Source organism: Elephas maximus, chromosome 13 (assembly GCF_024166365.1).
Source record: "Elephas maximus indicus isolate mEleMax1 chromosome 13, mEleMax1 primary haplotype, whole genome shotgun sequence".
Classification (NCBI taxonomy): Eukaryota; Metazoa; Chordata; class Mammalia; order Proboscidea; family Elephantidae; genus Elephas; species Elephas maximus.
The window spans coordinates 52,160,804-53,314,236 of NC_064831.1; the positions used below are offsets into that span (position 1 = coordinate 52,160,804).

General features: G+C 43.4%; 5 protein-coding genes and 1 pseudogene across 36 annotated transcripts; 4 read left to right on the top strand and 2 right to left on the bottom strand.

The window, feature by feature from the left end:
• Nucleotides 1-10,895: 10,895 nt before the first annotated feature.
• Nucleotides 10,896-198,228, bottom strand: VPS13C (vacuolar protein sorting 13 homolog C). 3 transcript variants are annotated; one of them, XM_049905874.1, is made up of 85 exons: nucleotides 198,018-198,228; nucleotides 178,134-178,177; nucleotides 174,766-174,808; nucleotides 170,584-170,679; nucleotides 168,661-168,762; nucleotides 165,189-165,251; nucleotides 160,397-160,462; nucleotides 160,020-160,129; nucleotides 157,283-157,342; nucleotides 152,273-152,332; nucleotides 151,372-151,452; nucleotides 150,405-150,462; nucleotides 148,543-148,670; nucleotides 146,884-146,990; nucleotides 146,164-146,335; nucleotides 142,481-142,543; nucleotides 137,201-137,330; nucleotides 136,371-136,465; nucleotides 126,711-126,853; nucleotides 120,636-120,828; nucleotides 119,435-119,549; nucleotides 118,566-118,702; nucleotides 116,735-116,858; nucleotides 115,209-115,326; nucleotides 111,956-112,085; nucleotides 111,055-111,133; nucleotides 110,251-110,390; nucleotides 108,781-108,934; nucleotides 106,780-106,859; nucleotides 104,212-104,271; nucleotides 102,867-103,029; nucleotides 101,180-101,296; nucleotides 100,204-100,307; nucleotides 99,821-99,988; nucleotides 98,838-99,142; nucleotides 97,269-97,416; nucleotides 96,434-96,542; nucleotides 94,939-95,072; nucleotides 92,783-92,939; nucleotides 91,668-91,747; nucleotides 90,895-90,954; nucleotides 90,068-90,230; nucleotides 88,056-88,172; nucleotides 86,643-86,746; nucleotides 86,056-86,223; nucleotides 84,523-84,827; nucleotides 82,965-83,112; nucleotides 77,102-77,255; nucleotides 74,977-75,086; nucleotides 72,420-72,589; nucleotides 70,952-71,196; nucleotides 69,515-69,744; nucleotides 67,916-68,008; nucleotides 62,734-63,099; nucleotides 62,245-62,331; nucleotides 60,744-60,899; nucleotides 60,307-60,571; nucleotides 59,580-59,740; nucleotides 57,044-57,165; nucleotides 56,220-56,514; nucleotides 55,186-55,575; nucleotides 53,249-53,353; nucleotides 52,392-52,556; nucleotides 50,488-50,616; nucleotides 50,069-50,202; nucleotides 48,138-48,264; nucleotides 43,975-44,210; nucleotides 41,241-41,382; nucleotides 40,055-40,195; nucleotides 39,187-39,268; nucleotides 39,006-39,075; nucleotides 38,130-38,241; nucleotides 37,893-38,006; nucleotides 35,723-35,862; nucleotides 34,045-34,126; nucleotides 32,792-32,905; nucleotides 31,894-31,969; nucleotides 31,121-31,284; nucleotides 29,541-29,586; nucleotides 27,071-27,194; nucleotides 26,448-26,562; nucleotides 20,877-20,965; nucleotides 14,893-15,016; nucleotides 13,437-13,520; nucleotides 10,896-13,100 (listed from the first exon to the last, which is right to left on the bottom strand). In XM_049905874.1, exons 1-85 carry the CDS (start codon nucleotides 198,115-198,117, stop codon nucleotides 12,993-12,995), a joined length of 11,268 nt encoding a protein of 3,755 aa, XP_049761831.1. In that variant the 5' UTR covers nucleotides 198,118-198,228; the 3' UTR covers nucleotides 10,896-12,992. The 3 variants fall into 3 exon arrangements, with proteins under 3 accessions (XP_049761831.1, XP_049761830.1, XP_049761829.1); XM_049905872.1 differs by lacking the exons at nucleotides 160,397-160,462; nucleotides 165,189-165,251 and having other exon boundaries at nucleotides 10,897-13,100; XM_049905873.1 differs by lacking the exons at nucleotides 146,164-146,335; nucleotides 146,884-146,990; nucleotides 148,543-148,670; ... (10 more) ...; nucleotides 178,134-178,177; nucleotides 198,018-198,228 and adding an exon at nucleotides 143,683-146,088.
• On the top strand, nucleotides 193,156-193,716 carry LOC126087955 (60S ribosomal protein L17-like; annotated as a pseudogene).
• A 13,953-nt stretch (nucleotides 198,229-212,181) lies between the features above and the next one.
• C2CD4A (C2 calcium dependent domain containing 4A) lies at nucleotides 212,182-213,300 on the top strand. The gene has a single exon (XM_049905889.1). The coding sequence runs from the start codon at nucleotides 212,239-212,241 to the stop codon at nucleotides 213,298-213,300; it is 1,062 nt and encodes a 353-aa protein (XP_049761846.1). The 5' UTR covers nucleotides 212,182-212,238.
• An 80,731-nt stretch (nucleotides 213,301-294,031) lies between these two features.
• LOC126087953 (C2 calcium-dependent domain-containing protein 4A-like) lies at nucleotides 294,032-295,510 on the bottom strand. The gene is made up of 2 exons (XM_049905887.1): nucleotides 295,431-295,510; nucleotides 294,032-295,213 (listed from the first exon to the last, which is right to left on the bottom strand). The coding sequence occupies exon 2, from the start codon at nucleotides 295,171-295,173 to the stop codon at nucleotides 294,106-294,108; it is 1,068 nt and encodes a 355-aa protein (XP_049761844.1). The 5' UTR covers nucleotides 295,174-295,213; nucleotides 295,431-295,510; the 3' UTR covers nucleotides 294,032-294,105.
• A 137,703-nt stretch (nucleotides 295,511-433,213) lies between these two features.
• Nucleotides 433,214-923,336, top strand: TLN2 (talin 2). 11 transcript variants are annotated; one of them, XM_049905877.1, is made up of 60 exons: nucleotides 433,214-433,356; nucleotides 476,163-476,326; nucleotides 528,403-528,491; nucleotides 648,114-648,190; nucleotides 717,474-717,645; nucleotides 720,032-720,129; nucleotides 721,485-721,614; nucleotides 722,427-722,579; nucleotides 724,547-724,689; nucleotides 726,291-726,418; nucleotides 743,553-743,616; nucleotides 744,858-744,962; nucleotides 752,695-752,850; nucleotides 753,936-754,037; nucleotides 756,530-756,606; nucleotides 759,342-759,522; nucleotides 760,543-760,656; nucleotides 762,724-762,832; nucleotides 764,301-764,509; nucleotides 765,072-765,170; nucleotides 768,485-768,652; nucleotides 769,899-770,193; nucleotides 772,698-772,864; nucleotides 777,345-777,473; nucleotides 778,615-778,728; nucleotides 781,109-781,222; nucleotides 784,034-784,168; nucleotides 786,240-786,368; nucleotides 788,785-788,887; nucleotides 794,459-794,667; nucleotides 795,884-796,003; nucleotides 796,887-797,084; nucleotides 798,091-798,230; nucleotides 808,411-808,504; nucleotides 811,445-811,534; nucleotides 813,680-813,802; nucleotides 814,373-814,516; nucleotides 817,095-817,256; nucleotides 828,267-828,407; nucleotides 828,852-829,033; nucleotides 830,893-831,025; nucleotides 833,650-833,751; nucleotides 837,500-837,670; nucleotides 850,459-850,605; nucleotides 855,307-855,408; nucleotides 857,834-857,953; nucleotides 864,893-865,039; nucleotides 868,659-868,825; nucleotides 870,789-870,972; nucleotides 875,565-875,690; nucleotides 875,908-876,024; nucleotides 878,407-878,592; nucleotides 886,054-886,161; nucleotides 898,825-898,930; nucleotides 899,815-899,939; nucleotides 911,721-911,846; nucleotides 915,100-915,162; nucleotides 915,251-915,478; nucleotides 918,535-918,660; nucleotides 919,231-923,336. In XM_049905877.1, the coding sequence occupies exons 5-60, from the start codon at nucleotides 717,510-717,512 to the stop codon at nucleotides 919,357-919,359; spliced, it is 7,674 nt and encodes a 2,557-aa protein (XP_049761834.1). In that variant the 5' UTR covers nucleotides 433,214-433,356; nucleotides 476,163-476,326; nucleotides 528,403-528,491; nucleotides 648,114-648,190; nucleotides 717,474-717,509; the 3' UTR covers nucleotides 919,360-923,336. The 11 variants fall into 11 exon arrangements, with proteins under 11 accessions (XP_049761834.1, XP_049761833.1, XP_049761832.1 ...); XM_049905876.1 differs by lacking the exon at nucleotides 476,163-476,326 and adding an exon at nucleotides 700,367-700,459; XM_049905875.1 differs by lacking the exon at nucleotides 476,163-476,326.
• A 200,271-nt stretch (nucleotides 923,337-1,123,607) lies between these two features.
• TPM1 (tropomyosin 1) lies at nucleotides 1,123,608-1,151,612 on the top strand. Of its 20 annotated transcripts, none has more exons than XM_049905570.1 (10): nucleotides 1,123,609-1,123,870; nucleotides 1,124,594-1,124,719; nucleotides 1,124,906-1,125,031; nucleotides 1,137,340-1,137,473; nucleotides 1,139,482-1,139,599; nucleotides 1,141,018-1,141,088; nucleotides 1,141,344-1,141,419; nucleotides 1,142,393-1,142,455; nucleotides 1,142,956-1,143,025; nucleotides 1,144,432-1,150,742. In XM_049905570.1, the coding sequence occupies exons 1-10, from the start codon at nucleotides 1,123,757-1,123,759 to the stop codon at nucleotides 1,144,512-1,144,514; spliced, it is 981 nt and encodes a 326-aa protein (XP_049761527.1). In that variant the 5' UTR covers nucleotides 1,123,609-1,123,756; the 3' UTR covers nucleotides 1,144,515-1,150,742. The 20 variants fall into 20 exon arrangements, with proteins under 20 accessions (XP_049761530.1, XP_049761527.1, XP_049761525.1 ...); XM_049905571.1 differs by lacking the exon at nucleotides 1,141,344-1,141,419 and adding an exon at nucleotides 1,141,858-1,141,933 and having other exon boundaries at nucleotides 1,123,612-1,123,870; XM_049905569.1 differs by lacking the exons at nucleotides 1,141,344-1,141,419; nucleotides 1,144,432-1,150,742 and adding exons at nucleotides 1,141,858-1,141,933; nucleotides 1,150,749-1,151,612 and having other exon boundaries at nucleotides 1,123,616-1,123,870.
• Nucleotides 1,151,613-1,153,433: the final 1,821 nt, after the last annotated feature.

A 1,153,433-nucleotide genomic window follows, 5' to 3' on the forward strand; every position in this document is an offset into this window, starting at 1 on the left:
ATTTATTGTTAATAGTCCATCTTTGTCTGACTAAAACTTAATGTCATCTTTGAGAGAGTATATTAAATACTTAAAAGCTTAGCACAAAAAAAAAAAATACTTAGCACAGTACCTGGAAATTATATAGCAAAAATCATATAAGTTTTAGTTATTATTTACAGGGTTCTGTTGTTAGACTGCCCATTTTATTCCATTGATCTACCTGTCTATATCTCTGAAAATATCACATTATTTACTATTTTTTCATAAGCTTTAAAATCTGAAAGAACAAACTATGCCCTTCACATTGATCTTAGTCCTAAAATTGATTCAATAATTCTTGGTCTTTACTCTTCCATATGAATTTTAGGAAAAGCCTGTCAAGTTCCCTGAAAAACATTAATGGAATGTTGACTAGAATTGCATTAAATTTATAGACTAATTTGAATATAAAATTGAATATAAATTAATTGAATATAAAATTACTCTTCGCTTTGATGTGTCTTACCATCCATGAACATGTTTGTAACTTCTCATTTAAGGAAATTTAAACTTTGTTTCAATGAAGTTTCATAATTTTATCCATAAATGTCTTTTACTTTTTGTTAGACTTCTCCCCATGCACCTTTTGGCTTTTGTTGCTGTTTTAAGTGGTATTTTATTAATCATATTTTCTAATATTTTTGTTGCTGATGTAGAGGAATACAATTAGCTTCTGAATATTGATATTATGCCCAAAGCATTATCAAATGCTTAACAGATCAAACGGTGGACAAATATATAATCTGAAAATCACGAATTTCTCTCTTTTAATTTTTATACCTTTTATTTATTTTACTAATATTACATAGGACATAGTTTATTATCCAAAATTCATAGAAGTGAAAAATGACATCCTTTTGCTGACATTGAAGGAAATGTTTCTAACATTTCACAATGAAATGGGTTTGATACATACCCTTTATCAGGCTAAGAAAATTCTGATCAAGTATTACTTAGCTAAGAATCTTGGAAATTGTATCAAAAGCTTCCCTGAATTTATTGAATATTTCATTACTTTTTTAATTTTGTGAATTATCATATCTTCTGTAATGATTACTTTTGCCTGAATTCCTGTAATAAAAACTAGCTGGTTATGATTTTTTTTTAAATAAAAAAATATATCACTGGATTCAGTATATCAGAATTAACTTTTTTTTTTACTATGATTTTGATCTATAATTTCCCTTTCTCACACTGTCTTTATCCAGTTTCCAAGTATACTTGCCTCAAAAATTGAGTTAGGGAGTGTCTTGGTTTTTTCTATTTTGGGGGAACAGATTGTCTATTATTGGGTTTATCATCTATTCTTTGAATGTTTGATAAAATTTGCCTGTAACAACATCTGAGTCATGTGAAACAGGGAATAGATTTTTAAATTATTTCAATTTCTTTAATAGTTTTAGGTATATAGATTTTGTATTTATTTTTCAATTTGGATTAGTTATATTTTACTAGGAATTTTCCATTTCGTCTTAGTTTTCTTATTAAAATCTTTATAACATTCTTAAATGAGTTTATAAATCTTTCATATACCTGTAATCACATCCCTCTTTTCACTTCTAATATATTTGTGACCTCTTTTTCTTGAGTAATAATATCAGGTTTGTTTATTTTCAAAGTTCAGCTTTGGGTTATGTTGATCCTCTCTTACATCTTTGTTTTCTATTTCCCTCATCTCTTTTTTTTGCTTACTTTTTTTTTTCTAACTTCATAATTAAATTTAGGTCGCTAATGACTTGCCTTTCTTACCTTCAAACATAAACATTTATGAGCATAAATCATACATTTCTTCTAAGTACTGCTTTAGCTGCACCCCACAATTTTGATACGTAAGATTTTAATTACTAGTCACTTCCAACATTTTCTAATTTCCATGAACTCTATTTTAACCCATGAGTTATTTAGAACTGTTTTAAATTTGCTAAACATACTGCAGTTTTTGCTTTGTTTTTTCTGTACCATTTTAGATTTTTTACTTAATTACATTGTAGTCAAATTCAAGAATCTCTGAAATGGTATCTACCCTCTAGAAATCTAAACCCTGAGCACCCTGACACGTGGTTGCTGTATACTATTTTACTACCACCTTGTCTTTATTCCCCAAATTAATGATTTTTATATTGTTTCACAAAGCAAATGTTTAGATTTACTCTAAAGTTTACCAATTTTTTTTTTCCTATCGCTTCTTGTATTTTATTCCTTCTTTCTAGGTTCAAATTCCTTTTCCCAAAGAGACACTCTTTAGTTGTTTAAGAAAGGATCTGTGGGTAGCAATTTGTTTTTTCCCCCCGAAAACAAGGGTCATTTAATCCCCACTCTTGAATGACAAATAACTAGATGAACTGTTGGTTTTCTCTCTACCATCTGAAGATATCCCATTTTCTTCTGAGTACAATTGTTGAGAAATCTATTGTCAGTGTACTTGCTGATTCTTTGTCAGTAATCTGTTCTCTCTGGTTGTTTTTCAGTTTTGCTCTGTTTGCTATGCAATAGTTTTAATTCAATGTTTCTTGGATTTGGATTTTTATTTATCCTGCTCTGAACTCATTTTGTTTCCTTCATTTACCAAGTTATATCTTATAAAAACTCAGAAACATTTTCAGCCACTTTCTCTATTCTCTCCCTCCAGAACTTGGAATTAAAAGTATGTTGGATATTCTCATTCTATCCGCCATGTTGTTTAACTTCACTTTCATGTTTTCTGTTTATGCCACATTCCAGCAAATGCATTCAGTTTTATTTTCCAATTCCCTAATTCTTACTTCAGCTATGTATATTCTACACAATAGTCTATTTCAGTAGAATAGACATTGCTGTTGTTTTTAGGTGCCATTGAGTTGGTTCCGACTCATAACAACCCCACGTACAATAGAACAAAACACTACCCAGTCCTGCTCCATCCTCACAGTTGTTGTTCTGCTTGAGCCCATTGTTGTAGCCACTGTGTCAATCCATCTCATTGAGGGTCTTCCTCTTTTTCATTGATCCAGAATAGACACAGCTCTTCTATTAATTCAGCTACGTGTATTAATTCTATCAATTAATCTATACCATTCTTGGCAATACCATTCTCCTTGCTAGTGATAGGTTTAGAGACATGGGGCCCAGTCCTGGACAATTAAATCTGAAGGGAAGGATGCTGGAGGCTTCTGAGAAAAATGTTTCTTTGATCTTAAAAAAGAAAAAAATAGGGAAAGTGGGCTATTTCTTCTGCAAATTCATTGCTTCAAGATGTGTTGCCTGAAACTGCCATGGTCATTCTATGACCATGAGAGAAGACAGCCTCCAAGCTGAGGAGGCAGAGGTTCTGGATTATGTTGTCTTGATGAATTAACAAGAAAATTTGCCCCAACTGGTATAGAAGGATTTAACCAGATGGCTGGCTGAGTGGCACGAAAGGAACCTGCTATGAAAACAGATGCACTGGCATTAAGATGAGAAAAGGCCAGGTGATATAAAAACCCAGGAAATACAAAACTTCCTGTGGGAGAAGATAACTACAAGAGAAGTTGAAGCTACTAGGAACTATGGAATACCTTTTTATCTTCTCATGCAATAAGTGGGTCTGAATGAACATGCCTAATCAGTGTCAATAATGTTAGCTATAATTTGCTTTATCCATCTTGCGCCCTTCAGCTCAAAAATATTCCATCTCAGCAAGCTACTGTGTTACAAAGAGCTGGAGTAGTATAATAGAAAAGGAATGTGATTCTGATTCAGGTCCTTGAGTCTGCACTTCTCAGCTATGTAAACTTGGGTAAATCACTAATTTCTACAACTTTGCTTCTTCACCTGCAAAATGAGAATAATGTCACGTGATACAATGAGGTTGCTGTTAAGATTAAAAGAGAGAAAGTATGGATTTATAAACTGTAAAGACCTTTAGTAATGTTAGTTACTAAAGTGACCTATCCCTTTTCTGATTTGGTAAATAAACTCATGTAAATTAAATCACATGGTTAACATTTGCTTTCAAAACATTTGCAATCCTTAAGCCAAAGCAATAGCTCAGACAGAAGTTCAGAGGACAGGGCTGGCCAGCAGGGGGGAAGAATCTTCTGAGTAGGTGATGTTTTATAGACAGCCTAGGTTTGCCTGGTGTGAGCTATGATCAAACCATGCAGCCTGGATCCTCAGACAACTAAAGGGTGCTACTGAGGGTGTGCCTGAAAAAGAACAGCAGGATTCAGTTTTCACAGCAATGGCCAGGCTCCACACTTCTTCTAGGGGCTCTTTTGGGACTCAGTTACCAGCATCCTTCTTCTCATGTAGACTATTATCACATACGAGGGCCAGAGACAATCTCTTTCTCTTCTTTGTTCTTCTGTTAATGGTTTTGCAGTTTAAAAAAAAAAAAGAAACAAACCACATTGATTACTGAAAGCATAAATGTAATGTCTGGGGATATTGTGAAGAAGAGGGAATAAAGACCCCTCCCTGTGACACATCTCACACTTTCCAAACAACAATTCCCAAACTGGTCATTTCATCAGTATTTGTCAAATCCACAGAATCCAAAAAAGGCAGATCTGATCCAAAGCTTATTTTCAAAAGAAGAAATATGAGGCTAAGAGAGGTAAAGGGACTTTACTGGGTCTTCTGATTTTTAAATTTACAGTACCATACAAATTCACCTTTACTTTTAGTAAAGGGGATAACTCAACAATATTCTTGTGTAGAAGTTACAGGTTAATGTGTTACAATAATGGGGAAATATATTAAATAACTGATTAATGGGCTGGGATAGGTAATGTTTAAGGTGGTGTGCCTACCTGGCTGGGCCATGATCCTCATGGTTTGGCAGTTATGATGTAATTTGACAGGTTTTTAATGATGTAATCACCTCCAAAATGAGATCTGATATCATGTTTCACCTCCATGATGAGATCTGTTGTAAACAACCAGTCAGATGAAAGGGAGTTTCCCTGGGGGTGTGGCCTATAGCCAATATAGCTGGACTTTTTGGCAAGGTTCACTGGTTTTTGCTCACACTGGACCCTGCAGCTGGCTCCTGTTCATCTGACCTCAGGTTCTTGGGACTTGAGCTAGCAGCTTACCTGCCACCTTACCTTTGAATCTTGGGACACGTTGGCCTCCACAGCCTATGAGCCAGAGGCCTGCTATCTGACCTTATGATCTTGGATTCACCAGCACCTGTGGCTATGTGAGTCAGGGGAAGCCTCCAGCCTGACCCACGGACTTGGGACTTCCAAGCCTCTACAACCGCGTGAACCACTTCCTTTATACAAATCTTTTTCTCCACATATTTATACACTGGATACTTACTGCTATTAGAAATGTAATAGGAAACATGGACAATTCCATGTTCAAGGATGATGACTTGAAGTTATGTCTAATCAGGGTTTAAGTAAAGAGAAATGAAAACATGAAGACACACATGCCTGCTGAATCAATGATAGAACACGAAACCAGCCTTTAACTCTATTAGGCAGTGCTCCCATTTATAGGCTCCCATATATGGAAAGAGTAATTCTTACCCCGAAGGCCTCAAGGAGTTGGGGCTGAGCTCAATGGATGAAAGCCACAAGAAAACAGGTTTATACTGAATATAAGGCCCTTGTAACCATAAACTGTTGTAATTCCATGAACTGAAGAATTAAAATAATGGCCCCCAAATGAATTTTCTCCAAAAAAAAAAAAAAATGAATATACTAAAGTTAATGCATTTTAAATAAGTATTATTAGTGCTTCTAAAAGAGCTGCATTACAATTCAACATTAATTGGTCAAGTCATTAATTTAAAGCAGAATGGGCAATATATTCTTATTCACCAGTCTGAGTCTTGGGTAATCAGTCTTTATGGCCTTAAAAAACACCCTGTTTTCAATAGTATCCATTCACCATCTGGACTGTAGTAATAGTCATGCAAGATTTCCACTCTGTTCATTTGGGGGCAACGCTAAAGGAGCATTCTCTAGGTCTCTGAACTTTAACCATAGGAATTTTTACATGGGCAAGCAGTTGTTTCCTGCAATTTCTTTGCTGTAGTAATTCCAAATATAGTCAAGTGCCACACAGACCTTACAATTATTCCAGAATCTCTTGGGATTAAGATTCCCTTATCTTGGTTTAAAGGAAAAAAAAAAGAAGAAGAAGAAAGGAAAAAAAGGCTACTACTTCCATAACTCAGTTACGGATCAATTATTCAAGGCAGATAGAGACCGGGAAATTTTCACTGAAGAGTCAAGAATTCTAATGTTAATCCTCGAATTCAGGCCCTTTTTACTATTTTTCGAAAGCATAAATTACCCTGCATTGAATGAAGTGGGGAAGATTTGATCAGAAGTGTCAAAAGTAGGTTAAGAATCTCTGACAGTACCCCATGGGGAAGGGACATGTGCCCCGTTCAAGTGTGGCTTTTTAATTTAAACCACCAAGAGCGCTTGCTTAGCTGGTTTGCAGCAGCACTCCCAGTGAGGCTGAAGCTTTACAGCGCCCAGTCACACTGCAGTCTCTGACACCTGGTTGGTTGTTACATTTCTACTCTATAATACCAGGTGGTGCTCAAGAGTGTCCTTTCCTCCCTGCTCAACCCCTAGCCAGCTGTTAGGAAGTATATATTTGGGGCATGTTTTTTCTGCTTCTGACATCAGTAGAGCGCTCTAGTGGTTTGATTATGATAGAATTCCATGCATTTGATTCTTAGTTCTGGCTGCGCATTAGAAATATAGGCAAGTTTCATGGCCTGTGTTCAAAGATTTACTTCCTAAATTTTACACTTACTATGTTTGCTAATAAATGGCCACAGTAATAATAGACCATATGTAAGAATTTGTTAAAAAAAAAAAAATTTGAGGCCAAGAAACTGGCTTAGATTTCAAGCATTACCATAGGAAATATTTGTTAAGTACCACTGTTTTGGCCTAAGATGTAGACGGGGAGAAAACAGATGATTTTAGGATAAGGTTAAAAGGTTCTAAAAGAAATCCAAGAGACCGACACTGTCCATGTTCATTCAGCATTACCAAGAGAAGAAAGACACTGCTCCTGGACACAAGCATCTTTGTCTCAAGGAAGAAACGGGGGAAAGAAGTGGAGACAGAGGTGGAGACTGATGGATGCTGGATTTTAATTTCAGCTAACTCACCAGAGGATCTTGGCTAAATCATCTGGCATCCGGTTCTGTTCCATCCTGAGAGGAATTAAATGGTATTGTCTGAGCTACCTAGCACTGCTGTAACAGAAATACCACAAGTGGGTGGCTTTAACAGAAATTTATTTTCTCACAGTTAGGGGGCTAAAAGTCCAAATTCAGGGTGCCAATTCTAGGGGAAGGCTTTCTCCGTTGGCTCTAGAAGAAGGTCCTTGTCTCTCCTGAGCTTCTGCTCCTGGGTGATCTTCATGTGGCTTGGCATCTCTCTTCCCCCATCTCTGCTTGTTTAATCTCTTTTATATCTCAAAAGAGATTGACTCAAGACACACATACAATAATACTGCCTCATAAACATAACAAAGACAACCCATTCCCAAATGGGATTATAACCACAGGCATGGAGGTTAGAATTTACAACACGTATTTTTGGGGGATACAATTCAATCCATAACAGGTATAACACAGGGATTGGTAAACTTTCTTCTGTAAAGGGCCAAATAGTAAATATTTTAGGCTTTGCCATACTGTTTCTGTCACAACTACTCAATTCAACCACTGTAGCATGAAACCAGCCATAACCAACAAAAATGTATGCATGTGGCTGTGTTCCAATAAAACTTTATCTACAAAAACATGATCTAACCGGTGGGCTGTAGTTTTCAGACATAATACCTACTTAATAAAGAGAACTTAATAATATTTAGAGAGGTACTATAAAAAGGAAAGATAAAGAAAATTACATATTAAAGAAAAAAAACTTAAAGATGGCTTAAGAGAAAGTGGTTTATCTGAGAGAAAAACTGATACCACAAGGTAGGTGCTCTCTACAAAAACAAAACCCAAAGACCAAAATCTGAAATCTATTTTTGATGAAAGTTATTAATAATGGAATTTAAACCACACCTGGGAAGTTTTTAAAACATAATCTCTGGGGAAATCCCTGGTCTTTTCTCAAACTTGAAAGAAATAAAGTCGAAATACTGAATCCTGTTTGTAAAGTGCTTATTATCTTAGTGGATACTATCAACCTAGAGAATGATGTTGGCTTATTTGATTACTTTTTAATTATTTTTCCACTAGAGTCAATTTTAAAACCTTTTTAGCCAGCAGGTGACATTTATTTAATTAATAGTCAAGGGGGATAGAAACCATGATTAGGTCCTTTTGTTTTGTACTTTTCTACTAGTTATCCTAAGTCTTTATAACACCTAATCATGTAGCAACATTTCAGTCTCCTGTATGCCAACATCAACTACTTCAAACACTTTATCAAAACCACAATTTTCCAGCGTAACTGTGACATAAAACACTGGCATGGCCTGAAAAGGAAGGACAATCCTCTTTGTAGATTTAAACCATTAAGAAGTGCTTGCTTAACTATATTCCTCGTTTCTCTTATAGCTTGTAATTTTTCTAATATTCTGGAAGCAAATTTTATAAATTGAGAATTTTGAGGAAATACAGATTCTCAATCTCTTATCTGAAATCTTTGGGGTGGCCACATGCGTTTCAGATACAGAACTTTTCAAATGTGAGAAAGGTCATTCAACATGTAGTTTGGATACCTCCCGGAAATCTGGAGTAGCAACCCATAATCAAACGTGCTAATTTTACAGCAGCCAAACCCATCCACACTAAAGAGAATGAATAAAATAAACACAAAAATCAGCCTCCTGTCAGGCAGTGCAGAATTTGCTGCAAAGTGTCTTTGCTTAAAACTTATGAAAAACTTTTTGATTTTCAGAGCCTTTTGAACTATGGATAAGGGATTGTGTGTATAAAAACAAAACAAAAAAAAAAAAAACCCAGCCTTTCTGAAGCCTTTTTTTGATTCAAGGAGACCGATAATATAGAGAATTTGAATGATACAGCCTTGTAACTAAAGATAAGAGGCCTGGTGGTACAGTGGTTAAAGACTCGGCTGCTGTCCAAAAGATTGGCAGTTTGAACCCACCAGCTGCTCCAAGGGAGAAAGATGTGGAAGTCTGCTTCCATAAAGATTACAGCCTTGGAAACCCTGTGGGGCGGTTCTACCCTGTTATATAGGGTCGATTCGAGTCAGTGTACTCAATGGCACTGAGTGGTTAACTAAAGATACTTTCAAGCGTTAATTCAAGAACTATCAGCCTACATTCTTCCATTCTAGCCACAATCACCAAGAGAAAGGTGCTCTCTCTGCTCTAAACGGTCTTGAGTTCTTTTCAGACCCAGCACACACATGACATAGAACCCACCTTCAGCACTATTAGTGGTCATTCTGGTGGTGATTCTCAACCCAAGGGGTTTGTCTCTCAAGGATTTCTAGTAGGCGACTTTGATGTAAGTAATCTAGTAACCTTTAAGAATCTTTGATTTTCTCCCCAATAAAAATATGGTTCTTCTAATTCTCTCAGTAATACTGCAACTCTATATTTTAACTAGCACTGATATCTACAGAACTCTTTACTTGTTTGATTACTGTAAGTGTGGACCATGCATTTTCAATCCTGGCTGTACAATGGCAAGACACGCAGAACTCTGTACAAATATGGCTGTATGGGCAACACCAAACGAAAACACTCAGAGGTGCAAACCACCAAAAGACAAGTGTCCTCCCTCATACTTAATTCAAAACAAAAACACTAAATCATGAAACATGTGTAACAAAGTCCATCCTAGGGATGGTTTGTCTCACGAATCTCCAGGGTGCTCTCCTTCCAATGTTTCTTCCTTTCTGATGCCTCTGCTTTGCCGCAGTCCTCAGCATGAGCCCATTCTGCCTACCAGGTAACCAAGTACTGTGTTTACACCCAACATGGAAGCAGGCAGGTGATTCTGATAAACAGCCAGGCTAAGACCGACTGGGAGCCCTGGTGGCACAGTGGTTAAGCATTCGACGACAACCAAGAGGTAGGCAGTTCAAAGCCACCAACCACTCCTTGGAAACACTATGGGGCAGTTCTACTCTGTCCTATGGGGTCATTATGAGTCAGAATGGACTCAAATGAAATCAGTTTTTTTGGTTTTTAAGAACCACTGGGTGACAAGTGCCTCACCTTTCTTTCCCCGCCAGGGTAGAAGATGAATTCTATTTCTCGCCTGATGCACATGAGCCTTGGGTCTTGTGTTAGTCCAGCTTCTCCAAGAAGAAGATGACAAGATAAGCTATACAACGATGTTATCAGGGGAAAATGTCTCTGTGAGGGAAAATAGGGAGGGGGCTGGCCAAGCTGTGATGGAAGCCCCCAGGGAAGTGGATGGGGGGACACAGGGAGAGAGGAGGAGAGAAAGTGGGAGAGATAGAGAGGAGGGAGAGAAAAAAGGGGTGGGGGGAGGGAAAGAAAGAAGGTTGGATGCAAACACCTCAGACTGCACATCAGTCTAAGGAAGCTTCTACAGGGCCCTTGGAGGGTCCTCTGGCCGAAGTCAGCCTTCAGAGGAGTTCTGTGTCTCCAGGAATGGGCCAGCCTCAGTAGCCCTGCCAAACTCAGTCACTGGCAGAGAGAGGCCCGTGAAGTCTCAGTACAGAAGAAGCTGGCCCCTAGTCAGCCCCCTTCTCTGTATTCTCCCAGCGCTGGCGATCTGAGCCATCAATCTCCAGGGTGGTAAAGGGCCTCACTCAGTCTCCCCGGGAAAGAGCTGCACCTGCCCAGCATCTTTAAAGCCCCCCCAACCCCCCCAGTGACTATTCATCTAACGTCTCACTATTGTGAGGCTGGTGGAGGAAAAAGGAAAGACAGAAGAAGCAAAAGCAAATGTTACTAGAATATTTAACACAAACTCACCAAGCTTTCATTTCTGTAAACAATGTACCAAACATTTTATTTCTCTCACAAGTTCATACGCAAGTCATTGACTCACGAAGCATTTTCAGAAATACAACAGAACATGATTACGCTGTACCAATGAAAGAATTACTTCTGTCCCAGAGGATTAAGTCATATAAAAATGTTACAAATATTTGAGTTTATTTCTAAGCTAACTGAGATGATGAGTGTGTGCATTTCTATAAAACCACTTTTCTTAGTTTGACTTTTATACATGCATTTTTAGAATAAACCATTAATGCAGTATAATTTGAGCACTGCCAAGAGCCGTGATTCATACCAAAAATACAAAGAGATAACCCAAGTTCCTGATTATGGCCATTTTAAAGACACAAAATACTAGCATGCTTGCTATGAAATTTCTGTTTATAATGCTCCTTTTAGTAAACTGCAATTAACCACTGACACACAACTCGGTGTAAAGCTGGAGGCTGTATACATGACCTCTGTGACACTTTCCTTCACAGGAGAGAAAAGAATAATGTTGAAAAGGCAATGACCACCACACTGTATCAGAGATCAAACATTTAGGGCATTAGTTATTGCATTCTTCTTAAGTTACACATCAAATAGAACTACAAAAAAATTTTAAGTTTTACAGTCAAGTCTTCAAACACAAGAATAAAGACAGAACTACTACCGCACATCAACAAAAACAGAGCAAGCCAAGTGTGTCCACATACTTGTTTAATCATTAAATCAGTGATTTGATAGCAAATTCCATGTTAAAACCAACTCAAGGTTCATCCAAGGAAATTAAGTCCTTCGGAATATTTTTTAAAGCTTTAATAGGCAGTGTGTCTCTGATCAAAAGGCCCTGGTGGTTAAGCTCACAGCTGCTAACTGAAAGGTCAGTGGTTCAGACCCACGAGCCGCTCCACAGGAGAAAGATGTGGCAGTCTGCTTCTGTAAAGATTACAACCTTAGAAACCCTATGGGGCAGTTCTACTCTGTCCTATAGGGTCACTATGAGTTGGAATTAACTCGATAGCAATGGGTTTGGTTTTGAGATCTCTGATCAGCATGAATAAGATGCAGAAAGGACAGAAAAAATACTGTATTGAACTGATTTTCACAGGCCTTCCCCTTCAAAGAACACCTCTACCATTTATTCTCCACAGCGTATCGGGCCTTATTTTAATTACATATAAAGCAACCAGAGATTTTCATCCATCTTAGTATTTTAAGATACATCTCTAGGTATGCATTAAAATTAAATGTTAATTTATGATGACCTTTAAAGTATTTTGACCTAAAAAAAAAAATTTCTGGGAATATGAAAGTATTGAATTTTTCATATTACTGAGTCTTGAAAAACTTAAAGTGCAATATTTTAATGTATCAGCAAATTATAATGGTGCCACGTAAGTTTATCTTGAAAGAGCATGTAAATAATTTTTGAAATTTTGTGACTGCTACATTATAGAGAACAGATTATAGAATATTTTATGGTTTGACTGTCCACAAGTCTTTATATTATAGTGCAAAAAGGAAAACATGTTTTAATTAGAAGAAAAACAATGTTTTCATGAAAATAGGAAACATGTCATTTCTTCCTTTATGGCTCTTTTTCAATCACCTGGCTTACCAAAATATGATCGCAGTTCAATTACTAAACAAATTACCCTTCAACAAAATCTCAAAATGTCCAACCTCTGACCATAGCTAAAACCTCTCAAAGAACACTAGTCAGTCTAAGCTCCGTTCTCATTCGTCGGTAAGGACTTTTAATTAAAAATGAGCCTATTGCCTCTTGCTTCACAATTTTAACCTTAAGGAAAACTATACTCCGGGTCTGAAATGCTGTTTCTTTGAGGGTCTGACCCATTCAGTGGCAGTGTAGGAGTGGGCAGGTAACATATACAGGGTTTCAAAATCAGTGGGAAATAAAGGGGCCGGGGGGGAATGGAAAACCCAATACTAGCTATTCTAGAAAAACTTCTAGAGCTAAAGGGTTGATGGAAAAATGCCCTTGGGCACAATGAAGCAGAGTGATTTACAGACAAGGTCAGGGCGGTGTTTCCTCAGCGGCAGCCCCCAGCCTACCAGGATCAGTGCATAAGATGTGGCTGGGGCCTGAGAACTTTCAGAGATGGCTGCTTCACCAGTTTTTGCTGCTGTCTCCTTGACTGTGTATCCTCAATGGCGTTACACACTCTCTGTAAAATAAAGTATTTATAGTGAGTTTAAGACATGTATGAGCTCATTCAGTGAAGAGAAAGGTAGGAAATCAGGAACTTGCAGAATATTCTTGCTGGAACTCTCCACACAGCTCCAACAGCGAAGGGCAGGAATATACAGTCTGCACATGGAGTGCAAGGTAAGACCCTTCTGCCCCATGGGGTCCATGGTGTTATAACCGTAAGCTTATATACCCAAAGTTATCACTGGAAGAGCTCTGGAAAGAAAGAATGGGTATTGTTACCTGTAACGGACACTTTTATCTTTCAGGTTAAAAAAAAAAGAGGTGGGGTTTTTAAAGATAAATTATTCACCTCTGCTGTGGCGGTGTCCTGCAGAGAGATTTTTCGCTGATAGCCTTGACTGGCACTGTCTTTTCTGTGGAACAGACTCTGATCCTGTTTCAAAAGAAATAATGACAGAAAAGAAATGATTCTCATAAAGAAAAAAAAATCATAACCTTTAATTGGATGCTTAAATGTCAATTCTATTTTCCAACCAGTAGACTAACCAAATACACATATTCAGGTATGATAAGAAATAAATCATCTTGGTACAAGGATAGTGGTGCCATGTGTGAGCTGTTAGAATTTATGAAATTGGACGAGGGTACATCTATCTGTATAAAATAATGGCTTTCTGCAGGCTATGATAAATAGCCTACAGAAACACCACTTGATAGCTCATCACTTCTGGCACATCAAAGAATCCTTCCTTCATTTCCTTGGCTGAGAGAAAGTTCTTATATAACGTAAAACACATTGAGTCAGTTCTCACCACTGATGTGAGAAAACAGTGACAACGGAGTAAAGTGTAAAATCTATGCACAGGGACAGGGTCTCTCCTGGTTTGAAAACCATGTTTCATACACCAAGAGGCCAAGAGGCTCTTTAAATGTAGACACCCCACAGTAAGGCAAAACAATGGTAGTTTCTATTATTTGTTAATGTTGATGAAAAGAAAATGCAAATTAAAGATAGGAGTACTTGCTCCTCTAACAAATTTTGTGGTAAATGTCTTTCAGATAGTTAATAGAGGCAGTATCATTACAATTTAGGGAAAAATGTATTATTATAGAAATTACTATCTTTAGAATGACAATTTGTAGTCTGCTTTGAAAGGGATGCAAACAAGTTTATATCATATATAAGACAATAAAAAAATCATACTTCAAAGTAAAGGGAGTCTGAGAACTAAGCAAAAAGATGGGCAATCATTTTTGCTCATTAAAAAAACATTTTTTTTTACATGCTATATAATAAAATAAAAGCTCTTCCACAGAAAATGAAGAGAAAAGATGTGAAAGTAGTATTACTTAAATTAAATTATATTAGCATTCTATAAATGCCAAACATTATAAAACATAGAGATTTTAGAAATATTTATTTGCACCAAAGCACTTTTAATAATCTCCTAAAAGCCTACAAAAGGGGATCTTTCCAGAAATGTCTAATATTACAGCAAAACGAGTACTCATATTCAGTAAGAAAAACTCCCTTCTATTTACTAGTGCTTAATTCTCAAAGGACATATCAGCATCCTACTTCTCTCTGCAGGTATGACCCCTCCAGACTGACAGTTCACTCTGCAATTACAGACTGTCAGAAAACAAAGGACAGCTACACAAAGAAACTGATGACGTCTCTCCTTATGTATCAGCATACAGTAATAGTACTAAGAACCATCATTTTTCAAAAACGTGTGTCGTTAACTGTAAAACGGAGTCTGAACGCACTGGATTCCATTCATTTGTGTTTCATGTTTTCTTACCTTAACTGAAATTTTTAGCAGATTTTTATCAACACTGGGAGGAGAGACAAAATCTTCAAATGGACACTGCCAGTCTATGCACACATGGCCCAGAATTTCAACTTCCTTTATACACAACACTCGCCTGTTTCACAAAAGGAAATAAAAGCATCCAGTCAGCATGAAGGACTGCTAATTACTCTCCCAATATTCCCCTCTGCTGACGGCAGAGGCAGCATTTGCTCAGTAAACAATGTAAATTGGAATGAAAAACAGTAGGCTATGTTTTAAAAAAAAAATCCAGATAACTATCAAATAAAGAGCAAATACAGCACCTAACAACTAACAATGTCGACTTTCAAAAATTCCCCTTCTGCCAATCTTGCAGAATTCAGAAAAGTGTAACTTTTTTTTTTTTTTTTGGTAAGGTGACCAAAACACCTGATAAGGAATCATCCTTGAAACACATAAGGGACAGGCTGTACTCTCAGCTGGGAAGCAATCAAGGCAGAAGCCCCTGAAAATGTTTTACCTGGAAAATCATTAATTGCTCTTTACTGTCAGTCACTTATGCCTTCCAGTCAAGAAAGAATGCGCAGGAAATGTCAGAAACTTCAAATGTCAGCAAAGATTCACTCCAGGCCTACTAACAAATATCCAATCTGGACGCTGTAACACTAATGTACTATAGCACACCAGAGCAAGTACCCCATCTTACTCAATCGCCATAAAAAAGCAGAACACATAATCCTTAAAGAGCAACCACACTGATTTCCCAGTATCTTATGAATTACTAAGATAACCACAGTCAATTTGAAGTTTCAATTCAAGAAAGCAAAACCGAGAAAGTAGAAGGTGTTATAGATTGAACTGTGTCCCCCCCAAAACATGTATCAATTTGGCTAAGCCATGATTCCCAGTATTGTGTGATTGTCCACCATTTTGTCATCTGATGTGAGTACATCCTTTGGACCCATGGTCCCCGTGCTGAGAAGCTCCTAGATCAGGCAAAGGCTAGTGACAAGGACCTTCTCCCAGAGCCAAAAGCAGGAGAAAGCCTTCCTCTCGAGCTGGCACCCTGAACTTGAACTTCCACCCTCCTATATTGTGAGAGAATAAATTTCTCTTTCTTAAAGCCATCCACTTGTGGATTTCTGTTATAGCAGCACTAGATGACTCAGACAAAAAGGCTGTTAAATAATTCAACAAATATCAAGGTGCTGGGGAAACACAGAAGCCCTGGTAGCACAGTGGTTAACAGTTTGGCTGCTAACCAAAAGGTCAGCAGTTCAAATCCACCTTGGAAGCCCTATGAGAAAGTTCTACTCTGTCCTATAGGGCAGCTATGAGTCAGAATCGGTTTGACGGCAACACATTTGGTCTGGATTTGGGGAAACACAGGAGATGGGGTTTCTGCTGAGAGGTACTCACAGGCGGGAAGGGGAAAGAAACACGTAAATAAATGTTGCCGCACAATTAGATAGGTTCTATAAGAGTGTGTAGAAAATCCTTTGGGAGGAGAGAAGGACAGATTATATTACTAAAGTAGGTGACGTAAGGGCTGATTCCTGAAAAGAAGTTCTCTGGGGGCAAAGGGACGAAATAGTCCAGAAAAAGGGAAGAGTTCACCAAAACATGCAGGGTTACGAAAAAGGGAAGATTTAGTTGAGGAATGTGCAAGTCTGTAGATGGAGTACCAGATAAACACAGAGGTAAAAGAAAATTCACTTAGTGCCAGACTTTGAACAGTTTGTGTGTGTGTGTGTGTATGTTTTAGCCATTCTATGAAATTTTGACTTTAATATACAGGCACTGGAAAATGCATGAAAAGCTTTTAGAATCTTGATTCTAGTTGCAAATGGAGGAGACGTGGGTAGACGGGCAGCAAAGAACGCACGTAAGAAGTTACTGCAGTAGTCTCATCAGGAGACAACGCAGGGCCTCCACCATGGCAGCAGCTGTGAGAAGGCAGAAGGAAGGCTAAATCCCAGATGTTCGGGAGGTAAAGCTGAATGAACGTGGTGAACAATGGGATGTGGGGACTGAAACAGACGTTTGGCATTATACTTTTCAGCAGACATGGTTCTGAAATTTTGGGCTTGTTTGGAACTGCGTCTTGCACTATAGGAAGTTGAGCACCCCTAACCCCAGCCTATTAAATACCAGGAGTGCCCTCCAATCACTAGGACAATCTAAAACATCCCCATACATTTCCAAACAGCCTAGGAAGCAGACTCCACTCCTCACCACTTCCGACCCCGTTGAGAATCAGATGATAGGGCTAAGAGTTAAAGATGACTATTACAAGTCACTGTGTTAAATGCAGTTCACCAGTCCAAATGAAGTGGGCAGAATCTTACAGCTCTCTTCCCTTGGGCAGCCACAACACTATTGATCTGCTATGATCCTAGATCTCCTTCACTCTCCTCCTCCTCCCACGTTCCAACCGCACCTAACCTATTGCCGCTGACTCGGTTCTGACTCACAGTGACCCTACAGGACGCAGCAGACTGCCCCACAGGGTTTCCAAAGCTAAAATCTTTACAGAAGCAGACCACCACATCCTTCTCCACTGCAACAGCTGATGGACTCAAACTGCCGACCTTTTGGTTAGCAGCCAAGCACTTAACCATTGTGCCATGTACCAGAGCTCAAATCTTGGTTATCTTCTACTCTACACACTCCCTCGGGGTGGTCTCCAAGATCTCAACTCCAGATCTTTACCCAAACTCCAGTTATTTGTCTTTATATATATCTGTCTCCCGACTGCTGAGGCATCATCACTTTGACATTGCAATGCTACGTCAAACTCAGTGAGTTTAATTTAAAAAATATTACAAAATTCAACTTTTCTCACAAAAATTACTGTAAATGGTATTACCTCTTCTTGGTACTCAAGCCAAAAACCAGAGAGTCATCTTGCATTTCCTTCTTTTCCACATCCAATCAATCACCAAGCCCTGTCTCTTAAGCCTATCCCCTTATTTCTACCCTCATCTTTTAGTCCTCTCTGCTCCCTATCAGGATAACTGCCATAGCCTCTGTGGGAGGTAGGATTTTAAGTCCCCAAGGTTCCCTATACCCAGGTATACAGCCCTATATAATCCTCATGACTGTGAAGATGATGGATTCACTCCTGTGACTGGGTTTTGTTATGCGACGGAGGTGATTTTAAGAAAAAGAGATTACCCAGATGGCCCTGACCTAATCACACAAACCTTTCAAATCTGGGTCACCACTGCTAGCTTGAAGTTGGAGAGAGCCACATGGCAAGGAATGTGGGTAGCCTCTAGGAGCTGAGAGCAGTCCCTGAGCAAGGAAATGAAAGCCTCAGTCCTATAAGAAATAGAATTCTGCCAAAATTAAATGATCTTGGAAGTAGAAAGGATTGTAGCTCTGGCCAATGTTTTGATTCCAAGCTTGTGAGCAGAGGACCCAGCAAATGCCATACCGAACTCCAGACCCACAGAAGCTGTGAGAAAATAAATCTAGTGTGGGTTGTCTTAAGCCACTAAGTTTGTGATGATTTGTTATCCAGAAAGAGATGACTAATACAGTCGCTAACTGGTCTCCCTGCCTCCAGTCAGATCCTCCTCCAATCTAGCATCCAAGCTGCTAAAGTTCAAACCTAATCATACTAGTCCCTGTTCAAAAGGCTTCAGTGGCAAAAAGAGAGAGAGAGAGACTACTGATGAGTGACAAGCTGTAATAACAGACTATACATTAAAAAAAAAAATCGGTGATTTTCCATCACATTGATGCTAAAACCTAAACCCTTCAGTAGCATGAGGAGACACTCACCTATGACGCTTGCTTCATTTCCCAGCACCTTCCCACTAACATCCTACCATCCAGCCGTTCAAAAGGGATCTTACTATTCAGAATACTATATTGCTTTACGCCTCTGCTTGCCTCCTGTTCACCTGCATAACAGCTACCTACTCAACAAGACTCAGCTCCAGTGTCCCCTCTCTGACACCTCCCCACCACCTCCCCACCTCCTTACTGTATCAAGAGCTTTTCCCATGTGCTCAGTCTCTGTACATCGCTTCATCTAGGTTACAAAGATGTACATACTACTTTTTTTGACCCTACAGGACAGAGTAGAACTACCCCATACGGTTTCCAAGGAGCAGCTGGTGGATTCAACCTGCCAACCTCTTGATTAGCTGAGCTCTTAACCACTGAGCCACTAGGGCTCCTTTTTGTATATCCAAAAAAAAAAAAAACCAAACCCATTGCCGTCGAGTCAATTCCAACTCATAGCGACCCTATAGGACAGGGTAGAACTGCCCCACAGAGTTTCCAAGGAGCGCCTGGAGGATCTGAACTTTGGGTTAGCAGCCGTAGCACTTAACCACTACGCCACCAGGGTTTCCTTTTTGTACATAGTCTTTGTAAAACATACACTGCAAAAATCTGATATACAGCTAATGGTAGTTATCTCTGTATGGTACAAATGCTGGTAAAGTTTATTTTTAGGGGTTATATAATTTATCATTCAAATCAGAACTTTTTAAGAGTGAAATGGGACAGCTACTAGTAGGGGTAAACCAACATGTATGGTTACTCTAGATATTTTTTCTTTTTAATTATTATCTATATCAGGGGTGGGCAAACTATAGCTTGTGAGCCAAATCTGGCTGCGGCCTGTTTTAGTAAACACAGTTTTATTGGAACACAGTCACACTGATCATTTACATATTATCTGTGGCTGTTTTCACACTACAAGGGCAGAGTTGAGTAGTTACAAGAGACAGAATGGCCTGCAAAGCCTAAAATATTTATTATCTGGCCCTTTACAGAAAATCTGCTCACCCTTAATCTATATTACCTACAAGGCATAAGTTTAACATTAAGAATAAAAAATAAGTTATTTAAAAAATAATAAATTTGGAAAAAATGCTATTTTTATTTAATCACTAAAAAGGTTAAACAGTCCAGCATAATGATAACTACCTCAAACCAAGAAATTTCTGCCAGAGTCTACTAAAGGTAACAAAAAGAGGAAGTCAAGTCATTGTACTGGTCAGGAGTGGTTAAGAGCTCAGCTACTAATCAAAAGGTCGACAGTTTGATTACACCAGCCTACTCCTTGGAAATCCTACGGGGCAGTTCTACTCTGTCCTGTAAGTAGAGTCGGAATTGACTCGATGGCAATGTTTTTTTTAACTGCTTCCTGAAAAGCTCTATAGGTGATTAGATTTAAAACTGCTAAGATTTTCAATTTACTTAAATAAAAACTAGATATACAAAGCAGATACAACAGTACTCCCACAGAACACTTTCAAACAAGTACTAAAATAACAAGCATTTAAAAAACAACAACACTAAATACAAAAAACAAACTGATTCCCATTGCCTAGCATTGAATTACATAAAAGGTACACAACTTTAAAGTGGATTAACACATGATCACTGACAGCTAAGCACAATATACACTACAAACAAACACTGTTTTTGGTCTAATCTAGCGGAGACAATAGAAAACAACAGGCGTAAAAATCAAGTGACTATTTGCCAAATCCATAAAAGCTGCTTTCTAGTTTATGTTGTGAATGTTTTTTTTTTCACTTCTTAACTAATGGTCAGATCAGATGACTGCTTAAACCCGTCTTTAGGGAAGCTGATGTGTGTAACAGTCGCAATCCTGTCATTCAGCCTTCCTTTCTCTTCTTTCCACCCAGATATTTTTACATCATTAGTAAGGAAACCGAATGCAGATTTTGCCTAGTGTAAGTACTTTTTTTTTTTTTTTTTAAGTACTTTGCCTTAATCCTACAAAATACATCACTCAGAAAGTTCTGAAAATTATGATTCTTTGTGTTAAGTGATTTAGGGTAAATAATTTAATCCAAGTTCTTTTATTTGGAAAAACTATCTACCACTCCCAAAATGCTTAAGAAAAACTAAGATTCTCTGAATCCTCTGCCTCTCAACCTTCAAATTCCTTCTGATCTATAAAATTAAGATGAATTTTTAAAAATATCACTTGAAGTTAATACCTATTTGTAACCATAAGGGTTGTCTTCTTCATTCCAGGAATAGCGCAGTGGTCTTGGTAAATCTCTTCTTCTAACTTTTTGATATGATTCTGAAAAGGAAACAAGACTTAAGATTTTCAAAGCACATGCATCCAAATAGTATTTCCAATACTGTACATGAGCTAATTATAATAAAAGTGCTCATTAGGAGAAATGTTGTTATAACAAAAGCACAATTCTACATATGGACACGTGACACGAGAAAATATTCACAGCATGTTCACAGGTTAACTTCCATTGTTGCCTCAGAAGACAAACATATATTAAATGCTTCCCAAGTGATTTTCCAGGTAAAATATATTTTGTTCTGAAATAACTTAGAAATGCTTAAAAATATCTACCAGAAATCACCACACATTTGCATTAATGAGAACATGAGAATATACTAACATAAAACTGCTGTGTTATCATAACCTGGGGGCATGGAAGAACACTGAAGCAGGGGTCTAGGAACCGCTTGCAATAGAATATAAAACTTTGAATAAAAATTTGGTTCTGCAACTTTTTTCAGAGGAGGGTTCATCTTTTTTACCAGCTTTTTCAAAGGGATCTATGATCCCTCTCAAAGGTTAAGAACTACTGATTTACATAAAAAACAAGAACCAAATCCATTGCCATTGAGTCAATTCTGACTCATAGACTCATAGTGATCCTAGAGGACAGAGGAGAGCTGCCCCATAGGGTTTCCAAGGAGCGGCTAGGTGGATTCCAACTGCCGACCTTTTGGTTAGTGGCTGGAACTCTTAACCACTGCGCCACCAGGGCTTCCTGATTTACGTGCAGGTACACATTATACTTGTACTAAAAAACCAAGAGAACTGCTATTGAGTGGTTTTGAATACTTGGTTTACAGATTAAACATGAATGAGAAGTACATTTATGTATGAAATTATATTTCTGAAAGAAAAGAAAATGTAATGATAGTATTAATGCGAACACGAAGAATTTCTAGAATTTCAAAATAGCTGGCAGTATTCATGGCTAAAGACAAATATAAGCAATAAATAATTCAAATTTAAATAGCAGCACGTTAAAATACATTTATTTTCCTTTTCAATAATCTCAAAACTATCGTGACTTGAACTAGTCAACACATGTACACTAAAAACCAAAAAATGTTACTTTTATAATGAATACTAATATTATATTAACATTATCTATAATATATGATTATAGATCAGATGCAATAATATATATGAAAATACAGAATATAATCATACCTAATAAATAAAACCTTAATATTTTGCAACCAAGGATACAACATCAATATTATTAAAAGGTACTAGAACCAATATAATCACAAGCAGGGAAAGCACACTTAATGTATCGTTACCTCAATGCCTAAACAGACTTAGCCCCAGTCAGTCCTTTAGAATGACACTAAGTCGGAAACGAGGAAGCTGAGTCCCCAGGGAAGACCTGAGGTCTCATCTTCACAATGAGTGTCAGAGAGGAGTACAGTTTTCATGGCAAGAGTTGCTCATTCCACATGTGGGTGTGTCAATTAGATAAAATTTTTACTGTGTATGCCTTAATTTCTTCAAAGAGGAAATAGGAAATAATAATTTAGTGGACTTATTTTCATCTTTGAAATTTAAAAATCTTAAAATATTTAGATTTAAGATGCAACGTACAATAAATACTGCCCCCTCTCCACCTTGCATGCATCTCCATTAGTTATCCAGGTACTGCACGCTTTCAAGCCATTGAGAGCTTTAAAGATAAAATTTGTCTTCACAAAACAACATAGAAAACCTTGTTGTCAGCACTACTAACATCCACTGCCCTCTGAGATTCAGGTTAAGATAGTCACTGACAGCAGCAGAATAGTAGACCAGATTAGTTACTAAGTAATTAAAAAAAAAATTTTTTTTTTTTTTTTTAGTAACTAATTATTCACTGCTCCTTCCCAAGTTACAAAGTTTAGGAATTTGACAATATTTAGCAGAAGCCCTTAACCCAGTAATTCAATTTTTTCAAATAAATTCTAGGAAATAATACAAAATATAAAAATGCAATACGTCTAATGGTATTTATTACGTGTCGGTAAAACAACAGAAACAACCTTCATGTTGACAATGGGGAACAAATACACAAATAAGGTTTTACCTCCATAGATGTAATGAAAAAATTAAGAATGTTAATGAAACATTTCTAAGAACATGGAAAAAACAATGTTTTTATATTAAAAATTGGAAATACCACCTTAAATACTGTATAATCACAGGTAGGTAAACCAAAAATGAATGTTACATAAAAACTGGAAGTACACATATATCAAAATATAAAGAGTAATTACCCTAGGAGAACAAAGAATAAACAAAGTATATCCTATGAAAACACAGTGTATGATTTTATAACTCCTAAAGCTAAGTATTAAAGAACACAGAATACTAGGGAAAAGATAAAGGGGGGTAAATCAAAATATCCCCAAGTCAATTAGATGGTACCCATATTACAACAGGGGCTAGGAAGCCACAATTTTATGCTCCAGCGCTTTTTAATATTTACACATTTTGTTATACTTGGTCCCTTAAGCACAGAATTTTTTTTTTTTTTTTTTTTTTTTGGTATATTCAACTGTTACGGATTGAATTGTGTCCCCCGAAAATGTGTTATAAATCCTAACCTCTATGCCTGTGGTTATAATCCCATTTGGGGACAGGTTGATTTTGTTACGTTAATGAGACAGGATCACTGTAAGGTGTGTTTTGAGTCAATCTCTTTTGAGATATTAAAGAGATTAAATAATCAAGCAAGAGGAGCAGCAATGGCGAATGATGCCAAACCACATCATGACTGCTCAGGAGCAGAAGCTCAGAAGAGACAAGGACCTTTCCCCATAGTCAACTGAGCAGAAAGCTTTCCCCTAGAGTTGGTGCCCTGAATTTGAACTTCCAACCTCCTAAACTGTGAAAAAATGAATTTGTTTGTTAAAGCCGCCTACTTGTGGTATTTCTGTTATAACAGCACTAGATAAGACACCAACAGAGTCTAGATAATAAATATTTGTTACTCAACCAACTGATCATGGCAAGACTGGTAATGGATGAGAGAGCCTAAGTTCCTAATCAACCATGCCTAATCTTACTACCACGGAAAAAATATTCAAATTATCTCATTAATACGCAATCATTCTATTTCTTCCAGTGATTATAATAAAGTTTAAAACATTGTCAAATATCTTAACAAAAACTAATAAATCAGACAAGATGACTATACACTTTGCTAAAATAGTAAAAAGTTTCTTGTAGTTTTGTGCTCACTGACATGCAGTTTTTAAAAAGGAAAATCATACACAGAGAGTTAATAACATAAAGAGCTAAAGAAATAAGTAAGTAAACAACAAAGAAAAAAATGTAACAGGTCATAGGAGTTCTCAAAAGTCAAGTCTCATTAAAATCGCAATATATCCAGGAAAATTAAAAATCATTGCTTTTACCTAAGAAGGAAGGGTAATTATTAGTGATGACTTAAGACAGCATCTTGAATTAGTTATTGTGCTTGAGTCTCAGAGAAAACTGTGTACATGCGGTGACCTTTTTGCCAACCCTCAATTATCTAGGCACAAGAAAAGTTGGTCAGCTGCAGTTTTAGGCTGGTCTTGGGATGTCTTTCTTGCTTCTTTTAAATGTTTCTTTGTATATGTAATATTCAATTTACTCTTTTAATAACTAAGGTTTTGTATCTAATTCAATGGGACGGGTTGTGCACAAGCCGACAGTTCCATTCTCTCCAAATGCAGAACACACTAAATCTAAGTCTATACTCCGGTTTCAGCTTGGGGGGAAACATGAAGGTTGCTAAATAAAATACTGCTAAATCAAAAGAAACCTTTCTGTCATCCACACACACACACACAAAAAAGAAATCAAAACATATCATTTTGAAAACCAACCGTGGGACCATTAATTTCAAAATGATAACTTACGGTAATTTTTTTCCTCATTAAGATAATAAATCCTTTGTAAGGATTTAAAAGCAAAAATTGCTGGTTTTTAAAAATAATAACATCTATACATGCAAATGCAAATGTCACATAAGTAACTTGACTGATTACATGTTTGACTTCTATTTCTATTAATCAAAACTGACAACTATGAAATAAGCATAACCTACAAGGAGACTCGATTTTTGAGAAGCATAAATGCTAAAGGCTGGGAGTGTATATAACATAATTATAAAATGATCTCCATTTATTTAGCCAGAGTACTGAGTTGTTTTTAAAAAATGGATTCAGGGAACATAGGCTACTCAGGATTCATGTGCCAACTCCTATTTGATCTAAGGGCAGACCCAAAGCAACTGATATTTCAATTATTAAAACATATGCTCCAGTTAATAGTCGCATAACTTTAGTAAATTTTAGGTGACTCATGAAACATAAAGCTATGTAATTCCATCATCAGGACTCACAAACGTTAAGGAAAACAGTCACTAGATCGGGCATAATAATTGTCCTTTTTTTCAACTTTACCTGAAATGCACATGAACACCATAAGATAAAAATTTCAAAATGTTAACAAAAGTGTCTGCTTCTGGAGCTCAATGGTGCCTTTCGCCCACTAAATGGAGAAGAGGGTCGGTTTCCTGCAGCCTTTGATCTCTTATACTGATTTCTCATTCCTGCACAGTATTACCAGGAATGCCACCATTTTATTCATAGTCAAGCCACAACTACAGAAGATTCAGATGAAGGTGACAGTTGTAAAAAAAAAAATTTCATTAAAATCGACCCTCAATCTAAATAATTCAAAGACAGTCAATTAATACCACAGTTTGTTTTGATTTTTAAGGATGAAATCAAGTAGTAGTATAGGAAACATTTACTCCTGTATTTCCAGTTCTTGCTGTGTAGGCAGAAAAAGAAAGAAAATAAAGTTAGAAGCATGCAGAAGGATAAAATGTAATCACACATAATAAAAACAAAAGGCTAAGAACAATGAAGAATAATTTTATTTTAAAGTCAAAGTAGGAAAATATTAATAAATTTCTTTGGGAGGAAAGCCAGTCATGGGAGAGCAGCAATTTATATACATGCACATATTACTTAAGTGCAGTAGAGTTAAAACTAAAATAAAAGCCAAAAACAAATTTTAAAATGTTTTTAAAGGTTTAAAATTATAAATAATCTTTTTTCTCTCTTCCAGCTTCTCTTTACCTGAATAAATTTAGATTTACAAAGTAGTCCAAATTAATTTGGTTCAAAGAAAAGGGAGCAGTGAAATTCTAACAACTAGCCACAAAGCAGGAGACCCAAGTTAACGTTAACTAAACGAGCTACGACAGAAACAGTGATATAGCCTACAGCTTTTTTAAGATCATCCTTTCTGTACAAAAAAGCTTTACTCTTGTGCAGAATAAATTTGCCAGTTATTCTCATTTACCATATTATACTAAAATAAAAACAAATAATCAAATTCTATTCTACAAACCATGTTCCCAGTACAATCCTCAAAGGAATTCACGAATCAGGAACTTTAAAAGACAACCCATAAAATCCCAGTCATGACCATAAAGAATAAAACTTACCTCAAATAAGTCATAGCCCTCAGATTGCTGTCTGTCATATGGCCGAATGATGCCATCTTCGTGAATCAGGCGAGGGGGACGGAGGCTGGTCACTTCCTCAGTTGATTCTGCTGCCCTGTATAAGGCAAAAGAATGGAAGAAAACATGTGAGAACCTTTCAAAATGATGCAAATGTATGTTGATTAAACACTCTATTACACTCCATATTACAACAGCATTTGATAAAGCAATGAAATTAACTTTAAATAACTTGCCCAAAGGAACGCAACAAGTATTAAAACCAAGTTTATCTGACTCCCAGGCCCCTCTCTTTTTTTTTTTTTTTTTTAAGAAAACAAAATATCAAAAAAATAAAGGCAGAGACTAGTTTATCTACTCTGTATCCTTGATGTCTTGTGCAGTGCCTGACATACAGTAGGTACCAGTGAACATTTGCTGAATGAGTGAGAAATTGAGCCATATAAAACGTCTTTTTTATTCCCTTCTGGTGGTATGAATCTGTCATAGCTTTTAATTAGTCTTTAAGATTCTTAAGAGTAGGCAAAGTATTTAACCTATTCACATATCCGCAAAAACAGTTAACACACAGACACACACCTCGCACACAGTATGTACTCAATTACCTCTGAATTCCTTGGAAGGTGCTGCTGGCCATGTCTATAATTCCACCAGTTGGACGAGCCACGGCACCTACAAGTCCTTTCCCAATTCCTTTAAAGAATCCAGCAGCTCCTTCCTTTTTGGCACCTTCAGAAAACCAAAGACAATGAATGAATAAGGATATATTTTTAAATAAGCAAGTTTGAACTCAACAAAACCTGAGCTAAATATGGAACTCTTTTACTCAGGAAGCTTCTAGGATTTGTCTTTCTAAAGAAGTTAAATTTAATCTTAACATGAGAAAACACTAGTTCTCAAAGTATGGTTCCTATTAGAGATGCAAATTCTTGGACCCCACCCCGGAGCTCCGGAATGAGAAACTCGGTAGAGGGAACCAGCATCTGTGTTTTAACAAACACTCCAGGTAATTCTGAGGCATGCTCAAGTTGTGATCCAGGAGCTTGGGCAATACCTGTGACTGGAGGGTGTATAAATTATACGGTTTGTAGTATATTCACGGTGTTGTGCAACCATCACCTTCATCAATTTTAGAACATTTTCATCATTCAAAAAAGACAGCACATGTCCATTAGCAATCACTCCTCATTTCCCCCGATCCTTCCCCATAGAGGTCCTAGGCAACGAACTGCCCTTCCCCCTATCCCCAGGCCACTTTCTGTCTCTATGGACTTGCCTATGCTGGACATTTCACACAAATGGAATTATGCAATATATAGTCTTTTGTGATTGGCCTTTTTTATCGTACTTTAGATGAAGGTTTACAGAGTAAATTAGTTTCTCATTAAATAATTAATACACATATTGTTTTGTGACATTGGTTGCCAACCCCACATGTCAACACTCTCCCCTTCTCAACCTTGGGTTCCCCATGACCAGCTTTCCAGTTCCTGCCTGCCTTCGCGTCCTTGCCCCTAGGCTGATGTGCCCCTTTAATCTAATTTTGTTTTACGGGCCTGTCTCATCTTTGGCTGAAGGGTGAACTTCAGGAATGACTTCATTACTGAGCTAAAGGGATGTCATTCATTTTGTAAAATGTATCAGCACTTCATTTCCTATTTATAGTTGAATAATATTCTGCTGTATGAAAGGATCAACAGACATTTGGGTTGTTTCTGCTTTTTGGATATTATGAATAATGCCGCTACGAATATTCACGTACAAGTTTCTGTGTGAACATGTGTTTTCATTTCTCCAGGGAATATACCTAGGAGTGGAATGCTGGGACATGTGCTAACTTTATGTTTCATCTTTTGGAGAGTTGCCAGACTTTTTCCAAAGTGGCTGCACCATTTTATATTCCTATCCGCAGTGTGTAAGTTTCCACACATCTTCTTCAGCACCCACTTCAACATCCTAGTGGGTGTGAAATGGTATTTCACTGTGGTTTTGATTTGCATTTCCCCAATGACTGACGATGTTGGGCACCTTTGATGTGCTTTGATGATCCGTACACCTTCTGTGGAGAATTGTCTGTTCAGATCCTTTCCCCATATGTAATTAGGTTATTTGTCCTTTCATTATTTAATTTTAAGAGTTCTTTATGCATCTTCTAGATAGAAGTCTCTTATTAGATACATGATTTGCAAATATTTTCTCCCAATCCACAGACTGTCTTTTCACTTTCTTGATGGTGACCTTTGAAGCAGAAAAGTTTTAAATTTTGATGAAGTCCAATTTGCCACATGTACTTTTGGTGTCATATCTAGGAAGGCTTTGGCAACCCAAGGTCATGAGATTTATTCCCATATTTTCTTCTGAGTTTTATACTTTCAGCTCCTACATTTAGGTTTATGATTCATTTTGAGCTAATTTTTGAGAATAGTGTAAGGAAAGGATCTAACTTCATTCTTTTACACGTGGGTACCCAGGTGCCACAGCATCATTTCCTTACTGAATTGTCTTGGCATCAATTTGCCGTATATGTGAGGGTTTACTTCCGAACTCTGTACTCTAGTCCATTGATCTACATGTCTGTCTTCATACCAGTACCACACTATCTTAATTATTGTAGCTTTGTAGTATGCTTTGAAATTGGGAAGTGTGAGCTCTCCAATTCTATTCCTTTTTAAGATTGTTTTGGCTATTCTTGTTACCTTGAATTTCCATATGAATTTTAGAATCAGATTACAAATTTCTGTAAAGGAGACAGCTGGGATTTTGTTAGGGATCACAATGAATAAGCACTGTGCTTTTTTAACAGTATAAAAAATGAGCCGATTGCTAGTGAGGGCCTGAATCTAGTTTATATCTATAGCCCTGCTGAAGATAGCATTCGAAGTCTGAATCGTAATTTACTACTTAATCTCTCCGCTTTCTGAAGAAAGTGTATTCATCAAACAATAATTTGAGATCATGAATACAAAATTCAGTCAGTAATTCTCTCAATCAAAAATCTAGTTGCAGTAACATCTATTAGGTTCACAATGCATCAACCCTTCAGACTTGCCCAAGAAGGAAATATTCTCAGCCTACCTTCCACAGGCTTTGTTATTATTCCAGTCACGCCACCAACAACTCCCTGGAAGAGAAATCAACCATGAAGTCTCACTTGAATGGAAGGGGCTTAATTTTAAACCAACCACTAGAGGTCTCTACAGACATAGTGGAAATAATCTCAAGAAAAAAAAATTAAGGACTTATTTCATAACATGAATAGTATGTACTGCGGTTTTAAAAACACTACAGCATCGCACATTTTCATGAAATCACCTTGTAGGAGTAAAATTTTATACTGGAGAGAAAAAGTCGGCAAAAAGATGCTAAATCTAGCTCTGGCACCACTCAGCTACAGAACCATGGGCACTTGATTCAATCGCTTTAAGCTTTGGTTTCCACATCAATAAACTGAGTGAGTTAAGTCAAATAATCACTAAAATGTAATTACACATTTTAATGAGGTTGCTTTGTAACTGAGTGAAAGTGTGGAAAGTGAAAATGAAGGATCTTCCCAAGGACAGCAAATTACCTGACAAATAAAGCACTTCAGAGGATACAAGACACAATGTTACAGTTCACTGTCACAAACACAGCAGTTAATTGCCTGAAATTGCTTCCAAAATTAAAACATTAATATGTTTATACATTCTTAATAATTGCCAAGTAACGGCAGTTACTTTAGCTATTCCTCCATTAACGTATAGAAAGAAAACTGAAAGATACACACTGAATTGAAAAGATTAGATATCTGTGGGAAGAGACGGAGAGATGTCCAAACAGAAATCTACTCTTGCCTATGATGTTTTAGTTATTTATAAGGAGAACGAAAAAAAGAAACCAAATTCGTTGCCATCAAGTCAATTCTGACTCATATTGACCCTACAGGACAGGGGAGAACTGCCCCATAGGGTTTCCAAGGAGCAGCTGGTAGATTCAAACTGCTGACCCTTTTGGTTAGCAGCCAATCTCTTAGCCACTGAGCCAACAGGGCTCCTAACCACTATTAGCTGTGTAATTTTTAACATATTGAAAAGTAATGAAAGGCAGCACCTGGTCTGTCAACACGTAACTTCTACACATCCCTTCCATCAGAACGGTCTGTTGATGATGGCCTGAAGAACTCCCCTTCCCCCTAGGCACCATCATTTACTTCTCTGCTTCTTCCTGCTTCTTTCCACACTAGTGTTAACCTACTATCATTGTATTTTCACTCCAGTCCAAGGGCCAAAAGAATCTGGGGATTTTGGAGACAGATCTGGTGTTGATATTGGGAAGGGAGCAAAGAAGTTCACAGGGAAGTCCACAATATATCCCTACTGCTGCTCTAACAGAGCCCTGGTGGCATTGTGGTTAGGCATTAGGCTGTTAACCAAAAGGCTAGCAGTTCGAATCCACCAGCCACTCCTTGGAAACCCTATGGGGCAGTTCTACACGGTCCTGCAGGGTCACTATGAGTTGGAATCAACTTGATGGTGACAGGTTTGTTTGTTTTTTGGCTACTCTAATAGGTCTAGGCTGACAAGTTGTATTTCCAATTTCAAACCACCATCTGGAGTATACATTCTACAACATACATAAAAGTTGACAATTTCTTAAAGATTCACCAGAAGACTTACTCGCAGGAAGCCCTTCCCTCCTCTGGCCAGGCTGTCTCCAAAATCTTTTGGCTGTCGGCCCATCTCTTCTCTTCTTTTTTGCTGATATTCCTTGTCCATTGTGATTGCTGCCAAGCCTTTTCCAACAGACCCAGTGATACGAGAGACAACTCCTGCTGCACCACCTATGCAAGGGCCCAGGTAAGTCAAGCCACATTGTTTCTTTAAAGACGGTGACCACAACACACAGTATGCAACAGCTTTACACTAACATTCTTGGTGCTGCTGCTGGGTGCCATCAAGTCAATTCTGACTCACAGCGCCCTCATGTGGGAGAGAAGAACTTCCCCACAGAGTTTTCTTGGCTGTAATCTTTAAGGAAGCAGACAGGCAGGTAGCAGACAGCAGAGCTGCTAGGTGGGTCTGATCTGCCAATCCTTCCATTAACAGCTGGGCACTTAACCACTGCACCACCAGGGCTTCTTGTTTTAAACTAATATATGCTCAAAATTACGTCTTATACACAAAAGTTCAGAAGTTTATTTTTCCTATTTCCCATTTATTAAGAGGAATGAAACTATTTAAAGTACATTGATTCAGCACTATCAAGACATACAAAAAAACCAGTGATGGGTCAGTGTTAAATTATTTTCCATTTAAAAACAAGAGAACACATCTTTTACAAAATTTTTTATAAAACTGATCTCTCTTTTATCAAATATAAGCATTTGCTTTTCATAAACAATACATTTTATAATAACTATAATAAATACACACACACACGTGATACGGACCTACTGTGTGTCCAAACAGACTCCTTACTCCAATCACTAACCCCTCAGCAAATTCTTCAGGGCCCTGAACAGCACCCTGGTAATAGCAAAAAATAAACAAATAAAGTTTGTTATTTAAAACTTAAATAAGTATAAAACTTTTAATCTAATATTTCAGGGTTTCTATGAAGATGAAGAATCTGTAAAAATCCATTAAAACTGTGATAACACAATTTTTACCCTCTATCCTGATACTGGAGGAGTACCTATTCATTACAATTGAAGACACTTTGAACCCACATGACCTCAGCAAGTTTTATAAGAAAAAAACGGATAGGAGAAAATCACTGACTTCAATCACAGCTGACCTCCCTCCCAGTACAAAGTTCCACCAGACTTGTAAAGTGAACCTCAGAGGTAGCAAGGCTGAGCACGAGCTCAGCCCCATATTTTTGCCACTCTTGTTTTCCCATTTATTCTCTCTGCTTTGTCTTTCTAAAACCTTCAGCACTTTGGGTTTCTGTATCCTTTAAATAGAGGTGAACATTTAAGCTAAATTAAAGCCTGAATATTAAAAAAAGTCAATCATCTCTTAATGCCCCATTAATCCTTTCCATAATGGTGAAATGGTCATGAAACTGTCTTACTCTATCTAGCTTCCAAATATCCTCACAACTACATACATTAAATCCTGGAAAATGTGGGCATGTTTTATTGCCCAGATGGCTCAATAAACTCTAAAACAATCTCTCAGTGTCACCTCAAGGCCTTTTAAATAAAAATATAAAAGTCATATATTTTTGTTATTTGAACATTATTCAATTCCCAGATACAATTAAAATACAAATTATTATTAGTCCATAAAGAAATAAAAAGTCATTTTTCTATACCCATGCTTAAAAAATTTTAAAAACAATACCTGGAAGGGTTCATAGAATAAAGCTTCAACTCCTTCAGACAGGCCTCTAATTAATCCATATGGGTTTCCAAGCACATCTAAACCTAACACAAGGACATACATCTGTTTCAAGAACTAAAGGAAAGAAAAAAAAGAAAGTAAATCCTTTTTAACTATTCTGGGAAACATGATGCGATAAGGAAAAAAAAAAAAAAAGATGGGGGGGCATTGATTAAATTAGGTTACATTAAAGGAAAGTAGCGTGGACTAACCACCATCACGCCCATTAATTGACATTTACTATATACTGGGCACTACCCTAGTACTTTGGAGCCCTGGTGATGCAGTGGTTAAGAGCTAAGGCTGCTAACCAAAAGGTTGGCAGTTCAAATTCACCAGGCACCCCTTGGAAATCCTATGGGGCAGTTCTACACTGTCCTATGGGGTCACTATGAGTCGGAATTGGCTGGATGGCAATGGGCTTGGTGGGTTTTTATGCTAGTACTTTACATGGGTTTGAGGCACAGTGCTGCCATTTATTAGTTATGTGACCTTAGAAAAGTCACTCTCTATAGGCCTCTGTTTTCTCATCTATAAAACAAGAGCTTCTACTGATCTTGTATGACTGCTTATGCATATTAAATGAATATGTAATTCAGTAATTGTTAGTTATCATTACCTTATCATCACTATTACTATTAAATTAGATGGGGAATAATTAGCAACCATAACAAAAAACAAATGAAAATACATCTTTATTTGAACATGTAATAACCATAATGTCTACATACATCATAAGAGAAAGGTCTTTCATCAAGAGAAGAAAAGGGGAATGTCACCCTGGAGTTCCATGATACAGCAATGGCACCCAAGTAGCCTGTAACAACTTTGTCTTTCTGTGACACATGAACCACAGAGTAGTATCTGAGGCATGGGAAAGCTTAGATTTCCTCTCACAATTCCACTAGACCACACTTAGAAACCACAGTCACTGAAAAAATAAAGTGTAATGAACTCTAAATCACTATTCTTTCCAAAAATGTTAAAACTGTATAATCACAAAGGGAAAATGGGACTGGCAGATCCTTTTTAAAGGTATATAGGGAGTAAAAAGAACTAAAAAGTGAATCACTCAAGGAAACTGCTAAGCAATGAGACTGCTGATTGACGTAAATTAGGTAAACATTACTGCACTCTATACAATCTCATAGAAGTGTTTTGTTTTGATATTTTATGAAGCATGTTCTTTAGGAGCGACTATGAGAGGAAATTACCTGTTCACTATAATGTCTGGCAACACTCCAAATGAGCTGATCACTCTTGTAAAACTGATATCGAATTTCATAATAGGCAAGTCTGGGAAGAGAAAAAGGAAAGACTCAATGAGGCTAAAATTAGATTCTGAAAAAGGTGTACTTAAAATTTCAACAAAAAATTAATCCTAGCTAATTCTTTCAGAATAATCTTTGCACTTCCACCATATATAATTTAGGATTGACATTCTAATATTATGGTAATAAAATTACTATAAATATAGGGCAGTCTCAATAAGTCTTTCATAAATATGGTAGAAAGAGTTTAAAAGGTCATCATTATCCCATCAGCCAGTGGATTTTTAAGTTTTTTCTTCTAGTCTTTTTCCACTTTGAATGTCTTCTTTCCTTCTCTGTGCGATTTTAAAACATTTCGTATGCCACTTTTATACTCAACATTGTGGGTAAGTATTTCTCCACGTTATTAAAAATTCTACAGAACCATTTTTAATGGTTGTATAGCATTCCACCATGTAGGTGTTTTCATAATGAACAATTCCTCCACTGTCAGGCATTTCCAATTCTTGGTACAACAATGTTTCCATATGCATCTTATGGATTTTGCATTTCAAGATAGTTTCTGGACTAAATTCCCAAAGACAGACTTACTGAGTCAAAGACTACAAAAATATTTAAGGCTCTTGATATATATCACTTTGCACTAATCCTAACAGTTAAAAAAAAAAAAAAAGGGGGGGTCCTTTTCTCAAACATATTCCTCTCTACTACTAGAATTGCTTATATTGTGAAATATTTGATTATTTTAATTTCCCTATTATCATTTGGTAATAATAAAGTTGAGCATTTTTTCAAATATCTATTAGCCACTCTATCTTCTCTTTTGTAAATTAGCTCTTATTATCTTCTGGATGTTATTCTGTATTAATTTTTAATATACAGGCTATTAATACTTTTCTGTCAGGCTCATTATATTCTCCCAGTTCTTTGTTTTACAATTGTCTTTAATGATTTTGTTACAAAGTGATTAATTTTTACGTAGTCAAATTTATTTTGTATTTTCCACTGGAATTTTTCCCATTGCTTTTAAGCTTAGAAAGACTTCCTCTATTCAGAGATCTGATAGCAATTAACTATTAATACTTCTCCTTCTCTTTTTTTTTTAAGTCTTTAAATTCCTCTGAAATTTAGTAGTGCACATGTGGGATGGGAAACGATCTAAATGGATTTTTTTCTCCCGGTAACTACTTGTTCCAAAATTAAACATGCATTTATTGAATTCACAAGTGCCTGGAACACATAAATATTCTCATATTAAATGAAGCAGTAAGTTTTCTCTATACTTTGCCATACAATTATATTGAAATCCCACTCCATCGGTACATATTTCTAAATAAAACTTTTAAAATACAATCCACTCATAATATATTAAAATAATTCAGTTTTCACTCTATATTAATGTACTCTTTAGAAATAGATAAAGAAAATTTAAGAACTCTTTACCTTATCTTTATGGATAAAATAAGCGTACCTACAGGGTATAAGTAGACAGGGACTCAACTCCCCAAGTATCACTGAGTTATCATTTTCCTAAACTAACATTCTAGCGCAGAAAGACAGAACATGCAGAAACATAACCTTGGTACAAATGCCTCCCCATGTGTTTAGACACAATTCTTACTTAAATATGAGGTCATCCACATCAGTCAGAGTAGCACCTATGCTTTTCAACAGCAGGTTTACAGAATGAATTGCAATCATTTCTTGTTTTTCTTTGTCTGACTCTTCACCTCCAGAACCCAAAGACAGACTCAAATGCAACTAAAAGAATATATTTTCAATGAAAGAAAGCAAAGAAAAAAATTATACAGAGAGAAATCAGATCTTCCAGATACAAACGTTAGATCCTTCAATTAGAGTCTTCAAGAAAGCTACTATTTGTCACTCCATACATTACACAGAATAACCCACTCATACCTGATTCTCATGTTTACATTTACTTTTTCATAAAATACAACTTAGTCTGTTCCCAAAACAGAGCTGCATTTTAGTGACAGTGTATATACGGTGTTGTGTTCATAAGGAGGGGGCTTTACAAGAACGGCATCAGCCCTTTCTGCAGAAAGACTTATTAACTGACACACAAGTAGCCTGCCCGTCAAAATAACAGACGATCCTTTATTTTCATCCAATTAAGCTAAATCTTTTATGGCAATTACTAAATTGCCAAATAAATTTTAAAAACGAGTAATGAGGTTTTAGGATTCCACATATACTTCCATCTCAGTACTTAAAAGATGAAATTTCCACATTTCCACTTGGCTTCTTCTACTTTATGACGGATCATCACTTGTGAAACAGTAAAAGGCGGCAGAGGCAAAATGTAATTTGACACGTGGGAACAAAACAGGTGACTCTTCTGTCTCACTGTCATCCCCTAAACATTTTACCTCATAGAGCTCAAGTGGAGCAGACTTGGGGCAAGGCCAGGGAAGCCTGCATGTTGGCTTTTCCCTTAGATGTGGACTTGTGTTCACCTGCAGAGTCAGGAGTGCTGGTATCCAGCTCTCAGGTGGACAGAGATTCAGTCTTTCCCTAGAGCAAAGTCACCATGGAATAAGAAAATAACTGCTTCTTAATATTCATTATCCAGCTTCACGGAATAATTCCCAGGGTGTTAAGAGCATGATTAGGTATATGACCCATCTTTAAAAGACCCTAGATTATAAGCTCCATGACGTCATTTTATAGTTTCCACGGCGACTTTGGTAGTAGAAATTAAGTAAATATTTGTTGAAAGTATTGTTCAATCTCATAAATATCTGATTTTCCCTTAATAACCAGAAAGAAACTGTGTATAACTTATCACATAAAACAATATCAATTTTAAACCTAACACTATGAATGTCTGATATCATCAAATTGATAAATCAATTAAAAATAATTATATTTTATAAACCCATTTGTTTATCTGACTGGATTGGTGAACTCAATTGAAATAATGTACTGTAAATAGTTTTTGACAGTGTAAAGGATCATCGGAAACCCTGGTGGTGCAGTGGTTAAGTGCTACAGCTGCTAACCGAAGGGTAGGCAGTTCCAATCCGCCAGGCACTCCTTGGAAACTCTATGGGGCAGTTCTACTCTGTCCTATGGGGTCACTATGAGTCGCAATCGACTCGATGGCAGTGGGTTTGGGTTTTTTTTTTTGGTAATGGATCATCAATATTTTAAGAGTTCCTTAATTGAAAATCTGGCCCATTACACAAATTTAGAGCATTATAGTTGATAGCATTTGTGAGCTCACTGAGCAGTCACCTTCCCCTATAAAAGCTGAAAAGAATAACACAAAGAGAAAAGGAAATGGGTTCATAAGGTACAAAATCAGGCAAGTGAACGGTATCCAATTTTCCACTCTCTTAGTTACAATCAAATTTTAGAAGGGAGAAAAACTCCCCATCAACAGTATAACACCTACCTCAGCATTTTCACATTCTGGCTAAAGCACCCATTATAGTTTTCTGTTTAGACAGTGATAGTAGTTATAAAGCACAACCAAAACATTCATCGTTGGTGGGCACTTCTACGCTTAATTAAGAGGTGCTTTTGTCAGCTTCTTCCCTGAACAAAGGGGTGATTAGTTCAAGACCAGAGAATACACACTGGCGCTTTCTCTGTGGGAGTCACCGCTGTACATATGTTACAGAGTATTCGCTTAATTATTTCAATTAATCAAACAAAACTCCTGCCAAATGTCTGATGCAACAAATTAAAACCTACATGTCTACACAGACCCTTTGAAAGTTCTAAATCAATTTTGCTAAATTTTAAAAATAATCATTACAACAAACCTTAATAGGAGAAATATGGAAATGTTCAAAGAAACTAAGAATTGATATATCAGTCATTGAAGTCTCCATTAATTCCGTGTTCAGGGCGTCAATATCTTGTTGGATTAACTTTGTCTGAAAAAAAATTACAAGAATTTCTATTTTAACTTTTTTTTTCTCTAGGATAATTGGTTTAAAAAATAGCTGATTTAACTTTTTTTTAATTTTATGATTTTGCCAAGAAATAAAAATTGTTACCCGGCTTCTTTCAGCTTCAGGGTCAGCTGTCGGGGTGAAAAGGGCAACGATAGCTCCTAGAAACCCTTGATCAATTTTTAAGGCCATTTCCTGAATGAGGACCATAAAATACCTAGGGGGGTAAAAAAATTCAAATAAAGATGGGAAAAGGTTTCTACCAAAGCTTATAATTTTCAATGTAAAAACCCTGCTTTTGCCAAAAGGCACAGTAAGATCTTGTTCCTTTATCTCTTAAAAAATGTGATGTTAATAAGATCAAAGTCTAATTGCTTCACCAGAAGTAATACCGCCTACTAACCCTTAGCACCTAAAGTCCCATGTGCTCTTATTCATATGTCACAGAAGGACAAACACAATGAGATGAGATAGCATATACTACCCAAGTTTCCAAGTCCATGCCCACTGCTTTACAGAACGCAGCTCACCAATACATACGTCATTTGTATTTCACTATTTTATATTCTAACTGGGGCTACAAAGGGGAGAAGGTGGTTGAAGGAATTTCATACTTTAAAATACGTAGAGGCTATTATTAAAAGGAGCCCTGGTGGCGCAGTGGTTAAGAGCTCGGCTGCGAACCAAAAGGTCGACAGTTCGAACCTACCAGCCCCTTCTTGGCAACACTATGGGGCAGTTCTACTCTGTCCTGTAGGTCTGCTGTGAGTCGGAATCAACTTTACAGCAATGGGTTAGGTTTTTCGGTATTATTAAAATAAGTTTCAACATAAAAAAATCACTTGATCAACAGTGGATTCAAAGGTCCAAGGGGAAAATAATATTGCATATAAAAGTCACTTTCTCAAAGACTAAAATTCATTTTCAAAGTAGATTCTCACTTTAAATCCCTTTAGAAAAACAGAGGTTATTTTTACTTACTTGAACTGTAAGACTTTACTGTACTCGTTAAATCTTGTGATGACACTGACATCAATGAAAGGTTTGGGCTCTACGAAGAAGAAACAAGAAAAATCCAATCAAGCTGTACACTAGACCAAAACATGTTTCCTTAAATTTTATAATAGGGTGTATCTCACCGTAATTTTCTTTATTTTTTTACCTGAATCTAAAGCAATAGATTTTGGAGGGGCCACGGGATGAAATACAACAGGGAACATGGCACCTGGTAACTGATTATCAACCTGAAAAAAAGGAAAAACCAACTCAGCAGGATTTAAAATAATTTAAATTTAACCTTTTGGTTACAGAGACAATATTTTAGAAGAAGCCACTAACTTCATCACAATTAAGTATCTGCTTGTATATGTGCTACCATCAGAAGTTTCACTTTAAATCCATCAAACTTTGTACACATCTCTGCAAGGGCAAGCCTTTAAATGAAGGAGCACGCAAATGCCTCAGAGCTGCCTCAACACTGCACGGCACGTATGCCATTAATGGAAATATTCTCACCCAGGATCACATGAGATTTCAACTCTCTAATTAAAATGAAGTATAAGTAGAAACTGGATATGAAATTACAGGATAAGTAGAAGAATAAAAATATCCTAAATACTACTTAGAAGTTAAAACGAAAGAAGGAAGGAACAAAGGAAAGTAATATCCAAAAACAAGCTTCAATAAAGCCCTGCTCATTCTCATAAAGAATGACAAAGGAAAATCTTATTTTGGGATTCTAAGACAAATTCAAAGGAACACTCAGAAATAGCAGTCTCGATGCACAAGGAAACATTCTCGCAGGCTACCTCATCAAATTAAATAGTCCCAAAAGTCGCAAGGACTTCCAGAGTTGAATTGTAATTAAGATGTTGAATCCACAGAATACATCAGAGAAGCGGGAAAAAAAATCACTTTAACAAAAAGATAATAATTACAATGTATGCCACAACCTTGTAAAAAGAAATTTCATCCCCAAGATTCCCAAAGTAATTAGATATTATCTATTTAATTGAGGACAATAGTGTTACCTGAAGCCAGTACAACCTGGCCCTTAAACTTCTCTGGTGAGGAGACTGCTTAAATTCAATCTCAATTCCTGATAAAAAATCTCGTTTAATAGGGCATCGAACAGGGAAGCGCATTTCCATTGGAACTCTATCAAAATTCACCTGGAATAAAAAAGCACGTCTTTGTGATGAGCTGGTATTAGTAGTGTAGCTACTCCATTTTTTAAATATCCATTTACTCAAGAAATTGAAAAGAAAAAATATTTTGTCTATACCTCAACGAAAGCTGTACCCTGCTGTGATCTACAGTTGAGATCTTTGAAGCAGAATCCATCACTTGTCTACCAAAGTTATACAGAAAACAACTGAGAAATATTTCAGTTAAGAAAATAAAATATACTTCATATTCTTTTGCTTTATAATGGTTAATAGGGTTGCTATGAGTCAGAATCAACTCCATGGCACAAAATAATAGCTTGTATGTGTCTGACTCTAATTGTGTCGGTTTAATTTGTTTCCTCCCATGGGAGCATGGCCAATATTTATGGGTATGTGGCTTGCTTGGAGGAGATAGGGAGTGTATTTGGTGATCAACACAAATTCAAGCATCCAATATCAAAGACAGAGTAACTAAAACTACGAATGAATCAGAGCAAGCTAGAAATTGTAGTCAAGCTCCTGGGGCCTTCTTAAAGCAAAGGGGACTTTTAGTTTCAATTCATAAAGGTCCATATGAAGCATACCTTTATTTTGTGGACACCTACTCATTCACACTCAACAAATTTAACTGAGTAGGGTTTGCATAGGTTTTTCATCATTAAAATATATAATTTTACACAGCCTTTATTTAGCAATACACTACACTGGTATCATTCAAAATATAAAAGAAGAAGTTATCATAAGTAACCTTCATTCCTCCATAATCTTACTGAAAACAAGTTTCATGAAACTATCTGGCTTGTAAATAGAACCAACTGTAAGAATACAGAAGAGAAACAGGTTCAAACCCTATACATGACGTGATAGCAATGTAAGATATTTTAATTGCAAATGAACTAATCATGATAATCCTATTAATAAGAGTTTACTAATAAATTAGTTTCTGTGCACAATTTTACTTGTACATTAAAATTTTATTTCCTCACTACCACTACCACCACCACCAAAGCACACCTATAAAAGCCAAAACAAACACACTTTGGTATACCTCAAAATTATTGTGTAGTTTTATCCAGCCATGGTCTCCTGATACTTGGTGTTTCTGATAGGACTCTTCCAACAACATTATCTGCTTTTGACTAAAAGGCTTCCATTTTTGTTTTGGTTTCATCTCCCAAACAACACCAGAACTAAAATAATTCACAAAGAAAATTATATTAGGAATATATATTCAGGTTTGTTCAATTCAACCCCAAACTGCTGCAAAAGTATATTAGAAAAAGGAACAGGGGAAAATGTTTTTCTGTCATCACCTGACATCAATCAACTAGCACAAAGGTTGGCATATAGTAAATATTTTAGGCTTTGCAGAGGTTATTACGTAGGTATGTGTATGACAAGAGAGAAAACAAACCTTCATAAATTTTTTATTGGCAAAGTTCAAAATATAAAATTAATAATTGAGTATAATTTTTAAAAAACATAGGTCTACTCATAAGAATGAACTAGTTTTCCCTATTATCAAAATTGATCGCAAATGTTCATTTTTCAATGCTGGTCTATAATGAGCATCTTTAAAAAAAATTTTTCACAGATTAAAAAAAAAAACCAAACCCGCTGCGATACAGTTGATTCCGACTCATGGTGACCCTATGTGTTACAGAGTAGTGCTGCTCCATAGGGTTATCTTGTAGGTACTGCCAAGTGCTGATATCAATCCCTAAGCATATTATTTTAATTGAGAATATTCATTGTTTGCAAGGCATTTATGAAATTCTATTAGATTCTGCTCTTGGTATTTGCTTTTCATAGAATGTCAATACACTGCAGGTCAATCACTCCCAGCGGAAGGTTAGGGGGAAGTTCCTCAACTGCAGAGAGAAACGGATTTTGAAATGTGACTTTACACTTGTATCAAGGTCAGAGAAGAATGTTGCTGTAACAGTGGCTGCAAGTAAGAAAATATATCCACTGCACTTTTGTGTAGAAACAGAGATCCTGCTTCTTGTTTTAATTTTGGATAGAACAGGAAGTAGAGAAAACAGCTTGATATTACTTGTGATTAAAACAATGTTAGTTTCATTGAAAACGATTTTACTGAAGTACAGCTTCACATATATAAGCTCTGTTTTGCCTTGTAATTTTAGGTTGAATTAAGAAGTGTTTCAAGTCTGCAACAAAAGCTAATTTTCAAAGTCATTCAGCAGTCTATGATAGCGGTTGAGGGTGGTTCTTTTTGTTCAGAAAAATTTTAATTCTGGCTCAGAATTTAAAATGAGTGCAATAAAACTTCACCACTGCTAAGCTATCAAGTTGGAGCCGTGGTGGCACAGTGGTTAAGAGCTCGGGTCCTAACCAAAAGGTTGGCAGTTCGAATCTAGCAGCCACTCCTTGGAAGCCCTATGCAGCAGTTCTACTGTGTCCTATAGGATTGCTATGAGTTGGAATCCATTCAAAAGCAATGGGTTTTTTTTTTTAACTACCAAATTGCTATGTGGTAAGCCCAGTCAGTATATTCAGCTTCTAATTCTGAAAAGATTCACAAAACTGGTAATAGTTTAGTCCACATGAATGGATGAAGTTCAGTGTTTGACATTACTAATTTGATAACACACGACAATTCAAATATTTCCCACACAGTATCTGCTGATGAATAATACAATGATAACCATAGGCTTTAAATCCCTTACACTTTCACAAGCTTTGTGAATTTGTGCAACTAGACCTTCTTCTGCTCAGCACGTATTTTTCCCACCAACAGTTGTAACGTATCTTAGAACACTCTACTTCAGTTTGTACTGAATAAGTGTTTCCCCAACTTGTTTGAAAATATTCTCTCCTGTTGATAGATGCTCATGTAGAATATTCATAAAGGCTAATTCTTCAGTCACTTCAAATTCTGCACTGACTACTCAGATACCCAAATGGTAACACCTGTTGACTCCAAAGTCAAGGACAACCACTTGAAACCATTTGCCTTGTTTTTTAATTAACTACTGATGTTCCTCTGAATGACCTCAACTCTTCAAGCAACTGTTCTTGAAAGGCTAATGGTCTTAGACAAGTTTATTTTCTCTGGACTCACTTCTTCAGCTGCTGCAATCAAACATGATTCAATTAACTCACCACTGGTAAAAGGCTTTCCTTGCTTGGCTTACAAATGATCTCAGAAATCTACTTTGGTTGCAGCCTCCTCATTTTTCTTTTTGTGAAGAAATTCTGCTGTGATGAGATACTTTGCTTTAAATATTCTAATTTTTTCTGGCCAGAGAAAATATATGGTCTCATCACTGATACAAAGTGCTATATGGACACTCATTAAAGATTATATGACCATGTCAATAACTGCCTCCTCTAATGACTTGATGAACTTTTTTTTCAATTTTTCTCTGTTGGCTTCTCCCGACCCACTCTAGTTACCCACTCTTCACTGCACACACAAAAAACGCTGGCCGCTTCTACTTCTGTACATACTTCTGTACGTACTTCTTTGTAGCACTTCTCAATATTTTTATAATTCATTAAAACACACACACACAAACAACAAAGAAAGAAACCCTCTTCTTCCCCATCAACTGACAATGAGTATTGTGACGCAATGACAACATCTTACTCACATTTCTATTTTGGAGCTTTTCACCTAGCAGTGCAAACAACTGTTCTATACATTTTGTTGGATGAATGTACAGTATATCAAATTCTGTTTACTCTCATCAAATTGGATATTATCAAGTCAAATGCTTTCTAAAGATTTCTGATGTCTTATCTTTCTTCTTCCATACCTGGTTATTCCGATATATGAAACTTCCTGCTTGTTGTCATTGTTCACCAGTGAAAGCCCAAGACTGTGGAGAGACAAGGTTATTTCATGATCAGGCTGCTCCATTTCTTCTGCCTGCCGTGCTTTGGAAACCAAAGCAACGTCATCAGTGAAAAGCAAAACTCTCTGACGCCCGTCCAGGAATGACACCCAGTGTATCTGGATATTTGCATCATATGGAAACTGTCCACATTCATCCTGGGGGGAAAAAATAACTTTTCATTAAACCCACAAGCATCAAGTTTTTATTACATAAAGTTGAACTACAGAGAGAAAAATCAGAAAAGTTGAAAAGACATGACAATAAACTCTGTAACTCTTAACATCGAAGTGACGTAAATTAAGTAAAACCATAATCTATTTTATACATACTAATTTTTTTCAAACAGTAACAGATTAATAGCATTTATTTTCTTTATACCTTAGTTTGAGTCACCTAGTTAGTGCTCAAAGGGCATTCTGCAGGAACAAGAGTATCCTTCACTGGCACCAACGCCATACGATGCTTACTTGTCTCCAAGCTGGAGAACAGCATGATTCAGACGTTAACAAGAAAAGTAATTTCAGGCAAAACTGATCTAGTTTACTTTTATGTTTTAATAATTTATAAAATGGCAAATATTTATGTAAATCACACTGCCAAATAGTCAAACGATGGTGATCAGTTTGTACTAAGTTTCACTAATAATGCTCACAGCTAAAGGTTTCCTACAGCACTTAAAAATTTGGGGACTGATTTGGCGGTGTTTTCAGAGATTAAGATAATGGTTACTGTTCATTCTGGGCTCAACATAAATATAGCAACAGTTCATTTTAACCAGCAGTATAAGTCCCTACTGTGTGCTAGGCACCATGTTAAATGCTGGGAATAAATTACAGTATGACATGGTCTTGCCCTTAAGGCTCTTAAAGTTATCTACGGACACAAAGTAGAAGAGTCTGGAAAAATCAGTCACAGGATAAACAAACCAAGGAAACTAAGACATTTTATATTTAAGCAAAGATTTAAGGCAGGCATTCTCTCTAAAAACATTGAAGAACTGTCAAATGAAGGATATTATACAGCGAGGACCAAAATACGTATGTTTCTGTTTCTTCTGATTGTAAAAGTAATGTAACCTTATTGCAGAAAGTTTGAGACATAGAGAAAAGTACAAAGAAGGAATAAAACTCACCCATTACCCCATAATCCATAAATAGCCACCATTAACTTTTAGTATCTAATTCCTTCCAGTATTACTTTTCCAAATACATATGTAGTTTGACATAATTAGGCTCATCTTTTACGTGCAGTTTTATTTCCTATTATTAGGATTAGATATATGAAATGTCTAATATTTAACTATTTTTCTGAGAAAAATGGCTATTTCCTAAGCTTCAGCCTACTATTTTTGCTTTGCATTATTTGGATACTTCTGCCTGTCCTCAGCTTCTCTCTGAAGCCTGCTGACTGCACCTCTCGTTAGACAGATGTCAGGGTTCGTGTTTACTCTACATCCCCAGTGCAGGCTACCTAAGGAGGCAGGAGAACGGGGTGGGGAAACACAGTGCTCTGGAGTCAGACTGTCTGGGCTGGAAACTTAGCTCTTCTATTTCCTCATCACTTACTGTGCCTTTGTTTCCTCAACCGCAGATGGAGATAACAATAACCTACTCACAGGATTATTATAAGAATTAAATGAGAGGACGCGCATAAAGCACGGTGCCTGGAACGTAAGCAACCAGCTGCTGTTGAATCAATTCTGACTCACAGCAAGCCTGTGTGTTGTCAGAGTAGAACCATGCTCCACAGGATACATTCAATGGCTGACTTTTCGGGAGTAGACTGTCAGGCCTTTCTTCCAAGGCACCTCTAGATGGACTTGAACCGCCAACCTTTCGGTTAGCAGCCAAGCACTTAACCATTTGCACGGCCCAGGGACGTCAGCCTGGAACATAGTAAGCACTGAATAAATATTAGCCATTTTTGTAGGTACATAATCTTATGGCCACAAATAATGATTGTTATTTTTTTTCAAATAAGTAACCCCTTATTTATGCTTCATATGTTAGTGTACAGATAAAAATATTAAATGAGTAATAATTACCACTTTGCTCCTAATTTAAACCAGAAAGTCACTTGAAAAGTGACTTGAAAGTCATAATCTGTTATGAAGAAATGATCTGTCTTCACTTCCTCCAACTAAATAAACAAACTTTCTCTCAAGCTGCAATTCTAAAAATCTTTAAAAATCGGGAACTGGTATTGATTTTTCTGTACTCCTTTCTGAGAACTTTTAGGATTGTCTTGTTTACTTCTCACTGAGACTACTGTTTTCATGGTTTTTTTATTAATAGTAATTAAGTTTATGGGAAAATCCTTACTTGTTTATGGTGTATGATTTGGTTGAATTTCAAGTTCTAATATTTCATTTAGTCTTTTTACACAGTCCTCTTAGTCTTTATTTTTTCTTATTATTATTTTTTTGGATAATTAGATTTTAGATTCATAAAATGAACCAGGAAACTTTCCATCTTCTATGTTTTAGAGCAATTTATGCAGCAATTTGAAAAGTGAAAGTACTAACCAGGAACACAGCCTAGATGCAAAATCTTGAAGGCTTTTTTTTTTTTAATGGTTGTTATTAATTTCTTCAATGAAATGTGGCGGTTTATATTGCGTCAGAACATTACCTATTTCATAGACTGTTAGAATGTATTAGCACACAGCTGTGTAAGCATACTCCTGTAACGACTTCATCTCCTTGGTATCTGATTAGGAACACAGGCTTTGGAGTTCAGATCTAACTGGTTTTCAGCCCTGTTTTTGACTCTAAGCCTCAGTGTCTTCATCTATGAAATGGGGCTATTAAGAGTATCTACATCACAGTACTAATAAAGGACAGAATATGCCTGCCTAGCTAAAAGTGGATGATCCATAAACAGTACCTATTACTATAATTCCTTTCTGTTTCCCCTTTACCCGACTAGACTCCCAGACGTTTGTCTAGTTTATTATCTGTACGTATGTACATGGGTTTTAAGAACCAGGTTTTTATTTGTCCTACTTTTTTCTAATTAATTTATTCCTCCTTTTTATTTTAATCACCTCCATCTTCCTGATTTTATTAGGTTTTCTGTAGTTCTAGTTCTAACCTCTTAAATTGACTGCCCAATTCTTTAATTTTCATTCTTTTTATATAATGCAAACAATAAATTTACTTCTAAGAACACCGCTGGCCATATCTTTTAAGTATATAAGTTGTTATTGTCATTGTGTGCTGTTGAATCAATTCCAACTTGTAGTGACCCCACAGGACAGAGCAGAACTGTCCCGCAGGGTTTCCTAGGCTGAAATCTTTATGACAGGAGATAGTCAGGTCTTTTCTCCCACAAAGCAGCTGTGGGATTCAAACTGTGGACCTTTTCGTTAGCAGCAGAGTGCTTAGCCATTGTGCCACCAGGGCGCCTTAAATATATATGTAGTGATTTTATTTTCCCTATTTTCTAAAGATCCTAAAATCATTTTATATTATTTGTTTGGTAGAATGGTTATACAGAAGAGTACTTCTTCATTTTTAAGTTAGAAAACCCTCATGTCACAAATGTTTTCGGTACAGTTTTCAGAATACTGTTAAGTGGCCCGTGCTTAACAGTACAGCCCATCCAAAGTCTGAGTCTAAGAAATAACAACTTGATCAATTTAGCTACCTACAAATTGCTTCAATAAATACTACACTGAATTTCTGATGAGGTCATTTGCATACTGTCAGACTCCTTTAATTAATAAAACATATAGCACTACTTGAGAAAACACACCTGAAAATCTCACAGCCAGCAGTGAAATACATATGTTCAAAATAAAGTTGTTTTTCATTTAGCCTTAAAATTCTTTCCTTTACAAAAAAGATAAACAAAAAGGTGCTTTACTAGTCTTTATTTGGACAAGGTGGAGCTATTTTTTTTAATTATAAATAAATCATTTAGATTGATCTAAAATGAAGTATTGGTATGAATTATTTGCAAACTAAAGTCCAAAATTAACTTATGCTGAAGATGTTTCCAATGCACTTTTAGTTCAACCATCTTGTCTATCTCCCTCACCATCCGACTACTTATACAGCACCCATTCACATCACATGTTACCTTCAACAGATCCTGTTCCCCGATTTTTGCTGCATATCTCCACGTAAGTTTTCTGGTACCAGTAGGATCCGCCCAGGCAAAAAGTCTAACTTGTTTTGGCAGCAATTCCATTTCTTCCTGTGACCCACTGTAACACAATAGACAGAAAGAAGATTAAAATATCTTGACGTTGAAAAACCCAGACCTGTAGTTTATTGAAAACAGGAATGAAATGGTCTGAATTAATAAAACACACAACTCTGCCTAAAAGTAAATACCCTAAAATGTCTAGTAAACTAATTGAAGTGTGAGGAAAAAAAATATTACCCTTTCTAAAGTATACTTTGATCTAGGCAGGATAACACCAATAGAATTCATTAAGGTAAACATATTGGTACATCAAAGATCACCTGTAGAAAAGGCTGTGAATAATAAGTGTCTTTAGTAGCAGAAAAACTTCACTCAGTGCTAAAATTTAAGGTTTTTCATCAAATGAAATACATAAGAAATATTACGGGCCTCACCCCAAATAAAAACAACTGCATACTGTTGCTATACAAAGTGTGGTCTATGGGCCAACAGCATCAGCATCAGCTAGGAACATGCCGGAAATGCAAGGTCTTGAGCTCCACCCAAGACCCACTGAATCAGAATCTGCATCTTAACAAGATTCCCAGGATATCTTAAAATTGATCATTAAAGCTTAGGAAGTACTAATCCATGTAACACAAAAAACTTTTTTCCAGAGGGGGAAAAAAAAAGTTACCCAATCAGGCTTTAATCCTGATCTGTGCTTCTAAATCTCTTTCGCTGGATTCAAACCATGAGAGTTAAGAATAGGAAAACCTACAAGGAATTATTGTATCTGTGTGTGTCTATACATGTATATTATTGTCGTTGTGTGCCGTCGAGTCGATTACAACTCATAGTGACACTACAGGACAGAGTAGAACTGCCCCTTAGGGCTTCTTAGGCTCTAATCCCATGGGAGCAGATGGCCAGGTCTTCTTCTCTCCCATGAAGTCGCTGGAGGGTTCGAACCACTGACCTTTCGGTTAGCTGCCAAGTGCTTAACCATTGTGCCACCAGGGATATTTATCTCTCTCTCTTTATATATATGTATAGATGTAGACACATATCTATATATGGAATATACATGAAATATTATATATTTTTATAGTTTAAGGGCCTAAAATTTTCTGTTACACCATTAAATACATACAACCCCTGTGTTATGAACATCCGACTCACGCACAGCTTGCACTCTCGTTCATAACTCAGGGACTGCCTGTAATGACATTATCTGTTTCACCATTAAATGCAGGCAATCCCTGTGTTACGAACATCCGACTCACACACAACCTGTACTCTCGTTCATAACTCAGGGACTGCCTGTAATGACATTATCCAAGTCAAATGACAACACAGGCAAGAACAACTAAATCCCTATCAGCCTATATGACGGACAGATCCAACACCACTATCGACTTACTGCTCTCTCTTTTAATCATTTACTATCCCTAACCAAAAAAACAAGGTACAGATTTATAGGGAGAGGTTCACTGAGAATGACCAGATTACAAAGATAATGCTAAAACAGGGTCACAATCTCTTATTTGCATTCTAAAACTCTAAAAGTTCAAAGATTTTTCTGTAAGTTTGGTGCCCAAAGTAATTTGATCATGTCTGAACTGATATGAGACTATTATCGGTTTTTATTTATCCCATTTGATGGGAATATTCATAAATTTTGCTGCAGAAACATTAATGTGTTAGATTACAGGCTGTCTCGAAACCTGCTGGAAGGTATTAGCAATCAACAGCATGTGCTCCATATCACCTTTCTAAACTCTGAAAACATCTGTCTAACACATCTGGCCCCAACTATTTCCTAGGAGGGATTGCAGACCACTAAAGCAAATCACACTTTCCATTCACCCTTCCTCTCATACCTCTGTTTGTATGTGAGGATGTCCCACGGTGTGTGGTTTATTATCAGGGCAGGTGCAGACCCCTCGTGGTAATCAGAAAAGGTGATGACAGTTGAATGGTCAGCAGTGTTTACATCTACCAAGATACCACCACTCTATTGTAGGAAAAGAAAAAACAAAAAGTTGCTCAAGCTATTGGTTTAACTCGCACTTAAATTTGGATTTTGGATCAGTTATGCAGATACTAAAGCTTTGTTTTCTTAAGTTCTTACTGAAAAGCAAACTTGCTCTGATCTCTTACAAAAATATATGGCATTATATATTGATAAAGCAGCACCTTCAAATAATTACCATTACATCTTATAAGCATGGTTTAATAAGGTATTTTAAAGTAAATTTTAAAAATCACAAACATTTTGTTTTAAAATATTAAAGCTTACCAGATCTTCTAAGCTCAATAAAGTGCCATTATCCTGTCGGTTGTAATAGAACGGCCTGGAGGATCCTACACAGCCTACCACTCTCACGCAAAGTTTGCCTGACAAATTTTCAGGCCAAAATGGAAGGCACTGGAAATATAAAAAATTAAACTTAAAAAAATACCATGGCATAAATAAAAAAAAAAAAAAAAACTAGGGGACTGGCAAACTAAGTTTTCAATTCTAAATCTAATCTTGACTCAGTTATTACTAAATTTTTAAAAATAGTCTCCCCACATCCTATATTAAGATTACTGACAATATAATAACTGTTCATGAAATCAAAGAAACTTCATCAGAATACTGCTGTATTAGTCTATATGTACTTATGAAACAATTACAGTACGAGAAACTGAAGAGTATTTTGATTAGGGATACTTCAAATATCTTGAATATTTAAAAACTATAATCTTAGTAACATTTGCTTTTGCACACACCCCATTTTAATTCATGAATTTACTATGAATTCTCTCACAGAGTATCTTATCCTAGGTAAACCAGAAAGACAACATAAGATAGAGGAGAGAAGACCACAGACCTGGCTGCAAGTCCTGATCCTACCTTCCCAGTGCTTTGATCTAATCAAATCACATACCTCACTGAGCCTCAGTTTTCTGATCTGTAAAATGGGCATAACGGTAAGCTTAAAGAATTGTGAAGATCAAAATGATGTAACATGTGAAAGTGTTCTAATTACATACAGTATCAGACACACTTTAGTTACTAATGTAGGACAAAATATCCTTCTGTTGTAGAACACTAGGTAAAGTGTATTTCTGAATAAAAAATACTACTGTTACCAAACCCACATCGAATATATAAAGATAATTTGCATTTATTTGTTGCCAAGTCTACGGCGATCATTCTAAATGCCTTGGAAAGATTATGCCTCTTAGAGCTCTAAATCTGTTTACATTGTAATTGGAATCCTTCCTTTTGAGACTTTTGTTAAGTATTTAAAAAAACAAAAAAACTGTAGAACCTTTTTTTTTTCCCCCAGAGATACAGAAGAATGACTCCATCCTAAAATTCAGCTAGTTTAGATGAAAACTCAGAAAAATTGAACACTAATGCTTCTCCTCGCATCTGTCCTCCCCACTCTCTCCTTGATTCTCTCCACCTCCTCAAATCCTATAGAACCTGAAAGTTCAAATTTCACCTCTCCTGTGAAACTTTTCCTGTTGATCTAGACCACAATGATCTCAACTCCCAATGACTTTACTGATCTTGGAAAACCCTAAGACTCGGTTTCCTTCTCTATAAAGCCAGGGGATTGAATTTTATGTCATTTTCAAGGAAACTTTCAGCTCAACTATTCGGGAATTCTATAATCAGCTATAACTTAGCATATACTACCTTTTTCTCCATGTATTAGCTTTCCAACAAGATTATAAGCTCTTGAATAGAGACATTACCCTGGCTATAGAGCCAATGTTGTCATGTTGTTAGGTGCCGTCAAGTCAGTGCCAACTCATAGCGACCCTTTATGCAACTGAAGGAAACACTGCCCGGTCCTGTGCCATCCTCACGATCACTGCTATGCTTGAGCCCATTGCTATACTATAGAGTACGTACTTCTGACAGTATGTGTCCACATTATATACATACAGGAAGAACTTAGAAAATGAGTGTCGACCAGCTAGACTGGACTAGTGGTAAAGGTCATCAACAATGTTCTTTATTTTTTTTAAACATATGCTTATGATATGGAGAAAAAAAAAAAAAAAACTCTGTCAAAGCTGGCTGTCATATTTTAACAAATAAATCTGATAGCAGAGTATCCTGAAGACCTATATAATTCTTAATTATATGTCTATATTTATTTATAAATTTTAGGATCTACTTATGATAAAGGAAAATTTTACCTCTGAAGAGCCAATATAGTTCCATTTATTAGTTGGTATTGAGCCATCAGGTACAATCTCACTGACTTCTAGTTCTAACGATGACTTGTTGGCAATGGTACAAAAGGGAGTAAGAGTCACTATTCGAGAAAGATTAAAACTGCTCATTTTGATGCTAACACCAACCTGTGGAAAGGAAGCAAACAAGTTTACCATTTTCCAGTACTTTATTCAGCTAAGTTGAAATATATGCTACCCTCAGGCACACACAGACTTTTTAAGGTATTTTAAAATAAGAATTTTTAAATAAAGTAACTTCTATAAGCCATAATCCACTACTGATTATCTTCTTAGTAAGAGAAAAAAACTTGGCTCTTTAGTTGGATTCTATCAGAAATCAATTCAAGAAATATCATTCAACAACTTTAATAAACACTTGCAATGACAGAGTTATCTAGTATACTTTTAAGCATTCCAAGCATATATTGCTTTACAATTAGTATGAGGATAACTTTTGTGACTTTATTATCTGTTATCAATAAAATGAAAATTTCAAAGCAGTAATAAAACAGGGTAACTGGCATCAGACTACTCAAATATTCACAGTAGTCAAATTTAAGATTTAAGAAACATTGGGCGGGGAATTGTGGAATACAAGCAGGATTCCAGTATACTCTGAATATTTACTAAGTTACTCAGATGGATTTAAATTTTGACAAATTCAAGTTTTGCTTTGGTACTAGTGGCTATAGAAATTCGTAAAGAGTCCTCAACATAAGACGCTGAATTCAAATTTCCATACCCCTAGGAGCCGTCTGGTTTACTGAACCGTGGAAAAGGTGAATGGGGTCAGAGGCACATAAGCAGCAGAACCTTACCAGGTATTCCATATTGTTGGCAGGACACTTCACACATCCATAACTTCCTACAGTATCCAATGAGAAACCACTGGACCAGGCACTAGTTGAGATTTTTAACTGTACCTACACCAGAGAATACATAACATCATATTAATTTGATTTGATGGAAAGTTGCTAGACCACCAAGAAACTATAATATCAAAGGACACAGAAAAAAGACACTGCAAATGGATAACAGACCCACAAAAAACAGGGACTCTAGGGGACTTTTTTTTTTTTTTCCTAGGGGACAATACAATAGCAAGCTCTGACTTTCCCGTTCACCTATGCAATAACCCGTGGCTGTCGAGTTGATTCTGACTCACAGCGACCCTATAGGACAGAGTAGAACCCCCCCCCCCCCACCCCATAGGGCTTCCGAGGAGTGGCTGATAGATTCGAACCACTGACCTTTTGGTTAGCAGCTGAGCTATTAGCCACTGTGCTATGAGAACACCAACCTATGCAATGAGTACAGTTAATTTAAAGATGTATACCAATAGGACCTTCTGTTGTTTTAAAAAGAATCATAATGCAACATGCTATTTTCCAGTGTTTAGATTTGTGATACAGAGTTAACAAATTATTAAGGTTTTAGCAACCCAGAATTTCTGTATTTAATTAACATTATTCAGCAGATGCTACATGAAAGGCATCATAACAGAATACAAGATGATGGGACACAGTTCACAACTGGAAACAGTGAGTCTCCAACTAAACAGAAAGATAGGAAATGTATACAAATAATTATGATGCAAGGCTCAAGAGCCATACAAGAGATACAAAATGTTATGAAGGTTACAAGTTTACTTCCGGCTCCGGGATTTAGAGAAAGCGTACAGCAGAGACCTAACTGCACACCTATATTAACCTCTCTCCTATCCACGCAACTAGATTGTAGAAACCTGAGGACAACCAGGGCCTGACACACAGACAGATAATTACAACACCACATGTTACTCAATACTCTAAGAGGATGGTTCTCAGAGTGTGGTCCCAAGACCAGCAGCATCTGCATCATCTGGGAATTTGTTAGAAATGCAAATTCTCAGGCCCTCCTTATACCTACTGAATCAAACTCCTGAGGCAGGGCCCGGCAATAACACACACTGAAGGTTGAGAATTGCTGCACTAAAAAAGCATGGATGGAATGCCTAGTCCTACTTCAGACGGTTAGAAAATCTTTACACGTTAGGCCTGAGGGGAATGCCAAAAAATGGACAGCAGGTAACCAGGGAAGGTGAAGAAGACGAGGAAAGAGGAGGAGCAAAAGGGCAGCCAATACAAAGGCCTCAAGGAGAACACGTCCGATAGATGTGAATACCAAGACAGGAGTCTGGAGCGGTAAGAGGGACCAGAATATGAAGGGCCAGGTTTAGGCATCAGGCCTGTCTGCCAAATGCCTGGCTTACTGCTTCATACATAGGAAGAACTCAAGTAATATAAGCCAAATTTAACTGCTGCATCTTCTGAGATGCCATTTCATCACAGGTTGTTGTCATTGTTGGGTGCCACTGAGTTGATTCTGACCCATGCCAACCCAATGTGACAGAGTAGAACTGCCCCTTGGGGTTTTCTCGGCTGTAATATCTACGGAAGCAGATCGCCAGGTATTTCTCCCAAAAAGTCAACCTGTCAGTTAGCAGCCAAGGGCTTAACTAACGTGCCGCCAGGGCTTCTATCTGATACTACATCAAAACGAGAGTAACTCTAGGGGTACTGGAAAAAAGGGTCTCAGCCTCAGGAATCTGCTGTTAGGTCCTAACACCCCACGGAACTGCACATTACTCACAAGTCCCCTTGAACTGAACCCATACCAACAGCACACAGCAAGCAGGAGAGCGTGGAAAGACAAATAAGTCCCAAGTTCCCAGATTAGGAATTTATTTTAACTTGTTACATTAATAAAAACACACCTTATTTTTACTAAAAATGTTCTTTTTCTTGAAAGAGAATAAAATAATATCCCTGAAATCAGCTGGATGTTTCACATGGATATCTTCTGCGCGATACTGGAGAACCCGAGAGGTCTTGTTGATCAGCCAGTAGGGGCTGAAGACAGACAGCACCATCCGGCTGCCAACGCGCCTGACGTGTACTGACAAGTCAAGTGCCATCACTTCTGCGGTGTCAGAAGAAAAACACACGAGAAAAAACTCAGGCAATGAATCACTTATGCGGAAATGTCCATTCCAATTTTTGCCCTGGTATTTCACCAAGACTAGTTCCATTATCTCTCCACCGATTCTCGAATGGAGAACCTCAGCAACACTGCCTTCTGCTAGCTCATGGGTTTCTGCTGTTCCCTAAAAATGAACAAAAAAACAAACACTGAGTCAGCTCAGCAATTTTTATAAAACCTCTGAAATAGCAAGATCCATATTTTACAGAAACACTAAATAATCTACTAGATGTAAGTTACCTGCCAAATCTTCAACGAAGTACCATGTTTAAATGTTTACATATTATAAATGTCAATAATCACTAAGACTAAAAAGAAAACAGTACACACCATAGTCGCAGACAGAAATTGTCTTTTAGCCATTAGTAGGCCAAGTTTTGAGGAAAAAAAAAAAGATTTACACCAAGAATCAAAGGCTGGATTCAGAAACCTTAGCTGTTGCTTGTTAGTGCTAGACCATTAAATGAGCCACTTAAATGCCTGGGCTTCACTTCATCATCTACTCACATTACCGTGCTACGGGTTTCCATATGAGTGGGATAAGGAAAGCGATGTCAAACTATTCTGACAAGCCATCTAAATAAGGCCTAGTATTTTTAAACTGTATGATAGACAAAATAATGAATCAGGCTTCCTTACTGAAAGCTTCTCTTGTATGAATACCATTTAGTTCATTTAATTAATTTTAGTCACCACAATTCAGGGATGGCTCACTGTCAGATAAAGAAATAAAATAATTTCCAGTCAACCAAAATGTAAGAGACACACCTCCAGTAAATATCTTAGAGAATATGGAAGAAGGTTCCGCAGAGTAAGGGGCGGATACAGATGAATAACGTATGCTGGATCCCAGTCTTCCCCGTGGGTAGAGAGATAGCTTAACTCATCAGGAACAGCAACCGCATTCACGATGAGAGGTAAGAAGTTAACTTCCGTTGACGGACACTGCAGCAGGCACCTGACTTCCCTGCTCCTGTGAAGCTCCTCCTTCCAGGAAATGTAAGTGGTGGATGTTCTGTACTGATGTTCTAAGACTCCAGCTGGCTGAATAAACAATTGGCATCTACAGGAAAAGAGGATAGAGTGGAAATAAGTTTTTATCTTAAGAAAAAGGATCGAATGAAAGATTCCTGATAGCTCTGCAAGGTAGGTATTATTATTCCTGCCTCTACAGATGAAGAAACCAAGGCTAAGAAAGGCTAAAAGAGCTGTCCCGAGATCACACAGCTAATTCACGGAGTAACTTTCTAGAAAAAAAGAAAGAAAGCACCTGTAGACAATGACAACTTTAAAAACGTCATTTCAAATACAAAGGTAATCTAACAAAAACAGGCAGCTAAAAATTCTGAAACATCAAATATACAATAAGAAATTTTAATCTAGTAGATTCAATGACAGTAATGTGAATGCATTTCCCCATATAAAAATGAACTATATATATATACACACACACGTCTTAAAAGAGGTTTTTACAAATCTTCCAATAATAAAAACATAAGGGATTTTTCCCAAAAATATAGATCCCCAAGGCATAAAATTAAAAATATATTTTATGAACTTTTAAAGCATAGTATATTGAAGGAAGTATCTACCTATATGAATCTAAAGGAACATGGAACTCTTCTTCAGGTCTGGCTACTCCAATGCGCTCCAACAGCTTAACATTCTTAACAAACTTATAGATGATAAATGCAATACAGAAATGGTTTTTAATCTGTTGGACAAAAAGACACATAAACTGTTAAATTAAAAACTCTGTGAATTGTATACAATTACTTTTAGACATAAAAAATTTCAAACCCAATATTATAAGACATTTTCACTGGCAACTGAAAACTTTTAGGATATTTAAACGCTCCATATGTTAAAACTGATATTTAAGTGGCAGTCAAAAATTATTAGGATATTCACATGCTCTGTATATTAAATGCTGATGTTTATTAAATGCACAAGTGGTAACTTTGGTGAAGGGTAAGACAGAACACGATACTGGGGAAGCCAGCACAACTAGTATAAGGCAAGGTCATAGAAGTTCCACAGACACATTCAAACTCCCTGAGGGACCAAATTTAGCTGGGCTGAGGGCTGTGGTGACCATGGTCTCAGGGAACATCCAGCTCAACTGGCACAGCATAGTTTATAAAGGAAATGTCCTATATTCTGCTTTGTAAGTAGCATCTAGAGTCTTAAAAGCTTGTGAGCAACCATCTAAGATGCTCCACTGATCTCAGCCCGTCTGCAGCAAGGGAGAAGGAAGAAAACCAAAGACACAAGGGAAAGATTAGTCCAAAGGACTAACGGACCACAACTACCGCAGCTTCCTCCAGACTTGAGTGAGTCCAGCATAACTAGTCAGTGCCTGACTGCCACCACCAACTGCTCTGACAGGGATCACAATAGAGGGTCCTGGACAGAGCTGGAGAACATGTAGAATGAAATTCTAACTCACAAAAAATAAAATAAAATAAAAAAGACCAGACTTACTGATCTGACAGAGACTAGAGAAACCCCAAGAGTATGGCGCCAGACACCCTTATAGCTCACGAATGAAGCCACTCCTGAGGTTTACTCTTCAGCCAAAGTTTAGACAGGCCCATAAAACAAAACAAGACTAAATGGGCACACCAGCCCAAGGGCACGGACTGGAAGGCAGGAGAGGACAGGAAAGCTGGAAATGGGGAACTCAAGGTCGAGAAGGGGAGAGTGTTGATATGCTGTGGGATTCACAACCAATGTCACAAAACAATATGTGTACTAATTGTTTAATGAGAAACTAGTGTACTTTGTAAACTATCTAAAGTACAATAAAAAAATGCCAATGTTTAATGTTAGTCTATATTTCAAATACATATTAATCTCTGAAGATCTCAGCCAGAATATTTTCTCCATTACGACCTTCTCTCAACAACCATACAACTAAACAGTAAAGGATAGGAAAGGCAATATGAAGAAAAGTAGTGCAACCCTCGTTTCTTGACCACACACAGTGCCATCTTAGTTATCTACTGCTGCTATAACAGAAATACCGCAAGTGGATGGCTTAACACAAAAATTTATTCTCTCACAGTCTAGGAGGCTAGAAGTCCAAATTCAGAGCACCAGCTCCAGGGAAAGGCTTTCTCTCTCTGTCAGCTCTGGGGGGAAGGTTCTTGTCATCAATCTTTCCCTGCTCTAGGAGTTTCTCAGCATAGGGACCCCGGGTCCAAAGAAGGCATGAGCTCCTGCTCTTCTTGTTGGTGGCATGAGGTCCCCTGTCTCTCTGCTCACTTCTCTCTTTTATATCTCAAAAGATACTGACTCAAGATACAACCTAATCTTGTGGATTGAGTCCTGCCTGGTTAACATAACTGCCTCTAATCCTGCCTTATTAACACTGTAAAGGTAGGATTTACAAACCATAGGAAAATCACATCAGATGACAAAATGGTAGACAATCACACAATACTGGAAGTCAAGGCCTAGCCAAGTTGACACAAATTTTGAGGGGACACAATTCAATCCATAACAAGTGTGCTATCTCTTGGGACTAATGGCAAACTAAGAGACAAATCTGGCCAAAATCTGAAATCTTTTCTTTCTTATCTAATAATGTTATAGGTAGGAGGGAATGTTCTTTGCTAACTATACACTGAGAAGTGTAATAAACACACAGAAAAAGAGAGGTGGATAAAGTCTTAAAAACAGAAAAGAAAATATTTATACAGATTAAGATGCTGAAAAAAAAGTTTTTTAGGGGAGTAAATCCGTTCCATTATTCTTTCACACATACTTGGAAATTACAATTCCAAATGGAATACAAAAAGAATAGAAATGTTACCCTATTCAGCAACCAACTATAATATTCCTCAGTTGTGAATCTTTAAAGGAATACAAAATAACCCTGCATTACTTCTAAACCCAGGACACAACAAAAATGGGCTTTAAATTACCAAGGCTGGTTTATCAGACATTTAAAATAAAGAATATTAAAAAAGCAAGTTGGCTAGGGAATAATGGCCATTTCAATCTATTATTTCTGAATAATCGGTACTGGCTTAATACAGTTTTACTATATCTCATAAATATTCAGCTGAAAGATTGAATATTTCTTCACATAGTAAAGGGACACAGACAACTTTAAAGCATTACCTGTAGAGGAGAGCGAAGGGTAATCACTTTATTCCCTTCGGCTGCATCAATCTGCACTAATACTGAGTCAGAATAACTGGCACTGGGATTCCGTACATTATACAACCGCCGCCCAGGTCTCACAACAGGAACATTGGCAACTTCTGTATATCCATGAGGCACTAAGGCAAAGTGTATAAGTGAGAAGAATTCCAAAAATTAATTCACCTATATTTCTCTAGGGCAGGATAATCACTGGCACCTCAAACGAATAAAAGTATTCTTCCTCATAACTAGAAATAATCACTACATTAAATGCTTTTCTAAGACACAGAAAGTTAAAGGGAAAACCAATTGTTACTATGAAATTTTTGTCCCAGAACAATTTTTCTTGACGTTTTTAATGTATTAAAGCAAACATAATCATTTCTTATTCTCCTAACTATATAGCAATAATCTCCTTTCTGCTGTAATGGTAATAATTACTGTCAATATTTTAGGACGTCTGAATCCTTCCTGAAGCATAATACATTATTATTCAAGGGTACAGAAATAATCTAGTTTTCTAAGGTACTTCTTAAATTAATCAAGCGAAATCTTCCCAAGGGTTTATCAACTGTTCCAAGCCTTTAGAAATATTTTCACCCAAGGTATCTGTGGCAAAATATTTTTTACAGAGTTTATCTATCAAAAATAAGCCCATATCAACAATTTCAAAGATGCCCTTAAAATAAAAAATATAGCATACCAAAGGTTAGCGTGAAAAAGGAGCTTTCTTGACGGCTCAATATAGATAGTTTCCCTTGATGTAAGGGTTCCACACTGGCATATTCCAATTCCAAGCTCTGACCGGCATCAACATCATAAATATCACTTTTCTCAGGGGAGCCCATGATTCTAAGATTAGGATTGGGCTGCACCTTAATGGGAACACCTACAGCATTTTTGACTGTGAAAGGAGCCCTGTCTTTTAAAGAGTAGTCAAAGGTAGAAGCAGTGCCCTCTGAAAAACCCTGGAAGGGAACACAACACCACAATGAAATTCCTGCAAAATGCACGTTCTTCTCAAAAATTAAACCATGACTACATATTTTTTTAAACTGGTTTTAACGACAAGCAAAAAGCCCCTACATGTTTTCATTTTTAAATTCCACTTGAAATATTCCAAGCAAGAACCAAACATACTTTTGCCAAATTGTTGAAAACATTAAGGCAACTTTTGGATATTGTTATGTTCATTGTATCCCCTGAAGAAACGTGAACTGCCATTTGTGGTTCGGGAAGAAAAATAAAGTCATCTCCTGGCATCAAACTTTTATCCTGGATTGGGTTCTTCTTTACCTATAAGGATAAATAACATAACAAATCTATTAGGTAATTAGTAATAAAATTAAAATACTCTCAACAGAGTTAAATTCTCCTAATCTAAACTGGCCACTTCACACGACTCCCCAAAAGTCTAATTTCTGAAGAAATTCAGTGCTTCGTTTAGCACAGACCAGCACTTTCTTTTAGTGGATAGCTCATACGTGAGCCAACGTTTTGAGTCACGCCATACAAGCACCAAGCAATTTTCTCAAAGTCAGCTCCATATCTGTCTCTTGGGCACTCCTCAGAGGATACTTATTACTCCAGTGTTGCCTGACTAATGGGCGATTATGCACTGATGAGCAATCTAAGGTGACTCTGAAATCTAAAATCACTCTTACTGTAGGTGCCATCCAGAAATAACAGTTTCTTTCCCTCTACTATTTACTGGTAACATCTATAAATAACTGATATGATTAGCTTTCAAACTCCAGCCATCAGCCTCTATCAGAGATTTTGTTGCAACAGCATTTTTAAAACCTTCTAAAACACTCCTTGCTAGCCTCTCTATGCCAATGAAGCCAAGCCAGAAATATTACTTCTACTTTACTTTTATTTTAAAGACAGAAAGTTTAAGTGACTTCCTGTCTTTAAAAATCTGCTGAGTCAATTGCAGTGCCTGGCTCCTCAGTAAGGCTGTCCCAGAGAGATGGGTGCGACAATTTGTTAACAATGTAATCCACGTTCCTGTTAATCTAGAAAAGGGTGATTCGATACCCAGGATTCCAAAGTGTTCCCAAGAAGTACTGTAAAGAGATAACACAAAAGAGTTCAGGAACTAGAACAGAGGTTCTCAAAGGTGTTGGTCTTAAGACCTCTTTACACTCTTAAAAATCATAGAGGATCCCAAAGAGCTTCATTTATGTGGGTTATATCTATCAGTACTTACTATATTAGAAACTAAAACTAAGGAAATTTTAAATATTCATTTAAAAATAACAATTACATTTTAACAGAAATAACATTTTAATGAAAAATAAGTATTCTTTTATACACATATATACATGCACACACACTGTGAGAAGAGGCATTTATAAATAAAGCCCTTTGTATCTAGCTTAAGGAAAGACAGTGGATTCTCATATCTGCATCTGCATTCAATCTATTGCAACTGCACACTCGGGTGTCCTCTGGAAAACTCCACTGTACGCTCATAACAGAATAAGAGTGAATGTCTGAGTATTATTATGAAGAGTTTTGGCCTCATGGGCCCCCTAAAATTACCTCCTGAAGAACACTTTGACAATCACTGAACTGAAAATTACTCATAAACATATTTACTATAATTCTATACAAAGATATTTTATGGTTTCCTTACATCAAGCCTTAAATTCCACTGTCTTTTCCCGGCCACTCTCTCAATCAGGGGCTCCCAGGCAGCATGGGTCTCGTTGTAATAGTGTACCTGGAACAGCATGGAAATAGAGAATATTCCAATTTTAACTACAAGATATTTCTGTAACTAGTAGGAAAAAAAATCATAAGTAATTCAGTAACTAAGTAAATAAGGAACTATGCCAATGGCCATTTTCAAATCCCACCTGAAGACACAGAGAATATAGAGAGAGTTTATTTTCTTTTACTCTCTTACTTTATTGCCATAAACAAATTATGAAAAGGATCTTTAAAAAATAATTACCAAATAAATAATACTATTCATTAACACACTGAAGGTGACAGTGTATTGCCTACTCATACATGTATACCTGCTGTAGCCATGAGCAAACAAAAAAAAGTTCATTATCTTAATTCTGTAATTGTACTTCTGAGAAGCTGGCTCTGAAGGGACTAAATGATATGGTCATACCTCTAGAGTCATGTCAGCAGTAGCAGCCATTAGGGAACTCCAGTTTTTAATAATTCCTGAAAACTTAGACTCTGCCAACAATAAAGGGACAGTTCGATGTCCGAGGCCACATTCCAAGGTAACCTGAACTGACTCCACAACAACAGCACAGTTTTCCTCTATCAATGGATGTTCTATGTCTTTGAAATTTTCAGTTATTTCTGTTGCCGTGTCAACACCAAGAAACCAGGAGTTGTAATCATTAATAGATTTGACACCCCAAAGATTTTCCATTTCCTTAGATGTATCTTTGGATTCATCTTCTTTTGTCTTTGGAGACATAGCAGCCATGACTGTCATCACAGTATTAAGAATTATGGGTGAAATCTTAAAAAAAGAAAGCAGAAAAAGTTTTACAATTCTGCCAAGATGAGAAGAATTAATATATAATAGAAAAGTTAAAAAGTAACTAATTAAAAATTTAAATATATTAAATTCATGGCTAAGGAAAGCACACAAAATCATGTGTCAAGTCAACTAACCCCATAACAATGATTTCTGCCCAGGTTATTCCGGAATTAAGTAACTAAATGTTATATACCAATAGTCGATATTATTGAGTTAAAATTATCGATTTGGGGCAAAATCATGTTATATCAACAGAAAAATGTAGAGATGTGACCGAATTTTTCAATTCTCAATTAACTGAACCAAAGTATGTGATTCTCACCAAGATATACATAAATGGATTTCACCTTTCTTACAGAAACATATATTCATTTTATAAAGGTCTCGTGAAGACAAGCTAATAAAGTTTCTGTTGGGAACCCTGGGAATCACCATGGATCTCCCTCCACTCACCCCAAGATCTGCAAATTCTACCTCTTAGTACCTTGGAATCTGCTCACTTCCCTCATCCCTATCACTGTGCTTTAGTTCTACACAGATGTTGTTTTCCATGTCCAGTCACCACTCCCCAGCCTACTCTCCACACTGTCACCAGCATGATTTTTCTAAAACCCAAACCTGGGCAAGGCATGACTTTGCTTAAAATCTTCAACAGCTTCCTATAACTTTCAGGATAATATTCAAATTCTCTTAGCTTAGTGCACAGACCATCAACTATGAAACAGACCATCAACTGTATATATGCAAGTTTAAGTTGAAGCTGAAGAAAATTAGAGCAAGTCCATGACAGCCAAAATACAACCATGAGTATAGCCTACCTGAATTTAGAGACCATCTCAAGAATACATTTGACGCACCGAACACTAATGACTAAAGACTAGACAAGTTGTGGAATAACATCAAGGATATCATACATGAAGAAAGCAACCAAAACCAAACCAAACCCATTGCCGTGGAGGCAATTTCAACCCATAGCCACCCTAGAGGACAGAGTAGAACTGCCCCATAGGGTTTCCAAGGAGCGGCTGGTGGATGTGAACTGCCAACCTTTTGGTTAGCAGCCTTATCACTTAACCACTGGGCCACCAGGGCCCCATGAAGAAAGCAAGAGGTCATTAAAAAGAAAGAAAAGGCCAAAATTGATGTCAGAAGAGACTTTGAAACTTGCTCTTGAACACAGAGTAGCGAATGCAAATGGAAAAAATGATGACATAAAACTGAACAGAAGATTTCAGAGGGCGGCTCAAGAAGACAAAGTGTTATAATGGCATGTGCAAAGACCTGGAGTTAGAAAACCAAAAGGAAAGAACACACTCAGCATTCTTAAGCTGAAAAACTGAAGAAAAAATTCAAGCCTTGGGTTGCAATATTGAAGAATTCTATGAGGGAAATACTAAATGACGCAGGAAGCAGCAAAAGAAGATGGAAAGAATACACAGTCACTGCACCAAAAAGAAATGGTCAACATTCAACCATTTCAGAAGGTAGCATATAACCAAGAACCAATGGTTCCGAAGGAAGAAGTCCAAGCTGCACTGAAGGCAATGGTGAAAAACAAGGGTCCAGGGAATGACAAAATATCAGCTGAGATGTTTCAACAAACAGATGCAGCATAGGAGGTGCTCACTTCACATGAAGAAATTTTGAAGACAGCTTCCTGCTCTACCGACTGGAACAGATCCATATTTCTGTGCATTTTCAAAGAAAGGTGACCCAGCTGAATGCAGAAATTATCGAACAATATCATTAATATCACACAGAAGTAAAATTATGCTGAAGATATTCAAAAACAGTTGCAACAGTACATCAACAGGGAGCTGCCAGAATTTCAAGCCAGATTCAGAAGAGGATGTAGAACGAGGGATATCATTGCTGATATCAGCTAGATCTTGGCTGAAAGCAGAGAATACCAGAAAGATGTTTACCTGTGTTTTACTGACTATGCAAAGGCATTCAACTGTGTGGATCATAACAAATTATGGATAACATTGCGAAGAATGGGAATTCCAGAACACTTAATTGTGCTCATATGGAACTTGTACATAGACCAATAAGTAGTCAATCGTACAAAACAAGGGGATACTGCATGGTTTAACATCAGGAAAGGTGTGCATCAGGACTGTATCCTTTTACCATACCTATTTAATCAGTACGCTAAGCAAATAATCAAGAAGCTGGACTATAAGAGAAGAATGTGGCATCAAGATTGAAAGAAGACTCATTAACAACCTGCGTTACGCAGATGACACAACCTTGCTTGTTGAAAGTGAAGAGGATTTGAAGCAGATACTGATGAAGGGCAAAGATTACCATGTTCAGTAAGGATTACACCTCAACATAAAAAAAAAAAAAAAAGAAAAATCCTCACAACTGCACCAATAAGCAACATTATGAAAAATGAAGAAAATACTGAAGTTGTCAAGGATTTCATTTTACGTGGATCCACAATCAATGCCCACGGAAGCAGCAGTCAAGAAATCAAACGAAGTACTGCACTGGCCAAATCTGCTTCAAAAGACCTCTTTAAAGTGTTAAAAAGCAAAGACGTCACTTTGAGGATTAAGATGTACCTGACCCAAACCTGGTATATTCTATTGCCTCATATGCATGCAAAAGCTGGATAATGAATAAGGAAGACTGATACAGAATTGTACCTCTGAATTATGGTGCTGGCAAAGAATACTGACTATATCATGGAGTGCCAGAAGAACGAACAGATCTGTCTCGGAAGAGAAGAAGTATACCCAGATTGCTCCTTAGAACCAAGATGGTGTCATGGACTGAATTGTGCCCCCAAAAAATACATGTATCAACTTGGTTAGGCATTGATTTCCGGTATTGTGTGGTTGTCCTCCATTTTGTGATTGTTATAATTTTCCTGGGTTATAAATCCTAATCTCTGACTGTGATTAATGAGGCAAGATTAGATTATGTTAAAGAGGATCAGGGTGGGATATAATACTCTTATGCTGGTCCCATCCCTGATCCAGTGTAAAAGGAGTTTCCCTGGGGAGTGGCCTGCACCACCTTTTATCTCTCAAGAGATAAAAGGAAAGAGAAGTGAGCAGAGAGATGGGACCCTCATACTACCAAAAAAGCAGTGCCAGGAGCAGAGTGTGTCCTTTGGACCCAGGGTTCCTGCACAGAGAAGCTCCTGGTTCAGGGCAAGACTGACGGCAAGGATGTTCCTCCAGAGCAGACAAAGACAGAAAGCCCTCCTCTGGACTGATGCCCTCAATTTGGACTTCTAGCCTACTAGACTGTGGGAAAATAAATTTCTCTTTGTTACAGCCACTTGTGGTGTTTCTGTTAAAGCAGCAACAGACAACAAAGACAGACGGTAGGACTTCATTTCACATACTTTGGACATGTTATCAGGAGGGACTGGTCCCTGGAGAAGGACATCATGCTTGGTAGAGGGTCAGGGAAAAAGAAGAGGACCCTCAACAAGATGGGCTGACACAGTGGCTGCAACAGTGGCTCAACCATAACACAGATTGTGAGGATGTCTCACAACTAGGCAGTGTTTCATTCTGTTGTACTTGGGGTCGCTATGAGTGGGAACCGACTCAATGGCACCTAAAAACAACATCAACAGTGCCCAAAGCTTTTTGTGGCCTGATGTCTATTCAATCAGTTAGCCAGCGTTCCCCCAAAATTAAGAAATATTAGAACAAGTAAATTAGATTCCTTTATTGTTCACTTCTCACAATCCTTACTTAATATGTTAAAGAAATACTGAGAAGATCTAGCACGCATTGCTTCCCAAATTTACCTGTCAACTGAATCCTTTTTATTTCCTTGCTTTATAATGTTACCTATAATTAGTGTCCCTGGTCCTACACCTCTACCACACCATTCTCTCCAACCATATCCAAACTACCCTTCTAAGTCCTTAAGGGATTTTTTCACACCTCTGCCCTTGTGCATATTGTTGGTTCTGTCTGGATAACCTTTCCTCTCCCTCTTCAACTAACAATTGGACTCTGAAAACACTAGACCTTCATAATTCAGTTTAAGCAGCCTCTCCTCCAGACAGCTTTCTCTGCTGCCCTGGTCTGAGTTAGAGGCCCCTTGCCTGTGATCCCTACAGTACCTTGTGCATGCCTCTGGCATTGAAAGCTGCAATCACAGATTTCCTTTCTTCTCCCACATATTTCCTTATAAAGTTCTTTGAAAGCAAGAACTATGGTTTCCCAGTGCCTTGTACAGGATGTTATTTGTACATAGTAAGTGCTCAACAAATGTTTGCTTAATGAATAAAAAAATTTACGCACAAATAAATGGGAGGACAATCCCCCAGTACCTAAGCTGGTGCCTCAGAGGAAGTGCACACAAATTGAAGGAGCTCCCTCCCCCCATTTTAATACTTTATCTTTAAAAAAGTAAATCTTAATTTTTTTCTAGTGTACATCTGTCATTATTACAAACATTTTATAAGCCACATAAAACATTTCATCACATCATTATTAAATTCAATCAAACTATACATCAAATAAAGGCCTAAAACAACTTATTACAAATAAACCAGCAGCAATCTCATCTCCCCATCATTTCTCCCTCTCCTTCTAGCCCATCTCTGCCCTCCCCCAACCTTTTAATGAAAATAGAAACAAATACTTCACTAAAGAAAAAGGATATTAATGTTAGAGGTATGTGATTACTTAAAAGATGACTAGCATCATACTTGAGTTATGAAAAAGACATTGAAAGATATGTCAGAATACTGCAAATATACAATATTGCTAGAAAAACGAGAATTAATTTTCACCCGAAGAATATAATAGATACTAACCTTAATTATACATTCTTTAACTGTCACATTTATATTTTGCTTCCCTGAAGCCCAGGCACATTTTTCCATAAATAAAGAGCAGGGTTGTAAGATCTAGAAACAAATGAATGAAGGCCACATTTCCTTAGTAACAGATCCATTACATGCGTGACACACACCTAGAAGAACCATGTCTTACTTAACATGAGGTCTTCACCTGATACTAAAAGTGAAAAGGCAAATTAAATTAGCTCAGACTTTTTTTTTTTGAGTACTCTTCTGAACTATGGTAAATCTGTGAACACTGTTAAAGAATTTTAAGCAGTTCTGATTAACTCACCTATACTAAATCTTTAAATAATGATGCATACTTACTATCAGCAATTTAAAATGTTTCCTTTCGCTAAAATATTTTTTAAATGATGCCTTTCTATAAAATACACTTCAGGAAATCTCCCCAAATGATGAAAAGTAGATAAATGAACAGTTTCCAGTGAACAGCAGGTCGGTCTTGAATATCATATAAGGTCCTTCTTAGAATAAATTTCAATTCTTCAAACTCAATAATTTATTATAAACTATGAACACTATATTCTTATATATCATGAAAGAAGTAAATAAAATACCCTTGCACCTGAAGGGTGCAACTAAAAAAAAGTTAGGATGAGCTTTCAATTAATTAATTGATTAGCTTTTAATTGACATCTGTGACACAACATGAGATGATCCTACCACATAATATTTCACGATAAAGTATAGACTAAGCCAAGCACTGCATTTCTTTTTGCAAACTTTGCCCACAAATTTATGTAATTTAATATAACACTGCATCTGGAGGCGAGATTAGAAGGCAGAGGGGGACAGGAGCTGGCTGAATGGATATGGGGAACACAGGGTGGAAAGGAGGAGTGTGCTGTCTCATTAGGGGAAGAGCAGCTAGGCGTACATAGCACGGTGTGTACAAATTTTTGTATGAGAGACTGACTTGATTTGTAAGCTTTCACTTAAAAGCACAACGAATCAAAAATTTTTTTAAAAAATAAGATAAAATAACATTGCAAATGAGTTGTATAATATAATGATTCTTTTATAATAAAATCACCAAGTTAACATTTGAAAAAATTGGTATGGGAATTGTGTTAATTAACTAAAATCAGATTTTTCAATAATAGTGTAAAAGCATAATTGAAGTTAACTTTTAATAACAGCAAAACACAATCTCTTTTGGTCACATGAATCCAACTTAATTTTTTTATTCTAAGCGTAAAGGTTTTAATACTCACTCATTTGCTCATTCATTCATTAATTCACTGGGTATAGTATGGTGACCAAAAAGAACAGCTGAAAAAGAATGTTGGTTTGTACAAAAATTCAAATACTAATCGAGAGAAAACGTTAGAATGAAAGGAAAGCCAGTCTGGAGCTAATCCCCTACTCTATCACTTAACAGCCACAGCTAAGTCACTGAACCTCTCTGGAATTCAATATCCTTTTCTGTAAAACACCAAGTTTGTAGGAGATAATCTCTAAACCCTGCCGAGCGCTCACATTCTAGAATTATACAAATCAACCATTTCTGTCAGCCTTCAATCCAAGCTTCAGGTATAAGGCGATTCTTACTGTGGTAACGTTTTTCCCTCTCTTTTCTCTGAGGAAAGGGCAGGCGAGCACTTTGAGATCTCTCACAGAGGCTTCCATCATCTGCTCAAGTCTGGATGTTGATAGCGAGAGGTTACACTGGAACGAGGCCGTCAGAGCAGGCGCGTCGGCCTTTGTCAGGTTGGCAACAAACACCACTTCGGGATCTATGATCATGGCCTTTAAAGTCATATTTGGTTTTACAGAGTCATCTGAGGAAATAAAAATAGGAACCAAAAGGTTTGAAAGTAAATCTTGTCACCTGAATTCATGTTATCTTCAAGTTGCTAAGTTGCTGCTAATATTCTGCTATAATGGATATGGTTAAAATAACAATTATCAATAACTGATTAATTAATACTAAAGACTAAATGTGGGCAAGAGGACTCGGACCCCTATCCACAAGATCGTTCCCTACCTTGGCCTAGCAGGAATAAACTTGTTTGGAATTTTTGTCAGAATTAAGGCGTGTGCATGTATACACAATGACTGTACGTTATGTTTTATGTTATATGTTATGTTGTGTTTTGTGTTTGTTGTGTTGTGTGTTGCCTTGTGTGCTGTCTTGTGTTCTTGTTGAAGGGTCAAGGAAGGGAAAACTGGGGAGGAGAATATCAAGAAGAGAAAAAGAGGCCCTGATAAAGTAGACAGACCATTATTACTTGTTTACGTTGATTCTACCATAAAGCTCATAGTCACTGCCATACTATCTGTAGTATAAATACATTAAATGTACATTTGAATACAGGGACATGATTACAACTTAAGAAACATAAAAGATAAATGAAAACATATAACTCAGACCTTGCCAGTAAATGACAGTTTTCCAATCTTACTTGGTTAAACAGAGAGAAAAGTGCCTCAGACCTCAGACAATCACAATTTAACTTAAAAAGTCACTAATCTGCTTGGTAACACTGGAATAAAAGAAGTGCAGGGCTGGGAAGGGGCTTCAGATTTTTCCTAGACCAGATAGTCTCAAGCTACGTTTCGGAGAGCTTAAGGATCCTACAGTTGTATCCTAGGGGCTTCAAGCTAAAGCCTCCCAAGTCCCCACCTGTTGCTACTTCTGTTCAGTTGCTCTTCAATATGCTAGAATTCTTAAAAATATTTTCTCTGAATAAAAGATTCCCCTTCTAAAAAACAGGCTGCAAACCACGGACCCAGATTAATCCCCTCTATTTCCAGATGAGTAAAGAAATGTTAATGGCAGAGTTTAAACCAGAGGAAAGGTTTTCTGGCCCCTGATTCCAATATATTAATACTGTACTTTTCTCTTAGAAATATATGCTTAGTAAAGTTTTTCTTTAAATTTTAAAGACTAATTTTATCTTCTTAAATTCTCCATTTCCCTCTTCTGTATTTATAATTTTGTTAAAATATAGGAGAAGTTATCTAAGACAAATAAATTCTGCTAACCTTTCTCTGACTTGATTCTTGCTGTGCCAGTCTGTCTCAGTGCAATCTGTGTTTCTTTTGCCATATTTTCTGGACTCTGAGGCACAGCCTTGATGAAGAAATCTGCCACAGTCATCAGAAACTCCACACTGGCACATACATACAGCTTGTCAAGAACAGCATCAATTTGACTTCCATTTTTGTCTTGTTTGTAGCTTATATCAATCATAGAACTCTTATCTTGGTCATTCTTTTTGTCAATCATTCTGAAAAAAATACATGCCATTCATTATTTTAAATTCCTGCTAAAATAATTAAAAAGATGAAAACTTTCATACACATCTTAATAATCTTTCTTTCACTTTTCAGTTTCTAATTTCAGCAGAAAAGAGGTCAGTATTAACTAGAATCTAATTACCCAACTACAACCAAGACATGTTCTCCTAATTTCCACAATTCAAGATTTATGCTACTAAGCAATTACAGGATACTTTATAATTATCATGCAATACTAGAGAAATAAATCATGACAGCCTTGGGCAACTAATAAAACATATCGATGGTCCCACAAATTTTAGAAAACAACCTTTTTATACTATTTTAAGAAATGAAATCTGCCTAGAGGAATTTATATCCAAAACCATCCTACAAAACTTGAAGTCAAAAGTATTCAGTGCGACTCCGCTCAGCAGGTGTTTATCAAGGGTCTACAGTGACAGTTTCCACACATCCTCATGCGTGCTGCAAAAAGGAGGCTACCAAACAAATGGAAGTGTTTATCACTCTTGCCTGGAGAGGTATCCCAGACATAAAATTTGCAAATTCGAAAAGATAGTTGCATGATAGCACGTTTTGCTTACTTCTTATTCATCTCTCAGAAAAACAAAGGACTCAAAAATATCCAGTGTGTACTCAACAGAGTCCAAGTTTAGGCTGCAACATATTTTTTCTCCAAAAAACATCAAAGTAGAATTATTATATGTCTCATTACTTGAGAAAGGAATAAAAACATAATTAGGCTATTGAAGCTAACATATCTTCCCCTTTATAGTAGGCTGATGTAAGTTAATCTTTCAAAACGGATTCATAATGTAAATATGCTAGGGATCCTATTTCTTTTAAAACCCCGAAATTTTGCAGACCTTATTTCTTTTAAGAGGTATGAACAAAATAAGCAAGATAAAGTAAAGATTCATAACTTTAAAGCGTTTTTTATTGAAAAAAAATTCTGCCAACTAAGGACAATTTAGCAAAATACGTGTTAAATTACATGATTTACCATTAAACCTCTTATATTCTTTTACTTCCCATTTTTAAGGCAGTACTCCATTTTATTGTAAAACTTCCATCCTTGATGCAATTCAAATCAAGAAGTATGATCAAATGACCAAGACCTCTTTTAATAATTCTAACCCTAGAAATGTCTGCTAACAGTGCCAGGTACAATATTAACCTTAAATAATGAACAGCAAATTCAGAGATCACCGACCTTGAAGTTACTCTCTCAATGCCTTCTCTGAGGTCATCAAGGGTGCACGTCTTCAGTTTAATACTGACATTCATTGAACCATCTTTAAACATCTTCCCTGCTGAGGCCATAAGATGTAGTCTGAGTTCACCAAGCCGTAAACTGTCATTATGAAAGGAAAGTTTGGATTCCTGCGGGATATTTTTTCAAGAAAAAGAATCAATTACATTTAAACACTGTTATTATTTTTAAATATATTTCTTAGTTCAGAGATTAAAGGCAAGTCGATGTCACAAATTTTTAAAGTATGGGTGTTAATACATACAAACGGCACAGGGAAATAATATGCATGTCTGTGTATACATGTACATACAAATAAATACATATGTGTGTGATGTTATTCAACAGTAGCTAATACACAAAACTGATCTGATTTACAGTTTAATGCAAATAAAAATAATCAGAAAACACTTTTTTCAATTAGTCAATCTAATAAATATTTAATAAGCTCTTCTGTATAAAACGATGTGGTGGAACTATAAGGCATGAAACGTTATCTCAGTGAGCTTAGGCCCTAACTGAAAAGACAACACAAATAATATATTAAAAGGAACATCACAAGAGGTGTTATGAGGTGTATATGATCAAATACCATGTGACATAGTCACTTATTAATTCATATTTACATCCTCACACATTCCAGAAAGGATTTTAAGTGGTTAGCTTCAGAATATAAATAGTAAAAGCTCAGACAGGTCAAAGAGATCACTGAAGGCTGGGAAAAATCCATGAAGAAGGTGAGAACTTAACTGAGCATTGGAGGCTGAGTGGAATGGAGCTAAGCCAAGAGGGGATAGAAGGCATTCTAGATGGGAGAAAACATAAGCAAATCCTTCAAGATGCTCTGAGGGCACAAGGTACAGGCTGATTAGGCTTGAATATGTCGATTATAGAATAGTAAAAACATGGTTAGAAGAAATTCGAAGGTCTAATAGAGGTCTCAAATCCTAAATGAAAGATTTAAACTTTTATTTAAGAAAAAAAGGACCCCCACTCTTTATTCCACCATAATACATAGCTCCAAATTCTCAAAGCATCCCCAGATTTTGAAAGAAAACCAACCAACCAAGATCTGCAGGGAAGTAAAGAACAACAGTCACAGCTGCTCACTACAGAGCCAAGCATTGAGAAACAGGATGCTGGTGACGTACAATCCTTGGCACAATCCTTACAGCTCTGCACCTTCTCTTACTCAAGAGAGTGAGGAAGAATGCTTGCTAGGATCAGGGCATGCACTAGTAATGCCTCCATATTGGGCAACATCAAACATTTGAAAGTTTACAGGACTACTTGTGATCTGATGATTAACTGATCTAATCAACATTTATTGGAAGGCACTACATAATAATAGAAAAAACAAAAACAGTTTTCTAAAATACTGCTGAGATACTGTCTGTTTCAAATCATTACGGCACTACACCTTGATTCTTCAAATTTTTAATCCATGTCTACTATTTAAAAAAAAAAAATTCTGTTGCCATCAAGTCAATTCCAACTCATAATGACCCTACAGGACAGAGAACTGCCTAACAGGCAGCTTCCAAGAAGTAGCTGGTGGATTCAAGCTTAGCTGCTAACCAAAAGGTCGGCAGTTCAACTCTTGATCCAGCTAGAGAGCTGAATGCCTTCGCCAAGGCTTACTGGCAGAGCGGGGTGCCTCTGAGCACTTATCAGTGGAGCTAAAGAACTTTGTAACACTTGCCCAAGCAGGGCAGGGACTGGGGCTGGCGCAGCGAAAGGCCTGCCTGTGGACACGGCTGAGAAGAAGCTGTCCTGATCTAAGAATTGTATCCTTAGTCATTTCTGATCCTGAATTGTAACCCGTCCTTCCCTAATAAACCCCATAGTCATGAGTATTATCTACGAGTTCCGTGTGGCTACTGCAACAAATTATCAAACCCAGGAGAGAAGTAGAGAGTGCTGTGGAAGGGATGGATGGAGTTATAACTGGTAAAAAAAAAAAAAATGGCTGTTTGACCTCCACGTCATAATAACCAGCCTTGGGCTGTCGATCTTGATTATCCTTCCCCATTGTGAAGTCAGAGGTCAGAAGCACCTGCCAGGCCATTTTTAAAAACGCTTATGTATCACGGATAATCATGAATTTGAAAATAAAGCTCTAAGGCTCCAAGCTTCTTATTATTACATATGCATATATATGCAATAAAATTATACATATAATTAATAACTCATACATAACATTCCTCTATATAAGAGATGAATCTAAATGTGTTTTGGTGCTGTTGTTACTTGGAAGAAGTAAAACCCAGAGTGATTTCCCTTAGACTAGTAAGATCAGAGACACTAACAAACACAAGACTGAGAGCAGGACCAACGCATATGCTATAGGCCAAAGAGAATTTTATATACACATTGATTTTTTAAACAAATAGTCCTAATTTTATATACAAATTAATTTTTTAACAAATAGTCCCATCAAAAAATGACATTATAAAAATGAGTATTTTAAAACCCAGAGCTAAGGACTTATTTCTAACTACAGAAATTTACTACATACCTGGTTGATATCATTATTATAAAGGATAATGGAAAGAGATTCAAAGTGAAAATCAAATTGGAGAGTAGCACTGTGGTCCACAGGAATCTCTGAGTTTGTCAAATCTTGCTCTGATGGTTCAAACATGAATGTGAAAATTAAAAGGCTTTTAAGTAGGCATATGCTTTTATACATATCTAAAAAACTGAGATAACAATTTCTTACTCTAAATTTACATCATACTTGTTGGGATTCTTTAAACCCTATTACAAGACAACTAACAAAAAAAAGCAATGACCTATTCCACACGTATTCAGTACAGGGCAGGTGGTGGAGATAGACTATCTATGTAAAAAGAAAAAGAAGAGGTCTTGCAAAGACTACCAAAAAGACAACTTAAAAAAAAAAAAAGCCACTCCTAAGCAAGACTAGATAGAGTAGTTCATAATTATCAGAGCATTTTCACGTAACTGATGCCACACCATCCTCAAGAGATTATAAAACTGGAGGCAGAGGAAAGTTCGGCACGTTGCCCTAGATCAAACAGCTGCTCGGTAACAGATCCTCCACCAGCCTAGTGCACGCCTCACTGTCTTATGCTGCCTGTGTCACTCAACCTGTTACCTTTACAGGAAGAACAGGATATAATTCAATAGCAGAGTTAAATAGAGTTCAAATATACATTTGGGAGATGGCAGCTTTGGAATTCTGGGGTGAAAAAGACTTCAAGAAGTAATTTAGTCTTCTCCCTCATCTTCAGGCAGAAACTTCAGACAGGTAAGAATTGTTCTTGCTTTGAGTCACTTTTTAAAAAGGGATTCTATCACCTCTTGTGCAGATTGGTTGTTCCGTAGGAAAGTCTGTTCTCACAAGTTACTGGAAAAGCAACATTATACAAGTTTTACCAGATCAAGGCTGCTCCAAGTTGGGAGACCCTTTTCCTTTTTCACTTTTCCTGAAGGTAATTTACATTCCAAACTTCATCATCTTTGCAGCTCTCATATGAACTCACAAGTGTTCCCAAGTGTCGCATTAACCACAGAGCCAGAATCTGAAACAGGAATCTGACTACAGCTGAACGTAATGAGGTCATTAATCACATAAAGCCTGCCTGCTGTAGCTTATTCGTCCCTACATAGTCCCTGCCTAGCCACAATTAACAGCCAGCTTATTTGGCATTTGCCTCTATGGTGGCACGAACCCAGCCTCGGGAGAACATGCTGGCCTCACCAACCTCATGTGGTGCTCACAAAGATCCCCTTGACCCAAAACCTTATTCTGCACAATCGTTCACGTGATATAAAAACACACCAAGCCTAACTACAGGAGAAGCAGTGTTGGTAAGGTATTATTAGGCGGCAATTTTATCGATTACTGTCAGAAGTAACACCTGATGGTCTAAGAGCATTATAAAAGCACAAGAGCCTGCGTCCGTTTATTACAGGGGCAAGGAACACTTACTTCATCTCTTTTTAGCCATGAAAATATTAATCTATTTACAGTCTAATAAACCATGTAACATCAGTGATTTTAAAGAATGAATAAGGAGTTAAATTATATTTCATACAATCTGTTTAAAAGAGCAAGAAGGAAACTTATACTTTAGAAAAATCATCATTCAAAAATAGCCGAATTAAAAAAGATTCAGTGCTTTCAGAAGGCTCAATTTTAATAACGTGGAAAATTCCCTTACATACCTAACTACGTCATTGTCCAATACAGCCAGACGAGTAAAGCTGTGACTCTACAAGAATGCCTTTCTTTCTCAAGGGTCAGTTGTCTGAGTTTGATACCAAGGTCCTTTTCTCTCAATTATTTTGGGACCTTACTATGCTGCATGCTTAGTTGGCTTTTTCTCACAAAGTGCGCCCGGCAAGGCAAATTCAGTTTTTATAAGTAAAGGGCAAACGAACATCACGCAGGCAACAACAGGTGGCCCTTTGCCCTGCAGCAGATGACACACTTACCTCCTGCTCCCAAGAGCTTCAAGAGCAGCCCAGCCCTAGCTCCAGAGGTTTTCCATGGTAAATAGAACAGTATCCAATCATTTCATATCATATGCTGGACAACCACAAATGCTACATATAAATATAAACACTATTATTTCCCCATAACTGAAGGAAAAACATTCACCAGTTGATTATACCTTTGAGGAGGTCAGATCCACTGGAAACATCTTCTTTCCTCACTCTTAGAGCCTCCTGGGTAGACTGTGTGGGACTCAGCTGGGAAGAAGCTTCTCCGAGATTTTCCAGTAAAATTTTCATTAAAACTGTTAAGTCATCTTCACTGAGAGCAACCTAGAAATCATCAGTAATTTGTTAGTATAATGTTGAGAAAATGCAGAATATTGTGTCCCAATTTATAGTTCCTCAAATTAACTATTCATCTGGTAAAAAAAGAGAGTTGGAACCATAAATACCAGAGAAGTCTTTGCTCATGTACAGTGTGAGACACACCTTTGTGCACAAGCACATCTCTGCCTCCACCCACGTCAAAGCCCCTGCTTCTGTCACTCCTCACTCTTCCTGCACCTGGGCCTCTGTCTCCTCACCTTCAGTCTACCTCTCTCTCTCCTCACCCAGCACCAGCTCCTTCCTCCACATCATTTGCTCCTCTCCAACTCAATACGAAGCCCTGGTGGCATAGGGGTTAAGAGCTTGGCTGCAACCAAAGGGTCAGCAGTTTGAATTCACCAGCCACTCTTTGGAAACCCTATGGGGCAGTTCTACTCTGTCCTATAGTGTCGCTACAGGTCAGAACTGACTCGACAGCAATGGGTTTGGTTGTTTTTGTTTTTTTAAAACTCAATGCAGGAAGAGTGCTGTTCAGTTTCCACCAAGAAATAAAAAGATGCTCTCCGGCTACGCAGCTCTTCTTTCTCAGTACATACACACCTGATCCACACAAACATTTGTTTAACCCATCAAGAATAACATCTCTTAGAACAATAACATCTACACAGAATTTTTTAAAACCAAAACATGCTCCAGGAAGACTGTATCTTGTTCACCTCCCACCTTTATAAAAGGGGAAAATGTAGCAAAAAGAAGGGGGGGAGAAAAAGTCAGGCAGATCTGTTTCAGCTCCACCATCTTCAGACTGTGTTGTTGGTCAAGCTTCTTGGCCTCCCGAACTCAAGTTTCCTAATCCTTAAAATAGGAATAGTACCACCTTCCTCACAGATGGTTGTGAGTAACATGAAGCAGCTGGAGTAAATGAAGCCAACACTGGCTACTAAAAAGACCCATTAAATCTGTACTTCCTTTGAACCATTTTATCCCTCTACCCTCTATATGTTTTCCACACACATCAGTGGTTCAAAAGCCTGTTTCAAGCTCATACACACAAACTCAGACAAGTATGCATGCATGCACAGCATCTTCTCTTCCAGATGTCATACCACTATGTCCCCCAAATTGGGAATAACTGACTATTCCAATTAAATTATAGCCTGGGAAGTTGCCTGGCTCCCAGCCTAAATGAATATGAGCAGCTATCTTCACGGGAGATAACAACCAAGGATTTCTTGTCTGCCCGGAGCAACTCTGTCGTAACTCTGCAGAACTTGTCTGACCAGCCAAGACATCACAGCTGCCTGAAGAACAGCTAATGTCACTACCTCCTTTGATTTGCTGTGGGTGAAAAAAAGCAACTGTTTCATATACTTAGACTGACCTTCAGTAAGTCTGAAAGACAACTTTGAGAAGCAGCCCCACAGTTCTTTAAGAACTGTCAAACCGATCTACCCAAAACAACTTGTTACGTGTCACCAGCCTGATACCCTTTCTTAGCTGCATTCTGGACCCAGGGAAACTATACAGCCTGTAACCAAAGAGTGGGTGTCTGGAGACGCCTGAATCGTTGACAGATTAGGCAGCACGGGCTTACCCACTGTGCGTATTCTTGATTTACCAAGGGTCCTTCTGGTTAAAGTAATGAATCCCATCTTGCTTTGAAGCTAAATTGTTGGAGCTGTTCTTTTTTTTTACCCCCTTGTTTCTTCTGAAGGAAAAGTAGAGAGGATACTATAATCATCCCCCATGTACCTACCACCTAGCTTTGTCAAATCTCAACAGATTGATATATGTCCTTCAGATCATTTTCATCCCCCACGCACCTACCACCTAGCTTTGTCAAATCTCAACAAGTTGATGTATGTCCTTTAGGTCTTTTTCCCCATCACAAACATAGCTGAAGTCTTATGTGTACCTCTCTCAGACCCCATTTCCCTTTCTCCTTTCCTCCCCAGAGAAAGGCATTACCCTGAATTATTAGAGAATTATTATTCTCACAGGTGTTTTCTTACATTTACCACCAACGGCACTCCCCACAAACAATGTAACAGCGCTATTTTACATCTTTTAAAATCTGAAATAAATATAAAACTGTAAGATCATTTTGACACTCATTTTTTTTTTTTCATTTTTATATTTGATCCATTTTGTTTGAGAGTTCTAGTTCATTCACTTTATCTGCTTTGTAACGCCCCCTGTATGAACAGACCATGATTTTATCCCCACTGTCCTCCTAACAGACATTGAGGCTTTACTTCTGCTTTTGGTAAACCTATAATAGGGAAAAGCCAACCCACACAATCATTGAAAAGTAGGAAAAACGGTCAAATATTAGTGCTAGGATCTAATTTCTTAGCAGCAAAGAAGGCATTAAGAGAAGGACTCCATATTTTGGCATAGAGACTTCTCTATGAATACCCTAAATGGTCATAAATCAGCAATTCTTCCTCACATAAGACACCCATTCATATATACACACAGGTATCTTTCACTCCCACAGCAAACTTCCATTTTAACTCCTTCCTCATTAAAACTCTGTTCCTTGAACCCTTCTGTTTTATCTGAGAACCAACTCTGAAATAATCACAGATATCAAAACAACTAAAATACTAAATTTTCATTTGTATTTCACACACCCTACTTGTTTAGTGTCCCCCATCCCTCCACTCCTCCCTACTTGGCTTCAACAGTCTCACACACAGAGGCACACAAGAATCACAGGTGTCCTGCACCTGCACGATCATCTTCCATCTGTCTCACCTGTTCCTGTGAGCCTACGTGTAACCTGCTAACTATACCATTAAAAGTACTGCTATATTTATATGCTTACCTAATGATGCTTACTTAAAATGACATCATTAGTATAACTACAAGATGATCTGTACACATTAAAAATACTTCCAAGGCAGGGAAAGAAGTCCCGGCTAAGTAAAGCATTACTGAAAAAGAAGAACAAAGTGGGAAGCCTCACCCTACCTGATTTTAGAACATATACCACCACAGTAGTCCAAATAGCCTGGTACTGGTACGATAACAGATACATAGACCAATGGAACAGAATTGAGAATCCAGACATAAATCCATCCACATTTGTGCAGCTGATATTTAACAAAGGCCCAAAGTCAGTTAAGTAGGGAAAAGACAGTCTCTTTAACAAATGGTGCTGACTTAACTGGATATCCATCTGCAAAAAAATGAAACAAGACACATACCTCACACCATGCACAAAAACTAACTCAAAATGGACCAAAGACCTAAATATAAAATCTAAAGATCATAGAAGAAAAAATAGGGACTATGCTAGGAGCCCTAATACATGGCGTAAACAGTATACAAAACATTACTAACAATGCACAAACACCAGAAGAGAAACTAGATAACTGGGAGCTCCTAAAAATCAAACACCTATGCTTATCCAAAAGCTTCACCAAGGAGTAGAAAGATTACCTACGGACTGGGAAAAAGTTTTTACCTATGACATTTCCGATCAGCGTCTGAGCTCTAAAATCTACATGATACTACAAAAACTCAACAACAAAAAGACAAATAACCCAATAAAAAAATAGGCAAAGGATATGAACAGGCACTTCACTAAAGAAGACATTCGGGTAGCTAACAGATACATGAGGAAATGCTCACAATCATTAGCCATTAAAAAAAAAAAAAATTTTTTTTTTTTTCAATGCCATTTAGAGCAATGCAAATCAAAACTACAATGAGGTTCCATCTCACTCCAACAAGGCTGGAATGAATCCAAAAAACACAAAATAATAAATGCTGGCAAGGTCATGGAGAAACTGGAACCCTTACACACTACTGGTGGGAATACAAAACAGTACAACCACTTTGGAAATCTATTCGGCACTTCCTTAAAAAGCTAGAAATAAAACTACCATACGATCCAGCAATCCCACTCCTTGGAATATACCCTAAAGAAATAAGAGCCTTTACATGAACAGATGTATGCACACCCATGTTCACTGCAGCACCGTTTACGATAGCAACAAGATGGAAGCAACCAAGGTGCCCATCAATGGATGAATGGATAAATAAATTATGGTATATTCACACAATGGACTACGAGGTATCGATGAAGAACGATGATGAATCCATTTAACATTTCATAATATGGAGGAAGCTGGAAGGCATTATGCTGAATGAAATTAGTCAGCTGCAAAAGGACAAATATTCTATGAGACCACTATTATGAGAATTCAATAAATAGTTTAAACAGAGAAAATATCCTTTGATGGTTACGAGAGGGGGGAGGGAGGGAGGGAGGGAGAGGAGAATTCACTAATTAGATAGTACACAAGAACTCATTTAGGTGAAGGGAAAGACAACACATGATATAGGAGAGGTCAGCACAACTGGACTAAACCAAAGGCAAAGAAATTTCCTAAATAAACTGAACACTTCGAAGGCCATCGTAGCAGAGGTGGGGGTTTGGGGACCATGGTTTCAGGGAACATCTAGGTCAGCTGGCATAACAAAATCTATTAAGAAAACATGCCGCATCCCACTTTGGTGAGCGGTGTCCAGGGTCTTAAACACTTGCAAGCAGCCATTTAAAATGCATCAATTGGTCCCAACATACCTGAGGCAAAGGAGAATGAAGAACACCAAAGACACAAGGTAATTATGAGCCCAAGAGACAGGAAGGGCCACAAAAATCAGACAATACATCAGCCTGAGACCAGAAGAACTAGATGGTGCCCGGCTACACCTGATGACTGCCCTGACGGGGAACACAACTGAGAATCCCTGATGGAGCAGAACAGTGGAATTTAGACGTCAAATTTTTGTAAAAAGACCAGACTTAATGGTCTGACTGAGACTAGAAGGACCCCAGAGGACATGGTCCCCAGACCTTCTGTTAGCCCAAGACAGGAACCATTCCCAAAGCCGACTCTTCAGACAGGGATTGGACTGGACTATAAGACAGAAAATGATACTGGTGAGGAGTGAGCTTCTTGGATCAAGTAGACACATGAGACTATGTGGGCAGCTCATGTCTGGAGGGAAGACAAGACAGAATGGGACAGAAGCTAGCTGAATGGACACGGGGAATACATGGTGGAGAGAAGGAATGTGCTGTCTCATTAGGGGGAGAGCAATTAGGAGTATATAGCAAGGTGTATATAAATTTTTGTATGAGAGACTGACTTGATTTGTAAACTTTCACTTAAAGCACAATTTAAAAAAAAAGAAATACTTCCAAGGTGCTTTGAATCTGAGTATCACTTCATACTGTCTTACAACCCGTTGTTGTTGCCATCAAGTCGATTCCAACTCATGGAGAGTCCAAGTGTCAAGAGTAGAACTGGTCTATAAGGTTTTCAAGGCTGTGACCTTTCACAAGCAGATCTCCAGGCTGTCTTCCAAGGCATCTCTGGGTGGGTTTGAACTGCCAGCCTTTCAGCCAGTAGTCAAGCACTTAACCCTTTGCACCATCCAGGGACTTCTGCCTTAAAACTTTAATAGAATTTTCCAAAGCAAAGAGTAATATTTTCAGTAGACTCCAATAAGTTTTATCTCATACTTCTTGTTGGTTTTAGGAAATATTTGACTAAAATGAAATAAGGAAAAGTACAGAAACTAGGATGGCCTCATCTCCAGTGCATTATCATCACTTCTGATGTATATCAGAACTCCACTATTAGTGATAAAAGCCTATGGAGCAATTTTCATATATTTTATACATATACTTACCTGCATAGGTTTTAATTTTCCTTTTATCTCCATCCCTGGAATTTGCATGTACCAAGCTGCTGCTAAATTTCGCTCTATAGATAAAACCATGTTGACTGGTTTTAAAATCTCAATGTCATGCTGTGCAAAGCCAGCCTGCAAAATAGTTCTAAAAAAAAAAAAAATTTTTTTTCATATTTTTGAAATTTACATTTTAAAATGAGGGCTATTAAATTGTGTGTTAGTTTCCATACAGCATTTTCTTAAGTAACACTGATTTCAAAGACACCAATTTCATAAAGTATAACCATTGCAATTATTTACTATTTTTCAAAAAGGTTGTCTGATACTGCGACTACTGCAATGCTATACACATAAATGTTATACCCTCCTAGAATTGGAGGATAAGAAAGTAACAGCCTACTTAGCCTTTGGCATATTACTGGTCTTCTCCAAAGTTAAGTAGAAAAACTCACTTTTATGGATTGAATTGTATTCCCCCAAAATGTGTGTCAACTTGGCTAGGCCATGATTCCCAGTATTGTGTGGCTGTCCACCATTTTATGATGTAATGTGATTATCCTATGTGCTGCAAATCCTAATGTCTGCCTGTGGTTAAGGAGGCAAGATTAGGTTATGTTAAAGAGGATTAGGGTGGGATGCAACACCCTTACTCGGGTCACATCCCTGATCTGATATAAAGGCAGCTTCCCTGGGGTCTGGCCTGCAGATCACCTTTTATCTTACAAGAGACAAAAGGAGAGAGAAGCAAGCAGAAAGAGAGGGACCTCATGCCACCAAGAAAGAAGAGCCAGGAGTGGAGTGCATCTTTTGGACCCAGGGTCCCTACACTGAGAAGCTCCTAGACTGGGGGAAGACTGATGACAAGAATCTTGCCCCAAAGCAACAGAGAAAGAAAGCCTTCCCTGGAGCTGGCACACTGAATTTGAACTTCTAGCCTCCAAGACTGTGAGAGAATAAATTTCTGTTTGTTAAAGCCATCCTCTTGTGGTATTTCTGTTATAGCAGCACTAGATGACTAAGACACTCACCAAACCCCAAAGTTAAGTTATCATATGGTAACAGTCATTTCTAGCTTGCCTGCCAACGACCATTCGCACAAATACTCTAAGCACACACTCTTGCCATTCCACAGAGACAACAACTTCGCATTTGGAGTCTATTCATTTTGACACCTCATTGAGAATTCCCAAATGTGACGGTTTGGAAATGAGAAATAAGTCTTAGATTTTATTATATTTTAGGAAATTTTGGCCCATGTATGAAAAAGAACTATCTGTATGCAAAGCTATAAAACTAAATTAAGTATTATTAAGTAAATTATAATTTTAACAAATTTTATAAAATGGAAAAGTCACTTTATAAATTTTAGCAAGACAAAAATGCAAATTCTACAAGACACGCTACCATTAATCACCAGTTAAAAACCAGTGTTCAAGGTTTCATAATCAGAAGAAAGAAGGAATAAGAACCACAAATCACAAGTTTATCACTGACAAAAATTTTATGAAGGTTATATTTCTTAAACTTAATACACAGTTTGATTATATATTTATACCTGAACAGCTTCAACTGAGTGAGCTGTATGTCCATTTTGTCAATTACTGGGGGAAGAGAAGAATGTCCCATAGGGACCAAGTTAAATTTGTTTTTAATCTTGATTAAACCCAGATCCGCTATAACGGCATTAGGTGACACTGAAGACTGAGGAATGATAATAACTGGGGCTTTCAAGTTGATGTCCATCAAAAGGCGGAAACTCTTCTGAGCCAAGTCTTTCACACTAGAAGCAGCTTTTTCTGCAGCCTGTACCGTGGCTGCGCTCAAAGCTTCTTTGGCAGTTTGGAAATTGTTGAGGAAGTTCTGTTGGAAGAGACTGATATTTACGGAGTTTCGAAAAACAGACTTATTTTTAAAAGGAAAGAATTTTTAGAGCATTCACCTTAAATAAAAGAAGCAATATGAAAGAGACATTATTTATAATAATACACATGGAGAGAGAAAAATCTAGAAAGATACACTCTAAGCTATTAACAGTAGTTCTATGAAGGAAGATTCCTTTACCTTTTGTTTTATGTATATCATAATTGTTTGGTTTTTATGACAAATTTTTTAAAATCCCTTTTTGATTAATCAGTGTTGGTCATTTTAAATTCAAATTTAAATGAAAGAGATGGAGAAGTGCACTTTATTTCTCCCAAAGCAGGTTAAATTCTGTACCTCTAGTTGTTAAAAATAAAGTTTATTCTTTATTAAGTCCTGGTACCTTGCTTTTGAAGATTCATTTTTCTAAACGTGCTCAGGTATGGAAAAAAAAATTTTTTTTTTTTTTTTTTGTATGAGCAAGGCAGTTAGGTCTCTATGATCCTGTAATCCCTAATAAGAGTCAAAACTACTTTACTTAGAGTAGGGCACACTTCCTTTCAACTTCAACTAAAAACAAAAACATTTTCCCAAGGAAAGAAGATCATTCTTAGAAGCAGCAGTCTTGAGGATCATGCATTAATAATACAAGGCAACTTAATTCCCCTATTTTCCAATATGTTACTCTCCTGAAGAGTAAAACATGATGTTTTAAGTAGAGTTGCGTGACTTGTAAGCTTAGGCACAAGCAGACTGAAACCCTTCTGTCTGTGACACATACATGCAAATAAATAATGGAAAAAAAAATTTTTTTACATGGCCTTGCCGATCACAATGATAATCAAAGTCTGGAAGTTGCAACATTAGTCCTTTAAATGCCTACTGAGCTCCTCAAAAATTATCTTAACTAAGTATCCTTAAGGTTATTTCATCAAACAAATAACATCAAAAAGCCCTAACTGAAAGATCAGAAAGTACTTTTAAAATGTAAAACTATGAAAAATTTTTAAAAGCATAGCTCATATGTACAAAACAATAATTTAAAAAATTCACTACGCTATCCATCATTATAAAGGATTTCCTTAACTATGATATTCCGTTCAGCGTTTGGGTGCTTATCACATGGCCTGATAAGTAATGATTTTGACTATCTAGGTTCAGATATATAAGCAAAGATATTTAGGCCTCAAAGAGAACTAAAACATTAAAAAAAAAAAAAAAAACTTACCAAAAGAGACATGAAGAATTTATGAACATAAACAATTTGAATACAACCCACTTTGAGACTAAGTTTGCCATCTACTTTAGACGTATCAGCATAGGCCTTTCCTTCTGTGGCGCCTGGATAGAGAATCATTTGGAATCTAAAGACTTCATCTCCCAAAATGGAGACAGCCTGAAAGTATGGGATTAACTGGTTATTACAATGAAAGAGCTGTGTAGCCCTTATCGTTGTACTACAAATACGGTCCCTTGTTAGAGGATCATTGGTATATGAGGAAGCAACATTTAAACTCAACCTTAAACTGTTAGAAAATATTTCACTTGCCAGTAACTTTTTTCCTATTCCTATAAAAAAAAGTTCTATCAACAGGAAATGTCAATTTCTAATTGCCCAGAAATGGCTTTCACAGGTCACTGTGCATCAGGCAGCCTAGTCTACCTATAGCGTAAAAGCAGACTATCACCGTTCTCATCTCCAATCCCTAACAAAATGCTTAACACATGACAAAATGCACACTGAAGAAACAAATGAAGGTATCTCAAATCCATGGGAAAAAATATATTTCAATATAGAAACCAGTTTTTAATCACCTTTTTGTGGATGGACACCAAATCAATGTTCATAACTATGATATCCTGAAGTCTGGCAAACACATCAGTCTGTTTTGATGTCACAGAAACAGAGGCGTCCATTCCTATGGGAGGCATAACATTTACAAGCTTGTCACCCAACCTAAGTGTTAAGTTCAATAATATGCTACCAAGATACAGAGTGAATAAAAATCATTCACTACTAGACATATTAAAGGTACCAGCTTCTATAGGTGAGATACTAAGAAAGATTACAATACCTTCAACTGCTACAGGCATCTCATACATACAAATTGTGGCGATTTTATGACAACAAACACCAAACATCAAAGAAAACTAATCAGTTTTCCAAATACAAATATCCTGTGCACTGGCAAGATTTAAAGTGATTATTTAAGAAGACACATAATATTTGTTGTTAAACAGTCATCTCATAAACATTTATTATGAAAACTGTTGCTCTAGTAACTAGGCATAAATGAATATCATTTGATTATCATTCTACAATAAACTATCTGGAACAGTCTTCTAAGGTTTCGCTCCAAAAAATTTTGTCATTCTCCTAATTTCTAAAGGCATAATGATTTCTAAAATTACTCCTCAGTACACAGAGAAGGCCTGCATCAGAGAATAGTAAAGGGCCCAAACCATTACCATAAAAAAAAAATACCTCCCATAAAACAGATACAAGTGTTTGTTACTTGTTAAGTATCTGTTGAATGGAGCTGACTTTTGAACCCTTTTTAAATTGCTAAGTGTGGAGAAGGCACTTCTCTAAATAAATGTAAACTTATTTCATGCTCACGACAACCTCGTGGATAATAATCATCCCCTTTTTTACAGAAGAGAGAACTAAGGCACAGAAAGGTTCATTAATTTGCTCAAGGTCAGCCAGTTACCGTTAGAGCCAGGATCTGAGCCTTAGCAGGCTGGCTCCAAAGCTTGTGGTATACTCTGAGTTATTAAACCATGCTGCCCCATTCTTATATCAAGCTAATGGTGGAAAAAGCTTACAAAATTTCTTTTAGAAACTCCTTTTCCTGATGCTTCGAATGCAGAAAAGACAAGGGAAATAAGGATAACAACATTCTCTTTACCCAGTGAGGTAGGACCAGGATATGCATTTCTCAGTTTAAATTATATCACTCTGAAAATGCAACCAGAACAATAAGAGCTTAAGGCTTATACCTATTCTGAAGATTTTCAAATAAATAAGGAATGGCTTACATCAGCCACGAATCATAACAAATTTACTTCTAACATTTCAAAGCACATCTTTGAAAAGTTTGCAGGAGTCTTTAATGTAAGTAAACAAAAATATTACTCACGGGAGATTCACCACATACAAACTCATTTTTCCTGGATGTCTATATAAAGAAACAGAAATAGCAACACCAAGGTATAATTACTTACCCTGTATTCTAATATCTGCAATGTTACACTTCTGATCACAGACAAAGATATTAAAGGCATTTAATTCGGCTTTGACCTTCAAATCAAACACATCACTTTGAGAAACACTGCTCGATACTGAAAAGTAATGGAAACCTTATATCAGCAAAGTGCAAAGATGATGCAACACACAAAATAGTCTCGAATGAACTAAAACAAAGTACATTATATACTATAAAGAATTAAAAGGGCCTCCATTAAGATAACGTATAATTAATATGAATTTTGGATTAGTTTTCAAATGCCAATGAAACAAAAAGTAGCCTGTCCCCTCCAAATTAAGAATAAAAAATAAACTCATTGCTGTCGAGTCAATTCCGAATCATAGCGAATAAAGGCAACTATTAATAGAATCTTAGAAAGACGATTTGCGAGACGGAAACTTTACTATATATATTTTTTTTTCTGAGAAAAAAGAAAACCCTCTATATAAGAATTCCATTAGTCACAATTTTTCATTCCGAAATCCTATTCATAACATATATTGGATAAAAGAATAATTCATAAAGATTGAAATAGTAATAAATAGTTAATAAAATACATGTTATTAACTATGCTACTTATACTACATGTTGTTAACTACAGAACCAGTTTCTCTAGATTATATACTGTTTCTCTATGAAGAATTCTTAAAAAAAAAAAAAAAAAAACTCCGTAAGAAAGAAACATAAAGGTCTAAAGTTAAAAATTTTTTTTTAAATACACCAAAAAATAAATATTTTATAATATATGTGTGGATGTGTGTTTAAGTATGATGGCATAACTCACATATGCATGCTCTGTGTGTGTGTGTAAGAATCACAATGGAATTGATTCCCTTAATCTACTTTAGTCCAGGTTCTAACTGATAAACGTATGATACATTTTCCTGGAGATTTGTCTTGCCTGAGGGAAACCAACCCTTTCCTGTAACGCTGTAAAAGCATGCAGGATATCAGTTCTTAGTCACCAACAAGATGACACTTTTTTTCCCTTAAGCTTTAATGTAGCCTAATCAAACCATAAAAACCAATTGCATAGCACAACTGTTTCTTTAGATTACTATTATTTGTAGTTTACCGTGAGTTTAAACATTGTCTTTTCACTTATTCAACCATGTTGTTTAGGTATACTCCACATAAGTTTTATAAAGAAGCAGCATTTCTAAGGCTATTACTGTGACAAGTATATTAAAGGTAAAACTCTCGTAGTCTAGTTTATAACCAAATTGTTGCTCTGTTCCTGGGTTTAAAAAAAAAATCAGTTTTAATAGCAATGACAGCTTTAGATTTTGAGGATATAAGAAATATAGACAAAATTCAAACTCATCATGGTCTGAAAATTATCAGATGACAGACATTCACATTCACATGACATAAGGGAAAAATAATTAAAATGATATTAGGCTTAAGAAAAACAGGCACATGTTCTTTATACACTCAGGACACTTCATAGATAGTATTTCATGACAGAAGGCATACGTCTGAGGAACATATACCCCAAATCTGTGGGCAATCTAAAGACAGTTTTAGTTAGAAACCAAAGAGAGTCGTCTCCTCCAGGAGATGCCCCCTCTGAGTCCCCAGGGCACTTAACAAAAGCGTTGAGCACAGACAGTTTCACGTGATGGACTGACAAGGCCCTTTGTTACTATGCGGGACTGTGTTCCTATTTAAATTTCTTCCTCTTTCACTTTCATTGGATTGAAGGCTGCAAAGGGATGTCAATGCAAAGTACATACAATTTGCATTTTATGGAAAAGCGAGATGGTGAAATCAAATACTTACGCATGACTAACAGTAAACAACGCTTCTTTAAATTCCCCTGCTAAATTACCCGAACATTCTATTTGCTTTCTTTGACTCTAACCTAACCTGTCAGAGCAGCTACAACTTCGAGGTACTAAATATTTGTCTTAGCCTGAAAATAAAAGCTATCACATGATTATTAAGGTTAACCACGAAAGTATTAGACCGTGACCCCAAAATTAATACCAGCTGTGAGAGCAGCACTTCTGGACTCGCCCACAAGGGGTTTCAGCTCCGGTTCCTTCTCAGAAGAGGAAGGTTCAGAGGATGGAACAGCAGATGATAAAAAATCCATCAAGGACAGTAAAGCTTCCAAATGAAGCACTAAGTCTAAGGATGAAAACGAAACCTAGGGTAATGAACAATCAGAGAGGCAGATTTCAGAGAGAGTAACGTTTTTACATTAAGCTTCAAAATATATAAGTAGCACAAGAATACTTCAATTAAGCGTCTTTTTTTCCCCCAAGGAAGACAATATGCACAATTACAATGTTTATCCTTACCAGACAATAAACCAACATTCTGCCCACCCCCAAATGCATGTCCCTAAGTCTAACCCTAGCAGAACTTGGTGAGTTTTATCAGGCCTTAAGTCAAATTTCAGATGGCTCCAAGACAGGCCGTATGTACGCAAATGGGCTAGTCTGTACTGAGCCATGTTTCACCTTGTCCTTAATCTTATTCTAATCCTGAAGTTAATACATAATTCAAATTTTTAATGCTTTCATTAACATTAGGCCAAATAACTACAGTGAACTAAAATGAAAAAAAATCCCCTAAAAAGTATATTATCTGTATTCTCAACAAGTAATCATTAATTCACCTCTGGGAAACAAATAATACCTCAGGATTCAATCAAATTTTTGTAAGAACTTACTTCAACTCTATTTCATGTATCTACTAAATTAGATCTATTATTTTTCATAACTTATGATCTCACAACTGGAGATGGCTCTGAAGACAGATTTAATCACTAACACAACCCAGCCTTATAGTGAATTACAAAAGATTACCTTCACTCTCTGTTTGGTATTGTCATGAACTGTTTTAAATTCTGGTCCATCGCTGTCTGCCTACAAGCAGTAGAGGATTAAACAAATGGGTTGCAATGCTAACATTCACATATTGAAAATACACCTATTCTTTACTTTTCAAAGTAGGCTGTTATAAAACCATAAACCTATTTCTCAAAGGCAAAGAAGAGCATTTCAAAGACACTGACCTGACATAAGCATTTCTCACATTCCACAGAAGCAAAAACTAAAAGTCCTTCTCCTCCTGGGGATGAAATACTAAAAGTAGTGGGAAATGCTAGTATATATCTAGATTATAATAAATTTTGGTTTGGGTTACAAAAGAACTTTGAGATTATTCTCATTTATTCAACAACATATGGTAACTCAGAGGGTTAATGAAAGTATTCAAGATTGCCAGATGCTTGCACAATCCCCCATAGTCAGTTTCAGAATTAAAAAAACTAGTGGAAAAATTTAAATATTAAATACGACAGGGGATAATATGCACAAAATGAGCTCTGATGGCACAGTGGTTAAAGCACTCAGCTGCCAACTGAAAGACTGGCAGTTTGAACCCACCAGTGGCTCCACAGAAGCAAGATGTGACAGTCTGCTCCCACAAAGATTACATACAGCCTTGGAAACTCTACGGGGCAGTTCTACTCTGTCCTATACAGTTGCCATGAGTCAGAACCATCTCAACGGCAATGAGAATATACACAACTCCATATACGCAAATATTAAAAAATTCCAGTATTGAAACTAGGTACCTTTGTCAATAACATTTTCAGAAGGGGTTCATCAGTTACATTAGAAGAGTTAATAATATGTAGAGGTTCTCCTTTAGAGTCTAAAAGAGAAAAGGACAGGATTGATCCATAAAGTCTTTTAAACATTTCAAATGTGTTTTAAAACAGGGCAAGCCAGTTATACAAATTTATATATCTGACAAAACTCAGAGAACTATGCACTTAAAAGGATGGATTTTACTATATACTAACCATCCCTCAATGAAACTTTGGTGAAAAATAAATAATTGTAGAAAAACAAAAGCACCAGCCAATTAAAACTGCGGTACTTGGCTGAACTTTTGGTACTACTGGTATTACTCATTTGAACAAATCATAACATCTTAAAGAACAAAACTATAACACCCATAAACTAGGGATTATCCTCAATACAAGTTTGTTTTACCCAAAGACAGCCCTAGAGTTCCTGCACACTCTGAACATCCAGAGCAACAGTAAACCCTGGCTTGATGCAGTTTAGAAAGTGAATTTAAAAGGTCGAGGATAGCCACCAAGCAAATGACTCAGCATTTATTCTGCGGGACAGGAATGAGGCTTCAAGGGAATGTTACCTTTTTCTCTATGCATACTTTTGCACTGCTTATTTTTCATAAGCACAAATTTATTAATTTAAAACAAATAAAAACGTGTCATTTAGAAATGAATAAAAAGCAAACCAAAGTTGTACTTCTCAGTAAATTAACTCAACTTTTCAAAAGGGGTCCCTGGGCCCTGTGCCTCAGTGCTCTGCCTGGGTTCTGATGTCCTAATACGTCAGTTCTCATAGTGCAGTTAAGATAAAACGTTGCTTCTTTATAAGTACTGAAGTGTTATGTAGAGTCAATGAAGACATATGCTTTATTTTTAGATATGTTTTACTTCATGCTAAATATAGGTGTTTTAGATATATTCTTACTTTATGCTAAATAACTACATAATAATGTTTTAAAATATCAAATTCCTTTGTATCAGCGTACTAAATTTAATCTAACTAAATAGTTGTGGCGACACCAATAGACATGCTTCACGTTGATGAAAAGGTAGAGACTACCTGCCCATTACCTGAATAACTTACATAGCATATACCGCATACTCACCAGTGAAATCAAAGCATCGCATAGTAATTTTTTTAAGATAAGCTTCAGCAGTCAGGTCATAGGTTTTAACTCTAGCTTCCAGTCCAAGCTGCAGCACATTTAGTTCATGTAAAGGCTTTCCTTTATTTTCTGCTTTTTTCATCAAAGTAACCACGACCTAGAAAAAGTACCAGGATCACAACAAATTTCAGTAATCACCACTATTTTACTTCTACACATGAAGATAAACCAACATTTTAATAACTACCCAGAGTGCTATAACCGGAAATTCACACAATGGAAAGATGTTTACTTCCATTCGTGCCTACAAATGCTGTCGTGTTATTTACCTTGAAAGGTACATTTACTTTCTCAGACTTTTGAAGCACTACTAGGTTTTTTTACTATCATATTCTAGTGATTTTAAAAAGTTAAAAAAAAAAAACAGTTAGGCCTAACTCCCAAGACTTCTTGTTTGATGGACGGCCTTCCACTTGAAGGTCTGTGAGACCAACAGCCAATTTTAACACTACTCCTAAGGCCAGGTTTCTCAGCCTTGGCACTACTAACCTCTTGGGCTACATAACTCTCTGTAGTGGGGCTGCTCTGTGCATTGCAGAATGGTTAGCAGCATTCCTACCTTCTACCCGCTAGCTGCCAGTAGTACTCTCCCCCGACCCAGGCTGACAAAAAATGTCTCTAGATATGCCAAATATCCCTTAAATCAAAAACCAAACCCACTGCAGTCAAGACGATTCTGACTCCTAGCAACCCTGTAGGACAAAGTAGAGCTGTACCCTAGGGTTTTCCGAGGCTGTAATCTTTACGAGAGCAGACTGACACATCTTTTTCCTGTGGAGCGGCTGGTGGGTTTGAACTGCCAACCTTACAGTTAGCAGCCAGCATTTAACCACTGTGCAACCAGGCCTCCTTAAATATCCCTCAGTGAGCCAAAATTATTCCCCTCTCCCTCCCAATCACTGTCCTAAGAGAAGGGAACTGTCATAATGTATTACAGATGATATCAGAAAGGACTCACTGGTCTTCTATATACATATGTTAATGAAGTCTATTTACTAATAGATGTCCAATGTTTCAGTTATTAAAGCTCAGAAAACTGCAGTAGCTCTGATATTAATCTGTAAAATAGTGGAGGTTTAACATGAAAGAAATTAGTTTTAAAGAATGTATTTCAGATTAAAAAAAAAAGTAGAATCCATATGCTTAAAAGTTTTATTATTTTTAACTCACAGAAAGACCATAACCTCTATAAAAAAAGAAAAACCTGTTGCCGACGGGTCAATTCCAACCCATAGCAATCCCACAGGACAGAGTAGAACTGACCCATAGGGTTTCCAAGGAATAACTGGTGGATTCAAACTGTGGACCTCTTGGTTAGCAGCCCTATCGCTTAACGACCAGGGCTCCATAACTTCTATTTACTGAGGAAGGGGTTTGGGAGGAAGTTCTTTTAAGTCCTCGTAATCTTTTTTTTTATCTACTATGCTTTCTCACATGGTCACACCTGATACGCCTCTTCCTCTTTCTACCCTTTCCTGGTCCCTTTTTCACCGATTATATCTTACTGCTCATTAAAAACTCAACTCGAATGTCACTTCCTCCAGGAATCTTCCCTGATTCTCTCAGGCTGCTTAGACACCCCTTCCCTCCCCACACCAGCGCCGGCTCCAAAAATCGTGGGAACGTTTTAACAAGAGCACTTATAAAAACGGTAGTTGTTCATTTTCTTGTTTGAGTTCAGAGTCTGTGTCTTTTATTTGGATATCCGGATACTGTATATAACAAATACAATGAATATTTGTCGAATATGTGAATAAAGAGGAAAAATAAATTTAATCTTTCCTCAAGAATCTTCAGATGGAAAGCATATACTAATAATACAATTTTTTTTTTAAATACAGACACACTGTGTTTTTCTGTTCTATTAAGGGTTTCTACAATTTTTTGTATGAAATCCAAAGCATACCACATTTCAACAACCACTTGACAACAACTGCTTTGGGGTTTTTGGTTAAAGTCATTCAAAATCAGTAATCAGTCTACATAAAATTTTGTATCCGTATCAATAATCTACAATTTTTTTTTAGTAGACGAAAGTAATTCCAAGTTATTTATTTATTCATCTCACTTTACAAAAACAGATGAAAATTACACACCTCTCTGATTTCAAAATTCAGCAGCACACTAATGATGTCCATAGGTCTAATTTCTTCCACTCCAGCTGTTAAAGCATTTTGCGAAGCATGTCCGCTTTGTTGTGATGTAAAGATTTCAAGATATTTACTTTCCCCTAAAGATGTTTAAAATAAATTAATTCACTCCTATTTACACATTTCTTCTATGAACATTTATTTGAGGGCTCACACAAGTATTCGGTGCCTGGTGCAGACACTGAAAATCCACAAACCAGGAAGACATACCTCCGGTCCTTAGAAAACTCATGGTGAGGAAGAAGAAACAGGTATATTTAAAATACAAACAAACAAAATAAGCAAGTCACACCTAGTGACATTAAGTAAATAAATGTTAACAGACATAGAGTAAGAAGAGTTTTTTTTAATGAAAAAAATACAGTGAAATACCATTTTCCACTTAGCAATTTGGCAAAAAAAAGTCTGATAATATATACTGTGTTAGAACAGGTTTAGAAAAGCAAGTTGGTGAGTGGAAAGTTCTTTAGAAAGCAAATGGCAAGGTCTTTCAAATTTTTAATTGTAAATTCTATTCAACCCAGCAGTCCAGGAATTTATCCTACATATAAGGATATTCAGTACAACATGGTTTGTAACATTGAAAGATTGGAAGAAACCTGAAATGTCCATAAAGCCTTGATAAATAATGATTCTTCAACAGAATTTAATATCAGGCAGCCATTACAAAGAATGAGGCAGATCTATACATACAGATATGGGATGAACATGAAGATATACTGTTAATTCAAAAAGATAAAATACATAAATACACATCTGTGTATGTATATATGTTTGTGTACAAATGACAGCATTATATACACACACACGTGTGTGTATATAATGCTATTATTTGTATGAAAAAATACGTGTGCGTATGTGTGTGGATGGATGTATATACATACGGCTTAAAAAATACATCTGGTAAGTTAAAGTTATCTTTAAGTAAAAGAGTCATTGTCACTAATAATTTAAATTCTCTTAACACTTTTATTTCAGAATAATTTTTTCAATATCTTTGGGAGAGTGATAATTTATCAACCATTTTCATGTCTTACAGATATCTTACTACTAGTCTTACTAAAATCAGCCCACGGGTGCTACTACAGCCCAGTGCCCAATCAAAACATCCCTTTCCCATACATGTAAATTCAGTAACAATTCCAAAACTCAATCACTGATTTGAAATGTCTCTTTATGGATGGCCTCCTCCCAACTCATGCAACTTAGAACAATGCCTGAAACTACAACTGACTGCTTAACTAAAAAAGAGTCAATCATCTCCTTTAATAGCACCTTGTCTGTCTTCCCAGTAACACAAATCATAACTTGTATATATATATGTGTGTGTGTGTGTATATGTATATATATATTTGTTTATCTCCTTTTTTATTGTCTATCTCCGCTACTAGTAAGCCAAATAGGCACATATCTATCACATTACAAACTGTCAGCCTCTTACCTGCCTCTTGTATTCTTGGTTTCATTTTCTCCAACTCTTCAGTGGTTTCACCAAGGTTTTCTGCTAGTATTTTAAATAAAAGATTAAGATCTTCTTGATTTAAACTAACCTGTGAATATTACATTAAAAGAAAAATAAATATATTTGACTTTTAAGTGAAACAATTTTAATACAGAAAATAAATTCCCAGTTAAAAAAAACACGCAGAACAGAATAATCTTAACATTGACTAAAAAGTTACATTATCACTACCCACTCAAGTATTTTACTGCTAAATTCTTACTTTCAAAGCAAAGGTTTTTTTAAAAAATATGATTTATTAATTAATATTAGCTCCATCAACTTAATGTTATTATCCTTCCTGAAATTTGATTATCATTAAAGAAGCTTAATCATTTTAAAACGTAAGAAATTTAGAAAATGCATTGTATCGCTTTTTAAATAACAATAAAATTAAAAGACTATTTTCAATGTAAAAACTAGGCATTTTCCTCAGTGCTATAATTATCTTAAGGGCGGGCAGATATAAATAAAAATGTAAGTGTGTGTATATAATATATGAGACCTAATAAAAAAATTTTTTTTTTTAATATATTAATAAGCAATTTATATACGGATTTCTGCTATTATGTACTCACAGCAAACCTAAAAGCTAAGTTATACTTAACTGAAGATTATAAATTCTACTTAAAATAATAAAGATCTTGTAAATATCTCACTGAAGTTTTTCTTACACTATTTAGTTAAAAAGCTCTACATTTTATTTGAATTTATAATGAAAAAGTCTTGAGAGTCTAAAATTTCATAACATAGTTTTTTCCACACATGTACTTACATTCATTGAATCAAGGCGTCCTTTAATTTCCACAACAGGCACCTTGTGGTACCAAGATGCAGCTAGATTTCGATTTACGTAAAAGTCCAAGTTAATTGGGTACAATAGCTGAATATCAGGATGGGAGGTGCCTGGCTGGATCACCGTCCTAATAAAAGATATAAATGATATATACGCATATACAGGAAAAAATCCAGTATGCTATAAAGAAACACAAAGTCAAAAGTTGATGCTCTAAATACTGATTTGAAACTATGTTGTGTGAGTGCTTTCAGAACTAAATCTACAATTAAATGAATCTATAATCCACTAGCAGGCACAAATTAAAATATGAGGTATACAATAAGCCATTAGGAAAACTTGTTTAAATAGGAGATAGGTGACGAAGTAAATACATCTCAGAAAGAAATTCACATTGTTGAAGATACAGGGGAATATCATCAAATGTAGTTGTTCAAGGACCAAAACATGTATTGACACAGAGATTAAAGAAAAAAACAAGAAGGTAAACAGTTAACATTTTCAAAAGGTGTTTCATAAAGCTCTTCTTCAGAATTTTCTGGCTTTGGGTAATAATCATTACTTTCTGACTCTGGATGATGAAATCCCTTGGAATGGTCAGAAAATAATTTTAGAATGAACTGCGCATACACTGGCTCCATATGTCACCCAGGTGGGCTGAGGATACGACCCCACTTACATAGCACTCCTGCCACAACTGCCTAAGCCACATCAAGTCACGGGGAAACACTCAGACAAATCAAATCCAGAGACTCTCCATCAAACTAGACTGTGCTCTGTAAAACTGCCTTTATGACGAAAGATGACGGACTCATGAAGGCCCAGTTCAGGAAATGTATCTATTGGTACAGAAACCCCCTCAGTAGTATCAGGATACAGGTAAATATCACATGTGATCCTGGATCAAGGAGATAAATTACTAAAATATCCCCAAAATTCTTATTGTGACAACAGGTATATCTGAGTATAGACTGTACATTATATCAATGTGAAATTTCCAGAATTTGGCAATTATACTGTGATTATGCAAGAGAATGTCCTTGTTCTTAGGAGACAAAGGCTAAAGTATTTAGAGGCAAAGGTCAAGATGTCTACTCTCAAAAAATGTTTAGCAAAAAAGTGTTTAAATAATAATACATATACCAACCAAACCTGTTGCCTCAGAGTCAATTCCGACTCATGGCTACCCTAGAGGACATAGAGCTTCCAAGGGACACCTGGTAGATTCGAACTGCCAACCTTTTGGTTAGCAGCTCTAGCACTTAACCACTATGCCACCAGGGTTTCCATAATATGTACATACACAGAGTTAGAAAGCAAAAGTCAACAACTGGTAGACCTAGGTAAAGGACTTTTAAGTGTGCTCATGGTATCTCTTCTTGCAACTTTTCTGCAAGTTTGAAATTTTTCAAAATAGAAAGCTAATTAAAAAAAAAAAAAAGCTGTTCCATGTAATAGATGTATTTTAGGTATGACTTTCAAAGGTCATGAAATTTTATCGACAATACTAAGATAATACTTAAATCTGTAATTATTGAAAGAGTATACCTAGAAAGCTTAAGCTGTGTTAGCTGTACGTTCATTCTATCGATTACTGGTGGATGTAAGCAGTCTTCACCAGATATCAGACTGAACTGATTTTGAACTCTGATTAAACCAAGGTCTACCACTACTGCGTTGGTCGAAATGGAAGACTGTGGGATGATTATAACTGGAGCTTTCAAATCAACAGAGATGGAAATGCGAAAACTCCTCTGGGCAAGATCTTTCACGCTCGTGGCAGCCTTTTCCGCAGCTTGGGCCGTGGCAGCACTCAGAGCTTCTTTGGCTGTCTGGAAATTATTCAGGAAGTTCTGTGGGCATGAAACATAAACGGAAAGACTCAAACACAGGCCAGGTGTACTAATAATGCCATCTTCTTTGTAGACACATGCTGGTTTTTCTCCAATAAATAACTTTCAGCTGAGCCCTGTTTTTCTAGTATTAGCTAAGAATTACTGTTAATTCACCCATAACCATGAGCTAGCTGACCAGGGCTTAATGTTATAGAACTAAGGAATAGAGGTGAAAAAAATTTTTTTTTTTACTTAAGAATTTGGTTTGATTATACTCTAGTAAAAATAATTACCACTCCTAGATTTAAAGAAAAATCATTATGATTCAGATTTCAGCTCCCTATTAAACAGATGTGTTGACCTTTATATTAATATATAAATACCATATGTAATCCGGAGGCCCTGGTAGCACAGTGGTTAAGAGCCACAGCACGCTATGGCTGCGAACCAAAAAAGGTTGGCAGTTCAAATCTACCAGCTGCTCCCTATAAACACTATGGAGCAGTTCTACTCTGTCCTACAGGGTCGCTATTAGTCCGAATTAACTTAACGACAATGGGTTTGGTTTTTGGTTTTATACATAATCAGAACAGTGCCCACCCTAAAAATCCAAGTTTATACAATTTGCAAACATAATAATCAGACTTATTTAAACACTTCCAAGTTGAAATTTTAACATACTAAATAGTATTTTACCAGAAGTGACATGAGGAATTTATGAAGATACACAATCTGAATACAGCCAACATTCAGCGAGACCACACCATCCACCTTGGACATGTCAGTATAGGAATGCCCCTCAGTAGCATCTGGATACAAATCCAAGTTAAAACGAAAAACTTCATTGCCCATTATCGAGACAGCCTGAAAAACAGAAATCTGAATGTAGCTCATTCCAGAAGACAAAACAAAATCCCATTTATAAAAAGGGTTTATATTTTAAACTTTCCGTATACAATCTTTATAGAAACAAATATTTGTCTATTAAAATATATCTCATTAATACATTTTAAAGTAAAATATGTTTTTTTTTTAATCTCATGCTCAATCATCAAAAAACATTATTTACTGTCACCTACTTTTTTATGAATTGTCTTAGGATCTACATCTGTGACAATAATATTTTCTAGTCTGGCAAAGAGTGACTGTTTTCTTGACTGAAGAGAAAGAAATGAATCAAGGCCTGAAAAAAAAAAATTATAATTTCTGTAGATCAACCACCAATAAGATCTTTTTCATTGCATGATTTTATCTTGGAGGTAAAACCTTAAAATACATAGCCATGTCTGAACTCACAGTTGACAGATACGCTGCTATATTAGGTCATTTTTGTTTTATAAAGAATGAAACCTACAATTTCACTAAAAATAATTATCTGAATTTCTAATCTCCTGAAGAAATCAGATCTGGTACAAACAGATTATCAGGATTGTTTATACCTTATACCCCGTGATCTACATGGAAGTTATGAAAAAGTTTCATAAATCAAATTCAGACCAGTAGAGAAAGGACATAAGAAAAAAAAAAAAAAAAAACCTTAGTTTTCTGGTTTCTAAGTTCTCCAAGAATTTCACTGAACAAATTCTTTATCTTTACCAGATCACAGTGAGATGGTAAAGACAGAGCCAGGGAAAAAGTGAGGTGATGAGTTTTAGCAGCTTTTGCCTAAAAGGACATAATTGGTTGCACAGGCTTGTTTTTCATGATGAGGTTGCTCTGAATTCACATCAGGATAAAGCATATTCAAAGAACCTAACTGGGATTGGGCATTGACACTTATCCCAGCCCATCAACAGCATCCCAACGTTGACATTAGCACCCTTTCCCATCTCTGGGACAACTCTCTGGAAGGTCTACAATACCAGTGTGTGTAGTTCATTTTGATGGCCAGATACTGACCAACAGCTACACCCCCCCGACCCCCCCAAAAAAGAACACAGGCAGCCCAATTCTGTCCTTCCCGCTTTCACAGCTCACAGACCTCCATTTATACATTCTTTAGCAATACAAAAAAAAGCTTATCTTTTAACCAATTTTTAATGTGAAAAATTTTACCTTGAATCTTGATTTCAGCAATATTGTTCTTTTCATCACAAATGACAACACAGAAAGCATTCAACTTGGCAAAGAGCCTGAAGTTAATAATATCACTATCTTTAGAGGATACAATCACTAAAAATAAAACAAAGCATTTGATCACAGATGGATTCTAGTAATCAAAAATCTATTAAGGAATCACACTTACATTAAGTGACCCACAATCCTGTTAAAATAAAACTCTCAAGCTCTTAAAATTTCAAATACTTTTTGCACTTTATATATTCTGTACAGGTTTCATTTTTAATAGTGAAATGTGTTACTTTTATTATTTAAAAGCAAGGATAAAAGCTAAAATGAATAAAATAAGGACACTGAAATGCAGAGAAGCTAAATAACAGGTCTATGGTCACATTGTTTACGTAGCAGAGTCAGGACTTGAAGTGAGTTCGTTCTGATCCAAAGCCTGGGCTCTTGACCAGTTAGACTCTATCCTTGCACCCCTGCCTTTATACCTCTGGGTCTTAATCTTCTTATGTGTAAAATGGAAGTGAAAACTAATGCTCTCTCTGGAGTCCCTTCAGAAGCCACTGAGAGGGGAGGAAGAGCTCAGTGTAAATACAGGTCCCCTCCTCCTAGTAACTATCTAACAGCACCCCTACCACCTCCTAGAAACTACCTAATAGCACCCCCACCACCTCCTCCTGTTAACTACCTAACAGTACCCCCACCACCTCCTCCTGGTAACTATCTAGCAGCACCCCCACCACCTCCTAGAAACTACCTAACAGCACCCCCATCACCACCTCCAGAAACTACCTAGCAGCATCCCCACCACCTCCTCCTAGTAACTACCTAACGGCATCCCCACCACCTCCTCCTAGTAACTATCTAACGGCATCCCTACCAACCTCCTCCTAGTAACTACCTAACGGCACCCCACCACCTCCTCCTAGTAACTACCTAACGGCACTCCCACCACCTCCTCCTAGTAACTACCTAACAGCACCCCCGCCACCACCTCCTAGTAACTACCTAACAGCATCTACCACCACCTCCTAGTAACCACCCAACGGCACCCCATCACCTCCTCCTAATAACTACCTAACAGCATCCCACCACCACCTCCTAGTAACTACCTAATGGCATCCCCACCACCACCTCCTAGTAACTACCTAACTGCACCCCACCACCACCTCCTGGTAACTTCCTAACGGCACCCCATCACCTCCTCCTAATAACTACCCAACGGCACCCCCACCACCACCTCCTAGTAACTACCTAACGGCACCCCCACCACCACCTCCTAGTAACCACCTAATGGTACCCCCCACCACCTCCTCCTAGTAACTACCTCATGGTACCCCCCACCACCTCCTCCTAGTAACTACTTAATGGCACCCCCACCACCTCCTCCTAGTAACTACCTAACAGTACCCCCACCACCTCCTCCTAGTAACTACCTAATGGCACCCCCACGACCACCAAAACAGGAATAAGAACAAAACAAACATTTCTAAAAATAACTTCGCTAATTGCATTTGCCTTACATATCAAGCACCCAGGTCAGGTTTTATTTGAAGAAAAGGACTAAGTGGGGAAAGTGGCTTGTAAATGACTGAATCAGGTAATCTCTGAGATTGCTCACTTAGCGCTAGAACTCTAAAACCCTTACTAACAAGAAACAAAAAAGTATGTTTCATACCCTTTTGCAGAGCTGAATTTTTTTGTTGCTTTTCAGTTGAAATTTGTGCCTCCTTGACATCACCCATTTTTTGACCATCTGATGGAATAACGTTTGTCAGGTAGTTAATAGAAGAGAGGAGGGCTTGTGTTTGCAGCAACAGATTTAAAGATGAAAAGGCTACCTAAAGATGTTCAAAAAGAAAGTTTTCCTGAGTCCATTGTCTCCACGATGGATCCAAAGGGCTCCCAGTTCTGCCTGTATCACCGTCTTCCCCATTCAGAAGGAGGAGAGAGGAAAACGAAGATTCACAGCCCAGGCTCTTTGAGCGTGGCATACATGGAGAGTATATTACACTTGCTTACTTCAAGAGAACATAGAAGTATACAAAGTAACAGAATAACTCACATTTCCATGTATAACTGTCGTGGGACCCATAATCTACTTTTCACAGTCATTCTAACATTCAACACATAAATGGTTTCTTGAATTATCAGTGATATTTACTATGATTACATAAAACTCATAAGCTAGAACATCAAACTCCAGAATCACCATGTGCTACTATTGTCTAGAAATAATTTCAAATGTGGCATTCATGAGATTTATCTATAAAAGATATGATCGAGAGTGAGTTTTCTGTCATTAAATGCTCTTCTAAAACCTCAATAACGGTCCTATCATTTAAGAAGAAACATAGAACACATAATGTATAGAGGGGAAAAAGTATTACATTTTTTAAAACACTGGCTCTAGGAAGCTAAGTTTTCTAATAGCAAATGAACATGTAATAATCTTTGCTTATATGTAAGAAAATATTTTTTTCCATTTCCTGAAAACACTAAATGGACATAAAAACTATAAAAAAGGAAGGTTCACAATATTATAACAGATTCCCCATCTCTGAAAAGTTTCATGCAAAATCCACCTCCCTCATTTTCTGTTTGTCACTCACAGTTACACTGCACCTCTTCCTCCTCTGTGCCACCACCTAAGTCGTGCCGCTTCAGCTCCCACGTTTCTCCCTGTATTTCAGGCTTTCACTCCTGCATTAAACGATGCTATCTAGTCTGCTCTGTGGAGAACCTTGTCCGTTCTCTATAAATCAATGGTCCTCTGTGTCTAAAACATTCCCTTGTTTTTAGAAATAACATTAAAAGTTTTAAGGACATTAGGGTGTGATATAGTAGGTCAAAACAACAGCTTGACTAAAGCTGAATCACGCACAGAGCAGATTAAGTATTTATGAGGTTAGTTTATACCTTACGTCCTCAAATTATTCAGTCAATATTTCTCAAAGGATATTTGAAGCTTGGAAAGTAAGTTATTTTCAAATAAGATATATTCCTTCAATAGAATTTCTTACCTTAACTGTTTGCTCAGTTTTTTCAAAAGTAGTTTGAAAACTAGGTCCATTTTTATCAGCCTGAAAAAAGAAGTTAATTTATTTATAGTTAGTTTTATCTGTATTTTATATATATTATATATTTAATTTTATTATCTATGCTTTAACTGGGTTTTTATACTTTAAAGTCACATCCAAATAATTTATTATAACAGAGTGACTTTTTCCCCTCTTCAAACATGCGAGAGCATGGTACCATTCATTTCTAGGTAACTGCAGCTAGATGTACCGTGGCTAGACGTCAGAATCGTATGGGTAACCGCGGCTAGACGTCAGAATCATACAGACAACTGCAGCTGGACGTCAGAATTATACAGGTAGCTGCGGCTAGACATCAGAATTATACAGGTAGCTGCGGCTAAATGTCAGAATTATACAGGTAGCTGTGGCTAGACATCAGAATTATACAGGTAGCTGCAGCTAGACGTCAGATCATACAGGTAGCTGCGGCTAGACGTCAGAATTATACAGGTAGCTGCAGCTAAATGTCAGAATTATACAGGTAGCTGTGGCTAGACATCAGAATTATACAGGTAGCTGCAGCTAAATGTCAGAATTATACAGGTAGCTGTGGCTAGACGTCAGAATTATATAGGTAACTGCAGCTAGACATCAGAATTATACAGGTAACTGCAGCTATATGGCAGAATTATAAACTCTCAAGGTTGAATGTGACTTTAAAGGTACATCGGTGTAGGTTTCTGAGTGGCACAAATGGTTTGTCCTCAACTACTAACCTAAAGGTTGGTAATTCAAACCCATCCAGTGGTGCCACAAAAGAAAGGCCTGGCGATCTGCTATGCCAACAAAACCCTATGGAGCAGCTCTACTCTGTAACACATGAGGTCACCATGAGTCAGAATCAACTTGACGGCAATGGGTTTGGTTTTGCTGTTGCTGTTTAGTCTATCAGTCACCTAATACCCAAATTCCTTTATAAAGTCTCTGCCAAGTCTGTATTTGGATATCTCCAGGGAAAGAAACCCCGTTTCCTTACAAATCCAAGCTTTGAGTTTCATGAGGTCTTCATACTAAGTTGGAGCTCTGGTGGTGCAGTGGTCAAGAGCTCAGCTGTTAAGCAAAATGTTGACAGTTCGAATCTACCAGCAGCTCCTTGGAAAGCCTACGGGATACTTCTACTCTGTCCTATAAGTCGGAATCAACTCGACAGCAGCACGTTTGGTTTTTTGTTTTGTCACACTAAGTTGAAAATCTATCTTTCATCACACGATCCGTTGATCCTATTCTGCTCCTTACATAGAAAATTACATAGAAAATTCAGACTCAAATTCAGAGTTCTACCTCCTGTGATTAGTTTTCTGGCTGGGCTGGTTCCTCAGCCCCCCTACTCCCACAGTTCTTTGTGCATTTCTCTATTAGACAGTCAATCATGCTATATTTTAACTGTTATTTAACTGTCTCCCTCCAAATCCACTGCTGGCAAGACTATTCCAACTCACAGTAACCCTATAAAACCTGGAACCAAACCCATTACCATCAAGTAGATTTCAACTTACAACGACCCTGTAATACAACAGTAGAACTGCCCCATAAGGTTTCAAAGTTGCTGCTGGTGGATTTGAACTGCCAGCCTTTTCAGTTAGCAGCCGAGCTCTTAACCACTGCACCACCGGGGCTCTTCAGTAACCCTATAGGACAGAGTAAAACTGCCCCATAGGGTTTCCAAAGCTGTAGATCTTTATGGGAGCAGAATGCCACATCTTTCTCCTGCAGAGCAGCTAGTGGGTTCAAACCACTGACCTTTCAGTTAACAGCCAGGCCCTTTAACCAGTGTGCCACCAGGGCTCCTATCTGCCTACTAGTTTATAATTTCCTTGGGGACAGGGAATGGTTTTCATCTCTGTATCCTAAGTGCCTAACAAAGCACCAGGCACACATGGACACTAAATAAATAGTTGTTGAATGGCTACACAAACCAGCTAATCTTGAATGAAACTAAGTATCATCAGTGTTTCTCATGTGTTATATTTTTGAGTCCCTTCCCAAGATGGGCAGTTTTCTCCTAAGCCAATCCAATCAGCCTTTATCCTTTTTGATGCTGTATGATCAGCCAAATGTCACCTACATATACAACTAATAAACCAAAAAACCAAACCCAGTGCCGTCGAGTTGATTCCGATTCAGCGACCCTACAGGACAGAGCAGAACTGCCCCATAGAGTTTCCAAGGAGCGCCTGGAGGATTCAAACTGCCGACCCTTTGGTTAGCAGCCGTAGCACTTAACCACTATGCCACCAGGGTTTCCATACAACTAATGTAGGTAGGTAAATATGCCCCAGAAGACAGGAGCACTCGCTAGAACCTACTTCATTCCAGGCTTCCATCTTTGGGAACAGGAAGCTACTAGGTGGCTTTGTAATAGCCCTGTACTCAAGTGATTAAAAACTATAACTAAAAAGAAAAATTATGATATACATCCAGAGCCTTTGGTAATCCACCTCCTTGTTTTTCCTTCCAGGGGGTAGTTTGGAGCATACAACAAATACGTAAACATTCTACCGCCCTTACCTTAATATATTCCACTTTTAAAAGATCTAATCCAGGTTTGTCAGAAGAGCTAATCAAATGAAGCGGCTTCTTTTTGGATCCTAGATTAAAGAAAAAGAAAAGTATTTCAAGTAAATTGCTCATTTTTCGTTTTGGAATTTTCTAGTTATCTTTTTCTTTTTTTAAAAAATGTCAATTAAGCTTCAAAAGAATATATGCACACATTTTCATGGTTATTGCATGCAAAGACTATCAGTAGTGAAGAAGTAAACCAATTCAAATTCTTACCTTTGGCATCCAACTTAACTTTAAAACATGGTTATTTTTATTTGATTTCACATCTGTGTCCAAAAATAATTAAGATTCTCTAGCTTTTTTTAAGGCCATGTGTGCATTTGCAGGGCAACAAAAAGACTACAAGGGCTTGAGAACCAGGAAATATAAATTCTAGCTCAGCTCTATCCTTTCCTCATCCTAACTTCACTTTTCTCAGTTATACAGCAAGGACGTTAGATAGAAAAATCTGTAACAGTGTGACAAGCTGTAAAATTCTTGGGACAAAGACTTTATTTTATTCACAATTAAGAAATTCAAATAATTTTCCTTTGTTTAGACTGTAAGGGAGAAGGCTTACACGAAAGGGTTTTTTTTTTTTAAGGGCAGGAAATTGCTAAACTTCTTTTAACTGTATTACCATACCTACTGCCAGTTGAGTCAATTCTGGTTCACAGCAACCCTGCAAGACAGAGTAGAACTGTCTCATAGGGTTTCCAAGGCTCTAAATCTTTATGGAAGCAGACTGCCACTTCTTTCTCCTGAAGAGTAGCTAGTGGGTTTGAACCGCCAACCTTTCACTTAGCAAGGAGAGCTTAACCACTGTGCCATATTCTTACGTAAATTTATCAAGGAGCTACCTCTAGAAGCTCTGGAGGCAGAATAGATTTATTCACCATTTTATCCACCTTTTATGATCTGCCTGCTTCTGAGACATCTCAGAATATCCCCTTGACCTCCAAGGTCATCCCTAAAGAACAAAAAAGCCCAGCAAATTTGTTATTTGTATTTTTTACCTCAAGACGGTAATGTAAACTCCATCTTAACAGTGCTTACAGGAAATTACTAATACGTAAAACACTATTTTTCTTCTAAATTGAGGTTTACTTCTATAGCTAATAAAAAGAAAATAACAAAACATAGGTCTTTATATTTGAATTTAAGACATTAGACAAATACAATGAAATTTCAATTACTGTAGATGCATCCATTTCTTCATTCCCCAAATATCTAACGAGCACATAAGACATGCAAACAGTGAAATGGATAAGCCATCAGCACTTCTCAGTCAATTTTATATTCACTATTTTCATTTTCGCTTTTATAATCTGTTGCTTCCTGTGATTTACATACACTATTCAATAGAAGGAGCCCTGGTGGCGTGGTGGTTAAAGAGCTTGGCTGCTAACCAAAAAGGCTGGCAGCTCGAATCCACTAGCCACTCCCTAGAAATGCTATGGGGCAGTTCTACCCTGTCCTATATGGTCACTTTGCATTGGAATCAACTCGACTGCAAGAGGTTATTCAATAGAAAAAACAAGGATTTCAGTATCATAAGACCAGAGATAAATTCTAGATTTCTACTCATAAAATACATTATCTTGAGTAAGCCACTAAATCTCTATTTTTCTTTGTAAAATGGGAATGATGCTGCCTACACCAAGGGGATTTAAATAGGTTCTCTGTGGCGACAGATCACAGTGGTTATGAATACAGACCCCAGGGCCATGGTTCAGCCACTTACAAGGTGTGACAGTGGATTAAGGTATATAATCAATCGATGCCTAGGTTTCCTTATCTGTGAGAACTGGAGAAAATAACAGTACTTACTTCATACTGATGTTATACAGAGTAAATGAGTTATTATTTGTAATTGTCAGGTAGTTAGTATTTATCATAAATATTATTATATAATTAAAAGTGTTTCAGATACCCTAAAGTGTTATTTCTACTTTTAATGGCTATTACCTTGAATTTCATGGTAATCCAAGCTGATTTTCTTTAAATAAGACACTGCAGTTAAGTCAAACGTTCTCATCGTAGCCTCTGTTCCTAACTGAGTGACGTTAAACACCAGAATTGTATTTTCTTCTTTCTGTTGTTTGGTAAGTTCCAAAATCACCTAGAAGAATCAACACAGCCAATTAAAAGTTGACAAGTAGTCTGAATCATACTTAAAAACAACAAAATCTTCATACATATCACCATGAGAACAGCAAAAACCGTTCATTCTCCTCTCTTACCACAGAGCTAGTTAATATGACTAAAAAGTATCATCCTTCAATTCTATTACTGAGAATGCAAGCTCATCTATATAAAAATCATGAAAAAATTTAACACCCATTATTGATATAAATTTCTCTAATTTAGTAAGAAATAGGAATGTATGGCTTCTTCCTTATTTTAATTTTTTTAAACCTGTACCTCAAAACAAAAATCGTATCTGGTGATAAAAGAACCATTCCCATTAAAGTAAAAAGACAAGGATGGTCCCTATCATTATTACAACTTAAGTTTATTGTGGAAATAATAACTAATGTATTTTGAGAATGAAAAATACATGTGGCAATTTTAAATTTAAAAGTTCTGTAATACTCCCATCAAGAGGTGGGGGTCTCTGTCACCTCACTTTAAATCTGGGCCGACCTGTGACTGCTTCAATCACAAAGTACAGAGGAAGTGATGCTATAGTGACTTCTGATGTTGAAAAAGCCATGAAACTTCCACATGGGAAAAGCAAAGAAATAATAAGATAGCACAGAAATAATAAGATAGCACAGTACGGTATTCAGCACAGAATTAATACATAACAACAAATTTCAGATAAATCAATGACTTAAATAAATCAATGAAATTATAAAGTAATACATAGAGTAACAGGTAAATATTTTTTGTAATGGGGAGAACTTTTTAAACATACCACTAAAACTAGAATATAAAGTGTGATAAATTTCGCTACAGAAAAATTTAAAACTTTAAAATGGCAAAAAAAAAAAAAGTCAAATTGGAAAAAATTTTTATAAATATAAATGGATTAATATATTTAAAACACAAAGAATGCTGATAAATCAAGAAGAAAAAATACCAGAAATAATTTCCAGAAAAATGGACCAAGGATATGAACAATTAATTCTCCAAAGAAGAAATAAACACATGAAATGATTTTGAACCTCAAAGATATTCAAATTAATCAAAGATATTCAAATCAAAACACATGGTTACATTTCTCATCTAACCAGCAGGCATCTCATGTATCAGTGTTCACAAAACAACATTCCATTTTCCTGAAACTTTCTGGGGTGCATGTTCATGCTTTGGGCAGCAGGGAAAACAGGGTACCACATTTTTAATGTACTTAACGTTTGGGTCTAACATGAGATAGTTTACAAGAATAGTAGCAAGAACATATGTATTTATGGACAAAACAACTACACAAACCTCTTTTACTTCAAACTTGAGAAGAAGGTTAATGAGTTCCTCACTGGGGGCCTCTGCAGCTTTTTTCAGCTCTGATCCTTTCATACTTTTACCAGCCTGTGAGTCTCCATCTTCAGCATCAAAATACTCATCATCAGACTCTAAAGGAAGAAGACATTCCTTTGACCTGACAACTATGTCCACTGAAAACAGCATACAACATTCAAACCTCCCAACCATAAATTTAATTTATTAGATATAATCTTCATATCCAGAATCAGAATAGTTTTAATGGCTTTAAGTCCCACAAAGCCATGTGAAAATCATATTTAAAATCAAACAGCACAACTGTTTTTTCTTCGATTGTCCTGGCTGGTTTTCTCTTTAGTTCACTCATTCAACAGTCAATAAAATATTTAGGGGGGGCATCATTCACCACGTGTCAGGCAATGCCAGCCACTAAGGACACCAGAGTGACCAGGGAATCACTGGTCCATTTCCTCATGAAGCTTACATTATAGTTCAAATTAAAGGAGATAGGTCAGACCAGAGCTAGAGAAAGGATAAGGCAGAGATTGGGGCAATGAAAGTAGCTTATTTAGAATCTTAAATGCTGTCAACCACAAAAAAATTCCTTCATTTAAGTGATAAAGAAACACAGGTTACAAAAGTTGAGTAACTCAAGATCACACTGCTGGTCAATAAGCACAGCTAGAATGAGGACCATTCAATTACTATTATCACTTTCAGAATATCTGAATTTTCTAAAAATCTTACCTCCATAAGCCAATTTATAGTGAAGAGAGAAAATTTTGTTTTCTTTACCTGATTCCACTCCATCTAGTAATAGTGAAGTATCAAGTAGTCCTTTTGTCCCATCTGAAATAACAGGAACTGAGGATATCTAGGAAGGAATATAAACAGTTTTCTTAACATGCTGATTTAGCAGGATTAAATGTGCATAAATGAGAGAAGGACTGAAAGAGCAACAGAGGATAGTAATGGAAAGACACATCAATACACAATACACACGTCTTCCAACAAGCACATTATGCAACTCACTAATTAGTAATTGGCTGGCTGGGGCTTATAAACTGCTAAGACTACCACCTGCATCTACAGGACAAAACTATGGACAACTCTGGTAGGTAAGTCTATTTACGACTGTGTGTCATTTAGTTGCCATCCATTGCAACATCAAAGGAAATCTTGATTACAGATCCCTGGAAAATGGTATCACCATCAATTGGTTCTCTCAAATTTCATTTCGAAAGTAAGTAGTCAACACTTATTTTATGCTGTAAAGATCAATTCTAATTAAAATGGTCTAGAACTTTTCAGTCTAACATATAAGGAAATTTCATACCAATTATCTACAACATTTTAAAGATTTCTTTCTAGTTCTACTGAAAACATGTTTCACAAATCTGAAAGACATTTTCCTCTATTAATGTATTTTTGTTCCCTTCATTTATAAAGCTTGCCCTAAAATTGATTTTCTACCATCACTCTAAAACAGTTGTAAAAATAGGCTACAATCTTTATTTATTCAATGCCATTTGCAGCTTTTTATAGAATCAACAAAATAAACACTACACTTCAAAAGTGCATGAAATAAACTGGTCCTAAAAAGACTGAAAATCAAAATAGTACACACAAAGAGGAAAAAGAACTTACCATACATACAAATGTAAAGAGCTTTAGCATTTGTTTTATATCCATTTACCTGTCTCTCTGGTGACTGTGCCAGTGATTTCTGTGGCAAGGGGATACTGTCGATCAAACAGAGCACATCTTTCATCTTCTGGTCGGAAAGTCTCACATGCATCAAAGGAAGCCCTCCTGATACTTTAAATCTAAAAACATAATTCAATTGTAAGGTTTTAAGGTCTATTTAGCTTCACTACATTAAGGAGGGGGGCACTGGAGAAGAGGCTGCATTGCAGAGTCAAAGGTACCACTTTGAAAATATTTTAATCTAATTACATTAATGCCTCATTTAGGGAACACTGTCAGAAAAAGGGAAAAACCAAGTTTCCAGGTAATTTAAACATTCTTTTTAAGGAATCAAACCCCTTTAAGTTAACGAATTCCCATGAAAATATTTCCAAACACAATTCCATACTTTTTAAAACCAAAGACACTGTACATACTTTAGCCATTTCCTGGTATCCAAAATTTCTCATGATAAACATTAACGAGTACCTACTCTACCACTCTCTCTAATTTTTTATAGCACTGTCATCCCGACATGTAATATACATATTTGTTTATTTTCTGTCTCCTCTAATTAAAATATAACTTCCATGAGGACATGTCTGTTTTGCCCACTGATCAATGGCTGTCGTGCTTTTATTAGTCACTTAATTTGAGGCACAGAGTTCGAATCCACCAGGTGCTCCTTGGAAACTCTATAGGGCAGTTCTACTCTGTCCCATAGGGTCACTATGAGTCAGAATAGGCTTGATGGCAATGGGTTTTGAGGCAAGGAGCCCTGGTGATGCAGTGGCAAAAAGCACTCAACTGCTAACTGAAAGGCTGGTGGCTCGAAATTATCAGTGGCCCCACAGGAGAAAGACGTGGCAGTCTGCTTCCACAGAGATTTACAGCCTTGGAAACTCTATGGAGTCGCTATGAGTCACAATGGAATCGAAGGCAGTGGGTTTGGTTGGGTTTGAGTACTGTGCAGCAGCTGCTTCTATTTGGTTTCCTACTCAATACAACTGTACACTTTCTTTGCCTCAATAGCTTTGTCATTGCTCTTTGCTGCCCATACACCTTCTTGTGGTTGATGTTTATCGTTGGCTTCCTGACTAGGCTATGAATAGCTCAAATGACAGATGCCTAACCTCTAAATGAAGAGTGATTCTCTCTATAATGCACAAACCACTAACGTACAAAAGATTAAACTTTCTGCTAAAGTACTCTGTAAACTGAAAAGCACCATAAAAATGTAAGATGCTTCTTTATTATTTCTAAAACATTATATAGAATTTAAAGCATCATAAACACAGGAACTGGATTAACCCTCCCTCCTAAAATAACTAAAAAACTGGACAAAAGATATGATATAGTGGTTTCAATAACATTAGATATCAGGCTAAAAGGACGGATAAGAGATGGGAAACAAATGAAGGAAGTCCTACAATTATTCCAGCTTACTGACTTAAGAGTTTCAAAATGTGTGGGGTTCAGTAAAAGTACAGCACTAAATGCCTATACCAGAAAAGATCTCAAACCAATGGCCTCCACTTCCATATTAAGATACAAGATAAAGAAAAACAAATGAAACCCAAAGTAAGCAGAAAAAAAGCAATACAAACATTAGAGTAAAAATAAATAAAAATGTAAGACAGAAACATAACAGAAAAAATAACTGAAATGAAAAGCTGATTCTTTCAGAAGAACAATAAAACTGATAAACCTCTAGCCAGACTGGAAACCCTGCTGGTATCATTAAGAACTATGACTGCTAACCAAAAGGTTAGCAGTTTGAATCCACCAGATGCTCCTTGGAAACTCTATGGGGGAGTTCTACTCTGTCCCACAGGGTTGCGATAACTCAGAATTGTTTTGTTTTTCTAGCCAGACTGATCAGGAAAAGGAGAGAAAAGGCACAAATTATTAGTATCACGAGTAAGGGAGGTAACACCACCACTCAAACCAAAAACCAAACCCAGTGCCATCAAGTTGATTCTGACTCATAGCGACTCTATAGGACAGAGTAGAATTGCCTCATAGAGTTTCCAAGGAGCGCCTGGAGGATTCAAACTGCCGACCCTTTGGTTCACAGCCGTAGCACTTAACCACTACGCCACCAGGGTTTCCAAACACCACCACAGACTATACATATTGAAAAGGTCATAAGGAAATATTATGAACAACTTTATGCCAATAAACTCAACAACTAAGATGGGCTAATTCCTCAAAAAACACAAACTACCAAAGATTTCTTAGAACAAAAAGATAACCTGAATAACCCTATACCCATTAAAGAAACTAAATTTTTAGTTTTAAATCTTCTCACAAAGAAAACTGTAGGCCCAAAATACTTCACTGGCAAAATCTGCCAAACATTTAAGTAAAGAATAATGCCAGTTTTACACATGGTCTTCCAGAAAACTCATTTCATGAGGTCACCATTACCTTCATACTTGATACCCAATACCCTCACCCCAAACAAGGAAAAGTACAGACCAATACCCCTCGTAAACAGATATGTAAAACTGTGTAATGGAATTTTAGCAAATGGATTCCAGCAACATTTTAAAAGAATAATACATCATTACCAAGTGGGGTTAATCTAGTAATACAAGATTGGTTTGAAATCCACCTGGTAAAGATTGTCAGTGAGCTGCTGAGACACACAACACAGATGAATCTCAAATTAATCACGCTGAGTGGAAGAGGCCAAACAAAAAAAGAGTTAAAACTGTATGATTCCATTTATATAAAATCGTAGAAAATTCTAACTATAGTGTCAGAGAGCTGGCCAATGATTGTCTGGGGATGGTGGGGAAGGGAGTTGGTAGGTAGGGATGGGAGTGAAGGAGTACAAAGGGGCACAGGAAACTTTTAGGGGTGATGAATGCATTCATTATCTTGACTGTGATAACAGGTTTCTTAAAAAGCAGTATAATTATTTCATAATTATCTACCTAAATTTAAAATTCAGTTTTTTATGTAGCTTCATTATCAAATTTTGTTGATTTTATTTTATTGCTACTGAAGCTTATCACATTCAGTAACACTGATTATCAAATTTTAAAGAATGTAAAAGTCCAAATAATTCAGAAATAAGACCAGTAATATCTAAAGACAAATAATACATTTTCCTAAAAATGTACTTGTTATAAAACAGAATGATTGTTATTTCTCCTATAGAAATCCATCTTTGCTTTCTTAAAATCCTGTAACTGGTGCAGATATATTTCACTTTACTGACTTTCTAGTAGGTACAAGAGAAACTCATACATTACCTAGCCATTCTAATGTCTTTTTCCACCATTGCCTTGGCCAACTCAACATGAATATCCATTGGTTGTAATATATGCATAGTTGATGGATGCTGAAATCGATACTTTTTCCAGTTTTCCTCTTCAAAAAGATAATTTAAAATATTGACTGATTATTTTTTTAATTATCAGGTATTCTGTGGAAAACTACTGTAAGTTATATGAAAACAGTTAATAAGTAGATTCAATGAATACTCATTTTTACTTCTTTCAGCATACAACTTAAATGATCTATATTTCTTAAAAACAGATTGACAGGAGTCAAAGACTATGATATAAAAATAATTCTAAATATTTATTTGGAGAATATTCATACGACAATATCCTGCATTTCAAAGCAAGCACCAAAAAATCCCCAGGAATTAATTATCTTGAATCTAGAGTTAGCAATCAAGGTGGGTAGTTACAGTGAAAAGCCAAAAAAAAAATTATAGGGAAAAAAACAGATGCCAAAGGGAAAAAAAGAGGTTTATAGGGTTCCTCAGTGCAATTACACTAGCTTAGCACATGATTCTGAAGCAAAAATGAGTTTTATCAAGACTTTATGACCAATGTATGGTAACTACTTTTCTTTCAAATAGGAAGGTCCCAAAGACGGACTTCCCAATGGATAACAGAATCTTAAACAGATCTCTATTGATGTAATGACTGAACATCTTTTATCATTTTTAATTTTTAAGTACATAAAAATGAAAAGGCAGTTTTAACTATCTGTGTAAATCCTTCCCTGCAACGAACTAGTGGGCTCCTAACACATTAAAATCAAGTAGAACATGAAATGTTATGTTACGTAAGACTAGAAGGACATATTACATGTTAGTATATCTCATCACTCCTAGAAGAGTATAAACTCTAGTCAAAGATGGTATCTGTTCTTTCTTCCAATGACCTTCCACAAAGTGACAGACTCAATGTTTAATAAATAATTACTGCTTCTACAAACTAGCAAAGAATAGATAACCAGCAATCTTTACTTAGACAGTAGAAAATATCAAAGCTTTTGGAAAATAATAACAATTAAAGGATTAAGGCTATACCTATACTTTTATATCTACAAAAGCAGATGTAATACTGTGGAAATAAAGACTAGGCTAACATAGTAAAACATTTAAGAATAAAGACAGCAAGAGAGAACAACATGGAGACACCCTAAAAGCACTGGACTATGGACTCTGGGGAGTAACTTCAGCCAACTGCAAATTCTATTTTCCACTCTGGGCAGTCTTTATAACTACATTACAAAAGACAGGCCATGACTGAACTTAGATTCAACCGGAACTAAGTATTCTAAGATGAATAAAGAAATTTTTATCTTTATTTTTAGCTGAGGCAATGATTTCAATGATGGGTTTCTGTTTGGTTTTCTTAAAGACCAACAGGATGTGTGTACAAAATTATGGTTAGGATGGACATACATGCACATATACATGTATATTTACCAAAGCTACTCTACATAATTTCAAGATCCTAAACATTAAGCAATAGTTTACCTGCTCTTGCAAAGAGTAGTTGCATACTTTTTATTTCAACATCAAACCTGTCATATGCCTTATCCATTATTTCTTCCAAAGATGAGCTGGCAGTCTGCTGCAAACCTTGATCTTTACTGTTGAGCTACATAGAGAAAAAAATTTCAAATTTTCAAAACAGAAAAATGCATTCATCAACATATTTTGTGTTCCATTAAAGTCTAACTAAAATGAAACCACTGCCCTTAATGAATTCACATTTTGCTTAATTTCCTGATTATTATTTGCAAATATTTTATGAGTATAATATCTTAGCATACATCTCTATTATATTTGAGTTACAGGCATTCAGCACATTTTCATTTATTAGGAAATCACTTACTCTGTCATGAATAAACTGTCTAGACATGTACCTCTTCCTCTTCTGGGCTCGCAGAAGTCATTACCACTTATGGCTTAGCTTCCCTACTCATCCTAAACGGTTTACCATGGTATAGCAGAATTTTGTGACCTCTCCCCACTACATCACTAGAATAACTGTTGTTGTTGTTGTTTTGTGCTGTCGAGCCGGTTCTGACTCATAATGACTCTATGTACAACAGAATGAAACACCGCCTGGTCCTGGGCCATTCTCAGTCATTACCATGTTTGAGTCCACTGCTGAAGCCACTGTGTCAATTCATCTGATTGAGGGTCTTCCTCTTTTTCACTGACCCTCCAGTGTACCAAGCATGATATCCTTCTCCAGGGACTGGTCCCTCCTGATAGCACATCCAAAGTACATAAGATGATGTTTCACCATCCTTGTTTCTAAGGAACATGCTGGCTGCACTCCTTCCAAGACAGAGTTGTTCATTCTTCTGGGAGTCCACAACATTTTTCAATATTTTTCACCAATACTATAATTCAAAAACCATCAATTCTTCTTTGGTCTTCCTTATTCATAGTTCACCTTTCCCATGCATACGAGATAACTGAAAATATCACAACTTAGGTCAGGCATACCTTGCTCCTCAAACTGACATCTTTACTTTTGAATGCTTTACAGAGGTCTTTTGCAGCGGATTTGCCCAATGCAATGCGTCTTTTGATTTCTTGACTGCTGCTTCCACGGGCATTGATTGTGGACTCCAGTAAAATGAAATCCTTGACAACATCAATATTTTCTCTGTTTAACACGATATTGCTTATTGGTTCAGTTGTGAGGAATTTTGTTTTCTTTATGTTAAGGCGTAATCCATACTGAAGGCTGCAGTCTTTGATCTTCATCAGTATGTGCTTCAAGTCCTCTTCACTTTCAGCAAGCACTAGAATAATTCGGCCGTTAGAATTCAGCTCTGACCTCTACTTCCTTTCTTCCCCGTCCCAATGGAAGAAAGGATCAGTTCAGGACTGTATTTTTTTAAATATCCCCCTTTTTTCAGGGACTTGGATTGCTAAGAGATTTAACACCCAACATGTTGGGGTTCTATTACTCTGCTTAGTCACAGGCAGTGGTTTAATAAATACATATTCATATGTGTATATTCTCCTACTGTCAAAATAAACAATAACACTGTATAATGAGACTCTGGAAACCATGAAAATGAGAAGTGCTTTTTCCAATTAGGAAAAGACTGAAGCAATCCAGTTCTAGGTGTCAAATCACTTACCATCACAGAAACATTTTTAGTTTTTTTAATAGCTACAAAATAGATATAACATACTCATTCTAAGTCAGGCTTGGCAAAAAGCTAAAAAGAAATAAGCCCAGGTTTAGTTTAAGTAACCTCTGAAGGAAAAACAGCAAGCTATCATATACCTAGCTATCAAGCTGAACAAAGATGGGCAGATAGTAGACATGTATACCTACCCGAAATGTACCAAAATCTAAAATGAGAAGATCTGAGTTTTCATGGTAGAAACCTGTCTGTGGAACTATTAGATAAGAAGGCTTCAGATTTATCCGTAAATCAAGGACTTTCCGAGTTTCAATTACATGTGTAAGCCCTAAAAGAAGGCAAAGAAATAGTGAAAGATTACATGGTCAAGTTGAAATATGTAATTATATTATTAACAAGAAGAATAAAACTATAACTTGAAAAATATTATGGAGGAATTTCAGTTCTTCTCATATTAGATTCTCAATCCGCATGTAAGGTGAATTGCGTATGGTCAAAATTATCCTTAAAAATCTTCTTACGGGAAACAATCATATCGCACAGTACAGGAAACCCAACATAGTAAGTATTTTCCCCAGAGATGGAAGAATTCATTATTTCTTTGATTAAGTAACCAGATAAAGTAGTGGGCTTGAGTTTAGGGGCCATGTTATACTGAAGTATATATTTTTAAAACTAGATTCAGACCCTGTACGGTGAACAGTTTCTCAAAAATTAAAATGGAGCGATGTTTTCCATCTCAAATTCACTCTGAGGCACAGGTTCACTGAATGGAACGAAGGCAGAATCATCTCTGCCCCATTTTATTCTCTTCTTCTCTCAGCCTAGCGAGTATATTTGACTTTGAGGAAGCCATGTGCACACAATGCAACACCACTGTATAATAGAGCCTAAGTTTAAAATAAATACACAAAAGCAACCCACAAGATCTTAAATACAATGTCTACATTTTAAAATAAACCCAAAAACCAAGCCCACTGCTGTTGACTTAATTCTGACCCAGAACAGACAAAATTTTGGGAGTCTGGTTGAGGCTTATGCAGACATTCTAATTCTTTACCTGTAGCTGTTCTCTCTTTAATTTCTTCCAGCTTCATCAAGGTAGCCGATGTTATTTGCTCAAGGTCTAATCTCTTGCTTGATTGAAAGAATTCAACCACTGCATTAATGGTTTTCTGTAAAGGAATTTTTTAACATAACCGAGATATACACAGTACTTTCTATATTATACCTTTTAAAGTTTTACTTCAATGCTAAACAACTGTGGCTTTGACCTGAGGAGGGACCTCCAAAAATATTCTCCCCTAGTTCATCCTCCTTTACAGTGAAAGAAAACCTGGAAAAAGGAATGACCCAAGTAGGCTTACTGAAGAGGCACAAAGGTGTCCATATCACTGGGGTGACCTGAAGTATGTTCTACAGTGTCATGCTGTTGTAGCAATGGACATTACTTTGAGCTTTTGCTTCCAGTTAGTGAGAAGTCTACTTCTCTGCACTGTGACTGAATTTCCTGCACCTTGACCTTTAGAGAGGGAATAGGAGGAAGCTGCTTAGCACCACGCCTATCTCCAAGACTTGAACTTAAAAACATCAGAGAATGTAATTAGTTCTGGAGTCTTTATACATTGCCTCCCATACATACCCCAAACCCACCTCTAAACTGTAAAATAAGTCAGGGACCTCAGGAACAGAGTAGGGCCAATCTAGCAGTGACACAATGAGACGTGAACCATGTCCTCTGGCTGGCTGGCTTGAGATGAGAGTTACGACAGCCTGAAGTTGAAGCCAGAGATATACAACCTGAGCCCCCCTGTTCAATAACATCTAAATGACAAGGTTTTCTTTTCACAAGAAGAGAATTTAAAATTCTTTTCATTACTCCTAAAGTTCTTTTAATTGGTTCCAAACACTGACGAGAAAGCAAGAAGACACAAAAAGGACCTGGAATAGGAAGTCTTTATGACTACTTGGGAGTAGTGAGGACAATAAAAACTGGGTTTTTTAAAGAGTACATTAAGTTTTTGTTTGGTTTTCAACTTAAAACAAGCATAGATAAATAAACTCTATGGTAGAAAAAATCTATGGCATATGAAAAATCAAAATTAACTGCTAAACACGTACTGTTTTTGAAACAAGAAAAACCTGTTGTAAACTAGCTGTTAAGTAAATAAATGTTAAATATGAAAGAGGAAAAATAAAAAAAACATATGCCAGAAGTATAAGATGGCTTTAACAAATAGCTACTTTCTCCTCATACTTACAGCATCATAGATGACCTCCACAGGCTGAGACTGAACAGCCAGAGTCTGGTCAGCAGGACTGTTCTCTGGGTTGGTTTCAAACTCAATTTTAAGCAAGGATGATGCAGTATCACCAATAGAAGCCACAAGTGATGGTATAATATCTTGCTGTCTCAGGCCTGTTATATACCAGTGTTCTAATTTTGCTTCTACTCTACAGTACCATGAGGAAAAAACAGTAATATAAATAAGATCCTTTGAAATGTAATGAGTTAAAATATAATTTTTCCTTTAAAAACTTTGAGAGCCAGAACCATGCCCATTACCCAAGGCTGAAGTCCAAATTCCTTAACTTTGGATTCAATTATTCTCATAAGTGTTTCTGTTTTATTTTACTAACTCGTCTACATAAAACGCCCACTTTTGCCAACTTGAGAACACTGCAGACATTCTGATCACTGTTACGTGAACACAAGCTATACTTTACTCATGGGACTCATCTCCCTATTTCCATGCACCCTGACTGACACCTCGCTACCACATCCTGGCTTTTCCTAGTCCTTTCCACTCTTCGATAGCTAGCCTAAACCTCAATTCTCTTAGCCCAAATTACTGTCTCCCACAGCTGCGCTTGTGCAGCATTAAATATCAGGCATTTAATTTTACAGCACTTCTCATTTATGAGCTAATATATGTTGATGTTGTTCTTAGGAGCCATCAAGTAAATTTCCACTCATTGCAATCACATGTGACAGAGCAGAACTGCCCTATAGGGTTTTCTAAGCTGTAATCTTTACGGGAGCAAATCGCCAGATCTTTCTCCTGCAGAGCAACTAGGTGGGTTCAAACTGCCAACCTTTTGGTTAGCAGCCACTGCACCACGAGGGTTCCTTCTAAAATGTTACACAGTCAGCCCTCTGTATCCATGAGTTCCACATCCATGGATCCAATCAATCGCGGATCATTTTTGAGCACTGCTCGCCTCACATCTCATTGATTCACTACTCGTGTTGTGTGCACACTTTTTTTCTTGTTATTATTCCCTAAACAATACAGTATGACAACTATTTCCACAGCACTTACGCTGTATTAGGTATTATAAGTAATCTAGAGATGGTTTAAAGTATATGGGAGTTGGAGGCGGAGCCAAGATGGCGGACTAGGCAGACGCTACCTTGGATCCCTCTTACAATAAAGACACGGAAAAACAAGTGAATCAATCACATACATAACAATCTACGAACCCTGAACAACAAACACAGATTTAGAGACGGAGAACGAACTAATACAGGGAAGCAGCGATTGTTTCCAGAGCCTGGAGCCAGCGTACCAGTCAGGTACAGCACAAGCACAGAGAGCTGCTCCACCCCCCTGAACTAACCCCGGGAGGGAGACCAGCCGGTTCCGCAGGCGGCGTGGGACGCAGCCGGTAGGAGAAGTCCCCGGGAGGCAGTGACTGGTCTTGGAACGGGGAAAGCAGCGTCCCAGCCGGGGAACCGTCTCGCCGGGATTTGGACTGGACGCAGGTACGGCATAAACACGGAGAGCTGCTCCACCCCCCTGAACTAACCCCGGGAAGGGGCCCAGTCGGGTCGCGCGGGCGGCGTGGGACGCAGCCGATAGGAGAAGTCCCCGGGAGGCAACGACTGGTATTGGAGCGGGGAGAACAGCGTCCCAGCCGGGACACTCGGTCACGGCACAAGCACCGGGACCTGCTCCACCCATCTGAACTAACCCCGGGAGGGGGCACACCTGGTTCGTTGAGGCGGCACGGCCACGCGGCTGGAGGGACGAGAAGTCCCCGGGAGGCAGCGACTGATTTTGGAGTCGAGAGTGCACCGTCCCAGTAGGGGAGCCTTGACGCTGGGCGTGGGGCTGGAAGCGGAGGATCTGACCTTGACTCCAGCGGGCCAGACCCCCCAGGGGCAATCTCCACACACCAGCACACATAGGCGACGCGCCCGCGCGAATCTCAGAAATAACAGTCATTCCAAACAAGACAAGCAACTCTGGCTATATTCTGAGGTGCTACTCTCCTATCTCTCTGTTCCCTCCCCCACCCTCCCCAGGCAGCTTCATTAACATCCGAATAGCCTGAGCCAGAAGGAGAACTCTGATAGGGGTCTGACTGCATTTTTTTTTTTAGCGGATTTTCTGGAAAAACTAGTTTCCCAGTGATGGCTTGGAGACAACAATCCATATCAAACCACTTAAAGAAGCAGACCATGACAGCTTCTACAACCCCCCCAACAAAAGAATCAAAATCTTTCCCAAATGAAGACACAATCCTGGAATTATCAGACACAGAATATAAAAAACTAATTTACAGAATGCTTAAAGATATCACAAATGAAATTAGGATATCTGCAGAAAAAGCCAAGGAACACACCAATAAAACTGTTGAAGAACTCAAAAAGATTATTCAAGAACATAGTGGAAAAATTAATAAGTTGCAAGAATCCAGAGAGAGACAACATGTAGAAATCCAAAAGATTAACAATAAAATTACAGAATTAGACAACGCAATAGGAAGTCAGAGGAGCAGACTCAAGCAATTAGAATGCAGACTGGGACATCTGGAGGACCAGGGAATCAACACCAACACAGCTGAAAAAAAATCAGATAAAAGAATTAAAAAAAATGAAGAAACCCTAAGAATTATGTAGGACTCTATCAAGAAGGATAACCTGCGGGTGACTGGAGTCCCAGAACAGGGAGGGGGGACAGAAAACACAGAGAAAATAGTTGAAGAACTCCTGACAGAAAACTTCCCTGACATTATGAAAGACGAAAGGATATCTATCCAAGATGCTCATCGAACCCCAGTTAAGATTGATCCAAAAAGAAAAACTCCAAGACATATTGTCATCAAACTCACCAAAACCAAAGATAAACAGAAAATTTTAAAAGCAGCCAGGGAGAAAAGAAAGGTTTCCTTCAAGGGAGAATCAATAAGAATAAGTTCAGACTACTCAGCAGAAACCATGCAGGCAAGAAGGGAATGGGACGACATATACAGAACCCTGAAGGAGAAAAACTGCCAGCCAAAGATCATATATCCAGCAAAACTCTCTCTGAAATATGAAGGCGAAATTAAGATATTTACAGACAAACACAAGTTTAGAGAATTTGCAAAAACCAAACCAAAGCTACAAGAAATACTAAAGGATATTGTTTGGTCAGAGAACCAATAATATCAGGTATCAGCACAACACAAGGTCACAAAACAGAACGTCCTGATATCAACTCAAATAGGAAAATCACAAAAACAAACAAATTAAGATTAATTAAAAAAAAAATATACACATAACAGGGAATCATGGAAGTCAATAGGTAAAAGATCACAATAATCAAAAAGAGGGTCTAAATACAGGAGGCATTGAACTGCCATATGGAGAGTGATACAAGGTGATATAGAACAATACAAGTTAGGTTTTTACTTAGAAAAATAGGGGTAAATAATAAGGTAACCACAAAAAGGTATAACAACTCTATAACTGAAGATAAAAGCCAAGAAAAACGTAACGACTCAACTAACATAAAGTCAAACACTATGAAAATGAGGATCTCACAATTTACTAAGAAAAACGCCTCAGCACAAAAAAGTATGGGGAAAAATGAAATTGTCAACAACACACATAAAAAGGCATCAAAATGACAGCACTAAAAACTTATTTATCTATAATTACCCTGAATGTAAATGGACTAAATGCACCAATAAAGAGACAGAGAGTCACAGACTGGATAAAGAAACATGATCCATCTATACACTGCCTACAAGAGACACACCTTAGACTTAGAGACACAAACAAACTAAAACTCAAAGGATGGAAAAAAATATATCAAGCAAATAATAAGCAAAAAAGAAGAGGAGTAGCAATATTAATTTCTGACAAAATAGACTTTAGACTTAAATCCACCACAAAGGATAAAGAGGGACACTATATAATGATAAAAGGGACAATTGATCAGGAAGACATAACCATATTAAATATTTATGCACCCAATGGCAGGGCTGCAAGATACATAAATCAAATTTTAACAGAATTGAAAAGTGAGATAGATACCTCCACAATTATAGTAGGAGACTTCAACACACCACTTTCGGAGAAGGACAGGACATCCAGTAAGAAGCTCAATAGAGACACGGAAGATCTAATCACAACAATCAACCAACTTGAACTCATTGACTTATACAGAACTCTCCACCCAACTGCTGCAAAATATACTTTTTTTTCTAGCGCACATGGAACATTCTCTAGAATAGACCACATATTAGGTCATAAAACAAACCTTTGCAGAGTCCAAAACATCGAAATATTACAAAGCATCTTCTCAGACCACAAGGCAATAAAACTAGAGATCAATAACAGAAAAACTAGGGAAAAGAAATCAAATACTTGGAAAATGAACAATACCCTCCTGAAAAAAGACTGGGTTATAGAAGACATCAAGGAGGGAATAAGGAAATTCATAGAAAACAACGAGAATGAAAATACTTCCTATCAAAACCTCTGGGACACAGCAAAAGCAGTGCTCAGAGGCCAATTTATATCAATAAATGCACACATACAAAAAGAAGAAAGAGCCAAAATCAGGAACTGTCCCTACAACTTGAACAAATAGAAACTGAGCAACAAAAGAATCCATCAGGCTCCAAAAGAAAACAAATAATAAAAATTAGAGCTGAACTAAATGAATTAGAGAACAGAAAAACAATTGAAAGAATTAACAAAGCCAAAAGCTGGTTCTTTGAAAAAATTAACAAAATTGATAAACCATTGGCTAGACTGACTAAAGAAATACAGGAAAGGAAACAAATAACCCGAATAAGAAACGAGAAGGGCCACATCACAACAGAACCAAATGAAATTAAAAGAATCATTTCAGATTATTATGAAAAATTGTACTCCAACAAATTTGAAAACCTAGAAGAGATGGATGAATTCCTGGAAAAACACTACCTACCTAAACTAACACATTCAGAAGTAGAACAACTAAATAGACCCATAACAAAAAAAGAGATTGAAACGGTAATCAAAAAACTCCCAACAAAAAAAAAATAAAGTATACGGGAGTAGGTGTGTAGGTTATATGCAAATACGATGATGCCATTTTATACAAGGGACTTAAGCATCCCTGGATTTTGGTATCCACAGGGGTCCTGGAACCAATCCCCGTGAATACCAAGGGATGACTGTACGGTTCTTGAACTAACATTTTGTATATCTACTCTTATCAAGCACAGTATAGACGTCTTGAAAGCAGAACCTTAATGTATGCATGTAGAGATTTCATAGTATGATGCCCATAAATTACACAGCACCCAATAAATATCTGTGAAGGAATGAAGGGAGGATAGAATTAATAATGAGCTCCTCTTATAGTTTCATAACAAAAAAAAAAGGCAAATAAAAACAGACTATCTTGGCATACAAAGGGAAAAAGAAACTATAGAAAAACCAATACTAACCAGGTATTTTTCGTTTTTTAATTTCACTGTGGTAAAATACATATAACAAAGCATTTGCCATTCTAATCATTTTTTATGTTTACAATTCAGCAACATTAATTCCATTCACTGTGTTGTGCAACTATCACCACTATCCATTTCCAACATTTTTAATCGCCCCAAACAGGAGCTCAGGTCTCTGTCAGCTATACCTCTCCCCTCCCTCCAGCCCCTGGTAATCATTAATAAACTTTTAGGTCTACGCATTTGTCTGTTCTTGATATTTCATATAAGTGGGGTCATACAATATTTGTCCTTTTGTGTCTGACTTACTTCGTTCAGTGTAACGTTTTCAAGGTTCATCCATGTAGTACGATCAGGTTTTTTTTTAAAGTAGGTAACAGTCTATGTGAAGACCTGGTGGTGCACTGGTTAAGAGCTCGGCTGCTAACCAAAACGTCAGCAGTTCAAATTCACCAATGCTCCCTGGAAACCCTATGGGCCAGTTCTACTCTGTTCTATAGGGTCACTATGAGTCAGAGTCAATTCGACGGCAACACGTTTTTTGGTTAACACTCTATTTTTTTGGCCTAAAATCATGACTAGAGATAAAAATTAAAATGGTAAGTTTTTTAAATACTTACTTAAGTGCTTGTGCCCCTGGTCGCTGAGATACCCGCGTTCCAAGGCCAATGACCTGAATTTTTAGTATTTCTGGAATATCTTCTTTTTCTCTGATTGTTATAGAGGTGCTAACTAACTTTAGTGTCATTATACAGGCAACATACTAAACAGAAAGAAAGGAAAAAATTGTTAGAGTTTAAATAATTACTACTTTCTTAGATAATAATTTCTTCTTACAAACTAGTTGAATTATAAAGTGGTCTAACAAAGAACATGGTAGGTTCCGACTTTGATGTACTCAATGTAAATAAAGATCATTAGAAAATTTAATACAAAATTGCAGGCACAAATATGACATTTACAAAAGATTCAAAATTCATTTCTCTTTGCTATAAAGTCAATTACAATGACACAATGACAAAACGGTTTTGTAGCATAAAGATTAAATTCAGCTTTCACTAAAGTAAACTAAGTAATTCAGACCAATTCTCTGGCTGAAGAGAAGAAACTTGAGCAATATAAAAAATATCTGTTTGATAGCTTTGGGAAGTTAACAAGATACTGAAAAGAAAAATCACGACCCCAAAACTGCTGGGTCAAGATTGGAGGTAGGGCACAGGACCAGGGAGATGACCCTTGAATTTTAAAATGTGTTTCCCCTAGAGGCATTTGAAAATTTAAGAGGGGGCAGCCTAGAGGCTACGAAACTAGGCTAGTAGAACAGAAACTTGAGAACAGGACCCATCAAAGGGTAACGGCACTGAAAAAACTCCCTCACTTTTCAATGGGATCCCAAAGGACTACATCCTAAGAGTAAAGGTGCACTGGAAATCGGCAGACTACCACACAATGTACCATAACTTCAAATCATCTCAATCCTTAAAATATGATTGAGCTGATCCCAAGTACTAGTGCCACAAACAACCCAAAAAAGCAAATAAAATTTCTCTCTAAAGTAAAATAGCCACCTCATCAAAGGGAGATACTATTTCCCATATTTCTAAAATAAAAAATCCCATATTTATAAAAACCATGTCCAGCCTGTAAGTATACATGCACATGCAGATATACATGCCAATCAGGCTCACAAGGATTCAAGACAAGTTAGAACAAAAACCAGCAAAAAAAAACAGGAAACAGAAACAAATTAACACGGGCTCCGGGCATCAAGTTATTAGACACAGATTTTAAAAAATATTATGCTTACAAGGTTCAAGTAGATAAAAGACAAAATTGAGCATATTGGAAAAAATAAACAAGAGACAAATGGAAATTCTAGAACTGAAAAATACAAAAATCAAATTAAGATTTAGCAGCAAAACAAAGAGGAAAAATTAAGAACTGAAATACAGGTCAGAGGAAAATATCCAAAATGAAGGCTGAATAGACAAAGGACTTGGAAAATACAGTACAGAGAATGACAGACACAGGAAATATGGTGAAAAAGTTCAATTATACTCATTAGAAGTCCCCCCCCCCAAAAAAAAAGGGAAGAGGATGAGGCAGAAACAAAATTTAAAGTAATAATAACTATTGATAATTTTTCCCAAATTGATGAGCCCTCAAGATACTCAAGGAAGTCCAAACAGTAAAAACAAAAACAAATCCACACCTTAGCTCATCACAGTGTAATTACTGAAAACCTAAAATAAATAGAACATCTTAAAAACAGTCAAAGAATAGGGTATAAATTACCTTCAAAGTAATACAGTAAGACAACTGACACAAAGAAGAAATACTGTAGGCGAACAACAATGGATTATCTTCAAACATGTGAGCAAAAATAATCAACAACCTAGAATTCTGTATACCAAAAAAAAGTCTTTCAAGAAAGAAGACAACATTAACACATTGTTAGAAAAGCAAGAATTAAGAGAATTTACCATCAGCAAACAAGCATCAATGAAAATAATAAAGGGCATGCTTGCTTCAGGCAGAAGGAAATTCATGATGGCTGGTCAGAGAGACAGAAACAAGTTAAGTGAATGGAACACCCAATGTTGTTAATATCACCACTCCCCTAAAAATAATTTATAAATTCAATGTGATCAATACCAAAATTCCAACACATCATTTTTTAAACAATGATTCTAAATTTATAAAAAAGCAAAGCATCTAAAATAGCTAAGACACTCTTTAAAAAGGAAGTTCAGACCTTGACTTCAAAACTTTTATAAAGCTATCATCATCAAGCTGGGGGCATTACAGTAAGGACAGAAAAGCAATTCAATGGAACAGACAGAAAACCTAGACATACACCCACATATAGAATGAGTCTGCTTTTAACTGACAGGCCAAGTCAATTAAATAGGAAAAAAAAAAAAACAAAGTCTCTTAACACATGGTGCTCAAACAAGTGCATAAAAACACTGCCGTGGAGTCGATTATAAACATGATCCCTATGTCACTTCACACACACAAAATTAATTCAGTATAAATGTTGTTGTTGTTAGGTCCCTTTGAGTCACTTCCGACTCATAGCGACCCTATACACAACAGAACGAATCACTGCCCAGTCCTGAGCCATCCTTAACAATCATGTTTGAGCTCATTGTTGCAGCCACTGCGTCAATCTACCTCGCTGAGGGTCTTCCTCTTTTCCGCTGACCCTGTACTCTGCCAAGCATGATGTCCTTCTCCAGGGACTGATCCCTCCTGACAACATGCCCAAAGTACGTAAGATGCAGTCTCGCCATCCTTGCCTCTAAAGAGCATTCTGGCTGTACTTCTTCTAAGGTAGATTAGTTCCTTCTTTTGGCAGTCCGTGCTATATTCAATACTCTTTGAGGAAACCACAATTCAAAGACGTCAATTCTTCACACACAATTCAAAGATATCAATTCTTCTTCGGTCTTTCTTATTCATTGTCCAGCTTTCACATGCATATGATGCGATTGAGAATACCATGGCTTGGGTCATGTGTACCTTAGTCTTCAGGATGACATCTTTGCTCAACACTTTGAAGAGGTCCTTTGCAGCATATTTGCCCAATGCAATGAGTCTTTTGATTTCTTGACTGCTGCTTCCATGGCTGTTGATTGTGGATCCAAGTAAAATGAAATCCTTGAAAACTTCGATCTTTTCTCCGTTTATCATGATGTTGCTCATTGGTCCAGTTGTGAGGATTTTTGTTTTCTTTATGTTGAGGTGCAATCCATACTGAAGGCTGTGGTCTTGGATCTTCATTAGTAAGTGCTTCAAGTCCTCTTCACTTTCAGAAAGTAAGGCTGTGGCATCTGCATAACGCAGGTTGTTAATGAGTCTTCCTCCAATGCTGATGCCCCTTTCTTCTTCATATAGTCCAGCTTCTCAGATTATTTGCACAGCATACAGACTGAATAGGTATGGTGAAAAGATACAACCCTGACGCACACCCTTCCTGATTTTAAACCAATCACTATCCCCTTGTTCTGTCCAAACAACTGCCTCTTGATTCATGTAAAGGTTCCTCATGAGTACAATTAAGTGTTCTGGAATTCCCATTCTTCAAAACGTTATCCATAGTTTGTTATGATCCACACTGTCGAATGCCTTTGCATAGTCTATAAAACACAAGTAAACATCCTTCTGGTATTCTCTGCTTTCAGCCAGGATCCATCTGACTTCAGCAATGATATCCCTGGTTCCACATCCTCTTCTGAAACCAGCCTGAATTTCTGGCAGTTCCCTGTCGATATACTGCTGCAGCCGTTTTTGAATGATCTTCAGCAAAATTTTGCTTGCGTGTGATATTAACGATATTGTTCTATAATTTGGTTGGATCACCTTTTTTGGGAATAGGCATAAATATGGATCTCTTCCAGTCGATTGGCCAGGAAGCTGTCTTCCAAATTTCTTGGCATAGATGAGTGAGCACCTCCGGCAGTGCATTTGTGTTGAAACATCTCAATTGATATTCCATCAATTCCTGAAGCCTTGTTTTTCGCCAATGCCTTCAGAGCAGCATGGACTTCTTCCTTCAGTACCATCGGTTCCTGATCATATGCCACCTCTTGAAAAGCCTGAACATCGACTAACTCTTTTTGGTATAATGACTCTGTGTATTCCTTCCATCTTCTTTTGATGCTTCCTGCATCATTTAATATTTTCCCCATGGAATCCTTCACTATTGCAACTCGAGGCTTGAATTTTTTCTTCAGTTCTTTCAGCTTGAGAAACACTGAGCGTGTTCTTCCCTTTTGGTTTTCTGAGAAACACCAAGCATGTTCTTCCCTTTTGGTTTTCCATCTCCAGTTCTTTGCACATGTCATTATAATACTCTACTTTGTCTTCTAGAGATGCCCTTTGAAATATTCTGTTCAGTTCTTTCACTTCATGAATTCTTCCTTTTGCTTTAGCTGCTCGACGTTCGAGAGCAAGTTTCAGAGTCTCCTCTGACATCCATCTTGGTCTTTTCTTTCTTTCCTGTCTTTTCAATGACCTCTTGCTTTCTTCATGGATGATGTGCCTGATGTCACTCCACAACTCATCTGGTCTTCAGCCACTAGTGTTCAATGCATCAAATCTATTCTTCAGATGGTCTCTAAATTCAGGCGGGATATACCCAAGGTCCTATTTTGGCACTCGTGGACTTGCTCTCATTTTTTTCAGTTTCAGCTTGAACTTGCATATAAGCAATTGAGGGTGTGTTCCACAGTCGGCCCCTGGCCTTGTCCTGACTGATGATATTGAGCTTTTCAATCCTCTCTTTCCACAGAGGTGGTCAATTTGATTTCTGTGTGTTCCATCTGGTGAGGTCCAAGTGTACAGTTGCTGTCTATGTTGGTGAAAGAAGGTATTTGCAATGAAGAAGTCGTCGGTCTTGCAAAATTCTATCATTCAATCTCCGGCATTGTTTCTATCACCAAGGCCATATTTTCCAACTACTGATCCTTCTTCTTTGTTTCCAACTTTCGCATTCCAATCACCAGTAATTATCAATGCATCTTGATTGCATGTTCGATCAATTTCAGACTGCAGCAGCTGATAAAAATCTTCTTTTTCTTCATCTTCGGCCCTAGTGGTTGGTGCGTAAATTTGAATAACAGTCGTGTTAACTGGTCTTCCTTATAGGTGTATGGATATTATCCTATCACTGAGAGCGTTGTACTTCAGGATAGACCTTAAAGCGTTCTTTTTCACGATGAATCCAACACCATTCCTCTTCGAGTTGTCATTCCCAGCATAGTAGACTGTATGATTGTCCATTTCAAAATGGCCCGTTCCAATCCATTTCAGTTCACTAATGCCTAGGATGTTGATGTTTATGTGTTCCATTTCATTTTTCACGATTTCCAATTTTCCTAGGTTCATACTTCATACATTCCAGGTTCCAATTATTAATGGATGTTTACAGCTGTTTCTTCTCATTTTGAGTTGTGCCACATCAGCAAATGAAGGTCCCAAAAGCTTTACTCCATCCACGTCATTAAGGTCGACTCTACTTTAAGGAGGCAGCTCTTCCCCAGTCATCTTCTGAGTGTCTTCCAACCTGGAGGCCTCATCTTCCAGCACTATATCAGACAATGTTCCGCTGCTATTCATAAGGTTTTCACTGGCTAATGCTTTTCAGAAGTAGACTGCCGGGTCCATCTTCCTAGTCTGTCCCCCACGTGTCTGTCAGTTTGTTGTACTGTGGGGACTTGTATGTTGCTGTGATGCTGGAAGCTATGCCACTAGTATTAAGGTAACAGCAGGGTCACCCATGGAGAACAAGTTTCAGCTGAGCTTCTAGACTAAGACAGACTGGGAAGAGGGACCCAGCAGTCTACTTCTTCAGTATAAATACTAGGCCTAAATATAAAACCCAAAACCATAAAACTTCTAGAAATAAAAACAAGAAACAAGAGAATATCTCTGTGATTTTGACATAGAAATTTCTTGAACAGGTTACATAAGCACAATACAAAACACTGATAGAATTCATTAAAACTTAAAATTTTTTCTCATTTAAAAAAAACACTATTAAGAAAATAAATTTAAAAACCAGACTGAGAAAAATCATCTGAGATACATATATATGCATGCATACACATATACGTATGTACCCACCCAACCCAGTGCCATCAAGTCGATTCCGAATCATAGCGACTCTATATGTATATACATTTATTTGTTTATATTTGCATACGTTGTTGATGGGGGCTATCCAACTCATAATGACCTTAGGTATAACATAAAAATACATTGCCTGGTCCTATACCATCCTCACAATCATTACTATATTTGAGCCCGTTGTTGCAGCCACTGTTAACAGTCTATCTCATTGAGGGTCTTCCTCTTTTTCTCTGACCTGCCACTTAACCAAGCATGATGTCCTTCTCCAGGTATTGGTCTCTCCTGATAATATGTCCAAAGTAAGCAAGAGAAGTCTCATCATCCATGCTTCTAAGGAACATTTTGGCTGTACTTCCTCCAAGACAGATTTGTTCATTCTTCTGGCAGTCCATGGTATATTCAAAATTCTTTGCCGACACCACAATTCAAATACGTCAATTCTTCCTCAGTCTCCCTATTTCATTGTTCAGCTTTCACATCCATATGAGGCAACTGAAAATACCAAGGCTTGAAGTCAGGCTCTCCTTAGTGATCAAACTGATATCTTTGCTTTTTAGCACTTTAAAGAGATCTTTTGCAGCAGATTTACCCAATGCAATACATTGTTTGATTTCTGGACTACTGCTTCCATAAGCACTGATTGTCGAACCAAGAAGAATGAAATCCTTGGCGACTTCAATTTATGTCATTTATGTAACATGATGTTGCTTATTGGTCCACTTGTAAGGATCTTCATTTTCTTTATATTGAAGTATAATCCATACTGAAGTCTGTGGTCTTTGATCTTCATCAGTGCCTAAAACTGTCTTCACTTTTGGCAAGCAAAGTTGTATCATCTGCATATTGCAGGTAGTTAATAAGTCTTCCTCCAATCCTGATGCCGAGTTCTTCTTAAAGTCCAGCTTCTTGGATTATCTGCTCAGCATACAGATTGAATAAGTATGGTGAAAGGATACAACCTTAATGCACAACTTTTCCAATTTTAGGCCACGTAGTATCCCTTTGTTCTGTTCAAATAACTGCTTCTTGATCTATGTATATGATGCATGAGCACAATTAAGCATTCTGGAATTCCTATTCTTTGCAATGTTATGCATTATTTGTTATGATCTACATAGTCGAATGCCTTTGCATAGTCAATAAAACACAGGTAAACATCTCTCCGGCATTCTCTGCTTTCAGCCAAGATCCATCTGACATCAGCAATGATATCCCTCATTCCATGTCCTCTTCTGAATCTAGCTTGAATTTCTGGCCGTTTCCTGTTGATGTACACCTGCAGCCATTTTTTAATTATCTTCAGCAAAATTTTGCTTCCATGTGATATTAATAATATTGTTTGATAATTTCCACATTCCGCTGGATCACCTTTCTTTGGAATGGGCATAAATATGGATCTCTCCCAATTGGTTGGCCAGGTATATATGTAACAAAAAACTTACATCCAGGAAGTGTAAAGAGCTAAAAACAATAATATAAAGACAAACAGCCCAATTTAAAAATTAGCAAAAAACACTTCAACAGATGCTTCGCAAATGAACATATAAAAACCAGACCAAACCTGATGCCGTCGAGTCAATTCCGACTCATAGCGACCCTATAGGACCGAGTAGAACTTGCCCCATAGAGTTACCAAGGAATGCCTGGTAGATTTAAACCGCCAACCTTTTGGTTAAGCCGTAGCTCTTAACTACTACACCACCAGGGTTTCCAAGTGAACATATAGAGATGGACAATAAGGCATGAAACAATGCTCAACACCATTAGTTATCAGGAAAATGCAAATTAAAACCATAGTGGACTAACATATCATACCCGTTAGAATGGCTAAAATTAAAAAAAAGGCTAAAAAGCACAAAATGTGGTGAGAATGTGGAGCAAGTGGAATTACTGACGGAAGCAGAAACTATTACAACCTTTTTGGAAAATTATTTGCCAGTTTCTTAAAAAGATTATACATACATATAACCTATTACCCAGCAATTCTACTCCCAGGTATTTACCCAAAAGAAATAAAACGTATGTTCATAAAAGACTTGGACAAGAATGTTCACAGCAGCCCTATTCATAAAAACCAAACCTGAAACAACAAAGAAACATATCAACAGGAGAATGGACAGCAAATTGTTGTACATTCAGACAATGGGATGCTGTTATTGTTAGGAGTCAAGCTGGTCCCTATGTACAACAGAACGAAACACTGCGTGATCTGCACCATCCTGATAATCGTTGCTATGCTTGAGCCCACTGTTGCAGCCACTGTGTCAATCCATCTTGTTGAAGGTCTTCCTTTTTTTCACTGACCCTCTACTTTATCAAGCATGATGTCTTTCTGCTGGGACTGGTCCCTCCTGATAACATGTCCAAAGTATGTGGGAGGAAGTCTCGCCATCCTTGCTTCTAAGGAGCATTCTGGCTCTGGCATACTACTCATCAATGAAAAGGAACAAACTACTGATACACACAACAACATGAATGAATAGCAAAAGCATTATGTTGAGCAAAAGAAGCTAAAAGCAAAAATGCATGAACAGGAAAAAGTCATCTATGGTGACATATGTCATGAGGTGGTTGCTTTTGGAAGGCAAGAAAGAAAAACAGCTGGAAAAGGTCACAAGGGACCTTTCTGGGGGATGGAAATGTTCTCTGCCTCGTTTTGGGTGCTGGTTGTACAGGTGGATTCGACTGTCCATGTGCATCAAAACGAGCCTTAAAATCTGTATGTTTTACTGCATGTCAATTATACCTCAAAAAAAATTTTTCAAGATGCCATTTATAACAAACCCAGCAAAAGATGTGCAACTTCTACCCAGAAAACCATAAAATACTATTGAGAGAAATTAAAGATAAATAAATGGAGGCATATACTATATTTATGGATTAGAAGATTCAATATTATAAAGATGTTGATTCTCCTCAAATTGATTTATAGATTCAATAAAATAAACCTCAATCAAAATCACACAAACTGATTCTAAAATTTAAATGGAAATGCAAAGGGCCAGGAATAGATATGACAATCTTAAAGAATAGAGTTGGAAGACTTACTCAGCTAGGTACCAGGACAGCTTACAAAATTACAATAACTAAAACAGTGTACTACAGGGACAGACAAATAGCCCAGGTAAGGGAACAGAGATTCCACAAGCACATGGACACCTGGCTGATGATAAAGGGGTAACTAGAGAGCAATGAGGAAAGGATAGGCTTTTCAGCAGTTCGAGCTAGGTCAAGTAGACAAACGTATGGAAAAAATAAACCTAAAACCTGACCTCGTAACATATGTAAAATATCAATTCCTAATGAATTGTAGATCTAAGTGTGAAAAGTAGAATCATATAAAGCCTCTGGAAAGAGAATGTTTTCTTGACCTCATGGAGAGGAAAGATTTTTTTAAACAAGATACCAAAAAGCACCAGTAATAAAGGAAGAGATCAATAAATAAAACAACATTAAAAATAAAAAATTTAACTGGTAAGATGTGACAAAAAGCATTTAACAATGAAATATTAAGTGAAACAGAAATGGTAAATATTTTTTTTTAAGTATCTTTAGTTACGTAAAATCCAATAATGTGTTTAAACCAGTTCAAGATAATACAGTACGATGAAACAAAATACCTCTTTGATCACCTGAATAATTACCTGCTTGGGTAAGGTTAGGTTGTGGGTGCTCTCACTGTAACCAATAGCAGTAAAGAGCTTGGCCTTTTCCTCTGGAGTCATAAGGTCATCAATAGCTACAAAAAAAAGATTAAATATTTTAAAAAATCGATTGTTTCAGTTTTACAGATACAATCTAAGTCAAACCAATTAACAAGTGTCCCAAAATCAAAAGATACAAATGCTAAAGCAAAAGTAGTTATATACTACTTTTACTAGTTAAAACAAACATACTATATTTGCTTGCTTAGATCTAGAAATGGTGAGGAGACACCATTAAGGAAATTCAATATCATATAAGAATTTTAGAATTCCTAAGCATTTAAAGGAGCCCTGGTGGCACAGTGGTTAAGAGATTGGCTGCTAACCAAAAGGCTGGCAGATCCAATGCACCAGCTGCTCCTTGGAAACTTTACGGGGCAGTTCTACTCTGTCCTACAAGGTCAGTATGTGTTAGAACCGAATCAACTTGATGGCAACAAGTTTTTTGGTAAGCATTTACAAAGCTAAAGTACCCATGTAACATTTAACAAGGAATGCTAAATGCTGAGACTCAAGTAATTATTCTCAAAAAAAATCAGTTTTATTTTAGTTAGATAAACACAAATATTTCAGCCTAATGTGTTTGCTGAAGAAATAGTTAAAAAAAATTAATGGCTTTATATTTAATTTAGGTACCACACTGAGCTATATAATATATATAACTTCTATTTCAAAAGTATTTTAAAATAAAATCCAACTAACTGACCAAGATATAATTTATATGTTTTTTTCTTATCAGTGTACAGTAAATTATCTGACTTGGAACTTACTTTCAGGAATCAAAGATTCTTCATCTTTTTTCTTAGATTCCTTCTTACCCCAAAACCCACTAAACCAGCCTCCACGTTTTTCACCTGGGTCAGCAGATTTTTTTCTTAATTTTTGCCCAGACCGAATCACCTAAAAAAATAAAATTTTTTTTTAGCTTAGTTAAAGAATAAATGGCTTCTTCTTCATTTTTAGGTGTAATCCGCTAACAGAAACAGTTAATTTTTTATCACTGTAATATTATATTAAAAACAGTCAAGAGAAGCCAATCCCTTCTTAGCTAATAGGCAGCATGTTTTGGTTAACCCAGCCCCACTGTTAACTTCCTTCCCACAGCTTGCACCCTACTGACGGCATTCTGATGCAACTTCATTTTTAGCAGCAACACAGTTAAGGTTTCCAGTGACATTTTTCTAAGCAACGTGTCTTCCAAATTTTTAAGTGAAGAGGACACCAAGACTGCAGGTTTATAAAATGGTACGTTCCCTGAAAGGGAGATGCTTCCACACCCAAAAAGCATTAATTTAATACAATCCTATTTGAGAGCTGATGTACATCACTGGTTTGCTAACTATGGACATGGGTGGAAGGTGGAGGAGCACATACAAATAAAAACAGATAGTCCTTCATTCTCATTTCTTTCCCTTTTCTCAATGAACCTGACTTGATTTTCTACTAACCCTTCTCTTTGCCCACTTTTCAGTAACATTTAAACGAAAAATAAAGATAAAAAACAGAAAACAGAGGGATAAAGAGAATAAAGTGGATAAGTAATTCAGACTCTATGTTCTCACTCTCTGAATAAGTACATTTTAATAACTGTCCTACCTAAAATTTAAAATACTTTAAATTGGTAATGAACCTTTTTGTAACAAAAAAATAAAATAATTCAAAAGAGAAGTTAAAAGGAAAAAGTTTAATTCTACAGTAGAGAGATTAGTTGGATTAGTAAAATAATAACTGTTTAAGCTAAGTGAACTAAGATGTCTTTACCAATCAGACATGAAGTACATAATGAGGGAACAGGTATACATCTGCACAGAAAGCTATCGAAGGCCCCAGTTAGACCTCAAATGTAACTAACCATCGTTTCTCACACTTAACAAACAATCCTTTTTCAGTAGTCAGAATGTACTGAATAAAAAACACATGACATCTGATTACTTTTTACTCTACATGAAATAACATACTTAACTTCTTTATTTCCTTGGCATTAGAAAATTACTGTGCTTTTTTAGTTTTCATAATAAGCAAAATTTACACAACTTATTCAAACTTTCTATGCCTCAATTTCTCAATATAAAATGAAGATAACAACAGTACCTTCCTCAGAATTAACAGTTCCCAACAAATTATACCAAGAAAACGCTAGTTACAACTATTATTTTTATCAAGAAACTTTCCACTGGAAAATGCTCAAGGACACAAAGCTTCAGCAAAAGCAAATCGGCTCCAGTCACCAGTATTTTGAGTTCACTGCAGACTTAGGCACACTATTGCTAATCCACGTGCTTGCTGGGTTTGTCTTTCTTTAACTTTGAGATATTTTTTAAAAGAAACTAATCACATCATGTCCTATCATGTCAAAAGCCCTAAGCACTGCAATGCTAATGAGAAGAGGCAAATGAGCTAAGACACAAAATAAGAAATAATAAAATCTGAACGTGGCTTCAAAAATGTCATATATAGCATAAGGATACAGGCTACATAGTTTCAACAGTAGGTCTGAATCTTCAGGAAAAAGAAACTGTACAACCTATAAAAAGGGCTCTGCCTTTCAAAAAGTAGTGATCAAAGAGCCTCTTTACCTGCTGGTATTTCAGAAGACAAGGGTAGTGTTTGAGAACGCAGAGTGTGGGGAAAATGTTAAACTTCTGTCACAAGCCAAAGCTGAGTGCAGACACTCAAGGTCTGTTTGAATTTGCACACTGAAAGTGAACGAAAGGCTAAAAGTGAATGGATACCACACAGCTCAGTGGTATTCCATTCTGGCTGAACATAACTCATCAGGAAGCTTTTTTAAAAAATGCTGATACAACGGTGTGCAGGAGCAGAGGGGTATGTGGAAACTCTCTGTAACTTCAGCACAAATTTTCCTGTCAACCTAAAATTACTCTCAAAAATAGTCTATTAAATATATATATATATATAGACCTGATGGCGACATGGTTAAGAGCTTGGCTGCTAACCAAAAGGTCAGCAGTTCAAATCTACCAGCTGCATCTTGGAAACCCTATGGACTGGTTCTACTCTGTCCTATAGGGTCGCTATGAGTCAGAATTAACTTGTCAGCAATGAGTTTGGTTTTTGGTTTTATGTATGTGTGTGTGTACACACACACACACATCCCAATGCCCAAGTCTCACCACAGATCAATTACATCAAATCTTAAAGGAGTGGGTTCCAGGCACCAGTATTTTTGTAAACTATCCAGGTGATTCTGATGTGCAGACAGGGTTCAGAATGACTGGCATGACCAGAATTTTCTTCAACAACAGCAAAAATCATCAAGCAGGGAGTTTTATCGCCTCAACAGTTCCACAATGTAGATGAAACTGGGCTATTTTGGAAAAGACACTCAACTAAATGTATATTATCTGGTGGCACAGTGGGTTAGAGCTACAACTACTAACCAAAAAGGTCAGCAGTTGAAATCCTCCAGGCGCTCCTTGGAAACCCTATGGGGCAGTTCTACTCTGTCGTATAGGGTCGCTATGAGTCAGAATCGACTTGACAGTAGTGGGTTCGGTTCTGGTTTTTTATCTGGGTTTAAAAAAAAAAAAAATTCTTTGAGAGAAAATGCAAACAGAGACTTTCCTATATGTTGACAAATATCATTGTAAAAAATTACAAGAATTACCATTTAAAAATGACAGAGTTGACACAGAAGTATACGCACACACCCTATTCCTGGTTTTGATGGTATCCTACAGTTAAACCTGTGAAGGCCGAACCTGTGTAAGGTGGAAACCTGTCAGGGAAGGAAAACTCAAATACTTTCCACTAAAACAATAATACAAAAGCGGTAAGACTGCACCCTCTCAAAGGCAGAAAACTTGCAAGACCCAGAAAAACAAGGCAGTCCTGGTGAGTTCCAGCTCTCACAGGTTTCACTGTATAATTATGTAAGATGTAATTATCAGGGGAAACTGGGTGGAGGATACACAGGACCTCTGTGAACTATCTTTGCAACTTCCTGTGAATCTATATTTTTTTATATATAACATACATAGTATATATACATACATAACATACATATATATGTATGTTATATATACACATACACTATATATACACACACAATAAACAATATGAACACAAGACTTAATATGAAAAGGGATGCAGAGCCCTTTCATTTCTCCCTAAAACCCCCTCTGTTGCATTCACTTCCTTCCCTGTCCAGCTAAGAGTCCATGGTAAATAACTTCAACCAATCCCATGCCTGTATTTTAAAATCTATCACCCTGTGGGTTTTCTATTACAATGCAAAAACACCAATCTTGGATGAATCTAACTGCATTCTCTTCACCTACATCCATCCTTTTTTGTCCACTGCATTCAATAATTCACCCTCTTTCTTCAATTTTTAAACAGCTGGTATTAAGAATACCCAATTAAACTGAAGCTACTTGAGTTAGGATGTTTCCTCCAGCCCTTCGTTCTTCTCATTCACAGGAACAGTCCACAGAGCTGCAACTGCCTTTTAAAACATTCACACTGACTCAATTAACTGCACCTTGAGGAATGTGTCCTTAAGGAAATAAAAGATTTTTCTGAAAATTTATAGACAAGGCTGTTCATGTTAGTGTTATTTATAATTAAATATAACTAGTGGGAAACAGTGAAGCAAATTCTGGTATATGCACACAGTAGAATATTACTCAACTATTTAAAACGATGTTGTTAATGACTGCACTGGCACTGAAAATGGGAAAACTATATCAAATTAAAAAGGAGGAAAGGAAAGAAGGCAGAAGCGAGGGAGAGAGAGAAAGAAAAAGAAACAAAGAACAGCAAGTTACAAAACCTTCTCTTGACTCCATATGCTCACCAGTTACTACTCTATACCTGCTCCCCTTCCAGCAAACCAGCATACCAGCTACACTCACTGTCTCCAATTTCTAGTCTCCTACCACCTCTCATTCCAATCCGGCTTATGTCCGCACTATTCTCCTAAATTGCTCTTTAAATGACCTCTCTATTGCTATACCCAATGATGAAGTTTCAGTTCCAAAATGGTGGTATAAGTCCATCACAGCCCATCCTTCCTGCTGATTACAATTAAAAATTCTGGACAAAAAACAAAAACATCTACCTAAGGCTCTGAAAAGTAAACAAAAACAGGCAGCTTGGGGAGTCAAAACTTGGAAAAACAACCTGTGCAAGAGTTTCCCAGGTTTTTTGGTTTTTATTTTTCTCATATGGGGTGGCAGACAGACTCAAGGGTGTCCCCCGCCATGATCTCTTACTCCTGATGTTCTCAACTTTGCGTAGTTACCTGCCATTGAGTGTGGGCATAAGCTGTGGCTCACTTCTAACCGATAGAATATGACCAAGGCAACAGGAATGTATGTGATTGTAAATATGTGTATAACGCTGTAGGGCCCGCCTTGCTGGATTCTCTCCCTCCCTTGCTGGCTTGGAAGAAATAAGCTTCCTTGTTGTGGAATGTCTATGCTGGGAAGCCCACTTGGCAAGGAACTGAGGGTGATATTTATGAGCTGAGGGTAGCCTCTGGCAGAAATCCAGCAAGAAAATAAAGCCTTCCATCTCACAGCCAAAAGGAGTGAAATTCTGCCAACAACAGTAGATCCTTCCTCAGTCATGCCTCAAACCAACATACCAAAGGGACAGAGAACTAAACTGAGATGTGAATCACTGTTCACAAAAGCAAAACAAAATTTACTGTCAGAACCTAATCAGGATGTGTACTAAAACAAAAATAAAAAAAATAAACATTTTCTAGAGGATTATAACAGGATCCATAGATTGCATTCCAAATCGCTAGGATTACAAATAATTTTCATCTACTTCCTTTTGTGAGTTTTTCAAACTTTTTGTATAAATTTTTTTATGTTTTTGTTCCCCTCACGTTAGTGGCTTTTTGCCACTACTCCAGTCGTTTCTCCAGAGACTGAATTAGGCAATAAAAACACAACCTCTAGTCTCACTGGGGTAAATCTCAGCAACTCCCCAAACTATGAAATTCAGATTCTTAATCTGAGGTTTAAAGCAGTTGGCATTAACACTGAAAACACAAAATCAGCTGCTAAAAATATTACCTCAACTTGTGCCTGCTGCCTTGCTAAAATTATGTTAAAAACATCAAGGGTCTTCTCCAACTCCTACAAAACAAAGAGACACTTGTAAACAAGTAAAATGATCATTAAATGAAAAAAAATTTTTTTCTATGTTTTTATGTTTAGTCCATTAACAATACCTGAGATCTAATGAAAATATAAATTTGAACGTACACTTGCCTTTGAAATTTTTTAGTTTTTACAATAAGGAAAAATAAGTTTTCCAAGAAAGTAAACCCTCATTAAGCACAGTGTTTGAAAATAAGAATTCTTCCCTAAGACCATTATCAGGTACAGATAATATATGTACATGGAAACAAAAACATTCGCAAAGGAGACTTATCTCAGTTCTATCCTTACAGTTACTGCTCTTACTCTCCTATCCTAAATTATTTTACAACCATTGTGCCAAAAGCATCATTATAAAAGAACAGAGAATTTAAGAGTGAAAAATTCTGCAAATCAACAAGTAGCCTAAAGAAGAAACTGATTTGGTGACTTTACGTAACAGTGGCTGGTATTGTTGGTTGCCATGGAGTGGATTCAGAATCATGGGGGAATCTAACATTCACTGGGGGTACTGTGGGCCCTGTGATTTACGTGTTATCTCATGTAATTCTCCCAACTCTGTGAGAGAGATATTATTTCCATTTTATAAATGGGAACGCCAGACACCAGAGGTCAAGAAACTTGTGCCCATGATCAGGAAGTCTGTAAGTAGCCACCCTACCACCTGAACCCAAATCCATCTAACTCCAATACCAATAATTTTGCGAATATACCATACTGGTGTATTACTGTTTCCTTTGCAATACTGGTGGTCACCATGTATTTCAGAATACCAGAGATTCAATTCATTCTTGACATTATAAAGCAGTTACAGAAATAGTTCTATAACCAAGACTAAGTGATATTAAGCAAATAATGTATTCAATGTGTATTTTTCTTTTAAAATAGGGTAACTAACATTTATTTGAAGAAGGGATAAAGCCTTTTTTTGTAAATAATACTTGGAACGCTTTAAAAAAGCCACTACCATATATAAACATGGGGCTCTTACTAACAAAACAAACAAGGCCCATCTGTTGTTGTTCTTGTTGTTAGGTGCCATTGAGTCAGTTCCGACTCATAGCGACCCTATGCACAACAGAACGAAACACTGCCCGGTCCTGAGCCATCCTTACAATCGTTGTTATGCTTGAGCTCATTGTTGCAGCCACTGTGTCAATCCACCTCCTTGAGCGTCTTCCTCTTTTCTGCTGACCCCGTACTCTGCCAAGCATGATGTCCTTCTCCAGGGACTGATCCCTCCTGACAACATGTCCAAAGTATGTAAGATGCAGTCTCGCCATCCTTGCCTCTAAGGAGCATTCTGGCTGTACTTCTTCCAAGACAGATTTGTTCCTTCTTTTGGCAGTCCATGCTCTATTCAATATTCTTCGCCAACACCACAATTCAAAGGCGTCAACTCTTCTCCGGTCTTCCTTATTCATTGTCCAGCTTTCACATGCATATGATGTCATTGAAAATACCACGGCTTGGGTCAGGTGCACCTTAGTCTTCAGGGTGACATCTTTGCTCTTCAATACTTTGAAGAGGTCCTTTACAGCAGATTTGCCCAATCCAATGAGTCTTTTGATTTCTTGACTGCTGCTTCCATGGCTGTTGATTGTGGATCCAAGTAAAATGAAATCCTTGACAACTTCGATCTTTTCTCCGTTTATCATGATGTTGCTCATTGGTCCAGTTGTGAGGATTTTTGTTCTCTTTACGTTGAGGTTCAATCCATACTGAAGGCTGTGGTCTTGGATCTTCATTAGTAAGTGCTTCAAGTCCTCTTCACTTTCAGAAAGCAAGGTTGTGGCATCTGCATAACGCAGGTTGTGAATGAGTCCTCCTCCAGTCCTGATGCCCCTTTCTTCTTCATATAGTCCAGCTTCTCGTATTATTTGTTCGGCATACAGATTAAATACGTATGGTGAAAGAATACAATCCTGACGCACACCTTTCCTGACTTTAAACTAATCAGTATCCCCTTGTTCTGTCCGAACAACCACCTCTAGATTCACGTAAAGGCTCCTCATGAGCACAATTGTTCTGGAATTCCCATTCTTCAAAATGTTATCCATAGTTTATTATGATCCACACTGTCGAATGCCTTTGCATAGTCAATAAAACACAAGTAAACATCCCTCTGGTATTCTCTGCTTTCAGCCAGGATCCACCTGACATCAGCAATGATATCCCTGGTTCCACGTCCTCTTCTGAAACCAGCCTGAATTTCTGGCAGTTCCCTGTCGATATACTGCTGCAGCCGTTTTTGAATGATCTTCAGCAAAATTTTGCTTGCGTGTGATATTAACGATATTGTTCTATAATTTCCACATTCGGTTGGACCACCTTTCTTGGGAATAGGCATAAATATGGATCTCTTCCAGTCAGTTGGCCAGGAAGCTGTCTTCCATATTTCTTGGCATAGATGAGTGAGCACCTCCAGCGCTGCATCTGTTTGTTGAAACATCTCAATTGATATTCCATCAATTCCTGGAGACTTGTTTTTCGCCAATGCCTTCAGAGCAGCATGGACTTCTTCCTTCAGTACCATCGGTTCCTGATCATATGCCACCTCTTGAAATGGTTGAATATCGACTAGCTCTTTTTGGTATAATGACTCTGTGTATTCCTTCCATCTTCTTTTGATGCTTCCTGCATCATTTAATATTTTCCCCATGGAATCCTTCACTATTGCAACTCAAGGCTTGAATTTTTTCTTCAGTTCTTTCAGCTTGAGAAACACTGAGCGTGTTCTTCCCTTTTGGTTTTCCACCTCCAGCTCTTTGCACATGTCACTATAATACTTTGCTTTGTCTTCTCAAGAGGCCCTTTGAAATCTTCTGTTCAGTTATTTTACTTCATCAAGTCTTCCTTTTGCTTTAGCTGCTCGAAACTCCAGAGCAAGTTTCAGTGTCTCCTCTGACATCCATCTTAGTCTTTTCTTTCTTTCCTGTCTTTTCAGTGACCTCTTGCTTTCTTCATAAATGATGTCCTTGATGTCGTTCCACAACTCGTCTACTCTGTGGTCACTAGTGTTCAATGTGTCAAATCTATTCTTCAGATGGTCTCTAAATTCAGGTGGGATATACTCAAGGTCATATTTTGGCTCTCGTGGACTTGCTCTGATATTTTACATTGACTACATCTGTGGAAAGAGACGATGGAAAAGCTCAATATCATCAGTCTGAGCAAGGCCAGGGGCCGACTGTAGAACAGACCATCAATTGCTTATATGCAAGTTCAAGCTGAAACTGAAAAAAATCAGAAGGCACATCTAGCTAATAATAAACACATTTTCGACACTTCTAGAATGATTTTCTAAACAATATTATGAAAACTAGACACATTCCGCCAAATAGTTTATGATAGCCTCATTTATCTATTTATCTATTAGGATGAGGGAAAAAAGGTTTGTTTTTTATTTTTTTAAGCGGGGGAAAACAAGTCTACAGTCTCCCGTAAAATTCTCTCTCAAAAAGAGATCAGTTTTGTTTTGTCTAAAATTATATTTTGATTCAAATTAAATGTAGGGAAACTTCCATCAATATAAATATTTCATTAGAATTAATACTAAATAACAGTTAGACAAATTATAGCTTTCAAAGACATACCTGAATTTGTTTCTGTATTTCTTCTGAGACTTTAGTCTGAGTTAACTTGTTTTTGTAGGCACTTTTATAACTCTTGAGTAACTGCCTGTGTCTTTTTATGTTACTCCATGACCACATCTGGGTATACCTTCTTATATGAACTTCGAGAACAGAATCAATTGCGTATTTCCACCTGCAAATCAAATTTTATTAAAGAACATTTGAATATAAAGGTCTAAGCCAGACCAGGAAAACAGCTTTGACTTTTTAGATCTGCACCACCAAATTTTTTGTTCTTACTAACAGTCTTCCTGTAAGAGTTCAGTAATAGCACTTCAATTCCCCAGTACAGCTCTCTGACTTAAATAAACTGAAATATGAGTAAACCATTCCAGGCAGAGAGTATGCCAAGAGCAAAACCATAAAGACACAAATTTGCATGTTACAGGACATAAACAGTATTCCGGTACAGTTAAAACAGTGATTCCATGTTGGTGACTGATGGGGTATAAGATTTTTTTTTAATGTTCGAAAATCTTTAAAGTTAAGAATATGAAACTAAGGACAGGAGCATAAGAGGTAGCGTTTATGAAAAAAGTGATATGAGCATAGAAAAGATATCCCTAGCTTTTGTTTAAAAAAAAAAAAAGCAGCCGGATTAGATGATTCTAAAGGCCTTTTAACTCTGAGAGTTCCTAGCTACAAGAATATACATTTCTCAAAAAACAAATTGTAACTTACCATCGTCGACTATTGGTATGAAGCGGTAAATAAGGCTTATATTTCCTGTAAGGGGCATTTCTAACCATATAATCCACTGACTCCAAAAGGTCAATCATACTTAGGTACTATCAAAATAAAAACAAAATGTTTATTACATTGCATACATGATAAATATCAGATATTACTGATTTTCAACCTAGGAGACTCCAAATTCCCTTAACAATAATGATCATGTTAACTAGTAACACAAGAAGACACCATCCTTCACAAATTTAAACCATTATCCCAAACCTGCTGCTGTCAAGCCTACTCCAACTCACAGCAACCCTGCAGGACAGGGCGGAACGGCCATGTAGGGTTTCCAAGGGCTGGCTCACAGATTCGAACTGCTGACCTTTTGCTTAGCAGCCGAGCTCTTTAACAATCTGCCACCAGGACTCCACATCAAATTAAAAAAAGGCACCCTTAAATATAAGTTACCATGTTATTTTAAGGTTACAGTACAAAAGTAAAAGGTGCTCTCAATTAAGTTCTATCATAACACCAGTAATAAAATACACCCTATTTTCAGGTATGCAAAAATATGAAATAAATGTGCATCTTAGGAACAATAAAACATGGCCTCTAACTGCTGACAAGGAATACACCTGTTCCCAAAGGTACAAATTTTTCCTCTAGGCCATTATTACAGCAATAGCTATCTATGAGCTGATTTTCAAGCTGCTCCAGAAAAATGCTGCATAACTAAAGCAAGACAAAGCCATTTAGCACCCATCTTGCCACCACCACAGCAACTCTGTGGATCTGATACAATGGAGGGGAAAACGGCCACAAAGCTGACAACGCTATAGGCAGAAGAAAGAAAGAACCAAGTCCAGCTTTTCCTCCTCTCCAATTTTTCTTAACATAATTCTACCTAAGGGTTACCATGTGGCTATTAAGCACTTGAAATGTAGTTAGTCTGACCTTAAATATAATGTAAGTGTAAAATAAACTCCAGATATTAAAGACTTACGTTAAAAAAAAGGATATAAAATACCTCATTAACAATTTTTTATATTGATTACATGTTGAAATAATATTTTGGATATATTAGGTTAAATAAAATGTTATTAAAATAAATTTCATTTTTTCTTCAAATTTTTCTAGCGCAGCTATTTGAAAAATTTTAAATTACATATATAACTCTCATTATATTTTCTGTTGGACAGCACTGGGCTAGAAGCTGAATTAGCTAAATGTCCTGCCGTGCTTTCAGCTGCAATTGTCCAGATCCACTACCCAAACTCCCCAGGGATATAATCAATTCTGGGCAACAAATGATGGGAAAAAGCTATCAACACAGCTGTTCTAACAATTAAGGAAATAATATTTAATGTAAGAGTGACTGCTATGAAAAACTAAGGAAGGAAAAACACATTAAAATCTTCCATCAAATGGAACTAATGTAACTTGCTACAGTTTGATAAGATTCTCCACCATTTAGAAAAAGATCAGATAAAAGTTATCTCTTAAATCTGAAGCTTATTGTCTTTTTAAATAAATTTTTAATTCAACTCTATATGTAACAATCAAAAAGAACCACCAAAGCATTGAAGGAGAAGAAATAACCACAAAGGACAAAAGCAGCCAAGATTCAGGGCTAATCAAAGCTAGCAACGTCCAGCTAAATCTCACCTGAGGCTTGGTCAGTTCAATGGCAATGTCTTGTACTTCTATGTTCGAATCAAGTTTGGGTGTTTTGAGCTCTGTTTCTGCATAAGGATTCATATAGAGCTTTGCAGAGGCTGATATTGGCTGGAAAACTTAAATCACATGGGAAGACATAAGATATGTTTATGTGCCCTTATATACGATCTCTTGTAAATAATTACGAGAACACTGTTACTCTGGAAGTAAAGAAAAATGATCAAAAATACATTTAACAAATTCAGTACGAAATAACATTTAAGCATCCACTTACCTCCATAATACCAACTGTTAAACTCAACTGTTAAAGTGAGTTTCCAAGGAGGGAAGTGGTGCCCTACGTTTCTATACAAGAAATGTAGACAACATATACAATCTATTTTTGGCTATTCAGACTCTTCATAAAATTAGGCTTCTGTGCCTTGCTATGAGTCATTTAATGATTTTATGATTCATTAAAAATACCACTAAGAGGAAGGAAGCTAAATTTTATTAATTTCTCTTATTTAATCACTGGCAGAATTCAGGAACAGAATCATGAATAAAATTCAGATTGCCCAGAAAAAATATTACATATCACTTTGTGATTTCCAAAATAATTTATTAAATACTGGGTTTTGTGGGGTTTTTTAATAATCTTAGAATCAACTAAAGAAAATATTCTTGAAGTTGAGTAGTATGAAAATGTGTATTATGAAAGATGATGGGCAGGGCAAAGTAAGGTAATAAATTTTAACTGTGAATAGTATTAAAAGTAAATAAACTGTGATTTCTTATGGCATCTACAGCTTGCCTAAGGTTGTATAAAAATGGTTAGTGACTTACAAGTTATTCATAAGTGGAAAATGCTTGAGAATGAAATTGTTGATCTTTCTGAACTAGTTCTTTTATACAACGAAACTCAATGCTTTAACAAACTGACAACATTAGAAATCTTTGTCATCATTAAATACAGGGGTCTATGGAGTCCCTGGGTGGAGCCAACGGTTAAGCACTTGACTACCCACCCAAGGGCACCTGGTGATCTACCTCCGAAAAGTCATAGCCATTGAAAACCCTACGAAGCACAGTTCTACTCTGACACACATGGGGTTGCTGTGAGTTGGAATCAACTCAAAGGCAACTGGTTTGGTTTGGAGTTTTTTATGAACACAGGAGAAAGTGCCAACCATCATTCAATGGCAATTAACTATAAGAAAATACCAAGAAAACAACAATGAACCAGAGCAGTATGAAAGAATGTGGGTATGAAAGCTGAAAATGACCACAGAGCAGCATATACTAAACAAAAACAAGCCAACAGGTTCTTTAGAATGGAGAAAACAGATAGGATAAAAAAAAAATAAGCAGGCAGCTATATTAGCAATCTATTTGAAAAATAAAGGCGAGGCTGCCAAGAAGTAGAAAAGCTCAATTAAGGAATCTCTAGTGTTTTTTTTTTTTTTAGAGTGGTTAGTTTGTCTTACATTGCAATAGTGACTTGCCAGAGGTGACCAAGTATCAAGATCTCAAAAATTCAGTAATTCTTTTTTTTTTTTTAATCTAAATCCTAAGACAAATTAGACAATAACAAGGTGAGAAGAAGACACAGAGGTCAAGGGGGATTGGCTGTAGAGAGTGAACCACAGCCACACTCCCCCTCTCTCTGTCTCCCCGAGCAGTGCCCACGCTACAATCTAATCCTCAATAATGAGTTCTTATCTAAATATAAACCTAAGGTATATAATAACCTAACGTATATAATCAATACTTTCTCTTTGCCAAATAACTTTATTGTAAAAAGTATATTAAAATAAGGTATTTAATTCCACACTTCCTATAACATGAAATTAACTTTTATCATTACTTACTGTATTGATGATTTGGGGGTCTATTGCTACTTGTAAGAATTTCACTTTTCAGCTGATCCTAAACAAAAAATTTAATTATATGAGAATGAAAAAGGAAATACACACATATTCAACCACAAAAAAGAAGAAAACCTTAGTGCTTAAATCAATATCCTTATTCCTAGCTTTGCAACTAGCACCCAATAAGAAAAACACACTCAGGTATAAAAAAAAAAAAGGTATACACAGGTATATTTCTTTAGAGTGAAGGTATGAAAGTAATTTTTTTTAATTCTAAATATCTACAAACAACATTATAACATTGTGTTCCCCTCTGCCTCTGGGAGGAAAAAAACATATATACATAAACATACATGAACTGGTATCTAAAACACTGTATAGTCAATAACGAACTATTTGTTATGATATCTTTTTGAGAGATAAGAGCTAGAACTTTGGAATTAATCCAGTCCAGAAACTTCAACTGTTCTTCCTTTCTCCTCTAAGTAAATAAGCCTGGCTAAGATTGACTAATCACATTAGAGTTTTGAATTAATCTTCCCCTATTCAGGAAATCATCACAAATGCTTAAAAGCATTTGACAAAAGCATTTGTCAAGGATATATCCTTTAGATCTGAAGAGCATCATCTTTCTTCACAATAAAGTAATCACTGTCATATGAAACACACAATGTAACAAGAATGCCACCAAAATCACTGTAAAAAACTATGAATGCATTTTCAATTTAATAGTACAGTATTACATTATTCTCATCTCATCGTCTAGTGAGTGATTTCACAAAGATCTTCAAAAACAAAAGCACTTTTTCATAAACACATAAGATTCCTAGAAATGTGTTTCACACTTCTGATTTAGTTATACACAAGTTAAACAAATGACTGATATCCTGTCTTTATTAAGGATTTTTATGTTGAACAAAATTTAGGAAGTGTATAGATGGCTCTTCTATGTATAATTTGAAATTACCAAAATCTGTTCCCTTGATCCTTGGTAAGACATGCTGCAGTTTACATTCCAGTAGGCGCTAAGACTATCGAGTCGAATAAGCTATAAAAGAAAAATAAACAACGTCAAGCAACTAACACATTGAAAATATAAATCAACATTAAAAAAAGTATTCCAGCGTTCACTACCCTAAAGTTACACAACTGCCAGTTTGAATTTTGAAAGGAAAAAAAAGCAAAAATGAAGAAAAATTCTTATTATTCATATAATTTATGAAGTCTGGTATTTGCCAAATTGTGCTTTAAGGAACACTATCTCCAAGGGACTCATTCATTTAGTTACCAAATACTTATTGATAATTCAGTATTAACCGGTCCTGTAAATGTTTTGCTGAATCAGACAGACATGATCCCTCCAGCAGATATCAAGGACTGGTTCAGGCAAGGGAAGAGGGGTGTTCTGCGATCGACAAGGTAGGGAAAACTATACAGCCCTCTTGGAGATTTAAAATATTAATTAGTATATTTAAAGCATTGTGAAGTCCTGTAGTTTAAAACAAAATGTAACATACCTGTTTGACTATGTACAGCTCACTACATTAGCAAGTAACCTTACTTAACCACAGGTTATTTTTTCTATGCCACTTAATAATAGCTCAGCTACCTAACGCTCCATAAAACATCATTTGGGAATTGTTCATCCAGTTTCTTCATTTGATAGGTGAAAAACTTAAAGCTCAGAGAGGGTAAGTGATTACAGCAGGTCACACAGGTAGTAAACAGCAGAGCGGAAACTAGACCCTAGACTCTTACCTCACACCCCAGTGACGTGTTCGGCTCCTAAAAGGTTACTTAAAGAAAATGCATAACTCTTTGTACCTAGGAAACTAAGAGGAAATTTTTATTCTAACAGAGTATAATACCTTGTATATAATTTTTTCTGCTTCATTTAATATGCATGGAGTCCATTGTTCATTTGCAGTCTAAAAGAAAAAAAAAAGAGAATAACTGTAGAAATGTGGTCTAAGTGGCACACAGTAGTGCTCCAATATTTGTAAATTGTAGTAAGAAAACTCAGAGACACCTGGCTAATGTTGGCTAGTGTTAGCTTTTCGTTACATATGTTAATACGAAAAAATCAAAGGAACAGTGAAAATAGAATTGAGGAGGTTCTAATTTAACCCTGAGTTTATTTATTCATCCATAAAATAATCATTGAGGTACATATGTCTGAACTATATAAAGAACTGGATGTGAATAAAACAACCGACCAGCCTGTAGCTATTGAAGAAGGTCTATATTTTAAAAAATAATCATTACTGTGAAATAGGAAGAAAACCAGGAGAGTACGGAAACCACAGGACAACTATGTTTCCAGAAAAACACCATGGTAAGCAATACCAAATGCCGCCATGAGATAAACTAAGACAAACTCATTCAGCAGCAAGAGCATTATTGATGAACTTGTTGCAACAGCTTCCATGGAAAGAAGCAGTCAGAGTACAGTGGGTGGGGAGTCAGTGGGAGGTGGAAAAGAAAGGACAGTAGGGGTAGAAAATTCTCTCAAAAAAGTTGTTTGTAGTAATTAGATGGGGACCAGAGGGAGTGGGGGAAAGGTTACAAAGAGGCTTTTTTTTGTTGTTATAAAAGAGACACTTGAATGTGTTCAAATGTTTACATGAAGGAGTCCTTAGACAGAGGGACAGAGAGAGCAGGAGGTAAAGACAAAAGGAAGGATGGAGGGAGGGGACGGGAGAAAAGTAAAAGATTTAGGAAAGTGAGGGAGACTGATAGAAGAAAAGGGGAGAGCTGGGAAAATGGTTCCTGAAGACATGCGGACAGCTGGGATCCAGATCAGAAGTGGAAAGGTTACCTCAGATATAGGAGACTGGAAACAGAAAGATGGAAGAAAGGAACGGAATGAGCACAGGAAGAGGTAGGTTTGCTGCTACAGTCGGTACCGCAGCACTGCAGTGGAAGCAGCAGAAAATACTGAGCCAAGGTGCCAAGTGCATACACAAACTACTTTATTAAATCATCACAAAAATAATAAAAGTATTTTCATGATTCTTTTTATTTCTGTATGGTCAGTTGTAATGTCTCATTTTAGATATTAGCATCTTCTCTCTTCTTTACTTTGTTAGCCTAGCTGTTCCTGTTGCTGTTGTTGTTGTTAGGTGCCACTGATTGGTTCCGACTCATAGCAACCCTATGTACAAGAGAACGAAACACTGCCCACTCCCGTACCATCCTCAATTCCTCACAACTGAGGATGGTTAATTCTTTCAGAAATAGACTGCCAGGTCATTCTTCCTACTCAAGTATCACAGCAACATGCGAACCATCAAAGTACGACAAACTTACAGACACGAGACGGAAGAGTCTAGCTAAAGGTTGGTCAATTTTATTGATCTTTTCAAAAAAACAACTTCTGGTTTCATTGATTCTATTGTTTTTCTATTCTCTATTTCATTTATCTCTGCTCTGATCTTTATTATTTCCCTCCTTCTGTAGTTTTGAACTTGGTTTATTCTTTTTTCTAGTTCTTCCAATTGTAGAGTTAGGTAACTGATTTCAGATTTTTCTTCTTTTTTAGTGTAGGCATTTATTGCTAGGACTGTCCCTCCAAGCACTGCCCGCGCTGAGTCCCATAAGTTTTGGTATGATGTACTTGAATTTTCATTCAACTCTAAGTATTTTCTGATTTTTTTCTTGATTTCTTCCTTGACCCACTGGTTGTGTGTTTTTCAGTTTTCCTTCTGTTATTAAGTTCTAATCACACTCCATTGCGGTCAAAGAATATACTCTGTATGATTATCTTTTTAGATTTACTGAGACTTATTTTATGACCTAATATATGGTCTATCCTGGAGAATGATCTAGGTGCACTGGAGTGTATACTGTGCTATTGCTGGGTGGAGTATTCTACATATGTCTGTTGGGTCTAATTGCTCTACAGTGTCATTCACGTCCTGTATTTCTTTACTGATCTTCTTTCTAGATGTTTTGGTCAATTATTCAAAGTGGTATATTGAAGTTTCCAACTATTATTGTAGAGTTATTTCTCCTTCAATTCTGTCAGGGTTTGCTTTATACAGTTTGAGTCTTTAATGTTAAAAAAAAAAATTAAAGACTCAAACTATATGCATATATATTTGCAATTGTTTTATCTTCTTGATGAATTGACCCTTTTATCATTAGCGTCCTTCTTTGTCTTTTGTAACAGATTTTGACTTAAAGTCCATTTTGTCTGACATTAAAATCATCATGACCTCTTTCTTTTGCTTATTATTTGCATGGAGTACTTTTTCTCATTCTTTCACATTCAAACTACTTGTGCGTTTGCGTCTAAGATGCATCTCTTATAGACAGTATATATAGTTGGATCTTGTTTTTTTATCCATTCTGCCACTCTTTGCCTTCTGACTGAGTCAGTCCATTTACATTCACAGTAATTACTAATAAGGACTTACTTTGCCATTTTTATTAGTTGTTTTTTGCGTATTTTATGCCTTCTTTGAGTCTGTGGGTGGCACAAATAGTTAAGCTAAACACTCAGCAACTACTTGCCAAAAGGTTGAAGGCTTGAACCTACCCGGAGGCACCTTGGAAGACAGGCGGGCAATCTGCTTCTGAAAGGTCACAGCCTTCAAAGCCATATGGAGCGGTTCTGCTCCACTCGACAGCAACTAACAACAACATGCCTTCTTTGTCCCTATTTCCTCCAATACTGCCAGCCTTTGTGTTAATTTTTTGTAGTGCACTATTTTGATTCCCTTCTCCTTTCCTTTTGTGTGTACTTTTTTAGATATTTTCTAGCTCAAAGTTAATAGTGTGCTCACTTATGGTCACTATTCTTAGTCAAAGCTTTCTGGAACAATTATCTCTCTGCCCTTCAGAACACCGATCTTCGTTTCTTAAATAGGCTTTACTGTATATTTCTTTTTTACCCAAACAGTAAAGCTACTTCAAATTGTCAATTGGCATAATAAAATCTATTAAGAAAACATTCTGCATCCCACTTTGGAGAGTGGCGTCTGGGGTCTTAAACGCTAGCAAGCGGCCACCTAAGATGCATCAATGGGTCTCAACCCACCTGGAGCAATGGAAAATGAAGAACACCAAGGACACAAGGTAATTATGAGCCCAAGAGACAGAAAGGGCCACATAAACCAGAGACTACATCAGTCTGAGACCAGAAGAACTAGATGGTGACCGGCTACAACTGATGACTGCCCTGACAGAGAACCCCTGAGGGAACAGGAGAGCAGTGGGATGCAGACCCCAAATTCTCGTAAAAAGACCAGACTTAATGGTCTGACTGAGACTAGAAGGACCCCAGTGGTTATGGCCCCCAGACCTTCTCTTAGCCCAAGACAGGAACCATTCCCAAAGTCAACTCTTCAGACAGGGATTGGACTTGACAATGGGACAGAAAAAGATACTCGTAAAGAATGAGCTTCTTAGATCAAGTAGACCCTTGAGACTACATTGGCATCTCCTCTCTGGAGGGGAGATGAGAGGGCAGAGGGGGTTAGAAGCTGGCAGAATGGATACCAAAAGAGAGAGTGGAGGGAAGGAGCAGGCTGTCTCATTAGGGGGAGAGCAATTAGGAGTATATAGCAAAGTGTATATAAATTTTTGTATGACAGACTGACTGGATTTGTAAGCTTACACTTAAAGCACAATAAAAATTTAAAAAAAAAAAAAAGGTACTTCAAATTCATTTTGGATACTTGGAGAGGATAAACAGTATATTAAATAAACACTAGCCTCCTTGGCTCCCTTTCCTTTGTTTCTCCAGCTCTCTCTTTTTCTCTGTAACTAGTCTCTCCTTTGTTCTTAAACTCATTGTACCGTATTTTCATGCAAATAATGCGCACCTCCTGCATTTGTTCGCTGGCCATGCCCTTCCCCCCACCCCCATGAGATATTTTGTTAAATGTACTATGCATTTTTTTTCTTTTTTTTTTTTTTTTACAGCAACATATGAAGAGGAGGCAACACTTGTGAGGGTACCTTGCAGGGGAGAGGCCACGGCCAGCAAACAAACACAGAAGGTGTGCATTATTTGTGTAAAAACACAGTATATCTCTACTTCTCTGTATGCTGTATCATTCTTAAGGCTTTCATGTAACCACATCTTTTTTCTCTGTCTCTGCCAGTCCACCTCTCTTCCATCTTCTGTCCTCTTCTCTCACTCCTTAGGCCCTCTCCATATAACCATAAAGCAAACCTGTACTTAATACAATTTAATGTTCACTGTCCTTAATTTTAAAAATGCATAAATGAACCACATCTTTTTCTCCACAAAAAGGAAAAATCTAATTTAGCTATTTTTCTTAATTTCTATGCCCCAAAATGTGCTTCCTATCAAGGTACTCATAATAGGGAGAAAAAAAAATTTCCCATCTGGATATATACAACTCTCTACCCTTAAGACCTTTAAGAGAAAACCAAACTCTTGTAAAATACTTAATCAAAATGAATTACTTTTGATCTAGTATTCTGATTAAGTGTACATCCCAATATAATACAACACACACATCCACAAATAAACATACACACCACACATGTATAGGCTCTTTGGAAATTCCATCTAACTGTACCAAGCATGAGTACAAAACGCTACAGAAATTTACCTTTTTTTACTTTCCATACATATTTAAGATTCAGTTTTTAATTTTTTTTTAATGTTTGATATTGATAATTTGGTATTTGTTAAATTTGAATAGAGAAATTGAAATAATTAGAAAATGCGACAAAAGCATCACTGAAATTTCTGAACTTCTAGAAACGCTGTAGCAAGATAATAAAAGAAGATAAAAAAACAATAGCTAATTTAGCTATAGTTAATTTTAGGAAATTTACCCTGTGACTTTGAAATAATACATTGTAGGTTTCAAAGAAATTTGAAATAAGGTCAACATTACCAATAGACTAAGTTCTCCCAGTGTGACACCAAATGAAAGAGGCCGCTTTGGATCAGTGACCTATCGAAGAAAAAGACAACATTAAAACATATTGATGGTAAGAATTAATCCATGTCCCACTCTATGCTATACGCAGCTAGATTGTAGAGAGGAAAGGGAGGAGGGCTATGGCTGGGATTATCCAGACTGAGTAGGTACAACGGCACCTTACTATGATACTTTCCTAGCAGAACCCCTTTCTTTCTAGACATGAGAAGACTCAGTGATTATGACTAAATGGACTCTCTTCTAGACAGTTGAAAATGGACAGTCGATAGAGACATACATAAATCATTAGAGACGTTCTTCAAAGATAAATAAGACATGGTGTTACAGATAACAACACTGCCACAAAATCACTGAGAAAACACTGAAGGCTTTCACACTTGGAATGTGAACTGTCTCCTTAAGCCTTCAACCTCCTTGACACTTCAAAGTGCTTTTTTAGGAAATACCTGCATTCTTATATTTAATTTCCTCAGTCTCTTCACCTAAACATCCATCAATGTTAAAATTTTGTTCCATTTTTGATCTATATGCCTACATTAATTTATACACAGTGCTTAAATCGTACCACAATGTGTACAATGCAATTTTAAGATGTCTAAGAGTTAAACAGCGTTCTTTAGTCATGGCTGAAGCTAGGGAAACTAGGGAGAGGAAGAAAAGAATAATGTTCTCAAGTCATCCAACACGGACTAAAAAGCATTCAAATAGGAGAGATGCATGCTCTGGTATAGCTGCGAAGCACAAATGACTCTAAGAATCTTGTTTTTAATTAATATCAGATATATAGTGATTTGTGAAAAAACATGGTTAAGAGCGCAGCTGCTAACCAAAAGGTCGGGAGTTCGAATCCACCAGCTGCTCCTTGAAAACCCTATGGGGTAGTTCTACTTCGTCCTATAAGGTCACTGTGAGTCAGAATCAACTCCACAGGAATGGGTTTGGTTTTTGTTTTGGGTTCATTTCTTTATACCTACTTTAAATTTGTTTTGGAAACACGCAGAAGATAAACAGTACATTAAATGAACACTAGCCTCCTTGGTTCTCTTTCCTTTGTTTCTCCAGTTTCTCCAACTATTTCAGAAGTAACTTAACTAAAACACAGCTCCTCAGTTGCTAATGCACTATCCACAAACTCTGCCATCTACTAAGCACCTGTATGATACATTATTATACAATCCCTATACCCCTTCCTACACTCTATGGTAGTTCTCATTATCCTAGATCAAAAAAGGCAAGATACAAGATCCTTTCACACTTTTTAGTTCTTTTCCTTTTAGAATATTTTAATATATTTTGTCACTGACATCAATTTACACATGACAGATGTTATTTATCCCACTCCTGTGTATCTCGTATTTTTTTTTTTTATTAAAGGAACAGAAATAACGTACCTTTATATTTATTTGGTCAATAAAAAGCTTAGCTTAAGTTTAAACTGAGGTTCTCATCCATCAATATGCCATTCGTTTTGACAATAATTCCTTCACTGCTGTCATGTGTTAAATACATATTATTTTCCTAAGTTTGTTATAAACAAGGGTATTTATAAGATTTTTAGATATTTATGTTAATAAAATTCTGTTTGACTCCATAGAGCCCAAGAGGTAAAGTCAGTTCATGACAAAGATGATGGCATATTTTCAAAAACTAGAAGTGGGTCTCACTGAATAGTAAGCTACATAAACAACTGAACAGGAAAAGAAAGTAAACTATTTGTCAGGTTTTTTTTTTTTTTAATTCAATCCAAACTTATAGGAAATTAAAAAACAATAAAGAATGCAAACTTAAATTTGGCAGAGATGGAATAACATTTCCAATTTCTCAGGTAAATAAAAAAATTCAAGGTTTCTCATATATGTTTCAAACTTTAAAAGAAAGCAATGCATATTAAATTCAAAATCTTTGTTACATGTTAACTACAATTATTCAGTAAAATAGTTCTTAATCAAGCAATGTGAAACTTTTGGTCATAAATGAGATTTGCTTTCTAACTATCCTGCGCACGTGTGTGAGGGCAGCTGAGGGTGTCCAGTTCAACTGGTGGAATGTAAAGACGATGGACCAAGAGTCAAGTGCCCTGTCGACTCTCAGCCAAAACCAACCCACTGCCGTCGACTTGATTCCGACTCACAGAGACCCTGTAGGACAGAGTAGAACTGCCCCCACAGGGTCTCCAAGGCTGTAAATCTTTACCGAAGCAGACTGCCACATCTTTCTCCTGCAGAGCAGCTGGTGGTTTTGAATGGTCGACCTTTTCATTAGCAGCTGAGCACTTTAACCACTGCACCACCAGAGTCTATTACCATTCATTATTTCATCACCTCTTAGAACTAATTTTTTTTTTTTTCAGTAAAAAGAGAAAATTCGTTCCTTAAAGTTATAATAATATGAGTCTTAAGGCATTAAACAAAACATGAAATAAATAATAGAGGACAATCTAAAAATCTCTGATACCAGTTTAGAAAGGACAATATGATGGTTTTATGGTATATTTACACACATAAATCATCAGTGAAACTGGCCTAACACAGGAAAGGAGATATGGAGGCATACTTAGCAGGAAAGAAAAAAAGAAAAATCAACCTTAGATTCAAAATTGGCTACAGATAATCTACGTATACAGAAATCACAAACTAACATCATAAAATACATTTATTACTAAATCAGACAATATGCTAAAATTACTTACATCATCTTCATATTTAATGTGAATGTCTGTGATTTTGACTTGTACATTTTTTATTACTTGAGTGGCCAATTTTTCCAAAAATGTATCCTTTTTGGCTTCTTTTGGCTTATCTATAAAAACAGAAAAGCACAAGCTAAAGAACTGAAATTCTCACATACTTCATAACCAATGACCAAGGATAAGTGAGGCACTACTCAATGGAAATTACAGCCAATTCTAGCGTCCTTCTTTTAGATTTAGATTTAATAAGCATTTCCAACTTAAAACTTATTTTTGAAGTTACAATGTAATCTAACAATCATTTTTCCTTCCTAAGACGGAAAGCAACTGGCAATGTATATAAATAATACACGGCATAAAAAGCTACTTTTACCTACCTTTTGAGCGATCAAGACCTTTAAAAGGTTTCTTAAAATGTTTTTTGTGCTTTTTACGTTTACGTCCTTCTCAGTGGAAGCATTTTAGTGAGAAAAGGATAAAAGTCAAGTTAGCAGACTAGAGGACAGAAAAGAAAACAAGAGAATTCTTCCTGACAGCAAGCTTCTGCACCTATGTGAAACTGACCTGTTATCTCAATACTAACACAAACTCACAAACCTGGCTTATAAAGAATAGCCTTCTTTAATCTAGAAACTAACCTGGCAAGTGCAATTACATAAAAATTGGGTGAAATGTCCATACACAATGCCTTTTTTAATATTTATGGCTTTTTACAATTCAAAGTTTCACTTTAATTTCAATGTTACCAAAATATTAATGGAAATGTAATAATGACAGAAGATGGAATTTGAAGAGAAAAGCTTTGATAATGTATGGTGGGGACACAGGAATGCAAGTGAAATGAGGGGTGGGTTGCAGACACATGAATCCCTCTATCTGATATTACCTCACAGGTAAAATTCTTCAGTGGCTTTAGGGTATAAAGAATTTTTTTTAAATGTTCATTAAAATCAGCTTCAAAATCTCATAATCTTGTGTTTGGCATTGCTTCACCTCACAGCACTGACCAACATCTGTCTGATCCAGGTTTCACATCTTCATGTTCAGCTGCCTACATAGATCCCCTCTGGTCTGAATTCTGGAGACTGTCTCTGTATGGTCTCTGTGCCGCTAGTCTTCACCCTCCTGTCCTATACTGCCATCAGATTGATCTTGTCTGAATACCAATCTGAGCCTGTAAATGCCTTGCTCAAAATTCTTTAAAGGCTCTCTACATTTTCCCAGATAAAATTACAATGGGTAAGCATAACACAAAAGATCCTTTTATATATTTAAAAAAAAAAAATCTAACCCCTATCTCCCTGCCCCATTCTATCTCCTGCTGCTCACCCTTACACTGGGTATTAGAGAAATACTATGTAAGCGTTCCAGAACAAGCCATGCTTTCTAATGCTGAGTGCCTCCACACCTGCCATTCCCTGAGCTTGGGTAGCTTTTCCCCAAGTCCTTCACCAGGCAAACTCAGAGGAGGCTTCCAAATCTCAGGTCCACCACTACTGCTGGTGTGAAACCTTCCTTGACGCCCCCAAGCAGCTCCAGGGTCGCCAACCCCCACACCTTATAACACAGACTTCCATTAAGCAGTGATCACACTGTATTTGAAGAGTTTGCAATTGTCTTGCCACCAGGCAGGAAGCTTCATTAGGACAGAGATTATCCTAATACCTGGGCACAAAACACTGTATGTTCAAATGGATCAAAAATTCCACATTTTGGCATTATAATAAACTCAATTAATGTTATACGTATTTGAGAAAATATACATGAAATTTTGCTTGAAATTGTAAATTTTTTCTTCCTTGATATTTTAAAACAGATTGTCCTGCCGCTACAATAATTAGGAACCAAATCCTGGATTATAAAACAAAACCCTAAGTTTTAAGAAGATATTTAATAAACATATAACAGAATCTGGATGTTGCTATTACCAGTGTCTCCTTCCACAGTGACAGTCCCTGACTCTTTTTCATTCATAAATCAAACATTAAGGAAAAGACCGAGTTCTCAAAGAAATACCATTTGAAAAGAAACAAGAAAGCCCAGCCTAGTCCTGAAAACCATCCCATTTCGCTAGAACAGCGTTCAGAAACAGGGGTCCATCTGCCTGGGTTTAGATTCTACTATAACTTGCTCTTCTTACCTAACCTATTATCACCCTGGATTCACTTTTTTTTCTGACCCCCTTGTTCTATCTTTGATCTCAGTGTTAGATGCACCGAGTTTAAACCTCTCTAGTTTTTAAAATCTAATCTGAGTGCTACAAAGCTCTTTAGAGGAAGTTGGTAAATAATCTGATGGACAGCAGATTTATGATTCTCAACCTCTCTCTAAAGTCATTCTCAAACATTTCGGTCTCAGAGCCCCTTTAACACACTTAAAAATTGAAGACCCTAAAGGGCTTTTTATTTATGTGGGTTACATCTATTAATATTTACCACAATGGAAACAAAAATTGAGGAATGTTTTAAATATTTATGTATTCATTTTAAAATAACAATAAACCATTACATGATAACATAACCAACATATACTTAAAATAACTATTTTCTAACCACTAAGTTTTAGTGAGAAGAATGGCATGGTTTTACATCTTTCTAAATCCCCTGACTGTCTGACTTTAGTAGGAGACAGATGGGTCCGCACATCTGCTCCTGCCTTGCATCTCTTAAGATGTGTTGTTCTGGCTGAAGTAGATGAAGAAAATCAAATCTCACTACAGATATGTAGATGTAAAAGGGAAGAGCATTTTCACTGCCTTTTCATGTAATTATAGATATTCTCCTTTGATCCTACATTCAAATTCAACAGGTGGTAGTTTCTTAAAGGTTGGCTACACTGTGGAATATGAAACCCTATCGATGGATTTTTCATTCTGTAACATGAAAATCAACTGGTCTATCTGGCACTCTGGATGGACCTTTTTTAACACACATGTGATTTTTTTAGCATCCTGCATTGGTCACTTGGGAATAATGGTTCACTGAGTCATGCAGACCTTCCAAATATTCATTATTTAATATCAAAAATCATAAATTTATTAATATCACCATCAATCTTATCAGAAAAGTCTTTAAGTACTAGGAAGCTGTCAAGCTCATCAAGGTGGTAAATACAAGTTTCCCAAAATTCTAACTCTCATTTAAAAGCTAAATTTTATCACTGGCAACAAATATTGTCAGTTTTTTGTTTGTGAAGTTGTTTCTTGAAATGCCTCCTGAACACTCAAATCCAAATAATGGTCTGTCAATCATCCTTTCAAGTAAACATGGTGCTACATGAAAAAAACAGCTAGTCCAGCTGACAACTCAAGTGCCAAGTGTTTTCACCTGAGGCAATTATCCTGCTTGGGTTGCAGCAGAAGTGCTTTATACATCCTATTTTGTCACAAAGAATATAAAAAAGACATGTACTCAAGAGTCGACATTGATTTTAAAAAGTTTCACTGTCTCATCAAGGACATTCTTAAGTGAGACTGATTTTTTTCCTTTTGCTGTGCGTGCATGGTGGCTAAGAACACGACGACTGTTAGTACAGCTCGGGGCCACTACCCTGATCTGCGCTGAGGCAGCCAGCCATTTTGCCCACCATTGCTTCCGCACCACCAGCGCAAACGTCAGCACAGAGAAAAAGCAAATAATGCCTTAGTAGGATTATGAAAATAGTTTTGACCCTTTCAGAACTACTGCTCTGGAAAAACAAAGAAAACTGACATCAAATAAGGAACAAATACATACTTGGAAACTGAAAAGAGGAAACAATCATGATTTGCACACTAAGCCCTCACCAACTAAACGAAGATACTATCAACAAAACTAACTTTTCTCGTTTCAGAATCACCAATATTCTGGGTGTAGTTTTTTATCCAGTCTAATACATCTTTTAAAAAAAGAAAGAAAACTCCAAATCAATCCGGTTTTCCTTCCTAGTGACCCCTGTTGGTTTTCTGTTTTTTGTTTTTTTTTTAAACAATGCTGCCCAATGATTTTGTTAGATATTCGAACGGGCCACCAGATACTCTTTGTATCTTGGAAGCAGGTTACTCCTAATAGGATCAGAAAACACTGCCACTGCCACACTGCAGGTAATTATAATCTACAAAGCTGGTGAGTGAATCATGAGTATCTCCACACTATCCTTTATATTAAACAAAGTTAACTACAAGACAAATTAACAGTCAGCCATGCTTTAGTAAAGGTACAGAATTGTTAAAACGGAAGCTGCTTTCACGGTGATTTCACTCAACACCATGTAGGAAATTGGCCATGCAAATTATTCTTCCATTTGTCATAATGAAACTAAATACAAGTTTCTAGTGGCAGAAATCATTTCTAGCACAATCCTTACTGTTTCAGCTGCAAGACAGAGAGCCTGCTTGCCATTTAATCAAAACAAATTCTAAGTGTGACTAAGTTAACATAAAAAGCTGAAAAGTTACGTAAAATATAAAGATTAGTAAATTATTTTTTAGATAAAATTATTATTTAAACATACTTGGTAAATTTCCTAGTACGTAACCCCCTTTTTTTTAACCCCCCAGAAACCTACTATAAATCCTAAAGCATTCGGCCTTCAATTTGCCTTATGTCAAGTTTAAAATCTCAACATGCCTCCCAGGACAGGGCGCTGGAGGTGGCTCAGGAGCTATTTACGGAGGTCAGGCAAATCAGAGGGATGTGGGAAGAAGGCTCAGGTGCTTGGCACCACTGCCCTTTAAGGTTCTGAATAAAGTCTCACTTTAATTAAAAAAAAAAAAGGTTTTACTTCATCGCTTTTCCCAAGTTTGAGAACCACTGCTCTAGGAAAGGGGTTGCTTCATTGAGAAACCACTGTATTGTTCTACAGAAGGGAAGTCGGAAAGGCAGTCCAGATTAGTAGGTTATCTGAACGTCCAGTTACAGGCTTCGCAAGGGCAGCGGATCACATCTGCTTCTTGCCATGAACACCAGCATCCAGCACAGAACTTGCCACAAACAGGCATTCAAATATTTGGTGAATGAATAAATGGCTGGTGAAGGCAGGGAAAGGAAATGATGGAAAGGGGAAAACATGAATTACATTTCCATTATCTAAAAAGATGGCACCCCATCAAATGAGCATCATTGCAAGTACGAGCATGGATAAGAATATGTATTTTTATGTAGCTGGATACCATTAACCATGCATACCCACCAGGCTTGATGTCCTTGTAAACAAAGGTTTCCAAGCCGTATAAGAACTCCCCTGAAAGGGCGCCTGCATCCGCATGGCAGCAATAACCAAAACGCAAAGCATGTAATTTCACACGTAAAATATGCTCAAACTCAACTCGAAGAATTAAAGAGCATGTAACAGTACCATGAAATTAGTTCAAAGGAAGCACTCACAGGGACACCACTTCAATTCTGTCAACACACAATCTTTAGTTTCGTATTAAATAAAAAATTCTTAATAACTAAAAGTTATAATAATTTTAAATTAAGAAAGCAAGGTAGAAAAATACCAAATACGGCTCATGTTCCACTGGCAAATTTTCTAACGGAGCTAAAGTCCACTATTTTGGTTCTCTTTTTACTTCCCACTTTGCCTATTTTCAGAATAAAACATTGTTGTGATATTTGACACAAAGTTTAAGGTAAGCTAAAATGACCTCATCTTACGTCACTGTGATCTATTCCCTTTGGATACACCACCTGAATCCTTTATATCCATTCTTGTTAACGATGGCTAGATAGCACCGCCTTCACTTTCCTCCTCAAATCCAGACTAGACACCCTTTAAGTTTACCTCCCTAAATCTCAGCTCTGATCATGTCACTCCCTGGTTTTTTTTTTTTTTTTAAGACTTCTCTACTGGCTACATATTAAAGTCCACTGTGGCACAGGTTAAGAGTACAAGATCTAGAGCCAGAATGGGTTCAAATTCTAGCTCCATTGTTTTGTAACTGAGTGGCCAGGACAAGTTATTAACTTTCAGCTTTCTGGAATGTAAAATGGAACAATAAAACCAAAACCAAACCAAACCCATTGCTGTCGAGTCAATTTCGACTCAAAGCGACCCTATAGGACAGAGCAGAACTGCCCTATACGGTTTCCAAGGAGTGCCTGGTGGATTCAAACTGCCAACCTTTTGGTTCGCAGCCAAGCTCTTAACCACTAGACTACCAGGGTTTCCTGGAACAATAACAGCACCTGTATCATAGAATTGTGACTATTAAATGAGTTAGTTCATATAAAGCATCTCAAAGAGCGAATAGTAAGTGTTCAACAGATGCCAGGTACTATCACCATCATCATGATGACATTCAAATCTCTTCGACTGACCTAAACCTACTTTCCAACCTTGCCTCCAACTACACTATATCAAAGTCCCAAATTATTAGCTGTTCCCCATGCATGCTCTACACCTTCCCACCTCCACTGTCCCCTCCACCTTATAATGCCCTCTGTCCTTTCTGCATATCTATCCTTTAGACCCAGGTGAGACATATACCTTCACTCTGCCCTGATCTCCTTGGCTAAACATGACATGTCTATTCTCAACTCCCAGAGCACATTAGCTGTACCTCTCTGATAGGACTCAACATCATGTCTCATTTTCCCAACTAGTACATAGGGTCCAGGGATTTTCTAATTTTTGAGTTTCCAACAACAGGTACAGCAGGTTGCCATCAGACTTCTCAAAAGCACCTGGAAGCTAGAAGCTATTACCTTCAAAATTCTAATTTTTAACCTAGCATTCTATCCCCAGTCAAATCAGATAAGTGTGAAACTAGAACACAAAGACATTCAGACTTGAAAGGGTTTTAAAAATTATATCCAGTGTATCCTTTCTTACCACACTAGTAGATGTGCTGCAGCCAAACTAAGGCGTAAACTAAGAAAGAGAAAAAGACAAGGGACCCAGGAAACAGTGAATTAAACACAGAAGAGCTGTAAAGACCAGACCCAAGACAGCAATTGTGCAGCAGGCCTAAAAAACAGTCAGTTCAGTTGGAGACTCCCAAGGGAAAAAAAAAAAGTAGGGTCGGGGGGACTGATAGACTATCTGATGCATTTGGACAACTGGGAAATAACATTAATAGTCACATAACAAATTTCATGTAGCATGTGAAAAGAATTAAAAATAAGTTTACATAGAAGACGAAGCAAATAAAAAAAGAAGCATTTACAAATTCAAAAAAAAACAATAAGTTATATAAAGGAAATACAATCATAGTGTATATCATTTGATCTATGCAATGAACAATATTTATATTGTCATAATAATGAAAATAAGGCCCCTCGGTGGTGCATACAGTTTGCATTCAGCTACTAACCGAAAAAAGGTCAGTTCAAATCCACCTAGCAGGGCCATGGAAGAAAGGCCTGGCAATCTACTTTCATATCAGTTATTGAAAACCTATAGAAGGCAGTTCTACTCTGACACACGGGGTTGCCATGAGTTGGAATCAAATCAACAGCAACAGGTTTGGTTTAATAACGAAAAAACTGACTAGTAATTACTCAAAAATCATGATATAAGCACATTATGAGAAGATGAGGAAGGCAATGTAGGGTGAAAGGAGATGGTAAGACAGGTAAAGTCCTTGATTACTGTAATAGGAAGTCCTAGATAATGCCTTAAGTTGATAAATTAGATAATGACAGAATGTTAATATTTCTCAAAATATGGCTCCTTCTAAGGAATGGGTCAGACAGAAGGTGGGACAGAGGACTGTCACTTTTCATCATAAGCCTTCTTGGCAAAAGTATTTGATTTTTAAGTGTGTGTATACATTATTTCAATTAAAAAAAATAACATTTTAAATAAAGAATCTACAGCATGTAGACATTTTTGGCCTCACTAGAAATTTAACCTTTCCCTTTCTGATGTCCTTTCTAGGAAAATAAATTCACGCCAATGGAAATAAAAGGAGAAAAACACCGAAGAGTTTATTTGTACAGTTAAGCAAACTCTCCAGAAATGTACTCAATTGTATTTCAATTTTGTTATATTCTGCCTGACAATGGGCAGCATTCTATTTTATGAAATGAATCAGTGTAAGTAAAAATACTTTTCAAAGCAGAACAGCATGAGGGTTTCTTTAACCATCTGTTGCTTAGAGCTGTATTACCTCCCCTCATTACCACTCCTAAGTCCCTGTCCACGTGTGATGGTGCTGTTAAATTCGGCAGCAATGGCTTTGGTCTGGTCTAGTTTGATAAAATACAGAGATACAGCTTGCAATAGAATTACAGCACCATACCCGCCCAACACTGTTTCATATAGTGCTATGCTTACCTCGTTTTCTTGCAAGAACACAGGTAAAAAAGGACACAAAGAAACTTAAATATTGGCCAAAACAAACAGGCTTGCACAAACTCATACGAATTAGGAAAATCTCCATAAGCAGCATATAAAAAAAGATTGCTTAAGAAAAGTAGACAAATCAAACTGACAGATAAAACAATCACTGAAAAAAGAAAATTATTCCTAAATGGGAGTCATTAAAATATTTATAATTCATATTTTGAGATGTGATTTTAAAGGATTATTTCTTTGCAACTACAGCTTATAACGGCTCAAAAATAAGCATCCACTATACATATCATTAAATATTTAAAAAATATAGGCATATCTAAGTATAAAAAAAAAAAAGTATATATAGGTATGTAAATTGTACCTTTCTCCGCAGCTTTTTGAAGGGCTTCTTCAATTCGAGATAGCTCTTTCTGTTTAACATCCTGCAAAGATTTTTCTTCTTTTTCAGCATCATATTTAATACCTAAAAGCATACAGATCATTCACACAAAAAGAATATGTAATTAGTAAGTTAAAAAAAAAAAAAGGTAAAAGGTTAGCCTCACTGTGATTTTGTGTGTCTGAATATAATCTAAGTCATTTTTTTAAGTCAAAAAACATTTCTTCATTCTTTCAATTAATTTTACAACAAGTTTAAACATAATTACTCTTATTTATTCACAAAGCTTATATCAAAAAGGAAAGTGACAGGAAAAGAAATTAAAGAAGGGACAAAGACATCAGGGGAAGGAGTAAGTGAGAAGGGTGAGTAGAATAGCAAGAGGGACAGAGGGAAGGCGATATACATACATACATACTCTATCTCATGATCTCATTTTTGGTAACATAAGATCAAGAAATAACATGATAAAAAAGATACCTATAAGAATAAGGTGTTTATAGAGTTCACAGTAATAGTGAAAAACAATAGGCACCCCACAACGCAGTATCACTCAGCCTTCCAAAATGATCACTATCACTATAAAAGCCACGAAACATTATAAATAACATATAAAGTGAAAAGGCCAGATTGATTCATGTTGTATAGCCTACTGTGATGGCTGGTACATTAAACTGTACGTGTATGGATAAAGACTAGAAAGCAAAATGTAAACATAACAATAGTACCTGTACAATGACTGAGATATTACAAGTGATTTCTCCCTAAAATATTCAGAAAATAGTATAATTTTCTTAATATTATAGGGTCCTCGTAACTGAAAAAAAAAAAAACTAAGCACTTAAATAAATATCACTGTTTAAAACATCCATTAAAAATTATAATATTACACTTTCTGAAGACAAAAATTACCTATTTTACACACATATTTTTGAGCTAACGTTCAATCAAAATCAAAAGCAACAAAATGGAAAAAAAATAAATTTTAAAAATATTGAAATCTGCACATTAACACATCAAAAAAAGTACATTAAAAACAAACAAACAAAAACTCATTTCATTTCATTCCCCCAAAATAAAACTGCCTAATGCATGTAAACCTAACAGGAAGACTTAGTTGCAAAATAATTATTCTTAGAGAATAGAATAAATTTAACAAATGGCTGAAATTATTCTTTCCGGCAATAACATACAAAACATTTTATATACAAATGTGGTAACATAAATGTGCATATATCTGTGTACATGTGTATACGTATATGTACATATCGGTATATATGTATATACATATATGTACGTGTATGCATGTGTACATATATATACAGTTGTCCCTCTATATCCATGGGGGGTTGGTTTTAGATACCAAAACCCACAGATGCTCAAGTCCCTTATATAAAATGGCATGGTATTGGCGTATAACCTATGCACATCCTCCCATATGCTTTAAGTCATCTCTAGATTATTTATAACGCCTAGTACGACGGAAACGCTAGTGAACAGTGGTTCTACAGTACTGTACTGTTTAGGGAATAACGCTGAGGTGAGCAACGCTCCAACAGGGAGTGCTGGAGTGAGACAGGGTCTCTGAGATGGCGGGAGGCTACAGCAGGGGATGTCTGCACATCACTCTGCTCACGTGCATCCAAGCGTAGTGCAAGGCAAATTCAAGTTCTGCTTCCTGCAACTTTTTTTTCCCGAATTTTTCTGACTCACGGTTGGTTGAATCCACAGATGCAGAACCCGTGGATATAGACGGTCGACTGTATATAAGTTTATATATATGTGGTTATACACATATATGATTACTTTATTTAAATTATGTTCTATTTTACAGAATATATTACACCTAGGAACATTTCGTTTCAATGTGATGTGGCTGCAAGGTTAGGTCCTGATATAACATACTTGCTCCAGGGACAACAAGCAGATGTAATCCCTCTAGAGTTGCAACAACCGCTTCTCCATAAAGGTTCTTCCAAGGAATCTTCAAAGTTAATTTATCTAAAGAAACATAATTTCAACCTTAAATTCTTATTTGGTTGCTCAAGAAGATATACAATTCCCACTTCCCACTCAGAGAAAAGGTATAACAAAACCATCCATGTATTTAGTACATAGAGACTAGCCCACAAGGAAAACACTCCAACTCTGAAGTTCACAAATATCTTTTCCACATAATATCAATACTAAAGGTGACTATTTATACCGTGCTTTATACTTTTCAGGAGCCCTGGTGGTGCAGTGGTTAAGAGCTCGTCTGCTAACCAAAAGGTCAGCAGTTTGAATCCACCAGCTGCTCCCTGGAAACCCTAGGGAGCAGCTCTACTCTGTCCTGTAGGATCGTATGGGTCAGAATCAACTCGACAGCAACAGGTTTAGATTTTTTTGGCTTATACTTTTCAAGCTTTTTGATAGGGATTATTTAACTTAATATTCCAAAACTGTAAAATGAATGATGCAGCTATCATTTCAATTTTGAAAACAAGGAAACTCAGTTCCAAAGAGGTCAAATAATTGCCTAAAGGTCATCAGTGAGAATGCTGGAACCTGAACTCAGTGCTCTTCGTTATCCAACTTACTGCACTTCCCGTTCTAGCCACACAACAACTAAGGCTCAATTGGAAAACTAGTATCTTTTTTACAATCTTTAAACTGCAAAGATCAATTGTGAAAATATCTGTACAAAATTCCAGGAATTGAAGTAGCAACACAGAGAAGAGCACCAAAGGACCAGAATTTGGACAGCATGCTGGATTTCTACAACTGAAAGAGGCCAGCTATCAAGGCAAGGTATATTGTTTTACGATTAGAATTACAATCTACAGGCAGTCCAGACCAGTTACTTTCCACATACCTACTTATAAGTCACCTGGAATACAGAACACATTCTCTCTCTTAGAAACAAGGGTGTTAATGTCAGCTGCTTTTTCAGTCATAATATAATGAACTATGGTCTCAAAATTACTAACCCAATTTGCGGTTTTATAGGAAAAGCTTAAGCAGGGCAAAAAGAGCACACACTCACTAAATTTTGCAATGGGCAAAATGTGTCTTTGATGTCTTCCCATACTTTCCTCCTTACCCTTTCCCCATTCTCTAGTAACCCCTCTTTCCAGGTCTCCAGGTGGCCTATGTCTCAAGCTGCCCTCAAAAGTACTAGAGCAATTCCACCTAAACCTTCCCTACCCCCAAAGTCTTCCATGTACCAAAATACAGTACTTCTCCTCTTCACCATTAAAATAATGATAGTACCTTAAAAGCAGCTGATCAAGACTTTTCAGAGAAAAGAACCTAATTCAACTAATCACTGGCATTTTTAAAAGGCGTATGCTCAAAGTTGAAAGAATTATTAAATGGTATAACAAGCTGAAGAGAAAATAAAATAATGCAACATAAAGGATATTCTGCGGCACCTGAAAGGCTGGCTATGTAGGCAGGCCAGTTCTTACTTAGGAATCTATTCCCAGGGTTAAAGTCACAAATTATTTCTCCATCTAAATTTTTCTTTTTCTTCAACTTCTAAACCAGTTCAGTTTCTTAGTGACTAACATGTCGAGGACCCTAGACGTAGCATCAGTTGTTTATACTTCTGGGTCATTTCTGAGTCTGATATTAGAGAACCACTTATATTCATAATGGATAGTTTTATGCTTATAATTATCTCATAAGCTCTTAATAAAATTGATTTCATTACCTTCTTGGTAAGCATTAAGAGTAAAAAAGCTGGAAGAACCCCTTCAACTGGCATATCAAAAAAGGACTGTCTCTTCCCCAAACCTTTTTTCTTTGCATTTATCCTAACCCACCAGGCCCCTATCATTCAAAAAGGTCCTGGAATTCAGTTATATTACTGTATCCCCTTTTTTTTTTTTTAATAAAAAAAAAAATTTAGGTAAAAGTATAACCCAGGGACACCTACAAAACATGTCTAGCTCCTAAAGAACCAAATAATTCTTGAGCTTATTTAGCCGCACTGACTCTACAGGTCATGTACAATATTTTAACCTAAAGAGAAATTAAATATAAATGCTCCATGAAACCAAAAAATAGGAGACAAATTTAAAGAAAATATGCTTTGCATCCTTATATGTAAAAGGTCTCAACTCAATGAAGACCCCTGAAGGAACCCATTAAATCATTTTAACACTTCAAAAGCAAAAAAGAACAAATTCTGAACCATTAGAAAACCTCCTCCCAAAATATAAATCTGGCTTTAAGAATATAATGAATAATGCAAAGTTTCTGTAATGAACTACAACCCATCCAATACTCTGGAAATGTGATTTCAATATTACATCCTCATTTTAGATCTCTGTAACTTCCCTGGAGACAAAGATATCATATTCATCCTTGCCTGTCCCCTGCATAGTCTCTGTGCAGTAAGGAATTAATCTCACCCAAAGATTGTCCGGCTTCTTGGGAGGTGATCTCTAAGCCTTTGGAATATTTTGCCTAACACATGTCTTTGTTTATCTGAGGGCCTTAGACCATACCAGATAGTCCATACCAACAATGTGGTGGTGTCTGGACTACACAGTATCAGTTTGACCTCCAAAGAGGCTGGAAACTGAGGTCAGCCACATGGGTGGTAAACCATGCCAATGTGACTGAGCCCCAATAAAAACTCTGGCCACCAAGGCTCAGGTTGGCAATACTCTGTGTGTACTGTCATAAATCATTGCTGGGAGGAGCTAGCCCTATTCATGACTCCCCTGGGAGAGGACAACTGGAAGCTTCATGCTTGGGATTCTCCTGGATTCCATCCCAAGAGCCTCTTCTGTTGGCTAATTTTAATCTGTATCTTTTTACTGTAATAAGCTATGAGTATAAAAGCTTTCAGTGAGTTCTGTGAGTCTTTCTAGTGAATCACAGAACCTCAGTGGTCTTAGGAACTGCCAAACTTGCAACCAGTATCAGAAGTGAGGGTAGTGTTAGGGAACCCCAAACTTGCAGTTGGTGTCAGGAGTGAGGTTGTTCTTGGGAACTACCAAACTCTCTGTAGTGCATGTGCATAAGTATTTCAAAGGTAAAGGAACGAATGAATGGCTACAACTTCTACACTCCAGGATTTCAACTGAATATGTAGGGCCACAACAGTATTTCTACAGCCCTGCTAAATATCATTAACACAAACAGCACAAGGCTCTACATAAAAGACCAAATAAACTTAAGAGGTAGCACATGCCCTAGAGATGCTTTCAATCTAAGGTAGTGTCTCGTTTCAAGAGAAAAAAAAAATGCAAAAGTTACAAAAGGAATATATATACGTGAAATAAAATACACCAAAACAGAAGTATTTAACTAATTGCTAAGAGATGCTAGACTAGTGACAGGCATTTAGTGTTACACACGAAGGGCTTCTGGAATACAAAATGATGAGTGAAGAAGGGAAGTGATGTGGTGCAGTAGCAGAGCGGTCGGATGAGTGCCGGCATTAGTGAAAATTCTAACCTAAGAGTGAAGTGCCCAAGGTTGGTATTTATATTCCAAAAAGTAACATGGACTAGTTGGGAGGGCTTTATAGATTGAACTTCCTATTGAAAAAGTTCTTCAACAAAGATGTAAGGTAGCCATGGGGGGTGTTAGTGTAAGAACTTCGCTGTGAAGAAACAGACTTTCTACTTACCAAAGTGTACCCTCCATACCACATTGCTGCATAATATATCAAGTGAGAACGGCTGAGCAAAACAGAAGGGAAACAAGCTACACTTAAAGTTTATTTACCAGAGTTTCCAAATTATACTACTTTCACATTTAAAGAAAAAGCACACAAAACGTGGAAATCAATTTTGAAAACGAAGATCTGTTTTGCATGATAGAACCAAAGCCTAAAGAGTAAAATTATAGTTTGAATTCCTTTCTGTGCAAAAGGGCTATTTTCTACCCTTTTGCCAAAACATTTAAAGTACATATGTATTATATATAATACACACTGGGCTTAGAACTCTAAAAACTCTAAAAAACATAAGCCAAAAACCATTCACGCTTTTGTTCAAGCTAAAGAAGACTTCATAGATTAAATAACATGAGGGGAGGGTAGATACTAAAAAGGCTAACAGTAACTCAAATAAATAGCAAAGTACTTACCAATTTGGCCAGCCTTGACTTTAAAAGGAACATCCAATTCACTCTTCAGAAGGAAGAAAAATTTTAAAGGACATGTTGAATGATTAATTTCCACAAAACACCACATTTGTATTATCGTTTAAATATATAATCACCTCTAAGTAAACTATGAATCGGAGTCGACTCGACGGCAATGGGTTTTAATGGGAAGTAAAAGCCTAAGACAAATTTTCTGTATTTGAGTAATTCATAAAGGACATGCATTATGGCTCACAAAATGAGAAGTTTTTGCTAACTGAAACTTTAACTTGGCAGAAAGAATTCACAGAAGAATTATAAATAGAAATAATAGAAAAAGAGTTTACAGTCAAAGAAAGAAAGTGGGGAAACTGGTTACTTGCTTTAATAAACCAGAAGGGAAGCTCATGCAGTTTTAAAACAACAGATGGATACTGTCTACCTGAAATACCCAGACAGGGAAAGGAACAGTCCTTCTGCCTTACGATCTAAAAGCAGTAACTGAAAAATTCTCTTCCAAGTTGAATAAATATTTAGTAAAAGAATAAATGAAACAATCTTAAAGGCAAACTCCCCACATATTATTTATCAAATTAGCATTTACTTTAGAAAAATTGGAAACCCTGGTGGTGTAGTAGTTAAGTGCTACGGCTGCTAACCGAGAGGTCAGCAGTTCAAATCCACCAGGCGCCCCTTGGAAACTCTATGGGGCAGTTCTACTCTGTCCTATAGGGTCGCTATGAGTCAGAATCGACTTGATGGCAGTGGGTTTGGTTTTTTTGGTTTTAGATAAATTACTGACAAGTACCAACCAATGATAATAAACTTTCCCTTTTTATTCTAAACCACTTTTTACTCACAAAGTACTAAACAATAACCGACATTCATAATGATCACCCGGGTCTTCCAAATTATTCACAATTAAATGGTAAATGCAGCCTTTCTGTGTACCTTAACATGCACTAATTCTATGGAAATCTGGCTACCGAAATGTAGTACTTTGGAAAAATTAAAGTTACAATAATCAATTTACCCACTCATCTGATTCCTCAAGCATTTCAGGTGAACAAGAATTTAATAAAACACTACTAAGAGCTTTTTACAAAAAGCCTTTCTTAGTTTAAAAAAAAAATCTTAGATGGTGATAAGCGGGCAGCTCTATCCTCCTAAGGGGGAAAAAGGATACATTCAAGGATCTTCACAATAAATGTAGCCTTGGTAGCGTAGTGGTTAAGTGTTAGGCTGCTAACCAAAAGGTCAGTAGTTCGAACCCACCAGCAGCTGCTTGAAAACCCTTTGGGGCAGTTCACCTCTATCTTATAGGGTCGCTATGGGTCAGAATTGACTCGATGGCAATGGGTCACAAACTAGGATATAAACAATAAACTCTACACTTCTACAAACATGGTCCTCATGCTCATTTTGATCTTCCTCAAATAATTTTTCATGTAATCAATGTAAAGAACCCATATTAAACTAAAAAGTCACCATTCTAATTTAATTGTGGAAAGGAGGCTATTCTGAATTGACAGAGAACATAAGTTACAAAATTATTATATTTAACTACAACCAAAATTCAAAGCAGGCTAACACAGAGTTCAAGCAAACTTTATTCCAATCTCTAGACATAGAATCATGAATTCTAAATTCGTCAGATGAAATTTAAGAAGTTGTAACAGCCTATATAAAGGAAAAAAAAAAAACCAAACCCATTGCCATCAAGTTGACTCCAACTCACAGTGACCCTAAAGGACAGAGTAGAAGTGCCCCGTAGGGTTTCCAAGGAGTGCCTGGTGGGTCTGAACTGCCGACCTTTTGATTAGCAGACATATTTCTTAACCACTAACACCACCAGGGTTTCCTATATAAAGGAAGGGAAAGAAAATTAAAATGTTTTGAGTGCCAGCTGTGCCAGGCTCTACTCGTCATCCTACTCAAGCCATACAAGCACAGAATATTTTACGTTATCTCCACTTTAAAGATGATTAAACTGAGACTCAAAGTTAAAAAACTTGCCAAAAGGTACACAGCTGGTGAGAGGGCCAGCACTCAAGTCTAGGCCCACCACACTGCAGGGCCCACGCCCTCTCCACCATGCCAAGCTGTTTTCACTGTAACAAAGAAATAAACAAAGGAGCATTTTGTTCCTTCTTGTGACAAAGTTCTACTTCTCGAATCTTTAATATCCAAAATTGGATACTCCTAGGGGAGGTGCTGGGGTGACACAGTGGTTAAAGCAAGTAACTCTTAACCGAAAGGTCAGCGGTTTGAAACCACCCACAGCTCTGCAATAGAAAGATGTGGCAGTCTGCTTCCATAGAGATTTACAACCTTGAAAACCCTGTGGTCAGAATCAACCTTACAGCAGTGGGTTTGGTTTGATTTGGATATTGAAGATTCTAGGGGTCCAACTTTGTGACAAGGAGCGACAAAATGTTCTTTTAATTTTTATTGTAGTTGTTATAATGAAAACAGCTTTAGCACCATCGAAGAGGCATGGGCCTTGCAGTATGGTAAACCTGAATTTGAGCTAACCAGAAAGTTGGCAGTTCAAATCCACCAGCCACAACTTGGGAACCCTATGGGGCAGTTATACTCTGTCCTATAGGGTTATCATGAATCAGGATGACTCGGTTGCAATGGGTTTGGTTTGGTTTTTTTTTAAGACCAGTCATGGGAGCATTACAGAAACCATCTTGTACAAATAGAACCAACATGCACAGTTAGGGTTATAAAACACAGTACTGGTTGGTCTGAAATCAGATACGAATGAATTAAAGAATAAATTCATTCTTAAGTGACTTCATAAACTATAATTAAGCCCAACAAGCTAAAAATATACCCAATGGGGGCTGGGAGGTAGAAGTGTGTTTGTTTTTTGTTTTGTCTTTTAAGCTCAATAGTAAATGATACAAATTGTTTTCTGAAGCTAAAGAGTACCAAAAAAAATAAATAAAACTATGTATCTCTTAATGTTATAAAATTATAAAGCTTGGCTACCAATGTATTTCAAAAAATGCAATTATTCATTAAATTGTTGAACTCAAGCCCTCATACTACTGAAAACACGTAAAGATATTCCTGAAGAAAAATATTTCAATAAAATAAATGTCTACTTCCTAGCTACACAGTTAAATCAGGACAGGGAAAACCACTCCATCTTCCAAAAGATACTATTTTGATCATTAGGAAAAAAAAAAAAAACACTATTTTGAAATCTTTAATCTCTTCTTTCCTACAGCACATCACGAAACAAGTGTTCCCTCTCTGGAGTGACTCAATCACGTTATCTGGTACCAGTAACCAAGGGTTTCTACGAAGTTATCAAATTAGCTGAGCTAGCATAGTTTAAAAAAAAAAAACAAACTTACCAGAGCATTTTCTTTTATCTGTAGATTATCTAAAGCCACATTACCTTTAAAAAAGAGAAAAAATAAAGTTAATATATCAATTCGTATAAGCTATCATAATTCAATTCTCAGTTACACAAAATTACAAGTGGGAGCTCCACCTAAGCTGACAAACGTGATGCCCATCCGTTTGTGTATATCTGAGGCAATCCAAACTAGTTTAACAAGATCTCAGGCCTAAAGGGTCTCTATGGGTCAGAATCGACTCGATGGTTTGATTTTTTGGTAAGGCCTATAGGAACACTTTCAAACTTGCTAATGAATAAATCATTCTGGCTGTTTTCTGACTGGTTCTCAAGTGGTTAGGTAACTGTTACCAGAAATGCTCAGAAGTACTCTACATTAGATATGAAGTTTTTATGATAATTGTTAAGGCACTGGCCTAGTACCTGTAAAAATATAAATGTCCTTATAAAAAGTGGACTGTTTCTATAGCAGTTGGGCTTTGGTTCTGTGACGAACAGGTAGTATTTAAGATATGAAATACTGAAAACTACCTATACAGTCCAAAGTTACACAAGTATATTTAGAAAGACTGACAGAGAGAACAAAATATTAAGAGATCATCCCTGAGTGGTAGGATTAAGGACACTGTTTTGTTTTTAATTAGTGTTTTTTGGTATTTTCTAATTTTTTATAATTAGATATTAGTTTTACATTAATGAAAACCCTGGTGGTATAGTGGTTAAGAGTTCGGCTGCTAACCCAAAGGTCAGCAGTTTGAATCCACCAGCCATTCCTTGGAAACCCTCCGGGGCAGTTCTACTCTGTCCTCTAGGGTCGCTATAAGCTGGAATCAACTGGACGGCAAGGATTTGTTTTTTGTTTTTTTTTTTAACTATATTAAAATTATTCGACAAAATGTAATGAGAATAGGGAAACAAAGGTAAATTCTAATATCAACATGACCTATTTTTTTATAACAAATATATACTTCCTCTCTGAAAAAAGTGAATGTTATCTAACAAACAGTAAATATAACAAGGAAGCAAGAATGATACATTCTATAAATTATTTGCACTAAAGGAGGAGCCAGCAGCACTGTAGCAATGGGAGGAACGGTAGCAGACTTCAGATTGCCGCCTGGGTAAACATGCATTCATTCATTCAACCAGTAGATAAATGCCTAATACAGGTAAAGCACTGTGCTAATGAGTGCTCTTCCAAAAAACTACAGGCTTTTCTAACAGGAAAATAAAAATAAATTTAAATGAAAAATAATTTGTATTATTGTTGTTGTTAGTTGCCACAGCACAGTTTATAAATAAAACATTCTACATTCTACTTTAAGGAGTAGTATCTGGGGTCTTAGAAGCTTGTTACCAGCCACCTAAGATAGGCCCCCAGACACCGTTTTAACTCAGTAATGAAGTCACTCCTGGGGTTCACTCGTCCAAGGACTAGATGAGCTCATAAAACAACACGAGACTAAAGGAGCACACGAGCCCAGGGGCAAGGACTGGAAGGCAGGAGGGGTCAGGAAAGCTGGCAATCGGGAACTCAGGGTCAAGAAAGGAGAGTGCTGACACGTTGGGCTGGCAACTGGTATCCCAAACCAGTATGTGTACTAACTATTTAAGGAGAAGCTAGTTCATTCTGTAAGCCTTCATCTAAAGTACAATAGCAAAAAAAAAAAAAGAAAGAAATTATACACCTGCAAAAAGTTGAATTGGCAAAATTGTGTGATAAATGTATTTACAACAATGAAAAAAAAAAAAAGAGTAGCTGCTGAGGCTGCTTACGTACAACCACACATAGGATTTGGTTCCTTGGTTTAGATGTTTAGGGTCATGGTTTCATGGGACATCCCAGTTAAGTGGCCTAATATTATGTTTAGCGCTTCTGTCCCACCTCCTAGTTTGTTGCACAGTGCCAGGGGTCTTAAGAGCTTGTAAGTGGCCATCCAAGGACCAATAATTGGTATCTCTTTACTTGGAGGAACAGAGGAAGGAGGAGAATCAAGAATGGGAGGAAGACTTGGAATGTATGGCTAATTGCCTCCATGAACTGCCATCTTTGCCATGAAACTAGAAGAGCTGGATGGTGCCAGACTACCATTTCTCAACATTTTGATCAAGGATTCTACAGAGGAATCCTAATAAAAGGTAGAAAGTACAGAACAGAATTTTAAATTCTCATGGATTCCAGGCTTTCTAGAGCCATGAAGGCTGAATGAAGCCCTGTAACTACTGTGCTGAGATAATCTTTACATCTTACACCAAAAACATCCCCTGAAGTCTTCTTAAAACCAAAACAAACAGTTGAGCTTAACTAGTAAAAAATGTCTGCATTGAGCATTATGCTCTTTTAAGAACTATCTATATGGGATCAAATTGACAACAGCAACTCAAAAGATTAGACAGGAACCTTGGGGGGCAGTAGGGAGTTTATGTTAATGGGGGAGCAACTGAGAAAAAGAGGGTGAGAAGGGTTGCATCACTTGAAGAATGTAGTAAATGTCACTGAAATGTACATGCAGAAATGGTTGAATTGGTGTATGTTTTATGTATATTCTCAAGAACAACAAAATAAGTAAAACAAAGGAAAAAAAAAAGAATGATACATTCTATAAATTATGTGCACTACAGCACGAGCCACTAGTGCTAATACAAAGAAAAGCGGAAGAATAGTAGCAGATTTCAGATTCCCACCTGGGTAAAAGTACATTCGTTCATTCAATCAGTAGATAAATGCCTAATTTAGGTAAAGCACTGTGCTAATGAGTGCTCTTCCGGTAAACTACAGGCTTTTCTAACAGGAAAATAAAAATAAGTTTAAATGAAAAGTAATTTATAATCTTGTTGTTAGTTACCACTGAGTGGGCTCTGGCTCGTGGCAAACTTATACGCAAAATGAAACGATGGCCTTTTCTAGAGATTGATCTTTCCTGAAGACATGTCCAAAGTAAATAAGGTAAAGTCTCATCATCCTCACTTCTAAGGAACATTCTGGTTGTGTTCCTTTACAGCCTGATTTGTTTGTTCTTTTGGCAATCCACCAAACCAAAAACCAAACCCACTGCCTTCGAGTCGATTTCAACTCATAGCGACCCTACAGAACAGAGTAGAACTGCCCCATAGAGTTTCCAAGGAGCGCCTGGAGGATTCGAACTGCTGACCTCTTGGTTAGCAGCCGTAGCACTTAACCACATGCAATCCACAGTATATTCAATATTCTTTGCCAAGACCACAATTTGAACACATCAGTTCTTCTGCTGTCTTCCTTTGTATGCCTATGAGGCAATTGAAAAGACCATGGATTGAGTCAAGAGCATCTTACTCATCAGAGTGACACCTTTGCTTTTTAAAACTTTAAAGAGGTCTGTTGCAGCCGATATGCTCAATGAAATACATTGTTTGACTTCTTAACCGCCGTTTCCATGGATGTTGACTGCTGATCCAAATAGAATGAAATTCTTAACAACTTCAATTTCTCTGCCATGCATCCTGATTTTGTTTATTGGACCAGTTGTGAGGATTTTCCTTTTCTTTATGTTCAGGTGTAATCCATATTGAAGACTGTGTCTTTGACCATCAAGAGTAAATGCTTCAATTTGTCTTCATTTTTGGCAAACAAGGTTGTGTCATCTGCATACAGTAGGCTTTTAGTGAGCCTTCCTACAATCCTGATGCTGCTTTTTTCTTCATATAGTTTGGCTTCTCAGATTATTTATGCAGTATACAGACTGAATAAGTAAGGTCAAAGGACACAGCCCTGCTGCACACCTTTTTCAATTTTGACCCTGCCTCTTGACCCTTGTATAGGTTTGGCATGAGCACAATTAAGTGTTCTGGACTTCCCACTCTTTGTAATGTTTTCCATAATTTATTATGATCCACACAGTTGAATGTTTTTGCATAGTCAATAAAACACAGGTAAACATCTTTCAGAATTCTCTGCTTTCGGCCAAAATCCATCTAACAACAGCAACGCTAGCCCTTGTTCTACCTCCTCTTCTGAATCTGGCTTGAACTTGTGGCAGGTTCCTGTTGATGCACAGCTGCAGTTGTGTTCGAATTATCTTCAGCAGAATTTTGCTAGCATGTAATATTAATAATATCGTTTGATAATTTCTGCATTCCATTTAATCACCTTTCTTTAGACTGGGCACAAGTATAGATCTCTTCCAGTCAGTTGGCCAGGTAGCTATCTTACAAATTTCTTGACATACATGAGTAAGAGCTTCCAGCAAAATTAAAAATAATTTATATAACACTCTAAAATTAAAGCAGACTCACACAGTATTCAGTTAAAGCAATCATTTTATATTTAACTGAATACTGAAGAAAAAGATTAAGTTTTCCTTTTCTACTTCAAGATAACATAATAATAATTCCATACACAAGCAAATAACTTTACTGCTATGGCCAGGTCAACCTTGCTAAGAATAAACAGAGGCCATGGGAAGTCTCTGAAAGCCTGGAAGAGTGAGGGAAGTTGGAGAGGAGGGAGGAGGGAGGTAAATATTTGTGCCAAACTTTAAAAAAAAAAAAAAAACCAGGAAGAGAATGACTAATAATTGGAGACAAACAGAGTTACCTCTGCCAACAGAAAAGGCACTAGACCAGTCCCACGATAAAAAAAAAAAAAAAAAAAAAAAAACACAATAGGTGGCTTTAATCCCATCAAGTCTAAGGTGACCAAAGCGACAGACAAGCAAGGAGTCCTGAAGGATGAAGGGTAAACAATAAATGCATTCTGTGCTTCCAAAAAGAAGGTTTCTGGATTTTGATTCCATATGATATTCATTAAAAAGCTGCAGACATTTTTAATAAGCATATACAACCAGAGAGCTGCATATAAAGTTCCACAGCCAATCTAGAAGAACATTTTAAGAAGTATCCTAAAAGGGTAAGTCCTGAATCGAAACTCATCTAATATGTGTAATAATGAATCAGAAGACAGAAATGAACGTAAGTCATTAAATTAAAACCAAAAAAAACCAAACCCAGTGCCATCGAGTCGATTCTGTCTCATAGAGACCCTATAGGACAGAGTAGAACTGCCCCATAGAGTTTCCAAGGAGTGCCTGGCGGATTGGAACTGCTGACCCTTTGGTTAGCAGCTGTAGCACTTAACCACTACGCCACCAGGGTTTCCAGTCCTTAAATTAGCAAATGACAAAGGTGGGCAAAGTTGGAGACATCCAAAAAATACAACAGAAAAAAAAAAAAAAACGGTTGCTAAATTACAGAAAACAATCTTCAAAACAAGCAAAGGCAAAGAGCAAGTTAGTATATTTATAAATAAAAATAAAATGGTACTGTCATAATAGGGAAAAACCCTGCCTAAGTGTCAGAATGGCCTTTAAAAAACTTAAGACGTACAAAATGAACATCAGAAATAAAGTGCTGATGTTAAATACCTCCAAGCCACGAATAATCACTCCGAATCTTCACATGTTATCTATACCTTTCTTACAGCCCTTAACATTTAACTTTACGTAAGTTTCTTACCTTCCCAACTTGATTAAACTCCTTAATTATTCTCCATAAAGTAAATATTCAATAAATATTGACTTAATTTACTTAAAATGCAAATTATCCTGGGGTACCAAAAACCAAAAATAAACCGCTGCCATCAGGTGAATTACAACGCATAGCAACCCTACAGGACAGAGCAGAACTGTCCCATATGCTTTCCAAGGAGCAGCTGGAGGATTTAACTACCAACCTTTTGGTTAGCAGCTGTAGCTCTTAACCACTGCACCACCAGGGATCCATAAAGATAACAGCCTTGGAAACCCTGAGGCAGTTCTACTCTGTTCTATTGGGCTGCTATGAGTCAGAATTGACTCAATGACGGTAAGTTTTTTTTTTTTTCTCCTGACTCCCTGGAGAATGTCCTTAATATAAAACAGAGACTGCTGCAAAACTGTGATTAAAAACAAATGAAAATACCGTGCTGTAATCCATGAAATGGCTTTGTTTAATGTAAACTAAGAATACGTAATGCTACATACTTGTTTTTGTTTAAGATTTCCTTGATGTATCTATAACATACAATCATTATTTATTTGAAAGTATATCAACATGTTCAAAAACATTGATCTTCAAGAAAGTGAGTTAAAATAAATGACTGAACAGTTACAAGCATGAATCAAATTATTTTAATGACTAATGTTTTATTAAAGTATACTGAAGAAAATACTGTAGCAATTCATTTCATACGAATCTAGCTATTCGACTCAAATTAACCAACCTAGACACCAGTATAGACAGATCTTTGACCTTTTAACAGGAGTTCACAGTGGCTTTGACTTGGGAGGGGAAAGTGGGACAGGGAGAGGGGACAAGTGACTCTCACTCCTTCTGCTTTCCTATTAAAACAGGAAGTCTTGGCAAAAAAGAATGTTACCACTGAACTTTCTTTCAACCCATTTCAGGGATCTACAATAACGGTGTGCCAGAGTTCCCTAGCAGAATGGTTACCAAAGTACCAGCTTTCAGTTCTAGTTCTAGAAAAGGTGTAAATTTCTAATTTAGAAGGTTTTTTGAAATGTTATATGAAAAAGTATTTTCGATTTAATTTTGGAAGCATTGCTTTGATAGTAACTGAGCCTAAATACATTACACCAAAGTACTGAACTTTGCGGTGTTGTTTATTTTACATGATACAGGACAAGCTAATGAGAAATGTGGCCTTCGCTACATCAAGTACTGGCTGGGAGGAAAGGACTGAAGGAAAATATCCTTCTACAGGTTTAGAACTGCTTAGATACTGCCGTGTTTTATGTATCAAGATAAAGAGCAGAAAGGCCTATTTTTCTTTGCACTCTTAAGCCACCCACCACCACCCGCCCCCCAGCTACCTGTAGGACAAGGTAACACATTGCATTTGGATTTTCAACTCTCAGCATGAGGCTAGAACTTCATTTTTCTTGTCATATTTCATGACTGTAGCAGTTTGCTCACCAGTACTGACTGAAGAATAAAAAGGAAAAATAAAGGTATATTATCTGACTACCATTTCTCACTAAGAATGCTGGGAAACTGGTGGTATAACTTACCTGATGAAGGAGCCCATGCTGCTTTTACCTAGTTCAAATCACAGAAGCTTCAAGTTACATGAGGTTACCTGGTCTAACCATCACATTTAGAGATAAGAAACTACTGGTCACTGAGCGGTGACTTGCCAAAAGTCACACAGAGATGGAACTAGATTCCAGGTCTCCCCATTCCTGGTCCTGTGCTTACTCTCCTTCCTTAAGGTGCTCTGCTCCAACACTATCTGGCAGCTGATAGGGAAGTGGGGGGGGGCCCGGCTGCGGGGTGGAGGAAGGCACAGTTATCAGCAGGGGCACAGCTCTGAGATAACTCCACCTGGCTCTTGCTCCTGCTAACCACAGACGCCACCCCTTGCATCCAACACATTGCAGCCTCTACGTATTCTTCATCTGGCAAACACAAGTGAGAGCAGCAGAATTCGGAACTGAAAATTTTCTTGCCGACTTTCCACATCGAATCACTTTGAAAAATAGACAAAGGTTCCATATTGCAACAATACTACTTAAACCAAGTTACAAAATATCTGGCATTTCAACATAGCCTTTCAAATATATGTTACTCTTAAAACAATTATATCCTGGAAACACCTCAAGTAGCTAAGGGCTGTGCATTTTATCTCCTCGTACCAGTTTGTGGGGAAGAAACGCCTAGATAAACCTCCCTACCTGCATAGGCAGCAACATACCCACCAGGTACTTTTCTGAACCTTTAAAAACCTGACTTACAAACTAGCTGACAGGTAATATAAGTATTGTAAGTATAAATGCAAATAGGAAACTCCAGAAAATAAGCTAGATAACTGGGATCTTCTAAAAATTAAACACTTATACTCATCCAAAGACCTCACTAAAAGGGTAAAAAGATAACCTACAAACTGGAAAAAAAAATTTGGCTATGACAAATCCAACAAAGGTCTAACCCTCTAAAATTAACGGGAAAATCCAACACCTCTCCAACAAAAAGACAAATAATTCAATTAAAAAATGGGCAAAGGCACTTTGAAATGTGGCATCTGGGGTATTAAATGCTAACAAGCGGCCATCTAAGATCCATCAATTGGTCTCAACCCACCTGGAGCAAAGGAGAATGAAGAACACCAAGGTCACACGACAACTAAGAGCCCAAGAGACAGAAAGGGCCACATGAACCAGAGACCTACATTATCCTGAGACCAGAAGAACTAGTCAGTGCCCGGCCACAATCGATGACTGCCCTGACAGGGAGCACAATAGAGAACTCCTGAGGGAGCAGGAGATCTGTGGGATGCAGACCCCAAATTCTCATAAAAAGACCATACTTAATGGTCTGGCTGTGACTAGAGGAATCCCGGCGGTCACAGTCCCCAAACCTTCTGTTGGCACAGGACGGGAACCATTCCCGAAGACAACTCATCAGACATGGAAGGGACTGGACAGTAGGTGGGAGAGAGATGCTGATGAAAAGTGAGCTAATTATATCAGGTGGACACTTGAGACTGTGTTGGCATCTCCTGTCTGGAGGGGGATGGGAGGATAGAGAGAGTCGGAGGCCGGCAAAGTTTTCACGAAAGGAGAGACTGGAAGGGCTGACTCATTAGGAAGAGAGCAAGTGGGAGTAAGGAGTAAGATGTATATTAACTTATATGTGACAGACTGACCTGATTTGTAAACGTTCACTTGAAGCTCAATAAACGTTAATAATATAAAAAAAAGGGCAAAGGATATGAACAGACACTTCACCAAAGAAGACATTCAAGTAGCTAACGAACATGAGGAAATGCTTGGGATCACTAGCCATTAGAGAAATGCAAATCAAAACCACAATGAGATACCATCTCACCCCTCCCCCCCACCCATTACTGCCAGGAATCAAAAAAAAAAAAAAAGAGTAACAAATGTTGGAGAGGCTGCAGGAAGACTGGAACTCTTATGCACTGCTGGTGGGAATGCAAACTGGTAGAATCATTTTGGAAAACAATACAGTGCTTCTTCCTTAAAAAGCTAGAAATAGAAATATGATCCAGCAATCCCACTCCTAAAAATATATCCTAGAGAAATGAGAACTGTCACACCAACAGACTTATGCACACTCATGTTCCTTGCAGCATTGTTCACAACAGCAAAAAGATGGAAGCAACCTAGGTGCCCATCAACAGATGAATAGATAAACAAACTATGGTACATACACACCACAGAATACTACGCAACAATAAAGAACAATGGTGAATCTGCGAAGCATCTCACAATATCAATGAATCTGGAGGGCATTATGCTAAGTGAAATAAAAAAAAATAATAAGTCAATCACAAAAGGACAAATACTGTATGAGACCATGGCTTAGTCATCTAGTGCCGCTATAACAGAAATACCACAAGTGGATGGTTTTAACAAAGAGAAATTTATTTTCTCACAGTGCTACGGCTGCTAACCAAAGGGTCGGCCAGGTGCTCCTTGGAAACTCCATGGGGCAGTTCTATAGGCTCGCTATGAGTCGGAATCAACTCGATGGCACTGGGTTTGGGACTGGGTAGTTGGCTACAAGTCCAAATTCAAGGCATCGGCTCCAGGAGAAGGCTTTCTTTCTCTGTCAGCTCTGGAGGAAGGCCCTTGTCATCAATCTTCCCCTGGACTAGGAGCTTCTCTGGACAGGAACCCTGGATGCGCTCTGCTCCCGGCACTGCTTTCTTGGTGGTATGAGGTCACCAACTCTCTGCTTGCTTCCCTTTATCTCTTGTAAGATAAAAGGTGGCACAGGCTACACCCCAGGAAAACTTCCTTTGCATTGGACCAGGGATGTGACCCGAGCAAGGGTGTTACATCTTTAACTACAGGCAGGGTTTATGGTTTATAACACATAGGAAAATCACAAAACAAAACGTAGGACAACCACACGATACTGGGAATCATGGCCTAACCAAGTTGACACATATTTTGGGGGGACACAATTCAATCCATGAAAGACCACTTCCATAAAAACTCATGAAAAGGTTAACACACAAAAAAGCAACAATCTTTGATGGTAATGGGGTGGGGGGGAGGAAAAAACACTAAATAGGCAATAGATAAGTGGTTTAACTTTGGTGAAGGGAAGACAGTACACAATACTGGGAAAGCCAGCACAACTTGTACAAGGCAAGGTCATGGAAGCTCTACAGACACATCCAAACTCCCTGAGGGACCGAATTACTGGGTTGAGGGCTGTGGGGACCACGGTCTCAGGGAACATCAAGCTCAACTGGCACAACATATTTTATAAAGAAAATGTTCTACATTCTACTTTGGTGAGTAGCATCTGGGATCTTAAAAGCTAGAGAGCAGCCTTCTAAGATACTCCACTGGTTTTACCCCATCTGGAGCAAGGGAGAATGAAGAATACCAAAGACACAAGGGAAAGATTAGTCCAAAGGACTAATGGACCACAAGTACTACAGACTTCACCAGACTGAGTCCAGTACCACTGACTGCAATGACAAGGATCAAAACAGAGGGTCCCGGACAGAGCTGGAGAAAAATGTAGAACAAAATTCCAACTCACAAAAAAAAGACTGGACTTACTGGTCTGACCGAGACTGTAGAAACCCTGAGAATATAACCCCCAGACATTCTTTTAGCCCAGTAATGAAGTCACTCCTGAGGTTCACCTTTCAGCCAAAGATTAGACAGGCCCATAAAACAAAATGAGACTAAAGGGTCACACCAGCCCAGGGACAAGGCCTAGAAGGCAGGAAGAGACAGGAAAGCTGGTAATAGGGAACCCGAGGTCAAGAAGGAGAGAGTGTTGACATGTCATGGCGTTGGCAACCAATGTCACAAAACAATACGTGTAGTAACTGTTTAATGAGAAGCTAGTTTGTTCTCCAAACCTTCATCTAAAGTACAATAAAAAATAAATAAATGCAAATAGTTTTTTTTTCTTTTAAGAAATTTATTTGGAAAATAAGACATATTTAGATATGTTAATTCTACACAAAATTATCACACTATAGAATATGAAAACCCTAAAGTCTAAAGTTTAGAGGAAACAGCAAAACCAAAACCAATCTCACTGACACTGAGTTGATCCCAACTCACAGCAACCTTACAAAACAGAGAAGAACTGCCCCATAGGGTTTCCAACACTATAAATCTTTATGGAAGCAGACTGCCTCATCTTTCTCCTGCACAGTGGCTGGTGGGTTCAAACTGCTGACCTTCTGGTTAGCAGCTAAGCACTTAACCATTGTGCCACCAGGGCTCCTTAGAAGAAACATCACTTACGCTAAGACAAAACAGGCTTTTCCCCATCACTCAGCTCAATTTGTTTATCATCAGTATTACTACCAGTATCATTCAACAATACAAAGGACTTTTACTTCAATTATCTCACGAACACACTGGTTGTTATTTCTCCCATTTTACATATCTGGAGACTGCGGTTTAAGGAATTAGAATGTTTGCCAAAGGTCCCACATCTAGCAAATAATCAGAGTCTCATTTTCCCACAAGAGCAAGAATTGGAGAAAGGGCATTCTGCTTAAACCATTTTTAAAAACACATATGAATTTCCTGGCATTAAAAAATTATATCTTTTCTTTAAACGTATAAAAACATAAAGAAAATGATGAAGAGTTTGCTTCTACAAATTAAAGGCAATATCCACAGGACATTCCTGATTCCAGTCATTCCAATAATTCTATCTTCCTCACTCTACAATTTTTTGTTCATGTGGTTTGCACTGTGAAAGCCTACACTGGAGTATATGCACAGCAAAATCTTTCTCAAATCATCTTAACACACTATTTTGATTCTAAAAACTATTCCTGAGATCATCCAAGCAACGACTGTGCAGTTTTACTGCTGATACTATTCAGTCACCTCTTAAAACATGTTACTCTCTCTCTTAAATTATAAATTTCATAGGTAAAATACATTTACTTCAAGTTCTTTTTTATTCCCTACAGCCCTAGTCGCACAATGGCTAAGCACTCAGCTGCTAACCAAAAGCTTGGTGGTTCGAACTCACCCAGCAGCTTCACAGGAAAAAGAAATAGCTACCTGCTCCCATAAAGATTACAGCCTAGAAAATTCTATGAGGCAGTTCTACTCTGCCACATGTGGTTGCCATGAGTCAGAAATTGACTCAACGGCACGTAACAACAAACGCCTTGTTCAACATCCAGTAGGTCTCCTATCAATGTGCAAGAAAATCTCAGTATTCTCCTTAGACCAGGGTTTCTTACCTGACATTTTGGGCCTGATAATTCTTTGTGTGGGGGCTGATCTGTATGCTGCAGAACGTTCAGCAGTATCCTTGACCTCTACCCATTAGAGGCCAGTGGCAACCTCTCAAATATATCCTGACATTGCCAAATATCCTCTGGGGGAAAAAAATCACACCCATCAATACCTTAAACTTCTCAAATACTCCAATTAAGAAGTATCTACTGAGTTTACCACTTGTTTCCAAAGAATAATAAGATCAGCTACGTGAAATTTACATAAATTCTGCCATTAATCAAGACTTGAAAATTCAACTAGAAAAACTGAAAGTGTAAACCTTATTTGCTAACACAAATAGTGTCAACAACACTGATAGATACATCGACTAATGGGATAGAATTGAGGACTCAAAGTAAATCCATCCATCCATGGGCCACTGATCTTTAACAAAGGTCAAAGTCCACTCAATTGGAAGAAACAATCTCCTTAACAAATGGTGCTGGCAAAACTGGATACTCTATCTGCAGAAAATGAATCAGGATTGATACCTCACGCCATGTACGGAAACTAACTCAAAATGGCGTAAAGACTTAAATGTTAAAGCTAAAACTATAAAGCTCCTGGAAGACAGCACAGGGTCAAAACTAGGAGACCTGATCTTCGGCATAAATAACCTATCAAACAAAACCAAAAATGCACGAATGGCAGATGATAAATTAGATAACTGGGACTCCCTAAAACTTAAATACTTCTGCTCATCAAAAGACTTTACCAAGAGAGTAAAAAGAGAACCTACAGGCTGGGAAAAATCCTTGGCGACGACATATCTCATAAGGGTCTAATCTCTTAAACATACAGACAGCTTTAATAACTCAACGACAAAGAGACAAACAAACCAATCAAAAAATGGGCAAAGGATATGAACAGACACTTCACCAAAGAGGACATTCATGCAACCAACAGATACATGAAAAGATGCTCTCAATCATGAGTCATTCAAAAAAAAAAAAAAAAAACCAAACCCATTGCCAAGTCGATTCTGACTCAGTGACCCATTAGCCATTAGAGAGATGCAAACCAACACTACAATGAGATACCATTTCACACCTGCAAAAATGACAATGATGAAAAAAAACAGAAAATGCTGGTGAGGTTGTGAGGGGACTGGAACTCTTACACATTGCTGATGTAATTGCAAAATGGTACAACTGCTATGGAAAACAGTATGGCACTTCCTCAAAAAGCTAGAAATAGAAATACTTTATGATTCAGCAACCCCACTCCTAGGTATATATCCTAGAGATACAGGAGCAGTTACATGAATAGACATATGCACACCTATGTTCGCTGCAGCATTACTCACAATTGCAAAATGATAGAAACAACCTAAGTGCCCATCAACGGATGAATGAGTAAACAAACTGTGGTACGTACATACAATGGAATACTACACAACTATAGAAAATAACGAGGAGTCCATGAAACATCCTATAACATGGATGAATCTGGAGGATACTATGATGAATGAAATGAGTCAATCACAAAAAGACAAATACTGTATAGTCCCACTATTATAAAAAGTCAAGAATAGATATACACACAGAAAGCAAAGTTCTTTGATGGTTACCTGGGATGGGAGGGAGAGGAAGGGGGAATCACTTTTTAGAGAGTAGACACTTGTTACTTTCGGTGATGGGAAAGACAATCCAGATATGGGTGAAGTCAACACAACTTGATGAAGGTAAATAAAGACACTAAGAAGTACATAACAAAAAAAGGGTCAATTTTGGTAAACACTATAGCATACACAATTTTGCAACAACAGTAAAAGCAACCCAAAAAATGTGTGTGGTTATGTAGGTAGATATGGATGCATATATGTGTACAGAAAGGCATCTGCGAGTAAATGCATGTGCATGTGTAGGTGTATGTATACAGGTGTAGGTATATGTATACACACGCTTGTATGTGCTGCATATATATCCACACATATAACAAACCACCTGTGGGTACAGTTATGGAGTCTTCCTAAACATATTCGAACAACTCACTGGATTGGTTTACTGGGTTAAAAGACTTAGGACCATATCTCAGGGGACAACTTAGTCAACTGGCACAACACAGTTCACAAAGATCACATTCTACATCCTGGTCTGGTGAGTAGCATATGGGGTCTTAAAAGTTTGAGAGCAGCCATCTAAGATACAACTGTTGGTCTCTATTCATATGGATCAATGGACAGTGAAGAAAATCAAAGGCTCAAAGAAGAAACTAATCCACAGGACTTGTAGTCCACACGAAACACAACCTCTTCTAACCTGAGACCAGAACTAGATGGTGCCCAGCTATCACTACCCATTCTGATCAGGGACACAACAGAAGGTCCCAAGAAGAATGGAAGAAAAATGTAAAAAAAAAAGAAAAAGGCCAGTCCTACTGGACTGATAGAGACTAGAGGAACCCTCGAGACCATCTCCCTAAGATAACCTCTGAACATGAAATTGAAGCTCTTTCTGCAGGTCACCTTTCAGCCAAATAATAGATTGGCTTATAAAATAAACCGTATCACCCATGAGTAATGAGCTCCATTAAACAGTGAATTATATGAGACCAAATGGTCAACATTCACCCAAAAGCCAAAGCGAGGAAGCAAGTAGAGGAAGGGAAGTTAGATCAAAGGACACAGAACAAACAACATGGAAAATAATGAGAATGCTAACATACTGTAAAAATTGTAGCTCTTCCCGTAAGCGGCCTGAGTTGATCTTGCAAAATAGTTCACTACTCACTTAAGACCCAGAAAACCCCACAAAATCATGCAAATCAAGAGGTTCAAATCTTCGGGTCCATTTTAAGCACACCCGAGAAACTGCCCAGGCCATCAAGGGTATGCATATCAGAAAAGCCACCAAGTACCTGAAAGATGTCACTTTGCAGAAGCAGTGTGTGCCGTTCCGACGCTGTAATGGTGGAGTTGGTAGATGTGCCCAGGCCAAGCAGTGGGGCTGGACACAGGGTCGGTGGCCCAAAAAGAGTGCTGAATTTTTTGCTCCACATGCTTAAAAATGCAGAGAGTAATGCTGAACTTAAGGGTTTAGGTGTCGATTCTCTGGTCATTGAGCACATCCAGGTGAACAAAGCCCCCAAGATGCGCCACCGTACTTACAGAGCTCATGGTCGAATTAACCCATATATGAGCTCCCCTCGCCACACTGAGATGATCCTTACCGAAAAGGAACAGATTGTTCCTAAACCAGAAGAGGAGGTTGCACAGAAGAAAAAGATATCCCAGAAGAAGCTGAAGAAACAAAAACTTATGGCTCGGGAGTAAATTCAGCTGAAAATAAAATACAAAGTAAAGTAAAAAAAAAAATTGTGACCAATGGCATGGAACAATTTGTGTTAAAATTGTTAAAGGGAAACCTAATTTGCTGTATAAACCTTCACCTAACACACAACAAAATATTTTAAAAAATAAATAAAAAAGATTTTCAGCATCACGGATGTCATAAGTACCACTATTTTATTAAATTAACTTAATACTCCTATATGTTCACTATAAGACAAATTTTTTCAACAATATATTCAAAAACTAGAAACAGTCAACTAAGATTTTTTGCCTTCTATTTTATCGGGAAATTCACAGCTAAAAAACAATATATATTGAGCAATGACCATAAGAGCTCATGACTCTATTCTAGCTTCCTTTATGAAAACCAAAAAAATAAAAGGCAGTAAAACTTCACAAAAGCACAGGCATGAGCTGATAAAGTTGGGGGAATCCCCAATCCCACTTTCACTGGATACAATGTGTTAACTCACTCGGGCCTATAATAAAGTTGATGTTGGCCACTGGCAGAATACCCTACCCTTAAAAAAGAGGAAATGTTGGCCTTTATCTTGTAACATTGCTCTTACAAAATGAAAGAAAACAAAGTCTCCTTTCCTAGATCTCACATAAAATTAGGACATTTTAATTTCATTTGTGAAAAAGTTCAAAATCCTCAGGTAGTAGACTTTGCAATTTCATAGTAAAAAGATTTACAATTAGAATCACAGAGTTTTGGTACGCCTAGAAGCCCTCTAGATGTTAACTAAGCCAACCTCTAATTCAAAAGATGAAGAAAAGGAGAAATGAGATTTGGTGGGCAAGGAATCTCTGTCTCTATCCACCATTTCTTTAAGGGGAAAAAAAAAGTCTGAGGTAAATAGTACACAGTGTTTTAACATTAAAATTGGGGTGGTGGCTACATGGTAATATTATATTATCCTATATGATTTAACATTTCCAGAATTAGTAACTATTTCTATTAATTCTTATTTATTTCTATTAAATAAAGCTTAAATTAAAATGAAGAAACTAAGGCCCAATAGGTAAATGGCTTGCCCAGAATCCAGGTTTCCTATATAACGGGCCGCTGCTTTTTCAGATTTCAATAATGTGTTCAAACTAGAAGGAATAATTTATATTATTAGACGGTATTCTAAAGAAACAATCTTTGCAGAACAGTCAAGCAATTAAATATCTCTTTCTCCACTTGTTTTTCATTTGCATTATACTTAGTGTAGTGAGAATGGGATGTAAAGAAAATATGTGTTGTTGGCGGAACCAATCAAAAGAAGAGTAACCTATTAAAAGCTGGTTCCTCCACTACTCCGGACAAGACCCATGGTTTTATTACAGTGTTGCTCAATATAAATACATGATCCACATATGTAACTAACAGTATTAAATGTTTTCAAAAGGAAAATGAATTTCAATATATTTGATATAACCCAATACGTTCAAGTATAATTTCAACATTTAATCAATACCAAAAAAAAATTCATGAGATACCTTACATTCTTTTCCACGTACTGAGTATTCAGAACCTGGTGCGTATTTCACACAGCATGTCTCAATTTGGACTAACCACATTTCAAGTACTCAATAGCCACAGTGGCTAGTGGCTACCCCATTGACAGGGCAGGCCTGTAACTATTTGTTGACTGAATTCAAAGTGGTTCCATTTATCTGAGTAATTCTTTGGATTTCCCTCCAAAGCTGGCAACCCCTCCACACACACACACAAAAAGTCTTTTGTGGAGTGAGAATCCCTAACCTCCTGAAAGCTTAAAGTATAATTAAAAAAAAAAAAAATTAGTGCATATAATTAAGCTTTTTGAAGAGTGTGCAAGCGTACAACTTACTGTCAACTTTTATACACTTAATCTCTAGGATAAAACGCTTGAGTAAATTCCCGGGCATGCAACCAAGCAGGCACCTAATTAATAAAAATGCGGGTAGTGGCTTGAATTTCTCTCCACTCATCCAAAACAAAACTGAAAGTCCTCTTCATACTGAGGGGAAAGTAAATACGAGAGGAAGAAATCGTTTTATCAGAAGCTGAAAGCCTTAAGAGTGAGAATCCCTACTACTAACACACCTTCTTAAAGACCCCTGCTTATCCCTCCCTAAACTCTGCAAGCCTAAAGAGAAAGAAGTCAGTTCTTGCTCACTGTAAAATGCCAGATGAGATCATCGTAAAACTCAATTTCCTTTTTCTTCTCCCTTAATGCCACTTTATTGGTGCGTGTAAAGTCATCCTCATACCATGCGATCACGCGATGCACGAATATACATGTATATAAAGTTGCTATATTTTTATAGTGTCACTGAGTTGGAAACAGCTCGACAGCACCTAACAACAACTTACATGTGTATCCACGTACACACACACAAACATATACACATATTTTTAAATGCTGTGGAACCAAAGCGGTCATGGAGGCAGGAGAGAGAGCCCTGAGGTGGGCAGGGCAAGGCAGGGCAGGAGCTTCGGCCTCAGTGCAGTGGCGTCACTAGGGCTGGTGTCACCCAGTATGCTACTTTACGGTGTCACCTCCCCATGGACCTCCTCCTGTACCAGACCATACAGAATCCTTAGTAATTTTTTTTTTGTACCAATGTTACTGGTAAATCGTAATTCTCATATAGCTCTCTTTTCCATAAATTACTACTTCATTCTCAAAAAAGTTATTGATATAGGTTCACAAATGCTAATTATCATACTATTGCAGCTACACCACCAGAAAACTTGACAAAATCGGCGACTATAAAAACACTGCCAGCATCAAAATCAGCAGGACATGCTCATAGCAAGTGCAGACAAGGCCACGTGATGCAAAGGGTCACCGTAATTGGGTAATAATGACTCTGAATGGGTGCTGCACGCAGTCTGACCGGTAGTTATATTGACGCATATAAACCGGGCTTACGAAAAAATACTGTTATGATAAGGATATTTTTGTAAACAATAATAAACTTCTGCTGAAACACTGCACAGAATTTTATAGACAGTCATTCTGGCGTCACCCCCTGGGCAGTGTCACCTGGCGGGGTCCACACGCCTGCATCCCCTTAGTCAGCCACCAATTCAGGGACTCGAGCAGCCTGCAGAGTCCGCTGCATCTTCCACCCTGGTCAGGATCCTGCGCAGGGGGGCGAATTCACACCAGGAGGGGGCCGCACCTCCACACCACCAGGAGCCCCCCCCCCCCCGACACCGACCTCCATACCGGGAGGCCCGACCCACACCTCCACACCGGGAGCCCCCCTGACCTCCACACCGTGAGCTCCCCCTACACCCCCACACCACCAGGAGCCCCCACACCGACCTCCACACCGGGAGCCCCCCTACACCCCCACAACACCAGGAGCCCCCACACCGACCTCCACACCGGGAGCCCCCTCCACCGACCTCCACACCGGGAGCCCCCCTACAACCCCACACCACCAGGAGCCCCCACACTGACCTCCACCCCGGGAGCCCCCCTACACCCCCACAACACCAGGAGCCCCCCCCACCGACCTCCACACCGGGAGCCCCCCCTACATCCCCACACCACCAGGAGCCCCCCACATTGACCTCCACACCAGGAGCCCCCCCTGACGTCCACACCGGGTGCCCCCCCTACACACCCACACCACCAGGAGCCCCCCACACTGACCTCCACACCGGGAGCCCCCCTACATCCCCACACCACCAGGAGCCCCCCACATTGACCTCCACACCAGGAGCCCCCCCTGACGTCCACACCGGGTGCCCCCCCTACACACCCACACCACCAGGAGCCCCCCACACTGACCTCCACACCGGGAGCCCCCCTACATCCCCACACCACCAGGAGCCCCCCACATCGACCTCCACACCAGGAGCCCCCCCTTGACGTCCACACCGGGTGCCCCCCCTACACACCCACACCACCAGGAGCCCCCCACACTGACCTCCACACCGGGAGCCTCCGGAGCCTACACCCCCACACCACCAGGAGCCCCCCACACCGACCTCCACACCGGGAGCCCCCCTACATCCCCACACCACCAGGAGCCCCCCACACCGACCTCCACACCGGGAGCCCCCCTACATCCTCACACCACCAGGAGCCCCCCACACCGACCTCCACACCGGGAACCGCCCCCCGACCTCCACCCCGAAGGGTCCCGCATCTTTACGCAGGGAGTGCCCGGCTCGTCACACCAGGGGGCGCCCCCCGCGGCACCCCTCCAGGAGGCGGAGTCCCGGAGGCGCAGGCTGCAGGCCCGGGAGGAGCCCGGCGGCAGCAGCCGGTGGCGACGGCCCCTCAGTCCCGGCAGCACGCCGGCCGCGCCCCTCGCTTACCGCCCCAAATCCCCAGTTTCAGCTGGGACTTGTTCAGGTTCTCCACATAGTCGCCCAGGAAGCGGTTCAGCAGGTCCGCGACCACCGACTCCAGCACCATGGTGCGGCCGAGGCAGCGGGCGAGGGAGGAGCCGGAACCACCGGCGCGCCGAGGGCGGCGACCCCGCAATTGACAGCCCCTCGGGCTCCGGCCCGCCCCGGCCGCGCGCGTGACCCCGCTGTGCGCAGGCGCGGCGCCGCCGGGCGGGGGGCGGGTCTCGGCGCGGCGTCCTCGGGGCTGCCAGCGGCGGCAGCGGGCGGAGGGAGGGACCCCGGAAGAGGAGCGAGGGCCGTCGGCGCTGCCGGGTCTCCAGCTGGCGCTGACCCCTTCGCCTGTGCGTCGGGTGGGGAGGAGGAGGCGCTGCTCCCCTGTCCTGCCTCTGTCCGCAGTAGGCTTTCCGCTTTTTTTTGCTCCTTGAAAACACGCTTTAATCATTTAATAATGGGACGAGGGGGAAACAGGACCGCATCATAAGATGGAAGGTGGAATGACAATGGAGTTGTTGAAAGCTCATGAATGTTCTCACTTCTGCGCTTGATTCACTCATGGTTACAAGCCACCTGACTTATTGGTTACTTACTTCAGTAGGGAAATAACTAAAACATACCACTTCCTTTTTATTTTTAGGTATGAGTTACTGGTTATTTATCTATCGCCTTGCTCCCCGCTAAGATTCGTTTGACTCCGAGTGTGTCGAGACCCTTAAAAGCGGGAATTTTATGCCGCAAGGACTTTCCACCCGGGAAAAATTAAACCACCCATTAACAAGCCAATTCTCTTCAGAAAACTGAATTTTTTTTTCTTCTAAAATATAGCTCAAAAGGCTGTTGAAATGCAGGCAACAGAAATAAATCTAAGAAATGGTGCGATTATTTGTAGTCACAGCGTGTATTAAATGCCTTGCTAGGAGATAACGTCTGAAAGAGTGTACAAGTGTTTTGAAAATAAACACGAGACTAGTACAGGATCTAAAAGGAAAAAAAAATTTTTTTTAATTCAAAGTGCAATGTCCTGAAGAAGAGGGGGAAAAAAAAGTTTACAACTGGTTTTATGTAAAGTGGATATAGTACAAAGAAAGACAGAACCAGATCTAACCAGTACTATCCACATCCACCTTCCTCATCCACTCCTGCACAGGGAAAATAAATCCTTAATCAGTTGTCTTGCCGAGTTCAGTCACCAGATACCTTGGAGGAACTCTGAACTTCTCTCCTTTATCAACGATAGCCAATTAACAGCAAAGCCTGCCTGTTCCGTGTTCGCCTTATTTTCTAAATTTTCCATATATCCCACCTGGACCACTCAGTCACCTTCTAACTGCCCTCTTGGCCTCCAGTTTTTCTCTTCATCAATCCTTTCTTCACAGTGCCACCAGAGTTAGTTTCCCAAAGCGAAAGCAAGCTGAGGTTCCCTCAAAAACACCTAGTAACTTACCAGTGCTCAGAGCCTCCTCCTCAATCTGTCCCCAGGTTGTTTATGGTCTTGACCCCTAGCAATCCGTCTCCCTTCATACGCCCACTATGGACTGAGGGGAATGCAAACAAATAATCTATCGTCTGCTTGAGATAAGGCTTATGCCATAAAAAGTCAAGAGACAAACCAATAAAAGATGTATGAATCACAGTGCAAGATGGTATGAAAGATGCCACAGGCAGCATGGATTTGTCAAGCCAGTGGGATGGGAGGTGCAGTATCATGGGGGAAGCGGGCAATACTAATGCCTTGTGTAACTGAAGAGGGAAACACTTTTCTAGGCTGAAAATGGTTGCCCTCATGCTTTTCATTAGTTCGTTGCTCTTTCTGTTAGTCACTGCTGTTTTCCAAGTCCCTGTTATGTGATCTTGCTGAGGCAGTCTTATGTAACCCTCTGGCATCAAGCCACCTTTATCCTTGATCACTGTAAAACCTCTGCTGCACTCCCTCACCCTACCCCACCCCCACCCCACTGCTGGGTGCAGAGATGTGCCCTGGTCCTCCTGCTACCAAGAACCACTGCCTCAGTATGTAAAGCTCTCTGATAATAAAAACTCCTCCACTGCCACACTGGAGTTGCCACCTCTTTCTTTGGTCTCTCCTCCAATTTTGGAGGCAAATTTCTCATTACTGGTCCATGCCTGGATAATTGACAAGCCAACCAGAAGACCAAAGAAATGGGGAGTGGAAGTGAGGTATCCATGGGGGAAATTCTGGGCTGGCCAGCAGCCTCCATGTGGAGAGTTCTGGCCGTATGCTTGATGTGTGCAGCCCACTGCATGAGTATGGACAATGGCTGGTGAATTGTTCCCCTAGTCTTTGAGTCTCCCATCTTCACAAAGCTGCAGGTGAGGATCTCTATTTGCTCATCCTGCTCTCTAAAGTGACGATTTAGTATGTCAGTCCTTGCCACACAGGACTGAAAATGCCAAGTTGCACAGCACGGTTGTGTGCATGCCTTCATAAGGGTGGAAAGGAAGCTAGGAGAGTAAGCAGCAGCCGTAGGGTGGCTGCTGCTTGGGGCTGTTCAGCTGGCTACCAAGGCCCAACTAGCTGCTGAAGAGCTGCAGTTACAAAGAGCTGTTTGCCAGTCCTGTGTGGCAAGGACTGACTTACTAAATAGTCACTTTAGAGACCAGGATGAGCAATTAGAGATCCTTACCTGCAGGTTTAGTGAAGATGGGAGACTCAAAGGTTAGAGGAACAATTCACTAGCCATTGCTCAAAGCCCTCCAACAATGGGACCAGAGATAGTCGGAGGGGCTAAGCAGGTCCCTGGAGCTGAGAACACCCCATGACAGCCAGTGCAATACAACAGTTAAAACAGCAGGGAGGAAAAAAAAAGAAGAGAGAGTAAAAAGCCCTTCAAGACAACTTGAGTAAGATGTGAGAGGCCGTCTCTGGATTTTTCTGATAACTGCTCCCACCAAGATAACAGCATCAACCTAGTTGCAGCTGCAATAGTAAGGGGAAAACTGAAAGAGGTGGGGCCCCCTCCGTGTCACGAGGCAGCAGGGCTGGACCCGTGCCTGTACTTGGTATGGTGGAGGCGTGGCCCACAAATGACTGAGGACTCTGCCAACCTTGCCCAGATCATCAGAAATAACTAAGACTGAGGATAAATCCAAGGTCCTTCTGTCACCAGGAAGGGAAGTGCCAAAGGCAAGGATCAGGGCAGCATTGATGAGAGATGACCGGCCTGTGAAAATGTGGGATCTGTGGGAGAGTGGACCCAGTAGTGAACAGGCTGTGGCAGCGACAGTGAAGGAGAAGTCTGACAGTGCAGGAGGGGCCGCTGGGTGTGGCCACTCATCACTCCTAAAACTCCTAAAACGAAAGCTGCCAGGGAACCCGTGACAGAAAACAGTATCTCTTTAAATGGAACCAAGACTGAGAAGCTGTCCAAGGGCCCCTTGAAAGTGACAGGAAGGCAGATGTGGATAGACCCAGCCGCCACCAGAACAGCAGTGTGCACCAGATAAGCAACTGAAGGCAGTTTTGGTTTGTCTCTGGGAGGATCTGAAGCACAAGCCCCTCTGGAGTTGTGCCCGTTGCCCCTCAGCGGACCCTGCCCAACCCTAGGGACTGGGGGTGGGGCTGAGGTCCTCAGCAGGTCAGGGCCTTGCAGGGGGACCAGAGGCCCCATGTGGAGGTCGCAATACATTGGTCAAAAACAAACAGGCCCCTGGTCCTAGCTCTGGTTGATGGGGGGGTGGGGGGTGCAAATTCACCCTTATCTTTGGAAACCCTGAGCTCTTTCAAAAGACACTCCCCACCCCCCTCCTGGCAACTGATAGGTACAGCAGAAGTCCATCCACATAAGGCATGTATTTCTGACACCCTGCAAGTGGGAGGCACTCACCCTATACCTTATCGAGTTTATACTTCCCCAGTACCAGAACACATTCTAGGGGTGGATGTATGGGACAGACTTTGACCGCATCTGTGGGAGAATTCCAACTGCCAGAGGGGGTGGTAAAGGCAGTCCAGAGGGGAATGCGGCCATGGAAACCACGACCCTGCCCCACCACGAGGGCTGGTGGCATGGAACCACAACCCTGCCCCACCACGAGGGCTCGTAGACATCAAGAATTAAAAGTTGGCCGGAGGATGTAAGGCATTTAGCAAAACTATCTTAGAATTAAAAAGAGTAGATATCCTCCAGGATGCCCACTGTGCTTTTAATAGCACTCTGTGTCCTGTGATGAAACCAGATGGGTCCTGACGTACGACTGTGGACTACAGAGAACTGAACAAGGTGATCCCACCTATACATGCTGCAGTCCCGAGCATAGCTTACTTGTTAGAAATCCTTAGTAGAGACCTGGCCATGTATCGTGTGCTGTGTTAGATCTGGGCAGTGCGTTTTTTAGCATCCCTGTAGCCCCATCCACCCAGGACCAGTTTGCCTTCTCCTGGGAGTGGCAGCAATGGACATTGCAAGTGTTTGCCACGGTATGGTGGCTACAGATCTGACTCCTTCCCCCTTCCCCGCTGCTGTCCCTTGTTCCATTATGTAGATGACATCATGTTAACTGCTGAGGCTGTCTCTCTGTTACAGGAGTGTCTAGACGCTCTCATCATCCACCTACAGGGGAGAGGACGGGCTGTGAATCCCCACCAGGCACAGAGGCTGGGAGCATCGGTAAAATTCCTAGGGGTTGTCTGGTCGGGTAAGGCCCGTGTGTTGCCTGCAGCCATAGAAAGAAGGCTCTAGCCAAGGTATGCCAGCACTGTGGATGGTGGTGGCTGTGCAAACTTTCCCTGATATTACTTGGTTTGAAACTGGCTTCAGGGAAAACAGTCAATAGGCTGAATTAAGGGCTGCATGGATGTTCATCATCCACGAACCCTGGCCCTTAACCCTGTGCATGGCAGTAGGGTGGTGGCCTGTGGGCTGACCCTGTGGTTAGGCCAATGGCATAAAGAACAGTGGAGAATATGGGTGAAGTCCTGTGGGGTAAAGCCTTGTGGCAGAACCTGGGATAGCCTTCAAACCCCGGATGCTGACCTAACTTTTTCAAGTAGCAGCCCATTCACCCCTCTCTCCGCTGGGGACCCAAGAAGCAGACACTATAGCACAAGTTAGAAGGGCGCATCCGGAGAGGAAAGCCACCCATTAAATTCACCAGAAATGCAGACACCAGAGTGCCCATGTTGGCTGGAAAACACCCAAAGAGGCAGCTATAGCAGTAAAGTATAGTGATTTGTTTGGTGGGTGCTGTACAAAATTGCCTGTGTGCCCACGCCAATGCCTGAGGCGTCTGCCACACAAACTTGGGCAGATACACATGGGAACACAGCCAGTGAGGTACTGACAGGTAGATCGATCGTATAGGGCCTCTACCCTACAGGGAAGGAAAAAAGTACACTCTCGTTTGTATGGACACTGTCACTGCCTTGACACAAGCGTTCCCGTGTAAACAAACAAACCCAGCTACTACAATCGAGGGGTAACAAAAATTGAGTGTTATGTATGGGGTACCCCGAAAGGTCGACAGTGACCAGGAAACACACTTACAGGTCACGACATGCATCAACAGGCAGCTGAGAACAAGGTACAATGGCATTACCACCTGCCCTACAACCCCGGGCCGTGGGCCTGGTGGAAAGGAAGAACGATGTCCTAAAACAACAAATACGAACCTTGCGGGCAAGGCTTCCCTGGTGGGGTGGACCAAGGTGCTGCCTGAGCCTCCAAGGTGAATAAATTTGGCTCCCACTGGGGCTTTAGTCCCATATGCCGGACTAGGAGCCCTGAGCGACCCTCCAGCAAAAGATCCAAATGATGTCACAAACTCCAGAAGCATATCCACTAAGGTTGTTGCCAGAACAAAACAGCGTGATCCTCTGGACTGTCTAGGACCTGATGCCAGGAAGTGAAACCATCTATTGGCACCTATCATGGGTCACCCCACTGGGATGGATTGATTACTTTGTCTCTCTGGAGGTGGAGTAGCTGACCGGCCTAATGTGGGAGCCCACCATCACGCTGCACAGAGGGCCTCAGCAGTCACGCCTCACATGGAAGGGAATGACAGTACACCATGAGGGACAGAAGAGGGTTTCCTTTTCTGGCATACAGCAAGACAGGTGACTACTCACAATCCTTCAGGTGACCTCTCTGGGGCAACATGTATGGTACCGTCTGCCAGCAAAAATGCCTAAAGCAGCCACTGTTCTCCCTACCCAAGTGGAAGCCACTAGCGTGAACCCAATAGAAGGGGAAGATTTACCCTTCTTAAAAAAAAAAAAAAAACCAGACCAAGCCCATTGCCATCAAATGGATACCAACTCATAGCAACCCTACAGGACAGAGTAGAACTGCCCCATAGGATTTCCAAGGTGTGGCTGGTGGATTTGAACTGCTGACCTTTTGCTTAGTAGTCTTAGCTCTTAGCCGCTGTGCCACCAAACACCTGTCTTAATGACAGTAGTTATGGCTTATTCTGCATTCTTCCCTTTGGGGCTGCCAGCCTCTTCCTAGAGTGGGCTCATAGCTTTGCTGTGGTCCACAACAAAAGCTGCTGCTGGGTCTGTGGAAAATTTCGCTTCTCAAGCATAGAAGTCATGCCTTGGAGCGTGGAGCCCCTGACCAGAACCAACTGGGCAGCCATCTAGTTGAGATGGCGTTTTCATGGGTCTTGGGTTTTTCCTGGGTGTAGATAGAGATTGTCTTCAATGTTTGTCTATACTACTGATGTGGCCTGTGCCTCCACTTACAGCAATGCTGTCTGTCCCTACAGTGACACCTTCTCTCCTTGGCCCTCAGGGACTTTGTGGAAGAGGGGGAACGTGTCAGATTTAAGAGGTGCCTCAAGGGGTGCACTAAAGGGGAAAACAGGCTTTGCAAGGCTGAACATGTCTGCCCTCATGCTTTCCATTAGTTCACTGCTGTTTTCCAAGCCCCTGTTATGTGACCTTGCTGAGGCAGTCATATGTAACCCTCTGGCGCCAAGCCACCTTTGTCCTTGACCACTATAAAACCCCTGCCCCCTTACTGCTGGGTGCAGAGATCTGCCCCGGTCTTCCTGCAGCCAAAGACCACTGCCTCAGTATGTAAAACCAAAAAAACCAAACCTGTTGCCATCGAGTCAATTCCGACTCATAGCAACCATATAGGACAGAGTAGAACTGCCCCATACGGTTTCCAAGGAGTGCCTGGTGGGTTTGAACCGCTGACCTTTTGGTTAGCAGCTGTAGCTCTTAACCACTGTGCTACCAGGGTTTCCTCAGTATGTAAAGCTCCCTAATAATAATAACTCCCTCGCCACCACACTGGAGTTGCCCACCTCTTTCTTTGGTCTCTCAGCACCCTCTGATTTTGGAGGCAAATTTTAAGTTACTGGTCCTTGACTGGACAGTAATAATAATTCCTTGCATGTCTATGATACTTTATACTTTTGAAAGAACAACTCGAGTGCTTTTATAAGCATCATTCAACTTTATTATTAGTGCTTCAGATACACCTCATGAGCTATAATGTCATTATTATGCCAAGCCATAAATTTTCATGTAATCTCCACAAAAGATTTGTTAGATAAGTAATGAAGGTATTAGTATTGTCCTTATTTTATAGGAAAATTACACTCAGGGATGTTAAGTGTCTTACCCAGAAATCACAAAGAAGGCATTAATTTCATTTGCATCCCTGAGCATTGCCACATTGCCACTACGTAGTAGTAATTCTCAAGACTTTTTTTAAAAGGTTAATGGCAGGACAGAAAATCTCAGGGTGGAAAACTTGTCTCAAAATTGTTGGTATAAATAACGTTATTACTGTATGGTATGAAAAGCCTTTCCCTTTTTTTTTTTTTAAACTTTAATAGACTTTATATCTTAGAACAGTTTCAGATTTACAGAAAAATTGCACAGAAATCAGAGTTTCCATATACTCTCCTCTCTGCACACAATTTCTTCTATTATTAACATCTTGCATTAGTATGGTACATTTGTTACAATGGATGAAACAATATTGGTACTTTGTTATTAACTTAAATCCATAGTTTACACCAAGCTTCACTCTTTGTGTCTTACAGTCCTATAGGTTTTGACAAATGCATAATGTCATATATCCACCATTACAGTATATGCAGAAGAGTTTCACCATCCTAAAAATATTCTGTGCTCTACCTATTCATCTCTGACCTCCTCCCCCTAAACTCCTGGCAACCAGTGATTTTTTTACTCTTATAGTTTTACCTTTTCCAAACTGTCATATAGTTGGATCTGTACAGTGTGTAGCCTTTTCAGACTACCTTCTTTCACGTTACATTGTGCATTTAAGGTTCCTCCATGTCTTTTCATGGCTTGATAGCTCATTTCTTTTTATTGCTGAATAATATTCCACTGTATGGATGTACCACAGTTAATCCATTCACCTATTGAAAGACATCTTGGTTGCTTCTAATTTTTAGCAAGTAGTAATAAAGCTGCTATAAAAATTGTGCGTGTGTTTTTGTATGGCTATTAATTTCATCTCATTTGGGTAAATACCTGGGAGCATGATTGCTAGAGCATATGGGAAGGCTGAAAGGCTATGTTTAGCTTTGTAATAAACTATGGCTAGACCAATTTTGCATTCCCACCAGTAATGAATGAGATTTTCTGTTGTACCACAGTCTCACCAGCACTTGGCATTGTAAGTATTTTGGATTGTAACCGTTCTAATAAATGCATAGATGCATTGGTGTTCAACGGTATAATTCTCACCTTCCCTGCTGGAGACTTAGGTTCACTACCTGGCCAATGCACAGCCAGCACCCAATTGTCAGTGGAGGCTTGCATGTTGCTGTGACGTTGAACAGGTTTCAGTGGAGCTTCCAGGTTAAGACAGACAAGGAAGAAAGGCCTGGCAGTCTAGTTCCAAAAATTAGCCAGTGAAAACCTATGGGTCACAACAATCTGATCCTCAATCAATCTTGGGGGTGGCACAGGACTGGCCAGCATTCTGTTCCATTGTGCATGAGGTTGACATGAGTCAATAAGTAGTGGCATCACATTGTCTTAATTTGTAATTTCCTAATGACACATGATGTTGAGCATTTTTTCATATGTTTATTTTCCATCTCTATATCTTCTTTGGTTAGGTATCCGTTCAGATCTTTTGCCCATTTTTAAATTGGGTTGTTTGTTTTTCTACTGTTGCATTTTAAGAACTCTTTGTATATGTAGATACAAGGTCATCATCAGATACACATTTTGCAGCTTTTTTTTTCTCTCCCAATCTGTGGCTTCTCTTTTCATTCTCTTAGCATCTTTTCACAGAGGGGAAGTTTTAAGTTTTAATGAAGCCCAATTTATCAGTATTTCTTTCATGGATCGTGCTTTTGGTGTTGTATCTAAAAAGTCATTGCCAAACCCAAAGTCACCTAGATTTTCTCCTATGTTATATTCCAGAAGTCATATACTTTTGCATTTTTCATTTAGGTGTAGGATACATTTTGAATTAATTTTTGTTAAAGATGTAAGGTCTGTGTCTAGATTCATTTTTTTTTGCAACTAGATGCCCAGTTGTTCTAGCACCAATTGTTGAAAAGAATTTGTCTACTGATTGCCATTGCACCTTTGTAAACGATGAGCTGATTATATTTGTATAGGTCTATTTCTGGACTGCCTGTTCTATCCCACTGATATATTCGTCTATTCTTTTGCCAATACTTTGTATACTGCCTTGATTGCTGTAGCTTTATAGTGTCTTAAAGTCAAGTGGTGTCAGCCTTCCAACTTTACTCTTCTTCAATATTGTGTTGGCAATTCTGGGTCTTTTGCCTTTCTATATAAACTTTAGAATCAGTCTGTTGATATCCGCAAAATAACCTGCTGGCATTTTGTTTGGGATTGCATTGAATCTATAGATGAAGATGGGAAGAAATGGCATCTTAATATTGAGTCTTCCTAACCATGAACATGGAGTATCTCTCGGTTTACTTATACCCTCTTTGATTTTAGTCAGCATTTTTTCATTTTCTCTCATAAAGATCTTATACATATTTTGTTAGATTTATGCCTATTTCATTTTGGGAGGTACTACATGTAAATGAGGTGCCCTGGTGGCTAACTGAAAGTTCAAACCCACCTACCAAACCCACTTGGCCATCTACATCTGTGAAGATTACAGCCAAGAAAACCCTATTGGGTAGTTCTACTCTGTCATATAGGGTCACTGGGAGTTGGAATTGACTTGATGGCACCCAGCAACAACAGTGTAAATGATGCTGTGTTTTTAATTTCAAATTTCAGTTGTTCGTTGCTGGTATATAGAAAAAAAAAATTGACTTTTGTTTATTAACTTTGTATCCTGCAGCCTTGCTATAATTCCTTATTAATCGCAGGAGGGTTTTTGTTGGTTCTTTGAGATTTTCTGCGTAGACAATCATGTAGCTGTGAACAAAGGCAGTTTTATTTTTTCCCTCCCAATCTGTATGCCTTTTATTTCCTGCTCTTGTCATACTGCATTAGCTAGGACTTCTCAGTAAAATGTTGAATAGGAGTGGTGAGAAGGGACATCCTTGTCTTATTCCCAGTATTAGGAAGGAAGTATGTGGTTTCTCACTGAAAGCCTTTACATTTTAATATTTTCCATTTTCAGAATGTTGTAAGACACCGGTCATTATGTGCATACAATAATGCCGTGAATCTTTCATACTTTTTGAAGAAATTAGAAATGTACAGCCCTAACATAAAACAAACTATAGCTAATGTTATAAAACCCTAACGTACAACAGTATACAAGAAGGAATTTGGATACAAAGGTTAACTGAGAAAATGAATGTTCTGGCAATTCTAGTTCTTACATTTATTCTGGCTTGAGAACAATGAGAAGCACAACAAAAACAATTCCAAAACTAAACTGCACTGAAGGATTGGCCAATCAAAACAAACGAGTAAACATTATATCTGTTCCAAACAAAAGTCAAAAGTAGGGGCACTTTAAAAAAATTAACAACTCTTGCTTTAAAAAAAAAGATTCTAACTTCACACTGCCCCACATCCACACTCAATTCCCCAACACTTGAGTTTGCAGACTAAAGCAAAAAGGAGTCGGAAAACAAGAAAATGTGGGAGAAAGCGAGAGAATAAACCATGGCACCATGACAGTATAAAGTTAGGAAGGTTAACTGGAAAGAAAACATGAGAGTAGACTGCAGAATGTTAGGGACAGAGGGAAACTTAAAGATCATCTGGTTAGTCCAACCTCCTCATTTGATGGAGGGAGACATGAGACGCTGTGTCCCAGAAAGAATTAAGGGACTTGCCTAAAGTCTCCCAAAGAATGAGTGACTGCCACAGCTGAAACCCAAACGTCTTGATTCCCTGCCTAGTGTTCCCATCAATACTCCACACTCTAGAGGTGTTGAATGAGATGGACAAGTCAGAACACCACCATTTTAATGGTTATATACTCTCTTCTTACTTTCCTTGATATCCAATCCCATATGTATATATAGAGAAAGAGTTTTAAAATGTGGAGTCCCCTTCTACTTTGGAGAGCACCTCTGTCCTGGATGGTGTATAATCTTTTCATGCCTTCTTCACAGAATTGTTTTCTAGCTCTATTACTGAATGTTCCCAGCCGTGAGCTCTGAACCACCATGGTCTTCCTCTGAGTAGATGTCCTTGTTCCCGGCACATGGCCTGACCCTACTACACCATCCTCACAAGTACTGGGTGGCCCAGGCTTCTGAGCAAAGTGAAACCTAAGGCTTAATATGGTCACAGGGACCAGCTATGCCCCAGAAGACAGGATATCTCTACTGTTTAAAAAAAAATCTTATACAGGAAATGCTTTGAGGTGTTATTGAAGAAGGTGCATTGTTCAAAAAACAAAACAGATCTGTTTTGCTTGACCTAGCGGAGAAATGTTTTTAAAGGAGTCCATGTGTGAATCAGCTAATCCCAGGTAAAGTAAGCCTGTGGAACAACAACAACTATCAGTGAGTAAGCACTTCTTGTGTGCCAGGCATATTCACACATATCTTTTGAACACAACAACCCTATAGGGTAGGTATTACTACCCTCATTTTACAAGATAGGGTTCCCCCCCCCAAAAAAAAAAGAAAAAGAAAAAACCCAAACCCATTGCCATCGAGTTGATTCCAGCCCTATAGGACAGAGTAGAACTGCCTTATAGAGTTTCCAAGAAGTGCCTGGCAGATTCAAACTGCTGACCTTTTGGTTAGCAGCCATAGCACTTATCCACTGGACCACCAGGGCTTAGAAAGGTTAATTAGCTTGCCTATAGTCCCATAGCTACGAAGTTGCATAGCAGATCTGAATGCAGGATAGATTCACTCCAAAGTCTGTTTTGTCTCCACTGCTTGACCTCTGAAACTCAGTTTTTCATCTATAAAATAGAGTCAGACATTGCAGGGTTTCTCTGTCAATTCTAGATGAAACACGAAAACCACGCATTGCAGTACCCCCGTGTGTGTATCCTAGACACAAAATGTACATGCCCTATCTGAAAATTACCTGTGCCTGAATTCAGTTGAATTTATTGAACATTATCTGGAGAAGCAATTATTTTGCAAGGCAGTACCTTAAGCAGAAAGATCGTACACCCAAACACTGAACAAAACAGATCTGTTTCAACCAGAGCACCCCCTGGAAGCAGCTCTCTCAAAGAATGAGTACAGGTCAGTTTTCAAAAGGAAGGAAAAGGGTCTCTCAGGTGGGCACAACCTAGGAAGGCCAGGTTTGTTCAGGGTCCCTCCTAACCATTATTCCAATAGCCCAGATGTATTCAGGAGTATATTTTCCTAATTAAAAATCAGGACATACAGCTTTATAAGTGTGTTGTGATTTTTTTTTTCATTAAGGGATTACACACATACAATAAAGTGCCCTAGTCTTTTTCTTAATTGCTGTAAGAATGTATATAACACAACATTCGGTGACTCGACATTTTCCAGGTGCAGAGTTCAGTGGTAACAGTTACATTAACCGTGTGGAGCAGCATCCTGTCTCCATAAACACTCACTGCTTCCCACATAATGGCGCCCCCAAAGTGCCCTAATCTTAAATGTAAGCTAGACGATTTTTGTACATATGAATGCATTCCCGTAAATCCATCTAGATCAAGATACAAAGCATCTTCAGCACGCCGTACGGAGAAGCAATTTACAATCAACAAAGGAGCAACAGCTAAAATCAGAGCTGAAAACGAAAAGCTAGCAAGGAGCTTGGAAAGCCGGGCAATAGAGAGGCTGGATTTTTTGTTGTTGTTGTTAGGGAAGACAGATAAACCTGAATTTTGCTTCTCCCTTTTGATGGTGGGTGTAAAGCGCTTCTGTGCGTTCACATTCATTATATATCTATCCTTCGATCCTCACAACGACTCTGATGTAGTCAGGACTTAACCCTCCTTCGCACGTGAGGAAACAGAAAACTGTTCGGAGTTTTTGAGGAGAACATCCCCCAGCCAAAGCAAGAGAGAAAGAACTGGCTCCCCTGAACTCGCTCAGCAGATCCAGCCACGTGGCACTGGGACGAGGCGTCAGGTTACCTGTCAGCGCCGTGCCCACGAGCCCATTGGCTGGCGCTCTGGGCAGCGGGTATAAAGCCCAGGGCTGCTGTCCTACCCGCCGCGCGCACTTTGAACTTCCCAGAGGCTGCGCACCTTTTCTTGTCGGAGAGAAAGGTAAAAAGCGACGGAGACCAATCAGACGCCGAACTTCAAGTACACTCGGAGGGCCCGGACGGCTTGCTTAACTCCCCGGGCGTCTCGTCTGAGGCTTTTGCGCCTAAAGGAGGACAGTAAACCGCAGTTTGTTGGGACAGAAAATAATTATTTTAAATCTCGCCGAGGGCTAGAGTGCAACGGTGCAAGGATTCATTGAAGGATTGCACAACGCAAAGCGCCTCTTGGCACGGTAGCGCGACCAAAGTTAGCCGCCAACATTTTAACAATCCCTGCCTTAGGCAGATCGAGATTAAAAGAAGTCTCGAAGTGTACACGACAACGGAGTGGAGACAGGACAGGAGAAGAACGATTGCATTTAAATCACTGAAAAACAGTGAGCAGTAGGAGCGCACAGTGCAGCCTGCCTCGCCCCGGGAAAAGCAGGAGGAAACACTTCTAAAGGAGGAAAAGAGACAGGAATTGTTGCGCTCTGCGGGGCTCACTCTGACGATCAGTGTGCGCTTACGCCTTGCAGGCCGACCAGCTCCAGCTGAGGGTCGCCCCTGCCCGGCATCTGCCGCCCGATGTGGTGCCTGGAGCAGCTATGCCTGGGACCCGAGCGCCTCCTGCTGCGTGGGGACTGGCTTCACCGGCGTCGGGCCCGTGGATCCTCCGCCGCCCGGCCCGCAGCGTTTGCCAACGTGCTCACCCCGGACCGCATCCCCGAGTTCTGCATTCCGCCGCGACTGGCGCCCGGTCCGGGCCTGGCTGCGCTCCGAAACTCCTGGGCGGAAGAATGGGGGACAGACGAGGGCGCCGGCCGCACCGACTGGGACCCGCGCTCGCAGGCCGCGCTCTCCCTGCCGCACCTGCCCCGCGCGCGCACGGCCTACGGCTTCTGCGCGCTGCTCGAGAGCCCGCACACCCGCCGCAAGGAGTCGCTCTTCCTCGGGGGCCCCGGCGCCTCCGCGCTCCTGCCCCGGCTCCGGGCGCACACCTACGCCGGCGGCGGGGACGGCCCTCGCGCGCCCCCGGGCCGCCCGCGCGCCCCGAGCCGCGCCCCCGCCGCCCCCGGCCGTCCCCACCCGCTCTGGGACACGCTCGTTTCCCGGCCCCGCGGCCAGCGCCTCCTGCGCGCCCCCGACGGGCTGCTGAGGCGCGCGCTGCGGGCAGGGAGGAGGGGCGGCCTGGCCCGCGCCCGCTCCGTCTCCAGCGGCGACGAGGACCCAGCCGCATCCCCGCCGCCGCGGCCCGAGCGCCTGCAGGCCGAGGGCACCGTGACTCTGAGCCGCGCCGGCGGAGCCCTGCGCCTGGCCGCCGAGTACTGCCCGGGCAGCGGGCACCTCCGCGTCCGGCTGCTGCGCGCCGAGGGCCCGGCCGGGGGCGCCGCCGAGCCCTGCGCGGTCGGCTGCCGGCTTAGCTTCGTCCTGCAGCCGCCGGGCCAGAAGCGCAGGCAGCGCAGCGCCGTGGTCCGCCGCAGCCGCAACCCCGCCTTCGACCAGGACTTCTGCTTCGACGGGCTCACGGAGGACGAGGTGCGCCGCCTGGCCGTGCGCGTCAAGGCCGGGAGCAAGGGCCGCAGGCTGGAGCGGGGCCGCCTGCTGGGCCAGGGCGAGCTGCTGCTGGGCTCCCTCCTGCTCCTCTGAGGGCCCCCTCTGGCACCTACAACTGCTTTGTACAAAATAAACTTTTGTTTTCTACTCAGCCTTTCTTTTAATCCAGTGTTGGCAGAGCTGATACTGGATGACTTGTCAAACATGTAAATGTTTGCGTAGATACTCTGTAAATTCCTTGTCCGCAAATGGAGCGGTGTACAGCAGTAGTCTCTCCCGATGCCTGTAGCAGATTACACACTGTATGTTTCACACACGCTTATTGGGAGGTGTTAGACATGAAGTGTTAGAACTGACGGGCCACTTGGCATGTATTTTGCAGCAACCTCCTAACTTGAGGTTAGTTCATTCCATAACATCTCTTAGAAACTCTCTTAGAGATTGTCTTTTGAAGCCTTATCTGAGACCCTGGATAAGAAAGTCAGACCAGGAAAGGGAGGTGAAGTGATTTGTCCAAGGTCAACCGTAAACGGTTAGTAGAAACTTCCATCAGACACTCTTGAATATGTTTTGCTGAAAAAGCATTGGAGAAATTGAAACTATTTTAATGTTCTAAGTTTACAAATAATCATATAGCTTTACAAGTATTAATTTGTGTAATTTATGAAGTAGGCACTCCTATTCCCATTTTACATCTGAGGAAACTGAGGCACAAAAAGGGGGCAGAGTCTGTGATACGAATTGAATCATGTCCCCCAAAAATGTGTGTCAAATTTGCTAGGCCATGACTCCCAGTGTTGTGTGGTTGTCCACCATTTTGCGATCTGATGTGATTATCTTATGTGGTGTAAATCCTAACCTCTGTGATGTTAATGGGGCAAGATTAGAGGCATTTATGTTAATGAGGCAGGACTCAATCTACAGGATTAGGCTGTATTTTGAGTCAACCTGTTTTGATATATAAAAGAGAGAATCCAGCAGAGAGGAGAGGGACGGCATGCCATCAAGAACGAAGTTTTGGAAGCAGAGCACCTCCTTTGGCCCTGGGGTCCCTGTGCTGATAAGCTCCTAGACAAGGGGAAGATTGATGACAAGGACTTTTCCCCAGAACCAACACAGAGAGAAAGCCTTCCCTGGGAACTGGAGCCCTGAATTTGGATTTCTAGCCTCCTAGACTGTGACAGGAGCCCTGGTGGCACAGTGGTTAAGAGCTATGGCTGTTAACCAAAAGGCTGGCAGTTCGAATCCACAAGCTGTTCCTTGGAAACCCTATGGGGCAGTGCTACTCTGTTCTATAGAGTTGCTATGAGTTGGAATCGACTCAATGGTAATGGGTTTTTGTTTGTTTGTTTAGACTGTGATGGAATAAATTTCTGCTTGTTAAAGCCATCCACTTGCAGTATTTCTGTTACAGCAGCACTAGTTGTCTAAGACATTCAGGATTGAAGCTAGGCACCAGCTTTTTATCCACAATCTACCTAAATAATACCCCAGTCTAAAGAGCTCATCTCATTAGTGCTGTGAGACTTTGCACCTTCAGCTTCTGTCAAACTGGTGACTTGGAGGTTGCTGTCTCTTCACATTGCTATCCTCTAGTGGGAAAAGCCAACTGAATGAAAGAGTAGTTCATACTTCATGCAGGTGACTTCAGGCACTGAGATGAGCTGGTGGGTTTAAGACTCTGCCTGAGGAGGAAGCTAACTGGACTCAGTCATAGAAACAGATGTGTCAGTCTTCACCGGCACCGGGTAAGCTAACCTGCCAGGTCAGGGAATCTAGGGTAGACATGTTGTCCTACCTCTGGCCCACAAAGATAACAATAGATTTCCTATGTTTTAAAGGACGATTTCCCTTCGTCCTTCACATTCACTGCCAGCCAGGTGTCTTTTGTCCTTATGCATATTGGAGGAAAATATGTCTTAAATGACCACTGAAAATATTTAAATATATGTTATGGTGTTAAATATGACTACATTATCAGTCTGGATTCAGCAATGGTTTCTGCTTTCACAAAACTTATTGACAGCTTTATCCATTGGCAGAGCCCTGGTGGTGCAATGGTTAAGAGCTCAGCTGATAACCAAAAGGTCAGCAGTTTGAATCCACCAGCTGCTCCTTGGAAACCCTATGGGGCAGTTCTACTCTGTCCTATAAGGTTACTATGAGTCAGAATTGACTTGACAGCAATGGGTTTGGTTTGGTTTTTGGTTCATGAAAAGTTTCAGTTTCAGTTTCAGTCACAACTCAGACATAAACTTGAAAATGGGTTATTGTGACAGGTATTTACAAAGATGACCATTGAACGAACATGAGAAATAACTGTGAACTCTATCAAAGTCAACCACATCCAAAAGCTCACAGTGGTGGACCAAATGAATGGTAACGTAACAGTAGTTCACATCTATCATGTGTTCTTCTGCCTACTCTAAGTCATCATTTCCTTGGCCTTCAAGCGAAGCTTTTTTTTTTTTTTAATGTATGAAATTCTTCAAGATTTTAGGATATTGGTAGGGTGATGACTGAGTTCACAGAAGTAGTACTTTAAAAGGAAAATAAATGGAGAGTGAAAACAACTTGGTTAAGTACAATATCATTTTGGATTTTTGTTTCTCTGACCCTTAAAAATAAACAGATTGCATGTATGGTTTTGAAAGCAAGGCTTATTCCAGAAGAGATTGCAATCACTATTGTCATTCAATTGTGTACGAGTAATGGATTGGGAACTGAAATGTCAATTTAGTAAGCAGATTTTTCCAAGATCATAAATCATTGAATTTCAGGGACCTAAATTTTCCATGACATCTTGGTGGTTATTTCCAAAGAATTTCCACTGATGCCAGGTTATGGCTGGTTATAATAATGTAATAGCCTAGTCACCAAGACTTTAAAATGACTGAAATAAAATCATAAACTCATAGAATTTTAGGATTGGAAAAAAGCTTTCAGAATTATTTTGTGCTAATTCTATATATCATAGAAGAGGGTCAGAGAGAGAAATTGTTGATGGCCCCCAAATCACACAGTTAAAGAGCTGGTATAAGAATCAATGCTATGCTCATTTTGCCCTTCAACCTAATGAATCTTTGGACCACTATGTCCAAGAAAGGAGAAACATTTGTGCATAAATTATTTTATATCACTTAACTAATTTGAATTATTTGCATTTAAGATATCTTATTTACAATACAAAATTCTCATGACAACATCCACCTTTGGAGGGGGGCAAATTTAAATTGGGGTTACGCTTTGCTGCCCTCTAGTGGATACCACGTGTGTTTTGTCGGTAAGTCTATCTCCTTGACATCAGACCATGTCATCTAAATAACCGCCAATCTAATGCCAGAAATGAACAAACTGATGACCTTGAAGATGTGTGCTAATATCAGATGGTGGTGAAGATTCAGACTGCAAAATAACTAAACATATCCACGTGAATGGAAAAGGTGGCAAAAAATACTATAGATTTAAAAACTGAAAAAAGTTCCCCAATAGTAATGAAGCTGGGGGGGTGTGGCAATAGCATGTCAGTGGCACAAAGGGGCTTTAGGAGTTCTCACGCTTCTCGTTGACCTTTAGGAACCACGTCTTACCCACCAATGACGTGGCACAACCTTGCCTCTTCATGGCATAGATATTGGAGCGTATTCAAAGAAAAGCCCGCACAAGAGAATGTGGCGGATGATGGTGGTAGTTGCGTATCATTGTGGTAAAATTAATGCCACTGAATTTTTCACTTAGAAATGGTTAAAATGGCAATGTTTATGTTACTTATATTTTACCATCAAAAAAATTTTAAATAGTTGAGTACCCATTTTAAAAAATCTGATCAATTGCTTTGTCAATGGGTTTTACAAAGATAGTGCACTCTGTATCTAGCATATTAGCTTCAGTACAGCTGAAATATGCCTAGGACATTATTTATTTAGAACCAGGCTTTCTTCAGTGCACACTTGACTAAACGCTGTCCCCCATACCCATTCTCGGGACTTAGGTCAGAATACTATTTGTGGTTTAAGATGTTTGAAAGTCAGAGGTAAAGTGAGTGCAATATGATCTCTGAGCCATTAAAGCAAGAAACATGCACAAGGGGATAAAAAGGTGCTCAAAAGGCATCAGTTCATTTAGAGCATCTATTAAGGGCCAAGACTTAGAGCTGTAAATAAGACACATGCCCTCATGGAATTTAGGTTCCTAGCAGACGGGGTAAACAGACAATCAACAAATGATTTCAGCAGCATCAAGAAAATAAAACGTGATTAACGGGAAAGAGTATGATGACAGTGAGAGGCACCTTACATGTGTGGCTAAGAAAGAGCTCTGTGAAGACCTGGCCTTAACCTCTTCTCTATGGTGCACTCACATGTTGCTGTGTTTCAATCCTGTGGTCTCCCAGGGCCACCTGAGAAGTGCTTTCTGAGGAATTCTGCTAGTGGGAATTCTCCCTGGTGTAGGGTTCAGCTCTGGAGTATAAAAGCATTTCTGCCTCCAGGCCTATGGACTCGACAGATGGAACAGATCTGAGGCAGTCCCTGTGTTTAGAAGCCCAGTTTTGACTATTCTGCTTATGGACATTGCACAATTCCACTGGGTCAGCATTTTATTAGGCCTCTGTGATAGCTGTGGACTTATTTTGAGAGGATGCCTAGATTAGGCCTTCTGGACCACTAGGGAGCAAATAAGATTTTTTTTTTTCCATTTTATGGTTTTCAAGATAAATTTTTATCTTTAAGTCTCTTAAAAGTTCTCAACCACTATGTGAGCTAGTTAATCTCACTGTACCTGGAGTAGATACCGTAGGTTGGCTCCTTCCATACCCAGTCCAACTACTTGCTGCTTTCTAGCCTCTGCTGTAGAGGATAGAAAATAAAAACTTGCCTCCCCAGGCCCTTTTACAGCTAGGGTTAGCCACGTGACTCAGTCATGGCCAATGAAGCACAGGAAGAAGTCTGCTGGTGAAGCCTCTTCCCCTGCCTCCCTCTTCCTGCTGAAATTCACAGGTTGCTTGAAGGAGGGCAGCCATCACTAAAGAAGGCAGAAGGGTCTTGGTTCCTCAATGCCATCACTGATCCTCCATGCCAGCTCTGGATGGCCTACACCCAAACTTCATGTTCATGTCCATCCCTTACTTGTGACACCCATTGTCAAGTATAATAAAAACACAATCCTAAATGTACAATATCCATTTAAGGAGAACTCTTAGATTCACAGAAGTTACTTAAGTTGCCTATTGTTGTTAAGTGTCTTCAAGGAGGTTCTGATTCATCGCGACCCTGTGTACAACAGAAGGAAATGCTGTCATCCTCACAGTCCTACACTGTCTTACGCCATCCTCACAGTCATTGCTATGTTTGTGCACATTGACACAGCCACTGTGTCAATCCATCTCATTGAAGATCTTTCACTTTCTCACTGACCCTCTACTTTACCAAGCATGATGTCCTTCTCCAGGGACTGGTCCCTCCTGATAACATGTCCAAAGTACATGAAGTCTCACCACTCTCACTTCTAAGGAGCATTCTGGCTGCACTTCTTCCAAGACAGATTTGTTTGTTCTTCTGGCAGTCCATGGCATTTTCAATATTTTTTGCTAACACCATAATTCAAAGACCATCAATTCTTTTTTGGTCTTGCTTATTCATTTTCTACTTTTCACATGCACATGAGGTAATTGAAAATACCATGACTTGAGTGAGGCACATCTTAGTCCTCAAAGTGACATCTTTGCTTTTTAACACTTTAAAAAAGTGTTTTGCAACAGATTTGCCCAATGCAATGCATCGTTTGACTAAGTTGCCTAAGATCATGGAACTAGTACATCATGAATTTAAATCTGGGCCTCCCAGACCTCTGTGCCCACGGCTTTTCTCACATCACTGTCTCTTCTCATGTGAGCTCATTTTTTGTAACATCGAGGTATTTAAATATCAAGGGCAGTTGAAGTATAACCAACATACAATGAATTGAACTTATTTAAAGCATACAATTTGATGCATTTCGACGTCCATGTACACACATGAAACCATCACCTCGATCCAGATAATGAACATGACTATCACCCTCAACAGTTTCTTCACTCCCCTTTGTAATCCCTCCTCATGCCCTTCCTTGCCTCCCCTCTCTGGTCCCCAGGGAACCATTGATCTGCTGTCCGCCATCATAGATTAGTTTGCATTTTACATGGTTTTATTTAAATAAAAATATAAAGCGTGTTTCTTTTCTGTCTGGCTTTCTTCGCTCAGCATCATTGTTCCCAGATGTTGCTAAATGTATATTTCTTCTCTAGATATACCACCATTTATTCTCCTGTTTAGAACTGTTTTTAGTCCTTGAACTTGTTCTTTCTTTTCTTTTCCTACATTCTCTTTTAATTGAACATTTTACATTATTCCATTTTCCCTGCTCACTTAGCATGTTAATTATACTTCTTTTTAAAACTTTTTTAGTGATTGCCATAGAGTTTACAATATACATTTACAACAGATCCAAGACCACTTTCAAATAACACTATAAGCTCTACAGGTAGCGTAGGTACATTATAAAGGAGTATTCCCAATTTCTCCCTCCAGTCTTTGTAACATTGCTGTCATTTATTTCACGTATCTATGTACTAAAATCATTCAATATGTTGCTACTGTTATTACTTAGACCAAACAGCTATTAATTAGATAACTTAAGAATAAAAAAATACTTTATTCCTTTTCTGACACTCTTGTTACCACAAATTGCTGGTTCGAGCTGCCTGCCGCAAAGCCAATACTGAGACAGGAGGAGGTAAGCAATAAGAGGGCTTTATTAAATACCGGTATTCAAGAGACAGAGGGGGTTACATTTCTCCCAAATTCTATCTAATTCTAAAGGGCTAGTGGGAGAGCTTTATAGGGGAAAGGTCAGGGTTACCTAATGTTTTGATCACGCAGTCCACAGATGGTCTTATACATCACAAAACAACTACAAGAAACTATTAAACTAAAGATATGCATGTCAGACATTTGGACTTTAATCAGAATATTTACAACAGGTTAAAAAAAAAAAACTCACATAAGAATCTCTCTGCTAGTGGAACTGTTCTGCCGAGTCCACTCTGGCGGAGATAGGGAGCAAGAAAGAAATTTGTAACTTAAAAATGTCAGGCATCTTTTCTAGCTGCCATCTTATAGGCTGAAGGCCATTTCTCAAGAGAACAAAGAAGAGAAGAGAGACCAAGGCCAGAGGAGCTGAGCAAGCTCCGCACCCCTTTGGAACAGATGGGTGTAGCTGGTGAAATAAAAAATGTTTTCAGAGAGTACTTAAAGCATCATTATGGTGTTAGTTATCTCAAGTTCTCAATCACCCATTGTGAATAGGAGAAAACATGTTGTAAGGTATGAGGGTGTTCGTTACAGGTGGAACAGGCTGCTCAGCCGTATCTTGAACAGAACCTGTGCCGTTTTCTAATGACTAGATTTTTTTTTTTTTTTAGAGATTAACCAGAAAATATATTCTCTCTACTTTAATATTAAAACATTACTATTTTCGCTACTTCACTCTCTGTTTGTTTGCTTAGATTCGAGTTCCAACCTACATAATCTTCCTTTTTCTTGAAGAACTTCTTTTAGTATTTCTTGCAAGGCATGTCTACTGGCAATGAATTCCATCAGTTTTGGTTTGTTTGAGTAAGTCTTTACTTCTCCTTTACTTTTGAAGCATGTCACTGGATATAGAATTCTGCTTTGGTAGGTTTCCCCCTTCCCCTTCCTTTTAACCCTTTACATATCGAACTCCACCTTCTTCTTGCTGGTTTGGTTTCGGGGGGGGGTGGGGCAGGAAATGTTAGATCTAATTCTTCTCTGTGTTCTCTATGGCAAGGTGTTTTATTCCTCAGGCTTCTTTGGTCTTCTGAAGTTTGAATATGATATGTCTAGATGCAGAAGTTTTGGTATTTATCCTGCTTGGTGTTCTCTGAGCTTCTAAATTTGTGCTGCTATAAGCAAGACTTTGTGAGGACTTATGCTTTCATTTCTCCTGGGTAAATACCTAAAGTGGAAAACTGGATCATCATGTTAAAAAAAAAAAAAAAAGAAGTATATATATATATATATATATATGAAGACAGCATCAAAGTCTTTTTCCAGTGGTGGTATCTTTTACTTTCCTGCCAGCAATCTACCAGAGTTCTAGTTGCTCTACTTCCTCACAACACTTGGACATATGAGAACCTTTTGAAGGAAACATGCATTTAAAGTTTCCATTTTTTGTTACCTATGTATTGTATTGTTACAACCATGTACCTCAGTCCCTTCAAGAACTTGGACTACAGTTTTACTTTGGATAATCAAAAAGTAGTTGTAACATTTAGGCAGAGGAAAATTGCATTGATTAAAGGTAGGGTTGCACAGCTGATAACTGTAATTGTTGTCAACAAGTTGTACACATGTGAGAAGTGGCGAAAGTTGTGTGATAGATGTATATATGACGACAACAACAAAAAGAATAGCTGCTGAGGCTGCTTATATACAACAAAAAACTTCATGGGTTTTGGTTCCTTGATTGGAGGTTTGCAGTTGTGGCTTCAAGGGACATCCCAGTTAATTGGACTAATAGCCTGTTTTGTGCTTCTGTTCTACCTATTAGCTCATTGTGTAGTGCCCGGGGTCTTAAAAGCTTGCAAGCAGGTATCCAAGGTGCAACAATTGGCCTTTTTTTTGCCTGGAGCAAAAAAAGAAGAAGAGTCAGGAATAGGAGGAGGATATGAAATATGTGGCTGATTACCTCCACAAACAACTGCCTCCTTTGCTGTGAGACCAGAAAAACTGGGTGGTACCCAGCTACCGTTACTGAACATTCTGATCAAAGGTTCTACAGAAGAATCCTGGTCAAAAGGGGGAAAATATAGAACAGAATTTCAAATTCCCATGGGCTCCAGACTTTCTGGAGCTATGGGGGCTGGATGAACCCCTGAAACTATTGCCCTGAGATAATCTTTAAAACTTAAACCAAAAATATCCCCTGAAACCTTCTTAAAACCAAACAATAGTTTAGCTTAACTAGTAAAAAATATCTGCCATGAGCAGTATGCTCTTTTAAAAAACTAGCTATATGAGATCCAAGTGACAACAGCAACGTGAAAAATTAGGTAGAAACCTTAGGAAGCAGTGAGTTTATGTTAATGGAGGAGGAACAGCTCAGAAAAAGAGGGTGAGAATGGTTGTGCAACTTGTCAAAGAATGTAGTCAATGTCACTGAATTGTACATGTAGAAATGATTGAATTGGTGTATATTTTGCTATGTATATTCTGAACAAAAACAAAATAAATTAAAAAAGAAAAAAGAAAACCCTATGGATAAGTTCTACTCTGACACACATGGGTGCCCATGAGTCAGCGTCGACTCCGTGGCAACTGGTTTTTTTGTTTTGTTTTAATTAAGTGACCAAAAAAAAAAAAAAGGCAAAGGCCATATTTGGGAAAAGGTTTCAAAATAATTGTCTTGGCATAAGACATCCATAAAATATCTGGATCTGTTAAAAAAAAAAAATCCTAGAACATCAGAATTTTTAAATATTCAGTGCTGATCCAATAGCTTTAAAATTCAATAGAAGTTAGAGGGTTTCTTCCAAAAGCCATTAATTTGGTCATTTAAGGCCAATAAAGATAAAAGAGCTATTATAGAGAAGGATTAACTTTTGCGAGACCCAAGTAAAGGAGATGACAATTGTATCATTAGAGAAAAGTTTAATAGAAATGAAGCTTAGAGGCACTCCCGCTTTTCATCTCGGTAGGTTGACAGAGATCACCTTTGCCAAGGAGCTGACAATCCCTCCTTTCCTCTCCATATCACCCAGCAGCTGGTGGAGCAGAAATATGAGCCATTTAGTGACATCAGACCTAGGACTGCGCTGCAGAGCCACTTTCTAACAGTCATTAATCAAACAGCACCACTCTGTCTACACATGGTAGGCCATGTGTACTTTGCAGCAGCTCTCAAAGTGTTGGTTGGTGATTGCAAATTCAGTTTTAAGGAAGAGCTTACACTCAAAATCAGAGGGACGTGGGTCCCAGATCTCAGCTTTGTCACATCAATTAAAAAAAAAAAAAAGACAAGCCCATTACTGTCAAGTCAATTCTGATTTATGGCAACTCCATGTATTACAGAGTAGAGTGCTCCATAGGGTTTTCTTGGTTGTAATCTTTCCAGAAGAAGATCACCAGGCCTTTCTTCCATGGTGCTACTAGGTGGGTTGGAACTCATTAGTAGAGAGAAGGTGATCTTACCTACCCTGTATGATTTTTTAAGGATTAAAAGAGATAATGTATTAAAAATCCTTTGCACAATGCCTGGTACATAGAACCACTCAATAAATACTAGCTGTACTTTTGGCTTCTTATAGTAGATGATAGGAGTCTCTGGGTGGTGCAAATGGTTAACTAGCTCAGCTGCTAACCAAAGGTTGGAGGTTTGTGTTCACCCAGAGGCACCTTGGAAGAAAGGCCTGGTGATCTACTTCCAAAAAATCAGCCACTGAAAACCCTTTGGAGCACTGTTCTGCTCTGATACACACGGGGTTGCCACGAGTCAGAGCCTGGCAACTGGTTATAATGGATGATCTTAATAGGCTTTCCCCAAGCTTCTAGCATGTTGATTATGTGTTTGTCACATAGGTGGGAGCCCACATCCAAGAGATTTAATAGACAAGTTACGCTCATAAGAGCCATTTGAGAAACAGCCCAAGGTGCTAAAGAAAGTGCTACAGGTGATAGTACTACAGACAAGGATTCTTAAAAGAGGGATTCAGGAAGTCAGAAAGGCTCCGACGTTTATTTAAGACTTGCCATGTTCCAGATACCGTATTGGGCACATTGGGAATTAGATCTCTTTGTGCCACAGTCCTGTGAAGAAGGATATTATGAGGACAGCCCAGTGCTCAGGGAAGCTAGTAAGAGGTCGGCCAGGATCTGGACGCAGGTGCGTGTGACTACAAAGCCTCTGCTAGGCCTTGGGTAGCCAAGAGGTGGCTGAATTTGAGTCTGTAGAGAAAAGAGAGAAGGGCAGCCTTTGCCTGGGGATTAAGCTTTGGAGCCAAGATAAGCAAAATGTGTTCTGCCTCTTAGGCACCCAATAGCCCCTGGTAACACCTTTAGGGAAGGTTCTGTTGGTAGTATGTTGCCACCTGCTAAGAACTTTGACTTGCTGACTTAGCAAATAAAACTAAATTACAGGGAACACGGTATCTTGCAACATTGGGGACCCTGGTGGCACAGTGGTTAAGAGCTATGGCGTGCTACAGCTACACCTACACCTACAGCTACACCTACACCTACAGCTACACCTACAGCTACAGCTACAGCTACACCTATAGCTACACCTACACCTACAGCTACAGCTACAGCTACAGCTACACCTATAGCTACACCTACAGCTACACCTACACCTACAGCTACAGCTACAGCTACAGCTACAGCTACACCTATAGCTACAGCTACACCTACAGCTACACCTACACCTACAGCTACAGCTACACCTACAGCTACAGCCACAGCCACAGCTACACCTACACCTACACCTACAGCTACACCTACAGCTGCTAACCAAAAGGTCGGCAGTTCAAATTCACCAGCCACTCCTTGGAAACCCTGTGGAGCAGTTCTACCCTGTCCTATAGGGTCATTGTGAGTTGATGGCAATGGGTTTGGTTTTGGTTTTGCAATGTTGAGAACAGAGCAGTTCATCCTGTGTCAGTTTTCCAACTTCGTTTATTTCACTTACATCAGATTGCCCTTGGAAAGCATGACTTTTCCGTCTTTTAAAAAACATTTGATTGCATGATTATGCAATCAGCAGCAGATTGAAAGCATGGGCTTTTCTGAAATGAGCAAATCAAAGTTTTATGTTCAAGAAAAAATGACTGGTTTTGAGCCAAGAAATATTTTATTTTGTGTAACCCATTTCTTGAGGTGGGGCCTGAGAGTTCCTTAACTGGATGAAGGCCCTGAAATTGAAAAAAGTATTTACCATCCATAAACATTTTAAACACTTTCAAATACCAACTTAAATAAAGAAAGTACAACCAGTATTAGAGCTACAAGTTAACTTAGAAATAACTGGTTTAATGTCCTCATAGATAAGAAAAGCGAGATTCAGAGACGAAAATGATTTTCCAGGGCCACGTTGCTAGTTAGTAATATTTCTGACTCCTAGTTCAGTGCTCTTTCTGCTCCTATATGCCATGATACTAGTTACATCAGTGTACTATTAATTTTCTGCATTATTAAATAACGTTTTGAAAAACGATCATCACCAACACACAACCACTCACCTACCACTATAATCTAAACTATTTTTGTGTTTGTCCGCTAGCTTTCTGTCTTCATCCTTAAGTATACCTGTCTTTATACAGTTCCATCAGTGGCATACATGCACATAGACCATTCTGCTTTCCGTCTTGTATTTGTGGTTATAATTTGAAGAACTGTTCCGTTGCTCTAGTCTTGGTTACTATTCGTATCACATCTCTTAAAGTAGGTGTATAATGATTCATACAACTATATCTTGTCCCAGGTGTTGAGCTTTTTTTTTTTTTAAACTCTCTGCAATTTACTTTTTTCTTAGAATAAATTCTAAGTGATGAGATTCCAGCATCAAAGGTTACGAAATTGATATGGCCCCTAATACACATTGATAAGTCGCCTTTCTGGTTGGTTACATTTCCTTTTACAAAGTGAACTGGGCAAAGTGGGAGAGAAAAGTTCTAAATTTAATGGGTTTGTGGCTATAAGGAACTGAACCTGTTTGTACAAGGCACAGTGTCCACTGTGTTCTCCTATAAAACATATCAAAGAAAAGGAATGGGGATGGCTTGGTTGCTATGGCAGGCAACAATTTTTATAGTTCTATAGTGATGGATATTAAAGTCCTCTCCAAAAGGCCTTGGTGGTTTATACTTCCACTTGAGTAAAGATCTCTTTCTCTCCAGTCCCCTCTCCCACATCAAAGTCTGGTTACATCAACCTCCAAACAGCAAAAATGCTATTTGTGTTGGGAGGAAAAACCTACTGCCTTTAATTAGTGTTTTGATAAGTTCCCATTTTAAGTGCCTGGAGAGAGACCCCAAAGACCAATTAGCTCTGGAGCCTCAAACTCAGGTTTAAATAATTAGGGAGGGGGTGAATTCATTTCCTGCAAGTATGTTTTAGATTTATGCTTTTAAAATCTAATTTGCATTATAAATAAGATTAATATATTTTTTCTGTTGCCATATTTAACCAGGAAGGTTCTGTACAATTATTGACTCTTTCCATTTGTGTGACTGGCGTAGATTTTGACCAGTGGTGAGGTGGGATTACTTTAACAGATTTGGGATCTCCTTTGTGGGCCTTATCATAGGGGGAGAAGAGTTTGATAAGCGCAAATTTCAACTGAAACGTCAGATAATTCAAAACCACCCTGCCAGGTAAACCCAACAGTATTAAATTACACCATCAACAATGTTGTGGAAATGCTATGCTTTCCAAATATCTGAGTAAGCTCAGCTAGAAGAAAGATGGTCACTGGTGTTTGCTGATGGTCAGCAAGTAAACCACTGGAGTGTTTAGTGACGGCGAGGAATGGGAGACGGGTTCCAGTTCTGGCTGTGTGCTCCGTGAACGAGTCCCTCCCTGTTTGGGCCTTAATTTCTTCATTTGGAAAATGAAAGGGTTGGAATAGATCCAGGACAGGAAGCAGATTTTATCTCAAGTGTCAAGTCAACTGAATGTACGGTGGCTGCTTGGAGTGCTCTGGCGAGCTCAGAGAGGGGAGGGGAGGCCTACCCTCATTGATTAGCTGTATCTGTATAAGCTCTGAGTCCCTGAGTGGTGCAAATGGTTAACGCTTTCAGCTGACTGCAACCAAATGTTGGAGATTTGAGTCCACCTGGAGGTGCCTGGGAAGAAAAGCCTGGTGATAAACTCCCCCAAAATCAGCCATTGAAAACTCTGTGGAGTACAGTTCTACTCTGTCACAGAGCTGACACCCTGAATTCGGACTTCAGGAACTGACTGGACAGCACCTGGTTTAACTGCTTTATATAAGCTCACAATGAAATGGAGGTACATGTGCCACTATTTATTGGGCCTGAGCTATCTGATCCTGCCTTTGAAGTTAAGAATAGACCCAAGATTCTTGCGCTTGGTAACTTTGAATCTGGTTGGGGAGATAAGACCAGCTACCAGACATTAAAAATAATAAAATAAAATAAGTCAAGATGGATAAGGGCTAATTTTTGTGGTACAGATGATAAATATCAAAATCCAGAGACTAGGAAGATCGGTAAAGACTTGAGTCATCAATGACGTTGTCTTGGAGGAAAGAACATTTGAGCTGGCTCTTAAAGAACAGGCATGATAATAATAGCATAAATACTTGGAAAGATCATAAAACTTAACTATATAGCACTTTAGAGTTTGTACAACATTTTGGCATATAGTTTAAAATTTTGAAAGAATTTCAAGCAAGTGTTACATGTTTAGAATATCTTGTAGTTTACGGAGTTTTTATAATCACTATAACATTTACTTTTCACAATAATCCTAGAAGTAGGTATTATTACACCTATTTTACAAATGAGGAAACTAAAGCTCAGTAAACTTCCAGAAGTTCAGTAAATGTCAGTGACTTGTTATGAAGAAATGTCACAAAGCTAGTAAGAGGGGCAGTGTCAGAACTAGACCTAGAGTAGGGTAAGTATCTCAGTCAGGGCTGAGCAAAGAAAGAAATGAGTTCCCATAAGCTTAGGAAAAGACTGATTGTTTTGTAATTATGGTAACAAGAAGCCACCAAAACTGGTTTTAAACTAGTTCAATAGATCAATAACAACTCACCTCAGTGAACACACCTTCCAAAACCAACCATTCAGTGTCAGCCCTTGCTTCTGAAAATCTGCCTGTCAGGGATGGACTTGCTCCAGTAAACATGCCTCTGAGTGCCAACAAAGCAGGAACGGTCTCATATGAACAGCCATGCTTTCACAGGTGATGCTAACCCACTTCCTCTGAAAGTCCTCAGAGCCTGAGCTTATGTCTCCCCAAACCCCTCTATAATAATGGCAGCCTGTTCTGCTCAGGGAGACTTGCTTCATCAGCATCCTAGACCCATTGCCACTGAATTGATTCCAACTCGTGGCGACCTCATGTGTTACAGATTAGAACTGCTCCATAGGGCTTTCTTGGCTGTAATCTTTATGGAGGCAGATTGCCAGGCCTTCCTTCCATGGTGCAGCTAGGTGGGTTCGAACTATCAACTTTTAGGTTAGCAGTGCAAACCATTTGTGCCACCTAGGGACCATTTCCTTACTGTAGTGCTGTCTTTTTATTTTCAGATATTAAGTGGTGGTCTCATCATCCTTCAACAAGGGCCAGTCATGAAAACAGAAACCACTCTGGGTATTTCAAACGAAGATCATTTAATACAGGGAATTTGCATACTTGGTGTTGGAAAGACTGTGACAGCAAAAAAGGGGATGGTGAGATAACTGAGGTATTAGTCACTCTAGATGAGATACAAGCTCATAAACCGAAAACCAAACCCATTGCCGTTGAGTTGATTCTTATAGTGACTCTATAGGATAGAGTAGAACTGCCCCATAAGGTTTCCAAGGAGCAACTGGTAGATTCGAACTGCCAACTTTTTGGTTAGCAGCCGTAGTCCTTAACTGCAACACCAGCAGGGCTCCATACTATTGGCTACATGAAAGTATGTACTGAGCTCTTGACAGTGGGAACAAGACAGATGAGGTCCCTGCTTTTATGGGGGTCTACATTTTAGCTGAGGGCTGACATAGAGAGTAAATGAGTTGGTTTAAAAATAGAGAAGGTAAATTCAGATACAGTAAATAACATGAAGACATAAAACAGAGCGATCCAGTAGGTACTAGGGGGAGGGGAGTCAGGGAAGGCTTGCCTTAGCAGGTAGCCAGCCTTCTAGCTAAGGTAACTCAGGCCGGCCCTGCCGAGCCTGGGGACGCAACACCTCAGGCAGAGGGAACAGCCTCCGCAAATGCCCTGACCATTCCGTCCTGAAGGAGGACTTGCTCTTTTCCATGTCACGAGCATTATAATGCGGTTTCATGACGTCAAACGGTTCATTCCTAAAACACCAAAATCTCATTGAGATAAGCATTCATTACATCTTTACGAAATTTTTTTTCCTTTTTTTTCTTATTAATTTAAAGCTGGAAACAGGTCAAAGTCCATAAAGTGTGTCTGTGAGTCTGACTAGATGATCAGCCAACTATTTGCCACTTAAGATACCATAAAGGAGAAAAGAAACGGGAGGTGGGGGTGGTGGCGGTGGGGGGTGGGGAACCCTGCTGGGGAGGAAAATACAGAGCAGATGGTGATGTTTACCACTTCTTTCACCTTTGCATATGTGAGAAACGCTTGCAAAATTTCTAGGAACTGGGCATTGCCAGAAGAAAAAAATAATAATAAGAGCTAGTTACTAGTAATAACAGCATCAATCAGCCTAATCACACGTGGGGTGGCTGAACTGGAAATAGAAAACCCAGCTTATCACATACCTACAAACCCGTCACTTGTGGTAATCAGAGCTTCACAACGAGAGAAAGGCTTTGCAGAGAGGAGCTCCTATTACTATTTCTCAGCAGTGAAACACCTGATTAGACTCATCGTGAAAAGCTACTTCATTAAAGGCAGGTGTAAGAATTTAAGGCAGAGTAGAGGAAGGCATTTGGGTGACAAGGACAGGAGTGACACAGATTGAGGAGGACTAAGGGATGAACTGGGGGGATGGGTCCTTATCTGGTTACACTCTAACCGGATGTGTGGCTCCTCTAGACCCAGGCTCCCGTATCTGTGGTGGTTTCCAAGTGGACTTTTCAGGTGCTGACTCTTTTCTTCAAATGGAATCTTATGGAAACTGCACAAGGCCCATTAAAAACCAAAAAAGCAAACCCAGTGCCGTCAAGTCGATTCCGACTCATACAAGGCCCATTATCAGAGCTTAAAGGCAGAGTTGGTTGATGAAAGGTGGCGGACCCAGAAATCTATTCATTCATTCATTTATGTATTCACTCAGGCAACACACATTTTTGGAAAACTTACTGCGTACCAGACAATGTTCTAGCTGCCTGGGAAATATTGGTGAACCAAACAGACAAATATCCCTGCCCTTATGGAGCTTACATTCTAGCAAGAGGGAACCTGTTGCCATCGAGTTGATTCAAACTCATAGCAACCCTATAGGACACGGTAGAAATGCCCCATAGGGTTTCCAAGGAGCAGCTGGTGAATTCAAACCGCCGACATTTTGGTTAGCAGCCCAGCTCTTAACCACTGTGCCATTAGGGCTCCCTAGCAAGAGGAAGCAGACAATAAACAATAAACATAGTAAGTCAACAAATGATGTTAGAAGGTGAGGTGGTATGTAGAACACAAAAAAGGAAAATAAAGCAGGGGATGGGGGATCCACAGTGCCCAGATGGTGTGAGAGAAACTGTCGTAGAGAAAAAAGTCTGGGAAGACCTCGTGGAGAAAGAAGGTTTAAGCAAAGATTTGACATTTTATCCCTGATTTAAGCCCTTTGCTTACCCATTAAAAGACCAAGGTGCCTGTTAAAATACAAACATGAACAGAGTTACTAACGATGAAGCCAGCTGAATATCCACTCAAATACTGCATGTTTTAAAGAATAAACTCCATTTCATAAGATTGTATCTGAATTCTTCACTGGAAGTTGCTTAGCCCAAACAGTTCTTAGGAAATAATTGTTGAACACAGACCTGGTGTTAAAAAATAATCAAAACTCACTGAAACTTGTTCTGAGCAGCTACTCTGTATACACATAAAAAAAAAAAACACATAGGAAGGCCATTTTGATTTCAGAAAAAGCAAATGGCTGGAAGATTTAATTCCATGGGGCTCATAAAGAGGAGGGAGAAATATAGAAGATCAACCATTACTGATTAAACCATGCCTTCCCTCTACTGAGATTCACTGATTCCAGGTTACTTCTGGCCTGTTGTTGTTAGGTGCCTTCGATTCAGTTCTGACTCACAGCCGCCCTATGTACAACAGAAGGAGACACTGCCGTGTCCTGAGCCATCCTCGTGATGGTTGTTATGCTTGAGCTCATTGTTGCACCCACTGTGTCAATCCATCTCTTTGACAGTCTTCCTCTTTTTTGCTGACCCTCTACTTTACCAATTATAATGTCCTTCTCCAGAGACTGGTCCCTCATGATAATATGTCCAAAGTACATGAGACAAACTCTCACCATCCTCGCTTCTAAGGAACATTCTGACTGTACTTCGTCCAAGACAGATTTGTTTGTTCTTCTGGCATCCATGGCATTTTCAATATTTTTTTACTAACACCACATTTCAAAGAACATCAATTCTTCTTTGGTTTTCCTTATTCATTGTCCACCTTTTACTCCTGGCCTGGCTGCTAATAATTGGGCCCTCCACCCACCTACAGCCTTGAGGCTTTTTGAGATTGAAATTAGGAGGTAACGGTTTGACAACTATCCTTTTCTAGCAGGATATGACACATTTACAATGTTATATATAGACAGTTTCTGGCAGGCTCTGGCAGTTTGGGTCAGGCTTTATATGGTTAATATTTGGTTTCGTGGATGAGAAGAACCTTAGAATCAAAGTAAGATGTCTGTTATTAATTTTCCCATCAACACCAGTAACACCTTACCCAGCTGTTCTATTGCCTTCCCGCATCATGTCTTTTATGAAAGTTACTATTTGAGCACCCACAGGCATGGAGCCCTGGTGGAACAGTGGTTGAGAGCTAAGGCTGATAATCAAAAGGTCAGCAGTTCAAATCCACTAGCCACTCCTTGGAAACCCTATGGGGCAGTTTACTCAGTCCTATAGGGTTGCTATGCATCGGAATCAACTTGATGGCAATGGATTTGACTTTTTTTTACCCACAAGGAACAATTCGGTGCTTTGTGTATATTACCTCAGATTCTTACCACAAGCAGCAAAATGGGTATGATTTATCTCCATTTTTAAAGAGAAGGCTCTGGGAGGTCACACAGCTTAAGGTGGGAGATAACGGCTCTGAATCCAGTTCTTTCCCACTTTTTAAAATTTGGAATCAGTGCTATGAACTCAGACACAACCTCTTGCAGAGGGAAATTTACTAATGGTTAAAAAAAAATGGATGTAACTAGCCAGCAAATGATGAAGCTGTTATTCTCAAGGATGACTCTAGTGGCTTAAGCCTGGATGATTTTTGCGATTTCACTAAGCAAAGCATTGTGGACAATTAGCACTGATCCAATAAAGGCCACGGCCCCACCCAATCCTTTGTTTGCATCTGTTCACTAAAATAGAAATGTCAGCTGGAAGTGACCCGCCTCGTCCTGCTGGTGATATTTTGAAAGAGGTGACTGTTTTCTCAGCACTTACATTTCCTCTCTGCCCCCACCGGCTGTCGGCTGTCAGAGTGGTTGCTGGGAAGAACGTCAGGCTTGCCAATGCAGAGCCAGGAGAGGTAAATTCCCCCAGAAAATGTGCCTGATTTTCGGGTCTGAATTTCTGATCTCTAAAGGGCAGAAATAGTTCACTGCAGGCTTCCGCTGACACGGATATTATGAACTTAAGGCATAAAACGCAACGTTTCAAAGGAGCCCCTTTGCCCTATGTATCTTTAACGATGCTGGCGAGAGGGGAACTGAGCAGACAAATGGTAGGCTTCACCGATAAGCCTCTAGGAGAGGCAAGGGCAATGAGGAACCCAGGGCTCCCAGAACCTACACACAAACTCGGGAGGCAAAGTGGACATAAAAAATGTTTCGAGAACAGCAGGATGAAAACAGCTAACAGCAATTTTTCACATGATAGATCCTGCTGTAAGTGCTTTGCATATGTTAACACATTCCATGCTTGCAGCATTAGGGGCTAGATACCATGTTTATCCCTATTTCACAAATGAGGAAACCCAGGCTGAGGTCACACTGCTAGTAGGAGGCCAAACTAGAATTTGAACCCAGACTCTTAACCACTACCCTCTCCCATCTCTCGTGTTAACTGCTTAGTGAAATGGCCACAAGAGCAAATCAGGCTGAAACATGGGGAGGTCAAAGTGGCCTGTGAAATGAAAGAGGGCTTCATGGAGGAGGTGTGAAGTCCTGTGTCTGTATGTGTCTCATCTTGAAAGTTTGGAAATTTCTTCAACTTAAATCCCAGCCCCACCTCTCTTACTAGCTTTGTGAACTTGAACACATTTCTTAACCTCTGTGCCTCAGTTTACTCAACAATGAATAAACCAAAAAAACCCATTGCCATAGAGTCAATTCTAACTAATAGCGACCCTATAGGACAGAGTAGAACTGCCTCATACGGTTTCCAAGGAGCGCCTGGTGGATTCAAACTGCCGACTTTTTGGTTAGCAGCCGTAGCTCTTAACCACTATGACACCAGGGTTTCCCGACTATAAATAGGGGATAGTAATCAAGCCAAGGAGTCCTAGTGGCACTGGGTTTAAGCACTCAGCTGCTAACAGAAAGGTCAGTGGTTTAAACCCACCATCCGCTCTATGGGAGAAAGATATGGCAATTTGCTTTTATAAAGATTACAGCCTTGGAAACCCTATGGGGCAGTTCTACTCTGTCCTATAGGGCCACCATGAGTTGGAATCCACTCAACAGCAGTGTGAGTAATTGAGCCAAGAAAAGTTCTGGGGAGGCTGTGAAAACAAAATATGGTGCTGAGGTAAAGGACAGCATACCTTGATAAATGATAGCTCCTCAGTTTTCCGTGATCATGAGTAGAGCTGCTATAAATATTCATGCACAGATTTTTGTGTAAACATGTTCTGTTTGTGGAGCTGGTGTTGGGTACACAGGTGTTTGTGTTATGATTAATCATGGAGCTGTACCTTTTTGTTCTCTTGCTCATTTCTCTATGTATTTTGCAATAAAATAAAGGACTTTCGGGTATCACTGGATAAGTATCAGAGAAGGGAAATTTTTCCATTGGAGGACGTTGACTGAAAAAATTAAATTCCATTTGACCTTAGAACAACCCTATACACTTATTATAGGGTTCTTAACAAAGACCTCCACATTCTCTTGGCTAAAAAGAGGCCAGATATCAAGGGGCCATCCATCACCATGGCAGTTCTTTCTCTTTGCTGACCATGACGAAAACTTCCAAGATCTCTGCCTAAAAGGCTGAGGAAGACCAGAGCTCTCCCACAGAAGATCTGGACTTACTGGTGAAACCAATGGACCATCTCTCTGAGCATTACAGTGACCCTGGTGCTCCATACTCTATTCTAATAACCTGGGGGATACCTAACAAAAGAGGGACAGCTGTTGGCAAAAGTAGAGGAAATCTGAATTATACAGAGTAATACAGTGATCCAAGTCCATATTAACTTTTTAATTAGTGCTCTATAATTTGGTCTTACAGCTGCTCAGCCATTTAGGGTTAGGGAGGCTGGACTTATGTTACCATGTGACTGAATGAAAGATAAGTATTAACTCTAGGCTTTTGGAGTAGAGTAGTGATGTGCTTTGACATTTATGGTATTTTCCTCCTTCTATTGTCATGAGCCCTGGTGGCACAGTGGTTAAAACACTCGGCTACTAACAATAAGGTTGGCGGTTTGAACCTACCAGCCACTCCATGGGAGAAAGATTTATAGCCTTGGAAATCTTATAGAGTTGCTATTGAATTGGAGTGGACTAGATGGCAGTGGGGTTTTTACTGTCATGAAAGAACAAAGCCAAAACAAAATGTGTGTACCAGGGCCAGAATACTATAGCTAAACCTTAGAGAAAATCTAGCCAAAGCTGGTGTCTGGGCAAGTACAGTTTTATTTCAGGACTGTTTTAGTCATCTAGTGCTACTGTAACAGAAATACCACAAGTGGATGGCTTTAACAAAGAGAAATTTATTCTCTCATAGTCTGGTAGCCTAGAAGTCCAAATTCAGGCATCAGCTCCAGGGGAAGTCTTTCTCTCTCTGTTGGCTCTGGAGGGAGCTTCTTGTCCTCAATCTTCCCTTGGTCTGGGAGCATCTCAGCGCAGGAACCTCAGGTCCAAAGGACACGCTCTGCTCCCAGTGCTGATTTCTTGGTGGTATGAGGTCCCCAACTCTCTTCTTGCTTCCCTTTCGTTTTATCTCTTGAGAGACGAAAGGTGGTGCAAGCCACACCCCAGGGAAACTCCCTTTACATTGGATCAGAGAGATGACCTGAGTAAGGGTGGTGTTACAACCCCACCCTAATCCTCTTAACATAAATTACAATCGCAAAATTGGTGATAACCACACAAAACTGGGAATCATGGCCTAACCAAGTTGATACATACATTTTGGGGGGGGACACAATTCATCCATGACAAAGACTAATCTATTTAATACCATATTCATTTTTAAAGTGCACAGTTAATACAATTGAAACATTCAGATCACATGGACTTTCTTGGGCACAAAGGCTGAAGCCCACACACTGACCACACTAGCTTGGGGTTACTACTGTGGCCAGCCTGCCCTTGGTGATATGCAGGGGAAAGCTGCTGGAGAGTTTCACAGGAGTCAGCTTTTCCATGTCTGAAGACCAGCTTAGTTGGATAAGAGTCACTGATAGATTATTTGATGAGGTTCCATTAATTTGGGGCAGGGTAGCCTGCTGAGACTGGGTGTGCATTGCAGAGATAGAAGTGGCTGGAACTTCCTGTTGGTGGGAAATAGGGGTCACTTTAAGTTCTTTGTCAGGGGAATAAAATGATAAAAGATGTAGGATACCAGTAAGAAACCCTGTGCCTCACGTTCTCTGTCTTGGCTTCTTAAATCAGGAAATAAAGCATTTATTTTCAAACATGAGCCCTTAGGGAAACAGCAAAAATGTTACCTGGATTTTTTCCGTTTTTTTTTTTTTTTTTTTAGAAAAGAGGGGATACAGATTTAAACAGTGAAATATTATTTGAGTAAAACATCTGGTTTCCCGTTGTTCTCCTTAGGCATTCCACGAGAGAAATGGATGTTGCCCCACTTTTAGAGGCTCAGTGTCTGAGCTGTCTTCCTGTGAAGTTTCTGAATCCCCTCAGTTGGGGCTTGCTGGGTTGCACAGCCTAGCTCTCACCACAGAAACCAAAAAGGCCAGACTTACTACCCACCTTCCCTTGCAGCTAGGCCAAGAGCCCATGCCCTATGCTTGACTAATGGGATGCCCCCAGATATAGACGCTGAGAAACAGGGCCAGGGAGAAGTCATCCAAGGGGCAGCCTCGGCACTGAATGTCCATGGTAGCGGGCAGTAATTAGAACTCATGGTGGCTGGGTTGGCATTTCACAGGGCCGTTAGAGTGGTGTTCTCTTGGCTCTCATTCTGACTACACAGACGCCATTTGGTTCTCCCATTTTCCAGCCTTCCTAGAGATCCCACAAGCAACCAATATCATGTCAATAAATTACTTTTCTGCTAAATGACTATAGTTGGTTTCTAGTGTTTGCAACCAAGAACCTTGATTAGTACAATGGAGGATCCCTTGCCAAGCTTTCTAAGGGCTTTTCCATGGCTTGCTTGTCTTTTTACGATGGGGACAATTTTATTAACACACTTTAATCATGAGAGAAGTGTAAAAGAACTCCTAGAGGAAAATGTAATTATTGCATTTGTGTCAAAAGACTAATTAAAGTCATCATTTTTTCTCATTTCGGGTTGGTAGTCTTACCCTGGGAAGGGCACATCTGTGTGCATTAATAGCTGAAAAATAAAATAAGCTCATCAGGAAATTACTTGAAGAAAATGCTCAGTAGACACTCTAAAAAGTGGTTTACCTTCCAACTGGCCTCAAGACAAAATTGAGTCTCTTAGAGGAAAGAGGTCACGGCTTCCCAGCAAGGCTCAGATTTCAAAGCTGTTCTGTCATGTAGAAGGAAATAATGTAAACCTGCGTTTTTTTTTTTTTTAATGTCTGTGTTGCCTGCATCTTTCTTCAAATCCTCATATCTCAGGCAATCATTGCGTCATTAGTAGGAGACCAGTTGAATCTCTATTGTAAAAAACTTTGGCAATAAAATTAAGTAACTTATCTCATATCAAATTGCTAGTTTAGAAGCAGCAGCCTGGGAAAATACAGCACACTTTCTATCCACAAACTTAGATGATGTTTCTCAAGGAGCCGTTTTCTTGATCTTTTATCTCAGTGCTGAGCACAGAGCCTTACACATAGTAGGTGATCAATAGGGGCCTGTTAATTTAATTCAGAGTCAGAATGGTTAGAATCAGCAATGATCTACAGACAGCAGTGGCCTAAACCATGTCATGCAGACAGGTAAGGCTGGGCTCACCACGGTGGTGGGGCAGGTTGTGCACTGCACAGCCCCAGGAGGGTGGGAGGCATGGTAGACAGATTTGTGTATTTATTATGAAAAGTATCTGACAGATGAAAGTATCTTGTTCTAACAAAATCAGTGTCTTGTGACATTTTGTGGCAGAAGGAAGTGAAGTTCTAGGAAGGGGTGCCTTTTACGAATTCACACAAATCCTTGTCATCAGATGGGCTGGCAGCAACCCCGGGCAGCACCTGGAAAGAGGAATTGATGGATGTCACTCAACCTTCATGGGATTTTAGGCCCTTCAGCTATTGGGGAGGAAAGAGGGACAGCAAGAGGAATTCTGCTGAAAAAGCATTTTATTCTCACTGTTATACTTGTGGTAGAAAGTTTATGAGCCAACATGCTGCGTGTTTCTGTGGGGGACATGATGAAAAGCTCCGTTCCTCACTCTACCTAGCTTGCATCCCTGTCAGTGGGCTCCGTGTGTGCCACTTGCTATTAGAGGGAAGGGGGGAGATGAGAGAGTGGGCTGTTATGATGTGCAGAACCACAGCAGCTGGATTCTGTCCCAGGAAAGCCACAGCATCAATAGCTGCCAATGCAGTCCTTCGGGTTGAGCTGGGCACAGGAGTGATGAGGGCAAATGGGCTCAGTATTAAACAGCTAGGGAAGGGGCAGATTGAATCTTTCCATGACTAAAGCAATGGTTCTCAATGGAGTGATATCACATTTAGGGGGCATTTTTTTTTTTTTTGGTAATCTGACGGGGAGCTTTGGTCATCATGATGATTGTGGGGACGTTGCACATTTATTGAGTAGACTAGGGACCCAAGGAGTGGGACAGTCCCATATGACAAAGAATTTTCCCAAGTCTGACATGACTTTTGAATGATCTAGCAGGTATTCACATAGTGGAAAAGCCTTTTTCTAAATATCTGAGCCTAGAACCTAACCCTGTTTTGCCTGCTACAGTAAGTAATTTTTGCATTGCTTTCATATGTACATATTTTCCAAGAACACAGCCACTGTGCAAATCAGAGGAAGTCCATACTTTGTTTTGTTTGGAAATGCACTGAGTCGTTCATCCCTGTGGAGAATCACGCCAGGTGCCAGGTGCTGCACACACCTGTGCCACTCTGTTTTTGTAGCTGTCTCACGCAAGTATGTACCAAAGAGATCCGAGATTCCCTTTAACAGATTTGTTGTTGTTAGGTGCTGTTGAGTCAGTTCCGACTGATATTGTACAGTGTCCTGTACAATAGAACAGAACACTGCCCAATCCTGTGTCATCTTCACAATCGTTGTTGTGCTTGAGACCATTGTTGCAGCAAGTGGGTCAATCCATCTCGTTGGTCTTTCTCTTTCTCACTGATCCTCTACTTTACTAAGCATGATGTCCTTCTCCAGGGACTGCTTCCTCCTGATAATGTGACCAAAGCACATGAGATGGCGATTTAAAACCAAACATTATTAAAATATGAGTATATACTAAATGTAAGAATATCATTGAATTTCATTAATAAAAGCTTAGTTAATATTTAAAAATTTACCGTCACTTATTTCTAATTTTTTAGAATAACAAGAAATAATATTGAAATCCCACATTTACTTTAGGGCTGCCTCTTGCTTTTCCCTCTTACTCTAATTATCGCCCTCTGTGTCTACCCCACACCCTCCTGAATGACCGTTTCTTTTTCCAGTCCATCATGTACTGAAGGTTATGGTCACTGTGGATGGTTGAAGAGTGTCCCCCAAAATTCACATCCAGGGAAGACCTCAGAATGTGAACTTATTTGGAAATAGAGTCTTTGCAGATATAATTAGTTAAGAATGGAGATAAGATCATATGGGACAAAAGTGGGTCCTAAATCCAATGACAGTGTCGTTGTAAGAGTCAGAAAATGACACCGAGAAAAGAAGACCATGAGAAGATAGAGGAAGAGACTAGGCTGATGTGTCTACAAGCCAAGGAATGCTGAGGGTTATCAGCAACCACCGGGAGCTAGGAGAGAGGCATCAGATGGTTGCTCTCTTGGAGTCTCCAGAGCCCTGCTGACACCTTGATTTCGGGCTCAGAGGCCTATGGGGGAGGAGGGGGGCAGTGCAGGGAGGGTGCGTGCCCTGGGCGCTGCTAGAGATGGGAAGCCAATGAACAGTTCCTATTGGCCATCACAGTTTCCATTGCCAGCTGTGAGAGGTCACTCAGCAATTTAACTCTAATTGCCCTAGGTGCAATTTTCCGTAGATAAAACCCTGTTCGGACTTTTGGCATCTGGAGCTGTAAACGTTTAAACTACTGCTGTTTTCAGCCACCCAGTTTGTAGTTACTTATTATAGGAGCGCTAGGAAGCAAATATACTTGCGGAGGTCTTTTTAAGTTCTAGAGATGGAATAAATAACTCAACCCGTGGTAGGATTTCAAGCTAGGAGGTGTGTTTTTTGTGAGACTTTGTCACTCCTCAGACCGTGTCATAACAAAGGCAGAAACTGATACTGCACCTACAAATAAGTGCTAGCTCATTAGTGAGAATCTGTCATGCTTCCTCTTTTTCTCCATTAGGTTTCCTGCAGTTTATCTTGGCATGTTACCCCTACTTCAATTAAAGTTACTTCCCGGTTTCTCTTATCGCAGATGAATAACTCTGGCCTGCTATCACGTAGCCTGACACCAGTTTCAGCTTTACAGTCCTCCACTGCTACCGCTGCTTCACCTTCCTCTGCATCTTGTTTATTGAACAGCATCTTATCTGCTTCCTCATCTTAAAGCCCGACCTACTCATTATTCACAACCACTTACTGTGCAACCGCATGGCCAATTCATTATGTCTTCTGGTGAAATTGCACCTTTCCAGTTACAAGCTGAAATAATTTTTTTTTATCGTCATTACCTTTACTTTATTTCTCCGTTATAGCCAGTAAACCAGTTGCTATTGAGTCTGTTCTGACTCACGGCAACCCTATTTGTGTGCCCTATAGAGTTTCCAGCTGCTGATTTTTCAATAAATAGATCACTGGGTCTTTCTTCGCCAGTGCCTCTGGGTGGACTCAAACCTCTAACCTTTCAGTTAGCAGCTGAGCTCATTAACCATTTGCACCAACCAGGGACTCCCCATTATATCAGATTTGTGGCATTACACTGATTTTTAAAGTTACATGTACAGGTAGGTTTTATTATCTATGAATTTTATTTCAGGATATATTTCATCTGTTACAAAAACAAAACAAAATATCAAAAGGCATGGTGAAAAACACACTGTCTAGACACCACTGCTTATCCCGGGTCCTTCTGAGAGTCACAACAAGCCAAGGCTCTATTCGGCCGCAGTCACTGGGTACCACCCCCTCCCCACTTGTCTTTGAGCCCATTCCAATCACAGAAGTAGAACTTCCCCATAGGGTTTCCAAGGCTGTAATCTTGACTGGAAAACCCTGATGGCATAGGGGTTAAGAGCTATGGCTGTTACCCAGAAGGCCAGCAGTTCAAATTCACAGGGTGTTCCTTGGAAACTGTATGGGGCAGTTCTACTCTGTCCTACAGGGTTGCTATGAGTCAGAATTAACTCGATGGCGATAGGTTTGGGTTTTTGGTTTTTTTTTTTAATCTCGACCAAAGCAAACTGCCACATCTTTTTCCCATGCAGCTTTTGGTTGGCAGTTGAGAACTTAACCATTGCACCACCAGGGCTCCTCGTCCCTGGGCAGGAATGGTTAAACACTAGGGGCCAGGGGCGGGGGGGGGGGGGCGGGGGTGCCTCCTCCCCTCCCTATTTTCAGTCAGGTCCAACTGGCCCTCCAGGCAAAGGTGCAGTTCACTGCACAGAGTCAGACCTGGCGGGCAGTCATGATGCTGATGTAGAAATAGGTCAACTGTATCCACTGGCAACATTGTCCATCCAACTGCATGCCAGTGGTTTCTCAGACACTTGATTAGTTGTTTACCCACTCACCCTGCCTCAGGTATTTGTCTTCAGGTAAACATGTAGCAAGGTGTTCCAGCTGAGCCTAGCTAGGATTTAGAGTGCTTCACCTACCCCACTGTGTCAGTCAGGGTCCAACCAGGAAAACAGAAATGACTCAGAGTATTTCAAAGCAAGGAACTTTAATGCAGGAATGAATTACACAAGTGCAGGAAAAGTGAGACGCCAGTAGGGTGTAATGAGGCAACTCAGAGATTAGCACAGTAGGAAACCAGTATGACCCCCAAGACCAAGGCGACAAACAGGAGGAACTGAAACTATAGAGGACCTACCTGTCCAACAGAAGCTGGAGCCACAGAGGAAATAGAGCTGCTGCGGGAGATACCCCCTGAGGTAGAGAGGGAGGGGGAGAAATACCCTGGCTTTTCACTCCCACCTTCCATTCTTCTTCCACCACCACCTCCCATTGGCAGAAGCCAGGTGATGTGATACCGGAGCCTGTGAAACACAACCTGTAGGGATCAGTTTCCCTTCCCTGTCCCCTAATTTTTTCCCACCCCACCTCCTCACCCCCAAGATACAGAGCTGAGAAGAAGAGGACGAGGAAGGATTCTAGGAAAAACAAGCTCAGGATATGCAAACCCACCCTGGTGTCTCTGATGAGCTGATAAGTATTGGGGAAGGAGTTCTAGTGAGGGGAAGGAAGAGAGCAGATTAGGGATGGAGAAGGCAGTTTATCAACCCTCTAAATTAAAGAACATAGGGGGTTTCTGCAGAGCCCTGGTGGCGCAAGTGAACTTTGGCATTTTGAAGTATCTGTGGTAATAGATGAAGACAAACATATGGCAACTGCGTCGCCAGGCTGTTAACTGAAAGGTCAGCGGTTCGAACCCACCAGCTACTCCATGGGAGAAAGATGTGGCAATCAGCTTCCGCAAAGATTTACAGCCTTGGAAAACCCACGGGGCAGTTCTGCTTTGTCCTGTAGGATCGTTAAGAGTCACAAACAACCCGATGGCAACGAGTTTTAGGGGTTTCTGCTGGGATTTTCCATGACCTAGCCTGACGTTCTCAGGAAACAGAGCTGTGCATTGGCCCTTGGTGACTGTATGTGACAAATTCTTCCAAGCCTGAATCCTAGAGGACACCTTTCCCTGCTTTCAGGATCGAAGCAGATTGTCTCCTATTTTTATCTTCCTTAGATCATTTAAGCCAGTTTCTAGGAAGCCTGGGCAATCACACACCCATTGTTTTGCTGCTGGGTTTCCCAGCACCCTCCCCAAAGATCCAGATCTTTATACGTGCAGGGAAAATCCCCAAACAACTAAGCCCAGAGCTCCCAAATTTCTTCCAAACCCAAATCCACAGATTGAAAGAGCACCTGAATTATTCTTTCATGACAGTTTTGTGCATTAGGGAAAGAGAGTGGCACCTAGAGCGAGATATTTGATGTTGGACTCACCAATTAAGTTTTATACCTTAGATTTCTCAAGGCTAAAATAGGTATGTTGTAGATATCAGACAAATAACAGGTCTTATTACCAAAGTGAGCTTTGACATTTTAAAATATTTGTGGCAATAGATGAAGACAAACGTACAGCAAAACACCTTAAAAACAGAAGAGTCCTCAAGCCGAGTGGCTTTCAGTTGTTTTTCTTAGAATGACCCATGGTAAGTAATACACTTACATCACAATCCAGCTCACCTAGGAAACTAAAAAGTTGCATGAAGCATCACTTGCCCTTACTGCATGTAACACATGCTGATGTTCCTTATTCCATTTCATTCCATTCCATTTTATTTAAAAAAAAAAAAAAAATCTGGCCATGACCCACTATGCTCCACATGAATGGAAAATTCTAACTCATTAGATTCTTTTTCTAAATGTGTTTAGCAGGAAGTCTGTCTAATTCATTGACGTCAGGGGAAGTCAGGCAGCCATGGACAACTCAGAAGGAAGTGATTTCTCTCCAGGAGCTTAACATGAATGTAAACCCAGCCTTAGCCACACATTCATTGCGTTTTACCACCAGAACAGAAGTCCTAAATCCTGCTTTACAACTGCTTACCATGTGGTAGCATTTGGGCAACCTCTGAGATGTCCCACTGACATAGACTTGTCTCTGGCTGAGCCATAAAATGGCATATGTCCCAACATCTCTATTTGTATCCTTCAGGACAGCATTAGTGATTTTTCTATTTTAAGCCAGGAAGGATATGCATTCGCATAATGAGGCTATCTCAGAGCCCTCTAATTGCCAATGGGTTTGGTGTGATAGGCAGGCACTTAATAGGTCACATTGTCAAATGAGTTCCTCAAATATTTAATCAGCTGTGTGTAGAGCCTAGCCACAGGGTTCTGTCTGAATAGGGTTCTACCTATCATGGCTAAGAGTTGCTATGGGTTACAGCTCTCCTGTCAAACATGAAAAAGCTGGATTTGGGAGATGGCTTCCCTTTGCCTGGAGAAAGATTAGCACCCAAGACACTTGGATAAAAGGTCCGTAACTCTTCCGTGCTTGCCACACCTGGGCTTAACAGTTTGCTTCATTCATTGAGGGAAAAGCACGTACTCTGCACCAAGCATGTGCTTAGAGCCTTCATCACAGTTAAAGTCATTTGTCCAAGGATATCCAGTGAAAGAACTGGGATTCCAAATTGAACGCCATCTAGCTTGTCGTGAGTGTCCACCACGTGCCAGGCAGTTGGGGAAAATGCAGTTTAAACAAGATCCTTTGAAGGAGCTCATAGTCTAGTGGGGAAGACGTATTTGTAAACATTTATTTAGATAGACTTAGAAAAGGCTTAGCATGACTGGAATGTGCAAAGCAATTCAGTCTTGAGTTTTCATGATGTTGATATATAGGCAGGGATTCCCAATTGTCATGGGAATTTGAGAAGAAAGACTTATAAAAATTGCAAGTCAGATTCTCAGTGAATTGAAATTCATTTTTTGGTGATGAAATCCTAGTATTTCTAAGCTTTCCTCTCCCTTTTTTTTGTACTATGGTAAAAGATATATTTGTGTGTGTACATATATGCGCATAACATAAAATTTACTGTTTTAACCATTTCAAGTGTATAATTCAGTGGTGTTAAGTACATCCACAATGTTGTGTAATCACCATCTCTATCTATTTCCAGAACTTCTACATCATCCTAAACACAAACGCTACCTCCCCTTCTTTCTAGGAGAATCAAATTCATGCACCTCCTCGGTTCCTTTCGTGGTGTCCTCTTTTCCGTGGCACTAATCTTGACATCTGTGAACCTAATAATGGGACACTAATTTCTTTTCCTCAAACATTACAAAGGCAGAAAAGAAGGCTAAATTTAGCTCTGCTTTCTCCCTGTCTCCAAACTAGCTCACACAGTCCAGAGATTCCCTGGACATTTTTCATGTCTTCTCAGGCCCAACGCCGTCTCCAACCAGCTACTGTGGAGTGAGTTCCAGCTCCTAGTGACTCCACGGGTGTCAGAGGAGAACTGTGCGGCACAGAGCTAGCAATGGCTGGTTTTTTGGAAGTAGATCACCAAGGGCTTTCTGAGGCACCTCTGGGTGGATGCGAACCTCCAGCCTTTTGTCTAGCAGCCAAGGCATTAACCCTTTGCACCATCCAGGGAGCAAGTGGCTCTTCGCCCAAAGTTTCCACAAAATACTAATTGAGTATCATAGACTCTGACGGGGTCCTGTGCCCATCCCAGAGCCAATCGCTGTGGCCAGGAGGAAGGCAGTGTGCTGCTGGACCTGGGTGTGGGACATGTGCTCCATATTAATAATAAAGATATTACTATTAACTATTAGTAGTAGTAAATAATAATAGTAAAGAAAAGAAGGAAAGACTGAAAATACTATCAGTAGAAATCGGATGAACAGGTGCTGGGAATTAACTACCACGCGCATATAAGGCCCTACCCAGAGACTCACAGAAATCTTGAGGAGAGCATTTTATTTTTTTACAAGTTTTTTTTAGATCAGGAATTTAAGTCAAAAATTTATGTAGATCTTAAGAGGCAGAGAGGCCTCATTTAGCATCTGATTTACAAAGGGGAAAGAAATGAGGTTAAGACGTGGATTTACCATGAAACTCATGAAGCTTTAACTTCCCGTATTTGACAGCAATTCTAAAATGTCACATGACATGACCAATAATGAGCCATAGCCTGAAACAAACTTTTTTAAACTATCGGTAATAAAAAAAATTTCAATCATCCATGCTAAAGGAAAGACTTGTTTTGTCCTCTGTCTAAAAAATATTACAAAATCATTGTCTGTAAGGATGTGATCAAAATGGATACAGTGAACAACCTGAGAAAAGTACTATAGAGGTGTGTCAGGTATGAATGATAAGGACGTTATGTTATTTTCGGAAACCCTGGCGGCGTAGTGGTTAAGTGCTACCGCTGCTACCCAAGAGGTCAGCAGTTCGAATCCGCCAGGCACTCCTTGGAAACTCTATGGGACAGTTCTACTCTGTCCTGTAGGGTCGCTAGGAGTTGGAATCGACTCGATGGCAGTGGGTTTGGTTTTGGGTATGTTATTTTCCTGGATATCGAAATGTTTGTGTTGTCAGTTCTCTCCAATTTGTAATTTGTTATGACTTCTTTTCTTATCTAATTAAATATTCACGTTTGTACGCATACCAAGATCCCAGGTAGGGGAAAGTGTCTGTGGTCCTGCGTTCCCAGGATAAGTCCCAAGTTCACTTTCCTTGGACCAGCTTAAGTGTCCACCCCTTGAATCAACCATGCCATGGGAAAGAGACGTGTTGACTGGCTGAAGCCAGTCAAGGCCCACTCCTGGAGCTGGGGTGGGGTTGATCCCCCCCAAACCACACCAGAGAATAGAGATGGAAAAATTGTTTTTAAAGGAGACCTGATGTGCTGGTACCAGGAAGGACCAGAATAAATGCTGGACAGAAAGCAGTAGGTATCCCAGAACTGGGATTAGGGTGAGCCAAGTGAGACACTCGCCTGAGATGCTAAATCTAAGACAGCATCATAAAAACTCAGTAACAAGATAAATAATGCTTTAATGCAGTATGTCTTAAAAAATTAAATTGGCAAACTACTTCCTGCAGGCTAGCTTCCTGTTTTGTTCTGTTTTTTATTTGTTTGTTTTTTCAGTAATATTTTGTTGTGTTTTTGGTGATAGTTTACACAGCTGTTTAGGTTCCCATTCAATGATTTCTACACAAACTGTTCAATGACACTGATTTTTTTTCATATAGGTGATTTTTTTTTAAAGGAGCACAGTACTTATGGGTGATAATCATTATTTTATGAGCTGATTTGTTATTTAGCTAAAGGCAACATCAGAAGTTTATTTCAGTACTGCTACCTGTTTTTATAAGTAAACTTTTATTACAATGGCCCCACCTGTCTATGGCCAGGCTATCTCCCTTGGAGGATAAGTTCTGCCTCATAACTGCCTACAAAATTGTTGATGTTTCAGAAGAAACTGTCTGGGGCCCTGAGCATGCTTTTAACCCAGGAATTGTGCAATTTTCTTATCCTATAACTCTAAGTTGGCCTCCAGGTTCTGGAAGGTGTGGGGAGGGCAGAGGATACCCAATTTCACTAGTGATTAAGATTTCCCATCATATTAGTAGCACAAGCTGCTTACTAGCAAATGATTTGGAAGAAATAGGAATGATGGGGGTCTTTGCCTCTGTTCAATATTTCTAGCCCTACACCCATGCTCACCCACCCCAAGTTGATCAAGGCTCAGCCACCTTGCTGGGAGGGAATGTGAGATCTGCTGGAGGAAGATGGAAGAAGAGGCAGCTCCTACGTGGTTTGCTTCCAGCCCAAGAGGCCTTGCCATCCTGTGTGGGTGTGTTGGGCCATAGTTGCTGAGCCAGTCTTTACCCTCCATGAGAGCTCATAAAAATCTACCCACTCTTATGCTGGCAGAAGCTAGTGCCTAGCAGTAGCCCTAAGTATTAGTGAAAGAAGTGTCTTAATCATCTGGTGTTACCATACTGGAAATACCACAAGTGGATGGCTTCGACAAATAGTTTATTCTCTCACAGTCTAGGAGGCTAGAAGTCCAAATTCAGGGTGCCCACTCCGGGGGAAGGCTTTCTCTCTCTCTTGGCCCTGGGGGAAAATCTTTGTCATCAGTCTTCCCCAGTTGAGGAGCTTCTCAGCACAGGAGCCCCAGGTCCAAAGGATGCGCTATTCTCCTGGCTCTTATTTCTTGGTGGTATGATGTCCCTATGTCTCTCTGCTTGCATCTCTCTTTTATATCTCAAAAGAGATTGATTTAAGACACAACCTAGTCTTGTAGATTGAGTCCTGCCTCATTAACATAACTGCCACTAATCCCACCTCATTAACATCATAGAGGTAGGATTTATAACACATAGGAAAACCATATCAGATGACAAAATGGTGGGAAATCACACAATACTGGGAATCATAGACTAGCCAAGTTGATGTACATTTTGGGGGGACACAATTCAACCTGTAACAGGAAGAAACGCATCTTTCTAACTCATGTGCGTGACCAGTTAGCCAGTATTTCATTAACAGGAGTCAGAGGTAACTGAGAAAATGACTAGTAAGACAGATTATCCAAAAACCTCATTTTAAATAAAAGGCTATGTTTCCTTCTAAGAAAGGCATCCCTGGAATTGCTAATAAGAGCCATTTGTCAGCGGTGTGATCCTGGGCAAGTCACATGGACACTTAACCATGTGGGGGTTCAGTTTTTCTCTGTGTAAAGTAAGGGGCTGGACTTGAGAGGTCATCTCTGAGGTCCTTCCCAGGTCTGGCACACTGTAATTCTACCAGCTGGGGTGTCACTGCCCCTCTTCCCTTCCCAAGCAGAGGTTGGGAGCTCAACACAGCTGTGGGGCCCAGAGAGTTGGGCAGAAAATACGGCTTCACTTGTCTATACCGGCAAGAGAGAGGACCTAAGTCCAAAATAAATATGGGTTTATTTTAAAATAAATTTCTCACCTAGTGTTTAGATTTATTTTCCTTAAATAATCTTGGGAATATATTTCCAAACAAAATTTCTTTCCTCACACCTGTGCTAGTTTGGGTCCTCTGAGAAGCAGACACCAAGATGGGACTAGACATGCAAGAGACTGATCGGGGAAAACACTTGTGAGGCAAAGGGAAGCCAGAGGAGGGGGGGAGAGCCTCAGACTTCCATGCAGGTCTGACACCTATGAAAAGAGAGGGAAATAAGAAGGGCTGGGTAGAAAGAACCTTAGCCTGCAGCAAGTCTAAGAATGTCTCAGTTACTCCATAGGGTGTCCTCAAGTTAAAGTTGCCTGCCATAGGAGTCCCACATTTCACAGCAATGGATCTGCACTGGTATCCCCACCATGCAGTCACTGGCTGGGCAGTTTCTGTCCACCAGGAGCTCCAAACCAGTGATAGACGTGATGTCTTCAAAAGACTGGTGCACAGAATGGCAGCCCCATAACATTATCACACCCTGGATAAATCAGTAACTAGTCTCTATCAGCTGGGTGCAAAAAGGCATTGTTATGACTATTACCAATAGGCAATAAATATAAAGTTTCAGGGTGGTGGGTTCCGAGACATACACACATCCTACTTCCTCCCTCAGTCCTTACTTGCCGGGAGCTCAATCTGCTTTTTTTTCAGGCTAAAACCAAGAAATGTGACTCAGCTCAGACTGCAGCATGGTTTCCTGTAAAGGCCAAACCTAAATATGGAAGAGTTCAGTCCTACCGTCAAACCCTTCTGAGCTACAATTTCATCTGTTAGCCATTCATCTTGGCTATGCACACAAACCACAGGGGCCATGGCAAGCACAATCCCCCTGTAGATACGGCAACAGGAAGAAAAGTCAAAGGCTTTGTGGAATGTGTAGGAAAGACCAGGCTTTCCATCCCAATTTTGCCTTTTCCCAGCCAGATGACTTTGAACAAATTATTAAATCTCTCAAGGGCCTGATTTCCTCATCTGTGCTTTGGAAATAATAGCACCTGCCTTGCAAAGTGGTTGTGAAAATTAAAAGGGATCATACACGTGCGAATGTCATCTAGCACTGTGCCAAGTTCATAGTTGGTATTCTATAAAGACTGAGGCTCCCTACCTCCAAATATGAGAAAATTATCTTCCCCAGAGTTAGAACAAAACTAGTGTTGACAACTTTGTGCAAGTCAGAAAACTTCAGTTTCTACTGAGATTCCACATTTCTACCCTGTTTATGTTCCCAGAGCCTTCAACAGCGGCCAAAACCTGCTTCCTGGGAGGTTCTAGTATCAATTTTTCACAACTCGATGTGAATTTCCACTCTTCACTCATTTCTTCCTGAAGCATGGCATGATAACTACTCTGTCTCACCTTGGAAAAGGAAGGTTTTACCTCTTGGTGAAGAAAATCTCAACAGTAAGGATCCTTCTAACAACCAACCCATTGCCATCAAATCGATTCCAACTCATAGCGACCCTGTAGGGTTTCTAAGGAGTGGCAGGTGGATTCAAATTTCTGACCTTTTGGTTAGCAACTGAATTCTTAACTACTGTACCACCAGGGTTCTGAGGATCCTTCTAGTGCCCCCAAATAGGCTGATGTCTCCCTTGCACAAGGGTGGCCCCAGCTGGAGTAGTACTGGAAGTGGGAAGGATTATCCTCCCAGAGGATTGCAAACATCTCTCTTTTCGATTTACATCTTACCTTGGACCTGAATATCTCTAAAACAGGCACATGCCCCGTTTATTTGATATAAATTTATTTTAGTTCAAATTTATAACCATTACATATTATAACCTGAGAAACCCTGGTGGTGTAATGGTTAAGAGCTAAGGCTGCTAACCAAGAGGTCGGCAGTTTGAATCCACCAGGTGCTCCTAGGAAACCCTATGGGGCAGTTCTACTCTGTCCTACAGGGTCACTATGAGTCGGAATCGACTCAAGGCAACAGGTTTGGTTTTTTGTGTTTTTATTATAACCTGAAAGAGTATATGAACAAGAAGTTGTTTTGAAATTAAGGTATTAGATGACAGTTGCATTTCCTATCATCTTCAGGATCCTTTTATTATTACGATGTCATTGTTGTTGTGTATGGGTTATTCAGTATCAGGAAAACCCTGTCACACAGATAAGAACTGTTCATGGTTTCAGTCTTTTAACGACTCTTTTGTCAATCTCATGAGACTCTTTGATAAAACTGCCACTAAAGCTTGAAAGAAAGATGGAAGCAAATTTCTGCTTCAAAAAGAATTACTAGCATGAAATACTGCTCACATGAATATATATGTATACTTGTATATAACTCAACCCCGAACCCAGTGCCATCGAGTATATATACATATACAAAAGCAAAGATGTCAATTTGAGGACTAAGGTGCACCTGACCCAAGCCATATTTTCAGTTATCTCATATGCATGTGAAAGCTGGACAATGAATAAGGAAGACCAAAGAAGAATTGATACCTTTGAATTACAGTATTGGCGAAGAATACTGAATTTACATACCATGGACTGCCAGAACAATGAACAAGGCTGTCTTGGAAAAAATACAGCCAGAATGCTCCTTGGACATGAGGATGGCGAGGCTTTGTCTCACATACTTTGGACATGTTCTCGGAGAAACCAGTCCCTGGAGAAGGATATCATGCTTGGCGGCTTAGTTATCTAGGGCTGCTATACCAGAAACACCACAAGTGGATGGCTTTAACAGATGTTTACCCTCTCACAGCTTAGGAGACTAGAAGTCCAAATTCAGGGTGCCAGCTCCAGGGGAATGCTTTCTCTATCTGTCAGCTCTAAAGGAAGGTCCTTGTCGTTAATCTTCACCTGGTCTAGGAGCCTTTGAGCACAGGGATCCCTGGTCCAAAGGACAGATGCTCCTGGCTCTTATTGCTTGGTGGTAATGAGATCCCAAAAAATATGTGTCAACTTGGCTAGGCCATCATTCCAGTATTGTGTGATTGTCCACCATTTTGTCATCTGAAGTGATTTTCCTATGTGTTGTTAATCCTACCTCTATGATATTAATGAGGCAGAATTAAAGGTAGCTATTTTTTTTTATGTTAATGAGACAGGACTCAATCTTCAAGATTACGTTGTGTCTTATGTCAACCTCTTTTGAGATATAAAAGAGAGAAGCGAACAGAAAGACAGGGGAACCTCATTACCACCAAGCAATAAGAGCCAGGCATGCTCATCCTTTGGACCCAGGGTCCCTGCGCTCAGAAGCTCCTTGACTAGGGGAAGACTGATGACAAGAACTTTTCGCCAGAGCAGACAGAGAAAGAAAGCCGTCCTCTGGAGCTAGGACCCTGAATTCAGACTTCTAGCCTCCTACATTGTAGGAGAATAAACTTCTGTTTGTTAAAGCCATCCACTTGTAGTATTTATGCTATGGCACCACTAGATAACTAAGACACTTGGTAAAGTAGAGGGTCAGCATAAAAGAGGAAGACCCTCGACAAGATGGATTGACACGATGGCTGCAACAACGGGCTAAAACATAGCGGTTGTGAGGATGGCACAGGACTTGGCAGTGTTTCATTCTGTTGTACTTAGGGTTGCTATGAGCTGGAACCAACTTGACAGCACCTAACAACAACAACATACAGATACAAATTTATATGTGTATATATATGTATATGCATACATATATAAATATACATATTTTGTATATACATATATATTTTGTTGTTGTTGTTAGGTGCTGTCAAGTCAGCTCCAACCACAGTGATGCTATATATAACAGAATGAAGTGCTGCCTGGTCCTGTGCCATCCTCATCATAGTGGGTATGTTTGAACTTATCATTGCAGCCACTGTGTCAATCCACCTCACTGAGGGTCTTCCTCTTTTTTTTTTACTAAGCATGATGTCCTTCTCCAAGAACTGATCCTTCCTTATAACGTGTTCAAAGTATGTGAGACAAAAGTCTCACCATCCTTGTTTCGAAGGAGCATTCTGGCTGTACACCTTTCAATATACATATATATAAGTACATATATGTATATAACATATATATATATATATAACCCAAACCCATTGCCATCAAGTCGATTCTGACTCATAGCAACCCTGTAGGACAGAATAAAACTGCCTTATACAGTTTCCAAAAAGCAGGCGGTGGATTTGAACTGCTGATCTTTTGATTGGCAGCCATAGCTCTTCATCACTATGCCACCAAGGTTTTCTCAAGTGTGTATACACAAACACACATATACACACACACACACACCCAAAAATCACAGCAAGTGCTTAAACTATTTATTACATGAGGTTTTCACATCACAACATACTTGGCAGTCACTAGTTATTACACAAGTGACAATTAACCTGAAACAGGAGTGTGTGCCAAGCAGATGTATCTGAGCTTTGCGTGGCCTTTCATCCAATGTGGCACTCAGGTGCTGCACTAATGCACGCACACACCTGATTTTAAGACAGGCCCAGTGAGGACGGCAACCTTCCAGATCAATACACATGGACAAGGTGTTTAAATACACACATGGGGATGTCCCATCAAGGTTTAATCCAAGGCCACAGTAGACATACACACACAAATACAGATGAATGTGCTCATCGTTCCCATTGGTTAAAATTAGAGCATAATCTACATGTTTATTCTAGCTGTCTTTTATTACAGTCTAAACAAAAAAAAAAAAAGTTTTTTTTTTTAAACATTCCTTAAATGTTTAATGAGATTTGACTCCAGAGTTTGCAGACCCCCTGAAGCATCTCTGCAGACCAGTCTGAAAACCATCTAGTGCATCCCAGAACAGATGGTGAAACCAGGCTCAGAGAAGCTCAGGGACTTGCCCCAGCTTACATACCTCATCAGTGACAGAACCACGGTGAGAACCTTAACCTTCCACCTCCTCAGTGGTCTGACCACTACCCCACAGGGCCAGGAAGCTCCAGGCTGCAGCACGTGGCCAGCCATGAAATCCTTTTCTCACATGGGACAGAAAAGTGCGGAAGTGACTGGTGACCTTTATGACTCAGCCTGTGCTGTGACAGCTTGGAAAAATAACATTTCGTTCTTTAAAGAGAGAAATCCAAATACATCATACTAAGGTGCAGAGATGCTGGTCTATACTGGTGAAGCCCCTCAGTACACGTGGGAAAGGAGAAGTCCACTGTCAACTGGGGCAGAAGTGGCTGGGTTCGAGAGCCAGGTTTGCATCTGGGCCACCAGAAGAAGGCGGCCCAGGAGGCTTGCCACAGCAGCAGTCTCTCCATCTGTCAAGAGTTGCAGCAGCTGTTCTAAGCACTGGCCTCAGGCCAGCTTTTCTTGATTTAGGCAATAAAATTACATGTTCCAAAGTCATCTGTTTTGGACTATAAATGACAAAGAGAGCTATTACAGAATGTCAGTTTGTCCCTCTGTTTGGGACAAGGTCTCCTGTGTTAATACCTGCTTGGCCCCTATTAATGATTCTTTTGGGGAACAGAATTACTGCATCACGGTCAGAACCACTTACTCACATTCTCTTACCATTGTCGTATGTTCTTTTCCTGCTGGAGCCAAACACTGTTCATGTTCCCATTGCACACGTTAATGTCACCAAAGGGCCGTGTTTTCTCTCTGCTGAGCCGAGACATGGTAAACATCAGGATAAAATCAAAGCCATTTCCAGTGATGGTGCAGTCCTGCCCTTAAAGGCTAAACCCACATGTCATGGATTGAATTATGTCCCCCCAAAAACTGTGAGTATCAATTTGGCTGGGCCATGATTCCCAGTATTGTGTGCTTGTCCTCCATTTCATGATCATAATTTTCTGTTAAAGAGGATTAGGGTGGGGTTGTAACACCCTTACTAAGGTCACATTCCCGATACAATGTAAAGGGAGTTTCCCTGGGGTGTGGCCTGTACCACCTTTTAACTCTCAAGAGATAAAAGGAAAGGGAAGCAAGCAGAGAGTTGGGGACCTCATACCATCAAGAAAGCAGCACCGGGAGCAGAGCACATCTTTTGGACCTGGGGTCCCTGCGCCTGAGAAGTTTCTCAACCAGGGAAAGATTGATGACAAGGAATCTTCCTCCAGAGCCGACCCCTGGGGCTTACACCCTGAATTTGGACTTGTAACCTACTAGACAGTGAGAGAATAAATTTCTCTTTATTAAAGTTATCCACTTGTATTTCTGTTATAGCAGCACTAGATGACTTAAAAAAAAAAAAACAAAACATTGCAATCAGTCAATTTTGACTCATAGCGACCCTATAGGACAGGGTAAAACTGCCCCATAGGCTTTCCAAGGAGCACCTGGTAGATTCGAACTGCCGACCTTTTGGTTAGCAGCCGTAGCTCTTCACCACTACACCACCAGGGTTTCCACTAGATGACTAAGACACCATATTTTCTAATTATTTAACAAAGGAATGATTGCCAAATTAACAAATAAATTTTAGCCCCAACTACTTAAAACGCCCTTCTAGTGCTTCCCATTCCCGTCCAGAGGCACGTTCCTTCTACTCAGAACTTAGGACGCAGCTCTTTACCTTCTTCTTTGCCCATATTGTCTCCTTCTTCAGGCAAATGCTATCACTTTATTCCTTCATGATGTAGACATCTTAGCCAGAGAACAAAGAACAGAAACCCCCTGAAACTAGCTCGGTAAAAGATGAGGCTATGTTGGAAAGAAGGAGGGGTATCTCGTCAAAGCAAAGGCAGGAGGCCGGCTCAGGTCTAAGAAGACAGGGCCTACCTGGTAGATCAGAGGGAATAGACAGACATTTTGGGCTTATTCTCCACAGAGGTGCTTTCTCAGCAATTTAAGGAAGCGTGTTGATAGGAGGGCCATTCAGCCTACACTGGAAAGTCGGAGGAAGAAACGTGATACAGGAATCCAGGCGTCTGACAGTTGACGCGCCGATGGTCCCCCCTGAGAAGGTGGTAGAATGGTGGGACACAAGCACGCATATACCCTCCACCAATCATGGGGGTCCTGGCGCAGCGCAGCACAGCCCAGCCCCGAGCTCACCACCAGAGACTGAGGGTCGGGCTCACTCAGTGCTTGTGCTCCCCGGGGTTAGGCTGCAACAGTCTGCTGGGTTCCGGGAACCCCCGAACCGCCTAGAGTTCAGGCAGCATCTCACTTCGCTTTCTAAATTACTTCTTTAGAGTCTGCCCAGTCTGAATCCCTTTGGGGGTTATTTCATGACCGCCTGTACAAGTAGTCTCCACTCTATAAAATATGTTGCCCCCCAAATGGAAGATCTAAAGCTTGTGTTCTACCGTGAAGGAAGCTGTAATGGGTTGAATAGTGTCCCCTCGAAATTCATGTCCACCCAGGATCTCAAAATGTGACCTTATTTAGAAATAGGGTCTTTGCAGATATGATTAGTTAAGGATCTCAGGATGAAATTACCCTAGATTTTGGGTGGACCCTAAATCCAATGACTGGTGTTCTTCTGAGAAAAGAAAACACGCAGATACACACATAGACACATAGGCCATGATGGAGACGGAGGTTGGAGTGATGCTGCCAGAAGCCAAGGAAAGCCTGGGGCCACCAGCAGCTGGAAAAGGCCAGGAAGAATTCTCCCCCAGAGGCTTCACAGCTGGCACCTTGATTCACCTAGATTTCAGACTTCTGACCTCTAGAACTGTGCGAGAACACACTTTTGTTGTTTTAAGGCCCCCGAGTTTGTGGTAATTTGTTACGGCAGCTGTGGGAAATGAATGCAGAAGCTTTCCACCCTTAACACAGTGGTGGGTTCCCTTGTACTGGGAGAGGTGACCCGAAGCATACATTTGGGGTTAAGTTTCTGTTTCTTCATCATTTCAAACAAGTGTTCATTCATTATGAAAATGGCTGCATATTTTTCTAAGGCAGTCCTAAAAATATAAACTGTGAATATTTGTGAATGGAAGAGGGCAGGGAAGATGGCTGGCTACCTACTGGGTGAGGAAAATGAGGACAGTCTGCGAAGGAAGGGGACACGAGCGAGGCAAGAAATCTGGCTTACATGGTAGCTGCCTTTAGGATAATATTATTTTCTTAAGACTCTTTGGCAAAGGAATAGGAAAGACAGCCAAATCCCATTTGAACTAACTCCCCTGGAGCCTCTGGCGGTTTTCTTGAAAAGTGGGTAGTTGTTGGGTATAACTACCATGTTGCTGGAGATAGCAACACTGTTCCTTGGACAATCACATATTCTCCTGAAATAAAGACCTGGAAGGCCATCTCTGGTAGCCATGACCCGCGCAGAGCTGCTGACTCTGCCCCACTCACCTCATTAGGTTTTCTTACAGGAGTATTGGCCCCTGCCCCTGCCCACACCCCTATTTGGAAAGGAGGCACTGCATCTGACTTCTGCCAGCCTATAGCAGTTGAGAAAACAAATGAAAAAGGAGAGAGGAGAACATAGGAGCAAGAGAAGGGGAAGGACTCACACTAACCTCCTTTAAGGACTGACTCTGTGCCAGAAACATGCTTCCCATGAGACACTGAGAATCCACTTAACCCTCCAGACAACATGGTATTGTCCTCTTTAGACTAGGCAGGAAACAGACGCAGGGAGTTAAATGACTGGCCCAAGGTACATGGCTGGTGTTTCAAACTGGGAGTCACTTTGACTTCAAAACCATATACACTGCTTACTGCCCTCACTGCTGGATTATCTCCTGTCACTTGTCTGGCAAGCAGTCATTAACTTTCAACTTCCTCGTCCAGACTTGGTATTTTTACTATCTCCCTGGAGTGCAGATCCAGCTTCTTCTCCAGGCTTCAGCTTGGCCCATGCCTGTGCTTCTCGAATCCCTACTGCCATGGAACCCAATCCCATCGTGGTTGCCTGGTCAGCTCCCTGTTCTGGGAGGAGGGATACTGCTTAGCTAGGAATTCTCAGGCAAGTCCTCACTGCCCTGACACCCACTGCTGCCTTTTCAGGTCAGGGAGCAAAAGGTCCGAGCCCAGACAGACAAACAAAAACAAGGACCAGAGGAGTCAAGGAGGCTCAAAGGCCCTACAGATGGCCAAAGATGACAACTATAGGGACATAAAATACACAGCAAGCAAAACCATCAGCCCTCCAGAAATTTGTGGAAACTGAGGAGCAAGCCCATAAAACTGGAATTCAGCCCTGGCAGTGAGGAGAGGCTCTCCCAGCCTTGCTGTACTGTCCTCTTCCCTACTGGCTGGAACCAGCTCAGCCTGCTGTCAGACCAGGAAAGGATCAATGTCTCAGGAGAGGACCACACGTCTACAGAGCCTCTAGTCCTGACTTTGCCACTCAGATTTATGAAGATACCTTTCATTTTCCACAGGCTTTCTCATTTTGAGACTAAACATACCGAGGACCTTCAATAATTCCTCATATGATGATTTCAGGCCCCCAGGTCATCCTTGTGTCTGTCTCTGGAAAAATGTTGGATGTATTCAAGTCCCTTTTAAAGTGCAGTATCCAAAACTGAACCCAGTGCTCCAGATGTTGTCTGTCCTACAATATTTAGAGGAAATATTTTGGATACAGACCCCACACTCCTTTAAAATATATATATATATATATCATTATTTTCTGGTCCTTGGATACTAATACTTTCAATAAGGTTCTGAGGCTTTTTAGCAGCTGGAACACGGTCCTGGCTCCCACAAAGCTAGCCAGCAGTTAAACCTGGAGTCACTATCACGTGGGCAGCTCTCAGGCCCCCGTCTCCCATCCGCTGCCAGGGCAGGTAATGTTTAAAGCTTAAATGCAAGACCCTACATTTATATCCACCATACTCTATCTTGTTGAAATAGGGCCACTGTTCCACCCTGATGAAATTTTTGGGGGCCCTAATTGTGGATTACGACCCCCAAATAATTTTATTTTGTAGATTATCTTCTTGGGAGCAGTAGAATTTGAATTAAATTCACCATCATTCAGCTTTGCATAAATCTCAAATCTGGTAAGACCAACAGCCTGCATATCCCAGCTATTGATAATAAACACTGACCATGACCGTTTAAGATCAAAGGTTAACAGAATGCATCTGTTGTTGTTATTGTTGATTCTGACTCACAGAGACCCACAGGACAGAGTAGAAGAACTGCCCTATAGGGTTTCCAAGGCTGTAATCTGACCCAAGCCATGGTATTTTCAATCACATCATATGCGTGTGAAAGCTGGACAGTGAATAAGGAAGACCAAATAAGAATTGACACCTTTGAATTGTGGTGTTGGCAAAGAATATTGAATATACCATGGACTGCCAAAAGAATGAACAAATCCGACTTAGAAGAAGTACAACCAGAATGCTCCTTAGAAGAAGGATGGCAAGACTGTGTCTTATATACTTGGACATGTTGTCAGGAGGGATCAGTCCCTGGAGAAGGACATCATGCCTGGCAAAGTACAGGGTCAGCGGAAAAAAGGAAGACCTTCAATGAGGTGGATTGCCACAGTGGCTGCAACAATTGTAATCCTTACAATGATTGTAAGGATGGCACAGGACCAGGCAGTGTTTTGTTCTGTTCTGTGTACTCGATGGCACCTAACAACAATAACAACAATCTTTATGGAGCAGACTGCCACATCTTTCTCCTGTGGAGCAGCTGGCGAGTTTGAACCGCTGATCTTTCTGTTCGCAGCCGAGCGCTTAACCACTGCGCCACCAGGGCTCCTCTCATACATTCTTCTATCAATAATGTTTTAGTTCCATCTTTCATCATCTTACAGATTAGTCTAACATAATTCAATCAGTATTTCTCCTGTTTGTCCCCAGATCGTCATGAAAGGGTCTGTTGAACACCTTCCTGCAATCCAGATACACTACGCCTATTGCAGACCTCTGATCTGACCTGCCAACTATCCTCTTTCAAAGGGAAGTGAAGTTAGCTGGGCGTGGTTTACAGTGGACAGCTGGTAGTTGAGAAAACTCTCATTTAACAACCAGTTGTAACGTTTCTAGATTCCACCTCCTTTCCTGTTTCTACAACAAGGATGGCATTATCCTCTCTCCAATCTTCTAGTACTTTCTTACTCTCCACAGTTCCTCAGAGATCGCTGACAGGCACACAGGCTCGTTGACAGGCCGTTAGCCTGAAGCAGAATATGCACTTACTCAAACAGCTAGGTGCTTTTCTCTCATTCCATTCCCCTGTTTGGGGCTTCAATTTCCTGGTCCTCATGTTTTTCATTCTGCAAATCATTAACCTTGATAGAATGGCAGAGCTCAAAAAACAGTTGTATTTCTCTTCGTCACCTGTAAACTTTGTATGTACTGTAGACAATAGGCTCGTGCCTTCGTAATCCTTCCTGCTCTGAGCCAAAGAAACCAGTCCTTATCGTAGTTCCCATGATGGTCTTCAAGTCCATGTTGATCCTGGACATTAGTAACTATTCTTATAACTTCATTCATCATTCTTTCATTCAATGGACTTTCATTAGGGACTCTACAGTGAGCCAGACCCTGCACTTGAGAGACAGAGCTGGACACATTAGAGCCTTGTTCTCAAAGAACAAACACCTCAGGCTCAGGGAGGTGAATTCTTACAGATCTTTAAAGTAATTGCATCCTAGTTATGCATTCTTATTTGGCCAAATTTTGGGATTTGCAGACTTGCTTCTGTACACCTCAGCAACCAGAGAATCGTGAGTCATTTCTTTGGATATAATCAGAAAAAAATGATTGCTGGGAAAGGAAGCAAAGATGGTAGCCCATATGGCAAAGCAGAAGTAAAGGTATTTACAATGCTCCTGAGGCAAGATAAAGAATGACAAGGAAAAGTAAACCCGGCTTTATAGTTGCATTGCCTCATTCACGAGAAGGATGAGAGCTGAGGCGTGTATTTAAGTGGGCTTTGGGGACCAAGAGGGAGCAGAAGACAAGAGTCACTGGCTTCATGGCACAAGCAGACAAGAAAAACAAATACCTCATGGCATGTGTATAATCAGCAAGAAAGTAAAAGCACATACAAGCCTATCACCGCAGTCACAGTGGAGGCACATCCTGAAGCATGTCTTAGGAATTAGGACTTCTTTAATATGTACAAAGATACTACTGACGGTTTGGTAAAGCCACAGTGCTTATTTTATTTTAGTTAAGTGTAAAAACAAAATAAGGGTATTTTGTAGCACTGTGACCTCAGTGTCTCCAATTTGGTTTCTCATAAGGCCTTAGGTTATTATCTCCTATCCCAGGGGTTTTCAGGAACCTTGGTCTTGGAATAGACAGCAATGGGTTTGTTTGTTGGTTGGTTGGTTTCAGTCCTTGGGCATGAGGAGGAGTCACTGAAGTGCTGAAATGCAGAGTTTCGGGGGCATGGTGGATGGAGGGATTAACCAGCACCAAGTGAATAAAGAAGCTTCTCAGGTGCAGGAGAATTCGAGTTAGACCTTCAAGAATGAGAGGGAGATGATGGGAAAAGGGAGAGGGCAATCTGGGCAGAGGTTACAGCCTGTACAAAGGCACACAGGTAACAGTCATGACACATAAAGGGAAAGACAAAACATGACCAAGAAAAGGAGCTGAAGGAGGGAGGCCAGCAGGGGACCTGGGGCTAGTCTCTGAAAGGCCTTGTGTGCCAAAGCAGGAAGCGTGGAATTTCTCCTGGAAGGTTAGAGAATAAGATGTGTGAGCAGGACAGTGTGTCACCAGCAGGTTTGTGCTCTCAGAAGACAAGATAGGGCTTGACATGGAACACGGGCTTTCTGGGAAATGACTTGGGGAACCTCTTACTCTTCTTTGCTTTGATACGCTTCTTTTGTATAATATATTTAGAACCTTTCCAGTAAGTTGTACACCTGTAAAAAGTTAAACTGGCAAAAATTTAGTGATAGTTATATTTACAACCACAACAACAAAAAGAGTAGCTGCTTAAGATGCTTAAGGACAACCAAACACCTCGTGGGATTTGGTTTCTTGGTTTGGAGGTTTGGGGTCATGGTTTTATGGGACATCCCAGGTAATTGGCCTAATATCATGTTTAGTGCTTCTGTTCTACCTCCTAGTTCATTGCATAGTGCCTGAGGTCTTAAAACTTGAAAGCAGCCATCCAAGGCACAACGATTGGTCCCTACTTGCCTGTAGCAACAGAGGAAGAAGGAGAGTCAGGAACAGGAGGAGGAAATGGAATGCGTGCCTAGTTGCCTCGTGAACAACTGCCACTTTTGCCATGAGACCAGAAGAACTGGATGGTGCCCAGTTACCCCAATGACCTTTTTGATCAAAGTTTCTATAGAAGAATCCTGATCAAAAGGGAGAAAATATAGAACAGAATTTCAAATTCTCATGGAATCCAGACTTTCTGGTGCCAGAGGGGCTGGATGACCCCCTGAAACTATTACCCTGAGATAATCATTAAACCTGAAACCTTAAGCCAAAAATATTCCCTGAAGTCTTCTCAAAACCAGTCATTTAGCTTAACTAGTAAAGAATGTCAGCCTTGAGGATTGTGCTTTTTAAAGAACTGTCTATATGGGATCAAGGTGACAAAATCAACTCGAAAGATTAGATAGGAAACTTAGGGGGCAGTAAGTTTATGTTAATAGGGGACCAACAATTTGGAAAAGGAGGGCGAGAATGATTTCACAACTTGAAGAAAGTAATCAGTGTCACTGAACTGTACATGTAGAAATTGTTGAATTGGTGTGTACTCTGCTGGGTATATTCTCAACAACAAAAAATATAAATTATTTAAAAAAAATTAACCAGTTGCTGTCGAGTTGGCTCTGACTCATGGCAACCCCATATGTGTTGGAGTAGAACTGTGCTCCATAGGATTTTCAATGGCTAATTTTTTGGAAATAGATTACCAGGCCTTTCTTCCAAGGCACCTCTGGGTGAACTCAAACCTCCAAACTTTCAGTTGGCAGCTGAGTACCTTAACCATTTGTAGCACCACGGACTCTTGATGATCTATCAGACTAGGTCATGAAGACATGATTCTATTCCATTCTACACCTAAGAAGCTGTGAAATACTCTGTGACTGTAGCTTCTCCATGCATTAAATCAAGGTGTGCTATCTCCCCTAGCTACCTCATAGCCTTGGAGAGTTACCATATTTTAGGCTTCTTACTCTGTGCAGGCAGTGTGCACATGCAATATCTCATTTAATCTTCCCAACGAACTTGGAGAGATGTACTATTGATAACCCTACTGTTGTTGTGGTATTGTTAGGTGCTGTTGAGTCGGTTCCAACTCATAGCAACCCTACGTACAACAGAACAAAACACCACCCAGTCCTGCCCCAACCTCACAATCATTGTTATGCTTGAGCCCTTGTTGTAGCCACTGCGTCAATCCATCTCATTGAGGGTCTTCCTCTTTTTCACTGGCCCTCTACTTTACCAAGCATGATGTCCTTCTCCAGGAACTGATCCCTCCTGACAACATGTCTAAAGTATATGAGACATAGTCTCACCATCTTTGCTTCTAAGGAGCATTCTGATTGTTCTTCCAAGACAGATTTGTTCATTCTTCTGTCAGTCCATGGTATATTCAATACTCTTCGTTCGCCAACATCATAATTCAAATGCATCAATTCCGTCTTCCTTATTCATCGTTCAGCTTTCACATGCATATGAGGCGATTGAAAACACCATGGCTTGGGTCAGGCGCACCTTAGTCTCCAAGGTGACGGCTTCGCTTTTCAACATTTTAAAGAGGTTTTTTGCAGCAGATTTGCCTAATGCCATGTGTTTTTGGATTCCTGACTGCTGCTTCCATGGGAGTTGATTGTAGACCCAAGTAAAATGAAACCCTTGACAACTTCAATCTTTTCTCCATTTACCATGATGTTGCATATGGTCCATACTGTATAGATGAGGAAACTGAAGTTCAGACGGGGGATGTACCTTCCCTTTGGTCTTACAGTGTTTAAGTGGTATAGCCAGGAGATTCCTTTGCTGAAATTCCCAGTAATTCCAGAGTTGATCCTGGCTCCACATCCCCACTGGAGTCTAGGTATTACAGTGGTTGTAGAAGTAGCATGGGAACAATCATCCTTCCTGATAAGCATTTCACCTTCTGCACAAGGTGCTTCCCTTCCCTTCCCATCGAGCTGGTGCTGTCACGCTGTGTTTGGAGTATGAGGTTTGTCTTAGTCATCTAGTGCTGTTGTAACAGAAATACCACAACTGGATTGCTTTAACAAACAGAAATTTATTGTTTCACAGTCTAGGAGGCTAGAAGTCTGTATTCAGGGCACGAGCTCCAGGGAAAGGCTTTCTGTCCCTCTTGGCTCTGGGAAAAGGTCCTGGTCATCAATCTTCCCCTGGTCTAGGAGCTTCTCAGCACAGGGATGCTGGTCCAAAGCATGACTTCTGCTCCCAGCACTGCTTTCTTGGTGGTATGTACTTCTCTTGTCTCTCCGCTCCCTTCTCTCTTTTGTATCTCAAAGAGATTGATTCAAGATTCTGCCTAATCCTGTAGATTGAGTCCTGCCTCATTAACATAACTGCCTCTAATCCTACCTCATTAACATCATAGAGGTAGGATTTACAACACAAAGGAAAATCACATCAGAGCACAAAATGGTGGGTAATCACACAATACTGGAATCACGGCCTAGCCAAACCGACACACATTTTTTGGGGGACACAATTCAATCCATAACAGGTTACTGATTTGAATTGCAGCCTCTCTCCGCTCTCTCAGAATGCAAGAGTTTGAGGAACACAGTTCACTCTCACCTTCAGTAATACTGCAATACCCCACTTGGCTTCCTTCCACGTAGTCATTAGGCCAGTGATTCAGAAATGTGATGTTCTTACAGCAATTCATGCTTGTGCTATCGTGTGCAGGTGTTGGCTCTTACTTTCTGTTAGTGCTTTGCTCATATTTTTACCTGCTCTGGGATTAAATGACTGAGTCTATAGCAAAAGTGAAATTAGAAGCCTCCGGAAACTTGGTGGCAGAACTGGTCAAATGGTTTTAACTTTATGGTGTTTTTCTTTGATGGGAGATAAGGTAACATAATAATATAATTAAGAGGTGGCTGCGTGTGGTGGAAATAATTTAAAACCTGAAGTTGGACGACCAGATTTTTTCCTCCTTTCTGCAGGATTTGGAGTTGTTCTTTTTAATTAACAACCCAAACTGGTTGCTGTTAAGGCAACTTTGACTTGTGGCGACTCGCTGTGTGTCAGAATAGAACTGTGTGTCATAGGGTTCTCAACATGATTTTTCAGATGTAGATTGCCAGGCCTCGTCTGAGGCACCCCTGAGTGGACTTGAACCAGTAACGTTTTGGTTAGCAGCCAAGCACATGAACCATTTGTACCACCCAGGTACACCTAATGCATACTTACATCTCTCCTAGGACATAGTCCCCTTCACTGGTGCCCCTCTGGCACCTATATTGTGCCTAAAACAGAGCAAATGCTCTGTAAATAGTGTCCAGTGAATGAAGGACAGAGGATCAGGAAGGCAGGAAAGCGGCATGAAGTTAAAGCCCAAAATTTAATACAAAAAAGATTGTCACTAATATGAGAAGCTCTGAGTCTTGAGGGTTATATATATTTTTTTAATTATATTTTTATCCCATTTTTAAAATTTGTACTGTGTTAAACTGCATCACTGGCACTCAGGACAGCAGAACCATTGTTTGGTGAGCCCTGCCTGGCAGCCAGTTGGCTGCGCCAGCCTTCTGGCCTCTTCAGGAAGACCTTGCCCCTTGTCTCTTCTCAGGACTCAGCTAGAGCCCCGCCCACCCCGACTCAGCTGGGCCTAGGAGCCCACCCTGCCCTTCCCAGAGGCTGAGCCAGTGTGTGTGCTCAGAGCAGGGGACCTGGGCTTCGGTTCTCCCCTCAGTCCAGCAGGAGTGAGGTCCCCCATGTCCTCCGGGACAACACTTGTAAGGATCACTGAAGCACCACTAGAAATGTAATGATATGGAAACCCATAGTTACCTCAGCTCCTCTAATTACTGCGTGTAGTTACAGGCTGCTTGACATATGTGTAAAACCTCGAAGGCAGTGTTCTGGTAACAACAGCTAAAACCTCAGCTGCCTTCAGAGTTTTGCTTTGCTGAAATGTTTGGCTGTACACGTTTGGATCCAGAGCTGAATAGCTGAGGTGACCAGAAAGGAGAGGTTGTTAGCCACGAGAGGCTTCCTTATTTGCCCTTCCCCCAGGCCAGCCTCTCCTCTAAACAAATGTTCAACTACTCTGTGAAGGGTTCTAGACTATTATCCTGCCCAGGGCACCCAAGTGCTTCAATCCACTTCTCTCCTCCCCGTATTGTACCCCATAATGTGCCATTCCTACTAGTCCACTGTAACTTCCAACTTTACCCCCATCCCCCATGGTGATCTCAGCTACCACCACCAGGCACTAAGAGCTACCACTGGGTAAAAGCAACATTTGTTTTGGCCAAATTTCCTCAAAATCAAGAGTTCAATCTTTGACCAATACTGTCCAAGGGCATCCCAGCCTCAGCCCCAAATTTCATTTCAGTAGTTCCTTATGGGCAATTCACACCAAGTCTTTTACCTGATGGAACACTGGTCTCTTCACTCTGCAGTAACCTAGGCAATCCAGGTGCAAAAAGAGAAAGTAGAGGCCACTTGGAAACATGCAGCATCTCTTAATGGTGTTGATTTGATACGGAATCAAGGTCAATGGCATATTGTCATGGCCTGCATTGTGGTCAGGCCTTGTGTTAGACATGGTCCTCAAGGCAAGGTTGATTTTCTTGGCCTCAATCTAAATGCACACACACTTCCCCTCACCCTTGCCAAAGAGAGTGGAAAAACACTTTATAAGTCCCTCTACTGACGATATGAGCTTTAACAGCTCGGATGACCTACTTGGCACGGAATTTCATTGGCCACCAGTCGCCTAGGGGCATGTGGATGGTTTGTAGCCACTCTGGGTTAGTTTATAACCCAGGGTTTTCAGGATAGAGGCTCTTTATCTCCCTCCCTTACTAAACCGCAGAACAATAACCAGAGTGTATTTAACAATTGAATAAGGGTAAGCAAATTTGATTTTGGCTATGACGTCAAACAGGGTAAAGCATTGGTTGGGTCTTGCAGGTGGTTTCATGCAGGTTTGGGCCCTCCACGGTTCACGCAGTGTCAGACTGTGAACTCCTTGACATCAGCCCTACAGACACACAAGGGCTGTTTGTTAGACCAGGAAGTATATTTGCCCAGCAGGCAAATGTGATTGTGGTAAGCATTACTTTATACAACAGCAACCTTTGCTATAGCTCGCCCTTAACAAAGCCATATGGCCTGTTCAGACCAATTTTTAATGGAGTAAATTCAAGTCCACAAATAGTTCATCACTTAGAAATACAATTTCTGGTTTGCCAGTAATGGTTATTAACATTTTCCAGAATCTCTTGGTTATGAGGTTAATTTTTCTTTGAAGAGTCGAGCAGCCTTCTGTCTTAGTTATCTACTGCTGCTATAGACAGCAACGAATTTATAACAGAAATACCGCAAGTGGATGGCTTTAACAAAGAGAAATTTATTCTCTCACAGTCTAGGAGGCTAGAAATCCATATTCAGGGTGCCAACTCCAGGGGCAGGCTTTCTCTCTCTGTCAGTTCTGGGGGAAGGTCCTTGTCATCAATCTTCCCCCTGTCCAGGAGCTTCACACCACAGGGACCTCAGGTCCAACGTACATTACGTGCTCTGCTCCTGGCTCTACTTTCTTGGTGGTATGAGGCCCCCCATCTCTCTTTTATATCTCGAAAGAGACCGACCTTGTAGATTGAGTCCTGCCTCATTAATGTCATAGAGGTAGGATTTACAACACATAGGAAAATCACATCAGATGACAAAATGGTGGACAATCACACAGTACCGGAAGTCATGGCTGAGCCAAGTAGACACACATTTTGGGGGTACACAATTCAATCCATAATGACTTCTCTGATTCCCAACCCCCTAGGTGGAACTGACCACTTTGCTCCCTGTAGTTCCCTGTACATGTCTCTATTGAAGGGCCTGGCATACTTCCAATGCAACCAGTTTTGTCCATGTCTTTGACAGTTTCATGGGCTTATTGAAGGTCCAGGTCACTTTTGATCATCTTTATCTTCTCAGTGCTAGCATAGTGCCTAGTACAAAGCTGGTACCAATGATGTGTTTGTTGAATAAGTGAATGAATAAAGTCTTTTGAAATGGTGCAGAATGTATGATTTCTGCAGTCGGCTTAATATCTCATTAGCTAAACAATGGCCAATAATCAAGATTGAAAATAGTTGAATCATGAACAAGAGTAACTCCCCATTCCCCATTTTCTGAGCCCACAAATTTTTTTTTTTTCAAAGAGCATTTCTTTTTTTTGGTGAAAATATACACAAAAAAAACCTACAGCAATTCAACCATTTCTACATGTACAGTTCAATGATATTTGTTACGATTTTCATATTGTGTCCCCATTCTCGCCATCTCTACCCCTATTGTTTCACCTTCAACTTTTATCTATGCTTTAGAGTTACTCTTGCCAATTTGATCTCATGTAGATAATTCTCTAAAAGAGTTTAATGTTCAAGGCAAACATATTTTACTAATTGGGCTAAATTGTTGCTTAGTTTAAAAATGACTTCAGAGGATAGTTTTGGTTTAAGGTTTAACAGTTATCTCAGGGCAATAGATTTGGAGGTTCCCCCATCTCAGTGGGTCCAGTAAGTCTGGTTTTCATAAAAATTTGAAACTGTCTTCCACATTTTTCCTCCTTTTGATCAGGGTCCATCTATTAAGTCCTTGATCAAAACATTCAGTAATGGTAGCTGGGCACCATCCAGTTCCTGGTCTCATGGCAAAGGAGGTAGTAGCTCATGGAGTGGTGCATTAGACCTGTAGTTTATTCCCTTTCCTGATTCCTGGGTCTCTTCCTTCTTCTGCTCCTCAAAGAGCACTGTGACTTTAAATTACATAAAGCTGTAAATTATATATAGTGTTGAATGTAGTATAAATCAAGAGACTGGATTTTTGTCCAGGCTCTGGCACTAATCAGCTGTGTCACATTAATTGTTAGTGACCACATATAGTGCTCTGTTGAGAATTCTGAAGTCATCATTGAGTTTAAGGGGAAAGAAGGCTGGGGTTGATTAGTGATATATGTTACAGGTGCTGGTGGGAAAGAGCAATGGAAAACAAGCCAGATATTTGCCATACTGGTAATAAACAATCTCAAATCTCCCTTTCAAGCTCTAAAATTCTGATACATTTTTTAGTAATTTGCAGAATACTCAGTATCCGTGAACATGTATAATGTGAATGTCACGCATGGCCAAGATGGATTCAGTGTTTACTAGACCAAGGTGCCATGAAAATCCTTTGCATAGATTATCTTATATCATCCTTACAACAACACTATGGGGCCCATGTTATTACTACTCACTTTATATTAGGACAAAACTGAGACCCAAATGGCTTGCAAGGTCACACAGCTAGAGCAGTGAAATCAGAATTCATGCCCTAAGAGTCTTCCTCCAGAAACTGTGTTCACAATCAATGTATTGGAATAGCCATTCCATTCCACTTTGGCTTCTTTCTAGGCAAATGAAGACTAAGATAATGTTTGCAATAGAAAAAAAGAAGCATATTCACAGATCAGGAAATTGCTTTCATTTTACTCTGGTGAATATGATTTCTGCAGCCAGCTGAAGTTGACAGACAATGATTTTCAACCTTAAGGAACAAGGAGTAGTATAAATTGTAACTGTTCCTGGATCCCTAAGATCAGATGTAAGCTGTGTGAAATGCAAACACCCCTGGAAAAGTTCAGACATGTAATTATATTTCAGTGGTGCTAATGAGTTAATGAAGCTGGGATATTTTAGTTAAAATGAAACTAAAAATCATTCATTCCCTCCCTTTCATAAACGGAGAGAACAACTAAGACCTTCAGCTGGGGCCACAATGCTTAAAGGCAATTCCTTTAGCTCCTTGGTCAGCAACTTCTCCCGTTATACACAATCCTCAGGCCTCTCTCTGCGCTGCACTCCCTGACGCTCAGCAAGTAGCCCTCCCACCGGTTCCTCCACTCCGCTCCTAGTCCTTTCGGCCAGGGAGCCTCACCCATGCGTTACATCCCTGCCAGTCAAAAAGGCAAGTCTAATCTGCTTGCAGCTTGTCTAGGCTCAGCTCCGAAGAGGCTTCTCAGAAGTTAGCATGGTGAGTTACCAGAGATGGCTACATTGGGCCCAGTCCCCAAGTTCAACTGACTAATGTGTGGGGTATGGGACCTCGCCACATCTCCTTTCACTGAAGCCTGAGACGTGCCCCCCTACCCTGGTAGGTTAGAACAAGGCCATTTCCCACTGGTGCCCACTGGTGGTGGGATATACATACTATTTCACAGAGAAAAAATGCTATGTTTTGCTGCATTTTATACATTAATTTTCTTGTATCTTTACCCGTCTTCTCCTCATTTGCTCCCTTCTATCCAAGACTACCCTGGTGGCGTAGTGGTTAAGTGCTACGGCTGCTAACCACGAGGTCAGCAGTTCGAATCTGCCAGGCGCTCCTTGGAAGCTCAATGGGGCAGTTCTACTCTGTCCTGTAGGGTCGCTATGAGTTAGCAGCGAGGTTATCCAAGACTACTCCTACAGCGAGGTTATCCAAGACTACTCCTACGTCACCTACGCTTTGGATATCGTTCTTTAAAGAATGTGCTGTGCTCCTATATTGGGGTTGTAGGGTTAATTTCCAGGTGCGCATTAAATACACTGATGCTGAGTAGAGATAAGGCTGAAGTCAAGTAGGTGGCTGAAAATGTGGGTCTTGAGGGAGGGGTCTGGGAGTAGTAGCTGAACTGGTGAGTGAAGTTATGGTCCTAGATGAGACTGTGGAGAGAGAGAATTTTCCCTATCTTTGACCCCTTTTTAAATTAGCTTTTCCCCTCAGCTTAAATAAACTCAAATCACTCTCCTCTTCAGAAACAAAACCAAAACATTCCTTTTTTCCTGCGTTTTCCTCTTGCTATCATCACCTGGCTCTTTTCCTCTTCACGCACAAGCTCCTTTTAAGGCTTTCCCTGTATCCTCCATCTTGGGCAGTTTCACACCTGTATCTCCCTTTCCTTCATTTTGCATTGGGCCTGATAACAAAGAACACACACTAACACCAAGAGTTTAAAAACCCAAGCTTACTTTATTGCTGCCTTCCACCTCAGTCTGTCCAGGGAACTGGAGACGCCAGAAGGCATAGGCACAATCGCACCCACCAACTGTATCCTCCCCTCAGCTGGGCAGGTTGAGAAGTCCCTGAAGGTGTGGGGAGGGTCAGGGGAGGGAGCTTTGCATCCGGATTTCCCAGCATTTGCAGCGGTCCTTTGAGTACTTAGCACAGCTGGAGAGCAGGTTATGGCTAGGTGAAGCACTTCCTTATAAATTAGGCTTATCTGGATGTAACTGCGATTACTACCAGAAGTGCCCGACAAGCTCACTTTTTTACTTCATCCCAGTCAATTAATCTTACACGTGTTCACATTTGCATCATCGCAATAAAACTTTATATTTTTAAGTCTAAGACTCTTCTGATGTATTCTGCTGGACCTCTGAAGGAAGTCCCAGTACCTGGAGATTAAGCCAGCAAATTCCCTGACCACAATGGAAGTTCCCAAACTTCTTCTGGCTCCATCTTTACATACACATATGGACAAACCAGGAATAAACTCCCTTTATAAAAGGATAGTCCACTGTCTTGAGAAAATTTAGTGAATGTTATCTATCTTTCTCCCAGTGATTTAAAATATCACCTTTATCATAAACCTTGTTTTCAAATATATGGAGCTGTGCTTCTTTTCAGGTTCTTTGATCTCTAATTCTAGTCTCAGTGTCAATACCATGCCTTTTTACTCGCACTGTACTTTAATTTTTGGTAGGATAAATTTAGTTAAACTGGTTCCTGTGGAGTCCGCTCTGACTCATGGCAACCCCGTGTGTATCAGAGTGGAGCTGTGTTTCACAGGGCTTTCCATGGTTGATTTTTCTGAAGTAGATTGCCAGGCCTTTCTTCCAAGGAGCCTCTGAGTGGACTTAAACCTCCAACCTTTTGGTCAGCAGCCAAGCACGTTAACTGTTTGAACCACCCAGGGACTTTACTGTTCTTCTCTGGCAAACGTAGTTTGGAGAAGGCACTATTCTACACGGCTTCTCTTCCATGTGAACTTTATATCAGCTTATTTTCTATTAAGTGTTCTTTTGGAGCTAGTATAGGATCATATCAAAACAGTGAGGAAGAGCCGAACTTTCTAATATCCCAGTATTGGGGATAACTGGATAGCCATACAGAAAAAGATAAAATTTGATCAGTTTCTTTCACTGTTTATCAGGATACTTTCAAAATGGATAAGAGATTTAATTTAAAAATAAAACCACATACGTACTTGAAGAAAATATGCATGAATTCCTCTATAACCTGAGAATGTGGAGAACTTCCCTGTGACTAAAAATGCAGACACAAGAAGAGAGATTGATAAATATGACTACGTTAAAAAAATTTTTTTTTTCTTGTCCAAAAAACATTCATAAGCAGGAAAGTAAAAAACAGGTGACAAACTGGGGAAAATATTAACAACCCACACTTCAGATAAAGCCGTGATATCTTTAATATACAAAGAGATTCCAGAAATGAAGACGCAAAAGAGATCAATAACACTATAGAAAAACAGGCAGGAGATAAGATATAATAAGGAGATGTAACGTGAAACTGTTGTCAAACGCCAACTCCCCAGATAGGACCTATACAACCACCTGATGATAAGACAAAGTTGGGTTTATTGCTTAGCTGGATAAGAGAGAGCACCATGTCGACAGAGCTTTGATAGTGTCTCAGAGTGGGGAATGCAGGGTCAGATTTTATTAAACATTTGAAGGTTAGTTAAAGGTGAGTCTTTCAATGTGGGCATGGGAGGGCAAGGCTGGAGGGAGGCAGGGTGGCTTGATTAAAACGGGGGATGGGTCAGTGGTGGTTCAGTGGTATAATTCTCGCCTTCCAACTGGGAGACCAAGGTTCGATTCCTGGCCAATGCACCTCACGAATAGCCACCCTCTGCCCCTCAGTGGAGGTTTGCCTATTGCTATAAAGTTGGACAGGTTTCAGCAGAGCTTCCAGACTAAGATGAATTAGAAAGAAAGGCCTGCTGATCTACTTCTGAAAGTCAGCCAATGAAAATCCATAGATCACAACAGTCCTGTCTACAAATGACGCTGGGGTTGGTACAGGGTTGGGCAGCATCTCATTCCCTTGTGCGTGGGGTTACCTGAGTCAGGGGCCAACTTGACGACATATAACAACAACAACAGAATGGGACAAAATTTTGGTTCAGGCTGAGAGTCAGGAGAGAGCTAGTGAGTGTCAGAGCCACCTTGAGAACTGGGGTTTCCTGAGCTCAGAGTTCTTTCAGCCCTGCGTGCTTTTTGGAACATGACAAGTGGTCCTAAAGAAGACAGACCTGGAAGTGGCTTTATTGAAGGATGACTTTGAAGTCAGGGATGTAGTCAGAGTTCAATCATTCACTTATGCATTCATTCATTCAGCAAACAGTTTTTGCACCTGTACGGTGTACCAGGTTCTAAAGATGAGTGAGGGGCACAGGTCCTGCTTTTGACCCTCAGGGGCAGACAGATGCCTGTGTGTGTGGTGGAAGCAAGCACAGCAGGGCTATCATGCAGGTTTGTACAAAGCCCTGTGGGAACCCAGGAGGGAATATCAGCTCCTTCTGGAGGCATGGGATAGATGTCACAGCAGCTCAGGTCACAAAACAGAAATGTCATAGGCCTCAGGGGGGAAGGATACGCCAAGCAGACCTGTGAAAGGGGCACCGGCAAGGTCTGTGAATGGCAGAAAAGAAGTGCTCGTGGGAGATGGGCTGGAAGGGGTGGTGGAGGGTTAGGCTGAGGCTAGTTCACAGAGGGCTTTGACCCTAGACTGGAGGGCTAGATTTTCAGCGTGGAGGAATCCATCATCAAGGCCTTGGGGCAAGGGAAACCCTCTCCTATTCCCCTGATCACCTACTGCAGCTGGGTTACTGCAGACCACCTGGACAAGCTCAGGGCGCCATGCTGGTTTCATCTTTGTTTATTAGCTGCCAACCAGTCAGCCTGACTCATGGTGACCCCACCCACAACGGAATAAAACAATGCTTTGTCCTGTGCCATTACAGCTCAGGCCACTGTAATCCAGAGGATCACACAGGCGTTTCATTGCCTGATTTTTGGAAGTAAATCACCAGGCCTATCTTCCTAGTCTGAAAGCTCTGCTGTAAACCTGTTCAGCAACCCACAAGCCTCCAATGACAGACGAGTGGTGGTGTTGCCTGGTGGAAGCCCCACGTTCTGCCTGGTGTGACTTGTTACAGCCAATAAACAAGAGGCTGAGGTGGGAGAAGAAACTTACCTTTATTTTATTGCACAAGGAAAAGAGCAACTGGGGCTGCTGCCTTCATGACTGCTCGCAGGCAGCTTGGGGAGGTGGGCTTTTACAGAGAGCAGACAAGGAAACGCAAATTCATCATAAGTAGGATAGACCTTCACACAGCAGCTCAGAGCTTGGGAATGACTAGGTATTTTCTTTAGACAAGGGTTTGATTCTCCAGGATGGAGGAAGAGGTCGATTTTCCTTCATTAACATGTTAAGTCTCCACCTAGAGGCAGGTTGAGGCCACCTATGGCCCGTTCTGTGGTTATCTTGCCAAGGACAATTTCAGAAGAACGTGCAGCCTGTTCTGCTCGGTGTAGGGGGATAAACCAGAGCAGGTGTCTCTTAGAAATGTCAGGCTCTGAGCCTACCTCAGTGGCTGTGCTTGAAGTGCATTCACCAGGAATCAAACCTGCATTTCCCACATAAAAGGCAAGAATTGTGCCACTGAGCCACCACTGCTGGGCAGAAGTGGCAATGCTTCTGCGGCATCCCTGTGGCCTCCCTGAATGGGGGCGATCTGGCCTGCCTGTCTGTTCCCGTTGCAGACTTTAGCACTATAGCCCCAATTGGAAGACTTCGAGGCTTTTCCTCTGTGTTGCAAACACTTCAGTTTCACTTGGTGCCAGCACTCGCTCAGGTTTCAAAGTCTGGAGTCATCCACCAACAAGGACGGGCCAGATGACTGCCGCCTGCCCCCTGCCCCCTTAAACTAACAAAAACACTCTTATCTCCCATCCAAAAAAGAAAAAAAAATCCCCATCACCTTAAAATGGACCAACTTCCTATTTTTCCTGGCCTGCTGCCCTTTCTTCTTCATTGCCTCCTCTGCGTCTCCCAGCAGCAGCCAACATCCCAGGCAACTTGATCGGCAGGGCCAGGCGGGTTTCCCCGGAGCATGCGGAGCACAAGGCGTGGGAGGAGACACTGCAACAGGCTGGGCAGGCTCCTCCCAGGCCTCCAAGGGCCAGAGGCATTTACAAGGCTGGCCTGGGAGCGCGAGAGGTCTACCGCCTGTGGTTAGGTGCCGTTCAGGCGGTCCCGGCTCATAGCAACCCCGTGTCCAGCAGAAGGAAACACTGCCCAGTCCTGCCCCATCCTCCCAATCACAGGCCTATGGTCTACTCTAAATAAACCCTTAGAACCTTGAATGAAGACACTGTAAGTCACAGGTGCCCAACACTTCAGAGTTTTCCAAGTTATTTTCATACGTATTACCTTTGTCATCATCACAACAACCCGCGGGGCAGGAGCTTATCTTCGTTGCAAAGATGAGGAAATCGAACCTCAGAGAATTCAAATGGCTTTCCCAGTAGCATCCAGCAGACTCTGAAACAGGCCTTTTGACTAAATCCTGTGGGGTTGTCCGCATGCCAGCATCACGGAAAGGAGGGGTGACTGAGAAGCCTCAGGGCCGTGTGAGTGAGCATGCACACACTCACACGTAACTATCATGGGCTACCCCACTTTATAGAAGCCCTGATGGCACAGTGTTTAAGAGCTACAGCTGTTAACCAAAAGTTGGCAGTTCGAATCCACTGGTTGCTCCTTGGAAACCCTATGGGGCAGTTCTTCTCTGCCCTATAGACTTGCTATGACTTGGAAATGACTCGTGGTAACAGGTTTGGCTTTGGTTTTTGGTGGCACAATGGTTAAGTACTCAGCTGCTAACCAGAAGATTGGCAGTTCAAACCTACATATCAGCTCCGCAGAAGAAAGACTTGGCCATCTGTTTCTATAAGGATTACAGCCTAGGAAACCCTATGGGGCAGCTCTACGCTGTCATGTGGAGTCACTATGAGTCAAAATTGACTTGTTGACACCCAACAGCAATCTCCCTTTAAGAAGTCACGTTGAATGAGGTAAAACGCCTGGCACAGTACGTGACACCAGGTAATGCTTCTGCTGGGAAGGAGACTGTCTTCTGACATCGGTTTTTATGAATGAATTTGAGAGCAGTTTCTCACCCGGAATGGCAGTTACTTGTTCACAGGACTGTTCCCCTCACCAAGCTGTGAGCTCCTCGGGAACCTGGCTATACTTTATCCATCTCTGCGTGGTGCCTTACACACCACTGCTCTTTAAAACATGCTTTGTTTTGTTTTCAAAAGTAACGAGTGAGAACCAGGAGGGCAGATAAACTGCCACTTTAGCCCTTGTTCAGGATGCTCCTGGTGGCTAATATACTCCCAGCCCATCAGGTCAGGTCTAGGAGGATGGGGGTGCATGGGGCAGGGAGACCAGTGACACAGCAAGATGCATCAGGTTCGGTCTGAGGGGCTAGAGTCCAAACTCAGATGTGCAGCTAGTATTGAGACAGGTGATTCAACTGGAGGCCTCTTGGGGTGAGCAGGAAATGGCAGAGCTAATGGGTAAAGCTGAAAAGGCCTTGATGTGACAGCATCTGGCCTGGAAAAGGAAGGAAGGGCTGGCTGGACGGTGCCCCTCCGGCCTGGTGATAACTCTATCTGGTCCCCTCTAACTGCACGTGACAGTAAAGGCACTAAGGGGCACCAGGGGTTCTGCCCTCTAGGGCCCACAGCTCTCAGAGCAGATGCGTATGTATGCTGACAAACATCAAGTGGGAGAAGACAGAACCCAAGGGCATGCAGGCTCTCTAATCCCTTTATTTTGCCCTTTGTATCTTGGCGAGTCCTCTCCCTCCTCACTGAAGTTGTGGCAGCAGCAAGCGAGGGGGGAACAAAACCATGAATTTTAGAAATTAATTAATCGGCAGCAAAGTGGAGCAGAAACCAGTCCTGTTCTAATAGATTGGAAGCGCATCTCTTTTTCCTTGGTTTCTATATGTGATGGTTAAAGCAATGTGTCAACTTGTCTAGGCCATGATTCTTAGCGGTCTGGCAGATCTGATGTAATCATCCTCCATGATGTGATCTGATGTAAGCAGCCAATCAGCTGAAAGGTGAGTTTCCTTGTGGGGTATGACCTGCATCTGATATATATGGATGTTCTGGCAAAATTCTTTCTCTGTCCATCCTGCATTTGCCTCATCATCCTCTGACCTCTAGTTCTTGGGACATGAGCTTGCCTTCTGACCTGCAGATTCTGGATTCATTAGCTCCTGCAACCATGTGAGTCAGGTGAAGCCTCTAGCCTGGCAGTTTGGGACTTTCCAGCCTCCAAAGTTGCATGAGCCATCCTTGAAATAAATTTCTATGTATTATTTATATATACGTTTCACTGGTTTTAGGGCCCTGGTGGTGCAGTGATTAAGAGCTTGGCTGCTAACCAAGAGGTCAGCAGTTCAAATTCATCAGCCACTTCTTGGAAGCCCTCTGCAGCAGCTCTACGCTGTCCTATAGGGTCGCTATGAGTCAGAATTGACTCGACAGCAACAGGTTTGGGTTTTTTGGTTTCACCAGTTTTGCTCCTCTACAGAACCCAGCCTAAGACACTTTATAAACAAATAAACAAACAAAAACCTCTGCTAGTTGCTGGATAGATGAGGAACCACGGAGACCCTTGCAATAAGCAGCTTACGCAAATGTCCCCAGACCCCAGGACCCAAGCACATTAGGACTTCTCACTGAGGTTCCATCCAGTGAGCAGTGGCGGCGTCCATCTGGCACGACTCCAGGCCAATGTCAGCAATGGAGGAGAAGTGAGGCCACCACAGGAAACCATAAGGGCATCATAATCAGTGATGGAACCCCAATACAAATGGGGACCCAAACTGGGACAGGCAAGAGATGTCTCTCCTGAAGTTCTGGGTGAAGCCCCCTGAAGAGTACAGGGTTCTGGGTAGTTTACTAGATGAGTCCAAGAGCAAAGCCCAGTGCTAATAACTGTGCATATGGGAGCAGGGAGGGCACCAGACTCAGGAGAGGAATGGAGGTCCATCATGTCTTAGTAAGGACTCTCACTGCTGAGCCCATGGCTGAATGAGGCTGGTTGAAAACCTCCTGCCTTCACCTGGATTGGACCAGTAACTGGGGAAGGGTGGGCAGGTGCTGTTGATAGGAATCAAGTGACCTCCACTATGGGAAGGAGAAGAAGAAGGAATTACAGAGGCCGGAACCCAAGTTGCACCTGGCGCTATTGCAAGATCTCATAGTTATCACTGAGCTAAAACTCATTTGTAAAATGAGATCAATGCTGAGTTACTTTTCTTCCCAGAATTAAATTTCTTCCCAGGAGGCACACATGGTATGGATATAGAACTTAGAGACACTGGAACAACTGCCTCCCACAACCTCCCTCTCCAAGGTCACCAGGGACAGATTACCCAATAAGCAAGGTATCCAAGGGCTTAATTGTGTTTACTTACTAACCTGTGGTGCACAATTTCACAACCCATGTGAAATTGTGCACTACAGGTTAGTAAGTAAACACAATTAAGCCCAGGGGTACCTTCCTTACTGTAAGCCCGAGCATACCTTGCTTACTGGTTAATCCACCCTAAGGGTCACCAAAGGGAAATGGAGGCATCGGTGACACCTTCCATTGTACCAGGATCGATGAGAGTCCAAACCCAATTAGACTGAGCAGGGAAAACCAGGCACATTACCTCCAGAACAGCGGGGGTACCAATGTATGGGAGAAAATGGACTTGTTTCCAATACCCTATGCAGCCCTTCTACTCTCACACATGGAGATGCTATGAGTCAGCATCAGCTTGAAGTCAGCAGGCTTGGTTTTGGTTTACCAGGCTTCAAAGCCCAGCTTAATGCTAACTAGAGTTTTGTACCTTATTCGTGGAGAAGGACTCTAAAGATGGAGTGAGTTTTGACCAAGCCTGTAAGACAACAGATGCCCGTCCATGCCCCTCTGTTTCCAAAGTGAAATACAAACCGTCTCTTGCAGGATTTAAGAAAACGTTCAGACACACAAGCATTTAGGATAGAAGAGATGTTTACTTGCAAAGCAGTTCAAAGGAGTCTGCCTTCAAAAAGACTGACTCTCAAAAAAAAAAATTGCGATAATCATTTAAAGGGAAAAAAACTCTTCAATATTACAATAGCGTGGCATGGTAGGAAAAAATAGAATTTTCTCACCTGATTATCATATTCACAAAAGTCATAGCATATCGTCAGATATCAGCATTTCAAAAATCAGGAGTATAGTTTTTGTTAAGGAGTCAGGTAAAAATTAAATGACCCTGCCACCCCCACCTTTCACATCCCGCCTATCCTTTCACCTACCCACCCCCCACCCCCCCACAGACACACCCCTGCCACCACTCCCACGGGAAGGGAAGGATTACAGAGGCTGGAAACTTAGCTTTAGTGGAGAAGTTCAAGGCTTCGTTTATTTGGAGGACCAGAAGCAGACAAAATGAGCTTATTATTTTGGTTTATCTCCCAGCACAACCTGGTTGGGTCTGTTTTGTTTTCTTTCTCTTCCCTGGTTGTGAAATATAATGCACACATTGCTTACAACGACGGCTGTGTAAAGTGTCAGTTTTGTGTCCAAAGGAGGTAGCTGAAAACCTCTTACCACCTGCAAACATAAAGATTTTAAGCTGGAGAGCCCTAGGGAACTTGGAAATTGTGAACGTCTTTGGTGACCTGCCAGAGTGCTGAGTCCCAGCCCTACCCTAAAGAGGCAGGGAGTGTGTGGGGAGGGTGTTTTCTTGCCCCTCAAGCCTAGTGAGGGGAAAGAGGCTGACCCCAAGGGCTTCGTAAGTAGGGGAGACATCTAAAGAGGAAGGGCTGGCAGAAGCAGCCTGGTGCAGCAGGGTGGGCTCCAACTGTTAGGGAGTAACAGCATTCCCTAAGGTGAAATGATGCATTGGTATTTGCAGAGGGCTGAGAGCCTGTAAACAGCCCTGGGGGCACAGTGGTTAAGTAAGCACTAATCCACTATCTAAAAGATCAGCAGTTCAAACCCACCAGCAGTGGCAGTCTGCTTTGGTACAGATTTACAGCCTTGGAAGCCCTATGGGGCAGTTCTCCTCTGTCCTCCAGGGTTGCCGTGAGTCGGAATGACTCTATGGCAGTGGGTTTGGAGGGCCAGTAGAGAGCTTGCCTGGTTCTGCCTGTGACTCTGCCCCAGGGGACCAGCTGGGAAGGGTGAGGGCATTGCTAGTAATTGACTGCAAGGATGGAGGGGCCTAGCTAAGGTCTGCGTTTTTGTTGGTTTGTTTTAAGAAAAATTGGTCTATGTTTTAGTGTAATACAGAAAAAAATACACAATATTAAGATGCCTCAGACGTTTGTAGAGATTGATTCTGCGGTCTAAAGGGGTTTAGGCAGACCAATGGCTACAGCAGGGGAGTGAATTAGGAGACACAAGTACAGCACGAAGGTTAAGCTCTAGGCCCAGGTCTGGAGGGGTTTGAATCAAGCCTCTCCTGGGCCCTCTAAATGGGCACCTACTAGATGCCGTATTGGAAAGGTAAGGCTGTGACTTCACGGTGCTGACTCCCAGCGAAGACCACAGAAACAATTTTTCATTAAATGGAGAAAATAAGAATTCCTAGGAGAAAGAGAGAGCTGCCAAATAATTACTAAAAGGAGAAGAAAAGCTTTCCTGTTTGTGGAATTACAAACTTTCCTAACAAAACAAAACAAAAAAAAAACCCCACTGCCATCCAGTCGATTCCGACTCATAGCAACCCTGTAGGACAGAGTAGAACTGCCCCATAGAGGTTCCAAGGAGCGCCTGATGGATTCAAACTGCCAACCTTTTGGCTAGCAGCTGTAGGTCTTAATCACTGCGCCACCAGGGTTCCCTTCCTAACTAGAGAGTCTCAAAAATCAATGCTTGCTCTAATTAAAGAGGATGGCTTACCTCTAAGGAGAAAGCAACGTCCCACATACATTTTCCCCCTTGAAGCTTGCTTTCCCCCACCCCCACCCCCAACTTTGGCAATATGTATTGAATCTATTTATTTAAAACAAGGAGCCAAGGAAGGCATTTTTTTTAAAGATGAAGAAATTTGAACATGTTTGTAGGATAAAGAGAAGCCACTAAAGAAAGGAAGCAAGAAAAATATGTCCATTAGAAACTATACTTATGAAGACAGCAACAACCTAGAAATGTGTGAAATTGCATGAACAATGGTGACTTTGAAAAAGGAAGCAAATAGGTCAAGGTGGAGGAAAATATGAAAAATTCTAACTGTTGTGGTACGGTGGTGGAACTGTGAATGATGTCTACTCTTGGTTTTTTAACTTTCTGAAATGTTGATATTGTCTTCAAATTAAATACTTCCAGTAAGCTATTCCTGACAAAATGGTACAAATATAGGCAAACTATTGATAATTGGGGACCCTGAAACTTCTGATCCCATTTTTTAAGCTATTCTACTAAGCATCATTCCCACCGTTGCTATCTTAATTCTTAATTGTCCTAGAATCCCTGGTAGCAATATGCTCTTACCAGATCTTCCCCCAACGTCACTGTGAGAAGCTTTTCTCATTGAGCCTAAGGCACCTGTTTCGGAATTATTTTTATTTTAGTTAGTAAACATCACCTGTCACTCTCTTAAGCATTTTACAATTTATGATAAAGCCTCTGAAACTTGTTTCTCTCCCATTATCACAAATCCTCTCTTGGAAACACATCGGTCCCATTAACACCATTGTACAATGGTTTCATCAGAATTCCTTGAAACATTTGTAGTTCAAACATCACATAAAGATACTGTTTATAAATACTAAAAAGAGAGAGAATTGTAATAAGAATATGAAGATAATTCTCCAATAAGCCAATAGTAACCAATAGCAACAGGAAAGTTTTTTCTCTGGGCAAGCAGAAATATATAGCTGTTTGAGGAACGTGGTTTAAGTAGCCCGTTATCAAGACCAGGTGAGTCTTTTTTCTGCTAAAGCACGTCCGCTAATATCCAGTCTTACATTAATATTTGTTCGTAATGTCAACAGTAAGTGGAAATGTAAATATCCTATCAGGAGGCCGAGTTCTATTCCCAGTCTATCAGCCATTTCCTTGATGCCTTCCCTTACTCTTTTAAACTTGTCCTCATAGGCCCCTGATATTATAGGACCCAAAAGATAAAAACCAAGCAACCTGTGAAGTACATTTCGGACTTCAGTGTTTTTGTACATGATCCCAGTGCATAACAACCCCTGCAAATCCACATCTTTCTATAGCTAGGGAAATACATAATTATCCCTCTTTTGTATACAATGGTTTTTGCCCTTGAGCTTCTTAAAAAATATCTTCAAGTATGTTATTTCATCCAACTCTCAAAAGTACACTGAGAGCCTTATTAGTGTCCTATTTTACAGATAAGTAGACTGAGGCTCAGAGAGCTAAGTGGCTCTCCAGCAGAAGAGCTCCAGGCTTCTCAAATCCTGATTAGGACTCTTCCCACATTACCATATTGGGCATAACCAAAAAACCAAACCCATTGCCATCAAGTCGATTCTGACTCATAGCAACCCTATAGAACAGGGCAAAAAAAACTGCCCTATAAGGTTTCCAAGGAGCAGCTGGTGGATTTCAACTGCCAACCCTTTGGTTTGCAGCCAAGCTCTTAACCACTATGTCACTAAAAAAAAAACTAGGGCTCCATAAAGGGCATAGATAGATACTATTCCCTGTAGTAATATGGACACTACAAATAGCAAAGGAATATATGCGGGTGTGAATCTGAACTACTTCTTCAGATTCTCCACTGGGACTTTCTTATGTTCTCCTTCCACCTTCCAAGGACATAACTACTTCAGAATTTATGAACCACAATTCTCTCAAATCAGTGTCTCTCTGGACCTTGTGTCTTCTAATTGAGCCAACCCACCTGACCAGCTCCAGCCTCTTTTCAGACTCCCACCCTGATTCTGGTCTGACTTTGGGCTCTCTCTAGGATCCACACCTGTTTGCTGATTCCTCTGTCACCAGCTCCCTGGCATCTATCAGCTCCTCTCCTCCTTCTCCCCATGCACTGGAACTCCTACACGGCTTCAGAGGGGAGGCCAACACCAAGTTCTTTGGCCTTCCTGGGCCTGAATGGAGAATCTCTACTCCTCTTGCATTATCTCTGAATCACACCAAGCCATGGTCCAGACCTCCCTTACAATAACAACCATGGGTATACAAAAGGGAGACCCGGACCCTGTTCTAAGCCCTCAAACTGCTGGGATTCAGGAGTTCAGGTGGAAGAGGGTCCTAGAGCATGGGGTTTCTGGAGGACAGAGGACGTGGAACATTTGGTGAGAAAACCCTAAAATAAAAGACACATGTGCCAGGTTTGCAAATACCTGAGAAGTAGGGCAGAGCCTTGAGGTCCATCAGCACAATCCTAACCTCCATGGACTCTAAGCTCACAGGAGTCTGTGGCAGAGAGGAGCAAAAACGTCCCAAAGTGTTCCTCATGGTCCCTGACTTGACCGCAAGCCTCCATCCCCCACATACGCCCCCTCCCCAGTGAGGCTTCATGCGACCTGCTTCCAGCTCCATGATTACTCTCTTGCCATGTGTCACACGGGAAACCTGGACAATAACTCCTTTTCATACCGCAAACTACAGAAGTTGATTTTTCAATAGCCTTTGTTACTTGAGGGAACCAAGATCAATCAATCCATAGTATACATTTATTGAGCATCAACAAAAAGACAGAAAGAATGCAACGTGGTCCCTGGCCTCCACAGCCTGGTTAGGTTGATAGGAACTCAGAGGCATGTGAAAATTTGCATTGCTATTCAAGGCAGCAGACGCTGGGTGTAGACTCTCTGAGCCAGCCTTTTTCCTGGTCACGCCTGCAGAACCTACACCAGCAGAGCCACTCTTGCTTCCAATTCCCAGGCCCAATCTTGATCAGATGCAAAAAGATTTAACCAGATCAGCCATTCACTGTGGGGTTCAGCATCATCTCTTCCTAGCTACTTTAGCCCAGGTCTGATAACTGGGTTACTGCTGGTGTGCGCCAGTTGCCTTGTGAAGCACCTCAATTCTTTCTTAGGTCTTGTTGTGTTGTTGGTAGATGCCGTTGAGTCAGTTCCAACTCATAGCGACCCTATGTACAACAAAACTAAACACTACCCGTTCCTGCACCATCCTCAAAATCGTTGTTATGCTTCAGCCTATTGTTGCAGCCACTGTGTCAATCCATCTCTTTGAGGATCTTCCTGTTTTCCACTGACCCTCTACCAAGCATGATGTCCTTCTCCAAAGACTGATCTCTCCTGATGACATGTCCAAAGTATGTGAGGTGAAGTCTTGCCATCTCTGCTTCTAAGGAGCATTCTGCTATACTTCTTCCAAGACAGATATGTTTGTTCTTCTGGAAGTCCATGGTATATTCAATATTCTTCGCCAACACCATAATTCAAAGGCGTCAATTCTTCTCTGGTCTTCCTCATGCATATGAGGAGGTTTAAAATACACACCTTGGGTGAGGTGGGCCTTAGTTCTCAAAGTGACATCTTTGCTTTTCAACACTTTAAAGAGGTCTTTTGCAGCAGATTTTCCCAATGCAATGTGTCATTTGATTTCTTGACTGCTGCTTCCATGGTGTTGATTGTGGAGCCAAGTAAAATGAAATCCTTGATAACTTTAATCTTTTCCATTTATCATGATGTTGCTTATTGGTCCAGCTGTGAGAATTTTTGTTTTCTTTATTTCTTGCCTACCCCTCTTTAAGGCCCAGAGGTTTCCCCCTCCTCCAGCCTCTTGTTCATGCTAGCCACTTGCCCTCCTGATCTTCTCCGTGTCCCCCAACCCAGGTTCCCAGTTGGCACCTGAACAATGCATTTTGTGGAGCTGTTGGAAAACCGCAGACAATCAACACCATAAGAAACAGCAGCCATTGGGTCCCGAGGTGCTCTTCATGGGGCCCACATGAGTGCCATGAACCTGCTTGCAGCAGCTGTGTGTCATTACCCTCAAAGTCATAACACCCACTGAAAACAAAGCCAGACCCTGGCCTGTGTAACCCAACCCCGGGTTTCCACCACGGCCACCCGCTTCACCAGAAACTGCCAGCTCAGACCAAAGTTCAACCCGGTTCTAATTTCCACAAGCAGTTGCATTTCTGATAAATAATTAGTTATCAAATTAACTGTGACCTTGACACCTGCCAGACCAAACCAATTCCCAAGGATTTTTAGAGAGCATATGCTTTAATATTTTGTTTGCCAAACCATTTCCCAAGGATTTTTAGAGAGCACGTGCTTTAATATTTTGTTTGTTTTGTTTTGTTACCAATGTATTTTCAAAATTTTAAACACTTGACTTTGGATATCATAAAAGCTTTTTGTCTGGAAGGTGTGTGTGTGTGTGTGTGTGTGTGTGTGTGTGTGTGAGTCTAAAGTAACTCAGTAATTCCGTATTGAAATGTGGTGAATTCAGGGTTAGAACTTCGTCAGATCAAGATTTCCACCTCTTTCTATCTTTCACCCACATTCTTCTGGGGGATGTGTCTGGACCACAGCCATTGTCGGGGTGGCTAGCTCTGCTGTGCAGTGGCATTGCAGTCCGCATCTGGTCCCTGTCCTTATGGCCGGGCACTAATGTTGATGTCCATGCCCTGCCTGAGCCTCTGGTCCCTGGGCCCACTCACTCTGGTTCTTCCTGGTTCCCACACCAGGTCCTTCTGGGTGGGCCAGCTCATTCTCAGCCACTTCTAGGCCCCCCTGGGGGTACCACGGAGAGATCTGTGAAGCTTTCTCCCGCATCCTGGGGCACATCACACCTCAGCCATTGCTGTCCTCTCACCCAGGCTCCAAGATGCGGCCTTCATCTACTTACACTTACAGTGACAACCAGTGCAGGCAGAGCTATCAAAAGAAAGAATCTAAAGACACAGGGAAGGAGCCCTTGTAGGGCAACAGTTACACGCTCGGCTGCTAACCAAAAGGTTGGCAGCTCAAACCCACCCAGCAGCAACTCAGGAGAAGGACCTGGCAATCTGATCTTGTTAAGAGTACAGCCTAGAAAATCCTGGGGCAGACTCTGTCACAGTGGGTCACTATGAGTCAAAACCAACTCAGCGGCGCCTAAGAACAGCAATAACATAAATACATAGACATGGATCCTTGTTTCCTTGCCTCCTTAATCAGCGTTTACTGAAAATAACTGGACCTTGCAATTATTCATCAACGAATATTCATTGAGTGCTGACTATGTGCCAGGTGCTGTTCTGGGTACTGGGGAACAGGAATAGGTAAGACAGATCCCAATCTCATGGAAATTAGCCTCTGATGCATCAAGACAAACAATAAACTAGATCTCATTTCATAATGAAAACTGAGCTTATTTTGATTCTTATAACCAAATGACTCATGAAATATTTATCTACTCCCCCAAAACAGGATATGCCTGAAAGCTAAGTTCTGAGCCAATTCTCACAAAATAAAAGTTACAGATTACCAGGATTGAGTGGTAGGTTACTTTCCAGGGTACTAAAAGGTACAGAAAACCAAACCTGTTGCTGTTGAGTGGATTCCAACTCATCGTGACCCTACAGGACAGAGTCGAACTGCCCCATAGGGTTTCCAAGGGTGTAATCTTTACAAAAGCAGACTGCCACATCTTTTTCCCACAGAACAGCTGATGGGTTCAAACTGCCAAGCACTTAACCACTACACCATCAGAGTTCCTTAAAAAGTACAGAAATGACCTCTTTTAAGACAGTAAGAGTAGCTGTCCATTACTGAATGCTTCCCATATGTCAGAGGAGCCTATGGGGTGGTTCTACTCTGGCCTATAGAGTCACTAGGAGTCGGATTTAATGGCAATGGGTTTGGTTTTGTTGGATTTTTTTATGTGTCAGACACTATCAGGGTCTTTTCATGTATTATCTCTAATTCTTAGTGAAACCATAAGTAAGGTGGGTATTGTTGGTATTAGTAGCCCTACTTTACAGAGGAAAAAACTGAGGCCGAGAGAATTTAAATAAATTATCTGTGGTCACGTGGGTATTAAGTGGATGAGACTTAGTGGAACCCAGGTGATCTCACATCACTCTGCCTCCCTATTAGAAACCCATAAGAGTAAAAGTAAAATTAGAAGTGGAGATTCTTGGAGTGTTCCCTTAAGCAATAAATCTTGCTCTTTACATTTAAGAGTGTGTAAGTGTTTTTTTTAAGTGTCCATTGGAAGAATTAAGCAAAAATTTGGCTTGGGGAGTGGAGGAAAAAATAGAGAAAGCTAGTTAAAGCTAAAGTTTGTGGGAACACTGGCAGTTGAGAACCAAACAGAATGATAAAACATCTCAGAAAGTGTAATGTATAAAGGTGTAAACATCAAATCCATTTTACGAGTGTTCAGCTCCCACGTAAGCTTCAGGGAACAGATCTTGAGAAAACAAGGGAGGAGATAGGCAAGCAGATTCAATGCAACTGCTCTGTGGGTCCAAATCCAGTACTAGGACTCTGTCCCCAATCCCTGTCTTCCCCCTTCCCTACCCCAAAGACTGAACTTGCTCTCTCCAGCCCTCAGTAAGCCAGCCTTCCAGCAGTGAAACCCTCTTTCTTTGCATTCCCAGTCTTGGCCCAGGACCCAGCCTTCCAGGCAATGCAGGTTACTCCAGGCCTTTCCATCAGTCCAGGCCTCCTCAAGTCCTGAGCAAACCCAGACCACCTGGTACGACCTCTATGAAAATCAAACACTCCACCTGGATCTTCTTCCCACACAGTGCCCTCAAAGTGTGCAGAAGGAAAGCTTCTGTGAGCTGAGTTAAACCCCCTTAGGGTGGGCCCCAGGCACTGTTTCCACTCAGAGAGTGGGGAGGGGGAAAGAAGACTGTAAGCAAGAGCGGCAGGATGAGCCCTTCCTCTTGAGAGAGTCTTGAAAGTCAGATCTAATCAGCCCTTCATCTTTGCATCTGCTTCTGCTGGATACCTTTCACCGACTTGCCTTGTAGACACGTCTCTCTCCTCCCTGAGATTGTAAGTTTCTTGAAGGCAGCACAAAGTAAACACTCCATAAACATTCTGTAGTGTTCCATAGGCGTCCCTGGGTGGTGCAAACTGAAAGGTTGGAGGTTGGAGTCTACCCAGATGTACCTTGGAAGAAAGACCTACTGACCTGCTTCTGAAAAATCAGCCATGTAAAACTTTGTGGAGCACAGTTCTACTGACACACATGGGATCACCATGAGTTGGAACTGATGCCGCAGCAACAGTGGAGGTGGAATGTTCCATAAGCATTCTCTTTTCTTTCCAAGAGGAGCCCAGCAGTGGCCTGTTAAAAAAGGAAAGCGAAGTCCAGGCTAAGGAACTTTGTGGGATGGTGCAGAGTAGGTCAATAAACCTCCACTCCTGGTTACCACCCTCTCCTCCTCACCTAATCTCCTTTTTGGCTTTCTGATGATTAGAACAAAAATGTCATTGTGACCATGACCAAATTATGGGGAATGGAAACACAAAGAAGAGAACTGATTAAGCTAGTTGAAGTTTCCTGTCATGTGATCTACACGGAACCTCATCAGATGTTCCATTCACACCTTTCAATGTTATCTTCTGCTTTTGTCTCAAGTTAGTTGTTTCACTGATTATTTTTACTTGTACCTTTGAAAAGAACATATCCACTTATTTTTTGACATTGTCCTTATAATACCTGTCTTCACAAAAACATTTCTGGAACATCGACAGATACATTTGATTCCTGGGTTGCAGTTATTAGCATTAATACCTCAGAGTAAGGTGCCTTAGGAAACTCTCTCTAAGCCTTGATCTGTGCAGGTTTTACATTTTCAAGGTAGTGCCTGGAAAAGAAATTGTGAGCTGGGTAAAGTTTATTTCTAATATTCTCTCCCCTCTGTCACCCTCTGCCCCTTAATTTCCCAATCCCATCTGCCCCGACTACATCGGCTACCCCAGCCCTCACGTCTGAAGTCTTCTACAGGGAGGAAATAATGTGAAGAGTTGGACTTCTAGGGTCAGCCTGCCTGGGTTCAAGTCCAAGCTCTACTCCTTACTAATCATATGACCTTGGGCAAGTTACTTGTACTCCGTCCTTCAGCTTCTTCATCAGCAAAGTGACCATAATAATAGGTTGCAATAAGGATAAAGGAGTCCCTGGATAATGTAGTATTTTTGCAAGAGTTCTGTAAGCCTGAAATCATGTAAACATTTTTTTAAATGATAATGGCTAGGAGGGCAGTCCAGAGCAGACTAAGTGGAGGAGGAAGATGCGGTGGTTCTTGCCCAGGTGAGGAGGAGGAAGAGGAGGAAGAGAGGGAAATCCAGAGTGATGCATGGACAGTCCTGATAAATCAGTCTCCATCTCCTTGCAGACAGACAGACAGAGGCAGGAGACGTTGGCTCTTTGCTAAATTAGGATCTGCTGCCAAATTGCAAAATAAATCTTATTTTTTGCTATATTTAGGTCAACACCTGGCTTTTTTGGCATCTTGTAACAGTAAGATACCTCATCAAGGCCTTGATAGGATGTACTCATGCACTTCCTTGTAGTTCTGGCTGGATTTTAGAAGCACACCTGAGCTGAGCTGTTGTCCTTCTCTCTGAAACACAGCAGATGGAGTCTGAAGTGTACAACCAGTGGGATGGAAAGATGCAATTCTTTGTGTTTGTGTCATTTAGTGCAGCCACCCAGACATGTCCCCAGCAGACTGACCTTTGTACAGACTTAAGACTAGAACCACAGATGTGGATGAAAGCCATTTTGCAAAATTATGCCATCAGCCTGAGCTAAATAGGAGGCGTTGAAAACAAAGGGGTGCCTACCCCTGTTCACGCGAATCTCACTGTTACGAAATGCAACTATCTCGTTTACCCTTCCCCATCTTTACACTTAATATTTTAGAAAAGATCAAACTGAGGTTCACAGAGGTTCGTAGGTCATGCAGCTAGTTGATTAGCAGAGCCTGGGTTTGAATCTAGTTCTTTCTGACCTCAGATGTCCCACTCTTTACTAATACTACACTTTACTTTCCCTTTCTTATTTCCTACCAGGAAGAGGCATTTGTCTCAGCAGAGGCCGACCTCATCCCCAGCTACAGAAATAGGACCAACAATTCTATGGATAACACCCTTCCCTCTGCAGGGATTGTTTCATGATTGGGAATGCGAACCAGTTGGGGCCAATACGACGTATAGTTTACAGGGGCCTTCTGGGAAGGTTCTTCCTCAGTCTTTTGGGAATGCTTTTAGAAGCAAGACATTCTCTCCAGCCTGGACACCAATGAGAAGTCATGTGGTCATACCGGTTGCTACTAGACATCGTCCGAGGACTGTAAGTGTGACCCGCCTTAGGATGAAATGATGCTGCGGATGGCCGGCAGAGCTATGGAAAAAACATGGGTTCTTGCATACTGCCTCTACCTACTTGCCTTATTTATCTGGTGCTGCTATAGCAGAAATATCACACGTGGATGGCTTTAACAAACAGAAATTTATCTCTCACAGTTTAGGAGGCTGGAAGTCCAAATTCAAGGCACCAGCTCTAGGGGAAAGTTTCTCTCTGTGTTGGCTCTGGAGAAAGGTCCTTGTCATCAGTCTTCCCCTGGGTCTAGGAGCTTCTCAGTGCAGGGACCTCAGGTCCAAAGGATGTGCTCTGCTTCTGTAGATTGTATCCTGCCTCATTAACATCATGTTGTTATTGTTGTTGTGTGCCATCGAGTCGATTCTGACTCGTAGTGACCTTACAGGACAGAGTAGAACTGTCCCATAGGGTTTCCGAGGAACAGCTGGTGGATTCAAACTGCCTACTCTTTAATTAGCAGCCTTAGGATTTACAACACATAGGATAATTACATGAGATCACAAAATGGTGAATAATTACTTCAGATCACACCGTGGAGGACAACTACATAATATTGAGAATCATGGCCTTGCCAAGTTGACACATATTTTGGGGGGACACAATTCAATCTATAATACCCCTTTTGTCCTGGACCTCCTCTTGGTTTTCCAAGGACTGCTTCAAAAGTTATTGCTGGCTCCCTTTCTCTTCACTAGCAATATTTCCTGCTTTTCTGGATATTCCCATCTGCATTCAAATGTGTTGGATTCTTTCATATTAAAACAAAAGAAACCTCCTTTGACTCCACAGTCTTTTCCAGGTATAGCCCGTTTTCTCTCCTCTACTTTTATTTAACATTTCAGTGTGGACTTTCTCGCCATCCCCTCGTTATCCCCTTCTAGTGTGACTTCTGCCATCACTACACTCATAGGACTGCTCTTGTCAAGGTCACCACTGACTTCCATCTTGCCGTTTCCAATAGACATGTCTCTGTTCTCATTTTTCTTGACCTCCCAGCAGGATTTAAGTTGATTAAACTTCTCTTCTTTCTTGGAACATTTTTCTATCTTGGCTTCCATGACTCCACACTCTACCTAGTCTTTCCTCTACATCATTGGCTGCTGCTTCTCTTTCTCCTACACACTGGCTTCTCTTCCTCCATTGAAGTTTTAAATGTTGAACAGTCTCAAGCCTTGGTCCTAGGCCTGCTACCTTTCTCTATTTATTCAATCTCTTCTTATATTCATTTAATACTCAATTCAGGCAATGTTCTTGCAATACTCAATCAGTATTTATTGAGTATCCACTATATGCCAGACACTGTTCTAAGCACTGGAAATACAGCAATAAATGGACGAAGCCCTTGCCTTTATAAAGCATGCTTTCTAGGGGAAGAGGAAATAAACAGCAATAACGACAACAACAAAAACCACTGTCATTATCTACTTAAAAAGTAAAAAACTTTTTTTTTTAATCTACTTACACTGCCTTACTTTTTACACTTGCTATTTCTATCTGACTTGCCAAGACAGAAGTCAGTAATGACCTTGACAAGAGCAGTCCTATAAGTATAGTGATGGCAGAAGTCACACTAGAAGGAGATAACAAGAAAGTAAGAAAGTTTGATAAAAGTAGAGAAGAAAAAAGAGCTGTAGCTGGAAGAGAATGTGGAGTAAAAAGAGGTGTGTTTTGTTTTAATATGAAAGAATCCAACACATATTTGAATGTAGATGGGAATATCCAGATATAATATGATGTCAGGTAGCAATAAAAATGCTATAAAGAAAAATAAGGCAGTGTAAGTAGATAATGACAATGGTGCTATTTTTAGATACGGTGGCCAGGGATGAACTCTGAAGAGGTGGCATTTATATCCATGTAAAGTGGAGTATATGAGTCAGAATCCACTAGACAGCAACAGACAGGTTTGGTTTTTTTTGGTTTAAAGTGGAGTGTGAGAGAGAGGAGTCAAGGATGATACCAAGTTTTTGCTTTGAATGACAGAAGGGATGGTGGTGCCATTTGTTGACACCAGGAAGACTAGAGAAGGAGAAGATTTGAGGAGGGAAAATCCAAAATTCCATTTTGGATGTATTAAGGGATTATTTTGATAAATTAAGTTCCTCTTGTGGGTGATTCTTTCTTCAGGTCTCAGGAAGACCTTCCCTGACCACGCTGTCCCTGAGAGCATCCCCCTGCCACTTCCCCAGCCCAGGTAGTCTCAATAGTCTCAGTAGTTTATTCTCTTCATTGTAGTTATCGTAATCTGTAACAACTTGGTTATTGTATGACTACTCTAAAAATAAGTTCTATGAGAACAGGATCTTTGTCTGTATTGTTTATAGTTGCATTCTCTAAGCTCAATACTATGCCTTCAAGTGAGGGATCAGCAAATATTTGTTGAGTGAGTGAACAAATTTAGGAGAACTGGGTTCTTGCATGAGCTCGGCCAGTCTCTAGCTATATGTCTTTGGGCAATCACCTGTCTGGTGTTTTCTCAAGTTCAAAACTAGTTTGATTGGATGCTCTCTAACAGCTAATTTGTCCATTTTGAAATTGTATCTAAAACCCAGGATTTGTATTCATTTAATCTGGCCAAATCCTCACCCAGAACCTCATTTTGATAATAACAAGCTGAAGAGTTTCTGACGCAGAATGAGTGCCAAACTATTGCTTGCGTGGAGATCCTGAAGGATTCTGCATTCCTACTCCCGACCTCCTTAAATCCTCAGTCCCATGAAGCCATCTATTTCAACAGACTCCACTCCAGGACCAGGCAGAAACAAGTGGAAAGAAAGGAGACGTGAAGGAGTTCATTTTCTACAACATTATTTGGCCCCTATTCATAAATATAATTCAAGACTTTTCAGGTGTGTTACCACATTTCGTATGTATTAAAAGTTATTGGGATATTAGGCATATCATCACAAAAACCCTATAAAGTAGGTATTAATACTTCCATTTCCCTGATGAAGGAAATGAGGCTCAGGGAGATGAACTAATTTGCCCCAGTTCAGACAGTGGCAAGCGGCAGAAGGAAGATTGGACCCTCCATCTGTCTTTGGCTTCCTTGTGCTTTCCACTGCACCATAGATGGCTATAGTAAAGAGCAAAACACTGTCAGGTATAATCAGTTTCCAGTGGACTAAAGTCCAAATGAAACAAGTTGGGTTAAGAAACACTCACCTAGAACCCAGTGTTCAAGAAACCAATAATCTACTTTTCAATTCACCTGGGAAATTCTACTACAAAGAAAGCCCTTAATTACTATGTAACTTAAATACATTTTTTTTTTTTTTACATAGCCAGGTAGAAATGACGCTTCCCCCTACCCGCCCCCCCCCCAATCAGGTCGTTCACAGAGGCGGGACAGATTTCTATTTTGAAATAGCAAGATGTCCCAGGGCTTCTTCTCTGGAAGGAAGAAACACTGGGAACATCTGTTCCTTATGGGACAACCCACTGGAAGACCTTCCGGCTTGTTTCATCAGCAATTTTTGAAGACTTGGCTTTCAAGAGAATCATGTACCTTCTTAATGCAAAAGGAATCTTTTCCTACCAAATTGAAAGCTAAATCCGCTGCCGTCTAGTCAATGCTGACATCTAGCAACCCTATAGGACAGGGTAGAACTGCCCTCTAGGGTTTCCAAGGAGCAGCTGGTGGATTCGAACTGCCGACCTCTTGGTTAGCAGCCCAATGCACTAACAAGACTTCCTCCCAAGGTATCTTCATAATACAAGAGGGTCTCTCACTTTGCTATGACAACGAAGTATATACACTCACATCATATGTCTTCATACATAGGTATACATACTGTGTGTGTGCCTATGTAGGCAAGGATATGACACCATACCACATCACTATATGGAAAGCTGTACATAGGAGTCCTAGCACTGGGCATGATTCTGAATAACTTTCGCTTTTTATAAAAAATTTTAAATCTATAAACTCTTCAGTATTGATATAAATGACGAAGGGAGGGAAAGATAGATGAGGGTACTCTCTTCCTTTCCTTTCCATCTCCAAGCCAACTTGTCTTGTTTTCCTTTGAATGTAAAAACGGCTTGGAGAACGGGATTGGGGGCAGTGAGTAGAGGAGGGGTTTGTTATTTTTAATCTTCCTTATCATTAAAGGATGGCAAAGGCAGACACCTAAGAACGAAAACGTCAATAAAACAAGATCATGACTAGAAAACGAATAAATAACATTTATTTTTGTACCAAATAGCTGTCAATGTCCAAGAGTTCTCCAGCGGGCAGAAAGCGCCCCGAGGGGAGGGCCCGGGGCATGGGGCCCTCAGAGGAGCAGGAGGGAGCCCAGCAGCAGCTCGCCCTGGCCCAGCAGGCGGCCCCGCTCCAGTCCGCGGCCCTTGCTCCCGGCCTTGACGCGCACGGCCAGGCGGCGCACCTCGTCCTCCGTGAGCCCGTCGAAGCAGAAGTCCTGGTCGAAGGCGGGGTTGCGGCTGCGGCGGACCACGGCGCTGCGCTCCCTGCGCTTCTGGCCCTGCGGCTGCAGGACGAAGCTAAGCCGGCAGCCGACGGCGCAGGGCTCGGCGGCGCCCCCGGCCGGGCCCTCGGCGCGCAGCAGCCGGACGCGGAGGTGCCCACTGCCCGGGCAGTACTCGGCGGCCAGGCGCAGGGCTCCGCCGGCGCGGCTCAGAGTCACGGTGCCCTCGGCCTGCAGGCGCTCGGGCCGCGGCGGCGGGGATGCGGGTGGGTCCTGGGCGGGGGCCTCCTGGTCCTCGTCACCGCTGGAAACCGAGCGGGCGCGGGCCAGGCCGCCCCTCCTCCCTGCCCGCAGCGCGCGCCTCAACAGCCCGTCGGGGGCGCGCAGAAGGCGGTGGCCGCGGGGCCGGGAAACGAGCGTGTCCCAGAGCGGGCGGGGACGGCCGGGGGCGGCGGGGGCGCGGCTCGGGGCGCGCGGGCGGCCCGGGGGCGCGCGAGGGCCGTCCCCGCCGCCGGCGTAGGTGTGCGCCCGGAGCCGGGGCAGGAGCGCGGAGGCGCCGGGGCCCCCGAGGAAGAGCGACTCCTTGCGGCGGGTGTGCGGGCTCTCGAGCAGCGCGCAGAAGCCGTAGGCCGTGCGCGCGCGGGGCAGGTGCGGCAGGGAGAGCGCGGCCTGCGAGCGCGGGTCCCAGTCGGTGCGGCCGGCGCCCTGGTCCGCCCCGCGGGGCCACAGGTCCGGCTCCGCGGCGCAGCGCCGGGGCAGGGCGGCGGCGGCGGGCGGCGACTCGGGCGCGCAGGGCGCGGGCAGCCGCGGCGGAATGCAGAATTCGGGGATGCGGTCCGGGGTGAGCACGTTGTTGAAGGCCGGCTCCGGAGCCGCGCTGCCCGCGGCCGAGGCGCGGAACTTCCCGAGGAGCCGCATCCTCCGAGGCTGGGGCTGGCAGTGGCGGGAAGAAGGGCTCCTGCGGGGGAGAGAGGCTGCTGAGTTCTGGGCACCCGAGCTGTCGGACAGCCTTGGGCGCCGCGGACCCTTCCCCTGACCCTCTGGCTACAGAAGAGCCCAGACCTCTGGGCCGGCCGAGCCGAGCTCTCGCTCACCCACAAACCCGCTCCGCCTCCCGCTCATAAAAAAAAAAAAAAAAATAGAGACTTAAAAAAATTAACGAATAGAAATCAGACCTCTTCCTCTTCTTCGGGTCGCTTAAGGACTCAATCAGGCTCAGTGGCCTTCACCTCCCGGTCTGGGTTGGGGCGCCGGCTTCAGCACTGCGCCCGGGACAGAGACGCGCCTCTTATACCCTTAGCCTGAGCCCCGCCCAGCTGGCCCGGAGCCCAACACCTGGTGGCACTGGGCAGCCTGCCTTCCCGGCCACCCCCTCCTGACGACGCCGGGGACCTGCGGCTGGAGCTCAAGGCTGAGCGAAGCTGTCGCCCACAGCCACCCTCGGTTCTACCCTGGGAGCCCCGTCCACAGGCCTGGGGAAGGGGCTGGTGAAACGAAGGCGCCCCGTCGCCCTGCCAAAGAACTGGCAGCCGAACGTGTTTGCTGCCTGTCAGAGGAGAAGCACGGAGGAAACAGGAAGTTCCTCTGACTAGGAGTTAAATCCTGTCACCCTGCCTGCGACCTGCACGCCCCAGGGCCTTCAGTTTTCCTGCTCCCACGCACCCACAGCAAACCGCCACGTGGTTGTCATGGTTCCGAGGTCCTACTTTCTTGCGCGTCTGTCTCCCTCTGCTGGACGGCGGCCTCCTTGAAGAGCACGGGGCCTAAGTATTGAAGTGGGTGACTGAATATGTAACAGAAATTTCTGAATGGCTGCAGGCTCTGCCCGTCATCCTTTCACAGAAGTTGAGGCCTCTCGCTTGTGCCCTACAAATGACGCTTGATTTTTCCACTGACACTGGCTTTTGCTCCAGCGTGGAGATGCCGGGTTGCTTAGGGATCCAGAAGCTCTTCTTTTCACTTTTCAACCTTCATTTTCCAAGATGAGTAAACTGGAGGCCCAGAGGACTTGAAGAAATTCAGGGCTTCGAAGGGTTCCTTCTTGCATTTCTAACACATTCCCCGCTGAGAATGTTCTTTTCCACCCCAGATATACTGAATCAGAATCTATGTTTTAACAAGGTCCCCCACCTGATTCTTAGGCATAACTTCCTGGGAACTTGTTGAAAATGCAAACCGGAACCTCTTGGCAGCCCTGTGGAAACTCCGTAAAGGTTAAAAACAGCTAGTTAATGGCAGAACCTGGAACTATCAATTTCCTGTTTATTTGGCTTTGCAGGTGATGCTTCCTGTTACCTGAAATGCCCCCCCCTTTTTTTTTTTTTTTTTGCTTTTTCTCCCTGCAGGAAGTCTCATTTATTCTCCATAATTCAGCCCAGACATCACCCTCTTCCGGAACCTTTACCTAGCTGCCCGACTCACTCCCTCCATACTCTTTGTACCGTCATTGTTGCATTTGGTACACTGCTTTGGAATTTTGGGTTTTTCTCTCCTACTAGACTGTGAGTTCTTTGAGGACAGGAGCTGACCTTACACAACCAGAGAGGAGTTTGGGGGGCCTATTACAAAGAGTCTCTGAGTGGTGCAAACGGTTAAGAATTCAGCTACTGACCAAAATGTTGGCAGTTTGAATCCACCCGTAGGCGCTTCCGAAGAAGGTCCTGGCAATCGACTTCTGAAAGATTACAGCCATTGGAAACCCTACGGCGCACGGTTAATACGCTGAAACGCATGGGGTCGCCGTGAACTGGAATCAACTCTACAGCAGCTGGTTTGGTCTTTTGTTATCATGAATATACAAAACAACATGAAATTAAAATCCAGATTCTGAGTCTGCCTCCATCCCAGATGTCCTACCCAAGGGACAAGCCTGGCAGTCTAATCTGTCTCTTATCCAGTTCCAGCATCTGGGGATACAATGCCAGGCAAGTAGTAAGTGCTCAGCAAATATTTGCTGAATTACATTGTGTCGAATTGATCTGCATTCGGGTCTCATGACTGTCAGGTGCTTTCAGCCGCATAGCTCTCCAACCGCGTTGGGCTGTTTCTTTCCCACAACAAACCAAAACAAACCAAACAGGAATGCATTGTTTCTGTTTTCTAGATAAGAAACCGAGGTTCAGACCAAGGGACTTTCTAATGGGCCTTCCTAAACCATTAGTTTCCCAGGCATTAATATTCCACAGAAGAGAAGGTAAGATACAGGGAAATTATTTACACAGGGACAGACCCCAGCCATTCCGTCGTTTAACCCTAAGCTGCGGGCTGTCTCTACAGTTAAGAAGCCTGGTTTCCTTCCTGACTCTTAAATCACATTGGGAGAAAGTGAAAAACAGCACTTAAGTGGAAACTCTGACTGCTCCAGTTGTTTCCTTATTTTGTGCCTTATGACCACACAAGGCCCACTACCATATGGTGTTCAAAGCTTTGAACATTGTTATTTCAAAGAAACTATTCCATCAACCTGGTGGCGTAGTAGTTAAGAGCTATGGCTGCTAACCAGAAGGTCAGCCATACAGATCTGCCAGGTGCTCCTTGGAAGCCCCATGGGGCAGTTCAACCCTGTCCTTTAGAGTCGCTATGAGTTGGAATCAGCTTGACTGCAAGGGGTTTGGTTTGGTTTTGGTTTATTCCATCAATAATATTAACATTTACTGAACACACACTATATACTGGAAGTCATTAAATGCTTCATCTTTATGTTATATCTCATTTAATCTCTAAACCATCCCATAAAGAAGGTAAAACTATTAACCCTCATTTAGAGATTCAAAAACTGAGACTCACAGAGGATAAACCACTTGTCCAAAGCCTCTTACCCAGTAAAAGCAGAGCCGCAGTTCAAAGCGGGGTCCCTCTGCTGGTCATCCTGTGTACTTACAACCATTCTCTCCTGCCCTGAAAGCCGCTTCTCCTGAACCCATCTCCTCTCTACCCGGCTAGGTAAAAGAAAGAGAGGCCCTCGTTCCAAGACCTTGGCTTGAAACTTACACACCCTACCAATTTTATTGTTCTTGTTATTAGCTGCCATTGAGTTGATTCTGACTCATAGCGACCCTATGGGTGCAGAGTAGAACTACTCCATAGGGTTTTCAAGACTGTGACCTTTTTCAGAAGTAGATTGCCGGGCCTGCTCCCTGAGGCACCTCTGGATGGGATTAAACTGCTCCTTTTTTGGCCACAAGTCAAGTGCAATATATTAAAGCATGAAATTGTCATAAGCAGATCCTTGTGCACAGTATCGTGTACCATTTGTAATAGAATCCCTGTCCTCCAGGACGTGTACCCATTCTCTTTACTTACACCATACTTTGGTGCAGTGGTTAAGGGCTCAGGCTGCTAACCAAAAGGTCGGCAGTTTGAATCCACCAGCTGCTTCTTGGAAACCCTGTGGAGCAGTTCTACTCTGACCTATAGGGTCTCTGTGAGTAGAAATCGACTCAACAGCAATGGGTTTTTGTTCCAAAAAAAAAGATTTGAGGTGATTTACACAACAAAGACCAGGGAACTTATCATCCACCACAGCCTGACACAGTGAAGACAGGTGCAGGGGATTCTGGAGTTTCTCACGCTTGGGTTCACAGTCCTGGCTCCGCCATTTTCTATGTGAGGGACCTTGGCCAAGTTAGTAAAGCCCTTTGAGCTGCGATCACACCTACAAAATGAGAGTACAGTACCTGCCTACTTCCTCCACTTGGTGAGGATTAGAGCACAATATACAAAGCACAAGGCACATAATAGGGCTTGGTAAACTTTGGTTATATTGCTAAATTAATTTCTTTGGATTAAGTTTCCCATGCTAAACTTTCAAAATTACTTAGTTTGCTCAAGTACATTAAGTTTATATTTACATTTCAAAATACAGCTTTGGGAAAACCACTTATAAAAAACAAACGAGTTCCTTTTCTACACTGAAAGAGCATCAAAGAATGGCATGCTGCTTAGTATTAATATACTGGGGACGCAGTGGTTAAGAGCTCTGCTGCTAACCAAAAGTTTGTCTCTTTGAATCCACCAGCCGCTCCTTGGAAACCCTGTAGGGAAGTTCTATTCTTCCTACGGGGTTGCAATGAGTCGAAATTGACTTGACGGCAATGGGTTTAGTTTTTTTTTTTAAATATTACTATTAAATGTTTCTAGAATTAACAAATGAAAATCAAGATTAATTAAATCAATTGCTTCTGTTTTGTTTTGTTTTTCACCTGCATGAGTGTGTGTGGACTCTTCGTTTGTCTTTCCAGATAACTGACTGATCTGTGGTTACCTTCTAAGTCTTCAGCTCATTAGGCTTTCTCCTTTGGTGTCGAGGAATGGCCTCCTTTATGTTGGTAAAATATGCGCAGTACTTCTAAGCATTTGTGCAAACATTGACCTTATTTACACAGGGGAAAGAACATAAGATTTGGAGTCAAGACTAGGGCTGGAGTAATTGCTCAGCCCAGAACTAGTCGTGTGATCTCCGGCAAAGTGTCCTCTGAGTCTCGGCTTCCTCATCTATTAAAACAAGTATTAGATAGGCGTGCTTGTTGTGTAGATAGCTGGGCCTGTTCTCCGAGGCACCTCTGGGTGGGATCAAACTGCCCTTTTTTTTGGCTACAAGTCGAGTGCAATATATTAAACCATGAAATTGTCATAAGCAGATCTTTGTGCACAGCACAACATGCCCATCTGATACTTGTTTTATTGATGAGGAAGTTCAGACTCAGAAGCCCCTTTGTTGGAGATCACACAACTAGTTCTGGCCTGAGCAATTACTCCAACCCTGGTCTTGACTCCAAATCTTATGTTCTTTTCCCAAAGCAAAGCTTTCAGTTACTCATCACCCAGGGTATATATGAAATATACAGGGAAGTTTGCTTCTCAGCTAGAGCAGCTCATAGCAAATTGTCACAAGGAAGTAGCAGTGACTCGCCAAGTTTTAGGCAAATGTGCACGTATCAACAATTGCTGGCTTTTCTTCTCTACTTCTGCCCATTCTAAAATGCTGGTCCCAGAGGTTTTTGTCAGGTTTTTCTCCAATCCCCTTTCCTCACTTTATCCACCTTCTCGAATTCAAATATTCCATTCCCATGGCTGCAATTCACCCTGTCAGTGCCTGTCTCATCGTTTGCAATAATTGTGAATTCCTAACACATCAGGGTTGTTGTGAGGATGAAATGAGTAGAAACATGTAAATCATCTAGAATGATTGCCTGGGACATATAAAACGCTAAGTAAACGGAAGCTACGATCGAGTGATAGAAAAACAACTTACAGAGTAACATACGCAACAGGGTCAGTTGTTTCTTTTCACTGACTGGGATGCCTTAGCAAAAGAAAAGCTTCTCCTATCTTCACAGATGAGCAATCAGACATTTGTCTGAATTCCTGTTTTCTGGCTCCCAGGTGAAGGTTAGTGTTTGTGTATTGTGAGCCAGGTGAAGATGGGCCAGCTTAGAGAACCTTCCATGTTCTGCACCATCTCTGGTTGGATAACAAAAGCCCAGCAAGGACCTGAGGATCAACCCTCCAAGTTGAAGAAATGATGGATTCTGGATCTACTATGACAGCTAGGGTTTTCCATTTCTGTTGGTGACTAACGCTCTACTCACATTCAGCATCCCAGAGGCAGAGGCATCTTGAAGAAAGCAGCATGGCCCCGTGGAAAGACTGTATATCACATGCATAAATACTGACAGCAGATAAGTCACCGTAGCTAGCCTGGCCCAGGGTGAGTGGAACCACAGGAGGCATTGCCTGGATTTGAAGAAACCTGAAAGCCTAGACAAAGGTATCTGCAAAGCAACCCAATGGACTGAAAACCAAAGCTATCCATCTATCCCCAACCCTTTTCTCAGAGTTAAGACGTGGTGTATTGGTTGTTGTTAGTTGCCATCGAGTCAAATCTGACTCATGGCGACCCCATGTGTGCAGAGAGCTGGTCCACAGAGTTTTCAAGACTGTGACCTTCCAGAAGCAGATCTCTAGGCCTGCCTTCTGAGGCACCTCTGGATGGATTTGAACCATCAGCCTTTCAACTAGTAGTTGAATGCTTAAATATTTGTGCCACCAGGGACTCCACGGGGCCTAAATAGTGAAGTAACCTCCAATGACTAATGCAGAACACTTCTTGCTGCTCTTTACAAGTAAGAGTTCTAAATAATATGACATTTTTGTATGCCAAATACTATGAAGAAGTCCTTAGCTATTAAATATACAACTAAAAATTGTTTTCTTTGAAAGATGTAAATGTATCATACAAATGTTTTGTGAGGTCATATGTCATGGAAAATATATTTTGTTATAGTGCCCTAGCATCAGTTTGAGTTATATACATTTTGAGAAGGCAGAGATCTCAAGAAGGTTTTAATGCAACCTTTAGACACATCTTGGTGCTGAGCATATAATGGCCCCATTTGTTCCTAAGCAGAACCCTCAGTTTCAAAAATGGCCCTACATGATAGAATTCTCCTATCCCATACCTGACCACAAAGGCGTACCTGCCTTCCCCACCAGGTGACAACTAAACATCACATAAAGCAGCCCTGTTCTCAGGGTCTCTAGTTGATATCCATTCATCTTCTACATGATAGTCCTCCCAGAATGGGACTTGTTGTTGTTGTTAGGTGCCGTGGAGTCAGTTCCGACTGATAGCAACCCTTTGCACAACAGAAAGAAACGCTGCCCAGTCCTGAGCCATCCTTACAATCATTGTTATGCTTGAGCTCATTGTTACAGCCTCTGTGTCAGTCTACCTCATTGAGGGTCTTCCTCTTTTCTGCTGACCCCCGTACCCTGCCAAGCATGATGTCCTTCTCCAGGGACTGATCCCTTCTGACAACATGTCCAAAGTATGTAAGATGCAGTCTTGCCATCCTTGCTTCTAAGGAGCATTCTGGTTGTACTTCTTCTAAGACAGATTTGTTTGTTCTTTTGGTAGTCCATAGTATATTCAATATTCTTCGCCAACACCACAATTCAAAGGTGTCAGTTCTTCTTCGGTCTTCCTTATTCACTGTCCAGCTTTCACATGCATATGATGCGACTGAAAATACTATGGCTTGGGTCGGGTGCGCCTTAGTCTTCAAGGTGACATCTTTGCTCTTCAACACTTTGAAGAGGTCCTTTGCAGCAGATTTACCCAATGCAATGCGTCTTTTGATTTCTTGACTGCTGCTTCCATGGCTGTTGATTGTGGATCCAAGGAAAATGAAATCCTTGACAACTTCAATCTTTTCTCCGTTTATCATGATGTTGCTCATTGGTCCAGTTGTGAGGATTTTTGTTTTATGTTGAGGTGCAATCCCTACTGAAGGCTGTGGTCTTTGATCTTCATGAGTAAGTGCTTCAAGTCCTCTTCACTTTCAGCAAGCAAGGTTGTGTCATCTGCATAACGCAGGTTGTTAATGAGTCTTCCTCCAATGTTGATGCCCCGTTCTTCTTCATATAGTCCAGCTTCTTGTATTTGCTCAGCATACAGATTGAATAGGTATGGTGAAAGATGACAACCCTGATGCACACGTTTCTTGAACTAATCAGTATCCCCTTGTGGGACCTGTGGACAACAGCAAATTTGTTATAGATCGTTAAAATTTATGTTATAAAAGATCTAATCACAGGAAAAAATGAAGAGAGAAAAAAGGCTATGCAACAATGTTTTATTAAGTGAAACCATTTCTGGAAAAAAAAAAATCTATCTGGGGAAACACTATGAGGATATCCACTAAAATGTTACCTGCAAGTGGACTCAGGATGGTTGGATTAGAGTCGATTCTAATATTTCTCTATTTGTCTGAATTTTCTGGATTCACCAAAATTAAGATCTATTACATCTACAGTAGAAACAAAAAAATTCCTTCCCCCAAAAATACATATTTCTGGTGAGTGGCAGACCTAAAGTTACTTTACTTAGACAATACATTTGAGTAGCCAATAGCTGAAGACTTTAGGAATCAGATTTTAAAAGGCTGTTAGTGTATTATAAGTTGCCACTTCAGAACCTGGCCTGGGATACTTGGTAAAGGACAAGTCTTAGTAAGAGCAGAAGCTTTAGACACCTGGGACAGTAAATAAGTTCCCTGAATGCCCAAGAGAAAGTGAAAATGCGGTTGTCTGATAAGAAACCTCCGACAGTGTCGCTTTGGCAAGTGACCTCTGTTATGTCAAACCTGGGCCCCTTGCAAGGAAAACGAGACCCATATTTCTTAACTGGGATGCATGTACAGCCGTACAACTAGAGGCTTGATGAGAAAGCACTGCATCTATACAGAGATGGGGAAGCCAAGAGCCACGAGCCTGCTGGAGAACAAAGTCAGGCCTGGCACAAGGCAGTGATGGAAACTGGCCACAGGGGTAACTCAGTAAGTGTAGGCCTGCATGGAACCAAGCAGTGGACAGAAGAACATACCCTGAACATCAGTGCCCTTGGGAGGTACACATTAGGAAGAATGGACTTGGGGAGGTAATTTACACTGAAGCATATGTTGTTTTGATTTTGGTTATTTCATTTATTGATCTTTAATACTGCTCAGTGTCATGATTAATATGCAGTCAGTGGTTACCCCAGAAAGGTGGGGTAAAACGCTACCGGAAAGACACAAACTGATTTACAATTGATCCAGACCAACCTACACTTGGGAAGGCTCTTTGGCTACCTCCAAATTTAATTTAATGAGGAAGACTCATTAACAACCTGCATTACGCAGATGACACAACCTTACTTGCTGAACACGAAGAGGACTTGAAGTACTTACTGATAAAGATCAAAGACCACAGCCTTCAGTATGGATTACAGCTCAACAAAAAGAAAACAAAAATCCTCACAACTGGACCAATAAGCAACACCATGATAAACGGAGAAAAGATTGAAGTTATCAAGGATTTCGTTTTACTTGGATCCACAATCAACAGCCATGGAAGCAGCAGTCAGGAATTGAAAAGACGCGTTGCACTGGGCAAACCTGCTGCAAAAGACCTCTTTAAAGTGTTGAAGAGCAAAGAGGTCACCTTTAAGACTAAGGTGCGCCTCACCCAAGCCATGGTGTTTTCAATTGCCTTGTATGCATGCCAAAGCTGGACGATGAGTAAGGAAGATGGACGAAGAATTGACGTCTTTGAATTCGTGGTGTTGGTGAAGAATACTGAATATACCATTGGACTGCCAAAAGAACAAATAAATCCGTCTTGGAGGAAGTACAACCAGAATGCTCCTTAGAACCAAGGATAGCAAGACTATGTCTTAGACATGTTATTAGGAGGAATCAGGTCCTGGAGAAGGACATCATGCTTGGTAAAAGTAGAGGAGCAGCAAAAAAGAGGAAGACCCTCAAAGAGATGGATTGACACAGTGGCTGCAACAATGAGCTCAAGCATAACAACAGCTGTGAGCATGGTGAAGGGCCAGGCAGTGTTTCATTCTGTGGTACATGGAGTCACTATGAGTCGGAATAGTTCTTTTGGCAGTCCATGGTATATTCAATATTCTTCGCCAACACCACAATTCAAAGGCATCAATTCTTCAGTCTTCCTTATTCATAGTCCAGCTTTTACATGCATATGAGGCAATTGAAAATACCATGGCTTGGGTACTGTGGGAGCTTGTGTGTTTCTTGGAAACCCTATGGGGCAGTTCTACTCTGTCCTATAGACTCATGGTGAGTTGGAATCAACTCTGTAGCTATGGGTTTGGTATAAATCACGTAGTGCACTAAAAAAGGATGTTGAACGGAACTTTTCAGTCACATCTTACCTCCATCGGTCTTCGTGGCAACCTAGAAGACCTGGGGGAGCCAGATGGTCAAGGCAGCTGAGGAGGAGAACCCAGTGTCCTAGAGAGGCGGCGTAGGGCAGTTCAGAACTAGACTGTGAGGCCACCACTTACTAGCTATATGAGTTTATTCAACAAGTTACTTAACCACGTGTAACCTCCTCCTCAGTAACCCCACAGGGTTTCCAAACTATAATCTTCACAAGAGAAGATCATCAGGTTTTTCTTCTGTGGAGCCACTGGTGGGTTTGAACTGCCTACTGCAGCCGAGTGCTTAACCACTGTGCAACCAGGGCTCCTTATCTGACTTATACCTTTGCTTAATTTAATCTGGCCCATAGACAGTATATGAAAATGTAATGTTCCTTTCAAAGTATTTTTAACTATATTCAACAAAGGGGTTGGTAAACTTTTTCTGAAAAAGGACAGATAGTAAATATTTTAGAATTTGTGGGCCATATACCCCTCTGTTGCTGCTTTTTTGACAACTCTTTAATAATGGAAAAACCATTTCTATATCAGGTGGCCAGGCCAAAATTTTTGTACGAGAGTTAAGAATGGTCTTTATTTTTTAAAGGATGTAAAACAAGCAAGCAAACAAACAAATGCAAAGAAGAAGAAGTGAAAAAGACCACATATGGCCTGCAAAGCCTAAAATGTTATCAAAAAATTATTATTTTTTCAACTGGCTACAGATGGGAGGGGTCAGGAGGAGCCAGGTGTGGTTAATGAGGAGGTGTGAGGGGCCAAGAGAAAAAAGGAGGTGCCATAATGAGATGGTGGGAGTGGTCAGGAGGCAACCCAGGAGAGGGCGGGTGGGATCTAGGGGAGCCCAGGTATGGCAGTGAGGAGTGGAAGAGGTCCCAGAACACTGTGGTGTAGGGAGGAAAGTGGGAGGGATGCGAAGAAGGCGCAGCTGTGTGAAGTAAGGACGTAGGAGAGATGGGGAAAGCCTAGGTGTGGCAGTGAGGAGATGGGTGGAGTCAGGAGGCAGCCCAGGTATTGGAAGTGAGGAAGTGAATAGAAGGGGCCAGGATACAGCCAAAGTATAGGAAGGGGGAAGGTGGAAGGTGTCAGCAAAAGGCACAGGTGTGGCCAGCGAGGAGGGGGATGGTGCAGGAGGCAGCCCAGGAGTTGTTGTTAGGAAGGGACCATGACAAAGCCCAGGAGCAGGTAACGGAAGAGATGGAAGGGGTCAGAATACAGTCTAGTTGTAATAATGAGGTGGGAGGGGTCAGGAGGCAGCCCCATAATGGGTGAGTGAGGAGGGTGTAAGGAGTGAGGACAAGGAAGGTCTCCTGTCAGGAGAAGGCCCAGGTGTGAGGAGTAACTAGGAGAAAGTCGGATCCAGGGAATCCACACACACATTAAAAAAAAAAAGAAAAAATTGTTAAGTGCTTCCATAAATTAGGTGAGAACTAAAACAATTTCAAATTAACTTTGGCATGTCACCCTAACAAAGGGTGAGATGATTTTGCTTTAGAAAGTGTATTCTTAGGTGTGTTATTAAATGTTCACCCATTTAGAAAGCATAAACATTTTATCTATCTCTTTTTCTCTCCCTTACTCTTCGTATTTCTCCCTTTGTGGTCTGTTCTAAGCCAAGAGTAAAGAAAGCATTTGTGTACACAAAATGTTTCTAACAGTTTTATTTTTAATAGCCCAAAACTGGAAACAACCCCAATGTGCCTCAACAAGTGAATGGATAAACCGCAGAATAGCCACACATTGGAATATTACTCAGAAACCCAGGTGGTGTAGTGGTTAAGTGCTACGGCTGCCAACCAAAGGGTCGGAAGTTTGAATCTGCCATGTGCTCCTTGGAAACTCTATGGGGCAGTTCTACTCTGTCCTATTGGGTTGCTATGAGTCGGAATTGACTCAATGGCACTGGGTTTGGTTGGAATATTACTCAGCAATCATAAAGAATGAACCGCTGACATACACTGTAATACGGACAAATCTCACAGTGATAATGCTGAAAGAAGCCAGGCCAAAAGATACATATTATTTTATTCCATTTGTATAAGATTCTATAAAATGAAAACTAATCTCTAGTGGCAAGAAGTGGATTGGTAGTTGTCTGGGGAAGGGGAGGAGTTAACAGTGGAAGTGAGGGATTACAGAGAAGCAAGAGGAAATTTTTGTGGGTGATGGATATCTTGATTGTGGTGATGGTATCATGGGTATTACAGATGTCAAAACTTATGAAATTGTATATCTTAAATATCTGCAATTTATTGTACGTTGATATTCCTCAATTAGAGCTGTTTTCAAAAAGTTATATTAGATATACACAAAGAGTCTCAACCCAGTTTAAAAACAACAAAAAACACAAAAACCTAACAAGGGTTTATGCTTAAAGCTGCTGACATAGGCTTGAGGATTCTAATCTACCCCAAAGTATAGGTATGTTGTTGTTGTTGTTAGGTGCCATTGAGTCATTTTTGATTAATAGCAACCCTATGAACAACAGAACAAAATATTGCTGGGTCGTGTGCCATCCGTACAATCACTGCTGTGTTTGAGCCCATGGCTGTAGCCAACGTGTCAATCCACAATGTATAGTACAGGGTTCCCTTAACCTGTTCAAAAAGCCTAGCCATCACTTGGACTCACTTGTGTCTTGATGTTTGGAAGGAGTGTTTTCCTGAAGTAGCCAAGTGACATGATGTGAGGGGTGGGAAGGCTGTAGGCATTTGCTTCTGTGAGGACTAGAAGGTCTCTGAAGGCGATATGTTCATTCACTGAGGAGCAGCTTGAGGTCTGGCAAGTCGATCCCAAGCTGAAGCGTGGAGGTTGAGTCTCTGGTCCTTCAGAGCCTTTAGACCTTACGAAGTGGTCTCCCAGCTCTCTCCCTGCCCTTGCTTACCAGGCTTTTCACCACTGCATGCCCCTTTTCCATGTTCATCAAGGATGGGGCTCCAGGCGCCCACATCCTCAGCTGCTCTGTCCTTCCTCCGCACTCTCACACTTTTTCCCTCACTCTCACTCCTTTTCCCTCCTGTACAAAGCCCAGTCCCTTTTTGCCAAATAGAGCTCCATTCAAGTTCAACTTTGAGATCACTTTTTTTAGAGTATCCAAGATAGGAACTTCGTAAATCTTCAAGGTCAAACTTCTCATTTTACATAGGAAGTAACAGACTCCATGAGGCAAGGTGACTTTCTTAGGCCATACAGTTAAGAATGTGTTTTATCTCCACCTTCACACTGTAGGCAACTGGACATTCTAATGGCTACCCATGGTTGTATGTCTGAAATTTTTAGACCGAATTTCAAAGGCTCTGTATTGTCATCAGGCCACATTAAGAAATTTGCTACCTAAAAAACATTGCAATTTCTACTGCAGATATTTTAAGAGGGATCTTTGGGAAGCAATAAATTTATTCCTGTTACTGAATCCAACTTTTCAACTCTTAAGCATTGGTTCTTAACTTTAGGATCACGAACCCCTTTAGGAAGCTAATGAAAGCCACAGACCCTCTCCACACAAAAATATTTGTGCAAAAACATAACATTTTGCTCCAGGGATTTAAAGCTGAACTATAGCAATACATGATAGGTGAACACCCTTTATCTGATGGTAGAAATGTCAGTGTTATGGATTCAATTGTGTCCCCCAAAATTAGGTATTGTAAATCCTAACCTCTATGCCTGTGATCAGTATCCCATTTGGGAATGAGTTGTCTGTTATGTTAACGAGGCAGGATTACTGTAGGGTGTGTCTTGAGTTAATCTCTTACAAAATATAAAAGGAGCAAGCAGAGGTGGGAAGATAAAACATCAGGCCACATGAAAGTCACCAAGGAGCCAAGGAATAAGGACCTTCCCTCAGAGCCGACAGAGGGAGAAAGACTTGCACTAGAGTTGTCACCCTGAATTTGGACTTCTAGCCTCCTAAACTGTGAGAAAATTAATTTGTTTGTTACAGCCACCCACTTGTGGTATTTCTGCTGTAGCAGAACTAGACAAAGGCAGTCAGTGTATCTGCTATGTGGCCTATTTAAAACTGGCTCTTAAATCATAACAAAAAATTGCAAACATTTGTATAGTACCTCAGATTAGACTACCTTGAATCCTCACAACAACCCTGTGAGTAGGTACTGATGTTCCAGTTTTACCTATGAGAAAACTGCAACCCAGAGAAGACTGGAGACTCGCCGAAGTTGACACGGTTAATGATGGCAGTACCAGGACTAGAACACGCACTTTTCATTCCTTGTTCACAGAACCCCTACAAATCTAATGTTTTCAGGTTTGGAATCAGGGCCCCTGCTAAGCTACCCAGGGGAAATTCAATGTCAAGCCCTTTCAAAAGTAGTTCTTTTTAAGTTGAAAAATGGTAAGGGGGCTAGGAGCGATCACAGTGCACACCCCACAGCCCAGGCCTCTGAAATCAACAGGACAGATCTCCCTGGCATTCAGTCCAGGTCTGCCTGCTTCCCCTTCCGGTGGGCTAGGGAGAGGGTGCCATAAGTGAAGCCTGCTCCCCCAACCAACACACTCCCACTGGGGCCCTGAATCGTCTGTTCCAGAGGAAAGTTGGCCTGTGCGTCCCCTGGATACCATCTCAGATATGAGCAGCCCCGACAGAGCAGGGAAGAAAGCCTGGGGCAAAACCCGACGGCAACACCCAGCCCCACAAGGAGCTGGTAGGGTGTGTGCTTTCTGACTGAAAACGTGTTTACAGGAACAGCAGGGAGGGCGTGATAACCAGAGACAGAGAGAGAGGGCGCACTCTTGGAGGACAGAGTGATTAGTGCATGGTATCTATCTCTTTGGCGTGTCTGCGCCCTCTGGTGGACATATTGATCAATGCACAGTTTTGGAGAAAGTCAAAGTTGAAAACTGAGATCTGGATTGGAGTCCACCATACTCTTTATGGTTATATTCTCCAAGAATTATTCCCAAGCAAAGATATCAGAAAGTATATCATTATAGAATTGCAGGCTTTTTGGTTCAGAAACCATACACCAATTAAAGGGAGGAAAGATGAGAGCCAGCAAACACATTTCCAAACTTTATAAAAGATTAAGTCCCTGGGAAGTGTTCTAAATGGCCCTAGAGAAATACCACCCAGGAGAGTAAGGCAGTATGAAAATGACTAGTCAGTCCATAAGCCAGAGATTTCAGAATCCCCAGAAAGTTTAGGCCACATTCTTGATGACCTAGACCTCTTCCCTCTGCCATCTTCTCCAAGAAAACAAAGATGGGGAAGACTTGTGGCTTTATGTCACCGTTCTCAGGAGGCAGAGCTGGGCTAGATTAGCAGAGATCAAATGCTGTCCTAGTCCTGGGGCGACTAGGTGAAAATTTTCAGTAGGTCATGGCAAAATGAGAAAAAGGCAGTGGTGCTGTTTTATTAAAGATATTTATTCAATTAAAACACTGTCCCTCATTAGCGAACCATGTACACCAAACATTTTGAAAAATGTTTGGTAAAATGATCTAACAGAGCCAATGTTCCAGTCTCTTTTGGGCTCTGGCTATGACCTTAAGTCCCTCCCAGTTAGCTCCAACAGGTGTGAATATCTTCAAAATAGACCATTTAGTAAATGGTTCCATGACCCAGTTCTAAACTACTGAACTTGATGCCTCAAAAGTCTGGGTGGAATTTATAGCCACTCTTCAATGTCTGCTTTGCAAACCCAAGCCTAGACATATATGAGTTTTGACCTCTTTGGAAGGTCCACATTCTGCAAGCTCCCTGTACCATGCACATACGTGCGAGGGTGTGGAAGTTTTTCAAACCTGTGCAATAGCTTCTGTACTAAAGAGGGTATCTTATGAAGGGGTGAGCTTAGGAGCTTTTCGTCTGGTCCCAACCCCAGCCTCAGCAAAGACCGTTAACTCACCCTTGAACCCTGATCTCTTCTCCTACACAAGGGGTATTTGTTTTATGGTCCTAGGCTTCCTGGACTTCAGTGGCTCATAAATTGGATATCTTTTTTTTCCCCTTCAATTTCTTTTTTGTTATTTTGAGAGAAGGGTGATTTTAAATTCCTTCTTTTTTCCCACAGCATGATGGCCAAAAGAAACCCCAAGGAGAGTTGCAGCTGGACAACCCACAGCAGCAGAGAGGATAATTCAGCGAAAGGAGAGCTGGTAACGTCCCTTCCCACTGGCCCAGGAGGCATCCCATCTCTGACTCACTTCAGAATTCTGTCCAGTACCTGTAACACTACCCCAGTTACCACCCAAAAAGAAGCCGTGGTAGGACCTGAATCCCACTTAGTCAGTGGGTCTTCTACCCTTAGCTCAATTGCAATTAAAAAGGTAACTTCAGAACCCATGCTGGGGAGCTCCAAACATCTCAGCACCCCCGTTGTCCACACACAGGAAAGATAGTCCTTGGAAACCCATTTCTCGCCCCCACACCCTGCAGTCAGTCATGACACTACCTCCCCACTACATTTGAGCTCTTCTAGAGTAGGGAATGAGTCTGGTTCATCTTTTATCCTCACTACCTAGCTGGTACTTGGCTTATAGTGGACACTTAGGGTTTGAAGGGAGGAAAGTATAAAAAGAGGGGAAAAAGTTTAGTCTTTTCTGTTTTTACTTTTCTCTGGTTATCTTGGAAACCCTGGTGGTGTAGTTGTTAAGTGCTACAGCTGCTAACCAAAAGGTTGCAATTCAAATCCACCAGGCTCTCCTTGGAAACCCTGTGGGGCAGTTCTCAGAATTGACTTGACGGCAATGGTTTTTGTTTTTGTCTTTTTCTGGTTATCTTAAAAGTTTCTGCCACTGCCTTTTCCCTCCTTAGCCTTTGTCCTTTCCTCAGTGTTTATCTTTCCTTTGCAAAGCCATGTAATCTCTACCTAAATCATTTTTTTCTCCTAGTACCCTATTTCAGCTGCTGTACCCTAACTTCTCCATCTTTTTTCTTCTCTGTCTGTGTCTAATTTTGGCTTTTCCTTTGCTTACTCTACTTTTGCCATCCCTTCTTTGTTTCTTCCAATTTTTCTTTATGGTGAAGACAAGGCAGACCTAAGGTAAACAAAAGGAGAAGAAATAGCTAAGAAGAAGAGTATTATCTGAACATCCACAGAGGCAAGGCCAACGGTCCAGTAGACAGAAGTCATTCATTTCCTTTCTCTCTGGCCTTATCCCAAAGGATGAGAAGTTACCATCTGTGTGTTTTCTAGCCTATTCTCTGGCTTTCTCAGAGTCACCCTAAAAGCTCTTCCAATTACCATCAACTTAGGAACTGACGTTTTTAGGGGTTTGTGTCCTTGTCCAACATGGGACAACTGGTGCTTTACCTTTCAGTACATTGCTTCAAAGAGGTGACGACAGGTGCCATTTTCCCATGACAGCAAAGGCACTAACTAGCACCCCAGGGTTGGAGGGGATTCCCTGCTCAACACGACTGCCACATTCCTCATGTCCCTATTTTCTAATTATCACCCAGCCTTCCACACAGCCGATACCTCTGAGCACTCTCCCTCTCCCAGCTCTAGTCTGGGTCAGAAAGTGTTTGGGTCTCCTCAGAATCACTCAAAATTGGGGCAGGAGACAAAACTTAAGATACTTAAGAGTTCAGCCCCGGGTTCCCACCAGAATCTAGCATGCTTTGCCACCTAGTCTAGCAGCACAGAGGGCAGGTTTTTGGAGCGTGGAGACAAACAGCCCATGCTAACCTTAGGCACCTCAGTGATGCAAAAATGGATGGGAGAGCTAAGAGCTAGAAACAGCCAATTACGAAAAATGACCGTTCCGTTTCAAAACCTGAATGTATAACTGACATTAGGAAGAGGATCTAAGGAGACCATGGAGATGCTATTAACAGCCAGCACCTGCCTAATGATGATCATGTATCACCCTGAACCAAATACCCCTGCCCCTCTGGCACCACTGGCCAAAGGGTATTCAATCTTAACATGGCTCAAATTCTTAGCAGCCCTTAAAATTACATTTGAACTGCTGTTTATCCCTGCAATATCGTTTCTACATTTCATGACCAATTACAAAGAGTGCTAATTCAGGAGAAAGGCAGAGCTCACTTTCTTCTAATGGCAGACCTGTCACTTTGGATCAGGAATGACTAGCTGGTGAGGTCCCATCTTCTTTTTTCCTTTGGGTTCCCAACAAGTGTGCTAAGTCTTCTCTAATTATGAGCACCATGGATGTACTCATTCATATATAGTTTTAACCTATTTTAAAATCGATTTTAAGACTGCTTCCCCCTCCCCCACCCCACCCCAGATCTTAAAGGCAGCCCTATTCCCTTTTACCCAGAACCTATCTCACTTCCCCAGTTCTGGTTTTAGAAAAAGCACCCCCTTCCAACCCCACAATGTCCAGCAACTCTGGTGAGTCCCACTCCCAGACTCAGTCCAATTATTATTTCAAGGCTGCAATTTAGGACCCCCACAAATGTTTACCTCATTAACAGAAAAACTTGAGAGCCTCATGCAGCTCAGCACCCAGCCTCGTCTACTGGCCGGAATGTCTACACACTAGACAAGTGACCTCTCCCACTTGAGGCAACTCACTGAGGGCAATCTTCTTTTGTTTAATCACTTGAACCTAAGGACACACTTCAGTGTTAAGTGACTTCTCCAATGACATCAAAGTGATTTAGAAGTTATTTGGGGAATTGTTTTGTCTACCTGTCTAGTCAGGAAGTGGGGAGAAAACGCATTCTTTTAAGAGATGAGATGTGATAGAGAAGGGACAGAAGAATATTTATGTCCTTTTTTTTTTTTTAGATGGTAGAAACTCCAAGGCTTGTCTGACGTGGCAGGAATATGCAGTTGCATCAAGAGCTGGAAGGATGAACTCTCACCGGCTCTGAGCTTCACTAAACCTGTGACTCGGATCCCAAAGAGATCACTCAAAGTGCAGGGCATGTCTACTCCCTGGTCCTAGCCAAAAAAAGCTGGCTGAAAAGCCCCATCCTTGAGGTGAAGAGAGGTTATCTGTCCTATCCACAGCTCTAGCTCGGTATTTATGGTTGTGACTATAAGTCTTACCCATTTAATATATATATAACCCTCTAAGGTAGTGCAGTAGTTAAGCGCTCAGTTCCTAACCAAAAGGTCAGCAGTTGGAACCCACCAGCCTCTCCACAGGTAAGGATGTGGCATGTGGCAGTCTGCTTCTGTAAAGATTTACAGCCTTGGAAACCCTATGGGGCAGTTCTACCATGTCCTACAGGGTAGCTATGAGTTGGAAGGGACAGATGACAATGGGCTGGATCTGGTTTGGTTTGGTTATATAACCCTTTCCTATGACAGGGTTCAAAATTTTCCACAGGTCCTTCCAAAGGCCACCACATATGTCTGCCCATTATTAGACAAGGCTTGCACAGCTCCAACCTAGTCTCATCTTTTCCTAAGGTCACTGTCACCACAAGAATACACGGCTCTGCTACAGTTCAAGGTCCCAGGAACAAATAATGTTTTGGGGTCTCCGATTCCACAGGGCCTCCCCGTGGCCGTCATCCACCCTAAGGGAGCCTTGCAGACACAGTGGGCCTGACCCTGTGACCCCACCCGCCTAACCGTCCCCAGAGCAGGAAGCTGCCAACGCCCCCCAACGGCAGCCAGGGGCCCGGCGCCCACTTCCGGCCTCGGCACCTCCTGTCAGGGGTTTCCCGGCCGCGCAGCAGGGCGCTGGCGGTTGGCGGCCGACTTCCGGCGGGGGTGAGGCGGTGGTTGGTCCAGGCAGCCTCCAGGGGCGCTCTCCTGGGCAGCCGTCCTCGCCGGGGCGCTTGTCTGCCGTGGAGTCTGTGCACGAAGCACCAGCTGCGCCCCGCGGGCTCTGCCCCCTGGAAGCTCGCCTGGGCGCACCCCAGGGTCCGCCCCGCCTGAGGTGGCTTCCAGCGTGGCTTCCTCCGTGTCCCCGCTCGGCCGCAGGGACTGGGGACGGCGGGGCTTTGAGAGGGTCTAACCTTGGGTCCGCTGGGACCTGGAGAGTAGCTCCACACTGGACCCAGGAGATAGACTGGTGGGCCTCTCCCCTCCACTTCCTCCCAGACTCCTTTTCAACGTTGCAGTTGGACTGTCTGGAACTTTGCCGGCTCCAGAGGGCAGGGAAGCGGCCCGTTTCCCACCTCTCGGTCCTCCCCGGGGAAGGAACTATCTCTCCCTTCCCCTTCTCGGCTCTATTCAGGTGCCCTCCTATCATGCCTGTCCTGCTTCTGCTCTGAAGCCTCCGGCCACTCCTGTCCCCTCACCTGGGGATAAAGAGGCACCTCGCCCAGCGAAGGTGGCCATCCTGAGACCTCCCTGTGTGGCCCCCTTGTCCTGCACCATCTGGGGCATCTGCTCTCCTGTCTCTCCCATGTTTCTGGGCCCTTATAGGTCTTTCTGGCATTTTCTGTGCTCTCATGTCATCACGACATTCCTTCAGGCCCGAAGGGCTTTTGTGAGGAAAACAATACTCACCACTATTTGTGTTATGTTTCCCGCTCAGTTTATTAAACTCGTATCTCTAATACGATTATAACGTTTTATATGAACATTTACTTATTGATTACAGGTATAATTATCAAATACTACCTATATTTATGGGTTGGTATGGGGGTACCTATATTATTTAAACTGCAATTACAAAGTTAGTATGGTTGAGTCATTTGAATACTTTAAGGGCTTAAACAGTGGACTCAACATATACAAGTACAAACTTAATAAATCCCTTACATAAAAACCTTATGGCTTTATAATCCCGCCCCCCCCCACACACACCCCAAAAAGGCAACAATGAAGCTTTGTTTCTTAGGCTTTCCCAGGGGAGAGAGAAGCCATAATGATGAGAGTGGTTATTTGTGAGTGATGAAAGGGTGTTTTATGTTTTATTTGTATTTTTTACAATATGGAATCTATGGCTTTTTGAATTGCAAAATTAAGAGATATTTTCAATTAATTCAAAGAGTGCCAGAGACACCGACAGACTGTAGGACCAGGGAAGAACAGGCAAAGCCAGTGAACAACCTGATCAAAGGAAGGGTAGGGCTGCTCTTCATGGGAACTACGCCTAATGCCCCCAGGCCTGACCCCCGCCCCCTGCCCCCTCAACCCCCACCTGCACAGCCCTGTTCTAACAGAAAGAGGGAAAGGCAGGGCAGCTAAGAGGGGGGGCGTTAGGGGACAGGTGAGGAAAAGATCAGTGGGAGTTCTGACCATGGTTTGGAGGGCAGAGGAGCCTGAGTGATCCATTAAACCTCTCCAAGGTGGGATCAGCCAAGCCACCTGGTACAGCTGTGTGTGTGTGTGTGTGTGTGTGAGAGAGAGAGAGAGAAAAGCATGTAGGGAAGTGAATGGGGAGCAGCTTGCCCTGTCACTAAGGGTTCCCCATATTTCATTTGGGCTGCTTCCCCATTCATTGGTAAGTGTAGGCCCCAACTCCAAATTAAGGCTACTGAAATACTCAGAATAATTTGGGGGTAATCTAAAGCTTAAGACTTGGGCTTTGAAATCAGAAGGGCCAGCTTTACCTACTCGGTGTGTAATCTTGGGCATGCTCTCTAAACTTCGAGCCTCTGATTTTTCATCTCTAAACAAATAACAGCCCAGATCGCTCATCCATCTGCCCCTGCCCCCCAGAACCCCAACAGACTTGGGTTTTGAGGAGCTTCTGTGCCTGTCACTATTCCCCTACTAGGCAGTGAGTCTCCTCAGTCAAGTGTCAGCCTTCAAGTTCGCTTTCAGCCTATTTTTCCACTTTTGATAGCCCCGCTCCTTGCGGCCTGAGCCAGCCTCTTCATCTTCTCGCTCCCAATCCTGTCCGCATCTGACCTGTTGTAAGGGGTCTGATGGCAGACACATCAAGTCTGAAAGAGGCATCCCAGCTTTAATCGTGGGTCTTGGGGCATTGATAACTGGGAGTTGTCAGCTCTGGTCTCTCAAAGCTGCAGAGATTTTGATGGGATCCCTGATGCCCCAGCTTTCAGGTCCTGGCCAACTTTGCTTACCCTCAAGCCAGGTGTACTTGAGTAACTGGGAGTGTTCATCTTTCCTTGCAAGGGAGTGGAGTATACTTAGATCTTTTTATTTAATGGTAAAGAAAGGTGTATTTGATCATGATGTCAGGAACTGGGAGATAACTACTAATGGAATGAAAAAATACAGCAGGATTTCTCAATTAACAAGGAGAAAGGGGAAAATAAGAAAACACAAAAAGAGATACAATTGAATGGTAAGCATAAAGTAAGATGAAAGAAATAAAGTGTCCCGTTTATTTTGTGAAATGTGAATGGGTTGAATTCTCCTTTTAAGTGAAAGAGTCTATCAGATTGGATTATTTAAAAAAAAAAAAAAAAGAAAAGAAAACAAAAACCTGCTATATGTTGTTTAACAAGGAATACCAAAACAAAACCCACTGCTGTTGAGTCGATTCTGACTCATAGCGACCCTACAGGACAGAGTAGAACTGCCTCATAGGGTTTCGAAGGAGCAGGTGGTGGATTTGCACTGCCAACATTTTGGTTAGCAGCCGAGCTCTTAACCACGTATAAACCAAACCAAACCCATTGCCGTCAAGTCAGTTCCTCCTCATAGCGATCCTATAGGACAGAGGAGAACTGTACCATAGAGTTACCAAGGAGCATGTGGTGGATAGCTGTAGCACTTAACCACGAGAGCACCAGGGTTTCCTAACCACGTCATATAGTATGAATAAATGATACAGAGACTCTTCCTTCAAACTTGTTAAGTGGAGTATACAAAAACTTCACTCGATTGGGAGTGTGTAGCAAGGTGTATATAAGTTTTTGTGTGAGAGACTGACTTGATTTTTAAACTTTCACTTAAAGTACAATAAAAATTATTAAAAAAAAAAATTCACTCTGACAATCCTGGCAGTAGTCAAAGCATGGCATGTGGGACAAATGGCTTTTGTGTCTTTATCTGATTCCTTTTTAACTTGCAAAAGCTGAGCAGCTTGGATAAGGGGTTCCAGCATTTCTTTAGCCCCACTGTTTATCAGATTCCTGTCACGGAGCCATTCTCTTAGTTGATCGATATTGCACCTGATCTGCAGACCTTTACTCCACGAGCACATATCCTTCCACAGAAGGAGGTTGTTCAGGGTGATGGACCCCACGATGCAGAACATCTGCTCGACCGCCTACCTGATCCGTTCTGGGTCTGTGTCCTGCTGACCCATGACCAAGCGGAAGGAGTTGAGCTGCTGGAGGATGGAGTCCAGCATGTAGGAGCCCTCATTGGCGATACTGGGGGTCCGTTTTCTTAGCCCCATGGGCTTCACCCCGGACATGCCCAAATCAGTGCATGCTCCAGCATGCCTGAGACAATCACTGGCTGAAGGATGTTCTCTAAAACCCACCCAAGCTGCTGGTAGATCCCAATGGCCAAGTCACTGAGCACTTGCCAATACTCAGCCAGGCCAAAATTGGTGAAGCGGCGTTCTTTCTGACTAGATGTGCTGTGTTTCATAAAGCCCTCTTCTCCACTGTACTGCTTCAAACAGTGCAAAAATCAACCTGTGCTAGAAAGCAGGAATGAAAATGAAAGAGACTGTCAGATTAGGTTAAAAAAAAAAAAAAAAGCCTGCTCTACAGTCATCCCTTGGTATCTGTGGGGAATTGGTTCCAGGACCCCCTGCAGATATCCAACTCCTCTCCTGGTGCAAAAAGGCAGCCAAGTCCTTTCACACCTGCAGATATCAATAAAGATGAAGAAGTCATCAAAGAGTTCAATAGGCTAAAAAAGTTTGCTAATCTTCCAAGTAACTTTCTGGAATTTTTTTCCCCAAATATTTTCAATCTGCAGTTGATTGAGTCTGCGGATGTGGAACCCACAGATACAGAGGGCCAACTGCTATGTTGCTTAACAAGGAACACCCTCAAAAACAAAGTACTTTCGAAAGGGTTGAAAATAAATGGGCAGATGCAAATGTATACATGAATTGGCACGAGTAGTAATATTATTATCAAGCTAAGTTGAATAAATTATATCAAAAACTTACATACACCAAGCAATATGGGAGCTGAGTGTATCACCCAAAGAGATGCTGGACATGCAAAGAGAACTTGATTTTAAAGATACAGTTATAGTGGAAGATTTAAAAAATATCTGCTAAAGAATCCTTTTGTTTTGTTTGTTCAAAATTAAATAAAATGACCTTAGAATTCATGTAGGAGAATAAATATCTAAAATAGCTAAGAAAATCATGTAAAGAAAGACGACTGAATCTTCCCTCGCCAAATGTTGTGTCCATTCCTCAAGAAAGCTTCAAAGTGCTTAGAGGGCAGTAACGTCCAGGGCTCAGGGCACTGTGGAATGGGGAGGGTAACTGAGCTCTCAGCCACCTGAAGACTCTGGCACAAGGGGATAAGGAAAAACTGGGCACCTTGGAGAATTAGTATAGGGTCAAGTGCAGGAAGCTGCCTCTGCCAAGAGACCAGGGCCCTGCTGGAGCTCTGGTTGGTGGTGAAGCCAGTAATAGAAACTTTGAGATATACTCTGTCTCATATGTCCCTTTCTAGGGTGAGGAAACCTGCAAAGAAATAAATGTGAATTGGCTGGAAAATGTTCAAATATTTATTCGATAAACCGATCCTACAGGCAAGGCATTAGGATAGCTCTTTTGCCAGGTGATGGTGTCGTTTTTCTTTGGCTCCAGCTGCTGGTGGGGACATGTTTCTTTAGAAAAACACAAACTCACAGCTATGATTCTAAGGTGCTTAGAACTGATTAGGTTCTCTCAGAACCAGCCCGTGTCTCAAAATCACAATTTCTCAGATATGGCCGGAAAAGCCAGGGTACTGTCTGTGGTCCAGGACTCAGATCCCCTTCCTGTCATGTATGTGTATGCATGAAACCTTTCTATGTAGAGGAACTATCTATGTCTATATCTAGACAGCATGTATATGTGCACACACACACACACACACAAGAAACGTTTCAACAAATGAGTTATGAGGGCTTGCTATCCCCTGTTCCAGGCACTGGAAGAGTGGGAAAGGAATGAGATATGGTGCCGCCTTTGAGGAAGGCACTGTGTCATTATGGAACAATGGGTCACTGATAAGTGATTGGTTTTAAGTTTTCTGCCAAGAGGTGGAGCCATCAAGGTGATCATTGAAAGGGTCCCACCAGATCTCTACCCAACCTCGCTTTCCAGAATGATTTTAATAGGGGCTGATAATTAGGAGCCCAGCAGACAGAAAGGGCCACATAAATCAGAGACTACATCAGCCTGAGACCAGAAGAACTAGATGGTGCCCAGCACCGATGACTGTCCTGCCAGGGAACACAACAGAGAATCCCTGATAGAGCAGGAGAGCAGTGGGATGCAGACCCCAAATCCTCATAAAAAGACCAGACTTAATGGTCTGACTGAGACTAGAAGGACCCTGGAGGTCATGGTCCCCAGACCTTCCATTAGCCCAAGACTGGAACCATTCCCAAAGCCAACTCTTCAGACAGGGGTTGGACTGGACTATAAGACAGAAAATGATACTGGTGAGGAGTGAGCTTCTTGGCTCAAATAGACACACGAGACTATGTGGGCAGCTTCTGTCTGGAGGGGAGATGAGAAGGCAGGGGGGACAGGAGCTATTTGAATGGATATGGGAAATATAGGGTAGAGAGGAAGAGTGTGCTGTCTCATTAGGCAGAGAGCAACTAGAAGTACACAGCAAGGTGTATATAAATTTTTGTATGACTGACTTAATTTGTAAACTTTCACTTAAAACACAATAAAAATTTAAAAAAATAATAGGGGCTGACACAAGAAACTCAGAAGAAATGCCCTCGAGGGACCTGAGTCTCTTGGAACTTGGAGGAGGAAGCATATAGATCTGGGTTCAGAGAATCCCCAAATCAGGTAGAAACTAGGCAACACTTCAGAGGATAATGTGAGGGAAGGACAGATCGTAGGAAGTGATGCCAGGAGAAGCCTTCTTACTGCATTCTGTTGAAAGCAAGTAAGTCTGGTGGGATGATAGATGAAGACCTGCACAGCTCAAAGTATTATTTCCTTGAAGACGGAAACTTGCACTACCCAAGGAGGAGGTCAATGGGAGATAGGGACAAGATGTCCCATATATGATCATTCCTAACCCATTGAGATAGAGCTAGGGTGGGACAAAATGGTTGTTTCTTCCAGATCAGCTCTCAAATCCTTTTTGAGCACCTACCCTGTGCTAGAGCACTGCTTTGGGCATATAATGAACAAGACACCATTCTTTGCCTTCAGAGAGCAAAGTCTAATGGGGGAGACAGAGAAGTAAGTAGGTAAATACAACACACATCATGATACTTGCTTTACCAGTAGAAATTCAGATGGAAGCACACATAAGAGAAACACCTCAGCTAGGGGGTATCAGGAACTGCTACCTCAAGGAAGGTGTGTCTGGGACTTGAAGAATGAGCAGGAGTCAGTGGAATGGTGGTCTCAGGGTAGTTAGGTCTCTCCAGCAGAGGGGATGGTACCTGCGAAGGGCAGAGCACATTGAAAGAAAAAACAGAGTTCCTATGGCTGCAGCGCCAAGTTGGAGGGCAGGAGTGGCAAGAGCTGAGGCTGGAGACAGGCACAAGGGTCCTTACAGCATGTTAAAGAGAATGTGTCTATCATGGGTAGTTAGCTCCTGCTTCCCTCTTGGCCCCCTTGGAGTCTATGTGAAAGAAGAAAAAAAAAAAAAAAAAACAGCAGTAAGAAACAGATGTGGAATACTTTAGCAAGATATATACAGAAAGAGTAAACTGGGAAAAAAATTCCAGAGATAAATGTAGTGGAAGAAAGAGAAGGCAGAGGAAAAACAAATAGACACAGCCCCCAAAAGATGGAAAGAAGCAGAGGATGGGAGTGGGGCGGGAGAGGTAAACAGGCCAGGAAGGAACAATGGCAGAGAAAGGGACAATGAAGGACAATGTGATCCAGGAACCAGAGGTGAGGGTAGAGGATATCAAAGAGCCCACAAGAAGCCGGAGACGGCAGATTCAGACGCTAACACCCAGGCCCCACTGACCACATGCAGGCTCTCTGACCTCGAGGGTGGGCTTTCTTGCCACACCAGAGCTCTCCCTTCAGTTCTGGGCTCTAACAGAAAGGGAGAAAGATGTTTGCAAGGCTTCAAGTTCGAGGAGGGGGAGGCAGAGGAAAGGCCAGATTAGAAGAGTTTGAATGGGCCAAGGATGGAAAAGTGAGAGAGAAGATTTCCATCCCAGGAAGCCTGAAGGGAAGAACAATGGACAGCCCTCCAGCCCTGACTATCCCTGACCAAGAGGGGTCTTCAGCAGCTATGCTAATATAACGGAAGAAAAGTTGACTGGAAGGAACAAAAAAGACTGAAGGGAAATGAAGTCCTGTCAAAGAAGTTCCAGTCACCTGGGAGAGATGCAGACAGAGAGCTCAGGGTCTGTAGCCACACTGCCAGAATTCACATCTTGCCACCATCTCAGCTGGGTGACATTGGGCAACTTATTAAAATCTCTTTGTTTCTCAGTTTCTTCAATTGTAAAATGAGAATGCAATAATGGTACCTATCCCAAAGGGACATTGGGCAAATAAAATAAGCTTAATATATGTAAAGTGCTTAGGGCAGTGCTTGTAAATTAATAAGCACTCTATAAATGTTGGCTGTTATTATTATTCCTCTATCCAGGCACGGCCTCTCCCAGTTCCTGGTGTTCACTGTGATATATATTTCAAAGACCCCACCAAGGATTTTCTGAGCTATTGAAGAGTGGGGGATAAATGTGTCCCCTGGTGATAGGTGTCAGAGCTAGTACTTGCTTGGGTCTTCTTCCTGGGGTTGACCTAAGGGCCAGTAGGGGAGTCTATTAGGGTGCCTTGCACTTCTACAAGACCTGCCTTACTCTCAGGTGCCCAGGGCCATCACGTCCTTTCTCTCCCTCCTATATTTCAAAACTCTCTCTCACCTCTCTTTTCTGAAGGGATCTGATTGCTCACAGTAGGGAAGAAAAAAAGTCTGATTGGAGCCAGAAGCATTCTGGAAATTTTCATTTTAATAGTGGTCTCCCACCTTGAATAGAGCCCTGAAACGGGCTGGAATTTCAGAGGTATGGACAAGGGTCCAGGCTAAGAAAGGATCTTGAAGAAAGGGGCAGGAGAGGGGACTTTGCTGGTACCCCGTATCCCACGCCAAGATGTACTTCATTGGATGATGAATTCCTCTTTAGCTGTGGCTTGTGGAATCTATTTCCGAGAATGAATTTGGAAATGTGGTGGACAGTGTGACTAGGAGGTCTGCAAAGTGGTTTGGGAAAGGCTGGTATTTGGGTTAAATGACCATTTCAGATTCTTGCTCTTTGAAGATCCCTATGACTGCCTCAGAGTACAGCCCAACCAGTGCTAAATGGGCCCAAGATTTGTAGTTGAGGAGGGGGTGTGATATGGAATGACCCTCCTAGTACCATTCCACAGGAGGTTTAAATAAATGTTTTGGAAGAGCTTGGAACAGAACTGCTATACTAAGGGACTACAGTAGTAGCTGATCCTGGCTATGGACCTGAAAGATTAACTCTGAGCTGTTCACCCTGGCAGGGAACCAAGCCTATAGAAATTGGGGACCCCGTGGGACAGAAGACAGGAACAGCTGGTGGAGGCCCTTGCCAGCAGGACAATCCTGGGAGCAGCTGTCTGTGTATTCTTTGAGGCTGGTGCTACATGTTATGAAGTTTTACCCAGCACAGAACCTGGAAAAAGTAGATAACTCCTTAAATGTTTGCTGAATGAATGAATGAAAGGAGGTGGCTGAAGAAGCATATGCATATGCTTAAGAATCAGCTGTTTTCTGAGTCCTTGAAGAAGGTACTGCTCTAAGCTGCTGCCTGCAACTTCTAAAAAGCCCACAGGAGAATCTTAAGGCCTCTCTGCCAGCGAACACTGTAGCCTCTGAGTGGAAGCTTTGGAAACCCTGACAATAAGCCTTAAGAGTTTCTGCCAGGAGTGCCTTGAAATCTGAACACAAAACCCTAAAACCTGGAAAAGCGAGTCTTGAAGCCTTTGTCTGAAATCCCTGGAAACCGTACCAGGAAGCCTTGGAGCCTGTCTGGAAGTTGTGGAGACACTGCTGGGAGTGGCAGACCCTCTGGGGGCTGAGGCGGCAACCCGTGTGTCGTATATTACTGCCCTTGTAGCAACAATTCCTATTGGAAAGGAGGGGGGAGGCTGGTTTTTCCTTTTTCCATACCACTGGGGCATGGGGTTTCCAAATCTTTAAACAGGATGGTGGAAAGCTGATTCAGGGGAACCAGGGGATCTCAAAGGAGCCTGCCTTTGGGAAGGCTGGTCCTTGTTGGTGGTCAGGTGTAGGACTTGAAACCACTTTTTGATGATTTTTGTTGAAGGATGAAGAAGCTCCAATGAAGTCCTGTCAAAGAAGTTCCAGTCACCTGGGAGAGGTGCAGACAGAGAGCTCAGGGTCTGTAGCCACACTGCCAGAATTCACATCTTGCCACCATTTTAGCTGGCTGACATTGGGCAACTTATTAAAATCTTTGTTTCTCAGTTTCTTCAATTGTAAAATGAGGATACAATAATGGTACCTACCCCAAAGGGACACTGGGCAAATAAGTGTACTAGTAGTTATTAGTAGCAGGCCTACTATTGTGTTGGTTCAAGGTCTAGATTCCCTATAACTATCCACTTCATTGTCGATAGAATTGTGAGAGCTTGAAGGCAGCCAGGTTGGAACACAGATTTTGACAGGAGTGAGTATTATCTAGATAGTCATCTGACCCACTGAGGCCTAGCAGGGAAAAGCAAAGATGTTGTTCTTTGCCCACAAATAGATAATTCAAGGAGTTGTACACATGTAGTCAGATGGCTTTCTCCCCCTATTCTGCCTACTGATAGATGATTCAAGTAGTTTTACACATGTAGTCAGATGGCTTTCTCTTCCCTGGAAGAGATTTCTTTTAAATGCTTTTGGGCATGACAGAAGAAGACACAAATCTTCAAACGGTGAAGTTGTGTCAGAGACAAGTACAGAGAGATTCAAAACAAACAAAAAATGTAGATCAATACCATAGCAGAGGGAAAGGGAAGAATCACATTTCAAAGAGAGAAGTTAAAGTAAAAGGAGGCAGTGAAGAGAGAAAGATCAAGGTTCAATATCAGAGACCACCAGGCAGAATGGGAGTTGGAATCGACTGGAAGGCAATGGGTTAACAGGCATCGACTGAAGGATAGTCCCTAGAACAAACAGTATACCCCAGGCATCTCTCTCATAGTTGATGATTGAAGGATAGAAAAGAATTTCCGCTTCTTCTCTCTTCCAGTGCCCCTCAAAGTGTTTCTAGTCTGAGATTCAACAAAATGAAGGAAAAGAAGAATTAGGTGGTATATTGGGGTCCCCAAGACCATCCCAGGTATGACGAGTCACTGTGAGGACTCACAGAGCTCAGCATCTGTTTCATTGCAGGGAGAGGATACAAGGCAAAATCAGCAAAGGGACAAGGCGAGTGGAGCAAGTCCGCAGATGTCGTCCAGTGGAGGTCACATAGAACGTGCCCAAGTTCTCCAGCAATTAGTGATGACAACACGTGACACGTTGTCTCATTAGAAACTCAGTGCCCAGGGTTGTTATTGGGGGCTGGTCACATAGACACCGCTGCCTCGCACGTACCAAAATCCCAGACTCCCAGAAGGAAAGCAAGTGTTTGGCAGAAACCATATTGTTTGTATAGAGAGTTGAGGCGCATTGAACTACTCTTACCAGTCAGGTGGTGGGAATCCTCCTGACATCCAAGCCCCAGCCTTACAAGGCAGCCCTTCCAAGGATGGCCATCTCAGACCTGCTGTACTAGTCTTTTTTTGGTACAGGCTGCTTTGGTGGGTGCTAGATGACGCACTCCCCACAAGTCATCCTTTCTAGTCAAGTGAAAGGTGGAACTCCAACCCCAGACTGAAATGGTTGAAGAAGGTGCTGCTGAGCAGCTCCGTTATGGGAAAATGAGTCTTGGTGATTGCCAGGAAGGTTTCCAATTAGGCTTAAAATGGAGAAAAGTCCTGGTGTCACTTCTGAAACCTGACCTCTCTCCATGACCTGATTGAAACAGGTCTTGGGTTGGTTGCCTTAGGGCGAGCTTCTTCTGTTCGTTAGTAGCTCCTGTGGTGCATGACTGGGCCTCCTCTCAGTGCGTCAGTTTGTGAAACAGGGACTTTTCATCTTTCCGTGCCCTCCCACTGGCTCCTTCAGAGCCCTCTGCCCACATTGTAGGTACTTGGGGCCATCCCTTTCTTCCATATCTTCTCTCTCAGTCATCTGAAGGGATCTCAAGACACATTCAGGCAGACAAGCTTGTAGGCTTTTTCTTTCTTTAACCCTGAATTAAATCTACACAAACACTATTCTAGGGAGGGATCCCCGATTAACGAGCTACAGAGGTGCCTCCCCTCCTCAAGTGCAGGGATTCCTCCTGCCCTCCCCGGTTTCCCACTCACGGATCACTTGCGGTTTTCCCATTTCTTTCTGGAGGTGCAAATGTTCATTCTTTCAGATGATAAGGGGCTAGGCAAAGGTGAGGAGCCGTCAGAGGCTTATTATGGAAGTCAGATTTAGATCCAGTTGTCAGCAGAAAAACTGCCCAGTCACTTAAAATCAGACAAGGAAAAGGTGTAAATTAGGATCTGAAAGCAATAAAAGTAGGAACACTTGATTGAAATGTAATCTTGCCGATAATTTTTGCAGTTACTGTGTTTGGGTTCAGGCATTAGGAACCACCTAGACATGCCAAGCTTATGAAAATTCAGGATGTTTTGATGAGACCAAGGTCAGGCTGTAGGAAAAAAAAAAAAAAAAAAAAGGAAAGGGATGGGCAGTCAAATTTGTGGGGTGAGAGCTGGAATTGGGGTCAGAAACCAGTTCCTTGATGGGTTTTATACTGAAAGGCTTAAAACTGGTGGTGCTCCATTAGATGAGAATTTAGACTCAGGCAAACGTGTGATCCTCTCCTCCTGGCTGATGAAAACTGGGAAAGCCTTAGTGTAGCTTGGCTGAAACCTGGATCCTAGCTCATTGCTCATCCTAAAGAGCTATTTTTCTAGTAGCCCTTCTGAAACCAGTGTCTTATGACTTGTCCTGGACAAGTCTGGGCATTTACCTTCTTTAAGGGGAATTTACACCCTGCTTGTAGAAGACAATTTCACTGTCTTCTTGGGTTACTTTCTGAGAATTTGCCCTGTGTTCGTTTCTGAAAAGGGAAAGTTTGTTTTCAGATCTCCCCAAACTATCCCTTTGTGGACTCTTCTCCCTTTTCCTAGAACCGCTTCCCATTACCCCTGACCTTCCTCTCTCCCCTTTTTCTCAGAACTTGTTCATGTGCCTTTAAAAAAGATGTGTTGCTATACATGGTTCTTGCCGGAGTGTTTAATTTTTAAGAGGATCCAGTCCTTTCATCTAAAGAAATACCTCCAATGCTGTGCTAGTAGTTATTAGTAGCAGGGCTTAACTAGCTCTTTAAAGGACTGAGACTTTCTTGATGCTTCTAAAATTCCCAGAATGCGATTATGTAGGCATGTTCTCATTGGTCAAGAAGTCTCTTAATAGTTCATTTCCCGACCCTAAAGATGGTAATTTTTCTCCCCATTCTTCTAGGTTTAGGGCAGAGGGTGAGGAGACATCCATTGCTGGTGGAAATGTAAAATGGTGTAGCTGTTGGCTGTTCCCTCAAAAAGTTAAACATGGAATTACCATATGACCCCAAATTTCACTGCTAGGTATATACCCAAAAGAATCGGAAACAGGTATTCACAAAAAAGTTGTACACCCGTGTTCACAGCAGCATTATTCACAATTGCCAAAAGGTGGAAACAACCCAAATGTCCATCAATGGATTAGTGATATAACATAAAAACAAAAACCAAACCCATTGCCGTGGAGTTGATTCTTATGTTGATATATACAATGGAATATTTATTGAGCCATAGAAACGAATGAAGTACTGATATATGCTACCACATGGATGAACTTTAAATACATGCTAAGTGAAAGAAGCTAAATGCAAAAGGCCATGTATTGTAGGATTCCATTTTTATGAATATCCAGAATAGGCAAATCTATGGAAACAGAAATCAGATTAGTTGTTGCTAGGGGCACCGGTGTGTATGTGTTTGAGGGGATACAGAATTTTCTTTTGAGGTGATAAAATGTTCAGAAACTAGATAATGGTCATGGTTGCAGAACATTGTAAATGTATGAAATGTCAATAATGGTCAATTTTATGTGACAAAATTTGCATTTTATTACAATTTAAAATGGGATGTAGAAACAATTACACAGGGCAGGAGGGAGCGGTTAGGCAAGAGGGGGACTTGGGATCATTTGAAGGGGCAAAAATCATTGTAGGTGAAGCTGAAGGAGGAACAGCTCTGGAAGCTACCTCAGACAGGAGAGAGCCCCCTGGGGTTGCTGTCAGTGACAACCCTCTGCTCTTTCATTTTGTCCTTTTGCTCCCCACTGTCAAACACAGTGAGAAGCACTTTGTAGGTACTCCAATACTAGCTAGCTGTGTGAATGACAGAGTGAACCTCTGGAGGCTGCCTTTGCTGAAGTTTATCAATAGAGCTAATGTGTGGTGCCTTTAAGTTGGAGCCCCAGAATTCAAACTATTATGGGAAAAAAAGAGTTATATGAAAGACATCAATTGGGAGGATATGTTTGACTGAATTTCATATATGTTGAATACGGACCACCGGAGGGTAGATGATTTCTGTTTAATTTGATATTGAGGTAAATTTTCCCCCTAATAAGTTGCTCTCTTAACTGCTACTATTGGAGAAAACCCACTTCTTGCTCCCTTAGGGATGTCCCCCGTCTTCAGATCACAGATTTCTCCTCTCTCAGATACAGTTGAGGTCTTCAAAAATGAGCATCTGTGCCCAACTCACGGATTCTGCTGTAACCAAGCAAGCCTGTGACCATCTTCGGGCCAAGCCTCACCTGCTGTCCTTCTGTCCTCTGGCTTCACAATCAGATCCCACTCATTCTGTGCTTTGGGGTATGCAGCACCACTGTAAGCCTTCCTCCTTATTTCTTACCAAACCAAACCCACTGCCATCAAGTTGCTTCCCACTCATAGCAACCTTATAGGACAGAGTATAACTGCCCCACAGAGTTTCCAAGGCTGTAAATCTTTACGGAAGTAGACTGCCACATCTTTCTCCCACAGAGTGGCTGATGAGTTCAGACCACCAACCTTTCAGCTAGCAGCCAGAGAGCTTAACTACTGCGCCATCGGGGCTCCTTATTTCTTACCAGACCTATAAAATACTATGGAAAACGAACTTCAATTTTTTCCTTTGTATGTGTTTGGAGAAATCAATTCAACTAACAATTATGAAGGGCTTCCATGTGCTAGACTCATTGCTAGGCTTTAGGAACAAAATAATTAATAGGTTTTTTTTTTTTTTTGCCTCTAAGAATTCCCTGTTCAGTGGAACAGCTCATTTTGCTTTCTAATGGAGCAAGGGATTTTGACATTAGTATTCACCTGGCATGAGAACTGCATAAAAATTGGGATTGTCTATTAATAGGGCTAACATTTGACATAGCCTACAGGCTTGCCCTTGGAATATTCCGTACCATCCAATAGTTTTGCCATGCGGCTGGGTGTGGAAATCAGCAGAGACTCTAGCCCACTGAGCTGGTATAGCACAGAGAGTCCTGAAACTAGAATTGAGGAAGATGACATTGGCTCTGACAGAAAGGACAACGATGTGTGTGAAGAAATCAGTCTTTAAGTAGCTAGGTCTGCCATAGCCTTCTAGAAGGGGAACTGGGCATCTTTCTTTGAGAGCAGAGAGGTTACTGTCTCTGAGGACAGTGATGGGATCTGAGGAAGAGGTAAAGCAATTTGGTGTGAGCCTGACAGGAAAGGAGGATGGGACATCAACTGCAGAGTCACTCCTGGCTCAAAGGAGCAGTTCATCTGTGAGAAATTATTCCTCTCCTCTCGTTGGTCCTTGTTCTTATAAGTGTGGGTCAGGGCACAATTTGAGAGACCAAGAGAAAGACGGGGAGAGAGAGAGAGAAGGCAGTGGGTGTAAATCAGTGAAGGGAGACAGAGGAGGACAAGAAATGAGAGTGACAGCAGGAAGGATGGTCAGGGGGACATATAAGGTCAGAAGTTTGCAGAGAACAAAGATACAAAAAAAGAAAACAAAACCTGTTACGTCAGTTCCAACTCACAGTGACCCCAAAGGACAGAGTAGAACTGCCCCATGGGGTTTCCAAGGAGTGCCTGGTGGGTTTGAACTGTCAACCTTTTGATTAGCAGCCATAGCTCTTAACCACTACACCACCAAGGTTTCCAAGAGTAAGGATAGAAGGACAGAAATAGGTCTAGAACTAACAAGTCTCTCTGTTCCTTAGGGGGAGTTCCCAGGAGACATTTTCTCCTTGTTGTTGTTGTTGTTGTTGTTATGTGCCCTCATGTTGGTTCTGGCTCATTTAACAAAAAAGCCATTGCTGTCGAGTCAGCTCCGACTCATAGTGACCCTATAGAGCAGTGTAGAACTGCCCCATAGGGTTTCCAAGGAGCATCTTGTGGATTCGAACTGCCAGCCTTTCAGTTAGCAGCCGAACTCTGAACCACTATGCCACCTGGGTTTCCAACTCATAGTGACCCTATTTAATAGATTGGGGCAGAATGAAGACATGGACAACGGAATGGGAGGTTTGCTCTCACAGGCTGGGCATCCCTTCCTCTGACCTACTGTCCTACAGGCTTTTCTTTCCCTCTTCTCTCAAAACCTGCTCTTAGCTTCTTTTTTTGACCCTTTTGTTTGCCTTTAGCTGAAGGGCAATTGCTTAATTTTGGGAAATTAAGATAATGATGAAATTGCAGATTTCAATGAGAGGTCATTGACCTCAGGAGCCTTACTTTTGGGTAGGAGAGAAATTTTGTTGTCACTCCCTCGTATCCCACCACCAAGGCACATTCGCACTCTACCCAGTGCAAAAACTGATACAGCCAGGATCTACAGGAAGCTCAGGAGAAGTTATAGCCTCAGCTGGCTTGACAGGAGCCCCCGATTAGAAAACAAGCCCAGTGTGTCTAGACACAGTACCTACCCATGTTGGGATTCAGGGCCAAGGAGCAAAATGATTAAAAAATATGCTGTTGTTATTGTTAGAGCCCTGGTGGTGTTACCAATTGCCAATTTGACACAAAGGGTCCTTGTCTTTTCCTGAGTAGGAATACACGTGAAAGACAAACTTTGTCTCAGCAAGCTTTATTTTGCTTGAGTCAAGCAAAAGGAGTCAGGGGGGATCGGATCTAAGCCTCTCCAAAAGACGACTTGAAAAGGGAAGCAAGGCTAGGGCTTATTATATGGGTTCGGTGGAGACAACAGGGTAATGAATATTTAGTGGGCTTCTTTCAAGGGGGGGGCACTTCTCAGAATGGCAGTGCATGTTATTTAGGTTGCGCGAGCATCTGGAATCCAAGATGGAACCCACTGATATTCAAGATGGAGTCCTCTCCTCAGTCCCTGACATCACTTACCATGGGATATAGCGCGAGCACACTCGATCTTCGGCACTACATCACCATCTTCGGTGGGCTAAGGAAAGTCAAACAGCAGTCACGCTGCTCCTCTGTGCATACGGAGCCTGCAAAGGAGGAGGGGACTAGAAAGACACTGAGAAGGAGATAGTAATTCACAGGCTGCCCCAATCCCATCTCATGTTGACAGGGTGGGTTCCTGTCCACCCAACTTCCAGATGATAATCTTTTAAAAGTTCTTTTGTTCAGCCACCAGCACAGTTAACCTTGTCTGTCTCAGTGGCACAGTGGTTAAGAGCTTGGCTGTTAACCAAAAGGTCAGCAATTTGAATCCACCAACTGCTCTTTGGAAACCCTATGGGGCATTTCTACTCTATCCTATAGGGTTAGTATGAGTCAGAATTGACTCAAAGGCGATGTGTTTGTTTATTGTTAGTTGCCATAGAATCAGCTCTGCCTCATGGTGACCCCGCATACGACAGAGTGAAACATTGCCCCGTTCTGTACCATCTTCACAATCGGTATGTTTGAGTCCATTGTTGCAGCCACTGTGCATTTTGAGTGCCTTCCGACCAAGGCACTCATCTTACAGTACTATATACGATAATATTCGTGATCCATAGGGTTTTCATTGGCTACTTTTCAGAAGTAGATTGCCAGTCCTTTCTTCCTAGTCTGTCTTAATCTGGAAGCTCCACTGAAACCTATCCACCATAGATGACTCTGCTGCAGCCTCACTCCCATATGTTGTTTCCTTTTCCTAAATCAGTATCTATCCAGGGCATTGAACAACACACACACACGTGCACACACACACACATCTACTGTGTACTATCTAATCTGATAAAAAGAAAAGACATTTCAATGTCAGACTGAGTCCTTGTCTGATCTTCTTTGGCACTTGCCCCCTCTGCTGCGATGGCAGCACTAGCACCTTCACTGGGAACCTTCCCCAAGGTGTGCCCTAAAGTCTACGAAGTTTGGATGTTGTATTCCAGCTCCTTCCCTTCCCCTTTTGTTGCTGTCAGCAGGCTCCTCTTAGGTACTCAGTGCCTTGACTTTCACATAATCCCACCTGCCCCAACCAGTTTACAGTCATCCTTGGCAAGAGGTAAGGTGAAAAAAAAAAAACAAAAAAAAAACTCCCCTTGTTTTTGCTTTTCTAAGTGGCTGCCCAGAGGAGGATACAGTGACAAAGACTGAACTCTAGGGCTCACAAGGATCTGTGCTGTAAGAGAAGAGGGGTGACTAACGTCACTTCTGAAATCTCTGGTTTGTGGGCGGGTTTCTCATTCTGCCTGTTTGGGGACATACCTCCCTCTGCCGTTGCCGTCATCTTTGGGCCATGTACACATACAGAGGTTTTTATTCTCTTGAGCCTCTCTGACTATAGTGGAGGTCCCTAGAGACTTCCATATTGCCTCACGGATTGGGTTGGAACTGTATAGGAAGTGTTCAGAAGAGTCAGCCTTCTGAGAAAGTCAAATTTGTGCTCTACCTGGGTTTGGAGTATAGATGTAGGCCATGGTCAGGGAATGGGGAATGCCCAGAGGAGGCAGCTTTGAGGGAGAGAGCTGTATGGTCAAGCAGTGGGACTCAGAACACCTTTCTCTGTAGTCTCTTGATGGTACTTGTTCCTCTTGATGGCAGCTGAGGGTACCTAGGCCTGGCCTGAGCCCCAGCAGAGCTGGGTGTGGGTCACACCCCGGATGGGCCCTTCAAACTCTTAGAAAGAAGCCAGGAGGGACCAAATGGGTTCCACCTCTCTTGTAGATCAGTGAACTATTCCTCGTAGAGACTCAGTGTTTCTGGTTTCTGCTCAATCTCCATATCATTACATCATCCCTGGGAAATGAGAAAACTTGTTGAATAGCACCTGTTTACATCCACATAGTCACTGTAGATAGAAGAGCAGTGGTTATGTGGAAAGTTTGGAGGGTTAACTGGAGAAAAAGAAAGAAGGTGCAAATCGTTGCAGCAGGAGGACAGAAAGTAAGAATCTAGACTTGAGTGGCATCCTGGAAGTCTGAAGGACCAGAAGATGCTAAACCCATTCACCATAGGACAGGAAAACAAGAAGGCAAGGGCAGGATACCTGACAATGTGGGAGAAGTAGCCAGCTGTTCCGTGCTCCCTCTCTTTCCCCTCCCCCCTTTTCTTTAAACATTACAACCAAGTAGGATTTATTGCAGGTATTTAAGAATGGTTAAAAATTGAGTAATCCATCCCATTAACAGAAAGATGTGATCATCTTGACTAATGCAAAAAAAGCACTTGATAAAATTCAACTCACTTTTTTTCCTTCCTTTTTTTTTTTGATGTAACGTTAAAAGTCACCTGAGAGGTACAACCAAACACCTCATGGGATTTGTTTTCTTGGTGCGGAGGTCTAAAATCATGGCTTCATGGGATATTCCAGTTAATTGGCCTAATATTGTTTTTAGTGCTTCTGTGCTACCTCCTAGCTTGTTGCGTAGGGCCCACGGTCTTAACAGCTGGTGAGCAGCCATCCAAGGCACAACTGATCTCTCTTCACCTGAAGCAGCAGAGGAAGAGGAGTCAGGAATCTGAGGAGGAACTGGAATGTGTGTCATATTGCCTCCATGAACAACTGCCTCCTTTGCCATGAGACCAGAAGAGCTGGTTGGTGCCCAGTTACCATTACTGAAATATTTTGATCAAAGATTCAAAAGGAGGAAAAAATTGGAACTGAATTGTAAATTCTCATGGAATCCATACCATATGGAGCCATTGAGGCTGGGTGGATACCCCCCCCACAAAAAAATTATTGCCCTAAGATAACTTTTAAGACTTAAACCTGAACTGTTCCCTGAAGTCAACTTTAAACCAAACAATAGTTTCACTTAATTAGTAAAGAATGTCTGCCTTGACACTGTTTACAATAGCAAAAAGATTGAAGCAACCAAGATGCCCATCAGTGGATGAATGGATAAATAAATGATGGTATATTCACACAGTGGAATGCTACGCATGACAAAGAACAATGATGAATCCATGAAACATTTCATAACATGGAGGAATCTGGAAGGCGTTATGCTGAGTGAAATCAGTCAGTTGCAACAGGACAAATATTGTATGAGACCACTATTATAAGAACTAGAAAAATAGTTTAAACAGAGAAGAAAATATTCTTTGATGGTTACCAGGGCAGGGAGGGAGGGAGAGAAAGGGGTATTCACTAATTAGATAGTAGACAAGAACTATTTTAGGTGAAGGGAAAGACACAACACACAATAAAGGAGAGGTCAGCACAACTGGACTAAACCAAAAGCAAAGAAATTTCCTGAATAAACTGAACACTTCGAAGGCCAGCGTAACAGGGGCAGGGGTTTGGGAACCATGGTTTCAAGGGACACCTAGGTCAACTGGCATAATCAAATCTCTTAATAAAACATTCTGCATCCCACTTTGGAGAGTGGCATCTGAGGTCTTAAATGCTAGCAAGCGCCAATCTAAGATGCATCGATTGGTCTCAACCCGCCTGGAGCAAAGGAGAATGGACACCAAAGACTCAAGGTAATTAGGAGCCCAAGAGACAGAAAGGGCCACGCAAACCAGAGACTACATCAGCCTGAGACCAGAAGAACTAGATGGTGCCCAGCTACAACTGATGACTGCCCTGACAGGGAACACAACAGACAGCCCCTGAGGGAGCAGGAGAGCAGTGGGATGCAGACCCCAAATTCTCGTAAAAAGATCAGACTTAATGGCCTGACTGAGACTAGAAGGACCCCGAAGGTCATGGTCCCCAGACCTTCTGTTAGCCCAAGATAAGAACCATTCCCAAAAGCCTACTCTTCAGACAGGGATTGGACTGCACTATAGGATAGAAAAAGATACTGGTGAGGAGTGAGCTTCTTGGCTCAAGTAGACACATGAGACTCTGTGGGCAGCTCCTGTCTGGAAGGGAGATGAGAAGCAGAGGGGGACGGGAGCTGGCTGAATGGACACGGGGAATACAGGGTGGAGAGAAAGGAGCATGCGTCTCATTAGGGGGAGAGCAACTAGGAGTATATGGCAAGGTGTATACAAATTTTTGTATGAGAGACTGACTTGATTTCTAAACTTTCACTTAAAGTACAATAAAAATTAGAAAAAGGAGAAAAAAAAGAATGTCTGCCTTGAGCACTGTGCTCTTTTTAAAGAATTATATGTGATTGAATTGACAATAGTAACTCAGAAGGTTAGATAAGAAGTTTAGTGGACTGTGAGTTTGTTAATGGTAGTGGAATAATTTGAAAAGGATAGTGTTATGGATTGAACTGCATCCCCCCAAAATGTGTGTCAATTTGGCCAGACCATGATTCCCAGTGTTGTATGGTTGTCTACCATTTTATGATCTGATGTGATTATCCTATGTGTTGTAAATCCTAACCTCTAAGATGTTAATGAGGCAGTTATGTTAATGAGGCAGGACACAATCTACAGGATTAGGTTGTATCTTAAGTCAATCTCTTTCGAGATGTAAAAGAGAGAAGTGAGCAGAGAGGATAGGGACCTCGTTACCACCAAGCAGGAAGAGCTAGGAGTGGAGCACGTACTTTGGACTTGGGGACCCTGCACTGAGAAGCTCCTAGACTAGGAGAAGTTTGATGACAAGGACCTTTCCCCAGAGCCAACAGACAGAGAAAGCCTTCCCTGGAGCTGGCACCCTGAATTTGGACTTCTAGCCTCCTAAATTGTGAGAGAATAAATTTGTTTGTTAAAGCCATCCACTTGTGGTATTTCTGTTACAGCAGCACTAGATAACTAAAATAGATAGCAAGAATGGTTGCACGACTTTAAGAATGTAGTCAATGTCACTGAATTTTACTTGTAAAAATTGTGGAATTGGTATATGTTTTGCTGCATTTATTTTCACCTCCCAAAATAAAATAATTAAAAAAAAAAAAAAGGTAACCTAAGGATACTGTGAACTAGCCCAGTTGGTCTCAGACTCAGAGTTCATGGGCAAGTAAAAGTTAAAAAAAAAAAAAAAAAAGAACAAATGTGGATGTGACAACATCTTACTTAGCCTAGTAAAACAAGTTTAACAAAAACTCACAAAACAAAGCTGCTTTGTATTACTGGGTCATTTTATAAAAAACATTTCGACACCAAAAAATCAGAAGGACTATCCATCAGAATAAAGGAAAAGCCTCGGAACAGAATAAGTAGACTTTAAAAATCATTACCTGGTCTTATCTTCCCTCCTGTTATCGCACCAGTGAAAACTTTTTCCTGGGTCTGCGTCAATCCCTGGACTGGGATTTGAGCTCTACTCTATTAATCCAGTTCTAGCACAAACTTCCCTTCCTGTTACATTTCTGTTATTTGGGGCTTTACTGTGCTCAAAGAATATTTACATGGATATTATAGCAACTCTACCAGGCAGGCAGCAAAGATGCTATCCCCATTCACAGCTGAGGAACATAACCTCACAACAGTTATATGTAGTTCTTTTGCACTAGTGCAGCTGTGCCAGTTGAGATAATTCCAAACCTAGTGGTAAAAAGCTATTGCCCCAAACCTCAGAAGGTCCCCCCTTGCCCCAGCTCCCCTAGACCTTCCCTCAGGACCTCCTGGACCTCGCCGTAATCCAGCAAGTAAAGGACTAATGCCTGGCACAGCAGGAGCCTCAGAGCCATCCTCTGGTGAGTCAGAGCCCACCTCACAACAGTTATTAGATATTTTGCCAACATCCCTGGTTATATGGCTGACCCAAGATCACGTGACTAGATAACACAAATGGAGTGGAAATCTAGATTGAGGCAAAAGCCACAAGGTTCTCAGTTTAAGGGGGTAGAGACATGGAATAAAAGCTGGCCTGGCCTGTGTTTATCTTCCCTTAGTCTCACTTTACAACATTGTAACGCTTTGTGTGTACAAAACCACTTGACGAAAATCCACATTCTTTCAACTTATTAAAACATTCATAGAGCTTCCTTTGGTGATTAAAGGTATAGTCAGAGAGTTAGAGCTGGGCTCTCTTACCTCTACCCTATCCGAGATGAAACCTTTGTAACTCTAATATTTATCAACTGGTGCAAGGCTCTGGGAAAGATACCTGAAAATTTTAGCAATTATATCTGATGTCAAACGTCAGGACTAGCAGCAGGTCCATTCATAGATGCTTTCGATGCTCATGGGCAAGGGTGTGTGATGAATGGCACGCACTCACAGGAAGGACAATGAGACCTGAAAGAACGCATACATCTGAACTGGGGATGAAGGTCTCATTAGGAGCCCACTTTTCCATCAGTAATGCCACCTTGTCATTAGTCTGGGTTATGATGATGTTGAAAGGGAAACTTAACTAGGGAGGGTTGGGAAAATATTCAACATGGCACAGGGCCTTTGAGCAACATTGGGCTTTGAACAAAAAGTATTCATTTGAGCCAGGCTTGCAGCAGGCAGTCAATAAAGTTTCCTAGGATGTTGTGAGCTGGGACTAGAGTTACAGCATAGTGAGCTAGAAGTCATTATGTGACCTCAGTGATTTCAGAGGCCATAGCTACTGATGTGGGCGTGGGGCAGGCTCTGGGAGCCCCCACAGGAAACTGCCAGGAACATGGTCAGAACTCAGATTTGACCAGCAGCCCAGTAGTCTGGCCACTGTGCAGCGTCTCTCAGCTCCTCCAGTAGAAATGTATCCATCCCTTAACACTCAGTCCAATACTACTGGTTAGCAGTAACATTGTGCCAACACACAACTTTATTTCATGTAAATCTTATAAGAACAGACACCTTTACAAATGAGGAAAGGAAGGCTCAGAAAGGTCACGCTCCTTAATGAAGATCTCAAGGAGGGACAGACTGCTCCTTGTCTCCTCATCAGTTTCCTTACATAGCCATCAGATTGTGAGCTGGGTACACAGTTTCTCAGCCAAGTCTACATCCTCCATCCCCTAGCAATTAAGTGTGGCGGTGTGGCCAATGGGCTGTGAACAGAAGAGACAGATGAGAGCAGCCTCAGCCTTGTACCCTCAAAGGCAAGGAGTAAGTGTATCTTTCTAGTCCCCTTCTTTCCCTTCTTGCCAGATGGGATGCAGATGTGATGGTGGGAGTGTGGACAGCTTGGGCTCACAAGATGGAAGCTAGGTGATGAGGATATCAGGGTGAAGAGGCAGGGGAGCCTGCACCCCTGACTTCACAGAGGACAGCTGCCAGGCTTTCATCTGAGAGATGATCTGAAACACCCATCTTGTTGGAGTCATTGTTCATTTCAGGTCTCTGCTACAACACCCCACTTGCATCCCCACTATTGCTCACAGAAAGTATGCAGTGGAGTCAATATCTGAATCCAGGGTCTGTCCTGTGTCATGTTATTGTTGTGTTCTGTTGTTTCTGACTCACAGCAACCCCACGTGAGAGAGTAGAACTGCCCCATAGGGTTTTCTAGGCTACAATCTTTACAGGAGCAGATTGCCAGGTCTTTCTCCCACAGAGCCTCTGGGTGGGCTCAAACTGTCAACCTTTTGGTTAGCAGCCAAGCTCTTAACCACTGTACCGCCAAGGTTCCAAATTGCTATAGTTCGAATCCCTTGTGAAATAGCCTCAGAAGCTACTTTGTAATTATTTATGTACATGCCATCTCTTTGCAACTAAATGGTAAGAGTACAAGGACATTATGCGAATCTCTGCCTCCCAAAGTCATGCAAATAGGAGACCTTCAGTCGTTTGTTGAATGAAGATGCAGTCCTGACTATATTACCAGCTCAGCAGTTGATTTATAGGGTTCAGGTTGCATTCCTGTCCCTCTGAGATATCCGTTGTTAAATTGTCATTTCTTTCTTTTTTTTTTAAACTCAATGATCGCCAAGAAAAACGGAAACTCAAATGGCTCCGAAATCAATAACCCTAGTCTTGTTTCACCCTTTATGAGTTTTGGGATGGCCCTGAAGCATTGAAACTAATCTGATTGACTCATTCTCAAAGGCTACTTTGGCTGAAAGATAAGCAGATAGCACAGACAGATGCACTAGAAAGGTATGCAGAAAAGCTGCGCAGTGTAGCCAAACGCACTCCTAAATCATTGCAGAAACAGCTTGCGGAGACGTCTGTGCTGGTTATCTGTTTATTACCTCTCGGTTCCAAATTCACCTTTCAGTCCCCAGTCTGTGATAACCGCCTGGACTCGAAGAATTTCTCCTTACCGCGAGCATAATATTAAGCTCTACCAGTAGAGGGCGCCGGAAGGCCACTACAGGAGGAAAGAACTTTTCAGGTTACTGTGCGCTGCGTTTGGCTTGTTGATGCTCCAGCTGCACAGCGGTCAGCGGCGCTCTGCCCTCGCGGGGCGGCCAGCGGACACAGTCCCTCGGCGACCTCGCAGCCTCAGCCCCGCCCGAGCCCAGTTACCACTTTGCCACAGCCCTCCGGATGCAGACCCACACACTCCAGGCCTCAGGCTGGCAGCTCCACCCTGACTCCCTGTGCACGCTCACCCACCAGCCATGGCTCCCCTGCGCCCCAGAGGTTGTCTCCCATAGCCCTCCAAACATGGACACCATGCACGCAGGCAGCGCGCCACCCTGGCAGCAAGCGCCTTCTCGACTCCCTGGCTCCCTCGGCACCACCCCCGCCCCCCCGCCAGCCCCAGCTGCCTGTCTCCAGAGGGCGGCTTCCTGCTGTCTGGTAACTACGGACTAGCTTTGACGTGGGCAATACAGCCAACTTCTCTGCCATCCAATGGGCTGCAACCACACCTTCCCCAATGAGGTCTGAACCCAGCCTTGGGGAGGGGGCTCCCTCCTAAGGTGGTCTTTTCTTGGGTATTCTCCCTCAACCCGAGGGTACCACTTAGAGTTCTCTTCACATCTTTATACTTACTGCACTATCGTAGTGTAATAATTCTTTATATGAACATTTCTCCTGTTCAAATTAAATTTTCTAAAACTAAATTCCATCCTCAGTTTTCTAATCGTCTCAGCTCTACCTGTAACATTGGTGCAGCAAGACTTGATTTTATTGCCCCTGAAAATGACAGGCGAAGTTTCAGGGCATTCAATGGAAATGAGATCCAAGGAGCAGGGCAGCAATCCACAACACAGGGGGCCAAGACACACTGATCTCGGCAGGGGGAGGAGGAAGCTCACGTGCTGGGCTGCCTCTATCTCAGTTCTCCGGAGGATGCCCCATTAACCCTAGGGAACTGAACCCTTATGGCTATCTCAGATTCCTCCTGAAGTCCCACTAAAACGGTGGTCAAAAAATACAAGGGTGTAAGTCCAAAGCTGGAGTTGAAATCTGAAAGGAGAAATGTCAGTAAGGTGCTAGAGGCTGGAAAATGAGTGGGCAAGTGATAACTGACTCAGTGGACCTGAGAGCTGATAAATAACGTGAGAAAGACCCACAAGAAACAAGGCAATTGTGACCACAGACCCCTAAAATGAGAGGTGCTGGGTATTGTCGAACACAAGGACACAGCTTGTTGGCGGGGGGGGGGGGGGGGGGGAATTGACTGAACATCTTTTTTCTTTTTATTTCATCGAGGTATAATTTGCATATCATAAAATCCACTCATTTTTGGTTAAAGTTCAATCATTTTTATCAAGCTGTACAACCATCACTATAATTCAGTTTTAGAACATCTTCATCACCCCAGTTAGATCCCTTCTGCCCATTTACAGGTAATCTCCATTGCCGCCCCCAGCCCCCGGCAGCCACTGATCTACACTTGTCTCAATGTTGTCATCAGGTGCTGTCAAGTCAGTTCCGACTCATAGCAACTCTGTGTACAACAGAAGGAAACACTGCCCGGTCCTACACCATCCTCACGGTCATATTTTTGAACCTATTGTTGCAACCACTGTGTCAAGCCATCTCCTTGAGGGTCTCTTAGATTTGCTTATTCTGGGCAGCTCATATTAATGGAATCATACAATATGCGATCTTTCGCGTCCAGTTTCTTGTACTTAGCATCACATCTTTGAAGTTCATCCACACTGTAGCAGGTATCAGTGCTGCATTCTTTGATGACTGACTAATGCTCCATTGTCTGGACATACCACACTTTATTTACCCATTCACTGACTGATGGACCCTGGGGTCGTTTCCACCTTCGAGGAATTATGAATACCGCTGCTGTGAACGCGCGTCCAAGTCTCTGTGTAGACCTATGTTTTTATTTCTCTTGGGTAGGTACTCGGGTGAAATTTCTGGGTAGCATGGTAAATCTGTGTTCAACTTTTTAACAAACAGCCAAACTGTTTTTCCAAAGTGGTCGCACTAGTTTACATTCCCAGCAGTAATGTATTTTTCATTCTTCCCCACCCCGCCACCCCACCCAACCTATTTTACGTTCCCATTTCTCCACATCCTTGCCAAAGTTTGTTATTGTCTTTTTTTTATTACTGGCTGAAAGTCTTTGTAAGTGGTAGGCAAAGCCCCAAATTCCCCTTGCTAACAGGCAGGAGACTGAAGACGTGCTCTTTGGAAGAGCTGAACCAAAGAGGCCCTGCACTCAGCTACATCTTTAGGCTTAACTTTGTAGTTTACAGGAAATACGTGGGGACAGTGGAACAAGTTTGAAGAGATCAAGAGGAAGCCATCAGATGAATCCAGAATGCGGAACATTTTGTCAGACAACTGGTATAGTCTCTTCAAAAGGTCAATGTTATTTTTGTAAAAGGAAGGTTCTGTCCTAGATTAAAAGATACTAAGGAGACATAACCAAATGCAATGCAGGAACCTTAACTGGATCCAAGTTTGAGAGGAAAGATCTTTAAAAGGCACTTGGGGAACACACACAAAGAGGAAGCAAATATGGCAGAAGAGTTAGCTATGGTTGAATCTCGGTGTCGGGCAATGCATGTTCATTATACAATTCTTGTTTGAACATTTTACCAACAAAAAAAATGGAATTAAAAAAAGCTCATTTGGAAAACGGCAAAAAAAATATAGCAAATACCACATTGCACTGGGCAGAAACATCAAGGATTCTCTACCCTGCAGGGAATCAGTTCCTTGGTCAGCCAATTTAATAGCCTACGCTTCTGTCACTTGCATTTCCTTAGTCTTCTTCTAGGTATTATTACCTTGTAACACTCCTCCAGGGACCCAGGGGACAAACAGTGACACAACCACTAACCATCTTTTCCTTCTCTAATTATTTGAGAACTTGTAGACAATTTAAAAGATGTTTGAGCATAGACAACCTCAGGGAGAGGATTTTTTTTTTTTTTATTGTACTTTAGTTGGTTTACAAAACAAACTAGTTAGTCATTAAACAGTCAGTACACCCATTGTTCTGTGACATTGGTTAACAACCCCAAGACATGTCAACACTCTCCTTTTCAACCTTGGGTTCCCTATTAACAGCTTTCCTGTTCCCTCCTGCCTCCTCGTCCCTGCCCCCGGGCTGGTGTGCTCCTTTAGTCTCCTTTTGTTTTATGAGCCTTTCCAGTCTTTGGCTGAAGGGTGAACCTCAGGCATGACTTCATTACCGAGATGAAAGTGTGTCCCGGGGCCATATTCTCAGGGTTTTCTTCAGTCTTTTTCAGGCCAGCAAGTCTGGTCTTTCTGAGTTAGAATTTTGTTCTGTTTTTCTCCAGCTCTGTCCAGGACCTTCTGTTGTCATCCTTGTCAGAGCTGTCAGTGGTGGTAGCCAGGCACCATCTAGTTGTACTGGACTCAGTCTGGTGGAGGCCATGGTAGACGTGGTCCATTAGTCCTTTAGATTAATCTTTCCCTTGTGTCTTTAGTTTTCTTCATTCTTCCTTGCTCCCAAAGGGGTGAGACCAGTGGAGTACCCTACATGGCCGCTCACATGCTTTTAAGACCCCAGATGCTACTCACCAAAGTAGAATGTAGTACATTTTCTTTAAAAACTGTGTTATGCCAATTGAGCTAGATATTCCTTGAGACCATGGTTCCCCACAGCCCTCAGCCCAGCAATTCGGTGCCTCAGGGAGTCTGGATGTGTCTGTGGAGCTTCCATGACCTTGCCTTGTACAAGTTGTGCTGGTTTCCCCAGTATTGTGTACTGTCTTACCCTTCACCGAAGTTACCACTTATCTATTGTCTGTTTACTGTTTTTCCATCTCCACCCCTCCCCTCCCTCGTAACCATCAAAGATTGTTTCTTTTTGTGTATAAACCTTTTCATGAGTTTTTACAGTAATGGTCTCATACAATATTTGCCCTTTCGTGATTGACTTATTTCACTCAGCATAATGCCCTCCAGATTGATCCATGTTATGAGATGCTTCACAGATACATTGCTGTTCTTCATCATTGGGTAATACTCCATTGTGTGTATGTACCACAGTTTGATTATCCACTCATCTGTTGATGGGCATCTAGGTTGTTTCCATCTTTTTGCTATTGTGAACAATGCTGCAATGAACATGCATGTGCATATGTCTATTCGTGTGCCGGCTCTTATGTCTCTAGGATATATTCCTACAAGTGGGATTGCTGGATCATATGGTATTTCTATTTCTAGCTTCCTACAGAAGCACCGTATCGTTTTCCAAAATGGTTGTATCACATTCCCACCAGCAGCGCATAAGAGTTCCAATCTCCCTGAAGCCTCTTCAACATTTATCTCCTGTTTTTTGATTCATGCCAGTAATGCTGGGGTGAGATGGTATCTCATTGTGGTTTTGATTTGCATTTCTCTAATAGCTGGTGATCTTGAGCATTTCCTCATATGTCTGTTGGCTGCTTGAATGTCTTCTTTGGTGAAGTGTCTGTTCATTTCCTTTGCCCATTTTTTAATTGGATTATTTGTCTTTTTGTTGTAGGGGTGCTGGATTTTCTTCTTATAGATTTTAGAGATTAGTACCTTTGTCTGATTTGTCATAACCAAATTTTTTTCCCCAGTCTGTAGGTTCTCTTTTTACTCTTTTGGTGAAGTCTTTTAATGAGCAAAAGTGTTTAATTTTTAGAAAATCCCAGTTATCTAGCTTATCTTCTGGAGTATGTGTGTTGTTGGTTATGGTTTGTATCCTGTTAGTGCCCTGTATTAGGGCCTCTAGCATTGATCCTATTTTTTCTTCTAGGAACTTCATAGTTTTGGCTTTATATTTAGGTCTTTGATCCATATTGAGTTAGTTTTTGTATATGGTGTGAGGTATGGGTCCTGTTTCATTTGTTCACAGGCGGACATCCAATTTTGCCAGGACCGTTTGTTGAAAAGACTGTCTTTTCTCAGGGAGAGGATTTTGAAGAGGCCTCGTCCACACTGGAATGCACATTGTAGTTTAGAATCTACAGGCGGAAAGTTCCGTATTCAGCATATGTTCTCTGTACTGTTGAACTTTTGGCTCATAACTTCCTATTGTTGTGTATTTGCCTATCTCACCCCTCCCCAACTTCCATGACAGGAGTTGTATCCAGTTGTCTTTGAATCCCCTATAGCACTTAGCACGTGTGCTTTACACACCAAACCCGGGGCCATCCAGTGGATTCCGACTCAGCGACCCTATAGGACAGAGGAGAACTGCCCCATAGAGTTTCCAAGGAGCACCTGGCGGATTTGAACTGCTGACCTTTTGGTTAGCAGCCTTAGCAATTAACCATTATGCTACCAGGATTTCCACTCTACACAGATTTCCACTCTACACAGTAGATGTTGAATATTTCTGATGAATGAATGAATGATATCCAGGAGTTGGGAGAGGTCTTACAGAGGAAGAACCGGGGTAACAAAGCAGCAGCTAACACGAAGAGGTAGATTTTTCTGAACAAATCTGAGGGTATCGTCTATGAACACACAAACCTTAGAATGGCAACCACAAGGTTAGAGAGACCTTGGAGACCATTACCTTCTCGCCCACCCACAACGCAGCTGGCATAAGCTCTTTCAATTCACTGAGAAGTATCCCTTTCTTAGCCTTGAGGACAATACTTAATTTCTTCCCCATTTATTAAACGACCGCATTTAGAATATTTTGGTGCTAATTAAAACGAATTCGTCCGCACTGAGAGTTAAGCGGCAGGTAAGGATGCAAAGGAGCTTGCCACCGGCTCGGGTTTCCTGCCTCAACATCTCTTTATCCTCGGAGACCTTAAAGAAAACTGGAATATGCTTAGTTGAAACTAGTGGCATCACCAGAAAAGCCTCTTTCCACGTTGCAGCTGGTTTGCTGTTCACTGACCCGGAAGAAAAGAGTCCCGCTCATGAACTCTAAGAAAATTTATCCTCAAAACGGAAATATGGGAAGGGTACTCAGGAATACCAGCACTTAGAACGTTTTTCTAGAAACTTCACCTATCTGGGTCAGGTAGCAATAGTTTTAATTTAAACTGTGCACACAGGTAGACCCTGATTTTCCCAGGGCCTACCACCTAGAGCACAGCCCCAAACGCACCCTGTGTGAGGCCCTAACGTGGCGGAGGTTGGGAAAACCCAGCCGCTTTCTTTTGTCAGACCAGCAGAGCCCCCTTGTGGTCGTGTTTAGAAAATCGTCTTCGAGGCAATAGTCTCCTGGTAACAGCATTAAAGGAGGATGATCCCAGAGGGAGGAGACAAAAAACGAGGCAAGAAGGCAGCGCTACCCAGAAACCTGGCGAGAAGCGATGTTTCTTGTGTTCTAAATAAAAAGTTAGGGTTCCATGGCCGTACGGAATTAAAGTTAAACCAAATTTCTTCTCAGATCCTTTAATGTGTTCACTTTGTAAATCTCTAAGAGTAGTTTATTAGGTGGTTTTTTACCTTATTTGATCAGGGAGTCATTTTTATATGAATTATCTCCAAAATTGGTTATTTTATGCCAAGTGGTGAGTGATGCAGAAATCACACATACAGATATGTGGAATATTCCTTCAATATTGGAGAAATCTATTAGAGAACAAAAAAGTTCTTTAAAACAACATGAGCTCCAAGGATGAGGTTATGGAATCTTTCTGTTGGACAGTCACATAAAAAACATGTGATCTAACTCAAAGTGGGTTGTTCTCTCTTGATGTGGTTTTCAGACCCCTCAACGTCCTAGCCATCGTCCCCCAAACCCTCCAGTGTACCTGTGAAAGCATGTGGTCAGGAATTGGTCATAGCACTCAGGGGTGGTCTGAACAGAGCAACGGGCAGTGAATTATTGGGATATTGTACAGATACAGAAAGTATTTAACAAGGCCTAAATTTTTTTTTTTTTAAATGGAGCAGGGTTTTGAGCTTTCTGAGCAGCAACATCGTGAATGAAATCTCCAAGGTCACTGTTGTTAAGCCAGGATTCCCACATTTATACACTTGTACATAAGTTGTTTTCCCTTTTATAACAAAGACCATGCTGCATCCAGTCCTAATTAATTTAGTTGGTGTTAGCTCACCGTTTACACCTGTTGAGACCTTTCCACTCATCTATTGGTTCATCCTTCCATTCAGTCAACATTTACCAAGGAACTTTTATAAGTTGATCATTTGTTAAGTTCTCAGGACGCAAAGACACTGTCTCTGCCCCAAAGATGCTTACCATCCAGTGGGAGGGTACCGATCATTGTGGTTAAAGCGCTGTGCTGCTAACCAAAAGGTTGCTGGTTGGAACCCACCAGCTGATCTGAGGGAGAAAGATGTGGCAGTCTGTTTCTGTAAAGATTTATAGACTTGGAAACCCTATGGGGCAGTTCTACTCTGTCCTATAGAATCGCTGAGTTGGAATAGATTCGATGACAGTGGGTTTGGGTCACTAAAAGGATTTAGAAAAAACGATATCCCAGTAGCTGGAGTGTCCAGATTTTGTTTTTTTAAATACCATTTCTCATTAAAAGGAACCCAGGCTCCTTAGAGAAATAGATGATTCCAGGAAAGTACAAAGTAAGCCTGGAAAATCTTATGGTGACAGAAAGCAAGGACAAGGACATGTACAAAGACTGATGGAGACATGCCAGAGGGCACAGGAGCCAGCTTGAAGAGGTTCCCACGATCAAATCCAGGACAATCTGATCATCAAAATTAATAATGACAGTAATGGGTTATAACAGACTATGTAAAAAGAATCCACTAAAACCAGGCAGAGAGGGTGAAAGGGGAGGAGATGATGTCACGTGCTTCCTGGTGTGATGCATTAAGATATATACACCAACACCTCTGTAGTGTTCTTGCCCAAAGTAACCTAAACTTAACTAGGGGAAACAATCAGACAAACCAGATACAAGACTACTGGCCTGGACTCTTTAAAAATGTCAATGTGTTAATGATTAAAAAAAAAAATGGTAGCAGGAAGAGGAATGGCAACCAAATGCAAGTGAGCTTTGATAAAATATTGGATTTAAAAGGACAGCTACAAAGGACAATTTGGGATTTAATGTGGGAAATGCGAATGACTGTATTTTAGATGATTCTTTTGAATCAATGGAAACCCTGGTGGCACAGTGGTTAAGTGCTATGGCTGCTAACCAAAAGGTCAGCAGTTCAAATCTACCAGGCGCTCCTTGGAAACTCTGTGGGACAGTTCTCCTCTGTCCTATAGGGTCGCTACGAGTCAGGATTGACTCGACGGCAATGGATTTTTTTTTTTAATTGAATTGATATTATGTTCTTACATGTCACGATGGTATGGTAGCTTTTTAGGAGAGTATCTTTGGTCTTGGGCAACGCATGCTGAAATACACAGTGGTCAAGTGTCATGATGTCTACAACTTCCTTTAAAATGGTTCCACAAAAAATATATACATGGAAAAAAACACACACATGAGATGGAGGAAGGCAAATAGGCAGCACATTAACAACTGGCGAACCAAGGAGAAGGTTATACCTGTTGTATGTGGTCTCATTACACTAGCATTTCAGATTTTATATAGGCTTGAAATTCTTCAAAATAAAAAGATGGGGAGGTAAAACAGTTAATGTCTTTAAGGTTCAGACAGTTAATCAGACTAACCTCCCGTTAGGCGGAAAATCCATATATACATGTGGAACAACTCATTGCCAACAAATGAGGCTTTCCTTACCTGTTCATGCAGTACTTACTTAAAAAAAAAAAAAAAAAAACTAGCTCAGCTGAGGCTTACCCACATCTTTCCTCTTAGAACAGGACAGGGGAGTGTGAAGGGTTGAAGCAATCCTTTTCTTGACCTCAACCGCATTCTTTAGGTCTGGCTAACTGTGGCTGATCACATAAAGCAAAAGCTGACTGCCCAGGACAAATCAACAAAGCTGCATTGACTCGATGGCAGTGGATTTGGCTTTTTGGTTTACCATCATAGTGGGAGATATGAATATCTTTCTCTCACAAAAAACAATCAGTAATAAGTTAGTCACTAAAGGACAACTACTGTCTGATCCCACTGACATGAAACAGGCAAACATATAGAGACCAAAGCTTATTAGTAGTTACCAGGAGTGGGAGGGAAGACATTGCTTAGGGGCCCTGGGTTTCTGCTGATGGTGGTGGACTAATCTGGAAGTGGACAGTGGGGATGGTTGTACAACATCATAACCTAATCAATCCACAGAATTGTGTGTGTAAAAATGGTTGAATTGGCAAATGTTTTGTTACATTTGTTACCACAATAAAAAGATCAGTGAATATAGAGAAGATCTGGAGAGAAAAATAAAATAAAACTAAAAATCTTGATGCAGTATATAGAACACTGTGCCTACAAGTCTGAAGGGTAGACTTTTTCCCAAACACACAGGAGACATTTGTAAGAGTTGATCAGGTAGTAGGTGATAAAGCAAGTCTAAATAAATTTCAAAGAATTGGTATCTAACAGACACATTCTATAATCACAATGTAACTAGGATAGAGATTAATAACAAAATGATAACTTCTAAAATCTATATATTGGAAAAAAAAAAAGACATAGCTCTGAATAAGTCATAGGTCAACGACAAAATAATAGTCAAAATTAAGAAAGTCTTAGAACTCTCCCAACCCCCAAAAGATTTTCATGTCAAAACATAGAGGATGCAGCTAACAGCAGTACGCAGAAGAAAATTTACAGCTGTAAATGATTATAATAGAATCTAAGTGTCTTAGCCTAGGTTTTCCAGAAAACCCTGTGGTGTGATGGTTAAGCGCTTGATTGCTAAACAAAAAGTCAACGGTTTGAACCTACCCAGCGGCTCCCAGGGAGAACAGACTTGGCAATCCGCTCCCGTAAAGATTATGGCTTGGGAAACCCTATGGAGCAGTTCTACTCTGTCCTACAGGGTGGCTGTGAGTCGAGATCCACTCAATGCACACAACAACAACGATAACACAGCCAACCAAAGCAGAGTATCGCCTTGGACAGTGTGACCCCAGTGGGTAAAAGTGAAAGAGGGAATGAAACAGGGAAGCACTGAGAGCAAATGAGGATGTATTTTGTGTTGCTATTGCAGATGCTCTGGGTTTTTTTTTAAACAAATTTTTTAAATTATTTTTTTTAAATAATTTTTTTTGCGCTTTAAGTGAAAGTTTACAAATCAAGTCAGTCTGTCACGTATAAGCTTACATACACCTTACCACATACTCTCATTTACTCTCCCCCTATTTTTTTTTTTTTTAATGAGTCAGCCCGCTCCTTCCTTCCAGTCTCTTGTTTCATGACCATTTTGCCAGTTTCTAACCATCTCTACCCTTCCATCTCCCCTCCAGACAGGAGATGCCAACACAGTCTCAAGTGTCCACCTGATACATGTAGCTCACTCTTCATCAGCATCTCTCTCCAACCCATCGTCCAGTCCCTTCCATGTCTGATGAGTTGTCTTTGGGGATGGTTCCTGCCCTGGGCCAACAGAGGGTTTGGGGACCATGACCGCTGGGATTCTCCTAGTCTTCGTCAGACCATTAAGTCTGGTCTTTTTATGAGAATTTGGGGTCTGCATCCCACTGATCTCCTGCTCCCTCAGGGGTTCTCTGTTGTGCTCCCTGTCAGGGCAGTCATTGGTTGTGGCCGGGCACCATCTAGTTCTTCTGGTCTCAGGATGAGGTAAGTCTCTAGTTCATGTGGCCCTTTCTGTCTCAGGTTCATAGTTATCGTGTGACCTTGGTGTTCTTCATTCTCCTTTGATCCAGGTGGGTTGAGACCAATTGATGCATCTTAGATGGCCACTTGTTAGCATTTAAGACCCCAGATGCCACACTTGAAAGTGGGATGCAGAGTGTTTTCATAATAGAATTTATTTTGCCAATTGACTTAGAAGTCCCCTGAAGCCATGGTCCCCAAATCCCCACCCTTGCTCCGATGACCTCCAAAGCATTCAGTTTATCCCAAAAACTTCTTTGTTTTTGGTCCAGTCTAGTTGAGCTGACCTTCCCTGTATTGAGTATTGTCCTTCCCTTCACCTAAAGGAGTTCTTATCTACTAACGAATCAGTAAATAACCCCCTCCCACCCTCCTCCCTCCCCCCTCTCCTAACCACAAAAGAATGTGTTCTTCTCAGTTTATACTATTTCTTAAGATCTTATAATAGTGGTCTTATACAATATTTGTCCTTTTGCAACGGACTAATTTCACTCAGCATAATGCCTTCCAGGTTCCTCCATGTTATGAAATATTTCACAGATTCGTCACTGTTCTTTATCGATGCATAGTATTCCATTGTGTGAATATACCATAATTTATTTAACCTTTCATCTGTTGGTGGACACCTTGGTTGCTTCCAGCTTTTTGCTATTGTAAACAGTGCTGCAATGAACATGGGTGTGCACATATCTGGTTGTGTAAAGGCTCTTATTTCTCTAGGGTCAAGGAGTGGGATTTCTGGGTTGTATTGTAGTTCTATTTCTAACTTTTTAAGAAAACGCCAGATAGATTTCCAAAGTGGTTGTACCATTTTACATTCCCACCAGCAGTGTATAAGAGTTCCAATCTCTCCGCAGCCCCTCCAACATTTATTATTTTGTGTTTTTTGGATTAATGCCAGCCTTGTTGGAGTGAGATGGAATCTCTTCGTAGTTTTAATTTGCATTCCTCTAATGGCTAATGATTGAGAGCATTTTCTCATGTGTCTGTTAGCTGCCTGAATATCTTCTTTAGTGAAGTGCGTGTTCATATCCTTTGCCCACTTTTTGATTGGGTTGTTTGTCTTTTTGTGGTTGAGTTTTAACAGAATCATATAGATTTTAGAGATCAGGCGCTGGTCGGAGATGTCATAGCTGAAAATTTTTTCCCAGTCTGTAGGTGGTCTTTTTACTCTTTTGGTGAAGTCTTTAGATGAGCATAGGTGTTTGATTTTTAGGAGCTCCCAGTTATCTGGTTTCTCTTCGTCGTTTTTAGTAATGTTTTGTATTCTGTTTATGCCTTGTATTAGGGCTTCTAACTTTGTCCCTATTTTTTCTTCCATGATCTTTATCGTTTTAGTCTTTATGTTTAGGTCTTTGATCCACTTGGAGTTAGTTTTTGTGCATGGTGTGAGGTATGGGTCCTGTTTCATTTTTTTGCAAATGGATATCCAGTTATGCCAGCACCATTTGTTAAAAAGACTATCTTTTCCCCAATTAACTGACACTGGTCCTTTGTCAAATATCAGCTGTTCATATGTGGATGGATTTATATCTGGGTTCTCAATTCTGTTCCATTGGTCTATGTGCCTGTTGTTGTACCAGTACCAGGCTGTTTTGACTACTGTGGCTGTATAATAGGTTCTGAAATCAGGTAGAGTGCGGCCTCCCACTTTCTTCTTCTTTTTCAGTAATGCTTTACTTATCCAGGGCTTCTTTCCCTTCCATATGAAGTTGGTGATTTGTTTCTCCATCACGTTAAAAAATGTCATTGGAATTTGGATCGGAAGTGCATTGTATGTATAGATGGCTTTGGGTAGAACAGACATTTTTACTATGTTAAGTCTTCCTATCCACGGGCAAGGTATGTTTTTCCACTTACGTAGATCCCTTTTAGTTTCTTGCACTAGTACTTTGTAGTTTTCTTTGTATAGGTCTTTTACATCTTTGGTAAGATTTATTCCTAAGTATTTTATCTTCTTGGGGGCTACTGTGAATGGTATTGATTTGGTGATTTCCTCTTCAATGTTCTTTTTGTTGATGTAGAGGAATCCAAGTGATTTTTGTATGTTTATCTTGTAACCTGAGACTCTGCCGAACACTTCTATTAGTTTCAGTAGTTTTCTGGAGGATTCCTTAGGGTTTTCTGTGTATAAGATCATGTCATCTGCAGATAGAGATAATTTTACTTCTTCCTTGCCAATCCGGATGCCCTTTATTTCTTCGTCTAGCCTAATTGCTCTGGCTAGGACCTCTAGCACAAAGTTGAATAAGAGAGGTGATAAAGGGCATCCTTGTCTGGTTCCCATTCTCAAGGGAAATGCTTTCAGGCTCTCTCCATTTAGAATGATGTTGGCTGTTGGCTTTGTATAGATGCCCTTTATTATGTTGAGGAATTTTCCTTCAATTCCTATTTTGCTGAGAATTTTTATCATGAATGGGTGTTGGACTTGGTCAAATGCCTTTTCTGCATCAATTGATAAGATCATGTGGTTTTTGTCTTTTGTTTTATTTATATGGTGGATTACATTAATGGTTTTTCTAATATTAAACCAACTTTGCATACCTGGTATAAATCCCACTTGGTCATGGTGGATTATTTTTTTGATATGTTGTTGAATTCTATTGGCTAGAATTTTGTTGAGGATTTTTGCATCTATGTTCATGAGGGATATAGGTCTGTAATTTTTTTTTGTGCTGTCTTTACCTGGTTTCGGTATCAGGGATGTGCTGGCTTCATAGGATGAGTTCGGCAGTATTCGATCATTTTCTATGCTTTGAAATAGCTTTAGTAGTAGTGGTGTTAACTCTTCTCTGAAAGTTTGGTAGAACTCTGCAGTGAAGCCGTCCGGGCTAGGGCTTTTTTGTTGGGAGTTTTTTGATTACCTTTTCAATCTCTTTTTTTGTTATGGGTCTATTTAGTTGTTCTACTTCTGATTGTGTTTTTTTTTTTTTACTTCTGATTGTGTTAGTTTAGGTACGTAGTGTTTTTCTAGAAATTCATCCATTTCTTCTAGGTTTGCAAATTTGTTAGAGTACAATTTTTCGTTATAATCTGATATGATTCTTTTAATTTCAGTTGGGTCTGTTGTGATATGGCCCATCTCGTTTCTTATTCAGATTATTTGTTTCCTTTCCTGTATTTCTTTAGTCAGTCTGGCCAATGGTTTATCAATTTTGTTAATTTTTTCAAAGAACCACCTTTTGGCTTTGTTAATTCTTTCAATTGTTTTTCTGTTCTCTAATTCATTTAGTTCAGCTCTAATTTTTATTATTTGTTTTCTTCTGGTGCCTGATGGATTCTTTTGTTGCTCGCTTTCTATTTGTTCAAGTTGTAGGGACAGTTCTCTGGTTTTGGCTCTTTCTTCTTTACGTATGTGTGCATTTGTCGATATAAATTGGCCTCTGAGCACTGCTTCTGCTGTGTCCCAGAGGTTTTGATAGGAAGTGTTTTTCATTCTCGTTGCATTCTATGAATTTCTTTATTCCCTCCTTAATGTCTTCTATAACCCAGTCTTTTTTCAGGAGGGTATTGTTCAGTTTCCAAGTATTTGATTTCTTTTCCCTGATTTTTCTCTTATTGATTTCTACTTTTATGGCCTTGTGGTCTGAGAAGATGCTTTGTAATATTTCGATGTTTTGGGTTCTGCAAAGGTTTGTTTTATCACCTAATATGTGATCTATTCTAGAGAATGTTCCATGTGCACTAGAAAAAAAAGTATACTTTGCAGCTGTGGGGTGGAGTGTTCTGTATAAGTCTATGAGATCAAGTTGGTTGATTGTAGCAATTAGGTCTTCCATGTCTCTATTGAGCTTCTTACTGGAAGTCCTGTCCTTCTCCGAAAGTGGTGTGTCAAAGTCTCCTACTATAATTGTGGAGGTGTCTATCTCACTTTTCAGTTCTGTTAAAGTTTGTTTTATGTATCTTGCAGCCCTGTCATTGGGTGCATAAATATTTAATATGGTTATATCTTCCTGGTCTATTGTCCCTTTAATCATTATGTAGCGTCCTTCTTTATCCTTTGTGGTGGAATTAACTTTAAAGTCTATTTTGTCAGAAATTAATATTGCCACTCCTGCTCTCTTTTGATTGTTGTTTGCTTGATATATTTTTTTCCATCCTTTGAGTTTTAGTTTGTTTGTGTCTCTAAGTCTAAGGTGTGTCTCTTGTAGGTAGCATATAGACGGATCGTGTTTCTTTATCCAGTCTGAGACTCTCTGTCTTTTTATTGGTGCATTTCGTCCATTTACATGCAGCATAATTATAGATTAAGTATGTGTTTAGTGCTGTCATTTTGATGCCTTTTTGTGTGTGTTGTTGACAATTTCATTTTTCCACTTTTTTGTGCTGAGATGTTTTTCTTTATAAATTGTGTGTTCCTCATTTTCATAGTAGTTGAATTTATGTTTGCTGAGTTGTTATGTTTTTCTTGGTTTTTATTTTGAGTTATGGAATTGTTAGACGTCTTTGTGGTTACCTTAATATTTACCCCTATTTTTCTAAGTAAAAACCTATCTTGTATCGTCCTATATCGCCTTGTTTTCCTCTCCGTATGGCAGTTCTATGCCTCCTGTATTTAGTCCCTCTTTTTGATTATTGTGATCTTTTACATAATGACTTCAATGATTCCCTGTTTTGAGCATTTTTTTCTTTTTAAAATTAATCTTAATTTGTTTTTGTGATTTCCTTATTTGAGTTGATATCAGGATGTTCTGGTCAGCTGCGTCACTGCGCTGCCTGCGTGCACTGGCTAGGCTTCCCCTGAGGTCACTTCTGGGGGCTAGGGTTGTGTCCCGTGTTTGCGCCGTCTCAGGATGCCATGTTCAGTTCCCATGCACCCAGTCCAAAGCCCAGCATCAAAGTTTTCCGACTGGGATGCTGGCTCTAGGTTCTGAAAATAGTCACTGCTTCCCTGTGGTTGCTCATTTTCTCGTTAGCCCCGTCAGTGTGCAGCCTGCTTGCACTGGCTGAGTCTCTACAGATGTTACCCCGGGGGGCTAGGGGTTAGGGCCGTGTCCCGTGCCTGCCCCACCTCAGCAAGCCACTATCAGCCCCTCCACTCGGCATGAGGCAACCGCAACGCCTCAAGGCTGTGGAGCAGGTCGCGGGTTCCAGAAGCAGTCACTGGTTCAGAGCACAGCTTTTCACTCACCTGTCACTCAGGTCAACTCTTTAGATCTGTGTTTGATGGTCAGGGTTCGTAGATTGTCATGTATGTGATCGATTCACTTGTTTTTCCAACTCTTTGTTGCAAGAGGGATCCGAGGTAGCTTCTACCTAGTCAGCCATCTTGGCCCCACCTCTACCTCTAATTATTATTTTTAAGTAATATTTTATTGTGTTTTCAGTGAAAGTATACACAGCATATTGGTTCCCATTTGACAACTTCTACGCAAATTATCCAACAACATTAGTTACCTTTTTCAGAATGTGTCAACATTCTCTTTCATTGCGTTTTGATTGTTCCCTTTTCAGTACCCAAGTTTCCCTGCCCCCTTTATCATCTCATCTTTGCTTTACAGTAATTGTTGAACATTTGGTCTCATACAGATGTTTTTTTAATATTATCACAGATTCTGTTACCAAATGAAACCCAGTGCCGTCAAGTTGATTCCGACTTATATGACCCTATAGGACAGAGTAGAACTGCCCTCTAGGGTTTCTAAGGAGCAGCTGGTAGATTCTTACTACAGGCCTTTTGGTTAACAGACGAGCTCTTAACCACAATGCCACCAGGGTTCCATTATCATGGATGTTGTTGTTAGGTGCCCTCGAGTTGGTTCCGACTCATAGTGACCACACGCACAACAGAACGAAACACTGCCCAGTCCTGAGCCATCCTTACAATCATTGTTATGCTTGAGCTCATTGTTGCAGCCACTGTGTCAATCCACCTCATTGAAGGTCTTCCTCTTTTCCACCGACCCTGTACTCTGCCAAGCATGAAGTCGTTCTCCAGGGACTGATCCCTCCTGACAACATGTCCAAACTATGTAAGACGCAGTCTCGCCATCCTTGCCTCTAAGGAGCGTTCTGGCTGTACTTCTTCTAAGATAGGTTTGTTCCTTCTTTTGGCAGTCCATGGTACATTCAATATTCTTTGCCAACACCACAATTCAAAGGCGTCAATTCTTCTTCTGTCTTCCTTATTTGTTGTCCAGCGTTCACATGCGTATGATGCAATTAAAAATACCATGGCTTGGGTCAGGCACACCTTAGTCTTCAAGGTGACATCTTTGCTCTTTAACACTTTAAAGAGTTTTACCCAATGCAATACGTCTTTTGATTTCTTGACTGCCGCTTCCATGGATGTTGATTGTGGATCCGAGTAAAATGAAATCCTTCAATCTTTTCTCCGTTTATTGCTCATTGGTCCAGTCATGAGGATTTTTGTTTTCTTTATGTTGAGGTGCAATCCATACTGAAGGCTGTGGTCTTGGATCTTCATTAGTAAGTGCTTCAATTCCTCCTCACTTTCAGCAAGCAAGGTTGTGTCACCTGCATAACGCAAGTTGTTAATGAGTCTTCCTCCAATGCTGATGCCCCGTTCTTCTTCATATAGTCCAGCTTCTCGTATTATTTGCTCAGCATACAGACTGAATAAGTATGGTGAAAGAGTACAACCCTAACGCACACCTTTCCTGACTAAACCAATCAGTATCCCCTTGTTCCGTCTGAACAACTGCCTTTTGATCTATGTAAACTTTCCTCATGAACACAATTAAGTGTTGCAAAGAATGGAAATTTCAGAACACTTAATTGTGCTTATCATGGATGATATCCTTTATTATGTGTGCCAATCTGTCATTTTGCTAAAAGGTGACCTCAGGACAGTTTTGGTTCAAGTTTTAAAGAGTATATCAGGGTGATAGTCTCAGGCAGTCTTCCAGTCTCAGCTGGTCCAGTAAGTCTGGACTTTTAAAGAATTCAAGTCCTGTTCTGCATTTTTCTCCCATTCTATGAGGGTCCAACTATTGTGGTCCTGATCAGAATGGTTGGTAGTTGTAGCTGGGCACTATCTAGTTCTTCTGGTCTCAGGTTAGATGACCCATAGCCATAGCCAAAGTCTCTGAGACTTTGGTTTTCTTCTTTCTCTTTTGTTCCTAACAAGTAGAGACCAATAGTTGTATCTTGGATGGCTGCTCTCAAGGTATTCTGGTTTCTTGATCCTCATCTGAGAAGCTATATGAAAAGTATCTCTGAATTGTATATGGTGAGGAGAAAGGGGGGGAGCATTTATTCGTAGACCTCATCCACCATCCATCAAAGGTTTTCCCCAAAGGGTGCTAACTCTGCCACATTTCTGGATTGAGCATCCAGGGCAGGAGGTAAGAGGTTAGTGCCACAGGCCTTTGACAAGGCACTGTCAGGTCACAGTCACGAGAAGCTGAGTGGGTCACTGCAGCTGTGCCTAGAATGAGCCAGATGAGGCCAAAAGGGATTTGAAGTGGAGGACAAGTTGAGAAAAGGAAGAGAGGCTGAAAGCTAATGATTTAATCATCTAACGGTGTCTTGGTAGATCAGCTCTGGTGAGTGAGGAGGGAGAGCCTCGATTTATAGCATTTGCCAGTTTCCCTGGTATAAATACTTCCACCACGACCAATTTCAAGCTGCCCACTGTTCAACAACTAGCTCTCAAAATGCCTGATTATTTAACAATTGGCTCTCACAAGCAAGTACAGGCCAGCTCTAGCATACCATTGTGACACTAACATTAGAAGCTAGAAAAAGAACAGCAAAAATAAACACTAAGAAAATAGGAGTTAGAAATAATGAAGATTAGAGAACACATCAATGGAATAAAAAGTGAATCAATAAAACTGAAAGATAGCTTTTGGGGGGGGACAGATAAGGAAAAGAAGATGATGAACAACATTAGGGAACTGAAAAAGACATAAATACAGCAGAGATTAAAATAATATTTTTTTAAGAGCCCTTCCAGTATAAGATGGAAGGGTGAACATATGCATATAATTTCACAACCTCTCAAACCTACAATAAACCTGCTGTGAAGGGGTTTTTAAAAAGGAATAAACAATATGGTCTGGGAAAACAGGAAAGGAGACAAAAGAAAAAAATGTGACGCTAGAAGGGAAAAAAAGAAAGTAGTACTTTAAACCAGCTGTGACGAAAGCTGAGAACCTATCCAAATTACCCTGGGGAATCCTAAAACGAACAAAAAAGGGAACCGTGGGTACCCAAGTAATGCTAGAAGTGGGGGTGAAGGCAGGGAGCTGAAATATGTAGGACTGGTCAAAAGCTGTATAACAAGCAGTTGGGGCCCTAGATCATCTCCCCCACTTACGTAGCTGGAGGTTTATTCTCTGGAGAGGAGAGAACTGAGGGTCTCAGAACTGAGACTCCTGGCACAGGTGAGGAGGGAGACTGTAGGAAAACAAAAGGACTAAGTGAGTGTACAAACACTACATTCTGAGTTTCCAGCCTGCTTCCCTCGCTTGGCTCTAAAAGGCTGTCAGCCAGGCTTTACCCCCAGGCAGGAGACTGGATGTCTTTTCTCTGGGGAATCTGACCAGACCAACATAAGAAACTCAGAAATAGGGGCTTCAAGGGCTCCTAGCAAATTACCAAGTCAGATCACCTTACACTGAATTCTATAGTTTTATCCACATGCTTAAAAGTCCCTGGGTGGTACAAATGGTTAAGCACTTGAGTACTAACTGAAAGGCTGGTGGTTTGAACCCACCCAGAGGTGCCTCTGCAGAAAGGGCTGGTACATCTACTTCCAGAAGGTCACAGCCATGAAAACCCTTCGGAGCAATTCTGCCCTGCACACACGGGGTCGCCATGAGTTGGAACTGACTCGACAGCAACTGGTTTGGGTTTTTACTCATGTGTTTAAAACTTCCAATCGGCTGTTTAGTGCCTTATTCTTAAATGTGAACAAACAACCAAGCATTGCTTGACATCATTTTTAACATGAGAGATATCAAAACAAACAAAACAAAGCAACTAGGAAGAAACAGATGATATGGGAGGAAGAAAACATTTTTTAAGTCCTATTATTATTAATACACTCCCATATATATGAAAACATATGAAAAAAGGTGCTTTGGTCAATAAAAATCTGATAATACCTGTGCAAAATTCGATAGAAGGGTTGGAAAATTAAATTGAGAAAATCTTCCAGAACGTATAGCAAAATGACAAAAAATGGTGTCATGGATTGAATTGGGCCCCCAAAAATATGTGTCAACTTGGCTAGGCCATGATTCTCGGTATTGTGTGATTGTCCACCATTTTGTCATCTGCGATTTTCCTTTGTGTTGTAATGTTTATAAGGCAGGATTACAGCCAGTTTTGTTAATAAGTCAGGACTCAATCTTTTGAGATATAAAAGAAGCAAGCAGAGAGACAGAGGGACCTCATACCATCAAGAAAGCAGAGCCAGAAGTGTGCGTTCTTTGGACCTGAGGTTCCTGCACTGAAAAGCTCCTAGACCAGGAGAAACTGATGACAAGGACCTTCCCCCAGAGCCAACAGAGACAGAGAGCCTTCTCCTGGAGCTGACACCCTGAATTCTGACTTCTAGCCTCCTTGACCGTGAGAGAAAAAATTTTTGTTTGTTAAAGCCATCCACTTCTGGTATTTCTGTTATAAGCACACTAGATAACTAAGACAGATGGAAAATGGGAGAGAAAAGATACTGAGATAGAATATAGAATGTCTGAATAACAGGAGTTCCAGAAAAAGAAAAGAGAAAACAAAAAGAAGAAAGTCATCAATGCATACCAAAAAAAGTTCCAGAATTGAAGGATACGAGTTCTAGATTGAAAGGGTCCACCATGATAGATGATAGGCCACATCAGGGTACATCCTCATGAAGTTTCAGAATAATGAGAAAGAAGAGAAGGCCCTAGAAGGAAACAGATTACATACAAAAGATCAGACACCAGGGTACCTTTAAGTTTCTTAATAGAAGACAATGGAGCAAAGGCCTCAAAATTCTGAAGGAAAATTATTTCCAGCCTAAAAACCTATATTCAGCTGTCTTAGTTATCTAGTGCTGCTATAACAGAAACAGCACAAGTGAATGGCTTCAGCAAACAGAAGTTTACTCTCTCACAATCTAGTAGGCCACAAACCCAAATTCAGGGTGTCGGCTCCAGGGGAAGGCTTTCTCTCTCTGTTGGCTCTGGAGGAAGGTCCTTGTCATTATTCTTCCCCTGAGCCAGGAGCTTCTCAGGGCTGGGACCTGAGGTCCAAAGTACATGCTATTCTTCTGGCTCTTGTTTCTTGGTAGTCTGAGGTCCCCATGTCTCTCTACTTGCTTCTCTCTTTTATATCTCAAAAGAGATTGGCTCAAGACCCAATGCAATCTTGTAGATTGGGCCCTGCCGCATTAACATACCGCTGCTAATCTCATCTCATCAATGTCATAGGGATAGGATTTACAACACATAGAAAAATCACATCAGATGACAAAATGGTGGACAATCACACAATACTAGGAATCACGGCCTAGTCAAACTGATGCACATATTTTTTGGGGACACAATTCAATCCATGACTCCAGCTGAATTATCAATCATGGAGGAACATGGAATAACCCTTCTGCAAGAAGCAACTGCAGGATATGCTGTCCATACAGGAAAGTAACCCAAAAAAGAGGAACACGTGATCAGAAGGTCAAACATGGCAGAAAGGGGGAAGGCAACAAGCAGGGAGATATATCCAGGTTTTGTGGAGTCAGCAGCTTATACAACTTTAGGAACAAGCTTAATAAAAGTGTAAATACGATTCTCTTTAAGAATCATAACAAAGTTGTAAATACGAAATGAGGTCAGGACCTTGGGAAGAGTCTATGCAAGCAGGAACCCTGAAGTGTAAACTTCATGGTTTCATAGGAAATCCACCTCCCGGAGTGAGCATTTTACAGAAGAAGCCCTGCTGGCCAAGAACTTCTGGAAATATGTTCAACCTCATTAGTAATCAGAGAAATGCCAGTCAAAACCCAAGTGGATAACATTTCACACACACTTCTATCAGTCAAAATTTTAAAATCTGTCAAGGAGTTGTCAAGGACATGGAGCAATAGGGCCCCTTTATGGACTGCCAGTTGGGGCTTAAAGGTACAACACTTCAGAAGACAACTTGGCATTAACTATAAAGATGCTGTGACGGTTAAGGTTGTGTGTCAACTTGGCTGGGCCATAATTCTCAGTGATTCAGAAATTATAATGTAGTTAGGCAGCTATGTAATGATGTAATCATCTCCATAATAAGATGTGATATAATGTAATCACCTCCATGATAAGATCTGCTATGAGCAGCCAATCAGTTGAAAGGGAATTTCCTTGGGGGTGTGGCCTGCATCCAATACAGGTGAACTTTCTGGCAAAGCTCTCTGGGTTTTGCTTATTCTGGATCCTGCAACTGACCTCTGGTTCTTGGGACTTGAGCTAGGAGCTTACCTGTTGATCTTGGGATTCGTCAGCCTCTGCAGCCTGTGAGCCAGTGGCCTCCCCTCTTACTTGCTGATCTTGGGTTTGTCAGCCCTGCAGCTGTGTGAGTCAGGTGAAGCCTCCAGCCTGACCCATGAACTTGGGACTTTCTAACCTCTACAATTGTTTTGTTTTTCTCTCTTTATATATATACATACAGAGATGTATATGTGTGTGTGGGTGTATATATATATATATAAATATATAAAGCACTTTACTGGTTTTGCTGAAGGAGCAGGAGAACAATGGGTTGCAGATCTTAAATTCTCATAAAAAGACCAGGCTTAATGGTCTGACTGTGACCAGAGGAACCCTGATGGTCATGGACCCCAGACACTTTGATAGCCCAAGATTGGAAGCACTCCCGAAACCAACTCTACAGACAAGGATTGGTCTGGACTATAAAATAGACATAGATGCTGGTGAGGAGTGGGCTTTGTGGCTCAAGTAGACACGAGACTATGTGGGAGGCTCCTGCCTGGTGGCGAGATGAGAAGGAAGAGGGGGACAGGAGCTGGTTGAATGGACACAGGCAATACAGGGAGGAGAGGAGGGATGTGCTGTCTCATTAAGGGGAGAGCAGCCGGGAGTGCACGGCGGGGTGTGTATGGCTTTTTGGATGAGAGACTGACTTGATTTGTAAACTTTCACCTAAAGCACAATAAATAAGTTTTAAAAATGGTGGTATAATCACACAACAGAATAATGCAGCCCAGTGAAAATGAATAAACTGCAGCTTACACTTCTCAAAAGCAGTATTGAAAGAACAAAAAGTGACTGAAAAACACATGCATTGTGATGCCATTTATAAAGAGGTCTAAAACTGCAAAGGGAAACAACGTATTGAAGTCTGCCTGCCTACCATAGCGCTATAAAGAGAAGCAAGGGGATGACTTACACAAACTTTAGGTTAGCTGTTAGCTCTAAAGGGGGAGGAAAGGCGGCATTGGGGGGTTATCCAGGGGGTTTTCAAGACAGCCAACACAGCAAGTTCTATTTTCTAATACTGACACCTGAGCACTCAGGCAGAGCTTTCATTTTTGTTTTTCAAACTGTGCACATGCACTATGCATCCTCTGGTGGAAATATGTGCCCCACGGTACGTGCAGAGTTCTTGGATGGTGCAGATGGTTAACGTGCTAGGCTGCTAACAGATAGGCTGGAGGTTTGAGTCCACCCAGCGGTACCTTGGAAGAAAGGCCTGGAGCTCTACTTCACAACAACAAAGAAGAATTTTTAAAAAGATTCACGTGCTTTCAACATCCTTACCATTTCCTAACCTCATAAAAAAAAAACCTCATAGCAAGCAAAAAAAGTATAAGCGTGATCATATCCATCTAGGATTTTAAAATTAATGTAGAGAATAGATGTCCTCACATTTTAAAAACAAAACTCTATATTTCCAGCCCTAACTACTTAAAAAAAAAAACAAAAACCTGATGCCATTGAGTTGATTCTGACTCATAATGACCCTATAGTACAGAGTAGAACTGCCCCATAGGGTTTCCAAGGAGCAGCTGGTGGATTTGAACTACTAACTTTTGATTAGCAGCTGGGCTCCTAACCACTATGGCACCAGGGCTCCAAGTATTTACGTAAGCTAAATTAATACCACGTTCTTTGTGCTTTAATCCCTAACTATTTAACATAAATGTGAATTGATTCCATGTATCAAGACTTTTCTATTTCAACTATAACTTCTCACTCCTGCCTGGAGATATAAATTGTTTACATTTCCTACCCTTCCTAAATCAAAAGGTGTCCCTTTATATTCAGACAATGATACCTGTTCACACATAAATTTTAAAAAGCAATATCATATAGTTAAGAACAAAACATCTGTGTACCTAGAGGAAAAGACTATTTACTAAAAGGCTTTTTTTTTTTTTTTATCGTGACTGCTACGTTCTAAGGTGCTGCCAAGTCAGTTCCGACTCTTAGCGACCCTATGTACAACAGAATGAAACACTGCCCGGTCTGGCAATATCCTCACAATTTTTGCTATGTTTGAGCCCATTGTTGCAGCCACTGTGTCAATCCATCTCTTGGAAGGTCTTCCTCTCTTTCACTGGCCCTCAACTTTACCACGCATGATGTCCTTCTCCAGGGACTAATCCACCCTGATAACATGTCCAAAGGTCCAAAGTACGTGAGATGAAGTCTCGCCATCCTCGTTTCTAAGGAGCATTCTGGCTGTACTTCTTCCAAGATAAGCTTGTTCATTCTTCTGGCTGTCCATGGTATATTCAATATCCTTTGCCAAAACCATAATTCAAATGCATCAATTCTTCTTTGGTCTTCCTTATTCACCGTCCAGCTTTTACATGCATATGAGGCGATTGAAAACACCATGCCTTGGGTCAAGTATGCCTTAGTCCTCAAAGTGACATCTTTGCTTTTTAACATTTTAAAGAGGTCTTTTAGAGCATATTTGCCAAATGCAATACGTCATTTGATTTCTTCACTGCTGCTTCCATGGGCATTGATTGTGGAGCCAAGTAAAATAAAATCTTTGACAACTTCAATATTTTCTCCATTTATCAAGATATTGCTTATAGGTCCAGCCATAGGGTATGTTATTAAGATAGTGAAAAACATTGCTAAAATCAGTAAAATAATACAGCCCCAAATGTCTCCTAATCTGCCTTCTCATTGTACAAGGAATTGGAGGAATGATGAAAAAGTTGCCAGAAACATGGGCAGCTCTTTTGCTTTGAACTCCATGGCCTAGAACCCTGACGAGCCAGCCTAGTGGTCCACTGATGGCTGACTGATGGTGATGCCTGGGCACTGTGTTCAACACCAGTGGGCAAAGGCTTCCTCAACTCCCGCCACTGCTTTTGTTGTTATGTGCCACTGAGTCAATTCCAACTCATAGCAACCCTATATGAGAGAGTAGAACTGCCCCGCAGGGTTTCCTAGGCTGTAATCGTCACAGGAGTAGATTGCCAGGTCTTTTCTCCCGCAGAGCGACTGATGAGTTTGAACCACTGACCTTTTGGCTGGCAGCCAAGCACTTAACTATTGTGCTACCAGGCTCCTTACCACTGTCTTTAGTTCTCTCCATTAAGCCTCCACTCTACAAAGCTTTAAAGGCCTTTGCCTATTCCTAGGCAGTGCCTGAACCCAACAGGACTCTCTCTGGGGAATGAAAGAACACTGAAACTCACTGTTATTAAGCCCATTTCATCAAGGCAAGCTCTATGATAAGGCTTCTCTTATGGAATCATCAGAGCCGCTCTGTTAATATCTTAAAGGATGCTCCCTCAAGGCACCATCCCTCCCAGGGACATCAAAGCCAAAAGCAGTTGCCTTCCAATCAGTTCCAACTCCATGTGTGCAGAGTAAAACTGTGCTCCACAGAGTTTTCAAGGCTGTGTCCTTTCAGAAGTAGATTGACAGTCCTTTTTTCTGAGTCACCTCTGAGTGGGTTCAAACTGCCAACCTTTCAGTTATTAGCCTACCGCTTAACAGTTTGAGCCACCCAGGGCCTCTCGGATTTTAGAAACTGCCTGTCTTAATTTGGGTTCCCAGAAACATACACTGAGATGGGATTCGCCTGCAAGTCATTCATTACGGATGTGTTTCCAGGGAAACTGATAAGGAAATGGACAAAGCAAGACAGGGAAATGCACGATCTCAGGCTTAAGTCCTGCAGAAGGTAGCCTCAATCTGACATTGCAGCAGCGCTCTGGAGAGTAAGTTAGGTCTCAGAGGCTGTCCCGGACCCCCACAAGGGAGCAGGGTTCCATACGCTGGAATCCTTCAGTCCTTGGCTAAAGGTCGCATGGGGGGACCTCCCAAATGGCCAAAAGCAGCCCAGCACAGTCCCCCAAAGAAAAGTCAGAGGTCCCGGAAGTCAAAGGCCACTGAGGCTGGCGGGCGGGGCGGGGGTGGGTGGTGAGCAGAAACAGCTAAAGAGATTAGGCAGAGTGCCGGAGGCGTCCAGTACTGCCCTTTAGGGTCACCTGAGAAGAATTAATGACAGGAGAAGCCTAGGCGACTGGACACGAGGGGATACTTGGGGCTATGTTTACCAGCCCTGGAGCCTACCCAGCTGCCCTCCAGCTGTGATCCTGTATTCTTCTGATTTGCTCTTTTTAGTGGTTAAAAGCTACAGCTGCTAACCAAAAGACCAACAGTTTGAATCCATCAGACACTCCTTGGAAACTCTCTGGGGCGGTTCTACTCTGTCCTATAGGGTCGCTATGAGTTTAAATTGACTGGATAACAACAAGTTTGGTTTGGTTTTTGGTTTCCTGGCCACTCTAGCTTCCCAATCAAGGCCTTCGGCATGCCCGCCTGAAAGTGAAACCAGAGCTCCCTGGCAGGGCTTTGAACCGGTTCCTTCAAGTTCAAACCCCTGTTGAGCATTTGTATTTCCACCCCAGGTGTGCTGAATCAGAATCTACATTTTAACAAGATCCCCATGATTTTTATAGATCCCAGGTGAGCCTTATGGGTAAATAAGGCTCACCCAGGGGATCTTGTTAAAATGTAGATTCTGATTCAGTATATCTGGGGGTAGTAATGCAAACTTTCAGCAGGGATTTGAATCAGAATGAACCGGTTCAGAGCTCTGCAGTGCCTGGGTCATGTAGACACCAGGGAACTCACATCCCAGCCTGGTGAGTACGAGGGGCCTGTGTGCTTCTGTGTGAGTCAGTAACGGCTAACAAGCTTCAAACTCTGGATCGCAGGACCTGAGAAAATTAAATAGGCAGCCATATTTTAAAAAGAGAATGACTGGCCACTTTAACCTATTATGAGCCCTCCTAATTCAGTGGCACTCAAGGACGCTGGGAATTCCCCCCCAAAAGCCAAATCCCTCCTTCAAAGCAGCTGAGCAGGCTCTGCCCAGCTCTCAGCCTCCTGCCTCTGACTACCAGCCCTGTCACTTTTGTTCTTCATCTCCTCTCGCCCCCATTTTTGTCCTTCTGACCCTACTGCCCTTCTCCAGCCAGGTGACGATTTGGTGGCATTGGCACCACTAAGGCACAGAGGGGGCCACCTGTTTGCTGGCCCTTCTGCCCCACCTCTACAGCTGTTAGTGCATGGGTTCATCAAAGGCCCATTCAAAGGGAGGAAAACAGGAGGAGGGCATGGAACAGGCTCAGCCAGGCCAGGCCTGAGTTCTGGCCAGCCGCCATCATCAGCCTGTCCGGGAGAATCAGACTGAGGGTTTTCAGCCAAATCCAAATTATGGCTTCTATGAGGGATCACCCAGACTCAAATTCCAAGTTGTGTTAGCATCACTGGAGCAGCACAAGGGTGTGTTAAGGCTTGTTCACACACTAACAAACAGAAATTATAAAAGACTCCCCCGCTCCTGCTTCCAAGAACTCATTTTGCTTTAGTATTAAAAGCAGAAAGCAGTCTTTCTGTGATGTGCTGTGGTTCGTTTCCTTGCACTGGAAACAGCGCAGTGTTCCCGAGAGCTGGTGGATCCCGAGAGCTGGTGGATCCCGAGAGCTGGTGGATCCCGAGAGCTGGTGGATCCCGAGAGCTGGTGGATCCCGAGAGCTGGTGGATCCCGAGAGCTGGTGGATCCCGAGAGCTGGTGGATCCCGAGAGCTGGTGGATCCCGAGAGCTGGTGGATCCCGAGAGCTGGTGGATCCCAAGAGCTGATGGAAGCTGGCTCAGGAGGCCATTGGGCACGCAGGATGCTGTACTACTGTGCTCCAGTTATTACCTTGTAGCTCAAAGCTTTTATTTCCTTGAGGACTTGGGTTATTTTTACTTATCACGGTAAGGTGAATGTTGCATTTAAATACAAATGTGGCAAGCACTAAGAGTTCTTTGTATCTTTCTGTGAGGAAAAGCCATTTCTGGGGTAGATGCTGTAGTGTGTCAACAGTATATGGTTAAGGAAAAGCCTATACTCTCTATTTATGCTGTTTATACTGCACAAGGAAACATTTATAATTAAAATACTGAGAAGTCAAATGTGGTTTAGTGTGAAAGGATGTAAGGAGGTAAGCAGGGTATAAGATGTAATGCATATCTTTTTACCAGATGCCTCCTTTAACCCAAAGGGCCACCCATGGCTGTTTAGGGCTGTGACATAAATTGTGTGTTTGTGTCTGTCTGTGTGTTTTAATTATTAAGAAAGTAATTCTTGCAAAATGCCTGGCCTGTAATAAGTTCTACAGTATTGTTTACTATTGATAAACAGAAAAAAGTCCCATGGTTAATTACATTTTGGAAAAAAAATTTTAAACAAAATTAAGCATCTTTACTGCAGCCTGTCTCAAACCTGTTGCCATCAAGTTGATTCCAACTCACAGTGACCCTAGAGAACAGAGTAGAACTGCCCCATAGGGTTCCCAAGGCTGTAAATCTTTAGGGAAGCAGACTGCCACATCTTCCTCCCCCAGAGAGGCTGGTGGGCTCAGAACCACTGACCTTTTGGTTTGCAGCCAAGCACTTAACCACTGTGCACCAGGGCTCCTTGCAGCCTGTCTCACAGCTATTTATATGCTAATATACATCGTGACACTCCAAGAGCAGTGATATATTATGCTCTTAAGTTCCCAGACTTACAGGAACACAGAAATACCCTTCTCTTGCCCTGGTGGTGCAGTGGTTAGGAGCTTGGCTGCTAACCAAAAGGTTGGCAGTTTGATCCCACCAGCCACTTCTTGGAAACCCTATGGGGCAGTTCTACTCTGTCCCACAGGGTCACTATGAGTCGGAATCGACTGAATGGCAACACGTTTGGTTTTGCTTTTTTTTAAGCAAAGACCAGTGTTCTGTGAAACACACTTTAAGAAACTCCTGTTCAACCCATTCTGAAGTGAAACCATAAGAAAACACGCTTTAGAAGTCAGTACCTATTACAGTGTATATGATGAGCTACTGAGTCTCTACCTACCAACCACTATCCAACTACTTTTGTTTTTGTTTATTTGTATGTTTTGTGACTTTATGATCAGTTGCATTTTTGTACAAATTTTGGCAGAAGGAGGTCTTGTCAATGGCTTTTAAAATATATTTTCAAGGGCAGACTTTTTTTGGACACTAAATTTAATATATATATATATAATATTTAAATAGGGTGCCAATACCAGTTTTTCTTCATAATGGTTTTTTGATGGCTACCTTGCTACGTATTTCAAACAGTGGGGATTTAATACAGGCAACTAGTTACTAAAGTGTTAGAAGGGCTGAAAGGCAAAGGGGGAAGATAGGTCACCCAAGGGTTGAGTCCCTGGATGGTGGAAACAGTTAAGTCCTTGGCTTCTAACAGAAAGATTGGTGGTTCGAGTTCACCTAGAGGCACCTTAGAAGAAAGGCCTGGCAGCCTATTTGCTTAATTGTGTTGCTTTATGATTAGTTGCATATTTGTACAAATTTTAGCAGAAGGATGTCTTGTGAGTAGCTTTTAAAATATATTTCCAAGGGTGGTCTTTGAAAGATCAGCCATTGAAAACCCTCTGAAGCACAGTTCTACTCTGATGTGTACAGAGTTCAGAATAGACTGGCTAGCAACTGAGGTTTTATTGTTGTTGTTTTAGGTAACCCAAGAATCAGGAGGAGGAGTCACCCTGCTACACTGCCTGGGGTGTCCTGTGTAGTGTTGGACCACCTGAGAGAGGCCATCAGGCCAGTGCTGAAGTCCCCAAGGAGGCTCTATCTGCTGTTGTTGGTGGACTGTGGAAGGGCCCGGGCTCTGGGGCTGGGGCTGAGGAGGAGCTCAAGCTTCCGGAGCTTAGAGTGTCATCAGATGCCAGAGCAGTGCCACTGGCAGTCAGAGCAGGCAGCGAACCGCTCCTCCTCTGCCTGCCTGCTGGTCCTGTCAGGCCTAACAGAACACCGCTGACAGGAGTGTCTGGGAAGGGAGCTGTGGGCGGTCCCAGCACCCTAACACCCACAGTCTTCCACAGAAGGCTGGAACCAGGGCTGAGGACCTGGGAATGGCCAGCACCTTGACAGAGACTTAAACACAGCTTCCAGATTTGTAAATCCTGGTGGCACAGTGGTTAAGAGCTACTGCTGCTAACCAAAAGGTCAGCAGTTCAAATCTACCAGCTGCTCCTTGGAAACTCTATGGGGCTGCTCTACTCTGTTCTATAGGGTCACTATGAGTCAGGATTGACTGGGTGGCAACATGTTCGGTTTGGTGTCAGATAGGTAAATGTAAAAGCAAAGCTGTTTCTTTTTCTCCCATGATCTAGAGACACAGGTTTCTTTTAACTTCGCAAATCTGCATTTATAATGAAGAGGTTAAAATAGCACCGAACTAAAAGGTGATTTGGGGGAAATAAGAGCATTTCTTATTTAAAAAAAGAACATCCTTTCAACTCAGATTTGAAGGAATGATAAAATAAAATTTTCATAACATGTTACAGTCTCAAATTTCTTTAAATATGAGTGCTAGATTTGACTAAGCATGAAATTTTAATCAGCGCGAAGCCGGACGCCTCACATCGCTCCTTTTTTTATACCTCTGTCTTTTGCAAATTTCACTCCTGCCTCTCGCTAGCCCTTAATCTTCACCCTCAGGCCCTTCCACTGCAGACGCTGGCGCCTGGTCATCTGCGCATTCCGAGCGTTTGGTAATTGAGAAGGCAACCCTGCTGCAGCCCAGTGACAAGTGTTCTCTAAATCATGAACTCGAGGCACTTCAAAATTCTGACGTGCTTTTTATAAACTATTAAAAAAAGATTGAATTCTAGTCTGGTTAAGTTTTTGCATAGCGTTTCCCAAAATACAGTCTGCAAAACTCTTAGTTCCTTAGGTTATTAACAGGGTGGCCTATAACAGGGTTTCTGTGGTCAGATCTGGGAAAAAGGGCTTTAGCTGATATGCTTCTCAAACGTTCCATGGAGAAGGATCAATTTTTTTTAATTTCAAATTTGTTCCAGATCAATTCTTCTCTATTTTGCTATTGAAATAAATTTCCCTTAAAAAATGAAATTAAAAAAACATACAAAATGCTACCTAATTTTTTTGTTGTTGTTGTTAGGGTCAACAAATATTGAGTGCCTTGGGTAGCCAGGCCAGTGAATAAAATGGCAGCACCTTCCCTCAGGAGATTTAAGACATTCATTTCACATCAAGTTAAATGACCCTGAAACTTCTGGATTTCACGAATCAGTAAAATTTCAAAAATAATTTGAGACACTGATACAGTGTTGCTAACTTTTATAAATCAGAAAATAGTTTTTATAACTTTAGTTTCAAAAAGAAAAACTTATTTTAACAGCGTAAAGTAGGATATTATTTAAAAAAGTGTTCTTCGAATTAAACTCTGAAAAATATTGCATTGTCCTTCCCCCCCCCCACTTCAACATGCATAGATGAAAATTTCTTCGTGGACCTGTGATATTTGGTAGCCTCTCACTTTTAAAATGCCAGAAGGCCAAGAGAATAGGTTTTGACCAGAAGTTTCTAGAAGTTTCCAGAAAGTCCTGAGACTTGCTGATTGTATCTGAAGCCTCACCCCCTGGCCAATCATAGGATTTTAGTTGAGGAATATGTAATAACAGGATATGATAATTTTAAAGTTGGACTCTTGCTATCCTAGGCAGACCCAATCCAAATGTTGTATTGTCTGAATAGAGCAAAGCTTTCTGTTCTGTTACTGGCTACAAATTGCCTTTGGGAGGATACTGAAGTGGCTAGCAGATGGGAGTAGAAATGCAATTAGTTAATGCAATTGTATTACTTAATACACTTAGCAAATGTATGTGTTTTTAAAAGAACTGAAAGGAACTGCAGCCAAATGTAGACAGATGTTATCACTGGTTGGATAGGACTATAGATTATTTTTACATGCTTTGGACTTCTCAGTATTTTCCACATTTTCACCAACGAGGATATATTATTTATATAATACTAAAAAAAGTTTATCTAGAAAAAATACACAAAAGTTTGAGACTATGTGAATGAAGTTGATAGTTGCACACAATCCTGGAGTTGTGCAGTGCACTACCTATACAGCCATATGCAACATGCCTGCATGAAATACACTTAGCACCGCTGCGTCCCCTTTGGTACATCTTGAGTTTTGTACCTCGTGCATGTATTATCTATTTTAAAAATTAGTTAATTTTGAAAATGTTCAGAAGGATAGAGGGGAGTTTCTAACAGTAAGGTTTACCTCAAGTTCTACCTGCCCCCTGGGTATCCCACCCCCACCCCATCTTTGGGCCTTGGGGGACGACTCCTGTGGCCACCTGACTGGGGAGCAGGTGCCCCCAATTAGGTAAGTAGAAGATGTAATTGTTCTCATCTGCCAGCTTGGCCTTGCCTCACTTAATGGTTACAATTATGGTTACAAGCAATGAATCAAAACAAAGACCACTTCAAAAATCCAGTGCTTACCAAAACATGATGCTATAGAGGAGAAATTTAGATGAAAAGAAAAAATAAAGAAGAGCTTTGTGAAACCAGGCCACAGATGACTTTGGGTGGACAGAGCGTCGGAGTCTTCTCAAGCCTGTCTCGGGTCTTTGAGGTAGGTTGAACATTCCTACTCATTAGTAAATATTTGAGATGAAAGCTTTTTCGCTCACCTCCTAATTACCATTTTTTTCCAAAGCATATGCTTCTGGGAGAAGATTAATTAGCTGACTGCTCCTAAAGGGTGGATTTGAGGAGATCAAAAGGCCTTCAAACTGCATGAGGGAGACAACGAAGCTGTGGAAAGTTTCCTCTTTGGAGGAATGAAGGTCAGAAACTGGAAATGTCACAGTCAACAAGATTTGCTCTGTTTTTCATTCTTTCAAAAAAAAGAAAGGCTCCTGCCAGGATACAAATATTTAACTTGTACTTCATTTTACTAGACTTCTCTTTAAACGGCTTCTACTTTAAAGCAGAGGGTTTCTGTTTATGGTGATGGGAAATTTGGCGGCAATTACAGGTGATGGTTGAACAACGTGATTAATGTAATTGCTGTCACTAAATTATACACCTGAAAAATGTTGGATTGGCAAATGTTTTATTTTTACAACAACAACAAAAAAGACTTCCACTTTAAATCTTTCTCTCTTCTGTATTGATAAATACATTGAAGACTTGTTTTACCTAAGACTACTTGCAGAGACCTGTGAGATACTTAGTAGTGAAAAATAGAGGTAGAGATCCAGGGATAGTTTCCTCGTGTGTGCCTCATGCATTTCATTTTGATTCACCAGAATTTTTCCTTATAGGTTTCAGCCAGTCAACAAAGGAATAGGTACTGATAAATTGGACAAGTTTACCTCACATCTGTGTAAAGATGCCTTGGGTTCCTAAATTTTTGTCCCCACGCCACATGGGATTCTGCTTCTCCTCAAAATCTCCAGTTTTTCTTTTCCTTTAAAAAAAAAAAATTTCAAAATAGCTTTTACATTTTAATTTGATAACTGTGTATATTTGGTAATAAATTTTAGAATGCACACGAATGAAGCAACAGGCAGCATCCCCTGCTGTAGCCTCCCGCCATCTCACAGTCCTCAGCCTCTCTCCAGCACTTGGTGTTGGAGCATTGTTCACCTTGGGTCTCATAAGTATTCCCTAAACAATGCAGTATGACAACTATTTACATAGTATTTACATTGTAGTCGGTATTACAACTAATCTAGAGATGATTTAAAGTATATGGGAGGGTGTTTGCAAGTTATATGCAAATACTATGTCATTTTATACAAGGGACTTGAGCATCTTTGGATTTTGGTATCTGTGAGAGTCCTAGAACCAATCCGCCAGGAATACCGAGTGACAACTGTACCCAGGTTCCCCTCCGCAAACTGCCAGCTAAACAGTTTACCCCAAAAATGTACAAACAGGAGACACTGTTCCCACCTGTGTAGGTCATAGGCAGTTGGTCTCTCTCTCTCGACCCCTTTTTCCTCTCTCTGAATTTGCCTCTGTTCCTTGACTCACACTGCTCACTACCAGCTGATTCCTCCACACATGCATGAATGACCTGCATGTAACATAAACGTCTCTTAGTTATTCTGACGCTGGTTTCCTTGGCATATGTCTTGGCCTTAATGCGATTTATTAACAGCAAGCCATCAATGCTGGGGAACTGCTAATTGCCAGACGCTAGGCTAAGCACTTTAAATTCATCATCTCATTTAATCCTTACAGCAAGCAGGTAAATACTGCTGTCATTTCTCAGGCCTGTAAAACAAAATGAGACTGAATGGGCACACCAGCCCTGGGGGCAAGGACGAGAAGGCAGGAGGGGACAGGGAAGTTGGTAATGGGGAACCCAAGGTTGAGAAAGGGAGAATGTTGATATGGGATTGGCAACCAATGTCACAAAACAATACATGTATTAATTGTTTAATCAGAAATTGATTAGCTCTGTAAGCCTTCATCTAAAGTACAATTACAAAAAAAAAAAATACTGCTGTCATTTCTAAATCATTGTTGAAGAAGCTGAAGCTTTGACAAGCATGACAGCTATAAACCCAACCTCTGTATTCTGCTTCGTGACTCTTTCAGGCTGAAACTCTGCAAACCACACTTCTGCTTTGCTCTGTCAGGCTCCACCAATAGAAGGCGCCAGGAGGAGGGAGAAGAGACTTGCTCCTTCAGCTTGCTTCCAGTTCCTCTCAGCTTCCCCCAGCAATGGCCCTTCACCTCAGTGTGGGCTCTAGCTCCATGAGGTCCCTCTTCCGAGCTTCTAGACTCTGATGACCCAGCCCCTGGTGGCTGCTTCCTATAGTTCTAGTCTCTGTATTTACTCTTTGCTTTTGCAATCCTCCAACATCTATTTAACCAAACCAAAAACCAAACCCATTGCCATTGAGTCAGTTCCGACTCATAGTGACCCTACAGGACAGAGCAGAACTGCCCCGTAGTGCTTCCAAGGAGCGGCTGGTGGGTTTGAACTGCCAACTTTTTGGTTAGCAGCTGAGCTCTAAATCTCTGTGCCACCAGGGCCAATTCCCTACATTAAACTCTCTCTGTTAAAATAGCCAGTTGGTTTCTATTTTCCTGACTGAAAAGTAATTTATTCAAGGACACAGAGCAAGAAAGGGCAGAACTGAGATTCAAACGCAGCTCCATCTGACTCCATCTGCAAGCCCTTACCTGCCTCCCTAAGGGGCTACTCTGTAGCTCACTCAGAGCCTCTCAGTGAGGAGAGCCAGGTGTGTCTGCATCACACACCTGCTGTCAGCTTTCCTCAAGAATGCCTGTTCTGAAGCACTGAGAACTATCTTTATAGTCATAAAAACAAGTAGCTTTAAAGAAGAAATGGCAACTGGCATGTGGAATGAAAAAAGTTATAATACATTCCAAAAGTGCCTGAGAACGATTACTTGTAATGCCAATTAACTTCCAGAATCCTTGAAATAAGAGTAGTTCATATAGGCCATTACAGTCATTAGAAAGAAGTTAAATTAAAAAAAATATTCCATGTTTTAAGGGACAATTCATAACTTTATACTAATGTATATATAGGTATAGTATATTCCAGATTGTAATCACTTGCCTAAATGGGCAATAGTTTCATGAAGTATGTAATGGGTATCATATGGCGTATCTAGTCTCCCCCCAGTTTATGTACTTCAGAACGTGGTAGAGAAAGCACAAGCTTTGTGTCATGTGGATGTGGGCTGAGTCCTTGTTCTATTCCCCACAAACCCCTGACCCTCTGTTTTTACTATTGCCATCAAAAACAAAACAGTTCTGACTCATGGTGACCTCATGTGTTGCAGAGTAAAACTGTGCTCCATAGGGTTTTCATGGCCATGACCTTTTGGAAGTAGATTGCCAGGCCTTTGTTCTGAGGCATCACTGGGTATGTTCGCACTGCCAACCTTTCAGTTAGTAATTGAGCGTTTAACTGTTTGTGCCACCCAGGGACTCCTGTTTCCGTAAATATATATTTCATAGTATTAGAAGTGAGGCATGTGAATGAGTGGTGACTGGCACAGAGAAGGTATTTGATACATCACGAAGTTATCCTGTTCTTAAAACACACACATGCACACACACAAACGTGCACACACGTGCCACACACCAGGATAACCAAATGCTATTGGAAAGTATACAAGTACTGTTGAATACATGAAGCATAGCAGGTGCAAGAACAGGAGCTTAATTATTCTAGAGATGAAAATTCTTATCAGATTAATGTAGAGGTTTAATGCCATCCAAAGCAAAATTTCAAGGTGTTTTTATAGTACTCAAAAATAACAATATCATTTTTGTTATAAAAATAGTATAAAAATTTAAAAAATTAACCGAGATGGAATATACAAAGCAGAGAGTTAACAGTCCTCTATGATCGCATCCGCCGGCATTAACCGCTGTAACAGACTGGCGTACACTCGTGTCGACTTCTCTGAGCACATATGTGCCGTTAGTTCTCTGGGGCTAGTCGTGTGGGAGGAGAGGTTGTTTCATCTATAACCACAGGCTTACGGCTCAGCATTAAGCACACACACACGGCACCCAGAACGGTGTGTGAAGAGGCCAGGATCTGAGCAGGGAATGCATAAATCTAGAACCACACACACCAGGCACAGTGACAACTCTCGGGTCCCAGTGGGAGATACCTGGACACTGAGTAAAGTGCTTGGCGAGGGTTGGACTTCTCTGTTCTCTAGATAAAAGCCCATGCTCAAGAAGTCTAGGGTCCATTTGGAGGCAGTCTAGAGCTGAAAATTTTGGGGGTAACGTATTCCTCTAAATGCAGGGTGCCAGTGTCACATATGGTCTGAATAACCTTCACCAGGGTCTAGTTCAGGGTCCTGGTAAGGGTGATTAAATAGAGCTTAATGAAAGGAGTATTTTCAAAAGTGTGGGCAAAGTAAGGGTACAACAGCAAGAGACAATGGAACACCCCAGGGCATTGCTTTCTTTCTCACTCTGGCTCTTGCTCTCCTTCTCTTCCCTCTCTCACTCCTCTGCCTCTATTGCAGCCGCTAGCGAAGACAACTGAGTTTGCTGAGTTAAATACACACCTGATGTAATTCCACCGCACCTTATAGCTTTCCTTTTAAGCTCTCCTTGGGTTCGGGGGAAGCTGTGCATTTTAAGCTGTGTAGGACCAGTTCCCAGAAACCCTGGTGGCATAGTGGTTAAGTGCTACAGCTGCTAACCAAAGGGTTGGCAGTTCGAATCTGCCAGGCGCTCCTTGGAAACTCCATGGGGCAGTTCTACTCTGTCCTATAGGGTTGCTGTGAGTCGGAATCAACTCGACAGCACTGGGTTTGGTTTTTCTTTTTTTTAAGGACCATTCCCTGGGCCCTCCCCAGGGGAGATGATTAGCCAGCTGTCCAAAGATGCCTCTGTTAGCCTCCTGGATCCCATCCGCCCCAGCATTCCTGGCGAGGGCTAGGATCATTACACAAGGATGCGCTCAGCCTCCTGGACACAGAAATGAGCTAATACTTGGATAACAAGCATAGTTGCCTGGGTTGAAAGCCTGGAGTTGCCCCTCAGGGACTAAACTCAGTGATGCCCGCAGACCCCTGCCCTTTTCCAACCTGTCCCCTGCACACTTGCATCTCCCTAAAACCAAAGAATGTTTCCTTAGGAGGGGCCACTTGCCTGTCCTGCCCACATCCGTGAAGAAGGTTGGAGTGGTTTCTGTGAGAAAAGCTGTGAGTTTGGCCTAGATCTCCACGATCCCCGATGCCTTAGTGTGTAGCTAACACCTAGCCCGTCTCGTTACAGCCTCTTCTGGGTTGGCTTTCAACATGCAAGCCCAGGTCCAAGAGCAGCCAGGCTGCCTTTTATCCTCCTCAGTGCCTCAGCTTTTCTGGCCTCCATCTGAGCTAACTGCCTCGGTAGAAGGGATTCCACTGGAGGCCAGTCAACTGAGCTGGGCTGCAAAGGCCTCTGCCAATACTTTGTCTATGCTACAACCGGTCTGACAATCTACGGTCCCCTTGCTCATTGCCTCACTTGAAACTTACTCAACTCTCCTTAAATAATTAGAAATCATCTTGCCCACTATTTGCCAGGTGATCAAGAATTTTGGACACTTCCTCTGTGCTCTCTCTCCTCCCAAGGATGCCATTCAAAGACAACCCCACATATTCACCAGGTCCATCAACTGTCTGCTTTCATCCCACACCCCACTCAGCACCCTGCAGAGTCCTCCGATGCACTCCATTCCTGTAAGTTTTCCTACATTGAATCTGATTCTTGTCCCTTTCTGATGCCAACTTGCGTACTCTGCAAAAGTCTCCACTTTTCATTCTTGGTGGCATCTATCATAGGCCCCATCACCTGCTCTGTCCCCCACCCTGGTACCTGGAGGTACCACCATAGTAGTTTTGTCTACTATGGGCCTCCTACCAGTTCTGATGCCACATTGCTCATAACCTGCTTCCCCTTCTAAGAGCAAGCCAACTGTCCATATCGACTTCTCCTAGGTTCACCAATTGTTAACACTTTGTCTCATTGTGCTCTGTGTCTCTGTATATGTGTGTGTGTGTGTATACATAAAACCATTTGATAGTCGCTTGACAATATCTTGTCCCTTTGGAATACTTCAGTGTATATCTCTAAGAACAAGGAAGATTTCTTACAATCAATACAATCAAAAAACTGAGAAAATTTAGCATTGACATAACACCACTACCTAATATATAGAAGATATCACATTTTACAGTTGTCTCAATAATGGCCTTTGTAGCATTGTTTTTCCTGACACTGGCTCCAATTCAAGACGGTGGCGCAGGAGTTCAGAGCTTGGCTACTAACCAAAAGTTTAGCAGGTCAAATCTACCAGCTGCTCCTTGGAAACCCTGTGGGGCAGTTCTACTCTGTCCTAATGCGTCGCTATGAGTCGGAATCAAGAAGATGCAAACAGTGCATTTAGATGTCACGTATTCCTGAGTTGCCTTTAATCTGGAACAGTTCTTTGACCTTTTTTCTCTCTGACATTGACATTTTGAAGCACAGGCTGGTTGTTTTGCATACCGACCCTCAATTTGGGTTTGATTGTTTCTCCTCCCCTGCTCCCTCTTAGTTTATTTATCTCTCGTATTCCTCCCCTCTTCAAGGGATCCTGCCTCTTCTTGGGGTCTATCTTCAGAGTGGATCATTGGTGCTTTATGCTTGTCCATCCACTGAATGAGGCCCATGCTCTGGATTTGCAGATGGGTTGGAGTTGGGGAAGAAGACTTCACCTGGCTGGACCTAGGGTAGCGTGTCTGTTATCACCTAGCTATTGCTGTGTAACCAATCACAAAGCCCAATGGCTTACCACGCATTTATTACCCTGTGGTTTCTATACATCGGGAATCTGGGTGCAGCTGAGCTGAGTCCTCTGGTTCTGGATCTCTCATGAGGCTGAAATCATGGTGTTGGCCAGGGCTGCCTTCATCTCCAGGCTCTACTGGGAAAGAATCTGCTTCCAAGTACACTCAAGTCACTGACGGCAGTATTCAGTTCCTCACAGGCTGTTGGCTTGAGGCTACCTTCAGGTCCTCACCACATGGACCTCTCCACACAGCAGCTCACAAAAGGGCATCTAGCTTCATCACAGTGAGTCAGTGAGAAGAGCCAGAGAGATAGTGCATGTGATGTTTAAAGTTGTGTATCACCTTGGCTGGGCCATGATCCTCAGTAGTTTGGCAGCTATGATGTAGTTTGGCAGTTATGCGATGATGTAATCATATCCATAATGAGATATGATATGAAGTAATCACTTCCACGATGAGATCTACTATGAGCAGCCAATCAGCTGAAAGAGAGTTTCCTTGGGGGTGTGGCCTGCATCCAATATATGTGGACTTTCTGGCAAAGCTCTCTGGCTTTTGCTCACTCTGGCTCCTCATCTGACCTCCAGGTCTTGGGACTTGAGCTAGCAACTTACCTGCTGATCTTGGAATTCGTCAGCCTCTGCAGCCTGTGACCCAGAAGAGTGCTGTCTGACCTTCCAATCTTGGGTTCACCAGCTCCTGCAGCTACGTAAGTCAGGAGAAGCTTCCAGACTGACCCACGGACTTGGGACTTTCCAGCCTCTATAACCACATAAAAAAAAAAAAAAAACATGAGCCATTTCCTTGATGTAAATCTGTTTCTCTCTATATACATATATGTATACATATGTGTGTGTGTGTGTGTGTACACTTCATTGGTTTTGCTTCTCTAGAGAGCCCAGCTTAAGACAGTCCAATAACAAGACAGAAGTCATGGTCTTTGTAACCTAATCTCAGAAGTGAATCCCATCACCCTTACAGTATGCTATTTGCTAGAATCACGTCACTGGGTCCAGCCTAACAATAGAAACAGTGAGAAAGAAAAGAAAGGGTCCTCTCTTTGGATAACGCCAAACTCAAAGCCCAAACAAAAATTGAACGTCTTAAGTCTCATCAAATCTGATTACTCTAATGTGTGTTCTTAAGCCATGGCCTGAAATCCCGCTTTCTCATCAGCACTCTACAGCTTCAAGGCCAGCAGTGAAACGGCCAAGTGTGCCTCTGGGAAGTTGGCCACCCAGTTGCCTGTCTGTGGGCCCCTCTCTTCCATCTCCGAGGATTTCACTGCCTCCCTGTCCTCCTCCCACTGAACGCCTTCTGGGGAAAGGCCCTGACACACTCATTCACACTGGCCCTGACTGGGCGCCCTTCCTCCCAGGCTCCTTGCTGGCCCTTGTGCATTCATTTCTTGGCGTGTGAACAGCATGAGAAGATCTGTGAAGTGACCTGCTCCAACACTCCTTCCTGCCTGTATTTCCTCATCTTCTGCCCTGCTGGGTTCTACACTTGGGCCCTTTGTTCCGTCCATAGCATCCAGGTTTTGGACCATTTAACACCGGCTCCAATCTTGGCACCTATATAGCGGAGAGTCTAGCAGGGAAACAGAACCCACTCTATATAGCTCATGCAGAAAGGGATTGAATGCAGAGAACTGGTTGCAAGGGAATTGAAGAAGCCAGCCTGCACTCAGCCCTAGCCTGCTGGGGACTTTGCCTCTGTCACTTCCACTGATGGGGCTGCTCTGACATCCTGTGGGAACCAGGAAACCACATGTCTGCTGCTGTTCCCACTGCCAGAGGCTTCACCAAGGGCAGGAGAAAACGTTGGCTTATTTCTTCTCCTGCTTTCCTGGCTCCTGGCGGTAACTCTCCAAAGCAGAATCTTACCAGAAGCAGCTGGCAGGAGAGTCTGAGAAATGGAGTCTGGACACTTGCCCCCACCACTGCCACTCCACGCTGCAAAGCAGAGGAATATGGAAGGGCAGGAATAGAGCTGACAGCTCTCGGACTAAACCCACCCAGTGCCTTCCAGAACAGCAGCTGGCAGCTGTTCCTTGCCCCTTTGCCTTGGCCATCCCCTGGGAGGTCACTCTTTAGCCAGCCTCTCACCTTCAGTGAACAGTTTGAATGTTAACAAACCAAAGGTCTCAAAAGGAAACAATTGCATTAGAGGTCACACCTGCACAGGTGCAGGGCAGGCTCTGGGCTTGTCCAGAGCTTTGCGGATCGGAACTGCTGGCCTTACTCTGTGATCCCGTCACCTGCCCGGGTCTACAGTTAGGAAAACCTAATGCTTTAGTTGTGTTTCTTTAGCAGCCGTCCAGTACAGTATCCTTGCATTTTTCAATTTTGATTTGTTCTATATTTCCTAGGAGGTATGGTAGAAATATTTGATTCCAGCATTACACAAAACAGGAAATTGCATTTCACGGAGTTTTATTATATCTGGTTCCCATTTGCTCCTGGTGCACTTCTAAGTCAAATGTCTGCCTTTGAACAGCAGCAAATTTAGCAGCGATTTAGAGATATTTACCGAAAGCTTGCTACTGGCCTGACCCTGAATAAAGAATTAGGATAAAAAAAGAAAAGACGGCCCAGTCTTCATCTTTAAGCAGCTTACAGTTTTGTTAAGGAATGAGGCTTAGACACATGATGCTTCAGAAACAATAGATAAAATGTATTCTGTAGTGTTAAAGCTTGTGGTGTAGATGCTAAGGATTGCAGTTCAGAAAAGCAATGTTTCTCTCTAAAGAAGGGATTATATTTGAAAGGTGAGTTCCTAGCGTGGAGAACTGTGTCAGCAAAGGCAAGAAATGAACACACAGGTGTGGGGACCAGTCAGACCACTTAGCTGGGTAGAAAAATACAGGTAATATTAAAAAAAAAAAATAATAAGTTTTTTTTTTTATTATTAGAGAGTCTTTTTTTGATCATTACTATTATTTTTTGAAGATTTGTTTGTTTTGTTGCTGTTGAGAATATACACAGCAAAACATACAACAATTCAACAGTTTCTACATGTATATAATTCAGTGCCACTGATTACAGCCCTCAAGTTGGGCAACCACTCTCACCCTTCTTTTCTGAGTTGTTCCTCCCTCATTAACATAAACTCACAGCCACCTAAGTTTCCTACCCAATCTTTCTAGATGCTGTTGTCAATTTGATCCCATATAGATACATCTTGAAAGAGCACAATTCTTTACTAGTTTAGCTAAACTATTGTTTGGTTTTAAGAAAACTTCAAGGGATATTTTTGGTTTAAGATTTAAAGATTATCTCAGCCTTTACACGAACAGATATATGTACACCCATGTTTATCGCAGCTCTGTTTACAATAGCAAAAAGCTGGAAGCAACCAAGGTGTCCATCAACGGATGAATGGTTAAATAAATTGTGGTATATTCACACACTGGAATACTACGCATCGATAAAGAACAGTGACGAATCTGTGAAACATTTCATAACATGGAGGAACCCGGAAAGCATTATGCTGAGTGAAATTAGTCAGATGCAAAAGGATAAATATTGTATAAGACCACTATTATAAGATCTTAAGAAATAGTATAAACTGAGGAGAACACATTCTTTTGTGGTTAGGAGAGGGGGGAAGGAGGGAGGGTGGGAGAGGGTTATTTACTGATTAGTTAGTAGATAAGAACTACTTTAGGTGAAGGGAAAGACAATACTCAATACACGAAAGGTCAGCTCAAATGGACTGGACCAAAAGCAAAGAAGTTTCCGGGATAGACTGAATGCTTCAAAGGTCAGCGGAGCAAGGGCAGGCGTTTGGGGACTATGGCTTAAGGGGACTTCTAAGTCAATTGGCAAAATGAATTCTATTATGAAAACATTCTGCATCCCACTTTGAAGTGTGGTGTCTGGGGTCTTAAATGCTAACAAGCATCCATCTAATATGCATCAATTGGTCTCAACCCATCTGGATCAAAGGAGAATGAAGAACACCAAGGTCACACGATAACTATGAGCCCAAGAGACAGAAAGGGCCACAGGAACCAGAGACTTACATCATCCTGAGACCAGAAGAACTAGGTGGTGCCCGACCATAACCGATGACTGCCCTGACAGGGAGCACAACGGAGAACCCCTGAGAGAGCAGAATAGTGGGATGCAGACCCCAAATTCTCATAAAAAGACAAGACTTAATGGTCTGACTGAGACTAGAAGAATCCCGGCATCCATGGTCCCCAAACCTTCTGTTGGCCCAGGACAGGAACCACACCCGAAGACAACTCATCAGACATGAAAGGGACTGGACAATGGGCTGGAGAGAGATGCTGATGAAGAGTGAGCTACATGTATCAGGTGGACACTTGAGACTGTGTTGGCATCTCCTGTCTGGAGGGGAGATGGGAGGGTAGAGAGGGTTAGAAACTGGCAAAACAGTCATGAAAGGAGAGACTGGAAGGAAAGAGTGGGCTGACTCATTAGGGGGACAGTAAATGGGAGTATGTAGTAAGGTGTATATAAGGTTATATGTGACAGACTGACTTGATTTGTAAACTTTCACTTAAAGTACAATAAAAATTATTTTTAAAAAATAAATAAAGATTATCTCAGGGCAATAGTTTCAGGGTTCATCCAGCCTCCATGGCTCCAGACAGTCCGGAGTCCATGAAAATTTGAAATTCTGTTCTACAGTTTCCCCCTTTTGATCACAGTTCTTCCTAGAATCTTTGATCAAAATATTCAATAATAGCAGCCAGACACCATTCAAGTAAAGAGGGTATGGAACATCAGTTTGAAGAAATTGAACTTGATTCAACATCCAAAGTGTGGCCATAAAAAAAAAAATTACAAATCCTTTTATCATCATTCTGATTCTATAGAATAAACTATATAAAAGGCCTAAAAGATGTCAATATTTTAATAAAATGACCCTTAAATAATAAAATCAGTTCTCTAAGCCTAATAATTTTGTTTTTATAAAATATTAACTCTATAGGTATTCAAAAAAAAAAAAAAAACCCATTGCCGTTGACTTTTTTCAGACTCGTAGCAATCCTGTGGGACAGAGTAGAATTGCCCCATAGGGTTTCCAAGAAGGGGCTGGTGGATTCAAACTGCTGACCTTTTGGTTAGCAGCTGTGGGTGCTCTTAACCTCGGTGCCACCAGGGCTCTCCTTTAGATATTGGATGGCAAATATTTTATAAAGTTAAATAGCAATTTATTTTTTTTGTCCCAGAACATAAAGTATAAATGCCTGGAGCCCTGGTGGCGCAGTGGTTAAGAGCTACAGCAAGCTACAGCTGCTAATCGAAAGGTTGGCAGTTTGAATCCACCAGCCACCCCCTGGGAACCCTATGGGGCAGCTCTACCCTGTCCTATAGGGTTGCTATGGGTCGGAATCAACTTGACAGCAACGGGTATCCTAACCCATTTGCTTCTTGAGTTTGGAAATCCGTTTAGATAGAGATGGATACTGTTGTATCTGTATCTATTGGCCGCTGAGTTGCTGAGTTAGGAAAGCAGAGGATTTGAGCCCTAACTCACGAAATGTACCCAGATCTACTCAGTCTCTGAATTCCTACAGAGAGAGTTAGGAGAGCAGAGGAGGTTCTCTAGTGCCCTCTCCCTCGTCCTGTTTCCATCCCCACTCTCCTTTGCTCCCCTCTCCCTGGGCCTGATAAAACCTGTCTCAGTAGATCCTCAAGGCCTGAAACCAGGTCAGCATCCTCTACCATCTCGCCTTAGTTAAAGAATCTGATAACCAAGATTTGAAGCCCACCCCTCACCCAGCCGGACCCATGCAAACACTCACTCGTTCACTTACCTTTTTAGCTTTCAGAAGCATTCTTCTAGTGGCCAGACTATACAGGACCGTGCAGAAGAGGTTTGTACTGGAGGTCTGATATTGGAGCTAGGCCAGGCAGAAACAAAGGAAAAGGCATTGCATGCAAAGTATAGAGCCACACAATGCCTGGGGAGCTCCAGGAATGGGAGGTACCTCACAGTGGCTAGAGCCTAGGTTTTCTGAGTGAGAGCGGTAGGTCATGGATGTGAAGAAGTTGACTTGAGCCAGATTGTTAAGGGGATTTGTGGCTAAACTAAGAACTTTAATTAGCCTTTGCCTTGTAAACCCAAACCAAACCTATTGCCATCCAGTTGATTCTGACTCACAGTGACCCTATAGGACAGAGTAGAACTGCTCCATAGGATTTCCTAGGCTGAAATCTTTACGGAAGCAGACTGCCATATCATTCTCCTGCAGAGAGGCTGGTTGGTTTGGGCCTCTGATCTTTTGGCTAGCAGCTGAGCGCTTTAACCACTGTGTCACCAGGGCTCCTAGCCTTCACCTTATAGGCAATGTGAAATGCTGGGCAACAAACATTTTAAAGTTTTTTCTCCAAATTAGAAAGGTAATACTTACTTTCTGTACAGAAGTAACTATCAGATGATTAAGGATAATAACAAAAAATAGCTAACTTAAAAAATTTTTTAAAGACTTAAAACCTCTTAGTATGTGTGTGGAGCCCTGATGGTACAGTGGTTAAGAGCTATGACTGCTAACTAAAAGGTTGGCAGTTTGAATCCACCAGCTGCTCCTTGGAAACCCTATGGGGCAATTCTGCTCTGTCCTGTGGGGTTGCTATGAGTCAGGAATTGACTCAGTGGCAGACAAGAATAATAGTACGTGCCTGGCTCCGTGCTAAGTGAGAGGATGGTGCTGCCGTCATCCTCATCTGCTAGGCTCTCAAAGTAAAAGTATGGAGGTAAGCAGTTCAGCGCTGGTGTGGTGGTTCTGTTCCTCAAAGTCCTCAGTGATCCAGCCTACCTCTAGATCCCTGTTCTGCCATCCCTAGGAAATGGTTCTTATCTTCACGGCCCAAAACAGATGCTCGAACTCCAGCCATCACATCCATGTTCCAGGCATCAGGATAAAGAAGAAATGAAGACCACATGCTACCTATTTTTTTTTTAATTTTTCAAGAACAAGTTTTATTTAGCTATTATTCATAACTTTTTTTTTTTTTTAGGTTAAAAGTTTTTTTTCTATTAACTTTTATTGAGCTTCAAGTGAACGTTTACAAATCAAGTCAGTCTGTCACATATAAGTTTATATACATCTTACTCCTTACTCCCACTTGCTCTCCCCCTAATGAGTCAGCCCTTCCAGTCTCTCCTTCCGTGACAATTTTGCCAGCTTCCAACTCTCTCTATCCTCCCATCCCCCCTCCAGACAGGAGATGCCAACACAGTCTCAAGTGTCCACCTGATATAATTAGCTCACTCTTCATCAGCATCTCTCTCCTACCCACTGTCCAGTCCCTTTCATGTCTGATGAGTTGTCTTCGGGGATGGTTCCTGTCCTGGGCCAACAGAAGGTTTGGGGACCATGACCACCGGGATTCCTCTAGTCACAGTCAGACCATTAAGTATGGTCTTTTTATGAGAATTTGGGGTCTGCTTCCCACCGATCTCCTGCTCCCTAAGGGGTCCTCTGTTGTGCTCCCTGTCAGGGCAGTCATCGATTGTGGCCGGGCACCAACTAGTTCTTCTGGTCTCAGGATGATGTAAGTCTCTGGTTCATGTGGCCCTTTCTGTCTCTTGGGCTCTTAGTTGTCGTGTGACCTTGGTGTTCTTCATTCTCCTTTGCTCCAGGTAGGTTGAGACCAATTGATGCATCTTAGATGGCCGCTTGTTAGCATTTAAGACCCCAGACGCCACATTTCAAAGTGGGATGCAGAATGTTTTCATAATAGATTTTGCCAATTGACTTAGAAGTCCCCTTAAACCATGATTCCCAAACCCCCCCCCCTTGCTCCACTGACCTTTGAAGCATTCATTTTATCCCAGAAACTTCTTTGCTTTTGGTCCAGTCCAATTGAGCTGACCTTCCATGTATTGAGTGTTGTCCTTCCCCTCACCTAAAGCAGTTCTTATCTACTAATTAATCAGTAAAAAACCCTCTCCCTCCCTCCCTCCCTCCCACCCTCATAATCACAAAAGTATGTGTTCTTCTCAGTTTATACTATTTCTCAAGATCTTATAATAGTGGTCTTATACAATATTTGTCCTTTTGCCTCTGACTGATTTCGCTCAGCATAATGCCTTCCAGGTTCCTCCATGTTATGAAATGTTTCACAGATTCGTCACTGTTCTTTATCGATGTGTAGTATTCCATTGAATATACCACAATTTATTTACCCATTCATCCGTTGATGGACACCTTGGTTGCTTCCAGCTTTTTGCTATTGTAAACAGAGCTGCAATAAACATGGGTGTGCATATATCTGTTTGTGTGAAGGCTCTTGTTTCTCTAGGGTATATTCCGAGGAGTGGGATTTCTGGGTTGTATGGTAGTTCTGTTTCTAACTGTTTAAGATAAGGCCAGATAGATTTCCAAAGTGGTTGTACCATTTTACATTCCCACCAGCAGTGTATAAGAGTTCCAATCTCTCCGCAGCCTCTCCAACATTTATTATTTTGTGTTTTTTGGATTAATGCCAGCCTTGTTGGAGTGAGATGGAATCTCATCGTAGTTTTAATTTGCATTTCTCTAATGGCTAATGATCGAGAGCATTTTCTCATGTATCTGTTGGCTGCCTGAATATCTTCTTTAGTGAAGTGTGTGTTCATATCCTTTGCACTTCTTGATTGGGTTGTTGGTCTTTTTGTGGTTGAGTTTTGACAGAATCATGTAGATTTTAGAGATCAGGCGCTGGTCGGAGATGTCATAGCTGAAAATTCTTTCCCAGTCTGTAGGTGGTCTTTTTACTCTTTTGGTGAAGTCTTTAGATGAGCATAGGTGTTTGATTTTTAGGAGCTCCCAGTTATCTGGTTTCTCTTCGTCCTTTTCGGTAATGTTTTATATTCTGTTTATGCCTTGTATTAGGGCTCCTACGGTTGTCCCTGTTTTTTCTTCCATGATCTTTATCATTTTAGTCTTTATGTTTAGGTCTTTGATCCACTTGGAGTTAGTTTTTGTGTATGGTGTGAGGTATGGGTCCTGTTTCATTTTTTTGCAAATGGATATCCAGTTATGCCAGCACCATTTGTTAAAAAGGCTATCTTTTCCCCAATTAACTGACACTGGTCCTTTGTCAAATATCAGCTGCTCATATGTGGATGGATTTATATCTGGGTTCTCAATTCTCTTCCATTGGTCTATGTGCCTGTTGTTGTACCAGTACCAGGCTGTTTTGACTACTGTGGCTGTATAATAGGTTCTGAAATCAGGTAGAGTGAGGCCTCCCACTTTCTTCTTCCTTTTCAGTAACGCTTTGCTTATCCGAGGCTTCTTTCCCTTCCATATGAAGTTGGTGATTTGTTTCTCTATCACCTTAAAAAATGACATTGGAATTTGGATCGGAAGTGCATTGTATGTATAGATGGCTTTTGATAGAATAGACATTTTTACTATGTTAAGTCTTCCTATCCATGAGCAAGGTATGTTTTTCCACTTAAGTATGTCCTTTTTAATTTCTTGTAGTAGAGCTTTGTAGTTTTCTTTGTATAGGTCTTTCACATCTTTGGTAGGATTTATTCCTAAGTATTTTATCTTCTTGGGGGCTACTGTGAATGGTATTGATTTGGTTATTTCCTCTTCGGTGTTCTTTTTGTTGATGTAGAGGAATCCAAGTGATTTTTGTATGTTTATCTTATAACCTGAGACTCTGCCAAACTCTTCTATTAGTTTCAGTAGTTTTCTGGAGGATTCCTTAGGGTTTTCTGTGTATAAGATCATGTCATCTGCAAACAGAGATAATTTTACTTCCTCCTTGCCAATCCGGATGCCCGTTATTTCTTTGTCTAGCTTAATTGCCCTGGCTAGGACTTCAAGCACGATGTTGAATAAGAGCGGTGATAAAGGGCATCCTTGTCTGGTTCCCATTCTCAAGGGAAATGCTTTCAGGCTCTCTCCATTTAGAGTGATGTTAGCTGTTGGCTTTGCATAGATGCCCTTTGTTATGTTGAGGAATTTTCCTTCAATTCCTATTTTGGTGAGAGTTTTTATCATAAAAGGGTGTTGGACTTTGTCAAATGCCTTTTCTGCATCAATTGATAAGATCATGTGGTTTTATCTTTTGTTTTATTTATGTGGTGGATTACATTAATGGTTTTTCTGATATTAAACCAGCCTTGCATACCTGGTATAAATCCCACTTGATCGTGGTGAATTATTTTTTTGATATGTTGTTGAATTCTATTGGCTAGAATTTTGTTGAGGATTTTTGCATCTATGTTCATGAGGGATATAGGTCTGTAATTTTCTTTTTTTGTAATGTCTTTACCTGGTTTTGGTATCAGGGAGGTGGTGGCTTCATAGAATGAGTTGGGTAGTATTCCGTCATTTTCTATGCTTTGAAATAGCTTAGTAGTAGTGGTGTTAACTCTTCTCTGAAAGTTTGGTAGAACTCTGCAGTGAAGCCATCCAGGCCAGGACTTTTGTTTTGTTGGGAGTTTTTTGATTACCGTTTCAATCTCTTTTTTTGTTATGGGTCTATTTAGTTGTTCTACTTCTGAATGTGTTAGTTTAGGTAGATAGTGTTTTTCGAGGAATTCATCCATTTCTTCTAGGTTTGCAAATTTGTTAGAGTACAATTTTTCATAATAATCTGATATGATTCTTTTAATTTCAGTTGGGTCTGTTGTGATGTGGCCCTTCTCGTTTCTTATTCGGGTTATTTGTTTCCTTTCCTGCATTTCTTTAGTCAGTCTAGCCAATGGTTTATCAATTTTGTTAATTTTTTCAAAGAACCACCTTTTGGCTTTGTTAATTCTTTCAATTGTTTTTCTGTTCTCTAATTCATTTAGTTCAGCTCTAATTTTTATTATTTGTTTTCTTCTGTTGCCTGATGGATTCTTTTGTTGGTCACTTTCTATTTGTTGAAGTTGTAGGGACAGTTCTTTGATTTTGGCTCTTTCTTCTTTTTGTATGTGTGCATTTATCGATATAAATTGGCCTCTGAGCACTGCTTTTGCTTTGTCCCAGAGGTTTTGATAGGAAGTATTTTCATTGTCGTTGCATTCTATGAATTTCCTTATTCCCTCCTTGATGTCTTCTATAACCCAGTCTTTTTTCAGGAGGGTATTGTTCATTTTCCAAGTATTTGATTTCTTTTCCCTAGTTTTTCTGTTATTGATTTCTAGTTTTATTGCCTTGTGGTCTGAGAAGATGCTTTGTAATATTTCGATGTTTTGGATTCTGCAAAGGTTTGTTTTATGACCTAATATGTGGTCTATTCTAGAGAATGTTCCATGTGCACTAGAAAAAAAAGTATACTTTGCAGCAGTTGGGTGGAGAGTTCTGTAGAAGTCAATGAGGTCAAGTTGGTTGATTGTAGCAATTAGGTCTTCTGTGTCTCTACTGAGCTTCTTACTGGATGTCCTGTCCTTGTCCGAAAGTGGTGTGTTGAAGTCTCCTACTATAATTGTGGAGGTGTCTATCTCACTTTTCAGTTCTGTTAAAGTTTGTTTTATGTATCTTGCAGCCCTGTCACTGGGTGCATAAATATTTAATATGGTTATATCTTCCTGATCAATTGTCCCTTTTATCATTATGTAGTGTCCTTCTTTATCCTTTGTGGTGGATTTAAGTCTAAAGTCTATTTTGTCAGAAATTAATATTGCTACTCCTCTTCTTTTTTGCTTATTGTTTGCTTGATATATTTTTTTCCATCCTTTGAGTTTTAGTTTGTTTGTGTCTCTAAGTCTAAGGTGTGTCTCTTGTAGGCAGCATATAGACGGATCATGTTTCTTTATCCAGTCTGAAACTCTCTGTCTCTTTATTGGTGGATTTAGTCCATTTACATTCAGCGTAATTATAGATAAATAAGTGTTTAGTGTTGTCATTTTGATGCCTTTTTATGTGTGTTTTTGACAATCTCATTTCTCCACATACTTTTTTGTGCTGAGACGTTTTTCTTAGTAAATTGTGAGATCCTCATTTTCGTAGTGTTTGACTTTATGTTTGTTGAGTCGTTACGTTTTTCTTGGCTTTTATCTTGAGTTATGGAGTTGTTATACCTCTTTGTGGTTACCTTAATATTTACCCCTATTTTTCTAAGTAAAAACCTAACTTGTATTGTTCTATATCACCTTGTATCACTCTCCATATGGCAGCTCTATGCCACCTGTATTTAGTCCCTCTTTTTGATTATTGTGATCTTTTACATATTGACTTCAGTGATTCCCTGTTATGAGCATTTTTTTTAAATTAATCTTAATTTGTTTTTGTGATTTCCCTATTTGAGTTGATATCAGGACGTTCTGTTTTGTGACCTTGTGTTGTGCTGGTATCTGATATTATTGGGTTTCTGACCAAACAATATCCTTTAGTATTTCTTGTAGCTTTGGTTTGGTTTTTGCAAATTCTCTAAACTTGTGTTTATCTGTAAATATCTTAATTTCGCCTTCATATTTCAGAGAGAGTTTTGCTGGATATACGATCCTTGGCTGGCAGTTTTTCTCCTTCAGTGCTCTGTATATGTCGTCCCATTCCCTTCTTGCCTGCATGGTTTCTGCTGAGTAGTCTGAACTTATTCTTATTGATTCTCCCGTGAAGGAGACCTTTCTTTTCTCCCTGGCTGCTTTTAAAATTTTCTCTTTATCTTTGGTGTTGGCAAGTTTGATGATAATATGTCTTGGTGTTTTTCTTTTTGGATCAATCTTAAATGGGGTTCGATGAGCATCTTGGATAGATATCCTTTCGTCTTTCATGATGTCAGGGAAGTTTTCTGTCAGGAGATCATCAACTATTTCTCTGTGTTTTCTGTCCTCCCTCCCTGTTCTGGGACTCCAATCACATGCAAGTTATCCTTCTTGATAGAGTCCCACATGATTCTTAGGGTTTCTTCATTTTTTTTAATTCTTTTATCTGATTTTTTTTCAGCTATGTTGGTGTTAATTCCCTGGTCCTCCAGATTTTCCAGTCTGCATTCTAATTGCTCGAGTCTGCTCCTCTGACTTCCTATTGCGTTGTCTAATTCTGTAATTTTATTGTTAATCTTTTGGATTTCTACATGCTGTCTCTCTATGGATTCTTACAACTTATTAATTTTTCCACTATGTTCTTGAATAATCTTTTTGAGTTCTTCAACTGTTTTATCAGTGTGTTCCTTGGCTTTTTCTGCAGTTTGCCTTATTTCGTTTCTGATGTCTTGAAGCATTCTGTAAATTAGTTTTTTATATTCTGTGTCTGAGAATTCCAGGATTGTATCTTCATTTGGGAAAGATTTTGATTCTTTTGTTTGGGGGGTTGTAGAGGCTGTCATGGTCTGCTTCTTTATGTGGTTTGATATGGACTGCTGTCTCCGAGCCATCACTGGGAAACTTGTTTTTCCAGAAAATCCACTAAAAAAAAACTGCAGGCAGATCCCTATCAGAACTGCCTTTGCATTATAACCGCCACCTTGTTCCCTGTAAGGATGAAAGTCCGAGATTTGGATCATATATGCTTGGCTGTAGCTGGTTCTGTGTTTTTAGTCCAATTAGGGATGGATTTTTGGTCCCTGGGTTTTTTGTGGTTCCTTCTCTCCTGCTGGAAGAGTGGGTTAGGAAAAGACCAAAAGAGAAAAAAAAAAAAAAAAGGCGGGGGTGGGGGGGAAGCAAAGCCGCTGCGGAGCCGGAGCCGTTCTCCCTCTGGCTCCGGAAATTCCAACGTTAATGAAGCCGCCTGGGGAGGGTGGGGGAGGGATCAGAGAGATAGGAGAGTAGCACCTCGGAATATAGCCAGAGTTGCTTGTCTTGCTTGGAATGACTATTTTATCTGAGATTCCCGAGGGGTGTGTCGCCTATGTGTGCTGGCTGTGTGGAGATTGCCCCCGGGGGTCTGGCCCGCTGAAGCCGTGGTCAGATCCTCCCCTGCCAGTCCAAAGCCCAGCGTCAAGGTTCCCCTGCTGGGACGCTGCACTTCTGGCTCCAAAATCAGTCGCTGCCTCCCGGGGACTTCTCGTCCCGCCAGCCGCGTGGCCACACCGCCCCTGTGGACTGGCTGGGCCCCCGCCCAGGGTTAGTTCAGGGGAGTAGAGCTGCGCCCCGTGCTTGCTCCGTGACAGCGCCCAGTCAAAAGCCCGGCGCCAAGGTTCCCCAGCTGGGACTCTGCACTCCTGGCTCCAAAACCAGTCACTGCCTCCCGGGGACTTCTCCCACCAGCCTCGTTGCCACGCCGCCCGAGCAGACCGGCTGGGCCCCCTCCCGGGTTCAGTTCAGGGGGGTAGGGCTGCGCCCCTTGTTTGCACCGTCACAAGATTTATGAGTTCAGCTCCCCTGGGCCCAGAAGCCCGGCGCGAAGGTTACCTGACTGGGACACTGGCTCCAGGATCCGGAAACAGTCGCTGCTTCCCCGTATTTGTTCGTTTTCTGTCTCTAAATCTGTGTTTGTTGTTCAGGGTTCGTAGATTGTTATGTACGTGATCGATTCACTTGTTTTTCCGAGTCTTTGTTGCAAGAGGGATCCGAGGTAGCGTCTACCTAGTCCGCCATCTTGGCCCTGCCTCGCTAGCTATTTTTAAGAAAGTGTTCTGGAAGGTGCTTACCTATCATTGTCCAGTATGTAATCACATGGCCCCACCTAGATGCAAGGGAGGCTGGGAAATTCTGGGAAGCCAGGTGAGGAAGTATGTCTGCTAGGGAGAAGAGGATGCAATCTCCAGGTCTATTTGAGTCCCATATGGTGACCTTATCTTCTTTTTACCTTTTCTGCCCCTAACACGCTTTGCCTGCTGCCTCCCTGTGTCCACACCTAGGTAATGGCAATAATCCATGGCCCATTCCTTCCAATGTGGCCTGCAATTACACCGAGCTTTGGTGCTCCAGAAAACCCTGGTGGCGCTGTGGTTAAGAGCTATACCTGTTAACCAAAACGTCGGCACTTCAAATCTACCTGGCACTCCTTGGGAACTCTATGGGGCAGTTCTACTCTGTCCTATAGGATCACCATGAGTCGGAATCAACTCAAGAGCAACGGGTTTGGTTTGGTTTGGGTTTTGGTGCTCTAATTTACCACCAGGGGCTCAAGTTCAGAGGGAAACTCCTAACTTACAGCCTAGGCTGGAGCCAGGCAGGAGCCCCTAAAATAAGACCTCTGTGCCAAGATCAGATAGTAAATATTTTTGGCTTTGTAGGCCATATGGTTACCGTCAGCAGGAAAACAGCCATGACGACATGTAAACAAGTGAGCATGTTGCATTCCAATAAAACTGTATTTATGGACATTGACGTTTGAATTTTATGTAATTTTCACATGAGAAACGAAGTATTTGACATATTCTTCTTCTTTTGATTTTTTTCAGCCATTTAAAAATGCAAAAATTTCTTAATTCGTGGGCCATATTAAAACAGGTCAGGTTTGACCCACAGGCCATAGTTTGCCTACCCTGCCCTAAAAGATGAAGGCGTAGGACAAATAATGGCTAATAAACCCATTGCCATCCAGTCGATTCTGACTCATAGTGACCCTATAAGACAGAGTAGAACTGCCCCATAGGGTTCCCAAGGAGTGCCTGGTAGATTCGAACTGCCAACCTTTTGGTTAGCAGCCAATCTTTTAACCATTGTGCCACCAGGGCTCCTAATAATGGCTAACAGTTATATGTAAATGACAAGTACTGGTGCTGAGCCAAGCCCTGTACATAATCTCACAATAACTCCATTAGATTGGAAACTGAGGCACAGAGAGGCTAATTAACTTTCCCAAGATCAGACAGCTAGCAAGAGATTCAGCTTCACACAGAGCCTGAACTCTCAATCATAGCACTGTGTCAAAGTGACAAGCCTATACACCCTGCATGAGGAGCCTGGAACAAAAGAATAAATATAAAATCATTAAAAAGGGCAAGTTGAGAGCACCCTGCATGCAGCTAACCGAGAGAAGACAGAGGCAGGCCCCTGCCCAGAGGAACGTGGCTGTTAAGAGTGGACCCCAGGGTCCAGGCTCAAGTCCTGACCCCACCATTTATTAGCTTAGTGTACACACTTAAGCAAGTGGTGGGGCCTCCCTGTGCCTATTTCTGTCATCTGAAAAATGGGAATAATGATATTACCTGTCTCACGGAGCTGCTGGGAGGAGGTATGTAAAGTGCTGAGCCTGGTGCCAGGCACAGGGTCGCGTTATTGTCAAATACAGGTGCAGGGAGTTTACTATGGAGATGAGGACTCACTGTGTCCCCACTGTGAGGAGGCAGGGAAAAGAAGGCTTTGGGGACAGTGTTCTGTTTCAGGAAGTATTCAAAATACTGGAGAGAACCCCTTTGGCCTGGGCTGGGTGAAGGAAAGGACCAGGGCAACAGAACTGGCTCTATTGGGCTCTCCCTGCGCGCCCTGCTAGGGGCAGGTGGGCTAGAGAGGAGCAGAGCAAGAGGTCGCCCCAGAGGTGCTTCCTGACTTGAGGGAAGATAAAATACATACTTGTGAAAACATAGAGCTCACATGTAAGGCAGCGATTTAGCACCTCCTCCCTCTAGGCCTGCTCAGTGACAGTCACAAGGACCCCATCCTGGAAATGAACTCCCTAACCACAGTAAGATGGCCTGGGATCTCCTGTTCCACCATGAGGGGGAAGGGTTGAGAACAATAAACCCCAAAACCAAACCCCTTCCATCGAGTCCATTCCAACTCACAGTAACCCTACAGGACAGAATAGAATCGCCCCATAGGGTTTCCAAGGCTAGAAATCCTCATGGCAGCATACTGCCACAGCTTTCTCCTGTGATGTGGCTTGAACTGTCGACCTTTTGGTTAGTAGCCAAGCACTTAACCACTGTACCACCAGGGCTCCTTACAGAATAACAATGCCGAACATTTATTAAGTACTTATTGTGTGAAGGCGCTGCTCTAGGCGGGTTTGCCGCATTTGCTTGTTCATTCCTCTCAACAACCCCTACTCCCCCAGGTAAGAACAGCCCCAATTTACAGATAAGAAAACTGGGGCACAGGGAGGTTAAGCAACCTACCCGAGGTCACTCAGTGGTACATGGCAGAGTCAGGATTATAACCCAGGCCTCTGACCGCGAGCCCACACTCTCGCCGCCTACAGGTCATTGGTTTTCTGCCTAGGTTACACAACAGAATCCCCTGGGCACCTTGTTTAATAACAGAGGCGCCTGGGTCCCAGCTCCAGAGATTTGGATCCAGTGGGCATGCGAAGGGGCCCAGGAAGGGGCATTTTTAACAAATACCCCAGGTAATTCAGACACGCCACAAAGTTTGAGAGGTGTTGCTTTAGGAAACACTGTGGTAGAGATCCTAAAACCTTGTTAAAAATGCTGATCCAGCTGCAGAGGCTTAAATCGTAGCAGGGCTTCAGGAAAATTACAAAACAAATGCTGCTTCATTTTTAAACTTTCGAATCTGTTAAATTCAACAAAGCGGGATAGAGTGAAACATTTACCATAATAGAAAGGGGATGTGGTCTAAGCAGACTCTTGAGCCAGAAGCGGGAGCAAGGAGGCCACCAAAGACAGCTGTTTGGGCAGGGAAGAGGTATTATTCATTCCCTGACGGGGGCAGCAAAAGCTCTGAAGATCATAAAGTGACCCCCACCCCTGCCAAGGGCCCACCTGCATGGTTAGCAGCTGAGCACTTAACCACTGTGCCTATGAGGTTATCGAGGGTGAAATGGAACAAGGCCTGCACAGTAGGTACATGAGCAGGGGTACCCAAGGACTGTTGGGTGAATGATAGTCAGAGGCTGCACTCTGGCGTGTCAGAGGCCATGGGGACGGTAAGTAGCAGTCAACCCTTGAAGCGTTTGTGCGGCAGAGTCTTGCAACTTGATTGACACGCCACGGGGAAAGGGAGAAGACAGAAGCAAACTCCATCTCTGAGCTTCTACTTTGGGAAACTGGGGGATGATAATGCCATCTACTAACAGAGAATAAAGGAAATGCAGATTTTGTAGGGACATTCAGCTCCATTTTGAAAAACTCAGCATCTGTATCTTTGCAGAGGGCTCTAACTAGCCAGTAAGCATGAAAACGCGCTCAATCTCACTATTAACTAAAGAACGGAAGTTGAAACAAGAATCAAGATCAAACCAGAAGTGAAAACAAGATGATTTTACTAAATTGACATTGACAAAGATTTAGAAGATTGAAAATATCTGTATTGGCAGGGATTTCACCAGGAGCTCTCATACATAGGTGATGGGGATATAATTTGTTCTGGCATTTTTTGTGGGCAATTTGATGTATTAAAAGTTTTATGTACCTTCTGTGTGACCCCATCATTTCACTTCAAAGAATTTCATCTATAGCTTGCAAAGATAAAAGCACAAGGCTGTCCCCGAAACAGTGTTTGTATTTGCAACTTCCTCTACTTTCCAGCTGGGTGGCTTTGGGCAAGTTACTTAAATGTCTGTGCATTGCTTTCCTCACTTGTAAAGCTGGTGATAACAGTACCCTGCCTGTTGCTGAGTCATTAGTTTGCTATAAGGATTAAATAAGATGATCCATGCCAAGCCCTTGGCAGGATGCCTGAGCTGTGGTGAACGCCCAGTCAAGTTTGGTAAGTGCCTTCTCATTGATAGCAGAGGTTCCTGGTAGCACACTAGTGGAGGGTCTCCTAGCGTAGAAGTGAGTGTCTAGGCATTGGGAGAGCACTCTTGGATGAAGCTGGAAGTTCAGAGCAAACAGGAATGGTGAGCCTGTGTCTTAGTTATCTAGTGCTGCTATAACAGAAATACCACAAGTGGGTGGCTTTAACAAAGAGAAATTTACTCTCTCACAGTCTAGGAGGCTAGAAGTCTGAATTCAGAGCACCAGCTCCAGGGGAAGGGTTTCTCTCTCTGTTGGCTCTGGGGGAAGGTCCTTCCTAGGTAGAGGAGCTTCTCAGCACAGGGGCCCAGGGTCCAAAGTACATGTTATTCTCCTGGCTCTTGTTTCTTGGTGATATGAAATCCCCCTGTCTCTCCACTAGCTTCTCTCTCCTATATTTCAGAAGATTGGTTTAAGACACAACCTAATCATGTAGATTAAACCCTGCCTCATTAACATAACTGCCTCTAATCCTGCCTCATTAACATCACAGAGGTAGGATTTACAACACACAGGAAAATTGCATCAGATGACAAAATGGTGGACAATCACACGATACTGGGAATCATGGCCTAGCCAAGGTAACACACATTTTGGGGGCACACAATTCAATCCATGGTAGTCTGTTTCTGCGGTGTACACTTCAGTCATGGGAATAAAGGAAGCAGGAGGCTAAGAGAGGTCTACAAAGACCCGCTAACAGTGGTGGGTTGGAGAGGTGGCTGAAGACTCTTAGTTTTGTTGTTTGGAGGAATATATTAACCAACACGCTCTGAAGTTTCTACTGAAAAGCTAATAGCCTGGCATGCGCTCCCTGGGTGGATTCTCCACTGCTCCCTTGCTGTAAAAGTGTTCCTGGGCTTCCAGGGACAAGTGGGGGTGAGGAGTGAGGAAGGGCCACTCTGGAGCAGAGACTTATCACTTACCACCTTGGCTGGCCCAGTGCTGGCCTGGGATCATGGTCAAATAGCTCTAGAATGACTCAGCCACATGCAGAGCACAGGGCTCATCAACGGGGACTGTTCTCAGCTGCCATGTCTCACCATTTAATTCATCGTCTGGTGGTGCAGTGGTGAAAATCTATGGCTGCAAACCAAAAAGTAAGCAGCTTGAATCCACCAGCCGCTCCTTGGAAACCCTATGAGGCAGCTCTATTCTGTCCTATAGGGTTGCTAAGAGTTGGAATCGACTCAACGGCAACGGCATAACAGGGGCACTTACGTTATTTGCAGCTTTTCTGTATCCTAAATGCTCACTTTTCATACTGTCATTGCTCACAGGCTCAGAACCTAAATGATGTCCTGGGTATGAGAACACCCTCTTCCCAGCTCCACCAGGCACCTGTGCTTTGAGGCATCTAGAAAAGGGTTTAAGGAGAAAGTAGTCGCCTAGCATTTTGTATACCCAAAATTCCTGAAATTCCACCTTTAGAGAGTCCTTTGTCTGGGGATTCCACAAGTATCCCTGACAAGCACAGTAAATAATTATGCATTAGTTCATAACTGTGTGAGAATGAATTTAAGCCCTTTAAAGAGCCCTGGTGGTGCAAATGGTTAAGAGCTCGGCTGCCAGCAGAAAGGCTGGCAGTTCAAATCCACCCAGCGGGTCCGCAGCAGAAAGAACTTGTGATCTGCTCCATAAAGATTATAGCCTAGGAAACACTATGGGGCAATTCTACTCTGTCACATGGGGTCACTATGAGTCTGAAACAACTCAACAGCACCCAACAACAACAGCTTTTCCTTTTGAGCTGTTTAGGAAGACAGAGTTTAGGAAGACAGTGAGGGAGAAGAAGGCCATTTCAGAACTGGTGTCTGTAGCTAAGGGAAGGCAGGCCTTTGCGTGATCATGAGGTAGGGCCTCCTGGCTCTTGAAGGGCACTGGAACCTGGAGTGTGGAACACCAAAAGGCTAGAGAGAGTCTCCAAAATACACCTGGCCAGCTATGGAGCGGTCTAAGTCTGGTGGAAAGAGGAGAACACAGGGCTTGGTACTGGGAGATCAGAGTTCCTCTCTCATCTTTGCCATTCAATAGCTCCATGGACCCTGAGATCCCACCTCTACCCTCCTTTCCCTCATCCATAAATGAGGGTCAGTCATGCCTGTGCCAACCTGTCTGCTTCAGTGAGACTGTGCTTTGGAACATATTCCCACTGCCACCTAAGCAGGAACACATTTTATTATTCACTGGTATGGGAAACTTCACCCTGGCTATGGATCACAGACAGGAATGATTGAGGTGAGGGGCCAGCCCGGCACCCTTGGCCACATGCCTCTCAAAGTCACCCACAGCAGCACTTAAAATGATCCATTCATCTTTGCTGAGATCAAAAACCTAAACAGAACAAGTCGAGCTGATAACAAGCTTCCTTCAGGGGGTTCAAATGAACTGATGCTAGGATAAGACCGACAAAGAAGCCTGGACTCAAGTTTCCGGCCTGGGCAGCAGGGCTGCAGTCTAGGCAGCAGGGACCCCACATCTGGGGTCACTTGAATCCTAGGAAACAGACAAACAGATGCTTTGATTAACTGCTTACTCTTCCATCTGAGCAAGAGCAGCCCCCAGCCCAGCCAAACAGATGTGGGGAGAGGCCTGCACCATACTGAAGCAGGGGTCCCCTGAGTCAGATGTTGTAGATACAATAAAGGAAATGTAAAAGACTGGCCCTGCCATTGTGGAATGGAGGGAAGACTTAAGCACACAGCAGGGGCAATGCCTAGTAGCACTTCATAAGTAGAACAGCGATGTGGGCGGAGAGAGCCCTGACCAAAAGGAAGTCAGACCTGGGTTCAAGTCTTTGCTCTGCTGCCCTTAACTTTTCTCAGCCTCAGTTCCTTTATCTGTAAAAACAGGGACAGGAAATTTCTCATTTGTGAAACTATTCTGAGTAACACTGCAATGGTGGACACATGATATTACATGTTTGTCAAAATCCATAGCACTGTACAACACAAGGAGTGAACCCTGGTGTAAACTATGGGCTGCAATTACTAACAGTGTATCAACGTTGGCTCATCAACTGTAACAAATACACCATACTAGTGATGTTATTAAAAGGAGAAGCTGCTGGGGGAGAGGGGTTATTCCAGAACCCTCACTACTCTCTGTGCAGTTTTCTGTAAGCCTAAAACTCTTGTTGGGTTCACGGTTGCCATGTTCACGGTTGTCGTGCAGAGTTTTCGCTAGCTTATGGAGCACTGTACAAAAAATCATCATTATTATGATACACATGTCAAGGGCTAGAGGGAGCACTGTGGAGAGGATGGGATCTGGATAGCGATTTTGGTCTAATGAAGACTAAGGTAAGTATTTTTGAAGGGTTTTTGGCTGCATATGAGTGCTTGGTTATACTTCAGTGTCACAGGACTCAGAGAACTCAGAGCTGGGGAAAGATGGATAGCCATCTAATTCAGGCGTCTTATTTTACAGATGAGCTGAGGCTGAGACTCTATCTGATGTCTCTTTGTTTTACTCAAAGCTCCTGGCGTAGACTAGGTGCTCATTAAATACTTGTGAGACAGAAGTGAATTCATCTACAGGCTCAGGCTGAGCAGGAACTGGGCTCCGGAGTCTAGACTGGGACTCTCGTAGGGCTGGGTCTACTGTACTGCATTGTGAGAGGCAAGGAGAAAAATAAAGAAGCTGGGAATAGAACGTACAGGTGTTTTTAACAGTCCTCTAAAGTGTCTTTTAGAAAACATAATTCAGTTGCATTATTCTATAATAATTAAGACAGTATACTTTTGGGGGGCAGGGTGGTGGTGGTGGTAAGGAAAGAATAAACCCTAAAAGAAACCAAACTCATTGCCATCGAGTTGACTCCGACTCATAGCGACCCTATAGGACAGAGTAGAACTGCCCCATAAGGTTTCCGAGGAGCAGCTTGGTGGATTCTAACTGCTGACCTTTTGGTTAGCAGCCAAGCTCTTAATCACTGTGCCACCAGGGCCCCCAAGAAAAGAATACGGAATCACAGTTCTTGCTAGTTATATATCCTGAAGTGAAAGTTTTCAGATATTTGGGTTTAGAGGTAAGTCCTTTTGTAGGTGTTGGGAGGAAATAATCTTCAAATAAAAAATAATTTCATACTAGAATAAGACATAAATGTGTGCATACATAGTTATACATGTATATATACACATGTGTACATACACATACACACACATATATATCTCATGTAATTTGCTCTTTTTTTTTTAACTGTAAAAGACTGTCCTTAATGCTCTCAATCATTAGGCATTAGAGAAATGCAAATTAAAACTACGATGAGATTCCATCTCACTCCAACAAGGCTGGCATTAATCCAAAAAACACAAAACAATAAATGTTGGAGGGGCTGCGGAGAGATTGGAACTCTTATACACTGCTAGTGGGAATGTAAAATGGTACAACCACTTTGGAAATCTATCTGGCGTTTTCTTAAAAAGTTAGAAATAGAACTACCATACAACCCAGAAATCCCACTCCTCGGAATATACCCTAGAGAAACAAGAGCCTTCACACAAACAGATATATGCACACCCATGCTTATTACAGCTCTGTTTACAATAGCAAAAAGCTGGAAGCAACCAAGGTGTCCATTGATGGATGAATGGTTAAATAAATTGTGGTATATTCACACAATGGAATACTACGCATCAATAAAGAACAGTGTTGAATCTGTGAAACATTTCATAACATGGAGGAACCTGGAAGGCATTATGCTGAGTGAAATTAGTCAGAGGCAAAAGGACAAATATTGTATAAGACCACTATTATAAGATCTTGAGAAATAGTATAAACTGAGAAGAACACATACTTTTGTGGTTATGAGGGGGGGAGGGAGGGAGGGTGGGAGAGGGTTATTTACTGATTAGTTAGTAGATAAGAACTAATTTAGGTGAAGGGAAGGACAATACTCAATACACGGAAGGTCAGATCAAATGGACTGGACCAAAAGCAAAGAAGTTTCAGGGATAAACTGAATGCTTCAAAGGTCAGCGGAGCAAGGGCGGGGGTTTGGGGACTATGGCTTAAGGGGACTTCTAAGTCAATTGGCAAAATAATACTATTATGAAAACATTCTGCATCCTACTTTGAAATGTGGTGTCTGGGGTCTTAAATGCTAACAAGCGGCCATCTAAGATGCATCAGTTGGTCTCAACCCATCTGGATCAAAGGAGAAGGAAGAACACCAAGGTCACACGATAACTATGAGCCCAAGAGACAGAAAGGGCCACAGGAACCAGAGACTTACATCATCCTGAGATCAGAAGAACTAGATGGTGCCCGGCCACAACCGATGACTGCCCTGACAGGGAGCACAACGGAGAACCCCTTAGGGAGCAGGAGATCGGTGGGATGCAGACCCCAAATTCTCATAAAACGACCAGACTTAATGGTCTGACTGAGACTAGAAGAATCCCGGCAGTCATGGTCCCCAAACCTTCTGTTGGCCCAGGACAGGAACCATTCCTGAAGACAACTCATCAGACATGGAAGGGACTGGACAATGGGTTGGAGAGAGATGCTGATGAAGAGTGAGCTACTTGTATCAGGTGGACCCTTGAGACTGTGTTGGCAACTCCTGTCTGGAGGGGAGATAGGAGGGTAGAGAGGGTTAGAAATTGGCAAAATTGTCATGAAAGGAGAGACCGGAAGGGCTTACTCATTAAGGGGAGAGTAAGTGGGAGTATGGAGTAAGGTGTATATAAGCTTATATGTGACAGACTGACTTGATTTGTAAGTGTTCACTTAAAGCTCAATAAAAATTTTTAAGAAAAAAAAAAGACTGTCCTTACTAGCTGCATAATTAACTCCAAGTTTTCTTTCATTTTGTCACATGACTTCAACATCCTCTCGCCTGGCTACTTCTTCAAATGACCTAGATACAGCTCGATCCCTGTGGAGGGCTAGCACACTGCCCTGGGGAAGATTCGGGATTAGAAATTATTCAGGAAGTCTGGGCTGCTTGTTAAGAGTCAGCTGTTCTCTCCTTAGGAACCTTAGTATTCTCATTGGAGTAGGGGCAGGCTAGGGAGTTGGGAACTAGGTTATTTCACCAACACGTACGTAAGGCTTATTATTTGACAGGAACTTTTTTAAGTGCTTACAAATATTCATTTTTTTAATCCTTACAATGATATTATTATCCCTTTTTATGGATGAAACTGAAGCACAGAGAGGCTTAAACAATTTGTCCAAATTCTGCAAGAATTTAGGGACCCATGGAAGAGCCCCCTGCCAAGAGTGATGCCCTTCTTAAATGGAAACAAAACTTACCCAACGGCCTCTTTCTAACAGTACCCACCCAGCAAGCACCCAGTGCTAGCAGTAGACGCTCTTATTCTGAGGAAGTCATACGTCCCCAAGAACCTGATCAAAGCTATAGACCCCGTCCTTGGAAAATACATATATGTTGATAAATTATGTCCTGAAGCCATCTGTGGAACCCACATTAAAAACCCTTGTTATAATAGAGAAATACATGAATACCCTCTGGGAAGAATTATGACCTGTCTCCCATACGAGCCCCAAACCATGGAGAAAGACAATCTGGAATCTATTCTATGGTCTTTATGCCACGTGTTGCTCCCTTTTCAGCTACTCAATTAGGAATCATCTGGACAAACTGATAGTCACCGCGGTTATTATGGAGGGTGTGAGCCTTGGGCACTTTCACATCCTGTCTTCTGTATTTCTGCGATGTTGAACTATTGCCCTGTAAGCATGTACTATTATTGTGATCAGAAATGCTAAGAAAGATTTTTTTTGTACGAGAAAACAAACATTGGCCTTGCAGATATTACTCACACGTGTGCAAAATTATGTACAAAGATGTTCACTGCTGCATTGTTTCCAATACTCACTCCTAAGTGGCCTCAGTAGAAGAAAGGCTAAACAAACTACGATGCTGCCTTCGCTGGATCACGTGGCTATTAAAAACTGCAGGGCAGCTCTAAATGCATTGAAAAAACCTCAAGACATAATGTTAGGAGGATTAAGGGGGTGCAGGATGGTATATAATGTTGTCTTAGGGTTCTCTAGAGAAACAGAACCAGAGAGAGAGAGATCCAAACTCACTGCCATGGAGTAGATTACAACTCACAGCGACAGACCCCACAGGGTTTCGAAGGCTGTAAGTCTTTATGGAAGCAGACTGCCACATCTTTCTCCCGTGGAAAGGCTGGTGGGTTTGAAACGCCAACCTTTCAGTTAGCACTTGTTAGTGCTTTAACCACTGCACCACCAGGGCTCCTGGTAGGTAGGTAGAGAAATTGAGAGAGAGTTAAAGAGAGATTGATTTACTTCAGGGAGTTGGTTCCCATGATTGTCGGAGGAGAGGGCTGGCTAGTCCAAAACCCTTGGGTCAGGTTGCAGGCTGGAGACTCCTGTAGACTTGTATCTCAAAATCCATAGGTCAGGTTACAGGAAGAATTTGAGGTCAGAGTTTTGCCAAAATATGTATGTATAATCTGGAGGCAGCACACATCCTGGGGAAACTCTTTCTTGTTCTTCAGGCCTTCGACAGACTGGATCCTCATCCACAAACAGTATGGAAGGTAATCTGCTTTTCTCAAGGCCAGATGACTTAATCACACGTAGCTGTTCCATAACAGCAGCTAGACTGGTGTTTGGCCAAACAACTGGGTACCATACCCTAGCCAAATTGATGCATAAAATTGTTGTTGTTGGTAGTCGCCCTCAAGTCAGTTTTGACTAATGGTAACCCTGTGTGTCTTCCAAGGTGCCTGTGGGTGGGTTTGAATCACTAACATTTTGGCTAGCACTTAACGATTTGCACCATCCAAGGACTCCTGACACATAAAATTAACCATCACAAATGCGTTACAAGTTCTGAAGGGACAAAAAGAGAATATTTGTTGATGGGTCTAATAGCACCAGAAGGGTCACAATGACCTGGCAACAGTGGCTGTCTCTAGAAGGTCAGAGCAGGTGGGAAACTTTTTATTTTTCGCTTCATGCTCTTTCTTATCTTTGAATTTTGTTCCACATATGCATTACCTGTTCAATAAATAAATAAAAATTTGAAAAAAAAGGAACCTTCAAGATCATTGGGGCCCACCATTATCTGAGAGTTTTCTTCCTCCCAGAGGACCTTTAACAGTCTGTCTTTCTGTCTGGAACACCCTTCTCTACTCTCACTCATCCCATGTGGCTCGGCTCAGTACAGAGTTCCTCACCAAACTCCTCCCTGACCTCCCAACTACGTCAACCACCCTTTCATCCGCTCTCATAACACCACGTGCCTTTCCTTCAAAACACTTTTCGCAGTTGTGGTTTTGGATATATTCATGTGATGATTTGATTCATATTTCTCTCTTCCCACCAGAAGCAAGCTCCATAAGGGAAGGGACTTTGATTTTCCTCACCAGTATATCCATAATATTGAGACCATGTGTAGTGCATAGTGGGGTGAACAGTGAATGAGTAAGTATGTGCCCCCAGCACTACCTCTACTACCCCTACATTTTTGCCAGGGGGTCATCGAGCCTGTTCTTAAACACCTAAGAATGTGGACCTCACAACTTCCTCAAGCCACCTATTACAACTTAAGACACCATTCTCGGTTGGAAATTTCAACCTCATATCAAGCTAAAATGAGTCTCCTTGGTTCCATCCATTGGACTTATTTCTTAGTCACACACCCCGGTTACCAGTTGTGGTCAAGTTGACTCCAAATCACAGTGACTCCGTGTGTGCCAGAGTAGAACTATGCTCTGTAGGGTTTTCAGTGGTTGATTTTTCAGAAGTAAATTGCCAGGCTTTTCTTCTGAGGCATCTCTGAGTGAACTCAAATCTCCAGCCTTCCAGTTTTCAGCCAAGTGGGTTAAGTGTTTGCACCACACAGAGACCCCCAGTAACACAAATAGAAGAGAACTTACTCCTTGTCCACGTGATGATACCAACCCCTGGAGTCTCCTTTTCAGCTAGGTACAAACCCTCAGTTCTTTCAGTCATTCTTGGCTTGTAACCTCCTTGAGAACAGGTAGCGTGTCATAGTCATCTCCACATCTCCAGCACCCAGCTCAGAGCATGTTATTTGAATAGAATGAATTCTTTATATAACGTTTCTTACATTGCTCACCTTTGAACATGTTCCACTTGGCTCATGTAGCTCTTAAAGTACTGTGCAAAATTCTGGGCAAAAATAGTTTGGTCTTCCCCGTGCACGTTCTTCATCCCATTGTCTATACCTCCAGTAATGCCAACTAAGGTGACATGAGCTCTGGGGGCAGCCATTGTAGACACACAGTGAGTCCTGCTTGTCCTGGTCTCCTCTTGGCTTCTCCAAACTCTATCCTATAGCATTGCTGAATCTATGACCTTATTTGTTAACATATTGCCTTCGACTGCTCCCAGGCCCAGTTTGTTTCTCAGACTCTCCAAAGCCAGGCCAGCAGCTTTATAAACCACCACATGTTTGACACCAAGAATGAAAAGTTTAAAAATAGTTTCAGTCAGTGTGACAAACTCTACTCAAGGCAGAGCTACAGTGTTCCCCCATACAACACCTTTAAGGAGTCCTGGTGGGGCAATGGTTAAGTGCTTGGCTGCTAACCGAAAGGTCAGCAGTTCGAACCCAACCAGCTACTCAGTGAGAGAAAAGACCTGGCATTCTGCTCCTGTAAATACTTCAGACCAGGAAATGCTATGGGGCGATCCTACTCTGTCATACAGGGTTGCTATGAGTTGGAGTCACATAACACTCGACAGCATACAACAGCAACAACACCTTTACTCTATGAGTATCTTCAGAGAGAGAAAAGTGAGCTTCATGTGAGAATTTTTATAAAAAGCCAACCTCTTTAATCTCAGCTCTGCTGCTCACAACTGTCACCAGAGCCATCGTCGAGGGCTCTCATCCTGCTGAATCTAAGCTCTTAAGATTAGACAAGTCCTGGGTAAACGTGAGCATGGGCAAGTAATTGCTGTGTGCACAGTGCTTGGCAGAATGCCATAAGGCGATACATTGGATGTAGCTTCTCAGCCTTTTAACCAAGATCAAGAGCAGAACCGGTCAATCCCAGAGAAAAAGAAATTCCTCTGTGGGGAACATGCTCTGGTAAGGGAATGGACGCGATGATTTAGCTTCCTTTTCCCATGTTCGGCTTTCACCAGCGATATGACAAATGGAGAAAGGACCAGAGCACGCTGAGAACCAATGAACCAGAGGGAGAAACTCATTTAATGACTTAAGTGTGTTTTATTTAATGTGAAATGTAGGTCAGTTCACTGTAAATTTATTCCTGGGGATTATTTGTCCTCAGTGTGATTTCATGGCATATGTTGTAAAATTTCAGCCTTGTGGAAAACAGAACAGAATCCTGCCCGTTCTGCTTCACTCACCCCACCCCCACACATGATGGCGGGAATCTAGGAACATCCATCAATGTTTGTTTCAATAGAAAAGACTACATTTCAAATGATTTAAAAAAATTGACTTGGAGCTCTTTATTACATTTGTGGTGGATGCCTATGACAAAATTCAGATATATTACTGAGGTAGTGGCCAAGAGAAAGCTCAGGCAAGAAGAGCGTTCCATCACTCTATGGGTTTAGCTGGGTACATGTCACCAGGGACAAATTTATCAGATGCAGCAACCAAGGAACAGGCTTTATGAGGTCTAGCTGACAGCTCTCTCTACTCTAATTCAACAAGCCCAAGACAGCAATCTTACGGGACCTCAAATCATCGTCACCGTTATTATTTCGTAAAATGGAAATTAGTAACTGAACAGGTCATCTTGCACTGTGTTCCATTAACTGCCTCAGCTTCTGTATCTCTTAGAATAGACAAGAATGTTCAGTCCTGCGTCCTAAAAGGCAGGTGCAATAAAGCAATTTGAAGGAAGATTTGAACAAAGATTTAAGACATTTACTTGTTCAAAATAGATACCCACGAGATCTGTATTGTGAGAAGAAGAAATTTATGGGGATTTAGTTCACATTGATGTGATGTGTGGTCTGGCACAAAAAAGTGAAAATTCAGTTGTCAAAAATGCCATTTCTAACTTGAAGAAGAGAAAAATGGAACTGTAAACCTCTTTTTCCTTTATGATTTAAGTTTTAGGGTTGACTTTAGAAGGAATTATGGGGAAATACTAAGAAACCTTAATTTGACATTGAGTACTTACCAAGTAAAGCAAAAAAAAAAAAAAAAACTAATTTCATTTCCAAAACAAAGAGTAATGTGACATTTGTATGATTCTATAAATTCCAATGAATTTTATAGGAAAGAATATCATCTTTTTGTTTTCTGTCTTTCTAATAATGGAACAAAACTGTTTACTTAGTTTAAATTCCCTCTTGTCATCCCTACAGCACCAAAAAACCAAAACAAACCCTTTGCCATCAAATCGATTCTGACTCATAGCAACCCTATAGGACAGAGTAGAGCTGCCCCATAGGATTTCCAAGGAGCAGCTGGTGGATTTGAACTGCTCCCTATGGCACATTCATGGAAAACAATAGAGAACCTTAGAAAAAGCTCAAAATAATTTAAGTTATATAAAAATACAATACTAATTGCATTGTTGCTGTCTGACCTAACCTTGGAATATGGATAATACTAACGTCTTTGTTTGGGAAGGAGCCCTGGTGGCACAGTGTTTAAAGTGCTTAGCTGCTAACAGAAGGGTCGGCAGTTTGAACCTACCAGCTGCTCCACAGACGAAAGCTGAGGGAATCTGCTTCCAAAAAGATTTACAGCCTTGGAAACCTAATGGGGCAGCTCTCCTCTGTTCTATAGGGTCACAATGAGTCGGAATCAACTCAACGGCAGTAGGCATCTTTGCTAGGAATTTTATAGTTTATAAAGTACTCTCATTCATATTTTATCTTTTCCCCATAGTGCCCCATGACGATCAGCAGAGTTTTATTACTTTGGGAGGGGGTGTCTTCGTTACCTAATGTTGCCTTAACAGAAATTCCGCAAGTAGGTGGCTTTAAAGAACAGAAATTAATGTTCTTATATTTCTTGAGGTTAAAACTACAAATCAGGATCTTTAAGAAAGTGATTACGCTAAAAGAATAAAATTTATTTGCTCTAGTTCATCTTCCTCAAATGAAGTAACTAAGGCTCGGAAACGGTATAGTTAAGAGTGATTTAAATCCAGACTTACCCCACGGTCCTGGCTTGTCACTCGAGGCTCTTCCCAATAAGCCATGCAGCACGCATTTTGACCAGCTAAGAGAGACCACAGGGAGGCAAGAGAGAGAAGAGACAGGGGGAGGCAGGAAAGGCAGAGACCAAGCTGAGAAAGTCAACCCAAGGGGAAAATAGAGAACGAAACCCACATTCCCTTGAGGATGCAGCTAAAGGCTTTGACACAATTTTGTTTTTGTACTTGGGGAATAAAAAAGGACATCGGTGCTGTCTGAAATCTAGCCCACTCACTGAAGGGCTAAAGGAGATCATGGTCAATAGCCAAGGAGGGGAAATAATCCAAATATCCGTCAACTGGTGAATGGATAAATATGTGTGTGGTATTTTTTTTTTATATCTATACAATGGAAATACTACTCAGCAACAAAAAGGCACCGATACATGCCACAACATGGATGCACCTCAAAAGCATTACGCTAGATGAAAGAAGCCAGATACTACAGGCCACATATCGTTTGATCCAATTTATATGAAATGGTCAGAATAGGCAAATCTATAGAGATATAAAGTAGGATTGTGGTTTCCTTAGTGACTGCAAACCAGCATGAAGTTTCTTTTGGGGGTGATGGAAAAGGTCCCCCAACTAGACTGCAGTGGTGATTGTATAACTCTACATTTACTAAAAACCATTCAATAGTACATTTAAAAAGAGTGAACTTTATGCTGGGTAAATTATACCCCAATAAAACTGATTTAAAAAAAAAAAAGATAAGACCAAGGGCTGGCTCCAGCCTATGGTCTTAAGGGCACAAAACTACCCCAAAGAAACCTCGTGAGAGAAAAAAATCTTTCAATGGTTGCACTGGTGGGTGAGGTACGGCCATCCTACCATTCCTGGGGTGGGTGACAGAGGGCGTCCTGCCTTTGAGCCCAGTCATAGGTCTATCCCACGGCACAATCCTGCCCTGAGATTACCCAGCACGTCTGTCTTTTGGGTTTACAGGTTATGAAAGCTACTTAGCTTCAGATTTGAGATGAATCCAGGAGTAGCATAAGAAAAATCTTCCCACACCTTAGCACTTGACACCCCTGGTTGTAACTCCCTGCTTCTTGCTGTTGTTAGTTGCCTTCAAGTCAATTCCGACTCACGGAGACACCATGTGTGCAGAGCAGAACTGATCTTTTGTGTTTCCTTTCGGAAGCAACCACCAGGCCTGTCTTCTGAGGCGCCTATGGGTAAATTCAGACTGCCGACATTTGGGCTAGTAGTCAAGAGCTAACTGTCTGCACCACCAAAATACTCCTAACTCCCTGTTTGTTGTTGTGTGTCATAGAGTCGATTCCAACCCATAGTGACCCTGTATGACAGAGTTGAACTGCCCCACAGAGCTTCCAAGGAGCAGCTGGTGGGTTCAAACTGCTGACCTTTTGGTTAGCAGCCGTAGCTCTTAACCACTGTGCCTCCAGGGCTCCATTCCCTTATAATCCTGTTGCTCAGCTGAAGAACCGAAGCTCAGAAATGGGAAGTGGCTGTTTTAAGGCCACTAAGTGGTGGAGAGACTTTTCAAATTGAAGTTTCTTTCTGCTAAGTCCTAGAGCGATTCTGTTGCATGGAGCTTCACGAGAAAAGAGTCAGGCTCCTGCGTGTTTCTTTTTAGTTTTTAATCATATATTGCTTTGGAGTCCTGCTGGCACATTGGTTAAGCGCTTGGCTGCTAACTGAAATGTCAGAGGTTCAAACCCACCAGCCACTCCATAGGAGAAAGATATAGCAACTGCTTCCATAAAGATTTACAGCCTCCGAAACCCTATGGGGCGTTCTGCTCTGTTCTACAGGGTCGCTAGGAGTTGGAACTGATTTGACAGCAATGAGATATCGCTTTAGAATTTTCTGATGATTCCTATCAAACATACACAAAAAGAATGCGTGAAAAAAGTTCAATACTTTTTATCAAAAAATGCCCGTAACTGCTTAGTGATTAAATATATATATATATATATATATATACACACATAGAAAACTAGAATCCAAAGGTGAAGTGTCAAAAGCAACAATGAAAGCCAGAGGACAAAGAAATATTATCTTTAACAGAATAAGAGAAAATAACTGTCAACCTGTAATTCCTTAGCCAGCAAAATGATCCCTCAAAAACTAAGGTGAAATAAAGATATTTTCAAACAAGTAAAACTGAGGTATTTCATTATCAAAAAAAGAAGGAGGATTATACCACAAAGGTCCCAGATTCCACAAAAGCCTCCAAAGTAAGGGTAGTTTTTATATGTCAGAAATCTGCTCTAGAAAATAGATTGAACCAGGAATGACCACATGTGAAAGCCTGAGCTTTGCTTTATTACCAGCTCCCCCACCCCCTGCCCAGTTATATTACATTCTCCTATGGAAAGACATAAACTATACCGGATACTTTACAGGCCAACTTTTAGTAAACTTATGTGCCATACCTTACACTGACCACAGGCATGGGTGAAGATCGCAGGCTTCCAAAGGGCATCATAAACGCTTTGTTGTTGCTGGCTGCCATCAAGTTGACCCTGATTCATGGTGACCCTACACACAAGGGAACAACACATTGCCCGGTCCTGCACCATCCCCATGATTGGTTGCAGATCAGACCATTGTGATTCATAGGGTTTTCACTGGCTGATTTTCGGAAGTAGATCGCCAGGCCTTTTTTCTTAGTCTGTCATAGTCTGGAAGCTCCGCTGAAACCTGGTCAGCATGACAGCAATATGCAAGCCCCCACTGACAGACAGGTGATGGCGGTGCATGAGGTACATTGGCCAGGAACTGGACCTGAATCTCTGCATGGAAGGTGAGACTTCCACCACTGTGATTACCCCTACTTCATCTCTCTTCTTGGTGAGGCAAGGTCTTCAGCCTTTCCCATATTCTCACCTCCCACAGTCAGCTGCTTCGCACAGAAAGCAGCTGGCATGTTTCTATGACGCCAGCTCTCTCTTCTCCCTGCCTCCTCCCTCTTTTTGTTCACTGATTCCCTTTTGTGCCTTAAACAGGCCATTCTTCAATCTTTGGTTAAGGGATTCAGGAGTAATGGGACCATTTGACATTTTTACTCTTACTCTATACAAAAGAAGAAAAATGTAATCAACCACGTATTCCAGTGGGAAGAGTGAGGCCTAGGCTATGACCTCCCACACGTTTAATGCAATGTAAGGCCACATCAAATTAGACCTCAGGTATTCAGAGCTCTGGTCCAGGGTTTTGTTTCCTAGCAAAAGTAGCTTATTAAAATCCTAGATGACCAGGGTGGAGGAAAAATCACAGATGTAGTTTTTATCTATTTCACAATATATTTCCAACATGATAATCCTTACCTCCCTGCCCCTCCAGTTCCAAAAAAGATTTCAGGAAAATTGGTCTCACAACTAGTCAATCTTGTACCACAAAATGCCTAGGAAAGCCTAGGAGATTACTTACCCCAACTCAGATGGATCACGTTGCATTTTCACATGTAACCTACGTTTCTCTGGAGAACTAAAAAACTTTACTTCCCCCCTTTGCCATCAGCCTTCCGCCACAAGGCAAAAGAAAGAGAGAAAGGAAAAAAAAAAAAAAAAAAAGAAGAGGTAACTTTTCCTGACTTGACTTTCCTCTTGTTTTATTTTTTAATATCTCAAACATCTTTCTAGTGTGGCTGCTGGTAAAATGTTAAAAATCATGGAAAAGGAACTCAGACCAAGAAATGGAAAACAAAAGAGTCTGAGGCAACCACCAAAGTGACTCCATGTCCTTCATGCTCCCTTCAGACGCCTCTAAATGGCACCTTTTCTCTTGTAGCTTAGCCCCATCGCTATTCCTATACCCCAAGGAGTCTTCCTTTCCCTCCTGATTCTTTTGTTTCTGGGGTAGGGACGTTAGAGGGCGTGCAGGGCCTTTGTGTGTGTCTGTGTGTGCGCATGTGTGTGGTGTATCGGGAAGGGTTTGTGCTGAGTAGGAAAGGGAAAATTAGGAAGAAGCATGTGAGCTGGAAGATGTGATATCTAGCCTCCAAGGTGGCCTCCAGGGATTCTCACCTCTTGGTATTCATACCCTTCCTACACTGAATAGGGCTGACCTGTATGACCAAAGGATATTGTGGAAAGGACAGAGCATGACTCCAAAGGCAAGATTACAAAAGACATTGTTCTTATAAAACAGACATTGCTTCTGTCTTAATCTCTTGGATCATTCACTCTGGAGGAAGCCAGCTGCCATGTTGTAGGGATACTCAAGCAGTCTTATGGGGAGGTGCATGTGAGAAGGAACTGAGGCCTCCTGCCAACAACCAGCACAAACCTTCCAGGCATGTGAATGAGCCACCTTGGAAGAAAATCCTCCAACACAATGAAGTCCTCAGGAGACTACAGCTCTGGCTGCCATCTTGTTTGTATCCTCATGAGAGACCCTGAGCCAGAACAACCAGCTAAACTGCTTACGGATTCCTGACCCACAGAAACTATGAGATGTTTTTGTTGTTGTTAGGTGCTGTCGAGTTGGTTCCGATTCACAGCCAACCTACGTACAACAGAACAAAAACACTGCCCAGTCCTGAACCATTCTCATAATCATTGCTATATTTGAACCCATTGCTTTAACCACTGTGTCAATCCATCCCATTGAGGGTCTTCCTCTCTTTCACTGACCCTCTGGTTTACCAGGAGCTCTGGTGGTGTAGTGGTTAAGAGCTCAGCTGCTAACCAAAAGGTTGCAGTTCAAATCTACGAGCCGATCCTGTGGGGAAGTTCTACTCTGTCCTGTACGGTTGCTATGGGTTGGAACTGACTTGACGGCACCTAACAACAACAACTTCTTTGCCAGGGACGGTATCCTTCTCCAGGGACTGGTCCCTCCTAATAACACATCCAAAGTACATGAAATGAAGTCTCACCAACCTTGTTTCTAAGGAACATTCTGGCTGTGCTTTTTCCAAGACAGATTTGTTCTCCTTCTGGCAGTCCGTGGTATAGTCAGTATTCTTCCCCAACACCGTAATTCAAAGGTACAATTCTTCAGTCTTCCTTATTCATTGTCCAGCTTTCACATGCATATGAGGCCATTGAAAATACCATGGCTTGGGTCAGGTGCACCTTCGTCCTTCAAATGATGTCTTTGCTTTTCAACACTTTAAAGAGGTCTTTTGCAGCAGATTTGCCCAATGCAATTCATCGTTTGATTTCTTAACTGCTGCTTCCATGGACATTATTACATGGGAGTAATAATAAGACCAATTTGGTCAGAAAATTGAGTACTAGATTCTGGTTGCTAAAATCACACCCAGAGTAGGTAGATGGGAGGTTGGGATAAGAAAGGGGAGACCAATGTATTTGACATTTATTATTTGTTTATCAAAAGAGTGTAAATTTGTTCTTCAACTTTAGATATTGCTCCTGCCTTTTCTCTCTTCTACTTTCTTTCCATCGATAGGGTCAAAGCAGGCAGCTGTTTGTCAGGGGGACGCCTCGCTTAGATTCAGAGCTGCCGAGATATTATTCTTTTAGAAGAAGGAGAAGCACTCGAGAATGAATAAAAGACTAAATAACTGTCTTTCTCTAACCCTAAAAAAATCCTAACTCCAGATTCCATGGTAGAATAAAGTCAGCTTTGTCTCAATAAGGATTTCTTAGGTTGCCATGAGTCTGAATCAACTCAACAACTGGCAACAGGGTCTTAAACCTTTTTTTTTTTTTTTTTGGGCGGTGGAGTGGGGGCGGGGGCAGCTATAAGACCAGTGGTGATAAATGAGATCCTGTTATGGGATCTTTCTGGGTAAAACTAGACACACACACACAAGCACATACACAGAGGAAATTAATAGATGATTTTCTGGGAGGAAAGGTTAATATTGGATGCCATTTCCAGGATCAGTATTGGGAATTATGTTGTGCTGGACAAATGGAAAACGAGATTCATAGTGAGGAGAAAAAATATTTGAAAACAGCTAATTTTAATCATAAATAACATAGTTCAGGGGTTCTCAAATTTTTGCGTGCGTGTAAGAAACACTTGGAGAGCTTGTCCAAAATTCAGACCCTAAGGCCCCAGCCCCAGAGATTCTGATTTAGTAGATCTGGGATTGAGAACAGGAAGCTGTGTTTTTAATGAGTATGATGAGTTGTTTCTATTGTCAAAAGTCTACAGACTACACTTTTAGAGAAATTGAGTTAATATACATAGGATGCCATTATCAAATATTCTATTGATTAAAATTAGGAATGGTTACAAGGAAGCCCAGAAACACTAGGCAAAGATTAGCAAAGAAGCAAGTGAAATTTAAGACTGACAAGCACCCATCAGATATTTCCACCAGATATTATCTCAATTACTGTGTACTGCCCTGCAGGAAAAAGATGTGGCAGTCTGCTTCCATAAAGATTTACAGCCTTGGAAACCCTATGGGGCAGTCCTACTGTGTCCTATAGGGTCGCTATGAGTCAGAATCGACTCGACAGCAATGCATTTGGGGGATGTGCTGCCCGTCTTCTAAAATAAAACGATGTTTGATTTTTGATCACTCAAAGTCTAATCATTGCAGAGTAGCAATCAGAAAAGATGTTCCAAGACAATTTTATTATAAAAGAAGGGAATAATAAATGTTTCCATGAGTTCTAATGGTTTAGTAACCTACTTACAAATAGCATTTGACTCATTACTTCTAAAATAAGGAGAAATTTAAAAATCCAGATTTAGAAGAAAATTATCTTTATAAGTAAACCTTTTTACTAGGAAGAGAACGTGAGAAATACATATAAAAATCTGAACTGCTTGGCATGTGATTCAGAGAATAAGCTTTACTGCTTATTCATAACACATACAATTTGGAGAAGAAAACCCTAAGGACGTTTGGTTAGAGTACCACTTAACTGTTCGCTGTGTGGACAATCATATATTTCTAGTCCTTTCCACAGTTGACAGACTGGCAAGTGGATTTGTGGAGCCGTGACCCCATTCAGTCATTCAGAGAGTTAAAAAACATAAACATGTCACAACTGAGACAAAACTAGGAAAATGACAGCATGTGAGATACAATCACGACAGAAGGTAGAACTTTAGGAGTGAAGGGGACTACAGGGGACTTCAAGTCCAGCGCCTTGATTTCCAAGGCAGGAAATGGAGTCGTGAACAGATGGAAGCTTGTCTTCCACACACAAGCTTCTAGCAGAAATAGGCTGGAATTCAGACCACTCAGCTCCCAGCCCAGAGGTTCAGGAATTCCTGGGCTCATAATGATGGAGTCAGAGCTAAGATGCCCCCAGGTCAGCAGCCCCTGGGTGTCATTACTGCCTCCAAGGGTGCCCCTTGCTGCTCCCCTGGCAAGGTGATACCTTGAGTAGTTATTTTTAAATTATACCTGTTATTTTGTACTGAGCTTATAGGAAAATCTTTGCACTTTTCGAAATATTTTTTGAGATTATAAATCTAAAAATATAACCTTGTACATTGTAATAACAGTTATTGTAGCCTGCTATTTTTGTTTATGGTATTTATTATTTTATTTATATCAATATATATATGGTATATAACCCATGCCTGTCAATTCTGACTAATATCGACCATATAGGACAAGGTAGAACTGCCCCATAGGGTTGCAAAAACTTTCAGAAGCAGACTGTCAAAATCTTTCTCCTATGCAGTGGCTGGTGGGTTTGAACTGCGACCTTTAGGTTAGCAGCCGAGTGCTTAACCACTGCACCACCAGGGATATAGTATATTAAAAAAAAAAACCATTGCTGTTGAGTCAACTCCGACTCTTAGTTCTTAACCGCTATGCCACCAGGGTTTCCATATAGTATATAGTATATGTGGGGCCCTGGTGGTGCAATGGTTAAGAGCTTGGCTGCTAAACAAAAGTCAGCAGTTCGAATCCACTAGCTGCTCCTTGGAAACCCTAGGGGGCAGTTCTATTCTGTCCTGTAGGGTTGCTAGGAGCTGGAATTGATGCCAGGGCAACTGGTTTGGTTGTTTTTGTTTTGTTTTGTTTTCTCTACATCACCCAGAACTTCTGGATAGCTAAAACAGTTAAGCGCTCAGCTTCTAACCAAAGGGTTGGTGGTTCTAATCCACCCAAAAGTGCCTCAGAAGAAAGGTCTGACGATTTTCTTCTGAAAGGTCACAGTCATTGAAAACTGTATGGAGTACAGTACTACTCTGAAACACACGGGGTCACCATGAGTTGGGATCTATTCCGTGACCACTGGTTGGTTGGGTGACTGGTATACCTTGAGTATTCCCAGGGCATCACGTTTAATGTCACTGCTTCCCAGGAGGATGGGACTTTGTTGGTTCTCATCCTCTTTGTGTCTGCAGCATTTAGCCCTGGGCCTGGCACACAGGAGGAAGTCAATAAACACATGTCGAACGAATTAATTAGTATGGATATTTCATAGGTCAACTGATCTCTTATTGTGGCGCATACAGATTGATTCCAGTTTTTCCCCACATTATAAAGAGTGCTGCAGTGAACATTCTTTGATGAATCTTTGCACCTAGTCCTTATCATTGCCTTATGATAAATTCCTAGAGGTGGAATTGTTAGATCAAAGCCTTTGGATACACACTGCTAAAATTGTTCAATCCTCCATCCTTCTGCCAACATTTTTTTTTTTTTGGTTTTAACAGCGAAGATATTTTTCTCCTGGGAACTGAAGTTTTGTGCTGGAAAAACATTTTAAAAGAACTCTGTCCATTTTGAATGAATAAAAACAGCTTTCGAACACTTTACGTCTGTATTGTATTAAATCATACCAGCAATTTGTCTAGAGGTGAAAGGTTATTGAAGCCACTGCTAAATCGCTTATATTTCTTGGACTTATTCTGTCTTGTAAGCTTAATAAGAAAAAAAAGAAAAACATGAATTTTGCTTAGATAGAGCAAGTCCAGTGTGGCTGTCCCAGAACCCCTGACAGACGAAGTGACGTGGAGGCAGGGTGTGATGGCTGGCAAGAAGCTGTGGCCTGGAGGGACACTGTAGCCGGAAGCAGCGGACTCAATGTAGATTTAACAATGTGGAAAAGCCTTATGGCACAGCGTGAAGGTGGGGAGGGAAGGAAAGGGGATATTTCTTAAAATGCATAGAAATAAAACTGATGCCCATTAAATACATCAGGATAGTTGCCTGTGTGGGAGGACAGAAACAGCCCATGCCGATAAGAGAGGGACTATGCCCGGCCCAAGCATCCCTGGTGGCACAATGGCTAAATGCTCTGCTGCTAACCAAAAGGTCAGTGGTTTGAACCCACCCAACAGTTCCACAGGAGACAATACCTAGGGATCTGCTCCAGTAAGGATTACAGCCTAGGAAACCCAAATGGGGTAGTCCTACTTTGTCGTATAGGATCACTGTGAGCTGGAATCGACTCCACCGCACACAATAACAACACCACCCTGATCAATGGTGCTGCTAATGTGCCAGGAACTGAGAAGTTATGCCCCCCGCCCCCCCACTTGTGAATGTGACTCTGTTTGGAAATAATTTTCTTTTGTTATGGTAATGAGGTCATACTTAGGGTGGATCCTAAACCTAATCCCTTCCAAGTGTTGTCTTATCAAGGGGAGATTAGACACAGGGAGACACACAGAGAGGGAGGCACCATGTGAGGATCCCTCTACATGCCAAGGAATGCCAAGAAACACCTGGGCTGCCAGACCTTCAAGGAGACAAGGAAGGATTGTCTCCTAGAGCAGTCGGAGCTTAGCCCTGCTGACACCCTGAATTCAGATTTCTGGCCTCCAAAACTGTGAGATAATAAACGTCTGTTCTTTAAAGCCACCCACGTGTGGCATTTTTGTTATGGCAGAGCTAGAAAACTAAGACAGTAAGTAACCCAAGTCCAGAAAAGAGAAGCAAGAAAGAAGGAAGGAGGGGAGGGAGGGAGAGAGAAGAGAGGTAGGAAGGGCAGGAAAGAAAACAGAGGAAGGGAGGGAAGAGGAGAGGGGAAGGGAGGAGAGGGGAAGGAAGGGAGGGAGGAAAGGGAAAGGAGGGCAGCCGGTGCCACGATGGGGAAGGACTGGATGATTTCCAAGGTTCCAGCCACACGGCGTGTGATCACAGTACAGGTGGGACATGAACGCTGTGGCCGAGGCTCACATGTGTGAATACAGGAGTAGCATTTCTCCTGTGTACCTGGACAAATACTACAAACAAGGTATTGATTTTTAAAATAAACCATGTGCTTTGTGCAAGCAGGACTTTCAGTATAGACTTCCATAATATCACAAGCAGATGTGAGTCGTTTATTAAATTTACAAACAGCCAAGTCCCATAATGACGGCCCTCCCCGAGAGGGCCAGCTCCTCTTTGGCAGAACGCCAGCTGGATTTTCTGGGGTCGGCCGTTCCTCTCTGCTCTTGGAATCACACAGTACCAGACAATGCTTGAATTATTGAAATATGCCTCAAGTCTGTAGTCCATTGTCTTACCATTTCAAAGGACTGTGCACCTATAAATCATATCAAATGTCTGTGATCCTGACCAAAAAAAGAGAAGAAAAAGAAAAAGAATAATCAGGCACAGATACATCCTCGTCTATGGAAGGACACAGTACAGTGGAAAGGAAAGTAACGAAAGTATGTCTTGGTTTGAAAGGTTTATGCTAACACACGATGATACAGTACAGTTCATCGGCCATAAAGGTAGAGCTGTGTGGGTGTCTGAGTAGGTTGCTCCTGAATTCCTCTAGTTAAAATGACACAACCCTCATACAACAACCAAGTAAACATGTGAGAACATGGGGGGAGTTAGGGGTTCTGTAATAGCAATCTCTCCCCATTATGGAGGGGTAGAGCCCGCTTTACTGAACACCTTGACACCATTTACACAGATGGATCCCAGACCATCTCTTGTGTGATCCGTTTCATCCTGGTTTTCATTTGAAGAGGAAGCAGTTTGAAAACCAAGGTTTTTCTCTGGCTCTAGAAGAACAAGAAAACCGGCCAACCTTTAAATATTCTTCTGGTCTCAGTCAAGTTGCACAGGACCCAGTCTCCACTATTTGCTGCCAGGAATTAAACAAACATACACATGAAAAGAGGCATGCAGGAGCAAACAGACAGGGTGCTGTGCCGATGGAGAGCGTTTCCTCCGTTCCTGGCTTCACTAGTGGAGACGTGGACCCTGGGAGAAACACTGTCAGCTTCAGTATTTGTGGAAACAAAGAATGAGACTTCTCCCAGCATTGGCTTCTTGCCCACCCTGAGGTGGCCCCTCTAGACTTCAGTCCATTTGAGACCACTTTGCACATTGGGTGCGGGGCCGGGAGTGTGTGAGGAGACAGGAAGTTTACAGAGAACATAGTTATAACTCCCAGAAAACACTCAGATTTGCCTGCAGGAGACTGATTGGGGAATGCTCTCAGGAACCACACCTGTGAGGGAGTAAGGCCAGCAGGATAAACAGAGGAAGAAGTTGAACTACGGTGATTCACAAAGACCTCAGCGGAGCCTAAGGGAAGCTGCGCTGCTGGGTAGCTCTTCAGAGTTGTCCCATGCTGGCTTTTATTACACCCCTCACCAACATCGCCCATCCAGTCATTGGGCACTGGCTCCCCCTTTCCTCCTTCACTCAAACCAGGAAGGAATGGAGGAGGATCCAGCTGAGAGCCACCAGCCACCAACACTCCCAGCAGCAGGGGGAACAAGTGCCTTGGTAGACACATCACAGCATCCACTACAAAGCATGAGATGGGTTTCTGCCCTTAAAGAGCTTACAGTCTAGTTGAGGAGACAAAACAAGTGCATTAACTACCAAAACAAAAAACCAAACCCATTGCCATTGAGTTGATTCTGACTCACAGTGACCCTATAAGACAGAGTAGAACTGCCCCATAGGGTTTCCAAAGAGCAGCTGGTGGATTTGAACTGCCGACCTTTTGCTTAGCAGCCATAGCTCTTAACCTCTGTACCACCAAGGCTCTGCATTAGCTACAGTCAGTTATAAGTGTCATGTGAGTGGCACAGAAAATATGTTTTGTAGATGTTTAGAGACATAGCAAACTAGAAGTGGAATTATGGATTATTCAACTCAAATTGCTCAATTTATGATTGAGAATACACTGTTGTTAAGATGAAGGGACACGTTCAAAGTCATGAATTTACTGTGGAACCACCAGTAGACCTAGGTTTCTGATTTCCATTCTCATTGTCCTCAGTAAACTGCCTCCATTGGAAGTGATTACTTTGACAGAATTGTACTAAGCTTGAATAGAACTAGGTCAAGTAAAGAACAGACCACCCTCCTAGCCGCCACCCCCAAAATAGGTTCTTAATAGCATAAAAATTAAATTCAAGAAAATATTTTGGTCTCAACCTTAAACATGGGCCATCAAGACATGGGACTAGAAAGATTTCCCTCTGCTTGCTAACAAGTTGTATTTCATCGCTTGTCTGTTTGTGGCAATGTGGGTGGCCTCCATCTCTTCTGAAGGAACGAGCAGCTCCAGCCATACTCATTTTGTGGAAATGAGAATGGTTTCTGAGTCTGTTTCCAAAAAACACTGAAGAACATGTGGGTAAGAAACCACCAGAGTCAACACCAGACCGCACTGGTGGCACCCAGCCTTTGTTGGGTGACTTGGTAAACCATAACCATAGACTGTAGCAGTGTTCACTATCCTCCAAATGACAGCATGGCCTGCTGGGGTGGGGGTAGGAGACTCCTTTTCTTCTAGAACTTTCCAGCTAATTTTCTTCCCAGCAATTTAAATTGATGTCTAATGCCTTGTGGCTGCACCAAAAGTGCTGCTTAGATAATGTTGAACTGGTCAATAGTAAAGATCTGAATCCTTTGATAAGTTACTACCTTCTCATCCCTTCAGTCATTCATTCAGCAGATGTTTGGACTTTGCACTACCGTAAAAACCAAGGACTTGAAGATGAGTAAGATGTGGTCCCTGCCATCAGGAAGCTTGGTCTGGTGGAGAAGACAGATAACGTAATGTGAGTTGAGTATAAAGGCAAAGATAAAAAATGTAGTGGGTGCATTGCAGTGGGGTAGTGTTGGAGATGTCTGTGGTACACAGAGGTCGGGCCTTTATTTTGTTTGGCAAAATGCGTCATTTGGATTGAATCTCGTCCTTAACCAAAGGTTGAAGATTCCAGTCCACCCACAGGCACCTCAGAAAAAATGTCTGGTGATCCACTTCTAAAAAATCAGCCATTAAAAACCATTAAATCAGGCATTAAAATATGGATTTTTCTATACTGACATATATGGGGTCACCATCGATGTGATAGCAACTGGCTTGTTTCTGAAGCACAGATGTGGTGAGGGGACCAGGGCTCCATCCATTCCATATCGCACCCCATCCCAGACCACTCAGGTAGAGCCAGGGCTTGGATTCTTCCTGATCTCAGGCCCTTGCATCTCCAGTGCTTCTCTGCTTGGCCAAAGCAGCAATTCTGGGAATGCTCGTCCCCCTGGAGATGCCCTCCCCAGAGAGAATTGCTCCCATCTTTCTAGCATTCTCTAAGGAGAAACAATTCTATTGTTAATCTCAGATAGAGTGAGAATCTTTCTTGCTGGAAATATGAATGGGCTCTACGATTTAAAGAGGAAAAATTCCCAATAGGCTATATTTAGAAAGTTATATAACTACCCCACCTCCCCAAAGTGAAAATATCAGCTGCTTCTAAATGTACCTGGATGTCTTAACCCTTAAAAAACAAACTCTTGAAACTAAAGGTTCTTGAAAGATCTTCATTTGAATGGAATGCAGAGGGATTTGAGTCTCCTTAGTGCTCATTCTTGTGATGATATATTTCCACGAATTTTAGTTTAAATATTCCAACTCAAAGAATTCTAAGATGGTGGAGAAGCTTTTCAGGGGATGAAGGTACTTACCAGCAAGTGTATGCTTTCATACAGTAATGCCGACGTGGAGCTAATGTAAAATGTGGTTTCCACAGTTTATGACACACTCGATAGGCATAAATAGTAAGATCGATTTTTTTTTAAAGGAATTGTGGGCGAAGTAGAATTACCCACACTATTTTGAGGCTGAAAATGGAGAAACCAGTGTGACAAAATGAACATCTTTTCCTCGTACATTGTTCTTTGGTGCAGGGTAATACACTTGTGGCTACGATGGCAGGGTCACCAGTCTAGACAAGGGTTTCCTCCTGCCCGTAATGAATACTTCAGGGAGAAAAGATGCAGAAAATGTTCTCCGAGACTGTCAGTGAGACCACGTCATGTATTGTTGCTTCTTTTGTGCACAGAGAAGCCTATAATTGGTCACACAAACAGAGAGCTAAACCTACATTAAAAAACTTTTATCTGGCGAGTGCACAGAGCCACAGACTGGGCTCTGGGTAGCCATTCCAGTGCTGCCATTCATTAAATGGTACGGAATAAGGTGAAAGAGCTAACTGATAGAAATGCCACCTCGTTCTACTGATTATTGTAAAGAGCCCCATTTTTCCATAGTAAGCTTGTGGTTCTGAGTTACATAGGAATACATAAAAAAGATTGAAAAACCCTTCAGTTTATAGGAGACCAAAATGATGTTTTTGCAAATAATCTTTCTGATTAAGGCAAATGTAATGTTACCCCACTATTTCCATTTTATTTTGGGGTAGGAACAAAGTCAACTCACTGAGTTGGTGCTGGAGGTTTTTGTTTTTGTTTTGATCTTATTTCAGATTACACTGGGGCCACATTAAAAGAATAATGTTCAGAGCTGGTGATTAAAAATCATCTGAATGTACATTTCCTTGTTTCCCTCTCTCCTCACCTGCCTCCCAGCTTCTTCTTATCTCTGGCATGGCTCTCCACCATGCTAACTCTCCAAAGGCGATTCTGACTAATGCTGAAAAATTCGAGTTTGTAAAAGTAAAGACAGAATAATGTGGAAATGTAAAAAGTCTGCCAAATCTCAGTGGAATCACCTTTTGAGGCAAACTGAGGACAATCAAAACTTTCTAAATTCAGAGAGTGGAGAAACCCCAAGAGTATGGCTCTCCGACACCCTTTTAACACAGCACTGAAGTCACTCCTAAGGTTCACCCTTCAGCCAAAGATTAGAAGGCCCATAAAACAAACAATAATACACGTAGCTTAACCATGTATACGAGACTAAATGGGCACACAGCTGAGGAGCAAGTAGGAGAAGGCAGGAGGGGACAGGAAAGCTGCACGAGGGGAAAAGGGGAACCCAAGTTTGAGAAGCAGAGAGTGGGGCTGGCAACCAATGTCACAAAACAATGTGTGTGTTGTTTAATGAGAAACTAATTTGTTCTGTAAACCATCTAAAACACAAGGGGGAAAAAAAAAAAAACTTCCTAAACTGATGGAGTTCCAGGAGGTGGTTCTGGCAGGAAGTAAAAGTACATTCAAAATGGTGAGATAAAAAAAAAAAAAAAAAGATGAGCCAGTTCACTAGAACTATGCAATGTAGCTACTGGAAAGGTTTTAGGCCATGCTAAGACAGCCTCTTTGAGCCACTCAGGCAACAGAATACAGGACTAAATGGATCACAGCTATTCCCCTGTGCCTTTGTTGTGGTTGGAGCCCTGGTGGTGCAGTGGTTAAGTGTTCAGCTGCTAACCAAAAGGTCAGCAGTTCACGCTACCTTAGGGATCACAACAGAGGGTCCCAGACAGAGCTGGAGGAAAATGTAGAACAAAATTCTAACTCAAAAAAAAAAAAAAAAAAAGACCAGGCTTACTGATCTGACAGAGACGAGAAACCCCGAGAGTATGGCCCCCCAACATCTTTTTAGCTCAGTATCGAAGTCACTCCTGAGGTTCATCCTTCAGCCAAAGATTAGACAGGCCCCCCCCCAAAAACAAGACTAAAGGGGCATACCAGCCCAGGGGCAAGGACTAGAAGGCAGTGGGAACAGGAAGGGTGGTAAAGGGGAATCCAAGGTTGAGAAGGGAGACTGTTGACAAGTTGTGGGGTTGTTAACCAATGTCATAATACAATATGTGTACTAACCGTTTAATGAGAAACTAGTTTGTTCTGTAAACTTTTGCCTAAAGTACAATTTAAAAAAATTCACACACAAGTAAAACTTTGGAAAAACAAAAATAAAAAAATGTAGGCAGTTCAAATCCACCAGCCACTCCTTGGAAACCCTATGGGGCAGTTCTACTCATAGGGTCACTATGAGTTGGAATTGAATCGACAGTAATAGGTTTGTTTTTTTGTTGTGGTTGGTTAATTGTCGAGTCAGCTCTGACTCATGGCCACCTCATAAATAACAGAATGAAATGTTGCCTGGTCCTGTGCCATCATCATAATTGTTGGTATGTTTGAGTCCATCGCTGTGGTTATTGTGTCAATCCAAATCATTGAGTGATTACATTGTTTTAGTTGGCCCTCTACTTTACCAAACATGGTATCCTTTTTTAGTGATTGGTCTTTCCTAATGACATGTCCAAAGTAAGCAAATAAAAGTCTCGCCATTCTCGCTTGTAAGGAACATTCTGGTTGCATTTCTTCTAAGGCTGATTTTTCATTCTTTTGGCAGTCTATGGTATATTCAGTATTCTTCGCCAACACCACAGGTCAAACGCATCAATTCTTCTGTCTGCCTTTTCCACTATCCAACTTTTGCATGCCTATGAGGCCATTGAAAAGATCATGGCTTGGGTCAGACACACGTTAGTCACAAAGCGACATCTTCACTTTTTACAGTTAAAGAGGTCTCTCGTAGCAGATTTGCCCAACACAATATATCGTTTGATTTCTTGACTGCTGCTTCTGTGGACATGGATTGTTGATCCAAGTAGAATGAAATCCTTCGCAACTTCAATTTCTTCTCTATTTATCACGATATTGTTTATCAGTCCAGTTGTGAGAATTTTTGTTTTTTCCATCAGGTGTAATCCTTACTTAAGGCTGTAGTCTTTGACCTTCATCAGTAAGTGCTTCAAGTCATCTTTATTTTCTGCAAGCAAGGTTGTGTCATCCACATATTGCAGGTTGTTAATGGGTCTTCCTCCAATCCTGATACCACATTCTTCTTCATATAGTCTGGCTTCTTGGATTATTTGTTCAGCATACAGATTGAATAAAAAAGATGAATGGATATAGGCCTGACACATACCTCTTTCAATTTTGAATCTTGCAGTATCCCCTTGTTCTGTTTGAATGGCTGTCTCTTGATCCACCTACAGTCCACACGAGCACAATTAAGTGTTATGAAATTCTCGTTCTTCCAGATATGGTTCATAATTTGTTATGATCGCATAGTCAAATACCTTCACATAGCTGATAAAACACAGGTAAACATCTTGTATTCTCTGCTTTTGGCCAAGATTAACTTGAGAACAGCAATGATATCCCTCATTCCACATCCTCTTTTGAATCCAGCTTGAACTTCTGGCAGTTCCCTGTGGATGAATAGCTGCAGTCATTTTTGAGTTATCTTTAGCAGAATTTTGCTACGATGTGCTATTAATGATATTGTTCGATTATTTCTGCATTGTTTCATCTTCTTTCTTTGGAATGCACATGAATACGGATCCCTTCAAGTCGGTTGGCCAGGTAAGCTGTCTTTCAAATTTCTTACATAGATGAGTTAAATAGTTCCAACGCTGCATTCTTTTGACGAAGGACCTTGATTGGTATTCTATCAATTCTTGCAGCCTGTTTTTTTGCCAATGCCTTCAGTGCAGCTTAAACTTCTTCTTCTGGTATCAGCTGTTCTTGATCATATGTTATGTTCTGAAATGTCTGAATGATGGCCAATTCTTTTTGGTACGGTGACTCTGTATATTCCTTCCATCGTCTTCTGATGCTTCTTGTGTCATTCAGTTTTTACCCACAGAATTCCTCAGTATTGCAATGCAAGGCATGAATTTTCTCTTCAGTTCTTTCAGTTTGAGAAATGCTGATCGTGTTCTTCTCTTTCAGTTTTCTAACTCCAGGTTTTTCAACATTTCATCATAATATTTTACCTTGTCTTCTCGAGCTGCCCTTGGAAATCTTTTGTTTAGCTCTTTTACTTCATTATTTCTTTCATGTGCTTTACCTATTCTGTGCTTAAGAGAAAGTTTCAGAGTCTCTTCTGACATCCATTTTTTCTGGTCTTTTTAGTGACCTTTCTTCATGTATCATGTCTTCCCACAATTCTTCTGGTTTTCGGTCATTAGTGTTCAGTGCATCAAATCTATTCTTGAGATTATCTCTAAATTCAGGTGGGATGTATTCAAGGTCATACTTTGTCTCTTGTGGCCTTACTTAGATTTTCTTCAGCTTCAACTTGAACTTGCACAAGAGCAATTAATGGACTGTCCCTCAGTCAGCCCCTGGCTTTGCTTATGTTGACCTTCTCCATCATCACTTTCCACAGGTGTAACCAAAAAAAAACCCTTGCCGTCCAGATGATTCCAATTTCTAGTGACCTTATAGAACAGAGTAGAAATGCCCCATACGTTTCCAGGGAACTGTGGGTAGATTCGAACGGCCGACCATTCGGTTAGCAGCTGAGCTCTTAACCACTGCTCCACTGATGTTAGCAATTTTATTTCTGTGTGGTCATCTGGGGAGATTCACCTGTACAGTTGATTATGTTGTTGAAAAAGTATTTCTAATGAATAAATTATTGATCTTGCAAAATTCTACTAGGAGTGAGGACTGATGAGACTACAGCTAGCCTTATCAGAAAAACATTTCTTTCTTTTTTTTTTTTTGATGTTTTTTAAACCCCAGAACTTCTAACTCTGAGGGAATTGACAAGAATATGAAAGCAGATGTGGAACTCTTATCAAAAGAATCCATTGGAATATCTGGTGTGGCCTCTCTAATCTTAAAAGGAATGCCAGCCCTTCTGAAAGGCAAGGGTTTTATTTTATTCAGATGGGATCTACTGCAGTTTGGAGGGAGAGTGTCTTGCACACAACAGATCCTGGCAGCAATTCAATAAGTTAAACTGATTTAAAGAAATAGGTATGTAGCAATTGTGCTGGATATATTTGTCATTGACGTAGACTCAAAGTCACTGCTTACCTTCCTGAAGTTAAATTAAAAATACCTAAGTAACTTCTGCCTACACGCTATATTCTGTGGTTAAACAAAGATGTCCCTAGTAGAAAGAATGTTCCTAACGGGGAATCTTGATGCAAGACCCTTATCAGGAATCCCCTCAGCAACCCTCAAGAAATATTTTGAGATAATTACCTTGTGACCACCCTGTAAACTCCCCCCTTAGTCATGTATTTAAACTAGCCAATCCATACAGCCCACATTCACGTTTCCAACCAATCACTGTAAAGCTCCCCCAGTTGCCCCACCTCCTCCTTACCTAACCTTCCAACTTCCAGTCAGAATACTGTATTTTACCTCATATATATGCCTTTGTAACTTGACTATTTTGGAGCCTTTCCTTTCACTTTTTGAGATCAGATGTGCCCCAGGTTTGAACTTTCTTGGACCTTCAATAAATCTCTTTGCTTTTATTTTTTTTTTAACACAGTACAGTTCTTACTCATTGGTAGATCCCTAAACCAAATGTTTTAAAAGTTTTCTGGCCCCTCTAAATAAACACATCTCCAGAGCCAAAGACCCCCACCTTATTAAACATATTTTAATGATAGAGGGGCACTGGGCTATAATAACAGATTAAAAAATTCTTTTTTAAGTTTAAAGTCTTTCTATCGTACTTTGGTATTATGGAACATTTCATGGAAACATGATTATATACAGCATTATTTTAAAATCCCAAATGACCACAGAGACTTAAAAGTCACATATTTAGTAAAAGAGTTTTGAGCATCCACGATGTAAAAAATATTTTAAGAAGGTTTTTAATCCTAGTATCATAACTCCCAAATGTCTTCTCAAATCAGTGGGCAAGCAACTGAAAAGTAACATCCTCCCTCACATACCGCTCAGTCTATATTAACCATTTGATTTGGATTAAAGAAAATCTAATTTAGCAAAATAATTATTGGTATTCTTCTAGACAGTACGTTTCTTCAGAGACATTTAAAGAACCTTGTACAGTGTGTTTTGTATACCACAGGAAAAGTAAAATTAATTTTAAACATGTCCTTTGCTGGGTACGATGATAACAAATTGTTCCTGAATCTATATGAGCCATTTCCTCCTTAAAAAAGGCACTTAAATCTGCACCTATCATGCCATCCTGAAGCATCAGGGATGAGGTGAGGCTCCACACTTACACACAGCTCAAAAACAAACGCATATGAATTCTTGGAAATGTCAAATACCCGCCTTTCCAATAAAATAACTTCTCAGTTATATGCTGCACTTCACTTGGATAATATTCCCTTCTATAATTATTAGATAATATTCTCTCTTAGAGCTTATAATTAGGAAAGAGACAGAGAGAGTCCTACAAACCTAAAGCTGTGGAGTGAGAATAGAAGCCTGAGTAGCTTGTTTTCATCTCTGGTTCTGAGTAACAGGCTACAGAAAGCAATTTTTAGAAAACATGGTTCCATCTCCACCTTGCTCCTGATAGTGGCTAAAACCGTTTCTGAAAGGGGAAAATACATTTATGAGCTGTTGGTGTACTGTGTCAAGGAAGCCGTGGTATATATTTTAACTTGGCACGAAAGATGATTTTATAAGTAGACGTGGAACGAATGCTTGGTTCAATTTCTTTTTGCCCTTAAATGTGGACAGTTTGATTTGCTCAGGGATGAACACTAAGCACAGGTGACTCCAGACAGGGAGTTAAGGTTAGTAATAGGTTAAGGTCAAGGAGGGCATCCTCTTAGCAGCTGACTCTTTAGCACCAAGCAACAGTCTGGTTTGGAAATTAAAGCTTTAGCTTGTGGGAAAAAATGGGTTTTAGTTCCAGATGTATTTATTACAAGTGACTTGGAAGCTGTCTCTTTGACTTATATCCCCAAATATAGCATTCTTTATTTACACAAAATGTCTGCATCTTCAATTTCTAATGATCTGCCTGGCAGGAAGAGGAACAATGTGAAGGCTTGGTAAAACCACGTAGATGGAGTGAGTTTAATCTCAGGTCTTAGGTACCCTAAGATAAACTGTCGCCATGTTCATCCTCTGCTAGGTAGAGACAACGCCCAAGAATGTGGCCGTGTTAAAAAGAAGTCAGATTTCTGCTGGTCTACAATGAACTACAACCACTATGGCTAGTAAAGACTGGCTACTAGTAGCTGACTCTAACTTTAGAAGTAACTATCTTTTCAGGCCTAGAGGAGGATTCCCAATTTCAGAGCGGTTACTACAGGCTACTGGTAAAATCAATTTTACTTCTGTTGAAGTTTTTGAAAAATATTGTACACAACAGAATGAGTTGGTTTTTCTAAAGAAACAGTAAATGGCTTTGAGGTCATAAGAGTGGTTTATAGAAACTGAGGCTCCATAAAATTATGTATCCAGAATCAATGGGTTCGAAGCCAGGATTAAAGTGAGGAATTCCAGCATTGCTCTCTGAGGGAAGGAGTTGGATTGATCCGAGAGCCACAGAAAAATACTAATTGCATTAGAAACGCACAGGTATTCAGATGCCCACACCCTAATATTCTCCATGTCCTAGGATTTGGTTGCTATTTTGAAGGAGTAGTTACGGGGCTAAACTTTACAAGATTTTACCATCCCAGGATGACAGTCTAAAAGGAAAGAAGAGATGGCTTTACATATACAGGTAGACCCCAATTTATGATATATTTGAATTGTGATGAACCACGCTTAAAACAACTCTTTTTTAATACATTTTATTGTGAGCACTACAATGTTACAGCATGTAATCTGGTGATGTTATTCTCAGATGTTCACTCACAGATGTTCAATGTTGTGACTTATAATGATATTGATAATAGAAGGCAATAACAATGAAAACTAAAAAAAAAAATTGAAGTATTTGACTTCATCAGAGCTGACTTAACGACAGTCGTAAGTCAGGGACTACCTGTGTCTCGGGAACTAGGCAAGGAACAAATACGTTATTTTTATAAAACAAGTTATTGATACCTCCTATGTGCCAGGCCCTCTTTTAGACACCAGAGATGCAGATAAGACCCTTGCTCTCATGAAGCTTATCTTCTAATACTGAATGGCATCTCACTGGCAGGGAATGTAAAAGTGTAGGAATATATGAGCAGGGGGATTAAGTGACGGAAAATCTTGAAATCCAGAGTCAGGGATAAAAACAAACAATATCACAACTCCTTATTCTGAGAAGCTAGACAGTAAGCCAATGAGTCCTATGAGCTGAGGACTGAGTGGAAGGAAAAATTACTTAGCACTGATTTTTCTTCTCCCCCTTAATGAGCTTCTTACATAAACACTGGCATTTAGGCTAAAAAATAAATAAATAAAAAGTAAGTATGGTCTTTCCATGTCAGGAACCCAAGGGACCACTTAGGCAGCATTAATTTAATGAGCTTGTTACCAATCTCTTCAGAACCTCTAGCTTTGTCCAGTGTCCAAATGGACTTCCTCAAGATAGTTTCAATTTACATCAACTCTCTCTCCAGTTCAGAGCAACAGCAGTTCCATGCTCTGAGCGAGAAACACTAAAATGTTGCAGTAGTCTCATTTATGAGTAACTGAAGAGATTTGCTATCTGTTTCTTGGGAAGAGAGGTTTGTCCTGGTTATTGTGTAGTGGGACAGAAATGAAGTCCCCTATTGTCTTTTCTTATTAAAAAATTTTTTTTTTGAAATTACAAAAGCAGTGTATCTTACAGAAAAATTACAAAATAGAACTAAGGAGAAAAAGAAAAATCACCCACAATTCCATCAATCACTGAGAGCCCTATTTAATCTTTTACTTACTCTTACGGTCTATTCCACCTCTGTCCATATACTGTAAAGAAATGCGATCATATGGTACTTAGTATATTGTGATTTGTCTCCTCGCCCTCTTAATGACTTTCACATTGTTCCATGTCATCCTACATTTCCTAATGGCTGTGTAGACATAAGAGGCTGAACTGGCTTTATTCAAGAGTATGACAGGCATGAAAAAATTTCTCTTTTCTTATTAACTTAATGGAATACACCCCTGCCCCCATCCCTGTCAAGGCAAGCCCAAAACCCACTGCCATCCAGTCGACCCTGACTCACAGCGACCCTATAGGGGTTTCCAAGGCTTTAAATCTTTACAGAAACAGATGCCACATCTTTCTACCGCAGAGTAGCTGTTGGGTTCAAACCGCGACCTTTTGGGCAGCAGCCGACCGCTTTGACCACTGCGCCACCAGGGCTCCTCCCATCCCTATAGCCTGTCTCTAAATTCCGAAGTGACCTCTGACCAGCCAGTTTCGGGGTTCGAGTATACCACGTGTGTTGAGAAGGGCAGCCTGGCTGCCGAGTTCCTGCCCGCACCCACGGTCCTCCGGTCGGAACCGCTCGTCCTCCTGCCAGGGCCTGGCCAGTGGTCCCGGGAGAGGCACTCTGCGCACCCAGGGTCCCCCCATTCCCTCTTACGAAGTCCAGCCCGAGTCCTGGGGAGCCGGGGTCACCCCGCGCCCCCGTCTCCCCGCGGACCGTCCCAGCCCCTGGCCCCGGGGGAAGACCCCGGAGAGGCTGCCGGGAACCCGGGCCGGCCCAGCTCGCGGGCCGCGCCGCTCGGGGCCGGGCCGGGCCGGGCCGGGCCGGGCCGGGCCGGAGCCGCGCGAGGCCGCGCCGTCCCTGAGTGATGACGCGCTTCCTGCCCTCCCGGCGCTCGCGGGCCGTGCGCTCGCGCTCGCCCTCGGCTCTTGTTGGGCGCCGGGAGCCAGCGGCGGCGGCGGCAGCGCTGAGGCGGCTGCGGGAGCCGAGCGGCGGCCGGGCGCGCGGGGGGACGGCGGCTGCACTGCGGGGCGGACGCTGTGCCATGAGACAGTAAATGCATCCCCCGGTAAGGCGCACGGATGGCTCGGGTTCCCCCTTCCCCGGCTGCGTGCACGCTGCATGAATTTCTCGTGTCTTTTCCCTCCCCTTTACCGAAGGAAAATGTGGGTGGTTTTTCCTTCCTTTTGCATTTCGTGAGAGGTGCCACATACGGGGGGGGGGGGAACAACAAAAACAAAACCGCAAAGCTCTCAGGCTTGGTGTTCTAGGAGGGGTTTTTGCATAAAAATAAAAATAAAATAAAATGAATGCACCTGTCCACTGCACATGTATGTTGCACTGCACTCGACCCGGGCGCAGCGCCTTGCAGACAGCCTCGCCGCCGGCGCCCGCGAGCGGATTCCTGACGGTGGGCAGCCGGTCCCCTCCGGGCTCCCCGTGGGTTTCCGGTAACCGGGCTTTGAAGTGCGGCCCGCCTGCATGGAGTGTCCCGTCGACCGGGCCGGTCCCCCCGCCAGGAGAGTTGGCGCGGGCGGAGCGGCTTCATTCCAGCACTGGCCGCCCGACTCCAGCCCCACTTTGCAAAACCAGCCCCCCCGGTGCGGAGCCCCTAATTCGATCCTCGAGTCAAACCTGCCCATCAGTGGACGCTCCTCTAGCTGGAAACCGCCGCCCGCACACTGCCGGCCGCTGCGGGACGAGGGCAGCGCCGGCCGGAGAGCGAGGGCAGGTTTGGGTTCTGTGCGGCTGGGCTCGGACTGGCCGAGCTGCGCCCTCTCCTCCCCCGGCCAAAAGCTGGAATTTCGCGCGCGCCGGGAGCCCGGGCACCTGGAGACGGGCGTTTCGGGATTCCTGGGGGACCGAGGGACGACGTTCGAGGGCGCCATATTTTCAGTGGGTCTCGGCTGCGGAGGGGAGGGGGCGAACGGTGTCTGGGCCCCGGGGGTGGCGCGGCGCCCCGGCATAGAGGCAGCAGCGGCTTTCGCCGGGAAAGTTTGCACGCCGAGGCAGGCGGAGGCGGCCGCGCAGGGCGCGCGCTGCTGCTGTCCCCACAAGGGCGCGCGGGCTGCAGCGCGTCGCCCGGCCCTCCCGGCCCGCCCGGCCCGGGCCGGAGGCTGAAAACCGCCGTCAGGGGTAGCGCACACGGCTGGGCGCCTTCTCCTCTCTTGCGGAGACGCGGGGTTCGGGCCCCGAAGCGTAGGGAACACGCCCCTCTCCCCCGCTGCGACGGCTGCCGGGCGGCTCTGCCGAGCCGTGCGCCTGGCAGCGTCCCACGGCCGGGCGCTGGGGCTGGCCTGTGCGCTCCGCGGGCGTTGGGGGCTCAACCCCTGCGGGAGCGGACGCACCCCGGATGGGGGCGGGATCCTGGCTTGCGGTCGCCTGGAGCCGCCCACGGGCTCGAGCCTACAGTCGCCGCCTGGACTGCTGCGGCGACCGCAGCAGTGGGGCACCTGCGGCTACGTGCTCGGCCCTCGCCGCGATGCCAGCTCTTGGAGGCGAGGAAAGGGGGGGGCGTTTCCAGAAGTTGGGGCTTCAAGGGACGCGTGGGGAAACTTGGATTCTAGCTGCTCATGGAGAGCTGCGGTGGCTTGGGGAAAGAGAGTCGGGCCAGAGACGCTGCGTCTCCTGGTGAAAACTAACCTCTGGTTATTGCCACAGGATGAGAGAGGAATGAACTACAGTGTTAGGGTTTTTAAAGATGTAAAGACAAGAGAGTAGGGGTGATTTCCTGGAGAAATGGACCCCAAAAGTGACGTAATTTACAAGCACCCCCCTGCTCTTACGTAACCCTTAGACTTCTGACACTACCTGCTTGTGCTGAGCTGTATGTGGCATTCCTCAGGTTGCGTGTTATCCTCCATTCTGCAGAGCTTGGAGTTAGCGCCTTCTCAGGAGTGGTGCAGTGAGGAATCTCGAGTTTTGAAATGTCCTCTGCTTTGCGAAAGGGCAGCGGAAGGTCGTGATTGCAGCCCTGAATCATCGGAGTGCGGGAACGTGCCAGCCTTTCTCCTTGGCATCTTACCGAAATGATTGTCTCAAGGTCGTGTGAGCCCTTTGGATCTTCATTTTTGGAGAGGCTGGAAGGGGCCCCAGAAGCCTGGCGAGGCCTTTGCTCTAGGAGATGTGCCCTCTGATGTCAAGAATTAGGTTGCTCCTTTGCTCATCCATTCAGAAAGTGCCATCGATGTGGTGGTCAGCCACTGAGCTCCCAAGATCTTAACTTCCAGGACTGCTGAAGTGGCCCCACAGCTAACTACAAAAAGTCCTCATCCCTTTTGGGAAGTTCCAGTCTTAGAAGTGGTACCTTGAATCAGGAAGCATAGGGCCTCTCGGACTTGGGGAGGGGGTACCCCCCAGCTTCTCTGTGCCTTCCTTCTTACCCACTGAGACCAGGAAGGATACTGAAGAGTTTTTTAGAGTCTGTTTTTGGGGCTGTTGTGCTTCACTCTCCAAAAGGAGAGTGGACTTCCTTGAGTGCTGAATGAGTTCCTGGGGATAGTCCACAGAGGTATAGGCTGTCTGTGTTGCTTCAGTCCATCTACTGCTGAACCTGTTTGTTCAGGTTTTTCAAACACTGTTCCTAGAATGTTTTCACACAGAGTTAGGTTTTAGGAATAGGAGTATGTGTGCATAGTATTTTCCAATCCAATACCTTTTATAGATCAAATTATACAGATCCCTCCACCCTCACTCCTCTACCCCTTACCCCCAGGCAGATCATTGGTTCCTAAGAGCAGTAAGGCGTAGTTACAGGTGATGGTGTCCTTAGGTGCTGTCAGGGCGATGCTGACTCATAGTGACCCCATGGGACAAAGTAGAACTGCCCCCATAGGATTTCCTACGCTGGGACCAGATAGCCAGCTCTTTCTCCTGAGGAGCTTCTGGGTGGGTTCCAACCGACAACCTTTCAGTTAACAGCTGATCTCTTAACTGTTACGCCACCAGGGATCCTTAATAGGTGGTGAACAATGTAAGTTTTTAAGAATGTTAGTAAAAAAAAGCATCTAAGGATGGGGTTATTCATTGTACTGTTATGTTTTATAACTACATGTAGGTCACATATATTCTTATGTGTATACTAAATGTATTTAAATTAAGTTAAATAAGATAAATTTTTTAGAAAAGAAATTATTGCAAACTCCATAATAGTCATTCCTGTTTACTACCTTAATAGTTATCTATTTTTTTTATGCCTCTTTTGACAAAGTTATAAATTGTGCTTTGTTATGTTGCCTCTTTCCTGATTCTTACTATATAGCGTCATGGTTTGATAAGAGTTTTGCATTGTTTTTCCCATTAAGACAATTTTGTAACTTCAAAAGGTTAGAAACCCCTATGCATTTCGAACGCTGCCTGTAGGCCTTGTGGTGTGTGTGTTGTGGTGTGTGGTGTGCCCAGATCTTGGAACAGCGTCTAAAACTTGTGAGCTGACATTTCTACTCTAGAACTTCTGAGCCACCTTGTTTTCTTGGAGATTTTGGGTGGTTGTTGGCCAATACAGGAAGTACTAAAAAAGAGTTAAATAATTCAAAGTTATTTTTTACTGGGTACAGAAGATGTAAAGAAGGAAAATATAATAGGAAGGACCAGAATTACAGCTTAACATACCCAGCTGGTGCCTTTTTAATTATAGTAGTTTCCCCTAGAACTTTTTAATCCTATCACTTTTATATTTAATAAGGAGCCTAGTTAAAACGTAAGCCAAACAAAACTATTACAAATAATGGGGATAGATGATGGCTATAACCACATGTTTTGCCTGAAGTTAGGAGAGTTAAGGAATCTGAACTCTGCCAGACTCCCCCTGCCGGCTCCATACACCCCTCCCAAAAGGCCAGAGTGTGAAAGGCAAAAATTCTTCCAGTGGGAGGCAAAAAACCCAAGTGCTTTTTTTTTTTGTTGTTGTGCTTTAGGTGAAAGTTTACAGCTCAAGTTAGTTTCTCACACAAACATTTGTACACACATTGTTACGTGACACTAGTTGCCGTCCCTATACTGTGACTGCACATTCCTCCTCTCCACCCTGGATTTCCCGTGTCCATTCAACCAGTTCCTGTCCCTTTCTGCCTTCTCATCTCGCCTCTGGACAGGAGCTGCCCATTTAGTCTCGTGTATCCACTTGAACTAAGAAGCACACTCTTCATGAGTCAGACATTTTCAAGTGCATGTTTAAGGTAAGCCTCTTTTGTCCATTGACCGTCCTAACAACCTTTGGCTCAGTGGCAGGTGCCATTTGAATGACAGCTGGTGGGCAAAGCTGAGTGCAAAATGCTTTGGCTGTGAGAGCCTTAATTTGTGGGAGTCCAGAGCTGTGAACTAGGACTGGACTGCGTTTGCTGTCCGTTTCACAGTGGGTTTTTAGAGGCAGTGCCAAGACCATGGTTTTGTTCTCTTAACCAACAATTATTTGATTTCAGCCGAACTGATGCGGTTCTGAATATGTAGAACAAGGGATAAATATTTCCGTTTTACTCCTTTAGTCATGGTTTTTAACAGGCAGAATTCTGTGCTACTCACTTGATCAGCAAATGTTTTTGAGGGGTTACCACATGATTTATGCTAAGAAGACATCCACTGCCCTCATCCCACACACTGTGTTCCCAGAGGGTGATATTCTTTTGTACTTTATGTGTCTCCTGGATTGGAATGGGGAGGGGGGGCAGTGCGTGATTAAATAGTTAAAGCCATCGACTCCTAACCTGCGGCTCTGCGAGAGAAAGATGTGGCAGTCTGCTTCTGTAAAGATTTACAGCCTTGGAAACCCTTTGGGGCAGTTCTACTCTGTCCTATAAGGTCGCTATGAGTTGTAATCCACTCCTGAAGGACAGCACAGTAGAAAGATGAACAAGAATGTAAACAAGCAGTACACTAAAGAGATGCAAAGGGTCAGTAAACATATGAAAAGATTCTCAGCGAAATGCAAATGACAAGCAAAGAGAGAGTAGTTTTCTGTTCCCTGGATTGAGGTGCATTTAAAAGGTTGATAAAGTCCTCTGCTGGAAGGCTGTGGGGGAATCTCTCAGACTGTTGATAGGAGTGTAAGTTGTATAACCTGTCAGGAAAGCAGACAGTTTCTGTGAACATCCAGAATGTACATGCCATATGACCCAGCAATCCCACATTTGGGGCCTATTTTACACAAGATAGCTGCAGTGTAAGGACATGGATTTGAGGGTGCTTATTGTAGCATTGTTACAGTAAACAAACCAGAAGCAACACGGATGCCCATCTGTAGGATGAATAAAATACGGTGGGTCCACACTATGGAGTATTGTTTGAGGGCTGTCCACGATATGGAAACCCTGGTGGCGTAGTGGGTAAGAGCTAGGGCTGCTAACCAAAAGGTTGGCAGTTCAAATCCACCAGGTGCTCCTTGGAAACTCTATGGGGGCAGTTCTACTCTGTCCTGTAGGGTGGCTATGAGTCAGAATTGACTCAACGGCAGTGGGTTTGGTTTTCTTTTTTTAGTCCATGATATATTAAAACAAGCAAGTTACAGCGTACTGTATATAGTGTGATCCTATTTCTGATATAACAGAGAAGCGGCCCTATGTGTATGACTTGGGGAAAGATGTGGAAGGACACACAGCAAACTTAATATTATTTAAAATTGGTGTGTGGAGGGGGTGATGAATACCCCAGTTGGTTGACTGGTTCAACAAGCTTGTTTTTCTATATGAAAACACTTAAAAAAAAATTAATTGGTTAAGGAATGGGAAACTCACTAGGAACCATTTGGAAACTAAGGCTGGGAAATATCAGACTTGCTTTGCCTGATGCCCTCTACATCAATCTCTTATCTCTTTAGAACCTTTCAGTTAACAATCTTCTCAAATCCTGAGATTTCCCAATTTTTAGTAGTGTAGGAAACCCTGGTGGCGTAGTGGTTAAGTGCTATGGCTGCTATCCAAATGGTCAGCAGTTCGAATCTGCCAGGCGCTCCTTGGAAACTCTATGGGACAGTTCTACTCTGTTCTGTAGGGTTACTATCAGTTGGAATCGACTCGACGGCACTGGGTTTGGTTTTGTTTTAGAAGCTCCCTCCTGCTTCCCTCCATGTCCACCCCCCACGCCTTTTTTTTTTTTTTGCATTGGGTAAATCTGCAAAAGACCTCTTTCAAGTGTTAAAAAGCCAAGATGTCACTTTGAGGATTAAGGTAAGCCTGACCCAAGCCATGGTATTTTCAATGGCCTCATATGCATGTGAAAGCTGGACAGTGAATAAGGAAGACCAAAGAAGAATTGATGCCTTTGAATTATGATGTTGGCAAAGAACATTGAATATACCATGGACTGCCAGAAGAATGAACAAACCTGTCTGGAAGAAGTGCAGCCAGAAAGCTCCTTAGAAGGGAGGATCGTGAGACTTTGTCTCATGTATTTTGAACATGTTATCAGGAGGGACCAGTCCCTGGAGAAGGACATCATGCTTGGCGAAGTACAGGGTCAGCGAAAGAAAGGAAGACCCTCAATGTGATGGATTGACACAGTGGCTACAACAATGGGTTCAAACATAGTCATGATTGTGAGGATGGCGCAGGACCAGGCAGCATTTCCTTCTGTCGTGCATAGGGTCGCTGTGAGTTGGAACCAACTTGACAGCACCTAACAACAACAGATTCCTTCAAGGTAAAGAATGGCTTCAGGAAAAGCTGTTTATTTCTGGATCTGCCCCCAGGATAGTGGTGAAAATGAGAGCATGAAAGCTCTTAGCGTTCTTCTTTTTCTTGACTTTCCCTGATCCCATTCTGAGGAAAGACCAGAGTGGTCTGGCCAATTGAAGGGTCTTCCTGAAGAGCAGCAGCATCCCCTCAAACTTCGTTTTCCCATCTGGGGCCTGGGTAGGTGCTGTTTAATGACTGTGCTGGCATTTGCCCTCGGGTCTCTTTCCACACCATGGCTGGTTTAGCTCATTGTTCCACCTGTACCATTTTCATCCCTGCCTCTTAATATGAATTTTGAAACCTTGATAAGATTTATGAGTTCTTGGCAGTTAGTTACAACTAAAACCGCACTTTCAAAAGCAGTGGAACCTCCATCCCATAAAATGTGCATACCGTGTGACCCGTGTGAATCCCAGAGGGAGGACCAGCACTTTACCCTGGAGGCCAGAACTCTGCTGCACAATCTGAAAACCATTGTTCAGATTGGAGTTGTGGTTCCCAAACTAGGATGCATCAGAATCACCGGGAGGGCTTGTTAAAACCCAGCGTTTCAGTTTCAGTAGGGCTTGGGTGGGGGCTGGGAATTGCATGTTTAACAAGGCCTCAGGTGACACTGATCTTGCTGGTCAGGGACCACACTGAGAGAACCACTGGATTAGAGGAACCAGCTGCCTCTGTTTTGCAGATCCTTGTGCTTTAGTCAGAATCGACTCGAGAGGGCACTGGGTTTGTGCTTTATCTCAGGAGCCCTGATGACACAGTGGTTAAAGGCTCGGCTGCTACCCAAAAGGTTGGCAGTTTGAACCCCATGGGACAGTTCTACTCTGTCTTACAGGGTCCTATGACTCAGAATTGATTCTGTGGCAATGGGTTTCTTGGTTTGTGCTTATATTCTAGCCAGCCTTCTACCCTGTCGTGGATGAAAGTCAGTTATCTGAATCAGGGCAAGTTAACTCAGTTTTACCAAGCTGGGAAAAATGAACACTTGGGTCACATCACTTACCATCTATATCTATTGTAGGTGTTTGGGAACTGGACTGTTTTTATAGATACATGTTCAATCAATGGTGAAGGTCGAAGTTCATGGGTAGTAAATGTTATTTATGTCATAGATTCTCATGGGAAGGAGGAGAGGGCTGTTAGAAATTCTCTGGTTCCTGTCCTCCCCACAATATATGTTCTAGATTCGATGTCATTGATTTCTTTTAATAAAATGTTAACTACATTCAAGGGAAGCTAAGAATAAAATGGTGACCAAGTGATAAATGTTGTTTAAATTTGATCGTGATCTGGTGGTAATTGCTGATGCATTTTTGGGAGGAAATCAAGTGAAATAGCCATTAATCTCAACAAGGGTTTATTGCAGTGTCACCTGAGGGACAAGTTGCCAGGGATGCTCCACAGTGATAAGTGCTTGACTCTCCTCTGGGGTCCTTGCTTGTCTGGGTATCCTTGTGAGACTGTGATGACCCACAGCTCAGGAAGAGTGTTTTCCGAAGGCACCCCTTCCCACTGATCCCCCCCATTCTAAACTTCTTTACCACAGAAGCAGTTTTTTTTTACATAAGTCACTTAATTAAAAAAAAATAATGTACTTTATTTTTGTTAAAAATATGCACAGCAAAACATACACTAATTCAACAATTTTTACGTGTACATTTCAACATTGATTACATTCTTTAAGTTGTACACCTATTCTCACCCTCCTTTTACAAATTGTTCCTTTCCCATTAACGTAAACTCATGGCCTCCTCAGCTTCCTAGCTAACCTTTTAAGTTGCTGTTGCTAATTGGATGCAACATTGATCTTTAGAAGGGCACAACGTTCAAGGCAGCTTAGCCACTGAATTTTAGTGCCTCTAATTCTTTTCTATAGATTTCATGTAAGTTGTAAACAAAGCAGAATTGTTAGTGGTGGTGGGGTGCATGAAAAACGAGAGAAATGACATCTGTTTTGGAGAAAGAGGGAAATTTTCAAGAAGGAGGTGACATTTCAGTTGGACCTTGTAGGATGGGTCTCTCTGCAGTGTTTGTCACCCTGGCTACACATTGGAGTCACCTGGGGATTTGGAGGTGGTTGGTTTAGAGTGGGGCCTGTGCATTGATGGTTGAGTTCCCCAGGTGACTGTAATACTGCAAGGTAGGGAGCGCCCATCTCCAGGCCTCTGGGTTGCTTGCCCTCATTCTTTGAAGAGTTTAGCATCTGCTGCAGTCATCCTCCTGTCAGCATTTTTGGGGACTTGAACATCCATGTGGAAACCCTGATGGTGTAGTGTTCAAGAGCTACAACTGCAAACCAGAAGGTCAGCAGTTTGAATCCACCAGGCACTCCTTGGAAACCCTATGGGGCAGTTCTACTCTGTCCTATAGGGTCTCTGAGTTGGAATTGACTCAATGACAGTAGGGTTTTTTTGGAAGAGCCATAGAAGTCATCCCTCCAGCTCCCAGCCTCTCAGTCCTTTGACCAACTCTTTTTCAGGTTTCTTTTCCTCTTCCCTAATTAGCCATCCCTCCCACAGCTTTCCCTAGACCAGTGGTTCTCAGTGGTTTTGCCCCCTGTGGGACATTTGGCAGTGTCTGGTGGCATTTTTGGTTGTCACAATTTGGGTTGGTGCTGCTAGCATTTAGTGGGTAGAGGCCAAGGTTGAGGCTGCTAAACATCCTACAATGCACAGGACAGCCTTACAATAAAGAGTTAATGTGGTTCAAAATGTCAGTAGTGCCAAGGTTGGAAAATGCTGCCCTAGACTCCACAAAAAAACCCACTGCCCTTGAGTTGATTCCAACTCATCGCGACCCTATAGGGCAGGGTAGAACTGCCCCATAGAGTTTCCAAGGAGCACCTGGCGGATTTGAATTGCCCGCCTCTTGGTTAGCAGCCGTGGCACTTAACCACTACACCACCAGGGTTTCCCTGCCCTAAGCTAGTGTCTGTGAAATTTTTTAGTTTTTTTTTAGCCTCAATCCGTAGGAGAAATACGTCTTACCTGATGATCCAGTGCAAACACACATGTATAATTGAAACAAAAGTTTCAAACACAGTACTTACCCTTGCTAGGTGTAATGTAGTTTTGTACTTTCTATTCTATGTCATCAAAAAAAAAAAAAAAAATGCTGGCCATAACCCATTAAATTGATTTCACTACCCACTGAACTTGCAACCCATTATTTGGAAAACATGGCCATACCAATAACTGTCACCACTACCATCTTGACAAGTATCTGAGGCTGACCCTCATCTTCTCTCTTTCATCTCATTCCCTCTAGTACCCAAGTTCACCTAGTCCTTCCCCCTGTGAGGGCTTCTGACCTGGTGACCCTTCCACTTTTTCATTGTCCGTCACCCTTGCCTTCATATTACCTGTACTCAGCTCAGACCTTTGCAGACACCCTCAGCTCCCTCTGCCCTCTCTTGTCACCTTTCTTTCCTGAGAATCGCCCACCTGGTTAAACTATGCCCTCTGCCCACCCTGCTTCTGCCCCAGCTGCTGAACCTGGGTAGAGAAAACCCGCAGCTGTCTGCACCGTCTCACTTTTGATTTATGACGTCCAGGTCCACTACGTTTCCATCCCCTCCTCACTCTCAGAGGATGAACTAACTTACTTCACTGAGAAAAAGGAAGCAATGAGAAACTAGTTTCATTTCATCTTCCTTTGCGAAATCTATGAACCTACCTGTAGCTCTAGCCACGTCTGCTGCTTTCACTCCTGCAGTGGTGGGCGTTGATTCCTGTAATCTCTTGGCAATCAAGGCTTTCAGTCATGCTGGTATCTCTTTCCCCTCTGCGTCATCAGTGTCCCCCTCTCCAATGAGTAATTCCCATCAGAAGCATGCTGTCCTGTATCTCATCTTAAGGAAGAACAGCAGCAGCACAAGACACCCTTGACCCTTGTATCCTAGTCAGTGCTTTTCCCATCCTCCACTCCCTTCAATGTAAATATTTTTCAAAGAATTGTCATGTACTCTGACTCTATTTCCTCACCTCTCATTCTTTCTTGAATCTACCCTCACCTGGCTTTTGCTCCACCCCTTCACCAAAACCACACTTCATAAGGTACCAGTGATATCCAGGTGGCCAAATCCAGTGGCCAACTCTTGGTTGTCATCTTCTGCAGCTTCCGCTGAATTGAGCCAGCTGATGGTTCTCTACTCAGCACATGGTCTTCACCTGGCTTCCATGGTATGCCCTTTCCTGGTTCTCCTACCTCCTTGGCCAATCAGACTTCAGCTCTTTTGTTGGATCTTGTCTTCCTGACTTCTAAAAGTTGGAGGCACTCTCTCCCACTTTATTTAGGAATCTGTTCCAATATCACTTCCTCAGAGGTCTCCCTGACACTCCCAGCCCCTACTCTCAAGTCTCTTCCTTTTTGTTTTTATATCATTTACCATTCCCTGATACTATATAGGGGCCCGTGGGTGGTGCAGACAGTTAAGCACCTGGCTGCTAGCTGATGGGTCAGTGGTTTGAGTCCACCCAGAGGCACCTTGGAAGAAAGGCCTGGCAATCTACTTCTGAAAAATCAGCCATTGAAAACCCTTTGGGGCACAGTTCTGCTCTGACATACGTGGGGTTGCCATGAGTCAGAATCAACTTGAAGGCAACTGGTTTGGTTCTTGGGTAATATTTATGTGATTCATTTATTGTCTGTCTTGCGGCATTAGCATATAAGCTCCATGAGAGATACAACCTCTGCTGAGGTTTCTACCAGTGCCTAGAATATGCCCAGCACACAGTAGGTACTCAACAACAAAACAGTTTTAATAATTGGTGAAGAAAGCTTGCTCGTTACAGAGGTTAGCCTGGGCTGAGGAAAAATGTGTTTCTCAGATTTGTGCTAAGGAAGAGAGTAATGTCGAGGTGGAAATGTGGCATCTCATGGGTGCCATGTTTGCAGTCACATGTTCAGAGTTAAGGGTTTAAGTGTTGAATGAATGAAGCACATCCTTGTTGAGCACTTGTTGAGTGACAGAAGGCGCCTGCAGAGGACAGCTGGACTGAGGCGGATGGTCACCTCTCTCATTTTTATCTCTGAGGAGAGGCACTTAAGCAGTCTGCTTGGTAACTTTTGTTGCTGGTTGAAGATGGTGAATTGACTGGTCTGAAGTGTTTGTCATTGACCTCAATAATCTGGTGAACTGTGATTGTGAGTCATTCATCCCTAGAGACCACTTGACCACACAGGAGAGAAGCCTCCTGGATCTCGGAGTGGTTGAGGCTGTGGAGGAGTGAATTCCTGCAGGTGGGTTGTGGTGTTCTGTACTGCCCTTCAGCTCAGCTCTCTCAAGCGCCCAAGATAAAGGGAAGCTTTGGCTTTGAAGTCCTTTCTTCCCTGTGTTTGCATTGCCTCAGGACAGCCAGCGTTTAATTACCTGGCACCTGTGTCTAGGACCCAGTTGATGGAAGTGAAGATACTGTCACGTGAGGCAGATCCTCAGAGGAGAGTGCTGATTACTCCTGGGTTTGAGAGATTACATCCTGGGTACTTTAAGAGGCTTTATTTTATCCTTGAAGGGCTCTCTGCTGGGCTGAGCACTCCTGGCCCCTCCCCTGTGGGCTTTAAGTTGCTGGGCCCATGAGTAAGATGTCAAGCGAGGGGCAACCTGAGGTGTTGTTACAGAGCAGTTGAGTTTAGCACACCCAAGAAGGAAGGACACGTGGCCTTGTGAGATATTTTAGAGGGATTCAGGGAAGTTTATTTTCATTGCCCATCTGTCTATCTAGGAAACCCTCGTGGCATAGTGGTTAAGTGCTGTGGCTGCTAACCAAAAGGTCAGCAGTTTGAATCCACCAGGTGCTCTTTGGAAACTCTATGGGGCAGTTCTGCTCTGTCCTATAGGGTCACTGTGAGTCAGAATCGACTCGATGGCAACGGGTTTGGTTTTTTGGTCATCTAGCTATCTGTCTGTATCTATCGATTCATCTATCATCTGTCATCTATCTGTTCATCTGTCATCTATTCATCTATCATCTATCTGTCATCTGTCAAGTATCTGTCTATCATCTATCCAACTATCATCTATGTATCTATTATCTTTCTATCATCTGTCTACCTGTCATCTATCTAATCTATCATCTATCAGTCATCTATCCATCAGTCAATCATCTATCTGTCTATTTTTTTTGGAAGAAAGGAGGCCTGAATGGCTGGAGGTCAGCATTTCTTCTTGGCAGGGGAAGAACTGAGGCCCAGAAGAGTGAGGCTGCTTTGCGAAGCTGGCACTAGAATCCGTTTCCTGACCACCACCAGGTTCGTTCTCCTTTTCTCAGTGTGTCCTGCTGGACCCTGCCTTTAATTCAGGGCTGTGGTTAGAGCTGCCTGGGAAGAAAAAGAAGCCTGTTAAAAATGCTGGTTCCTGAACCTCGCCCTACTCACCAAAGCAGAATCTCCAAGGTGGGGCCTGGACACAGGTTTTTAAAGCTCCCTAGGGAGGCTCCTTGGAAACCCTGGTGGTGTAGTGGTCAAGAGCTAACCAAAGGTTGGCAGTTTGAATCCACCAGGCTCTCCTTGGAAACCCTGTGGGCAGTTCTACTCTGTCCTATAGGGTGACTATGAGTCGGAATCGACTCAACGGGAATGGGTTTTTCTAGGGAAGCTCCTTGGAAACCCAGGTGACATAGTGGTTAAGAGCTATGGCTGCTAACCAAAAGGTCAGCAATTTTTCGAATCCAGCAGGTGCTCCTTGGAAGCTCTGTGGGGCAGTTCTACTCTGTTCTATAGCGTCACTGTGAGTCAAAACCGACTCAAGGGCAATGAGTTTGGTTTGAGGTGACAGAGGCTCCTGGAGCCCTGGTGGAGTACTAGTTAAGAGCTCAGCTGCTGCCCAGAAGGTCAGCAGTTCAAATCCATCAGCTGCTCTTTGGAAACCCAATGGGGCCATCCTACCCTGTCCCTATGGGGTTGCTATGAGTCGGTTTTTTTAGGGAGGCTCCTGGAGTCCCACTAACTAAAAGGTTGGCACTTTGAGTCTACTCAGAAGCACCTCAGAAGAAAGTCCTGGTGATCCACTTCCAAAAATCATGTGGAGCACAGTTCTCCTCTGACACACACGAGGTCGTCATGAGGTGGAGCTGACCCTGACACACACGAGGTCGTCATGAGGTGGAGCTGACCCTGACACACACGAGGTCGTCATGGGTTGGAGCTGACCCTGACACACACGAGGTCGTCATGGGTTGGAGCTGACCCTGATACACGAGGTCGTCATGGGTTGGAGCTGACCCTGACACACACGAGGTCGTCATGGGTTGGAGCTGACCCTGACACACACGAGGTCGTCATGAGGTGAAGCTGACCCTGACACACACGAGGTCATCATGAGGTGGAGCTGACCCTGACACACACGAGGTCGTCATGAGGTGGAGCTGACCCTGACACACATGAGGTCGTCATGGGTTGGAGCTGACCCTGCCACACACGAGGTCGTCATGGGTTGGAGCTGACCCTGCCACACATGAGGTCGTCATGGGTTGGAGCTGACCCTGCCACACACGAGGCCGTCATGGGTTGGAGCTGGCCCGCTGGCAGCTGGTTTAGGAGGCTCCCAGGAGAGGTTGCGCAAGACAGGTGTATGGGGGTCAAAGGAAGTCTGGGACTGGGGACGGCCCCCCTGCAGGGTAAAGCCTGACTGGCCTTGCAGGCTATACAGATAAGGCTGTTTGCTGATGCAGGACAAGCTTCTTGTCGACACCATTGTTCCTGGTCTCCCGCAGCTCCCTGGTTACTGAGGAACCCTGCAGAATTCCACTTGTAATGCGTATAGAGAGGGCTTTTTATTTTCTTAGGGAATTTAATTTCCTGGCACCTTCCCAGTGTGTTTTGTCCTACTTACTAGAGAATGAAAGCTGCATCCCCTTTGAGAAAATTATCTCCGTGGGGGCTTTTAAGGGTCCTCTTTATTAGGGACCCTGGGTGCCTGAGTGCCGAGGGCACCTCTAGGATGGGGTATAGATTTAGCCTCAGACAGGCTGCTGGGAAGCTAGAGCTGGCCCCACATGCTGCTTTGACAGGAAACCCGAGAATGAGGTTTCTGTGCGGAATGGATTTGGACAGCTTCATGAAGGATGGTCGGTCCCTGGCTGGTTCTGCTGGTGCGTTTGCAGATGTTTCAGGGCCTCCATCTTGTGACAGCTGCTACAGGCTTGAGACTGCGCAGCGAGACCTTGTGCCCCAGAGCTGGCTCTCTGAGTTCACAGGCGGTTTATATGGTGCTTCATAAATGTTCCTGGTAAAGGTATTAGAACAAGCCCTTTGGAACTGAGAAGCATCAGGTGACCAAGTGCCCCTTACAGAGGGACCAGGAGAAAGGCCTTTTCTCTTGAATTAGAAGCTGACAGATGGTCAGGCGGTCCTGGGTCTCATGGAAGGCTTGTTGTTGAAGTTACCTTCAACAACAAGGGCTGAGGGGGCCCTTGTTGGTAATCGTTCGTAATTCCGTACCTGCCTCTCCTGCTGACATATACGTGACACTGTGTTACTAAGGCCTTGCATGTATATTGCCATCCTGATGATGCTGGGAGACAGCTGTTGTTCTACTTTGAGGAACACCTGGCTGAGGCGTAGCCAGGTTTATACACTAAATACAGGGTAAGACTGACTCCAGCCAAGGTTTTCTATCCATATCGTAGTTTTCTCCCAGAAGACCAGTGATTCTCAAACTTTGATATATGTAAGAGTCTCCTGGGCAACTCCTTAGAAATTTAGATTTGGGGGACCCTGTGGAAAACTACTGAATCAGAAGCTGAGGTTGCAACTGAGGAATCTATACATATGTATATATTTTTTAAATAAGTTTCCCTAGGAGATTTGGATGCAGTCCAGAATGTGAGCTGTAATGCATTCTACCATGCATGTAATATTTTAGGAGGAAAAGCGACTACCATCACCAAATTCCCATTTGATGTTTTGTAGACCGACTTGCCTGGGAGGCCCTAGGAGGCATTATGGGATGGTGCTCATTGGAGTGCGGGGGACATTAGAAAGGTAGAGCCAGAGGGGACCGTTATCTTGTACAGTACTCCTGCCTCCGTACCAGTGGCTGTTAGGGTCATGCTTATCGTCCCTCAGCTGATGGAAAGATTAACCTGGCTTGGACTTCCTGTGTAGCACAGATGCACCTCGCACAGGGGGTGGGGAGGGACCCTAGTGGATAAGTTGAGAGGGTCTTGTAACAAATCAACACCGTGTACTTTATCAAAGTAAAGATAAAAAATTGTAATTTAATAATTACTTAATAGTATCGATCATTATGAACTGTATTGACTAAAATGTGCTAGAGCACACACAGAAAAATCACCTGGAGAAATTAAAAACTGATTCCTGGGCCCTACCTCCAGAGATTTTCTTTCAGTGGGTCTGGGGTGGGACCCAAAATTCCAGGTGTTGCTGAAGCTGGTGGTCTGGAGACTACCCTTTGAGCGGGATTGTACCAGGCAGCCCACCATTAATGAAGTGCTGTCACTGTGTCATTCATCTGTTAGTGTTACAATGACAGTGTCTTCGAATAATTGAAAGATGGCTAAGCCTTGGCCATTAGCCTGTAGATTGTAACCCATACTCAGGACCATGGTCTGAATCATTTTACTATCTGACTTTTTATTGTAGTGATTATTTAACAAAATACGCTGTCTCTTAGCTAATGCTGTGTTTCGTGGAACACGGTCCCTGGATCACCACTGTCAGAATCACCTAGAATTATGGTCAAGGACTGTAGATGTCCAAGTCTAAGCCCCAGAGATTTTGATTTTAGTAGGTCTGTGTGGGGCCCAAGAATTTGTAGTTTTCTTGATCAGATGATTCTTACGTACATGAAAGCAGGCTTAGAACTGGTTTGTTCTGGCTCCCAGGTAATGCTGATGATGCTGGTTAGGGACCACTTCTGAAAACCGCTAGTAGAGCAGTGGTCCTCAAAATTTATTATACATGAGAATCACCTGGGGGATCTTGTTAGACTGTAGATCCCGAGTCAGTATATCTGTGGTGGAAATGCAAGTTCTTAGCAGGGGTTCAAACTGGAATGAACTGGTTGGAAGCCCTGCATTAAGGTGTGGGTGACACTGAGCTACGGCTTAAGAACTGGTTGTGTGTTTTACTTTTAGGTTTTACAGTGGCATTTGTTCCCCTTCTGTGACTTGTAATGCTGTTGTCCAGTCTGAAGGTACCAAGACCTCATTCTGTGGTAGAGCTATGATTTTAATAAATTGTTAGATTTCTATTTGAATAATCAACTTCTCCCTCCCCCCTTTTTTTACATAAGCTATGCAATCATTTTTAGAAAAGTCTTAAAACAAAAAATGTTGTTCCTTTGTCCAGGTAAATTCTTTTGGAGTATTGGTATTACGTGAAATATATTAGAGATTTTTGGAGTGGATTCAAGGAGGCTTTGTGGTTTTCAACTGCACGGGCGGTTAAAGGATGACCTTTGGTAGAAATCATGTTTGTGTTCTTGGGCTCTGTGTTCATACCAAAAAAAAAAATTAGTAACTGCTTTCATATGTGTGTGTGTGTTCATATGGAGTCTGGGTTTTTCATATGGGAGGGGGAGGGCTGGGAGGAGGGACTGGCTGTCCTGGGGAAAGGAGATGTGATGGCAGGGACCATGCTCTGGATAAATCCATGCTTCATGCTGGGCAGATTTTTCTACAAATCGATTTTTTTCCCTGGAGGCAAAATTTTCAGTTCTGTGTTCTTTCTTTGGGCAGAATGGTGACCTGTGCTTTTAGAAAGGGGAGCTAAAATTAATTTTGGATCATTAGGCCATATGTGCCCATGTCATTTTATATGACATGTGTTCTTGAAAAGTTAGAGTTATAATAAGCTATTTTAAATGCAGGAGAGACTGTCAACATTTATAGAACTGTACACTTATAAAGGATGAATTTTACTTTATATAATTGTTGTTGGGTGCCTTCGAGTAAATTCCGACTTGTAGCGACCGCATTTGACAGAGTGGAACTGCCCTGTAGGGTGTTCTTGGCTGTAATCTTTACGGGAACAGATGGCCAGGCCGTCTTCCATGGGGCCATTGAATGGGTTCGAACCGCCAGCCTTTTGGTTATCAGCTCAGGGCTTAACCATTCTGCCACCAGGGCTCCTTTTATGTAGTTACATATCAATAAACCTGGCCAAAAAAAATGCATCGGGAGAACTTGCTACTTTAGCCATCCTTTTTATGAATTAGTTTGCAAAGATTCCTTTTATGATGGAAGTGTATCCCTTAGAGCCTTCTTTGCTTCACACTTGTTTGAAAACTGTTCTTCCTGCATTATCTCAGTTGGTACTTGAGGAGGCAATATTTTTCTGGGTGTCTACTAGGTGCAGGAGCCCTGGTGGCACAGTGGTTAAGAGCTATGCCTGCTAACCAAAAGGTTAGCAGTTCCAATCTAGGAGCCACTTCTTGGAAACCCTGTGGGGCGGTTCTACTCTGTCCTATAGGGTCGCTGTGAATTACAGTCGAGTCTACTGCGATGGGTTTGGCTTTTTTTGTATCAGGTACACGTGGTGGATACAGGCCAGGACAAAAACGGGCCTGACTGAGCCTTACCCTCACGAGAAGTACTCAGTCTGGGAGGGTATGAGTGTACAGGAAGCATAAACATAAATCAGAAGAAGGATGAGGGTTGCAAAAAGCCACACACTTGCTATGGCAGCCTGTCACTCTGTGGCCTCCATTTACAGTGTGACCTTGGGCAAGTCACTTATCCCTGTACGCCTTGGTATCCTCGTCAGTGAAATGGGCAAATGATTGATCCCTGTGAGGTGGAGGCATAAAGATCAGGGAGATGACGGCTGTAAAGCCTGTTGTGGGCACATGGTAATTAGTTATTATTTGTTAGAGAGGGTGGGTACACTGCTCTACTCTTGGAGACGACATCTGCTTTGGATCGTCTTGAGAACAGTAGAGTAGTGCACTGTGTGGCGTACCATTCGGCTTTACTCCTTGACTAATGAGGCTAGAGGAGCTTTCTAACCAAGGAGCTGAGTTGTGGTTACAGGTGTGTTGGGGTAGTATGCTCTCTGTTTCTCAGTTCCCGTGGGGCTGCCAGAGCTCAGAGCCTACACACGTTATCATTTACCTGTTGTACCAGGACTTGGAAAAGTTAGGGAGAACCTTCACCTCTCTGCATATGCTCTGTAGGCCCCCCCATCCTGAAGCGAGGTCCAGGTTACTAGATTTTAAGTTAACCAAAGGGCCCCCAGAGGCTAAAAGAGGACGTGGATGAGCTAGATCTAGTAAGACTCAACTGAGTGCTTGTTAAATTTATGGCTCACCAAGCCTGCACTGGTCTGGGTTAGGGCCCTGGAATCTGTGTAGTTAACGGTCACCCCATGTGATTCTTTATTTTTATTTTTTCAGTGTGCCAGTTGATGGGTTTTTTTTTTTAAATAATTTTTATTGTGCTTTAAGTGAAAGTTTACAATCAAGTCAGTCTCTCACACAAAAACCCATATACACATTGCTACACACGCCCAATTACTCTTCCCCTAATGAGACAGCCTGCTCTCTCCCTCCACTCCCTTTTCGTGTCCATTTTGCCAGCTTCTAACCCCCTCATCTCCCCTCCAGGCAGGAGATGCCAACATAGTCTCAAGTGTCCACCTGATCGAAGGTCACTCCTCACCAGCACCCCTCTCCAACCCATTGTCCAGTCCAATCCATGTCTGAAGAGTTGGCTTAGGGAATGGTTCCTGTCCTGGGCCAACAGAAGGTCTGGGGGCCATGACCACCGGGGTCCTTCCAGTCTCAGTCAGACCATTAAGTCTGGTCTTATGAGAATTTGGGGTCTGCATCCCACTGCTCTCCTGCTCCCTCAGGGGTTCTCTGTTGTGTTTCCTGCCAGGGCAGTCATCAGTTGTAGCTGGGCACCATCTAGTTCTTCTGGACCATGTGATTCTTACCAGGGATATCTGGCAAACATTAGAGAAAGACCCTCAACGAGATGGGTTGACAGTGGCTGCATCAGTGGGCTCAAGCATAACAGCGATCATGAGGATGGGGGAGGACCAGGCAGTGTTTGATTCACTTGTTATGGGTCCGATCCAACTTGATGGTACCTAACAACAAGATTAGATTGTTAAGTCTCTTCATCCTAATTGTTTCAAGTGGGGTCCGTGGACCAGCAGCGTCAGCATCACCGGTGAGCTTGTTGGGAATGCATTATGTCAGCCCCTCCTCATGCCTCCTAGTCAGAATCTGCACTTTGTGTGATCCTGAGGTGACTTGTATGCAAATTAAACTTGAGGAAGGACTGGCCTAGAGGCTCCGGTGCTTGTCAACATTTTAAACCAGTACGGCGGTGTGGTAATGAGGTCTGATTACCGCCTCTTTATAAGTGAGGAATCGGGAGAGATGATTGAGCTGGCATTTGAACTCAGGTTTCTGAGTCCAAATGAAGTGCTCTTTCCACACCCTCTAGAGTGGAGCGTACTCACTGTTAGAGTCTGTCTCCAGCCGTAAGGCCAAGGCCCTCACCACCCTGCTGGGAAGAGCGGTGCTGGGAATCAGGAGAGCGCCTTATGGGGCTGGGACCACCCAAGTGTGTCAGGATTCCAGTGTCTGTTAACCCTGTCAGGACACCTTCTCACTGTCCCTGGGAGGAGCCTGAGATCCAAATGTATAGGTCAGCAGTTCTGAGGTTTGGAGACCTGTGGGGTTTGCGTTACACCAGTGGTGGGTCCCTGAAAAAGCTGTTTTATTTCCATCGAGAACAGGGTCGGATAGAGTGCTGTTTTTCTAATGCTCCTCCAAACTCTTAAACCCTCCTCCAAGCATGATGTCAGAGAAAATACCCCGCCAGGCACTTGCCAAATGGCTTCATAGAAGCGTCCATGAACATTTCAGAAAAGACAATTAGAAGCTTATTTGAGGAACTAAAGGCCTGCTGTGTTAGACATTAGTTGGAGGGAGCTAAGTGCCAATCTGGGGAGCTCTCCTGTGGGTTCTCTCATCACCCCTCCTGCTCCGAATGGCTGCTGGGCTGGGAGAGCATGCGGAGAGGGAGGGGGTGGGGAGGGATGTGCCTCTGAGAGAAGCCAACCATGCCTGTGTCTCCTCCAAGGAGAAGTAGACTCTTTGCAGATAAAATCAAGCGGAAAAGCAAAGGTCATTATGCATTCATCGACATTTGACTCATATTACTAGTTAGCACTGGTGTCACAGCCTGGAAGATGCTAGAGAAAACTGAGCCACAGAGAGGTTAGGGGCCCTGCCCAAGGTCACACAGCGGGAGAGTGGCAAAGCCTGGATCAGGCGTCCGGAATTTTGTTGGTTAGTCTCGTGTGCTGTCCCTTGCGCTCTGCTGCCTTCCCTCTGGGATGGGAGCTGCTGAGACTGTAAAATTCTAGTGATTGGTTCCAGATGTGCCAGCTTCCCCCCTCCCCCTCTTCAGAGCTAACATGGTGGTAGGTTTTCATTTCATGAAATAGAATATTTTAATCTGCTGGCTTCATTTGCCAGTCCACCTTATGAGTACAGGGATAAATGTCAGCAAGGAAAAATCATAAGCCTGGTAAACATCCCCAGTGCTGGAGATGCCACAGCAGGCTGTGTTTCTCTTGGCTTGAAGCACCAGATGGCGTGGCCTCTGGGAAGCGGGACAGGGGACCCCTCTGCATTGAAAGTGGGCAGAATGTCTGTGCTCAAAGTCAGGGCCTGGATTCACACGCTCTTGCCAAGGTCCACAGGGACAGGTGCATATTAAATTTTTAAAATTAAACAGTGGGAAGGCTGAAACTTTAAGTGGTTCGTTTAGATTGAGTAGGGGGCCTGCAAGGGCTCCAGTGCAGAGACATTGGGAGGGGGGCGCAGGGTGCTGGGCCTGGATGACGAGTGCATTTGTGTGCTGAAACCCCAGATTGCCTGTGCAGAAAATCTGAAGCCTATAATGTTTGTGTTACACAGTTTAGCATTAGATCACACATTGTTTGGGTCAGAAATAGTTTAATGTGTGTGTCCGTTTTTATTATCTGCTATATTGAGTTTTGAGGGCAGGAACCAGGGGCTTGTTGTGGACTGATTAGAGCATCTGGCTTTTAGTCTCAAGGGCAGTTCCTTGGGGAAAATGGACTTGAGGTATCGGCCAAGGGCACTGGCTTTTGATGTCCTTCTGTGTGGCGTTGACTATGTCAGCTAGGCCATTACATCTTTTCAAAATAGGCTTTATATTTTAGAGCAGTTTTAGGTTTACAAGGAAATGGTGTGGAAAGTCCTGAGAGTTCCCACATACCCCTCCCCCACCTGCAGGCTTTCTCCTGTTGTCTAGTCTTGTTCCTGTGCTAATTTGTTGCAGTTGATCAGCCGATATTGACACATTGTTACTTAAGTCCATAGCTCTTGTACTCTGTTGTACAATCCTGTCCATTATAACTTTTTCCAGTCATGTGTCGTATTGAACTCAATGAAGCATTAACAAAAATGTGTGTAATTTAGATTATAGAAGCAAGTAGTCAGTAGAGTGGGAGGTTTAATTTGATTTGAAAATGGGGGTAAGGGAAGGCCATGGTTTGATTTCCCCAACGGAACACCACTGTTCCAGGGGAACTGGGTTTGAGAACCACTGGACCGATCTTGCCTCTGAGTTCAGTAAGAAAGAAAGGGTCTGGCTCTTTCGTTCAGCTGGTGCTGAGGTGCTGTTTTCAGCAGTGCTAGTACAAGGGTGGAGCCCTGGTGGCACAGCGGTTAGGAGCTCAGTTGCTAACCAAAAGATCAGCAGTTCAAATCCACCAGCAGCTCCTTGGAAACCCTACGGGGCAGTTCTACTCTCTCCTGTGGGGTCGCTATGAGTTGGAAACGATGGCAGTGGGTTTGGTTTTTATTTTTATTTTTTGGTTTAGTCAAAGTGTGGTCTCAGGACTAGCAGCCTCAGCACTGTGGGAGCTCGTTAGAAGTACAGATCTCTCCATGGCTATCAACCCTGCACTCTGGGGGTGGGCCCAGGAAGCTGTGTTCTTACAGGGGGTTCTGCTGTATGCCAAGGGTTGAGAGCTGCTGCTGAACAGGACTTCGCAGCAGAAGCTGTTTGGAGGTTCATTCTGGTGCATTGTTGACTTTCCCAAAGCGTTTCGTGTTGGGTTGAGTTCTTTTCTGGTAAAACATGCCAAGTTGATGGAGGAAATGAAGTTAGATTTCCATTAGTGCTCAGTAATAATTAATGCAGGCCAGCCTACCTCCAGTTGGGCTCTGCGAGAAGCACGAACTCTAGCTGTGACTTGAGGAGGGGGGAACGTAAGAACATTCCCTCTCTCAGATGCCTTTGGTGGTCATGTTCTGTCAGCAGTAGACAGAGATGGACAGATCCCAGGGAGACCACGGGAGAGGTGCCAAGCCCGTCTGAGGACCTTGTGGGGAAACAGGTTTCTGCTGAGGAAGTATCACAGTAAGGGGCAGGGCCAAGACGCTGATGTACCTCACCTGTGTTTCTGCTGGGCGTGTGATAGCAAACATATTTGGTGAGAGCACTTCTCCTGGATGGACTTTTTCATTGTAGCAGCTGAAACAGAGCTCTCTGTTTGAGAAACACTTCCTCGTGGAACAAATGTCTCCAACTCAAACAAACTAAATGTTGACCTGGTATTTACTTTGTCTTTTAGAGGAAAAAGGACAGTTGAAGGTATCCATTCATTGCACAGATGCCTTATTGCATCCTGGGTCTCTGCTGCGGAAACATGCTGTGCAGAATAAAACAGGATCCCTGCTCCGAGAAGGGGTTACCCCCAGGAAGAGGGCAGTTGGCTGGCTTTCCAGCCAAGGGAACAGTTTGAATAAGGGCTAGAGCCGGGGAGCACAAGTGGTCTGTGACCCAGGGTGAGTTTTTCCCTGGCTGGAATTTGGGGACGTGGAGACTGATCTAAGAGACCATCCCCAAACCACCTTTCAGGGAATTAAATTCTATCTTTTCTTTCAGGATCTGAGTGATCAGTGGGGGTGCCCCTCCCTCTGTACTGTAGGCTAAATCACATAAATATCATGATGGTATCCCCTCCCATTTTAGTTGAAGGTGTAATTTGGCTTAAGAACAGTTTCAAGGAGGTCAGGTCTGGGTGGGAGACAGCCCTGTCCGTTTGCCCTAGTCAGAATTCAAGTATCTCAGCATTCAAGACTTGCTCTTGGCTCATGAGTCAGTCCCTGGATGGTGCAAACAGCTAACATGCTTGGCCGCTAACCAAAAGTTTGAGATTCGAGTCCACCCAGGGGTGCCTCGGAAGAACTGGTGATCTCCTTCTGAAAAATCGGCCTCTGAAAACCCTTTGGAGCACCGTCCTACTTTGACATACATGGGGTCTCTGTGAGTTGGAATTGGCTTGATGATAACTAGGGTTTTATTTTTATTGTACTTTAGATGAAGGTTTACAGAACAAGCTAGTTTATTGTTAGACAGTTAGTACACACATTGTTTTATGACATTGGTTAACCACTCCATGACATATTAATATTCTCCCTTCTCAACCTTTTTTTTTTCAACCTTAGATTCCCTATTACCAGCTTTCCTGTCCCCTCCTGCCTTCTGGTCCTTGCACATGGGCTGATGTGCCCCTTTAATCTTGTTTTGTTTCATGGGCCTGTACAGTCTTTGGCTGAAGGGTGAGCTTCAGGACTGACTTCATTACTGAGGTGATAGGGTGTCTGGGGGCCATACTCTCAGCGTTTCTCCAGTCTCTGTCAGGCCAGCAAGTCTGGTCTGTCTTTTTGAGTTAGAAGTTTGTGCTATATTTTTTTCCAGCTCTGTCCGGGACCCTCTGTTCTGATCCCTCTCAGAGCAGTCAGTGGTGGTAGCGGGGCACCATCTAGTTGTATTGGATTCAGTCTGGTGGAGGCTGTGGTAGATGTGGTCCATTAGTCCTTTGGGCTAATCTTTCTAAGTGTTGTTGTTAGGTGCCGCCGAGTTGGTACCAACTCATAGCGACCCTATGCACAACACTGCCTGGTCCTGCGCCATCCTTACAATCATTGCTATGCTTGAGCTCATTGTTGCAGCCACTGTGTCAGTCCACCTTGTTGAGGGTTTTCCTCTTTTCCGCTGACCCTGTACTTTGCCAAACATGATGTCCCTCTCTAGGGACTGATCCCTTCTGACAACATGTCCAAAGTATGTAAGATGCAGTCTCGCCATCCTTGCTTCTAAGGAGCATTCTGGTTGTACTTCTTCCAAGACAGATTTGTTCGTTCTTTTGGCAGTCCGTGGCGTATATTCAGTATTCTTCACCAACACCACAATTCAAAGGCGTCAACTCTTCTTCAGTCTTCCTTATTCATTGTCCAGCTTTCACATGCATCTTTCTAACTAGGGTTGTTTTAATCTTAATTTTTTTGGTTTCTTGGCTCATGGAGGCTGCTAGGAGACTGGGGCTCAGTCCTCTGATGTTGGTTTTGATCTTATACAGTATCCCTGCAAAATGAGGGTTGGACAGGAGTTGTATGATCTCATGACCTGGGGGCTCTACTCCCCTCCCTTATCTCCCCAGACTGCCATTTCTTCTCTCGTTACCACCAGAAAAGCCACGGCCAGACAGCTATCGCAGCCTGGCCCAGAAATCTAACCACCGTCTATTTCTCTGAGGGAAATGCTCTCTCTGCTCAGATTGTCAGGTTACAAGCCAGCTTCGGAGCACAAGTTGGGGGGTGCCTTGGAGATATTAGGTCTTGGCGGCACCACTTGGAGAGGAGCCTTCGTGGCGCAATGGTTAAACGCGCATTTGCTAACTGAAAGAATGGCGAAAAGATTGGCAGCCTGCTTCCTAAAAGATTACAGCCTTGGAAACCCTATGGGGCAATTCTACTCTGTCCTGTAGGGTCACTAGGAGTCAGAATAGACTTGATGGCAGTGAGTCTGGGGTTAGCACTACTTGACGAGGCCACCTCCTTTGCCCCCAAGGCAGAAAGGTCTCTGGGGATAATTCTGCACTTGCAGTTGCTGTCTGATCCTTGCTGTCTATGTCTGGCCCTCTCTGCCTCTATAAATTAAGATCAATTAATTTGTTTCCTTCCTTCCTCAGCTTCCTTCAGCACCTGTGTCTGTCCTCACCCCTCCAAATCAGATTCAGGAAGCATCTTTGTTTCCTCATCAGCGTATTTCTGGGATGTTTTTAGATAAAATGGGAAGGCTATCTGTGCCTTTTAAACCAAGTGCGTTATGCTTCCTCTAATGCCCAGAGAAGCTCAGAAAATAGTTTACTGTGGTGCTGTCAAGGCCTCTCTGAGAAACTTGCAGTAAAATGACAGAGTTCACTGACAGAAATCTCTTCTCAGATGCTGCCTCAGTCTTGATTAGAAAATTGTTTTCCCTGCCGGATTCAACCCTATGGTTTGAACTTCAGCCTTGGCATCTGGGTTCTAAAAAACTTAAGTCGAGTCTGGATGGAGGTTGGTGAATTTACAGCTAAGAAAGCTTCTGAGGGTCTGTAAGTCCTGGCAGTAGAAATTTAGCACCGGACTCTTGGCTGCAGCAGTGTCCGTGCCCAGTGGGCAGTGAGGGGCACCCCTGGGGAAATTGTGTATTTAGTGGGACAAAAGAGTAAAAACTAGAAAGTTATCAGAACCTTTCCCTCCCTTTTACTTCTCTGCCCCCCCTTCCCATTCATTCTCATTTTCAGACCAATGCGTAGTTGTCAAGTGCCTTGGCTTTGGTGCTCTGGTTACCTGCATTCTGGCCTGTCTTAGATTCTGCCTGATATTAAATGTGCTGATTTTATGCCCTCATCCTTGGGCCCTGAGGTGACATGGAGAGAAAAGAAGAGTCTCTCTTGGAAAAAGCAGTGGGATCTTGGACAGGCTTCCCACTGTGGCTAGACTGGGATTCCGTATCTGTGAAGGCCACTTACTGATATGCCACCTATGGGTTGGTGGGGACCAAATGGGGCTATTGTTGTTAGCTGCTCTTGAGTTGGCTCCAACTCGTGGCGACCCCAGGTATAACAGCACGAAACATCACCCCCTCCTGTGCCATCCTTATGATCAATCGTTAGTGTGTTCGAGTCCGTTATTGTGACTGTGGTGTCAGTACGTGGCACTGAGGGTTTCCCTTCTTTTCCATCTATACCAACTCTGATGTCCTTTTCAAGTGGTTTATCTTTCCTGATGACATGTTCAAATGGGATGTTGTTGTTGAAGTGGGCTTGAAGACTGTGGGGAAGTGGCTGGTACCAGGAGTTCCTGGGGAGAGCCATGCTCCCTGGGGTCTTCCTTAGTGGCCTGCCTACATTATGGAGCAAAGCTGGCCTTTTACAAGTACTAAACCATCAAGACATCCACCTCTTTTTTTTTTTTTTAATATTTTTGTTTTTGTTGGGAGTATACACAGCAAGAACATACACCAATTCAGCAGTTTCTGCACGTATAGTTCAATGGCGTTGATTACAATCTTCAAGTTATGCAACCATTCTCACTCTCCTTTTCTGAGTTGCTCCTCCCATTAACCTAAGCTCACTGCCCCCTAAGGTTCCTATCTAATCTTTTGAGTTGCTTTTATCAGTATGATCCCATATATATAGTTCTTAAAAGAGCACAGTGCTTAAGGCACCCAGCTCATTTCAATACTGTGCCCTTCAGGGGGAGTCAGAGAGCACATCCTTCCATCTGGGATGCTCTGTTCCAGGAAGAAATCTGCATTCTGTATCTCCTGACAGCCCAAGGGGCTCCTTATCCGATTTTATCCTTGTCCTTTATCAGGTTTACTTCGCTAAAGATGGGCCTCCACCAGGGCCCCTTAACGATTCTTGGTTGATCCAACATTGCTTTGATCTGATTTTTTATTAGGTTCCCCAACTGAAGAACAATAAAACCAATTGGCTTTATGAAACTGGGAAATTCAGAAAACACTGACTCACTTTACAGCAGGCATGTTCAAAGCTGTGTGGTTGCGGTGGATTAATTACTTTCGTGTGTGGCCTTTCTAGCTATGGTCTTGTAACTCCCACCCAGGTGATTGATTGTGTGGTAGGGTAATTGTGGCCTACCAAGGGGTTTGGTCAGTTTTGCCTTAAAAGAGAGCCAATTCCAGAGCAAAGAGGAGAGCCTACCACCACCAGAGAAGGAGAAACCGGCAGCAGAGACCTGAAGGGGACAGCGCAGTGGCCTTCCTGGCCCACAGAGTGAGAAAGTTGAGTGTCTTTGGGCAGAGACTGAGGGCCAGAGAGAAGCCTATGCCTTGCGCACAAATTTGGGACTTGCCAGCCTCCACAATCACATGAGCCATTTCATTTATATGGTTTGTGCGTTCTGTGAGATGTTGCAGGGAATTGGGGAACCCAAAGACGGGGGGGGGGGGCGGGGGGGACAGTGCTGAGGTGGAGGGAGCAGTTGGTGTTAGAGATGACTGAGTGATACAGCAGCTTGGAAAAGTTAGACGTTTGGGACATCTTTAACCTCCACCTCATAGGAACCAGCTTTGTGCTGATCCTTATAAAATAAAATGTTTAGTGGTCCAGAGTTTAATGCATTCATAGAGGAGTGGTGGGCCATGGAAGGGACCCTGCTGACTAGGTGAATCTTATTTACATTAAAAAGAATGCTTATTTTGGAAGGTAGTACTTTCATAACGTGAAGTTTGCATTGAATAAAAAATTTCACTAGAATTTCATGTCACTTTGGGTCATGGTTGGATAATAATTTTGGATCAATAATTAACATATTTTATGCAAATAACGCACGTTATACTTTTTTGCAACTGAACCCCCCCCACACATTATTTTCCCAGGCACACTATGCATGTTATATGTGTGGGTGCATTATTTGAGAAAAATACGGTAGTTGAGTATGTGTTAATCAGTTACTCAGAAGATATTATCTGGGCCATACTTTTGTGTGGGATCTCTTGCTTGGAGTTTTCTGAGCATAGAGAAGGGTGTAAAATGGCTTCTTGCTAGTTGGGGAGGTTAAGGCATATGTCTACATATGAAGGAAAACAATATAAGGCTGCATTAACAAAACAAAAACAAACCCATTGCCACTGAGTTGATTCCAACTCATAGCGACCCTATAGGACAGGGTAGAACAGCCCCATAGAGTTTCCAAGGAGCGCCTGGCGGATTCGAACTGCCGACCTTTTGGTTAGCAGCCATAGCACTTAACCAGTACACCACCAGGGTTTCCTAAGGCTGCATAAGAAACTTAAAATGAGTGTTGCTGGTGGTAGGTTTAGAAGAGGGAGCCATCACTGTGGTCAGAAAAGTTTTTTTTTGGAGTCCTTCTTTGTATCAGACTTGCCTATACAGGGGTTTCTTATGGTAAAAGCCAGGCCTCAAGTCCGTAGAGCCAGCTGAGAAGATTAGAATGCAGCTGTCTGGGGTGGAAGTGCGGCCAGGAATATGAATTGTTTAAGCCTCTCCATCCCCCTAACGCACACCCAAAGTTTGAGACCCACTTACCTAGAGTAGATCTCATATTGAAAGTGGATGTATGACTTTAGATTGTTTTGCCCAGAAGATTGAAAACATTTAAAAGTTGCTGTTAATTTAAAACTACAGTTTTTACTGCATTATAGTAATTGTCTTCTCCTCTAATTATCTGAGCTTTAAAAAAAAAAAAAAAAAATTTTTTTTTTTTTAGCTCATTTTCTCTGCAGCTTTCAGAGCAGGGCAGCCAGAGACGGGGAGCCCCAGAGGTTTCCGAATTCGAGGTACCAGGCATTCCTTCTCTCTGTTGATGTCACCTGCCCCCAGTGTTGTCCACCCACTGGTCCTAATCCTGCCCCCGAGCCAAGGCAGCACTGTAGAAATGTCTCCCACAAGAAAGCCGCATATCCCACTCTCACCCCTCACACCATTGTATCCAGGACAAATACAGTTGCCTTTATTCAACCCAGCTTCAGCTCCTCGTCATGTGTGTGGTTTCTGGACTTTTCACCTTCTGGGTTCCATCGACCCTGGCTGATCAGAAAGACATGTAAGCTCGGGATGCCGGGGAATGCTGGTGTAGTGGTGTGGGGGAGAGCTTGAACAGTGTTCTTTAACGCCTATATCAGCCAACCAGCCAGTTAGTCAGACAAACCTGTGAACAGTTGCGCTAGGGTCCCCACATGGCCTGCCCTGCATAGAACAGTCTGAGGCTGGCTTTGCCCAGGAGGAGGAGGTGGTTCCTGAGGAGTCCAGAGTCGTATTAGCTCATGAAGAGTCCCCTGTGGTATCTCTGCTTGTCTCTGTCATCAGTACCTAGCTCTATATCTCACCTATAAACAAAAAAGTTGTGGTTGAGTTGATTCCAACTCATGATGACTTCATGTGTGTCAGAATAGAAGTGTGCTCCATACAGTTTTCAGCGGTGATTTTTCAGAAATAGAGCATCAGGGTTTTCTCCCCAGGCACCCCTGGGTAGACTCGAATCTCCAACCTTTCAGTTAGCAGCCAAGTGTGTTAAGTGTTTATACCACTCAGGGATTCCTGACCTGTATATAATACAAAAAAAAAACAAAAACCCACTGCCATTGAGTTGATTCCGACTCACAGTAACCCTATAGGACAGAGTAGAACTGCCCCATAGAGTTTCCAAGGAGCGCCTGGCGGATTCAAACTGCCAACCTCTTGGTTAACAGCCGTAGCACTTAACCACTACGCCACCAGAGTTTCCTGTATGTAATAGGTGCCCCTTAAATTTGTGAATGAATGAGTGGTCACCTGAAATAACAAGATCTTTTTGCTATGAACTGTCAGTAAAATAAAATCGTCCCCATCTATACTGATGAAACTGATTTTTAAAAAATTGTGGTGAAATACATACAACAAAATTCACCATTTTATAACAGTACAATTCAGTGACTTTAATTACATTCACAGTATTGTGCAGCCATCATCACTAGCAACTGATTTAAAAGACATCACATTCGGGGCTTTAATTGTCTCTGTGCTTTGATTGGTAACTTCCCTGCTCTGTGGAGGCTGACCTTGACGTTAATTTTAACTAGATTGTATTTGAGTAGCAAAGTGATCAGAAGCATAGACTTGGTGCCCTAGTGTCTGGACTTGCATCCTGGTTCTGCCTCTGACTGGCTGTGAGGCATTGGATACATTGTTGACTGTCAGTTCCTCAGTGTTCTCCTCTGTGAAATGGGGATGATGATGTAACTACCTCAGTGGATTGTGATGGGAATCCATGAGATGATGTGTGTGAAGCACTTAGCGCAGACCTTACATGTAGCAAGTGCTTGCTGGCTTTTTAATTATTGTTGAGAATATACACAGAACATATACCAGTTCAACCGTATCTACATGTACAATTCAGTGACATTGATCACATTCGTCTCATCCTCCGTTTCCAAATTGTTCCTCCCCCGTTAACATAAACTCACTGCCCCTCTCCCAGTTTCCTAATTTTCTGAGTTGCTGTTGTCAATTTGATCCCATATAGATAGTTCTATATCTGTGATACAGATAGCTCAATATCTGTGATTTTGAGTACAGTGCTCAAAGCAGACATTCTTTACTAGTTAAGCTAAACTGTTTGTGTTTAAGAAGATTTCAGGGGATATTTTTGGTTTAATGTTTAAAGGTGATCCCAGGGAAATTGCTTTGGGGGATGGTTCATCTAGACTTCATGGCTCCAGAAAGTCTAGATTTCATGAGAATTTGAAATTCTGATCAGAATTCTTCTATGAAATCTGTGATCAAAATGTTCTCACAGTTTTTTTTTAACATAAAGATGGTGGTGGCTGGCGTCGTTGTGGGGAACCTACCTGCATTGAAGTTTGCTGAACACTACTGTCCTCCTGATGGCTGTGGACTGGACTTCCCTCTAGGGAGGCAGTTGGAATTGTAGCTGTAGAAGAGAGGGTTGCTGGGAAAGGTGTGGTGATCTACTTCTGAAAAACCAGCCACTGGAAACCCTATGGAAGGCTCTACTCTGACATACATGGGGTTGTCATGAGTCGGAGCTGACTTCTGGCAACGGGTTTTTTGGTTTTGGTAGAAGGGAGAGGTGAGTGGGAAGTTGGTGGTTGAAGACCTCAGGGAGGGGGAAGCTTGGTCCTGTCTTCTGTGAGTGGGGTCTGTAGGGGGAGCTCTGATGGAGGCAAGCGCGTCCTCGGATGAGCCATTGTAGCCACCTTGGTCTCTCCATGTGCTGCTCCAGCTGCATAGCTGGCTTCCTCCTGGGGACCAGCCAGTGAGTCTCAGTTTTGACTGCTCATTAGGCTCGCCTGGGAGTGTTAAACTGCACCAGCGACCAGCCCCACCCCAGACCAGTTTAATCTGAAATGCTGCGCAGGGACCCAGGCATTGCTCTTTTTGGTCTTAAAAGCTCCCCAGGTGATTCTAATGTGTAGCAGCCATGCACTCACTCCTGGAGCCGACTGACTGCGGCTGCTTCCCGGCATATTCTCCTGTGTGCCCTGAGACCTCTGATGGGGATGTGCAGCCACCGGGCAGCCTCACAAGTCCCCCTTCCTCATGGGGACCCTTGACCTTGCCATGACATTGACTTCAGCGGGGTCCAGTCACTAGACTACCTGCCTTAGCACCACAGAGGCTGTCTGGATTTTATAGGAGTGGGTTGGATTTCCTAAGAGAGCTTCTCAAGAGACCTGGGAGAGAACTGCGTGCAGCTGTCTCAGTCCATTAGTGCTGTGGTCTTGGGAGTAAATCTCCCTGCTTTGGTGTTTGTCTCCTTCTATGGATACGATATCACAAATGTGCTTAAGTGGAGTGAAAAACCTTGCATACGGTCTGTCCTCCTGGTTTTAATGAAACCTCATGGGAGTGGTGACACACCAGAGTCTTGGGAGTCTCAGCCTTCTTTCTTCTGTTGGATCCACTTGGTCTGTAGCTTTTGCATCATTGCATTTAATAATAGTTGCAGTATTTAACTTGCCATCCATGTAGTGGGGTAGACCTTACTAACTGGCCGCCTTAAAATAAACCAGTGTTTGTAGACAGCTTTCAGCCCAGACTTGTGTTAGAGCTGAAGGGAGGCTTTAAGATTACCATTCGTAACTTTGTGGTCTTCCATTTTTATGGCATTTTGAATAGGAACTGTGTCTTTGCTGGGACAGGATGGGGTAGAGTTGGTTATAGGAATTGACTTATTCTCTGGTACATGGGAAGCCTCTACTAAAATATGACCCAGCCAGATTCACTTAGGTGAAAAAATTTGTTCTGAGACCCTGCCTGGCAGAAGGCCTGGCGAAGTCCATGGTGTAGTGCCTTACAAGTGATGCCTGCTGTAACTCACCAGCTCTTGCCATGTCGTTATGTGGAGCTGGCAAGTGCCTGCATCGCAGCTTTAAAGTAGGGGACATGTACAACCTGAAATATCTCACCTGTTTCCTTTCCCTCCCCCCAGTTCATTTTAATGTTTGTCTTAGTTATCTAGTGCTGCTATTACAGTAACACCACAAGGGGATGGCTTTCATGGACAGGAATTTATTTTCTCACAGTTCAGGAGGCTAGAAGTCTGGATTCAGGGCACCGTCTCTAGGGGAAGATTCTCTTTCTCTCAGTCCACTCTGGGGGAGGTCCTTCTCTCTTTTCAGCTTCTGTTCCAAGGTTCCTTGACAATCTTCATGTGGCATCTTGCCCCATCTGTGCTTGCTTGTCTCTGTGCCTAATCTGCTTTTTTTTACATCTGAAAAGTGACTTAAATTTAAGAGGTACCCTGGTGATGCAGTGGTTAAGAGCTCGGCTGCTAACCAAAAGGTCAGCAGTTCGAATCTACCAGCTGCTCCTTGGAAACCCTACAGGGGCAGTTCTACTCTGCTGTATAGGGTGGCTGTGAGTTGGAATCGACTTGGCAGCATACACATACACACACTCTGATTATGGTATCATTAGATAACAAAGAAAGCTCTCCTCCGAAATGGGATTCCGGCCACAAGTGTAAAACCAAAACCCGTTGCCATTGATTCCAACTCATAGTGACCTTATAGGACAGAATAGAATTTCCAAGGAGCAGCTGGTGATTTCAAACTGCTGACCTTTTGGGTAGCAGCCGAGCTCTTAACCACTGTGCCACCAAGGCTCCTCTATAGGTATAGGGCTTATTTTTTCTTCCATGGTCTTTATAGCTTTTTGTTTTACATCTAGGTCTTTGATCCATTTTGAGTTAGTTTTTGTGTAAGGTGTGAGGCATGAATTCTTGCTTCATTTTTCTGCAAATGGATATCCAGTTTTGCCAGCATCCTTTGTTAAAGAGACTTTCTGTTCCCTGTTTAATGAACTTCCACTCTTTGCCGAAGATTGGTTGTCCTTAGGTGGATGGACTTACTTCCGGGGTCTCAAGTCTGTCTCATTGGTCTATGTGTCTTCTGTTGTACCAGCACAGTAACGCATCTTAACCACTAACTGGTTGCTGTTGAGTCTACTCTGACTCCCGGGGACCCTGACTTAATGGCAGCCCCATATGTGTCAGAGTAGAACTGTGCTCCACAGGGTTTTCAATTCCCAGGCCTTTTTCCAAGGTGCCTCTGGATGGACTCGAATTTCCAACTTCTTGGTTCACAGCAGAGTGCGTTAACCATTTGCACTACCCAGGGATGCCCTTTGACATTTCAGCGAACATTTATTAGACCCTGTACCAGATACCTCGGGAGATACAGAGGACCTCCAGTCTGGTCTGGAGCTGGGTATGTACCTTTGTTCTTGGCTGACTGGGGGGTGGTGTGGGCAGGGGGCTGGGAAGAGGCTGTGGCCTGAGAGGAGGAGTACCCCTGCTGTGGGCTCTGATGCCTTGCGGGGGGTGGTGGGAGGAGGAGGAGAGGGAGTGTGAAGAGCCTTCAGACCAGCACACGTCCGGTCTGGACTGGCTGGTGAATTCTTTTTATGGTCATGGGGACTGTTACAGGTGACTTGTTTTCCCCTCCAAAATATATATGTAAGTCCTAACCCCTGGTACCTGTGAGTTGACTTTCCTTGGGCGTGTTGTCTTTGGAGATGTAAGTAGTTAACATGAGGTCATACTGGAGGACAGTGGACCCTGATACAGTATGTCTGGAGTCCTTGTAAGATGAGCAGAGGAGACCCAGAGACAGAGACAGACAGAGAAGATGGCGGTGTGACGAGAGAGACCGGGATTGGAGTGATGCATCTACAAGCCAAGATACGGCGAGGATCATGGCAAATGGCTGGAAGCCAGGAGACAGGTATAGAACAGACTTCCCCTCAGAGCCTCCAGAGGGGACCAACTTTGCCAACACCTTGATTGCAGACTTCTGGCCCCCACAGTAGTGTGAGAATAAATTTATGTTGTTTAAATCACCCAAATGGGGGAAAAAAACCCAAACTTGTTGCCGTCGAGTTGATTCTGACTCATAGTGACCCCACAGGACAGAGTAGAACTGCCCCGTAGGGTTTCCAAGGAGTGGCTGGTGGATTCGAGCTGCTGACCTTTTGGTTAGCAGCCACGCTCTTAATCTCTGTGCCACCAGGGCTCCAACCCAGTTTGTGGTAATTTGTTACAGCAGCCTTTGGAACCTGCTGTAAGGACTGTGGCTCACGTGTGGAAATTTGCCTGAACTCGCTCCTGGTTGGAACACTGGAGTCACTGGGGGGTGTAGAGTGGCTGGGAGCAAGTTGTCCATCCAGCCTTTTCTTTCCACCGTGGTTTCCGTTTGATCTACCAATTCACAGCATTTTGTCATTCTCTCAGCAGCCGTGTTTCTGTAAGGCCATGCCTTGTGGTGACTGCTGGGAACACAGAGCTGACCACAGTGCCTGCTTTCTGGGGACTGAGATCCCAAAGTCTGCTGGGCCAAGTGTGGCCTGAAAGTATGTAGGTCACAAGCCCTTTCTGTTCTTGTTAAAATGGCAGATTCCATTCCCCACCCAGTGTTACTAAATTTGAATTTTAACATGCCTCCTGACCCCTCCCTTCATAGATTCACAGGAAGTTTGAGGAGTCCTTTGCTGCAAAGGGGGTGCCATCATTTGGATGAGAAATGATAAGGGGCTGATGGTGGCAAGGAAATTCCTCGGTGATGCAAATGGTCACTAGTGGACTGCTAACAGAAATGTTGAAGGTTTGAGTCCACCCAGCGGCACCTCAGAGGAAAGGCCTGGTGATCTTTGGAAAATCAGCCATTGGAAACCCTGTGGAACACAGTTCTACTGTGACACACAGGGGACACAGGGGTTGCTATGGGTCAATATTGTCTCAATGGAACTTTTTTTTTTAAGTGGTGACTAAAGGGAAGAGAGGGGAGAGAAGGGGCTGACTGAGAGAGCTTTTTCTGAGGCAGAGTCCGCAGACCTTTGTGAGAGATTGGGTGGGGATGTTGAGGAGCACACTGAGGTTTTTGGCTTGGGTGCGTCAGTGGAGCAGTGTAAGTGATGGCAGGAGAGGGCACTCGGGTTTTGTGCCTGTTGATTTTGAGGTCTTTGTGCCATATCCTGCTGTCCTTTGTCACAGGTGTTAGGAATTAGGGGTCTGAAGAGGAGTGCTGGGATAACATGTCTCTTCCAGGAACTTTGGGGTACCCTGCTTGGACTTACGGTCAGTGGCATAAAAACAAAGCTCTGTCCATGTGGCATCCTGCTGCCTTCCTCCTTCTTGGCCAAGCTTCTAGTACCTTTGCATTATGGGAGCCCTCCACTTCATGAGTGGCTTGGGGTGAGCCCATCAAGTGGGACTTGAAGACCATAGGAGGAGGTGGTGGAGGGAAAAGTTAGAGAGAGATGGACAGGGCTTGGCCGTGCTCAGCCTTGCCTGCCGGAGGTGGGAGTGGTCAGCCTGACCCTCTAGCCCCCTTCCTCTTCTGTAGCAGGCCCAGCCTTGGGGTGCCAAAGCCAAGATTCTGGGGTGCCTGGAGGTGCCTGTCCTGCTGCTCACACCAGTGTTTTCTAATTCATTTAACCTAAGGTCTCTTCGCCTCTGCACAAGTGGCGTTCTGGCCTGGATAGTTCTTTGTTGGGGAGGGGTGAGGGGGCTGTTCTGGGCATTGTGGGATGTTTAGCAGCGTCTCTGGCCTCTACCCACTAGATACAGGTAACACCCCCTTCTCCAGTTATGACACCCAAAAGTGTTTCCAGACATTGCCAGGTGCCCCTGGGGGTAGGGAGCAGAACCACCCTGGCTGGGAACTACTGATTTAATCCATTTTGACTGAACCCCTTTTCCATTTTGGGCACTGGGGCATAGCAGCGGGCAAACCCTGCTCCCCTCACTTCCAAGTTTCCAGGGCACGTCTTGTCAGCAGAGGCTTGTCAGTTATATCAGTCTTGGATTTCCAGAAGAGATATAGTTGGTGGGAAGTCTTGGCGTAATGGCGTGTGTCCGTTTGTCTGGGTATTCTCTTTGTCTTTTCCATCGTGAATGGGATTCACAGCACTTCTGCAGTTGAGTTGGTGTGTTATTTTTTGCAGTCAATGCCAGCTTTTCAAAGAACAACTTTCTGTTGTGCTCACAAAAGCAAATATTCCCTCCTTTCTTCCCTTCCAGGCCCTACATTTTTTCCCCCCTCTTCCATTCTTCTCTTTTTACATGTGGCCAAATTGCAGTTCTGCGCCAAGCTTTCAGGTCCTTCCATGAGTCAGACACATGCCCTCCACGCTCCTCGCCACAGCCCTGTGGACCCCACAGACGCCTGCCTCCTCCTCGGGCTGCCTACGTCATTCCCTAGGCCACCGGGCGGGCGTTTCTCTGACCTGCAAATCTGGTCAGACCACCCCTTCTTCATCCCTCCGGCCCCTCCTGTGTCACTGGACAATGCCCTTGGGGTCTGGTTCTCTGGGCACCCTGCCCTCCCTGCCCCTCCCACACTTGTGCAGCTTCCTCTGCCCAGGGCACCCTCCATGCCCACCTGAGCAGCCACCGGGCACGTGAGTGGGATCTTAGCTGTGGGGCCTCTTCCTCGGTAAGCCTCCCTGACTCCCAGTTCTGCCTCTGACCCCTGCCACTGCCCTTCAAGCCCTGTTATAACTGCCCAGTTCCTTGTCTGGAAGCTACATGAGGGTTGTTTTCAGGGCCAGGCCTGGCACCGGATGCACAGATGGCGTCAGTCTTTGTAGAATGACTGATAAAAATGGCAGGCCTGCTGCAGTACGAGCTTCCAGGAAGACAGCACCCATCTCTAGGTGCATAAGCGGGGGAAGACATCAGGGCCACAGCTTCCCCATTTGGACATTGACCACTTACCTCCCTGTCTTGGCCTGTAACTTGCAAAGTCTGTTCCCAAGAAAGGATGGGAGAGTCACTTATTTGTTAGAAGATAAATAAGGTTTGATAATTCTGGATAGATTTGCATTTTTACTGTGAATGTCAGGAATTCTGTGGAGAGATGGGAAGCGGGTAGAGGGAGGGGGAGTCGCATCTGGCTGAGGTGGGCTTGACCCCAGTGCCGGCTAACCTGCTCCTGGGGTATGGTTGATGTTGAAAAGTGAAGGTTTCATAACCAGAAAGGTTTTGTTTGTTTTTTTGGATGCACAGACATTTCCTTCTTTACTTGGTTTCTGTGGTCTGTGTTTAACGTAGGCATAATGTTTGTGTCTCTAGAATTTATTTTAAGAACAACAGTAGGGGCGGGATTGTAAACTTAGCTCGAGGGAGAGAGCATGTGAAGCAGGCTGCCTTGCCCGGGCAGCAGGCTGTCTCATCCAGCTGGCCGTTTTACATCCAGTTTCACCCCTTGCCCAGCATGTCCATAGTGGGTCACTTACTCTTGGCTTTCCATACTCGTAGAAGAATCTCTGGATGCTTGCCACTGTTGAACATGGGCACCAATTTTTTTTTTTTTTAAATAATTTTTATTGAGCTTTAAGTAAACGTTTACAAATCAAGTCAGTCTGTCACATATAAGCTTATATATACACCTTACTCCATACTCCCACTTACTCTCCCCCTAATAAGTCAGCCCTTCCAGTCTCTCCTTTCGTGACAATTTTGCCAGTTTCTAACCCTCTCTACCTTCCCACCTCCCCTCCAGACAGGAGTTGCCAACACAGTCTCAAGTGTCCACCTGATACAAGTAGCTCACTCTTCATCAGCATCTCTCTCCTACCCATTGTCCAGTCCCTTCCATGTCTGATGAGTTGTCTTTGGGAATGGTTCCTGTCCTGGGCCAACAGAAGGTTTGGGGACCATGACCGCCAGGATTCCTCTAGTCTCAGTCAGACCATTAAGTCTAGTCTTTTTATGAGAATTTGGGATCTGCATCCCACTGATCTCCTGCTCCCTCAGGGGTTCTCTGTTGTGCTCCCTGTCAGGGCAGTCATTGGTTGTGGCTGGGCACCATCTAGTTCTTCTGGTCTCAGGATGATGTAAGTCTCTGGTTCCTGTGGCCCTTTCTGTCTCTTGGGCTCTTAGTTACCGTGTGACTTTGGTGTTCTTCCTTCTCCTTTGATCCAGGTGGGTTGAGACCAATTGATGCATATTAGATGGCCGCTTGTTAGCATTTAAGACCCCAGACGCCACATTTCAAAGTGGGATGCAGAATGTTTTCATAATAGAATTATTTTGCCAATTGACTTAGAAGTCCCCTTAAGCCATAGTCCCCAAACCTCCGCCCTTGCTCCGCTGACCTTTGAAGCATTCAGTTTATCCCTGAAACTTCTTTGCTTTTGGTCCCGTCCATTTGAGCTGACCTTCCGTGTATTGAGTATTGTCCTTCCCTTCACCTAAAGTAGTTCTTATTTACTAACTGGCACCACTTTTGAGAAGAGAACAAGCTGGGTGCATTTGAAGTTATTTGTGCTTATTTCTCTTGGGAGGGGAGGTGAGACTGGGCAGGGGCCTCTGGGCAGGGTAGTGTAGACTGATGAGGATGTGTGTTAAGCAGCAAGTGTGGGGATTCTGAGAGTGCTGCGGTTATATCCTGTAGGTGAGGTGCTGTATGTTGTCTGTTATCAGTAACAAGGATTTAGCACGCATTGGTTCGTGATACTGGCTGATCATCAAGAATCACTAGAGGGAGTTTCTGAAAATGCAGAGTTCTAAAACCCACCCATACAGACTGAATCTGAGCCTCTAGGGCTGGCATCTTGGGCTGTGTTTTGAAAAGTTTCCCAGGGGAAGCTGATGCAGCCAGCCTAACTTCCCTTTGAGACCCGCACTGGGCTACCTACCCCGTTGCACTGGCCTGAGGGTCCCGGTGAGTCCTAACCAACCATAGGGTGGGAGTGGGTCGGGGGTGGGGGAGGATGGTAATCCTGACGTGGTGCCATCTCAGGAGGGAGGCGGAGAGTGTTGTCAAGCAGCAATCTCAATCTCGGGAGGACCATGTGGGTGTGGCCACCCTGCCCTGGATATCTGACCTGATGTACCGGGAAGCCAGGAGGCTTGGTTTGTGGAAACACCTTGAACCCTTCTCTTTAGAGGCCCTCAGAATCTAAAGTGTTACAGTTTATAAGAAGTATGTTGTCATTGGGTGTAGCGACTCTGTATTGTGGTTTCGGGCCTCATTAAGGACATTCCTACTCTATTCTTGGACCCGTCTAGACCTGTCCAGGACTTCATTCACTTATTTTTTGGTGTGCCAGGCTCCTAGTCCAGCAGAGATTCACTCTGGTCAGTACATTTAATCACTGGTGATTGTCAGAGCCGCTGGAGAAGAAGGCAGCTTGGGAGTTTTCTTGAGGCCATCCAGCAGGCCTGGGTAATTTTGGGGGTAGAAGCTGAAAGATGTTCTGGCTCTTGCCAGGTCGGGGTGCACAGCAAGATTTGGTTATTATTTTTAATTGTGAATTCGTAAAACATCAGGCATACCAAGTAAATATCAGAAATAATCCAGAAGCAGATAGGATGAAATGCTGGAGTGTGAGCTTCTGTTAGTTTTCTGGGCAAGGATGATTTAGGCCCGTGTGTCTGATTTGGGTGTTAGTGCAATGCCAGTATTTTTGGTATTTTTCTAAGAAGTATTTTTGGAGTCCCTGGGTGGTGCAGAAGGTCAGGCACTCGACTACTAGCCAAAGGTTGGTGGTACAGATTCACCGAGAGGTGCCTCTGAGGACAGCCCTGATGATCTTCTCCCGAAAGGTCACAGCCTTGAAAAGCCAACGGAGCAGTTCTGTTCTGCACACATGGGGTCGCCAGGAGTCAGAAGATGGTAGCTAGCAACAACATTGTCTCGTTTTAGCCTGGAAGTGATTTATCCAAGATCACTGGTTGGCATCTTTATATAATTGATATAAATGCAGAGATTTCCTGAAACCTGGCCTCGACTTGAGGAAAGTCATTCCTGTTTTCATATATATATATTTTTTAACTGTAATTCTCATTGAGTGATATTCAAAACAGCTAATTACTCTAGTTCTTTTTTAGGCTTTTGGGAATATATGGAAGTTTACAAGGTTAAAAAGGAAAAATAAAATCTTTGTAGCTGTTTTTACATATTCTGAATACTTTTATCGGACTTCTTGCATCAGCTATGATTTACGATTGGCGTTTCAAAGGAGGAAAGTTCCATTACAGTTTAATTGATGTCAGGGAATGTACCATTGTCTGGGAAGTTAAAAAACTGTTTTGTCTCTTTAAGTGGAAAGCGAACTTGAGTTTGTGAACTAGTCTATCTGTTTTATTGGGTCAGTTTATTCATGGTTCAGTTTAAAACATAGAAAACGTGACTAGTAAAAGCAGCTCGACAACTGCCGTTTCCTGTCCAGGTCTGCCTGCTTAGAGGAATGTTGATCCCAGTTAGAAATTCAGCTTTTTTTCTCTTTCCTTGGCTTTTGTCTTCTGAATCACACTTAATCTGGATTGATTTGGGTAGCAATTTGTGTTGGAAGATGGCACTTGTTTGAGGTAATGATTTGCACCCTGGTTTTTGGGCATGGGTGGCTTTACTTCTCAGGAGTATGGGGACATACTGGAGGAGTCCCATCGCCACGGCTGGAAGCTCAGCCGATTGAACCAGCAAGTATTTATTGAGCATCTACTGGTGCCTCCCACTCAACTCCGTGTGAATCACGAGCAGAGTGAGAACCATGGCCCCACGCTTATATCAGGCAGGGGGATTGTTAGACACGGGAAACAGTTCAAAGTAATGTTAGAGTATAGGTGTGGCTACCGTGGTTGGGTGCCGTCAAGTTGCTTCTGACTCATAGCGACCCTATAGCACAGAATAGAGCTGCCTCGTGAGGTTTCCAAGGCTGTAATGTTTAAGGAATCAGACTGCCACGTCTTTCTTCACAGAGCGGCTGGTGGGTTCAAACCACTGACCTTTCGGTTAGCACCCTAGCAGCCAAGGGTGTAACCATTGTTCACCAGGGCTGCTTAAAACCAAACTCTTTGCTGTCAAGGCGATTCTGACTCAGTGACCCTGTAGGACAGAGTAGAACTGCCCCACAGGGTTTCCAAGGAGCAGCTGGTGGATTTGAACTGCCCATCTTTTTGATTAGCAGCCATAGCTTGCTGTAGCTTTTAAACACTGTGCCACCAGAGCTCCTTAAGGGTATGACTAATTCAGGTAAATCGATTGCGGCAATAACTGAATGATGCTCTCTGTTCAGTCTGAGAGATCAGTTTGGTCTGGAACAATCTCAGAGGCTTCCAGAAGGGTGGTGAGAAAGGTTGTAAAGCAGAAAAAGCAAAAAAAGAAAAAAAAAATTTTTTTTTAAATGGGGGAGTGGAACTCTTCCAGGATGCTGGTGGTAATTGGATTATCAAGCGGCAAGGGAAGATGCGAGTGACTGGATACTCCACTCTGGATTCTCATTGAGAAATAATGACTGTTGAGCCCCAGGACGACGGAGCGAGGCTTGAAGTGAAATAGCTCAACAGGTAGCTGAAGTCTCTGCAGGACTCCCTTGGTTTAAGCAGAGGGACCCTGCCTACCCAGAGTCTCCCAGAGCCGTGGTCACAAGCCTCCTGGGGCCTGCAACAGTGTGTGTGGAAGACAGAAGTATGTTTATTTACATATGTATGAGTATATGTTAAAGAGCCCTGGTGGAGCAGTGGTTTAAGCACTCAGCTGCTAACCAAGAGGTTGGCAGTTTGAACCCATCAGCTGCTCTGCGGCAGTCTGCTTCTGTAAAGATCAGGTAGTCCTTGATTTAGTACACGTCTGGGTTATGGCAAACTGTACTTAAAACTGTCCTTTTTCTGTATATCTAATTGTTAGCAATATGTACTGCATACAGTGTTCAAGCATGTTAATTTTTGCTGATGTCATCATTCTCATGCCAACCCCAAAAGACAAATAAAAATCATTTGAGAACTACTTGCAGAGCCTTGAAAACCCTCTGAAGCAGTTCTCCTCTGTCCTGTAAGGTTGCTATGAGTTGGATTTATAGGTACATATATTAGGGTCGCTATGAGCCGGAATCGACTCAACAGCACTGGGTTTGGTTTGGTTTTTATTAGGAGTCCCTGGTGGTGCAAATGGTTAATGCACTCAGCCGCTAACCCAAAGATTGGAGGTTCAAGTCCACCTAGAGGCACCACGGAAGAAAAGCCTGGCAGTCTGCTTCCAAAAAATCAGCCATTGAAGATGCTGTAGAGAGCAGCTCTACTGTGACACACGTGAGGTTGGTGTGGGTTGAAACTGACTTGATGGCAGCTGCTAGTGGTGGTGGTGGCATATGTATCAAAGTGAGCATTTAAAAAATGATCTAATTCCAAAGCTCTAGGTTTTTAAATCTGAGATCAGAGGTGCAGCTCTGGGGTAAACACCTAGTTAAACCTAACTCTCTCCTCTGCGTATTTGCGGATATAATTTGACAGTACACGGGTGACATATTAAACATGAAGCTAGATAATTGCATAATTAGGCAACTGAAGCATGTTTTCGTATCCCCAGAACACCAGCGTGACCCCTCCCGGGCTGGGGAGCTGTAACTGTGACTGTCCCGCTGGTTGTTTTTTTGTTTTTCAGGGCTTGTGTCCAGAAGGTCCACATGTATCTCAGACTCTGGAATTCTGAAACCAAACATGGACAAGTGGTTTGTTTGAGCTTAGTGGTTTAAGTTTGGATGCTGAAGGAATCTTTAGAGCTCAGCAGATATGGATTTATGCAGCTTTCTTTAGCTTCCCCTTTTTGGATAATTGTTCTGAGGAAAGGGGGGAAAATTGCTTCAGCCAGCCCCTTAAATAAACAAATACATTATAAGCCAGTGAAACATTTCTAAAAATGGAAGGTTTGAAAATGGTGCCTATCCACTTCTATGTCTCTCTCCCACTTGGTGTTAATGACTTCTGGATTTCATCTCAAGTGAACAAAATGACGGGGATAGGCGCACACAGCGGGTAACCTAGATTCAGGCCCCTGGCCCTGGGCGTGATCAGGCGCATCCCCTGCTGTGGGTTAGTGGGACACTTAAGTACACTCTTTGGGAAGGGACCTCTTGCTATTTTAGCTGCAGACGTGCAGATGGCAAATTCGCGTATGATTCAGAATCATGGCAGCCTTGTCCTGGCGTAGTAGTTGCTGGCCTGCATTCCTTCAGTGTCTCTCTCTCTGTGTGTGTGTGTGTGCAATTACATTTTTATTCTTCTAATACTGTCTTTATTGGATTTTTCATCAGAGGAAATCTCTGAAGAAGAAGTACAATTAACGTGAGACGAAACAAAAAACCAAATCTGTTGACATCGAGTTGATTCTGACTCATAGCGACCCTGTAGGTCAGAATGGAACTGCCCCATAGGGTTTCAAAGGAGCGGCTGATAGATTCGAATTACTCCTCATTTTGAAGAGATTATGATTTCGTGAGACAGTGAGATAAAAAAGTGACACTGAGTTAGGAGTTTCTATAAGTCTAAAGTCATGTCTGAGCTACGGAGGGCTAGGATTGGCTTGGAATCTGTCAGTGGATTTTGTAATCTAGCCATCTGCGTGAAAACGGGAATGAGGTGTTTATCTCTACTTCCAGCTCCTCAATTTTCTGAGAAACTGGCATTTTTCACCAAGACATTCATTTAGCTAACATTGATTGAACAACTAGTATTTTCTATGCTCAGCAACACTTGTGTTGGGCTAGATGTATGTTTTGTTGTTGTGTGTCATCAAGTTGATTCCAACTCATAGTGGCCCCATGTGACGGAGTATGTTGTTGTCGTGTGCCGTCTACTGAATTCTGAACCATAGTGACCCTACAGGACAGAACAGAACCGCCAGGCTGTAATCTTTATGAGAGCAGATCTCTAGGTCTTTTCTTCCACAGTGCTGCTGGTGGGTTCAAACTGTTGACATTTTGCTTACCAGCCGAGTGCACAATCATTGTGCCACTAGGGCTACCATATTGAGATAACGTGTGAAAGTTTGAGAACAAACAGAGGTATGTTAATGTGTACTGTGTATATATTTAATTTATTTTACTTCTGAATGTTTTGAGGTTTGGGTTCTTAGAGGCCAAGAAAATTCAGGAGATGTTTTATTGAGCTTTTATTGTATTCCTGGCAGTATACCGGGAGTTGTTTAGGTCATTTAAATACTTGTATTTCAACTAGTATTTGGTAGCCCTGGTGGCTGGTTAAGAGCTATGGCTGCTAACCAAAAGGTGGGCAGTTCGAATCTACCAGCTGCTCCTTGGAAACCCTATGAGGCAGTTCTACTCTATCCTGTGGGGTCGCTATGAGTCGGGTTTGACTCCACAGCGAGGGGTTTGATTTTTTTTTTTTAGTTTAAGTTTCTTTAGTTTCTACCCTAGAATGCAGGCTCGGAATTTTTGTGCTTCTTGTGAAACTTGCTGACTCCAGAAAATCCCTAACATAACTGGCAGGGGAGAGAAAAGCATCTGTGTCGCGTCTTGCTAAGAGCCAGGGAGAAGCCTTTGCCAGGCAGGCATTTGGGATTTCTCTTTTAGATGCGTTTGACGTAATTTCTGAAATAGACTACAGCCTCTGTCACTTGGTCTCTGTTTTTAGATAGTGATGTCGAAAGGAACATTGAGATGTGGGTCCCAAGTAAAGGGCAAAAGTGGTATATAAATGTGTACTTCTCAGGGTGAGGGTGCAGTCTGAAATTGATCGAACATGCAGTCAAGATGCGTTGATAATTACTGGCGACTGGAATGCAAAAGTTGGAAACAAAGAAGGATCAGTAGTTGGAATATGTGGCCTTGGTCATAGAAACAATGCTGGAGATCGAATGATAGAATTTCGCAAGACCAACGACTTGTTCATTGCGAATACCTTCTTTCACCATCATAAACGGTGACTATACACATGGACCTCACCAGATGGAACACACAGAAATCAAATTGACTACATTTGTGGAAAGAGACGATGGAAAAACGCGGTATCATCAGTCAAAACAAGGCCAGGGGCTGACTGTGGAACAGACCATCGGTTGCTCATATGCAAGTTCAAGCTGAAACTGAAGAAAATCAGAGCAAGTCCACGAGAGCCAAAATATGACCTTGAGTATATCCCACCTGAATTTAGAGACCATCTTAAGAATAGATTTGATGCATTGAACACTAGCGACCGAAGACCAGACGAGTTGTACAGTGACATCAAGCGCATCATCCATGAAGAAAGCAAGAGGTCATTGAAGGTCATTGAAAAGACAGGAAAGAAAGAAAAGACCAAGATGGATGTCAGAGGAGACTCTGAAACTTTCTCTCGAACATCGAGCAACTAGAGCAAAAGGAAGAATTGATGAAGTAAGAGAACTGAAGATTTCAAAGGGCTTCTCGAGACAACAAAGTAAATATCATAATGACACGTGCAAAGAGGTGGAGATGGAAAACCAAAAGGGAAGAACATGCTTGGCGTTTCTCAAGCTGAAAGAACTGAAGAAAAAATTCAAGCCCCGAGTTGCAATAGTGAAGGATTCTATGGGGAAAATATTGAATGATGCAGGAAGCATCAAAAGAAGATGGAAGGAATACACAGAGTCATTATACCAAAAAGAATTAGTCAATGTTCAGCCATTTCAAGAGGTGACATATGATCAGGAACCGATGATACTGAAGGAAGAAGTCCAAGCTGCTCTGAAGGCATTGGTGAAAAACAAGGCTCCAGGAATTGATGGAATATCAATTGAGATGTTTGAACAAACAGGTGCTCACTTGTCTATGCCAAGAAATATGGAGGACAGCTTCCTGGGCAACTGACTGGAAGAGATCCATATTTATGGTTATTCCCAAGAAAGGTGATCCAACCGAATGTGGAAGTTATAGAACAATATCATTAATATCATACACAAGCAAAATTTTGCTGAAGATCATTCAAAAACGGCTGCAACAGTATATCGACAGAGAACTGCCAGGAATTCAGGTCAGTTTTAGAAGAGGATGTGGAACCAGGAATATTATTGCTGATGTCAGATGGATCCTGGCTGAAAGCAGGAAATACCAGAAGGATGTTTACCTGTGTTTTATTGACTATGCAAAGGTATTTGACTGTGTGGATCATAACAAATTATGGATAACATTGCGAAGAATGGGAATTCCAGAACACTTAATTGTGCTCATGAGGAAACTTTACATAGATCAAGAGGCAGTTCTTTGGACAGAACAAGGGCATACCGATTGGTTTAAAGTCAGGAAAGGTGTGTGTCAGGGTTGTGGTCTTTCACTGTACCTATTCAATCTGTATGCTGAGCAAATAATCTGAGAAGCTGGACTATATGAAGAAGAGTGGGCCATCAGGATTGGAGGAAGACTCATTAACAACTTGCGTTATGCAGATGACACAACCTTGCTTGCTGAAAGTGAAGAGGACTTGAAGCACTTACTCATGAAGATCAAAGATCACAGCCTTCAGTATGTATTACACCTCAACATAGAGAAAACAAAAATCCTCACAACTGGACCAATGAGCAACATCACGATAAATGGAGAAAAGATTGAAGTTGTCAAGGATTTCATTTTACTTGGATCCACAAGCAACATCCACGGAAGCAGCAGTCAAGAAATCAAAAGATGCATTGCATTGGGTAAACCTCTTTAAAGTGTTGAAGAGCAAAGATGTCACCTTGAAGACTAAGGTGTGCCTGACCCAAGCCGTGGTATTTTCAATTGCGTCATATGCATGTGAAAGCTGGACAATGAATAAGGAAAACTGAAGAAGAATTGACGCCTTCGAATTGTGGTGTTGGCGAAGAATATTGAATATACCACGGACTGCCAAAAGAGCGAACAAATCTGTCTTAGAAGAAGTACAACCAGAATGCTCCTTAAAAGTAAGGATGGCGAGACTGCTTCTTACATACTTTGGACATGTTGTCAGGAGGGATCAGTCCCTGGAGAAGGACATCATGCTTGGCAGAGTATGGGATCAGTGGAAAAGAGGAAGACCCTCAACGAGGTAGATAGACACAGTGGCTGCAACAGTGAGCTCAAGCATAACAACTATTGTGAGGATGGCTCAGGACCAGGCAGTGCTTCGTTCTGTTGTGCATGGGGTCACTATGAGTCGGAACTGACTCGACGGCACCTAACAACAACAGGGCGAGGGACAGGGCGTTTTCAGCCTGGTTATGTGCGTTTATAGGGTTGCCATGAGCCTGAATCGACAGCAACAGGTTTGGTTTTTGATTGAAGGTGAGTTTAGAAGTCCCCAGGAGATGCAGACAGTTGAGTGCTAGGCTGCTGATAGGTGGGAGCTCTGAGTCTACCCAGACATGCTTCAGAAGGAAGTTTTGCTCATCGACTTACAGGAAATCAGTCGTTGAAAACCCTATGAGGCACAGTTCCACTCTGACACACGTGGGGTTGCTGTGGGTCAGAGTCGACTCAGTAGCAACTGGTTAATGTGAGTTTAAACTTCAAAGAGGAATGGTGGTATTTTCTGGAAAGAAGAATACAGCCGGGAAAAGGCTGTGGCCTGGGCCATTCGTTCAGAGACTGTCAGAGGTAACTGTTGGTGGCCACAAGCACCCAGAAGACATCCTGACACAGAGCCTGAGACTTTCCTTTGTAACTTCTCTTTATATCTTTATTAAATCACCTCCCAGGTGCCGTAAGCCTCTGGGGCCAACCTATCTGTGTGCTCCAGGAGGTCCGATTCCCCATAATGTTAAAACTTGATGGGTGACATTATTAGTCATCAGGTGTCTTAGTTGTCTAGTGCTGCTATAACAAATACCACAAGTGGGTGGCTTTAACAAACAGAAGCTTATTTTCTCACAGTTTAGGGGGCTAGAAGTCCACATTCATGGCGCCAGTTCTAGGGGAAGGCTTTCTCTATCAGCTCTAGAAGAAGGTCCTTGTCTTTTCAGCTTCTATCCCTGACTCCTTGGCAGTCTCCATGTGGGATCTGCCTTCCCCCATCTCTGCTTGCTTGCTCTGCTTTTATTTCAAAAATGATTGACTTAAGACACACCTTTCACTGATATTGCCTAATTAACATAACAACAAAAAACCATTTCCAAATGGGATTATAACCACAGGTATAGGGGTTAGGATTTATAACACATATTTTCGGAGGACAGAATTCAGTCTATAACATCAGGGAACTGCAAATCAAAACCACCATGAGATAGATACTGCTTCATACCCACCAGGATGGCTGGAGTAAGAAAATGGACAGTAACAGGGATGTGGAGAAATCTGCATGCTCAGACGTTGCTGGTGGGAATGTAAAATGGTGCGGCTACTTTGGCAGTTCTTCAAGCAATTAAACAGTTACCAGATGACACAGTAATTCCTCTGCACCACTAATCGACTAAACTCCTGTTTAGCCTTCAGTTCTAATGAACTTGTCTGCTTTGCTGTTTATTCCTCCATCCATTAATCTGTTAATTCATTGCCACGCTGTGTTGGGATACAGTGGTGACCAGAGTGGCCATCGGCCCTGCCCTCATCGAGCTCTCTGAAAGCTGGGTCAGGATGTGGAATTCTAACACAAGTCATTGAAGGCTGAGAAGAGCGCTGTGAAGTAGGAAGGCGTGTTCTCCCTGATGCTGGTGAGAGGTCATGAGGGTGATCAGGGAAGGCTCCCTTGAGGAAATGTGTCTAAATGGAAACCTACAGGCTGAATGGAGCCCTAGTAGTGCAGTGGTTAAGTACTGAGCTGCTAACTGAAAGGTTGGTGGTTTGAACCCACCCAGCAGCTCTGTGAGAAAAAAGACCTTGGGATCTGCTCCCATAAAAATTATAGCCTAGGAAGCCCTATGGGGCAGTTCTACGTTGTCACGTGGCGTTGCTATAGTTGGAATTCACACAGCGGCACCTAACAAGAGCAACAACATAGGCTGAATGAGCGTTAGCTGGACTTTAGGGTGTGGACGGCAGGGTCAGTGTGAGGACTAAGGGGCCTGTGTCAGTGAGAGGCATGAGAGAGCTTTCTAGGTTGAAGAAGCTGCCTTGGGAGGGCCCTGATGTGGGTGCTGAGGTGAGAAGGGGCTTATGTTTGAGGAATTAGTGAAGGCCAGTGTGGGTGGAGCAAGCCTGTAAGAGGAGGCTGGGGGGCTTTTAGGAGCCAGTTTGTTCAGATAGGGTATATTGGCTGTGTGGTAGATTCAGCTGTTTGCTCCATGGTATTTTGATCCCGCGATTTCTTTTTTATGTACATCTTCTAATGCTTCAATAAAATCCCCAGCACATTTGTTCCGTGGACTTTCATCACTTTGGCTTTTTGTTATTTGTCTGGTTTTGTTTTATCTCTTACGGATTATAAACTGCTTTAGGAAAAATACTATCACGAGCTCCATAAGGAGCATCTTCCATGCTGGTGTACAGCCTGCCAGAGATCTAGGGATACTTTCTGAAGAATACGTTCATCAACAGGAGCATTAGGAGTTAAGCAGATATTCAAATGGATTTTGTTCTCAGTCTTACCTCCTGGTGGTTATAGTGGCTGCTGAGAGAAGTCAGGAGGCACGGCTGCCTTGATGGTCAAGAGTACAGTGATAGATTAGTTATGTCTGCCACGGCACTAGGAGTGGAGGTTTCTGCCATGTTGTTACCTATTTGCCATTTGTGAACTGGAACGTTAATTATATAAAGAAAGGTGTCTTTTGCCCTGGCCCTAGGGTTTTGCCCTGTTCCAGGTAAATTTGGGCAACGGTCATAGTTATTGTGGTGCGGCGAGTTACTTAATTTGGCCCTTCTAGCCATGGTCTTGTGACTCCTACGAAATGATTGGGTGGGAGTATGCAAATAAGGTGCTGGTGGCCCACCAAGAGGATTGAATAGCCTGCTAATAATGCAAATAAGGTACATGGAACCCTAATGAGGTGATGGGTCAGTTTTGCCATCCCACTAGACTTAAAATGAGCCAATCTCAGAGATTGGGGGAGGGGACCTCACTATCATCAAGAAGAGGAGCTGGGAGTGGAATGTGTCCTTTACACCAAGGGTCTCTGTACTGAAAACTTCCTTGACCCAGGAGATGAAGAGAACTGTAACACCGAAGACAGCAGTAGACGGTGCAGTAGCAGTGAGAAGCAGCAAGAAGTGGTGGCAAGCATGGCAGAGTCCAGCAGCAGAAAGTGACAACAGAACTAGGAGGCCAGCACCAGACAGTGTGGTGGGCTTCCTGGCCCATCTAGTGAGATGGCTGCAGTGGGCATGCTGACCCACAGGGCGAGAGAGCTGAGTGCCTTTGGGCCTGAGGCTTACTGGTGGAGTGGGGTACCTCTGGGCACTTATTGGCAGAATTAAAGAGCTTTGAAATTCTTGTCCAAGCAGGGCAGAGGCCAAGGGGCTGAGGGACCGAGGGGCCAAGGGTCAGAGGGGCTGTGGGTCTGAGGGGTCAAGGGACTGAGAGCCAAGAAAGAGATATGCCTGTGGGCACAGCCGAGAAGAAGCTGTCCTGATGAAAGAACTGTATCCTGTCGTTCCTGATCCTGAATTATAACCTGTTATTTCCCTAATAAACCCTGTAACTGTGAATATAATCTGTGAGTTCTGTGTGGCCACTGCAGTGAATTATCAAACCTAGCAGAGAAGTAGAGTGCCATGGGAGGGACGGCTGGTGTGAGAATTGGTAAAAAGGTGGAGGGTGGACGTATGTTTGACCTCCACCTCTTAGACGTCAGCTTGGGCTGTTGATTTTGATTCTCTCTCCTCCCCGTGAAGTTAGAGGAGGTCTGATGCGTTGCGCCACTTTTACAGTCGTTGTACTATTGCTTTGAAGGCGTGTGTGGCCATCTCCTTACTGATGTGAGAGTCTGTCTAATCCTCGTCCTTCTCTGAGGATACTGATACCTTTGTTTTAGGTCAGGTTCATTTTTCTTCTGTATAGCTGCACTTTCAAAAAGAACCACAGTTTCGTGTGTTTCTGTGCACACCAACTCGGTGCAGTGATGTCTGTGTCCTTTCCTCTGTTTTCCCCTTGAAATGGTCAGAGTTAATAGCAGCATCTGCAAAAATGTATTGATTAACACAGCTATGAATCATTTATGCTACAACTGGCAGTGCAGCAAATCGATTTATAGGCTTTTGGGTGTAGGGGGAACACGAGACATCTGTAGTCCATCCCCTTGCCCACCCCCACCCCTGGTGGGACCTGCCACACACTGATTCCCGACAGCTCAGTGGGGAAGGCAGGTTTTAGGGAGGATGTAGTGGGATGAGATCAGGGCCAGAAAGCATTCAGAGAACCACTGCAAGCCAGCCTTGGTCAGAAAGTAAAACTTACTTCCCGGACGTCTGGCAGAGAGCCATTGTTTGCTGCTCTAGAAATAGCCCATGGCGTGACCTAGTCCAGTAGTGGTTATTTCATGGAAAACAGCAGGGCACTGGGGAGGCGCCAGACCACCTTCTTGCATTTGCACATTTGGCAGGGTATTTAAACAGAGGTTATTAAGCTTTACCTGTAGAAATATGTGTGACCTTTCAGGTTGAAGACAACCTTAAAGCTAAGTTTATTTCAAAGGACCTTTCCTATCCAGATTGCATTCTGTCTTGTTCCCCTCTGTAGATGGAAGGGCACCTTTATGTGTTAAGGTTTTACTCTATGTGTCATTATCCTTTTAAACGTCAAGGGACTGGTGATCTCCTTATCTCTAGGCTTGCAGTGGTTATTATTCGTTCCATACAGTTTGGCATGTTATTGGTCAGCCTTGTGGTTGTTTACAGTGTAGGGGACACAAGAGGAAATTTGGGAGTTGGGTGGGGCTAGCATTCATTATCATTAGGTCTGAGCCTGGGAATAAGGATGATCACAGGCTTTTGAGGGGTCTAAAATGCCTTTAAAACCCTAGTGTGGCACCTTGACCAGTGTATAGTGGCTCTGCCATGTCGGGCCTCCTCGTTCTGCCGAGTTCCCCTGTGTATGATACAGCACCTGAAATAGGTGCTTGGTTGTCCAGAGGGCTTGGGAAGGGAAGCGGTTCCTTGGAGAATCTTCCCTTCATGATGGGGTGTCACTCTCTTGGCGGGGCCGGGGAAGGGTCCCCTGACTGGCCAAGCCTAAACAGTTGGATCCTCCCAGCAGCAGCTGGGCTTACACATGTTGGACTCGAAGCCATACTTCCCACTCTTTATTTTCTTTTTCTTTAGTAATTCGGTGGATCCGACACAATGGTTGTGATTTAGATGTGGTTGTTCCAGCCGCTGGCAGTTCCGCAGTGGGAATAAATATTTCTGGTGAATGGCCAAGTCAGTGACTCTCTGATTGTAAAAACCTCTGTCTAGTATTAGCCTTTTTCTTTTGTGTGTGCATTGTCCTGTGAGGATATCGAGATTTTGGCCTCTATTCCAGTGAGCTTGCAATTTCAGAAGTTGGTTTGGGATGAAGTCAGAGACCATTCTGCTAATGGGGGGGCATGGAGGTAGGTGACATGTCTCTCTCTCAGCTGTCTCAGAGTCAGGGTTATCCCAGGGGCAGGAGCCCTCTGTGCTGGGACAGGAATTCTAATACCAAGCAAAGCAGGACCCCAGCTGTAGTGGCTGGACGTAGACATAGGTAGAGTAATCTGGACAGTCTCTTCATTCACTCAGTTCAGTTGTGTTCTTGTATATTCACTCAGCAGATACTCATGAACAACCCACCTCCTGCTGCTAGGTGCTGTGTCGTCCATCCCTGGTTCATTCTCACTTCTATACCTTTGCTAACCCGTGTCATCAGTCTTGTGTGCCTTACGTCTCTCCTGAACTTGATTCTTTCCACCTCTCAGAGGTGGAATGTAGATTTTAACATCTAATTAATGCTGAATTAAAACATTGGGTTTGTGGTATACTTTGCGTTTTTAACTGACTTGCATTTAAACTTGAGACAGAGAACACATAGCCTCTGATCCTTGCATATCTTCCCCTCTTCTTGCTGTTGTGAACTTGGCAAGAGCACGCGCCCTGTCTGTGAATTCGCAAATACAACTGAATGGTATGGCATTTTTTCCTCCTGTTTTCCAGAATTATACTTGTAATCTAAAGGGTGGTAAACAAACGAAAAACCAAACCAGTTGCCATTGAGTTGATTTCATCTTATGCAACTCCATGTGTTGCAGAGTAGAGCTGCTCCATAGGGTTTTTGGCTGTGGCCTTTCAGAAGTAAATCGCCAGTCCTTTCTTCCGAGGTGCTTCTGGGTGGGCCCAAACCTCCAACTGTTTGATTAGTTTTCTGAGAGTGCTTAACTGTTTGTGCCACCCAGGGTGGTAGGGTGTAGTTGGTGCTTGAGGATGGAAAGGACACTGCTGGTTTCCTTCTCTGCTCTGGTGAACATTTCTGTGGCAACCCCTCTCTTCTTCTGGTCTCCCCAGCCCCTCAGCCCTGCCTTGCCCTTGGCTGTGGCCTCCTGGATCACCACAGCGGGAATTATTGACCACCTTGCTTCTCTTTGTGATGGATACCTCTCTTCTAAAATGGAGCTGTCACGCCAAGCAGCATGTGATGGGGTGTACATCTCTTATCCCTTTACAAGTTTAGCTTCTTGTGGCAGTTTCACCCATTTCTATATCCTCTGCATTCAGTGCTCAGCAAACATGGGGAGCACGAATGGATGCCTATTGCAGTGAACACTACTGAAGGAAGTGGCCTACAAAACAAGGCTGTTCCTATCTTTTGGAGAATAGCCCATGGAAAAAAAGCCAGGTTCTGGATATAATCAAATTGTTGCGTGATAGAGAGCCTGCTCTCGAAGTACTTTCTCTGTTTCCTGCCCATTCCGTAGTCATGTTCCAGGACGGTGTTTCCGGATGTGGGCGCCTTAGAGCCAGGGGTGTGTCAGATGCTGGTGAGTGTAAAGGGCTCAGTGCAAGTGGGGAGGGATTCACCACGAAGCTCTGACGTTTAAGCTTCAGGACCCCTTCCATACAGGCTCCTCTCCAAGGCCCTGTACCTAATTTTTTCTTCATAATTTCATATAATTTTTCTTAGTGAGGGCTCCATAAGAGCCCCACTCACCTCTGAATACAAGTAGAAAAGGCTGAGCTAAATTATGATTAGGCTTTTTTTTTTTTTAACTGCAGAACTGTCAGAGCCTTTAGCATATGAATCTCTCAAAAGAGGGATATGGTACTCAGTTTCCCCAAATTTTATTTACAGAGTACTTTTTTTTTTTTCCTGCAAAACAATCTCACACCCCATGGTGCATTAGAGGTGAGGTATGAGTTAAGGACTCTCCGAATAAGGAAGTTATGGCGTTAACTGCCTAGTTGGCTTGTACCAGCTCACGGGATCCAAAGGTGTATCTTTTCAACTCAGTACACAGTGACATCACGTTGACAGCTTGGATTGGCTCTGTGGGAATATTTACACCATACAGATCTGCGAACTTGCCCACAGGGTGGGCTTGACTTCTAGCTTAGTATTATGTACTCCTTGGGTCAGTTATGGAGAGGGATGCATTTTCACAACTGAGAGCGGGTGGAGATGACTTTAGAAATCTCGAAGTAGAATCATATGAAAGACCCACAGGTGAAATTGTTACTTTATTAAAGTACTTCTGTGTTTCTGAAAAATGGGTACAATATTCCTTTTTAGTTCGCAGCTGAGCACTTCACTGTTCACCACCAGGGCTTCTTCAAGGCCATTCCCATCTACCTCAAAAGAGACCTAATAAAGATCCACTAAAATTCTTAAGCCCCAAGCAAAAAGACAGGTGTCCTGGGAAGAGAAGTGGTGAGAGGTGTAAACTCACCTCTCTCATTTTCCCTACCTCACTTGCTGATGAAGAGTGTGGGGATCACTTTATAGGGTGCCTGTAAAAAAAAAAAAAAATTTTTTTAATAGGAGGAGAGGAAACCCTGGTGGCGTAGTGGTCAAGTGCTAACCAAGAGGTTGGCAGTTTGATCCACCAGGTGGTCCTTGAAAACTCCACGGGGCAGTTCTACTCTGTCCTATAGGATCGCCATGAGTCAGAATTGACTTGACAGCAGTGGGTTTGGGTTTATAGGAGGAGAATTTGGTTTCTAGCAGCTCATTGGTGTGAACAGTATTCACCATCCAGTCAACAAACCTTTACTGAGGACCTCAGTGTTCACGGATGTGTTGTATTGGGCACGTCTGGTGCAAAAGATCTCTTTAAAGCTCTAAAAAGCAAAGATGCCAGTTTGAGAACTGAGGTGTGCCTGACCCAAGCAAGCCATGGTCTTTTCAGTTGCCTCACATGCATATGAAAGCTGAATAATAAAAACGGGAGATAGAAGAATTGATGAATCTATATTGTGGTGTTGATGAAGAATATTGAATAAGTGGTGGACTACCAGAAGAAAGAACAAATTAGTCTTAGAATAAAAACAACCAGAATACTCCTTAGTTATGATGGTAAGACTTTTGGCTCACTTACTCTGCACAGGTCATCAGTAAAGACCTAGAAAAGGACATCATGGTTGGTAAAATAAGGGGTCAACAAAAACAAGGGAAACCTTCAGTGACATGGGTTGACTCAATAATATGACGATAAACATGAACATACCAACAATCAGGAAGATGACAGAGGACTGGACAGTGTTTTGTTCCGTTATACATGTGATCGCCATGAGTTGGAGCTGACTTGATGACAACTAACAACTACAACAACTAATGTGAGCTTTGGGATTATAACAGTTAGTGGTGTGGTGGAGCAGGATGAGCATGCAAAGGATACTGAGAAGGGTCAGCCAGAAACGGAGAAGAGAAGCTTGGCAAGCCTTAAGAAAGAGGGCAAGCTCAGGAATTTTAAATGGTTCTCAGAGGGCAAGGATGAAGAGGACTGAGAAATGGCCTCCGTCTTTAATGACACGGTCATTGGTAACCTTAGCTGTTTCCATGGAGGTGTGTTATGGATTGAATTGTGTCCCCCAAAAATATGTGTCAGCTTGACTGGGCCATGATTCCCAGTATTGTGTGGTTGTCCAACATTTTGTGACCTGGCGTGATTATCTTATGTGTTATAAATCCTAACCTCTGTGATGTTAATGAGGCAGGATTAGAGGCGGTTAATGTTGATGAGGCAGGACACAATCTCCAGGATTAGGTTGTACCTTGAATTAATCTCTTTTGAGATATAAAAGAGGTAATTGAGCAGAGAGGAGTGGGATCTCATGCCCCCAAGCAAGAAGTGCTGGGAGAAGAGCATATCCTTTGGACCCAAGGTCCCTGTGCTGAGAAGCTCCTAGACTAGGGGAAGATTGATGACAGGGACCTCCCCCCAGAACCCACAGAGAGAGAAAGCATTCCCTGGGAGCTGACACCCTGAATTCTGACTTCTAGCCCCCTAAAGTGTGATAGAATAAATTTGTTTGTTAAAGCCATCTACTTGTGGTATTTCTGTTCTAGCAGCTCAAGGTAACTAAGGCAAGGTGTCTTAGGCTAGGTTCTCTAGAGAAACGAAAATAATAAAGTGTATAAATATATATAGATATTTTTGTCAAGAAAGTGACTTACTCAGTTTGTAGAGGCTGGAAAATCTAAACTCCGTGGGACAGTCTGAAACTTCTGATTCGTGACCACAGGGGCTGGGGAACCCAAGATTGGCGGGTCAGACAGCAAGGCTCTGGCTCACAGGCTGCAAAGACTGGTGTATCCCAAGATTGGCAGGTAAGACACCAGGTAAGCTGCTAGCTCAAGAACTGGAGGTTAGATGGATAGGAGCCAGTTGTAGGATCCAGAGTGAGCAAAAGCCAGAAGGTTCACTTATATTCAGTGTAGGCCATACCCCCAGGGAAACTCCCTTTCAACTGATTGGCTACTCACAGCAGATCCTATCACGGAGGTAGTCACATTATATCAAATCTCATCATGGAAGTAATTACATCATCATAAGACTGCCAGACTACATCGTGACTGCCAAAATCACTGAGAATCGTGGCCCAGCCAAGTTGACACACAACCTTAGCGATTACACAAGGTAACAAATTCGATGTGGATCATGTCTTCAGATGACCTCATCTTGAGGATGGTGTGGTACTTGGCTATAATGTAAGGCAAAAAGCAAGTTCCGTAAAAGAAGCATAGCAGTAATAGTTTCCTGATTTTTATAAGGCCTTTGTCTTGAAATTTCCTGAATTCCCGAACTTGTGATTACTGCCCTAGTATATAAATAATTTATCTCATAAAACGCAGTAATATATACTTTGAAAATTTTGAGTCAGTCAGTGTTTCCACTTTCTGAAAAATCATTTCTTAGCCTTCTTCGCTTTGTCTCCTCTTCCAACAGCAGTGTAAGGCTGTTAGTAAGTAGTTCAGTCAACAATTCTTAACCACAGTGTCGTGACTCACTAATGTGTTACAACCAGTAGTGAGGAATGTTGAATCAATTTGCTACTAAGTAGTGACTAAGGCACTAAACTTTGGGGATGATTTACTGAAAAATAGAAAGCAAGGTAATTTCTATAATAAAGTTGCTTTTCCCTTGTATGTATTCCAGTCTTCTTGAGTGGGTAAAAGGGGTAGACACAGAGTGTCATGATTGAATTTTATCCACTCAAAATGTGTGTCAACTTGGCTAGTCCATGATTCCCAGTATTGTATGATTGTCCACCATTTTGTCATCTGGTGTAATTTTCCTATGTTATAAATCCTACCTGTGTGATGTTAACGAGGTGGGATTAGTGGCAGCTATGTTAATGAGATTAGGTAGTGTCTTAAGGCAATCTCTTTTGAGATATAAAAGAGGGAAGCAAGCAGAGAGATGTGGGGACTTCATACCACCAAGAAACAAGAGCCAGGAGAATAGCATGTCCTTTGGACCTGGGGTCCCTGCACTGAGAAGCTCCTACTCCAGGGGAAGATTGATGATGAGGACATTACTCCAGAGCTGACAGAAAGCCTACCCCTGGAACTGATGGCCGGAATTTGGACTTATAGTCTACTAGACTGTGAGAAAATAATTTTTTCTTTGTTAAAGCCATCCACTTGTGGTATTACTGTTATAGCAGCACTAGATGACTAAAAGGAGCCCTGGTGGTGTAGTGGTTAAGAGCTGTGGCTGGTAACCAAAAGGTCAGCAGTTCGAATCCACCAGATGCCCATTGGAAAACCTTGTGGGGCAGTTGTACTCTGTCCTACAGGGTCGCTATGAGTCAGAACCAGCTTGACGGCAGTGGGTTTAGATGACTAAGACAATGTGCTAATGTTGATCCCGTGATGCTTTTAGGCTAGTGGAGGAATAAGAAGAAATATTGTGGTTTCATCACTGGACCACTTAGGGACAAGCAGTGATTACACATCTATGCATGTGTGTGCGTGCACACACATACACACACACACACACACACACCCTTAACTAGCATTTGTTTGAATGTGATGAGGCCTTTTGCATATAAATGTAGCTCCCTAAGAAGCAAATGCTGAAATTTTAAGTGAAATATTCCAATAGACCATCAAATGTTTTATTCAGCTCTGACACTACAAATGGCACAGTCTCTTCTTGATAGTCTCTTCTTTTTTTTTTTTTTTAAATAATACTTTGTTTTTGGTGAAAATTTACACGGCTAGTTAGGTTCCTATTTGACAGTTTTCATACAAGTCGATCAGTGACATTAGTTACATTTTCTACAGTGTGTTACCATTCTCTTTAATGGGGTTCTGGTTGTTCCATTTCTAGTACTCTAATTTCTCTGCCCCCTTATCTTCTCATTTTTACTTTAGAGTAAATGTTGACCTTTTGGACTCATACAGGTGGTTTTTTTAGTATAGCACCAATCTAACAGGTAATATCCTTTACTTTGCGTGTTACTCTGCTTTTCTGCTAAAATGTAATCTCAGGGTAGTTTCAGTTCAAGGTTTAAAGAGTATGTCAGGGTAATAGTCTCAGGGTGTCCTCTGGTCTCAGGTGGTCCAGTTAGTATAGCCTTTTTTTAAAGATTTTGACTTTCGTTCTACATTTTCTTCCATTCTATCAGGGATCATCTTTTGGGACCCCAGTCAGATCCATGAGTGGTGGTAGCTGGGCACCATCTAGTACTTCTTGTCTCAGGGTAGCCGAGGCTGTGGCTCGTGTAGGCTGTCTGCCTTGTAAACTTGTTTCTTCTCTGAGATTTTGGTTACCTTCTTACTCTATCACTCCTGACAAATAAAAAAAAAAAAAAAAAGGTTGTTTTTTTTTTTTTTAGATGGACAATTGTGTCTCAGACAGATGCTTGCCAGCTTTTAAGACCCCAGATGCCATTCCACGAGGATGCAGAACATGAACTTTGTAAATTATTATGCCAGTTGACTGAGCTGCCAGATGACTGAGCTTTCAAACCTAAAAAACCAATCTTGAAAGGTGTTTGGTTATGTCTGAGGAGTATCTGTAGTTGTGTCTTCAGTGAATATATGTGCCTGCCCACACGTACCTGTGTTTACATGTATGAATAGATATTTTTATCTGTTTTCATGTATGAGTACATCTGTACCTACCCGCATATGTATATATTCCTGTACCTATCCATATGTGATCCTAGGCTCGTTTTTTAGACTTTGTTGGAGGTGTTACCATCTTATATATGTCAAATTGCTTGGTATAGGCAACCTTTTCTCATGAGCACTTTTCAGCTACATCGTTTACTTTGGTCATGCTGTGCTCACCACACCCACATTGGTGTCACTTTTCCCATCACCAAAAATAACAATTATCAATATACATGTAATGGCACTGGGCTGGGTTTTTATAAAGCTTGCTTCCCCCTCCCGTCCCCTTCTCCCTGGTAGCTACCAGTGAACATTGATCTCTTTGTATACGTCTGTTCTTGCATAATAGAACTTCTAAGGAAAATGGCTGCGTAAGCATATTTTTAAAAATTTATTTTGTCGTTGTTCAGAATATACTCAGCAAAACATACACCAACTCAACCATTTCTACCTCCTGATTTGTAGAACAGAGGCATTAAACATGTTATTAGGCCGTTTATCTGCGATGTTCCATGAAATCATGACCATAATCTGTGAACCAAGGAACCAAATTCTGTGAGGTTTTTGGTTGTATGTAAACAGTCATTCTTTTTTTTTTGTCATTGTAAATATATCTATCATACAACTTTTGCCAATTTGACTTTTTACAAATGTACAATTTACTGATATCAGTTACAATAATTGACCGTGCAACCCTACTCTTAATCAGTACAATTTTCCCATCACTGTTAACCTACCCATCCCCTTCCCTCCTGCCCCTAGTAACCACCAATAAACTTTGGTCTCTATACATTTGCCTTTTTTTGTCTTTTTATATAAGTGAGGTCATACAATATTTGTCCTTTTGTGATTGACTTATTTTACTCAGCAAAATGCCTTCAAACTCCATCCATACTGTAGCATGTGTCCAGACTTTGTTCCTTCTACTGGCTGAGTAGTATTCCATTGTATGTGTATACCACATTTTGTTTTATCTGTTTATCTGTTGATGAGCATTTAGAGTGTTTCCACCTTTTGGCTGTTGTGAATGGTGCTATAGTGAGCATTGTTATACAAGTCTCTGAGTCTTTGCTTTCAAGTCTTTTGGGTATATCTAGGAGTAGAATTGTTGGGTCACATGGTAGTTGTATTTTTAGTTTTTTGAGGAACTGCCACATTGTTTTTCACTATGTCTGTACCATTTTGCATTCCCACTATCAATGGATAAGGGTTCTGATTTCCCCACATCCTTGCCAACATATTTATTTATTTTTTATCTTAGCCATCCTAGTGGGAGTGAAGTGGCATCTTATTGTGGTTTTGATTTGTATCTCTCTGATGACTAATGATATTGAGCATCTTTTCATGTGTTTGGTGGCCATTTGAATGTCCTCTTTGGTGAAATGTCTATTCAAGTTCTCTGCTCATTTTATGATTGGATTGTCTTTTTGTTGTTAATCCTCTTGATATTCTTGATACTGAGCTCTGAAGCCTTGAAAAGTCCTAATAGGCATTCTGGATTCTTCAAAGAGTGCTTAACTCCTGTTTAACAAGCTTTGGTAGTTCTTGGATGTTCTTTTTTTGTATTTCAGTTCTTTGGACTTTGTAGTTGACTATGTCATACTGTCTCTGGTGTTCAGATCACTAGAACACTCTCTATTCCTTTACCTGAGGGAAAACTGGTTGGAGAGCCTGGAAGAGTAAGACTTAGAAGAGACAGAATGCTAAATAGGGATTCGGAAGACCTGGGTTCAGGTCACGACTCTGTTATTAACTTTTCGTGGCTTTGGACAATCCATTTTACATCTCTGGACTTCAGTTTCCATATATGTGTGTGTATGTATATCTATATATGAATGGAACGTTATTTGATGTTCTCTAAGGTTTAGTTTTTTTATATTCTGATATACATCTGTAGTTTTTACCACTGGATCTAGAACTTTCAAATTAAAAAATTTCATGATTGTCTATTATACGTGAGTGTCTCTACTATACATGAGTGTCTACTATACAAGGGCTAGACTCGGGGCTTCAAGGAATTTAGTCATTGTAAAACATGTTCCTAGTTCAAATGAATATTCTACTTAACGATAATGTGTAGTCCATTAAATAGCAAGCTAAAGGTGTGGCATAATTAGTTGTTAGATGAGTGGAAAGATCAGCCTTTCCCAGACTTTTCCATGGATCATCAACCCTGCAGGATGGTAGTAGGTTTTCCTTGACAAATGGGTTCCTAGATCAATTTTTAGAAAATGTTGGTCAAACAGAATTAAACAGTTTATTTATTAAAGACCTTCTTGGAGCCTTCAGTTAGCTAATTTCCATAATGAATACCTATCTGTATTATCTTTGGTTTTCCAGATTTTATTGTCCAAGAAGCCTTCCCGCCTCCCCCTCCCCCCCTTTTTTTTAAGCATGGAGTACTCACTAATTGAACAGAACACAGTTTGGGAACTTGCTGTTAGTGCTAAGTGTGTTACGAGTGTTTGATGGGGAGAGGTGTCTTCAGCCTGACTGACCAAGAAGGTTTTATGGAGGTGGTTGGCTTGAACTGAGTCTTAGGAAGTGTTTGCATACCTACAGAGAACGGGGAGGTAGCGTATAGAAACAGGCTGTTGTTGAATTCTCAGGGCAAGTTAATGGGATGGAGCAAAGGACCCCTAACAATGTCTTCAAAGTCTCTCAGGCTCATCTTCCTCCTGAAAAGTTCTCCTTTGGTAGAGTTAACCCTTCTCAAATTCCAAGTCTCCCATGAGCACGAGGGGAATGCTGACTTTCCCGCCACCGCCCCTAACTTGAGTGCCTTTCTATTTTTGCTCTCTCGGTATCCAACAGCAACAAGCTGATTTCTAGTTTCATGCTGCCTGACATGCTACTGTGCAGGGGCTCATGGGACCAAAATAGAACTTGGCTATGTCTCACCCCATGTGGGCCAGGACCGAGCTTGTAAATGCTGGTCCAAGGACTGGCTACTCTGAGTCACCTGGGCTCACCCCTCCCCAGGGCCAATAACACAGAGCCCTTCAGGGAGGGGCCTAGGAATCTGTATTCTCAACAAGGTCCAGGGCCATGGATTTAGGAGATGAACTTTGAGCAGAACCAGCTTGGCTCCAGATGTAGCCTGTGGGCCTGCATGTTGCTGTTGCTCTTAGCTGCCATTAAGTCAGCCCCTGATTCACAGTGACCCCATGTACAATGGGACAAAACACTGCGCGGTCTGTACCATCCCTATGATCCGCTGGCGATTGGACTGTTGTGACCCATATTTTTATTGGTTAATTTTCAAAGCTGATTGCCAGGCCTTTCTAGTCCTTCTTAGTCTGGAAGCTCCGCTGAAACCTGTTTAGCATAATAGGAACCTGTAAGCCATCACTGACAGACAGGTGGTGGCTGTGCGTGAAGTGCACTGCTGGGAATCGAACCCAGGTCTTCCATGTGGAAGGCAGGAATTCTACCGCTAAACCACCAATGCCGCATTGATCCTGCATAGACCACCTTATATTAGATTTCATTGGACATCTCGGGTGAAGGGTTACTCTGGGGAGGGCTTAGAGATCCATGCTATAGACTTCACGGCCCTCGACATTGAAGAGTAAGAGAGTTCTCAGTGGTTAAGGCCCTAATTCCATTATAGCTGCCCTCAAACAAGTACCTCCCAACTCTTTATAGAATTAGGTAGCAGTTATTGAATTGAGTCACTCATTTGCAAATGTGGTTATGGAAATGCATGATCATATTAGAGTGATCCGGGGAGGGAAGAATCATGCGTGGACTGGGTGGGCTGGGCTGTCTCTTCTCTGTATTCTGCTGTGGGTTTGCTCTCTTCTCCAGGGCCCTCTTGGTCATGTGTTTCTTTTCAGATACCCGTGTGGAATTATTTTTTACAGAGAGATGACAGGTTGATTACTCCTGATTAAGGGCCGGAACACTTGAAATCCGTGGAGGGGAAAGACATTTATGTTTCAATCATATGATGCAGCTTATTTTTAATCTCAGAAATGCTGAGTTTTCATTGATTGTTTTATAAGGGGTAGCATAGCTATTTAACTAAGAGACAAAATGCTAGAAATAAGCTTTGGCTCTCGGGAGGAGCCCCTAGACCTAACAGTTTGTGATCCCAAATCTGAAGCAAGAAACTGCTTTTAAAGTCTAACACCAGAGCCCAAGTACTGACCTAATTTAAAACGTTAAAATGCAACTTTTCCTATTAGCAGGGCTTGGAGCCCTGGTGGCGCAGTGGTTAAGAGCTCAGCTGCTCACCAACAGGTCAGCATTTTGAATCTACCAGCTGCGTGTTGGAAACCCTGTGGGGCAGTTCTACTCTGTCCTATAGGGTTGCTATGAGCCAGAATCAACTCGATGGCAATGGGTTTGGTTTTTTTTTTTTTGGAAGATCACCATTCTCCTCCAGATTCTTTTATTCATCTAAGGGGCTGCTGATCTTCTTCCTCAGGGAGAGAGGGCACTGTTTGCATGATTTGCAGGGCACCTGGCTTCTTACTCCTTCTGCAGCCCTTAGTGGTATCTCAGCTTTGCAGTTTTAGGGGGCAAATTGGTATTTAAAGTGTAGGAAAGATGGTAACTGATTTTAGTATGAAATTCTCAGTGTTGGGTATTAAAATCTTTGGCAGGAAAAATAGTGTTTTCAAGTCCTGCAATGAAGTGGCTTAACTTATCAAAAGAGATGCAGAGAGCCTTAGGGAGATGGCTCAGATGGAATGCCGGGTAGTTAAGCAGCAGACGGGTGTTTGGTGCTGTAGTGTCTACATGTGCAGGTCTGTGGAAATCTTCTGCATTAACCCGAATCCCTTGCTTTTAGAGGGTGGCCTGTGTCCGTTTGGCTTCCTTCCCTCTCCTCACTCCCTGTCCAGGAGCTTTTGGATGGAGGTAGATGCTTGATAGGCCAGGATGAAGGTGAACTGGCAGAAGGCAAGGAGAGCTTAGATATCCCTGGGCTACGTCTACCCTATTGGGACCACTCCAGTGTTGAAAGCCACTGTGCCAAATTCCCTTTCAAAATAAACAATAACAAAAAAAACGCCTGAACCTATGCATAGAAGGGACAAGAGAAAGTTGGGAAGTAGCCATCTTTCTAGGCTTAGTATTCACAATCAGAGGTACGTGGCTCTATGATGTTTTTGGTCTTCGTTTTCTTTAATCACTACTTCCCCTTGCTTTCTTCTCGCTGGTCCTTTGCTGTCCTGGTTGTGAGAGCATTTGGTTTGTGTTGGAGTTAAACAGTGTGCCGCTGTGGTCACTCTGTTGCTTACAGACCTTCAATGGGCCCCAGTAGTAACTGATCTTAATATTAAAATCAGAGTGCTGGGTATTTAGACTCTTTGGCAGTAGGAAAATGTCACTGAGCATTAGTTTTCAAGACCTGAAATAAAGTGGCTTAACTAATCAACAGAAGCCTTGGTGATACAGAAAGCCTTAGGAGGGGGGCCAGACCCTAACTTACCTTTCTAATGTATTTCTACCGTCCCTTGCAGAATCTCTCCTCTGGCCAGCCAGCTCCCCAGCTGACCTCTCACTGGGTCTTTGGTATCCTCATCCTCTGACTTTTGCTCAGAAAAGACCCCTAGCCTGGAATGCTCCTCTCCCTACTGCCCACTCTCTCCCTAACACTGAATCCTGTCCACGGGTGGAGTAGGAGACAGAAGAAAACTGGTGACACTCAGGTACACTAGTGTATTACAGGTATAGCTGAGAATGCAGATTCAGAAGCTGATGGTATAGCAAGATCACAGTGCTTGTAGAACAAAGACTTATTCATCAGTTAACTTGGAAGTAAGTGTATTTTGTACATAAATACATGTTTAGTGTTGGATATATCGCTACAGAATATACAGTTTTTTACACCTAACGTTATCTTGTGAATATTCCCCTACGTCATTTAGTAGTCCTCATGACATCTTTCAAGGCCATATCTTGCCTCTCTTGGTGTTTTTATTGTGTGGTCTGAGGATCTCCTCTTTTAGAGTTGCCTGGGGTTCTTGGGCATCTTGAAGATTCCTGAGCCCCACTCTAGTCAGAGCGTGAAGTCTGGGAGAGGAGTGACTCTTCATTTTGGATGGGGACTGGTATGAATTCTGAGGCATATGGAGGTTTGAGAATCTCTGCTTCAGACCCACATGTACCACAGTCTCCATCGACTGCCTCTTGAGTCCGTCAATTGTTCCCTGAGTTTTTCAACTGCCTTTGGGTCCATTGTCTGTACCCTGAGTCTGCCAACTTCTCTCTGAGTCTGTTGGCTACCCTCTGGGACCATTGACTGCCCCCTTGATCTACTGAGTGCCCTTTGGGTCTGTCACCTGCCTCTTGAGTGCACTGACTGACCCTTGAATCTGGTGTGCAGTGTGAAGGGCAGTTGTGGCCATTGAGCAGCTGGCCAGGCCTGGGTTGGGGTGGCCAAGTAAGAACCGCTGAAGAGAATCTGGATTTTTGGAGGAGTTGTCTACACAGCTCTGATTACCTGGCCAGGGACTGATGGGGCTGTGGTCAGGAAGCACTGGCCTGGCCAAACCATACTTTGAATGCTTTCAAAGGTTCCTGGGTTTTGAGAATACTTGCTAGCCTTGGCTCTTTCTGAATGTTTCATCTTTTGACTGTACATGCCTGAGCCATAGCTGAAGTCCCCAAATCTTGTTTTATGGCAGACACCCTCTGTTTTGAGTTTAATTGTGTCCACTCTCCCCCCGCCCCACATATTTTGGAATCCTAACTCCTATACCCATAGATGTGATGTAATGTAATATAACCACTTTCCTCAACGCAATCTAACGTTATGGTAATGAGGCCAGTGCACGTGAACCTCTGTGTATCCTAAATCTAATCAGTTTTTGAGTTATAAAAAGAACAGATTAGACACAGAGACAAGCACAAATGGGGGGCTTGTATCGTCTACAAGCCAATAAACCAAGAAGTGCCCAGGACTACTTTCAAGGAAGGAATTGACAAGGCCAAGACTTAGATTGGAATTTTTAGCTTCCAGAACTGTGAGATAACAAATTTCTGTTCTTTAAAGCCACTGACTTGTGGTAATTGTGTTAAGCAGCACTAGGTAACTATCCTCCAAGGCAGGTGAGCTGTAACTTTAGATCAGCTTTAGATGTTTATTTGACATGACCCTGGAGTTGGTATTTGTGCGTATGTGTGTGATTTCAGGGTATGAATGGGCGGGAAAGAATTCTTGGTCCTGAATGAATGGAATTTGTTTTTCTGACTTCAGAAAAATCACCATCACGCATTGCTTGGTTTCCTCACTTGTCTGCAAGTGAATTCAGAGCCTGAAGGCCTGGTTGTCTCATTCAGAGAAGGGAGTTGTTCATACTGAAGAGAAGGCTTGAGTTCTTCCCCATGGAAGCCTCAACTTCCACCAGCCTGCAGATCTCCTTGATGGCAGCAGAGATTAGCTTTATTGACTCCCCTGGGTTCCGTTTCTGGAAGGTTCTGGAGCCTGCTGAAAGCTGAGCACTTGATGATGCCAGATTCTATAGAACAAGAAAAAGCAGGTGTAAGGGCTGTGTCTGCAGGGAGACTCTGAGGCTCAGTTAGATGGGAAGCTGGTGGGCACAAGAACTGGCCTCCCAAGAGGCAATGTTGCTCCTCTTTCATGGACTCTCCGTCTTGGTCTTTTCTCACCTGTATCTTGCTGACCTGATTTCCCTGTGAGTTTTGTCAGATTCCTAGACGCAGATAACCTATTCCTTGAAGTTAAAGGTGAATTAGACGTAAGAAAGGAGAAGACTTAGCTGAACTGTGGAAGTGAGAAGAAAATTGGTTGGTGTTTACAAGTTCATGTTTTTCTGAGTGGATATTTTTATTAAGCCCTTTGAGTAAAGTAGAGGAGAATCGAGTTGACTTTTCTCTCCCTGTGGAGGTGGTCCTCACCCACCTCTGCTGGTCCTTGTTTCTATCCAGAGTGGCAAGGCCAGTGCATAGAGTTAGCTGATTCTCTGTGCAGAATGAGTCAACAGCTGGCAGTCCTGAGTTTGCTTCCAGCTATTCTCAGGCTTCAATGTTTTCCCTAGAATGAAAATGAACTAGGGTTGCCAGATAAAATACAGATGCCCGGTTGAATTTAAATTTTAGATAAACAATGAATGTTTTTTAGTATAATTGTGTCCCAAATAAAGCTGGGGCATACTTACACTAAAGAATTATTTGTTGTTTATCTGAAATTCAAATTTAACTAGATATTTTGTTTATTTGCTAAATCTGGCAACCCAATGGTGTAAACAAAATAAAGTGGCTGAATTAGATGTCTCCAGAGAAACAGAACCAACAGGAGCTTTTATATGTATGTGTAAAGGTCCCTGGGAGGCACAAACGGTTAAGTACTTGACCTAGCTAGCCAAAAAATTGGCAGTTCAAACCCACCCAGAGCCACCTCGGAAGACAGGCCTGGCAATCTGCTTCTGAAAAATCGCCATCCTGCAAAAAGTAGAACTGACCCATAGGGCTTCCAAGGAGCAGCTGGTGGATTTGAACTGCAGACCTTTTGGTTAGCAGCTGTAGCTTTTAACCACTGCACCACTATGGTTCACTGAAAGGCCACAGCCATTGAAAACCCTATGGAGCAGTTCTGCTCAGCGCCATAGGGCTGTCATGAGTCAGAATTGACTGGACAGCAACAAACAACAACAACAAATATGTGTGTGTGTGTGTGTGTATATACACATATACATGTATAAGAGAGAACATGAGAGATTGATTTTAAGGAATTGGCTCATGTAATAGTGGGGAAAATCCAAAATCTGTGTGTAGGTCAGGCTGCGTGCTGGAGATTCCTGAGTCTTGAGTGAAACCCTAGGCCAGGTGGTCAGTTGGGAACTCCAGCAGGGTGTCTAAGTTACAGTCCTGGGGCAGAATACCTTCTTTCTCTGGAGACTTCAGTTTTTACTCTACAGACTTCAACCAGTTGGGTGAGGCCCACTCAATCCTGGGTAATTTCATTCGTTGAGAGTCAACTGATTGTAAATGTAAATCATATTTACAAGATGCCCTCCCAGAAACACCTAGATGAGTGTTTGACTAGACAACTGGGCACCATAACCTAGCTGAGCTGACACAAAAAGTTAACCACAGTGGTCATCAGTGAAAGGCAGTATGTATATAGTCAGCTACAGCAAAGAAAAATGGGTAGGTTTGAGGGCAGAGTGGGAGAGGTGATTTGGCATCGTCACCTTATTTTTGGTAGACTGTTAAAGACTTGGAGCCCTGGTGATGTAGTGGTTAAGAGGTTGGCTGCTAACCAAAAGGTCGGTAGTTCGAATCCACCAGGCGCTCCTTGGAAACCCTGTGGGGCAGTTCTACTCTGTCCTGTGGGGTTGCTATGAGTCGGAATCGACACGATGGCAACAGGTTTGGTTTTTATTAAAGACTTAAGGAGCCCTGGTGGCTCAGTGGTTAAAGCGATTGACTGCTAGCTGAAAGGTTGGTAGTGGTTTGAAACCACCAGCAACTCTACGGGAGAAAGATGTGGCCATCTGCTTTTGTAGAGATTTACAGTCTTGGAAACCCTATGGGGTTGCTATGAGCTGGAATCAGTTCAACAGCAGTGGGTTTGGTTTGGATTAAAGACTTGGAGCCTCAAACTATGACTTTAAAGTGATCACATAGACTTCTGATGGCTATGTCTGTAGATACACGGTCAGTAAGTACTTACTGATCAGAATATGATCCACACATGGCAGGAGTGATGCCAGATACCAAAAGTATGTGACCAAATACAAGGTCATTTACTCCTGGGCAGATGCTGGGATAACTGGCTGCTAGCTGGGGCACAGGCAGCGAGCTTTTGAGAAGTGACCCAGAGCCAGCTGAGTGTCTACATCTGGCCATGGTTTGTGCTTATTGACTGACGGAGCCAGCTGCTGAGAGGTGATTTTATGTAGTGTGGATAACTGAAATGACTCGAAGCTTCCCTCTTGTCCCTTCCTGTTTAACAGTCGACTGTCGTCCAAGTTACTCTCCTTGGCACCCCTTTGAGCCAGCCTTCCGTGTGAGAATTCCACAAAAATGCAACTGATGCTGGGTGTTTGCCTTGAGTAAGTCTGACCGGTACTTAAAACCTTTCTGCTTTTTTGCTCTGTGTGTTCTCTGTGGATGTTTCTCATGTACCCTCTCCTCCTTGTGTTTGGGTTCCAGCGGCTGGTCTGCTTTCTCCTTGGCGTTTGGGAGTACAGCAGATGGGAGCTCTCGGGTTGGCAACAGTGCAAGACCTTCTTGTAGCCACCTATGGGTGGGTGAAAACATCACTGTTTGGTGACATTCTCCCTGGGCCGGACCCCCTTGCAGAAGCAGATTGCTGACCCTGCAGCCTGTGGGAGAGCAGGAGGGGGCTGCCTGCCGAAAGGGGTCTCCTGGGCTTGGAGGAGAGGGATGCACACGACGCTCTGTTCAGAGCAAAGGCATTTGCACTTTGTTTTGGGGTTTTGAAGCCCTAGCAATTTGTATCCGATTTTTGCCTTTTTCTTCCCCTAAGGGACTGCTGCGTGATATTTAATGAGTCAACCCTGGTTGTAATCCGGATGTTTCCTTTCCACTGGTGTCAGTTTATAGAGCAGCCTGCAAGCAATTGCTTGTGTGGGAGGGAAACAGGGAGGGGAGAAAGGAGGGACCTCTGAACCCCAAGAGTGGGCTTCAACTGCTAGTATCTGCACACACCAGGGCGCCAGGCCCTGGCTTGTGCGCCCTTGACATCTCAATGCATGGGGCTTCTGGCTCCTGGGCTTCCTGGAGGCTTCTGCTTAGCTGGGCTGTGGATGAATGGCACCTGAAGGCCTGTCTCCTGCAAGGCTCTGGACGGGAACCTCAGTGAGAACTTCAGGACGCCAGGTGGGGACACGTTCATGGGGCGTGAGATCACTTGAGGTGTGGCTATTAGGTGTGGGGTATCTGCGTGGTGCCTTGGAGCAAATATTTCAAGAAGTGGGGTGCTGTGTCTGCTGTACCGCCTCCACCAGTCTCCCTCTCACTCACCCCTCTTGGACTTCAGCTTGACGCTGAGGAGGACAGCAGCTTGGGCGAGAGGGAGAGTCTTGTTCTAGGCAGTTAGGTCCACTCCTTTGTTTGGCCCAGACCTTGGAACGGCTGGGTTCTTTCATGCAATTCTTTATAGAAAGAGTGACCCAGAGTGGCCTAGTAAGGACTGAACTCCTTGGGATAAAGTTTTGAGTGGGTGGTCCTGGGGCCTTCTCCCCAAGGCCGTGCCTTGGCCTGACCATGTGGAGGAAGGATAGAGAAGAGAGATACAATCATGTTTTGTCTAACTTCCCCTAGTCCTTCCACACTGATTCACCCCCACTCCTGCTCTCCTGGAGAGAGTGACAGAATTGAACACATTGGGAAAATACTTGACGTGGGGTTGTGTGATGGGCAGCTATGTTTCTTATTGAGCACAAAGAATTTGAACAAAAGCAGAGAAAAAGAAAATAACTGCCCTTAATGAAAACTGCCCTCTTTTGAGGGTCTGTTGTAAGTTTTTTTTTTTTTGTGTGTGTAGAAAGCATTACGGCACCTGCTGGGAGAAATGCAGAAGCAGTAAGACCGCGACCCTGTTGTTGTTAGATGCCCTTGAATTGGCTCCAACTTACAGTGACCCCATGTATGACAGAATGAAACACTGCTTGGTCCTTCCTGTGCTGTCCTTACAATCTTTGTTATGTTTGAGCCCGTTGTTCCAGCCACTGTGTCAGTCCATCTCATTGAGGGTCTTCTTTTTTTTTCGCTGACCCTCTGCTTTACCAAGCATGATGCCCTTCTCCAGGGACTAGTCCCTCCTGATCACATGTCCAAAGTACATGATGCAAAGTTGCGTCATCCTCACTCCTAAGGAGCGTTCTGGCTCTACTTCTTCCAGGACAGATTCATTTGTTCTTCTGGCCATCCATGGTATATTCAGTATTCTTCACCAGTACCGCAATTCAACTGCGCCAATTATTCTTGGGCCTTCTTTTTTCATTGTCCAGCTTTTACATGCTTATGAGGCAATGGAAAAGACTACGGCTTGGGTCAGGCTCACCTTAGTCCTCAATGTGACATCTTTGCCTTTTAGCACTTTAAAGAGGTCTTTTGTAGCAGATTTGCCCAATGCAATTTATCATTTGATTTCTTGACTGCTGCTTTCGTGGGCCTTGATTGTGGATCCAAGTAAAATGAAATCCTTGATGACTTCAGCTTCTTCGTCATTTATCATGACCCCAACCCTGCCTACAAGGAATTTGTGATTAGACGGGGAAGGGGGAAGAACCTGCAATTTGCAGGTCAAAAGAGAGGTACCCAATAAGTAAGGGAAATGATAGGTCCAGGGGTGGGGGGGGTGGGTTAAGGGGGGAGTGGGAGTGGGGAGGGAGCTCAGCAGATTCATGGAGCTGCAGCCTTAGTCAAGGCTTGAGGGATCCATAAGATGTCAGGAAGCAGGCGTGGAAAAGGCATTCTGAATGGGAAACACGGAATGAACAAAGACAGCAAGGTGGGAAGGCACAGAGGTTTTTAAAGGACTGGGACCGTGAACTGTGTGGGGCGTGACACTTTTACCACTGGCCTGGTATGCAGTTGTTAGATGTCATTTGACAGACTCTGAAAGTAACCCATACCTCCTGCTCCTACTTTCCTGTTGGCCACTCTTCACCTTCCTCTGTTAGCACTGCACCAAAACACCATTCTGGAAGGCCTCCAACAACCCTTTGATTGCCAAATCTCACAGCTTGTTCTCGGGTGCCCTTCTTCCAGGCTGCCTTCAACATTTCTGGGTTTATCATCCTTTTAACACCCTCTCTCCCTGAGGCCTCTGATACCAGGCTGTCTTGATGTCCTTCTCTCTGGATTATCCTTCTTTACTTTCCCTTTTCTGTCTCCTGCAAATACCTACATTCCCTGGGTTTTGTCCTTGGAGCTCAGTTTCCCTCATCCTCCCTCCCTCACCTGTTCTCTGTGCCCCAAGGGCTATACCTCTCACCCGCATTCAGGTGTGTCCCAGCTTGCTCTGCTTTTAGACAAGCTTCCTTGACCATGTCAGTGTGGTAAGCCCAGCTCCAGCGTTGTTATCGTTGGCTGCCATCCAGTTGGCCCCAGTGCGTGGTGACCCCCTGTACAGTGGAATGAAACACTGCCTGGTCCTGCATCATGCCCATGATCAGTTGTGGATCAGATTCCTGTGATCCATAGATTTTCATTAGCAAGTTTTCAGAAGCAGGTTGCCTTTTTTCCTAGTCCATCTTAGTCTGGAAAGTTCTGCTGAAACCTGTTGAGCATCATAGCGACACGCAAGCCTCCGCGGACAGACGGGTGGGAGCTGTACATGAGGTGCATGGACCAGGAATCGAACCCTGATCTGCCCACAAGGCGAGAATTGTATCACTGAACTGCCACTGCCTCTCTTTGGGGTTAGGATTCTGCACTTGTGAACCCCTGAGACCCAGAGAACTGAAAGTTCATTCCACAGATATCTATTAAGCACTGTCATAATTATCTAGTGCTGATATAACAGAAATACCGTAAGTGGGTGCCTTTAACAAAGAGAAACTTATTTCCTCACAATCAAGTAGGCTGGAAGTCCAAATTCAGGGTGTCAGCTCCAGGGGAAGACTTTCTCTCTCTGTCGGCTCTGGAGGAAGGTCCTTCTCATTAGTCTTTCCCTGAACTAGGAGCTTGTCTGCACAGGAACCCCAAGTTCAAAGGATGCGCTCTGCACTTGGCGCTGCTTTCTTGGTGGTATGAGGTCCCCTGTCTCTCTACTGCCTTCTCTCCCTTATATCTCAGAAGAGACTGGCTCAAGACACAATCCAATCTTGTATATTGAGTCCTGCATCATTAACATAACTGCCACCGATCCCCCCCCCACCCCATTAACATCATAGAGGCAGGATTTACCACACATAGTAAAATCACATCAGATGACAAAATGGTGGATGACCACACAATACTGGGAATTATGGCCTAGCCAAATGATACATATATTTTTGAGGGACACCATTCAACCCATGACAAGTACCTTCTGGATACAAGCCCCAGGTGAGACAGGTAACAGCAACCCAGGATCATCCATTATACCTGCTGCCTCTCCAGCCTTCCCTTCCCAAGGGCCTATCCCTTGAAAGCTTGGACTCAGATATAAATATCTACAAAGAGCAAAACTCTTTTTGTCCTTTTCTGTAATTTCAGACTTCTTACGTTCCTTAGCCTTGTACTCCCCAGCAGTTTGACGGAAGGTGAAAAGCGTTTCATCTGACAGCAGCTTCAGCCCAGAGGGAGGTAGCTGTGCTCTCGAGTGGATCCTCTCCACCGTTTAAAACGTGGACTTGGGCCTGAGGGACTTGTATGTTCTCTGAGACTGTGTCTTACACAGGCGACTTTGAACTTGACATCCCTGTCACATAGCCAATGCCTGGAAACCCTGAAACTATTCCTGGTATTCATAATTCACATTGGGTAGGCTTACGTGGTATTTTTAGCACTCCCAAGACACGTTATTGCCAAAGGAGGTAGCAATACTTATCAGGTGCATGGTAGGAGACAGAGGTGAGTACATGCTTTCTCCAGTTAATTTTAGATTCCTAGTGGCTGAGGATGGGAATAAGGGCTTATCACAGTCCCTTTGTTTTCAGAGGCTCTGATCTTCCTGGGAGACTAAATACGTAAAGGTTTTAGGGTCGTCTCTGTCCCTCGGGCTTGGCACTGCCTTAGGGTACTGTCCAGCCCAGTGCCTAACTGCCCAGATGCTCCTTAGCTCTGTCCACTTGCTACGGGTTGAATTGTGTCCCCCCAAAATGTGTGTTATAAATCTTAAACTCCTATGCCTGTGCGTGTAATCCCATTTGGGAATAGGACTTTGTTATGTTAAGACCGTATCAGTGTTGTTATTGTTGTGTACCTTGGAGTCGATTCTGACTCATAGTGACCCTATAGGACAGAGTAGAACTGTCCCATAGGGTTTCCTAGGCTGCAGTCTCTATGGGAGCAGATTACCAGGTCTTTTCTTCCGCGGAGCCGCTGGTGGGTTCAAACCACCAACCTTTCCATTAGCATCTCAGTGCTTAACCATTGTGCCATGTGGGCTGCTATATCAGTGTAGGGTGTATTGGAAGCCAGTCATCTTTGAACTATAAAAAGAGCAGATTAGGCAGAGAGAAAGAAACACAAACGGGAAGATACAAGCCACACAAAGATCTGCCGAGGAACCGAGGAGCAGAAGCTGAGGAGAGACAGTTATCTTCCCTCAGAGTTGACAGAGAGAGAGCCTTCCCCTGGAGCCGGCACCCTATATTCCAACTTCTGACCTCCTAAACTGTGAGAAAATAAATGTCTGTTAGTTAAAGCCACCCACTTGTGCTGTTTCTGTTACAGGAGCCTTCGATAACTGAGACACCCCTCCTCTGCCCTCTGGCAGGAAAGAGGGAGCACGTGCTCCTGCCATCTTAGCGTTAGGTCACCGGGCTGCAGGACAGGGACCTGGAGTGGAGAGGATACGACAGGCACCATGCCTCACGAGCTAGTTTTACTACCTGTGAACGCACGGTACACTCTTCCGCTTGCCGTGGCACTGTCTACCTTCGGTGACCACTACCTGTCTGTCGGTCATAGTGTGGTGGCTTGCGTGTTGCTATGATGCTGGATGCTTTGCTACTGGTATTTCAAATATCAGCATGGTCGCCCATGGTAGACAGGTTTCAGCAGAGCTTCCAGACTGAGACAGACTGGGAGAAAGTCCCGGTGATCTACTTCTAAAAATTAGCCGGTAAAAAGCCAACAGATCCCAACAGAATATTTCTGACGCAGTGCTGGAAGATGAGCCCGCTAGGTTGGAAGGTGCTCGGAATACGCCGTGGACACAACAGCGGACTCGAACGTACCAATGACCCTGAGGTTAGTGTGGGATTAGGCTGCATTTCGTTCATCTGTCCACAAGGTTGTCATGAGTCGGAGCTGACTCCACAGCACCAAACAGTCCATGGGGTTTCCTGGAGATTCCTGAGCTGCAGATTCTTCAGGGCCATGGCCGATGACTGTGCAGAGGTGGGGGGCAGGTTACAAATGCCTGGCCTCCTGGGAGGAGTGCTCTGCCTAGGGGCAGTTACTGTCGGGACAGTGGAGTGTGGGACAGTGGAGCGGCAGGAAGCTGGGTACTCTGCGTTGGGACTTTCCATTGTATCTAGATTATTAAAGCCATGACAAGCAGAGGGACGTGACAAAGGACAGGTGTGCAGGTGTGTGCATAGGCAAACGCATGCCGGTACCTTTGTGGGAGCCAGTAGCCAGGTAAGGGAGCCCTGGTGGGTTGGAGGGAGAGTGGTGAAGACGGACTTTGCCCATCATTGTTGTTGTTCCCCTCATTCCTTACCTCCTGCTTTGAACACCCAAAGGAGAGTGCCTGTTGTATTTTTCTTTTGTGTGGCTGGTAATGACTCAAACCACTGTGCTTGTATAATTCTCCGTGGTTTGGAAGCAGGTCTGCCAGAAACCTGGAAAAAATTGTTTCTCCAGATGACGTGGACATGTCCTGTTACATTCAGGTCTGACTGACTGTCCCTTACCGAGAGTTGTCAGGCCTCAGCTTCCCTGTCTTGGGATGTGGAAACAGGAATATGAGTTGACAATGGAGCCTTTATTGGCTGGCAGCTCCAGAGTGGATTTGCCGCAGCCTCTCTGGCATCTGAGTCGGAGCAAGGGCTTACGTAGAGATGGCGAGTAGGGACAATGCTTGCTCTTATGCCTGGCCTTTCCCCCACTTCTCTCTGTGCTGAGCATCAGGCAGGGTCATGTCCTCCCTGCTCCACCCCGACTCCTCGTGGTGGGCATACAGCTATAGAGATGTCTTTCCATCGAGGGCCCGGTTCCCCTGTGCCTCTCATTTCCCATCCCGAGCTGGCCTTAATGAAAAATGGGACGTTTTTTAATTGTCAATAAAGAGACATTTTTGGTTGGTTATGGTTTTTCTGTAGCATTCCAAGAACACCTCTCAAACCTGTCAAAGGGGGGGAGGGCTTGACTGACAACGCTGGATAAAGAAGGGTGAGGCTGATACGGGAGTCAAGTGGGAGTCTTCGTTGTTCTGTTACGTGCCCTGATCACTCAGCTCTTTGGGAAGTGGTTGGTTCTGGTTTAAAAAAAAAAGAAAATGGAGATAATTTATCTGCCTGTCTTGGCTACCAGGATAGAAACATACACAGGATAACAAAATATGAATGTACTTTATTATAAAAGGTGTTTTATAAATCAGTAACTATTTTTAAACTACTCAAGCACTGAATATTCTATGAAATTAATTTTCAATAGAGGAAAATTTATTAGAGTTTGAGGTAGGATTGTGTGTGCGCACGTGTGTGCATGTGTCTGCATGTAAACACGTACGTACAGAGGCACTCAGATATGCTGGATGAGTCAGGTTTGAACTTCTGTTTTGCAGGTTGACAGTAAGACAACCAGCCCATCAAAACTTTTTTGGACCCTTTAATGCAAAAGAAGGTAGAAGCCTGTCATGGACTCTGGGTTCGGTCTTAGTGGTTGTCTTGGCACGCTCAGGGTTTTGCTTCAGTCCTCCTCCTCCTAGTTCTCTTTTGGGGTATGGCCTTCAGGTCAGGGCTGGCCTGGGGCCATTTAGCTGTCTCAGGTCCTGAGCTCTGCACGGAGCCAAGAGGCCATTCATTGCTTTGTTCCTTTGCCTCCAAGAGGCCTTTCCCCTTGAATGATCAGTTTTCACCAGGCAATTTTGAAAGGGGAGATTCCTGGAAAGAGGCAGCAGGTGACCCATGATTATTGTTCTCTGCTTCTGGAGGGACCCTGGGCCTCGGGTCGGTTCTGAGCACAGTTGCTGGATTCAGATGCTGCCCAGGTGTTCCTGCCACCTGTTTCAATTTAAAGCTACTAATATTTATTAGGGAGTCCCTGGGTGGCAAATGGTGAAGCGCTCAACTACTAGCCGAAAGGTGGCGGTTGGAAACCGCCCGGAGGAAGACAGGCCGGTGACCTGCTTCTGAAAGGTCACAGCCTTGAAAACCCAGCCCCCTCCTCTGTAATCATGCTCCTGTCTTAGTTTTACCCGTTTTTGAACTTGAATCATCAAGCGTGCCCTCTTGTTCTGGCTGCGCCTGTTCAGTGTTATGTGTGTGAGATCATGCACATGTGTGAGTCCTCAGGACACAGTCGTGGGTCTGTCCATCTCAGCATTGTGTAGCGTTCCATTACATCAGTGCACGACGGTTAATCATCATTTCTTTCGCCATGGGGATTTGGGTAGTTCCCAGATTTTGGATTTTATGAATAAAGCTGATATGAACATTGTTATTAGTTTTTTTTTTTTTTTTTTGACATGGGAGGGTCTGTACCTAGGTGCAGTATTACAAATATGTTTTGATTTGCTTTTCCTGGTGCCTTCATTCCCCGAGCTCATAGTTTTTGAGCATCTACTGGGCGCCAAGCCCTGTGCTGCACGCTGGGGTGACAGCAGGGAGCAAGACCAGCAAGGCCTAGTGGGAGGAGCCAGAGAGAGCTATGGGAGAGGGGCAGCTATTCTAGATGGATCTCTGAAGAGGTGACCTTAATGCAGAGACTTGCAGGGTGAGCTCAAGCCAGCTAGGGAAGGTGCTGTGGAGGGGTACTCCACGCAGGGAGACCCGCACGCGCAGAAGTCCTGAAGAGGAAAGCTGGTCAGTGCAGAAAATGTCCAAGTGCCAACTATACCTACCCAAGCTAATGCTGTAGTTGTTGTTGGCTCCCATTGAGGCAGCTGACTCATAGTGGCCTCATGGACAATGGAATGAAACGTTGCCCAGTCCTGCGTCATCCCCGTGATCAGTTGCAGATCAGACCCTTGTGATCCATGGGTTCTTCATTGGCTAATTTTCAGAAGCAGATTACCAGGCCTTTCCTCCTAGTCCATCTTAAGCTAGAAGCTCCTTTAAAACCTATTCAGGGTTATATCAGTATGCAACCCTCCACTGAGAGACAGGTGGTGGCTGTGCGTGAGATGCATTGACCGGGAATCGAACCTGGGTCTCCTGCATGGAAGGCGAGAATTCTACCATTGAGCCACCAGTGCCTCATCAGTGAAGTCATGTCACAGAAAATTTAACTTTTCTTTGTAGGAGTCAGAAGGGGAGGCTATGTGGATTTTCTTTACAAGCAAAATAGTAGAAGAAGATGAAGGAGCCCAGCAGTGAAACCCCCAGGAAAGCACCAGGAGACGCATGCCAGGGCTCTGATCTGTGCTGTCCACACCCGACCCCAGGTCGGGTATACTGGAAAGCCGGTGGGCTGTCCACTGAGGGACATCATGGAGTTGCATGGACATGCTGTTTGGGCCCTCTGATTCGGAAGCCAGCAGTACTCGTTGGGTCTTTGGTTTTTAGCCAATTGATTGATCTTGCCAAGACCCTGAGCATCCAAATTCCCAGCCTGGGTGTTTGCCAGGCTTGGATATTTGAGGCAGTGTCCTGCCTTGGGGAAGCACAGAAGTCGGCTCAGCCAGGGGGACACTCTGTTTTTAGGAGAAGGGTGGAGTGACCTGAGCAGGAGGAAATGGCCAGGAGTTGTGGGTATGGTCTTGCCAGCGGGTCCAGGCCTCCCTCCAGGATTAGGGAATAAAAAGCGTGCATGGTGTGGGGCTCTGATGGAAATGGAAACCACATGGAGGCTGTAGGCTGGACAAGCATCCGTGGCGATTTTTTTTCCCCTTGCCTGTTTCCTTGTGTCTCATCTTTAATTGTTTGGGAATTTTCTAGCTCTGTTGAAAAATCTGTCCTGACTGCAGCGCAGCCACCCCCATAAGGAGGAGGACGTGGGAGGAGACACTGAAGCCATTTCATACTCCCAAGAGCCCTTTTGCTGAACAGGCTCCCTGAGGGCTGTGGCTTTTTGGGGTACCCTCTTCAGTACAGGGCTGCCTCTTGCCTTCCCCCAGCCCGATGTCCATGGTACCCTTTGCTGAACGTCTGCTGATGTTTTCCCAGTGTTTCTCTCCACCCTCCAACATTATTAATGAGTAAAGAAGATGAAAAGACTCTTCTGCATTTAATAAACTTAAAACCATCCCTCCACGGAGCAAGGCTAAAGCCACCCACTGACTTTCCCTCATCTGACCCTCACCTCTGGCGGCTGAGAGGTTGTAGGCTGTTTCCCTCTGGGTCCCCTATTTCCTTTTTTCTTTGTATCCCAAAACCAAATTACAGTTCAGTTTTTTGGATGCAAATGCTGAGAACTGGTGTCAATTTACAGATCCTACGAGTGTCAGCTGCCATCTTCCTGTCCGGGTGGCCCCTCATGCTTCCCTGCCATTGGGGCCCTCTGCCTCAGTTGCACGCCAGCCCCTGTGCTGCTCCCGGTTGACAGTCAAGACCAACCCCTCAGGTGTTGAATAATAAGAAGCCTTCCAAGTGTTCTTTAGTAACAGTTTTTTTATTTAGGTCTCATGCAAATCTGTTTACCACTTGTAAATGCAAAATTACATAGAAAGTAAAGTTGGATTCTTGGGGCGTCTAGTTACCAGGAAGAACCTTTCTTTCCTTGTTTCTTTTTGTTAATGTGAGTTTGACTTTATTTTCAGAGTTGATCTGGCACCTGACTTGGTAAGATATAATTAGGTAGAAGTGATCTTCCCTCAGGTACCAGACAACCTTTGTTTCCCTTAATTAATTAGAAATATGCGATGCTGTGGTAAAAAAAATTTATTCTGGTACATGTTAGCAGCCAAAGATGGAGCATTCTTGGAAGGTCTGATGAAATGCTCATTTTAAATGCAAATTCTTTGCACAGTTAGGAGGAAAATGAAAGGGTTGTGGCTTCCAAGTGCACTCTGCATTTTTGCCATTCCTGATGGCAAAAGGGGTGGGCTTGTGACTAAATCCCTCAGCATCTTCGTTATAATTTCAGATTTGTACTCGCCTTGGCCCCAGGACCTTAACCCTCCGTTTCCAACTCAGAGCATGTGGGTGCTTGTGTGATTGCTCTGTAGAGTTTTCACTCGTCTTTTTTTTTTTTTAAATGGTCTTTGGGATTTCCTCTCTCATTTGCCTTATGAATGACGAATGCACTGGGAGACTTGTTAGCTTTTTTTTTTTTTGAGGCAGACGAAACGTGCTGAGCCCTGTAGCTCTTCTATGTAGCAGCAGGGGTGTGTGCTGTTTTTTTAGCCTTAGAAGATTCCAGCTACTTCTCTGTTCTCTTCTGGGAGCCCTCTTTCACCTTTTCTAGTAGCCTAGGACCCTTGACCTCGGGCAGGTAATGGGATTCCTATGCAATCAGCCTGGGGAAGTGGTTCTCTTTCCTAGACTTTTCCAGAGAGAGTGCAGAGGCAGATCCACGGAGGCAGTTTAAGACGCCAGCCCTCTCCCCCAGTCAGGCAAGTTGCATTCCTTTTCCTGAAAGTAAGAATTTTACTTTTAAAGCCACTGCTTCTGTATGCTCTGATCTAGAGACCATTGATTGGATTGTTCGTGGAGGGTTCAGCTTTGCAGCTAAGTTGGCAGCTTAAGATAAGTTGACGTTTACAGCTGGGGCCCGTAGAGGCTTTGGGAGTGACCAGGTGGCCTTGATGTAGCCTGTTTTCTCTAACCACGAAACAATGGTTTAATACGGACTTTTTCTCCTAAGAAAGGGTAAGTAGACTGATTTACGATTGCCAAGTCTTTTGAAAACGTAACAACTTTATACATACACTGAGTATAGTTGCAGCCATACTATTAAAAAAAAATTATTATAGAGCTGTTTGTTTACTTATTTATTTTGTTTACACATTTTTGCTAGGCAGAACATAGAATTCAAAATGAAGTTTCCATGTCTCTGCTTCGTTTGTTGACTGAACGGAATCATAGTTGAGCGGGAAGGAGCAAATCGAGTCCTGGAGGCCTCTGCCTTTCCTTTATCTGAACTGTGAAATCACTAGGGACTTTGTGGTGGGTGGTGATGTGGAGGAACAAGTGGCTTTCAGCTTGGCCTCTCTTTCCAGGGGACATGTGGTAGGGCTTTGAGAAGGCTGGTGGGAAATGGCCCCTGACGGGGGTGTTACAGCAAGAGGCAGCAGCTTCAGACTTGAACTGCTCTTCTGGAAAGCTTTGAGAGTGACGCTTAAATCCAGTTTGGTGGTCAGGTGGTGGCCTTGACAGAGCAGCCGACCAGAGGAAGAACCAGGCTCATGACTTCACCCCCTCATCTTCCTCCTTCCTACATTTTAGGTACAGATTTCTCAGTCTCAGCACCGTGGACATTTTGGCCTTGATAATTCTTTGTTGGGAGGCTATACTGTGCACTGTAGGGTGTTAGCAGCACACCTGGCATCTACCCGTTACATGGCAGTATCAGGGCTCCCCCCCGCCCCGCCCCGGTTGTGACAACAAAAAAATCTCTCCAAAAATTGCCTGATGTCTCCTGGGGGACAGATTGACCCTGGTTGAGAGCCACTGCTCTAGGTGTATGATGCCCCTTGGAATTCACAAGTACAGCTTTTATATTGGCATGGCTCTTTTCCTACCTTTCACTTTGAAATATGAAATGCGGAGCTAAGAAATTCATTATTTACTACAGCTCTTTCAGTCTGTAACAGTGGCCCAGAGGCCATTTATAGGGACGCCGCAGATGTAGGCCTGAACCATGTTGCATTGGGAATGACAGCTTCTCTTGAGTAGGTTTAATCTCGGATTGGATTTTGGCCTTTAATTTCAGATTTTGGATGCTAATAGTATTGGCTCCATTAACTTGTCTCCTACTGAGTACTTTTAATTTTAGCAGATGAGTGTGAAGGGGGACAGCCTGCACGGTGGGTGGTGGTGGAGAGGGTCATCAAGGCAGCCAAGGTTTTGGCAACTGAAAGCCAGAGAAGAACAGGCCCCCATGTTGTGAACCTACCCTCTGTAAGCTTGGGGGAGAACACTCACCAACGTAAAGCTACCTAAAGGTAGACCAGATGTATGGGTCAGTTTCAGAGTGAGCGTGGCTTTGTGAGTTAACACTGGATGGACAGAAAAGGGTGAAGAGCCCAGACTGGAAGTCCAGAGACCTGGTCCTGTCTCCAGCTCTCCTGGACAAGTCACAAAGCGTATTTGGATAGTAGTTTTCTTGTCCGATGCAGTGGTTAAGAGCTCGCCTGCTAGCCAAAAGATCAGCAGTTCAAATCCACCAGCCGCTCCTTGGAAACCCTGTGGGGAGGTTCTACTCTGTCCTATAGGGTCACTATGAGTCGGAATCAACTCGTCGGCAATGGGTTTGGTTTGTTGGTTTTCTTTCTTGTCTGCAGGAGACAAGATTCCTGTTTTCCCAGATGGGATGAAATGCTGAGTGGTGAGCCTGAGTATATAAAAACCGTAGGATAAACCTAAGACATCTTACTAGGGCGTTAATTTTTACTCAGGGAATTTGGAAGACAAAAAGTTATTTTCGTGTGAAAGTAAGAATGCACATACTATGGAATAAGTACAACATTTGCATGAATTTGAGATAGAACACAGAGCTTCATAAATGAATGAGAGAAACGTTATGCCTGCTGTGTGTGGCTTCCCGATGCCATGTGGCCACCCCATTCTGTCTTCAGTGGAACGATGGTGGGAGAGTTTGCAAGCCTTGGGCTGTGTAATGTCAAAGTTCCTTCTGAATTTAAATTTCTGGTTGGAGCAGAGAAAATACATTCTTGGTATAGGGTCTTTTATAAATCCATATACCCACTTCCAAAGAGGACTTTAGGAAGAATGGAAAACAATAATAAATGTTGTCTTAACTTTAAGTAAGTCAGTAAGTTCAAGGTTTCTTTCCCTCCTTTGGGGTAAATTGGAAACCTTAGGGCCTCCATTCTGGAGTGTAAGTCCACACCCAAAACCTAAATGAGGATGGGTCTGGTGCAGTTGTGGGACCCTTTAAGCTTAAATGATGTTACCTAAGAGCCTCACCTAATCTGAGAAATGCGCTGAAGGAGGGGGGATAGCATGCTGATATGAATTTCTTTGGAATCTCTCTAATAGCAAGTGAAAAGGGAGTTAGCCTGTGGGTTCCATGGAAAAGGTAAAACTATGCACATCCTGCCTGGCAGCTGGGATTTACTTAGCCGGGAGAAGTTACCTCACTGACAAACTCCATTTAGTCAGTTTTTCTTCCTGAAATTGTTTAATGCTACAGAGGAGCTTGTCTTTGGATGTTGATGTGTAAGACTTTTCTAGAAACTAATTTCAGAGGCTTCAGATGCAGCCTCATGCTGTTTTCTGAAGAGAAATAAGAAATATGAGCAAGATGGACATCTACAAATAAAGCAGTTGTTTAGAAAACAACTCCTGTAACCATTTGGCAATGGTTATGTTATGTGACGTAGTAAAGATAATTTATAATGTTTTCATGAAAGCAAGAGTAGGTGGAATTGGGGGTTTTCTTTGTCTTTTCTTGGCATGTAATTGAAACAGAGCTTGGACCAAATGAGAAACATTTGTGTGTTGGAAAATGGATTTCAGAGGCTTCTTGCCTGGGGTCAAATATTGTTCCCTTATTTTCTTTGGAGCATGTAAGCAGACTTCTTATCTGAGATGAGCGTTAAGAACATTGCATTTGTATCAGTTCATAAGTAAACACATTTTTTGACCTAGGGAGCTGTCTGAATTCTAGACTACCTAATGTGTGTGTGTGTGTGTGATCTGAAAAGAAATCTGATTTTTAGGTGAATTTATAAATTCAGTTTCTTTAACAGTGCCACTTACCCAGAAGCTGTGTTCTTTATAAAGAAAAACGTGACCGTACGTTCCCAAGTTGCCTGCTTTTTTGGTAGGTCCCAGAGGTACACTGAGTTTTTAGTGTAAGTCTAGTTGTTCAGCCATCAGGAAACAGAGCCTGAACAGATGGACCAATGTGATTGAATACTTCATGTTGGTGGGGCATGCTTGTCTTGGCTGCCTGTGTACTTGGTTTGATTCTAGGATTGGCACTCTGATTGCCACCCACAAGGACCCTTGAAGTGCTCAGCCATAGACGACTCAGTAGGTATTTGAATCCTTACTCTTTGCCAGAGTTTTCGTTGGATGCTGTATAGGATACGAAAATAAAGAGAGCAGCATCCTTGCCTGCCAAGAACTCATTCTAGTGAGGGTGAGAGGCATGCAGAAGATAACTCTCTGACATGAGGTCTCTCATGGTGGGACAAAGACCCCAGGAGTGTAGGGGAAGGGAAGACTAATTTTGATGGAGAGGATCCAAGGCAGTGTCTTGGTGGCTGAGGGGATATGATCTGGGTTTTGGGGCAAGTACATTTATTGGTCCTCACAACTGGACCAATAAGCGGCATCATGATAAATGGACAAAATGTTGAAGTTACCAAGGGGTTCATTTTACTTGGAAAGCAGCAGTCAAGAAATCAAACCACGTATTGCATTGGGCAAAACCGCTGCAAAAGATCTCTTTAAAGTGTTAATAGGCAAAGATGTCACTTTGAGGACTAAGGTGCACCTGATCCAAACCACAGTATTTTCAGCCGCTTCATATGCATGTGAAAGCTGGACAATGAATAAGGAAGACTGAAGAAGAATTGATGCATTTTGAATTATGGTATTGGTAAAGAATATGGAATATACCACAAACTGTCAAAAGATCAAACAAATCTGTCCTGGAACAAGTACGGCCAGAATGTTCCTTAGGAGCAAGGATGGCGAGACTTTGTGTCATGTACTTTGGACATGTTATCAGAAGGGACCAGTCCTTGGAGAAGGACATCATGCTTGGTAGAGTAGAGGGTCAGTGAAAAAGAGGAGGACCCTCAAGGAGTTGGGTTGACACAGTGGCTGCAACAATGGGTTCAAACATAGCGATGGTTGTGAGGATGGCACAGGACCGGGCAGTGTTTCATTCATTCTATTGTTCATAGGGTCGCTATGAGTCAAACCAACTCGACAGCACCTAACAGCAATAATGACAGATTTATATCAGATAGATGAGGTGGGGGAGGAATGACTTGGGCACAGACCCCAAGGTCTGTGGGTGAGTAGAAAGCAGGATGTGGTGGGCTAGGAAGCATTTAAGACACCAGACACACCCTAGGGACTGGTTTGCGGTATGTGTGTCTGTCTGTTTTTGGAGAGGTGGGAATAGGGATTGAGTAAGGGAAAATCAAGTGGGAGTTTAAGTATGAAGGACTTGCATCCCGTGTAAGAGATTTGAACTTTAGACTGAATGAAGTGAAAAACTTCAAGCACAGGGGAGAAAGAGGAAGCCAGTTGCCAGTGAGTTGATTCTAACTCATGGCGACCCCATATGTGTCAGAATTGTGCACCATAGGGTCTTCAATGGCTGATTTTTTTGAAGTAGTTCACCTGGCTTTTCTTCCAAGGCACCTTTGGGTAGACTCAAACCTCCAACCTTTTGGTTAGTAGCTGGGCTTCCTAATTGTTTGCACCACCCAGGGACCCCTAGAAGGAAGAAAGCAGGTAGAAAAAGCAGGGTTGTGAGCAGGGCAGAATGGCACAAGAAAGGAAAAGACAGAAGCAAAAGAATACCTTCGAGCCTGTTTCTCCATTTTTCTGCTTCTGTCTGACTGATTGATGGCCTGCTCGTGGGAGCTGGGTCTTTGGGAAGACTATTGAATTTTTTCCTTGTGTCTTTATTACAGTCTTGAGTTTTCAGCCTGACTGTGAAATCTCTGGATTATACTAGGCTCACAAGAAAAGGTCCATCCACACCCTTTCCCCTCCTCAAATTCTATTATTGCTCATCTTAGTTACCTGCAAACTCCTCTGTAAAGGATCATCCTTCCCCTCTTCTCTCCCTTTTCTTATTATAAGCCTACTGGGTGGCAGGCCCTGTGTAAAGTGCTGGGGATGCCAGCAGGAAAGGGCATCCTGTGCCCTCAAGGAGATCCTGGTTTAGGCAGGAGCATTGGTGTCTGCTAACTGAAAGTTTGGCGGTTTGAACTGGTGATCTGCTTCCTTAAAGATTACAGCCTAGGAAACCCTATGGAGCAGTTCCGCTCTGTCCCATAGGGTCCCTGTGAGTTGGATCTGACTCGACGGCACAGACAACAACAGCCTGAAAAGGGCAACGGTGGAGGCTTCCTGTGAAGGGGATTGTGGGAGAACTGTGAGGCACTGGGTGGGGCTGTGCACTGGATGAGTCCACCTAACTGCTGGAGGTGAAGCTCATTAGAGCTAATTGCAAAGCCATTTTCTATCTTCACACATGACTTAGAGTGTCTTTCAAAACAGCATGACCTCTAAGTGTAGCCTGTGTTTTATTTCTTTCCTCACCCTAGTACCTGTTTGGGGCAGAACAGAGGCTATTTTATGGGCTGTGAAAGTTATTCGAGGAATCCATAATTCCTGAGTGTCAGGTATTACCTGCAAAATAAATTAGTAATGTCCTGGAATTATTTTTTTGCTGTTTTTCTAGTGTATATAGAGGCTATTGGGATTAATTAAATATGATTTCAAAGCCAGCACAACTTGTCCAAAGCAAGGTCATGGAAGCTCCTTAGATATATCCAAACTCCCTGAGGTACTGAATTGCTGGGCTGAGGGCTGTGGGGGCCGCGGTCTCAGGGAACATCTAGCTTAATTGGCATAACATAGTTTATAAAGAAAGTGTTCTACGTTCTACTTTGGTGAGTAGCATCTGTGAGCCTGTGAGCCGTCATCTAGGATACTGCACTGGTCTCACCCGTTCGGGAACAAGGAAGAATGAAGAAAACCAAAGATACAAGGGAAAGATTAGTCCAGAGGACTAGTGGACCACATCTACTACCACCTCCATCAGACTGAGTCCAGTACAACTAGATGCTACCCATCTACCACCACTGACTGCTCTGACAGGGATCACAATAGAGGGTCCTGGACAGAGCTGGAGAAAAATGGAGAACAAAATTCTGCCTCAAAAAGAAAGACCAGACTTGCTGGCCTAACAGACTGGAGAAACCCTGAGAGTATGGCCCCCGGATACCCTTTCAGCTCAGTAATTAAGTCACTCCCAAGGTTCACTCTTCAGCCAAAGATTGGACAGGCCCATAAAACAAAATGAGACTAAAGGGGCACACTAGCCCAGAAGGCAGGAGGGGACAGGAAAGCTGGTAATAGGGAACCCAAGGTTGAGAAGGGAGAGTGTTGACATCTCATGAGATTGTTAACCAGTGTCATAAAACAGTATGCATACTAACTGTTTAATGAGAAACCAGTTCTGTACACCTTCATCTATAGTACAATAAGAAAAAAAAAAATGATTTCATTTAAGAGCTTTTTTGTCTTGATACACCTTTTCTGCAAGGATACCAAAAGGACAACTACGACTGTGTGTGGGAGGGATCTCCAAAGCTTTTTGGTCTTAAAAGGTGGTGGCCTCTTCTTTGTCTCCCAGAGCTTAGCACAGTGCCTGGCACTTAGGTGCATAATAAATAAATGAAGTAGGGCAAATGAGTGGGGCTTGTTGTTGTTGGGTGCCATCGAATTGATTTTGACTCATAGTGACCCCATGTGACAGAGTAGAACTCCCCTGTAGGATTTTCTTGGCTGTAATCTTCACGGAAACAAATCACCGGGCCCTTCTCCTGTGGAGCCACTCAGTGGGCTTGAACCGCCAATCTTTCAATTAGCAGCTGACCTCTTAACAGTTGTGCCACCAGAGCTCCCTTTGAATAGGGCTAACCCATTGCTGTTGAGTCAATTCTGACTCATAGTGACACTATGGGACAGAGTCGAACTGCCCCATAGGGTTTCCCAGGCTGTAAATCTTTACCGAAGCAACTGCCACATCTTTCTCCTGCGGAGTAGTTTGTAGGTTCCAACTGTTGACCTTCTGGTTAGCAGCCAAGTGATTTAACCCCTGTGCCAGTGGGTCTAGTGAAGCCCAGTATCACAAGTGCCTCCTGGCCTCCCCTTTAGGACTGAATGTGTGCCATTCCCCTTGTCATGTTGCTGTTCCAGGCCACTCGAGCCTGCTGGTGAGATAATGTTGAGGTGGGGCAGAGGCACCATGGGGCGTAGAGCCTGTGACTAGCTCCTGCTGTTGTTCTCCAGGGTGTAGGTGAGGCCTGCTAGAGTGATTTCCTAGGAATTAAGGTTTAGCACCGTCTGGTGCCCTAGAGATACAGTGCTGTTATCAGAGGGTCCACTTTCTGTCCTGGCCCAGGCTCATGATTTAAAGGAACTCACTGTTGACCGTGGTGACTAATGCCCTGAGTGTAAGCCAGGGTCTTACTCTCCAGCCCACTCCTTGGCTGCAGAGCTCGGCTCGGTGGCCTGTCTGGGTTGAACATCAAAGAGCTACCTCTGCAGTCTGTTTCCTGGCTCGGTCATCCTCACACATGTGTCCCATAGGATGGAAACAGTGACTGTGTCTATAGAAGTGAGCGATCAGAATTTGAGAAGGCTCCTACTTATGCACAGTCTCAGTGGGAAAGGGGCATGAGATCATTTTGTTCCCATGTTATTTGTTAAGATTCTTTGTCATTCTGGAATTGGCAGGACTTCACTTTTCCTGAGGTCTTAGCAATGGTTTCCCTATAAAGCTATTGTTTTGAGTCAGTGAAGAAGAATGTTGGGCACGCGCTTACATACACACGCACACAAAAGCACACACACACACACACACACAGAGAAAAGCCCTATGTGTCTTAAGTACAGGAGAGATGGCAAAATTCAGTGGGATGTTTTACTTTTGAAGGAAGTGACGTATTACAGAGTGAGCCTGTATTATTTTTTCTTTTTTAAACTGCAGTTTTTAGCTAGGAGAAGCGTTGGGGAGACTTTTTTTTTTTTAAACCCAGGTGTCCCATTAAGATCATGAGATTTTCTTTTTATATTGGTGTACATACCCAAACCATAAAATACACAAACTTATCCATTCAAAAACAAGTATAGCTCTTTCAGATGAGATCTTATTATTTATAGCTGTGATTGTATCTTTCACACAAATTACTATTTTGTTGTTGAAAATATATGTAGCAAAAACATACACCTGTTTCAGTTTCTGCATGTACATTTCAGTGACATTGATTGATTATATTCTTCAAGTTGTGCAACCATTCTAGCCCTCATTTTCTGAGTTGTTTCTCCCCTGTAAACATGTATTCACTGCCCCCTAAGGTTCCCATCTAGTCCTTTGAGTTGCTGTTGTTAATTTAATCCCGTATAGATAGATCTTAAAAGAGCACAGTGTTCAAGGCAGACATTCTTTAGTAGTTAAGCTAAAGTACTGTTGGGTTTTAAGAAGACTTTAGGGAATATTTTTGGTTTAAAGTTTAAAGATTATTTTAGGGCAGTAGTTTCTGGGGTTCATCCAGCTCCCATGGCTCCAAAACATCTGGAGTTCATGAGAATTTGAATTCTGTTTTACATTTTCCCCTTTTTGATCTGGAATGTTCTAGAGAACCTTTGATCAAAATGTTCAGTAATGGTAACTGGGCACCATCCAGTTCTGGTCTCATGGCAAAGGAGGCATTTGTTCATGGAGGCACTTAGTGACATTTCTTCCTCCTGTTCCTAACTCTCCTTCTGTGTTGCTCCAGGTGAATAGAGACTAATTGTACTTTGGATGGTCACTTGCATGCTTTTAAGACCCCAGGAACTATGCAACAAGTTAGGAGGGAGAACAAAGGCACCAAACGTTAATAGGCTAATTTACTGAGATGTCCTGTGAACCCTTGATCCTAAATCTCCAAATCAAGGAACCAAATCTCATGAGGTTTTTGGTTGTATATAGACAGCCTCAACAACAACTTTTTTTTTTTTGTCTTTTTTTGTAAATGTATCACACAACTTTTGCCAATTCAACTTTTTACAGGTATACAATTTATTGACAGCAATTATGTTAATCAGCTATGAAGTAGAGGAGACTCTCAACAAGAGAGGAGGAAATAAAATATTTCCTTCTGTCTTAGGCTGGGTTCTCTAGAGAAGCAAAACCAGTGAAGCATACCTATGTATAGAGAGGGAGAGGGAGGGATTTATTTTAAGGAAATGGCTCATGCAGTTGTAGAAGCTGGCAAGCCCCAAGTCTGTGGATCAGGTGTCAGGCTGGGGGCTTCTCCTGACTCACATAGCTGCAGGGGCTGATGAACCCAAGATTGGCAGGTCAGATGGCAGGCTGCTGGCTCAAGTCCCAAGAACCAGAGGTCGGATGATGGGCTGGATGCAAGATCCAGAGCAGTTGAGCAAGCTTGGCTAGAATGTCAATACATGTATTGGATGCAGGCCACACCCCCAAGGAACCCCCCCTTAAAACTGGCTGATCACATCATGGAGGATGACAACATCATTACATAACTGCCAAATTACATCATTACATAACTGCCAAACGACTGAGAATCATGGCCCAGCCAGGTTGGCGTACAGCCTTAACCATATGGATGGCATGTACCACCATGCATTGGCCATGCACTTACATGGGCTATCAAAAACTGGGATTGTTTGATGTCATGGTGTCATCTTTTGATTATTCTAACTAATAAATGTAAACGACAACTTTGTCTACTAGTGAGATTTCTAAAAAAAATAAAAAACAAGTCTTTTGGATGAGATAGTCTTGTTCAAATTAGTAGGAAAGGAGCATGCTTTCCGTACTCATTTGGCCAAGAAAATATTGGTAAGTGCGGGAAGGGCTATGTCTCCATACCCTTAACTATTACTTTAGCCAATGAATGACTTGACTATTCATTGAAAGAGCAAAATTCTCGTGAGGAAAATAGAGGAACGACAAGGTGTCTGAAGGAGAAGGTGTAAGGAATGCACACAGGCCTCTGCATCCAGCTGAGGAGGGAGGTGGCCAAATGTTCCTCCCAACTCCACTGATGTGTCTGGTCCTTTTCTTCTTTCTCAGCTGTTAAGGATAGATTAACGAGAATGTTCATAGTAACAGAATGTCCCACAGGAAATAGGCATGCAGAGCATGCAAGAGGAAAGATTGTTGGGTTCTCAGAAACCCAACACCAGCTTTTCCCAGACTGATGGGCAGCATCTGAGGACAGAGTGGCCTCAACCCTGAGCACAGGACCACCCCAGGGCGTGGACTTTTAAAAGTGAAAGTGTATTTATAGACCTGTCCCTGAAGCCAGAACTTCTCACTGTCGAGCCCCACCCCTTGACAAGCACTGGGCTTACTCCACAGTCTTATTAATGTGGCTGGAATGAGAACAACTCTTGGAGGTCCCTCTCACTTATATGAATTTGTGTTTTTAAAAAAGTTGCTTTGATCTGTGCTAAAAGGGTTGGCAGTTCGAATCCACCAGGCTCTCCTTGGAAACTCTGTGGGGGAGTTCTGCTCTGTCCTATAGGGTAGCTATGAGTCGGAATCGACTGGATGGCAGTGGGTTTGGTTTTTTGGTTTTTAGGCATACAGAAGAGTATGTAAAATGTTAGGTATTGTTTAAAGACTAGAACGAACCCCTGGGAAGCCAACAACCAGGTTACGAGTACCTTAGAAGTCCCTTCTGGGCCCCTTCCCAATTGCTACCTGCTCCTGTCCCCAAAAGAGACCTGAATTTCAACTCTTCGTTTCAACCGATCTTTGCTTTTCTTTGTTTTATTACCGGTGCGTGCATTCCTAAGCAATATCTGTTTCTGTTTGTTATTTATTCTTATTATTTTAGTTTTGAAAAATTGGGCACCAAGCTTTGTAAGGGAAGGTCCCTACCGAAACTCTGAGGTAAAGGCCTCTAGTGTCTGAGAACGACAGGGCTCACAAAGGGTTGTTAGCATTGCTAGCTGAAGAGTCGTACTTTTCCACCACAAATGCTACCGAAACCAGACCAAACCCGTTGCAGTCTTCTCTTGGTTTGGGAGCATCTCAGTGCAGGGATCTTAGGTCCAAAGGATGGAGTCTGCTCCCGGTGCTGCTTTCTTGGTGGTATGAGGCCCCCCCCCCCCCGTCTCTCTGCTTGCTTTTCTCTTTTATATCTCAAAAGAGATTGGCTTAAGACATTATCTAATCTTGTAGACCTCATCAGTATAACTGCTATTAATCCATCTTATTACACCGTAGTGACAGGATTTACAACACATAGGAAAATCACATCAGAAGATAAAATGGTAGACAGTCATAGAAGGGAATCATGACCTGGCCAAGTTGACATACTTTAGGGGGGCACAATTCAATCCATGACAGGTAGATTTTTTCTTTGTTTGTTTTTCATCTGTGGCTGGCAAAGCTTTCTTGAGATGGGTTTGGTCCTGCTGAGTCTGAGTACAGTCCGCACAGGCATTTCACATTGAGAAGCCTGACTGTTGAACAGGAAATGGGCAGTAAGTTACAATCTGGGTTGCCCAATGTGGAATCCTTGACCTGCTGTGGGTTGAGCATGTTTTTGAGCAGGCTTTGCATTTTCTCTGAAATCTGCATATCCCTCTCTTGACCCAGAGTAACTAGAATGCTTTAATGGAAACAAAAATTGGAATGGTTGCTGTAGTTTCAAAACAAATGACCTCACTGCCTAAGTTCCATTTTATGCAAAAGAAACCCTATCTGTTGCCTTGTAAATAATAATGGACCTTTGGGGAAACACATCCAAATACCCATTTAGTGAGGGTGGGGGAAGATTTGTCCCTGCTGAAGGGAACTCACAGGAAACAGAATACAACCATTGTTTCCTTGACTTTACCCTGATTTCCTAAGAGAGAGAGTAATTTTAGTTTAGAATGACTGACACTTATTTCTTCAGAGTAGGAGAGTATACTTCATGTAAGCGGACTTCATGTGGAGTACTTTCAGTTCTGTTCCAAAGGTGTAAGGGGATTTTAGAATTTTCTAGCAGAAAGGCCCCTGAGATTTATCTCGTCCAGGCTGCTCATTTTATGGATGAGCTGATGGGGGTCCTGTACCATTAGGTGATCGTCCAAGGTTGTGTTGATTCGTCGGGGCCAGCTGGAACTAGAACCCGGGCAAGAGCTGATTATTTAGATGATTACGGTTTAAATATATAATTAAATGAAGATTTAATAAAAAAAAAAAAACAAAACAATAATCAAAAGCCTCATTTCCTAGAGAATTAGCATTTTGATCATCCTTTTCATTTTACCAAGTAAGCACAGACAACAATCTTAGCCTACTGGGCTTTGAAACCCACTCCTGTTTATGGTCTTCCCGAGCTTCCTGGAAAGGTTCTGCTCTCTGGGGTCTGTAAACCTAATGCACTGGCAAAGAGCTTCTCGTCTCATAAGTTGAGTTTTTTTTTTTTAAGTCTTCAGGTTTCTCTCCAAAGTTTCTAGATTTTTTTTCCCCTGTTCAAATGCGAGCAGTTCTGTTTTTGAAGAAAATCAGAAGTTTCAGTTTGGCTGGGTGAAGGTAAGTCTTGGGATGAAGGAGAGAGAACTAGAGAAACGGTTAAGACTTGGACCTCCAGGCTACTTTGTCTCTTCTTGGTTAAGAACCAAACAGAGTGACATTTGTTTAGAAACTGAGTTTTACTAGAAAGGTAATTTACAGGTAAATTTAAGCTTTATGGATTTGATTCTGCAATTCTGCTCCTGGCCTTGCCATTACCCACTGCTGATTTTGGAGTTACAAATGGTTAATGTGCTGGGCTGCTAACTGAAACAGTGGTTTGAGTCCACCCAAAAGTGTCTAGGGAGAAAGAGGCCTGACTGTCTACTTCCGAAAAACCGGCCATTAAAAAGCTTGTGGAGCACAGTTCAACACTTGGGGATGCTATGAGTTGAAATCTACTCAGTGGCATCTGGTGGTGATAGTAGTGATTCGGGGCTGGGCCTGTGTTCTTTCTGAGCCTTGGTTTTTCTCATCTATAAACGGAGTTTGGACTTGGTCATCGTCAAGGGCCCTTTGCGGTTATGTGCCTGGACTCCACATTGTGGGGTTTGCAGAGAGAGGGTGCTCTGGAGCCGTCGTTTGGGGGCATCGAAGTCAGAGGGTTGCCAGCCTCAGCACTGTATGGTAGGTTACCCTGAGACAGTTTACTATTTGGGCATTTTCCTTCCCAGCTCTCTTGATAACCTGATACCTCCGGGTCAGCTCCGGGAGGATGACGCTCACCCCTAATGGTGCCACCTGCACTGACACACGCCATCTTTCTCTTCTCCTCCAGTGCGCTGCTGCAGGGTAACATCTGGATGTGGTTCCTGGCCCTTTGAATGCTCGGCTGCCCACAAGTTCCGGGATCAACCTGTTGAAAACGTGAGTAATCTCCATTTTTCTACTTTATGAGCAGCCACAGACTCGTGGAATCTCAGGCATAGAGGCGTAGTGTCCAGGAGCTGCAGAACCCAACTGGGCCTGGTTGATGGACCTTTGCCCTCACAGCCAGCCTCTCACACGCAGCTTTAGGGCCGCGGAGACAGCAGCTTGTGCTTCCAGATACAGCGTTTCTGTCCCCTGGCAGTCAGAATGGTTGTGGGGTCTTCTGATTCTGCCACCCTGGAGCTTCTTTGTTGTACCACCAGATCCAAACACACAGGTCCAGATTCTTTTCCTTTTCATCTCCATTATAATATTAACAGTTCTGACAGCCATTTATGGGGTACCTACGATGCATTAGGTGTTGTGCTAAGTACTTGGCACATATTCTTATACCTCAACCCTCCCAACAGCTTAGAAGGCAGGTATACCAGTTGCCATGAAGTCCAGTCTGACTCATGGTGACCCCCATGTGTGTCAGAGTAGAACTGTGCTCCATAAGGCTTTCAGTTGCTAATTTTTTGAAAGTAGATCTCCAGGCTCTCTCCTTACGCCCTCTGGGTGGCCTCAAACCTCCAGCCTTTTGGTTAGCAGTATGTTAACCAATTGCACCATCCAGGGACTCCAAGAGGCGGACATAGTTGCCATTATCAGAGGAGGAGACTGAGGTGGAGGGGGAAAAGCAGCTTTACTGGGTCAGAGTCACACAGCTGGTGTGGTCTGTCGCACCCCTGGCCAGGGCTGTCTCCTTGGTCCTCTTTTTCTTTCAGGATCCTAACTGGGAATAGGGTTTTACTGCTAGTAGCAAGACTAGGTTATTTATATGTGCTATATTCTATCCCCTGTGACATAAAATCCTTGGGTATGGCCCTTCCCTGTGTGGTATCTTTAAAATGTTGCTTTGGCAGCATGTTGGCCCCTGAGTTAGGGGAGGAACTTGGTCCATGCAGGGCAGAAATAAGCAGGGAGGAGAAAAAGTGGGTGCTCAGTTTGGGGGGGCTGGCTCCTTGTCCCACCTCTCCTTCCACCACTTGGGCAGGGGGCATAACAGCTGCTGGTGGTTTGAGGGTTGCAGTTACAACTTAGTCCTTGACAACTTCGGGGTTTGGAGGCCTGAGGTGAGGGTTTGGGGAATGATTCTTTTTTTTTTTTTGCCACTCCATGGAATTTCTGTATCAAAGACAATCTCTAAATAATCTTGCTCTCTTCAGGGTTATTTTGTCTATTCTGTATCAGATACTTTTTTATTTATATTTTAAATAAATGTTTAATTTTAGAATAGTTTTAGGTTTACAGAAAAGGTGCAGAGATAGCATAGAAAGCCCCTGTAAACCTTTCACTCTGGATTCCCACTCCGTAATCTTTTAATTAATTGAGATTTTCTTGCCATTACTTATTGTTAGTCAAATGAGAAAACAGGCAAGTCTTGGGAATTTTTAAAAAACATTGTGGCCAGTGGCTGCCTCCCAGTTCTTACAGGTTTTCAGTTTTCAGTTATGCTCCTCCGTTTTGGCTTCATGTATATGTTGAGCTCTGGGCTGGGCCAAGCCAGTGGCAAAGGCAAAGCTAAGTTGAACGTTGCCAGGATCCAGAAGCAAAGCTCTAGAACGAGTGGAAGCCAGGTTCACATCCCTGCTCTGCAGTGTGATAACCTTGTGCCTGGGCACATTTATCTGGGCCTCGTTTTCCTCATATGGGCATCCCTAATTAGCTGGAAACCCTGGTGGTGTAGTGGTGAAGTGCTGTGACTCCTAACCAAAAGGTTGGCAGTTGGAATCCACCAGGCGCTCCTTGGAAACCCTATGGGGCAGTTCTACTCTGTCCTTCCTATAGCGTCACTGTGAGTCGAAATTGACTCGACAGCAGTGGGTTTGATTGGTGTTTGCATGAGTTGCTGCTCTTCCCTGAGCCTGTTCTTTACCAGTGAAAGGAGGGAGATGAGTTTTACTCTGCAAGGTTGTTTTAAGGAACAGATGGAAGTTGGTAAAGCCCATCTCACAGTTCTTGGAGACTTGTTCTTCAGGGATGGGTTGAAGCCTCCTGTTCTTCCATGCCCTCTGTGTCTGGCTCAGTTCCTTTCACTGAGCACTTATCCCGTTGTCTGAAGCCAACTCTTTTGCCTTTTATACAGTGAGCCCCTTGAAGGCAGGATTATGCCTCATCTTCCCTTGTACTTCTGGCCTTCAGCTTCAGTAAACATTTGTTAAAGAAACCCATCAAAGGAATTTCCTTCTTTCACTTGCTTATCTAAATCCAGCCTTTTGTAGAGTGATGAATTAACTGGTGTGCAAGGGTTAAGTGTCTCCCTGCTAACCAAAAAGTCATAGGTTCAAACCCACCAGTCTCTCTGTAGAGAAAGATATGGCAGTCTGCTTCCGTAAAGATTACAGCCTTGGAAACCCTATGGGACAGTTCTACTCTGTCCTATAGGGTTGCTGTGAGTCAGAATCAACCCTACGGCAATGGGTTTGGTTTTGTTTTTTTTTGCTGATGAATACTTCAACAAACCCAGAAGTGGTAACAGTGGGAAGATTGATCTCTAATGACAACCTTTCAGATGAAAAGAGAAGGGTAGGTGTTTCCTTGCCTTTTGGGGGCTTCAAAAGTCCTCCTCTCTGGGGTCTTCAATTATCGGAAGTAATGGGAGAGAGCTGTGGGGTGGAGGATGCTGGGCGACCGTCTAAAGCATTTTACATTCTTTCCTATAACATAGGCATTGTTGGTATTTCTTTAAAACATCCTTTTTCTTAAATAAAAGCTACACAGCAATTTACAACCTCCTTGACATTTAAAAACATTAAGAAAGGACAAAAGTGTGTAAAGGGGAGCATCTTCCCCCTTGCTTGCCTTCGGGGCACTGGGCAGTGTTTCCAGCCTTTCGTGGGCCTTTGTTACTTGCTTTAGGGTTGCCAGGCTCGGGCTGTTGCCCCCTCCTAAGTGCTAGATTGCACTTAAAAAAAATTCACAATTATGGGAAGTGTAAATTTCAGGAGACTGGGAGACACAGGGAAACCTGGTGGCGCGGTGGTTAAGAGCTATGGCAGCTAACCAACAGGTCGGCTGTTCAAATCCGCCAGGCGCTCCTTGGAAAACCCTATGGGGCAGTTTTACTCTGTCCTGTAGGGTGTTATAGGGTAAAAAACATCAGAGTTTAGTAAAGCAAAAAGAATATTTTATTCTGCATGTATTCAAAATGACAAAAGTAGGAGGCAGACAGGCATGCTGCCAGGGCTAGTGTCTGCCTGAATCCAAGGAAATATTACAGGATAAGCAAGAACGGGAAAACGGGCAAGCATGCTGCCGCAGCCATGTCTGCCTGGGTCCAGGGAATATTACAGAGTAAGCAAGAATGGGAAAACGGACAAGCATGCTGCCGCAGCCATGTCTGCCTGAGTCCAAGGAAATATTACAGAGTAAGCAAGAATGGGAAAACGGACAAGCATGCTGCCGCAGCCATGTCTGCCTGAGTCCAAGGAAGTATTACAGAATAAGCAAGAACGGGAAAAAAAAAAAAACGGCCAAGCATGCTGCCGCAGCCATGTCTGCCCGAGTCCAAAGAAAGTTACAGAGTCACCACTATATATTAACATTACAAAACGGGCAGAACCATTGAAAGCTTCACCTTTTCACAGATTGGCTAGAAACTCTGATCCTAAATTTTGAATTGTCCCTCTCAACAATCATTGGTACAGGTTTCAGTAATGACAGTCAAGAGGGTCTTCATTGGTCCAGCAAATTTCTGTTCACTAAATGTTAATAGAAGAAGATAAGATTGGAAATTCTTTTGTGTTCTGGCTTACATGAAAGGTTCCCTGAAAGATATTTTCCAAAATAATTCTCCTTTCTTTATCTCAGGGCCTAGTTGATGTGTCCCTGTGAGTCCTTGTGAGCCCAGCTCCAGCTAGGTCGCATTCTCTATGCTCAAGGACAGGGAATAATGACTCCAACATTATTTTCTAAATCAAGGGTCATCATGAGACAGAACAGACTTGATGGCTATAGCAATGGGTTAGGAGACAGAGACTCAGGCCTTTTTTTCCTTCAGATGCAGTGTAAACAGTACTCACATACTTACTGTCTTGCCATCCTGGCTCCCTTCCTCACCTCAGGCAGGGTTCTCAGTTGTCCAGAATGTCCCAGCCCGAGAGCCAGCATTGCTGACAGCGCAGGAGGGGGCGGGGCTGGAATCACTGAGCGTTTTGCCTGCAGCCCATGGCTGAAGCCCTCCTACTTATGTACCCCGGTTCCACCAAATGGGGGTGTTCTGACCCGTTTTATTACTTTTCCTCATTCGAAATGATGGGTCCGTGGTAACATCCAATCATCATTCTCTCCTTCATTCGAGACCCTGAGAGGCATCTTTTTCCTTATTTTTAAGAAATTAAGTTAAAATAAAAAACATAAAACAAAAAATTAAAACTAAAAAGGATGATTCCTCACCAGAGGGACCGCTAGTTTGGAATTTGCAAGTTTTTACTCATTCTCTGCGCTTGCACAGAGAAATCTTACATGGCTAAAGAGCAATAGACAAATTAGTCCCGTTTGCTTTTTTTGTAAGATGGAAAAATATTTTCAAGGTGGTGTCAGGATTGTTCAGAGGATTGTGCAGGGTCTTATGACCCTGTGTGTGTGAGAAAGTGTAGGTTTTTAACAAAAATAATATCATAATATGTTTTTGTGTACTGCTTTTTAAAATTTAATATACCTCAGACACTTATTCCATGTTAATACAGACGTAAGGTTTTTATCTATCCCATATTGAATGGTTTTATTTCTTTACGCTATTTGTTATTTAATGATTCAGTCCCCTGTTGCTGGGCCTCTTTCTCCCCACCCCACTTCGTTTTGTTTGTTTGTTTAAACATTGCAATGAGCATTCTTTAACATTTATCTGTAGGCCAGTGTGGGTGTGTCTGTAGTTTCAAGGTCAAAGGATATGCCCTTCGTAAATTCCTTTTTCAAAAGATGATACAACTTATATCCTTGACAACCGTGTAAGGACCCCTCACTAGCACAGAAGGTTATTAATTCTTAAAATTTTTGCTATTTTGAAAGCTAAATAAAAATAAAAGGACTTTTTAAAAACACAGCTGTGCCAGACCTGGGAATTCATAGGGCTTCAAACAAAGCCTTCTTACCCGGAGACCTGGGGGCTGCCAGGATGCTCTCTGGCTCTGTGATTCCCTGTTTGAGGCTTAATCATGCCACCTCCTGGACTCTCCCAGCCTTCCCTGATTGCTTCTTTTTCTGAGTTCCTCCCCTTCACCTTTGTTCCCAGTGGGGCTTAGTAGGTACTCAGGAGCCACCGCTTCTTGTCCAGTGTGTTTGGAAGTCGCTTCTTGTCCAGTATGTTTGGAAGTGAAGATGCGAGTAGGTGGGTGGGACTGGTCTCTGTCAAGCCCTGGAGCGGCCTCTGCCTCTGTCCCTTGCCCAGTGTCCCTCCACTCTTGCTCTGAGATCAGCTCCTTTGTGTACGTGCAGAGGCCATGCTGGACTGTCTGCTGCCAGGGTCCCCCAGGCACCCAGAAGTCCCCTGTGACATTTGCTGGAAACACACTTCTGCAAGGCAGAGTCACAGCTGCTCTCTGTCATCCGGCAGGCATCTGTGGCAGGTCTTGGGTTTTACAGGCTTGGACGATGACAGGGTGATAAAGGGCTGATAAAATTCCCTGGGGGGGGGTGGGGGGGTGGGGAGCTGTGCTGACCTGCCTACTCCTGGACAGGCTTCTTCCTTCTCTATCGTAGCCTGCGCCCTGTCTGGCCAAGTCTCGATCCCAGGTGATTAGGTCAGACCTCTCTTTGGGGCCTGAATCGTTTCTAGTGCAAGTCTTCAGTTTCGTCAAATAAAAAATAAATCCAGACTTTGACGAGAGGCTTTATTCAGAAAGAAAAGAGGGAACGGAACCACTACAACCTGAGGAGGAGAGAACTCTGACCTCAGGATCGGCAGGTGCCTCGAACATCAGGAAAGAACAGTTTTCTAGTATAGAGACTGAGAGTAAACAAAAGGAGCCCTGGTGGTGCAGTGGTTAAAGTGCTTGGCTGCTAACCAAAAGGTCGGTGGTTCCAACCCATGGCTGCTCTGCTTCTGTGAAGATTACAGACTTGGAAACCCCGTGGGCAGTTCTACTCTGTCCTGGAGGGTCACTATGAGTTGGAATCGACTTGATGGTAACGGGTTTGATTTTTTGGTTTTCTGCATGTAAACAAGGATGGGAAGAACCAGACGTGGGGAAGTGGGAAGAAGGGACAATGTCTCCAGGAACGGATCTTACAGAGGGTAGCATGTTGGCTCAGGCTGAGGGTGGGCCAGAGTATGGGAACTTGGAGAAGGAGAGCAGCTTGACTGAAGTTTGGATAATGAGCATTTTGTTTCCGATTGCTCAGTGGAGACAAGCAATTCAGCTGTGCATTTATGAGATAAGGAATGGGAATTTGGAGGGAAACCCTGGTGGCATAGTGGTTAAGTGCCACAGCTGCTAGCCAAAAGGTCAACAGTTTGAATCCACCAGGCACCTCTTGGAAACTCTGTGGGGCAGTTCTACTCTGTCCTATAGGGTCGCTATGAGTCGGAATCAACTCGACGGCAGTGGGTTTGGTTTTTGGTTTTTTGGTGTCTGGCCTTGTCACAGGTGAACAGGGGCCCATGCTAAGTCATATGGGGAGGGTAGTTACTTGGCAGTAAGCTGTTTTCCTGAACACAAGGTTGGGGGGGGGGAGGATTTCTTTAACCACTGCTGTTTGCCTGTGTTATAGTTTACTTTTTTTTTTTATAGTTTACAGGTGTTTTTTCCTTTAAGGTGATATTCCCTATCTCTGGACAGATCTCCTGGGTGGCCTGTCTGGTGAGCCTCAGTTATTAAGTCGATAGAAAGGAAGGTGTCAAAAGCAACGGCAGCTCTTTTCTTCTGGATCTGTCTGTCCTCCTTCCGTGAAAATGCACTTGCTGAGGCCACGCACCCTGCCGGTATCGGCAGAATAAAGCAATGGGAGCTCCAAACAGGCTCTAGTGCAAAACAGTCCACCTCCACCAAAGTCCCGAGGCTTGGAATGATCCTTGTTAGCGGAACCACATAGTAGTCAGGGCAGGAGCTGTCTCCTCCAGATGTTTTGTTCAGTGGGAGTATTTTGGTGATAAAAGTACTCTGCAACGCCCTTCTGAGAGCAGAGGCAATCTGTTAAGTAGCTTCTGCTTCATGGTGGAAACGTGTCACAACACCCATGGGTTACGATTGACAGAGTATCTGTGGGCCAGCTGACAGCTCCCAGGAGACAAAAGGGCAGTTTCAGGGAGACGTTGTTAGGCAAAGTGACAGGGTCGGGGAGCCCTGCGCAGCAGCTGAATTCCCAGGGCTGGCTTGGGCTTTGCTGCCTTGAGTTCACAGCCAGCTGCTGCTGCAGTTGGGCCTGTGGTGGGGAGGCTGACTCAGACATCTGGAAGATGCTTGTGTGGATTTCACCCCAGGATCAGAGGAAGAGAGAAAGGGAGGTTGTGGTTGCAGGGGAAAGTTAACCTGATGAAGTGGATGCAACTTGGATCCTTGTGCTCTGTGCCACCGGTCCTGATAATTACTTAGTAACTCAGGACATGTTTTATTTTTATTACTGAAAAAAGAAAGGTTAGAGCTCTGGTGGCAAAATATGGTACAAAACAAGGACAGATGGTACCACGCAAGTTCAGCCTGGCATGGAGGTCATTGGCTTTGTTAGTTATCTTTAGAGGTCATCTAGTTTAGGGCCTAAAGTCATCCCGTGATGTCCCAGGGGTTCCGGAGACCGAGGGACTGGCAGCGTGAATGGGACTGTAGGCTCCACAAACCCCAGTTCTCAAAAGAATATGAAGACTCACTCATTTCCAGATGAGGGAATAGGACCTCTGTTAGTTTTCGATTGCTTCTGTAACAAATTACCTCAAACTTGGTGGCTTAAAAGAACACAAATTTATTATCGTACAAGACTGTAGGTTAGAAGTCCAGCACGGTTCTTTCAGGGCTAAGATCAGGGTGTCAGCAGGCTACGTTCCTTCTGGAGGCTCTAGGGGACTGGGAGAATCCGCTTCCTTGCCTTTTCCAAGTTCTAGAGGCTGCCTGTGTTCCTTGGCTTACACCCCAGTTCTCCATCTTCAGAGCCAACTGTGTTTCCGCTTCATCTGACCCTTCTGTCATTGTCACATTCCCCTCTGATCACAGCCGGCCAAGGGTCTCCGCTTTTAAGGACTCATGTGCTTACATCGGGCCCACCAGATAATTCAGGATCATCTCCGCATCTCAAGATCCTCAACTTCACACCTTCAAAGGGCCTTTTGCCACGTAAGGTAGTGTAGTCACAGGTTCTGGAGATTAGGATGTGGATGCCTTTGGGTGCCCATTATTCTGCCTGCTGCAGGGTCATGTGAGTGTGGTGGCTTGCCACGTGGAAAGGAGGTGAGTGACAGAAACAAGTCCAAGGATCCAGGTCTCGTGACTGGTCAGGGCTTTAGTTCCTTCCTTCCTGTCATTTGCCCGCACTGCATGACTCCTGTCGGAGTGGTCTCTGTCACAGGCTGTACCCCTAACTGCAGCCAGTTTGTCTCCGGGTATGAGACTGTGGGCATGAGGAGAATGGAAGGAGCTATTCCCTCCTCTGGGAAAAGGGGCGGAAGCAAGGAGGGGACCCCATGACCTCTGCCTTGCTGTGTGATAGTTTGTTGACTGCTTATCTTACTGTATTAATAGGGGTCTGTCCTTGCCAAGGTTCTTTGTGTGCAAGGAACAGACTCTCAGGCGCACTAGCTTAAATGAAGTGAGTGGGGATGTTTAATGTAGCTGCTGGTTGCAGCTTTTATTGAGCACCTCCTATGTGCCCGAGAGAGCCCACTGGGACCCATCAAGGTTTTCAGTTCTCTCTCTCTCTGTCCTTTTCCCCTTTTCTATGAGAGAAGCAGTTCTCGGATCTTTCTGTGCAGTAGCTTCACTCTCTTGCTTATTTACACCAGATCAGCTCTTTTTCAGACACTTCCTTTGGAGACCTCACCCCTAAGACTCTCCTCTGCTTAGCCCAGCTCCTCACAGCTACCTGGCTCAGTCTGTGTCTGCTCATTTCCCATTCTGAAGAGATACATCTGAATAGCTGTGCTTGGACCAGCTGTCCCGTTGGCTTGGAAGTGGATGAGGGGCATGGTCACTTGTGTCTGAGGGTGGGGTAGATGGTAGCACCTGAGTTTTGTATGGTGGCCTTACCTTATTCAACAGATGTTAATGTGGAAATACTTCTTTCAATTTGAATTTGAATTTGTGTTGTTTTGAAACAGCTTTTATTTTGAAACAATTTCAAACTTACAGAAAAGTTGCAAGAATGCAAATAACTTCTGCATAGCCTTCAGCTAAATTCATCTGTTATAAACATTTGCTTTATCAATCTCTGTATACATGTTATCTTTTTCTGAACCCTTTGAAAGTGAGTTACACACATAATGTTCCTTTACCCCTGAATATTTCAGCAAATATTTCCTAAGAACAAGGATGTTCTCTCTCATAACCACGGCTCATGTCATAAAAGCAGGACATCTGCATATTTTTATGCAGATAACATGAGTGCTGTATGTTTGTTTGCCAACCACGAAATTCCCTATTTTTGTAAACCTTATATATGTGGGCACATTATTTATGTGGGTGTGTTATTTGTGAAAAAATAACTGCAACATGGAGGTACTGTTACATAATATACAGTTCATATCCAAATTTTACCACTTATCACAGTACTGTCCATTATAGCAACTCTTTCCCTGATCTAGGATCCCATCCAGGATCATACATTGCATTTAGTTGGCAGTCTCTTTAGTCTCTTTTCGTTGGGAACAACTCCTCTGCTTTTCTTTGCCTTTTGTGATGTTGACCGTTTTGAAGCATACAGAGCAGTTATTTTGTTGTAGTTTGGGTTTGTATGACGTTCCCTCACTATAAGCTTCCTCATGATGAGATGTAGAATGCTATTCAGGTTATCCCCCACTTAGGACCGGGTCCGTTCCGAGGACCCTGTTGTAAGTCGATTCTGATGTAAGTTGAATCCCTTTTTTTTTTCCAGTTTTCATAGCTTGCTGTACAGCGGTGTTTTGAACAGTAAATCATAACAGTGAACGTCTGAGATTGATAACATCAGCAAATTACATGCTGCAACATTGTATGTCGTACATAGGACTAATGATGAGATTAAAAAAAAGTAAAGACAGTCATAAGTGCTAAGTATGGTTTGTGGAAACGTGTGTTATGTCGTGAGTTGGAGACTGCCTATATAAATGATGTTTTGTATCCTTCTCAGTGCCTCACGTCAGGAGGACATGATGTCATTTTGTCCCATTATTGGCGATATTAACTTGGATCCCATTGTTAATACGCAGTTGAATTTGCATAATTTAATCTACCTGTTCTAGAGAGGTTGGGCATTTAAAGAGGACACTTTTCTCCTCTAAAGTATTTGGAAGGGTCTGGTTTGAAAGTGCTTTTTGTATACTGGATTTTCCTAAGGGGGACACCTCTGTTCTCAGCAGGTGTACTCTTGAGTACAGGTGGAGGGATTACTGCCCCAGATTGCTCGTTGTGAGGAATAAATTGCGTGAGATTTGAACAGAGCTTTACCTCTGCCCTGGAGCCCTGGTGGTGCAGTGCTTAAAAGCTCAGCTGCTCAACAAAATGTCAGCAGTTTGAATCTACCAGACACTCCTTGGAAACCCTATGGGGCAGTTTTGCTCTATACTATATTTTTTTATAGGGTCACTATATAGTGAGTTGGAATCAACTCGATGGCAACAGGTTTATCTCTGCCCTTGTGGTAAGAGTGAGGTCCATCCTGGCATAGAAACACAAATGCAGTGATAGCAGGGAGTTCCCTTTGAATATGTCTGACTACCATGGCTGCCTTGGAATTTCCAAGGAGTGGAAAAGACAGATCTGGGCACAGACACACCTTTTCCTAGCACACATTTGGCAATTCTGTAAATGGTCAAGATGATGCCACTGCATTTTCTCCTTTGTGGGTCACTTCTCTTCTGACTTTGGCTCCTTGGGCTGAGTTCAGTTCAGTCAACTCGCATGATGTGTACACATCAGGCTGGTGAGACTCACGGTGGTTGTTCTAACAATGGTTATGAGATTTCTTGTAGAGGTGACTCTTGGGACTCAGGAGGCTGCCATGTGGAAGGGACGAGGCTCCTTGGAGCTTTGGAGATTTTCAGTTTGATTGTTGTTGTTAGTTGCCGTTGAGTCAGCTCTGACTCATGGCGACCCCATGTACAACAGAACAAAACGTCGCCTGGTCCTGTGCCATCTTCATGATTGTTGGTATGTTTGAGGCTGTTGTTGAGGCTATTGTGTCGGGCCTTCCAATCAAGGACCTCATCTTCCAGCTCTGTTTTGGATGATACTCTATTAACGATCCATGGGGTTTTCTCCCCAGTTTATCTTAGTTTGGAAGCTCCACTAAAACCTGTCCACCACGAATGACTGTGCTGGTATTTAAATTACTGGTGGCATAGCCTCCAACATCATAGCAATGTGCAGGCCAGCACAGGACGTCACACTGACAAATGGGGAGTGGTCAGTTCTGTTATGGCCGGTATTATCCTGGATCAGTGCTTCTCAAGCTTCTTCCAGTTTATGAATTGTTTTACATCAGGCATTTGACCCTGCTGATACCTGTTGTTCCCACTTGTCATTACATTGTAAAAGCAAACACAGTGACCACATGTAGTTCGGTTTAGGATTAATAGGGAAAGTTTAGTATTATTTTTAAATGAAATATGACAAATGTTCCCTCAAAAAATAAATGCTCATTATGAACAAAAATGTATCTTGACCATCCTACCTAGTACCCTGTTAAAATATTGAGGGAATGTATAAAGGAGTATGACACAGTCCCTGATCTCAAGGAACTTACAGACTGCTCGGGATGGGGCCCAGAAATAAAGGTGGCTCAGGTGAGACGTGATGAATTACCTAGGATTGGCACAGAAAGCTGCTGAAGAACTACAGATGGTGGTGGGAGTAGGAATGGGGAACTCTATCTGGAGAGGCAGGAAAGGCTTGACTGACAAGGGAGTCTGAGCTGAGCCTTGGAGAGCGGTGTGGGGACGGGAGGTCACAGGTTCATGGTTTGGCAGCAAATGCTTACCCTGCAGAATCAGCAGGACCCAGTGAAACTAGACTGTGAGAATCCCTGTAAAATCGCCAGAGTTTCTGTTTGTGGGGGAGCTTGAGTAATTGTTGAATGGCTGTCCAGCACTGCTAATTAGAAAAATTTTCAAATTCATTTGATGAAACACAAATGGGAAGTCTTTATAAGCTAGTATTGCTTGAGTGATTGTTTTCAGAATACAATGAAGAGCTAAATAGCTGAGTTGATCTCAAAATATTTATTGAGCTTAGTGCCATGATAGTTTATCTACTGAGCTGCTGACTTACTCCAAAAAGAGGACAGTGAAAGTATGAATGTTCTAAGACTGGCTGATTGACAGTATAGATACAAGTCACCCAGCTCCTCGAAGGACATAAAAGTGTGTATACACATGGTTCCTCTTATACCTCTTTCTGTATTTTCTCTTTGGAATTTTTTATGTTTTGTCATCTATGAAAAACCAAACTGAAAAGGTCTACACAGGTGTAGCTTTTCACATATGACACCGCATAGGTACCTTTAAAATGACCTAAAAAAACCTATTGCTGTTGAGTCTATTCGGACGTACAGCAACCCTACAGAACAGAGTAGTACCACCCCACAGGGTTTCCAAGGAGCGGCTGGTGCATTCGAACTGCTGACCTTTTGGTTAGCAGCTGAGCTCTTAAACACTGCACCACCAGGGCTCCTTAAAATGACCAGCCTCAGAACATGTACTGTGTAACCATTCACTCTTAAGAAGCATTCCCTGAATCTTTTCATGCAGCTAATTAAATACTGGAGAACTTTATTTATTAACACCTCTTCCCCTCCAGACACCAAATACCTGATGATGGTGGCTTTGAAATATGTTTACACATTTTTTGGTACTCTGTTCTTTGAGAGACAGAGCCTAATTCTCCTCCCTGTGAGCGTGGGCTGGACTCAGAAGTGAATCATTAATGTATAGATCAAAGCGGAAGTGATGGTAAGTGACTTCAGAGACAAAGTCATAAAAGGCAGTTTGGCTTTCTCCTTGCTCTCTCTCTTAGTTTACTTACCCTGGGGAAAGTCAGCTGCCATAACGTGAACACACGCAGGCAGCCTATGGAAAAGCCCACATGGGAAGAAACTGAGGCCTCCACGTCAATGTGCCATATTGGAATTGGATCCTCCTCCAGACCCCAGTTAAATCTTCGGATGATTGCAGCCCCTGCTGACAACCCAAATGCAACTACATCAAAGACCCTGAGCCCAAACCACCCAGCTAAGTCACTCAGATTTCTGACTCACAGAATCCATGAGATAATAAATGTTTTTTTTTTTTCAATTGTGGTAAAATATACGTAACAAAAAGTTTGACTTTTTACCCATTTTTAAATGTACAATCTAGTGACATTAATCACATACATCATGTTGTGCAGCCATCTCCACTATCTATTTCTGAAAGTTTTTCGTCACCCCAAGCAGAAACTCTCAGTACCCGTTAAGCAGTAACTCCCCGTTCTCTCTTCCGACTGCCCCTGTAACCACTAATAAACTTTTGTGCCTATGCATTTGCCTCTTCTAGATATTTCCTAAAAGTGGGATCATACAATATTGGGTTTTTTGTGATTGACTTTCACTCAGCAAACTTTTCAAGGTTTGTTCTGTTCACGTTGTAGAATGTATCAGGACTTCATTTCTGTTTATGGCCAAGTATTATCCCACGGTATGGATGGATATACCACATTTTGTTTATCCATTCCCCTGTTAACGGACACTGGGGTTGTTTCTACCCTTTGGCTATTGTGAAAATGCTGCAGTGAATATTGGTGTGCATGTGTCTCCCTGACTTGCTGTTTTTAGTTCTTTTTAGAATATACATAGGAGTGAAATTGCACTGTTTGTTTTAGGCCACTAAGTTTTGGAGTTAGTAATTCATTATGCAGCAATAGATAACTAATACCCTCATACAGAGTAAATAATAGATCTTTGGCAAGGATTCGGCCTACTTGTAGCATTGGTTTTACTATTATAAGCCTTATTTTATGGGCTTTTAAAATGATAGCTAGCTTGATAGATATATTAACCACCCTCTTCTGACCTTTCTTTTAACCTTGCTAAGGTTAAGGAGCTCTGGTGGTGCAGTGGATAAAGTGCTTGACTGCTAACCAGAAGGTTGGAGGTTTGTACCTACCAGCTGCTCTGTGGGAGAAACTTGTGGCAATCAGCTTCTGTAAATATTACTGCCTTGGAAATCCTATGGGGCAGTTCTGTTCTGTGCTATAGGATTGCTATGAGTAGGAATTGACGGCAGCAGGTTTGTTTGTTTTTTTGGTTGCTAAGATTAAACTGCTTCATGGGTTCATTTGTTTCTCAAAATATTTTTTTGATTTGTTCTGGGAAGTTGTTAATGCTTGAACTTACTTGTGGAGGTTATTTCCATGTGACTTGGGACACATGTTTGTTCGTGTCCTCAGAGGCATCGGCAGGAACAGCAGACCTTCAGCACATCCCAGAGACAGCTGGTGTGAAAAAATAACAATGCCTGGGCATATATTCCCAGAGGCTCTGCTTGTGCCTGAACTGGAGTAAAAATTACAGGCAGCCTTCTGAAAACTAGATTTGGAGATGTTCCGTCTCCCCAAAAGGCTACTAATAAGTTAACTCCTTAGGAGCCCTGGTGGCACAGTGGTTAAAACGCTTGCCTGCTAACCAAAAGGTCAGTGGTTTGAACCTGCCAGCCTTCTGCGGGAGAAAGATGTGGCTGTCTGCTTCTGTGAAGATTTACAGCCGTGAAAACCCTCAGTCCTATAGGGTCACTATGAGTTGGGATTGACTAAGTGGGTTTATCCTGTGCCTTGGTGTTAGCAGAAGCTTCTCAGGGCTGTGCACATTCTTAATTTTTAAAGACACCGATTTATGTCATTGCTTTTGTACATGTGGAATTCTTGTATGAGGAAGAGTCTTTGGCTACATGAGAGTCCTGTGTCCCCAGTACAAAAATGGTAAATAAACGTGGTCTTGTGGGCTTAGGGTGTGATGTGAGCTTTGGGGAGGGAGTGCAGAGGGAAGCTGAGGTTGATAGAATATGGACAGGATGTCTAGAAAATGCAAAGAATAAGGCTTTGAGAAGAACTAGAATAAAATACAGGTTTTTTAATACCATGAAAATGTGATGGTGTCTCATTGACTTTGTTGTCTTTTGGGAAGGGGTAATCCAGAATGAGTGGGTGTTCTAAATAATTGAAGTTTTTCTCAGTTACAAGCCAAAGTGTTCTCAATTTTTGTTGCAAATCTGGGTGAAGTACATTAAATGAGTCCCTGCTTTAAGAAGTGGCAGGTAATTATCATCATTTTACCTTTTCCTTGTGACTCAGAATTCTGTGCTTTGCTGACCCTTTGGACTGGTGGGGGGATGGGTTGCTCCCGTCTCTGACTCTGTCTCAGGAGCCCCCGTATCTGTGCTGTTTGTGTAGTACCATGCTTCAGAAAGTTGCCAGGTATACCCAGTATCTTAGGCTGGGTTCTCTAGAGAAGCAAAACCAGTGCAGCATATAAATATATATAGAGAGAATTATATAAAGGAAATAGCTCACATGTTTGTAGAGGCTGGGGAGTCCGAAGTCTGTGGGTCAGGCCGGAGGTTTTCCTGACTCATGCAACCTCAGGCGCTGGCGAATCCAAGATCAGAAGGTCAGACAACAGGCCCCTGGCTCACAGGCTGTGGAGGCCAACGTGTTGCAAGACTGTCAGGTAAGATGGCAGGTAAGCTGCTAGCTCAAGTCCTGATAACTGGTGGTCAAGATGAACAGGAACTAGTTGCAGGATCCAGAGTGAGCAAAACCCAGTGAATCTTGCCAGAAAGCCCACCTATATTGGATGCAGGCCACAACCCCAAGGAAATGCCCTTTCATCTGATTGGCTGCTCACAACAGGTCACATCATGGAGGTGATCACATTACGTCAGATCTCATTATGGAGGTGATTACATCCTTAAAAAGCTGCCAAACTGTTATAACTGCCAAACCATGAAGATCATGGCCCAGCCAGGTTGACACACAACCGTAACCATCACACCCAATAACCAGGTTGATAGATTCTGGCCTTAGGGAGATTGCTGTCTTCTCATGTGACTTTGAGTGCATGGAGTTAACTGTGGCTGTTTTAGTTTATTGCCCGGAAGCCTTTTCTGATTGCTTCAGAGTTGGTGACCTTGTAACAGATGGGTTGACATTGGTATATGTGTGTCTCCCAGATACTTTTTGTCAGATCGCTCTTGAGACAATTTGCACATCTGACTCTTAACGACAGTTCTGTGGGGTGCTTGGACCAGGCCTTACTAACAGTCTGAGCATTGCCTTTCTCCCTTCTTTCTGCTAGAAAGGGGTCTCTCCATCCTTCCATGAATGTGTACCCTGAGTTCTTTCTCATGTTCAGGAATGTACTTTCAGGCAGATAAAGCTTCACTTCACCAAGAAAAAAAAAGCCAGTGATTGGCTTCTGAGAACTGAGAGGGGATAAGGATGGGACTGGTAGGGAAATTGTTTTCCCCTCAGATTTTTTGGTGTGTATGTGTGTGTTTTAATAACTTATTAAATGTCCAGCACAATTTCATGAGCAATCTAAGTTATTCAGATTGATTTTATGACTTCTATTTATTATATAAATAATGTATGCTATTAGAGATAAATTCTCATCAATAGACCCAAAAACCCAAACCCGTTGCTGTCAAATCAACTCTGACCCTAAAGGACAGAGTAGAGCTGCCCCATAGGGTTCCCAGGGAGCACCTGGTGGATTCGAACTGCCGACCTTTTGGTTAGCAGCCATGGCACTTAACCAGTACACCACCAGGGTTTCTTCACCAATAGAAGAAAGTTAAAATTACCCTTAGAATCTTACTGCCTGGAGATAGCCTCAGTTCGTAAAATTGTAATGAATTCTGCTTCAAAATTTCTAAAAATCATAAAATTTATAAATGAAAATGTGCAAATAAGATTTTTTTTATTTGCAGTAACCTGTTCAGAATAAGTGAGGAAAGGAGCCGCCTTCTGTTGGTGGAATTCCTGTAGTCTGAGAACTTTGTGAATTCCTACATCCCGAATGGCCCTTGGCAGCTGGTTTGAGACGGTGCTTTGTCAGGAGGCCAGTAAATGGCTCAGGGTGAGGTTCTGGCCGCCCTTCTAGGGTTGGTTAGAGTATTGGTGGGGCCCTCCTGTTCAGGGGTTCAAGTACTGCAAGGATTGAAAATCTGGAAATAACTGACTGCATTTGATTTGTGCACCCCACTTGCCTTCTTTGGGGTGCTGAGTAGGATGTTTGTGGTCTTACTGGAGAGCCAGCTAAGGGGCCTAAATCATGATCCAAAGCCTGTTCCTGAACAGCTGTCGGCCAGCTGCTGCACGGCTAACTCTGCAGAAGATGAGCTTTCATCCGAGAATGTTAAATAGTGTGAGAAGCCACTGAGCCGCGCTCCCAGCCCGGAGTCCCAGGGACCTGAGTTCACATCCTTCTGTCACCACTTAATGGCTCTGTGACTGCAGATCAGTGACAAAACTGCTGAGCCTCACCTTTAAAATGCAGGTCAGGCACCCACCTTGTAGGATTGTTGTGAGAAGGGCATTAATCAAACAGTGCTTGTAAAGCACCCAGCACCATGCCTGGCTCCTAATAAATACTCAGTAAATGACTCTCCTCCCTCTTCCTACTCTTATTATTTTTATGAGTATAGGGTGGGTTTGAGCAGGTTATTACTAGAAGCAAATGTGTCCTAAACTTGCCTTACAGGAAGGTCCCCTATAACTACACAGCCATGGCTTCTTCACATAATATGCTGGTCCTTATAGGAAGGTCCCCCATATCTACACAGCCATGGCTTCTTCACATAATAAGCCGGCCCAGTGCATGGTGCTCTCAGTCTAGTGTAACTAAGTAACACTAGACATCCTTGTCTGAAAGAAAGGAGATACTGGTGAAGAAGGTTGCTTTTAGATCTGTCAAAATTAGGGATGCAGCCTCTCTCAGTCTAGGTGTTGCTGTGATTCCTTTAATCCTAAGAAGAGGCCAAATGGTGTGAGGCTGGCCAGTAGGTTTCACGTGCACTTTTATCCTCAATGCTTTTGGCATCTCCAGTTGTCCAGTTTCCTGAGCCTTCAGACGGTGTGTTGCCTTGGAGCTGGGGTGAACACAGCCACCGGGCAGGCATCTTAGCCCTACAGCTTCCCACTCTAGGCTTTTGTCTCCAGGGCCGAGGGTGGGGGCCCTTGGAGAAATTTAATTACAGCCTCTGCTTATGGCTGGACCTCAGCTGGCAGGGCCTTGTGGGTTTTAAACAAAAGGCTGAGCCTTTCCAGAAGTAGATTAGGGAGATGTCCATTCAAGCAGGGCATTTGTACCCGTTGCTCATTCTCTTCAGAGCAGATATCTGACTGGGAAAGGACTGTGTGACCTTATTTAGAAAATGGTAACCTTTATTCCCTTAAGAAGGAAAAATCATCACATGGCAGAGGTTCAGGCCCAGGTGTGTGGGTGGGTGCTTTCTGGATGATTCTCCGTTTTAAGAGTCACGTTTCCATGTATGTGATAAATTATCTGTAACTTTTGAATTCCACTGCCCTTACTTTCTTTTTAGTTGAAAAATAAGATCTGTGTCCATATTTTCTGCATATCCTAGGTGTTTGCCCCTTTCTTCCCAGTCCTAGTAGACAAGGATAAAGTTTTTTTTTTTTTTTTTAAAGAAAGAGGAAAAAAGACATTAATTTGAACAGACATTGCCCTGTTCCCCCTCACCCTTGCTGATTCAATTCTGGTAGGTGGTGAGGGAACGCTAAGCAGATTTACTCAAATACAGCTGAAGAGTTCACCTTGCTGTCTTACAGCCAAGCCAGCTCAGCTCCCCTTCAAGCTGGGCTCATAGATGCCCTCTCATGAAGCCTTCCCCATCACCCACCCCCGACTCAGCCCTTCTTTCTCTCTGTTCCCATAACGCTGCGTACGCCATTACTGAGACAGTGATGTTGGCAATATAGTGTCAAGGAGACCGCACTGATGTGGAATCAGAGGACCCAGGGCCAGATCCAGGCTTCTCCTCTTACTAGCTGTGTGACTCTGAGCTTCTGAGCCTGAATTTCTTTCATTGCATTTGCAGTTGTACCGTGTGATGCCTTCTCAGTCTTCTAGCTAGAAATCCTGGAGGACAGGATGCTATTCATCCTGTTATCTCCAGTCATTTATCCAATCATTCATTTCTTCCTAAGGAGGACCCAAGGACCTAAGAATAGAGAGATGAACTTCATACTTTGTGACATGTGGTAGGGGTTATAAACTGCTGCTTCTCCTCCTCTTCCTCCCCTTCTCCCCTGCTGTGTCCTTTGTCCTCTTCTCTGATTTCCCTTCACTTCATCCTCCTCTTCCTCTCCTTCACCTCCCTCCTTGTCCTCTTCTTCCTCCTCCTCTTCCTCCGCTTGTCTCCCCAGCCCGCCTTGTCCTCCTCTTCCTCTTCTCCCCCCCACCTTGCTCCCCTCTTTTCTTTTTAAGTTATCCACACACAGTTGACAAAGCTTCCCATCTTTGTCCCCAGAGCATTCCACTTGAGAGAAGCAGAAAATGGCCCTTATCATTGACCCTGAAGGCAGCACTCCTGAAACCAGTCTTAGAAGCCCTCTTGTAGGAATAATATTTCCAAGTTTAGGAGTAAAGGGAGACGTTACAGTTAAAACATTTTCCTGTCCTCTGCTAGCCAAGTATATGACAGCAAGGGAAGAAGGGGGTCAGGGCATACAGCTTTTAATGAGGTAGGTGGAAATTGGTACCAAGAGGGTGAATACATGGGACAGGAATTGAAGTACCTTGTTAAATAGAAAGTAGATTTCGGGAAGTTTGAAATGCTGGTATTTATGAAATGGGCCCAGGCCTATCATCTGTTCTACCTGGCGAGGGTAAGACGGTTATTACTTTTCCTTTTTCTAGAAGCAATTTTGTGTGTAAAAGCCCTGAATGACCACATTCCACTCCATCCCTTTTATTAACAAAAATATACTTTGTAGGGAGGTGGGGTGTGGTTGGAGAGCCCTTTAAAGATTGGAGCCTGGAGGCATTTGGCTGGTTAATTGCATGCTGGCATTTTGGCTTCTTCCCAGTCTTTCATCAGGGATGACCCCTTATCTGTAATTTCTGGGCATTAAAAAAAAAAAAAAATCCAAATTTCCTCTTTGTTTTTTGAAGCTAAACAGACTATGATAATGATCTAAGAACTTTCCAGAAAGCCAATATAGTGAGTGGGTAGAGTCAAGATGGTTTCTACTGCTAATGGTATCCCATGTGGTTGTTAGGTGCCCTCGAGTCGGTTCCTACTCCCAGCAAGCAAGTGTATAACAGAACGTTATCCCACAGAGGCTATGATTCCAAGTATCATCATGGGTAGAGAGACCAGCCTGGCCAACATAGCTGGGAGCCCTTTTCCTGAATCACTGTTCTCACAGATCTCTTTGGAAGCTGCTGGCCAGCAGAGAGAACTGATCCATTTACTGGGGTGAGGTGTGCGCTGAACAGAGAGAAGTCCTGACTGTGGTTTGCAGGCCTGGCTGCACCTCAGAATCACCTATACAGCTTAAAAAGAAACTACAGGAAACCCCAAGCCCTAGAGGTTCTGTTTAAGTAGGTTTCAGGTGAGAATTGGAGTTTGAGTTGTTAAAGAGCCCCCTTTGTGGCTAGAACAGTCAGTGAGGACTGAGAACTGTCGGCCTTCAGAGTGTGATCCAGGGACCCAGCAGCATTGGTATCACCTGGGAACCTGTTAGAAATGCAAACTGACAGATGGTGGTGGTGAGTAAAATTACTATGAAGAATAAGTACTTTATGGTGAAATCACAAAGCCCCAGTTTCATTATAAAATGAGGTATTTCACGGTGAGGTTCACGTGCGTGAACTTTCAACCTAGCAGATTCTTAAACACTTGAAAACCCTTAGACTAATTTCATTTAAACCACTTTGGAAAGCTGTTTAAAATATGCCGTGTGTTTTTCTGTTTCAAATCGTGTGCGGGGGACAGTATTTTTCCTACTAATTTAGAATCATCATCATTTTATGCTGCCTCGTGACTGTGGTGCGATGAGTAAGTGATTGAGTAGAATGCTGAGAACCATCGCAGGATGACCCCAAGCCTCTTGTGCAGTTTTTTTGCTGAGTCTTTGAGCTTTTCTAAGCTTTTTTGACACCTTCTTTGTGCTCAGTGGCCAATTTCCCTGCTTTCAACTTGCCTGCCGTTCCTTGCCTTCTTAATGGCTACTTGTAATCTGGCAGGAGGGACAATTGACCAGTTTGTTGGAATTAGGCGTACATGATAATTAGAGTTCTGAGTTTAGGCAAGAGGGGCTGACTTTATAGGAAAGAGCACAGCTGGGCGTCTGTCAGGAATTTTAAAACTGTTTCTGGGTTCGTGGCTGTGTTCTGGAGGCCTGGATTGCCACAAGTCTGGCCTATATCTGAGTATCAGTGATAGGAACACTGGGTACATCTGGGTGTTAGGAGATCCACTAACATCGAACGGAGGAGTTTTCTACAAAAGCTGCTTACTGGGGGGTTTTGTTCTTCTTAAAGTTGAATTCTTTTGATGATGCATAATAATGTTACCAATCTATTCCATTTTAAGAAGGAGGGTGAGGTATGTGGAGGGCATGAAAAACTGTTAAAAGAAATTTGGCAAAACTATTAACGGCACTGACACATACCCGAAGAGTGTAAGGGTTATTGCCAAGCAGAGTAGATATCTGCTGGTGGAATGTGGTGGAGTCTAAAATAATTGCTGATTAAATGACCAGTGACAGATGGAGAAGATTTGACCCTTGCCATTAGTACCTCCTAAGACAAAATTGCAGCCACGCCATGTCGATTTTATATAAGCTGAGGAATAAACCTGATGAGATTGGATTTTTTTTTTCTCTAGGCCTACATTTATCTACATTTATATATCCAGCCTGTTCTTTCTGCTTCCTGGGACATTGTTCTTACTTACCGAAAAAAATTGGATAGAGTAATGGCTGGGCTATGGCTCGAAACCAGGCTTCCTTTAAACAAAGATGTTTAGAAATTGAGAAAAAGGAGGCAGCACAAATGTACCGACTGATGAGTGTCGTTTGATATGATTTGCTAGTCGTCAAGAATTCCGTCTTCAAAAATATTTTAAAATCACAATTCAGATGAGGGAGGAGGAGTGAATGTCCCAAATGGATGGTGGCTATTGGTTGTTTTGCCCTGTTTAAAATAAAAACAGCAGGGCTTTCCTGGGCAAAATGAACCTTAATTCCTGGGAGACAAATATTCATTGTTTCCAGCATGCTCAGTCTAGAGGGAGGCATGTTGGCAGCACTTCAACCCGTAAAACAAGAGGGTACCTTTGCTGAGGTTGAAAATGCTTCACCTAGGTTCCAGAAGGGCAGGGTGGTATCTTACTTGTCTTTGAATCCTTGGTGCCTAAACAGAGCCAGGCTCTTAGTAGGTAAACCTAGAGTGGGACAGAGGAAGAAAGAGCTTGTTACACAAAATTCTGTTAGAAATGGCTGAGAAAGAGCCTGCGTATGGGCCATACCAGTCTGAAGCTACGCCAGTGCCTTCGTGGAGCTGGGTAAAAGGTGTAATTCCTTCTTGAGGGAGCTCTGTTGGGAAAGGCATTTTTTACCTCAATTGAGTAACTTTTCCCTGCTGTTTAATGCATACTCTTCCTGAGCAGTTGAAGATGCAGAAGAAAGATAGCATTGTTTAAAGACACTTCCCTCAAGGGCTCTTGGCCATCTTTTCAGAGCATGCAGGCCCTGCCACCGGCCATATGTCAACACCATTTTGTTTGTTCTGATTTTGGTAACCTGAGGAGGCTTGCAGTCTTGCCAGAGCACTTTTTTTCCTCGTCAGTAAAAATCAAAACCAAACCCATTGCCATCGAGTTGATTCCGATTCATATTGACCCTATAGGACATAGTAGAGCTGCCCCATAGGGTTTCCAAGGAGTGCCTGGTGGATTCAAACTGCCAGCTTTTTGGTTAGCAGCTGTAGCTCACTGTAGCTCTTAACCACTGCACCACCAGGACCCCTGATTCCTTACCATTAAATTAGCGCCCCTGAAAAACACATCTTGTGCAAGTTGGGGCGTTGAGAAAACGTTCTGCTTAAATGTGCAGTTCTTTTGGGGCGTGTTATAGGCCACCAGTAAGCAGAAGACAAGTGACCTTTCTCAGAAGGCTGAACGTAGTCCTTATGCCAGAGCACAGGACAGGTGAGAACCCTCTGTGGATTGTTTGAGACTCCTGAAGCCCACTTTTCAGCCAAAGATTAGACAGGCCTGCCTTTACAAACAGTAACACGAGTCAGGAACCTGCTTCTTAGTTCAATCAGTATATGAGAACAAATGGGCAACTCCTGCCCAAAGGCAAGACGAGAAGGCAGGAAGGGACAGGAAAACAAGAAAACTGGAAGAATGGACACGGGGAACCTGGGGTGGAAAGGGGGAGAGTGCTGACACTTTGTGGGAATTGCAACCAATGTCACAAAACAATTTGTTTATAAATTTTTGAATGAGACACTAATTTGTACTGTAAACTTTTACCAAAAAAAAAAGCACAGTAAAATTAAAAACGTTTTTTAAAAAAGAGAAATCACAAATTCATTATAAATTAACATAATTTTTTGTTACTCTTGATTCATCTGAGATTTTTATTTCCACATTTTTTGACTGATCTTTGATCACCTCCTCATATTTCAACTATTTTGTAAAATCCGTTCTACAACAAATAAAAATAGTATCAGTCTTTCCTCTTCAAAAAAGAAAAAAGAAAAGAAGCTTTTATCTCTATTCCTTGCTTGCATTTGGCCAAAAGCAGTGGGTTGGGCCATCTATGTTGGCATAATCAGGGTATACAAGTCCCTTGTATTCCCCTTCCTCCTGGCATAGAGGAGGCGGCCCCATGTGTCTCTCTTTGCCTGGATTTGTCAAAAAAGCCTCCAGCCCAGGCCAAGACTGGGATGGATATCTGTGACTGGTGGCTGAGAACCCAGTCGATTCCGTCCTGGCTAGGTTTGTACTGAAAGAGTGACCCTCCCAAGAGGTTAGCTGGGTACCCTCAGTTGTCTGAATGGCTCTTCTGAAAAATGAAGCTTGCATTTACATTGCCCTGGGAAAACCTTAGTCCTTGGTTAGAGCTCTTCACATTTCAGTCAGTGCCTGAATGGGAAGGCCACCTGCTGCAGTGTAGGACGTCTGAGTTTCAGAAGTGACTGCCAGTTACTTGGAAAGGAGAAGACAGAGAGATGCATCCAGACCGATGTTCCTGGACCTCTGGAAGCTGTCTTTTCTTTAATTGGACTGCAGTGATACCAACAGGGTTTTAAAATGGTGAAATATTTGATGCTATGATTAATGAAGGCTGACAGAAATTTTCATATTTTTATTTAATTTTTAAAGATTTATTTTAAAGAACTTCCTTAGCCTTACGACCATTTTTTAGATGGTTTATTTCCAAGGCAGGGAGCTAATAAATGGGAGTTATGTCTGTGGAGGGTTAAAGACTAAGATACTAGCTGAAAACGAATTAAGGTGTAGTTTGGGTTCAGAATAGGGTCAGCAGGATGGAGACAGAGCATGGAGTGTGGTTTTGTGATCCCTTTGCTCTGTTTGACCTGTGCCTATGGTGGGCCCAGTAGAAGTCTTTAACTCAGGTATCTCTGCCTTTGAAGAATATACCAGTCTGGTACACGGATTGGAAGGCATCGCTACAGCCTTTCTCAGCTGAAGGAAACTGTACAGAAGTTTTCGGGCTATTCTCCTTGACAAGACTGCCACTTCCTTTTTATTTTCTTTTTAAAACCAAATAAACAATGTCCCCCCACCCCCACCAGGAAAAGGCACGTAGCTTTTATTTACTATATGCAACAGCTTTTCTCAAATGCTTTCAAAACATGGAGTAGCCAAAAGACAAATGCTTGCATTGCTGACTTCCTCTCTTGAGGATGTGAATTCAGCTTTTAGGTTTTGAGGTTTCGAAGGAGGAGTTGCTGGGTGGTGCATTGAACCTGCTTAGCTGCTAACCGAAAGGTTGGAGGTTCGAGTCCACTGAGAGGTACCTTGGAAGAAAGGCGTGGTGTTCTTCTTTGAAAAATCAGCCATTAAAAACCCTATGGAGCACAGTTCTCTTCTGACACATGTGGGGTCACCATGAGCTGGAGTTGACTTGATGGCAACTGGTTTAAAGAGGAAGGACATTTTTATGGTATAATGGGAAAAGCACTGAGTCGGGAGCCAGCCAGAGTAACAAGCCTGTGCCATTGATTGGCTGTGACATGGGACAAATAGCTCTATGGCTCTGGTTATCGGTTCATCGCCGGAAGCTCTGGGCCTGGTGCTATGCGAGATCCCATTAAACCACAAATTTCAGAAAGGAGTCAGCTGCACTTTCTTGATTCTGAAGTCGGTTGTCACAGTGATATGGATCCATAAAGACTCTATGTTGTATATCCATTGCTTGGCTTCTGGGCTGCCTGGGGGACAGGAGAGAGGCATCAGCTGGGACTCTGGATCCAGTTTTGGAGATGGAATTTAGAAACATGAACATAGAGGAAGGCTGTGAGAGCTGCCACTTGCAAACATGCAAGTCAGTGCGAAATAGCAAAGCTGGGTGATAAGTGGTCTGTGACTTCTCTGTTTTCATGGCGCCTCTGTCTCCCTTGCCTGGTCTTGTATATTTGGTAACAACTCCGAGGCTAACCTTCTCCTTCTAGTTGTCATATTGCCCAGAGATGGGTTGGAGGAAAACAATTTTGTGAAACTTGGAAGGTTTCGCTTTATAGTTCTCTTTGCTGCGTTTTCAAATATTACTTTATTAGCTGCCCACTCGTCCAAGGCCAAATACTTCATATCACATGACCCAGCCACACAGATCCACATTGTCTGGATTTATTGGCCAGTTGGAGCTCTGCTACTATGGAGGTAACACGCTCCTTCTATAGCCATTACAAAATCTATATTATTATTATTATTTTTTATTACAAAAGTAATATGGGTCCATTGTAGATAATCTGTAAGATGTAGAAAAATACAGAGAAGAAAATGAAAGTCACCCACTTAGCATGGAACAGATTGACTGAGTCTCATAGGAATTGGTCCTCTGTCCTTCTGTCAGCAGCCCCAAGGTCTGACAGGTGAACTAACGATCCACAGACATCTGTGATCAACAGGATTTATCCACCTTTCTCAGTGTGGTTTGTAATTGCTGTACCCTGACCTTGAATCTTCCACTTATTGCAGCCTTATGCACTGACTTCCCTGCTTAACCCAAGTGTGATTTTTACATTGAAAGACTTCATAAGTAGTTAGTGGATTTACTCACTGTCACCGTCTTTTGAAGCACCATGCCCCTAGGGCAAGTGATTTTCTTCCCGTGAACTAAAAAGGAAATTACAAGGCCCACCCTCCGCCTTTCCCTTCTTGGAATTCCCAGGCATCTTGGTGGCCAGGCGTGTATACTTGGCTGTACTCCCTGGAGCTTCCATATTGTGTCCTGCCCCCATTTCCTCTCTGGGCTCCTCTCCAGCTGGGGCCTTTCTGGAAGGCTTTTTTTCCCCTGCACTGAATTTATTTTTGTCCTTTCATTGGTTTGTTCTGTGTCGTGTGAGCTTGTCCGTGAACCTGGAAGCCCTCCTTAGCTTCTAGGAGTAGTTGGTCGTCCTATGGCAGGGCTCACACTCCTTCCCCAGCAGTTCTGTCTCCTGCCAGCATCCCTTTGAGCGCTAGTTTTCAGTGGTGGTGCAGTGGTTAAGAGCTACAGCTGCTAACCAAAAGGTCAGCAGTTCGAATCCACCAGGCGCTCCTTGGAAACGCTATGGGGCAGTTCTACTCTGTCCCGTAGGGCCGCTATAAGTTGGAATCGACACGATGGCAACGGGTTTGGTTTCTTTTGGTTGCTGCAGTCTCAAAGACCCCAGGATCTGGAATCGGGAAAAGTGAACCTGGGTTTGAGTTCCACACCTGCCCGTTTCTTGCCGTGTGCGTTTTTAAGCCATTGTTTTTCCATCAGTTGAATCCAGTTGTTGCATGTAAAGCTCATGAAAGAACTGTGTAAAGTTGTACATTATTTCACAGATTTATTGTATTCAAAGTGTTCTCTTCTTGACACATGAGGTGTAGTAATAGCTTTGGATGTTTTTGTTTAACTCTGACAGGTCCCTTAAATCAATGGCGAGATATACCGTGCTTATTGATTGGATGGCTTAACATTTTGAAGATGTCATCTCCACAAATTGATCTATAGATTCAAAGCAAAATCAATCAATATACCAGAAGGGTGTTTTTTGATGGAAAATGACAATTTATATGGAAATGCAAAGAACCTAGAGTAGCCAAAATGATTTTGAAAAGAAGACCATAGTTGGAGAGCTTACACTACCTGATTTCAAGGTTTACTACAAAACTGGTTGCCGTTGAGTAGATTCTGACTCATGGCAATCCCATGCGTGTCACAGTAGAACTGTGCTCCAAGGGTTTTTAGTGGCTGATTTTTTTGGAAGTAGATTGCCAAGCCTTTCTGTCAAGGTGCCTCTAGATGGACTCAAACCTCCAACCTTTCATTTGCACAACCCAGGGACGCTACAGAAATCAAGACAGTGTGGTATTGGTGTAAGAATAGACATATTAGACCCATGAAATCAACTAGAGAGTTTAGAAATAGACCCACACGTTCATGTCCACACATATATGGTCAACACATTTTCCTCAAAGGGACCAAAGTAAGTCAATGACTTTTCAACAGATGATGCTAGAACAATTGGGTATTCATATAGAACAAAGTGAACCTTGATCTTTATGTTACACCATGTTTTTTAAAAAAAAAAAACTCAAGATGAATCATAGACCTAAGTAAAAACTTAGAGAGCTCACTGCCCTCTTTTTCGTTGATAAAATAAAAAGAATGAAGGAAAGAATGATCCTAGGTCTTTTGTTTAAAAAAAAGAAAAGAGTTTCTTGGTGGTGCGTTCAGAGCGTTGTTTTTGGTTCTCCCACCATCCTCTCCTCCTCAAAAGTTGTCTTAAATCTAGTTGACAGTAATTTAAACATATTTAAAACATCCTAGGAAATCCTGACATTTAAACAACCTTGTGGAGTCCTGTAAAAAAAATTAGTAAGCAAGAAGTCCTTCTGTTTAGCGAGTTTTCTTAGGGTAGTTCTGTGTCAGAGTTTCCTTCCCCTGGGGGACATACCTGCTTTTAATTGGGGGGCTGGGGGGAGGAGGGAGCACAGTTGGTGGGCGGGTCCTCACTGACTGGCTCAGCTCTGTAATTTATCTGGGTGGCTCCAGGCTTTAGCGCTTCCTAGACTTCTCAAAACTACAACGTTGGCTGTGTCTCATTTTACGCACAAACGTTAAATGTCAAATGAAGCTTCATGTCAATCTCCCTTTTCCACATTCTGGGTTAAGAATCGATTTATGAATTCTGTAGGGAACACAAGTCAAGGAATTCTCGACTGTTATGTGGGAAAGGGTGAGAGGCGTTGTCCCTAAACAAAATCTGTGACGTGCAGTTCGGGGGCGTCGTCTGCTTCTGGGTATGGTGGGAGTGTGTATGGAAATCTGTTTCTTCGGGCTGCCTGAACTTGGTCCTTACGTTTACCAAATGTCTTTGAACCTAGAAGCTAATTACATGTTGAGGAAGTCAGTGACAGATCTAGGATTGTTCTTTCCGTCATTCTTTTTATTTTGTCAAACAAATGTCTGTTTAGCATTTACTTTTGACTGACATTGTTCTAGACATGAGGAAAACACTTTCAAACAAGACCCATAAACATCCAGCCCTAATGGAGTCTACACTTCTTAGTACTTGCTCTTGTTGTTACTAAGTGTCTCCAAAGGCCCAGGTTGAATCCAGCCAGTCATTATCTCTCCCACAAGAAACGTCCTTTGCTCCTGAAATCGTGTGTTGCTGGTCCCAGTAGCGGGGCAGTTATTACAGCTCCATCTTGTGTGTGGGCCTAGGTTTCCCTCTGGAAAACTGGACCCTGTCATACCTTTTTTGAGTGCGGCGGGAGGAGAAAAGTGAGGAGAATCCCCAGTGGTGCCTCACGGATAGGAAGTGTTCACAAAATTGGGCAAGGACTGCAATCCAGCTCTTCAGACTAACGTTTGGAATTCCTAGGAGCCCAGCTTCAGCAAGTGATGTAAGTCCTCCTGCCAGGAAACCCTCGAGTGTGTTTCTGGAGCATTCCTAGAGGTGGAGCAGTTTAAAATTGCCAGTGCATTTGAAACAAGCGACATTGTCTCATGACCTTTCCCTGGGGTCTTGCAAGCTTTGATAGGGCAGAAACGGGCAATGCTCCGTGGTTATAAATAACCACTCACTGGAGAGTTAGGCTCCAGGGCCCCAAATTAAAACGGCTGATTCCACTCCTCTTATAGAGCGGAAAAACATCTTTTTGAAATCATGTGTGAGCAGAGTGACGTTCAGACAGGTTATTAATCTTTCTAGAAATTCTAGCAGGAAAGCAGAATGCTTCCTCTTTGCCCCTCTTCCTCTGTAGCTTTTTATTTTTTTTTAAGTGGGGGTCGGGGGAGGCTTGTGTATGTGTTTGTCACTTTAGCATGTGTGAAATGAATGAACTACTGTTTTGCGCATTTACTAGTGACAGATGATTGAATGACTTCACTTCTTTTTAGCTTAATGTTAAACTGTGCTGAAGTGACGTCAGGCTTGGAGGGGACCTTAAAACCATTTAATCCAGTATTGTCCAAAGCACTGATTCATGAAGTGATCTGAAATTCAGAAGGAGGAAAATAAGGATGGTATTTTTAAAATCAAGATAAAGGTATTAAACAAATAATTGCCATAAAATCATTTTTATTGTGAAATACATATAACCAAAAAAATTCCTATTTCAACCATTTTCACACATACAATTCAGTGACAGTAATTACATTCCTCATGTTGTACAACCATCACCACCATCCATTTCCAAATTTGTTTTTTATCACCCTTAAGAATTGCCTTTTATTAAAAAAAGTTGTTCACATCGAAGAGGAAATAACCAAATCAATACCATTCACAGTAGCCCCCAAGAAGATAAAATACTTAGGAATAAACCTTACCAAAGATGTAAAAGACCTATACAAAGAAAACTACAAGGTACTACTGCAAGAAACCAAAAGGGACCTACGTAAGTGGAAAACATACCTTGCCTCATGGATAGGAAGACTTAACATTGTAAAAATGTCTCTTCTACCAAAAGCCATCTATACATACAATGCACTTCCGAATCAAATTCCAATGATATTTTTTAATGTGATGGAGAAACAAATCACCAACTTCATATGGAATGGAAAGAAGCCCTGGATAAGTAAAGCATTACTGAAAAAGAAGAAGAAAGTGGGAGGCCTCACTCTACCTGATTTCAGAACCTATTATACAGCCACAGTAGTCAAAACAGCCTGGTACTGGCACAACAACAGACACATAGGCCAATGGAACAGAATTGAGAATCCAGATATAAATCCATCCACATATGAGCAGCTGTTATTTGACAAAGGCCTAGTGTCAGTTAATCGGGGAAAAGATAGTCTTTTTAACAAATGGTGCTGGCATAACTGGATATCCATCTGCAAAAAATGAAACAGGACCCATACCTCACTCCTTGCACAAAAACTAACTCCAGATGGATCAAAGACCTAAACATAAAGTCTAAAACGATAAAGATCATGGAAGAAAAAATAGGGACAACGTTAGGAACCCTAATACAAGGCGTAAACAGAATACAAAACACTCCTAAAAATGACGAAGAGAAACCAGCTAACTGGGAGCTCCTAAAAATCAAACACCTATGTTCATCTAAAGACTTCACCAAAAGAACAAAAAGGCCACCTACAGACTGGGAAAAAATTTTCAGCTATGACATCTCCGACCAGTGCCTAAATCTACATGATTCTGCTAAAACTCAACCACAAAAAACAAACAACCCAATTAAAAATTGGGCAAAGGATATGAACAGGCACTTCACTAAAGAAGACATTCAGGTGGCTAACAGATACATGAGGAAATGCTCTTGATCATTAGCCATTAGAGAAATGCAAATTAAAACTACAGTAAGGTTCCATCTCACTCCAACAAGGCTGGCATTAATCCAAAAAACACTATAAATGTTGGAGAGGCTGTGGAGAGATTGGAACTCTTATACACTGCTGGTGGGAATGTAAAATGGTACAACCACTTTGGAAATCAATTTGGCACTTCCTTAAAAAGCTAGAAATAGAACTACCATATGACCCAGCAATCCCACTCCTCGAAATATATCCTAGAGAAATAAGAGCCCTTACACGAACAGATATATGCACACCCATGTTTATTGCAGCTCTGTTTACAATAGCAAAAAGATGGAAGCAACCAAGGTGCCCATCAATGGATGAATGGATAAATAAATTATGGTATATTCACACAATGGAATACTACGCATCAATAAAGAACAGTGATGAATCTGTGAAACATTTCATAACATGGAGGAACCTGGAAGGCATTATGCTCAGTGAAATTAGTTGCAAAAGGACAAATATTGTATAAGACCTCTATTATAAGATCTTGAGAAATAGTTTAAACTGAGAACACATTCTTTTGTGGTTATGACATGGGGGAGGGAGGGAGGGAGGGTGGGAGAGGGATATTTACTAATTAGATAGTAGATAATTAGTAAATACTTTAGGTGAAAGGAAGGGCAACACTTAATACAGGGGAGGTCAGCACAACTGGACTAAATCAAAAGCAAAGAGGTTTCCTGAATAAACTGAATGCTTCAAAGGTCGGCGAAGCAGGGGCAGGGGTTTGGGGACCATGGTTTCAGGGGACATCTAAGTCAATTGGCATAATAAAATCTATTAAGAAAACATTCTGCATCCCACTTTAAAAAGTGGCGTCTGGGATCTTAAATACTGGCAAGAGGCCATCTAAAATGCATCAATGAGTCTCAATTCGCCTGGATCAAAGGAGAATGAAGAACACCAAGGACACAAGGTAATTATGAGCTCTAGAGACAGAAGGGGCTACATGAACCAGGACTACATCATCCTGAGACCAGAAGAACTAGATGGTGCCTGGCTACAACCGATGACTGCCCTGACAGGGAACACAACAAAGAACCTCTGAGAGAGCAGGAGAACAGTGGGATGCAGACCCCAAATTCTCATAAAAAGACCAGACTTAATGGTCTGACTGAGAGTGGAAGGACCCTGGTGGTCATGGCCCCCAAACCTTCTGTTGGCCCAGGACAGGAACCATTCCCGAAGCCAACTCTTCAGACATGGATTGGACTGGACAGTGGGTTGGAGAGGGATGCTGATGAGAAGTAAGCTACTTGGATCAGGTGGACACTTGAGACTGTTGACATCTCCTGCCTGCAGGGGAGATGGGAGGGTAGAGGGGCTTAGAAGCTGGCAAAATGGACACGAAAAGAGAGAATGGAAGGAGGGAGCGGGCTGTCTCATTGCGGGGAGAGTAATTGGGAGTATGTAGTAAGGTGGTTAAGTGCTATGGCTGCTAACCAAGAGGCCGGCAGTTCGAATCTGCCAGGCACTCCTTGGAAACTCTATGGAGCAGTTCTACTCTGTCCTATAGGGTCGCTATGAGTTGGAATCGACTCGATGGCATTGGGTTAGTAAGATGTATTTAAGTTTTTATGTGAGAGACGGACTTGATTTGTAAACTTTCACTTAAAGCACAATAAAACTTATTTAAAAAAAAAGTTGTTCACCCTACTTTTTAGGGGTTAAAATGGATGTTTTTATGAAATGATGGTTTGAGGTTGTTTTTTCAAGTGAAGACATTAAAGGCAGAGTTATGAGTCACCCCACTTAGGGAAGAAGTGGAGATTTGTTGCTATAGAACACCAAAGTCTGGTGACCACACATCTAGTTGAAAATCCCATTTATGTTCTAGTTGCCCTCCTCCCCTCATCAGATCCCTGTCAAGTGGTGGTATTTGCACTGGGAACCCTCTACCCCTTATTTGGGCAGCCTGGGCTGAGGTTGGAAAAGAATTGAAGGTCTGTGAAACTTCATAATCATGACCCGTGCCCATGCCTGGGAGGCAGAGCACAGGTGGGTGGGAAGATGTAGGGGTGGGCTTTGGGTCAACTGTCTGATGATTGCTGTGGTCGAAGTAGAAATGCCCGTTAGCTTACATTAGTGCTACGAATTAATTGCATGGTAATTAAGTGTTAACATGGTTGATCAGAGAAGCTGTGTAATTGAAGCATAATAAAATGTGGCATGCTTAGTAAGCAATTGAGTTGTCTTCCCAAGAATGTAGGCAGGACTAGCAGGAGATGCACAGATGTCTTTAACAAGCTGTTCTTTGCGGAGTTTTGCCCTTTTGTCTTCCAAGGAAGACATATGAGGTGTTTCTCTAAAATAATGAGCCCAGTTCCCATGTCATACCTGAAAACCAGATTCATAATTTTATATGAAATATTCCTTATTTTATAGCATTTCATTTTAGCATAGAAATATGTACTTGTTAGCCTTGGTAATTTTTGGGGGGGGCTATAGATTTTTGTACTTTTCCATATATATATAATTTAATGGTGGAATTTCTAAGAATAGGGTTGCATATAAATTTTCCACAGTGGCTCTCTGAAGAAGCCTTAATTGGGTGCAAGATGAATGAATATACCAGCTAGTCATGCTGGTAAATTTAAATATATGATTTTTTTTTTCTAGATGAGTGACTGTATAAACCCTATAGAAGATCAATGATGCAAGGATTCCTTAAAAAAAAAAAAAAAAAAAAAGTGGGCAATTTGAATTAAAAGTGACCTAATTGATACCAAATTGAAAAGAAATTTAGGGAAATAGAATTTATTTCTTAAAAAAAAAAAAAACAACACTTGACTAACAAAGTAGTATTTTCATAACTTAGGCTGCTGTCTTAAATTCTCCTTGAATATGTGGGTCCAAACTTTGAGCATGCATTCGTAGTTAGTATAAAATTATTTTAGGTTCATGTTTTCCTCCTAAGATTTTTTTCGGTAATACACCAAGTCCTCACTTACCAACATAGTTAGGTTCCAAGGACTAGGTCATTATGGGAAAATCAGTATTATGCAAAAATGGAGGATGACCATATCGGATCACAAAATGGAGGATGACTACATCATTATACAGTTACCAAATTACATCAATATGTAGCTGCCAAACCACTAAGAATCGTGGCCTAGCCAAGTTGACGTATAACCTTAACCATCACGGCTAGCGTTACTCTCTCCCCACGCCTCGGTGTTGGTTACTGCTGGACATACGTCATTAATGCCCCAAATAATCAGATAGTAGATTTTTTACTATTGTTGTTAATGTGAAATGTCAAATAATGAGGTAGTCAATAAGTGAGGAGTAGGTGTATTACTTTAGATCAGTGAAGGTGAGTATATTGTTGCTGTTGTTGTATTTAATGTCACTCTGACTAATGGTAGTCACATGTATAACAGAATGAAACATTGCCCAGTTCTGTGCCATCTTCATGATTGTTGGTATGGTTGAGTCCATTGTTGTTGTGATTGTTTCAGTCCATCTCAGTAAGGATTTCCCTTGCCTTTGCTGGCCATCCACTTTATCAAACAAGATGTCCTTCTTCAGCAATTGGCCTTTCCTGATGAGGCATCCAATGTAAGCACGTTGAAGTCTCGGAAAATATTCTGTGATTCGTTGGATAATTTTTTTTTTTTTTTAATTTTTATTAAGCTTCAAGTGAACATTTACCATTCCAATCAGTCTGTCACATGTAGGTTTACATACATCTTACTCCCTTCTCCCACTTGCTCTCTCCCTATTGAGTCAGCCCTTACAGTCTCTCGTTTCATGCCAATTTTACCATCTTCCCTCTCTCTCTATCTTCCCATCCCCCCTCCGGTCAAGAGTTGCCAACACACTCTCCCGTGTCCACCTGATTTAATTAGCTCACTCTTCATCAGTATCTCTCTCCCCCCCACTGACCAGTCCTTTTCATGCCTGATGATTTGTCTTCAGGGATGGTTCCTGTCCTGTGCCATCAGAAGTTCTGGGGAGCATTGTCTCTGGGATTCCTCTAGTCGCAATCATACCATTAGGTGTGGTCTTTTCATGAGAATTTGGGGTCTGCATCCCATTGGTCTCCTGCTCCCTCAGGAGTTGTCTGTTGTGTTCCCTGACAGGGCAGACATTGATTGTGGCCGGGCACCAACTAGTTCTTCTGGTCTCAGGATAATGTAGGTCTCTGGTTCAAGTGGCCCTTTCTGTCTCTTGGGTTCTTAGTTGTCGTGTGACCTTGGTGTTCTTCCTTTGCCTTCGCTCCCGGTGGGTTGAGACCAATTAATGTATTTTAGATGGCCGCTTGTTGGCATTTAGGACCCCAGGCGCCACAATTCAAAGTGGGATGCAGAGTGTTTTCATAATAGAATTGTTTTGCCCATTGACTTAGAAGTCCCCTGAAACCAAGTTCCCCAGACCCCAGCCCCTGCTTCGCTGACCTTTGAAGCTTTCATTTTATCTCGGAAACCTCTTTACTTTTAATCCAGTCCAATTAAGCTGACCTTCCTTGTTTTGAGTGTTGTCTTTCCCTTCACCCAAAGCAGTTCCCATCTACAGATTGATCAATAAAAAGCCCTCTCCCTCCCTCCCTCCCTCCCCTCTTTGTAACCACATAAATATGTGTTCTTCTCCGTTTTTTCTATTTCTCAAGATCTTATAATAGTGGTCTTATACAATATTTGTCCTTTTGCAACTGACTCATTTCGCTCAGCATAATGCCTTCCAGATTCCTCCATGTTATGAAATGTTTCAGAGATTCGTCACTGTTCTTTATCGATGCGTAGTATTCCATTGTGTGAATATACCACAATTTATTTCCCCTTTCGTTGGATAATTTTTGAAAGTAGATTGCCAGGCCTTTGTTCCTGGTCTCTCTTAGTTTGGAAGCTCCTCTGAAACCTGTCCATTATGGCGACCCTTTTGGTATACTGGTGGCATAGCTTCCCAGCATCATAGAAACATGCAGGCCATCACAGTACGACATATTGTACCTAGCCATCATTTATCCCTTCCTTCTGTGAATAGAATAATAATCTGTTATTTCTAAATAGGATCTTCACTTGATACTCTTGCGTATATATGTGATGGTAGGAGTTAACACTTTCATGGATGAACTCACCATGAGCCAGGCTGTACTCTCAGTGCCTGTTTTACTAAATAAGCCTCCTAACAATCCTGTGAGGTCAGGGGTCTAAGTAGGATATGGCAGGTATTGCACAGGCCCCGGGTGCATGGTGCCACTGGGCAGTTTCTATTAATCTGATATGGCCAGCGCCTTATCTATGGAAAATGGCGCCTGTGGCAAACACTAAAACTGCACCCCTGTCCAACCATCTGACACACCTCTTTTAGATAACTTTACCATAATATCAGCTGAAAAATACAAGTCAAGCTCATTAATCTTTATTTACTTTTTAATTTTTTTATTGTACTTTAGATGAAGGTTTACAGAGCAAACTAGTTTCTCAGTAAATAATTAATATACATATTGTTCTGTGACATTGGTTGCCAACCCCGTGATGCGTTCACACTCTCCCCTTCTCGACCTGTGTTCCCCATTACCAGCTTCACTGCTTTCTCATCCTTGCCCCTGGGCTGGTGTGTCTGTTTAGTCTTGTTTTGTTTTATGGGCCTGTCAAATCTCTGAAGGGTGAACCACCGAAGTGACTTCATTGCTGAGCTATAAGGGTGTCCGGAGGCCATACTCTTGGAGTTTTTCCAGTCTCTATCAGACCAGTAAGTCTGGTCTTTTTTCTTCTGTGAGTTAGAATTTTGTTCTGTACTTTTTTCCAGCTCTGTCTAGGGCCCTCTATTATTATCCCTGTCAGAGCAGCCAGTGGTAGTAGCCGGGCACCATCTAGTTATGCTGGACCCAGTCTGGTGGAGGCTGTAGGGGTTATGGTCCATAGTCTTTTGGACTAATCTTCCCTTGTGTCTTCATTCTCCCTTGCTCCAGGTGGGGCGAGATCAGTGGGGTTTTTAGATGGCCGCTCACAAGCTTTTAAGACCCCAGGCACTACTCACCAAAGTAGAATGTAGGACATTTTCATTATAAACTATGTTATGTTAATTGAGCTAGATGTTCCCCATGACATGGTCCCCACAGCCCAGTAATTTGGTCCCTCAGGGAGTTTGGTTGTGTTTATGGCAAGCTTGTTAATTTTTTAATTAACACATTACTATGCTTGAGGAAGGTCGTTGGGCCTTACCTGTATAATAGAAACTGCTCAGTAGTGCCAGGTGCCCAGGGCCGGTATAATACCCTAGATACACCACTGTAAGAGGTAGGTCCTATTCTTGTCTCCATTTTACAGATGAAGATACCAAATTATGGAGAGCAAAGTAACTTCCTTAGGCTCCCGTAGCTATTTAATGGTAGAGCCAGGATTTACACCCACGTGGGCTGGTTCCAGGATGATCTTAACCCTTACCCTATACTTCCTTTCTGCATATATTAGTCATGCTGACAAGGATGGCTTTAGAGTGGTTCAGTATCTTGGCCTAGCTTTTCACTGAAAATTAATTGGCTTCTCTTCTCTAAGAATTTCATTAAAAAAAAAAAAGAAAAAAGATTCTTATATATTAATACCTCAACTCAACAGTAGGGCCTATTTGTTTAGCCAGTCCTGAATAACAGCATTTGTTACATGTTATTCCACTGATTGGATTCTATTTCCTTTATTTATTTTATAAATTTTTATCTTGTGATAGTAATAAATAAAACATACCCAGCTGGCATCTCAAATCTGTTTGACTTAACAGACTTTCAGGGTGTCTTCTCATAGAATCTAGATTTGAAAAAAATGGTTTAGGCTTGAAATTCTACTTCTAACACAACAGCGGGAGTGTTGAGTTATAAGCTGTTAAGGTGCACCTTTTGCCTGGACGATGTGTGCTTTGTGGGAGAGAATCGCCCCCCTCTTTGATCACACAGTGCCAGAGAGAAAACAGGTTTTGAGGATGTGTCACGTTGTGGCTGCCCATATGCCTTGTTTTACAGATGGGACTACTGAAGCCAGGAGAGGCTGGTGGACTTGCCTGGGCCATCTCCTACCTCCTTTCCTGGAGCTCCCTCCCTCCCCACCTCTTACCACCTGCATTCCCTTGAGAAAGAGAGAACCTGGTGACTTTTGACTCAGTCTTCATACCCTGTTAACTTCACAACCAGAAAAGGAAACATTTAGGCTGGAGTTTGGATAGGGATATTTCAATTTAATTCTGTATTTAAAAATCTTATTTCTGTAAACTGTGTGGAAAAAAAAAAATTGTATTACATATTGTTGTTGGGTGCCATCGAGTTGATTGCAACTCATAGTGACCCCGTGTGACAGGACAGAACGGCCTTATGGGTTTTCTTGGCTGTAATCTTTAAGGAAACAGCCAGGTCTTTTTTCCCACAGAGCCACTGGGTGGGCTCGAATCTTCAACCTTTTGGTTAGCACCTGAATGCTTAACCATTGCACCACCAGGGCTCACTGTTATTACATAGGAAAAGTTTGAAGGTTGGAAACTTCCCAATAGTCTGCATTTTCTCCTTTTTTTGATGTTCTTTGTTAAGCACCTTCCAAAGTAGATGTGGCCTCAGTGCTCCAAACGGTTGGTTTTCAGTGTTCATGCCCATATGGGAGGTGCTGGCTGCTTTCCTCTGGGGCTCAGGAGGGTGGTTCAGGTCCCTTGGCCCTGTGGTACAATAAGCCAGAGGGAGGCTGGGAGCTTCAGGGTCCATCAGAGCTGGGTGCTCCTTGGTAGCTTTGTGGCTTTGGACAAGTCTTTTAACCTCTCTGAGATTCGGTTTCTTAAGCTGTACAGCGGGGGCATGCTGATGCTTACCATATGCAATTCAGAAGCTAAAACCTGTTGTCTTCAAGTTGATCCACATTCTTAGTGACTCTATAGGACAGAGTAGAACTGCCTCATAAGGCTTCCAAGACTGTAAATCTTTATGCAAGCAGACTGCCACATATTTCTTCCACAGAGCTCCTGGTGGGTTTTAACCACTGACCTTTCAGTTAGTAGCTGAGCACTTAACCACTGCACCACCAGTGCTCCTTCCTTATGCAGTAGTTGACATAGTTCAGGTAATGAGACAGTGTAGAAGTGTGTATGTGATAATAATGTATGTATAATATATGGGTCTTGTGTGACAGACAGTAAGATATACTACTTCTTTGTGCTGGACCCAGGAATTAGCATGTCATTTAATTTGTAAGTTACGGTGTTGTGGTTGGGGATCCGTATGGGGCCCTCTGTTTCTTTATCCCCATAATTCATCCATGGTGATGTTTCACCTGCCCAGGGTAATTCTGTGGTAATGACATGGGGCTGGCTGGCCTCACAGGGTAGAGTGTAAGCACCTGGTCCCAATCGATGACCTTGCTCTGCCCACTGGATCCCTCCAGGACTTGAAACAATGCTCAGAGAATTAATATAATGTGTGTTTTAGATGTGAAAGTAGACAACCCCCAGAGAAATCAAATACATGGTATAAATGATACCACATGCTCTTCTTAAGTCCTGGGATGGACATTCCTCCAGATGTGATTTGTCCACAGTATCTCTTGGTTTCTTGGACAGAGGAACCATCCTCCAAAGTCTCCTAGACTGCACCATGGTTTGGGTCAGAATGTCTTGGAAGGAGCACTGTGTAGACATCTTCAGACCTACGTTGATGTTCTTCATTATTTACACTGGTAACAACATCTGCTTCCTGTTCACCTGGCCTGCAAAATTGAATGCTCAGCCTTCATAGCTCTTCCTTGTCTCTCCTCTTGCCACTTCCAGCTGCAGTTTCTTGAGACACTGCATCACATCAAGTCTTCTTTGCCTTCATCCTGATTCAAGCATCCTAATTTCTCCTCGATGGCTGCGGTTGGTCTCCCAGCCTCCAGTCTCTCAACATTCTCCTTTTAATGTGTCCAGCCTTTGGCTTGTACACGAGGACTTCCAAGCCCTGCTTCTTGCTCCAGCTGCTCTTTCTGCCTCAAGACCCTCCAAGACTCTTCCTTCCTGAATGGATGAAATAGAAACCCAGTCAGCCATCCTGAGTCCTTACCGAAAAAAAAAATACCGAAGTGTGACCAAAATCCTCCTTACCTTGCCTTATCTCTCCACGCATGGCTGTATAGCCCAGTCAAAATACCCTCTTTTCCTGCTCTGTAGGCTCTTAAGTCTTTGTCATGTTTTTCCTTTGCTTGCTGTGCTTATTTACCCAGTGTCAAAATTGATAACCAACTAGTCTCCCAAAGCCAGCTCTAGTGATTCCTCTTCTGTGGAGCTTTTTCTGCCCTACTTTCTGCCTCCTGCCAGGTGGGAGATTGTGTCTTCTTTGCTTAAGCCCCTGTTACATGTTGTCTCACCATAGTGCTTGTGTCCTTTTGCTTTGTATTAATAGATCCCTTCTTCCTTCATCTTGGGGAGGGAGCATCCTGTAGCCTGGGGTCAGTGTGGGGCAACGGAGGGAGTGCACCTAATAACTCTGTAGCCCTGGGTTCATTTGCTGCTTCTGCCCATGAGGTGTGCGCTCTTGGACAAGTCACTCAACCTCCAGTTACCCCATCTGTAAAATCGCCCATCACTCTGGTGCCGTGGGGTGGTTGAGAGAATGAAAAGTCAAATGTGACAAGCACGTAAGGGGCCTTGTAAAGTGTCTGGCACACGGAGAGCATTGCATAAATGCTAGCTCTTTCCACAGTTTGCAAATAGGATCTAGAAGAAGCTCTGCATGAAATTGGTGTTCAGTAGACATTGATTCCACCACTTGCCTGTCAGTTTGTTATACTCTGGTGGTTTGTGTGTTGCTCTGATGCTGGAAGCTATGTCACCAGTTTTCAGATACCAGTAGGGTCACCCATGGTGGACAGTGGAGCTTTCAGACTCAGGCAGACTAGGAAGAAGGACCTGGCAATCTACTCCTAAAAAAATTGGCCAGTGAGAACCTTTTGAATACCAGTGAAGCATTGTCTGATATAGTGCCGGAAGATGAGCCCCTACAGTTTGGAAGGCACTCAAAATATCGAGCTACCTCCTCAAAGTAGAGTCGACCTTAATAATGTGGATGGAGTAAAACTTTTGGGACCTTCATCTGCTGATATGGCACAACTCAAAATGAGAAGAAACAGCTGTAAACATCCATTAATAATGGAATGTGGAATGTATGAAGTATGAATCTAGAAAAATTAGAAGTTGTGAAAAATGAATTAGAATGCATAAACATCGATATCCTAGGCATTAGTGAGCTGAAATGAACTGGCATTGGCCGTTTCGAATCAGACAGTCATATGGTCTACTATGCCAGAAATGACAACTTGAAGAGGAATGGTGTTGCATTCATCGTCAAAAAGAACATTTCACGATCTGTCCTGAAATATAAAATTGTCAGTAATGGGATAATATCCATATGCCTACAAGGAAGACCAGTTAATACAACTATTACTCATATTTATGCTCCAACCACAGAGGCCAAAGAGGAAGAAATTGAAGGTTTTTACCAACTTCTGCAGTCTGAAGTTGATCAAACATGCAATCCAGATGCATTGATATAGGAGTGTATGGCAAGGTGTATGTAAATTTTTGTATGAGAGACCGACCTGATTTGTAAACTTTCATTTAAAGCACAATAAAAATTAATTTAAAAAATGCATTGATAATTACTGGTGATTGGAATGTGAAAGTGAAAACAAAGAAGAATCGATAGTTGGAAAATATGACCTTGGTAATAGAAACAATGCCAGAGATCACATGATAGCATTTTGCAAGACCAATGACTTCTTTATTGCAAGTACGTTTTTTCACTAACATAAAAGGTGACTATACATGTGGACCTTGCTGAATGAAATACACAGGAATCAAATTGACTACATCTGAGGAAAGACACGATGGAGAAGTTCAATATCATCAGTCAGAACAAGGTCAGGGGCTGACTGTGGAACAGATCATCACTTGCTCATATGCAAGTTCAAGTTGAAGCTGAAGAAAATTAAATCCATGATAGCCAAAGTATGACCTTGAGTATATCCCAACTGAATTTAGAGACCATCTCAAAAATAGATTTGACACATTGAACACTAATGACCAAAGACCAGACAAGTTATGGGATGACATCAAGGACATATATGAAGAAAGCAAAAGGTTATTAAACAGATAGGAAAGAAAGACCAAAAGGAATGTCAGAAGAGACTATGAAGCTTGCTCTTGAGTGTGGAGTAGCTAAAGTGAACAGAAGAAACGATCCCGTAAAAGACCTGAACAGAATATTTCAAAGGGCAGCTTGAAAAGACAAAGTATTATAATGAAATGTGCAAAGACCTGAAGTTAGAAAACCAAAAGAGAAAAACACACTCAGCATTTTTCAAGCTGAAAGAACTGAAGAAGAAAATTCAAGTCTTGAAATGCAGTACTGAAGGCATCTGTGGGCAAAACATTGAACAATGCAGGAAGTATCAAAAGAAGATGGAAGGAATACTCAGTCTTTGTACCAAAAAAAATTGGTTGACATTCAGCCATTTCAGGAGGTAGCATGTGATCAAGAACCGATGGTACTGAAGGAAGAAGTTCAGGCTGCACTGAAGGTACTGGTGAAAAACAAGGCCCTGAGAGTTAACAGAATACCAATTGAGATGTTTTGACAAACGGATACAATGCTGGAAGCACTCACTTGTCTATGCCAAGAAATTTGGAAGACAGCTATCAGGCCAGCCTACTGGAAGAGATCCATATTTGTGCCCATTCCAAAGAAAGGTAATCCAACAGTATGTGGAAATTAGCTAACAGCATCATTAATATCACACACAAGTAAAATTTTGCTGAAGATAATTAAAAAATGGTTGCGGTAGTATGTCAGCAGGGAACTGCCAGAAATTCAAGCCAGATTCAGAAGAGGACCTAAAAGAAGAGATATCATTGCTGATATCAAATGGATATTGGCTGAAAGCAGATAATACCAGAAAGATGTTTACCTCTGCTTTATTGACTATGCAAAGGCATTTGACAGTGCGGATCATAAAAAATTATAGATAACATTGCGAAGAATGGGAATTCCGGAACACTTAACTGTGTTCGTGAGGAACCTGTACATAAATCAAGAGGTGGTTGTTAGAACAGAACAAGGGGATACTGTGTGGCTTAAAGTCAGGAAAAGTGTGCATCAGGGTTATATCTTTTCACCATACTTATTCAATCTGTATGCTGAACAAATAATCGAGAAGCTGGGCTATATGAAGAAGAATGGGGCATCAGGATTGGAGGAAGATGCAATTACAACCTGTGATATGCAGATGACACAACCTTGTGTGCTGAAAGTGAAGAGACCTTGAAGCACTTTCTGCTGAAGACCAAAGACTACAGCCTTCAGTATGGATTACACCTCAATGTAAAGAAAACAATAATTCTCACAACTGGTCCATTAACGCACATCATGATAAACAGGTAAAATTTTGACGTTGTCATAGATTTCATTTATTTGGATCCATAGTCAACACCCATGGAAGGAGCAGTGAAGAAATCAAATGACTTATAGCATTGGGCATATCTGCTGCAAAAGACCTCTTTAAAGTGGTAAAAATCAAAGATATCACTTTGAGGACTAAGGTGCACCTGACCTAAGCCATCATATTTTCAGTTGCCTCATACACATTTGAAAGCTGGACAATGAATAAGAAAGACCAAGGAAGAATTGATGCCTTTGAATTACGGCGTTTGGGAAGAATATTGAATATACCGTGGACAGCCAAAAGAACGAACAAATCTGTCTTGGAAGAAGTACACCCTGGAATGTTCCTTAGAAGCAAAAATGGTGAGATGTTGTGTTACATACTTTGGACATGTTATCAGGAGAGACCTAGTCCCTGGAGAAGGACATCATGCTTGGTAAATTAGAGAGGATCAGCGAAAAAGAGGAAGGCCCTCAACGAGATCAGTTGACATATTGGCTGCAACATTGGGCTCAAGCATAACAACCATTGTGAGAATGAGGCAGGACTGGGCATTGTTATCATTCTGTGGTACATAGGGTTGCTATGAGTAGCAACCAACTGGACAACACCTGACAACAACAACAACAAAATATTGAATTGTAAACCTTTCCAGAGCCTGTATGGATGGCATTTTGTACCTACAGATTAAACTGCCATCAGAGCCCGTAGCCCTGCCTGTTGGAGCTGTGACTCTGGCTCTCTTTCACTGATTTCTGTTTTTACTGGGGGCTGACAATCTTCTCAAGCTCTTACAATTCATATTCTTCCACTTACTTGGAGGCACACAGATACACGCACAGTGTACACGCAGTGACGTACTCCTTTCCCTCCCATCACAAATCCCTCTAAGGCTGCTAGCCTAATATGCATACACTTCTAGCCTTTTCTGTGTTTTTTTCCATAATTAATTTCCTAGAGACCCTTGTTTTTCATTACTTGAGAGCAAAACTTAAATAGACTGTGAATGAGGATTTTTCTGATTTCATTATGCCTGTAGTATTATGAAAAAAAAAAATAGCCCTAAAACTTCTCCCATTGTGGTGGTGAAATATAATTCTGCTGAAAAGGTCAAATGTCTGCTGCTCCTGAGAAATTTTCCCAGTAGCCTCCATTAAACAGTATGTCTAATGTTTGGAACACAGTTTCAGCGTGGCTTTTCTCTTCTCAAAGGTCTTGCATGAGTTGTATTAGGCAGATGAGCTGTTTAATTACGAGTGGTAATTAATTCAGAAGTAGGCATTAGTATGTAAACATAATCTGACCTTCAAGTATTATAGAGGAGATTTTAGCAGTTCCTGGGCATCAACTTTTAACAGAGAGAAGACAGAAATTGTATCAGTGAGCATGGTATATTATTCTAAAATGTGGGAATTAATTTTGTGTTAGATTGTGATCATAACTAAAGTGTCAAAGACTTGGAGAGTTGTAAATTGCATGTAATCTCTCAGCAATCCTTGAGTGAGTATTCAACAGACATGTCACTAAATAATTGGCATTTCTAATGAGAAGAATTAAATCAGCTGCTATCTTTATCCCATTTGAATGTGAAATTAACAAACTGGGGAATTGAATACTCGTTCCCAGAAGAAAGTGAATATGCTAGGCCCATTATTCTTACAGATTTCATTTACATCAGAGAGATCAGAGATGTGACTTTTTGTTGGGGGGGCAGGTGTGGTGCAGAGGCTCTGACCTGGTGACTAAGAACACAGGTGACTTTGAGCAAGCCTTCCCCACTCCCGCTGCACCCACCAACCACCCCTGCCTGTGTTCCCTCATCTGTCAAATGAAGCTACTTGCTCAAGAAAATCTGAGGCCCATTCCGGTGCTGAGATTATATCATTTCTATTTTTTATGGCTTTTACGATCTTCTATTTTATTTATTTATTTATTTATTTAAACCTACGTGGTCGATGGCTAACCCACCCTACATTATGTCTGTGAGAGTCATTCATGCCGTTGCTGGATTCACTACTGGTTCATTCTTACTGCTATATACTGATGGATTGTGTCAATATACTGCAATTTTTTATCCATTTTGCTGTCATGGAAATTTGGGTAGTGTTATAGATTGAATTCTGTCCCTCCAAAATGTGTCAACTTGGCTGGGCCACGATTCCCAGTATTGTGTGCTTGTCTAACATTTTGTTATCGGATGTGATTTTTCCATGTGTTGTAAATTCTGCCTCTGTGATGTTAATGAGGCTGGATTAGGGGCAGTTGTGTTAATGAGGCAGGACTGAATCTATAAGATGATTGTATCTTGAGTCAATCTCTTTTGACATATGAAAGAAGCAATCAGACAGATCGGAGGACCTCATACCACCACGAAAGCAGCACTGAGAGCAGAGCCCATCCTTTGGACCCAGGGTTCCTGTGCAGAGAAGCTCCTAGACCAGGGGAAGATTGATGACAAGGACCTTCCCCCAGAACCAACAGAGAGAGAAAGGCTTCCCCTAGAGCTGGCACCCTGAATTTGGACTTGTAGCCTCCTAAACTGTGAGAGAATAAATTTCTCTTTGTTAAAGCCATCCACTTGTGGTATTTCTGTTATAGGAGGACTAGATGACTAAGACAGGTAGTCTCCAGATTTTGACTGTTCCCAAAAGCCAGCAACTTGTGGTCTTATTTTTCGAGGCACCAGTGTGCAGGAAGTTAAGCTTTTTCTTCTTCCTTTTCTTTGAGTTATAAGCCCTCCAGGGTCTTATTATTTGTCAATTTTAGTAAACTTTCTGACAAATTTCCTTTCTTAAGGAAAGGACACTAGAAGGTTTGTAGCATCATTACTCATATAAAAGAAATTATCCTTGAGCTTATCTGTGTAGACCTGTTCCCAATGACTAAGTGATAAGTGTTATAGAGAAAATTCCCCCTACGATTTTACCTTTTTGTCTTCATTTTAACTGCTCCACATAAATGTGTTTCTGTATCAGACTCTTGTGAATTCTGTTGGTGGTGGACAGGTCATAAAGTGTAAATAAATCTGGCAGGACATGCTTGGCGTTCCTATTGTGGGTACCCTCTGCCTTCTCTTCATGAGTGCTGGGCCTGCTGCATGCCAGTTACAATTGCCGATGTGTCTCATTGAAACCTGTACCTCCCTGCTGCGACCCCTTAGGAGCTCAGCAGACTTACTCTATAAGATAGATCCTTGGTGGGAAGGGCAGCTGGAATATGACATGGCTGTGACTCCCAGAGAGCCAATCAGACTCAGTGGGGGAGACTCCTCAACTGGAAGAAATGTGAGAAAGCCACTCTACTTTGGGGATTGTGCAGTGTCACCAACTCTTTTTACAGATGGAGACGTGGGTTTAGGGAGGGAAAGTGACTTGTCTGAGTATAACTCTTGTCTTTTTCTGCCATCCCTATTGCAGCATGTCTTAAATTACTATTTATTGATTGAGGGAAAGGACGTATTAAAAGAGGGCTTGATATGATCACAATTTTTTATTAGTTTTTGGCAATGAGAGCTTTTCAATTAGAGAGAGGATAATATGTGATTTTTCTGGTCTCTCCTCTTTGCAAATGGCACATAATATCCTCTCTTCATTGGTTTATGTTCTCACTGTTTTTTGTGGGTTGTAGGTTTGTTTTGGTCCTAATCACATTAAGCTGACATCCAGTTAGGAGTTTTGCAGCTCTGCCTGAAGAATTCTCAATTTCATTTGAGGTTTGTTTTGACTACAAATGGGACAAAATATATCCATCAGACAAGGGAACATATTCACTGCACTGTGTTGGCAGTGACCTATAATTAGCTCAAGTTCTTTGATTTCAACTTTGGGGACATGTTTGCTTCTAGACAGCTGCTGCAGCTGCAAGATTCACCCCCTCCGCCTGTTTCTTTTCTTCCTGTAGCTCAAGGCCTGGTGTCCTGCCTTCAGTACCCTCAGTCTCTACACACCCTGCTTAATTAGACAGAGACTCTGGTAGGCAGGTGATCAATCATATCACTGCTCATTTGTCTGATGCTATGCAATCATGCCTAGTAGCTGTGCCTCTCATTATTTTGATAGCAGAGAGGTTTTTTTTTGAGCTGTGTGTGTGAGATTTCAAGTAGGAGGTGAGGTAAGCAATTGCATGATAAAGAGGTAGAATTGCGTTTTGATAAACTTAGCCTTGTATTTTATTGCAAAGATTTAGGTTGTTAGAGAGGAGGGAAACGCGTTTCATTCGGACCATCAAGTGACGGTACTGCTTTAACTGATGCTGTAGAATGCAAGATACTGCCCAACCACCCCTGCTCATTCACCGTTTGGGCACCTCTTCACTGTTATTATTTCATTGCAAATCAGTGACTATGGATGAATGAGCTAATATGATTTCAGTGAGAGTGGACGTTCCTGAAGCCAAGGACGAAGAGAGGTTATGCTACTAATTCAGAGTATACGGAACCCCTTGCTATCATGATCTCTGTCCCATTTCGCACCTTCGGATTATCTCCCTTGATGTGCTTGTGCCTCTCTTCTGATTTATTCTCTATCTGCTTGTCCAGCTTTACTCCTCTGAGGCTCATCTCTCTCTCTTTGTCCTGTTCCTTTTTTTTTTTCCTGTCATTATATATCTATATTTGTATCTATATATATTTACTTTAGATGAAGATTTGTTCCTTTTTGTTCATATCTCAAACTGTTGTTAATAGAAAATCGAGATCAGGATAGAAGCATTTGTTCTGTTTGGAATAAAATTTGAGGTTTCATGTTTTTATTTTAAGAATAACTGAGATAAATCCTTATAAAAACAAGCATAAAGACATTCCGAGCAAAATTGTTTCTGCTTTTGTCTTTAAGTTTGCTTAGGGGTACGATTCTCTACTCCTACCTCATTTTGTTGGGTAGTGGAGAAAAATGAGGTCACGATTACTGTTTACGATGAATCTAGATAATTATCCCTCCTACAACATTTTAATTTTGTGCCCATTTATTTATTTATTATCAAAAAGAACTTTGCCCTGGGGATTATTTGAGGATTCTACTTGTATTTTTTTTTTCTAAGTTGATATGGAATATAAAATGCACATCTACCATAGAAACTGAGAACCCCACTTCACCTCAGTGCATTTGGGAACCCAAAACTAAAAAAGCCTTATGACTTAGATTAGCCATTAGAAAGTAGGTCAGATTGTTCCTCCAGTGTGGCCACACCCTATCTGTTCCCCATACCGAGATCACTGAAGATGATTGCACAGCCATAACATGATGAACTTACTGGAACCGCACAGCAACCAATGTACCAGTAGTCCCCAAGTATGGGAAAAAAGGGACTTAACACCAAAAAACTAAAAAGACATAAATTACAAAGGTTGAGCCACCACCTGAGAGTAACATACTGACAAACCCGTGCAGAACAGAGTATGTACATATTTGTGATCAAAGGATGTTCTTCAAAATCCTTAATCAAAAGAAGGGAATGATAATGGGATATAAAATTAAAAGAGGCATCTGACCTAAAGTAAAATAGCTGAACTAATGCTAAGGCTCAGTGTAACTTTTCACACAGATTCAAACCCTGTTGCTTAGGAATCAACGCTGTCATTAAGGAAATGATTTTCTTTGAATGTGAATACTACGTGTATCCTGGGGTCTGTAACCAAACCTTATCGAAACTCTTTGTTTCAGATCTTCCCAGGAAATCTTATGCTCTGAGTGAGGTAATGTTTAACAACCTGTTCCTGACAGTATCCATCATGCATTGTCATGTCATTGTTGCTGGTCCTGAGACCCCTTCCCTGACCATATACCTTACAATTATGTCCTTTAGCCAATGTATTCCAGCTGTATTAATGTATCCAATAATGTTAAAATCACACTTTGCTTTGTCCTGCCTTTGATTGACCTCAATTGCTGTAAACCAATCAGAACTTTTTAGGCCCCATTCTTTGTCTAAACCCTATAAAAATGTTTGTGTGATTATCGTACCTCCAACTTTGTTGTTTCATTTTTATGAGCCGCCTTATTCCCAGTTTGAACTGTCTTTAAATCCTTAATAAACCTCTCTATTTTACTCTGAAACAGTGTTTCAGTTTTCTTTATTTCTCTACTATGAAGTCAACACACTGCTAATGTTATTAAAAGAGAATTAAGAATTTTGTGGCTTGCCACACTACCTCCTTTTAAAAACAAATAGACTTGCAAACTCTTGTATGAAATGTACTGATTTGATGGCCAAGGGTCTATTGGACCTGTTGGGCAGTTGCCTGTCTGCTTTCTTTCCTTTCCTCTCTTCCTCCTTCTCTTTCTTTTAATGAAGCAATTATGAGGAACTCTAAAGCCCTGTCCTAGCTCTGCTGCTTACGGACTTCACATCCCTGGAGAAATTATTTCAACTGTTTAAGCCTCAGTTTTCTCATCTGTCAAATGGGAGTAGTGATTTTACCTATCCGTAATGTTGCTATGTGGAGTGAGAGTATACGTAAAGCACTTACGTTGGACCTAACACATAGTAGACATGCTAAATAGTGGCTAACAATGTTCCTTTTTAGCTACTGTGCCTGAGGGAGGAACACAGGACTTGGGGAGGAAGAAGGAGCATAACTTTTTTTTTTTTTTTTTAAATAATTTTTATTGTGCCTTAAGTGAAAGTTTACAAATCAAGTCAGTCACATATAAGCTTATATACACCTTACTACATGCTCCCATTTACTCTCCCCCTAATGAGTCAGCCCACTCCCTCCGTCCAGTCTCTCCTTTCATGACCGTTTTGCCAGTTTCTAACCCTCTTTAGCCTCCCATCTCCCCTCCAGACAGGAGATGCCAACACAGTCTCAAGTGTCCACCTGATACAAGTAGCTCGCTCTTCATCAGCATCTTTCTCCAACCCATTGTCCAGTCCCTTCCATGTCTGATGAGTTGTCTTTGGGAATGGTTCCTGTCCTGGGCCAACAGAAGGTTTGGGGACCATGACCACTGGGATTCTTCTAGTCTCAGTCAGACCATTAAGTCTGGTCTTCTTATGAGAATTTGGGGTCTGCATCCCACTGTTCTCCTGCTCCTTCAGGGGTTCTCTATTGTGTTCCCTGTCAGGGCAGTCATCGGTTGTGACCGGGCACCATCTAGTTCTTCTGGTCTCAGGATGATGTAAGTCTCTAGTTCATGTGGCCCTTTCTGTCCCTAGGGCTCTTAGTTATCGTGTGACCTTGGTGTTCCTCATTCTCCTTTGCTCCAGGTAGGTTGAGACCAATTGATGCATCTTAGATGACTGCTTGTTAGCATTTAAGACCCCAGACACCACACTTCAAAGTGAGATGCAGAATGTTTTCATAATAGATTTTATTTTGCCAATTGACTTAGAAGTCCCCTTAAGCCCTCCCCAAACCCCCGCCCTTGCTCCGCTGACCTTTGAAGCATTCAGTTTATCCTGGAAACTTCTTTGCTTTTGGTCCAGTCCAGTTGAGCTGACCTTCTGTGTATTGAGTATTGTCCTTCCCTTCACCTAAAGTAGTTCTTATCTGCTAACTAATCAGTAAATAACCCTCTCCCTCGCTCCCGCCTCTCGTAACCACAAAAGAATGTGTTCTTCTCAGTTTATACTATTTCTCAAGATCTTATCATAGTGGTCTTATACCATATTTGTCCTTTTGCATCTGACTAATTTCACTGAGCATAATGCCTTCCAGGTTCCTCCATGTTATGAAATGTTTCACAGATTCGTCACTGTTCTTTATCGATGTGTAGTATTCCATTGTGTGAATATACCACAATTTATTTAACCATTCATCCGCCGATGGACACCTTGGTTGCTTCCAGCTTTTTGCTATTGTAAACAGAGCTGCAGTAAACATGGGTATGCATATATCTGTTCGTGTAAAGGCTCTTATTTCTCTAGGGTATATTCCAAGGAGTGGGATTTCTGGGTTGTATGGTAGGAGCGTAACTTTTGAAGACAGACAGATCTGGGTTCAAATTTCGAGTTGCCAGCCATATGATTATTTGTAAGATTTTCAGCTTCCCTGAGCCTCAAGTTCCTCTCTGACTCATTATAGTGCTCTGTGGACTAAGTGGGATAATGTATGCCAAAGTATGGTGCACGGCAGGGTGCCAGTGAATGCCGATATAGCCCTTTTTGTGTAATACTTAAAGAATAAATAATCAATAATGATTAGTAATAATGTTGTAGATTTGTTGAGCATTTACATGTACCACACAGAGTTCCAAGCATGGTTAGAAGTATTAACTTATTTACATTTCACAAGGATTCCAAGGGGTGATTACTACTGTTAGTCTCATTTACAGATGAATAAACTGAGGCACCAAGTGGTTAAGTAACTTGGCCAAGGTCATAGAGCAAAAGTGGCAGAGCTGGGTGAACCCGGTCTGTGGGCTCCAGAACCCACAGTTAGACTCAGAACTGGAGCTCTTAAACCAGGCAAACCCTTTCCTCTCCTGACTGTGCTTTTTATGTAAAAGGTCGACATCATCCCAGCCTCTGGGTTGGCCAGCCCAGCGCTCTTGGGGAAGAGAGTAGGCAACTATTTCTCGCCTATGTTGGTAAATACTGCAAATATTAATGAAACCAAGTCCAAGGAGTGTTGGCCTGGGCCGTATTTTTTTTTTCTTACTGCTGATACCCATATTTTAAGGTACATCTCTGGAGTCTCATAAATGAGGCACTGAGGAAATTTGCTTCCTGTGCCTTTTCATTGTAAATTATTCGCAGGAAATGATAGCATATTAATAAGCTAAACATTGAAAGTTCTGCCTCTTTGCAAACTGGAGAATTGTGAATTGATGACTCTGGTTTTCTCCTACTTTCCTAGGCTGATGCAGGGCCTCCCAGCTGCGAGAGTCAGGCCAGAACGTGAGATACGGAAAAGAGGAAAGTGGGTTTTGTCAGTGGAGCAGAAGAAGGAGTGTAATTTGTGGCCACTAATTTCTGTATGGTAGTGGACTACTATACAACTGGCTACATGCTTCTCAAGGAAGCATGGGCTCTAGAAGGGAGTCTTTTACGTACACGGGAAGCTGAAATTGTATTTCTGAGGAAATTCCTGAATGTTTTAAAGTGTCTTTTAGTTAGTATCTAAACAAGAAAAAACAATGTTTGAGGCACAAGCTGCCATTTTTGGGGTTCTGAAATCTTTAGCGTTCTAGAGTTACATGCACCTCAAAGTCGTGTTCATTAATTGCTCTCTCAGAAGAGAAGTGTTGTCACGTCCATCTCCCCATTTCTGGGAAGAAGCTGGAATTTCCCCCTGAAGTGTGTGGAAGGCACAAGAGCCAAGTGAAATTTGCATGTACTTGAGTGCACGTACATACGCAGACACCCAGAGTTCCTTTGATTGGCTAAAAAGGGCAGCCTTCATAGGTCCGTCTTTACTGCATGAGATGCGGATGGCAAACAGCTTCTCTTCTTCCTACCTGCCTCTGGGCAATGGCACAACCTTTCCTTCCTTTTTCTTCTTTGAAACTATCAGGTAAGGAGTAGAAGCATGGGAAGATGACCATATATGTTGTTAAGTGGGAAAAGGAGCATCAGTTTGCAGGATAGGAGGGTTAGTATTATTCAATTAATAGTTTTTTGTGTTTAAAGCCTGTTTATAGCTGTACTTATTAGCAGGGAAGGAGAGGGGATTTGTGCAAATAGCAAGCCTGTTTCCTCATCTATAAAGTGGGTGGAGATATCCACCTGATAGGGATAAGATCCAGGTGAATTAGAGCTGTACCTGGCACATGTGCAGCTGAGCAAGGGCTCAGTTGATGGTAGTTGTCATTTGCATGGATGACGTTTGAAATAACGTTTGCCAAACTGTTCACCTCTTCACTGGGGCTATTTTTGGGGACTGGGGATGGCATTATGTTTGAATTTGTTCCTCTAGCCTGTTATACTTTTGTTTTGAGCATACTTTAAAAAATATTATTCCTTTACTGTGGTAAAAATATGTATAACAAAACAGTTTCCAGTTCAACATTTTTTATGTGTATAATTCCGGGACATTGATTACATTCATCGTGCTGTGTAACCATCTCCACTACCTGTTTCTGAATGATCCCACCCCCATGAACAGAAACTCAGTGCCCCCTAAGCAGTGACTCCCCATACCCGCTTCCTCCTACGCCGATAACCACAAGTAAACTCGCGGCTCTCTACAGTTAGCATGTTATGTTTTATTAGGATATAAAATCAGAACTTTTTTCCCCTAAACTAGTCACTTTCCTTGAGGGAGATAGGATGATTTAGGAAGTGATTTCCTTCATGGCTTTCACTCTTACTTGGTTGTTTTGTTAGAGAAGTTTTAATTTTCATGTACTTGTTTAATTTTCAAGAGGAAATATGTACTTTTATAACCCTATGTGTACTTTGTCCTTGCCAGGATGAGGGTTAGAGACATGGGAAGGGTTAAATTAGAGGCACTGGTGACTTGGATAGGAAACCTGGGTGGCATAGTGATTAAGACCTACGGCTGCTAACTAAAAGGTGGGCAGTTTGAATCCACCAGGTGCTCCTTGGAAACCCTATGAGGCAGTTCTACTCTGTCCTATAGGGTCACTATGAGTTGGAATCAACTTGATGGCAATGGGATTTTTTTTTGGTGACTTGAGCAGGAGGAAGGAGAAGAGAGTAGGTCACTTTTTAAAGCAGCTGCATGGTTTATTATCCATTTTATCTCTTAAAGATATTTATCTCAAAAGTAGTAGCATTAATTACATTTACCATGTTGGCAACCACCACCGCTGTCATTTCCAAAACCCCTTCCTCACCCAGTATTCCGCTTTCGTCACCCAGTATTCTGCTTTCGGCACCCAGTATTCCACTTTTTAGGCCCCACCTTCCCCCCCTTTTTCTGCATTGACATTTCTTCGTCTTTCACATAGATGGCGGCCAGTGAAGTGTGTTGAGTCCTTTGAGTTCTGAGCCAAAGGTACTTAAACTGCAGACCCGAAACCTGAAGGGAAAGGTGATCATAAGTAAAAATAGTTCTGTGATGAATTGCAGATCCCATCCCACCATTGTGTTTCTCACCTGTGGCTGGGTTTCTCCTGTCCGGGCTGTGCCTCCGGCAGAGCAGTTTTTTTTTTTTTAATAATTTTTATTGTGCTTTAAGTAAAAGTTTACAAATCAAGTCAGTCTCTCACACAAATACCCATATACACCTTGCTACATGCTCCCAATTACTCTCCCCCTACTGAGACAGCCCGCTCTCTCCCTCCACTCTCTCTTTTCATATCCATTTTGCCAGCTTCCACTCCCCTCCACCCTCTCATCTCCCCTGCAGGCAGGAGATGCCAACATAGTCTCAAGTGTCCACCTGATCCAAGAAGCTCACTCTTCACCAGCATCCCTCTCCAATCCAGTGTCCAGTCCAATCCATGTCTGAAGAGTTGGCTTCAGGAATGGTTCCTGTCCTGGGCCAAGAGAAGGTCTGGGGGCCATGACCACTGGAGCCCTTCTCGTCTCAGTCAGACGGCAGAGGAGTTTTGAAGAAAGCAGAAAACGACCTTGGAAGCACTGGTTGGGATGAGGGTCCTGGAGTTGGGCTAGCATGGCCATTTCTGGTTGCATGACTCGGATGGCTGACGCTGTAGGCTCTTTGACAAATGGTGATGGGACTCTCAAGGATTAAAGAAAACAGAAACTGTCAGTGGTTGACATAATCTCCCCTTCTGTTTTAGTGGGAAAATACCGAGCAATAAAAGAGGGAATTTATGCCAGTTTTCTGGGTTTTTTAAGTCAGTAAATCCTATAAGAATTTTTTTTTCTGAGATTGACAAACTGTACAGTTGGTTGGTTTCTACACTTCATCAAGGGATTGTTTTCCAAATAAGGGTCTCAGCTGTGGTGGTCTATTGGTCTTATTAATGAAACATGGGGTCAGCTTCCCAGGAAGGTACTGGCAAAACCAGCATGTGAATGGGTGTGTGCTGAATCCTGGCAGCTGGGCCAAGCACCCTGTGGGCTTTCTGTAGTTACCTGTTTCTGATGAACTTGGAGGTGAATTTAGTCGCAAGAGTTGCTTTTCAGCAGGAGTGGTATTTCTTTTTTTTAAAGGCAGATTCTTGACTTGTAACCCCTGAGGCTTTCTAAGAATGTTCTTTTGCTTGGCAGGTTTTCTTGCTGGTCTATTCTGCCTTTTTTGTTGTGTTTTTTTTCCCCTGCAGCTGACATTTTGAGGACAGAATGACTCCCAAGTGTCAATTTCAGAGTTCAAAAGCTGAGAAGAAAATAGCATCTTCTCCCTCTGAAGTGCAATTAACTTTGACAAAGACCTTCTTCCCCTGCTGGGATGTGGGAGAATGCTGTAGAGGATTTGGGAGCTGCTGATGAAATGGATGGTCTGTCCTGAACTTACTTTAATATACACATTTCTGCTTTTACCCACACACAACTCTGTAGATTGCAAGGCTAGGATAAGCCCTTGGAAGTTATCTGCCGTTTAGATACTAACTCTGGCCTGCTTCAAATACGCCGAGTGTTTCTCAGAAGCAGGTTTATAAAGTGCATCACTGTACAGCTGTTTCAGCAGAGCCCTCAAGCCAGCAGCAAGGGTAAATAAATCTGAGAGAGAACAGGCTCAACTGCAATTAAGTTGTGGAAGATCAAATGTTCATCTGATGTGTAAATTAACCCTGTCCGTAAGATACAGACTGTAGCGTAGTCCTGCACTCCCCCCTGTAAAGCCCTAGAATGAAGGCTTTTGATAATCTGCCTCTTCTCCCTTGCCAACATGTGGCTTGATTTGCAAGAATGGGGAGTCAGAAAGTTCTAGATTAATCCTAGTAAATGACTGTACAATCTTCGGCAGGTTGCGTACCACTTTATTAGCAGCTAGCATTTCTAGCATGTCTAGGGAGTCCCTGGGTGGTGCAAATGGTTAAGCACTCGACTGTTTACCAGAAGGTTGGCAGTTCAAGCCCCCTGGCGACCTCCTTCTGAAAAGTCACAGCCTTGAAAACTCTATGGAGGTGACAGTTCTGCTCTGACACACATGGGCTCGCCAGGAGTTGGAATTGACTCGTGACAACTGGTTTGGTTTTTTGGTTTTAGCATTCTTTAGTACTGATCACTATGCTAAGTATATTACATGCAATTTCTTAGTTAATTCTCACAACAGCCCACTGAGGTAGCAAGTATTGCTGTCTTCTTTTCACGGATGAGAAAATTGAGGCTTACGAGCAGGTTGTGGAGTTGGGACTCATATCCAAGTCTGTCCAATTCTGAAGCTGCTTGTGACCTTAACCATAGGGCTACATTGTACATCTGGAATATATAATAACTAAACTTGCTTGCCCTAATCATCTAGGTTTTAATACAGACATGTATACAGAGAGAGAGAGTAAAAATTTACTGGCAGAGTAGGAGAATTTAACATGTTTTTTTCAGTGACTGATATCTCAAATGGGCAAAACACAAACCAGCGAAGATGTAGAATACTAATGAGCTTGATCTGGTGGACAGGTAGAGAACACAGCTCCGTAACTGGAGAAAACATGTTCTGAGGCACATGTGGAACATTTTTGGAAACTGACTACATGCACGTCTCAATACATTTTAAAGATTCAGTGTATCATATGGGCCACTTAAAAAAATTGGAAACCAATTAGAAATTAAAGACGCAAAGGTAAGCAGATTGCACAGTGCTATATCAGTGGAAGATGTTCTTTTCTTTAATGCCTTTCCCATATTGAACGTACACAGCCCAGCTGTGAGGAGCTCAGTCTTGGGGGGCTGACTCATCAGCCAGGCACTTGGAAGCAGAGTCCTATAGAAAGCTGGTCGGTTTGGACCACCCCCGGGTTACTAGGGATTAGATGCAACTTCTGTTTTCTTTAAGGGGCTTTAGGGGAGGGGTTGTTTGACATGGGAACCACTCTGCTTACCAGTTAGGCATTTTGTAAACTAAAGTCCCTACCCTGCTACTCCCTTAGGAGGGAGAGCCCAGAAAACCACCTGGGACTCCTGGTTTATGGGAATTCTGGATTCCTCCAGCATTCCTGTGCCCTGATAACATAGTCTTTTCATTGCTGGGGAATAAAAATGTCTTGCTGCTGAATAAATTAAAATCATTGGCTTTTCACAAAGCTGTGAATAGGAGCTTTGTAAATGGAGGATTTTATACTCTGAAATTTTCTCTTAATGTAACAATTCCTGTTCTCAGAATTGCTCGTGTGTGTGTGTGTGTGTGTGTGTGTGTGTGTGTGTGTGTAGGACCTGGGTGGTGCAAACAGTTAACACACTCCACTGCTAACCAAAACATTGGATGTTTGAGCCCACCCAGAGGCACCTGGAAAGAAAGGCCTGGTAATCTGCTATTGAAAAACCAGCCATGAAAACTCTATGGAGCACATTTCTACTCTGACACACGCGGGATCGCCATGAGTTGGGGCAACTTGATGGCAGCTGTTAAAGTGGTAGATGTGAGTGTGAAGAAGGAAGTTCTGGCAGGTCTTATCCGCACAGTGGTGGTAAGACAGCTCGGCATAGGGAGAACCCGGGGCTGAGGAGCCAGGGAGAGCTGTGTCTCCTGGGACAAGATCCAATTGCACCTCTTCTCTGAGCCTCAGACAGGCGTCAAACGCTCATAAGGAAGAGATGAAGTTATGTATTCTAAACAGCTCTGTGCTTAGCTTATTGAGACTGTAGTCACCTACAACTTCCAGATTTAGTGTTTGGACCCAGGTGGGCTACGTTTATACCTGGGCTATATGCTTGCTTTCGTTCATTCTTTCAGACGTTTGAGGAACAGTGGATGTGGAAGCTCAAGTTGGTTTTCTCTAGCCACTGTGAGCTCCTAACCACTTAAAGAGAGGGGAGCTTAGAGTCACAGCTTTTGAAGTTGGAAAGGATCCTCTTCCCTTTGCTTTGCACTCGAGGAAAAGAAGATCCTCAAAATTCAAATGATTTACCCCAAGTCATAAAGTTAGCAAGGCTTTGTTTTCGTTAGTCGCTGTCCTCTGACTCGTGACGATCCTATATACAGCAGAATGAAATGTGCCTGGTCCATCTTCACAACTGTTGGTATGCTTGAATCCATCGTTGTAGCCACTGTATTTTGAGTGCCCTCGAACCTAGGGGACTCATCGTCCAGCTCTGTGTTGGACAGTATTCTTTTGTGATCCATAGGGTTGTCATTGGCTGATTTTTGGAGGTAGATCGCCAGGCCTTTCTTCCTGGTCTGTCCTAGTCTGGAAGCTCTGCTGAAATGCCCTGCATGGGGGCCTTGTTAGTGTTTGAAATACCAGTGGCGTAGCTTTCAGCATTATAGCTAGACTAACCTGTTGCCATCGAATCGATTCCAACTCATACTGACTCTATAGGACAGAGTAGAGCTGTTTCCATAGATGACTGTGATGTCATTATTCATGCTCTCGTCTAGCTATGGAGTCCTGCTGGTGCAGTGGTTAAGAGCTTGGCTGTTAACCAAAAGGTCGGCAGGTTGAATCCACCAGCCGTTCCTTGAAAACCCCATGGGGACAGTTCTACTCTGTCCTGTGGGGTTGCTATGAGTGGGAATCGATTCGATGGCAACAGGTTTGGTTTGGTTTTTGGTAGTCATCTTCAGAGTCAGCACAAGGTTGTATGTGGATTAATTCATTTCACAGCCCCCTTGTGAGAGCTCTGTTGCTCTCCCAGCTTTACACATAAGGAAACCAAGGCTTAGGGAATGTGAGGGCTAGCCCAAGGCCCCACGGCTCCAGCCCTGTCCTGCCTGGCTCCAGACCTCACTCCTGTAGCCGGAGCCCTGCACTGCCTCTTTGGTATGTTTAATCTGCTCGTTAAAACTAATTTGCTAAAGTCAGCCACGCGACCCTAGGCAAGGCATGTTCTTCCACAAAACGAGGGTGAAGTGTAAAATGTTCTCAGACCTCCCAGAAATGTATACTAACCTCTTAGAGATGATTTAAGTCCGGCGGCGTGGGCTCAACTCCCACACACAGAGTTATGTAATTCAGCTCCACAGCATTTACTGAATACGTCCTGTGTTCCCTTCCGCAATGGGGTCGTTCACTAAGCCCCGGAGCCCCTCCCTCGTCCCCCCGGGCCATATTTTCTTAGGTCATTGGTAGAACAGTTCCTTTTCCGTGGTAATGTTAGAATCCAGTTTGCTCTTTTCCTCAGGTGTCAGAAATTGGTGAAAATTTACTGCAGCCTTCTTTTTTCTTGCCAACTTTGGCTTTTCCCACCTTGTTCCCTTTATTACCCTTCAGTAACAAAGTGCCAAATACCTTGCAGAAAACAGGACATTCGATGAGACTGGTGTGGGCTGTTTCGTCTGAAAGCCCTTAGGGCTTATATAGTTTTAGGGATGAAGAGACTAAGTTCCAGACTGGTGACAACAGCACATAAGCTTTGCTTAGCAAAAGAGGCGCGGCCAGCCAGATGCTGCCCCCCAACTCCACAGCACACCCCCTCTCTCTAGCTCATGGCCACTTTTGTCAATGTCCCTTTCTGACAAATTCTGATGATCTCTGTCAGCACTCTTGTGGTGCCATGTTGGATCCACGGCTCTGCTGCCAGAGAAGCTGCAAGAGAAGTCAGCTAGAGGCTAATCCCGCACTAGTGGTGGAAGAGGGGGTTAGTAATGGTGTGGTCCATCACGTAGATTGTTTTTACTTTCATTATTTTCCCTTGGAGCCCTGGTGGAGCCCTGGTTAAGAGCTCAGCTACTAAGCAGAAGGTCAACAGTTCAAATCCTCCAGCCGTTCCTTGGAAACCCTGTGGGGCAGTTCTACTCTGTCCTGTAGGGTCGCTAGGAGTTGGAATTGACTCTCTGGCAACAGGTTTGGTTGGTTTTATTTTACCTTATGTGAGTGATATAGTCATTAGCAAACCCAACGAGCAAAATATTTAATAAATAAAAAACTATTAATTTCCAATTCAATCACTCTGAAAACATTGGTGCATTTTCTTAGAAGAAAAAATGCACACATACAGCATCTTGTTCATGTACTCCAGCTCAGCATTACCCACACAGACTACACACACGTGTATCATCGGGGGCTTGCTTCTCTATCTCCGCACAGTCCCCTCTGAGACCTGAAGCCTGTGCTAGCACCCAACCCTGTGGTACGGCCTGGCTGGTCGCAGTGATCTCAGGGCCCTTCCCTCAGTGGGTTAAGAGACATTCTCCTCTGCTGTGCTGGATCCCTGGGAGATCTTAAAGGTGTTTCACTCCAGCACAAGGTATTTGTAGAGTGGTAAACTATTCTGCACAGTGCTGTCATGGTGGACATGTGGTGTTATGCATTTGTCAAAACCGATAGGGATGTGCTACACACAGAGAGAGTCCTGATGTAAACAGTGGGCTTTGTTAACTATCATGTATCAGTATTGGCTCATCGGTTGTAACAAACGTACCACAGGAATGCAAGATGTTAATAATAGAAGACTGTGTGTCAAGGGGAGCCCTGGTGGCACAGTGGGTAAGAGTTTGACTGCCAACCAAGAGGTCGGCAGTTCAAATCCACCAGCTGCTCCTTGGAAACACTATGAGACAGCTCTGCTTTGTCCTGTAGGGTTGGTATGAGTTGGAATCAACTTGACAGTGACTGGTTGTTGTTTGTTGTTATGTGCAGAGGCGGAAACGAAGTATATGGGAACTCCTTGTACTTTCTGTGCCATTTTTCCAGAAACCTAAAAATAGTCTACATAAAGGTGTTCTGCTTCTAAACAGAAGCAAAACTTTAAAATCCCACGTTAGCTCTCTAGCATGGGCATCTTCTCTCCATGCCAAAAGGAAGCTCTCCCAGACTCTACCCCGTGTGATCCCCTCTTTTGTCTGGAAGTTTGGAAACGTTCTCTGTTTTTTTGTGTGAGAGGTAACCTGTGGGTTACAGAGGCTACCTCTGTTCTCAGGGAGCTTGTTGTCTGTCTGCACAGACAAACTGTGAATACCTGAAAGTCAGGTAGTGGAGAGCTCACAGGACTTACGTATATATGAGTATGGGTGCTGTAGTGTGTGTGTGGTGGTGGTGGTGGTGGTGTTAGGTGACATCGAGTCAGCCCTGACTCACAGCAACCCCATCTACAACAGAACGAAACACTGCCCGGTCTTGTGCCATCCTTACAGTCATTGCTATGCTTGAGCCCATTCTTGGAGCCACTGTGTCTGTTCATCCCGTTGAGGGTCTTCTCTTTTTTACTGACCCTCCACTTTACCAAGCATGATGTCGTTCTCCAGGGACTGGTCCCTCCTGATAACATGTTCAAAGTACGTGATGCAAAGTCTTGCCATCCTCACTCCTAAGGAGCATTCTGGCTGTACTTCTAAGACAGATTTTTTGGTTCTTCTGGTAGACTGTTGTATATTCAATGTTCTTCACCAATACCACAACTCAAAGGCAGCAGTTCTTCTTTGTTCTTCCTTATTCACTGTTCAGCTTTCACATGCATAGGAGGTGATACACCAATACACAAGGAACCCTGGTGGTGTAATGGTTAAGCACTCAGCTGCTAAACAAAAGGTTGACAGTTTGAATCTACCCAGTAGCTCTGTGGAAGAAAGACCTGATGATCTGCTCCTGTAAAGATTGCAGCCCAGGAAACCCTGTGGGACAGTTCTGCTCTGTCACATGGGCTCACTATGAGTCAAAATTGACTAGATGGCATTCATCTAACAACAAAAACCAATGCACGGTCTGTATAGAGTTTACTAGAGCCTATATGTACATATGTATCTAAATATATGTGCATGCATACATGTACACACAAACACACGTGTGGAGACACTGAGTGATGACCTTCCCTTATGGTACCAGCCAAGGCTGCTGAGGGGAAATTTGGGGGACATGGGTTCTGAAGGATGGGCTGGATTTTGGACTTGTAGGTAGGAATGCCACTTGTAGCTGGCAGAATTGGCGACAATCAGGTGTTGGGTGCCAGAATCTAGAGTTTATTTTTGACTCCCTGAGGTCATTTTAGGTGACGATGACCTAAGATGGGGTGACTGATATCATTTTGATCGATTTCTTCCTAGTGTTTTTCTCTGTGACTATTCAAAAGTTTAATTTTCAGGGTATAAAAGTAACACATGTGGAAAACACAAAAAATAAAGGAAAAAGAGTTGAACATATTCCCTACTTGGAGATAACCACTGTTAACATTTTAATGCATTTCCTTAAAACCTTTTTTTTTTTTTTAATAGTGGACATGTATATGTATGGTAAGAGGGAGGTGATGCTGTGTGTCAGTGTGGCATCCTTCACGGGGCGTGCTGCCTTTGTGCCTGTACTCTTGGGGTTGGGGATAAAATCCCTACCCTTCTACATCAGGACGCCATTGGCCTGTGTTTGGGTGCTGAAGCAAACCTTGCCTGGTGGATGGAGGCATTTGAGCAGGTCGGAAGGGTCACTAGGCTTGTGTACTGGTAGCAAAATGTCTGTCATAGGCAAAAATTACCCCATATTCTCAGGGAAATAGTGGCAGATGAGTCCCAGCTTGGGAATTTGCAGACACCTTCTTCTGTCTTATTCCCGCAGCGAGACAGGAAGGCTCTCTCTCTCACAGATTTTACTTTAACCTGCGATGCATGGAGACCACGGCTGAATACAGCTAAGGCTTAACTCGCAATCCAGGGCTGGGCTCTTAGCTGTAGTTCTCATTCACTGCCAGCCTCTCCTTCTCAAGGGGAAGAATGTCTTTCTGGTTATCAAAGTATAAGGTGATCATTACTGAAAGTACTATAAAAATGGAAGAATAAAATAGTTATCCCAAGTCCCACAGTGACTGTTAATCATTCTGATAGATTTCCTCCTAGTATTTTTCTCTGTGAATATTTAAGTTTATTATTTTTTTGATTATAAAAGTAACACATAGAAAATACAGAAAAATAAAATAAGGAAAAATTATTTGAATATATGCCTTACTTTGAAGATATCCTCTGTTAGTTAACAAAAATCCTCACAACCGAACCAGTAAGCAACATTATGATAAGTGGATCGAAGTTGTCAAGGATTTCATTTTACTTGGATCCACAATCAGTGCCCATGGAAGCAACAGTCAAGAAATCAAACGATGCATTGTAGTGGGCAAATCTGCTGCAAAAGGTCTCTTTAAAGTGTTAAAAAAGCAAAGATGTCACTTTAAGGACTAAGGTGCACCTGACCCAAACTGTGGTGTTTTCAGTCACTTCATATTCATGTGACAGCTGGACAATGAATAAGGAAGACGGGAATAAGAAGAATCGATGCCTTTGAATTATGGTGTTGGCAGAGAATATGCAGTATACTATGAACTTTCAGAAAAACGAACAAATCTGTCAGCCAGAATGCTCATTAGAAGCGAGGATGATGAGGCTTCGTCTCACATATTTTGGATATGTTATCAGGAGGGACCATTCCCTGGAGACGGACATCATGTTTGGTAGAGTAGAGGGTCGTGAAAAAGAAGATCCTCAAGTAGATAAACACAGTGGCAGCAACGTGGGCTCAAACAACAACGACTGGGAAGATGTCTCAGAACTGGGCAGTGTTTCATTCCGTTGTACGTAGGCTCACTATGAGTCGGAAGTGACTCGACAGCACTTAACAAGTTAACATTTTAATGCATTTCCGTAAAATCTTTTTTTCACAGATGGATATGTGTATGCAGTAAGTCCTGGGGTTAGGAACATCCGACTTGAGGACAACTCCTACTGCCCTTTAATATTATATAAATGTTCCTTTGAAAGCTTGAACCAACCCCCTCTTACGACAACTTTTGCATCACAATCACCTTCACTTGCTGCACACGCGGCTTTTAAATCGCTGAGAAGGCTTCGAGCCTTTCTTATATTACCCACCCAGTAAGGCTAAATAAGAACTGTACGCACCTGTGCTGACTTACCCACACATTCGACTTAAAGACACGGGACGGATCTCGTTTGTAACCTGGGGCCTGCTTGTATACAGGGGTGGATTATCCAGTAGGCAAGGTAAGCAGATCGTTTTACCAGAGCATCTCTGAAATCACATGAGAAATCGTTCACTACAGATTAGTAAGTACGTACACGTAAGCCCATGCTGACCTTGCTTACCGGGTCATCCATCCCCACCAAACCAAAACCAAACCTGTCGCTTTCAAGTCGATTATGACTCATAGCAACCCTATAGGACAGAGTAGAACTGCCCCATAGGGTTTCCAAGGAGCGCGTGGTGGATTCGAACTGCTGACCTTTTGGTTACCAGCTGTAGCTCTTAACCACTAAGCCACCAGGGTTTCCATCCACCCCAGCCAGGGATTGTAAATTTGAAAAGAGGCTTTGGTTCTGGAGGAAGGGAAGGTGCTGTGGGGCTGGGGGAGAGAGAGATGCCAGCCATACCTAGAAGCAAAGTTTTTGATGTAGTGAAAAAAAATGTGAAATTGTCCACGGCAGATGATCTGGTAAACAAGGCGCTTACTGCGCCTATTTGATAATCTGTCCTTGCCTGTGTGTGTGTGTATCTGTGTATATATATATAATTTCAGTAAAATGAGGTTTTTTTCTGTATAGCTTATAATCTGTCCAGTTTTATATATTTTTAATTAGTATGGAAAATGCTTGTTATTCCAAACTGTATAAAAGTGAGTTAAATTGAGACTGAATCTGATAAATGGATGTATCATAGTTAACCTGATTATTCCCTCTATTTGACATGATGCTATGGTAGCCTACAGGGACACAATCCAGGAGTCACAAACAGAAAGGCTCACAGACCAAATTAAGATGATTGCATCATTCAGTTTTTGAATCAATTTAAACACAGAGAAGCAAGGGGAGGAGACAGGGTAGGTTAACACCAGGAGTAGATTAACCAGTAAGCATGGTGTGTACTGGCTTCAGTAAACAAGGTACCAGGGGCTTAATTGTGTTTACTTACTACTCTGTAGTGAGCAATTTCACATGGGGTTCAGCATAGATGAGCATTTTGACATATGGAAAACCAGGTGAAATTGTGCACTACGGATTAATTAAGTCTGTGAGTACCTTGCTTATCGGGTAATCTGTCCGTGGTACACACTTCACTCCACTGGGGTGAATAGTCCAGACTACCTGAATCCTGGTCCAGGCAGTGCACTGTGTCCTGTCTCTCTCGGCCATAGCAGCCTTCCCTGCTGATGGTGTGGTTACCAGGACTTCGTTTGAAATTGACGAGATTTAGGAGAGAGAAGGTGCCTGGAACCCGCACATCCTGGTTTTGTCAGAGAAATACCTAGCCACAGGTGTGCTCACTGACAGCCTCTGGAGCAGCCAGAGCTTTGCCTTGCCCGTCTTGGCAGATGACAAGTTGGGTCGGAATGAGTATCCCCAGTGGGTGGCCAATTTAGGATGCTCGTGAATACTGAATGACCACTTGAATGGAGTCTGTGATGAGTGCAGACAGTTAAGTGCTTGGCTTCTAATTGAAAGGTTGGTGGTTCGAATCAAGTCGGAGGCGCCTTGGAGGAAAAGCCTGGTGATCTGCTTCTGAAAGATCATAGTCATTGAAAACTCCATGGAGCACAATTCAACTCTGACACACATAGGGTCGCCATGAGTTGGAGTCGACTCAGTGGCAACTCTTTTTTCCATGTTTTTATTTGAATGGGTATCACCAATGGGTGGCTGATTTAGTATGCTCATGAATACTGGGTGACTACTTGGTTCTTCCGCCCTTTATATCTTTGCTCAGAACACGTATGTTGTACTTCCTTTATCTATAGCTAACATGTCTCATAAGTTATATGCTTACCTATTATCTGCACTTCATACATCGTATGAGTTTCATCCATCTCATTTGTTTTCTTGTTCTCTCTGTTATTGTCAGGTGCTTTCAGGTTGGCTCCAACTCATAGCGACCCTATGTACAACGGAATGAAAACGCTGCCTGGTCCTGCACCATCCTCACAGTCGTTGTTGTGCTGGAGCCCGTAGTTGCAGCCACCACGTCAGTCCATCGTGTTGAGGGTCTTCCTCTTTTTCGCTGACCTTCTACTCTAGCAGAACAGTATTCTAAGCACAAGAAATACGCATTACACCGGTGGCTTCCAATTTTTCATTATTATGTGTAATGTTTTGAGGGACGTCATTGTTCAGCAAGCTTTTTGAGTATTTCAGGATGGATTATCAGAAGTAGAGTCCTGGGGCTGAAGCAGTAACATTTGCAAGGATTTTAATTCATACTGTCGGGTTACTACGGACGAGCCATGTAGGGGAGAACTCCCACTGCAACTTTGCAAACACCCAGCTTGTGTCTTCTCCCCCAGCCCCACTGGTCCCCACCTTCCCTGCCTCTCTGTTATTCTCTTGTTTTACTTACTGAAATTTATTTTGGAATAGGCAGTACGTGTACAGAGGGCAAATATACAGTAGATATACAGAGATAGCCAGTTTCCCCTCTTGGGCACCAATTTCCTCACCTAGATGGAAACTTCCCTAGTGATTTTTATGTCCATCCAGAGATAGTCCATGGCGACATACAGACACTTGTGTGTGTTTTCCTTCTTTTTTCTTATGCACAAGTGCTAGTATACCACATTGACTTTTCAGTATTTTGCTCCTTTATATATTTTGGAGGTCTTTGCACATGAATGGAAACCCTGGTGGCATAGTGGTTAAGAGCTAAGACTGCTAACCAAGAGGTTGGCAGTTGGATTCCACCACCTGCTCCTTGGAAACCCTATGGGGCAGTTCTGCCCTGTCCTGTGGGGCCGCTATGAGTTGGAATCGACTCGATGGCAGCGGGTATGGTTTTTCGTGTTTTTGCACATGAGTACTTAACTGCCCCCCTCCCCTGTGCCCCATGGCGGCTTGGTATTCTGTCATATGAATGCACTGTAATAATATCCTTGAAGGTGTAGTATTTTGCATGTGTGTGAACGTCTCTGTAGGATAAATTCCAGAAGTAGAGTTGTTGGCTTCAAAGGGAGTATGCATTGAAAAGTGTGATAGATACTGGCAAAGTTACCTCCTTGGAGGAGAGATGCAAGTCCTGTTTCCCCACTGCCCTTGTTAGACTTCATCCTTGCCTCTCTGACAGATGAAACATAGTGTCTTACTGTAGCTTTAATTTGTGTTTCTCTTATAGGTGAGGCCCAGCACCTGTTCACTTGCTGAAGAACTGCCTTATTGCCTTTTCCTCACCATTGTTCGTATTTTGTGTCTTTTGCTGTTGGGTTGCTGGTCAATTTCTTATCTAATTTGTTGGAGCTCTTAATATATCAAGAGCCTAGTGTTTTGAGTTGCAAGTGATTTTTCTCACTTTGCACTTTGTTGGTAGTGTGTTTTGCCATGCAGAGTGTTTAAAAACAAGATTTGGTTGAGTTTATCTTTTATGGTTTCTAGGTTATGTGGCATACTTAGGCCTCCCCATTCAACTTGAAAACATGGGAGATTTCCCTCCAGTACAATTATGAATAAGGACACCTGGTGGCACAGTGGTTAAGAGCTGTGCTGGTAATGGAAAGGTCAGCGGTTGGAACCCACCAACTGCTCTTCGGGAGAAAGATGTGGCAGTCTGCTTCCCTAAAGTCTTCAGCCTCGGAAACCCTGTGGGGCAGTTCTACTCTGTCCTGTAGGGTTACTGTGAGTTGGAATCGACTCTGCAGCAGTGGCCGTGTTTACTCTTGTGGATTTTTTTTCCATCCTTGAGTCATAGTCTTCAAGAGGGATGAGATGGGGCTCAGGGACCTGGGTGTCTTTCAGACCACAGGCTCAGGTAATTCTGCTGAAGGCAGTCCGTTTGTGAATCATGGCCTCAGAGTAAATGGGGGCATCCCCAAGTGATGAGTGGCTCAGGTTTTACATTATGGAAGGAAGAGCCAAGCTACTTTGTGTGTCACTCAGAGGAAAAATTTTAACTCACTGGAAGCTAAGTGAAGTTGAGATTTGCGCGTCTCAAACTTGCAGGTGCACTTGAATTGCCTAGGCATTCTGTTAAAGTGGATTCTGACCCCGTATGTCTCGTACGCCGTGGGCCTCGGGCCCCCCTCGGGCCCCGTGGGCCTCAGACGCCCTAGGTGTCGGGTAGAGCCTGAGAGTCAGCCTTTCTAACTAGTTCCCAGGTGGTGCCATGCCTCTGGTTCGTCGACCACACTAAGTAGCAAATGTCTACAATAGGTAGTCTTTTCTGTGATGCACAGATATCCTGGTGCTTTCTGAAGGTCGGTTCCTAAGCATCCATTTATTCCCTGGAATTGACCAGGCATCTCAGGGCACCAGACACTGTTGACCTAACCAGCGTCTGGCTCAATACGACCACTGGGTTTTCTTGTTTCTGACCATTTATTTAGTTCAGTTTTTTTTGCAACACTGGTCCTCTAAGCAGCAGCAGCAGCATCTGGGAACGTGTCAGAATTGCACGTTCTGGGGCTCTATCCCAGACCTCCTGAATCACAGTCCCTGGGTGGAGCCAGCACTCCAGTGTAACCAGCCATTCAGGTGGTTCTGATGTTTGAGAGCTATTGTTTTAAGGTTGTTAGCAGGTTTTGAGACAATGTAGTATGGTACTGGTGGGTATCAAGTGCTTCTTATATTTGGCTCATGGGCTATACCATTACCCTGAAACCAGTGGAAGCTGATTAAAAAAAAAAGATATTTGGAAACTTTGGTAGACTTCTGTGAACTCTCCCAGCTGAGTAGAAATTAAGCTTAGATGTGATTACACTGGCTGAGAGCCACATCTCTGTGGATGTGTGTTTAGACCGGTGATGCCCAGCCTTTGGCTGCCCATTGGAATCGGCTGGGAAGGACTGACGCTCAGCCCCCTCCCTGAGGCCCTGATGTAATTGGTCTGGGGCACAGCCTGGGCATCAGTCCTTTATAAAGCTCTCCAGGGGATTCTACTGTTGAGCCAAATTTAAGTTTTACTGGATTAAATGAATACATCCTTTGATTATTTTCTCTGTATATTTTTAATGTATTCTTAATTTGCATATAACTGTGTGTGTCTGTACGGTTCTGTGAATTTTGCCAAATGCACAGTGATGTAACCACTACCACAGTCAAGATGCCCATCACTTGATTTTTACTAATGCACTTTTGGAGTTTTTCTCCTTAAAATGACAGACTGAAACACATGGCCTTCCCTGGATATTTGTTACGATTTTTGCTACTGCTGCCATTCTTATTGCTGCTACTGCCTGAAACCCAATATCTTAACAGAAGGGCGAATTTCATCACTGTTTCTTAGCCCTTATCTGGTATGCAGCCTGGAGACACTTGTAGTCAGTGGTTTTCAGTTCTGGCTGCTCAGTAGACTCACCTGGGGAGCTTTTATAACTGTAGGTGCCCAGGCCACACCCCTGACAATTTAAGCCAGACTATGTGGGGGCGGGGCCCAGGTATTGGCTTTTGTAAAGCCATCCAAGTGTTTCTCAGGGCAGTCAGGCGTGAGAACCATGCTTCTCTAACGATTCTCTGATAATAGGGTTTCTATGAGGTGGAATATACTCAACGGCAATGGGCTGGGTTTGGTTGAGCTATAAGTGTTAACCCAGCCACCCCTTGGAAACCCTATCGGACAGTTCTACTCTGTCCTATATGATTGCTATGTGTCCAAATCAACTCGATGGCAACAGGTTTGGTTTGAGTTTTGGTCAAATGTCAGTCCCTGGATGGTGCAAATGGTTAATGCACTTGGCTGATAACCAAAAGGTTGGAGGTTCGAGTCCACCCAGAGGTGCCTCGGAAGAAAGCCCTGGAGATCTCCTTCTGAAAAATCAGCCCCTGACAACCCTATGGAGCACAGTCTGACACACATAGGGTCGCCATGAGTTGGAGTCAACTTGAAGGCAGCTGGTTGGTTGGTCAAATACCATGGTTCTTGTCCATGTTCTCTGCTGCAGTTGCTCCTGATAGCTCATTTTTTCTTGTGTTACCAGTTTGGGTACGTTTTTGAAAAGAAGAGATCAAGAAAAATGACTTATTAGTGGATACGGATTGTTGAGGATGGTTAAATACTGTTCATACGCTTTTGTACTTTTGCCTACTTGTGGTAAAGTACCACAGATCTCCGTGAATGTTTGTTTTGTCTCTCCTCTGTGGACAGAGTTGTAATCCCTTGGTTTGTAATCTCGCAGTCTGCAGGACTGTGGCGGTGAGTTTGTCCCAGTAAGTCCCCGTGATATGCCGTGCTTTTAATTGTGGGAGTGAGGCGACCTGTGAGGAATAACGGATGGGTGCTCTCTGCTCAGGCTTTGTAGACAATCCTTTTTTAACTTACCTGTTTCTAAGAGTAGAAGTAGTAATTGTAGTTTTTAGAAGGTGTTGTCTAAATAATTGATATTCAAGGAACATCCTTAACCTCTAGGAAATAATTGAAGGTTGGGTCTCATCTTCTGGCAGTTCTTAGCCTAGAAGCTTAGCCAGCTTACCCAGAGCTGCTCAGCTCCAGGAAAGCAGGGTAATACCGTGCTTTATGTAAGGCTTCTAAAGTGCTTTAAAGAAGAGTATCTCATTTCATGTTTAGGACAACCCCATTTTACGGATGAGGAAACCGAGCCCCGAGGGAGGAACTGATTCATTTGCTCAGTCACTCAGCTGGTCCTTACTCTTAGCTCAGAGTCTTAGATTGTTTACCTGGTGGTTCGTTAGGTTCATCCAGGAGGCTTAATGACAGATGGGAAGGTTACAAAGGGTGGTTTAAGCGGTAGCACCATCAAGTTCAAGCCTGATTGATTGTCTCCTTTATTCTAGGGATTTCTTGGTCTGAAGAGCCCTTTCCTTTTAGTGATGTTGGCGGGTGTCTCCAAAAATGTCTTACCCACTTCATTTTTGTCATAGTGACTCTCCTCCTGGACTCTTTGTTTTTGCCATTTGAATATCACCTCCATTCTTTTACCGAGAGCTTCAGAATAACACAGGGTTTATTATTATTTTTTATGATTGTCTGCTATGGAGCACCTGTGAGGACCTCTCCCACATTAGCCCTAATTCTTAGAGGGTACCCGCAATGTATTGCTATCATCAGTATTTTGCATTAGATGTCACATAACTTGTCCAAGACCTCGGAGCTCGAAGAGTTAGATTGGCACTCAAGCTCTGTCCCAGATGAATAAATTATTTACAAATTATGAAGTGGAAAGGCCTCTTCAGGGATGTGGAAGCAAATTCTTTCTCCAACCCACAGGGCCCTTTAGATCATCCTTCCTCCTCGGTTTTAGATTTGGGGTTTTAGTTTGATTTCTGTATCCACAGGGTTCGATATGCATTTCCTAGGAGGTAAAATGAGGTTAGTTTTACCTGTAAGTTAGGAACTTCAGTCTTCCCCTTCAACCTCTTTTGATGTGGGGGGAAAGCATACCTACTTGATATATTTAGGCCATTTTTGAGTGGATAAACCTAGGACCGTCACTCTGAAAAATGGTTATATGTTCTAAGAATAATTGGAATGTTTTTAAAAAAATATAAAGGACAAAACTACAGTAAGATACCGTCTCACCCCTCCCAAAATGGCAATGATCAAAAACAGAAGAAAACAAAAGCTGGTGAGGCTGTGGGGGGATTGGAACTCATACATTACTGGTGACACTGTGAAATGGTATAACCACTGTGGGAAATGGTATGGTACTTCTCAGAAAGCTAGAAGTAGAAATAATTTGTGATCCAGCAATCCCACTCCTAGGAACAAAAGAACAGTGATACGAATAGACATATGCTCACCTATGTTCATTGCAGCAGTATTCACAATAGCAAAAAGATGGAGACAACCTAAGTGCCCATCAAGAGATGAATGGGTAAACAAATTGTGGTACATACATATGACGGAGTATTACTCAATATGAAGAATACTGGGGAGTCCGTGAGTCATAACGTGGATGAATCTGGAGGATGTTATGCTGAGTGATCACAAAAAGACAAATATCATATGGCCCCACTATTATAAAAAGTCTAGAATAGATACACACAAAGGCAGCGTTCTTTGATGGCTACCAGGGATGGAAGGAAGAGGGAGGGGAATCACTTTCTAGATAGCAGATACTTGTTACTTTTGGTGATGGAAAAGTCACTACCAAATATGATTGAAGTCACAACAACTTGACCAAGGTAAAGAAAGATACTAAGAAGTACATGAGAAAAAGGAACAATTACAGTAAATGCTATAAAGGATACAATTTTGCAACAAGAGTAAAAACCAAAAAATATGTGTATGGTTACATAGATAGATATGGATGCGTGTAGGTATAGGAAGGCATATGTGTGTAAATGCATGTGCGAGAGGTGTATCTGTAGGTGTGTGTGTATACACGTTTGTGTGTGCTGCACGTATATATAACAAACCAAGGAGTGTTGGTGGTACAGTGGTTCAGATGCTCAGCTGCTGACCAAAAGGTTATCGGTTTGAACCCACCAGCTGTCCCATGGGTGAAAGATATGGCTCTCTGCTTCTGTAAAGATTTGCAGCCTTGGAAACCCTATGGGGCAGTTGTACTCTGTCTTATAGGGTTGCTATGAGTTGGAATCTACTTGACGGCAGTGGGTTTGGGTTGTTTTTTTTTTAAATGAATCACATAGGGGGCACAGTTATGAGCCATTCTAGATATATCCAAGCAACTGGCAGGATTGGCATAATGGGTTAAAAGACTTGACTAAATTGTCTCAGGGGACAATTTAGTCAGTTGGCACAACATAGTTCACAAAGATAACGTTCTACACTCTGGTTTGGTGAGTAGCATCTGGGTCGTAAAAGCTTGCAAGTGGCCATCTAAGATAAAACTGTTGGTCTCCCTCGGATGGAGGAAAAGAGAACAAAGGAAATCAAAGACTCAAACTAGTCTACAGGACTAATAGCCTGCATGAATATTGGCTTCTTCTGACCTGAGACCAGAAAGCTAGATGGTTCTTGGCTACCACTACTGACTGTTCTGACTGGGTACACAATAGAAGGCCCCTGAAAGAATGGGAGAAAAATGTAGAACAAAACTCAAATTCTTAAAAAAAAAGTCCAGACCTACTGGACCGGTAGAGACTAGAGGAACCCTTGACACTATCCATGTAATATACCCTTTGAACTTAAAGCTATTTCTTCAGGTCACCTTTCAGCCAAATTATACATTGGCTTATAAAATAAACAACATCACTCCTGAGTAATGTGCTTCCTTAAACAATTAACGATATGAGACCAAAAGGTCGACATTTACACAAAAGCAAAGATGGGAAGACAAGAAGGGAAAGGGAAGCTAGATCAATGGAAACAGGACAGACAGAATGGAAATAATAAGAATGCTGACACATTGTAAAAATTGTAACTAATGGAACAATTTGTATAAGAATTGTTAAAGAGAAGCCTAATTTGCTGTGTAAACTTTCACCTAAAACACAATAAAATATTATTGAAAGAAACAATCAAGAGGAAAATATATCAGATTTGATTTACTCTGGAGAGAAGGTAAGTGCTTTATAACCTGGCAATTACAATAGTAAAGAACCTTTGTTCTTCAAGGGAAGGACAATAGGCCTTAGAGTACCCTGGAGCTTACTTCTCACTGTGGTTTCAGGGTGATTCAGTTGTTGAAATTTGCAAATGGAATTAACCCTGGGGAGTGAATGCCAGTGGAATCTAAATTTTAAGGCTAACCGCAGTTGTTTTAGCACACCTGCAGGCGAAGATTGGGTGACTTTCTGTCTCTGCCCAATCCCTTCCACACTTAGTCAGATTATAAGCAGACAGTTTGGGGAACATATAAAATGAAATTTCCCCCGGACTCCTGCTAACTCAGAACCGAAGCCACTTCTGAAGCCCGCATTTCTGCCAAAGATTAGGCAGGCTGGTAAGACAAATGGTAACACACGTGAGGAACATGCTTCTTAGGTCAGTCAAGTACTTGGGACCAGATGGGCAGCCCCAGCCCAAAGGCCAGAGGATAAGGCAGGAAGGGACAGGAGACCTGGATGAATGGACACGGGAACCCCGGGTGGAAAGGGAGAGGGTGCTGATAAAACGTGCGATTGCAGCCAGTGTCACAAAACAATTTATGTGTAAATTTTTGAATGAGACGCTAATTTGCACTGTAAACTTGCACCTAAAGCACAGTAAAATTAAAAGAAAATTCTGTTTAATGAAAGTAACTGGTATTTAAGAAAAAGGAATTCCAAGGCAGTGCTGGTAGAACAAAGTGTGGGTTATTGGGAGTATTTTATTAGGATGTTGGGAGTGGGAGAGGGTTGTCGTGTTAAATGACACATATGCCCAGATTGGGTGGTGGATGTTATTGGTACCCTGACCCACTGTGCCTTGAATAGTCTTCACGGTGGTGATGGCAGCATTCTAACAGATGTGTCACCGAGTTGGCCCAAGTCCAGAGAAGGACAGCACACATGACTGTGGTTTTAGCATGCCTTCAGTGGGAGGTGATGCTCAGGAGGTTAGGAGTCTGCACCCTGTTTCAGATAAGGACCTTACAGGGGGCGTGATTACAGTCAGCATCACTGGGAAGGGTATGAGTGAGCTTGTCTGTCAAACCCCTGAGCCTTAGCGTTAGTGGGCACCTGTGAAACTGGCAGCTCGGCGTGTGGTGGGTGGTTACCCAAGGAGGGCATTACAGAGTATGAATCACTTGGACACCTAAGCATCTACCCGGCATGAAGCACTTGTTGGGAGAGATTTAAAGAAGTTTAAGGTATATTCCTTGCTATCCGTCCGTTCATCTGTCCATCCATCCATCTGTCCAGCCTTGCATTTGTTTGTTTTACTTAATATTAACCGAAGGCCTATTATGTGCCATGCCTTAGTTATATAGTCCCAACCCTCAAAGAATGTTCCATAAAATTGGGGGTGGGAGACCTAAGAACCGATTACTGTAAAATGATGTGGTATGTGTACAGATATGATTATATGTACATGTGTATATTGTATGTACTAATATGTGTTATTTATCCTAGAATACGTTATGTACAGAGGTGAGGAACCTAACCCTTTCTTGGGTGGGACAGGTGATCACAAAAGGCTTTCTGAGGAAGTAAAATGGGAGTGTTAGCCATAGCCAGATTTCTGGGGAACCATGGTGGGTGGTGTTGAGGTGGGAAGACATTTCAAGGGCTGTAGTCTTAGTTCTCTACTGTTGCTGTAACAGAAATACCACAGTGGCTTCAACAAACAGAAATTTATTTTCTCACAGTGCAGGAGGCTAGAAGTCTGAATTTAGGGTATTGGCTCTAGGGGAAGGTCCTTCCCTTCAGCTCCTGCTTTCTGGTTCCTTGGAGATCTCCATGTGTCATGGCATCTATCTTACCCCATCTCATGCTTCTTTCACTTGCTTGTTTAATCTCCTATATTTGGAAACTCTGGTGGCACAGTGGTTAAGTGCTACAGCTGCTAACCAAAAGGTCAGCAGTTCAAATCCACCAGACGCTCCTTGGAAACCCTATGGGGCAGTTCTACTCTGTCCTCTAGAGTTGCTATGAGTCAGAATTGACTCAGTGGCAATAGGTTTGGTTTGGTTTATCTCAAAAGAGGTTGACTCACCCTATACTAATCCTGTCTCATTACCATAGCAAAGACAACCCATTCCCAAATGGGATTATAACCACAGGCATAGAGGTTAGGATTTATAACACATTTTAGGGGGACATAATTCAACTCATACAGCCATGAAGTGAGAAAAAACTTGCAGAGGACCAGGAGCTGGACTTTGGAACTATAAGGAGCTCAGTGTTATTGGGAGTATTTGGAGTGGTGACATATTTGAGGCATTAGCAAGTGCCAGAATATGGCAGGCCTCTTCACCTTGGGGCAGCAGTTGAGATTTGACCCTGAATGGTTTGAACGGTGGATTCACAGGGTCAGAGTATATGACTGAGTTGGAAAGACAAAACTAATGTACTTATGAGGGAAATCACCAAGGAATCTAGGCAACAGGAGTGCCAAGATAAATTCATATGTTCCTAATGGGATATGGAGATATTTCCCTAATCTTTTACATGTGGCAACTCAGTGCTGTCCCACCCATGTTTGCTGGGGTCACTGTTGATGACAGAACAGAGTGATGGATGTTGTTCCTATGCACACTATAGGTACCAGGCCATGAGCTTGTGAAGTCTAAATTAAGAGGATGACTCAGATTTCTGGCTGGGCTTGGTGAGATGCCTCGTGTGTGTTTCCCTGACTGTAGGGTGAAAGCTGGCCAGGGGGAGTACAGGTGAATCAAGAATTGCCCTTTGTAGGCCCATCACAAGTGAAGTGATCAAATCAGTTATCAGAAGCCTCCCAACAGCAAAAAGTCCTGGACCAGATGGCTTCACTGGGGAATTCTACCAAACATTCAGAGAGGAATTGACACCAATTCTGTTTAAACTCTTTCAAAAGATAGAGAAGGAAGGAATACTCTCTAATTCGTTTTATGAAGCAAACATAACACTGGTACCAAAATAAGACAGAGATACCACAAGGAAAGAAAACTACAGGCCATTATCCCTTATGAATATAAATGTAAAAATCCTCAACAAAACACTAGCAAGTAGAATCTAAGAACATGTTAAAAGTCATACACCGTGACCACATAAGATTTGTTCCCGGAATGCAGAATGATGTGCTTGGTAACTATTGACTATTGTTATTATTGGCCACTGTCTTTGCCTAATTTCATTTATCCCTCCCCATTCTGGTACTTCTTTCTCCTGACTTTCTTCTCCCTTTCTTCTGTTTCTGGCCTGGAATTTGCCCTGTAGACTCTTGGACAATCTGGCTTTTCTGGTTTTGACCTAGGAGGTGCTCTGAAGGATATATCTATATCTCTTTTTTGAGCTTTTCTTGCCCAGACAATAATCCCTGCCAACTAGTCCCAATCCTGGGGTCTCAAGTGATGTTGGCCCACCTGACTGGAACCTGATTTGCCCAGGTACCCCTTATGTGTGGAGTGGGGGCGAGGGATTGAAATGGGAAGAGAATGAGCCAAAGACACTCAATAGTATTCTCATTCATATACTGGTTGTCTTCTTGAAATGTTTTGTAAACATTGGATTTTCATTGAATCATATTTTGGTTTGTTTAAGGTGTGTCAGTGTAGAGTAGTAAAGTCTGTAAATCTGTGGACTCTGTGTGGTCAGTTCCAACCCCACATACAACAGAATGAAACTGCCCAGTCCTGTGCCATCCTCACAATCATTGCTATGTTTGAGCCCTGGGCTCCACGGCTTGGCTTGGCCTAGGACATGTGTACTGAAGCAGAGTCCTGAAGCTTCTTCAGAAACACAAACACAGCAAGGCTGTCTGTTGGGAGGAGATGAGTGTTAGGAAGGCCATCATAGGTGTCTGCTGCAGGGACAGGCTGACTGAAGTGTTCTCTGTCCAGTTCCAAAGCCTTGTCATCCAAATGATGTCTCCTTTAGAGTTGTTCTCTGAAAGCAGTGTTTAATAGCCTTGACTGCCAGGAAGCCATGATCCTTCTTTTTTGCCTGTCACTGTTGAGGCATGTGACTTTGCTCATGTTGCCTCATTGTTCAGAAACTCAGTATCTCAACAGTCCCTGGACAAGAGGGCTGGACTGTACTAAGCTAGCACATATTTGCTGAGTGCCTTCTATGCCAGGCTCTGTGTCAGGGGCTGGAGATACAGTTATATGCAGTGTACACTTGGTCTCTGCCCATATGGGGCTTCTGACTAGCGGGAGACATAGGCATTCATTAAATGGGGAGACAGATGTGACATGAAGCTCTATCACATGCCTGGCTCGTATAGTAGGGCCTTGGCAGATAGTTGTGGAATGATGTGGAATGAATTAAATATTTGCACAAATCTATTTCAGCTGTGCTCAGTGCTGCACTAGGACGCCAATAGGGCATCTACAGGGAGGATTATGAGGCGTGGGTGGGGCCTTGGAGAATGTCCACGTTCAGAGCCTAGGGCTGGTGTGAAGGGAGGGTGGGCCCTGAGCTCCTTTCAGCCTTGGTGTTCTTAGAGGTAATGGGGCATCATGCTGGATCCCTTTATGCTCCATGTAAGATATAAGATGGGTTACCTCTTATACTCTGTACAGTCATCATTTGTGTTGTTAGAGTTGGTTAATCTCCACTTCATCCTGTTCTAAGTTAAAGGATGCAAACTTCGCATTCCTTAATAATATTCTTCGTTCCTCCAGAACTTTTTAAAACTTGTGGAAGGATCTTCACAGTAACAGGTGTACCAGGTGTTCCAAGGTCAGCTCCATGCCCCTTCCCTGACTCTTACCCCCTCCAGCTCTTGCTGCCCTTCCTCTGAACATCCCAGCTCTGGTGGTCTGTGCCTCCCACAGGGCTTCTGCCTCCCCAGCCGAATTTCTGTGAGTCTTTTCATAAGATTGTAATTAATAATAAGCAGAAAGGAAGGCATGGGGTTGGTCTTATATTCCTAGAACAGCTTATCACCATAGACACCTGAGAGAAGAACCTGCAGGGAATGACAAGGAAGGGTCACGTTTTCCCGAAAACAACAGACACTGAATTCTCTGTAAAGCCTTGACCGGGCTCCACGTTCAGATCTGCTTGGGAACATTTTTCACTTCCTGGAGCGTCCATTCTGAACCCACCCTCCACTGCCCCACCCCACGCTTCCTCTTCTGTCCCTTCTCCTTTTCTGAGCATCTACTCTTTTGGGAGACATACCCAGTAAAAACACATTTGAGTAGAAAGAATTACCAGGAAATTCACAGCCTAGTGTTTCCACAGTGAGTTGGAATAGACGTTGATTAACAGCGTCACGACAAGTTAGCTTTGTTCTGGTTTTCCTTGTTGCTTATCCACAGTGGCAACACAGTGATTGCGTTTATAGCTCTGTTGAGTCAGGGGAGATTTGGGGATGACATTGGGAGCAGTTCACGATGTGTGTTATGTGTTTTTTTGTATTGACTGATATGTTAAAAAAAATCGGGGCTGAAAAACAGTACATTTCTTTTTCGCTTCCATCCATAAATTGCCTGTTTCAATGAAGATTAAGTTAAAAAAAAAAAAAAAAAACCCACATTCTTCTGTGGAGGGGGAAAGAGCAGAGGGGAGGGGGAGGATAGGCTAACAGAATGGGGGACTTTTGCAGTGAGCAACCTCTCTTTAACCTTTCCTTTGCATACTTAGTGTCTCTTGCCCAACTCTGTGTGTGTGTGTCCCGGGTGCTCTTGCCTGAGTTTTTTGGCAGGGTTCCAGGTACAGCAAAGCTGCAAATCTTTTGCAAATTTGCATAGCCCTTTTGTGCTCAAGTGAATCAATAATGAACAATTGTTCCCTGCTCTTGGACAGAAGCCTGGAATCCATATCGCTCGGTGTGCACTGGGTAATCACCATCTCAGGACTCTTGTACGGGTCTAACCTGGCTGGGGTACTTTGTTGGTGCCTTGTTCCAACTAGGCACTAATATGTGTTGAATAGAGACCCAGAAGTTGAGGCTCTTTGTATCCTAACTGATCTTGTCAGTTTTTCAACATGCTTTGGAAAGCACCAGGTGGGGCTTGTCTATGTCTACTAATCCCAGGTCTTTGGAATTTTGTTTTGTCTCTATACTCTGCAGTGGAGCCCTCATGGCACAGTAGTTAAGCACTTGGCTGCTAACCAAAAGGTTGGAGATTCAAACCCACTAGCTGCTCCATGGGAGAAAGGTATGGCAGTCTGCTTTTGTAAAGATTTACAGCCTTGAAAACCCTATGGGGCAGTTCTGCTCTGTCCTGCAGGGTTGCTACGAGTTGGAATTGACTTGATGGCAACGGGTTTGCTTTTGGTTTCTATACTCTGCTAGTTCTGTGAAGCAGGAGAGCCAGGCATGTAGTTTGTTAGTTGGGCCAGAACATTCAGGATGCCTGGAGACTGGATGAAGTGGAAACAGCTGTTTCTGCTTCTGGGGGAAGAGAAGGTCCTCTGATATTGAGGTGGTAGACTGGTCTGCCTGGTAGACTGTGTGGGGAGGAGGCAGGCACTGATGTCAGTCCTCACAGTTTCCGAGGGGGGCTCTTTTCAGACCTGCTGGTGATAAAGAAAAGTAGTTGCTGCAAATCACCTGACTTTGTTGCAATAGATTTTTTTTAAATTTGTTGTGCTTTAAGTGAAAGTTTACAGTTCAAGTTAGTTTTTCGTACAAAAATTTATACACACATTTATGTGACCCTATATAGAGCACTCCCTATAATGTGACAGCATACTCCTCCTTTCCACCCTGTATTTCCCAGGTCCATTCAACCAGCTCCTGTCCCATTCTGCCTTTTCATCTTGCCTCCAGACAGGAGCTGCCCATTTAGTCTCCTGTGTCTACTTGAGCTAAGAAGCACACTCTTCATGAGAATCATTTTATGTCTTATAGGCCAGTCTAATCTTTGTCTGAAGAGTTGGCTTCGGGAATGGTTTTAGTTTGGGGCTAACAGACTGTCCAGGGGCCATGTCTTCCAGGGTTCCTCCAGTCTCAGTCAAACCATTAAGTCTGGTCTTTTTACTAGAATTTGAGTTCTGCACCCCGTTTTTCTCCTACTCCATCAGGGACTCTCTGTTGTGTTCCCTGTCAGGGTAGTTGTTGGTGGTAGCTGGGCACCATCTAGTTCTTCTGGTCTCAGGCTGATGGAGTCTGGTTTATGTGGCCCTTTCTGTCTCTTGGGCTTATATTTTCCTTGTGTCTTTGGTGTTGAAATAGGTTCTTGCTGGGGACCTCCTCTTTGAGAATGAGCCCGACAGGTGAGCTGGGGTATGGCTGACCTGCCCCTGTGCAGGATCCATGGAGTAGATGTCAGATCGTGGTCAGAGATTTTGTTGTCGTGGTTGGTTTGCTTTTCTTCTGATGGGACAGCAGCTCTTTGGATTCAGGCCTCTGCTTTCCCAATATCAATTTTGGTTATTTCATTTCTTGCCCCACAGTTGTGAACTAGTGAGATGTTTTTGAAAGGAGAAGCAGAGGGAACGAGTCTGGATTTTATGGCGTCTCAGGAGACAGTCTTCCTGGCATCACTTGGTTGTACAATTTGTTCTTCCTTCCCAGCCACGAGCACCGGATAGAGAGGCTCTCTTAGCATACACACAGGTCAGGGTCTGAGTGGCTCGTCAGGCTGTCTTTGCACTAAGGCCGGTGTGGATGGGAGGTGAGACCAGATAGTCGCTGGCCATGTGGCCAAGGGGAGACCCTCAGGGCAAGTGGAGCTCTGAGAACTGTTTCTAGCAGCCACGTGGCCGATGATGAAGCTCAGCTTTGAGAGCATTTGCAGACTAGAGCAGTAACAGAAAGGAAGTCCTCCTGGTAATGCGATGCACAAAGCCCAGGAGGAGACATGCAGCATTCCATTTGACAAGTCCTTGATCTATACTAATGCAGTTTGTTTGCAAGGTCCTGCAGACAGTGTATGTAGCTCTTCAGAACCTATTCATGACCCAGGAAGAGGACAGTGTTAATCAGGGCCCAGGGCAGAAAGAGGATAAAGAAGCAGCACTGAGAGACTGGACCTAGCCACTTCTCAGAGAAACTACTACTTCCTATGTGGGGAGACTAGCTGGTAAGATCTCAGTTATTATGGATCTATACATGTTTGTAAGGTACTGTTTACTCCATAGGTCATTTATTCTGGGTTTTTTTTTTTTTTTAATTTTGTCAGGTAGCTTTTCATATCTATGACTTGTTGAAGAACATGTTCAGTGGTCATAATATAGACTTGCTAAAATCTGGGGAAACCCCAGCTGGGGTGTCAAAATTGTTGTTCAGGTAGGATCCTGCTATACCACTATAGAAAGGGCTTGGCCCTCAAGTAGCTAGGATGGTATTGACCCCAGGGCTGCCTCAATGCCTTTGTGCTTGTGTTTGAATGTACACACACGTGCCCACACAAACATACACTCACTTCCTTTCCCTTTTCCCCTTTGTTCCTATTGTCATCTTTAATGGGAATGGTGCCGGATTCTGACATGGTTCCTCAGCTTCCTCATTACCTCCTGACCACCTGTGTAGTAGAGATAAACACTAACCTCTGTTTATTCTACTTATCTTATTTAAATGTTGTAGATGTATGCTGGGAGTACTGTAAAGGGATGTGTAACTACAAGCCAAAGGGAACATAAAGGGCCTGGAGGTGTTCAGAGCCTGCTGTGCTATGCACGCCTCTGACTGTGCTTTCACATCTTCCTTTCTGGTGTTGGCCCAGTCTCATTTTATACAGATGTTTGAAAAGTGTGAGATTTCTTCTTTAGACCCTACCAAATTTGTCTGCATCTTCATTGGAAGGACTTCAGCAATCTACAGAATGGAAGCCAACCTGATAAAATTTCAGACCCTCATCCAGCTGTTACTGCCAGTCTGGTTGTGAAATTTTACAGGACCATGGGCAACTGTGCAATGTTGAAATATGTTGCATCTAAATTCCTTCCTACCCATTGCATTGCTAAGTGAATTAAAAGGGCATGACTGGTAGTGATCAGGAGGTCTAAATCACATTTTGAGTTTGCCTAAACAGCATTTGTTGGTTTTCTGCTAACCGTAAAACATTGTGTGTGAAGCCATTGGAGTTGCAGAAGTATAGGGAGCTTGCATCCAACTGGAGACTCTACTGTGAAAGGGTAAGTAAAAGTACCAGGTCCGATATAGATGGCAACTAGTACAGATAATGGATTTTGGTTAGAGAAGATGAGAGAACCGTGGTGCTCAGTGCCTGCCCTAGGGGTTAGGACTCCAGCCTGAGCCTAGATCAGGCTGGATTTGAATAAGAAAGAGAGCAAGGGATGAGCATTTCAGACAGGGGAATGATAGACACAGGTGTGGAGGTGGGATTAGGTGAGGCATATTGGGGTACGGCTGTACCTACTCCTGTAGCAGTAGGTTCGTACAAGTCTTAAGGGAATAGTGGAAGATTGAAAGGTAGAGAAGGGCAGGTATCATGATGCTTTGGATAATGCCCCAAACCTGTTGCTGTTGATTCGATTCTGACTCATAGTGACTCCATAGGATGTAGTGGAACGGCCCCATTGGGTTTCCATGGCTTTACCTCTTTACAGAAGCCAGCTGCCAGATCTTTCTCCTGAGGAGTGGCTGGTGGGTTCGAATCTCGGAACTTTCAGTTAGCAGGCAAGTGCTAAACCACTCTGCCACCAGGGTTCCTCCCTTTGGGTAAAAAAAAAAAAAAAAGGCCTAAATTGGCTTAAACAGTAAAGGCAGTGCTTTGACTCAGTAACTAAAAAACTCCCACTTTTCATTTTACAGAAATGGTTCTCTAGGGTTTGTCTGTCTTCGTCTCCCTAGCTTTTCTCATGTTCACAAAATGGCTGCTAGCAGCAACCAGGGATACACTCTTCTTTGTTCACATGCATAATTATCAGACAAAAGACGTGAGCTTTGTTCTGATTGGACCAGTATTAACCATTATGGTGGCCAGGGAAATGCTATGTGCTTAGGCCAGGGCCTATGCTCATCCCAGAACTAATCAGAAAAGGAATGAGATGATGCTGATTGTCTTACGCCAGTTACCTCTGGAGTTTAGTTTAGGGCCAATACCACCCAAGTCTTGTGGCTGCTACATAGTGGTTTCCCAAAGGAAAATCTAAAAAAGTAGAAAGGAATGAGAGGGTAGAGGATGGGTTAACAATAAAAAACATCCACTCCAGGGCAAAATTACAGGTGACTTTAAAATAAAATAAAATTTTTATTTTATTTTGAATCCTAGAGTAAGTCACCTCTGGTGATTCTACTTTGTCCTATAGACGATCCACTGGGGATTATTATATTATTTGTCATGTCCTTGATGATAAGAATGTTAATGGTTTGCCACTGGCCTTAACCATAACCTGGTAAGAGGTAAGTGTTTCAGAAGAGAGAAGGATGATTCATGGATCAAGGATACAATGATGCCATTTTTGGGAAACCATAATGTTTTTCTGTGGCTGGGGCTCTGGTCCTTAATTACTAGGAGGTAGAATGAAAATGCAGTTTCTCACCCTTTCACCAGGGATTCTGATCAGTAGGTGGAATGTGGTCTGGGAATCGGCATCTTGATCACCAACTCCCTAGGTAGTTCTGATGGTGGTGATTGAAAGACTGGCCTGGATCACGGGGTGTGGGTGCAGGGCTGGGGTGGTCGAGGAAAGAGGCTGCAAATGTAGGCGAGGTAGGGGAAGAACCAGAGTCTGGGAAGAGTGGCCAAGGAGGCTGAGAAAGGATGGAGGAGAGTTTCTGGGTCTGAGTGACCAGCGGGATCCTGTAGGGAGGGAGGACAACTGACAGAGGAACATATATATAATCTCCAGCAGAGCATATGTGGGTCAGGAAGTAATATCTCAGCCATGTTTTTGAACAGCTGAGCTAAAAAACATCTTTCTAGAATAAGACTCTTGAAATAATAATCACTTGGCTTTAAATGTATACAACTGAGAATTCAGGTTCCAATCTCCAAGTACAGTTCTTAGTCAACTGGCGAGCCTTCCAGGTGGGAATTATTGTGTTAATACAATGATTGTGGAATGTACTTAAGTAACCTTGGAGGCCATTCTAAAGATTGCTTGATTCATTATTTAAGAATAGGATTGATTTAAGACTAAATGTGTAATACTGAATCTCTATTTGGGGAGAATGGCTTCTATACAGTTAAGGATATTTGGAGGGCCACTTAAGTTAGGGCTCCTTTCGTAGAATCATTAAGACTTGGCAAGACACTTTTTCTTTCTCAAGCAGTTCTTGGCTTATTCTGAAAGCTGGGTTCTTGGAGTGAGCTGGGTTCTCCATCTCACAGACAGTGTACTATATAGATTACAGTTCCTACTTCCTGTGCGGTGACACTTTTTACTTAACCTGGTATTAAAATAGGTCCTAGGTTTCAGACTGGCTGTATGCTTAGTTTTTACATTATTGTTTGAGTCACCCCAGTGACCAGTGCAAGCTCAGTGGAAATGACTGAGATTATATAGGCAAAATTACATATCCCAGAGTTGTGCTTTTCAGTATAGCTTATAATTGCCTTGTGTCTTAATTGTGTTTAATAAAAATTCACTAGTTAAGTTTGAAAATAAAAAGCTACCAAGCAGTGAAGCGTAAGAGCGTCTTCTTCCTTGACATTTAGCAAATTATTATTTTAAGCAGTAAAGTGTGGGTTGATAGAAGGTATAGGAACATTCACTTAAAAATATTGCCATAGCTGCTCAGTTAACACGGGGTTTCTCCGTCTTGGCACTGTTGACATTTTGGGCCAAGTAATTCTCGTTGTGGGATCTGTCCTGTGCATTGTTGGGTATTTTTAAGCATCCCTGGCCACTACCCACTAGATACCAGTACCCACCTCCCCACCCCCAATTTTGACAATCAAAAATATCTCCAGACATCATCAGGTGCCTCTTGGGGACCAGAATTACCCCTGGTTGAGAACCACTGAGTTAGCATAGCCAGGAAAACTTTTTATGGATTATATTTTCACTTTGCTGTTAATCTGTCTTTTGAGAATTTTATTTTTTCTATTAAAAGTTAAAGCACACTAGTGTTTTCCTGGCCTACGTTTCGAAAGCCTGTATTTTAATGAGTTAATGTGATACGTATATATATCACACATACTCATTGTGATCGAGTCAATACTGACTCATAGCGACCCTATAGGATAGAGTAGAGCTGCCACATAGAGTTTCCAAGGAGCACCTGGTGGATTCGAACTGCCAACCTTTTGGTTAGCAGAAGTTGCTCTTAACCACTACGCCACCAGGGTTTCCAGTATATATATATATACACACACATACTCACATACATATATATACACATATATATGTATATAACTTTTTATATGTATATAAAACTGGGTTGCCTTTCTTTATAAACAAATAACAGGCACATTATAGAAAACTTGTCTAATAATTGTTGGGTCGAAAAAGGTTGAACCAAGATACAGTGCCACAAGTAATTTACTACAATGGTAGTTTCAATGCCTCTTTGACGGATTTATGTTGCATTTTCCTCTTATTATTTTTAAAATAATGACAAAATTGATACATATTACAGAAAATTCACACGATACAGATGTGTTTAAAATGCCGCTTAAAATTCTCTGTCCTCGCACCTTTTCCTCCTTCTTCCTCAAGAGTGTTACTAATTTCACGTGTATCATTTTTGAAGCCTTTTAGAAAATGCAGGTAGAACTACACTGATGCTCGTATTTTGTTACAGTATCGATGCAGTACGGAAGGGAATGAACGCTTGCCTGTTCGCCCGCCTTGCCTTATGCTCTGTGTTACCTCATATGATTTAGGTGGAAACCTGCTTCCTCATTATTTGTAAAATGCTTTTTAAAATACTTAAGTTGTCAAGAGAAGTTATGTAAAAGATGCTTTGGTTTAATAGCTATTGTTTATTTTTTGTGCTCAGCGATTAGCTGTGATAAATACCTTTTAATCTATTTTTATTTATTGCTGAAGTAGCATAATAGATTCAGGATTTTATTATTTTCTTGCACTAGACATGATGGAGGGTTTCAGAGAATTCAGTTTTTGGATGGAAAGTCAGTCAGTCAGTGGATGCACTCGGTTACACATTATCCAGGATCAGTCTAGATGCTAATAGAAATCAGCACAGCAGATATTTGTGGGACGGTTACAGTGTACGGGACACTTTAGTGTCAGAATGGCTCTTTAACCCCCCCACCCCTGCAGTACCACCATGGCAGAAGAAAAGAGGACATTTGTTTCAGGAAATGCAAGGACAACTTGGAGTATGACTAGAATTCCTGTAGATGAGATTCCTTGGTCTAGGGTGAAGAAATGAAACCTTCTGTACCAGCTGTTGATACTAGATATAGAACTTCAAGTTTTAAACCCTACTTATATCACACAGCTATGGTTTCAACTGGAGATGAGTTAGAGATGGAAAATAAATATACTATTAGGAAAAAAAAAGACTAAAACATTAGTAAACTTTGATGGATGGAAATATTCAAGAAAATGGTAGACCTTTGAATAAGCGGAATAGTTTCTAGGATGGTGGGGTGGTTATATTTTAAAGGCTTTAAGTGTTTACTAGTAGAAATGGTAAAGGAAAAAGTTTGACTTTATCAAGGCCAGGAGGGACTGTTTTCTAGAAAGAGTGGAAAGACTGGGATCCCATCCTGGCTGAGCTGAGGGGATGGATTGCCCAATAGCCAGATGTCATTTTCTTCACCTAACAGTGAGGTGCACCCAGAAGATTTTTAAGGTCCTTCCATGGGATTCTGTTTCCCAATAAGGGAGTATCACTTACATGACAACTTTGTGCCTGGTTCCCAAATTCATCACCCAGCAAGACTTCTGGAGACTTCTTTCCAGGTGTGGGGAAGACTCAAGGTTTTGGCAGAGATGTGGATTTTTAAAAATCTTTTACACTGTATATGTTATGAAAAATTGACAGAATTTTGAAGTTTGTAAGCTCTCTCTGACTTAAAAAGAGTACCCTTCCAAATAGAGTGGAAATTATGAGATCTCTTCCCCTGAGATTCTCAGCCTACTCTTGGGATGATCTTTGTTTGTTTACTAGTGAAGGCATTCAGACAATCATCAAAAACCTGGAGGCACACCCTTTCAGGTGCGGGGTGTCCCCTCCACAGCATCTTTGGGAGGGGTACTAAGGAGAACATTTACAGGACAATATTTCAGATAGTTTTCCACATTCTTCTCTAATTTTAATTCCTGAGAAAGAGTAAGCAACTTTTTTTTTTTTTTTAAAACTCTACTAATTTTTAGTTTGTGAATATTTATGAAAGGACTTAGTTGAAGTGTTCTTTCGTGTAACATTTTTTGGTAAAAAAGGTTTTTATGTATGCCTTTAACAATATTTGAATTCTTGTTGTGCAAGATTTAAAAATTATTGAGTCAAAAGTAATAGATAAGCTAATTATGTCACCTCAGAGGCAGCTGTGAAGTGGTGGAGCTCCAGATCTCTTCCTCCGATTTCATCCAGTGAAATTCTGCTTTTCTGAATCCATGTTGCTTATCGGGCTTCTGAGTAAAATTTCGTTTGAAGAAAAGACTGTTGCTAAAAAAAATTTGGAAGCCATCATTGTAATTCATTTTACTAATATAAATTATGTTTGGTTGTATGATAATTTAGGAGCCCTGGTGCCATAGTGGTTGAAGTACTTGGCTGCTAATCAAAAGGTCAGGGGTTGCAACCCACCAGCCGCTCCATGGGAGAAAGATGTGACAGTCTGCTTCTGTAAAGATTTACAGCCTATGGGGGCAGTTCTACTCTGTCCTACAGGTTTGCTATGAGTTGGAATTGACTTGACAGCAGTGGGTTTGGGTTGGGTTTTTTTTGATGTAGAAATTTTGGTCTTGCTTACAGAACTTTGGGCATTTTATATTCCAGCTCTGTCACCGTCCTCAGGGAAGATTTAAAAACGATCTCCTTGCCGATCTTCTGTAGGCTTTAGAGCGTTTAGAGTCTGTAAGAATGTGATGAAGGAGCCCCAGTGGTGCAGTGGTTAAAGCGCTCGGCGGCAACCCAAGGGGTCGGCGCTTTGAACCCATCAGCAGCTCCTTAGGAGAAAGATGTGGCGGTTTGCTTCTGTAAAGATTTACAGCCTTGGAAACCCTATAGGGCAGTTCTCCTGTGTGCTGTATGGTCTCTGTGAGTTGAAATGAACACAATGGCATCAGTTAGCTTCTTAAGGACGTGATTGTGTCCACCCCACCCTCACCCCCAACACCTACCACACAAATTCAAGAGGGACTTCCTGGTTTCACCGGAACCCTTGTGAAGGCATACCCCCTCCCCTTGGGCTGCTGATGCTGAGCAGTTCAGAGGCCCTTCTCCAGCTGCCTGGCTTCCCTAGTCTTTCAGCGTGCAGAGGAGTTCTTAAGAAGCTCTAAGGAGCTTCCTCTGGGGATTGCTGTGTTTTCCTAGGATCACCAGAAATTGAGGAGGGAGAGCTTGCCAGGAGAGCCTCTCCCAGTTCTGCGTGGGCTACGGTCTAAGTAACTGAGGCCAGCGGATGTGGGCTGAGCCTGGAGGAACTGTGGTGGTAAAGCCTGGTTTCCTGGTGGGATCCTGAGTGTTGTCCTCAGTGTTCAGCTACCCCTTTTCTACTCTCCATGTCCAGATTGGAGTCCCGTCGCCCCTAGGGAACTCTCTATGGCAGATAGCCCCACAGCGAGCTGTGCTCTGCATTCCACACCACTGGCACTTTAATGCATCTGGGCTGCCCTGTGCTGCAGTTATTCAGTAAAGGTTTTGTCTTTCATACCAGCTCTGAGATAGGACTATTGTCATAGCACCTAGCACATAGACCAGTTGCTGTCAAGTCACTTCCAATTTATGGTGACCGCCTCTGTGTCAGAATAGACCTGTGCTCCATAGGGTTTTCAGTGGTTGATTTTTCAGAAGTAGGTTGCCAGGCCTTTCTTCTGAGGCACTTCTGTTTGGACTCGCACCTCTAACCTTTCAGTTAGCAGCCGAGCACGTCAGCCATTTGCACCACTCATTGACTCTACCAGACGCATATTGTGTGCTTATTTGAGTCAAGGGTCATTGGTTGCAATAGAAACCCATTCACACCATTTAGGTAAATAGGGAAGGTTTTGTGTGTCTTTGGAGGTATCCCAGGACAGGAAACAAAGGACCCCTGGGACTGAGGCACTCAAGGCACTGTTCCCGGATCCTTCGTCCTAGGTCTGTATTTTGGGGTATAGTTTATATTCTTCTTATGCAGGTGGACTTGCAGGGTTATGATTACTTGCTAGTTTGCTGTAGCTGTAGCCATCTGTGGCTGCCCCAGCTGCAGGTCTTTGTGACTTTCTAACTGTCCAGCCTCCCAGCTTGAGTTCTGCTCAGTAGAATGGCTCAGATTGACTGGGGACAATTCCATTGGCCAAGGAAAAGAGCTCATCTTGTTTGAGCTGGGCACACTAGCATTAGGTCCTTGGCCAGGCAGCGGGTTAGGCGACTTAGAGTCAGGGATCCATCATTGCCAAGGCCACTTTGGTGAGGTAGAGAGGCAGGACGTGTCCCATAGCATGCAAGGCTGCCCCTTTGCATTGAGCAGACCACAAAACAAGCCTCTTAACATTGCTCAAGGTATTGCTAAATGATAAATTAAGATGTTCATCTTTTTGCCCAATTCTAACACTAGATGCTTCCAAGTGAAATTTCCGTACAAACTCTGATTCTGGTTGTAAGAATTGTCTGCCATTCTGGATATAAACCTTCCAGCTGTCTGGACAATGACCTCTGCCCTGTTTCTCAGCCGGTCCTTGGGGTTGGATCCCAGCTGAATTGCATAATGAATGGAACCAGAGGGCATCACCGCTCAGTTCCGCCTTTCCTGCCAACTGGTAGACGAGGGGCAGCTCCACCAAGAAGGGCGTTTGTAAGATCTGGTAATCAGCTTGGAGGTCACCTTTGCCCCTGGCTTCACGGAGCCGCGGTCTCAGTGGTCAAAGCCAGGAGGCTGTGAGGAGCTGTGGACACAGCCTGGGGAGCGTTCTCCTTGACTTATGGGGCTCTTTCCAGAAGGTAAAAAGGTTTACCTTTCCATTTGAACAAAATGTCTCTGATCCCATTCTCCCTTTACGGAGTAGGAAAAGAAAAACAGAAAAACCGTCATCCTGAAACGAGAGAGAAGAGACCAGCCTCCTTCACGGAAGCCGGGATTGCGACCTCATCAGAGGCCAGCCTTATTTTTGAGTGCAGGAATAATAGGACTTGCACCTAATCAAGGAAAAGAATTCCAAACAAAAGCTTGGGTGGGGCTTCCTGGGCAGGAGTGTGATATTGTAAAATGGGAAACAGTTCAGCAGTCCAATCTCTGGTCTGATTACCACACAAATTACAGCCTGGGCCCTGTTTTCACAGGAATGTAACACACCCCACGGGGCCCCTCCTCTGCGGGTGTGTCCACATTTGCTTAAGCCAATCCCAAACAGTTAATGCCTTCTTCCCCAGAACTGCGGAGAGCCTTATGCGGAATAATTAGGATGCCTTCTTTAGGGTCCCAGCCATGGGGCCATTTTCCAGGTGAGTTTACCTTATATGAAACCCTTTAGGGACTCCTGTGGCTCAGTCTCCCCGTCCCCTGCATTACTGAGCAGAAAGTGTGTGCAGGGGTGGGATGTTCCAGAAACAATTGTGAGCATTAACTGAGCCATAATGAGCTGGGGCTTTATATGGGGTAGGGTAAAATGTTTAGATGAAAAGCCTCTTTTCTTGCAAAAGTGGCTTATTCTCTGCCACCATGTCTGGTGGCCTGCTGCTGTCCCTATTCTTCAGGTCCCCCACCCCTCTCCTGCCACTTCTGACCCCTTGGGCCCAGCCTTTCTGAGTTCCTGCCTCCTTTGGAACTCTGCACTTGCTGTTTCCTTTCGCAGTGCCTGCCTTCCCCTTTTCTTTCCTTCTCCTTTCCCCTCCCCTCCCTTGAGAAGACTCCCCTTACTCATCCTGTCCTGCTCACCTGTTTTAGCTTTTACCACCCAGCGTTACTTCTCTGTCTTCCTCCTTAAATTACAAGTTCCTTGAGGCTGAGGAGAGTCCCTTGGTACAAATGGTTAACATGGTTTAATCAAAGTTGGAGGTTCTCATCTACCCAGAGAGGCCACCAAAGAGAGGCCTGGGGATCTGCTTCTCAAAAATCAGTCATTGAAAATGCTGCAGAGCACAGTTCAACCCTGACACGTGGGGTCGCCTTGACTTGAAATCAACTTGATGGCAACTGGTTTTTGAGGCTAGGCACTGTGGCTTATTCATCTTCAAATTCCTATTACCTGGCACATAATAGTCATGCCTGAATGGTTTGGGGACATCGTCTCTTAAGCAAATTATACAATTTAAATTTACTTTTTTTACTAGAGCCAATGCGTGTGTCCTATTTTCAGATCAGTATGTTTCTATTATAGCCCTGTGTATTTAGAATCTTAAAAAAAGACTTTAGGGGGAGAGCAACTAGGAGTATATAGCAAGAGGTATATAATTCTTGTATGAGAGACTGACTTGATTTGTAAACTTTCACTTAAAGCACGATAAAATTAAAAAAAAAAATCAAACAAGAAGTATCTATACCTAGATTTGTTATGTGATTTAATAAATCCCCTTATTGTTTGGGGAAAAAACAAGATTTTTAAAAGCCATTTTGGTTTGTTCTTGCCCGTTTGTCTTTTAACTCTTCATTTAACCTTAAAATTCCAGGAGCCCCTGCCGCTGTGCTTCAGGAGGTCACTGAGACCCTCCTCTGACACCTGGCATCTGTGAGTTTAGCCCTCACTTGTCATGTGGGATGTGGTCACGGTTACCAAGCCAACACCTATTCCTATCAAGTCAGTCCCAACGCTTAGCGACTCTATAGGACAAAGTAGAACTGCCCCACAGGGTTCCCAAGGCTGTGATCTTTACAGAAGCAGACTGCCACATTTTTCACTTGCAGAGTGGCTGGTGGGTTCAAACCACTGACATTTCGGTTAGAAGCTGATTGCTTAACTACTGTGCCACCAGGGCTCCTTTAGAGCAAAACTAAAAAAAAAAAAGAAAAAAAAACTAAACCCATTGCCATCGAGTTGTTTCCAATTCATAGCAACCCTATAGGACAGAGTAGAATTGTCCCATAGGGTTTCCAAGGAGTGGCTGGTGGATTTGAACTGCTGACCTCTTGGCTAGCAGCCGAGCTCTTAACCACTGTGCCACCAGGGTGAAGATAAAATGAAATAACACAGGTGGCGGTGCCTGCGCCCACCCAGCCCTGACCGTGCCTCCTCCTGCACCCACCCAGCTCTGACCGTGCCTTCTCCTGCGCCCACCCGGCTCTGGCTGTGCCTCCTCCTGCGCCCTTCGGTCCATGCCCCCTTTGCGTATGCTGTTCCTTGTGCTGGATTCTCCGTCCCTCTCCTGGGTTAAGCAGCAACCTGTCGTCATTCCAGGGTCAGGCCAAGCTTCCCTCCTGTGGGAAGTCTGCGATTCCTTCTGCTTACCCGCCAGTGACCCCCCCCAGAACTCCATGGGTCTCCCCAAGTGCACATCACATTCTCTTTAGTCATTTATGGGTCCCTCTTCTCCCTGCAAGGCAGAGGCCAGGCCTTCCTCCTCTTTGTATTCCTCAGCACCTGGCCCAGGGCCACATGTGCCATCACTAGTCATGGATGCAGTATATAAGTCCATAAGGGACATTTCAGTTTATTAAAATGACAGTAGGCCTATCCTTAGTGGTGTCGATTTGACTTTTTAGACTAGTTCATGCCTCCTGACATTGTCACAGGTTGGAGCTCTAAGCAGATGAGGAAATTGAGAGAGATTCAGAAGTCTTAGCCCAGGGCTTGCACTAGGCAGACATGACTCATTATGGGACTGTCACTGTCCTCGTCCGGTGGACTTTTCACCGTGTTGACTGACCCCTGTAGACTTGATCAAAGTCATCCATGAAGCATGTTCAGGCAGTGATGTTTCTGGTTTTCTTGTCGGGCTGCAGAGGCTGGAGTCACAGGTAACGGGAAGGCCCGTCAATGGCACAGTGATTGGCACAGTCTCAGTGGGCCTTTTTCCACGTTGGTGGCAAAGCTGAAGTCAGCCTGCCAACCACGAAGGTTTCAGAGGTGGATGAGAAAGGAGAGATGAAGTTCTCTGACCATTCTAGGAGGCTGTGCTAAAATTACCCCCTCCTGGGCTATAGGTGGAAACCCTGGGGGCGTAGTAGTTAAGTGCTACAACTGCTAATCAAAAGGTCAGCAGTTGGAATCCACCAGGCGCTCCTTGGAAACCCTATGGGGGCAGTTCTACCCTGTCCTGTAGGGTCACTAGGAGTCAGAATTGACTCGACAGCAGTGGATTTGGGTTTTGGGCTATAGGCTTTATATCCCTCTTCTTACCACTCATGCTCTTGTGTGGCTTTTGCCTGAGCACGTTAGTTTCCCCATGTTAGGTAAGACGCCGCATTCTGCCCACCTTTGACACACATATACTGAGAAATGCTTGTAAATATCCCAACATCTCCGCCAAAATTGGCCCCCGGAGGAGAGGTGCCTGTAGGGGCTGCTAATCTGTGCCTGTCGCTTAGACAGTCACAGGCAGCGACCCTTAGTCACCAGCGGCAACCCTTAGACAGTCACAGGCGGCGACCTTTTGAGAGCCACAGGTGGCAACCCTAGGGTCTTCATGCTAGGTGACATCTCAGCTCACACTCAGGTGACAAATGTCTTTCCCTTTGAGTGGCCTCTCTTGATTGCGAGGGTTGAGTAAAATTTATAAATACCATTTTGAGAAGCATTTGCAGTATTCTTTTGGTTCAATAAAATCTCATTAGTTTAGAATAATGGGCAGTCAGGTAACTTACAGACGTATAGGGAAAATATGGAAACATGATTTTATTGAAAGTATATTGCACTAGACACAGTAAATCGCACTAGACTGACAGATATGTCTGAAAGAGCTTTTAGAAATACGGTCTGTGACACCAGTTTCCAGCCCAGTAGAGGGCTTTAGGGGATCTCTGCTAAGGGATATTTAAGAACCACAATTAACATACCACTTCATGGTTAAGTGCTTCTGGATTGCTTAAAGGGCACTGTCTGGCAACAGTTGGTCCCTTAAATTCCTGATGAAGCCGTGTGTTCATTTGGGTGAACTTGAAACTATTTTGATTACTGCTGTTTTTCAAGGCAGACCCTGTAAACTTCCAACCATGCCCATCTGGAGTTGTCTTAAATAGTGAATTTGTATAGTCCTGTTGACAATACCTACGTCCCACATTGGCAGGTATTTGAATGTCTGCCATGTGTAGTGTTGGCCCGCTTTTAAGAAGTAGAAATATGTCTTTCCTGCCCTCAAGAAGTTTATGCTGCACTGTAGAGGATAGAAGAGCCCTGGTAGTGCAGTGGTTAAGTACTCACCTGCTAACCAGAAATTTGGTCGTTCGAACCCACCAGCTTCTCCTCAGGAGAAAGATGTGGCAGTCTGCCTGTGTAAAGATTGCAGCCTTGGAAGCCCAATGAGGCTATTCTGCTCTGTCCTGTAGGGCCACTGTGAGTCAGAATTGACTCAGTGGCAGTAGGTTTGGTTTTGGGTTTCTGGAGGGTAGATACAGAAAATGGCATTTATCCCCAGTATAGCACCGTCAGGGCCCAGACATTGAAATTGGACAGCGCTGATGTTTACTAACTGTGGGAGTGTATATTATTTAATCTCTTGTGCCTCAAGTTCTTTATCTGTAAGATGGGGGTGGAGCCTTGGTGGTGCAGTGGTTAAGAGCTTGGCTGCTAACCAAAAGGTCAGCAGTTTGAATCCACCAGCCATCCCTTGGAAGCCCTAGGGGTAGTTCTACTCTGACCTATAGGGTCGCCATGAGTCAAAATCGACTCAACAGCAATGGGTTTGGTTTTTTTGGGGGGGAGGGTTTAAAATGCGGGTGATGATAATAGCTACCTTCGTAGAGTTATTGTGAGGAATGGGTGAAATAACACAGGTAGTATATCTGCTGTGGCTGCTGCTAACGTGGTGAAGGAATTAATTAAAATAAAACAGCCAATGTCCTGTTAGACTGGGTATGTGTAATGTTCTGTGAGAATGCAGAAGTGTAAATAGTTAACTCTTGGTGGGGGTGGAAGTAGGGCAAGAGAGGCAGGTGACAGGAGAAAATGTTACTACAGAGCCAAAAAACCCAAACTTGTTGCCGTAGAGTTGAATCCGACACATAGCAACCCTATAGGACAGAGCAGAACTACCCCATAGAGTTTCCAAGGAGTGCCTGGTGGATTGAAACTGCCAACCTTTTGGTTAGCAGCCGTAGCACTTAACCACACCACCAGGGTTTCCTACTATAGGGCAGAGGATCTTAAATGCTTTTCTGTTCATTCATTTGTCAAACATTTGTTGTGCCTTAATGATATGCCCCTGGGTGGTGTAAACAGTTAATGGCTCAGCTGCTAACCAAAAGGTTGGAGTTTTGAGTCTACCCAGAGGTAAACTTGAAAAAAGACCTAGCTAAACCAGAATGCTCCTTAGAAGCAAGGATGGTGAAACTAGGTCTCATGTACTTTGGACATGTTGTCAGGAGGGACCAGTCCCTGGAGAAGGTAGAGGGTCAGCGACAAAGAAGAAGACCCTCAATGAGATGGATTGACACAGTGGCTTCAACAGTGGGCTCAAGCATAACAGCAATTGTGAAGATGGCACAGGACCAGGCAGTTTTTAGTTCAGTTGTACATAGGGGTCGCTGTGAGTTGGAACTGACTAGATAGCACCTACTTCCAAAAAATCAGCCACTGAAAACCCTATGGAGCACAGTTGTACCCTGACACACATGGGGTCCTGTGAGCAGAATTGACTCAAGGCCAAGTAGACTGGGAACGATGTGGCAGAGGCTGTGCTAGGCACTGGGGTTACAGGAGTGACTCAGAGCAGATGCAAACCCATGCCCTGTTGGAGCTGACATTCCAGTGAGCAGGAAGTAGGAAAGCACAGCCAGTGTGTGTAGAAGCACCGAGGTGATGGGTACAAGGCAGATTCTAGGAAGATGAAGTAATTAAGTGCGACCAGAGGGTATGCATGGGGTGGAGGGGAAGCAGTGAGGAGGCTGAGGAGGGAGGTAAGCTCACATTTGTGAAGGCTCCCCTTTGCCATTCTAAGAAACTCCGGCCAAAAAGGAAGCTTGATTTTTTTTTTTTTTTTTTTTAAATATGAAGTTAACTTTTCTTCTACTGTAATTGTAATATGTATTTATTATAGAAAATGCATAAACAAATTAAAAAGCAAAAGAGAGGGAAATAAATACCCATAGCCCCACTAAGCCCATTCAATAAGATCAGCAGTTCTAATCCACCAGTTGCTCCTTGGAAACTCTACGGAGCAATTCTACTCTGTCCTATAGGGTCACCATGGGTGGAAATCGACGCAATGGCAGTGGGTTTGGCTTTTTTGGTTTAGATGGCCTACAACACCAGAAATTTATTTTCTCACAGTTCTGGAGGCTTCAAGCCTGAAATAAGGGTGTTGGCAGGGCCACGTTTTCTCCAAAGGCTCTAGGGAAGATCTTTCCTTGCCTCTTCTAGCTCCTGGTGGTTTCAGACAGGGGCTTATCTACAGAAAATAGTGCCTATGGCAGTTAGTTTTAAATTGCTGAATGACCTTTCATGGCTGGTGGTGGAAACCATGATGGCCAATAGAAACTGCCCATTAGCACCCCTCCTCATGCAGCCCCCAGGCCATGTGCCTTACCTGCCCTGCCTCAGTGGTGCCTCTGGCTTCAGGCCTTCTTGTTTGTGACAGCATAACTCCAGTCTCAGGCTCCATCTTCACAAGGCCTGTCCGCTTTCTCTGTTTCTTCTCCTTTTCTGTCTCTTAAGGACGTTTGCCATTGGATTTCCAGTCCACCAGCAACCTAGAATGATCTCACGTCAAGATACTTAATTACACCCACAAAGGCCCATTTTTCAAATAAGGTCACATTAACAGGTTCTGGGATTTAGGATGTGGACATATCTTGTTGGGGGCCATCATTCAACTTACTACAGAACACCTGACAAGGTCCACAAGTTGGGTTGTGCTCCATGGGAGGAGTGAAAGGTTTGCTCTGACACTGCTTTCTGTACCCCAAAGTCTGAGACACTTGGGGCAGGGAAACGTAACAGCCATCTCTGGCCTGACCTTTTGCCTCTAGCAACTCAGTTCCTTTTCAGGAGAAGCTGGGAGATTGAGAAATTCTTACTTGAAGAGAGGCCTTAGCCTAAGTATTTGTTGCCTGGGATTGTCCAGACATTAGGATCACCTTCTGGGGTACACTTTGGTGTCCACTCTTTTCTTGAAGAGCTGGTGTTTGAAGCTCACCTGTGAAGTTGGTACAGTCTTTAGTCAGAAATCCCTCTCTGCTTATTAGCAGGTGAACTTGGTCATAATTGAAGCTACAGCTGAATTTTTGTGGTGAAGAGGTTGTTGTTGCCTGCTGTTAGTCAGTTTTGACTCACGGTGAGCCTATAGGACAGGGTAGAAGTGGCCCATACGGTTTCCTAGCTATAATTGTTATGGGACCAGATTGCCAGGTCTTTTCTCCCAGAGAGTCTCGGGTGGGTTCGAACCACTGACCTTTTGGTTAGCAGCTGAACATTTAACTGTTGTGCCACCAGAGCTCCTTTGGAGAAGAGGAATGGCTGTGAAAAGCATAGTAGCTCTGTGGCACGTGGGAAAAATTCTGTGATCATCTAGGCTGAAGTTCAGTTACCAATTTATTATGCAAACACTCCACACATGTGTAAGTGAACAGTACCGTTCAAATGAGAAGCTATTGTTGCTCACTGTGGAGGTCAGTTGAGGGTCATATTTCAGGGTTAATAATTAAGCTAAAGACAGTCTCTTCTGGCCTTGAGCAATAATTATGCATGATTTTTTTTCTACCTTCTTCAGATCAAAACCCACTGCCGTTGAGTCGATTCTGACTCATAGCAACCCTATAGGGCAGAGTAGAACTGCCCCATAGGGTTTCCAAGGAGCGCCTGGGGGATTCGAACTGCTAGCCTTTTGGTTAGTAGCCATAGCTCTTAACCACTATGCCACCAGGGTTTCTTCGGATCAAAGCACTGTTAATTCTTTGGTGGTAATTCCTTCTTTTCTACCTTCCCTTGGTTTTCCGTATGCCACTGCCCTTGGCTTCCCTCTTCTCAGACTCTCCACTGCTGTTGAAAATGTTAACAGGATTGCCCTGTAGATATGAATGTAGTTCCATCCCAAAGCCCAGTGGCTTTTAGGGATTGGCCTTCTACGATGCCGTTCCCCCTTCACCACCACAGGGCAGGGTGCCAGACTGTTTCTTGGCCGTGTTCCAAGAGTGTCAACAAGGAGTTGGTCTTCAGTTCACCAAGAACAGAATAATCTTGGGTAAACATGGCAGTTGGAGAAAAGCACATATTTGTCTTGGCAGTTATATTCTCTCAAGTGTCTGACCCCTCTTGCAGCAGTGGACACAACCGGAGCTACAGCAGAGGGCACAGCATCTAATGCCAAGTCTGGTTTAAAATATATTGCTAGAAATTCGTAAGTAAAGAACTTTTTTTAAAAAAGGCTCGCTTTTTTTTTTTTGGTCTTTAACCTTCTCTGTATATTCCTTTAATCCTTAATTCCTTAAGCCCAGACTTCTACTGTCTGCACCATTGGTATTTTGGGCCAGATAATTCATTCTGTGGGGTGCTGTCTTGTGCTTTCTTTGTTCGGCAGCATCCTTGTCCTTTTCTCACTAGATGCCAGTAGCACATTCCCCTGTTATGACAACAAAAAGCGTCTCCAGACAGTGCCAAATGTCCCCTGGTGTGGGGAGCAAATTTGTTCTTAGTTGAGAGCCATTGGCTTAAGCCAATCCTTCCCAAAGTGGTGAGTGTACTGCTGGTGGCATGCAAGATGTTCTGAGTTTGTCAATGGAAAAAGAATCTCTGTGTGTGTAGGAAGGAGTGGTGGTTGGGTCTCTTTGACTCTTATTCCTGATAATCTCTTTCCAACTCAGCTGTGCTCAATGTGGCACAGGATGTGGGTCCCATAGAAGTGATGGTGGCTGCTGATGATCAAATCTACGTGATTGTCTGTTAACTTCTATAGCAGGTATCAGCTATTCTCCTTTTGTGGCTTCTTGACATTCCTTTGGTGGTTTTAAAATGGGGAATTCCGGTCACATTGAGGGTACCCATGTGATAGGCTTGACACTTGGTACCTTTCGGTTGCTTGGTTCCTCAGCTGATCAGCAAAGCATGACAGGAGTCTATTGCCCATCATGCCTGTGAATCACTCAGGCTTACTTGGTGTCACTGGGGGAAGGAGCTGAACTCTCTGTCAAGGTGACATGCTGTTTGGGAAGATGTAGTCCTGGACCCACTCAAGCGTGCCTGCACATCCATACCACCAGCCTGTCTTGCTTCTGTAGGAAATTTAAGGAAAGTCTGTCCCTCACAGACCTGCTGGTGTGCCTTTGAAATCTTAAGTCTTTTTTATCATTAAAAAAAAAAAAAATTTTTTTTTAATCAGAGTTATAAGTTTGTTACAGTAATATCATCATAGTAGCTCAATTAAGAACAAAGTACTTTACCATCAAGTGTTGCCTCCTATTTATTTATTTTGTTTAGCTTTTCTTATGGAAAATGTCAAACTTGCAGAAGTAGAAAGAATAGCATCATGAGCTTTATCATGAGCCATTAACCATCATCAATTTGTGACTAACCTTGTTTAACATAGAACCACCCCTTCTCTGCGCCCCTTTGATTACCTTGAATCCTCAGCATCATATCCTTTATCTGTACATATTTCAGCATGTAACTCTAAAAGATTGGAGCGTCATTCCTTAAGTGTAATTATTATCACACACACAAATAAATGGGCCATTATTACAGCTAAACATTTCCACGTGTTAAATAGCTACGGCATTTTGTCTGTCTGCCTCTTAAGTCTCTTTTAGTCTGTCCTACCTCTCCATGTAATGAAAGCGCTCAAGGGCAGGATAGTTATGGAAACCACCTTTTCTTTTCTTCATGTCTAATGCGTGGAAGTGCTTAGTGCTGTGCCCGGAGCTGGCAGGAGCAAGGAAGAAGACGCACGCTTTTCTTCTCTTTCCATAACTTATGTTCTTTCTTCCGTAGGGCGCGGCTGTGTTCTCACGGGAGCCACTCAGCTGGCAGGAGCTTCCAGTCACCTGGCTTTTCCCCACATGCTTGCCCTTGAGTGGGCTGCTGGAAGTCTTTTTTGGAGGAGGGATGAAGCTTTTTTAGCTTATCCTCTGCCAGATTTTCTGTGCCAGTAGCTGTGGTTCTAGCCAGAGTTCCTGGAAGTACAAGAAAACATGATACATGAAGAGCTTGCCCAATGCTGTAAGCTTTCTGTCATTCACAAAACTGAGCCCAGAACACTGCTTCCCAAGACTCATTCCAGGGTACACGTGCAAATCTCCACAAGTGGGGCGCGTGGCCTTAGGATTAATGCAACAGGATGGGTGTGGAGTGTGCTAAGCTGAGAATGTGCCTGAGCGGAGCCAGCTGACAATTCCCGGTGGGGCTCGGGAAGGGATGTGCGTTAAATGGGAACGGGGCAGCAGTCAAGATGGGACACTCGTGTAGTAGCACTTCCAGCTCCCAGAGAGCTGCCACGTCCTCCGTACTGTTGTCCTCCGCTTGACGTTGCTTTGGAACCACCTCGGTGCGGGGCCCAGGCGGCCCCCTGCTCTTCTTGCCTGTCTGCTCAGCATTTTCACTGCAGGCCCCCCTCAGCCTCCTCCTTTCGTCTGCCTTTCTTTCAGTCACTGTTGCCCCAGCAGGCCTCCTACACCTCCACAGGCCTTGGGGGCTGGAGCAGGGTTTTGTGGTCTCCTGACTCCATACTGGCCCTTCTGAGTCCTGCTCCTCTGTGGTCCCATTGCCGCCTCCTGCTGTGCCCCTCCCTGTCTTGGCCGAATGGCCCCTCCCTGACCTTGTGCTATCCTCTTCTGACCAATGTCCGGGTCACCAAGGAACTGGTCCCTTGCTCACTGACCATCCTGCCTCCTCAATTTCTTCATAGCTGGCAGCTATGATGCCCTTACAGGTGAACCTATTAACAACCTGGCCTCCACATAGACTCTTTTTTATAATAATAATAATAATTATACAATCACTCCTCACTTAATCGACACGGTTAGGTTCCAAAGATCAGGTTGCTACACAAAAATTGATGTTATGCAAAAATGGAGGATGACCACATCAGATCACGAAATGGAGGACGATTACATCATTACACAACTACCAAAATTACATCATTGCGTAACTGCCAGACCTCTGAGAATCATGGCCCAGCCAAGGTGACACACAACCTTAACCTTCACAGCCAGCTTTACTCTCGCCTTGCACCTCAAGCGTTTGTTACTGCCAAACATATGTCGTTAGTGCACAAAATAAAATTTTTACTATTGTAAGTGCAAAGTGCCGGATAACGGTGAGATAGTAGGTAAGTGAGAAGTAGGCGTATAACAAAGTTTGCTATTTTTTGAATGTACAATTCAGTGGCATTGACTATATTTACTATGTTAGGCAACTACCACCTCTTTGTTTCTAGAAATTTTTCATCACCTTGCACAGAAACTCTGCCCAAATCAGCCCTTGGCTGGCTTCCCTTCTAGCTCACTAAATGGTTTTCATGACCACACCCTGAGCCCAGTTTCCCCAACAGTGGTGCCCCTCTTCACATTTTCTGTTCACCCTGATGGCAGTGTCCAGTTTGCACCACATCACCTGCTCTTTGGCCTCACTGAAACCACCCGATGGAACCTCCTCCCACCCTCCCGCCCTGAGGCAGCCCCTGCTTTCACTTCCTTCTTTCCTCACCTCCCTTGGGTGATCTGTGCTCTCACAGATGCCCTCACCCTGAACCCTTAGGAATTAAGGCCTTCTTGGCCCTTGGCTTGGCTGAGCCCTCCATGTCCACCAGTCAAGATCAGCACTGGCACACAGCCCTCGCCTAGGCCCTCTTCTCATGTGGCCTTCCTTTGAGCTGCCCCTGGTCCATACACAGAGTCCCCGAGTGGTGCACATGGTTAAATGCTCAGCTGCTAATGGAAAGATCAGCAGTTCGAGACTACCAAGAGGCTCCTTAGAAGAAAGGCCTGGCAATCTACTTCCGAAAATTCAGCCACTGAAACCCTAGGAAACACAGCTCTCTCTGACACGCATGGGGTTACCATGAGTCGGGATCAGCTCGACAGCAACTGGTTTGGACCGCACACTCCTGTTCTTCAGGGAGCCTGTAGACTTTTCCACTCTCGGTAAGCCCGCCAACTCCACCTTCTCCTCAGCCACATTTTCTACAGGGAGTCCTCCTATTTCACATGGAAAACAGGCTTCCCTGTGGTGCCACTTGCCCACCCCCTACTCTCTAACTACCCATGTTCTAGTCTGAGAGAAGAGCCCTTGGATGGAGGAACCCACCCTCCCCCCAGTCTTTTCCAAGAGGATCTCTCTCCAGGAATTCCTTTCCCTCCCTGGTTGAGGTATCTCTGTTTTCAGTCCACAATTTATCTTAATCCCTGTGTCACTTAACAACACAATGATCTTCTGCATAACCCTGAAGGGTTTGTGTTGTCATTTCATTTTGCAGATGAGGGCGCTGAGGCCTAGAGGCAAAGAACTTGCCCAGGCTCAGTATAGCTTGTTCACAGTGGAAGCAGGATGGGAATGTAGGCTGCCTGACCTCCTCTCAGTGCCCTTAACTCTGGGTCTAAGACAGAAAAGAGTTGAGGCCCTTAGGAGTTGCTGTGTTGGCACAGGGTTAAGGAAGGAGTTTTGAGACTGAATGTAACTGAAGTAACTGCTTGTGAGAATCATTTGAGGCTTAAGCTGCTGAACGCTCATATCCTTGATATTTTCACTCAAGGTAGCATCTGTCTTCCCACCTAGATTATGAAGTCTTCAAGGGCTGTTTCTTCATTTTGACTCTCAGCTGGACAGGGTTGTCTATCTGGTGATCACGTGACACTTTGTGCTCAAGGTAGCCGCCTTTGTCTTACTGGAACACTTAAATATTTAAATCTTAATGGGAATTGGCAGAAACCATTAGGGGAAGTACACAAAACTAAAAAGATCCAAAAAAGAAGTCCAAAACCTCTTTTGCTGTGAATACTTTCAGCGAAAATACAATAAAACACTAAAAAAAAAAAAAAAAGTCCAAATAAATTAATTCTACTCTAGGTTTGTGTTCAAACACTAGTTATGAAACGTTCTTTGCTCTTGTGAAAAGAAAGTAGATTTAGAGGCGCATCGTCCCAGAAATAGGATATGAGACATATGTACAATTTTAAATTTTCTAGTAGCCACATTTAAAAGGGGGAAAAAGATGAAATTAATCTTAATAATGTATTTTATTTAACCCAATATATTAAAAATATTAACATTTCAAAATAGAATTAATACAAAAATTAAGGAGAGGAGGCAAGGCCAAGATGGTGGAGTAGTCAGGTGCTTCCAGTGATCCATCGTACAATAAAGACCTGAAAAAAACAAGTGAAATGATTACATATATGACAATCTAGGTAATTTTTAATAGAAAGTTAAAAAATATTCATATGATGCATGAAGTTGTAAGGAAAAGTTCTGAAATCCCATCATCCCGTGATGACCGCCATTAACATGAAAGCATTATTTGAAGACTGTCTATTACGTATCCCCCACTGTGAAAATACCTTGAGGAAGTACAGGAAAGGTAGAAGTTGTGACTGGGCCGTCACAGAGACTTGGTTCTAGTTAGAGAGTTAAGAGTCCACACACACTGACTGAGAGGGCTGTTGTGTTTATTACAGGCATATTACACGTCAGACATTGTGTGCACGTGGTCCTTGAGTCTGCCTTCTCAGGGGAGACCTTTGTGTCTGCCCGTTACTGAGAAGGAAAATGAGTCTCAGAGGGCCTGACCTGCCCACACTTGCTGGGCACCACAGCAAGGGAACGAGGAAGCCACTGGCCTCAGGTGACCTGCCAGCAGGCCGTGTGCTGGACACCGAGCCCACCTGATTTCTCCTAGTCTTATAGATTTGTGGAATGAGTATTAGAAAGAATACAACATGATTGAATTCATGGCCAGTTCATATAGAGAAATCTAGAAGACCCATGAAAATTTGGAGAATGGCAATAGTAGGGTAACTCAGAAGGCACGGAAGGCTTCTTGGAAAAGGAGGGACTTGGCACAGCAGATCAGGAACAGGAAACAAAGACTGAGAAGTAATGTTTGTAGTGCATCCAGAGAAGGAGGGAATTCCATTGACAAAAGCACAATTTTTGGGGGGAGGGGGTGTTTGGATTTTGAATGAAATGTCCTGTAGCAGATATGGCCAGATGAGGAAAGAGAAGAGACATGTTGCCTTTTGGAAAATATATCAGGTAGCAGTTTATGAAAACCAGATTGCATGTGTTAAGAGATTAAGACAGCCAAAATTGCTTTTGGAAGATGAATTCTGAGGGATATAGTAGCTGCTAATCAGGGACAAGTGATCAGGTTCTTGTGTACCAAAAATAAGTGCCCTTGATTTCCACGTTATGTATACCCGAGCAGCTAATTTGTTCTTGATTAGCCAGACGTCCTCCCAGGTGACCCCATGCTCTTGTTCGTGGTCTCTGAGATTACCAAGAGGCTGAGGAAATTTCACATGCACCTTGATTCTTCTAGCTTTTATGTTATGGGTGTTGGCTCACAGCACCAGGGCTTCCAACCAGTTCATTCTGGTTCCAACCCCTGCTGAGAATTTGCATGTCTAACAAGTTCCCAGGATCTTACACGGAAGAATCACCTGAGGATCTTGTTAAACTATAGAGTCTGATTCAGTGTATCTGGGGTGGAAATGCAAATTATCAGCAGGGAACTTGTTAGACGTGTAAATTCTCAGCAGGAGTTCAAATGGGAATGAACCGGTTGGAAGCCCTGCACAGCACCCAGGCAGCCAGGCTCCGAAAGTGGGAGGACTGAGCCGCTGGGCATGTTCACAGGAGCCCGGCTCCTAAATAGCATGCCCAGTCCTTCTGGCTGCAGCCCTGGGATATTTCATTACAGGTGACAGGTTTTCCGTTGGTCAGGAAAGCCAGAGGGCTGCCACTTGGGAAAGGTACATTCTGTCTTTGTCTTTCAGTTGAGTCATTTCTCTATAGGAGCAACTCCCGAGGTGTCAGTATGGAGAAGTAGTCCTCAGGTGAAAGGCCAGGGTGGCAGCAAGGGTAAGAGGGGCAGGAAGAGACTTCTCGGGACTCTTTGTAGCAAGATGGAGCTCTGCGTGCAGCCCCTGTTTGACTTGAGCACTCTGGTATATGCAGGCCAGCTGTTGTCATTGGGTGCTGTTGAGTGAATTGTGACTCATAGCGACCCCATAAGACAGAGTACAACTGCCCGTAAGGTGTCCTAGGCTGTAATCTTTACAGGAGCAGATTACTAGGTCTTTTCTCCCATGGAGCTGATGGGTGGGTTCAAACTGACAACCGTTTGGTTAGCAACTGAGAGCTCAACAGTTGCGCTACCAGGGCTCTCCCTCTATCCTCTGTGGATGCTCCTTGGGCCAGGCCCACCTTGTCCCACATAGAACCTCTCCCCAGACTCTGGCTTGCAGTGGTGAGGCCCTGTGGGGGTTTCCCTGGCTTCGGTGCCTGGGTGGTATTGGCAACACCTCACCCTTCTTGCTCGTTTATTGCAGCCTCTCATTCCAGCTTCCTGAAAGGAAATGCTCACATGGTTGATGAGTGACACCTGTTGTGTGGGTTGGGTCCCACTGGTGGTGGTCACTGTGACTTTGTGGGTCCAAGTGGGGGTGAGAGTGACAGATGCTGCACTTTAGGGTGGAGGGATAGGGGAACAATTTATACAATTTGCATTTCTAACAAGTTCCCTGCTGAGAGTTTGCATTTCTGACAAGTTGCCAGGAAGTTATACGTGAGAATCACCTGGGGATCTTGTTACACTGTAGATTCCGATTCAGTATACCTGGGGTGGAAATGCACATTGTCAGCAGGGAACTGGTTTTGCTCAGTTCTGTCATAGCTATGCCTCAGAAAAACCTTTGTTTGCTTTGGGGATGGGAAAACCAAACCAGAAAACCCATTACCATCGAGTTGATTGCATAGTGACCGTAAAGGACAGAGTAGAACTGCCCCATGGGGTTTCCAAGGAGCAGCTGGTGGGTGTGAACCACCAACCTTTTGGTTAGCAGCCAGGCTCTTAACCACCGTGCCACTGGGGCTCCTGGGGATGGGAAAGAAGGCATAAATCTAAAATGTAATTTTCTGATTGATAACAGGCCAAATGGGGCAGCTTATTCAAAGGCATCAGATATGTGGCACAAGAGTGAGTCCTTGGGAATGAAAGAGGAAAAGGAGGGGTTAACTGGGGGCCTTGAAGTTCTGGTGAGGTTAATCACAGAATCAGAAAGCCCTTCCCTTAAGGGCATTGCCAGGTTCTATAATATTTGCGCTTGGCTGCTAACCAAATGGTTGGCGGTTCAAACCTACCTAGTGGCTTTGTGGAAGAAAAGACCTGGTGATATGCTCCCGTAAAGATTCAGGAAAATCAAACCTGTTGCTGATCAGTCAATTCTCACTCATAGTAACCCTATAGACAATGTAAAAGTGTTCCATGGAGCTTCCTAGGCTGTATCTTTACGGAAGCGGACTGCCACATTTTCCACAAAATGGCTGGTGGGTTCAAACCACCGACCGACCTTTAGGTTAGCAGCCAAGTGCTAACTGCTCCACCAGGGCTCCTTCCTTAAAGATTACAGTTTAGGAAACCCTATTTTTTTTTATGGGGCAGTTCTTCTCTGTCATGTAGGGCAACTGTGAGTTGAAGTCGACTTGATAGCGCACAACATTTGTCATAATGAGTTGTGTTTCACAAAAAGAGTTTTTATTTGAAGATGTTATAACATCTCAGGGTTATTTTGAACATTGTGTTCAGAATAACCCACTGCTGTCGACAGAATATTAAATATAAGTTAATAGTATATTTCTTGGTAACTATATTTCCTGCTCCAGTGCTTTTTGAGCAAATGAGTGATAAAAGCTTATTTTTGTGTAGTTGCATCCTCCTAAAAGATCAATGTGGCTGCTTCTTCCTATCCCCAAAGGAGACCCTCTGTATAAAAAATTCTGACTAACTGAAATTCCCAGCCATTGGAATGTTACTTAATTGGGCTTTTACGGAAAATAATTGGCTATAATAATGTGCCGACTATGGTGATTGGTCTAGAGACAAGAAGTTCCTTCTAACCCAGAAGTCATAAAGAAAAATACCCTTTTCCCTTCTGTGTGTGTGTTGTGTGTGCGCTCATGTGTATATGTTGTGTGTGCATGTGCACACGTGTTTGTGTGTGTATGCATGTGTGTGTGTTGTGTGTGTGCATGCATATGTATGTGTGAAGGTTGCAAAGGATGGGAGATTATGGTGGGAATGAAATGGGGAAAGCAAAAATTCTTTGAGAAAAGAGAAATATGAAAAAAAATTTTAGAGTGAGTATTTTATAATCAATTTAAAATATAATAATATAGAATGTGTGTTTTGGCCAGTTCATAAAATATTGAGTTGATGATATACTTAAAAAGTTTATTCATTCTTTTATTTGCACAATCAAAAGGTTGCTAACCAAAAGATCAGCAGTTCGAATCCACCAGCTGCTCATTGGAAACCATTCGGGGCAGTCCTGCTCTGTTCTATAGGGGCGCTATGAGTTGGAATCGACTTGACGGCAATGGGTTTAGTTTTGTTTTTTTTTTTTGTACCTGGCACTGTTTGAGGGCTGGCAATACAGACTTGACAAAGTCGAGTTGCTGTTGTCATGGGGATTCCAGTCTAGATGCACATATTAGTAACTGACTTTTTTTTTTTTTTAAAGTTTGAGAGAAGGGAGACAGTGAGTTAGAACAATAAGGACTTCATAGCGTCTGTCAGTATTTCTAGCTATGAAAAGCAGCAGAATTAGAGCAGTTCCCCTGCCCTTCTAGTAAACACAAATTTCTCGTGACTTTGTCTTAGTGGTGTTTCCATCATTAAGTAATCATTTACAGGGACTGTGCTTGGTCAGGAAACCCTGGTGGCGTAGTGGTTAAGTGCTACGGCTGCTAACCAAAAGGTTCGTCAGTTCGAATCTGCCAGGCGCTCCTCGGAAACTCTATGGGGCAGTTCTACTCTGTCCTGTAGGGCTGCTATGAGTTGGAATCGACTCGGCAGCACTTGGTTGGTTGGTGCTTGATTATTTAATTGTGAGTATAGGAGGTAAAGTGGACCCTCAGTAATCATTTGTGTGAGGAACTAATTATAGTGTTACTTTCCAAAGTGTGTTGTGTGGGCCACTTGTCCCAAGACATAGACCACGGAAATAAAGGAAGCTGTGTATAAATAAGGTTGGAACCACTGATTCATAATCCACGTTAGCATTTAAAGCATCTGAAATGTTTCGCATTAAAGAAGCTCCTTTAACTTTGTTTAAACTAACATTTCCCATGCATATACTGAGCATCTTTTTTCTGTGTTAACACCTCTTATTTCCTACTTTGCTGGGATGCTGCTTTTAGAGAGACACAAGGGATTTCTGAAGCTTTTTCTAGTATAAAAACCAAAAACTAAACTCATTGCCATCAAGTCGAGTCTGACTCATAGTGACCCTGTAGGACACAGTAGAACAGTTCCATAGGGCTTCCAAGCAGCAGGTGGTGGATTCAACCTGCTGACTTTCTGGTTAGCACCCTAAGCTCTTAACCACTGCGCCACCAGGGCCCAGGCTTCCTTTTTCTGATGTTCCTTGCAAAGGGCAAGGTAGCGTGCCATTTCTCATCTCTGAAGGACTTGGGTATTGAGGCTGTGGGCTTGTGCTTGGATGCCTTTCTTTGGACCCCGCCCAGTCCCCAGGCTTTCTCTAGGAGTCAGTGAGGGGAAGCCACAGACAGAGAATAGAGTGGCTGCCCCTTGGAGTCAGGTATCTTCTTACCTGGATCATAACTTTGCACTTCCACTGAAAAAGTTCCGAAGTTTTCAGAAGAAAAACAGGTAAGATGAATTCTTGCGAAGCTGTGGAAATTAGAAGAAGTTGGGAGAATTTGTTTTAAAAGCTTCTTCTCTTTTCTCTCTTTGTCTATTCTCATCTCTACTTAGGGCTCCTGAAGAACTATTTGGTTTATTTCTTTGCTTCTTGGGTTTTCTGATTTCAAGCAATAAATGTGTCAAACTTTAGTGATAACTTTAAGTCAAGAGTATACTCTGCTCATCCTCAGCTACATCTAGTGGGCTTTTCTTCTTTGCTTGGTCTTGTGTTAGAAAAGTACTTTTATATCTTGAGGCAGCAAAAGCAGCCTGGGCGGTGCCCAGGTGGGCCCAGTTCTGACTTCTCTGCTCGTACAGGTGAGGTTAGGGCAAAGCTCAGTGCTGCGACACGCGGCTTTTTGCCTTTTAAGGAAACCTTAAGAAAATGTGTTCTTGGCTTCCTGGGATTTGGAACATGTAGTGAGGTTTCTCATCCATGAGCGTTGTGCACGCCCCTCATGGCCGAGACCCCCTTGGCCCTTCAGTTCCTCTTCGACTTGACCCCACATTCCTGTGGGTATTACGCCAAGGAAAAGTCGAAAACGAGTTCATAAGACCCTTTCACACTGAAAATGTGCCTTGTGTGCTATCAGTCAGATTATTCAGCATGTGTCTTCTAAAGTCTGTGTGAACGTATTGTATTTTTACTGCTGTTAAGATAATGATTGGTAGAAGTTGTGCAATTTGCTGAACTCTTAGACCGTGTTCTGGGCACTGTGCTAAAAACTGTACCTGTGTTCTCTCGTCCCATCCACACAACGGAAACAACTTGGTCTTGTTATCTTTGCTGTAAAGTTGAGCAATCTTGGACTCTGAGAGGGTAACGGATATGTTTAAGCTTTGCCAGGAGAGTAGGAAGTGGCCTGGGATACAGAAGCAGGTAAGTCCTGCCTTAATATCCTGACAGGTATTTTAGGCAGTAAATGTTGTGCCTTTTGGTCACATCTACCTGTGCCTCTTAAAATACCCCAGAAAAGATGCAACTCAGAAGCTGCCAAATTGTTTATTGTATCATAATCTGGAGAAGGTTGCTTTATTTACTGCAAGGTTCCCTTAGGTAAAGCTCCTGTATCTTTGAAATAAGTTTCTATTTGCTTGAAAGGGTCTTATCTGTGCTTAAAATCTGCATTTTAAACAGGTAGGTGTACCTACGTGGAAACGTATCTCATCTCCAGGGTTTTCTAGAGAGAGAGTTGTCTAGAGATGCCTCGTTATGATCTTCTTACGATCAGACAACAGTGCGTTTCTACCAGGAGCTGCTGCCATCACTGCTTGTACCCAGTTGGAGGTCAAACAAGATCACGTTGGACTACTGAGTATTTCTCTTTGCTTTAGGTATTTTATCTCCTTTAATACTCACAACAGCCGTTTTGATGGGCATTGCTACAGAGGAGGAAGCTGAGGGCAGAGAGGTGAAGTCACTTGACTGAGCCCAACGTCTTAGCTTCCTGGGGCTGCCATGACAAGATACTATGAAGTGGGCGGCTTTAAAGAGCAGAAATTTATTGTCTCAGCTCTGGAAGCCAGGAATCCGAATTTAGAGCATCGGCTGGACCGTACTGTCTTCTCTGTCTCCCTAGGGGAAGACCCCTCCCAGTTTCTTCAGTGTCTGGTAGCCCTGGGCATCTCTCAGAGTTCCATGGCTTGTAGATCTAACCTCACATGGGGTCTTCCCTCTGAGTGTCTCCCTTTGCGTCTGCTCTCTCATTTTTTAAGACATCAGTCCAAAGGAATTAGAACTCACCTCCTTTGATATGACCTCATTGATACTATCTTCAAAGAAGGACACTGTTTCCCCAAACAAGGTCACATTCACAGTTACAGGAGTTAGACTTCGGCACATCTTTTTGGGGATTGTTCAGTTCATAACACCAAATGAATGACTACTAGTAAGTGACAAACCAGGATCAAGCACTTCCGTCTTAACCACCGTGCCATTTCCTGCGCTATTTGGTCACATAAATCCTGGTGTTCCTCAGTGTGAACTTATTTGGCCCCTTCTGCCCAAGCATCTATTGAGAAAAATGCTCCCGCACTGAGGAAGGGCCGGAACAGAGAGGCCAGTGGTTGGCACCGGGTGGCCTGTGGTTTGTCAGTTCTGCCGGGAGTCTTGTGATTGCTCATCTCTGAAATTGAACAGTGGTTCTTATCCTCTGTCTACTTCCTAGCGAAATTATTTTTGGGAGAAGGAGCTGCCAGGAGATGAGGGGGGTTAATTAGGTTTGTTTTTTACATCAGACACACCTATAAAGAGATCTGTTCATCTACAAGGGATTAGGGCTTTTTAGCCAGGTTTATAGTGATAGTGTTATGAGGATTCACATATTACATGGAACTTGTGAACTTTTGAATATAAGACAATGAGAAGAGTAAATTCATTTGCCGGAAATAAATTGAACATAATGGCCCTGTTATGGGGATACATTTCTGTATTTTATAGTCTAAATAGAAAAAAAAAAAAGCTTTTCATGTATAAGTATAATCTCGTAAAAATAAATCTGTGATATGGCTAAACATATTGTAATGGAGAATTTTTTAACCAGAGGAATAGCCCATCTGGACAATTATGTCTCCTTTGTTATACTTTTATTCAAATAGTCTCTTCATCAATTCCCTTGTTAGTCAGGAACAAATCTACCTGTCTCTTGAAATAGTTTTTTTTTTAGGCTTTTTTGTATTAGCTTTGAGCTTTTTGCTTCTGTCACCACAACTGCAGGTCATAAATGCTAGAGGAAATTGTGTACGATAATTTTCATTCATGTGGTTACAGGATTTATTGTCCTGTTTTCAGATGGAATCTGAAATTGAGAAATAAAATGAAACACTGTTAGGTGGGACTGGTCATGGAGTTGCTGGGTGGTGCAGACGGTAAGTGCTCAACCACTAGATGAAAGGTTGGCAGTTCGAACCCACCCAGAGGCACCTCAGAAGAAAGGTGACCTGCTTCCAAGAGATCACAGCCTTGAAACCCTGCAGAGCAGTGCTACCCTGCACACGTGGGGTCGCTGTGAGTCAGAATCAACTCAACGGCAACTAACCATCACTGCCATCGTTGGCCGTAAGTCACAACCTCACTTGAGCTAGCTTTCAGTAAAAAAAGAGATTTATAATTAGGATACAGGGGTGTCTAAGGAAGCCGAAGGCAGGGACAAAGTGGCCCTCAGGAATGAATAGGAGCTGGAGATGAGGAGGAGAAACTTCCCCATCTGTGGTCACTGTAAGCACACGTGTGATGCCAGTGCTGGTGAAGTCACAGTAAGCATATGTGTGGTGCTGATGCTGGTAAAGTCACCGTAAGCACACATGTGGTGCCAGTGCTGGTAAAATCAGGGAGGAAAGTTGACAGAGAAGGAGAGTAGGAATTTAAGCGGTATGTTACTTAACGCTTGAGCATTACATTAATAATTTTAAACCAGGCCATTGTTTTCTTAAAAAAAAAAAAAAAAATTCATGCTTACTCTATGAAATTCAAACAATATAAGAAAGAAGAAAAAAATCATCTAAAATTCTGATAGCTAGAGGTAATCATATCTATTTGGATAAACATCCTCCTAGATATCTCTCAGGGCACCCAGGAAGACACACACAGACACACACACAAATGGAATTGCTCTGCACATGGCCATTTACTTGTTCACTCAGCAGTCTATCACGGGTGTCTTTTCACATCAGTAAATACAGACCTCCATCAGTAGTTGCAATGTCTATGTGATTTAGTTAACATGTCTTCTATTTGTGGGCCTTTTTTTTTTTCTCAATTATGAACAATGTCACGTGTATCCATCTTTCTGCTTACACAGTTATCTGCTTTGAGTAAATTCATAGAAGTGGGGTTGCTGGATTAAAAAAGAAAAGAAAGAAAGAAACCAAACTTGTTGCTATCGGAATCGATTCTGATTTCGGCAACCCATGTGTTACAGAGTAGAACTGAGCTCCATGGGGTTTCCTGGGCTGAAATCTTTTACGGAAGCAGATCCCTAGGCCTTTGTTCTGTGGGGCGTGCTATTTTACATTCTGCCGCAGTTGCCCAGGGGTCTAGAATGATTTTCCCACTTTATACTCCAATGATGAGAGTGTCCATATCTTGGCTATTGTGAGTTTTTTTAAATCTTTGCCAATCTGATAGGTGAAAAATAGGACCTCGTTTTTAAAAAATTTCCTTTGTCCATTTTTGGAGGAGTATGAATCTCCTTAATGATTTTTTTTTTAAATAATTTAATTGTGCTTTAAGTGAAAGTTTACAAATGAAGTCAGTCTCTCACACAAAAATCCATATACATTTTGCTACACACTCCCAATTAGTCTTCGCCTAATGAGACAGCCCTCTGTCTCCCTCCACTCTCTCTTTTCATGTCCATTTCGCCAGATTTTAACCCCCTCCACCCTCTCATCTCCCATCCAGGCAGGAGATGCCACCTTAGTCTCAAGTGTCCACCTGATCCAAGAAGCTCACTCCTCACCAGCATCCCTCTCCATCCCATTGTCCAGTCCAGTCCATCTCTGAAGAGTTGGCTTCAGGAATGGTTCCTGTCCTGGGCCAAGGGAAGGTCTGGGAGCCATGACCACCGGGGTCCTTCTAGTCTCAGTCAGACCATTAAGGCTGGTCTTAGGAGAATTTAGGGTCTGCATCCCACTGCTCTCCTGCTGCCTCAGGGGTTCTCTGGTGCATTCCCTGTCAGGGCAGTCATCGGTTGTGGCCAGGCACCATCTAGTTCTTCTGGTCTCAGGATGATGTAATTGCTGGTTCATGTGGCCCTTTCTGTCTCTTGGGCTTGTAATCGCCTTGTGCCCTTGGTGTTCTTCATTCTCCTTTGCTCCAGGTGGGTTGAGACCAATTGATGCATCTTAGATGCCTGCTTGCTAGCGTTTAAGACCCCAGACGCCACTCTTCAAAGTGGGATGCAGAATGTATTCTTAATAGATTTTATTATGCCAATTGACTTAGATGTCCCCTGAAAGCATGCTCCCCAGACCCCTGCCCCTGCTACACTGGCCTTCAAAGCATTCAGTTTATTCAGGAAACTTCTTTGCTTTTGGTTTAGTCCTGTTATGCTGACCTCCCCTGTATTGCGTGCTGTCTTTCCCTTCACCTAAAGTAGTTCTTATCTATTACCTAATTAGTGACTACACCTCTCCCACCCTCCCTACCCCCTCGTGTAACCACAAAAGAATGTTTTCTCCTCAGTTTAAACTATTTCTCAAGTTCTTATAATAGTGGTCTTATACAATATTTGTCCTTTTGCAACTGACTAATTTCACTCAGCGTAATGCCTTCCAGGTTCCTCCATGTTATGAAATGTTGCAGATTCCTCACTGTTCTTTATCGATGCGTAGTATTCCATTGTGTGAATATAACAGAATTTATTTATCCATTCATCTGTTGATGGGCACCTTCGTTGCTTCCATCTTTTTGCTATTGTAAACAGTGCTGCAATAAACATGGGTGTGTAAAGGCTCTTATTTCTCTAGGATATATTCCAAGGAGTGGGACTGCTGAATCATATGGTAGTTCTATTTCTAGCTTTTTAAGGAAGCGCCAAATCGATTTCCAAAGTGGTTGTACCATTTGACATTCCCACCAGCAGTGTATAAGTGTTCCAATCTCTCCACAGCCTCTCCAACATTTATCATTTTGTGTTTTTTGGATTAATGCCAGCCTTGTTGGAGTGAGATGAAATCTCATGGTAGTTTTGATCTGCATTTCTCTAATGGCTAATGATCGTGAACATTTCTTCATATATCTGTTAGCTACCTGACTGTCTTCTTTAGTGAAGTGTCTATTCATATCTTTTGTCCATTTTTTAATTGGGTTATTTGTCTTTTTGTAGTTGAGTTTTTGCAGTATCATGTAGATTTTAGAGATCAGGCGCTGATCAGAAATGTCATAGCTAAAAACTTTTTCCGAGTCTGTAGGTAGTCTTTTTACTCTTTTGATGAAGTCTTTGGATGAGCATAAGTGTTTGATTTTTTAGGAGCTCCCAGTTATCTAGTTTTTCTTCTACACTCTTTATAATGTTTTGTATACTGTTTATTGCATGTATTAGGGCTCCTAACGTTGTCCCTATTTTTTCTTCCATGATCTTTATTATTTTAGATTTTATATTATGCCAGCACCATTTGTTAAAAAGGCTGTCTTTTCCCCATTTAACTCTTTTGGCACCTTTGTCAAATATCAGCTGCTCATACGTGGATGGATTTATGTCTGGATTCTCAATTCTGTCCCATTGGTCCATGTATCTGTTGTTGTACCAGTACCAGGCTGTTTTGACTACTGTGGCAATATAATAGGTTCTAAGATTAGGTAAAGTAAGGCCTCCCACCTCATTCTTCTTTTTCGGTAATGCTTTACTTATCTGGGGCCTCTTTCCCTTCCATATGAAGTTGGTGATTTGCTTCTCCATCTTATTAAAGAATGTCCTTGGGATTTTGATCAGAATTGCATTAAATGTATAGATTACTTTTGGTAGAACAGACATTTTTATAATGTTAAGTCTTCCTATCCATGAGGAAGGTATGTTCTTCCACTTATGTAAGTCTCTTTTGGTTTCCTGCAGAAGTGTACTGTAGTTTTCTTTGTATAAGTCTTTTACATCTCTGATAAGATTTATTCCTAAGTATTTTATCTTCTTGGGGGCTACTGTAAATGGCATTGATTTGGTGATTTCCACTTCGATGTTCTTTTTGTTGGCGTGGGGAATCCAAATGATTTTTGTATGTTTATCTTGTATCCGGGTACTCTGCTGAACTCTTCTATTAGTTTCAGTAGTTTTCTGGAGGATTCCTTAGGGTTTTCTGTGTATAAGATCATGTCATCTGCAAATAGAGATACTTTGACTTCTTCCTTGCCAATCTGTATGCCCTTTCTTTCTTTATCTAGCCTAATTGCTCTGGCGAGGACTTCCAGCATATATTGAATAAGAGTGGTGATAAAGGGTATACCTTGTCTGGTTCCCGATCTCAATGCGAATGCTTTCAGGCCCTCTCCATTTAGGGTGATGGTGGCTGTTGGCTTTGTATAAATGCCCTTTACTATGTTGAGGAATTTTCCTTTTATTCCTATTTTCCTGAGAGTTTTTATCATGAATGAGTGTTGAACTTTGTCAAATGCCTTTTCTGCATCAATTGATAAAATCATGTGATTCTTGTCTTTTATTTATGTTGTGGATTACATTCATTGTTTTTCTAATTTTGAACCATCCCTGCATACCTGGTATGAATCCCACTTGGTCATGCTAAATTATTTTTTTGATATGTTGTTGAATTCTATTGGCTAGAATTTTGTTGAGGATTTTTGCATCTGCATTCATGAGGGGTATAGATCTATAATTTTCTTTTCTTGTGGTGTCTTTACCTGGTTTTGGTATCAGGGATATGGTAGCTTCATAAAATGAGTTTGGTAGTATTCCGTCCTTTTCTATGCTCTGAAATACCTTTAGTACTGGTGGTGTTAACTCTTCTCTGAAAGTTTGGTAGAACTCTGCAATGAAACCGTCCCATCCGGACCAGGGCTTTTTTTTGTTGGGAGTTTTTCGATTACCTTTTCAATCTCTTCTTTTGTTATGGGTCTGTTTAGTAGTTCTACCTCTGCTTGTGTTAGTTTAGGTAGGTAGTGTGTTTCTAGGAATTCATCCATTTCTTCTAGGTTTTCAAATTTGTTTGAGTATTGTAATCTGATATGATTCTTTTCATTTCAGTTGGGTCTGTTGTAATATCGCCCATCTCATTTCTTATTCAGGTTATTTGCTTCCTCTCCTGTTTTTCTTTTGTCAGTTTGGCCAGTGGTTTATCAATTTTGTTGATTTTTTCAAAGTATCAGCTTTTGGTCTTGTTAATTCTTTCAGTTGTTTTTCTGTTTTCTATTTCATTTAGTTCAGCTGTAATTTTTATTATTTGTTTTCTTCTGGTGCCTGTGGATTTCTTTTGTTGCCCTTTTTCTATTTGTTCAAGTTGTAGGCATACTTCTTTGATTTTGGCCCTTTCTTCTTTTTGGATGTGTACATTTATTGATATAAATTGGCCTCTGAGCACCGCTTTTGCTGTGTCCCAAAGGTTCAGATAGGAAGTGTTTTCATTCTCATTGGATTCTCTGAATTTCTTTATTCCATCCTTAATGTCTTCTATAATCCAGTCTTTTTTAAGCAGGATATTGTTCAGTTTCCAAGTGTTTGATTTCTTTTCCCTGCTTTTCCTGTTATTGATTTCCACTTCTATGGCCTTATTGTCAGAGAAGATGCTTTGTAATATTTCAGTGTTTTGGATTCTGCTAAGGCTTGCTTTGTAACCTAATATGTGGTCTATTCTAGAGAATGTTCCATGTGCACTAGAAAAGAAAGTATACTTGGTTGCTGTTGGGTGGAGTGTTCTGTATATGTCTACGAGGTCAAGTTGGTTGATTGTGGCATTTAGATCATCCATGTCTTTATTGAGCTTCTTTCTGGATGTCCTGTCCTTCACCGAAAGTGGTATGTTGAAGTCTCGTACTATTATTGTGGAGCTGTCTATCTCACTTTTCAATGCTGATAGTTTGTTTTATGTATCTTGCAGCCCTGTCATTGGGTGCATAAATATTTAATATGGTTATATCTTCTTGGTGTATTGTCCCTTAAATCATTATATAGTGTCCTTCCTTATCCTTTCTGATGGATTTAACTTTAAAGTCTATTTTGTCAGAAAGTAATATTGCCATTCCTGCTCTTTTTTAATTGTTTTTTGCTTGATATATTTTTTTTCCATCCTTTGAGTTTTAGTTTGTTTGTGTCTCTAAGTCTAAGGTGTGTCTCTTGTAGGCAGCATATAGACGGATCTTGTTTTTTAATTCATTCTGCCACTCTTCCATAGGGTTTTTAATGGCTGATTTTTTCGGAGGTGTATCGCCAGGCCTTTTCCCCAAGGCGTCTCTGGGTAGGCTTAAACTTGCAACCTGTAGGTTAGCAGCCGAGTATGTTAACCATTTGTACCACGCAGGGATTCTGACTGTATGGTGGGTGATTCTAAACCAAACCAAACCCAACCCGTTGCTGTCGAGTCAATTCCGACTCATAGCGACCCCATAGGATAGAGTAGAACTGCCCTGTAGAGTTTCCAAGGAGCGCTTGGTGGATTTGAACTGCAGACATTTTGGTTAGGAGCCATATCACTTAACCACTATGTGGCCAGGGCTTCCTGGTGGGTGATACATGGCTTCAAATTGGGTTTCCATGGAGTAAAGTGTTCTATGGTCAGTTGGCAAAGCCGCAGAGAACCAGGAACAACATGAGAATAATTGAAGCAAGAAGGGGCCATTTCACAGACCTGTTAGAGGAACTAAGCAGGGGAAGGAACAAGACAAGAACCGCGCATGTTGGCTAATTTTAGAAGGAATCAGGATGCAGTGCCTGAGATTTTTGCGTTAGGTGTTATTGAGGCTGGGGGAATGTATATCCTCTGGCTTTTGTTCAGATTCACAGCCATTAAGCGTTCCTACCACAGGGAAGAAAAAGAATACGTTTTGCCTCTTTGCCAATAGTGACATAATTTTGGTCTTCGAAATAAGTGTCTTGGGACCTCAATTCCCTGTTGGTAAAGGAAATTCCCAGCCCGTGTGTTGCAGCGGAAATTCATTGTTTCCTGAGCAATTTCCTTTCATGCTTGTGTGGGGGAAATGGCCAAATGTATAGATTGAGACTTCTTCAGAAAACTGACGCCTGTAACATTACTTGATTCTGTTGATTTTTATTATTGTTTTAGGTATTGCTGCTGGCGGCTTCCCAGATGCTTCAGATATCTTCAGGGAACTCGACTCTTTACATAAACTGAGAAATTAGGTAAGTCCTTTAAAAAAGGTATTTTATTCTTATCAATAAGTCACTAACCTGCATTGGTGTAGTTTTAAGAAATTTTAAAACCCTGTCGCTTACACCCTCTTGTTTGATCTGGACTGTGGTGGTTCTCTGAGGCAGATGTGTACAGGGCCTGGTTTTTTCACTCTCAGTGATGTTGGTTTGACTTCTCCACCTGGTGGGGTGATAGTTGAGGCCTAGAAGATGGGAAGAATGGCTGCTTTTTCCTCATCTCAGGAATTTTCATTTATTCACACCTGTTTGTTTCATTATTATTGATTTATTTTTGGTGGAGGTCCTGGGTAGGGAATTAACGTCGAGACTTCTAATAGTCTTTGAACTGGAACTGTTGGTTGGTTCCTGGAGCCCTCCAGGCTGATAGATGACTGCTGCAGCATGAGTTAAAGTCACCTTTAAACCCTGCTGCCATCAAGTTGATTCCAACTCATAGCGACCCTATAAGACAGAGTAGAACTGCCTCATAGAGTTTCCAAGGAGCGCCTGGTGGATTTGAACTGCTGACCTTTTGGTTAGCAGCTGTAGCTTTTAACCGCTACGCCACCTTTAGCTGTGGATTATTGGTTTCTCCTTTGGTTGGGGCTGCATGACCCACCTTGTGTGTGCAAAGTACTCTGGGCAGGGATGTGTGTGCTGGGAACTTCCACAGGCCCTGAGCATGTCTAGATTGAAGTCTGACGAGGTTAAAAAAAAGGGAGGAGGGGTTGGTTTATGCTGCTAGCCTGTAATAACTATATCGTGGCACACCCAGACATGTCCATTCCATTCTTGGCCAGCTGCACAACAGGTTAGTCCCTCTCAGTTAGTCTCACCGTCTTCATCTGTGCAGTGTGTAGGCTGGCCTAGCCTAGCTGTTCCATACTTTTGGATCTTATGGTATTAAAAAAAAAAATGCAAAAAATTCAAGACCAACATAGGCTTGCTAATTTTTTTTAATGCTATATATAACCAAAGTTGATAATTGCTAAAGCTCAATGGCAACGTGGGGTGTCACGATTTATTTATGTAGTATTCTTTCTGCTCACGTGTTTGGAATTTTTAAAAATAAAATATTTATTTCTACAACATAATTACCATCTACTAACATCATTTCATGAAAGGAAAATATTTTAATACCAAAAGTAGAAATGTAATAAATGTGTCTGTAAATTGTCCATATTTAGCATTATGAAAAGCACTATTTATTCAAGCACCTTTCTCCTATCACTGCAGACCAGTGATTGCCAGTCATAGGCTGACTAAGCGCCGTTCTGAGCACCGGCATCTGGGAGATGTCTGGGTACATGACTGTCTCTAAGTCGGTATCGTTCTTCTGAAGCAGGGAAGAAATGCACTCTAGTTATATGTTGCCTGTTTCTAGAAACTGCTGTGACAGCTGGCACAATTGAACTAAGTCAGAGAGGCCAGAGGCCAGACAGCAGAGGAGGTGGCGTTGTTCTGTCAGGAACCCCGAATAAAAATGGCTTGTTTGCTGGAGCTTTAAATGCACCTTGAGCTGCCTTATAGTCATTGTGAAAATGAAAACGTGATAGGTGTGTGTCTTAGTTATCTAGTGCTGCTATAACAGAAACACCACGAGTGGATAGCCTTAACAAACAGAAGTTTATTTTCTCACAGCCTAGGAGGCTACAAGTCCAAATTCCGGGTACCAGCTGTAGGCAAAGCCTTCATCTGTCTGTTAGCTCTGGGGGAAGGTCTTTGTCATCAATCTGCCCCTGGTCTAGGAGCTTCTCAGCACAGATACCCTGAGTCCAAAGGATGTGCTCTCCTCCCGGCTCTCCTTTCTTGATGGTTGAAGGCACCTCTCCTCTCTGCTGGCTTCTCTCCTTTATATCTCAAAAGAGATTGACAACATAACAACCTAATCCTGTGGATCCAGTCTGCTTTATTAACATAACTGCTTCCAATTCTGTTTCATTAACATCCTAGAAGTAGGATTTACAACACATAGGAAAATCACATCCGATTACAGAATGGTGGACAGTCACATGATACTGGGAATCATGGCCTAGCCAGGTTTGCACACATTTTTGGGGGACAGAATTCAGTCTATAACAGTGTGTTGAGCAGTCTGATAGAAGCATAGAATCCTCCCTTCCCACCATTGTGGGGCAGCCTTTGACTAGATGTCTACCTACAATACCTGTCAGGTAGGTGTCTACCTGTGGTGTGGGGATGCTGAGAGCTAGGGCAAACACCCAAGAAACCAGAGCAAACACCCCAGTGTGAAGAGTTCCAGCCTGGAAAGGGGTTGAGTTCATGGACCCCAAAGTTCTACGCTGAAGGTGTGGGGAGCGTATGCACATGGGTTGTTGTTAGCTACCTTTTTTTTTTTTTCCTTTGAGTCAGCCCTCAACACATGGTGACCCCATGTACAACAGAACAAAACCCTGCCCAGTCCTGCACCATCCCCATGTGGATTGGACCATTGCGATCCATAGGGTTTTCATTAGTTGATTTTTGGAAGTAGATTGCCAGGCCTTTCTTCCTTGTCCATCTTAGTCTGGAAGCTCCAGTGAAACCTGTTCAGCATCACAGCAACGTGCAAGGCTCCACTGTCAGACAGGTAGCTGTGTATAAGCTACATTGGCTGGGAATCGAACTTGGGTCTCCTGTGTAGAAGGTGGAAATTCTACCACTGAACCACCAGCACCTCACCTGGACAGAGGATAGGGAAGGGTAAAGTAGCTGTCCTGCCCTTGGGGCCATCTGTGTATCCTGGGGTGGGTGCCCACAGCAGGCACGGGCTGGTCCAGTTGGGCAGAGTGGACAGGAAGCATATCAATACACATTTTCTAGGATTTCAGTTCTGAGAGGAATGTGCCTGGTGGCCTCTAATGTCAGGGGTCTGCAGAGAATGAAATACTGCTTTCCTTTTACTTCTCCTTGAGGTGTGGGGATGCTTGTGAGAGGGAGGGTGGGAGGAGGGCAGAGGAACATGGACCGAGGTGTCAGGACAGTAAGATAATATGGAGAAGGGATAGTACCACCTACTGCAGAGAGCCTTCTGTGTGGTCTGCTGGGATTATAACATGGTGGTCCAGTCCTTTGGAAATCCTCCCCCAGTGATTTCTGGCCTTTTCTTTTTAACAATTCTATTTTCTGGGAAACTTAAATGAAATTTGACGACTTACCTGGTTATTTTCTCTTCTGTCAATATTACTCTTGGTTTACGGCTTCAATTGAGTTGCTTCCACCCAAGGGATATTTATTCACTGGCCTTTTTATCAAAATGCTTTATCAAATAACAGCCATAAAAATTTGTCCTAAATGTACAGTATTATGAGAGATTACTAAAGTCAACAATTCTTGTAATTTCTGAAAGTGTCTAAAGTCATAAATAAATGCCAGCAGGTGCTTTAATTTTGATATAAACCACAGGAAGCAGAATTTGCTCTGAGGGATCTGGACCAGTTCAAGTCTGAATAAAATTTAATGAACGAATGATGTTACCCATCAGTCATGTCCTTGAGCCTTTCAGAAGACCAGGGCATGCTGGGTGAGGTCTTGTAGGGATGAGCAGTGAAGACATTGAGACAGCCTGGAGCTACTAGCACTTCACAAGAACAATGTGATGCTTTAAAGGGTTGCATGAGTGTGTGTGTGTGTGTGTGTGTGTATGAGTGTGAGAGAGAGAGAGATTGATGGGGAGGGCATACAATAAATGATTTAACATTTTACTTAATGGCGCATGATATTATTCCCGATTTGAGAGTAAATACAATATTCTGAACTTATCCCTACAGGCTTTTAACAAAAATATTTCAAAACCTATTTTAAATGAAAAACATTGTTTTTGGCTCTCTAGGAATTTCTCGTTCCCCTACCATTTCTGGGAGGGTACTGAATCTGTAAAATTCCAAGCAGGATCGATGTAGCTATTTGTCGTACCATATCAGTCACTTCAGGGTATGACATCAGTGAAGATAAGTGGTCCCTAGACTTCCTTTTGGAAAACCTGGTGGCGTAGTAGTTAAGTGCTACAGCTGCTAATCAAAAGGTTGGCAGTTCGAATCTGCCAGGTGCTCCTTGGAAACTCTATGGGGCAGTTCTACTCTGTCCTGTAGTGTCACTGTGAGTCGGAATCTACTCGACGGTAGGGGGTTTGGTTTTGGTTATACTTCCTTTTCTTCATTGAAAATGTAACCCGTTACGGGCTCTTGTTTTCCAGCCGTCCTCCACCAGCCGGTGTCTTTGGATGACTCCCCTTGTTTACTGTGGGCACTTTACTTGCTCCCTAACTGGGACCCCCTGAGTGACTCAGCGACCTCACCAGCACAGCTTGTTCCTGGATGTGTGCTGGGCTCCTTGCTCTGCTGTCGAAGCTTAGTAAATGTTTTAGAACAATGACAATAACGATTTCCCGACTCTTTTTCATAATTACACTTCCCAGTCCATGGGTGTGATAGAATGTGCTGTTTCCTTGAGCTTTTCAGCTAATTATGTTCATCGGTTAATTTCTTTCCATGTTCAGAAGCCTCCCTGGAGAACTAAAGGTTTGAGCCTTTGCTGTCTTTGAATTGATGGGATTTCACTGATTCAGCAGCTCTGGAATACTTTCGCCTGCATTTAAATTGTCTCCGATGGAACTGGCACCCGTAAAACTCACTCTTCCTAGCCGTGAGATCCCATATTCTCCAGATCTAAAATGGTCATCAAAGCCATTCTGCTCTGTTTGTAACAGGTCAGAACTGGACTGCTTTCCAGAGCCATAAAATAACTGTGCACTTGTAGAGTTTAAACGTGGCTTCACTGAGATTAAACTAAATTAAACACACCATAAATCCATCTGCAAGGGTCTCCACGTACCACTGAAGAAGGCCTGGTAAAAGCTGAGAAGAATCCCACTGCTCTGATCTTATATGCAAAGGTTTTCTAGAAAGTCTGCCATTAAGACAAATTAAGTCAAAGTAGTTCAAGATCTAAAACATTACAGAAAAATCTATAATGAAAGACATCAGTGTCATAGCCGACCTTCCTTTGTCCCTTTGGTACGGATCCTCAGAGGAGCCACTTTCTCTGTGGGTGTTTTTAGCTCTCTCTGTGACTATTTCCATATACGTAAATATTTTCCTTGTGGTGCCATAATCACTTTATCACCTTTAAAAAAAAATTCCATTTACCACATTTTTTCCTAAGTAGTATTTATTTTGTTGTTTTTGAGAATATGCACAGCAAAACATACATGAATTCAAACTTGATCGGCTTTGAAGACCCCATCCATGGTGCTCGTGGTGGCTGATTAGCTCACGCTGACTGCCCTGCCTCCCTTTCTCCCGCATCTGATTCGCACTGGCTGTCCCTCTGCTGCTCCTCTGCACCCTGGATGACCCGGGCAGCTCCCGCTTCTTGTCCCTTCTTCCATAGGCACTGTGTCTTTCCTGCCTACTTCCATACTCTCAATGTTTGGCAGTGTACATCATCCCAGTCAGCGATGTTTATATTGTGAGGACGTGAGTATTTCAGTTGTGGAATTTCAGGAGACCCAGGTTCGATTCCCAGCCAGTGCGCTTTATGTGTAGCCATCACCTGTCAGTGGAGGCTTGTGTGTTACTATGATGCTAAATAGTTTTTAGTGGAGCTTCTGGACTAAGGCAGAATAGGAAGAGAGGCCTGGCTATCTGCTTCTGAAAATCAGTCAGTGAAAACCCTATAGATCACAAGAGACAGATCTGCCACCGATCGTAGGGATGATGCAGGACTGGGCAGCTTTTCGTACCATTATGTATGGGGTCACCGTGAGTTGGAGCTGACTCAAAGGCAGCTAACGGTAACACAATATTTACATTCTTTTCTTTGGTCTTTGTTAAAGAAGCCCTCTTGGGACAACTGTTAAGCCCTCGGCTACTCACTGAAAGGTTGGTGGTTCGAACTCACCCAGTGGCTCTGCAGGAGAAAGACCTAGCCATCTACTCCTGTAAAGGCTACATCCTATAAAGCCCAACGGGGCAGTTCTACTGTGTCACATGGTGTCGCAACAAGTCAAAAATCTACTTAAGTCTTTGTTAAGCCTTCCATGGTTTATCTAAAACTTGGCTCTGAATGTTACTGTATTACAGTTTGGTAGATGTTGTTTACAGGGGAACCAAGTTGTGTGGTGGGCTGTCGTGACACCTGTGCTCCTCAGTGGGACCTGTTTAAATGGATCCTTCCTTTTAGACTGTATCAGCTGTCTTGAACTCATCGTCCAGCTTCCTGGGCTCTCAGTCACCCCATCTCTCTGAGAAACCTGGTTTATTTTGGATGTCTCACTCCCATAGCCCGCTAACTTCCTGCTTTAGGCAGGACAGTTTGATCTCTAGGTGTGCTGGTGGCCAGGAGAAGCCATGACTACTATTGTAAAAACACCTTCAGGTTTTGGTGTTTTTGAAGGGGCAGTGGTCTGATCTTTAAAATTAGTTGACTAGATACCTGCTGTCTTAGCCATCTAGTGCTGCTATAACAGAAGTACCACAAGTGGATGGCTTTAACAAAGAGAAATTTATTTATTCACAGTAATGTAGGTTAAAAGTCCAATTTAGGGTGTCAGCTCTAGGGGAAGGCTTTCTCTCTCCGTTGGCCTTCTCATCAGTCTTCCCCTGGACTAGGAGCTTCTCGGTGCAGGGACCCTGGGTCCAAAGGACATACTCTGCTCCAGGCAGTGCTTTCTTGGTGGTGTGAGGTCTCCAACTCTCTGCTTGCTTCCAGTTTATCTCTTGAGAGATAAAAGGTGGTGCAGGTCACACCCCAGGAAAACTCCCTTTACATTGGATCAGGGATGTGACCTTAGTAAGGGTGTTACAATCCCACCCTAATCCTCTTTAACAGAAAATTACAATCTGAAAGTGGAGGACAACCACAGAACTCTGGGAATCATGGCCCAGCCAAATTGATACCCACATTTTGGGGGGGACATAATTCAGTCCATGACAGCTGCCATCTAGTCAACTCTGACTCATAGTAAGCTTATATATGACTGAATGAATTGCTGCCCAGTCATGCACCGTCCCCATAATGAACTGTGAATTGGGCCATTGTGGTCCGTATGGTTTTCACTGGCAGATTTTCCCGGTAGATCACTAGGCCTTTCTTTCTAGTCTGTCTTAGCCTGGAAGCTTCACTGAAGCCTGCTCAGCGTTGTAGCAACACGAAATCTCCACTGACAGAAATGTGGTGGCTGTGTATGCGGCGTATTGGGTGGGAATAGATCCCAGGTCTCCTGCACGGAAGGTGAGAGTTTTACCACTGAACCACCCCAAGGAATATGTGGGGGTGGGGGGCCAATATATATTTTGTTGCAGTGGTGATGAAGACTGATTTCTCACATTCAGATTTGATAAGAAGAAGCAGTCCAAGGTTTCCCTGGTATCAACTTCCAGCAGGCTCATTCTTTTTTTTTTTCTCATAATGGTAGGATTGTAGTCCCCTTAGAAATCGTCTATTTTTTTAATTGTGATTTAGGTGAAAGTTTACAGAGCAAATTAGTTTCTCGTTAAACAGTTAATACACAAATTGTTTTGTTACATTGATTGCCAACCCCACGATGTGTCAACACTCTCCCCTTCTCCACCCCAGGTTCCCTGTTTGCATTCATACAGTTTTCTGTCCCTTCCTGCCTTCTCGTCTTTGCTTAGGGACTAATGTGCCCATTAGTCTTGCATACATGATGAGCTATGAAGCATGTTCCTCATGTGTGCTGTTGTTGGCCCCGTAGACCTGTCTCATCTTTGGCTGAAGGGTGAACCTCAGGAGTGACTTCAGCACTGAGTTAGAAGGGAATCCAGGGCCGTACTCTTGGGGTTTCTCCATTCTCTGTCAGACTAGCAAGCCTGGTCTTTTTGTGTGTGCATGTGTGTATTTGAATTTTGTTCTACATTTTTCTCTGGCTCTGTCTGGGATCCTCTGTTGTGATCCCTGCCAGGGCAGACAGTGGTGGTAACTGGGCACCATCTAGTTATTCTGAGCTCAGTCTGGTGGAGGTCGTGGTGGTTGTGGTCCATTAGTCCTTTGGACTATTCTTTCCCTTGTGTGTTTGGTTTCCTTCATTCTCCTTTGCTTCAGCTGGCTTTGAAGACCCTAGTTGTTACTCACCACAGTCAGATGTAGAACATTTTCTATATAGACTTAAAAAAAAAAAAAAAACAATTTTTTTTTTTTTTTTATGTTATGCCAATTGAGTTATATGTCCCCAGCCCTCAGCCCAGTAGCTCAGTTTCTCAGGGATTTTGCACATGTCTGTGAAGCTTCTGTGACTTTGCCCTGGTCAAGCTGTGCTGACTTCCCCAGTATTCTGTGCTGTCTCACCCTGCACCAGAGTTACGACTTACCTAGTTAGTGTTTTTCCCTCCCCACCCTCCCAACCATCAAAGATTGTTTCTTTCTGTGTGGAAACATTTTCATGTGTTTTTATAATAGTGATCTCAAACAGTATTTGTCCTTTTGAGACTGTCCAATTTCACTTAGCATAATGCCCTCCAGATTCACCCATGTCGTGAGATGTTTTGCAGATTGATCATTGTTGTTTATGGTTGCGTAGTATTCCATTGTGTGTATGTACCGTAGCTGGTTTATCCATTCATCTGTTGATGGACACTTAGGCTGTTTCCATTTGTTTGTTATTGTGAATAGTGCTGCATTATGTCTATTCATATGACGACTCTTATTTCTCCAGGATATATTCCTAGGAGTGGGATTGCTGGGTCATATGGTATTTCTATTTCTAGCTTTTTAGGGAAGCACCATGTCGTTTTCCAAAATAGTTGTACCGTTTTGCATTCTCGCCAGCAGTGCATAATAGTTCCAATCTCCTCGTAACCTCTCTAACATTTATTATTTTCTGTTTTTTTGATTTGTGCCAGTAATGTAGGGGAGAGATGGTATCTCATTGTAGTTTTGATTTGCATTTCTCTAATGGCTAGTGATTGCAAGCATTTCCTCATGTGTCTGTTAGCTGCCTGGAAGTCTTTGGTGAAGTGTCTGTTCCTATCTTTTGCCCAATTTTTAATTGGATTATTTGTCTTCTTAAAAATTGTTTTTTATTTTTGTATTTATTGATTGGTTGTAAGGGTGGGATAGAGCTGAGAAAATAGAGTTGTAATCTTCACAAGATACTTTTGGTTCCATTATATAAAAATCAGTAGTAGTCACAGTTATTGCATCTTGGTTAAAAGTGATTTAGGGAGAAAAATCTGTTTGGATAATTTAAATCTTTGCCAAAAGGTATATCCAATGGCTAGAAATATAGCTTCCAAAAGGTAGCTGGGGCTGAACCCAGCCCTTTATAAAAAAGAAGGAAATAAGTGATGTCAAAAAAAGTCTGTTCCGTTACTTGATTCTGAAGGTCCCTAAGTAAGTTACATCTGCTCTAAGGGGTGAAGACTGACTCAGGAGAGCAGCTCCAGGGGATCCAGGCTGTCCAGGATGCTCAGTTCATTCGCTGTTTCTTTGGAAAATTCCGTGCAGGCGCAGCTCTTGTTCTCTCTGCCAGCCATTCTTCTCAGAAGGTTAGATTCATAAGAAGTGTATCTAATACCCTAAGTTAGGAAAGAAAGAAATAAAATTGGATCAGTGGAGGATGCAATGACTTGGGCCTTGTCCTGTTCTTGTTCACACATTTCCAGAAAGACCACAGTGCATAGCAGTATAGGTAAGTGACACATAAGCATAGTAAGTGACACATGAGCGGGAAGGGTTAGTACAGATAAAGAAAGGTGTACTTCTCGTGGGGTAGTTCAAGTAACCAACTACTAACTACAAAGAGAAAAACCCATTGCAGTCGAGTCGATTCCGACTCATAGCGACCCTGTAGGATGGAGTAGAACTGCCCCATAGGGTTTCCAAGGAGCGGCTGGTGGATTTAAATCACCGACCTTTTGGTTAGCAGCCAAGCTCTCAACTGCTCTACCACCAGGGCTCCTAACTACAAAGTCAAGGTAGAATTTATTTCTGGGCTAGTTGGTGTCAATTTTGCTGTTTGTAGATGAAAAGACTAGTACAGTGGGATAAACAAGATAGAAGTCTATTATTTCTCTCACCTAGGATGACGTCCTGAAGTGGGTTGCTTAGGGCTGTTGGGGCAGCTCACAGAAATTAGACAGGGACTTGGGCTCCTTTCAGGGGCGGTGAAGTTGCAGTGCGATATCGTCAGATTTTACTCCAGGTGAACTCCTAGATTCTGCACAAAGGCAGAAATCCTTTATAGCAACTCTTGAACATCCCTTAAGAAGGTGCCACATGGGAGGCCATTGTTACGTCTCCCAGGAGTCCCTAGTGCCCAATGCTGCCAACCAAAAGGTTGGAGGTTTGAGTGCACTCAGTGGTGCCTTGGAAGAAATGCCTGGCAATCTACTTCTGAAAAACCACCACTGAAAACCCTGTGGAGCAGTTCTACTCTGACAAACATAGGTTGCCATGGGTTGCAGTTGACTCTGTGGCAGCTGGTGCTGGGCATTCCATCTCCTGGTCAGTCTAACGCAGAGGGCTTTACTTGCATCTTTGGAATAGCTGGTTGCCGAGTAGTGGCTCCCATATTTAAAGGCTGTGTGTAAACAATAGAATCACATTCAGCATCCAGTTATTCCCTCCCCTGTCTCCCGCAGAAGCAGTTAGAAGCTGAACACACCCAGGGGACAATAAACCAGTTGCCGTGGAGTTGATTCTGACTCATGGCGACTCCACGTGTGCCGAGTAGAACTATTCCATAGGGTTTTCATGGCTGTGAACTTCTGGAAGCAGGTCACCAAACCTTTCTTCCAAGACTTCTCTGGGTGAGCTAAAACCGCCAACCTTTCGGGTAATAATTGAGTGCTTAACTGTTGGCACCACCCAGGGACTCCCAAGGAACATTGAATCCTTGTATTTCCTCCCATAGTCACTCTGGGGCTTTCTTGCTCATGAAGAAGAATGGTGGGTAGAACAGTCTCTGGATTTATTAATTCATATATTCTCATTATGCAAAATTTCAAACATATTCAAAAGTGAAGAGAATTGTATAGTGAACTATGTGCTCATCACCCAGCTTCAATGATGACCAGTTCTTAGCCAGTCTTGTTTCATCTTCCTCCCCACCCATTATTTTGAAGCACATTTTTGCTACCTTATCATTTCCTCCATCAGTAAAAAATTTCCTCCATCAGTATGTCAGTATATATCTCTAAAGGAAACCCTGGTGGTATAGTGGTTAAGTGCTATGGGTGCTAACCAAAAGGCCAACAGTTCAGGTCCACCAGGTGCTCCTTGGGAACTCTATGGAGCAGTTCTACTCTATCTTGTAAAGTTGCTATGAGTCGGAATCAACTCGACAGCACTGGGTTTGGTTTTGGTTTTATGAGTCGGAATTGACTAGATGGCAATGGGTTTGGTTTATAGCTCTAAAAGATCAGACTCTTTAAAAACTCCACTATAATGTCATATCCCAACTAACCCCTTGCCGTTGAGTTGATCCTGACTCATAGCGACCCTCTAGGACACGGTAGAACTCCCTCTAGTGTTTCCAAGGAGTGACTGCTGGATTCAAACTGCCTACCTTTTGGTTCGTAGCTAAGCCGTTAACCACTGTACCACCAGGGCTCCATATCCCACCTAAACATGAAAATTAACATTTCCTTATCATCAAATATCTAGTTAATGTTCAAATTCCCTTAATGGTCTCATAATTTGTTTTACAGTTTCTTAGAATCAGCATTCAAATAAATGTTTATACATCGCAATTAGTTGGTAAGCCCCCTTTAATGCATAGGTTCCCCATCCATCTTCCTCCCCCTCTTGGGATGTACTTGTTGAAAAAACTGGGTTGTTTGTCCTATAGAGCAGAGGTTCTCAAATGAGAATGAAGTTCCTGTACTGCAACCTGGTGACATCTGGTGATTTCTGGAGACAGTTTTGGTGGTCACAACAGGGAGATGCTGCTGGAACCCAGTGAGCCTATATATCAATAGCCTAGAGGTTGAAAAACCCTGCCGTAGAGTTTCTTACAGTCTGAATTTGGATGATTGCTTCTCCGTGGTGCCAATTGACATGTTCCTCTGTCTCTTGTATTTCTGTGATTTGGTAGTTATATCTTGGGGTTTGGTGAGAGCCAGCTTTTTTTTAGGGGGGTTGGGCAAGAATACATCATAGACAGGCTGTGCATTTTCACTAGGAAATCCACAGTGACTGGTGGTCTCCCTTTTAGTGATATTTTTGGTCATTGATGATCATTGCCTGTATCCTTGAAAGCATTAAAAAAAATTAGTGATTGCAAAATAGTGATATTCCATCATTCCTTCTTTGTTTATATACTGGAATATTTGTATAAAGGAAAACATGTTCTCACCAATTTTTGTTTACCCTGAGGTGTATATAGGAAAGTTAAGATAAATGCTGGATAATTTTCCTTCAGTTTTCAAAACGAGTTTTTTCTCTAACAAAATATCTGCCCTCCAAAAGTGATCAGTGAGGTTTATTTGTATTTGCTTCTTTTGAGTTTGTTTTTTTTTGTGTTTAGTGTAATGTAATGGATGTGTTCCACTTTAGTATTCTTAAAAAAAAAAGAAAAAAATTTTTTTTTTTTTTTTTTACTTATCCTCGAATTGTCCCCTGTTTGGCCAGCTGGAACTTATTCAAGTCCACTCCTGAGTGCTTTTGATATGACTTTTTTGTTTTTCGATAGGCGCCTGCTTTCTGATATGACAAAGTGTCTTAGGCTTGTTTTGTCTATTTTTTGACCCAGATGTGAATCAGTCACTTCTCCAAGGAGCCCTGGTTCTTTTGAGTATTTACAAACCAGAATATGGAAACTGGCATTTATTACTACTGGATTCATCATCGTTTCTGAATCTTTGCAGTGGACAGCACCAGGGGAAGAACATATATGTGTATACATGTACACGAATATGTAGGATCTGTACGTATGAACATATATGTATAACAGGTCAGCAGCTGGAATCCACCAGCAGCTCCTTGGAAACCCTATGGAGTACTTCCGCTCTGTCCTGTAGGGTCACTATGAGCCAGAATCGACTCAGTAGCAACGAGTATGGTTTTTATGTATACGTATGTTGTTGTTGTTAGTTGCAGTTGAGTTGAGTCCGACACATGGCAACCCCAAGTCTGCAGAGTAGAACTGCTCCACAGGGTTTTCAAGGGCTGTGAACTTTTGAAAGCAGATTGCCAGGTCTGTCTTGTGAGGCACTTCTGAGTGGGTTTGAACTGCCAACTCTTTGGCTAATAGTCACCTCTTAACTGTTTGCACTACCCAGGGATATATATGTGTGTGTTTCTCTGTGTGCATGTGTGTGTGGGCCTGTGTGTGTAAATAAAAAGATAAAACACAATTATTAGTTCATACCGATACCCTCAGGAGAAGTTGAGATACACTGGGTTTTGACTTGGCCTCACCAGTTATAAAAAAAAAAAAATTTTTTTTTTCACCAGTTTTACACCTGTATCCCTTCACCCATGCCTCAAATCCTAATTCTCAGTGACACCACCAAGTTGTTGTGTTTGCTTTATCCCACACTATGTGCAGCAGCCTGTGTTTTAAAGATGTCTGTAACAGCTCTTGTCTGTGTGACCAGGCTGCCAACTGGATACACTTAGGTTCATTGGTTTCCTTTTCTGTTTTACAGATTGTTTGTCTTCTTTTTCATTTAACTTTTTAATCATTATGTATAATATTGTCGTGATCTATAGAATAAGGCATATGCAGAGGCTTCTTTTACCCCGGTCTCCTCGCCATCTTGTTTCTGTCCCCCCATAGGTAACAGTTTAAAAATTATGGTTTACCCTCAGCGAGATGGATTGATGGAGTGGCTGCCCCAACGGGCTCAAACATAACACTATTGTGAGGATGGTGCAGGGCGGGCAGCATTTTATCCCGTTATACGTGGGGTGGCTATGAATCAGAGTCGCCCTGGCAGCACCTAACAACATCCTTACCCTGTTTTGTTTTGTTTTTTTTTTTTAATAAATAAATGTGAGTGTATTTGCATATTGTCTCCCTCCCTTCTTAGATCAGTAGTAGCGTACCGTGTATACTTTTCCCCACCTGGCTGTTCTCATTTCATCTATCCATAGTGGTGGACTGCCGTAGCCCTCACTCCTTCCTACAGCTCCAGGGTCCTTGCTGTGGTTTTGCACCAACTCGTTCAACCTGTGCTTGTTTCCATCTTTTCCTTTTACCAGTAGTGCTAAGACAAGAGCCCTGGGCATGTTCAGAACCAGCTTTCTTTTTACCCTCGTGGCAGTTGTGACTCCTTTTGGGAAGAGAGAAGGATACCTCCAGGCTGTTGGGATTGGTGTAAACAGAGCTTCAGAGCAGGAAAAGGAAAGGAATGAAGGGAGAGCGCTTCAGTGGAGGAGGTATTATATTTTCAAGTAGAAGGACACCAGGCATAGGAAGATTGATCAAATCCAGATTTCAAATCAGTGACCTGGATTGTGGCGCTTATACTCCAGGCCAGGAGCGGGTAATCTTTCTTCGTAAAGAACTGGGTAGTAAATATTTTATGCCACAGCCTCTGTTGCAGTGACTCAGTTGTGCTGTTGAAGTGCAAAAACCGCCACAGACAATCCGTAAGCTAATGAGGGCAGCTGTGTTCCAGTAAAAACTTACGGACACTGAAACTTGAATTTCGTATAATTTTCATGTGTCGTGAAACATTATTATTCATGTGATTTTTTTTTTTTTCCTCCCAGCCATTTAAAATTGTAAAAAAACATTCTTTGCTCAGAAGCCATGGTTTGCCAATCTCTGGTCTAGGTATTTGGGAGCCATAGAAAATTCTTGAGCATAGACATGACCTGCTGTAAAGGATTGTTGAGGGAGGATCGAGGAGGGTTTGTTAGAGCAAAGGAGGCCAGGCTCAGGAGGCTGTTGAATTTCACCATGTGACTGAAGTTGGATGGAGGCTGTGGTCGTGGGAAGGAGATTTCTTCTCTTCTTTTTCCTCTTATTACCTGAGATTGCAGAACTTCTGGGAAACATGGAGCTCATTATACTATTTGATGTGGAATTTATATTTATTTTTAAAAGCTGTACTCTGTCATTTTCTGTGGCTTATGCACAAAGAGAGAGCCAAACCCACCTCTCCGCATGGGTGTGTGGACTTACAGCAAAATCCTCTCCTTCCTTGCCTTCTCTTCCTCCTCCTCCCCTGTTCCTCCTCCTTCCTTCACTCCCTACCAGGAAGCCCAATACTGAGCCCCACTGGAAAGCAAGCCTTTTGTACCGGCTGCCCCGTGCATTTTGTTTCTTGCTACATTTGTGGGCTGACTATCAAGAAAACAGTATTTTGTTTGTGGGAGGAAAATCAAAGATGATGTAAATGAAAAATCTATTTTTCATATAATGGAAATTATTAGAGCCACTTTTAAAATGTCACTGCAGATTAATGCAGACAAGAAGGGGCTAATATCTTTTAGAAAGTAGGTCAAGTTATCTCATGTTTATGAATGAGGTGGATTACAGTGTAGGTTTAGGTTTATAAAACTGGGTGATACTATAGTTTATATGAATTATTCTAGCCCAAAGTATATTTTAGAAAAATATAATTAAACTAAATTGGATTTGTTTCTTTATCTTTTGTGGCTTTAGCATTTTATACCTAATGTTTTATCAATTTAATAAACTAGTAAAAGCAATGAGCTTTCTTGTTATTGTTCGCATTTCCTGTATTGGACACAGTGGAAGCTGAAGTAGATTTAATCCAGGGGTCTGTGCTTCCAGAATCCTTGGGTGGCTTGGAGGAACAAACTCTGGGTTGAACTTCCAGGACACTCCCCACCCCTGGAACCATTTTCTTATACCAGAATCAGGACAGTTTCTGCTCTTCCCTGGGAGGCTGTTGAATCAGGAGCCCACCACTGTGAAGTGCTATCTCCGGCACTGTGCATGCTCTGGGATAGAGCTCTTTTCTCATGGACGCCTCTTCCCTCTGACTCAGTTCGAGATCAGAGTCATCCATGAGCTCATCTCATTTGTAGAGAGGCCGTGGTTCAGTGGTAGAATTCTCATCTTCCGTTCCGGAGACCCAGGTTTGATTCCTGGCCAATGCGCCTCAAGTGCAGCCACCAGCCTTCTATCAGTGAAGGCTTGTGTGTTGCTGTGATACTGAACAAGTTTCAGTGGAGCTTCCAGACTAAGATAGGCTAGGAAGAAATGCCTGGCAATCTGATTCAGAAGATCAGCCAGTGAAAACCCCGTGGATCACAACGGCCCTATCATGTTGTCCATGGGGGTTCCTATGAATTGGGACTGATTCGATGGCAGCTAACAAGTCATACTTGGGCCTATAGCAGCAAAGGAGCCTGGACAAAATAATGTTCAGGTCCACAGCCGCTCCATGTCTGTAGTGAGGCAATCTACACTGTTTGCCACAATTTCCAGTTTCATTAAATGCCTCTTCATACGTGCGTGCTATGACAGGCATTTGAAGGACAGAATATCAGAGTGTATCTTTCTTGGAGATCTGTGATACGTTTTGACAGACCTCCATAATCCTAATAGTAACTGGTGTTAGTAGCATTGTAACAGCGCTGTGAGTTAACTAGTGTTACTTCATAGCGTTGCTGCTCATGGAGAGAGTCTGGTGAGGCAGCATTTACCATTTCAAGAAGACACTGCACATAAATGCTACCTTTAGAGTAATACTAGGAAAGGAATGCCTTTTAATAGTAAAAAGTTCAGTGTTGGTGAAATCCAGCCGTAGAGAACAGTATTTCATTTTCTCCACATGGGATGGTAGGTCAAAATATCGTTCTGTTCATCTATTATTTAAACATTTATTGTGGTAACCTCAGTATAAGGTCGTTGATACAGCATTTGTTCACCACGGTATTACCAGCAGAGATCCTGACTACCAGGTTCTTCTCTGACTTTAAGTGGACACATCCTTTTCTTCCAGGTGGAAACGGTCATTCACAAGCAAGTTACTAGAAAGGGTACTTCAAACGGAAGGTCATTGATTTTGAAATTGGATGGACCTGGGTTCAAGTCCGAACCCTACCACTTAGTAAATTTCCAGATTTTGGCAAGTGCTGACCTTTCTGAACTTATTTCCTCAGCTGTAGGATGGAGTTAATCGCACCCTCCTCATAGTCTTCGTTGTAAGATAGTGCTCAGTGCAAGACCTGGCTTACATAGCAGTGCTCCACAGTGGGCTGCTGCCTTCCTCGTCAACATCATCATCACTGTAACCATCGTCACTCTCACCATCACCACTGTCACCACCACCACCATCACCGTCATTCCTGTCACCACCACCACCATCACCATCACTGCTGTCACCACCACCACCATCACCATCACCACTGTCACCACCACCACCGTCATCACCATCACCATCGTCAGTGCCACCACCGCCACCATCGTTGCCAGCACCATCGTCACTTTCTTAGTCATCTAGTGCTGCTATAACAGAAATACCACAAGTGGATGGCTTTAACAAGGAGAAGTTTATTCTCTCACGGTCCAGTAGGCTAGAAGTCTGAATTCAGGGTGCCAGCTCCAGGGGAAGGCTTTCTCTCTCTCTGTTGGCTCTGAAGGAAGGTCCTTGTGATGCATCAATCTTCCGTTGGTCTGGAAGCATCTCAGCGCAGGAACCTCAGGTCTGAAGGACGCGCTCTGCTCCTGGTGCTGCTTGTATGAGGTTCCCACTCTCTGCTAGCTTACCTTTCCTTTTATCTCTTGAGAGGGAAAAGGTGGTTTAGGCCACACCCCAGGAAAACTCCCTTTATGTTGGATCAGGGATGTGACCTGGTAAGGGTATTACAATCCCACTGTAATCCTCTTTAACATAAAATTACAATCAGAGAATGGAGGCCAACCGCACAATAGTGGGAATCATGGCCTAACCAAGTTCATACACACATCTTTTGGGGGACATAATTCAATCCATGACAGTCACTGTCACCAGCACCACCATCATCACCATCGTCACTATCATCGCCATCATCACTGTCACCACCACCATAATCACCATCATCATCATCACTGTCACCACCACCACCATAGTCACTGTTATCACCTCATCACCACAGCCATCATCATCATCAGTATCATCATTGGTGACTGGCAAATCCTCAGCCCTCTTCTCATCTGCTGATGGCTTTTCCATACGGTTAGGGTGCTTGTATCTCTTTAGAGCAGTGATTTACCACTTGTGGTCCTGGGACCCTTGGATGTTACTTTCTTTTTATGCTTTCAGGGCTTTCTTCTGCCCTTCAGACGCTCTTGGATTCCTTTTAGACTTTCCGTTTCCTCTAGGGAAAAGATCTCTCTTAATACTTCATAGGGATCAGAGCAGTCAAGAGGTCATAGAAGTCATAGTATCTTTGTTATCTAAAAATCAGGACTTCCATTTGAGACTTGAAAGGATGATGGTAGCTTGCTCCCCCCCGCCCCGCCCAATTAGATTACTGATTCCATTTCAGTGACCGGATTAAGCTAAAACGCCCGTAATTTTTGTTGCCTGTTTTTTTTTTTTTTTCTTTTTTAAACCTTGATACCGTCTCTCCTTGGACTTCTCAGCAGTACAAAGTAAAGCAATTGACAGTAGCTAGGAACATGTTGGTCTCTATTTGTCATCAAAGCTTCCAGAGTGATTGTGTCTTAGTGGAGTTTTAGGAAAAGGACAAAGAATAATGAATGAAAGGTTAGCAAAGATCCTTCCACATTGTCACGTGCGAAGTGAGTTTCTGTAGATGTCCGCATTTGCTTTTGTAGCTACAGCTTGGTTTTCAATCCCTAGAGTTTATCTGATGCTGACACGGAGCAGACCTGGCGCACCATTTGGCTTTATTGCCAGCACACTGTGGGCAGTGTTTCCTACACATTATGTAGAGTGGTCTTGAGTCACGCGGTGACATGTGACAGCAAGCTGTGGCACAACCACTGCCTTCTTGGCTGTGAACAAGTGTTTTCCCTACCTTCTTAAACACTTAACCTCAAGGACCTTGAACTCCCAGAAACCCAGTGCCATCGAGTCGATTCCAACTCGTAGCGACCCTATAGGACCTTGAACTAGAGCTGTTAATTATTTCTTGCAAATCTTCTCTGACATATTTGTTAAACCTTTGCCAAGGTTTAAGAGTCATGTGTTTAATACTTTTTAACGTCTGTGTTGAAAAGTAAATACTTTAATACTTTCGTATATCTGAAGATTTGAGTCAGTGTTAAATAACTAAGTTGCTGACACCAAAAACTCGATTAAATATTTAAAAAAATACTAAATTGGTCCACCATCCCCAATCTCATTGACTCATTCCTTCTTTCATTCAACAAACATGTATTGAACATCCATACAGTGTCAGGCATCCTGCTGGATGTTGGGGACATTATTGTCAGGAAGATGGAAACAAAATATTTTAATATAATTAATATAATTGGTAAGGTAGGGAGCTGGGGCTGATAACTAGGTCTTGTAATTCAGCAAGGGGTTTAGATTTTTTTCTAAGAACCCACTAAAGGGTTTTAAGCTGGGTGGGAGATAGTCAGACTTGAACTTTAGTGGGACTACTGACAGACATGGGGCATGTATGGGACACTATTGCCGTACCTTGGGTAGGAGATGGCGGTAGCCTAGACTAGGGAAGAGGACTGATTTGAGTACTGTCTAGGCATTGGGGTGGTCAGGATTCGGGAGGTTGGGTGTGAGCATGCAGGAGGGGTGGTGTCAAGGATGACTCTTCCACTTCTGGCTTTGTCAGCTGGGAGGACAGTGGCGACGCTGACATCAGGGCCCTGGAGGGGAGCAGGTTTGGGAGAGGTGGGGGCAGGGGACATGTGGTAAATTCATTTTTGAATAAGATGAACTTGATGAGCTCGTGAGTGGTCTTGAGGTGATGTGGTGTAGACTTGGATAAGGAGCCAGGCCTATGCCTGTAGATCTGGTGGGTGTAAGTCCCAAGAGTGGATAGGATGGACTAGGCAGGGTGTGGAGTATGCGGGGAGGGGGGACTAGGAGAGGACACAAAGAACACACTGTTTAAACACGAAAGACACGCCTGTCTCCAGAGGAGGCTGAGAAGGAGAGAGGGGAGGGAGCCCACTAGAGTCCCACAGGAGACTCTCATGGGTGTTTCGGCAACAAGAGAGCAGTCAGCATTGTCCAGTGCTGCTGCAGCCAGGGAAGGTCTGGAAGGACAATACCTGCTGTGCCAGCAGGGAAAACAGGTTCCAGGGCAGTGCTGGGTTGGAGCCAGATGAAGCATGAGGTGGGTGATAATGGGAGGTCTGTCAGTACAGAGGACCCTCGCAGGACCGTGCTGGGTGCAGGAGGACAGAGGCCTTGTGGTGGGGGGGTACTTTAGGGGTAGTTGGGGAGTCAATAGAGAGGAATGCCCTGCCCATGCTTCTTCTCTTGTTATACATACTGTTCTCTGGTATGCAGACTTAGTTTAAAAATACTTTATAGAAATTTTAAAACAATCACAAACTTCCATCAAAACTGAAGGTCCAACACACACACAAAATGTTATTCCCTGAACCATCTGACTGTAAATTGCTGCCCCAATGCACCCTCCCTCCTCCAGTAACTTTTACCATGCATTTCCTGCAAATTGACATTCTTGAACATAACCACAATCTAGTCATTAAAATCAGGATATTGACATAGGTGTATTACTGCTATCTCATCCTCAGACTGAATTTCATCAAATGCTTCAGTCATTTTCTTTATGGCAAAAGGATCGAGTTCGGAATCATGTGTTGCATTTACATGGTCAAGCTCTTTAGTCTCCTTCGGTCTGGAACAGTATGTGAGTTTTTCCTTGACTTTCATGGCTTGACCCTTTGAAGATGAGAAGCCAGTAATTTTGTTCAATATCCCTCAGTTTGGGTTTGTTTCTTTTCTTGTGATTAAATTCAGATTATGCATCTTCGGCAGGAAAGTACTGGGAATGATGCTGCGTTCTTTCTGCAGCCCATCACGTGGTGCACAATTTACATTTGCCCCATTACTAGTGATGCTCACCTTATCAGTTGATTGAGGTGGCGTCTGCCAGGTGTTGCCTCTGTGAAGTTAACCCTTTCCTCTTTTCAGGGGATGCATATTTTGTGGTGAGGTACTTTGAAACCATATAAATATCCCGTTCCTCATCAAACTCTCCATTTATGTATTCACTCATTTATATCACTATGAACTCATGGTTTTGTGTTTTCTTCAGCACGCTCTACTCTGTTACTGTCAGTAATTTGATGCTCAGGTTGTTCTTGATTGGCCTCGTGGAAGCCCTTTCACACTGGCTCCTGTGTGTTTTGGCACGTCTCTGTCATTCTTTGAGCAAGGCCTTATTTTCTGGAATGCGAAGATGTACCAGGCTTATTATCTTGTGTTTCTCCCTCCCCAGCCCTGGGATCAGCCATTTTTCCACAGAGCCCTGGTTCCTTTTATTAGAAAATGGCCATTAGAAGTCTAGATCTGGGCACTAAGCATCCTCCTTGCTGTTGGGATAACACTGCTCCCAGGCTGTCTCAGTCAGCAGAGCTGGGGAATGTGTCTGTGCATGCACATAATGACTACCACCACAGTGTGGTGACATGAGTGTTGCTGTGATGCTGGAAGCTATGCCACCAATATTTCAAATACCAGCAGGGTCACTCATGTTGGACAGGTTTCAGCAGAGCTTCCAGACTAAGACTAGGAAGAAAGGCCTGGTTACCTACTTCTGAGAAGTAGCCAATGAAAATACTGTAGATTACAACTGAATATTGTCTGATATAGTCCTGGAAGATGAGCCCCAAAGTTGGAGAGCACTCAAAATACACGGTGGTTGCAACAATGGACTCAAGCATACCATGACCGTGAATATGTCACAGGACTTGGCAACAATGCATTCTGTTGTACATGAGGTTGCCGTGACTTGGAGCTGACTCAACAGCAGATTGGTGCTAGTGCTACTACTACAACCACTGTTATACACACACGTATATCTAATGTTTATCATCTCTCAGTCCATCTGCATACCTACCTGTTTACCTATCTATCTACCCATCTGTCTGTCTATTTACCTACCTACCTATTGAAAACCATGATTCATATCAATACCTCCAATTCTGATTTAATGCCATAGATTCATTCCAGTTGTTTCTGTTTCCATATTTGTAACTCCCTTTTCTTACAGTGAGAAACCTGGTCCCCGTTGTGCTTACCACATTTACTTATCTGATCAATCTTTTTTTATGTCACCAAACTTCCATCTCTGCTGCCACCCTCCATGAGTTGTCCTATCACCCCACTTGGGCTCCTTCCTTCTGTGGCAGGCTGCTCACCCCAACTGGGGTTTGATTTCCACTCCCCCCACCCTGACTCCTCCATGTGGATATCTTCCTCATGCCCAGCCTTACCCCTCGTCCCCGCTTGGAATCCATTGGTCCATGCCTGGCTGCCGCCATGCACACGTGTTCACCTCAACTCACTCCCTGCCAGGTTACCTCCTACGGGGATACCATACTTACCTCACTGGCACTCTGACTTCTGTGCCGTGTGGCCCCCTGCCTGGATGCTCTCCTCCCCCGACTCTGGCCCTGACACCCTGTTCTGGGCCATCAGGGTACCCTTCCCACCCACCATGGCTGGCCTGGATGTCTACCTTAGTCTTCCCTACCTGATGGCTTTAAGACTGAATTGCCCAGGGAGGAAAGAGGAGGGGAAGGAGAACAAGGGGCGTGATTATATTTTATGGTCACATTTTTAATCTGGTATGCTGATTTGCGATAGGGTGATTTCAAAATATTTATAAAAAAAAAAGCCTCCCTTTATTCTCAAAATTTGACGTCATGTAAGTATCCTCAAATTGAAGGGAAAAAATGGTATTTTCTAAGCTGTTGGGAATTGGAAACTGCCTTTATGCTATTGACTTATGGCACCACCATGCTGTCTGGGAAATAGAAACACCCATTGTTTTCTGGGTTCAGGTGTGGATGATGGGGTCATGAGGTGTGCCAGAGCTTCAGGAATATGGCCTTGCCTGGGAACCCCACTCTTGTCTGAGGTATCCCTGGACAGCTGGTCAGTTCCTGGAGCACCTGGACCTGTCTGGTTATCCATTACTGTATCCCCAGGGCCTGGCATATGCAAGAAACTGGTAGCTAACTGTGAACTTCATTTGACCACATCCCACCAAGGGACTGCCCAGCCTTGGTCTGAAGGTCTTCCCTTCTCCTTCAACACCCTTGCCTCCTCCCCCAGTTTCTCTGGAAAGCTTGTGTCTCCTTCTTGCATGAAGCCTTCTGGCCCTCACCACACAAAGGGATCGTTCTGGCAAGAGTTTTTGAAGGTTTTGGAGCATTTTTGTAACTTGTAGGTAAGACCATCAGCTTTGGTGTCGAAGAGAGTTGTGTTGGATTCCTAGCTCAACCACTGTGTGGTCAGGAGCAAGTCACGTAACTTGTGTGAATCATTTAATGATCTGAAAAATGGAGATAAGAGTAATGCCTGCCTCCCATAATGTTTATGAGGATTAAATGAGACAGGGTGTTTCAGAAGGGCTTAGCTCACTGGTTGTGTTTAGTCCAGGTATCACTGATGTCGGTGGTGAATAACTATCTGAGACTTAGTGTCGTGATCTTTTCCGGAATGGAAGTCCTTTGCCCAACTTGAATGAGCAATTGAGTTGACCCCGACTCATGGTAACCTCATGTGTGTCAGAGTAGAACTGTGCTCCACGGGGTTTCCGATAGCTTATTTTTCAGAAGTAGATCGCCAGGCCTTTTTCCCCAGGTGCCTCTGGGTGGACTCAAACTTCCAACCTCTCTGTTACCAGCCAAGTGTGTTAACCGTTTCTACCACCCCACGGCTTTGTACCCAGTAGTAGTGAACAATCCTTCTTCACTCTAAGTTTCCTCTAGCTATACCTAATCTTGCTAGTAGAGCAATTTCCTTCCCTTTTGCCAGAGTGCTGGGGGATGCTGATTACTTTTTCCAGCCTTTCTCTTTTTTGATGTGAATCAATATTCTGTAAAACATGGGTCGATGTCACAGTCTGCTGCTGCTAGGAAGTCCTGCTTTTCTGCTTGACCCTTGATGCAAGCACTATCCTCAGTCTCCATTGGGCTCTTAGGTTCTCTTTACACAAAGAGGTGGCTGCACAATTACCCTCTGTTTTTAGCCTTTTAGAACTATGCAACAACTGCCAAGAAGCTCTTAAAACACAGCACATTGCTGACCTGGTTATCTTGCAGCCCTGGGTCCTTATGGTAAGGCCTTTAAGTAACTGAATTGGATTTTGTAAAACCACAGCAGACCGAGACATGCTGGATAATGAGTCTGCCTGCTTGTGAGATTTTTTTTTCCCCCTCTTTTCACCAGAAGAGCACTCTTAAACATAAACCATTTTCTTTGAAATAATGGCTTCTTGCTGCTTAGAACCATCTTTTGTGCTTAATAGTTGACATCACTGGATTGGATTAATCAGCATCCCTTCTGTCATTCTCTGATGATGATGTATGCTGCAGAAATGTTGGCATTGTAAGGGTTCAGCATTTGCTCTGACTCTTAAGCTCAAAATGATATTCCAGGGCGTATTACCCAGCCTCTTTCTTAAAAATTTTAAAGGATTTTTCTCTAAGGTGGAACGGGAAAGAAATGTGAGGGCTAGTTCATAGCTTTGTCATATAAATGGCAGGTATTCAGGAATATGTAGATAGTGGCAGAATCTATGGTGTGGTAGTTCAGATTGGAAGCACTGAGCTCAGACTTCCAGATTCAAATCCTGACTCTGCCATTTATTAGCTCTGTGGTCAAGGGTGGCTCACTTGTCCTCTCTCTTTATCAGTTTCATCTGTACAACGGTTTTAATTTTAGCACCTACCCTCTCGTGAGTAGGAATCGACTCAATGGCAGCGGGTTTGGAACGGGGTACGATCTCATCAGGTTGTAGGGTATTTGTCAGATAGAGTCCACAGAATCGGGCACATTGAAAACACTCAGTACATTTTTGTTGTCCTGATTGATGTCCTTTGCTGCTTTTCATTGTAATCTGTTTAATTGGGAGAGGGCAGAAATTTTAAAATCCATTTTTATAATTATTTAGAATGGCCAACTTGTGCTCTAGTCCCTATGAAATGGGCAGAACTATATGTAATATGTATCGCATGGACGGGATCCTGCGTCCTTCAAAACAAAGAGCAGCTGGAACTCTCAGACATTGCTGGTGGGAAGGTAAAATGGTACAACCTTTTGGGAAAACAGTTTGGCAGTTTCTTCAGAAGTCACCTACCATTTGACCCAGCCATTCTACTCCTTGGTCTTTACCCAAGAGAAGCATAAGTGTGTGCCCATACAGAGACGTGTACATGAATGTCCGCAGCAGCTTTATTTGTAACAGACTGAAATTGGAAAGCACCCAGATGTCCATCTGCATGTGAAATGATCAATCATTTGTGCTACATCCACGCAAGGAAATGTGACCCTGCAATAAAAATGAGTGAACAAGTGATTGTGCAACAACATGGAGGGATCTCAGAATAGTTACGCTGAGTGAAAGAAGCCAGAACAATCAATCCGTAGGTGCATATTCTATGATTCCTTTTGTATAAAATTCTAGAAAACGTTAACTAATGCTCAGACCATTTCCTCCTCTGTTGTAAAGGAAAGCAAAGAAAGCCCTCTTATTTGACACAAGCAGACGCATCATTATTAGTTTACCAAAAATGTCTGTTACAGCTGAAGATCATAGAAAAAGTTAGCCTAAGATACGTGCACGCCTTTAACAAACTGCTCTGAATCTGAAGTTCTGTGACTCCTTTCTACCATAAATCTCTCCCATTCTTTGGGCTTTATCATTCCCAGTTTTCGTTACTTTAAAATGGAGTGTGAATTTAAACGGTATTTGAGAAGAAATCAGAGTACAGACTCCTTTTGTATTTAAAAACATTTCCCCTAACCCTTTTACATTTGTCTGGTCCTCCCCTGATTTGGCAGCAGTTTTGTTTTTTAGGGGCTCATCAAAGCATTCTACTGAGTTTTCTTACAAACAGCAACTCTCTTTTTGTACTCACATTTTTGTGGCCCATATTACATTTACGATTCGATCACATGATAAATACAACTGGCTTGACAAACAAACTGCCTCAGTGATGGGTGGAGCCACCTCACAGAAGAGTTGCTTTTAAATTTGACAAGGTGGTTAATAGAAGTTTGATTATGAGACTGTCTATTATTGTACATGTTTATTGTAGGAAATCTAAACACAGGAAATTATAAATTATTTATAAAGCCAGAATTTAAAGATAGTAAAATTTGCTGTTAACATTCTGGTGGATTTTCTCTTAGTCTTTTATGTGTGCATGTGTGTGTAGTCTGTATCATTTTATCTCTTGCTTGTGAACAAAGCAGTGATGAATGTTCTCGAACAAAAGTTGCTATTGAGTTGACTCTGATTCCTGGTGACCCCCTGTGTGTCAGATTAAAACTGTGCTCTGTAGGATTTTCAGTGGCTGAGTTTTCAGAAGATCATCACCAGGCCTTTATTCCAAAGCATCTTTGGGTGGACTTGAACTTCCAACCTTTGGATAGCAGCTAAGAGCATCAATTGTTTGCACCACCCAGGGACTCCTTTGAACAAAAATACGTATCTCTGATTATCTCCTTCCAATGGACTCCTAGAGATTAAATTACCTGTTAAAAGAGTGTGACTATATTTAAGGCCTTAGAGAATAGCACCACATTTGATGGCCGAGACGACTGTACCTGCGGTGGAGGGGAGCGTGCATTTCGCTGTATTCCTGGCCAACATGATGAGTGTTCAGAGCCCTGCTAGCATGATGGGATATTGTGTTTGAGTTTGCATTTTCAAGGTGTCATTGAGGATGAACCCAGCCTCACCTCCATCTGAGTCTTTCCATTTGCTTTTGTTCCTTTGTGAAAACTTTGTTTTAAAAAATAGAATACTTGATTTTGTTTTTAGCTGTCAATACTATCTCTCTGGTAGATAGTAACTCTTTGTCATATTTTGCAGACATAATTTCAAAGCTCACTGCTTCTCTTCTGACTTTATTTTACAATGATTTTACTTTTTATATTGTGGTAATCCTTGTGATTTTTCTTGCATTGTTTCTAGTTAGGAAGACCTTTCCCAGTCTGACTCAGGCAAGTGCATAAATCCTATTGTTTTTAAAATCCAACTCCCCATCTAATTCATGCAGATTTTATTTTGGTAGAAGGTATGAAATATGACCTAAGTTATTTTTTTTTCACGTAAACAATTTGCCCAGCACCACTTTTTGAATCTTCTTTCATTTCCCTGTTTTTATTCCATATGAACATTGTGCCTTTTCTCTGTGTCTATTTACCTAGTCCCAGCAACATGATATTATAATTATTTTAACTTTATATTTTGTTTTACTATCTGACAGGCTAGTTTTCATTTTTTGCAACTTTTTCTTTATTGCTTTCAACATATTTTCTTCCTGAATAAATGTCTCTGGGTCCCAGGCTCCTAGTGCAGGTTCTCCCCAGTTTTCACATTCTGTGGCTAATGTCCCTGGGACTCTGGTGTGCAATTGGAGTGCCTTTGCTCTCTCCCCTGAAAATTTGTCTCCTTGATTCTTTACATCATTATAAAAAAAAAAAAAAAAAAAAGCTGTCATCATGCTGACTCCACCTTACAGAAATCTCACGTGTGTCAGAGTAGAACTGTGCTCCATAGGGTTTTCAGTGGCTTTTGGGAGCAGATTGCCAGGCCTTTCTCTCAAGGTACTTCTGGGTGGACTTGAACTGCCAGCCTTTCAGTTAGCAGCTGAGGGCATTAACCATTCGCACCACCCAGGGACCCCTGACATCATTGGACTCAACCTTAATAGTGGTGCTTTTTTGTAAACACTTTCTCATCCCATCTGACTTGTCTTATTAGTCTCTCACTTTCTTAGAAAGCACTTGACGAGTAATAGGGACTTTTTCCAAAAGAGTCGTGCAGAGCTTGCATGTTCTGTCCTGCCTCTGGTCTGCGTGATCCTTGCCATCTGGACCGGCCCCCGTGGAGGAGAAGGTGCTACCTGAGTGTGCAGCTGCCTGCAGGATGTTCTAACCACTTATTAAAGGGGACACAGCTGTGTGGTGCTGCATGCCCGGAAAAATGTCGCTCTTAGGGGCTGACGTCAATTGCGGGGCTTTATGGAATTCAGGTAGTTTGGACAGTCAATTTAAAATCACAGTGCACAGGCGTTTTCGGGAGTGGGGTCAGCTGACTTTAGCCTGTCAGCTTTATGTATTTGGAGATAATAGAACAGCAGCTGAAATGTGTCAGAGCAGAAGGCAGAAAGTTGGCCAGTACAGGTCTGTGTCACCAACTCTGTGTTACGGGTGAACCCAGAGGACCCGGCTGCAGATGACTGCAGTAATTTTTAGCCCATCCCTGGCATCGTCTGCCTCCTAAGCCGTGCCTTGGACCCGTCTCGGTGATCACTCTCTGCTTGCAGCTTCTCAGTCTGTACTCCCTTGGCTAACTGATGTTGACATTTCACCTTCCTGGTCTCGTGTACGGAGGCACCCACTTGACATTGATTTCACACCAAAAAAAAAAAAAAAACAGAAAAAAACCCCAAACCCGTTGTCGTCGAGTCCTTTCTGACTTACAGCAACCCTGCAGGATAGAGTGGACTGCCCTATAGGATTTCCAAGGAGTGGCTGATGGATTTGAACTGCTGATCTTTCGATTAGCAGCCAAATACCTAACCACTGCACCACCAGGGCTGCATTAGCAGACTAGAGGAAAGAGAAACTCAACTATAACGGAAGCAGGGGGATGTACTGCCCCCCAACCCCTTGCCATACCCCTGAAAGCTGCCCTGTGTTGGTCATCACACCTGGGTCACATGCTGCGTGGCATGGCCACAGCCCTGGCTGCCACTGTCACCTTCTGACTGCTGAGTCGGGGGCTGCTGCTGCCACCCGTCTGTCTGAAATATCTGTCACTTTGAATGGCTCTCCACTGGGGTGTCTGTTCGTTTTGGTTTCCTTAAGTTTCTGAGTCAAATGCATAAAGGTGAAAGATTTCAGCGCTAAAGTTATAAAGGAAAGGATTTATGCCATCTGATATTTAGAGCCACCACCCGTGTGTCAGTTTGTCATACTGTCATGGCTTGTGTGTTGCTGTGATGGTGGAAGCAATGCCACTGGTATGTCAAATACCAGGAGGGTCACCCATGGTGGACAGATTTCAGTGGAGTTTCCGGACTAAAACTATGAAGAAAGGCCTGGCAGTCTACTTCTGAAAATTAGCCATGAAAACCCTATGAATAACAACAGAATTTTGTCTGATATAGTGCTAGAAGATGGGCCTCTGGGTTGGAAGGCACTCAAAATGCCAATGGCCGCAACAGTGGACCTGATTGTATCAACAATTGTGAAGATGGCTAAACAAGTAATTTTTTTTGTAAAGATCACCACAAAGCTGGTTCCTGTGAGGCGGAGGTTAAGATGGCCCAAATGTCCAGCTTTTCCAAGCTACTGTACCATTCCATCATCTCTAACATCAGCTACTCCCTCTCCCCTAAGCACCGTCCCTCCCATCTTTGGGTTCCCTAATTCACTGTGATGTCTCACAGAACTCACGAACTAAACCATGTAAGGGAAATGGCTCACACGGTTGTGGAGGCTGGCAAGTTCCAAATTCGTGGGTCAGGCATAGGCTTCTCCGTGGCCCTCAGTCTCTGCCGAAAGGCACTCAGCTTTCTTGCTTCATGGGCCAGGATGCCCCCGTGCTGTCTCCTGCCAGTCTCACCTGCTGATCTCTCCTTCCTTGGTGGTGGTGGGCTCTTTTCTTTGCTCTGGAATTGGCCCTCTTTTAAGGCAAAACTGACCAATCCCCTTGGTGGGCCACAATTACGCTATCACATAGTCCTGCCCAGTCACCTGCGTGAGAGGCCTCACAAAAGAAATCAATCGACTGCAATAGCACAGGACTGGGCAGCGTTTCGTTCTGTTCTACATGGGGTCGCCGTAAGTCAGAGCTGACTTGGTGGCAAGTAACAACAACAATATTTAGTGGACACATACTCTATAATATTTAAAATACAAGACAAGGAAGAGAGTTGTCTTCTACATGAACAGTCCTTTCTGAAAAGAGATGAGCATCTTGGGTGAAGCTGGACTATCAAGTTGAATTTATCTTTCAGCTGATTCTTTAGGTATGCATTTGACTCCTTTAATAACCGCATGGTATGTAGTAGTGGCCCAAGACTTTGGGAAATAGTCGGAATTGACTCTAGGGCAGTGGGTTTATTTTAATTTGAATTTTTTTTTTTTCATATTCCTTCATCCACATTTTGTTTAGATTACTCTAATAGGACTTTGTCCAACTTTACCAACTTTATCTTCTGGTACAAGATTTGCAAATGTTATTTAATTCTGTCTCCTTGCTCCCCACTCTTCCCTACTGCCTCCTCCTAAGAAAGAGGAAGACCCTCAATGAGATGGATTGACACAGTGGCTGCAATAATGGACTCAAGCATAACAATGATTGTGAGGATGTGCAGGGCCAGGCAGTGTTTTGTTCTGGTATATGCAGTAGGGCCAGAACCGACTCGATGGACCTAACAACAACAGAAAGGTAAATCCAAGAAGCTGGAGTGTATGAAGAACACAGCATCAGGGTTGGAGGAAGACTCATCAACACCAAAAAAAAAAAAAAAAAAAAAATTTTTTTTTTTTTTTTTGGTTAGGCAGATGACACAACCTTGCTTGCTGAAAGTGAAGATGACTTGAAGAACTTAAACTAATGAAGATCAAAGACTACAGCCTTCAGTGTGGATTACAACTTAATGTGAAGAAGACAAAAATCCTCACAACTGGATCAATAAGCAATATCACGATAAACGGAGAAAAGACTGAAGTTGTCAAGGATTTCATTTTACTTGGATCCACAGTCAACACCTATGGAAACAGCAAGAAATCAAGAAATCAAAAGGTACATTGCATTGGGCAAATCTGCTGCAAAAGATCTCTTTAAAGTGTTAAACAAACATGTCACTTTGAGGACTAAGGTGTGCCTGACCTAAGCCAGGGTGTTTTCAATCACCTCCTGTGCATGTGAAAGCTGGACAATGAATAAGGAAGACTGAAGAAGAATTGATGTCTTTGAATTATGGTGCTGGTGAACAATATTGAATATACCATGGACTGTGCCAAAAGAATGAATAAATCTGTCTTGGAAGAAGTACAGCCAGAATGCTCCTTAGAAGCAAGGATGGCGAGACTTCTTCTCCCATACTTTGGACATATTTTCAGGAGAGACCAGTCCCTGGAGAAGGATATCATGCTTGGTAAAGTAGAGGGTCAGCAAAAAAGAGGAAGACCCTCAAGGAGGTGGACTGACATAGTGGCTGCAACAATGGGCTCAAATGTAATAATGATCATGAGGATGGCACAGGACTGGGCTGTGTTTTGCTCTGTTGCACATAGGGTCAGTATGAGTTGGAACCAACTTGATGGCATCTAACAACAACAACAACAGAAAGGTGAGGCAGCAGACACATGCGTCTGTGGCTGTGAGTAGACAGCTTAGATCATAGGTCCCTGCTGTTGACAAAGACTCAGGAGGAGCTCCTGGTGGAGGCAGGGGTGTGAATGTCATCGTTGTGAGCTGGTTGCATTTGAAAAGGCTTCTGTGTGCACTGTTGGAGGTTCTCATGGAGACATAACATTTCCACTGGAGCCCAGAGTCCTGGCTGTGTACAGCTAGCTGTGACTGATGTATTGAGGCCTACGCCTCCAGCCCATCCACTGGGAGGAATGACAGAAGACAGCAATCTCAGTGAATCAGACCACCACCTGTTTTCCTTCTTGGAAACACATTTTGTTAATGTGAACACGTTTTGTTTGTTGTTGATTCCTCAGCCTAGAGAACTCGCAGACATGTAAGCGTTTTCTGAAGCTTTCTGGTTTGTTTCTTCTGATGTGTATTAGTTTTTAAAATGAAATACTGTGCCGAAGATGTTGGAAGCCTTTCCCAGCTTTATGTGTATAGAGGTGTTGGTCCGGCTAAAAAAAAAGGAAACACGCACATGTATTGGTAAAATGGCTTTCCTTCTTGGGTTGAGTATATTAGCCCTACAACTTAAGCTCACAACATAAAAATTAGTTTGGAAGATTGAATAGTTGTACTTTTAATTTTCGCATAACTTGGAGAAACAATTTTGTCTTCCTAGCTGTGCCCTCTCCTAAGTCAGTTTTTTGTTCTCAGTTTGGATCGTGTATGTTGCCTGGGTGCTGAAATGACTTTTTAACTGAGCATAGCGATGAGTCTGGTAGAAACACAGCATGTGTTGGCTGCAAATCTCTCTTGAGCTGAAGGTACGAGAAGGGAGGCAGTGCTGCACTTTCTTTCTGAAATTTTCATTTACCTTCATTTACTTTCCACGTTTGGCTTTGACAGCTCAGCTCTGTTCCTTCACAGAAGGGTGAGAGTGTTACAGAACTGTTGGTTTGGGCTTGCTTATTACTGTGAGTTCTGTTTCCTCAATTTCAGTTAATCTTTTTAGATGAGGTCTCTCGTGTGCTCCGTTCCCCAGTTTTTACTGCCTTACCCTGTTTCAGTGATGGCTATGTATATAGTATTCTGTGTTTTCATAATTCTTCAGAAAGTGTTGTTTTTATATCAGGGTAATTCTTGTTTGTTTGTTTTAATTTTTATTGTGCTTTAAGTGAAAGTTAACAAATCAAGTCAGTCTCTCACACAAAAACCCATATACACCTTGCTACACACTCCCAATTACTGTCTCCCTCCACTCTCTCTTTTTGTGTCCATTTCACCAGCTTCTAACCCCCTCCACCCTCTCATCTCCCCTCCAGGCAGGAGATGCCAATATAGTGTCAAGTGTCCACCTGATCCAAGAAGCTCACTCCTCACCAGCATCCCTCTCCAACCCATTGTCCAGTCCAATCCATGTCTGAAGAGTTGGCTTCGGGAATGGTTCCTGTCCGGGGCCAAGAGAAGGTCTGGGGGTCATGACCACGAGGGTCCTTCTAGTCTCAGTCAGACCATTAAGTCTGGTCTTAGGAGAATTTGGGGTCTGCATCCCACTGCTCCCCTGCTCCCTCAGGGGTTCTCTCTTGTGTTCTAGAAGGGTAGTTCTCGCCAGAAGAGTTCTACTTGGCTTTTCATTTACAACTGTAGTGAATTGAGTAGTGCTCCCCTCCAAAATTCATGTCCACCAAGAATCTCAGAATGTGACCTTGTTTAGAAATAGGGTCTTTGCAGATGTAAATCATGAAAAGTTAAGATGCGAGCAGCCTGAATTAGGGTGGGCCCTAAATGCAATGACTGGTATGCTCATAAGAGGAGAAAACACAGAGACACAGAAGAGAAGACCCTTTGAAGAGCGAGGTAGAGATTGGAGTGATACAAGGAAGACTTTTCGCCTGGAGCTTTTGGAGGGAGCATGTCCCTGCTTGCACCTTGATTTTGGACTTCTGGCCACCATGACTGTGAGAGAATTAACTCCTGTTGTCTTAACCCACCCAGTTTGTGGTAATTTGTTACACAGGCCTTGGAAACTAGTGTATCAATCAACACAAAATGGTAGACACTGAAGGTCAACCTCTTATTGACCTTCAGCTTGAGGGTATTCCAATTTCAGGAAGGTTTTACCCTACAGTGTTTGTAATCAACACAGTAAAATTTTCCATATGCAGGAAGCTCCTGTGTCTGGTTGCACCTTCCATCTTATCTTGGTCATTAAATTGCAAAAGATCTTACCACAATCCTATACCACTGGAAGGAGCCTCCATGGTCTTTTTAATCTTAACCTTTGGGAGTGGTCTGCCTTTTTTGTTCCATCAAAAGTGAATTTTCAGATCCCTTAAACCTACCTCTTTGTAGCACCTTGGAACTTAGGAATTGATTGTGTCTCTTATGTATTTATTTGTTCGTACTCTTAGAGCTCAGGGACTTGGTTGGAGTGCCAACGAACAAGTTGGAAAGCCCAATGAGGAGAAAAAGCTTGCAGAGAATGCAGGATGGTGCTGTACAGCCATGTCCTTTCTAATGTTCAGTGGGAAACAGCATTTGGAGTACAGTATACTGTATATAGTATGCAGTATAGGGTTGCTGTGAGTAGAAATCCACTTGATGGCAACTGTTGTTTTTATATATATATATATATATATGGCACTGAGTTTTTGTCTGGTTGTCTTAGACTGAGTTCTGGGTAGAGAAGCAAAACCAGTAAAGTGTATAAATATATATACAGAGAGATTTACATCAAGGAAGCGGCTCACGAGATTGTAGAGGCTGAAGCTTCCCAAGTCTGTGTATCAGGATAGAGGCTTCTGTCAATTCACGTAGCTGCAGGGGCTGGCGAACCCAAAATTGGCAGGCCTGAGAGTGGACTCTTAGACTGTGAAGATCAATGAATTCCAAGATCTGTAGATAAGCTGATAGCTCAAGTCCCAAGAGCTGGAGGTCAGGTGGACAGGAGGCAGTGCAGGATCCAGAGTGAGCAAAAACGCCAGAATGTCTGCTTATATTTGGATGCAGGCCACACTCCCAAGGAACCTCCCTCTCAACTGATTGGCTCCTCACAGCAGATTCAATCATGGGAGTGGTCACATATAAACACCGAGAATCATGGCCCAGCCAAGTTGACACACAATCTTAACCATCACAATGGTTCAAGCTATTAGGATGGGGAGAAAGAGAAGTCAATACACAGTTAATGAAAGGAAAAGAAAACAGTGTATTTAAAGGGGGAAATGACACTTCTGGTCAGTGGACATAAATGTTCGTTAACTTGGTGGCATTGCTTCAGCCTCTGTGTGCTTCTAGCCCCATACGTTCAAATGTAACATTGAAAGCTTCAAACCAGATAGTTTCGGTTCTCATGTTGTAAATTCAGTTATGCAGTGGTGATATGTTCACATAAAGTGGTGGCAGAAGTACTTACAAGGCTGAGAAACATTATTGAGCCTCTGCAGCCTTGCACTTTGACATGCTCTTTGGCTCCATGTCTTGGAATAGGGGCCGCTTGGTTGCTGTGATGATCTCCCTGGTAACTGAGGAATTGTCGCAACAAATGGAACCTCACGCCTCGAAAGCAGCTGTGGGTAGCACTAACATGAGCAGTCGTTACAGAGTCATGGCGAGATTTCACCACTCAGATTTTCTACTTAGTTCTACCAAGGAGACCTCTCAACAACAAATAGGCTCAGGATGTAAAACCATTTCCAATACAGAATTGCATTAGTACTTGTAGATGTTGTTTGTGCACACCCATGAAAACCCTGCTGATGACCAGTAGAAAACACGTTCTGCCATGTTTCCTGAGAGATGCCATGCATGAAGCAGGCTTTTCTGGGTCTGAGACCCAGTACAGCAGCAGGGAGCAGAGGACACGGAACTAATACTTTTTGCATGTGAACTCTCCCAGGCATTATGTTTTGTGAGCATTAATACTCTTAATGCAGAAATGATAATTTGTCTTAATTTGCACACTGAGGATCAGAGAGTTAAAATGACTCACTCCGTGTCAGACAATTAAGTAATACTTTTGGGGCAAAGAAGGAAAGAAATGAGGAAGGATGTGAGTGAATGAATGAGTGAGTGTGTGTGCATATGTGTGTAAATGTAGGAGGAAAAAACAATTTTCTTTGAATGATTTCTGAGGGCAACCATTTAATAGCAAAGTTGGAGAAACTCCTTCCGGTTCAGAGGAGGGGGAGAGCTTCGCCTCCAGTCCTCGTTCAGTCCAGGCTGCAGGGCAAAGGCTTGATCTGTCCTTGCTGAGCACTGGCCCCTGGTGTGCATGGGGAGAATGCAGGAAGGCTAGGGCTCCCCTCTCTTCCCTTTCTGCTTTTAAACGATGTAATTAATATAAATTAAATCATGTAGAGTTCAATCATTTTTACTTGTATTTACTGAAGAATTTTATGTATTCTGTTCTTAATTTAAAATGCAAACAAATAGTATTTTATAGTTTCCCTCTTAAACACACACACACACACACACATTGACTGAGTTAAGTTGCTTTTTACTTATTTAATACATAAATTGATTTTTTTTCTGTGTCAGTGAACTCTGGGAGATAAAAGCTTCCTTAGACCTGTAGTGTGTCATAGACAAACCAGCTTTATCTTAATCAAAGAAGATGGAGTTTGGATTTCTCTTGGACCAGCTCTATATCCTTAATAAGGCCATAAGCTGTCCACATAGCATCCATCACTGCCCAGACCAATTGCTCGAAGGCCGTCGATGTTGCCCGTTGTCTCTGGCTGTGTACCCTGCACAGCTGGCCCGGAGCGCCAGCCAGTCTTTCTTGCTCCAGCTGACAGGGCTAATCAGGATGATCAATATGGCCCCTGCTCCTCACAGTGCAGTCAGTAAGTGGGTTTGGTTTACTTAATGTCCATACGGAGTGACTATCTGAATGGGCAGTCGAGATTGAACTAAGCCTTCTGCCAATAAACTTTTGCTGGAGTGGAAAAGAATTAAACATGATCGTATCTGTGGAAGCAAAGCTCTTTGGAAGAGGATATTCCAAATTAGGTGAGTGTAGGTAAATACTGTATATAACACTTCAGAATTATTTCCTGCGTGATTTTTTTATGACTAAGCACTGGTGGCGTAGTGGTTAAGAGCTTGGCTGCTAACCAAAACGTTGGCAGTTCAAGTCTACCAGCCACTCCTTGAAACCCTATGGGGCAGTTCTACTCTGTCCTACGGGGTTGCTATGAGTCAGAACCAACTCAGTGGCACCTAACAACAACAACAAATCATGGTGGATGTTATTGGTTTGAGCACATGCTGAAAATCATTTGTTTCATTTTCATTGAAAATCTTTGTGACTCACAAATCAAAGGGAAAATTAGTCCTGCCTCTCCAGCTCACCCAGTGACTGGTCATAGTTCATTTATTAAAACCAAGTATAAAGCTGTGAATGAGCTTTTGCTGCAGGCATTGCAAAGATAAGGCCTGTAAGATCACTGTCTGGTTTATGTGTGAAATACTAGACCTTCATGTTATGGAAATGCAGGATACCTAAAGTTGAAATCATAGCTAACCCATCTCAGGAGTCCCTGCATGGTACAAATGGTTAGTGTGCTTCACCGCTACCTGATTCCCCCCATTCTAATTACCTGATAGTTATTTCCTATAGCATTGAAAATCCTTAGAAGCATTGCTTTTAATTAAAAAAAAAAAACAAAAAAACAAAAACAGTGGCTGTTGCATCAACTGTGACTCACGGCAACCCTATGTATGTCACAGCAGAACTGTGCTCCATACGGTTTTCAGTGGCAGATTTTTCAGAGGTAGATTGCCAGGCCTTTCCTTCAAAGCACCTCTGATTGGACCTGAACATCCATCCTTTTGGTTAGCAGCCAAGTGCTTTAACCTTTTGTACCACCCAGGAACTCCTGACGTGGACATTCTTTCGTGTTTCCATTTATCCCTCCGAAAAGATGTGCTGTCACTTCTTTGAAGCTTTGGACGCTTTGTTTAGTCTGTGTTTTGTGAATCATCTTATGCCCTTCAGTTCCCTTATACTACATTATCATGAACTTGAGGATATAAACCACACTTAATTGATCTGAGTATTTTCTATAACTCACAAGCTCTCGTGTATAATAGCGAATGAGCAAGACAGTGAGGTCACTAACCGGAAGGAAGGATCATGGGGAAGGTGGGTGGAGAAATGCATGCTTTGAGTCTGTCCATGTGCAGACGTAGATTGGGGACTGGGAGACTCCTTTTTCTCCTTGCCTTCCTGCCTCCCAAATTTTGACCTCGAAGTTTTTCTCTAGAGTCTGGAAAACCCAACTGAAAGCTGAAAAAACCAGCAGGAAGTTGAGTACAGAAAGTGAGTCCCTTCCCAGTTGATAAGCCCTTCCCTCACATTTTATTCTCTCGCCAGACGTGTTCTCACCCCCAAATGAAACACATGAACCCAAAAGATACAGCAAAATCAAAGATAAATAGGTTCTGAGTCAAATGAAGAACTCCCTAATGATGAAAATAGTCAACTTACTAAGAAATAACAATTAGAAGAACATTTTATTCTAAATTTTTGGCCAAGTAAATATTAACAATAACCCCAGAGCTGACTGTCTACACCAAATAGTGATCTCAGTTGGTACTGACGTTGATTTATTGTTTTTTTTTCCAATTGCAGTTGATTTGACACTGACTCACGGCAAACCCGTGTGAGTCAGAGTAGAACTGTGCTCTGCAGGATTTTCAAGATCTTCCTTAGGTTTTTTGGAACTAAATCACCAGACCTTTCTTCCAAGGCACTGGGTGAACTCAAACCACCAGACTTTCGGTTAGCAACCAAGAATGTTAACAGTTTACGTCACCTACGAACTCCAAAACAATATTAAGTAAAGAAAAAACAGAATTATCTGACTCCCAAGGTCTGTAAACAAAGTGCCCAAAGCTTCAAAGAAGTGAGATCAAATCATTTTAGGGGGAGAAGTGGAACATGAAAGAATCAGGAAATATTTTATGGAGAAAGTGACATTTCTGCCAGACTTTGGATAATAGGAGGGTTTTGTAGTACATAATTTTAGTTGGTGAAATGAAGAAGATTTGGAAATCACCAGTTGATGGTGATTATGTTTAAAAATAGCTATAATCTTCTAGAGATGCATACGTAATCCATTTGAAATACCGGTGACATAGCTTCCAGCATCACAGCAACTCACAAGCCAGCAGAGTACAGCAAACTAATAGACAGGTGGTGGGTGGGCTTCACAATAGACCTTGAACAATATTAACCAGCCTCTTTGCCCTGAAGAATCTTTTCATTGTTCATTTTCTGTGACAGAAATTGATGTTCTTTTTAGTCCAGTTTTTTTTTTTTCTTCTTCCTTTCCTGTATCAGTTTTAACTTCAAAGTTGGTCATTTTGAACCCTGGCATTTCAGAGGGCCTCAATCTAGTTGGAGACCAAGTACAGGAGTGAAAATCTTGGTTTTTTAAAACACAAGAGCCTAGTGCTTAGTTGTGACTGCATCTTGCTGACTACAAAAGCCTCAAGCAGCTTGAAAGATAGTGTACATACCAGTATAAGTTCGTGAACCTTACTCCCAAACACCAGTTTAATTCATGAAAATTTAACTAGAATCCTTTCTATCAAATTTATGACCAACGGGATTATGAAAATTAGTGTGGGGCAAAAACATGAATATGTTTTTATAAACTTATAGGGAAAGTCTCACCCACACGTAGCCACTGTACAGGTGGTGTTGGAGTTCATGCCACAGAAGTGTGACCACTGCGTGGGATCATAGAGGAGGGAGCAGTTCATGCTGATGAGGGAGCTTCAGGAAAGCTTCTGGGGTGGTAACATTCAAGATAACCTTGGAGGGTGAGTAGACTGGGAACAGGAGGAAAAATGTAGGCTTAGAACTCTAGGCCGAGGTTACCTGGGCAAAGGTAAGAGAGAATTAAAGTGAACTTCCAGCAGACTATGTCACCCTGGTGGCGCGATGGTTAAGCACTCAGCTGCTAACCCAAAGGTTGGCGATTCGAACCCACCCAGCAGCCCTGCAAAAGAAAAACCTGATGATCTGCTCCCGTAAAGATTACAACCTAGAAAACTTTATGGGGGCAGTTCTCCTCTGTCATGTAAGGCTAATATGAGTCAGAACCGACTGAACGGCACCTGACAACAGCATTCTAAGGAAGGTATATGGGTCCTCATTTGGAAGACCAATTGACTTGTCATTACATTAAAGGCTCACCCATCAAGTTCACCATGAATGTCAGATCTGCCCTTAGTTGTCTTTACTTGGGATACTACTGTAATTTATGCCTTAGTGTCAACACTATGATGGCTGAGATCCAGGATTTTCACTGTGTCCCTAAGTACAGAGGAGAGTGAGGGATCTGTTAACCCACAGGGGCCCGAGGATATTGCTTATGGGCCCTGTTAAAGAGGTCTCCTGACATGTGAACTTTGTATTCCACTGGGAAATAATGTATTGGTATTGGTTTTAAATTGCTAATTCAACCCAACCCACCCTCTATAAACAATGCATCTTCAGTAAAAGAGGGTCCAGAAAGATCCATGGTTTGGCCTGCAACTTCACGTCCCAGCTGTCCGTACCCCCTATAAACAACCCAACTTCAGTAAGAGAAGGTCTAGGGAGATCATGGTTTGGCCTGCAGCTTCACATCCCAGCTGTCCATACTTGTTTCCAAGTTAGAGAAAATTAGTTGTAGATGGTTTAAAGTGTTACTTTTCTGATGGTTTTTAAGTTATGGTGGCACTACAGGAAGATCCTTGCTTCTCACTTGATAGAGTAAGCCCCCTGTGCCCTCCAAGCGAACCTTCCTCCTGCGTCTTCACAGAAGGGTGGTGTGCGCTGGCCCAGGAGGGCCTTGAAGTGGAAAGGTCTCCAGTGAGAGAGGACAAGGGAGTGCGTTTATAGCTTCGTCTCAGACGTTAGGCTGTTGAAGAGAGCGAGATTTTCTCTTTTAGGGGCAGAGAGGAAAGAAAAACATCTTAGTTAAAGAGGGAAGAACAAAGAAGGAAGAAGTAGATGAGCTTTGACAGTTTTCCTCTGCTTTTTTGTCAGGTTGTCTTAAAACACTTGTTTGAAAGCACTGGAGTGCTGAGTCAATCCCTCAGCAATCCTGTATATGTCTGTGTGTGTGTGAGAAAGAATGTTGTGTGTATATGTGTGTGGTATGCATTCTTGTGGTGTGCATCGTGTGTGTCCCTGTACAAGTGTGTATATAAGCACGTGATAAAAGTAAAGGTAAGTAGAGGACTTGCTTTTTTTTTTTTTTTTAGATAAGTTTAGTGGCTAAAACAACACATTAATGTGACATCTACTGACCAAATAAGAAAAGTAAATGCGACTAAGAGAGATCAAACCCGTCTTAATCAGAAACCATTGCCTTGGCCTGCTAGAGCAGGGTGGCCTAGAAGCCGCTTGTGCTGATAACATCTTTGGATTGCTGCTGCTTTCGGCTGCCTAAGGGGAAAATTGTTGGGCTTTCAGGGTGACTGGAAGGTGCAGGAGTGTTTGTTGTCACTGTTCAAACATCAGAGCTGATGTGGGGGTAGCAGTGGGGGCAGCAACAGGGGCCCCCTCTGCAAATGTCATTGCTTGCATCTTGCAAACCACACAGACCTGGGGAGCTTAGCTCTTCACTCCCAAATGTGCCCATCGGCCTTCAGACTGTGACTCAGGCCCCTGACCTACTTTTCCTGGTTACTCATGCCTAAATGAAGCCTTCAGAGAACTCTTCCAAGCTGGAGTCATCTTGTTCCCAGCTCGACCCTTTCAGAGCATTGGCCTAAAGCAGAGGCCCCTACCCTGGAGTATGGCCAGACTCTGGTGGCTGCAGTGTAAGCCGAGGCTTTTTCAGTATCAGAGACCTAATTAATGAAAGGTGAGAGAGCGTAGGCTGTGGTTAGAGCAAGGAGTATGAGAAACAACTTTTGCCACAAGATGGTCTTTTGGTGTCAGCATCCATTTTGCTAGAATGCAGTGTTGCCCGAGAGCCGGGAGGAAGCTGGCAGCTGCTGCAAACTGCTAGGCTTGTGTGCCCTGCAAGGACGGGAAAGGATGGGAACTCCCACACCATATGTTCACAGGACGAGGGATGTAGGCTCAGGCTGGTGGGCAGGGGGAGTTTTTGGAGGATAAGACTCTGTCTCAAATCCAGCCCGTTCTAGACTTCTGTGTCACCAGCCTGCCTTTCAGTCTGCACTCTGGTAATGTCGTTTTGCTGGAGACTGCCGAGGAGATGGAGTGGGCAGATGGGGATGGGTTCTAAATGAAGGAGGACTGGCCAGTGCATATGAGGCTGTGCCGGAGAACGAGGCCGAGTACGTCTAGGCTACTGGAGCACAGGGCCTGAGTTCTCTGTGAACGGCATTTGCATTCCAACTGAACAACAGGCAGGTGCCATATCCTCCCATGTTCTGGGGGGCTAGCTAGACAGCATGAGGCTGCCTGCATGCCCGGACTTCGTTCCTCCTAATGGATTTCAAGCACCTGGGATGACAGCATGTGTAAGAATGCATATATGATATTAGCACATATGAGCATACCTAAGACATTTTAACAGGAGCTGGCCATGCGTTTGAGGCTTTTAAAATGACTGACTCTCAAATAATTTTACAGCGTGACAATCCCACGTAGGGTTCGCTAGAATTGCGTTCTCTATGGCTTAGGAAAATACAATTACTTGTGTTGCTTTTCATCCATTTGAATAAGCAAAATAAAAAACAAAAATAGGTATTTAAGGCCCACTTTGCCTGACGGCACTGGGTTTTTTACTGGGTTTGCCTGGAATACTAACATAAATAGCTTATCGACGTCTGCCAAGACTCAGCCTCTAGCCTTGGAAGATGGCAGTGACCCAGGCAGGCCGAAGCACAATTACTGACTTGAGTTTGGGAGACAAGTGAAGATGCTCACTACGGCCCTCTATGGTTTTCTTTCCCTATTATAAAGTCTGAATCCCACGAGACAATTGAACCTGAGAACCGGAGACTGAAACTAGCCTTCTCCCTGCTACAGGCAGGCCGACGGCCTGGATGGGCACCTAGACGTGGTGGCACTAGATGCTGAAAGTCCACTGCAAGATCACCTAGTGCTTGTCACTTATTTTAGAGATGAGAATAAGCGAGGCTCGGAGATGGTATATGTCTTGTCCAAGGACGCCCAGTCTTAGAGGCCCATGTAATGCTCCTTGGGAAGTTATAAATGTGAGCTTTCGGTTGGAACAAGTGACATCTGGTGTGAAGCTGACGTGTAGATGAAGCTAAAGATGGCGTGACTGGTGTTTGATGCAGGGTGGTTGACGTAGAGGCAAAACGTGAGGGGAATAGTTAGGAGTTAGTTTTAGCACAAGGACAAATACCAATGTGTTTCCTCTTGGCAGATATTCAGTTACATTATCATAAGTATGTCCAACTCTGCCCACTAAAATAGGATTGTAGATGTATTTGGAGGGTTGAGAGGAAGAACTAAGGTAAGTTCTGGTAGCAAAAGAGTCAAGAAACCTCTTGTTTTATGCTTGCTTATGCTAGCCACGCCTTTATTACACATCCCTTTTAAAATTTCATTACCACTGAAGGCTAATGCAGTTCCAGTAGTTAGACCATTTTGTTTCTTGGCAAAAGAGAATTCTTAAGGGGATGATCCATCCTCTTGGCTGTGCAGGCAGGAAGGCTAGATGTTCAATTGTCTCTATCATTCTGCCTCTGGAGTGGTGGAGTTATACCCCAAATACCGCAGTTGGTTTAATCGTAAGGGGATTTTATAGGGATGTCATTTCTGTCTTGCTGTCTTTGTCCTCCGGATGGAGGGAATTGGTGAATCTTGGGAGCCAGCCAAGAAGGGAATTAGGTAAGCAAAGTCTTTATTTCTGCTTTTACCTTATATACATAGAGTAGTAATTTTTAATAGCTACCATTATGCTTAGAGGCTAGCACAGAAGCTGAACGGTTTTGTGTATGATTCATTGTTTTAAAAAAGGAAGAGCCATACTGCATGCATATTAAGGATTTTGTTTCTTAGCTATACCAGAATTACCTTTATTCATTTGAGTTTTTAAAATTGGTTATTATGCATTTCCATGGTCAGTGTCAAGTATATTACTTCTCTTTGCCTTTCCTAATTTCTTCTTTTTTTTTTATTTAAGAAATCCACTTGTTAAAACTTCAGCATAAATGATGTCTATCAGACAATTTTCAGTTTGTGTTCACTTAATCCTTTCCAGGTAGCAATCCTGTTATGTGTCTGCTCCTGCCATGTGGAGCTGTGAAGTGTTTAGCTTTGGAATTTAATCCATTAAGATTCAAATCATGCTGTGACTTTAGTTTCAATAGAGAAAATTACAAGAAGAGTGGAATCACATATGGACTGACAACATAGAAACATTCTCATTTTTCATAACCCTGATATAGAAGTCAGAGCCGTGGTGGCACAGTGATTAAGTGCTCAGCTGCTAACCAAAACGGCTGGCAGTTCAGGTCTACCAGCTGTTCCATGGGAGAAAGATGTGGCAGTCTGCTTCCATAAAGATTATGGTCTCGGAAACCCTATGGGGCAGTTCTGTTCTGTCCTGTAGGGTCGCTTTGAGTTGGAATCAACTTGACCGCAACGAGTTTGGTTTTGCATGTGTATGTGTGTCTAGGCAAAGTCCCAATATGACAGTGTCACTGAAACAGGAAAGAAAGTTGAAATAATATTAATGCTAAACTCAGATCGTTATATATCGTAGACCTCAATAAGTGTTTGTTGAATTAAATGGGAGTGTTGTTATGAAACCCCTCGAAACCCCTCACAATTATTGCTACGCTTGAGCACATTGTTGTAGCCACTGTGTCAGTCCATCTCGTTGAGGGTCTGCCTCTCTTTCGCTGACCTCCTGCTTTACCAAGCATGATGTCCTTCTCCAAGGACTGGTCCCTCCTGATGACACGTCCGAAGTAGGTGAAATGAAGTCTTAACCGTCCTTGCTTCTAGACAGATTTGTTCATCCTTCTGGCAGTCAGTGGTGTATTCAGTATTCTTCACCAACATGGGATGGTGCAGGACTGGGTAATGTTTCGTTCTGTTGGGGTTTGCTGTGTGTCAGAATGAACTCGATGGCACCTAACAACAGCAGCAACAACATTATAAAACTCAAAAACAAAACCAAACCCATTGCTTTCCAGTCATTTCTAACTCGTAACTACCCTATAGACAAAGCAGAATTACCCCATAGGGCTTCCAAGGCTGTAAATCTTTACGGAAGCAGACTGTGACACATCTTTCTCCCCTGACGTGGCTGGTGGATTCAAACTGCTGATCTTTCAGGTAGCAGCCAAGCACTTAACCACTGCACCACCAGGGCTCCTTGGATTATTAAGTATGTGTGAATTATAAGTAGAGACCATATGTGTTCTCTAATCTATCCTAAGTGAGAGGTACTTTTCAAAGGGAGCTCTAGATATTGAGGTTTAATAATTTATCCTCGTAATGAGGGTCTGCAGTTAGACGCTGGGTTGGCCATTCCTGTGTACCGTGCATGGGGAAAGAAAGTATGTCAACACGTAAATGAGATATTGAACCTCCCTTCCATAAGCCCTTGTTTGTTGTGATTAAGAAGGTGTAAAGTGAGAGATGGATCTGATATTTCAGGAATGGCTCTTGAGAGGAGTTTTTTATTTAGAAACTCATAAGACCAAATGGTAGAGTAGAAGGTGGTTTGTTGCTTATAGAGTCTAGCAGAGGGTTCTGGGTGGCTGTCTTATCAGGGATCTCTAGAAAAACAGAACCTGTGATGTGTGTGTATGTGTATGTATGTATATAATACATACATATATATGTAAAGAGACACAGAGAGAGAGATTTTGATTGATTTACTTCAAGAAATTGGCTCACATGATTGTGAGGGGCTGGCAAGTCCGACATCTTATAGGTCAGGCGATAGGCTAGAGACCCCTATAGGCTTGTATCCCAAAATCCATAGGTCAGGTGAGGAGAAGAGTAAAGAGTAAGAGTGTTCTGGCAAAATGTCTATTTTTTGCTCTGGGGCCTTCAACTGATCAACTGAGGCCCACCCACAGTAGGAAATGTTATCTGCTTTACTTGAAGCCAATGATTTAATCATATGTAATTACTTTATAACAGTAATTGGTGTTTTACCAAACAACTGGACACCATAGCCTAGCCAAGTTGACATATAAAATTAACCATCACAATAAATAGCCTTACGGAATTTGGTCATATAATTATGATACTCCACTTTCTTTCGCTTCAGGAATTCCTTGCCCTGCAAGGTTTCCCAGGACAGTCTTGAGAATTACCTGTTTGGCCACGTAACTCTCAATTTTCTAATTTTTGTATCAGACGTTTTGCATAATAGAGTCTGATGGACCTCATCTAGGCTCTGCCACTTCCTAGGTGTCACTGACTTTACATGGTGCCTGAATGAGATCAGTGGGTGTCTTAGTTATCTAGTGCTGCTATAACAGAAATGCTACAAGTGGATAACTTTAACAAACAGAACTTTATTCTCTCATAGTCTAGAAAGTAGAAGTCAAAATTCAGGGTACCGTCCCAAGGGAAGACTTTCTCTCTCTGTCAGCCTTGGGGGAAGGTCCTTGTCATCAAACTTCACTGGTCTAGGAGCTCCTCAGCGCAGGGACCTAGGTCCAAAGGACACGCTTTGCTTTTGGCACTAATTTCTTGGTGGTATGAGGAAACTCTGGTGGCACAGTGGTTACGTGCTACGGCTGCTAACCAAGAGGTCGGCAGTTTGAATCTGTCAGGCGCTTCTTGGAAACTCTATGGTGCAGCTCTGCTCTGTCCTATAGGGTCGCTATGAGTCAGAATCAACTTGACGGCAGTGGGGTTGGGTTTTTTTTTTTTTTTTATGAGATCCCCTTGTCTCTCTGCTAGATTCTCTCTTTTATATCTCAAAAGAGATTGACTCAAGATCAACCTAATCTTATAGATTGAGTCCTGCCTCATTAACATAACTGCCTCTAGTCATGCTCGTTAACATCATAGAGGTAGGATTTACAATAAATGGGAAAATCACATCAGGTGACAAAATGGTGGACAATCACACAATAATGGGAATCATGGCCTAGTCAAGTTGGCACACGTTCTTAGGGGACACAATTCAATCCATAGCATCCCACCCTTTACCAGTACCCAGTGCTGTCTAGTCGATTCCGACTCATAGCAATTTGGAAATTTGGAAATCCCACCCTTTGGCCCCCCCAAAACTCGTGTCCTTGCTACATATAAAACACATTTGCCCCATCATGTCATCCCAAAAGTCTTAAATCAACTCCAAGTCCAAAATCTTATCTTCTGAAAAATTCCCTTTCATCTGTGAAATCTAGAATACAAGTTAATCTGCTTCCAAAGCACAATGGCGGAACAAGCACAAGGTATACATTTCCATTACAAATGGAAGAAATTGAAGGGAGAGAAGGGATAACAGGCACCAAGCAAGTTAGCAGAACACATTACATTAGCCCTCCAGGCTTGAAAATAATCCTCTGTCCTCTGAGACCCTTTAGGCAGTGACACTGCCCTCCAGACTCTGGATGTTGGCCATACTCTCTGGATTCTGGGTGGAAGCCCCCTTGACCCTGGGCTTCATTCAGCTCCATCTTCCAGGCCTGCTGGAACAGCATCTCTATTCTCTTGGCTTTGGGTGGCCCCATTCTTCTAGTCTATCTGAGTGGTGACTCCACCCCTTTGACCCTGGCAGGCCTGTTCTTCTGCCCATTGGACTTGGCAGCCCTGCCCCCTCAGCTTTGGGCAACAGATCCAGCCCGATCTCGCTGGCATTCATGGAAGGCAACCTTACACTCCAGAACCGAGTTGGTGAAGATCTGGTTCTTTGAAACTTAGGAGGCTGTGGCCCCACCCTTTGAAACCCCAGAGGCCACAGCCCCACCGTTTGAGATTCCAGACGTCATGGCCCCACCCTTTGAGACTGAGGCAGCTCTGCTTCCTGTGTTCCTTGTCTCTTCAGCTTCTGCTTCCTTGTTTCTTGGCCTCTCGGCCTACCAGACCCTTGGGCCAGCCCAACATCTGCCCTGCTCGAGCATGTGTTCCAAAGCTCTTTAACTGTACTGATAAGTGCCTGGAGACACCCCACTCCACCAGTAAACCTTGGCTGGAAGGTACTCAACTCTCTTTCTCCGTGGCTCGGCTCCAGTGCTGTCTTGTGCCTGTCTTCTGGTTCTGCAGCCTCTGTTTCTCTGCTGCTGCTTCATCTGTGCCATCTCTGGTGTTACAGCTCTCCTCACTTCCTTCTGAGTCTTCACCAGAATTGTCTTTGAAATTCTTAATTCTACCAACAGTCTCTTCAAGGCAATCTAGGCTTTTACTATTAGGTACTTTAAAACTCTTCCAGTTTCTACCCATTCCCAGTTTCAAATCTGCTTCCACATTGTAGTTATCTGTTAGACCAGCACCCCACTCTCCTGGTACCAAATTCTGTCTTAGTTATCTAGTGCTGCTATAACAGTAATACCGCAGGTGGATGGCTTTAACAAAGAGAAGTTTATCCTCTCACAGTCTAGGAGGCTAAACGTCCAAATTCAGGGCAACAACTCCAGGGGAAGGTTTTCTCTCTTGGCTCTGGGGGAAGGTCCTTGTCATCAGTCTTCCCCTGGTCTAGGAGCTCCTTTGCACAGGGATCCTGGGTCCAAAGGCCACGTGCTTCTGGCTCATCTTGCTTGATGATGATGAGGTCCCCCTGGCTCTCTACTTGCTTCTCTCTTTTATATCTCAAAAGAGATTGACTCAAAATACAACCTAATCTTGTAGATTGAGTCCTGCCTCATTAACATAACTGCCTCTAACCTGACTCATTAACATCATAGAGGTAGGATTTCCAACACACAGGAAAATCATATCAGAGGACGAAATGGTGGGCAATCACACAATGTAGTGAATCATGGCCTGGCCATGTTGACACATTTTTGGGGTGCACAATTCAAGCCATAACAATGGGATAAACATTATATGCCTGGCACATAATGGATGATCAGTAAATGGTGTTCCCATTTCTCTGTGAGATGGTACTTCCACATCAGCCAGGTAGGACTGTTTCTGAAGATATATGAATTCCAAGATGGTTCTGCTCCTAAGAGAATATGCCGGAGCTGAGATTTGGAAGATATCTCAGTGTACCTAGCTAATTTTAGTTTTTCAAACTTCGTGTTCTGGGGTTGCCCTTCTGTGTTGATGTCTGTTAGTTTTGGGTTTTTTTTCCCCCTCCAGCGAGGCATTTTCCAAAGTTGTCCTGACATTTTGAGGCAGCTCTGTGTGAGTGAAAGCCATGAACTCTCTGAGGGCAGCAGTTTTGTTTTGTTTGCAAGAGCCTGGCTCAGTGCAGAGGTTAATTAAATGTTTGTTCCCTGGAGAATAATTGATAGGATGATTTTGCATATTTTCTATGCGTCTTTCCATATGTACCCAAATATATGCTTTTGAGTACATTTTGCTTTTCTTCATTTTTTTGGGTAGTGTTTCTAAAAAAAAAAAAGTGTTTCTAGGACCCGACAAAAGGCAAATGTGGAGGTAATGGGGACAAAATAAGCTCGAGAGCCTATTTTCCTATTAGGCAGCAGCTAAAAGTACGAGTTTTAGTCCATTTAAGCCTTGGAAAAATTCCTTAGAAAATATATGAACACACTGAAGGTAATTCAGGGTACTTAGACCATTTTAACGCCTTGTTCCCTTCAGTCTTAATTCAGAGATGCTCTTCTCTGTCTTCAAACTCAGGAAATTATCTTTTTTTGTTTATTTGGTGAAGCAACTGTTTGTTGTATAATACACAGAAAAAGAGTTGCCAGAAGGGTCATCAACAACAATCCCATCTAGTGTCACAGGTAGCTTGTGCCCCCGTTTAAATATTTCCTTAGCCCTGTTAGCTTCAACATATAAGATGCATATCCTCAAAGAAATCTGACTTTTTTCTTCTTCCTATAAGACTAACATAGTTTAAGGAGCCCTGGTGACACAATGGTTAAGCACTCAGCTACTAACAGAACGGTCAGTGGCCAGAATCCACCAGCAGCTCCTTGAGAGAAAAGACCTGGCAATCTGCTCCCATAAAGATTTCAGCCTAGGAAGCTCTATGGGGCAGTTCTACTCTATCACAAAGAGTTGCTATGAGTCGGAATCGACTTGGCCGCACACAAGAACAACAATATAGTGTAGCCACTTCACCCTTGAGATTGAAATGCTTCCTGTAAAACCAGACTTATTTCTCAAACCAGTTGATGAGCCCTTCAGGGTGAGGGACTGTATCTTAGTATCTTTATACCCGTTTAGGGCCTAACAGACTGTGGGCCATATAGCTGGCATCCAGTAACTTTTTATTTAATTGATTTTGTCAGTTTGATGCTGTTGTCTCCCAGTGTGTGATGTCTTTACTATACTTGGCTAGCCATTTGAAAATTACAGAGCTCTGAGCCCCACCTGAATTAATGCTCATGAAGACTGGATTTCTACAGTTACTGAAGGTTATTTCAGACCCACTGGGAAAAGTTCAGTTGCAATCTTCTCTCATCACTCCTAAATTAATCTTGGGTTTAGAATTCCCTAGTCTTTCTTCCCACCTCCATCCTCAGGGGAAAGTTAGGTGAAAGCTATTTCTTAGTGTTAAAAGCAGATAGAGCTAGTGGATAAAACAATGGGTGCTCCTGCATTACTGCTGGAAAAGTTGTGGATATATGGCAGTGGCTCCTCATAGTCGTTGCTTATTGCAGGTTGGCTATCGCTGGGGAGGAAAGGTCATACAGGTAGAGCCAGAGTTTAGGTACTAGGAGGGGGCCTTAAGTTATCCAGTCTAAAGGGGGCAATGAAGTTGAAGAAGGTCATCCTAGCATTTTTAGAACTGAGTGAGGAGTTGGCTCCTTGGGACTTTTGTCTTATAATCCATCCCACTATGTCTGCTGCTTCCCACTGGCTCCACAGGCAGCCTGGGGGGCTTAGACCTAAGCTTCCATGTGGGTGGAAGAGCTCCACATACTTGAAGGTTCTCCTTTCCAGAAGCAGGTGCTTGCGCAGCCGCTCTCTGCTGGGCTGAGGCGGGGTGTCTTTCAGCATTGATTTCTCGTTTCTGTTCCCGCTCTCTGTAGCCGTATCATAGAGAGATTGAAGGAATATTTTTTTTGATCTGCACTTACTTGATGCACAACCTTGTAACCTGCTCCACTGTTCTCTTCTTTTGCTTTCTGATGATCACGTACCACGTAACTAAATCGATAAAGAAGAGAATGGAGAAATAGCTGTTTAACATTTCAGGGGTGATGGAACAATGCTGTCTATAAATATTTATATTTTCCTGACATGATGCCTTTTTCTCTTGGCATTCAGAGTGTTTCATGAAGAGATTCACCACTGGAAGAAAAAGAATGGAGAGACTTTTTTTTTAATCTTTGTAAATTTTCTAGATGTCTTTCAAAAGATAAGTACTAAATAAGAAAACTCAGAACAGGGTTTTTTATTATAATAAATAGCTTTTTCTGCAGCACTGCCATCTTATAGCAAGCCTTTTCTCATCCAACATAGTAATAGTCAGGGGAAACATGAATGCAGTAGTTGGATGCTCTCAGAAAGTCAAACATATTTCTTCCCCTTGCTGCTTTCTGCATGTCCCTTAGCTTCCTATCCCTCCCTGGTCCTGGTCTCCCATTTCCTGTATGCCTCCTCTCCCAGATCTGTCTGCCTGGGTGGGCACCATCTGTGTTTCTGCTTTGATAGAGACCCCCGGAGCAGCCCAGAGCCCACCTGCAGTGGGAACCCAGCTGCCTTTCTTGGGGAGGGCGGAGGCCTGGGCAGGGAGCTTGGAAGTAGTCCCTACCCGAGTTCTCTGTTAGGGAGGTGGTGGTCGGGCTGGACAGTTGAAGGGCAAAGAAGCAAAGCAGCGTTTCCTTGCGTGGAGGTCCCTGAGCGTGTTTTCTGTATCTCAGAAATGCGGCAGTAGGCGGCAAGTGGAGGGAGTCTGTACTCTTTTACCTGACTCTTGTTCCAGCTGCCCAGTTTGGCAGTGGCGGTTATGCCTGCTGATATGTGATCAGTCTTTGATGACTAGAAAATGGAAAATTGATTATTATAAATGCATGCAATCTGGGGTAAATAAAAGCTTTTCAAAACACATCTGGGCCAGAAAATATGAAAACAGGACCCTGAAAAAGTTGAGCTCCACTAAAATAGTAAAGACTGAGCACACATGCGTCTGGGGCCCTTGTGGCCATATGTGGTCAGAGACCCAGGTTAAAGGCCATGATCCCATGAGATCTTCACGACACAGTAAGACCCCACACCTGACTTTTCCAGAGAGCTCATGCCGTGAGTCCTTATTTAGGTCAAGATGCTTCTGCAGCAGAATAATCGACCTTCCATTGGTGGATTATCTTTTCAAGTTTAGTGGTTTCATAGTGAGATTTTTTTTTTTTTTTTTTGGCTAATTTTTGTCCAAGTTAATTTTTTTTTATTGTGTCAGGTGGAAAGTTTACAGCACAAATTCATTTCTCATTAAAAAATTTATACACAAATTGTTTTGTGACATTGGTTGCAATCCCTGCAATGTGTCAGCACTCTCCCCTTTTCTCTTTGCACCCCGGGTTCCCTGTGTTCATTTATCTAGATTTCCTGTCTCTTCCTGCCTTCTTTATTTTCTGTCAGGGGTTGCCCATTAGGTGTCATATACTTGAATGAACTAAGAAGCACGTTCCTTACGTGTGTTATTGTTTGTTTTATAGGTCTGTCTAATCTTTGGCTGAAAGGTGGACTTTGGGAGTGGCTTCAGTTCTGAGTTAGCAGGGTGTCCAGGGGCCACAGTCGCTGTCAGAGCAGTAAGTCCGGTCTTTTTTTGTGAATTTGAATTTTGTTCTACATTTTTTTTCCACCGTGCCTGGAACCCTCTATTGTGATCCATGTCAGAGTGGTCAGTGGCGGTAGCGGGGCACCATCTAATTCTTCTGGGCTCAGGCTGGTGTAGGCTGTGGTTCATGTGGTCCATTAGTCCTTTGAACTGCTATTTTCCTTGCGTCTTTGGTTTTCTTCATTCTTCTTTACTTCTGATGTGATGGGGACCAATAGATGTATCTCAGATGGCTGCTCCCAAGCTTTTAAGACCCCAGATGCTACTCACCAAAGTAGAATATATAGTGAGATTTTTTTCATTGTCTCTTCTATATGTATTACGGTAATGATGATAAGGAGTCCCTGCCTGGGTGGTACAAATGGTTAACGTGGTTGTCTGCCAACTGACAGGTTGGAAGGTCAAGTCCATCCAGTGGTGCCTCAGAAGAAAGGCCTGGTGATCTACTTCTGAAAAATCGGTTATTGAAAAGCATATGAAACACAGTTCTGCTCTGACACACATAGGGCCACGGTGAGTCAGAAATGACTCAGTTAGATGGCAAATGGTACTCTTTGCAATGATAAAACCTGCAAACTTGAGTTTCAGAGGGAGCCGGGGTGATGTGAGAACCTACGAGGACAGTAGTGGGTGGGGCCATGGAGAGTGGCCTTGAGTACTCATGGGTGCTGTGAGTTGTTTGTAGTCTCCCCTTCATCTTGCGTGCCATCCTAGAATCACTTAGACCTTGAAAAGTCTTTTGTGACTGGAGTAATTTAGGCTCCCTGTGTAGCACTTGTACCCTGTATGGCTCTTTGGTTCCGTCCCCATGACCAGGCAGGAGCTCTGGGAAGGAAGGGTCAGGCCTTCTCTGTAGGAGCAACCTCTGGCCAGGAAATGGTGCTCAGTGATATATGTGGGTGAATTAACGAATGTAGGGGTGAATGCATTCTTTAAGAAACAAGCATTTTGCTTACCTGTTGGCTTTCTGCCATATTGAGAGGCAGAGCCAGGACTGAAATCTGGTTGTCTGTCTGTCTCTTTTTAATCAGTTTTGCATAAGATTTTAGAATTGGAGTAGCCACATCACCTCCCTGGCTTTAACGGTTTTTACCTCTAAAATTATATCACCAGCCACCTTTTGTAGAAAACAACAACAAAAAAAGCCAGACCCGTTGTCATCGAGTCGATTCTGACTCATAGCGACTGTATAGGAAAAAGAAAGCAGGGCACATTAAGAGCTGGTTGTTAATGAAGAGACATTGCCCTTCCTGCCCGCTCCACCAGCCTGAAGCCTGTCAACTCTTTGCCTTTGGGGGAAGGAATGCCTTCTAGAACTCCATATTTTCTCTGTTTTTATCTAAGCAGAGCATACTAAGTATTAAAAATAATAATAGCAGCTAATACTGTCATTAAAAAGAAACCCATTGCCGTTGAGTCGACTCTGACTCATACCGACCCTATAGGACAGAGTAGAACTGCCCCGTAGGGTTTCTAGGGAGCAGCTGGTAGATTCGAACTGCAGAACTTTTGGTTAGCAGCTGACCCCTTAATCACTGCACCACCAGGGCTCCAGTATTGTCACTAGACTTTGCAAATCAGAAGTTCTTTCCTATGTGCTATTTTACGTGAGTTTTGCATTAACTGAAACTCAGAGGGGGACTAACTCTGCCAAAGCCACACAGCTGCCAGGAGTTCAGTGTTAGTCAAGACAGTGGCTAGAATAGCCTTTAAAATCAATGGGAGATGGCAGCAGTCTTAAGATAGCTATAGATCTTTGTACACCTTTATTGAATGGTCCCTTGGAGGAACTGGCCTGATTCCTTCACAGATCTTTAGTTTTCTTTCTGACCCTTGTTCCTCAGTAATAAAAAGGAAAGAAAATCAGATGGCAGAATCTCTTCCACCTGTTCCTCAAATACTTGTTGAGAATTTGCCAGGTGCTGAAGATAAGAGATCATTGTGGGCCCTCAAGGAGCTCACAGTTACATGTAGGAAGCAGGCTCGGACTCCATTACTCATTCAGGGCTCCATTTTTTTTTTTTTTTTTCCTTTTTGAGCATCTACTCATCTGTCAGGCTTAGTGTAGGCCCAGGAGTCACAGTGGTCATGCGTGGTTATATCCCGGGTGGGTAGCACTGTGGGAGAGAGAAAAAGACAGATGGTGGCAAAGTGAGCCTTGAACAAGGAGGAGAACCTGCCCAGCCAGGAAGGGTAACTTTGCCTGAGGCTGTCCAGGGTGCTCTTCTGCTGTGTCTCTTCAAAGCCAGGCCATCTTTAAGACTGAGCTTATATCTCACCTCCAACCTAATGCCTTTCCTAACAGGCTCAGTCCAAAGTTGTCTTTTCCCCCATGAATACTTTTGGCCCTCTTGTCATCGTGCTTACTTTTTCAGAACTCCTTGCGTACCCCCTGGGAATGTTTTTCTCGTCCTGAGTGTGGGTCATGTGTGTGCCGGGAGAGTTTCAGCCCCCTTGAGTGCAGGACTGGTCCCACTCCATCAGGCATGGATCTATCTGAAACACTGGAAAGTGGCTGATGGTTACTGAGTGATCATCATCCCACCCTTGGTCGTTTTCACCATAGCCCTGAAATGTGAGACTTGATGCTCCCTGTGTCCCTGAAATATTTCTGTCCTAGATATTTGTGTCCACAATTTTAAGCTGTTGTGTTGAATGGGGGGAAATTCCACAGAAGGTTGTGAAAATGACTCAGTTGTGGAATGGAATATTTTATGGAATTACTTGGCATAAAAAGACCTAAGGCACTTCCTGTCCCCTTATATAACAGAGGGGATGATCTTACAAGGAAGAAAGCCATATACCTTCATCAGGAGTAATTGATAGTGATCTTGGGTTGTAGTTGGATATATTTATTTTAAGTCCTGAATAAAATAAAAGCCAAAATAAAGCAAACTATGTAAAACCAAACCAAATACTGTAGCTGCCCCACTGCAGTTAAACTCACATTTGTTGTTGTTGTTAGCGGCCATCGAATCAACTCCCAACTCATGTGTATAAAAACTCATTGCTACCGAGTAGATGCCAACTTACGGCGACCCTGCGTGTTCCAGAGTAGAACTGCTCCGGAGGGTTTTCTTGGCTGTGATCTAAACGGAAGCAGATCATCAGGGCTTTCTTCCATGGTACCACTGGGTGGGTTTGAACCACCAACCTTTAGGTTAGTGGTTGTGAACCATTTGCATATATAGTCTCTTCCATATTTCCCTGTATGAACCCTAAGGTCTACATAGTTTCAGCCATACCATTGTAATAGCACAAGCATTTCCCACATCGCAATGTACTTCTGTTGGATTGGTGTAGTATGGTGGTTTTGGAGAAAGGCTGTGGACCTGGAGGCTGATGTGTCCAGCTTAGAGCCCCACCCTCATCACTCACTAGTTCTGTGACCTTTGGGCAGAATATGTATGTATACACATGACCATGCATGGTGGCGCAGGGGTTAAGAGCTTGGCTGATAACCAAAAGGTCAGCAATTCGAATCCACCAGGCACTCCTTGGAAACCCTATGGGGCAGTTCTTCTCTGTCCTACAAGGTCACTGTGAGTCAGAATCAACTTGACAGCAACTGCCTTGGTTTTGGTTTTGTTACACCTACCTTTATGCTTATAGATTATTACATGCATTTGACTTTACCGTTAGTCAACTTGGAGTCCCTCAGTGGTGCCAACAGTTAATGCGCTTGATTGCTAACAGAAGGGTTGGTAGTTTGAGTTCACCTAGAGGCGCCTTGGAGCCCTGGTAGCACAGTGGTTAAGAGCTCAGGTGCTAACCAAAAGGTCAGCAGTTCGTGTTCACCAACCGCTCTTTGGAAACCCTATGAGGTAGTTCTACTCTGGCTTACAGGGTTGCTGTGAGTTGGAATCGATTCGACGGCAACGGGTAATGGTAATGGGTAGAGGTGCCTTGGAAGAAAAGCCTGGCTATCTTCCAAGCACATCAGCCACTGAGAACCCCATGGAGCACAGATCTGCTCTCCACATGAGAGGTCAGCATGAATTGAAATCGACTCAATGGCACCTGGTTTTGGTTAGTCAACTTATGTTTAAAGAACCACATTTGGGGAAATAGTACTAATTAAAATCCTAATTGAACCATATTTAAACTAAGTTAGGTGTTATGTTGAGGGACAAGGCAAATACCAATTCTACAGGCTAATACTACATTTGACGAAATATTATAACACAACTCCTGTCGATGAGGTGCTGGCACGTTCAAAGTTGGGGGATTCTTCAGTCTTGCCTTTTCTTTAGAATCCTTGTCTCTGTCTCCCCCTTGACTGGCCTTTTTATGTCCTCTGTTATCTTTCTCACTTCTTCCTAAGTTTTATATGTATTTTTGAAGTTTTTCAAGAACAAGCCCAGGCTGCAGAGACATTATAGTAAATGAGACCCTATTTTAAAATAATCCTTTGGGTATGTTCTAGAAATGTCTCTGTTGAGAGTCTGTTTATCATTTCAGGTCCTGCCCCATGGAAACAGGTCTTTTTTCTCCCGTGTGCTCTTAATGAAGTAATATTTAGGTATACAGGCTTAAATTTGATTTGTTCTCAGTCACTTGGAAATGTAGATCATATCCATAACTCACTGATGGATAGGCAAGACTTTTGATCTCGCTTTCTTTTCTAAGTATAGGAAGATGATACTCCACCAGAGCACTTCAGTTTAGTTAATATCCATTTTAAATTCTGGTTCGATCTGCTTGGCATTTCTAGAAGCTTGGGCGTGCAGAGAGCTGAGCACACAGAGTTTCTGTGATCGTTCACGTGACTTCGGAGGTAAATTCTAGCCCAGTCCTTTCTTTTTCTGTCAGTTGTTTCTGCTGTTGGCAGTATAGTTTAAAATTTATGTTAAACATCTGTCTTTTCTCTGCCTCTTTTCTATAAATCTGGTTGGTTGCCCAGGCCGGATGTTTGCCCCCTGTTCATTCTGCTGTCACTCTGTCTCTTCATATGGTCCCTGGCAGCCTGAGCCCTTGAGAACAGGCTCGTTCTGTGGGGTAGACTGAACTGTAAAGCTTATATTGATTATTGGCCTTCCCAGTTGTTAATGCATATTCATTTAGCTAATCCATAAATCAGACTGCTGATAGCTGTACATTCAGATTTCGTTCTTTCTTGGTGCCTTGATATCTTCTGGGTTGCTCTGTAATAATATTGATGGTTCCTTTGAGAGGCGAGGGAGGATGAGGAAATCTAGCCTAAGAAAATAACCTGAAATAAAGAACAGAAGGGGTTTTAAACAGAAAAATTTTTATTGCAGCCTTATTTATAATAGTGAAAACTTGCAAGTAGCTCATACGCACACACACACATAAAAAGCCAAAGGTGCAGCCAAGCAGATTATGGGGCTTTCCATTGCAATATTATAAATTTATTAAAAACAGTTCTTCTAAGGAGCTTGCAATGCTGTGGGGAATGATTTCTGTAATCAGAATGGGGAAACATCAGGATACAGAGATGCCTGACACTATGCATATCCCTGGAAGGAGATGTGACAGACGTTGGCAGTGCTTCTCTTAAGGTGGGGTGGGATGGGTCATGGAGGTTTGGATTCAGACGGACCTGGGTCTAAACCTCACCTTCCTCCTGGACTCCCTGTTACTCACAAGACACACCTCTCTTAGGCCTGAAATTTCTGGGATAATAGGATCCCTCTCTCATAGAATCGACGGCAATGGGTTCTCATAGAATCATTGAGTGCTTAGTGCAGTGTATGGCATTTAATGGTGCAAGAAGCGAAAGTTCAATTATTAATAAAAATAACATTATCAAGAATAAATATTTCACACACCTTACCGCTCTCATACACATGCACTGTATTTATTTCTGCATGTTTCGTTTGACCTTAAATGGCACCCATTAGGGGGCAGAGCCCCAGCCCAGCAACCTCTATCCAGTCACATGACCACTCTGCGTCCTGGTTGCCTTGCCTGGGTGAAGTTGAACGCCTCGGCATGGGGTGGTTATGTTGAAGACTCAGGGACTTGGCCTGTAAAAAGTGCTTAGAGTTAGCATGTAATCACTTATACATGTGAGCTGCTGTTATTATTTATTTAACATTTAAAATACGTGCACTTAATACTTCTTATATTCAGGAGAATAGGAAAGTTACAGCAAGGATTTATGTATCTGGCACAGAGTCGGACTTGATGGCTTGTAAGTCTGAGATCAGAGATGCTACAGGCTACATTTAGTTTACTCAAAACATTCAAAATTTTGACTATAAAGTGGGATGATCTTGGAATGAGTGGCCATAAAAAACAAGGATCCTTTGGAAAATCTAATCTGTTGTGTGAATGCTGCTGTGATAATACAGAGATAGACTGTGAGCCTCCAGAAATGTAAAAACTGGTTAAGTTCATTGGTTTGTTTCAATTCTCCAAATATGTGTCAGATTTTTAGGTCTGGTCTAACAGAAAAGCCTTTTTGATTTGTGGCTAATGGATTAAGTAACAGATAAAGGGCAAGGATATGTTTTTAATTTTCCTTCTTTTTTTTTTTTTTTCTTCGTAAGTCCTCTTTGCCAAAACCAGGACTGTTGCCTGTTTGAGTGGTTTATAATGTTGTCGGTGTGCTGCCTTTTGATTCACTGGAGAGATCCGGGGGGTGGGGGTGGGGGGGCGGAGGGGGTGGGGAGACGGACCCGGGAAGTGGGAGATTTCTCTAGTTTCTGAGTGAAGCCAAACATGATAATGCCAGTTTATACTGTCATTTCACAGTCCAAATCCACTCTGCTTTAGCAGATGTTCTTCAGTTCTTTGGAATATGCATGAGAGGGGGGGACTGGAAAAGGACTTCATCTAGTTCTTGCTTTTTTTTAAATAATGTTTTACTGCGTTTTCAGTGGAGGTTTACACAGCAGTTTGGGCTTCCATTCAACAATTTCTACATAAGTTGTTCAGTAACATGGGTTACATTCTTGGCAATGTGTGGGCATTCTCATTATTTCCATTCTGGTGGTACTGTTTTCATTAATCTAGCTTCCCTGTCCCCTTACATTCCATCTTTGTTTTAAAGCAATGGTTAACTGGTTGCATCCAGTTTTTGTCACACATTCTTCTAGGTTTGCCTGGGAAGCATTGAATGTATAAATATTTCTCTTGTATCTATTTTTATAAAAAGCCTCAGTTCATTTTAATGAGTATAAAAAAGTTTCAAATCACAGTTTAATTCATATCATTCTTCTTCTTTAACTTGTAAGAGGGAGAAAACATAGGAGAAGGGCTGAGAGGTAGACTGCAGAGGGCTAAGACGTATGAATGATTCATTGAGCTGTCTTGGCAACCTTAGGTGAACCAGTGCAATTGCTGGAGATTTCTTAGTGGTCCAATAAAAAAGCAGCAGTATGTACCTGCCAGCAAGTCATTGATCCTCCCAGACTCTGTCGTAATCTGTGAAATGGGGAGGCAAAAAAAAAAAAAAAATCTGTTTTATCATCTAGCCTGTTGAGCACATTCAGTGAGAAGACATATATATGAATGTGCCCTCTGCCATTTGGTGCTGGGTGGGCACTAGGGACAGCATCTCGGGCTCGTTTTGGTAGTGACTTCCGCCCAGGGGGCTAGTGCTGGAGGGCTGCAGAGGAGCCTTTGAGAGTCCGGGGGTGGGGATTGATCCCTGGGCTGGGCTGATTTCAGAGACCAGTTTAGAAGCAAAGGTTGATCCTGGGCCTTGAAGGGTGAGTAATACCGGGAAACCGGAGAGGAAGGTGGTGTCTTTCAGACAGGCTAAAATAATTGGGGCAGTTTTGCAGGAATCCAAAACACAGCAGTTTAAATGAGATGTGGGAGATGGGATGTGGTAGATGAGGCTAGGCGTGGATGGACGCCCTGGCCTTAGGCAGAGGAGTTTGGACCTGATTGCCCACACATTTCAGAATGTTGTGTGCATTAAAAATGAGCTCTAAGCAAAATTATAAAGCTCTCCATCCTTCCAGATGGTCTGCTGCTTGCATGTTCCTGTACACCGCCCCCACCTGGCCCCATGTGGCTCCGCTCACCATCCCCCCAACACGGCCCAGTTCACCACCCCCCCCCCCCCACATGGCCCTGTTCACCTCCCCACCATGTGGCCCTACTCACCACCCTGCATGGCCCTGCTCTTTGCCCTCCTCCCCTGCGTGTCCTTTCTCGGCCTCCCCGTGTGTCCCTGCTCACCGCCCTCACGTGTCCCCGCCTGCCGCCCCTTCGCAGTCCTGCTCACTACCCTTTTTCTGCAGCCTGAGGTCTGGATTGATCTACAACACACTCCCTCTCTCCTCAGAATTTCCTGTTATTTACCGAGGCTTCATCTCTAGTAAAGTGCTAATTTGTCTGAAAGGTTCTAAACCTACCATTTTAAGACAGCCATGGGTGATAAATATGAATGTCTACTTTCATAGCAGTGTCTAACTGGGAACAAACCTTTCTGACCCAGTAATGCGCTCAGTGATGAGATTTGAGGTGCCAATGTCAGGTTGAGGTGGGAGCTGACTGGGATGGGCCTAAGTTGGAAGGCAAATTCGTTCCTGGTACTACCACAGCAAAATGCCACAGAGTGGGTGGCCTATAAGACACAGAAATGTAATTTATTACCTCACAGTTTTGGAGGCTAGAAGTCCAGGGAGTCAGCAGGGGCCTGGTCCCTTTGAAGGCTCTAGGGGAGATCCTTCTTCGTCTCTCCCAGCTTCTGGCGGCACCAGGCATTCCTTGGCTTACAGTTGTCTTCCCTCTGTCTGTCTGTCTCCTCTTTCATAAGGACACCACTCAGATGGGATTAGGACCCACCATACTCCAATATGGCTCATGTTGACTGTTAACATCTTCAAAGACCCTATTTCCAAACAAGGTCACATTCACAGGTACAGGGATTAGGACTTCAGCATTCTTTTTGGGGGACACCATTAAACCATACCAGAGAAGTCCATCAAAGGTCTAACTATAGCATGTGCATAGCCTTCTCTGTTTGTCGTGGTGGTATAGGAAGGCCTGGTTATGTTTTTCAACCATCGTGACCTTGGGCAGGTTTGAATTTCAATGTGGTGGTTTCCTCAGGAAAAATATCTAGAACCAGAAAACAGTATCAACTGTCTTTTCCATCATTCTCTATTGCATATTGTGGGTACTCGCTTTGTTTCTCATAGTGGAGGTAGAAACGCTGGCTTGCTCCTTCATTCATGCATTTAATAAATGTGCGTTAAGAGCTTGGCTGCTAACCAAAGGGTTGGCAGTTCGAATCCACCAGCTGCTCCTTGGAAACCCTATGGGTCCCTTCTACTCTGTCCTGCGGGGTCACTATGAATTGAAATCAACTTCACGGCAATGGTTTTTGCGTGTTCTGTGGCAGGTACTTTATGGTGTGCAATAGACATGGTCCCTGCCCTGGGGAGTTTCCAATCCCTCTGATTTGGGTTTGGTTTTTTTCTGAGTTTCTCATTTGCCAAAATGGAGAAATTCATCTTAGAAGCCATGAGGTTCCTGGGACAGCTTGTTGGTGAGTAGAAATAGTTTGGTCTGCTTGGACATTTGCCCTTTGTTCATCCTGTTGTCATGATGTTAGTGTGGATAATTCCTAATGACTAAGTTAGAAAAAAAAAAAGTCTGTTTTTAAATATTTCTGTGGAGCACATATTAAAATGCCACCAGTATTTATTAAGCATCTGCTGTGTGCTAGGCATTGTGGTAGGGCCTTTTGAATTAAAAGATGACTGTAATGTGCAGCCTTGCTCTCAGAGTTCAGTGGGGGAGGTGAATCTCTAATGGTGAGTTTATTCCTGATACCATCGTGTTACAGATCTTATTGCTGGTGTGTGCGGACAGGCAAGAATACCCAGTGGTTGTCCTGTGGGTTAAGGGGAACATTTAGGGCTATGCAGACTTGCAGAGCAGCCCTGGCTGCCAACCACTTGGCTGGGATGTTTATTAACCTGCCTGGCCCGCTGCTAAGCTCACACCTGTGTGGTGGTGAGTCATTTCTTCTCTGCTCTTTACCACTTGACCTTCTGGTGACGGTTATTTCTAGTTATTACAATGGACCTGGCCTCTTATGCCACCGTGAAAGAAGACTAAAGCGTGATCCTTAGGTGAATGTTATCCTTAGGTGAATGTTCTCTGGTATTCTTGTGTCTTTACTTGCTGCAAAGGGAAGCCTGGTCATTTCTGTCCTTCTGTAAGTGGGCTCTCATTAACCATGTTTAAAAACATGTCAGTGAGGTTCACTTACTGTTTTCCTGAGCTGAATATTGGATGCAGCTCCCACGCGTGGTGGATGTGGGCGACTGGGGCAACCTCTCTACTCAGGCTCTGCCCTCCAGGTCCTTACCATTTGGGAAGAGATGTGAGGGGCCCAGTGTGGAGACAAGATTATTAAAGAGGGCCTGGTAACTCCCAGACAACATGGCTCCCTGAGAAAGCTAGACTGGAGATGAGTCCAAAGTGGGACGTTCTGTTCCCTCACCTTCTTGAATTAAAGCAGCTGGCTCCCAGGGAAGGGTTGATATGACCTGCGTTCCTAGATGCTGTCAGAGTAGATACCTGTCTATGACTGAATGGACACTTGATGTTCAAGGGGAGCCCTAATGCCCCTGAACACGGATAGCTCAGGAGAGTGAGACAGAGGATGAGGCCCTCGCTTTTGCTCTTGAGGTGCCTATGAGTCACTCTGACCTCTTGCATGATGGGTTAGTACCTGGCAGAGCAGATCCTTCTCTTCCTCCCTTGCAGCTGTAGGTAAGGGGTGGAGAGAAGGGCAAGCTCCCTCCTGGGGTTTCTCTGAGAGAGCAGAATTGTCTACAAAAGGTTGAGATGTAAACGTAGATAAATGCTAGCTTTATAGGGGTCCACGTTTCATACTGACGGTCAGTTGTGTGATGCCTGTTAGCAAACAGGGCTGTGTATTACCAGCTGAGACAAGAAGCACGTGTGAAGAGGGGAAGAGGGCATAGCCATCTACAATGGGTGCGAAGTCTTGCAGTGGTCACGGTAGAGACGCGGTGGCCAGAGGTGGAAGAGTGGGGGATATGTCAGCCCTCACTCTGCTGAGACCCAGAGCCCCAGTGAGGTGTAGTGACCTGGCCCTGTGTCCTGCCAGCCTGACACAGTACCCCTGCCCACAGTAGATTGTGGAGACCCTCCACGCATGCCACCCGTAGGTTGCCCTGGACAGACTCCATTGACAGCCCTTTAGGAAAGGGCCAGCGGTGATACTAGCCTTGCCCAGAGGGTAAGTTCCTTTCCTCTTGAATTCCTGGACTGGGGGAATCAGAGTGACTGCCGGAGAAGCAATTCAGGTTCTAGGAAGTACCTGCTCTGCAAATATCCCAGCTTCACAGCTGTCATTCCTCAGACAGCTTTATGTTTGGGAAAAGCATGTTTTATGACTTGAACAAGAATGAACACAGGAGCTCTATAATGAATAAACCATACCCATTGCCATGGAGTTGATTCCAATTCGTAGCAACCCTGTAGGACAGAGTAGAACTGACCCATAGGGTTTCCAAGGAGCAGCTGGTGTATTCGAACTGCCGACCTTTTGGTTAGCAGCCAAATGCTTAATTACTGTGCTACCAGGGCTCCATAGTGAATAAAGGGCCACTGAAGGGTGAGCCCCATGTAGACAGGAATCCTGCCTGCTTCCGTCCATAATGCCTATTACAGGGCCTACTGCATAATAAATGTGAAATAAACAGTAAAACAACTTTTGCAGCTCAGATGGTGGCTGAATACAGTATGCTGTTCTTAGTGTTTCTTCAACTCCCATGACTAATAATAAAAAACACATAGTGCTGTCTATGTGCCTTTGATATATATTCGTTCATACATTTTCCAACAATCTCATGGGTAGATCCATTATCATCCCCATTTTACAGAGGAAGAGACTGAGGCAGAGAAGAGGTAAGTAACCAGCTCAGGGTCACTGCTGGTAAGGGGTGGGCTTGGAGTGCTTCCTGGCCCTCATGTATCAGGGCTAATGTCCAAAGGGTAGTTGCTCATCTTGACCAATGACGGGCATTTATTTCTGAGAGGAGGAGGTTGGCTGGAGCTGGCCTTGTTTGTCCCTAAGTGGACCCGGCTTAGCCTGGGCAGTCTGCACTGCTGCCATTGTCCTGGGCTGTTTACAGCTCCTGGGGACCGAAAGATGTTTATTTTAAAAGGAGAATGTCTGGGTTTCACCACTGGGTTGGTTGGCACACCAGCCACAGCAGATGCCACAGAAGGGTTTTTGTGTTGATCCAGACTGCCTTCACACGTGTAGTCAGGGACAGGTGGGCAGAGCGGGAGGAGATTATGGAAAGGGAGAATAACGCATGCCTTACGAGTTTATACCCTGTCTTTTTACCCCCCCCCCAAAAAAAAAGACCAAAGATCCAGTAAGATAGTATACATTTAAATTGGGGTGAAAGAAGTAACAATCACAAACTCATAAAATTGTGCACAAATTTGGCTTTGTACTTTCCTGCAGCCTAACTGGTTTTTTTTTTTTACCTGGGAAAGGCCACCTGGTCTGCTCTCCTAGGCTCAGTCTGTACCACGAAAAGCTTGGAGAGGCAGGAAGTTGCAAAGGGGCTAGGGTATGGAGAAGTGGAGGCTGGGTCAGCACAGGCTGTGCCAATATTGTGCTGCCCTGAAAACGATGTCACCAATCAAGACAGCGTAGATCTTTATCAAGGTGTGTTCTTTGAGCTGCAGCATTTTTTCAAGAGTTTTAGTGAATGTAGAGTGCGGCTTCTCACAGGTGTGGGAAGTACCTACTCTTTAGCTGATGTTTCTAAATTGCTATGTGCTTTAATCCTTTTCTTGCGGGGGGGGGGGGCGTTAATCTTACCTTCTTTTTGCCGTTAGGTAAGTCAGGGTAGTTAATTCCAACAAGTTTCCGTTTTGCAAGTGTCTCCCTCCATTATGAGGGGTGCTAGACACAGCTCTCTGGTGGATTCCCTTTGGGTTTGTGATGAAATCACCATGTACTTTGATTTCAGACCTCATTGAAGTTTTCCTCTGTGGGTGATCATCTTGCATGATAATAATACAAAGCCCTTGCCTTCATATAGACTTTTGTACTTTATGAAACATTTTTACCTGATTTTCATTTTTTAACACTCCCAAGAAGGGAATTGTTAGTTATGTTTCATGCTTGGGAAAAGCGAGTGATAATGAAACAAGGAGTTGGGGAGAAGAAGAAACTGGAGCCCTCTCGTCTTAGACTAGTGCATAGTACTCTTTGCAAATGACTGGGTTGTGTTTGTGTAATTTGTTCCCATGTCACGGTATTGTTGCTTTTTGCAGTAGTTGTTTTTGGGTGGTGGGAAAGTTGAAAACACGAATCCATAATGAATCTCTGGTGTTCTTGGTTCTGTTGAACATTTACCCTGAGCTAAGGCAGTTTTTTTTGCCATTAAGTGGCTTCCTAATGACATATTAGGATGAAGAGGCAAGAGCATCTGATGGGAACAGGTGGCCAAGCATCAGGTACCAGCTGGAAGTTCCTTAAAAAGCTAGTAACTTACTGCTCTCCACAGGGCAGAAATGGATCCAAAGGGCCAAGGGATCAGCAGGCCAGGGGTTGAATCTGGACCACCAGCTCCCAGCCTAGCACCCTTTCCATGAACCAAGATGCCCCCAACTCCCTTCTCTCTGACGGAACCAGGCAGCAGCCACATGGGCCGGGTCCAGAATGGAGATCACGTGTACTGAGGTCTTCTTTGTCTCCAGAAAGAGCCCTTAGCTTTCCTAGAACTGTCTCTAAGGCCATAATAAGGTGCAAACCCTATCTAGGTAGATACTTCTGTGGGGTTGCAGCAATTGGGTGATGGCGTACGTTTAATAAAAAGCCTTAAAAGCATAAATCAGAGCTTCCGCCTATTCTTCTGCCCTCTTTCCAGCAGACCTCCTCAGGTGTCCTTCCTCTCTCCCCCTTTTCCTTCCTCCCGTTCTCTCCTGAACCTGCAATTTCCTGGCTCCACCCTCCACTGTCCCCTCTTACCTCGATTACAAGAGACCTCTGCATGGCCAGATTCAGGAGTTACCTCAGGAATCCTTGGGCTGTGCAGATGGTTAAGCGCTGGGCTAGTACTACATTTGCTCTTCAGAAAGCCCCAGTTTTTAGTCTGGGAAGGGCAGCCTTACTGCAGTGTCACCTCTGGTTCTTTCTATTCCCAGGGAGTAGAATAGATGGGAAGAAATTAACCATCCCCTTTTCTCTGGTCATCCTGTAAACAGCATCCAGGATTAACATCAAGTTCCATGGCCTTCCCCACTGACTGTCACCCCCAGCCATGCTCAAGAATCTCAGCAGTTCAGGAAACCCCTTGTCACTGGCCCCAAGGGACAACCAACCTGCAGAGCTGTCTACATCACAGCAAATTTGTCAATTTATCTAGAGTTTTATTGCCTCAAATTAGAGGATTAATTGGTTGGTCAAATATGCCTGTAAGAAGAGGCATGGGACACCTTGCAGGCTCTAAAAGTCCATAATATTGTAAGTTGAAAATTGTCAGTTGTTTTCAATTCCTCTGCTGTGTCAGCAATCCGGCCACTGCCCGCGCTGTAGGAGGTGAATTTAGTTTTGGATACACGCCCAGTAAACACAGCTCGTGTTTGTTGAGCAGCATGTCTTGACATTTCTCAAGTAAGACATATTTTCATATTTATACTGATGGAATTCAGAATGTAAGCAGAGGTCAGAATGACCTCAGAGTTGGGTGACCCGAATCACTGCTTCATGAAACTGTATGGAAATCCTGCCCTGGACTCCAGAGCGTTCATTGACAATGCCTTCTATACTCAGGTGACCCAGTCACCTACTTGCAGGAAGCCAGCAATCAAACATGCTAGGACGCTAAGCCCTGGAGGTTCCTTCTGCTGTCTGGAGCCCAGGTCAGCCTGTTGATATTTCTGTCCCTGGCCACTTTATTGCTTCTTAGCATTTACATCCTTAAGTGGGAAAGAGCTGTAAAGGGAGCTGGGTCTAGGAAGCAGGTTCAGAGCCTACTACCCCTAGGTTCTCTAATACAAGACAAGAAAGGTGTGTGAGCTTGAAATTCCTGTGAATTTATGTTGTCTTAGCTGCTCTAAAAGGAGCCCTGGTAGCTCAGAGGTTACACACTCGGCTGCTAACCCAGAGGTTGGCAGTTCGAACCCATCAACTGCTCCTCAGGAGAAAGATGTGGCAGTCTGTTCCTGTGAAGATTAAAACCAGAACCCACTGTTGTTGAGTCAGTTCCAATTCATAGAAACCCATAGGGTTTTCAGGGCTGTAAATCTCTACGGAAGCAAACTGCCACATCCTTCTCCTGAGGAGCCGCTGGTGGTTACGAACCACCCATCTTTCAGCAGCCCAGCTTTAGCCACTGTGCCACCGGGGCTCCTTCCATAAAGATTACAGCCTTGGAAACCCTAGGAGGCAGTTCTACTCTGTTCTGTAGGGTCGCCATGAGTCAGAATCAACTTGACAGCAATGAGTTTTTTAAAGGGTGTTGCAGTGATTAAGTGCTATGGCTGCTAACCAAAAAGTTGGCAGTTTGAATCTACCAGGTGCTCCTTGGAAACTCTATGGGACAGTTCTACTCCGTCCTGTAGGGTCGCTATGAGTTGGAATTGACTCGATGGCAAAGGTTTTGGTTTTTTTTTTTCGGTTTTGCTCTAGGATTCATTAGCTACTAACCATGAAGTGTCTTGTTTTGTTTGCCAGGAAGACAGTCAGTCAGTTAAGTCTGCGTTGCTTCTTGAGGTACAGGGAAGATGGGCAGTGAACTTCCTTTCTGCCGCCATCTTGTTTCCAAGGCATACATATGGTAGAGGCTGACTTGGGTGAGTGTTGGGAGTGGGGTGGGGTGGGGATTCTGACCATGAAATAGATTAGGTACTCAAAGTAATAAACCATGAGCCACCAACTCAAATGAAATGCACTAAATGCTTGGAGTTATATTTTAAAAATAAGACATTTACAAGATAATTCAAACCCAGCCTAAACCTGAATATTTCCTAAAACCACTGAACTGGAAGAAAAGCAAATATCCTCATAGTCTGTCTGAATCAAATGAAAATCGAATTGGTACTTTATTCACTTTGAGACCCTGAAACAGTGTGAAGCTCTTTGGCACTCTTAGTGTTTAAAATTGGCTGTTCTGGCCTCCTTAGTAAGGGCTGTGCACTGGCCTAGCATTGATCTCCCCTCCGGATTCAATTCTTTATTAAATTGCACAGGACTGATATCACTGGGGCTCCTTTATTTGTGGGGAAATAGAGGGACAGAGTGGCCAGCATGACTTGCTCAAATTTACACAGTTTGTTAGTGATGAAACTGGACCTAGAAACCAAGTCTTCTGGTGTGTGGTGTGGTGGGGCTCTTCTGCTATGGGGGTACATAAGGGGACATTCACGATTCTTCCCTGCCCCTCAGCAGCTGAGGGAGAGGCAGCCCAGGGAGGCTATGTCTGCTGACAGAAGCATCTTCAGGAAACAGCTGTGGATGTCCAAGGCTCTCTGCCTCTGTCTCACCTTGAGGATATTAATCTGGGGAATTCCACTTTCTAGGACCCTTCAGAGTCCCTGGGTGGTAGAAACAGTTAACACACTCAGCTGCTATCTGAGAGGCTGGAGGTCCAAGTTCACCTAGAGGCACCTTGGAAGAGAGACCTAGTGATCTGCCTCCAAAAAATCAGCCACTGAAGTCCCTGTGGAGCACAGTTCTACTCCACAGCAACTGGTATTTTTTAGGGCTGTCTTTAGGAAACCTCAAGTAGGGAAGGAGGGCCATTGAGAGGTGAGGCTTGGTGAGCAGGGTTAGACTCCTTCCTCCCAAAAGATTCTGCTGGCCACTCCTTAGACATTGCTGCTGTCTTCCTTTTCATTTTTTAAAACCTATTAAAATTCGTTTTTATATGGAAGCATTCTCTTTAATTGCTGCTTTATTCTCTTTCGGTTTTTAAAGCTGATTCAGAGTCCAGCGTGTTTTCCTGAAGACAGGTATTTATCGTGAATATTAGGATTTGTCTCTTGGTGTTTTTCAGGGATTGTAAGTGAGAGCCTTCAAATCATCCAGGAAGATGGTGGCCCTGTCCCTAAAGATTTGCGTCCGCCACTGCAACGTGGTGAAGACCATGCAGTTTGAACCATCGACAGCAGTGTACGACGCCTGTCGAGTCATTCGCGAGCGGGTGCCCGAGGCACAAACTGGCCAAGGTAGGCCATTGGTTATTGTCGGTTTCTCAGAATGTGCTGATACAGTCTGCATTTTTGTAGCTAAAGAAATGGAAGCTCTGAGTGGTCTGCAAGCCCAGCAGTGTGTATGTTTTAAGTGAAGTACCTTCTTAGACCAGGTGCTCCCTGCTTCCTGTGTGAGGCTTTTGATGACGGTACCCGCACCCACTGTTGAACCACCATCATCATCAAGTCACAGTTGTCCTCGTGGTCATCAGAACCATGCCCTGCAGTTTGCAGATCACGTTTTGGTGTATCATTTCCGTTTCCCAATAAAGTACAAATGAAACTTGTTGACAGTTGTCGGGTGTCTGTATCCTGGACCCTGTTTCCCATGTATGAAAACTTCCCACTACCAGCTGTCTAAAACAGGCCTAAATGGCTGGCTCTGCTGCCTAGGGCAAGTCTTACATCCCAAGCACTTCGAAGGGGCTTTGTAAATTTTACCTCAAAGCTTAAAAAAAAAATCATTTCTGGTCTGTGTTTTGCTTGGTGTTTGGTTAAACCACTGACCCCTGTTAATCTGAGTTTAAACAGAAGCCATTCAAACAATTTGGTTTTCCCCGTTCCTTTCTCTTCACGTTTCTTTTATTTGACTGATAGTTGAGAAGCTGGGATCGTTTCTAAGTTGGCAGGCCTTTAGTGTGAAAGTAGGATAAAACTTATCTTAAAAATAGAAAGATTATAAAAATGGTTGAAATGGCAGTTGTTTTGTTAAATATATTCTACCAAAATAAAATAAACAGGAAGCTTACAAATCAAACCTAATGTCAAGGATTATTTTTATCATTAAAAACACTGTATTTCCCCACTACCCGGAAACAAAAATAAAGTTAGCTTACATCTCCACACGACTCCAAATCCGGTTTTATGATGGTATCCCTTGTCTTTACTTTTCTGTTTGTTTTTGTCCCAGATTTTTCTCCCTCTGTTTCTTTGGGTCTGATTGCTATATACCTATGGTGAATGTATAAACTTTTAAAGATCTTCAAGTTTGGTTGTTTTTTTGTTTTGTTTTTTGTTTTTCTGAGTCACAGCAGAAGCTCTGACCCTTGTCTGGGTCTCTGAAGTGTCCTTTAATCATATTAAGGAAGAGGGAAGTCTTTAGACAGGAGATGACACTGCTCCCTCCTGCCACCATCCCCTTGTACTTCCTGGGCTGGATTAAGTGGGTTTTATGGAGGTACAAATGATTTGCACTCAGCTAGTAGCTGAAAGGGAAACCCTGGTGGCGTAGTGGTTAAGTACTACGGCTGCTAACCAAGAGGTTAGCAGTTTAGATCCGCCAGGCGCTCTTTGGAAACTCTGTGGAGCAGTTCTACTCTGTCCTATAGGGTCACTATGAGTCAGAATCCACTCAACGGGAGTGGGTTTGGTTTTGGGTTACTAGCTGGAAGATTGGAGGTCTGAACCCACCCAGTGGTGCCACAGAGAAAGGTCTGGATGTAATGAAAGAAATGAATGTAATCCATTTCCATAAAGATTACAGCCAAGGAAGCTCTAAGGAGCTCAGTTCTACTGTGTAACACATGGGGTCTCCATAAGCTGGAATTGACTCGATGGCAATGGGTTTCTTTTTTAATGAAGAACATGGAGTCCCTGGTTGGTGCAAACAGTTAAGGTGCTTGACTGCTAACAAAAAGGTTGGTGGTTTGCATCTACACAGAGGGCCTTGGAAAAAAGGCCTGGCAATCTACTTTTGAAAAACCAGCCATTGAAAATCTTACGGAGCACAGTTCTCCTCTGACATACGTGGGGACGCCATGAGTCAGAATTGACCTAACAGGAACTGGATGAAGGACATGGAGCTTAAGTGTCTGACCTTTCTCATAATTTGATGGTAGTGAGGGATGGAGCTTTGTCTCATAGGGAACTCCTGCCTTTCTTTTCAAACTCTATGTTGGGATGGTGGAGGGCTCATTCCAGGTGTGATTGCCCCTCAGTCCCCTTGGCCTAGGTGGGCTTAGGCTTAAGCGGCCCCTCTCTTGGTTTCTCCATGGCTGTCTTGTCGTTCTCCATCGATTCCTGGCCTAATTTTTATAGCACAGGATAGGGAACAAAGCCACGTTCAGTTAGAAATAAATTTGGATTGTGTGCTTCCTGGTGTTTCCCCTGAATTTTAGATACAACCTGCACCCTACTGGTTTTAAGAAACCTGAACCCTGTTTGTGGGCATTACTTTTGCTGCTGAGCCCTTGTTCCCACTGGTCTGCTTTAGTCCCCACAGCTGCTGGTGGTGTCAGAACAAAACATTTCTCTCTGGTGAAGGAGAGTACCCACATCCTTGCCAAGTCGGCAGGCTCAGGACCTGGAAGTCAGTGGTGGCTTCATCTCTACTTTGTCTTTTTTCTTTCCTTTTCTGCCCCAGCTTCTGACTATGGGCTGTTCCTTTCGGATGAAGATCCCAGGAAAGGCATTTGGCTGGAAGCAGGCAGAACACTGGATTACTACATGTTGAGAAATGGGGTATGCTGTTGACCACCCCCACCTTTTAAAATTTCTTTGTCCTTGGGCCTTCCAGAGAAACCAACATCATTACGCTTCAAATAAAAAGAGAGAACCAACAATCTATTTTGATTCAAGGACATTTTATTTATTATTGATGTAATGTACCTTGGTAAGGATTTTCCAGGTGATGGTAGAAAATATCAGCAGTCCAAATTCTTGAAACAGCACAGAAAGATTGAAGAAGTTTGGGGTTAGTATTTTAAGCGATCTCTACATGTCATTGCTGGGTTTGGTAGTTACTAGGTGAAATACTGCCTCTTCTGTGTGTAGAGGTGATGGAAGGTAAGGTTAGCATGGAGGGGAAACTAGAATGTAATCCCCAAGTTAGTTGGAGATTGAATAATCATTGCCGTTTTGTTTTTCAATAAACTTCCAGTTAGAGATACGAGGTTAATCACTATCAGTAATAGTAACAACAACTCAAAAATGGCTCTGTTATGGAAATATAATGAGTCAAAAAGCCTTCTATTCAGCTTAACTCCCATGATACTGGGTTTTTGGAACATAAGGTGGACTGGACTTACCACATAGGTCAGTATCCCACGAAGTGAGAGAGAAGTATGTGATGCCAATTAATTTCCCTCTGCAGAATTCCATTTTTAACAAGTGCAGTAAAAAAGAAGTTTCATATTTAAAAATAACTCCCAAACTTATTACCTGTGTTGGGTCTGGCCATTAGTATAGATTCTACACTGTCATGGAAACCACATCCTACCACTGTGAAGAATTCAAGGGTGTGACATATGTCCTTCATCACATATATTTTGTAAAAATTGTTGATAACAGTGTAAGCGGTAGCTAGAGAGACATACCACTGTCTTTTAAAAAGGCAAGTAAGAATTTTCTGCTGCTAATTCTCACCAAAGCAGACCATTCCCTGACTTTTAGAAGGACACTTTCATTTTACAGAAGGTAGTTTTCAGTAATTGTGAGCTGTAAAAATTACTTCTTTGGGTACAATTTCACCATCGGATTTTACAGAAATCCATATTAAAGCAATTATTTAGCATTGGAGCCCCTGGGTGGTGCAGAAGGTTAAGGTGCCCAGCTGCTAACCAAAAGTTTGGTGGTTTGAGTTCACCCAGAGACACCTTGGAAGAAATCTGCTTGAAAACTCTGTGGAGCACAGCTCTACTCTGACACACATGGGGTCGCCATGAGTCAAAATCGACTCTATGGCAAACTGAAGTGGAAGGGAAAATTCGTTTTTTTTTTTTCAGAGTGTCCAGGTTAGCTATCTGTTATCCCAATCAGTGTTGTGTCTAGACCCACGAAATGACCATTGTGAAGCATGTGTTTGATTTATGCTCTAGGATATTTTGGAATATAAAAAGAAACAGAGACCTCAGAAAATCCGGATGCTGGATGGAACTGTGAAAACGGTGATGGTGGATGACTCCAAGACCGTTGGGGAACTCCTAGTTACCATTTGCAGTAGAATAGGTGAGCGGTCACATGCCTAGGTTTCTTTCTTTTTTTTTAATTTTTACACCTTCCCTCTTCTTTTTTTTCACCCCGTTTGATGCCTAGGCAATTTTGTATGTGTCTTCATACACTGATGTGTGCTCAGCCCCAAGAAAGTGTCTGCATCCTCCTGATTTGCAGATTCGCACACTGGTATTGCAACAAGTTGAACTGCTCACTAAGCCATAATTGACAGCTTTTTTTTTTTCCTCTTTCAAAAATTTTTAAGTTGAGAGTAATGATTTGGAAGTCCTAGGGTTCAGTCTCCCAGCCATTGCTGGGATTCTCTGTCAGTATCACAGACATCCGGTATCTCCTTGAACACTGGTGGTGACAGCCTCTGCGACTGACACTCAGGCAGCTGTTCTCCGGGATGCCTTATTCTCCCAGAGAACAAGTCGGCCTCCTTGCTACAACAAGCCCTTCACATATTTGAAGGAAGTAGCCTCGTCTACTTTAGTTTTCTCTTCATGCAAAGGTTCCTTCAGGCACTTTGGTTTGACAGTGTCTTGCCTTCCTTTGCATGATCTCTTCTATGTTCTTGTTTCTCGAAAATTAGACAAAAGACTTGAACGTGACATTTTGAATGTCACTTAACTAGCGGAAAACCTTGTGTTTTATCCAGAGTTACTTGACATGTGCTCCACGAGGCCACCTTCGTGGCCCTCTTGTTTATAAGGCCCCTTCTCTTCTTTGCCACCATGAACTTCTTGGGGTATTTTGAGCCTCAGGCTGGAAGGGGTTGTTGGCAACTTAATCATTTATGATTATAACCCAATTTGTACTTTTAGGAATAACCAACTATGAAGAATACTCTTTAATCCAAGAAACTATGGAAGAAAAGAAAGAGGAAGGGACAGGTACACTCAAGAAAGACAGGACGCTGTTACGAGATGAGAGGAAGATGGAGAAGCTGAAGGCCAAGCTTCACACAGATGATGACTGTAAGTGTTTGAGAAATGATACAGGTACCCAGGTTTTCCAAGCTTCACCCCTCCCATCATCTCTGTGACACAGAGCAGGGTGTATTTTTTTTTTTTTTTTTCATTTCATCTGTAAGTATTTAGGTTTGTGTCACTAAAATATAATGACTCTTAAGGGATTAAAAAATAACTAATACATTCCATAAGTTTAAAATCTCTTAATTTCAAATATACAAATTGTGTTCACATTTTTTCTCTTGTCTTCCGAAAATATTTTAAGATTGAACTGTGATCCAAGTAAGATTGGGTGATAGGTTGCTTAACTTTTAATCAGTGGGCTCTGTCTTCTTTTATTTTCCCATTGCAATTTGTGTGTGTGCGTGTGCGTTTAGAAACCAGATTGTTGGTTGTATAGTACTTCCTACAGTCTGAATTTTGTTGATTGCATATCCGTGGTGTCATTTAACATGTTTCCCTTTCTTTGTAATTCCTTAAAACTGGAGGCCTAATCAGATTCAAGTGTGTGAATGTGCATGCGTGCGTGTGTGTATATACACATATATACACATATATGTACATGTGCCCATAGACACGCATACACATATATTTAAAATAAAGATGACTCCTTATGTTGTGTTATGTATTCCGTTTAGAAGTTAACAGCCATTGACGACTGTTGTGCCTAGATTATTTCCTTAGAGGTTACAAAACAGTAATGTGATCTATCACAGGAAAGTCATTTTCTACGGCTACCATTAATATAGGTACACCTTAAGTGTCCCAAAGCCCATGCTGTGTGTAACTTGCTGCCTGAGCCTCCACAGAGAGGATCTTAATTCGTGCCGCAGCTCACTTGGACCTCCCCAGGCCCTCCCTTTCCTCACTGTTGTTGCCTTTGCCGTTGCATTGGGAAGACATCATTGTGTCTGGTGCTCTTCAGTAGAGTTGTCATTTCCTCTTAACTGTTGTCCCTTCCGTTTTCTTTCTGCCTCGTGTGATTTCCAGTAGCTTACTTCTTTCTAAGTGAGACTTGAGGAGACACATCCTGCGGATTTATTAATATATACACAATACTCTCTGAGGTATCGTGGGAGTTGAGGTAGATCAGACACGTTCCCTGTGCTAACGTTGTTTATAAACTCATGAGGCTGGTAATAAATACTTACCCACATATGTGTGTAAAGCCCAAGGAGGAGTGTAGGTGCGAGAGCTGTGGCAAGTGTAGAGGAGTGATCAATTCCAGGGGCCTAGAGATCAGGAAGGAGCCCTGGTGGCGCTAAGCAAAAGGGTGGAGGTTTACCCAGTGGCTCTGTGGGAGAAAAGACCTGGCAGTCTGCTTCCATAAGAATTATAGCCTAGAAAACCCTATTGGACATTTCTACTCTGTCACATGGGGTCACTATGAGTTGGAATCGACTTGACAGCACCCAACGACAACAACAACAGATACCAGGAGAAGGTTCTCAGAATGGGTGAAGTTCATGCCGGGCCATGGAGAGGGTTCCTGCCATCCTCACCCTGGAGTGTTCTGTTCCCTCAGCCTCCCCAGCCCATTACTTTCATTTTTCTTGTCTTTTCTAATTAGGCTCAGAGAGAACTCATTATGCTCAGAGTTTATAAATTATTTCACTTGATGAGATGGGCTGTAGATCTACTCTTGATGTAAAAGGAAATGCCTGACTTGGTTGTCTTAGCACAAAGCACTAATGTCGTTGTTTCTTTTTTTCCAAGAGAAGGGCGTGTTATAAATTCAGTCGCAGTGCTGTAGCTAACTGTAGGAATGGCTGGGAATTTTCTCTCATTACCTTTTTAGTTCATCATATGGTAGATGTGAACTTATTTTTCAAGGTTAAAAAGAACAGTTCTGATATAAGAAAATACTAACACTGTATAGAAATCAGCATCTGTATTAGTCTGCTGTTGTGGCCAACCCCCTTCAGTTAGGAGGAAGTCTAAACAGCATTTTCGTATGTCTTGTTGTGTTGCAGTGAACTGGCTCGATCACAGCAGAACCTTCAGAGAACAAGGAGTCGATGAAAACGAAACCTTGCTGCTTAGACGGAAGTTCTTTTACTCTGATCAGAATGTAGACTCGCGAGACCCTGTGCAGCTGAACTTGCTGTATGTCCAGGTACAGTGTTTACTGCCCAGCACTGACGTTGATGAGCTTCCTGGGAGCCCCGGCTTCCATCATGGTTACGGAAGCCAGTTTCCAGCAGGCATTGCTCATGGGTTCCGCACACGGTTCTGGTTATAGCTCAGGCTGATGTCTGACACGAGCTGCTGCCCGTCCAGAGTGGTACCTCTGTTGGCCTCTCTTTGGTCTCAGATTGGGACCCGTTGGCCGGTACAGTTCCTCTTGGCCTGGCATTGAGAGGCAGTTGTATTGGACCAAATGGGTTCACTACTTCAAACATAGGACAGCTTTCTTACCTGGCAGCTTAGAACATAAGAGAATATCAGCAGAAAATCAGTACTCCTCATTAACTGAAAGATAGCCTCTCAGTAACCTTTTATGTCTTTATCTTTAACTAATTGTTAAAACTTAGACAAGTCATTTAACTTACCGAAGTTGCAGTTCCCTAGTATGTAAAATGTGAGCTTTGCACTAGATGGTGCCCAAGGTTTCACTCATCTCAAGGAAGACATAATTCATCTTTCTCTCTTTCTCCCCATCTCAGTTCCTTTCCCCTTTCTCTTTCCCTCCTTCCATTTATTTACCTCTCAGTCCATAGACATAGCCATACTGGCTGCCTCTATTTATAAATAAAGTTTTACTGGCACGCAGCTCTTTTTTTTTTTTAAACGTATTTTCTGTGGCTGCTCTTGGCTGCCCAAGAGCAGAGTTCAGTAGTCATGACAGAGATCACAGAGACGTATGGCCCCCAAGGTGTAAAAATATTTACTCCTTGGCCCTTTATGGGAAAAGTTTGCTGATCTCTGAATTAGTGGATGGAAGAATGGCCTGGAAGGAGGGGTGGGAGGAAAGAGCTTGGCAGGCAGGAAATAACAGGACAGTGAGAGAGTGCTTGTTGTTTAAGGCTCAGAGCAATAGCCAAGAGGGTACGTCTGAGAGTATTTTGGGGTCATTTAACTAGGGAAAGGAAGGACACAAAGAAGAGGGATAAATAGCAGTAGTGCTGATGGATGGAGAACTGGGAAGGAAGACCTCAGACATAGTGAGTCTCCAGTTCTAGGACTGTGTGTTTGCTTGTCAGTCCCCCTAAGTATCTTGAGTGTTCTCGCCTGTTTGTCCATCTGTCTCCCCCACCCCCCAATCTCCTCTATCTTGGAGTGGGCGTTGGATTGATTTTTACCTCTAGATTATTTTTTCTGCTAGCTTTATGATTTATTTAGGGGTCATAGAAAGTAAATCATATTTCTATCCCAGCTTCTATGGATCTGCTAATTGAACAAGGATTTTCTTTTGCCTCTGTTTTTCACAATCCCATCTACCTTCTTAGACTGTAATCATGCTTTAGTTGTTGGTGTACCAGGCACTGTTGATGCTTTCCATCTATTTGGGGCAGTGTGGGGCAAAGACGTGTTTTCCTTTTGCCTTTATTTATTCTCCTGTGCTACAATCATACACAGCATGCTGAAAGCATCCTTGCGGGGGCTGGCACATATCCCCTGTGCTCACAGAGAACACGGGCTCTGGGGAGGATTTGTCGGTGGACAGAATGGGTCATTCCCCCACCCCTGATGCTTTTGCCTTCTCTCGTGTTTCAGGCTCGGGACGACATCCTGAACGGCTCCCACCCTGTCTCCTTTGAAAAGGCTTGTGAATTTGGTGGATTTCAAGCCCAGATCCAGTTTGGACCTCATGTGGATCATAAGCATAAACCTGGATTCTTAGAGTAAATGGCCTTTTATTTATTATTGTATCTCCTCTCCTCTTCTTTTTCTTTTCTTCCCACTATTCATTTTTGAGCTACCCACTGCCTTCGAGTCGTTTTTGAGCTAGCTGCTGAAAACATACACCCAAGTGTTAGTCAGTCATGAAAACGTTAGCTTTTTGCTCATTTGAATATGTAATCATATTTGTAGGTAATGGGAAAAGCAGAATAACTAGAAATTCTGTTGGAGTGACGACTGTGAAGGTTATTTGTTTCAGGTTCAGGCAGTGTGATTTCCTCTCTAGCCTGTTCTAGGATGCCCCTGGGGCTGAGGAACTCACTTCTTTCCATACCCCGAAACTTCTGCCTGTGAGAACATTCTGTCTTCATAATGGACCACATTTTGTCATCTTTAATAACTTTCTCAGACTTCTGCGTTGGGGCCCCAGAGTACAGACAAGAAGACATCATGTTTTTGTACTACAACTTTGTGGATTCTTAGTTGCTCTGAAAGTGTGATGTGCACCTTAAATACTCAGTTCATTCTCTTTGCTCATCTGTCCTTTCATTCTTTTTTATAAATTTATGGGGGCGAGTCTTTCTGGCTCCAGACTTCAAGAGTCAAGAGAAAGCTAATCCTTCTGATTCATCATGGCCCCACAGAACATGGGCCTTAGTTGGTGTCTTAGGCTGGGTTCCTTTAAGCAAAACCAGTGACTTGTCTATATATATATACATAAAAAGAGGGAGAGAGATTTATATCAAGGAAATGGCTCACAGGGTTGTAGAGGCTGGAAAGTCCCAAGTCAATGGGTCAGGCTGGAGGCTTCTCCCGAGTTACATAGCTGCAGAGGGTGACAAATCCCAAGATCGGCAGGTAAGCTGGTAGCTCAAGTCCCAAGAACCAGAGGTCAGATAACAGCAGCCAGCTGCAGGATCCAGAACGAGCAAAAGCCCGAAAGTCTTGCTAGCAAGTCCACCTATATTAGATGCAGCCATTACCCCCAAGGAAGCTCCCTTTCAACTGATTGGCTGCTCACAGCAGATCCCATCATGGAGGTGCAGATGAAACATGTGAATGAGGCCCCCCCCTCCAAAAAAAAAATTCACTCATGGTCGACATCCTGCAGTTACCTAGCGAGTGACTTGTGGAGACTTTTTGGAACCTGATGTGAATGCCCATTGGGGGTGGGAGGACGTGAGCTTTTGATGGAGGATATGCAGCATGAGACATGTTGAGTAGGCCATGAGCTATATTGTGTCCAAGGGTGTCAAGGGGAGAAGATAATGTAACTAGACGCTTGACCCCCTTTGACTTTGGTGGGAGAAGTCAGTCAGGACCAGCATGTGCCCTGGAGTAAGAAGAAAACCCGACTTTAAGCTGCTGTTTGTTCTAAACTGAATTGTTAAAAAAAAAAAAAAAAAAAAACTACCCCTGGCTTAATGAAACCCTAGGAGACTTCCTAATGTTATGCTTTGTCCTACAACATACCAGGCTGTGACCTTGACTCTGAGGATGGCTCTCGGCAGCTCCTGTCACTTACTCAGTTGTATATTATCCACACGAGTTGTATGGTCAAGGGCTCATCAGGACTCTTTTCTTCCCGGCCCACATGGCTTCCTTCCTACAGGAGCCATGGGAAAGTGGCCTTTCCCTCTGTTCTGTGGCACCACAGATGCTTTACAAAAGACCGCACACTCACACACACATACACTCACAAACACACACGTGTTTTTAGTAGTTTCCCTGTTCCCACAGTCTAACTTCACAGCTGGTCCCTTAGATACATTTGATGTCATAAACCTGAGGTTTATGGTCATGGAAGTTGATAAATAGACATCAAAAACTCATTAGCCCCTGGAGGAGCCAACATTCTTTGTTTCTCTCTGCTTCTGTGAAAAACTGCTGAAGAATAGGAGAGACTAGAGGGCAGATTTATGAATCAAACATTTTCTAAAAAAGTGTTTACCTATTTTTACACTTTCCCGGCAATAAACCTGTGTGGCCCTGGTGGGAAGCAGATTCCAATGTAACTGTTCAGCTGGTGGCCGAGCCTGGTTGTATGATCATATCCTGGTCGTTTAATTGATGCCTCTTCTCCTGAGGGCTGGGGCAACTACTCTCTAGGCCCCCACTGGGAACTGAGAAAGCAGCGTTTTATGCGATGGATGTGGTAGGGCGCTGAGAGAGGAGAAGTGATTTCCTCGCAGTTGTAGTTAGCTGCTGTCAAGTTGACTCCCAACTCCTGGAGACCCATGCATGATGGGATCAACCCATTGTGATCTGTAGGGTTTTCACTGGCTGATTTTCTGAAGTAGATTGCGAGGACTTTCTTCCTAATCTGTCTTAGTTTGGGTGCTTCGCTGAAACCTGTTCAGCATCATAGCAACAACACACAGGCCTCCACTGATAGATGTGGCTGGAGGTACATTGGCCAGGAATCGAACCCACGTCTCCTATATGGAAGGCTAGAATTTTACCACTGAACCACCGCTGCCCCGTTCACAGTTACTTAAAGAATTTTTCTGCATATGGCTTCTGCCTTGTAACATTGAGTTGTCATTTTCAAAGGCATTCCTGCGTTCAGGGCATACTTGCTGCTATCCTTGGTCTCCCGATATGCAGCAAAATTGTACATAAAAATGTGATTACTAAATCCTTCTGTCTCTTTTCTAGCATCCCTGGGTGTGCCTGTCAGCTCACAGTGGACGGTATGTACCTGCTGAGTGCTGGTGCTGAGCTGGCACACTGGCATCAGAGGGCCAGCAGTGGCCTCAGCCGTGTTACTGTAATTTACAGTCCTGCACGATGCTGTGTACTTACCGTCGTTGATAATGTCCCTTCCTATAATAATCTGAGATAGCAAAGGTGAAGCAGTTTTATTCAGTTGGCTTTCTTGTTTCTCGGGCTGCATTATGAAGCTCACGCCTCTGGTGGTACGGGTAGTCTTACTCAGATTCCTTATTAAAGCAAGCGTATTGTGCCTGTTGGCAATTTTTCCTTAGGAGTTTTGATTTACTTTTTAATGAAACCAAATCTAGTCTGGGTAATGAGGTGTTTTCGTTTAATGTCGATATTTAATTGTGTACATTATTGTGCGTACTACACAGGTAAAACTTCACAGGATGTGCTTCTCCTTTTAATTAAACCACGAGGCCCCATTTCCCTGATTGTAAATTGGATAGGTGGGTCCTGTTTTCAGGGCTGTGTACCCCTGGGCTGGCCCTGGTGACCGGCTGGGCCGTGTGTTCCAGGCCTTATGTCTTTTCCCATCTTGCTCTCCTATGTGCTGTGCACTTGAAGGAGAAAGACCTGGTGATCTGCTGCCATAAAGACGACAGCCTAGAAAGCCCTGTGGGGCGGTTCTGCTCTGTCACATGGGGTTGCTGTGAGTCGGAATCAACTTGATGGCACCTAACAGCAACATCCGCTTGAACAATTCACAGAGTCAGATTGAAGAGAAAGGTCAGGCAGAGATTTCAGTCGCATCACTTCTGAACGAGGTACGGAGAGGTGTGTTTAATGAGTAAGTTTCTTTCAGTTTTTTGAAAATTTGCTTTAGCACTGTTGCTCAAAGTCAGCATACTAGGAACATTTTTATTAGAGTTTCTTTTACCTTTCTTCAGTCTCTTTAACAATTTCTGGATTCAGAATCATGGAAATGAGTGACTGAAATTTCTGAGTTTTCAGACATTTAAAGATTATGTAAGGCATTTCATCTGCTGTAGAGATTGGGAAACAGGTCCCAGAAAGAGACAGAGATAAGGTGCAAAACTGGTGAGAGCTGGAAGCCAGGAAAAAAGCCAGCTCTCCCAAATCAAGTCTGGTGTGCTGTATCTATAGGACTGTTTTCCTCAGGTGACCTTCAGAGAATCCCAGAAAGGGGCATTTTACTGGAGAATGAAGTATAAATAATGTGTAAACTAATAAGCAGGTATATACTTTATGCCCCACTATATTGAGAAAGTGTTCGCAGAAAGCGTGTTGTCTGTTTTTCTTTTGCTTATTGAGGACATCCTGAGCATGGTCTGCTGTGCCAGGTAGAGGGAAGGTATAAGGGAGATACTGAGACACTGTACTAGCTCCTTGATGTTTTCCAGACTACAGACTGCTTGGCAAATAAACTTATGAAAGGGTTATTATGGAGAGTCAAAATTTGGCTCTGATGATTTCAACAAGGTCCAGCCGTATAACTCTTTTAAAATGCAGGATGGTCTATTTAGGATGCCAGATATTGCAGTGGAGACTGGGGGGGCTACTATGAATTGTTTCTAGAAAGCCAAGAAAAGTATGGTGCAGGAAGCAACACTGATCAAAAAATTTGGTAAAAGAGAAGGAAAATCCAAAAAAGAATTAGCTCTTAAAACAGCCACAGTGACAAAACACATTATAATAAAGACTAATTTCAGAACCCTTAAAACAAGGTAGAAGACTTTCAGAAGTAAGTGATCGCAGTCAAAGTCTTCTGTGGACCTTATTATATGGGAGGAGATTGGAAATGCTGATAAACTTTAGACCTTAAATCAAGTGTAAGTGATAAATGGAAGATAGCTCTAGGTGGTGGGCAGAGAGTGTTTCACTGCACAATTCTTTCAACTTCTTTGTGTGTTTGAAGATTTTCATAATAAGATGTTGGGGAAAAAGTGCAGGTAGCCAAATAGGATAGAAAAAGATGGTATAACTTCCAAACTAGTAGATGTAGAAAAAAGAAGGAGTATAAACAACCTGACCAGTACAACAGTTGTTGTGCAGGGTAGATAATAGAAACAAAGCCAGAAAAAGCATTGTAAATAAAGTGTACAAAATAAGATAGTAGAAATACATCCAAGTATATTAGCCATCCTAGCCAATATAAGTAAATCAAACTCACCAGTTAATAGACAGGAGCTCTCATATTGAATAGATTTTATTTTATTTTTTAAGTACAAGGATCTCCTGTTCCCAAGAGAAATACTTAAAATCTAAGGACAAAGAAAAATTGAAATCACAGGCATGGGAAATGACCAGGTAATTACTAGTTAAATCAAAGCTGGAGAAGCTATATTTAATATTACAGAAAATAGACTTCAAGGCAAACAAAGCACAAGTAGGGATAAAGAAGATCATTATAAAGACAGAGGAATGATTCACCAGTACAGTATAATAATCACAAATTCGTATGCATCTAACAACATTGCCTTAAAATGCATAAAGGAGAAATAATTACAGGACAATATCAGAGTTAGTGGAATATTTTCATGGACGAATTTAACATGCCTCAGAGAATGACTGATACAAGAAGAACATCAAAATAGAAGAAAGGAAATAATTAAGAGAAATTATTGAAGTAGACTGGAAGGAAACCATTTGACTGTGTGGATCATAACAAATTATGAATAACATTGCGAAGAATGGGAATTCCGGAACACTTAATTGTGCCCCTGAGAAACCTGCCCAGAGATCAAGAGGCAGTCATTCAAACAGGACAAGGGAATATTTCATGGTTTAAAGTCAGGAAAGGTATGTGTCAGGGTTGTATCCTCTCACCATACCTGTTCAGTCTGTATGCTGAGCAGATAATCCAAGAAGCTAGACTATATGAAGAAGAACGGGGCATCAGGATTGGAGGAAGACTCATTAACAACCTGCATTATACAGATGACACAACCGTGCTTGCTGAAAGGGAAGAGGGACTTGAAGCACTTACTAATGAAGATCAAAGACCACAGCCTTTAGTATGGATTACACCTCAGCGTTAAAGAAAACAGAAATCCTCATAACTGGACCAATAAGCAACATCATGATGAATGGAGAAAAGATTGAGGTTGTCAAGGTTTGCATTTTATTTGGATCCACAGTCAACACCTATGGAAGCGGCAGTACAAGAAATCAAGACGCATTGCATTCGGTAAATCTGCTCTTTAAAGTGTTGAAAAGCAAAGATGTCACCTTAAGGGTTAAGGTGCACCTGATCCAAGCCATGGTGTTTTCAGTCACCTCATATGCATGCGAAAGCTGGACAACGAATAAGGAAGACCGAAGAATTGACGCCTTTGAATTGTGGTATTGGCGAAGAATATTGAATATACCGTAGACTGCCGGAAGAATGAACAGATCTGTCTTAGAAGCAAGGATGGTGAGACTATGTGTCATACACTTTGGACATGTTATCAGGAGGAATCAGTCCCTGGAGAAAGACATCATGCTTGGTAGAGGGTCAGTGAAAAAGAGGAAGACTCTCAAGGAGATGGATTGACACAGTGTCTGCAACAATGGGCTCAAGCATAGCAACAATTGTGAGGATGGTGCAGAACTGGGCAGTGTTTCATTCTCTTGTGCATAGAGTTGCTATGAGTTGGAACCAACTCAGAGGTACCTAACAACAACTGTATGGCAGGTTCTGGGCACTGGAGTTATAACAGTGTAAAATACAGTCAAACATCCTGCCCTCAGGGAACTTCTGATCTAGTGCAGAGAGGGAGACAATAAGTAATAATAAACAAGTAAAACGCATTAATATATTAAACGATGATGAATGCTAACATGAAAATTAAAGCAGGAAACGTTTATAGGGGATGTGTATGTGTTCTAGCGAGTGGGGAGGAATTTGCCATTTTAGACTGGATGTCTAAGGAAAGCCTTATGGAGAAGGTAATATTTGAGTTTGTTGGGTTTAACATTAAAAAGAGTTTTAATGTAATTTACTATGTTATATTAAAGATGAGAGAATATACAGTTGTCTTAACTAGAGAGGAAGAATTTGACAAAATACAATAACCGTGATTAAAAAAGAAAAACAGATAAACCTCATGACACACCATAATCTCCTAAAGGGTATTGTTATGGACTGAATTGTGTCCCCAGAAACGTGTGTCAACTTGGCTAGGCCATGATCCCCAGTATAGTGTGGTTGCCCTCCATTCTTGAGCTGATGTAATTATCCTGTGTATTATGAAGCCTAACCTCTATGATCTTAACGAGGCAGAATTTGGGGCAGTTATGTTAATGAGGCAGGACTCAATCTACAGGATGAGGTTGTATGTTGAGTCAATCTCTTCTGAGATATAAAAGAGAAAAGCGAACAGAGAGAAGAGAGACTTCATACCACCAAGAAAGAAGCACCAGGAGCAGAGCTTGTCCTTTGGACTTAGGGTCCATACGCTGAGAAGCTCCTAGACTAGGGGAAGATTGATGACAAGGACCATCCCGGAGAGCTGACAGACAGAAAGCCTTCCCCTGGAGCTGGCACCCTGAATTTGGATTCTAGCCTCCTAAAATGTGAGAGAATAAACTTCTGTCTGTTAAAGGCATCCACTTGGGGTATTTGTGTTATAGCAGCACATGATGACTAAAGCAGGTTTCTACAGCAAATGTTATAGTGAATGGTTTAACGTTAGAAACAGTCCCTTTAATGTCAGGAATCAGACATGGATGCTCGCTGTCAGAGCTTCTTGTTAAAACAATGCTGGATATCCTAACAAGTGCAATAATGTAAGAAAAAGGAATAAACAATACCAGGATTGGAAAGGGAAAACAAAGCTGTGATTAGTCGTGGGTGATGTGATTATTTACATCAATAATTCAGTCAATCTAAACTCTTAGAACTAATAAGAGCTTAAAGGTCTCTGAACTATGTAACAAATAGTATTCTCATACATAATTAAGCAACAATTACAAAATGCATTTTGAATTAAAGAATACCTTTTTAGTAATAGCAACCAAAAGTATAATTAATCTTGGACTGAAGCTATCCAAAGATTTTCAAGATCTTACTAATAAAATGACAAAAGTTTGGTGAAGAACTTTAAAGGAGGTCTGAATAAATTGAGTGATTTGGTATGTTAACGGATAGGAAGGCTTGATATTATAAAAAGCAGTTCTGTCCAAATTTATAAATTCAGTTCAGTTCCAAACTAAATTCCACTTATCAAGTAATGAGAAAAAGTAGTCTTAAAACTAATATGAGATAATATAGGGGGCAGAAGGGGCTATATATGAGAACTCTGTACTTTCTGCACTATTTTTTCCTATAAACGTAAAACTACTTTAAAAAACAGTCCGCTGAAAAAATAATCTGTGGAACCATCTGAAAATAAAATCATTTTCTAAAGAAAAAAATGTGAATCTCTCAATAAGGCTGTGAAAAATTAGTATGGACTAGTCAAGGTTCAAGAATACCCAAGACTAATTGAAGAAAATAGAGAAGTCACATAATTCAATACTACAATTTCTTATAAAATTGGTAACTGAAGCACCGTATTACTGGTGTAGGGTGATATAGGAGTCAAAAAGATGGATAAATAAATAAATCTACAGTTACGAAAATTCAAATATTTTATTGGGCAAAATACATCACCAAGTTAGAAGGAAGTTGTAGACTGGAAGAAGGAATTCTCATATTTGCAATGCATGCTACCAGAGAGCAAATTAATAATTAATGTTGACCTTAATATTTAATAATGTTTGATAAGATATTAAGAAGAAAAAAGATCTTCTGAGAAAAAGATAACCCGGAAATCAATACACACTTCAGAGAAGACGAAATTCAGCTGGCTTATAAAGATGTGAAAAGATATTCAACCTAATGAATAATCTGGAAAATGCAGAATAAGCAAGGATATAGTATTTCATGTCCATCAGATGGACACAAACTGAAATATATAAAAACAAAGTACTTTACAGAAGAAACATTTTAGAATATGAACCTGTTCTATTTTAAAATACACACAAAAAGAAACAGGTTATATGGTTTATTAGAACGTATTGACATATCTGTGGAGATAAGTGTCAAGAAAGTGGGCACTATAGGGAGGAAGAATGGTGTGGTTCTTCAGTTAAATCTGTGCTCTGTTTCTTTAAAAACGGAGAGGGTGTTATCACAGAGCAAATATGATAGCATTTTAACATGTATTTAAACTCGGTGGTAGATATATGAGTTATGAGGTTTATACTTTATGTATATCTGAAATGTTTCACAATTAGCAATTCTTTAAGAAAAAAAAAAGTTGCAATAGTCTGGACTTAGGGTGGTAAGGAAACCCTGGTGGCGTAGTGGTTAAGTGCTACGGCTGCTAATCAAGAGGTTGGCAGTTTGAATCCACCAGGAGCTCCTTGGAAACTCTATGGGGCAGTTCTATTCTGTCTTATAGGGTCACTATGAGTCAGAATCAACTCGATGGCAGTGGGTTTGGTTTTTTTTTTTTGTGACAGTGGTAAAAGCATGTATTCATTAAGGTTGGGTGTATAACACGTGGCAGAGGCAGAATTAATAGGAGTTGGAGTTCGGACAAAAGGTTTCCATTTTTTGGCCTGATCTGTTAGTCTCTCTGTTACAGGGGGAAAACAGCCCAGTGGTTGGGTGCAGGTAGACGGATAGCCAGCTGTGGGAACTTCTCTCTCACCCCCGATTACGGCGGCCCCTCATAGGGCTTGTGCATAGAAAGCATTCACCTGTTCCTCTGAAGTATTTTGCTGAGAAAAACAAAGCAACCCAGGCTGTGAATCTCTGTTGGGCAAGAATTGAGAGTGGACTTGGAATTTTTTTTCCCTACAAGCTGAAGATATTTCTGTCGTCAACAAGCAAGGCTTTTGACACAGTAGGAGGTCTTAAGTCAGTTTTTCTCCTGGCATCTGTGTCAGACGCACCTCCTGTGTACTTTTGTCAGAGTAATTTATCTGTAGATGCTGTTTTCAGACTAACAGTGAAACAGGCATTACAGCTTTTGTTTTTCATTCTTACCTTCTATTTGCTCACCTGCAGACAAATTAAAAGTAAAATACAATTAAAGATCACTTTCATCCCTTTCTGCACTGTTGTTTCTTTATGATTCTCTTCTGTCCTGTGTTCCTGGCAGCCCTGAGCTCACCTGTTCCACTTGGGAGGTTATGACCGCGTGATGGTGGTGCCTTCACTGTTTCCTCCTAGCAGTAGCCTCGTAAGCTTGGCACCTCCCCCTGCCCCTGGCTTGTTTCCAAACTCCAGAACTTTCAAACCAGGAACTTCTGAATTTCTTCCAGCCCTGAGCTGCCTCTGAGCTGCTGCGTGGTGCCCACGCTTACATTGGTTCGGGATCATTCAGGATCACAAAACTACTGTGTCTGAGTCAGACCCTGCTTCTCCCATGCCATCTTGATGCCTTCCAGTTGTTCTTGCCACCCTAGGTGTTTCTCTGCTCCCTCAGTGCTTCCATCTGCCTTTGTCATCACCGTTAACCATAACTTAACCAATACTCTCAATCACACAGACATTTTGAATTGTGGATCTTTGAGTCTGAATTCAGATCCAGGTGTGTCTGATTCTATAATGTGATCTTTCAACACTTTGTGTCAGTGGTTGTCAAGCCTTGGTGTGCATCCAGTCAGTCAGGGGGCTTGTTAAAACACAGACTTCTGGACTTTGCCCTCAGAGCCTCTTTTTCAGTGGGTCTGGGGTGGGCCAGTGAGCCCTGGTTGCTCAGTGGTTAAAACATTCATCTGCTAACCAAAAGATCTGCGGTTTGAACCCATCAGTCGCTCTGAGGGAGAAAGATGTGGCAGTGGGCTTCCGTAACAGTTGGAGTCAGCTGGAAGGCAGTGGGTGGGGGAGTAGTAGGACCTGAGAATTTGCATTTCTAACATGTTCTCGGGTAGTGCTAATACAAAATTGAAATGTTATTGTTAATAATTTGGTGTTTAAACAAAAAGGTTGGAGATAGTAAACCTGGGTGTTCCAGTGGCCTTTGGGTGCCACTGCCATCCAAAGCTGGTGGCACCGTGCTGCCCCTCTCTACCTTCTCTTCCCTCCATTCCTCCACCTTGTGCTGGGTAGACACTTAACCTGCTTTGTTTGTTCCCATTGATACCCTCAGGAACGAGAGGCCATCCCTTAATTTTAGTTCATATATGAGCAATATACTCTACAAAGTAGGAGTCCTCCCATCTTGTCAGGTGATAAAACCAACATGAGAGGTAGTGACTAGCTCTTGGTCACACAGTTACTTGGTGACAGCTCTGGGACAGATGAGAGGCAGTTAACATTACCCCGAATCACAGCAGCCTCCGTGTATACTCGTATACTCGTATACTTATTGCCAGACCTGAACACATCTTTCAGCCTTCTCTTTTGGAATTAACTTATAGAGGCAGTTTAGGTTTTACACAAGAGAATGAGATTTTAATGAACATCCAGATTTGAATCCAGGCCCCCTCCTTCAATGGGTTTATGACTTCCCCTTGCCTGACATCGGGCTTCTGGGTGTTTCTAGAAAGTTGACTGCCATCACAATAGTCCTTGTCATCATTTGATTGGGTATTGCTGTTGTTCTACTCCGTTCCTCATGTAAAGATTCTAAAGTACTAATAAACATGATATCGTTTGAGTAAAGGATATTTGGTTAGGAGCATAGTCCCCAGAGCCCACAGACAAGAGGTTTGACTTGCTGGCTGTGCCTGTGGGCAGGTTACTTAGGTTTCCCTGAGCTTCAGATTCCTCTCACAAAATGGGATGTTTTTCTTTTTTCCCTAGGACTTTGGTTACAATTTACTTAATCTACTTACTCGTGGAAAATGCCCGAAGAATGATGAATAAGTGACAGTTATTGTTGATAGTAGAAACCTTCTTAACAACCTGGTTTGGACTGTTGATTTAGATAATCCCAAAAGTCAAAGTGCAGAATCCTAACAAATGATATCTACATCTCTGAAACGTTTTATTTTAACTTTAAACCTAGGCATTCATGTCCCAACCTTTTGATGCAGGGCGGAAGTTTTTTCTCTGGGTGTGGGTCCCCCGATTGGGGTTCTACACGATCTTTCTTGTAGGTACACATCTCTAGTGTGTCATCTATGAGTTTGAGCACAGAATTTTTATTTTTATTGATGCTTTTTGGCATTTTGCCATTTTCTCACCTCTATCTAATAGCTTTTCGTAAGTATTGACCTTTAGGAAGCATTCATTGGCTCCCTTTTGGTCATGTTTTAGTAGCTTATGGGATATGTCAGTATATTACTTAATCTGTGTATGTAACAAGGAGCCCTGGTGGCACAGTGGTTAAAGCAATTGACTGATAACTGAAAGGTCAGTGGTTCGAAACCACCAGTGGCTCCGAGGGAGAACTATGTGGCAGTCTGCTTCCATAGAGATTTACAGCCTTGGAAACCCTATGGGATCACTGTGAGTCAGAAGCGACTGGATGGCAGTGGCCGGGTGTATGTAACCAGCTACACAGATTGGCAAAGAAGTACACCTTGGTAGGGGTGCTGTCTGGCCTGGAGCAGAAGCCTGGGGCTCATGAGAAGGGAGTCCATTGGCTATAAACTTCAAACTCCTGTGTGTTTTAGAGAGTAAGTCTGCTCATTGGTGAAGCGGAGGGCCTGTTATTACCACTGTGTTCAGAAAGGACGGCCCCTACAAGGCTGGCAGGAGAGTTCTGAAGAGGAGTGAGATCTAAATGTAGGAATTTTAGATGACTGGAACCCTGATGGCGTAGTGGTTAAGTGCTACAGCTGCTAACTAAAGGGTCAGCAGTTCGAATCCTCTAGGTGCTCCTTGGAAACTCTATGGGGCAGTTCTACTCTGTCCTATAGGGTCGCTATCCACTCGAAGGCATTGGGTTTGGGTTTTTTGGCCCTTTTAGGGAGGGAACATTGGAGGAGGAAAAGGGTGGGACTTTGCTTGGCCAGAACTTGCTTAATTAGGAGAAAATTTTCCAATCAGGTTTGACAACCTGACCCATTTTCTCCGAGAAGGTTGACAGATTTCACTTGTATGTGTGTCCCAGATGCTCAGGAGCCTTCCAAACCCGGAATTGGGAATCACAACAACAACTGAGCTGGAACTGCAGCACTGCCGCCTGGCAGGCAGCGATGACAGGCTGTCTGCGGGGGGGCCCCCTCTTTCTGCTGACACCCTGCGCTTTGCGGATTAATTGGGGAGAGTGTGTCTCTCCCCCTCACACACACACACTTCATGTAATACTTTAAAATAAGCTGCCACAAAATCTGTTTTTGAGACATTAGGGTAATACCCCTCGTGCAAGTTTCTGGGAATATTTTTCAGTACCCACTGAAGAATGGATGGGAGGCCGACGTGCGTGGGTTAGTTTTGCAGAGTTGAGTGCAGGGCAGCCTGTAGCAACACGGAACTTTCTTGACATAGATCTCCAGTGTATTCTAGCTCTGGCCGGCCACTGGACACTATCATATGTGGTACGCTTCCAGTAACGTTATTATTGCTTTGAGGGGGGTTGGTGTGAAGTCTTTTCTGGGTACTTTTGGTAACCTTAGCCAGGTCTCTTTTTGCTGATGGCATGGAAGCGACTGTTTAGAGGCCCACAGCTGCAGCACACACATTGGTGCTTCTTCATTGTTATTTTAAATGTACTCATGAGGGAAAAGCTGAAATGGCTGTGTGTTCAGGTGGATCCACACTTGGTCTGGGAGGTCAGAGACTCTCTGCTACTTAGCAGCCACTCAACCTGTCTGTGACTCAGCTTCTTCTTTTGTGATACTGGTGCTTTCCAGCGCTCTCAATCACTCATTTTTGTCCAGGTTGCTTAATCATGATCATCTGAGTTGCTGTTGATTGGGTATTTTTCAGATCCCTCCTGCTAGCTGCCTTGGGGTCTCTTGATGAGACAATGTTCTGCTGGTGCTCAGGCCCAGATCCCTGAAATCCCTTTGTCTAAGGAAGTGTTTGCAGATTGATCATTATTCAAGTCTTAATGGACCCAGAACCTGGGCCTCCCCCTCCCCGTCTTTTTCACTGGAGTATGGTAAAGCAAATTAAGATAACATATCATGTCATATATGAATACTTCAGTATGTTTCTCTAACAGATAAAAGATTTTTTTTTTAAATAATAAATCACAACCACAAATTCATCCTACCAACAAACAAAATTAGCAATAATTCTTTAATGTCATCTAATACTCAACCTGGTTAATTTTCTTCCGTTGTCTCAAAAATGTCATTTTATACTTGGTTCACACCAGGATCCAAACAAAGTCTATGTATCGTATTTGATTGATATGTTCTTTTTAACAGCTTCATTGAGATTATAATTCACGTACCATGCGGTTCATTCACTTAAAGTGTACGATTCAGTGTTTTTATAGTAGATTTACAGGATTCTGCAACCATCACCACAATATAATTTTAGAACATTTTTGTACCTCTTGAAAGAAACCGTGTACCTGTTACTGGTCTCTGCCGTTCTACGCACTCCCATCCTAGCCCTCTCAAGCACTAATTTACGTCTGTCTCTGTAGACTTGCCTGTTTTGGGCATTTCACATAAATACAGTCATACAACATGTGCTCTTTTGTGACTGGCTTCTTCTATGGAGCATGATGTTTTCAAGGTTCTCACATGTAGTAGTGTATATTAGCACTTCATTCCTTGTTATGGCTGAGTTGTATGTCACTGTATGGATAAATCGCATTTCATCCATTCATCAGTTGATGGATGTTTGGGTTGTTTCTCCTTTTTTACTATTAATGAATAATGCTGCTATGAACATTCAGATGCGTTTTTGTAAGGAAATACGCTTTCATTTTTACTGGGTACGTACCTAGAAGTGGAGTTGATGTTTAACATTTTGAAGAACTACCAAACTGTTTTCCAGAGCATCTGTGTCATTTTACATTCCCACTTGCCATATATGAGGTTCCAATTTTTCCGTACCCTTACCAACGTTTGCTACTGTCTGTCTTTTTTATGGTAGACATCCTAGTAGGTGTGCAGTGGTATCTCGTTATGGTTTTGACTTGCATTTTCTTGATAGCTAATGATATTGAGCATTTTTTCATGTGCTTATTGGCCAATTATATATCTTCTTTGAGGAAACATCTGTTCAGATCCTTTGTCCATTTTTGAAAATTAGATTATTTGTCTTTTTCTTATTGAGCTGTAGGGTTTTTTTTTCATATATTTGAAACATAAATCCTTTGTCAGGTTGAGTTGTAAATATTATCTTCCATTCTGTGAATTGTTTTTTCACTCTCTTGATGAAGTCATTTCCATTAAAAAAGTTTTTAGTTTTGATGTAGTCCAATTTATCTCTTTTTTTTTCTTTTGCTATATGTATTTTTGTTGTCATATCTAAAAAGTCTTTCCCCAACCTAAGGCAATGAAGATTTACTCTGTGTTTTCTCCTAAGAGTTTTATAATTTTAGCTCTACATTTAGGTTTGTGATCCATTTTTAGTTAATTTTTGTGTATGGTATGAAGTAGGGATTCAACTTTTGCCTATGGAAATCCAGTTGTCTAAGCATGATTTGATGAAGAGGCTATTATTATTCCTTATTGAATGGTCTTGACACCTTTATAAAAAGTCAGCCTGGGCTCTCAATTCTATTCCGTTAATCTCTATGCCTATTCTGTGATCCCTGTTATACCGGTACCCGACTATCTTGATTACGGTAGCTTTGTAATAGATATGTTTTGTAAATCTTTTTAAATCTGCTACCATTTTCCCTTCTTCAACACCACTCCCAAAGCTATTTATTTATGAGGAACCTTGAGTTATTTTTGTAGAATTTCCTCTTGTTTGGATTGGGCTCATTGTACTCTCATGGTGGCATTTAATATGTTCTTCTATTCCTTCTTTTATAAATATTTAGATCTAGGGGCTTAATTAAATTCACATTCAATTAATTAATTATTATCATGAATACTTCCTAAATGGTGCTGTTTTACTTCCTGTTGTGTCAGCCAGGAGGTGTAGGTTCTCTGGTTTTCCCACTCTTATTAATATAAAAATTGATCATTGAGTTTAGATGTTGTCAGACTAACCTACCCATTACAAAGTTTCCCATCAACTTGTCACTGACTAGTTTTGGGAGAGCAGGCGAGTCATGATTGGCTCTGACTTAGTAATTGTTGAAGCTGGGTGATGGGCACGTTATTCTGCTCTCTCTTCTTTAGTATAAAGTTCTAAAATCATCCTATTTTTTGCTAGTGGGAATTCCTTGATGATGACTCCAGTGTCATTTTGATAGCTTCTTCAATCTAAGACACATGAAGTCCTGGGAACATTTTATACCTTTCATGCCCCAGACCTAGAGTCAGCCATTTCTCTAAGGATGCCAGGTTCCTTTTGGTGGGAAATGGTATTTGAAAACCACATAGCCAAGGCACCGAAGGTGCTCATTGCCAGCAGGTTGTCATTGCTTCCAGGCTGTCCGTTGGCTCTAACTAAAAAATAGATGTTTCTTTAGAAACACGAGTCAGGAAAATGAATCAGGAGTTCAGGTCAGTATTTCTAATTCAGATGAAAGATTACAGGGTTTTTATTCAACTTTTTTTTTTTTTTTTTGCTTTATTTTTATCTATTTTATACTGAAAATCTTGGTTTGTAACAACTAATATAATTTATCATTTGCTTTATCCTTTTTATATTATAGCATTCCTATTTATAATGTAATATCCTAATTTTATATATGTGCATGTGTAGAGAGAGAGAGTGGGGGGGGCAGGTGGGTAGGGCATTAATTCTGAAATAATGATATCACGATTTTTACTAACAAGTCTGCTGTGGTTTATTCTCTAAGATGAATCCCACTAGGGATGTGTAGTCCAAAGACTTTTCAAAGTTACTTGAAATCCTTATTCTCCATGTCGTTACGCTGCCAGCTTGATATACTGTGAAGTTCATTTGTCTCAGTTTGCTTTTGGTGTTTAAAAAAAAAAAAAAGAGGTTGCCTTTTTCCCCCTCCTTTGTGATTTCATCTGATTCCAAACTCAAAACTGTAATTCAGGAGACATTCAGAGGCCTAATTTCCATCCTTCTTCTCTTGGCCCTCCTTTTCAGGTCTCCCCATAGAGGAGTATTTTTTTATAGGACTAGATTTATTCTTCTATTGTTTAAAAAAAAAAAAAATTCCCTTTCTTACCAAGGGTAGCATATTGCATACCCTTAGGCTGTGTTTTTTTTTTTTTTCACTTAACAGTGTATCCTAGAAATTCTTCTTTAAATATGTTAGTTTGAACCATTTTTTTTAATCAGACTGGTTTTTTATTTATGTCTTTATTTAAATGCATTGTGGGATATGGCCGTCTGTTACGAATTATACCATAAAAGAGTGGGTGAGTTCGTGACTTAACTGTGGGCTTTATGGAAAGTCTCTCTTTTTTTTTTTTGCTTCTCATCATAGAACATAATAAATGCCTTCCTTTTTTTTTTTTTCTCCCTCTCAGCCTAAAGGAATTCCTGCCCAAAGAATATATCAAGCAGAGAGGAGCTGAAAAGAGGATATTTCAGGTACTGGAAACATGCAGAATTTATTATTCCCCTCCTCCCTATCCTCATTTATTAGGGTGAGAGCCCTCAGCAATGGTAGTTTTGTATCCTGTGCATGTACTTTGCTTGTATAATAAATGATGAGTGGCTCCAGAGTAAAGAAGCTGACAGTTCCACTTTGGGCAGATTTATTATCTTAATCCATACCTTCTTGCTAAAGGTTACTTAGCCTCTCTGAGGAAAATGTGCATACATTTAATTTCAAGAGGCATTATCTTGGTAGCAAGGTTCCTGGGTGGCTCAAGCAGTTTGTGGTCGCCTGCCAACCTAAAGGTTGGGGATTCAAACCCATCCAGCAGCGCCGTGGAAGAACGTCCTGGCAATCTGCTTAAGATTACAGCCAGTGAAACCCTGTGGAGCAGCTGTACTCGGTAACACATGGGGTCGCGATGAGTCAGAATCAGCTGATGGTCAACGGTTTTGGTTTGGGCTCTGGTTTTATCTTTCTTCGTAGCATTAAAGGAAGACGCTATGCCATTAAAATGCCCTGGGTCACTAGCTTCATTGTCTAGAGATTTTTTTCCAGAAGCTAAAACGCGAGAACTGGTGCCTTTGTTAAAAATCCAGGTTTATTCTAAAGTTCCAAAACTTGTCCATTCTAAGCAACCAGTAGGAAAAGCTTGGCTGTGACACAGTCACTCTGATGAATTCAAGGTATCAAAGTCGTCTTCGGTCTTGAAATATAAATTCGAATTGAAATATACATTTCAAGTATGTGAAACACATTTTTTATCCAGGATTTTTTTCCCCAAGCACAGTGATATAAAAAAAAAGGCATTTATATATCCTGCTCTTTGGAAAAAATATATGTTGGATGGAGATTAGAATGATACCTCTCCTGAGAAGAACATCTTTCTAGCTGTCATGAAAGTGTTGCTTCTGAACCCTTTTGGAACACGGAGTCCTTTGAATATCTGATTACAGTTATGGACTCTGTTCCTGCTGCACCGTACAAGCAAATGAATTGTTGCATATAGTTGTGAAATTTGTAGGGTGTTTGGGCTCGAGCTCAAGTTAAGCACTTTCTGTGTGCTCTGACCCTCAGTCTGGGTGGGAGCCTCATGTCACGGAGCCGGTCTTTGGCACAAACATCACGGGTTGTTCACAGCCACTACATGCACCCCGCATAGTAACTACGTCATAGCAAGCCCGCCAGCCGGCAGAGCCACAATGACTTGTCCTGTCCACTCTTACTTTCACAGGAGCACAAGAACTGTGGAGAGATGAGTGAAATTGAAGCCAAGGCCAAGTACGTCAAACTCGCCCGGTCCCTGCGGACGTATGGTGTGTCCTTTTTCCTGGTGAAGGTGAGTTGGGTAGGGTGGAGGCCGTGTTTATCTCTGCCACCTCTTTATCTTTGTTAAGTGTTTGATGTTCAGTTTGGTTTGTTGTGCCTCGGCCCCTAGCATTTGCAGATGTAGGCTCTGTGATTCCCGCTCCTCCCAAGAAAGAGCCTTGGCCTGTGGTGCCCATGGCTCAGACATGAAGTACATGAGCCTCGAGGAGGTGAGTGGTGGCTTGGTACACTGTCACTGCCACAAAGTCACTGAAGGAGTAAGCTCAGCTTTCCTTGTTATGACTCTCTCTTAAGAATGTTTCCTGGATGAATATCAGGAGTCCACGGAACCAAGTAAAGGTTGTTGACCCACAAACTAATTCAGATTCTTCGGTAAATATGATACTTACCGTGTGTACTTTTGTATAGTTATTTGGGATTTTCATGGCCTTCGGATTTGTTTTTATGGGCATTGTTTGTCCCATTATGCACCACCTAAAGAGGTGTGTCTTTGAAATTCAACCTGTAGGCTAGTAAGAGTCTGGTCCTCAGTGGGTACATTCTTAAGTTGACTGATAAATCCTCTTAGTAGCTCCATCACCCCTTTACTCGTTCTATTCTCAGATACTCTAGTTATCCAGCCAATAGGTCTCTTTGGTTTCCACTTGTTTTGCTGTGATTCTGGGCCTCCTGAGTCTCACTTTGGGCCAGGAGAGTGCTCCCCTGTGTGGCGTGGTTCCTGGTGTTGCTTGCTGCAAACCAGAGCATAATCAGCTATGTTGTAGCTGCTTCCAGGGACCGAAGTCAGAAGGCCAGAGACGCGCTGCTTTGATTAAGGAAGGAGGTGAATGTTGGACACTAGGATGTTTGGGAATGTAGATGCTTATCCTGATTCTGCTTCTCAATGGAGCAAGCTCCTTCACTGGGACGAGGAGTAACAGATTTTATACTAAAGAGAGGTGTGTACTTCGCGGTCATTAGTTATAGCAACGAAATCAGCTCTCAGTTTTACAACAGAAAACACTGAGGCCCTTTCCTATGGAGAATAGAAAAGAATGGAGAAAGCATACATCAATTGATTGTTTTTATGGAAAATAGTTTAGAAGTCTAGTTTTTCTATTTAGTGGAAGTATTAAACAATCAGTGGAGTTTTTAGTGGCACTGAGTGCCTTCTAGGCAATAATGACTCCATTTATCCCAATGTAGTAATGACAGTGTTAACATTTAGTAAACAGTTACAGGCCAGGCAGATCTCATTTGAATCTATTAACAACCCAATGGAAGAACTATGACGATTCTTTTCATTGATGAGAAAATGGAGCCCCAGAGAGGTCAGTGACTCAGCTGGGCCCGTAAGCCTAGTAGTTGAAGGAGCCATGACTTGAATTCAGGCCTCTCTGGCTGCAAAGCCCATCTTTCCAACCACTACACTATGTGCCTTAGCTAGAGTGGCCCTGTTTGAGATGTGATCACCCACTTTCATCATCCTAGACACTCCCCCGACCCCCAACACACACACAATGTGAACACACTGTGAGATCTATGGGTCTGCTAGTTTTAGTAGAAAGAGCTGCTTTCTCATTCATTATTCCAAAGGGCAACCAGTGGTACGTGACTTCCGAAACCTCCTAAGAACAAAAATTAAACAAATTTTCAGTCCGTCCAGTAATACTTTTTTTTTCCAGTAATACTGGCATCGATTTCCATCTGCTTTCTTGAGTTTTCCTGTAGTCCTTCGTGTATGAAATTCATCTCTTGTGTTCTCACCGTTTTCCATTAGTACAGTTAGACTTCACATAGTCCGTGTCAGTGACGTGCCTCTTGTGTACAAGTCAGTGAATTTAGAACTATAAATAGCACACAGCGCACTACATGTAATTAGACAGGAACAGAATCGAACAGCAAACTGTACAAAAAGGAAATTTGTTTTCCAAAGACAAATCTGCACATAGCTTGTAGGATTAGACGTGGAGTTAGAAGAAGAGGTGGAGCTTCTGGTCAAACTAAGACTCTTCTTGTACAAAATTATTGAAAGCAGAGCAAGAAAGTGACAGGAGCTTCCTTCTTTCCTTTATTCCTTCCTTCTCCTCTCTCTCTCTCCTTCCTTCTTTTAGTGCTTCCCTTTTTTGGTATTTCCTTCCTTTCCTTCCTCCCTCCCTCCCTCTCTCTCCCCTCTTTCCCCCTTCCCCCACCTCCCTTTCCTCCCTCCTTCCTTTTTTTTTTTTTTAATTATCATCTCTTTGAAGAGAGGAGGGGGTCAGAAAGGTAGGCAGTACTAGAAACTTTTATATATGTATCAAATATTCAAATTTGGGTTTTTGTTAGTTTATTGTCATTTTATAAAATGTTAATAGGACATTATTCATAATTTGTTGCTCAGTGGTCCCATGTAGTACATCATTTTCTTTTAAAATTTTTCTTGATAAATGTAATTCAGTTCACCATACTTTGCCCTGTTTTAAAAGCAGTAGGCATAGGGTTTTTCTGGGAGAACTAAGAATTATGGAAGGATTAAATTTTATGAATTCAGATGCTGTCACACTGCAGGGATTGCAACCAGTTTTACAAAGCAATATGTGTGTAAACTTTTTGAATGAGAAATGAACTTGAGCTGTAAACTTCACCTAAAGCACAATAAAATTAAAAAAAATATATGAATTCACGAACCTAGTAAATCACATCTATAGAGCAAGTAAAACAACATCATGTAATGCTTTTATTTAAAGCCAGAAAGGTTTTTGATACAGTCCAGTACTGCATCCTTATCAAAGTATCTCTAATGTGCTGGAATGGAAGTATACTTTTTCAACATGATAGAGTATCTGTTTCAAACTTATTATCAGAATATTTAACAAAGAGATGCTAGAGAGAACCATGTAAAAGTTGGGGTCAAAACAAACATGTCTACTAGGCATTGCTGTTGCCCTTCAACGTTGTTTTAGAAGTTCTGAGAAGCGCAGTAAGACATAAAAATGAGGGGAAAAGTTAAATAAAATAAAAATGAATAAACATGAAAGAATAAAAATGAAGGAACAAAATTATTGTTACCATATTTTTATGCAAATAACATGTATCCTCTGCATTTGTTTGCTGGCCACCCCCCCTCAGGCACCCTCACAGGTGCCACCATGCCAATCCTCTTCCACGTATTCCTGTAAAAAAAAAAAACAAACTAGCCTGGCACCCTTACAAGAAAACCTTATGGGAGAAGGATGCAGCCAGCAAACAAACACAAAAGGTGAGTGTTATTTGTGTGAAAATATGGTGCTTGTCAGTGTGATTGTTTATTTTATAACAAGATACACAGAATCAGTATTTGAAATTTTATTTTGAAAAATTATAGATTTGCAAGAATTTACAAAAATAATTCAGAGAGGTCTCATGTACCGTTTACCAGGTTACCTCCAATGATAACTAGTACAGTATCACAACCAGAAAATTGACATTAGAAGTGTAGGCATTGTGCTCCTTAGAAGGGAGGATGGCGAGACTTCGTCTCATGTACTTTGAACATGTTATCAGGAGGGACTAGTCCCTGGAGAAGGACATCATGCTTGGTAAAGGGTCAGCGAAAGAGAGGAAGACCCTCGATGCGATGGCTTGACACAGTGGCTGCAATAACGCACACAAGCATAGCAACCATTATGAGGGTGACACAGGACTGGGAAGTGTTTCATTCTGTTGTACGTAGGGTCACAATGAGTCAGAACCAACTCAAGGGCACCTAACAACACAATCCATAGACCTTATTCACATTTCACCAGTTTTACACGTGTTCATTTGTGTGTGTGTGTGTGTGTGTGTGTGTATTTAGTTCTGTGCAGTTTTATCACGTGTGTATTTATGTAACCACCACTATGTCAAGATAAAGAACTATTAATCCACGAACACAAAGACCCCTTGGGCTCCCCTTTTATAGCCACACACACCTCTTCCTGCCTCTTCTGTCCCCCACCCCGTCCATCCCCATCCCTAACCCTGGCAAGCCCCCATCTGTTGTCCAGCTTTATAATTTTGTTATTTCAAAAATGTCATATAAATGGAATCATACAGTATGTAATCTTTTTGCAGTTTTTCACTCAGTATAATTTCCTTGAGACCCATCCAAGCTGCTATGTGTATCAGTAGATTACTCCCTTTTTATCATTGTGTGGTATTCCCCGGTATGGATGTGCCACGGTTTGTGTGACCATCCAGCTGTTGAAGGGCAGTTGAGAGAGACAGGTCTTTACTGGGAGCTGCCTTAGCCTGCCTTTTTCTACTGGAGATAAAGGACCCTGGTCTGCAAAGTTGAATGTTGGAAAGGAGGAGTTATGGGGTGGAGTGAGGCGTCCTGCATAGGAAGGTGGGAAGAGGGAGCCTTATTACCTTGTGACCATCTGCTAAAATGCTACCTCTATCACCAAGGACTGCAGGCAGGTACTGGTACAAGGGGGGAATCCCCACTTGGCTAACACAGATCTGAGCTATTCCCTGTTTTACCTTTTCTAGCTCTTCTGCATTTGGTTGGTATCCGTTAAAAAAAAAAAAAAAAGCCAAACCCATTGTCGTCGAGTCAATTCTGACTCATAGCGACCCTATAGAACAGAGTAGAAGTGCCCCATAGAGTTTCCAAGGAGCAGCTGGTGGATTTGAGCTACTGACCTTTTGGTTAGCACTGGTAGCTTGCCATAGCTCTTAAGCACTGTGCCATGAAGGCTCCATTTTGTGGATAGGAACTAAAGTAATTTTCTCACTTCGCGGTGGTCTCTGTTGCTCAGTTTCAGTATTTTTGAGTTTATTACATCCAGGGGTGGATTATCCAATAGGCAGGGTAAGCACCAGATCATCTGTAGTGAAATTCTTCACTATACATTATTAAGTAAGCACAAAGAAGCTCGTGCTTACTTTGCTTCTTGGGTCAATTTGAGAAGAGGCTTTGATTCTGTAGGATGGTGCTGTGGGTTGGGAGAGAGACAAATACCAGGCAAACTTAGAAGCAGACTCTTTGGTGTAGTGAAAAAATGTGAAATACTTTATTACTGATGATCTGGTAAGCAAGGTAAACACTGTGCTTACCTTGCCTATTGCATAACCCGCCCCTGGTTACATCCGTTTCCCTAACTGTGACCTTTCTGATGGACTACCCACTGAAAGTTGTTTGCTTGTTTGCTGTGACTTCCTCTCCCATGCTAGAATGCTCTCGACAACAGTCAGGGAACTACATCACGCTTCTGTGTTCCCTCACCCCGAAGCCTCTTTCTGGGGAGAGGTGCAGAGGGAAAGAGTGAAGACAATAGATGCAAACTGTATTTCATCTCCGATCCCTTCCTGGGCCCCAGCAGCTGGGTTTGCACCAACATCTAAGGCTTTGTATGGCTTCCGAATCCAAATGAGATGAATGGGCTTGGATCACCCTGCACAGAGAATCTGATTCTTCTCCGTGATTTTTGGAGACTTGAAAATCCCGGTGATGTAGTATTTAAGGGCTATGGCTGCTAACCAAAAGATTGCACTTCGAATCCACCAGGTGCTCCTTGGAAACTCTGTGGGGCAGTTCTACTCTGTCATATAGGGTCTCTATGAGTTGGAATCAACTGGATGGCACACAAGTATAGTTTTGGGTTGGTTTGGAAGTCTCACATTTTTCATGTTCCTCTCCTCTGACACCCACTCTTATTCCTGATATTATCACCTCCTTCTGGGAGAAGCTGGAGGTGTGCTGTGACCATTACCGTCTGAGGGCTTGTGAAATGCCCAGGGGGCCCTCGCAGGGAGCTCATTTTTGCCTTTTACTTGTTACTTCCATTGGAAGACAGTAAACTGTGGTAGACAGTCTGCTTGTGAAATCGCAGATATTTTTGAGCTACTCAAATGTGTGTTCAAATCATGACTTTACCATTCACCAGTGTCTGCCTTGCGCAAGGGTACCTCTTTGAGACTGGCCTCCTTTGCAAAATGGGGTTGATGATGATAGCAACTTCTGCGGAGTACTCTGAAGAGGAATGGGATAATGTTCATGGAATATCATGCAGCGGCCTTGTTATAAGTGCCTGTGCCCTGTGTGGGGGTGTATACATACACCCACATATAGATATAGACTTCATGTGTATGAAAAACAAAATTCAAACCCATTGCCGTCGAGTCGATTTGCTGTCGAGTCGATTCCAACTCATAGAGACCCTACAGGACAGAGTAGAGCTGTCCCATAGGATTTCCAAGGAGCAGCTGGTGAATCGAACTGTCAACCTTTTGGTTAGCAGCTGACCTCTTAGCCACTGTGCCACCAGGGCTCCAGTGTGTGAATGTATATGTATATTCCTCTGAGAATAGTTGTTTAAATACTTGCTAGGTTTCAGAGCCCTGGTGGCACAGCAGTTAAGAGCTCAGGCTGCTAACGAAAATATCATCAGTTTGAATCCACCAGCCACTCCTTAGAAACCCTATGGGGCAGTTCTACTCTGTCCTACAGAGTCAGAATCGACTTGATGGGCACACAACAACAGCAAGGTTTCAGGTATTGGTATTTTAAAAAGTTTTTTTTTTCCCCCATAACGGCAATAGAAATATACATATATGCATTAAGTGGAATTTTGGAAATAAGGAAAAACATAAGAAAATAATACAAATCACAAGGGATTATCATCGCCACCATTTCTAAATGTAATGTATGTATGCCTGTTGAAATTTAATTTCACATACGATCATGCTATATGTACTGCTATTTTAAAATATATTTTGAGTAATTTATTTCCATGAAACTGTTTTTCTGTAATATAACTTTTAGTTCCAGAGTAGTCGGTTATTTGGATATACCATTTTTCACTTATAAAATCTTCCCTATCAATGGTGCCCAGCTACCACCACTGACTGCTCTGACAGGGATCACAATAGAGGGTCCCGGACAGAGCTGGAGAAAAATGTAGAACAAAATTCTAGCTCAAAAAGAAAGACCAGACTTGCTGGCCTGGCAGAGACTGGAGAAACCGTGAGAGTATGGCCCCTGACACCCTTTCAGTTCAGTAATGAGGTCACTCCTGAGGTTCACCCTTCAGCCAAAGATTGAACAGGCCCATAAAACAAAACAAGACTGAAGGGGCGCACCAGCCCTAGGGCAAGGACTAGAAGGCAGGAGGGAACAGGAAAGCTGGTAATAGGGAATCTAGGGTTGAGAAGGGAGAGTGTTGACATGTTGTGGGTTGTTAACCAATGTCATACAACAGTGTGTGTACTAATTGGTGAGAAACTAGTTTGTTCTGTAAACCATCTAAAGTTCAATTAAAAAAAAACTTACCAATTTAAGAAATTGTTGTTTCTAGTTTTTCACTATGATAAACTCTGATGAGCCTTCTTGTAGCATAATCTTTTCACATATTTATGACTTTTTAAAAGAATTAAGTTCCTAAAACTGAGATGTATCAAAGGTATGAACATTTGTAAGGCTTTGAATAGATATTAACTCATTTTCTTCCATAGAGGTTTTGTCAATTCAAATTAGTATCAGTAGGGGTCCCCTTGTGCACCTCCCTCGTTTCTGAGTATTAATTAAAAAAAACAAAAACCCAAATGGCTGTTTCACGTAAGCGGCATTCCTAGAGTAGCATTCTTTCCCGAAGGAACACCTTTGTGGTCTGGTTCCTCTCTTTCAGCTCCTTCTAATTACTCCATCCCTTTAATTTAGTGAGTTATTCTCCCAGCCTCAAAACCTCCAAAGTCACTGACTGTGTGGCAAAATCAGGTGTGCTCAGGTGAAGAGCAGTGACTCTTGGTGTCTCCTGTTTCAGGAAAAGATGAAAGGCAAGAACAAGCTGGTGCCTCGCCTGCTAGGTGTCACCAAGGACTCAGTGATGCGCGTGGACGAGAAGACCAAGGAAGTGCTGCAGGAGTGGCCACTCACGACAGTCAAGCGCTGGGCGGCCTCACCCAAGAGCTTCACGCTGGTAGGGGCTGGGGGAGGCCAGCTCGGGGGCCGGCATGGCCTTGGGTGGTGCTGGGGGGCAGGAGGAAGAACGAATCCAAGTCCCCTGGGTTTACCTGGCCTACAAGAACCAGCATGGAGACAGGAAGATGTTGGAGGTTCATGGGCAGAAGGGGACTAATGCAGAAGTGGGAGAGATATCAGCAGCCTAGGTTTATTTGGCCATCATTTTCCCTCTGGCTTCTGAGTAGGTCAGCCTCCGCTTGTTAACTGGCAAAGAGCCCCCTACCAGGGCAGGTGTTCTACCTTCCTGACAACGTTCTGTTTTCCTCTCTAAAGGACTCAGCCTTCTGTTATCATTTTATCTCTCTCTCTAATTTTTTTTATTGTGGTGAAATATATATAACGTGAAATTTTCCATTTTAACCATCTAAGTGTACAATTCCGTGGCATTAATTACATTCGCAAGGAGCCCTGGTGAAGCACTTGATTGCTAACCGAAAGGTTGGCTGTTCGAACCCACCAGCAACTCCATGGGAGAGAAGACCTAGCAATCTGTTCCCCTAAAGATAACAGCCAAGAAAACCTTATTGGGGCAGTTTTACTCTGTCATATTGAGTTGCCGTGAGTTGGAATCAGCTGGACGGCACACACTACGATCCCAATAACGTTCACAACATCACCACTGTCTCCAGCACGTGTTCATCACCACACGTAGAAATACTGTAACTATTAACCCCACATTCCCGCCCCTCCAGCCCCAGAAACTTCTCATCTGCTTTCTATCTCTGAATTTGCTTATTGTAGATATTCTGTATAGGTGGAATCGAATCCCATGTTCTCTTTCCAGGCAGGCTGGGAAAACACTTCTCCTCAAGATACTACAATTCTTAGGAATTCTAAAACAGTGAGAGATAAAAAGAGGGCCTAGCGTGGGCCTCAGAGCACTAGAAAGGCTCCTTTTAGGGTGCGCTTGGGCTGTGGTCAGGAAGAGCAGGGGAAAGTATACATATGCCATCTTTGTTTTGGAACTAAACCATCTAGCCTTTAAAATGACTAATGTGTCTATATTTCTTCTAATGCTGTCCTTTTGTTTTGTTTTCCCAGGATTTTGGGGAGTATCAGGAAAGCTACTATTCAGTACAAACCACTGAGGGAGAACAAATATCCCAGCTGATTGCAGGCTACATTGACATCATCCTCAAAAAGGTATTTCTGATTGATACTGTGTTAAAGGGCTATAGCTGATATGGATACCTTAAGAAACAACAGCCTTATCTGAAAGACGTGGTTTACTATTTTAATCTCTGATACTAGGATTACTTGAGCATGACTCTAGAGGTCCTACAAGATTTCTGATGTTGCGGCTGCAGCCCAGGCTTGTATCATTTACTGCCAGGTAACAAGCAGGAACGCATCGCTTGGCTACGAATGGGCCTAGCCGACCCCTCAGTATCTTCCTCTCCAGGTAGCTGTGCTGTGCTTTCCTGCCTCTGTAGAAACCCAGATTGAGAGGCTGGAAGTATTTATGTTTTTCATGTCTTTTTTTTAACCAAATCTATTGGGGTTATATGCCATAGTGATACTGCAGAGAAATTTCTCAAGGCTTCAAGATACAACCCACTCAAAGAACCAAGATCTATTAGAATATAACATGTGCATTCTTGATTTTAACTGTGTAAAACTGAGTCTAAGGAGCCCTGATGGCACAAATGGTTAACCACTTGGCTGCTAACTCACTGATTGGTGGTTCAAACCTACCTAGCAGCTCTGCAGGAGAAAGACCTGGGGATCTGTTCCCATAAAGATTACAGCCAGGAAAACTCTATGGAGCACTTTTACTCTGTCACATGGAGTTGCTGTGAGTTAGAATCAACTCCATGGCACCTAATAACAACAACAACAAAATTCCTGTATTTTTACGCAGAGAGCGCTCACCTTCTTCATTCGTTTGCCAGTCGCACCCTCCCCCAACAAGGTATTTTTGCAAGCTCGCTATCCTGATTTTTTTCTGCAGCAACATGTGCCACATGTGAGGGTGCCTTGTGGGGGGGAGGCAGAATCAGCAAACAAACGTAGAAGGCACATACTATTTTCATAAAAATACAGTAAGTCTGTACAGACAAGAGGAAGAAGGAGGGAGAGTGAGGAATAGGAAGAGGATATGGAATGTGTGGCTAATTGCCTCCATGAACAACTGCCTCCTTTGCCATGAGACCAGAAGAACTGAATGGTGCCCAGCTACCATTACTGAACATTTCGATCAAAACTTCTAAAGAAGAATCCTGACCAAAAGGGTGAGAATGTAGAACAGAATTTCAAAATTTCATGGACTGCAGACTTTCTGGAGCCATGGGGGATGGATGAACCCCTGAACCTTTGCCGTGAGATAATCTTTAATCCTTAAACCAAAAATATTCCCTGAAATCTTAAAAAACCAAACAGTAATTTAGCTTTAACTAGTAAAAAGTGTCTGCCTTGAGCATTATGCTATTTTGAGAACTATCTATATGGGATCAAAGTGACAACGGCAACTCAAAAGATGAGGTAGGAACCTTAGAGAGCAGTGAGTTTGTGTTAATGGAGGAGGAACAACTCAGAAAAGGAGGGTGAGAATGGTTGTACAACTCGAAGATTGTAATCAATGTCACTAAACTGTATGTGTAAAAACAGTTGAATTGGTGTATGTTCTGTGTGTATTCTCAACAATGACAACAAAATAAAATATTAGAAAAATCATTAAGATATCCCCAAGATTATTGCCCTGACATTTTCCATAAACCTTGAACCGAAACTACCCCCTGAGGTCACCTTTTAGCTAAATAACCGATTGGCTCATAAAAGAACATTACCAGTGAGTACTGCGTACCTTTAAAAAAATCATCTACGTGAGACCAAGTGGTCAACAGTTACTCTACAGCAAAGATGAAAGGGTAAGGGGACAGGGAAACCAGATACCTGAAAATGAAGCATCCAGAATGGAATAAATGAGAATATTGGCACATCGTGAAAAATGTAACCAATGTCACTGAACAATTTGTGTAGCAACTGTTAAATGGGAACCTAATTTGCTGTGTAAACTTTCATCAAAAATAGGATAAAATACTATTTTGAAAAACAATTAAGTCTGTGCAGTAATAAATACAGAAGACATCAGAGATAGTAAATAATGGACCTTTTTATTACGATCTTTTACTCACTCATCACTTAAAGGAAATATTAAGTTAAAGAAATGCTGGATAAACGGCAACGTTTTTTGCTTGCTGTGGCTACCTTCAAAAGTCTTACAAAAAAGACCAGACTTACTGGCCTGACAGAGACTGGAGAAACCCCAAGGGTATGGCCCCCCGGCACCCTTCTATCTCAGTACTGAAGTTACTCCCCAGATTAGATAGGCCCATAAAACAAAATAAGACTAAAGAGGCGTACCACCTCAGGGGCAAGGACTAGAAGGCAAGAGGGGACAGGAAAGCTGGTAATAGGGAACCCAAGGTCAAGAAAGGAGAGTGTTGACATGTCGTGGGGTTGTTAACCAGTGTCATAAAACAATATGTGTACTATTTAATGAGACACTAGTTTGATCTGTGAACCTCACTAAAGTACAAGAAAAAAATTTTTTTTTAAAAAAAAAGAAGTCTTTTTATAAAAGTTCCTTGTGTCTAGATCTGCTAATTTTCACGTGTGTCTTGTTTTACCTCCAGAAACAAAGTAAAGATCGATTTGGATTAGAGGGCGATGAGGAGTCAACTATGTTAGAAGAGTCTGTCTCCCCCAAAAAGTGAGTATGTGATGAGAGCTACAGAGCTGCCTTCCCCTGCAGGGCCAGGTCTCCCCTGCCAGCCCTGGGCCTATTGCCCCAAGGCCATCAGCTGGAGCACAGGATAGTGCTGGGATAGATAAGTCTTGCTACACAAAGCCTGGTCCCCAGACCAGCAGCGTCACTGCCGTGGGTATCTGCTGTGGGTGGCTAGGGATCTCAGACACTGGACAGTGTGGTATTTCAGTGCATCTTTGGAGGCAGCAAGCATTTGTGGGTCCTGTTCATTTGTGATTCAAATCTCCTGAATTGGGTTCCAGTCTGGCGTCTGCCTCTTAATTAACTGCATTGCCTTGGGGCAGTTACTTAATCTCTCCATCCCTATGATCTCATCTATAAAATAATGATGGTACTTTTGTTTTGATGATTGTAGGTTTTGCTTTGACTATTGAGTTACTAATAAAGCACACAGAAAATGCATGGCACATAGTAAATATTTGTTATTGTTATTATCATCATTATTATTTTAAATTTGGAACAGTCTAAATTTAGCCCCATTTCATAGATGGAAACAGATTTGTTAAAATTAAGCAATAACTAGTTAAGTGATACTTGTTGGGAAACCTGTGGGGGTATCCCCTTTATGTCAGATGGAGTGTGATAACTTTTTTGGTCTACACTATACCCAGTGCCTCTAACATGCTGACTCATTTGATCCCAACCAAAACCGCCTATGTGAGAAGTACCCCTGAAATTACCATCCCCAATTCATGACTGAGGAAACTGAAGCTCATGGAAGTCAGCTGAGATACATACATGTGACAGAACCCAGACTCAGATTCAGATCTTGTGTTATTTCCCATAGTACATTCCCAGAAAGTTCTAGCATATTCTTATACATTGAACTTGCTTAGCCATAGTAATTGTTTCTGTAACTTCTCTATCCTTCCTACCACATTCTCACAATTTGCTTCGTTATTATCCTGAAGGTGCTTTTCCATTTGTCCCCTATTAACATACAAGTTGGAACCAAATTCGATGTGATGCATTTCAAGTACTTGCTACTCTGTAGCAAAGCACGTCAAGTCCTTGGAGGGATTGATGACCATTAGATGGAAATTAGCAAGCTAGTGCTTCCTGGCGGGGTGAGTGGTTCATTTCAGAGTACCCTGCTGTACTTAAAATTATGGTGTTGGTGAAGAATATTGACTATCTCATGGATTGCCAGAAAAATGAATAAATCTGGCTTGGAAGAAGTATAGCCAGAATGCTTCTTAGAAGTAAGGATGGCGAGACTTTGTCTCATGTACTTTGGACATGTTATCAGGCGGGACCAGTCCCTGGAGAAGGACATTATGCTTGGTAAAATAGAGTCAGCAAAAAAGAGGAGGACCCTCAAGGAGATGGATTGACACAGTGGTTGCAACAATAGGCTTGAACATAGCAACAATTGCAAGGATGGAACAAAACCAGGTAGTGTTTCATTCTTCTGTACATAGGGTTTCCATGAGTTGGAACCCACTCGAGGGCACCTAACAACAGCTGTGCTTGCACTTCCAGTAGGGGCAGCTAAGGATCTGGATCCAGAGTGCCTGGACCTTCCCCTGCCTGGGGTCCCTGTAGCCCCCTCACACTGCCTAGGACATCATCTTGGGGTCTGATCAAGGCAAGCAGGAAGAATGGAACCAGTGTAGGACCCATCACTAGACCCTCACCTTCTTCCTATAATGACCTTAGAATGTAGCTGACTTCCTGCTAGGGCCCCCAGATCCACCTCCGTAGTGCCACCTGCTCTGCAGAAGGGAATGTTTCTCCACAGATGTCTATCGCCTGGTGTCCTAGCAGTCCCCATGGCTCATGAGCTTTGTCCAGGGCAACCAGGAGTGATCTATGATGGCTCAAGAACTGTGGGTCAGAGGCCCCTCCCCCTTAATGCAGCTGAACTCCAGTTCTCACCCCAAAACACAGTCTCCCCCAGACTCTCCCGGTGGGTCTGTCAACCACTCCTGAAGCCAATAGGGCACCCTCAGACTTCTTTCTGACCCTCATATAGCCAAGGTTCCTTTGCGCTTACCATTTGGTCTAAGAAAATATCACAAAGTAGAAAGTTTATAATTTTTGGCTAGACACCCTAGAAATCTTTCCAGGTTTTAGTTGAAATCATTTGGAATAGGTACCAAAGTCTGTCATATCCTCAAGGTTCCAGAGACAGTTAAACATTCTTCGTGGTCAATGGCCCTGGACGTAGGGGAGGGGAGCTAAGGCCCTGAGAGATTTCAAGTTCATTTCCATATTTCCTCTTTCAGACTAAGGGTAAATGTTCTATATCATGCCCCGTGCCTGGAATGGAACCTGGCACACAGTAGATGTTTGATGAACGCATGGTCTGTCAGGTAGGATTTATCAAACCTAAATGAATTTATCCAAAATCTTCATTTACGCCTGAAGAACATTGTCATAGGAGTATCCTTTTTTTTTTTAAAGAACAGCCAATGGCACAATCCCATGAAGCTATTGAATGGATAAGTTGGGAGTAATTCTTTAACGTTACAGTCGTACTACTGATTTATATAAAAAGATTCATTTCAGGTTCCTCCACCGGAGCATTTTAGTCCTGCTGCTTCATTTGTAACCCTCCATTTGTTTGTGCCTCTTTGGAGATGACCTCCACAACCAATTGTGACACCTGAGGTATCTTAAAGTTACAGTCCGTGTGGGTGGCTTCTCCACAGTGACCAAGCCCCCTTTCCCTGCAGGTCCACCATCTTGCAGCAGCAGTTCAACCGGACTGGGAAGGTGGAGCATGGCTCCGTAGCACTGCCCGCCGTGATGCGCTCAGGCTCCAGTGGGCCTGAGACCTTCAATGTGGGCAGCATGCCCTCGCCGCAGCAGCAGGTCACGGTTGGGCAGATGCACCGCGGCCACATGCCCCCTCTGGTGAGCCTTCCTGTGCATTCCCCCTGCTCGTCAGTAGCTGCCTCTGGTGGACAGAGAGGGGCCCAGCAAGGGGTCAGCTTGTGTGTGTCATCCATGCTCACTGGTTCTCATCTGAACCTTGGTCTGCCCAATGGTGCACTCCCTATGCCTAACTTCCAGATGCATTCTTCTTCTTTTTTTTTTATTCCAATAAAACTTTATTTATAAAAATAGGCAGGGGGCCAGATTTGGCTTGTTAACCATCATTTGCTGCCCCCACTCAGAGAGGTCACTCAAGGTGAATACCAGATGCATTCATTTAACCAGGTGACTAATAACTGCCTGTCTAAGATCAGAGGTGTCCTCAGTGGCTGGAAGAGAAGTAGACGCCTCTCAAAGTGACTTGCTGACATAGGGTAGACCTCTCCCCTGCCTTCCCAGCGTGAAACTCCTTGGCCCAGATACTCCTCAGAGAGTCTTTGAAATAGACCAGGTCTTTCGTGATCTAGACGTTTCAGCCGAGCAGATCCTTGGTTCCTTTCTGCCTGGCTGTCAGTCTGCCCTGCCTCGGGAATACTGTGCTATTGGGCAGTACCTTTCTGAAAGCATGAGAGCCTCATATCTCAGAAATAATTTGAGTCTGAAGAAGTGTGTTGCCTGTAGGTTTGGGTGGAATCCTTAAGTATTTGTCAAGAAGAGGTCTGGCGTAACACACGTTTCCTATGCATGAGATCTTTTGTACTCTGAACTCAAGGATTAGATCCACCTGGTACCCCTGAAAGGGCTCCTGCTGAGTGTTCTTGTCAGCTAACGAGGTTCTCCACACTCTTCCAACTCTATTCCCTCTATTGCAAAAAAACCTCATTTAGTATTCTGTTAATGCAATATCTATTTCTGGCCTCCAAGTTCAAATGAGGGGTGGTCTAGGTGGCTGTTGAAATGTACCCCGAGCCTACCTGAAGGCCAGAGTTCAGTTCTGCCCTGTTCTGTGTCAGTCCTCGGAGCGTGGTATGACCCACCTGTGTTCTTCTGTCTCTGCAGACCTCGGCCCAGCAGGCCCTCATGGGGACCATCAACACCAGCATGCATGCTGTCCAGCAGGCCCAAGACGACCTCAGTGAGCTCGACTCACTACCACCTCTCGGACAGGATATGGTAAAGATTGTCCACGTGGTTTTCATTCAGGGTCTCAGCCCGCCAGAACACAAGTGTACGCACTCTGTCTGGATTTAACTAGGCGAATCCCTGTCTCCAGCTTGCACCCAAAGGAGAGAGTCATGGGGTGCTACTGGCAGATGGCAATACCATATAAGGGCTCTGGAGCTATGTAACCTGGGGTTAAATCCCGGCTCCACTGCCCACTGGCTGTGTGCATCTGGGCAACTTCCCCTCTCCAGGCTTCCACCTTCTCACCTGTATATAGGGTTGTCGTGAAGACTCAATCACACACACAGTTCTTAGCACAGTGCCTGGCATGTAGTAAGAGCTCAATACATATCAGCTGTTTTGTTAGTATTCTTACTACCAGTGGCTCTTAACCTTCAGTGAGCATCAGACTCCCCTGGAGGGCTTGTTAAAATACAGATTGCTGGGTCGCATTCCCATTCTTTCTGATTCAGTAGGGGTGGAGTGGGGCCTGAGAATTTGCATTCCATCAAGTTCCAGGTGCTGCTGGTGCTCCCTGCCTGAGGGGACCAGGCTTTGAGGTTGCTGGATTAATACTGCTGAGGTTTTCAGCCAGGCAGTTCGTGAAGAGGCCTTTGGGGGTAGCTGCTGTAGCATAAGATCATTTAGCCTCTGGCTATGCAAACTGTGGTCCACAGGCCGCCAGGATTGGGGGTACCCAGGGCCCTGCGAGAGATGCAGAGTCCTGGGCCTTACCCCAGACCTGCTGATTCAGCATCTCCATTTTAGCAAGGTCCCCAGCTGTTTTGTGTGCACATTACAGTTTGGGAAGCATTGGCTATCAGGTCATTCTCAGCCCATCTCAGACCAAAAAATGTGTCATTGGGGGTGGGGCCTGGATCTTGGTTTTTTTTTTCATCTCCTGGGGTGATTCTAACCAGCAGCCCCCGTGGAAAGCCTGGTGCCACGGTTGGAGGAGAACCAGCATGCAGTCTGTAGCCGCAGATTGTCCATCCGGGACAGCTGCTGTCCACATGCTCCCTCAGGGCTCTGGCTGCATGCACATACTTGTGTGCAGGCAGGTTTCTGCTATCCTCTGTGCTGCTTCCCTCAAGTCCTGTAGTCATGGAATCTCACACTTGGGGAACTTCAGAATGAAAGTCTATGTGGCTGACTCCCACAGCCAGCAAGATTTGTGAAATGGAGTTTTGTGATATTTGCATTTCATGTTCCTGACATTTCACAGAATGAGAGTGTAGTAAAACGTAGGAGCATCCTGGGCCTAGATTAGCATTTGGGGGATGTTTTGGGAAGCAGGTCAGCACCTCACATCACCGCAGGGTCATCATTGTCAACGTAAATGTTTATTGCCGAAGGTCTGAAATGCCGGAAAACAGAGAATTTGCTATTTATGGGTTCACATCAACATCAAGTATAAAAAGCTAGAAAGGTTTTTAAAGGCCATTGAACGCTTGCCCTGAAAGAAAGTTAAGGCACAGGACCTGGATGTGATTTACCCAAGGCCTTATCGCTCGTTAACGGTAGAGCTGGATCAGGACAGGGGGCTTGACACCCCCTCCTTGCAGTCCTACCAGGAAAGGTGCCACATCTATGTAAGCATGGCACTTTGTCATCTAGAGGTGTTTCATGTTATAAACGAGACACTACCTGTGTTGAAAGAGAACACCAGGGAGCTGAAACACACTTGTGTTAACTCTGCTCCCTAAAAACAAGACGAAAATTAGCAGTAACTGTTGGTGTTAATGTACAGTAATATTGCCATATACGACCTTAATGTTTCTCCTCATTCTTTTTCAATGGAATTTACCTAAATAAAGCCACAGAGAATTTTTCTCCACAAGATCTCAAAAATGGGGGCAAAGGGTGGCCAAGCATTTCCCTGCCATTCAGCACCAATGACCAGGCAAGAAGACACCTACTAAGGGCATTGTCGAAGGCGTCTTAAGGGCCTTATCAGTTGCTGGCCCGGGAAGAAAAGTGTAGCCAAAACCCCCTTCTGGTGTGATGGCGCGACTTCTCTGGTTTCCTGGGTAATTCTGTGCTGTGATTGTGTCATGCAGTTGTCTGGTTTTGCAGGCGTCCCGGGTGTGGGTTCAGAACAAAGTGGACGAATCCAAACATGAAATTCACTCTCAAGTTGATGCCATCACTGCTGGCACAGCGTCAGTTGTTAACCTCACAGCCGGTAAGTCCCTGGGTAAAAATTTGTGGTGTATCGTGTTTTGTGCCAAAAAAAAGTTCTTATCCTCTGAAATGAAACAACAGATTTTCATAGTATGAGAATATGGTCTATTTTTAGGAACTTGGAGCACCTCAGGCATTTTCTCCCACTGACCCGAGAGAAATGTAGGGAAAGTCGCATTCCTTCCTGTCTATGCTGTGCATCACCGTTACAAAGCACTTAGTTAGCACTTCTCATTGTTCGTCAACATTCTGGATGTTCTTCAAGTATATTCAGTCTGCTTTCTCGCTTCTGGGACTTAAAGTCTGGCTTTGAGTGATTAGGTCTACCATATCTGACTTCCTCCATCTTGTCCGGCACTGGTCTCTTCTGGCGTACCATGGTTCCCAGCCTTGTGCCATCAAGTGAAAGCAGGGTAATATTTTGGCTTTTCCCCCTTGCAGCATTTCACCCCCGACCTCACTGAGCTGCTTACTGGGCCCTAATGAAAAGGGCTGTGAGATGCTGAGACTTCCTCTGGCGTTTTAAAGGTGCGGCGTGGTGGTTAAGAGCTACAACTATTGACAAAAAGTTGGCAGGTCAGACCCACCAGCTGCTCCTTGGAAAGCCTATGGGGCAGTTGTACTCTGACCTATGGGGTCACCATGAGTCTGAATTGACTAGGTGGCAGCGGGTTTTGGTTTTCTTTGTCTTAATTACCCAGTGCTCCGGTAACAGCAGTACCACCAGTGAGTAGCTTTAAAGAACAGAAATTAATTTTCTCACAGTTCTGGAGGCTGAAAGTCCAAATCAGGGTGTTGGCCATGTGGATTTCATCCTTGTTGGTGTCCCTGAGCATTTCTGCTTCTTGGTGATCCTCACATGGCATCTGTCTTCCCCAATATGTGCTTACTTCTCTGTGTGTATGCTTCTCTTCCTATAACTCAGAAGTGATTAGGTTTAGAATCCATCCTACACTGATACGACCTCAACTGATTGGTGGGTTACATTACATTAGATTGCATTATGGAAGGTGATTACATTGATTACATTCATAGGTACGGGAGTTAGGATCCCAACATATATTTTGAGGGGACACAATTTAATACATAGGACTGCTCTTGCTCAGTATCAGTGTATGAGGCTTCAAGATGAGAAGACCTTTTGAAGGGGGGTAGCACCTTGGAGGAAGCCAGCACCTTGGAGACCCCGTGGATCACAACGGTCAGATCCTGTTGTGTAAGGGGTTGCCATGAGTCAGGGGTCAACTTGACGGCAGCTAACCCCAGCACCACCACCTTGGGGACCTGGGGACAGGGAGCTGTCCATCTCACTGAGCTCATCAGTGCTTTGACACAGGATGATGGGTGATAAGCACCTACCAGTGTGGGGTTTTGGAAAATCTCACCAGGACCACTTACATCCTTCCCAGCTGGGCTCTCCTCAGCCCTCACTGCCCCTGATTGATGGTGATGATCCCTCTGTACCCCAGGTGACCCTGCAGATACCGACTACACAGCAGTGGGATGTGCAATCACTACTATTTCCTCCAACCTGACGGAGATGTCCAAGGGCGTGAAGCTGTTGGCGGCCTTCATGGATGATGAGGTGGGCAGTGGGGAGGACTTGCTGAGAGCTGCAAGAACCCTCGCTGGGGCAGTGTCGGACTTGCTGAAAGCTGTACAGCCTACTTCTGGAGAGGTGAGCTCTTGAGACAAGCAGTCACTCAGGTTCTGTTGAGATAAATGCATCCTTTGGGTACCATGAGCCTCTTTTTCCTGAGCTGTCCTTCCATCCTGTTGGGGTGGGTTACTGTACAGCAGTGTTTGGATGTTGTTGAACTTAGCACAGAAGCTATTGTTCAGTCTTGGGGATTGGTTGAACTCTTACTATGAAGCTTCCCCACTAAGGATACTTGCTTCAGTGCAACCCCAGAAACTAACACACATGACTAATGCAATTTAATGGGGATATGAGTTTGCACCCTAATTTCTATGAAGCACATGTTACTTTCTTATCATTGAAACCAGGCTCTTTATTTGAACAATTCAAATCTATCCACCTATTGCTGGTTTCTGAGACATTGGGCATTTTCTTGCCCAAGGTTCCCGAGGACATTTATGTCTCCTGTCTGGCAGACAGCCGGTGACATCCTCACTTAGGTCAGGAGGAACCCTTTCTGCTCTTTCTGCACGACCATGTCTGATGACACCAAGGGGGAAATGCATTTTCTTACCAACTAAGCTATGTTCTTTGTTCATAGCCTCGACAGACAGTGTTGACTGCTGCTGGAAGTATCGGACAAGCCAGTGGGGATCTTCTGAGACAGATCGGAGAGAATGAGACCGATGAGCGGTTCCAAGTAAGATAGTGGCAGCATTGCGATCGTGGAAGAAGGTCTAAGAGATAGCATAGACCCAGGCAGGGAGAATGTAATGAAAAACAAACCAAATCTTTCCTGAGCTGTCAAAAATGAGATTGAGGTGCATTTTCTTGGGGGGAGGTCTCTTATGCTAATTGTTTTTAAAACGTTTTTAACGGAGTCTCACTCCATGTATATCGTGCAGTATCACTGAAATGTACTTATGTCTTCTCATCGTTCGTCAGTATTCTGGGCGTTCTTCAAACACAGAGGTGGAAAGAACAGTGTTATGAACCCCCATATATCTGCCACACAACTTTTACTATTATCAATTGTTAACCAATCTTGTTTTATTTATTTGGGGGTGTTTTTTAATTGCTTCATCTTGAGTCCGCATAGCAGAGTGAAAACACGTGCACACCCACATATGTGTGCACACACACGTAGTCTAGGCTTTTCTTTGTGTTCAGAGGTGGTCCTATTTTCCGTGTCCCATCCAAAACCACTAGAATGATGGAGAGACTTTTTCATGACTCTTCTTTTTCAATGCCAGGGACATGTGTTGTTTGTCCTCTGGTGAGCAGCTGTAGCCACTGTTTGCAGCTGGCTCAATGCACTGCCAGTATCACCGGTCTGCAGCTCAGACAGGAACTTATCTTGCCTGCCTCCCTCCATCCCAGCCACCAGACACCAGAGATGGAGCTGCAGAGGCCTCCCATGGGGAGGTTCAGGCTGAGATGAGCATATCCTCTCAGTGCTTCTCTGTCTGCTTCCTTCTCTTACGTCTTAATTTTGCATCCTAATTAAAACATCACAGTTTAGCCCCAATTCCCTGGATGATGCTTTTTTCCAAATCTAATGCCAAGTTAGCTACTTGAGAACTCTGTAGAATTTTATTAGCCTTTACTTTTTTGCATGAGGGCAGGTACTTCTTTTGTAGACAGGTACCTATTTAGCAGTTGGGTGAATGTGAGATTCAGCTGCTGGTGTGCTAGGTTTAATTGTCTTGAAGTGACTCACTTAATCCCTGAAAACCTGATTGCTTCCCCTACAGCTTTTGGGAAGGTGAAGAGGGAAGTCACAGTTGTGGCTTAAGAGATCACATGCTCCTTGTATTTTTTTAATCTTTGCTGTTTTGCCTTTGACAGATGGTCTTCATAGAGAATGAATGCAGCCTCTGCTTCCTGATGTTTGTTTCTGTTTAAACATACTAGGGAAGCAGGCTTGGGCTCAGGGTAGTGGGCCTGCACAGGCTTTGTTAACATGGAAAGGCCTGACGGGAATGTCTTCCCTGTCTGTAAGGGCTCTAGGTAAACACCAGCGCCTGTACGGTGATACTACAAGCTCCTCCACCTGCGGGTAGCCCCTGGTTTACTGACGGTGGACTTCTTACTCTCTATTTTTCTGATTCTTGAGATCCTATCTTGGAACTTTTCTTGGATTCTCAATGTGTACTGCATGTTCCCAGCGTTAACAAAGATTTATTTTACACGGCCTACATAATAGTGGTTTTGTTGATAAGTTTGACAAAGGCCTTGTCAGCAACTCTAGCTGTATTATCGTGTTCTTTTTCTAACTGTATGGTCGGGTTTTTGTTTTTGTTTTTTTTCCAAAATTAATAGAAAGAACAGGATTTCTTGAAATGATTCTAATAAAGCTCTTTGTAACAATCATGATTCTACATGACCAAATCCTGGTCCTTGTATGAAAAGATGCGTTCATATAAAACGAAGGAATACCAGGACCCACTTTGGAAAGTTATTTTTAAAAACCTTTTTAATAATTTGTGACACTCCTTCTGTGTTTTCACAGGACATTGAGATATGTGTCCAAGAACTATAACTTTGCAGACCATTTTGGGAGCCATCTCTAAGAGCTGTGTGGTAGCCAAGTGCCAGGCAGACCCCAAAGGCATCTTCAGGTTTCAACATTGTAGACTTTGGTTTTTCCTTGAATACTGAGCAGACAACAGAGACCTAAGAAAAAGACTAAACTAAGCTGCTGCTTTTATAGTGTTTGATTTCTGTCCATTTTAAAATCAGCTGACTTGGTAGATTCACGGGTTGATGGTACATAGCCCCTGCTCTGTGTGAAACTGCCCAGGCTTAGCACTGTTTCCAATATGCCTTCTCATAAAACATCTTGTTGTAAAGACTCTGGGTGCCCTTTGGATTTTGAATCAAAAGTGCTTTTTATTATCTGATGAATTAATAAAGACTCCTGACCGCATTTCTCATGGGGGGAGAAAGCCTTGACACGCTTGTGCAAAATAAAAACAATTCATATGTATGTGAAGGCATTTCCAAGCCAAATAAATTGCCTTCAATATTAAAATTAAAGAAATAAATTAAATATAACAGTGGTAAATTCTTCAGATGAAGCCAGGGAGTGACAGATCTGGTAGGGTAAATAAAGGATTTGCCATCCTGCGCACAGATGCCTTTTCATCAAGTGGAAGCGTAAACTGATCTTTAAGTGGTCAGAGCTCCTTGCATCTTCAGTTAGGTCTTCGTGTAGCCGGTTTATTTATGTAGGCTCCCTTTCCACTTTCCATAATGATTTAATGCCTATCCAGCAGGCTACAGAACGCTGAGAATAACTGGCTTATGTTCAGAGGGTTTCTTGGCTCTTGAGCTATAGGTGTTGATGCCAGCTATTTGTGTGTGCACGTCCAACGTTGCCCTCTGCAGGCAGAGACGTGGCTGAATTTCTGATGAGAACTTGAATCCTTCTGCAGAGTAGAAACCTAAGAGATAAATTTTCAAGTTACAGTGGGACACAATGACTTGGTGGCTGTGAATTATAACCTGCCCACGGAACGTGGTATTGGTGGCGTCCGGATATATTTTCAAGCTTCTCCCGATCCACCACACTGACCATGTGAATTGGCAAAGATTCTTAGTGTCAAATAAGTGCATGGATGCGGATCAGTGGTTAAAATGAAAACACTTATCTGGAGCCCTGGTGGTACAGTGGTTAAGAGCTCAGCTGCAAACCAAACAGCCAGCAATTCAAATCCACCAGCCGCTCCTTGGAAACCCTATGGGGCGGTTCTGTCCTTTAGGGTTGCCCTATGAAAGGGAATCAACTTGACGGCAATGGGTTTTTTGGGTTCTCCCAAATTAACCTATTTCAGGTCTAAACCTATGCTGCTTAATGGATGTATGAGAGATATAACATTTTAACGTGCTAGAGGGAAAAGAGCAAATGGAATTTCAGTAGAATGTTTTGGGAGAAGCCACTTTTTATGTTTAGGCTGTGGTGGGTGATTAGACAAAAATATAAGTGAACAGTTTTTGGTTCCCTTTTCTCAGGATGTTTTAATGAGTTTGGCCAAAGCTGTTGCCAATGCTGCTGCCATGTTGGTGCTGAAGGCGAAGAATGTTGCTCAAGTGGCCGAGGATACAGTCCTACAGAACAGGGTGATTGCTGCTGCCACCCAGTGTGCCCTTTCCACCTCCCAGCTTGTGGCGTGTGCCAAGGTAAGCCAGCTGGCACGCCCAGCCCTCTGCAAAGTGTCACATGCTCTTCTCGCCTGCCTCCAGTCATTCGGGGGGCACGGGGACAAAATTTGTTAAAATCACTCCAAGGCTTAGCACTTGCTTCAAGTGTCTTCTCAGAGGTAATGTGATAGGATTTTAGCGTAAGCTGTCCGGTTCTGCTTTTATCTTTTGTTCTTTGCACGAGTCCTCAGGCAGTTGGTACTTTTCTGTGTCTTCCTGCAGTTTCTACGTGCAGATCTCGGTGCCCCACTTTGGACATCTCGTATGTCTTACTTGCATCTATACACAGTGCCTGCACACAACGGGGTCTTGCATTATGCACAGCGGCAGCATAAATGGGCTCAGGAATGATCCACAGAGCTTCTGAGAGCCCTTTCGACACTGCACAGTGTCAGAGTGAGAATGTGAATTGTTGCCATTTAAGGGGCGCATGGTCATTAGATCTCCCCAACAAGCCCGCACGTTAAGCGCTATCATCCCCAGTTTACTGATGAGGAAGCTGATGCCCTTAGGTGTCAGGTAAATAATGTAAGGCCATAGAAGTAAAAGTGGCAGAATCGGGATTATCATTCAGGTCTGTCTGATTCCACGTGACCTTTGCATTCCAACACATTATGTCATTGCTGAAGTGATCTTCAAGAGATGGACTCCTTTCTCGACTTGGTGCCATGTCATGTGGCTCAGATCCATGATCTGGCTCAGCTTGGCGTTTCATATCATATGGTGGGATTTGCACCATTAATTGGGGGGATATCGTTGCTGGTCTCCCTCCTGTTTTCCTTGTCTACCTTCTTAGGATCCACAGATAACTGATAGACCCCCTATTCCTTAACATACCATGAGGCAGAGTTCCAGGTATCTGTGGAAATAGAAATACAATTCCTCTATGTATTTTGCTTATCCCAGCTCAGAAGACTCATTTCAGTGTATCCTAAAAGGAAGTGGCATGTTGGTAAATATTGGAAATTTCTCTCTATAGAAGTCATCAATAACATGGATTATCATGTATCATTACTGAGATATAGACTAAGTAGCAGAACATCTAAAGTCATGGAGACAGAGCAGTGAAGTGGGAGATACCTTAGCAATGGCTGACTTCAATCCCTGGCCCTCTACCTTAGGAATTGAGGCCCAAGGCATGAAGGGACTCAGCAGAAATGTTACTGGACAGTGGGCACCAGGGGTCATCCCGCAGGGCCCAAGACCTGCTACGCTCTCTCTGTAGGTGGTGAGCCCCACCATCAGCTCCCCTGTGTGCCAGGAGCAGCTGATTGAGGCGGGCAAGCTCGTGGACCGATCGGTAGAGAACTGCGTCCGCGCCTGCCAGGCGGCCACCGATGACAGCGAGCTCCTGAAGCAGGTCAGCGCGGCAGCCAGCGTGGTCAGCCAGGCCCTGCACGACCTCCTGCAGCATGTGCGACAGTTTGCCAGCCATGGTGAACCCATTGGCCGCTACGACCAGGCCACCGACACCATCATGTGTGTCACCGAGAGCATCTTCAGCTCCATGGGCGACGCTGGTGAGGGCGGGGCCATGGGTGGGCAGCGTGGGGCTCCCTGGGGGTACGTAGGGAAGGTGAGGGCGGGTGTCAGTGTGGGGTTCCCAGGGGGTGCGCAGGGAAGGTAAGGGTGGGGCTGCGGGTGGGCGGCGTGGGGCTCCCTCAGGGTGCGTAGGGAAGGTGAGAGCGGAGCTGTGGGTGGCAGTATGAGGCTCCCTGGGGGTGCATAGAGAAGGTGAGGGCAGGGCTGTGGGTGGCAGCCTGGGGCTCCCTGGGGATGCATAGGGGGTATGTAGGGAAGGTGAGGGCAGGGCTGCGGGTGGCAGTGTGGGGCTCCCTGGTGGTCAAGATTGTGTGTAGGGAAGGTGAGGGCTGCCTGTGTCACTGGCAGGGACAAGTTTTCATCAGCGTCCTTTGGAGGCTTTCTCCCTGAGCCTGGGAAAAAGAGGAAGACCCATAATGTACCTTCCATGGCAACACTTAAAAGACTTAAAAAAAAAAACTTAATTTTTTTAAAGATGTAGGTTCACAGTAAATACTTTCTTCACTCTGTAAATTGAAAGGATAAGTCTTCGCACACCCAGCCTATCATAAAAAAAAAAAAAACCCAGTTGCCATTGAGTCAGTTCTGACTCCTGATGACCCCATGAGTGTCAGAGTAGAAGTGTGCTCCATATGCTTTTCAGTGGCTGACTTTTCAGAAATAGATCGCCAGGCCTTTCCTCTGAAGTGCCTCAGGGTGGACTTGAACCTCCAACCTGTGGTTAGTAGCCAAGCTCATTAACCATTTGCACCACCCAGGGACTCTAGCCTATCATTACTAAAAAAAACTTACCCCATATAAATCCTCAGTTTCGGTCTTATCTGACGAGAAAGTTGTTTTTTCCTTCTTGCTGTATACAGGGTCCCTGAGTGACAAAAACAGGTTTAAGACAGAACTAACGTAAGTAAGGGTTGGCGGCTTAAAACCACGCCACAGCACTTCAAAAGAAAGGCCTGGCAATCTGCTTCCGTAGAGATTACAACCAAGGAAACCCTATGGAGCAGTTCTACTCTGTAACTCAGGGAGTCACTGTGAGTTGGAATCAGCTTGACGACAGTGGGTTTGACTTGACTTTTTAGTCAAACACACACACAAAATTCACTCTTTATATAAATGGGATAGTGCCATACTCACTCTTTTGCACCTTTTTCACTCACTCTGTCTTAGAGACTGTCCATGCCAACCTGTACCTGAATTTTTTTAGTGACAGCATTGTGTTCTGTTCTGTGGGTGGGTCTTGGCTTACGTAACCAGTTATCTTTTAATGGACATTTAGGTGGTTTCTGAGTTTTTGTTTGTTTTACTTTTACAAAAATAATACCACAGTGAGCATTCTTGTGAAAATATCTTGGTATACTTTTGGGAGCATACAGGTAGAGTAAATTCCTGTCAGTGGAACTGCCAGGCCAACGGACTTGTACATTTTTTGTTTTTAAAGTTTCTATGAGATTTCTCTCAAGAAAGGTTTCAAAATTTGCAACGCTACCAGTAGTTTATAATAATCTCTTTCCCACTTCCTCACCAGCACAGAGCAGTACTTTATAACCAGTATTTTTCAGAAAACTATCTTGTGCTTTTCTGTATCCCCCATAAGTGGTCTAAGAAGATAGGAAGTCTCCAGAGTTTTTTTTTTTATGCTTTTGCTTTTGTTTTTTAAATAAACTTCAGTTTTGAAGGAGGTTTAGATTTACAGAAAAGTTGCCAAGGTGATACAGAGTTCCTGTGTACCCCTCCACAGTCTGCGTTTTAACAGCTCACCCAGCCACGGCACGTTTAACCTGAGGGATCAGCCTTGGTACGTTCCTAGGGACGAAGCTGCAGACCTCATTCAGATATCACCAGCTTCCCACTGTTGTCCTTCTGCTGTTTCAGGATCCAGTCCAAGACACCACATTGCATTTGACACATTTTTATTTTTATAAAAGTTTTTTTTTTTTTCCTCCTAATATTACGCTGCATCAGCGTTCTTCTCCAATGGCCTTTGGGAGAGGAAGAAACCCTTAAATTTGGATTGCTTTATTTTTATTGTTGGCTATAATTATTATTATTATTGTTATTTTACTACCAAAAAGAAGTTGGAACAGATTTCCATGAAATTGTAGCTACAATAACAGCAAGCAGCTGGTAATGTAAGGTCAACACCATTCCTGGGAAGAAACAGGCAAGGAAGTAGAAAAATGGGAGAGAGAGCTCTTGGCCAAAGGAACTTAGCATTTAAGCATGAAACTGGGGTCCATGCTTCCAATTCGCCAGAGCCAAATAGCACAGATTAGTGGATTTTACTTATGTGGTATAATTTAATCCAAATTTTGAAAGTAATTTATTTCTCTGTTCATAATTCAGAGAGTTTGCTATGGGGAGTTTTGTGTAAGTGGGCTCTTAAAGTGAGGTAAACAATATTTACTGAAAGTAAATCCAGTTCAGTTTTAACTGAACTTTAGAAGAAAGCAGAAAAACAGACTACCTTCTATCCCACGTCTAGGTGAAATGGTGCGCCAGGCCCGGGTCCTGGCCCAAGCCACCTCAGACCTGGTCAACGCCATGAGGTCAGACGCAGAAGCTGAAATTGACATGGAGAATTCAAAGAAGCTCCTGGCAGCAGCAAAGCTCTTAGCTGACTCTACTGCTCGAATGGTGGAAGCTGCAAAGGTATCGCATGGGGGTTTGTTTGATTGAGAAGTGAACATTATTAACAGTTAGGATTTGGCTTAAGTGAAGGGAAGGACAACACACAAAAGCTAAGAAGTTTCCTGAATACAGCCAAACACTTCAAGGGACAGAGTTGCAGGGGCAGGGGTGTGGGGACATCTAGGTCTATTGGCATAACAAAGTTTGTTAAGAAAATGTTCTGCGTTCCACTTTGGTGAGTAGCATCTGGGGTCTTAAAAGCTAGTAAGTGGCCATCTAAGATGGATCAGTTGGTCCCAACCCACCTGGAGCAAAGGAGAATGAAGAACACCAAAGACAGAATGAAAATATTAGCCCAAAAGACAGGGCCACATAAACCAGAGATTCCATCAGCCTGAGACCAGAAGAACTAGATGGTGCCAGGTACCACCAGTGACTGCCCTGACAGGAAACACAACAGAGAGTCCCAGATGGAGCAGGAGAAAAGTGGGGTGCAGAACCCAACTTCTAGTAAAAAGACCAGACTTAAAGATCTGACTGAGACTAGAGGGACCCCAGAAGACATGGCCCCCAGACTCTCTGTTCGCCCAAAACTAAAATCATTCCCGAAACCAACTCTTCATACGAAGATTAGACTGGACCAAAACACATAAAATGATACTTGAGAAGTGTTCTTTTTAGCTCAAGTAGATACATGAGACTAAATGAGCAGCTCCTGTCCAGAGGCATGATGAGAAGGCAGAAGGGGACAGGAGCTGGTTGAATGGACAAAGGAAATCCGGAGTGGAAAGGAGGAGTGTGCTGTCACATTATAGGGAGAGCAACTAGGGTCACAAAACAGTGTGTGTATAAATTTTTGTATGAGAAACTAACTTGAACTATAAACTTTCACTTAAAGCATAATAAAAAAAAGAAGATTTGGAAGGTACCATCAAGATAGAGGATGGTTAGCCAGGTGTACATTTTTGTTGTTGAAAGCCTATATGACTTTGTAACCTTGGTCAGGTGGCAGAGGGGAAGGACAGGGAGTTTATGAATGAAATGCCCAGAGAGTGATGCTGACTCAGCTGTAGACCGCAAAGTGCCCTGCTTAGCAAGAGCTCTTTTCCATTGGGTCATCACCTTCGGCTGTATTGAAAATGGTGATTAATTTAAACCTGAGGTTTTCAACAGTAAATTCGCCTGTACCTGTTTCCCTCCTTAATGTTACTTTGTCCTCCATTTGACTTCTTAGCTAAACTCCTATCAAGATTTCGCATAATATAGTGTTTCCTGCTTTGCTATTCCTCAAATCCCGGTGGCAGTTTTAGAAATTACCTAAGATAAGAGTGTGAAGAAAGAGCTGAGTCAGCTTTATGAGTTTTTACAGCTTTGCTATAGCATGATGCATGTAAAAGCCAGGGGTCTGTTTCAGAGCCCTCTTGTGAAACATACTAAAATGCACATGCCTCAGCTTTGCCCCCAAAGATCCAGATCCCCCAGGGTACTGGTGGGACCTTTGTATGTGCCCGTGCACGTGCACGGGGTCTCCAGGAGATTCTGATGTGTGTTTCTCTAGGTGAGGACTGTTTTAAACAGATAAAGCAGATTTTTTAGATTATGCAACTAACATATGCTTCTTTTTTTAGTTTTATTGTGCTCTAGGGTTTTTGTTTTTTGGTAGGTGAAAGTTTACAACTCAGGTTAATTTCTCATTCAAAAATTTATTCACATATTGTTTTGTGACATTGGTTTCAATCCCCACAATGTAACAGCATGCTCCCCCTTTCCACTCCAGGTTCCTTGTGTCCGTTCGTCCAGGTCCTGTCTCTTTTGCCTTCTCGTCTTGCTTTTGGGCAGGACTTGCCCATTTAGTCTTGCATATTTAATTGAACAAAGGAGCGTGTGTTACTGTTTGTTTTTTAGGTAACACATGCTTCTGGTGGAATTTATAGAAAATCCAGATAAATGTAAATAAGAAAATAAAAATCACTCAATTTCATCACCACCAAGATAAAATTTTTATGTATTTCTATGCATATAAGGCTCATTTAACAGGCCCGCATCTCATCCCACCTCCCTGGCCTCCAGTGGAGCAGTAGTGTATTTCAAACAAGTATGTGCATCACTTCCCTTACAGCATATTGACACACAGTGAACAGTGTAGAGAATCTTGGTTGTCTGAACTCTCCATTGTGTTTCCAAAGAGATTGATAGTTCATAGAGAGACCTCATGGGTTGCGGTGAAGGAGAGACCAAAGGAGCAGGCAAGGTCTGAACTTCCTTCCTCCGTCCCCTGACCCGTTTTGACCTGTGTGTGTGTGTGTGTGTGTGTACGTACACACACATATGTATACACACACACACACACAATGCATGCATACATACTAGGGTTTTTTGTAGTGGTTTTTTTTTTTTTTAAGGGTTTTGCTAGTTTTTTTTTTTTTTTTTCCTTTTAACTCTAAACATGGTTCCAAGCAAACCATTACGTTTGCAAAATGTTCTTTGATAAACTGGAGAGAGCCTTAGACAAAACCTACTTAACCCCTTATTTTACAGATGAGAAAATTAAAACTCAAAAAGATTAAGCCTAACATCCTGTAACTAAGACTGAGCCAGGCCCAGATGTATGGTGCTCTCTAAACCAATTCACTGAATTTACCAAATACAGAAATGCGTTTCTTTTATGTGTTTACATTGTTTTTGATTATTTGTATTAGATGGGACAGCATTAAGTGATTTTGTAAACTTTTTAAACTTTTAGTTTGAAGTCACTTTATCTTTAAAATAGTATTTTAAGGACTGGTTTATTTGTTGAAAGAACATAGAATGGTTAGACTTCCAAAGAATGTGCTTAATGTGCAGAAAAAAAATATATTTCATGGTCAGTAACAGATTTCAGGCCAAGGTTAGTGCCCCATATCTGCTGCATATTTACCATAAAAAAGCCATTGTTGAGGAAGGACCCAGAGCACCCACATTAGTGCAGAACTGTGGGTTACCAGCTGCTCAAAATACAAAATTAAGTTTGTTGTACCACTGGAGGCATTGATAAGAGTAGCTTAAAGAATACCTGATGACTGGAAAAATAAAATAAAATTACTTTTGTAAACATGCAAAAGAACTCAAAAGTGGCCCGAACAATCTTTTCACACATGAAATGCAGAAATATAATTTTTCAGTTGCTGGAAACACAAATCAGGATTACTAAAGTGGTTAAAGTTTGAAAGAATAGAAGATTCTATTCAAGAAGATTGTCAAGGCATTTCTGTTGCCAGTGCTAAAACGGCTCCATCCAGTATGAATTGCCATAACTTTTGCAAATAATTCAGAGAAATAAACCCACTGCCGTTGAGTCTATTCCAACTCATAGCATTCCCCATAGAGTTTCCAAGGAGTGCCTGGCAGATTCGAACTGCCGACCTTTTGGTTAGCAGCCATAGCGCTTAACCACTATGCCACCAGGGTTTTCAATTCAAAGAAATACCTTCTTGTAAAATGGTAAATTTGGCAAATGGGCTGTTTGGAAAATCTAGACTTTCAGAAAATTAACATTTTTTGGTAAATCGGCCTGTTTTCTTCTGCTGTCTGCCTTCCATGCCTTATGAGCAAATATTATTGCCCTGAAGTGTTCAAAGAAAGAAACCGGACCTACACACACTAAGCACTCACTGGTCAGAAAACCATTAGGTGCTGTGAGAGAGGGCTTGACTGCAGGTGGTAGGTGAATGTTGAAGGTACTGTAAGTCTGTGTGGAATTGCTGTGAAATAAAGTTATACCCTCCCCTACATCACCTTTAGCCTTTCCCTACTTGAAAATCTCATCCATCTAAATAAAAGCCTCTTGGATCCCTGAGACACTTTAAACCAGAGCCACATACTGAAAGGGCCTGTGGGGTTAGAAAACGGATGGTGTGTCGATGGGCTGTGTGCCTTCCTCTTCCCTGCCAGGTAACAGGTCTTGTATTCCTCCCACGATTTGGTACCATTGCGTACCAGCTCCACTTTGTTTCCAACCCAGTCTCTCTGGGAATGATCCCTAGGCGTGTTCCTTCTTCAACATTTCCTTATCCTCATTTTGGATGGCATTCCCATCCCTTTCCCTCACTTCCTCCACCCCAGCCTACGTGTTCATGGTAGAATCATACCCTTTCACATTTACTAAAGGAGGATCTTTCATGTCAATTAAAATTAAATTCTTCTTGAGAGACTTGTTGGAGGCAGAGGGGAAATTTAGCTTATGTCCTTTTGTTTAAACCACGGGTTTCTGACCACACGTTCATTTGTGTAGACGACCAAAGCTAGGATCTCAAGTGTTTAATTATTACCGCAGGCTTTCTGCTGCTTAGCGGTGCAGTTTGGAAACATCCCCTCATAGACATCCTTTGTTATAAGAGGAAACATCTTAGCTTTCCCTTCTAAATCCTTTCTGTTACGAGGGGAAAAGACAGAAGGCATGAATTCAGTATCTGGGGCATGCTGCTCCCTGGACCTTTTGGGATCTTTATTTTCACAATTGCAGGGGGCTGCGGCCAACCCAGAGAATGAGGACCAGCAGCAAAGGCTGAGAGAAGCCGCTGAAGGTCTCCGCGTGGCAACAAATGCCGCCGCCCAGAATGCTATTAAGAAAAAGATCGTCAACCGACTAGAGGTCAGCAAAGAGGCTGGTTTTCTAGGTTTCTATTTTCAGTTGCAAAGACTTATTTGAAAAAACAAAAAATCAGATTAACAAGGTGATGCTCAGATAAAGGAAGCTAAAATCCAGTTAGGAACATGGCTTCATGATTTAGGCTCGATGAAAGCATTGACACGATTTGAGGAATTGTCGCAGTTCTGGCTTCATGGAAACTCCATGAAGCTAAAATTCTTAAAGGGTTTAATATTCAAGAATAGAATTCAGAATTTTCTTAAGAGGAGCCAGGACTGATGGAGCCTTTGATTATTTTTCATAAAGGATGGCCACGTTCAGGAAGGCCCTTTAGCTGAGAGTGTATCTGTTTTGTTGGAGGCAATGACTTTTCCAGGGCACCCATAGAATATATGCCTTTTGGAAGACTGGAGATGGGGGATCGGGGTCGGGTGGATGAGTATGGCAAGGAGTAGGAAGAAATATTTTTGTCATTTTTCAGAACATTAGGAATAGGCCCAGACTATGTAAAAAAATAGCATTCCTCTCATGAATGTATGCAGGAGACCACGACACGAAACTTTGGTGGGTTTGGGACTGAGAACCTGTGCTTTAGTGAGGAATCCCTGCCTATGCAGTCAGCTGTATTCTGGAAAATTGGCATTTTTGTTCTTGGAAGCACACGAGAGAATAATCCCAATTAATTACTCCAGAGGGGACATTTCAACGTATTTCTGAACCAAGGTCCCTGCACTGTGTAAGGCCCAAGCACCAGCGTTTGGTTGACCTAGAGAACAGCCTCTGCTGCTTGATTTTTTTTTTCCCCTAAAAACATCCAGACTTGGTGTTGCTTATCAGTGCCATCGTGGCCTTGGAATTGTTCCTTGCCTTTTTGAAAAAGACAAATGAACGTGGGTCCCTCAGCTTTCAAGCGTAGCTGTCTTTATCACTTGTTCCAGAGAATGTAAAGCAAACAAAGATAAGAATCGTCCATGAATTTTAAAAGTCAAAGTCTGTTCCCAGAGTTCTCTTTCTCCGTGAGTGAGCTGTCATCAGTGAGCAGGCCAGTGCCAGACCTTTAATGAACGTGAGGTGCGTACTTGTGCGTGTGTGTATGTTTGCACATGTAAACCCTAAGGCCAGTGTCTCCCTCTCTCCTTTCTAGGTTGCAGCCAAGCAGGCTGCAGCTGCAGCCACGCAGACCATCGCGGCCTCCCAGAACGCCGCCGTTTCCAACAAGAACCCTGCAGCCCAGCAGCAGCTGGTCCAGAGCTGTAAGGTGAGGGCCCGGCTGACCGAGAGCAGTCTGCTGTAGACAACCCTGATAGCGTTAGAGCACCAGGTGCCCGCGTAATTGGTTAATGCAGACCATCATGTCCCCTAATCCACTTTGCACCGGCTTCCATATTCCAGGTGCACCCTTGTCTGCTTTTTGTCAGCTGAGTGCAGGGCCTGGTTTGGAGAGAGAGTATGCGTCTTTGTCTAGCATTGTCTTTTCTTTGTCCAGATTCTTTTCTTCTCTTTGAGAGACCAGATCAGAGAGGATCAATGACAGGCCATTTTCAGGCTCTGAAATAATAATAAAGTGTTGGGTTTCCAGAGCACCTTTCTCTCTTTGAGAGCTGGGCCTCCACAGTCCGTCTGTACTCTCCGAGTAGGGTTGGATTTCCTGCTTGTCACGTATGACACCTCAGTGACTTTGATGCCTTGGTGTTTTCTCTTATTACCCTTTTGTCCCTGTTCTTCTGTGACGTTGACCAGGGGCGCTGTGATGAGGCTGGCTCCCTACAAAGGGTGCAGTAATCAGCCTTGTGTCACCTTCTGTAAGGGCCCAGGTACCTCTTTCTCGAGGCCTTCAGGTTGTACCAGACACAAAATCTAATTAAGTAGCCGTTGCCCACATATTGGCAGTGTGTCTGACTGGAGTCTCCTGAAAGTATTTGCAGTTGGTAGCAGGACTAGGTGGAGAGGCATATTTGATTGAGTTTGAGCTTTGAGGAGTAATCACCCTATTTCTCAGTCTTCAAATCTCCTCTGTGAAACAGTGATTCACAAGGGAGACTCATCACCGCTTCTACTTCAGAAATGGCTTTCCTTCTGAGGGGAACTTTCTGGAGCCCTCCAGTCCTGATGCCAGGTTTTCCAGGGCCAGCCACCTTGTCGAGGAGTGAGTCTGCTCTAGCAAAGCCTGAGCAATGTGAGAGGCCCTGGGCCCTGTCCTCGGATGCTGTGCAGGGAGCCAGGCGCCAGCTGTGGTGGAGCTGCTTTCCTGTTGAGGCCTCCATTCGGCCCCTGCTTCTCAGGAAGCACACGATACACCAGTCCAAGAAAATGCTGCCAGATGAGGTACCCACTCTACCTTTTGCAAAGAGACTGAAGATACTAGGCCTCTCAGGGTCCTTGCTAAGGAGTGGAAGGATTACAGTTTATCAGCTTGCAATGGAGAGAGGAAAGGGACACGCAATTGCTGGGACCAGCAGTTTGGAAGGGGCCCTGGGACAAATCCCATGCAAAGATTTTTTTTTTTTTTACCCTTGCTACAAGGGGGAATCCTAAAGAAAACATGTCTCCAGGTCAGAATGCACGTGGCGTCAGTGATGATGGCATCTATGCTGACTTTTTAAAGCCTGGTTAATCAAATGGGGCGTGGGACACAGGAGAAACGTGGAAGAACGTGTGGGAGGCTCATCTCCTAAGCAGCATGGGAAAGCGTTACCTTAAAGCAGTCATGCCTCGGGAACGCTGAGCCTCCCTCATTTCCCCTGGGCTTTGGGTTTTCCAGTTTGAGAAATGAGAGGTGCTACTTTGAATGGAGAAAGAGGAGCAGGATGGATAGAATGTATGCTCAGGGGCGGATCCACAGCTTGTGTTTACTTACTAATCTGTCGTGCACCATCTCACATGGGTTTTCACCACATCGACATGATGAAAATCAGGGGAAATTATGTACTACAGATGAGTAAAAGCATAATTCAGCTTGTGCCTACCTTGCTTATTAGGTAATCAGACCCTGTGTATACCTACAAAGTAAAATGGAGAAAAAGCGCTTGATAAGCCAGTCATTGAGCATTTCTCTCACTTTCTTCTGATCATGGAACCATATGATTCAGTTTAACCACCTATAAATTTATAGTCTTTGATTCTAAGTTTGAAACCCCAATGAGCCAAGGTGGTATGAGTTGCAACTGGGAAATTCTTTTAATGCCTCATTGTGGAGAATTGTCTTTTGCTGAGCATCTTGGGACCTTCAGAACCACAGGGTGGAGCCTGTGTGGGACAAAAGTATCTGAGGATAAGATTCAGTGTTTATAAGAACTTAGCTGGCTAAACATGCTGTGTAAATCCAAGGCCCAGCACAGACGTCATCCTGGAACGCGTAACTGCCAGGTGCCCTGGAGTCGAGGCCCAGCACATACATCGTCCAGGAATGCATAACCACCAGGTGCTGTGGAGTCGATGCCAGTCCGTGGTGACCCCACTTGTGTCACAGTAGGACTGTGCTCCATCGGGTTCCCAATGGCTGATTTTTCAGAAGTACACTAAAAAAAAAAGTACACTAGCACATCCAAAAAACACATCACCTTGGACCATTTTCCACCCTATTTTGGTGATCCCACCGTGGTAGGAGTGCTCAGCTTTAATTTTCCTTGCCTCCTTAGGCAGTGGCTGATCATATACCTCAGCTGGTCCAGGGGGTGAGAGGGAGCCAAGCACAAGCAGAAGACCTCAGTGCCCAGCTGGCCCTCATCATCTCCAGCCAAAACTTCCTCCAGGTAACATGGAACTGTTCTCCTCAGTTATTCCCAGAACCCCGAGCTGGGCAGGGAGTCCCCATTATACTTACCCCACTTAGGAAGAGAAATTAATGAATCTCACAGCCTTAGCAAATTCTGCCGTAAAGCAGCCTTCAAAGGCCTTCTCTTCCTATTTCCGTTTTCAGGAGAGGTAGATTTAGCTTGGCAAAGCACAATGCGACTTCGCAGGGAAATTGCCTGGGGACAGCAGGTGACCCGTTTTTCTCGGGAGTATCATATTTATTTCTCCTCCAAGAAAGAAGACATGTAATAAGTTGAGAGCTTTGATGAAGAGCTTAGTATTAGTTATTGCTTTAAGTTTGCTAGTTTCCAGAATACCTCATGCCTAATTCATGGACTGGGAAAAAAGAAGTGGCCAACGCATCTTCTCCAAAGACGTGCTTGTTCTTTGTGGGAATGGTACACTTAGGATTGTCAGGCTGTGTAGGGGTGAGAGATTCATTTTAAGATAGTTGATTAAAATGAGAATATTAAGTTGTAGAAAACCCCCTTTTTACATGCTTGCTGTATTCAAATCTCTGTACTTCATCAGCACTTCTGTCTACCTGTGTCTCATGAACAGTTAATGGGATCGGGGACTCTCTCCTCAACCCCTTCTAGCTCAGCCTGTAGTTTTAGAATCCAGTGAGGCATCTATTTCCTTAGCTTTCTAAGGGCCATAACTGCAAATGCAGAGACTCACCAGGAAAGTGTTGATGAGAGTTATATACACGTGTCTGTGTGTGTAGGTATATAGTCTTTTAAATTGGAATTCATTATAGAGCTTTTGTGTTTTCCATGTAACATTTACGAGCATTTATATAAAAAAAAAAATACAATATTTAATTTTATCATCATAAACAGCCTGTGATGCAATAAAAATATGTATGGTCAAATCTTTGTTACCTTCTTGAACTATTTCCTTAGGATAAATTCCTAGAAATAGAATTACCAGCAGCTCATTTTTATCTTTTGGGCATTGAGAATTGTGTTTCTCTTTTCATTTGGGGGGTTAAAAAAAAAATCAAACCTATTGTCGTGGAGTTGAGTCCAACTCATAGCAACCCTACAGGACACAGTAGAACTGCCCCTTAGGGTTTCCAAGGCTGTAAGTCTTTATGGGGGCAGACTGCTACATCTTTCTCCCTTGGAGCGGCTGGTGAGTTCGAACTGCCTACCTTTTGGTTATATGGCACCATCAGGGCTCCTTTTGGGTGGTTAGAGAGCCTACAACAGTTGTGTTGTCCTCTCTGCTGGCAAGGCTGTAAGGTAGTATGATGGATGGATGGACGGATGGCCGGGTGGGCAGGCGGGCGGACAGACGAGCTTGTGGTTCCACTCTGTCCTTGCCTTTGTCTTTTTCCTTTTCTTTTGTTCTTTTAATTTTGGCCTGGTAGAAACATCAGGGTTAAAGATGAATAGAAATGGCATTGCCATATCAAAAAGCTTGTACATTTTAAACTTCCTTCATATGTGCTGTAAAATGGACCTTCTGGAAGGCTGAATGAATCTCAACTTTTACCAGTGGTATATGGAGAACAGTTTTTAGTACATCTTTTCCAAGATGGAAAATAAAGCATTTAAGAGAAGGTGTATTTTGCCAATTTGCTTAGTAAAATTTTTATTATCCAGCTTTCCATTTCCTTGATTTTCATAATGTTGAACATTTTTTATATGTTTTCATTGTGTTAATTATCTGTTCATGCTTTTTACACACCCATATGCTGGTTTTTCTTCTCAGTTCTCATGAATTCTTTGGGTATTAAAAATATTAGCTTTGTCCTTAATATTTAGGATCTGGTACTTAAATTGTGGTGACTTTACTAAAGAGCAGCTTTATCACATATATTAAAAGCCTTAAAATTACACATACTCTTTGATCCATAAATTCCACTTTTTAAGCATTTATTCAAAGAAAATTTTGAATGTGTTCAAGGATTTAGCTACAAAAGTGTTTATTGCACCATTGTTTATTTGGAAAAAAATGGAATCATGCCTGACAATAGAGGGCTGGGAAATGTTGGTAGATGGACCTAATAGAATACTATACGGCTATGTAACAGATAGAACATGGGACTCAAGGAGATTGTAAAAGAGCATAAATAGCATGATCTTGTTTTTGAAAACATGTATGTATATGTACACATGCGCAGACATCCATTCACGGTGAAGTCATTTTGGTTTGTGGGTTGTGAGGTAGTTTTTTTGATTCATTTTGTCTATTTTTCTAAATAGTCTATGGGGTATATTTGTGGCAAAGATTAACAAACTATTCCAAGATATGCAAAGAAACCCTATTCAATAAGGCATTCTCTTTGAAATCTGTTGTAAATAAGACTTTCAAGCAACTATCACTATTTGCCTGCCTCACCTGCATACATTAAAAAAAAAAAAAAAAACTGTTGCCATCCAGTCAGTTCCAACTCATAGCGACCCTATAAGACAGGGTAGAACTACCCCATAGGGTTTCCAAGGAGCAACTGGTGGATTCGAACTTCCGACCTTTTGATTAGCAGCCTGAGCTCTTAACCACTGTGCCACCAGGGTCCCCTGTTCCCCAACACGTGCCTTTTTTAAAAAAGAAAAGAAATTCCTAGAAGGTACTGCCTTGGAGTATCTAATTTAGGATGACAGTTTTTTGAGGGAAAGTAGATGGTTTTAATATTCCTTTTGTGGCCAGGGGGGTCGGGGGAATAAGTTCTAACTGACATGGCAGCATTGCTGTTTGGTCTCTACTCTTCTGACTTGTTTGCCTGGGAGCCATTTTACTTTCTGCTCCTCTTTCTATAGCCTGGAAGCAAGATGGTGTCCTCTGCCAAAGCTGCGGTGCCCACTGTGAGTGACCAGGCTGCAGCCATGCAGCTGAGCCAGTGTGCCAAGAACCTTGCTACCAGCTTGGCGGAGCTACGGACCGCCTCGCAGAAGGCAAGTGGGACATTTCAGAGCAGTTAGCTCATCAGGGATGGAGGTTTTCATTTCTCACCACTGATGTGGACCTGGGCCTAAACATTGGCTGGACATGTTTCTTGGCAGAGTTACCTGTCCATTTGCATGACCAATGAAGATACCATTGTAGATTGGCTTTTACTAATGTTAGCCATTATCTCTTGGACTTGGTTATCACCTTCTGTTTACAGATGACTTTCATTAAACTACTTTAGGTCACAGTCTTTCCCTTCCTCCCATACTGAGAAATGATCCATTTTCACAGCCTTAGAGTGGAGGTTTTTAGTCATCAGATTCTTGGTGCCAGGTAAACTGTGGACCAAAATAAGTGGCCATATCTTCTAGGTATCATCTTGTGAACTTAATAACAATTATTTAGGCAGCAAATCTACTTTTGGGGGTCATTTCTATTACCTTTTTATATTGCCCTGACAGGTTTTCACATCTTACATGGAGGTATTCACCTTAACATGGTCCTCAGTAGAAGAGAATTATGGATTAAACGAGTTTCTGTCTTTGGAACTGATTAATTACAAAAAAGATCACATCATTACACTGTTTGATGTGATATTAGCCTGACGTTCTAGCATGGATCATTTTTCCCTCATTGTAGCGGGTTTATGGAAACCAGCAGCCTCATACGTGGGTGAGGGACGAACGTGGAAGGTGATCTGGGTTCTCAATAAGAGCTGATACTACATAGCCAAAGAAAAATATGCAGAGCTTTGAACAATGTCTAGTAAAAAAGTCTTTGGATGTGTATTTCTCAGTGCAAAGTCCTGAAGTCATCTGCACCAGAATCGTCTGGGGGTGCTTATTAAAATGCTGAGTCCTGAGTTTTGCATCCAAGGAACCAAAACATCATCCCTGATGGTGGAACCTGAACATCCACACCTTAACCAGTGATACATAGACACACACCAACATTAAACAGCTGCTCCAGAATGGCGACATCTTGGGGCAAGACTGTCCACTGAGTACAGGAAGACACTTTGGGAGCTTTACAGTGTATTTTTTTAAACTTATACCATATTTTTATACAAATAATGCATGCCTTCTACGTTTACGTGCCGGCCATGCCAATCCTCTTCCACATGTTGCTGTAAAAAAAAAAAATGAGCATAGCGCATTTACAGAAATACCTCCCTGGGGGAGGGCACGGCTGGCAAACAAACACGGGGTGCACGTTATCTGTGTAAAAATATGGGGTGAGTGAGTGTGTGTGTATTAGTCTAAGTGTAAGAGTGAAGGCTCTGGAATCAGACTGTATGTATTCAATTTCTGGCTCTGCTGTTGACTAATTTTGTGACCTGGTCAAGTTATTTACCATCTCTGTGCCTCAGTTTACTTATATAGTAACACTGGCACATAGAAATCACTTGGTTAGTATTTACTGCTGCTGTTGTTACAATTATGTAAGAAAGGAAAGAAATTAAGATTTACCAGCAGTTAATATACTCATCAATAGTTACATGTGTACATAATTTAGTAACTTATGGATTGGGTGGTATGATCAACGCATTTGGTGACCAATGTTCTAAATGATCACGAGAATGAAGTAAGTAGAACAAATTACTAAGAAAAAATTTTATATAAACTCAAGTATGAAAAGACAATTATCATCTAGAAATTTGTAAAAGGAGTACATATGGTTGATAGACTTGTCCCCAGAGTCCTGGGCTCATTCATCCACTCACCACCTGCCTGCCAAGCCTGTCTGTGCACTTGTGCTGTGCTAGCTGGGTGCCCTGTCTCTAGAGCCCAGACACAGCAAATGAAGGATCCTCTTAGTCTGAGAGGCAAATGCATGTCGGATAAAAACATCTTCAAGGAGATTTTAAATAAACCTAGTGATGAGACATACGTGATTGACTCAGTAGTTAGGACTCAGGTCCTGACTGAGGATGACTCTGCTGTCTCGGGAAGTACCGTCTACTGCTAGATTTGGAGAATCTTTGGGTGTACCCAGAACGGCATTTCGTATGCTGCAATGTGTCAGGAACCCTTTTCCCCAGCAGACGGTGTACAGTATCCCCACCTCTGTTCGCAGGCCCACGAAGCCTGCGGTCCTATGGAAATCGACTCAGCTCTGAGCACTGTGCAGACACTCAAGAATGAGCTGCAAGATGCCAAGATGGCCGCCGCAGAGAGTCAGCTGAAGCCACTGCCAGGGGAAACGGTGAGATTTTAAAGTCAGCTGGGGGTGGGGTTCTACCTTTAATTAAGTTCATATTCAGGTATTTTTAGAAGTTGGGTTTAGTGCGCCTGGATTTCCAGCATTTTGAATGCAGAGCCCTAGGAGATCCACATTTCTTTAGAACTGCGTTGAGATAGAGATCACCCTGAGGGCCCCTAGTGTTGCTTCTCTTTGTGTTTTCCTGGGAATGGAAAGGGGTGGATTAGCATTTACCCTGCTTCTTCATAAACAAGACAAATACTGGTGTTTGAGGCTAATCCGGCAGCCTTTTTCTGCAGAGATTCCCAGTGCGGGTGGGGCAACCAGAAGCTGTGGTTTCTAGATCAGGCTTTATCCTCACCTAGCTGCGGGCACGTCCCTTACCTTCGCACGTCTTGTCTCCATGTATCTATATATTCTATCTATAAAATGGTCGGCAGTGAAGTTATAAGCTCAGAAAATACTTAACAGTCATGTTTTTAAAAGCATTTACTTGATACAAAGCCCTGGAATTGATAGTGGCAAAGCACCTCAGTACAGCATAAAGGCACGCAATTAAAGTGGAATCATGGCACAAGAGATCTAATTTGATCGTAGTATGATACCTCCTCATGCTTACATCAGGGTTTTTTGGTTTTTCGGACGAAAATTTTACAAGTCCACCTCATTTACACGTACCTTCTTTCCCGTGTTCGTGGCCATTGCTCATAAAATACCACCGCTTAGTCAGCATCTGTTATTAAGCACTGTACTAAGCGCGCGCGCGCGCACGCACGCACGCACGCACGCACGCACACACACACAGTGTAGTTTATCCTGACAGTAACCTTATGGGTAGTTTATCCTGACAGTAACCTTATGGGAAAGTTTTGTTCATTTCATTTTATGCACTGGGAAAACAGGAGTAGAGAGGTGGTCGCTATTTTTCCCAGTGATACTTACCAGTTACTGGCAGAACCAGCATTGGGATCCAGATCTGTAGGACTCCAAAGGCCATGCTCTTGATCACCCATAAGTAATTCTGCTCTTTGAATGAACTAAAGAGTTTTAGAATATAAAAGGACTCCCACCCGTGGCCGTCAAGATGGTTCCATCTCATAGCAACCCTATAGGACAGAGTAGAACTGCCCCATAGGGTTTCCAGGGAGTGCCTGGTGGATTTGACCTTTTGGTTAGCAACCAAGTTCTTAGCCACTGTGCCACCAGGGCTACAAAAAGACTGCAGGGACATCTAATTTACCATAGAACCATGTCTGGTACATAGAAGTGCTCAGAAAATATTTGCTGGATAAGCAAGTTACCCCTAATTGTAAAGAATAGGAAACTCAGGCTCAGAGAGGTTAAGTTGCTTAACTAAGGTCACCCAGCTAGTGATAGAGTCAAGACTGGCTCCTGGCCCAGCAGCTTTGAAAAGTGGTCCAGGTGTCTTTTCACAAACCCCAGGGAGCCCAAGAGGCTGGTCTAACAGGAACTCCGCCTTTGCATGAAACAGCTGGACAGTTAGAATGCAAGTCACAACCATGTAATTTTTTTTTAAATTGTTTGCCCTCCCCCCCCAAAATGTGTGTAGTGCATTTTAACATATTGTTGGCTGTAATGAACCAAGTTCTACTTTTTAGTAGAACCTCTTGGGAAACGTGTCACAAGGGTAACAGTGCATATTCTCTGATCCCTATCTGCACTCTTGCTGTGTGCCTAGTTCTTATCCCAAATGTTGGCCTCATCTATAATCAAATCATTATCCGTACCCTGGGCCATTGCTGACTTTGTTCTCCGAATTATTTATTCAGTTTACAAAGCAAGATGACATGCTGTTCATGCGAAACCAGCACTTTGCCCATTTTTGTAATCTCATTTACCACTGCAAGCCTCCATTTCTATTGCATTTCCTTTCAGTTGGAACTCCTCAAAGTATAATGATCAAATTGAACAATGTTAATGGCCCCACATGCCAGGAAGGTGGTGCAGCTGGATGTCTGCCCACTTCCTGCCAAGGCATAATTAATTCCCACTAAGGATTTGTTGCAGACTTTCTAAATTAGCTTCCAACAGCATAATACTAATAGCTACCATTTGTCGAGTACCTACATTAATTCCCTGAAAACCTTCTGAGCCTAGGTATTATGAGTGCCTCAGGAAACCAAGGCTTGGCGAGTTTCAGTTGCTTACCCCATCTCACACAGCTAGTAATTAGGAGGGGGAGAAAGGGGTTGGACCCAGAAATAACCGAGGTTTGTCTATGCTAAAGCTTGGGCTCCTTCCTCTGTATCACCTTGCTCCTTCTTACTGCCATCCATGATTTGTGTGGGGAACAGCTAAAGCCCTACATTTGATGTGCATTATTTTTCTGATGTATGCTAAGACCTCAGTGGATGTTTCTTTTCTTTTAAACTCTCTTCCCCCTTGAATATTTTTATAGCTGGAAAAATGTGCTCAGGACCTGGGAAGTACCTCTAAAGCAGTGGGCTCCTCCATGGCACAGCTGCTCACCTGTGCTGCTCAAGGCAATGAGCACTACACAGGTGAGGCTCCCCAGCCCTTCAGGACGCCACGTGGCCAGGTGCAGACCACTTGTGTGGGGGCGGTATGGGGGAGAGTGGTGGTTTCATTTTTTTAATAATAAACGTGATTCTTTTTCTTCATTTTTTTTAGCAGTTCAACGTATTCTTCAAGCATTTTATTTTGCACTTGATACTAAGCGTAAAAAAAAAAAAATTTTTTTTTTTTTTAAGCATACAAAGACTAAAAACACAATAAAAACACATTACTCCAAACTATTCATGGGTCACTGAGTATAAACAAACAGTAGTATAGCCTCCTGGGACAACCTATGACTCCTGATATCCTGTGATATTGAAGGAATAAAAAAGACCAAAGAGAACAGGAGAGATGGTGACAACAAGTAAGATGCCCATGAAATTTTCAAAGATGGAAAGAGACAGATGAGTGGTAACTGATAAACCCAAGTAAAGACATGAGGGTCTCCAGGTGTAGGTAAGCCAACAAGAAGCAGACTGATTTGCGTTGCAAAACCCTGGGTGGGTTCTGACCTCCTCCACCCTCCCATCTCCCCTCCAGACGGGAGATGCCAACATAGTCTACTTGATCCAAGAAGCTCACTCTTTACCAGTATCATTTTCCTATCCCATTGTCCAGTCCAATCCCTGTCTGAAGAGTTGGCTTTGCCCCATAGAGTTTTCAAGAAGCACCTGGTAGATTTGAACTGCTGACCTTTCGGTTAGCAGTTGTGGCACTTAACCACTATGCCCGCCACCAGGGTTTCCGCCTGCAATAATAGGAATGTCCAACTCCGCCCTAACAGGAGGGTAAGGGAAAGTTTCAGGACAGAATTGACACCTGATCAGGGTTTTGAGAATTGTTTAGGAGTCCGTTAACATTCCGAGGGAAGACAAAGTACGTATAAATGCTTACAAAGTGTAGGGAATATGAGATTCTAACATTTCCACATATTCCTGAAATCTTGCCAGATTTTGTGTAGGTGATGACATGCATCTTCAGTGGAGGGAAGGCTGGTTACCAGTTGCATCATCTGGTAACTGGTAACATCCAGGATGACAGGAGGTCTAGATAGTGTTTGGGAAAAAACGTCCTGGAAGCAGCACAGTCTTGTGTGTGGGGCACTGAAAGGTAGTTGTAGAGGTAGGAGGAGCACGTGTAAAGTCCCAGAGGTGAGGGAAAAGAAGGCTGACTGAAAAAACGAGAAAGGTTCAAGTAAAAGGCCCGAAGCCCAGGAGCAGGAAGATAAGGCTGCAATAGAAGGCCAGGTCAGATCCTAAAAGACCTCGAAGCCAATTTAAATAATTTGGAATTTAACCTAAGGGCATTTGGAAGTATTGAAGTGTTTTCCACTGTGGATATAGTTCAGATTGCCTTTTAGATAGATTGCTCTACCTCCTATGTTCAGAATGCATTGGAGGGAAACAAAGCTGGAGGTAGGGAGCCCAGCAAGGAGAGTGTTGTATTAATCCCAATAAGGGATGGGTAGTGGCCTGCAGTGGAGAGAAAGGGATGGATTAATAAAATAGAGATTTGACAGTTCGTGGTGACAGGTGAGAAGCTGGTAGGGATGGGGGTGAGGAGGGTAACAGGGATGACTCTGAGTGTCTGCCATGATAACTGAATGAAGCGTTCTCCGAGTCACCAGGATGGGGAACACAGGACCATTGGCAGGTGTACAGATGTGAAGTCCAGAGATGCCAAGTTCAGCTTTCAGTGTATTCAGTTTGATGTGACTGCAGGGTATCCAAGTACAGGAGCCCATTAGGCAGCTAGACATCTGGCTATGGAACTCAGTGATATAGATTGGGAAATTATTAGTCAAATGATAATGACTGAAACCATGGAGATAAATCAGCTTGTCTAGGGAGAGTAGCAGGGGGAGAAAATGTTTATCAGATATAACCCCAAGGAACCCAACTATTTAAGAAGGTGGCTGAGCAGTAGAAACCTTTGGAAGAAATGGGAACATCCCACCATGGAGAAAGCGAGATCGCCAGGAGAGTGGGCTGTCTCTAGAGCCAGAGACTGTTACCTGAGAGGCACCTGCTGCCCAGAGAGCCATGTGAGGCAGGGACTCAGGAAGCATCCATTGATTTTAGGAAGAAAAAGGTGACTACTCTCCTTGCTGAAGGCAATTTCAGGAAAGTTGAAGAATGAGTGGGAAGCAAGGAAAGAGAAAGCAAACAGAAAACTTCTACCTGGGTCTCAATTCCCTTGTCCACAAACAGATATGCAGGGGATCCAGAAGTTACCCAGTAGCCGCCACTGGGCTATGTTCTATCGTAGATCATCTTGTCTGGCCAGTGCAGTATTCAAAATATATTTCTACTTGGCTGAGTACAGTTGGAGAGACAGAACCCTCTTCAGATTCTCTGAGCAGATTAAAAATCTGTGCCATCCTAGTTGTTACTTTGTGAGCTTGCTATATGGCCCAGTAGTGTTATGACACACAGTCTGCGTGAATTCTGATAAAGATCAACGGTTACAAGGAATTCTATATTTCATATCACTCATGTTTCTTCTTAAGACTCTGTTACTGAATCTAAGGAGCAGATGGCAGGAAGACTATGAAAGGAATCTCTGTCTTCAAAGGATTGTGGTTTTCAAAACAAAAGTCTGCTTTAGTGTTTCCCCACAGGCAGCTCTGGGCGTCAGGTTGCATACTTCTTCACTGCAGGAGTGCTTTCATTTGAAGGTGTTTGCAAGGAAAGGAGCCCTGGTGGTGCAGGCACTCAGCTGCAAACTGAAAGGTCCGCAGCTCAAACCCGCGGAGGAGAGATGTGGCAATCTGCTTATATAAAGATTACAGCCTTGGAATCCCTATGGGGAAGTTCTGCTCTGTCCTGTGGGGTAGCTATGAGTCAATCAACTTGATGGCAGTGGTTTGATTTACTAGGAGACTTGACCTGGCAGTGGTTACCTTTGAGGATGTTGTTGTGAATTTAGCCATGTTCAGCCTTAGGTGGTCACTGGGCTCTCTTTGGCCCCTAGCGGCCTTGTTTCATTCTTTTGATGGTATGAGTTCCACTCCAGAGGGGGGATCCTTGATGTGCCTTGAGATTTCACAGTGAGTCTTCGGCTGGAAACACGTAGACAACCTTAGGCACTTGGAATATAGCTCTTCTGGTTTCTGTCTTTTTGAAATTGTTGGAGTCTATAAAAGATTTTTCACTAAAAGAATTTTGCATAAACATCTCTGTTCTAATTACAAATAATGAATGTTTTATTCTCCCAAATTTGGGTACAACTCAAATTGAAATGGATTCTGAAATCTCTGTGGTGAGTGGAAAGGCAAGAGGAGAGATCTAGCAATCACAGCCTAGAGTCTTTAATGGTCACAGCTGGGATCTCCACCTCTCCTAGCACTTGTGGGAAACTGAGACCCAGAGAGAGGCAGTAGTCCAGGCTAATCACCGGCCGAGTCAGAGCTATGATGGTGCCTTAGCCACGCCTGGCACTCTTCTGAGCAACAGCATCTTCCAACCCTGTGCAAAAGCTTAAAGTGGAATGACCGCTTTGCTCCCCCTGCTCCTCTCCTTCACCTTAACTTTGTGTTTTCTCTTCTGGATTTCTCTGTCATACACACACACACACACACACACACTTTATTTAAAATGTTTTCACTCTGTAAGCTGCCCTCGGAAGTGCCATGTGATAAATGGTAAATTGGCAGCTTTGTAATTCGCCTTGATTAGATTGTAGAGTTATGTCCCAGCTGTGTGACTTGCCAAATATTTACAGATTAGCAAGTCTGCGGCGCCGCAAAGCTGTCTTGTTTTATGGATCTGGGGCCTCTCACAGTCTTTATTGTATTACGGGGCCTCATCTTCAATAACAAGCAGACCACCTACTGCATCTGTGCCGACTCAGCTAAAGCGCCTGCTGGTAAAGTCCACACTCAATAGGCGCCTGGAGACCGTCCAGCTAAATCCTTTAGAAAATAGTTGTTTCCAGGTTTAGTGTGTGGGAGAGATTGATTTGTGCATTCTTCATATGGATATTATTTGTTCTAACGAGAAGCCCTTGTAGCTCTCTGTCCCAAAGAGCACTGAGCAGAGATTCTAACCTGGAAGTTAAGAAACCTCAGGTCTAGCCCTGGCACTGCTCCTAAAGGTATGCTTGTGGAGAAGAAACTTCTCGGTGTTGGAGAAACACCTGTGAAGTGCTTCGGTGAGATGAGCCCTGAGGTTGGCTCTGCTGTGGTCCTTAGATTGTTTTGTTGTGTGCCCTGGCATGGCTAACCTTCTCCTTGTTCTTGGGTGTGATGGGGACTAGGTGCCATGTAGTATGGCTCATGTTTATTCTGCATGAGATGGTGCTGTCAATTTAAACGATTCCTTAAAAAAAAAAAAAATTTTTTTTTTTTCTTTTCTCGTCATAGTTTTTCCCCAAGTTCTGTTATCTGTTTAGAAGTAAATTTGAAAGCGCTTCACAAAAGAGGACATCCAAATAGCCAATAAGCATATTAAAAGGTGCTCAATATCATTACTCATTTGGGAAATACGAATTAATACCTCAGTGAGATGCAACTACACACTTGTCAGAATGGTTAAGTTTCAGTTAAGAAACTGATGATACCAAGCGATGACTGGGATATAGAGCAACTGGAACTCTGATAAATTGATGGTGAAGTATAAAATGGTAAAACCATCTTGACAAATTGGTTTGTACTATCTCCTAAAGCTAAATATGTACTTTATGACCCAACGATTAAACTCCTAGGATTACACCCAAGAGAAAGGAGTCCATTTTCCACCAGGAAGCATACACAAAAACTTTGGTAGCTTCGTTCATAATAGCCCCAATTTGGAAACAGCCCGAAAGTCCATCAACAGAAGAGTGGAAAAATAAGATCTGATGCGTTTATGTAGTGGGATACTACAAAGCTAGAATCAAAGAATGAACTGCTACATGTAAGAACATGGGTGAATCTCACAGCATTATAATCAGAAAAAGAAACCAGACGCAAAAAAATACATAACTGTGTGGTTCCATTAATAGGAAGTTTACAGGTCTAAGGCGATAGATGTTAAGTAGTGATTACTCCCAGTGCGAGGGAGGTGTTGGCTGGAGAAGCTCAGAAGGTGATGGAAATGTTCTGTATCTCCATCTGGATGGTGGTTATGTGGATGTACACATACATCAAATAGTAACTGAGCTGCACTTACAGATTTGTGAATTTTAGCATATGTAAGCTATGCCCCAAAAAAGCAACCAGGAAAGAGAAATGAACTTAAATAACCTCCCACAAACCTGTGTTCACCTGCCATGTACTTCGAGTTTCAGCTCTAGGGACGTGTGAGGCAGAGGAAGCAAGGGGAGCCAGAGAGGAATTGTATTTAGCATTGTGGTTGTTAGGAACCTCTCCCTGGATTGGCCAAGGGTCAGTGGTGGACTACTTTGAGAAGCACGTAACTCAGATACTATAAGAAGTGATTTGGAGCCCACCATGGCCAGGTACTGTCACAGTATCCTCTTCTTTCAAGGGAGCCCTCATCTGGAGACTTACTCCCAAAGATACTGTGGCTTTTAAATGGAATCTGATAGAAGGTCTGGTGGGCTTTTGTCCGTAGGAGTGGCTGCTAGAGAGACAGCCCAAGCTCTGAAAATACTGGCCCAAGCTGCCCGTGGGGTGGCCGCATCTACCAGTGACCCCTCAGCTTCGCACGCCATGTTAGATTCGGCTCGAGACGTGATGGAGGGCTCGGCCGTGCTCATTCAAGAAGCCAAACAGGCCCTGATTGCACCTGGAGATGCCGAGAGCCAACAGAGGCTAGCTCAGGTGAGGCCCAGCCTTGGGAATGGTGATATTTGTTAATGTGAACACGGTGGTAGGCTGTCTTTGGGGCACTTTTTTTCTGGATGTCAACACTTTGGCTTAATGGGTATTTTCCAAACCTTCCAAAGTGCCCTAACAGTGCTGGTCATGCACCATCGCCACTTCTTAAATTCTTGCCTGGTAGCCCTCTGCTTTAAGGTGAGATCTGCTTAACTCACAGTCAACACAGAGAATGGCGGGGGTGGGGGCTTTGTTGAAATCTGTCCTTGGAAGTGTACAAGCCAGGGCATTTATAGCATGTTTGTTTTGGGCCTGTGTATGCCTAACTGCATTCCTTCCTAGCCTGTGAGGTGAAGTAGACGTACTACGTCCGGCCACTCCAAGTTTTTAACCCTGACTCTCAGTTAACCCCTGCAGATGATCCTCTAACTTCTTAATGAAGCTAGTTGACTACACACTGTCCAGGCAAAATTCTAGACTCGGGGCCGGGAAGGAGATGGATTAGATTTAAGGGGAATGACACACCCTGGATCTAAACACCTTACCCTTCAACCTAGGATACCAAAGACTATAAAAGGGTACCACTTAAGAATCCTTTAAAAGGCAGCACATGGCCAGTTGCAAGTTGGCTGGGAAGTACTGTGAGCACTCTGGGCAGGGTGAGGTTTGGGAATGATTATACCATACGGTTGCTGAGCAGAAGTCAACCACAGGGCTAGCTAACTGTGATCCAAGAACTCAAGGCTTACTGCCACCTCAGTGACCTCAGCAGGGCCCTCAAGAAGGGAGATACTTCCATTTCTCCTGGCATTAGGTATTGTTTTAGTACCTGACCTGATTTTGGTGAGGCCCATGTCTGAGTCACAAAGCTGTGACCTCCCCTGGCTTTGGGAGGCCTATGAGATGTGCTGTGTCACTATCAGGCCATTTGCCAAGACAGGATGTGAACCCCAGTGAGAGGATGTAGCTTAGGTCCTGGCCCAGAGGCCTGGGCACAGGTAGTTTAACATAGTAAACAGTGTCAGATAGATGCTGGCAGGTAATTTCCCTGTCTTAACGTGTGTTGGGGACGAGGCTCCTGGAACATGGGGCCAGAATCCCCATTCTGTTTCCACCCTGCGTACTGTTACCTCTCATGCTCGGCAAATGTATGAAAACGTTTGTGCTGAAAGTCAAGGCACTGCTTTCTTAGGGTGCTTCTCTCCCCCGCTGTTTTCAGGTGGCCAAAGCTGTCTCACACTCTTTGAATAACTGCGTGAATTGCCTCCCTGGGCAGAAGGATGTGGATGTGGCCTTGAAGAGCATCGGCGAGTCCAGCAAGAAGCTGCTTGTGGACTCGGTGAGGGTCTGGGCTTGGGGAAGAGGCACCTGGGACGGGCTTCACTTTAGAAGTGAGTGAGGCCCCTGGGTAGCCCAAATGGTTATGTACTTGGCTACTACCTGCAAGGTTGGCAGTTCAAACCCACCAAGAGATACTTCAGAAGACAGGCCTGGAGATCTGCTTCTGAAAAGTCACAGACTTTGAAAACCTTATGAAACAGCACTACTCTGATACATAGGGTTGCCATGTGCTGGGATCGACTCAATAGCAAATGGCTTTTGTTTGTTTTTTGCAGTCTGCTCCCCTCTGGGATCTCTGAGCAGCTAACCTTTCCTCTGGGAATTCTATTTAACCTCCCAATTTGCCTTTTCCTTTGCAACTTAAAACACAGAACCATTTAGCGTGTGTGTGTGTCTGCGCACGCTTTAGGTGAATGTTTACAGCTCAAGTTAATTTCTCATTCAAGAATTTATGCACATACTGTTTTGTGACATTGGATGCAATCCCCACAATGTGACAGCACTCTTCTGCTTTCCACCTCGGGTTCCCTGTGTCCATTTGTCCAGTTCCTGTTCCTTTCTGCCTTCTCATCCTGCTTTTAGACAGGAGCTGCCCTTTTGGTCTCATATATTTGTTTGAACTAAGAAGCATCTTCCTCATATGTGTTATTTTTGTTTTATGGGCCTATCTAATCATTGTCTGAGAAGTGGGCTTTAGGAATGGTTACAGTTCTGGGTTAGCAGGGTGTTCAGGGACCATAGTTCAGGGGAAGAACCATTTTAGTCTTGATGATTCAGGTGAATCCCCGGCGGGGGGGTCTGTCTTCCCTCCTCAGTACCTTCCTTTATTCCTCTGGTGCAAAGTTAAACTTCCCATGGGGTATACTTCCTGTTCCTTGTAGCTACCGCCAAGCACGAAGCCTTTCCAGGAAGCCCAGAGTGAACTGAACCAGGCAGCAGCTGATCTGAACCAGTCTGCGGGGGAAGTGGTCCATGCCACCCGGGGCCAGAGTGGGGAGCTGGCTGCCGCCTCTGGAAAGTTCAGTGATGATTTTGACGAATTCCTCGATGCTGGCATTGAGATGGCTGGCCAGGCTCAGGTGGGTGTGTGGAGTTGACCTCTCTGCTCTGGTGGGCTGTCCACCTTGGAAGCTGAGTGGGCGAGTAAGAATAGGGAACCTGTTAGCAGGACACAGCTCACTGCCTTTGCTTAGCTGCTCAGGAAACTCCATGACCTCGCAGGAATGGCATCCAGAGATGCTATCGCTCCTCGCTCATGTGTGAAATGCGTCCTGTGATGAAGGGTCATTCTTCCCAGGATCCTCCAGCACAGTCCATCATTTTACGTACAGGGAGGTGGAGGAGAATGTTTAGCAGAGTTTAAGACAGCTCTTAGAATGTGGTGTAATGAAGAGCGCGTATTTGAGACTCAGACTCAGTGGCCCATGGAAGGCACTGTCTAAAAGTGTCAGATGATTAAAAATTACCTCCCCCCGATGAACAGATAAATACCTTGCTTAGAACAAGGCCACATGACCGGTCTGTTGTCAGCTTGCAGAGCTGTATTTTTTGTTTTTTTCTGAGCTCCTATGAACTCCCTAAAAGATCTTCGGAGTGTTTCTTGCTCTGTTATCCACAAAGGGCTGTTTCCCAGATGGCAAGCCAGGTGAGAAATGTGTTCGCTCGGATTCAGTAACTTCTGGGACGCGATCAGCTGTGGACATCGAGGCGGTGCCGGCCGGTTGTGCCAGGCCGAGATACACAAGCTGTTTGACAACCCTGGCATTGTTAAGCAGGATGCCGGGATTGCTGCTGGGTCTGTGTGCTCACTCACACTCTCTCTCCTCTTTTAATGCCTCACTTGTGAGAAAGCACAGCTCTTGGCTGGGGAATGGATTTCTGCCCCTGTTGCCAGCATCTCGATCTGGGCATCTGATTGGGGACAGGCAGACACAGCCAGAGAGTTGGGCAACGCAGGCTAATTGGGCTGAAGGTGATCTGTGCGGATAACTGGCTTCCATTTCAGGATGTTGTTCCTAGCTCCCTGAACGGCTCCCAGGACAGACGGACAGTCCCTAATTACTCTGGCACCTTGTCGCCTTCCAGACCAAAGAAGACCAGATCCAAGTGATAGGAAACCTCAAGAACATCTCTATGGCATCCAGCAAGCTGTTGTTAGCTGCCAAGTCTCTCTCTGTAGATCCAGGCGCCCCCAATGCGAAAAACCTCCTGGCAGCAGCGGCAAGGTAAGAGTGGGGCAAAAGGTGCTTCCAGGTGTGGTTGGGAGACGTGTCTGACATCATGCTGTTTTTGCTGAGCTTGGGGTCGGTGCTGTCCTGACGTCGTCGGAGGTGGAGCTGAGAGCCATGGGGCTCTGATGTTTTATAAAACAGCCTCATTTTTATGTGCTCTCCCCAGTAAAATGTCTGTCGTCTTCTCATCCAGCCTTTTGGTAGAGACTTGCCCAGAGTCTTCAGGCGCCCATCGATTGGTGAACACAGCGGCTTAAATAGACTGTTTTTTAACCTTCCATTGTGGTAAATACGTACGCCACTTCAGCATTCTTCACGTGTACAATTCAGTGATGTTAACCTCACTTCATCATGTTGTTCAACCATCACCCTTAAGATGTTTCAAAGTACTTTTATGTCTTTAAGATTATAAAAGTAATATGTGCTCATTGAAAAAAAATCAGAAAATACTGAAAGTATAGAGAATAATGCTCAACTAGTCACTCAGTAGACATTTACTGAGCGCTTACTATGCATCTGGCCTCAGTGTTCATTAGGTTGATTTTTAACATGTTCAGTGCATCCCATGTCGAAGGACTTCGTTCTCTGTAGAAGGGCTTTGTCCCCTATAGAAGGGCTTCAGTTTTGAATGAATGGGTTAGCATTGCCAATACAGTTTTTTTTTTTTCATTGTTTTGGAAAATATGTTAAACCATGAATTTGAGTTTTGGATGATGTCACTGTCCTTCTGGCCTGTGGTTTCCACCCGGGGAAGTGGGTAACCCACCATAGTTTCTGCTCCCAGGCCACTGTGGTGATTAAGTTGAGTACCTAGTGATTGAACGCTGGTGTGTGGAGAAATTGCCCTGGCAGGCAGAGGAAGATCTTACATTAGTAATCCCTCATTCATTTTTCCTGAACCCATGGGGTGTTTTAGGATTCTGTGGTGGTGCAGGCGTGTTTTCTTAGCATTATTTGGCTCGACTTTATATATAGGAAAGCTGACAGCAGCAAGAGATTAAATGCAGGACTCTTAGGGGCTGTAGACTGATTGGAAACCTTTTCAAGATGTGCAGATTAGTGAGTTTTGAAGAGCATAGCTTTAATTCTGCTTTGTTTTGTTGTTTTTTGACTTGGTTTTGATTGCTTATTTGGGTGTTTTTGTTTTTTTTTTTTTTTCTCATGTAATTCCACACTGGGAGCTCAGTGGTTGTTCCAGAAGTTTCCAGAATCAGGAGACCTGGATTCTAGTCTAAGCTTTAATGCTTGACTAATTCAGTGATGGGGGCAGTGGGGGTTCAGTGGTAGAATTCCTGCCTTCTCTGTGGGTCTCGAGACCCAGATTTGACTCCTGGACAGTGTAATGTAGCTCCTGCACAGCCACCTGTCTTTCTGTCAGTGCAGGCTTGTGTGTGGCTATGCTGCTGAACAGGTTTCAGTCGCGCTTCCAGACTTAAAGACAGACTAGGAAAAAAGGCCTGGAGATCTCCTTCTGAAAGTCAGCCAGTGAAAACTCTATGAATCACAGTGGTCTTATCCACAGCCAGCCATGAGGATGACACAGGACCCGGCAGAGTTTCATTCTGTCGTGCCTGGGCTTGGCCAACTCCACAGCAGCTGACAACAACAAGAGCAACTCAGTGACATGGATGAGGTCATTCAGCCTCTCTAGACGTTCCCGTCAGCACGACGAGGATGTGTACTAGGTCATCTTGAACTGCTTGCAGCCCTCAGTGGTAAGATCTCATGGTAGGAATAGTTAAAACCTGTCTCTAGTTTCCTCTTGGCTTGGATTGTTATTTTCTTTGGGAAGTTAGACAATGTCAGAGTAGCTCCCTTGAACACCCTTGAGCTTCTTCCTTTGTCCTCATACATTTTAGCCTCAAACAATAGTGAGAGCCTACTAGGGAACTGGAAAAAATATCTTCGCATCTCCCAAAAAACAAACCAAACCCATTACTGTCGAGTCAATGCCAACTCATAGCGATCCTATAGGACCACATAGGGCTTCCAAGGCTGTAAATCTTTATGGAACCAGACTGCCACATTCTTCTCCCTCAGGGTACTGGTGGGTTTCAACCGCCGACCTTTGGGGTTAGCAGCCTAGTGCCTTAACTACTGCGCCACCAGGGCTCCTTACATCTCCCTACCTCCCTCTTCTGTTTTGTTTGTCGTTATTCCTGTAAGCGAGTGCCGTCCCCCCTGGTGGTGACGGTGATGGGGGTTGGGTGCGGAGAGTGGGGGGATGGCTGTTCTGTGGAGTGGCTGTTTCTCATACAAAACCCTCTCGATCGCTTTTTTTCCTACAAAGACCTTCTGGATAAGGTAACTGACGTTTCCAGGTATCTGAACACAGATTTTTTGCATTATCTCCAATTTTTTTTTGCATCGTTTCAAAATTACAGTCCTGGACTTGAAATGTGTTATTCACTCTCTTCAATTGGGGAAGGGGAGAGTGTAAATTGGCATTGTGAAAGCCAGCTGTGGAAGGAAGCACAGACCTCAAGGAAAGTGGCTGGTGTCCTGAGCCCGAGGGGGGACCTGAAGGCCCCCTAGTGGTGACATTAGGAAGGAAGCCAGAGACTAGTTTAAAGAACAAAAAACTTTGCCTTCAGTCCTGGCATTCAGCAGTGTGACAAGGAGTTCCCCACCCTTGGTTTTATCCCAAGTAAGCACTTAAAAGTTGTCACGTGAAAACGATTGCCTGAGGAGGAAGCTGTCGGGAGAAGATGCCGGCACATTCTGCTTGGCTTCCTTGGCACGCTTTGACCAGCTTCCTTCTCCCTGGGGTGCTTTCCCAGCAGAAGCTCCGGCCAGGTCAGGTGAGTCAGGCAGGCTTCTCTAGGCAGGTGAAGCTCTGCTCGCCAGGGTTCCTTCATTCATTCTTTTTTTTTTTTTATCATGGTAAAATATACATAACAAAGAGTTTGCCATCTTAGCCGTTTTTAAGTGTACAGTTCAATGACATTAATTATATTCACAATGTTGTACAACCATCACCACTATTTCCAGAACATTTTCATCATCCCCAACAGAAACTCTGTACCCACCAGGCTGTAACTCCTCGTCCTTCCTCTCCCCAGTCCCTGGTAACCACTAGTCTACTTTGGTCTCTATGCATTTGCCTACTCTAGGTATTTCATATAAGCAGGATCACACAGTACTGGTCCTTTTGCGTCTGATTTATTTCACTTATCATGATGTTAACACCTGACAACACCATGGTGTTTTTCAGGGTTCATACATGCTGTGGCATGTATCAGTACTTCATTTCTCTTTATGGCTGAATAGCGCTACGTTTTGTTTATCTGTTCATCTGTTGATGGACTCTTGGGTTGTTTCCACCTTTTGGCTATTGTGAGTAATGCTGCAGTGGACACCAATGTACAATTATTTGTTTGAATCCCTGCTTTCAAGTCTTGGCTATATACCTAGGAGTGGAATTGCTAGGTCATATGGTCATTCGGAAACCTTGGTGGCGTAGTGGTTAAGTGCTACGGCTGCTAGCCAAAGGGTCAGCAGTTCGAATCCGCCAGGTGCTCCTTGGAAACTCTATGGGCCAGTTCTACCCTGTCCTATAGGGTCGCTATGAGTCGGAATCGATGCGACGGCAGTGGGTTTTATGGTCATTCATTCATTTTTTTTGTTCATAAATTCATTGTTTCATGTGTTCATTTTACAGATATTTATTGCATGCCTAATATGAGGTAGGCCAGCGCCGGGTGCTGGGCATACAGAGATGTGGCCTGGTGGAGTTGGGGCAGGAGACACACCCTCAGAGCATGGGCCCCTGTTTCATTCTGGGCCCTGTATCAGGCCTGTAGTAAGTACACAAGGAGCTGAGCTTCAGGGGTCTCATCACCATTGCCCTTGCTCTGCAGTCTCACTGTCCTCCCTGTTCTAGACACAGCCACGTCCTGCACTAAGTGCACGAGGAGCTGAGCAGCAGGTGTCTCATCACCGTTGCCCTTGCTCTGCAGTCTCACTGTCCTCCCTGTTCTGGATGCAGCCACGTCCTGCTTTTTGTTCACATGGATGTCCCTCAGGCCCCAGAGATGCCACTGCAATACCCAGACCTGAAACAGCTCTGAGAAGAGAGGGTTGCTCCAAAGAAGTAGCACGTGTCTTCTTCCTAGGCTCTTACTTCTGTCTCAGAGCCCAGGTGCATCTGAGGATGCCAGGCCCTGGGTTTCCGGTGCCTTGGGGGAACTCACTTACTGTTAGTGTTCCAGCTTCTTGTAACCTGTGGGGCTTTGGCTCTTCTCTGACAAGTTGGCTGAAGCTGACGACCCTTTGTCAAGCATTCATCAGCCTTTACCCAGCTGGGAATTGCTCTGGTGCTTCCTGATTTTTGGCCAAGGAATAGGACAAGCAGTCGCAGTTGTAAAAAAGAAGGGGGTGTGTCCCACCTCTGAGTTCCTCCATGAGGGCCACTACGCAGCTCACTGGCCAGAAAGAGTCTGAGAAGGTGTCCACCCCACAGCTCCCAGTGTCCAGCCCACCCCGCACCCAGGATCTCCAGCTGCTCTCTAGTCCTCTGAGGGTTGTTGTTGTTCCTGTTAGCAACTGCCATTGAGTTGGCAACTCCACACACAATGGAACAAAACACTACACGGCCCTGCGCCATCCCTGTGATCAGTTGGTTGTAAATCAGACTGCTGTGATCCATAGGGTTTTCACGGCTGGTTTTCGGAAGTAGATTGCCAGGCCTCCCTAGGAATTCACAAGTGGCTTCTGTCTCCCTGGGTGCCCTTGACTTTGAGGTTCCTGCTGGGCAGGCTTCCTCCTGTCTCCAGAGACTGTGAAGAAGGACAGCACAGCAAACGGCACAAAGGAGGGGGCACCTCTACTGCTCAAAATACAAGCACATAAATGAGGGCCTTTCTCTCCCTGTGGTCTCATCCAGAACGTTCTCTCCCTTTATCCAAGTCAGGATCTTTCTCAGGCCTGACTTTTCTGGGTGCTTCAGTCCACTCTGTTTACAGTCCGTGCCACCCAGCCGGGGTTTTAATTTTCTCCTGTGCTCCCTGCGAGTTCCCTGCTTGGCCAGCAATCCAGCATGTCCTGTCTGGTGTCATTCCCATCACTGCCTTCTCTTGCTCAGCATCTTTCTATTGTGTTTTCATTGTCTCACCTCTCCAGCTAGATTACAACTCTTTGCTGTCCGAGAGAGGCTTAAGCTCTATTATTATATTTTTATTGTTGTTGAAATTATACACAGCAAAACATACACCAACTCAACAATTTCTACATGTACAATTCAATGACATTGAAGACATTCTTCAAGTCGTACAACTATTCTCATCTTCATTTGCAAATTGTTCCTCCCCCGTTAATATAAACTCACTGTCTCCTATGGTTCCTATCTAACCTTTTGAGTTGCTATTGTCAATTTGATTCATATAGTTAAACTATATATATATATGTTGTGATTTAGGTGAAAGTTTACAGAGCAAATTAGTTTCTCATTCAGAAATTTCTACACGAATTGTTTCACGACATTGGCTGCAATCCCGCAGTGTGTCAGCACTCTCCCCCTTTCTTTTTCCACCCTGGGTTCACTGTGTCCATTTGTACAGACAAGACACCTTCTCGTCTTTGTTGCTGGGCAGGTGTTGCCCATTTGATCTCGTATACTTGACTGATCTAAGAAGCACCTTCCTCACAAGTGTTATTGTTTGTGTTATAGGCCTGCCTAATCTTTGGCTGAAAGATGAACTTCGGGAATGGCTTCAAGCCTGAGTTAGAAAGATGTCTGGGTACCATAGTCTTGGGGTTCCCCTAGTCTTTGTCAGACCAATAAGTCTGGTCTTTTTTGTGCATTTGGTCATCTGTTCTACGTTTTTCTCCCACTGTGTTCTTGACCCTCTATTGTAATCCCAGCCAGAGTAGTCGGGAGTAGTAGCTGGGCACCATCTAGTTCTTCTGGTTTTGGGGTCACATGGTCCGTTAGTACTTTGGACTAAGTGCTCCCTTGGGTCTTTAGTACTCCTTCCTCTCCTTTGCTGCAGACTAGAAGAGACCGATAGTTGTGTCTTAGATGGCTGCTGCTTGTTAACTATGTTATTTTTAATCTCCATGTCTTGTGTACAGCAAAGGAACCCTGGTAACACAGTGGTTAAGAGCTTGGCTGCTAACGGAAAGGTTGGTGCTTTGAACCCACCAGCTGCCCCTTGGGAGAAAGATGTGGCAGTCTGCTTCCTTAAAGGTTACAGCCTGGGAAACCCTGTGGGGCAATTCTGCTCTGTCTTATAGAGTCGCTATGTATCAGAATCGACCAGGGAATACTTGCAGGTAGATTTTGTTTTGTTCTGTCTTCCCTGTCTCCCTTGAGGAAGGGAAATGTCTTATACTGCTTTTTCCTCCAAACTACTTCTCAGGTGGTATGTGCTTAGTAGGTAAACAGAAAGCACAAATTGTCGGATTATCTTCCACCCCTACCTCTGATCCAATTGCGTATCTCTTTAAAATTTCCAGCCAGGGCTCCCAAACATTGGTTGAGTTGATTCAATATCTCTGAACACTAAGCAGTTCTTAGGTTAGAAAGCACTTTTTAACCTCTGAGATTTTTAAAAATGTGGAAGTAGATAGATATGCCTAGATAAAGAATAAGTACAGGGAAATATTATCTCTGGCTGGTGGACTTTGGTTATTTCACTTTTTTGTATTTTTAAAAAAATAAACCTGTACAGATTTTACCATTAAAAATGTGAAAAATAAAAATTTCTACCAGGACTATTTAGATTTATATAGAACAGAAGGAAATCCCTGCTAATTTCAGGCATATTTTTATGATACTGTAAGTTGATTTATTCATATTTTTAGTAGATTTATTGAAATTTTTGCTTTAAAAATGTTAAAAAGATCAGTTAACTTTTGACATATGTCATTCTGTCGTATTTTTATGTGGACGTTTATTTTTACAGTAATGGGCTCATACTGTATGTACTGCTGTCATTTTTATTTTACTTGTTTATCATGAATATTCTTCCATGGCATTGTAACATGATATACAGTATGATTTTAAATGGAATTCTGTTGTGGGCTGTACTTTCATTTAACCAGCCCTTTACTGTTGCGTATTTGAGTTGCCTCTAATCTTTTGCTTTTATAAATAAATGCTGTAGTTTGAAACATAATGTTTTTTTCCTTGTCGAATCTACATGAACATTTGCTTTTGGGCCTCTTAGTTTATTGTCTGGCTATGTAACCCACACTCGGAAATGAGTTACAGGGATGGATGATACCTGCATGACGCTACTTAGTTAAGGATCATTGTTACCTGTGTGACTCGTTCAGACATACAGTGCTGGGCTGACACTTTTATGGATTATACAACTACAAACCCTTAGTTGGTTTTTTTGTTTGTTTTTTTAATAGACTTTATTCTTTAGGGCGGTTTTAGGCTTACAGAAAAAGCGTACAGAAAGTACAGAGAGTTCCCATATAGCTTCCTCCCTCCTGTACACGGTTTCTCCTTTTACTAACATCTTTATTCATCTGGTACATTTGTTATGATCAATGGACCGATATTGATTCATTATTAACTAAAGTTTAGTTAGCCCTGGTTTTGCAATGGTAAAGAGCTCGGCTGCTAACCAAAAGGTCAGCAGTTTGTATCTACCAGCCGCTCCTTGGAAACCCTATGAGGCAGTTCTACTCTGTCCTATAGGGTAGCTATGAGTAGAAATAAACTCGATGGCAACGGGTTTGGTTTTTGGGTTTGTTCTATAGTTTGCATTAGGGATCAGTCTTTGTGTCGTATGGTCCATGGGTTTTGATGAATACATAATGTTAAGTGTCCTAAAAATGCCCCCAAAATGCCTTGTGCTCTACCTATTCATGCCCTCCCTCAGCCGCTGGGTCCCTGGCAACCACTGATCTAACCATTATCTCTATAAACCCACTGCTGTCGAGTCGATTCCGACTCATAGCAACCCTATAGTTTGCCTTTTCCAGAATGTCACGTAGTTGGAATCATACAGTACGTGTAGCATTTCAGACTGATTTCTTTCTCTCGGCAGTGCGGTCCTCCATGCCGTTTCATAGTTAATTCTTATTACCGTGGAAAAACACTCCATTGTATGGATGTATTTACCCCACGCTTTTATTTGAAAATTTTTCACATCTACAAAAAAGTTAAAAGAACAGGCCTGTGAACAGCTGTATACCCTCTGGATTTACCAGCTGTAAACACTTAGTTTTTAGTGGAAAGATCTTCATATAAAAATGAGGTTTAAAGAGAAAACCCAGATAAACAGGAAACATTGAAAGAAATAAGCTAAATGGAAAGCTTTTGTTATATGTGGAAATTGTCTGCAAATGGTCATGGCATCCTAGTTGGTGGCATTCTGCATCCTTAATTAAGTGGACACAAGCCAGCCTGTGCACTCAGGTGTTTGGAAGGCTACCACACAGAACATGGTGTTGGACTCTGAGGGACGCTGGAAATGCATTCATTGTGCACCACCTCCTCCGAGGGGTTGGAACGAGGCATTGTCCTGCCATCTCACTGACTCATCGCTTTTGCTTTGTACCATGTAGAAGACAGCACTTTCCAATGGCACCTTAATTGAGCACGCATCCCCAGATAAATAGATCACCAGAGTCACTCTTGGAAAAACGATTTGGGGATTCTTTCTTGAGTTCAGGAATGTTTTTCCTCTTCCCAACCCATCACCCTAAAACCAAACAAAAAAAAAAAACAGTTGCTCTCGAGTTGATTCTGAGTCATAGTGACCCTATAGGGCAGAATAGAACTGCCCCATAGAGTTTCCAATGAGCGTCTGGTGGATTTGAACTGCCGACCTTTTGGTTAGCAGCCATAGCATTTAACCACTACGCCACCAGGGTTTCCCCATCACCCTAGGTGAATTTAAAATCCAAAGCCATGTTTCCTCATCGAGTAGTTAAGCCTCTGTACATTCACATCATTTTCCATCTAATCTGATATTCTGTGGGAAGCTGCAGAGCCAATTTAATAAAATGAAGCAGCTTGTATATTAGGCAGCGTTAGTGGCTAACAGCAACGTGGGCCTTCATTTATTTTAAGTTGCCCTTTAACTGTAATGGTTAGTAACTGTGAATGGAACACGAGACCCTGCCAAAGAGTGGTTTAATTATGACCTGCAGGAAAGTGGTGAAGACTCCAGCTTTGGAGCCAGGCAGACATGGATTGAAGCCTTGTTTCTGCTCCTTACTTGTAGCATCCCCTTGGGGAGTTAGCTCGTCTTTCTCAGGATTTTCATTTATAAAGTGGAAGGGTACTCAACGTTAAGAGCACTTATAAAGCTACAGTAATCAAGGCAGTGTGGCATTGGCAAAGGGTAAACACTTAGATCAATGAAACAAAATAAAAGTCCAGAAACAGACCCCATACAGTTGACCAGCTGATCATCAACGAAGGTGCAAAATCAATTCCGTAGAGGAAGGATAGTCTTTTCATCAAATGAAAACTAGAACGGTTGGATTCCAGAAAATAAAAAAAAGAACCTCAGTCCAAACTTCACACCTTACACAAAATTAACTCCAAATGGATCACGGTCTTCCTAAATCTGACACAGGGTTAAGAAGGGTCTTCTCAAGAAGGGTGTCAATGTAGAAAAAAATCTGGGTTGCCTTTTAAGTTCTAAGAAGTGTAGAAACCCATCTAAAATCACACAAGAGTCTCTCATTTATTCCTATTAATGTTAACAAAGAAAATAGCTATTTTAAGGAATAATTTTGGGACAGCTTCTAGGAACTAGTCAGTCATGTAGAATTTAATGGCAAGTGGAGATTTTGAAATCGTAGGCAGAGTTTACGTCTCCTGTATCCCAAAACAGCTTCTGCAGATAATCTTAACTCTGGCGGGTTGCTAATGAAGGGTTTCTAGTTGGAACTTCGCTGGGAATTCTTTCTCGTGAACATAGTAAAAGAGAGTCATGCTTTCTTAAGAGAACTATGTATGTGCCCCCCTAAGGGTATAGCAAATGAATAACATGAAGCAAGGTGGGGTTCTCTTTTGCTTGAAAGGTTTCCATCTTCCCTGGGTGTGGTTTATATTTGTTGTTTGGAGCCTCAGACTTGTGGCAGAGCTTTCACTGGGCACCCAGCTCACAGAGTAAGTTAATTGTGTTGCTGGTGAATCTGCAAAGCATTGGTGTGGAATGTACTTTCAGTCTTTTAAAAAACACCTTGTCTGTTTTTCTCACAGAGCCGTGACAGAGAGCATCAATCAGCTCATCACGCTGTGCACGCAGCAAGCTCCTGGCCAGAAGGAGTGTGACAACGCCCTCCGTGAGCTCGAGGTAGGCCCAGAGGAGGCTGCTGCAGACTTACAGGGTGTGGCACAGTTTACACTTGACTACTAGCCTAAAGGCTGGCAGTTCGAACCCACCTAACGATGCCACAGAAGAAAGGCCTGGCAATCTTCTGTAAAGATTATAGCCAAGAAAACCCTATAGAGCAGTTCTACTCTGTAACACATGAGGTTGTTGTGGGTTGGAATCAGCTTGATGGCAATGGGTTTGGTTTGGTTTGGGTGCCCCTGTTAGGCATCCCTGGGTGGTGCAAATGGTTATCCCACCCAGCTCACTAAAAGGTTGGAAGTTTGAGTCCCCCCAGAGGTACCTCAGGAGAAAGGCGATCTACTTCTGAAATTCAGCCACTGAAAACCCTGTGGAGCACAGTTCTCCTCTGATACTCATGGGGCCACCGTGAGTTGGAGTCGACATGATGGAAGCTGTACTGGTGGTCCTGTTCTTCCCCTCCAGGATTATTTTCCTCTCCTCTGTCCTTGCTTTTTATCTTTCCTGGTAGACTATGGGGGCCAAAGTTTCAATCTAAGTGGGGTGAGGTTTATATTTGTTAAAAGATTCTTGTTTTCAGAAGGTATGGCCTGTGGTGTTGGATGTAGGTTGAAGATGAGCAGTCTCTACCTGGAAAGTTTTGGAGAGATTATTCTGGGCATTTGGGAGAGAAATAGAGGCTGGTGTAGGTGTGCTGACTGAGAACGAATTCCCTGTACATTTTATTTTGCAACATGCAGGAGAAAACACAGGAGTGACCCTTCTTTACTACACAATCAAGGTGGCCTCAGGGCCCCTGATGGCCCAGAACACATTTGTGGGTGCTTTTCAATTTATATTCACAGTCCTGATTGACTTGTAATTGAAACTTCATTTATGCCTATAGAATGTGTGTGGGTAAACGTAAAATCAACATGCCCACTTGTGTGTAAGCAATTCTAACCAATGAAGCTTATGTTGAAACAGCCAAATGGGCACCCAGTAGATACGGGTTGTGTCCCATGGGCCTTTCATCTCCTGGGTGATTATCATGAGGCTGGTGTGGTGGAAATACCCATTGCAGCTGCTGAAGCGTTTGATTGGGGCCCCCTCTGTGAGGCAAATAGGCTGCTGTGCACTGGTGGATGTGAGGTGGGGCCTCTTATCACGGGACTGAAGCATTATGAACACGGTTGAGAACATTCTTATGATGGCTGAACTACTGCCCTAATCTGGCCTGTTCACATTTGCAGATATAAATGATATGGGGGCCGTTGATCTAAGTGAGCTCTGCTGGCCTAGGTGCAAATACTCTGCCCCTTAATGATACCCTTGGTCACCAAAGTGATGACTGCTTCAGGGTTGCTGTTGCTAAAACAAGTTTGATTATCCAAAGAGTGGGAGGAGGTTCTTCAGTGAAATGAACCCATTCTTTACCCTGACCTTTTTCCTTCATGTCCTTAACTGAACAGCTCAGCAGCTTCGCCTGTTACTTCCCTCCAACCCTTTGTAACTCAAGTGGCCTCATCTCTGTGTTGGTTATGCCTCCAAGGCTGCTTCCTGGAAGCCTGGGACTTAATGTGCCTTCCCTCACAGTGGGGAGATGGCTGAAGAGATAAACGTCCAGGTTTCCCTCCCCTGGAAAAGCCCCTCTTTAGTGGTGATCAGAGGTCATTAACAGCAAGGCAAGCAACGGTTTCCAGTGGCCTGGAGACAAAGAGGAGGCACCCCAGTTCCTTGGGGTGGCCTAAACCAGACTAAACATTTTCTATACTTTTTAAATTAAAAACAAATGAGCCCACAGAAACCTGCACACAATGTGTATAGCAGCTTTACTCAAAATTGCCAAAAATTGGGAGCAACCAGGCTGTCCTTCGGTAGGCGAATGGATAAGCAAACTGTGGTGCATCCATACAGTGGAGTATTATTCAGCAATTAAAAAACACAAACTTGTCAAGCCATGAAAAGACATGGAGGCACCTTAAATGTGTATTGCTAAGTGAAAGAAGCCAGTCTGAAAAGGCTACATACTGTGTGATTTCAATTCTGTGACTTTCTGGAAAAGGCAAAATTATGGAGACAGTAAAAAGATCCGTTGTTTCCACTGATGGGGCGGGGGGGATAAATAGGTGGACCGGGGCGTTGAAGGGCAGTGAAACCACTCAGCCTGCTGTTGTGATGGCAGACACATGCCAGCACGCATTTGTCAGAACCCATAGGACTGTACAACACAATGGACGTTAATGGGAACTGTGGACTTCACTATATTAGTACTGGTTCATTTGTAACAAGTACACTACATTAATGAAAGATTAACTGCTCTAAAAAATAATTTATTAAAACAAACAAATGAACCATCCCAGTGGGCAGTCTTGGTGAATTACGTTCTTTCATACCTCCCCACTGAAAGTTCCAGAACTGAAAGACTAAAGGTTCTCACAATTTTGGGGCATGAAGAAATGAATGAATGGGTCCTTGAAATTTAAACTCCTTGGAGTTAACCCAGCAGAGAAATTGTGCCAATTAACCATGAATATGTTGCCTGGCATTGATCTTCACATTTCTTGAAGAAAAAGGAAATCTTTCCCTTTTTTGGATACAATGCTTCTATTCCTTCAAAACCGGGAACAGAAGACTCTTACCTCTAGCTGAGCTAACGTAAGACCACTGGCACACTTGTCTGTGCCATGTTGCTAGATGTGATGAGGAAACCTGACCTCATGAATATCATGATCTCAGTTCCTCTCAGGACTCTGGGTAAATGAGTGATCAAGACCAGAGCCCTTATGTCCATAATTCTGTGTGTGGAGGGGAAGTAGACAACAGGTATTTTATACTGAGTTTCTTTTGTTCTATAACACTTGCTTGGGCTTTTGTTCTTATTTTCATATTTTTGAATTGTGGTACCAACATATGTTACAAAAACTTGCTTGCTTTTTAAGTTGTGTTCTTCTTCTGTAGACTGTGAAGGGGATGCTGGATAATCCTAATGAACCTGTCAGTGACCTCTCTTACTTTGACTGCATTGAGAGTGTGATGGAGAACTCTAAGGTAGGTGTGTCTGGGTGGTAATTCACAGTCAGTGTTACTCTTCAGTGTGGGTGAAAACCCAGAAGTGGTTCATGTGCATCTGCGTGTGACCACCCTGAATGGCTGCAGGCATCATAACGCCATGGACTTTGTTCCAAGGCTTCTCAGACTTGAGTGTGCATCAGAGCCACCTGGATCACTGGTCCCCACCTCCAGAGCTTGTGATTCTGCAGATCTGGAGTGGGACCTGAGAGTCTGCACTTCTCACAAGCCCCTAGGTGATGCCCAAGCTGCGTACCCAGCAGCCAGCTTGGAGAGCCACCGCTCTGTCTCATATCACAGGTGGGCCTTATGCTGCATCAACTCAGGTGTCTTCTACACCTGGGACTGAGCTGCTGCGGGAAGTCGTCGGTGGCTTTGGCCTATGCGAGACCCTCATGTGTGTCCTTTTGTCATCTGCCTGTGGCACGCATTCTAAGGGGAGTAGAGAATCTTAGATATTACAGTGGTTTATTGCCTTCCAAACTTTAAACCTCCTTGACAAAATTTTATTTCTTAGTATTTAATTTGATTCAGGGGGTGGGGTGGGATGACAGTTGGGGGGAAAACAAGTCTTAACAGGCTCCTTAGGGGAGTAGTAATAAAAACAAAAGAAGATTGAGAACCACTCATCTATGGTAATCATATCAGCGTCTTTTGAGAATCCCTCAAAATCAGAAAGTTTAGTGAAATGTGAGTGAGGTGAATGGATTTCGTAAGGCTTTGTACCTGGAACTCCTTTGTTTACGTCACTTTTACATTAGCTTTGGGGAGACATCTGTATCGGGGTGACATCAGGTGCGCTGGGTTTGTGTTGAACCAGTCTGTGTTGGACTAGTTTGTTCTGTCCAGCACCCCTTACAGAGTAATGGACACACTAAGGGCATGATGCATATGTTTGTGTACTTAGATCCAAAGAATCTGTTTTTTCTCCAGGAGGGATGCTGGGTTAGAAGAGGGGAAAATACTGTAAATAAACATTCCAAGTTTTTGCTTTGCCCGTCTTTATGTAAGCTGCATTATTTTGTATATCTAAGCAATTAAGTAGAGCCCTGATGGTGCAGTGGTTAAGAGTTTGGCTGCTATCCAAAAGGTTGGTGGTTCGGGCCTACCAGCTGCTCCAAAGGAAAAAGATGTGACAGTCTGCTTCCATAAAGATTACAGTCTTGGAAACTCTGTGGGGAAGTTCTGCTCTGTTCTGTAGGGTTGGTGTAAGTTGAAATCAACTCAACAGCAATGGGTTTGGTTTGGTTTGGTTTGAAGTAATTAAGTAGCATTTTACTTGAAGGAATTTATTTCATTGCCCCATCCAAGATGACTTATATTGGCAAATGAATAGAACTCTGTATTAGGTTTTATGCTTGGCAATGCCATAGCCTCTCCAGAGGGTATGTGTTGAACACCCTTCAGTTTAACCATCTATGACCCAGAAGAATAGGGCCCTCCCTCCTGGTTCCTGATGACGCTCATAGAAGGAGAAATGCCATTTTGGGGGTGGGTGCCCTGCCCTCACCCACATGACCTTCTGTGTGACCTTGACCCCTCTGGGTTGGATTCTAAACACTAGGATCCCTTTCAGTTGTGATGTAAGTTCCCCTGATGAAAGAATGCACCACTGATTTTCAAAATAAGGAAAAATGCTTACAAAATTTAGGAAGCGTCCTTAGTTTGTGTTTAGATTATTATTACATATACTTCTTAACAAACATGTATTTAAATTTTACTGTCAATAAGTAAATAAATACTGGGAAGGTTGCATCATCTGGCTTCTGGACGTGAGTTCACCTACAGCTTATGTTCTGGGAAGCAATAATTCTCAGTTTGGACCATTCACCCGAGGCATGCGCCATATGGATTTTACTTTATTGATCTGTGTGTCTTAAGTATATCTTCTTGGACTGTAGATAATTTTCAGATGAAAGGTTCATACTTTCATTAATCATTTCTCTTTATGGCATGGAAGTGGTATAATCCTCCTGAAGCTCTTCTTCATGCAAATAAAGGAGAAAAATGGCAAATGTTGTCAATTAAGTGACCTTGAATGCTGAAGCTGGAAGTGTGGCCTCCTTGGCCCCGTGGTTTTAAGCAATGCTGCACAGAGAATATCTCTGCCTGTTCGTTTTGCAGGTTCTGGGGGAGTCGATGGCAGGGATTTCACAGAACGCCAAGACTGGGGACCTCCCTGCTTTTGGGGAGTGTGTAGGGGTTGCATCCAAGGCTCTCTGTGGGCTGACGGAGGCTGCGGCCCAGGTAAGTGGCTGGTCTATGGTGCCCTGACTCACAGGTCTTCCACTGTTTTGTTCTATTGTACATAGGGTTGCTGTGAGTTGGAACTGACTTGATGGCACCTAACAATAACAGGCTACAAGAGGAGAGGCCCATGGGTAGGGTGGCTCCAGGGTTGGCTCACCTAGCAGCACTGTACCTTTGGTCTGCACCCACTTCTTTCTGACTCTCCTGCTGCCAACTGGGGTCATCTTCAGGCCTAGGCTAAGCACCCTCGTGGTCGTAAGAGGAGCAGTGAGGGCTTCCTCCATGCCCACTCGTGTTCTGCAGAAGAGCCTCTTGTGGCTCTTAAGAACAGGGGGCCTTGTTCCCAGAATCCTCAGCAGACTCCTGCTAGCATGTCACTGGCCCGAGCTGGCTTCAGCCTGTCCATCCCAGTGCCCCTCTATTGGGAGAGGAATGAGATTCTGCGGACCAGCTTGCACGAACGAGCACCCGGGCAGGATTGCTGCCTGCCCACTGCAGGGCCATTGTCCACCACGGGTTCATCTGGAGTCTGGAGCCTGAGCTGTGGCTTTTCCTCTCACTCTCCAGGCTGCCTACCTGGTTGGCATCTCTGATCCCAACAGCCAGGCAGGCCACCAGGGCCTTGTGGATCCTATCCAGTTTGCCAGGGCGAACCAAGCGATCCAGATGGCATGCCAGAACCTGGTGGACCCCGGCAGCAGCCCGTCACAGGTAACACTTGGGGAGGATGTGCAGTTTGTGAGTCTTTCAGCAATTCTAGAGGAGCGATGGGGACGGTGAGAAATTAGTGAAAAACCCTACTCTTTCAGAGCTTGCAGAGCCAGATAAATGCAGCACTGTAGATAGTGACAGTGGGGTGTATTGTAAAATGTGGCCAAGTGGGAATTAGGTGCTATGATACGAGGGTGGAGCCCTGGTGGTGCAGTGGTTAAGCGTTTGGCTGCTAACCAAAAGGTCGGCAGTTCACACCCACCAGCATACTCCTTGGAAACCCTATGAGGTAGTTCTACTCTGTCCTATAGGGTCGCTATGAGTCAGAATCAACTTAGTGGCAACAGGTTTTTGTTTTTTGGGTTTTTTTTTTTTAATGATACGAGGGACTGGAATAAGGTGATCACAGAGAGATTCACCAGGAGTCTCATGATTCCACTCAGTGCAGGCTGGCTCTGTGTTCAGTATTAAGGGTCAGCGTGAGTCAGCCCTGAACCCCGTCCCACTGGCTCTTAATCTAATGGAGGAGGCAGACGTGGACAAAGCCTGGAAAATGCGGTGATCTGGGTGTGATGACAAAGCCAGGGACTCAGGGGAAGATGTGATGAATTCTTTTGGGGGATATCAGGGATCACTTCACAGAGATGGCAGCTTTGAGCTGGCCTCAACGTTGGATAAGAATCCACAGTGCAGAAGGGAACCAGAGAGACATTTTAGGACACTTCTAATACCAGGGTGGCATGGGTCCCATTCACTGCCAAGGTCTTGTGTGCTGAAAGAAACGAGAACTGTCTGGTATGGAGTAGCAGAGCAGGGTCAGGTTATCCAATAGGCAAGGTAAGCACGGTGGTTACCTTGCTTACCAGATCATCTGTAGGGAACGATTTCACATTTTTTCACCACATCAAAGATTCCACTTCTGGGTATGGCTGGCATCTGTCTCTCTCCCAACCCCACAGCACCTTCCTACAGAATCAAAGCCTCTTATCAAATTTACAGACCCTGACAGGGCAGATGACCCAGTAAGCAAGGCAAACACAGGCTTACTTGTGTTTACTAATCTGTAGTGAACAATTTCACAGGGGTTTCACCACATCTTTGAACCCTGGTGACGCAGAGGTTAAGCGTTTGGCTACTAACCAAAAGGTCAGCAGTTTGAATCCACCAGCCGCCCCTTGGAAACCCCATGGGGCAGTTCTACTCTGTCCTGTAGGGTCGCTATGAGTTGCAATCTACTCGATGGCAACAGGTTTGATTTTTTTTGTTTGTTTTGATGTGGTGAAATTGTTCATTACAGATGATCTGTTAAGCAAGGTAAGCACCATGCTTACCTTGCCTACTGGGTGATTCTCCCCCATAGCAGCCTCGGAGTAGAACATCTGCAGTGAATCCTGGGACTAGCACTCTTGAGGCAGGAGGAAGACCCAAGTAAAGGGGGCAGTGCAGGGACATCTGGACCAGCCTGAGAGCTGATGTTTGTGGCGTTGGTACAGCTGGGATTCGTTACCTGCCAGTTAAGGCTGCAGGGGTGTTCAGTCTCAGCAACTAGAACAGGTGGATTCAGGAAAGCAGATGAGGATGGGGTGGAAGGTGGAGCCTTTTGGGGTTCCTGAGCCACACTCCTTGATAAGGTGCCTGCAGCCCATCTGTGGAAGAGGCAGGAGTGGCAGCTTCCTGGTGTTTCTTTTTTTCACCTCAGCTGCATCTCCTAGACCTGGATTCTCAGATAGGGTAAGAGCCGTGGTGGCACAGTGGTTAAGAGCTCGGCTGCTAACCAAAAAGCTGGCAGTTTGAATCCACCAGGCATTCCTTGGAAGCACTGTGGGGCAGTTCTACTCTATTCTGTAGGGCCCCCATGAGTTGGAATCGACTCAAGGGCAGTGGGTTTGGCTTGGTTTGGTTCTGTATGATTATTAAGCACTGGAAATGTAGCTAGTCCAATTTGAGATGTGCTGTAAATGTAAGATACACACTGGGTTTTGAACACGTAGTGTAAGAAAACTTGTAAAAAGTCTCATTAATAATTTTTAATATTGATTGTATGATGAAATGATAATATCTTAGATTTATCTCTTACCTAATTGGCCAACTCCTGGCCAATCTTGTTTCACCTTTTCCAGTTACTTTGAAGCAAGTCTTCACCATCATTTTATCTGTAAATATTTCAGTATGTGTCTCTGTGCAATAAAGTGAAAAATCATAATTAATTTATCTCGAGTCTCCAATGTGGCTACTAGAAAATGTTAAATTCTATGTGTGGCTCATACTATATTTCTATTGGGCAGTGCTGATCTAGACTCTGTACCCTGTAGGGATCCCAAAGGATAGCTCACTGCATCACCTTTAAGACTATCTGGAGCCCAGCTCACTCTCGTTGCTACCTCAGCACCTCCTTACCTTCTCCTTTTAAATTCTCCCTCACTGAATGTTCCCTCTCCTTTCCTGGGGGGGGCTTGGGACAGCAGAGCTAGAATACACATCGTCATTACACTGGCTCTGGGCATGGTGGGTTGAAGAGAGATTCAAGGCTAGAGACTAGGTTGATCTGGTGCCCCCAGCTCAGCCCCATGCTTTGTAGGTTCTGTCAGCTGCCACGATTGTCGCCAAGCACACCTCCGCCTTGTGCAACGCCTGCCGCATCGCCTCCTCTAAGACGGCCAACCCAGTGGCCAAGAGACACTTTGTCCAGTCAGCCAAGGAAGTCGCCAACAGCACCGCCAACCTGGTGAAGACCATAAAGGTGGGCCAGTGAACTGGGGACCCTGCTAATCCCCATGTCGTCTTGCACAGAGGAAAGAAGTGCAGGAGTCAAGCTTTGCTCTCCTAAGACTTATTTCTAATTCACTCTCATGACTATGTCATTGTGAAGAGTCTCTTACTAGTGGAAAAATTTATCATGAAAAACCAAGAGCCTTGCTCTGCTAACCTTCTAGGGGGTGGAGGGGAGTCCCCAGTTTGTGTTTATGAGGAACTTAGGAACAGAAATCTGGTGAAAGAGTTTGGCCATAGAATCTCTGAGTAATTTGGATAGGAAACCCCTGTTTTTACTTGAACTATATATTTACTTGGGGTGGTTTTGACTGGGTGGGTAGATGGCTCTGCTGTTCTTCTTAGGAGTATCTGGATCGAGAGGGTGGGTGGAGGGAGAAGGGAATTGGGGATGGTGGAAAAGTCACTTTTAATGTAAAAAACCATCAGTTTAATCTCTGCAATATATATTCTGTTTACACATGTTTAAATTTAATTTTAAAAAAATGGAGCATCAGCTTTTAAAAACATACAACATTCCATGTTGATAACCAGTTAATCTTTGTATTACAGACTGCAGGTAGGTGGCAGGGGGAGCTTTATGTAAAAAGACAGGTGTTAAAGGATATGGAGTCATGGTTGACATTGCATGAAGCATTTCGTTTTTATTATGGAAACTATTCAAACATAGACAAAACAACATCAACAAACCCTGTGTAGCCACTGTTCAGCCAGCTGCAACAATTATCAACTCCTGGCCAATCTTGTTTCACCGTTTCCGGTTACTTTGAAGCAAGTCTTCAATATCATTTTATCTGTAAATATTTCAGTATGTGCCTCTGTGCAATAAAGTGAAAAATCATATCACCATGATACCATTATCCCACTTTAAGCAAAGTTAACACGAATTCCTTAATGTCCACTGTCCGGTCGGCATTCAGATTTCCCTAGTTGTCTCAGTCCATCTTCCTCCTTCTCTTACCTTCCCTTTCCACTGATAGTTCAAGTCCTTTTCTTTCTAAACAGCTTTGTTGACGTATACTTGACGTATTTTTTTCTTTAATGTATAGACTTTCCCCTCCATTTATTCATTTTTTTCCTTGTAAATTATTTGTTGAAGGATCAGGGCTGCCTCTCAAGTAGAATTAGTCCAGATTTCCTGACTTTGGGTAGACCAGATGGTCAAAGACCTAGATGAAAGATTTTAATGTCTTTGGGTATTTGTATTTCTTTTAATCTCACTTTAAATTTCAAATCACCCATTTTACTCTAGTAATTCCATACCCTAGGAAATTATGGAGCAGGAGGGTCCTAGGGAAGTATCGTGGCTCTAGGCCATTTTGGGGGAATGGGTGTCCTTGTGAGAATGAGGACAGGAGAGGTTTGGAACAATGGGGCTGTAAAATTGTAGGTGGGTGGTAAAACCACGGGCACAGTTGGCCCTAAGCTGGAGCCAGGCAGGCAACGGGCAGCTGACCTTGCGGGAGAACAGCCACCACCTGGGCATCAGACCACGGACAAAGAACCCAGCACTAACACTCTGGAGCATTGTCATGGAAGGCAGTGTAACAGTTCTGGGTCAGCTGTTGTTGTCTTTGCTTTCTGTTTGTTTGTACACTGGTTTTATTTTCCTGATAACCAAAAAAAAACCAAACCCAGTGCCGTCCTGATACACAGAAGGAAAAGGCATTGGAGGTCTTAACACTTTTTCTTTAAGGGTTTTCATATTTTTTTTAAGGTAGGGGTATCTGCTATGTGAAAGGAGTCCTGGTGGCACAGTGCTTAAGTGCTCAGCTGCTAACCGAGAGGTTGATGGTTCAGCTCACCAGCTGCTTTGCGGGAGAAAGATGTGGTAGCCTGCTTCTATAATGATTATAGCCTTGGAAACCCTATGGGCAGTTCTGCCCTGTCCTATAGGGTTGCTATGAATTGGAATCAACTTGATGGCAGTGGGTTTGGTAGTTTGGATCTGTTTTGTGGAATCCCTGAGTAGTGCAAATCTGTAGTTGGCTTGGCTGCTAACCAAAGGTAGGAGGTTTAAGTCCACCCAGAGGTACCTTGGACGAAAGGCCTGGTGATCTATTTCTGGAAAATCAGTCGTTGAAAACCCTATGGAGAACAGTTCTACTCTGACTCACACGGGGTTGCCATGAGTTGGAATTGGCTCGATGGCAGCTCTTTTTTATCTGCTTTGTTGTCGGGGGTGGAGCCCTGATGGCACAATGGTTAAGAGCCTGGTTGCTGACTAAAAGGTCAACAGTTTGAATCCACTAGCTACTCCTTGGAAACCGTATGGGCAGTTCTACTCCATTCTATAGGATCACTATGAGTTGGAATCAACTCAACAGCAGTGGTTTTAGTTTTTGTTGTTGGGACATGTCCTGAGAAATGAGGTTTTCCCAGTTCTTTCCAGAGGACGTGGCACTATACACCTCTTTTCCTTTCACTCTCAAAAGCCAGTATAATCATGGAGAAATCAGTCAACAGGATGAGCCAAGCAACCACAGAGGAGAGAATATCTCTCCCCACAGCAGCTGGAAGCTGGCTGGCGAGAGCACTGGGCGGTGACCTCACTCAAGTTCCTTAGCTGTTTAAACAAAGAGTCTTAAAAAAAAAAAGAAAGAAAGAAAAAGAAAACTTTTAGCTGCCCTTTTGAAAGCTAGCTTGAAGTTGAATAAATAAGGGTGACGCCAGGTGGGCCTGTGATCCTGATGGCAGTTGCCAGCATGGTTCATAGTATTAGAAATTAATAACATGTTTTTTAATGTTTATTGTACGTAATGCCCTGTTCCAAGTGCTTCGTGTATATTATTTAATCCATACAACCACCCTGTGGCTATCATCCTCATTTAGATACAGGAAACTGAGGCACAAAGAGGTTAAGGAATTTTCCCAAGGTGACCCAGCCAGTGATTGGTGGGTCGGGATTCAAGCCCAGGCCCAGAGTCTCTGCTCTGGCTGCTCTCAGTCCTGGCGCACTGTTCACACGTTTGCCCTGGTGAGACCATCAGCATCCCAGGTTCTCAGCCTGAGAGAAACACCTTAATGTGTTCACAGTGCTTTTGTGTGCGTCTCGGGGAGACAGGGATAGAAAAACAGCAATATAGCTGAAAGTGGAGACATCATTGCAGGTTGATGTATAATTAATTTATACCAGTTAAATGTATAGTTTCCTGATCTCAGTTAAAGTTGGCTATTTTCTGATCATTAAAAACCAGATTATGTTTAGATGGATTAAAGGAGAAAAATGGAAAGAAACCGTATTTTTAAAAAGAAAAAATCTCCGGAAGCCCCTTTCTTTTCTGTCTCCTCCTTGGTTTTAAATTCTGACCCATCTGGTAAGATCTCACTGTCTTTTCTGATTCTCCTCACAGTGTCAAACCCAACCCACTTTGCAATACCCCGCAGCAAATGAGCTCTTGTGATGGCCTGAAAGGTAGGCCTGTGCGGAAACGCCAGAGGCGGAGTGCAGGGTGGTTATAACACAGAGAAGATAAGGGCCTCTCCCTCCTCTGAACATCCTGGGGATCAGAAGCTGTGCAGGAGGGACAGAAAGAAACACACTGCCCCTCAGTTGTCAAAATGTGCTTGGTTTTTCAATTGCCAGAGCGTGGCAGGGTTTGCCGGGAGCTCAGAGCTTCGTTTTTAATTTACAAACAGGACGATGGAAAAAGTGGTTCCACTGCAGCGTGTCGTGTGTATATGTGTATATATATACAGAAGAGATTTCCTGTTTGAAGGAATAGTTAAGAATCCTGTCAAAGAGAGAAACAAATGAATCAAATGACTATTTCATTCACTAAGAGCTTCAGACAGCCGCCCTCGGAGCTGCATTTTTCTCTAAGTTTTATGCTTTTTTTTAATCCATGAGGAAATGCCTGATCCTGAATCCCAGCTGCCACACTCTTACAGTCATGAAAAAGGGCGGGAAGCCCCCCTGGCAGAGCACAAGGGAGCAGGAGGCAGACTCCCTCACGATGGGGTATCACTGGAATCCCTGGTGGTGCCAACGGTTAACGCTCATTCGGCTACTAACTGAAAGGGTGGAGGTTCAAGTCCACCCAGAGGTGCCTCAGAAGAGAGGCCTGGCAATCTACTTCTGAAAAATCAGCCCTTGAAAACCCTGTGGAGCACTCTGACACACGTGGGGTTGCCATGAGTTGGAGTTGGCTCCACCCCAACTGATTGGTTGTTGGTTCGGTTCTCAGCACTCACATAAAATGCATGACTCCAGGAATTTTAAATCTGTTCTAATGGCTTTCTTTCCAATCCGAACACGCGGCCCAGCAACAATAAATACCTGTACCCCTATTCCGTGCCCACGCCAGGCACTGCTGTAAACGCCGGCAAGGTAGAAGGACCCGAGTCCCTAGTCAGGCCGCCCTCTCTGCTGGTCACCGTGGGTGCAGCTGCCTGCTTTGCCCTTCCATCAGCTCATTACCAGGTCTTGGGTCAGATGTGTAGGGTGGAATGCCGTTCTAAGTGTGCAGGTGCCCAGGTTTGAGTGCCGAGTAGAAATCGTGCAACAGCAGCATTTGTTTTTCTGAGAAGTTGAACATGGTCCTGCCGCCCACAGGGGAGTTGAAACTCAGTGTTTTGCAATTAAGCACTGCCAGTGTGTCCAGGACACCCAAACCAGCTCTGTTTGATCACATTTCACTTGGCTCTAAGCTTATTTTCTTGGTCATCCTTATGTTTGCATTGGTAAAGTAGATTTCTTCAAAAGAAAAAGAGGGAAAAAAAATCTTAAGTTTCTCATATGCCTTATTCTCTCTCTACGGATCCAGAGAAGGGATACAGAAGTCTTGGGTTTTGGTTTAAGGTGTGCCGGTAAGGTGTGACCGCGGGCAAATCACACCACTTTCTAGATGCTGCTTTTATCGTCTGGAAAAAGAGGAGGCTGGGATTAACGACCTTTAGGGTGCCTTCTAGCATCCAAGCCCATGAACCTAGGATTCTTTTTTTCCCAATTTTTTTTTTAATTGTGCTTTAGGTGAAAGCTTACAGCTCAAGTTAATTTCTCATTCAAAAATTTATACACGTGCTGTTTTGTGACACTGGTTGCAGTCTCCACAATGTGACAGCATGCTCCTCCTTTCCACCCCAGGTTCCCTGTGTCCATTTGTCCAGCTCCTATCCCTTCCTGCCTTCTCATCCTGCTTTTGGACGGGAGCTGCCCATTTGGTCTTGTATATTTGATTGAACTAAGAAGCACGTTCCCCACGTGTGTTATTTTTTGTTTTATAGGCCTGTCTAATCTTTGTGTGAGAGATGAAGAATCTTTGATTCTTGCGCAGAAGTTGTTTCTCCCAGAATCCCTGTGAGATTTGCAAAGTGAGAGCTGTGGCTGGTCGAGAGGAGCTGGCCAGGGGTGGGGAGTGCCCTGCTGGACGAGGCATGGGCATACCCTGTGCGTAAAGTACTGCTTCCATCTATAAGGGTGAAAATTCCAGATGACCTTTTTAGCACTGTAAAAAAATGAGGAGAAAAAAACCTTGTATTTTATAAATACTTTATTTTCCTGCTTTGAGCTATGTAATGGCAGGATACATGTAGCTGACTTTGTTCTATCGAAATGTTTTCCTTCAGAGAAGGTGGTCTTTGTTAATGTCTTGTTTCTGTTTGCAAAGCAGACTAGTGCTTAAAAAAATAAGGAAGGAAAACAATTGAAAGAAATAATTTTAGAAAAGTTACAGAAAAAGGTTAAGTGACTCTTCCCCATTACGGCTGGTGAGCCCAGCATTCTGTGACAGACTACAGGGAAACTTCTGTGCCTGCTTAAAATTTCACTTCTGGGGAATTAGGAATTCAATTTGCTGGGATGGCTCAGTCATGCCCAGAGTGCAAAGATCATTCAGAAGTGAAATAGCGTCTGTGCAAACCATCCTTTCTGGCGCTAAATGTCTTCTTTGGGAGGAAATAGCTTTTCCTTTTGGAAGGTAAAAAAGACTGGTTGAAATAGCTTGCCTTTCTATTCCGTGGTTGTTGTGAATAGGCCCCTGGGTGGCTCAAGTGGTTGGCGCTCAACTGCGAAGCTAAAGGTTGGCGGTTCGAACTCACCCAGCAGTGTGTCAGATGAAAGGCCTGGCAATCTGCTTCCGTGTAGACTACAGCCAAGAAAACCCTGTGGCGCTCAGTAGTCTGTAGCACATGGGGCCACCCTGAGTTTGAGTCGACTCCACAGCACTGGGCTTTTCTTTCTGTTCTCTGAACGGTGATGGACTATATGATATGTGACTTTAGGGCTCCTGCTCAGAACAACAACAAAACAAGAAAAAAACCCTTCATTACCCCTCTTGGTGTATTCCATGAAATGGTACCATTAGAAAACTGTTCCTTGGGATTTTCCCCAAGTAGTCATCTTTTCAGTTTGAGTAAGTTCAACAAAGCGTTGGTGGTTTGATTAGATGCCTTCATTCTTAACAGGAAGTGCCAGGCTGAGAGGGCCCTGGAAGGTTGGGAAGAGAATGGAAGAAAAGAGGGTAGATAGGTATGAAGCAGGAAAAGGGTGAGCCGTACCCAGCGGGGGACTTAGCATCTCTCATTGAGCTACAAGTCATGTCTTGCCAACTGGAAGGACTCGGGTTGGTGGAGGTCACACAGCCTCTGGCAGAACTAGGACCTAAGTCCTTTTGACCCCAAAGTCAGTGCTCCATGCCTGCCAGCTGCCTGTTTCACTGGTCTGCCTATGCTGGATCCACTCATGTCAGGACCCTGCTATGACTCCCACCCTGCCTCCCACTGCTGTTCCCAAATTGCTCTAAAGTTTGGTAGAGCTTGATCTCAAGGAGAGGGTGATGTTAGCAGTACATTGAGGTTAGACTGTTGGAACAGTTCACTCCTACCCTGCCAATGCCTAGCATAGGGTAGTTGTTGGGTGTCCTCCAGTGGAGTCAGACTTATAGCAACCCCATGTGACAAAGTAGAACTTCCCCATAGGGTTTTCTTGGCTGTAATCTTTACAGAAGCAGATGGCCAGGTCTTTCTCTTGTGCAGCCGCTGGGTGGATTCAAACTGCCAACCTTTCGGTTAGCAGCTGAGTCCTTAACCATTGCGCCAGTGGGGCTACTTGTCCAGCAGGTAGCAGGCACTGATTCAGTGTTTACTAAATCCGTGAGTAGTGGTTAGAAATGAGGCCATGTACGTGAGCAAGAAGTAGAGAGCATGTAGGGTCTCCACTGGGCCTAGAAGAATGGCGGAACAGAAGAATGGCAAGTTAGGACAGAGACCAATGAGGAAGGGACACGAACACAGAGACAAGCAGGGTCCGGTATTAGCGAAGAAGATATATTAGCCAGGCTAGTGGAATTCCTCAGGAATTATTAGCATTGTGGACGTATAATTATTGTCCCAAGCTGCCGAGGCTTGATCGGAATGTGGTTGTTATTCAGAAGTAGCCTTTGTACCGACTCTTGCCTTATTGAAAAATACAGATGGCTCCCATCTCAGAACCTGTGTGTTTTGCAGTGCTGGTGACCCTGGATTTTTGTTCACTAATTGTGTAAATTGGTGTTTATACGTTGTTCATGGCTGTTAAATTAAAAGTTTAATTACTCATTTAACAAGGGAATTTACATTCTTCTCCAAATGTAACTGCTCTTCTCAAGTGTGGCCCTTTGTTGGAGGCAGGGCTGCTGGGCTGGGTCACAGTCTGCTGGTTCTAACAGTCTTGTGCATGAGGAGGGGCAGTCCCAGGACTGGAGAGACACAAATCCAAGCATAAACCCTTACGCAGCCTGGCACAGGCCACGGGCCACATTCCTGGGTCTCGTCCATCCGGCCGTTAATCACCTTTGTGACTGATCACTTAATGCCTGCTGCTAATTAAATATATATACTGAAGCATAAGATACATAGAGAAAAATGCATATGTGTGCAGCTCAGTGAATTTTCTCAAGCTGCATACACCTAGATGAAGAATCAGAGTATTGCCGTCACCCAGAGCCCTGCTTGTGTTCCTTCCAGCTTTCTTCTTCTTGTTAGGTTCCATCGAGTCGATTCTGACTCATAGCAATCCCTGTGTACAACAGAACTAAACACTGCCCAGTCCTGCCCCATCCTCACAATTGGAGCTCTGTTTGAGCCATCATTGTAGCCACTGTGTCGGTCCATCTTGTTGAGGGTCTTCCTCTTTTTCACTGGCCCTCTACCAAGCATGATATCCTTCTCCAGGAACTGGTCCTCCTGATAACATGCCCAAAGTATGTAAGATGAAGCCTCTCTATCCTCCCTTCTACGAAACATTCTGGCTGTACTTCGTCCAAGACAGATTTGTTTGTTCTTCTGGCAGTCCATGGTATATTCAATATTCTTCACCAACAGCATAATTCAAAGGCATCAATTCTTCTTCGGTCTTCGTTATTCGTTGTCCAGCTTTCGCATGCATATAAGACGATTGAAGATACCATGGCTTGGATCAGGTGCACTTTAGTCTTCAAGGTGACATCTTTGCTTTTTAACACTTTAACAAGGTCTTTTGCAACAGATTTGCCCAATGTAATGCATCATTTGATTGCTTGACTGCTGCTTCCATGGGTGTTGGTTGCGAATCCAAGTAAAATGAAATCCTTGACAACTACGGTCTTTTCTCATTTATCATGATGTTGCTCATTGGTCCAGTTGTGAGGATTTTTGTTTTCTCTATGTTGAGGTGTAATCCATACTGAAGGCTGTGGTCTTTGATCTTCACCAGTATGTGCTTCAGGTCCTCCTCACTTTCAGCAAGCAAGGTTGTGTCATCTGCATAACGCAGGTTGTTATTGAGTCTTCCTCCAATCCTGATGCCCAGTTCTTCTTCATATAGTCTACCTTCTCAGATTATGTGTTCACCATGCAGATTGAATAAGTATGGTGAAAAGATACAACCCTGACACCCACCTTTTCTGATTTTAAACCGCTCAGGATCCTCTTGTTCCATTCCAGCAACTGCCTGTTGGTCTATGTACAGGTTCTGTGCAAGCACAATGAAGTGTTCTGAAATTCCCATTCTTCGCAATGTTATCCATAATTTGTTATGATCCACACAGTGGAATGGTTTCCTTCCAGTTTTACCTGCCCCAAAAGGTGAGTTGACTTCTAACACCCTGTATTAGTTTCACCTGCTTTTGTGCTTTACACAGATGGAATCATACAGTAGGTACACTTGTACCTGGCCTCTTCACTAAGCATTATGCTGGTGCAATTTGTCCATACCGTTGGGGATAGTTATAATCTATGGGAACATTGGTGGATCAGTGGTAGAATTTTCTTGCCTTCCCTACAGGAGACCCAAGTTCAATTCCCAGCCGGCGCATCTCATGCACAGCTTCCACCTCTCTGTCAGTGATGGCTTGTGTTTGTGTTGCTATGATGCTGAATAGGTTTCACTAGAGGTTCAAGGCTAAGGTGGACTAGGAAGAAAGGCCTGGTGTAAAAAGCCAATGAAAACCTATGGATCACAATGGTTCAGTCTGCAGCCAATTATGGGGATGATACAGGACAAGGTAGAGTTTCATTCTGTTGTCATAGGGTCATTATGAGTCAGTGCCAACTCGATGGGAGCTGACAACAACAGTTATAGTCTACTTCTTATTGGAACCCATGGTGCTCATTTCCAAATGGCTGTACGTACGCCCTACCTCTCTCAGAGTCATTCAGGGATATCAGGAAAACTACCATCTTAAAAGTGCTATACAGTATGTCTTTATAGTTTGGGAGGAAATAGGTTTAATCTGAGTGACAATGAAGAAAGGAGGTATACAGTAATTTCCTTAACAAATTACCAAAGACTGGATATCTTAAAACAACAGAAATTTATTTCTCACAGCTCTAGAGGCCAGAAATCCGAAATCAAGGTGTTAAAAGGGTTGGTTCCTTCTGGAGGCTCTGAGGTAGCATCTGTTCTATACCTCACTCCTGCTTCTGGTGGTTACCAGCAATCCTTGGTGTTCCTTGATTTGTAGGCACTCACTGCAGTCTCTGCCTTCATCTTCACTGACCTTCTTCTCTTATCCCTATGTGTCTCCTCACTTCCTAATAAGCACACTAGTCATGGGGTTAGGTCCCACCCTAAATCAGTATGACCTTACCTTAACTTGATAACATCTGCAAAGACTCAGTTTCCAAATAAGGTCACATTCAAAGGTAATGAGAATTAGGATTTGAACATGTCTTTTGGGGGACACAATTTTTTTTTTAACATTTTATTTTTGGTAAAAATGTATACAGAAAAACCTGCTCCTATTCCAGTTTCTAGATATAATGATCAATGACATTGATTACGTTTTTCACCTTGTGCCAACCTTCTTGTTATTCTGTCCTAGTTGTTTCACTCCCACTGACTTAAACTCTCTCCCCCAACCTTCTCATCTATGCTTTCTAAATAGCCGTTGACCATTTTTTCTTATATAGATAGTTTTTTCAAAAGAATGCAATACTCAAGGGTGACAATCTTTATTCTTGGAGCTAAACTGCTACTTAGTTTAAAGCTGGCTTTAGTGGGTAGTTGAATTCAAGGTGTTAAGAGTAACTCAGGGCTGTAGTCTTGGGGGCCCCTCCAGCCTTAGAAGGTCCAGTAAATCTGGATTCTTTAAGGATTTGAAGTTCCATCCACATTTTTCTCTGGGGGACACGATTTAACCCACAAGAGGAGGAAACCCAAGGTTATAGTCTTAAAAGTGGGGAAGACATTGGTTCAGCTGCAAGGTTTGACAAAATGGATCAAAGGAAATGAAGAGAGGTGGGTACTTCAGTCTGTATGTTTCTGTCCTGTGCAGGTGGGGTGTTTACTCTGTGTGACGTCAGCTATCCTGTGGGCCATGTGTTCAGCTTTATTTCTTATGGTTGCTTACTGGGGCCCCTGTGCTTAATGGCAGGGTCCTCTCCAATGTTATTGTTTATGAAGTCAGCGCATGTTTTCAATATTCTCGTTAAGCCCTCTGCCTTCACTGGGAGATGATTGCTGTGCCCCAGGAGTGATTTTTGCTTTTTGTTGGAGTGAAATCTCCGTGTTTTCTCCCATCAGGCCCTGGATGGGGATTTCTCTGAAGACAACCGTAACAAATGCCGTATTGCCACCGCGCCCTTGATCGAAGCCGTGGAGAACCTGACGGCATTCGCATCAAACCCTGAGTTTGTCAGTGTTCCCGCCCAGATCAGCTCTGAGGTAGGGAGTCTTTGCAACAGAGTAAGCCTGAGGTCTTTGGCTAGTTTTGTGTGGTACTGAATGAGTGAGAATGGTTAAAATTCCAGCGCTCTCTCTATCGATATGTAGGGTACTGTTATTTTTGTTGCTGCTATGTGCAGAGAGTTAATGAAACTCAATCTCTGCACATTGCTTGAGAAGTAACATCTTAGCTTTGTGTTGAGAACAACCTCTCTGCATAGATTAGGGATGTGTCTGTCTCGAAATGCGTCATGCTCAAAATGCTATTTAAGGAGTAAACACAGATCTCAGTGCCCACAATCTAGGCCCTGTGTAAGCCAGCCTCCACAGGTCCCTGCCCTCTGTGTCTCCTTCCAGAGGACAGAGCTAGTGACCTGGTAAATCATGGGACCTCTCAGGACCCACTCATGTCTGCATGCCTTACCCTTTGCTGTTTGGTCCTAGGGCTCCCAGGCACAGGAACCGATCCTGGTCTCTGCCAAGACCATGCTGGAAAGCTCCTCATACCTCATCCGCACTGCCCGCTCCCTGGCCATCAACCCCAAAGACCCACCCACCTGGTCCGTGCTGGCCGGACATTCCCACACCGTGTCTGACTCCATCAAGAGTCTCATCACATCCATCAGGTCAGTTTCCCATGCGGAGATAGCTGCTGGCCTGCCTCTGAACAAGGTGGGGTGGACAAGCACACTGGGCTTTTTACTTGATGATAATGTTGCTGGTCGTTATCCTCATCTTCTTCGTCTTTCTGCTACCAGTGGTAGCTCTGGTCGTAATAGTAATAGCTAATTTGAGTACTTACTGTATGCCAAATACTGTTCTAAGCATTTTACCTTATTTTATTTGATTGTTACAACAACCTCTTAAAGCAAATACTGCCAGTACTTCCATTTGATTGATGAGAAAATTCAGGCAGAAAGAATTTAGGTAACATTCCCAAAGTTACACCCAGGCCTGACGCTCTAGCCTCAGTCCTTCCAATCATGGTACATACTGTCTATACCTAGAAACTTAGAGAGCACCACTGATCATTTGGCAAGATTTGGGATTACCTTTTGTAGGTTTGAGAGGTCCTCAAGGCCACCCTCAGGTTTAATGATTTGCTAGAAAGACTCACAGAATTCAGAAACGCCATTGTACTCATGGTTACTGTTTAGTACAGGGAAAAGATACAGATTAAAATCAGCAAAAGGAGGAGGCATGTTGGACCAGGTCCAGGAGACACAAGGCACAGGGCTTCTGGTTCTCTCCCAGTGGAGTCGTGCAGGTGGCACACACTTCTAGCAACATGGCGACGCTCACAGAGTATTGCCAAGCAGGGAAGCTCCCCTGAGCCTTGGTTTCCAGGTTATTTGGAGTTGGTCGTATAGACATGGTTGACTATGTCTCGTTGACCTCAGTCTCCAGCCCCTCCAGAGGTTATCAGATACCGCACAGCCCAAGGCTCCCACAATAAATCACATTGTTAGCATAGACTAACTGGTGTGGCCCAAGGCCCGCAAATAAACAAAAATACTCTTAGCAGGCAAGATATTCCGAGAGTTAGAGGTTACCTCCCAGGAGCTGGGGCCAAGGCCAAACCCTTCTTTGGGGAAAGTTAATCCTTTATTGTGTACCTTTCGTTTGCAAATAAGAGAAAAAGAATGTCCTAAACCCCCGTGGTAACTCTGAAGTCTTTGGTGATCTTAAACACCAGGTGCCATAGAGTCAGCTCCAACCATGGGAACCGCATGTATGTCCGAGCAGAACTATACTCCATGTGGTTTGCAGTGACTGAGTTTTTGGAAGTAGATTGACAGGCCTTCAGAGGCACCTCTGAGTGGACTTAAACTGCCAAGCAGTCAGTTTGTAGCTGAGCGCATTACCGTTTGCACCACTCAGGGACTCCTTCATAATCTTAGGACCCTGAAAAACATTCCTTGAGTAGATACAACATTTCTCAGTTTGACCAAAGTTAACTCCCCAGGGCATGGAATGCATCACTTTCCTTTGTTATATTTTGTTTCTCAACTGCTTTTCAAACCCAGAACTGCAGTTAACTTTCTTAATGATTTTTCTTGCAAAGAAAAATCTACTAAATATTTTAATGCCTATGAGAGCCCAGATAATGGATAATGTCTAATGCAGTGAGCATGATACGTTTGCACTGAAAATGGTGCTGACCTTTTTATTACAAGGGGTCCGTGCTTAAGTCAGTGAATGGAGAATCCATGCTCAAACAATTTTATTGTGCAGTTGCTTGGCGCACCAGCCTGAAATGGAGGGCAGCACCATATCCTTTCCTCCAGGGAAAAGTAGATTTATCTCAGGTGTTAAATTACAAAAGGCACAGGCTAGGCAGAGAGGCATTGCCAAGCGAGGATCAGGGATTTACTCCTTAAATAAGGTGATCGAGTGGGCGGGAAGTGGACAGAGGCCCTGGCCCGCCAACGCAATGGCAGGTTGTGGACTTGAGCCCATGTTTGACTTGTGCGGTCCCTTCCAGAGACAAAGCCCCGGGGCAGAGGGAGTGCGACATCTCCATCGATGGCATCAACCGATGCATCCGGGACATCGAGCAGGCCTCACTGGCAGCTGTCAGTCAGAGCCTGGCCACAAGGGATGACATCTCCGTGGAGGTATGCTGGGCTCTGTGCCACTCAGAAGCCTCTGGACATGCTGAAGAATCTCAGCATCAGGCTTTGGGGGCTGAGGGTGTGCGATCAGAAGGCTTTGATCCTGGAGTTTCCTCACTGGACAGACTTCCCCTGTAGAACTACCCTGGGCAGCTCTCTGTCTGGAGGGTCTGGGCAAATGCGAGTGGAGAGAACGAGAGTTTGCTGACAGAACAAATGGACTGGCGGGAGCAGAGGGTTCATGTGTGGCTGGAATGTAGAGAAATTATCAATGCTAGATTATTAGAGTGTTCCCATAGACAGGGTTACCATACTCACTTTTAACACATCAGCAGAGGAGGCTTCTCCCCTCACTCACCCGTTTCCAAGAAAATAAAGTAGTAAACATTCTCAGCCTTTGTGGAATGCTAGAATTATTATTCATAACCTGCTATAATGGAGCCCTGATGGCGCAGTGCTTAAGAGTTGACTGCTAAACAAAAGGTTGGCAGTTCAAATCCACCAGCTGCTCCTTGGAAACCCCATGGGGCGGATCTACTCTGTCCTATAGAGTTGCTATGAGTTGGAATCGACGTGACGACAATGGGTTTGGGTTTTGTTTTGTTTTTTTTTAATAGTGGCACAGTGATTAAAAGCTCGGCTGCCAACCAAAGGTCGGCAGTTTGAATCCACCAGCTGCTCCTTGGAAACCCTATGGGGCAGTTCTGTTCTGTCCTGTAGGGTCACTATGAGTCAGAATCAACTCAACAGCAACAGATTTGGTTTGATTTTTTTATTAAAACATAGTATCTATGAAAAACCAACTGCCAATATTATATGTACTCAATGGAGAAAGACTAAGAGCCTTCCCATTGAGCACAGGAGTGATATAAGGATGCCTGCTATCACTGCTTCTATTCAGTATCATTCTAGAAGTCCTAGGCAAAGCAATGCAGCAAGAAAAAGAAAAGATATCCAAATTGGAATAGAAGAAGAAAAACTGTATTTGCAGATGACATGATCCTATACATAAAACATTATATGGACCTAGAAAAGTATGTGCAAGTGTACAGCCTAATGAATTATCACAAAAGGAGTATGCCCCAAAATCAGCACCCAGATGAAGAAAGAGGCCCAGCACCTCAGAAGCTGCCTCGTGCCTCCATCCTTTCACATCCCTCCCAGAGCATACCGTCTATGACTTCTCACATCAGTCCTGTTCCTTTCTTTTTTTTTTCCACTTTATGTAAACGGAGTCCTACAGTGTGCAGTCTTCTTATCTGTCATCTTTTACATAGCATTATGGTTTTCTTTGCAGTTCACTGACATCATAAGTTGAAATTCTCTTTTAAGCATGTAATTGCCACACTAGGAAGAAAATCCCCCCCCCCCCCTGACTGCGTGTGTTTCCTAGTTATTCTATGTTTAATTTAATAAACTTCTGTACTAAGTCAACATTGCTGAAATATTCTCGTGTTCTTGACCGGAATCACAAGTTGAATGTGAAGAGAGTAAGTTATCACTAAATAAGATCCTTGGAAGTTTCTCCCCACTCCCTTCCTCCTTTTCTTTTTTTTCTAGGACCTTGTTTTAAGTTTGCACGTTAGGCCACTGCTCTTGCTAAACTCCCAGCCCCCAGTCAGTAGATAGCATTGTTCTATAGGAAAGTAGCAAAGGCCAGAGTCTCATTTCACTGTGTCAGGGGTCATCCAATGTTCTGAACTCTTAATCCTGCACCTAACAGTGAATCTACCATGAAATTCCTACAGCCAATGTGATCCTGCTGCTTGTCAGTCATCTTTGCTTCTTGATCTGAATGTTGGTTTTGGGGCATATTCATTTTGTGATAATTCATCAAGCTGTGTACTCATGTGTACTTTTCTGTATCCATATGATGTTTTAATAATCTTCACCTTTGGATTCCCCACCCCTCACACTCACCACATCCTCTGGGTATCTTGCCCCATCGCTTTTCAACAGGAGTTCAATTTTGGGAGGTAGAGAGATTAAACTGTCTCTCAAACCTGGGAGGAACTACCTTGAGGGTGCCATCTTTAATGTTTGTGACCACATCACCAAATAAAGTAAACTAGAGCCCAGGCTGAGCTCAAGGGGCATCTCACTGACATTTCACAGGGCACTGTTTAGAACGTAGTCCTGCATTCAACAGAAGATCTCATTTTATGTCACTCCCATTTCCCCTTCAGACCTTATTAGTTCTGGAGGACTTGGCGACCTGGATGTTCCCTCAGCCCCCACCATTAGGTCTTCCATTTGCACAAAGTTGTCTTTCCTTCTTGGAAAACCACAGCTGCTGTACTTTTCAGTAGTCACACTGAATAACCAGTAAAGATGCATAGCATCAGTTGTCACTCCTGGTTGTGAGATCAAGAAGCCAGTAGAAGGATCAGGCACCATCAGGAAGGGCTCAAGCAAGTATTTCTTAGACCTGCCCCTTGTCTCTCACAGGAAGCACTCTGGGGTTTTGGAGCCCAGGGGAGCTGAGGCAGCACTGGGGAGAGCAGGGTGGAGCAGCAGCTTGATGGTACAAGCACAGGCATTTTGAATGTCCATTTCATGGGGCTCCCTCACCTTTCACATGGGCCTTTTTCCTTGTGAGATGAACTCGACAGTTGTGTCCTTATTAGGCCCTGCAGGAGCAGCTGACTTCAGTGGTACAGGAGATCGGACACCTTATCGACCCCATCACCACAGCAGCTCGGGGAGAAGCAGCCCAGCTGGGACACAAGGTAACGTGCACCAAGGACCCTGCTGAGAGCGTGTCGTGCTCAGGGGAGAGGAGAGAGGTGTGCATTGACTTTGTTCCCAGCACCTGTCCTGCCAGCTGCTGCATCTTGGTCCAGTGGTAGCTTAAGCTGCAGAAAAATCTACTCCATTGAGTTTATTTTGAATTTGAAGAAGCTCTGGCGATACAGTGGCTAAAGCGCTTGGCTGCTAACTAAAAGGCGGATGATTCAAACCCACCAGCCGCTTTGCGGCGAAACGACGTGACTGTCTGTTTTCGCAAAGATGTACAGCCTTGGAAACCCTATGGAGAGGTTCTCCTCTCCTATAGGGTCACTAAGTGGGAATCAACTTGACAGCAATGAGTTATTTTTCATTTAAGAGGACAGTGGTGGTTTGGTGGTCGAATTCTCGCCTTTCATCTGGGAGACCCAGGTTCTGTTCCCAGCCAGTGCACCTCATCTACAGCCACCACCCATCTGTCAGTGGAGGCTTGAACGTTCCTGTGATGCTGAACAGGTTTCGGCAGAACTTCCAGACTGAGACAGACTGGGAAGAAAGGCCTGGTGATCTACTTCCAAAAAACCAGGCAATAAAAACTCTATGGGTCACAATTGTTTGAGCTGCAGGATTGTTGATGGGGATGGCATAAGACAGGGCAGCATCTCATTCCATTGTGCGTGGGGTCGCCAGGAGTCAGCAATTTTGTGTTTGCCCCTACTATGTTCTTACACGTGAAGAAGGGAATCCTTGCAGACGTCCCTTCTGGATGAGCAAAGCCTTCTTCCTCCAAGGCCCCTCCAGAGGAGCCATCACTGAGAATTAACACCTACCTTTCTTAAGTGTCAAACAATGTTTTGACTGTGTGATGTTCATTTTGCAAATCCTTTGAGGAGAGTTGGCTTGACCTGTGGCCTGTGCCTCATCAGGGAGAGGTCAGAGTTGGATTGTTAACAACCTTCAGGGTTTCCTAGCATTCGTCAGTGCAGCTGTCTGTTTCAAGGTGCAGATCAAGAAATCCAGCAGCCAAAATCTTTTCTGCAGGTATCGATTTTAAAAAAATCAATATTGCTCTTTTAAATTACAGAATACCATCAGGGTCTGCTAAGCTTTCTGCTGGTTCTGAGGTGAGGTTTGTGAGATCTAAAATGACCAGTGCCTCTCTGCCTCCTTGAGTGTGGCAAATGCCATTTTTCAGCGGAGTTCCTTCATAATGAGAAAAGGGCTTGTCTACCTGTGTGAAGAGGGTTTGGAGACTGGTCTGGAGGATAGGACTCTGCAGGCTGGCAAGCTGGGGCCCTTGCTCAGCCGTCTATCATCCGGTGTTAGGAACTGAATTGCATTCCTCAGAATTATGTGTTGGAATCCTAACCCCCATACGTGGTTAAGAGCTCAGCTCCTGTAACCAAAAGGTCGGCAGTTGGAATCCACCAGCCGCTCCTTGGGTACCCTATGGGGCAGGTCTACTTCGTGGACTTGATGGCAATGTTTTTTTTTTATATAATACCTGTGTAATCCTCGTTGGAAATAGGGCCTTCTTTGTCATGTTGATGAGGCCATATCAGCATAGGGTGTGTCTTACATCTAATCACTTTTGAGATATAATAGGCACAGAAGCCAACAAGCACAAACCGGTAAAGATAGATGCCAAGTGTGGATCACCAGGGACCCGAGGGAGGCCAAGTAGAATGCTAGAGAATCCGAGACAAGGATGGTCCCCTAGAGCCCTGAATTCATGCAGACTTCTAGCCTCCTACACTGTGAGAAGATAAACTTTTGTTCATTAAAGCCATGAGTATTTCTGTTACAGCAGCACTAAGAAACTAAATTAGAGGACAAGGAAACCAAGTTAGAGAAACCAGATGTTTCAGCAGTTACTTTTAATTTTAGTAGGAATTTCATAAGGAAGCATTTCTAGACTCCTTCAGAGGGCAATATCTTTGTCTCCACAGATACTGTTGGAAGATTAATTCCTGGGTTAGTGGGTAGCATCAAAAGAAAATTAATATGTTTGTGTCACTGAGTTATAAATTTACTCTTGACACTTTGGCTAAGTAAGTCTCTCACCTTCTAGGAGTTTTGGACAAAGGAAGTCTATGAGACCACGTTTCAAGAGGAGTCATTGCCTGAGAGTTACTGGCACATTGTTTTAAATGTCCTATTACAGCATCTAGGGCTGTCCTGGCTCGGCAGCTAGGACACCACTTGGGAGGGATGAGAAATGCAGATCCTCCGCTGACACCCTAGATCCAGGGAATCAACGTCATGTATCAGATACTCCAAATTCTGTCTTATTTTGCATCGACCCAGGTGAGGGTGTTTCCTGTTCTGTCACATCTTTCCAGAACAGAAGGTTGTAGGGCTCTTGCTGTGCTCCCTGTTGTTGTCGTTAGCTGCCCTCGAGTCAGCCCTCGACTCATGGCGACCCCATGCCCAGCAGAACGAAGCACTGCCTCGTCCTGCGCCATCACCATGATCAGCTGCAGATTAGATTGTTGAGAATCCATAGTTTTCATTAGCTGATTTTTGGAAGTAGATCACCAGGCCTTTCTTCCTAGTCTCTCTTAGTCTGGAGGGTCTGCTGAAACCTGTTCAGCATCACAGCAACATGCAAGCCTCCACTGACAGATGGGTGGTGGCTGTACATGAGGTGCGTTGCCCGGGAATTGAACTCAGGTCTCCCTCATGGAAGGTTGCCCTCATTGAACCATCAGTGCTTCGTAGATACAGACAAAAGGGAAAATCACATCACTTCATCTGCCTTTGTCCAACTGGGGCAATAAAATAAAGTAGTATTGGATTATAACCCAAAGTATAAAATAATTATCAATTAGTTCATACCGATATAAATAAATGACCAAATGACTAAATAGAGAGAAAATACAAATCTCCCATGCAGAAGAATTCCAAAGAATATATGTGGATGTTCTGCGCCCCCCCCAGGGGGCAGAGCCTAACTCCCCACTCCTTCAGCCCCCCCCAGGTTGAGCTGATCATGGGCAGAACATCAAAACTGATATCATTTTTGCTTGGTTGAAATGCTCATTCTCCGTGGGGCAGAAGGCAATGGGATTGGCTTCCCAGAAGCTTTTGAGGGTGCGTTAGATCTCAGGCATCTTTTCTCAGCTCCCCTGCCCCCCATTCTTATCCTGCTCCCCCTTCCTTCTGAGTTTCTAAGGCACTCCCCTTTGGTTCTTTAAAATGCATTTTATTTGCAAAACCGACAGTTTGTACAATTGAATTCAGTGCTCACACGTAACTCTGAATCTCAGAGTGAGTTTCTTAGCACTTCTACCAGGGATGGATTACCCAATAAGCAAGGTATGCTTAGGCTTACTTGTGCTTACTTACTAATCTGTAGCACACAGTTTGATCTGTTTGTCATCAAAGACGTGGTGAAACCCATGTGAAATTGCTCAGTAAAAAAAAAAAAAAAATCAGTACAGATTAGTAATTAAACACAATTAAGCCTGTGTGTACCTTGCTCAGTGTAAGCCCATGCGTACCTTGCTTACTGGTTAATCTGCCCCTGGGTTTTTCACCATCATCATAGGTGAGGTGTATACCTCCCCAAAGGAAGTAAAAACCAAGCAAGAGTTCATAAGTCAGCAAGTACTTTCAAAAGTAAATTTAATAGATTTGTGCTCTGTGAGTCATTCATCCCCTTTCCCACCCCCTCCCAGCCATTGGTGACCCTGAAGGAGACCCATGTACTTACAGGTTGCATCCGTGGATTTTTTTTTCTCTTGAAAGGTCACACAGCTGGCGAGCTACTTTGAACCCTTGGTCTTGGCTGCAGTTGGTGTGGCCTCCAAGATCCTTGACCATCAGCAGCAGATGACAGTGCTGGACCAGACCAAGACGCTTGCAGAGTCTGCCCTGCAGATGTTGTATGCAGCCAAAGAAGGTGGTGGGAACCCCAAGGTACAGGTCAGGGTGTTGGGGATTCACTTAAAACCTCTAAGAAGCCATCACACATTCCTGCTATACAGTATTGCTCCAGGAAAAATACCTTCAGTTCTCGCTTGGTGGCATTTGATTTCCCATTATCAGGTGGTCATTAGGAGATCATTAGGAGAAGAGCCAGAAATGTACATAATCAAAGCTCATTTGTAAGTTCTTTTTTTTCTGACAGAAGTGTGGGCAAGTGTCCTTGAGGAGGAAAATCGTATTGTGTGATTATTACAGGAATAGAAGCTGTAATACCTGCTGGGCACCTGCTGAGTGTTGAAACCTGGCTTGGGCAAGTGAATGTCATTTTCATCCCAGGCACTAAAGTTCACCTGTGGCATTTGGTTTTGTTGCTGTGGGGACAGTAGGTTGATATGAAAATCACACTTCAACTTTGCAAGTGGAATATTTCTCTAGCCTGGTGACAGCATGTCATTTTCTCTCGGGGGCGACATTTGTGTCAGAGCAATTGCTTTCCTTGGGAAACCATAGTAGACCTTGTTTCATGAGTGCTCTGGTACCTGGCGAGGAGGTTGGAGGCTCCCCCTACTATTTGCGCATCCCAGCAGCCCGCACCGCTTCATGAGTCTAATCTTAATAGGGCCTCACCTAAGCATACTGACTTGAGAGAGTACAGACTGTGAAGATCTGTATATGACACTCATTTGCAAGCTGTAGCATTCTGTATATGTATATGTATTATCATTAGCTTATGTTACATCTCTCATGCCTTCAAATTAGTAGCATGGTATAGCAGAGAAGACTCTGGATTGAGTCAGAAGCATAAAACAAGGGTTTCTTGTTGTTAGTTGCCCTCATGTCAGCTTCGACTCAAAGCGACCTTATGTGTAACAAAACAAAACATTGCCCAGTCGTGCTCCCTCTTTACGATCGTTGGTGTATTTGGGCTCATCTTCCCACACTGTCTCAGACAGTGTTCTGTTATGATCCATGAGGTTTCCATTGGCTAATTTCAGACATAGATTGCCAGGCCTTTCTTCCTAGTCTCTCTGAGTCCGGAAGATTCTCTGAAACCTGCCTACCGTGAGTGACCCTGCTGGTATTTGAAAAACTGGTATATAGCTTCCAATGTCACACCAACACACAAGCCACCACAGTATGACAAACTGACAGATGAGTGGTGATGTGATCTTATAGCTGACAGTTACTGAGTGCTGACTCTCTGTTTCCTATATCTTTACGTTATTTAATTCTCAAAAAAATTCTATGAGATAGGTAACTTCCCAGTTTGCAGATGTGGAAACTAGACTGAGAGTGCTTAAGTTATCCACGATCTCAAGTGGACGTGGAGTCAGGATTCAGTCAGTGCTCTTAACCAGAAAACACTATGGGAACAAAAGTGGACCTTGTCCCAAGCCAAGGCTGGAGAAGGGTCAAGAAAAGCCACAGGTGCTATGTTTGAGCCCATTGTTGTAGCCACTGTGTCAGTCCCTCTCGTTGAGAATCTTCCTCTTTTTCACTGACCATCTACTTTACCAAGCGTGATGTCATTCTCCAGGGACTTCTGGTAACGTGTCCAAAATGCATGAGACAAAGTCTCGCCATCCTCACTTCTAAGGAGCATTCTGGCTGTACTTCTTCCAAGACAGATTTGTTCATTCTTCTGGCAGTGCACGGTATATTCAGTACTCTTCGCCGACACTGTAATTCGAAGGCATCCATTCTCTTTTGGTCTTCCTTGTTCATTGTCCAGCTTTCACATGCATATGAGGCAGTTGAAAACACCATGGCTTGGATCTGACACACCTTAGTCATTAAAGTGATATCTTTGCTTTTTAACACTTTAAAGAGGTCTTTTGCAACAGATTTTCCCAATGCAGAACATAGTTTGATTTCCTGACTGCTGCTTCTGTGTGGCATAGATAGAATTATAAAAAGATTGTGACATCTTCAGAAAATAACAAGCCATCTGATGTGTCTGGAATATGTAGAGAGGTACAGGGAGCTGGGAGAGTGAATAGACTGGGACTCTATGGTGACAGGTCTGCTCTCCCACCCTACGGAGTTTGGTCTGTATGGTAAGCAGTGGGAAGCCATGGACGGTCTTTAAGCAGAGGAATGACACGATCTAGTTTAGAAACATCGTCCTGGTAGCAGCCTCATTTGGACTTGCACTTTCAATGTTCGACTGTTTTATTCATACATCCAGCAGTTACTAGAACCTGATTCTAGGGATGCTAAATAAATTTAGAGCTGGCCCCTGCCCCAGGTTGTTCAGAATCTTTGGGAAAAATAAATCTAGTTGCTGAATTGATGAGATAGAGCTAGAAGAACAAAGAGCACTGTTTTGACTGGATAGATTAGTGATAGTGCCCCAAAGTCAGGCTAGCCAGGGCTTCAAACACGTTTCTTCTGGTTCAGTCATGGCGAAGGAAACAGAACCAACCCAAATTTTTAAAATTTGGGTGAACCAGAACAGGAAAAATTACGGGTCGAAGCCCTGCTAGAAACCTAATCTCCTTCTTAGAAAACAAGGGCAGCGTAAGTGTTGCATAGCAACCAAATCTCTTGCCCATCGGATTTTGAGCAGAATCAGAAACAGTGGTGCCCTGCTCGAAGATGGCGTCTGACAGCACTGCTTTGAATATGTGACCCTCTCCACAGTTCTGCCCATAATCCAGTCTCAAGCATCGGGCTCCTGAAAGGGCTCGCTGTGCCTTTTCCCAGTCTCCTATTCTACAGCTTCAGCCTGTAATTCTTCCCGTTCTAGTTATTGGCCCAGTGTACCCAAATTTTTAAAATTCAGATTTGTTCCAGTTTCACTTCATTGGCCATGACTGAGCCAGTTCAAACCGGTTCAAAGCCCTGAGGCCAGCCACCTTTGTACCCTCCCCAAACTGGTGGAGCCAGAACGCATCCTCTGACCCAGTTCTGAGTTGTTTTTTCTTACCTCTGCAGGCCTCTGTCCCATCCTGTGAGAGTTGCAGTCCCAGCAGAATGATTCTAAGTAGGAATTCTCTGCCTAGACTGCAAGTTCAGAACTCCTTGTGGAATGTTCTTTTATCCCAAGGGGCCTCTTTGTTGGAGCTTAGGTAGTTAGCACTCTAAGTTTTATAAAGATGTGCTTGCAAATGCCAGCTGAAAGCCAGCATGACATAGTTTTCAGTAAATGTCCAGGTGCTCTGGGTGATGAACTAAAACATGTGATGAGTGAAGGCAAGAGAGGCCTTCTCTCCTCTCACTCCTACCTCATTCAGCCTGCAGTGTCCGCCATCCTGACAGACTTGTCACATTGATGCCTGGGACATTAGAAATTTGCTTACAGGCCTTTCCTAAGGGTGTGATGTCCAGACCTAATCAAATTGGATGTTATTCTTTGAGCAATGTTTACTAGATGCTTGCTAGGTGATAGGCATTCTACGTCCCTTGCAGAGGAAATGGAGTTAAAATATGGTTACTAAATAATTGTCAGTGGCTTTGATTGGGTGAAAAATAGCACAAGCTTTGGGGTCAGACATAATTGGATTCAAACTCCAATCCTGCCTTTTGCTAGCAAATTACTTCCTTTGTTTCCTCATCTAAACAACGGGGTTCATAATGAATACCTGCCTAGAATAGTTGAAGAGATTAAATGAGATAATGTGCCTGTACTGGGATAGGTAGTGTCCCACTAAAATTCACGTTCTTCCTGGAACCTCAGAATGTGACCTTATTTGGAAACAGGATCGTTATGGGTGTAATTAGGTAAGTTAACATGAGGTCATACTGGAGTGGGTGGGCCACTAACCCACTATGACTGATGTCCTTATAAGAAGGGAGAAGGGACACAGACTCACAGGGAAGATGGCCACATGAAGGTGGAGGCAGAGATTGGACTGATGCTGCCACAAGCCAGGTGACACTTGGGGCCACCAGAAGCTGGAGGAAGGGTTCCCCTTTAGAGGCTTCAGAGGGAACATGGACCAGCTGACACCCTGATTTCAGACTTCTGACCTCCAGAACTGTGAGAGAATAAATTTCTGTTGTTTGAAACTGCTCAGGTTACAGTAACTTGTTAGGAAACATCTCAGTCTCCTAGTGCTGCTGTAACAGAAATACAAGTAGGGGCTTTAAAGAACAAATTTCTTCTCTCACAGTTCTAGAGGCTGCAAGTCCAAACCAGGGTCTTGGCCATGTTGATTCCTTTCTTGTAGGTAGTCCTGGGCAGTCCTTGGTTCCTTGGCTTGTAGACAGTCTCACAGACATGGTATCTGTGTGTCCTCACGTGCATGTCTCTGTTTCTCATCTGCTCTTTTATAACTCAGAAGTGATTAGATTGAGAACCCACCCTGGCTCAAGAATGATCTAATTAACATAACAAAGGGAACTTTATTTCCAAATAGGATTACATCCATAGATACAGGGATTGCTTTTCCTTTCAGTCGTTTAGTGCTGCTGTAACATAAATACCACAAGTGGATGGCTTTAACAAACAGAAGTTTATTCCCTCTCAGTTTAGGAAACTAGAAGTCCGAATTCAGGGTGTCAGCTCTCAGGGAAGCCTTTCTCTCTCTGTCGGTTCTGGAAGAAGGTCCTTGTCGTCAATCTTCACCTGGTCTAAGAGCTTCTCAGTGCAGGGACCTCAGGTCCAAAGGATGCGTGCACTCCAGGCACTTCTTTCTTGATGATATGAGATCCGTCTCCTCTCTGCTCTCTTTTATATCTCAAAATAGATTGGCTCAAGATACAACCTAATCCTGTTGATTGCATCCTGTCTCATTAACATCACTACCTCTAATCCTGCTTCATTAACATCATCCCCCCACTCCCCCACTGCCATCGAGTTGATTCCGACTCATAGCAACCCTATAGGACAGAGTAAAACTGCCCCATAGAGTTTCCAAGGAGCGCCTGGCAGATTCAAACTGCCGACCTCTTGGTTAGCAGCCATAGCACTTAACCACTACCCCACCAGAGTTTCCCGTTAACATCATAGAGGTTAAGATTTACAACACATAGGATAATTACAGAATGCTCATTAGCAAGGATGGCCAGATTATGTCCCACATACTTTGGACCTGTTATCAGGAGAGATCAGTTCTTGGAGAAGGATGTCATACTTGGTAGAGGGTCATCCAAAAAGAGGAAGACCCTCAACAAGGTGGACTGACATAGTGGCTGCAGCAGTGGGCTCAAGAATAACAATGATTGTGTGGATGGCGCAAGACCCGCAGTGTTTCGTTCTGTAGTACGTATGGTCGCTATGAGTCGGAGCCAATTCAGCGGCACCTAATGACGACGACAAGGATAATTACATCAAATCAGAAAATGGAGGACATCCATATAATACTGAGAATCATGGCCTAGCCAAGTTGACACTCATTTTGGGGGGGCATAATTTTTTTTTTTTAATTCAGTCCCTAACAGGTAGCCAGAGGAAACTAAAGCAGAACCTGACACACTGTGTATTAAAAAAAAAAAACAGTGGCAGCCCCCTAGCCCAGGCTCAATGAATCTCATGCATTTCAAAGGTCTTTGCTGGGCAGCCTTACTTTCTACCACTGAGCTTCCTTCTGCACTCCTCCCTCTCCCAAGCCTTCAGCTCCCTTCTCCCTGCAACATCTTTGATGGGCCCCTCCGCTTCCTGCAACACTCCAGTGAAAGCATAGCCCTGTCCACTCTGGGACAGTCCTAATTATTAGTTGGTTTTTCCCTCTGCTAAAGTCGAAGCCTGCTTCCCTGTAGCCTTCTCCCAGTGTCCATTCCCCTGTGATATCTATGCCTTCTATAAAGGGCTTTGTGGTTGAAATGTAATATAGAAATAAGGCTCCCTTGGAAGCAGGCTTCAGACACATTTCCAAAAAAAGAAAGATATTGGATTTTTTCTCATGTATTGTGTTGTGAGGAGTGTAACAAGGAGCCCCGCCAGAATCTATCTATAAAAATGGCCTCATCATTGCGACCACTGACTCATTTACCTGACTGCCCACTGACTCATTTACCCGACTGCTGTGGTCGTTTAAACGTGCCAGAGCTGAGGTCCTGCTGTGTCTTTGAGTGTCTGACATTATTGTGCTCAGTAGCGAGCGTGTACAATCTGAGACTTGGCTGTGTAATTAAGACAAGATTTGTCTTTGAAGTTCAGAGGAAAAGATCCTGGACGAGCCCGGAGTAATTGGTAGATGTTTCATAGGAGAGGTGGACTGAGCTGACCCTTTAAGGATTTGTGAAATTTGAACATGTGGAGGGAAGGAAGGCAGGCCTTCTGGAGCGTTCCGAGCCGTGAACAGCGTGTGGAGACAAACGGAAGCAATTTATTTCCAGTATAGCCCAGAGCAAGGGTGTGTTTTTGTTTACTTTTTGTTGTTGTTGTTGTTGTAAATATGTATATAACACAATATTCACCAGTTCAGCATTTTTCAGGCATATAGTTTAGTGACAGCAGTTACATTAATCATGTGGCAGAACCACCACCATAAAAGGGTGTGTTTTTAAGGTTTGGGGGAAAGTGTCCTTTAAACTTTCCTAGGACTCCAGAGAGCAGTTATGTAACTTGCTGCTACTGCCCCCAAAATTCTGACACTTTTTTGTGTGTGCGTGGTGAAATGTATGTAACAAAACATTTGCCACTCCATCCATTTTTCCATGTGCAAGTCAGTGACATTAACTGTATTCACCATATTGTACATCCAATACTACTAACATTTCCAAATTTTTCTTCACTCTTAACAGTCTCAGTACCTCTTGACCAAATACCTCCCCATTTTCCCCTCCCAGCCACCCCTGGTAGCCACTGATAGACTTTCTTTTCTATATATTTGCCCATTCTAGATATTTTAGATAAGTGGAACCATACACTATTTTTCCTTTTATGTCTGATTTATCTCCCTCAGCACAATGTTTGCAAGGTTCAGCCCTGTCACAGCATGTATCAGAATGTCATTTGTCTTTTCTGGTACCTTTTTAAGCCCACATGGGAAGCAGATACTCCGCAAGCAGCGCTCACTTCTCCCCCAAAGTATGCTTTGTTTAAATATGAATGCAAGGAGTTGCTGGCATTTTCTTGTCACCAACAGCCATCTTGTTCTGAGTGGAAAGACACACCTTCCATTTCACCTTCTGTATAAATGAGAATGTATGTTACACAAGATGCTTTCTCTGGGGCAAGTCACTTTTTAGACTTGCATCATCAAAATAGGACATCATGTTCGGTAAAGTAGAGGGTCAGCAAAAGAGAGGAAGGCCCTCAACAAGATGGATTGACACAGTGGCTGCAACAGTGGACTCAAGCATAACAACGATTATGAGGATGGCGCGGGACAGGGCAATGTTTCATTCTGTTGTACGTGGGGTCACTGTGAGTCGGAACCAACTTGGTGGCACCTAACAATAAAAAACAATAGCAATATCATTAAAATAAAGCAGTTTACACTTTGTGTTTTACCCTCTGTAACTGGTCCGTGTTGAAATCAGCCATCAGCCTAAACTACCAGTTTACTCCGTCTCATCCCTCAGAGAGTCAGTGACGCAGTCAGACACAGCTGCCCCGAGGGTGGCCACCCATGGTCGACATATTTCTCATCTCCTCAGATGCCATCTTGAAGAACTCTTCTGGCCTCCCATGGATTCTCAGTTCAGCAGACAGGGCCAATTCCCATGACTCACACAGCCCCGTCCTGGAATTCTTCTTTTATCTAAATCACACAGAAGAGTTACCGTTTTTCATGTACTGACTTCCTCAGCTTCTCCCTACCAAGGGACAGCTGTGATGTTCCGGGTCTTTTGAGGGGTTGTCTTCCCCTGAGGTGGGTCAGGCACCCACGGCCACTGTGTGGATGGACCTGGGGCCGGCTGTGGTCCCTGGGCTGGGCTCATCTGCTGGTAAGCTGCCAGCAGTTGGACTGCAGTGTTGTGCCCTGGGGACTCCAAGGGGCAAATGTCAGGACTATGAACAGGCAGCAAGTTCAGCGGGAGAAGGGGCTGAGAGAGCCAGGGCCAGGTTGTTACCAGGAAGTGCAGGGGGACCTCGGGCAAGGGGCCTCAGGCCAACTGTGCGGAGCAGGTCCCTGAGGCCCCTGGTCTCTGCCACCTGGTGCCTGGGCAGCTTTGCCTCATCTAAAAGCACCATTTTTGGAGGGATGGGCTGAAATGTCCCCTTTGTAGATGGGATAATACCTGCTTTGAGGCATTGTTGTTAGCTGCCATCGAGTTTTCTCATGGCAACCCCATGTACGACAGAACGGAACGTTGCCCAGTTCTGCGCCATCCTCACAATCAGCAGCATGTTCAAGTCTTATCATTGCAGCCATTGTGCTAATCCATCTCACTCAGGGTTTCCCTCACCCTCGCTGGACCTCTGCTTCACCAAACAGGATGTCCTCCTCTAGCGATTGACCCCTGCCAGTGACACATCCAAAGCAACCAGGTCGGACAGTGTTCTGTTGTGACCCACAGTGTTTTCATTGGCTGATTTTCTGAAGTAGATACCAGATCTTTCTTCCTAGTCTGTCTTAGTCTGGAAGCTCCACTGAAACCTGTCCAACATGGGTGACCCTGCTGGTATGTGAAATACCAGTGGCATAGCTTCCAGCATCACAGCAGCACGCAAGCCATCACAGTACCACACACTGACAGATGGGTGGTAGAATTTTTCAGTTGTTACGTGCCGTTGAGTCATTTTCGGCTCATAATGACCTGTATACTTGTTTTCTTTGACTAGTGGCATAGGTTTAAAAGACAGCCAGCTGGTTGGTGGCAACGTTAGCCCACCAGGTCTATAAGTTCTAGTGCTTAAGTTCCCATTTCCAAGCCATGACCGCCACTGGTCCCTGGACGGTTGTCCAGCATGAGGGTTACAGGAGAGGTATGCAGAAGTGGTCAGCACGCCGCCTGGCACAGTGGGCCCCTCTTAAATGCCAGCGGCTGTCCTCGCTGTTGCGGCCGTGATGTGCTTTGAAATTACATTTATCTTGGTTCCCCATCTGTCACAGGGTGACACGTTGTCTGTGAAACAGTAAAAAGCCTGACCCAAGATACAAGAACATAGACTTTAAAGCTGGTCTTAAAGCCAGCTTGAAGTTCACCTTGGGCGCAGGGCTGGCTCTTGAGTTGTGTTGAGTGCGCACTGACCCTTGGCTTCTTGCCGGCGTGCAGGTGAGTACAGGCAGGTGCTGAGCTGGGGGAGAACCAGAGACCTCATCACAGCCTGAGTGAACACGGTCAGCCGCCGGCCAAGAAGGGTGCCCAGTCCTCTTCACACCACCCCCCCCCCACCCCCCCCCCCACTGTGTCCCCTCAGCTCTGTCCCTGGGCCTGTAGCCTAAAAACGAATGGTCCCGTTTATTTCTAAATGACCCTCCAGAGGAGAAATCGGCACCAACAGACTGTGGAGGTTATCCTTGTGAAAATATCACTGAAAATAAAAATTAATAACTCTCACCCATTACCTTGGCTTCCCCTAGGCTGCTAAGTCACCCAGTGACTTTGTCAAACCCTTTGTTTCCTGTAAACACCGTGTTTCTACAAGGAAGCAGAGGAAATTGTCTGCAGGGAACACGTGGTGCATTGAGATGGGGCTGGCGTGGGTAAAACGTCACAGAAGGTGGAGAGCAGCCGTGTCCAGGCACAGTGCAGGACACTTTATATACGTTATTTCTCATGCTACTCAGTCTGCATTCCTCTCCCATATGGGCCTTTGCATGGGCTGTTTCCTCTGCGTGGGAGCTGCTGCCTTATCTCCCCTCCTTGCACCATCAACATGGATTCTTCCTGCAGGTCTCAGCTTCCACCTGGACACCCCCCGACCCCCGACCCCCTAGAAGTCTCCCCTGAGCCCCACAACTGGGTTGGGAGCCCTTCTCGGGAGCTTTTCCATTAGCTGCTGCTCTAAACACACCACAGCAAAACATTTTTTATTCCCTCTCATGGATCTGCAGATTGGTTGAGTTCAGCTAGGTGGTTCTAGAGTCACTCAGGCAGTTGTCATCAGATGGCAGCCAGGACGTGAATCCATCACATGTCTGGTATCTGGGCTGAGAAGACGCAGACATTTGGGTGTGGGAACTGCTAGGGCTCCTCAGGTACCCCTATCTGTCTTTATGTGATCTCTCCAGCACACAGCTTTCAGGTAGCCAGACTTCTTACCTGGAGCTTCAGAGGCACATGTCCAGAGAGAAAGGGAGGGAGGGAGGGAGAGGAGCAGGTAGACGGCCAGGGGAGGAGAGGAAAAGGGGTCAGGTAGGAGCTGTATCTTCTTTTATGACCTTGTCTCAGAAATCACCTGTGGATCACAGCGGTCCACTCTCACTGTGCGTGGGGTTGCCATGAGTCAGGGGCTGACACCACGGCCCTAACTACTACAAGAGGTCATAAGTCTGCAGCTGTTACGGCCACCACATTCTGTTTGTCAAGGCAGACACTAAGGCAGCCCACCCAGGTTCAGGGGAAGGGAAATAGACTTCACCTCTTGATGACTCTGATTCCGGAGTTGCTTCTCAGGGCTGTAGAAATCCAAAGGAAAGGACATGTGGGTATGTAGATAAAGTCGTCCAAGAGGGGCTTTTGAAAGGAGGTGGGTTTGGGCTGGGCCTTGAGGGAGGAGAGGTAGGATCTGGATGGAGGGGAGAAGAGACCATTGGAACCCATCACTGTAGGCAGAGGGTGAGAGAGGGACTCGGGCCTGATGGTGGAGTTTGAGGAGGCCAGCCAGGTGAAGTCTAGACCTCCATGCCAAGGAAAAGGGGAAGTCAGTCTAGAGAGGGAGGCTGTCTCCTCCTGGCCCCATGGAGGGCCAGAGAAGTCGGCAAGAAAAGGTGGACACCAGTCTGGTAAAGATTCAAGGCATCTTGGAATCTTTGCTCCTCAAGGTTATTTTTGGTTGTCACCATCTAACTTTAGCAGTGATGGCGTAACTGAGGTTTGCACTGACTTGTCATTTAGAAAGTACATGCGCCCTTATCGCCTCATCAGACTCTCACTGCAGAGCACTATTGTAATTATTCCCATTTTATTCAGGAGGACGCCATGCCCAGGGCTACTCAGCTAGTTAGCGGAGGAGCCAAGAACTAGAACCCAGTTTTCTAAACCCAGGCCCTTTGCTTTCTCCCCCGACGTGTTGCTGCGCTGAGGTGCGTGTTGATGCGCTGAGGTGCCTTATCAGGGAGCCTGGTGCCGTCATTGTTTCATCCTCCCGTCCATCCAGTTACTGAGCCCCCACTCAGTGTTGACACTCGTGTGAAATGCCTGCAGCCTTCACAGCATCTCCGAGGTGCACGGTGTTGGGAGCGCAGCATTACTCAGGGCTTTGCCTGCAGAGCATCTTGCCCTAGACAACTTCCCTCGTTTGTCCCTCCAACCTCAGAGCAAAGTAATTGATGACAGAATCCCAAAGCATGTTAGGCCTCCTGCACGTTCTTTTCTCTACTTTTTACCAATATTTCCATATTTACAGAAAAGGAATTATAGTGTATCAGACAACTCTGAAGAGAAGTACGTTTGTCCTCACCATGTATTTTCTACTTTTTTATTAAATGTGTGAACTTGTATGTTTAGGAATTCCTGGAAACCTCTTTCTACTACCTTGAACACAGTAACATAAAATTGATCATGTCATAAGACCCTGCTTGATACTACAGTTTTGCTTTCCTCCAGATTGTAAAGGGGTGGTTTTCTTTCTCTGTATGTTTTTCTGTTCAGTTTGGAGCCCTCATGGTGCACTGGTTAAGAGCTCGACTGCTAACCGAAAGATCAACAGTTCGAATCCACCAGCTGCTCCTTGGAAACCTTATGGGGCAGTTCTCCTCTGTCCTATAGGGTTGCTATGAGTAGGAATCGACTCAATGGCAACAAGTTTTTATCTTTCTGATTTTTACTTATTTTGCAAACAAATGTACATGCATAATGTAAAGGAAAGGAAAAATATAGACTATATTGGTATGCTCCGTACTGTGTACGTAGGTGTTTTTTTCCCTTAATTGAGGTGAAATTTACATAGCCTGAAATTCACCATCTTAAAATGAATAGTTCAGTGGCATTTAGCATATTCACATTGTTGTACAACCACCACCTCTGTCTGGTTCCAAAACATTTTCATTGCCCAAAAGAAAATGTCGTATCCATTGGCAATCACTGCCTGTTCCCCTTTCCCTTAGACCCTGGCAACTGCCCATCTGCTTTCTGTCTCTATGGATTTATCTATTCTGGACACTTCACATCAGTGGAATCATACAATTTATGTGGCCTTTTATGTCTGGCTTCTCTCACTTAGCATAGTGTTTTCAAAGTTCATCCATATTGTAGCATGTATCAGGACTTCATTCCTTTGTTGATGGCTGAATAATATTCCCTTGTGCGGATATACCACATTTGGCTTATCCATTTGTCTGTGGATGGACACTTTTGGCAACTGTGAATAATGATGCAGTGAACATTGGTATAGAGGTATCAGTTTGTGTCCCCGTTTTCAGTTTCCTGGGGTACATATCTAGCAGTGGAATTGTGGGGTCATATGGTAATCCTGGAGCCCTGGTAGCATAGTGGTTAAGAGTTCAGCTGCTAACCCAAAAGTGGGCAATTTGAATTCACCAGCCGCTTATTGGAAACCCTATGGGGTGGTTCAGAATCGACTTGATGGCAAAAGGTTTGGGTTTTTTTGGTTTATGGTAATCTTATGTTTAACTTTTTGAGGAACCATGGATGTAGTTTTGCATTCTGCTTTGTAAATTTTTTCTTAACGCAAGCAAAGTGGTTATTAAAAGACTGAGCACCATTTTCCTCTGCCTATACAAACAGTTCACAAGTCTCTTCTCCCCTTTCCTCCTCAGGCACAGCACACACATGACGCCATCATGGAGGCTGCCCAGCTGATGAAGGAGGCCGTGGACGACATCATGGTGACACTGAACGAGGCAGCCAGCGAAGTGGGGCTGGTGGGAGGCATGGTGGACGCCATAGCAGAAGCCATGAGCAAGGTGGGTCTGGGCTCCCAGGCGCTTGCCTTCAGTCCTTGACTTACTTCAGTAATGCGGCTGTAAGATCAGGAATTTATTTTCTCGCAGTTCTGGAAGCTAAAATTCACACTGAATATAGTAATGTAAAATTAGTCATCAGGGTCTCAGCGAGCATTCCTCTGTCATTGACTTGTCTCCCTCCCCGCGCCCACCCCTTGTGTTTGTATCTCTGTGTCTAATCTGCTCTTTATATCACTCAGAGTGATTAGGTTTAAGACACGCCTTGCATTGGCATGGATTCATTAACATAACAAAGAAAACCGTATTCCCAAACAGGATAACGTCTACTGGTATGGGGGGTTAGGATTCCAATACATATTTTGGTGAGGGGGAGTCACAATTCAATCTATAGCCGTTTTTGACTCCGTTTCCCCCTCTGCTTCACTCAGACTTAGCACCCAGGTACTTTTCTCTAAGGGGCTGACCGAGGTCAAGGCTGACACCAACAGCCTTCTTTCTCTTGTGAATGTTCAAATGTTCAATAATGTGTCCAACAACTTATTCATTCTCACTTCTGTAAACCATGGCAGCCTTCCTTCTAATTTCACACAAGGAAAATAAAAGGAGATGGAGAAGATATCGTTGGCTTCCTTGTTTGTAAAATAGAAACAACCATTTATCTCCCCTGTCTGCCTCAGAGGGTTCTTTTGGGGAACCCATCCGAAATGAAATAAGGGACTCCTGAGTGCTGGTGTTTGGAATCACTGGGGAAGCTTTTCACAATGCAGATTCCCAGTCCCCACCCCAGACCTGCTCAATTGGAACTCTCTCTGGGGTGGAGGCTAGGAATCTGTATTTGCACTTCAAAAATTTCTTCCTGGTACTAGTATATAGCCAGATGGGGAAACCACTTAAATCGTATGTGAAAAAGGCCTTGGTGAGCTCTTGTAGGCAATGGAAATAAAAAAATGACATGATTATCCTTTGTTCATGTAGTAACCCATCAGTTGAGTCAGTTCAGTAGGGAAATACGATTGGAGACAGTTTAACTCCATATCGTCTGCTCCTTCCCCCCAAAGAATCTTCCACTAGACGTGTCAGTTTCTATCATTAGAATTAACAATTGTTCATCAACATCTGATTGCCATCCTATAATAGCATAGGATATGTTTTGAAATGTCCATTGTCAGATTGTGAAATTAATAATACGGTTTTTCAGGACAATAATTGGTCTTTAATTGCTAATTTAGAGAAGATTGGTTGTTCATATCTCCCTAAAGAGATGATAGCCTGAAACTAGATGGTACTATAATTATAATAATTATCCTTAAACAGTGTGCAGTCATTATCAGCCTGATAAAGTAACCAGTTCAAGCTGGTATACTGTGTCTTCCTCTAGAGACCCCAGGCTCTGCCATGTCAAAGCAGTCGGTTAATTCCTGGTGTGGGCTTCTCTTGCTTCAAATGTAGACAGTTCTGAAAATGAATGAAATCTCCTTCTTTCAAAAGGCCCATGGATAAGTCTTAGTGGGTCTGTTTGGTTTTGGGGACATCCAAACACCAGAGCTTTGAAAATAAGCCATGTGTATCTACCAAGGGAAAGGTGCCATGCTGGCACAGTGGTTAAAGCGTTCAGCTGCTAACCAAAAGATCAGCAGTTCAAATCCATATAGGTGCTACACGGGAGAAAGAGGTGGCAGTCTGCTTCCGTAAAGATTACAGCCTTGGAAACCCTATGGAGCAGTTCCACTCTGTCCAACAGGGTCACTTTGAGTCGGAATCAACTCGGCAGCAGTGGGTTTTTGGTTTTTCTACTAAGGGTGTTCAGTAATGGAGCGCAAGGTTTCTTGGTACAGATTAGAAATTTAAATGATAAACTTTTTCTTATTAGGAAAATATGTTTTTCCGGAAACACTGTCTTGGTAGACAAGAGTTCCATAAATCCTAGGAAGACAGCAGTCAGATTCCTGGAGCCTTTTGTTCAGAACCTCTGAGCCCTGCATACTGTGCCGGGATACCAGCAGGGAAGGCAGCGCCTGTGCCTGATTCCAGTGGTGTAGCACTTGTTCTCTCTGCCCGGACACACTGGATTCTTCTGGAAGGGCTAGGAAATGAGTCTGGTATTACCCCCTAGTGATAATTAGGAATTGCTGCCGTCGTGACCCAGAGAGACCAGGAACAAAGTTTTTCCTCCAGTTATTCTGCAAAGTATACGATCAAGGCTTTCTTGGTACCTTAAACTCTTACCTGCCCAAGGATCACATGACACCTCTTTCTCATTCCTTTTACTCAGCCCACCTAGCCTGCCCATCACTGGAGAACTTTGTAGTAAGTGGTATTTCAGGTCATTTGGGCCCCTAAGCAGCAAGGCATTAGAAAACTGACATTTCCTATCAAAGTTTCGGCTAACTGGTTAGAACAGTGGTAAACTATTAGAAACATTGTCCGGAGTTCTCAAAGGCAATGACTGGCAGAAAAACGCGAGGGTGCTCAAAGTTGATTCTAACTTAGATGCAGTCCTGGACACCCTTGTGTTTCTGCTGCGGACTTCTTGCTGATATTTTCTCTCTCTGTATCCAAGCGCTAGAATTTAGAGTAGGGCTTGGGAGCTAACTGGTTACTAGGAAGTAATCACCTTTCTGGATGACCTTAGACAAATCACTTAACCCCTCTGAGCTTTGCTTTTTCCACCTATAGAATAAAAGAATTCAATGAGGATGGTGCTCTTCAACCTTGGCATTTCATGACCCAATATCATTTCTTTCTTTCTTTTTCTTTTTTTTATGCCAAGAAAAGGAATTAAATAAAACAACAACAAACCCTGCTATCTTATACTGTCACTAAAACCAAAAAAAAAAAAAAAACCCAGTGCCGTCGAGTCAATTCTGACTCATAGCGACCCTATAGGACAGAGTAGAACTGCCCCATAGAGTTTCCAAGGAGGATCTTGCAGATTCGAACTGCCAACCCTTTGGTTAGCAGCCGTAGCACTTAACCACTACGCCACCAGGGTTTCCCTGCTGTCACTTAAGTACTTCATAAAAGGAAGTTCACGTTGGCACACACACAAAAAGGAAGGATATAATCTCAGAATAAGGGAAAGTTCTTTCAACTCATTCAGTTTGAAATCCTAAAAAACTCGTCTCTTTGTTCTAGTCTCATTTTTCTTCAAACTGGTAAAAGGCTCCTCATGGTGGTCGGCGGCCACTGGACCGAATGTCTGAAGCTGCCCTCTAGCTTCAGCATCCTGGTTTGTTTGTACTTGTGCCACGTCTCCTGCGAGAGAGGCTCCCAGCACATTGCCTGACAGAAGATGCTCAGTCGGTGTGTGCTGTATGAATGAGTCCACAGCTTAGCCCTCATTTGAGTAGCAGAGTCCCATGCTCTGACAGAGAGATTGGGCAACATCTCTCTCCCTGATGAAGAAACGTAAAGAACCCAGCCTGGAGCTTGTGTTGATAGTTTGACGGGCCCTGCAGCCACTCATGTACCCAGTGATAACATTCCTTCCACCCACCCTGTATCGTGAGTCCATTCATGTCATGGAGCACTTGTTGGCGTCTCCATCTAACATTTTTCCAGTTGGCTTCTTAGCCTGCGGTCTCTTCCCTGACCTCAGACTACCTGGTACACGGCAGCCAGGCACATTTTCCAAGATATCCCTACTCCAGAGCCCACCCTTTTCCTCATGTTTTTCAAGGTTCTTCATAAAGCAGATCCAGCTTCATTTCTACCAGTGTCTCCATAACCCCCCAGGCTGACTGCACTATACTGACTCTTCTATGTTGATTGGTATTTGTCTTACCATTTGGCAACCAGTGGTAACAGTCACAGTAATAATGGTGGTGCAGATAGGTGGCCTTTTCTTCATCATTGACGTTATCCTCTTCGTCATTTTTATGGTCATAGTCATCACCTCTTCCTTTGTGTAGCTCGGCCAGGTATAGACTCAGCTGATCTTGGCTGCAACCTTGGAAAGCTTAGAAGTTACCAGTGAAGGACCCGAAGCTAACAGGGTTTAAGTAACCAGTTTGAGACTCATTAACAAATCCTGGAACCAGGTTTCAAATGCAAGTCTTCTGAATCAGTATGTCCCAAACCCTTCAAGAGACACATCCACTGTCTCCAGCTCTTCCATCCCACAGTGGCCTTGCCCTTTCTCAATTCGTGTTGTGCTTAGGTGAACAATGAATATTCCCAGTATTTGCATGTGTGTTCCTTCCGTTTCTCCACGTAGGTATGTAAGGGTTCTGGGGAACAGATTCTGTGGGCCATTCCGTTCCTAGGGAGACTCTTTGTGGTGTGGATTCTGCTTCCTCTCTCACCTCACCTTCCCTCACATTGCACTTTCCCAAAGGTGTCAGCCTCACTCACGTCTCCGAGTACTTGAAAGCTATTCTCTTTTCTTGGGACACCATTCCTTGCTTTTATACATGGCAGACCTCTCCTCACCTGGTACAACTTAGCTGGACCATCCATTCCTCTAGAAAGCCCTCCAACTCCTCCCAGACACCACTGGGGCCTCTCCTTGCCTGCATACCCTGAGTGCCGTGTGTGTACCTCAGATGAAGTCCCATCACAGAAGTGGGTGAATTCTTCCAACTCTGGGCCAGAAGATCTCTGAGGGTCTCTCCAGTCTTCAAGGTTCCTGATTCTAATGAATACGGTCCATGTTTCCACATGCTGCTTTTGACTTTTGGCTTCTTTTCCTCTCTTCTGTAGCTGGATGAAGGCTCGCCTCCAGAACCAAAGGGAACATTTGTTGACTATCAGACGACTGGGGTTAAATACTCCAAAGCAATAGCGGTAACAGCTCAGGAAATGGTAAGAAGAAAAAGAGCCACCCTCCCCACTGCTGACTGCCCTTTTGTGCACCACACCACTGAGCCTTCAAGTCAGGGTCTATGTGGGAAAGATGAGGGTCTGCTCCTTGTTTCTAGTTTCTCCTGGACCCCAGCTCCTGCCCTTTAACTCTGGTCTTTCTGGCTGCCTGTGGCCTAAAAGCCCCAGTCAGCTGGAATCATCATCTCAAAAAAAAAAAAAAGCTGCAAGAGGGATCGAACAATGATCGGGTCTAGGGCATGAGGACAGGGAAACAAAGGACGGAGAGCAAATGAGCATGGAGGAGGAAACGAGAAGGAAGGTGAAGTTGAGGAAAAAGAAAAACGTCCTATTCACCTCTCAGAGGTTTATAGATTAAAATTGCAGTGCAAGAGAAGACGTTTTAGGATAAAACAGAGCAGACATTGTCTGATGGAAGCAAATTATAATAACTGGACAATAAGGGTCTTGCCATTTTCCAGGCCAAATGAAACAGTCTGGTTACATGAAATCTTTTCCTGACAAGAGGAGGCATGTAACTTTTGCAGGTAATTTTCTTTTTTTGCTGAAATGTAACGCAGTCAAAATTGTATGGACCCTTAGGTATACTTGCAATTGAGAGACAGTGAATGGTAAATTGATTGTTAAAAAGCTTTCCCCAAGATGACAAATGGTGTCCTCAAAGAATTAATAGGAATATGTAGAAAGTTCTCCTCAGCTTTTGAAGGCTCAGATGTCACAGGATAAAATTTGGAAGCAGCCTCTTTGATTCTTGCCACATAAGCTTGAGCTGAGAAAGGGAGGGACCTTCCTAACTGGAGGCACCCGCACATTTCCTGTCTAACCCCATCCAGGCCTCTCTGAATGGTTTTGTCATGTAATCGTGTGTCCACTAGAGGTTGAGCTTGGACCACAGAGCCTTCCCAGAAGCTGCTGCTCAGTTCATAGAAACTCTGTGACTGTGCAGCCTTGTGGTGGCTTAAAAGGGTGGGCTGTGGGAGGAGGAAGAAGAGAAGTCCATCTCGGTGTACCATGAGAAGGCTGGAGTTGGGCTCCAGCCAGCCCTTCTCAGGGGAGCAAATAGGACAGATCGCAGGTGGAATCAGGTAGCTGTCACGATGCTGAGTCCAGATGAACAGGGAGCACAGGGCAGCGGAGGGTTAAACCAGAACACCAGCGGCCTCGTGGTATTCAGGAATGTCTCGGGCTAGGTTCTAGACCCTTGGTGTCTAGCATCTTAAAGAGACCAGCCTCGATCTGCATTGCTGCCTAGGAGGTAGCCGCTGGCCTGAAGCCTTGAGTGGGAGAGAACTCCACCTTATTTCATCAGGGTCCCCCCAGAATCACTGTTCTTCCATTTGGCAGGGCTCAAATGGAGTAGCTCTTGGAATAGCCTCACTCTCTCAGGGTCTAGCATCCTTCCTTAGCAGCCTACGCGTCAGTCTCAGCCTTAAAGCCTGTGACATGCACTTGTAAACGTGCCTTGGGCGGCCCGGACATTCCTGTCCTGCCTACGTGGATGTGAGCCATTAAACAGGTTTTTAAAGTCCTTTAAAATCAAGGTCTTACAGTGTCACAAAGAGAGAGACAGTACTGTCATCCAGAGAGAGAAAGGCTGGGACAGGAGGGGAGAGATGCTCTCACCAACAGAGGGCCATGATATCTTTCCAAAGGCAGGCTAAGCGTGCTCTTGTGAGAAGTGAGAGGTGTTTTTGCTAATGGAAGAAAACTAGAAACTAGCACTCTAGCTAAGTAAGATAAACTGAGATATCAATTTCTATAAAACAGAGAAAATATTGAACATTTTGATCATAAATAGGTAAAACATGACTGTTTGGGCTTTAGTAAACCCAAATTTGTGGCTGAAACCTTCTCGTTCTTTGGCACAGATTTACCACAAAGCTGCATCCTCTATGAATTTCTTTCTCCAAAACGTTTTACTTATTTGTCACTTGTCATTAATGATTTCCCTCCCAGCCCTGTCCCCATGCCCTCTCTTGCCCTGTGTGGGACCTGCTACTGGGATCCTAGAGCACAGATCAGCTGGTGCCCCCTTGTGGTTTCTTTGGGGAACTGCTCTGGGTGACCTCACAGGGCAGGGCTGGCTGGAAGCTGCTGTTCTCTCCTCCTAGAGGGTGGGCACCGTGGCCCAGCCTCCCCTCTGCACTGCCTGAGCACTGAGCATGGTGCCCGTCTCGCTAACCTGGGAGGAGCCCTGTGCCGGCTCGGGCCTGTCGTGTGGATGCAGCATGGGCTTCGCTTCAACGGCACTCCCCAGCGTCCAGCCCCAATGCCAGTCCCAGGCTTTCCCCTACCAGGGGCTGCAAAGTGAACCAACCCCTTTGGCTTCCGGTGGTATTAACACATTGTTCTCATGCTTTTCTCTGTGTGTGTGTGTGTTTGTGTCTTGCTTGTTTTCTTTTTTCAGATGACTAAGTCGGTTACTAACCCGGAGGAGTTGGGAGGCCTGGCTTCACAAATGACCAGTGACTATGGGCACCTGGCTCTCCAGGGCCAGATGGCAGCAGCTACGGCGGAACCAGAGGAGGTCTGCCATCTTAGGGCCCCTGTTTTAAGAAGCAAACACATGGATGCCCACTCCCAGCGGTTTCAGTGTAGCTTAGCTCCACAAGACCCCAGCCCAGTAGCTAGCACCAGGATTAATCTAACTCCCCCAGGTTGAGACCCAGGGCCCAGCCTGTGCTCAAGGCTGACTGCCCTTTCTGAGTGACCTACTAAGACCTGGGGCCACCTGGGAGATGGGCTTTCAGACAGAAGGACCCTGCTTACAGTGTTCTGGCAGGTCACATAGCCCCCCACTCATCCTCTGTTGCCCCTCATAACATGCCCAAGTCTGGAATTGCCAGGGGCAGAGCCACACACTGCCATCACCATCCTCTTCTAGTCTCTTATTCCCAGGTAGCATGTCCCCGGAATTTCTACGTTTTTCAAAGGCTCACAGGAATCTCGGCAGGGTCAAGTATGGGATTTAGCTCTGCCCCGTTTGAGAAAGAGCTGTGTAGGCTGCTTCCATGAACCACAGTCTTACCGAATATTGTTGGTGGCTTTCTAAGACCTGGCCCAATCCCCTGCCCCCCCCCCCCCCCATGCTTCATACATGGACTCCCCTCGCCATTGCCTGCCTGGCTTCCCTAAACTAGCTTTACTTAGTGGCCAGCATAGACTTTGCCTCAGAATCCCTGGGCCCATGAGAGTTGGGCAGAACGTTTGGCCTTAAAGCCATTTTCTAAGAGTTCCATCACTGAACTGCTGAGAAATCAAGTGGTGCATTGAGAAACACACAGGACGTGTGGGCCCTAGGGTGCCTGGTTGCACCCACGTCAGTGGTAACACATAGAAGGGGCCCCGGGCCCAAGGAGCTACATGGCTCTCTAGAGGAAGAAAGCTCAGTGTAAAACAAGAAATAATGGAGTGGACTGTAGGGGCCACTGGGAAGGTGAAGGTAACTACGTTCATTTATTGAGTGCAAACCCTGTTCGAGAAGTTCCCCAATGAACTGGCTGTCAAGGCAGAAGGCTGTGACTAGTCCTCCCTTCTCCTTGTGATGACATTTATTGTCCCCCGAGTCACTCAGTGCCACCCTTTCTGCTGGGAATCAGGTCTAAGTGTGTCTTAACAAAGACTCCCAGAGATGCTGTGGAAATGAAGACCCAAAACAAAATCACCTTCTAACGTGTCATGACAGTGCATGTGAAGAGAACCAGACATACATGTGTAGATACCTGGCTTGGGATTAAGTTTCTAACAGCGCCTGCACTTGAGACTTTAGAATGGTTGAATATTTAGGCTGCAGCATGAACAATTCTGTTTGTAATGAGTCTGTAACGCCGCTGCCAAAAAGGAACAGTTATCAACGACCTGCTTCAGGATTCTGCTGATTTTTTTACACAGGCCCACCTCTATCTTTTCTTTTTTAAGTAGACATTCTGTGTTAGTAAGGTCGTTTCACTCAATGCATTTGATTAATAAGTAGTTTTTAAATCCATAAACAAGATTGAAGGAGCTTAAGTTACAGTAAGGAAATGTCTGGTTGGCAGAAGGAAGAAGTGTTTACTTTGGGAGGGAACTGGAAACGGAAAGAGATGGAGATTGTGAGAAAGGTTTGGCTCTCTGTCTCCAGAGACCTTTCAAAATGGAATCTGCAGCCCTCTGCCTCGGGTAGTGGAAATGCTGGCCGGCCAGAGTGTTTAAGAGAGGACCTGATGGTCTGAGTGCAGCCCTTTCCACATCCAGGTTCTTACACGCCAGCCTCCCTACCTGTACAACCAGCAGATTTCCTTATTGCAGCCCAGACCGTGGAAGCAAAATACAAAATGCAAAGGCAGCCAGGAAAGAAGCTGTATCGCTGAAAGCACGATAGCAAGTTACTTCGGCTATTGGCTTGGCGTTTGTAGCAGCTGATGTTTTCTTTCATTAAGGCTCTGTTTTTTCACCGTTACCTTTTAAAATGTATTTTTACATCCCAGACACAAGAGCAATATGACCTGGAGTGAAAGGAGGCAGAGAGAATATAAAATTACCAGTGGCTCGCTAAGGGAAATTCTTTGTGTGCGTTTGCCAGACAGATATTTGAGGGGAAAGAGAGAAGGTTAGGGGAGATCCCTGAAGCAATGTAGCTTTCTGTTCTGAGATCCTGGAATTATTTGTTTACCCAAGAGGGCCTCACATCACAGCATGTGAAAATATTTATATCCAGGGCAAACAAGTAGTCTGCTGTGCCGAGTCAACCTTTTGGTCTTCTCCAGGACTGTGACAATCACACAGCAAGTCACAGCTTTGCTGTCTGAACATCAAGCAGGAGCTGTGGCCACTTATTTTCAGGTGGAAATCCAAAGGTTTATTAATATCACCGTGGAAATTTCTTCAGAAAAGTGAAAAACCCTCCAGCAGTTTTGCAATTTAGGATTAGTTTCCTCTTTAAAAAAAAGAAGAAGAAAGACGTTGAGATCCCATGAGCTGTAACTCCTAAATGTAAATCCTGAGGAAAAGATTAAGTGACCAGAGCTTTCGCCCCAGGAGAATTTGCTGCAACCACTCGTGACGCTGGATGTCTTAAAAGCCGGCAGGAACATTTGTTACAGCACTTGTGGCGAGCACCACGGCTCGTTTCCCCAGGGAGATAGATGGATGTCCACTCCAGATTTGGCTAAAATTTTCCACTCCAAGGCACACCTTCTGTGGTTGGGAAGAGATGGACGGCTTCTGTAGGCCATTTTCTCTAAGGAGAAAATATAAAGCCCACTACATATCTTCTGTTATTACATTTTCAGGCTCTTCCAGGCAAATTATATTTGATCTGTTTCAAATGTGTTTGAAGACTTGAGAAAAATCAACAAAAGACTTGAGTATATTTTGTTTAATTTATGCAATAAGGAAAATGATCAGTATTTCTTAGACTCCTACAGTTGAAATTCCATCCGAAGCCCCATAAAGGCCAAGCTTCTCATTTCCCTCAAGGCACAAAACCAAGAGACAACTTTTCTCCTTTTAACTTTTATCTGTGGAAGAAGGGAATCGAGGGTTTTTCTTGACGTGAGAGGGATGCCTTAATAAGGTTGCCAATTAAAACCCCAAGTTTTATGTCTTTGAGTACATTCCTTTATAAGGGACGTTGGGCTGGCTGTAAGTTGGATTTCCTTTTGGGCTGGTCATATTTGCTCTAAGTGTCGTGTTGCTTTGAGAAGCTTAGCATTTTAATACCCCTTATCTATTCAGTGGCCTTAACATTGCCTTCCCTTCTGGAATGGCCCTTGGATAGTACAGAATGTTCTGTGGAATTGCCAACAGAGTATGTGGATTATGTTGCTATCTGTGGCTTAAGAGCTCCAGCTATCCCACATGCTTATGGAAAAGAGTAGCAACAGAGATGGATCTTTATTAGGAAAGCCTGTTGCCATTTGTCCTTGATCAAAAAGGATCGTCCAGCTGAGTACAGGAGAGGTTTGCATGGCCAAGCCTCAAGAAGGCCTACAGGCACCTACAAGGTAATTGCTGTGACCCGACACAGACTGGACTGTCGGGACAGAGCCCTGGGTTGACTAGGAACTCCAAGGCTTTTGCAGTCATTGCCTTAGTTTAGTCGCAGCCCTTTCCTTTCTGGTACTGGTTTGTCTTGGAGCTCCTTAACTGGAATTTCATCCCCGACGAGCCTTGTGCCAGTCCACTGTTGGATTTACAGGGGACCTGGCTGCATGTGGAGTCCCTGGGCGGTACAAATGGTTAATGCACTCGACTACTAACCAAAACGTTGGAGGTTGGAGGCCACCCAGGGGCACCTTGGAGAAAAGGCCTGGTGATCTACTTCCAAAAACTCAGCCATGGAAAACCCTCTGGAGCACAGCTCTACTCTGACATATCTGGGCTCACCTGAGTCAGAATCGACTTGACGGCAACTGTTTTTTGCTGCATGTCTCATGCCACTTCCAAGAAAGGGGCTGAGCAGCGGGGCACTGGTGTGTTTTTATAGTATTGCCTCTTGAGAAAGGATGGGGCTAAGGGACCACGAGGGCATTGCAGAGGGTGTATTCCACTATTTATTGCGTCTATGCATAGGTCTCAAGTTTGAGGCAGCTGAACGGGTCCCTCGAGCCCCAGGGTGATTTAAGAGGCACGTGCTTGTCCCACGGCACTCTGCAAACAGGAAGCTCAGGCTCCCCTCCTTGCAGAGAGCAGAAGAAACACGGGGAATGCCGTTTAAGAGCCTGGATGTTTCAGCACAATGGTTCAAAGCAGGTTCTTCAGAAACCTGACCCAGGCGGGGGCTTTGGGGCTTCTGCACGTTTGATTCGAGGCTCATTTTGTAAACGTAATTTAACATTTTAAAAACTTTTAGGAAAAGCTGCATGGGCTCCTGAGCTTCGTCTAAGTCAGTGTCAACCATTTGGAGCCACTAGTGCATGAGCCCAAGGAGGGCTGATAGCGCAATAGTTAATTAAGCATTGTGCTGCTACCTGAAAAGTTGGTGGTTCCAGCCTACCCAGTGGGCGGGCAGTCTGCTCCTGTAGAAATTACTGCCTAGGAAACCTATGGGCAGTTCTACTCTGTCACGTGGAGTCACAGTGACTCAAAAATCAACTGGACAGCACCTAGCAACACCAGCACATTAACCCAGCTCTGGGTGGTTTTTTTGCAGACCCCCTTCCCCCCCAGGCTAACGCTGCTTCTGTCGTTGTTGCTGTGGTTGTGTAACTGTGGAGAAAACGACTCCATTTTGCTGTCATTTATACACAGATCAGGGTTTTCTCAGCACCATGCGGCCAAAGCAAAATATAGAAATAAGTTGGCGACTGAGGCAGCAACTGGCCTTCATAACGCCCATCTTTAAAACTCTGGTTCACTCAGTCTCGTTGTTGACTTCAGAGTCGCAGGTATGCATTTTAAAGGAAGTGCTTACTGATAACATATTCTATGTTGCATGTTGAGGTTCCACATGAAATTCTATTTGGGGGTAAAAAGTTTCTGCTAAAGGGGAAAATAAGTTAGAAAAGCACTGGTCTACCAGAGCACCGTGCTTGGAATTAAAGACTAGATTCCCATCTTTCTCTGGTTAAGACCGGCTGTGTGATCCTGGCTAAGTTATATCACTTCTGGACCGCAGTCTCTTCATCTGTAAAAGGGGGAGGTCTCTTTTATGTTGAGATTCTATAAATGTGCCCTCTCCCATTTCCTCCTCCCCTGGCTTTCCCAATGGCACCCTAACATTTAGAGATCTGGGGTCATCATTGAATGCAGAACTCTTGGCCTTTGGATTAGCTCTGATCCTTGAATACCAAAAACAACCATATATGCGTCGGGGTAGAATTGTGCTGTGTAAGGTTTTCAGTGCTTGATTTTTCTGAATCCTGCTTTCTTTCGAGCCCCTATGTAGGCTGAAACTTGCAACTTTTCGGTTAGCAGCTGAGCATTTTACCTTTTGCACCACTCAGGGACTGACCCTTGAATACTTAGGGTTAAAGAATATGGATCTCAAAGGACTTGAGAGCCTGACTGAGTTTAAAACTTTAATGGGGGCATCTCCCGGCTTCAGCTTGACCTTGTTTTTAAACCGGCGAACGTGTCCAGCGAACATACATTTGAATGGCAATTACCACTGTTTGTGCTGAATGAGAGTGTCTTTTCCCTCCTCATTGCTGCACTAATCCAGACATGTTTGCAGGGTCACCATGTTGTACAAGACAGAGGTGGCACTCATGTTGCATCCTACATGGAGTTGGTCAGCAAGACACCCCTGCCCACTGGAGGCACTTTTGCAACTCCCAATGTACAATGGAGGACACCCCAAAGGGCAGAAGTTCTACTTCCTGGATCAGGAAAATTTTCTACTAAATAAACTTGAAAGTGTTTTAGGCCTTACGAAGTTAAGGGAATAACACTTTTCCCCAAAAGCAGCGTGTGTTCAATAATAAGACAGAGCATTTGCAGCCCCACAGACTCCCCAAAGTCACCCTTCCTCAAACTTGGATTCATGGGGATGGTATCAGACAACTGCATCCAGGTGACTAGAAGCTCCCAAGTTTTATCCACAGCACCTGAGATCTTTTAGTAAATGCTCTTGGTAGATGCTGGAGGATTAAGCCACAGTTTCTGGCTATCGTGGATTCTTGAAAATAACGCTTACTGGCTCATGATTAATTTTTGTTTTGCTTTTAGTTGTTTATCTGGGCTGGAGGGCAGATTATTGATCAGACCAAAATGCAAATTAATGTGAAACAGAGCCAGAGGGATGCAGACTTGTGGAGGTGGCAGTGGAATTATATCTTAAAGGAGACAGCTGGCAGCTTATCCTTAGCAGAGCTCATTTAGTTTCTCAGCTGGCAGTGAAACTTAGGACAACCAGGGCCATTTAAAAAATGCATGCCTGCTGAGCCGTTAGCTATAAAAATGTACCTTTTTAGGGAAACCACAAACCTGATGTGGTAGAAAGGAGGCCTGGGCTTAGGATGACCCATCTCAGGGGGTGTGCTAATTGGTAAACTTAACCAATTTTGCAAGAATTTGAACACTCTAAAATAGACTTAATACAAATCTGTAGATATTGAACGTCCGATAACTCTGCTCTGTAGGGTTGTTAGGAGGGACAAATGAGGTTCCAACACCCAGTAGGAGCTCAGTAAATGCTTGCTGAATGGATAGCTGAATGATCCCATAAAGTTCATCTCATTAACATTCTTACCGGTGGCTCAGGACACAGATAGGCTGTGAACCAGAAAAGGCAACAGAATATTGAGACGGCATCATGATAGCACAAGGAGATATTTATTTAATGGGACTGTGGGCATTTCACAATCTCTGAAAAGGGAAGCAAAATCAACCAAATTCCATACTTCACTAAACACAGGCTTCCAATCCGAGTGGAATTTTCCTAGCCAGGCTCCCATGGGACGGAGGAGAATTTTCCACATAGGGAAGCCCTCCACGGCAGGGTTCACGATGCGGCTCCTTCCCCATCCTGGATTTGTCTCCACAGATTGGATTTCAGATCCGCACTCGGGTGCAGGACCTGGGCCACGGCTGTATCTTCCTGGTCCAGAAGGCAGGGGCTCTCCAGGTTTGTCCCACGGACAGCTACACCAAGAGGGAGCTGATTGAGTGTGCCCGTGCCGTCACCGAGAAGGTAAGGAGCAGGCTCCCTCAGACACAGCCTCAGGTACCGGCCTCTCTGGGTTAATGGCTGTGATCAAGGACCTAAGTGGGAAACTAAACCAAAAATCAGCCGAGGCAGCTGTCATCTTTTTCCCTCATCTCCCAGGGATGGGGCCTACCAGGGAACTGGGGTGATTGATAGACCCTGAGAAATTGAGGGACCGAGTGACTGTCCCATAAAGGTTGGGTCCCTGGTGGGTGACCTTGAAGGGCTGCCCTATGTATAAATATCAGAGTCACAATCAGCAGCCAGGAGCCTGCTGCAGGGTGGAACTAGAGCTTCTCCCTTGGAAACCTTTTGATAACTTGTGCCCCCTTTTCTAAGGAGCCCTGGTGGTGCAGTGGGTCAGCACTCAGCTGCTAACCAACAGGTTGGCAGTTTGAATCCACCAGTCGCTTCCATAAAGATTTCAGCCCTGGAAACCCTATGGGGCAATTCTGTTCTGACAAGTTGAAATCAATTCCACAGCAGTGGGTTTTTGTCATCCTTCTTAAGGAGGCTCCCAGGTGGCTGAGAGCTGGGTAAGAAGCACCTGAAGTTCCTTTCACGCATCCTCTTTATTTGCAGACAGGACAGGAAAGGGGGGTGGGGGTTAAGTGACTTGCTCAAAGTCCCCCAGCTTCTTTGTGGAAGAGCTAGAACTTACACTAGGTTTTCTAACCCTCAAGGCAGTCGGTTTTAGAAACAATCACACAGTATAGTGCATAAGCCTGAAGATCTTAGCTGAGTTACTTCACCTGTCCAAGCCTCCATTTCCTCGTCTGTAAAATGGGAATAAAGTCATACCACCTGGCTCACAGGGTTTCGAAGATTGAACATGGTATATGTAACAGTGCTTGGCAGAGTGCCAGACACCTAGTTTAACATGTAATAAGCAGTAGCCATTGTTCCCTGTAAGCTCACTGCTCCCAGAAGTCTTCTCTGGTTAACGAGGCTCCGGCCGGAGCATCCTTTCATTCCCGGTAGCTGTCACATTCACCCGCAGGGTGTTCATCTTTTGCTTTGCTGTTGTCTCTGAATCATTTTTCAGATGCACACTTTGGCAGGCTCCTGGAAGCCCGGGCTTTCTGTGGCTTTCCCCGCTCCTTTCACTTTACACCGTAGGACGTAGAACTTCATCCTGTTTTAGGGACTTGGCTGTGAGACTTGGGTGTCGGGTGGGAGGATTCCTCAACTGGAAGCCACTGCTACAGAGGACGCTCTGTCTGCCGCCCTCAACCAGGAGGCCAAGTGCAGTCTGGCCTCCCAAAGCCACAGGAGCCTCCAGGCCTCCCTGGACTCCGCAGAACGAGGAAATAAATCTCTCAGCTTGAGGAGGGCACTTTTCTCGACTTTCAAAATCTTTCCTTGTTATTGAAGTTCTCTTGCCAGGTTCCCCCATAGAAGACCTCGTTGTAGTGGGAGCACTGGGAGGGGGCGTGGGGCTTCCGAGCACCTTGGTCTTCCTTGGCTGGCCTGGCCTGCTGCATGCTGCAGAGGGGGCCTGATGTGGTACACTTGGAGAAGGTATACTGTGGGGAGGAGGCTGGCTCTTAGCAACTAGCCTTATCGGCTGTTTCTTGCTGCCTTTCTAATTCCCTTGCCCTCCCGTCCCCACCTGTCATGTCCTCACAGGTGCTGGCTGTGATTATATACCCCCATCACCACCATGAACCCCTTGACTTGTTTACCTCCGTGTCTTCCAACCCAGGGAACCTAGTAGTTGCTCAGTAAACCCCTGCTGACTTGCGCACTTTTCCCATTGGGCAGGACCTTGTTTCAGGGCTCACTCTGATGGGAATGTCTCCCCAGATTTCTGATTACTTGTCACGGCCATGGGCACCTGTTCTGTGGGAGTTCTTTCCAGAAACTGGACACCACATTCCCAGGCCAGCGCTGTGCCAGCCCAGCTTGTCTTCTCCTGATGGGAGCTAGTGGCATTTAACTCAGGAAAGGAGGAAATCGTTCCTGTGGGCCGGCCCCTCTGCCCCTCCTGCCAGGCTGCATCCTGCGTCTGCTGAGGTGCAGCGACACAGGAGGGAGAGACATCTGGAATGCTGAGTCTGGGTCCCTTACTGATGCTGTGACTCCCTGTCCTGGTCGCGAGAACATTCACAGTCACCTTTGGGTCAGGCCAATCAAGCATGGTAGGTGTCTGCTCATCGAGATCAATACAGTGCTCCCATCCTGAAGTCTTAAAGCCAAACCCAAACCAAAAACGAAACCCATTGCCGTCAAGTCAATTCTGACCCATAGTGACCCTATAAGACAGAGTGGAATTGCACCATAGAGTTTCCAAGGAGCTCCTTATAGATTTGAACTGCCGACCTCTTGGTTAGCAGCCGTGGCACTTAACCACTACGCCACCAATAAACCAAAAAACCAGACCTGTTCTCAGTTCCAACTGAGTGACCCTACAGGCTGGAGTAGGACTGCCCCAAGGCTGTCATCTTCACGGAAGCAGACTGCCACATCTTTTTCCCAAGGAGTGGCTGGTGGGTTTGAACCGCTGACCTTTCGGTTAGCAGCTGAGCACTTAAACAGGGAGCCACCAAGGCTCCTTAAAGCAAACAGTAGTTTAGCTTAATGAGTAAAGAATGTCTGCCTTGAGCATTACGATCTTTTAAGAACTATCTGTTTGGGATCAAACTGACAAGAAGACTGGGAGCTTAGGGAGCATGAGTTTATATTATTGGAGGAGGAACAGTTGGGAGAAGGAGGGTGAGAATGCTTGGTGGGGAGCTCCTTCCTCTGCAGAGACGTGGGGGAATTGCAAGCAGGGTGGAGGAGGGTCAGGTTTGCTTTGTGGGAATGGAGTGAGGGGGGTGGGAGGCCGAAGAAGAGGGCCTCTGATAAGGAAGACCCTGGAGTGAACACCTCAGTCAGCTTGCTGGACCCTCGGGTCACTGGGATTATTACTCAGTGGCAGGGGTGGGGGTGTTACATATGCAGACCCCCTCTGGGCTACAGCCTCCCTGGGGTCCGTTAACAGAGATGGCAAGAGGATAAAGATAAATTGTCCCGCCTTTCACAGGAACCTAACCCCTTATTCCTCTTTGTAGTTTCAGAAACATAATGGTAATTAGGTAATTAAAAGCACCTTCCCTCTATTGAAGTCTTTACCTGCCAAGCTGACTCCTTACATGTTTTCCCCCACTTCATCTTCCCAGTGGAGCCTAGTGGCACAGTGGCTAAGCACTCAGCTGCTGACCAAAAAGGTCAGCAGTTCGAATCCACGAGCCGCTCCTTGGAAACCCTACGGGGCATTTCTGCTCTGTCCTATAGGGTTACTATGAGTCAGAATCAACTCTACAGCAATGGATTTGGTGGTTTTTTTTTTTTTTTTTTAATCCCCCCAATATACCTACAGGCAAGAATAGCTCCATTTTACAGATGAGGAAACTGAGGCCTAGAGAGGTGAAACAGCTTGCCCAAGTCTATATAAATGGCAAAACTGGGATTCAGACTGAGTCTGATTCTCAATGCGTGCTCTTATCCCTTCACGTACATTGACAAAAGGAGAGAAAATTCATGTTTTCAGAGTTACCGCACCTTTGGTTTACCTTTTCTCCATTTCACCCGCCCCTTGCCATTCCCTTTCTGCCGGCAGGTGTCTTTGGTGCTGTCTGCTCTCCAGGCTGGGAACAAGGGGACCCAGGCATGTATCACCGCGGCCTCTGCCGTGTCTGGGATCATCGCCGACCTGGACACCACCATCATGTTTGCAACTGCAGGGACCCTGAACGCGGAGAACAACGAGACCTTCGCAGACCACAGGTACGGGAGCAGAGCCCCCCGCCAGGTTTCTGGGCAGGGAGTGGGCCAGGCTGCCCAGGCTCTGAACCTGCATAATCAACATTAGAGATGCTGTTCAGTGCCAGAGTGTGGTTATCCATTTTCATTACAGCAAGATGCTTCAGTGGGGAAAGTGAACCACGGAATCAAAATAAGTCCCTTTTGCTGACTGTAAAAACAGAGTTAGGTTTGAGTTTTGCCCTTCACAGCCCCAAATCCACCGTTACAGTGGAGGATTTTTTTTTTTTTTTTTTTTTTTAAGTTTTCACTTTCCAAGCCGGAAAGGGCTGTTCCTCTAACTTGCTTTCCCACCAACCCCAGTGGGATTGGGAGTGACAGGAGCAGGCACATTTAGGCCTTACTGGGTTTTCGGGGGAGCCCTGGTGGCACAGTGGTTAAGAGCTCAGCTGCTAACCAGAAGGTTGGCAGTTTGAATCCACTAGCTTCTCCTTGGAAACCCTATGGGGCAGTTCTGCCCTGACCTAGAGGGTGCAAGGGGATTGGTTTTTGATTTGAGTTTTGGAGAGTGAGGTTCCAAGCCTGCTGCCTCTCCCTGGCTTACGCAGATAACGCTGGCTCTTCAGCCTCCGCTCGGGAGCCTGGTGCAAGGGGCTCTCCATCACTGCTGGGGACCCCCACACACATCCTCGCCACGTGTCCAGCGCCTTTCTTCCTCCCTCTGCCATCCTAGGGCTAGACTAAGGGAGGAGCCCCCAGTGCTCTGTCTCCCCTCCAGAATCCAACCCCTTGGGCTCTGACGTCCTAGACAGGGTGCCCCAATTGATGCATCCTCACGGCTCACTGTCCCTATGAAGTATTTTAAGGGATCATAGGAGCCACAGAAGAGACTGGCCTTTTATTTAGATATAGGGCTAGAGGTGTTACCTTAAATGCGGGTTCGAGCCACCTGCCGCAAAGCCAACACTGAGACCGGAGGAGGTAAGCAGTAAGAAGGCTTTATTGAATATCGGTATTCAAGAGACAGAGGGGGTTAAATTCCTCCCAAATTCTGTCTGCCCTAAAGGGTTGATGGGAGGTTTTTATATGGGAAAGATCAGAGTTACCTAATGTTTTGAGCACGGTAGTTCACAGATGGTCTTATACATCACAAAACAACTACAAAAACTCTTTATTAAACTAAAGATAAACATGCCAGGCATCTGGACTCTCATCAGTATGTTTATAACAGACTGAAAAACTCTCATAAGAATCTCTCGGCTAGTGGAGCTGTTTTGCCAAGTCCACTGTGGCTGAGATAGGGAGCAAGAAAGAAAGCCTTCCTGTTGGTTTGCAGGCTGAAGGCCATTTCTCAAGAGAACAAAAAAAGAAGAAAAGAGACCAAGGCCACAGGAGCTGAGATAGCTCCGCACCCCTTTGGAAGAGACCGGTGCAGCTGGTGCAATTAAAAAATGTTTAGAGATTACTTAGAGCATCATTATGGCGTTAGTCATGTCAAGCTCTCAGTCACCTATTTTGAATAGGGGAAAACGTGTTGTAAGGTATGAGGGTATTTATTATGTTTTAAGAGCCTTTGAACAGGCTGCTCAGCTATATTTTGAACAGAACCATTTTCCAAAGACTAGAGATTAATCACAGCTTATACAGTTATACTAAAACAAATGAAAAAATGTATTCTCTCTATAATGTTAAAATATTAAAGAAAATGCATTTTCACTACTTCAGAAGAAGGGAGCCAAATTGGTGGGCCTGAATCTTTCACTGAGACTGTATGTTAACTGAGTACTTGCATACTCTGTTGGCTTTCTTCTCCTTTCTCCAGTTTATATACATGGAAGATGAAAGCCACATGATAGGGGGAGCACTCCACCTTTTCTAAGCGCTATAATGAAAGCCCCCTACAAAGGATTTCTTTCCGTCTTAACTACAAGTAATCAAGTTTTGTCCTTTGTGTCTCCCTGTCTTCTTCCCTCACCCCCTTTTTCAGGGAGAATATTCTAAAGACAGCCAAAGCCTTGGTTGAAGACACAAAACTGCTGGTATCCGGGGCTGCATCCACCCCAGAGAAGCTGGCCCAGGCAGCCCAGTCCTCGGCAGCCACCATCACCCAGCTCGCCGAGGTGGTCAAGCTGGGAGCAGCCAGCCTGGGCTCAGATGACCCTGAGACACAGGTATTGGTGGGGTCTGGGGGCTGGGTCCTCGTCCAATTCCCACAGAATGGTGTACACCAGCCTCAGGGTCTAAAAGCAAAGTAGGAACTTTGAAGTAAACAGTATGTGTCTAAATGTGCCTGTGATTGTAGGAAGCGGTTGTTATGGCTGTTAGCTGCCGTCGAGTTGGCCCCCAACTCATGTTTACCCCCATCCACAATGGAACGAAATGCTGTTCTGTGATCAGTCCATTGTGATCCATAGGGTTTTCACTGGCTGATTTTTGGAAGAAGATCACCAGGCCTTTCTTTTAGTCCATCTTATCCTGGAAGCGCCACCAAAACTTGTTCAGCATCATAGCAACATGCAAGCCTCCACCGACAAACGGATGGTGGCTGTGCATGAGGTGCATTGGCCAGAAACTGAACACAGGCCTCCCTCACAGAAAGCGGTTACCTAAGCGAGATAGCGTCATGGGCTATGGTGGTAGAGTAGGGATAGGGATGAACTGACGGATTACGGTGAAATTCAGGAGGAAGGCTCGACTGGGCTTGGTGATTGATTGAAGGCAGTGGGGGGTGAGGGAGAGGGTGGAGTCAGGGGTGACTCCCATGTTTCAGGCTGGAGCAGTGTGTGGATGGTGGCTCCATGTACTGAAGTGAGGTCCCCACAGGAAGGGTGGAGAGATGACAGCAAGGATAGTTTGGGGCATGTCGACTTGGAAGTGCCAGTGAGACAAACTAGCAAGTAGGCATCTGCTTGCTCAGAACAGACGTGGGGATTCAGCAATCGATGCCATATACATAGTGACTAGAGCCGCAGGACAGGAAAACCATGGAGTGGGAAAAGAAGGGGGTTCAGGGCAGAGCCCTGAGAAACCCAACACTTAGGACCATATTAAGAAGAAGAGGTACCCAAGGACACTGTGAAAGATAGCAGCAGCAGCTGGTGGAGGAAAGCCAGGAGGGCGTGATGCTAAAAGGAGAGACGGCTGAGAAGTCAAGAGAGATGATGGTCTGAGAGTTGGCCATTGGCCCTGGTGCCGTGGAGGACATTGGTGATCCCAGCAAGGGCTGTTTGTGTGGAGTAGACAGCAGGCTGACAAGAATGAAGAAACAAAGTCAGCCCACACAGACGACGTACTTGAAAGTCTGACGCGGAAGTGGGGTAGAGAGAGGAGCTGGAGAGATGGAGGAGGGGCCTGAGCTCCTGTAATCTCCAACTGCCGATTTAGCAAATACATTGATATTATCTGCCTGTTCTTTGGTCTCCCATTCTAGATAGTAAGCTCGTCAAGGACAGTCCAAACAAAAAAACCCAGTTGCCATCGAGTCAGTTCGAACTCGTGGCGACCTCATGTGTTTCAGAATAGAACTGCGCTCCATACGGTTTATATGGCCATGACCTTTTGGGACTACTTCAGCAGATCGTTCTTCGAGGAGCATCTGGGTGGGTTCAGACCATCAACCTTTTGGTTAATAGCCCAGCACTTAACTGTTTGCACCACCCAGGAGGGCTCCTCAAGGACGATAATCATGGTTTATTAATCTTTAAAACCTGAGCACCCAATACAATTCCCAGCACATAGGGGATACCCAACAAATATTTGTTCAACTGTTTTTGCACCATCAGCCAGCCACAACCATCGATAAATAGAATGGAAAACTAAAAAAAAAAAAAACCTGTTTTCTCTATTCCAGCACATTCAAATGGTAAATGCGTCTGCTTTCATTGCTTAAAGTATACGTAACAAACTAGTCTGTTTGGTCCATTTGGCCAAAGCTGGATAGAAGCCACCATCCAGTGCCTGGGTGGACAGCTGGTTAATGCAAGGCCAACAGCTTTGCTCCCATGCCACGGTGGCCCTACCCTTTCCGACATCCTCTAGTGGGGCTTAGCTCTATGGGAAACATTCTTCATGTTCCCCTTTATTCCTTCTGCTGAATGTCTTTTTGATAACATCAGAATTCAAATTGGCTGCCTTCTGGAACTCTAGTATTCCCAGAAATCCCTGCCTATGGTATTGTTTTCACCCCCATTAAGGAAGGAAAAGTTGAAAACATGGTCCCTGGAATTGGAATCATGCAGCAGAAGTCCTCTCTCCTTGCCTGATACAACTTTGGGAAAAGTGAATGGCCAGAGGGGATTTAAATCTCTGAACACAGAGAAATGTCCTGAATTGCTGTAAAGTTTTCACTCCCAAGTGGTCTCGATATCTGGAAGCACCAACTTCCAATGAGGCAGCACCTAATTAAAAAAAAAAAAAAACCCTCACAGAATTGTACAGGGTCAAAATGGCTAATGTTATATATATTCTATCACAATAAAAACAAAAAGAGAAGAAAAATTCCCTTAGAAAAATGTTCTCACTCATTGGTCAGTTGTCCTGGGATGGAGCGTTATATCCTAGATACTGGCAGCTGACTTCTCTTTGTGGGCCTTGGCCTCTTCTCTGCCCTCTCTGCTGTGATCCCAGGAATCAGCACACCCCGTCTGTACATGACACACTGTGCAGACCTGTGGACTCAGAAGGTTGGCTGAGGTTTCCGTGCCTTGTGCATGAGAAGGCACAGGATGGAGCTGGAGGCAGGGAGAGGGCAGGAGCCCACAAAGGCACGGTGTTGCTATGCTTGCAGGTGTCTGGGGCTTTAGGGTTTCTAATACGTTTAGTAATCAAAAGACACATTGCATTGGGCAAATCGGCTGCAAAAGATCTCTTTAAAGTGTCAAAAAGCAAAGATGTCACCCTGAGGACTAAGGTGCGCCTGATCCAAATCGTGGTGTTTTCAGTTGCCTCGTGTTCATGTGAAAGCTGAACCATGAATGAGGAAGACAGAAGAAGAACCGATGCCTTTGAATTGTGGTGTTGGAGACGAATATTGAATATACCAGGGACTGCCAAAAGAATGAGCAAATCTGTCTTGGAAGAAGTACAGCCAGAGTGTTCCTTAGAAGGAAGGATAGCTAGACTACATCTCACATACTTTGGACGTGTTATCAGGCAGGATCAGTCCCTGGAGAAGGACATCATGTTTGGTAAAGTAGAGGGTCAGCAAAAAAGAGGAAGACCCTCAACGAGATGGACTGACATAATGACAGAGGGCTCAAGCATAGCAACAATTGTGAGGATGGTGCAGGACCAGGCGGTGTTTCGCTCTGTTGTGCATAGGGTGGCTGTGAGTTGGAACTGACTTAACTAACAGCACGTAACAACAACAACAACAATACATTTTCGTGTATGTTGTCCCAGTTTATCTTCTTGGCGATGTGGTGAGATAGACGGGGCTGACTTTGCTAATCCCATTTGTAGAGGAGGAGCTGGAGTTGGAGAATTTTGTGTGGAGCTTAAGACCAGAGCCCTTAGGATCCTCTGACCAGCGTCGGAACTCCACACTCTGTGAGCGTGGACATAAGGATTGCAGTTCCCACTGTACGGGCGGCGTGAGGATTAAATGAGATGACGTGTGTAGAGTGCCTGGCACAGCACCTGGAGCAGTGCCCTCAATACATGGAAGTTGTTGTTATCGTTACAGAAGTTGGAGTCATTATTACAGCTACTCAGACTTAAACGCAACGCCCAGTATCATGTAATTCCTGAGTATGGCTGGTCCTTCTGATTCCAAGTCCAGCACACAGAAAAAATGTCTCCTGTCAAATGGCCAACAGTCTCCATTAAATTAGAAAATGAACATAAATAATATATCGTATCCAGTGGGTACATGTCTATGTATTCGTTCACTCCACGAGTATTTACTGAGTGGCTGCTATGTGTCAGTCCCTGTTCTGACTGTGAAACAAACCACAGAAGAAGTTCAGGCTGGCCCCCCAGGAGTTCCCATCTGAGGGAAGGAGACAGACAGTGCATAAGTGGATAACTGATCAAGTAGTCGCAGATACCGGTGCATGCTATAGATGCAGCAGGGCGATCTGATGGAGAGTGATTCAGTGTTTGTGGGGGAGTGGGGCCTAGACCTAGGGTAGTCAGGAAGGGTCTCTGAGGATATGACCTTTGATCTGAGACCCCAAAGATGAGAAGGAGCCAGATTCCAGGCAGAAAGAACAGCAAGAACAAAGACCCTGAGTCAGGAGTGTGTTATGGTCATCAACAAGTGGAAAGAAGACAAGAGCCTGGGGTGGTAGAGTGAGGCAGAGAATCCCAGGAACCGAAACTGGAGAGGAGGGTGGGGCTTTGCAGACCAGGGTATGAGGTCGAGATTTAGTCTCGGTATTTCTCAGTCACTGGTTCAGGAACACAGTGAGGAGTGTTTTGCCTCTCAGGTGTCTGCTTAGCTGCCTCCATCATTTCATACACATTTATCAGCATTGCTGCCAGCTAGGAGGGGTATTTAGACCAAAGTTCCCCACTCTGGCTGAGCTGCAGCCTCACCTGGGAGCTTTTAAAAGTCCAGATCTTCACCCAGGCTCCTGAGTCAAAATCTCCAAGGGTGGCTCCCCAGGTGATCCACTGTGTGGAAGGCTTGAGAACAACTGATTTAGAGACCTTCCTCTTTCTTACCCCAGACTCCCGTAGCCTGCCTGTGGCTCTGTCCTCCTCTGGGTGCAGTCAGCTGGTGGCTCCCTGGCCCCTGCTCACCTGGGCTCCACTCTTACAGGTAGTCTTGATCAACGCCATCAAAGATGTGGCCAAGGCCCTTTCAGATCTCATTGGCGCTACCAAGGGAGCTGCCAGCAAGCCCGCTGATGACCCCTCCATGTACCAGCTGAAGGGGGCTGCCAAGGTAGACTGGGGGCCCCCCTAGGGGTGAGCATGCAGGGGGAGTGCTGGAATGAGAGAAGCAGATGCCAGAATATTGGGGGAATACACATCTGAGTGCTTTTCTCACTTAAAGAAAAAAGGCTTTGCTCATGGTATTAGATCCAGAACCAAAAGGAATAGGCACAGGACACCACAGACAGTACATGACCTGTTCTCTCTTGGCTTCTCTCCCTACACAGGTGATGGTGACCAATGTCACCTCCCTCCTCAAAACTGTGAAGGCCGTGGAGGACGAGGCCACCCGAGGCACACGGGCACTGGAGGCCACAATCGAGTACATCAAGCAGGAGCTCACGGTAAAAGCTAGCAGTTGCCTCCCCCGTTGGGCACCAATGTCCAACAAGTAGCCCACCTGAGAGCCCAGCACAGGCTCCTCTGAGACTTTAGCAGAGAGAGGCCTTACTCGGTGCATAGATCTAGGGAGGTTCATTCACCTGCTGGCTGATAGCTTGCTGTAATTGAAAACTTGGATGATTTTTAGATGTAATTGATAAGGCATAAAATGAAATGGATCATTTTTGGCTCTTTAGCTTTAATTCCACTAAAATTACAGCATACAACCAAAGCATTACAGAAGATTCCTGGCAAGAGGAAAAGTCAGTTTGGCTGTGTGCACTTGCCTTGGGTTGAGATCACATGGACGATGGGTAACAACGCACAGCTCCTCTTGTGACTCATTCTTGCTTTCCACAACAGCTAATGCTGCCACTCACCTGTGGATTTGGGGAGAGGCTCGATGCCCTTACCTGGGACACTTCCCTTTACAACCCAGCTCCCTTCTTTGTGAGATATCTAATCTCAGAGGAATGAACCCTGCGTTCTTGTTTCCCTTGTCTCAGCATTTAGAGGGGGGATGTCCTAGCATTGCTGTGATACGGGTTTTATCTACCCTAATCCCCACAAATAGAAATATGCCAAGATGAATGGTTCCCAACAGATTTTTTTTTTTTTAAATAGGACATCTATCACAGATTCAGCCTTTTCTATTTTTTGGCTTGCCTCTGCCGTCACTTTTCTGCATCTTCAGAACGTCACTTGTGAAGGTCACATACCCCTGAGGGTCAGCACTTGAAATAAGCAAGTCTGTTGGGTTTTGGTGATGGAGGCTTGGGTTCTTCTGTCCTGTCCTTATGAGCCCAGCCTTGGTTGATGTAGTGCTTGGTTCATACTTTCAAGGAGAAACTGCAACCATACAAACACAGGTGTCCTTAAGCCCTGCTGCCTGGCACTCACCTGGCTGCCCAGGCTGGGGGGTTTCCTTCCAAAGGCCTGGACACACGTGTGACAAGTGTGGTGGGCCTACCAGTGACACCAGAAGAGGAGATTTGACATCTGGGGCTGCCCTGGGAAATCACAGACATGTGGCCGATCTAAGTTGACCAGCATTAGGGTTCACCCAGTGTGTGTGTCCACATGCATGTATGAGGTCGCTGAAGGAGCGTGTGCCACAAAGGCAGAGTGAGTTTGGAGGACTCTACATGGGGCCTTCCTTCCACTCTAACATCCAGGGTAGACCTGAGATTTTTGGTATTGGGCTGCTTAGTTATAGCTGCCCATTTCCAGGGTGGTGGTGGTATTTGACCAGTTAGCACAGGGCTAGAATGCTGGTTGGATCCTCCCTTCTCTCTGAGGGCAGGGCTCTAGGAAGCTTTTCCTGCAAACGGGGCTGCCTAGGGCTGAGGACAGAGCACCACACACTGGGCTGGCATCCTCATCTGCAGGAATGGAGACACATTCTGCACACAGCCAGGGCACCATCCTTTATGTTAGAGAGACAAGACAGATGGGCTTCCACCAGAGACGGCTGACTTGACGGACAGGTGGGGCTCTGAAGTAGGACAGCTGCTTACCATGGTTCATTTATTTCCGCTTCTCTGCAGGGGTATGAGAGCCCTGGTGGCACAAGTGGTTTAAGTGTTTGGCTGCTAACCAAAGGGCCGGCAGTTCAAATCCACTAGCCGCTCATTGGAAACCCTATGGCGCAGTTCTACTCTGTCCTGTAGGGTCACTATGATTCAGAATCGACTCGACAGCAAAGGGTTTGGTTTTGTTTTAAAGGGGTGTGTGTGTGTATGTGTGTGTGTGGTTAAATAATTCACAGTGTCACTGTGGCACGCTCCACACGAACGCCTCTGCACGATGATGCAGTTATATTTGTAAGACAGACTAAGAATAGAAGGAACTGGCTGCTTCATTTCCCCACCCCCACACCCCCTTAGAGAGAGACAGTCCAGAGTGGTGCATCCAGGCCAGTCCTGCCCCAGAACTGGCATCGGGATGGCGGAGTTTCAGGGAACCGCAGAAGCACCAGGAGAGATGGGGAGAGAGAATGGGAAGCCACACGGCACCCTTTCCTGGGATGGAGAGTCTGCAAATACTAGGTGTCAGTTTCTGCAGACGGTCGGGCCAACCCTGTAGATACAGCTCCCTCACCATATTATCCCGCGAATGCTGAGAATGGAGGTTAGAAGCTTATCGGTGCAAGAACTTTGAAATGGTATTACCGTAGTCAAATTAAATTTCTAATTTCCTGCCATTTGTTGGTTTCTTCCAGTTACAGGCTCAGTTTTCAGACAGTGAGCTGCAAGCCTGGTCAGAGAGGAATCAATCACTTTTGTCTTTCCCTTTTTGATTTTTTTTTTTTTTTTTTTTTTACCCCTTCTATTTCTAACTTCCAGGTGTTCCAGTCAAAGGAGGTACCTGAAAAGACATCATCACCTGAAGAATCGATAAGGATGACAAAAGGCATCACCATGGCAACAGCCAAGGCTGTGGCAGCCGGGAACTCATGTAGACAGGAGGACGTGATAGCCACCGCCAACCTGAGCCGGAAAGCCGTGTCAGACATGCTGACAGCTTGCAAGGTAGAGGCCTGGGCATTGTTTGGGATGGACAGACAGTTCTCTCTTGTGATTGAGTGGTTTGGTGTAGTCTGGAAAAGGGGAGGGGCTGGAACGTGTAGAAGGGGTCTTGGTAATAAAAGGAATGCTGATGGCACAGGCGTCGGCTGTGGGAATGACTCCTGGGAGGGCTTTGTGTTTGAGAGGGGTGGGTTCTGCCCTGCTGACTTAGTTCCCTCACTTCTTTTATTTTCAGTTCTTCCTAAATAGGCAGGAAGCCTTCTTGCAGAGAATGCTATATAAGTCACTCTGAGAACCATAGGCAGGGATGGTGGCATTTCATCCCAAGTCTTCCCAGTGAAAACTGTGTTCACTCTTCTGCCTGGACCCTTTCCCACCTCCGTCAGGTTGGCCATTTTGTGTTAGGAGAGGCATTGCGATCATTGTGTGAGGAAGTGAGGTCGAGGAACAAAACAACTCCAGGGGATTGTGTTTTCACCATCTACGTCAGACACCTTGGGGGAACTCTTCGGATCCTTGGGTAGGCAGCTAGGGCAGCTGCCCTGAGCCCCGTGCTTGGTAAGGGAGCCATGGCAACCTGTGCCACGTGACCTTTATTTTTTATTAATTAAGAGAGAGAGTGAGCCGCAATAGCCCCCACATCCCTCTGTGTCTATTAAGCGTCTCCAACCCGGGCCTTCACCCTTGTCAGGCCAGCCTTGCCCCAGGGACTGACTCAACTCAGTGACTGATGGATGATCCCCTTCCCACTATGGCAAGGGGCACGGGGTGGAGATTTATCACAGAAGTTGAAAACCAGCTATTACAGCTCGGAGTCTGAGGGAATAGAGCCATTCTCTGTGGTGAAGTGAGTTCTGTGTGAGGAGCTGGTGGGAAGTCCAACTGTGATGGCTTCTCAAGGGCCCCTCAGAAGCCGGCACAGGCTTCACACGGCCTTGAAAAGGCATTGGGGAGACTGCAGAGATTGAAAGTTATCACCCACATCTTAACAGGGCTTTCACTAGTCTAATTTGTCAATCCTTTAGTCCCCTGTACCTACAGCCGTTGAAAACTTATTGCTGTTAGGTCAATTCTGACCTCTAGTGACCCTACAGGACAGAGTATCCCTGCCTCATGGGGTTTCCAAGGAGTGCCTGGTAGATTTGAACTGCTGACCTTTTGGTTAGCAGCAGAGCTCTTAACCAGTACACCACCAGGGCTCTGTACCTATAGCACTCAGGGAGAAATAATTCCTCAAGGAAGAGCCTCAATGGGAGAAACTGTGCCTCTAGAACTCTGAGGGTTTTTTGTTTCTTTTTTTAATGGAAAGAGAGGGCAGTGGATATCCCGAATTGAAGCTCGTATTCCTTGGATTTTATTGCTGTAGGTAGATCTTACCCAGATACCTTCTGCTCCCAAATGTACCACAGCCCCCTCTTCTACTCCACCCACTTTACTCTTTCAACTTCAATGGTCATTTTTCTTTTACTGAGTTAGAGCCACATAAGACTGTTTTCTGGCCAGTCAGCTGCCATTATAGCCAACAAGATTAATGCCAAGATCAGTGTCCAGGAGCCAGGCAGCCCAACCTCAATGCCAGTGGGTTACCGTGGGCTGAAAGATAAGCACGGAAGCGGCCATTTGCCAAGGTGTTTATCTAAATAAAAGACCTTCTTTAACCCCTCCATTCACCCTTGAAAATGTGATTGATGACTCTGTGCTGGGGTCTGGCCATCATGACTGCGTGCAACTGCAGGCTGAGGTGAACCACTTTTTCCTACTTATATACTTTCTCTACTTGAAGAAGAACTTGTTACTTTACACATGTCCTTTTGAGGCACTGAGGCACAGGTCAAAGGGCCTTTAAAACCTGTTTATGTGGCTTCTTTGTAAGGAGGCACCTGGGAGAGGATCTGACATGGAAGACTTCAGCATTAGAGAAGAAGGGAAGTTTGCCCCGATGCAGTCAATGCCACAGCCAGCAGTTAGCTCTTGAGGAAAAGAGGAGAGGCTGGCAAGAAAGCCGCACAAACGTGGGAGACCCTGGCCCCATGGAAGGGATGGCTCTTGTGACCCAGACGCATAGGTCCAAAGTCTTCTGATAGTTGTGATGATCTTAGTTTATGCCCTTGTCACCAGCTAGGGGTTGGGTCCCTGGATTTGGGAATGAAATTATGCTGTCAGACATTTTTTAGCGTCTTTCATGATTCCATGATCTCACCTGGTTATAAAGTTCTATTACTTAGCTAAAACACAAATTGTTTCCATTTTACAGATGAGGAGACAAACGCAAGTGTCTTTCTTGAAGCCTCATAGCTAGTTAGTGAAGCATCCAAGACTAGAACAAGGATTCCTGACTCCCAGCCAACAGCTTTTCTTTCTCCATGATGGAAACAGAATGTGGGGAGAGGTTAGCACAGATTCTGCCTGTAGTGGAGGTCTTTGGTTTGCCCTTGACCTAAAGGGTCCTCTGTTGAGAATTTCAAGATCTAGCTACATAAACCCTTCCCATAATTGGAAGATGTTGTAGAAGCATATGTTATGGGGTATGAAATGGAGGTCCTAGAACAGAGAAAAAAGAAGTGTTATATTGATGGCTGCCTTGAACTGGGGTAACAGGTGAAAAAACCCATTTGTTCCAGACTGTGTGGGCATTCTTATACATGTGCCCTTCTTTCTGAAGCCCCTTGTATGTCCAACCCACATCCTCCCCTTCGAGCTCAAATGGCTCACTGCCCACCTACCCCCCAAATTCCTCCCACCTGCAATGCAAGGAGAGGCAGTTGGGCCCTGTGTTGTAGTCCTGGAGCACTTGGCTTGGTTAGTGGGTTGTGATTGTGTCTGTGTGCTGGGGATCTGGCCGTCTGTAGACTGGGAGCTCCTGGGGGCAAGACCTGGCTCTTATTCCTCTCTGTGTCCCTACATCAAGGCACAGGACCTGGCATGGAGCCAGTAGCCTCTTGGTAGAATAGATGGAGAGCCAAGGCCAGGATTAGCACCAAATGAATAGACATGAGTCTTGGAGCCATTGCTGTTGTGCTCTTCATTGCAGGAAGTCCACCTAAGCCCACTGTGGTAAATATGTTCCTCCTGGAAGTTAGGTGCTTTCTGAAGTCCATTCAGGGAACTTGGTGTATATGAAGCACTGACCAGCTATGCTCAAAGCAGTTTGCAAGGCATTGGGATCTTGCATAGAAGAGGACCAGTTGCCCCCTCAAGGAGCTCCTTCCAGTCAAGTATAGGATGGTAAATGCTAGATAGTGTGAAGCCACAGATACTCTAACTGCGGGAAGGAAACTTAACCCTTGGAGTTGGAGAGGGCCACCTGGAGCCAGTGACATTTCAGCTGGACCTTGAAGAATGAGTTGGAGGTAACTGGTAAAGAGAGACCTGGTGGTTCAGTGGTTAAAGTCTACAGCTACTAACCAAAACATTGGTGGTTCGAACCCACCAGCCGCTCTGCAGGAGAAAGACGTGGCAGTGTGCTGCCATGAAGATTTTACAGCCTTGGAAACCCTATAGGGCAGTTCTGCTCTGTCCTATGGGTAGCTATGAGTTGGAATCAACTCGACGGCAGTGGATGTGGTTTTAGGTTTGGTTTGGTGAAGAGAGAGGGAGGCTGCAGGAATGGTGTGTGCAAGGGCCTGGCCATGGGACACAGCACCACATTTATGGTTCTCCTGGACATGATAGAGGTTAGAGAGTGAGGGTGCAGTGAAGGACTAAGGTGGGAAAGTAAGTAGGACCATTTTCATGAGGGACCATGTATGCCAGGCAAGGGAGTTTGGACTTTATCCTGAGGCCACAAGTATTTGCCATTTTGACATGCTTAATGGAATCCATCCAAACAGATTGCAGTCTCAATCAGAATAGAACCTACCTGGCAGAACATGGCCCGAATGCCATCATGTTGTACGTGCAAGGCACCTCATGGTTCTGCAAGTACTGTTGTACATATTAGATCATTTGGTGCTAGATGGGAAGGCAAGTGTGATTATCCCAATTTGACAGATAATGAAACAGGCTGAGAAAGATGGTGTGGCATGAGCAAGATCACATAGCTATTTGCCATCAGAACCAGAACTGATCTTTTGATTTCTCATCCAGTCTTTCTCTACCGCCTGTGGCCCCCCAGCCATAATGCTCAAGGTCGCTGTGGTTGATGAATGACAGGCATTGTTGTCCCCATGTCACAGACATGAAATGAAAAAGGGAAGCGAAACAGAAAACAAGGCCGTGATTAGGGTAGAATGGAAGGAGCTCAGATTTCCAAGTCTCTGTAATGCAGGCTGTCCTGTTTTCAGGGGAGGTGGTGAAGTAGAGAAATGGCTAGGTGCTGTTTGTCCAGGCTCAGTCCCTCTCCATTACACTGCCCCTGGATCAGACCATCCTGATTCTGCAGGACAGAATACTAGCCAGAGTGCTGTATGTCAGCTTCACAAGCCGAGATGACAGGTGTCACTGCCGAGCCTGAGACTCCCGTTAGGATAGAATGTATTTCATAAAGTTATCGATACTTACATTTCCTTTGGTCTGCTATATCTCCCACCCCTTTGCAGAAAGAAAGTGAGGCAGCTTGCGAGAAAGAGTGTGCGTACAGAAAGGTGTATAGGGAACCAGGGGTTCTGAGTGGTACATCAAGAAGGGAACCTTTTATGCCAAGAGAAGGGTCAACTTGCCGTGTTTGAACTTTGGAGCTGAGCAGTAACGTGGTGTTGTTGTTAGGTGCCATCAAGTCAATTTTGACTCCTAGTGGCCCTGTATAACAGAGTAGAACTGCCCCGTAGGGTTTTCTTGGCTGTAATTTTTACGGGAGTAGTTCATCAGGTCTCTTTCCTGTGAAGCCTCTGGGTGGGTTTGAACCACTAACCTTTCAGTTAGCAGCCGAGTGCTTAACCATTGTGCCACTGGGGCTCCTTGAGTGACAGGGTGGCTAGGCCAAAAATGGAGGTGCAGTAAATTACATAAGAAGTCCTGGTGGCACAGTGGTTAAGCACTCGGCTGCTAACTGAAAGGTCGGCTGTTTGAACCCACCATCTGCTCTGTGGAAGAAAGACGTGGCAACCAGCTTCCATAAAGAGACTTTTCAGAATGGGAGGATTTCCTAATTCCTCAGGCAGACACAAAGGTGTGCCTACACTCTAAATTAACGTGGCGTAACGGTTAAGAGCTAGGCTGCTAACCAAAAGGTCGGCAGTTAGAATCCACCAACTGCTGCTTGAAAACTACTCTGTACTATAGGGTTGCCATGAGTCAGAATCAACTAAACAGCAGTGGGTTTTTAAGTTAATGTACATTTCTCTCTGGCCTTTCTTTCATGTGCATATGTTCATGGTAGATACAATTTTACATCCACTGTTTCAATTAACAGGAGCCCTGGTGGTACAGTGATTAAGAGCTCGGCTGCTAATCAAAAGGTGGGCAGTTCAAATCCACCAGCCACTCCTTGGAAACTATGGGGCAGTTCTGCTCTATCCTACAGGGTTGCTGTTTGAGTTGGAATTAACGGCAATGGGTTTTTATTTCATTTAACAATTTCTGTGTTGCTGTGAGTCATTATAAAATAACTACTACCAAATACTCTGTTAATGAATATAATCTTTCCCCTATTAGCAGATATTTTGATGGTCTATAATTTCTTTTATCATAAGCTATAATGCAGTGAACATCTTTGGGCATATCTGTTTTTTCTATCCCTGCCCTTTTCCCCACTGCCATCGAGTTGATTCCGACTCATAGCAACTCTACAGGACAGAGTAGAACTGCCCCATAGGGTTTCCAGGGGGCACCTTGTAGATTCAAACTGCCAACATTTTGGTCAGCAGCTGTAGCTCTTAACTGTGCCACTAGGGTTTCCATTTTTTCTGTGGAAAAAAAAAAAAAAACTTCGGATTATTTCCTTAGGAGAGAGTCCCAGAAGTTGCATTCATGAGGCAAATGGTATGACATTTTAACTGTTGTCAGGTTGCTCTTCCAAAGGGTTCTACCAGGTTACAGAGCCACCAGCACTGTACAGGAGTGCCTCACTGTCACCTCTCATGACCCTGAAATAAGGGCCTTGCACATAACCTAACAGAGGTGACACTGAGTCATGTCACAGCCCGTGTCTGTCTACAGTGGTGTCTCATCAAACCAGACATGCTTCCCTGTGCATGCGGTTAGAGACACAGGGATACACGGATGACTAAAATGAGAAAGTGGTTCAGATTATGGCCCTGACCTCTGGCTCCTGTTTCTGACGCACGTTAGTCCTCAGAGAGCAAAACCAGGCTCATGAGTGACAGACACTGGCCACTGGAATAGCTCCATTCCTGTGGTGGGGATGTTGTGGGAGGGGAGAACCCACAGGTGTTCCCACTCATAGGGCGAGGTGCTTGAGTGAAAGAAACATGGGAACCAGTCAGTACTTCCTTTGGCCATGACCTTTTATCCTAATGTGTATTTTGTATTGGTCCCGGTTAGTGATTTATTTGCAGTTTTCTATTTTATGTGTTCTTGGAAGTTGCCCCTCCCCCTGCTCCCCTGGCCCAAGTTCTTTGCAGAATGAGGCTGTAAAAAAGATGGAAGGCTGAATGGGTAGGGCTGCCAGATGTAGCAAGCAAAAGAACAGGGCATTCCAGACTTACTCTAAAAAATTGTTCATTGTTTATCTGCAATTCAGTTTAACTGGGCGTTCTGCATTTCCTCTGGCAACCCTGTGAATGGGTATACTGTCTGAAATGATAGATCATGAATGACTCAAGTTGGCAGGTCACGCGCATGAGAAAAATGTGCAGGAGGCCATGTTTACCATATGTCCTGGTTTGCTTATCTCATCGTGTATAATTGGTCTCAGTTATTTGTGGTGCCTCTGAGGGGACTGGGGAGCTCACTCTATGTGGTTTCCCAGGAGTCAGGGGGCTCTGTTCAAGAGAATCCTCACCGCACCTGCAGCCTGGTCAGGCTGAGGGCTGAGAACCTGGATGGAATTAGGCTGTGGGCAGGGAGGGGCCTGCAGGACTCCTTTCCTGGACATTTTAATACATGTGGATTTTTTTTACATTTTAAAAAAAGAAGGGAGGAGAAACCAGATAGACTCAGTTTATTCTGTAATCTGACCCCAGGGCACTAACAAAGTCAAGACAGACTGCTCAGACAACCTGCTAAGGAAACAGGAGGTAGCAGGAGAACATGGAGGAAGGACAGCTCTTCTAGCCAGGGGTCAGAGGGTTCCTCAGAGGAGCCAGGGGGTCACGACAGGGTCAGGGATATTCCTCAGAGAAGTCACTGGGGTCAAGGCAGAGTTCCTGAGAGAAGTCACTGGGGTCAAGGCAGGGTTCCTCGAAGGAGTCACTGGGGTCAAGGCAGGGTCAGTTCTGGAATCAGTCTTTCTCTGGGTGCAGGGCTACACAACCCTGCAAAGTAGGTACCCCAGCTTGCCGCCTTGTTCCACTCGTCAGTTGGCTGCTCCTATTTTAAGATGTCAATAATCCTTTTTCTCCCCAGCAAGCGTCCTTCCACCCTGATGTCAGTGAGGAGGTGCGCACCAGAGCCTTGCGGTTCGGGACGGAGTGTACCCTCGGGTACCTGGACCTCCTTGAGCATGTCTTGGTGGTGAGCAGGGGCATGGGCCAGGGCTGGGGAAGAGTCATATGCGGGGAGGGTGCAGCATGGCTGATTCGATGCAGATGGTCCTTTCCCCAGGAAAACCCCTCTGAGGGCATTGTCCTGGGACCGCTCGTACGGCTGGGACTGGGCTGGGTGGAAAATTCTCTCAGATTGCACTGAGCCAGCACATAGAGATAAAAGTGTAGTCTGAGGAAGCTGGAGTCCAGGAGAGCCTAACTCCTCCATTGCATGCCTCAAAGAGGCAAAATGGGGGCGATGTAAGAAGAGGAAGAATGTGGGCAAAGTGAAGGACAAAGCAGGTTGGGTGGTCAGTGCCATCCCTGCAGAAATGTCAGGAGGTCCTGTGGTGAAGACCCCACTCATCCTGGGAGGACAGGGAAAGCTCTCCTGAAAGCCACCCCAGCCTCCATGACAAGTTAGGGAGAAACATCACCAGTGTAACAGGTGACCTTGTAGCCTCTCTCAACCTTTTCCAGTCTTCGAATGAATGGCTTAGATCACACCACAGTGACCTTCCTGCAGTGACCTTCCCTGAGCCCATTGTGCCCAGCATGGAGCTGGATTAAGAAGGCTGAAATGAAGACACCTAGAGGGATGGGAGGGATGGGGTCATGGCTGAGCAGATATTTACAGGTGAGCCTCAGTCTTGTGCGCACTTCCAGCTCCTGGGGTGACTTCACTCCCTCCAGACCCTAAAGACCAAACCAAGAAGTAAACAGAGCAGTGTACTTGTCTCTTTGGAGTCCCAGGGGCCACATTTAGAATGTGGGAGTTCTGGGCAGGTCATGAGTGTGTTCTGGAATTGGAGATACCCCCAGAGGAGAACTCCCATCACTGCCCTTGCTTTTCCCAAAACTGAAAGGAAGAGTCCAAAAGGCCACCTGCAGATACACAAAGAATGTACCTAGAGGAGGACAGTCCAGCCTTTCATTTCTTGGCATTCTCACACAGCTTTTTCATTTTGTCCGTACACATCTGCCTGAGGCTGGCTGGGCAGAGGCAGGATCCGAGACCCAGAGGACCTCTTGGTTGAGGTACTCCAGCTTCTCGTTGACAGACCTGAGGCTGAATCCCAATTCTTATTATTCCTGGCTCTGTGCTTATTCTAACATCTCACTGTCTTCTTAAAAAACAAATCCAGAGGAGCCCCATGACTGTGGCCCTGAATTACTCTTCAAACCTTGAGTTGAAACTATCCCCTGAAGTCACCTTTAAACTAAGCAACAGTTTAGCCCAAAGAGTAAAGATCATCACCTTTGTGTATTGTGTTCTTTAAAAAAAAAAAAATTATATAAGACCAAATGGCCAACAGCTATTTTAAAGTGTAGATGAGAACGTTGGGGGGCAGGGATTTAAGTTAATGAAAGTGCAACAATAGAACAGAAATAAGGAGAATGTTGACACAGTGTAAGGGTCTAACCAATGTTACTGATGCTTACCTGTACAAACTGTGGAATGGGAGTGGGTTTTGCTGTATATATTTTCACAGAAAAATTACCTTGTGTTAAGCATTTTAGGTATTTTAAGAGATCATTGCTTTATTCTTCACCCAGATAACCGTGGTCAATGCAGAAGTCTATTTTGGGAGAGTAGTCAGTCTGGGATTACTACCATTGGGCTCCCTAGGCCTGAGCCCTCATGAATAGAAACCAGCGTTATCACAGCCGGGCCAAGAAAAGAGCTTGTTAGCCAGTCAACGTTCACAGACAAGAGCCTTACCAGCCAGGCTAGCTGTATGTGTTGGAATAGTTAACAGCTGCTCAGCCTGTGAGCCTGCCTAGAAGGAAATGCAAAGTAGAGAATGAACCCAGCAAGGCTTCCAAAAGGAAATGTTTCTGTAATGGAACAATATGTTCTTAGTTACATGGATCCTGGTTATATTTGAAAGTGGAAAGTATAGTGGACACAGTGTTAGGCTTAGGTTAAAAGGCTCAAGTCATGACCCTGTCTCATAAATAGCCACATGACCACACTTTCTTGTCTGGGCTTTATAAATGGCACCGTACTACCTGATTCAAGCAGTGTTGTGGGGGGAGGGTGGTCAGGGGCCAGGAGAAAGAGGGTCCTGAGACCAGCCACAGCTGTGGGTGCAGGCCCCTGTACACAGGGCCATGGGGTTGGCACCTCCACCTTTGCTCTGGTGAGCCACTTAACAGGAATGCCGCTGCATAAGAGGAGTCCCGTGCCTGCTTCATCTCCCACAAATCCAGAAACCTGGGCGAAAAGGGACGGACAGCCTTTAAGATGTTTAATGGAGTGAAGATCTCCCGTTTCTCGCTCCGGTGAAAACGCAGCTGCTAATGGGGAGAAGAGTGCTGCTTTGTGAACAAGGGCAGGTGCCTGTCCTTGTCCTGAGCAGTTTCCCCCAGGAGAGGACGAAAATGGAGCCCTGATGGCTTCCCTCGCTGACCTCATGTGGACTCTAAACCCTTTCCCACTGTCGGGGAACCAGTTGCTTCTTTTGCCAAAGCCTTTCCTCCCCCCTCCTCACCTCTCCTCTCCATGCCCATCTTCTTTGGGTGAGCAAAATAAGATGGCATCCAAGGGGGTGGGCAAATGGTTGGCCTCCTCCCCTGAGGAGAGGCTGAGGGGCCCAGGGCCTCTGTGAACATTAGAGAAGTTCTAGTGTTGGAGGGACCAGTCCTAGGAGCCCCTGGGTGGTGCAAACAGTTACCACATTTGGCTGCTAACAAAAAGGTTGAAGGTTCGAGTCTACCCAGAAGTGCCTCGGGAGAAAGGCCTGGTGATCTGCTTCCAAAAAGTCAGCCATTAAAAACTCCATGAACACAGCTCTACTGTGATGCACATGGGGTGACCATGAGTCCACTCGACTCGACAGCAATTGATTAAGGACCCATTCCCAGTCCACACATCCACAGACCCCAGCTTAACAGCTGCTTCATCTCTCTGACAGACCTAAGCCCTAGTGATCAGCAGCAGCTTTTTGAGACACAGGAAGCAGGGCACTTGCCACAGGAAGACCCAACATCACACATAATTTGGGGGGTTTGATCTGCAAGGTGCCTGTGGGGGCCGGAAATTGGAAGGAGGTGTGTGGACCACTGCCTTCTTTTCCAGGGCCTGGGCTAGAGCAGATTGCAGTTTGCCACCCAATGTTCTTCTCCGCAGGCCTGCTCCCATTTTAGCTGATTCAGTTTGTTTGGGTTCCTTCTTGTATTTACTATAGAAGCAGGACTCGTCAACCTTATGCATTGCAAGCTCGAGTGGTTTATGTGTCTGTTCAAAGCCTGCCACCTGTGTTTCTTTTCATCCTTCTATACAATTAAATTATTGTGCTTGTGCCACGTAATTGTAGCAGAAATGCAAACGTCCTATTTCCCCATGGCTATTTGGTTTATGGCATGAAATGAAGGTAACTGGTGCTCAAAGGAATTTTTTAACAGGAAGAGAAGCTAAATGACATTAGGACTATTTTTATAAAACATACAGGAATCTTTCTGGTCTTTTGCGAGAAGAATGATTTTGTACCTTGATGGTGACGAGTGCTGATAACTCTGACTGCCAAGGTAGTAGGAATGAGAATAGCTTTGTGTGTTTGTTTGTTCATTCCTGCCTTTTGTTTTAGTTCCCCTCAGAAAGCTAAAACATCTTCTTTGAAGGGTATTTTATAGCAAGAATAAGGTGCTTCCAGGGGGTTATCATAAACGTTTGATAACACAGGGTACTAACTGAAAACTGTAGAATCCCTGTGACAAACTGTGGACATTTGTGGTTACTTGGGCCTGATGCTAAAAGTAAGTTCACATTTCACATTATCAGCCCTGACTCCTTTCCAACGCAGACTTTGAGAGGGACCTGGGCTAAAATGAGTCCGAGAGCAAGGGAAGATATTCCACACTGGAGAAGCCCAGGGGCCACGAGGCTGAGGAGACCCCAACCGGGAAATGTGTGTTCATTTTCTGAGGGGATTTATTGAGACAGAAAGTGATAGTCAAATTGCTTATTTATAGGAACATCAGGTTTTTGTTGCAATTATCTTTAGGGTAGAAGAATACTAAGATTAGGCATTTGAGGGTGGTGGATTAAAAAAAGCAATAAGCTAGCAATTTTTACTGACCCCTCCCCATCCTTGGATCTTTACGGAAAGACCATGTGTGATCAGATGACCAGGTAGCTCCATTCTGAAAAGACAGTCAGCATAAATGAGGACCATTCCAGGAGATCTTTATGATAATCCTCCTGGTATGGGCAGTCCCCGGGCTACAAACGAGATCCATTCGTGTCTTTCAGTTGAATTTGTCCTTAAGTGGGAACAACAGGTGCACATGGTTCTTACTTAGCCCCGTCTTAGTGCAAGAAAAGACTTCCAGGCCTTTTCAGTGATTTAAAAGCTGCAGCAAGTGAAGGTGATTGTGATGAAGAAGTTTTTGCAAGCAGGGGGTATTTCAGTCACTTCACAGTGAGGGCAAATTTACGTAACATTAAAGGGGCCAGCTTGAGTTGTCCATAAGTCATATTGTTCCTTAACCCGGGGCACTGCCCCTGCTCTTGAAAAATCGATCCCTTGTGTTTAACAACTTCAAATAAAATTGGTAAGATTCTTGAAACCTGGAGAAAGGCCAGTTAATTGCCCATTTTTTACAAATTGAGGTTCAGAGAAAGTATCCAGCGATTTACAGGAATAAGTTCAGCCCCCTCTCAGGTGGCAGGAGGAGGTTAAGGGATCTTCAGTGGGCTGCTTTTCTTAAATTTAAGCACATGAAAGTGTGCTCGTTCAGTTAAAATACCTTAGAGTCAAGAACCCTTAACCTTTGTTTGGTTTGTATGTCTTACTAGTTTTACTTTGGAAAAGGTTTAAAAATACAGATAATAATAGCAACAGCCATGTGCCACCATCTGTAACTAATATTGTTAATTAACATTCATCCTATTTGCTTGGGACTCCTATGTTTTAAAGAAATACGTTAATAATAATTTTGTACTCCTTCCCAATTCCGTTCTTATTTTCCTCACTTTAGAGGTAAATGGCTGACATGATTTTAGCATTCTTAATTTTGGGGGATCTTGGGCCCCTTTGAGCTGTGCACCCTGGGCCATTTCCTGCCTCCCCCTTCTTGCCTCAAAGATCCATCAGCACATACACAGGAAACGTTCTTTAAACCGCTAAGAGCGTTCGCACCCAGACACCCGGCTGGGACCCTTTAGCATCTGGAGACTCCAAATCCTTTACTTTGGAGAATCTAGTCCAGTCTCAACAACGGAATCTAATTTGAGCCGGCTCCCCGCTGCATTGGAAGCTGCTGTAGGAAGCCTGAGAGGTGCCCATTTGAGTGGTGTTGACCTCATGTGTTTGCTATTTGCCAGTTCATCACGGGGGATTTGGATTGTAGGACAGGAAGCAGTCACTTTGCCTCTGCAGCAGTGACAGTTCAGTATTTATGTAAAGCCAAGGCATGGGATCTCTGGCACAGCTGAAATTACACTCACTTCCCAGCAGAAGTTTAATTTTTTTCTGTCTGTTGCTTGCTATTAGAAATCGTAGAACTGCTTTCCTCCCACCTTTTCCAAGCTGGGGTGCTTTACCATCTAGCTCTTCCTTTCTTCGCAGGTCGTAGTACACAGAGAAGGGTCACTTTCTCTCTCCATCAAGGGCTCTTTTTGTAAAGCTGTGAGTTTTTAACTGCGACTCTGGTAATTTAAGTGAGTCCCCCCACCATATCCTCAACCCTGCTTTTCAGCTTCATTGAGGCGTAACTGATACACAATACGCAGCACATACTTTGAGTACTGACGTATGGGCACATCTCTGAAACTGTCACCACCATCAAAATCATGACTGTCTCTGTTGTCCCCTAAACATTTTCAGGCAACTGCTGATCTGCTTTCCGTTATTATAGATTAGTTGGTGTTTTCTAGAGTTATATGTAACATGTACTCGTTTTGGCTGGCTTCTTTCATTCAGTGTCAGTATTTTAAATTCCATCCTTGTTGTTGTGTATCAAGAATTTGTCCCTTTTCGTTGCTGAGAAGTATTCCATTGTACAGATATATCATAATTTGCTTATCTGTTCAACTGTTGATGGACATTTGGCTTTTTGCGAGTTTAAACTGCTAAGAACATTTATGTACAAGTCTCCATATTGAAATATATGTTTATTTTTCTTGAGTAAATACCTAGAAGTGGCATGTCTGAGTTGAATGTTTAACTTTTTTAGGAAACTACCAAACTGTTTTCTGAAGTAGTTGTACTCTTTTACGTTTCCACCCTCAGTGTATGAGAGTCCCAGTTGCTGCACATCCTTGCCAACACTTGGTATGGTCCATTTTTTTAATTTTAGCCATTTTGGTGGGTATGTAGTGGTATCTCATTATAGTTTAATTTACATTGTTGATCATCTTTTTTGTGTCTGTTTCCTACCCCTATATCTTCAATGACGTGTCTGCTCAGATCTTTTGCCCATTTTTATTGGATGGTTTATCTTTTTATTACTGAGTTTTTAGAGAACTTACTCTAGAGTTTCTAGATGTAAATTCTTTGTCAGATATGTGTTCTGCAAATAATTTCAGGCTATTTCTTTTCATAACAGTGTTTTGGGAAGGGGGTGACAAATGTATATTATAAAAAAAAGAAGATGACAGCATTGCAGAGAGTTGAAAAAACAGAAAAATCATGTGCAGATAGAATTAGATATACATGAAAGTAAAACAAAAGTTAATATCTCACATGAGAAAGTGCTCTCAATCATTAGCCATTAGAGACATGCAAATTAAAACTACGATGAGATTCCATCTCACTCCAACAAGGCTGGCATTAATCCAAAAAACACAAAATAATAAATGTTGGAGAGGCTGCGGAGAGATTGGAACTCTTATACACTGCTGGTGGGAATGTAAAACGGTACAACCACTTTGGAAATCTATCTGGCGTTTTCTTAAAAAGTTAGAAATAGAACTACCATACAACCCAGAAATCCCACTCCTCAGAATATACCGTAGAGAAATAAGAGCCTTTACACGAACAGATATATGCACACCCATGTTTATTGCAGCTCTGTTTACAATAGGAAAAAGCTGGAAGCAACCAAGGTGTCCCTCAACGGATGAAAGGTTAAATAAATTATGGTATATTCACACATTGGAATACTATGCATTGATAAAGAACAGTGACGAATCTGTGAAACATTTCATAACATGGAGGAACGTGGAAGGCATTATGCTGAGTGAAATTAGTCAGATGCAAAAGGACAAATATTGTATAAGACCACTATTATAAGATCTTGAGAAATAGTGTAAACTGAGAAGAACACATACCTTTGTGGTTACGAGGGGGGGAGGGAGGGAGGGTGGGAGAGGGTTATTTACTGATTAGTTAGTAGATAAGAACTGCTTTAGGTGAAGGGAAGGACAATACTTAATACACGGAAGGTCAGCTCAACTGGACTGGACCAAAAGCAAAGAAGTTTTCGGGATAAACTGAATGCTTCAAGGTCAGCGGAGCAAGGGCGGGGGTTTGGGGACTATGGCTTAAGGGGACTTCTAAGTCAATTGGCAAAATAATTCTATTATGAAAACATTCTGCATCCCACTTTCAAGTGTGGCATCTGGGGTCTTAAATGCTAACAAGCGGCCATCTAAGATGCATCAATTGGTCTCAACCCACCTGGATCAAAGGAGAATGAAGAACACCAAGGTCACACGATAACTATGAGCCCAAGGGACAGAAAGGGCCACATGAACCAGAGACTTACATCATCCTGAGACCAGAAGAACTAAATGGTGCCTGGTCACAACCAATGACTGCCCTGACAGGGAGCACAACAGAGAACCCCTGAGGGAGCAGGAGAATAGTGGGTTGCAGACCCCAAATTCTCATAAAAAGACCAGACTTAATGGTCTTACTGAGACTAGAAGAATCCCGGCAGTCATGGTCCCCAAACCTTCTCTTGGCCCAGGACGGGAACCATTCCCAAAGACAACTCATCAGACATGGAAGGGACTGGACAATGGGTTGGAGAGAGATGCTGATGAAGAGTGAGCTACTTGTATCAGGTGGACACTTGAGGCTGTGTTGGCATCTCCTGTCTGGAGGGGAGATAGGAGGGTAGAGAGGGATAGAAACTGGCAAAACGGTCATGAAAGGAGAGACTGGAAGGAGGGAGCAGGCTGACTCATGAGGGGGAGAATAAGTGGGAGTATTTTTATAGGGTAAGGTGTATATAAGCTTATATGTGACAGACTGATTTGATTTGTAAACCTTCACTTAAAGCACAATAAAAGTTATTTTAAAAAAAAGCATGTATCTCAGATATTAAGCATTTGAGATAAACTGAACATGTCCATTTGCAAAAGTTGTCCAATTATTTTTTAAATTACAGTCCTACTTCCTGTGCTAATCTTTCATTTGCATGCCATGTTTATTTTCTTCTTTTAAATGGCCTTAAAAAAAATTTTTTTTTTATCGAGATATAATTTAAACACCACAAAATTCACCCATTTAAAGTGTACAATTCACTGGTTTTTGGTATATTTACAAAGTTGTGTAACTATAAACATGATATAATTTTAGAACATCATTGCAAAAAAAAAAAAAAACTTCATGTCCATTAACAGTTCCTCCCCCCACCCCCTACTCCCAGTCCTAGGTAACCACCGATCTACTTTCTGTCTGTCTAGATTTACCTGTTCTGAACTTTTCATATAAATGGAATCATACAGTTTGTGGTCTTTTGTTCCTGGTGTCTTTCACTTAGCCATGGTAGTTTTGAAGTCCACCTATGCTGTAGCATGTATCAGTGCTTCATTCCTTTTTATTGCCAAGTAGCATCCCGTTGTAGGGATAACAGTGTCTTCTGAAGATCAAAAACTTTTGATTTTGATGAAGTCAAAATTCATTAATTTTTTTATTTTATAGTTTGTGCTTTTTGTGTACTATTTAAGAAATCTTTTTTATTTTTTCAAACTCAAGGTCACTAAGATTTTTTCTTATTCTATGTAGTTTTTATTCTTATATTTAGGTTTATGATCCATTTTGAGTTAACTTATACATATACTGTGAGGAAACAGTCATGGTCCTAAAATGAAAGAAAAGGCTTATTTTCTTGCATATGGCTACTAATTGTTCCAACGCCATTTGTTGAAAACTTACCCTGTGAGTTCCATTGGCACCTTTAGTGAAATTCATTTGGCCCTATGTATGGATTTATTTCTGAACTTTTTTCTACTGCTTTGATTTAGTTTATCTTGATGCCAGTATCACACTGTTTTGATTACTGCACCTTTATAATAAGTCTTGAAGTAGTTTAAGACTTCCAACTTTTTCTTTCTCAAAACTGTTTTGGCTATCTTAAGTTTTCTGCGTTTCTAAATAAATTGTAGAATTATCTTATCAATTCCTACAAAAAAATCCTGCTGGAATTTTGATTGAGATTGTATTGAATCTATAGATCAGTTTGGTGGGAATCAACATCTTAACAATATTGACTCTTTGAATCCGTGAACATGGTACATCTCTCCATTTATTTAGGTCTTTAATCTTTCTCAAAAAGATACTTGTAGTTTTCAGTGTACTGGTCTTGCACGGCTCTTGTCAAATTTAGCCTAAATATTTCATAACTTTTTATATTATAAATGGTATTTTTTTTTAATTTGTTTCCAATTTTTTCTCGCTAATGCCATAGGGTCGCTATGAGTTGGAATCGACGGCTGTGGGTTTGTTTTTTTTTCTTTTAATATATAGAAATACAATTGACATTTGTATATTGACCTTGAGTACTGTGACCTTGCTAAATTCACTTATTAGTTCTAGTAGCTTTTTTTGTTCAATTCCTTGGAATTTTTTATATAGATGATTATACCATCTGCAAATAAAGACAATTTTACTTCTTCCTTTCCAATCCCTGTGCCATTTATTCCTTTTTCTTCGCTATTGCACTGCCTAGGAATTCTGGTGTAGGGTGCAATAGAGGTATGAGAGCGGACATCCTTACCTAGTTCTTGATCTTAGGGGGAAGGCATTCAGTCTTTCACCATTAAGTATGAGTTTCCCCACCTGTCACTGATTGAATTGTGTCACCCCAAAAGATGTGTCAGCTTGGCTAGGCCATGATTCCCAGCATTGTGTGGTTGTCCTCTGTTTTGTCATCTGATGTAATTTTCCTATGTGTTGTAAATCCTAAACTCTTCCTGTGGTTAATGAGGCAAGATTAGTTTATGTTAAGAAGGATTAGGGTGGGATTTAACACCTTTATTCAGGTTACAGCCCTGATCCCTGTAAGGGGAGTTTCCCTGGGATGTAGCCTGCATCACCTTTTATCTTACAAGAGATAAAAGGTGAGAGAAGCAAAATGAGAGATAGGGACCTCATGGCACCATGAAAGGAGCACCAGGAACAGAGCATGAGAAGCTCTTAGACCAGGGGAAGATTGATGACAAGAACCTTTCCCCAGAACCTATGGAGAAAGAAAGCTTTCCCCAGGAGCTGGTGCCCTGAACTCAGACTAATAGCTTCCTGGACTCAGAGAATAAATTTCTGTTTGTTAAAGCCATCCACTTCTGGTGTTTCTGTCATAGCAACACTAGGTAAATAAGACACCACCATACCCTAAACTCTGCTTATTTGTGTTGGTTTAAGCACTGTAGAGACACCATTTAATGATTCCAGTGGATCGCTTAGATATCCAGACGCTGAAGCCATAATCATTATCCACCTGGTGGCCTTGTAGCAGATACTGTTTCAGCCACATACAGTACAAGAATTTTAAAATTAAGTAGTAGTAGATGCCACCATGTGAGCCTAAAGCAGTGGTCCACAGCTCTGATTGCATGAAAATCACCTGGGGGTCTTTAAACAATCCAGGTGCCCAGGCCACACACCAGACCAATTCTGTCTGAAGCCCTTTGTGGGCATTAATTTACATAATCTCAACTTAAGTTATGAGGAAAGGACTGTTGTTACCCCCATTTAATAGACAAGCAAACTGAGGCTTAGAGAGAGGATAACCAGTCCAGGGTTACACAGGTATTTTGACTTCAGAACCTGTTCTTAACTGAACTCTTTGCCCACTTGCTGTATTAGGAAGTAAAAGCTCCCCACTTACCCACCACCTCTCCTTGGTTCTAATGTCCTTTTGAGACTGGCCTAGGGAGCTGTCACACTGAGACCTGTTCCAGTAGTGTCAGTCTGTTATTCATTCATTCGTTCATTTTCACTCACCCACAGGTCTGTGCTATGTGTACGGCCTAGGGTGAGAGAACAAGAATAACACACCAGCTGAAATCTTAGAATGATCGCAAATACAGAATAAAGTTAGAAGATGCAAGAGGAGGGAGGATGGGTATAGATGCGTGTGACGTGATGCTCTAAAACCAGCGACTCATCAGTTTAGTGTATAACGTAATGTCCTCCATGCTGGGTGTGTCTTTAACACTCCAGCCCTAGACTTTTTTCACTAAGCTTCCCTAGTAGTCATAGTATGGTGGGGTCAGGCCAGGGTCCATTTTTGCAGACTTCTGAGAGAGAGGGACTTAGCTAACCAGGTGAAAAAGGGCATGGGACACTAAGAAGAGAATGAACGTTTAATGAATGTCTGCTGTGTTCCTGACACTGTGCAAGCTTTTTCCCATGTGTTACTCCATTTGATCTTTACACCAGCCTGGGAGGAGTAGGTATTATTCTGGTTTTACAGATGTAGAAACAGGTTGAGGGGTTCAGTAATTTGCCCGGTGTCATAAACCAGTAACAGGTGAAGCCAGGTTTGAACACAGGTTTCTCCATTTCCAAAGCCCATTTTTCATCCCCTGCTCAGAGGCTCCAGAACTGTCCCAAGACAGGCAGCTCTGGCACTTTCCTCCTGACTACCTTAAAATTTCTAAATCTGAACCTTACTGCTGGGAAACATGGGGAAGAAGAACAGAAAAGAGTGTTGGGAGAGGAATTTGGAAAATTAGGAAGGATGAGGATGGTGCAAACTGAATTGAAAACCATGGTGGAGGGCCGTGAGGAGCTCTTGTCCCATTTCCAAGGTCTGTTCTTTGAAGAATTTGAGAAGTCAGTGGGGGGTATCCTTCAAGTTGGATGGGAGTTTGAGGTTTTCAGTACCTTTTTTGCCACTAGAAAAAAAAAATGAGAAACAAATTTTAAAAACCTTTGAATTAGTTCAAAAGAGGGCAAATGAGCAGTACTTCTCCCAGGAGAACTTGAGATCGAAACCCTGGAAACAGATTGTTCTTTCTGAGTCTCCAGATCAGGTAGTTGTTGCTCACTTGGGGATTTTTGTCTCCAAGACCCCACCTGGGTCATGCAGTCCCTGTGACCCCAGTTTGTTTTGTCACAAGCACCGGCTGGCCTGGGGCTCTTGCGCTCACTCAGAATGTTCTTACCCTTGGGAATTTTTGTAGGCATGTTACTTGTTTTATGCATCTTTAGGACTTCACCTCCTTTATGACATTTGGGAAATGTGTCAGAAGGGACCTTAGAGACACCCCTGACTGGGCCCAACTTTTCATTTCTCACACGAGGAAGCTGAAGCCCAGGGAGTTTTCAGCGTTCCTTCTCAAGATTCTGAAGTCTCTTTGGGTCAAGACGCAATTTACACGCAGGATGTCACACGCACTCCCACCAGTAAGGGTGTGCTTCACGTGGTTACCACCCCCTCCCCCTTACGCGTTTGACTTGTTTTTTACCCATAGATTCTTCAGAAACCAACCCCAGAGCTCAAGCATCAGTTGGCTGCTTTCTCCAAGCGAGTCGCTGGAGCGGTGACTGAGCTTATCCAGGCGGCAGAAGCCATGAAAGGTAAGTAGGAGTCTCTCGCATATTCTTGTCCCTGGGTCAGCATCGCCGGCACCTCCCTGAGGCAGTGCTAGCATGGTGGGCTGAGCGGAGCAAAAAAAGCACAGCTAACGGAGGCCCTTTCTTGGCAAATACGGTGAGAAGAAGGATAGTGAGGTACTTTTTTTTTTAAGCAAACTAGTATAGATTTGATTTAAAAATTAATGTTCCCCTGAAGCAAGTCTTCTCTCAAGTCTTTATTTTAAAGTACTTCCACTTACATAGCATAATCAGCTGAGAACCACTCACTTCTCTCTTTAAGGATCCTACCATTTATTTTTATGTACGTTCTCATTCATCAGAACATTCATTCTTCAAATAATGCCCTCATGTTTAGAAAATGGTGCCAAGTGCCTTGTTTGCACACCCCTTCATGGCCAAAAGAAAGCAGTCAGCTCACTGGGAAAAAGTTTTTCTCACAAATGTTCCTCCCTTTGACTTGAGGTGAGTGGCTATTATGTGTTCTCAGGAGAAAAGAATGGCAATCTCTGAGGTCGGCGTATTCTAGAGTCTCCTGAGGATGCTGACTTGCATTCATGGGCTTGAAGTTGGAAGTCAGAATAAGGTTCCAGCGAGCCTTGTCCATGAGATCTTGACTTTTGAAGCTGTTATTGATGGCTGCTCCTGTGGTAGAGGTGTACAGAGAACTGATTTAGAAACCCAGGATCAGGAAGGCCTCCTGCATCCCGATCATCTTTTGTGAGAGCTAGTGAGATAATCGCTTAGGACAATGCCAGCAGGCAGTAGGCTTACGGAGTCACCCTCCATGCACATCCAGACGTCGTTCTTAATTAAGTACCTTGTGGTCTGCAGCTATCAAGAATGACCCTCTTTTGGACTGATTTTAGGAACAGAGTGGGTGGACCCAGAAGACCCAACTGTCATTGCAGAAACAGAATTACTGGGGGCTGCGGCATCCATTGAGGCTGCTGCTAAGAAGTTAGAGCAACTGAAGCCAAGAGCAAAACCAAAAGTGAGTATCCGCTTCTGGTTGCTTGTCTGATGTCAGTGAGTCTTCTGGTGAATGGCCATGGGGTGGGGTAGGTGTACTGCCACGCGCTTGTCTCCTTCCAGGTGGTTGGACTAGCACTGGATTCTAAGCACCATCGAGCTGTAAACCTGTCCTACCTGCCGATCACCTTTCTACAGGGCATGGAAAAAACCAGTGGGTGATTCTTTCAAGCTAACCACCCATAACAATACCTTTGGGTATCCAGAGGAAGAGTAGGGGCGTTTACAACCTTGATTTGTTCTATTATATGAAACAGGTGTTAGATACGTCCCTTAGAAACTCCCTGTTACTGAATATGAAGTTTTCAGCCTCTGAGTTTCTGGTTTCCATTATGCTTTTTACAGAGAAATAGCAGTGCTGGGTCTGTCCTTTTCTTAAACTCAACGTAGGGCAGGTGAGTCATAAAAGTGTATCCATTAACAGACTTTTCCAGTAGTGGTGGAGATTGTGGTTGGCTGATGGGTTTTTTCCAACTATTTCTGTCAACTAGATAAGTATCTAGAACTTGAGATCATGAGTATACGTTAAGAGAAACGACCATATAAAAAAAGAGATATTTTTAGATTAGGCAGTAAGGAGGACAACTATTAAATAAAAGGATTATGGGCCAGGGCTGTCCAGGGGCAAAGGTCAACTCTGTTAAGAAGTTGTAACCCCCCAACACACACACATTCACCCCACCCCCATTGTCTATCTTCAACATGAAAATGTGATCCAGGGGCCTCATCTTCTTTCTATTCAAGCAAGTTCTCACTAGTACCTATAAACCTTACCCACCCCTTCCGAGGACCCGAGTACATTAAAAAAGATAAAATCTGGCTCTTCCTATCAAAAAAAAAGTTGAATCTCCCAGTTTAGATGTGCTTAAAATTTCACATTTTTTGTAAGACCAAAGGATGGATACTAACAAACCATTCAAAAGCGGTTCCTGGGCCAGTGCTGTATGTAAAATAGACAAGCATGTGGTCAGTCTAATAAGCTCGGAAACATTCTTAACACTGTGGAACTCTTAGACTCAATCTCTTCATAGTTGTCCTATCCTTGGTAAAGGCATTTAAAAAATTAATTCCTCATCAAGATGTAGTTCACAAGTTTTGGCTTCTGATTTTTGGATTCACCGGCGTTTTCTTTGCTGGCCTCTAAGCTGAGGGTCCTGGGTTGTTTGAGATTGTCACTGTTTTTCCTACAAGCTTAAGAGCAAAGTATGGGTAGAAGGAAAATTCCTTTTCCCAGTTATGCCTTTGTTTCTGCTTTGTAAATCAAGTTAATGGTAAATGGAAATGTGCCTTGAACTTCAGAAGCAACCATTGACTAAGATTTAGAGGTTTGGAATTTAATTTGTTTTTCCTTTTCTTTATGTGCTTTATCGAAAGCAGCCTCTCAGGAAAGAGTCTGTCTGCGAATGCCTAGGCCATGTCAGTGACACTTTGCTTCTGGAGAATTCACCTGATGCTAACTTAGAACTAATCCTTTACCGTATTCCCGGAATTCCTGCTCTTTCCCTTTGTCCATCTGCAGGGTCCCTCTGAGCTCTTGTGTGTCTCTGAGTCCTGGTTTCCTCTGTCCAGCCGTGTATTTACCTCGTGATTCCTGAGCTGAAAAGTTATTAGAGTTCTTCCCCTGTAGGATTGTGGTTATAACAATAAAATGAGATGATGTAAGAATTTTTAATAACAATTCGATGACATAGACTAAGACTCAGTAAATGCTGCCTGTATCACATCGTTGTCATCACCATCATCACATGTATAAGCTACTGGAGACTTTAACCCCCTCCTAGGAAGAGGCCTGAAATAGAAATTACTCTGTAGGCTCCTGAGCTGATGGCCTGAACAACAATAAAAAATGAAAAGAAAAGAACATAGTTCACACTGTTTGAGCACCAGGTATGTGCCAGGCAGTCTTCTGGGTACCTTACCTGGATAAACACGTTTGGTCCATTCAACAAGCCCACGAGGCAGGTACTGCTATCATCCCAGCAAGTCAGAGGCTCTGAGGGGTGAATTACCTTGCCAGGGCCCAACCGCCATGACTGAGCTAGGAGGAGTGGGTGAAGGCACTGGGTGGCAGTTTCAGTCCAGTATCAGTCCTCTTGTGCCGACCCAGTGTCAGAGGGGCAGTTTGTGGTTTACCCATGTTCTTTGGGACATTAATCCCACCTCTGGGAATCTGCCCCACTGAAGAAACCCAACAGAGGAAGAAAGCTCTGTGTCTGTGAGACACCTGCTCTTTGCAGCCTTGTTTGTAGCCGTGAGAAGTTGGGTGTGACCTAGGTGTCTCCTTGAAGACGTGTTGTGAGGTTATTTGAAATAACGGTCAAAAGGACTGTGTAGCGTGAAGAGAAGATACTTATGCTGTGAAAGCAAATAAAAACAAAAAACCCAGGATGCAGAATTATATATTCATTATGATGACAACTCCATAAAAAATGCTATGTATGAAGGAGGAGACAGATGAGGAACCACAAGAATCATGGTGGAGCTGGAGCGATGGGGAAGAAGTTTTACAAAACAGGTGTTTTCCAAATGACAGCACATAAAGAATTAGTGGTGGCTGGTGGCAGGGGCTGGAGAGCACTCCTTACAATCCTCTAGGACCGCCTGGCCTTTGCATGTACAGTGGGGTTCTCACAGGAACGCTGAGGATTCCTTCGGTTCAGGTCAGTGTTAACACTTCGGGGTACCTACGTTAGGTCAGTCTCATCTGTATTAGGAAGGATGCCTGGCACTTCTAGAGTCTTTTAGGATGGTCCGAATCCTTTTTCTGCCCATAACCAGAGGCTCCCGCCACAAGGATTATATTTTCTATAAAACCATTTTGAAGACACCTAAACCACAGGGTTTGTGCCTGTCTGGGAGTGCCATCCACATTACAGTAATAGCTATGTGAAATAAAATATACCTTTGCCTTCATAAAGGAATTTTCCCCCAGTTAAAAAAAATCCCCAATCTGATACCATAATCAGCCAGGCTTGTGAGGTTATTTGTTTCTCCCCCACCCTCTCCTATAACTTTAAAAGCAAAAAACCCAAACATCCCAAGGATACTATAAATAGTTGCTATTACACCCCTATCCTTACAATACCTCTCACGTGCATACACACATACACATACTCTCAATATAAAGTGAATATTCCCTCCTTCCATAACTGGGGGGCATTTGCACTGTTGGGGGGAATAGTTTTGGGAGAGGCAATGGTTTTATGTGAGTTGTTCTGCTCACATTCTCAGGTTGCCTGTTTTAAAAGTGGGATGGTCCGTGTGCTGGCTTTGGCTGTACATACACTAAACATGGGACAGTCTGTGTGCTTGCTTTGGCTGTACATGTACTAAACGTGGGATGGTCCATGCTTTAGGAAGATGATGGCTAGCGTAGTCCATCTCTGGCCCTTACAATTTAAGCATCTCTTTTTGCCTGGAATCTCCTAGAGATGAATTAACAAAACAAATTTGCACTGTTGAATTCACCTTTTGCTTGGGAAGATGGTGTGATGGCAAAATGAGAATATCAGTGAGCCCTGGTACATGGTATTGCTAATGGCGCCATTTCCACACTTACAGACAGACCTGTGACTCCAAAGACAGGTAAAGGAGTTGTGGCAGTGGGTGACTACCCCCACAGCTTTAGCCTTCCGTACTGTCTAGTCTCAAGCGCAGTCATACCTGGATGCCTTTTCTGCAGGCCTCTGTGTGATATGTTTGATATATTAGGTTGTTATTTAATCCAACTATATATCAAACATATTCCTACAGTGTCTTGCCCTGTCTCCGGGGGTGCCTAATATAGTTTGTGAGGAAGAGGGAAGAACATGATAAAATCACAAGTAGATTTTAAATCATCATGTTGTATATTCCATTTCTTGTAACATTTGACACCTGTATCAGTATCGCTGGATTACTTGATTATTGTAGAAACAAATCTTGGTTATCAATGTTTCATAAGGGCTTGAGATAGTATGTACAACTTAGATTTGTGCAGTAATGGATTTTTAAGGAATATGCTTGGGGGAAAAATGGAAAGTTTGAACCCAAGTTTGTGGCATAGGATCAAAGTCAGAATTAGAACCTCCAAACACACTTAGATTTACATTTTGTTTTCATTTTGGTTCCATTTTTATCTTGATCCACAATTTAGTGATTTTCCTAATCGAGGTTTCAGTTAAAATTCAAGAAGCACAAACCAGCTGTCCGTAACTTCCTCTCCGGTCCTAATGACAACATGGATAAACCATATCAGCCACGCCAGCTGTGTGGATGGCGGGTTATTGGGCTTTATGGGAACCTTGGTGAGGCCTAAACATTTGTAATACAGGTCATGTAATGTGGACTGCACTCTGTCTGTTGAGTTTCCTGTTATGGGTTAACTTGTCAGTGGAGGTTGATAATATTTAGAATAAACGAACAGTCACAGAATAAATCCATAGCCTAATTGGCTGCAGCCAGAAATTGGGGATTATGATATAGAAGAAAATTTTTTCTGATACCTAACAGTCTTCTTTTGGTTGGTTTTGACTGTGAAGTATGTGTGAGCTTATTCTAAGCTCTCCCAACAAAAGACTTCGTGAGCACTGTTTTCTGGGAACAGAGCTACTTTGCTAATAGCTCAGTTTTTTTTTTTTTTGAAGGAGAAACGCTGTTTCATAAAGAGCATTCCTAAGGATGTGTGTGTAAGCGACAGCCCCACGTGGGGGGCCAGCCGCTGGTGTCTTAGTCATCTAGTGCTGCTACAACAGAAATACCACAAGTGGATGGCTTTAACAAAGAGAAGCTGATTCTCTCACAGTCTAGGAGGCTAGAAGTCCAAATTCAGGGTGCCAGCTCTAGGGGAAGGCGTTCTCTCTCTCTTGGTTCTAGAGGAAAGTCCTTGTCATTAATCTTCCCAGTCGAGGAGCTTCTCAGCGCAGGGACCGGGTTCAAAGGACGCAATCTGCTCCTGGCACTGCTTTCTTGGTGGTTTGAGGTCCCTCAATTTCTCTGCTCACTTCTCTTTATTATATCCCAAAAGAGATTGGCTGAAGTTGCAGATTAATCTTGTAGACTGAGTCTACATAACTGCTGCTAATCCCATCTCATTAACATCGTAGCATAGGATTTACAACAGACAGGAAGATCACATCGGATGACAAAGTGGTGGACAGTCACACAATACCAGGAATCATGGACTAGCCAAGTTGACAAATATTTTGGGAGGACACAGTTCAATCCATGACATGGTTTAAGCAGGACATCTGTAGGAGCCGTCTCCCAGGAGCCTACAGGTGAAACGCACAGTGTCGGACTCAGACAGTGGCAGCAGGAAACGATGACCCAGGGAGGGAAAAGTAGTGTTGGGGTCCCGGCTTGTGGAGTTACCAAGTGGGAGCTGAGCAGTGGTCTGTGTGTGTCAGCAGAGGCTCTTTCGGGCTGTTTTCAAGATGCTACCTGAATTCGTGCCAACATTGTTTTTCATTTTGAGTTCAGTTAAAGCTTGTCTGACTAAGACGTGATGGAGAAGAGACACCCCAGCGTCACCATGGATAAAGAAAAACGTGGTCTTGAGAGGACTTTAGATGAAGTTTGTCTATTTAAACGAATGTGACTTCCTTATGTCTTTCGGCAGTTTTGCTGTTGACCAGCACTCTCTATATCGATTCATATGGTGAGTGGGGAAAGGCAGCCATGTCCAGGGAGAAGGATTAGCAAACACAGCATTTCTATATGGCTAAGTTGTTGGCTTCAAGCTCATCTTCTGCTGCTCAGTACCAGGTCAGGAGACACAGGGAGTGAAAAGCAGAGGTGTACTGGGAACTCGGCCATTACATGTTCCCAAGTGACTCCCTGCCATGTGGAACGGTAGGTCCTGTCAGGCGCTCCCAGAAACAGCTAAGGTTCCTATTGGAGGCGCTTAAGATGGAGCAAATTTATCTTAAATTTTTTAAAGAATTCTGTTATCTTTTCTTTGCCCATGCTTTCTATGTCTCAGGTACCCTTTGGGGGTTTTGTTTGTTATTGGCTTTTTGTTTTGTTTTGATTTTGGAGAATGAAACAGTCTTTAAAGTGTTTTGTTTTGTTTTTCTTATTAAGTGTAAGTAGTGATTAAAAGTCCATTTCAGTGGTTTTAGTTTTCATTTTAGGAAAGAAAAAGTCATAAAACAGTGGATACCATGGGAAAACCACTCCCAGAATGCTAATGGCGCAGACTTTGCGAGCTCAGGCTTTTTGGATGGATGTTGCACAAGCTTGCACTTATTCCACATCTGCATGCAGAGGCTGGGCCCTCCCCTGTTGGCAGGTGCCCTGGCACCTACTTGGTCCATTCATGGTCTCCCTGGAGTCTTTCCTGAGATCAGGCCAGCCTGAGGGATCTAGGCCAGCTGTCCATTCTGCAGTCTTGGCCATTGCATTTGTTCTGGGACATTTCATTTTTATCAGAACTGGTGACGGTGTTGGTCCTCTTAGGGCCAACCCACCTATACCCATTACCCTCGAGTCAATTCTGACTCATAGCGACCCTACAGGACAGAGTAGAATTCCCTATAGGGTTTCCAAGGAGTGGCTGCTGAATTCGAACTGCTGACTTTTTGGTTAGCAGCCAAGATCTTAACCACTGCACCACCAGGGCTCCAGCTCATCTATAGGTCCTCCAAAAGAGAAGCTGATCTGGCTCGTGAACACTTTGGGTCTTAGGGTACAGGCTAAGGCCTCCCCCGAGACGCCTCGCAATTCAATACCAGGAGCAAACTAGTAGCAGCCAAACCCACTACAAAAAAGGAGAAAGATCCCTGCTCCAGCTCAGGCTTCAAGTAGCAGAAAAATGCCTCGTTCCTGTTGTGAGTTCTAGGGGTTTGCTTCTTCCCCCTCCCTAAGAACATTCAGATTACTTGCAAAATGTTCACACTTTAAAAAAAAGATTACTATAGCCAAAGGTTTTTTTTTTTTTTTTAGGTTTCTTATATAAGCCTGTTTTTAATAGCAAACCCTCTGTAAGCCTTTCCGTTAATACAGAACAAAGCACGGTTGCTAGCTGGAAAGATGATGCCATGAGTTGCTCTTTGGCTTATTTAGCCAATTGTGAGAAAAGCCATCACTGTGTGTGTCAGCTGTCAGCAAGGCAGACCCTTAAATGAGATTTTCGGGGAAGGAGACAAAATCCAGGGCAGTGACCCTTTGGCCACCTCTTATGGGTGCCTTTGGCTCCTTGAAGCCTTTCCCAAGAGGAATCTCATCAGCCCTCTAACTCTAAAAGGTGAGCTCTGTAGAAGACCAGCCGAAGGAAAATGCCAGCAAATGGGTGCTGAGATCTTTCTCAAAGCTACCAAAAAGCAAAGCTGACTGAGAATAAATCCATCCTCAGCTAGAGTCTGCCAGACAGTCCAGGAAAGACAGTAAGAGCTACGGTGACCTGCCCAGTAGCAGTAGCCTTTTCAGGTACATTGGGATGGCAAAGAGAACAGAGCGTAAAGGATGAGAACATAGATTCAACCTTTGGAGGCTGCAGCTAAAGCCTTCATTAGGGAAGCGCCATCCGCGGAGTCTTTGTTTCTGCATCTCTTTACACTTCTTCCCAGCACTATTTTTTTTAAGAGTGCCACTTAGCAGACTGCCACTTTATTTACATCTGTATGCAGGACCAAACATCACAAACTATGAGTGCCAGTTGAGGGGTCCAGGCAGAGTATACAGTTAACAACCCACAGCCTTAGACGGGACAGGAGCCGGCACACCCATCTGTACATTTGTCCCCATAATTCAGGAATGGACAGTTACTAATATGGCCGCTCACTCTACGTATTTTTCCTTCTCTTACCATGTAAGTTGTCCTCTGGCTGAACTGTGGGACTTCAGAAACTCGTTCTTTAATGCAGACATTCATTCAACAAATGCTTACCACGTGGGCTGCTCTCTGCCTGATTTTGCATTCCCCAAAAACAAACCAAACCTGTTGCCGTTGAGTCGATTCCGGCTCATAGCAACCCTATAGGACAGTAGGACGGCCCCATAGGGTTTCCAGAGAGCGGCTGGTAGATTCGAACTGCTGACCTTTTGGTTAGCACTTGAGCTTTTAGCCACTGCACCCCCAGGGCTCCAATTTTGGGCTAGTGGGACAGAAACTGAATAAAACACAGTCCGAGCCTTGAAGGAGATCACAGTCAGGTTAACTGGAGTTTGTTTTTCTTAGTCTAGGCCAGCATTTCCCACAGAGCAGTCCATAACCAGGACCCCTGGGTGGTGCCTGTGGTAGCTTGGCGGTTCGGAAGACAGGCCTATCGATCTGCTTCCCAAAGGTCACAGACTTGAAAACCCGGTGGGGCAGTCCTACTCTGCACACGTGGGGTTGCCGTGAGTTGGAATTGACTCAACCGCAGCTAACAACGACAAAGTCCGTAGCCACCTCCATTAGAAATCCCTCCGGGTCTTATTTCCAGGAATGAGGATGTGACTGTCCTAAACCTTCCCTAAGCCAGAGCTACGAGCTGAGAAACCCGGGTCCTGTCAGTAAAAAATCTCAGCTGAAGAGGATCTTAAGAGACCAACCAACTCACTCTCTGGTGAGTAGATGAGAATGAGAGCCCAGTGAGAGGAACCTGGCCTCAGGGGTTCACGGGACCCTGGTCTCATGATTCATCCCCAGGGTCTCCTCACAGCAGCTCCACTTTGCTGTTCTTTTTCTCCCAGCTACAGTGGAGATTATTAATAAATCCTGCTTTTTAATTGTGATCCTTTTATTTAGGAAAGCCCTTCAAAAACCAAGTTGATTCTGTTTCTCTCCTTTTTTATAATGTGGTTACCCTTAGGTCCTCTTTCCGTTCTCTTCCCGCTCTCACAACCCCAATTTCAGATTCCATTCTGGATGCTGGTGGGAGATAAAGGTAATGGGGAACTGAGTCTCCTTGGCTTGGGGAGATCCCATTTACTCTTGGATTGGAAATTGTATGTGAGGATACATTAAGTGTTAGTGTCTACTTTTGGCGAGAGGGGGCTGGTGAGCATACAGAAAGATACAGGTGATTTCTTTTCCACCATTGGATCCGGCAAGCAGAGGCAGGTGTCATCATGGGACCCTGCCCAGAGCACAGCACCTGACATTCCCCTTCATTCTGCCGATCCCTGTTGCCATCCCAGGGAGTTGCGTTGTGACTTTCTTGAGAAATTCTCTAGTGGCTTTCTGGTCAGAGCACATGTCTCCAGAGAGAAGACTCTTTTCTGTGTCCATTTGAAAACAGAGATGCTTTGGAAAGAAAAATAAGCATTCATCAAAGAGCATTACAGCACTTGCCATTGCAAGAAAAATCTGTGGGTGTCAGACCTATTTCCAAGTTGAGTATTTCAAGCATGTGTTGTACCAAAAAAAAAAAAACCCAAGGCAGCGGAAGACGTGGGAGAGGCCCTTCAAATCAGTTGTGATGAGATGGTTCTGTCAGATCCATCCATGCGAAGAGTTAGCACTTAATTTTAAGGAAACTCCATTTTTGTGAATCTTAAAGTTTGGGAAGTTAGATATCTGCTCACCAAGGATTGCACACCATAAAATAAACTCAGTCTTGGAAGCCATGGTGTCGCTGAGCCTACCTGAGACGCAAGTCTGGGAGACTACGATTAGCCACCAAGGGCTTTCATTTCCTCATCAGCAAAATGAAGACAGGTCCTAGGGCCCATGTGACTCAACAATTCTGATTTCTCCAGTGCCTTTTTCTGTTACATGCTTGACTTTATTTTGCAGAATGAGTTTCCAGACAAGCTCTTAATCTCAAGGTCATTAAATACACAAATACATCAGAGCCTAATATAATTTCTTCTGCATCTATGTCTGAGTACCTTTTATGCCAGAGTATCTTATAATGAGTCATTTTCATACTTCAGTAAACAAATTTGTTCACCACCATTCCAGCACCTCCTCCCCCCAATAATAAAGGAACCCCAAATCAGTCCAGAGGAACTGAATCCAGTTCTGTTCTATATGGTCCTAGAGCAGGACTCTGCCAGAAATAAAGAATATCCAGCCTCTGAGAACATCCAGATGCTGCCATCTGTCTGTCTTCAGAGCCACTAGGTGTACATTGAAATTTTATTTTGTCAATATGGGCTGTTAGAAATGAGACCGGCATCCTTTATGGCTCAAAATGATCCTGTTAAAAACTGGGAACTGGAAAAAAGTGGTATCCCTCCTGCCTGATGTTTCACATGGGCCTGTTAGCAAAGCTGCTTAGAGCCTCCGACACTGGAATCGTCTCGCTAAATCATTCCTGTTGATGCCTTAGCGGCTGGCCCAGGCAAGAAGAACACCATTTTGGAGTCAGCGTGATTTAGGTTTAGATTCTCGTTCTGCTTCCTGCTGCCACGTGACCCTTGGGCCCAGTAGTCCACCTCCCTCTCACTGAGGGAATAAGGATCACGATAACTACAGTATTAAGTTGTGTTTCTTTTTTGGGAGAATTAAGTTAATGTATGTGGAAGTGCCTAAGAAAATGTTGGCACATAGCACAGGCGCTTTTGAAAGTGTATTGTTATGTCTGACCCTCCTCTCTGAATGCCTAAATGGTGCTGGCTACGTTGTCAACATGTAACATTCCATATGGAACCTCACCACATTGTCTTAGGGTGATAGAATGTTACTGCCACAGGGGACCTTGGAGCTCATCTTCAACAGCAACAGAAAGTGTTGTCATCGAGCCAAATTCCAACTCGTAGCAACCCTATACCAAAAAAAAAAAAATCAAACACACAAACCCATTGCCATCAAGTCAAATTCTGACTCATAGCAGTCCCTATAGGACAGAGTACAACTGCCCCACGTGGTTTCCAAACCTGTAAATCTTTATGGGAGCAGACTTGCCACATATCTCTCCCATGGAGCAGCTGGTGGGTTCGAATTGCCTACTTCTCGGTTTGCAGTCAGGCAGTTAACCACTGCGCCACCAGGGCTCCTTGCATCTAGTCTGACAACCCCAAAATATGATGCTCCACCTCCCACCCCGGGACTACAGTCTTTACACTTGCCTTACGCCCCCAAAATTTCTCCTCGACTTCCTGGGTTCTTTAGGCCACGGAGGACATGGTAGTGGTGAATCAGATGGGAATCCTGATGACCTGACAGCACCTACGCAGTGGTGCCCAGTGGTCTTCCCAAGGTGGAGCCATGCCTCCGTACTCCAGGTGACTAAGAGTTCTACCCTGACGCCATGTTGCCTTGATTCCTTTTCTACCACTGGGTGACCTGTGGCTGGCATATAACTCTCTCCTTGCCCGGCCACAGAACTGCAAATGCTGTTTTGCTTTTGTGTTTCCCACAAAAAGAAAAAAAGCCATTTGACAACCCACAGCCATCTTTACCTCTTTTCAGCCCACTTTCTTAGCTTTAAGCTCTGGGAAAATACCGTCACCACTCATTTGATTTTTTGCGTATTATTTTTTGTTTTTTTTTTATCATTGATGCTGATGACACTGTTTGAGCATGTTGTATTTGTCGTGATTTTATGTTTACTTTAGGATTCTGGTCCAGAAAACCAGTCAGCCGTTTAGAATTTTCTGTTTTAAAATTCGCGTCGCACAGCAATGCTTACAGCTTTTATGTTCTAGAATAGGGCAGGGAGGCGGCAGGTGAAGCAGCAGCCTGCCAGCCTGGGCATTTCCACCCTGGGTGTAGTTCGTCAGCAGAAACCAGCATGCAGGTTGGAGAGCCAGGGGACCAAGCAGTGAGTAGTTTGGTAGAAAGTGCCCTTTGTGGAGATGAATTGTATATGACACTGTTTTCTTTTGATTATAGCAAGCAGATGAGACCCTGGATTTTGAAGAACAGATCTTGGAAGCCGCTAAATCGATTGCTGCTGCCACGAGTGCCCTGGTCAAATCAGCCTCGGCAGCCCAGAGGGAGCTGGTGGCCCAAGGCAAGGTAGGTGAGCCCTGGCGACCAAGCGGTGGAACATGTAGGGAGAGCTGCCAGGGGAAAGATGGAGAGCTTTTGGCCCGACCACGGCAACACACACCGCGCCTTCCCTCACCCAAACGCCAGTTCTTGCCCTGACTCACGGTAAACTCTGTTTGCTTAAACCTGACACACAGAATGGTTTGGCTTCCAGGCCTCTCAGCTGCTTCTTGTTAAGGAAGGTATTCCCATCCAAGCAGTGATCAGGTCCTGAGCTAGGTGTTTATATTCCCGCTGTGCTGTGTGCTATTTAAAGACAAAACTGCCCTGTTTTCCTGGAGGATGACTTTGTGAGCACCGCAGTTAGGGGCTTTCTGCTACCTTTTCCCAAATCCAAATGGCTCCATTCACTGTGTAGGACCGGAGAGCTGAATGCTGTCCAACTTCGCACTGTTCGCGTTTTCTGGAGCACATTGACCAAAAGGCTTTAAATCTGAGATTTTTCAATCTGCTTCATCTCAGCCCACCCGTAAAAGCATAGTTCTTTTCTAAAGAGCCAAAGGATTACATTAGACTAATCTGGGGGGGCAGTGGTAGTTGAATGGAAGAATTCTCTCCTTCCGTGCGGGAGACCCAAGTTCAATCCCCGGCCAATGCACCTCACGCGCAGCCACCACCCATCTGTCATCGGAGGATTACGTGTGGCTATGATGCTGACCAGACTGCAGTAGAGTGTCCAGACTAAGACAGACTAGGAAGAAAGACCTGGCAATTTACTTCTGAAAATCAGCCAATAAAAACCCTGTGGATCACAATGGTCTGATCCACAACTGATCGTGGGGATGGTACAGGACCGGGCAGCATTTCGTTATGTTGTATGCCGGGTCATCACGAGCCGAGGGTGACTTGATTGATGAGAGCTGACCACAGTAGACTAATCCTAGGTATGAGAAGGTCTTCCCGTTTAAAATATCCCATCTACCCTATAGTCCCATATAGCACTGAACTGCCCCATCTGAAGTACGCCTTGCAGAGAGCCTCTCAAACAAAGAGACCCTACAGAAATCCTGTCAGGTGGTAGGCCTGAGTTTTGGTTTGAGAAATTGGGTCACCGTGATGGTCAGTCACTTCTATGTGATATCAGAAAACCTTTGCTGCCAACATGCTTATAGATGGATATGCTTGCTTTGACCTGAGAACTTGTAACACAGACAGGAAGTTACACCAGACCAGAGGCTGTTCACCTTCCTCCAGGAAGTCTTCCTTTCTTGCGAGCACAGCCATGTTTTAGTCTACGCCCCACACTTAGGCTCCTCTTTCCAAACCATCACGTGGTAGTCAATACTGATCCGTGTCCACCTCCCCAGCTGGCATGTACTCTCTTGTCACGCTTTTCATTTATCCCCTGTAGATCTAGCCGAGTGCTGACCTTATCATGGGGACTCAGCAGGTACTTGTTGACCAGTCAACAAGTAAAGACCAGAAATGAGTCATTGAGAGGAGCATTCTACCTAAAACTTTCCATTTCTTTCAACCTTGCTAAAGAGCCGCCTCTATGCCAGACAAGGTCCCTGGGTGGCGCCAACAGCTTGCACTTGACTAGTAACCTAAAGGTTCGTGGTTAGAACCCACCCAGCGGCACTGCGGAAGAAAGGCCTGGTGACCTGCTTCCATAAAGATTACAACCAAGAAAGCCCCACGGAGCAGTTCTACTCTGTAACACATGGGGTCACCATGAGTCAGAATCGACTCAATGGCAATGGGTTGTTTTGTTTTGTTTTGTTTTGTTTTGTTTTTTAATGCACCAGATGGAGTCCCTGGGTGGTGCAAAGGGTTAAGGTGCTTGGCTACTAATCAAAAGTTGGAGGTTTGAGCCTACCCAAAGGCTTCTTGGAAGAAAGACCTGGCTATCTACTTCCAAAAAATAAGCCATTAAAATACAGCCCTATGGAGCACAGTTCTACTCTGACACATGTAGGGTCACCATGAGACAGAATCAACACCATGGTAACTGGTTTGATATGTGCCAGACACCTCGCTGGATACTACAGAATCAAACTTGAATATGGCAGGGTCCCCATCCTCCAGGGAATTTACGTTCAGGCATTTAATAAGTTGGTAATGGAATTTCCACTGGATTTGGGTGAACTATTTTTTATATAACCTTGCAATTTTACCTGACATTCAGCAAGCCCCATAATAGGGCCTGTCATTGCTGATGGATCCCCCGTTTCATATTTAAAATGAGATACTAGCCTCTTACCGCTCCAGGCACCTCCTGCAGGTGTAAAGGTGTTTCCTCCCGAGTCTGGACAGGAAATGCTTCACGTGCTGCCATGACCTCTAAATAGAAATAAGATCATCTTATCCCTGCATCTGCCTCCCCATCACCCCTGGCAAGATGACCTGTGTTTCCTCAAGACCAAGCTCTGCACTCAGTTGTGTGGAGCAGGGCGCCCATCCTTTTTTAACATCACCTGCCAGAAGAGTCATGTGGAAGTTTTCAGAGCCAGTAATTGGGAGAGATTTAAGTTTGCGAGAGAGATTTAAGTTTGCAGGAGACCTCGATGGCTCTGCCCTTGCAAGATAAGACCTGTGACTCCCATGTTTTAAATGGGAAAAGGTCAACAGGAAGTGAGTATGGAAAGCCAGCCATTGTTTCATTGTTCCCTGTGACTTCTCAGAAGTGCAGGTGTTGTTTTCTGCTATTAAGATGGCCCCATGCACAATAGAATAAAACCCTATCTGGTCCTGCACCATCCCCATGATTGGTTACAAATCTGATCATTGTAATCCATAGAGTTTTTATTGGCTGGTTTTCAGAAATAGATTCCCAGGCCTTTCTTCCTGCTCCATCTTAGTCTGGAAGCTCCACTGAAACCTATTCAGCATCATAGCAACATGCAGGCCTCCACTAACAGACGAATGGTGGCTGCGCGTGAGGTGCGTTGACCATATGGAAAGCGAGAATTCTACCACTGAACCACCAAATACCCCAACAGACATGTGGTGTGGGGCAGCTAAACAGAAGCCGGTCTCAGTGCTTCTCATTGATTCTTCGGGGCCCAAATGGAGACTAGCCAGGCCCTGTTTACAGTCATGCAGTGGCCAGGGTGCTCCCTCCTCAGGCTGGTGCTGTTGGTGGGAGCACTGGGCAGTGCTACGTGTCCAACAAGATGTTTGTACCCCCTAGTCCCAGGGCAAGGTAAGGCCTGAGGGGGCTGCTGGTGGTCTTGGGCCTCCCAGCTGTCACTGAAGTTCTCTCAACTACACTTTCTAGGTCGGCTCCATCCCTGCCAACGCGGCAGACGACGGACAGTGGTCACAGGGGCTGATTTCTGCCGTGAGTCTTCTCCTTCCTCCCCATTTGCTTTGTGAGTCCCCTGGGAGAGCCTTGGGCCTTGGGTCACTTGTCCGTTAACCGTCCCCAGGCCCGGATGGTGGCAGCAGCAACCAGCAATCTCTGCGAGGCAGCCAACGCCTCTGTTCAAGGACACGCCAGCGAGGAGAAGCTCATCTCATCCGCCAAGCAGGTCGCAGCTTCCACGGCCCAGCTGCTTGTGGCCTGCAAGGTGAAGGCCGATCAGGACTCGGAGGCCATGAGGCGGCTACAGGTAATGGTCACTGATGCTGGTGGGAAAATTCTCCTCTTGGAGCGGGTAAGTGTCACCAAAGGGGATTGTCCCACTTCCTTGGCATGACCCTCCAGGCCCTCCATCAGCCAACCCGTCCCACCTTCCAGCTTCATCTTCTTCCGCGGCCTTCCATGCATCCTGCACGTCTGCGCCACCAAGCTGACATTCTCTACCTGCGCCGCCTACTCTCAGGCCTTGGGACCTTCACTCAAGTCTTGACTCTGCCTAGAAGGTCCTGACCCTCTCCCTGCTCCAGCCCAAACAGGCCAACTCCTACTTGTCCTTCGTGACTCATGTCCGGTATCACCTCTTCTGGGAAGCCCTCTCTGACTCCCAGGCCGCAGGCCATCAGTCCCTCCTCTGTCCTGCCAGAGCCCCCGGCCAGGCCACCCTTACAGCTCCCATGACATCATGCCACTGTGCTGATTTGGATGTCTGCCTTTGGCCAGGCTGTGACATCTTAGGTGCAGGTACCACATCTTCGTCCTTGCTTCTCTCATGCCTAACATGGCACATGTTTCAGAGCTGACCCTCCTTCAGCATTTGCTAAAAAAGGGGGTGAAAGGACTGAGGAATTCCCATGAGACTGTGGCTCGGGTTTCCCAGAGCTTAGAGAATATGCTTGTGAAGGTGACAAGTCCTCCCCAGTGCATCTATTTTTTCCTGATTGTTTTAATGATAAAAAAAAAATTATAAACACAATAAAAGAATGTTTGAAAGAAAAATCACATAGCCTCAGCATCTCCACACCTCAAATGCTTTCACTTTTTTCTCTGGCTGCTTTTAATCTACATACAGAATAATTCTGTCTCATTGTAATCATAATGGGATAAGGTCTGCTTTTCTTCATTTAACATTTTATCAGACTTATTTTCTCCCTTGGAGAGAAGGCTTCATAAGTTCTCTATGCAAAGCTAACTGGTCCATTCTCCATAAGCCTCATTTTTAATGATTGCATGATATTACATCAAGTAATTGTGTCATAATTTCCCTATACTTAGGACATTTTCATTATTTCCAGTTTTCTGGATTTTTTATTACTATAAGTATTATGATGCAGATTGTTTATCTTGCCTAACAATATATGTTCATATAAGACAGGGAATAAAATCATAAATGGGTGGAACGTTTGGACAGTTCTATCAAAAGGAGTAACTCTAGCTTTATTTTAAAAGTCACAAAGTGCATTTCTATTGGTTGGTCCTCCTGAGCCTCTCTCTGACCCACCTCCCTCATCCCCAGTTGACTCCTGGGATAATCCTATGGGATTTGAGGAGCAACATGTATGGGAGTCTGTAATTTGTGGGTTGTTAGAACCCTTCAGAGGAAAACATCATGAATTATCAGAGACCTGGGTTCCAGTCCTGCCTCAGCCATGCATAAGGTGATCCTTATATATATATCACTCAAAACTCATCAGGCCTTAGTTGCCTCATCTGTAAAATGAGGGTAAAGATATGTGCTCTGCCTCTTATGGGAGTCAGATAGGATAATGGATATGAATGTTCTTTGTGTAAATCCTGAAGATTTACACAGATATAATACGGCATCATTCTTTTATAATTGTTTCTCATTTAACTGGATGCTGTGATGTCATGTCTGAGTTCCTTACAATGAGCCTTAGAGGTTTTCTGGGCTAAACAGACCTGTGTTCAAATCCTGACACTACAACTTACCAGTTACAGAGCTTTAGACAAGTTACTTAACCTCAGTTTCCACATCTGAAAAATGGACTAGTGATTTCTGACGTCATAGAGCTATCCTGAGAATAAGCACATGATGGCTACTCATCAAATATTGTCTTCCCCTTCCTTTCCTGTACAAGTGCTCCTAGGCCCCATCGGGTGCTGCTGTGGGTTGAATCATGTGCCCCAGAAGTACGTGATTTAAACCCTAACCTCTGTGCCTGGGGTTATAATCCTATTTGGGAATGGGTTGTCTTTGTTATGTCAATAAGCAGGATTATCATAGGGTGTATCTTGAGTCAATCCCTTTTGAGATACAAAAGAGATTAAACATGGGTTAAGACAAATGCTAAGACACTTGATGGGCCAGTTAGCTGTGAATGAGAAAACCGCTTAACTTTCTGATGGCTAACCCCAAGGCAAAAGCCCTTGATCCTGAGAGGGGCTGGGCACAGAAATATGGGAGGATCAACAAAACTTGATCACCATTAGGAGAAAATTCCAGTCCACAGCTGGCAAAAGGCAAGTCCCTGGGACCACCCTTCGTGAACGTGAAGGGTGAGCCAGTATGGGCTTTAGCCCTTCATGAAGATTTGGACTTCATATTGAAAAGCTTTTCTTTAGCTGTCTTTAATAACTGTCCATTCTTGAGCACAAGACATAAGACTCAGCTGTGATTTTACAAGTACATCTGTGAAGCCCCTATCGCTATGAACTTCAAGCCCTTCACACAGGGGCAGATGCTCCCCCACTTGTGTTTTCATAGCCCCTCATTCCTGCCAAAGCCTTCAGTGCGCACCACCGTGGACAGCCATTGTGCAAGGAGTCAAGTCACAGCCCTACGCCCTACGTCATGTTCCTTGCTGTCTCAGAGGGGGACAGGCTACCACAATGCGGTCAGGGCTGCAAAGGGGCCATTACAGAGCTCTCCAGGAGCTCAGAGAGGGAGGGTAAGGCCAAGGTGAACAGGAAACAGTGATGCCTGAGCCAAGCCCTGAAATATATCAATAGAACTGGGGCCCAGGGACAGTGGTTTTCTCGGCCAAGGAAGCAGCTCCCAGTGTGTCTCTCGTAACATACGTCTCACTTTGCCACTGTTGTCATTTCTTTAATGGCTCTCTTCCCCTCAAGATTGTGTGCTCTGTGGAGGCCAGGAACTGTATCTTAGTCATCTGTGAATAAGCCATGCTTGGCACACAGTAGGTGCCAATATGGGTAGAATCAGTGGGTAGATGGACAGACAGATGGATACTCACTGATTAGAACTTCTGTGTGATAAATTGACTGGTGTTCTCAGGAATTGGTCTCATGAACTGTACCTTCATGTCTGCTCTGTCCATATCCAGATTGCTGTTCCATTTTAATGCTGTAATCTCTGTTTTGTTCCCTCTCCAGGCGGCAGGAAATGCCGTGAAAAGAGCCTCAGACAATCTTGTTCGTGCCGCCCAGAAGGCTGCATTTGGCAAAGCTGACGATGATGATGTTGTAGTGAAAACAAAATTTGTAGGGGGCATTGCTCAGGTTTGTGATTAAATTCAGAACGGCGTTTACCCCCAAAATGTTAAAAAAAAAAAAAACGAGCTCATTGCTGTGAGGTTGATTTCAACTCATGGCGACCCCGTGTGTGTCAGAGCAGAACCGTGCTCGACTGGGCTTTCACTGGCTGATTTCTCAGCAGTAGATCACCAGGCCTTTCTTCCAAGGTGCCTCTGGGTGGACTCAAACCTCCAGCCTTTTGGTTAGCAGCCAAATGTGTTAACCATTTACACCACCCAGGGACTCAGTTAACCATATGCATTGCTGTCGAGTCAATTTCTGACTCATAGCAACCTTATAGGACAGAGTAGAACTGCTGATTTGCTACTCAGTCAGTGGCCAGAAGTCAGCTTGTTTCCTTGGGCCGTCTGGGTCATTGGTCCCAAACCCGAAACCTGGGCTGGGAGGCTGGTCTCCAGAGCTGAGAGCGCTATTCCTGGTACACTGCAGTGTCCCACTAAAGCTGGGGTGTGGAGCTCATAAGGCAAGCAGTGCAGGAGAAGGCCGCTTCCTAAAAAAGATTTCGCTCCATCCAGCTTGTTGCTTTTCTTCTAGATCATTGCTGCCCAGGAGGAAATGCTCAAGAAAGAACGAGAACTGGAAGAAGCAAGGAAAAAGCTGGCCCAGATCCGCCAGCAGCAGTATAAATTCCTGCCCACGGAGCTAAGGGAAGACGAAGGCTAGAGCCAGAGACAAGATGGCAAGCCCCAGGGACCAGCCCTACAGGACTGGACAGCAGTGTTCCTGAGAGGCCGGGCACTTGCCTGGAAACAGCCCGCCTCCCCTGGGGCGAGCCTAGAGCCCCAAGCGCCCCTCCTCACTCCTCTGTCCTGTCGGGCACCGGCTGCATGATCGTGACATCACATGGTACAGTGTCCCACCCATAGCTCCTCCGCCGCCTCCCCTCACACCTCACCGTATCTCAGGAGAGAGGGGTGCACATCTCGTGGACTGTTACCAAAAAAGAGAAGTCAGTATTACATCGTTCTCAGACGCTTCTGCTTTTGTTGGTCCTTCTCTAGGCCTGCACCTGGGCCTTTCTGTGACATCTTGATAGGAAAAAAGAAGAGTGGCGCGGGGGAAGTCATCGGTGTTGTGGATATTCGTGATATTCTCCTCCTTCTCAGGAGAAGATGGACTTTGGAGCTGGACTTGGTTAATAAAAGCCAGAAACACGAGCAGCATGGACTCCAGGGGTGATGTGGGTCCCCCTCCCGTACCTCGTACCTCGCACTGGCTCACCCCAGAGGGTGAAGGATTACCACTCCTGTTTGCACATTCTCTTGCCTCAGTATGTAAGCTCCTTGTTCCATCTAGACCCATCTTGTGTTCTGTGGCCCAGAAAATTGAATGATTATTTTGTTCCTCCATAATCACAAGGGCAGAGGGTGGGCAGGCCTGTCAGGGCTGGGTGAGCAGGGGCTGGAATAAAGCCTGTGGGCGCCTTACTCTGCAGAGGCTGGTGCAGTTCCTAAAAATCCACCCGTATGGACCCATGTTCCCCAAATGACAGTCAGTGCAAAGCTCCTCCTGAAGCTTTCAAGGTGGGAATCCAGGTGAAATAAAGAAATTCCTCGGTGTCCCCATCTTCGGGTTCCATATCAGCTTCTCTGCTCTCAAAATGGTCAGAATTCACAATTGAAAGGCGTCTGCTTAAAAATCATCTGTCCTCTCTGCCAAGATGGAAGTTGTTTTTCCAGCATTGTAATATTCCTAAAATCAACGTGAACCTTTAACAAAGTGGTTTTGCTTGTTATCAAATAAGTGAACCCCCCCCCAAAAAAAAACAAGCCCATTGTGTTGGTTCCAATTCCTGGTGGCCCTATAGGACAGAGTAGAACTGCCTCATAGAGTTTCCAAGGAGCGCCTGATGGCTGTGAACTGCTAACCTTTTGGTTAGCAGCTGTATCAGAGTCCATTATTTGGATATCACAGTCCCAGATTTTCATACCTCGTGCCTCCATCTGCCTCGTTTTCTCTCTTCAGAGCTCACTCCTCAGAAGGCATTTTAAGACCTTGAATTTACTTTTAATCTGAGCCATTACCTAAGACAGTACATGAAGGGTTAATGGCTCAGAGAGTAGTGTCTTTGAAAGATGAGTTAATGGAGGTACCTGGTTTTTAAAACTTTGGTTAGACAGTCATTCTCTACTTCTCTGTACTGATGTGATCTCACGTTTCATATTTCATCCACAGTATCATTTCAATAAGAAGCCCTCGTGGCCAGGTGGTTAACCACTCAGCTGCTAACTAAAAGGTCAGTGGTTCAAACCCACCAGCTGTTCGTGGAAGGAGGATGTGGCAATCTGCTTCTGTAAAGATTACAGCCTAGAAAACTCTATGGGGCAGTTTTACTCTGTTCTGTAGGGTTGCTCTGATTTGGAATAGACTCAGTGACAGTGGGTTTTTTGTTTGTTTCATTTTTATCATTTTAAAACTTTACCCAGAGGGAAAAGGTGGTACCTTGGTCCTCAGAAAGTGTCACTCTTATATACCTTGCCCAGTGACCCCATTTTAGCAGATCCTGGCCCATGTTAGGGTTTTAAAATATTGAACTTCTGACAGTTTCCCGTATTAGAGTCCTGCAACTGCTATGCACAATAGAATTTTTTTTCCAGACAAGTAGAGGAAATACAGTCTAAATGCGAAGCAAGTGGAGAGTGTAGAAAGTGGAGTAGGGAGGCCTGACCTCTGGAGAAGAGAGGAGCTGGCGGAGCCCTGGGCACACAGGGAAAAGCTAATACAGCTCTTCAAGGAGCCCTGGCTGCACTTGGCTGCTAACCCAAAGGTCTGTGGATCGAACCCACCAGTGGCTCCACAGGAGAAAAGACCTAGGAAACCCCGTGGGGTAGTTCTGTTCCGTCCTGTAGGGTCGCCAGGAGTTGGAATCGACTTGAGGTCACCTAACAACAACAGCAATACAACTCTTCATCCCCACGCTGGCCTGAACCCCCACCCCCCATCTGAGAATGAAACTCTGAGTGCCCGTTTGACTGGGGAAGCTCCCCTGTATCCCAAGAAGGGATACGAGGTACCTTCTGAGACTCATGTCAGACCCAAAGGCTCAGAATCAGGATGTGTTAATGGCCTCATTTGGCAGGACTCTGGGGAGCCCCCCAAGGCTTCTCCCACTCCTGCACCCTCTCATCTTCCAGCTACGTCCAGGCGTCTCCCCTTCCACATGTCCCAGGCATATCCAGGCATCCCAGGAGCTAGGCATCGGGCAGAGAGTGACTACCCTCTTGCTGGCTTATGACTCAAAGTCATTTAAACCCTCTGCTGCATCTGAAAACTGGCAACGCCTCCAGAGACGAACCAAACAGAAAAGCCTGTCTTTACAACTGAAGAGCAGGCACGGAACAGTTTATTTTTGTGGGACCTGTGTAACCATCCCCCGGTCTGCCCTTGGCTGCTGCTAGGAGAGGTTTGGAAGTCGGTTCCCATTTTTCACGAGGTGTGGTCCTGGCTTTTCACCCTCTGGTCCCCGCCCACCCTGCATGCGTGCCTATGAATGGCCCCGTGCCTGGCGCAGTCTCTTCTCATTTCATAAAATGCTTGAAGGGCTGTGTTTTGTCTGAGCATTATTTAATAGGTGCTTATTATGCAAGTGTCCAGGATGGCTCTGTGGGGCCTCTTGGGTCTTCTTCCAAGGGAGATAATGCGGGTATGAGTGCGTTCGGGGTGTGAGCTGCTAACACAAGGCTGGTCTCAGGTTCAGGGTGGCCTCAGCCCAGGAGCTTCGAGACCCCTCTCTGGGAGCGGGTGTGGGGATGTGCGCCTTCTCTCCCAGAATTAACTTTGAATTGTTGTACCCAGAAATTGTTGTCTCTGGTGGTCCAGAAATGACCTTGAACGGACTTCAGCGTGACCCAGTGACCCAGGAGTTTGCGTTTTGTTTGGATTTGCCTTTCAGAGGGCTTTGGGCAGAGCCACAGGGTACCAGGTACCACTGAGTTCCATTCAGCTTTCCTAGCACCAGAGGAAATCCAAAGTAGGCATAAACCTTGAGTAAAAACCAAAACACCAAACCCATTGCCTTCAAGTTGATTCCGACTCCTAGCAGCCCTATAGGACAGAGTAGAGCTGCCCCATAGGGTTTCCAAGGAGCACCTGGTAGATTGGAACTGCCACCTTGGGTAGGAAGATGCGCCACATTGGGACGAGCAGACAGCCCTGGTTTAAACTGCCATGAACCCTGTCAGGTATGGCCTTGCCGCTGTATGCAGCCAGGCACCTCAAGTCCCAGGCCGGTCACCTGGGCCCTCCAGGTCAGCTCCGAAGTGGCCGCCCACCTGTGGTCTGCACACAGGCCCTAAGAAATGAACCCGTGTAGCTACAGCATGTGTTTTTATCATAGAAAGCCCCATAGGGCTTCCGACAGGTGTTACCTACTTGTTTGGGGAGTATTTTTTCAGTCAGTGAGTTTACGGGCAACCAAAGCCATTTCTGAAAAAAGAAATTTTGCAAACTCCCCCAAAAGTGTAAACCCCACCTCCAAAGTGATCCCAAAGACTAAAACTTCACGCACAACCCAGGCTACAGGGTGATGGTCGTGAACAAGCCGTGGTCTCTCCCCCAGGGAAGGGGAAGCTTGGTTTCCCACTTGGTGGATGACACCCCACAACCTTCTCTCCCACCTCTGCAGCCTGGGCTCTGGCAGGACCTCAGGGTTTCTGGCCTCAGGACCCCAGCGCCAGCTCTCTGCATGCTCTTTCTGCCACTCAGACTCCCGAGGACGCATCCTGTCTGCTGACCCAAGGGAGCCTTGGCAAAGCCAAAGACATTCAGGGGAAATGCTCAATCCAGGCTAGGAGGCAGTACTCCAGAGTTCAGAAACTCAAGATATCCTGACAGCCGCGATGGGGGCCCAGTACCCCCTCTCCACAGCCTCCGCCAAGTACTTACCTCACGAGGTGGCTACTGATGGGAGAAGGTGTCCTCCTCAAAGGGGTCCCAAAATACCACATTTAAAGTTCCCAAGACTGCTGCTCCATCGTTCTGAGCTTGTGATGGTATGATATGTTTAAGGTCACTAAGAATGGGCAGAATGAAAGATTTCTTTGAAAAGGTTTGGATTTTGCCTTCTCTGGGCCCACCTCCCACCTCTGCAGTCAGCATCCATGTGTGTCACTCCATGCACGTCTCTTTGTCCACAGTACCCAAGGCTGCATGTCACTCAGCCACCTTCTCACAAGGCTGCAAAATCCAGAAGAAAACAAAACAGGAAAGTTAAGCCCTGCTCTGTGTCACCATGTCTTTGCCCTATTGATCTGGCCACATAAATTATTATTTTTTATTCATCAGAAATAAAGTTTTAAAGCAATGAGGTGTGAAGGTCTGATGGGAATGGGAGGAAGGGGGAGGAGAGGGAGAATGTGTCCTTATTGTGTGAGAAATTCTTCCTTGAGCGCCAGCTCCATAGTTACCCAGACGCTGTTGGGGGTGGGAGGTATGACAGGCAGAGCCACAGGATACCAGGTACCACTGGGTTCCATTCAGCTTTCCCAGCACCAGAGGAAATCCAAAGTAGAAATAAACCTTGAGTAAAAACCAAAACACCAAACCCATTGCCATTGAGTTGATTCTGACTCATAGCAACCCTATAGGACAGAGTAGAACTGCCCCATAGGGTTTCCAAGGAGCACCTGGTAAATTCAAACTGCCAGCCTTCTGGTTAGCTGCCTCAGCTCTTAATCACTACGCCACCACCTTGAGTAGGAAAATGCAATTATTTTCCTTAAAGAAGCAGGCTTCGTGGACAAGGAGCTCAGGGGCTTTTTGACCATGTATGTTAACCTATGTCAGGGGCTCTTTGACCATGCATGTTGACCTATGTCAGGGGCTCTTTGACCATGCTTGTTACCTATGTTGGAAGGTTGCACAGGGGCAGCAGGGAGGATGAAGAGCCCAGGTGTGTGGTATGTAAGGGTGGGGAGTGTGTCCCGAAGACCATTGAACAAATTGTGCTTAGGAGCTTGTCATTTATCCTGCAGGTTATTGAGAGCCTTGCTTTGCTTTATTCCTACCCAGTGTCTCTAAAATCCTGGTTTCAGGTCTTTTCTCTCATACCACACTTCTGTCGAGAGTCTCAAACACCAACACTCAAGGGTAACAAACGGGGTGGAGAAATTTGGCCACGTGTTTTTCGTGAACATTCTCTGCCTAAACAGAAGATTGCAGCCTGAACTCCCCAGCGTGAGAAGCCCCCAGCCCCTCCGTGCCCAGGGCTGGCTGTGGGGCTGGTACCTGGGAGGGACGGGAACAGGCCTGAGCTTGTACAGCTGTGTTAGGAGTTTCCTGTCTGTTGGGGCCTCTCAGAAGACCCTGCAGTTTATTTTTAGAAAGTGGAGTTTAATTCTCTTAAGCCCCAAAACGAATGTTCTAGACTCAACAAAAGGATGAACATGTTGTACATGTGGCCTGGGTCTTGGGGTGGTCCTAGGTGGGAAGGGGTCCTGAGCTAGGCACGAGGGCCAGTGCTCCCCAGCACCCTGATACTGCAGCAGCATTTGGGGAAAAGCCAGAGGGGGGAGGCTTTAGGAGCTCCAGGGGCAGGGTGGGTAGTGGTGTCCCAGCTCCCAGGACTCCTGGCAGGAGAGGAGATGGGCAGGGAATAAAAGGTCTTCCAGCTGAAGACCTTAGGCCCCTGGGGAAAGTTAGTCTCCAGTGAGGGAGGGAGCAGGGACTTAGGCTCTCCAGGAGGATGGGATGGGGAGGGGTGAGCTGCAGTAGGCCCTCAAAGGATGGGAAGCATTTGGGCTGGGGCTGGTGGATAGAAGGAGGAGAGAACTTTTGGGGGTCAAGGCACTAAGGCAAGAAAGGGAGGGGAGGGTGGAGAGAGGACCAGGAAAAGACCTGGAACTGGTGACTGGAGGCTGCCTGGCAGGGCTGGTGGCACCCTGAAATCAGGGCTTCATCCAAAAGGAGGAAGGGGTCACGGAAGCAGAGGAGAGACCAGCCAACCCCAGGCTGCCTGCCCCCCTGCCTCCCTGCCCCCCTGCCCCCCGGCCACATTCACCACGTGCCCGGGCTCACCATCAGCTCACCTGACAGACCGGGGCGGTTCCTTGGGTACCATGAAGTAATATGACACCCAGTTCTCTGGTCTTCATCATGGGGGGACCCATATTTGCTAGTAAACCCAGTTTTGCCCATCAGGGCTGTTCTTTGTTACCTAGAGGAAAGCCCTTTGCCCCCAAGTTTGCCGTTCTCATTGTTATCCCTCCTGGGTGGTTTTGACCACAGGGGGCAGTGTGGTTGCATGGGACTTGAATAAATACAGCAGTTCTGTTTTCCCTGGAGAAAAAGGGGGCATTTCATTGGCAAATAAACTTAAGAATCAAGGTATAGAAGTTAAACAGGTTTATTTACCATGAGACTTCTCAAGGCCTATAAGATGCTAGTATGCACTGTGAGTCTTTAAAAGGAGCATATAATATACAGTGTTGCCCCACTTTTTTTTATTATTATTATTTTTTTACCTTAGAGCACTTCTTTAAATCCCAATATATTTTGAGGGCTGAATGTCCCAAGGACCACAAGGTCCCTGAGTGGTTCAAACGGTTTGCAACTTGGCTGGTAACCAACAAGTTGGTGGTTTGAAGCCATCCAGCAGCACCAGGGAAAAAACAGACCCGGCGATCTGCTTCCGGAAGATGACAGCCGAGAAGACCCTATGGAGCTGCTCTATTTTGTAAAAGACGGGGTCTCTCCAAAGTCACAAACCAACAACAACAACAAAATCAACAACAAACCAAGGATGCACCTTGGGCGTCCGCTCTGAAGTCCTCCTGGAATTACTGTCTGCCGCCCTGCCCCCTTAGCACAGGCAGCACACGCTGTCTAGGATTACTAGGTAATATTTCTTCTGTGTGGCAGCCACAACTAGGTCACAGCAGGGATCACGTCTTGTCACACGTAGCCTCCCCAGCACCTCAAACGGAGTCTTGGACATACTAGATATCAAATAAAGATTGATCGCTGGGTGATAAAATTTAGACCCCGAAATTTGCAACCAGTGCTTATGACCTGTTTGGGGATCAGCTATTTTGGACTCTGGCTGATTTGAACTTCAACATACAAAAAAGTTTGTTCCCAAATAGCTACCACCCACCCTAGCCGCCCCCTTCCTTCCCCGGTCACCCTGCCCCACCAGGCCACAGGGCGACACAATTGCCTAAAATAGTTTCTCTGAAACATTTCTTCCCTAGGGTCCCCTTCCTAAAACAGCTGCAAGGAAACACAACTTGATCCTAAACATCCTGAAACCTCTTGGTAACATTTGCCATGGTTCAGCAAAATCCAGGAGGTGGGCAGAGGCTGGTGAGGGTAGGGTAAGGAGTGCCCAGGGGCCATCTCTAAGTTGCACCCTCCTCCCCCAATTTCAAGATGAATAGACGGCTATGGCGGCAATGTCTCAGCAGAAACTCCTTCCTCCCTCTTCCGGCTGCCTCAGTCAGGTCCCTTTCATGTCTGTGGCGCCTTGGAATGTCATTCTGTGCCTCCTCTGGTGCCCCCTTGGACTTGCTCCAGGGGCAAGTGCTCCCCTCTGCCTCTCTCCCCTGCTACACCTCTGAAGGTGGGCTCCAGTCGGTAGAGGGTTGTTACTGGAGTATTGAAAGACCTCAGATGATGTGAGCTGATCCTTACAAAATGGTGCCTGCAACCCGAATCCCAGCGGAATGTGAAGCCTGTCTAGAAGAGACGGGAAAGGCTAGAGGGGCAAGGATTTCAATGATAAAGCCAGTTTCCTACCACAGTGCCATTGTTTTCCCTCAAAAGGGTGCTTGGGATTAAAAATGTATGTAGACTTTGGACTTCAGATAGATATGGCCTTGAGCAAGTCATTTAGCTCCAGAAGCCTTGTTGTTGTGTGCCATTGAATAGATTCCTACTCATGGCGATCCCATGTGACAGAGTAGAACTGCCCCACAGGGTTTCCTAGTCTGTAATCTTTATGGAAGCAGATCACCATGTCCTTCTGCCATGGAGCTGCTGGATGGATTCAACTGCTACCCTTTCGGTTAGCAGCCAAGCACTTAACCGTTACGCCACTACTGAGGCTATATGGTGGACCTTGTGCTTGACTCCCCAATATCTATTCCAACTCCCCTATGGAGCTGCAGCAATATTTGGGGGGTGTTGACCTCAAGTCAGAAGTGGACCTGACTGGTCTAAGTATAACACCATTCCTCCTGCCAGTGATGGGTCAGAAATGGGCATGCCACCTGGTTCTGGCCAATGAGATGAAAGCAGAAGTTTGCTGAAGGCATCAGCCTCTCATCCCCATCAGTGGTGAATGAAGAAACCATCTGACCATAAGCAGGACCAGTCTTAGGATGGAGCCTACCTCAAGGACAATCAAACTTTGCATCTTTGGTGGCATTGTTGATCTGCTTGTTATTAGAATTAGAACTAGAACCTTAATTTTCCCAGGCTTCTTAATCTCTAACCTAATACATTTCCACCATGTTTAAGCCAGTCTAAGTTGGGTTTGCTACCAGAACTCCCTAGCTGACCCTACTCGTGTGGGGAAAGGCCAGCAAACATTGGGCCGTATAGTAGGCATGCAACATTTTTGTTTCGCCTTTCCCTCATGCCTATATAAAAACGATCTAGAAAACGTGACCAAAGAAAACCCCATTTCTCCCACTTTCAAGAGTTAGCTCAAGTCCTCTCTTGTGAATCCTAATCATAGTAGGTCTTCAGTAAAGATGTGAACAACTCTTACCTGGGGCATGCCTCTGGAGTGTGATGTTGGTAACACCTGGACTTGAGCATATGGCTTGCTTGGTGGGTTCAAAAAATGATAACAGACTTCCTTAGACACAAGAGTTCCCAGTTCTGTTTCTAGACCCTGGGATGAGCAGCTGAAGCACAGGCCCTTCCTCCCTTCTTACACCCCTTTTCCCACCCCCCATTCTAAGATGTCTGCCACTGGTAAGCTAGAGAAGTCTGTGGATAGTCACCTAGGAAGCGAACCATCTGAGGAATGTCTGGTATTTAGGGTATGTGGTGTGGTGTGGGTTTGTTTTTTCAGTTATCACTTGGCTGTGGAAATCCTTAACTATTTTGTCTGGAGGCATTAGCATGGAGCTGAGGACTCCAGGAGTAGAAGGTAGGGGAGGGAGCCCAGCAGCCTTGGCTCTTTTCCTGCGCCTCGGACTGGGTGGTACATCCCAGACTGGGTTGGGCTTTGCTCAGGCTGTGACTTTTCCCTCTGGCCCCCCACAAGAGGCCCCATGGCGTTGTCAGGGGCAGCAGTAGCAGCAGGGGAAAGGCATTTTCTTGGGGAGGGGAGTCACTGAAACCTATAGGGCAGAGTAGGGCAAGGAGTAAGACTTTGTGGTCCAGCTAATTAACTTTGTGCAGGGGACAGAATCTGGGCTGGGTTCTAGTTCTGGCTGGGTGATCTCAGGCGCATTTCTTGACTTCTCAGAGCCTCTGTGTTTTCATGTATAAACAGACATTCTGTCATGATTCTAAGTGGATCTGTATGGTAGACATCTTGATATTTGACAGCTACCAGTTTTTTGAGTATTGATTATATACTAAGGTGCTTTATAAGTATCATCTTCCTCATCACAGCTACCATTTATGAAGGACTTACAATATGCCAGTCACAGTTCTAAGCCCTTTAAATATACTGACTCATCAAATTCTCACAACGATCCTATAAGGTATGTACTAACTCCGTTAAAGGGTCCTGGTGGCATAAAAGTTAAGTGCTTGGCTGTTAACCAAAAGGTTGGTAATTTGAACCCACCCAGCAGCTTGGCAGGAGAAAGACCTGGCTCTCATAAAGACTGTTGTTAGGTGCCATTGAGTTGATTCTGACTGATAATGACCCTGCATACAACAGAAGGAAGCCAGCCCGGTCATTGCTGTGTTTGAGCCCATTGTTGCAGCCACTGTGTCAGTCCATCTCATTGAGGGTCTTCCTCTTTTTCTCTGACCCTCTACTTTACCAAGCATGGTGTCCTTCTCCAGGAACTGGTCCCTCCTGACAACATGTCCAAAGTACGTGAAACAAAGTTTCTCCGTCCTTGCTTCTAAGGAGCATTCTTGCTGTACTTCATCCAAGACAGATTTACTTGTTCTTCTGGCAGTCCATGGTATATTCAATATCCTTCACCAACACCATAATTCAAAGGCGTCAGTTCTTATTTGGTCTCCCTTGTTCATTGTCCAGCTTTCAGATGCATATTAGGTGATTGAAAATAGCATGGCTTGGGTCAGGCGCACTTTAGTCCTCAAATTGACATCTTTGCTTTGCAACACTTTAAAGAGGTCTTTTGCAGCAGATTTACTCAATGCAGTGCTTTGCTGGATTTCCTGACTGTTGCTCCCGTGGGCATTGATTGTGGATCCAAGTAAAATGAAATCCTTGACAACTTCAATATTTTCTCCGTTTATCGTGATGTTGTTTATTGGTCCAGTTATGAAGATTTTTGTTTTCTTTGTGTTGGTGTGCAATCCTTGCTGAAGTCTGTGGTCTTTGACCTTCATCATTTAGTGCTTCAAGTCCTCTTCACTTCCAGCAAACAGAGTTGTATCATCTGTATATGGCAGGTTGTTAATGAGTCTTCCTCCTGATGCCATGTTCTTCTTCATATAGTCCAACTTCTCAGATTATTTACTCAGCATACAGACTAAGTATGGTGAAAGGATGCAACCATAACGCATATCTTTCCTGACTTTAAATCATGCTGTATCCCCTTGTTCTATTCGAACAACTGCCTCTTGGTCTATGTACAGGTTTCTCATGAGCTCAATTAAGTGTTTTGTAATTCCCATTCTTCGAAATGTTATCCATAACTTGTTATGACTTTGCATAGTCAATAAAACGCAGGTAAACACCTTTCTGATATTCTACTTTCAGCCAAAATCCATCTGACATCAGCAATGATATCACTCATTCCATGTCTTCTTCTGAATCCAGTTTTAATTTCTGGCAGTTCCCTGTCAATGTACTGCTATGACCATTTTTGTATTATTTTCAGCATAATTACTTGTGTGTGATATTAATTATATGGTTTGATAATTTCTGCATTCTGTTGGATCACCTTTCTTTGGAATGAGTACAAATATGGATCTCTTCCAGTTGGTTGGCCAGGTGACTGTCTTCCAAGTTTCTTGGCGTAGATAAGTGAGGGCTTCCTGTGTTGCATCCATTTGTTGAAACATCTGAATTGGTATTTCATCAATTCCTGGAACCTTGTTTTTGCCAATGCCTTCAGTGCAGTTTGGACATCTTCTTTCAGTACCCTTGGTTCTTGGTCATATGCTACCTTCTGAAATGATTGCACGTCAAGCAATTCTTTTTGGTATAATGACTCTGTGTATTCCTTCCATCTTTTGATGTTTCCTGCCTGTAAAGATTGCAGCCTGGGAAACCCTATAGGGCAGTTCTGCTCTGTCACATTGGGTCACTATGAGTCATCTACATGATGGTACCCAACAACAACAATCCCATTTTACCGTTGAGGAAACTGAGGCATAATCAAGTTAAGTACTTATTCCATGTTCACACGGCTAGGAAATTGTAGATCTGGGAAGTGAACCTAGATAGCCTAGCTCAGAATTTGTATCTTTAACCATTATGTTTTATTTTTTGTCTTTAACTATGACGTTTTATTTTTCATAAAACAAATGGGGGTATTATCTCCCTCCACCCCTGGATTCTACCGTTGGATTAAATTGTGTTTATGTTTCATGCCTTTCCCCAGGGGAGCCCTTGTTCTTAACCACCACACTGATGAACGGGTGAAGGCACTCCTAGTGCACTGCTCTGTGTGTGTGTGTGTGTGTGTGTGTGTGTGTGTGTGTGTGTGTGTGTGTGTGTGTGTTTGTCCCAGCGGAGCCCTTGTTCTTAACCACTACACTGATGAACGGGTGAAGGCACTCCTAGTGCACTGCTCTGTGTGTGTGTGTGTGTGTGTGTGTGTGTGTGTCCCAGTGGAGCCCTTGTTCTTAACCGCCACACTGATGAACGGGTGAAGGCACTCCTAGTGCACTGCTCTGTGTGTGTGTGTGTGTGTGTGTGTGTGTGTGTGTGTGTGTGTGTCCCAGTGGAGCCCTTGTTCTTAACCGCCACACTGATGAACGGGTGAAGGCACTCCTAGTGCACTGCTCTGTGTGTGTGTGTGTTTGTGTGTGTGTGCGCGCGCGCATGCTTTAGGGGAAAGTTTACAGAGCAAATTCGTTTCTCATTCAAAAATTTATACACAAATTGTTTCATGACATTGGTTGCAAGGCCCACAAAGTGACAGCACTCTCCCCCTTCCACCCCGGGTACCCCATGTCCATTTGTCCAGTTTTCCTGTCCCTCCCTACCTTCTCGTCTTTGCCTTTGTGCAGGTGTTGCCCATTTGGTCTCGTATACTTGACTGATCTAAGAAGTACGTTCCTCACATGTGTTATTGTTTGTTTTGTAAGCCTGTCTAATCTTTGGCTGAAAGGTGAACTTTGGGGATGGCTTCAGTTCTGAGTTACCAGGGTGTCCAAGGGACATAGTTTCAGGGGTTCCTCTACTCTCTGTCAGACCGGTAAGTCTGGTCTTTTTTGTGAATTTGAATTTTGCTCTACATTTTTCTCCTGCTCTCTCTGGAACCGTCTATTGAGCAATCAGTGGTGGTAGCCAGGTACCACCTAGTTCTGCTGGGCTCAGACTGGAGGAGGCTGTAGTTCATGTGGTCCTTTGGTCCTTTAGACTAATATTTTCTTTGTGTCTTTTGTTTTCTTCATTCTCCTTTGCTCCAGTGGGGTAGATGTGTCTCAGATGGCCACTTGAAAGCTTTTTAAACCCCAGATGCTACTCACCAAAGTAGGATATAAAATATTTTCTTTCTTTCTTTTTTCAATTTTATTGTGTTTTAGGAGAAAGTTTACAGAGCAAATTGGTTTCTCATCCAAAAATTCATACTTAAGTTGTTTTGTGACATTGGTTGCAATCCCCGCGATGGGACAGCACTCTCCCACTTTTCACTCCAAGTTCCCCATTTCCATTTGTCCAGTTTTCCTGTCCCTTCCTGCCTCATCTTTGCTTTTGGGCAGATGTTGCCCATTTCATCTCCTGTACTTGATTGATCTAAGAAGCACATTCCTCACGTGTGTTGTTTTTTGTTTTATAGGCCTGCCTAATCTTTGGGAGTGGGTTCAGTTCTGCGTTAACAGGGTATCCAGGGGCCATATTCTCAGGGTTCCTTTGGTTTCTATCAGACTGGTAAGTCTGGTCTTTTTTGTGAATTTGAATTTTGCTCCACATCTTTCTGCCACTCTCTCTGGAACCCTTTATTGTGATCCCTGTCAGAGCAGGGCGCCATCTTCTGGGCTCAGGCTGGTGGAGGCTGTGGTTCATGTGGTCCGTTAGTCCTTTGGATTAATATTTTCCTTGTGTCTTTAATTTTCTTCATTCTCTTTAATCCTGCCAATAATCCAGTCTCACACATCAGGAAACTTTCAGGAGCCTGATACAGGAGATTGGATTATTGGCAAGACTGTGGAGAGGTACATACATTCAAAACTGCAAAGTTGGCTGCCATATTTGAGTGCTGCCTGTTTCCTACTTGGGTCAAAATGTGGCACACAGGAGATTTGGTTGCTATGCAACGCTTATGCTGCTGTTGTTTCTGTAGGATGTGACAGAATTGTTTCCAACCAGTCGAAGTCCTGATTTCCTCAGAGAAGGTGAAGATTGTGACGAAACTGGTAGGGAAGTCATTCCCAGCTGAGCAGTAATGGGGAAGGGGGCATGCCCACAAGTGTTTCAAAAAGCCTGTTGTTGTTGTTGTTGCTGTTGTTGCTGTTGTTGTTGGGTGCCATAAAATCGATTGCAACTCATACCGACCCCATGTAACAGAGCAGAACTGCCCTACAGGGTTTTCTAGGCTGTTACCTTTACAGGAGCAGATCACCAGATCTTTCTCCTGAGGAGGCCCTGGGTGGGTTCAAACCACCAACCTTTCTGTTAGCAGCTGAGCGCTTAACTATTGCACTACCAGGGCTCCTTAAAATGCCTAACAGACATCAGACCGTTTATGATTAATGGAGCTCAATTAGCTACCGGGCCAGCCAGCCAGTGACCCAGGTTGCCAATGTATGAAGGCACCAAAACATCACAGAACTAAGAAGTACGGGGCTGCTTAGCTCCAGTCTCCAAGTAGAACTCCTCCATTAATTATCCAAAGGCAAATGAAGTTGGCACAACCACTAAACAACAGAGCCAGGATTGAGTCCCACTCTCTCTGACTCCAGAGCCTGATTTTGAACAGAAGACTTGACCATGGCAGGGCCAGACCCAGCAGGAGAGTAGCTGGAGAGTCCTCAAGCTGTAATGAGAGAACCCACAGTGGGAAGAAGGGACCTTCCTCTCACAGAAGGACCCCACTCTGCACGCATGACAGTGGTCACCACACCCTCTTGTATGGTCCACGGGAGGGAGGCAGCCTGGATAGGAGTATTGAGTGGAAGCCTGGCTGACGTTCAGACTTTGCCATCAATAGAGGGCACTACACCCGTGAGGAGCTAGGCTAGAGGAGCCTCAGGGCAGAACATGCCTGTCATCTGTCCGCCAGCCCTGTGCTCTCTCAATCCCAGATCCGGGTGGGAACTTCAGGGTTGGTTAGTCAGCGGAAGGTGAAAGATGGGCCTGCAGAGGCCGAGAGGAAAAACAACTCTATTCTTGCTAACCCACATGGAGGAAGGATCAGCCCAGAGAATCTAGGACTTTGCCTAGGACCATAATAGGTGATTTCACTCCAAAGCCCGACAGTGGGAGTATCCGTTTAAATCCACCCAGGACCAGGGTTTTATATTAGCACAGCATTCCATAGCTACTGCCGGCCTTCCATGGGGAGCTCTGTTTCCAATCGCAAAGATGTCAAACAAATTTAAAGGCACAGGAGCTCAGCTTACCCAGCAAGGAGGGCAGTGACGGAGAGATGTGGCCACCTGTGGGCCCCTGGCATTACCACAGCAAATAGTCAAGGCAGCCTGGCCACACCCCTAGTCCCCTACCCCAACCTCAGAGTCAGGTCAGCTTTCTAGCTCGCAATAGACTGGAGGAACTTGAGATTGGGAGCACCCATAGCTACCCCTCAGACCCTTTGTGGAGTGGGAGGTGGAGGCTGGGGTGAGTGTCCACAACCCCAGGCAGTCCCACGTTCTCTTATTCAGACACTGGGCCCCAGGGCACACTGTCTGGAATGGCAGGCCACTGCCAGGCCTGGTGGCCTACATTCCCTGCCAGCTGGGCATATTCTGCATGCCACCTCCCCGGCAGGGACGGCCACCCTCTGCAAGCAAAAATAACACCAACAATAGTTCTCATTGTGCCATTCTCTGCCGTCACACATCGCTTCCCTTGCCTGTCTCACTGGAGCTTCACAGACACCTTAGGGGTTTTCACGGCAGGGCCCCACGTCCTTCTTTTACAGACGAGGAAACAGGGTCACAGGATGACAGGGGAGCTTAAGGTCACTCCATGGGGCAGTGGGCTCTAGAACCCAGGTCTTCTGTTGCAGCCCAGGCTTGCTCTGCTGTATGGTGTTGCAGGACAGGCAGAGGCGTTGGAGCCGCGAGCCCCCTTTCCTGGCCTTTGTCTGAATAAGCAGTAATGGTGAGTGGCATTAACTGCCCATCAGTCTTGAGTTCTTGAGGAATCTTGCTTTCAGGTTGGAAAGGCACAAATCTGTCATCTTTATCAGCACAGCAGTTTGTTTAATTTTAATTCTCGCTCCTAAAGACACTCCCCATTAAGTGACTCTGCGGCTCAGTTACCTTCTGTGCTCTGGTTTCTGGGGGTAAGGAGCCCATTCTTGGTAATCATTAATGTTTAGGAGGTGAACAGCCTTTGAAATTCTTCTTGTGTTTGCGATCATGGCCACTTAACAGGATATTTAATAATGTGTCCTGTGGGAAGGAATCCCTCAACCTGTCAGCCATGATGTGATGGGCCCTGGGTCCTGCCTTCCCTGGGCTTGGATCATGACAAAGAAGAGAGCTACCCTGACTTCGGGGCCCAAGAGGTATGCTTTCCCCTGTAAAGCTAGTTCCAGGAACAGCTGTTTGCCCGACCCCCAAACCAGTTGTCATTGATTTGATTCTGACTCACAGTGACCCCATGTGTACAGAATAGAACTGTGCTCATAGGATTTTCAAGGCTGCAAACTTTGGGAAGCAGATCATCAGTCCATTCTTCTGAGGCACCTCTGAGTGGGTCCGAACCACCAACCTTTTGGTTAGTAGTCAAGTGCTCAACCATTTGCACCACCCAGGGGCAGCTTTGCCCAGACCAGGGTTAGGAAAACTGCCAGATACAAGCTTGGATGACCTCTGGGACCCCTCCTAGTCCTGCAGTCATGGGAGGCCACCCCAGGAATACCCCGAGTATTTGCCCTCAACGGGTCTTTCAGCAGTTGCCAGGTAAATGAGTACCACAGCAGGCCACGGGGGGCGGCCTGGCCGCCAAAGAGGGCCAAATGAAGCCTTAGGAGCTGGAGGCCCGTGTCTGACCCCAGCACTACCATCTCTGGTGCTTTACACAGCGGAATCCGTGTGCAGGTAAAGCCTCTAGTATTCTGTTTGAGTTGTCACATGAGTGTCACTGTGCAGCAGAGAAGTCCCTCAGACCAGAATCTTTATCACTTTTCTCTGGACTGGCTGGCTTTCCCCAGCAGTTACAGGATTCTGAGGTGGACAGTTGGTAGAGATACATTTCCGTGGACACTCAAGGTTTCCTGTCTCTAGTAAAATGGATTTCAGTCCACCAAGCTGCCTCCTTGTGTCCCCAGAGGCTGGAGCCACTCTCTCAGGCTGGACATAGAGCTGGTGGCTGGCTCCAACCGTCCCAGCTCCCCTGGTCGGAAAAGTCCCATGGATCTAATGAAAGACCTTCCCCCAAGCAAACCCTCACATTGTTTTCTGGGAAAGCCAACCCTCCACCTTTAAACCAAACCAAACCCATTGCCAACAAGTCAATTCCAACTCACAGCGACCCTATAGGACAGAGGAGAACTGCCCCGTGGGGCTTCCAAGGAGTGCCTGGTAGATTCAAACTGCTGACATTTTGGTTAGCAGCCTGAGCTCTTAACCACTGCGCCACCAGGGCTCCTACCCGCCTTTAAAGTGCCTGCTTCTTATAGAACTCTGTTGATCAGCCCTTGGGTTTCTCATAGGAGCATGAGAAGTGCATTTTTGTGCTAGGGCCAGCTAAGGTATAAACTGCTTCCTGGGTCGCCATTCATGGATTGCTCACTGCTTCCTGGGTCTCCATTCATGGATCCATCACTGCTTTCTGGGTCACCATTCATGAATCAGTCACTGATGGGACAGCAGATGGGTAAACAGCTGGAAGAGAATGTGACTTGTCACAAGATGGAGGTGTAGACAAGGTGCTGGGAGCATGAGTGGGAGTAGAAATGACTAATGCCCATGGGAGCAAGGAGGCTTTGAGGGCATGATACCACCTCACTCTGCCGTAGGGTACTGCCTGATGGGAAGGGTGAATGTGTGCCCAGGTGAGGCCTGGAGAGGTTAATGGGGAGAGGGGAACTGCAAGGGGGAAGGAAAAGAGCTGACCCCAATGTGCTGGTGACTCCTAAGATGGCCCACTGGGTCACAGACTCGCTTTTACCCACCCCTGAGAGAAGATACTTAGCAATAAGCTTTTGATGATGGTGCAGGGTTATTGGGCGCTGGTAACAGAAACCAACTTAACTAGAGAAGGAATCCATAGATAAGATTTTGAGGAGTTCCCAGAATCAGCAGGAAATCTGGAGAAACAAGTCTTAGGAAATAGAGACCAACAGAGCAGGACAGCAGCCAACAGGTCAAAGTCATGTCAAAGAAGCACCCCCCACTGCTACGAATCATCTCTCAGCTGTCTCTGCATCTTTGCAAAACTCCTTCAAGGATCTGAGTCCCAAATTGTCAACCTCCATATTCTGGTTGTTAGAGAGCAGGGAGCAGGGCCTTCTGGATCTTGGCACCTGGCAAAGGGAGGCCCCAGTGGACACCTCAGGGGACAGCCTTTTTCAGTGTGTCTCCTTACCATGGCTGGAGAGCTGCCTTCTGTGGAGAATGGACAGCAGTTACCAGAACCTGCAGTTCCTCCTGGTGTTCCCCCCGCCTCCCCGCCCCCCACCCCTCAACTATGGAAGAGTTCCAGAACAGCCTGGGATGAGCACGCCATGTGCCCAGGGTGGGGGAGGGGAGGGGTGGATTTTCTAGTTTCTACCTTTCCTAATGGAACTAATTTCTTCCTTTCTATGTTTTTTTGATAAACTGCCTTGTTATCATCTAGGCATAAAGACCTTGTTGTTGTTGTTAGGTGGCATTGAGTTGATTTTGGACTCATAGGGACCTCATGTGAGAGTAAAACCCTGCCCCATAGAATTTTCTAAGCTTTAATCTTTACTGGAGGACATTGCCAGATCTTTCTTCTGTGGAGCTGCTTTCTGTTAGCAGCCAGAAGCTTAACTTTTGCACCACCAGGGCTCCTAATAAAGATCCTACTGTGCGCTATATAGGATGAGTACAGGGGAATCCTGAAAAGAACATAATGAGAACAATTCTGTAAGTTTAATCATCAAAATTTATGAAGTGCCTACTGTATGTCAGGCAGAGCCCAGATGATGTAGGGCTTAAAAGCTACAGCTGCTAACCAAAAGGTTGGCAGTTTGAATCCACTAGCCAACCCTTGGAAGCCCTATGGGGCAATTCTACTCTGTCCTATAGAGTCATTATGAGTTGACATTGACTTGATGGCAATGGGGGGAACGGGTATGTCAGGCACTAGGTCAAATACATTTTTTATGTAGTGGTGAGAAAAAAATATGTTTTAAAAGCTGACTACTTGCAAGAGCTTCAACCCAAATGTCTACCAACATTGAAACAAATAATTAAATTGTAGTCTATTCATATATGGAGCCCTGGTGGCACAGTGGTTAAGAGCTTGGCTGCTAACCAAAAGGTTGGCAGTTTGAATCCACCAGCCGCTCCTCAGAAACCCCCTGGGGCAGTTCTGTTCTGTCCTATAGGGTCACAGTGAGTTGGAATTGACGTGATGGCAAGGGTTTGGTTTTTGGGGTTTTTTTTATATCCATATGTGGGTATACCATTCAGCAGTGTTCTCAGCGTGATCAGCACTGGGGGTCTCTGAGATCCTTTCAGGAGATCTACGAGGCCAATACTGTTCTCATAATAATTCTACGACATCATTTGCCTCTTTCACTGCACTGACATTCGCATGATGGTACAAAAGCAACAGCGGGTAAAACTGCAGTCAACGCAGCACCAATTAAGGCGGTGGCGCCAAGCTGTATTGGTTGTCGCTGTGTTCTTCATTGCCGTACATGCTCGGTAAAAATTAGCCAATTTCTTGAAGAATAAGCTTGAAGAAGCAGTAAAAATTACTAGTTTTATTAGATCTCACCCCTTGAGTACATCCTTCTAATATCTTGTGTGACAAAATAGAGTATGCATATCACATTTCTGCTGCATACCCCAGTGCAGTGGACGTCCGGAGGGAAACTGACCTGGCCACTGCCTTGGACTAGCAGTGGAGTTGCTGGATTGTAGAGTATGTGCATATTTAACTTTAGGAGATAATACCAAACTGTTTTCCAACATGGCTGTCCATGTATATGAGGTACTGTGAGCCCACATTCACTCTAACACTTGGCATTGTCAAACTTTTACATGTTTCCAATGGTGCTATGGATTGAATTGTGTCCCCCCAAAAACATGTGTTGTAAATCTTAACCTCTACGCCTGTGGTTATAATTCCATTTGGGAATGGGTTGTCTTTGTTATGTTCATGAGACAGGATTAGTATAGGTTGTATCTTAAGTCAATCTCTTTTGAGATATAAAAGAGATTAAACACAAGCTAGGGACAGAGATGGGGTAAGATAGATACTAAGACACAGGGAGATCTTCAAAGACCCAGGAAGCAGAAGCTGAAGAGATAAGGACCTTCCTCCAGAACCGACAGAGAGAGAAAGCCTTCCCCTAGAGCGGGCGCTCTGAATTTGGAGTTCTAGCCTCCTAAACTGTGAGGAAATAAATTTCTGTTTGTTAAAGCCACCCACTTGTGGTATTTCTGTTGTAGCAGCATTAGATAACTAAGACAAACAGTCTTGATTGATGAGGTTGAATCTGTTCATTGGCCACATATTTTGCCTGCGACTGCTAATTTTGAATCAGCTCAGTCAGCCATGTCACCGCAAACATCAATATGGCATTTGTGGTACCACCCAGGAACGGGAGAAGTGGTTTAGTATTACCATATTTTATATATTATAAGATGCCATCAAGTGTAAGATGCACCATCAATTTAATATAGATTTTCAGAAAAAAAAAGAAATGGCACATCAAATTATACAACTTTTAAACTGTTAGTAATATGTAATTATTTATGCAATTACATACCATTTTCTTTAATATCACCATCTAAAATCAGTAATAAGGTTTCCCATTTAGGGACTAAATATTCTTCCCAGTTGGCACTAAAATAGTGTCAGAGAAATGTAGATTTGTGAAGCCTGTGCCCACGAACTTGAACTTCTGAGCACACTTAGTAAAGACAGTTAAGGGCCAGGTTTCGTGTGCATTTCCTATTTGGTTAAACTCATGGCCTCATTTTCTCTGTAATTGAATTACATATCACTGGAGTTTGAAAGTCAGCCAGGCACTTTGGACAGATGGATGTCCAGTGTCTGAGTGATAATCTTCCACAAGGCACGAATTAAACACAGCAGCCTCCCCAGCTCCCAATTCTGTGGTTTATTTGGAGAGATTTGCTAAGTTTGCATAGTCCAGCAATGACAGCCATGTCACAACTCACTCCTCTAGCTGCTGCTAACAGATTGTTGTCGACATCAACTGAAAGGCACAGCCCAGTCTCAGAAACTTGCAAAAGTGAGAGTGTGTACATCTTATTCTTCTTCTAATTGTTTATTAATTAATTACAGCCAACATTTATTTATGCAGCATCTACTAGGTGCTAAGTTCCACTTCGGGGACTCTCTGTTTATGATCTCTGATCTTTACAATGGTTCTGTGAGGTAGGTAATAGTAATATTAGCCTCATTTTAAAGATGAAGAAACAGGTTGACAAGATGACCAAGGTTCCTAAGTCAATAAATCAGAGTTCAAAGCCAAGTCTCTCCAGCCTCAAAGGCCACGAATTTCCTAAACCAGGAAAAACCAATTGTCATCAAGTAGATTCCTACTCACAGCAACCCCATGTGTGTCAGAGTAGAACTGCGATCCACAGGGTTTTCAGTGGCTGACCTTTTGGAAGTAGACTGCCAAGGCCTTTCTTCCGAGGTGCCTCAGTTGGGACTCGAACTTCCCACCCTCCAGTTAGCGGTCAAGAGCATTAACCATTTACACTGCCCAGAGTCTCCCATACCCAGCACCATGGGCTACTACTGGGTAAGACTTCAGACAGATTACTGTTTAGTCTTGCCTATTCAGTGTCCAAGGGCAGGTGCCTCCCTTTATGAAAGGTTTCTGGCAGGGACAATGGAGAGATTCACAAGAGCTGAGCTCAGTTAAAAATAACAGCAAGGCATTTACTCCTAACCCTATTAAGCTCCCTTGAGCTCTATGCAAGCCGAGCAGGGGAGAACCTGTTAATAACTGGCCTGAGTGCAGGTAGGTCTAAGGTTGCTGTCATAATCTCCCATATCCTTCCATCTTAGCCAGTGTCCAGTGTTGCTTTTTCTAGTGTTGGTTGATGCAAAACCCTAACTTCTTTGCTATGATGAGCAAGCATATGACTGATCCACTGGTCATCAGTGAAGAGGCTCTGATTTGACTCTGAAATGAACTTCTTTTCCTTCAGAAGAAGGTGCTCTAGACAGGGGAGTGACACATGGCATTGCTGAGAACTCAGGGCGAGTGTCTTTGCCAGTCTCTGGTTTACACACAGCTCTGGTTTGGAGCTCCGACAAGACTGCAGAGATCCGGCTTGGAGATGGGAGGGCCAACTGGTTGACCCCTGCCATGAGACAGAACGATACCACAGCTAATTTAGGCCAATAAAAACTTGTTTGAGTTTTCAGACATTCCCAGAAAAAAGTGTTCCTTCATCTTCCTCAAAGGTATGGCTTAGTCTGGCCATTCACAACGTTTCACCACAAACACCTATTTGATAATCCCCCTCCCCCACCATGGGCCTCTTCTCTTTTTGTCCACCAAGCTACATGTAAGATTTTTAAATTCTCTATGAATTCGATATACTCAGCAGAAAAGGGAATCCCAGCCAAAAGTAAATGAACTTGAGCTTCTACTCAGCCTGTCTGGGCAACTTCATCTCAGATAAAACATGATTTTCCTTAGGCTTTTTTTTTTTTTTTAAATGTGGAAAATTACTCCCTTGTCTCAGTACTACCTCTTCAGATAAATCCAGGGGCAGATTACCCAATAGGCTAGGTAGTCAGGTGCTTACCTTGCTTACCAGATCATCTGTAGTGAACAATTTCACATGTTTTTCATCATAAAAATCAAAGATGTGGTGAAACCCATGTGAAATTGTTCACCTCGGATTAGTAAGTAAACACAAGTAAGCCGGTGCTTACCTTGCTTACTGGGTCATCCACTCCTGTCAGGGATTATAAATTTGGAAAAAGACTTTGATTCTGTAGAAAGGTGCTTTGAGGCTGAGAGAGAGACACATGCCAGCCGGACCTAGAAGCTGAGTCTTTTATGCGGTGAAAAAATGTGGAATTTTTCACTACAGGTGACCTGGTAAGCACGTGCTTACCTTTGCCTATTGGATAATTCACCCCTGGATAAACCCTCAGGGTTCCAGGGACCTGGATTTGTAACCACTGGTCTAATTTACTTGACACAGTTCACTTAACTTTCTGGTTGACCTTGGGGAGGAATCACCCTCACCTGCCACTCCTACCTTTGAATCAAGCCAATGTACATGTAAAGAGAGATACGTTTCTTTCTTTCAAAGACACCCCACCAATTTTCTTTTATTGAGGTATAATTTACATACAGGAAAATTCAAACTTTTTGATGTACAGCTCTATGAGTTTTGACAAAGCAGACAGTCATATAACCACCACCACGACAAGATATAGGACAGTTCTACCACCCCAGAAACCTCCCTTGTACCCCTGTGTGATCATCCTTTTCCTCCACCTCTAGCCCCTGGCAGCCACTGATCTATCCTTTGTTCATTAAGTTTCCCTTTTACAGAACGTCACATAAATAGAATCATATGGATCGTAGCCTTGCATTTGAGATGTATCCATGTTGTTGCACGTATCATGGCATGTTCTTTTTGATTGCTGAGTAGTATTCCATTGCATGGATGTATTATGGTTGTTTATCTGCTCACCAGCAAATGAACATTTGGATTATTTCCCCCCATTGGGTGATTTTGAATAAAATCACTAAAAATACTTGTTTACAGTTTTTGGGTAAAAACAAATTTCTGTTTCTCTTGGACAAGTACCTAGGAGTAAGATTGCTGGGTCATATTCTATGTGTATATTTAATGTTGTAAGAAACCACCAAATTGCTTTCCAAAGTGGCCACACCAGTTTGCATTTCCACTAATAAAACATGAGAGTGGTAGCTGCTCACCATCCTCACCGAAAAAACCCGTTGCTGGCGAGTCTGACTCATAGCAATCCTGTAGGAAAGAGTAGAACTGCCCAGAGGGTTTCCAAGGGGGTAATCTTTATGGAAGCAGACTGCCACATCTTTCCCCTGCAGAGCAACTGGCGGGTTCTAACCACTGACCTTTGGTTAGCAGCCGAGTGCTTAACCACTGTGTCACCAGGACTCCTTACCATCCTCATCAGGACTTGATACTGTCAAGCTGTTTTTAGCCATTCTAATCGGTGTGCAGTGGTATCTCATTGTGCTTTTACTTAGCATTTCCCTAGTGACTAATACTGGTGAACATCTTTTCATGAGTTTATCTGTCATCTACATCTACTCTTTGGTGGAGTGTCTGCTCAAATCTTTTGCCCATTTTTTATGTTGGGTTGTTTCTTACTGCATTTTGAGAGTTCTTTATAATATCTGAATATAATTCCTTTGTTCGATAAGTATTTTTAGGAATACATTCTCCTAGTCTGTGACTTATTTTCATTTTCTTAGCGGTGTCTTTTGCAAATGCAGAAGTTTTTAATTTTGATGAAGCCAGATATATCAATTTTTATTTTAGAGATTGTTGTCATATTTAAGAAGTTTTGCCTAACCCAATGTTATGAAGATTTTATCCTAGGTTTTCTTTTAGGTGCTTTATAGTTTTTGGTTTTACATCTAGGTTTATGGTGCATTTTGAGTTAATTTTTATACAAGGTATGGGATATGGGTCAAGGTTCGCTTTTTTTGCCTACAGATATCCAATTGTTCCAGCATGATTTGTTGAAAAGATTGTTGTTTCTCCATTGAATTGCTTTTGCACCTTTGTAAAAAAAATCAGTTGAGCATGTACGTGTGATCCTTGCTCTAGGCTCTCTTCTCTGTTCTGTTCACTAGTACCACTGTCTTGATTTCTCCAGCTGCATAATGAGTAGTGAAATGAGGTAGTATGAAGCCTCCATTTTTCTTTTTCAGAGTTGTTTTGGCTATTCTAGGCCGTTTGCCTTTCCATATAAATTTTAGAATCAGCTTGTTGGTCTCTACAAAAAAAGCCTGCTGAGATTTTGATTAGGATTGCATTGAATCCATCAGTCAATTTGGGGAGAATTGATATCTTAGCAATAGTTAGTCTTCCAACCTTTGGATCGTCCCATTTGTTGAGGTCCTCTCTAACTTGTTGCATTTGTGATTTGTAGTTTTCAGCATATAAGCCTGCTGCCTCAAGTCAATTTCGACTCATATTGATGCTGTAGGACAGAGTAGAACAGCCTCATAAGGTGTTCTAGGCTGTAATCTTCATGGAAGCAGACTGCCACATCTTTCTCCACAGCAGCTGATGGGTTTGAACCACTGATCTTTTGTTTAGCATCTGAACACTTAACCACTGTGCCACCAGGGCTCCTCTTTCAGTGTATAAATTCTGCAATATTTTGTAAAATTTATACCTATTTCACGGTTTTTGGTGCTATGGTAAATGGTGCTTGTGATGGCTAATGTTATGTGTCAACTTGGCTAGGCCATGATTCCCAGTATTGTGTAATTGTCCTCCATTTTGTGACCTGATGTCATTGTTCTCCATTTCCAGTATTGTGCAATTATCTTCCAATTTCTCCCATTTGTAATGGAAATGTCTACCTTGTATCTGTTCCACCATAGTACTTTGGAAATAGATAACTTGTATTCTCAATTTCACAGGTTCTCAGATGAAGAGGACTTTTGCCCCAGGATGGAATATCCCTAACATCTCACCCATATTTGATTTAAATGATTCAGAAGATGAGATTTTGGACTTGGAGGGAATTTAAGACTTTTGAGATGATGTGATGGGGTGAATGCGTTTTGCATGTGGTGAGGACATGAATTTTACTTTTTGGTGGGGGGAAGCCCAAAGGGTAGAATATTATAGATTGAACTGTGACCTCCAAAAATATGTATTATAAATTCTAATTGCTTTGTCTGTGGTTATAATCCCATTTGGGAATCAGTTATCTTAGTTATGTTAATGAGGCAGGATTAGTATAGGGTGTGTCTTGAATCAATCTCTTTTGAGATATAAAAGAGCTTAAAACAAGCAAGTGGACAAGCAGAGATGGGGGAAGAGAGATGCCAAGCCCCATGAAGATCACCCAGGAGCAGAAGCTAAAAGAGACAAGGACCTTCCTCCAGAGTCAGCAGAGAGAGAAAGCCTTCCCTGAACTTAGACTTCTAAACTCCTAAACTGTGAGAAAATAAATTTCTGTTCGTTAAAGCCACCCATTTATGGTATTTGTGTTATAGCAGCACTAGATAACTAAGACAGTACTGTTTTTTAATTCTTGATTTTCAATAGTCTGTTGATAGTATATAGAAATGCAATTCATTGATTTTTGGATATTGACCTATATCCTCCAATCTTGCTAAGTTCATTTATTAGTTTTAATCACATTCTTTAAGATTCCTTGTTGTTGTTTTTAGGCGCTGTCAAGTTGGTTGTGACTCATAGCGACCCTATGTACAACAGAACGAAACGCTGCCCAGTCCTGTACCATCCTCACAATCCTTGTTATGCTTGAGCCCATTGATGCAACCACTGTGTCAGTCCCATTTTTTAAACAAAGAAACTGAGAATCAAAGAATTTAAGAAACCTGACTGAAATGACATAGCTTATCCTTTTCAGATGGTAAATTCAAATCCATTACTACCTATTTCAAAATCCATATTCTTCCCATCAAATGATTTGATCCAAATCAGTTTGAAAAGATCTCTGTAAAAACAGCATGGGGGTGATGTCTGACCTCTAACCTCACACGGGGGAAGGAGAATCAAGGTCAAGAGCCCAAGGCTGATTCCTATGAGGCAGAGGTCAGACATGCCTCCTCTCTCTGCTATCTTTACCAATTCTGACAGCACCTATCCCTCCCATGACACTCTCTACTTCTCTGCTGGGTTTGATAATTCATTGCAATGGCCACACAGAACTCACAGACGATACTCATGACTATGGGGTATTTTAAGGAAGTAACAGTTCAATTCAGGCTCAGGAACACACAGGAAAAAGTTCTTCCATCAGGACAGCATCTTCCCAGCCCTGCTTGCAGGCACGCCTCTCTGGCCCTCAGTCTCTGCACAAATGCAATCAGCCTTCTCACTCCATGGGCCAGGAAGCCCAATGTGCCATGGCCTGTGGGTCTCTCCTGCTGGTCTCCCCTTCCTTGGTGGTGGTGGGCTCTTTTTCCTGCCTGTGGGGTGGCTCATTTCAAGCCCAGTGGGATGGCAAAACCAACCAATCAATTTGGTAGGCTACAAGTAACCCAGCTGCACAGGCCTGCCCAATCACCTGGGTGAGAGTTACAAGATTGTGGCTAAAAAGGCCACACAAAAGCGATTCATCACACCGCATCTCAATCTTGTCTGCACATGAGAGGACCATGTACAGCTGTTAAAAATTATAATACCTGGGTTCTGTTCTAGACCAATTAAATCTAAATCTCTGAAGCGAGGGCCTGGGCATGGGTATTTTTAAAAAGCTCCACTGTTGATGCTGATCTGCAGCCAGAGTTGAGAACCCTGGACCTACCATTTCTAAGGCGAGGGATCTTCCTGCCCTTACAACACAGTGATCTGAGATGCCTGTTCCTAGACTTGAAGGCAGTGAGTCATGAATGCTTAGTGGGAGTCAGCTGCTACGTCTGCTCAGGCCCTGGGAGGCTCAAGGCTATAAAAGGCAAAGCTTTCTCCTTCATTTATTAAATGCTAGTAAATCCAAGGAGTGTGTCATGGTATTTTAGCATCAACTTATCACACATGTTTGTTTTGGCAGAGGGTTGAAATCCTGATGGAAAGCAGGTGGAACTCCTCAAAGCTGCTGCTAAGAATGTAAGGGGTTACAAAAGGCTGTTAATGAAAAAGTTTGATGAGAGGAATGTTGTCATTTCAGAGAATATAGTAGAACTCTCATTTCTCTGAGGCAGTTGGCCTGCTGGGGCATCTTTCAAAGCAGAATGCAGAGATCCTTACATCCTGGTAGAAGGAAATAGCAATGCTGAAATGTGCTGCCTAGAGTAGCCATCAGTTACTAAGAAAGGGAAACTTCTCTCTGAAATGGCAGATTGAGGTCTGATGCTGAGTAATTGGCAGGTCTCCGCCTGGATCTATCCAGTTGGTTTTACCTGTGGTCAAGTTGCCCACTGACTCGTGGTGATCCCATGTACAATGCACCCGGTCCTGTGCCATCCCCCAGACTGGCTGTAGATTGGATCATTGTGATCCATAGGGTTTCCATTAGCTGATTTTTGGAAGTAGACCGCCAAGTCTTTCTTTCTAACCTTAATCTGGAAGTGCCGACAAAGCATGTTCAGCATCATAGCAACACGCAAGCTTCCACTGACGGAAGGGTGGTGGCTGTGCATGAGATGCACTGTCTGGGAATCGAACCCGGGTCTCCCCCATGAAAGGTGAGAATTCTACCACTGAGGCACCACTGGCCTCCCTGGTCTGTTCTACCAGGATAAAACAATTGTGTTTTTAGATCAATTATTACAAAAGCTTTAGGCTGCCTTTAGATGTTTCAGTAAAGATCTTTTCCCACCTCAGATACAACATCCCATCTGGGTGGACTGAACTAATAGCATTACCTTGTTTAAGTTCACTTTTTCCATTATAATACTAAAATGCACATCATGGAAAATTTAGAAAATTCAGAACAGTGGAAAAAGAAAAATCTCTGGTGTAGCACAAAAAAGGCTGAGAAAATCTGCGGCAGGGCTACTACCATGCTAGGAGTTTTGGGTAAGTCACTGCATCTACTGTACTTTACTCAAGTAACGCGGGCTTATACGTTTTTGCCAGTGCGCAACCCCCAGCATATTATTTTCCTAGGCGTGTTATACACGTATGTGTGGGCTGTTATTTAGGTGGGTGCGTTATTTGGGTAAAATGTGGTAATCCTCACAAGAATCCTCAGAGGGGAGAAGCCTTATTCCTATTTTCCGATGAGGATATTGAGGCTGGTGAAGACTCAGTGACTTCCTCACAGTTCACAGTGGGGAGGCAGAATCCAAGCACAGGCAGCTGGCCCCAAGCTCATTCTCATCCCCTTATACCTCTAGGACATTTTGGAATGTTTCCTTCCAGTCTTTTTTTTTTTAAGTATTTTTGTTTTTGATGTGATATTTGGGCTCCACACTTTTGAACACATTAAAATCCAATTTTGTTCCCAACTTTTGATTTTCCATAACGTTATAGTATAGCAGTTGCCCGGTAGGGCAGCGCGCTATTTGAACAACTTCGAGGGGCTCCAAGGCAATTACTTCTCAGGTCTTTTTGTTTGTCTTGGCAAACGTGGCTGTTGATGGAACTGGGTTCAAGGAGCAAAGCAGACTCATCCAAGGGAGCGTTGTGCTGTGGAGTGGATGTTGGGATGGCAGAGCCCAAGGGAAGTAAAGAACTGTTTTCCCCGCTACCCTAAAGTGATTACAGTCCAAAGCACTTTTAGCAAATCTCAATCCTGATTGCTTTCTAAAAACTTCATTTTTTTAAAGAGACAGATGACACGGGAAATAGAAAAGAATGATCTTTCCACAAACAGTTGCCGCGGAGTCAACTACATCTCATGGTGACCCCAAGTGTGTCAGACTACAACTATGCTCCACTGGGTTTTTAGTGGCTGATTTGGGGGAAGTTGATTGCCAGGCCTTTCTTCCCAGGCACCTCTGGGTGGACTCAAACCTTAGTAGTTGAGCATGTTAACTGTTCACACCACTAGGGACTCTGATCTTTCCACAATTATATGCAAACTCAGAAAGAGAAAGCAGAGCGTCCTTCCAGGGAGCTTAGAGGAAGGCCTGTGAGGAAGACAGGACTGCCCGCCCCCCACCTCAAGTCTGAGCCAAGCAAAGACTGTGGAAAAGAGAACAAACAGGGCAGCTGGAACCAAGCCCAAGGGAGACAAGGGCATGGCTATGGGGAAGCTGTGGGGCAGCCAGGCGGGGCCAGATCACTGGCCACAAGCAGAAACCACTTTTGCCTTAGAATCCCGCGCAGCCGTGAAAATTTATGGCATTTCCTGATCCTAGATGGTGGAAGTTGGCAAACCTCTCTCACAACCTCTGTCTCAGGTTAAGGGATCAAAACCCACTTTTACATCTTTTTGTCCAAGATCCTGTCTTGGATGCCTTTGCTTCATGATAGACTCATTGACTGCAGAAGTCTGCAGGTGGTGGGCAGGGACTCCAACTGTGAACATTCCCACAACACCATAAGGTTTCTCCTTGCAAACTGGGATCCCTCTGCTGTCTTTCAGTTTAAGGACTTTGCTAATTAACTTCCAGTGGGTGGTAGGCCCCACCCTCCACCAAATGTGTTTTTTCTTTCTTTTTTTGACCCCGTGCTTTGCTTGAAGTATAAAGGAGGGAAAATCTGAACTGTTTTCTCTGACTCTCAAAGCCCCGAGTCCTACAGGGAAGAATTTAAAACAAGCCACTCTTGGACTATTAGCCGAAGCGGAAGGCGGCATCTCTGCTTAGAAATCTACAGGTGAAGGACGGAGCGAGAGCCAAAGCCTGTTTCTCATTAGAATTCTTGGCAGCGCGTCTGGAGCCGCATCTGCCAAAGATGGGAGAGGGACTGTCAGGGAGGTTTGTTTAATAAGCCCGTCTCCTGTCACAAGTCTGTTGGCTTTCCCTCTGCAGGTCACCTGGGACCAGGTTTCCCAGTCCCCTCTCTGCCCTGTGCGTCTGCACAGAATCTGGGTATACTGGGTAAAAAGTAGCGAGTCCAAAGAAGGAAAACTCATCCAACTCCCGTTTTTCTAAGTGAAGCTCTGCCTCAGACAATCTCACTTTCACAGATGCAGCGAATTCCAAGCGGAAGGAGTCAGTAACAATGACCCCTTACATTTATTTGGTGCTGTCTCTACTGGAATCTGAAAATGATACAGAGTCTTCAAAGTTAAATACACAAAAATTAAATACACAAAACAAGAGTAGGATGTGGTCCCACCTTCCAGAAACTTAGTTTCATTGAGAGTGCAACTAAATGCTTGAAATGGTGACTGTTATGGATTGAATTACGTCCCCCAAAAAGATATGTGAAATCCTAACCCCTGAACCTGTAAATACAACTCTATTTGGAAATAGTTTTCCTTTGTTCTGTCAATGAGGCCATGCTAGGGTAGGGTGAATCCTAAACCCATTCCCTTCTGACCGGTATCTTATACAAAGAGCAGGATAGACGTACGCACACGCACACATATACACATGCACACAGACATGCACACATGTGTGCATGCACACACACACACACGGGGGCAAGAAAGATGCCATGTGAGTTCCTGTCTACAAGCAAAGGAAAGCAAGGATCAATGGCAGACACCAGAAACCAGGAGAGGGGCCCACAGAGGGAATCAACACAGCCAAGACTGGGGATATGGACTTCCAGCTTCTGGAACTGTGAGAAAATAAAGTTCTGTTCTTGCAGGCCAGTCACTCATGGTATCTTTTGTTATGACATCACTAGGAAATGAAGGCCATAGCCAATGAGAGACTGTTCGTTTAGGCTGTTACATGCACCATCATGTGTAGAACAGACTCTGGGCACTGTGAGAATTCAAGAGGAAATTCGGCAGTAGTACACAATCGTACAACCTTACCTGGACTACAGCTATGACACGGTGAGACATTTCTGCACCTCAGGAGTCCTTGAGAATGCAGTGTGTGGTGAAGGATGCAGGCCCTGTTAGAGATCCAGGCTCCGCTGGTTCTCAGTCTGTGACCCTGCACAGGCCTTTGAGCCTCCTTCAGACTTGATCTCCTCCTCTGTAAAATGGGATCAGAAGATAATCAGTGCACTTTCCTGATAAGGCGGTTGTGATAACTATGCTCACGTGACAGCTGCCAGGCACATCTTGACACAAAATATATGGAAATTAAAAAAAAAAAATTTTTATTATTAATAAAAACAAAACCATATGGACGTAGAATGGGCTGTCTCAGGAGGCTCTGAGTCCCCAGTCATGGGTGGTGTTCAAACTCAGGCCAGATAACCATCTGGTGAGCAGTTTATAGAAGAAATTCAGTTTTAGAAGGGAACAGACCATGGAACTAGGTATCATTTAAATCTGTCTCAACACCAATCCCGAGATTTAATCTTGAAGACTTCAGCTGGCCCTTGAGAATGACTACGTGTTGGCCAGGAGAAAAGGGAGGAGATGACTTTCTAGAAGAGGGAATGGCAGGAGCAAAGGCTTGGAGGGGGCACAGAGGCTGGACTCATTATACTTGTATTCAGAACTTCATCCTACCTGGGTTCTGACCAGCTATGGGGAGGTTAAGGTGGTGGAGCAATGGTTAACCTCGTGGTGCAGTGGTTAAGCACTGGGCTGCTAACCAAAAGGTCATCAGTCCAAACCTATCAGCCGCTCTTCAGGAGAAAAGACCTGGCGATCTGCTCCCATAAAGATTCTAACCAAAAGCCAAACCCATTGCCATCCAGTCGATTCCAACTCAGAGCAACCCTATAGGACAAAGTGGAACAGCTCCATAGGGTTTCCAAGGAGAGGCTGGTAGATTCAAACTGCCGACCTTTTTGTCAGCAGCCAAACTGTTAACAACTGTGCCACCAGAGCTCTGTAAAGATTACAGCCTAGGAAACCCTATGGGGCAGTGCAGTTCACATGGGGTCACTGTGAATCGAAAACTGACTCGAAGGCATCTAACAACAACATTGAGAGTTTTGCAGTAACTCTGTAGTCTTCCACGTACGTGTGTCAGAATTTCATTAACCTTACTAAGGAAGGGTTTGTGATAGATTTCAGAATTGCTATAAATGGGTAATTCTGACCATGATGGGTTCACGCCTGCTCATCAGGCAGTTTTTCAGTGGCCCACCTGGTTTCCTTGAGTAGTTTGTGAGCTCAACTCCAACAATCTTCCTCCCACAAAACAAACAACCAAGGTCGTTTATCACCTTGCCAAGCCTCTGCATGTGCCTTCATGTGGCTGCGTTACTGGACATGGAGCTGCTTTGACATTTATGTGAGTTTATAAGGTAATTTTTTTAGTTGTTGATAGGTGCCGTTGAGTGAATTTTTGACTCATAATGACCCTGTGTGACAGATAGAACTGCCCCATAGTATTTCCTAGGCTATAATCTTTACAGAAGCAGATCACCAGGTCATTCTCCTGGGAGCTGCTGGGTGGGTTTGAACTGCCAACCTTTCGGTTATCAGCTGAGTGCTTAACAGTTGCGCCACCCAGACTCTTTAATTATTATTATTATTACTTTTTAGCAGACTTCATAAAAGAAAAAGTCTATCGTTATGTTCAGCTACTCCAGGATCTAATGATGTACAGGGTTTACCCAAACCCTACTGCCATCGAATCGATTCTGACACATAGCAACCCTGTAGAACAGAGTAGAACTGCCCCATAGAGTTTCCAAGAAGCGCCTGGCGGATTCGAACTGCTGACCTCTTGGTTAGCAGCTGTAGCACTTAACCACTACGCCACCAGGGTTTCCCTGTACAAGGTTTATCAGGAGGGTAATAGTTGTGTAAGCAGCCCTGGTGGTGAAGTGGTTAAGCGCTCGGCTGCTAACCAAAAAGTCAGGAGTTCGAACCCACCAGCCACTCTGCTTTAGTAAAGATTACAGCCTTCGAAACCCTGTGAGGCAGATCTACTCTGTCCTATAGGGTCGCTATGAATCGGGACTGACTCGACGGCAAGGGTAATGGTTGTGTATTACCCCACAGTGGGGACTTCTGAGTTCCTTTCAGGGACCCAAGAGGTGTGCTCTGGACATCCTGCTCAGAGAGGCTGAAGGTGAGGACCACCTAATGTTCAAACTAGCTCTTAAAAGGCCTGACGCCCTCAGTTGCTGTTGTTGTTGTCCAGTTCAGACTGCTGCTGTGCGGGCCCCTCACAGAGTTGGCGGCTGGAAGGGATGAGAAGGGAAGTGGGGAGGGTGCTCCTAGAAGTCCTAAAAGGAGCCCTTTGCAGACACCCAACTATTTCATGGGTTGCGGAGAAGAGTGATATTTGGAATCTCCCTCCTTGCCTTCCTTGGAGCCTGGGGACCCCCTGAATGAGGAGAGAAACCACATGTTCCCTTGTGGCGCCCTATGCCTTCCAGCCCGTAGTTTAGGGAAGTTGTCTGCTGCGCTGGGCTTTGTCTTCTCACACCATGCCCCAGGATATCAGCTCTGCGGCTGCTCCAGAGGGGAAGCCAGGTGGAAGGTCATCATCACGTTCCTCGCTGGGTACCGTGACATGCTCTCAGTAGCAACGTGTGTCTGTCTGCGATGAGGGCAGGCCCAGTCTGGGCGTTCAGCAGTGATTTGTATTTGTCTCGTTCACCACGGCATCCCCAGTGCCAAGCACAGTGTCGGGACCAGAGCGGGCACTCTGTGAATGTGTGTGTGGGTGTGTGCGTATGTCTATGTGTGAGTACTACGTAAGTGCATGTGCGCTTGTGTGTAATAGTTGCCTGACTGCCGAGAAGGATCAGTGGGTGTTGCTGGTATCCAGGGGTAGGGAAGGCTGGAATGTGTTGTGTTCGTTTGTCCCACTGAGAAACAGGTCTACTTAGAGATGGGGTAGAGGAGAAGAGGGAGGTCAGTGACATGAGAACCAAGCTCCTTCTCCTACAAGTTTTCCTCCCTCAGGCTCCATCAGTGCCCAAGGGTCCAGAAGACGAAGCCCCTTTCCTGTCGCTAGTCTGGGTCTAAAGAGTTTCCTAAAGATCCCTGGTGACGCAAACAGTTTGCACTCAACTACTGACCAAAAGGTTGGAGGTTTGAGGTTGGAACCCATACTCCGTACCTGTTTACATAACGTAAGACAGATGTTTGTTTTTCAACTCCCTTTGTGAGTATATATGTGATTTCTATAATATAACCTTTTTCAGTATCATCTTGATAAATGATCTTTAAAAGGGTTATTTGCCGTGAGGCCTAACCCTGGGAATAATTATTAAATTTTATTAATTTTCTTGCTTCTTTTTAAACAATTTCTGCCAAGTGATTTTAGCAATCTAAAAATAGCATCGATTGTGTTTTTTCAGGATTTTGTATATTCCCTGTCATGGACTGAACTGTGTCCCCTCAAAATACCTGTCAACTTGGCTAAGCCAGGACTTTTGTGTGAACTGACCACTATTTTGTCACCTGATGTGATTTCCACACCTGTTGTAAATCCTGTCTCTGTGATGTTAATGAGGCAGAATTAGTGGCAGTTATGTTAATGAGGAAGGACTCAATCTACAAGATTAGATTGTGTTTTAAACCAATCTTTTTTTGAGATATAAAAGAGAGAAGCCTGCAGAGAGACACGGGGACCTCATACCACCAAGAAACAAGAGCCAGGAGAATAGTACATCCTGCCCTGACAAGCTCCTGGACCAGGGGATGAGTGTTGACAAGGACCTTCCTCCAGAGCCAACAGAGAGAGAAAGCCTTCCCCTGGATCTGACACCCATTGAATTTGGACTTGTAGCCTCCTAGACTGTGAGAAAATAAATTTCTCTTTGTTAAAGCCATCCACTTGTGGTATTTCTGTTACAGCAACACTAGATAATTAAAGACAGTCCCCCAAGAGTATTGTGTTGTTCAAAATATAGTTACTGAGAGAACGCCCTGTAATTGAGATCGTAAGGCCATGCCCTCTTTTATGAAGGATAATTTTAGGCAAGTGGTACATTAACAGGACCCATAGGAAAGAATTATGATAACCCTTGTTAGAACAGAAATTATATTAAGCCAATAATATAAATTGATTTGACGTTTATTTAATATACGATTTGAAAATCATGCAATAATTCTGACTAAAGAATCAAAGTGTTCCAGAGGTGAGAGAACATCCAAAGATCCTTATGCCCCATCTTATTGAAGTGGTCATGGAAACAGGGCTGGAACAGTGTTTACATAATAACAATTTACCCTAAAACACAGCTTTCAGTCTGACCCTAGGGTTTCTGCTTCTTGAAAGGGACTGCACATAGATAATTCTTCAAACAGAGCACAATGCCTAAAGCAAAACAGTCTTTACTAATTAACAAGAGGATTGTTTGACAGGAGCCCTGGTATCAAAATGGTTAAGTGCTGGGCTGTTAACCCAAAGAGGGGTGCTTCGAACCAACCAGCTGCTCCACAGGAGAAACAAGTGGCAGTCTGCTTGCATAAAGATTTACAGCCTTAGAAACTCCCTGAGGCAGTTCTGCTCTGTCCTACAGAGTCCTTAGGAGTCAGACTCCACAGCAATGAGTTATTGTTTAACTTAAAGGTGACTTTTAGGAGACCAGTCTACTCAAGGCTCAAGGTTCAAAAGATTATCTCAGAGCAGTGGCCTGGGTGGGTCACCCCAACTCCATGGATCCCAGAAATCTGGATTCTACCAAAATTAAAACTGTTTCTCACCCCTAATTATTTAAGTCTTGTTTCCTTCCATAAAAAGTACTCAGAAGGAAACTCCCTGGATGTTATTAAGGTGTTTCAGGGGCCTAGCTTCCCTGCTGATGCTCGTCATGTCACTACAGAGCTCCTGGGTCCAGTCTCTAGGCCAGTCAACGGATGAGGAACGTGTTCCTACTTCAAAGAGGCAGAGGAGACCAAGCTGGGCCCAGGGAATTTGTCTTCCTGGAATCTTATTAGACTATACAAAACAATATGAAAGTTAATTTTTGAAGTCCCAGCACACACATGGTAAACTGTTTTAGGCACAGAAATATTTCTATCTTGGCATACCATAGCTACCTATAAAGTTTTTACTTAGCCCTGGGAAGGAAACTTCTGTTACAAGGAAAGTTATAGATGAAATAACAACAACCATAATTTCCAGGTATCATGTACGTTCTTTTATTGGTACTTATTGTGTGGCAAGCATTACTCATGAATATATCATTCATTTTCTAGCCTTTCATATTAAACATTTAACTCATTTATTATCAATCTTGTTTTTCCGGTGACATATTTAAGGCTATAAATGTACCTCTAAACCTGTTGCCATCGTGTCAGTTCTGACTCATAACGACCCCGTAGGACAGAGCACGACTGCCCCATAGGGTTTCGTAGGCTGTAAATCTTTCCTGAAGCACACTGCCACACATTCCTCCTGTGGAGCGGCTGGTGGGTTTGAACTGCTGAACTTAAGGTTAGCAGCTGAGTGCTTAACCACTGCACCACCAAGGGCTCCCTAATGTGCGTTTAGGTACTGCTTTATCTGCATACGGAAAGTTATATAGTTCTTTCATAGCTGTTCAAGTCTACATAGCTTGTAATTTAATAAAAAGATTTTTTTAATTCACAACATATTTAGGGGTAATTTTTTCTATTTAATAGGATTGTGGATAGAAAATATGATTTGTATGCTACAAATTATTTGATGTTTGTTAAGACTTATTTTGTTTAAACGGTCCACATGTACTTGAAAAAACTTTGCATTCTCTATTTGAGTGCCAGGTTCCATATATTTTGGATCAGGCATATTAAATTAGCTGCTCAAAGTTTACAGAACTTTGCTGATTTTTAGTCTGCTTGATCTATCAGGTCCTGATGTACGAATATATTAGAAAGAATTCACTATGAGTATGTTCCAAAAAAACAAAAACCAAACCCATTGCCATCGAGTCCATTCCGACCCACAGAGACCCTATAGGACAAAGTAGACTGCCCCTAGGGTTTCCGAGGACTGGCTGGTGGATTTGAACTGACGACCTTTTGGTTAGCAGCCTAAGCTCTTAACCACTGCGCCACCAGGGCTCACGAATATGTTAGATGCATACAAATTCATCATTGTTGCTTTAATGTACAGTCCCTATTTTTACCTAATAATTCTTTGGTGTTAAATTGGTTTGATATAAATATTTCTATACATGTTTATTTTTAGTTAGCATTTGCCTGGTATAATATTTTTCTCTTTATTTTCAATCTTCGTGGTTTTGCTTTAGGTGTATCTTCTGTAAACTTTGTTCATTTGTTTTATGTAATCTGATAGTCTTTTAATAGGTAATCTGTTTACATTTATTATAATGACAAATAAATTTTAAGATATTTCTGCCGTATCATTTTGTTTTCTGTTTACTACACCTTTTCTTTGCTTCTTTTTTTCTCCTTTTCTTAGCCTAGACTTCCCCCAAACAGGAGTTTGAGACAAGGGTTTGTCTGCATCTTGTTTGTTTTCAGAAATGATTCCAGGACCAGGAGTGGGAGACTGGAAGAATGAAGCAGAGAAGAAGACAAAGCTAATCATTACCACGAGCAAATGGGGCTCACTCCCACCAGGGACCCTCTGAGAAGCTACACGGGCAGTCCCGGGATTACAACTGGCTCCGTTCCTGACTGTCTTTAAGTCGGATTTGTGCTTATGTGGGAACAGTTAGGCACAGTTCATATCTAACATTAGGTAGTCAAATGTTTATCTTAGTATATAGTATACAGTCTACATTTCTATGCATAAAAACACTAAAGAAACACTTCCAGATACACTAAAACATCTTGAACACAATAATACAGTGATAATAATAATAATATTTTGATGCACGTCGCAAAGTAGTTCGCCTTTGTTATTAGGAACCATTGTATGCACCTTGAGTTTTTTAATATAATATGCTTCACGGGGTTTGGTTGGAAACTACGGATTGTATCTTGTATCTTAACCCAGGGGCTGCCTTATAGTCTGTGTCTCAGACTTGTCCACAAAGATGTTGATATTGTTTTTTGAATGTGGCTGTGTCATTTTAATTTTCGTCTGCATCTTATTTATCGTTACTATGATTTAAAGCAGAAGGTGTTCCTCATGGCATGAATTTACCCCACCATCTTGGCTGGAAGACTAATATTTAATTCTCATGTAATCCTGAGGCACTTTATCATTTCCATTTTAGAAATAAATAGAAGTCCAGAGGAGTGAAGTAACTTGCCTGAAGTCACACAGCTAAGAAGTGATGGACCCAGAACTGAAATTCTAGTCTATTTGACTTTATAGCCTTTCGCCTTAACCATAAACTATACCACCTTGTGTTGCATGTGAGCTGGATCTAGCCTGTGGTGACTTAAGTTATAGAGTCACTTATGATCTCAGCCTCACCAGTCCTCAAATGGGGATGCCATTGTCTTATAAAGAGATTGACAAGACCAAGCTACTATGACCAAGCTACTAAATAGTATCTGTGCAGGTCTGAATCTGTCTCTGCCCAAACAGGAGTATTCTAGAGAGACTCTGAAAATTGTAGAAGCCAAGAGGTTTCATGACCTTTATCCAAAGAAGGGTTTGTTTTGGATCACAGCTCTTTGTACTCACCAAAGAGTGCAGATTACTAAGCCAATCAGGTAATTATTGACTAAATGACAGGCTACTGTGATTGAGAAATTAACCACGTCTGTTTTTCTTCTGTAGACTCACTGGAAAGGAATGTGAGGTATTTTTCCCTCTTCCACTTAAGAGGCCTTTGTGTCTCGGAAGGCTGGGTTTCTCTTGCTTCAGGGGAAAGTTAGAGGCCTTCCTTTGATTTTCTAAAAGTCTGGGGACTTAACACTGATTGTTAGAGGTGATGAGGGCTGGGGAAGGGGACCTAGGGCCCAGAAGTCGTTCAATGGATGGCAGGATCCTTGGGTGCTGGGCCTCACTAGGTGTGCCCCCCACCCCCGACCTGTTGTCCTGGGAGTGGCAGGGCCTTTGGGGAGGGGCTGGGTGGACAAGAGGCATCAAGGGGCTGAACACCTGCACTGTGGCCTTCAGTTTGGAGTATATGCTGTGAGCAGCAGCAAAAGCCTTTAACTGGCCCACCTGGACTTGGACAATGAGCAACTCAGCAGTGACTACCCCTAAATTCCTGGGGCCATGAAGGCCTCACAGTTCTGTATGAAATGAGAGGGAGGGGAAGGCCTCACAGTTCTGTATGAAATGAGAGGGAGGGGCCCTGGAAAGGGGCTGGGATTGAATTTTCTAAGATCCTGGTAGGTGGAGTCTAAGTATAATTTGATTTAAAAATCAAATATAATGACCAAATCTGGAAGTAAATTTTTCTAATGTATTTGTTAAAACAGGTCTTAATTTTTTTTTTTTTAATTCCTTGGAAATGGTCGATCAGTAACTGACATGATATAACTATTCCCAGTCCTCCTTCTGGTAAAAATGTCTTCTAGCCTGGTAATTTAAATTCTAAATTGCCTCCAGATGAGCCTTTAAAAGCACCCTGCGAGAATCAGTCTCCACCAAATTGAGTTTCTGTGGGAACCAGTGCTCACTCCCTAGGGCGGCTTACAGGTTTTTGAAAGGCCTGCTCTGGACCGAGCTGGAGATTTCGACTCGGGAACCCACCGTCTGCATGACTCAGCCTTGGGGGCTGTGGGCCCTGGACACTTGCCCAGAGCTGAACATTCCACTGGACGAGCCTGAGGAGGAGCTGGGTCTCAGGACCCTTCTCACCTACCCTCATTAGAGCAAGGGGCAGAAGTGGGGGGGTGTATTCTGTGGTTTCTGTGGGCATCTCTGTGTGTGTGTCTGTTGTGTCTGTGTGTGTGTGCCTGTGTTTGTGCCTCTGTGTGTTTCTGTCTCTGTGTGTCAGTGAGTCTGTCTGTGCCTCTGTGTGTGTCTGTGTGCTTCTTTTGAGTGTGTCTGTGATTGTGTTTCTGTGTGTCAGTGTGTCCATCTTTGTGCCTTTGTGTGTGTGTCTATGTCTGTACCTCTGAGTGTGTGTCTCTGTGTGTATCTGTGTCTGTGTGATTGTGTTTCTGTGTGTGTCTCTGTGTCTGTTTGTGCCTCTGTGTGTTTCTATGTCTATATGTGATTTTGTCTCTGTGTGTCAGTGTTTGTGTTCCTCTGTGTGTGTTTCTGTGTCTATGTCTCTGTGTGATTGTGTATATTTCTGTGTGTCTGCCTCCGAGTGTGTCTGTGCCTGTGTGATTGTGTTTCTGTGTCTCTGTGTGTGTCTATGTCTGCACCACTGTGTGTGTGTTTCTGTGTCTGTCTGTGTGTTAGTCTGTCTACGGTGGGTAGATGGGGGTGGAATACATTTGACTCCAGTTGGCTTTAAGAAAACGTGGTGTACAGCAGTGGTGCCAACTTATCAGTGCTGACGCCCCTGTGGGCCTTGAGACCACCTGTGGCCCAAGGCAAGGCAGGAGGCAGGGCTGGGTGCCAAGTTCTGCTTGGCTGAGTGCGGCGGGGAAGGGGGCGCCAAGGGGCCAGCAGCAGAGCAGGGAGAGGGGCACGAAGGGGTCGACAGCAGAGCGGGGAGGGGGTGTGTAGTGAGGGGGCCAGCTTGCTCAGCCAGGGACAGGGGAGGCGGAGGAGCAGAGGGGCCACACTTGACTCCAAAGCTTTCAAAATACAATTCAATATCCAGCAGAAAAGTTGTTATGGTTCACACCCGGCACCCCCCAATCCCGCGTGCAGGAGATAATGCACACTAAGGTTCTTCCCCCACTCCACGTACTTCGGGATATTCCCTGTGGCCCCAGGGAATTCGGAAAAGGAACACCTTTTTTTTTACCAGTCAGAATAGAATCAACTAGACAGCAATGCATTTGGTTCTTCTGGTTTTGGTTTTGGCTTTGGTTAGAAGGAGTCCTGGTCGAGCAGTGGTTAAGAGCTCCTCTGCTAACTGAAAGGTCAGCAGTTCAAACCCACCAGCCACTCTGCGGGAGGAAGATGTGGCAGTCTGCTTCCTTAAAGATTACAGCCTTGGAAACCCTATGGGGCAGTCTTTCTCAGTCCTATAGGGTCAGTGTGAGTAGAAATGGACTCAGTGGCAATGGGTTTGGTTTTTGCTTTAGTTAGACATCACCTTTGCTGGACACTTTCCATTCGTTACTTCATTTAATGTGCTTGTTACCTGTGACCTAGGTTTTATCATCCCCTTTTACAGATGAGGAAACTGAGGCTTGGAGAGGCGGAAAGAGTTGCTGCTGAGTGTCAGCTGAGGCAGAACCATGTGTACTGACTTCCAGAGGCAATGTCTTACCTTGACAATCCTCTGCCTGCTGGATTGCTCTCTTTATGTTTAGAAACACACATGACAGCCACCTTAGGGCCCTGTCGTGGAAGACCATGTAGCCCAGATAGCAAGGGTCTCCACATCATGGTAGTCTCTGATTATGATACACAGACAAAACAACAACAGAACTGTAGGTATAGTAAAAAGCTGTTGTTAGTGGTGGTGGAGTCTGCTCCTACTCAGGGTGACCCTACGTACAGCAGAGTGAAACGCTGCCCAGTCCTGGGCCATCCTCATGATCATTGGTATGTGTCTTAGTCATCTAGTGCTGCTATAACAGAAATACCACACGTGGATGGCTTTAACAAAGAGAAATATATTTTGTCACAGTCTGGGAGGCTACAAGTTCAAATTCAGGGCGCCAGCTCCTGGGGAAGTCTTTCTCTGTCAGCTCTGGGGGAAGGTCCTTGTCATCAATCTTCCGCTAGACTAAGAGCTTCTCAGTGCAGGGGCGATGGGTCCAAAGGATGTGCTGTTCTCCTGGCTCTGGTTTCTTGGTGGTATGAGGTCCTCCTATCTCTCTACTCCCTTCTCTCTTTTATATCTCAAACCAGATTGACTTAAGACACAACTTAATCTTGTAGACTGAGTCCTGCCTCATTAACATCATAGAGGTAGGATTTACAACACATAGGAAAATCACATCAGATGACAAAATGGTGGACAATCACACAACACTGGAAATCATGGACTGGCCAAGTTGACACACATTTTTTGGGGAGACACAATTCAATCCATAACAGTATGTTCGAGTACATTGTTTGGGTCATTGTGTTTATCTCACTGAGGATTCCCCTCGTTTTCACCAGCTGGTGAAAACTATGTTTTTTTTGTTGTTGTTCGTTCCTGTCCAGTCTATTCCGACTCATGGTGACCTCACGTGTATTAGAGTAGAACTGTGCTCCATAGAATTTTCAAGGCTATGACCTTTTGGAAGCAGATTGCCTGGCTTGTCTCCTGAGGTCCCTTCTGGATGGGTTTGAACTGCCAACTTTTCATCTAGTACTAAAAAACCAAACCATACCCCTTGCCATTGAGTCAATTCCAACTCAAAGCCACCCTACAGGACAGAATAGAACTGCCCCATAGGGTTTCCAAGGCTGTAATCTTTACAGAAGCAGACTGCCACATCTTTCTCCCCCGGAGCAGCCAATGGGTTTAAACTGCTGTCCTTTCAGTTAGCAGCTGCGTGCTTTAACCACTGGCCCACCAGGGCTCCTTTTCAGCTAGTAGTCCAGCGTTGGTGGTAGAGTGGTTAAGTGCTACAGCTGCTGACCAAAAGTTTGGCAGTTCAACTCTACCAGGTGCTCCTTGGGAACCTTATGGGACAGTTGTACTCTGTTCTATAGGGTTGCTATGAGTTGGAATCAACGCGACGGCAATGGGTTTGGTTTGGTTTTGGTTTTTAGTCCAGCGTTTAAGTGTTTGCACCTGTCAGGTACTCCTTAGTAAAAACTAGGCATTCTTTTCTACCTTTTTCTTTCTGAGAATGGGATAAGAATCTCTAAGTAGCATAATGGTAACAGCATGAGCTTTGGAATCAGACAGGCTGGGATTTATAGCTCCATTTCACCATTTATCAGCTCTATGACCCTGGATGAGTCATTTGGTCTCTGCAAGCTTCAGTTTCCTCTTCTGTAAAATGGGTTAATAGTGGTACTTACCTCATTGGCTGTTGTGAAAATTAAATGAGGTAATGCTGATAAAGTTAGGCACTCGATTAATACAGTCTCTGGCACCCAATAATCACTCTACAAATGGAAGCTTTAATTAGTCATAATAATAATGATAGTAAAAATAAAAACCAACCAAAACATCTGGATAGTCACAAAAAGCAAGGTGAACTTGGTCCTATGGAGCAACAAGAGTATGATATCTGTGTTGTTGCCAAAAGTCTGGAGGGGTGTCAGGATCAGAGAGAGAGAGCTGGCCTGGAAGAGGGAGGGGACAGGCACCAGGGACCCCTAACCTTGAAGCAAAAAGATCCGTGATTGATCCAGATGGCTGTCTCTAACCCCCATCACTTCTGGTCTTGGAGTCTTAATGGGGTCACTGAATGCTGGGCTTTGACATAGATAGGACAAGTGTGAGGGCTGGAAGCCATATTGGGGTGGAGGGACACGGGGCGAGGTGCCAATGAGAGCGTCTGCTTTTTTGTCCCTATCACCTGTCCCCTGGGTATCCTGCCCATCACCAGTGCAGTGGAATATGGCCAGCCCAGGGTGAGGACCCTGTCTGAAATCAGCCCTGGTATGTCTCTGGGGGGATGTATTTTTAATAGTTTTATTGTCCTTATTAATACAAAAGGATTAATGAATATTGTAAAAAATGTACATTGAAACAATTCAGAAAAAAATAAAAAGATGAAACTAAACTAGAGTGATATGGGCTTCTACTGAATATGTAGCTATCTGAATATATATTTGGATATGTATGTTATATATGTCTGAATATAAGTATTCATATATATGTCATATATATATAAACTTTGTATTATGAAAAACTTCAAACCTACGTAAAAGTGGCAGAAATAGCATAATGAACCCCCATGTACTGAATCTACCTACCATCAACAACTGGAGTGGTTTCTGAGAGTCTCAAATACAGCAACATGGCTTTTAACATCTGTCTTAGTCATCTAGTGCCACTATAACAGAAATACCACAAGTGGGTGGCTTCAATGAACAGAAATATATTTTTTCACAGTTTCGGAGGCTAGAAGTCCGAATTCAGGGCACCAGTTCTAGGGGAAGGCTTTCTTTCTCTGTCAGCTCTGGGGAAAAGTCCTTGTCTCTTCAGCTTCTTCTTCCTGGTTCTTTGAAAATCTCCATGTGGCTTGGTATTTGTCTTCCCCCATCTCTGCTTGCTTAATCTGCTCCTTTCATGTCTTGTAAGAGATTGGCACACCCTATGCTAATCCTGCCTCATTAACATAACAAAGATAACCCATTCCCAAATGGGATTATAACTGCAGGCATAGACCCAAAGGAAACTCACTGCCACTGTGGAGCTGATTCAACTCATAGTGACCACAGGCATAGAGGTTAGGATTTACAACACATATTTTGGAGGGGACACAATTCAGTCTATAACAATATCTTTCCAATATGTCAGTAATTCCATAAGGCAAACGTGTTAAATCTGATATCCAATCAACTGAAATTATTCCCCATCTCATTACCCCAACTGCCTTGAGCACCTAACTGAAGGAAGTAAGAGGTAATTAGTGAACTTTGCCCACATCATATAGGAAGCTAGCAGAGTGCCTGAAACTTAAGAGGCACTCCCTAGCAATCGAAAGAATACTGCTAACACAGCAGAATAACAGCTAATGTTTATTGAGCACTTACTGTGTGCTAGGCTCCACTGTATTATCTCACTGAATTCTCACACCAAGCCCATGTGTGTCCTATCTTTGTCCCTGCTTTACAAACAAGACACTTTGCCACAGAGAAGTTAGACATTTGCCCAATTTCACACAACTGTTTAGAGGCAGAGCAAGGCTTTAAACCCAAGTTGCTTAACTTCTTAACCAGTATGTCAAGGGTTTTTCTGAGTCAGGTGACCTTTGGAACAAAGCCTGATGCAGGCAAAAAGATTCCTGGAAAAAGCAAGGATGGAGAGAAAAGTCACTTTGATTGAACACTGCTGTGGGACCAGGCACTATGCTAAATGTTTTCCCTGAAATGTCCCCTTTAATCCTAACGAGGCCCTGCCACTGAGCACACAGGTATCACCATCCCACACCCCACTACTTTTTTTGTTTAGCAAAGGAGGAAATGGATACTTAGCAGGTTTAGTAACTTATCAAGAGCACAGAGCGAGTAAGTAATGAGCCAAGATTTGGGTCCATGTCTGTCCATGTCCAGAACTGCACCCTGGGGGAATAAGGGTGGGACTTAGCTGGCTGATTTCTTGTGCTCTCACTTCCTTTCCTTCTTCTCTTGTAACGGTTTCTTTTAAAAAAAACTCTATGATCCACTCACACGCAACTGGAGAAGCTATAAGTTGGTACACCTTTTCTATAGAAAAGAATTTATGTAATACAATAAGAATTTTTCAATAGAATTTATGCAAAAGAAATAATCAGACAACTGTCTAAAGGTAATTGTACAAAGATGTCCGTGTCCATGTTGTTTAGAAACCACCAAAATGTCCATCAACAAAGGATTGGGCAGTTACAGAGTGGGATACTAAGCAAATAGTGGAATGCCTTATGCAAACCTATATTTATTGGTATGAAAATGTATTCACAGTATAGTGTTAAGGGTCAAAAAGTTCATTACGCCAGGGCCTCTTGGAGGTCTACAGATGTCGGGCCAGGTCTATGTGTTAAGGCTTGTGTGTATATTAAAAAAATATATATCAAGAAATGCCAAAACATGTGCACAAAAATGTGGCATACTTTGAATGTTTATATGGAAAAGTTACTGTTTTTAACTTTTCTCACTCTTTCACACACACACACAATAACAAAAACAACTACAGAACCTCATCTGGAGATAACATTAGCAATCCAAACTGGAGAACCTTCAGCCATGAGTGACCCTCCTGGTTCCCTTAGTGCCAGACTTGGATGTCATTCTGTGTTTGGAAGCAGTAAGTACCTTTTATGTAAATATGCACTAAAAAAGGGCAAGAAAATACCCACCAAATATTACCAAATGCCCACCACCACCACTCACTGCATGAGGGGACACAGGGGGGTTATGCAGGGATTTTTAAAACTCTGCTTATTGCTATTTGCTCATTTTCCTAAGATGAACATGGGCTATTTGTGTTGCAAAGAGTAAGGAAAGAAAGAAAGGGAGGGGGTAGTAAGGGAGAAGAAGTAAAAAGAGGGAAAAACCTGATACTTTAAACTAGCTCTGGAGAAATTAGATAACTGGGAGCTCCTAAAATCAAACACCTATGCTCATCCAAAGACTTCACCAAAAGAGTAAAAAGATTACCTACAGACTGGGAAAAAGTTTTTAGCTATGACATTTCTGATCACTGTCTGATCTCTAAAATCTACATGATACCACAAAAACTCAACTACAAAAATACAAATAACCCAATTAAAAAATGGGCAAAAGATATGAATAGACACTTCACTAAAGAAGACATTCAGGTAGCTAACAGATACATGAGGAAATGCTCATGATCATTAGCCATTAGAGAAATGCAAATCAAAACTACAATGAGATTCCATCTCACTCCAACAAAGCTGGCATTAATCCAAAAAACACAAAATAATAAATGCAGAGGATGTGGAGAGACTGGAACACTTACACACTGCTGGTGGGGATGTAAAATGGTGCAACCACTTTGGAAACTGATTTGGCGCTTCCTTAAAAGCTAGAAATAGAGCTACCATACGATCTAGCAATCCCACTCCTTGGAATATATCCTAGGAAATAAAAGCCTTTACACAAACAGATATATGCACAGCCATGTTCACTGCAGCATTGTTTACATTGCCAAAAAGATGGAAGCAACCAAGGTGCCCATCAAAGGATGAATGGATAAATAAATTATGGTATATTCACACAATAGAATACTATGCATCGATAAAGAACAATGATGAATCTGTGAAATATTTCATAACATGCAGGAACCTGGAAGGCATTATGCTCAGTGAAATTAGTCAGTTGCAAAAGGACAAATATTGTATGAGGCCACTATTATAAGAACTCGAAAAATAGTTTAAACAGAGAAGAAAATATTCTTTGATGGTTATGAGAGTGGGGAAGGAGGGAGGGAGAGGGTTTTTCACTAATTAGATAGTAGGTAAGAACTATTTTAGGTGAAGGGAAAGACAACACAATATAGGGGAAGTCAGCACAACAGGACTAAACCAAAAGCAAAGAAGTTTCCTGAGTAAACTGAATTCTTCGAAGGCCAATGTAGCAGGGGCAGGGGTTTGGGGACCATGGTTTCAGGGGACATCTAAGTCAATTGGCATAATAAAATCTATTAAGAAAACATTCTGCATCCCACTTTGGAGAGTGGAGTCTGGGGTCTTAAACACTAGCAAGCAGACATCTAAGATGCATCAATTTGTCTCAACCCACCTGGAGCAAAGGAGAATGAAGAACACCAAAGACACAAGGTAATTTTGAGCCCAAGATACAGAAAGGGCCACATAAACCAGAGACTACATCAGCCTGAGACCAGAAGAACTAAATGGTGCCTGGCTACAACCAATGACTTCCCTGACAGGGAACACAACAGAGAACCCCTGAGGAAACAGGAGAGCAGTGGGATGCAGACCCCAAATTCTTGTAAAAAGACCAGACTTAATGGTCTGAGACTAGAAGGACTCCAGAGGCCATGGTCCCCAGACCTGTTAGCCCAAGACAGGAACCGTTCCCAAAGCCAACTCTTCAGATAAGGATTGGACTAGACTACGGGATAGAAAATTATACTGGTGAAGAGTGAGCTTCTTGGATCAAGTAGACACATGAGACTAGGTGCACAGCTCCTGTCTGGAGAAGGGATGAGAAGGCAGAGAGGTTCAGAAGCTGGCCGAATGGACACGAAAATAAAGAGTGGAGGAAAGAAGTGTGCTGTCTCATTAGGCGGAGAGCAACTAGGCATATACAGCAAGGTGTACATAAGTTTCAAGGCAATGGGTTTTTTTATATACATTTTTGTATGAGAGACTGACTTGGTTTGTAAACTTTCACTTAGAGCACAATAAAATTAAAAAAAAAAAAACTAGCTCTGGGTGGTTGGGGTGGAGGAACGAGAACTACAGGTGGAGCAGAAGTTGGGAGCATCCGGGCAATTTGAGATGGGAGCGCCCAGGCTCCCATCGCATCCTCACGGGACCCTGTGGCAAACAGAGCACACAGAAAGTCAGCTTGTGTAGAAATAGGCAGTGTACCCAGGTCTGTTTTCTAGGGGCCCTGGGGCAACGTGGAACAGACGCATGGTGACGCCTCAGGACCACACTCATTAGGCAGGTCCTCCCAGGGCTGGAGCTGTTGGTTCTCTAGCGCTGCATCTTTGGGATTAAAAATAACCCTCGGCTCAGTTTGGTGGCTCTCTCTTGGCCCGGGTTGCAGAGATGGGGGCAATGCCCCCAAGCTTGGGCCGTTTCATCCTGGACTCCCCTTTTCATCCACTGTATGTATTCCCTCCATCTGATCCCTTGGTAAAAAACAAAACCAAGGAAAGGATTTGCAGTGTCTACCAGGTAGGAAAATTACAGGATCACACGGGAATAGCAATGCTGATGCTGCTAAGGTAGCGATGGAGCAGCCGTGAAAGGAAGTGACCACCGCTTTATCAGCTAGTAAGCACCAGGCCAATGTAAGTTCTGTGCAGCGTGGGGTAGACCGTGAAGGGTGGCACCAGACTTTGCTTGGCCCCAAATGTCTCTACAAGCTAAAAATTCCCCCGTGAGATTTATTCCTTCAGACTAAAAACGTGTGCCCCCAGAAAGCCGAAGCCAAAATGTCTGGGAGGGTTGATACTGGTCATTTAAAAGTAGAACTTCCTTAGGTTGACGAAAATACTTAAACAACCGAAAAACTCTTAGACAAAAACAGTTCCTGGCTTCCATTTGCTTCCTTATGCCTGTGGCTAAGGATCCACAGGTGGGCGTTATTATTATCCTTTACAGGTGTGAGAAGGAGGCCACGGAAAGTGCCAATGGTTAAGTGCTCCACTACTAGCTGAAAGGCTGGCGGTTTGAACCCACCCAGAGGCATCTCAGAAGACAGGTCTGGGGATCTACTTCGAAAAGGTTAAGGCCTTGAAAACTCCGTGGAGCAGTTCTACTCTGACACACAGGTTGCCATGAAGAGGAATCGGCTCAATGGAGACTAACAACACAGACGAGAAAATGGCCTCACAGAGATGAAGTCACAGAGGCATGGCTATGATTGGAATCCATTGCTCCTCCCATTATTGCCACCTGATCAGATTAGCTGTGACCTGACACTGAAGGGGAGAGTGGGTGGACAGGACACAGATGACCGTTGGGAGGGAAACTCCTCTGGAGGCCTGTGGGAGAGTAGTTGGGGGTGAACCGCAAACCAAACCCACTGTCATCGAGTCAATTCTGACTCAGGGATCCTGCAGGACAGAGTAGAACTGCCTCATAGGATTCCAAGACTGTAATCGTTACTGAAGCAGACTGCCACGTCTTTCTCCCACAGAGACGCTGGGTTCCAACTGCCGACCTTTCCGTTAGCAGCCTAGCAGCCAGGCGCTTAACCACTGTGCCACCAGGGCTGGAGGGGGTGGAACCTATTGCCGTTGAGTTGATTCCAACTCATACCGACACTACAGGACAAAGTAGAACTGCCTCATAGGGTTTCCCAGAGACTGGTGGATTCAAGCTGCCAATGACTTTGGGTTAGCAGCTCAGCTCTTAACCACTGCACAACCAGGGCTCCTGGGCTGGTGGTTAGAGGGGCTTAAAGACCAAAAATATCTCACTCCTTCATAGTTTTACCCAGGGTCATCCCACTTCACGGTCAATAAGGAAAAAGGTCCTGGAGCTATGGACCCTACGTTGGAGATGGGAAAAAAAGAAAAGATCCACCTGGCGTTCCATCTGCGGTGGTTTTACAATGTTGCCCGGAGCGCTTTCTTGAGAAACAGGGCTTGATTGATTATTGATATCTGCCATTGGTGCCAGATTAGGGCTTGATGAGACATGTGTTTCCAGTGTTTGCTATCCCTGCCTAGTACCCACCTGGAACCACACAGTGGGGTAATGATAGGAGTGGCCCTGTGGGGTGAGAGGCAGAGGACAGTAGAGACCACAAAGCCACAGACATCTTGCCTTGATAGCAAGATGCTGTGCAGAAAGTCCGATGCCTCCAGCAGATGACACAGAACCTAATTTAGACAACTTTCCCACCTGGAGAGTGAAGTCACGACACTTAACCACTGCCTGCTTTGAGGCCTGTGAGATAACCATGGGAAATGCTGTAGAAGAGAGATGTCATTTGGATTCAAGAAAGCCTCTGGACTTAGCGGCTACACTTCTCTTTGGTCACTGATGCTTTCCCGAGAGGAAGCATGGAGAAGGAACAGGATATATAGGACAGATGGAGGATGCTCCAAAGGTTTAAGCACAGGAGCCCTTTGGGGCTAGCGGGAGGATTCCATGTGCTCTTGGGAGGTGGCCCCCATGTCCCTCCAGAGTTTCTGGGAGGTTGTACAAGGATGAGGAATTACTCTTAGGTAGAGGGGCCAGCTCCCACAGCCCCAGAACTTGGAGTCCTTGTAGGAAAGCTGAGTGGCAGTGAGTGTGGCTTAGCCTCCCTTCCCCATACACACACACACATGAATACACGTCTTCTGTTGCCTAGCTGTGCAACCCTGGCCCACCCTGATCCCTGCACTTCTTCACCAATGGGGCCTCTAACACTAAGACTTCTTTGCTTTTCTTGCTCTCTCAACAGACCTGACAGAGGCTTATTACAAACTTTGCCTTTCTCAAGCCCCACGCTCCCTCACCCCTGGACAGGTGTTCTTAACTCCTTTATTGTAAAGCAAAACCATCAGGTCAGAATTGCTCATCTTTCCTCATCGCCTCTAAACGTCTCTATACTCATGGTTTCTATCCTCCCACCCCATCTTCCGTCCCTTCTCCCTGCTGTCCTCCTTCCCCAGGACGCTCAGCCTCTTTTTCCAGGGATTGTCCTGCTTTGGAGAACTCCCTTGCCCCACCGAACCGTTCCCTTGCACCTGGGGAATTTTGGAGTCACTGTCCTATACCCCTTTCTCTACAACAACAAACATGGCATTGTTTCTAGCCTTGTTTGGTTGGTTTATTGACTGTTCGCTGCAAAAGCTGTTACCACCTTCCAGCCCCCATCCGCCCTTACTCTGCTTTTGAGCCACAGTACAAAGGGTTCCCTATCACTGAAGCCCTCGGCTCTGCAGGTCCTGGGGTCTCTTCCTTCAGCCCACAGATTGCTTACCTGCCTTTCCCTGTGGTTCTCACGCCCTTCACGACCTCAGACACTCAGGTGTTCCCTGAATTCCGAGTATGACTCACCTGAGAATCCACAGTGCTCTGAGCCCAGCACCTAATTAGATCCATTGCTGGACCTTGCTCTGTTTTTTAACAAGTTTTCTCTTATTTATTGACCTAACACTGACATAGTACTTAGGACGCACAAGGCAGTCTCTTAAGTGCTTAAAATATTTTAATTGATTTAATCCTCGTGACAACACTATGAGAGATCCCTGTTTTACAGAAGAGGAAACTAAGGCACAGAGAGATGAAGTAACTTGCCCCAGTCCACAAAGTTGATAAGCGGGAATCAGGATTTGAACCCAGGCAGTCTTACTCTAGATTTCCAGCTGTTAATGCCAGGGGTTCATTCCAGTTTCAACCCCTGCTGAGAATTTGCATTTCCACCCCAGATATACTGAATCACAATCTACATTTTAACAAGATCCCCCAGGTGATTCTTATGTATAACTTCCCAGGAACTGGCTAGAAATGCAAACTGGAATGAACCAGTTTGAGGCCCTGTTTAACACTATGCGCAGCCGCCTGTGAGGTTGGCTTAATTTGAAAAAGATCAATTCCTGTTCATGGGAGCACTCTGAAGTAACCCAGAGCGGTCCCCACACTGATTTAGTTAAGGTCCAGACACTGTGTCTTGTTTATCTTTGTTTCTTCATTTAGTCATTGAAAGAAAAGAAAAAAAAAAGCCTAGTACTTGACAGGCAATACTGTATGCTGAGCCCCAAGAGTGGACCAGACAGACTCTGGCTCTGCTCGCACGACACTACCAGTACCTTATAGCAGCTGATAGAGCCTAGTATACAGTAGGAACTCAACAGAGCTCTGAGGAATAGGGTCACTTCTGTCTTCTGCAGAAAAGCCCCCGACCCTTGGTGGCCCCAGCTCTTCCTTCCCCCAGAGGGGTGACAGCAGCAACGCACAGTTTCACTAGAGGGAGCTGTTCAGTAGCTCAGCCCCAAGGTCTCAATTATGGGCAAGAGGGGAGATTTCAACGGCAAAGTCGGGGTTGTTCAGGGAATCCTAGAGGGTTTTAGAGCTGGAAACAGTCACTCATGTTTTACAAGAAAAGTCAAGTGGTTGCTTTCCTCTGAACAAGCACTAGAACCAGAACCTTGACTCAGTTCAACACACAGGTGGCCACAGCTGACTGCTGTGTCCCTTGGGGGCGCTGAACTCCCCCCTTTGGTCCCGATCCCCCAGCCCAGCGCTCGTCCCTCCCTTCCTGTCTGCTCTGAGGCCACCCCATCCCCTGCCCCCAAAGTCTTGCAGCCTGGGCAAAGTCAAAGGTCTGGTGAGGAAGAAGCAACTGGTTTCAGGCTGGAAGGGGGTGGGGCAAATGGCCAAGGTCAGTCGGCATCAACTGGCCTTGCTGAGCTAAACTACTGGGGACCCAAGGAAGCAGGAAGCATGGCCCCGGCCTGAGGTTGCTTTCTTGTTTATTACAAAGACAGCATATTCCTCAACATCAATTTCAACCTGGGCCCAATCCCCCAGGCACGGCCTGCAAGGCTCTCCAGGGTCTGACCTGGAACCTTCTGGACCTCATCTTCTTCCACTCTGTCCTTACCCTCGCTGCCCCCGGAACACACCTTATCCTTCCTGCCCATTCCTTTGCCAGGAGGTTCTTCTCCTGGACCTGGAGGTACCTGCTTCCTTCTCATCAACCGAGTTCCTGCTCAGACTTCACCCTGCAAAGAGGTCTTCTCCAAACTCTCTGCCAAAAAAACTACCAGCCCAGCCACTGTATCCCCTTGTCCTGCCTTATGTTTCTCAGGGTCAAAGTATAATTTTAAAAAGTTGAAAACACAACTCTCATACAAATATAGAATAATCACAGGTCAAAGGTTTATTAAGTCACGAATGAAGGAACAAGTAAGATGTTAACAATGGTTCCAAGAGCATTTGAGAAACTGGTATTTATGGACATAAAAAAAATATTAAGGTAAGATTGCTAGGTTAGATACACACCCCTGGTGGCGCAGTGGTTGAGAGCTACGGCTGCCAACCGAAAGGTCACCAGTTTGAATCTATCTGCCGCTCCTTGGAAATCCTATGGGGCAGTTCTACTCTGTTCTACAGGGTTGCTATGAGTCAGAATAGACTCGATGGTGGTGGGGTTTTGGTTTTGGTTTAGGTTAGATACAAAAGTGTACTGTTCCAGAGGGTAATAAAAACCATAATCTTTGGGATAACCTTTCCTAGAAATCTACAAGTTATCATGTAACTTCCTAGCATCTGGGCTCTAACAAAATAATAAATAGGTAAGTCAAACATGAAGTCCCTGGGCACTACAAACGGTTTGCCCTCGACTACTAACCTAAAGGTTGGTGGTTTAAACCCACCCAATAGCCCCATGGAATAAAGTCTTGGTAATCTGCTTCTGTAAAGATTACAGCCCAGAAAACCCTACGGAGCAGTCCTACTTTGTAACACATGGGGTCTCCATGAGTCAGAATTGGCTTGACCACAACGGGTTTGATTTCAGTGTTTAAGTCAAACGCAGGCACACCCATTAGAGAAGGAATTACTTTTTGGGTGGTCTCGTTAAATAATACCCCTTCTGACTATGAAAGGACCTACTGTACTCTCTTGCTTTGTTTCTAAGTTCTGGATAATTTTTTCTCAACAATAGCATGCAGTTTGGTGGTTCTGAGATTGTCTTGTGTATTTATTTGTTTATTGCTACTCTCAGCCTAAGGAGCCCCAGTGGCACAATAGTTAAAGCACTCAGCTGCTAACTGAAAGGTTGACAATTGGAACCCACCAGCCGTTTTACAGGAGAAAAAACCTGGCTATCTGCTCCCATAAAGATTCCTACCTAGGAATCCCTGTGGGGCAGCTCTAGTCTGTCCTATAGGGTGGCTAGGAGTCTGAATTGACCTGATGGCACACAATAACAACAGTCTCAACCAACAGAGTAAAAGCTCCACGAAGCCGAAGACGTTCTATCTCAATGACCACTCTAGTCCCAGATCCTACTTCAGTTTCTGGCACAAAGTAGATGTTTAATACATATTTGCTGAATCAATAAATACAAGATATTCTATAATCAAAATTATGTAATTACAATAGCAGCCTCTCGTTGAATGCTTGCTCTGTTCAAGGCAGTACTCCAAGCACTTTATAGGTAATAGATCACGTACTTGTCCACAGCAACACTATGGAGAGGTATTTCCACTATTCTCATTTTATAATTAAAGGAATGAGGTACAGAGCAGTTAAGTAACTTGCCCAAAGCCACACAGCTTGTGAATGGTTATTGGTGGTGGTGGTTGCCTTTGGGTCAATTCTGACCCACGGCAACCCCAGGTGTGCAGAGTATAACTGCTCCATAGGGTTTTCAAGGCTGTGATCTTTTGGAAGCAGATTGCCAGGCCTGTCTTCCAAGGTGCCTCTGGGAGGGTTTGAACCATCAAACTTTCAGGCTAGTAGTCAAGCACTGAGGTTAGGTAGACTGGCTCTACAGCCTGTGCTCCTAACCGTGGGTACATTGTTACCCATACTGTACGGATTATCTGTACTGTATGATCCTCCAAGAAGGCTCAAATTCCTGTCTGGGGAAGTCAAAGAAGGCTTCCTGGAATAGTTGGAAGGTAAGCCAGACACCTGTCTCACACCAAACCCACTGCTGTGGAGTTGATTCTGACTCATAGTGACCCCATAGGATTTCCAAGACTGTAAATCTCTATGGAAGCAGACTGCAACATCTTTCTCCTGTGGAGCTGCTCGTGGTTTAGAACCACTGACCTTTCGGTTAACAGTTGATTGCTTTAACCACCACACCACCAGGGCTCCTTCCCTGTCTCACAGGGCGTACCAATTCCATTTGCCCTGTGCTGTGGTTGCTACACTTGACACATTCCTACCTCCAATCCACCGATGCTCCTACCCTCTACCCCCAGTCCTGGAGGTGGTGTGTGTGTTGCGGGTGGGGTTGGAGGAGTCTGGATGCAGGCACAGCCACTGCCTTCCTTGGCCTTTGTTTTAGGATAACAAGCAGGCAGCCCTGACTGGCTGGGGCCTTCCTTGATCTGGAATGGCCAAGAAACTCTAAGGGAAGAGGATTTGGCTGGTGACACCTGTGCTCAAAAAGTGGCCGCCACATCTCACTCGACAGTCACCTACCAGTGCAGGTTAATGAGAGTGCCGGTGTGCCTGGGGCCCGCAGGGGCAGGTCGGGGAGGAAGCGTTTTAATACTTGATTAGACAGATGATGCGCTGCACCTGGTGAGCTGCCCACCAACCAGGCACATGCTCTTTTCCAGGGCCCGAGCTAGGAAAGTGGACCTGGGCACGTAAGGGTGGGATTCTCTTCTCCTCCTTTCTCACTCAAGCCACCGAGAGGCAATTTCACTGCAGAGGGTCCCAGTTGGAGCTCTCAAAGTGTTTTTTCTGCAGTGTACTGCATGTACCTGCCCCTGGCATGCTAGTCAGACTGGTCTAGCTGGGCCCTGGAGAATTTGGGACATTCTGACCCAAGCACACATTTTAGAACAAAAGGGACTGTAAAGGCATTCGTTTTGCGCATTAATTGCAAAACACATGGCATTTCTGTGAGGGCAGAGGGGATGGATGCTTATAAGGTGCCCCCAATCCTGAAAGACGATGCCCCTGATTCCTTCTCAGCTGCCCCCTGCCTGCATGAGCCTGCTGCCCACCTCCCATCCAGCTCCTCCATCAGAGATGGCCTCCTGCAGGCCTGGAAAGGTTCCATCTCTGCCAGGCAGGCAAAGGCTCTCCAGAGATTTAGGGAGATAGCCCAGTTCCCATAAGCTTATTAAGAAGGAGAGCGTTGACCAGGAAGTTTCCTTGAGGCAGAGTTGGTAAACCGAAGTATTTGTGGGTCAAATTCTGTTTCCTGTTCTCTGTTACAATGGCGCTTTCTTTAAAAGAAAATGGTGAAACTGGTGAAGACCAAGGTCATTGTCCCATTCTATTTGCTTCAAGGGAGGCAACCCTGCTTTTCAGCAGCTCTTGAACCCCCCTCACAGCTATAACAGTGGTCCCTGGGTGGTGAAAACTGATAACATGCTTGGCTGCTAAATGAAAGTTTGGAAGTTTGAATCCACCCAGCAGTGGCTCGCAAGAAAGGTCTGTCCATCTACTTCCAAGAAATCAGCCATCAAACATCCTATGGGACACAGTTCTACTCTGACACACATGGGGAAGCCATGAGTTGGGGTCGACTCAATATCAATTGGTAGGTGTTATGACAATAACCACGAAGTATCCTCTTGTTCTATTAGAATAACTGCCTCTTGATCCATGTATAGGTTCCTCATGAGCACAATGAAGTGTTCTGGGATTCCCATTCATTGCAATGTTATCCATAATTTGTTATGATCCACACAGTCAAATGCCTTTGCATAATCAATAAAACAGAGGTAAATATCTTTCTGGTATTTTCTGCTTTCAGCCGGAATCCGTCTGACATTGGCGATGATATGCCTGGTTCCTTTTCCTATTCTGAATCTGGCTTGAATTTCTGGAAGTTCCCTGTCGATATACTGCTGCAGCCACTTTTGAATGATATTCAGCAATATTTTACTTGCACGTGATACTAATGATATTGTTTGATAATTTCTGCATTCAGTTGGATCACCTTTCTTGGGAATAGGCATAAATATGGATCTCTTCCAGTTGGTTGGCCAGGTAGGTGTCTTCCAAATTTCTTGGCATAGACAAGTGAGCACTTCCTGTGCTGCATCCATTAGTTGAAACATCTCAATTGATATTCCGTCAATTCCTGGATCCTTGTTTTTCACCAGTGCCTTCAGTGCAGCTTGGACTTTTTTCTTCAGTACCATTGGTTCCTGATCATACACTACCTCCTGAAATGGTTGAACCAATTCTTTTTGATATAGTGACTCTGTGTATTCCTTTCATCTTCTTTTGATTATTCCTCTGTCGTTCAATATTTTCCCCATAGAATCCTTCACTATTGCACTCAAGTTTTGAGTTTTCTCTCCAGTTCTTTCAGCTTGAGAAATGCTGAGCATGTTCTTCCCTTTTGGTTTTCTATCTGCAGTTCTTTTCACATTTCATTATAATACTTTGTCTTCTCAAGCCATCCTTTGAAATCTTCTGTTCAGCTCTTTTACTTCATTATTTCTTCCTTTTGCTTTAGCTACTCTAAGTTCAAGATCGAGTTTGAGTCTCTTCTGACATCTATTTGCATTCAACTGTGTGGATCATAACAAATTACGGATAACATTGCAAAGAGTGGGAATTCAGAACACTTCATTATGCTCTTGAGAAACCTATATATGGTCAAGGGCAGTCATTCGAACAGAACAAGGGGATACTGTGTGGTTTAAAGTCAGGAAAGGTGCACGTCAGGGTTGTATCATTTCACTGTACCTACTCAAACTGTATGCTGAGCAAATAATCAGAGAAGCTGAACTCTACAAAGAAGAACAGGGCATAGGACTGGAGGAAAACTCATTAACAACCTGCATTATGCTGATGACACAACCTTGCTTGCTGAAAGTGAAGAGGACTTGACGCACTTACTAATGAAGATCAAAGACTACAGCCTTCAGTATGGATTACACCTCAACATTAAGTAAACAAAAATCCTCACAACTGGACCAATAAGCAACATTATGATAAACAGAGAAAAAATTGAAGTTGTCAAGGATTTCATTTTACTTGCGTCCACAACCAACACCCATGGGAGCAGCAGTCAAGAAATCAAAAGATCCATTGCATTGGGAAAATCTGCTGCAAAAGACCTCTTTAAAGTGTTGAAAAGCAAAGAAGTCACCTTGAAGACTAAGGTGCTCCTGACCCAGACCATGGTATTTTCAGTCGCCTTGTATGCACACGAAAGCTGGACAATGAATAAGGAAGACCGAAGAAGAATTGACGCTTTTGGTGGTGTTGGCAAAGGATATTGAATGTATCATGGATTGCTAAAAGAATGAACAAATCTATCTTGGAAGAAGTACAACCAGAATGCTCCTTAGAAGTAAGGATGGCGAGACTACATCTCACATACTTTGGACATGTTATGAGGAGGGATCAGCCCCTGGAAAAGGACATCGTACTTGGTAAAGTAGAGTGTCATCAAAAAAGAGGAAGACCCTCAATGAGATGGATTGACACAGTGGCTGCATCAATGGGCTCAAGCATAACCACGATTGTGAGGATGGTGCAGGACCAGGCAATGTTTCGTTCTGTTGTACAGATAGGGTTGCTATGAGTTGGAACCGACTTGACACACCTTAACCACAATAACAGCAATACAACATTACCATTTATGGAGGCCTGCCTTGTGCAAGACACTGTGCCGGGCACTTTACAAACTATGTAATCTTAATCCCCAACAACAACCTGCAGAGTAGAGACCATGTCTCCATATTATAGATGGAGGAACAGAGGCCTAGCCAGTACAGGGCTTGCACATGGTCAAGTTGATGGTAGGTGACAAAGCCAGGGACTTTGAAAGATATTATGGTCATTAGAAGGCTAGTCTTTGCATTTTTTCCTCTGTCTCCCTCCTATGGAGATGTTAAGCATTATTTTCTCAATGTTGCAGATTTATAACTGAGACACAAAATCAATGTCTTTGGAAAAGAAAACAAATTCCAGCCCTCTTTATTCTCTTTCCTTTAAGATCAAAGGGTAAAGGGCTGTTTGCTCTGCCTGCCACACTCTCCCACCCCATCAAAGGGAGCTGCTGCACTTCCCTGGCTTGGGTTGCATGTAAAATCCCTAGGCAGCACCTGGGTAAGGTGGGGGTTGTAGAAAGGGGAGCTTCTCCTCACACCACTGGAAATCCCAGGGGAGGTAGGAGGGCCAGAACTGGCCTGGAGGCTACTGCCAGGAGGGGTCCTGTCTAAGCCACTCTAGCTGATAGAGTGATAGGCCTACTGCTTCAAGAGACATGGCAGCTCAATCCACAGAGATGGTAGGAGTGCTCCGGGGTGGGGGTGGGGAGCAGGTGGCGGGTGTCCACTCAGCTCTGGGCCCAAGGCCAAGTCCTGTGACTGTCTAATAACTCCCTAGAGAGCTCCTCTTGGAGCCACCGCAGCCTGGGGGCCGTGACATGGTGCCTGTGGGAATGCCCATCTTTTCCACCCTCAGCCTCTCACTGAATGAAGCGGGGCATATAAATCCTGAGCTTCCTACTCAGCGAATGAGGGTTCCTGCTGCAGTCTGGCTTCCTCTCCTCACCACATTCAGCTTGGCATGGATGTTGTGCCCTACCAGGGCTGTACAACCCATGAAAGGGGCCCTGGTGGTGCAGTGGTTAAGTGCTTGGCTATTAACCTAAGGGTCAACAGTTTGAACCCATCAGCGACTCAGTAGGAGAAAGATGTAGCAATCTGTTTCTGTAAAGATTACAGCCTTGGAAACCCTGTGGAGCAGTTCTACTCTGTCCTGTAGGGTCTCTATGAGTGGGAATCCACTCCAAGGGAACGGGATTTTGTTGTTATTGTTTTGGTAGTTTCCATGAGGAAATCTGCACATGCTTCTAGGTGTAGCTTGAGACAGTTCAATGGATGGAGCCACTACCTGCTTCGACTTCCTGAAAAATGTTGCTCAAAACAAGCTCATGGTTAGGAAGATGAAGAAAGGTGGGGCGGAAGGGTGTCGATTGGGGTTTTCAGTCAGACAGGAGCAGGGCCAGCTCCGAAGGGCCCCGTGCTGGGTTTACTACTCTCCTGGCGCCATCTTGAAATTCTTAATAATTTTATCTTTGGATTTGTGTTTTGTGAGGTCCTAGGGACAACAGAGAAACCCTGATGGATTAGTGATTAAGAGCTTGGCTGCTAACCAGAATATGAGCAGTTGCAATCCCCCAGGACCTCCTTGGAAACTTATGGATCAGTTCTACTCTGTCCTCTAGGGTCGCTATGAGTCAGAATAGACTCCATGGCAACAGGTGTGGACAACAGAGCATGCGGGGGAGAAGAGATCCTCCCAATCTATGTGTCCACTATCCTTGCTGCTCATTTGCTTGTAATCATCGGAAGCCCTTGAGCGCAGACTTCCGGTGGACCACAGCGTGTGCAAATAAGCGTGTTATGTCTGTGACTGGGTAAGTGTGAACGCTGGAAGCCCTCCAGAGGCCATGCTCTCCTTCCGTTTGAATCAGAACTTGGTTTGACACGAGAGAAGACAATGGCATTCTAAGAAGGAACAACCAAGGTGCCCTATCATATCCTTCCTGACTGAGGTTCTTGGCCAGTTTCAGCCAACCACATACGCTGATAGAAGTTCAGTGAGTCCACGTGTGAGTTAAATATTTTTATGTGCATTTAAGGAGCCACCCCTGGTGACATTGCGGAAACTTTGGTGGTGAAGTGGTTAAGTGCTATGGCTGCTAACCAAAAGATCAGCAGTTCAAATCCACCAGGTGCCCCTTGGGAACTCTATGGGGCAGTTCTACCCTGTCCTATTTGGAATCCACTCGATGGCAACGGGTTTGGGTGGTTTTTGTTTTGTTTTGTTTTGTTTGTGGCTCAGTGGTTAAGAGCTGGGCTGCTAACCGAAATGTCACATCCATCAGCTATTCCTTGGAAACCCTTTGGGGCAGTTGAACTCTGTCCTTCAGTGTCACTGTGAGTCGGGAATCAGCTCAACAGCGAGTTTGGCCTTTCTTTTGGGGGGGGAGGGTATTTTTTGCACATGCATTTAAAACCGGCATTGCACAATATAAAGAACAGTAAAATTCATGCTAATCATTTAAAATTTTAATGTTTATTAGAATGACAATAAAGAGCAAAAAAAAAAAAAAAAAAAAAAAAACCACCACCAAGACAAGTGGAGAGAGAGAAAACTTTATAATCTAGTTCTTTTAAGGGCACTTTTCCCCTGTTCCTCGAACAGAAGTCCTAGAATAAGCAGAGACTTCTACTTTTACCAAGGCTGGCCTGTGGCCTCCAGGGCTCCAGTTGGGAAGCCGACCCCTGTGTGGCAAGGAGAGCCAGCCCTGTCGGAGGGGCCTTCTACAATAAAGGACGTGGTCAACAGGGCCATACATGTGGCCTTGGGCAGCCCTCTGCTGAGGGACAGGTGCTTGTCCTGGCCTGGCAAGACTGGCTTCTGGCCTGGCTGGCTTCACCTCCTTCCTTTGTAACAAAGTCTGGTGATTTGTCTCTAACAGGAGGTAAAGCCTTCATTTCTGCCTCCTCCCCATTCCGCCTCCACCCCACGTATTTCCTTTGTCTCCCTCCAGTCTCCTTGATTTATAATTGCAAATGCGACTCCCTAAAATCTGATCCGGAGACACAGCTCAGTAACTCTGCAGTAGGTCTTTTTCCTCTACAGAGGGACATCAGTGCCTCAGAAAAAGATGGGCATAAAGCAGATAATGGCAGTATCAAGAGAAAGTGAAATATCCCTTAAAGGATTTTGTTGAATGTTGCTTGTGTGGCTTGTTCGTTTGTTTTTCCAAGAAACACATTTATTACTTGATTTGGTCCCCCTCAAAATCCTGAGGTAGGTGGCACCAAGGACAGTCTTACTGGGAGATGAGGCCACTGAGATGCAGAGAGCCGGGACTACCCAAGGTCACCAGCCAACAAGTGGCAGAGACAAGATGGAAACCCAGCTCTTGGGCCATGCTGTGTGGCCTGCCCCACCTCAGCGTCCAGCACTAGTCCTGCCCTAGGGGAGGAGTGTGGTCAGCCCCTCCCTGCACCGCTCCAGGGGATCCCCTGGCTGATGTGGCTGGTAACCCCCAGTGCCCGCGGCTGTACAACTGTGGACAAGACACGTTCCATATCACATGTCCTTCTGTCAGGGAGACTCTCGTAAACTTTCTATTTGGGGCAGATTGAGAACAGCCATTTCATCTGAAAAGCCAACACTGGGTACAGATTAAAATCTAAGTCATGACTAAATTCTTTCCCAGATGTCAGACAGCAGTTAAAATAAGACACTGTCTGCAAAATACCCAACTACTCCACGTCAGAGAAACAGAGCCAAGTCAGTTTTCTTATTTAGGATTTCAAGGTTCTTTGTGTTCTTGGGCACAGGCTGGGTGGTGTCAATGGTTAAAGCTCTTGGCTGCTAGCTGAAAGGTTGAAGCTTCGGGTCCACCCAGAGGCACTGTGAAAGAAGGACCTGGTGATTTACTTCCAAAAAATCAGCTGTTGAAAATCCTATGGAGCACAGGTCTACTCTTGACACACATGGCGATGCCGTGAGTTGAAATCGACTCAAGAGCAACTGGTTTGGTTTGTGCCCTTGGAAAGAGCCCCTGTAATAAAGGAGGGGTTGTCTTTTCCATCAAGGCTGGGATATGAGCTCGAGGAGAGCAGCAGTCTTGCAGGCTTTGCTCTATGCTGTATCCCACATCTAGAACAGTATCTGGCACATAGTAGGTGCACAATAAATGTTTGTGGAATGAATGAATGATTGACTCCCACTGCTTCTAAGTGAGATCCCCAGGCAGCTGGAGGAGGGATCTGGGTTTAGGAGTTCCTCTGCCATCTGACCTCACTTAATCCTCACAAGAGCACTCTGAGGTTGGGGAAACTGGATAGACGGGGAATCCTGGGCTCAGAGGGGTGAAGTGACTTGTCCAAAGTAACACAGTTAATAACTGGCAGGGCTGGGGCTCAAGCCCAGACCGACTGATTCCAGGCTTCCGCCTCCCACACCAGCAACCTTCAAAGGCTCTCAAAGGCTTACACCTTGACTGCACTGGACCTTCTTCTGTCTGCAAGGCGGCCATCTTCGCGCCTAACTGTATGACCCTGGTGGTCTCTGTGCTCCACCTCAGTGCTCATCAGCTGCAGGCAGAAGAGCAATACCCACACATTTCAGGAAAGGAGTAGGGGAGGGCATGTGTGTGTGTGTGTGTGAGCGCATGCACGCGTGGTTTTATACATCCAGCCTGTGTTCCCAAGGCAGATGGAAGTCAAGTTCACATTAGTTCATTAATTTATATATATACAGTCCACAAGTGCATATACCCAAACCAAACCTATTGCCATTGAGTTGATTCCAACTCCTAGTGACACTATAGGACAGAGTAGAACTGCCCCATAGGGTTCCCAAGGAGCAGTGAGTGGATTCCAATGGCCAACCCTTTGGTTGGCAGCTGAGCTCTTAACCACTGCAATATCAGGGCTCCCATATGTGTATATAAAGCACTTAAAATCCAACAAACATTAGTTTTGAAAATAGAAATAATTTAATATTTATCTTTATATCCTGGGTATCAAACATGGCTCCTGACATATAGCAGGTTCTTAAACACATTAACTGGTGAATTTATTGGATTTTTCACACATACCCTGCAGAGTAGTATCAGAGTGCACAAGAAAGAGTGATCCAGCAGTGACTGTACAGCTACATAGCAGTAACCCTTCATGAGGCTGTTCCACTTTTAGCTTATCTTTTACTTGTTTGATCTTGGTGCCAAAGCGTAGGCAGATGTCACTCCCACCGAACAGATGAAAAGCTAAAGCCAAGCAGTGATGTGGTCTGGCCAAGACCTCTGAGCTGTTACACAGTAGAAGCAGAACCAAAGCCAAACAAGGAGTTGTCAGTCCTTTCCGGCACCCCACACTTTGCCCTACACCCTCCTCTCTGCATTTGATCAGGCAGACCTCCAAACCCTACAGTAGAAAAGCTTTTAACAGGCCAAAAATATGTCCCATTTTTTCATTCTCACAACAAACCACTACCACGAGCAGCTGCCGTGGAGCCAGTTCTAATCCACGGCCACTCATGTGTATCAGAGTAGTACTGTGCTCCATTGGGTTTTCAATGGCTGGTTTTTTGAAGTAGATTGCCAGGCCTTTCTTCCGAGGCACCTCTGGATGGACTGGAACCTCCAGCCTTTTGGTTAGTAGCTGAGCGCATTAACCATGTGCACCACCCAAAGACTCGCTCTCAGCAAACCTCACACCTAAGCTCCTCACACACTTCTGTAGACACACACGTTGCTAGTTTAAAAACAGCCCAGAAAGATAGGCTTCACGAAGGGAAGCATTAGAACCTCAGGGAACCTCAGGGAAATTGCTTCTTTAAATCAAGAAGCAGTTTGTTGTATGTGCCCAGACTATCGTGTAAAAACCTACTTCACCCAGGCATTTCTGGCAGAAGGTGGCATCCAGATCTCAGGAGTCTAGGTGAGGTGAAAACCAGCAGCTATTAATCTGCTGGCCTGTGAGGATGGGGATTGGCAACGCCAGCAGTCAGCGTGCACACGGCTCTCTCTCTCAAGATCACTCTCCCCAGGCAGCTAAAGTTACTGGGGACAACTCCGATGCCCCGGCCCTCAGCCCAGGTATGTGTGAGCCACAGTGGAGAGATCTGTCAGCAGCAGCGTTAAATGCTTTTCTAAAATAAGTTCACTCAGATTTGATGAGCAAAGCAGTCGGCCAGCCATCCTCCCAGAGTGGCAGTCAAAAGGCTTTCTGTCAACAGCGTGAAACACACTTGGAGGGGTAAAAGACCCCTGTCTCTTATACCTCCCCAAGCCAGGAGAGGCTTCTAGCTTGGATGCTTTGGACTGACCTAACTACGCCCCAGGTAACACCCTCCTCCCCTCCCAGCCCCCACCTTGCTGCCCACTGTGGAAAGCGCAGGTACCAATCATTACACAGTTTTTGTAAAATGACCTCATTTTCCTGGGAGTCTGCCAAGTTTTATGCATGTCAAAGAATTATGGGCCAAGAATCCTTCTGGCAGTGATGACGCTCTGTCAGAAAGTGGGAATTTTTGCCAAAGAAAAAGAGGAGGGAGGTGCAGATTGACGGTGCCGAGGACGTGTTGATGGAATAAATGTTGATGTTGATCCTCCTCCCCCAACACACACAGAGCCGGAAACAATGGTCCTTATAATGGAAGTTTGTGTTTTCAGATCCTTCTAGACTTGTTTCTGTCATAGCACTACCCAGGACCATGCTTTGTAGCCCAGCTTTCTGTAGGCACAAGTGAGATGTCCTGTAATCTATGTGACTGGACCCTGCAGTTGTGCAGTGCACAGCCTGTGAAGCCACACTTGGCTGCCTCAGCCATATGTCATTGTACTATCTAGCTGTTGTCCTAGCCTGGCCCCAGCCCCTAGCTCCTAGGCCCTCACCCTACCCAAGGCTGTACCACAGGGTACACAATGTGTCTTATTCATTTCGGACATCCATAGCACCTCCAACAGTGCTTACATGTATAGTACATCCTCAGTAAAAGTTTCTGGCGTGACTTGCAGGTTTTAAAAAAGGATGGATAGGCATATACTTTCTCTTTTCAAGTGCTTAATAAGATTAAACTGAGTTAAGCTGTGGTTAAAAGCAACCTTTCTTTGAAGAGATCAAGTTGACACAACTTTAGCTAGACTAACCAAGAAAAAAGAGAGAAGACTCAAATTCCTAAAATCAGGAATGAAAGAAACATCACTATAGACCTTACAGAATAGGAAGGATTATAAGGGAATACTGTGAACAACTGCAGCTGGGTGGCGCAGTGGTTAAGTGCTCTGCTGTTATCCAAAAGGTCGGCAGTTCGAATCCACCAACCACTCCTTGGAAACCCTGGGGTGCAGTTCTACTCTGTCCTATAGGATTGTTATGAGCCAAAGTTGACTCGACGGCAACGGGGCTTTTTTTTTTTTTTTTAACGGACAATTGTACTTTGGCCCTCGTGGAATTGTTTTAATTTTCTTCAGCTTCAACTTGAACTTGCATGAGAGCAATTGAAGGTCTGTTCCACAGTCGACCCCTGGCCTTGTTCTGACCGATGATACTGAGCTTCCCCATAGTGGCTTTGCACAGATGTTGTGTATTTGATTCCTGCTTATTCCAGCTGGTAGGGTCCACTTGTACACTCCTCATTTATGTTGTTGAAAAAGGTATTTCCAATGAATAGGTCATTGGTCTTACAAAATTCTATCATGTGATCTCCAGCATCATTTCTATCACCAAGGCCATATTTTCCCACTACTGATCCTTCTTCATTATTTCCAACTTTTGCCTCCCAATCACCAGTAATTATCAGTGCATCTCGATTGACTGTTTGATGAATTTCAGACTGCAGAAGTTGGTAAAAATCTTCAATCTCTTCATCTTTGGCATTAGTAGTTGGTGAATAAATTTGAATAATAGTCGTGTTAACTGGTCTTCCTTATAAAAAAACAAAAAAAAAATTTTTTTTTTTAGGCGTATGGATATTATTGTATCACAGACAGCACTGTACTTCAGGATAGATCTTGAAATGTTCTCTTTGACAATGAATGCGACACCATTCCTCTTCAGTTTGTCATTCCCAGCATAGTAGACTATATGATTGTCTGATTCAAGATGACCAATACCAGTCCATTTCAGCTCACTAATACCTAGGATATTGATCTTCAAGTGTTCCATTTCATTTTTGACAACTTCCAATTTTCCTATATTCATACGTCGTATATTCCACATTCTGATTGTTAATGAATGTTTCCAGCTGTTTGTTCTCGTTTTGAGTCATGCCACATCAGCAAATAGAGGTCCAGAAAGCTTTACTCTATCCACGTCATTAAGGTTGACTCTGCTTTGAGGAGACAGCCCTTCCCCAGTTGTATTTTGAACGCCTTCCAAACTAAGAAGCTAATATTCCAGCACTATACCAGACAATGTTCCATTGCTATTCATAAGGTTTTCACTGGCAATTTTTTTTCAGAAGTAGATTGCCAGGTCCATCTCCCCAGTCTGCCTTAGTCTGGAAGCTCCGCTGGAACTTGTCCACCATGGGTGATTTGCCGCATTGAACGCTAATGACTGAAGACCAGACAGGTTATGGGATGACTTCAAGGACATCATACATGAAGAAAACAAAAGGTCATAAAAAAGACAGGAAAGAGAGAAAAGACCAAAATGGATGTCAGAAGAGACTCTGAAACTTACTCTTGAATATAGAGTAGCTAAAGAGAATGGGAAAATAATTATGTAAAAGATCTTAACAGAAGATTTCAAAGGGTGGATTCAGAAGTCAAAGTTAAGTATTACAATAAAATGTACAAAGACCTGGAGTTAGAAAGCCAACAGGGAAGAACATGCTTAGCATTTCTCAAGCTGAAAGAATTGAAGAAAAATGTAAGCTTTTCCTTGGCAAAGTAGAGGGTCAGCAAAAAAGAGGAAGACCGTCAACGAGATGGATTGACACAGTGACTACAACAATGGGCTCCAACATATCAACAATTGTGAGGATGGCACAGGACGGGGCGGTGTTTTAATCTGTTGTACATAGGGTTGCTATGAGTCGGAACTGACTCGACAACACCTAACAACAACAATGAACAATTGTATGCCAACAAATTAAATAACCTAGACGAAATGGACAAATCCCTGGAAACACATAATCTGACTCAGAGAGAAATGCAAACGTAATTCAGTGCTAAATTACACGGTTCAGAGGAGAAGTTATACAGAAATTTCTCAGAAAGGGAGGACTGGACTCCACATGGAAGATTTCTTTTGAAATCTCTTTCTATTCCAGGTCTGTTGCTCTTGAAAGACACAATAATATTCAAGGAGTCCCCATTTGGGACTCTGCCCTAGACTAGATGCTTTGAATATATTTTCTCATCTTATCCCCACCACAACCCTATGAGATAGAAAATTATTGTCCCCTTTTTACAGATTTTTTTTTTTTCTTTTTTACAGATGAGAAAAACTGAGGCTCAGAAAGATTCAGAAACTCTCCCAAGGGCACACAGCTGGAAGTCAAACCCAGATCATCTGGCCCCAGAGCCCAGGCCTCTTCTGTCCCGTGGTTCTCAAGCTGTACCCCTCCCTGGCATACCCTAGGAGCAGGACACAGACCTGTGGGGAAGGCGGACCACCTCAGCGCTGAGTCTCATGGTGAAGTGGGTTATGCCTCCCTGGGACTTGATTATCAGTGGCTCAGGAGTAGGGGACAAGAGATTGATGTGCTCCGTAGGTGGACGTGCCCCCAGTGAGAATCTCAGCGCCAAGCTGCCTCTTCAGGCTAAGGAATGAGCCAATTAAACTGAAGGAAGAGGAGACAGAATCTCCATGGGGAGAGAGAATAGGATGAAGAGAAGCTGAGAGGCAGAAACACCAACCATGACCCAGGCCTACTATGGAGGGCTGACACCCAGGAGTCCCCCAGTGAGCCAGTCAGGGTTCTGCCCTGGACCTGACCTCTCCCTTCCCTCAGCCTGGGCTCTGGCTGACTCAGGGGGCCGAGTGCATCCCCTTTCTGCCCAGGGTGCACCATGCTTCCTGCTCGCCCCTCCCCTCCAAGGGACACAGGGAACATGCCACGGGCAGTGACAGAATGGCTACCTCCCGGGGCCAGACCCCACTGACCACAAGGCAGGCTCTCCTGTGCTTCTTGTTTTCTGTTGCTGGAAGGTGCTGGTTTCCAGTTCAGCATCAACTATCTTTCCTCCTGCTCTCTCCGCCCCCTGCCCTGTCAAGACATCAACAGCCTAGGTCAGCATCCTGGCCCTTCAGTTGTCTGAGGTGATCCATCTGTTTTATTCCCCTTACCTTCACAGACTTGGTATTGTTATTTATTGTTGTTATTCTTCAAAGCAGTTTGCAATCTTAAGAGACCTTTTGCTGAGGCTTCTACTCCCTCCTGCCCCCCCCTACCCCCCAGTACTGTTAGGAGGCAGCTTTTGTTATTCTTTAGAATCTTGGCGTCTTCAAGTTGAATGGGACCCTAGAGGTCATCCGGGCCCTTCACTTCCCAGAAGATGGAGGTGAGCCCAGATTGGTGAGTGGCTTTCCAAGAATCCTGTAGTGAATTCATGGCAGCTCAGGATCTGCCATGGGAAATTCTTGGGGTTTCCATCTATAAAATGAGACAATTTCCCTAAAACACGTGGCAGTGCTTATCCTGCCCCTGACTTCCCTGTGGGGTCAGGCGTGATGGGGCAGGCCAAGCATTCAGCCTCGGCATTGGACAGAGCTGGGCGTGGTTCCCGCCAGCTCCACCTCTTATTGGCTGTAGGGGGCTCACCACTGAGGCTTCAGGGACCCAGACAAGAGCAGAAGTGAAGGCCCCCTTGCCATATGTCTCAATATTAAAAAGTTATATATAATACATATAAAGATAACAAAGTGCTGAATAGCTCTACCCTCTAATCCTGACAAATATGCTTTCATAAAGACCTGGAAGGCCAGCTTTGATTTAGAATTCTCAGATTCCTTGGAGTTCTGCCCCGATATGCTGGAATGAGGATACCTTGTCCCTAGCCTCCTCCCCTGCCCATGCCTGACCTCCCTTCTCTTCATACCCCCTGCCCCCAGCTGTGTCCTTATAAGGGACCTTACATGACAACTTATCCCACACACCCTGTGAACAGCACCCCCTTGGCCACTCCTGAGGCCTGAAGGTGCACACACGGACATCCCATCCAGGAGAGAGGCCCGTAGGGGCCTTGAAAGGAGGCTTGGGGCTGTCCAGGCAGGAAATCCCAGATCCCAGGCCCCTGAGCATGTATAGTAGGGGGTACACAGGCTCAGGGTAGACACATCCCCTTGTCCCTGGGGACCCTTGGGGAAGAAAGTGGCCAGAGGAGGGCCCTAAAGCATGGGACCCACAGTAGGGGTCCTGCTTGCCCAGGGCTAAGGGGTTCTGACCATGAGATTTCAGACATGCGTCAATTTCCTTGCCCATAAAAATAGGAATAACATTACCTGTCTTAAGAGTTGCTTTGGGGGTTAAATAAGATACTTTTTATTAAAAACCTGCATAGAGTAAAAGGTGTTCAATAAATGTTCATTTTCTTCTGACCCTCCTGGTACTTCTCTATTCTTCTCTTCCTTTCACTCCTCACCCGATCCCCCCCACATTCCCAGCCTTGCCTGTTCTTTCCTTTTGCTCTAAAGCCCATGTCTTAGTCATTTAGTGCTGCTATAACAGAAATACCACAAGTGGATGGCTTTAACACAGAGAAATTTATTTCCTCACAGTAAAGTAGGCTAAAAGTCCAAATTCAGGGCATCAGCTCCAGGGGAAGGCTTTCTCTCTCTGTCAGCCTTCTCCTCAATCTTTCCCCAGACTAGGAGCTTCGCTGCACAGGGACCTTGGGTCCAAGGGATACGCTCTGCTCCCAGCACTCTTTCTTGGTGGTATGAGGTCCCCAGCTCTCTGCTTGCTTCCCTTTCCTTTTTATCTTTTGTAAGATAAAAGGTGGTGCAGGTCACACCCCAGGGAAACTCCCTTCACAGTGGAGCAGGGATGTGACCTTAGTAAGGGTATTACAATCCCACCCTAATCCACTTTAACATAAAATTACAATCACAAAATGGAGGACAACCACACAATACTGGGAATCATGGCCCAGCCAAACTGACACACGCATTTTTGGGGGGACATAATTCAATCCATGACAGCCCACATGGGGCTGGGTTTGCCAGGCCTGACTACAGGGCCTTGAGAAGGGGTCACTCTCCACCTCCCCCCACCCACCCCCCATCCTCGGTTTCAGGAAAGCCACGATATTCTACTTGGAGCTTTTTTTCCATTTAGAAAGTATTCTTTGGTTTTTCTGATTTTAAGGAAAGAGAGATGCTGAGGTTTACAGAGTGGGTTTGAAACCTTCTATTACTCTCTTGGTTGCTGATGAAAAGTTTAGAAAAGGCCTTTGGGTGCCGACCAGAAATGCTTGGCTTTTCTTTGGCAGAAGCTGGATTTCCCGTGAGCTGTCAAGCATGGCATGGAGCACAGCCCCCAGAGGTTCACATTTCACTCCGTCTGGTTCTGAAATGGATGAAAGACGCTGCCTTGTCTTGCCATCCTCTGCAAAGAGGAGCACAACTTGCTCCTGCAACTTGCTCCCGGTCTGTATGGACTGATGGTATATGGGGGATTCAGGTGCTGTCAAGTTAAGATCTCTTTTCAGAGCACTCCTTTCTCCAAAAAGCCCTTTCAGGAAAAGCCTGGAAGCATCTCATCTTCGTTTCTTGTAACTTAAACCTGTTCGTGTGTTGTTGCCGGTGTGCAGACAGAGAAGCTCAGCCTTAATGCCTCCAAAGGAGCCTGGGTTACAGGTCAGGCCTCCCATTGGTCTCATGTCCCTCCACCCCCCTTAGCTCCTCCTCCATGTCCTGTCTTGATCTTTGATGTTGGTTCACTTAGAGAGAGAAACTTGTCTTTGGTATTAATAACATTTTTTCAAATCTTGCTTCTCCCACTGCATGTAGTTATGGAGGAATGAAGTTTCACCTCCAGCCCCTCAGACTTGTCTGTTGTTCAGTTTTCACTTGTTTAGGATCAGGGTGAGGAATCTAGGATCTGGAAGAAGTGGTCGAAAAATGGATAAAACAATGAAGTTGCTTTCTGTCTTAGTTATCTAGAGCTGCTATAACAGAAAAAACGTAAGTGGGTGGCTTTAACAAACAGAAATTTATTCTCTCACAGTTAGGAGGCTAGAAGTCTAAAATTCAGGGCACCAGCTCTAGGGGAAGGCTTTCCCTTTCTTTTGGCTATAGGGGAAGGTCCGTGTCTCCTTTCAATACCTGTGGGCCCAGCATTCCTTGGAGATCTCCATGTGTCTTGGCATCAATCTTCCCCGGGTCTAGGAGGTTGTCTGAGCAGGGACCCCGGGTCCAAAGGACACGCTCCACTCCCGGCTCTTCTTTCTTGGTGGTTGGAGGTCCCTCTCTTTGCTTGCTTGTTTAATCCCTTTTATATCTCAAAAGAGATTGACTCAAGGTACAACTTAATCCTGTAGCTTGTATCCTGCCTCATTAACCAAACTGCCTCTAATCCTGCCTCATTAACATTGTAGAGGATAATCATAGGATAACTAGATCACAAAATGGAGGATAATTATGTAATACTGAGAATCATAGCCCAGCCAAGATGATACATTTTTTGGGGACATAGTTCAATCCATAATACTTTACTTTTATGAAATGTTTTCTATGAGTAGGGTTAATGCGTGTTCTGCTCCAACTTCCACCCAGTTCTATATCCATCCTGTTTCCCCATCTTAAAATGCACTTTCCTTTGAGGTATATGTTATATAAGGAGTCTGGGTGGTGCAGCCAGTTTGCAATCACTTGCTAACCTAAAGATTGGCAGTTTGAACCCACCCAGCAGCTCTTCAGAAAAAAGGCCTGGCAAACTACTTCCGTAAAAATTGTTGTTCTCGTTGTTGTTATTGTATGCTGTTAAGTTGCTTCTGACTCATAGTGACCCTAGAGGACAGAGTAGAAATACCCAGTAGGGTTTCCTAGGCTGTAATCTTTACAGGAACACATTGTCAGGTCTTTTCTTCTACGGAGAGGTTGGTTCGAACCACCGACCATAGTGCAGCCAAAAAAAACCCTATGGAGCAATTCTCCTCTGTAACACATGGAGCCGCCCTGAGTCAGGAGCCAACCCAACAACAGCTAACAACAGCAACAACATTATATGTTATAAGCAATTCACAATCACTCCTATCTTGATTTCACTCATTGAGCACCTACTAAGTATAGGCACTCAGCAGGATGCAAATTTGTGAGCCATGTCCTCTGCTGCTAAGTCTTTAAATCAATCTTGTTCTTGCTGTTGAGACATTTGTGTTCTTCCCTTGTGACTCTGAGTCAGTGGTCCTTTCCTGGAAGCAGAGATGTTGTCTATGCAGCTCTTCGTACATTTGAATAAGAAAGTATTCACAGAGCGAGTACTCTGTACCCAGCCCTGGGTAGCCAGCACCATGGAGATACAAGGCAAGGTTAAGTCAGGAGCATTTCCAGCAATATAAGACAGACGATCATATGTAAATAAACGCAAAATTTTATAGACAGGTGATTTTTAAGCTTTGATTAACAAGGTTTAAATTTTCCCATTACAGTATCTACTAAAGCATAGCTTAACATACACTTATCCTAAACTAAAAAACAAACAAACCTGTTGCTGTCGAGTTGAGCCTGACTCATGGTGACCCCATGTATTTCAGAGTAGAACTGTGCTCCACAGGGTTTCCAGTGGCTGTGATCTTTTGGAAGGAGATCACCAGGCCTTTCTTCCAAGATACCTCTGGGTGGATTTCAACTGCCAACCTTTGAGCTATTAGCTGAGTGCTTAACCTTTTGTGCCATCCAGGCACTATATATACACATATATCCTAAGACCTTAGTATATATGCAGCGGAACTCTGTACATATATTCATCAAAAGACACCTAGAGCAACATTCAAAGCAGCACTGTTTGTAATAGTTCCGTATTGGAAATGACCCAAATGCCCATGACATTTGGTAGAAGGGATAAATGAATTGTGATATAATTAAATATTAGGATATTAAACAGCAACAAAAATGAACAATTTACCTGAATATGGAATAATATGGATGAACTTCACAAAAATAATGCTTAGTGAAAGCAACCAGAAGCCAAAACATGTACCTATTTTTCCATTTATATAAAGTAGAAAAAGAGGCAAAAGTATTCTATGCTCTTAGATGTCACAACAGCGGTTACTTTTGGCAGGTAGTGACAGGAAAGGGGCATGAGGGAACTTAGGGGACTGGGGATATTTGGTCTCTTGATTTGGATGCTGGCTACGTCAGTCTGTTCAGTTTCTGAACTTTCATTGGTTCACTTTTCTGTCTAGATATTATACTCTAATAAAGAGTTTTAAAGATCCACCAATTGAAAAATAGCTAGAACTCTGAATTAAAACTGAAGAAAACGACTCTTAGACCTGATTCTGATTACTGATCACACCTTGGGCAAATCCATATCTATATGCTTCAGTTTTTCCATCAGGGAAATGAAGAGAAGGCAGGCTTCTTACGCCTCCTGGTGAGATGTTTTATATGAAAGAAGCCCGGCATACAAAGTAGCCATGGGACTTCTTTGTGTTATTTCCCTGGCAATTTTGGAAGCCGAGTATTGATTAAACTTTTATTTTGTAAAATCTGACCTTCTCAGTGTTGACTCTGACTTGGTCTTTGAAGCATGCCTTCCTTTCACTGCTAATTCTCTATGGCTCCTCAATCTCACAGAGTATTTCCTCAATCTATATGTCTTACCTTATAACATTTTGGTATTTGGCCTCAAAAATATCAAATGAAATATGGCACCTTCTGAGAATAGGGAAGCTTCTTTTGTTAGGGTCAGGTGATACACACACGTGAACACTAAAGGTGGTGCCTGTGAGAGGGAGTACCAAACAGGACCCCTTTGCCACTCTAAAATTCAGGACTGAGTCTTAGAAATTGTGGCTTGCTCAAGGCTGGCTTTGGCTTCTTCCTACTTCCCCGTTTCTGCAGGCTGCCCGACCTTGCGGGGGCGGTGTCCACCTCCTGCCCTGCCGTTCACCTGCTGCTGTGATCCCAGGTGCTCCTAGCCTGTGCCTTCTCATCCCCATCTGTTCTCATCTACCCATCCCAAAGGAAAGCACACAGTATACATCTTTAACTGATGACAGTCCAGGACTGTCTAAGGACAAGTGGAAGTCCCTGGGTGGTGGAAACAGTTAACACGTTTGACTGCTAACTGGAAGGTTGGAGGCTTTAGTCCAACCAGCAGAACCTAGGAAGAAAAGCCTGGAAAGCTACTTCTGAAAAAAGCAGCCACTGAAAACCCTGTGGAACACAGTTCTACTCTGACCACTTGGGGTCAACATAAGTTGGAATTGACTCAGTGACAACTTCACGTTTAGCATGAGAACTTGACACTATTTCTCCACTCCTGCCTGGCCTTTGTGTTAATTTATTTATATATTTACTTCTACATATTGTATAAACTCTACACCGTTACTAATTTTGCTCAAACAGATATCTTCCAGAGAGATTTAGATGATTAAAAAAATCTTGTTGTTTACTCACAAAGATGTCACCTTGAAGGCTAAGGTGTGCCTGACCCAAGCCATGGTGTTTTCAGTCGCCTCATAAGCATTTAAAAGTTGGACAATGAAAAATGAAGACTGAAGAAGAATTGACATCTCTGAATTGCAGTGTTGGCAAAGAATATTGACTATACATACCATGGACTGCTGAAAGAACGAAACATTCTGTCTTGAAAGAAGTACACAGCCTGAATGCTCCTTAAAAGCAAAGGATGTCAAGATTATGTCTCACATACTTTGGTCATGTTATGAGGAGGGATCAGGCCCTGGAGAAGGACATCACGTTTGGTAAAGTAGAGGGCCAGCAGAAAAGAGGAAGACCCTCAACAAGATGGATTGACACAGTGGCTGCAACAACGGGCTCAAGCATGACAATGATTGTGAGGATGGCGCAGGACTGGGCAGTGTTTTGTTCTGTTGTACATAGTTTTTTACATAGGGTCGCTATGAATCGGAACCGACTCGACGGTGCCTAACAACAACAACAATTATTTATCCACATAGCTATCATTTTCAGTGCTTTTCATTCTTTTGTATAGATCCATATTTCTATTTGGTGTTTTCTTTCTACCTGAAGGACTTCCTTTAACATTTCTTGTGGTACAAGTCTACTTTCAGGTTTTGTATGTCTGAAAAATTCTTTATTTCACTTTCATTTTTTGAAAAGTATTTTTGCTGGTTATAGAATTCCCGTTTGATGTTTTCTTTCTTTCTTTCTTTTTTCCTTCAGTACTTTAAAGATGTTGCTCCACTGTACTCTTGATTGCATTGTCTCCAGACAGAATAATTGCCATCACTCTCATCTTTGTTTCTTTGTGCACCTTGTCTTCTTTCTCCGGATGCTTTTAAGAATTTCTATCACTGGTTTTGAGCAATTTGATTATGATATGCACTGGTGTAGTTTTCCTCATGTTTTTTGTACTTCCTGGATATGTGGGATTATAGGTTTTGTCAAATTTAGAACATTTTTGGTGACTTTTCCTGTTCCACTTATATTGTTGTTGTTTTTAGCTGCCATTGAGCTGGCCCCCAACTTGTGGCAACCCTGTGTACAATGGAGCAAAACACTGCCTGGTCCTGCACCATCCCGGTGATTGGTTGCTGATTAGACTGTCAGCTTGTATTAGACTGTTCAAAATTGTCCCGTAACTCACTGATGATCTGTTCATTTCTGTTGTTGTTTGGTCCTTTTTTTTCCCCTCTCTGTGTTTCGTTTTGGAAAGTAACTCTTACCATGTCTTCACATTCACTAATCTTTCTTCTCCGTGTCTAATCTGCCATTAATACAATCTCAGACATTGTATTTTCATCTCTAGAAGTTTGATTGGAGTCTTTTATATTCCCTAAGTTACCACTTAACTTGTTCAACCTTTCCTTTAGCTTCTTGATCATATGGAATACTGTTTTTATGAATGTTCTTCTCTGCTGACTCTAACATTTGTGTTGGTTCTGGGCTGGTTTCAATTGATTGACTTTTCTTGTTAGGCGAACCTGCAGCAGAGCCCCATACAGGATTAATTATTCAACATTTCTCAGGCAACAATCTTCCTGGGTATTCTGCTCAGTGCCCTGTGAATTACGAGTTTTCTCAGTCTGGCTTCTGGCAACAGGCACTATTTTCAACTTTGTGTGACCTTCGAGGATTGTCTGTCTAATCTGTTAGGGTGGTTCGTTGTCTGGCCTTGGGTAGTCTCCTCATACATACATGCTGACCAGTACTCAAACTGACTACTCTGCAGACCTCTGGAGTTTTCTCTTTGTGCACCTGTCTCCTCTCTAGCACTCTGCCCTGTGAAATCTAGTTATCTTGGCCTCTTTGAAACCTTGGCTCATCTCAGGAAGATCCTCAAGCTTCCGCCTATGTCCCCCTTCCCTGCACCACAGCCTGGAAACTCTCTCCAGGCAGTAAGATGGCATTATTGTAGGGCTCACCTAATTTGTTTCCCGTCTCTTGGGGATCATTGACGTTCATTGCCTGTTGTCCAGTGTCTGATCTAAGATAAAGGGAGTTTCCCTGGGGATGTGGAAGGGAAGCAAGCAGAGAGTTGGGGACCTCACACCACCAAGAAAGTAGCACCAGGAGCAGAGCATGTCCTTTGGGCCAGGGGTCCCTGCACCTGAGTAGCTCCTTGACCACGGGAAGATTGAGGACAAGGATCTTCTTCCAGAGCCAAGAGAGAAAGAGAGCCTTTCCCTGGAGCCAATGCCCTGAATTTGGACTTGTAACCTACTAGACTGTGAAGAAATAAATTTCTCTTTGTTAAAGCCATCCACTTGTGGGATTTCTGTTATGGCAGCACTAGATGACTAAGACAGAGGTCAAATTGATTCTCACTCATAGCAACCCCATAGGGTTTCCAAGGCTGTAAATCTCTACAGAAGCAGATTGCCCCATCTTTCTCCCACGGAACCACTGGTGGTATTGAACCAGTGACCTTTCGGTTAGCAGTCGATCAGTTTAACCACTGTGCCAGTAGTTTTAATTTTTTTTTTGTTCAGGTAATAAACATGATAAAAAAAGTAATTGAAAATATAAATAACACTGTGTCTTGAGTACTTTTTCCATGTTAATTAATATATACTGGGGAGGGAGGAGGATTGTCCTTCTGCCTTTCAGTACTCCTGCCACGGCCCGTCGAGGGGGAAGCTTCCAGCCCCCTCCCCCCAGGGCGTGTTAGTGGGAACATATCCACCTGTTCTCTCTCTCATACTCACATTCTTCTCAAGAGGGCAGAAGTAGCTCTTCTGGTAAAGCCAGTGTGGGGCCACACTTTGGTAGTGAGCGGGTTTAAAGGGTTAAAGGTCACATCCTGTGGGGAGGACTCACTTGACCTATCCTTGCCTTCCTGTCTCCATGTGGTAAGGTCACATGGAGCCAGCCTCTTTTTTCTCTCCCCTTTGCAGAAATTGGGTGAGTAATCTATGAATCCAGCTGGGGAACTGGACTCAGAGTCAGTAGGTCCAGCTTTCCCCATAATCAGGCTCTAAGGTCTTTATCCAAGAAGAGTGAGGGGCTTCACTCTGGCTTCACATCCAAGTCTTTTTCTCCCCACCAACTGATACAAGAGAGTCCTGCATTGGGGGTTATTGGCTGCTTGCCTGGTTAGTAATAATTGAAAAGTTAAATTGACTAGTCAATTCCCTATTGTACATTTAACTTTTCAATTTCTCAGTATTATAATCCACACTGTAGTCATTATTTTTATCCATATGTGTTTTCACAATTATTTATTTTCCTTGGAATAAATTCAAAGGTTGAACTGCTGCTGGATCAAAGGATATCAAGACCAGTATTTTCGAGGTTATTTATTTTCTTATAGGTACCATTCCTAGCACTTAGAGAAGCTTTTGCCAGCTGAATAATGGTGCCTATGTCTAATCCGGAGCCCTGGTGGTGCAGTGGTTAAGACCTCAGCTGCTAACCAAAAGGTTGGCAGTTTGAATCCACCAGCCACTCCTTGGAAACCCTATGGGGCAGTTCTACTTTGTCCCGTAGGGTTGCTATGAGTCAGAATCAACTTGAAGGCAGCGGTATGTCTAATCTTGAGTCCACATAGTCAGGTTTCCCTCAGACATGGATAAATAATCCAAAGATTCTACTCAGTTACGCTGTGGTAGACAGGCCATTTTTAAACATCAAAACATAAATAGTTACAAATCAGTTTTTACAGTAAAAATACTCCACTTTAAACAAGACTTAAAGGCCTGTGAACTTGTAGCAAAACTGAAAGAAACACAGACTTCGGTTCATCGTGCTGCGTTTCATGTTAACCCAGCTGCAGCGTTTAATCCAGGTTGTCCCTCAAACCCAAGTAGAAGGGAAGCTTCTAGCAACTTACTAGTATAAAAATAATCTTATTGGAAATATATGTATTTTTTAAGGTCTAAAACTCAAAGGTTTTAGGGAAGGTTGACATCCAAATCTTTTTCATGTGGTGTTCTTTTTGCTTTTTTATTTCTCTGTAATGGATTCACTCCTAACTGTCTGCTTAGGATTTTCCCAAAATGAGCTACACTTGCCATCACTGATTCCATGCCTCTGCCTGTCCTCTCCCTCAGGGCAAACAGAAAGGGAGACAGAGAAGGGTGGCCAGGCCATTTCCCACCCCCAGGGCCTAGCACAGTGCCTGGCACAGAGCAGACACTTGTAAAAGTTTATCCAGCTTCTTATGCTAAACACCGTGAACACAGCCACAGGCTGAGACCTCAAGGGTGTATATTTCTGACAAAGACTTATCCTGTTAACTAATCCTGAGCAACATCCTGACTTTTTTCCTGTTATGGATTGACCTGTGTCCCCCAAAAATATGTGCTGTAAATCCTAACCTCTATCCTGTGGTTACAATTCCATTTGGGAATGGGCTGTCTTTATTATGTTAATGAGACAGGATTAGTGTAGGGTGTATCTTGAGTCAATGTCTTTTAAGAAATAAAAGGGATTAAACAAGCTAGCTAGGAGAGAGATGCCAAGACATGTGGAGATCTCCAAAATACCAGGAAGCAGAAGCTGAAGAGACTAGGACCTTCCTCCACAGCCGACAGAGAGAGAAAGCCTTCCCCTAGAGCCTGCACGCTGAATTCAGACTTCTAGCCTCCTAAACTGTGAGAAAATAGACTTCTGTTTGTTAAAGGCATCTACTTGTGGTATTTCTGTTACAGTACCACGTGATGACTAAGGCAGTTCCCTCGGGGAGCTTGGTCTTGAGTGCTCAGACCACATTACAGGCACAGTGTAAAAATGTTTTCCAAAGTGCATTTTTGTTAGGAGAGCCACAGACACTTACGGGAAACAGCACCCCAAGATGACTACTTCTAGGCCCAGGAAACCATAAGCTCCCATGAAGACCTGAATCATAAACAGAAGCTGGGTAGGGCACCAGGGGTCACTTAGGGGGTCACTCCATTCTACCCACCCCTCTCGAGCCAAGAATCACTGCTGGTCCACGGAACAAGGGAAAGAGCCCAGGGGCCAATTCCACCAGAGCTGGGCATCCACGGTGAACATAGGACAGTGTGGGAAAGCATCCAGGATACTCAGTAATGCAGAGGGGGTGGGGGAAGAGAAGTAACGGAGGCCAAGGAGCCAGGACACTGGAGCCCTCAGTGAAGGGGAATTGTTTTCTCTGCCAAGATGGTGAGAAGTAACCTCATAAGGCTGACTGATCTCTCTTGGTCTCCTCCGCTGTCCCACTTCCTCTGCTTTCTCTTTAAACACTCCTTGCTCTAAGCTTTCTCCCTGGCAATCCCTTTGCCATTTCCACAAGGGCTCTGGCATGCCCAAACAGAATCCATCCCGGGTCTGCTCCTGAGCCTGAGACCCTGACCGCCCTGGACTCACCCTCATTAGAATCTTGGTCCTGTCTGGCTCTCCTCTGTCACCCATCTGACACCAGCTTCATCAGACTGGCCCTTCTCTTCATCCCAGCTGCACCTGCCTTGGTGAAGACCTCATCGCTACCCCTGGACCATGCGACCTTCTCCACACCATTCTCCTGGATTCCACCCTGCCTTCTGACTTGGATATCACACTGTTGCCATGGTTACTTATAAAACCCTGAGTCTGACAATACCCTCCCCCCCCCGCCCGCCTGCCCTGCCGGCCTTTAGTGCAGCATTCACCATGTACTGCTCAGTGCAGAAATCAAAGGCATAACGTGAATATCCTGTGTTAAAGTTTTCCATGTTGCTTCAATATTTGTACCTGGCACTTCTTTTTTATTAGTCCTGTGGCATCTCAGGAAGCACTGGTAGTGTAGTGGTCAAGTGCCACAGCCGCTAACCAAAAGGTTGACAGTTCAAGTTCACCAGGCGCTCCTCAGAAATTATGGAGCAGTTATACTCTGTCCTCTAGGGTTACTATGAGTCAGAATTGACCTGACGGCAACAGGTTTGGTTTTGGTTTTTGGTTATAGCATCTCAAAAAGGTCCCTTGCTGGCACAAACGGTTTACACTTGACTACGAACCTAAAGGTTGGCGGTTTGAACCCACCCAGCAGCACCATGGAAGAAAGGCCTGGCATTCTGCTTCCGTAAAGATTACAGCCATGGAAACCCTGTGTGGCAGTTTTACTCTGTAACACATGAGGTCGCATGAGTCAGAATCAGCTTGACAGTGACAGGTTTTTTTTTTTTTTTTTTAAGTAGCATCTCAGTCTTCTCAATTCCAATAGTTATTCTCCTTTTTCAGAGTTTTTTGTTCATCTTTATTGTGGAGTTTCAGATCTGCCTTGCGGTCTATCTCTTCTCTCCTTTAATGTTTAATTAACATTTCTTCCATGGCTTCTCAAAGTTTCTACACAGTTTGGTTATTTTTATACTTCTTAAAACTTTCAAACCCATGATTAAACAAATAAGGGTGCAAAACACCAAAAAATGAAACTTAGATTAAGTAAATACACAGTCAGAAACACCTGTGTTCCATACAAACGCTTCCAGGTACTGTTCAAAAAAAAACACCTGCTTAGCATGACATGCAGTGGGAATTCTAAGTTTTAATCTAAGAAGGTTAACTTCATAAATGATGAAAAATGCATCTGATTCTTATAAGCAATCCCGTACTTGCCTGTCACCTCTCAGCGTCAACATTTGGAAGTTAACAGACATGCTTCTCACAGGATTACTGAATGCCTTTGTATTTCCTGGCAGGAGAGATCAAATAAAAGTGTGTCCAGATGAACTCCAAAAGCACAGTGTTGCATGGAGCCAGATCAGAGCATGGAGCCCATTGCCTTGCAGTGATGAGCGGCCATGACTGTATCCTACCCCCGAAGCACTGAGTTTGAGCATAAGTGCGCTCCGTAACGCAGTGGGGCCATGGAGAAGCATGCCGTCTGTAACAGTGGTATCAAGGCATGGCTCTTTAGAAAGAATACTTGGTCTTGCTGACATTACTTTAAAAACTTAGAGTCTTTTCCCAAATATCTACGTCTCCCTTTATAGCCTAGTTACCTAGAAATTTACATGGTAAGCATTTACATTTTCCGTCCTTTTCCAGTACTTGCCATGAGAAATTTGGCAATGTAATCAGGTGCGCCCTTTCCTTGCTCTTAGAACTACCTCTTTCAGCCTCTAGGGGAACCCTCCAGAACCAGTATCCAGAGATGTGCTGATCAGTTCCACCTTATCCATGTCTACTGTTTGTTGCACAACGTCCATACCAGTCTAGTCTGAAAAGGTAACATGTCTTTCCCCTACTGGACATTATCCCTGGTGCCTGGCACAGTGCCTGCCCACTATAGGAGCTCAATACATGGTTGTTGAATGAATGAACACCAAGTGCATATGCATGAGACAGAAAGCAGGCTATTTAAACTTCCTTGAAGTTTTCTTCACGGCTCGACCATGGCTGGGTTAACTTGACTCAGGCTTAATCAGAGACCAAATTGCAGACCTGTGGAGGCAGGAAGGCAGAAATCCAATCCAGACTTTCTGCCTGAATCACTAAACCACAACTTGCCTGCCCAAAAAAAGACTGTTCAACCTCCTGACCTCTCTGCTCCTTATCTCCCTGTTCCCCAGGGCTCACGGAGGAGAGACAGGCTGTTATCATTTACCAGGAAGCTGGGTTCAGCAGCCTGATGTTGGGTCATAAGTAAGGAATCATGAGTGTAAACAAACCCCGGGGCTATTGTCACTGTTTAAAGTCTCTGCAGTGACCTCTCTAGACAGGGGTTGGCTCCACTCAGGCACGTCTCCCCAGAAGCTCCTGCCAAACATCATGGCACTGAGTATCAGTAAGTTGAAGGTTCTAAATCGTGGAGTCACTTAATCATGAAGCTGTCCTCCAACTGGGCTGCAAGTTCCCACCACAAAGTTGTCTAACATAACACGTTGAGACGGGGCCAAGCAGATTCAACTAGTGTGTCCATCCTTGGTCTCTGCAGAGATGTTACATTACTGTAAAAGCAGCTGCGTTTCACAAGCCCAGGCTTAACTTCAAATAGTTACTGTTGTTGTTGCTCTTAGCTGCTGTCGAGTTGGCCCCTACTTATAGTGGCGCCACACACAACGGAATGAAACACCACCTGGTCCCATAGCACCCACACGGCTGGTTGCAGATTAGACCGTGGTGACCCACAGGGTTCTCATTGGCCGATTTTTAGAAGTAGATTACCAGGCCTTTCCTCCTAATCCATTTAGTCTGGAAGCTCCCCTGAAACCTGTTCAGCATCATAATAATGTGCAAGCCTCCACTGACCAGACGGGGCGGTGGGGGCAGGAGGTGGCTGCTCGTGAGGTGCATTCTCTGGGAATTGAGCCTGAGTCTCCTGCATTGAAGATGAGAATTCTTTAAATAGTACCAGGTTGCTATTGACTCGCTGAACATTTATTGAGCAACTACTAAGTGCTGGGCATGGCAGTGAGGACACAATTAGACACGGCTCCTTCTTTCACATAGCTTTCACTGTACCGGGGCCAACTGATAGTTTACTAAGCAGTTATAATTTGGTGATAAATGCTGTGATTGGAGAAGCGTAGCATGTTATATGATCTACTTTTTCCCTCTTTCATTGGAAAATACATATATAGAAATGTCTCATAATCCATATATTTTGTTGTTAGGTACCTTTGAATCAATTTCTAGTAGAACTGCCCCATAGGGTTTTCTAGGCTATAATCTCTACAGGAACAGATTGCCAGGTCTTTCTCCCATAGAGCTGCTGGGTAGGTTCAAACTGACAACCTTTTGATTAGCAGCTGAATACTTAATTGTTGCACCACCAGGGCTTCTTCATATATGTTGTTGTGAGCTACCATCGAGTTGGTTCTGACTCATATCGACCCCTGTGTACAAGAGAGCGAAGCACTCCCCAGTCCTGCGCCATCCTCACAGTCATTATGTTTGAGCCCATTGTTGCAGCCACTGTGTCAGTCCATCTCGTTGAGGGTCTTCCTCTTTTTTGCTGACTCTGAACTTTATCAAGCATGGTGTTCTTCTCCAGGGACTGGTCCCTCCTGATAACATGTCCAAAGTACATGAGACAAAGTCTCACTATCCTTGCTTCTAAGTAGTAGTACTTCTGGCAGTCCATGGTATATTCAGTGTTCTTTGCCAACACCATAATTCAAAGGCATCACTTCTTTGGTCTTCCTTATTCATTGTCCAGCTTTTGCATGCATATGAGGCAATTGAAAACACCATGGCTTGAGTCAGGTGCACCTTAATCCTCAAAGTGACAGCTTTGCTTTTCAACACTTTAAAGAGGTCTTTTGCAGCAGATTAACCTGATGCAATACATTGTTTGATTTCTTACTGTTGCTTCCATTGGCGTTGATTGTGGGTCCAAGTAAAATGAAGTCCTTGACAACTTCAATATTTTCTCCATTTATCATGATGTTGCTTATTGGTCCAGTTGTGAGGATTTTTGTTTTCTTTATCTTTATCCATGCTGAAGGCTGTAGTCTTTGATCTTCATCAGTAAGTGCTTCAAGTCCTCTTTGCTTTTGGCAAGTAAGGTTGTGTCAACTGCATATCATAAGCTAATGAGTCTTCCTCCAATCCTGATGCCAGGTTCTTTATATAGTCCAGCTTCTCAGATTATTTGCTGAGAATATACTTTGAATTAGTATGGTAAAAGGATATAACCGTGACACACACCTTTCTTGATTTTAAACCATGCAGTATCCCATTGTTCTGTTGAAACAACTGCCTCTTAGTCTCTGTATAGGTTCCGAATGAACTCAATGAAGTGTTCTGGAACTCCCAGGCTTCACAATGTTATCCATAATTTGTTACGATCCACTCAGTCGGATGCCTTTGCATAGCCAATAAAACACAATTAAACATCTTTCTGGTATTCTCTGCTTTCAGCCAAGATCCAACTGACATCAGCAGTGATAGCCTTCATTCCATGTCCTCTTCTAAATGCAGCTTGAATTTCCAGCAGTTCCCTGACAATGTACTGCTGCAGCTACTTTCAAATGATTTAGCAAAATTTTACTTGTGTGTGATATTAATGATATTGTACAATAATTTCTGTTGGATCATCTTTCTTTGGAATGGGCACAAATATGGATCTCTTCCTGTCGGTTGGCCAGTTAGCCATCCTCCAAATTTCTTGGCATAGATGAGTGAGCCCCTCCAGCGCTGCATCCTTTGTTGAAACATCTCAGTAGATATTCCATCAATTCCTGGAGCTTTGTTTTTTGCCAATGCCTTCAGTGCAGCGTGGACTTCTTTCTTCAGGACCATCGGTTCTTGATCATATGCTACCTCCTGAAATGGTTGAATGTCGACCAATTCTTTTTGGTACAGTGACTCTGTATTCCTTCCATCTGTTTTTGATACTTCCTGCATCATTCAAACTTTTGCCCATGGAATCCTTCAAAATTGCAACTCGAGGCTTGAATTTTTTCTTTAGTTCTTTCAGCTTGAGAAATGTTGAGCATGCTCTTCCCTTTTGGTTTTCTAACTCCAGGTGTTTGCACATTTCATTATAATACTTTACTTTGTCTTCTCGAGCTGCCCTTTGAAATCTTCTCTTCAGCCCTTTTACTTCATCCTTTCTTCCATTTGGTTTACCTACTGTACATCCAACAGCGAGTTTCAGAGTTTCTTCTGACATACATTTTGGTCTTTTCTTTCTTTCTTGTCTTTTTAATGACCTTTTGCTTTCTTCATATATGGTGCCCTAAATGTCTTCCCACAGCTTCTCTGGTCTTCAGTCATTAGTGTTCAATGCATCGGATATGTTCTTGAAATAGTCTCCAAATTCAGGTGGAATATACTCAGGGTTGTATTTTTGCTCTCGTGGACTTGTTTTAATTTTTTTCAGCTTCGACTTGAACTTGCGTATGAGCAATTGATCGTCTGTTCCACAGTTGGCCCATGACCTTGTTCTAACAGATGATATTGAACTTTTCTATCATCTCTTTCCACAGATGTAGTCAATTTGATTCCTGTATTTTCCAGCCACCAGGTCCACATATAAGTTGCCATTTATGTTGTTGAAAAAAGGTATTTGCAATGAAGAAGTTGTTGGTCTTGCAAAATTCTGTCATTCAATCTCCGGCGTCACTTCTATCATCAAGGCCGTATTTTCCAACTGCCAGTCCTTCTTCATTGTTTCCAGCTTTCACATTCCAATCACCAGTAGTTATCGATGCATCTTGATTGCATGTTTGATCAATTTCAGACTGTAGAAGTTGGTAGAAACCTGCATATGTACAGACTAACAAATTACTATAAGATGGATACTGGTGAAACCACCACCCAGGTCAAGACTGAGGATATTTACCAGCACCCAGAAGCCCTCTGTCTGTTCCTTCCTCATCAAAAGCAAATTCTACTAATACCCCCCTGCTCCCTTGCATGGGAACCACCCTCTTGCCTTCTGAGCTAATAACCTTCTTGCTTTTCTTTTTGCCTTACCACCTGTGTAGAGCATGGTCAGGTTTGTTAGTCATCCGTATGTGCACTTAAAGAATGTACGTTATCCAGCTGTTTCTCAAATTCTATAGATACATATCCATTCGATCAAAATTGTTATCTGTGCTTTTCAAATCTATATAAAAGTCAGCTTTACTCTGGCTTTTCTCTGCTTTATCATATCAATTATTGAGAGAGGCATCTTAAAAGTCTTTCATTATGCTTCAGCAAATGGTGCTGGCAAAATTGGATTTCCATATGCAGAAAAATGAAACAAGACCTACACCTCACACCATACACAAAAACTAATTCAAAATGGATCAAGGACCTAAATGTTCAACTTAAAGGCATAAAGTTCTTGAAAGAAAATACAGGGATGAAACTACAGGGGCGAAGCTAAGGGACCTAAGGTTTTTTTTTTAGTAAGTTTTATTGAGCTTCAAGTGAACGTTTACAAATCAAGTCAAACTGTCACATATAAGTTTGTATACACCTTACTCCGTACTCCCACTTGCTCTCCCCCTAAAGAGTCAGCCCTTCCAGTCTCTCGTGACAATTTTGCCAGCTTCCAACTCTCTCTATCCTCCCATCCCCCCTCCAGACAGGAGATGCCAACACAGTCTCAAGTGTCCACCTGATACAAATAGCTCACTCTTCATCAGCATCTCTCTCCTACCCACTGTCCAGTCCCTTTCATGTCTGATGAGTTGTCTTCAGGAATGGTTCCTGTCCTGGGTCAACAGAAGGTTTGGGGACCATGACCGCCGGGATTCCTCTAGTCTCAGTCAGACCATTAAGTATGGTCTTTTTGTGAGAATTTGGGGTCTGCATCCCACGGATCTCCTGCTCCCTCAGGGGTTCTCTGTTGTGCTCCCTGTCAGGGCAGTCATCGGTTGTGGCCGGGCACCAACTAGTTCTTCTGGTCTCAGGATGATGTAGGTCTCTGGTTCATGTGGCCCTTTCTGTCTCTTGGGCTCTTAGTTATCGTGTGACCTTGGTGTTCTTTATTCTCCTTTGATCCAGGTGGGTTGAGACCAATTGATGCATCTTAGATGGCTGCTTGTTAGCATTTAAGACCCCAGATGCCACATTTCAAAGTGGGATGCAGAATGTTTTCATAATAGAATTATTTTGCCAATTGACTTAGAAGTCCCCTTAAACCATGGGACCTAAGTTTTTTAATGACACATGATCAAGTACAACGATAAATGCGTGAGCAGCAGAAGACAGAACAGATGAATGGGACCTCATAAAAATTAAATACTGTGTTCAACACAGGACTTTACCAAGGAATAAAAAGACAACCTACAGACTGGGAAAAAATCTTCAAGAGCAATATATCCAATAAGGGTCCAGTATCTAAAATATATATAAAATTTCTGCAACTGAACAACAAAAAGACAAATAACCCAATCAAAAAATGAGCAAAGGACATGAACAGACACTTCACTAAAGAGTATGTCAAGTGGCCAACAAACATGAAAAGATGGCCATCAACATTAGCCATTACCTGTTGCCATCGAGGCGATCCTGACTCAGAGCGACCCTATAGGTCAGAGTAGAACTGCCCCATAGGGTTTCCAAGGCTGTAATCTTTATGGAAGTGATTACCACATCTTAATCCTGTGGAGCAGCTTGTGGATTCGAACTGCCAACCTCTCAGCAGCCAAGCACTTAGCCACTGCACCACCAGGGAGCCTTCATTAGCCATTAGAAAGATGCAAATCAAAGCTACATTGAGATACCACCTCAGTCCTACTAAAATGGCAGTAAACAGAAAATAACAAATGTTGGCAAGAATGTGGGGAGATCTGGAACCCTTATCCATTGCTGGTGGGAATGTAAAATGGGACAACTGTTGTGGAAAACAGTATGGTAATTCCTCAAAAAACTAAAAATACAACTACCATATGACCCAGCAATTCGACTCCTATGTATATACCTTGGGGACCTAAAAGTAGCAACACAACAGACACATGCACACCGGTGGTTATTGCAGCACTATTCACTGTAGCAAAAATGTAGAAACAACCTACGTGTGCATCAACACATGAATGGATAAACAAAATGCGGTACATACATACAAGGTAATACTACTCAGCCATAGAGAGAAATGAAGTCCTGATACATGCTACGACATGAACGGACCTTGAAAACATTATACGGAGTGAAATAAGTCAGTCACTAAAGGACAAATACTATATGACCTCACTTAAATGGAAAGACATGGATAAGTAAATATGTAGAGACCAATGGCTATTAGTGGTTCCTGGGGCGGGAGGTGGAAGGGAGAGAGGGAATTATTCTCTGGGAAGTAATGGGTTTATGTTTATGATGATGGGAAAATAGGCATCAATTAAGGGTAATGATTGCACAACTTGATGAGTGTAACTGCAATCACTAAATTGTACACCAGAATAATGGTGAAATGGTAAATACTGTGTTATGTATAATTTTACAATGACATCAGCTAAAAAAGGGGGTGGAGGCTAAAGTTGTTGATACTATTTAAGTACATCCAAACACCTCATGGGATTAGTTCTATTGGTTTGAAGGTTCAAGGTCATGGCTTTGTAGGACTGTGCAGTCAATTGGACAGTTACTTTTCTGCTCCCTGGTTTGGTGATAGTGCCTGGAGTCATAAAAGCTTGCCACCAGCCATCCAAGATACAGTTGGTCTCTATTCTCCTGGAGCAGCAGAGGAAGAAGGAAACCCAGGAATCAGAAGAAATTGGACTGCAGGTCTAACTTCCTCCATGAACTACTGCCTCCTTAGCTATGAGACCAGAAGAACAGGATGGTTCCCTTACTACCATTACTGAACACTTTAATCAAGGAATCCATAGATGAATCCTGATCAAAAGGGAAAAAATCATGGAACAGAATTTTAAATTCTTACAGAATCCAGACTTACTGGACCTATTGAACTACTTTCTGCCTCCATAAATTTGCTTTTTCTGGATATTTCATATAAACAGAACTAGGTAATATATGGTCTTTTGTTTCTTTCACGTGGTATGTTTTTGAGATTCGTCAATGTGGTAGCATGTTTCAGAATATCATTCCTTTTTATTGATCAACAGTATTCCACTGAATGAGCATACCATGTTTTTTTTATTCTTTCACAAACTGGTAGATGGTTTGTTTCCAAACTCTGTTTCCATCTTTTAGCTATTATGAACAATGCTGCTGCAAACAAGTTTTTGTGTGCACATGTTTTCTCCACATCCTTGCTAACATTTGTTGTCTCTCTTTGATTATAGCCATTATATAAAACAATGACAACAACCAATTGCTGTCAATTCCGGCTCATAGCAACCCTATAGGACAGAGTAGAACTGCTCCATAGGGTTTCCAAGGAGCTCCTGATGGATTTGAACTGCTAACCTTTTAGTAAGCAGCCATAGCTCTTAGCCACCATGCCACCAGGGTTTCCATGGCCATTATAGTAGGTGTGAAATGGTATCTTATTGTAGTTTTAATTTGCATCTCCCTAATGATTTCAAGCATCTTTTCATGGGCTTTTTAGCCATTCATACATATTCTCTGGTGAAATGTCTATTCAAATTTTTGCTCCCTTTTTAATTGGGTTGTTTGTCGTCGTACTATCAAGTTGTAACAGAGTTCTTTGTATATTCTAAACACAAGTCTTTTATCAGATACGCTATTTGCAGGTATTTTCCCCAGCCCATGTCTTATCTTTTCCTGTGAGTACATGTGGCTTAGAACTTTATGTGTGGAATTCCTTGAGGCCTGGGCTGAAACTGCATTGCTCCTGAGCTGAAATTGAAAATCCAAGAATTGTGTTTGCTTTGGCAGTCACTTGGGGGCACTTGCATGATCCAAACTGACCCCCCCCCCACCCCCGCCTCAAGTTTGCATTCCAGACAGTGGACAAAGGCAAAGATGGGGTGTCTTCACTTTCAGGGCACTCACTTCTACTCACAGTCTCAGTGTCATAGTCAAGTGTCTCCCCTAGCTACCAGGAAGGCTGGAAAATGTTGCTTCTATGTAAAAGTGGGCTCACCTATCAAGAAAATAGCAGAAAACCTACACTGGAACGCAGGTCTCTGTGATTCCAAAGCCATGCCCTTTCCATTGTGTGATGCCTTCCTAGGAAGGAGCCAGCAGGATATTGCTCTCAGACTCCCGAGAAGCCTCGGGTCTTATAGCCAATACATGGCAGAGCCAGGACTCAAACGTGGGTTTTCTGAAAGGAAAATCTTTTTGGGATATGGCTCTGCCTCTCTGGACTAGTCCCAAAATGTACATTGTCACGGTAATCTTGGTAGCATCCCACCCATTCAGAATTTTTCCAGGAAGCCAGTAGTTACCCTCCCAAACTTCACCCCCTCTCCTCTTTCCAGAGAACTAACTTTGCCCTGGGGCCAGGCGTCTGGAATTTTTCCAGCCTTCTTTCTGCCAACTCTGTGGCCTCCTGAGCATCCCCTGGATGAACGAGCAGGAAGGCTGGACATCAGGTGATAGCTTCCCTGCCAGGGACAGTATTTGGAGGACGGTGCCCCCGATGGAATGCTCACTGAGAGGCCAGGCAGGAAATGCCACTGGCCTCAAGACTGCACACAGAAGCGGCTATTACAAAGTGTCTGAGTGTGAAACTTGGTGAGTGTCTTTTTCTTTCCTCTGAAGAGCTTGCAAGAGTCTGAGAACCAGCTAAGCAGGAGAAACGTCTAATTCCAAATGCGGGTTCCTCCCCTTGGTTTAGGTCTCCTTAGCTGTATGTACCATATGTGTGCTTTGGGTTTACACTGTTTTGCTTGTTAAGGATATTACATACGCTGTGTCAGATCTGTTTCATGCATGGTCTCTGTCTCCCTAACCAGAGATGACAAGTCCTGTTCAGGGCTGGGCAGAAAGATTAGCAAGGCTGACCTCCTGAAGGGTAGACAGGGCTGTGGAGAAGAGGAGACAATTGAAGCTGCTTAAAACCGGGAGGAAATCGCTTTGCACCCATAGGAAAGACACATTCATACCACCTCTTTGCACCATCATTGGACTGTTTTTGTATTTAAAATCTGAGGCCATGATGAACTTATCTCAGAGAGAAACTCTAAAATCTGAAATTACTCGTTACTCACTGGCGTATTAAACCCCATGCTCTGAGCCGGTATACAGCATTGGGGTGAAGGTAAGAGAATTAGAATATACTGTTCAATTCAACAAATATTTACTGAGTACCTATCATGTGATAGGAGTCCCTGGGTAGTGCAAATAGTTAATGCACTCAGCTGCTAACCGAAAGGTTGGAGGTTTGAGTCCACCTTCAGGCACCTCGGAAGAAAGGCCTGGTGATCTACTTCTGTAAATCCAGCCATTGAAAACCCTGTGGAGCACAATTCTACTCTGACACACATGAGGTCGCCATGAGTCGGAGTCGCCTCGAGGGAAACTGGTTTACCATGTGACAGGCCCTATTCCAGGCATGAATAAAACCATCACTCTCCAGGGAAACATGGCTTCCTGTCAGAGACAGCCATGCCACAAGCAATCGCAGTAAAATATGCTAGTGCTCTTCTGGAAGAATGGAGCACTTTGTGGGAGCATGGAGGTGGGAGCATGATGGTGGGAGCACGCAGGTGGGAGCACGACGGTGGGAGCACCCACCTCCCCGGGAAGATCTGGAGATGGCTTCAAAGGAAGGAGATATCTGAGCAGGGGTTGAAGGCAGAAAGAAGGAGCTTCCCAGGCTCAGACACCAGCACGTATGAAGGCAAGGGAACGCCAGAGTCCGTGGATGTGGAAAAGGTTCCGAGTACTTCCTTCAGAGTAGTTTAGTGTACAGTTCTGAGATAGCAGAGAGGGCCGGGAGACAAGTTTGGAAAGTAGTGTGCTGGTTGCCCGTGGGCCCCTTAGGGCCCTTCTCTGCCCTGCCCTTGCCCACGAGGTTGACTTCTGTGGACTGTATCACCTGGGTTTCTATGCTGCTGCCTTCCAGTTGAGTTCAGCCAACGGGAGGCACCAAAGATCATCCCCGACACCCTTCTATCTCAGTACTGAAGTCATTTCTGGGGTTCACCCTTCAGCCAAAGATTAGACAGGTCTACAGGGCCAACAATAACACACGTGAGGGACAAGCTTCATAGTTCAATCATGTATACGGGACTAATGGCACACCAGCCCCAAAGCAAGGATGAGAAGACAGGAAGGGACAGGAAACCTGGACAAGTGGAAACAGGGAACCTGGGGTAGAGAAGGGGAGAGTGTTGCCACATCACGGGGTTGGCAACCAATGTCACAAAATAATTTGTGTATTAACTGTTTAATGAGAAACTAAACTTTCACCTAAATCACAATTTAAAAAATAATAATAATTTAAAATAAAAAAAACAGCTGGAAGACAGGGAATGAATGAGGTTGGGATATTTATTCCCGCCAGCCACCAGCTCCCTCCCGTCCACACCATGGTTTTTGCCCTGGCTGCTTTCTCTACTGGAGCCACATCTCCCCTCGTGTGGCCCCTCCATCATGGCTCCAACTCTTTCCAGCCTCTAGTGACACCTCTCTTCCCTCTTACTACACCTTTAGGCCTCAGTGCAGGAACAACTTCGCACTGATGCTAGGCCTTGGACGCTGTACTGGAAGGTCCCTTAAACTTACCAGCCCCTCTGTGAGCAGTTCTTTCATTAAACTCTCTTCACTTGGCCGCCATGAGTGGGCCACTTGTCCCGCAGGACCCTGGCTCATACCTGTAAGTTCGGTGGAAGTATAAAGAACAACATGGCAGGTGTTGTTTTGGGTTTTGTTTTTATTTTACAGTGGCAGAGGCAAGCCTTTTTTTCTTTAATTCCTAAAAATTATAAACTAAAATAAGCCAGACACAAAAGACCATATATTGTATAATTCCATTTATATTTAAAAAAAAGCAAATCTACTGAATATACATACCATGGACTGCCAGAAGAACAAACAAATCTGTCTTGGAAGAGGTATACCTTAGAAGCGAGGAGGGAAGGTGAGACTTTGTCTCAAGTACTTTGGACATGTTATCAGGAGGGACTGGTCCCTGGAAGACAAGTAGAGGGTCAGTGAAAAAGAGGGAGACCCTCTAGGAGATGAATTGACACAGTGGCTGCAACAATGGGCTCAAACATAACAACGATTGTGAGGATAGCACAGGACTAGTCAGCGTTTTGTTCTGTTGTACATAGGGTCACTATGAGTCAGAACCCACTTGATGGCACCTAAAAGCAGGGACAGAAAGTGAATTAGTGGTTGCCTGGGGCAGGAGTACAAACAGAGAGTGACTATAAATGGTCATGAGGGACCTTTATAGGTGGTGGATTGTGGTGACAGTTACACAGCTCTGTAAACTTACTAAAAATGATTGAATTGTATACTTAAAGTGGGTGAATTTCATAAGTAAAGTATGTCCCAATAAAACTGTTAAAATTATAACGAAATATATCAACAAAATAGAAAGTTTGCAAATTAAGGGAAAAGAAATCACCTATACTCCCACCTCAACACAGCTATTATCATTTTTTCATATTCCATTCTAGTTGTATATTACCTGTTACTGTTGTTAGTTGCTGTCAAGTTGGTTCCTATTCATGGCGACCCCATGTGCGCAGAGTAGAACTGTGCTCCATAGGGTTTTCAAATCTGTTACCTTTCAGAAGCAGACCTCCAGGCCTGTCTTTTCAGGTGCTTCTGGGTGGCTTCAGACCACCAACTTTTCGGGTTATAGTTCAGCACTTAAGTCCAGCACTTACGTCCGGCGCTTAACTGTTTGTGCCACCCAGGGTGACAGTTATGAAAATAATAATATTAGCTGCTATTTATCACATGCTTACCCTAGTACAGGTGCCAGGTTAATCACAACATGTATTATTTCATTTACTCCTCCTGATATATGAATACCACTTTACTAAATCCTTTTACACTTAGTATTTTTTTTTTATCTACGTTTGAGGAGTCCTGGTGGCGCAGTGGTTAAGAGCTCAGCTGCCAACCAAAAGGTCAGCAGTTTGAATCCATCAGCTGCTCCTTGGAAATCCTATGGGGCAGTTATACTCTGTCCTATAGGATCGCTATGAGTCAGAATCAACTCACTGGCAACAGTTTTGTTTCGTTTTTTAATCTATTTTTGAAAAGGAGCCCTGGTGGCTCAATTGGTAAACACTTGGCTGCTAACCGAAAGTTCAGCAGTTCAAACCCACCAGCTGTTCCGTGGGAGAAAAGATGTGGCAGCCTGCTTCCATAAAGATTACAGCCTTGGAAACCTCATGGGGAAGTTCTACCCTGTCCTACAGGGTCTCTCTGAGTCGGAACCAACTCAATGGCAGTGGGTATTTATGTTTGAGCTTCATTTCAATCCTTCTCTGAAGTCTTGTACAGAGCCTCTTAACCAAACCCCTCTTAACTGACTGGCTGAGTTAACCAGCCCCCTTTCTCCATACTAGATATACTGACTGACGTTCCCAGCAAGGAGCTTATCCATACTATGTCTCCACATTTCTGCTCCTATGGATGAGTAAAATGTTTACAGAGAGTCAATTATTTTTTTTCCCAGATCTCTTTCTGCCACTTACCCTTGACACTGTAATTTTGTAATTTAACCAAAAGGAACACAAAGCAAAAAGGAGCATGGAACAAAAGCAGTGTTGCTGTTTTATGACAAAGTCCCTGAATGCTTTGCAAACCTTAGCAGAGGCGAGTCACTGAAAACACTTGTCAAATGAGGGGCAGGCAAGGTACTGCAAAACGCAGGAGGAGATTCCTATAAACCTAGAAGGATCCTGTGTTCAAATTGCTTCACGAATATCTTAGGTTCTCACTCCCCTTTATAAAAACCCAAACTGGAAATTAGGAGTGCAGTTCATTTAAGACCATCAGAGAGAATTTTCATTAAAGGGCTCCTATTTAAAGAAGGGGTCTTGATCAAAGTAAGATTATATGTGTCGTGTTTTATGATACCCCACCTTAACCAAATTTTTCAGTTCATTAACCAACTACCAGTCGCAATCATGTAGGATAAGAGGGCTTCCATTTGACATGAATGTAACATGATGCCCATCTCCAGGTGAGTTGTTCAGGCTCAGTGCCGCACCACCGCCCCCCCCCCCCCCCCGCCCCAGAGCAAGAGGCAGTCGTGGACGGTATTGGGTCCAATACCACAAAAGGCATGGGGTCAAAATTCAGCTCCACCCTAACTAATAGTGCGGCCGGCGGCAAATGATTTATCTTCTTTGAGCTCAGTTTTTTCACCTGGTAAATCATCCCTGTCTCTTGGGAATATTGTCCAGATGAAAGGAAATGATGTTGGTAAGCGCTTAGCATGGTGCCAGACCCATTAAAAAAAGTGAGCTTCCTTTCCTTTGACAAAAAAACCAAACCTGTTGCCGTCAAGTCAATTCTAAGTCACGGCGACCCTGTAGGACAGAGTAGAACTGCCCCATAGGGTTTCCAAGGCTAAAATCTTTAAGGAAGCAGACCACCACATCTTTCTTCTGCGGAGCAGCTGGTGGGTTTGATCCACACTGACCTTGTGGTTAGCAGCCGAGCACTTAACCGCTGTGCCACCAGGGCTCCATTTCCCTTACTGACTCTAAATGGAAGAAAAGCCAAAAACCAAACCTGTTGCCTTCTAGTTGATTCCAACTCTTGGTGACCCCATGCGTTACAGAGCAGAACTGCTCCATAGGGTTTTCTTGGCTGTAATCTTCATGGAAGCAGATGGCCAGGCCTTTGTTCCACAGCACTGCTGGGTGAGTTCGAACTGCTAACCTTCAGGTTAGCAGCTGATCACAAACCACTCGTACCACCCAGGGACCTCTAAATGGAAGAAGTGGGGTGAGATGAGCCTGGGTGGGTGGACAGCATGTGGACAAGTAGGAATGATGGCATCCCTCTTCATCAGCAAATTTCCACCCACAGAATAAGGCAGTCTTTGGAGAGGAGCACCGGGAATGTTCTATCAGGTGCACATTCAGATCAACACCCAACGGGCAAGACAGGAGGATCCTGAGACCAGAGAGTGCAGGACCACGCTGGAGCCAAGTAAAGGGGCAGTTTCAGGAACCTGCAGGAGCGGAAGCTGCCACGTGGACTGTCCTTCGGGGCAGTCCATTTGCAGAGATCACCCCACCTGGGAGGGCATCCCGAGTCCTGGGACTCATGAACAGTTTCCCTGGTGCTTGGTACTGTGACCTAAGAACCGAGGGGCACCCCACCTCAGCGCCTCTCAGAACATACGTCTCCCCTTCTCCCTGGCTGAGTCAGACCGTAGCATCCTCACATTTCACTCGTTAGCAGTTTTTTGCCCTTCTCGGAGTACCCGTCCCCAGCCCACAAGCTGCAGAAAGAGCTGCTGCTAGCACGAGTTACTTTAGTCAGCTGAAGCACCGCGCCAGAAAGCGAGATGTGATCCTGCTTTGTGTTTGGTCTGAGGGGCTGGGGCTGCCTGGGCACTCAGGACCCCTGAAAGCTCTGATTGAAACATTGCCCCTTTGAGCCCAGGCCAGCCCCTGCCCCAGTGGCCAGCCCCCAGTGGAAGAGGGCAGCAGAGCTGTCTTAGTCATCTAGTGCTGCTATAACAGAAATGCCACAAGTGGATGGCTTTAACAAAGAGAATTTTATTCTCTCACAGTCCAGTAGGCTTGAAGTCCGAATTCAGGGCACTAGCTCCAGGGGAAGGCTTTCTATCTCTGTTGGCTGTGGAGGAAGGTCCTGGCCATTAGTCTTCCCTTGGTCTGGGAGCATCTCAGCACAGGAATCTCAGGTCCAAAGGGCACGCTCTTCTCCCAGTGATACTTTCTTGGTGGTATGAGGTCCCTGTGTCTCTCTGCTTGCTTCTCTCTTTTATATCTCAAAAGAGATTCGCTTAAGACACTGTGTAATGTTGTAGGCTTCATCAGTGTAACTGCAGCTAACCCATATTATTACATCATAGTGATGGGATTTACAACACATAGGGAAATCACATCGGACGACAAAATGCTAGACAATCATACAATACTGGGAGTCATGACCTAGCCAAGTTGACAGATATTTTGCGGGGGACACAATTCAATTCATGACAAGAACTTTCAGCCTGGGACTGGTGGGAAGGCCTGGCTTGCCCCATTCCTGCCATGCTAGCCTGACCTCCCTGCCCTGGCATGAGGACTTCCAAGAACTCTCAGCCCATCCACTCCAGCCCCTCTGCTGGCTCAGGGCTCCCTGATGTTGCTCACTGTGGCTTGTATTATGGTTAGCAATACCCCAGGATTGGCTGCCTGTCCCCCTAGACTCTATGCTCCCTCAGGTGAGGTGCTTTACCTTACCTACCTCTGTATCCCTTTGGCACGTATCACAGTGGCCAGGATGGAGTTGTAAGTTGCCATCAAGTCACTTCCAAATGCTGGCGACCGTGGAGTAGTGCTTTCAAGGCTGTAACCTTTCAGAAGCAAATCGCTAGACCTGTCTTTGGAGGCGCTTCTCTATGGATGGCTTCGAACCATCATCCTTTCAGCTAGTAGCCAACTGCTTAACCACCTGTGCCAGCCAGGGGCTCCTTCTTTCCGTTGTTTCATAGGCATGCCGTCTGAATCTCAGAGTCTTTACCTTTAACCATCTCTCCAGTGAGAAGACCCTCTCATTTCCTCTCTGTAGCCAAGTCCAACCCAGGGTCCAAGCCCCAGCTACCACCATGTCCATGTGGCCCAGTGGCCCCATCCCCTGGGATGGTTTCCTCTTCTGGTCTCCTCCAGCATTTGCTGCTTTATAATGCTGCCCTTTACTCCCCTGGAAACCCTGGTGGCATAGTGGTTAGAAGGTACAGCTGCTAACCAAAAGGTTGGCAGTTCAAATCCACCAGGCGCTCTTTGGTAAATCCTATGGGGCGGTTCTACTCTGTCCTATAGGGTTACTATGAGTTGACTCAACGGCAGTGGGTTTTTGGTTTTCATTCCCCTGCATCTCCTGAAATCATAGGTGGAAATGGCCGGCATGTGTGTAGGCACGTGCGTGTTTCTCTGGGAAATCCCAAATGGGGTTACTGGGAAGGAATGAGAAGGTAGGCAAGGATTTTGAATAAAGTGATTGGAGTCTACCCAGAGGTACCTCAAAAGAAAGGCCTGCTGATCTACTTCTGAAAAATCAGCCATTGAAAATCCAGCAGAGCGCAGTTCTACTGTGACACACATGGGCTCACCATGAGTCAGAATCAGCTCTGTGGCCGTTGGTTTTTACTAGTTTTAATAAAACTGGTCTGATGGTGATTGTTGTTGTTGTTGGGTGCCATCGAGTGGGTTCAGATTCATAGCGACCCTGTGTACAACAGAACGAATCACCACCCGGTCCTGCACCATCCTCACAATTGTTGTTGTGCTTGAACCTCCTGTTGCAGCCACAGTGTGTGATACAAGTGCCCTTTTCCTACGATAGCATTCAAATATGATGAGATGTGGGGGCGGCCAGAAGAACAAGGCTTATCATCTTCATAGTTTTTAATTTTTCACATTCTGAACATTTTTAAAGCAGAAATCATTTTAGCTCGGCTGGAGCTGAAACTAGAGATGGAGTGAATCACTCGGCCCTCATCTAAAATAGATGGCGAGGCTGAGTCGGGTGCGGGCCGCAGTCAGCCATTCTCTCAGACACCAAGCACACCTGCAGGAAGTGATACCCCCTTGTAAATAAATCAGTAGCTGGCGGCCTCACCTGGGAATATTCATAAGGACACGGACCTGGGAAGGAAGAACTGTTAGTTTAGGCTACAAAGATCATTGGAAGAATGCTCTACAGTGTGTGCAGAAACTGTGGTCTGTGGTTGCCTTCTGGAAGACAGGGGAAAAAGAAAGCTGCCGATTTTATGGGGGGAATTGGGGAATGGGGGAATGGTGTGTGAAGTTTTATTTCATTTTCAGCGACTGTTTAGGATGGCCCCTCCCGTGGGTATGTCTGAGTCTTTCTCACGACAGGAGAAGGGACGCAGGGGACAGGTTCCTGTCTTCCCTCCTAGCCCCTGAGGCCTTGGCAAGCAGCCTGGGGCAGGATCCCCCTGGATGTCTGAGTGGAGCCCCCAGGTTTGCCCCAAAGTACACCCCGTCTGCACTGTGGGCCGTGGGGATGCCCAACCTGGCCCCTGCCCTGGTTGTAATGTTGATGAAGCACTTTGGGTGAAAGGGGATCACCCTTTGAGAAGAGATACTGCTGGTGCAGCCGGGTATCGGTGTCCACTTGGTGCAAAGCCAGGTGCTGCAAGTGGACTCCCAAGTTCAATGAGCAGAGTAACTAGGCAAGCTGCCCCTCTCTGCGTGCTCCCCATCTCCACCCCTCCCACCACACAGCTTGTCTCATCTATGAAATTCCTCTGGGTAAGTGGGGAACCATACTCCCCACCCCCAAGAAAGGCCTCAGAGAATCCCAGGAAAGGAGAATCTCGGAGTATGGGAAGAGCACTGGACAAGGAGTCAGAAGCACCAGGCTTGGGCCCAGCTTCCCTCCCAACAGTCTGCATGGCCTCAGACAATTTATTTAGACCTCAGTGAGTCAAAAAAAAGTTTTGTTTTTTTTTCTGAGTCTTCATCAGCAAAAGATTATCCTACAAGCATTGTATATTGTGCCTTTGACCTGTGCACAGCACTGTTGGTGACAACAGAAGTCAAAAGATGCAAAAGGCAAGGTCCCGTCCATCCTGGGGATCAGAGATGGGAAAGGAAACAGACACATGAGTTACGGTGCAATGAACTATTGATAGAGAAGGTGCCTTGGTGGCGCAGTGGTTAAGTGCTTGGCTGCTAGCCAAAAAGTCAGTGGTTTGAATCCACCAGCTGCTCCATGGGAGAAAGATGTGGCAGTCTGCTTATGTAAAGATTACAGCCTTGGAAACCCTATGGGCAGATCTACTTTGTCCTATAGGGTCGCTATGAGTTGGAATCAACTTGACGGCAGTGGGTTTTTACTGATAGAGATAAATAGAAGAGCCACAGGGTTGAATGGGAGACACATTGCCCACCCTAGGGGGAGGGGGCTGTGTGATGAAGGACAAGTAGAGGTGAGGCAGGCCAAAAGGAAGGTGAGGAAGGATGGCTCTCCAACAGATGGGGCATCAGACTCAAAGCCCCAGAGGTGGGAAACATGGTGGTGCCTGAAGAAAATGAGAAAGTTTTGGTATTGCTGGAGGCAGAAAAGATTCTGGGTCTGCAGGCTGGAACAAAATATAAAGGGCCGTGAACCTCACCCTGAAGAACTTGAACTTAATCCTGTAGATGGGCCTTTTAAAGTGATTATTCACTCCTCTGCTCAAAGCTCTGCAATGGCCCCCCATTTTCCCAACAGCGAACACTGAAGCCCTCACAATGGCCACAGGCTCCACGTGACCCAGCTTTCTGTTGTCCCTCTGAACTCACCTCCTCCCAGTGCCTCTCCTTGCACACAGTTTCAGCTCCCACTTCCTCCCTGTTCCTCAAGTAAGTCAGGAAGCTCCTGCCCCAGGACCTTTACACTGAGGGTGGCCTCTGCCCAGAGCACTCTTTTCCCAGGTACCTACACAGCTCACTCCCTCAGTCGTTTTAAGTCTTCCCTGAAAGACCATCTTCTTGATGAGGCCTGTGCTGATGGCCCATTCCAAATTGCCACACCTTTTTTCTTACATTCTATACTCCTGATATACTCCTAAACCTCCTTACCCTGTTAGATTTTTCTTTCTCAAAAAAAAAAAAGAAAAACAAAACCCAAACCTGTTGCTTTCAAGTTGATTTCAACTCATAGCAGCCCTATAGGACAGAGTAGAACTGCCCCATACAGTTTGCAAGGAGCGCCTGGTGGATTTGAACTGCCCACCTTTTGGTTAGCAGCCATAGCTCTTAACAACTATGCCACCAGGGTTTCCTTTCCTTTGTCAGGGCACTTATAATCTTCTAACATACTATCTAATTTTCTAATTTTTTATGTTTTCCCCACTACAACATAAACTGGACTAGGGCAGGGAGTTTCGTCTGCCTTGTTTACTTACCGCTATCCCCCACCCCCAGTGCCAAGAACAGTGACTAGCAAGCGGTAGGGGCTCAGTAAGCATTTCTGAGTTAATGGGTGACAGGGCTAGGGAGCCACTGACCGGCATTAGATGGGGGGGGGTGACATGCTGAGATTTACAGTTTAAAGTTACTCTAGCTGCACGGTGTAGACTCACTGTGCTTTTCTCTCTTTTCATCGTGACCGCTGGTAAGAAATTCATTTTACATTATGACCCAGTACACACACTGTGAACACAAATGTATATATACACATCTAACTGAATCAGAAATTTCATGAGACAATAGTTACCGTTTTTACCCTATGGTCTGATCTATTGCGTTGTATTGTATTCTGTTCTAGGACCATTTCCTTTTTAAAAAACAAAACAAGACAAAAATAATCAAAACCAAATCCATTGCCATTGAGTGGATTCCGACTCATAGCACCCCTGTAGGACAGAGTAGAACTGCTCCAGAGGGTTCCCAAGGCTGTGATCTTTACGGAAACAGACGGCCACATCTTTCCCCACGGAGCAGCTGGTGGGTTAGAGCTGCTGACCTTTCAGTTAACAGCTAAGCATTTAACCACTGTGCCACCTGGGCCCCCCCTTTGTTTTTTTTTAATTTTTTAATAGTCGTTGGAAACCACTAACTTCATTTCACAACCCAGCAAACTTCGAGGTCTGTATTGGCGTGATATAATCTGGAATTCAGCAGTGAGAACGGTTGCACAGCATTGTGAATATGCTAAGAACTACAAAATTGTAATCTTTAAAATGGTCAAAATGGTGAATTTTATGTTATGTGAACTTTACCTCAACGACAACAAAAATTAAAACAGAATCACTAGTATAGAGGATCAATTTAAGAGAGGACCGACTGGAGATAAGAAAACCAATTAGAAAATGTTAAATCCAGGCAGGGGGTGATGAGTGGGCAGAGGTAGCTGAAATACAGATGAAAGGACAATTCCAGAATGATTGAGAAGGTTAAACTGATAGGAAGAGTCAGTGATGACTCCCAGGCTTCTGCCTTGGGTACTAGGGTAGTGGTGCTATCATCTGAAAAAAAGAACACAGTCAATGCATATATTACGTACCGTTTTTGTTTTAAGAAACAACCTACGTGTGGGCACTCACACGCATACATTTGTAAATGCATAGAAGAGCTATTGGCCCCCCAGGGAAAGCAGGTAGTGTGAGACCCTAGGACTGAGAACGGAACCCTCCCACATTCAAAGGGTGGGCCGAGGAGAGGAGACACGGAGAGTCAGGAGTGTGCACTGTCCTGGAAGCCAGAAGACCACAGACTTTCTAGAAGTAGGGTGGCCAGCCAAGACATCCAGGGATATGGGGCCTGGAAAATGTCTGAGGAGGCAGCAGAGGTGAAAGCAGAGGGCAGGAGGCTGGAACATTATTAAGACCTATTTGACCAAGCCTCAGATGGAGGGTTTTCAGAAGCAGCTCCCCACAAATGGCTCGACCAGCTCAGAACAAGACACGGCTCAGGCTGGATGGTATGGGGGCTGGGGAAGGTGTGAAAAATGAGCCTAGCTGTATAGTAAACCCACTGCCATATAGTCTATTCTGTCTCATAGCGACCCTGTAGGACAGATTAGAACTGCCCCATAGGATTTCCAAGGCTGTAAATCTTTATGGAAGCAGACTGCCACATCTTTCTCCCAAGAAGCAGCTGATGGGTTCGAACCACTGACCTTTCAATTAGCAGCCAAACATTTAACCACCGTGCTACCTACAGGGCCATATCACAAAAAGCGTTATAAGCTATACTAAGGAGATTTTACTTTATCCTGTTCAGTACAGAGAACAATCGAGGTAGGGTAGTTGAAAGAGGAGTAACATGTTCTAGAAGATCACCCAGGATAAATGGTGGCGGATGGATTCAAAAGGAGCCGTGCCAGAGGCAGGGAGACCAGCTGGCAGACCATGGATGGTGCTTAGACCTGGCTGGTAGAATTCTGGTCAGATTCTGGATAAATTTTCGAGGAGTAGAAACAAGATTTGCTGAGAGATTGAATGTGGGGATTGTGGGGAGTGGAGTCAGGATGGCTTGAGTCAGGGTCTGGCTTGAGTGACTTGAGGCTAGAAGGATGGCCTTGCCACTTACTCAAGTGAGGACACGGCAGATGGAGGGGGAGAGGAACATGTCTGGAACAGGTGTACTTAGACATGTCCAGGCCCTGCTGAACTCCATGCAGGTCCCCACATATAGGATGCTTCCCTTGCCATTGAAATTTTGCACACACTTTTCCCTCCTCCTGGAATAGCTTTCCCTCCTATCCAGCGACCACTCCCCTCTCTGATCTTAGAGAACAAATCAGAAGGAAAAGAAGCCTGAAATATGGGGCATTCTTTTTCCATGTCTGGACAAGTGCTCCCACCTACCCTGAGGGCATGGAACAGCTTCCCCCTCAGCCTCCCAGGAAGGCGTAGAGGTCTCTAGGGCTGGAGAAGAGGAGTCAGCTGGGCCTCTTGAGGACCAAGGTAGATGGATGGACCGCCTCCAGGCAGGGCCAAGTCAGCTACCTATTCAGATGCAGCCACGGCACCCAGCTTGGTGGAATGCAGCAACCTCTGACATGGTGGCTACCTCCCCTACCCCAGTGGGTTCTAGACCCCAACCTTTGTCTTAAATGGTGCTCCTATCCATCCAGTTCTTGTCCTGCCCAGCTCCTCATGCCTGACTTCCCTCGCATATGCCAGCCTTTTCCAAAGTTGTCTAGGATTGAAAGTGACACGTCTGTGACATCGCTAGGGGGTAGGAGACAGATGCTAGCTCAAGGGAAGAACGCCGCTTATTTAACCCAGTCTTTAGGAAACCCTCTCTGGCCTCCAGAGATAACTCACTGGGTAACAAGCCCAGAGCCACCGTTCAGCTACGCTGATTCTCGGGGTCTTTAGAGTTGTAGCCTGGAGCGTAGTTAGCTGCTCTTTCCTGCTCCCAACTGCTGCTCTGGGTTGCGATTGAATATCACCTCGTGCATTAACCATGTGCTGGGAGAGGGCTGCTGGAGCTTCATTACCCACCCGCCCACCCGTGGCCCCCGTCCCTCCTTCACGGGCCATCTGGATGGCCACCTTGATTGATTACCAAGGTCCCACTGAGAGCATTGCCTGCTGGGAGGAGGAGGGGCTGTGTTGTATTCAACCTGGCAGTCCCTGCGGGAGCCTTGGGTGCATTACCCTGCATACTCAGTGGTAGTTTTAAGGGTGGGATATCTCTTGCCAACCCACAAACTTGCTGCAAATCCTGCAGAAGGGGCTTGGCAAAAAGACTCAGAATTCAGCAGTTTCGATAAACCACCTGAGAAGATCACCCCTGGGTAGCTTCCAAGGCGTGAGAAATGCCCACATCAACTTGCAAATTATAAAACTCAGCCACAAAATAAGGGGTTGGCGGTTTGCCGAGAAATTGGCAGAGCTGGGAAAAGAAGGGTACTGCAGATGATAAACGCGTCCTCTTTGCAAGTGTCAGCAGGTAGAGAAGACAGGGCAAGTCACTGCATTTGAAGCCGTTGGAGGAAGAAGAAAACAATTCACTATTTTTATTTTTGGGTGGGGTGCAAAGAGCGGTGGCTACCTTAAATGTAGTGGGAGAAGAGCAGGAAGAAGAGGACTAGCATTCGCTGGGTTCCTGTTACGTGTCAGGCTGTGTCATGTACATTACCTCCTTGGATCTTGTCCGCAGCATTGTGGGAGGTATTTCTGCACTCCTTGGTCAGGTGAGGTAGCAAGTTCAGAGGAGTCACGTGGCTTTCCCCAGAGCTCACAGTCTGCATATGGCAGAGCGGTGATTCAAACCCAAGCTTGTCCGATTCTAAAGTCGATCCTGCCTCAATTGTACTGTGTATTCTCCCCAGCACATTTCAGGAAGAAAGTGGGAAACCCAAGCCTTGTTTTAAAGGATCCTAACTATTTTAACTATAGTCAAAATCAACTCGACGGCAGTGGGTTTGGGTTGGTTAACTTGTGTTTAAGAGTAGCACTGGTGATGCAATGCTTAAAGCGCTCAGCTGCTAACCAAAAGATTGGCTCCACAGGAGAAAAATGTGGCAGTCTGTTTCCATAAAGATTAAAAAACCTATGGGGCAGTTCTACTCTGTCCTATAGAGTTGCTAGGAGTTGGAATCAACTCAGTAAAAAAAAAAAAAAAAAAAATTTTTTTTTTTTTTGGGTTTTTGGCAACTTAGATTTAAACAAAATTACAGCAAGAAACTTGAGAGAAAGTGCTATTGAAATTAGTTTTAATAATCTATATTTAATTAAAGGCCCTGTCATGGATTGAATTATGTCTTCCACTCCTCCAGAAATGTGTCAACTTGGCTAAGCCATGATTCCCAGTACAGGTTATGCGCCCCATAAAATCCGTTTGGGCAACATCTGACCGTATATATGTCCACGGTCCCATAAGACTATAATAGAGTTCAGGAATCCGGAGCCAAGAATAGGAAGTAGCAGATATACTTTGCTAAGCACTGTAGATCCTATATGTCTCTCACTAGCTCTCCAGTCCTGCATCAACCCCAGCTCTGGGGTAGCAGGGCAAGGGGTCCTGGCACCCATCTGCAGCTGCCTGTCCCACCGTACTCACCTCAATCGGAGACCACACAGACACCACCAGAGCTGCTGAAGGGACTGCCCCTTGAGGCCACTGCCCCACTTGGACAGGTTGCCCTGCGTGTCATGCCCAGGCCCAAGACCGCAGCTCCTCCCTCAGTGGCAGCCACTGAGCTGTCCCTGCTGCAGCGGTGGTGGGAGGAGGACCAGGAAAGGTGGCTGGGGAAGAAGCAGCAGGTGAGGCTGGAATAGCTGAGGGCCCATGGTGGGTGGAGAAGGCAGGCAGGGACGGGGGGAGGGAAGGGAGCCGGCAGCCTGCCTGGAGGTGGCCAGCTGGACAGCAAGTGTGCGCTGTGGCAGGGGCTGGGTGGCAACCACACAGGACCGGTGGTGGCCAAGCCAAAGTTTTTGTGTGGTCCTTTGGCACAGGGACAGCTGAGCAGGTCCCAGGCCCACCCACTGACCATCCTGCGTGCCTCTCTCCTGTGTATAATAATAGTGTTCACACAGTGTCCGAATCACATAACATCCTATTTCACAGAACATATCGTGAACATTAAGCAATGCATACCTGTATTGTGTGGCTGCCCTCCATTTTGTGATCTGATGTAATTATCCTCCATTTTGTGATGTGCCGTAAATCTTAACCTCTGTATGTTAATGTGGCAGGATCAGTGTGGGGTGTATTTTGAGTCACAGCCTTATGTAAGTCACATCCTCACTCAAGTCACACCTTTGCCTGAGTAACACCTTTTATGCTATAAGAGATAAAGGAAGAGAGAGGCCAGCAGAGAGGGGTACATCCTTTGGACTGGGATCCCTGTACTGAGAAGTTCCTAGACCCAGAGGAAGGTTGATGCCAAGACACATGGAGATCTCCAAGGAATGCTGGGCCCACAGGTGTTAAAAGGAGACACGGACCTCCTTCCTCCAGAACCGACAGAGAGAAAGCCTTCCCTTAGATCTGGTGCCCTGAATTCGGACTCTAGCCTCCTGAACCGTGTGAGAATAAATTTCTTTGTTGAAACCACCCACCAGTGGCATTTCTATCATAGCAGCACTAGGTAACTAAGACAGGTCCCATGGGGCATCTCTCCAGAAAGAGACTAATTGTGCCTAAATACACACTATGTTGCATAGACCAATATCATCAAGTTGTTTCGTTTTAAATCTAGGAATAGCCTTCTAAACCAAAACCAAACCCGTTGCCGTAGAGCCAGCTCTGACTCAGCTACCCCATAGGACCGAGTAGAACTGCCCCATAGGGTTTCCAAGGCTGTAATCTTTATGGAAGCGGACTCCTGCTGCTTTCTCCAGTGGAGCGGCTGGTGAGTTCAAACCACCGACCTTTCAGTTAACAGCCGAGCTCTGAACCAGTGCGCCACCAGGGAACATCTATTCTCCTAGCTCATTGTGCAGATGAGGAAAAACAAATCCCAAAGAGAGTCTGGAAAATGGCTGGAAAAGAAAAAAAAAAAAGTAGGTAAGTTTTTTACCTTACAGAAGTGTCCCTGTTCTGGTGGTATCTGAGGCCCCTCTGGCACCTGAATATTATTTAGTCAAATACATATTCTAACAAAAGGGAGGGTCAGATGAATTCTGACACCTTTCTGACAGTGGTGTCACTAGGGTTGGTGTTACCCAGTGTGGTAACCCATAGTGTCAGACACTCCTGGGGTGGGCAGGGCCGGCCGGCTGACCATCCCCCTCCCCCATGAGCGGAGTGGCCTGGCCCCACTCCACCCCCACATGCGGGGCTGAACACAGCCCCTCACGGCCGCCGGCCCCTCCTGGCTGTGCCCCTCACAGCTCCCCACAGCCCCTTGCAGCTCCCTGCAGCCCCCCGCAGCTCCCCGAAGCTCCCCGCAGCTCCTCCTATCTCCCTTTGGCCAAGGCAGAGACTGTCCTCCCCACCCAACGGTGGGTGCTGTGGCCCGGTCGCTCACACACTGGCTAGCAGGTGGCAGGGTGGCAGGTGACACCAACCCTAGTGACGCCACTGCCTTGGCCACCCTCCCTCAGCTCCGCTGGCTGGCCTACCAGTGACTCCAGGGTCATTTTGGTGTCACCCCTCTGATAATGTCAGGGGGTGCAGTGTGCACCCTGCACCCGCCTAATGGCGCTGCTGCTCTCTGGGCTCCGTTCCAAGTTCATGCTCATCAGTCAGAGAAGCTGGTGTACTCTTACGGTCCTGAGGAATTTTGTTTTATATAATCATGCTTGTTTCAAAAAAATTTGGGAGAAAGAATGTTCCCCTTGGAAAACTAGGAAACCATATGATCCATTATTTTCATATAAAATATTTTTGAGCATCTGTCATTCCCAATGAGTAATATTGATTGGACTGTTACTACATGCCAGACTCTGGGCTGGGAGCTTTTTATATCCACTATCTAATTAATCTTCCCAACAATATAAGGAAAGAATGGGATAATTCCCAGTGCAGCAGGAAAGCTGAGGTTCAGCACGTTTAAGTAGCTTGCCCCAAATCACACAACCAGAAAATTCCAAGCCACCCTTGAACCCGTGCCTGTTGATGCTGATCTACGGAGTTGCATGTTAGCAGCTCAGTAAGCCAGGTTCCTTACCCTGGTGAGCCTCTTCATGACTATTATAAGGATAATAATACTTAGTGTAATTCACTGAGGCTTTGTAAGGATTAAATGTGAGACCGTGTGCGTGAAGTTATGTGTGAACACTGAAGGCGCACACACCCAGGACCCGCGAGCGTGTGCATGAAGAGACAGGTACAAAAATGCTCACTGCAGCATTGTTCAGACCAGTAAAAAGCTGGGAATAATCTAAATGCCCATCAACAGGAGAAATGGGCTCAAGCATGGCAATGTCTGTGCGGATAGCACAAGACCAGGCAGTGTGTGTGTACAAATCTCCTAGGGAGCGTGTTAAAATGCAGGTGCAGATTCAGTGGGTCTAGGGTGGAGCCTGAGGCTTTGCATTGCTAACAAGTTCCCAGGAGATACAGAGGCTGCGGGTCCATGGGCCACACTTGAGTAGCCAGGCTCCAGGCTCGCACCTTGGTCTCTGAGTGTTAGAGCCAAAAGGAGTGGTCACAAGTCAGGTCCTCCAGAAGCAGAGCCTACCCCAGGAGTTCTTGTGGAAGGGCTCTCGGGAGAAACTTTTAAGAGTGAAGGAAGTAGGACGAGGGAGGGAAGACACTACACGCAGAGGTGGCGTCAGTTGAAGTCTGACCTCAGCCTGATCCCACAGGGAGCTCTGGGACATCAATGTACCCACAAAGTTGCTCCACCTGGAGGCAGGGGAGCCAGGTTTGTGTACCCAGTGTCATTGGCTGTGGGCTGCCCTGGGAGAAGGGTATAACCTCCCAGGATAACCTCCCAGGCATGTTCAGAGTTGGTGGCTCCCATTTAGTCCAGGCAGCTCTCCAGAGGACACAACAGTGAACCATCAGCAGCCAACACTCACGGCAGCCAGGGCGGGTGGGAGTGGGTATCCCCACGGTACAGAGGATGGACTGGCCACCACAGAGTCTACTAGCCAGTTATTGTTAAGTCAGCTCCAACTCATGGCGACCTTGTGTGTGTCAGTAGAATTGTGGTCCCTAGGGTTTGTAATGGCTGATTTTTCAGAAGTAGCTCTCCAGGCCTTTCTTGGAGGCACCCCTGCGTAGACTGGACCCTCCAACCTTCCAGTTAGCAGCCAAGCACCTTAACCATTTGTACCGCCCAGGGACTCACAGAGCCCGCCACAGGGACCTAAAAGTCATCCAGGCCAAATGCCCCACCCCACTTATCTTCACATCAGAGATTTTCCTTTTTTAAATGGTTCTACTTTGTGTGTGTGTGGTAAGTGTATGTATAGCAAAACATTTGCCATTTCAACATGTTTTCCACGTACAATTCAGCGACATTAACCATGTCCATCGAGTTATGCAACCATCACCACTGTTTCCAGATTTTTCTATTGCCCATAACAGCAGCTGAGTGCCTCCTGAGCAATGATTCCCTCTTCCCCTCCCTCCTGCCCCTGATAATATTGAATGAGATTTTATTGTTTAGAAAAAAGAGAACTAGAAACATATGCAACGCTGTTCCTAACGGTGATTTAGTCTGACTTCCTTGTGTTTTTCTGTTTTTCAAGACTGCTACAATGAACACGCATCCATATAAAGCAACAGTCAAAGAAACTATTGGCAGGCCAGCTCCGAGTCTTAGAAACATGTTCATTTAATAATGAATCCATTTAGTAATGAATAATTTGGAATGCCTAATGATTACCATTTACAGTTCTGTGTGATTCCAATCAATGTGCATAACACAATCCTAACAACAAGAGCGCAATTATGAAATGCAGTCTGTGGCAGAGAGAAATTACAGACTGCTCAGTATGGTTTTAAGTTTGAATCTATTCTTTTTTTTTTTTTTCTAACTCTTTGAAAATTGCTCATCTACATAGCAAATGCCCCGTACCTGGAACACCCATTCTTGGACCCGTGGCTTAGCAAAATGTGCAATCCTATGCTCCAGGCAGGTCTTGGCAGAGGGTCAGAACAGAACTCAGAACCTCTGACTCCTACTGGGTTCACAAAGACCACACAGCCTGTCTGGGCCCCAGGAGAAGTTTTCATTTCGAAAGGCTTTCTTCTGTTATTTTATTTATTTATTTATTTTTGCACTGCCTATTTAAGCAATCAAGTTAATTGAGAATAATGGCTTACTTAATAGGGATTAATAACTTGCCAAAAAAAAAAAAAAACCCCTGAGTTTGGGAATCCAGCCTGGAGCAGCAGACATGCCGCCTGGGAAAGCTGGAGAGGTGATGGCCTCTGTCCTCCATTCTCAGGAGATGCCTCAGGCCTTCAGGAGGAGGCAGGGTGCTGGGGGGCGGGCTGGGGTGGGGGTGGAGGGTGCTTTAAACTTCCAGACTAGCTGCGTGGCTCTACAGCTTCTGACCATTTCGTGGCCAACCCCAAGTTCAGGGCCACCCTGGCCCACTCTCTGAGTGTGTCCCCATGGGCCTGGCCTCCAGAAAATCACTAAGACCCCTCCCAGTCCTAAAAGAGAGAACCTGGGTAGTGTGAATGGTTAGCACGCTTGGCTGCCAACCAAAGAAAGACCTGGGGCTCTACTTCCAAAAAATCAGCCGTCGAAAGCTCTGTGGAGCACAGTTCTACTCTGACACACATGGGGTCGCCGTGAGTCAGGGATACCATGACTCGGGGCACCATGAGTCAGTGTCAACTTGATGGCAACTGTTTGGGCTTTAGTCCCTGGGTCTCATGGCTCTCAACCCTGGCTCCCCCTTAGAATGCCCTTGAATGAGCTTTTTAAAAAATGCTGATGCCGCGGCACGTTGTTGTTAGGTGCCGTTAAGTTGATTCTGACTCACGGTGACTCCATGTGTCACCGAGTAGAATTGCCCCCATAGGGTTTTCTTGGCTGTAAAATTTTTACGGTAGCATATTGCCAGGTCTTTCTCCCACAGAGCCACTGAGTGGGTTCAAACTGCCAACCTTTCAGTTAGCAGCTAAGTGCTTAACCGCTGTGCTGCCAGGCCTTGTTGCCAGGGCCCTACCCAGTGGTGTCACTAGGGTCAGTGTCACCCAGTGTGGTAACTCATGGCGTCAACCCCCCCACGGACTGCCTCCCCTCACAGACCGTACAGAATCCTTGGTTGTTTATTATCAATGTTAATCATAGAATAATATGTGATAAATATAGTTGTAAATTGCTTCAATGTAATATTTCTTAGATTATGTGACTACGAACAACAAAATTGTTTTCTAAAATCTTTCTACATTGAATCACATTATTGGTTACAACATTATTAGTAACCAAGAGGAAGCCTTTTTTTATTTTTCTCATTTTCCTTTTGTTACTACTTCGTTCTCAAAAAAAAGTTATTCATATACGTTCACAAATACTAATTACTACATATTGGAGGTAAAACACCAGAAATTTTGACAAAATCAACAACTATGAAAGCACCGCCAGCAATGAAAACAGGCGTGCTTATGGCTGGTGCCGATGAAACCGCGGGATTCAAAGCAGCGTTGTAACTGGGTAATAACGACAGCTCTGACTGGAGCTCCTTCCAAAACCACCAAATCAAACCCGGTGCCGTCGAGTCGATTCCGACTCATAGCGACCCTATAGGACAGAGTAGAACTGCCCCACAGAGTTTCCAAGGAGCGCCTGGTGGATTCGAACTGCCAACCCTTTGGTTAGCTGCTGTAGCAGTTAACCACTAGGCCACCAGAGTTTCCAAATTAGAAGGTTCAAAAAGTAAATTTGCATAGAGTTCCAGCCTTGTAGGTATATTGATATGTGTAAGCCAGGCTTACAAAAAATGTTTTTGTTGTTATAACTAACTACAGGAACATTTTTATTAAAAAAATGATAAATTTCTGCTGAAATTTATATTGTATAGATGGTCATTTTGGTGTTACCCCCTCTGACAGTGTCACCCAGTGTGGTCCACACCCCCTAGTGACGTCACTGCCCCTACCGTAAAGATTTTTATTTAATTGGTCTAAGGAGGGGAGACCCTTTTGTAAAAGCTTCCCAGGTGAGTCAAATATGCAGACATTGATAATGAGATCAAGATGCATCGTAAAGCCCAGTCTTCTGGGAAAGGATGAAAAAGAAAGGAAAGAAGTGAGTGGAACCATAGCCCCTGACACCAAGGGGTCTATCAGACTGAGGAGGAGATTGAGGGGAAAACAGCAATTCTAGCAGTACAGGAGACTCCCCATCTTTTCTTCTCATCCCCAGTGGATTTCCTGCCAAGGTCTCTGTTTCTTCTTGACTGATCACTTGACTCCCTCAGCAGAGGCCCCACAGAGGTGAAGGGACCTTCATCTCCTGTAAGCTACAGCCAGCCCACAGGCTTAGATGAAGGGACAGAGAGGCCAGCACCCACCTGCCTGCCCTCCTCAGGTCAGAGGGCTCTGTACCCTCCCTTCCCTGGCCATTCAGGGTGGGAGGTGGGCAGAACACTCCAGAGGGCACGGACCTGCCAGCCTCTTGGAGATTTTGGTTTTACAACTCTCTGGCCTTCTCCTTCTCCCTCCTCCCAGACAGCAAAGGCTTCACAAAACGTAGCCATGGGCTCTAGATGTGCCTATAGAATTGAACAGAAGGTGGGGGCTGGATTCACTGTCAGTGGGAAGAGCAAAAAGCTACTCTGAAAGGGAGAGGTGGGCAGGGAGAGGGGAAGAGCCAGCCAGGCGGGTTCCCTGAGAGTTTGGGGGAGTTTTGAGAGGGGGCGATGAGAGAATTCGGAGTGGGGGGAGACAGGTGGTGGCGCAGAATTGTAAATGTTTGGCTGTGCTTCGTGGATGTATAATCTTCCTTTGATGTTTTTTAAGAGACAATAGAAAAGATTTAAATGGCCTTTCAATTATATCTAAAAGCCCTGGTGGTGCAGTGGTTAAAGCGCTCAGCTGCGAACCTAAGGGTCGGCAGTTCGAACCCACCAGCTGCTCCACAGGAGACAGATGTGATCTGCTTCCGTAAAGATTAAACCCGTTTCCGTTGAGTCAATTCCAACTCATATCGACCCTATAGGACAGAGTAGAACTGCCGCATAGGGTTTCCAAGGAGCCGCTGGTGGATTCAAACTGCCAGCCTTTTGATTAGCAGCCAAACGCTTAACCACTGTGCCAAACCCTATGGGGCAATTCTACTCTGTCCTATAAAGTCGCTATGAGTTGGAATTGACTCAGCAGCAACGGGTTTGGTTTTTGGTTAATTATATTTGGATGTAGGGCAGATGTTACTTCTGAATACAGCACCCCCAAACCAGGGGGGCCTAGTTTGTCCTAGAACTCTAAGATCTGCCAGCCAGGCTGTGGGAAGGATTGGACTGATGAGGTGTCTGAGAGCACCTAGGAGCACAGTGCCGGGCACAGGATGGGCAGGCGTGCGCTAACTACTGGATCTCCCACACCCTCCCGCATCCATCCTTCCCCAGTTGGTCCCAGGAACAGAGCTCTAGCCCAACCGAATGACACAGATCATGTCTCTTTGGGGACTGAGCCTGGTGGTGGGCATTTCCCTGGAAGTCGCTGGATGAGAGGCTTGGTAGACAGCCGCCCACTCCTGGAAAATGGCCTAAGGGCCATTCTGACCTGTGGTGGGGAGCACACCCACACACACCGAACATGCTCTGGCAGCGATGTTCCAGGACAGATCCCTGATGGCTGCCCTCTGAGGTATGACAAACTCCTCTGCCAGCCCACACCCGTGTCGCTTGACTTGCTTTGGGTTTCAGGACGAGCTCTGGCCAAGCCCTCAGGGTTGGTGTTGTGGGGAGGAGGTGGTGAGTTGCTATTGGACAGCCCAACGACAATGTCTATAATTTGGCCTGGACCGAGTGGCCGTCCAGATGCAGGCAATTTTGACTTTGATGTGAGCAGAATTACAAAGAATCATAAAAAGAACCTATGATTTGGAATGAAACGCTGCCAAAGCCGTCTGGTCCCAGCCCTGAGTCTTTCTAAAAAGAAACACTTGAGAAGTCAAAATCCTTAAAGCAGCTGACACAGCCTCTGGGGCTGCCTCCTGCTGAGCCCCGGCCTCATCCCAGCCTCTCCCACCCCCACCCAATTAGCCTTCCTCAGCTCCTCAGAGTGACAGGGCTCCTCCCCACCTCCAAGTCTTTGCCTTGTGATGTGTGTTCTGCCTTGAAGCCATCCCTGCCAGCCCACCTTTGCCTGGCCAACCCCTGCTCAGTTTTCCTTAGTCACTAAATCTGACTACCACTCTCCAGAGAAGTTTGGGGGCCTTCTGGCGTTGCTTATAGCACCTCACTCCACTCCTTCTTTGCACTTACCACCAAAAAAAACATTACCCGCGGTTTCAAACTGCCGACCTTGAGGTTAGCAGCCAAGAGCTTTAACCACTATGCCACCAAACCCAAAACCATCAAACCTGTTGCTGTCGAGTCGATTCTGACTCATAGCAACCCTATAGGGCAGAGTACAACTGTCCCATCGGGTTTCCAAGGCTGTAAGCTTCACGGAAGCAGACTGCCACATCTTTCTCCCACGGAGCGCTGGTGTGTTCAGAACTCTGTCTCTGCAGCTGTCTCTTCTCTGGGACTCTGTGCTGCGAATTCTGGCCACCTTGGCCTCCCTGAATTCTCAACTGTGTCTTCAACTCAGGGGGACCACTGGCTCTGTTGGGCCCCACCCCCACCCACGCATTGTGGCCTGGAAGCCCCAGACAGTGAGCTGGGGCACTCATAGGACGTTCCTCCTTGGTGTCTCTTCTCTTGGGATTGCTGCCCTGGCTGCCTATCATCCAGTGTCCAAAGACTGCTGTTTCCTACATTTTGTCTGTTTTGTTTTTTTTTGGCTGTTTAAGATGGGAGGATAAATTCAGATCCTGTTATTCCAGTTTGGTCAGTAGCAAAATCCATTCCATCCATTTTCAAGAAATTGTCTGCCAAATCTAAAGAACGAGCGTCTGCGTGTCCACCATTTTTTTCAAGTAGAAATGGTGTTCCATATAAAAGGCGGCTAGTTCAACTTGCAACTCAAACAATCACATAAGAGCTTCTCCTCAAGGTGACCACTGTACATCCTGTTGCTGTCGAGTGGATTCTGACTCATAGCAACCCTATAGGACTGGGTGGAACTGCCCCACAGCTGGTAGGTTCAAACTGCCAACCTTTTGGTTAGTAGCCATGGCACTTAACCACTGCACTACCAGGGTTTCACTGTACTTCAGTAGGCAGTAAAAGTGCTTTATGTGTGCTTCCTAACTCGCCACCAGGGCTCCCAATTCTGTATAAAACTAGATTATATAGATTGCACATGAATTCTTTCTTACATGTCTTGTCTCTGATTTAATCAGTGTGAGCTCCCCATAGGCTTCCTGCTCACCACAGGAGGGCCTGCTGAAGTTTGTTGTTGAAAGATTTGTTAACTCTCCCACAACAAAGGTTGTCAGTGGGAGACCCCAGCAGCCTGGTCTGCCTTAAATATTTTGAAGAAAGTTGCTGGGTTTCTTTCTTTTGTACCCTAGGAATGCCCTGAACTTCAAACGTGGCTTAACTGTCGGCCTGTCAACCAAACTCATGCTCAGACAGCTTGGTTTTAGAGCAGATTTCTTTGGGTTTTTTTAGGGATTAGACCAGGATGAAAATGAATATTCCAGGAGTCATCCTTTAAGCTTTTTAGAGGACGGCTGCTCCCAAAGTCCAAGATGGGAGTATAGTAGAGTCAGGGCCTATTTTACTAGTATCTAAAGCAATTGAACAATACCATAATATGACGTAGAGGGTTCTGAACTAATATCTCACCACTCTGGGTGAGATAGAACTTGATACCCAAAGATGAAGGCCTTGATTCTAGTTAAAATTAAAGTCCCCATGGCTGGGGGGAAAGAGTGCCTCTGACATTGTAGCTATTATCAGTTATGTCCACTCAAGCATGAATGAGTTTCACGCCCTTTTCTAAGAGCTAATAAAAAAGAAAAAAAAAAAAAATTTTTTTTTTTCTTTTTTAATTTTGAATACGAAGAGCAGCCTCAAGGAGACTGAGCACCCATTGTGGGTGGGTGGGGAGCAGAAAGCGGAGAATTTCATGTGGTAAAAATAACTAGCCTTTCGTGGGTGCCTGCTATGTGCTAAGTACCGTATTAGCCATATTACATGTTTTCTCATTCAAACCTCACAACAGTCCTTCAAAGTAGAAATTACAGCCCCAGATTTACAGGTCTGTTTCGGGGGTACTTGCCTGAGGTCATGCTGGCAGAAGAGGTGGGAGGAGTGTGAACCTGCCCCTACTCTTGGCCATTTCCCCAAGCAAAACGTTGCCTACTTCACGGTCTGGTTTGGGCTTAGCCTTGAGTAGGAACCTCATCTAAAGCTGGAGGAGAGGACCAACCCCCAGGTATGTGCTAACCTGAATCTGCACCTCGGCCTTCTCACGTGCAGTCTTGTTCCTGTGGGAGTGACTGATTTTGACGGAAAGAATGTCACAGCTGGAGGAGACCTGAAGGAGGCTACAATCCAACCCCCGACTTTACAGATTGGAACACTGAAGCTCAGAGGATGGCATGTTAAGAGGTCAAGACTCAGTCCCCTGATACCTAACTCTGGGTGCCGTTCTTTACTCCATGCCGCCTGCTACCCCAAAGCAGAGTGTGGACCAGATTCGAGTGGTGTCATGCAGGGTGAGACACCAGCTGCCCCCAGATGCCTTCCAGGGTCAGACCTGCCCCCAAGGGACCCCCAGTCAAGCAGTTCCTCAGCTGGACACCTTTTCAGACACACCCCTCAGGGAGACAGACATACTGAGTGGCCAACAGGTGCCTCCTGCCCAGGGAGGGCCTGTCACAGCTGCTGCTGAGGCAGGGCCCACCCTTGGGAAAACAGTCCAGAAATTACCCCTTTCTTTCATGCTGTGCCCGGCAGGTGTGTGTGTATATTTTACTTTATCAGGCTGTCTTCAATTACAAAGTAATCCATTCAAGGAAGTTACAAATCTATTTTTTTCTCTACATTTTAATTTCTTCCCTGAATTTGTTCAATAGCAAAGAAAATGATAAAACGGATATCATTTTAAGTGTACTCTCAGAGGCGATACCTGTTTTTCTACCGGTTTTGAAGAAAAAATAACCATATGCCATCTTTCATACGTATCGGCTCCTTGTAAAAATGAAGCCGTGTATGTATTGAGTGAATAAATAAATCCAGACTGTCATTTGATGAATGCCCCCAGAAGCTGCTGAAAGTAAATAAAAGAGACCTTTATCACAGTTCTGCTAGAATGCCTTCGAGATGAGAAGTCAGAGGTGCAAGGCAACCGTTAGTACCATGCACGTCCATTTCAAAGATGGTTAAACTGAGGTTCCGAGATACGGAAGGACCTGGGAGTATAGAGAAGTCGCTGGAAAGCCAGGATTGAGTTCTTTATTGTTATGGATTGTATTGTGTCCCCCAAAAATGTGTATCAACTTGGCTAGGCCATGATTCCCAGTATTGTGTGGTTGTCCACCATTTTGTCATCTGATGTGATTATCCTATCCTCCTATTCTAACCTCTATGATGTTAATGAGGTAGGATTAGAGCCAGTTATGTTAATGAGGCAGGACTCAATCTACAGGAATAGTTGTATTTTGAGTCAATCTCTTTTGAGATATAAAAGAGACAAGCGAGCAGAGAGGAGAGGGACCTCCTACCACCAAGAAAGAAGAGCCAGGAACAAAGCACAGCCTTTGCACCCAGGGTCCCTGCACTGAGAAGCTCCTACACCAGGGGAAGATTGATGAGAAGGACTTTCCCACAGTGCCAACAGGGAGAGAAAGCCTTTCCTTGGAGCTAGCCCCCTGAATTCGGACTTCAAGCCTCCTAACACTGTGAGAGAATAAATTTCAAATCCAGCCTCTGCCACTTCTAGCTGAGTACCCTTGAGAAAGCTGCTTATCCTCTCTCAGTCTCAGCTGCTCACCCAAAAAAGGTGTAATAATAGTACCTAGCTCCCTGGGTTGTTGTATTGTGTAGGATAATGTAGGTCAAGTGCATGGTGAACTACCCGGCACTAAACCAGGACTGAGTGTGAGCTCTTGTTACTGTTAATAACAATGATATCCAGCTTCTGGAAATTCTCTAGACCAGGGATTGGCGAACTGCATCTGCAGGCCAAATCTGGCCCATGGCCTGTGAGGTAAGAATGGTTTTCACAGGTTTAAAAAGGAAGCAGCAGCAGCCTGAACGTCGACAGAGTCCGTATTCACCACTGGCCCTTTACAGGAAAAGTTTGCTGACCCCTGGTCGAGAAGTCCAAACCAGGAGCTCGCTTTCAGGTTATTAATACCTGCTGCCACCGCCAGCAGTGTTCTCCCAAATGATCCCAAATGTGATGTTTCCATCAAAGAGTGAAGAGTTCACTCAGACCGGGCTCCCCTGGGGAGCCCTCCCTGAGCCCCCAGGCCTGGGTGGTCCCTTCCTCCTGTGGGTCTTCCAGTTTAGTCTGGATGCCTTCTCCTACTACCCCCTAAACAGGCATTGAGCTCCTTCAGGACGGTCCCATCTCTCCCCTCTCACCTGTGCAACGGGGTGTAGTGCGTTATCCTGAACATAAAATGGGTGCTTAATAAATGTTCGCAGGACAGCTGGACCCATGATTCAGCAAAAACATTAGAGAGTCGGAAACCATGGTGGCGTAGTGGTTAAGTGCTAACTAAGAGGTCAGCAGTTCGAATCTGCCAGGCGCTGTTTGGAAACTCTATTGAGCAGTTCTACTCTGTCCTATAGGGTCACTATGAGTCAGAATCAACTCAACGGTATTGGGTTTGGTATTTTTTTTCTTACAGAGTCAGCCTACTGTCCTGACTCTCCCTAACCTTGGAAATCTGTGCACAGGAGGCAGACGGCAATAAGGCCCAAATTTTGATTCCTGGGGTCACAAAGATGCCATGTCAGTAAAAGGTACCTCATTGGTCTCTAATATGTGCTTTTGCCCAATTCCCAAAGAGCAGCTGACGCCCTGAGCTGGCGTCCCCACAGCCCAGCTGCCTCTGCGCTCCCTCCTTGATCACCGAAAACAGACCTGGGAGGCAGCCTTTCCTAGAAGCAGGGTCAGGCTGGGGTGTCTTTGAGGGTAAACAACCAAGGGAAATCTGGGCTCCAGGAGGCAGAGAGCATTTGGGTACCCACAGTCCCTGGTTGTTACTGTGGGTGGACAAAGGAAACAGTGATCATGGATTGAGGGCTGTCACTAGGCGACCACAAAGTCCTGAAACACAGGGAAAGCATGGTAAATGGTTTATTGTCCTTGCATTACAATACATGACATAGTAATATGCCCTGTATTTCCAGGCCCAGTGGCCACCCTGTACACATCGGGCACTGAGCTACAAGTGCTTTACATTCTTTGTTTCTTTTGATCCTCACAGCTACTCTAAGATGTATCTGTCACCAATTCATAGGAGAGGAACCTGAGGCTCAGAGGGTACTTTTGGCTTACAAACACACAGGTGATTGGAGGCAGAAGCAAGATTCGCACCCAACACTGACCTCAAGGTAGGTTCTCAAACATTCCCTGAGGGCCCACAGGCCTCCGAGGCACCTTGCTAAGTGCTGGAGTAACCAGAGAAGGGGGTGTCAGGCCTTACCTAGAAACCCCTTACACTGGGATCCACAGCTCAGGGGGAGAGCCCTACCCCCAGGGAGCTTGGAAGACTTCTTAGAGGAGGCGGGCCTGTTCCTTTGCAGACCTGTGGGCCAGTGGGCCCTGCTGGAGAAGAGCCCAGAGCAGGAAACAGGGCAGTCCTAGGCTGATGAGACCTGGGCTGGGGCCAGTGGTGAAGTCATTTCCCCAGGCCAACTCAGAGTTGCGTTGAAAGGACCTGGCCCGGGGCTTCAGGCTCAGGCTCAGCCCTCTCTCAGGTTTGGCAGCACTTGATTCCTTACCACCCAGCCTCCCCTAAAGCCTTCCCTGCCTTGCCCTGCCCTGCTGGCTGGACAAAGCCGCCTGCCTTGATAGGTGTGCAGGGCCCTTCCTCCTGTGTTACCTGGATGCTAATCTCCTACCAAAAGATGCAGCTGTTAGCACCCCAGGCATGACAGACTGAACCAGGGCAAGGAGTATCTGTCATGGGCCCAGTGATCCCTTCCTGCTGCTTACGGACCTGGGGGTTCAAAATTAAAATTGAAAGTAACCCCACAAACACCCCTGCAGAGCAAGTGGGGAAATGATCTGTCTCTCAAATCGTCACTGGCACCAATACTGGTTGCCTTCAAGTCAATTTGACCCTGTGTGCGTCAGAGTAGAACTGTGCACCACAGGGTTTTCAGTGACTGATTTTTCAGAAGTAGATCACTAGGCCTTTCTTCCGAGGTACCTCTGGGTAGACTTGAACCTCCAACCTTTCGGTTAGCATCCAAGCCCATTAACCATTTGCACCAACCAGGGATTCCTCCCAAGGCCTTAGGAAGTTCTTAGTTAATGGCAATTATCATTATCGTTGCCCTTACCATTGGCTGTCTTTGAGGTCTCCCAGTCTTTCTACAATGGCTTTCTTTCCTCCTTCCTCCACCCCTTTCTCTATCTCTTCCTGCCTTCTTCCCTTCTCTCCTCTGCCCCAGGCCTCAAAACATATCTGCTCCTGTCTTATCCTGCCAAGGCCTGAGGCACCCCAGAGAATCAGAGGGAAATTTTCTAGTAATTTGCAGTAGTTCTGTGAATTAATCTGATAAATGAGACCGTGCTGACAAGTGAGTGAAGGCAGGGGGGTTCATGTGTGGCCTGTCACCTGCGTTCTGGGGAAGACGCAGGACGTACCTCACCACGTGTTTATTGAGCAACTACTTAGTGCAAGGCACTATGGGAGACTTCGCCAGTGTCCCCCAAAGCTGAGAAGACCACTTGCGAAAGGTCAGAAGCGGCACCCCTCAGGCAGAGTTGTCCTGTAGTGGTCTGTCTTTGAGAGCTTTCATGTTTCAGATGCAGTGTAGAGCCGTGACTGCGCTGGAGTAATCACCCCCACATAAGGAGAGATTCTTCTATCCCATCAGTACCTGAGCTCCCTTAGCAGTGGCTCAGCCCTGTCCATGATAAACTTTCCTTCTCTCTTCTGTGCTAGCTACAGCAGGGCTTGGTCTCCTGCCCCAAAAGGGGACCTTCAAGCTCATGCTGCTTCCTGCTGTCTCCTCTCTCTCTCCCGGAATTCCTGAAAGGAGGCCCAGAGCAGAAGCCAAGGAAACGCCGGAGCTGCACTGCCAAGTGTTCGGAACCCAGGAACATGCTTGCACAATGGGTCCTCGGGGTCTCAGCAGTCAGCGGCCCTGCTTCCATGTCCCAGAGGAGTGTAGCCTAGAAACAACAGCCTAGAAAACCTACGGGGAAGTTCTCTGTCACCTAGGCTCACTATGAGTCAAAAACGATTCTATGACTGAAATAAGACAATCACAAAAGGACAAATATTGTATGAAATCCCTATTATAAAAACCCAAGAAAAGGTTTACACACAGAAAAAAATCATCTTTGATGGTTACAAGGAAGGGGAGGAGTGGGGAGGGGAAATCACTAGTTAGCAGACAAGTGTTAACTTTTGTGAAGGGAAAGACAACACAATATAGAGAAAGTCAGCACAACTTGACTAAGGCAAAGTCATAGAAGCTTCCTAGACACATCTAAACATCTTGAGGGAATGAGTTACTTGGGCTGAGGGCTGGGGACTATGGTCTTGGGGGACATCTAGGTCAACGACATAAGATAGCTCATAAAGAAAATGTTCTACATCCTACTTTGGTGAGTAACATCTGGGGTCTTAAAAGCTTGTGAGTGGCCATCTAAGATACATCTACTGATCGCATCCCATCCGGAGCAATGGAGAATGAAGAAAACCAAAGACACAAGGAAAATATTAGTCCAGAGGACTAATGGACCACATGGACCACAGCCTCCACCACCCTAAGTCCAGAAGAACTAGATGGTGCCCGGCTACCGCCACCAACTGTTCTGACAGGGATCACAATAGAGGGTCCCGGACAGAGCAGGAGAAAAATACGGAACAAAATTTAAATTCACAAAAAAGATCAGACTTACTGGTCTGATAGAGACTGGAGGAACCTCTGACACTATGGCCCCTGGACATCCTGCTAACTCAGAACTGAAGCCATTCCCGAAGACCACCTTGCAGCCAAGATTAGACAGGCCTATAAAACTAGCAATAACATACATGAGGAGTAACATACATGAGGAACATGCTTCTTAGATCAGTCAAGTATACGAGACCAAATGGGCAACACCTGCCCAAAAGCAAAGATGAGAAGGCAGAAACGGACAGGAAAACCGAACAAACGGACACAGTGAACCCCAAGTGGAAAGGGGGAGAAGGCTGACACATTGTGGGGATTTCAACCAGTGTCGCAAAAACAATGTGTGTATAAATTTTTGAATGAGAAACTAGTTTGTGCTATAAACCTTCACCAAAATCACAGTAAATTTTTTTTTAATTGACTCAATGGTACCCACCACCAACGACAATAAGCATTGTAGATTTTAACTCTTTATCTGTCGTATGTGATGCGACCCCCAGTTTATCATTTGCTTTTTTATCTTGTTCATGATATCCTTTGTTGTATACTTGTTTTCAGATTTAATGTTAAAATATATGTCTATCTTTATTTATAGCTTCTGGGGTTGGTTGTTGTCTTGGTTAAAAAGGTGTTATATGTGTTGTCCCAGATTTTCTGCTCTTTTTTTTTTTTTTTTTTTACACTTAGGCCTTTAATTGATCTAGAATTTATTTACAAATGCAGTTCGGGGTAGGGAGTCAGCTTCAATTCTTTCAGATGAATGGCCAGTTATAGCATTGCTGTTTGTTAAAGAAACAGTCATTTCAGCTGAAATAACATGTCACCCTTGTCATATACTGCAGTCACATAAACACTGTGAGTATTCTGGGGCTTTCTTTTTGTTCCATTGTCCCATTTGTCTTTTCCTGTGCTGACACTAGGCTGCCTTTGATTTTCAGGTGTTGTGACAGGTTTCAATATCTTGTCAAGCCCCCGTCTCCCTTTTTATACTTCTCAATGCTATAATCAAACCCTTGTTTTCAGAAGGACTGTGATCATTGACAGTCTAATTGACATGGTACTAAAATTGTGTTAATCTTCCTATCCAAGAATATGGGCCATCTTTCCATTTATTTGGCTCTTCTTTAAGATTTTCAATATAATATTAAGTTTTCTTCATATAGTTCTTGGACCTTTCTTTTCAAATTTATTCCTAAGTTTGTTAGTTTTGATACTGTTATGAATGAATTATTTTCCCGTTTCTCTCTATGGCTAGTCTATTGTTAGTATAGAGAGAAATTCTATTTTTTAAAAGGTATTTATCTCAGTACCCAGAAACCCTGGTGGCGTAGTGGTTAAGTGCTACGGCTGCTAACCAAAAAGTTGGCAGTTTGAATCTGCCAGGCACCTTCTTGGAAACTCTGTCAGGCAGTTCTACTCTGTCCTATAGGGTCGCTATGAGTCAGAATCGACTCTACGGCAGTGGGTTTGGTTTTTTTGGTTTTATCTCAGTACCCAGACTAATTTTTTCTTCTTAATTAATTTTGGTTGTATTTTTTGTTTGTTTGTTTGTTTGTTTTACCAACTCTAGGACTCGATGGAACTGGGTTAGAGGAATACTTGGGTTTTCTGAATGCAATCATAGCATCAGCAAAAAGGGGCAATTTTATTTCTTCTTTTTGCCAAAATTTTTATACAAACGATGTCGCTTTCTTGTCTTCTTGCACCCACTTAGAACCTCCAAAGCAATTCTGAATAATAATGTGAACGGTAGCCATTTAAATGGAAATGTTTTTAGTGTGTCACCTTTTGTAATAATGTGGTAATGTTTATTTCCACCCACTCTTCTCAGGGTTTTATTGAGAAAGGCCGCTGAATTTTATCGACTGCCTTGTCAGCCTCTGTTGATCTCATCACATGTCTTCCTCCTTTAATCAGCTGATGAATAAAGGAGGAAAAGCCTAAATAAAACATTAACATTATATCAAAAGAATAGCACACTTTGCCCCAAAGGGTTTATCCCAGATTTGTAAGGATAGGTTAGTATTTTTATGCACGTGTTAGATTATCTAGTTTTTGGTTTTGCCCTAAATTTATCAAGTTTGTATATAAGTTTATGGCATTGACCTGTCCAAGTTTTTCATCTCGTATTGATGCTACTAATGTTTCACCAAGAAATCACCCATTTCTTCTAGGTTTCCAATTGTTTTGCTGCAGTTACACCTGCATTTGTCTACAGTCGTTTCAGTCTGTCCTGCGTGTATGTTACACCTCCTTTCCTGGCAGCTGCCTTCCACGTTCTTATTTTCATTTTCTTTTCTCCTCAGTAACTTTTTCTACCTTAATTGGGCTCTTCAAAAATGGGAATTATTTTTAACACTGAAATCTGGCTATTTTAAATCTTGTTATTGTTGTTAGGTGCCATTGAGTCAGTTCCAACTCCTAGCGACCCTGTAGGACAGAGTAGAACTGCCCCATAGGGCTTCCATGGAGCAGCTGGTGGATTTGAACTGCTGACCTTTTGGTTAGCAGCCAAGCTTTTAACCACTACACTACCAGGGCTCCTCTATTTTTAATCTTACGTATATGTCTTTAATAACCAAAGTCATGTGGGCCACACTCACATCTTGACCCACCTCTATCTTCTTAGTGATCCTGACTCTTTCATCTTAAAAGGCAAAACCCCACTGTTAGAGAAGAAAACCCCGCATTATACTGTCAGCTCCTTCTGACAACATCTCTGGCAGAGGGCCAGACATTGGTGGTACCTCAGGAATGTTGAGAGGATGGACGCAAGAAAACTTGAGCTAGTCCCCTAGAAAAACCACCAGTGGCCATCAGGCTGACTCCGACTCCTGGTGACCCCATGCGTGTCAGAGTAGAACTGCGCTCCATAGGGTTTCCAGTGGCCTTTCTTCTGAGGTGCCTCTGGGTAGCCTTGACCCTCTAACCTTTTGGTTAGCATCCGAGTACTTTACCCATTTGCACCACCCAGGGATTCCTTATCCCCTAGGCTGGTTCTGAAGGAATGGGGAAAGGGGAGAGATGTTTCAACCCTCTCTCGCTCTTTCTCTCTCTTCCTTGATTACAAAGGTAATATTTCTTCATCGAACAAAATTTATAAAATATGTATAAGCAAGAAGAAAAAATTAAAAACCACCCAGAGATTAAAAGTCCCCCAATATCCTACCTGTTGAGGATACTCTCTGTGGCAACTGGGACTTCAAGTCAACAGCCAGGTTCATTATCTGCTACTTTGCCACCTCAGGCAAGAACTCCACCTCTTTTTGCCTCATTTTCCTAGTCTGTAAAACAGGGTACTACTTAACCGCATGGGTTTGTTATGAGGATTAACTGAAGTAATACTTAACGAGCGCTTGGTATATAGCAAGGGCTCAACCAGCAGCTATTATTTGCAACGTTTTGGTGTGTGTCCTTGCAGTCTTTTCTTCAACATGAACATATGTTATACAGACACGTACACACATGCATAATAAAAACAGAATCCAAGTCCCAGTGCCTGGCTGGAACAAGGAGTGCGTGTCACTACTGCAGCCCCAGCCCGTGGAGATGGAGCTCGGCTGTCTTCTGCACACTCCACTCCACGCAGCACCGGATGTCCCTCCTCGGCAGCCGGCTGGAGCCTTCTCCCACTTACAGGGGTACCCTCCTCCCAAATTCACCTGGGGTCCATTAAGTGGACAGGATCAAAGAAAACCCAGTTTATGCTTTTTCTTTAAATGGAATCCATATATCCTACATAGTACTCCTGGTGCAAGGATACTTCTCAGAATGAAGAAGCAGAGTTCACTATTTCCAGTGTCATGGTTATAAATGGAGCCTTGGTGGCACGGTAGTTAAGCACTCGGCTGCTAAGAAAAGGTCGGCAGTTCGAATCCACCAGCCATTCCTTGGAAACCCTGTGGGCAGTTCGGCCCTGTCCTAGACAGTTGCTGAGTTGGAATCGACTCAACAGTAACGGGCTTGGTTTGGTTTTGAGGGGTATAAATAATTTAAATACATCCAAGGATATTGTTTTAAATTAGACTGTCCAGGTAGGCTGGTCAAAGGGAGGTTGGGACAGTCACGCCATCGCCTCTGATCCCACAACACTTGTGAGGAATCCCACAGAACCTCTCTGGTCTAATACTTATAAAATTACATTTTCGTCATTTGGGTATGTTACTGTCTGTCCCACAAAACTTGAGCTCCTAGTTGACTTTCATTGCCTAGGGTCAGATAGAGAGTGGGTACTCTTAGTGCTCATTGAATGAATCAATGAAATGAATAAGTGAATGGGTAAGTGACTTCCTGCCCAACCTTGAAGGTAAAAGAGCCACAATTAAAACCCAGATCTCATGAGCCCAAGCCCAGTTCTTACATCTTTCTACCCTTTCATGGGGAAAAATGATATCTTGTACCAAATCCAAAAGATTCAGCAGCCCACGGTCAGTACTGCCCATCGTCCACTGATTCAGTTAGCACATAGACCTCGAGCACCTGCCGTGTGCCAGGTGCTTCCTCTAATAGTTACGTACAGAGTTGAGGTTGATGACCTTGAGGGTAACTGTTATCAGACAGTCCACAAGGTCCAAGCCATGCTACCCAAGGAGGGGGGCCTGCTTCCCTCCTCACTCCTCCCATAGCCCAGACTGATAGGAGAGTCAGGATTTGGAGGTGGGGAGAGGGAGGGATAAATATTGATCCATGGACTTCTCTTGCCCTTCTTCCTTCTTTGGGTGCTGTACTCCAGGTACTCAGGCCCTTCCTGCCACCCCTCAGTTCCTCTCAGTTCCCAGCTATGGCACTTCACCAAAGTTGTCCTGCTTCAGACTTCAGATTTTCCCTCCCCCTCTGAGGGAAGGTCCAATCCCTTCTGGACCCAGGTCATCAGATCACCTATAGCATGGCCTCTCTTCCTACAAATTTCAATTTCTAGACACATTCCACCATTTGTTCTGGTGAACAGTATGTGTCTTGTCTCCTCTACAAGATTATCACTTCTGGGGGCACAGGATCTGTGTCTAACTCATCTTTGTATCCTCAGCAGTACTTGGCATGGTGTCTTGTGGTTGATATTGCTTAATCCTTGTTGAATAAATGAATATGTGACTGAAAGAAAAGTGTTATCTGGAGAAGTAGGGTTAGAGAGAGCAGAATTTCTTGCTCAAGATAAGAAATGAACTTTGGGTGGGGGGAGGAGGGGAGAGGGCCAGTAAACATGGCAGAAACTTGAGTCAACAGACCAAGGGACTTTTTAAGAACAAGAAAGTTTAATATTTGAATCTGTGGCTTATAGACTGTGATGTAACCATCTCTTGCTGTTGTTCTCAGTGTTCAGTGAGATCTGCTGCACCCTGCGTTGGCAGGGTTTTCTCTGGGAAATGAAAGAGATGGAGCTGTGTTGCCCATCTGGAGTGAAGCCAGACAGAACAGGGACAGGATTTGGTCCATCCACCAAATTAATTCAACAGAAGCTGGTGCTCAGAACCCAAGGTTGCAGAGGAAAACTTAATCCCTAGCAGAATCCACAGGAAAATGAGGGGTGAGTGGGAAGGGAGAATGAGGAGCCCACCACACTTGAAGCGAGGTTGAAGCTATTTCATTTGAATCTTAAAGGCTTAAACACTTGAAATATGACACCCATATGAATGAATGATAAATTAATTACTGCTGTGGCATTAATGGGAGCCCTGGTGGCGCAGTGGTTAACAGCCAGGCTGCTAACCAAAAGGTCTGCAGTTTGAAATCCACCAGCCACTCCTTAGATCCTATGGGACAGTTCTACCCTGTCCTATGGATCCCTATGAGTCGAAATTGACTGGACGGCATACAACAACAAAAACAACATGGCATTAATAAGCTCTAGTGGCTTTGAATGGCCATCTCACAGAGTAGCTGTGGTGTCCACAACAGAGAAGCTTTTGAGACAAGGCAGTTGTCTGAGGACCCTTTAAACTTACAAGCTCTGACTCCAAGGACCTTTTCAACTCCATCTTGTCTGATTGGTCACTAGCCCAATGAGAATGGCAGGAAGCTAGGCAGTAAGAAATCTGATTTGAAGTTCCAATTCATAATTTTGTGTGACCCTAAGCGAATCACTTATTATCCCTGAGTTTCTGTCTTCAGTTCTGTCAAGCTGTGGAAATAGCATTCTGTCCACCTACAACGCAGTGTTTTTGGGAGGTATAAATCTGGAAGCAAGACAGCCGGGAGGCCCAATCTAAAGAGATGCCACAGACCTCATGCTCTTTATTGTTCCTTGGGCACAGATCATATCCGACTTAACTTTAAACACAATCCTTGGTTTTCTTGGGCAACCTTTATCTCGTTCCGCCCTAAATTCCAGAGACAGGGGTCATGCTGGTCTGGGTGCATGGAGGTGGTGGAAATAGATGCACAGGCAACTGGCTTCAAGAACTGGTGACAGAGAATAAAGAAGGTCACAAGGTGGGAATCTAAAAAACAACAACTCTGAGAACAGAACACGCTGGGCTATTTATAGGGCAATAAAACTCTATCACCCATAAAACTGAACAACTACCAAAAGTAAAAGTATCCCGGGGGAAGGAGACAGCACAGGGCAGTTTGGGCCAAGTCAGTGATAGCTCAAGCTGATTACTGGGTCATGCCTTGGTGTTCACAGTGATGGCTGGGGTCAGCAAGAACAGGCTCAGCTGTTCACTAAGGAAGGTATAAATGTGGCATATTTTAGAAAGATTTCAATTAAAAAGGGTAGCAAGGTGAAATAGGAAGACCATAGATTTGGGATTCAAGTCCAGCTCCATCCTAACCAGGCCACTGAAGTATGCAAGTTACTGAACACTCTGTGTCTCAGTTTCCTTATTTGCACAATGGGAATAGTAAGAGTTGCCCCAGCGAATCACTGAAAGGCTTAAAAGACATAACATAGGCTGCAGCCAGCACCAATGTTACCCTTTAAAGATTAGGCTTCATTTATCAGGGATGGCGAAGGACCAGGCAACATCATGTTCTGTGATACATAAGGTCATCGTGAGTCAGAGCAGAGTCCATGGCAACTAACACCAACGACACCAGGGAAACTTGCAGAGCTAGAGTCTTGGATCCATTCCACAACGCTGGGTGAATTAAGCACTGCGTCGTCATTATTATTACCATTGCTGCTACTGCTATTGCTCCTACCACTAAACTACTCCAACTGTTGTCCTTACTGTTACTCCATTCCCATGGAGAGATGAGGGAGCAGCCGTTGATCATACTACAATAAAGCATTTCAAGGCTGAGATGAACTCTCAGGTCACAAGCTGTCTCCTGACTGAAGACTTCGCTCACCACCAGCCTCTCCTAGGCAGATGGTCCCTCTCTTCTCAGCACTCCCAGGCATTGGTCCATACCTCTGTCAGTCAGGCTTACTCACCTTTGTGGAAGTGGTGTTCCCTAATGGGTAAGAGCGCTCCGTTGCATGCAGGCAGACTGGGTGCAAACCTGTATGTAGCCTTGGCCAAGACACATTACCTCTCTGTGCCTCGTTTTATTAATCTGTGAAGGGGGGAGAGCTTACCGACCTCATAGGAATCGTAGGAGGGTGAGATGAGTTATTATAAGTCAAGCGTTTACAGCAGTGCCTGGGGACGTAGTTCTTGTTGTTGTTAGGTGCCCTCAAGTCAGCTCTGACTCAGAGTGACCCCATGTATAAGAGAACGAAACTCTGCCTGGTTCTGAGCCATCCTCACAACCATTGCTATGCTTGAACCCATTGTTGCAGCCACTTTGTCAATCCATCTCCTTGAGAGTCTTCCCCTTTTCTGCTGACCCTCTACCAAGCATGATGTCCTTCTCCAGTGACTGGTCTCTTCTAATGGTGTATCCAAAGTAAGCAAGATGAAGTCCAGCCATTCTTGCTCCTAAGGAGCACTCTGGCTTAGAAGAACAGATTTGTTTGTTTCTCTGGCAGTCCATGGTGTAATCAATATTCTTCACCAACACCACAATACAAACGCATCAATTATTCTTCGGTCTTCTTTTTCTATTGTCCAGCTTTCGCAAGCATGTGAGGCAACAGATAATAGGGTCACTAAGTATTAGCTAGTTATTATCATTATTATTACTTGTACATTTAACATGATGCCTTGTACAAATGGACACTGAGTAAATGTTTTATGAATGAATGAATGAAAATAGATGAGCTGGGAGAACTTCTGACTACATCAATGAATTGCTGGGTAGGTTTTCTACAGCAGCTATGACCTTTGCCTTCTAGTTACCAGGCTCATGGAGGTGGGGCAAGAGTGTGGAGGTGGGGAGTCGGCAGCACAGCCTGAAATCCTTTCCTGATCTTACAAGACTCACTGTCTTGTGACAGCACAGACAAGGAATTCAGAGGACCGTCACCCGAGGCATTCCAGGCGAGGAATTCCATCAGCCATCCTATACAAATAAACAGTGCAGCAGGGGCTGGGCCCCTTCTCTCCACGGGAAATTGATTCTGTGATTCGTTTGTTTGTTTTATTTACTTATCTATTTCTTTGTGTATCTGTTTATCTATTCATTTAGCTCCTCTCTGCCTTTAATCACTAAAATGTGATGGGATCTCAAAAAGCCAAAGTTACACTTTTTTTTTTCTCCAACCAACTCAGTAGATCATGTGGAAACTCGCTGTGCCACTGGGACCTGGAAAAGCCCTCATATGTCACCTGTCATCTGTTCCTGTAGAGCTGGAGGCCTGGGAGCTACAGACTTGGGTATAATTCTTGTTCCCCTCTGCTCAGGTGCTGAGATGGGGCTGGGGATCCAGGAATCTCTAAATGACCCACAAAGAGCAAAGTGGAGGCCCTGGCTGGTGTAAATGGTTAAAACACTTGACTGATAACCGAAAGATTGGAGGTTCAAGTCTACCAAGAGGCACCCTGGAAGAAAGACCTGGTAATCTGCTTCCGAAAATCAGCCATTGAAAACCTTGTGGAGCACAGTTCTACTCTGACACCCATGGGGTTACCATGGTTGAAAACGGACTCATACTGGTAAGAGCAAGGGCACCAGCTAGGTGTTAGAGAGACGTGAATTGAAATCTCAGCACTGCCACTTCCTGGCTATGAGAAATTGGACAAGTTGCTCAAATTTTCTGAGCCCCTATCTCTACATCTGTGAAATGGGGGCAACATCACCTACTACTAGGATTGTTGTGTGGATTAAAAGAAGTACAGACATGAAGAACTTGGCACACAGCAGAAAAGGCCAATGGTGGAGCTGTTTTTGGCGTGTACAGAAATGCACGGTCCCCTGGAAGGACCTTTGTGTCTGAGTAGGAGCTCTTCATGCTAATGCCAGCCTCTTAATTCATCGTGGAGCTTGGGCATGTCATTTACATTCTCCGCCTAAGTTTCCTTTCTGCAACATGGGGACAAAAAGAGTTATCCAGCTTACCTCCCAAAGTTATAAGATGGTTATGAAGTTAGATAATGTACTTTGAAAGTACTTTGAAAAAGTAGACATGTTTATTTTTTTCTAAAGTACCAAGACCAGAATTTCTTGGAATTAAGTGATATTTTTACTGTGGCCTCTGATTAATCAAATTAGATTGCCTCGTAATACTTCAAGTCATTAAAGCCACAGTCAGAGAAAAGAATCTCCATGGGGCTGTTCTTATTCTCGCTATGTTATACATGACTGAGATCAGATCCTGTGATGGTTAAGGCTGTGTGTCATCTTGGCTGGGTTGTAATTCTCAGTGGTTTGGCAGTTATGACGTATATGTTTGGCAGTTGTATGATGATGTGATCACTTCCATGGTGAGATTTGATATAATGTGATCACCTCCATGCTGGGATCTGCTGTGAGTAGCCAATCAGTTGAAATGGAGTTTCCTTGGGGGTGTGGCCTGCATCCAATATAGATGGACTTTCTAGCAAGGCTTGTGGGCTTTTGCTCACTCTGGATCCTGCAGTTGGCCCCTGTTCATCTGACCTCTGATTCTTGGGACTTAGGCTAGCAGCTTACCTGCCATCTTGCCTGCTGATCTTAGGATCCATTGGTCTTTGCAGCCTGTGAGCCAGAGTCCTGCTGTCTGACCTGCTGATCTTGGGTTCACCAGCCCCTGTGGCTATGTGAATCAGAAGAAGCCTCCAGCTTGACCTACAGACATGGAACATTCCAATCTCTACAACCATGTGAGCCATTTCCTTAATATAAATCTCTGTGTGTGTGTATATATATATATATATATATATGTATTTATATGCTTTACTGGTTTTGCTTTGCCCAATCTAAGACAGATCCTTTACAGAAAGATCTTAATAGAATAGAGGAGTAAACACAGGGGCATCTATGGATTTAAAATGTGCTCCACAGACAGACACCTGACAGCACCAGAGACCATGTTGCCCAACTCACCCGTAGCCCTTGGGCAGGCCTGGACTCACAGTTGTTCTGAATCTTGTGTTGTCCTCTTGCAGAACCAGAGGCCTCAGATGTTTATAACTGGAAAGGGAAGCATTGGTTATTATGAGGTACCTGCCTTCAGAAACAAGTGTTCTTGCTACAAACATTCCAACAGTAGGCAGCCTGGTGTCCCCAGTTTACCCAAATCCAGGACAAGTGTTTCCACCAGTCTCCAGCCATCCATCTCTCAGGCTGATCTCTTTAGGTCATCATGGAAGTTAAAGAGCTGCTGGTGGGAACAGCAGTGTGTCTATCCACATGATCTGGGTCCCTGCTCTGATCTGCCAAAGCTTCCTGGCCCACGAGTCCCACGACAATTCCTGCCTCTTGTCATCAGGTCCAGGTGATAAGCTCAAAGAATGCCCCAGGGTGAGCCAGGAATGCCTTTGTCTGGCCTAGCAAGTGGCTTCTCCTGCCCTGCAGTGGCAAGGATGCAGGGGTGTAAACAATATTTTTGCTTCCTTCTGGAAATGATCACAATGGCCAGGCACAAATCCACGGACTGGCTTCAGGAGGAGAGACGGAGACTTGGCCAAGCTTGTTGGGAAACCAAAGCATCTCCCATCTGCCATGTTCTACCCGTCAGTCCCAAAACAAAATCAGAGGGCCTTCATGGATGCCTAATCCATCTCACTTGAGTCCCTTCACACCTGCACACTAGACCTTTCCTCAGATGTCCCAGGTACCCCCAGAGCCTCTGCTACTATGACTGTTGGGAACACACTCCCTGTTGGCCTTCCGTTGATTCATTCCACAAGCATTGATTGAGTGCCTGGCCCACTGTACTCCAAAAGAGGAGTCGGCTCTGTGCAAGAAGCCCAATTCCATACCCTCCAGTTTCCCTTTCTGCGGAGAGGGGTAGCCAAAATGTTGTCACTCTTAATTCTACTGTCATATTGGCCCCATGGACATGCTTCAACTCCCTTGTGAAACACTTTTCCTCAACTCCCCTCCACAGAGCTAAAGATCTTCTAAAGAGTTTTGACAAAACCCTAAGAGTAGAGTGAGGGAGGAGGAGCAATGGAATTACTATTTATTCAAACATTATTTATTCAAGAAATATTTAATAAGCCGATATGATGTGCCAGGTACTGTACCAGCAAAAGAGTCCTGGGTTGTGCAGTTCAGTGCTGCCTACTAAGGGAAAGGTTGGCGGTTCAAGTCCACCCAGAGGCAAAACAGAAGAAAGCCCTGATGATCTTCTTTGGAAAAATCAGCCGTTGAAAACTCTATCGAGCACAGCTGTACTCTGAAACACATGAGGTCAGCATGTGTGAGAATTGACTCAAGGGTACCTGGTTTGGTTTGGGGGTTTTTACTGTGCCACCAGTGGGAAAACAACTGAAAAAGACCTTACTTACTTTAGGGAGCTTTTGACAAGCCCAAGTGCCGAATTCATGGTCTGCTGCTTCCATGGAGGCACACCCCCACCTCACCCCTCCCTCCCACCCCCAATTATTTTACAAGATGAAAGCCTAACATAATTTGCTCTCCCAAGTGACCTAAGTAGACCCACACCCCCACCAGCTACAAGTTCATGCTAACAGGCATGATTAATTAGCAGTTGTCATGGAAGTGGAATGTCATCAATTATGCAGTCTGAAACTATTGAAGTCCACTTCCACCAAAATTATACCCTGAAACCATGGCATCAGAAACCTCCGCACACACTTGACTCCTAGCTGAGTCATATACAACACACGCACGCCAAATGTTATCTATAAAATAACTGGTGTTATCAGTCTTTTTTAGTGGAATAGTAAAGGTTGTGCTACACACATAGAAGGATGTCTGAGCATGTGGCTAATTACTGAACTCTAACACAAAGCCGATACATTCATTTTTTTTTTTTATTAACTTTTATTGAGCTTCAAGTGAACGTTTACAAATCAAGTCAAACTGTCACATATAAGTTTGTATACACCTTACTCCGTACTCCCACTTGCTCTCCCCCTAATTAGTCAGCCCTCCCAGTCTCTCGTGACAATTTTGCCAGCTTCTAACTCTCTCTATCCTCCCATTCCCCCTCCAGACAGGAGATGCCAACACAGTCTCAAGTGTCCACCTGATACAAATAGCTCACTCTTCATCAGCATCTCTCTCCTACCCACTCGATACATTCATTTTTGAAGTGCTGTTGAATCCAGACTGTCTTCTAGTGGCTGAAGCCCCCTCACCCCCACCCCCCATAGGCCCTGTAAAAGGTGTAAGGAGCCTGCATTCGTTACCTATTTTTGCATAACAAAACACCTGAAAACATAGCAGATTAAAACAACAATAGTCATTTCATATCTTTAGTGATTTCTATGGATCAGAAATTTGGGGGCAGCCCAGCTGGTGGTTCTGCTCAGGGCCTATGATGAGGTTGCAGTCCTATGTAAGCTGAGGCTGCATCTGAAGGCTTGACCAGGCGCTGGAGGATTCACTTCCAAGATGGCGAACTTGTATGACTGGCAAGTTGGCCAGGGCCCAGTTTCTTTCCATGTGGGCCTTTCCATGAGGCTGCTTGATTGTCCTTAAGATATGGCAGCTGGTTCCCTCCAGAGCAAGCAATACAATAGATCAAGGCTGAAGCGGCAATGCCTTTTATGGCCTAGCCTTGAAAAGCACACATTGACTCATCTACCATATTCTATTGGTCACACAGACCAGCCCTGACTCACCGTGGGAAGGGATTACACAAAGGCTTGAATAAGAGGAGATAGGGATCATTGGGGCCATCTCGAACGCTGGCTTTAGGCTAAGCCCTCCGCTGTCCAGTGTAGTCAGGCAGTAGGATATTCCCATTCATCAGGTCTCTGCATATCTGAGTGATGCAGTATGTAAATGGACACATTTTGGAGGATTTGGTAGCAATAAAATAGGCAATATGCAAACTCCATTAACATAATTTGGCTTGTCTTTGAACATTCAAAGGCCTCTTGAAGATAATATCAATCATTTGTAATTCCATCACCCATGGGTAACTACTGTTAACATTTTGGCATATTTCCTTCCAGGTCTTTCCTGTCCTTCCCACTGGCTCCCCTCCTAACAGCATTTCAAGATGTTCAAGTCTGTCTCATTTTAAACAAAATCTTTCCTTAACCCTCTCAGCTGCTATCTTATTACTCTCATCCCCTTCACAGCCTAACTTCTTAAACAACTTGTCTATGCTCCTCACTTCTCAATTGCGCCTCAAACCACTTGATCTGGCTTCAGTCCCCACCATTATATGGAAATTGCCCCTGCCATGGTCACCAATGGCCTTCTTGTTGCCAAGCCCAATGGATACTGGGAAGTATTTTTCTTACCTGACCTCCTGGTATGTCTGATGCTATTGACCACAATCTCCCTTCCCTGGTTTTTCTCTTATTTCTCTGACCACTCCTTATCAATCTCCATCCTGGGCTCCTATTCCTCTATTCACTCCTGAAATTTTAGGCTTCCTCAAGCCTCTGACTCACTTCTCACTCTACACATGCTCCCAGGGCAATCTCATCCATTGCCATGCCTTCACTTACCAACAATAAGCTATTGTTACTGTGTGCTGTTGAATCAATGCCAACTCATAGCAACCTTATATGATGGAGTATAAGTGCCCCATAGGGTTTCTCAGGTGGTAATCTTTACAGGAGCAGATCAACGAGTCTTTCTCCTGAAGAACACCTGCTGGGTTCGAATCCTCAACCTTTCGGTTAGCAGCTGAGAGCTTAACCGTTGCATCACCAGAGCTCCTTAGCTATAAGTTAGTGGTTTTTCAATCTATATCTCTAGCTCAAATAGCTCTCCTGAGCTTCAGGCTCATATAGCCAACTACTTGATGAAGATCTTTAGTCAGATATCAGACTCAAACTGGGATTTATCATTTCCCCCATACACCGGCTCCTCCTTCTGGGGTCTCCCACCACAGTAAACAACATACTTATTCACTTGGCTGCCCAAGCCAGAAAGCCAGACATTAATTATCTTTAACACCACTGTTATGGATTAGATTGTACCCCCCAAAAGATATGTTGAAGTCCTAATTCCTGGTACCTGTAAACATGACCCTGTTTGGAAATAGGGTCTTTGACAATGTTATTGGTTAAGTTAACATGAGGTCATATCGGAGTAGGGTGGGTCCTAGTCCAATGTGAGTGGTATCATAAAGAAGAGACATGCCCTTCCCAATATCCAAGTCAGAGTCAGATAGAGGAAGCATAGCCATGTGATGATGCATCTACAAGCCAAGGAGTCCTGTGGCTACCAGTTGCTGGGGAGACAAGAAAGTACTTTCCCCTAGAGCCTTCAGAGGGAGCATGGCCTAGCTGGCATGTTAATTTTGACTTCTAGTTCCCAGACTGTGGGAGCACAATAAATTTCTGCTCTTACAAGCCACCCAGTTTATGGTATTTTGTTACAGCACCCCAAGGAGACTAATACCGCTACCTCCCGCTCATCTCACATCCATCAGTCTCCATGTCTTGCAGATTCTGTGTGTCTCTAGAATCCATCCACTCTTCTCCAGCCCTACTGTCAGCTGTCATAACATTCACCATCATTGCCTCAACTGTCTCTTCACTGATCTACAGTCTCGCCCCATAATTTACTTAACCGCACTCTACTTCACGGGATGCTTGGTTTTTGGGGTTTTTTGGTAAAGGATTATGAAAAAACAAAAAACAAACTCATTGCCATCATGTCGATTCCAACTCATAGCGACTCTATAGGACAGAGTAGAACATACAACTGCCCTGTAGGGTTTCCAAGGAGCAACTGGTGGATTCAAACTCTCAGCCTTTTGGTTAGCAGCCACAGCATTTCACCACTGAGCCACCAGAGCTCTGTACAGGGTTATACTTTTAAAAAATATTCTGGTTACTTGCATTCTTTGTTAGTTTGGATTTTCAATTTCTGTTGTTAGTGTATTTGACTCTAGGGTATGCTTTATAAAGAATCAGGAATAATTATCTAACCACCTTCTACATAGACCAAATCTATCTCCAGAGTATCTGAATTCCAGTGTATTCCTGTGAGTGGACATGTACTCCTCAGCCTGACAATCAAAGCCCCCTATAACCCAGTCCCACTACATCTCCCCAGCTCCACTCCCACCTACACATCATTCACTCACTGTCTCATTCTCTTACTCATCCGATTGTCCCTTCATCGGCATTTATTTAGTATTGACTACATAGAATTTTTTTTTTTTTTTTTTTTTTTACATAGAAGGATACAGTGCTGGAGGTGCTCTCCCATCTATGACAAGAAATTTGGAAAACAGCTTCCTGGCCAACTGACTGGAAGAGAGCCATATCTGTGCTCATTCCAAAGAAAAGGGCTCCAATAGAATGCAGAAACTATTGAATGATATCATTAATTGGTGAGAAACAAGACTTCAGGAATAGACAGAACACCAATTGAGATGTTTCAACAAACAGATGCAACGCTGGAAGTGCTCACTCATCTATGTCAAGAAATTTGGAACACAGCTACCTGGCCAACTGACTGGAAGAGATCCATATTTATGCCTATTTCAAAGAAAGGTGATCCAACTAAATGCAGAAATTATTGAAAAATATCATTAATATCACATGCAAGTAAAATTTTGCTGGAAGTCATTCAAAAGTGGCTACAGAGAACTTCCAGAAGTTCAAGCCAAATTCAGAAGAGGACATGGAACAAGGAATATCATTGCTGATGTCAGATGGATCTTGGCTGAATAGCAGAGAATACCAGAAAGATGTTTACCTGTGTTTTATTCACTATGCAAAGGAATTTCATTGTGTGGATCATGACAAATTATGGACAACACTATTAAGAATGGGAATTCCAGAACACATGATTGTGCTCATGAGGAACCTGTACATAGACAAAGAGGCAGTTGTTTGAACAGAGCAGAACTGCATGGTTTAAAGTCAGGAAAGTTGTGCATCAGGATTAGATCCTTTCACCATACTTATTCAGCCTGTATGCTGAGCAACTAATCCAAGAAACTGGAATATATGAAGGAAAATGTGGCATCGGGATTGGAAGAAGACTCATTAACAACCTGCGCTATACAGATGAAACAACCTTGCCTGCAGAAAGTGAAGAGGACTTGAACCACTTACTGATGAAGATCGAAGGCTACAGCCTTCAGTATGGATTACACGTCAACAAAAAGAAAATAAAAATCCTCACAACTGGACCAATGAGCAACATCATGATAAATGGAGAAAATATTAAAGTTGTCAAGGATTTCATTTTACTTGGATTCACAATAAAAAGTCAGCAAATCAACATGTTGCATTGGACAAATCTGCTGCAAAAGATCTGTTGAAGTGTTGAAAAGCAAAGATGTCACTTCGAGAACTAAGGTGCACCTGACGCTAGCCATGGTATTTTCAATCACCTCATATGCATACGAAATCGGGACAATGAATAAGGAAGACTGATCCTTATTCATCCTTTGAATCATGGTCTTGGCAAAGAATATTAAGCATACCATGGACTGCCAGAAGAATGAACAAATCTGTTTTGGAAGAAGTACAGCCAGAATGCTCCTTAAAAGCAAGGATGGAGAAGCTTCATCTCACATACTTTGGACATGTTATCGGGAGGGACCAGTCCCTGCAGAAGGACATCATGCTTGGTAAAGCAGAGGATCAGCGATAAGAGGAAGAACCTCTAGGAGATGGATTGATACAGTGGCTGCAACAATGGGCTCAAGCATAACAGGGATTGTGAGCATGGTGCAGGACTGGGCAGTGTTTCGGTCTGTTGAACGCAGGGTCACTCTGAGTCGGAACTGACTCAATGGCACCTAACAACTACTACAACAACATACAAGGCACTGTGATAACAGATACCCTTACTCTGGACAGGTGTACCCTCATGGTGTGCTGCACCCCACCCACCCCACCCAACCTCCAAATTACATTTGCATTTCTGATTCTAAGCCTTTGCTCACCACCACCCCACGCCCTGGAATCCCCTCTTTCATTCCCTTCCCCGTATCCAAATCTTCTCCAGCCTTTGATATAGGCCCACCACCTTCATTGACCATCCAGTACACAATCATCTTTACATCTTATACCTTTCTTATCTATTCCCTCATTTCAAAATGCAGTCACCCTGTCTCACATTGTTATTGAATTATTTCTTATATAGCTGGATTTTATTGATCCAGCTCTAGCTATCCTCAGCTCTGTCTACACCCTCTCCCCATCTAGACTGTAATCTTCTGCGGACTTAGAATAATATCGTATCATTCCCTTTCTAGGGAATTATTTAACTAGTTAATAGCTAGTTAATTAACTAGTAAATTGCTTTACTTCTCTGAGCTTCAGGCTCTTCATCTCTAGGACTGAGGACAGTAATTCCAACACCACGGGGTGGTTGTGAGAATTAAATGTAATAAGGCATAATAACAGTGCCTGGACATGGAAGGTGCCCAGTAAATGTTAGTTCCCATTCCCACAATGTCTAATCCCAAGCTGAAAACATAGTAACTATTAAGTAATTATTTGCAAAACGAATGAATGAATGAGTAAATGAATGACAAAGATCTGAAAGAATGAAATAAAGAGCGGCTCTATCAGAGAAGTAGAGCAGAGTTCCTTGGCTGGCGTGGGAGAACATTTCACCAGAGCAGAGGCTGCAGATGGGATGTTTGCTGCTTGGCTCCAAGATCCCGAAATGGTGATTGATGGGAAATCGGTCTGATTTGGGTATTGCTGGTGCAGCCAGCCAATTTTTGTATGTTTGACTGAGTTTGTGATCTGTCAGGATTTCCAGAAGAAAGAGGCAGGCACGTGTTTCTTATCAACTGGAAAGAAATTCTTGTGTAAATCAATTTTCATTGGCATAGGTCTGGCTCCAGGCTCTGTAAGAATGAGAAAATATTGGTGACAGAGCCCAGGCTATAAATATTTATTCCCTCACTATCATTGGTGTTTGTGATATTGGTGTTTGTAGAAACTTCTTTTTCACTAATGGGCATTCCATTTATATTTTAAAAGACCTAAAATTGTCCCCAAAGCACTGGAGGTGACAACATAAAGAGCCTTTGTTGGGGGTGGGCGGTGGAAGGAGGGGGTGTCCTTTGCAGCTACTGACCATTTGGGTTTCTAGTTCCATCCATTGAGTTCATGCTGTTAGCTTTGAACTCTCTCTGGAGGGGATGACTTTGTGGTCAGCTGGGTCAGCAGTAATGATTAATCCCTCTCCTCCGTATCTTTGGAGTTCTGATGGCGTAGTGGTTAAGAGCTCAGCTGCTAACCAAAAGGCTGGCAGTTCAAGTCCACCAGCTGCTCCTTGGAAACCGTATGGGGCAGTTCTCCTCTGTTCTGTAGGGTCACTGTGAGTCTGAATTGACTCACTGGCAACGAGCTTGGTTTGGTTTGGTTCCCTATCTTTACCACAGGGAGTGACAGAGGTGAAGAGATTTCTCCAGTCTTCCTCTGACCCCTTTTTCATTCTCCACCTCCCTGTCCCCTCCCTGTCCACCAAGTCTCCTAAACTACATGGGATGCTCTTGAAGAGGGGGAGCACAGTGAGGGACCTCAGTCCTGACACACTGATATTCCATACATGCATGTGCAAACTGGAGGAATTTATTTTAGGTGTTCATAAAATGGGAAATCTAGAAAGGACTTCGCAGATCATCTAGTTCCGGGATTCCTCACTTGGGGCCCATGGACCTCCAAGGGCTCTGTCAATAGAATTCAATCGGTCTATGAATTTGATGGGAAAAGTTTACATCTTTATTTTCACTAACCACTAATTGAATTTAGCATTCTCTTCCATTATAGATGGAAGCAACACACCCACGGTAGTGTGGGCAGTATCAGTGACTTTTTCACCAAAGAAATCAGAGCTATTTTTATATTTCATTATAGCTACTGCTGAAATCTCAAAATATCATCTAATTGACAACAGTAACTTGAAAGATTAGACAGGAACCTTAGGAGGCAGTGGGTTTATGTTAACGGGGGAGGAATGGCTCAGATAACGAGGGTGAGAATGGTTGCACAACTCAAAGAATGTAACCAATGTCACTGAATTGTACATGTAGAAATTGTTGAATTGGTGTATTTCTGCTGTGTACATTCTCAACAACACCAAAAATAGAATAAATTATTTAAAAAATTCAAAATATCATTTACTTTCAACACTACTTCAAAAAGTATTATAAAATTATAAGTCAAAAATTACCTGCCACTAAACCAAAAAACCAAACCCGGTGCTGTCAAGTCAAATTGGACTCATAGCAGCCTTATAGGACAGAGTAGAACTGCCCCACAGAGTTTCCAAGGAGCGCCTGGTGAATTCAAACTGTCAATCTTTTCGTTAGCAGCTGTAGCACTTAACCACTATGCCACCAAGTAATTTAATACATTAATAAAGAAATACATCTATTACCATGTCAAACTTTTATCCTTTCAATATTTTGAAAACTGTATGTCAACATAAGTTGGTTTCTTTTGCAGTCCTTTGTATTTTGTTTTATGAGTTTAAAAACATTTTTCTGAGGGGGAATAGAGGGCCCATAAGTTTAACCAGACTGTCAAAGTGGCCATGTCACAAAAAGGTTAAGAACTCAGATCTGGCCCCTGAAAAGCACATGGTTTGTCTTACATACATATTCCAGATCAATTGATCATAGCTAGATCTCTGAAGAAGATGGTAAAGAGACTTTAGTGCACAACAGAAAAGAATGCTTTGATTGATTAACAATGTCTGTCATGGGCACAATATAGAGAGGAGTGTGGTTGTTGTTAGGTGGCTTCGAGTCAATTCCGACTCATAGCAACCCTATGTACCACAGAGCGAAACACTGCCTGGTCCTGTGCCATGCTCACAATCGTTGTTAGTCTTGAGCTCATTGTTGCAGCCACTGTGTCAATCCATCCCATTGAGGGTCTTCCTCTTTTCTCCTGACCCTGTACTTTACCAAGCATGATGTCCTCCTCCAGGGAATGGTACCTCCTGACAACATGTGCAAAGTGTATAAGACAGGAGGCGGGGCCAAGATGGCGGACTAGGTAGACGCTACCTCGGATCCCTCCTGCAACAAAGACTCAGAAAAACAAGTGAATCGATCACATACATAACAATCTACAAACCCTGAACAACAAACACAGATTTAGAGACGGAAAACAAACAAATACGGGGAAGCAGCGATTGTTTTCAGAGCCTGGAGCCAGCGTACCAGTTAGGTAACCTTCAGCGCCCGATTTAGGGCAGAGCCCAGGGGAGCAGACGGCATAAACAAGGGGCCCAGCCCTGGCCCCCAAACTCACTCCGGGAGGGGGCCCAGCCTCCTCGGCGTGGTGATGCAGCTGGTGGGAGAAGTTCCCGGGAGGCAGTGACTGATCTTGGAGAGCGGGGAGAGCAGCGTCCCAGCCGGGGAACCGTCCTGCTGGGATTTTGACTGGGCGCAGGCACGGTACAAGCATGGAGAGCTGCTCCACTCCCCTGAACTAACCCTGGGAGGGGGCCCAGCAGGTTCACGCGGGCGGCGTGGCGACGCAGCTGGTGGGAGAAGTCCCCGGGAGGCAGCGACTGGTCTTGGAGCGGGGAGAGCAGTGTCCCAGCCAGGACACGCGGTCACGGCACAAGCACGGGGAGCTGCTCCACTCACCTGAACTAACCCCGGGAGAGGGCCCAGCCCGTTCGTAGGGGCGGCATGGCGACGCAGCTGGTGGGACGAGAAGTCCCCGGGAGGCAGCGACTGATTTTGGAGTCGAGAGTGCACCGTCCCAGCACTGGAACCTTGACTTTGGGCGTGGGGCTGGCAGCGGAGGATCTGACCGTGACTTCAGTGGGCCAGACCCCCCAGGGGCAATCTCCACACAGCCAGCACACATAGGCGACACGCCCCGCGGGAATCTCAGATATAATAGTCATTCCAAACAAGACAAGCAACTCTGGCTATATTCTGAGGTGCTACTCTCCTATCTCTCTGATCCCTTCCCCACCCTCCCCAGGCGGCTTCATTAACATCCGAATTGCCTGAGCCAGAGAGAGAACTCTGATAGGGATCTGACTGCATTTTTTTTAAGCAGATTTTCTGGAAAAACTAGTTTCCCAGTGATGGCTCGGAGACAACAATCCATATCAAACCACATAAAGAAGCAGACCATGACAGCTTCTCCAACCCCCCAAACAAAAGAATCAAAATCTTTCCCAGATGAAGATACAATCCTGGAATTATCAGATACAGAATATAAAAAACTAATTTACAGAATGCTTCAAGACATCACAAACGAAATAAGGCAAACTGCAGAAAAAGCCAAGGAACACACTGATAAAACTGTTGAAGAACTCAAAAAGATTATTCAAGAACATAGTGGAAAAATTAATAAGTTGCAAGAATCCATAGAGAGACAGCATGTAGAAATCCAAAAGATTAACAATAAAATTACAGAATTAGACAACGCGATAGGAAGTCAGAGGAGCAGACTCGAGCAATTAGAATGCAGACTGGGACATCTGGAGGACCAGGGAATCAGCACCAACATAGCTGAAAAAAAATCAGATAAAAGAATTAAAAAAAATTAAGAAACCCTAAGAATCATGTGGGACTCTATCAAGAAGGATAACTTGCGGGTGATTGGAGTCCCAGAACAGGGAGGGGGGACAGAAAACACAGAGAAAATAGTTGAAGAACTCCTGACACAAAACTTCCCTGACATCATGAAAGACGAAAGGATATCTATCCAAGATGCTCATCGAACCCCATTTAAGATTGATCCAAAAAGAAAACCACCAAGACATATTATCATCAAACTCATCAAAACCAAAGATAAAGAGAAAATTTTAAAAGCAGCCAGGGAGAAAAGAAAGGTTTCCTTCAAGGGAAAATCAATAAGAATAAGTTCAGACTACTCAGCAGAAACCATGCAGGCAAGAAGGGAACGGGACGACATATACAGAGCACTGAAGGAGAAGAACTGCCAGCCAAGGATCATATATCCAGCAAAACTCTTTCTGAAATATGAAGGCGAAATTAAGATATTTACAGATAAACACAAGTTTAGAGAATTTGCAAAAACCAAACCAAAGCTACAAGAAATACTAAAGGATATTGTTTGGTCAGAAAACCAATAATATCAGATACCAGCACAACACAAGGTCACAAAACAGAACGTCCTGATATCAACTCAAATAGGGAAATCACAAAAACAAACAAATTAAGATTAATTAAAAAAAAATACACATAACAGGAAATCATGGAAGTCAAAATGTAAAAGATCACAATAATCAAAAAGAGGGACTAAATACAGAAGGCATTGAACTGCCATATGGAGAGTAATACAAGGCGATATAGAACAATACAAGTTAGGTTTTTACTTAGAAAAATAGGGGTAAATAATAAGGTAACCACAAAGAGGTATAACAACTCCATAACTCAAGATAAAAGCCAAGAGAAACGTAACGACTCAACTAACATAAAGTCAAACACTATGAAAATGAGGATCTCACAATTTACTAAGAAAAATGTCTCAGCACAAAAAAGTATGTGGAAAAATGAAATTGTCAACAACACACATAAAAAGGCATCAAAATGACAGCACTAAAAACTTATTTATCTATAATTACGCTGAATGTAAACTGACTAAATGCACCAATAAAGAGACAGAGAGTCACAGACTGGATAAAGAAACACGATCCATCTATGTGCTGCCTACAAGAGACACACCTTAGACTTAGAAACACAAACAAACTAAAACTCAAAGGATGGAAAAAAATATATCAAGCAAACAATAAGCAAAAAAGAAGAGGAGTAGCAATATTAATTTCTGACAAAATAGACTTTAGACTTAAATCCACCACAAAGGATAAAGAAGGACACTACATAATGATAAAAGGGACAATTGATCAGGAAGACATAACCATATTAAATATTTATGCACCCAATGACAGGGCTGCAAGATACATAAATCAAATTTTAACAGAATTGAAAAGTGAGATAGACACCTCCACAATTATAGTAGGAGACTTCAACACACCACTTTCGGAGAAGGACAAGACATCCAGTAAGAAGCTCAATAGAGACACGGAAGACCTACTTACAACAATCAACCAACTTGACCTCATTGACTTATACAGAACTCTCCACCCAACTGCTGCAAAATATACTTTTTTTTCTAGTGCACATGGAACATTCTCTAGAATAGACCACATATTAGATCATAAAACAAACCTTTGCAAAGTCCAAAACATCGAAATATTACAAAGCATCTTCTCAGACCACAAGGCAATAAAACTAGAAATCAATAACAGAAAAACTAGGGAAAAGAAATCAAATACTTGGAAAATGAACAATACCCTCCCGAAAAAAGACTTGGTTATAGAAGACATCAAGGAGGGAATAAGGAAATTCATAGAATGCAACGAGAATAAAAATACTTCCTATCAAAACCTCTGGGACACAGCAAAAGCAGTGCTCAGAGGCCAATTTATATCGATAAATGCACACATACAAAAAGAAGAAAGAGCCAAAAGCAGAGAACTGTCCCTACAACTTGAACAAATAGAAAGTGACCAACAAAAGAATCCATCAGGCAACAGAAGAAAACAAATAATAAAAATTAGAGCTGAACTAAATGAATTAGAGAACAGAAAAACAATTGAAAGAATTAACAAAGCCAAAAGCTGGTTCTTTGAAAAAATTAACAAAATTGATAAACCATTAGCTAGACTGACTAAAGAAATACAGGGAAGGAAACAAATAACCCGAATAAGAAACGAGAAGGACCACATCACAACAGAACCAAATGAAATTAAAAGAATCATTTCAGATTATTACGAAAAATTGTACTCTAACAAATTTGAAAACCTAGAAGAAATGGATGAATTCCTGGAAAAACACTACCTACCTAAACTAACACATTCAGAAGTAGAACAACTAAATAGACCCATAACAAAAAAAGAGATTGAAACGGTAATCAAAAAACTCCCAACAAAAAAAAACCCTGGCCTGGACGGCTTCACTGCAGAGTTCTACCAAACTTTCAGAGAAGAGTTAACACCACTACTACTGAAGGTATTTCAAAGCATAGAAAATGACGGAATACTACCCAACTCATTCTATGAAGCCACAATCTCCCTGATACCAAAACCAGGTAAAGACATTACAAAAAAAGAAAATTATAGACCTATATCCCTCATGAACATAGATGCAAAAATCCTCAACAAAATTCTAGCCAATAGAATCCAACAACACATCAAAAAAATAATTCACCCTGATCAAGTGGGATTTATACCAGGTATGCAAGGCTGGTTTAATATCAGAAAAACCATTAATGTAATCCATCACACAAATAAAACAAAAGACAAAAACCACATGATCTTATCAATTGATGCAGAAAAGGCATTTGACAAAGTCCAACACCCATTTGTGATAAAAACTCTTACCAAAATAGGAATTGAAGGAAAATTCCTCAACATAATAAGGGGCATCTATGCAAAGCCAACAGCCAATATCACTCTAAATGGAGAGAACCTGAAAGCATTTCCCTTGAGAACGGGAACCAGACAAGGATGCCCTTTATCACCGCTCTTATTCAACATCGTGCTTGAAGTCCTAGCCAGGGCAATTAGGCTAGACAAAGAAATAAAAGGTATCCGGATTGGCAAGGAGGAAGTAAAGTTATCACTATTTGCAGATGACATGATCTTATACACAGAAAACCCTAAGGAATCCTCCACAAAACTACTGAAACTAATAGAAGAGTTTGGCAGAGTCTCAGGTTATAAAATAAACATACGAAAATCACTTGGATTCCTCTACATCAACAAAAAGAACACCGAAGAGGAAATAACCAAATCAATACCATTCACAGTAGCCCCCAAGAAGATAAAATACTTAGGAATAAATCTTACCAAGGATGTAAAAGACCTATGCAAAGAAAACTACAAAGCTCTACTACAAGAAATTCAAAAGGACATACTTAAGTGGAAAAACATACCTTGCTCATGGATAGGAAGACTTAACATAGTAAAAATGTCTATTCTACCAAAAGCCATCTATACATTTAACGTACTTCCGATCCAAATTCCAATGTCATATTTTAAGGGGATAGAGAAACAAATCACCAATTTCATACGGAAGGGAAAGAAGCCCCGGATAAGCAAAGCATTACTGAAAAAGAAGAAGAAAGTGGGAGGCCTCACTCTACCTGATTTCAGAAGCTATTATACGGCCACAGTAGTCAAAACAGCCTGGTATTGGTACAACAACAGGCACATAGACCAGTGGAACAGAATTGAGAACCCAGATAAAAATCCATCCACGTATGAGCAGCTGATATTTGACAAAGGCCCAGTGTCAGTTAATTGGGGAAAAGATAGTCTTTTTAACAAATGGTGCTGGCATAACTGGATATCCATTTGCAAAAAAATGAAACAGGACCCATACCTCACACCATGCACAAAAACTAACTCCAAGTGGATCAAAGACCTAAACATAAAGACTAAAACGATAAAGATCATGGAAGAAAAAATAGGGACAACCCTAGGAGCCCTAATACAAGGCATAAACAGAATACAAAACATTACCAAAAATGATGAAGAGAAACCAGATAACTGGGAGCTCCTAAAAATCAAACACCTATGCTCATCTAAAGACTTCACCAAAAGAGTAAAAAGACCACCTACAGACTGGGAAGGAATTTTCAGCTATGACATCTCCGACCAGCGCCTGATCTCTAAAATTTACATGATTCTGTCAAAACTCAACCACAAAAAGACAAACAACCCAATCAAGAAGTGGGCAAAGGATATGAACACACATTTCACTATAAGAAGATATTCAGGCAGCCAACAGATACATGAGAAAATGTTCTCGATCATTAGCCATTAGAGAAATGCAAATTAAAACTACGATGAGATTCCATCGCACACCAACAAGGCTGGCATTAATCCAAAAAACACAAAATAATAAATGTTGGAGAGGCTGCGGAGAGATTGGAACTCTTATACACTGCTGGTGGGAATGTAAAATGGTACAACCACTTTGGAAATCTATCTGGCGTTATCTTAAACAGTTAGAAATAGAACTACCATACAACCCAGAAATCCCACTCCTCGGAATATACCCTAGAGAAACAAGAGCCTTCACACAAACAGATATATGCACACCCATGTTTATTGCAGCTCTGTTTACAATAGCAAAAAGCTGGAAGCAACCAAGGTGTCCATCAACGGATGACTGGGTAAATAAATTGTGGTATATTCACACAATGGAATACTACGCATCGATAAAGAACAGTGACGAATCTGTGAAACATTTCATAACATGGAGGAACCTGGAAGGCATTATGCTGAGCGAAATGAGTCAGAGGCAAAAGGACAAATATTGTATAAGACCTCTATTATAAGATCTTGAGAAATAGTAAAAACTGAGAAGAACACACTTTTGTGGTTACGAGGGGGGGAGGGAGGGAGGGTGGGAGAGGGTTTTTTATTGATTAATCAGTAGATAAGAACTGCTTTGGGTGAAGGGAAAGACAACACTCAATACATGGAAGGTCAGCTCAATTGGACTGGACCAAAAGCAAAGAAGTTTCCGGGATAAAATGAATGCTTCAAAGGTCAGTGGAGCAAGGGTGGGGGTCTGGGGACCATGGTTTGCGGGGACTTCTAAGTCAATTGGCAAAATAATTCTATTATGAAAACATTCTGCATCCCACTTCGAAATGTGGCATCTGGGGTCTTAAATGCTAACAAGCGGCCGTCTAAGATGCATCAGTTGGTCTCAACCCACCTGGAGCAAAGGAAAATGAAGAACACCAAGGTCACACGACAACTAAGAGCCCAAGAGACAGAAAGAGCCACATGAACCAGAGACCTACATCATCCTGAGACCAGAAGAACTAGTTGGTGCCCGGCCACAACCAATGACTGCCCTGACAGGGAGCACAACAGAGAACTCCTGAGGGAGCGGGAGATCAGTGGGATAAAAAAAAAAAAAAAAAAATTTTGGATGCAGACCCTAAATTCTCATAAAAAGACCATACTTAATGGTCTGACTGAGACTAGAGGAATCCCGGCGGCCATGGTCCCCAGACCTTCAGGTGGCACAGGACAGGAACCATCCCTGAAGACAACTCATCAGACATGAAAGGGACTGGTCAGCGGGTGGGAGAGAGATGCTGATGAAGAGTGAGCTAATTATATCGGGTGGACACTTGAGATTGTGTTGGCATCTCTTGTCTGGAGGGGGGATGGGAGCATAGAGAGAGAGGGAAGCTGGCAAAATTGTCACGAAAGGAGAGACTGAAAGGGCTGACTCAATAGGGGGAGAGCAAGTGGGAGTACGGAGTAAGATGTATGTAAACTTATATGTGACAGACTGATTGGATTTGTAAACGCTCACTTGAAGCTTAATAAAAGTTAATAAAAAAAAAAGTGTATAAGACACAGTCTCATCATCCTTGCTTCTAAGGAGCATTCTGGTTGTACTTCTTCCAAGACAGATTTGTTTGTTCTTTTGGAAGTCCATGGTATATTCGATATTTTTTGCCAAAACCATAATTCTTCTTCTGTCTTCCTTATTCGTCCTCCAGATTCCACATGCATAGGGGGCGACTGAAAACACCATGGCTTGGGTCAGGCGCACCTTAGTCTTCAAGGTGACATCTTCACTTTTCAACACTTTAAAAGGTACTTTGCAGCAGATTTGCCCAATGCAGTGTGTCTTTTGATTTCCTGACTGCAGCTTCCATGGGCGTTGATTGTGGATCCAAGTAAACTGAAATCCTTGACAACTTCAATCTTTTCTCCATTTATCATGCTGTTGCTTATTGGTCCATTTGTGAGGATTTCTGTTTTCTTTATGCTGAGGTCTAATCCAAACCGAAGGCTGTGGTCTTTGATCTTCATGAGTAAGTGCTTCAAGTCCTCTTCACTTTCAGCAAGCAAGGTTGTGTCATCTGCATAACGAAGGTTGTTAATGAGTCTTCCTCCAAACCTGATGCCCCATTCTTCTTCATATAGTCCAGCTTCTCAGATTATTTGTTTAGCATAAGACTGAACAGGTATGGTGAAAGGATAAAACCCTGACACACACCTTTCCTGACTCTAAACCACCTTGTTCTGTCCGAACAACTGCCTCTTGATCTATGTACAGGTTCCTCATGAGCAAAATTAAGTGTTCTGGAATTCTCATTCTTTGCAATGTTAGAAAGGAGTAGTTGTATGGAATTGTAGACTTTCCCATCTTAATTTAGGCCAGCATTATCTAATAGAACTTTCTGCAGCAATGGAAATATTTCATCTGATGGAAATATTTCATCCATGCCATCCAATATGGTAGCTGCTAGCTACACATGGCTATTGAGCACTTCAAATGTGACTGGCGCAACTAAAAACTTGAATTTTGAATTCTATTGAATTTTAATTAATTTACATTTAAGTTTAAGTAGCCATGCGTGGCTAATGACCATTGCATTGGACATGGAAGCTCTAAACTAATTCACCCACCCCCATACCCAGCTACCTCCCACCCACCCTCACCACCTATTACAGAGAAGGAACCTGGACCCAGAGAGGGGCCACCTTTACAGGAGGTCATTGGACCATTTGTGACAAAGCCATGTCAACATCCCAGATTCTTCTGCCTCCCAGTTCACACCTTTCTCATTTATGCAGCACTCCTTAGTTATCTTTTAGCAGAACACTGGTTTCTCCAACCACCACAGGTGTGCCACAAGAGAAGAAACAATTCAAAGTAACATACATCCTGTTAGTAAGACAAGATAAAGCACTATCTCTTCATTGCAGTGATGTCTGATTTCACGGTTTCCTTTCTGTTCCATGGAATATGTTTCAGTTTGGAGGAAAATGGGGGTGGGAGCATAAATTAATTTGATTTTTTTGGTCTGCTAATGTAAGAAAATTTTCACAGATGTTCTGGGTAAAATACATGGTTTCCTGTTCTGCAGTCTCCAAACATTTAAGAAACCTGCCCTGAGCCAGGCTGCCCTCAAGAATGATTGGCATCCCAAAGCAGGGCCTCCCTTTTGACTCAGAGGAAACTGACGGGAACACAGTGCCCACTCTCAGTTGGCTGGAGGGAACTCTGTGCATGAAGAATTTTCAGTAGAAAGTCCTGACCTGAAGGAAGGGGCCATTTCTGATGAAGTCGTGGGGTGGGAACATGTTCCTCAGCAGAGGTGGGAGCCTGGGAGAGCATCCAGGAGTATGGTGGGGACCGCAGGTCTGCAGATGGTGAAGAAGAAGTTCTGCAACGGCCCTGCGCGTTAGAATTCTTTGGGGGTCTCAGGAAGCTGCTTCACCCTCCAGCAGGCTTCAGTTCTAGGAAGAAAAAACAAACAATGGGCTTTTCTCCTCTCCTGGCTCAGAGAGGGCCGAACCTCGCACAATCAGCCCGCAGCTAAGGCCTGCCACAACTCAAAACATTCAGACACAGCAAGACTCCCCAGCAGCACACTGATTATAACGTTGCCTAAAGTTTCAGCGGTATTTAAATCATTTTCAGAGACCTCTTATTACAAACCAGCAGGACCTACTCCAGATGTGCTGAATCAGAATTTTAGGGGCTGTGTCCTGGGAATCTGCAGCCCTGGAGGCGCAGTGGTGAAGAGCTCGACTGCTAACCAAAAGGTCAGCAGTTCAAATCCACCAGCCGCTCCTTGGAAATCCTATGGGGCAGCTCTACTCTGTCCTATGGGCTTGCTATGAGTCGAAATCGACTCAATGGCAACGTTTTTTGGGTTTATCCTGGCAATCTAGGTTTTCAGCTACGCTCCCAGCTGAGTCTGGTGAGCAGTCAGGTTTCGAAACTACTGGCCTAATGAATGGCATTCATACCATCAGTCCTGCCATTCAAGGCTTCTGGAAGTTGGCCCTACCCTCCAAAGGCAGGCAGCAGAGTGAGAAGCACACAAACTGTGTAGCAATGATATAAATTTTGCCATTTGTTAGCTACCATTGACGGAGCCTCATACTCATGGCGACCCCAAGTACAATGGAACAAAATTCTGCCCAGTCCTGTACCACCCCCGTGATCAGTTACAGATCAGACCATTGCGATCCATAGGGTTTCACTGCCTGATTTTTGGAAGTAGATCTTCAGGCCTTTCTGCCTAGTCCATCTTAGTCTAGAAGCTCCGCTGAAACCTATTCAGCAACATAGCAACATGCAAGCCTCCACTGCCAGACGGGCGCTGGTTACACATGAGGTGCGTTGGCTGGGAATCAATCCCAGGTCTTCCTCACGGAAGGTGAGGTTTCTACCCCTGAACCACCAATGTGTTCACCGATATAAATAATAGCGGCTAACGTTTATTGAATGCATGTCAGGTGCCAGGTACCCCGATAAGAGGTTTAAATGAACCACCATTTAATCTGCATATTGTCTAGGTGTTATTACCATTTCGCAGATAAGAAAATTGAGGCTCTGAATGGTTAAATAATTTGTCCAGGGGCACACAGGCAGTAAATGTAGAAATGGAACTCAAACCAGGATCTGTTGAATTCCAAAGCCCACACCCTTGACCTACGGTGGCTAACCATCCAGGTTTGCCCAGGGCAGAGGGTTTGCCAAGATGTAGGCCTTTTAGTGCTAAAACCAAGAAAGTCCTGGGCAAACCAAGATGAGTTGGTTACCCTTTCTTGACTTGGAGATTGCTGCCTCAGACTGAAGCTGAGATCCACCATTTATGCCTTTGTGACATTGGCAAGCCTCTCCACCCAAGCACGGGTCTCTCAGGTTCCTCATCTGAAGATGGGAATTATCACACCTGCCTCAGAAGGTGGTTGTGGGATTAACATAGATGGCCCATAAATAGCAACCAGCTGTGGGTCTGGCTTGGCCAGAAAGGCTGAGGCTCCACACAAGTCCACCTGGCGAAACACTGCTTTGCATTGCCCAATACACTGGAAATTTCTCAGCCATCCCCTCTTCAAACAGTTGTTCTCCGCCATCTCTATTCCCATCATTTGGAACTCCTATTCAGTTAAATGGGAACCCTGGTGGCATAGTGGTTAAGTGCTAAGTCAGCTAACCAAAAGTCTGCAGTTCAAGTCCACCAGACACTCCTTGGAAACTCTATGCGGCAGTTCTACTTTGTCCTATAGGGTCACTATGAGTCGGAATCGACTTGACAGCGGTGGGTATTCAGTTAAATATATATTAGAGTCTCTCAATCAAGCCTAAATTTCTCCTCAGTTCTCTTTCATATTTTTTAAAATTTTTTGTGTATACTCTGGGTGAATTCCTCAGGACTCTTTTTCATGTCACTCATTCTTCCTTCAGCTGTGCCCAACTATAACCCTGATCACTGAGCTTATTCAATAACCTGGTTTCTCACTAACAGAATTTATAGTTGGTTCTTCGTCATATCCATTTGGTCTTGCTTCACATCTGCCTGGTAGTGTTACACATCTCCTGGATCCCTCCCACACACCCCGCCCAGGAGGTTATTTCTCTTTGTGTCACTTTGAAATGCATTCTCCTGCTTGCTGGTTTTGTGGGCTATCTTTCTCTAGCATCCCTTTTCCTCCTGTGTTTGGGACTGGGTTTTGCAGGTGCCTCTGGAGTTAGAGCTTGCTGTGTTTTGTTTGAAAACCCTGGTGGTGTACTGGTTAAGTGCTATGGCTACTAACCGAAAGGTCAGCAGTTCGAGTCCGTCAGGCTGCTTCTTGGAAACTCTATGGGGGCACTCTACTCTGCCCTACAGGGTCACTATGAGTTGGAATCAACTCAATGGTAATGGTTTGGTTGGTTTTTGGTCTGGTGTTTTGTTTTGCATTTTCCTCCCTCATTCCTCTCTCCCTCTCTTAGATATCTCCCTGAAATTATGTTTTAAGAAAATTAATGCCATGGAAGGTTCAATGTTCTCAGAAATTTTTCCTTTTTTTGGCTCTTAAATAGCCCCAAGCAACCCCCTCATAAATGTTGAGCAACAGTGACAAGAGAAAGAAACAGGAAGCCAGATTGTGACGAGGGCCTGCTAACTCCTTTTTCCCAGACCAATTCAGAGGCACACGGTGTGGGGTGGGAAGGAGACTGTGTTGGCTGCTCCTCTGGGAGTCATCCATTAATTCACTGCAGGGTTTGGGGCACCAATTATTCAGCTTCTTATCTCCCTGTTACACTGAGACCTCCTTCAGTTCTGAAAGCCTGTGATTCTCCAACCAAGGGGCAGCGAAGCTGAGTGTCCTGTAATCCCTACAGTGTCCTGAGCAGTTCCTTCTCCCCGCCCCACACACACCCCCAAATGTCTGGACTGGCCACAATCTCCAGGCCTGCCATTCCAGAAATTATAGGACTTAACATCTGTTTGAATTAGACAGAGGAAATTATGGCTCGAAAGCTACTTCTCATTTTCATTTTTCTTCTTCCAATTCAAACTTAAAACTCATTGCTGTTGAGTCAATTTCAACTCACAGCGACACTAAGGACAGAGTAGAACTCCCCCCATAGGGTTTCCAATGAGCTGCTGGTGGATTTGAACTGCCGACCTTTAGGTTAGCAGCCAAGCTCTTAATCACTTCGCCACTAAGGCTCCTTGTACCACCCAGGAACTCCTAATTGGGAGGCAAGGGGAGTAGGGATTACTATCCCCGTTCCACAGAGGAAGACACTGAGGTTAGCAAAGGTTAAGTAACGTGCACAAGGTCACTCAGCAAGTGACCAGACAGAGTTAGGGTTTGAATCCCGGTCCATCTGCTTGCACGGGGCGGGGGGTACCTCTGCCACACAGCACACTGCTTCCTGGCAGAGTCTAGGGAGGGCAACAGTGCCGAGGGGGCAATCTCTACATTGCGCCACCCCCAATTCGAGCACCCAGGGGCAATCTAAGATGGACCCCGCACACTTCAAAATGAATAGACATTGATAGCAGTGATATGTCAGCAGAAACATTTCCCCCCTCTCGTCCAGCTGCCTCAGTCAGGTTCTTGTCATATTTGTGGTGCCTTGGAATGTCATTCAGCGCCTCATCTAGTGCTCCCTTGGACTTGGGCCCCGGGCCAAGTGCCCCCTCTGAACCCTCCCCTGGCTGCGCCTCTGCTTCCTGGGTGACAGAGGGGAGGAGCTGGAGCCCTGGCCTGCCAACAGCTCTTGGTCCCTCCGTTCCCAAGCAGCTCGCTCTGGAGCAAGTCTTCAGACAAGGAGTTGCAACTCCCCAGTCCATGGGGATGTTTACGAACAACTTCAGCTCACACCTAATGTTTAGAGCCGACTTCTGCAAATACTCCCGTAAATCTTTCCACCTTCGGATTTTATGGCAGTCACAGGGAGCAAACTTTGCAGGTCATATCTGAGAATCTCTCCCTCTTTCTCCATTCACTCTCACATAACCCTCAGGGCAGCATTATCACCTCGGAACAAGCTCTTTGGCCAAGGAAAATAGCTCTTGGCTTACTGCTGCTCGCTTCCTTGGCTTCCTAAGCCCCAGTCAGGGCAAAACTGTGAGGTTGACAACGTTCATCTTTACCACTTCTGATGTCCCTCTGCTCTGTGCCCTTTTCTCTCTTCAGAGGCCCTGTCACCCTCACCCACCCACACCAGGGCCCTCATTACCACCCCTCCTCACTCACAGCAGCTCACACCTGGAGGCAGAGATTAGTCTGGCAGCGAACACAGGGTCTTCATATTCAAGAGAGCACATTCTTGAAATATACACACACATTATTGTTTTTCCTATTAGACAATTAAAATGTCCATCATAGAAAATTTGGAAAGGACAAAAAAAAAAAAAATACAAAGAAGAAAGTCGAAACCCATAGCCCCATCATCCAGACAAAACTCCATTAACATTTTAATGTATTTCCTTTCAGTTCGATGTCTTTACATGTATGTGTACACTCTGTGTGTGTGTGTGTGTGTGTGTGTGTGCTCATTCTAGAATTGGCTTCAAGATCATTTTGCATCCTTGCTGTGCCTACCAATTCCCACCGCAGTACCACAGTGCTTACATTATTGTTGTTTTATTCTAAGAGGCAGTAATCCCTAATGGGTCAAATAGTCTTTTTTTTTTTTTTTTTCCTTTTTTGGTAATTGAACTTTAGATGAAAGTTTAAAGAACAAACTAGTTTCTCATCAAACAGTTAGTACACACATTGTTGTATGACATTGCTAACAGCCCTGTGACTTGTCAACACTCTTCCTTCTCAACCCTGGGTTCCCTACTACCAAATTTCCTGTTCCCTCCTACCTTCCAGTCCCTGCCCCAGAGCTGGTGTGCCCCTTTAGTCTTGTTTTGTTCCATAGGCCTATTCAGTCTTTGGCTGAAGGGTGAACCTCAGGAGTGACCTCATTACTGAGCTGAAAGGGTGTCGGGGGCCATACTCTCAGGGTTCTCCAGTCTATCTCAGGCCAGCAAGTCTGGTCTTTCTTTTTGAGTTAGAATTTTGTTCTGTATTTTTCTCCAGCTCTGTCCAGGACCCTCTATTGTGATCCCTGTCAGAGCAGTCAGTGGTGGTAGCTGGGCACCGTTTAGGTGTACTGGACTCAGTCTGGTGGAGGCTGTTGTAAATGTGGTCCATTAGTTCTCTGGACTAATCTTTCCCTTGTGTCTTTAGCTGGGTCAAATATCCTAAAACCACTTTTTTTTCAACATTTAAAAAATTTTCAACTATTTTTTTCCTGATGAATTTTAGACTCACTGAGATAAACAATTAAACAATCCCCATGCTTTCTGGATTGTGAGCTCATTCAATTTATAAACTAATTAGAGAAAATTGGCATGTTTACAATATTCAGCTTTCCCATTTAGGAACATCCTGTGGCTCTGTATTTAGTCAGATGTTCTTTAATATCTTTTAATGCAGTTCACCAGTTTCCTTCAAATGGGCCCTATACATTCTTGTTGAGGTTTTTACTATTTTATGTTTTGCTGGCTAATGGCAATGGAATCTGTTTTCTCTAAATGCTTCTAATACGAACTATTGATTTGGAAAAGAGATCCTGCATTTAACTACTCTCTTCTCTCTGAATAACTTCAATATTCTTTCAATTGATTCCTCCTTTTCCTAGGAAGATACTTGTTCCATCTGCACATAATGATAATTTTCTCTTCTCCTTTTATGTATAATTGTTATTTCATGAATTACTATACAGTGTCAAAAACCATGTTAAAAAAAAGCAGTAGTACAGTGATTTTATCTTAATTTACTATGGATTAGTTTTATTCCATTGAGGAAGTATTTTTCTAATCTTAGTTTTTAGGCTTTTAATTCAGGAATGGGTATTGAAACTTACCACATAAATTTTTATTAGTCGTTGAGATTGTCACTTTTTTTCTTATTTTACCTGTTGATGTTAAGAATTACCTTCATAATTTTGTAATATAAGGATATCTTTATTTTTCTGGATTTAAACCTATTTTGCAATGGTGAATATTTTAAATGTATTATTAAATTTTATTCATTAATATTATTGTGGTGGTTAAGGTTGTGTGTCAACTTGGCTGGACCATGATTCTCAAGCAGTTCGGCAGCTATGATGTAGTTTGGCAGCTATATAATGATTTAACCACCTCCATAATGAGATCTGATATAATGTAATCATCTCCACGATGAGATCTGTTATGAGCAGCCAACCAGTTGAAAGGGAGTTTCCTTGGGGGTATGGCCTGCATCCAATATAAGTGGACTTTCTGGCAAAGTTCAAGGGCTTTTGCTCCCTCTGGATCCTGCAGCTGGCTCCTGTCCACCTGACCTCGGATTCTTGGCCTTGGGTTAGCAGCTTACCTGCCATTTTTGGGATTCGTCAGCCTCCACAGCCTGTGAGCCAAAGGCCTGCTGTCTGATCTGCCAATCTTGGGTTCGACAGCTCCTGCAGCTACATGAGTCAGGAGAAGCCTCCAGCCTGACCCACAGACTTGGGACTTCCCAGCCTCTAAAACCACATGAACCATTTCCTTGACATAAATTTCTCTCTATATATATATATTTATATGCTTTACTGATTTTGCTTCTCTAGAGAACCCAGCCTAAGACAATTATATTTAGGATTTTCACATCTGCTCTGTACACAAGTGAGATTGGTTTACAGCGATATGTCCCAAAATGTGTTCTATGGAACACTGTTGCTCTGAGTTGTGCTACTCCCAGAAAAGGAAAGAGAAGAAAAGTTCTGTGTTGAAATCGGTTTGGGAAATGGCCTACTTCTCTTGGAGATTCACAAGGTATGTCCCCAAGTAAAGACTCTGAGATGTGCTAAAGTTAAATAAGAAAAAGAATTCATGACTAACTTGCATATTCAGTTTTTCTGAAAACAGCTGACCACAGAGCCTCTATTTCACATAATTTCTATTAACATCTTGCAGAATTCATGTCTGAGGTGTACATTTCGGAAACATCGTCTTTGTTGGTTTTGTTATCAGAATTGTACCTGCTTAAGTAGAAAGTCTCTTCCCCCTCTGAAATTCTACTAAAAGGCTTACAAATTAATTATACCCTATTGCTGATGCCCTACACAATAAGACACTCACTGTTTTCCGTAGCTGTCTTCCATTCCAAGTTTATGCCTTTCAGTGTTTCTAATTCTGAAATATTTTCTCACTTCAGTGGGTCCTTTGGAATGTCAAGGATGCAGAAAAACTCTGAACCTTGAGATGGATCAGGTTGGGGTTCTTTATTTAACCTACCCACCATACTTGACTGGATTTTTCTCAACCTTCTCCCCAGTTCATGGGGCTACATGGCATTGGTCCTCCACCCTCAATGACTTCATTCCAAAGCAGCCTGACTTTCCACCTCGAAGTGCCTTTGTGAGGCCCAGTCAATTTTCCTCCATCCTTTAGCCTGCATTCTAAAACCACCTGCTCCATCCCCCACCCACTTTGCTCACTGTTCTCCCCCCAACCCCATGATCACAATTTTTAAAATAAATTCCCAATTGTTACTCAAAACTCAGCAATATAATACCTGACTTTCTCTTCTTCTAGTCTCGTCTTAGTTGCTGAAAAATCCCAGAAGTAAATTCTTCTAAGTATGATCAGGGATACATTGATTCAACTTAAAGCCTCTGCCCTTGAGGAGTTCTGATTCTCATGGGAAGATGAACATTATATTAAACTTTTGGCTCAGCCCCTGGCCCAGTAGCCATTGACTAATAACCTGTGAAACGTAGAGTGATAAGTGCCACAGAGTTATCTATAAAGTGTGTGATAAAGGTGAAGATTAATCTTCTAGAAGGGTTCACAGAGGACATGACATTTAAAAAGGGTTTTAAAGGATGAATAGGAGTTTGTGCAGCAGACGAAGGGGGCGGTACAACAATTCACAGTTAAATCAGACTTTCCAAACTTCTTTCACATATCAATTCCACTTGCTCTTCACAACACTGTGAGGTAGACTTTAATATTGTTAAATCCATTTTACTATTGAGAAAGCTAAGGACCAGTTATGGCAATAAGCTTTCCTGGAGCATGTTCTGAAATTCAGCTGGATTCACCATGAGAGGACATGAGAGGAGATGGACAGAGGCATTGACCCAAGGTCCCAGAGCAGTACAGTTCAGCCAACCAGATGCCATCTGATTAAGCCACCAAAGGTGTGCTGGGATGGGAACATGAAGTCAACTTTAGGCTGTCGGCCTCTTGGTTGGTTATCGCTACATATTTCTATATTTCCATAAATTATTTATTGCACTAGGTCCCTGTAGCCTTAAGTCAATGACACACAGGAAAAGCACCAGCAAATGAAAACCCTGCCTGTGAATGTGGACCATTAGATTGTAGACTGCCCCAGCCATCAGCTAGATGGAGTTGGGTGCCCCAGACCAGCAATTAGAAGGCCAACCATTGCTCTGTCTCGGCCTCACTTCTTCATCTGCAGAAGCAAAAGAGGACCATGGACCCCAGAATTGCTCCCCTGGCATGGTGTGAAAGGGAACAAGTTACTAGCGCGCTCTAAGAGACTCATAAATAGAACCTCCCCATTGTGTCTGTTTCCAATTCCCATTTTCAGTGGGTATTTGCTCATTGTCTACAGCATGTAGCAGCACGCTCCTTCCTGCTCTAGCAACGCTGATCTTGTATGTGTTGTAGGTTAAGAACTTGGACTCAGAATCCAGGCTGCTTGGATTTTAATCCCAGCTTTCCAGTTCCTAGCTGGGAGACCACGGTAAATCAGTTCACTTCTCTGTGCCTTCGTTTCCTCATCTGTTAAGTAGAGATCGTAACAGCACCTCCCTCACTGGGTTGTTATAGAGAGCAAAGGGGTTAATGTATATAAATGGCTTTAACTTGTGCCAAGCATACAGTAAAAAAAAAAAAAAAAAAGTGCTCAATAAATGCTGCACTTTCACATAATGAGCCCACAGAAGCTTATCTGGTTTATTTGGCTCTTAAATTCAAACACAGTGTTTCCCAAACTTGTCTGATAATTTTTAAAAACGCCTGAGGTACTTGTTATAAACAAAGATTCAGGCCCCCTCCCCCGCCCCCCCCCCGAAAATCTGATTCAGCAGGCCTAGTCTGGGAGCTGCAGGTGATCTTAATGAGGGGGGTGCTTAGGGACGCTGCTAACAGGACTAAGGGGCACAGCCCGCCCCCTTTTGTGCTTCTACCTCATCTCCCTATCAGTTAACCTGTGATGCACAGAGAGGAGGGCTGTTTGACTTTGGAGCTTTGGAAAAGTTCACATTGTCTTCCCAGTTCCATTTAGTTGGGAGAGGCTCCCTGGAAGAGACTGGGTCGGGCGGGGGGGTGGGGGGAGGGCGGGGAGTTATTCATGAAGGACTGGAACAAAGGAAGAGTCCTAGCCTCACAGACAGGGTGGGTGGGTTGTTTTCGGATCTGGAACAGCAGGAAAGGAACCGGTTGTGGAAGGGTGGGCCCGGGTGCCTAGAGGCCACACTCTTCACGGAGAACCACACACCTGCAGAGTCCTGGGCTGCCCAGCCTCTGTCCTTCCCTACACCACAATTTTATGCTTTGGGTAAAATCCTGAGGCACTCCTTAAACTGCAGGCTCATCTTCCCAGAAAGCCTAACCCATTTATTGAACCATGTGTTAATTTATTCAACCACATCTCCTGAGAATTTGCGAGGCAGTGAGAACAGGAGCTGCAGAAGCTTGGTGTCCAGTGGGAAGGACATGTGAACAGATATTAGCAGTGCAAAGTGAAATGCTTGTGCTAGTGGGCCATGAAGAGGACCCTGGGAGCTTCCAGGAGAGAGGAACTCTCCTGGGGCAGGGGGATGGTTGCAATCTTAGAAGGCTTCTCAAAGGAGGTGAGCCAGGTCTTGAAGGACAAGAAAGAGCCATCAACCTGCCAGAGTGAGAAAGGGCACTCTAAGCAAAGGAAATTGAAAGAGAAACGATACCAACGTGTAAAAGAGCACAGGTGTGGCTGGAATGCCAAGGCCTGGGCGTGAGGCTGAAAAGTAGGTGGGGTTGACTCCCCAGGATCTCTGGTTTCCATGCAAAGCGCCTGGGCTTGCCTTGTAAGAAATGGAAACCGCTGGAGGACTGGTCAACCATGGTTCCATTAGCCAAGAGAGAAGAGAGAGGGCTGAGGTAGGGGTGTTGTCGTTGGATGCCATCAAGTTGATTCCAATTCACAGCAACCCCATGTGACTGAGCAGGACTTCCCCACTGGGTTTTCTTGGCTGTAGTCTTCACAGAAGCTGATCGCTAGGTGTTTCTCCTGTGGAGCCCCTGGGTGAGTTCGAACCGCCAACCTTTTTGTTAGCAGCCAAGTGCTTAACTGCTTGTGCCACCAGGGCTTCTCCTCAGGGTAGGGGTGAGTAGACTCAATTCAGTTTGGCACAAGTTGAGTTTGAGAGGCCAGTAGGGCCTCCACATGGAGATGTCCAAGATGCTGTTGGATATGATGGTCTGGGGTTCCCAAGAGAGGCCTGGGCTGCAGGTGGAGATTAGAGACCTTATCATGAGCACGTGAGTTGATTCCAGGCAAGAAAGAGAGTCCCCTCTCTCTCAGGAGAGCATGCAGAGACACAGAGAAGGCCATGAGATGGCAATTGTCACTAACAAGGGTCTTGACTTCCATGGAAAATTCAGCCCCTTGCTGACCCAGAAGCAGAAGGCAGCCCTCGTTGTCATCTAGCTTTCTGCAGGGCCTTGCTTTACCCACTAGAAAATTCTGGCCTCATCTCTGCCTGAGGCCAAATTAGGCCCTGGTGTTATTTACTGGACAAGTCACTCTGGTGAAGGTAATGTGGCTTGTGGTGGTTTTGTAACTTCAGGAATGTGTCTTTGCAGCTTTGGAACGAGGACTAGCCTAGTTCGCCTTCAGATCTCCCTAAAGAAAAGGGTACAGTCAAAGCCGGTACCCACTGAGATGCTGGGGGCAAGGGCAGGTACTCTGAAATGTCCCCTTGCCCCTCAAGATTTCTGCCACCCACCTGTCACGATGCTTTAAATTCCCACCGTCTAAGTCACATTTTTACAACCATGTAGGAGTGGGTAGGGCTATGTTGTCTTGGGTGGTAAGTCAACAGATGTTTATTGGTGCTCCAATTCTGCCCTTTACCCACTTTACCCTCTGCTTCTAGCTTTATACCTGTCACGTCTATTGAGACAACTGCTACATTTGCCAGGTGATAGAGCCTTTCAGCTGTGGCCGGTTTTTCCAAGTGACAGCAGGACATTTATGGCCGAGAGATAGTATATCTTTGTCATTAAGAACCACGGCTCTGGAGTCCAAATGTCAGCTCCATTTCTTACCAGCTATGTGGCTGTCTTTTTTTTTTTTTTTTTTAATGTGGCTGTCTTAGCTATCTAGTGCTGCTATAACAGAAATACTGCACGTGGGGGGCTTTAACAAACAGAAATTTATTTGCTCACCCTTTAGGAGACTAGAAGCCTGAATTCAGGGTGCCGGCTCTAGGGGAGGCCTTTCTCTCTGTTGGCTCTGGAGGAAAGTCCTTGTTCTGAGCTTCTGCTCCTGGGCGATCTTCATGTGGCTTGGCATCTCTCCTCCTTGCTAACTTGTGTTCAGTCTCTTTTATAGCTCAAAAGAGATTAACTCAAGACACACCCTACACTAATCCTGTCTCATTAACATAACAAAAACAACGCATTCCCAAATGGGATTATTTATAACTACAGGCATAGAGGTTAGGATTTAGAGCACATTTTGAGGGGACATAGTTCAATCCATAACAGTGACCTTAATCTTCCTTTGCCTCAATTCCTTTATTTGTAAAATGGGAAGAGGAAAAATCTACCTCATGGGGCTGTGGTGAAAAGAAAATCAGTTCACATACATAAATCTCTCAAACAGCGGCAGCACATGGTAAGCCTGCTATAAACATCAGCCATAGTTAGTACCTCTCAGAAGTCCTACTCTCACTTTAAATGCGTATTCCCAAAATGGAGACTGAGCCCTTGGTTCTGGCCCTGGCTCCTCCATTAAGAAGCCCTGGGTGGCTCTTATTTAACAGACAAAGGAAATGAGGCCCAGAGTGGTGAAGTGACTTGCTCAACATCACACAGCAAGCCGAAGGCAAAGCTAAACCAGAAATGCCTAGTCCAGGGCCCCATCTACTAGTTCACATGCACCTCCTGCCACCAGCCAGGCTACCTCCAAGGAAGCTTCAGGTGCCTACAGAGAGCCCTTGAAGAACAGACGAGACTGAGTACCAAGGTCTCCTGGGCTCCTTATTGAAAATGCAGATTCCTGGGTCTTCCTATTGGATTCTGATTCAGTAAGTTTCGGTTGGGGCCCAGAATCAGCATTTTTAACAAACACAATCCCCCCACCTCCACCCCCACCCCCACAAGGTGATTCTGATTCCGGTGGTCCTCACTCTGAAAAATGCCTCTAGGGGGATGGCCCACTTCATGTGCCCCCACTGAAAATGAAATCCTGAGCAGCACGCAGCAAGGCTATCTGGTCAGCCCGGGGTGCCCACTCCAGAAGCACTGATGACAGTCCAGTTACTGCACACGGCTGCAGTATTGCAGGAATTTGCTCACATTCCTTCATACTCCCATCCTGAGATGGAATGTCACCCTTCTAGACAAGGACACACCTCTACCCCTGCAAGATCACTGGGACATCCAACACCAGGGTTATCATTCCTTGGGCATTGTTCACAGCAATAGGAACTCAGGGGAAGCCCGTGGAATTGTGGGTAATCTTATGCTTACCCCCTGCCCTCTCCATGGCTGACCTCATCAAAGGCTCCTGCAGCTCTTCCGCCCTCCACCCATCCTTGACCTTCACTGAATGCTAACATCACCTCAGAAGCTTATGTCCCTTCTTCCCTAGACCACCTGCCTTCTCTGTGGCTGACCTCATCAAAGGCTCTTGAAGTTCTTCCGCCCTGCATCCATCCTTGACCTTCACTGAATGTTAACATCCTTTCTTCTCTATGATGACTGCATGGCCCTGTGTTTCTGCCTCTCTGATCTGGGTCCCCAGGCCCCTTGCAGAGGGAGCAAATCAAAGCAGAGTAGAACCTGTCTGAAGTAAGAACAAATATTTAAAGAGTAGTTTGTAGAAACTGTGGCAAGACCTAAGGTTCTTTATGTCTGCTTATTCACAGGCTCTGGCAGAGGGCAAATATCCCTGAGAAAAGGGAAACCATTTCCAAATACAGCAAGTGGTCAATTCTGAGAAGACACTAAAAAAAGTTGGAAGGGGTCATCCAGTCTCTGGTGAATTTCATTTTCTGGGGGGTGGGGTGTTAAAAGCTCTGCTTACTTATCAGCTTTTGGCTTTCTCTGCTGGGAACTTGTACCCAGACCTTGGTTCACTCACTTCCATTTCTGTGTTATCACGGGGACGTAGATATAACAGGGTCTGCTGATCAGAATACAGCCGTGGGGACTGAGAAACAGCGTGGTGACTCTCCTTCAGCAATGTGAGGCTGGCCTTCATGTCAGCAGCATGACATGCAGTGGGGCATCCATAGCCCTTGGAATCACACAGGACACGTTCCAACCCCGGATCTACTAGTCACTGGCTGTGTGGTCTTGGACATATTACCCCTCTGCTTCCTGGAAGTCTGGAAATTTGGAAGTTTGCCCAGAACCCTACCTGGAAATTAGTACTCACCTGCCTTTCTAGAGAGGAGTAGGATTTCAGTCTGGGCAAGGAAAAACCTCATTAAAAACCGGCGCCTGTCTTCCCCCCCAAAAAAATCAAAAAAATAATTTTTTTATCTTCCCCGGGAGCCGTTTGTCTAAGGTGATCTGATGTTAAAATGCAAATTATTTCTTGAGAAATCTGTATGGCAGCTGATGTTGCAACATCTCTCAGAATAATTTGAAAGCAATGCTTTTATTATTACTCTCATCATTGTCATCATTATTTCAACCTAGCAATTAGGTTAATGCGATTAAGTCAGCATTTTCAGCAAATTATTATGACGTGAAGGAGTATGTGTGTATTTAGGCATTATAGCTGTCATGATTTCTACCCTGTTTTAGGGGTTAATAATTTAACCACAAGTATGTGCTCCAGACTGAAATCTAAGAGTGAGAGCGAGCCAGGGGGAAGAGGGAAAGCTTAATAATACTTTTTCCTATTAATGCGAAAGTAATCTCTACTGGGAAACTCTGGTGGTATAGTGGTTGAGAGCTATGGCTGCTAACCCAAAGGTCCGCAGTTCAAATTCACCAGGTGCTCCTTGGAAATTCTTTGGGGCAGTTCTACTCTGTTCTAAAGGGTCACCATGAGTCGGAATCGACTCGACGGCAACAGGTTTTTTGTTTTTGTTTTTAATCTCTACCGAGGACTGCCAAAAGAGTGACCAAATGGGTCTTAGAAGACATACAGCCAAAATGCTTCTTAGAAGTGAGGATGGCGAGAATTCCTCTTGCTCACTTTGGACACATCATCAGGAAAGACCAATCACTAGAAAAGGGCATCATGGTTGGTAAAGTAGAGGATCAGCAAAAAATGAGAGAAACCCTCAATGAGATGGATTGACACAATAGCCACAGCGACGAACTCAGACATAGAAAGAATCATGAAGATGGCCCAGGACTGGGCAATGGTTTGTCCTGTTGTGCATAAGGTCACCATGAGTAGGAGCCAACTGTACTCAACTAGCGACAACAGTCAGCATGACTGTTTAATAAAGTATTGGCTGGTCCATGAAGCCACAATAGACCACATGTATATACATTAGCATCTCAGCACGTCCCATGGATCCTCTCCGGCTCTGGCTGGTTGCTGGTGACACCCCAAAGAAGGCTGAGATGAACTTGACTTAAGCAAGTGCAAACAGCGTATGTGGTTCCCAGGGAACCACTGCTTGGTTTGTTGCCACATCCCCTGTTACCCAGCACTTGAACAGAGCTGGTGAAGCAGGGGAGGGGTGAGTAGACTTAGCCTCCTTCCGTGGGGAATCAGGGCAGCAGCATTGAAAGAATGGGGGTGTTGGAATCAGCCAGACCTGAGTGTGAATTCCAGCTGGGAGACCTTTCACGGGTTACTTAACCTCTCTGAGTCTGTTTCTTCATCCACAAAATGGGGACCATTTCCGCCTTCCCTAAGGTGGTTATGAGGCTGAAATGAGATGATTCATATGACATGTCATTGCATGCACACGCATTGTAGGTGCTCAGGAAATAGCTATTTTGCTATTATGGTTATTGCTGTTATTATTAGTTTATATCATTTCAAGCCTTGTTTTCCATCCCCTCAGCACCTAGCTCATTGCCTACCTCAGAGCTCCAATGCTACTTACTGACCAGGGCATTTCAGAACCCTGACAGCCAAAAGGACCATGCTGAAGACATCCAGGAGGAGGCACCCCGCCCCCGGGGAAACTCTCTGCTCTCTCCTCCTTGCCCTGGACTGTAACCTGAGATGCCAGGCTGGCCATTTCTCTTGGACGACAATGTGTCTTCAAGCACTGCATGGCAGTGGTATGCAGGCAGGGCCTGGAACCCCCTGGGACTGTATTTGGGCCCTCTTTCTGAGGAACTCCCATCAATCGATAGCGTTCCTCGGTAGCCATTCACCTGACACTCCCTACACACACACACACACACACACACACACACACACACAGCATTATGTCTCAGACTTCTCTCCTGGAGACTTTCATTCAGACTGGTTGAATTGGGACCATCTCTGAAACGGCAGTAGCCCTAGCCAGAGAATGGACGTAAAAGATAGGTAAATAATCCTATAAGTGGCTTAGTCCCCCCACCCTTAAGCATATTTTTTCAAAAACTTGGACTATATGGAGAAGTAGTAATTAGACAGAAAAATTTACCTATAGTTCCACTTACCAAAAGCCACTGTTAACATTTTAGCTCTATCTCCTTCCAAGTTTTCTTTTGTGCATATTTTGTGGCTTTTATATAGTAAAGATCATCCTATGTATTTGATATTCATTTATATATGTCCTGCTCCTTTCACTTAATTTCATAAAGTAGGCATTATTTTACTCTTTGCATAATATTCCATAAAGAAGGATAATCCATGAAGTCTCCCAATCATTGGGATCTTAGCTTGCCGTCAAAAGGTTTGCGATTGTAAGTGGCATTATGAAATAAATCAAGCTTTTTCTGCTTTGGGGTTTATGATCTCAGGAGTTGTTTTCTGGAAGTATAAGATTAAATGTTATAAGGCTCCTAATATATACCACCAAACTGATTTCCAGAAAATTATTGGAATTGACGGGAATGGGTTTTCGGTTATACTAAATTATAGGCCTCCAAACTTTTCCTCCTGATCTTCACTAATATGTCCCCCAAAATCCAAAATACAGCATATTATTTACAACAACAGGAAAAACAAATGGTCATTTACAAGCAGATACATAGATAGATACATATGCTGAATAGGAAAAAGAGGGCATATAGGCGTATACCCATGCACATATATCGGTTAGGCTGTGGATATTTTACACATAAATGTGTATGTGCAGCATGTGTGTTCGTACATATAATAGAGCACAAAGGGGCACAGTCAGAGAAGTTTCCTACACTCAACCAAATCAAACAAGGGACCAAGTTACTGGGACTCAGGGGACATCTACATCAATGACATAACATAGTTCATACAGAAAATGTTCTACATTCTACTTTGGTGAGTAACACCTGGGATCTTAAAAGCTTATGAGTGGTCATCTAAGATACATCAATTGGTCTCATCCCATCTGGATCCAAGGAGAATGAAGAAAACCAAAGACACGAAGAAAACATTAGTCCAAAAGACTAATGGACCACATGAACCACGGCCTCCACAGCCTGAGCCCAGAAGAACTAGATGGTGAGCAAACTGATGGTCTAAGGAGAGGCATCAGGTTTATAATATCCCATGGCTTCACCTACCACATCCTCCAGGAATGTGAAGGCTACCTGAGTTCAAGCACCAGCTCCCCAGAGAAGCTTCCCTAAGTCCACCTTTCCAAGTAGTTAGGAATCTGTGTTCACCAAGTATCCAAGGTATACCTCTCATTTCTGGAAAAATTGTCTACTTTCCCGTCCCTTAAGATAGTGACTCAGTCGTTCCTTGAGTAGTTAAAGGAGCTACCATTAGGGGCTGCTAGCTCTACTAAGCCCCAGGCAGGTCAGGTAAGAAGCCAAGCACTGCCCTGAAAATTGACGGGCAGTGTGGGGAAGACAGGGTGCAGAGCCAATCCAGGAGACAGGGCCTTCTCCAGGGGAGTGCTGGTAAATGTTTAACAACCAGCTCTCCGTGGGGGCAGGGAGCCCTGATTTGTGTGTTTGCCAATTTCCATGGTGTAAATATTCACACTGTGGCTGATTTCAAGCTACCAACATGATTTCACTGAATGCGTGGCACACACATATGTATTTACCATCATGAATAGCTGTAAATAACTTCAAGAACATAGGTAATAATAGTAAACAAACAAACAAACAAAAAAAACCCCGTTGCAGTTGAGTGGATTCCAACTCATAGCGACCCTATAGGACAGAGTAGAACTGCCCCATAGGGTTTCCAAGGAGCAGCTAGTGGATTCGAACTGCTGACCCTTTGGTTAGTAGCCGTAGCTTTTAACCACTGCACCACCAGGGTGTAATAAAATAGGAAACGGTGAGTTTTCAATACACTGTATTTAATTGCAAGTTTATACAAATTACTGTTATGGACTGAATTGTGCCCCCTAAAAATATATATTGAATTCTTAGCCCCTGAACCTGTGGCTGTGACTCTGTTTGGAAATAGCATTTTTCCTTTGTTATGTTAATGAGGCCATACCGTGTCGGCTGGATCCGAACTAATCTGAGTTATAAAAAGACCAGAACGGATATGGAGACACACACAGGGGAAGGCAGCTGCCACGTGAGGATGGTCTACAAACCAAGAAACGCCCAGGGCTACCAACAAGGCAGGAATTGACAAGGCCCAGACCCTGATTTTGGACTTCCAGCTTCCAGAACTATGAGAAAATAAATGTTCTTTAAAGACACTCACCTTCAGTATTTGTGTCACAGAAGCACTAGGTAACTCAGACCGTTACTTTTTAATAATGGCAGTATTTAACAAGCAGTTTGCAAAATTCCTGAAAATTTACCAATCAGGTCTTATAAGCCAGTGCAGGACAGCTCCGGCATAATATTGACTTTTGTGTGTGTAGTTTAAACCCCAAAGTGATGTAGTGGTTAAGAGCTCAGCTGCTAACCAAAAGGTCAGCAGTTTGAATCCACCAGCCATTCCTTGGAAGCCCTGTGGGACAGTTCTACTCTGTCCTTTAGGGTCACTATGAGACAGAATCAAGTCAACGGCAACAGGTTTTTTGGGGGAGAGGAGTATAGTCATAACTAAATAGAACTATTAGATCATAGAGCCCACATGCCTACAGGTCAAACTGGCGGGAGTGTTGAGAAGAAACCCAACAAGAGGGATCCGCATCCACCACTGACCATGGACTGCAGAACTTGAAATGTCTCCCTCCTTGATCTCTTCTGGTCCCTAGGATCTGAGCGGCTGCTGGACGAGTTGGAGAGGATGAGGAAATGGCTGAAGGGGTGATACCTCAGAACGAATATTCTGCAGCAGGGGTATAGGAAGGAGGGGAGGGAAGGAATAGATCCAGAGTTAGAAACTTCTGGTGATGGGGAGAGCCTTCTCAAGAGAGGTGGGTGGATCGTTGAGGACCTGAACCCTTGCTGAAGTGTGGGAGAAGCTCAGAGCTTGGGGAACCAGGTCAAGTGTAAGAGAATGTCATCAGGGAACCCTCCTTGTGATAGCCCTAAAATTCTAAGTGCCTTTCTTTTCAGATTCAGAAGGAAGCCCAAGTTAACAAGAAATCTGACATTTCTTCTTCTATATTATAACTCTGAGATGGCCACAGCCCTTCAATAGAGAATTCAACTTATGCCTACACAGCATGATACAGCGGTTTTAGGAGGACCAACGAGCTGGGGTGGCAAAAGAACACCCCATCTACTCACTGGCCTCAGAGAAGAGGGATCACTAGCCTCTCAAGTGTGTGGTGACTCCAGGTCCCAGGAGACAGACCCCCCAATACCAAGGAAGGTTCCTGAAACACAGGCTCATCACCAACCTTCTGCTCACTCCATAGATTGGAGGACCCAGAAAGGAAAAGGGGGAACCCCACACCTGAGTAGCAGCTCTGCACACCCATCACATGATACGGTCATTGTTGTTTTCCTTGTCTGCCTCCTCGCCTAGGTCCTACGCATCCCTAGCACATGGCCTGGAATACAGTAGGCACTTAATAAATGTTTGGGGGGTATGAATGAGATCCCAAAAGGAGCGCCTTCAGGCTTCTGAGAAGAAAACCCAGAGCAGCCAGGCTGGAACCAGCCCTGAGGTAACATTGAGCAAGGGAGAGACCCTGACCCAAGAGACCCAACAAAATGCACTAGTCAATAAACAAAATGGCATTGATGGCTTCTACTGAGCTCAAGGCACGGGGAGCAGGCAGAGAAGAAGAGATCAATCCTGGCCCTCAGGGGGTTCACAGTCCAGTGGAAGAGATGTGCTGTATACCTGAGGAGCTCCAGTGATACAAAGGGTGAGCTCACCGGCTCCTCTGTGAGGCTGAGAGACTCATCTCAGACTCTGTAGCAGAACCAGAAAGATTTCCTGCTCCTCTTGCCCCTCCCTGGCTCCCCTCTGGTCCAGGCAGCGGCACTGAGCAGGCCTGAAGAGAGCTCGCAGGATGACCTCTACCTGGGGAAGACTTCTGGACAGGTGAGCTTGTCATTGGGCTTTCTGGGAGTGGGTGGGATGACTGTGAGGCAACCCAGGGCATGCTGGGGGCAGAAAGGGGCAAGTTACACCCAGAGGAATGTGTGCCGAGGGTCTGGATGGTTCTGGGGATGCAGGTGGGAGGGAAATGTGGGGCGAAGCTGGAAATGTAGCTTGGAGCTTGGTAAGTAAGTGCACGGCCTTGAACGCCCGACTAAGAATATGGTGCTTTCACAAATGAGTTTCACAAATCGAATGAGTGGGGAAGGGGTGTTACATTTATATGTGTGCTTATTTGATTGATTAACGTGTGTTTCTCACACCAAACTGTACATCCCCCGAGGGCAAGGAGGGCCTGTCCCTGATTTTGCTCACAGTGTTTTCCCCCATGCCTACAAAAGTGCCAAGCACAGTACAGGAACTCACTAAGTGTGTACTGAATGAACAAATGAATGAATGAATGAATGATCAGAGGTTTTCAATTTGTATTTGTGGTGTTAGGTTCCAAAGGCAGCAGCTGCAGGAGTCAGGAGGCCCAGCCCGGAGGCTCCAAGCCTCTAACTACACTTCACCAGACTGCTGTATGCAGTGGAGCACATTTAATATCTCATTTCAAGCAAGAGTTCATGTGTTAAGTAAAAAAAATAGCAAGTTTGAAAACCACAGGTGTGAGTATCCTCCACAGCCCTCCCCGTTCGTCGTTCTGGGCATTGCATCGTGGCCATCACCTGGAGGCCTCTGTGTGAATGGGCCAAGATTAGGCTCTCGAGGCTCAGTCTGCCCCCATCAGGTACCAGGATGTTTACCCACTTTGGATGGCACCTTTCTGCAAGTTCTGGGCCTGATCACCAAATGGGCCCTTTCCTTTCCTACCGCCTAAGGCCCTGGAGACGCAGTAGTTAAAAGCTACAGCTGCTAACCCAAAACATCTGCAACTGGAATCCATCTGGCCTATAGGGTCGCTATGAGTACGAATTGATTCCACGGCAAAGGGTTTGGGGTTTTTTTTTTAGGGCCCCTGGAGAATGACGGCAGAAAGCTGCTCGGCCACTGCAGTCCCAGTGTCCTCACCTCCTCAGGCCTTGCCAGAGGGCCACCCTCAGCCTTCCTGGCTCCCTCTGGCTCCTGGATTTTACAGACCTGGATTTAGAGCAGCCCAGTCAGTTGAAAAGGAAACAAAATTTAGCCTTCCTCCACACCCAGACTCCTCACACTTGAGCTGGGAGCGTGCCAACAAAAATACCATGATGTCATCCCCCGACTGATCCTGTTAATCCCTTTCCTGCCGAATACTGAGGCTTGCTTTTTCTTTAAAAGATATTTGAGTGTCAAAGGTTGGTTAAAAGCCTCGGAAAGCTGTGCCAGGAAGCCTGGTGGCGCCTTTGATGTATGGAGTGACATGGGCCCTCAGCTCCCAGAACCCTGGCAAGGAGAGAGAAAATGGTCTTTGCAGAAGGCTGGGGAGCTAGAGGCATTGCGTTTCAGACAGTGTGCGTTGCCAAAGGCTTTGCCTTTCCCAGGCAGCACACCTCTGCAAGCTAGCCTCTGGGAGAGGCGCTCTCACCTCCATGGCCCTGTGAGGACAACTGTGATCCCATTCCCTCAGGGCCACGGCCTTTCCTGTCTTTGAGCACTCAGCCCCCACCCACACCCCATCGCCAACATCAAATCCTAACCTATTTAGGAGGGCTGCCTTCAAGGGGCAAAGCGAATTTGGAGCCAGGAGACATGGGCTTGAGGCTCAGCTCTGGGCAAACCTGAAATATCCACTTAACCTCTTTGGATCTTAGTACCCTGATTGCGCAATGATTAAGCACTCAGCTGCTAACCAAAAAGTGGGAGGTTGAAACCCACCCAGCAGAAGAAAGACCGGGTGATCTGTTCCTTTAAGATTCCAGCTTGAGGGTTCAGGACCATAGTCTCGGGGAACATCCAGGTCAATAGGCTTAATATAGTTCATAAAGATAAAGTTCTATATCCTAGTTTGGTGAGTAGTGTCTGGTGTCTTAAAAGTTCATGAGTGACCATCTATGATACAGCTATTGGTCTTTTTCCATCTGGAGCAAAGGAGAGTTCAGGAAACCAAAGACACAAGGGGGTATTAGTCCACAGGACTAATGGCCCATATGAGCCACAGCCTCCTCTAGTCTGCCTTGAGACCAGAGCTAGATGGTGCCCAGCTGCCGCTACCAACAGCTCTGACCAAGGACACAATAGAAGATGCTGGTTAGAATGGGATAAAAACGTAGAATCAAACTCATAAAAATACCAGACTTACTGAACTGATAGAAACCAGAGGAACTCCCAAGAACTGGAATTGGAACCGAAGTTACTCATGGAGGTCACCTTTAATCCAAGTAATAGATTGCCCTATAAAACAAACGAGAACACCCGTGAGGAATGTGCTCCTTAGAACAGTCAACTATACAAGACCAAATGGGCAACATTTGCCCAAAAGCAAAGATGAAAAGGCAAGGAGGGGCAGGGAAACTGGATAGATGGAAACGAGGAAGGGAGGGTGGAAATGGGGAGAGCGCTGACACATTGCAGGGACAGAAGCCAATGTCACGGAATGAATTGTGTATAACTTATTGAATGGAAAACTAATTTGCTGTGTAAACTTATACCTGAAACACAATAAAACGTCTGCCACATGGGGTCGCTATGAGTCTATATTGACTCGAGGGCACCTAACAACAACAATAACAACAACCCCCATCTGTAAAGCAGAAGTGATTTGCAAACCCAACCCCAGGCTCAGGAGTGCTGGTGGCACAGTGGTTAAAGTGATTAACGTGCACCAGCCGCTCCATGGCAGAAAGGTGTGACAGTCTGCATCCACAAAGATTTACAGCCTTTGGAGCAGCTCTGCTCCTTCCTACAGGGCTGCTATGAGGCGGAATCGATCCAAAGGCAACGAGTCAGCCCAGCCTGCCCTAAGACTTAAACTCTCAGACCAGCCTGGGCGACAGTCTAACAGCCTTCCACGCCCATGCTGGCAATTGCATGGTGGCACCTGGACTGGTTATGTGGGCACTGAAGATAAATGGGCGCCATCCTCACATGGAAAGAAACCTCACTTGTTCTGATACCCTGGTTAGCCCTGGGGCCCCCCTCCTCGGCACGCTGAGTGTCAAGCATGCAATAAACGTACATGCTCATTTGACACTTGGCGTGTCCATTTATCACATTGAATGGCTGAGGAGTATCCGATGTCTCTTACAAACTAGAGCGTAACCTGCTTCAGAGCAAAGAGCCTTCTTACGTGTTTTCTGTCCGTGTGCTTCTGGCCCAGTGCCTGGAGCGTCATCAGAGCTCACTAAATACTGGTTGAGGGGCTGCCCCCTGGCTGGCACAGGACAGAGACTGCAGACTCTGTCTAAACCCGCGGCCACTGAGTGGATTCTCATGGCGACCCCGTGTGTTCGAGTAAAAGTGCTCTACAGGGTTTTCTTGGCTGTAATCTTGGCTCAAGCAGATCACCAGGACTTTCTTCTGCGGTGCCACTGGGTTTGAATCTTGATCTCACCATGTCCCAGCCGTGTGACCTTCAACCGCCGATCTTTAGGTTAATAGACTAGCACGAACCATTTGCGCCACCCGCGGACCTAGTCCCTGCGTATCAGGGCCCAAAACAGCAAACAATGGGGCAATGAAACACTGAGGCACCTCCCGGGGCCCGGGCAGACAACTGAGAAAGTCGCTGGCTGAGAGGAACAAGCCAGCCACGCAACAGCCTGTGTGTTTTTCCGGGGGGAGCGGTTGGATGTGCCCTGTACCTGAGGGGCAGGGCACAACCATCCCAGAAGCTGAGCCAGCCCGGCCAGATCTGCTGCTCAGGAACGCTGGCTCGCTGGCAGCGGAGGTCCCGGCCCACTGTGGACAGGTGTCCGGTTACACTCTGCTCCTGACCCTCTGCTCCTGCTGGGAGCTGCTTCAGGACAGGGGCCGTCACCACCACTCCTTCAGCGACAGGAAATACTTGCCAGAGAACGTCACCCTCCAGGAGCAGAGCTGGCAACTGAGACTACCTTTCACTTGTCCCGAGACTCTTTCAGCTTAGATGGATTCCTTAATCCTTCCTCCCAGCTCCAAGACCTGCAGAAATTCCACACACTCAGTGTCCCTTTTAAGTTTAGAAACTGACCTAATAACAACGCCTCCTGTTGGAGCAGACTTTACAGGCTTGCAGGTGCCTGGCACGTACTACCCGGCTTACCTGCATGTCAGCGCCGGGAGCTGGGCAGGGAGATGGTTCAGTTTGGATATTTGTTTAAGTGATGAATAATCAAAAACTACAACAGCCGACATCGTGCTAAATATTTTTACAAATACGATCATTTGTAAAAGGAGCCCTGGTGGCACAACAGTTAAACACTTGGCTCCTAACCGAAAGGTTGGGGGTTCAAACCCAGCCGGTGGCTCCGTAGGAGGAAAGACCTGGTGATCTGCTCCCATAAAGATCACAGCCTAGAAAACCCTCTGGAGCAGTTTTACCCTGTCACATGGGGTCACTACGAGACGGAAATCGACTGGACAGCACCTAACAACACAACAACAACATCATGGTTAAGCCTCAGAACAACCATATAAAGGTGGAAGCGGAACTATCTCCATTTTCAGATGAGTAAACTGAGGCTCAGAGGTGTTAAGAAACTTCCCAAGGTCACACGGCCGGGACATGGTGAGACCAAGATTCAAACCCAGGTGGTCTGGCTCCAGAGCACAGGCTCCTCACACTCCTTGCTCCATTCTGCCCACATGTCTATGAAATACCAGCCGCTGTCGGACACGCCGGAAATATGGAGACAATTAAGACATCATGTCCACTCTCAGGGTCTCAGCCCAGCTGGGAGACAAATGCTAACGTATTTTTAAAATTATATATTGCAGGGTGATACCTGTAAAAAATATATATATATATATATATATATATATATATGCATAGGAGTGGTTCCAAGGACAGTGATTAATTCTGTCGATAGCGAGATCAAACAAGGTTTTGCAAAGGAGTGTTCAAAAATGAAACATCATGATTCAGCTTCTTTTCTATTTCGAGTGTCTAATCTTTAGCCATCATCCATCCACGATGGTATCTGCTGAGTTGTCCTTCATCCCTTCCTACTGCACTTTGACCTGGGTAAGAGGGACCCCATCTCTGAGCCCTAGAGGGCTCACATATCACAAACACAAAATAAATGAATGTCTTACAGAATATGAGTGCTCTTCTGTCACCCAGGATCCTGCGCTCAGCATTGGCCAGCACAACTCCTAACCTTAGACATCCACTCTCGTAAGCAACACCATTCAGGCCCCAGAAAACATTTCTCCACATCTTTTCACATAGAGTCGTATCTTATGAATCAAAAGGAAACTGTGTCCAAATGCCAGGAAAATTTGTGGGTTGTGCTGCTGCCAAAGTTGGAGATGGATTCCTCCCTCCAGAGTGTGAGCAGGACTTGAGCAGTGGACACACTCAGATAAGAATAAAGGTAAACTAATTAACTTATCAAATTCTTCCTCTCAGATAGTACAAATGCAACAGGTTGATGTAAAATGACGTATCTTTTCCTGTTGTTGTTAGGTGCTGTCAAGTCAGTTCCAACTCATAGTACAACCCTATGTACAACAGAACAAAACACTGTCTTGTCCTATGCCATCCTCACAGTCTTTGCTATGCTGGAGCCCATTGTTGCAGCCACTGTGTCAGTCCATTTCGTTGAGAGTCTTCCTCTCTTTTGTTGACCCTCTACTTTACCAAGCATGATGTCTTTCTCCAGGGACAGGTCCCTCCTGATAACATGTCCAAAGTATGTGAGATGAAGTCTTGCTATCCTTGCTTCTAAGGAGTGTTCTGACTGTACTTCTTCCAAGACAGCCTTGTTCCTTCTTCTGGCAGTCCATGGTATATTCAGTATTCTTCCCTTTTCATTGTCCAGCTTTCTCATGCATATGAGGCGATTGAAAATACCAAGGCTCGGGTCAGGCGCACCTTAGTCCTCAAAGTGACAGCTTTGCTTTTCAGCACTTTAAAGAGGTGTTTTGCAGTAGATTTGCCCAATGCAGTAAGTACATTGTTTGATTTCTTGACTGCTACTTCTATGGGCATTGACTGTGGATTCAAGTAAAATGAAATCCTTTACAACTTCAGTCTTTTCTCTGTTTATCTCCAGTGTTGCTTATTGGTCCAGTTGTGAGGATTTTTGTTTTCTTTATGTTGAGGTGTAATCCAGACTGAAGGCTATAGTTTTTGATCTTCGTCAGTAAGTGCTTCAAGTCCTCTTCACTTTCAGCAAGCAAGGTTGTGTCATCTGCATATCACAGATTGTTATTGAGTCTTCCTCCAGTTCTGATGCCCCGTTCTTCTTCATAGAGTTCAGCTTCTCAGATTGTGTGATTCATTTATATAAAATACCCAGACAAGGTAAATTCATGGAGACAGAAAGCAGACACACAGTTGCCAAGGGCTGAGGGAGGGCGAATAGGGAGTGATTGCCTAATGGGCACAGGGTTTCCTTTTGGGGTGATGAAAATGTCTTGGAACTTGAGCGAGGTGATGGTTGTACAACACTGTGAATATATTAAATGCCACTGAAAGGTGCGCTTTAAAATGGTTAATAGTTAATTTTATGTTATGTGAATTTTACTTCAATTAAAAAAAAAAGAAAAGCCTATACTTCGGAAACTCAAAAGCGTTTTCTCTCAAACGATTGCCTCTACTTTGTATTTTCAAAATAGAAAAATCTGTCTCTCTGCATATCACCCAGAGTCTTATCCCTTTCCTAAAATGGAACACAGAATAGGTGACTGCAAGGAGGTAACAGGAAGAGCCCATCTGCTATGGTTTGGAAGGTGAATCTGGTTTTACTAAAGGTCCCTGGGTAGCAGTTTGTGCTTGACAACTAACCTAAAGGTCAGCAATTCGAACCTACCCAGAGGTGCTGCAGAAGAAAGGCCCAGAAATCTGCTTCTGTAAAGATTACAGCTAAGAAAACCCTAGGGGTCCCCATGAGTCAGAATCAACTCGATGGCAACAGGGTTGGTTTTATGGTTTTACTGAAGTCCTTGGGTGGTGCAAACGGTTAATGCGCTCAGCTGCTAACTGAAAGGTTGGAGGTTTGAGTCCACCCAGAAGCGCCTTGGAAGAAAGGCCTGGCAATCTACTTCTGAAAAATCAGCCATTGAAAACCCTATGGAGCACAGCTCTATGCTGACACATGTGGGGTGGCCATGAGTTGAGGTCAACTTGACAGCAACTGATTCTGATGGTTTTACCAGATGAATAAAGGAAATTCCAGGCAGAGGCAACAGTGTTCCGGGCACAGAAGGTAACTGTTCCCACTCCCAAGAGGAGGACATTAGCCACAGAGAGGTCCAGAAAGCCATCCACTAAGTGAAGACCTCGATCCAAGCTGTAGGTGTACTCTTCACTCATGGGGGCTCTGAAGAATCAGGAATCAATACAGTTAGCAATTTCGAGGACACTCGATGGCTGCCAACCTGTTTCAGCACCAAATACAGCAATGTCGTTATCCATCTTTCCCTTCCACTGTTACCCTGAACTTCCTGTTACTTTCCTTCTGCAGGGTCTGCCCAGGAGAGAGCAATAGACAAAGCCATCATCCCCAGGTTTGCTGGGCTTCCAACCTCTACAAAACAATCAAGGCTAAAAAAGGCTGTAAGGAAATTCGAGCCTGTCAGTGGATCCTGGTCTGCAGAAGTCATTCCATTCTTCAGAAAAATTACAGTTCTGCATGAAAAACAACGATGCATGCAACACTGGGGTGAGAAGGAAGTTAAATAGTTGACAGGTAAAGATTCAGTCTTCAGCCCCTTTCAATGCCAGGAGTTTTGTCATTAGGAAAATAACTAACCACAACAGCCATAACCAAGTCCAGAAGCCGTGATTTAGCTCTCCAGAGATCTCAGAATGCTCCAATTTCCAATGAGAACAGGCAAGAGATGTATTTGGAAATGTACTGAATGCTTACGTGAACTGCCCCGTCCATGGCTCCACCCTGAAGTTGATGATCCTGACGTGACCCGCTATGCAGCTTGCAATGCTACACCTCTTTGTGGTTTGCCGAGTTTCTTTCCATGTCAGTCAATTTTGGTTTAACACACTCCTGCCAGGGCCTACTCTGGATTCCATCCCACACTCCCCACTTTGGCCACACTCACGTGTCTCCCTTGGGACACTTGGTGGGCACACAAATGGTGGGGTGGCTGGACCTGGAGCCCCATCATCAGCACTTGGCTCAGCAGGAGGCAGGGAAGAGACTCCTGGCTGGGACAGAAGGGGCCTTGGGTGCAAGCTCTTTTAGATGCTGCTATGTTGCTGCCCTGGGTGGTGCAAATGGTTAACGTGATCAGCTGCTAACTGAAAGGTTGGAGGTTTGAGTCCACCCAGAGGCACCTTGGAAGAAAGGCCTGGCAATCTGCTTCCAAAAAATCAGGCACTGAAAACTCTATGGAGCACAGTTCTGCTTGGACGCACTTGAGGTTGCCATGAGTCAGTCATTGCTTTTTGGTTTTTTTTAGGTGTTCTGCCCAGTTCCTTCCCCTGTCTTATTTTGACCTTGTCCTTCTGACTATATCCTGGTACCTAACTATTCCCCTGGTTTCTCTCTTCCTGAACTGCCTTGACTGATAGCTTCAGCTACTGTCCTCCCGAGCCAGGTGCTCGTCAACCTTTCTCTGATGATCACAACCCTGCTTCCCCCCTTCCAAGCTACCCTGCCATCCGTTGGTCTGGCATGATACAGTTCACTGAGAATATAATACACTTTAAACATAAGGTCATCTGTCCCCTCAGAGAATACGTAGAAAACGTCTTCCTTCAACACTTCATGTAAATAACTACGAACTCCATTCTCACCACCCACATCCTGGCTTCACCCTGCCCCCTTCCAGGGAAACACATAAATCATTACACCTAGAAGGAGATCATCTAGTTCATCACACTCTTCTCACAACTGAGGAAACTGAGGCATGAGGACAGGAAAGCCCCTGGCCATGATCACCCAGCAGGAGAACTAGAGCCAGCACCCATTCTCTTGCTCCACACGAGCTGCCCAGTTGACTGTGTGCTGTTCCAGCAGCACCTGCTCCTACAAATCTCCTGTGACACCCCAGAGGACAGTTACTGTAAATTGTGGGGGCCTGAAATGGGGTGCTGGGTGTGCAAGGGAAAAAAAGGCAGAGAAGTTATGTCACAAATGACACAACAGCGCTCTGTCAAGTTGGGTTGCAGGGATTCTACCATCCTGAGAGTCTGCGAGCCTTTCTGAAGACTAAACATTTTCACAGTTCCTTTGGCCCAAGAGTTATTTTCTTGTCGGAAAGAAAAATGGAAAATTCTCCTTACAGAGGGTAAGAAAAATAACTTCAGCTGGACAAATCCAGAGACAAAGGGTCTTCTGAAACTGAACAAGGATAGAGGAGCCAGGGGGAGCAGATATTTATTTAAATAACCGCAGAATGTTTCTTCTGGGTTTCTTTTTGTTTGCTCATGCCAAGAACTTCTAATTGGCTCATTAGAGAGAGGCTGGGTCGCATGGGTCATAGGAGGAGTTGGGTGGTCATGAGCCTGCAGACAAGCCCCAGCTCACTGGGGTCCCCTGGCTGGGCAAGGCTGTTAGGAGCTGGGCCCCATAGGCCCTGGGTAGAGAGGAGGAAGTGTTTCCTGGGGAAGACCTCCACCCATCCAACTGAGCCACTCTCTAGGCTCAGGATTATGAACAGCCCAAGACCCTATATATTAGCTAGCGTGAAAATTTCCTTCTCTCTTTCAATGAGTTACTGCTTTGCGCATGATCTGAAATTTGTTTTTGTTATGATATTCTTTATTATTGTAAAATATGTGTATATAAAACACAACATTTGCCAATTCAACATTGTTTACGTGCACAATTCAGTGGCACCGATTATGTTAATCAAGTTGTCCATTGTCAAGTTTTCCTTCACCATAAACAGATAATCAAAGCTTCCTAAACGATGACTCCCCTTTTCCCTCCTTCCCACTCCTAGTCACCACTAATAAACTTTTATCTCTGTACATTGGCCTGTTCTAGATACTTCCTGTAAGTGGGATCACACAGTACTTGTCCTTTGTGACTGACTTATTTCGCTCAGCGTAATGTTTTCCAGGTTCAATCACATTGTAGCATGTACCAAGGCTTCCTTTCTCTTTATAGCTGAGTGTATAATTTGTTACTTACTTTATCAGAATGTTTTAGGTGGATTTAATCAATTTCATAATCTATTAAACTTTATCTGAATCTTCTCTCAGTTCTTTAGATAGGAAAAATCATTGCCTTGGAAGGAAAAATCATTGCCTTGAAAGAAAAAATCAAGTTAGCATCTATTTTTAAAATATTCCATCTAGGAGAGAAATCTGAAAAGGAAAAATATAACTGTTGGAAAATACTGAAAATGTCCACAACTTCAGGTACCATGGAAGGGCAATTTCTCCCGTGAGATTAAGGAAGTAGACTGTATATGAACCTAGTCTGAGAACCTACTAATGTTCTTAAAGAATGCTTCAGCTGCGTCATCATGAGTGACTGTGAGTGTTGTTTAACAACAGGCTACCAGTTTCTACGGCTTGTTTCAGTTTGTTAATCGAAGTCATAGTGTCGTGGATTGAATTATTTCCCAAAAAAATGTATGTTTCAGTTTGGCTGGGCCATGCTTCCCCGTATGATGTGATTTTCCTATATGTTGTAAATCCTGCCTCTATGATGTTAATGAGGGAGGATGGCTGGCAGTTGTGTGAGGCAGGACTCAAAATACAAGATAGGAATGCCAGTTGAGGCAATCTCTTGAGATATAAAAGAAGCAAGCAGAGAGACGGGGGACCTCATACCACCAAGAAAGCTGCACCAGGAGCAGAGTGCTTCCTTTGGACCCAGGGTCCCTTCACCTGAGAAGCTCCTTGACCAGGAGAAAGTTGAGGACAAAGACCTTCCTCCAGAGCCGACAGAGAGAGAGAGCCGTCCTCTGGAGCTGATGCCCTGAATTTTTACTTTTAGGCCACTTTACTGTGAAGAAATAAATTTCTCTTTGTTAAAGCCATGCACTTGTGGTATTTCCGTTGCAGCAGCACTAGATGACTAAGACATATAGGTAGATGGCTTTCACCCAGGAATTGCCTTGGATGGGCACATGCAAGTGAGGGGCTATGAAGCTGGGGCATGCCATCCAGCCTCTCTCGAACAAGCCATCTAGGGGCTCTCAGGCATGAGTCCCTCGGTAGTGCAAACAGTTCATGTGCTCAGCTGCTAACTGAGAGGCTGGCGGTTTAAGTGCACCAAAGACACCTTAGAAGGAAGGCCCGGCAATCCACTTCTGAAAAATCAACACCGTTTACACTGACATACCTGGGGTCACCATGAGTGGAAATCCATTCGACAGCAACTGGTTTTGTTATGTTGTCGTGTTGTTAGGTGCTGTGGAGTCAGTTCTGACTCCTAGCTACCCCACATACAACAGAGATTGTTGCTATGTTTGAGCCCGTTGTTGCAGCCACTGTGTTAATCTATCTTGTCTAGAGACTTCCTCTCTTTCAATGACCCTCTACTTTACCAAACATGATATCCTTCTCCAGGGACCGGTCCTTCCTAATAACATGTCCAAAATGTGTGAGATGATTTCTCGCCATCCACGCTTCTATGGAGCATTCTGGCCTCACTTCTTCCAAGACGATTTGTTCACTGTTCTGGCAGTCCAGAATTCCGACCCCTAGCGACCCTATAGGACAGAGTAGAACTGCCCCATACGGTTTCCAATATATTCAATATTCTTCACCAACACCATAATTCGAAGGTATCAGCTCTTTTTCAGTCTTCCTTATTCATTGCACAGCTTTCACATGCATTATGAAGCAATTGAAAACACCATGGCTTGGGTCAGGCACACCTTAGTCCTCAAACTGACATCGTTGCGTTTCAACACTGTAAAGAGGTCTTTTTGCAGCAGATTTGCCCAATGCAATACATCGTTTGATTTCTTGACTGCTGCTTCCATGGCCTTTGATTGTGGATCCAAATAAAATGAAATCCTTAACAAATTCAATTTTTCTCTGTTTATCTCGACGTTGCTTATTGGTCCACTTGTGAGGATTTTTGTTTTCTTTATGTTGAGGTGCGATCCATACTGAGGCTGTAGTCTTTGATCTTCATCAGTAAGTGCTTCAAGTCCTCTTCCCTTTCAGCAAGCAAAGTTGTGTCATCAGCATAATGCAGGTTGTTAATGAGTTTTCCTCCAGTCCTGATACTGCTTTCTCCTTCATATAGCCCAGCTTCTAGGGTTATTTGTTCAATATACAGATTGAATAAGTGTAGTGGAAGGTTTCAACTCTGACACACACCTTTCCTGATTTTAAACCACCCAGTGTCCCCTCGTTCTGTTCAAACAACTGCCTCTTGGTTTATGCACAGGTTCCTCATAAGCACGATTAAGTGTTCGGGAATTCTCATTCTTCACAATGTTATCCATAATTTGTTATGATCCACACAGTCAAATGCCTTTTCATAGTCAAATAAAAAACAGGTAAATATCTTTCTGGTATTCTTTGTTTTCAGCCAAGATCCATATGACATCAGCAGTGACATCCCTCGTTCCACGTCCTCTTCTGAATCTGGCTTGAATTTCTGGCAGTTCCTGTCAATGTACTGCTGCAACTGTTTTTGAATGATCTTCAGCAAAATTTTACTTGTGCGTGCTATTAATGATAGTGTTTGATAATTTCCACATTCTGTTGGATCACCTTTCTTTGGAATGGGCACAAATATGGATCTCTTCCAGTCAGTTGGCCAGGTAGCTGTCTTCCAAATTTCTCAGCATAGATGAATGAGCGCCTCCAACACTGCATCTATTTGTTGAAACATCTCAATTGGTATTCTGTCAATTTCTGGAGCCTTGTTTTTTGCCAATGCCTTCAATGCAGTTTGAACTTCTTCCTTCGATACCATCAGTTCTTGATCATATGCTACCTCCTGAAATGGCTGAATGTAGACCAATTCTTTTTGGTACAGTGACTTTGTGTATTCCTTGCATCTTCTTTGATGTTTCCTCTGTTGTTCAATATTTTGCCCATAGAATCCTTCAATATTGCAACTTGAGAAGTGAATTTTTTCTTCAATTCTTTCAGCTTCAGAAATGCTGAGCATGTTTTTCCCTTTTGGTTTTCTAACTCCAGGTCTTGCACATTTTATTATAATACTTTACTTTGTCTTCTTGAGCTGCCCTTTGAAATCTTCTGTTTAGTTCTTTTACTTCATCATTTCTTCCATTTGCTTTAGCTACTCTATGTTCAAGAGCAAGTTTCAGAGTCTCTTCTGACATCCATTTTGGCCTTTTCTTTCCTTCCTGTCTTTTTAATGACCTTTTGCTCTCTTTATGTATGATGTCCTTGATATCATCCCACAACTCGTCTGCTCTTTGGTCATCCGTGTTCAATGCATCAAATCTATTCTTGAGATGGTCTCTAAATTCAGGTGGGATATATTCAAGGTCATACTTTGGCTCTCATGGACTTGTTTTAATTTTCTTCAGCTTCAAGTTGAACTTGCATATGAGCAATCGATGGCCTGTTCCACAGTGGCCCCTGGCCTTGTTCTGACTGATGATATTGAGCTTCCCCATGGTCTCTTTCCACAGATGTAGTAGATCTGATTTCTTTGTATTCCGTCTGGCAAGGTTCACGTGTGCAGCCACCGTTTATGTTGTTGTAAAAAGGTATTTGCAATAAATAAGTATTCCAAAATTCTACCATTTGATCTCCGTCATTGGCTCTATCACCAAGGCCATTTTTTCCAACTACTGACCTTTCTTCTTTGTTTCCAACTTTTGCTTTCTAATCATCGGTAATTATCAATGCATCTTGATTGCATATTTGGTCGGTTTCAGGCTGTAGAAGTTGGTAAAAATCTTCAATTTCTTCATCTTTGGTGCATAAATTTGAATAATAGTTATATTAACTGGTCTTGCTTGTAGGTGTGTAGATATTATCCTATCACTGACAGCATTGTACTTCAGGATAAATCTTGAAATGTTCTTTTTGACAATGAATGTGATGCCATTCCTCTTCAATTTTTCCTTCCCAGATAGTAGACCACATGATTGTCTGGTTCAAAATGGCCAATACTGGTCCATTTCAGCTCACTAGTGCCTAGGATATTGATCTTCATGTGTTCCATTTCATTTCTGACGAATTCCAGTTTTCCTAGATTCACACTTCATACATTCCACGTTCCAATTATTAATGGATATTTGCAGCTGTTTCTTCTCATTTTGAGTCACGCTACATCAGCAAATAAAGGTCCCAAAAGCTTGACTCCATCCATGTCATTAAGGTCAACTCCTCTTTTATAAAGTTGCTATGAGTCGGAATCTACTCGATGGCAATGGGTTTGGTTTGGTTTTGGTCTACTTCGAGGAGGCACCTCTTCCCCAGTCGTATTTTGAGTACCTTCCTGAGGGACTCATCTTTCAGCACTGTATCAGACCATGTTCCACTGCTGTCCATAAATTATCACTGGCCAATTTTTTTCAGAAGTAGACAGCCAGATCCTTCTTCCTAGCCTGGAAGCACCATTGAAACGTGTCCACCATGGGTGACCCTACTGGTATTTGAAATACTGGTAGCATAACTTCCAGCATCACAGTAACACGCAAGCCACCACAGTACGACAAACTGATAGACAAATGATGGCAACTGGTTTTAGTCATGAGCAAATAAAAGAAACTCAGAAGAAGCATTCTGTGTTTATTTAAAATAAATATTTGACACCATAAAAGAGGGTTGGCCCAGCCTCCCAAGGGTTATTTCACCTGCATGTCAAGACACCCACCTCAAGGCCAGTGAACACTGACAACGGCCAGTGAATTGGGCTTACAGCACGATTGTGTGATGGGAACAGATTTGGGGGAAAGAGCATCCGACTCAGGGCTATGTGACTTTGGCATTGCTTTACATGTCTGAGGCTACGTTTAGTCTTCTATGAAACAGAATTACTAATACCAGCCCTATCTGCCTCACAGGGGTGAGGATCAAATCTTACAAGGTCTGAAATAGTACTTTACAAACTATAAAGCACTTCTTGAAGGAAATTATATTGCTGACGCCATCATTCCATCCACTAAATATTTATTCAGCACCCACTATGTACTAGGCACTGCTATTGGAGCTAGAGTAATAAACAGATACGTTGTTAATAGATAAAATTTATTTTCTTCCTGGACTTTTGGGCCGGATGGCTCTTTGGTGTGATAGGCAGTCTCTAGTACGGCTCCCGGTGAGCTTTGCCTCCTATTATTCATGCCCTTCTGTGGTCTTCTCCCAAGGAGCCCTGGTGGTGCAGTGGTTAAGCACTGGGCTGCTAACCAAAAGGCTGGTGGCTTGAACCCCCCACCCACTCTGCAGGAGAAAGATATGGCAGTCTGCTTCCACAAAGATAGTCTTGGAAACCCTATTGGGTAGTTCTACTCTCTCCTACAGGGTCACTGTGTGGGAACTGACTCAATGGCAATGAGTTGGGGGTTGGGGGGGTAGTATTTTTTTTTTAATTGGGACCAACCCATGGGACAAATAGAATGGGTAGAAGTAACAGAATGTGACTCCCAAAGGGAGCCATGCCCAGCTGTTACCCTCTGGTTGGCTGGCTCCCTACCCTCTCTGACCTACAACCTTTGCAACACACACACACAATTGGACTCCACCTTAGGAAGATATCTGACTCTGTAATGGTCTATAAAAGTTTTATTGTTCCTTCTTCTAGAAAGTTGCTGGATCTCCCTGGTCCTTGTAAATAACATGGCACCCCAGCCTATCTCTACTTGTCCCTAACCACATGCACCCAGTGAAGCTGAGGAAATGCCGTCAGGGGATTTTGAGGTCACAGACACCTCTTGTGGGTTGTTGACCTACTGCCCCATCTGTCCCAACCTGTCAAAAGGACAATTACCACAGCCCATGTGCAAGGCCCACAGGTTTTTCGGTATCATCTCACCCTCTACCCCATCAGTCTTCCCAGCCCATCAGCTGTCTTCCCACTATTCCCTAGACACACACCCCCTCCCCAGGCTTTTGCTCATGTCGGTCCCTCCTCTTGGAATGACCTTCCTTCAAATTATGTTTGTCCAGTTACTGCCTGGAGTCCTGGGTGATGCAAACTGTTCATGTGCTTGGCTGCTAACCAAAAGATTGGCTTGCGTCCACCCAGAGGAGCCTTGGAAGAAAGGCCTGGCAATCTTCTTCTGAAAAATCAACCATCAAAAACCCCATAGAGCACAGCTCTACTCTGACACACATAGGGTTGCCATGAGTCCGAGTCAGCTCATCAGCAACTGGTTTTAATTATTACTCAGCCTTCAAGAATGAGGTCTAAATATTACTTCCTCCTTGAAATCCTCCCCAGCTGTTTCCATCTGTATATGAGTTCACCTTTGGCTGAAACACCGCAGAGTTTCACCTGGATTAGCCAAAGGCATTTGTCCCCTTCTGGGTCACTGTGAGTCGGAATCGACTCGACGGCACTGGGTTCTGGGGCTTCTTCTTACAGTTATTGGAGGATTCAACACAGGGATCCGAGTCAGAGTTCTGAGTCTGTGCTCTGCCCCATAAGCTCTGCCACAGTGAGCTCATCTGTAGAATGGGCTTCATGAGGATGACAAGAGATGATCGGAGAGTACTTTATAAATGATAATGGGCTTTACTTGTGTTATACTGCACCTTTTTCTTCCTCAGTTTACACGTTCATAAAAATGGGTAGTAGTAAGAGCGTTTCCCTCTTGACTTGCATGAGGGTTAAATGAGATCCTGTCTGTAAACCAAGCTGAGCCCAGGTCCCCACTCCCACCTCTGCCCACGCACATGTCAGAAGCAGAGCCTGGATACCCCCAGCTTTCTATGCTTCACTCTGACCATGAGGTTGTGTGGGATTCAGGACGCCATTGCAAACATGCCTTCCACATGGGTGACTTCTGGAACCTGGGCAGGAGGAATTCCAGTGCTCGGCAATAATAATGACAATAATCATAAGCAGTTGGCGGCCCCTGTGTCCAGGAAATTGGTTCTCAGGAGCCGGGTCCCTCCCTCAGAGGAGAGGCTGCAGAGCATGTGTGTCTATAAAGCCACACTAATCTTCAGAGTTGGGGGAAAGTATGCCTTCATGGCATGGGAGCTGGAAATGTCCCTCAAATGGCAGTTTGGGGAGCACTGGCCCTGACCCTGCATAAACCATGTTATCTAACTGCTTTAGCTCAAACTTGGGGTACAGGGTGAACAATAAATCAGTTTAGACTTTGGGTCAAGGATCTGCATTTGAGAAGGAAATCAGGGCTGGCAGGGCCAGTTCTGAGCAACGCCCTTGCTGTTCCCCCTCTGTTAGCACAGCTCTCTTTTCAGGAGGTGGTTCCGCAGCCACTTTGTCACCGTGTGTACCTAAGCCCTCCACCTGCAGTTGACATGGCCAAGAATGGACTGCTCCAGGCCAACCAAGGTCTCTGTCTTGGAATTCTGGAAATGGAAATCAGATATGCCGGTAGGTAACCACTGGCACTAAGGAGCCCAGGTGGAGCAACGGTAAAGTGCTCAGCTACTAATGGAAAGGTCTGCAGTTCGAACCGGCCAGGCCCTCCGAGGGAAAAAGATGTGATATCTGCTTGCATAAAGATTACAGCCTTGGAAACCCTCTGGAAGCAGTTCTACTCTGTCCTACAGGGTCACTATGAGTCAGAATTGACTCCACAGCTGGGATCTTGACCCGGGAAGCGAATGGAATAGGATATACAGTAAAACCTGCGAAAGTTGGGACCTGTGTAAGGTGGAAGCCTGTCAGAGAAGGAAAATGCAGATATTTTCCACTAAAACAAGCAATAGAAAAGTGGTAAGACTGTACCCTGTCAAAGGCAGAAAATTTGAGACGCGTAAAAACAAGGCAGTCCTGTCGCATTCCGGCTCTCACAGGGCTCGCTGCACAGATGGAGAAGGAGCCAGAGAAGAAGGGAGAGTGTGGGAAACTTGGGCCTCATTGGAGACAGTGAGCTCAGCGAGGGGACCCCAGTGAGGAACACTGCAAAACACACACCTGAAATGCTGGACTTCCTTCACCTGTCTCTTTAGTTAATCAGCACAGCACCTTGCACAGAGCTGCTGCTGAATAGAAGTTTGCTGAAAACTTGAGTTACCAACCAAGTCAGGCGGAGACCTAATCACAGTTTAGATTTGGGGGAAAAACGGCTCCTGAGTAGCTCAAAACTAGGGGTAGATTTATATAAGGTTCAAAAACAGGAGAAAACTAACCTAAGGTGTCAAGAGTCAAGATAGTGAAGATATTTTGTGGAAGGGGGCATAACAGCACAAGGGGGTTTTGAGGGTTGGGAATGTTCTGACCCCAATCTGGGTGCTGGTTACACAGGTGTGCTGAGTCTGTGAAAATTCAGTGAGCTGTATGCATATGCTGTACGCACGTCTCAGCACGTATCTTATGAGTTGATACCAAAAACCAAACCCAGTGCCGTTGAGTTGATTTCGACTCATAGTGACCCTATAGGCCAGAGTAGAACTGCCCCATAGAGTTTCCAAGGAGCGCCTGGCGGATTCAAACTACCGACCCTTTGGTTAGCAGCCGTAGCACTTAACCACTACGCCACCAGGGTTTTATGCATTGATAAAAGTCACACACACACACAAAAAGGTTTGCCTTGCCCCCAGAGTCCGTGATAGAGCTCTGAGCAGGACTTCAAGCCCCCTTCCCTAGCATTTTCACACAAGTGATAATAGAGTTAAAATAACCTAAGTGGCTTGGAAAGCAATAGGAGTCAAGGCCCAAATCACCAAAGGGCAGCTGGTGTTCTGAGAAAACTTTAGTGAGAAAGGGAATCGAGCTCATTGCCAAGAAGTCAGCCCCAGGCGGTGTGCTGACAAAGTCTTTGGCCAATGTTTTATGCACACACACTGCTCATATGTGTGTGTGCACATGCCTTGGACCTTGAGATAATTTTGTAATAATTGTCCAAGTAATATTTTTGGCCACTTTCTGCCTGGCAGACACTGTGGCGTTCCTGCATTAACGACTCAATTATCACAACAACCCAGCGAAGTCAGTTCTGCTATTGTCCCCATTTTTAAGATGAAGAAACTGAGGCTCAGATAGGCTTAGTAATTGGCTGAGGGCACACAGTTAGTAAGTGGCAAAATCTGGCTGGTCGAATTCCAAAGCCCGTGCTTTTAGAGTAGTGCTTTTCAATTCCACAAAACGGTACAAGCACAGTGGTTTCAACCTACTGCCTGTGGGAACTGTAAGTCAGGAAATACTTAGTTCAACTAATTATTGGCTCATACTGAAGACACAGAAACCCTGGTGGCATAGTGGTTAAGTGCTACGGCTGCTAACCAAGAATTCAGCAGTTTGAATCTGCCAGGGGCTCCTTGGAAACTCTGTGGGGCAGTTCTACTCGTTCTATAGGGTCGCCATGGGTCGGAATCGACTCGATGGCAGTAGGTTTGGTTTTGGGTCATCAAGATGAATGAGCTTGTTCGTTTCAAGGGGTAGATGTTGTTGTTGGGTGTCGTTGAGTCGATCGTGACTCATAGCGATCCTACAGGACAGAGTAGAACTGCCCCATAAGATTTTCAAGGAGCAGCTGATAGATGTGAACTGCCGACCTTTCGGTTAGCAGCTGAGCTCTTAACCAGTACACCACCAGAGTTCCCAAGGGGTAGATACCTGTTGCCGTCAAGTAGGTTCCGACTTACAGCAACCCTATAGGACAGAGTAGAACTGCCCCACAGAGTTTACAGGAGGGCCTAGTGGATTTGATTTTCCCATTTATGATTGTTGGAGGGGAAGTGACAGACACTGTAGGTTTGTCATCACACTTAGTCCTCCTAAACATTTTATGAGGTAGATACTCTTATCCCCAAAGGAAGAACTGAGGCTGGGAAAGACAAAGGCCTTTCATCCAGTTCAGACTCCAAAGCCTTAGAACACATTTTACCCCAAACAAGGTGTTGACCTCTGACGTGGACCACTTGGTGTTAGGTTGGACAGGAGGGCTCGTGTGACCTGGCCACCAGTTCAGTGAGTGCCAAGAACAACAACCCAAGGAGTAAGCCCACGTTGGGCTCCCTGTAACCGAGGAACCCAGGAAGCCAGAGCGCAACCTCGGGCAGTCACGCCTTGGAGGAAGTTGGCTGATGACTGAGAAGTCACAACTCAAGCTGCTGCCCTGGAGGAGTGAAGGATGTGAGTACTGGCTGCCCTATTGACCACACACCCAGGGGAAAGTGTCCATTCCCAGCCATGAAGTCACCATCCTCTCCCAGACTGCAGGGCTGAAGGAGAGGGAGCAAGGTGAAAACAGGGCAATCTGCTTTCTGTCTTCTCTTAGCTGAGAAGATACTCGCTGCTGGCTTTCCTAATCCTGCTAACGACGATGCATAACTCCAAGATACTGCTTTAAATGCACGCGACGCTAAACATTTGTTCACTCAATAAGCCTGTGTTGACTCTACCCCCATCAGACATTTGTGAGAGTTGATATAGCCTAGTGGTTAAGAACATGAACTCCAGAGCCTGTCTGAATTGCTTTCAAGACCTAGCCTTCCCACTTACAAGTTGGGTGACCTTTGGCCAATTACTTAATCTCTAAGTTTCTTTATCTGTGAAATGAAGACAAAAGTTCCTACCTTGTCGATTGTAATGAAGGTTTTGTTGTTGGTGGTGGCCGTGGTGGTGGCAGTGATCGCTGTCGAGTCAGCCGCCAACTCACGGCAACCCTGTACACAATGGAATAAAACTCTACTGGGTCCTGAACCGTCCCCATGACCAGTAGCAGATCAAGCAGTTGTAATCTATATGGTTTTCACTGGCTGATTTTCGGAAGTAGATCACCAGTCCTTTCTTCCTAGTCCCTCTTAGTCTGGACGCTTCGCTGAAACCTGCTCAGCATCATAGCAACACTCAAGCCTCCACTGACAGGCAGGTGGTGGCAGCACATGGCACGAGCGGGCCGGAAAACAAACCCAGGTCTCCCACATAAAGGGCCAGAATTCTACCACTGAACCACTACTACTTCCATGAAGGTTATGAGTTGATTATTCTAAAGCAGTTAGAACGGTGCCTGGCACAGAGTACCCATCATGTGAGAGTCGGCTACTGTTATTATTTGCATTATTTCTAGAAGTCCTAAGCTGGGTGCTGGTAGGGTGAGGGGCAGTGCTCAAGGACTGTTCCTTCTAGGAGAGATGTTAAGACAAGCCCACAAATAGCCTGTGGTTGTGAAATAGCTTGCTGGAATATGATGAGTAAACTAACAGGTAATTCAGAGCTATAAGCACTTTCCCTTTCAATATTGTCTCTTTGGGAGGCTTCATATTTACATATAAAGCACTATTGCTCATGGTTCAAGTTCTTCGTCAACATTTGTTGATTTCCTTCTTATTATAAAACTAAAACATGGTCATTTTAGAAACTTTGGAAAATACAGAATGTATTTCTGAAGAATTTGACATTACACCACTGTAATTTCAAAAGACTACTGTTAACACTTTGGTGTGTGTTCTTTTATTTGTATGTTTTTCCAAAACTATTTTTGAAATCTACTTTTGGAGCTTCTATTTCTTTAGACTCTGTAGAACATTCTTGTAACTCTGGCCTAGTGAGGCAAATCTTTATCCTTTGAAAGTAGGTTGGAGTTTTGGAAACATTCGTAAGTCGTCAGAAACCAGGTGTGGCAAATTTGATAAGTGATCAAGCTGGGAGCATGTTGCTTTTGGTCCAAACACAAGATGGTAAAGTAATGAAACTAATTTTATTGGGTGACTTGTAAACCAGCACTCACAGCAGTTGCAGAGGGTAGTTTGAAACTTGAGTTTGCCACACACAGTGACTTAGAAATAAAGGATCCTGTGGATGGCCAGATTTCTGAGTTGCTCATTTTTTAAATTTCTGATGCCCAGCGTTATGGCTGACACATATTAGGTACTTAATGACATCCTGAGGACGATTGACCACTTTCTGTTTTCATTCATTTTTAAATGCTGTGCCCCTTTGGCTAACATAAATGCCAAAGAGGATTTTCCTTCTTATAAAAAGAACCAAACCTATTGCTGTCAAGTCGATTCTGGCTCGACTCATAGCAACCCTACAGGACGGAGTAGAACTGCCCCCATAGGGTTTCCAAGGAGTGGCTGGTGGATTCCAATTGCCAACCTTTTGATTAGCAGCCTCAGCTCTTAACCACTGTGCCACTAGGGCTCCTTCCTCTAAGAGACATAGACAATTTTATAAGTCCTCCAGTATTTTCTGTAATACACTCAAGAATATATGTTTAAATAACGATAAAGGGAAAATAAGAGATTGCCAGCACTCTCAGCATGTAATTTACCAATGTATTTTACTTATAAAAATTAAATCCTAAGATGTGGTTAAACTCTCTTTTGATTACCATTTCCAATCCTAGTCCCCCTCTAACCTCCCCAAGAGAAAATAAACTCAGTTATCAGATTGATGTGTAAATTTCCAAATCATTTATCATATATAAACATACAAATATTATAGATATCATCATAATATGTGATATGTGTTATATATGTACTACATATCATTTTTTACTAAATCATATCACTATATGTATGATTTAAGGAGCATGAGTGATACAAGGAGTTTGCGATCAGCTGCTAACCTAAAGGTTGACAGTTTGAACCCAAGCAGTGGCATCACAAAAGAAAGGCCTGGTGAACGACTTCTATAAACATTACGGCTAAGAAAATCCTACGGGGCAGCTCCAGTCTGCAACACACGGGACCACCGTGGGTCAGAGACGACTCGATGGCAATGGGTTTGGTTTTTGTTTTGTTTTCTATATGATTTACATCTTGCATTTCACTCAACTAAGTGAAAACTGACCACTTTAAAAGTAGCAAAGCCCATTGCAAGTTCTGGTTCACTTTCTTTTAAAATAATCTCTTGACTTCATAACTAGGTCTTGCATGCTATTTGGGAGAATTTGGATGACCAGAGAAATCAGCAGAAGCACCTAAGAACGTCCACGCTGGGTCAGCCCTCAAAGTGATCAGCCTGGTATTGCATCTCTGACCGTGGCACCAAGGAATGCTGTGGAGGCTATGGGCTGATGTCAGACACTAGGATTAGAGATACCCTAAGACATTCTCAACATCCTTCATGACCCATGATGCATCTGTCTTTCATGGCCCATAATGCATCTGTCCCTCATGACCCATAATGCATCTGTCCTCCACAAATGAATCTGGGCTTCTTGAGAACATATTTCTATTTCCAGCTTGTGCCATCTTTAGGGGATAATGAGTTCAGTGGGTTATATCTGCTATGAGAAAGAGGTTGGCATTGCCACCATCATCATCTGATCTAAAACATCAGCTGGACTTTGTTGCTCGTCTTCACACATTTTCATGAATATCCAGAGGGCTCTGCTTCAGGAAAATATATGAAGATATTCTCTTGTTGCCTCCATCTGGCATGACCAGTAGAGGGAGGGATTAAAGATGGGAGCAAAGGATGGCATCATCACAGCTATAGCTGGTTGGCATCATGGCAGATATACCTAGCAGTTCTTTCTAACTTCTCCCCAGGATATATGTCACCCACCTCAGCCAGGGCCTGTAACAGCCACACTGTTCATGGAGGAATGAGGAGAGGAGAAGAGCCGGAAACAGAATGGCTCCTGCAAGAAAAGCCTCCCTTGGGTGATATTTTAGGATATTAGCTCAGGCTGCCTTGTCCTCAGTCATCTTGATGGCATTTAAGTAGCCCCTTGGGTTACAGATCACGGCAGGTGCTGGGAAGTGAAGAAGGCTACGCTAAAAATACCCAGCCTCTTCTGGGACTCTGCCGGCAGCCCAGAGCTCCTTCCTCAAGTAGCAGGACCTCAGAAAAAGGACAGAGTTTCCTCAGCCTGAAGCAGTAAGAAAGATCTGGCACCCTTCTCCACTGAAGTTACCGAGGTAGACATGGTTCACTGGAAGAAGCATTTCTACTGAGGAATAGTAATTTCCATTAAACCCAGAGAAACAGCCTCTCTTAAGGAGAACCCAGGGTCCCAGTAGTAAGTGCCTGTGGAGAAGAATTATCCTAGTCAGCCAAGAAAGGATAATTAAAAGGAAGTCCACTGCCTATTTCCAGTGACCTAGGATCAAAACTCACAGACCACCAAAAAGACCAGACTTACTGGTCTGACAGAGACTGGAGAAATCCCGAGAGTATGGCCTCCAGACACCCTTACAGCTCAGTAATGAAGTCACTCCTGAGGTTCACCCTTCAGCCAAAGATTAGACAGGCCCATAAAACAAAATGAGGCTAAATGGGCACACCAGCCCAGGGGCAAGGAGGAGAAGGCAGGAGGGGACAGGAAAGCTGGTAATGGGAAACCCAAGGTTGAGAAGGGGAGAGTGTTGACATGTCTTGGGGTTGGCAACCAAAGTCACAAAACAATATGTGTATTAATTATTTAATGAAAAACTTGTTCCCTCAGTGTCATGGATTGAATTGTGTCCCTTAAAAATATGTGTAAACTTGGTTAGGCCATGATTCCCAGTATTGTGTCATTGTCCTCCATTTTGTGATTGGTGTAATTTTCCTATGTGTTGTAAATCCTAATCTCTGCCTGTGGTTAATGAGGCAAGATTAAAACAAAACAAAAAAACCATGTCCATCGAGTCAATTCCAGCTCGTAGTGAGCCTATAGGACAGAGTAGAGCTGCCCCATACTGTTTCCAAGGAGTGCCTGGTGGATTTGAACTGCCAGCCTTTTGGTTAGCAGCCATAGCCCTTAACCACTACACCACCAGGGTTTCAGAGGCAAGATTAGGTTTCAGAGGCAAGATTAGGTTATGTTAAAGATGATTAGGGTGGGATGTCACACCTTTACTCAGATCACATCCCTGACCCAATGGAGTTTCCCTGGGGTGTGTCCTGCATCACTTTTTGTCTTACAAGAGATAAAAGGAAAGGGAAGCGAGCAAAGAGCGTCCTTTGTACCTAGGGTTTCCTGCTCAGAGAAAGATTCTACACCAAGGGAGGATTGATGACAAGGACCTTCGTCCAGAGCCAACAGAGAAAGAAAGCCTTCCCCTGGAGCTGGTGCCCTGAATTTGGACTTCTAGCCTCCTAGACTGTGAAAGAATAAACATCTGTTAAAGCCGTCCACTGTGATATTTCTGTTATAGCCGCACTAGATGACTAATACACTCTGTAAACCTTCATCTAAAGCACAATCAAAAAAAAAAAAAAAAAAGTCATTGACCACCAAGCCAAATAATCTCTACTTAAAATCTGTTGTGAAGAGACCCAGGAACAAAGCTTCAGAAACCCAGTTTGGAACTTCCCTCACATAGCAGCTGATGAGTTGTAGATAGGCATCAGTTAGAGCTGGAGCGCCTAGGTAGTCCATATCCACGGATGCTTTTCCATCGAATTTCACCATCTGAGACTAAGAGAGGAGCTCTACTTGCCATTCGGGAGATTGCAGTGGTCACTTTCACATATGTTCCTGTTAAGGACATCAGTGGAAACCTGAGAGCCAAGTATAAAAATATAAAAATGAACAGGTGGCATTTAGCATGAGAAGAATGCAGAGTTTGCTGGGAAATAATGATTAAAACCACTCCAGAGCTTAGATGTGGCCCCTGAGGCTGGCGCATGTCTCTGGACTACAAAGGCTGTGGATACTTTCATTTCTCACAGTCCCTGGCATCAGAAGACACTAGATGCTGTCCTGACCAAGCATCTTGTCTTCATTTTTTCACAAAAAATACTGCCTGGATTGACCTGGTGGCTCATTCCTTTGCCATCTGAAGGGTTTTGAGAGAAGCTGGTGTAGATTTCCAATGACTGCCTCAAACTCTCCCTGGCAGCTACTGAAGAAAATCAGTGCTCCTGCCTTCCTGGTTTCATGAAGTTGTCTTTACTGTCCGGTGTTGGGCTATGAATACAAGAGTAGGAAAATGGTCCCTTGGCCCAACCACACTTCTGACAGGTTCTCCCATCAGCCGAGGCTGAGTGGGTGGGTTTAGGTGGGTGACTGAGCTGGCCCATGTGGGATAAAATACCCCTTCAGTCTCGGCCTCATTAGCATCACTATTTAACCATGTTTTCTTTGTAGAGAGACCTCTTCTCTTTGTCTTTACCCGGTGATGCACTGCCTTTAATTATGAAATCATATCTGAACATAAAAACAGGCTGGGGTGGTTAATGAAAAGAGGACTGTTGCTGGGAGTAGGGATATCTGGGCTCCTCTTCTTGCGCTTCCACCTTCCAGTTGGGTGATCTTTAACCAGGGACTGCTCTTAGTTTTCTAATCTATTGTTGTCGTATTATTCTTGTTGTCGTTGTCAGTTGCCATTGAGTCAGCGCTGATCCATGACAACCTTAGGTATGACAGAACACACGTTGTCTGGTCCCACACTATCTCCACAATCTTTGGCATGTTTGAGTTCATTGTCGATGCCATTGTGTATTTTGAGTGACTTCCAACCTAGGGGCTCATCTTCTAGCACTATGTTCAACAGTATTCTATTGTGATCCATAGGATTTTCATTGGCTAATTTTTAGAAGCAGATCACCAGGCCTTTCTTAGTCTGGAATCTCTGCTGAAACCTGTCTACCATGGGTGACTCTGCTGGTGTTCGAAATACTGGTGGCATAGCTTCGGGCATCATAGCAACAGGCAAGCCACCACAGTACAAAAAGTTGGCAGACTAATGGTTGTTGCTAAACTACAGAGTGGGAAAAATGGCATTCATGCTGATACTGTCATAAGAGGTTGTGAAGATCAAGTGAGATAATGAACTTGAAAGTGCTTTTGAACTCTACCTAAGCAGATATTGTCTTTCCTGAGACAGTTAAATTTTATCATAAATCTGACTTGATTGAATTTAGACATAGCTGCTGCTGATGAAAAGACAGAAAACAAGACGTAAGGCAGGAAAACTGATATGCCTTTTATTGTCCTGGGACAATATTGTATTGCCTCTGCAAGCCCTCCAGGTAGCCGCCGTACTCCGGATTCTCCCAGCACCAAAGATGAAGAGGAGAAGAACATCTACAAGATCTAAAGGCCTCTCCCAAAGCTCCAAACCCTCCCCAGAACCAGAGCATATTTTCCATGGGTCCTTGATGGAAGCATCACAAAACCCTTGTGTATGAGAACAGCAGGCTGTATCTTGTTCTGTGGGACAATGAGCCAGGAGCATAACAGGTTGCATTCCAAAGCCCAGTGGAAGAAACAATGGTCTCAGTTTAATTACACATTCTTCACTTTCCCTTAACGGCCTGAGTCAGCAGGGTTGATTCTGAGGGAGCCCTGTCACAGGTAGAGAGTTTGCTGTTAAATAAGGTGTGACTATATATATTTTTTTTATTTTTTATTAGGTAATGAGGTTTTGTTTTTTTTTTAAACAAACAAGCCCCAATGTACATATCCAGGCGAGCACTCCTGTCAGAGATGTCACGTTAAACTATGCTCATGTTGACTGTTTTCTAACCAAATGCTGGGAGACGAAGTGTGACAAGAACAGGAGCTTTTATGGCGGAAGGGACAGCGCACTTAGTACTAAATCTCTCCTGGAAAGCCTGAGATATGTGAGCCTCACAGCTACAGGGGCCTCAGGCTCACTGGGGACATGGTAACATGGTGGAAATACACATTAAATGGCCTCCAGGGAAAAAGTTTTACTCAGACACTTTTCCTGGAGAAAAAGACCCATGTCTCTTACCCATTTTCCTTTATTCCCTAAACCTTAGTTAAATGCCTGGTATACAGAAGGTGTTCAATAAATGCTTGTGGTATATATGTTCTGCCTTGTCACAATATTTACTACATTCCTCAAATGAAATAAGAGCCCATACTTTGAATTTAAATGAGGTCTTTTGAGCCTAGTTTTGTCACTCTTTCTTTCCGGCTACTGTTTCTCCTGCTTACTTGTACTGCTGATATTCAATAAATATTCACTCAACAAACATTTATGAGAACCACTGAATGCCAAGCACAAGAGAAATCCGGAAATTCAGGGCACTTTCTTGGTGTTCCCATAGACGCTCTGGGCCGAGGATGTTGTCATGGTTAATTCTATGGGTCTCCTTGGCTGGGTTATGGTACCCAGTTGTTGGGTTCAACACTAGTCTAGATACTGTTATGAAATACAGTACAACCTGCTAAAGGTGGAACCTGTGTCCAGCAAAAACCTGTCAGAGAAGGAAAACTCAAATATTTTCCACTGATAGGCAGTGATAGAAAAGTGGCAAGGCTGCATGCACCCTGTCAAAGGTGGAAAACTTCCATGATCCAGAAAAACAAGGCAATCCTGCCACGTTCCGGCTCTGGCAGGTTTCACTGTGGTTACATGTGATTAAATCGGAGGGTGTGAAGTAAAGCAGATGACCCTCTATAATGTGGGCGTCCCTCACCCCATCAGTTGAAGCCTTAAGAGCAAAAAGGGCGTTTTCCCTATGGTGTGGTCTGCCCCTAGACTACAAGCAGACATTTTTCCAGAACTCCTGCTCTCTTCCTTCTAACCCGCCCCCCACCCCCCGCCCGCCCCAGCAGAGGGAATAAGAGGCCAGGGACTGTGAGAAGTATCTAGTACAAAAGGTATTCGGGTTAAAGTCATGGCTTTTTTCTTGTCCTAGTGCTTGATGGAGTCCCTGGGTGGCACAACCACACAGCTACTAACTGAAAGGTTGGCAGTTTGAACCCACCCAGAGGCACCTCAGGAGAAAGGCCCGGTGATCTGCTTCTGGTAGGTCACAGCCTTGAAAACCCTACGGAGTGGGCTCCTACTCCGCAACACGTGGGGTTGCCATGAGTTAGAATTGACTTGACGGCAACTGGCTGGATAGTCCTTGATGACAAGGAGGTCACAGGCAGCAAGGTCCAAGAAGCTGGGTCAGGCCTGGTTGTCTGTCAGGATCTCCACGGGGTGAAAAATGGTAATGATTGTATCCAGGGACCTGCCACGTTAACCACCAGTCTGGTGATCAATGGTGTGGTCTCAGCTTCACTTCCAAACGTAGACGCCATAGGCGTTGACTTCTGAAAACAGCCCTAGGCGAGTGGGGCAGGGAGAAGAAGCGGAGAGAAGAGAAAAGAGTGTCTTCAAACCACACAATAAGGTCTGAATATCTGAGCCTGAAATTCAAGGCCCTTCATCATATGGCCCCAATCTACCTTTCCAGTCTTATGTCCCAGCTCACCCCCAAATAAACCTGCTATCCAACCACCACCAAACATTCCCTTTCCTTTCCTTGGGCCCATACAATTCCCCTTGTCTCTATCTAACTGCTACCAGTCCTCTGAAATAGTTGAAAAGCCACCACCTTTTCAGAAAGAACTTTTCTGTCTGCTCCAACCTGGTGATTTCTACCTTTTCCTCCTCTGAATGCTCACAGCCCTGCTCATGCTGAGCAGCCAGAGGGCAAGGATGTGTCTTACTCATTTAGGATTCCAGAGTCTAGTGCCTACCTGGTATACAACAGGTGCTCGATAACAGCCTGTTCAGTGAATCATCTGTAGTACTGGTTCATTTAAAGACAATTTAATGAGTTCCTCGCCCATGTTAGATGCAGTGGAGATGAGAAAAATCTGTAATACGTGTTCCCTAGAACTCAAGGACTTTCTCTAGTTCAGTTGCCTCGTTTTACAGATGAGAAAACTGAGGCCCAGAGAGAGGAAATGACTTGCTCACTGCTACTCAAGCAGCCAAGTTTATGGAGCACTAGGCATGTGCTAGACAAAATGTCTTTCATTTATCTCATTTTCATCCTAGGTTATAATCAACCTAAGAGACAAGAATTTGTAACCCCACTTTATAGAAGAGAATGCTGAGGTTTAGACAGAGTGTAACACCGCCAAGGCCTCACTGCAAGGAGGAAGTAGCCAGACCAGGTTTGGATCTCAAAGTCTAACTACCGAGTCCCTACTCTTGCCTACCCTCTGCCGGACTCCAAGCTGCGGAGCCAGCTCCCTGTCCTTGTGTGGACCACAGATTGTTGTCAGTGCCCGGTGGCTGCCTAGATACATGGTGGTTGAAGGACTTTGATGAACAGTGATTAAGAACTCAGCTGTTAACCAAAGGTTGTCAGTTAGAATCCACCAGCAGCTCCTTGGAAACCCTATGGGGCAATTCTACTCTGTGCTATAGTGTCCCTAGGAGTCAGAATCAACTCCATGGCAACAGGTTTGGGTTTTTTGTTTGTTTGTTTTTTCAGGTTTGCAGCCTGATGCTATGCACACGGATCTCACGTTCTATCCATTAGATCAGGGTATTTTTTCCATTCTGGGCAGTTGGGTTAGTAGAGGAAACCTGATAAAATCCCGGAGGGGAACTCAATCGTTCTCTGAAGGACTTACAAGTTGTTTGGCCTGCCTGGTCTGCTCAGACACCGCCTGGGGAATATTCAGTATCCTTGTAGTACAGGTTGTGAATTGTTCTGTGAAGGCTGTCAACAAGACCCTCACCAGCTCTGCCTCTGCGAGGTCTCAGACAGGGCCTTAGGCAGCCCCCCTTTCCCTCCCTCCAAGAAGCTCTGAAAAGAGGCGGCTGGGAGGAGTTACAAATAATATGGGGAAGGGGAGGTCCTTCCGCCTCCAAGCAGCGCGCACCCAGCCAGCTAGGTCTATTCCTCCTCAGTGTTAGGGCTGTGCATACAATGACTTAGCTGGGAAGACAGTTATCCCACGTTTTTGGCAACCTGGCTTCTGAGCATGGGAAGATGCAGACTCCTTAAAATGAGTGTAAGAAAATTGATAAAAAATTAGACCGGAGGGACCGCAGGGGTCATCTACCCCCAGGATTTAAAGATGAAGAAAGGGCAGCTTAGACAACTGAGTTTCTTGTCAAGGTCACAGAGCTGCTGGTGACAGGGTAGAGACCAGAGAACAAGTAGCCTGTGTCTAAACTCAATGTTCCCCTTTGGCTTCCACTACCACCTTCACGTCTACTCTCACACCCTACCCTCGTGGAGGCACCACACACACACATACACACAACTAAGCCGACTGGGTCCTGTGTCCCTAAAGTATTTGACTTTCTCTCCCCACGGGCAGAAGGGCAAGAAGAAGACATTCCCTGTGCCATCACTGTGTGGCCCGGGTTTCCGAGGCGCACCAGCAGACAGAGTCTCAGCAATGGCTCCCCGCCTGCCTCTCGCTCTCCCTTTCTCTGCTCCAGGGCGGTTTCCAGACCGTGAGCGCCCTGGACGACACCTGGTGGGCTGAGAGCTGCCCGGAGTGCGCAGGCCGGGGCTCGGGCTGTGGCGGCTGCTGGGGCCCCGGGAGCCTTACGCCGAGCGCGAGGGGGTCTGGCGGTCCAGGGCGCAACGCGCACCCCCTGTCCTGCTGGCTCCCCCACCTCCCGCTGCTCAGGGAGGGCTGGCCTGGGGACCCGGGAGGAGAGGGCGCGATGGGCAGAGGGCAGAGCTGAGCGCCTCGCCCCGGCTCGGCCCCAGCGAGGCCCGGAGCCTTCTCCCTGGCGCGCAGGTTTGGACGCAGGGCGGCCTCACCCCGCCACCCCGGCGGCTCGGGTCCCCATATATAGTCATATCCACCGTCAACCCGGAGGCCGGCGGCGGCAGCGAATGGGCGCGCGGCCCCCGCGGGAGGAGCGGGGAGGGGGCAGGGCGGAGGGAGCAGAGGGCGAAAGGGGGACGGGGAAGAAAGCTTTCCCAAAAAAGTATTGGCTGTCCTGAGGAATGCGGTCGCCCCCTTGGGAAAGTACATATCTGGGAGCAGCCGGCGGCTCAGCGCTCGCACTCCGCCTCTGCCGCCCGACCGCGCCTTCGCCTCGTCCCCCGTCCTGCCGCAGCCCAGGGGCCCCTTGCCGCCGCCGCCATGGACGCCATCAAGAAGAAGATGCAGATGCTGAAGCTCGACAAGGAGAACGCCTTGGATCGAGCCGAGCAGGCGGAGGCGGATAAGAAGGCTGCTGAAGACCGGAGCAAGCAGGTCGGCGCCTCCCCGCTGTCCGCGCCCCAGCGCCGGCGGCGCCTCCTTCCTGGCGACCCCCAGGCGGGGAGACCCGGGGGCGGTCAGGGGCGCGTCTGGGATGGGAGATGGGAAGAGCAAGTCTCGGCCTTCCTCTAACTTTGTAGTCGCTTCTCACGTTCCCCTCGCCGCCAAGTAAATTCAAGTCCTAGAGGCCATTGATTCTCAGGAGTGGGGAGCCCTTGGCGGGGGGCGGGGAGGGTGACCCGGGCCCAGGGGCTGGAAGGAAGGGCAGGGGAGGTGGGGGAGGTCTGGTCCTGAAAGTGTTAGAAGTTCTTCTGGACCCTTGACTGGGGACTAGAGGACCTGGAACTGGGATGGAGACTTGGAGGAAGAGGAGGGGGTCGCGGAGTCGTTTCCAAAGAACAAAGATGGGACAGGACCGAAGAGACGGTCCGGGGCCGGGGAGACCGGGGGGTTTTCTGCGCCCGCAAGTTGTAGACTCGAGGCCGCTGAGACCTCGGCAGGAGTCGCCCCGGGGGAGGTGGGGGTGCTGGGTGGGCCAGCGTGCGGTTCCAGCTGGGGGCGAGAGGAGGTTACCTAGGGTCCCTTGAACCCCAACTTGGTGGCGCCCCAAGCCCGAAGGGCCCCAGCCGACCGGTCGCGTGTGTGTTGTGTGTGTGTGTGTGTGTCTAACACCCGGTCCGTGCCGGCCGCCCGCGCCCGCCCGCCGCTGCCCCCCAGCTGGAGGACGACATCGCAGCCAAGGAGAAGCTGCTGCGGGTGTCGGAGGACGAGCGGGACCGGGTGCTGGAGGAGCTGCACAAGGCGGAGGACAGCCTCCTGGCCGCCGACGAGGCCGCCGCCAAGGTACCCGGGGCGCGCGGCGCGGCGCGGCGCACGAAAGGCTAACTCTGTCTCTTTCTCTCTCCCCCTCCCTGTCTCTCTCTCTCTCTCCCACTGTCCCTGTCTTTCTGGTTCTGTGCACCCACACCCCTCCCCTGCGTCACGCTGCCTGCTGCACCCCCCTCCCCGCCCCCCACGGCGAACTCCCAGCTGGAAGACGAGCTGGTATCGCTGCAAAAGAAACTCAAGGGCACTGAAGATGAACTGGACAAATACTCCGAGGCTCTCAAAGATGCCCAGGAGAAGCTGGAGCTGGCTGAGAAAAAGGCCACGGATGTAAGTGCACGAAACACTGCCTCCCGCGCCTCCTGCCCTTGTGGCCACCCAGGGGCACTGCAGGGGCCAGGGCAATGGAGGAGGGTCACCTCTTCCTGCTGGACACCCGCACACATCCCTGCCACGCCCAGAGCATGAAGGCCGCCTCCGGCTGCTGCTGCACACACATTTAAATTTCATCCATTCCTGTCTCTCTTTTTCTCCCTCTTCTTTCCCCGCCTGGGTGGACAGGGGTGGGTGGAGAAGCTGGGAGAATAGAGCAGCTAAAACTGGACTCTGGAGGTGGACCTTGCCTCCCTGGTGGCAGAAAAGCCCTGAGGTGTCATCACCAAGGTTTGTGCAAGCAGAGAAAGCCTGGTTTCCTTCCCTTTTTTCCCCTTTTCCATTGCTGTTGGGTGGGAAGGCCTGGTTTGGGGTGGTGGGTCTAGTCAGGGTACAGAGGGCCTGGCCCCTCAACTGAAATAATGTCATGGCACAGTACTATTACTTAGAAGGCTGAGCTTGATGGTGGAGCCAGGAGACTTGAGGCCTCCCATCTTGCTAAGGAAGCCGTAATCCAGCCCTTAAGATCTGCCTGGGAAGATGATACTTGCTTGGGTCTGCAGTCTGAGGGCACTGGATCCAGAAAGTAAGCTGGGAGTTATATATAGCTCAGTGCTTTATATGGTATAGTGAGCTAGCTGCCCCCTGCCCTCCTGCTCACCCCACCCCCACCTGTCAGCCCTCTGACAACCACCACATAGTTTCAGGGGTGATGCAGCCACTGCTAAAGCTCAGACAAGCACTTTGTCCAGTGCCCTCTGGAATCTTTTTAACTGAAGCACTTGCCTCATCTGCCATGAAAAATCAAGCCAAGCATTACATTTCCAAAGGACAGACTTCTTTTCACACTGTTAGCTTCCATTCTAGGAGCCAATTAAGTCTAGAGGCTCGATTAGGAAAGAATTCCTTAGGAAATGGGTAACAATCCCAAGAATTTATGAGCATCAGGGAAAGCTGTGTCCAGTCTGACCCACTTCAAGTGTATGGGCGGAATCTTTTTGTTGAGTAGAATGCAAATTACCAGAGGGCCTGGGGTCTCCAAATCAGTCAAGGTTGTTTGTGGTTTGAAAGGCTGGAAGCGTATCTCTGGGTGTACTTTGTAAATGAGAATCCAGACATAGGACACTTAGAATTTGATGAAAAGAAACTCTCAGTAAAAATCAAGGTGCCTGGAAAAGGGGGCTTGGGGAGACACTGATTTAGCAAAAACCTTTAAGTTATAAACTACCTGGCTTTAGAAAAAGAACCAAAAAACAGGCATAATTCTGTGCCCATTTTGCATAATGCAGATCAGTATCTGCTTTTTATATGGCTCTATGGAGGATGCCTGTCTCCCCCAAATTCTCCAGCAGGACGCTTATTTCGCTTTTTCAAAAGAGCCGCTGATAGATCAAGGAGAGATATTCCTTATAAGGAAAAGAATGCAGAGAATTTGAAAATAGCCCAGTGAGACTGAAGGCAAGAGAAGGAGAAAAATGCTACTACCACTCTTGGGGGGGGGGGGGAGAATAATTACAGTAACTATGTAGCACTATCATATCATTATTGAAAAGCCTTGTTTAAGGGAGTATGGGAATGGGGTGAGGCAGAAGTGGAAAAGAGGATATTAAAGCCAGCTGTGGGGGCAAGGCTAGCAAAGGGGGAGCTTCTTAAAATGAGTTATGGCTCTTTTTTCCTCTGGAAAACTCTCCCTAAATGGGGCACACTTTTTTGGTAGTATACTGATGCTCTTCCCCTTTGAGACACTTTGGGTGATTTGAAACCTGTAGGTATGTTGAAGAAGTTTATAAAGAAATATATTTAGAGGGATTCCTGAATAGTAAAAATAGTCAAGACTCAAGGAGGAAGAGACAAATGTCCCTAGAGAAAGGGGAGGGGTGGGAGAGGTCAGCTTCCTGAGGTAGAATCATATTACACATGGGATTAGGATATTTCACAGTCAGTACTCACCAGTGCAAAAACATTTTTCTATAAATCTTGTCTTCTGCTAATTTACCTACATACTTTACAAATCCTTGTCCAGAAGTGAGCTCTTCCTAGCCTGTCTGTATATGAGTTGGTTGTCATTGAGTTGCCTCGACTCATGGTGACCCCAGGCACGATGGGATCATACCATTGTGATCCATAGGGTTTCTGTTGGCTGGTTTTTCTGAAGGAGATTGCCAGGCCTTTCTTCCTCTTCTTAGCCTAAAGGGTTGTAATTCAGGTGGTAGCCTACCTGATGGTTTTATGTTGAATTTTTTGTTGTTCTTCCTAAGTAGTCTCACGGGAACTGAGGGATCTCTTTCCTCTTTGGTTCCCAGCCCCTTCCCTAATAAGTATAATGTATCTGATATTTGCATTATCTGTAGATCTTCGGAAACCCTGGTGGTGTAGTGGTTAAGTGCTATGGCTGCTAACCAAGAAGTCGGCAGTTCGAATCCACCAGATGCTCCTTGGAAACTCTGAGGCAGTTCTACTCTGTCCTATAGGGTCGCTATGAGTCAAAATCGCCTCAAGGGCAATGGGTTTGGGTTTTGGTAGATCTTCACTTCCTAGTCATTCTCACTCTTATCTAAGCAAAATCACCAGGGGAGTTTTTCAGCCCCAACCTGTAGGCTGTACTACAGACCAATTAAATCAGACTCCCTGGGGGTGGAACCGGGGCATGGGTATTTTTAAAGACTCAGGTGTTGCTAGTGTGCAGCCAAGGCTGAGAACAATTGTCCTAAACTCTTGTATAATGACATCAGCATGAAAATGAACTCACCTGAAACAGACCTTCCCAGGTGTTTGAAATGCAGGACATTACATCACTAGTTGGCTAACTTAGAACATTTGCACATGTCCAGCAGCTTCCCTGGCTCCTCGTGAGGACCCCAGTTACCCACTCCCGCCACCCTAATTGTTGGAGGCCCACAGTCTGTGCAGGTCAGGGAGGACCAGTAACCTCCTGGCCTGACCAGATGAAGTGTGTCAAAAGAAAGCGAGAGGCTCCACCTACAGGATGTGAGGGCTCATGCTGGCGTTGGTGAGTCTCAGCCGAGTCTGTGAGAATGCCATAGAATATGAGTCAGGCAAGCAAAGGAGCTGTTAGGGCTTTGGAGGAAGAGGACAGGGTTTGTCAAGCATGTTTTTTTTCTTCAGTATCCCTACGCTTAAACACATTAGGAACGGACTATAAGGGCCTCCTGTGAGAAAGCTGAGGAAAGAAAGCCCTGAGACAAAGAAGGCATTTTAAAGAGCAGCCCAAGGGGATAATTTGCTAAGGATGGTTCCCAAGATGGTGTCCACTGGTGGCTTTCATCCTGCTGTAGCCAGGAGCCTTCTCGTAGGATTCGGTGGCCTTCCATGGGGTGCCTTTAACAGCATCCCAGTTCAGTCCAGAATCGGTCAGATGGCAGAAGGCTTCAGAGGCAGGTCTAAAACCAGAGATTATAACTAGAAAGGGCTCTTGATTGGATTACCAAATCTATTCTTTTATGAAAGGAAAGTGAATCCCAGAGACGTTGGCTTGCCTGGGATCACACAGCTGGTTGCCAGCCCCAGGCTGACTCATAAGACCAAAACCAAAAACCAAACCGGTCGCTGAATTGATTCTGACTCACTGTGACTCCATATGTTTCCGAGTTTTCTCTGAAAACCTCCCTCCATAGGGCTTTCGATGTCTGTGGTCTTTTGGAAGTAGATCGCCAGGCCTTTCTTCTGAGGTGCTCTGAGTGGATGCAAACTGCCAGCCTTTAGGCTAGAACCACCAACCTTTCGGTTAGCAGCCAAGCTTGTAAGGATGTGCGCCACCCATCGATTCGTGACTCCAAAGAGGGTGCCTGCATATTTATTGATTACAGCTATCATTTGAGTTATTAACTATGTATGAGGTTTTCTGCTAAACGCTTTACGTATTATTTCATAATCCTCACAGCCGTCCTATGGGGAGGGTACTAATATTATCCGTATTTTTACAGATGAAGTCCAGACAAGTCAAGTTTGCCCAGTCATACAGCCAGATTCAAGCCTAGGAAGACTGCATTTAGAACGGGAGGGTTAACCACTCTGCAATATATGCTTGTGATATTCACTTAGGGAGCTGGGGGCACGGGTTGCTGTGGTTAGGATCTCGTGTTCTTTACATACGAGGAGCAGTCCCCGCAGGACACATTGCGCCCCCAAGACGCAAGCTCTGTTTCTCTCCCGGGCATAGGGAATCCCCGGCTCCGGAGCCGAGCGCTCCCGCGGCCAGCAGGCGGCGCCATCGCCCTCAGCAGCCAAGTCCGTTATCCAGGGTCACCCCGGCGCTGGGGCAGGACGCTGCGAGTGGAAGTGAAAACTCTCCTCTGGTGCCCCCCACCCCGGGCAGGGCCCATGCCGCCAGGTGCCCCAGCAGCGCCCCGACCCCGCAGCCGCGAGCATGCGCAGTGCCCCCGGCGGGCTGCCAACTCCGGGGTCCGCGCCCCGCCCGCCAGTGCCCGCCCCCGCGCTCGCGCTCCCGCCTGCGGTTCGTCCGCGCCTCCCGGAGCCGCGCTTCCGGCCGAGCCTGGGCCGCAGGGGGCGCCGCGGGCGCGCGGAGGGCCTGGGCGGGGCGCACGGCGGCAGCAGCGACGGGCCGGAGCGCAGCAGCCGGCTTCTCCCCGCGCAGCCCGCCCGCCCGCCGCCGGCCGCGCCATGGCGGGGAGCAGCTCGCTGGAGGCCGTGCGGAGGAAGATCCGGAGCCTGCAGGAGCAGGCGGACGCCGCGGAGGAGCGCGCGGGCAGCTTGCAGCGCGAGCTGGACCTCGAGAGGAAGCTGAGGGAGACCGTAAGGGACCCACCCCACCCACCCGGCGGCGCCCCCTCCCCCGGGAGCCCACCTGCCGCCGCCGCCACTCCTGGAGGCGCACCTGGCGCACCTGGGCCAGCTGGCGTCGGGCTCCGGGGAGGGGCCCTGCCGGCTCTCTCTGCCCTTCCTTTCCGTCTCGCTGGTCTGAAGCAAAAGCTCCGAGGGGAGGCAGGGGTGGTGCTGAGAAGGTTCTGGAAGCAGCACTTTCCCGGGAAAGGACCCTGCTTCCTGGGTGCTGGCGTGCCGCCTCGGCCCTCGGGTCCCCCGGGATGTGCACTTGCCGCTGCTGGCACTGTTTGCTGTGAGCGTGGGAAGCGGGGAGGTCCCACCTTTTGGAAATCGTTTCCTTTGGGAAGGGGCTCTGGCAGGTCGTCTGTGAGGGGCTGCAGGAGCTTGGGGCCTGGGGATGCTAAACTGCCATCTGCCTTGACGCCCTGGTTTCCTGGGAGCCTGTTTCCCTGTGGGGTGTGAGACATGACAGCCAGGTTGTGACGGAAGAACTGTGTAGCGTGCAGCCTTTTACCTTTCCCTTTCTTAGCCTTACTTCCTCCTGAGTCTTCTTACACAGATGCATACCGGTATTCCTTTGTTACCGAGGCTTGAAAAAAAGTTGGCTAAGAGTCAGCAATTACTGAGTGTATTCTTTTACCAGCTTCTCTCTCCCCGTTGTTGAATGCAGTACCTGGCTTCCTTCCTTTCTCCTAAGGCAAATGTATCAGGAACAGGATTTCAGAGACAGCTTAGGTATTTGATATTTGTTTATTTTGAGCGTCTGTGTTTTAAATCAGGATGCTCAAACACCTTGGGAATTTTATGCCAAGCAATAATATGGTATCCAGCTGTGCTTAATGCAAGGGGCTGTTCTGGGTTGAGTAAATCGTTCTGTTTAGATAATGTTTGTAATGGCAGTAGGGCTGGCCACAGAAACGGAAGGACCTGTTTTGCATGAAATGCACAGAAGCAAACGGGTCCTCCTAAGAGGAGGGCCTGACTAGAAGAAGCTTCAGACATAGCACAGACCCAAAAGGACTAAGGAAACTGACAGGCAAAAGATCATTTTCCTCATTTGCTTTAGAGGACAAGTCAGCGAAGATCTCACGGTTGTCTCTGTACTTGGCTGGGGGTTAAATTAATTCTGACCCTCTCTGACTGACTAGCAGCTGCCCTTGAACCATGAGAACAAATAAAACAGAATGGATAAGAACAAGAACTCTGGATCTTGGCTGCTAAAGTTTAAATCCTGGATCCCCTGCTTACTAGCTGTGAGACCTTGGGCAAGTTACTTAACCTCTCTGTGCCTCCATCCCCAAACTTGAAAATGCAGGTAGTAGTAGCAGCGCCTGCCTGTTAGTGTCTGAGGTTTAGAGGAGGAGTTAGTGTGTGTGCAGAGGTTACAGTGGTGCCTGGCACAGCAGTCAGTGCTCTGAGTGTCAGCAGGTATTAAAACTTCATGGCACTTGGCATCACTAATTCCTTCATCTTAAAATATTCCATTTGGAGGATTTTAATCAGCAAGTGTTCTCGGAACTTGAGCGGAGAGAGGAAGTGGGCAGACTGGAAAGAGTGTTTGATGGGCCAAGGTGCTCTTAGTGGTGGAAGTCAGGAAAACTCCCCTCAGCCTAGGAACATGGGCATGTGTGATGTACAGAGGAGAGCCTTTGATTGACTCCTGGCATAGTGATTGATGTTAGGTGCCGAAGATGCATTTAGAAAACTCACTTTTTTGACTTTTACACTCACCTTTTATTCAGTGCATCATTTTTATAACCCTACTGGGCCTGTGCCAATTGGCTAAAGACAATGCTTTCCTTCTTTTCAAAGCGTTATAGTTAAAAGTGGCTCAAGTAGTTGCATTTTTTTTTTTTTTAAGTAACTTTTGAAAGCAGTCTGTTTGGATGATCGGATGCAGAACTTAGTGATGCAACAAGTTAGGACTGGGTCAAGCCACTGAAGGGAGAATTCCACACGCAAGGTTTTTCCTAACTTCTGAAACTGGAACTCCAAGGTGGCTAATTTAAGGTGCTTTCTTGGTAGTTGTCAGACTTTAGTTTGGGTTGTGAGTTAAATTAGCGGTGATAGTTTCTCTTGGCAAGCAGCGGTAAAAGTTTAGTGACAAACTTACGAGCCACTGCAAAAAATAGTTGCCTGTGGAGTTGGTCTTAAGTTCAGATGGGCTGTAGTTAATAGGTGTAATAAGCCAGTGCTTACCTTCAAAAGAGCAGCCTTCCCTTTTTTCCTCCTGGTTTGTTTTTCCAAGGCATGTGGGCCCTTCAAAAGATTGCAATGGGACTGCTTTGCATGCATAATGGTTGATTCTAGGTCTTGTGACCCACTAGGGTTTTGTTTGTTTTTTGTCATTATTTAAAAAAAAAAAAAGTAGCCAAGAAGGAACCAATCCTCCTTTCTGGGTTTGTTGTTGTTAGGTGCCAGAAGTTGATTCCGACTCATAGCAACCCTATAGGGCAGAGTAGAACTGCCCCATAGGGTTTCCTGTACAGGTTCTAGCCGCCAACCTTTTGGTTAGCAGCTGAGCCCTTAACCATTGCACCACCAGTCCTCCTTCCTTTCTGGGTAGTTCCCAGCAAACAAGAATTGAAGTTGCAGCCAGCAGGATTGTGATAATCATGGGAAATAACCAGTTTGCAAAACTTGCCAGCCTTTTCCCACTTTAGCTGTGGTGCGTGTTTCTGGAACTGGGGAGAAGAGTGCAGCCTGTATTTGCCTGGCGCTGTCAGGCCGGCTGGAACCGGAATGTATGTGCTCAGTCTCCACGTTCACATGTAGGCCAGGCAGAGGCACTACAATGCCCTGTTCCTGTCCACTTTCCCTCATTACACAAATATGCCTTGTAAATTATAGCTGTGGCACAGATAGCGAAGGTTGTGTTTATCTGTTATCCCTGGGAGTGCCCTTTAATGTCATCACTGTTTTTTTTCCCCTTTCCTTACCATATAAGGCTAGAAGTGTAGTTTGGCCGTACTCACTTGGTATTACACAGCAGATTGGGTGAAACCCTCAGAGTATAAGCACAGTTTGCATGAAATAAAAGGCCCAGCCTTTGATCATTCCGTGTTCCACTCTGCCAGGCAAGACTTTTGGAAACATATTCAAGAGGATTGATTTTTTTAGGATATCCTATTATTCTCCTACCAGTATTTCATCTTTGGAGTCTTAACTGGAATACTTTTTTTTTTTCTTTTTTAAGTAAAAGTCGTTGTTATTTTTAATTTATTTGTGTTGGCTAAAACATCTGGTTTTCATAAAAACCTAGGCCTTGTGAGTTTTTTTTTTTTTTTCCCCCAAGCCTGATCTGGAGTGTTATTTTGCTGTAGTGGGGCAGATGGCCTGCCCGCGTTTCTGTGTGGTAGCCAGGACCTTATTGGGGAGAGGCAGGAGTGGTGGGCCGAGCACTAGGTGGTCGTTACCAAGATCCACAGGAGCACGTTGGTAGCCTTTACCATCCAGCAGTCTCTTTGCTGAGACACAATAGCAGTTTTCAACTGAAAGAAACAAGCCTCCCAAACTGAAAGACTTAAGTGGCAATATCAACACACAGGCTGTTGTCAGAGGAACGCTAACCCGGTCCCTGAAGGGTGATTTACATGCCTAGGAATAATTTGCATCTGGGGTCTTGACCTTCCCCTAACGCCTTGGTGTTTGTAGCTGCTTTCAAATAACAGGTGGTCATGGGGCTGTGAGCTTCTACGAGGAGAGACCGGTACTTAAGACAGCCCAGGTGCTGGGATGCAGGTACTTTAGGATATAGCTAAATAGGCTAGGAACTCAGAGAACGTATATAGGAAATAGAAGCTGGTGAAGGTAAGACAGCAAAATGAATCAGGAGAAAGAAAAAAGAGAAAAAGAAATATCCTTCGTTAAACTAAGGAACCACACAATCGAGATTAGACCAGTGTCATAGGGCCTGAGGAGCCTGGGTCCAGGGCTTTCCCAGGGAAAGCTTACTTAGAAATAGATGCCCCAGACACCACTCTCCAGACCCAATTTTAACCTACCAGCACCTGTGCCCACCTGTTCTGCTACCTCTGGGGCAGCAGGCATTGGCAAATAAGTGAGCTCCCTGTTAGCCATTCATGGTAGTTTGTGGAGTTTTAAATCGTATACCTGCGTTATTTTAGAAAGGATGGAGATGACTCATTTAGTGGCTGGCATTCAGTACCGTGGCCCTTCTCCTGGACCTAGTGAGGGTCTGTCCCTAAGGCCTGTCTTTCAGTTGGAGTTTGGAGAAGGGAGGGTAGTGGAGAACCTCCCACTCTGACTTCAGAAGGGGGGAAGAGACCAGGGGTGAGAACCACCAATTCCAAGGCTTCTGGGGTGTTCCAGGAGGCCATGAGGAGAACAGAGGAGAGCCAGCACACTGGAGCCAGAGCCCTTGGATATTCTTCCTGTCTCCCACCGACGGCTGTGTGACTGAGTGTACTTCAGCACTCTGGGCCCAAGATCCCTCCTTCTTCTCTTTTAAGGATGAGCTAGATAACTGGTTCCCACAGGATTTGCCAGCTTCTCAGAGTAGGGGTGGGGTGGGGTTTGGAGGGCGTGGGTTGCTTACTTAGAGAGCAGCTTCCTGCCCTCAGACCTCTCGAATCAGTCTCAAGGGATGAAGTCTGGCGATTGTATTTTTAATAAACATCTCCTAGTTGATTCTGGGAGCCCTGGTGGCCAAGTGGTTAAGGGCTACAGCTGCTAAGCAAAAAGTCAACAGTTCAAATCCACCAGCTGCTCCATGAAAAGCCTGTGGGCAGTTCTCCTCTGTCCTGTAGGATTGCTATGAGTCAGAATCGACTTCACAAGGCAGTGGGTTTTGGGAGTGGAGTTGACTCTGACGCCCAGCCAGCAGTGGGAACTGCTGACGTGAATGGTGCCTAGGGACTCTTCCCATTCTGAGGACCTGTGGCGGCTCCCCAGGTAGGCCAGGTGCCCCCAGGTCCGCTCTCTGTGTGTGCCAGCCCTGCATTTGTGCTCCCAACTGGCTCCTAGACGCATGTCTCCATGTAGAATCAGTGCTTGGGTGCTGTGAACAAGGCCCTGCTGCCTGGTGCTCCTATAGGACACAGCCCCTGAGGTCACGAAGTCTGGGCTTCTATAACACGCTTCTGTGGGAACGGGTGGGGGTCATTTATAAAACAGCTCTCTGCTGAGCACCGAGGCAAGAGCTGAAGGAGAGAAGGGTTAGAGTGGGGTGCAAGAAAAGACACAGGTGGATATCAGGGGGAGGCTTTTCAGGTAGGGAGAGCCCCTGAGCAGAGGCAGAAACAAAATGGGGTGCTGTCTCCTTACCCTCAGTGTGTGGCGGTCTGGGGAGACAGACCAGATTTTCATCTAAAGGGCTATTTCTCTGAGGTGTCAACAGTCTTCCTCCTGTGAGTACAAAGTCCTCAAGGTTTGCGCCCGTATCTGAAGGAGAACAGGGAACTTAGAACTTGGTGGCTACAGAAATGGTTTGAAAACGTTGTGGACGTTTCTCTACTGGTGGCAGCACCTGTAATGAGGATATTTGCCTTCATATCTAAAAAAAAAAAAAAAGACAAAAGAAAAATACTTTTGAGTGCTTGATCTAGACACTATATAGAGTTTTGGGAGTGGTTTTTGTTTTATTTTTTGGTGGGGCGGGGCTTGTTTTTCCTGGGTTTACAAAAGGATTAAAATTTTACTGGAAACGGAAAATTTAGAAAAATGACAAAATCGACCTAAATCATACCCTTTATGTCTTTGTCCTTCCACTTTTTTTTTTTTTTTTTTAAAGCAGAGCTAATGATTTTTTTTGAAGATAGGTCGCCTGCACTTAAACTTGTTCTCCCGGTGGCCTTCACCCCGCCTCAAAAACAAACAGACAAAAACGGTTATCTGCCAGTCAGACCTAGCTGGGCCCAGTCACTAGCTGTGTGCTGATAATGATTAACTTTGTGGCCCAGCACAGTCGTAAATTCTCCTCAGATTCATTTCACTTGGCCGTTTCCTTTTGGGCCCTCCTCCCATCAAGCAATTACTGCATAGTTACTTTTTGTTGAGATAAGTGTATTTAAATACTTTCTTAGCCCCTCGCCACAGTTGGAGATGCTCTGATCCCCTCTCTAACCCCAGATAAAATTTGCATTCAAAATGTTACAAACCTACATGCAAAAAGAGCTGAATGTTCCCGTGTGCCTTGGATTCAAGGACACAATCACATAATCATAATCGCAGCCTCTCCCTAACTTTACATGCATTTCAAACTGTGTACCTTGGGTCCCTGAGCCAGGAAAGTTGCTTTTGTTTAAATTAGGTTGGTTTTTACTCACTTTATTCGATAGGCATTTACTGAGTCGATAGTCTGTGCAGGGAACTGTGATTCCTTGTACTTCAGAAGCTTACTGCTTAGTCGAAAAGACAGGGATGTATATAGAGAACAAACATGGGTCCCTAAGTATGTCTTTTAATGTTTAGAAAACTCCCAAGTGTCCTGCAAGCCCCACTGCCCCTGGATAAACTTAGGTGCAGAGTGGATGAGGATGAGGAAATGCTCACTGGTTAGTAAATTCCATCTTTCCACTTCTGTGCATAATATTTAGATGATCACCAATCCAAGTGTGTCTAATGGACCGTCACACTCGTGGAAGTGTTCTGAGGCTCAGGGAGACAAATGTTTCTAGTAGTAGGTGATCACTGCATCCCCAAGAAAGAAACATCTTAGTTCAGAGTTGGATGCCAAATGAAAAAGTATATCTGTGTTGGTTTTCTCCTTAGGAGTTTGATACTTTCCTTGTAGCAACTTTGACTTGTAAGAAATGACACTGGACTTTCTCAAAAACACTTGGGAACTTGGTGTTGGCCCTGTTCACGTGAGACCAGTTATTCTAAAGGAGTAACTAGGGGAGAAGAATGGGGAAAATTTAGTAGACTTTCTTGTGTCTCTCTATAGTGTATATTTTAGAACCACTGAATTTTAAAATGTCTTAGTTCCTTTGTAAGGCTTCTTTGAGAAAGTAGCCGGGAGAAAGGAGAAATGAGACTCCTGAGTCGGATTTTTGGCTGTCGGAATCGACTTGACGGCAATGGGTTTTGATTTGGCTGTTGTCTTACATGGCTGAGCCCTGGTAAGTCTTGTGCTCTGTCTACACCCTAGGCCAGCACGAGTGAGGTGGCTGTAATGAAGCTGTCATTCATCAGTAAAGTATTGAAATCGAGAAGAAAGGAACCAAGTTGAGAGAGCGTTTCCTAACTAACATGGTCCATCTGCCCAATGAGAATTGTATCTGTGGGTCTGTATATACACACATACGGACACACACTCTGTAAATGATGTGTGAACATCTGAAAACTTCCAGGTTGATGAGGGCTTGCAACGCACTTAGAGCTAGCTCACCCCAAGGCCCAGGCTTCCTGTCTGAGATCCTGCATTTCAGTCTCAGCCGCTTCCTAAAGGCACCACCCTCACTTTCTCTCCAACTCTGAAATGCCTTTCACTCTCTGCCTAGGCTGAAGCCGATGTAGCGTCTCTGAACAGACGCATCCAGCTGGTTGAGGAAGAGTTGGATCGTGCCCAGGAGCGTCTGGCCACAGCTTTGCAGAAGCTGGAGGAGGCCGAGAAGGCAGCAGATGAGAGTGAGAGGTGAGGATGCGTCATCCAGCCTGTCTCTTAGCACAAGCCTTTCTTCCCAGTGGAGCGGGAGGGCTCCTCTGACCTTTGGGGTCTGAGAATTTCACGGTTTTTTTTTTTGGTGGGATCATTTCCTCAGTTGATCCCAGGTACGGACTTTGTTGGTTTTGTTTGCTTAATATTAGTGGAACATCTACTGTGTACAAAGCACTTTTCTAAGCCCCAAAGTTACAAAGAAGAAAAAGATCCTGTTCCTACCCTCACGGAGCTCACCATCCAATGAGGGAAATGGATGTGTAAACGAGAAATTCCAGGGATGCATGTTGGTCTTCTCAGTTCTTCTGACCACAGAGCAAGCCTGCAGTAAAAAAAAAGTAATTATATGTGTGTATATACCTAGATAAATGAATTATGGGCTGCCAGTTTGTTGAATAACCTAACAAATAGGTAGAAGAAAAAGCACAGATAAAACAGAAATAATGATTTGCAAAAGTAAATTGTTTTGGACTTAAGGCAGGTAAGACACACACACATACACAGAGTCAGGTACGCATGTCTTCTGAGCCCACCCCTGCTGTAACCTGGCTCTGCCTGACTTAATTGCTCTAAGATTCCGATTTGTGGTGGTAAAGGAAGACCACTGTTGACCAGAGCAGCACGACCTACTGCAGCTTAGAAGGCATTTTCTCATATACTCAGCTGTTCACATTAATGAGTTTGCCATATTGCATTCCAACATTCCAACAAGGGCTCCATGAGACCAGAGAGAGTACTGCTGCTTGAGGGATGACATAATTGAGAACCCTGAAGTTGTGTCTCTACCTGTGCTGTGACCAGGGCAGGTGAGCACAGTCAACCATTATGTCTGTATTTTCATCTGTTCCCACATATACAGTTCAGGCTTTAGGATTAAAATAGCTTTTTAGCTAAAGTTGTCAGCTCACTATTCATTGCTGCGTATCGTTTCTTCTCTAACCAAGAGTTTTGGGATTCTTTTAAGATGACTAGCCATTTCTGACAGCATACACACAGCACTGCTTTCCTGGCTGACTCCTTCCTGAGATACCCTTGTTAGCGAACCTGAAAGGCAGTCTGTTAATGTTGCACTTTTGGAGTAAAAAGGAATTTAGAGATCATTTAGGCCAAATGAAAAACCAGGGCTTGGAGACCGAAGTGGCTTGCCCAAAGTCTCACAGCTAATTTGTAGCCCTGTCAAGACTAGAACTCAGGTCTCCTAAGATATATTCTAGTGCTTCATCAAAAAATAGTGGTTTACTTATCTTACTGCCTACTTAGACTTTGGTAAATGAATCCCATTTTAACATGACTTGTTGTTCCGCAAACGTGTAATGTATCACAGGTTAATTAACACTTTATAGAGCGTAACACCAATGCAGGAGAACCCTAATACACATCGGCTTAGAAGATCTTGTCAGTCCTGTCTCCCAACACCTGTTTTATAAAGGATTCCGTTAAGAGCAAAACTCAGTTTCTTATCTGAAGTATTAGGTTGAACTATATGAAACTGACATTTTTACAGATCTGAAATGGCCACATGTCAGCAATTTCATGTGGTTTGATCTAATAGTTTTGTGGCCCTAGCAAAAGAGGTACATGAAGATAAATTTCCTTTTCTTCTAGCTCTAGTCCATTTTCAGGTTGAAGCTGCCCACCAGGAAAGGGAAGAAATCACAGTATTTGTTTGGCAAGCAGAGCCTGTTGGCTTTTCCTGTATCCGTGCCTCCCAGATCTGGATGGAATGCTAACATGTTACCTTTCATTTCCGATTAGATGCACCAGTACCCAAACCGAGATTTCATTCATGGTGAACAGAGAGAAGCGTGTGTCTTTTCTCTGCCTTCAGCTCTGGAAAGTGTTGCTTCATGATTTGGAAAATAAAAGTAGCTTTGTGCTCTGTTTTGGTCTGCCATCCCATGGAGCCTCGCCTACCACAGCAGTGCAGTGAGTCTGTGGAGTTTGACTCTAAATCTTGGGTTTTCCCACTTGTCCTTCCTTTCAGAGGCATGAAAGTCATTGAGAGTCGAGCCCAAAAGGATGAGGAAAAAATGGAAATTCAGGAGATCCAACTCAAAGAGGCCAAGCACATTGCTGAAGATGCAGACCGCAAGTACGAGGAGGTCAGTTCCTGGGGCCCAGCGCCTCGTGGATGCCCCACCAGTGACCTGGGTGCGCCAGGGAGCAGTGCCCAGCCTTGCATTCCTGAGAGCAGTGGTCTGCTTCCATGGCAGAAATGGGTGGCTTTGAGAAGGAGGGTTCCTTTGCCTCCGGCAAGTGGTTTTTATGTGATGCTACTAGGGGATCCCAGACTTACATGAAGCCAGTCAGTAGCACTGGGAAAGACCAAAGCTTTTTTTCCCCTGCAAAGAGGTAGGACAAACGACCTTTGGCCAGGAGAAGGGAGAGGTGGGACTCTTGTGTCTGGGGGAAGGATCTTCTTGCATTATCACAGTGCAGCAGGTCTTCTGTCTGATTGACCATGCAGCAGTCCTGTTCATGCAGTTGCTGGGTGGATTCATGGAGACCATTTTCTGCCCTTCTCTCTTGCAAGGGCGGTCGAATCCCATAACAAACACAGGTTGATGGGTGAGTCAGCACCTGTCATGTCACCATCAAAACAACCTCCTGTGGAATCAGAGCCAATGTGACTGTTAACGGCTTTAGTTTTTTGTTTATTGTGTCAGATCGTGGCTCCCCTGAAACAGCATTGACCCTCCACCATCATCATCAGCTCCAGGTTAACAATATGCCCACATTTTATTGTACTTTAGATGAAGGTTTACAGAACAAGCTAGCTTCTCATTAAACAGTTCCTACACGTACTGTTTTATGACGTGGGTTACCAACCCCACGACATGTCAGCACTCCCCCTTCTCGACCTTGGGTTCCCTGTTACCAGCTTTCCTGTCCCCTCCTGCCTTCTAGTCCTTGCCCCTGAATGCCCACTCATTTTGAACTGCCTCAGAGGGCCACTTATTTTCTCAGGTTCTGTCTTCCACGGAACACAAATGACTTCATTAGCCATCTCGTCAACTTACACTGGCTTTCCTTCTCCTCCATCAGCTTTCTCCACCTCCTCCGCAAAAGGAGGTTGATGAACAGAGCTCTGAATTGATGGCGCTTGTCTTAGGGTTATTTTCAGCAGCTTCTCAGCTGCGCGCACCTTCTCAGCTTAACATGCACTGTGTCTCATCCTGCTGCTGTGTCGGACAGTGGCTTTTCTATCTATCCCTCTTCCTTTGGTCTCTCGCTGCTGTGTAATTAATTATCTGCAGACTTGACCCGGGTCAATCGGACTTAAAATCAAGACTGCCCGGTCGTAACTTACCGCTCTGGGTCTCATGAGTGGAAGCCTCTGGTTTCCTTTCTGTTGGCAACTCTTGGTGAGGCATTACCTCTCTCCAGTCTGCAGGGAAGAGAATCCTCCTGGTTGTAGACAAGAAGCCATAGGGGCTGATGGACTCGGCCCCCTCCTCACACCACCACTCCTGCAGTTTTCAGGCCCCATGATGTGTGTCTCGTGTTTTTCCCACTGCAGGTGGCCCGTAAGCTGGTCATCATTGAGAGTGACCTTGAACGTGCAGAGGAGAGGGCTGAGCTCTCAGAAGGGTAAGCGGGCCCGGTCCCAGGAGGCTGTGTGTGGGGTGCTGCAAAGCAGAGACTAAAAGCATGACCGTCTGGCAGCTGCACATTTACCTGTTCCAGCTCCGGGCTCCTCTGTGCTTGTTTGACTCAGATGAGCCACAAGATGGAACCCAGAGGACTTGTATGGGGTGTCTGTGTGTGAATGCGTGCGTCGCTGCATGTCTGACCTGCACACTGATTTTGAGAATGGCCTTGTGCATTTCCTGTGTCCACTAACAGCCAAGTTCGACAGCTGGAAGAACAATTAAGAATAATGGATCAGACCTTGAAAGCATTAATGGCTGCAGAGGATAAGGTACTGATGGCTCATGTGCGGGTTTCAGGTTTAACTGCAACCCAGACGTCTCTTAGCTTCCAATGTCTGCTAGTCCGCATAACGACTGTGCCTTCACTACGCCGTCTGCTGTCTTACATCCTGCTTTAGGAGCTTCCTTTTGGTCCTTTATGCTCCTTTGTTTTTTCCTTCACAAATGCTCTCTGGTGCAGCCACAAAAGAAGCCAAATTATCACACTTCAGAGTTACTGGATTCCGTCACCCTGCCTTCTGCTGTTGCAAGGTTGGGGGACAGCGTCCATGCAAAATTGAGCATGTTAATACCTGGTGATTTGGCTACTTGAAGGCAGCCCTTCATCTCTAGGACTTGGTTTTCATTTTTTCCCACCCCTCTCCTTTTTCTCTCCTCCTCCCTTTGGCCTGTCTCCCACCCTTTCTGCCTCTGATCGAAAACATTAGCAAATGTGCCGAGCTTGAAGAAGAATTGAAAACTGTGACCAACAATCTGAAGTCACTGGAGGCTCAGGCTGAGAAGGTAGGCCAGGAGCATGGTGTCGGGGGGAAAGGTATCTTTTAAAAGGTGCTCAAAAGAGGCCGCTTCTTCTCTTCTACGGCCCTGCTGATGAAAGCAACAGTCCTGTAGGCATTTTGGTAAATGGCAACCTTTCAAGGTGATTTCCTGATGGTTGTTAGATAACAGATCCTTTTTTTTTTTTTAAATAGAGAATGTCTTTTCTGTTGGATGTGTGAGTCATCTGCAGTAATTTAATTTAGACCAAATGCCAAATGGATACGTTATCTCATTCCTCTCCCGTGTAAAACAATAGGCAAGAAAACAGAGAACACATTGTAGGGAGCTATTTAATATCAGAGGTTCCATTACCTTTGAAGTGATCTTGAACATCTGTTGGCTGGGGTGGCGCTGTCTTTCTATGAGAAGACATGCGTATAGAATGAGCGGCGGCTGACATCTGGATGCTTTTTCTAATTACAGTACTCGCAGAAGGAGGACAAGTATGAGGAAGAGATCAAGGTCCTTTCTGACAAGCTGAAGGAGGTAATATGAGAGAGTTTTGGAGATGAAGTCAACTGCGTATTCAGTGAGTTTGTTTTGATGGAGATGGTCAGAGCTTTTCATTTTAAAGTTGAGCTGATCCAAGTCAAGACTATTCAAAGGTTGGCTTAGAGTCAATGTCTGGTGCCATCTACTGTCTCCCGCAGTCTCCTTGTATAGGTGCTGTGCTTGATTTTCATTCTCTAGTTTCCCCTAATACTTGTTTAAAAAAAAAAAGAAGTTACTCTCGGGTTGATTCTGACTCATGCCGACCCCATGTGTGTCAGAGTCAAATCGTGCTGCACAGGGTTTTCATCAGCTGATTTTTCAGAAGTAGATGGTGAGGTCTTTTTTCCTAGGCACCCCTGGTTGGACTTGAGCCTCTAACCTTTCAGTTAGCAGCCAAGTGCATTAACCCTTTGCATCACCCAGGGACTCCCCATGTACTTGTAGCTACTGGACATTTAAAATGTCCCAGTTTTGACTCAGTTAAATCATTGCAGGCTGAGACACGGGCCGAGTTTGCAGAGAGGTCAGTAACTAAATTGGAGAAAAGCATTGATGACTTAGAAGGTAAGATCTTAAGTTTTGTTTTTAATTTAATCTTTATGTTTGAATATTGATCGACCTGACAAAGTGATTTTATACTCCACATGCACCCAGCTTGATGGTGCTTCTTCGCTCTTGCACATTCCTCCTGCCTGTCCTCTGGGGTTCTCTCTCTGTGACTCTCAAACTCTTGGACCCGAGTCCTCTGCTTACCAGGTGACTGGTCAGCCACCAGATGGGGCCCATCTCTTTGTAACAGCAGATGCCATCCAGCTTTACTTCCTGCTCTGCAGAAGTATGGCAGGCTTAGCTCTCGTTGTGAGCAAGGTGGTTGTAGGTGAGAGGGACTCATCTTTAGTGACCTTTCCCTGTTGTCAGAATGGTGTGGGCTTGTTTTTAGACACATCTGGTCTTAATCCAGATAATCATTTCTGAGTTATTATCTTAGCAAAATGTTCTATGTCCTGAAGGGAGGAGGTGGCCAGTAGGACATTGTGTTTTGAGATTACGCTTATACATTTCACACTTACGATATTTCAGTATTATTTTGGTAACACCCACTCTATCTCACGGAAATCCTAAATGTCAAGCTCTGAGGCTTGTGAAGGGCCCACTGTGAAAACGAAAGTAAAGTGCATATAATATACACACCATAGGCAGAAGCGGCCAGAGAAGGGACTGGTGCAAATAGATAAGGTAGTAGAGAAGAGAGAATGACAGAAGTTTGCAAAATAGTCTGCCAAAAGGTAGCAAAATTTGAAACTGTCATCGCTGCAAAAATAAAAATGTAGATTTGCTACAACAAGGCCATAGGAAGTGTGGTTTTTATGCCTCCTTGGACCAGTCAGCGATGGGGCAGCTTGGGTGAGAAGACCACAAGGAGTAGTTTAAATGAAACTCAGAAATCGATATCCCAGAGGTCTAGTTCGTTCAGGAAGTCTATGGTTTGAAGGTGGATCCAGATAAGGATTATAGACTGTAGTCACAAATTGCTTCTTCCAAAACACTGCCCTTGGATGTATTTTTTCCACTGTTTATAGCTGCAGGTGCCTGACGGCCGACTCTGGTGTAATTAAAATATAGCTCCATGAAAGAAAGATGCTCCATTACCCGTCTAGGAGACAGTCTTCTGTGGTTTTGTTCAGGGCCTAACATGGCCTGTTGATATGCCTACCATATTTGTTATGATTTTCATATTAAGTCTTTCTCATTTTATTTTCTAATGGGTTCTTTTTGTTTTTGTTCCAATTTATTTTAAAAACAAAACGCACGCCTCCTGCATTGGCCACCTGCTGCGGCACCACTTCCTTCATGCATTGCCCTTTTCTTGCTGCTGTGTCGGGATGGTGCCCGTGCCACCCTCACTCACCCTCCATCTCTTGGTCACTCTCCATGTCCTTGCACCTCTGCCTTCCACTTCCTGGTCATAGACGAGCTGTACGCTCAGAAACTGAAGTACAAAGCCATCAGCGAGGAGCTGGACCACGCTCTCAACGATATGACCTCCATGTAAATGTTTATCCACCCTGCCTGCTCACACCGCGCCCTCACGCTAACACAAGGCACTCAGCACTGCTCCTCCTCTGCCTCCGTGATCTCCATCTGTATGCCCTTCTGTTCAGCCTCCTATACCATCTAGCTCAGTCGGGGTGTTTTCACATTCTACTCATGAGGACCAAGTAGATTAAACCTGTCTGTCCAGGTCGTTTTCCTCTCAGAGTCCGTTTATTTTATAACCTCTGAGTTAGATTGTTCCCACCCAGCAATGAACTGGAATATGAACGACCTTGAGCACTATCCTTTTTAGGAAATAAAACGAGGCGCAAATAAAATTAGAAGGTGGCACAAATGGTTCTTAGGAACTTCCCAAGAAATATCAAAACTGGTTTCCTAAGATTCATTAAATATGGTCATTTTCATAAAAGAAATATAAATTTACGGAAACCCTAAAGGGCCAGGTTACTGAGGACCTGCGCGGAAGGCAGTTGGGATGATCCAGTACAGCCTGAAGTTTGGTGCTGTAAAAGATCACCTCTTGCTTGCTTCTGAGAATTCTAAAGAGGAATGAACTCTCCCCTGGGTAGCCAAACCTTTAATTTTCTGTGTTTGTGTAATAGAAATTAAAATGTCCACACAAACACATACCACAACCCAGGTCAAAGAAACAGGAAGTAAAACACAAATTATACAGTATGAAGTTTGGAGTTAATGCCCCAGGTTTTCTGCTGTGGGGCAGTGGGATTTGGAGTAGATGGTCTTGTTTTCATGCACACCTAACTTACTAACCAAATTTAAACATCGATCTTACTCTGCCTCTTTACATTCTAACCTGGAATGTTCCACGGAGAGTTAGTCCTTCTAACAATATCACACTGAATTCCCTTGAAGCTGGAACTTCCTTCTCCAGGCCCACCTGTCATCCCTTTACCCATACAGGAAGGTGGCAGCTTGACAAGTATGGTGTGTGCCCAATGTTTTGGAGCTTATAGCATCTCCACCCTTAAAGAAAAAAAGTCCCCTTAGAGACATGGCTGTCACCGCGGAGACTAGAGAAAACTCCACCTTCTCTTACCTCCCTTGTAACTGAGGGGTGGATCAGATCACATGTCTCCAAGGCTTTTCCCAGTGCTAAAAATGGGGCCATTCTATGGGAAAAGCCTGAGCAGCAAGTAAGATTAAATATTCTGAAAAGTGGGCTTAGCTTAAAATGTGTTTTTAAATTCTGCTCATGGGTCATCTTAGAATGAACCTAGACCCAAAGGGGCCTATAATGGCCTCAGGTGCAGACAGGTGGGCAAGGCTGGCCACCTGCTCACAGGTGAGCTGGTTGGTCATGGTGTTTGCATGGCTGCTTCTCACCTGTGTTTCAAGCACTGCTCTCCTCTGTGTGGTTTTCATTTCTCTCTTTCCATTGTGCCACTTTTTTCTTTTTCTCCCACCTTTTATCTTCTCGCAGATAAGTTTCTTTGCTTCACTTCTCCCAAGACTCCTTCATCAAGCTGGATGTCCCACTTCTCTGAGCTCTGCAGGTTGTCTCTGCTCCAGCTGACCCTGGTCCTTTCTTTAGCGTCCTGCCTTAGGGCCGGGCACGCAGTGTGCTGTCCCCTGTACAGACGCTCCTCCTTCAGTGTAAAATAAACACTACCGAAGCTATTTCTGTTTGCTTTTCTTTTTACTTCTTATTTATTGACATTTTAGTTTCAACACTGAATAAAGCTACAAAGCTGCTTTATGCATATAAAGGGTCATTTTTGGCGGCTGCTTTTTTCCCCCCCCTTCTCATTCTGAAGATTGTATGTTAATGTCAAGAGGGCAAAGTGAAGAGTTTCTAAAGCAGTGGTTCCCTGTGGAACTTTTAAGAAATACCCATGCCCTGGCCCCCTCTCAGAGTTCTGGTCTCCAAGGTGAGAGTGAGCCCGGGCATTGGTGTTTAGAGGGTCACGTGGTTCTGGTATGCAGTCCGGGCTGAGAACCACTGCAGGGTACATGGCTTGTTGGGGTCGGAAGACTGGTTTGAGCAGTGTCTCCCCTATGCCAGAGGTTTCATTTGGGGTGTGGGGACCCCTCTGTGTTAATGACCTGTTTGAGCATCAGAGAATATGGTTAACTAATGAAAGACTCGTGATGACTGGCTTCGGAGCCATCCCACGTTGTTAGGGACTTAGGCATTGAGAAAAGCGGGAAAGACCTTTGATTCAAACAGTTGAACTGCTGAGCATCCCTTTATAGCACAAAGAGTTAAAATTTTTTAAACGCATACTCATTATTCAGCCACCTTCACCTTGATGGTGACGGTGAAACCCTAGATGTCAGGTTTATTAGGTGTTTTCTTCATTTGTAGAAGTTTTTGAAGTATAGCCGTTAAAGTTGATTCTGATTGTTTTGTTTTTCCTGAAAAGCATTTGGTTGAAATTGTTCAGAATAGTTTATTTTGTTTGGGTTTACCTATTTCACTTCACAAGCAAGAATGAAGTGATTTTTTTTTTCTTTCCAAAGCACGCATTTTAAAATTGGAACTTGAAAATGACATGACACCTGTTTCTTCATTCCCAACATTTCTCTGTCCTCAACACCCTGCCTCCATTTCTCCGGTGTTTTAAATATGGGTCGTCTTTATTTGTTTTGTGTGTAGTTTGTTTTAATCCAGGAGAGCTACCACTCTATCAAATAAATTTGGACAAACTCAGAAAATAGTGTCATCCACTCTACAAAGACTTCAGAGCAGAGAGAAGATATTTTTCATATGAGAGCTGTGAATTAAAGTATTTTAGTAGTGATATAATAGATTTTTAAAAATCTAGAATCTGGACAGTGTCTCCCTTGAGAATAAGGATTCCTGTACTTCCCTGTTTTTCTTCCACCTGCTTTTGACCATGGTGGCCACCTTGTTCTTTTTTAAATTCAGAGTAGTAGAAGTGTGCCTTCGCTGGGTAATCCTGCTTCCTCCTGTTGACAAAATGACAAGTCAGAAAGTTCTGCCTAACACACGTTCAGATAATACTAGAGGCAAACCCTTCCTGAGACTGTCACACATTCTGTAAGTCCACTGGACAAGGGGAGATGATAAACTGATGGATTGGGAAGGCAGGTCGGGAGCAGCCCAAGAATGTGTGGGCGGACAGGAGGATCAGCTAGCAAGTTGAGTTCACCAAGAAATTATTGGAGCCCAGGCTTCTAGTTCAGAGAGCCAGGCTGTAGCTGTAGCTGCAGGAGCCTCGGTTGGACCAAACCAAAAGCATTGCTGAGTCTGAGCGCTAGGGGCCCAGAATGTCATCTTCCTTAAAGAAAAATAAGGTAAAGGCTAAATCAGTCTTGAGTGGAGATACATGCTGGCGTTGCTGCTTGAGTTGGGTAACACACACTGTGTATCTTAGCTGGACAAGAGTTCAGAATTTGCACCTGTATCCTGGCGACTAGGGAAAAAGCCAAGGAGGTTAGTTCTGCTGCTTCCTCCTGTTGAAAGAAGGCCCATGCTTTCCACTCCCCAGGTGGTTTGCTGTAACCAAGGAGACTTTCTAAGGGCACAGGAATGGAGTGCAGGGTGCCTGGCAGCCCTTCCATGGGCTAGCTGTGGTTGACAAGTCTATTTCCCTGTGATCCTAAATTCGAGTCTCCCTTGACTTGGTGGAGCTTTTTGTTTTTTCATTTAAAAGGTCGATTGACCACAGCTCAGGGTTGAGTCAAGGTTCTGCCTTATATGTTTTTTAGCTGTAAAAAAAAAATTGTTTTTTTTTTTAAAACCAGTGTCTGGTAGTCATCTCCAGATTTTGCCCTTCATCTTGCTGGTATGCCTGTACTTAATAGGGGCTTCTGCAGAAATCCAAAGCTCAAAACCAGAGCTCCACATGTTTCATAATTCTGGTAATGGAAGCACCCAGTCTCCTCTGCACACAGGGCCCGTTGCTGTGATTCAGGGCCTGTCATTTGACATTTTTAATGAACACAACATCTCTTAGGGAACCCAGAGAAACCAGTTGCTTCCAGACTTACCTGAAATGCCATCTTTATTTCCCAGGAATCTCTTTCATGAGTAATTCAGTCTTGCCAGGAGCAGACCAGCTTTGCATGTGGAGCCCACTAATGGCCTTTTTACTTCAAAGCCATTTTTTAAATTTTCCCTGATATTTTCGATTCCATTGAGGCAGGGCCTCGAACCAGTTCATTCCTTGTTAAAACGTAGATTGTAATTCAGTATATCTGGGGCAGAAATGCAAATTCTCAGCAGGGGGTCAGATTGGAATGAACCCCCAAAAATTCAATGCAGCAGAAATAACCCCCTCTGAGTACTACCTCATCTCATAGAGACCCTATAGGACAGAGCAGAACTGCCCCATAGAGTTTCCAAGGAGTGCCTGGAGGATTCGAACTGCCAAACCTTTGGTTAGCAGCCGTAGCACTTAACCACTGCACCACCAGGGTTTCCATTGCTATGAGTTGGAATTGACTTGATGGCACTGGGTTTGGTTTGGTTTTAGGTTTGGGTACTACCTGCTGGAAAGCCAGCCCTCCATGAGTGGAGATAAAAGGGGCTCTGGAAAGAGGTAGGCCGAAACAGAGAGTCGAACTTTAACCAGAGGGTCGAACTTTCACTGTAAGATCTCCACTGAGTCCTAGCCAGAAGGGGGTGACCTGCTGGGCTCACCTCCAGCCCTGCCTCAGGTCCCAAGACTTTCTAGAAAGTGCATTCGGCTCACTCCGCAAAGTGGTTCTCTAGTGAGGTTCAGTGAGGTACAAGAACATTGACTTTCTCGTATCCTATTGCTCCTTTTTTCTCCCCTCCCCACCAAGAGGGAAAACGCTGACCCCTTCCTAAGTTCCCTAGGCCTTTTCCCGTCCATCCTCCCCGAACATGGGACAGATGACCATGAGGTAAGAGTAAATTGCTCACCAGTGACCAGCGGCCACCCCGCCCGAGGAATCTGTGCTCTGTTTGTTGACTCCTCTGACTCTGGCTAACCTCTCTTCTTCTGCCTCTTCTTTTCTGCTAAACTGCTTGCTGACCTGTACAGATCAACTCTACCAGCAACTTGAGCAAAACCGCCGTCTAACTAATGAACTAAAGCTGGCCTTGAATGAGGATTAAGCTTAAGGGTGAAAGAACTTGGTCTGAATTCTAGGAATGAAGCCCACATGCAGGAAATCTAAGACCACCTTACCTTCACCTCATAGGGCAGAGAGCAGTGGCTTTCTGCAGCAGTGTAAATGAGAGGAATCGGCCAAAGGCTGGCCTTGCCTACATATCCCTCCTTACACCTGGAATAATTAAGTGCTCTCTAATCCCCAAACAGCTTTATGCTAAAATGCTTATAGTATATACACGGTTAAATGTTTATAACATTCAGTTCAGCACTCCTCTTTGCAAAAGCAGGTCCTCTTGTTTGAACTGATCCATAGTGAGGACCATGAAAAATGTATTCCATTTCCCAGAGAACTGTGAGTCCTGCTTTGAGTAGAAAGCCAAAGCTGAGGGGGTGTGTATATATATCTATTCATATTCCATATTCATATCTTCTCAAAGTGTGGTATACTGTTTGAAGTATGATTAAATGTACCTATGCTTGGGCAGATAGCTTTTGAAAACAGGAGCTCATGTCAGAAGTTCTGGTTGTCTGAAAGGTATGCATTGTTCAGTCTGACGGTGGTATGGAATATTGTTGAAATGTCATGCTGAAAATACATAGAACACTATAAGAATATTCAGAGAATGTCCTAATGAAATGTGCATGAAACATGTTCATAATCAATTCTTTTTTTGAATGAGCAACAAAAATAAATCATTTGAAAAGTTGTCAGAAACCCTCTTCACATCACCCTTGTTTTCTGTGAGGTTGTGTTCCAGCACAACGCCTGGAACCTGTAACTGTCTGTAACTCAGCTGTCTGCTGTTGCTAACGTGCCCGTTTGTATAACGGTGCTTGGAGCGGTATTGTCGCCTTTCCCAGTTCCCATGGCACCCAGTCAGTGAGCCTGCACCGAGCGCCGCCTGCATTTATTAATTCGCAGAGTGGGTTGCTGGTGAGGCTGCACCTGACGGCCCTGTGAGACCCTGCCGTGCCCATGGTCTCCTCTGGGTCAGAGGCACTGCCCCTTCCTAGGTCCTTGTCTGCAAATGATTCGTGTCTTGTGAGCATGCTTAGTCCCATGGTCTCATGCTGTGTTTGCAATTGATAGTTGCCTGCCTAGTGTGCAGACCACCATCGTGTCCAAGTGCAGCTATTCATGACTGAATTTTCTAATCCCACCACAGAGAAAGTGGCTCATGCCAAAGAAGAAAACCTTAGTATGCATCAGATGCTGGATCAGACTTTACTGGAGTTAAACAACATGTGAAAACCTCCTTAGCTGCGACCACGTTCTCTCGTTTTGTTTCTGTTGTTCCTTGTTTTGTTTTGAAAACACCTGCTTGCCATGAAACCCCTTCAGTGCATTTTTACTTACCTTTACCACTGTCACAGAAACAGCCGCGCGATACCAGCTATGTTGGGGGGCGGACAACACAACAAAAGGGCAAGCCCGCATCAGGGCGACGATTTAAATGTGCCATTTCCTGGGTTGACGTTGCCACACTGTGTAGAGAGGTTAGCAACGCAGTATGCTTAGTCAGTCTAGGAGTCCTCACTGAGGCAGAAAGATTTCCACTCAGTGCCAACAGTACAGTCAACCTGAAGGTTAATGTTGGAAACGCAGTCAGGTGTGGATCGGTGCTACTTTAAACAGAAGGTCCCCCCGTGGCCTTTTGTTCAATATTGTACAATTTAGAATTCTGTCCAACACTAATTTATTTTGTCTTGAGTTGTACTGCAAGATGAGACTGTGCACCCTGTATGCCTGAATTCACTAAAGCCAAGGGTTTGTAAGCCCCACTGCTCTTGTAAGATCCCCGTTTCCTCCTTGTTGGCACACTGCAGCTCACGACCGTTGGTAGAATAGCCTTCCATGTGGATTTCCACTCTTTGCGATTCTCCACGTTCAAGTGAAAGATTGAGGCACAACATACAGTTGGTGAAGAAAAAGAAAACATTTTTTTCCCAAGAGTTATAACTATGTAAACATTGTATAATGATATGGAATAAAACGCACATTGTAGGACATTTTCTAAATTTGGTGGTCCTGTCATTTGTATGGTTTTGCGTTGTGAACTTGGGATCGCGGGATTGACCTCCCTTCCCCTGACAACGATTTCTTAAAAACAGAACACCCCCCCCCAACAGTCCAGGAGAAAACTGGGCGTCAAGTGTTATCCCTGCGGAAGCACTAAAGGTGGTGACACGTTGGCCTGTTAATGAAATTATAACCGCGCAGGAAAGACCCTTTCCCAAAGTCATTTTTCACCTTATTGGTATACATCTACACGGACATGTATGCCTTTTACAGTGCCTTTTAGGAACCCTAGTGGTAGAAAGGTTAAGCACTTGGCTGCTGAACAAAGGTTGGCGGTTCAAACCCACCGAGTTACTCCACGGGAGAAAGACCTGGTGATCTGCTTCCATAGAAATTACAGGTAGAAAACCCTATGGGGCAGTTCTACTCTGTTATACGGGGCCACTATGAGTCAAAATTTGGCTCGACAGCACCTAACAACAACAGTGGTTTTACTGGATTGGGGATTTTTCCTCAAATTTTATCTAAGTCTTTAATGGTACCATATACACACATCAACAGATGGTGGGTTAATACGTCAGATCTGCTTCTGCCTCCCCTCTCCCACCTGCAGTGTGACTCCACTTAGAAGTCCTGCTTTAAAGGGTATTGGTGAATTGTCTGCTTTCTAACTCATATGGAGTCTAAATTCCAACACATCTTCATTTTCTCGCACTTGAAAACTGAAAATTTCATAGGTCGTTTCTCTTGCTCATGAAAACCCTGTGAACAAAAACAGTACAAACAGTACTAGTAGTTGGTTTAACTTGTGCTGCAGGAGGAAAAAGGACGTTCTCACAAAAAGCCAACAGTAAAACGGGAACAAACAAAAGTTCCAATATATTCTCTCAGAAGTGTTCAGTACCTCTAACTCTTCTCCCATACCCTATGAGCCAGTATTTCTCCTCAGCGGAAGGAACAGAAGCCTGTGCTCTGTCTTCCAGAGCCCACTAGTAAAAAGCTGTCCCCTTGCTCAAGCAAATAAATACCCTGACTGGATCTTCCCACATCTTCACCACCGTTAGGCTTACTCCTGTTTGTCCTCAGCTAGGGAAAAAAATGCCTCTGCCTCACTGGAGTCCTGGAAACCTTTCCTAAACCAAGCTTTTACCTGGCTTCACATCATAACCTGCCCTTTACTAGCTGCCTAACCTTGGAAAAGAGTCCCTGGGTGGTGCAAACGGTCAATGCGTGTGGCTGCTAACCAAGAGGTTGGAGGTTTGAGTCCACCCAGAGGCACCTTGGAAGAAAGGCCTGGTGATCCACTTTTGAAAAATCAGCCATGGAAAACCCTATGACGCAGTTCTACCCTGACACACATGAGGTCGCCATAAGTCGAATCAGCCACAGAAAACCCTATGGGGGTCTTGTACCCTGACACACATGGGGTTGCCATAAGTCGAATCAGCCATGGAAAACCCTATGGGGCAGTTCTACCCTGACATACATGGAGTTGCCATGAGTCGGAGTCAGCTCCATGACAACTGGTGGTTTGGTTTAACCTTGGAAAGCCCTGTAAAGTTCTGAAATCTGAGTCCTTTATCTGTAAAATAGGCGTGAGAATAGCACCTAGCTCATAAGATTGTTATTGTGAGGAATAAGTGTGTAATTTATAGCACCGAGCACAGTGCCAGGCACCTAGGGCATACACCATAAATGTGAACGACTGCTGTCAATGGATTTCCACACGTGCGCCAAAGACCCCCCAGAGAGGACAATTAATATGTATCGTTGTAAAGCAAAGACTTCACTAACCTTGCCCCAAATGATGATGATGGTTATTAATAAAATT

Bases quoted from the DNA above. Each gene is read 5' to 3' on its own strand.
- TLN2 (XM_049905877.1), top strand. From the start codon at position 717,510: ATGGTGGCCCTGTCCCTAAAGATTTGCGTCCGCCACTGCAACGTGGTG. The intron at 722,580-724,546 runs GTAAGTGTTTGA...GTTGTGTTGCAG, and splicing joins GCTTCACACAGATGATGACT to TGAACTGGCTCGATCACAGC. The intron at 808,505-811,444 runs GTAGGCCCAGAG...CTTCTTCTGTAG, and splicing joins ACGCCCTCCGTGAGCTCGAG to ACTGTGAAGGGGATGCTGGA.
- C2CD4A (XM_049905889.1), top strand. From the start codon at position 212,239: ATGTGGTGCCTGGAGCAGCTATGCCTGGGACCCGAGCGCCTCCTGCTG.
- TPM1 (XM_049905570.1), top strand. From the start codon at position 1,123,757: ATGGACGCCATCAAGAAGAAGATGCAGATGCTGAAGCTCGACAAGGAG. The intron at 1,125,032-1,137,339 runs GTAAGTGCACGA...CTCTCTGCCTAG, and splicing joins CTGAGAAAAAGGCCACGGAT to GCTGAAGCCGATGTAGCGTC. The intron at 1,143,026-1,144,431 runs GTAAGATCTTAA...TCCTGGTCATAG, and splicing joins AAGCATTGATGACTTAGAAG to ACGAGCTGTACGCTCAGAAA.
- VPS13C (XM_049905874.1), bottom strand. From the start codon at position 198,117: ATGGTGCTGGAGTCGGTGGTCGCGGACCTGCTGAACCGCTTCCTGGGC. The intron at 112,086-115,208 runs GTAATGTATGAG...TTATGTTTTTAG, and splicing joins AAAGACATTAGAATGGCTAG to ATTTAAAGTATCAGGAGGGC. The intron at 27,195-29,540 runs GTAGGCTGAGAA...GGTTTTCTGAAG, and splicing joins AATAACAAAGCCTGTGGAAG to GTGCCAAAAAGGAAGGAGCT.
- LOC126087953 (XM_049905887.1), bottom strand. From the start codon at position 295,173: ATGCGGCTCCTCGGGAAGTTCCGCGCCTCGGCCGCGGGCAGCGCGGCT.